This window comes from Pinus tabuliformis, chromosome 8 (assembly GCF_031772625.1).
Source record: "Pinus tabuliformis cultivar Carrire ecotype Pingquan chromosome 8, CPIR1, whole genome shotgun sequence".
NCBI classification, from domain to species: Eukaryota; Viridiplantae; Streptophyta; class Pinopsida; order Pinales; family Pinaceae; genus Pinus; species Pinus tabuliformis.
The window spans coordinates 1,885,298,722-1,886,452,154 of NC_142294.1; the positions used below are offsets into that span (position 1 = coordinate 1,885,298,722).

Consider the following 1,153,433-nt stretch of genomic DNA (forward strand, 5'->3'; position numbering starts at 1 on the left):
GGCCAAGAACTGCTCCGATTGCTGTGTCTGAAGCATCAGATGAAATCTGGAATGGCAAATCCCAGTTTGGGCCCCTTAGCACTGGGGCTATTGATACAAGCCTTTTTAAATCCTCAAAAGTGTTGTCACATTTATCTGTCCAAATGAAATCAATATTTCCTATTAGTGCATATAATGGTGTAGCAATCTGAGAAAAATTCTTTATAAATCTTCTATAATAACCAGAAAATCCCAAAAAACTGTGTACCTCTGTTTGTGTGGAAGGGGTAGGTATTAAAATAATTATTTGAATTTTAGCTGGATCTACCTGTATTCCAACTGCTGAGATATAATGTCCCAAGATGAGTCCCTCGGTCATCATCATATGACATTTTTCATGGCTTAAACAGAGCTTGGTGGCAATGCATCTTTGCAACACTTTTTCTAATGTTTGTAATGCTAGCTCGAAGTCATCTCCATAAGGTGTGAAGTCATCCATATACACTTCGAGCCCTTCATTTATTAAATCTGAAAAAATGTTGAGTACAGCCCTTTGAAATGTGGCAGGTGCATTACACAGCCCGAAGGGTAAGACCCTGTAAGCAAATGTTCCCCAAGGGTAGGTAAAGGTAGTCTTATCTTGATATTTAGGGGAAATTTGAATTTTATTCTATCCCCTGAAACCGTCAAGGAAAGAAAATAATTTCTTTCCTGCCAGTGTGTCCAAGACTTGGTCAATGAATGGAAGGGGGAAATGGTCCTTCTGGGTTGCTTTATTGAGTTCTCTATAATGAACACATATATACCACTTCCCATTCTTTTTCGTCACCACTACTAATGGAGAGACCCATTTGCTATCATATATTGGATAAATGAAGTTTACATCTAAAAGTTTTTGTAGTTCAGTTTTAACAATATCCTTAAGATGAGGATTTAACCTCCGCTGAGGTTGTCGAATGGGTCTGACATCCTTTTCTATATAGATATGGTGCATACACAATTCGGGGTCAATTCCTTTCATGTTTGGGTAATCCCATGCAAAGGTATCTTTATATTTTCACAAGAGTTGGACAAGTTTCTGTTCTTGGTTAGCAGTCAAAAATTTATTAATATTCAAAGTTTTTACCAGTTTCTATGGTTTCGCTGTTATAAACATAGGTGGTTGGAATTGATTGATTGTTAATATCTTTTAGGGGATCTTCTTCTACTTCACTATCGAATGCTGCTTCGATCATGTGACATTTTAGATGGGATCTAGCTTCTGGTTGGTTAATGTAGGTGTTAATGATGTCATCTTCTGTTTGATCTTTAAATTTGAGAGCATATTCTATGGTTAGTGGTAATCTAATGTTTTCAGTTAAATATGATATAGGTTGTTTTCTGGTTTTGATTATTGTTAAACTTGGTTGAGCTGGAGGATATAAGGCTAAATTCTTTACATTGCTTCCTCTTGCTATAGTCATGCTGCCTGTTCGACAGCTAATGTAAGCATCCGCAGTTGCTAGCCAAGGTCTACCTAGAATTAAGGGGTGTCCATCGAGTCGGTTTCTAGGATTGATGATCAGAAAGTCTGCAGGGTATTCCCAAGAGTCTACAGACACCATTACATCATGTAATGTTCCTTCTGGTTTGACTACCGATCGGTCAGCCAATTCCAACTAGGTTGTGGTTTGGTCCAATGATGTAATGCCAAGCTTTTGACAAGTTGTGGTTGTAAGAATATTTATTGCTGCTCCTAAATCAACTAAGGCATTGGGGAAGGAGCATCCATTGATTTTCACCGTGACTATAGGATTTCCTCAGTCCTCATATTTTACAGGTGTTTCTCTTCCTGATAGTAAATCAGATAAGGTATCGACTACATGGACAGTTGGATTTGTTGTTATTTTCCTCTTTGTATTTTTCATACATAATTCCTTGATGGTTTTTGCATAAATTAAGATGTCTTGAATAGCCTGGAGGAGTGGTATTTTTTTACACAATTTTTTCAATTCTCCCAGAAGATCAAAATTAGGGTGTTCAATTGGGCGAGGTATGATTAGTCATTCTAGGAATGGTGGAGAAGAGGTGGTTTCTTGTTCATGAGTTTTTTGTCTAACCATGTTTTCTTCTTGTGGTGCTTGTTCTACAGGTAATAGATTTTCAATTTGAAAATTTTTATCCCCCTTTGGTTCTATTATACGCCTAGATCTTAATTGAAGTTCATTGCACTCCCTTAACTCGGTTTTTGGTTCTGGTCCTTCAATAATTTGCACAGATTGAACCGGTCTATTGTTGGGGTTTGGGTTGGGTTAGGCTAGGAATTGCAGTCTTAAGTTGGTCTAGGGGTTCTGTTGCAATGTGTAAGGTGCTGGTAGTGTGGATTGAGGTAGGAGGATTGTTCCTGCTGGCTGATTTGTAGGTCTCTGCCAGATTGACTGCTAGTTGTGATTCTGTGAAGTTGAGGGTGGCCATTGGGATTGATAAGAATTATTTTTCCAAAACGGTGGGAAGTAAGAGTAATTTGGCCAATTATTATTTTGATTCTATTGGTTGGGCCAGGGTGGCATAGGGAATGGTTTTTGTGACCAATTTGAAAAAGATGGTTGGTTCTGCCACATGGTTCCCAGGTATTGTTGAGCATTATATTGAGGAGGCTAGAAGGAAGAGGATGGGTCAATGGGGATACCTGTTGGTTGTGCTTGCCACTGACGGCGATGATTTAGCAGGTATACCAGTTCTATTTCTTCTTCTACTTCTTTATCAACTACTTTCAATCCTGGAAGTGATGGGTAGCTTTTTGTGGCATGATCTTTCGTACAAATGGCGCAGATTTGGACCGTATCCAACGGGCACTCTTTGTGGCTATGCTTCTATTTGCATCTAGGACAGAATAACACCAAGTTTTGTGCTGCTTCTGCTTGCTTTTGTTTGGCTTGCATAGTATCCAATTGTGTTGTCAGAGTCCCTAGAATATCAGTTTTGAAATCGTCTAGCAGATTACCAATTTCTGCGTGAGTTATACCTCCACCAGAGATTTTGTTATCCCTTGTGATCATGTCGCGTTCTGCTGGCTTCAATCTTGTGCTGCCTCTTGAACACCTGATAAACAAATTAATGATTTCAGCAAAATTTTCCTGATATATATCCCCTTTACCCATAATATTCAATGTTTCTACCCATTGTTCTTTCATCCCTTTAATTAGTGTGGTTTTCAGCACATTATCAGGTAAAGGCAGAGTTGCATAGGGACACCACTAAAGGTTATATTGAAATTGTTCCACATATTCTTCTAATGTTTCACTTGGTCTTGCTGCCATATGAAATATTTCGTCTTTCAACTCCCTAGATCTGCAATAGTCCTGATACTTTTTTAAGAAAGTGGTTTTCATTTGATCCCAATTGTTTATTGTGCCTCCACCTAATGCCATAAACCATCGTAAAGCTGCTCCTTTCAATGTGGAGGGAAATAAATTTAGTTTTTGGGGATCAGTGGTATAATCATACCCCCGATACAATACATCAAACTCAAACAGGAATGCCTTTGGGTCCTTTGATGTCAGCCCATGAAAGGTAGGAATGTTTTGGAGAGGAATCGCTTTCATAGGTGCGTTGACTGTTGTGTCAACAATGGGATACTACAATGTGGAGGTCTGGGGTGTTTGTTGGTTGTGGGCCATCTGATCAAATATGTGCCAATACCCTTCTGGGATCTCTAGAGGGTTATTCCTAGGATGACTAGAAGGGATGGGAATGTGCTTAACAGTGCTTCCCTGATCAGGAATAATGAGCGTTCCTTGCTGAACTACTACCTGAGGGGATTTTAGCTCCTCTTTTTTCCCTGCTTCTTCTTGAAGGAACTTAATGGCACTCCCTTTATCTGGGGTACTGAGTGTTCCTAGTTTAATTATTACCCGAGGGGACCTTGGCTCCTGTGTTTCCCCGGTTTCTCCTCCTCCTTCACGAAGATTACTAAAATTCCCTTCTTATAAAGAAATTGGGTGAGAATTTTCAATTTCTTGAAAACTCTGCTCAGTCTCTTCTGTTTTGCTTTGCACCTCAGCGAAGGCTACAGATGGTGAACTTGTGGCTCGAAGGGAGTCAGTAGGTTGTGTGGAAGCAACTTTTCTAGGACCTACTGATGGCTGAGATTCAACTTTCTTTATGATGCCGTCTATGAAAGTTGATCGTCCAAGGGTCACCGGTCGCTTAGATCTGTTGGGTTTGGGTAGGGAAATTGGATTATTTTCAGGTTTTTTCCTCTTAGTCATACACACAATTCAAATATTTACCTCTACCCTAAATTCTTAACAATTCTACTCTAAAGCAGGCGGGGGAGCAGGCATTTTATGTGCTTTGTACGTAGGTTCTTACCTTTCATTTTTAATACCCAATTCTCTCCTAACAGACAAGCATCAGATGTACACTACTCTTCAGAAATGGCTACACTCTCCCCGGAAACGACGCTAAAATGTTGAGTGATAAAAGGTGTCTTTTTAACTCCTAATTATCTTCACATTAGTTATCAATCGAAGTAAGACTTTCTATTGATTATATTTGTGTGGAAGAATTTTCTTGCGGGATGAACAGGAAGAGCGAAGAATGGCTAGGGTTGAAATTGTGCAGGTGCTATTCTCCATGGTAGGGTGGGGAGGAGGGAGCTCTACTCCCTCCTACAAGCAAGCGGTTACCAGCCGTGGTAAGAAGCCATTGGAAGAAGTCAGAAGAAATGACGAGGGGAAAGAGAGCAGGGAAGAAGGGAAGGATGGAGACAAACATTGTGAGAATCAAAGCACTAGAGACAAGGAAGAAAATGACAAGGAAAAGGGAGCAAAAACCAAGGCTCAGAGGGGTCCTTGTAAGCCTAAATCTGAGGTTACACCCAGGGTGGTCCTGAATGATCCTGCGTTGCAGGCACACAGGGACCACATGAGAACTTATGCTATTATTTGTAAATTCATGGGAGTATGGCCCACTGAAAAATCTTTACAGACATGGATTAAATACCATTGGAAACCTAAAGGGAGCATTGACCTACATCTAGGGTCAAAAGGATTCTTCACAGTGGTCTTCACTAACATTGAGGATAAAGACAGAGTGTTTGAAGGAGGGCCCTACTTCTATGCAACTGCTGGCCTCTATATGAGGCCGTGGATGATGAACTTTGTCCCGGAGTGGGAGACCTTCACATTAGTATCGGTTTGGGTAAGAATTTACTCCATTCCTCTTGATTACTGGTAAATAGAATCGTTAACAACTATAGGGAATAAATTGGGACATTTTGTCAAGGCTTCAGAAGCTACTAGAAGAGGAAAATGTACTTCCTTCACAAGAATCTGTGTGGAAATGGATCTCTTCGGAGCTCTACCGAACGAGTTGATCTTGGAAGTTTTGGATGAATAATGGGTACAAATAGTAGATTATGAACATATTCCATTTAGATGTCACAGATGTCATGAGCATGGGCACCTGTTCAGAGATTTCCCTCTCAGTAAAATCGAGAACAAGAGCATAGATTATACAATGAAAGATACATAGAGTTTTCAAAAGGTGAGAAATAGAGGAAAAGGCGGCAAACAGGGTCTTAGGCACCATCAAGCCGAAGGGTCTCAAGTTATGCTGAATAGGTTCCAGGTTCTTGAGGAGGAAGAAGAGACTATAAAAGTAGATCAGGGATTAGAGGTAAATCCAGAGAATAAGGAGACAAAGGAGTACAAAGACCAACCAAAGCACAATAACATACAGAAAGAGGTTATGATGAGCGATGTAGAACTGGATATGGACCAAGAATTTACCCAAACTGAGATGGAAATGGAGGACCGGGAGCTGTAGGAGATTTTTGATAGAGAACACCTAGATTTAGAAGGGTTCTTGAAACAGGGTACCACGGGAGGGTTAAATTCATTACCTCAAGAAGAGTTCTTTAGAACACAATAGTTGTACTTATGGAAAAACCTGGCTGGTGGGGAGGAAAGGCAAGGAAATATGGCAAAACATGGCAACGAAGGTGTGAAATCTTCAAAAAACACGCCAGGATTAGCACCTCGAGGCCCTGGAAAGACAAGAGGTAGAGAAAAGTAGAATGAGCTGTTGATCGAGTGTGGAAGGCTAATGATAGACTCGGGTAAGATGAAAGACCTAACCAGTTACTCTTTCACTAATCTTTAATGATGAAGTTTACTTCTTGGAATATTAGGGGTCTAGGTAGTAAAAGGAAACAAAGATTACTTAGTAACAGGATGAAACAAGAAGCTCCGGATATCATTTTTATCCAGGAAACTAAATGTTCTATACAAAAAATTAAAGAACTTCATAATAAATGGCTTAGTCGTTTTGAGTTTCTAGAAGTCAAGGCAGAAAACATAGCAGGTGGTATTCTGACTCTTTGGAATCCCCTCAAGATTGGCATAATAGATGCTAAAGCTTCCAAAAATTATCTATCATTGGTCATGCAGCCTGTGGGGGATAGGGAGATCTATCTGGTAACGAATGTTTATGGCCCTCAGAGAATGGATGACAAATTGAGATTCCTTGATTCTCTTATGGATCTCAGAGAGAGATATGCTGGGATTCCATGGATTTTGGGTGGGGACTTCAACATGATCAAATCACTATCAGAGAAAAAAGGGGGCACCAGAGCTCTCACCAAAGATGCCTTAGCTTTTCAATCCTTTTTGGACACTTCGAAACTGGTCGACATTGATACAAGTAATGGTCTCTTTACTTGGAACAATAGGAGAGGAGGAGGGTCTTTGGTGGCCTCAAAGTTAGATAGATTCATCTTATCAGAGGACCTTATTCTCAATGATACTGGTATGGGAGCAAGGATTCTGCCCTTTGGAGGTTCTGATCATTAGCCAATTCAACTAGAGATCAGGGGCATTGGTACTCCCAGGAATAGACCTTTCAGATTTGAGAACATCTGGCTCACCCATCTGGATTTTATCAACAACATTTCAAGTTGGTGGTCTGAGGATCTGCATATTCAGGGTACAAGTATGTTCATTCTTCACAAAAGACTAAAACACATAAAGCTCAGGCTTAAAGAGTGGAACAAGAGAGAGTTTGGCAACATTTTTGAAGGTAAAAAAGCTGTTGAAAACAAATTGCAGATACTCAACCAATCCATCATCAAGGTAGGCTTTGATAAAATCAGCAATGATAGAGCCACCAATCTTCAGCACGAGTGGGAGAACTTATGCAAACAAGAGGAAATTTTCTGGAGGCAAAAATATAGGGTGCAATGGTTAAAGGAAGGGGAAAGAAATACCAGATTTTTCCACAGATCAACATTGGCAAATTGGGCTCATAATAGAATCTCCTTGATTAAGGATGAGGAAGGGCAGCTTTTCAGTACCCATGAAGAAATTGAAGCTGTTTTAGTTCAACATTTTAGGGGGATTGCACAAGAAAATATTCCAAACAGAGAGCCTTTCTTTTTGCTAAAGCAAGAGACTATCCTTCCGATTCATTATCCAAAAAGTAGAGTTACAGCATTTACAAAAAGCATTTACTCTTCGAGGACTGTTGTGGGGAAAAGTGCCCATGCGGGATGACCCTATCCACCTAAGGTGTGATAGTGCCTTAGCAACAAACAGAAACAACTATTCTAGTATTCTTCCTTTATGAATTAAGAATGAAGAGAGGTAGGATGGACTAACCGGTGTCTTCCGTTTGTCCTTTGATCCGGTTTCTCTTCTCTTTGAGAGCTCCCAGCTACTTGCCTTCTCGCTTGCCCAGCTTCACCAAGTTCCTGCAAGATCACAAAAGGGGAAAACTACACAAAGACATAGATTCATATTCATAACTAGCTCAGGATTAGAAATAAGCTAAACATACTAATGAAATCATACATCAAAGACACATCAGCACGTAGGAGAAACTCAAATAGTTTTATTGATGAAATAACAAGGTTCAGGAGGAGATACAACCAAGAGAGTTCCAATCCAGCATCTACCTCCCAACAAATGAAATCCCTTCTTCACCTCCCTTCAAAGCATAAAGCACCCAATGATCTCAATCTCAAACCAACAGCAATTCTTTGCAATATCAAAATTCCAGCCTCTGGATCCCATGGATGAGAGATCCATATATAGATGTTTGGAGAGAGGATGAGTCAGCTTGTGATCTGACTAGTGTCCTCTCTCTCTGTTAGTTCTTACTTCCACTTGGAGACTGAGAGCCTCTTACTCATCACTTAGTCGAACTCAGCAAGGCAAGTGTCATGGAGGAAGATTCTGGAAGCTTCCATAGTCTTTACACCTCGCGGAATGGCACTGCCATTTGTCATTTCCCGCTCAGCGCACCCTGGTAGTGCATTTGGGTGCGTTGCAACGCACCTAGCTAGTGTACTGGGGTGCTTTGCAACGCAGGTGGCCAGTGGAGCCACTGAAATGATCCTGATTTGACTTGTTTTTGAGCAGTTTCTGGTGGAGAACTTCTGTGAATTACTGTGGTTTGCTGGCCTTGTTCCTCTAGGGGTAGGAACAACATATTTAGGGACTTTGGATCCCTTGGATTATGGACATTTCATGCTTAGAGCTGTAAGGCACAAAAATTTCTATAACAAGGACTCAGGAAAATCCAGTCATTCTGACCTGGAAATGCCATTCCCGTTAGCAAAAGAACAAAGCTAACCTCTCAAATAAATCCTTAGGTTAGAAAAAATGACATTTGACTAAAATTAAACTCCGATAACCCCTTACTACCATATCTCGAAAGTCTTGATAGTATTGGTGGCCCGACAAAACTGCACACCCCATCCTGTCCATCAATTCGCTCCACGAAATCTGATGGCTCGGAAAAATATCGGATCGCCAAGCTGATCGATTGATAATGCACAATGGAAGGTGGTATTTCTAACCACCCCTTGCCACGTGTCAGGAGCCCAGTGTAATTGCTCCCCAAATCCCAATACCACTTACCACACCAAAGCCAAGCGATCACCCTGAAACAACTTTGTGCCTGGTTTTCTGCTTCAAATGAGGAATGCCGGTAAATAGCTGCTACCAGAAAGAGCCAACCACCCTGCCCACGCGAGCTCGCTTCAGAACTAATCTCTAAGACTACCACTGACTGTAAATAGGCTCCAGGTTTGCGATCCGAAGGAAGAAGGAGATATGACAACTCACACCCGGGTATAAAGTAACCGGTCTGAGCTTGCCCTTCTTCAAGGAACCAACTGAGGTACAGTGATTGAACGTACTTAGAAACCTTCATTCATATCTTTTACTTTGGCCCACTATTATAAAAATCTCTTTGCCCTCTACTTCTTGTTCTTGGCAGAGAGCTTTTAATCTACTCTAAGGTGTCTCCTGCCACTTCAGCTCAATTCTGCATTCTGAATTAATCACTCCTTGATTAGCCAGTGTATCCGCTAGTTTATTGGCTTTTCCTCGAACATGGTTGAAACTAATAGTTCTAAGACTCAGGAGATGATTTTGAATTCTCTGATACACTTTAATTAGCCTCCAATGATCTGAGACTTTCTCTGGCGCTATTCGACAACTGATTCTTTTGACCACGTTAATGGAGATTTCTGAATCTGCTTCAACTATGACATTTGAATTATGATTTAGTTTCAGAAGATCTAAACATTGTTCCAAAGCCATTAATTCAACCATATTGTTGGTGGCTTTCCCTAAATGGCAGTGGAAAATAGAGATGATGTTTCCTTCTGCGTCTCTTATCACTCCACCATAACCAGCTATTCCAGGGTTTCCTTTTGAAGCACCATCAATATTGCATTTCAGATAACCTTTCGGTGGAGGATGCCAGAAATCCTTATCTGTTTCTAAATCTTTCTCCTTTATGCATTGACCATGGGGAATTATCTCCTGCAAACCCAGTTGCATGAGAGTTCTCAACTCATACTCAGTGAGAGGATTCTTGGGATGATTGCGGACAATGGTGCTAACTATCTCCTTAATTTGTTTCAATATCAAATCCAACAGGAAAAGAGGAATAGTTTTTTTCCTCCTTAAAAACTATTTTATTCCTTTCTTTCCAAACATTCCAAATAATGAAGCTTGGCGTAAAGGCCCAGGCTAAATTAAGGAGCTCATTCTCCGAAAAGTTTCTTCTCCACTTGTTTAGGGTGTTAATTATAATTTCTTTATCTCTTTCTGTTTGTTGAAAAATGGTGGCGAAAGAATCCCACAACCAGGTGGTGAAAGTGCAACTATTGAGAATATGCTCCATTGTTTCCTCTTGGGCTTCACATAGCTGACATCTAGAAGGCCCTATAACACTCCTTTTTCTAATATTTTCCCAAGTTAAGATTTTCTTATGATGAACTAACCACATGAATAGCTTGATCTTTATCCACCCTTGATGGCTCCAAAGTTGCTTCCAGGATTTTGCCGGAATGCAGGAATCAAGGTTCAGGATGATTCTTTTTGCTTCCCTAAGATTAAAGGTGCCTTCTTTATTGAGGCCCCATCTTAACTGATCCTGTCCCTCAGTTACCAAGATTTTCCTTTGTTTTAATATACTCATGAGTGCCTCTGTCTTTATTTTTATGGGATTGTCATCTCTGCAGTCTATGCTTCTCCAATTTCTCCACTTTCCAGAGTTGTGAGGAAGATTCCAGAAATATTTAACTTTGATTAATCCTTGGGAATTTGTTTCTTGCTTGAGGCTTATAAATTCCTCTCTTAATAACATTGGTTCTTGTTGCCATTATCTTCCCAGAAGAGAGCTATATCTCCTCCTATAATTTCCCAGAAACTGTAGTTTTGTACTAGGATTCTGTTTTCCCAGGATTTATTCCAGATGTAAGAGCCTCTTATGTTTCCCGAAATTATTATAAGATCTCTTGTTTGCCAGGATCTTGCATATTTTTATTTCCAGATTTTAGCCCCTTGAGCATCTGGTTCCTTAAGCCATCTCCACCAGAGCTTGGCTCCAAAAACTTTAATCAGAATCTCCTGATCATCTAAGCCTAGGCCTCCATTACTCTTGGGTTTGTAGATTTTTTCCCAAGAAACCAGAGTCCACTTCTTCCTTGTTTCCCCAAAGGAAATATCTCTGGATATTCCTGAATTGATGTAACACACCTTTGGGGGTAGGGATGGCTGATAAAGGGAACACAAGGATTGATTGCAGAACGGCCTTGATTAGAATCAACCTACCAGCTAGGTTCAATGATCTGATAGTCCATTTTTTGACTTTGTCTTGCATCTTGTTGAGCACCGGTTCCCAAATACTTTTGTGCAATGGTCTGGCTGTGAGGGGAATTCCCAAATACTTTGAAGGGAGGGAATCCCTTTGAAAGCCCAGAATTTTGGAGATGTTTCGCTAAATAGCAATGTTAGTATTAAAGAAAAATATTTTAGATTTGGAGAGATTAACTTCCATACCTATAGCCAAGGCAAAATCAATTAGGATTTGTTTGTAAGCCAAGGCTTCTTTAACTGTAGGAATTCCTTGCAGCATGGTGTCATCCACAAATTGTTGGTGAGTCATTGCCTGACCATTCTCCATTAATTGAAGGCCCTTAATCTTACCCACAGCTTTGGCCTGTTTAATGGACCTGCCCAGTCCTTCCATCATGATGATAAAGAGAAAGGGAGAGAGAGGGTCTCCCTACCTTAGGCCTCTAGAAGGAGTGAAGATCTTTGAGGGTGAACCATTCACCAAAATCGAAGAGTTGGAAGAAGTAACCAGAGCCATAACCCATTTGACACAGTTGTGATCGAACCCAAAAGCAGTAAGGACCTTCTTGACATAGATCCAGTTCACCTTGTCATATGCTTTGGCTATATCTAATTGCATGATCATACCAGCCTGCCTCTTACTGGTTAGCAAGTGAACTACTTCATGGGCTTGAATAATGTTATTAAGGATTTGTCTACCTTCCACATACCCAGATTGTTCCCCTAAAATTAAAAAAGGAAGTAGAGGTTTGAGTCTACTAGCCAAAACCTTGGAAATAATTTTGTAAACCATTTTGCATAAAGCAATGGGTCTGAACTTATCAGTAGTTAGGTCTGAATCCTGTTTGGGGATCAGGGAGATGAAGGAGGTGTTGAGGGCTTTCAGAATAGTTCTGCTACTTCTGGAGTCCTCCACCACATTCAGAATATCCTGTTTGACAATGTTCCAGTAGGCCTTAAAAAAGTCTACATTGAAACCATCTGGTCCTGGAGCTTTGCTATTCTGCATATCTTTGATAACTTCACTAACTTCTTCTTTAGTTACAAGTTTGTTCAGGTTAAAATTGTCCTCTCTAGACACCAGCTTGGGGATATTTTTTGTAATTTCTTTGATGCATTGCTCTCTGTTTAGATTGTTTTCCTCAGTGATGCCTCTGAAATGTTGTACCAACACTATTTTGATATCCTTATGAGAGGTCCGGAGTTCCCCATTTTCATTCAATATCGAAGAGATTCTATTGTGAGCTCTATTGGCCATGGTGGATCTATGGAAAAATCTAGTATTACGTTCACCTTCTTTGACCCATTGAATTCGAGACTTTTGTTTCCAAAATATTTCCTCTTGTTTGCATAATTTCTCCCATTCTTGATGGTGTTTATCAGCTTGTTCACTTTTAACTTTATCAAAACCATTAGTAATCAGTGCTTGATTGAGTTCCTGAAGTTTGATTTCCACTAATTTTTTATCCACAAAAATGTTACCAAACTCCTTCCTATTCCATTCTTTGAGACTTAGTTTAATGTACTTGAGTCTTTTATGAAGGAGAAACATTTTAGTGCCCTGGATCTGCAAATCTTCGGACCACCATTTTCCAATATTGCTGATGAAATTTGGGTGGGTGAGCCAGATATTCTCAAATCTGAAGGGTATTTTCCAAGGAGAATCGATCCCCTTGATTTCTAATTGAATTGGCCAGTGATCAGAGCCTCCAAAGGGGAGAGAACTAGTTTCCATTTCTCTGTTTGTGAGCATAAGCTCCTTTGATATCAAAAATCTGTCTAACTTGGAGGCGACCTATGCCTCCCCTCCTCTTTTATTGTTCCATGTGAAATAGGCATTGCGCTTTTCAGAGTCCACCAGTTTCATGTCATCTGTGAAGGTTTGGAATGCTGTGGAATCATTACTTAGCAGTCTAGTACCTCCTTTTTTTCTGAAAGAGATTTAATCATGTTAAAATATCCTCCCATGACCCAAGGAATTTCTTCATGCCTGCTTCTAAGATCAACCAAGGATTCCAGAAACTTGAGTTTCTCATCTATTCTTTGAGGCCCATAAACGTTTGTGACCAGGAAGGTGTCTGAAACCCCTACTGGTTGAAAAATTACTGATAAGTAATTTCTTGATGCCTCCGCATCTGTTATGCTAACTTTTTGTGGGTCCCATAGAGTTAGGATGCCCCTCACTATGTTCTCTACTTTAACTTCTAGAAACTCAAATCTATTAAGCCATTTACTATGAATCTGTTTTAATTTCTGAATAGAGAATTTTGTTTCCTGAATGAAGATTATGTTCGGCATTGCTAGTTTCATTCTATTACTTAGCATTCTTTGTTTTCTTTTACTACCTAGACCTCTGATATTCCAAGATATGAACTTCATAATTAAATATTTGTAAAGGAGTAACTAGTTAGGTCTTTCATCTTACCCGAATCTATCATTATCTTTCCACACTCCATCAAGAGCTCATTTTGCTTTTTCCTGCCCCTCTTCTTTCCTGGATTTCTAGTCACTAATCCTGGAGTTGATTTCATAGTTTTCACACCTCTTTGCTCTTGCTTGTGAATGTTTTTACCTTTATCCAACCCTCTTTCCTGAGCTTTCCATAAAAACAATTGATATATTCTGTTGCATTCTTCTTGAGGTAGTGAGTCTATTCCTCCCTTGGTTCCCTGCATCAAGAATCCTTCTAGATCCAAGTTTTCCTTATCAAGAATTTCCAGTAGTTCATGATCTTCTAGATCTATTTCACTTTGGGTCATTTCTTGGTCCATTTCCATTTTTGTTTCACTCATCATCTTCTCTTTTTGATAACCCGTATCTTGAGAATGTTTGTTGTCTTCTTCCTTCTCTTTTTCATTAGGACCTTCCTCCTGAGATTGGTTTTCTCTCGTGATTTCTTCATTCTCTTCCAGCACTTGAAACTTGTTTTGACTGACCTTCTGCACCTCATTGTGTTGTTTCTTTGGCCCCTTTTTTCCCCCTTTTCCTTTACTTGCCACTTTCTGAAAGCTTTCAGTCTCCTTCATTGTATTAGGTTTCCCTTTGTTATATGTTTTACCAAGAGGGTAGTCTCTTAACAAATGTCCATGCTCATGGAATCTATGGCAACTGAATGGGATATGCTCATAGTCCACAACCTACACCCACTCTTCATCAAAAAATTCTAAGATAACTTCATCTGGAAGAGCTCCTGATAGATCCATTTCCACACATTTCCTTGCAAAGGAGGTATATTTTCCTCTTCTTGTGGCTTCAGAAGCTTTGACAAAACGGCCTAGTTTATTGCAATGGTAGCTAGCGATTCTGTTTGCCAATAGTCTAGAGGTAGAGAATAGAGCCTTACCCAAATAGGAACAGATGCAAAGGGTTCCTGCTCTAGGACAAAGTTCATCTTCCAAGGCCTCATATAGAGACTGATTGCTACATAAAACTAGGGTCCTCCTTCGAATATTTTGTCTTTATCTTCAATGTTTGAGAACACCATTGTGAAGAATCCCTTTGAACCAAGATGAAGGTCAATGCTTCCTTTGTGTTTCCAGTGGTATTTGATCCACATCTGTAAAGTTGTTTCAGTGGGCCAGAGTCCCATGAATTTACAGATAATGGCATAGGTCACCATGTGTTCCCTGTGCGCCTGTAGAGTAGGATCATTTAATATTATCCTAGGAGTGATTTCTACTTTTGGTTTGCAGGGTCCCTTTTGCTTTTTGTATCTTGCACCCTGACTTTTGTCTTCTTCCTCCTTGTCCTTTGTGCTACTGTTTTCCTTGGTCTTGTTCCCATCAGTCTCCTTTTCATTATCCCTGTTTCTACCTTCCGCAAAACCTTTGCTGCTCATGATCGGTGCCTTGCCTTTGCTAGCTGCCGCATCTTTGTAGGAGGGAGCCGAGCTCCCTCCTCTTATGCCCTCCATTAGAAATGATCTTCTGCACCTCTCTGAAACCCTGGCTAATCTCTTCCGCTCCTGTTTTCGCTTCTTCTCGTCTGCATAATGTGAGTAATCCAAACAGAGAGCCTTTCATTAAGGATATAATAAGACATATACCAAGGCTAGTGTCCAAAGAGGATAATCTCAACCTCAACTGGCCAATTACTGAAGAGGAAATCAGTGAAGTCCTCAAGGAAATGCAGAATGGTAAAGCACTGGGTCCTGATGGTTTTAATGTGGACTTCTTTAAAGCATGCTGGAATATTGTAAAACAAGATATGCTAAATGTGGTAGAAGATAACAGGAGGAACAAAACTATTCTAAAGGCACTCAATACCTCCTTCATTTCACTGATCCCTAAACAAGATAATGCTCTCACTCCTGATAAGTTTTGATCCATAGCATTGTGCAATGTGGTTTACAAGATTATATCCAAGGTGGTAGCTAACAAACTCAAACCTCTTCTCCCCACCCTTGTTTCTGGAGAGCAATTTGGTTATGTGGAAGGTAGACAAATTCTCAATAACATCATTCAAGCACAGGAAGTGGTGCACTCAATGACTAGCAATAGGAAGGCAGGAACGATCATGCAGTTGGACATAGCTAAAGCTTATGATAAGTTAAACTGGACCTACATAAGGAGGGTTCTTATAAGTTTTGGGTTTGATCATAATTGGGTTAGATGGGTCATGGCTTTGGTAACCTCTTCTAGCTTTTCAATTTTGGTAAATGGCTCTCCCTCCGAGATTTTTATTCCCTCAAGAGGCCTTAGGTAGGGAGATCCACTCTCTCCCTTTCTCTTTATTCTCATGATGGAAGGACTTGGTAGATCGATTAAGCAAGCCAAAGCCGAAGGAAAAATCAAGGGTCTTCAACTTTGTGAGAATGGACAGACTTTGACTCATCAACAATTTGTGAATGATACCATGTTGCAGGGGGTTCCTACAGTCAAGGAAGCTTTGTCATACAAACAACTTCTAAATGAATTTGGTCTGGCCTTAGGTATGAAGGTTAATCTTTTCAAATCTAAAATATTTTTCTTTAATACTGATATTGCTATCCAAAGTAACATCTCCAGAATTATAGGTTTTCAAAGAGATTCTCTTCGTTTGAAATATTTGGGAGTCCCCCTTACTACTAAACCTCTTCATAAAAGTATCTGGGAATCGGTGATTAATAAGATGTAGGATAAAATCAGGAATTGGACCTTCAGATCTTTAAACTTAGCTGGTAGGTTGGTGCTTACAAAGGCTGTTTTACAATCTATCCCAGTTTTTATGCTTTCAGCACTCCCTGTTCCAAAAGGAGTCTTACAACAATTCAGAACCATTCAAAGAGACTTTCTCTGGGGGAAAGGGGAGAAAAAAAGGAAATGGGCCTTAGTGGCTTGGGAAAAGATTTGTAAACCCAAAAATCAAGGAGGTCTGGGTTTGGATGATCCAGAGGTTCTAAGCAGGGCTTTAGGAGCTAAGTTATGGTGGAGATGGGTAAAAGAACCAAAGGCCCAGTGGGCTAGTATTTGGATAGAGAAATATGCCAGCACTTGGGACAATAACGATCTTATAAGGATGTCTGGCAATATAAAGGGCTCATACATCTAGAATAAGGCCTGGGAGAACAGAGGCTTAGTTCAAAAGAATAGCTTCTGGGAAATCAGAGAGGGGGACTTGGCACTTTTTTGGGAAGATAAATGGCAACAAGAACCAATACTGCTAAATGAGAAATTTATGGACCTCAAAAGAGAGACAGATATCAAGGGGTTATCACAGGTCAAAGATTTTTGGGACCAAAATAATAATGTAAGTAAGTGGAGAAAGTGGAGGAATATGTTTTACGGGGAAGATAACCCCTTGAAAACTAAAGCTGAGGCTCTCATGAGGATACTAGAACAAAGGAAAATCTTAGTAACAAGAGGGCATGACAAATTGAGGTGGGAAACAATAAGGAGGGCACCTTTAATTTGAAGGAGGCAAAACACAAACTCCTCGAAATGGACTCTCTGGCCCCGGAGAGAATATAGCAGAATCTATGGAGGCATCAAGGCTGGATGAATATTAAACTCTTCATGTGGCTTGTCTATGATAAGAGAATTTGAACTTGGGATAACATAAGGAAAAGGGGTGTGCTGGGGCCTTCCAGATGCCAGCTCTATGAAGCCCAAGAAGAAACTATGGAACACCTCCTCAATAATTGTATCTTTACCTCTAGTTTATGGGATTATTTTGCTAACATCTTCCAAAGGAGCGACAGGGACAGAGGGTGCATCTTCAACACCCTAACCAGATGGAGAAGTAATTACTCAGATAATGAAATGCTCGGTGCAGCTTGGGCTCTAACACCTAGCTTCATTATTTGGAATGTTTGGAAAGAAAGGAATCAGAGAATTTTCAAAAATGAGAAGAGATCCCTTCAGTGTCTTTTAAAGCAGACTTTGACTCAGCTTAAAGAGACAGTGGGTACCATAGTTCGAAATTCCCCTAATAATCCACCCTCAGAAGCTGACTTGAGGATTCTGGGACTATTGGGAATGCAGGGGCTTTTGTCACAGGGCCCGGACAGAAGAGTTTTGGTTAGGGTCTCTAAACAGGAATTCTGGCATCCTCCCCCTTTGGGCTTTCTGAAGTTTAACATAGATGGGGCTTCTAAAGGCAACCCGGGCAGTGTGGGCTTTGGAGGGGTGTTAAGGGATGATAATGGTAATATCCTTTCCATCTTCCATGGACATTTAGGCAGGGCTACAAACAACATGGTAGAAGCCATGGCTATGGAGCAGTGCTTAGATCTCCTGGTGCAGGATAACCGATAGAATGTAATTATCGAAGCTGACTCTGAAATAATTATCAACTCTGTTAAAAAAATTAGTTGGGGCTCGGAGCTGGAGAGGGTTTCAAAACACTGGAGGCTGATCCAGGTCTTCCAAAGGATCTAGATCCACCTCAGAGGCCTATGGGCGGTCAGTTTTAACCACATACGAAGGCAGGCCAATAAACTTGCTGATTTACTGGCTAACCAAGGGGTGAAATGTTCCATGTATAGGGTGATATTGGGTGGGCATAAGCAGCCTCAGGACAGTTTCATGGACCAGTGTGACATCCAAGTAGTCGAGGATATGATGGTGTATTGGACTAGAACTATGGAAGCTCTGTCCAATAATGTGGTTGAATTATGAGGTACGTTTTTCACCTTTTCTCGTTTTTTCTCATGTTGCTTGGAGGCGTTCGCTACCAATACAGTTGTTTGGAGGGAAGATTTGGTACGAACCTCAGGATCACTCTTGGCGGCAATAGCAAAAGTGGTCGTGGCCAGAATCCAGAGTCCAACGGTGACCTGTACATTCCTTTTATGCCGTCAAAGGTTGTTAATTCGCTAGCGGAGTGGTTTCCAGTATATCGGGGGCCTCCTGGGTGGGAAGTGGTTTTTATTTTTGGGAGCGATCATACTCCTCGATCGATACGTGGTAGTGGGGTGGTTTTGGTTTCCAACCTTATCAGGAGTTAAATATTAGCTATAATGTTTGGAGCGATATGTTCCTCCGTCGTAGGATCTGGCCCGACGGATCTATGGTTATGATTTGTCAAGCTGGTCAATGGGGCCACAAGGTTAGAGGGCGGACGTCTAGGCGGTGCAGTATTTTCCTCTACCGTTGGATCAATTTGGGTGGATCAATGGTTAGGAACATGCACGCTCATTGGTGCTTCCAAAAGGTTTTTTGGTGGGAGCCTTGGTTCTGCGAGATCATCCACTGCAGTTGGTGGGAGCTAGGAGCTCTGAAGGCGATTAAAAAAAAAAAAAAGAGAGCGAAATTTAATAGTTTCGTCGGGATTCTTATGTGGCCTAGATACTTGTTGCCATTTTGGGGGGTGTAGTGTTGTGGGTTAGGATCGGAGTTCTTACACTTAACTCGTGACCCTTGTTTCTCTAGAAAGTAGTGTTTGTCTAAGATCCATGTTTCCATGTGGATGGTTGTACTCTATGTAAATAATTTTCTGATTTAATGATTATGAAGGTATGACTCTTGCTTCAGCAAAAAAAGAAGTAAGACTTTCTATTTAAAGAGTGTACACAGTATGTGGTGGCTATTTACTCAAGAGTAATGCTTCTAAATTGCAGTACAGTTCTTTCAAACACAAGAGTAAATGGATGCAGCTAGAGAACTCTAATTACAATTAAAAGAAAGCTCAATTTGCTAATGAAACCAAATCATGCATTCATTCAAGTATCAGTCAAGAATATAGTAACAATAACTCATTTCTCTTTGAACTAATTGATTTTCAAAACACAATTTCTAATCTGAACAGTAGGGATCTCAGTCTGAGAGCATAGACAACAATAGTCAATACTCTTTACAGTAGAGAATCTCAAGATAGCATGCTGAACTAAATAACTGGATTGGAAACAATAATAATAGAACGCTGAACTAAATGACTAAATCTGAAATAACAATAATAGAATACTGAAGCAGATAATTAAATCGTAGATAATAACAACTGGAATCAATATTTTTGCAACATGTAAAACAGAGTAATTTCGTTAAGTCTGGAAATACGAAACAGCAAAGCAATGCGATTACAATAAGTGGAAATCAAACCAAACCATCACACGACAGAAATCATAAAAGAATGGTACAGGAACAACAAGTGAATCCACCAGGGCTAGGCCCTTAGCCGCTAGTGAACACCGCCGAATTACTTCAGTAGATGAGAAGGAACAACAACCGCTTTATATATTAATCATTGCAAAATAGTTATAGCATATTTACACTTTGCTTTAATTACAAGAGTCAATGATCAAAGTTACAAATACAATAGTAATTCTCGAATGATGTCTCCCTCGGCTCTGCTTACAATTACTTCCTTTTATAATGGTGAAGAGGTAAAAGGATAAACAGTAACAACGATCCCTTAGGATCAAGAGATCCTGAGGGATTCACACAATATTCTAACTTCAGTTATCTTTCCCTCCTTGTGCTAGTCATGTGATTCGCTTTGCTTTTGTCCATAACTACACACTCCATCCTTAGCTTGCTTGTCTTTTCGCTGTCCCTTGGCTGAGGAACAACAGTTGTCCCATTTCATCTTTTTCCTGCATAAAGAGTGATAATAGTTAGCTAAATTGTGATGATAGATAATTTCCTTATTTTTACCATAATCCTTTGATATATTAACACTTTAGGGTGTAGAAGGGATATAACTAAGGAAAAGGATGATGAAATAAGTGATATAAGCATACCTTTTCCATGACTCAACTGTAGGACAATTTTAGGGAAATTGCATTAGATTGTGCTCCTTGCTCTTTGATTAAAATAATATAATTTCTCTATCCCTATTAGCTAAGGTTTTCATTGTTTAATTGAATGAAAATAATGCTTATCATATTAGTGCATTCTAGGAATTTCAAAATACATCATGTGGTGAAATTGAAAGGCAAATTTCTAAGCAAGATCGACTTAACATTAACCTCAATTAACCTAATGGAGCATTGTCACCTAACACAAACATTTAGAGGTTCTAGGCTAGAGACATGTTCCGGTGTCATAAAACATAGCAGCTATCGCTAACTTGTATGTGAAACATCCCAAGTGTGATACCACATTCCATGTATGTGAGTATATCGTAGCTCGTCCATGTACCTTCGGGTATATAGGGTGGTGTTATAGTACGTAAAGTATAAAGGAATGCTCTCACTGTGTGGTTTCACATTAGACAGCGCTAACACGGATTGGGCCTCCATGTACTTTCAGGTATATATGGGAGGACTACATTAGGTTTCTATCCATCCTTAGGTAACCAAGTCGTCCACCTTGTACACTATGATACACCGAACACAGCATTCGGGGAGATTGCCTGCCCGTACTTCTCGGTTCGCCTGGAGGTATTCTGTAGTTCAGAGTTGCTTGGTAATCCTTTTGCCTAGCTTACCCCTTTTTGTTTATTTCTTTTTTGTAATAAAATCAATCAACAATCATGGAGGAGCATCAACCCTCACCCCGTCATTTGCGGAGGACAGTGAGTAAACCACCTTTATCGCTCGAAGCTACACCTACTCTGTCAAAGCGGTTTCATTTAACCAAGTCTAGTACATGAAGAAATTCTGGTTCTTCATCTGATTTACTAGAGTCTCCTATTTCGGTAAGTATTGAGACCCCAGTTACTCCAACTATTTATAGTTTATCTACCACTGAGGTGGAACTTTTACAGTTACCTAAGGATACTAAAAGTGAAACTAGTGAAACGTAACTGAAGTTGTTCAACAACAAGTTGACCCTCAACCTGAAGTTATTCAATTGGAAATTACTTCTGATCCTGAATCTATTCAACCAGAAGTTGATCTAGAACCTATCACAGTTCAACCAGAAGTTACTTCTGAACCTGAAGTTGTTCAAGAAAGTCACCCTGAACCTATTGTTCTTTTACCGGAACACTTGGATTTCGAAGTTGAACAATCAGAAGTTGTTACCATATCAGAAGACGATCGACTGGTTAACCCTTAGACATCAGTAACTGCTGAAACTTCCTCTTTGCCACAGACTCAAACTCCATAAGTCTATTATGGACCTGGCAGTGAAATACTTCCACCTAGTTTAATTGCTATTGAGGAGGAGTCTGAAGAAGACACTACACCCGGGACTCCATTCCATTTTGGAACTGGGCTTTATCTTTACCCTTATTCTCCTTATTTTACTAGTCCTTTTGATCCTGCATCTTTTCAAGTACCCGTTGATTCTTTAGGAAATTTATTGGGTCAGTTGACTATGGCTGAATAACCAACGACATCCTAGACTATATCATCTGATGCAGCTATAGCAGAACCATATGTTGCTACCTGTTCGATGTTTACTGCAACTCTTGAGTCACATATGTATGCTGTTTTTTCTGTCCCTGCAGGTTATCAATCTTTATCTGGAACTCACTCAGGTGTTTCTTCTAGTCCATGGTCTTCACCCATGTCCTCTACTAGAATTTTACCTGGTTCTTCACTCACGGGAACTGAACAGTTTGATCGATCACATCAATATCAAACTGGCAATCTAGTTATCATCCCATGCATCCACTTTACACTAGATTGCCTCCATATGGAGAGCAATATGCCCATTGACCTTATCCTCCACTTATAGGAGGACCATCATATGGTAGTATCCCATCAAATTTAGGTCAACCTAGAATGATTGTCTATCAATGGCAACCAACAATGCCAGTTCAACCAAGGCTTGTGTATCCAACACAACCAATGCAACATGTTTCATCCATACCTACTACACCTGTTGGTACCACTTTACCATAGTCACAAGCTTAGAAAGTTGCATCTCAACTTTTACAAGCTGGTCCTTCAACCTCTTACCCACAAGTTTCAGGTCTACAGGCTCAGGCTTCTCACGCTGTTGTACAACAACTACTTGTGTCTGGAATCCAACAACCTCAGGTTAGTGTAGATTTATCTGGAATGACTCAGGCTTATACTGGTCTAGTTTATTCACAACCTGGTCAAGCTTACATTGGGGGGCAACAATAGTTATATCAACAACCGTTGTATCAACAACAGTTGCTCCAACAACCTTGGCTGCCCCAATATCAACAGCAACAATTCCAGCCGTACCAATCTCATCTTGGACTTGGTCAGCAAGCCTATTCTGGGTTTGGACAACAACAAGCTTACCAAGGTCCTCGTCAATAAGCCTTTGTTGGGTTTGGACAACAGCAAATGTATCTTGGTTCCCAACAACCACCTTATACCGAATTTTCTCAACAAACTTACCCATATCAAGGTTACCAGCAGCAGATGCCTTATGCTAGTATGCAAAGGCCTATTGCTCAGGCAATTCCATCTTACCCTGGTTATGCTCAACCTGACTTAAATCGACAGTTGCATTTTGTAGCAACTCTTGAATTACCATATTTAAACCAGCTCACCAATAATCCAATTCTCTATGCGCATTGGTGGCCACTGATTCCACATAAGTTACCTTCTGACATTTTTAAATTCAATGGAAAGCCTAGAGAAGACCCATCCAATCATGTCATGACTTTTCATTTATGGTGTTCATCAAACTCCTTGAATGATGATTCTGTTAGACTTTGTCCTTTCCAGAGAATGCTTACTGGTCTCGCTGTGAAGTGGTACATTGAGTTACCACGAGCTTCTTTTGAAAACTTTACAACTTTACCCACCACATTTTTAACCCACTTCCAGTTACCTATCAAATATGAATCTAGAATGGAACTATTGACCAACTTTAAACATATTGCTACTACTCACATATCTGATCATATTCATGAGTTGTGTCATCGTCATCGAATGGTTAAGACTTTTGTTCTTGATCAGATTTTAGATGAGTGGTTTATAAAATCCTTGTTGCCATCAATCACTGAGGATGTGGCAAAAGGTGGAGTTGTTACTAAAGAGCAAGTAATTTCTCATGCCCAATATTTGGACTTAATTTATACACAGTCTTGCATGCTCTATGACAAGATCCTGAATGCACCCTGACTAGGTTATACTTTTCCTCCACCACCATCAAGTAAGGAATCTCATGTTGGCGACGGTGTGATTGGTTCTTCAAGCACACAAACGGTAGGTAGACCATATGGTAAAACACTTGTCATTTCCAATCAAACTTAAAATGCATCTAATAACACTCTTGCTTCCAAAATTAATGTCCTGTCAATTGACAAAGGCAAGAATGAAAAGAAACCAAGAGGAAAGAAGAGGGGGAAAAACAAGAAGAAATAAAATAATCCCCCTCAAGAGAAATCACTTGATTCCTCTCCTTCGGCTAGGAATCCTCGTTATCCATGTCTAATCTATAATGACGAGCATTTTATGTGAGACTTTCCTCACTGCTCTAAAGTCTCAAAGCTTCTTAAGATTTCTAGTACATCTGCAGTGTTGATTGATCCCTTTCCGAACCTAGAGACACATATGGTTTCGACAAACCATGCTTCCACATCTCAATTTCTTATGCTATCCGTAACTAAGCCCAAAAATGATGTTATGGTGACTATACGAAACAAATATTATGGAAATAAACCATTGTTGTTGAATAATTAGGCCACTGATCAACTTAATCCTTCGACTTTGGCTTCATCTGAAACTATTCCACTGCATATTGCATCAGAATTAACGATAAAACCGCCTAAGGGAGTTGTACATAAATCAAAACTTAACCCTCGAGCTCTAGTATCACAGAATGATAACATAGTAGAAGATTTGGCTCAGTCACCTTCAGTTATGTCGATGCTTGAGGTGTTACAGAATTTTCCCTCCCAGAAGCAGGCCTTGTTGTCGACAATTGGTGGAATCGATCCTATGGATTCCAATGTTGTGGTTTTCAACCATGCAGGTTATATAACACAATTACCAGCTCAATTAGCATTCCTGATTCAAGTAAATGCCTTGAATAAACTTATTCACCAAACTATTATTGACAAGGGGGAATCTACTTGTATTATGTATATGAACTGACGGAAAACACTTGGCTCACCTCCATTATCATGTTCAATAACAATGTTAAAATATTTTGACGGATGCACATATACACCTTGTGGGATTTTGAGTAATCTGCAAATTGAACTAGGGGGAAAAAATGACTTTTGAAGTTGAGGTAGTTGACGGACCCCTTGACTACAACATTTTTCTAGGAAGACAGTGGGTATATGCTATGGATGTTGTGGTTTCGATGTACTTTCATAATATCGCATTCCCTCATAAATGTGGAATCACAGTTAGTGATCAACTCACCTTCTTTGCAGCTAGTACATAGGCTACTAGAAGCATTATGTTGGTACATGGAACCCCACTATCACTTCAAAACATTGGTGTAGGTCTCTTCAAGGATCCTTCCCTAATGGGTACTTTTTCGCTACCGTCACCATCACATATGGCAGAAGTTGCAAAACTGGAGACTTGCAACATGATATCTTCCACTACATTTGACTTAAGCAAGATTACCAATAGTTTTGAATTTGATAGTAGTAATGAAATCATGCTGCTAAGACCCATTGAACTTGCATAACTATCAATCTTTCTGGCTTGTGCGACAAACCCAAATCCATCGTCACCAATTGTATGTGTAGATCATTCATTAGAATATCGTACTTCTTTTGATCCTTTTTCACGCATATTTTCTATTGATGAAGGAATCATCCAATCAATGATGACGGAAGAAGAACCATGGGAATATGATCATCATCGGTCGCATCTTCCATATCACATCGAATATTTTTCAAATGAACTTAATAGCCTTCAATTGTTGTTTTTATTTCGAATTTTGTTTTTATAGATACAGTAGATTCAGAGTGAAACCTGTCAAACATTGAAGAAACCATTTCTATTAATATTTCAACCAAACCTAGAGTTGTAGAAAACATTCATGTTGGCAAATCTTGTTCTCCATCAGACTTGATAGTTATCTTGCTCTCTTTCGTGAATTTCGAGATATATTTGCATGGTCATACGAGGAGATGCTAGGTATTGACTCTAGTATAGTTGAACATGAAATTAAAATGTATCCTGATGTCAAAGCAGTAAGACAGTGCCTCTGACCTGTTCATCCAAAGAAGGCCACTGCCATTAAAGTAGAAGTTGAAAAACTTTTGCATGTTGGTTTCATTTACCCTGTTCCTCTTATTAATTGGGTTTCCAACATTTTTCCTATCATGAAGAAACAAGGGAAAATACGAGTGTGTGTCGATTATAGGGATGTTAATCAGTCTTGCCCAAAAGACAATTATCCCACTCCCTTTATCGATCAAATGATTGATGAATGTGCTGGATGTGAAATATTCTCATTTATGGATGGATTTTTCGATTATAATCAGATCAATATCCGCCCACAGGACCAATCTAAAACTGCTTTTATTTGTCCATGGGTCACATTCACTTACAAGAAACTTCCTTTTGGTTTCAAGAATGCAGGGGACACATTTCAGAGTGCAATGAACTATGCCTTCCATGAAATCAAACATATTGGTCAACCTTACGTTGATTATTTACCTACGCATTCACAAAAGTGGACTGATCACCCGCAACATTTGAGAGCTATACTTTTACGGTGCTAACACTACAAAATTCAACTCAATCCACACAAATGTGTGTTTTGTGTTGGTTTTGGTCGTTTGATAGGACTTGTAGTGTCTAGAGAAGGGATTCGACTCGACCCACTTAAGGTTAAGACAATTTGTGACTTGCCTCCACCTTCCAATCTATTATAATTACAGAGACTCTAAGGGAAGGCTAACTTTATGAGGAGGTTCATTCCCAATTATGTTGAAATGGCTAAAGGTTTTACTCATCTTTATAAAAATGGGATACTCTTCCATTGGGATCAGGTTGGGCAAGCCTCGTTTGATGCTCTTAAAGATACCTTGATTAGAGCGTCATTAATGTATTCCCTGAATTATCAAAATGACTACTTCTTATATCTCGCCGCTACAGATACAACCATTGGTATGGTTTTAGTCCAATAAGAAGATAGGATTGAACATTCAATATGTTATTTGAGCCACAATCTCAATGATATAGAAGTTAAGTACTCTTATGTCGAAAATCTAGCTTTCGCAGCTGTTCAAGCTATACAGATATTTCGCCATTATATCCTGCTCCGAAAGACCACTGTCATTTCAGATTGCAACCCTATGACATATATTCTGTCACGTCAATCATTGGGGGGAAATACTGAAAATGGATAGTCATTTCGCAGGAATTTTATCTAGAATTCATCAAATCCAAATCAAATAAATCTCTAGTTTTCACCGAGCTTCTTTGCAAGCTTCCCTTGACTACCATCAATTCTGGATGAGTCTTTGTTCTTGATTTCGTCATCTAACTCGTGGTATGGAGATATACTGATTTATCTCCAGACCCAAACTTTCCAGCTCGATACCCCTCGCTCGCAATAGTGACGTATCTGATACCAAGCCAAAGCTTATTTGATCATTGGCGACACTCTTTACTGTCATGGTATCGATACGATTTTACATAGGTTCCTCACACATGAGGAAGCCGAGAAAGTTTTGAATGATTTCCATTTAGGTGCTTGTGGTGGACACTTATCTGGTTATGCTACCGCACAAAGAATTCTCCACACTGATTACTTCTGGCCTACCATATTCAAAGATTGCATTATTGCCGTTAGAAGTTATCATACATGCTAGATCTATGACCATAAAGCTAGATTACCACCTGCACCATTGCATCCTTTCATCGTTGTTCGACCATTCACCAAATGGAGGATTGACTTCATGACATGTAACCCTCATTCGGCTGAGGGGCATGGGGACATTATAGTCGTCGTTGACTGTTTCACAAAATGGGCTGAGGCAATGCCAACATTAAACAACAGGGGCGAGACAGTCACACTTTTCTTTCTCAACTGCATGGTTGCCCAGTTTGGTGTACCACGGGCTATAGTTACAGATCATGGGTTGCATTTTCACAATCACATGATGAGTGAGTTAACTGACAAGTTAGGACTTTCACATGATAGTTCTACTCCTTATTACTCGCATGCTAATGGACAAGTTGAGGCCATCAACAAAGTCCTTAAGCAAATTCTTCAAAGAATGATAGGGGTTCATAAATGAAACTTGCATTTAATCATATACTTAACTTTATGGGCACCTCGGTAAGGAATGCAACTGGATTCACACCATTTCAATTGGTGTATGGTCTGGAGGCAATCTTGCCAACACAATGTGAAATTTCATCTCTTAAACTTGTGATTAACTTGTTACTCATCACTTCTGATGAAGAATCATGCTTCTTAGAACTCATCCATCTTGATGAAACCCATCATGAAGCCTCATGAGCTAACGAAGCGCATAAGAAACGAATCAAGGCACAATACGACATAAATGTCAAGCCTTGCATTTTTTTAGAAGGAGACCTGGTCTTACTTTATGATCAGGAAGTTGATAAACTAGGAGCAGGGAAATTTGAACCACTATGGATGGGTCCTTATATTTTCAAGCATGTTTTGGCAAAAGGTGCCTATGCGTTGGTGGATTATGATGGAATTCCATTGTCGTAGCCCCGAAATGAGTTGTACCTCAAACGTTACTATGCTTAATTAAGTGTAGTAAAATCACTGTATATATGATTTAATTGCGTGTGTGTATGAGAGTGTGTCTTTTAGAGTTTATTTTATGTGGTTAGTAATCCTCTTTGCACTTTTTGCAGATTTCAGAATCTTTGGAACCATTTGTTGGTTATGCTGATGGTGCTAGTGCTAGTACGCAGAACCTATCTTCTGCAGCATGGGACATTTTCGCTCGAAGTGGCGAGTTAGTGAGTTTTCAAGGGATTTGTGTCGATCGTTCAATAGAAAATATCACTGAGTATAGCACGTTTATCGAACTTCTCTCTGATGCCATTTCACTTGGCATTCGCCGAATCATGATTAGGTTGAACTTAAAACTTGTCGTACTACAACTTACAAGTGTGTATACCGTTCGAAACCCAATGATTCTTTGTATGTTCCTTAAATTTCATCTTTTGGAAATACGTTTTGAGTACATTCAATATCAACATATTTCTATAAACTTTAACACATTAACTGATTCTTTAGCAAACTATGTGTTAAATAGACATTTGCGACACATGTAAAGTAAAAATTTCAATTCACATCATTAGCTGAATAGGATTGCACATAACCATATATAAAACTCTAAAAGTAAAAATAGATAGATGTTTTAAAAGTTTTTACAAAATTTGTGTCCAAGACATGTTTGGTCATCTAACCTAAAAACTCAAAATGCATACAAAAATCATTCTAAGTAGACCTAATGATGCTCATGATAACAAGTCATAGCCTGATTTATCATGCGCAATACCCTCATCCAACGGCTATGAACACCAATAGTATGGTGCTGTAGCCTCATAGGTAACTCCTCAATCCAGATATCTGGAATACCAAGGGTTAATCCCTCTATGTGATCCTGCAACTCTGCTAGTGTCTCAGTCAAATCCAAATCCTGGAGAACTGCTCTCCCGACATTTCTTCGGTGGTCCACCTACCTCTGTTTCATGTCCCATAAGTTGAACGGTACCAACATCTATATGCATGAGAATGATTTTACTTTAGTCTTGGAAACATTAAAAACACAAAAACATGTAGAAACTTGAAAAATAAAAAACACTTGGTCAAAAACAATTTACCCATAGCACCCCATTGAGCGCCCACTAGTAAAATCAAATCTGGATCTCCACGAAAATACATCCCTGTGTATGGATGCTCCTCAATGACAATGTGTTGTCGATATAGCCAACTGAAGAATGCAGTAGAAAATATGATTAATGACTGACCAGCATGTCTAGCCATCAATTCGACCCACCTCTACATCCGTGGATATTTAGGACCAGCTACACCGAGTGTTACATGCTGAGGTTGCATCAATGGAGTTCTCTCTAAGGTAAAAGCGATTAAGATTGAGCCATAGCTAAAATTATTCATATTACCACTTTTTACCTTTGTTAGCTTCTCTTTCACTAAAGAAAGTATGAGCTCACACCAATTGAATAATGTTGGGTCAAGGCACTCAAGCACTTACTGCATGTATCACCTATTTGCCAAACGAAGTGTCGCACTACCTGCCAATTTTGCGATAGTGAAAAGGATTGTTCCCAAAGGCATATCACGAATATCTTTGATGATTATCTTTTTTTATTTGCTAGGTTGTGTGTCTGACAGAATTGTCGAAAATAGTCCCTCACTGATTCACCCCCATAGGAAGAACCTGAAAGAAAAATGGGGGCACCACGTCTCAAGAACCCTGTAAGAAAGTAAACATCATTGATTATAATAGGGACCAATTTGTCCCTATGTGAAAAGCATGATATGCCAGATCCCATGCATGAACTAAGAGCTGCAATAGTTCTAATTGTTGACTCATTCCGGACAACCTGACTTATTTGAGCAACCCACAGTTTTTTAGGGCCTCAACTGTACCCGGATCATTTAGGGAAACTATGTCTTGTTCTTCATGCTCTCTTTATAGCCAAGTAATAGACATTTTCATCTGAGGAAAGCCTAAAATCAAACCATAAGCTTAATTAGGATCCTTTTCATGCAAAAAACCAGAGAAATTTTGGGTCAAACTAGTGAAACAAATTTGTAAAACTCGCCCAGCGCACCCTGGTAAAGAGACAGTGCACTGCAATGCATGTACCCTTTTGTTTGGGTGCATTCTAGCATAGGTTTTGATGTGAAAGGATGCACTGATCCCAGGGAAAAAGATTTTAACCCCAAGGGCCCCAAAAACCCTAAAATTTGAATGAAACTGAAAAAGAATGACATGAAAATAAAGAGGAGGGGTAGATCTCCTACCTGGTCTGGATGGCACGAGAAATGATCCATAGAATCTCTCGCAATCAGTTACTGAAGTTGGAGGTAAAAAACTGGTTCATAGCACAAAACTGAATGGTAAATATGATCCAAAATGGATCTAGAATAGACTTCTAAGTCTAAAAATTGTTCCTCATAGAGGAAAACGAAAGTCAAAGGATGCTCTCGGAAATAGTCTCATTGCATAGATATCTTCAATATAAATATAATGAAATTTGAATGGGCTAAAATGGTCTTCAGATGAAGAATTTATTGTAATAAGAAGTTTACCCATTGTCCTTTGAAAAGGAGGCAAATTCTTATAAAAATGGGCTTAAGGCCTTATATGAAAAAATCACATCGGAAGGGTTAAAAGGAGGACTTAGACCAAAGGCAGAAGGACTCCCCCGATAGCGATCTCTGACATATCACATCGGAGGTAGGCCTTAGCGCGATATCCAGAACCAGGCAGGAGTCGATTGCGATATGCGATGATCGATGATCAAAGGAGATAGTGCTAAGGGCCATGCGACGTGTGACTTGCAATTGTGATGATTAGATCGGCGGATTGGTGTCAGTGTGTTCCATGGTATATGGAAAGAACCCTTGGGCTGTAGAGATAGTGATATGTGATGTGCGATATCAGCCGTTAGATCAGAAAAAGAATGGATGGTCTTGATTTGATCGGCGATCCCCGATACAAAGGGCCAATTCACATTGCGATATGCAACTTGCGATATGCCGATAAAAGGCAGACCCAATGGGTTTATAAACACAATTGAATAATATTTGAAATCCGGTTTATTTGGATTTTCTTTGTAGTTAAGCGTGATTTCATAAATTTTTAAACTTGAATTTATGGGATTTCTGTGTATTTCTCATGTATTGGGTTTCTTGGCCATATGCCTATGCGATTGCGATTTGCGATAGAATGGTGGACCCGATGGGTTTATAGATGTGATTGCATATATTTGAAGTCCAATTAAATTCTCCATGGTGTATTTTTTGGTAGTTTTCCTGTGTATTCCATTATGTGGCTATTTTCAGATTTCTACACAGGAAGGCCAAATGACCGGGTTTCCTGTGCCCACTGGTTCATTTCCATTGGAAACAATCCATCGCACCTGTGCCATGCTATGAGCAGGCGTTTCTGTAATAGGAATGCATATGAAGCATGAAGAGATAGAGCCAGAAAGGGAATGATTCCTCATGATTGGGGAAAGAGGAATAGATGGATGCCGTAGAGTCGGAGGATTCCTCAAAGGCCAGAGGGCCAAGCGAAGAAGCTAGTCTTTGCTTCAGAGAGCTGGGCACAACAAAGTTGCAGGGCTAGAGAGCCAGAGCTAAGAGATAAGAGCTAGAGCCAAGAGCCAGAGAGCCGAGAGCACCAGAGCCATAGAGCTAGAGTGCTTGACAGAGGCATAGCACCCAGAGGTTGGAGGCAGAACCTCAAAGCCAAAGAGCTCAAAGCAGACTTCTAAAAGCCATGATGTTGTAATGAAGCTGCAGAACAGCAAAGAGATCATATGATCAAGCTGTTTCTAGTGTCCAGAGTGTGCTGAAGACAGAAGGAGTTCCAAAGACAGTTAAGAGAATTCTGAGGGAGTCAAAGAAGCCAGAAGCTCAAGAAGCTTAAAGCACTGACTGAAGGAGTCAAGTCTAGAGAAGCCTAGATTTGTCTGCAGAGTGACGACAGCCAGGGGTAAGATGTTATTGAAAACCCATATGTTCAGTTGTAAACTAATGGAGTTGAGTGTGGAACTTGTAAAAGAAAGATTACCATAATCCCAGAGAGCCTAGTCGAGTTGATTAGAGCTCAAGGAGATGTAGCCCAAGATATCAGGGTGAACTCCATATTAAGCTTGTTGTCTTATGGTTTGTTTACTTGTTGCATCTTGTTGCTATGTGTATGATGTTTACTTGCTACATTGTTTCACTATTATATGCTACATATCAGTTTTAAAGAAAATAAATAGTTAAAGACAAACACAAGCATACACCTACTTCAAGTTCTTTTAATTTTGCAAATTATCAATCATAAGCATAGGTCTTGGAAATTGTTTAAGCTTTGCAGTGGGAGAGGTTCTTGTAAGCATGACAAGAAGCCTTTAGGCCCCATTTCAGATCAGGTGGTATCAGAGCGGTTATATCAGAGCATCAGGTTGATTAACCCCACCTTCAAAGAAGGTGGTATCAGAGCTAGTTATACCAAGGAAACTAGTATCATGATTCTTGAGTGATCAAAGTAGGATGCTTGATTGACTAAGCAATCTATTTTCTTGCTTAACTTGAAAGGTGTTTAAATAGTCAAGGATTGATTGTTTGATTGTTTGTAAACTGACTATTGTTTGAGTTTGAAAGGGGTCAGGGAAAGCTATTGATAAGCTAAGTCCAGGAGAGGGTAAGAAGGAAGAAGGGTTGAAGGCATTCTTCTTATCCCAAAGGACCTCAATGAAATCCTTGAAGCACAAGAGGTTTGTTGCAAAAGGTTGCTTGAATAAGCTCTTTGTTAATCTTGTCTGAAGTTATTTTGTTCATTTTGATAATGACTACTTCTACAAGTGAGTCCTCAAATTCTTCTTTCTTCACAATATTCTTTGATGAAGACATGAAGCAAGACTTGTTCATCATGATGGACATGGTGAGAGAAATGTATGAGGATGGAAGGAAGAGCATCATACTTAGAGAGCAGTTGAATTCCATGAAGGAAGAGAAGCACTTGATTTCTGACAAATTGTAGGAAATGGAAAGACAACCTCATATTGCAAATATGAACCTGGAAAGGATGCATGAGTTGGAGACATAGCTCCTTGTTGCCAAAGAAGCCTTGGTCAAGTATGAGTTGAAGAAGAGGCAAATAATTCCAGTTTGTCTTCAATTTCCTCTAAGAATTTTTATGTTGGTTCTTTTGAAAAACATAATAGAGGCATAGGTTCCAAATTAATGTCCAAGATGGGCTATGAAGGAAAAGGCTTGGGCAAACATGCACAGGGTATTGTTCAGCCAATAATGGTTGAGGAAAGGCCTAAGTATTTGGGTCTTGGCTATGGACAGTCTTATGGAGAAAGTTCCAAAGCTGCCATGAAGACCATTGAAACAGCTCCAACAAGGAGTTTCATTGCAGGTCTTCTACCTCAAGAGTGTGAATATTGTATTCTTGGGGAATGTAATAGTGTGAAGCATACTTTGCAGAAAGAAGGTGTATATCAGCATACACTTGAACTAGAGAGTTGTGGAAACTCTGAAACCATTGAAGAGGTTGATGATGTTCTAAAGGGAGCTACTTCTTCATTCAATTCGCCTCCTCATGAAGGCAATAGAGGTGAAAGAGAAAGGTATAAATCTGGTTCTAATCATATTCCTTTTGATTATTTTCAACATGATAAGTTTCCATATAAGTATGGGAAAAGAATTGCATGTTCCTTTTGTGGTTTGGTTAACCATAATGTTTCTATATGTTGGAAGATAATGGCCACACACATGAAACTTTTGAAGGAAATGAAGCAAAAATCCAAAGGTCCACTACACAGGGAAAATCATGCTATCAAGAAGATGCACATGTGTTGCACTTACTTCCATAAGAAAGGACATATTGCTGCAAAATGTTGGACTCTGAATCCAACAATGCTTGCACAAAAGTTGAAGAAGGTGGAAAGAGAATATGGCTGGAATGGAAAGAAGATTCCATGAGTGATGTGTTTCAGGATGATTCACATGTTGATGTTGATCTGCAAACAAAGGAAGGACCTTTGAAATGGATTGGTAAGAAATGGTTAGAGTTCTTATCCAATTAAGGTTGCATGTCTTTTGAAAATGAATTATATCAAGTTGCATCTATTTGCATTTCTTTGTTAATGGAATGCAAGTTGCAGGAGTTTACCTAGAAGGTTAATGGAAAAGTTGATAAGGAGACTCACTTTATTGTTGCAACATTATATTCATTTCAGCTTCGAAGGTACAGTGTACTAAAGCGAAAGTTGAAGGATGAAATTTAGGCATAAGCTTGATATGCATAAACACAGGGATGTTGATGATTTCCTTGTATTTGAACATGTATGTGTAATTAACTTGAAGGGTTGATTGCTTTGTTTTAAACAGGCATGTAATATTGACTTGGGAAAAATTGATTTGGTCTCCAAGATGGAGATAATGATGAAGTATTTCATTTTGGAAAAGAATGTAGAAAAATATGTAAAGACATGCTTGACTTGAAGGGTCAATTGTTTTAAAGGCATGTTTTGTTGGTTTGTTATCTAGTCAATCATTTGTATGCAAATGTAATACATGGAGGTGTTCACAAGATGTGAAAATCTGTTTCTTTTGTTCAAGCAGGTGTTTAGGCCATCTAGTTGTCATCTGTAATCTTGTTGTTGTTAATAGTTGTTGTTGATAGTATGTCAAACAGGTACAAATGGAAATTTTATGAAGTAGATGTAACTTCACATTGGTTTGAGCCACCTTGGATCAATGATCAAGGAAGAGAAGTTCAAACTACCTTCTGTGACCTTCTCAGCAGGAGAGCTGCAGAAAGTCAAGGAGGAAGACAGTTCTTCCCAGGAGGACAAGCACATCTAGAAAGGGAGTGTTCAAAGGCTTTAGTTAAGAGGCACTATGCAAGGCAAGTGTATGGAGGCTGAAATAAGAGGGTGTTGTTACTGTCATTTACTGTTCAGATTAGTATATCAGTCTTTTGGAGACCAAAAGTTATTTTTAGTGGGAAGGTGTGATCCAAAATGGATCTAGAATAGACTTCTAAGTCTAAAAATTATTTCTCATAGAGGAAAATGAAAGTCAAAGGATTCTCTTGGAAATAGTCTCATTGCATAGATATTTTCAATCTGAATCTAAAGCAATTTGAATGGGCTAAAATGGACTTCGGATGAAGAAGTTATTGTAATAAGAAGTTTTCCCATTGTCCTTTGAAAAGGAGGCAAATTCTTATAAAAATGGGCTTAAGGCCTTATATGGAAAAATTGCATCGGAAGGGTTAAAAAGAGGACTTAGACAAAAGGCAGAATGACTCCCCCGATAGCGATCTCTGACATATCGCATCGGAGGTAGGCCTTAGCGCGATATGGGGACCCAGGCTGAGCTGATTACGATATGTGATGATCGGTGTCGGCGATCGGTGTTCAGAGGAGATAGCACTAAGGCCCATGCAACGTGCGACTTACGATTGCGATGATCAGATCGGCAGATCAGTGTCGGTTCCATGGTATATGGAAAAAACCCCCGGGCCATAGCAATAGCGATATGCGATGTGCGATATCAACCGTTAGATTGGAAAAAGAATGGATGGTCCTGATTTGATTGGCGATCGGCGATGGGTGATCCCCGATACAAAAGGCCAATGAAAATTGCAATATGTGACTTGCGATATGTCGATAAAAGGCGAACCCGATGGGTTGATAAACATGAATGAATAATATTTGAAATCTAGTTTATTCAGATTTTCTTTGTATTTCCCGTATATTGAGGATTTTACCTCCTGCCTATGCGATTGTAATATGTCCGATAAAAGGCGGACCCGATAAAGTTTATAAGCATGATTTCATAACTTTTGAAATCCGGATTTACGGGATTTCTGTGTATTTCTTGTGTATTGGGGTTTTTGGCCATACGCGTATGTGATTGTGATTTGCAATAGAATGGTGGACCCAATGGGTTTATAGATGCGATTGCATATATTTGAAGTCTGATTAAATGCTCCATGATGTGTTTTTTGGAAGTTTGCCTGTTGTTATAGACATTTTTGGGCACTGCAACCCCAATCATACATGTCCATAAACCAAGGTCTCCTAAGTCCCTAAAAGTGTTGTTCCATTCCCTAAAAGAACAAGGTCAGCTGATTACATCATCTCCCAGAAGTTCTCCACAAGAAACTGCTCAGAACTGGTCAAAATTGGACCATACAGGTTGCTCAGTGCTAAGGGTGCGATGCATCCCACCTGCCCAGCATAAAGGGTGTGATGCATACTGAAAATCCCTTCTGTAGGGTGCGATGGGCGAGAATGGACAAATGGCAGAGACAGTTTGCGAGGTGGATGATCATAGAATCTTCCAGAAACTTCTCCTATGACACTTGCCTCTCTGAATTCGCCCAGGGATGAGTAAGAGATCATCAATCTTCGAGTGGAATCAAGAACTATCAGAGAGAGGACACTAATCAAAATCTCAGAAGCTGACTCACCCCCCTGCAATCATCTATGTATGGATCCCTCATCCAAGAGATCCAGAGGCTGGAATTTTGTATTTTGTAAGGAAGTGTTGTTGGTTTCTTGGTGCAAATCATAGTGTTGGGTGATCTAAGCTTTTCATGAGGTGAAGAAGGGCTTTCATGCTGAGAGGATGACGCTGGGTCAGAACAATTGGTTGTAATCCTCTTTGCTATTCTTGATATTAATAAATCTATTCAAGTTTTCCTCCACATTCTTGTATGTTTGATGATATATGCATTTGTGTGGTCAATATATATTTGGTCCTATATTGTTTAATATTGTAGATCTTTGTTCTTCGATAGTATTATGCTGCTTTGATTCCACAGGTACTCTTTGAAGCTGTGTAGATGAAGGAGAAGCGGCAAGGATCTGTCAGAAGGGAGAGGAACCAAGCAAGGAGCTAAGCACAAGACTGAGGTTGGTGTCCTTTGTTCTCCTCTTATCTACTTCTCATAAAGGAAAACGAAAGTAGTTTTAGTTTGTTTGTTTCTAACATAGCTACCAGTCTTAGTGGGACTAGCAGCTCCGAGTGGACACTAGATTTCCCGATAACAAAATGGTGACTCCACTAGTGAGTGAATAGGTTGTTTACTTGTCTATATTTGTTTGTTTTATAAACTTACAGATGGAGCCTGAAGTTAAGCCAGCTAGCCTTCGAATTGCATTTGCTATGCAAGTGCAAAGTAGATCAATGCTGCTTCAGTCTATCTCCGGGTTTTGTTTATAAACTGAACAATCGATTTGGAAATTTTCTAATTGCCCTAGTGGTGGCTCTAGTAACCTCATTAGATCAACCCCTGTGATTTATATTTACTGAACATCACTTGCTCGGCCTAAATCCCTGAACTGAGCTGCAAACTATGACCCGGAACCAAGTTGAAGTCTCGTCCCTAGACCATCACATTATCTCTTCTTGGGAATATGGATGCATTGCACTGCCCGTGTGTAGTAGATGCGCTACATCACACTTTCCCTGTGTTATAGGTGCGCTCATTAGACAAGACCTCTTATGCTCTCAGATTTTGGTTTCTGTGTTCACTCTTTTCAGCTTTATTCAGGAGTTTTGTTGTCTGTGATCAGTGTACCACTATGGAAACTCCCTTCCTTTCCATCATTCTGCCTCCATTGTGCAAAGAACTATGAATGTTTTTATGTATTGTGTGCCATTTTCAGTTCTCTTTGACAAAGAAGTAGCGTAATAGAACTGTCGTTTCTTGATTTGGAAGTGTCTCAAGTGTCGTTTTTAGTCATAGAAAATAATTCTATTTTTCTTGATAGTCAATTATACTGTTACTCTTGTATTTGATTTGAATTAGTAGTTTTTCAAGTGTCGAAAGTAGTTTTTAATTCAAAAGAGTAAAGTGTCGTCATTATCTTCCTTTCATTTTTGAAGAGAAATTTGTTAGTATTGTCGCTTTGAAAAGATAATTCATATTTGTACTTAGCATTCTTCTTGTCATTCACACATTAAGAAAGTTGAAAACAAATACATGCATGTGCATTTGCATTTAGACTGCTTGTTGGATTGATTTAGGACAGTGCATCTAGTGTGTGCTCTCTGCTCTATGTTGAAAGAATATCATCTCTCTTTCTTTAGTAGCTAGGATTTTCATTGCAAAAAGAAGATTAAACGATTGTTTATCATCTTAGATTGCATTTTAGGAATTATATCTACATCACGCGTGAACCTGAAAGGCAAATTTCTTAAGAAAGATCAACTGTAAAATAAATTTAATGAACCTAAAAACGCTTCGGAACCTAACGCACAACATTTAGAAGTCTAGGCTAGAGACGTATTCCGGCGTCGTAAAGCCTGGTAACTATCGCTTTCACTGTCGGTTGGGTGATTCCTCCACTTTAAGATGACAAGTTCCAGTACAGACTTGTGCTCCCACGTACCGTCGAGTATGTATTGGGAGACCATAATAGGCTTTATCCTTTATCCATAGGAAGTCGTGTCTACCGCCCTATCGATCACAATGCACTGAACACAACATTCGGGAAGATTGACTGTCGTACCGTAAAAAGTATTTTGCAGTTTTGCGATTGGTTTGGTAATCCCTCTGTCTAGATTTCTAGAGTAGTCTCTTTCATTCCTTTTCAGACTCATTAAAGGAAAAGGTCCATCTGAGCACTTGTCACTTCAGGCTCATTAAAAATCGAAGGCGACTAGAGTCATCTTTTGTTTTTTCTCGACTCTTAAAAATTGAAAAAACAAGTTGTGTCAAAGCGTCTAAAATTTATTTTAATCGGAATAACATCACTGTTCCCTCGTTGGTCTTTAGGTTGAGAAAAATGGAGTCCACCAACCAAGGATTTCCCCTTGGAGGAAATCCTAGTCCTTTCTCCTCTTGGGGAGATGTTGGTGCACCCCATATGGCCACATTGTCACTTCCAGGATTGACGATTGGCTTGCCCATATGGCTCTTCTCTACCTCTATCGTTCAGAATACCGTAATTCCTGAGCAATCAAGTCAGCAACTAAATGATACCAGAGTTACCCCCCAACCTTCTACTTCATCCGTTTCTCCCTCTCCTCCTTCCTCTTCGCTTGATGAAGCTGGTAAAGCTAAAAATCAAGTAACTGAGAAGAAGAAGGAGAAGAAGAAGAAAGAGAAGAAGAAGAAGGAGCCAAAGGCGAAAAGGGGCAACCAGGCATCGTCTAGTGAAAATCCACACACTGCACCGTCCAGGCCTAAATCTCCATGTGTCATTTGCAAAGGAGACCACTATCATCGAGATTGTCCTTGCATCCCTCGGATCTTAAGGGACTGGTCTCCCCTTTTGCACAATCTGGTGTCGTCAACCTCCGATGATCATGTTGAAAGTACACTGTCAACCAGCGAAAACGAAGTATCTGGACAGAAAAGGAATTGCAAATTTCCTTGTAAACTGTGTGAAGGTGATCATGCCGTCCACCATTGTCCCTTCCTAAACGAAGCTAAAAGAGTTTTGGATAACCGTCCTACTTCACCGCTACGGCTCCCTCTTGGATATAAGAAACTCTTGCCGAGTCTGTCACTGGTTGAAAATCCGGCTGACACGCCATTGTGGTCAGCTGAAGCATCTATCATTGAAGATGAACCCTCTGAATCCATACCAGAAAAATGTCAAAAGGTCGAGGCATAAATTGACCCAGTCTTGCCTTCAGAAGGTCCATCCTCAGATGATATAGTCACTGAGGAGAATAAGAATGACACCATTCAGATTCTTTTCATAAACATAGACTCCGACGAATATGGGGTCAATCTACCGGTTCCTTTACCATAGGAAGGAATTTTGTCAGAGTCACATCTGACCGTCTATTCGGTCCCACCTCCAAGCAACCTGGTGGTTTCCTTCGATTGGAATCTACTAGGCAGACCCCGTCTACTGGCTAGTATACCATTCTGTATCATCACACAAGTATACATAATGGTCATGGCCAGTACCATCATAGATGAAGGGGCTTCTGTGAGTATCCTTTCATCGACTACTTGGAAAGCGCTTGGTTCTCCATCGCTTCTGCCTGAGATGAGAAATCTGACAAGCTTCGACAAAGGAACCAGTCGACCGTTAGGGATCCTTCCCAATGTGCCCATAACATTGAGAAGGAAAACAGTTAATATGAACGTAATGGTAGTCCAAGGACCTCTAGATTATAATCTACTCCTTGGGTGTGACTATATTTATAGCATGGGAGCCATTGTCTCCTCACTCTTTAGAGTAATGTGTTTTCCGCATGAAGCTCGAGTGGTCAAGCTTGTAGACCAAATTTCGTTTCCTAGATCACACATAGCTAACAGTCAAATGCCATCCCTAAATGGTCATTTCATGCAAGGAACGTCTCATAAATCTCCAGTCTGACCACCCGAAGAATGCGAGTAATTCGGGAGTCGTCACTGAAACCCAGGGGGCATGCACCCTGGTCGGCTTCGGCAGGAAAACTCTGGGTATAGGGTAGGTTTCTGCGAAGGATATATGACTAGTCTGACACCCGTCCGTATGGGAAAATGGGATTGGACCAGATAAGATACCTCCATAAGAAGGTATGCCTTTCCTGATAGAACGAATGTTTTGTTTGCAAATTGAGGGGTAATCTATCTAAGGTATGCCTTTCTTGACAAAGCAAACGTTTTGTTTGCAAATTGAGGGGTAACCTCGAAACTCTAATTCACTATACCTAGGGGCATGCAAACCTTTTTGCGTGCAAGTGAAGAGCGACCATTTATTTTCCTAGTTTGTAGATCCTCAAACCCTTTAAACTCGTAGGATTGGTCATTCCTAGCTTACATAAAGAAAGGATACTGAGCAAAGCTTCGAAAGGTGAAAGCTCCACAAAAGTGGAATCTACCGATGAGATGTCCTTATGATACGACTGGCATGAGCAGTTTTTATGTGGAGTTCAAGCTTGTTAAAAATTAAACATAAGCAATGAGCAAAATGTTCCCCCCCAGAGTTTAAGCTCATTAAAAAAATGAACCAATTTCCAGTAAATAACCATTGTGAATGCATTATTATCAGCTTTTGAGCCATGGTCGTGTTCTCATCATCACCTCCATTCCGTTTTAGCCGATTGTTCACCTCCATTTGATTGTTTACCCCTTTTGAGGAACAGCTGTGAAGAGTGATCCTGTTAGCCATCCTTGTGACACTGCCATGATTGGAAAATTCTAAACATTACCTGGAATCAGCGGCTACCTGAAATTATCACTCATTCCTCAAAAACGAGTCTCCTTTAAGCTCTTTTCATCTGACTCGTAAAATATGAAAATATTGCCGAGCAATTGGCCTCTCCAGCTCGTTAAAGTTACCGGAAGTGCTATCCCTCCTCTAGATTTTAATCTTTTTGGACCTGAGGGACTATTACACAAAAAGATCAAGCGCTTGTTTTGTTCGGCTCGTTAAAATTACTGAAAATCCATCCCGTTCGTATTATTTTATACTTTTTTTGACTTAAGGGATTATATGATAAAAAAGGATTATTGGAGTTTCCTTTATGTCCCATTCATACTCTCTAAAATTGAAAAGGACCGAGTTATCTTTGTCGTTAAACTCGTTAAAAACCAAATAGTGACAAACTTGTCCATACAGACAAGAACGAGTTTCACTCTCGCTAGGCTCGTTAAAACATAGTGACGGGTTTGCCTGAAGGGAAAATTATAGAACAAGCATATGTTATCCTCCTCAAGCTTGACAAAAATAAATAGGTACTGGTCAGTAATGACTTGGGAAAAATTGGGAAGAAAACTTGAAGAAACTTTATTGGTAGCAAGTTGCTCTTGAACATGACACTTTCACTCCACGTCCGAGTTGGGTTGGGTTATTCTATTCACCGGTCATATTACCATTGGTCCATCACACCATCCATATTTGGGGTTAAAACTACCAATCCATGTCAGTGTTGCCGGTATGTTCAAGAGAAGTTTCTCAGAGAATTCACCTGTGTCTCATCCGCTACAATACATTCAAGCTCCATTCTTTCATGACTGCCACCTTGAACCCTGTATCATCAGATCATTTTCACCTCCAAAAATCATTTACTCTGTTCCATGTCGTAGATGTGGGATTCATTAAGGCCCTCCTACGACGGGTCACTTCTTGTCAACATCAGCTCATTATCCAAGAAGTTGACATAGGAACAACCCTTCCAGTACTTTGAAGCTTGCATGCCTCAATAGCAAGTTTCTCACTTCCGGTGACAGGTTTACATCAATGGCCTTCGACCGAAAGGTTTTGCGTGGTGTTCGACGCCAAGTCCCTTTTCACACCACGTGAATTGTAATGTAGTACCTTGAGGGTCATCATCATTATCGGTGATTCCTCTCACGCTTGTTAACAGCTTACATCATTGGCTGGTAATCAGGCGATGTCTTTCCATGTTCGACTCCAGAACATCTTTCACATGGATCGACTTGTACTCCGTGTGAAGATTGGATGAGTTTGAAGACCCCGGATCTAGTTTCATCCATACGGGTTGTGATATATTCAGGAAAATAAAAACATCAAATGTACATTGTTGCTACATAGATGATCATCTGAATCAAAGGATGATGACTCTATCAGAATCATCTGTCTCTCGTACAGACGGTCGTCTGTCTTATGTACATGGAAATGAATTTATAAAGCTGAGCATGGGAATGCCTGCCTCAGCCAGATCATAAAAAATATTATGAAGATAATGTATTGTATTGTATCTTATTACAGGTCGCCTCCCAGCTCAAAAAAACTTCGGATCCTCATGATAAAGCATTTCACGCGACATCAAAAGATTAACGACCTCATGCTTTAGGAGGCAACTATTATAGACATTTTTGGGCACTGCAACCCCAATCATACATGTCCATAAACCAAGGGCTCCTAAGTCCCTAAAAGTGTTGTTCCATCCCCTAAAAGAACAAGGTCAACTGATTACATCATCTCCTAGAAGTTCTCCAAAATAAACTGCTCAGAACTGGTCAAAATTGGACCATATAGGTTGCTCAGTGCTAAGGGTGTGATGCATCCCACCTGCCTAGTGTAAAGGGTGCAATGCATACTGAAAAGCCCTTCTATAGGGTGCGATGGACGAGAATGGACAAATGGCAGAGACAGTTTGCGAGGTGGATGATCATAGAATCTTCCAGAAACTTCTCCTATGACACTTGCCTCTCTGAATTCACCCAGGGATGAGTAAGAGATCATCAATCTCCAAGTGGAATCAAGAACTATCAGAGAGAGGACACTAATCAAAATCCCAGAAGCTGAATCACCCCCCTGCAATCATCTATATATGGATCCCTCATCCCAAAGATCCAGAGGCTGGAATTTTGTATTTTGTAAGTAAGTGCTATTAGTTTCTTGGTGCAAATCATAGTGTTGGGTGATCTAAGCTTTTCATGAGGTGAAGAAGGGCTTTCATGCTGAGAGGATGACGCTGGGTCAAAACAATTGGTTGTAATCCTCTTTTCTATTCTTGATATTAATAAAGCTATTCAAGTTTTCCTCCACATTCTTGTATGTTTGATGATATATGCATTTGTGTGGTCAATATATATCTGGTCCTATATTGTTTATGATTGTAGATCTCTGTTCTTCGATAGTATTATGTTGCTTTGATTCCATAGGTACTCTTTGAAGCTGTGTAGACGAAGGAGGAGCGGCAAGGATCTGTCAGAAGGGAGAGGAACCAAGCAAGGAGCTAAGTGCAAGACTGAGGTTGGTGTCCTTTATTCCCCTCTTATCTACTTCTCATAAAGGAAAATGAAAGTAGTTTTAGTTTGCTTGTTTCTAAGATAGCTACCAGTCTTAGTGGGACTAGCAGCTCCGAGTGGACACTAGATATCCCGATAACACCTGTGTATTCTGTTATGTGGCTATTTTCGGGATTTTTGAATAGGAAGGCCAAACGACTGGGTTTCCTATGCCCTCCGGTTCATTTCCATTGGAAACAATCCATCGCACTTATGCCACGCTAAGAGAGGGCATTTATATAATAGGAATGCATACGAAGCACGAAGAGACAGAGCCGGAAAGGGAATGATTCCTAAAGATTGGGGACAGAGGAATGGATGGAAGCCGTAGAGTCAAAGGATTCCTCAAAGGCCAGAGAGCCAAGAGAAGAAGTTATTCTTTGCTTCAGAGAGCTGGGCGCAATAGAGTTGCAGGGCCAGAGAGCCAGAGCCAAGAGCCAAGAGCCAAAGACAAGAGCCAGAGATCCGAGAGCACCATAGCCACAGATCAGAGTGCTTGACAGAGGCATAGCCACCAAAGGATGGAGGCAGAGCCTCAAAGCCAAAGAGCTCAAAGCAGACTTCTAACAACCATGATGTTGTAGTGAAGCTGCAGAACAACAAAGAGATCAAATGATCAAGTTGTTGCTGGTGTCTAGAGTGTGCTGAAGACAAAAGAAGGAGTTCCAGAGACAGTTAAGAGAATTCTGAGGGAGTCAGAGAAGCCAGAAGCTCAAGAAGCTTAGAGCATTGACTAAAGGAGTCAAGTCCAGAGAATCCTAGATCTATCTATAGAGTGAGGACAGCTAGGGATAAGATGATATTCTAAACCCATAGGTTCAGTTGTAAACCAATGGTGTTGAGTGTGGAACTTGTAAAAGAAAGATTACCATAATCCCAGAGAGCTTAGTCGAGTTGATTAGAGCTCAAGGAGACGTAGCCCAATATATTATGGTGAAATCCATATTAAGCTTGATGTCTTATGGTTTGTTTACTTGCTGCATCTTGTTGCTATGTGTATGATGTTTATTTGCTGCACTGTTTCACTGTTATATGCTACATATCAGTTTTAAAGCAAATAAATAGTTAAAGACAAACACAAGCATACACCTACTTCAAGTTCTTTTAATTCCGCAAATTATCAATCATAAGCATAGGTCTTGGAAATTGTTTAAGCTTTGGAGTCGGAGAGGTTCTTCTAAGCATGACAAGAAGCCTTAGGCCGCATTTCTGATGAAAATATCAAATGGTTAAAATGACATGGTAAATTCTTGTTTTATGTTTATTCCATGTTCATTAATTGAATAAAATTTAGTATTTACCTATTTTTACCAATGAAACAGGCATGTTTAATCCATTTGGTGGTGCTTTGAGCAAGTTTTACAGCTGACTTAGAGAATTTGACGTGCATGATTGTAAATTGTACCTTTGACCACAGAGCATACTTTTATCTCTTTTTCGAGCTCTATTAAACATCGAAAAAGGAACCCCTTTGGAGACTCTTTAAGCTCTTTTTAGACTCTTGAAACATGAAAATATTTTCTAGCGCTTGTCCTATTCAGCTCGTTAACGGATTGGAAATGCCATCTACTCAGTATAAGTTTAACCCTTTTCTAGACAAAATTATGAACTTCAAAACTTTCTTTTCTCCATGTAACTCATCAATTTTTTGCAAAATCTGCTTCTTTTCTAATAGTTTTAACTTGCCAAATTCTTTTAGCCAATGAGTTACTTGTTTGATTTGTTCTCCATTATTTGCAAAAGCAGTGGTTTCTAGATCTTCATAACAGAAAACTTGAGAAAAAGGATTAGGATAAATACTTTCTCTGAGTTTCAGACTCTGGTAATCCTATGGGGAGAAGAATGTTCTTAGAAACTGTAATGACTTTTGAACACATTAGGAAGTTATAATTGTTCTTCTTTTTTTGCAAAACACTTCTTGAATCTCCTAATCAGCAAAATTTTTAAAAATTTCATACCGGGGAAAGGTATCAGTACCTGCATAATTTTCATCATACCTCTACAAATATGTTGCTTCAAGCTCATCTAGAACATCTGGAATTCTTAATGTCCAGAGATACCTTTCAATTTGATTCTTGATCTGGATTTCTTCTAAATCCAATATTTTAGCCCTAGTAAATATAGCTAAAGAAGACTCTAGACTTCCAATCAACTGATAATAATTCAAAATTTTTAGAATCCTTATCATATCATCAGCATACTGACTGGACCATATATCATCTAGGCTTTTGAAATAAATCTTAACCTTCATATTGGGTAAAGGATAGATTTTTACCAGTTCTGCATCCAAGCCTAAATTTATAAAAACATTCTTTGATTGCCAAGCCTAGCATTTCTGGATCCAATGGTTTCTTCTTAGTCTCAGTCCAACAACCTTTTTTATTTCTTCTATTAGATGACTGAAATGACTTTCTAGAATTTTAAATCTATGTACAAACGTACTATAATCATCCTCAGCTGGACTCTTACCTGGTCTTGAAAATAACTCAATTTTCTCCTGCTATATAAAAGCTTTGTTCATGTCACAGGTTAAAGAGTCAGCTAAATATTTTGAAATTCCAGGCACCCATTGAACATCAAACTCATATTACTGGAACCATATCTTCCATGACAACAATCTACCTATTGAAAGTTGTCTTGAAATCTTTGCAGATAAGAAATATTTAAAATTCATTGAGTCTATTTTAATAAATACTTTACTGGTGCCAGATATAGCTCGAATCACTGAATACCATTAAATATTGCTAATGTCTCTTTTTCAGCTGTGAAATAGTTTTTCTGGTGAGAAAGAAACTCACCAAATGATTCAAAAAAGAGATGATTCTTACTCATTTTTGAATCCTCTTTTGACAAGAAATCTTCTAAAACTTAGAGCACTTGCTTCATAGCATCTACTGCGACTGGCCTCACCACGGGTGTTATCCTCAAACAGCTTTACACATGCTCTCTTGAAGCCTTACTGATACTTCTAAGTAAAAACATATACTTGAAAGAATGTCTTCAAATAGAAGGAGAAAAAACACGAGAATTTATTGATATTCCAAATAATAGATAACTCAAAGCCTTCTCTTGAATTACAGAAAATCTTCAAACACTCTTACACACCGTACACTAAAACAATACTCATCTCTGAAACCAACCGTGTCCCTTATGACACTTGAGACTCTTTTTTATAACCTGTTATCACTCAGGTTGTCCTTAAGCTCCGGAAAAGGATACGGCCGAGGTAACCACAAACCAACTTTGGACTGCAGGTTCTAGCCCACCTGCAATCAGAGAGGGCTCTCTCTTTCAGATTTAGCTTTGTTGAAAAGGATCTTAGGCTAGTTATTGAGTTCAGGGGTTTTTGTTCTGATTTTGGTGGGAAAATTGATGTTCTCAAGTAGAGAGGCAGAGCATAGTCTGAAGTTTCAAACCATTGGGCGTGGAGTCGAAAAGGAGGACTGCTGGTGCATTTTCTTGGTCACAAGAGAGAAAAATGGAGCAGGGTAGCTACGCATGAAACAATGTTTCAGGTTTAAAGGATGGGATGAATGCTAAGTAATGAGGGGCAGTTAAGAATCCCTCAATCAGCTTAACAGGGGAAGATAATAGAGCTCTACCTAGGGGCAGTAAAGAATCCCTAGATAATTGGCACGCACAGGTGAATCAGGGTAAATATGAGCCAGAAGGAATTCATATTCATTACCAATTCATTTAGAAGAAAACATAAAGAAACAACAAAAATTGAGCATAGAGTGTATTTAAACAAGTTCTGAGCTAATCTTTCTTTCTGTTATTTAGATAATGGCAAACAGTAAAACAGAGGTAAGAAGCACTTATTGTATCAAGCTGCAGCGCAAGAATTCCATCTTTAGTCTCCAGGAAACATTAACAACACATCAAACAGTCTCTTCTCAGAACTTTCAGCAATCTTTGATTACAGAAACAACTTCAGGTATACAGTGCGAGTCTCTAGTGAAAAATACCAATTGACCAACCCTTGAAATAATGCTGAGGGCGGTATATATAGGAAGAAAAAAAAAAAACTCTCTATAACTAATTTTATTACATCTTGACCTAAACAGGTCCTAAAGAATAATTAATTTGACCTAATCCTATCTGAAATAAATGCATGAAAATATCTTTGGCTGCGCTGAGGGCTGCCGTATCAGAATGAAGTGAATGTGCTTGTCCTCGGTGGCTTGGTGCAGTTGCCTCTGCAATAACTGTGCATGGGTTTCTGTTCTTTGCTGTTTGGCCGCCTTAAATGTTTTAGCTGTGATTTAAAGGCAGGGATGGGCTCACATTTATTGATTTGACTTTGTTGAGGGGGCTCATCAATGTTTAGCTGTTTCGAGCCCCTAAAAATCTTGACTGGTACTCTTTGACGTCTTTTTCTTCCTCTGATACTCTTTGGCAATAAACTGGCCTATTGCTCTGATGTCCTGTGCATTAAATCAACATTTAATGGCCACTGTTCGGCCCTCGGTTTCCTTCAAAACTGTCTTCTGCTCCTTTCTGCATGCTTCACGAAGAAAAACGGGTCATTAGGCGCCTTTCAGACTTGCTGGGGGCTTCACGATGAGAAGATTCCCCATTTTGGCCTAATTTATCCAGCGATGCTAGGTGCAAATCGCGCATCAAAAACTGCCTCAGAAACTGATTCCGGGGCTCCAGAGTGCGATTTTCGCCCTTCGCGCCAAAATTGTTGATGACGTCAGCATGGTGGGACCTTGTATGACGGATGACGTGGTAGGATGACGTCAGCATGATGACATCATCACGTACGGAGGTGATGTGGCAGTATGGTAGAGGACACAGTGGCAGGACATGTGGCAGGGTGACTCGGCAGTACAGTGGCAGGAGGCCACGCAGGCAGATGACGTCAGCGATGACGTGGTATTGACATAGGATGGAGGAGGTCGGTAAATGGTTTCGGGTGCATCGCCTTTGGACAGAGGTGGTTTCGGGGGAGGGGGCTCCGCCACGCCCAGGAAGGTGACGCGTGGTGGGAGTACAGCGGAAATACCGCCCATCTCCCGAACGCTAACCTTCGAGTGGCTCGGAGATGGGAACGCCCGCCCACCGTTGATCTGCGGGGCGGGTGATCAGATGGTTGGCGGCGAATGTGAAGCGGCGGCGGTATAAGGGTGGGGATTCGGGGGATATTCCCATTTTAATGTGGCACGGCGGGGGTTAAAAACAATGGTTTGTGTGGGTTTTTTGGGGTTTAAAATGAGTGCAGGTTAATGTTTTATGAACTAATTTTTAGAATAAGGGAAAAAAAGTGGGTTTTTTTAGGGTTTTAGGGCTAGGGGAGAGGTTGTTAGCATGACCAGGTGTCATCTAACTCCTGCTATGACACGGATGGGCTAAAAACAGCCCCAGATAGACTGCTTTTTCCCTGACTTAGAAGAAATATGGCTATATTGCCAGGGAGGGGATATTTACATAGGGGAGTTTTATATACATAGTTTAGTAGGGGAAGGGGAAAACTGATAGGGAGTTATATACTAGAGTTAGTAGTTAATATGGAGATGATAAGCAGGCGCTAAGGTAGGGGACCTTAGGCTAATTTTCGAGGGAAAAGTGACTCACAGATGAGAAATAAAGAATCCTTGAGTGAAGTAGATCTTCACCAAGACAAATGACATGGAAAATGATGAAACTAAGAGGAATCAAGTAGATCTTGACCTCTTTGGGGAAATTAGTAAGTGACTTGGGGAATTAGAAGAAGGGGGAGTTAGTGATGTCCAGCTTGAGCTCCTCCAGATGAAAACTGCCTGATAACTGTGATCTGAAAAGATAAAACACTTTGTAACACAAAATTGATCATAAATCATCATTCTGCAACCTCGCAGCTACCTACTCAGCCTACCTTCCTAACATTTTTTCTTCTTTTTGATTTGGGTGCACTTAGACTTGCAGACCCATATTTACAATTTTTCTTTTGAATGCTTTCCTATCTAAATCTACACTTATTTCTACCAAGGGCCCAGATTAAGCAGTTGGGTCCCTTTGATCCTCTACTTATCTACAAATCTGCCAAGATTAAACTGTTTGGACAGATATCATTCTCTATATTCTAAAATAGGAAATTGAAACCTAGGGAGACCAAGATTAGACTGTTTGGATCTCCCTTTAAAAACTCTTCAAAACTTGGAACAACTCATCAAAATTGGAATACAACAGTGCATTTGGACTAAGCACACTTCATGGCATCTTGTGGAAATATGGAACACTGCAGCCTGCAAAGTATGACATATTTGGCATGTAAAAATGTCAATCATGAAAAATGAAACCCTGTTGCAACAAGAGGCTAACATAACCTAAATTAAGATGCTAAAACTATCAAACACTACAAGTGATAAAACATAAAGTAGAAATAATTGAGGGTCCTATCAGATCTTTTTCATCCAGATGGTGTCTACTCAATATTCCGACTACAATAATTCAAACAAGAAAGCAAACTACCATGGTCCTTTAGGGCTCTGGTCACTTTCATAGTCATCTTCGGATGAGAATTCTTTCGCTAAATCATTTTCTTCCATTCATTTTAGGTACTCTAGTTCTCAAAGGTTGATGTCCTCGTTCTGAGCATGTTGATACATCTCTAGAAAAACAATATGTTCTGCTTTTTCTTTTCCTTTTGCTATTGCTGATGTTGTTGTTGTAGCTTTGCTTTTTCTTGTTGGAGAAGCTTTTCTTGTTGCGGACTGTCCGATCTCTACTTTAACTTTATCTTTAATCACATGGAGATTCTTTTGTTGTGGTGTAAAAATCACATCCTTTTTTGTCCATCGGCTGTTGAAAGAGATAGGATTTATCTCTATGTCAAGAAAAGAATCTTTGTAATCTTTTTCAAAAGCTGGCACTAGTTGGACAGCTAATTCGATTCCATCTAGTAACTCCTATTTGAAGATCTGAAACATGTTTGTAGAGGTTTCAATGGCATGTTGTACCCAAAGGCAACAATTGTCATTCACATAACTTTTTGCTTGCCATCCTAACTAAAAAATCATTGATGTGCAAACTCTGTTGGATAGCATCAAACTGATAATGCAGACTACATCATTATTCCAATTGCCTGAAATCACACTGATAGTGATTAAACCTTTCTGATTTATTATGAACTTCAAAATTTTCTTTTCTCCTTGTAACTCATCAATTTTTTGCAAAATCTGCTTCTTTTCTAATAGTTTTAACTTGCCAAATTCTTTTAGCCAATGAGTTACTTGTTTCTGGATCTTCATAACAGAAAACTTGAGAAAATGGATTAGGAGAAATACTTTCTCTGAGTTTCAGACTCTGGTAATCCCATGGGGAGGAGAATGTTCTTAGAATTCCCTGATGTTCTACCAGACATAAAATCTATTCAGAGATTTCTAGGTGTCTTGAATTATGTCCATAAATACATTCCCAGGTTGTCTGGAAAAACAACTCTAATTAGAAGACATTTGCAGTCAAGATGGTCTGAAGAGGCTACAAAAGCAGTCAAAATGTTGAAAGAAGAATGCTAGCAACTATCAAAATTTCAACCTCTAGGTAATGGTCTTTTAATTCCACAAACTGATGCTTCCAATAATGTTTGGGAAGCAGTTTTATTTGAAAAGAAGGGGGATGAAGAAGAAAAATTGTGTGCATATGCCTCTGGTGAGTTTCTTTCTCATCAGAAAAGCTATTTCACAGCTAAAAAAGCGACATTAGCAATATTTAATGGTATTCAGCGATTCGAGCCATATTTGGCACTAGTAAAGTTTTTTATTAAAACAGACTCAATGAATTTTAAATATTTCTTATCTGCAAAGATTTCAAGACAACTTGCAAGAGGTAGATTGTTGTCATCGCAAATATGGTTCCAGCAATATGAGTTTGATGTTGAATGGGTGCCTGGAATTTCAAACTATTTAGCTGATTCTTTAACCCGTGACATGAACAAAGCTTTTATACAGAGGGAGAAGATTGAGTTATTTGCAATACCAGGTAAGAGTCTAGCTGAGGATGATTATAGTAATTTTGTACATAGATTTAAAACTCTAGAAAGTCATCTCAGTAATCTAACAGAAGAAATAAAAAAGGTCATTGGACTATGACTAAGAAGAAACAAATGGATCCAAAAATTCCAGGATTGGTAATCAAAGAATGTTGGTATACATTTAGGCATGGATGCAGAACTGGTAAAAGTCTATCCTTTACCCAATATGAAGGTTAAGATTTATTTCAAAAGCCTAGATGATACATGGTCTAGTCAGTACACTGATGATATGATATGGATTCTGAAAATTTTGAATTATTATCAGTTGATTGAAAGTGTAGATTTTTCTTTAGCTATATTTACTGGGGCTAAAATATTGGATTTAGAAGAAATCCAGATCAAGAATCAAATTGAAAGGTATCTCTGGACATTAAGAATTCCAAACGTTCTATATGAGCTTGAAGCACCATATCTGCAGAGGTATGATGAAAATTATGCAGGTACTGATACCTTTCCCCAGTATGAAATTTTTGAAAATTTTGTTGATTGGGAGATTCAAGAAGTATTTTGCAGAAAAAGAAGAACAATTAGAACTTCCCAATGTGTTGAAAGGTCATTACAGTTTCCAAGAACATTCTCCTCCCCATGGGATTACCAGAGTCTGAAACTTAGAGAAAATATTTCTCCTAATCTGTTTGCTCAAGTTTTCTATTATGAAGATCCAAAAACCACTGCTTTTGCAAATAATGGTGAACAAATCAAACAAGTAACTCATTGGCTAAAAGAATCTGGTAGGTTAAAAATATTAGAAAAGAAGCAGATTTTGCAAAAAATTGATGAGTTACAAGGGGAAAAGAAAATTTTGAAGCTCATAATAAATCAGAAAGGTTTAATCACTATCAATGTGATTTCAGGCAATTGGAATAATGATGAGTCTGCATTATCAATTTGATGCCCTCCAACAGAGTTGGTAGAACATGGTCAATAGGTTCTCTCTCATATTATTTTACGCTTTTTCGAACTTGAGAGACAAAATTATGAAAAAGAACTTGTGGAGTTTTCTTTTTGTCCCTTTTCAAACTCTCTAAACATGAAAAGGACCGAGTTATCATTGTCGTTAAACTCATTAAAACATCAAATAGCAACAAACCTGTGCATCACGACAAGGCCACGTTTCACCTTTGCTAGACGCGTTCAAACATCAAATAGCAATGGATTCACTTGAAGGGTGGAAATATACAACAAGAATATGTTATCCTCCTCAAGCTTGATAAAAAATAAAGAGGTATTGGTCAGTGATGAATGGGGAAAATGGGAAAATGGGTAAAACACTTTTGGTAGAAGATCACTCTTGAACATGGCACTTTCACTTCATCACTGTGACAACTTGGGTTGGGTTATTTTCTTGATGGTTATCATACCATCCATTATCTTGTTTTTGGTCAATGTTGCCAATTCATTCAGTGTCGCTGACATGTTCAAGAGAAGTCACTAAGTTAAAATTCATCCTTTGCAATACGATAAACCTTCATTTTCATGACCGCCATTCCTGGACCTTGTGTCATCAGTCACATTCCATCTCCAAAAATCATTACACTCGTTTCATGTCATTGATGTAGGATACATCAAGGCCCTCCTGCGACAAGTCGCTTCTTGTCGACATCAACACATTATCCAAGAAATTAACTTAGAAACACTCTTCCAGTACCTTGAGGCTTGAATATATCAATGGTAGGTTTCTCGCTTCTAGAAATAGGTTGACATCACTGGCCTTCGACCAAAATACTTTGTATGGTGTTCGACATCAAAAAATCCATTCAAACCATGTAGAATGTACTATAGTACCTTGAGGATCATTATCATTATCGATGATTTCTCTTGCATCTATTAACAACTTACATCATTGGCTGGTAATCAAATGATGTCTTCCCATGTTTAACTTCAGATCACATATTCACATGGTTAGACTCATACTTGAGAGAATGATTAAATGAGATAGAAGACCCTGGATCTAGTTTCATCCATCTGGGCTGCGATTTCAGGAGAGTAATAAATCATCTATATGATGGCCTTACACAGATGGTCATCCTATCATGGGTCTATATCTATAGATGACTATCTATGTACATGTAATGAAAAGTTTATATGTTGATCATGGGTATGCCTTCCCTCAGTAAATCCAAAATATCGTGATATTATGTATTGTAATTGATGCAGGTCACCATCTGCTTTGAAACCTCCTCATCACATCGTAAAGCATATCACTCGACATTATCATTTTTGACTTCATTCTTTAGGGGGAAGCTATTACATATCCATTTGGGCACATCACTCCCAACATCCAGATTAGTATTATTAGGGCTCATCAAACCCTAATTCAGTTGCTACATGCCCTAGACAAATCATCACTTTGAATGCCCCCTTGAAGGACCAACGTAGCCTTGGACAGAGATAAATGCACTGCAGTGTAGGTAGGCCCATGTAAGGGTGCATTTTAGTGCACTTAGGTCCACTTTGACCTACGTTGGGTGAGATTGAGTGAATTCCACATACGGTTCTAGGAATATTCTTATCTTCTGAAACCTTCTAGAAGATTCCGACACTTATCATCTCCCATGAGCTCGAAATTGGATAGGGAATGAGTTAATTAACCTCATATCGTCTCATTCCTTCCTTTGTTGGGCATGGAATCCCCCCAAGGCATGTTTTGGGGCTTAAAGCCCAAGTTTTAACCGAATCTCGTTGTAAAAGCTTCGCGAATTGTAGGTGTGGGGCACAAAAATGTAATAGAGTCACAGGGTTTTCCACCCTAGTTTTTGTAATGTAATGTCGGATAGATAGACCTACCCATGGTCGTTGGACCATACGATTGTATAAATAGAGTGAGGCTCTAAGTGTAGAATAAAACTAGAGGAATAGAATAGAAGAATGAGAAGTTAAGTCGAAGTGTAAAGTATGTTTGTGGATCGTAGAGTAGGATAAGGCTCTACAGCTAAGTGTGCAGAGGCCTAGTAGTCTGCAGCTGAGTGTGCAGACCCTTGCAGCTGAGTGTGCCGGGCAGGTCGAGTCTGTAACCATTGGAAAATCAATAAAGAGAAGTTTTGCTATAATTCTGTGTATCTTTTCCTGGGTTAATGCATGAGTGGATATAATTTGCAAGTATACTGTTTATTTACTATGTGAACATGTATGAATGTTTTGTGTTGCTAATTATAACTTAAGACATTCATGTAGGCAAAGGTGCTTAAATAATATTGGAAGATAAATAAGATCTCAAGTAATAAGGTAGAGCACGGCACAACCCCTGGTTAGGGCTGCACGAAGGAAAGGTACCAGGCCATAAGGAATAGAAGGTGCGTGAAGCAACCTGTGTGCAGGAACAAGAAAAGGACCAATTGAACCTCTTAGACATCTCAAGGGTGCGGAAAACTGGTTCTAGCTCCCTCCCATACTACTTCGAGTGAGAGCTCAGTCCGCGCTCTGCAGACTGTTGCCGAAAGGGCCAATAGTACAGGGATTTGTTTGGCTAATTAACTCCAAACCTAGGTCAGGCCCCAAAAAGCCAACAAATGGTTCCATTGCCGGGACCGAGATTTGCATAGAGATGTCTAATGTCATATTACTGGAATCTGACAAAGACAGGAATTGAAGAGTGGTTGGACAAAAAGATTCACGAGTTCGCGGTGCAGGAAAACAGGAATCCCTGACTATCAAACGAAGAGTGGTTAGATTGCTACTTGTATATGGAGATCCATGAAATGTTCTTTGCATCCTTCCCTAATGAGTTGTACAAGTGGATCATGAAGCTAGCGGATAGCCAATGAAGGTGTAAACTCGAAAAACCTATTGTGTCGACTCCAAAATTGGTGTGTAGAATGGAAGCATCGGAAGATAAGATTGCACATGCTATTGATCACTTGCTCGATCGAATCATAGGAGGATTCATCAACGAATTCGCGGTAGATACTTCAATCATATATAGCGAGGCAAAACCATGTTTCCTCAAAGGACCGCGAGGTAAGTACGTTAAATCTTTGAACACTTGGATTAAAATGCTACTATGTGAAAAATGGGTTATGCGAATAAATCGATGTTTGGGGCTATGCGGAGTGGGAAAATCTACAGAAATGAAGGTAGCACTAGTCCCTTGATTTCACCTCCTCGAGCGAGCGAAGAAGAGCTCGCGAAGGTTTTGCAAGGAAGTGCAATCAATCTTATAAGGCAGAGAATTCCATGGATACCACCCCCGCCCACACCACCACCAGTTTCACCGTCTTCACCCCCAACTTCGCCCATACCACCTCCACCACCACCATGAAGCAGTATGGCCAGCGCGATAAAGCTACTAGTGTTCAAGGGAGGAGGGAATGAAGATCTAGACTAGTTTTGGTTCATGGTAAAAGTTGTATGGGAAGCACAGGATATCATGAATGATAATATAAAGAAGGCAACGTTGGTCAGTTCTCTACATGATCACACGCTGACCTAGTACATTAAGCATTCCAATGATAATCCGAATGCGGGGATAGTAGATATCCAAGCTATGCTAAAAAAAAGAATTTAGCAGGCCAAAATCGGAGGCACAGTCTATCATTGGATTCAAGGAAATCACAATGCTACTAGGAAAAACCCCTTGGGAGTTGGATCAAATAATGAAGTGCACAATTTGCGAAGTGAACATGACATTAATAGATGGGAAAAACCGCGAATGGTTTGTAGCATCGTTAATGCTGCATCTATGGAATGCGTTGTCATAACAAAGGCTAACCACTCAGTCTAAGGCTTTGGAGGTCGCGATGAGATTGCACGAGACTCCGATACAATATCCTAACCTGGGAGTTCAGCAAATTCACGTGTAGCTAAAAAACTTGTGTCTGGAGATGAAAAGTTTGAAACAAGATAGGACAACCAGCCTAGAGATGCGTGATGAGGTATGGTGCATAAAATGCAAGGGCCAGGGGCAAGATAAGGACCACTGCCTAGTGTTCATGAATTACCTTGCAAGAGGAGGGCCAATGCCACTAAGACCAGAGGCACAGGCAGGACCAAGTGCGGTGCCTGCATTGTGGTGCACAATTTGTCAGATAGGAGGAAAGCATTGTTATAGACATTTTTGTGCCTTACAGCTCTGAGCATGAAATGTCCATAATCCAAGGGATCCAAAGTCCCTAAACATGTTGTTCCTACCCTTAGAGGAACAAGGCCAGCAAACCACAGCAATTCACAGAAGTTCTCCACCAGAAACTGCTCAAAAACAAGTCAATTCAGGATCAATTCAGAAGCTCTACTAGCTGCCTGCACTGAAATGCAGAGGTTACACTGGCTAGTTGCATTGCAACGCAGGTAGAAGCACTACCAGGGTGCGCTGAGCGGGAAATGACAAATGTTAGGGTATCTTGTGAGAGGTGTCAAGACTGTGGAAGCTTCCAGAATCTTCCTCCATGACACTTGCCTTGATGAGTTCGACTAAGTGATGAGTAAGAGGCTCTTAGTCTCCAAGTGGAAGTAAGAACCAACAGAGAGAGAGGACACTAGTCAGATCACAAGCTGACTCATCTTCGCTCAAAACATCTATATATAGATCTCTTCTCCATGAGATCTAGGAGGCTAGAATTTGGTTATTGCAAAGAATTGCTGCTGGTTTGAGACTAAGGTCATTGGGTGCTTAATGCTTTGAGGGAAGGTGAAGATAGGAATTTCATTTGCTGGGAGAGAGATGCTGGATTGGAACTCTCTTGGTTGTATCTCCTCCTGAACCTTGTTATTCATCAATAAAGCTATCTTGGTTTCTCCTATATGCTGATGTGTCTTTGATGTATGATTGCATTAGTATATTTAGTTTACTTCTAATCCTGAACTAGTTATGAATATGAATCTATGTCTTTGTAGTGTTTCCCTCTTGTGATCTTGCAGGAACCTGTTGAAGCTGGGCGAGTGAGAAGGCAAGTAGCTGGGAGCTCTCAAAGAGGAGAGGATCTGGATCGAGGGACAACCGGAAGACACCGGTTAGTCCGTCCATCTCTCTCTATTCTCATTTCATAAAGGAAAGATACTAGAATAGCTGTTTCTGTTTGTTGTTAAGGCACTGTCACACCTTAGGTGGATAGGATTGTCCTGCATAGGCATTTTTCCCCACAACAAATTGGCGACTCCGCTGGGGAAATCTGTTTAGTCATTTTATTTGTGTCTCTTTCATTGTTTGTTTCATAGACTCAAGAGCAGTAATCGAACTGCATCTGCTATTCTCAGATGCAAAGTAGACAGCTGCTGCTTTGATCCAATCACTGGATTTGTCTATGATCTGAACAATGGACTCACAAATGATTTGATGATCCTTTGTGATAGATCTTAGCCCTCCCTCAAAGCATCCCTTTGATTGTACCTTGTTTGTTGCTTTTATTTGGCCTGAAACCGTAGATTAATCAGCAAACCGTGACCCAGAACCCAGAGGAACAACTCTCGTTTCTCCAGCGCAGGCTTTGTGAAGAGACTCTGCATTTCAACGCAGTTCCCGTGAAGGCTACCTGCGCTGAAATTCAGTTTCCCTTCTATACAGGTGCGCTGATCCAGTTTTGTCTTGTGCAGCTGGGGTTCTCTGCTCTGTTTTGCCTTGTTTTGATCTCTTTTTTTTGCAGCCTGTAACCAGCATAGGTACCTGTTTGATAACCCCTTTTCTCTGCTTTGATTCCGCCTCCTTTTGTACAAAAGACTGTGAGTGTTTTTATGTGTTTGTGGCGTCATTTACAGTCTTCCTCTGCAAGAGTGAAATAGTCAACCTGTAGCCCTTGATTCAGATCTGTTGATTGTGATCTTAGGAGAGAGTTCATTGGTTGTTTACAGATTGATTATACATTCATTTTTGCTTTTGGTTTGAGTTTGTCTCTTTTAAGTGTCGAAACAAGTGTCCATTTCGAAAATCGTTAAGTGTTGTAATCTCTTCTACCCTTTCTTATTTCGAAAAAGTAAACTTGTTTATATTAGTCATTTAAAAGCAAATTCAAAGTTGTGCAAAAAGCTTTCTTTTTAGGCATCAATATTAAGAAAGCGGAAAACAAACACTTGCATTGTGCATTTGCATCTTGATAGTTTGCATGCTTGATTTAGGAAAAGTGCATTTAGAGTGTGCTGATTGCTCTCTGAGAAAAGATGGTGTCTTTCTTTTCCCTTTGTAGCTAGGATTTTCATTGATTAAAAAAGAGATAAAATCTGCTTATCATCTTTTAGATTGCATTTAGGAAGTTGTATCTACATCACGTGGTGAACCTCAAAAGGCAAACTTCTAAGAAAGATCAACATAAAATAAACTGAATGAACTTAATAACGCTTTGTAACATAACGCACAACATAGAGGTCTAGGCTAGAGACGTGTTCCGGCGTCGTAAAACCTGGTATCTGTTGGCCTCGCTGATGGTGGGTGATTCCTCCTGAGGGACCAAAAGTGCCAGTACGGATTGTGCTCCCACGTACCGTCGCGTATATATTGGGAGACCCCTATAGGCTTAAAACCTTTATCCTTAGGAAGCCGTGTCGACCGCCCTACTAATCGCAATGCACCGAACACAGCATTCGGGAAGATTGACTGCCGTACCGTAAAACGTATTCTGCAGTTTTGTGATTGGTTTGGCACACCCTCTGCCTAGATCTCTAGAGCAGTTCCTTTTGGCCTTTTTCAGACTCTATAACGGAAAAAGTCCATCCGAGCATTTGTCACTTCGGCCTCGTTAAAACATCGAAGGCGACTAGAGTCATATTTTGCTTTTTCTCGACTCTTTAAAACTGAAAAAGCAAGTTGTGTCTAAAGCGTCATTAAAATTTATTTTAACGGAATAATAAATCACCCTTATTCCCGCGTTGATCTTTCGGTTGAGAAAATGGAGCCCTCCAACCAAGGAATCCCCCTTGGTGGAAATCCTAGTCCCTTCTCCTCTTGGGGAGATGTTGGAGCGCCCCATATGGCCACATTGTCGCTTCCAGGACTGACAATCGGCTTGCCTGTCTGGCTCTTCTCAACTAATGTTGTTCAAAACACCACCATTCCTGAACAATCGAATCAGCAGTTAGACCAGTCAAGAGCTGCCCACCAGCCTTCCACTTCCTCTAACTCTTCCTCTCCTCCTTCCTCTTCCCATGATGGAGCTGGCAAAGCCAAAAGCCAAGCTCCTAAGGAGAAGAAGGAGAAGAAGAAGAAAGAGAAGAAGAAGAAGGAGCCAAAAGCGACTGGGGGCAAACGAATGGTATCTAACGAAAATCCACACACTGCACTGACCAGGCCTAAATCGCCATGTGTCATATGCAAGGGAGACCACTTTCACAGAGATTGTCCTTACATCCCTCAGATACTAAGGGACTGGTCTCCCCGCTTGCACAATTTGGTGGCGTCAACCTCTGATAGCCATGTTGATAGCTCACCGTCAACTAGTGAAAGTGAAGCCACAGGACAGAGAGGGAAAGCTAGATTTCCCTGCAAATTGTGTGAAGGCAACCATGCCATCCACCGTTGTCCCTTCTTAGACGAGGCTAAGAGAGTTTTGGAAGATCGCCCGATTTTACGAGCGCAACTTCCTCCTGGATATCAAAAACTCCTGCCAAGTCCTTCACCAGTTGAGAACCCGGTTGGCCCGCCTAGGTGGTCAGCCGAAGCACCTATCATTGAGGATGAACCGTCTGAATCCATACCTGACGAAAGTCAAAAGGTCGAGGTAGCAGTTGACCCGGTCTTGCCTTCAGAGGTTCCATCTTCGAATGATATCATCACAGAAGAGAATAAAGACGATATCGTCCAAATTCTCTTCATCAACACAGACTCTGACGAACATGGGGGCAATTTGCCCATTCCTTTATCGCAGGAAGGAACTTCGTCAGAGCCATACCCGGCCGTCTACTCGGTCCCACCACCAAGCAACCTAGTTGTGTCCTTCGACTGGAACCAGCTAGGCAGACCCCGGTTGCCAGCAAGCATACCATTCAGAATTATCGTTCAAATATACAGAATGGTAATGGCTGGCACTATCATTGATGAGGGGGCATCTGTGAGTATCCTTTCCTCTATTGCTTGGAAATCGCTTGGTTTGCCAGCGCTTTTGCCTGAAATGAGAAATCTGACAGGCTTCGATAAAGGAACCAGTCGACCTTTAGGGATCCTCCCCAATGTGCCGATAACATTGAAAGGGAAGACCGTTCAAATGAACGTGATGGTCGTTCAAGGACCCTTGGATTATAACCTACTCCTTGGACGAGACTATATATATTGCATGGGAGCCATCGTCTCATCACTCTTTAGAGTAATGTGTTTTCCGCACGGAGGAAGAATGGTCAAGCTCGTGGACCAACTTTCATTCCCCGGATCACGCATCGCAAATAGTCATATAGCATCCCTAAATGGTCTCTTCACGCAAGAAATGTCTCAACCCACGATCCGTCCTCCTGATGAGTGCGAGTAATCCGGGAGGATGTGACTGGAACCCAGGGGGCATGCGTCCTGGTCTGCTTCGGCAGGAAAGCTTTGGGTATAAGGTAGGTTTCCGCGGGAGAATATGACTAGTCTGTACCCTGTCCGTCTAGGAAGAGGGGTTATTCTAGAAAAAGATTCTCTTGTCAAAGTTATGTGAGAGGGCGGTGATTGCGTCGCTCACCTTTGTTTATCTCGGTAGACATCGCCGAGGAAGTGTTTTGTTTGGGGTGCAAATAGAACTTTCTTTGGATAGCCTGAAAGAGGTAGGCCTCTCTCGGTAAAACATTTGTTTTGGCGGAAGTGAAGTAGAGGTAACCTTGAAACTCTGTTTTATACCTGAGGGCATGCAAACCTTTTGGAGTGCAAGCAAGGGGCGGCTATTTATTTTTTAAATTTTTAGGTCCTCCCTTTAAACCTGTAGGTCTAACCCTTTAAACTCGTAGGATTAGTCGTTTCTGAACTTGCATAACGAAAGGATCTGAGCAAAGCTTTGTAAGATCTAAGCTCCAGAAAAAATAGCATCTTTAATGAGACATTCTTATCATATGACTGGATTAATCGAGCAGTTTTAGCACACAGTTCATGCTCGTTAAAAAATAAACGCAAGATCCAAGCAGTTTTAGCGCATAGTTCATGCTCGTTAAAAAATAAACATAAGATCGAGCAAATTTTTCCACCCGTGTTTAAGCTCGTTAAAAAATGAACTATTCCAGTAAATAACCACCGTGAATGTAGCGACATCAGCCATTAAAGCCTTGGTCATGTTTGCCCATCACCTCCACTTTTCCATTGGCCGATCATTCACCTCCATATGATTGTTTACCCATTTTGAGGAACAGCTGCGAAGAGTGATTTCACTAGCCATCCTTGTGACACTGCCGTGATTTGGAAATTCCAATCCTTCCCTGGAATCAGCTGCTACCCCTTTTATCACTCGTTCCTCAAAAGACGAGTCTTCTTTAAGCTCTTTTCATCTGACTTGTAAAATATGAAAAGATTGCCGAGTTTTGGCCTTCCAGCTCGCTAAAGTGACCGGAAGTGCTATCCCTCCTCTAGATTTTAATCTTTTTGGACCTGAGGGATTATTGCACAAAAAGATCGAGCGCTTGTTTTATTCGGCTCGTTAAAAAGATCGAAAATTCATCCCTTCTGTATTGTTTTATACTTTTTCGGACTTAAGGGATAAGATGATGAAAAAGGACCTTTGGAGTTAACTTTATGTACCTTTTCAGACTCTCTAAAAATGAAAAGGACCGAGTTGTCTTTGTCGCTAGACTCGTTAAATGCATTAAATAGCGACAAACTTGTCTTTAGATGAGAACGAGTTTCCCTATTGCTAGGCTCGTTAAAACATAGCGATGGGCTTGCCTGAAGGGCAGGTTATAGAACAAGCATATGTTATCCTCCTCAAGCTTGACAAAAATAAAGAGGTACTGGTCAGCAATGACTGGGGAAAAATTGGGAGAAACTCAAGAAACTTTGATGGTAGCAAGTCGCTCTTGAACATGACACTTTTTCTCCATACCACAATCAGGTTGGGTTGTTTCATTCACCGGTCACATCACCATGGTCTCACAATACCATCCATATTTGGGGTAATGCTACCGATCCATTGCATAAGTGTCGCCATATGTTCAAGAGAAGTCGTTCAGAGAAGTCACCTGTGTCCCATCCACTTCCATACATTATACTCTTTCATGACCGCCACCCTGAATCATATATCATCAGATCGTTTTCACCTCCATCAAAATCATTAGCTCCGTTCTGTGTCATTGATGTGGGATTCATTAAGGCCCTCCTTTGACGGATCGCTTCTTGTCGACATCAGCTCATTATCCGAGAAGTTGATCTAGGAACAACCCCTTCAGTACTTTGAATCTTGCATGCCTCAATGGCAAGTTTCTCACTTCCGGCGACAGGTATACATCAATGACCTTCGACCGAAAGATTTTGCATGGTGTTCGATGCCAAGTCCTCTATTCACACCACGTGAATTGTACTGCAGTACCTTGAGGGTCATCATCATTATTGGTGATTCCTCTCGCGCTTGTTAACAGTTTACATCATTGACTGGTAATCAAGCGATGTCTTTCCATGTTCGACTTCAGAGCAATTCTCACATGGATCGACTTGTACTTAGAGTGACGATCGGACGAGATTGAAGACCCCGGATCTAGTTTCATCCATCCGGGCTGCGATATATATTCAGAAAATAAAGACATGGAAAGGTACAGCTTTGCAGCACAGATAATCATCCTACCAAAAGGATGATGGCTCTATCATAATCATAAGTCTATCATCAGACGACTGTCTGTTATATGTACATGAAAATGACTTTATAAAGCTGAGCATGGGAATGCCCGCCTCAGCTAGATCATGAAAAAAGTATGAAAATAATGTATTGTATTGTATTGTATTACAGGTCTCCTCCCAGCATTGAAAGAACTTCGGATCCTCCTAATAAAGCATTTCACCCGATAAACGGCCTCATACTTTAGGGGGCAACTGTTATAGACATTTTTGTGCCTTACAGCTCTGAGCATGAAATGTCCATAATCCAAGGGATCCAAAGTCCCTAAACATGTTGTTCCTACCCCTAGAGGAACAAGGCCAGCAAACCACAGCAATTCACAGAAGTTCTCCACCAGAAACTGCTCAAAAACAAGTCAATTCAGGATCAATTCAGAAGCTCTACTAGCTGCCTGCGCTGAAATGCAGAGGTTACACTGGCTAGTTGCATTGCAACGCAGGTAGAAGCACTACCAGGGTGTGCTGAGCGGGAAATGACAAATGTCAGGGTATCTTGTGAGAGGTGTCAAGACTGTGGAAGATTCCAGAATCTTCCTCCATGACACTTGCCTTGATGAGTTCGACTAAGTGATGAGTAAGAGGCTCTTAGTCTCCAAGTGGAAGTAAGAACTGACAGAGAGAGAGGACACTAGTCAGATCACAAGCTGACTCATCTTCACTCAAAACATCTATATATAGATCTCTTCTCCATGAGATCTAGGAGGCTGGAATTTGGTTATTGCAAAGAATTGCTGCTGGTTTGAGACTAAGGTCATTGGGTGCTTAATGCTTTGAGGGAAGGTGAAGATAGGAATTTCATTTGCTGGGAGAGAGATGCTGGATTGGAACTCTCTTGGTTGTATCTCCTCCTGAACCTTGTTATTCATCAATAAAGCTATCTTGGTTTCTCCTATATGCTGATGTGTCTTTGATGTATGATTGCATTAGTATATTTAGTTTACTTCTAATCCTGAACTAGTTATGAATATGAATCTATGTCTTTGTAGTGTTTCCCTCTTGTGATCTTGCAGGAACCTGTTGAAGCTGGGCGAGCGAGAAGGCAAGTAGCTGGGAGCTCTCAAAGAGGAGAGGATCTGGATCGAGGGACAAATGGAAGACACCGGTTAGTCCGTCCATCTCTCTCTATTCTCATTTCATAAAGGAAAGATACTAGAATAGCTGTTTCTGTTTGTTGCTAAGGCACTGTCACACCTTAGGTGGATAGGATCATCCTGCATAGGCATTTTTCCCCACAACAAGCATGCTATAGATAACTACCATTTTTGGGCATGGAATCCCCCCAAGGCATGTTTTGGGGTTCAAAGCCCAAGTTTTGACCCAATATTTTTGTAAATACTCAGCGAATTGTGGGTGCAGAATGTGAAATGTATGATAGAGTCATAGGGTTGTCCGCCCTAGCTTTGTAATGTAATGTCATTCTACCCATGGTCCACAAACCATGGGATTATATAAATAGAGTGAGACTCTAAGTGTAAAGAAAAAGGTAGCGAAGTAGAAAAATAAGAAAGATTCTAAGTATCTAAGTGTGTCTTTGGGTCGTAGGGTAGGAGAAGGCTCTTCAACTGAGTGCGCAGTGGCCTAGTAGTCTGTAGCTGAGTGCGTGGACCCCTGCAGCTGAGCGTGCAGGGTGGAGTCGTGTCTGTAATCGAGGAAGGAATTAATAAAGAGAAGTTTTTTCATAAATCTATGTATCTGGCCTTGGACTAATATATGTTTATTATACTTCCCAAATATACTGTTTATTTACTGCGCGCACTTGTATGAATGACTTATATTGTTAAGTATAACTTAAAGCATGCAAGTAGGCTAAGTTAATCAACTAACAATGGAATACTAGTAAGGATTTGGGTAACAACAACGTTCGACCCCTGGGTAGGGTTGCACGAAGGTAGCATCTCAGGCTGCGAGGTACGGGAAAGTGTGCATTGTGACGTGTGCACAGGGTCGAACCACAAGAACTCATCAGACAACTCCAGGGTGTGGAAACCTGGTTTTAGCAGCCTCCCATACTACTTTGGGTGAGACCTCAGTTCACGCTCCATGTATTGTTGCCGAAAGGGCCAGTAGTCCCTGGATTTGTTTGGCTAAATCAACTCTGAACCTGGGTCAGTCCCCAATAAGCCAAAAAATGGTTCCGTTGCCAAGACCGGGATTTGCATAAGAGATGTCGGATGTCGTGTCACTGGAATCCGACAAAGAAGGACATTGAAGATTGGTTGGATAGAAAGATTCACGAGTTCATGGCGTAGAAAAACAGGAATCCGTGAGTATCAAAGGAAGAGTGGTTAGAGCGCTACTTATATACAGAAACCCATGAAATTTTCTTTGCATCCTTCCCCTCTGAGTTGTACGAGTGGATCACAAAGCTAGCAGACAGTCAGGGAAGGCATAGGCTCGACAAACCTATTGTGTGGACTTCAGAGTTGGTGTGCAAACTAGAAGCATTGGATGATAAGATCATGCATACTATGGACCATTGGCTCGATCGAATTATAGGAAGATTTATCATCGAGTTCACGGTAGATACTACAGTCAGCTATAGAGAGGCAGAATGATGCTTCCTCAAAGGACTGCGAGGTAAGTACGTTAAATCTTTGAACACCTAGAGTAATATGCTACTGTGTGAAAAGTAGGTTATGCAAATAAATTGATGTTTGGGGCTACATGAAGTCGGAGGATCTACAGAAACAAAGGTAGCGTAGAGATAGAAACTAGCCCCTTGATTTTGGCTCCGCGAGAAAGCAAAGAAGAGCTCGTGAAGGTTTCACCAAGAAGTGTGATCTGTTTGATAAGTCAGCGAATTCGTGCACCCACCCCCACCTACACCACCACTAGTTTCACCATCTTCACCGCCGTCTTCACCCACACCACCTCTACCACCACCACAGTTCAATATGGTGAGCACAATTAAGTTGCCAGTGTTCAAAGGAGTAGGAAATGAAGATCCAGACCAATTTTGGTTCATGGTAAAGGCTGTATTGGAAGCACAAGGAGTCACAGATGACAACATAAAGAAAGCAACGCTGGTCAGTGCCTTGCAGGCTCACACACTGACATGGTATATTAAGCATTCTAATGACAATCCAACTGCAAGGGATTGCGGATAACGAAGCTATGCTAAATAGGGAATTTATCAAGCCAAAATCAAAGACACAGTCGATTATTGGATTTAAGGAAATCGCGATGCTTCCAGGTGAGACTCCATCAGAGCTGGATTAGATACTAAAGTGTATGATTCATGAAGCCAATATGACCATGACGGATGGGCAATGTCGTGCATGGTTTGTAGCGTCGCCAATGCCACATATAAGGACTGCATTGTCACAGCAGAAGCTATCCACTCAGGCCAAGGCCTTGGAGATCGCAATGAGACTACAGGAGACACTAATACAAGATCCTAATCAGGGATTCCAACATATCCACGCATAGTTGAAAAACTTGTGCCTTGAGATGCAGAGTTTGAAACAAGATAGGACATCTCGCCCAGAAGCGCGCGAGGAGCTATGGTGCATAAAGTGCAAAGGCTGGGGACATGATAAGGACCATTGTCCAGTCTTCACGAGCTACCTGGTGGGAGGAGGGCCACTGCTATTGACACCAGAAGCACAAGAAGGACCAATTACGGCACCTGCACTATGGTGCTCGATTTGTCAGACAGGAGGGAAGCATGCTACAGATAACTACCATCTATTATAGAAGTATATGCAGACGTCCCAGCAATTGTTTTGTAATTTCTGCAGGTCAGTAGGCCACCATGAGCATACTTATAGAAGTTATGAATTGATGATGTATTGGACTCCTATCTACATAGTTTAGACCAAAATGTGAGCCTTCAATCAAAATGCAGGGATGGCGCACACTAGCTTTCAAGGGCACATACGAGGTCGAGGTGGAATGAGACCAGGAAGGGGTCACGGACCACTGATCTATTACAATTGCGGAGGGCCAGGGCATTGTGCCCACGATTGTAGAAATTCGATGAGAGCATCATGTTTATATTGTACCCAGTTTGATCATGAGACAAAGGACTGCCCCACACTAATAGCGAGGTTGCGCGATAAAGGAACACTCCTGCCTCCCCTGACTCAAAACCTACAAATGATGAGGTTTGAGTCGCGTGAGGAGGACCTGAATGTAAACATCGTGCTCCAAAGTGGTATCACAACGGGAGATGACAAGGGAAAGTAGCCCAAAGAAATTCCCTAGGTTCGCAAGGCTCCAACAAAGGAACCATAATTTGATTTGGAGCGTGTGAAGGAGACATTCATGGAAGCTAAGAAGAGCTTCACGGAGGTCTCCATTTCAGGTAGTAAATACAAACTGGAACCAGAAATGGACCCATAAATGCTTCTACCTTTCTGGAGACATGAAGCTACTGCGCGATAGCAAGGTGGTGAAGGGACTACAAGAACTCATCACTAGATGTGCTGGGTCAGGAGAACCGCGTGTAGCCTGGAAGCATAGAAAGCACACAATGCGAATAGCAAGGGAGATGTGGTTGACTATGCAAATCGGGGAATATGAAATGGATCAAGTGATTTTAGATCTAGGATCAGACATGAACGTCCTACTAAAGTAGACATGGGAGCGCATGGGCACGACCGCATTGCAATGGTCTCTGATTCAATTGCGAATGGTGAACCAGCAAAAGATCCTACCAATGGGAAGATTGTAGGGAATAACAGTAGATATCAAAGGTGCGAGCATGCTTGCAGATTTCGAAGTAATAGAGATTGTTCATGACAACAATCCATATCCCATGCTACTAGGAATAAATTGGGCCACTGACATGAATGGAGTGATAAATATAAAGAAGCGTAAGATGATTTTTGAGAAAAAATCACTATGCGTAGTGGTACCTTTAGACCCTATGGAAGGATCGCGCTACATAGAGCCAGTGCACAACTACGACAATGATGACGATCTAGACTGTATCTACAAGATAACCGTACGAGAGCAGGATTGGGTGAATCCAACAACGGATGGCAGGATTTCATGGGAGCACGAAAGCTCCTACACCTCAGATTCTAACAAGGAAATAGAACGATGATAGAACCGGTTAAACGAGGTAACCACGCTCAACTGCAACATGATGATAAGGTCACTGCATTGCGTGACAGCCGAGGTAAGAGATATTTCTATGTATGACAGGTTGATAGCAGTGGATGATTTCCTAAGCAAATTTGAAAAAGAAGTGCCGAAACAGTAGCGGTTCGATGCTCTGAAATGGGTACTGCGCGCTACGCCCGCAAGGTGGTGGGGCATGCATCAAAGAAATTTTGAGGACTGGCACGACTGCAGAAAGATGATGCTCATACGATTTGGAAAAACTCAGATGTGAATGAAAGCCAGGTACAATGGATGAAACAGCTTGCACGCCCACCTCTCCAGATGGGTACAAGCGTATGGTGCACAACCTACACGAACGTACACCGTCCTCGCGATAAGAAATAGGACCAACAAACAGGAGCAGGCAAGACAATGGTGCAATGATGAAGTATGATATGACCAAGCACACCGAATATTATCCACGGGGAAGCGTTTGACAAAGTATGCGAAGTATTGAACACGGTCCACCATGTGAGATGCACTGACTGGGACCTGCACATCTTAGTGGTTATATGGGCTTATAGGACCATTTGCAAAACTGTAACCACATAGGCACCTCCGAAGCTGAAGTATGAAGCAGATGCTGTAATCCCTATGGAGCATGCAAAGCCTAGTCCATGCATAGCAACACCCATAGATACGATGGTTCGCGAAGCTTGGAATGAGGGAATATCACAGCCGCAAGAAACAAAAAACATGGAACTTGAGGAAGAAATCCAACAGGGAAACCTTAGACTACGTAAACTTGAAAAAGAAAGGGTACGGTTAAGGAAGAAAAGAACTTTGATGGACGTAGAGGTCAATAATCTGGAAGATGAGATAAAGGAAAAGTTTCTCGCCGAAATAACTAGGATGATAAGGCAAGGTGCATATGATCATACTAACAAGTTTGAGAACTATCACCGTGAATTGGTTAGTCTGATGCCTTGGCTTGAATAGCATCTCGCCAAGCGTAGTGACCAGGATAGCGTGTTGCACATGCTGAAGTATGTGATGCCGACGACAACAATAGAAGGTGGGGACTCTCCGAGAACCATGATGGAGGACAGAATGGAGCCCCACACAAGTGGTGCTGCTAATTGACTAGCCAAGGAAGGGATAGTCTTAACACTCCAGGAAGTTGGAAGGGAGCACAGGACTATAAACTATTCTAGCCAGGAGCTATGTGATATTGGAGATGCGTGTAGAAGCAAAGAGTCACAAGGTCTGTGACTGTGCAGAGGGGCCTGTGCTGCCACGCGAGTTGGCCAAAAAGTGACTATTGAAGTCACTATTCACGATGGGATTCTCGACTTGAGGGTAAATAGAGTGGGTAGTAGGCATTTAAGACGCGATTTATGGGCAAGATTTGGGAAAATCTGCCACCAAGAAAGCATTAATGGACCAGAATTGTGAGGAATGACCGAATTCAAATTCAGAAGGTGCTATAAAATGCAAAGGGATGCCTAGCAAACAACACTTGGTCATTTACAAATTGAGCGATTGAGTAGAGCCCTAAGCATTGTGAGCCGAGCATTGATTGAGCCCCTGATTTCGCGAGTGACATATTACAACCCAATTACGATGACAACAACTAAGGATGGTCTGGGAATAGAAGAGGTACCTGCTGCCGAGGCTGCACAGGCCCCAACTATCGAGAATGTGCCAGAAGATGTCGGGATTGTGGCAGAAATCCTAAAATCACCGCATATGCCAAGACCCAAGAAGGATAAACAAGTAATGGCTCCCGTACGTGTGTCTCCGAGGAACCACACAGATAGTGGTCCTCACCTAGAGGCTTGCGAGGATGCAGTAGGCTAAGGCACTAAAGGAGTAGGTGGATGCGGCACGACATAAGGAGGTAGTTCTGAAAACATGGGTCTAGCCTTGGATTGACGAGGCCTTAACCTTCACGATGAACATCGAAGGCAAGCTCACGAACATACAGGGGATGCACACATTGATGCAGAGAAGTACCCCAGATACAGAGGTCTTGAAACAACAGATACAACAAATCCAACAAGTAGCAGCTTAGTGCGCTATGGACCTCAGCATAGCTCGAGAATAGTTGGAGGGACTTTGTGCCAAGATTTCCGCGCCGATCGAGTGACTCGAGGGCGAGTCACGATGTTTTTTTGGGGACATATCAGAGATGGAATCCCCCCAAAGCATGTTTTGGAGATCAAAGCCGATGTTTTGACCCAATATTGTTGTAAAGACTCCGCGAATTACGGGCGCGGAATGCGAAATGTATGATAGAGTCACAGGGTTGTCCGCTCTAGTCTTGTAATGTAATGTCGACTAGATTATATAAATAGAGCGAGGCTCTAAGTGTAAAAAAAGAGGTAGTGAAGTAGAAAAATAAGAAAGAGTCTAAGTATCTAAGTGTGTCTTTGGGTCGTAGGGTATGAGAAGGCTCTGCAACTAAGTGCATAGTGGCCTAGTAGTCCGTAGCTGAGTGCGCAGGGCGGAGTTGAGTCTGTAACCGAGGAAGGAATTAATAAAGAGAAGTTTTGTCATAAATCTGTGTATCTGGGCTTGGACTAATATATGTTTTTTATACTTCACAAATATACTCTTTATTTACTGCACACACTTGTATGAGTGAATTATATTGTTAAGTATAACTTAAAGCATGTAAGTAGGCTAAGTTAATCAACTAACAACGGAATACTAGTAAGGATTTGGGTAATAACAATGTTTGGACCCCCATTAGGGTTGTGTGAAGGTAGTATCTTAGGTTGCAAGGTACGAGAAAGTGTCGTCATGACGTACGCACAAAGTCGAGCCACAAGAACTCATCAAACATCTCTAGGGTGTAGAAACCTGGTTCTAGCACCCTCCCATACTACTTCGGGTGAGACCTCAGTCCGCGCTTCGCGGACTACTGCCGAAAGGGCTAGTAGTACTAGGATTTGTTTGGAAAAATCAACTCTGAACCTGGGTCAGACCTCAATAAGCCAACAACCATCTATTAGAAAAGTATACACAGATTCCCAGTAGTTGTTCTGTAATTTCAGCAAATCAGTAGGACATGATGAGCACACCTGTAGAAGCTATGAATTGATGATGGATCGAACTCCTACCTATAGAGTTCAGGTTGAAACACGGGCCCTCAATCAAAACGCAGGAATGGCAGGCACCGGATTTTAGGGGCATGGATGAGGCCAAGGTGGAGGGGGGCCAGGAAGAGGTTGCGGACAGCTGATATGTTACAATTGCGGAGGGCTAGGGCATTATGCCCACGATTGTACGAGTCCAACACGACCGTCATGCTTGTATTGAACGTTGTCTAATCATGAGACAGAGTACTGTCCAACACTGATAGTGAGGTTGCGCGATAAAGGAGCACTCCAACCTCACCCGACTCAGAACCTGCAAATGATGAGGTCTAAGTCACGCGAGGAAGACCCTAATCTAAATATCGTGCTTCAGAGTGGTATTACAATAGGGGATGACAAAGGCAAGTAGCCTGAAGAAAGTACCTAGGTTTGCAAGGCTCTAATGAAGGAACCAAAATTTGATTTGGAGCGTGCTAAGGAGACCTTCGTGGAAGCTAAGAGGAGCTTCGATGATGCCTCCACTTCTGGAAGTAAAAACATACTAGAGCCGGAAATGGACCCATCGATGCTCACTATGTTCTTGGAGACATGCATGAAGTTGTTGCGTGATAGAAAGGTTGTAAAGGCACTGCAAGAACTCATCACTAGATGTGTTGGGACCGTGCAAGGAGAACCGCGCGTAGTCCAGAAGCTTGGGAAGCACACGACGCGAACAATAAGGGAGATGAGACTGACCATGTAGATTAGGGAATATGAGATGGAACAAGTGATTCTAGACCTAGGATCAGATGCAAACATCCCGCCAAAGCAGACATGGGAGTGCATGGGCAGGCCTACGCTGCAATGGTCTCCTATCCAACTGCAAATGGTGAACCAGCAAAAGATCCTACCTATGGGGAGATTGCAAGGAATCACAATAGAAATCGAAGGAGAAAGGCACTAGCAGATTTTGAAGTGATAGAGATTGTTGATGACAGCAATCCCTACCCCGTGTTATTGGGAATATATTGGGCCAATGACATGAATGGAGTAATAAATCTAAAGAAGCACAAGATGATCTTTGATAAAAAGTCACTACGCGTAGTGGTACCTTTAGACCCTACAGAAGGATCATCCTTGCTAGATGGTTGCGGCCATACCTTGGATCCATTTACATGATATTCTTTTGGATGGTTGCATCCATACCACGATTCATGTATAAGAGATTTTAGTGATGTATATGTATCTATGCTTGCTTGTAGGTTTCTTCAAAGGCAGTGTCCAATTCCATGAATCTACTCATAAAGCATTTCACCTCTCACTCATGTTCAACCTTCATGCTTTAGGGGGCATTTGTTACACAAAATTTTGTCGCTGTCCCTGTACTTCGCATTCCTCAATCCTGGAGGAATTCTACAGTGACCCTCATGTGCTTTCCTAGCATGAAGAACATGTCCCTACATCCCTCTTCATCTACGGAACATTTCCCTCTTCCATTATTTCCAAAGAATATTCTTTCACATCATTTTTCAAGACTAGCGCTAGCACTCAGTTTATTCCCTGCACCAATTTTCAAAGTCTAACACTGAGCCTAGTGTTGAACGGTGCTGGTCAGCCATTCATGACCCGCGTCAACCCTCATTTGGAAAGTTTTAAAAATGGAGTCGAAGCTTCTAGGTCTAGAAGCTTCGTGAACGTAGGTCTGCTAAATGGATGAACCAGCTAGAGCTGAGAGAGACTATTTGGGCTCCTTTCCCTTATTAAAATGGAACAAAGCAAAAGGGATAAGGCCTCTCCCACCATAATAGGATCCATTGCCCCTCTATCAAAACTATATAAATTACTCATTTTACAACCTCAGCTAGCTAATGAAAGGGATGAAATAATCCACAAATCTTGAGAGACATATTGAGAACCTTAGCCTTCTAGTTTGTGTGTGAAGAGAGAATAAGCTTATAGTGTTTGGTTTGGAGCAAATGGAAAGAGGCATTGAACTTCCATTGTTTTGAGGGTGAATCATGAGATGCTTATAGTGGTGTTGGAACCTAAACATACAAAAGGGAACCTGCAATGTCAAGGTTCCGATTGTATTTCTCTTTGAAGTTTATATTAATTAAACTAATGATTTATTTCCTATATCATGTATAATATTACATTTGATAGCTTAAAACGCCTTGACCTTTTAAGTAGACTGAATTCTATTTTATGCTATCATGTTTTCTATTGTTTCTTGTATGTTTCTTTCAAGTATTTGAATGAAAGGAGAAAAAGGAATCTGGAGCAAGAAAGAAATATCACCGTAAAGTGGATTAGCGTTATAAGAGGTAGGCCCTCTTATTCAGTTTTAATTACATTAGATTGGCTTGTTTGTGGCTATAACCACCCTCTTGGGTTAGAGGGATCATCTCTGTCTGCAGAGAGGATACTCCTACTCCACAATGACTACCAAGATAGCTTGCTCTTCTACTCTGTAACAGGAAACCGCAGTCAATCGTTATCGGCTTTAGAGAGTGGGGAAGATGGGTAGTTAAGGCGAAAGAGACAGGGACCATTCGAGCAGCTAGAGGGACGCACGATCATAGAGATGTGGCTTGACCAGGGGTTTTCAGAGGAAAAATAGAGGGATACTTCCTCCCATCACCTTTTAGTTTTCTTTATTTATGATTATTCTATAATTTCTGTTTATTTCAAAGAAGGGAATCAAATCCCGATTGTAATAATTTGGGAAACAAGCCTTTGCACGCTGAGACAGCTAGTCTATGAGACAGTTGGAGGTCAGGACAAGATATTTTTTAACTATTTTACAAATCTCTCCCTATCCTTATAAAACAGATGAAGAAGCACTTAATGGATGTTCCAAAATTTTGCACCTGAGGGTCTGAATTCTGTGATTCAACTTTTGGTTCTACTCGCTTGTTCATGAGGGACTTGAGTGATACACCGCTGAATGCTATGGAATAGTTACTTGGATCCTCCATGTATTAATGAAACTATTCTGGAGATTCCAAGAAGATTAGTGCGCAATATGTTTTCCGCTCTGTAATCTCATTCCACATACATTTTTCTGTCTCTAAAATAGTGTAATGAAGCTGTCAATTTCTCCCTTGTTCATGATTGTATATTTGTAACCAAGTAGCAAAAATACCTATGTTCCCGAAAGATTTACTTAAGTACCTGTAATATGCACATATTTTTGTGATCTTTTGAATACAAATATGCCCATGAATACATGGCTGGAAAACCTAACTAACGCTCCACTCCTACCGCTCTTTCATCCTTCCCTCTTCCATATTTCTATTGGAACATTGTTGATTAGGTTTCCGTTGGCATCCCTATGCATCTAATTCCCTCCTTTCTCTCCTAATATCACCTATACTACAACTGCAATATTAAGTTGCTTATTGTTGTGTGTCAACCACATGAACTGGACAATCCTCTTTGAGGTTGGCCCAATTTACCCCCTGAACATTTGAATCCATGTATTGGCTTGAGTCTACCTTCATGAAGGATGATTGAACCAAACCCGCCATTTATTCTCTTTTCAAAACTTCGTGACAATAGGAGTGTAACTAATCCCTCAGATAATCTCAAATGCCCTCGTCTCTTTAAGATGTCCTAGGCGTTGGTCTACAATCAACCCATAGGTTGTCTCTAGGAAGATTTCTATGTCTCCCGAAGCACTTGTGCTCTAGGTGCAATTTAAAGCAACAACATCTTTCTGGCACCATTTTCAGGGAATGAATTATAATATTTTTCCCTGAGTACGAATTTTTTTTACAGTTCCTCTGTTAGTTGAGCAAGGGAAGTGTGGGTTGAAGATCTCTCACCTTGGACACTCCATTGTTTCAATTTTTGGTAAGCATCGTGGTGACTCCACTCTCCCTATCTCTGATTGATTTCCTTGGATTTCAAACAGCCTCATAATCACTCTATTGCTAAACAACCGAAAGTTTCCCCAGCCTTTGAACTTCAACTCACTCACCTAAAGGGGTTTCAAAATGGCCATTCCCGCATTCGTGTCCAACTGATTTGCCCCATTGGATTTTTCTTCTATTTCTGGTTTTCCCAATCATGTCCCTTCGTTTCATGAATGGGGTACCTATTTGTGTAGATTCAGTTGAAACACATCTATAAGGTTGGATCAACACCTTAAGGATTTCCATGAATGCATGGAACAATAGGGTATTATTTTTGAAGGTGCATGAATGAAAGTTTTCATGTAATCTTTAGAAGATGATTTAGAATTTACCTCATGGAAATATATATTGATTAAAATGTTTTCATATAGCACTCCATCATTATTGCAAAAGGTTATATCCACCGAATGATTTATTTGAAGAATGTTGTGCACATTTTAATGATGAAGATATTCCTAAGGTTGATGACCCTGCCGAATATGTTTGTGGAGCTCCGCTCCAAGAAAACACCTACGTGCATCAAGCAGCATCACCTAATGACCAAGAAAGAAAAGGAGGAAACATCATTCGGCTGAAAATGAGCCCTTAGAGATATTATTTGGTTTAATTTGATGTTTCACCTTCCTATGATGTATATGAATCTAACAAAGAGTTAAGTGATGTAGAGCCACCAGGAATTTAATAAAGAGGCTCTAGTTTAAAATGCACACCCTTCACTTGGACAACATGATCGAGAACCTCCATTGATTTATGATTCATATTATTCAGAGGAAGATAAGAAAGCCACGGAGGTTCAAAGGGATTTGTTTACCAAAAGTGGGGAGAAGGCTCCCAACAGCCAATTCTTCAAGAAGAGTCTGAAGTTGAAGGACCAAGCAGTGTCTGTGATCACTTGTTGCATAAAGGTTTCTGCCAAGGATTCTCAATAGGCCCTCCAGTCTATGACTCCTATAGTTGAGAAACTGAAGATTCTATTGTATATTTCCAAGAGGGTTTTCCCATTGACAAATGGGTGGAAAAATATCAACAACAAGATTTTCTTGAAAAATCTAAGGCTGAGGAGCTGAACAATATTTGTGACCACCCTGACCAAGAAGATATTGGTCAACAGACTTTCCATGAAAATAAGGCAGCTGGAAATTCTTCTGCCCGACTCTATGACCCTATATCTAATTACATGAGCGCATTCTTAAGTCAACGTCAGAGGTTGCTTCTAGAGTATGCATCAAGCTTTTCATTTGCTGATTTTTCATAGTGCATTCTAATTTTAATTTCTAACTTTCAGTAGCATGGAGGCATAACGTCCAGTACTCTAATGCTGTCCTGGCTCCATTGGAGGTTTGAACTCACTTAGGTGAATTGATCCATGTATATAAGTAGGAGTTGTACATAAATAAGCTCAATTTATGAGCATTTAATTTCTAGCTGTTAGAGTTTATATTTCAGCATTTCAGTTTGGTGAGGAAAGGACTCCCTACAAAAAAAGTGTCATGGAGATTTTATGGTTGTACAATTTCATTATATTATTAACTCCATGCCCAATGGTGAAGATTACTGGTCTCCAGGTTCTTAGCACCTTGCAAGCAAGGCACTATCCCTAGTTGGAGCCAATGTTGTCACACTGCAAATTGTGTTTTCAGTCTCCCAAAGGACAAAACAGTAGTAATGTCTGAAGCCAATTTCAAAGATACAAAATCTCCCAAAGCTAAATCGGCCCCACTCCATTGCATAGTGATTGGAATGAGCTTTCCAAAGGTATATGGAAGTCTGAAAATGGACTTCTAGATCAGAAGGTATGGTGTGTTGAAGTTCAGGGGTTATGTTCCCTTTGAAATGAAGGATAAGAGCATATTGGAGGGTCAGGAGCACATCGCAAATAGCTATCAGATTTTTCCCTTTTGTGATACATAGCCACTCATCTCCTTCTGTCTTTTAAGAATGTGATATCGCATATCACAATGTTTCCCGCTTACCACAATAAATTTCTATCTCCCCTCGCCGATTGCAAGAACTTCTCTCCTCACCGATTGTGATATTGCATAAGCCCCATCATCTCGCCTGAGTGTCCTCCTCCATTCCTTCATGGAGATGAACCTCGTAAATGTTTTTGAAACGTTGTTTACCTGTAGGAATTTATAGGGTAAGTTCCTTAGACAGAACACCAAAGGACATTGCTCACAAATAGATCACAGATCAATACACTAGTATTCTTGGCGTGGTTAAAACCCTCAAAGAGGGAAATAGTCCACGGCTTGAACCAAGGCATCCACTTAAAGAAATTTATTAATAGAAGAATGAAAATTTACATAAGCTTCTATCATGAAAGGTCACCCTATAAATGACCCTCCATGCTCTTTAAATAGAGATCATGGACCAATCAGGTGTTAAGCCACAGATCACTTCATGTCTAGAACATATTGTGACCATCAGATTATAAGTTACAAAAGTACATAGTAAAGAAACACACTTCACCTAACTCTACACTAGACCAAGTTATACTTAACTATTTCCTATGTATCAGAGTATCCTAACATTACCCAGTATAAGTTTACCCCTTTTTCGGGCTAGAATGAACTATTTACAAAAAAGGTACTCCTTGGATGACATGGTCAAGAGGTTCTTTTGAGTATTGTTTTCTACCATTTTGGGCTCGAGAGAAAAATTTACAAAAAGGGACCTTTTGGAGTTTTCTTTTTTGTGTCTTTTTCAAACTCTCTAAACATGAAAAAGATATCGTTTTTTCCCTGTGTCGAACTCGTTAAACTTTGATGACATCGGATTCATCACCATGACGGACATGATATTCTCCTTACTAGGGATTGCTACTCTTACTAGGTAAGATATATGTGAAGGATGGACTTAAATTACAAGCATATTCTATCCCCTTCAAGCTTGTGATAAAAAATAATTAGGGTACCTACCAGACACGTTTTTTCTTGTCACCCTTGAACATGACACTTTTTTGCTTTGTGTCGGTTTGGGATATCCCCACTTCATCATTGACCTTCCTAGGTTTGGGCCACCACTTTTTCCCTTTCCATCAGATCTCTACCATGTCATCATGACTTCCAATCCTGTGGATCCAAAAGCTGCCAAAATCTGGAGTTGTGTCGCTGATATGTTCAAGAGTTAATCCTTCTCTAGTTTATGCTCATTCCTGATTCTTTGTATCATCCATAATCATTGCATACCTTGTCTCATGTTGATGATGTAGGATACATCATGGCCCTCCTTCAACAAGGTCACTTCCTATGGAATTTAACTCATTAACAGGTAAGTTGGCCGAGAGACTCCCTTCAATTCCTTAGAGCTTGCATGCCCTAATGGCAAGTTCTTCGCACTCGACAAGTTATCATCATTCACTTTCGATCGAGTAAATTCACGAGTAATTCGAACTTAGTTCCTTATTCACACTCTGCGGAATGTGCTGCTGGTACCTTGAGAGCCATTGTCACTATTGGTGGTTTCTCTCCACTTGTTAACAGTTCACATCATTGACTAGTAATCAAGCGATATTCTAGCATGTTCGACATCAACACATCTATTCACATGCTAGGATTTGTACTTTTATCGGGTCGTGTTGGAGCGCAAGACCCTGGGCTCAGATTACACAAGTCCAGGTTGCAGAGCAATGTGACATGATCATGCCTACATAGATGTCTCTTTCAGATGGATGGAAATGACCATACCATGAGTATGTTATATGTGATCCTTCTGAGTATTGGATGGTTTCGACTATACCTTGGGATTGATATGATCCTCCTTGCTGGATGGCTGCACCCATACCTTGGATCCATTTACACGATCTTCTTCTGGATGGTTCTGTCCATGCCACGATTCATGTATAAGAGATTTCAGTGATGTATATGTTTCTGTGCTTGCTTGTAGGTATTTCAATGGCAGTCTCCAATTCGATGAATTTACTCGTAAAACATTTCACCCCTCACTCATGTTAGACCTTCATGTTTTAGGGGGCATCTGTTACACAGCATTTTGTCACTGTCCCTATACTCTGCGTTCCTCAATCCTGGAGGAATTCTACAGTGACCCTCATGTTCTTTCCTACCATGAAGAACATGTCCCTACATCCCTCTTCATCTATGGAAGATTTCCCTCTTCCATCATTTCCCAAGAATATTCCTTCATGTTAGTTTTCAAGATCGGTGCTAGCACTCAGTTTGTTTCCTGCGCCGATTTGCAGAGTCTAACATTGAGCGTAGTGCTAAATGATGTTGGTCAGCCATTCATGACCCGCATCAACCCTCTTTTGGCAAGTTTTTAAAAATGGAGTCGAAGCTTCTAGGTCTAGAAGGTTCGTGAACAGAAGTCTGGTAAATGGATGAACAAGATAGAGTCGAGAGAGATTGTTTGGGCTCCTTTACCTTATTAAAATAGAACAAACCAAAAGGGATAAGGCCTCTCCCACCATAATAGGATCCATTTCACCTCTATCAAAACTATATAAACTCCTCATTTTACAACCTCAGCTAGCTAATGAAAGCACTGAAATAATCTGCAAATCTTGAGAGCCATATTGAGAACCTTAGCTTTCTAGTTTGTGTGTGAAGAGAGAATAAGCTTATAGTGTTTTTTTTGGAGCAAAGGGAAAGAGGCCTTGAACTTCCATTGTTTTGAGGGTGAATCATGAGATGGTTATAGTGGTGTTGGAACCTAAGCATGCCAAAGGGAACCTGCAACGTCAAGGCTCTAGTTGTATTTCTCTTTGAAGTTTATATTAATACAACTAATGGTTTATTTCCTATATCATGTGTAATATTAGATTTGATAGCTTAAAACTCCTTGACCTTTTAAGTAGATTGAATTCTATTTTATGTTATCATATTTTCTGTTGTTTCTTGTATGTTTCTTTCAGGTATTTGAACGAAAGGAGAAAAAGGAAGCTGGAGCAAGGAAGAAATATCACCATCAAGTGGATTATCATTATAAGAGGTAGGCCCTCTTATTCGATTTGAATCTAAGGAAATTTTCATTATATTGTCTTGTTCATGGCTAGAACCACTCTCTTAGGCTAGAGGGATCGTCTCTGTCTGCAAAGAGGATACTCCTACTCCATAATGACTACCATGATAGCCTGCTCTTCTACTCGGTAACAGGAAACCCCAGTCGATCATTATCAGATTCAGAGAGTGGGGAAGATGGGTAGTTAAGGTGAAAGTGATAGGGACGATCCAAGTAGCTAGAGGGACGCTGGATGACAGAGACGTGGCTGGACCAGGGGTTTTCATAGGAACAACAGAGGGATACTTCCTCCCATCATATTTTAGTTTTCTTTATTTCTAATTATTCTATAATTTCTGTTTATTTCCAAGAAGGGAATCAAATCCCGATTGTAATAATTTGGGCAACAAGCCTTTGCATGCTGAGACAGCTAGTCTATGAGACAATTGGAGGTTAGGCCAATATATTTTGTAACTAGTTTACAAATCTCTCCCTATCCTTATAAAATGGAGGAAGAAGCACTTAATTGATGTTCCAAAATTCTGCACATGAGCGTCTAAATTCTACAATTCCACTTTTGGTTCTACTCGCTTGTACATGAGGGACTTGATTGATACACCACTAAATGTTATGGAATAGCTACTTGGATCCTCCAAGTATCGATGAAACTATTCCGATGATTCCAAGAATATTAGTGCGCAATATGTTTTCTGCTCTGTAATCTCATTCCATATACGTTTTTCTCTCTCTAAAATAGTGTAATGAAGCTATCAATTTCTCCCTTGTTCATGATTGTATATTTGTTACCAAGTAGCAAAAATACCTGTGTTAGCTACAGATTTACTTAAGTACCTGTAATATGCATATATTTTCGTGAGCTTTTGGATACAAATATGCCTATGAGTACATGGCTAGAAAACATGACTAACACTCCACTCCTGCCACTCTTTCATCCTCTCCCTCTTCCATATTTCTGCTAGAACATTATTGATTAGGATTCCGTTGGCATCCCTATTCATCTAATTCCCTTCTTTTTCTCCTACTCTTCACCTATACTACAACTGCAATATTAAGCCACTTGTTATCATGTGTCAGCCACTGGAACGGGATAGTCATCTTTGAGGTTGGCCCAATTTACCCCCTGAACATTTGGATCCATGAATTGGCTTGAGTCTACCTTCACGAAGGCCGATTGAACCAATCCCCCCTTTTATTCTCTTTTTAAAACTTTGTGACAATTGGAGTGTAACTAATCCCTCATATAATCTCAAATGTACTCCTCTCTTTAAGCTGTCTGAGGCACTAGTCTACAATCAACCCATAGGTTGTCTCTAGGATGATTTCTATGTCTCCCGAAGCACTCATGCTCCGGGTGCCATTTAAAGCGACAACATCTTTCTAACGTCGTTGCTAGGGAACTGATTAGAATATTTTTCCCTGGGTACGAAATGTTTTTAAAGTCCCTCTGTTAGTTGAGCAAGGGAAGTGTGGGTTGAAGATCTCTCACCTTGGACACTCTACTGTTTTAGTTTTTGGTAAGCATCCTAGTGACTCCACTCTCCATATCTCTAATATATCGCCCTATATTTCAAGCAGCCTCATACTCACTCCGTCGCTAAACAACCGAAAGTTTCCCCAGCACTTGAACTTCAACTCAATCACCTAAAGGGGTTTCAAAATGGGCATTCCCGCATTCCTATCCAACCGATTTGCCCCACTAGACTTTTCTTCTATTTTTGGTTATCCCAAGCATGTCCCTTCGTTTCATGAATTGGATGCCTATTTGCCTAGATTCAGTGGAAACACATCTATAAGGCTGGATCAACACCTTAAGGATTTCCATGAATGCATGGAACAACAGGGTATTATTTACAAAGGTGCGCGAATGAAATTGTTCATGTACTCTTTAGAAGATGATTTTAGATCTTGGTACAGAACAATACCTGGTGGCAACATATATTCATTAAAATGTTTTCATATAGCACTCCATCATTGTTGCAAAATATTATATCCACCGAATTCTCTATTTGAAGATTGTTGCACACATTTCAATGATGAATATATTCTTGAGGTTGATGACCCTGCCGAAGATATTTGTGGAGCTTCGCTCCAAGAAAACACCTGCACGCATCAAGAAGTGTCACCCAATGACCAGGAAAGCAAAGGAGGAAACATCATTGAGCTAAAAATAAGCCCTCGGAGATATTATTTGGTTGAACTTGTTGTTTCTCCTTCCTATGATGTATATGAATCTAACGAAGAGTCAAGTGATGTAAAGCCACCAGGAATTTAATAAAGAGGCTCTAGTTTAAAATGCACACCCTTCACCTGGACAACATCATCAAGAACCTCTACTGATTTATGATTCATATTGCACAGAGGAAGATAAGAAGGCTGTGTAGGTTCAAAGGGATTTGTTTACCAGAAGTGGGGAGAAGGCTCCCAGCTGCCAATTCTTCAAGAAGAGACCGAAGCTGAAGGACAAAGCAGTGTCTGTGATCACTTGTTGCATAAAGGTCTATGCCAAGGATTATCAGTAGGCCCTCTAGTCTATCACTCTTATAGTTGAGAAACTGAAGATTCTAATGTAGATTTCCAAGAGGGTTTGTCCATTGACAAATGTGTAGCAAAATATCAGCAACAAGCTTTCTTGAAAAATCTGAGCCGCAGGAGCTGAATAAAATTTGCAACTGCCCTGACCAAGAAGATATTGGTCAGCAGGCTTTCATGAAAATAAGGTAGCTAGAAACTCTTCTGATCGACTCTGTGACACTATAGCTAATTACATGAGCACATTCTTAAGTCAACATCAGAGGTTGATTTTAGAGTATGCATCAAGCTTTTCATTTGCAGATTTTTCATGGTGCATTCTTATTTTAATTTTTAACTTTCAGCAGCATGGAGGCATAACGTCCATTACTCTAATGCTGGCCTAGCTCCATTGGAGGTTTTAAATCACTTAGGTGAATTTAGCCATGTACATAAGTAGGAGTTATACATAAATAAGCCCAATCTATGAGCATTTAATTTCTAGTTGTTAGAGTTTATATTTTAGCATTTCATTTTGGTGAGGAAAGTACTCCCTGCAAAAAAAGTGTGATGGAGATTTTATGGCTGTACAATTTCATTATATTCTTAACTCCATGCCCAATGGTGAAGGTTACTAGTCTCCGGGTTCTCACCACCTTGTTAGCAAGGCACTGTCCCCAGTTAGAGCCAATGTTGTCACTCACTGCAAATTGTGTTATCAGTCGCCCAAAGTGCAAAAGAGGAGTAACGTCTGAAGCCATCTTCCAAGATACAGAATCTCCCAAAACTAAATCGGCCTAACTCCATTGCATAGTGAATGGAATGATCTTTCCAAAGGTATATGGAAGTCTGAAAATGGACTTCTAGATCAGAAGGTATGGCGTGTTGAAGTTCAGGGGTTATGTTGCCTTTGAAATGAAGGAGAAGAGCATATTTGAGGTTCGGGAGCACATCACAAATAGCAATCAGAGTTTTCCCTTTTGTGATACAAAGCCGCTCATCTCCTTTTTTCTTTTGTGATTGCGATATCGCATATCACAAAGTTTCCCGCTTACTGCAATAAAGTTTTGTCTCCCCTCGCCGATTGCAAGAACTTCTCCCCTCACCGACTGTGATATTGCATAAGCCCCATCATCTCTCCTTCACTGATATCACAAGTCCTCCCCACTGATTGCAATACCAGATAAGTCCTGTCACCACTCCTCCGTTGATATCCCAATTTCATCCTGCTGATTACGATATTGTAATTTCTTTCTCCCTTCGCCAATTCCGATAGTTCTCTCCCTACAAATTTGTGATAAGTCTTCCCCTGCTGGTTGCGATATCCCAATTGGGGATCACTTAAGTCACAAGTTCCTCCTCCACTAAAGCCCCTTCCGACATGCGATTGTGATGGATGTGATATTTTATATATTGCAATTTGTTACAGTTTCAGGTCTAGCCTAATGATAAAACATTATGGAATATGGTAAAAAGGCCCTCTCCTGTGTTGTGATTGCGATATAGAAAGTCTCAGATCAACGACCCAAATCAAATAACATTTAAATGTCTATTTCGCTTCTACTCAGTGGGATGGAGAGGGTATTTTTTGGCGTATGGGTCGATAACTAAGGTATTAAATGAAGGCATGGAGCGGTTGAAGAGTGATATGGTTTAATCATATGGAAACGTTTTCAACAAGAAACCCAAGACAACAATCCCCTCAGAAATGAATTTGATTTGCTTTGCTACACATATTCAAAGAGTAAATGGAGTTATGGGGCTCAGGAAGACTTAATGGATCAACATGGAGATCCATTTAGATACACAGCAAAGGATTGCTAGGAAAACCTCCACTTCTACTCCGTAACAAGAAACCACAGTTGATTGCTATCATCTTCAGAGAGTGTGGAAGTCGAGCAGTTAAGGCGAAAGTGACAGGGACTAGCCAAGTAGCGAGAGGGATGCATGATGAAAGAGACGTGGCCTGACATGGATTTTCATAGGAACAATAGAGGGATTATTCCTCCCATAATCTTTCAATTTTATTTATTTCAGATTATTTTGTATTTTTTGTTTATTTCCAAGAAGGGAATCAAATCTCGATTGTAATAATTTGGGCAGTAGGCCTTCGCACGTCGAGACAGCTAGTATGTGAGACAGTTAGAGCTCAGGCCAAGATATTTTGTAACTATTTTAAAAATCTTTCCCTCTCCTTATAAAAGGGAGGAAGAAGCATTTAGTCAAGGTTCCAAAATTTTGCACCTGAGGGTATGAATTTTTCGATACTACTTTTGGTTTTACTTGCTTGCTCATGAGGGACTTGAGCGATACACTCGTGAATGTTATGGAGTGGTTATTTGGATTGTCAAAGTATTAATGAAACGATATTGGTGATTCCAAGCAGATCAATGTGCAATATGTTTTCCCATCTGTAATCTCATTCCATATATGTTTTTCTGTCTCTAAAATAGTGTGACGAAGCTGTTAGTTCCTACCTTGTTCACGATTGTATATTTGTTACCAAGTAGCAAGAGTACCGTTAGCTAAAGATTTACTTAAGTACCTATAATACGCACATATTTTCTTGAGCTTTTGGATACAAATGGGCCCATGAGTACATGGCCAAAAAGCTTGACAAGCACTTCACTCTTGCCTCTCTTTCATTTTCTCCCTCTTCCATATTTCTACTGGAACATTGTTGCTTAGGATTATGTTGGCATCCCTATGCATATAATCCCCTCCTTTCTCTCCTCCTCTTCACCTTTACTACAACTACAATATTAAGCTTCCTGTTGTTATGTGCCGACCACCAGAACTGGACATTCCTCTTTGAGGTTGGCCCGATTTACCCCCTGAACATTTGGATCCATGTATTGGCTTGAGTCTACCTTGATGAAGGCCGATTGAACCAAACCCACATTTTATTCTCTTTTTAAAATTTCATGACAATTGGAGTGTAACTAATCCCTCAGATAATCTCAAATGCACTCCTCTCTTTAAGATGTCCTAGGCACTGGTCTACAATCAACCCAGAGGCTGTCTCTAGGAAGCTTTCTATGTCTCCCAAAGCACTCGTGTTGCAGGTGCCATTTAAAGGAACAACATTGTCCTATGAGTCCATAATCTACCACTATCAATGATCACAACTCCTTTTTGTCACTAAACTTTGGTTCACTAATCTTCCCACTAGTATCCTTCTAGCTTCATTAAGAAATTTGCACGTAGAGTCTTCTAGATCTTCCCTGAACTAGGGCTCCATCAATCTATCTCCTAACATTTCATTCCTTATTTCATGTGTATTGTTCTTGAGGTCTTCAAGATGTTGCATACTGCATACGAAAGTCACTATTCACAACTACACTTGCGAACAATGCTTAGCCTTCCAGATCTAACCTATCTTTGTGACATATCAATTATTAGTGTCACTCTTCTTAGGGATTTCAAATATGCCCGCATACAGTCACTGCTTGATTAATCTATGAATTCATCAATGCTTTCATAGCTAAGTTGGCAGATGGCCAAGGAAGGTGGAGGCTTGACAGTCCAATAGTGTGGACTCCGGAGCTAGTGCGAAGGTTGGAAGCCTCTGAAGACAAGATTTGGGGTGTTGTTGACCACTAGCTTGATCAAATTATAGGAGGATTTGTTACAGAGTTCACGGTTTATATCTCAGTTAGCTAAAGTGAAGCAAAGCGACGCTTCTTCAAGGGAATGTGAGGTAAGTATCTAAGATCTTTGAATACCCAGATTAAGATGCTCATGTGTGAGAAATGGGTTATGCTAGTGAATTTTTGTTTGGATCTACACGAAGTGGATGGATCTTTAGAAATCAAGAGAAAGAAGGTCCTGAATATAGCCCATTGATTGGACCTCCTTCATGTGATGACAAGGGAGCAGTACAGGCCTCACCATGGAGTGTTGTCTAGCTGATACGATAGGGTTTTCCATGGATAGATCATCCATCCACTCCACCTCCACCTTCACCTCCACAACATACACCTTTTCCCACACCTCCACCACCACCTTCACTTCCACAGCGTACACCTTTTCCCACACCTCCACCACCACCACCATCATACAACATGTCAAACTCAATAAAGCTGCCAATTTTCAAGGGCATAGGGAGAAAAGATATAGATCAGTGTTAGTTTGTTGCAAATTGATGGGCCTCTAAATTAGACATAAATTAAGGCCCATGCCTTTAAATTAAACATAAATTAAGGCATATGACCATCCTTCAACACATTAAACCTCTCTTTTTGCATTAGATAATGTATTTTTAACTTTAATATATTCATTAGGAAGTTTTATGAATAATTTCATATTTGTGCCTAATATTATTTATTTTTGTGGAGTATTATGAGAATATTGGGTAGATTATGAAGATTTGGAAGAGGAGATAATTTAGGGACTTACTCCATACTATAGGAGGATAAATAATAAATAATAAATCAACAAGATATTATGGAATTATGGCACAGATTTTGGAACTCCAATGATTGAGAAAATCTAGGAATGTGTTCCCTGCCATTTAATGCAGATTCCTAGTATTGGGGACCAGATCCACTAATGAAGGGATTTTGGTGGGGAAATTTTCCTCCATTCATGGGGAATGATTCCTAATCATTTTTTTATAAGTACCACATCGAATTTTCCTCTAGGGGGAGATTTTCATTAGTGTTCTTGTGGAGAAAACTTGTATTTCTGCAGCTCCATTATATTTTCTTGCAGGGATGTAATTGTATTGAGGAAAATAATGAAGATTGGTGTCATGTTTAGCTTCTAAATATTGTTCTCCTCCATAGGTCTCTGAGTTTCCTTGGGCTTGGAAATCCCAAGAGCTTCAGAGCCCTTTTGTATCATTTTATTTCCTTCTTTTCACTTGTTATTCACATGCATCTCTTGTTTTTATTTCTTTCTATTTCTGCTTTTAGTATTAATGATTTCGTGTTGTAGGATTGGGTTAAATGGTTGATGTAAGCTATTTTGCAGGATCATAAGCATCATTTCATCCTTGGAAAATATTTGGAAGGTCATAGTAACCATTGAGCTACTTGGATTAGTCTTATTATTCCCAAATCTAGATTTCTAGAACTCCTTTGTGGCAACTAGAAATAAAATTATGCTATTTTTTAGAGCATGCTAACGAGCTTCAATTAAGTTCATTCCAATTGTATTAGATCAAAAAAACATTATATTTCATAAAAAAAACTACCCCATTTCATTTTCATTTAATTAGGTTAGGAACTTGATGGATTTACTAGCTCAGTAGTTCTCAAATTTCTTTTTTTTTAGACTACTAATTTTCTGCTATTTTTTAGCATGGGTTAACAAAGGTATTTTTGAGTGATTCCACTTGGAATGGAGACCTAAGAAATCCTAGTCAATAAAAACATTTGTCCCATCCAATTTGGATTTTATTTTCTTGGTCATTCGATGAATTATAATTTCGTATAGTAAATATGTAACATCCTGTAATAAAATGGGGGATCATGTAGGAGAACTACGGGATCATGTAGGAGAACTAGAACATGTTGTAGGAAATCCTGAAGCAGCCTGTTTTGAGCCTGAATTGAGAAAAATCATCATTGAAGTTGGGATTAGGCCTATACTTGACCTCCATGCCATCAAGACCATTTTAACCCTCTTCCTCCTTACCTGTCTCCCCTTCCAAAGAACAACTGATGATTAGCATTTGCATTTATAAAACAAAATGATAAAAGAAAGAGTTCTTTTATATTCACACATGCACATAGTAGTTAATACTCCCTAGATCAGAGTCGATGCTCAGTTAGTTTAAATCATCACATGTGATAAATAGGTTTAATCTAGGTTTATTTTAATTTAGTTCATGATCCTTATGCAATTAGAATATGTTTATTTCCTTGTACTTTATTTCTTGCAATAGTTTAAGGTCTCTATTTTGAGCATTTCATTTTCTACAATTAGTTTAGGATTTGACTTCAGTACATCCGCTCCATTACATCATGACAAAAAAGGAAGGACACATTGTATGCGACACATATATTGATGATACCTCTTAAGTCTGTATGAACTCTGGGTTGATAATTAAAGTCGATAGCCTTGGGAGTTGCAGCATTCTTGCTGCAATACTGAGGCTCATCACGAATGTTGTGTGGACTGTGAAGCAGATCACTGATAACAACATAAAGAAGGCACAATTGGTTACTCCTCTGCAGGATCACGTGCTGATGTGGTATATTAAGTATTGTGGTGGTCATCCTTTAGCAACGCTAGAAGAAACTAAGGATTCTTTAAAGAAGGAGTTTAGTAAGCCTAAGTCTGACTCATAGTAAGTCGTTGGATTTAAGGAAATAATGATGAGGGTGGATGAGATACCTTGGGAATTGGATCAAAGGTTGAAGTGTGTGATCCATGAAGCCAATATGCAGCTTATAGATGGCCAACACCACGAGTGGTTTATGGCCTCGCTTCTGCCCTGCCTTAGGATTTATTTGTCACAGCAAAAGATAGGAACTTAGGCAGAAACCATGGAAATCAAGATGAGATTGCATGCGATACCTATTCAGGACGTGACTTTGGGAGTTCAATAGATTCACTGACAGTTGCAAAACCTTTTCTTGGAATTACAGAGCTTGAAGAAAGAGAAGGAGGCTACGCCAGAGGTATGCAAGGAAGTTTGGTGCCTAAAGTCTAAAAGCTAGGGGCATGATATATATCACTGCCCTGTCTTCGGAAATTATATTACAGGATGGGTACCACTTCCCCTGAGGCCAGAAGCTCCAGCAGGACTCAGTGCAGGGCTCGTGCTATGGTGCGCTATTTGTCAGGTGGCTGGAAAACATGTAACAGATAATTTTCATTTGCTGCAAAAGTTTTTCAGACACCACAACAATTGTTCTATGATTTCTGCAAATCGATGGGCCATGATGAGCACCAGTGTCATTAATACAAGTTGATGATGGAAAGAACGCCTACCTATCGAATGCAAGTAGAGACTCGGCCTCTGAATCAGGGAATTGGGGAAGCACGCGAAGGATATTAGGGACGAGGATGGGTCCGAGGAGGAGGAGGACCTGGTAGAGGTTGCAGTTAGGTTATTTTCTATAGTTGTGGGACACCAGGGCACTATGCGTGGGAGTGTCAGAATCAGACACACCCGTCATGTCAATACTGCAACTAGTTTGACCACACCATAGAATAATGCCTTGTGCTGATAACGAAGATGTAGGAGAAAAGGGTGCAGCCTCAACAACCTACGCAAAACTTACAAATGATGACAGTTGATCCCCACAAAGAAGATCACAATGTGAATATAGTGTTGAGGAGCAACATAAAGATTGGCGATGACAAGGGAAAACAACTTAAAGAGGATGGATGGGTCTACAAGGCCCCAGAGAAGGAAGTTGGTTTTGATATGGAGTGTGTGAAGGAAACATTTATGGAATCCAAGAAAGCTTCACCGAGGAATCTACCTCAGGAAGTCAGAATAAGGTACCAGAAACCGGCACACCTACAAAGATTGATCCCTCTATACATACCACATTCTATGAAACCTGCATGAAAATTCTGTGTGATAGCAATGCTGTGAAACAACTGAAGGAATTGATAAACAAGTGCGCTGGTAAAGAAAATGCCCGTAATGGACACCACATGGTTGGAAAAATTGGCAAACATAAGGAAAGAACAGGGCGCGAGATGAGGCTCACTGTGCAGATAGGAGATTATGAGATGGACCAGGTTATTCTAGATCTGGGGTCTGACGCGAACATTTTTCCTAAATAGACATGGGAGAGAATGGGGATACTTGTGCTGTAGTGGTCTCCAATCTAGCTTAGAATGGAAAACCAACAGAAAATCATCCCTATGGGATGACTACATGGAGTAACAGTAGATATAGAGGGTGTGAGTGCGTTGGTTGACTTTGAAGTAATAGAGACTGTTGACAACAACAAACCATACCCCGCTCTCCTTGGAATTGACTGGGCCATTGATATGAATGGAGTCATTAGCTTTAAGAAGAGAACAATGTCATTCGAGAGCAAATAGCTTCAGGTTGTAATACCATTGGACCCTACAGAAGGACTGTGCTATACTGAACCGATCTGTGACTATGAAGAGAGTGATGATGACTTAGATCAAATTTACAAAATAACTGCATGAGATGAAGACTGGATTAATCCAACAGCTGATGGAAGAATTGCATGGGACCAAGAAAGTTCTTGTACCTCGGATTTAGATGAAAAATTGGAGCATTGTAAGAATAGGATGCATGAAGTATCTACGTTGCGCTGCAACATGATGACTAAATCGCTTCGCTCTATGTCATTGAAGGTAATAAATTTACCTTATCATGATGGTTTAACTAATGTAGATAAGTTTTTGGATGCATTTGAATGAGAGGTCCCTAAGGATCACCACTTCCAAGCATTAGATTTGGCATTTCGCGTTACGCCTATTGTCACTCAGGTTGTTCCCTTTGACTCCCAAGGGAATACGGCCGAGCTAACCACAAACCAATCTTTGGACTGTAGGTCCTAGCCTACCTGCAATCAGAGAGGGCTCTTGCTTTATGATTTAGCTTTGTTGATGATGATTTTAGGCTAGTTATTGAGTTCAAGGGGTTTTGTTTGAGTTTTGGTGGGAAGGATGAAGCTTTCAAGTAGAGAGGTAATGCATAGTATGATAAGTTCAAACCATTGGGCATGGATTCATGGAGTAGGACTGTTGGTGCGTTTTCTTGGTCACAAGAGAAAAATGGAGCAAGGTAGCTACACATGAAACAACTTTCAAGCTAAATGGAGATGGATTGAAGGCTAAGGAATGAGAGGGAATTAAGAATCTTTCTTTCAGCTTAACAGAGGGAAGGTGAATGAGCTCTATCTAGGAGCAGTAAAGAATCCGTAGATAACTGTCAAACATGGGTGAATAAGGGAAAATATGAGCCAAAGGGAATTCATATTTATTACCAATTCAGAGGAAAACATAAAGAAACAGCAGAAATTGAGCATAGAGTGCAGTAAAACAAAGTCTAAGCTATTCCTTTTTTCTGCTATTTTAGATGGTGACATATGTATGATATGAGCATATATCAGTGGAAAACAGAGGTAGAAAACACTTATTGAGTCGTGTTGCAGCACAAGAATTCCATATTCATTCTTCAAAACATTAATAACACAGCAGACAGTCCATCCTCCAAGCTTTTCAGCAGTCTTTGATTAATGAAAACATCAAGTATACAGAGCGAGTCTCTAGTGGAGCAAATCAACCAACCAACCCTCTAAACAGTAAATTAGGGTGGTTTTATAAGAAAAATATCTACAAGAATCAGATCTGAGACAGATCTGATGTAATAAGTGTCTTTAACCTAACATATGCCTAAAATAAATGCAAGAAAATATCTTTGAGCTGTGCTGGGGGCAGCTGTATCAAAAAGAGTTAATGTGTTGTCTTTATGGCTCTGTGCTGATCATTTAGTCATAACTGTGCTTTGGGTTTTGATCCCCTACTCTTGAGTGGTTTTGAGGTGCATTAACTGTGATTTGAGAGTTTTGAAATAGCTTCACCACTTTCTTTGACTTTGCTTGGGGGCCTTCAATGTCTGCCTGCTTTGGAAATACAGATTTCCACCAAAAATAATAACTGATAATCTTCGCCGCTTCCTCTGATACACTTTCATTGAACCTGGGCTCCTTGTTGTCCTATGACTGCTTTAAACTGTCCCATCGACATTTTATGGTTGCTGCTCAGCGCTCTGTTTGCCCTTAGAACTGTCTTTGCCCCTTTTCGAACCAATGTGAAGAAATTCCTGTGAATTTGCTTATTTCAGGCCCTGTTGGTAGCCACGCCATGCGAGGGCTTCCATTTTGGCGTATTTCCCTTAGTGATGCGCGATTCGCTAATCGCGCATCAAAAACTGCCTCGGTTTTTCATTCCAGGCATCCGTTGCTACAGATTTCGCGCTTCGCGCCTTTTTTGATGATGATGTCAGCATGATGTCAGCGGTGGGTCCCAGTACGGCGGTGACGTGGTAGGGTGACATCAGTAGTACGGCCGGGTGATGTGGCGGTATGGTAGGGGTGATGACGTGGCAGTACGATGGCAGCGACGTGGCAATGACGTGGCAAGGACACAGTGGCAGGAGGCCGACGCAGGATGATGACGTCATGATGACGTGGTGCTGACGTAGGAGGGCGGAAGGTGGTATTCGGTTTTCCCCGCACCACCTTTCGGCACAGGTGGTATTGGGGGACGGGTCTCTGAACACACCGGGAGGCTGACACGTGGCAGGGGTACGACGGGGAAACCGCCCATTCCCCGGACGTTAACCTCCAGTGGATCGGCGTATGAAAACACCCACCCACCGTTGATCTCGGGCACTGGCCATAGGACGGCTGGCAGGGTAGGTGAGGTAGCGGGAGGTTAGGGACGGGACCCGCCTGTTTTATTTAATAAAAAATGCGCGACGGGGGGGGGGGTCCAAAACTTTGGAAATGTGGGTTTTATGGGTTAGTTTTAAGTGGGGGAAAGGATAATTTAATGTTTAATAAAACATTTAAACATTAACTTTGGGAAAATGACTATGGAGGGGTAGGAATATGAGGTTTTATGGGTAAAGGGGTGGATATAGGTTATTGGCCTAACCACAGGTTTAGACCAATCCCAGAGTTATGACACGGATGGGTTCATAATAGTCCCAGGTGGAATATTATATCCCAGAACTGTATGTACATAGCTATAGTGCTATAGGGGGGATATGCAATATTTTTGGGGTTTTTTATATAGTTTTTTGTGTAATAGGGGATAAGGAGATGATCTAGGGAGCTAGATAGTAGAGTTAGGAGTTAGTATGAATTTTGTGAGGTGAAGTGTAGGGGAGAGGCTAAGTTTGTGAGCTGAAACTTAGACATAGGAAGTGAATGGACTGTGGAGACATGATTTTACACCAGAAATGTGGCTTCTTTTCACTGAAGAAAGTCAAAGCTTGACTTGGTATTTTACAAAAATGAAGTAATAACAGGACTGGTTGGGCAGATCCCAAGGTCCTCAAGGGGATGTTAGTGAGTGATTTGGGGATTTAGAAGAAAGGGGAATTAGACATGCCTTGCTTGAGCTCTTCCAAAGGGGAATTGCCTTATACCTGTGATCTGAATAGTTATAGCATTAAAAAGCATGAAATGGATCACCTAGCTTGATTCTGCAACCACAAAACTACTTACCCAGCCTACTTACCTAACATTTTTTCTTCTTTTTGCATGGGTGCACTTGGACTTGCAGACCCTGATTATCCTTTTTTCTTTTTGCTGTCCTCCTATCTAAATCTACACTTATTTCTTCCAAGGGCCCAGATTAAGCAGTTGGGCTCCTTTGTTTCTCTACCTATCTACAAATCTGCCAAGATTAAATTGTTTGGACAGATTTTCATTCTCTACATTCTAGAACAAGAAATTGAAACCTAAGGAATCCAAGATTAAGCTGTTTGGCCTTCCCTTAACAGAAAATTCTTCAAAAAGGAATAACTCATCAAAATTGGAATACAGTAGTGGCATTTAGACTGGCACACTTTCATGGCCTCTTCTTTGGCCTCTTTTGGAAATATGGAGCATTGCAGCATGCAAAATATGACATATTTGGCACTTTCAACTGTCAATCATGAAAGATGAACACCTGTTGCATCAGGAGGCTAACAATGCCCACACGATGGTGGGATACGAACAAAGATAGTTTTGATGAACGACAAGATTACAGGAGGATGATGAGGTTGTGGTTTGGTCATCCAAAAATTCGACTGCCTAAGAAATATGATGGGGGAAATGATCCATGCGATCATTTAATGAAGTGGACTAAAGTTTATGGAATGGAGCTATAGCCGGAGTGGGTGCACTTATTCTGTCATACTTTGGATACAATCCCTATGAATTGATATCTGGAAAAAGAGAATAGTCATGGCATCGCGGAGTGGGATATATTTAGGGAAGTATTTTTAATGACCTTCATTTTTGAAGATAGGTTCGAGAGCATTGATGAAGCTATTCAGGAGATTAAGGCTGTGATTCCGTAGGATCCATTCGAGTTAGTTCAGCTAGATTGGAGCACCCAGCTATGCCATGTGTTGGAATGTTATAATGTGACTACTGAGGTGGAGGATGAAGATTCAAGAAATATTAATATTCCAGAGGCAGAAGGCCATCTCGAGGTTGAAGCCACGCAGATATCAAACCCAGACATCACTGCGCCATTGAAAACCAAGCAAGTAAACATTGTTATTGAAGCAGAGCCAAAATTTATGAAGATTGGGGACTACTGCGATGATGCCATAGTGGATAAAGTTACTGAGCTACTCCATGAGTACCAAGATATTTTCCCACCAAGTTTTTGGACTTGAAGGGAATCATAAGTGACTTGGGTGTGATGAAAATTACTTTGAAATCAGACACAAAGCCTATTAAGCAGAGGTTGTATCACCTTGATACCAAATAGAAGGGAAAGTTTTGATTGGAGTTGGATAAGATGCTAGAAGTAGGCATCATTGAACCTATGGAAGAATCTGATTAGGTGAGCTCGATGGTGGTTCAAGAGAAGAAATAGAAGGGAGAAATAGATCTAAGGAAGCTTAATGATGCCTACGTCCATGATCATTTTCCGACACCATTTACTGATGAGCTATTGGACAATGTTGGACGGCAGGAGTCCTACTCATTCACTGATGGGTTTTTAGGGTACCATCAGATAAAGATCGCACTAGAGGATAGAAGAAAAACAACCTTTGCAACAGAATGGGGTTTTTTCTAGTATACAATAATGTCGTTTGGACTTAAGAATGCAACTGCAATATTCTTTCGCATAGTTATAACAATGTTTAAGGAGTTTATTCATAATTTCTTGGAGGTGTGTTTTGATGACTGGATGGTGTTTGGTTTAGTAAAGTGCCATGTATAAATTTTGTGCCTAATGCTAGCTAGGTGTCGCAGATACTAGATCGCGCTGAACCTCAAGAAGTTTCTATTATGTGTCCCATTTGGGATCTTGCTGGGTCATGTGGTTGATGAGCCCCGGTATTACAAAAAGAATGGGGTTGAGGAGTTCTACTTGGAGTTGAATAAGATGCTAGAAGCAGGCATCATCGAACCTGTGGAAGAATCTGATTGGGTGAGCTCGATGGTGGTTCAAGAGAAGAAGTAGAAGGGAGAAATAGATCTAAGGAAGCTTAATGATGCCTGCATCCATGATCCTTTTCCGACACCATTTACTAATGTGGTATTGGACAATGTTGGAGGGCAGGAAGCCTACTCATTCATTGATGGGTTTTCGGGGTATCATCAAATCAAGATCATGCCAGAGGATAGGAGAAAAAAACCTTCACAATAGAATGGGGTTTTTTTAGTATACAGTAATGCCATTTGGACTTAAGAATGTGCCTGCAATATTCTCTCGCGTAATTATAACAATGTTTAAGGAGTTTATTGATAAGTTCTTGGAGGTGTACTTTGATGACTAGATCCTGCTCGGTTTAGTAAAGAGCCATTTATAAAGTCTGTTCTAGATGTTACATACGTGTCATAGATACTAGATCGCAAAGAACCTAGATCTGCAATTATATTATGCAAATGTTTCCCCAGAACGTACAGATCTAATCTACAAACTCGTCGTCCCGAAAAATGTCTGCAACACAACTGATTTTTAAATTAGCAATATCTCCCTCATTCGCACTCCGATTCGACCAATTTGTTTTTTCAAATTGGGTATTTTTTTGCAAACAACCCAGATCTACAATTAGATTCTACAAATTTTGCACCATAACGTACATATATGATTTGTAAACTCGTCGCCCCAAAAATTTCCTACAAAAAAAAAAGTTCGCTTTGCCCAAGAAAGTGCTCTGATACAACTTGTTATAGAATTGGCCTGCAAATATATGAAATGATACCAATATACCAAGTAACTATAAATAATCACCAGAAATAACAAGATCTGAATAAATAGAAATGCTTCTCTTTATTAATCAAACCCTTGAGGTAGGGAAACACCATACAATCGCTCCTTAAGGAAGGAGAACACTCCACGAACCATATGCTTTTTCATACAATATTCCTTTACATCTCTCAATGGGGAGTATCTAGCCTCTATATAGGCCTCATACATACAATACCATGGGTCATTACTGTGGTTCCTTCAATACCATCTATCTAATATAATGGGCTTATTACATTATTGCTAACTACTTGTGGTCCCTTACATGATACGGGTTAACCGCTTTATTTATTACTATGGCCCATCCCATTATTACATTATTCCCTTGGGTACCTCCCCCTGTACCCCATACTATCCCCCCTAGGTATACTGCACAGAGGATTGATGGAATGCGGTCAAGATTTGCGTACCAGTGTCATAGTGGAGAGGTAACTCAAAATATGAGAGGAACGCTTTAGCTAGTGTTGTGAAACTGGAATGAGAAGTGTTGTGTGTGGAGCATGATTACTCAGAGGTCTTTGTTTCAATCGGATGTATACCGCAAGAAGTTTGTACACCCCTCCACACGGGGGAGGGGGGGGGTGCGGGGGGGACTTGTCCCCCCCACGGGGGTCCGGGCGGGCCGATACCCCCCGGCTGGGGGGTCCGGGGGCCAGCGGTCCCCTGGCAGGGGCTCGGGGGTAGCACCCCCGAAGCTAAAAACAGATGTAAAAATGCCTTGTAAAAGTATATTAATTTCTAGTCAATCTGGGTCGTTCATTAGGCGGATGATCTGACGATAGAACTTATGTTTAGTTTAGGGTTTTTTGCCCTAGAAGGCAACCCCTCTCTTCATATGAGGGAATTGTATTTGAGGCTGTGTAACAGATGTGTATTTGGTGAGCGAGAAACATAAAGGTGAGACTGTGAGAGAAAACAGAGGATATTACAGTGGATCTGCTGTAGGTTGTGTCTCTTCATTTTGTTGTATAATAGAAAGGAAGGACTGGCTGTTCGGGGTGGACGTAGCCCAAACTGGGTGAACCACGTATATTTGTGTCTCTCTTGTTTTATGCATTTTCTGTGTTTATATTTCTACAAAAATATATGTGTTCCATTGCTCCGTAATATATAATTTTCTAACAAGAAGCAACGAGCTCATTAATGTACCACTTTACAGCATCTCCAGTGAGCATTCATTGCAATAATCGAAGAAGAATTGAGTCATTGGTGATGGAATTGGATGAACATCACATATGGAAGGAGTAGACGTGATTGGTGGGATCCTATCCAGAATTACCATCAAATTTTTGGATTTTGGAAGGGAGCTTAGTCGGCATATATGGCCAATTAGCATCATGATGTATAGGGTCATTTATCAATTGGCTAAAATCTGGGAGATTTAACCCAACCATGAAAGGTAGCAGAGGAGCTTCCAAAAAAATTCAAGAAGCAGTTCCACTTGATGTGACTACTTGGGTAGAACCAGAGCTAACACCAAGTTGGTTCCTTCACCAGCAGTGGGTCCAGACATGGTGATGGTATGCAGTGAAGGAGGCTCGAAATCAGATGAGGAATTAGATGAACCAAAAGAAGAGTCTGTATGGGGACTTGGGGACTAAGAACTCAAACCCTACGGGGAGAAGGAATATGCCCAAGCGGAAACTAGGGATGAAGGCCTAAGAGTCTCTGCGATAAACTCCTTGCTGGTGAAATGGTGGGAAGACACAAGTGACACAAAAATGGTGAAGGGTGATCAACCAGATTTTTTTATCTCTGAGTGGGGAGCTAAAATAATTAAGTTAAGCCTTGGTTTGGTGGTGTAAACCAAGCACACTTCGCTTAAGGTGTTCTTGTGTGTTTATTAATTAAGCTTAGATTGTGTTTGAATAAAGAAAAAAAGATCACTGAAATAAACTGAAATTAAAAACAAAAAATTAACAACAAATCAATTAACTAAACCCCACCCAAACTGGGTTTGCAAACACTATGTTGTTTGGTGGCGAAATCAATTGAAAAAACATTAAAAAAGGACAAGGCATCTAAGTGTCAGTGTGACTGGGATCAAATGACACTATGTTGTTGGAAAGTGATGCAACAACAACAAAAAACCAGGGGAGGAATCGCTGCAAAAAGATAGGGATATTGGTGTGAAACCTAGGGCAAACAATGGTTCCCTAAGTGGAATGAACAAACAAGGTTTAAAATGAAAGTTTGGATGGAAATAACCTATCTTTTGAGATCTAAAATAGGAAGGTATAGATCTGGAAAATATGGTTGAAAGCGTTGCAGAAACTCAAACTTCTTACTCAGCTAAACTCCTCCTATAAAGGTGGAAATGTACTAGAATCCCTAAGGGGATAAATTTCACTTCGATGAGAAAAATAGAGTAGATAAAGGCCTAATAAGGATAGGATAGTGGTCAACCAACCCAGTAGACAGCTCTTGGGAAAACCTAGAAACAGATCTCAAAAAAATTCCCAGAAACCCTAAAAATCATAGGTATTGACCTAATTCTTGGGAGATCACACTTTTTGGGCCAGAAGGTGTGCTTTGGACCTCCAAGTCACAGATTTGGGGAAGAAAAGTGTGATTTCTACTACTTTATTCCTAGTTCGCAAGTCTCAGAAAAATTTGTCATCTCTGTCGCGGGTGGTTCCTATGATCTGTGGAAAAGACCAGAAAACTTATAGAAGTTAGAATTTTGACTGATCTAGGTTTAGAATGCTAGTAAAAAACATTAATGGACTGAAAAAAAAGAAGAAGAAACCCTAAGCTGAAAATTGAAGGTCACCCAGGTTTCTGGATCAAAAGTAAAACTGAGTGGCGTCACCAATTTGTTATAATGTTTTCTTCTCATATGTGTACAAAGATAAATCACCAAAGACTGTGGATGACAAACAGTCTTAACAATATAAATGGCTGCTAAACATTGTAGATATGTAGTGAATGATAGAAACAAAACCTACCAAAGCCCTGATCTATGCCACAATCATAGTTAAACATCAAAATGAAATAACACTAAATGCGGGTAACTCCAAAAATCCAATGCAAACTAGATATATCAAGAATATATTTTATTAAACAACACGTGTGAAGGGAACGAATAAATGTTACCAATCCCCCTCTATGGGATCGGTTCTTTCTATCCTCTAGTGTCTTCATCTTTTGATAGAGTCACTCTCCTCTATAATGTGTAAAATCTAGCAAATAAAATATTTGAGCTCAATGAGAACTCCAATGGAAAAGAAAAATATTGTGCGACAAGATAATAATCAGAGTTACAACAGTGAGTGCAACAATGAAAATGATCAAAAGTGAATAATGAATGGAAAACCCTTCTATTTATAATAAAGTATTAGGTTATCCTCGAATAATGAGCAATAATAAAATATTATTAACCCCATTCTAAAAATAACCACTTGGAATATTTTATTATATTTGATTAGGAGGGAAAAAGTATTTAAACTTTTATTTAGAAATAATAATTAAATAAATAGTTTATTTATCATCTCAAGAAATATGGTTAAGGAATAATAAAGAAATAATGATTTATTTAATTATTCTTCATGGGTTTAATTATAAGTTGTTTAACAAATGTGGTTTATTAAGTAATTTCTCAGAGTGATAGCAATTTTACTATGGTAAAATTGGCCTTTCATGGTGTAATTCTATACATCTAGTATATTAAGGCTAGATGATCATTTATTTGTGATAACAATAAAGATTAAGGAATGTTAGATTTTTCTTGACATAATTAGTCAACAACTTGAACCAGTGTTTGTAGCATTCAAGACAAGTTCAATTTTTGGTTCAACAAGTTTTCTTCTCCAAATTTTTGAAAGTTTCCTAGATAAATTTTGTTCTTTGAATTCCTTAGGAGCCCATTTCATGCCACTTTTGTAGTCTTGTGCTATCTGTCCAAAATTTTGACATTGATAACATTCTACATTGAACTTGATTAACAAAGTAGCTGAATTGTGATAACCATTAGAGATTCTATCATGTTTGCTTGTAAGCTTTCTTCTAGGGTTTTGATGATAACCTTTGCAATAATTCCTGCAATATGTTTCACAATATCTAGATTTATGATTGAAATTAGTTCATGAATAATAATAACCATAGAATTGGTGAGCCTTGGTATTGCACTGAGAATGTTGTAACTCTCAAGGGCTCCTCAACTCAAATTATCAACCTAGGGTTTGTGTTTGGTCAATTTAGTGTTGTCTAAATTGCTATCATTAATTGTCAAACCGGGGCTTGTAAGCTGATGAAGTGAAGTGTACAATATATACTTAAGCAGCCTTTCCTAGTTCTTTTTGTCGTTTTTGGTTTGTGTTTGACTTACTCTCCTAATGTGATGATGAAGTTATAAACAAATGAGTGAGTGTGTGTGCATATGGTGGTTTCTAAATGCTTCTTGAACTTTTTAAAGAGAAAGCTTGAAAAGTGACTTGCAATGGAATTGAAACTTCAAATGAAAGCAAAGCATTAAACAAAGTGACTAATGGCACTAGTCCACTATCTATGCTGCTGATAAGAACAAAAATAGCATCTATGTTAACTCAATGGAAAGTGAAAAACACTACTTTAACTGCAAAACTTAAATGACAAATCATAACACTTCATTCTTCCTTAACATTCTGCCTCCAGCTGAAATTGTTCATGTGAAAAATAGTTAAGAAGGAATCAGTAATATGAGTCCAAAAGCTAATCAAACCAAGCTGCCACTCAATGATATTTTGGTCCAATAAAGGTTAGTCAATTATGATGAGAAGACCATCAAAAGGTTAGTACGCAACTTGTCAAAAACTTGATAAAGTAAACCAGCAATCAAACTAAGTAAGCAAGGTAAAAATCAGCAGCTAAGACAAGACAACTTCAAATACCATCATTGATAAAAAAGAAATAAAAACACACTATCCCGGGCTCCGAACACACCTGCATAAACAAACTAATCAGTTCTGAAAAGTGCTGGAAATGTAAAGGCATGAAATCAAACTGTACATTATTATACATGTTCAAAGAAATGAAAAACTGCAGAAATCAAACTATACATTATTGTACATGTGAAAAATGAAAACAAAGAAAGGCAGGAAAATAAAGTTAAATGCTACTGTACATAGGTTGTGGCAGATGGGGGCCCTCCATCTACTCAACCAGCTAAAGATCAGCTACGTAGAGATGAACAGGAACAGTCTTCTTATATTAAATCAGCATGTCAAAATACAATGAAAAAGTGTTGTAAAAACAGTCTTTAAAACAGAGTCTGGTAACAAAAATAATTACAGCAATTACAATCTTAAAAAGCTAATCTCTAAGCATTGGCAAACGCTTTATTTATAGGCACAGGGACAAACTGTCCTCTGCGTAAACTAAGCAACTACAGTCTTGACTAATTAACTATGCAGCAACACGCAGGCAACTCCGTGCACGTTTGGAGGAAACGGTCATCATGGGGAGTACTATGGTTATATCCTATCCCTTGCTGTCTTCGTGGCATGGAGGAAGTGCCAACTGTGGTTCCGTGTCTCATTTGCTCACGCAGAGCCATGCCACCGTCTGGAACTTTGATGTTTGACCGTGGGTGGACCTGCGTTGACCGGGGGTATATGTGACCGATTTTGCCCAACTAATAGCATACGAACCATGTATACATCCATACCAACGTGCCCATGTGGCCCATTCCTTGTGAAGACACGTGGAGTATAGCAAACAACAAAAAGGCTGTGGAATCTCTGAACAGCTGCGGAATTGCAGAACAGTTGTGGAATTGCTGAACATGTACCAAAATTCTAAACCAACAGTCAATCATTAGCAAAGTCAACAAATCATGTTAAAAAGACATATAATGCAATGAATTGAACAAGTTGATGGAGGAAATGATGTCAGAAGAGAGAAGTGAATAGGGAAAAGTTGTTGGGAGGATAGGTAAATGAGTGCAAGGTTGAGGCTCAACATACCCCCACTGCGAGGGTGTTGCATGTCCTCATGCAACCAAAACTTTGTCATAATCTTTCAGTCCACATGTTCAGATGCCTCTGCTAAGACATCCAACCTTCTCCTTTTTCTCCCTGTTGTCAAATGTGTTCTTGGTTTCCTAACCAAGCACCTGAATTTCAAGTTAACCAAGGCCCTGCTTAATTTCTTGCATTTCCTCCTCAATTTCCTGTTCTTTCTTTGCCAAAGACCCAAATGAAGCATTGTGTTGTCGTGGACCATTTTGTCCACGTTGCTCTGTTGTTTCAATGCTTCGTTTTCCTGTTTGATATGGCGATTGAGGACTTCTAGCTCAAATATTTCTTGCTTCAGAGATTGAACCTGTTGTTCAAGGGGCAAGATAGTACTAGGACCAGCAACAGATTGCTCTAATGTTTCCAAATAATCATATGCCTCCTGCTGGACAGGGTCAATGTCAGGTATTTGTCTTGGCCTAAATTCAAATCCTTGAAAACTGCTTTCTCTCTCTTGCTGGAAAGGACTTTCCTCTCTTGGAGGACTTAGCTCAATATCTAGCCGAATTGGAGTCTTCTTAGGTGTGCCCAAATCAATGAAATGGGACTGTTTCTCTTTAGTCACACTCTTCTTCTCTATAAGTCTACTGCTTCTTCTTACTTGCAGGCTAGTACTCTTTGGCTTTTGCTGTTTTTGCTTTTGTTTCTTTTTGGAGATGGCAGTTTCTTGGAGCTGAGCAAGCCTATGAGCTAATGTTTGGGTATCTTCTTCAATTGAGGGCTCAGGTGAAGGGTATGACTCTTGCAAAATGGCTTTCCCTTTATCCCTCTTTTGTCTTTTTGTTCTGCTTCCCTTTTTCTTTTCCTTTTGAATAGTTTCTTGAACAGTTTCTTGGGCAATTTCTTGAAGAGTTTCTGCAACAATTTCTTGGGCAGTTTTTTCAACTTCTACAGCAGTGTCTTGGGTAACCATTTCTTTCCCTTTTCTTCTACTTCTTTTTGGTACCCTAGGAGAGCTACTAGAGGCTTTAGCTGCCTCTTGAAAATGGTTTCTAACAAGGAACTTCTCCATTGTATCTTTTCTAATTTTTAACTGCTCCTCAATCAAGATTTTAATGAGTCCATGGTGATATAAATGGGGTTCAATGTTTCCCACGTGTTTCTGAACAGTGGCACTCATTTTTCTTAGACTAGATAGCAAGAAATAAGGGAGATTGATGGTATGTTCACCCATAAAATGCATCATTATCTTTGCATGATAAACATACATTACACCAAATCTGCCTTCACATGTAAAAAATTTCTGAACTAGCAAAATTAAGGCAGTCCATTCCTTTTTAATGACACTTACAGGTATTCCTTTGGTGAAGATAGTGGTATCCATACCTGGATTTTTCAACATGTTCTTCCACTCTTGGCCTTCAACAGTTCGATTTTTGAACCAACATTCCCCAGTACAAGGCAAAGCAGTTGCTTGAGCCAAGCTGTTCTCTATGACAGTGAATTGTAGGTCTCCAATCTCCACAATATTTGTTTTTCCATCAAACGACCGAGCAGAGGCTTTGGTAACTTCTTTGTGATATCCTTTGAACTTCTGAATAAATTTTAACCACTTGGCCTTCTGCAGGGCACTCTTCGTTTGTGGGTAACCGTCTAGAAACTTAGAACCTTCTGGTTCTGCTCTTAATAACTTGCCCATTTCGGTTACCAGCTCTCTTGCTGCTCTGACAGCGCTGTTTGAATACTGGAGAGAGAGCTATACGGGAAAACAGTGCTCAGCAGTGGGTATTACGGCTACAACAGAATGGCCGTGATGCAATTACAAGACTGGTGGTCAGGGTTTTGAGTGGAGAGGTGAGGAAAATAGAACAGAGTATGTTTACGGTGAAACAGAGTAAATGAAACCGAGAGTGAAAACGATGGAATCGAGGGAGTGAACAGCAATAGAAATGGGGTTATGCATGCGTAGAAGGGTGTTATGAGTAAAGGATGAAACGGCCGAATCCCATGGACGTCGGGTGGTTGTGTACACTTGGCTGCGGAATGATCAATTGGAGAGCCATGGTACAACAGTACACGTCACTCTGGTAGGAAGAATTAATGCAAGAGAGCAGGCCATATTAAGTTTGAATCAACAGCAATTAGGGAACCGTTAGGAAGGTGGTGAGGTGGATTACGCAGAATAATGGATGAGGAGTGGACGGGGATCTTGTCAATCATTACATTAAGTGCCTCATACCATAATCCGAAAACCATACATAAATGATATAACTGTTAGTTAGAAATTTAGAACATACCTTCGTGTATTTGCATTTTGATCCCTTTGCTAATTATGATGCTAACCTTTGATTTATTGTTGCCTTTGTATATGCTATGTGTCCTTGCTCTTTAATGATGCTGGTGCTTTTGACTGCAGATTTTTTCTTTTTGAAACAAAGTTTGTTTTTGTTGCAGGAACAGAGTGTATTAGCTGCGGAATTGGCTCCTAGCTGTGGAAATTGCAGCAACACTTTTCTGCCTGCACAAAGAGGATTAAAACAACTTGACTGAATGGAATAGTCCTGAGAGGGACTTTATTTGGTGAAAATGAGATGGAATGAATGGACTGGAAGAAAATGAAGTGGAATGAAAATGATGAGATGGATGAGATGGATGAGATGGACAGAGAAAGAGAGAGATTTTTTTTTTGGAAAATATAAAGTGTCAGGTGACCCTGATTTTTACTTCATATTTTCTGCATAAGACCGCCAATCCAAGATTGGTTTTCAAGCTTATACAAGAGATTTTTTTCTTTTTTTTTTTCTCTTTCTTTTTTTTTTTCCTTTTTTTTTGTTTTTTTCAACTGAAAGAAACAAAGGTTAGGCTGATGGAGGAGAAGAATTCTTCTCCACTAGCCTTATTGCAGAATCTTCTTGGAACATTTTAACAAATTCCTCCCTTGAGAGTGGCTTATGGTAGATTTTCAATCGGTGGCCATTCACAATGAGAGGAGTCTGAAGCTCATCAATGGTCTTCACTCGAACTGCTCCATTGTTAAAGACTTCATCAATCTCATATGGCCCAAGCCAATGAGTTTGAAATTTTCCTTTGAAGTCCTTAAACTTGGAATCAAACAATAGTGCCCAATATCCCTTCTGAAACTTTCTTTCTTTGATGTGTCGATCATGCCACTTAGTTCTTTGGTGCTGAACTAGATCGGTCCTTAGAATTGCATCTTGTCTTATCTCATCTAGCTCATTTAGCTACTCCATTCTGTGCTTTTGGGCTTTTGATAGGCTCATCCCCAATTGAACTGCCATCTTGAAGGTCTTGATTTGGAACTCAATGGGGAGCAAGACTTCTTTCCCATAAACAAGTTCATAGGGAGAATGTCCTGTTGTGTTCCTCCATGTAGTTCTATAGGTCCATAAGGCTTCAGGAAGCCTTTCTGCCCAATCTCTTCTATGAAGATGAACAATCTTGGTGATGATGCTTTCAAGAACTTTATTTGTAGATTCCACTTGACCATTTGCTTGCGGATGGTATGGAGTAGATGTTCTGTGCTTGATTTTGTATTCCTCCATCAGCTTCTCCATCAATTTAGATGTAAATTGACTTCCCTGATCTGTCACAATTTCTCTTGGGACACAAAAACAAGTAAAAATATCCTCAAAAAGAAATTGAACAACTGAATTTTCAGTGGTAGAAGGCAATGCCTTGGCTTCTACCCACTTAGTAACATAATCAGTGCAAACCAATATATACTTCTTTTGCTTGGATGGTGGATTAATAGGTCCAACGAAATCTAGAGCCCATTTCTCAAAGGGTTCGATGCATACCTGTGGTTGTAGTGGCATTTCATTTGAAGGAGTTGGTCTCCCAACTCTTTGGCAGCTGTCACACCTTCTAACATACTGCTTTGCATCTTTAAAGAGAGAAGGCCAATAATATCCTAAAGAAAGGATTTTATAGGCCGTCCTCTTGTCAGCAAAGTGTCCACTGCACGGTTCATCATGACATGCCTTAAGGATGTCAGACATTTCATCTTCCCGAACACATCTTCTAATCATACAATCTGGCCCTGTTTTGAACAATTCATTAGAAATCTAAGAATAATGTGAACTCTCCTGAATGATTTTCCTTTTCTCATTAGGAAATAAGTGTGGAGGTAGCTTCCCTGTAACTAGATAATTAGCAATATCTGCATACCAAGGAGTTTTGGTAGTTACTGCAAACAAGTATTCATCTGGAAACTTATCCTCTACAGGAGAATCTTCGTTAGTGTTTTGGATTCTAGACAAGAAATCAGCTACTGTGTTTTGTTTCCCTGGTCTATCTAACACAGTAATGTTGAATTCTTGTAAAAGTAAAAGCCATCTTGTAACTCTGCCATTAGTAACAGGTTTGTTCATGAGATATCTAATTGCAGAGTGATCAGTATGGACAAAAGTTTCATAGCCGGTTATATAATGTCTAAACTTGTTGATTGCATGAACAACGGCTAAGAATTCTTTTTCAGTCACAGTGTAATTTAACTCAGTGGGAGTCAAATTTTTACTGGTGTAATAAATGGCATAATGGACCAAATCCTTTTGTCCCAAGACAGCTCCTAGAGCTGTATCTGAAGCATCAGTAGAAATGTGGAAAGGGAGTTTCCAATTTGGCCCTCTCAAAATGGGTGCTTCAGATATTCTAGTCTTTAAAGTTTCAAATGCAGACTGACATTCAGGATCCCATTTGAATTCACAGTCTTTGGTAAGTAATTTGAAAAGAGGAGATGCTATCTTGGTGAAGTTTTCAATAAATCTTCTATAATACCCAGTAAACCCAAGAAAACTTCTAACATCTTTCTGGCAATTTGGAACAGGTAACTTGGAGATAACTTCAACTTTGGATCTATCAACTTTAATTCCATCTCCTGAAATATGATGTCCTAAAAAAATCCCTTCAGTAAACATCATAAAACATTTTTCATGACTTAATGAAAGATTTGTTTCTTTACATCTAATTAGGACTTTTTCCAAATTTTCTAATGCTTCTTCAAATGTGTTACCATAAACTGTGAAATCATCCATGTAGACCTCTACACAATCATGAATTAGATCTGAAAAGATTCCTAGTACAACCCTTTGAAATGTAGCGGGTGCATTGCATAATCCAAAAGGAAGTACTCGGTAAGCAAAAGTTCCCCAAGGACAAGTAAATGTGGTTTTGTCTTGATCTTCAGGTGCTACCTGAATTTGATTGTAACCACTAAAACCATCCAAAAATGAGAAAAACTTTTTACCTGCTAAAGTATCTAATACTTGATCAATAAAGGGCAAAGGAAAATGATCCTTTAAGGTTGCTTTGTTCAACTCCCTGTAATCAATGCAAACCCTCCATTTACCATTCTTTTTGGGTACTATAACCAAAGGAGAAACCCATTGGCTATCTGAAATAGGGTAAATGAAGTTTACATTGAGTAACTTCTGGAGCTCTTCTTTCACTATCTCCCTAAGGTTTGGATTCATCCTTCTTTGAGGTTGTCTGATTGGTCTACTGTTTTCCTCAATGTAGATGTGATGAATGCAAGTCTTAGGGTCAATACCTTTCATGTCGGTATACTCCCATGCAAAAGCAGTAGAATGTCTTTGCAAGACTTTGGTTAGCTCTTCCTGTTGGGATTTTTCCAAGTTTTTGTTAATGTTTAATGTTTTTCCTGGAAAGATCTCAATGGAAGAACTACCAAATTCTTCCATAGAGAAAAGAGACATTTGTCTAGATGATAGACACTCTATGTCAGAATCCAACTGAAATTGTGTAGAGTCATATTCTGAAGATGGTTCAAAATTTTCTAATGTATTTAGAATTTGACTATCTTCACTAATCTCAGAAATGGTAAAGACAGGTTGTATAGTATCTTCATCATCAACCCACTCATTATCTCTTATTTCTGTAATTGCTTTCGCTGGAGGATACAGATTGAACTTCTTTGTTGAATTGCCATCAGAAATATACATATCCCCAGACCTACAACTTATGAAAGCATCAGTTGTGGCCAGCCAAGGTCTTCCTAAAATAAGAGGATGTCCTCCTAGATTGTTCTTGGGAGTTAAAATCATAAAATCAACTGGATATTCCCAAGAGTCTAGGGAGACTGGAATGTCCTCCAATACACCATCAGGTTTAATGATTGATCTATCTGCAAGTTGCAGTAAAGTAGGTGTAAAGAGAAGGTTAGGAAGTTTTAACTGGTCCATGGTCTGTCTACTCATAATGTTGATAGCAGCCCCTAAATCAATCAAAGTATTTGGTATTTCTACCCCATTGATATGTGTTTTGACAATTGGACTACCAGGGTCTACATATTTCTGCATAGTAATCTTTCCCATCATGATATCTGCAATTTTCCCTACCAGGTGGATCCTTCTGGTATCTCTTGGTTTCCTTCCTGGTCTTTTAAGGCTCAACTCCTTTATTGTTTTTGCTAGAATGGGAATCTCTTTAATGGCTTGTAACAAGGGAATCTTGATACAGACATTCTTCAATTCATCTAGAAAATTATAGTCAGGCAACCAAATTTGTTTCTCCACTCCTTTGTCGATTTGTAACCTTTCAGGAAAAGGAGGTGTGGCCAAAGATGTAGGTTGTTCAACTATGGGAGTTGTGGGGGTTGATTCTTTTTCTTTTTCTTTTTCTTTTTGAATGTTTTGGTTTTGAAGAGATGCTTCAGAACCCTTATTGGCTTTAAGAGATTCTTCCTCAGAAATGCTTGGCTGTTGAACATTTATAGAAGGTTGATCTAGGATTCTACCTGATCTGAGTTGTACTTCATTGAGAGGAACAATCATATAGGTAGGGAATGGTTGACCTTCCATCATGTAAGCATTTTGAGGGTTCCTATTATTGGGGTTTGGCAATGGCTGAGAAGGAAGTTGATTTGACTTCTGTTGGGATTGGAGCAAGAGTTGATAATTTTGATTTTGTGGAGAAGGTTGTTGTTGTTGAGGGAATGGCAATGATAGTTGTTGACCTTGATTTGGAAGCTGTGGAGCTTGCTGGTTCTGAAAAGATGGAGGATATTGATAGAATTGAGCAAATCTCCCATAAGGATTTTGCATGCTTTGCATCCATGATTGAAAAAGATTTTGAGGTTGAGACCAATGTTGTTGCCAAGGATTCCAATTTGGTTGGGGTTGGAAATTCATAGAGTTGTTAAACCCTTGATTCTGTTGCCCTTGCCAAGGTCTCCTTGCAACAAAACAAAGAGATTCAAGTGTAATTGGATCTTCTTGAAAGACTGCTTTGAGCCCAGGAATTGAAGGACAATCCTTGGTCTCATGAGTTTCTGAGCAAATTACACATGTTTCTGCAACGTGTGCATCCAAGGGACATTCCCTTAAAGCATGTTTCTTTCTACATTTCGGGCAAAAGATGGCCAAAGCCTCGGCTTCTGCTTTCTGTTTATTTTGAATCTTAAGGGTATCTAATTGTTCACTAAGACTCCCTAAGATGTCAGTTTTGAATTCATCAAGCATATTTCCGATCTCAGCCCTACTTACTGATCCAGTTGCAGATTTATTTGCTCTAAGGAGAGAAGGATCTCTAGGCCCTTTTTGAGTTTTTGATTTGCCCCTTGAGAGATGGACACATAGTTCTGCTATATCATTGAGTGAAAGTTGAGATATATCTCCTTTCCCCATCATGTTCAAGATATCTATCCATTCATCTCTAATGGCTTTTAATAGGAGGGCTTTCAAGGTCTCCTCATCCAAGTTACTCATTTTTGCTCTTTTCAGGTTATATTGAAATCTTTCAAGTAAATCTTCTAAGCTCTCATCTTCTCTTTGTACCATTTTAAATACCTCATCCTTGTGATTGTTAGGCATACAATAGTCCAGGTACCTATCCAAAAAAGTTTGTTTCATCTCATCCCAAGACCTAATGGATTGAGTGAGTAACCCCATGAACCATTTCAAAGCTTGTCCTTTTAGTGTTGAAGGGAACAATTTAAGTTTTTGAGTGTCATCCAGATAGTCATAAGTTCGACACACAACTTCAAACTCAAATAGAAATGTTTGAGGGTCCTCAGTTCTTAACCCATGGAAGTTTGGGAGGACATATGGTGATATGTTTTTCATAGTGGCTCGGGAATCCTCATCAACGATAGGAAACCCAAATGAGTTATCCCCATCTCTATTTCCTCCTCCAATGGGACCTCTACCTCTACCACCTCCTTCCTCTGTCATAATGGTTTCCCTAGAGACTTCAGAGTCTTCTGGTTCTTCTACAAAGGGTGAATGAGAAAGAATTTCTCCCTCTTCCTCAGATGATTCTACTTCTTCAATTACAATTGGTCTTTCTGTAGAAGAAAGGAAAGGATCTCTTTCTGATTCAAATTCAATAGAAGGTGTGGGAGAGTCAATTCTTGCCTCTTGAATTCCAGGAATCCTAGGGCTAGGAGTGTCAGTTGGAGATGAGGGAGGTGTCTCCTGTCTATTCCTTGAAGTAGATGGACTTGTAAAAATCGAACTTCTGGCTCTAGCTAAAAACCTTCCCCTAGAATCTCTAGCTCTATGCATGTCATTTTTTTTATTTTTCTTCAAGTCAGGCTAATAATTCTTTTTCTGATCTTCCAGGTCACTCTAGGTGCAAGAAGAGAGCATACTTAAGAAACTATTAAACTAATAACTTTCTCTTTTTTGATCCTCCAGATCACTCTAAGTGCAAGAGGAGAGCATACTTTGAGAGGTTATCAATTTTCCTTTCTTGAATTTTTTAATTTTTTATTTTTTTTTTAGAATTGGCTACCTAATTTCACTTCCCCGGCAATGGCGCCAAAATGTTTGGTCAATTTAGTGTTGTCTAAATTGCTATCATTAATTGTCAACCCGGGGCTCGTAAGCTGATGAAGTGAAGTGTACAATATATACTTAAGCAGCCTTTCCTAGTTCTTTTTGTCGTTTTTGGTTTGTGTTTGACTTACTCTCCTAATGTGATGATGAAGTTATAAACAAATGAGTGAGTGTGTGTGCATTTTGTGGATTCTAAATGCTTCTTGAACTTTTTAAAGAGAAAGCTTGAAAAGTGACTTGCAATGGAATTGAAACTTCAAATGAAAGCAAAGCATTAAACAAAGTGACTAATGGCACTAGTCCACTATCTATGCTGCTGATAAGAACAAAAATAGCATCTATGTTAACTCAATGGAAAGTGAAAAACACTACTTTAACTGCAAAACTTAAATGACAAATCATAACACTTCATTCTTCCTTAACATTCTGCCTCCAGCTGAAATTGTTCATGTGAAAAATAGTTAAGAAGGAATCAGTAATATGAGTCCAAAAGCTAATCAAACCAAGCTGCCACTCAATGATATTTTGGTCCAATAAAGGTTAGTCAATTATGATGAGAAGACCATCAAAAGGTTAGTACGCAACTTGTCAAAAACTTGATAAAGTAAACCAGCAATGAAACTAAGTAAGCAAGGTAAAAATCAGCAGCTAAGACAAGACAACTTCAAATACCATCAGTGATAAAAAAGAAATAAAAACACACTATCCCGAGCTCCTAACACACCTGCATAAACAAACTGATCAGTTCTGAAAAGTGCTGGAAATGTAAAGGCATGAAATCAAACTGTACATTATTATACATGTTCAAAGAAATGAAAAACTGCAGAAATCAAACTATACATTATTGTACATGTGAAAAATGAAAACAAAGAAAGGCAGGAAAATAAAGTTAAATGCTACTGTACATAGGTTGTGGCAGATGGGGGCCCTCCATCTACTCAACCAGCTAAAGATCAGCTACGTAGAGATGAACAGGAACAGTCTTCTTATATTAAATCAGCATGTCAAAATACAGTGAAAAAGTGCTGTAAAAACAGTCTTTAAAACAGAGTCTGGTAACAAAAATAATTACAGCAATTACAATCTTAAAAAGCTAATCTCTAAGCATTGGCAAACGCTTTATTTATAGGCACAGGGACAAACTGTCCTCTGCGTAAACTAAGCAACTACAGTCTTGACTAATTAACTATGCAGCAACACGCAGGCAACTCCGTGCACGTTTGGAGGAAACGGTCATCATGGGGAGTAAATCTATGGTTAGATCCTGTCCCTTGCTGTCTTCGTGGCATGGAGGAAGTGCCAGCTATGGTTCCGTGTCTCATTTGCTCACGCAGAGCCGTGCCACCGTCTGGAACTTTGCTGTTTGACCGTGGGTGCACCTGCGTTGACCGGGGGTATATGTGACCGATTTTTCCCAACTAATAGCATACGAACCATGTATACATCCATACCAATGTGCCCATGTGGCTCGTTCCTTGAGAAGACACGTGGAGTATAGCAAACAACAAAAAGGCTGCGGAATCTCTTAACAGCTGCGGAATTGCAGAACAATTGCGGAATTGCTGAACATGTACCAAAATTCTAAACCAACAGTCAATCATTAGCACAATCAACAAATCATGTTAAAAAGACATATAATGCAATGAATTGAACAAGTTGATGGAGGAAATGATGTCAGAAGAGAGAAGTGAATAGGGAAAAGCTGTTGGGAGGAAAGGTAAATGAGTGCAAGGTTGAGGCTCACAGTTTGTACAAAATCAGAGGTGACAATTCTATATGCATAGTAGGTTAGATTCTACTAATTCTACCCTCATTCATGAAATTATATCAATGCATTTGAAGACCATTCCTCCTAATTTATTGTGGTGAAAGCTTGTTGATGAAAGAACAATTAAAAACAGATTCTAGCTATGAAAGTGGAAATGCCATTTTCTCAACTTGTAGATGTTAATTAATCATTTCATGAAAGGAAAAGGGATAATATACTTGTAGAAAGAAAGCTACTCTATATTGCATAATTCATCAAACCAGCAACATAATTGCATGTATCATCTACCTATTTTACACTTACTTGAAAATCAGAAACCTAACTTGCATCATACTTATGATTGAAAAGCAATATTTCTAATTTATTTTGCGCTGAGGAAAAGGAATGGTTGGAGTCGTCTAGGACCTTGCCTTGATAATAAAATCACAACTTGGGGTCATTATTCATCTTGAGTGGGCTAAGGTTGAAGTGGGGAGCAAAAAAGGTGAAGAAAAGTAGTGCTACAGGCTTGCTACAAGTGTTGCTACATGAGGTCATGTATTTCTATAGGAGGGCTTGTAATTCTATAGGAGGTGTTCTGAGATCCTTTTTAGGGTGGAGATGATGTCTTGAGGGCATGGAGAGGTGGATGGATTTTAGAGATATTTAAGGAATATTGGTTTGATACCCCTAGCCATCCCTAAGACCTCTCAGAGATCTATCTTGCACCGGGATGAATGCTCACGGTGTCCTAAATTTATTAGGCAGAGTGACTATGGAAACAAAGTTTTGGGACAAAATTGAGGGATGGAGAGAGAAGATGGAGGTGAAAGAGGTGCCCTTCCCTACAGATCAACACAACCCTGCAACCAACCACATGCATACATCCATTGATCATTAACACAGTGATATAAATTTTGATGGAAAATATGAGTTGAATTTGAATAACATCTATTTTATGCCATAACACTAATTTTATCACTACACTAACTTCTAAGTTACAGAAAGAAAATGTGAGGAAGAAAAACTAGCATTAATATATTTCTAAGAAATCATAAACATAATATTTTTGTACTAATATTGTGAATCCTTCCAACCTTTCTCCCACAAGAGAGGTGATGTAGAAGCTTGTAATCACAATTTTTTATATCCTAACCTCTACTAAAATTAAATAAAGCTATGAAATGATTGAAATAAAGAACAAAGAGGGATCAAAGCCTTTGGTTTGGGCCCAAACCGAAGGGTCTTAGTCCTCTAAAACTAACTCAGATGCAACTTAATAACCAACTTCTCATTATTAGAAAGTATAAGTCTCATACATCACATGAAAGTAAAACTAACAATGTCAAGCTATGAGCTCAATAGATACACCTAGCTGAATAAAATCTTTGAATCCTATTGAGATCTAAACCTTGTTTATTTATACAAAAGAGTAGTTGATAGCAAATCCCTTGAAAATAGGAGTGATTCCCTCATTTATCTCGGAAATGGTGGATCTGGTCCCTCTTGAGCTTCACTTGTACTACGATTTACTTGGTTGTCAATGAATTGAAACTGTTGAGAGAGGATGATGTGATCCTAATCCGATTTAGGGAGTTAAGGAGGTGGAAAAGCCCCCTATATTCTCTCTTGGTTGTCTCCATGAAGCCCGTTCATAGTAAATTCCTCAAAAAAGCTTATTTTGCTACAATTAAACCACATTATGCCACATACTATGAAAAACACCTTTTACTCTTCTTACTAAGAATATTATAACCAAAATTGTGAATTAATGTGAGAAAAGGATAGCTTGAAGGCAGGAGGATGGCATGATGATCTTCAAAATATACCTATTAATGGGACTCATTATCACTCCCTGTTGAAGGTGTTTCTGACCCTCTGAGAAAATTAGTATTCCATGTGATCTCTTTCATGGCCTTGGTGGCCTCTATGAAATATCAAGGTACCTCACATGGTGTGCCTTCTTGTGGGTAAAAACCTACATTTCTTTCTATCTTAGTTCATTCCTTTTGCTCTTTTGTTTGGTCTCTTCCTTCCTATAAGCCTAACAGCAAGGGTGGACTGAATTTGATTCATATCCATATGAACTTGATCCTCTGCATGATTCTCTTGTTTAATGGCGTTCTCTCCAAGGCATTCCTTAGCCTTTCAGGAGAGTGATATTCTATGACTTGTAGTCTATGGGGTAAGGCATGCCATATTCTCTAGTAAGCTTACAAACTTTCTATTCCCAACATTCTAAAGGTGTATTAAAATTCCATAATGGCCTGCTCCTAGGTTACAACATATTTGGGTGCTAAATTAGTATCATTAGAGATGATCTGATGATTGATGATGACAACCTTAAGGCTTGCTAGTTGTGCTCTGATATATAAGGGCCACTTCTCCTCTTTTGTCATTACTTTTCTCACCTCCTCAACCCTTTTCTCCTCATTAGTAAACCAAGATGCTAAACTCATTAGTTGTATGTCTCCCAATATTGAATTGGGATCCCATAATTCAATTTTGTCAAAGTGAAATTGTGCATGTAGATTTCAACTAACTTTTCCCTATCTTCCATACTAGTTTGTTTCAAAAACTCAATAAACTGACTACAGTCATCAAAAGGCAGAGAGCCATATTGTGCTAGCGTTTTTATTTGTAACTGCAACAACTATTCTTTGAGGAGGAGAGCATAATATTTTGATTTTTTCCTACATTGCATGCTTCCATAGAGAGACTTTCCATTTTGGAAAGTCATGTTTCCTTCTCTTGCAACCTCTCTCTCAACCTTGTGTTCTCTGCCTATAGCGTCTCCTTCATAATAGACCCCCTTAGTCTCAAATCATTCAATTTGTATCCCATTTTAATGACTTTCTCCTCCATGAGACCCACATCTTCCACATTCTTAGATCTGGCAATTTGCATCGACCTTTGGGTTTTGCCTCTTTCTATCTCCAGCTCATAGAGGAGTGGAAATGAAAATTCTACAGGGATAATCCTTCCTCCTTCAATAAATTTGTAGTAGGACCCCAAGCTAGATTGTGGATCAGGATCTTGGAGCTCTTGGAGGTCCTTTCCAACTAACTTTGAGGTGGTTGCTTCTTCCTGTAGCTCTTTTTTCTAATCGTGTAGTTTCCCCCGTTCCTCTTGTAGTAGACTCTACCTCTCTTGTAGCAGGGCCTGTCTCGTCTGTAGCTTCTCTTCTTCTGATTTCTCAAAGGAATCTTGTATCTTGGGTTTCTTGAAGGTCACTAACCTAGTGGTGGGCCTACCCATATATGCGTATCTCTTTTTTATGCTCATATAGCTTCCCCTGTTCTTCCTATATCAAACACCTCCTCTCTTGTATAAAACCCTATCTCTCTTGTAGATTATTTTCTTCCGCTTTCTCAAAGGAACCTTATGTCCTAGGTTTCTTGAAGGTCACTGACCTAGTGATGGACCTACCCACCTATTCTATAGGTGACTTGGTTTTGGTTTTAGGAAAAGTGACCTCCTTAATATTTCCCCCATTGGGTCCTACTTCTTCCTTTTTACCTCGTGATTTATTGTTAGTGTCGGTCTTTGCAGCCTTCCTCCAGTGATCAAATATGCTCTTACAAAGTGAGTTAAGGTGTCAAGGTCAAATTTTGTCATTTCAGAGAGTCTTCAAGCAAAATTTGGTCACTAGGCATTAGGTCTAGGGTTTGCTTTTACTCCTTCCAAAGTTGTCCAAATGTCATTCCATGTCACCATCTAGATGAGTGTACCATCATTCAGAGGGTTTTCATTATCATGTCAAGTTCCACTGGGTCATTTTACACCTTGTTCATGCTTCAGTTGCGACTAGGTATGGTTCATTTCCCTCTCCTAGGGTTTTGGAGGTAATTTCTCTTGGATGGTCAAATCATCGGTAAAACTTGTATCCTGATGTTCATACACCTTCCCCTATCCTTAATGTACCTTATTAAACACTTCCCATCACTAAAATCCCCCAAATTCCTCATTTTCGCACAAACCCTAGTTTCTTGCTACAACTTGGCAATTTTCTAGGCTAGGCCTGTGTTTTGCCTTTTTGGACCCCTTCCCCTCACTTAATCTTTGAAATTCCACTTTCCCCTATGTCCTAACATCCCTCCCTAATTCTCAAAATTTCCTCAAGAATTTAGAAGCTCCCTGCCCCTTCATTTCGCTTCATTTCAACAAATCCCCTGTTCCACACATCGGGGTAGGTTTTACTCAAATGATGTTTCTGAGTAATCAAAGATGAATTTGGAAAAACTGAGAGAGGTTTTTGTCCAAAATAGGCCAAGGAAGACACGCCTCCTTCACTTTTTACACAAGTATCATGGTTTTATAGAAATGCCAAAAATACAGTTGCCTCAGGAGAATTGATGCACCTCTAAAGTGACCTTGGGAAAATCAAGTTTTCTCCTAGCTTGGTTGGCCAAATAACTTTATTGATGAGTCAAATGGTAACTAGACAAAAATACCTTTCAATGAGCTATCATGAGCCCAATTTGGAGTTGATTAAGCCCTTCAAAAGTTGACTGCAACAGCACTCTGCCTTGAGCCAGCCTCATTTGGCACATTTTGACTAGTCTTGGGAGATTTGACTTTTGACAAAGTAAATGAACTCCAAATTGAAAAATTCTAGTTGGGTTAGAAATTAGACTCAAATAAATTTCCAATGAGCTATCCTACACCCAATTTGGACACCGGGAAGGCCCAAAAAAATGGTTTTCAAAAAGGCGTTACAGATAGAAATTCTTAACACAGGGTTTTCCTCCCTATGCGTTGCGCCACGTGGCGCTCGCTTTTGCTAGGGAGCTCCAAATCACAAAAAGTTTACATTTATGGATTTTTCATGAACAATCATGACTTCTGGTGCATGGCCAAGAATTTTGGGCAAGTTTTGAGTCCTCAGGAGGTCAAAAACACTCACAAAATGACCTCTCTGCCCCTATTTTGACACACAAGAAGCCGTCCTGGGAGATTGCATTTTTGGAGGGGAAATGACATCTAAATTGAAAAATTCCACTTGGGTTGGAAAGTAGACAGGTAGGGCTTTCCAATTAGCTATCGTGGGCTCAATTTGGACTTCAGGAAGTGCCTCAAACGCAGCCTCAAAGTGGCACGATGCATAGAGAAATTGGCGCGGCGCATAGAGTATTTTTGCTCAATTTTTCACCTTCCAGCTCAGAAATTCGGCCAGTTTGACTAGTTTTGCTTTTTGATGTAATTTTTGATCTATCCTAATGTAATTGGATAAAAATGATGTAATTTTGGCACTTATTTACTTGTTTTAGAGGATTCATTCACTAAAAAGTGAAAATTTAATGAATGAATCAATTTCCTACCTTATAGAGGCAAGTTGTTTTGATTGCCTAGAATTTAGTGCTTTGTTTAGAATTGGTTGAAACATCTCCTAGAATGATGAGCTCGACCCCTATAGGAAAGGGAATAGGTTTGGCTTGTCTATATTATGTAATTTCTAAGTCATTTTCAAGGTTGGACTCTTGGGAAAAGTTTGGCACTCTATTGTACATTCACATCTGCATTTTTGGTAAAGGAAAGACCAGGGTTTTGCAGCACTGTTTGGGATCCATGCGGCTTTATGTTTTGATGGTGTTCTTCTCTAAGGAATTGTAGGTTCATAAGTGTTATGTGTATCATTTTCCTGTTTCTTCTTCTGAATTTGAACAAATGAGTAATTAAGGTAGAATCCATTAACTGCTATCCTCTACCTTTGAATTTGTTTAAATTTCCATGTTTTCATCTGTTTAAGGAGAATTCTTGAGACTCTCTTGCTCTCCTTAGCTCTTCACCAGTCTGATCTATCCATTCACTCATTTTAAATCATCAAAAAGATTTCCTTCCTTGCCCCAATCAGAACTTTGCAAGAACTGGCCTTCATCCCCGGACCCAAATTTGCCTTTCCCATTTTTCCAACAAAACTCCCAAAAAACCAAATCAAATCCTTGCATTTAATATCTAGCCTAAAATTAGTTGTTAAATCAGTCATCTTAGGCCCCATCTGATTATCTTTTGCTGATATTGACCCAGAGAGATTCCTCTCCTATCCTCTTAGGGCTAGCTACGAGGCTGAGCGTGGTTTGATGTGGACCTAGAACCTTGTCTTTTCAACCTGAGGAAAATCTAGGCTCTAGCATAGTGGCGACCATACTGGTGAAGAAAAAATGGTTTTCTTGTTAGTGTTATTTGTTTCACAAGCTACAAACGGAGCCTGAAGTTATGCCAAGTAGCCTTCGAAACGCTTTTTCTTTGCATTAGCGGAAGTAGATAAACGTTGCTTCAGTCAATCTCCGGTCTAGCTTGTAATCGTGACACTTGACTTGTAAATTTCCCCAGTACATATATCAAGTTCAGATCTGATGGTTGATGGTGGACAACGATCAGACATAAGAAGGCTAAAATCATTCACTTGGTGACTCCTGTAGAGACTCCACTAGAAGACTAACTCTTGCTCTGAAAAAATGGAAGGTTCTTATATAAAGTTCAGGTATTCAAGTTGGAATTGCATCCAAGACATTTTGTTCTTTGTCATAAATTATTTCTTCTCTTTTCCCGAGAATGTCAAGAAAGCTTTACAAAGTATATTGTATTTGAGAAAATATCCTCACCTTACATTTGATTCCTTCCCTTTGAAGATGGTAAATACCAAAGATTTGCATGCCTTTGAGCTTGATCAAGACCCTTCTTCTGAATCTTATGATGACTCTCTTCAACATGATGAGCCTAAAGAAAACAAACCTGATCCTGTCACTCTTGTATATACTCCTACACCTTTTATAGTCCCAGATAGGTATAAACCTCTTGTTTTACCTTCTGTTCTCCATGCTTTCCCCAAAAACTATGATCTATATTTGCTGAGATTTGACGGTGAATGTAAGAATGTCAATGCTGAGCAACATGTGTAGAATGTTGAGACTTTTCTTGATATTTTTGAGGTTGATGATGAAGATGTTAGTATTAGGCTTTTTGCTCTTTCTTTGCAAGGCAAAGTCAAGAGTTGGTTCAAAACTCTGCCTGATGCAAGCATCTCAGATTTCCAACAGTTTGTCAAAGTTTTCCTCGACAGGTGGGTGGTAAGACAAAATCTTTTCTTGATTATAGAAGAGTATAACCAGCTAAAAATAATGCCAGGGGAGACAGTACAACAGTTTTCTGCCAGATTTAACCAAGTTTATTATTCAATGCCGGTTGATATAAGACCTCCTCCTAGATCTACTCTCTTGCACTATCCGGGTGCCTTTGATCCAGAAATGGAGTTTCAGCTGAGAGAAAGGAATGTTGCAACACTTGAAGAGATGCAGAACAGTGCAGTAAATGTAGAGGCTCATCTGCTGATCCGAAGGGCAAGGTTGAAAGAAGAAGAGACGAAAAACATAGATCCGGAGAAATCGACATCTCTAGAAGTAAAGCTTGACATTTTGGTAAGTGCAGTGGAAGAGATGATGCAAAAGATCACCGCAAGGAATGATTATGATGTTCAAGCCCATGGCTCGCTGATTGAAGAAGAACAAGTTGCTGATCCAAAAAATCTTCTTTCTTATCCCAATTGTTATAGATTTGATAATGATTGTCATATAGATCATCTTGGAGAAGAGAGATCTGTTGATATGACATGTATGCTTGATGATGTGTTTTATACTGACGATTTGCCTCAGTTTGATCAGTATGATGATGATTTTGTTCTCAAAACAGAAGCTAATCATGCAGACAAACTGGCAGCTAGTTTGTGGGAGGAGGAAGTTCACTTACAGCAGCTCGAGTACAATGATCAAATGATGCATATCAGCTATGATAATGACGAGGAAAGTGCAGCAAATTTTGAAGTAAGTGAAGGATCTTTGCCTTTTTGTTTTGATTCATTTTAGTTCATCAGAGACAATTTTCATGCAATCAGAAATCAATTGTCAACAAGTCTTGATCTGGACCACCTTGAGAGCAATGAAAACCTTGTTCCAGACTCCTCATATTCAGATTTGCAGTCCCCAAATGCCATTGATTTTCAAGTTGCACGTGAAAACAGGGAATTTGGCACATGTGATCAAACGATACATGATGACTCCCTACCTTTCTGTTTTGAATCATTTCAGTTTTTGAAGGGTAAATTGCACAGTCAATATTTGAAAGAGCAGCCTGTAGGAAATCAACAATCTCTCAGCTTTAATGTTGAAGATGAAGGTCAGATTATAGATGAAGACGTGGAATCCGAAATACATGAACTAATGGTGCAAGAGGATTCTGTACCCTTTTGTTTCGAAGCATTCCAGTTTATAAGGCAGAATCTTTGCAATATCTCTAAAGAAAAAGATGAATAGCCAGTTGGATGTCATACAGTTTCAATAGATACATCGCGCAGTCTTCTCAAATTTTTGATAATCGTATTGCTCGTGTGTTGGATGATGTGTGATGTAAAAGTTCTTCTCCATTAGCTAACCATGTGACAGAAAAGAATGTTGATAATAATCTTATTCAAAAGTCGACTTCATTGTCTTGTTTAACAGATTTTTCACTACAAAGCTCACACCAATGTTTGCAGTCATATGAGGAGATTGATAAAGGAGACTTTTGTTCTTTTTGGAATCAACAACATGAAGAGAACCTAGAGGATTCCCATCAAGATGCTCAGGAAACTTTGCAGCAGGATCAAGATCTTGGTACAATGGAAAATGATGAAACAGAAGGTTTTGTTTCAGATCTGCCCATAGAAGAAGACGATATGCAGGAAAGTCAAGTTTCGATTTTAGAAGTTGATAAAGTCAAGTCAGCTATTTCAGATCTAGATTCAGATAGTGACGATCAAGAATACCTTGTGCTGAATCCCATGAAGGAGAGCTCTGTTGTTGAGATCGTTCTCAGTTCATTAGAACACAGCCTTCATGAGGAGGTAATCCAGTCAGTTCATGAAAAACAGAATGAGATCTTTGTTCGAGTAAGTGATAAATCTTCTTTCAATAATTCAGTGATAAATGATAATTTGATTGCCATGTCATATGAAGACAATTACTATTTGAGCAAAAGAAAACAAAAAGCATTATCTCCTTTGTCTGAAGATGAGATAGATCAACTCTTGAAAGGTCATGTTACAGCCCAAGCTAAAGCAGATTTGCAGTGCACACATGGTCAAGAAAGTGTTGGTGAAACTTCTTCCTCTTTTGAAAATGATGACGGTCTTGTAATCAGTTTTATAGATCAGCAAACAGATAATATTTTCTTTCACAAAGATGATAAGGCTGTCATGTTTGATAATCTTGAAGATTGTTTTTTGTTTAAGAATGACCTAGACCATGAAGTTGAGGAATATGAGCTTGAGAGAGACAATATGCCAGGATTTCTCATGGTCAAGGAACCTACAGCTAACACTCAGATGGTAGAAGCACATACCTCTCTGTGCATTCCTATTGCTTGGAAATCAATTGTTCTTTCAGATCAAAATGGAGGGAGTACTTGTATTTTTGCAGCTAGATCTCAAGATAAGCCAGTGCTTTAGGATTTTCAAGTTCCCTTTGGCATTCTTCTGCAAGCATTAGAAAAGATAAATATTGCCTGGTTCATTATCATAAGCTTTGGTTTCAGTGGATGATGATCTCGGGAAAGGAGGAGCGATGGCAGGTGTATGCGAGCTTAGGGTTTCAGCAGGTCCATATGTCGCCGTCGCCGCCCCCACAGTTTTGTTGGATGCAGGATCGGACTGGAGCCTGGCTGTGGGACTCATAGCGCTTGATGATACACGCAGGACTTGGCCCGGATCCATTAACGGAAAGGAGCAGCAGGTTTCGAACCAAAACAAACAGTTATTTGAGGGTTTTCCTCCTTTCTTGGCACGGTTCGTCTGCCTCAGGGCGACTCTGGGCACCCCTCCACATGGTCTGGGGTTTTATGCTTCAGATCTACCGACCCTCACACAGTATCAGGTTGATACGGACTCCATTGCGGGTGACTTACCCTGGATAGGTAGCCCTGTCTGCGTCAATGGGAAAGAGAGCCGAACGCATATCCCTTTGCCCCTTCTGGGAATTCTGCGGGCCCGATCCACCACACTACGGCTGCTTCTAAATGACCTGGGTGAAGACCAACTGTGGGGCGGGAAACTGGAGCTGGTATTCCAATGGTTTGAGGCTCCTCTGTCCTCGGTGGCGCAGTTTTGGGAGACGGCCATTTTGACAGGGGAAAAATTAAGTCTCAAGACTCCCTCTTGTCGAGAGATACAAGGTCCCCAGCATCCTTCACTCATCAGATGCCCTGATCTGGGAAACGGCTCACCAGATCGGGCCAATCTTTATAGATCCGGGGTGGAACGATCAGATCTGGCCAGATCTAGGCAAAAGATAGATGGAAGCCAGCCAGATCCAGAACTCAAACCAGTAAAATGGGACCTGATCAAGGCAGACACAGCGGATCTGAAGCAAATCTTTATCAGATCAACAGGAGGAAGACACGTTTGTGTGCAGATCTGGGAATGGATGACTGTATTGGAATTAAAAAAAGAGATCCAGGACAAACTGGGTACTCCAGCTGCATTACAAAATCTATTATTTTCAGGGCTATGCATGCAGGATCAACACACACTCCAGCATTACAGGGTTGCAAAGGACTCAACTATTATCCTCACTCACCGATTGCGAGGAGGATCTAAGGGAGCTACCTCAAAACCTACAGGCACCTATCGCGATGCAGCCAAAGGGAAAGAACCTCCAGTGGGGAAAGATTCTACAGCTGTTAATGCACCTCCAGGGCAATATATCGTGGATCAATCGCCAGAGAGTCCCTCCATCTCTCTGGATTTACCAGAGGTAAAGTACATATTCTCAGATCTTCAAAAAAACGCTGTTATTTGCAGATTTAACGGCTTTTGGCCTAAAACAGATGCATTATACCAATGGATCCACACGGTCTGGACAAAAAACTGCCAAATTCACCTGTGCTCTAAGGGTTTTTTCATAGTAACTTTCCTCGTAGAGGAAGAAAGGGAAAAAATTCTCAATGAAGGGCCATGGTTCTGGGGCAGTGCGGGACTGTTTGTTACCCCATGGTTCCCGGAGTTTGATCCAAATACTATGGTGGTCTCAAGGATGCCAGTATGGGTAAGGTTGCATAACCTCCCGATACATTTTTGGCACTCCAAGGCCCTATTAGCCATAGGGAATACCCTTGGAAGAACGTTAAAGATTGATACAGAGAGACACATAAAGGGAATCTTTACTTTTGCTAGAATATGTGTCGAGGTAGATCTTAGCCAAGGTTTACCTGAAAGCATCATTCTGAATTTCAACAATTCACAGTGGAAACAATCTTTGGACTATGAGAATACAGCTTTCAGATGCAGGGGATGTCAACAAACAGGTCATCTGTACAACGCATGCAAAAGTCTCAATAAGAGCAAGCCACAACAAAGGAAGCCCAAAGGATGGCAGAATATAGATGATGGTTTAAAGAAGAGAGCCTCGGGAAAGAAAGCCCCTTCGATATCAGAAGACGCAGAATCAGAAACAGAAGAGGATGATACCATCATAGAGGAAGCTGAAACAGGGAATCAGAAGGATAATATATCAGACAACAAGGTCCCACAGTTACATCCAAATCAGGCAGAGAAGATAAACGATGACCAGAATATGGGAGGGATAAAACGGCACCACCATTCAGACACATCAGATTCAGACAAGGAATCAGGCTTGCAGAAACCTGAAACACAGTTAGTCATAGCCTCGACCGAGCCCACCCAAGGAGAGTGGCGCAAGGTCGAAAAGAAAAAAGGAAGAAAAACCTGAAGCTTATATTCAGGTTTCTTCTTGCTTTCTATTCTTTTTCCTCTTCTCTCTCTCTAATTTTCTTCTCATTCTATGCACGTTGTCTTTTAACGTTGCGTCGGGTGCCACGGCACTGGAGCCCTTTGGGCAGCTTATGGAAATGCATCACGCATCTGCAATTGTAACTTTTCATTTTTTAATAAAAAGTTACAGATTTTTTCTTCGGGAAAAAAAAAAGCTTTGGTTTCAGTGGTTATTTTGAGTTGCCTACAGGTTCATCATTCTGCCTGCTCGAGAAAAGTGAGAGCGAAATTTGGTATGTAGCCATTTGCTGGATTGGTTACATTGGAAAGCTCATTACACATGATTGTACATATTTCATTAGTATGCAGGTGGTTTTCATCATGATTTGAAATCTTGATGGACTGCTGCCCTTCAATAAGCTTTGTAAGTTCTTGTTTTAGTTAAGTCAGTCATGAGTCATTTGTGAGTCAGTTTTCAGTCTTGTTGTTAAGTTAGTTTGTGTCGGTTTTCAGTCATGCATTTTAGCTTGAGTTTTGACTCCATTGCCCAATGGATGAAGGCACTGTCTGCTCTCCCAAAGATCTGCGGTTCTTGGCACCTCCAAGGAGCTACCATCCCCATTGGAGCCAATGTTAGTGTCAATGTTTGCATCCTTCCTCCAGTGATCAAATATGCTCTTAAAAAGTTATTTTAAGGTGTCAAGGTCAAATTTTTTCATTTCAGTGAGTCTTTAAGCAAAATTTGGTCACTAGGCATTAGGTCTAGGGTTTTCTTTTACTCCTTACAAAGTTGTCCAAATTTCAGTCCATGTCACCATCTAGCTGAGTGTACCATCATTCAGAGGGTTGTCATTATCATGTCAAGTTCCACTGGGTCATTTTACACCTTGTTCATGCTTCAGTTGCGACTAGGTACGGTTCATTTCCCTCTCCTAGGGTTTTGGAGGTAATTTCTCGTGGATGGTCAAATCATTAGCAAAACTTGTATCCTGATGTTCATACACCTTCCCCTATCCTTAATGTACCTTATTAAACACTTCCCATCACTAAAATCCCCCAAATTCCTCATTTTCGCACAAACCATAGTTTCTTGCTACAACTTGGCAATTTTCTAGGCTAGGCCTATGTTTTGCCTTTTCAGACCCCTTCCCCTCACTTAATATTTCAAATTCCACTTTTCCCTATGTCCTAACATCCCTTCCTACATCTCAAAATTTCCTCAAGAATTTAGAAGCTCCCTATCCCCTTCATTTCGCTTCATTTCAACAAATCCCCTATTCCACAAATCGGGGTAGGTTTTACTCAAATGATGTTTCTGAGCAATAAAAGATGAATTCGGAAAAATTGAGAGAGGTTTTTGTCCAAAATATGCCAAGGAAGAAAATAATCCTTCACTTTTTACATAGGTGTCATCGTTTTAGAGAAATGTCAAAAATATAGTTGCCTCGGGAGAATTGATGCACCTTTGAAGTGACATTGGGAAAATCAAGTTTTCTCCTAGCTTGGTTGGCCAAATGACTTGCTTGATGAGTCAAATGGTAACTAGACACAAATATATTTGCAATTAGCTACTATGAGCTCAATTTGGAGTTGAGGAAGCCCTTCAAAAGTTGACGGCAATAGCACTCTGCCTTGAGCCAGCCTCATTTGGCACATTTTGACCAGTCTTGGGATATTTGACTTTTGACAGGGTAAATGAACTCCAAATTGAAGCATTCTAGTTGGGTTAGAAATTATACTCAAATAAATTTCCAACGAGCTATCTTGTACCCAATTTGGACACTGGGAAGGCCCTCAAAACGGGTCTGCAAAAAGGCGCTACGCAAAGAAATTCTTAACACAGGGTTTTCCTCCCTATGCGCCGCGCTACATGGCGCTCGCTTTTGCTAGGGAGCTCCAAATCAAAAAAAGTTTACATTTCTAGATTTTTCATAAAAAATCATGACTGCTGGTGTATGGCCAAGAAGTTTGGGGAAGTTTTGTTCTACCCCTATTTTGACACACAGGAAGCAGTCCTGGGAGATTGCTGTTTTGGAGGGGCAAATGACATCCAAATTGAAAAATTCCACTTGGGTTGGAAGGTAGATAGGAAGGGATTTCTAATGAGCTATCTTGGGCTAAATTTTGACTTCAGGAAGTGCCTCAAACTCAGCCTAAAAGTGGCACGACGCATAGAGAAATTGGCGCGGTGCATAGAGGATTTTTGGTCAATTTTTCACCTTCTAGCTCAGAAATTCGGCTAGTTTGACTAGTTTTGCTTTTTGATGTAATTTTTGATCTATCTTAATGTAATTGGATAAAAATGATGTAATTTTGGCACTTATTTACTTGTTCTAGAGGATTCATTCACTAAAAAGTGAAAATTTAATGAATGAATCAGTTTCCTACCTTATAGAGGCAAGGTTTTGATTGCCTAGATTTTAGTGCTTTGTTTAGAATTGGTTGAAACAGCTTCTAGAATGATGAGCTCGAACCCTAGAGGCAAGGGAATAGGTTTGGGTTGTCTATATTATGTAATTTCTAAGTCATTTTCAGGTTTGGACTCTTGGTAAAAGTTTGGCACTCTATTGTACATTCACATCTGCATTTTTGGTAAAGGAAAGACCAGGGTTTTGCAGCACTGTTTGGGATCCATGTGGCTTTATGTTTTGATGGTGTTCTTCTCTAAGGAATTGTAAGTTCATTAGTGTTATGTGTATCATTTTCCTGTTTCTTCTTCTGAATTTGAACAAATGAGTAATTAAGGTAGAATCCATTAACTGTTATGCTCTACCTTTGAATTTGTTTAAATTTCCATGTTTTCATCTGTTTAAGGAGAATTCTTGAGACTCTCTTGCTCTCCTTAGCTCCTCACCAGTCTGATCTATCCATTCACTCATTTTAAAGCATCAAAATGATTTCCTTCCTTGCCCCAATCAGAACTTTGCAAGAACTGGCCTTCATCCCCGGACCCAAATTTGCCTTTCGCATTTTTTGAACAAAACTCCCAAAAAACCAAATCAAATCCTTGCATTTAATACCTAGCCTAAAATCAGTTGTTAAATCAGTCATCTCAGGCCCCATCTAATTATCTTTTGCTGAGATTGACCCAGAGAGAGCCCTCTCCTGTCCTCGTAGGGCTAGCTACGAGGCTGAGCGTGGTTTGATGTGGACCTAGAACCTTGTCTTTTCAGCCTGAGGCAAATATAGGCTCTAACAATTTATCAATAATGATAAGGATCTTTATGGGAGCTTGTGGTTTCCCCTGTCTAATTTTGGTGCTCTTCTTGGTTTTGAAATATAGGCAACCTTGTATTGGTTGCCTACTCTTGCGCTTGACAAGAGTGCCCAATGTAGACAACATTGCAGCTACTTCCTATTTGGTATATTGTGGATATAGACTTGTTTGATGTGGTTTTTTTCTCTATTTCTTGGGGTTTAGAAGTATCCTTAGAGATTACTATTCATTCTACTTTCTTCTTCTTTAATTTATGCTTCCCCTTTCTCTATCTATGTTGCCACCTCTTCCTATATTTTTATTTCCTCTTCTTATGTTTTTACAACCTTGTATTCCTTTGTTTTTTATCCTTCTTCTTCTTCTGTTTTTCCTTCTTTACCTCTAGTGCCAGAGGATAGTGTTTCTCCAGGTATGGTGCCTTAGGTTTCTATGAAGTTTTCCCTGTACGTCTCCACAAAATTAGTCCATAGGATAAGGATCCTTAAATGGCTCGAAGCATCCATCACAATTAATTTGATGAGGCCATGGTGAGCTAAGTGTTGGTTCTTTCCTTCCCTCACCTTCCGACTCATCTCCAGGATTGACTGTAGGAGGAAATGAGGAACACTAAGTCTTTGAGGAACATGCAATTATGCCTTGAATATCATCTCATGGAGAAATCTAAAATGGTAGGCATAAACAACACTCATTCTCCCTTCACAAGATATATACTTGAGGATATGGTAAGATACCTCGTCCCAAGGGTAAGGTAGGATTTATTCTTACTCCATTCTTATATTATACAGGTTCTCTTTCAAAATCAAGAAGTTTTTCCTAATTGTGACAGTCACTGTCATGTCCTCTTTGGTACATCGAATTCCTAGGGGTAAGGTGGTCACTTTGCTTATGATTTCATGACTTAGAGAGATGGCCAACCCTCTGACAACAATAGTGGAATTGTCTTCTCCTTGAGAATGTAATGCCATGGAAAATTCATGAGTGATATCATCATCATACCCCTTTAACAACATAAATAAACCCAACAATTGGTGTCTTCTGAGGATGTCCACTACATGAGGATGTTGGTGAATCATCTTGGTGTCTAAGGTTTCTCTTCTGTTAAATCCTCCCCCCATTTCTTCTACTGTCCCTCCTTGGTGCTACTTAGGTGTGGAATTCAATTTTTTTTAAACAATATCAGTGGTGAAACAATGTTAAATTCCTTGGTAGCAGTGAGGGAGAAGGATGCTAGAATTGATATCAACCAAACTCTTTTCTCTGCTTCTAACCACAACAATTTCCAAAAATACCTCCTACTGCTTAATTGACTATTATAGGCTATCAATTTCAGGAAGACTTCTCATGTAAATGGATGTAAAAACAAGGAAGGAGGGTGTCACTTCTTGTAAAAATAACTTTGTGTTGTGCATGATGGTTTTAAGAAAATTTTGATCCATCGTAGTTCCTTTTTCACCTTCCAATTTCTCCTGTAACTCCTTCTTGACCCTCCTATAGCATCTCAGACCTACCTATAGCTTCCTCTTGTATCACCTCGAGAGGGGTTTCAAAAATTCGTAGTCACACCCTAGGCATTGTGATACAATAGCTCATCTTTCCTCTACCTGTTTTTGTAATGAGTGATGGTGAAAATGAAGTTGAGCCCAATACATTATATACTCTTTGGGTAAAATCTTAGAGCACTCACTGACATGGAATATACATGAGTTTAATTTTTTGGACTGTTGTCCCCACTCCTTGTAATCATTTCCTATCTCCTTGTGATTATCACCCCACTCTTCGAGAACACCACCTCAATTTGAGTTGACATCTCCACGTTGCATTGGTGACTAACACAAACTAAGCTCACTAGCCAAGGGTGGCCAAGCTCCTGGCCACTGTCCATCCTATTAAAACTCCTCTCTCGACCATTACACATTTTAGTTGTTTTATGCATAGGGAAGAGGTGAGGGTTTCCATACCTGAGCTTACTTGTAGAATGAATTTCTAGAGATGGTTGCACTCTGGAGCTAGGCCATATAACATCATGATCTTAGATGGAGTTGTTTCATGTACTTGCTTCTTATGCATGTCTTCATAACTTAACGATATTGTGACTAATAAATTTGTTGTGTGTCTGTAGGTGTCTCTCTGATGTCCAAGTTGTTTCTACTAATGGGATGCCTTAATGAGGATGATGTGTTCGTTCCTGGTTCCAAACATGGCTCCATCATGCTTTTTGTGGGTCGAAAAAAAGATATTAGGGATTTTTGTTCTGACTTCATAGGCTTCTACAAGAGGAGTTTTATCCATGTAGCAGTCGTTTAGTCCTCCCTTGAAGTCCTCATATTTCATTTTTATGTTGAGGGAGATTATGAAAAGCCATGAGGACAGGTTTAAAGTCACGAGGAAGCAGTGAAGATATTGGAGAAATAGAAAACAACGACTTCTGTGTTTTTAGAGGTAGGACAGAGTGGGAATTTTGAGCAAGTCTTGGTGAAATGGAGTGGATGGATGATGAGTAAATCATTGGAGGAACTACTTTATAATTTACTTGAGGCATCATTGCCTTTTGGGTTGTTCTTCTCATTGTATCCCCCTCTTGTAGCTTCAAAGGCTTCTTCTGTAGCATTACAGGACCTCCTGTAGTAATACAAGTCCTTCCTGTAGCATTAGTAGTGTTGCTTGGATGGTGGAGAGAGATGGTTATATGTGTGGAGAGTATGGAGATGAGGTGTGTTGATGGAAGGATGGATGAGAACTAGTAGGTTTTGTCCCGTAGCCATAAAATATGCCAACTGTTTGTAGTCCTACAAAATAAGAGAAAGGTTAGTAGGAATGGTGTAAGCTTCTTCCTTGTATTCCTATTTTATCTTTTGTTTTTTTTTTCTCTTTTTTGAGACAAGTAGGCTACCTCTATTGAGGTTTTCAACCTGGATACCTACCCTAGGCACCTCAGAGGATTTTTTCACTTAGGTATATTTATTTTTTCTTCTATCTTTTTTTACTCTTGGGCTACCTCAGAGAGGTTTTCAACGTCCCTGGATTTGGTCATAGATGTCTCATAGAGGTTTTCATCGAGGCCTTCTTATTATTTTTATTATTTTTTCAAATTTCTAGGAATACTATGGATTGGAAGCTATGAAACTCCCAATCACATTTAATTCTCTGCTGATTGAACTAATAAATTCTTCCTTGGATAGAGGTCTTCTATAGATTCAAGCTATAACAATTTAAAGGTAAGGGAATACCTTCCTCATAAATGGTTTTGATCTAGACATATCCATTTTCATGACACATTTTTACTAAATATGGACCCAACAATCTTGTCATTAGCTTTCCTTTGAAATATTTAATCCTAGAATCATATAAAAGGGCCCAATCTCCTTCTTTAAAATCTTTTTCCTTGATACGCTTGTGATGCGAGACCTTTCTTTGCAGTTGTATGACTTCAGTGTAGGATATCTCGCATCTTGGACTCATCTAAGCCATTAAGTTGGAGCAACCTTTCTTGTTGTGGTATAGTGAAGTCTATGTCCAACTAAGCTTCCATCCTCAGAGTGTTATATTCAAGCTCAATAGAAAGAAAAGCCTTCTTCCCATAAACACAGTCATCTGGAGTGAACCCATTTGTTTTTTCCCAAGTGGTGTTTTAGGCCCAAGTGGCCTCTACTATTCTATCTACCCAATATTTCTTGTTGTTGCTAACAACCTTGGTGAGGATGCTCTCCAATGCTCTATTTATAACCTCTACTTGCCCAATTGCTTGAGGGTGATAGGCAGTGGATGTCTTATTCTTGATATGGTGTTTCCTCATGAGATATTGAATCAAATTTGATGTGAATTATGCTCCTTGATCGATGACTACTGGTGAGCCTTGGTATTGGACCAAGAATGTTGCAAGTCCCAAGGGCTCTTCAACTCAAATTATCAACCCGAGGTTTGTAAAAAATTAAAGGTGACAGTGCTATATTCACAAGAGATTGGATTGTACCCAAGCCACCCTCAGTCATGACATTGGATCAAAGTGCTAAGAGACCATCAACTACAATGAAAGCTTGCTGATGAAAGTACAATTGAAGACTAATTTTAGTTATGAAAGTGGAAATTCTATTTTCTCAACTTTTAGATGTTAATTAATCAATTAACAAAAGGACAAGGGCTAATCTACTTGTAGAAACGAAGCTACTTTTTCTTTCATAATTCATCAAACTACCAATATAATTGCATGTATCATCTACCTAGTTCACACTTGCTTGAAAATAAAAAATCTAACTTGCATCATACTTATGATTGAAAAACTAATTCTACTTTGTTTTGCAGTGAGGAAAAAAAATGGTTGGAGTGGCCTAGGGGATTCACCTAATATTTAAATCACAATTGGGGGTCATTATTCATCTTTACTGAGCTAAAGTTGAAGTCGGGATGAAAACTGGTGAAGAAAATGGGTGCTACAAGAGGTCTTGTATTTCTACAAGAGGGTCTGTAATGCCACATGAGGGGTTTCAAGAGGCATTTTAGGGTGAAAAAGATGTCTTGAGGGTATGGAGAGGTGGGTGGAGGTTAAAGAGAATGAAGGAAGGTGGAATTGAAACCCTTGAGCAAGCCCATAGCCTCTTAGATATCTGTCTTGCACTAGGATGAATGCTCATGGTGTCCTAAGTTTACGGGGCATGGTGATTTATGAAAACAAAGTTTTGCAACATAAATGAGGGATGGAAAGAGAATATGGAGGAGTACAAGATGGAGGTGAAATAGGTTCCCTCCTCTACATATCAACACAAACCTGCAACCATCCACATGCATACATCCATTGATCATTAACACAGTGATATAAAATATGATGGAAAAGATGAGTTGAATTTAAATAAGATCTATTTTACTCCATAACACTAATACAATAACTTAAATTACTTCTAAACTAAAGAAAGAAAATGTGAAGAAGAAAAACTAACATTCATTTATTTCGAAGAAATCATAAAAACAATATTTATGGACTGAGATTGTGGATCCTTCCAACATTCTCCCATAAGATAGGTGATGTAGAAGCTTACAATCACAAGTTTTTATAGCTTAACATCTACTGAAATGAAAGAAAGCTATGAAATACTTGGAATCAAGAAAAAACACAAGTACAAAAGAGGGACCAAAGCCCCTTGGTTCTGCCCAAATTCAAGAGTATCATCCCTTTGAAACTAACTTAGATGTAGCTTAATAAACAACTTCTCATTGTTAGAAAGTAAAGGTCTCATACATAACATAAAAGTTCAAAATTACAATGTCAAGCTCTAAGCTCAATAACAAGACCTAACTGAATGAAATCTTCAAATCCTAATGATCTTTTCATCTTGTTTATTTATACAAAAGGGTAGCTAATAGCAGTTCCCTTGAAAATAGCAGTGATTCCCTCCTTGATCTCGAAAATGGTGGATCTTGTCCCTCTTGAGCTTCACTTGCACTAGGAGTTACATGGCTGCCAATGAATTTGAACTGGTGAGAGAGGATGTTGTGATCCTAAGACGATTTAGGGAGTTAAGGAGATGGAAAACCCCCCTAGATTCTCTCCTGGTTGTCTCCATCAAGACCCTACATATTGATTGCCTAAAAAATGCCTATTTTTCTTTCTATTAAAACACAGTAGGCCACATACTCTGGAAAACACCTTTTTCTCCTCTTACTAAGCATAATATAACAAAAAATGTGAATTAATATGAGAGAAGGATATTTTTAAGGCTATAGGATGGAATGATGGTCTTCAGAATATACCTATTGATGGGACTCATCAATTACCTTCCTTGGATTCCCAAACTTATAGAGGATGTTTTCTCATAAAAACTCAGCCACCTTCTTGCTTAGTTTCTACTTTGACTGCCTTTATCTCAACCCACTTTGTCAATTAATTAGTGCACACAATGAGGTACCTCTTATGTCCTGATGGTGGATCAATTGACTGACTGAAATCCATGCCACACTAGTCAAATGGATTTAAGGTCACTTGAGCTTGTAGGGGAATTTCATCCATGGGTGTGGATCTTCCCATCCTTTGGCAGTGATCACATCTAGTGGTGTATATCCTTGCATCTTGGTGTAAAGTGGGCCAACAGTAACCAACCCATAAAACATTAAAGGTTGTCCTATTAGCAAAGAAATGACCCCCACAAATTCCATCATGACATGTTTAGAGGATTTCAAAGAAATCCTCTTCCCTTACACATCTCCTTAAGATCTGATCTGCTCCCAACTTGAAAAGATTGCCCCCAATCCAAGTGAATGGACTATTTTTCCTTACTATATTCTTTTCTCTCTAGATGACAGATTAGGAGGGAACCTCCCAGCAACCAAGTAGTTGTCTATATTAGGAAACCAGGGAGAAAGCAACAAAATGGTAAAGAGGTGTTCATCCAAAAGTTGATCATCCATCATCTCCTCATGATCCAGTAGGATCCAAAAGTGCAAGTGGCCTTGAAAATAGACCAAAAATAAAAGTGGTCATATGGAAGTGAAACCAAAACCAAATCATATTTCTCGTCACCCTGATTCCAATGGTGCGAACGACATTCAAATCCGAGATCTATGGTTGCGATATGGGTGGTCAAAGTTTTGGTAAAGGTGGACAAGTGGCAGGCTTAAGGAGGCTACAAATTGACCAGGACCTGGTGCGTGGAATCTGGCCCTGGAGAATGGGGAAAATTGTTGAATGGTTAACTTGTCTATCAACCCTTAAATTATGAAAAGTTCAAAAAATATGATTGGTTATATAAAATCAAAAAAATAATTAAAAATAGGGGTCGCAGACTGTCACCCCCATCAGAGGTTCCATTTAAAAACAATGTGGAGACAAGTATATGGGGTGGCAGGTGGTCAAAACCCTCCACCCACAGATCTTTATATATATATTGTTTGTGTTGGGAGGGTTGCGCACAGGAGGAACTGACCCCTCTTTCCATATGTCGGTGCCACATGTAAAAGGAGGCAGTGGGGCTTGAACCCTCCCGACTTTTCCATCTGGTCCACCATCCAGGCGCCTCCACACTTTATGTTAGAATGAAATCACCAATGGAAATCATAAAAAATTGTTTAAAATTTATGCACAATGTTAAAACAACTACCATAGGTGGGGGATTGATGGAGTTGGAATCCACGACCTCGCCACCTATAAAACTCTGCCTAACCAACACGTCGAGGGGGGCACCCTTGAAACTTCATCCACCTCTACACCATTTAAACTCACCTTTTCTTGTTTCTTGGGGAGGAGCCAAGTAGACTAGTGGACAGTAGTGGTGGAAACTTGATCCAGGCAGAGGGTGGAACCCTACCCAAGGGAATTTTGGGGTATCAGAAATATTCCTTGGGGTGCAGAAGGTGACATTGTCAAAATTTAACAAATTTATAGTCATTTTTGCACATTTTCACACCACGAATTCAATGGTGATGTTAGTTTCAGTAGGTGGGTTCTCCATTTTCAGGCCATCTTCCATATTGGAGGTATAAGGGTCATTTTTGTAATACTGCTTGTACTGGATTTCTTTTATGCCACTTAATGAAAGAACACCTCCGCAATGTTGAGAAGGGCCCGTAGACGTAGCCCACATTGGGTGAAGTCTGTAATCAATGTGTTTGTTTCCTATGATTTGATGGTTGTTGGATTGTTGGGGCCTAACCTAGGTTTAGAGGTGAATTAGCTAAGAAAATCCCGGTACTACTAGCCCTTTCGGCATTAGTCCACTGTGCGCAGACTGAGGTCTCACTTGAAGTAGTAAGGGAGGTTGCTATAACCAGGTTTCTGCACCCTGGGGATGTCTGATTAGCTTCTAAAGGTCAGCGGTTTGACCCTACGTGCATGTCTCTACGCGTACTTGTTATTCCTTCGCAACTTGTGATGATGCTTTTGTGCAGCCCTAGTCGGGGTGCAACTCGTATAATACCCAAGTTACTTGCTATTTACTCTGTTATTGCTGGATTACTTAACTTGTGTATGTAAGATTAATGATTATTATAGCATATTCAACAATCATATCCGTGTACGAGATAAATAAACCAATACAAATGTAAAGAAGAAAATGCACAGTAGATACACAGAAATAGGAATTAACTTCACTTTATTATTCTTCAATCCAGATTACAGACTCGACATCACCCTGCGCACTCAGCTGCAGGGGTCTGCACACTCAGTTGTAAAGCCTCTTCCTACTACTATGACCCAATACACTTAGAATCCTACTCTAAGCTTGAACCATTCATATTCTTCTCTCTTATCATCACTATCTTTACAACTTAGAGTCTCGCTCTATTTATACAATCCCATGGTCCACGAACCATGGGTAGGCCAACATGACTTTACATTACATTACAATATTTTAGGGCGGACAAGCCTATGACCTAACTTATACTTCCCGCTTTGGACCCGCAACTCGTGGAGTCTTACAAAACCTTTGACCAAAACATGGGCATTGAGCCCCAAAACATGTTGTGGGGGGATTCCATGCCCAAAAAGCCCCCAACACAATCATCGTGACTCGTCCCGAGTCACTCTACTGGTGCGGTGATCTTGGCACGGAGCCCCTCCAATTACTCCCGTACTGCCCTGAGGCCTGCAGAGCACTTGTTCTATGGTTCACTGGACCTGCTGCATCCTTGCTTGTGAATTAGCCACATTTGAATCGTGTCCTTACCTTGGTCCTGGTACCGGATGCATGTGTTTATAGTCCTGCGCCCTTTTCCAGCTCCTCGAGTCATGAAGACTGTGCTTCAGCCAGTTAGTTAGAGATCCGGCCCACCCATGTAGGGTTTCAAGCGACTGTCATTTACTTTGCCTGGGAAGGGTTATCCATTGAGTTTGACTAGCTGGATCGCGCCTCCATCTATGACCTTCTTTACCACATATGGTCCCAACCAGTGAATTCTAAATTTTCCTAGAAATTTTTCAAACTTACTGTCATATAGTAGCACTAAGTTGTTTACCTTGAAGGTGCGCAACTTGATATGGTGGCCGTGCGAGGCATTTTCAGGCTGCTTTTGTACCTGCTGGTGAAATCCAGCTAGAAACCGTTCTTCCTCGAGTTCTTCTAATTGCACAAGCCTTTCTTCTAGAGATTCGTGGTCTATCATGCCTGTGAGCATTGTTATTCGTAGAATAGGTATGTTGTATTCCATTGGCATGACAGCTTCTGTACCACAGACCAGCTGGAAGGGTGTCTGTTCCATCAGTTTCTTGCATGTTGTCTTGTATGCCCATAACACAGCAAGTATGCATAGGTCCCAGTCATTCTGTTGCACGTTACATACTTTGGTCAGTGCAGTCTCCAATATTTTATTGAATGCCTCTACTGTTCCACTGGCTTATGGGTGGTACAGTGTACTTTTCTGATGATACACCTAGAACTCTTCTATGAGTGCGCTGAATGTTTCATTCAGGAAATGTGTTTTGCGATCGCTCATTAAGATTTTCGGATAGCCAAATCGTGTCAACACGTTTTCAAACAAAAACTTTGCAGCCATAGTGACGGTGCAATCCTTGACCAGCTGCAGTTCCGCCCATCGTGTCAAATACTCTGTCACGGTGATGATGTAGTACGCACCCACCTTTCCCTGAGGTTTGATTAGTCCCACAAAGTCGATTGCCCATTTCTTGAACGGTTGTAGTGTCAATTGTGGATTCAGTGGCATCTCGTTCCTTCGTGATGGTTTTCCAGTCCTTTGACATATGTCTATTGGAAATAATACTGAGAGGGGGGTGAATCAGTATTATCAATATGCCTTCCAGATTTATACTTTAATTTATTCTTCAGATATTGATCATTAATTTGTATGTTAGTACCATATAATAATGAACAAGAACAAGAAAAATAGATAAGCACACCAAAGAACACCAGATATAAAGTGGAAACCCAATGTGGGTGAAAACCACCTGCTGCAATATGTCTCTATCTTCTTTCAATTAGAAACTTCTTTTACAAGGATTTTGTACTGGTGCAATCCTTTACCAGTATGCAGGCTTCAACCTACAGAGAGCTACAACTCTCTCTCATTTTCCAGTCTCTCCTGGAAGGGAGCTACAACCCCCTTTGCTCTTCTACTTCTTTAAGGACCATGTTTCATTAATTTTCAGACTGGATCCAAGAAGATCAAATAATCATCAAGTACATGCAAAACACCCAATCTCCTTATACAATCAACCAATGAATCACCCAACTTCTCAGACTGCTGTAAACAGAAAAGTGATACCAGAAATCTAAACCCAGAACTCTACAGCAATAGATAAAAGATAGCGAACAAATGTTTCAAGACAGGTCCGCAACTTCACCGATATAACCTTGCGGATATCCGCAGTCTTTCTGTGCCTGAACTGCGTAGATCCGCACTGTATCCTTCTGCTACTCTACGTACCACCACACCTTCCCCTTCTGCTGAACTACGTACCTCAACTCAGATACGCACTACATTGTGTGTCCGACCACGTACCTTCGCATTGTTCCTTCTGTGCCTTTGCGTATCTCCGCACTTTGCTTTCTTCTGCACTGCGTACCTTGCACTGCGCCTTCTGATGTGCTGCGTACCCCCACACTGCATCTTCTCCTGCACTGCGTACCCCCGCACCTACACCGTGGATCACCTGCGAACCTCTGATTAGGGCCAAATTAACAGTCCTCCAATGTGCCACAGTCAGTCAAATCCACAGATCTGATCATGCGCCCGAGAGTTCACGACTTATCAATAGATTCGCCTTAAGATTTCTCCTTGATTTAGATCTATCTTTGTAAAACAAAACACCCAAAATTTCAGATCTTAAGATATTCAATTTTCACCAGTGTCTAGCCAAGTGATCTCCTTCCCCTTTTTATAGTCAAACCCTTATCCACACCATGGGACAAAACCATCAAAAATCAATACAAGGGATCCAAACTGGGGTTCAATAAATTAGATCCTATACCACGGGCCAAAACCATAGGATCGTAAAATATGGGCTAAATACCAAGGGCCAAACATAGGATACCCCATGTGAGCGCGCTTCTCTGCATTGGAGTGAGTGAACTGGGGGACCGCACCTTATGAACGGTGAACCTGCGGGTATGTTCGCACTCCATGGACGGTGAACCTACGGGTCCGCAGCTTTTAAACGATGCACTTGTGAGCCTCTTGTTTTCCATCATTTTAAGAGCCTGAATAGAGATTTGCCACTTGAGTGAGTTGCCATCAACTACAACACCTGTACCATAGAGCCAAACCAGAATCATAATGCCAACAATCTCCCCCTTTGGACTTGATGGCAACCTCAAGATCCTCATCATCATTCTCCCCCTTTGACATCAAGGGCAAAGGGTTATGCTCCCCCTGAGACCATGCTTAATTCTTTGATCATGCTCCCCCTGACGGTAAACCAGATCTACAAACCATAATCCACCATACACCATAAGAGAAAGAGATAGAGACATATTGCAGCAATATTTAGATCAACATCCATGTTCTCCTTCTGTGCTACCATAATGCCAACAATGCATTATATGTGCTCCCCCTGAACCTGTGCCATTTAATCTTTGACCAATCCATAAGCCAGCAAATGTATGCGTATACCCCATATGAACCTTGCGTACAACCAACAATCTCTGAAACAGATGAGATTCAACAACAAGATGATACATCAACAACCCCTAGCTTTTGCTTGAGGTATTCAAAGGTCTCCTTGGGAAATGGTTTGGTGAGTATATCAGCAACTTGTTCCTTAGAAGGAACATACTCCAACTTGACCTTTTTTTCAAGCACTTGTTCCTTGAGAAAGTGATACTTGATCGGTATGTGCTTGGTTTTTGAATGCATGACTGGGTTCTTTGAAATGCTGATTGCACTTGTATTATCACATAAGATGGAGATAGGTGGAGTACAAGTGATTTGAAAATCCTGCAAGGTCTGCATCATCCAAAGGAGTTGAGTGCAACAAGATGCAGCAGCCACATATTCCGATTCAGCTGTGGATAAAGCAATCGAACTCTGTTTCTTGCTGAACCAAGATACTAATCTGGAACCCATAAAGAATGCACCACCACTTGTGCTCTTCCTGTCATCCACGCTTTCGGCCCAATCTGCATCTGTATAAGCATGAAGTGTGAGATCTATATCTCTAGGATACCATAAGCCATAGTTTTGAGTTCCTTGAAGGTACTTAAAAATTCTCTTCATTGCCTGAAGATGAGTTTCTTTTGGATTTTCCTGAAATCTTCCAACTATTCCCACTACATGCATGATGTCTGGTCAGGTACATGTTAAATAAAGTAGACTTCCAATCATAGATTTGTAGGTTGGTTGGTGCACTGCTGCTGATTAATCATTTGCACTGAGGCTACATCCTGGGATCATGGGGGTACATACTGGTTTTGCATCTTCCATGCCATATTTCTTCAAAATCTGCTTGAGATACTTGGTTTGAGACAAGAAAATCCCGCCTTCATTTTGTTGGATTTGCAATCCAAGAAAATATGTCATTTCTCCAAGCAAAGACATTTCGAATTCTTTCTGCATCACCAAGGCAAAGCTTTGACTCATAGCTTCTTCATTGCTGCCAAAGATAATATCATCTACATACACAACAAGTATTAGTAATTTGTCATTTTCAATTTTTATGTAAAGATTGCTATCTGCTGATCCCTTTGAAAAACCTTGTTGATGAAGATATTTGTTTAAACGGTAGTACCAAGCCCTTGGAGCCTGTTTAAGACCATAGAGAGCCTTCTTTAGTCTGCATAAGAGATTTGGATCATTCCCAAGGATGAACCCATCTGGTTGCTCAATGTACACTTCTTCTTATAAGTCCCCATTCAGAAAGGCTGATTTTACGTCCATTTGAAAAACTTTGAACTTCTGAAAGCTTGAGAGAGCAAGGAACATTCGGATGGCCTCAAGTCTAGAAACGGGAGAAAAAGTTTCTTCAAAGTCTATTCCTTCTTGTTGAGCATATCCTTCACACACAAGTCTGGCCTTGTTTCTAATTACTTCTCCATTTTTATTCAACTTATTTTTGAAGATCCATTTTGTCCCTATGACATTCTTATCTTTTGGTCTAGGAACCAATTCCCAAGTGTTGTTCTTTTCGATCTGCTCAAGTTCTTCATCCATCGCCTTGACCCAACATTCATCTTTGCATGCCTCTCTTACATTTTGTGGTTCAGTGGAGGAGAGCAATGCCAAATAGCTTGAGGCTTCTGCAATTGTTCTTCTTGTTTGTACACCTGCTTCTTTTTGCCCCAAAATCTGAGATTCTGGATGATTCTTTTGAACGTACCTGGATGGAGTCTTCTCTTCTATCCTTGTTTGCTCTTCAGGTGCCTCTTGAGGTTCTTCTTCATCATTTGTCTGATTTGGAGAGTAGTCTTCATCCTCTTCGATATTTTCATGATTTACTTGCCTAGGGATGTATCCTTTTTCATCAACCACTACATCAATGCTGTCAACAATTCTTCCAAGTCTTTTATTGGAACACTTATATGCTTTGCTGTGGGGAGAATAACCAAGGAGAATGCCTTCATCTGCTCTAGGTCCAAGTTTACCAAGCTGTTCATCAGTGTTCCTGATATAGCATTTTCTCCCAAAAATTTTGAAATGCTTTACCGAAGGAGTATCACCATACCAGAGCTCATGAGGAGTTTGAGTGCTGTTCACTCGGACATTTGTTTTATTGAGAATAACAACCGAAACAAAAGCAGCTTCACCCCAGAAGGTTGCGGGAGTCCTAGACTCATCAAGCATAGCATGAGCCATTTGTTGGACTGTTCTATTCATCCTTTCCACCACTCCATTTTGTTGAGGAGTCCTAGCTGTAGAGAATTCCCTTCTTATTCCATGTTCTTCATAGAAATCGAAAAATTCATTTGAGGTAAACTCCCCACCTCTGTCGGACCTGAGGCACTTAATTTTGTGATCTGATTCGTTTTCTGCCAAGGCTTTGAAAGATTTGAATTTTTCGAATGCTTCGTCCTTGTGTTTCATAAGTCCCAACCAAACCATCCTAGAGAAGTCGTCAATGAATAATATAAAGTATTCTTCTCCTCGAGGTGACCTTGTCCTAAATGGACCACATACATCTGTATGGACTAGTTCAAGAGGCCTGCTGGCTGATCCTTCCTTCTCAGGGAAGTTAGTTCTGGTTTGCTTACCAAACTGACATGATTTGCATATGGTGTTGTCTGGAATTTTGATATCTGGAAGACCACGAACTGCCTGGTATTTGCATGCTTTCCTTATTTGTGAAAAGCTTAGATGCCCCAACCTCCGGTGCCATAACCAATGTTCATCATCTTTGCTCAAATAGCATTGTTGTTGTCCTTCTTCAAATATGTATAGATTATTTGGAGTTCTTCTACCTTTGATCACTGTTTTTCCTGTATCAAGATCACGAACGCTACATCCATTTGATCGAAATATTACCTCGGTTCCTTGATCACAGATCTGATTGACACTCAGTAGATTATGCTTCAAGCCATCAAAATACAAAACATTTCCAGCTTTGACCTTTTCTTTCAAATGAGCAGTGCCTTTTCCTTTTATGGCTGCAGGCGTATCATTTCCAAAAGAAACTTTCTTACCCTTTTCTAAAGCAGTATATGATTCAAGTTTTTCTTTATCACCTGTCATATGCTTCGAACATCCGCTGTCGATGTACCATAGATTTTCCTGTCCTTCTGCATAAAAAGCTATCCCACATCTTTCTGGTTGTGGTTCCTTTATTCTCCATGTTTGGGTGCTTGAGGCTTGTTCCTTTGTCTGCCGAAACCTACTCCTGCATTCATAATCTTTATGACTGAAGTTATTACAAATAGAACATTCAATTTCATTTTCAAGGGCCGAAAAATTGTTATAGGTTCTTTTCGTAATCCCGGTCATACTTCTTTGTTTTTGAGCTTCTCTAGTCATGATTGTCTTATAGGCAACACATTGAGCTGCTTTGTGACCAAAGTTATGGCAAGAGAAACATTGGCCATTGAAGAAACTTCTGTGATTATCAAATCTACCAGCCAAATGATTGTAATTTCTATTGTCATCCATTCTTGAAGCAAATTGAGAAGTTTTTACCTGTGGCTGGTTGTAGCTTTTGTTCACCCTTAAGATGGATTTCCCCTGGTTTACCTGGTAGTCTCTGTTTGTTCTTGATGTAATTCGTCCCTGCTTTACCTGATGATCTCCATTGGGCTTTTGCTCATTCCTCCTTGCTGCATCAAGATAACTCCTTGAGGTGGATGCTTGAGATGTTTCTCCATTATAACCTAGACTTGTCTTGATTAGTGGAGAACGCTGTACATTGATAATCTCATCCAGAGTTTCAGATCCTTTAACAAACTTAAGATTAAGAACCTTTGTTTTCTCAATTTCTTTTCTAAGGCCAATAATTTCACATTCTAACTTCTCAAGAGATTTTTTTTTTCATCAAGTTGAAATTGCAGAGTATCAATGATCACATTCTTTTCTTCTAAACATGTCTTGAGTCTAGAAATCTCTTCATAAAAGTCATCCACATTTATAGCATCCATGTAATCATCATCTTCAAAGGCCATTAAAAGTTTATAATCATTACCTCATTCATATTCGTCACTATTTGATAGGACATCACTCTCTTCATGAGTGTAGTAACTTTTCTTAGTTGCATTCTGTTTCTTGTTCCATCTAACAAGTTCCTTTCCCTTGTCAATCTTATCCTTGTGAGGACATTTGGTAGCATATTGACTGACTCTTCCACAAGCAAATCATTTGAAAGGTAACTTACCTCGAAAATGACCAGTACCCCGTTGAAGATTTCTGACAAAATTTGATTCTTCTTCTTCTTCTGACACGTGTCCTGATTCAAAGTACTCTCCTTTGCCTAAAGCCTTGAAGGCAGCTTCTCTCCTGTCTGATGGACCTCCTTTCCTAATTTCATAAGCAGTTAGAATTCCGTGCAGCTGTGACATTTTAAGGCTTTGTAGATTCTCTTTTTCTTCTATTGCAGAAACTTTAGATTCAAACCTAGGGGACAAGGATCTTAGAACCTTTTCAACCACAACAGCCTCTTTTATTTCTTCACCCAAATTTTTCATACAATTAACAATCTCATCTACACGAAGAAAATAGTTAGCCACACTTTCATCATTATACATCCTGATATTTTCATACTGAATTCTGAGTGTTTGAAGTTTTGCTCGTTTTACCTGATCATCTCCTTCATAGCTCAGAACAATTTTGTCCCATATCTCTTTTGCGGATTTAAACTACATTACCTTAACAAATTCTAATTGAGATAGGCATCCTAATAGAGTATTAACCACCTTTGCATTTGTTTCATATTTCTTCTTCTCAGCCGGATCTGTAGGAGTTGCTAATGGAAAAGTATACCCTGTATCTATGATATCCCAGACTTCTGTACCAAGAGGTTGAAGATAGGCAGTAACTCTTACCTTCCAATAAACGAAGTTTGTCCCATCAAAAATCGGTGGCCTGATTGATGCTTCCCTCTCGTAGTTGCTCATGATGAAAGATCTTTCTTCAAGCGATCAAGCTTCTTCTGAAGAACCTGCTCTGATACCAATTGTTGGAAATAATACTGAGATGGGGGGTGAATCAGTATTATCAATATGCCTTCTAGATTTACACTTTAATTTATTCTTCAGATATTGATCATTAATTTGTATGTCAGTACCATATAATAATGAACAAGAACAAGAAAAATAGATAAGCACACCAAAGAACACTAGATATAAGCTGGAAACCCAATGTGGGTGAAAACCACTTGCTGCAATATGTCTCTATCTTCTTTCAATTAGAAACTTCTTTTACAAGGATTTTGTACTGGTACAGTCCTTTACCAGTACACAGGCTGCAACCTGCAGAGAGCTACAACTCTCTCTCGTTTTCTAGTCTCTCCTGGAAGGGAGCTACAACCCCCTTTTCTCTTCTACTTCTTTAAGGACCACGTTTCATTAATTTTCAGACTAGATCCAAGAAGATCAAATAATCATCAAGTACATGCAAATCACCCAATCTCTTTATACAATCAACCAATGAATCACCCAACTTCTCAGACTGTTGTAAACAGAAAAGTGATACCAGAAATCTAAACCCAGAACTCTAAAGCAATAGATAAAACATAGCCAACAAATGTTTCAAGACAGGTCCGCAACTTCACCGATATAACCTTGCGGATATCCGCAGTCTTTCTATGCCTGAACTGCGTAGATCCACACTGTATCCTTTTGCTGCTCTGCTTACCACTGCACCTTCCCCTTCTGCTGAACTGCATACCTCAACTCAGATATGCACTGCACTGTGTGTCTGACCGTGTACCTCTGCACTGTTCCTTCTGTGCCTCTGCGTATCTCCACACTTTGCTTTCTTCTGCGCTGCGTACCTCGCACTGCACCTTCTGATGTGCTGCGTACCCCTGCACTGCATCTTCTACTGCACTGCGTACCCCTGTACCTACGCCGTGGATCGCCTGCGAACCTCTGATTAGCGCCAATTTAACAGTCCTCCAATGTGCCACAGTCAGTCAGATCCACAGATCTGATCATGCGCTCGAGAGTTCACGACTTACCAATAGATTTGCCTTAAGATTTCTCCTTGATTTAGATCTAGTTTTGTAAAACCAAACACCCAAAATTTCAGATCTTAAGATATTCAATTTTCACCAGTGTCTAGCCAAGTGATCTCCTTCCCCTTTTTATAGTCAAACCCTTATCCACACCATGGGACAAAACCATCAAAAATCAATACAAGGGATCCAAACCGGGGTTCAATAAATTAGATCCTATACCATGGGGCAAAACCATAGGACCATAAAAGACGGGCTAAATACCAAGGGCCAAACATAGGATACCCCATGTGAGCGCGCTTCTCTGCATTGGAGTGAGTGAACTGGGGGACCGCACCTTATGAACGTGAACTTGCAGGTATGTCCGCACTCCCTGGACGGCGAACCTGCGGGTCCGCACCTTTTGAACGATGCACCTGCGAGCCTCTTATTTTCCATCATTTTAAGAGCCTGAATAGAGATTTGCCACTTGAGTGTGTTGCCATCAAGTACAACACCTGTACCATAGAGCCAAACCAAAATCATAATGCCAACAATGTCGCAGGCCCTATGTTGTGCTTTTCAATCTTGGTGTAGGGTTGGCCACCATAAACCAGCACGGATAATCTTCTGTGGAGTTGCGCGTCCTGCATAGTGTCCTCCTGCAGTGCCCCCATGTGCTTCCGTGAGGATCTGACCCCGTTCAAATTCAAATACATATCTCCACAGTATCTCATCGCTGCCCATCTTGTAGAGGTGCCCTGCGATGACAGAAAAGTCCACTATGTGCACCACCAATTCCTTCTTCTATTGGACTGAGTATTCTTTCAGTGTAGTCCCTGTTGTTAGAAAATGGATTATGTCTTCGAAGTGTCCATCCGCGACGTGCACTGCAAAGAGTTGTGCATCAGGTAGTCCCTCCTGCAAATTTGTTGGATCCTCGCCCGTCTCAATTCGTGACAAGTGGTCTGGTCCTACGTTTAAGCGTCTCGGCTTGACTATGACCTCAAAATCATATTCTTGGAACATAAAAAGGCATCTGCATATTCGCCCCCCAAGCACAGGCTGGTTCACTAGGTATTTCAACATGGAATGGTTGGTATACATCTTGAAATGTCCTCCCGGTAAATACTGTCAGTATTTTTATGTTTCATTTTCTTTATAGTACTCACATGTGGCTTTTCATGCTCTTTGAAATCAATTCTACTAACATCACAAAAGTAAAAGATCTTGGTTAATTCTAGTAGTTGAAGAGATCTAGACCAAGTTTGGTGTTAAAGCAGGGCTTCTTGATGTGAGTTGCACAAGTGAATGTTAACCAGGAACAAGCTCCAAAGAGGTGAAGGAAAACTTAATTCCTTTGATCCCGAAGCAGGGTGCACACCATAAAGATGAAACATGGTAGATGAGGAAACTAGAATGGAGGAAGAGTGAAACTATCACAAGGCTTTCTACCACATGGTAGAGAAAGTTAAAAATATATTTGCAGAGTATGAGAAGACAATCAAACTCGAGAAAAAAGAACCAGATGACCATGCATCAGTAAATCATGGAGGCAGTGGAGAAGAGCCTCCTACCTCTCCATCTTCTAGTGATAGTTCTTCTTCTTCTTCTTCTCATCACTCTAACAAGCATAAGAGGAATACATCTAAAAATCCTTTGTTTAAACTAGATGTCAAATTTTATTTACTTGTTTTTAGTGGAGAATCTAATGCAAAAAAGTTGGATAACTAGATAAGATAGGTTGAAGTGTATTGTCGTAGATAAAAAATCCAAGAGGATGAAGTAAAGATCTAGCTAGCATCCCTTTGATTCAGTTGCACTTCTCTTGTCTGGTCGTGTTGGGCAGTGGATCCCCCAATAGTGGGTTTTTGGGGCTTAAAGCTGAATTTTGGGTCGATGTAATGTAAGACCCCGCAAAATGCAGGTGCAGAGTGTGAGAGTCTAGGGTAGTCCACCCTAAAATATTGTAATTTAATATAGAATGTGTCGGCCTACCCATGGTCCGTGGACCATGGGAATGTATAAATAGAGCAAGGCTCTAAGTGTAGAAGGCAGTTTTTGCGAGTCTTGATCTGAAGTGTTATGGGTTTTTGAATACGATATTCATTCTGAGTCTCTAAGTCTGAGTCTTGGGTTGTAGGAGTAGGAAGAGGATCTGCAACTGTGTGTGCAAAGGCCTGGTAGAGTCCGTAGCTATGTGCGCGGTCTCCTGCAATTGAGTGCGTAGGGCAGAGTTGGGATTGCAACGGAACAAAAGTTTAATAAAGCTAATTTGATCCTGAAATATTATGCATCTATTCGTAGATCTGTATGTTTATGCTTCTGTTATATGTTTATGCATCTTTTTCCATTCTATGATCGTGTGCACTTGTTATGAATGTGAATGATTGATAAGACTTCTGGGCCCACAAAATTAAGTCAGATCTATAATAATATCACAGTAAGAGTAAAGGATCTAGACCGCGCCTCTTCGCGCTCGGTACAAGAGTTGTACAAAGGTCAGGCAACTGTGCAAAGTAGCATGAGCGCACAGGATCCGAATGCGACCTTTCTAGACCTCATCAAGACATCCCCAGGGTGCGGAAACCTGGTTCCGGCACCCTCCAATACTACCTCTGGTGAGACCTCAGTCCGCGCTCTACGGACTGTTGCCGAAAGCACTGGTAGTGAGGGATTTGTCTGGCTAAATCAATTTTGAACCTGAGTCAAGCCCCAATAAGCCAACAAATGGTTTTGTTGCCAAGACCAGGATCTGCCTAAGGGATGTCTGATGTCGGAACACTAGAACCCTACAAAGAAGGAAATTGAAGATTGGTTGGATCAGAAGCTTCATGAGCTCGTGACATAGGAAAACAGAACTCCAAAGATATCCAAGAACAGGTGGCTAGATTGCTATGTATATATGAAAATCCATGAGATCTTCTTCGCATCCTTCTCTTTAGAGCAGTATGATTGGATCGTGCGGTTAGCCAACAACCAGGGTAGGTATAAGCTCAATCAACTGATAGTGTGGTCTCCGAAGTTAGTACGTAGACTAAAGGCATCGGAAGATAAGATCGTGCAGGCAGTGGAGCATTTGCTTGACCGGATAATAGGGGGGTTTATCACTGAGTTTGCGGTAAACACGACTGTGAGATATAACGAAGCAGAATGACATTTTCTCAAGGGACCGCGAGGTAGGTACATAAAATCCCTGAATACCTGGATTAAGATGTTGTTATGTGAAAAGCGGGTTATGCGAATACATTAATGAGTAGAATGACATAGAGCAGAAAGATCTACAAAGGGATTGAAGGGTTAGGGAATAGTCCTTTAATTTCACCTTTGTGAGAGAGCGAGGAAGAGCGCGCTCGGGCTTCTCCGAGAAGTGCGGTTAGTTTGATAAGGCAGGGGATTCTACAGCTATCACCTCCACTTATGCCATCACCCACTTCGCCTACTTCACCTCCATCCTCCACGACCCCACCTCCACCAAATCCGCAGTTTAGCATGGCGGGTGCGATCAAGCTACCCGTATTTAGAGGAGTAGGGAACGAGGATCTGGATTAGTTCTTGTTCGTGGTAAGAGCAGTGCGGGAAGCACACGGGGTTGCAGATGACAACATTAAGAAGGCCACATTGGTGAGCACACTGCAGGATCGCGTGCTGACATGGTATATCAAGCATTCAAACAATCACCCAAATACAGGAATAACAGAGCTCTAGAATGTGCTAAATAGCGAATTTAGCTGGCCGAAATCAGAGACATAGTCAATCATCAGATTTAAAGAGATCGCGATGCTTCCAGGTGAAACCCCTTGGGATTTGCATTAGAGGTTGAAAAGTATGATCCGCGAGGATAATATGATGCTAACGAATGCGCAACACCGTGCATGGTTTGTGGCATCTTTGACACCCCACCTGAGGACGACTCTGTCATAGCAGAAGCTTTCAACCCAGGCAGAAGCGTTGGAAATGGCGATGAGGTTACATGAAACACCGATACATGATCCAGGGTTGGGATTCCAACAAATCCACACACAGCTACAGAACCTATGCTTGGAGATGTAGAGTTTGAAGCAGGATAGGGCACCCCAGGTAGAAGCGCGCGAAGAAGTGTGGTGCATAAAATGTAAACGCCAAGGCCACGATAAGGATCACTATCCAGTATTTGCAAAATATTTGGCAGGAGGGGGACCAATGCCATTAAGACTAGAGGCATAGGCTAGTCCAAGTGCAACACCCGTGCTCTAGTGTGTGATCTGTCAGGTGGGAGGAAAGCACATGACGGACAACCATAATTTGTTGTAGAAGTATACACAAACTCCCTAGCAACTATTTTGAAATTTTTGTAGATCAGTGGGCCACGATGAGCATACGTGTCGCAACTACGAGTTAATGATGGAGTGGACCCCAGCATATAGAATGCAGATGAAAATGCGAGGCCATGACCTAGCCGCGGGGATGGCGTGCACTGGATTTCAAGGGCAAGGGTAAGGATGAGGAGGAATGGGACTAGGAAGGGACCGCAGATAGTTAATCTATTATAAGTGTGGAGGACCAGGCCACTGCGCTGGCGATTGTACCAGGCCAACGAGAATATCTTGTTCGTACTGTGAGCAGTTTGACCATGAAATGGTAGACTCTCCTACGTTGATCGCACAGATGTGAGAAAGGGGTATTACAACCTACTCTAACTTGGAATATCCAAATGATGAGGTTTGAATCGTGCGAAGAAGACCCCAACTTGAACATGGTGCTCATCGGCGTGACCACAGGGGAAGATAAGGGGAAGCAGACCGAGGAAGATACATGGGTTCGCAAGGCTCCTACAAAGGAACCTGAGTTTGATTTGGAACGTGCCAAGGAGACGTTCATGGAAGCTAAGAAGAGCTTCATAGAGGCCTCTACTTCAGCTAGTAAGGATCAACCAGAGCTAGGAATGGATCCTTCCATGCTTACTACCTTTTTAGAGACATGCAAGAAGTTGTTGCACGAAAATAAAGTAGTTAAAGGACTGCAAGAGCTGATCACTAGGTGCGCAGGGTCGGGTGAACCGCGCATAGTTCGAAAAGTGGGAAAGCATGCATTGTGCATTTGGAGGGAAATGAGATTGATGGTGCAGATTGGTGAATATGAGATGGATGAGGTAATCCTCGACTTGGGTTCAGATGCGAATGTGTTACCAAAGAAGACATGGGAACACATGGGAAGGCCCATGTTACAGTGGTCTCCTATTCAATTACAAATGGTGAACCAACAAAAGATCTTGCCCATGGGGAGATTTCAAGGGGTAACAGTGGATATCGAAGGAGCAAGCACACAAATGGACTTTGAAGTGATAGAGATTGTTGATGACAGTAACCCCTACCTCGCATTTCTAGGAATAGACTAGGCCACTGATATGAATGGAGTCATCAGCCTGAAGAAGTGGAAGATGGTATTCGAGAAAAAGTCTCTATGCGTAGTAGTTACGTTGGATCCAGCCGAAGGAGTGCACTACACTGAACCTGTGCGCGACAATGATAACAATGATGAACTGGATTGCATTTACTAGATAACAGCGCAAGACCAAGATTGGGTGAACCCGACAGCAGATGGGAGAATCTCATGGGAGCGCGACAGTTCTTATACTTCGGGTTCAGATGAAGAAATAAAGTGCTGGCAGAACTGGTTGCACGAAGTAACAACGCTGAATTGCAACATGATGAGTAGATCACTGCGGCGTGTGATGACCAAGGCAAGGGAACTAACAATAGATGATGGGGTAGCCAGAGTGGATGAATTCCTAGACAAATTTGAAAATGCAGTACTAGAACAGCAGTAGTATGGTGCGATAGAATGGAAGTTGCATGCGACACATGCACGATGGAGGAATATACATCAGAAGACTATGGGGAACTGGAGCAAAGGTAGAAGATGGATGCACTTATGACTTAGAAGCCCATAGTGAGGAATGCAATCCAGGCAGTCAAAACGCAGCATTTTGCGCACTCACTTGTGTCGATGGGTACAGACTGTGCTATGCAAGCACCTCCCAGACTAAGGATCGAAAATTAGGGAATGTGACACATGCCACAAAAATTTCACGACGACGCCTTCACAAAACCATGTGGAATCATGAATAGAGTTTACCATATAGGACGAACTAATTGGGACCTGCGTGTGCCAATGGCCTAATGGGCATATAGGGCCATGTGCGGGAACCGGGGTGTGGAAATGGTTCCAAAGACAACGAGTGGAGTCAAGACCATAGTTTTTGGAAAGAATCCTCACACAATCACTCCCATAATTGCGACATCATGCGTGGACCAGAGCGAAGAGATTATGCAGCTACGTGAGGAAGAACATATGCGGATTCAAGAAGCCATTCAACGAGGGAACATTGAGCTTTGTGAACTCAAATAAGATCATGTACGACTGAAGCAAAAAATCATATTAATGGATGAGGATATCAGAGAACTGGAAACCAAAATCTCGCAAGAATTACGTGTCGATAGTAAGATAGGGCCACATATGGGAAACCATACCACCACGATAGAAGATTGTCATGGGGAGATTTTGGCTATACTATCATGGCTGCGACCGCACCTTATCAGGCGAAGGAACCAAGGAAGCGCTCCACATAAGGGAGAACGCAAGGTGCTGATTGGCTTAAGGGTAAATAAGGAAGGGCCGCAGACCGGGTTGGGCAGGGATTGGAAGCCTTGCACCACTAGTGTGACCACCTAACTATCCATAGGAAGCATAGTCTCAGCGCTCCAAGCAGTTGGAAGAGAGCGCGAGACTATAAAATAGTCTGTATGGGAGCGGCATGTCCTGGATGTGGTGCATAAGATTAGTATGACGCACTGATCGCATCTACACACAAGGGACTACGTTTCCACACGGATGGGATGGAAAGTGACCGTTGGTGACACTGTTCATGACAAGATGTCCAATTTAAGGCAACGAGGAGCGGACGATAGACAATTAAGACACGGAGTCAGAACTAGATTTGAAATGATCTGCCGCCAATATCGCATTAATGAGCTAAGAAAGGGGGGAACGGTTGAATTTGAATTTCGACAGGCCTATAAATCCCAGATGGTCATTTGCCAAACAACCCTTGGCATCTTGAGAATTCAGTTATTGCGCATGGACTTTACGGCTTTAGAGGCCTTGACAGCGAGTTCAGTATTTGAAGAATTACCGAAAGAGACGCAGGACCTTCTGAGAAGAGCAATGTCAACCACCAAGGACGCCACACCAAGCCCTATGTCATTGGTGGGGGATGCGCCGGAAATTCCAAAATCACCCCAGATGCTGAGGGCCAAAAAGGATCCACAGGTAGCAGGACCAATCCGTATTGCTTTGCAAAATCCGCAATTCGGCAAACTGTCGATGGAAGAGAAGGGAAAAACAATTAATATTGATAGCGATGATGAGGAAGAGGATCCTTTGACCTTTGTTGAAGAGATAGAACCAAATGAAGAGATGGAAGAAGACATACAGCCAGTACGTGCCAAAGCAAAGCTACCCAAGTATGTCCCTCCGCGGAAAGGGAGGGTAAAGGTACCTAAATGTTTGGATGCCGTTAAGAGCACACTCAACACCCTATTCCTCCCCGAAGGGGTTCTGTTTGAAGGTTCGACTGTGGATTTCATACCCACTATGATGTTTGAAGATTGGGACCTCGCGAATAGCCAGAAGTTCCCTCATTTGGAAACTAGCCAACTAATGGAACAAAGCATGGAGGGGACAATTACAACACTGCAGCCACAAACATGGCTATGCGGGGTGGAGGAGGCTGGGCTACTCCACCTCCTACCTATTCCACACTTTCATCGGGCCCCAATCATGATATTTGTCATCAGGCAACTGCTTTTCTTGGTTCACTATGGGTACTTGTGGCTGGAGGAGCCCATCCCCATCACGGCGGAGCTCATTCATAGGATTTCTCGGCTTCCTTGTTCAGGAAGGGACCCTGTGGAAATAGCTGGCACAAGTGGGGACTTGGCGATTGTGGAGGCTATGAAAAAGAAATATAAGTTGGAGAAAAAGTAGAGGGGGTATGTTATTACTAGTATTTAGAGCAAAGGGGTCTGCGTCGCTACTCAATTGTTGGCAAGAAAGGTGATGAGAAAATTTCGGGGCAATGAGGTACTGGCAACAGTCATCGCACTGACCGAGCAATGCGCAAAAGGGGTACAGTTCAATTGGGCGCAGTTTCTCTATGATGAGTTCCTGAAAAACTGTAGGGAGGCCTAAGAGCAGGGTAAGAGCTTCCACTATGCATGGTTGCTCTTATCCATCCTGTTGGTTACAGGTGAATTGCCTGAGGATAGTCAGTTTCCTCCCCTTCACCAGGACTGGCCAAAGGCAGCAAAATACGCATTGTTATGGGCGACGAAGGATGATATGCGAATTTGAGAAACCAAAATCTTCTGGGTACTGATGGAGGCAAGCACACGACTGTGGATCAACAAATGACTGCACCTATCCGCATCAGTATACAACAGCCTAAAGAACTTTTCAAACTTTAAAGCAGATATGCACAATGTGTATATCAAGGCGCGAAGGGATTGAGAGCAGAAGTGAACCACACTCCCCTTCATCGCCATAGATGATGTTGTTTTCACGGTGCTCGATACATGGCCACCAGAATGGCGTGCACTAGATGGGTAGTGCATGACGAAACAGAGATTCAGAAACAAAAGCTGCCGCCAAGTGGCTAGCACAACATAAACAGAACGAAAAAATTGCTGCGGAAGTACGGGCGTCTCGGGAGGCAGCGAAGGCCACCGCAGAAAAGGTAGTAGCAGGAGGGACCACTATGACACAGGAAGAAAGATGCCCGGACATAACCACAGAATAGGGACAGATGCGACAACGGAAGGTGCAGAGCCAAGCACCACCTCGACGCAATTGAAACGACCCCACGAAACAGAAGGAACAGGGCCACAGAAGAAGACCAAGGCTTCCAAGTTGGATGGGGAGCCTATTACACTAATCGAGGGTGACCTATACGACATCGGCGACCTAGTTCGCGAAGTCACGAGGGAGGCGCTCTAGGAGGAAATGATGGAGCAGCAGAATGTGTTGGGGGAGCTCAGAGCACAACTCCAGGAACTTCAAGTGTGGGCCCCAGAGCAGGCAACAGTAGTCGAGGATACGGGTAGATCAACAACCGAGCAATTGCTGTGAGCCAAAATGGCAAATACCGTTGCGCTGCCACAAGGAGCACTGATAGCGGCCAATAAGGAGGATGGAGCTACAATAAGCCGGCTCAAGGGACTTGGTTTAAACTTGGCTTCCTTGCCACGAGAAATATTATACTAGTTGCAGGATGGAGCGACGACAGAGCTCCGCGCTAGGGAAGGACGCGCAGTCTAGGTGCTCAGTGAACAACGAATCAACATCGAGCAACTGAGCCTCCAACGTGATGAAGCAGTAGCACAGGCTCAACAGTTGGAGCAAATCATCAAGGAAGCATGTCGTCGTGTCCCTGAGCTAGAGATTGCAGCAGACTTACCAGTGGGTATCCGGATCCTCAAACTAGCCAGTGGATTCCGCCAGGCACAGGAGGAGGCAACAAAGATCCAGATGGACTTCAACCTGTAGATCACAGAACTGAGGCTGAAAGTACAGCCCTCTACACTGCTGGAGGTTAGAGAGTAGCAAAACCGCGACATTCACTCAGGGTTGGAAGCAATAGAGCGCACCATACAGGACTGCACAGGCTTGTTAGATCAGTCACTCTTCACCCTCACTTCACTGCAGGAAGATCCCACGCTACAATGGTTAGAGACAGAAGCACGAGAATTGCAGCAGGCCTATGACAATGTCTAGGGGACCACGCAGATGGTCCCCCTTACTCAGCAACTGGCCAAGATGAGGGAGGCCCAAGCTCTCAAGGCGTAGGTGGATACCATGCGTCAAAAAGCAGCAATGATTAAAGAATGCATCCAACCTTGGCTCGAGGAAGCATTCACGATCACAACCAAGATCGAGGAAAAGTTGGCACAAATGCAGGGCCTATACGTACTCAGGCAAGGAACTGCACCTACCAACGAAGCATTGGAGATCTGCGCACAATGGGTATAGCGGACAATGGAAGAATGTGCTGCGGATGTAAGCAAAGCACAGAAGTTTCTAGATGGCCTTCGCACGAAGATCACCACACTAGCCAAGTGACTCAAGACGAGTCACAATGATTATGTTTGGGGCCTGTTGGGTAGCAGATCCACAAATTTTGTGTCAATGTAATGTAAGACCCCGCAAAATGTGGGCGTAGAGCACGAGAGTCTAGGGTAGTCCACCCTAAAATATTTTAATTTAATATAGAATGTGTCGACTTACCCATGGTCCGTAGATCATGGGAATGTATAAATAGAGCGAGGCTCTAAGTGTAGAAGGCATTTTTTGCGAGTCTTGATCTTAAGTGTTATGGGTTTTTGAATACGATATTCATTCTGAGTCTATAAGTCTGAGTCTTGGGTTGTAGGAGTACGAAGAGGCTTTGCAGCTGTGTGCACAGAGGCCTGGTAGAGTCCGCAACTCTGTGTGTGGACCCCTGCAACTGAGTGCGCAGGACGGAGTTGGGATTACAATAGAACAGAAGTTTAATAAAAGCTAAGTTGATCCTGAAATATTGTGCATCTGTTCATAGATCTGTATGTTTATGCTTTTGTTATATGTTTATGCATCTTTTTCCATTTTGTGATTGCGCACACTTGTTATGAATGTGAATTATTGATAAGACTACTGGGCCCACAAAATTAAGTTAGATGTATAATAATATCACAGTAAGAGTAAAGGATCTAGACCGCGCCTCTTCGCGCTTGGTACAAGAGTTGCGCGAAGGTCAGACAACTGCGTGGAGTAGCGCGAGTGTGCAGGATCCAATCGCTACCTTTCTAAACCTCATCAAGACATCGCTAGGGTGCGGAAACCTGGTTCTAGCACCCTCCCATACTACCTCGGGTGAGACCTCAATCCGCACTCCGCGGACTATTGCCAAAAGGGCCGGTAGTGTGAGATTTGTTTGGCTAAATCATTTCTGAACTTGGGTCAGGCCCCAATAAGCCAACAGGTGGGAAGGCAAGTTGTATCAGGGTGGTAAGAATAGTCATAAACTTCTTTCATCTTGGTTTGAGTTCAATTCTACTTTAAGGGGACAATTTACCCATTGGGATACAAATAGAAAGCCATGATGGAATGGAAACATTTGAAATAAAGTAAAGGTGAAATTGTTCGAATTTTTACAAATGAGTTTAGGAAATAAGCTCCATTATTGAATGTTCCACTAGACACCCTGAGACATTGATAAAATATATTAGCTCTTTGCATGGTTATTTGCCTCATCCATTATTATTGTTTGAACCTAAAATTCTTGATGAAGCTAGTGTGAAGGTTGTACATCTTGAAAGTAGGGTGGAGAATCAATAAGATGACCACCCAAAAAGGGTAGCAATAGTTAAGAGAAGATGAACAAATCCCTCTTGTACTCATTTTGAGAAAGAAGGCATGTTGAGGAGAATTGCTGGAAACTTCACCCATAATTGAGGCCTAAGAGGAACGACAAAAAAGAGAAGCATAAGACAGTTCCAACTATGCAACAAGACCATGAGTCTAAATTAGAGGAGGATGAGAAGGTCACAACTAGAGGATTTTCTAGCAGTGGACTAATTGTCCTAGGGTTCAGAATCAGGTGACAAAATGAAGATTACAACTTTTGGGATTGCAATAGATGGACCCATTCACTTAGGTTCTAATTCGGGTGATGAGGTAAAAAATTTAGTAGGTGTTGTAACAAAGATGAAAAGGGCACCAAATGTGTCATGAGTCTAAGAACCCATGTAAATAAACCAATTCATTAAGAGAATGTTGAACTAATGAGACTCCTACAAGAATCAGAGAAGGAGAAACAAAGGTTGCGACATCAGTTACAATCCAAGGAGGAGGCCTTATAAACATTGCAGCATAACAAGCCTAAGGTAAAAAGTGATTCTCCAAGTTCATGTACTTTTTATGATGATGATTTCGCTGCTTTTGAGAGACATACTACATCAATTGGATCAAAATTGTTGAAAAAAAATGGGGTATAAAGGAAAGGGCCTCAACATTAATGGCCAAGGAATTTTTAACCCCATCAAGGTGGGGGAATTGCCTCATTATGCAAGACTTGGATATGTCAAAAAAGAAGTTGGGGGATGCTCCAAGACAGATAGTGACCAACTAATGACAAAGGATGAGAGCACCTCATCATGTTCCAGTGACAGTGAGGGTTCCAGGAGCACTTATCAAAGGCACACTAAGAGAAAGTGTTTCAAGATGATCTGGAAATTGTGGAGGAGAAATCAAAATTATAACGAGGATGGACACCAGAAAACAGCATGTCAGACACTCAAAGACAAAAGACAACCATAAAGAAACCACTTGGAGAAGATATTCTGAGAGCAACTTTGCCACAAGGAGATGACCCATTCAATTTGTTAAGTAAGAGATGGTTTTACTAGGTATACTTGCTTATCATGGCCACAATTGTAAATCATGCATTGCGAATAATTTTAAAAGTGATGATGTGTTTTCCATCGCTTACTACAACAACGAGGATGTTTTTGCCTTTTTGTGAGTATCTAGAGTATTTGTTTCTATTATGTAAAACTTGACCAAAGAGTTCATGTTATAAACTCTTGGCAAGTATGAGGTTGTTTGAGTTGTGTGTTGTTTGTATGTGATCGCAAAAGATGAACCCGATTGGCATGCATACAGATGTTGAAAGTGTGGCTTGTAAAGGACACAGGTAGCGTGCAGGACATGGTCATGATTTTGGAGGACTAGAATCTCTTTAAATGGGGAGGAATGATCCAAGAGGATCCAAAAGTGCAAGTGGCCTTAAAAATAACACAAAAATCAAAGTGGTCATATGGAAGTGAAACCAAGTGTGTGAATGACACTTAAATATGAGTTTGTATGGTCGAGATATGGCTTGTCAAATTTTTAGTGAAAGTTGACAAGTGGTAGGATTAAGGAGGCTACACATTGACCGAGACCTAGTGCATGGAATCCGGCCCCTGAGAACAGGTGAAATTATTGAATGGTTAGTTTTTCTATGAACCCTTAAATTTGGAAAAGTTGAAAAAATATGCTTGGCTATATAAAATAAAATAAAAAAATTAAAAATAGTGGTGGCAGGCTGCCAACCCTGCCACACTCGCCTGGAGGATCCATTCAAAAAAAGTGAGGACACAAGTATATAGGGTGGCATGCAATCAAACCATGCCACCCCTGGCTCTAGATATATATATATATATATATATATATATATATATATATATATATATATATATATATATATATATCATTTGTGTTGGGAAGGTCTCCCGCCGATAGAATCGACTCCTCTTTCCGTATGTGGGCTCCACATGTAAAAGGAGGCAAAGGGGCTTAAACCTATCTAGTCAAATCCAACCATCCCTCCAGTTGAGTGCCTCCACAATTTATGTTACAAACAAAACCACCAATGGAAATCATAACAAACCGTTTAAAATTGTCACACAAATTTAAAACGAATTCCGTAGGTGGGGGGTCAAGAACCCCCGACCACCCCACCTCTATAACTCCACCTAACCAATGCACCAAGGGGGCACCCTTGAAAAGTCTGCCACCTCTACACCATTTAAACTCACCTCTTCTCATTTGTTGGGGAGGAGCCAAACAAACCAGGGGATAACAGTGGCAGAACATTGATCCAGGGAGAGGGTGGAACCCAGCCCAAGGGAATATTGGGGTATCAAAAAGATTCCTTGGGGTGCAGAACGTGACATTGTTAGAGCTTAATAAATTTGTAGTCATATTTCACGTTTTCGCGCTAGGAATTCAGTGATGATGTTAGTTTCACTCGTTCGACTCTCCATTTTCAGGTCATCTTCTAGATTGGAGGTATAAGGGTCATTTTTGTAATATTACTTGTACTTAATTTCTTTGATTCCACTTAACAAAATAAGGCATCCCCACTATTGAGTGGGGCCCAGAGGCATATCCCACATTAGGTGAACTCCACAATGAATGTGTTTGTGTCCTATGATTTGGTGGTCGTTGTAATGTTTCATCTTCTTTATAGTATGCACTTATGGCTTTTCATGCTCTTTTCAATGCAATTATGCTAACATTACAGGAGTAAAAGATCTTGGTTAATTCTGGTAGCTGAAGAGATCCAAATGACCTCATTACCTATAGGCAAGGTTAGTCTAGACAAGAAATCAACAACCACATTTTCTTTACCTGCTTTGTTAATAATAGTCAAATCAAACTATTGTAACAATAACAACCGTCTAATTATCCTGGGATTGACATCATGCTTATTCCTCAAATATTTAATGGTTTCATGATTAGTATGAACAAAATTTTGACTCCTAGTGATATGGTGCTTGAATTTGTTTAAAGAATGTACTATAACTAAGAGTTATTTTTCAGTGACAGTGTAGTTCAACTCATCTTTAGAGAAATTCTTACTAATTAAATAGGTAGAATAAGGTAATTGATATTATACTTTTCCTAAGGCTTCTCGCAGAACTTTATCTGATGCATCTGTATGGATATGCAAAGATAATGCCCAATTGGGACCCCTAAGGATGGGTGTAGTGATCAAATTTTCTTTCAAAACTTCAAGGGCATCTTGATAGTTGCTTATCCAACAAAAATCTGAATCCTTGGCCAATAATCCAAAGAAAGGTGAAGCCACTTTACTAAAGTCTTTGATGAACCTTCTATAATAACTAGCTAATCTCAAGAAACTCCTGACATCTCTTTGATTTTTAGGGGTAGGGACCCTTTTGATGATGGAAATCTTGTTTGGGTCAACACGTATCCCTTCCTTAGATATGGAATGGCTAAGGACAATTCCTTCATTCATCAAGAATTCACATTTCTCATGGATCAATGAGAGATTCATTTCAATATATTTCTTTAAGACCTTGCACAGATTGGAGAGATCTTCATGAAAGTCACATCCATAAGGAGTGAAATCATCCATGTATATTTCAACAGAGTCATTAACAAGTTGAGTAGAAATACTGAGAACTTCCCTTTGGAAAGTAGTAGGGACATTGCATAGACCAAATGGAAGAACTCTATAGGAAAAGGTACGCCAAGGACATGTAAATGTGATCTTATTGGTCTTTAGGGCTGATATGGATTTGGTTGTATTTACTAAATCCATCCAAGAAGGAGAAGAATTTTTTCAATGCAAGGCCATCTAGGACTTGGTCAATGAAGGGCAAAGGAAAATGGTCCTTCTTTGTAGCCTTGTTAAGTTCCCGATAATCAACATAGATTCTTCACTTCCCATTCTTATTGGGAACTAAAACAAGAGGTGAAACTCACTCATTATCTGAAATGGGTTATATGAACCCTACATCTAGTAGTTTTTGTAATTCTTCTTTAACAATGTACATAAGAGTTGGGTTCATGCTTCTCTGGGGTTGGCGTAGAGGCTTGCATCTCTCCTTTATGTAATTATGATGAGTACAAACTGAGGGATGCACACCTTTAATTTCATTATAATCCCAAGAAAAAACATCCAGGTGTTTCCTTAGTACATTAAAAAAATATCCTTCCTATTTGGCCAAGAGAGGGGTTGATATTTAAAGTTTTAATTGGGCCAAACTCTACAATCTTGACATGTTCTAGACATGAGTCAACATAGCATAAGTCAATCTAAGGACTACTCCCAGATTCTTTCATCAACTCGTTAATTGGTATGGCAGTGGGAGGTTGGATCTGAAGCATATGGTCAATGGGGTCATCTTTACCATGTTTCCCCTCTTCTATAACAGTATCTAGAGTGCTGATTGGGTAGGGGGTTGTCTAATACAATTCATCCTCTTCCTCATATTCTAACCATAAGGATAATTCATGTTTAATAGAAGGATGACTAGGAGGATACAATACCAATTGTTTTGATAAATTTCCATTCTTAATAGTCATGTTCCCATCCCTACAATTAATGTAGGCATCAACAATGACCAACCAAGGTCTTCCTAAGATGAGAGGATAACCATTAAACTTGGTTTTGGGTTGGAGAACTAGGAAATCAGTAGGATACTCCCAAGATTTAATGGAGACCATAACATCTTCAACAATTCCCTCGGGAGATATTATGGATCTATCTACAAGTTGCAGTATTGTGGTGGTCTTCCTCAAAGCCCCTTGGAGATTTAGCTTTAGCATGGTTTCCTTAGTCATCACATTGATTGCAGCCCCAAGATCAATTAGGGTATTAGGGACTATAATGCCATCAATGTGCACATCCACTACTGGGCTTCTAGGGTCTAGATATTTTGGGAAGATCACCCTCCCAAGCATCAAATCAGATAGTTTCCCAACAACATTGATGGTGGGGGTGTCTCTTTTTCTTCTCCCAGTATTTTTGAAACATTTTTCCTTGATAAGATTATTATAGATGGGAACATATTTAATGGCCTAGAGAAGGGGTATCTTAACACACAAATTATTCAATTCTCCCAGAAGTTCAACCTCTTCTGGGGTGTGTTGGCTAGGGTGGATCAACCTCTCAAGAAAGGGAGGTGGATTGACTTGAGGAGCACTCTCTTCCTTATCTTCTTCAAGCTCTTCAAGTGGAGAAGGTGGGTGATTATCTAAGAGCACTCTCCTAGACCGAAGGTTGATCTCCTAGGTTTCCACAACATCAGTAGGATATGATGTCTCTACTATAGACCTATCATGATTTTTGGTTGTTTGGGTTTGGATTGGGTTGAGTAGGCATTTGTGGTTGCTTAGGTGGATTAAGATGAGCGAGTTTTGGTTGAGGTTGGGGTGGAGGTAGTAAAGATGGAGGTTGGTTTACCTGAGGACTCCACCCTTGTGATGGGTTGCCACATTGATATGATTGGGGCGGATACGGTTGAAATGGAGGGTTGGCAGGCTGAGGAGGATATTGAGGAGCATAAGGCCAAGAAGGAGGTGCAGACCATGATGGATGAGTTGAAGAGTACCAAGCTTTCAAAGGTGCATTCTGACTTGGATTGTAATAAACCTAATGTGCACCTTCCTTGCCCTATTGATATGGTCGAGGTCCTTAAGGCCTTCTTTGATTAATGAAGAAAAGTTGCTCTCACCCACCTTTTTCCCCTTGGTATACAACTTTTAGGCCTGGAAAGAAGGGGAATTTGTTTGTTGTATGATTTTCTTCACAAACTAGGCAAACTTCTATGACATTCAATGGGAATCCATTCCTAGGATTTCTTTTAGTGCATTGTTAATGGTCTAGAATGACCTCGTCAACATGTAAGGGAGACCACCCAGTTAGGAAATTTAATAATCTCCTTTTCCATTTGGAATGGTGCTTTTGACTAGTTCAATTGAGTCCAGTTAACCTATTTCCCTTCTGGGTAACTTTTGATGTTTCTATTTCTTACCAACAGGAAGAGAAATATCAAATCTACATTCTTGCAAAGCTCTTGCAAAGAAATAAATCCTTAAGCTAAATTATTGGCTCATCTAAACCACGCCTAAGGTTAACCTATGCTAATCTAAATGTTAGTCTAGCCTAATCTAAGCTAAGTAACATGTATGATATTAATTTAATACTAATTTTTAATTATATACGATACTATGTTAATTAGGTGTTAATACTTCTAATGGTAATGTAAATGTAAATCCTATATCATGTTAATATATCTTGAGTAAGCTTATGTTAATATTACATAATATTATCTATAATATAACCTATAATATAATCATAACTAGCTATACTATAATACTATCAATACACTACTTTATTATACTAAACTATACTACTGTGTCTAAATGTTAAATTTAAATAAATGTTATTATTAAATATATTTATACTGACTATCCTAATTCAACCTAACAATGTATCGATTTATTAACTATAATATACTGCTACCACTTACATCTCTATGACATTATAATAATGATACGTAACTTAAGTAATATATCTATGTTAATGTTATATGGCTAATATCGATTCGAAGAAAATGTTAATATCCTCACTAGTTTATCTAACTATATTATTATACATATAATTATAATTAAACTAATATTACAATAACAATATTGTTATATTGGTGTCTATGTGTAAGTTTTGTTAGTAATTCTAATACTAATAAATATTAAAGTTTACTCTATAACTAAATCTAACAAAAAGATAATCCCTAATAATACAAAATTATTGAGGGTTATAAATTATTATACAAAATTTTACAATTCCTTTGTAGCTAGAATTTGTTGATGATTTAAAATGAACGATTTGTAATCAAGCGGGAAGGATCATCCCTAGACATGATCAATCAAGCCACCCATATTTTGACCTCGATGGAAGAGAATTTTATGCCTACCCAAGTAAGCGTATGAATTTTTTCTTAATAATGGAAATTGATTGAATGTAAATGATAAAAAGGGAAGATCCTCAGGAAGACTTTATCAAATTCTATAAAACAAAGAATAGTCTTCATTTAACCAAGTTAAGAATGTAAGAGGAGATGCGCTTGTTTTAACGTTGAGATTCAGTATTAGATGTGCCATAATGTTTAAGAAATAATTGATTAAACATTATAACAATGAGAACAAAACTATTAGATGTGCCATAATGTTTAAGAAAGAATTCATTAAACATTATAACAATTAGAACAAAAGTAGATCATAATTAGCTAACAAATAGTTATTAATGAATTGCAGACTAACCTCACTAAATACATGCTTCAATTCTGCCAAAATCTGCAAGAAAACTTCTCAGTAATCAATTAGTATAAATAAGTGAAAATTACAGTTGTGAAAACTTTCATTATCATACTAATTGTGAGTGGAATGAAATTAAAAGAAATGAGATGCACAACATAAATATACCCATGAATTTTTAGAGTAGTGCAAAATAAGATATACTAGTATTCTCCATCAAAATAGTAAATTTGTTTATTTTTTGAATTGTAAAAAGAAATATTCTATTACAATAGTGCATGTGGCAAATCTCTTCAGACCGTGGTTCTCTTTGCAAAAGTGTTGTAGCATCCTCGCTTCTGCAGAATTTCCTTTGGGGCCTTCTATCAAGCTGAAGATTTGCAGATGAAAACAATGAAAAAGTGCAAATGCTTTCAGGTGTTATTTCTCTTGCGGAAGTCTTTCCTTTCTATGAATTCCAATCTCTTCCTCCTGTGATGTGGATCCCCTGACTTCTTGCGTAGAGATCTCTCTTTATCATGCACGCCTGAGCGAGATCTTCTCACCTGCATATAACAATCAAATTAATTCTCAATTAAAATCTCAACAATTGTACAAAAATAACGCATATTCATTGTCAGCTTCTATTCCTTTATCTCCTTTACCTCACATTAACAAACTCCTTTAACGCACATTAAAAAACGCAGACGAAAACCTAGGCATTCATATAATTTGGTGTGTTTGGGTTATACCGTGTCCAAGTCATCAAACCCGTAGTAGATTTGAGTTCACTTTTATGCTTTAAACACGTGCGGATTTATCCCCATGGATGTCGCAAAACCATTTAATTGTGAGATATATATGATATTGAAAAGAAATGCGAGTTTTGTGTTTGGGAAGGGATATAGAGATGGAAAGTTGCAAAGGTTTGTAAGCGTGGTCAGACGTTGTTGAATTTTCTTCTTGGGCTAATATTTTATTATACAATTATATATTATATACAAAATTTTGTTTGCAAAATGTTATATGTGTTACAATATGTAAATTGTAATGTTAAAATATCTATGTAATATTTTATATCAGTTTAGATTTATTTTAACACTCAATTTATCAAGAGCAGAGAGGGATCAAATTTCTCGAGTTGTAAATCTATTTTTTGAGTGCAAAATTTGAGTAAAGGTTTGCACCTCAAGAGATTTGATCCCTCTCGGCACTTGATAGATCTAGTGTTAAGATGCATCTAGGCTGGTTTCAGAGGTGTACAGTCATACAAAATTTGTTGAACATATAATTATTTTGATAATTTTAAATATGCTAAATATGTCTAAGGTTAATTTGATCAATTTAATTTAAAATTTTCTTAGTTACCTCAGTTTGATGAGATGAGAGACACTGTTAATAACTTGAATGATGAAAAATGATGAAATACAAATTTTGAGTGCAAAGTGTCAATGCAACAATTTTGACAGATGGAAAATGTGAATACTAAGAATATAGTCAATTACAAACAATCTTCATTGCAATCAATCTGAAACTATTTTTTTCCATTTTTTCATATTGATCATATGAAAAGAGTAGTTTGAATCATAGACCATTCAAATATTTAACTCGAGCTACTATAGTAAACAGCATACCTTGTCTCTATTGCTCTATATATCAATAGTAGTTGTTGAGAATGCAACAAGATGATGGAGCTTAGTGGAAAGGAGTCGCCTTCACTAAGTGGGCCTGCAGGCTATTTTTGGCGCAAAGTCTATTTTTAGACTATGTCTATTTTTAAACATATGGATCATGGTCTATGAGTTGCAGGATGCTATTTGTGGATGATTGGTCATATTGGTAAAAATAGATGGACTTCTATTTTTAGACATATGGGCGGAGTCTATTTTTAGACTGCCAGGCTAAAAATAGAACAGTCGAATATTATTAGCTCTTAATAATATTTGGATTATAAACATTATCTTATCCTCTTGTAGCACTTCAGTTTGAGCTACGGACGTGGCACATGCAGCTGTCAGAAGGAAATATGCTTTTCTTATGAGTCAGTTGAGCTATTGCATGATGGACTTCAGTTAGAACTCAAGTGATTGAGTTTGGTGGAGTTGATTGAGGAGTTGATGGAGTTGTGTTCAACTTGACTTAGTTGAACTAGTTGTATTTAGTCTAACTGCAGAATACACTAGTGATGAGTTGTGTGAATTAATTATTAATTAATTCACTAATTATTAACTCATAAATTAACTCAAGAATACATCAGTTAACTTAGTGCATGGACAATTCAGTGGAGACAGGTGTTAGAGGTGAGTGAAAGGGCAAGACAACTATCAGTTGTGACTATAGTTGTGTATGAGATTTGCACAATCAATGGATTGAGTATTGCCAATGAGGATTGCGTAGATCAGCCAAGGTAAAGACGAGTTTGGATCAGCCATTCTCATCTATTCTCATACAAGATTGCGCAGTGGAGGTAGGCAAACAGTGGAGGAGATTTGAGGCATCATATCTGAGCTAGTTTGTGTGTAACAGGTGGAGATAGTACAAAGTACTTGCGAGGAGTATTGTACTATGTATTGTTACATGTTCTCAATCAATATAATATACAGATAGTTGGGGGTTTTCAGCTGTATGCTTTCCTTGGTTACATACTGTGTTAATGTGCGCATGCTATTGATGTTTCATTGTTTTTAATTCCGCAAAATTGATGATTAACGTAGAGGAGGTTATGTATTATGCATGCATTCCGCAATAGTGTATAATTAGGATAATCTCTGTGAATAAGTGTCATATTATTCAAAATTTCTACATGGTATCAGAGTAGAGTTGATCATCAGATCTATTATTCAGAAAGTGTTTACATTTTATTTCTTTGGACAGAGTCTGTAATCGGGTCAGGTAGCCTTCGGATTCATCCTTCTTTTGGAAGGTGAGATATCCGGTAAAAGTCCATACCGTCAATCTTTGTACGAGAAATACTTTGTTCTCACGAATTTTAGATCAGAAGCGGTTGAGTTTTGAGCTGGTGGAATTCGAATTTGCAGTAGTGTTTTCTTGGTGTCAAAGTTGAAATGTCTTTCAACGGATTGCGATTGGAGTATGCTCTTGAAGGCATCTCAAATTATATTGCATGGAAAGATAGGATGGAGGCGGTGTTAGATGACAATGGGCTGAAGGAGTTCATAGAGGCTGAGGTCCCAAAGCCTACTGATGCTGCTGAAGCTGAGGTTTGGTAAAAGAATACAGCAAAGTGTCGAAGGATTCTGTTGGAGGGTGTGAAGGATCACATTGTATCCAGCCTGCATGGAAAGGTTTCTCTATACTTGATGTGGAAAGTGTTGACAGATCTATTCCAAAGCAAGAGCGACCAGAGGAAGTTGGCGCTCAAGGATAAACTCAGAAACATTAAGTGTGAGAAAGGAGACAGTATGCCCAAGTATCTCATGAAGTTCACTCAATGGCGGGATGAGCTGGGAAGTGTGGGGGTGACTGTCGATGATGAGGACTTGGTGAACTTGGCTCTCCTTGGTCTTCCGAAGAGTTGGCATTCCTATCAGGACTCTGTCAATGGTCGAGACAAATTGCCAGGATGGGAGAGACTTTGGTCAGATCTTGTGCAGGAGGAGATCACACGGAATACTAGGGACGGATCTTCATCAAAGGAAACTGATGAAGAAAATTGCGCTTTGGCTACCAAAGCAAAGAAGGGGAAGAACAAGAAAGCTTCTCATTCCGGTGCGAAAGGCAAGAAGAAGGACATGTCCAAGGTGAAGTGCTTTCACTGTTACCACCATGGACATTATGCCACAAATTGTCCGCAGAAGAAGAAAAATAAGCAAGCTGCTGGATCTGCAGTGGGAGAGGCCTTAGCCTCGCAGTTTGAGCTTTATTTTTCGTTGATCGCATGCTTGTTATCAAGTGTGATGGGATCGGTATGGTTCTTGGATAGTGGTGCATCTTTTTGCATGACAGGAGATCGAGATTTGTTTTCTGATCTAGAGGAGAAATATCTTGGAGTGCACATTGAGATGGGCAATGATGGTAGATACAGTGCGACCGGTATCGGTACCATTTCCTTTGAGAGGGAGTCTGGTAAACCCTTTGTATTGAAGGAAGTGATGCATGTTCCAGGATTGAAGAAGAATCTTATCTATGTGGCGATGTTAGAAGACAAGGGATATGATGTTGTTTTCAGCGAGGGAAAGGCTTTCCTGCGCAATAAGACAACAGGAGAAACCCGGAAGATAGGGGTTCGAGTCAAGAACGTTTATCAGTTGCATGTAGATGATTGTGTAGCAATGGCATGCAAGGCAAAAGGATTTGTGAGCCGGGATGATGGCGAGCTGTGGCACAGGAGATTGGGTCACCTTCACCATGGAGCCTTGAAGATACTACAACAGATTTCTACTGGCCTTCCTAAAGGCACTCTTGCACAGTCAGATTAGTGCAAGGGGTGTATTTTGGGAAAATTTGTGAAAGCCACCTTTCACGAGAAGGATAGTTGTGCCACGACGATCCTTGAGAGAATTCACACAGATGTGTGTGGACCTTTCTCAATAGCTTCGACAACAAAGCACAGGTACTATGTGATCTTTGTTGATGATTTCTCTCGGAAGTGCTGGATCTTCTTCATGCAGAAGAGAAGCGAGACATACTCAAAGTTCTATGAGTTCAAAGCACTGGTTAAGAAGGAATCGGGGAAGAAGGTGAAGGCTCTTAGGAGCGACAATGGTGGTGAATTCATCTCTGGCGAGTTCAAGGACTTCTGCAGCGTAGAAGGGATTCGAAGAGAGCTCATAGCTCTCCATAACCCACAACAGAACGGGGTTGCTGAGCGGAAGAACAGAACAATCGTGGGTGCTGCACGGGCGATGTTGCATGATCAAGGCCTACCCCTTCAGTTGTGGGCGGAAGCATGCAATACTGCAGTATATGTGCAGAACCGTTGTCCTCACAAAATACTTGGCATGAGTACACCCGAGGAGGCTTATTCTGGTAAGAGGCCTGATCTTTCTCATTTGAGAATTTTTGGTTCTAACGTTGACATGCATGTGACGAAGGATGCCAGGAAGAAGCTGGAGCCAACCACAGAGGTTGGGATATTTGTGGGGTACATTAATACGCCCCATAACTATCGGGTGTATTTGACAGACAGTCGCAAGATTGTTGTGCGATGGGATATAAAATTTCAGGAGGAGAAATCCATGAAGTGTTCGCTTGAGAGGGAGCCACACTTGCAGGCAGATGAGGAGCTATTAGTTCCTAAGGATGAGCTTCAGGATGTGGATCAGCCACAAAATGAAGTTCATGGAGTGGAAGAGACCACTCATGCAGCGCCAACCATCAGAGGGCGAAAGCGCATTACAGAAGCTGAGCTACTGGCTCAAGATGCAGAGAAGGTTGTAGGACCACCTACAGCTCAGCGCAAACAGAGATAGTCACCTGATCGGTACACTTGATACATGGCCCTTGTGAGCAAATGTGTCGTGACTGAGCCATCCTCTTTCGAGGACGCTGTGGAGGATCCCGCATGGGTAGATTCCATGGTGGAAGAGTATGATTCGATTGTCAGAAACAGTGCATGGGAGATTGTCCCGAGACCGGAAGGGAAATTAGTGGTGGGTTCGAGATGGATCTACAAAGTGAAGCAGATAGCTGACGGGAGTGTGGAGAAGTACAAGGCAAGATTTGTTGCCTGAGGCTTCTCACAGATAGAGGGGATCGATTATGAGGAGACCTTTGCACCTGTCGCAAGGTATTCTTCCATAAGGATGATTCTTGCTCTCTCAGCGCAGATGGGGTGGCACATTCATTAGATGGATGTGAAGACCGCGTTCCTCAATGAAGTCATTGAGGAGGAGGTGTACATAGAGCAGCCCGATGGTTTCGAGATCTTCAGCAGCGAGTCGCATGTATGTAGGCTCAAGAGAGCACTGTATGGGTTGAAACAAGCACCACGTGCTTAGTACACATGGATAGACAGTTATTTCACCGGACTTGGATTCTCCAAGAGTGAGGCGGATCCTAACCTATGCCAGATTGTGGTGGAGGGTAAGTTGCTTATCATTATACTTTATGTAGATGATTTGATTTTAACAGGTGATGAGCTGTTGATACTTTCATGCAAGGATGATCTTGCTAAGGAGTTTGAGATGAAGGACTTGGGCCTCCATTATTTCCTAGGATTGGAAATTTGGCAGCGCAGTGATGGACTATTTGTTTCTCAGGGTAAGTATTCTTGGGAGATACTAGAGAAGTTCAACATGCATGGTTGCAAGCCTGTTGATACTCCTCTTCCTGGAGGTTGGAGGAAGGAGGATGCTACTTCAGTGGAGGTAGTGGATGCCACTGTTTATTGACAGTTGGTGGGGTCGCTTATGTATCTGGTCAATACACGACCCGATATATGCTATGCTATTAACTAGCTTTCACAAGCTATGGTTAAGCTAACCAAGCTCTTTTGGAAGGCAGGCAAGCATGTATTGCGTTATCTCAGAGGCACATCGGGATATGGATTGTGGTACAAACAGGAGGATGAGGTGAAGCTATGTGGCTTCACGGATGCAGATTGGGTAGGGAGCCCAACAGACAGAAAGAGCACATCTGGAGGGGTCTTCAGTATCGGGTCGACAGCAGTTTCTTGGTACAGCAGGAAGCAGAGATCCGTGGCACTCAGTTTAGCAGAGGCCGAGTATATGGCAGCAAGTTTGGCTGCATGCGAGGCTATATGGATGAGGAAGATCCTGGTCGGGTTGTTCGGTTCACACTTGGAGCCTATAGTGATTTATTGTGATAACCAGAGTTGCATTAAACTCTCGGCTAATCTAGTATTTCATGATAGATCCAAGCACATTGACATCAGGTACCATCATATCAGAGATTGTGTGTAGCGGAGAATCATGTTACTTTCATACATTCCAACGGAGGATCGGGATGCTGATATCTTGACGAAGGCGCTCACCAAGAGCAAATTCGAATACCACCGAGGCAGGATAGGGGTTGCTGATAATCCATATCTTGTTGAGAGGGAGTGTTGAGAATGCAACAAGATGATGGAGCTTACTGGAAAGGAGTCGCCATCACTAAGTGGGCCCGCAGGCTATTTTTGGTGCAAAGTCTATTTTTAGATTATGTCTATTTTTAGACATATGGATCATGGTCTATGAGTTGTAGGATGCTATTTGTGGATGATTGGTCATGTTGGTAAAAATAGATGGACTTCTAGTTTTAGACAGATGGGCGGAGTCTCTTTTTAGACTGCCAGGCTAAAAATAGAGCAGTCAAATATTATTAGCTCTTATTAAAATTTGGACTATAAACATTATCTTATCCTCTTGGAGCACTTCAGTTTGAGCTACGGATGTGGCACATGCAGCTGCCAGAAGGAAATACGCTTTTCTTATGAGTCAGTTGAGCTATTGCATGATGGACTTCAGTTAGAACTGAAGTGATTGAGTTTGGTGGAGTTGATTGAGAAGTTGATGGAGTTGTGTTCAGTTTGACTTAGTTGAACTAGTTGTATTTAGTCTAACTACAGAATACACTACTGATGAGTTGTGTGAATTAATTATTAATTAATTCACTAATTATTAACTCATAAATTAACTCAAGAATACATCAGTTAACTCAATGCATGGACAGTTCAGTGGAGACAGGTGTTAGAGGTGAGTGAAAGGGCAAGACAACTGTCAGTTGTGACTATAGTTGTGCATGAGATTTGCACAATCAATGGATTGAGTATTGCCAATGAGGATTGCGTGGATTAGCCAAGGTAAAGACGAGTTTGGATCAACCATTCTCATCTATTCTCATACAGAATTGCGCAGTGGAGGCAGGCAAATAGTGGAGAAGATTTGAGGCATCAGATCTGAGCTAGTTTGTGTGTAACAGGTGGAGATAGTACTGAGTACTTGCAGGGAGTATTGTACTATGTATTGTTACAATTTCTCAATCAATATAATATACAGATAGTTGGGGGTTTTCAGTTGTATTCTTTCCCTGGGTTACATACTGTGTTAATGTGCGCATGCGATTGATATTTCATTGTTTTTCATTCCGCAAAATTGATGATCAACATAGAGGAGGTTATGTATTATGCATGCATTCCGCAATAGTGTATAATCAGGATAATCTCTGTGAATAAGTGTCATATTATTCAAAATTTCTACAGTAGTTTTCTCCAAAGTCAATCATTGTGACTTATGGAGTGTTAAACCCCAAATAATTTTTCAGTGGTAGTTATTTTCTATTACCGCATTTGAATGCAAAGTAATTAACAATGTTGAATGATGGAAAATGGGAATAATAAGAATATACCAAATTATAAATTCAAGTAACCAAACCTTTTTTTAGGATGAAAATTCAAGTATTGTATTTATGCTTGAATAATTTTTAAGTTCTTACATTGAGAGAGTGTGTGTATGTTTTGGGGGTGAGAAGGAGAGACAAGGTGAGATAGAGATATAGATGGGGGGGAGAGGTAAGAAAAGAGAGGAAAAGATAGGGAGGGAGGAAGAGATGTGGATATGGAGAGAGAAATGTTAGAGAGAGAGAAAGGGAAGAGAGAGAGAGGGAGGGGAAAGGGAGAGAGGGAGTAAGAGAGTGTGTGTATGTTTAGGGGCTGACATAGAGAGATAGAGAAGGAGAGACAATGGGAGATGGAGATATATATGGAGGAGGTAGAGATGTGCTTACATTGAAATCAATGAACACTATTAATCTAATTACTTTGAAATTAATGTACAACATACATCTTGTTGCATCAAATTAGAAATCAACATCTACACTAAAATCAATGCATCTAGTGTAAGGTATTAAATATGACTAGAAATCGACATCTACACTGAAATCAATGCGTCTAGTGCAAGAAATCAAATAGGATTATAAATTAGTATCTACACTAAAACCAATGCATCTAATGCAAGCAATCAAATATGAGTAGAAATCAACATCTACGTTGAAATCAATGAATCTAGTGTAATGTATTAAATATGAATATGATTAGAAATCGACATCTACACTCAAATCAATGCATCTCATGCAAGCAATCAAGTAGGATTAGAAATCGACATCTACACTGAAACCAAGGCATCTTGTGCAACTAATCAAATAGGAGTAGAAATCAACATCGACACTGAACTTAGTGCATCTAGTGTAAGGTATTAAATAGAATTATAAATCGATATCTACACTGAAATCAATGCATATAGTGCATGTGATCAAATAGGTTTAGAAATCAACGACTAAATTAAAATCAATATATCTATTTTAGTGAAAATCTAAGATATTCATGACTTTCTAGATCTAACTTCCATGTTTGTATTTGTCTCTGTGAGACTCTTTCTTCTTCCCTCTCTCTCCACCTTCCATTCTGTGTCTATCTCCCTCCTCCTCTCCTCTCTCTTCCACTCCCTCTCTCCCCCGTCTCACTCTATCTACCTCTCCCTAACGTCCTCTATCTTTCTCTTCTTTCCTCTCTCCCCTTGCCATCTATATTTATACCTCCCTCCATCTCTCCTTATTCGTCTCTCTATCTCAACCCCCTAAACATATGCCACCCTCTCTCTCTCCCCATATCTATCTATATATCTATCTATCTCTCCCTCCTCCTTTCCCTCTCTACCTCTTCCCCTTCTCTCTCTCTCTCTCTCTCTCTCTCTCTCTCACCGACTCTCCATATCTCCCTTGCCACTCCCTCTCCACCTTTCTCTCTCTGTCTTTCTTCTCCTTCCAACTCCATCTCTCTCCCCCTCTCTCTCCTCTATCTCAAGTCCTCTCTCTTTTTCCTTCCTCTCTCTCCACCTTCCAACTCTGTCACTATCTCCCTCCCTCTCTCTTTCTCTCTCTCCCCCTCTCTCCCCCCTCCATATATATGTCCCCCTATCTCTCTCTTCCCCTTCTTTCCTATCTTTATCCTCTCATTTTCTCTCTCTTCCCTTGTCTCCTCTTTCCCTCATTCCAGCTTCATCTCTCCCTTGTCACTCCCTCTCCTTCCCCCTCCAAATCCGCTCTCTCCCTCCCTCGTACCCCTCCTCTCTCTCTTCCTTTCTCTCTCTCACTGTGTCTCTCACCTCTATGTCTCTCTCCCACACTCTATTCCCTCTTCCATCTCACTCTCTTTCTTAAATATGATCCCATTGTATTGTATTTAAGAAAGTATTTAAATTAATAAATAACATAATTGGTTGTAAAATATTAAACCCATATTTCGGATCAATCATGTTAAAGAAAATACAATAATAAAAAATTAAAAGAATCACCCACTATCTTTTCTCTATCATTGTTAATCACTTTGCTTTATCACTTCGCTTGGATCCTTGGTTAATATGAATTCCTTATAATATTATTTATATTATATAAATTTCATATATGTATATGTAAAAGAGTTGATTGCGCGGGCCCTCGCAACTGAGTGTGCAGGGATAAAAAGTCTATATCTAAACATTTATATATAATAAAGACTATTTCGGGCCAAAATTGATGCATCTATGTCCTTTTATTTACCTCTGCCAAGTTTTTGTATCTTCGCTATGTAATCTGTTTCATATGGATTAATTTTTATTTACTACGAGGAACTAGTAGATCTGTAGTATTTATGCATGATACATATAATTAACTACCTTCGCAAAGATTTAGAAGTCATTGAGATAGGTTTGTATTATGGATTTTAGAGATCTGTGGGTTGAATCTTTTGAATAATTGACCGGAGAATCCACAGTTTTATCATTTTTGAATCGACGTTTCAAAAATGATAAAACTGTGGATTCTCTGGTCAATTATTCAAAAGGTTTGTATTAGTTGTCCATCCAAAAGGGATAAGCTAGGTGAAGGAATATCTAAGCCATAAGGATCTCAGGAGACTATCATACAGGCCTTTAGATGCAGAAACCTGGTTCTAGCATCCCCCAATACTGCTTCGAGTGAGACTGCAGCATGCGCTATGCAACTTGTTGCCAAAAGGGCCATAAGTTAGGGTTTTTTTGGTTGGCATAGTTAAAGATGAACTTGGGTCAAGCCCACTCAAGCCAAAAAAAGGTTCCATTGCCACGACCAAGATCTATCTCAGGAATGTGTGATATCGATTAAGTGGTTTCCTACTAAGAAGGAAATCAAAAAGTGGCTTGATCGAAAGTTGCACACATTTGCAGCTCAGGAGAAAAGAAACCTTTGGTTATCCAAAGAGTAGTGGTTGAATAGACACCTATACATAGACGAAATTGAAGCCTTTTTCTGTTTCTTCCCTTGTGAATTGCATAAGTGGCTGTCTAGATTAGTGGATAGTCATGGTACATGTAGACTTGACGACCCTATTGTGTGCACTCCAGAGCTAGTGAGGCACCTATAAGCTTCATAAAATAACATCGTGCGGGATGTTGATCACTGGATAGATCATCCTAGGAGGATTCGTCACTGAGCTCGTGATTGAGACGACCATCAACTATAACAAAGTAGAGAGGAGGCTCTTCAAGGCACTGCGAGGTAAATATTTAAAATCTCTAGAAACTTGGATTAAGATGTTGTTATGTGAAAAATGAGTTATGCCATTAACTTGATGTTTGGGACTACGCAAAGCGGAAAAGCCTTTAGAAGGAATGAAGAATCGGGATCTGAGTACAGTCTGTTATTAGGATCCTCTTCCAACAACAACAAAGGAACTATTCTGAATACACCGCAAAGTGCATCGCAGATAGTAAGTCAAGGTATCCTAAGGGTACCTCATCCATCCACTCCGTCTCCACCTCCACGTGCAATGCATACACCTACACCTTCACCTCCACCTCCACCTCCAACTCCACACCAACCATTCAACATCCCAAACGTAATGAAGATGTCGATCTTCAAAGGGGTAGGGAGTGAATACCCCAAAAAATTCTAGTTCATTGCAAATGTTGTATCAACAATGTAATAGATAACTGATGATAATCTAAAGAAAGAGCAACTCATCATGGCACTGCAAGATAGGGCACTAACTTGCTATATCAAGTTTTATTAAGATAGACATGGCGCAACTTTTGCAGAGACTCAACAAGCATTGAATAGCGATTTTAATAAGCCTAATTCTCAGCCATAGTCCGTAACAGAGTTTAAGGAGATACAAAAAAAGGTAAATGATTCCTCGTGGGATTTTGATTAGAGGCTAAAATCCCTGATCTGGCAGGCTAATATAAACATCACAAATGATCAACACAAAGATTGGTAAATCGCTTCAATGTTGCCTCATCTGAGATTACATTATCACAACAGAAGATAGGAACATAAGTATAGGTTGTGGACATCACGATGAGGTTGGAAGCTTTGCCAGTGCAAGATACCAATGTTGGATTACAACAGATTCAGATGCAGTTAGCAGGTTTTCACATGGAGTTGCAGATTCTGAAGATATGAAAGGATTCTTAGTCAAACGTGTGCGCTGAAATCTAGTGTATAAAATGCAAAGGAAAAGGACATGATAAGGACCACTACCCTGTGTATCAGAATTACATGATTGGAGGAGGTCCCGTGCCTCTGAAGCCTAAAAACATTGTGGGACCAAGCACGGGAGTACCATTATGGTACGCTATCTATCAGATAGTTGAGAAGCACAAAACTAATAATTTTCACCTCTTGCAAAAGTTTTTTAGACACCACAATAATTGTTTTTTACTTTTTGTAAATCGGTTGGACATGATGAACGAAACTGCTGAAGCTTTGAAATAACGATGGAGAAGACTCCTATGTATCAGATGGAGGTGGAAAATCGGCCTCAGGATCATGGCACTGGTGCTGCACGTGGAGGATGTGAATTCCATGGAAGAGGAAGAGGAGGAGGGGCTGGCAGAGGTCGCGGATAGGTTATTTTTTATAATTGTGGCGAAGCTGGACATTTTTCATGCGACTCAGAACCCAATGCATCCATATTGTCAATATTGTAGATAGTTCAACCATGTGATAGAAGACTGCCTAGTGTTGATTGCCAAGATGCAGGAGAAGAAGACACAACAACCTACGTAGAACATCCAGATGATGAGGGTGGAGCCTCACAAAGAGGACCATAGTATTAGTATCGTAACACACAGTGGTATGGATACAGGAGAGTATAAAGGAAAATAGCCAAAGATCGACGTATGGGTGCGCAAGAATGCTAAAAAGGAAATCAGGTTTGACCTCAACCAGACTAAAGAAACTTTCATGGAAGCTAAGAAGAACTCTGTTGAGGCTTTTACGTTAAGGACTCAGGAAAAACCAGTTGAAAACAATGAAGTGTAGGATGTGGATCCCTCACTATTAGCCACTTTTTCTAAAAACTTGTATGAAGCTGTTGCAGGATAAGAAGGCAGTGGAAGGGCTCGAGGAACTAATCAAAAATTACATGGGAAAAATTAAGATTCCTTCATAGTAGAACGTTGTAAGAAAACTGGGTAAACATAAGAAGCGAATAGGGCGCAAGATGAGGATAACTGCGTAGATTGGAGAATATGAAATGGATCAATTCATCTTAGATCTGGGATTTGATGTAAATGTACTACCAAATTATACTAGGAAAGGATTAGGAGACCTGCGCTATAATGGTCTCCTATACAACTACACATGGCTAATTAGCAGAAGATCGTTCCTATGGGGTGCCTGTATGGGGTAACAGTCGATATTGAAGGATCAAGTTCTCTAGCCGATTTTGAAGTAATTGAAATAGTGCATGACATTTGGAAAGAAGGAACTTAGAGTTATCGTGCCACTAGACCCCGTTGAAGCAGTGCGCTACACTAAACTAGTCTACGACTATGAGGAGGATGATGACTTGGATCAAATCTACAAGATTATTGCGCATGATGAAGATTGGATCAATCCCACTGTAGATGGGCAAATCACGTGGGATAGATACAACTCCTATACAATAGACTCAGATGAAGAGCTCGAACACTGGATGAATAGGTTGCATGATGTCTCTACGCTACATTGCAATATGATGAAAAAATCACTGTGGTGGGTATTTATGGAGGTAAGGAATCTCCCGCATTATGATGCCTTAGATGATGTTAATTTATTTTTGGATAAGTTTGAAAGGGAGGTGTCAAAGGAACATCATTTCTAGGCCCTAGAATTCCCACTACGGACTACGCCTACCCGTTGGTAGGGTACGCATAAGGATAGCTTCGCAGACTGGAAGGAATACAGGTGAATGATGAGGCTAAGGTTTGGATACGCTAATACCCATATGACTGAAAAATATAGTGGAAAGGATGATCCGCATGAATAATTGGCGTGCTGGACTAAAGCTTGGGGAGTAGAGCCAGAAATGCAATGGGTGCATATCTTCTGTCACACCTTAGATACTATTCCAATGAATTGGTACTTGGAAACGGAGCTATGCCATGGAACGATAAAGTGCACGGTGTATGGAGAATGGAGATACCCTCAAAGGTCTTCCCGGGACCTTTGGTAGATTGTAAGATTATCTGTAGCTGTCACAAAGTTACATGCATGTCCATAAACAATAACTAACTATCAAAGCAAGACAGATTGATTACCTCAATCCTCCATGTAGATTTGCTAGAGAGCACAATGTAGCTAGGTGGAAGTCCCCTGAGCTAGCTCTAGATCAAGTCCTTCACATAGAAGAGACAAGCATAATCACATCATACAACCTTGATAACTAATACATGAATACATAAAAGACATCTAGTTACACATAACTAAGCTACTCATGCTAAAAGTTATTGGACAAACAAGTAAATGAATGATAGTACCAACACCACGGAGTAGCCAGTAAAATTGTAGTTCTATATTAATGTAAAAAGAGTGATTACAACCATCTGTTGCATCAACCTTCCCTTACCCGTCCAGCTTCTCTCTCTCTCTCTCTCTCCCTTCTTACCAACTTCTAATTCTTATATTTGAGACTATGCTCAACAATCAAGTAAGCTATCCTTTCAAATGATCTAACCTCTTTCACAATAGCCCTAGCTTTGCTTATGTAGAATTTGAGTTAGGGTTGCCAAGTTCCTCCATGAGTTCCTTAAGGTAAAAGCAATGATGTTGCCATGCTTTTGAGCTCTTTCCCATTTGCCTCCTTCATTAGGATTAGAAATCCCACAAATAGGTCGAACTTGAGATGTTTCCTTGCTTTTCTGAGTAGATTTAGGAGCAAATATCTAGATATTTATGAGTCAATTCGCTCCTTTGACATTTAAAATTTCATTAGGATCCATAACATTGTTCCCGAACTAACAACTAGAGTTAGTAGGGTCACTAATGGTCCCTTAGGCTTACAAAGAAGCTTTATAAAGCAGGTTGTCAGTGTATAGTCAGTGTTAGTGTGGAAACAAGACATGTGATCTTGGTCTTTGCTTCAACTATCATGTATTTCTCCTCTGAGCTGATGAGGGGTCATTTTTGTTATATAATAGATGACCCTTAAAGTTTGAGATCAGAGGCTGGGACGATGGCCGAAATACTTTACTTAACTGTAATTATCCTTCTTTGACAACAAGAGAGAGGATCAAAGCTTTGGGCGGTATGGGAAACCTAATACAACACACATATATAAAATGACTAAAATCATGTCCTCAGTCGGGAATTCCCACGCTCAGTAGCTATGTCATAGTGATTTTCTCATAAAAGAGATATGATGATGTTGGCTACAGATAAACACAATGCAGATCTGGTGTCATAATAGTATTATTCTGATGAGCTGTCTCCAAAAAACAATATACACAACTTGGGAGAGGAAGCAAGGTTAAGTGATAGAAGACTCTACACAAGGTCCTGATTTCTGCTTCACTGAATAGCATAGATCGATACATGTGAATATATACGTTGATGTTGAACATGCACAAAATCATCTAATTATCAGCCAATAATGGAGACAATTAACAGACGTGAGGAAGACCACCAATAAAGGTGATGGTCTCCAAGATGCACAGTACAATCTAATGAGTGTGAAAGATGTTTTTGTCATCAAACATCCATAGAATCACTTAACCACGAGCCAATAATGAGAACCCTTGATCAAACACAGGGTGACCTGCCACTAATGTCTACAAGTAACAAGCCACTGAATGTGTTTCTGGGTTGTCTTCCAAGATAGAGTGTTCAAGTCGATAGGAAGATACCTATCGAAAGGTAGGCAATAATGTTTCCTACATCAATCGACACGAAACGGGACAAGAATGATTTGTTTTTTGAGGAATATTTGAGCATTGGGTCTAAACAACAGAGGGAATGATGAAAGAATATGCTTGATGGGTTGATGGAGGAAACAAAAGGTTAACCCTTGAACAATAGAAGGCACGACAATGGTTTTAACCATGCAACACTAGACTCATGAACACCAAAGAGTGTTAGGATACAAAGATACAAGAACATCGAGGTATTTAGGCTAAACTCATAGGATGGTAGGATTCATATTGAGAGGCCGTCACAAGGAAGGTTTATTTGAGGGAGTGTCATGTTCAAGGGAATGACTACTACCAAACCATGATTTCTAATACTGAATGTAGTTGTATTGTCTACTTTCCCCATCTGATTAGTTTAGTGAGTCCAGATAGGTAAACTCGTTGATCTTTTCATATTTTAAGAGTATGAAAAGGACTGCGAAAAGATCAACTCTATGCCCTATCTTATTAGTTTAATGAGTCCAGACACGCAAACTCATCGATCTTTTCATGTTTTGAGAGTCTGAAAATGATCATAAAAAGAGCGACTCTATATCTTGTCTGTGTAATTTAATGAGTCTAGACTAGACAACTCGGTGGTCTTTTCATATTTAGAGAGTCTAAAAAGATCGTAAAGAACAACTCCAGGGTGGTCCCTTTGTCATAGTTGTTAACTGGGTGTGACAAAAGGTTAATAGTATACTCGGATCGGTTACTTTTCCATGAGTTAATCTATTAAGTTTGGATAAAGAGAAACCTATGCTCAAATAGATGTTGACCTCATTTTGTTATGAGTACGAGGAGACAGACTAAACTCGTTTTTCATCATGAATTTTTAATGACTCACACGATGATAAACTCAATACCTTCATCAAATTTTAATGAGTCAAATGAAGAAAAATCCAGGTATCTTTTTCAGTTTATTGAGCAAGGAAAAAGAGGTAAAAGAACTGCTAATTCCTTCTTCGTAGATTTAACGAGCCCAAAGAAGGGGAAAAACTCTGGGATTTTCCAATTTTAAGAGTGAGAAATGGTCCCAAAAGAGCAAGTGCTCTTGCTGCTGCCGTAGATTTTTAACGAGCCTGGTGACAAAAAATTGGGATTTTTCAGTTTAACGAGTGAGAAAAGTACCCAAAAGAATGCTCGGGCCATCTTTATAAATATTTAACAAGCCTAAAGAAAGAAACTAGGGATTTTTTCAGTTTTATGACCGAGAAAAAAGTGCCTAAAAAGAATGCTCTAATGATCGTTTTCAGTTTAATGAGCTAGAAAAAGAGTGAAAAAGAATTTTTGGACCATCGTCGTATGTGTTTAACGAGCCCAACAATGACAAACTCGGGGATTTTTCATTTTTTTAGAGCGAGAAAATATCCCATAAGAGAAAAGCGCTCTGGTTAGAATTGCATGCAACTTTTACTGGTTTTAATTCCTGAGGGTATTTTCATCAAAGCAGAAAAAAGTATAAAAAAGCAGCAATTCCTATTCATATGGGTTCGTGCATGATAAAAAATCATGGGGAATGGACTACTGCCTCTTTGATGATTTCAAAAAATCATGTCTCCAAAAATAAATATAAGGAAGTTTTTTGAGCTTTCACATGCATTATTTTCACTATTTGAGAATAGTGGGAGTGTTTTGGAGCCAAAGAGGAGCAGATTTTCCGTGGACCATTGCAGGAGATCCGGGCAACCATTCGATGTGCTGTCAGTCCCAGGTAGAGGCTAAAATCTTGCTCTATGCATTTCTTAACCTTTCTTATCAATTTATATGGTGGATTATTGCAGATCTGAGGTGCCCTAAAGCAGTATTTGAGCACTAGCACCCTCCAAACAACTTGTAGGGAGCGTTAAACGCCCTATGCGACCTGCTGGAGGGCATTAACCCTCCTTGTGTACCACTAGGGGGAGCTTTAGATCTTAAGGGCACAGCATATAACCACATGTAGTGATTCCTGAAGTTGTATTGCCCCATTTTAACTGATTTTTAGGGTTATTTTGCACAGGTTTTAGGCCATAATGACTAGCCTATGGAGAGAACGGGCCCATGATAGCTAGGAATTGCTGATGCGAAATGATCCAACATGCATACTTGCATTCCGCTGCTGCGGTTTACTGAAGTATGCAAAGTTGGAGCTAATGAAAGGGTAGGAGGATTTATTGAGATGGATTATCCATTGCTAGGATGAAAACGAGCAAGTGTTCAGGATTGCAGATCATGAGTTGGCTATTGACCGTGATGCCATATACTTTTTAACTGGCCTATTGTGCCGTGGGGCATAGGCAAACCTCACCAGGGGAAGGCCAGATCCATGATCTACCCTAGAGTTGGTGCAATCCTACTGCATCCCTGAGAGTGGACTTGTCAGCAACAGAGTCCCCATAGAGAGGATAAGGTCCAGGTCTATGAGGGCCATTTTATGGTTGATTATGTGGTTGGTGGGGTCAAAGAGTCCCCACATTGCAACAAAGACCCAACTATTGCTTGTGGTTGACTATGTCCAACCACAGATGTTCAACTAGTGCGAAGCAGTGCTTTGCCAGTTGAAGGCAGAGTTAACGGCATGCAAGACTCGAACCCAACATAGTTTTGGGTATGGTACTCTCATAATTTCATTCATTCTTGAGAGGGTACCCGTTATGCACCCAAGGATGAGCTTAGGTCCCTTTCATCTGAGGGAGACGAGGCAGGGGCGATGGTCATCACTCGATCCACTCACAGGAGGAGGACCGATCCGACTTTTCTTCGAGGAATATTTCTTCTAGTGGCTTCGTGGCCAGATCATGATGATTGACGACTATGCTTATGAGGGCATGGACTTCATCAGCAACCCTGACTTGATGCTGCCAACTGGGACCAACTAGGGTCATCCAGGTGAGAATGATTTTTTGAAAGTACTTCAAGTATTTCTTAGATTTTGAATGTTTATGTAATGTTTTTATAGGAGAAATAAGTACTGACATGAAGCTTTATGCTTAACACAGATGTGGCACCATTACGACCTCCAGTCGAACCCCACGATATGCGATGAGGAGGCCAACTACCTACTGGGGAGGGGTGATGTCAACAATCTTCGCGAGGTTGTGAGGAACCTGGAGGGCTTGAGCATGGGTGCCCCCCCTCCTATGAGGGAGTTTCTCGCTCATATGCAGCGGCACACAGTCGGTGTACCTAAGCGATTTCAGGTTCCTCTTCGGAGGATAACTAGAGCATTTTTAGCATTTTAGGAGCAGTAGGCTCTTTTTAGCAGGTGTTTTGGCGTAGCCAATGGGTGTTTGTAGTTGGGCTTAGTAGCCATTTTGTACTTAAAACATCCGAGTTTTGGAATTATTTCGATGTAAAAGACTAGATTTTATATATATCTATATATACAGATATTTTTGGTATTTTTATGGCATAAATGTGTTTTTAAATGTTTTTGTAAAATTTTTACTTTTCATGCATGCTTCTATAGTGAATGAGACAGATGCTAATATAATACATAGTTAGCTAATGAATCAACAACCGCATTAAATTCTCTAGGAATGTGTTCATATGTGATTATTTCAAATTGACGTTCCAAGAGTCATACCCTTAAATAATGATGTAACAAGGTTGGATTATGAATGTGATAACGATTTGTCAATTGCATAACAACTAGCTAGGAGTCTAACCTGACCACCAGATTGGAGATGTCCCTTGATGACGCTTCCGTGAGAAGTGAAATTACGGACATGTACTTGGCAATATTGTTGGTGGCGGTACCAAGAAAGACTCCTCCGGAACAAAATAGTTCTGACTCAAGTGTGTAGATGACCCAAGTAGCTGATGCAATGTGCCATGTGTGACGACTGGCACCATCCACGTATCCTACGTATGCTAAGGGTAACGAAGACATCTGCATTGCGAGAAGGATGTATGAGACAAATAGTCCAATAAATATCAAAACAATCCAATCACATAAAAAAAGGAAGCAAAACTTATAAATACATAAAATTACAAAGCACATGCCTAGTGCAATACTAGGCATAATACTTTTTCAGGTAGAGCCCATTTCTGGGCTCAGTGAGCGGGACTCTTTCCCAATCATGAAGTTCATATGCCCCTTTTGAGAGGGCTTTCTTGATGACATAGGGACCTAACCATAAGGGTTGAAGTGTTCCTACCCCCAAGAGGTCATGCTTTTTATCATAGAGAAAAACAAGATCTCCCTCTTGGTAAGAACGAGGCTTGACCTTTTTTTCATATTCGGTTTTTACCCCGTGCTTGTGAGCCTCGAGTGCCAATTTAGCATCTTGATGGGTTTCGTCCAGTTGGTTGAGGTATAATAGGCACTCTTCTTCGGTCGTAGTTCCGGGCAGGAGTTCAATGGCTATTTGCAGGGAAGGGGTCTGAAACTCGATGGGTAAAACTACTTCCAGGTTGTAAGTGAGTTGAAAAGGTGTAAAGCCCCTCACAGTTTTGACTGAAGTTCGATATGCCCATAACGTCGAATATAACATTCGGTTCCAATTGGTTTTATGATTTCCTACCAACCTACAGATCATGGTTTTTAAGACACCATTGACAGCCTCTACTTGACCATTAGCTTGGGGGTAGTAGGAGGATGATTGATCCTGATGAAAACCAAGCAGTGATGTTAAGTCAGACATCATATGGTTCTGGAAATGAGATCCATGGTCTGTAAAGATCGTGCGGGGCACACCAAAATGACACATAAACTTATTGAACAGGAATAGTGCCACGATTTCTCCATCAGCTTTGTAGGTGGGAAGGGCTTTGGTCCATTTCGTGAAATAGTCCACAGCTACTATGATATAGTTGTGTCTAGCAGAGGAAACGAGATTACAAGTTACGAAGTCTATCCCCACTTTGGAAAAGGGGTCGACGGAGATCACCGGGTGCAGTAGGGCTGGAGGAGCGCACATTTTCTTTGTGAACACTTGACAAGGATGGAATTGCCGAATGGCCTTGACATAATCTTTGAACAAGGTCAGCCAGTAATAGCCCGCACTCAAGATTTTCTGTGCAGTAGATATGCTAGAAAGATGACCACCACATGCCCCAGCATGGCAGTCATTTAAAACATGTTCCGCCTCTTCATGAGTGAGGCAATGTCAAAGAACTGTATCTGCACTGCGATGATATAACGTATTGTTAATCACTAGATAGTATCGTGCTTGGTGGCGGATGCAACGAAGGTCACCTGTCGATAATTCGGGGCAGAGCCGTTGTGCTTGGAGGTAGACAAGAATGTCCCCTACCAAGGGTCAGTGGTGTCGATAACATAGACAACTTCATCTAAAAGAGGATCGTGGGCTATCTCGTTAGGATCGACGATGGGAAGGTTCGATAAAATTTCGGCGAAGACTAGGGAGTTATTCACCTTAGCAGCTGTGAAATCCAAATCAAATTGTTGGAGGATCACTATCCATTTTGAATATTTTCCTCCAATTACTTGATGAGAAAAAATATGTCTCATGGGATTCTCCAAGGCAATGATAGTATTCTGTCGTAGCAGGATGTAGTGTCAGAATCGGTTGATAGCAAAGAAGACTACCAATGACAGCTTTTCCACATGTGAATATCTGAGTTTGGGCCCAACTAGGCCTTTGGCAATATAATAGATCATATGTTCACTCTGGTCATCATGAGTTTGAACCAAGACCATTCCGAGAGAGGATGGTCAGGCTGCCAGGTATAGAAGAAAGTCATGGCCATAGTCGGGAGCGCTAAGGAGTGGGGCTGATATAAGTGCCTTTTTCAAGGCATCAAATGATCGTTGAGCTTGATCATCCCATAGATACGACACTCCCTTCTTAAGTAGGTGCATAAATTCTTTTGTCAAATCAGCATAGTTTACGATGAACCATCGTAAAATGTTTTCTTTCCCTTGCAAACGTTGGAGCTGTAGAATGGATTGCGGTTCAGGCAATTGAGTAATTGCCTTTACCTTATCGTGATCAACCCTAATCCCGTACTTGGAGACAATGAATCCAAGTAAACATCTAGACTCGACAAAGAAAACACATTTATGTGGATTCAAGTAGATGTTGTAAGACCAACACCTAAGAAAGATGGCTCTTAAATGGTTTAGGTGATGCACTCGTTGCTTGGAATGGGCTGGAAGGTCATCCAAGTAAGCTTGAATGATATGCCTGATATCGTGAAATGCGTAGTCAAAGGCTCTTTGAAAAGTTTCTCCAGAATTCTCTAAACCAAATGGGAGTTTGTGATAGGCAAAGATGCCCCATGGGCAGATGAAGGCAGTTTTTTGTTGTTCTTTGGGTTTTATAGCAATCTGGTTGTACCTAGAGAATCCATTCATGAATGAAAATGATTCACAACAGGTGTAGTCATCGATGATTTGATCGATGAACAGTGTCGGATAACTCTCCTTGGGACACGTGGTGTTCAAGTCTTGATAGTCGACACATATGCGGATGGTGCCTTGTTTTTTGTCGATAGGAACCAGATTGGAAACCCATTCCGTTAAAGGAACATGATAGATGAAACCAACATGTAACAACTTTTCTACTTCGTTTTTTATGGCTGCAGTTTTTTGGGGATGAATTGGTCGAAGCCTCTGTCGAACAGGTTTAGCATTGTCGTAAAGCTTGATCTCATGCTCGACAATAGATGGATCTATGCCGAGTATTTCCTCATAAGACCAGGCAAATACATCGTGGAATTCCTTAAAAAGGTAGGTCAAGCTTCCAATTTCCTCATGATTGCAATTTACTCTAATCTGGATGTTTTCCATGATGCCTGTCTTGATAGAAATATCATTGAGCAATGCCTTTGAAATATTGCCCATGTTTCCTTCCACCTCCAAAGTTTGGATGGTCATATAGGGTGAGGAAACGATTTTTGGTATGTCAGGGGATAGGATTTGAAGGGGCATTGTGTCCGAATCAAATATCGAAACACGATGGTGCGAGTCCTCCCAAGGTCACTCTTCTAAACTCATGATTTCTCTAATAGCTTCATCCATAGGTAGGAATTGATTGAGTGGATCAAAATAAGGAGCGGTTATGGGAGGGGCAGTGGTACCATTGGCTATAACCAAAGTTACCAGAGATACAGATGTAGATTTAATGGCTTGGTAGGCCAATTCAGCTGGTGACAACGGCATTTTTTCTTCGTAAGTGTTAAAGTCTGAAGGAGCCGATAGGATCCATGGATCGATCGATTCATGAGGAATAGATGAAATCATATTGACCGTTTATGAAACCTTGGGCAGTTGAAGAGGGACACAACCCATGAGGGAAGAAGCCTTTAGTAGACCAGTACCGATACTGATGTAAGAGTCAGGTACACCACCTACTAGGGGTATAGAGCTGCTTGGTAACATGGAATAATCAGGGGTACAAAAGGATAGCTGGTCCACTGTAACTACCTTTCCATCCAATGGAAATAGGATGATGCAAAAGATAGTAGATACAATGATTGTCATGGCATACATCCAACTGTAACCCAGCAAGAGATTATAGTCAAGTTTTTTTATCTACTAATTCTATGTCCACTATTAATGTTTTCCCATACAAAGTGATGGGGTAGCTAGCTAGGTAACCTTTTGGGATGAAAGTGTGGTTGTCGAAATTTTTGAGGGAATTCGATAGCGGGAATGGGGTTGGATAACCCAAAGTGAGCCAACATGAAGCTGACATGATGCAGGTAGAAGCACCTTCGTCGATGACAGTTTTGTGTATACCTTTACCTTTCAAAAAAATTTGCACTTGAAATGCAAGCTGGTAGGAAAGGGGAGGTTTACACTTTTCCATGTCGAAAATTTCAAGAATAGAATCCTGTGGGTCGATACAACCAATAGCCGAAAGCAAAGCTTTCCTTTGTGCTGGACATGTTTGTAATACTTTGAGCGCCGACATAGCCGATGACGCTTGCACCAAATCTTCTACAATGCCGTAGTTTTGGGCGGCACGGGAAAATGTATGGTGCATTGTGTGTCGAAGTCCCCCTTTATGGTGGCAAATTACAAGGTCAGCAACTGAACTTTCGATATGCAAATCATAGGCAGTAGTGGGTTTTGAGTTGAGGAAGGTTCCTTTGCATGAGCGATAGGAGCTCCATAGGATTTGGCTCTTGTTTGTAGATCTACCATTTCAAAAGTGTAAATGGTAGAATATCCTTCACCAGCTGAAGGATTTTGCGAACCAACATTGCCCCCTTGTGGGGGTGGGGTTGGTTTGCAATGAGGTGTTGCTGCTGCTGAGCAGGGAAAGGATTATTGAGGACATCGGGGATCCTACCATTATCCTTTTGAGCAATGAAATCTATGCATTCTTGAAGACGCGGGCAGCGATAGGTCATGTGGCCTTCAGCATAGATTTTGCAAGGGAATCTGACGGGTTTATCCTTTCCATCGTCAGGAGGCACAGGCCCTTCTGCTTTGGGTTTTGCTGCTTTGTTGACTGCTCCTCAGAAGGAGTGGTATTTTTCTTATTCTTCTTGTTCTTACCACCAGGTTTTTTTGTAAACTGCACAGAGTTTATCGTGGTGGTAGGAAGAGCAGTCGACTTGGTAGAGGGGTCCACTGACATCTGGGCAATGTGACCGCTAAGTTGTTTTACATCAGTCCCAAAGGTTACGCCGATAATCCCATCGGCGTGTGCTCTGGGGTGCTAAGTAGCGGAAGCATTAGAGTTGTGAGGGGCATTGGGGATTAGGTCATAAAGAGTTCCAGACTATGAATATATGAGATCTAAGTGTTGGGCATGACGTATGGATTGGTCTTCTATGACCGCACCACCTAAGGTGACATCCTTAGCGATTTGAGGGAGTAGGGACTTGCAGAACCAGTCCACTAAGAGATAGTCTGGGAGGGGAGCTTTGACTAACCTCCGCCTACATCTCCATTCATGTATATGATCAGAGATGTGGGTGGCAGTATCCTAATGTAATGAAGTGAGGAGCTCTGTCCCAGTCTCATAGCGGATGGGTAGCTGGAAGTGCTTTAAGAATTCCATCGCTAGAGCGTCAAAGGTATTTACTGATGCACGTGGTAACTCAATGTACCACTTAGCTACGTTGCCAGTGAGGGTGCGAGGAAAAAGATGTAACCGGACACTATCATCCACCATGGAGTTAGAAACACACCAAAGATGATAGGTGGTGATATGGGTGCCCGGACCCTCCCCTTATTTCCCTTCAAACATGGGGATGTTTGTTGGTATTTTATGCGGGATTGGCAGCCAAAGTAAGTTTTGATAGATGGGGTCATTTGTAAGTTTGTACAAGTCGGGGATATCCAACGTTGCCAACAAAGGCAGAGTGTGTGGTTTCCTTGACTCAGACCAAGGCGATGATATATGACTTGAGGATCCTTATGGTCCTCCCATCGTTTGGGTCCCAATATTATACATAGGCTACGTGGTATAGTAGTTGCCAGGGGGTATGGCATTGTAATGTGGATTTCCATGGGGATTTTGATGTTGGGGTATAACACTGCCCCCAGGATAAGCAATGCCCCATTGACTCATTTGATGTTGCGAGTAGGGTACCCCCATGGATTGGTTGGGTCCTCCTTGAGGATTCCTGCCCGCCACAGAACTAACCATATGTCCTTGACCGATGTAAGGAGTGCTCATGTCGATCAGTGAATGACCATGCATGCCTGAAAATGGAGGGGGAGCTGTTACGTTCCTGATCGGTATATGCATATTGGGATTGCCCACGGATACTTGAATCTAGGGGATAGAACTATACAATGGATGCCAACCATATTGTTGGTTGAAGGGACCCACGCTAACTGTGATATATTGAGCATTATAAGGAGCGCTGTATGTAGCACGTGTTTAAGGTATAGAGTTTGACACTAAAGGGGTGGAACCCAACATTGGCTGGGTTCCACTCATGGAGGGTGTCATATGAGTATTTATACCTGGGACAAATGGGATAGCAGGGTTCGCCATCAACGGTGTGGTGGTGACTGTCGACTGGGGAAGTGGTGGGGGACCAAAAGTGTTCACAAAGTTCCACGGCTTGTTAGTCATCGACGAGATGGATGGAAATGTTCCAACTAAGGAAACAGGGAGCACAGGTGCCACAGGAACCAAGAGCAGGTCCAACGGATTCGTGCGTGGAGGGTTAAAGGGAGGAAGAAATCCTGCAGTTAAGAAATCTTTCGGTAAACTTGAATCGTCGGTTGTCCAAACAGATTCCGTGTGAGATCTTGGAGACTAATTTCCCAAATATGGGGAATCCGATTCACTGGAGCTCAGCGGATCTTCCACAATGAGTGGAGGAAGTCTTAACAATCGTCTAGATTGATGACTAGGGCTGGATGTAGCCACGACGACCGTTAATTTTTATGAATAAATTTTATCGTGATATTTGTTAAAGTCTCAATGATAACACTTGGGTGCCTTAAAAATATAAAAAATACACTAAGTTGATCAATCAACAAATAGAGGGAAATGACCTTATCTGATAAGCACCGATCACTGGAGATGAAACGCAATATCACAATGAATAACAGAGAGGGTTGGCCAAATGTATAGTTACGGTTACTCTAGAGCTTCGCTCGAACCTCATATTGAGGGGACAAGTACTCTTGTGAAGACGAGAACCCTTCCAAAAACTAAAGACAGAGTAGGTCCGTCTGTGTTAGGTACCAGGGCAGCCTACCCTAGTCACCTTGTGTAAGCCCCTAAAAGTTTGGCCACTAAGGATACCTCAAATCACAGACAATACCGGGGGGGAGATAGTCGCAGACAATATGTTGTGTGTGCAGGATACTTGAGCCCTCGACTCAGCTCCGAAATCCCCGAAGAGATCCCCAGTACATAGAATACCCAAAGGAGTTGTAAGAGAAGGCGAGCTACCTTCACTTACAGTCTGATGTTGTCTCGTATTTAGCTCCACTTTGATTGGAGTGGTCTCGGTAGTATGAGTGAAGAAGGAATTTTCTCTCTTTTAATGACACTAGTTTTGGTTTCCGATCTTGGGCAGTTTACTCACACTACCTATCCCAACATCCTATCCTAAACTAATGTTTGTTTGCTCAATAAAGAGTTACTGATTTATTTTAGGTAAATTTTATGTGTACCCTTTTAGTGTCTTCGGTAGGGGAGTTGATGTATGAAATTGGATGGGACTCTAACTCAAAAACCATGCAAAAGACAATGCTTAAAAAATATTCAATTCAATGAAACAAGTTGTATTCTATAGGGGAGAGTCTTTGACATATTCATATGTTTTCCATGCATCCTAGTCATTATAACACATGCATATCCAACATAAATCTTTCCAATACTTTCTAGCAACTATTTGAAACCAAAATAAAGCAGATTTTAACCAGATAAGCAGAAAAATGAATAAAAAATTGTTGATTTTTCTTTGATAAAAACATTTTAAGAAAGGAAAAAAAAACTAATTTCCTAAAAAAAATCTTTTAGGACACTGATCTTGCTAACAAAATGCAGTTACAGATCCTTTTCAGTCCATGAGCAAGCTTTCCATCCCTTTGAGTTTACAGAAACAGCTGTATGTCAATATTTGGGGGACTAACGCTCTATAGCAGTGGCCACAGAGAGTTACTGGGTCCACTAACGCTTTGTTTGTGCTGACACAGAGATTTATAAAGAACTGTTTAGTCTGCTAACCTACGTGTTACACTAAAATTTGTCACCATGACTATTTGCAGTTAGTATGGCTCCATCAACTGTCATACTATCCTCCTTGGCAAGTCTTATACCTCTGCTCCTCATGTCAAACTCCAAGAAAGAGAGAACGTCCTTTAAAAGTCAATTAACTCTGGTTACGCAGTTTCTCTTAGCCTTACCTGCGTGTACGCACCCCAAGTTCACAATACCTGCGTACTTGTATGCTCTGTCTGTAAAGGGGTGGGTGGGTACTCCTGTAAAGGTCAAAAGGCGCGAGTTTCACTTCAAAAAAGTTACTTGTGGTCAAATCTAGAGCATTCTAGAAGATGGTTTGACGTGTATTGAGCACCTCCAGATGGTTCATGCATCCCAAAGAAAGAGGAACTTATCCCATGAAGAGGGGAGATATCCCATTGAAAGAGGGGCTTATCCCATTCATGGTGGACCTGATTAACTTCCTCCAAAGCATTATAAATACAGGCATTGGGCCAGAGGGAGGGGAGGTTGAAAGCTAAACATTCCTAAGGGTAGATGCTGCTGAAATTAGGACTCCCTTATAGAGCTTGAGAGGAGAGATTCCCATCCTTTCTTAGCTTCATTTGGAAGTGGGTGAGCTGATCAAAGTAAAGGAGAACTCTTGCTGGACCCTGGGAGGGACCTGCACAACACCAAGGCACTGGTTGTAAGGTTTCTTTTGTTTCCTATTAATACAATTAAGTTCATTCTTCTCAACAAGTTGTTATTCATAATTTGTTTCATATACTCCTTGGTCTTTATGATGAATAAGTTTTATTTTATGAGTTATTCAGGTGCTATGTAATCGTTTGCTTGTTAGTGAATGCAGGTTTCAAAGAGAAGGAGGAGCTCATCCAGATCGGAGAGGCTGGACTACTACAAACAGCGTTGGATCAAAGGTATGTTATAAACACCTGATTGCTTGTCTTTTAAATGCATATTTAGGGAAGGATAGTTCTTAGTTGTCTTGTTTGTCACTAGAAAGCCTTAGCTTCTAGGGAGGTTGGTTTTGTCCGCAAAATTGACTCTTTCCGCATGACACTACGTTAGTGTGGGAAAAGAGCTCAAAACAGGGTTTTTAGGATCAGATTCAAGGCTAAATATATGAAGGCAGAATGCAACAAGATTTTTGTGGGTCAGAAAGGGAATGCAGAAGTATAGGGAGGTCTTAGAAGGAGGAGGAAATTGAGAACTATTCGGGTGAACCAGGAGCTACATGTATAGTCCCCAGTGGAGTCACCAATTCTGCTATAGGATAAAATGCACGGAGTATGGAGAATGGAGATACCCTCAAAGGTCTTCCCGGGACCTTTGGAAGATTGTAAGATTATCTGCAACTGTCACAAAGTTACATGCATGTCCATAAACAATAGCTAACTATCAAAGCAAGACAAATTGATTACCTCAAGCCTCCTTGTAGATTTGCTGGAGAGCATAATGCAGCTAGGTGGATGTCCCCTGAGCTAGCTCTAGATCAAGTCCCGCACATAGAAGAGACAAGAATAATCACAGAATACAACCTTGATAACTAATAGATGAATACATAAAAGACATATAGTTACACATAACTATGCTACTCATGCTAAAAGGTATTGGACAAACAAGTAAATGAATGATAGTACCAACACCACGAAGTAGACAATACAACTGCAATTCTATATTAATGTCGGAAGAGTGATTACAACCATCTATTGCATCAGCCTTCCCTTACCCCTCCAACTTCTCTCTCTCTCTCTCCTTTCTTACCAACTTCTAATGCTTAGATTTGAGACTATGCTCAACAATCAAGTAAGCTATCCTTTCAAATGATCTGACCTCTTTCATAATAGCCCTTAGGGTTGCCAAGTTCCTCGATGAGTTCCTTAAGGTAAAAGCAATGATGTTTCCATGCTTTTGAGCTCTTTCCCATTTTCCTCCTTCATTAGGATTAAAAATCCCACAAATATGTCAAACTTGAGATGTCTCCTTGCTATTTTGAGTAGATTTAGGAGCAAACATCTAGATATTTATGAGTCAATTCACTCCTTTGACCTTTAGAACTTCATTATTATCAACTAACGTTGTTCCTAAACTAAAAACTAGAGTTAGTAGGGTCACTAACGCTCCCTTAGGCTTACAGAGAAGCTTTATAAAGCAGGTTGTCAATGTATAGCCAGTGTTAGTGTGGAAACAAGGCATGTGATCATGGTCTTTGCTTCAGCTATCATGTCTTTCCCCTCTGAGCTGATGAGGGGGTCATTTTGCTATATAACAGCTTAATCATTCACTGATGGGTTTTTTGGGTACCATCAGATTAAGATTGTGATAGAGGATCGTAGCAAGACGACCTTCGCGATGGAGTGGGGATGCTTCTAGTACATAGTGATGCCATTCGGACTGAAAAATGTGCCCATACTATTTTCAAGGGTTGTAATTGTAGCATTCAAATAATTCATCCATAAATTATTAGAAGTTTATTTTGATGACTAGACTGTGTTTGGATTAGTAAAGCTCCACATTGCAAGTCTGCACCTTATGTTGGATACTTGTCGCAGATACCAAATTTCTCTAGATCTGAAGAAATGTATCTTTTGTGTGCCTTATGGAATATTGCACGGCTATGTAGTCTGTAAGCAGGTATTAATGGTAGACCCTATGAATATAGTTGTGATTGTCAATTTATAAGCTCCTAAGAATGTAAATCATCTACGCGCAATGGTGGGGCACACTAGCTACTATAAGAAGGTTATCAAATATTATGCACATATAACTGCACTCATGGAAAAATTACTGAAGAAGGATGCAAATTTCTGTAGGGATGAGGAGTGTGAGCGCAGCCTAGATGTGTTAAATGAAAATATGGTGACTACACCAATTTTGGTATTCCCTGACTGGAAAAAGGAATTTCATGTTCACATGGATGCCTCTTGCATTGCATTGGGTGCGGTATTAAGCCAACCAGGCAAAGGAGAGATAGATCACCATATAGCCTTTGCAAGTCAAAAATTATCAAAGGCTGAGAAGAACTATTCAACTACAGAATGCGAAGTATTGGCAATGGTCTACGTGTTGCAGAAGTTTTGACATTACTTGTTAGGTGTGCATTTCAAAATGTACACAAATCACTCTGCTCTCAAGTACCTAGTCAACAAGATTGTGCTGGGGGGGAAGATTTGTAGGTGATTATTGTTGTTTCGGGAAATGACTTTGAGGTGATTGTGAAGCTTGGATAGTTGAAAGCAAGACTAGATCATCTATCCAAAATTGAGACAGGAAAAGAACCTACTAGTTTGGAAGAAGGGTTGCCGAATGCACATATCTTTATTGTACGGGTCGCTGATGATCATTTTGCAGATATAATCCATTTTTTCATTATTGGCACAACACTGGAAGGATACTCTATTCAACAAAAGAAGGAAATGGTGGTTTGTGTAGCTGACTTTTGTACGATTGCAGGACACTTGTATAAGATGGGCATTGATAAAATACTACATCGATATGTTCTGGTGTTCGAACGATCTAACATCCTCACCGAAGCACATGGAGGAGTGGCGGGAGGAAACTATGCAGATAGAGCAACCACGCAAAAGATTATGTGCACTGGTTTGTGGTGGCCGACGATACATAAGGATTCTAAGGTGTATTGCAGGGCTTGTGATGCTTGTCAAAGGACAAGGAAGCCCTTGTGAAGGGATGAATTGCCCTTAAATCCTTGGAATTCATTATAGGTTTTTGAAAAATAGGTGATTGACTTTGTGGGTCCAATACATCCACCAAGAATAAATACGGGTGCACGGTACATTATTACTGCAACGTAGTATTTGACAAGATGGGTAGAAGCACAATTGATGACAGATTGTAGCATTGCTGTAGCCACGAAGTTCCTATTTGAGTATGTGTTGTGGGGAAAAGTGTCTATTCAGAACGACCCTATCCACCTAAGGTGTGACAGTGCCTTAGCAACAAACAGAGAAAACTACTTTTGTATTCTTCTTTATGAACTATAAACGAAGAGGAATAGGATGAACCAACCTGTGTCTTGCGCTAGTCCTTTGATCCAATCTCTCTTCTCTTTGACAGCTTCCAGCGACCTGCTCCCTTACTTCCCCAGCTTCACCAAGTTCCTGCAAGATCACAGAATAGGAAAACTACACAAAGACATGGATTTATATTCATAAAAAGCTTAGGATCAGATTTAAGCTAAACATACAAATGTAACAAGCATCAATGATACACAAGCATGTAGGAGAAACTCAAATAGTTTTATTGATATAAAAAGAAGATCCAGGAGGAGATACAACCAAGTGAGTCTCGATCCAGCATCAACCTCCCAGCAAAGGAATCCCTTCTTCACCTCCAACAAAGCCTAAATCACCCAATACTCTAATCTCAATCCAAAAACCAATAGCAATTCTCTGCAAAGTACAAAATTCCATCCTCCGGATCTCTGGGATGAGGGATCCATATATAGATGTATGCAAAGAAGATGAGTCAGCTTGTCATTTGACTAGTGTCTTTTCTCTGTCATTTCTTGCTTCCACTTGGAGGCTGAGAGCCTCTTACTCATCCTTGGTCGAACTCAGTGAGGCAAGTGTCATGGAGGAAGATTCTGGAAGCTTCCATTGCCTTTCCACCTTGCAGAATGGCACTGCCATTTGTCATTTCCCACTCAGCGCACCCTGGTAGTGCATTTAGGTGCGTTGCAACGCACCTAGCTAGTGTACTGGGGTGCTATGCAATGCAGGTAGCTAGTGGAGCAGCTGAAATGATCCTGATTTGACTGATTCTGAGCAGTTTCTGGTGGAGAACTTCTGGGAGAAGCTGTAATTTGTTGACCTTGTTCCTTTAGGGGTAGGAACAACACTTTTAGGGACTTTGGATCCCTTGGTTTATGGACATTTCATGCTTAGAGCTGTAAGGCACAAAAATGTCTATAACAGTTTCCCCCTAAAGTATGAGGCCGTTTATCGGGTGAAATGCTTTATTAGGAGGATCCGAAGTTCTTTCAATGCTGGGAGGAGACCTGTAATAAGATACAATACAATACATTATTTTCATACAGTTTTCATGATCTAGCTAAGGCGGGCATTCCCATGCTCAGCTTTATAAATTCATTTTCATGTACATAGGACAGACAATCGTCTGATGGTAGACTGATGATTCTGATAGAGCCATCATCCTTTTGGTAGGATGATTATCTGTGCTGCAAGGCTGTACATTTCAATGTCTTTATTTTTTCTGAATATATATTGCAGCCCGGATGGATGAAACTAGATCCGGGGTCTTCAATCTCGTCCGATCTTCACTCGAAGTACAAGTCGATCCATGTGAGAAATGTTTTGAAGTCGAACATGGAAAGACATCGCTTGATTACCAGTCAATGATGTAAACTGTTAACAAGCGCGAGAGAAATCAGTGATAATGATGATGACCCTCAAGGTACTGCAGTACAATTCACGTGGTGTGAATAAAGGACTTGGCGTCGAACACCACACAAAATCTTTCGGTCGAAGGTCATTGATGTATACCTGTCGCCGGAAGTGAGAAACTTGCCATTGAGGCATGCAAGCTTAAAGTACTGAAGGGGTTGTTCCTAGATCAACTTCTTGGATAATGAGCTGATGTCGACAAGAAGTGATCCGTCAAAGGAGGGCCTTAATGAATCCCACATCAATGACACGGAACGGAGCAATTGATTTTGATGGAGGTGAAAACGATCTGATGATACATGGTTCAGGATGGCGGTCATGAAAGAATGAAGTATAATGTATGGTAGTGGATGGGACACAGGTGACTTCTTTGGATGACTTCTCTTGAACATGTCGGCGACACTTATGTGATGGATTGGTAGCATTTACCCCAAATGTGGATGGTATGGCGTGACCATGGTGATGTGACCGGTGAATGAAACAACCCAACCCGATTCTGGTACGGAGTGGAAGCGTCATGTTCAAGAGCGACTTGCTACCAATAAAGATTCTTTGAGTTTTTCCCAATTTTTCCCCAGTCATTGCTGACCAGTACCTCTTTATTTTTGTCAAGCTTGAGGAGGATAACATATGCTTGTTCTATAATTTGCCCTTCGGGCAAACCCATCACTATGTTTTAACAAGCCTAGCGATAGTGAAACTCGTTCTCGTCTAAAGACAAGTTTGTCGCTATTAATCTTTTTAACGAGTCTAACAACAAAGATAACTCGGTCCTTTTCATTTTTAGAGAGTCTGAAAAGGTACGTAAAGTTAACTCCGGAATTCCTTTTTCGTCATCTAATCCCTTAAGTCTGAAAAAGTATAAAACAATATAGAAGGGATGAATTTTCAATAGTTTTAACGAGCCGAACAACACAAGCGCTCGATCTTTTTGTGCAATAATCCCTCAGGTCCAAAAAGATTAAAATCTAGAGGAGGGATAGCACTTCCGGTCGCTTTAACGAGCTGGAAGGCCAAAACTCGGCAATCTTTTCATATTTTACGAGTCAGATGAAAAGAGCTTAAAGAAGACTCATCTTTTGAGGAACGAGTGATAAAATGGGTAGCAGCTGATTCCAGGTAAGGTTTGGAATTTTCCAATCACGGCAGTGTCACAAGGATGGCTAGTGAAATCACTCTTCGCAGCTGTTCCTCAAAATGGGTAAACAATCAAATGGAGGTGAATGATCAGCCAATGGAAAAGTGGAGGTGACGGTGCAAACACGACCAAGGCTTTAATGGCTGATAATGCTACATTCACGGTGGTTATTTACTGGAGGATAGTTCATTTTTTAACGAGCTTAAATGCGGATTGAAACACTTGCTCGGTCTTATGTTTATTTTTTAACGAGCTTGAACTATGTGCTAAAACTGCTCGATTAATCCAGTCATATGATAAGAAAGTCTCATATAAAACGGCAACATTTAGATTTTTGCCCCACATCCTTTCTTTATGCAAGTTAGGAAACGACTAATCCTACGAGTTTAAAGGGTTAGCCTACGGGTTTAAAGGGAGGACCTAAAAATTTAAAAAATAAATAGCCGCCCCTTGCTTGCACTCCGAAAGGTTTGCATGCCCCCAGGTATAAAATACGATTTCAAGGTTACCCCTCAATTTGCAGACAAAACATTTGTTCTATCAGGAAAGGCCTACCTCTTACAGGCTACCAAAGATTGTCTCATTCACGTTACAAATAAAACACTTCCTCGGTGATGTCTACCGACATAGACAAAGGTGAGCAGAGACACGCGCCACTCACATAACTTTGACAAGAGAATCTTATTCTAGAATAACCCCTCTTCCAATCACGGACGGGGTATAGACTAGTCATATTCTCCCGCAGAAACCTACCCTATACCCAAAGTTCTCGTGCCGAAGCAGACCAGGACGCATGCCCCCTGGGTTTTAGTCATATCCCTCCGAATTACTCGCGCTCATCGGGAGGACGGACTGGGGGTTGAGACATTTCTTGCGTGAAGAGACCATTTAGGGATGGTATATGACTATTTGCTATGCGTGATCCTGGAAATGAAAGCTGGTCCACGAGCTTGACCACTCTTCCTTCGTGCGGAAAACACATTACTCTAAAGAGTGAGGAGACGATGGCTCCCATGCAATAAATATAGTCTCATCCAAGGAGTAGGTTATAATCCAAGGGTCCTTGAACTACCATTACATTCATTTGAACTGTCTTCCCTCTCAATGTTATGGGCACATTGGGAAGGATCCCTAAAGGGCGACTGGTTCCCTTATCAAAGCCTGTCAGATTTCTCATCTCAGGTGAAAGCGGTGGCGAACCAAGCACTTTCCAAGCAATAGAGGAAAGGATACTCACAGAAGCCCCCTCATCTATGATGGTACCAGCCATGACCATTCTATATATTTGAACGATAATTCGGAATGGTACACTCGCTGGTAAGCGGGGTCTGCCTAGTTGATTCCAGTCGAAGTAGACAACTAGGTTGCTTGAAGGTGGGACCGAGTAGATGGCTGGGTATGGCTCTGATGAACTTCCTTCCTGCGGTAAAGGAATGGGTAGACTGCCCCCTTGTTCGTCGGAGTCTGTGTTGATGAAGAGAATTTGGACGGTGTCATCCTTGTTCTCTTCCGTGACGGTATCATCTGAAGATGAAACCTCTGAAGGCAAGACCGGGTCAACTGCCGCCTCGACCTTTTGAATTTCATCTGGTATGGATTCAGATGGTTTATCTTCAATGATAGGTGCTTCGGCTGACCACCTGAGCGGGGCAGCCGGGATTTCAACCGGTGACGAACTCGGCAAGAGTTTTTCATATCCAGGAGGAAGTCGCAACGGTGAAACTGGACAATCTTCCAAAACTCTTTTAGCCTCATCTAAGAAGGGACAACAATGGATGGCATGATCGCCTTCGCACAGTTTACAGGGAAATCTAGCTTTCCCTTTTTGTCCTATGGCTTCACTTTCACTAGTTGACGGTGTGCTGTCAACATGGCCATCAGAGGTTAACGACACCGGATTGTGCAAGCGGGGAGACCAGTCCCTTAGTATCCGAGGGATGCAAGGACAATCTCTGTGAAAGTGGTCTCCCTTGCAAATGACACATGGCGATTTTGGCCTGGTCGGTGCAGTGTGTGGATTTTCATTAGACGACGCTCGTTTGCCCCCATTCGATTTTGGCTCCTTCTTCTTCTTCTCTTTCTTCTTCTTTTCCTTCTTCTCCTTAGGAACTTGACTTTTGGCTTTGCCAGTCCCATCAAGCGAAGAGGAAGGAGGAGAGGAAGAATTAGAGGAAGTAGAAGGTTGGTGGGAAACTCTGGACTGGTCTAACTGCTGATTCAATTGTTCAGGAATAGCGGTGTTCTGAACGACATTGGTTGAGAAGAGCCATACTGGCAAGCCAATTTTCAGTCCTGGAAGTGACAAGGTGGCCATATGGGGTGCACCAACATCTCCCCAAGAGGAGAAGGGACTAGGATTTCCACCAAGGGGAATTCCTTGGCTGGTAGACTCCATTTTCTCAACCTAAGATCAATGTAGGAAAGGGGTAATGAATGTTCCGTTTAAAATAAATTTTTAGACGCTTTAGACACAACTTGTTTTTTCAGTCTTTAAGAGTCGAGAAAAAACAAAAGATGACTCTAGTCTCCTTCAATTTTTAATGAGCCTGAAGTGACAAGTGCTCAGATGGACCTTTTCCGTTAAGGAGTCTGAAAAGGAACGAAAGGGACTGCTCTGGAGGTCTAGGTAGAGGGAGTACCAAACCAATCACAAAACTGCAGAATACGTTTTACGGTATGGCAGTCAATCTTCCCGAATGCTGTGTTCGGTGCATTGCGATCAGTAGGGCGGCCGACACGGCTTCCTATGGATAAAAGGTTTTAAGCCTATAGGGGTCTCCCAATATATACTCGACGGTACGTGGGAGCATAATTCCGTACTGGCACTTATCATCTCACAGTGGAGGAATCACCCAACCATCAATGAGGAAAACAGTTACCAGGCTTTACGACGCCGGAACACGTCTCTAGCCTAGACCTCTATGTTGTTCGTTAAGTTCCAAAGCGTTGTTAGATTCATTCAATTTATTTTAAGTTGATCTTTCTTAGAAGTTTTCCTTTTGGGTTCACCACGAGATGTAGATGTAATTCCTAAATGCAATCTAAAGATGATAAGAAAATCTTTATCTCTTTTCAACAATGAAAATCCTAGCTACAAGGGGAAAAGAAAGACATAATCTTTTCTCAACAAGCAAAGAGCACACTGTAAATGCACTTTTCCTAAATCAAGCCATACAAACTATTAATATGCAAATGCACATGTGCATGTATTTGTTTTTCACTTTCTTAATATTGATGCCTAAAAAGAAAGTTGATGTACAAGTCTGAATTCGCTTTCAAATGACAAACACAAACAAGCTTCTTTTCGAAATCAAAAGGTAGAGACGATTACGACACTTTACGATTTTCGAAATAAACACTCGTTTCGACACTAGAAAGTCACAAATTCAAACCAAAGGAAAAAGTAAAAGCATAATCGACTGTCAACAGCAAATAAAGTTTCTCCTAAGACCAAAATCAACAGTTACAACAGATCTAAATCAAAGGACGACAGTATGACTATTTCACTTTTGCAATGGAAAACTGTAAATGATGCCACAAAGACACAAAAACACCTACAGTCTTTTTGTACAAAGGAGGTGGAATTAAGGCAAAGAAAAGGAGTTTTCAGATAGGTACACACACTGGTCACAGCCTACAAAAATCAGAGACAAAACTGGAAAAAGTTAAGCAAAGAACCTCAGATGCATAGGGCAAGGCTGATCAGCGCACCTGTTGCATAGAGAAACTGAATTGCAGCGCAGGTAGCCCTCTCGGGACCTGCATTGAAATGCAGAATCTCTTCACAGAGCCTGCGCTGGGGCAGAAACGAGACTTCTATCCGGGTTCTGGGTCACGGTTTGCAGTTTAATCTATGGTTTTTGGCCGAGTAAAAGCAATCAGTAAGGTACAATCAGAGGGATGATTTAAAGGAGGACTAAGAGCTATCACAAACGGCAATCAGATCATTTGTGAATCTACTGTTCAAATCATAGACAGATCCACTGAGTGGATCGAAGTAGCAGGTGTCTACTTTGCATTTGTAAATGGCAAATGCAGTTCGATTGCTACTTCTAAGTCTATGAAACAAACAACAAGAGAAACACAAATAAACTAATTAGACAATCCTCCCGAGCGGAGTTGCCATTTTGTTGTGGGGAAAAGTGTCTATTCAGAACAACCCTATCCACCTAAGGTGTGACAGTGCCTTAGCAACAAACAGAGAAAACTACTTTTGTATTCTTCTTTATGAACTATAAACGAAGAGGAATAGGATGAACCAACCTGTGTCTTGCGCTAGTCCTTTGATCCAAGCTCTCTTCTCTTTGACAGCTTCTAGCTACTTGCTCCCTTACTTGCCCAGCTTCACCAAGTTCCTGCAATATCACAGAAGAAGAAAACTACACAAAGACATGGATTTATATTCATAAAAAGCTTAGGATCAGATTTAAGCTAAACATACAAATGTAACAAGCATCAATGATACACAAGCATGTAGGAGAAACTCAAATAGTTTTATTGATATAACAAGAAGATCCAGGAGGAGATACAACCAAGTGAGTCTTGATCCAGCATCAACCTCCCAGCAAAGGAATCCCTTTTTCACCTCCAACAAAGCATAAATCACCCAATACTCTAATCTCAATCCAAAAACCAACAACCATTCTCTGCAAAGTACAAAATTCCATCCTCCGAATCTCTGGGATGAGGGATCCATATATAGATGTATGCAAAGAAGATGAGTCAGCTTGTCATTTGACTAGTGTCTTTTCTCTGTCAGTTCTTGCTTCCACTTGGAGGCTGAGAGCCTCTTACTCATCCTTGGTCGAACTCAGTGAGGCAAGTGTCATGGAGGAAGATTCTGCAAGCTTCCATTGCCTTTCCACCTTGCGGAATGGCACTGCCATTTGTCATTTCCTGCTCAGCACACCCTGGTAGTGCATTTAGGTGTGTTGCAACGCACCTAGCTAGTGTACTGGGGTGCTATGCAATGCAGATAGCTAGTGGAGCAGTTGAAATGATCCTGATTTGACTGATTCTGAGCAGTTTCTGGTGGAGAACTTCTGGGAGAAGCTGTAATTTGTTGACCTTGTTCCTTTAGGGGCAGGAACAACACTTTTAGGGACTTTGGATCCCTTGGTTTATGGACATTTCATGCTTAGAGCTGTAAGGCACAAAAATGTCTATAACAGTATGTCTTGACAAGGTTTGGGTATCCTAAGATACTCATGAGTGATAGGGGTATGCAATTTCTAAATGAAACTATTCTTGCGATGCTCGAATAATTTCAGGTTTATGATCAAAAGAGTATGCCCTATCATCCTCAGGAAAATGGTACTGTTGAAGCATTCAATAAAATTTTGGAAAATGCATTGACTAAGGTCTGCAACATGCAAAGGAATGATTGGGATGTGTCCATACTAGTGGTCCTATGGTATTATAGGACGACGTGTGAGAAGTTGACTGGCCAAACCTCGTTCAAGCTAGTCTATGGGATAGAGATTGTGATGCCCATGGATTATATTGTGCCAAGTTTGCAAATTGTAGCATTGACTGATATGGCAGATTGCGAGACTATGGAGTAGTGCCTCGTCCAGTTGTGGGAGTTATATTTAGTAGTATTTCACGAAGGGGTGCAAAAGGAACATGAAAATGCATGACATGATCGACATATTAAGTTGTGCACTGTCAAGGTGAATGTCTTGGTCCTACTATAGATAGAAAGTTCATGAAGTTCCCTAGGAAGTTTTAAATGCACTGGTTGGGACCTTATGTAGTCAAGGAAATCACAGATGGTGGCGCAGTTCAACTCACAAAGCTGAATGGGGAATTATTTCCGGGAAGAGTCAATGGAAGTCGATTGAAGTTATATCAAGGGTATCCTACTCCTACATAATGAATACATGATAGCAGGGTAGTCTTAGTACTCCAAGTAGCTGCAAGGAAGTATGGGACTATAAACTACATTTCCCAAATACTGGGAAAACAAAGTTTGGGGGTTATGCAAGGGAAGCCAGAAGTGCACCAAGAAGAGTTGTGCAAGAAAGATGAGCCAGGGAGGTTGGTGGCACGTAAATGGGTCCAAAAATAGTCATTGGGTGCATTGTAGCTTATTGGATGGTGAAATTACCATTAGGATGAGCGGGTAGGCTACATTTATGGTGCAAATCTTTAGAAATCTACTGCCAAAGGCGCATTTATGTTCGAAATTGGAGGGAATGGTCGGATTTGAATTTTAAATCGCCTATAAATCTAGCATGCTGGCCTACAGCAGAACACTTTTCCTTCTGAAAATTTCTTGTGAGTTCTCTTGCCTTAAGTTTACGAACTGTGAAGATTGGGAGGAACTTCTTTCACAACCGGGGTGTGCAAACTTCCCTAATTAGATCCGAAAGATCATCCTTGAGAAAATGACTAATCCCTTAGAAGCTATTGTCTCTAAAGTAGTTGTCTCTCACGTTGCAACCCTTGAAATTTTGTCAGAAAGAGAAGATACAATTTCTGTGTCTATGACGCTGAGGTCACCTAGGGCTAAAACATCTGCAACTAAGGAAAATAAAAAGAAACCACATGCTATACCAATGAGGCAATCACCAAGGAAGATCCCTACCAAGGTTTGGCAGAAAGGGAAGATGGACAAGTATAAATAGCCACATGAACCCTTGGATATTCACGAAGAGGAGCTTCGCGAAGGGGTTGAAGAGTTGGATGTTGAGGAGGGAGAGCCTACCACTAGGCTCCCGGAGTGTATCCCTTCATGAAAGGGCAAAGCGAAGGTACCCAAGGATCTCGATAACGTTAAATTCATAGTCTCGACACTGCTATTGTTGGAGAAAGTTCCATTTGAAGGTGCACTCTTAGGGCACATTCCCTCACTCAAAATGGATGATTGCGATCTAACTGATCACGAAAAATTCTTGATGTTGGCAACAAACAAATATCTATAAAAGATATATTATGGGGAAACCTGGGTGACATGACTAGAGCTTATGAATGGATTCGCAGAGGCCGCAAAGGTTGGATTTTTGAATATGCTATGGGTACCACATTTTAGCTGAACCATTATCAACATAATGTGCATATGCCAATTACTCACATTGGTTCATGATGGGTGTCTTTGGCTGGGAGAACCCATCCCTATTATAGACATGTTGATCCACCGCATCACAAGGTTTCCCTATCAAGGGGTGGATCTATCCGAGGAGTTTGGAGGCAAGAGTAAGGAAAAACAACTCGTGGGAAGAATGAAGAGTGACTTTGGATTAGAGAAGAAGTCACCCGGATACTCTATCTATTTCATAAGAGACAAGGCGACATAGTTTGTTGGGCAGTATAAATGAAATATTTATGCCAACATTTAATTTGTCAAACCGGGTAAGTAAACTTAGAGGCGTAGCACAATATATGTTAGAATACAACCTCAGGGATCTGTCAGATAAAAATCAAGCTTTTGCAAGAAATTCAAAAGAAGCATCATTCAAGGAAAAGGAACAAGACTTTTCGAAAGTAAAGTAAACACACTTCGGGAATCTACTTATGGCTCCTCTTCTAGGTTGAGTTCACTCCTGTAGTAAGTCTTCCTCGGTTGTCCATGGTACAAGGGAATGTAAGCCCCATTCAAAATAAAGCGATTCAAGAAATAAAGAATTAAAAAACCCCTTAAAAGATTATTGCTATGTTGTAAAGATGAAAAGCATGAAATAAAACATAAGGAAGCTTCTTTCCAATTAATCTAATGAAACCATTGAAATATTTTAAAAGAAATATACATTATATTGCTTCTCTGGAAATGATTCAATATTCAATTTTAAGGAAAGTGTGCATTTGTCTTTGTTACAATTTTTCCTTTGTGGCCTAAATCATCGTTCCTGCACCGAAACAACATTGCTACACAGGAATGATGTTCCTATACTAAAACGATGTTCCTACACCGAAAGTATGTTCTGTTCCTACACTGAGTATATCGGCCTTCATAGAAATACATTCTAAAAGAACAACTACATCATTAAAGTCAAATGAACGGAATAATAGAAAATAAATTATGGAATGAAATTGAAAATCAAATGACTGAAAAGAAGAGTTGTGAATTGAAATTGCAGAGCTATCTTAAATCACACTCTCACTATGCAAAATAAAATGCAGCAAAGGAAATCCTAAGAGGTATGGGGCAATGGATTGGATGGTGCAGGAACTGTTGGTACAGGAATTGCTGGTGCAGGAATTGTTGGTACCTGCCACAAAAGATTCTAACATTAATGACATCTTCACATTAAATACTCTTCAAATTAACAAAACAAGAAGAGTTCATAGATCAACAATTGTCAGCTCTAAATTCCTCTAAATAAAAACTTAATAATTCATAAGAAAGAATAATAATGATTATAGACACTTAGTACAGGCATAAAATTATTCAATAAAATCATGAAAATATGGACAAAATGGAGGCTCAACACTCCCCCACACTAACCTTCTTTCACGTCCTCATGCAAGCCAAACCTTAAGATTATAAAACCATGGAAGAAGGTAGTGGAATGTTTAAATATTAATAATCGTACTATGCTTCCTGATAAGAGTGTTAAAAAAGAATCTCTAGCAAGGAAAAGAGCTAAGATGTAAGTAGTTTAGGCATCAATCAATTGATCAGTAGAATGGGAGATCATGTAATAGAGTGATAGCTCTAAAGAGGAAGTCTAAGTCATGGGTTGTATTGTAGATAGAGGCTCTGGGTAGAATTCCGCAGTTGAGTGCACAAACCCCTGCAGCTGTGTGTGCACGGTGGACAAAGTCTATAACATTTGGGAGATATTGATAAAAGGAGTTATTTGCAATTTATGTGTCTATGTTCTACTGATGGGTTTGGATATATTGTGTATGAATTTCCTTTATTATACTTATATGATGCACGAATGAATGCAATTACATTAAATAATTGAATGCAATTACGAATATCTGCTTACGCGGTGATAACTTTAAGTAGTTGACAAGATAAGAAAATGACTTAGGGTAATTGAGGAATCTGCACGGCACACTACCATAGCAGCATGAAAATACCTGAGCCATAGGTTAGGGCTGCGCGAAGGTCGATCATATACTTTTGCGAAAGTATTGAGGACTGGAATAGAGGATTTGTCTTGCAAACCCTAGAGCGAAACCACCTACATGAAGGTAGGGATAGGAGAAATCAAATGACATCACAACCATCTTAGGGTGTAGAAACTTGGTTCCAGCATCCCCCCATACTGCTTTAGGTGAGACTTCGGTCCACGCTCCGTGGGCTAATGCTGAAAAGGACATGAATAAGGGATAGCAAAGGTGTCTCCTCAAGGTACTATTCAGTTAATAAGACAAGGATTCCCATGAATACCACCTCCACCCACACCACCTTAGAATTCACCACCCTCACCTCCAACTTCACCCATACCACCTCCACGTCCACCGTGGTTCTGTATGGAAAATACAGTTAAGTTTCCTTTGTTCAAAGGCTTGGGAAATGAGGACCCAGACCAATTCTGGTTCATTGTGAGGGCTGTACGGGAAGCTCAAGGTGTTACAGATGATCATATAAAGAAGGTGACACTGGTTAGTGCTCTGCAAGATTGCGTGCTAACATGGTATATTAAGTACTCTAATGATAACCCAAATGCTGGAGTAGCAAACATCCAAGCAACAATGAATACAGAAGTTAGTAGGCCTAAATCTGAGGCACAGTCGACTGTGGGATTCAAAGAGATCGCAATGCAACCAAGAGAGACACCTTGGGAAATAAATCAGAGGCTAAAATGTACAATCCATGAAGCCAACATGAATTTGACAAATCGACATCATCGTGAGTAGTTTGTGGCTTTGTTACTACCACACTTAAGGAGTGCATTATCGCAGCAGAAGATAACAACTCAGGCATAGGCCTTGGATATTGCCATGAGACTACATGAAACTCTAATGCAAGGTCCTAATCTAGGAGTTCAACAGATCCACACGTAGCTGAAGAATCTGTGCCTTGAGATGCAAAGTCTGAAGCAGGACAAGATGGTTCGACCAGAGGTACACAAGGAGGTATGGTGCATGAAATGCAAGAGTCAGGGTCATGACAAAGACCATTGCCCAATCTTTGCAAACTATATTACAGGAGGAGGATCAATGCATTTAAGGCCAGAAGCTCAAGCAGGACCTAGCGTGGGGCCTACATTATGGTTCGCTATCTGTCAGGTATCCAGAAAACATGCCGCTTATAACTGTCACTCGCTACATAAGTTTGTACAGACACTGCAACAGCTTTGTGCAACTTTTGTAGGTCGGTAGGGCATGATGAGCGTACTTCTAGGAGCTATGAATTGATGATGGATAGAACTCCCGCCTATAGGGTTTAGGCCAAAGTGTGATCACTTGAACAGAGCATAGGAATGGCACGGATAGGATTTCAGGGGCACGAAAGAGGTCGAGGCAGAGGAGGAACTGGTAGAGGTCGAGGACAGTTGATTTGCTACAATTGCGGAGGACCAGGACAGTATGCCCATGATTGTACCAATCTGACGCATCCATTGTGCAAGTATTGCACATTGTTTGATGATGAAATAAAATACTGTGCTACACTAATAGCTAGGATACGTGACAAAGGGGTGCTACAACCTCTGCTGACTTGGAACTTGCAGATGATGAGGTCTGAGCCACGCGAGGAATATTTGAACATAAATATAGTCCTCAGAAGTGGAATCGCGATAGGAGATGATAAGGGGAAACATCCCGAAGATAGTACATGGGTTCACAAAGCCCCAACAAAGGAGGCTGAGTTTGATTTGGAGCGTGCACATGAAACCTTCATGGAAGCTAAGAAAGCTTCACTGAGGCATGCACCTCAAGAAGCAAGGATAAGCTTGAGTAGGAGATGGACCTTGATATGCTCACAACCTTCCTAGAAACCTGTATGAAGTTACTGCACGACAGTAAGGTTGTGAAAGGGTTACAAGAACTCATCAATAGATGTGGTGGAACTGCGTCAGGTGAACCGTGTGTAGTAAAAAGGATTGGCAAGCATAAAATAAGGACGAGATGGGAGATGAGACTGACCACACAGATACGAGAGTATGAAATGGATCATGGCATTTTGGACATGGGATCAGATGTGAATTTCCTACGAATGCAGATTTGGGAGCGAATGGGGAGACTTCCACTGCAATGGTCTCTGATTTAGCTAAGGATGGTGAATCAACAAAAGATCATTCCCATGGGGCGACTGCAGGGGGTGACTATGAATATTGAAGGAGAGAGTGCGCTGGTTGATTTTGAAGTAATAGAGATAGTGGATGACAACAATCCCTATCCTGCACTCTTGGGAATTGACTGTGCTCCTGATATGAATGAGGTGATCAATATAAAGAAGCAAAAGATGATCTTTGAGAAGAAATCACTACGCATAATAGTACCCCTCGATCTTGCTGAAGGATTGCGCTATACTGAACCTGTCCGCGATTATGAGAGTGATGACGACCTAGACTGTATATATAACATAACAACACAAGACCAAGATTGGGTGAATCACACTGCGGATGGATGGATTACATGGGACCGCGAGAGTTCCTAAATTTTAGACTTCGACGGAGAAATAGAACACTGGGATAATCGGTTACATGAAGTAACTATGTTGAATTGGAACATGATGACCTGATCATTGTGTTGTGTGTCATCAGAGGTAAGAAATATACCTAGTTATGATGGTTTGAATGAGTTAGATATCTTTTTGTCTGCATTTGAAAGTGAGGTACCAAAAAAGCAGTGCTTCCAGGCCTTGGACTAGGTACTGCGCGCCACGCCCGCAAGATGGTGGGGTACACACAAGGGAATCTTTAATGACTGGCGTGAATGTAGGACGATGATGAGAACACAATTTGGGAAGCCTAAGATGCGAGTGACATACAAGTATGATGGGCAGAATGATCTACGCATGCATCTGGCCAAATGGACCTAGGGTTATGGAGAAAAGCCCGAACTTGAGTGGGTGCACCTGTTCTGTCATACACTGGATGTTATCCCAATGAATTGTATATAGAAACAGAGCTCCACCATGGGACAGGCAAATGGGATATCTTGCATGAAGGATTCATGATGAAATTCAGTTTTGAGGACGGTTTTGACAGTATCGATGAAGTGCTACAAGAAGTGAAAGCAACAATCTTTAGGATACCACAGGACCCTTTAGACCTGATTCAACCTGAATGGGCTACTCAGATGAGTCACGCGCTGGAATGTTATAATGTAACTGATGAAGAAGAGGATGAGGATCTAGAAAAGATTAAAATTTTGGAAATATAAGGTCACTATGAGGTTCAAGGACCACAGATTGAGAACCTTGATATAACCGCGTTGTTGAAAACGAAACAAGTAAACATTGGTATGGAGGCAGAACCCAAATTTGTGAAGATTGGAGACTACTAGGATGATGCGATGGTCGATAAGGTCAGTGAACTACTCTACAAATTCCAGGCATTATTCCCTACCAAGTTTATGTATCTGAAAGGAATAATCGGGGACCTAGGAATGATGAAGATCACGTTAAAGCCCGACGCGAAGCCAGTTATGCAAAGGCCTTACAATCTCAATCTGAAATATATGGAGAAGGTCTGCTTAGAGCTAGACAAGATGCTCATGGCAGGCATCATTGAGACTGTGGAAGAATCTTATTGGGTAAGCCCGATGGTGGTGCAAGAGAAGAAGCATAAGGATGAGAAAAGGATATGTGTGGATCTGAGAAAACTGATTAATGCTTGTGTGCATGATCCTTTCCCGACTCCATTCAGTGAGAAGTGTTGGAAAATTTAGGTAGCCAAGAAGCATACTCCTTCATTGATGGGTTCTCTAGGTACCAACAAATCAAAATCGCATAGGAGGATAGGAGCAAAACAACCTTCGCAACTGAGTGGGGTTGTTTTCAGTACACTGTAATGTCATTTGGATTGAAGAATGTGCCTACCATCTTTTCACGCGTTGTTGTTCCGAAATTCAAGGAATTTATTTATAATTTCCTCGAGGTATATTTTGATGACTGGACTGTACTTGGGATGGTTAAATGCCATGTAGAAAGCTTGCGCCTAATGCTGGATACCTTTTGAAGATACCAGATCGTGCTCAATATCAAGAAGTGTACGTTTCATGTTCCATTTTGGAACCTATTGGGGCGTGTTGTTTGCAGACAAGGACTGATGGTGGACCTCGTGAAGATTGCAGTGATACTGAACCTGGAAGTGCCGAGGAGTGTGAAATAGTTGCGCACTACTTTGGGACATACGAGATATTACAGAAAGTTTATCAAGGGTTACACCCAAATCACCACACCTATGGAGAAATTATTGAAGAAGGATGTCACGTTCTGCTATAACGATGACTGTAGGAAGAGCTTGGATATATTGAAAGAAAATATGGTTACCGCACCGATTCTAGTCTTCCCCGACTAGAAAAAAGAGTTTCATGTGCATGTTGACGTGTCATGTATAGCATTGGAAGTAGTACTGACATAGGCTAGTGGAGAAGGATTGGACCATCCTATCGCATTCGCAACCCACAGATTATCCAAAGTAGAGAAAAACTATTCCACCACTGAGCATGAGGGGCTAGTTATGGTGTATGCACTCCAGAAGTATAGGCATTACTTGCTAGGAGGCCATTTTAAGATGTATACGGATCACTCCATGCTAAAGTACCTGGTCAATAAACTTGTGTTTGGGGGGAGAATCAGCAGATGGCTCTTATTTTTCCAGGAGTATGATTTTGAAGTTATTGGGAAGCTTGGACGATTGAACGCAGGACCAAACCACCTGTCGCGCATCGAAATAGGGGAGGAACATACTAACATGGAAGAAGGATTGCCTAATGTGCAAATATTTGTAGTGCATGTTGTGGATGGTCATTTTGAGGATATAATACACTTCCTAACAATAGGAACTTCATCGGAAGGATATAGTATCCAGCAAAATAATGAATTAGTGGTGCACGCGGCCAATTTCTCTGTCATTACTCAGCATCTATACAAGATGGGGACTGATGAGATATTGTGACGGTATGTACCTAAGTTTGAAAGAAGTAGCATCCTAGTGGACGCTTATGGGGGTGCCTCGAGAGGACATTATGTAGGGAGGGAAACCGTGCAGAAGATTCTATGCATAGGGTTGTGGTGGCCAACCCTTCATTGGGATTCAAAAGAATATTGCAAGGTGTGTGATGTATGTCAAAGAATGGGTAGGCCATTGCGAAAGGATGAAATGCCTTTAAATCCACAAATGACGTTTCAACCCTTCAAGAAGTGGGCGATATATTTAGTAGGTTGCATTCAGCCACAAGGAAAGACAGAAGCAAGGTACATTATCACTGCGACAGAGTATTTGACTCGTTGGGCAGAAGCATAACCGGTGAAGGATTGCACAGGTGTGACTACCACGAAGTTCCTATTTGAGCATGTACTGATGCGATTTGAATGTCTGAAGATCTTGATGAGTGATCGTGGTACACACTTCCTGAATGAGACGATCAGTGCATTAATAGAGGAATTCCAGGTATATCACTAGAAGAGCACACCTTATCACACACAGGCTAGCGGGACAGTGGAGGCATTCAACAAAGTGCTCAAAAATGCATTGACCAAGGTTTGCAATGCTCAGTGAAGTGATTGGGACCTACGCATACCTGCAGTACTGTGGGCTTATCGAATGACATGCAATAAGTTGACTGCACAAACCCCTTTTAGGCTTTTCCATGGTTTGGAAGCAGTAATGCCTATGGAATACATCATGCCTAGTCTTTCCATAGCAGCACTTACTGGTATGATGGATTGTAGTGCCCTAGAGGAGAGGCTTGCATAGTTGGATGAGCTCGAAGAAGAAAGATTTTTGGCTGGATTTCACTAACAGGTCCAAAAGTAGCGTGAAAAGGCATGGCATGAACGACACATCAAGATGCTCACATTTAAGGTAAATGACCTGTTTTTTTATATGATAGTAAGTTTGATAAATTTCTAGGGAAATTTAGGAACCACTAGTTAGGGCCTTATGTTATTAAGGAGGTTACCGATGGAGGAGCGATACCGCTGGTCAAATTAAATGGAGAACCCTTCCCAGGAAAGGTGAATGGCAGTCGCTTGAAGCCATACACCAACGGTCCAGCAATGTGACTAAATGAATGTAGCACAGTCTTAGTGCTCCGGGTAGCTGAGAGGAGGCATGGGACTATAAACTACACTGACCAGGTTGGGGAGCTGTGCAATTAGAAGATGGTGTGAAGCAACGATGTGTCGCTGGCTCCGAGGTAGTGTGGAGGGAGCTGCACTACCCAAGGAGAAATTGCTAGAGGTAAAGGAATAGTTGGCAACCACTGTCATAGAAGCAGTCACACCGGCGGAGAGTGTAGTAGCAAACTGCATGCAGTTGTTCGAGCAATTGTTTGAGGTCCTCACCAGCTTGCAAGAGGACCCAAACATCCAAAGGCTAGAGACGGAAGCATGAGAACTCAAACATCACTATGATGAAGTTAAGGGCACAACGTGAATCGTCACACTGCCACGGAGGTTAGCTAAGCTACAAGATGCCAAGTAGCTAAAGGAATAGGTGGACGCATTGCTGCGCAAGGAAGCAGTGCTGATGGCGTGACTAAAGCCTTGGCTGGATGAAGCTTACATAGTCACAAGAAACATTGAAGGAAAGCTTGCGACTCTACAAGTGACACAACAACAACTTCAGGTTGATAGCACAGGGGCCATAACCGAGAAAACAGTTGAAGATGTGAAGCAGGCAACAGCTCAGTGCACGGCCGAAGTTGCGGTCATAAGGGCCGAGATGAATGGGCTTTGCGCAAAGATCTTCGTGCCTACCGAGTGACTCGAGGGTGAGTCATGATGTTTGTGGTGGGAGCTTGTTGGGAGTGGGATCCCCCAAGGGTAGTTTTGGGGCTAAAAGCCCATGTTAAGTCAATTTTTGTAATATAATTGTAAAGACTCTAGATTTTTTGGTCATAGAGCGTGAAGGTGTTATGTGTCAAAAAGGGTAGTCTGCCCTTAGTTTTGTAAAATAAAGTTGGTTGTAAGAGACCTACCCATGGTGTGTGCACCATGGGATTGTATTAAAAGAGCTAAGCTTTAAGTAGTTTAGGCATCAATCAATCGATCAATAGAATGGCAGATCATGTAATAGAGTGACATCTCTGAGGAGGAAGTCTAAGTCGTGGGTCGTAGTGTAGATAGAGGCTCTGTAGCTAAGTGCGTAGAGGCCTAGGGTAGAAGTCCGCAGCTGAGTGTGCGAACCTCTGCAGTTGTGTGCGCAAGGTGGATAGAGTCAGTAACACTTGGGAGATATTAATAAAAGGAGTTATTATGCAATTTCTATGTCTTTGTTCTGTTGATGGGTTTGGATATATTATGTATGAATTTCCTTTATTACGCTTATATGATGTGTGAATGAATGCAATTACATTGAATAATTAAATGCAATGATGAATATATGCTTACACAGTGATAACTTTAAGTAGTTGACAAGATAAGTAAATCACTTAGCATAATTGAGGAATCTGCACGACACAATTCCATAGCAGTGCGAAAATACCTGAGCCATAGGTTAGGGCTGCATGAAGGTCAAGTATATACTTTCACGAATGTATTGAGGATTGGAATATAGGATTTGTCTTGCAAACCCTAGAACGAAACCACCTACGTGAAGGCATGGATAAAAGAAATCAAACGACATCAAAACCATCTCAGGGTGCGGAAACTTGGTTCTAGCATCCCCCCATACTGCTTCGGGTGAGACTTTGGTCCATAGGCTGATGCCGAAAGGGCCAGTAGTGTAGGGATTTTCTTGGCTAATTAACACTGAACCTGGGTCAAGCCCCCTCAAGCCAACAATTCCAAGCCAAGGCAACATAGTTGCTTCGATTGGGTTGCGGGGTATATTGCTGCACAAGAAATATAATCGCCAGGGTCTTAGTTTCATCTCTGATGTTACTCCGTTGCCAGCGGGCCTGGACAGTCTCCTAACGGAGTCGCGCAGGAGCTCAAGCATCACTTCACTACTAGTGAGCTTGGTTAGTACCCTGACAGAGTTACTTGCATCACCTCTCTGTGTAGGAAGCCTTTATCTTATTTCGCCTTATTCTCTTTTCATTTTTGAAATTTTCACTTTTCATAACTTTGTATAGCACTTATTCATTTCAGAGGTAGAAGAGGGATCTCGACTTATTGAGAGCAGAGGAGGTTGTTCCTTCAGAGGAGTAGTTTATTATATACCTCTGACGTGATTCTTAAGGTTTTCCCCCTCACCTTACTTTACTTGACTGAGCTAACAAAGGTTAGCCCAAAAACAACTAACTAGAGTAGGTGACACTAGTTAGCACGCAATCGTTGTGTTTTAACCAAGGTTCACTTCGAACAATACATATTTTCCTTCGATGTATCATGGACTCAATGTAACAAGTTCTTCATACAAAGGCAGGATGACAGATGACCAAGTAGTGATAGCTGTACAAGGCCTCTTATACATTACCCAGCTTGTTTCAAGAGTCACACATGGTTTCATGCGAAACTAACCTACGAACAAAACAAGAAAACAAACAACAAAGCAAAGTGGAAGCAAAAGAAAAATTGAAAGAAAAATGAGTAAGAAAACAAGCAAGAAGACAAACAAACAAACAAACAAGAAAGAAAACAAGCATGCAAGCAAACCAACTGAAAGAAAATAGTACTCCTACTCCTAAGCTAATGGTGCATGGGCATGATCATGAGAAGCGATATTTCCAATGCAGCTACCAGCACATTGGTTGACCCATGTTGGTGAAGGCCTGGTCCATGAGAAACCCAGTTGTGCAAACCAGCAAGAAAGAAATATATAACAATGAAAACAAACACACTTCATGTTTAAAAGTGTCCACAGGACATAAGTGAGCGCAAGTGCATGACGAGCAGTCCATGGACTTATCACAATGTTGTGTGACACTGCATGCAACTTTGAAGCATAAGCATACTCTTGACTGTGACATGCAAGAAAACAAAAGAAACAAAGACAACTTGTGTCATGCACATGTTCTTGCAAAGTAAGATTCCTCCAATGCATGAGCGATAGGATCGTGCAGTTTGAGTGGAGGAAGCATGATTTGTGTGTGCGATTGATCTTCAATGCATACAGATGAGTGATGAGGAGCCTTGTGTGATTGAAAAATTTCCTAATTGGAAGTGAAACTAACCCCAAGAGAGTGAGGGCTTGACATAACCATCAACTCAGGCTAAAGTGCCTCGATGTTCTTGCATGTTTCATCTTCATCGTCACATAGATCATCATAAACTGGTGGCTTCAAAAAATCAACTGTGATAGAATCATGGTTGTGATTGAATATGGAAGTAAATGGATCACGACAACCACAATTAGAAAAATCAATGATTCCATCGATATCCTCAATATCTGATGAATCAAATTGAGGGGTAGATGAAAAGAGGACAAATTCATGCTTTGTGTTTCTAGAAAATTCAGATGAAAAATCAAGTGGATTTTCAATGAATAACTTATCCTCTTCGTTGTTGGATGATGAACTGACATCTGGTGTGTCCTACAAGTGATCAACAATGGGTGCATCTGTGGATGAGGATACACATGCGAAATCACAGTTAGTAGGTTCACCAAAGATTCCAAGAAAGAATGGAGGAGGCTCAGATGGAAGGGAGTCACCCTTTAGTGAGTGTTGACGCTCAAGTTCCCAGTCATACTCTTCATGAATGATAACGCATGTTGGTTGTGCAACACCAACTCCATCAGTGGCTTGATCCTCATTTACAACAAGTGTAAACCCAGAATGGAAGAACACAAGACAATATCATCTGTAGGATTAGCTGAGTATGAAGACGAAGGTCGTGGAACAAAATGCATGTGACAACTTGATTGTCAAAACCAAATTTGCACGAAAATTAAGTGAAGTGACATTGGGAGAATGTGACATTTGAACAAATGTGTGAGCATGTTCTCCCGTATCACTCTACAATGGTGAAACTATTTGATGAGGGATGGCGGACAGTCACTTGTGACAGTGACGACATCCATCCGTGATTATGCAGCTCCATCGCTGAAGAATGCTGAGTGGGTCTTGATTTCAAAATTATTCTTGGGACAAGTAGATTTCTTAAGATAATTCTCAAATAGGTCCCAAAGATAGAAAAATTTCATCTGGCTCTTCAGAGCTTGAAACTACAAATTACGGAAGCGCTATAAAAAATCCATATTCAATTCATGCGAAGCCTTCCATTGTTCTAATAGATTTTGGTCAAGATGGTCTGGATCAAAATGATAGAAAGTGTCTTCAATGAGATCACAGAAGTGCTCAAGTGAGTGCATGCTGTCAGCTGGTAGGCTGCACAACCATCGATGTTGAGATTCACGAAGTGTGTATGCAAGCAACAAGTTGGCATGTTTGTCAGAACATCCATCTAGCTCATGAAGCATGGAAATAAGGTCATGTAAGAACTCAGGCTAGGCCACTTCGCCTTCACCATCATATGTGTAAGTGGACAGGAGAACAAAGAACTCCCTCATGACAGTTCATCTTTCTGATTCGAAAAACATTGTGGAGGGAGGATAGTGCAAGAATCCATGATAGATATGAAAAGGTCCATAACAGGATGAGAGGACACAACTTGTCATCTGGCCCTCCTTCTAGTGCCATAAATTTTGATGGTGTTGGAGCCGCCAACATGTCAAGGGATCTCCCTGGTAAGAAGTCCCAATTAGACCTCAGACTGTTTGGTGTAGGAGTCCCAGTAGTGGGTCGTACGATAATGCCTTGATCATGGATTTGCACAGAGGCAAGCAAGATGTCCTTGTTGGTAGCAAGGCTGTGATAGCTGCAGTAAGTAAAGGAAGGTGCATGAGACATTCTAACACACTAAGGGTGAGGTGAGTGCACCCCTTGGAAACCTGTAATAGTACATAGCTTGGAAGGGAACACACAAGCGAAGATGCATCACAATCTGGAAAGCAAGTTAGAAAGAAATCCCAAGTTATGGTTAAACCAACAACACATTTCAGAAAGATTCATAAATTCTTATACAGAATAGTCCATACATGCATTGTAAGCAAACAAATACATATATCATTTAAGGTAAACAAGATAGTTGGAATAAAATATAGCATATGCATGAAACATGATGACTCTATTGTATTAAGAAGTGTAAGTTCCAGTCATACAAGACATCCATGTCCAAACACTAGTCCCAATAGCAGAACGTTACAGCCACAACTTGCTGCTCCTCTAAAGAGATATACTAGCTCTATGCAGTGGAGAAGCTAAGGTGCATTACAATATTGTCTAGGCTTTCTCTAAGATACTCCTATCAAAGCTTGATTGACCAAAAATCCTCTATAATGAGTTATGAGGGTCTACTTATAGCAAAGGGTGGGGTGACCCTTGACATTCCCCTTTGGGACAGTTCATCTACCCTCATGAATCTTCATCTACTCTATGACTGTTACATCCAACTATCAACACTTGAACTTCCACTTGACAAGACATTACATTACAATGCACATGTGCCCTTGTGAGACAAAATGGCTTGAGAAAGCCATGCAAGACATCACTGTCACTCAGACTATTGTGGTGAGACCAAATATTTGACATGCTTTTGATGGTTGAAGTTGGTGAGCTGATGCCAAGCTTGGTTTCCCGTGATGGTGCTCATGCACTCATTGGTGACATCTTGCTGAAGAGAACTGTTGCCTTCATTGCATCTAGGTGCACTGATATGGCTCCTCTGTCTAACTCGTATGATAGCATGCACATGGTCATCATAGTGCGACCAGATTGGTAACATGTCAATGCATAGTGTCTACGCTACTCTCCAAGCATGTGATGGTGGCCGTGCACATCAACTTGTCAAAGCACATGTTCAGCTCCAGTCAGAATTTCTTCTTGTCTTTGCCTCAGTGACTGTGCCGAATGGGTGGGATCGCATGCGTGTGCACAATGAAATTAATGCTACTGTATTCCCTTGCATGGGATCAACAACACCACTCACAATGTCTGCTCTGTGCTAGCTGCTAGGATGAATCTATAACTTGTACGGGCACAATTTCATCTGTCTATGCATGTTGTGCCCCTTGTTGTACCTATTACTACTGCAACTTGTTGGGTGTGGAGCCTGATTATCTTTTTTATTCAAAGGTATTTCCACATTGGACCCCAGCTTGTAATGGGGCGGCAACACCGCCTGTAAATTATTCGTTGTAGGGGGGGTCCAGGGCGGGCGACTGTGACCTTTGGAAGCCTCCCCCCGTGGGGTGATCAGGGGCAACTTCCCTGAAGCTAAAAGTAGTTGTAAACTTGCCTTGTAAAATGTTGTAATTTCATAGTCAATCTGGGCCATTCATTGGGTGGAGATCTGGCGGTAGAAGTTATGTTTAATTTAGGGTTTTTTTCCCTAGAAGGCAACCCCTCGTTATACATGATGGAATTGTATTTTCTCTATGTAGATCTGTATTCTGAGTGAGGAAGAGAGAGGAGATTGAGAGTGAAGAGGGAATTACAGTGGATCTACTGTAGGTTGTATCTCTTTAGTTTGTTGGATAATATAAAAGGAAGGATTGGTTGTTTCACCGTGGACGTAGCCCAAACTGGGTGAACCGCTTATATCTGTGTCTCTCTTGCTTTATGTGTTTTCTATTTTTATATTTCTGCAATATTTTATGTGTTCCATTGCTCTATAATATATATAATTTTCTAACACAACTCATTCTCTCGTCTGTGAAACTCCTGTTCTTCCTTGAGTTGCTGCTTGAGCACATGCAACTCCTTCTCTGTTCCATTCTCTACCTTCGCATGATCTTCATGTCACATCGTCACCTCATAGCCTAAATCTCCAAAGTTTATTTCACCACAAGTAGATCTGCTTGATCTTGCAACTTTATTTCACCTCTGTGTTGTCAACAACCTTCCCCTTGCGTTCATTACATCTTGTATACTGCCTTCGACTATTGTTCATGGTGCTTCTTGTTGTGATTTGTTGCTGTCATATCTTAATGTCCTTATCTACAAAAAACGTGATGTATTCGTGGGTAGGTAAGTTCATAGACACTTGATCGACTGCATTCCCAAGTGTGCTCTGAATGGTGTCTTCGACTCTACTCTCCTGGAAACCATTGTATGTGTGCTGCTAAGAGGCAAATGAACACCTGTGATACCTAGAGACATGGCAACCCTCATGGCAAGCAATCTGTCACTTGAAAACCAAAATGAACTTGAGAGCTGACTTGCAACATACCTATGTGACTGATCATGAAGGTTGTGAAATTTCCACTGGGAGGTCGGGAGACTGACTGCCAAGACTGCGTAAGGCATAGTCGGAGCTGTTAGGAGGCTGACTGACTGTAGGAACTACATAATGCACATTCCAGCCTAGCTGTTGACTGCTAGAATTGCGCAATGTGCATCTCAGCTAGCAATGGTTGTAGACTCAGTGACTACATTCCGCAATTTTTTGGGCCAGTAGTCACTGTCCCTCAGAATTGGTTAATGCAAGACTAGACGACAATCACTAGGCAGAAATGCGCATTTCCTAAGAGGAAGACACAACCTTCCCTTTCACAATTGTGCAATGTTGTCTTAGTGAGGCAAAGTCTGGGCCAAGGCTGCCCAGACCCGCCGATGGGCAACTGAAAGAGAATTTGAATGTGAATACATGGCGATACTGAGTGTAAGCATAAGTTAACAATCGTGCATGCAAACAGTGAATGACAGATTCAGAAAACAGAAAAACATGCATGTGGGTGAGGTGAGTCACCGAGTCGATGACCATTCGTGAAAAATAATTTCATGCACGTGACAACAGTGAGATGTTAATGAAAACTAAAATGGTGCTAGTACAAGCTAGTATGTACCAAAATGACCGAAAGCACTCACTAAAGTCAAGAATAAAACATTCATATGAAGCAAAACACAAAAAGTGCCAGAAATGCAACACAAGACATGGAAGGCAGGCTTGCCCCAAAACAACTGAGTTGAATGTGCCGACGACTCCTATATATGATGTGGGATGTCATAGTTGCAAGGTTGATGTGAAGAATGAGATCTACAGAGCCCGGTGTTGTGGGGAAAAGTATCCGATGCGGATGACCCTATCCCTACTCTAAAGGTGACAGTCTTTAGCAACAACTGAAAGTAAAGCTTTGATGTTTTCCTTTATGAAAGTACAGAGAGAAGGATGAAAAGATTAACCAACCTGGTGTCCTTCGCTTAGTTGATCCTTGTCCTCTCTCTTTGTCTCTTGTTCCCAGCTCCTTGCTCTCTTTGCCGGTCCAGCTACACATAGATCCTGCACAAAACAAGAGAGGAAACTACAAGATACATGTACTCATAACTGATGCATGGATTAGAGTGAATCAAATATACAAGTAAATACAATCCATCAATGTAATACAAGTATATAGGAGAACATGCAAAACTTTATTGATAGAAGTAACAGGGTTCTGAGAAGGTTACAACCAATGATGGCTCCAATCCAGCAGCACCTCCCCAGCAGCAAGAACTCTCCTCTTCACCTCTAGTAAAACAATCACCCAATAGCTCTAACTGTAATCCAACAGCACCTCCTTGCTTTACACAAAATTCCCGCCTCCTTAGACCTCATAGAAGAGCTCTATATATAGGAGAGAAGAAGAGAGGATGAGTCAGCTTGAGGCTGGCATAGAGCTAACTAGTGTCCTCTCCCTCTTCAGTTAATCTTCAGTTCTTGAGTCCACTTGGAGATCCTTGCTTACACATGGTGATCAAGTACCTCTTACTCATCACAAGGCGAATCTGATGAACCAAGTGTCAGTTTGGAAGCTTCCTGGGCAGTTGACACCTTGCAGGATGACTGTGCCACTTGGCCAATCTCGCCCAGCGCAGGTAGCCTTCATTACTTTTGACCTCCAGCGCAGGTACAGAGTGGGACAGTTGCATTACAGTGCAGAAGCTCAGTTAAGCAGCTGACATGATCCAAAATAAGCCTGTTTTGAAGTGTTTTCAGGTGGAGAACTGATTGGAAGTGCTGTTGTTTGATGACCTTGTTCTTTTAGGGGTAAGAACAACATGTTTAGGGACTGAGGATCCCTGTAATTATTGACATTCCATGCTCCATGATGCGAGGCACAAAAATGTCTATAACAGTTGCCCCCTAAAGTATGAGGCCGTTTATCGGGTGAAATGCTTTATCTAGAGGATCCGAAGTTCGTTCCAGTACTGAGGAGAGTGCCCTGTAATACAATACAATACAATACATTATTTTTCATTCATCATTATTCTCATGATCTAGCTGAGGCGGGCATTCCCATGCTCAGCTTTTTATAAATACATTTTGGTACATATGACAGACGATCGTCTGAAGATAGACTGATAATTTTCTGCTGAAATTATCATCCTTTGAGTAGGATGATCATCTGCTGCAATGATGTACATGGCAAATGCTTTTATATTTCCTGAATATATATCGCAGCCCGGATGGATGAAACTAGATCCGGGGTCTTCAAACTCGTTCGATCTTCACTCTAAGTACAAGTCGATCCATGTGAGAATTGCGCTGAAGTCGAACATGGAAAGACATCGCTTGATTACCGGTCAATAATGTAAACCGTTAACAAGCGCGAGAGGAATCACCAATAATGACGATGACCCTCAACGTATTGCAGTACAATTCACGTGGCGTGAATAAAGGACTTGGCGTCGAATGCCACGCAAAATCTTCTGGTCGAAGGTCATTGATGTATACCTGTCGCCGGAAGTGAGAAACTTGCCATTGAGGCATGCAAGCTTCAAAGTACTGATGGAGGTGTTCCTAGATCAACTTCTTGGATAATGAGCTGAAGTCGACAAGAAGCGATCCGTCAAAGGAGGGCCTTAATGAATCCCACATCAATGACATGGAACGGAGCTAATGACTTTAGTGGAGGTGAAAACAAACTGTGACATATGATTCAGGGTGGCGATCATGAATGGATGAAGGATAATGTATGGCAGTGGATGGGACACGGTTGACACTTTCAGAATGACCCCTCTTGAACATATAACGACACTGATGCGATGGATCGGTAGCATTACCCCAAATGTGGATGGTGTGGCGAGGACCAAGGTGATGAGACCGGTGAATGAAACAACCCAACCCGATGTGATACGGAGGAAAAGTGTCATGTTCAAGAGTGACTCGCTACCATTAAACTTTGAATGTTCTCCCAATTTTTCCCCAGTCATTTCTGACCAGTACCTCTTTATTTTTGTCAAGCTTGAGGAGGATAACATATGCTTGTTCTATAACCTGCCCTTCGGGCAAGCCTATCGCTATGATTTAACGAGCCTAGCGATAGGGAAACTCGTTCTCGTCTAAAGACAAGTTTGTCGCTATTTAATCATTTTAACGAGTCTAACGACAAGGAAAACTCGGTCCTTTTCATTTTTAGAGAGTCTGAAAAGGTACAGAAAGTCAACTCCATAATTCCGTTTTCGTCATCTAATCCCTTAAGTCCGAAAAAGTATAAAACAATACAGAAGGGATGGCTGTTCGGTACTTTTACGAGCCGAACAAGACAAGCGCTCGATCTTTTTGTGCAATAATCCCTCAGGTCCAAAAAAGATTAAAATCTAGAGGAGAGATAGCTCTTCCGGTCGTTTAACGAGCTGGAAGGCCAAAACTTGGCAAACTTTTCATATTTTACGAGTCAGATGAAAAGAGCTCAAAGAAGACTCGTCTTTTGAGGAACGAGTGATAAACAGGGATAGCAGCAGATTCCAGGTACAGGTTGGAATTCTCCAATCACGGCAGTGTCACAAGGATGGCTAGGTGAAATCACTCTTCGCAGCTGTTTCTCAAAAGAGGTAAACACACAAATGGAGGTGAATGATCGGCCAAAAGTGGAGGTGACAGTGCACAAACACGACCAAGGCTTTTATGGCTGATGGATTTACTATCTCAAAAGGTTATTTACCGGGATAGGTTCTTTTTTTAGATAAAAATGAGCTTAAACTCTGGAGGGAACATTGCTCACTGCTTTTATTTATTTTTTAACGAGCATGAAGACTGCGTTAAAACTGCTCGGATCTTGCGTTTATTTTTTAACGAGCATGAACTATGTGCTAAAACTGCTCGAAGATAAGTTTGCATGCCCCCAGCATAATAATGCAAATCGAGGTGCATGCCCCCCAAGCTTCATTGCATCCAACTCGGTGGTTGGAATGAAGGTTTACCTCGGGGATTTGTTTCATTTTTTAATGAGGTTGACACAAGATAGGAACTATCCTCGGAGCCCACTGTATTTACAGTATTTCTACTAGGGCGATGATCCATGCCGACAAAATATTTAGGAATCTTCCGAATCCATTAGATATAGAAGATTTCACATTGTAGGTTTCCACTGGGGCTACTTCCGCCAGATTACTTGCTGGCGGTAGGGCAAAAGTACCCATTAAGGCAGGGTCTTTTAGGATACCTACTCCAATATTTTGAAGCGAATGATTGCTCTCATGGATCATTGTGCTGCTTCCCGTAACTTGAGAACTGTTGGGGAGAAATGTTTGTTGGTCGACGATTGTAATTTTTCCTTGAAAAGGAAATACAATCCTTCTGAAGTAGGTCGACACAACTGCAGCCATGGCATATATCCAAGGCCTTCCCAGTAGGATGTTGTAATCGAGGTTTCCGTCGATTACTTCAACATCAACTTCTACTGTTTTGCCCCCCAGTTCAACTTGCAAGTTACTTAAAATCCCGTATGGAGTGTATGATCGTCCATCAAATGCTTTTAAGGTCGTTGATGATTTCGACAAGGGTGGTGAGCCTAAATTTTTCCAGCAACTCATCGACATAAGACATGTAGATGCCCCCTCATCAATAATTGTTCGATGAACAGTTTTGTTGAGGGCTTTCACTTGAATAAGGAAAGCTAGTTGAGCTGGTAACTTAGGGTCATATCCTTTATGATCAAAGGCCACAAGATTGGAATCCATTGGGCCGATCCCACCTATTGCTGATAATAAAGTTTGCTCTTGGGAGGGGCAATTTTGCGGTACCTCAAGTGTCGACATAGCGGACGACGATTGGGCCAGGTCCTCTATTATATTATAATTATGTGCTGTTTTGGCACGAGGATTAAATGTCGATTTGTGTACTACTCCCTTTGGCAACTTTACCATTGGTTCAGGAATGATGGGTGGCACAACTTTGGTCAAAGCTGTCGTCGAACTACTAGGTTGTTCATTAGCCTTGTTATTTGACAGCCATGGATTCCCGTAATCTTTATTCCTTGTCAAAGCATTATTCTGCTACTTTGAGGTAGACAACATAAGCACTTGGGATCGGGAAGCATTTTGATTAGCAACCAGATTTTGACCAGGATTAGGAAACGGATCAGTCAACACAGCTGAGGTTTTCGGACTCTTAAAGAATCTTTTAAGCTCAGCTTTGCATGGACAATCTGCTGTCCAATGATCCTCATCGCATATATGACATCCCGAAGGGGGTTTCCCGTTTCTCCCTTTCTTTTTCTTCTTGTCTCCTGGTTGCTTCAGTTGTTTGCCCTTGTCGTCCGACACGGCACTTACTTCCGAGGCCAGAAGTTCTTCATTTGCATTTTGATTCGAAGTCTTACGGGTTTTCTTAGACGAATCCCGTGTTGACTTTGCATTTGCAGTGCCAATCACACCATCGCCGGCATGAGAGTCACTATTTGATCCAGGAGGGGGAGGAATTGAAAATTCCGGTCTAGGGGCGTCAGGTATCTTGTCATAGAGCGTGCCAGACTGAGTATATACTAAGTCTAAATACTGGGCACGAGCAATAACTTGCTCCTCTGTTACGACGCCTCCCTTGGCCACATCTTCTGTTATAGCAGGAAGAAGCGACTTTATAAACCACTCAGCTAAAAGCTGATCTGGAACATAAGTCTTTACCATTCTGCGACGACGACGCCACTCATGTATATGATCTGATATATGTGTGGCCGTTGTCTGCTTGAAATTGGTTAAGATCTCAGTTCCAGTTTCGTACCTTATAGGTAACTGAAAGTGTGTTAAGAAAGTCGTGGCTAGGGAACTAAAATTGTCGAAAGAGGCTCTAGGTAATTCAATATACCATTTAGCCGCCGGACCAGTCAATGTCCTCTGGAAAAGGCGAAGCCTTATCGAATCATCATTCAAGGTATTCGACGAACACCACAGATGGAAAGTCATCACATGATTCGACGGGTCTTCGCCAGGATTTCCATTGAATTTAGGAATGTCCGAAGGAAGTTTGTGAGGAATCGCTGGCCACCAATGGGCATAGGCGATTGAATCATTCGTCAATCGATGTAAATCTGGTAATTCTAGAGTTGCCACGAATGGCAACTGTTGATTCAGGTTTGGCGAGGCGTACCCAGGATACGATGGAATCGCCTGAGCAGTAGGCCTTTGCATACCAGCATAATGCAACTGATGTTGATAGGACTGATATGGCTGGTGGGCTTGGCCACTGTAAAGTGGTTGGTTTAACCCATTCTGAATATAGGGTTGCCCACTATTTGCAAAGATCTGTTGCTCAGACCCCTGGTACTCCTGTTGAAACTGAGGTTGTTGGTATTGCACCATCCATGGTTGTGAAGCCATGTTTTGTTGTGCGACACTAACCGACGGACCAAGATGCAGGGTTATGGTTCCCGTTTGTATCTGTGTCGTCCCGGCAGTCGGCGATTGTGGTTGTGTTGCAGGGTCAATAGGCTGTTGCATTACAACTTGGGGTTGACATACAACAGGCATCGATTGAACTTGCGACATGGTTACAATTGCTGGCGTCGTCGGGATGCTAGACATAGGTACACATTGTTGCATGGAATATACAACTCTCGGTTGTTGGGGCAACATAGGCACCCAACCACTCGTCGTAACTTCAGTCAAACCTGAATGCGGTTGAAAACTGCCGTATGGGTATCCTCCCGGAGGGGGAAGTGAAAGGGCATATTGCCCCCCATACGGTAACAATCCGGAGCTCAAGGGTATAGATTGCCTTTGAGGACTGGATGGTCCAAACTGATTTCCAAAGGGATCAATTTGTCTAGTTTCAACATAAGAATTACCGGGTATTATACCGGAAGAACAAACTGGAACAGACCAAGTTGTCATAATAGTCCCTGGGTGGACTCCTTCTAGCTGTTGAGAGCTAGTTGGGACAGCTGGTATGCTGGCAAACATCGTCGGAGTGACAGCAGGAGCTTCTGCTGTCGCTGTGTCATTTGGCACAGTCCTAGATGTCGACGGTTGCTCAGACATTTTAAATCTATCCAATAAACTGCCTAACGATTCTACAGGAACTTCCACTGGCGATGGACAAACTTCTGATGCAGAAGGAAAAAGAGTGATGCCTACTCCAAAATGAGTTGGAGTATTTGCTTGCTGGTCCTCTACGATTTCCTCTATTGCAATCAGACCAGGAGGAAGAGGAAGACCGTCAGGTCCGTAAAAGATTTCTGGTGCCGAAGAAGGGGTTGCTTCGACAGCGACAGTTGTTTGAGCAACAAGACTCTGTGGACCGGTTTCAGATGGAACTGGTTCAGTTATGCAAGTACTTGTTCTCAGACTAGGATCAGTACAACTATCCCTCTGTCGCTGTTGAACTTCTTCAATAGAGGCAGGGATTCCAGAAATATTAGGAGTGACCAGAATCTCAGATGTAGTTGGAACTGTTGTTCTAACTTTAATGGGAGATTTTGACCCGGTCAAGCGAGTTTGCTTTGTCCGTACTACTCTCGATTCCGGAGACAAAGACGGTTAACTCACGAGTCTCCTCGAACGACGGAGTTCTAATTGACTTTCCTCCACGGTTGCGGATTACTCGATCAACTAAAATACAAAAAGGGGAATTATGTTTCCATATTGAATGAATTTTATTAGACGCTTTTAGACAAAACTTTGCTTTTTCATGTTTTAAGAGTCGAGAAAAAGCTAAAGATGACTCTAGTCGCCTTCGATGTATTAACGAGCCCGAAGTGACAAATGCTCGGTTGGACTTTTTCAGTTATAGAGTTTGAAAAAGGCCAAAAGAAACTGCTCTGGAGATCTAGGCAGAGGGTGTGCCAAACCTTTCGCGAAAACACAGAATACGTTTTACAGTACGGGTGGTCGATCTTCGTGAATGCTGTGTTCACTGCATCGCGATCAGTAGGGCGGCCGACACGGCTTCCTAAGGATAAAGGATAAATGCCTATAGGGGTCTCCCAATATACGCGACGGTATGCGGGAGCACAAGTCCGTATTAGTGCTATCGTCCCTCAGGAGGAATCACCCACCTTCGTAGAGATCGACAGTCACTACGTTTAACGACGCCGGAACACGTCTCTACCTAGACCTCTATTGTGAGCGTTATGTTACAAAGCGTTTTTAGATTCATTCAATATATTTTAAGTTGATCTTGTTTAGCAGTTTGTCTTTCAGGATCACCACAAGATGTATTGGTACAAATTCCTAAATGCAGCTAAAATGATAAACAAGCTTTACAATCTTTTTAGCTTTGAAAATCCTAACTACTGAGGGGAGAGAAAAACATTATCTTTCCACACAGAGCACAAAGCACAAACTAATGCACTTTCTCCTAGATCAATCACGCAAACTTATCAAAAATGCAAATGCAAGATGCATGTATTTCTTTTCTTTTCCCTTAATGTTGATGTAAGACAAAAAGGAAACTGTTGTATAATTTTCGAATTCAATTTGAAGCGTAAACAAACAAGTTTTGTCTAAAATCAAAAGACACCTTATAGGTACTTGTTTCGACACTAAAAATGTATGAATTCAAACCATAAGATGAAAAACAAACAAATTCAAACAGCCATGAACAGTAATAAAACTAGCTCTTAAGATCACTACGACACTTTTACAGTTCTGGATCTAAGAGGTCACAGCTAGACTAGTTCGCTTTTCACAATGGGAAACTGTAAATGAAACAAGAAATACTGAAAGAACAATCACAGTTTCATCACACAACTGAGGCGGAATAATGGCAAGGACAGTTGGTTTCAGCAAGGTACAATGACAAGCAACAGCAGCAAAAACAATGGTGAAAACAAGGCAAGAAACAGCAGGAAACCCTAGTAGCAATAGGCAAAACTGGTTCAGTGTAGGTGATACACTGTCAGTTTGACATTCAGCGCAGGTAGCCTTCACGGGACCTGCGCTGAAATGCAGAATGCCTTTGGACAGCCTGCACTGAAGGACGAGAGTTGCGTTTTCTACAGTTTCCGGGTCATAAAATGCTCAAAAATTCACAGTTTTTGCTGAAATCAAAAGCTATAGGTCAAGTACAAGCTAAGGGATGATCAAGAGGATGAAAAGCTATCACAAAGAGCACAAGAGTCTTTTGTAGATCAGCTCTTCAAATCTTGAATTTGCTCAGTAAATGAGCAAGAGCAGCAGTCCCTCTACTTCGCTTTTGATATAGTCAAAAGCTTTTCGATTTGGTACTCTTTTCTTCAAGAAATGAATAGCAAAAATACTACAAACACCAACAAGATACTAGGCTCCCCAGCGGAGTCGCCAGTTTGTTGTGGGGAAAAGTATCCGATGCGGATGACCCTATCCCTACTCTAAAGGTGACAGTCTTTAGCAACAACTGAAAGTAAAGCTTTGATGTTTTCCTTTATGAAAGTACAGAGAGAAGGATGAAAAGATTAACCAACCTGGTGTCCTTCGCTTAGTTGATCCTTGTCCTCTCTCTTTGTCTCTTGTTCCCAGCTCCTTGCTCTCTTTGCCGGTCCAGCTACACATAGATCCTGCACAAAACAAGAGAGGAAACTACAAGATACATGTACTCATAACTGATGCATGGATTAGAGTGAATCAAATATACAAGTAAATACAATCCATCAATGTAATACAAGTATATAGGAGAACATGCAAAACTTTATTGATAGAAGTAACAGGGTTCTGAGAAGGTTACAACCAATGATGGCTCCAATCCAGCAGCACCTCCCCAGCAGCAAGAACTCTCCTCTTCACCTCTAGTAAAACAATCACCCAATAGCTCTAACTGTAATCCAACAGCACCTCCTTGCTTTACACAAAATTTCCGCCTCCTTAGACCTCATAGAAGAGCTCTATATATAGGAGAGAAGAAGAGAGGATGAGTCAGCTTGAGGCTGGCATAGAGCTGACTAGTGTCCTCTCCCTCTTCAGTTAATCTTCAGTTCTTGAGTCCACTTGGAGATCCTTGCTTACACATGGTGATCAAGTACCTCTTACTCATCACAAGGCGAATCTGATGAACCAAGTGTCAGTTTGGAAGCTTCCTGGGCAGTTGACACCTTGCAGGATGACTGTGCCACTTGGCCAATCTCGCCCAGCGCAGGTAGCCTTCATTACTTTTGACTTCCAGCGCAGGTACAGAGTGGGACAGTTGCATTACAGCGCAGAAGCTCAGTTAAGCAGCTAACATGATCCAAAATAAGCCTGTTTTGAAGTGTTTTCAGGTGGAGAACTGATTGGAAGTGCTGTTGTTTGATGACCTTGTTCTTTTAGGGGTAAGAACAACATGTTTAGGGACTGAGGATCCCTGTAATTATTGACATTCCATGCTCCATGATGCGAGGCACAAAAATGTCTATAACACCTGGTACATGAGTTTTGATAAAATCGAAGATGTGACGCGCATGCCACAAATCTAGGAAGAGTGACACTTGGTGGGGAGTTTCCAAAATGATCCTTGCATGCAACCTCTAGCTGCTAAAATTAGATCCCTGAATCAAGGGATTCCTTTGCATGCTACCTTGGGAGAAGCATCCCATGCATGAAAATAGGTTTTTATTAGTCCCGGAGGGAATTTGGCAACTCAATTGCACATGCAAGAGGCTGCTCAACTGCTAGGAGAAAATGCACATTTCTAGAAGGGAGATGGGCTGGCTGCCTAGGAGATTTGCGCAATTTCTGGGCAGAGTAGCTGACTGCTGCCTAGGATTGCGTGATACTTGGGCTGACCAGCCCTGCTGGGAAGAATTACATAATTTTCTGGATGAATCTTGACTGGTAGAATTGCACAATTATGTAGCCTAGTAGGCTGCCAGAGTGAATTGCGCAATCTCTAGAGGGAAGGCTAGTTTCCCTCCAGAATTGTGCAATTTCGTGAGGGAGCTACTCATCCTGCAGTTGTGCTATGGGGTAAAATTCACGGTGTATGGAGAATGAAAACTACCCTCAAAGGCTTTCCCGGGACCTTCAATAGACTATAAGATTATCTGCAGATGCTACCAAGTTATACACATGTTCATAGACAAATATCAATTAACGAAGTATGGAAAGAGTATTACCTCAAGTCTCCTTCTAGATTTGTTTGGAGATCACAATGCAGCCGAGAAGAACTCCCTCAAAGTTGGCTCCAAATCATTTCCTGTACAAAGGAAAGGCAAACACAATCACAACATACAACCTTGAAAACCAATATATGAATACACAACGAACATATATTTGCATACAACTAAACTACTCATATAAACAAGTATCGACTAAACAACTTAATGAACTATGTTATCAACACCATGGAGTAGTGAACACAACTACAGTTCTGTATTAATAACGGAAGAGTGATTACAACCATCTGTTGTATCAGTCTTCCTTTGCCCCTTCCACTTCTCTCTCTCTCTCCCTTTTAGCTCACTTCTTTAGATATGAGATAGTTCTCAACAGCTAAGTAGGCTATCCTTTCAAATGCTCTGACCCTTTTACAGTAACACTCACCTTGCTTTTATAGCAATTGAGTTAGGGTTGCCAAGCTCCTCCTTGAGTTCACTAGGGAAAAAGCAATGAACTCGCCATGATTTTCAGCTCTTTCCCATTTACCTCCTTTTCTTAGATTAGAAATCCTCCAAATATCTTGAATTTGGATGTTTCCTTGCTTTTCTTGAGTAATTTTAGGGACAAATATCTAGATATTTGTGAGTCAATTCATTCCTTTAACCCTTGGAACTTCACCAAGTTTCACTAATGTTGTCCCCTGCCTAACAACTTGAGTTAGTAGGGTCACTAATGCACCCTTAGGCTTGGTAACAAGCTTTATAAAGTAGGTTTTCAGTGTGCAACCAGCGTTAGTGTGGAATCAAGGCCTGTAATTGTGGTCTTTGCTTCAGTCATCCTGTCTTTCCCCTCTGAGTTGATGAGGAGGTCATTTTGTTGTATAAGAAGCTAGACTAAGTCCGGAGAATCAGCCTATGAGGGGAATGCATCAAGCTCTGATAGTCAAACTGCCTCTCTGCAAGAAAATCATTGGAGCTTGTGTACTTGACGAAGCAAGACATGTTGCTATGAAAGGATGGTAGGGAGGCTCCAAAACGAAGCTAAGGCAAAATTTGGAGGGTGGTCGTAGTCACTACAACAGATCCATATACTCTTGGTCATTTGATTCATGGGCAACATTTGATGCATCATGCAAATCCTCCAATTTTCTTTTCTCATCCTTTAAAGTGCAGGCTAGATCAGGTTGGTGTCCTTCAATCTCTACTTCTGATGGATTCTCCCATCAAGCATGATCCATAGCTTCTCGGTCTCCCTAGGAATATCTTCTATTTTTTCATGATTCTCTTCTTCTAGAGGAGTAGACTGATTTTTTATTGATGCCAAGATGTCTTCTTTATGTGAAGCAGAAACCACAGCTTCTGCCAGAATTTGAGATAGTTCTTTGAATAGCATCACACTTCCTGGAATTTTACTACTAGCTGGAAAGTCTTGTCTGCACCTGGATTGAGAGCGGGGGGTTCTTTTAGCACCTAAAAACCTCAAAAGATCAATTGCAGTAAAAAGAACAAGCCAAGATTGTAATGTAAGGAAAACACACTTGTGAAAATTAAATAACCTCTATTGCAGAAAAAAAAAGTAACACACTTTGTAGTAAAAGAAATTGCTCATAAAAAACTCAATTGTAGTAAATCAAACATCACACTTTGCAGAAAGAAAAATTACTTATAAAAACTAAATTGTAATAAAAGAAACAAATCAGGAATCACGCTTTGTAGTAAAGGACATCACTCATTTGGAGAAAGGAAAACCTAGCTTGTGAGCTCTCTGGGAATGTCGTCCAGTATGCTTTAGCAAGCAAGGGGAATCTCGTTAATCTAAAAATTCAATTGTGAAGGAAAGGGAAAAGCATGACAAATCATGAGGCCTTATCCTACCGCACCTCCCTAGCAATGAAACCAAAATGTCCAAAGGTATAAATGCAAGACTTAGATGAACGTTTAATTTGTCAATCCAGGTAAGTAAACTTAGAGGCATAGCACAATATATGCCAAAATACGACCTCAGGGATCTATCAAATAAAAATAAATATTTTGCAAGAAATTAGAAAGAAGCATCATTAAGGAAAAAGGAACAAGAATTTTTGAAATTAAAGTAATCACACTCCGAGAATCTACTTCTGGCTCCTCTTCTGGGTTCAATTGACTCATGCAATAAGTCTTCCTTAGTTGTCTAGGGGACATGGGAATGTAGGCCCCATTCAAAAGAAAGAGAATTAAGAAATAAAGAATGCAAAAACCTCTTAAACACTTACTGATATGTTGCAAAGATGAAAAGCATGAAATAAAACATAAGGAAGCTTCTTTCCAATTAATGTAATGAAACCATTGAAATCTTTTAAAAGAGATCTACATTATACTACTTCTTTGGAAATGATTCAGTATTCAAGTTTAAATGAAGTGTGCATTTGTCTTTGTTACAAGTTTTCCTTCCTGGCCTGAATCATCATTCCTACACCGCAACAACGGTCTTGCACTGGAATGATGTTCCTGTACTAAAATGATGTTCCTGCACTAGAAGTATGTTATGTTACTGCACTGAGTATATCAGTATTCATAGAAATACATTCCAAAAGAATAGCTCCATCATTAAACTCAAATGAACAGAATAATGGAAAATAAATTACGGAATGAAATAAAAAAGAATGACAAAAAAGGAGAGATGTGAAATGAAATTGCAAAGCTATCTTAAATCACACTCTCACTATGAAAAATAAAATGCAGCAAAGGAAACCCTAAGAGGTATGGGGCAATGGATTGGCTAGTGCAGGAACTATTGGTAAAGGAACTACTGGTGTAGGAAATGTTGGTACAGGAACTATTCGTACAAGAATTGTTGGTACAAGAACCCTTAGTACAAGAACTGCTGGTGTAGGAACTATTGGTACCTACCAAAAAGAGCCTAACATTAATGACCTTCTCACATTAAATACTCTTCAAATTAACAAAACAATAAGAGTTGCTACATCAATGATTGTCAACTCTAAATGCCTCTAAATAATAACTTAATAATGCACAAAGAAGAAAAATAATGATTATAGACACTTAGTACAGGCATAAAATTATTCAGTAAAGTCATGAAAATATGGACAAAATGGAGGCTCAACACAGGTTTCCACCTAGATTTTTTCTTGCAAGATCATGAGAAAGTGTCGTGCAGATGTGGTGTTGGCACCAATAATTTCATTGGTTGCACAATGTGCCAAGGAGGTGCAGTACATTTGGGCACAGTATCTTTGGAAAGAGATTTTGTTGAATTGTTGGGAATCATAGGATGACGACAAGGCATTCCACTGTGCCTGGTTGTTGTTTCTAATTACCCTAGTTGCATGGAGACTTCCAGAATATAGTCAGTTCCCTCCATAGGATGATGATTTACCAAAAGCCACAAAGTTTTCTTTGCTGTGGGAAACAAAGGACCCGGAAAGGGTCATGGAAACAAAGATATTATGGGTGCTCGTTGAGATGGAACTTTGCATGGTGATCAGCCAGAGGCCAAGGTTGTCACCTACCCTATTTGAGAAGTTGGAGGCCTACACGAAGTTTAAATCTGATTTTCACAATGTATCCATCCACGTGAGGCGAGATCCTAAGAAGGTATGGTTCAAGTTTCCATACCTAGTCACCAATGTAGATGTACAGGAAGTTGTGGGCAAACAACCAGGTGAGTGGTGGAAACCCTCGAATCTTGGCATAGGAACAAGTAAGGCCAGGGAAAGTTCCTCGACGTAGACCACCACCACACAGAAAAACAAAGAGGCTAAGTAGGCTGCAACTCGAGAGAAAGCAGCATAGAAAAAGAAGGAAGCTGTTACTAAGGCTGCTGCTAACAAGGAGCACTCCGCGAAGGAAGTTGTTGCTAAGGCAGTTGCAGATAAGGAGTGCGCCACGAAGGAGGCCACATTAGAGGTTGAGGACTCTACTTCTCAACATACTGCAAACAATGAAGGGTCTGAGAAGGAGGATGGAGGTGGTGGTGAGGAGAAGAGCACTCCCTTTAAATTGCAGAAGTGGACCAGGGAGACCACATCTAGATCCAGAAAGAAACAAAAATCTGATAAAAATGTACATGCAGACCCAATGGTCCTCACTAAGGGGGAACTTGGATGAGATTGAAGACAATGTCTGCAACACAAAGATGGAGTTGTGAACATAGTTTGAATAGTAGTACATGCAAACATTGGGGAGCATGTAGCAGGCGCCGCGTGAGTTGCAGATTCAAGCAAGTCGAATTCATGCAAGCATGGGATAAGCGAGCGGGATTCAAGCAAGCCTGCAGTAAGCAAGCATGATTGTTGTAGAAACAGACAGGACTCTAGACCTTAGAGTCATTGCATCACCAAAGGGATCACTTTGCACATAAGCAGATGAGGCAAATGCCCAGCTTAGGCAGATTAAGGATGTGGGTATCAACTTAGTCGTTCTGCCTATTCAGACCCTCCACACACTTCATTAGGGGGTCCCAGATGAGCTCAGGATTAGGGAGAAGCATGCACTACTAGTTATTAGTGAGGTAAAGATGAAAATAACCAGATTTTCATAGAAAAGTCTCAGGTGCTGAAGCAAAATGAAGAAATGGCCACATGAAGCCATAGCTTGGAGGAAACAATTGCACAGGCCTGTAAGATGCTTCCAGAACTTCACATTCAAGAAGATACAGAAGCACTGTGAAGATTTTGAAGCTGGCTTCCGTGGTTAGAGAATCAAAGCATGAGGTTGGATGAGTGAAATTTGAGTTCCAAATGAAGATCTCAGAGATGGAGTTGAAATTTCAGCCAACAACTCCGCCAAAAATCCGGGAGCAATGTGGAGTAGCCATGAGGGAGAGCATGGTCACTTTGGATGCAGTAGTCACGGGCTGCACACTGATCTTCGAACAAGTAATGGAACTATCGATGACTTTACAAGAGGATCCAAACCTGCAGAAAATTGGCACAAATATCTGGTAGACACAACAAAATTTTGATGAACTCAGGGCGATCCAACGCCTTGCTTGATTGCAAGAAGAAAAAAAACTGCAATTACAAATTGAAGAGCTATAGATAAAAGAGGTAATTTTAAAGTCTAGAATATAGCCATGGATAGAGGAAGCAAGTCATCTTACTCTGTCAGTCCAATAAAAGTTGAAGACACTCTAATAGACACAAAGCATGATGTCCCTGGCGATGGAAGGTATGACTACAAAAAAGATAGTATATGAAGTGCAATAGGTCATGGTGCAGGGTTTTACTGACATAGTTGTGTTGAAGATGGAGTTTAGTGATATACACAACAAGATAAAGGCACCAACTGAGTGACACGGGGGAAAGTAACACCTGTTGGGATGGGGTCCCTGGGATCAATTTTGTTAAGTTTTCAGTCAATTTTGTATTATCTTTTGTAGCGAATGTAAAGTCTCCATGAAATGTGGAAAGTGGAGCACAAAGCTAGTATAAGTCAAAGGGACTTTAGTCCCTTAGTTGGGTAGGTGATAGACTTGTTTTGAGAATTTCCCATGGTCTGTGGACCATGGTATTGTAAATAAAATGCTATATAAAAGTTGAGTCATAATGAGTCTTACAAGATAACTTAACTGGATAGGAAGAACCATTGTAAGGGCAACGTGATAAGGAAGGAAAAGTTTGTTTCCATTACTTAGGTGAAAAGGGAATGCTCCTACAACTGTGTGCATCAAGAGCTTGGTAAGTCCACTGGCTAAGTGTGCAGGCCCCTACAGCTGAGTGCACGGGCTCTTGCGGCTGAGTGCACAGGGATAAAATGTCTATATCTGAATGTTTATATCTAATAAATATTGTTTTAGGCCAAAATTGATGCATCTGTGTCCTTTTATTTCTTCTACCAAGTTTATGCATCTTCACTCTATAATCTGTTTAATATGAATTAATACTTATTTACTGCACGGAACTGGCAGAACTATAGTATTTATGCATGATAAGTATAATTAACTACCTTCAAGAAGATTTGGAATTCATTGAGATAGGTTTGCAGTAGTTTTCCATCCGGAAGGGATAAAGTTTTGCAAAGGAAGATCTAAGCCATAAGGACCTCAGGAGACCATCAAACAGGCCTCTGGATGCAAAAAATTGGTTCTAGCATCCCCCAATACTGCTTCGGGTGAGACCGTAGCGTGCGCTATGCAGGTTGTTGCTGAAAGGTCCAGTAGTTACGGTTTTGTTGGTTGGTGCAATTAAAGCTAAACCTGGGTCAGGACCCCTCAATCCAAAATTACGCCACATAGATTCATTGCTTTTGTATGTCTATACCATAGTTGAAACTTGGTAGTTCCTCTGAGGTACCTTAAAACATGCTTGAATTCCTTCCAAAATAATTTGGTTGGACTAAACACAGTGTGGTTCAACTGGTTGACTGTGGAGCACATATTTGGTAATGTGTCCACAAGATACATCTGTGAAGCCACTAACTGCTGATAAATGGTAGCATACACTTCTTCTCCTAAAGTGGCATCCTCCTTCCTCTAGTTGGTCTCTCAAGGTGTCTCCATGGGTTTGCAACTCTCCATGCAAAATCTATGCAATATCTCATTTGTATACTTTCCTTGAGAGACGCACAGTTCCCCATCGCCTTGCCATCCTTCCAACTCATGGAATTAATGCATGAGACCCATGCCCTTCATTTTAAACTCCCTTGCAAGGTCCTCCTTACAATATCTAATCAACTTCTCATCGCTAGTTATAATTAAATCATCAACATATAAGACAATAATAAGCAATTTACCTTCTACCAAGATGTGATAGAGGTTTGTATCTACTTCACTTTTGGTGAATCCTTAACTTGTGAGATATTTATCAATCCTTGCATTTTTTAACCCCATATAGAAATTACCCATATATGAATTCTAAAACAAAAAGTAAACAAAGGCGAGAGCATAACACATAAAACAAATATACACAGATATTTTCCCCAGGATCCCAAAACCGAGACTACCAGATTGATTTTTCATTACGTTCCTTTCAATATTACAATACATATATATACATGCCGAAACATCCATAAACCCTAATGCATTAACCCTTGACCAGATCTAGATAATACCATGGACTGAAAAACCATCGCATCCAAAACCATGTGCGAAATCCATGAACAAAACCATAGGTAATATACGATCTGAAATGTCATGCAAGGGAGACCCCTGCATACCCCCTCACAGGGGGGGGCTTCCTCCCCCCTGTAATCCCCCCGCTAGCCATGGAAAGTATATAACACAACCCAACAATCCTGGTGTACCAACCACAAAGTTCTTGTCTGAGACCGTACAACAATCGCTTGAGTCTGCACACATGAGACTCTTGATCAAATGTCTCAAAACCTTCTGGTTTCTTGATGTATACCTCCTCCTTAATAATCACACTAATAAATGTTGTTTTTACAACCATCTAGTGGATCTTCCACCCTGTATGCGTAACCAGATAAAGAATTGATCTAATGGATGAGTTCCTTCCTATAGGAGCAAAGGTCTCCCCATAGTCAGTTCCCTCAACTTGAGAGTACCCATTGGCCATAAATATAGCCTTATACTTCTCTATTCTTCTTTCTACTTCCTTCTTAACCTTGAATATCCATCTCAAACCCACAACATATTTATCTGCTAGTATCGAGACCCCTTCCCAAACATTGTTCATTACAAGGATTCATATTCCTCCACCATTGCATCAATCCATATAGGTTTCTCTACTACTTCCTCAAAAGAGTATGACTCAACATTTATAATATTAGTCATTGGATCCCTGTATCTAGTGTACTGATTAGGTGATCTTCTTTGCTTGAGCAAATTTGAAGAAGCTCCCACATTCCCCCTCTCATCTTGCATAAGTCTATCAGCTTCCCTGGTCCTTTTTCTCCCTTATCTAGATGGTTCTCTCCACTCTTGGCTCCTTAATTTTTGTCTTCTCTACAACTTGTTGAGGCTCCTCCCTTGGAGCTAAAACCTCCTCTTCTAGTGGGATCTAAAGTTCCCTCTTAAGAAAGCACTACATCTCTTTTTCCTCGTCAAATTTTACATCCCTTCGCACAAATATCATTCTGAGCAATGGAAAGTACACACATTATTTTTGAGGACTTTCTATGTAACCCAAAAATACACCCAATTATGTTTTCATCTCAAGCTTGTTCATTCATAATTTGGATACATGGCAGTAGAAGGAGGCTCCAAAAATCCTGAAGTGCGACACATCTAGATTTCTCCTCGAGAAAAAATCATCTAGTGTAATCATGCCAAGAATCTGATGAGGACTCCAATTCTCCAAATAGACTATTGTGTTGCATGCCTCTGCCCACAATTGTAGTGGTAGGCCATGGTCATGCAACATCTCCCTCACTACTCCCACAATGCTACAATTCTTTCTCTTAGCCACCATTATGTTATGGTTGTGGGCTGTTGTCAACTCTCGTTGAATGCCTTCTTTTGCACATAAATTTTTAAATTCATCTGACACATACTCACCTCCATTATCTTTCCTGAGAGCCTTCAACTTATTTTTGGTTTCTTTCTCAACCCGTGCCTTGAATTTTATGAACTTGGAGAATGTATAATATTTTTTCCGCATGGAGAAGATCTAGCACTACCGTGAGAATTCATCAACAAAAATGAAAAAAAAATTGTGTCTGGAAGTGGAGACTGTCGAGAAAGGCCCATAGAAATTAGACTGGATCATTTCTAAGATTGTAGGTGCTTTTCTGTCCCGATCATGGAATGTGTATTTTGTGTACTTCCCAAAGGTACATCCTTTCCACCCATCCTACTACTCAAGTGCTCCTTTGGGGAGGCCTGCGGTTATTTTATTTCTAATCTTCAGAGCACCATAATGAAAATGGCCAAGTATTTTGTGCCAAATGTTCAGGAGAATACTAAGAGGAGGGGGGGGTGAATCAGTATTTTAAAAAAATTATATTTTGAAATATGTATGATATTGTTATTAAATAAACATGCGTATGAACACTACTTCAGAGAAGGAAACCATTGTATATCTAGTTTACTGATTTTCATGTATTTTAGCAAATTATTTTCTTCAATCATTGCATTAGTAGATTAATTACTTTTTAGTATGCAGTAAAGAACATAAAGAAATCACATCAATTGAACAAAACACATATAACACTAGGATTTTAGGTGGAAACCCAATATGGAAGAACACCACCAATGTTGTTGTCTCCATCTTCTTTCTTATAAAATAAAACATTTATTACATTTGTCCTGATGTACACTATTATCAATACGTACGCATCCACCTATAGAAGGATACAACCTTCTCTCGTTCTCCAACACCCACTGGAAGGGAGACACAACCCGCTAAAGTCATTTACGAGCTCCTACCAGAAGGGAGCTCATACCCCCTTTTTGAGGGCTACAACCCTTGGATCATTGTGGAACACTTTTTAGTATATTTCAAACTGGATTCATCTGTCAAACAATAATAAAACAATATTTTGGCCACCTTTCACATATTTTCAAACTTGACTCATATCAACAATAAGCCCAAACTAACTTAACACTGAAATACTGAATTTGAGTCGCTGATCAACTGAGTTACTAAATCATCTAGCCACTAAATATAGGACCCAACATACCAAATAAATATCAGAAATTGTATGCTACTATCCTTAGCACAACCTTTTTATATACGCACTTCCTCTGTATCACAGCCGCGTACAGACATTAAATCATAAAACAATGAACCATGAAGTGTTGTAATATTGAACGAATTACTCAATTAAGTACTGAACTATTCACAAACCACTGAACCAATCATAAATCACCAAATTGTAGTGTCATTACTAACCAATATTCCAATTATTAACAACCAACGCAATCACACTGTCAAATAGAGATCAACATGATCAAGACTTCATCGATAGACAATAGCAAGTAAACCAGACACCATCACTTGTAAACATTAAGTATTTGTTCAAACCCTAGTATACACTACTTCCACAAGGTATATCCATGTATGTATGTGCTTACCATACACAACACCCATGTAGAGATCTTCAAATAATGAAAAATATTTTGCAAAATATATACGCAACCGTACAGATATATATCCACATATGTACATGACTATTATCAAACATACTTACATGTAAATATGAAATTACTAGGTTTTACCTTTGCTACAAATCACAACATTTGTTGAGCTGAGATCTCACCACTCAATTTTGAAAATGTAGCAAGAAATTCCTAATTTGATTTTCCTTTGATTAAATTAGGAGAAATTTGAAATTCCCCATTAGCAAACAACTTGAATGAGTTAACTGACATGATATAGTTGTTATCACTCAATTAGCTTAGTTAATTTGAGTTTGGGGTATGAACTTGAGTTGTGTACATTGATTCTAAATTTTAGGAGCCTAGGTTGAGATAATTTCAATTGTAACAATTTAATTCAATTAAATTGAGTTATGGTTAGTTAAACTAGTTCCAACTGTTGGAGGAAGTAGTGGAAGGTTTAGTAGTTGGGTGTAACCTCAATGATAAACCAATTAACTAATCAATTAGCCTAAGTTAACTCATGCATGCATAGAATTCGAGTTACCCAGTTGAGATTGTAGTTCAAGGAAAATGTATTATTAGTTGTAAACTATTCCAAGTTGTACAGGTGGTGCATGCATTCATAGATTGGCCTAAAGGAATTGTATAATCTAGATTGAGGAATTTCCTAAATAGTAGGGGCTAATTCCTTGAGGAACAGTGAAAGGAATTAGGAGCTTGGAGGGCTTTCAAATTGGCTAAGTGTTGGCTAGAGTCAGTCAGTTGGACAGAGGATAGAGGATACATGTGCAGTTTGTGGTCAAACTTGAGCAAGCATATTGTATTCATCTAGATTATTTGATTAATGCAATATAGATAGGAAGGGGTTTTGAGGATTTTCTTTTCCATAGATAAATATTTTTTTATGTGTGTTAAATCATGATGCATGTTTTTGACATGTGTTCTCGATCGTGGATTTTCTTCCGTAGATGAGTAAAGTATATTTGAGTCTTATGTTTTAGTACATTACATGAGCAACTCTGAATCTACATTAAAATTCTACATGGTATCAGAGTAGAGAAGTTAATTCAAAGTTGTCTTTGTAGGAGGATTATATTTGTAGGATCAATTTTTCAGAGCTAGAAGGATGGATTTCTATGGACTAATACTCGAGTATACCCTTGAGGGAAGCTCAAATTATTTTTCTTTGAAGGAGCACATGGAGGTCGTGTTAGAAGATAATGGTTTGGAGGAATTTGCTGAGAGTGAAATTCTAAAACCAACCGCAGTTGATACTCTAAATCTAATAAAATGGAAGAAGTGAGTAGCCAGGGCAAGGAGAATCATATTGGAGGGAATACAATACCATATTGTCTCTTATCTCCATGGGAAAGAGACTCTATATGCAATGTTGAAAGCAATGACATACTTTTTCTAGAGTAGTAGCGACCACAGGAAGCTGGCTCTCAAGGATAAGCTTCGATGTATCAAGATGCATAAGAATGACTGAATACAATTGTATCTTAGTATGTTTACGTAGTGTCATGATGAACTTTCATGAGTTGGGTTCACAGTACCAGATGATGATTTAGTGAGCCTAGCCCTTCTAGGCTTGCCTAAGAGCTGACATAACTACTAGGATTCAGTAAATGGGAGGGAGAAGCTACCTAATCGAGAATGCCTATGGTATGATTTGGTACAAGAGGAAATAAGGTGGATTATCAGCGATGGGACCTCATCCAAAGAAGAGGAAGACAACTTTGAATTAGTCAATGAAGGAAATAAATATAAAGTAAAGATGTCCCAATGTGAGGTTGATTCTATCCAAAAGGGAAAGAAGAAAGACTTGTCCAAAATCAAGTGCTTTCACTTTCACGAATACGGCCACTAAGTGATGAAGTGTCCAAACAAGAGGGTAAGAAAGAAGGAGTTTGCAGTAGCAGAAGCAGGTGAAGATTTGGCTTCAAAGTTTGAGCATGAATTTATTCTCATCACATGCATGATGAGCAAGGTAATGGGAAGCACGTGGTATCTGGATAGTGGTACCTCATCCCACATGACAGGGAACAAAGAATTTTTTAGTGAATTGGAGGAGAAATATCTCTAGATGCACATCGAGATGGAATATGATGGAATGGAGAGTGTGACTAGGATCGACATAGTCACCTTTCAGAGGGAGTCGGGCTCCTTTCTCAGGCTCAAATATGTGACATTTGTACTAGGTCTAAAGATGAATATGGGTTTTGTTGCGGTGTTGGAAGGTCGTGGCTACAATGTGATATCCAACAAAGGAAAGGGATTCCTGGGGCACATCACCACAGGACAAGTGAAGCAGGCACAAGTGAAGCAGATCAATGTGTGAGTTAAGAAACTATATGCACTTGAGGTAGAAGATGCATGCAGAGCCTTGAGGAGTAAGGAAAGTATTAAAGGCTTGGTGTTTGAGAGGGAGCATGATTTACCTCTGAAAATAGAGCCTCAGAAGCAGCGCTAAAAGGTTGTGGAGCAACCATAATTGGACAAGTGGAGAGAAGAAAAAGTGGAGACATCCACTCAAGTAGAGACCTCTACTATGGGGATATTTCAAGCTAACTGGGAAGAGGGAGCACATGTAACCATACCTCCAGGTGTGATGCAGGGCGATGTGAAGCAATAGTCTCAGGAGTGCACAGATTTGGGTAGTGTCCATTGATGTTATCTCCTCATTGATCATTACCTCGATACAGGGGTCCACAATATTGAGTAGCAAGAGGATTAGTGTCAGTCAGATACTGAGGAGTGCAGAGTGTTGATAATGGAGTAGATGGCTAAGTAGCAGAGTCAACAACAACATATTTTTCCCAATAGATAATTGTAGACACAATTGATTCAGTTATTTTTTTATGCTTTTTAGTTGCAGATGTTGCAGTAGCAACAAAAATTAGTGAGAATTTTTTCATGCAGTACATTCCAAACGTGTTGGATTGGGGTATATGTGAAACCCTTTCTTGATGAGAGGGGTTGTTCAAAATGCAACAAGAAATTCCAAATTTAATTTTCCCTTCAATAAATTAGGATAAATTTGAAATTCCACATCAACAAGCAACTTGAATGAGTTAATTGAGGTGATATAGTTGTTATCACTCAGTTACATTAGTTAGTTCGAGTTGGGGGAGTGGACTTGATTTGTGTACATTGATTCCTGAATTTTAGGAGCCTAGGTTGAGTTAATTTCAGTTGTAACAATTTAATTCAGTTAAATTGAGTTATAGTTAGTTAAATTAGATCCAAATGTTGGAAGAACTAGTGGAAGGCTTAGTAGTGGGGTGTAACCTTAATGATCAACTAGTTAACTGATCAATCAACCTAAATTAACTCATGCATGCATAGAATTCACGATACCCAATTGAGATTGGAGTTCAAGGGTAGTGTACTATCAATTGTAAACTATTCCAAGTTGTACATGTGGTGCATGTAGTTAGAGATTGGACTAAAGGAATTGCACAATCGAGATTGAGGAACTTCCTAAATAATAGTGGCTAATTTTTAGGGACAACGCAAGGAATTAGGATCTTAGAGGGCTTGCAAATTGGCTAGGTGTTGGCCAAAGTTAGTCAGTCAGACAAAGGATAGAAGATACATGTGCAGGTTGTGCTCAAGCTTGACAAAGCATATTGTATTCATCCAGATTCTTTGATTAATGCAATACAGATAGGAAGGCGTTTTGAGAAGTTGCTTTCCCCTAAATAAATATTTTTTTTATGTGTGTTAAATCATGATGCATGTTTTTGATATGTATTGTCGATCGTGAATTTGCTTCTGCAGATGAGTAGAGTAGATTTGACTCTTATGTTTTAGTACATTACATTAGCAGTTTTGAATCTACATTGAATATCTACACGCATCACTACAATTGGATCAATTCATCATCATAGTTAAAGATCTAAAATTACAAGCATAAATAGATCAAGAAAGTGTTATCATTAGTTTTCAATGCATTTTCAGATCTATTAGATCTAAGCCTCCTGCATTCTCCTTGGTGCACTCCTATTTCAAATTGGATTACACATGAATAACCCATAATTTGCACACATAACAATTTGATGTTCATATCCTTATATAGTTTTAGCCTTAGCCAATACCTTAGGCTAATCCCTCAGTAATGTCGTTGGTATTCTTCGACGAGATCAAATAATCATTGTCGCACCCATTACTATGGGCCAATACCATGGTAAAGACCCATGGTATTCAAATTATCATGCTGTGGAATCTTTACGTGACTTTTCTTCACAATACCTACGTACGCACATGATATTTCTTGTCAAGACCCATGCATACTTTCTCAAACTTTACCTTTTCCATCCATCTGTATCTAAACTGACATTCCTTGGTCCATATCACCTCTAGCATCTGTATCACTCTACATAAACATCTTGTTATGACAATGTTCACATCTTTATGAAGTAGGTTGCCATCAAGGACAACACCTTAGCCATTATGCCAACAATCTCCCCCTTTGGACTTGATGGAAACCACTTTGGTGTTTGGTCACCATTTGTAAATACCTACAAACACATATCCAAATACTAAGATTTCTTACCAAGATTGTCACCAAACACCAAGCTTCTCTGCCCCTTTGACATCATGGGCAAGGGGTTGAATAATGCTGAATGAAAAAATTTCTTCGCCTTTGTAGAAAGGATCGTTGTAGGTTTGATCTACTGAATATGAGAACCGTACATTGACCATGCTCCCCTTGTACTTGATGACTCAACCTAATAACATTTCCTATGAACAAAAACTCTTAATTACATCAATCACCCAACACAATGGGGTTACATATTTGATCCAAATTTTACATCAATGTCCCAACATAATGGTATTACATACATAACATGAACTGATCCTACTAGCTCGTACATGACATAATTTTACAATGACTTACAATATGGGTCTCTTCATGACCTTTACATCAAGAAATATATATGATATTTATTACCAAAACCAAGGACCTTAATAGTGAGGTAGCAAGGCCATGATAGTCATCAAAAACCATCATACACCATATAGGAACTTGCAACATGAACATTTGATCGCGACAACATAGAAGTAATATAGGGAAACATAACATCAACTTTGAAGCATCACCAACAACCAATCATCAATACTGACCATACATTCATCATTCAGAATCCATGCATAATCAATAACTAGTGACAGAACAACAACATATAAATCTTTAGAAGTAATAGTAGAAATATCTAGGCATCAATAAAGATTATTGATTTGAGGCTTCGACAATCTATATTTTGTAAGGCGTTATCTTCCGGAGTCATCGCATTCATTTTTGTTGTAATCAACGTTTCGAACCAACCTCTATGGTTCATCATCATGATTAGATCCATGAGTGAATAAGTCAGAACTCAATAGGGTAATAAATAAGGCTAGGGTTGGGATGGGAATGAATATCAGCCGATAGGTTTGATAATGATATAATTCAGTTTTAGTTATAATTTATTTATTTTTTATTTTATTTTTAATTTGTTAATAATTTTAGTTTTAGTTTTTAGTTTTTAATTTAATATCTAGTTTTCTTTCTTTAAGATCATTAATTTTTTTGAGAAATGTATTTTTGGTTTTTATTGAATGATTAAAAATAACTATTAATTCATACTTAATATCAATTAGTGATTATAAATTAACTCATAATTTTTTATATAATTAATTAATTTTTATTAATTCTATGATTAAAATGAATATTAATGATTTACATTTTTTATTTTGGTAATAAGTTGTGAATTATTTTTACTTTTATTTTTAGTTATAATAGAATGATTAAAAATAAAAATAATTAATAATTAATACCTAATGACTAATAATGGCTCTAAACTAATTTATTATTATGCACAACAACTTAACTTTTATTATTAATTTCAAAAATAAATTTAATGTTTACAATGAATAAATTTTTTAATCCTTTAATTTGTTTCAAATTGAGGACTCTAAAATTTCTTTATATTAATTGTTTTTTTCTCACTTTTATAATCACTAAAAATATTTTGTAAATGATGTTGCAAAATTTAAATCCTTATAAACTTTATTATATTATTATGAAATTATAATTAACTAATATCTAAAGGTTTATAATCTTAGAATTAGAATATAATGATTGAGATTAGCTTAAATTAAACTAGAGTTATTAGATTAAAAATTAAAATGAATTAAAATAGAAATTATAATTTTATTTATTTATTCTTGATTATTTTATTAAAATGTTTTAATGAATTTAGGGCTAGTATACTAAAAGGAAGATCATGGAGGTCAAGTCTAGTGATAAGAGGGCAGGGAGCATTTAGGAGAAGGTGGAATCAGAGGTTAGAGTAGGAATCCAATGATCACTAATTTTCAAACTATCATCACGGTTAAGGTTGTTAGGGTGTTTACCTATTTCGATAGCTTCTCTGAATTTCCTATGGTGATAATGATCAATTCTAGCCACAACACAAGAATTTTCAATACAAATATGATGATTGGTTTTACTGGAGTGCTCCACCAAAGCTACGGTTTTGGAACGGTTATGCTTTGTCGGCTATATGCTCTTCAATCCTAGTTAAGATTAGTCAACCGGTCTCACCAATGTAGATTTTACCACAAGAACAAGGAACCAAATAAACCCCTTTGTGTAACTTAGGATCAATGGGATATTTTACGGATTTTAGGCATCTTCTGATGCTGCTCATAGGTTTGAAGGTGGTTTTTATATTGTTCTTCTTTAAAATATAAGAAATTTTATCAATGGTGCCCAATATGTAAGGGAGATGGACCTTACCAACACACTCATCCATAGGTTTTTTATTTTTAGGATTCTCATCCTTTTCGAAAGCTTTGATTCCTTGGTGTTTTCTATATCCATTCTTTTCAAAAACATCCATAGGATGGTTCTTCTCTTGTTCAAAATGATCATGATCTGAAATGTGAACAACTATGCTAGCAAGAGTGTTGAGAACCCCCAGTTTTTGGGCACGATGATGGTGTGAGTTGGTGTGAAGGTAATGCTCTATGTGGAATAAGATGGTTCTTCTCTTGTTCAAAATGATTAGGATCTGAAATGTGAACAAATCTGGTAGCAAGAGTGCTGAGAACCCCTAGTTTTTTAGCAGGATGATGGTGTGAGTTGGTGTGAAGGTAATGCTCTGTGTGGGATAAGATGGTTCTTCTCTTGTTCAAAATGATCATGATTTGAAATGTGAATAGACCTGGTAGCAAGAGTGTTGAGAACCCCCAGTTTTTTAGTAGGATGATGGTGTGAGTTGGCGTGAAGGTAATTGTATGTGTGGGATAAGATATTTCTTCTCTTGTTAAAAATGATGATGATCTGAAATGCGAACAACCCTGGTAGCAAGAGTGTTGAGAACCCACAGTTCTTTAGTAGGATGATGGTGTGAATTGGTGTGAAGGTAATTCTTTGTGTGGGATAAGATGGTTATTCTCTTGTTCAAATTGATCATGATTTGAAATGCGAATAGCCCTAGTAGCAAGAGTGTTGAGAACCCCCAGTTTTTTAGCAGGATGACGGTGTGAGTTGGCGTGAAGGTAATGCTCTGTGTGGGATAAGATGGCTCTTCTCTTGTTCAAAATTATCATGATCTGAAATGCAAACAACCCTAGTAGAAAGATATGCAACAAGACATGCTAAGGAAACCATAATGCCAACAAGGAACAATAGGGCCGTAATAGCCACTCCCCTTGAACCAACAAACCGCAACAAACCATTATCAATACCAGAATACCAAACATGAAACGACGAAGACATATAGGAGGCTCCCCCTAAATCTATGCTACTCTTTTTCAATCACTATGATGTGTACACACATTTCTAACTCAGAAACCGTGTATATATGCAACTGTCCTTCACACCATCCACATATAGAAAGTATAATGTAGTAATTTACAGTCACAACTCCCCATGAACATGATATACCTATTAGCGTAATCAATAGAGTCGTGAGGAATGAAGCATTCCTAATTCATGTATGAGATATTCAAAGGAATCACGTGGAAGTGGCATTGTAAATATATCCGCCAATTGTTCCTTTGAAGGACCATACTTTAGTTTAACCCTTTTTTTAAGCACCTATTTTCTAAGAAAATTATATTTGATAGGAATGTTCTTGGTTTTTGAATGCATGATAGGATTCTTAGAGATACTTATGGCACTAGTATTGTCACAGAGAATGGTATAGGTTGAGGAAACGTTACTTGAATATGTTGCAGCTTTTAGACCATCCATAAACGTTGAGTACAATAAGATGCAACAATAACATATTCTATCTCATAAGTAGATAAAGAAATAGAAATTTGTTTCTTGTCAAACCATGAAACAAAGCGAGGTCCCAAATAAAATAGTCTTCCACTAGTACTCTTGCGATCATCAAAATTACCTGCCCAATTTCCATTTGTGTAAGAAAGAACTGGAAAGTCTACATTTTTGGGGTACCATAGACCGAAATCTTGTGTTCCTTGTAGATACTTGAATATTCTCTTCAATATTAGGAGATGAGTTTCCTTACGATTTTCTTGAAATCATCCGACAATTCCAAGTGCATGCATAATATCAGGCCTTGTACCTATAAGATAGAGCAAGCTGCTAATCATATATTTGTTTTTTGGTTGATTGACTAAAGGCGAATCATCATTTTAACTAAGGTTGCATCTTGTTACCATTGGTGTGCATACAGTTTTATAGTCTTCCATTCCATATTTATTCAAAATAAGTTTGAGGCACTTGGTTTGAGAGAGAAATATACCATTCTTTGTTTGTTAAACTTGAAGGCCAAGAAAATATGTTAGTTCACTAAGTAGAGACATTTCAAATTCTTGCTACGTAACTAGAGCGAATCCTTGAGTCATAGATTCTATATTTCTTCCAAATATGATGTCATCTACATAAACAACAACAATCAAAAGTTTGTCTTTATCAAATTTTGTATATAGGTTGTGATGCAGGAGCATATGATTGAAAGGTGACAGTTGGAAATGGTTTTTTACTTTCTGCTAGAAAGGAAGGGAAAAATTATGAATTTTGTTTTATTTTTGTTTTACTTAAATTAAGGCTGATACAACCATTGTATTTTAAAAATTAAGCAAGCAAGTAAAATAGGATTAGTTAAGAGTATGTTTAGAAAGGTTGTTAGATAACTATAAGGAAACTGAAGGACAGTTTCTCAACTGTAAGGGACTACTGGTAAGGCATTAAAGCAAAACCAGATCCCCACTATGAGGGGCTGCCATCTAGAGAGAAGAAAGAATACAGAAATTGAAATCACAATTTGTTTTCTTGAGTATGTGAAATCAAATGAATCTAAAAACTCTGTCATAAAGAAAGAAAGACAATTTTTTTTTCCTATGATGTATTAGTGTTTCAAATAATGTTTTAAAGCAAAATAGTGAAGTATTTCAATAAGAGGCTGAATGACATCAACAAAAATATCGTGACTGAAGGCATTTTAGACCAGGAACCAGATGAAGGCAAAGCCATCAAAGATATCACATTATTTCTATAAAAAAAAACCCAGGTACATTTACATTCAGCATTCAAGCACACCTGTGCATTTGTTACATTTAAAAAATTAACAGTTCAATATATATTTACAAAACCAAAATAGTATAGGGTTTCGAAACCCACAAGTGCTGAAAGCAACATTTTGCAGGCCAAGACCAATCTGACAGCGAGGGTTTGAAACTCATGAAACCATTCAAAACAAAACTCAGAAAACGAAACCCCAAGGGTTTATGCCTAACTAAGGATAATGCAAGCAAAAACAACAAGAAAATCACAAAGGGATCCTACCCTGTTTCCCCAAACTGCAAAGACTCCCAAGAACAAGGCCGTGGAGCCGCATTCTCCAGGTATGACCTACACATCACGACGAAAAACGAGATGGGTAGTCAAAAACCAGAATGGAAAGTAAAATAAGATCACAGAGAGCATATAAAAGAAGGGAAGAACAAGGGTTTACTTGGAAAAATCCTATCTCTGAGTCAGAGGACGAGAACTAAGTCTTTAGCAAGAGGGTTTCTCCAAGTGAGAATGCCATTGGTAAGTTACCTGCTCACAAAGGGGCCAGATGGTTAGAATCACAAAAAATGAGATGCGGAAATGAAACTAGAACAAAAAAATTACCTGAAATAGCATTTTTTGAGCCGCCCATAGAAGTATCAATGGAAGAACCTATGGATACACAGAGCCAGGTTAATGACAGAACCAGCATCATAAACCACCACGAGTAGAACAGAAATGAAGCATAAGCTAGGCAGTAAAGAATAAGTGAAACTTGTAGATTGAAAGTCGACTTGAAGCCTCCATGGACCAGCAAACAAACCACCACAAGAGACAAGCGAAGGAACATCGCATACACAGAGCTGAACCAAACCAACCGTGGATGCAAGAATGGAGGCTGAATCTTATTTTTCCCTTTGCAGATGTGAATTGGCTACATTTGCGAAACCAAGGCTAGTACAAAGGGGCAGGCTGAAACAATTAAAAGTGCACTAAACCCTCACACCTAAAACCCTATTTGTTATTCAGAAGATCTACAAAGTTAAAAAGTTTGTTCACACACTTCCTTTCCTTGGTATTGCCACCAATTTATGGTATCAGAGCGGGTTAGTTCCTTTTCTTAGTAAAGATGGAGGTAGGTAGAAGAGGTCAAGATACAATAATTAGAAGTGTAGTATATGAAGGGCTATGAGAGGAGATCAGGAACTTAACAACACGTTTGGCAGCAATGGAAGCAGGAAGGCACAGAGATCTAGAAGGTGGGGATGACAGTGAGGAAGAAAATGTAGCCACAATGGATGGGTCAGATGAAGAAGGACCAAAGATTAAACTGTTCAGTTTTGTTGGCTAGTAGCAAGCCAAGACCCGAGCTTTCTAATTATGATGACAATTTGTCCACAGAGGCATTGTTGGACTCGATAAGTGAACTAGATAAATATTTTGAATATGAAGAAATCATCGAAGACAAGAAGATCAGGTTTGCTGTCACCAAATTAAAAGGACATGCAACACTGTGGTGGGACAGTGTGCAAGAAGAAAGGAGAAGATTGAACAAACCATTGATGAGAAAATGGGACAGGATGATTGCTAAGATGAAGAGAAAATTTATGCCTAAAGATTACCAAATTTCCCTTTATAGACAAGTGCAAAACTTGAGACAAAGAATGATGACCGTAAAGGAATATACTAAAGAATTTTATAAAGTAAACCTGAGAGTTGGCTATGTTGAAGATACCCCTGAGAAAATAACGTGGTTTGTAAATGGTCTATAGATGGAGATCCTAGACGAAATTAGTATTCTTTCCCCTAAGACCATAGAGGAATCCTATCAGAGTGCTTTGAAGGCGGAGGAAAATATCACCAGGAAATAGAATGCTAGAAGAGGACGTGGTTCTGGCAGAAGTAGGGGACAGTCCTTTGGAAGAGGTAGGACTGACAACAACAATGAAGAAGGTAGTAGTTCGAAAACTTTGGAACAGGCTGAAAGGGAAGGTAACACTAAAGGAGGAAGGTCATACCAACGAGGAAGAGCTAATGGCAGAGGTAGAGGAAATTCCTATCAGTGTTACAAGTGTCATAAGTGGGGACATAGGTCCTTTGAATGTCTTGAAAATGAACAAACTAGACAAAGGGGAGCATATGTTGCTCAACCCGATGAAGCAGAGGCACTGCCACAGGAGGTGGAAAATATGCTTGAAACAAGGGAAGCCTTGGTGTTGAACAAGGTGTTACTGAAACCAGCTAAGGAATTAGTTGATTAGACATAGAGGAAAGCATTGTTCTGGACTGTGTGCAAGTCGGATGGGAAATCCTGCAAATTAATCATAGATAGTGGAAGTACTGATAATATGGTAGCTACTGAAATGGTGGGGAAATTGGGTTTGAAGAAGTTGAAGCACCCAACTCCATATAGGGTGTCTTGGTTGCAGAAAGGACATCAACTGCTGGTTGATGAGCAGTGCGAAGTAGAGTTTCATATTGGGAAGTACAAGGACAAGGTGACTTGCGATATCATGCCGATCGACGTGTGCCATATTCTGTTGGGTATACCATGGCAGTATGACAGGAAGGTCGTCCATGACAAGGAAACACATTGTTACAAGGTTGTTAAATATGGGATAAAGCATACACTAGTTCCCATGAAGGAAGAGGATGTTGCAGAAGCTAGTGGAACAAAAGCATTACTATTAGGTGGAAAAGAGTTTCTGTGATAGATTGAGGATAATAAGGTAAATTATGCAGTTGTGTGAAGGCCAAAGCTAGTATTGATACATACTTAGATTACTGACTTGCCTATAGAAATACAGGACATGCTGCAAGAATTTAATGATATTGTGGTAGATGATCTACAAGAAAAATTACCAGCAAAGCAGAGCATTAGTCACCATATTGATTTCATTCAAGGAGCTAGTTTTCCAAACAAAGCTACTTACCGGATGAGTCAGAAGGACAATGAGGAAACCAAGAAGCAGGTGCAAGAGTTTTTGGATAAGGGTTGATTCGAGAAAGTCTAAGCCCTTGTGCTGTTCCGACTATTTTAGCTCCCAAGAAAGGAGGTGAGTGGCAGATGTGCGCTGATTCCTAGGCAATTAACAAGATCACTATTAGGTACATGTTTCCTTTACCTTGGATGGATGATATGATGGATTTTTTGAGTGGAGCAGCATACTTTTCAAAGATAGACTTGAAAAACGGCTCCCACCAAATCAGGATTTGTGAAGGTGACGAGTGGAAGACAACTTTCAAGACTAGTGAAGGCTTATATGAATGGCTGGTTATGCCATTTGGATTGAGCAATGCCCCTTGCACGTTCATGTGTTTGATGAACAAGATGCTGAAAGAATTCATTGGTAAATTTGTGATTGTATATCTGGATGATATACTTATATTAAGAAAAACGAAGGAAGAGCATTTTCGACATGTCAAGTATGTATTAAAAAAATTGCAGCAAAATAGATTGCTGATAAATTTGAAGAAATGTTCTTTTTTTAAGAAAGAATTAATGTATTTGGGATTTGTGATATCCAAGAATGAACTAAAAATGGATCCATAAAAGGTTGCAACCATAGTTAGCTGGCCGTCTCCCAAGAGTTTGTTTGATGTATGAAGTTTTCATGGATTGGTGAGTTTTTATTGCAAATTTATTAAAAAATTGTTGGAATTTGTGCACCACGGTGGACACCATTAAGAAGGAACATCAGCCTTTTCATTGGACAAAATCGATTGAGGAGAGTTTTCAGCTGTGCAAAAGGAAAATCACTGAAAAACCAATTTTAATATTACCAGACTTTAACAAAAATTTTCAAGTTCATTGTGATGACAGTGGGACAGCCATTGGTGCAGTACTCAACCAAGAAGATAATCCAGTAGCTTACTTCAGTGAGAAATTAAATAAAAGTAGGTAGAAGTACACGTCTTATGATAAAGAATTGTATGCATTCATCCAAGCACTAAAGCATTGGAGACATTATCTACTAGCTAATGAATTTGTCTTATTTTCAGACAACTCTGCATTATAGTATATTATGCAATAGCATAAGCTGAACCATAAACATGCGAAGTGGGTAGAATACTTGCAGAGTTTTACATTTGTGTTGAAACACGTCAGCGGTCAAGCCAACAAAGTGGTAGATGCATTAAGCAGGAGGAATTTGATCCTAGAGGAAAGTACGATACAAGTATTAGGATTTGAACATCTTAAGGACTTGTATGAAATAGATGCAGATTTTAATGAAGCCTATGAAGCTTTCCAAAATCCATTGTCGAGGGATAATAGTTCATGGTTGGACTATAATATGCAGGAGGGATTGCTGTTCAAAGGAGGGTAGTTGTGTATCCCAAAATGTTCTATGAGAGAGAACTTAATCCAGGAAAAGCATAATGGAGGTTTAGCTGGGAATTTTGGCATAGACAAGACTTTGGATCTATTGAGAAACTTTTACTATTGGCCGAAGATGCATAGAGATGTGTAGAGGTTTGTAACTAGGTGCAAAGTGTGTCAGCTTGCAAAGGGACATAGCCAGAACACAAGGTTGTACACACCCTTACCTATCGCGAATAGACCATGGGACTTAGTCAGTGTAGACTTTGTCTTAGGTCTGCCACTAACACAGCAGGGATTCAATTCCATCATGGTGGTGGTGGATCGTTTCACCAAATGGCATATTTCATTCCTTGCAGGAAAACTAGTGATGCCACACATATAGCACACTTGTTTTTCATAGAGATAGTCAGATTACATGGCTTGCCGAAGTCTATTATTTCGGACTGAGACACAAAGTTTACAATTAATTTTTGGCGAACCTTATGGAAAAATTTAGACACCAAACTGAACTTCAGCTCAGCTTATCACCGGTAGACTGATGGGCAAACCAAAGTGGTGAATCAAAGTCTGGGAAATCTACTAAGGAGTCTGGTTGGTGAAAATTATCGACAATGGGATCATGTACTTGCACAAGAGGAATTTTCTTATAACGATTTGCCCAATAAAAGCACAGGCAATAGTCCTTTCCAGATCCTATACGGAATGCACCCACGTGGAGTACATGAGTTGTGGGATTTGGGTCAGTTGGAGCACAAGAGTGCTGATGGTGAAGATTTCGCAAAGGCAATCAATGATCTTCATGAACAAGTAAAATTAAAATTACAAGACAACAGCCAAAGATACAAACAGAAAGCAGATTTGAAAATGCGGGAGGTATAATTCAACATACGGGACATGGTACTAGCACACCTATGCAAGGAGAGGTTTCCTAAAGGTGAATACAACAAGTTAAAATTGAAGAAAATTGGGCCTTGCAAGATTCTTTGAAAGTTTTCTGCGAATGCTTATGAGTTGCAGTTACCTCCAGGTATAGGAATCTTGCCCATTTTTAATGTGGTAGATCTGTACCCATACATTGCTGCTAATGAAGAAGACAATTCAAAAAGACAAACATTGGACACCCAGAATGAGAATGACTCGTGGATTAAATAGATGCCTCTAGCAAAGCCTTTAGAGATCGAATTGATCCTAGACGCCCAGGTGGCCAGACAGAATTGAAGAAAATAATATTTGCGGTACTTGGTCAAATGGAAGGGCCATCCTATTGAAGATAGTTCTTGGTTAGATGTTGGCTAGATTCAAAGTGCCGAGTACTCTATTGAAGAGCTCATGGATAGGAGCCATGAGTTTAATTTACCCCGGAAGCCTAATGTAGGAGCATCTGACCGAAAAGGTGATAGCTGGAAATGGTTTTTTACTTTCTGCTCGAAAGGAAGGAAAAAATTATGAATTTTGTTTTATTTTTGTTTTACTTAGATTAAGGCTAATACAACCATTGTCTTTTAAGAATTAAGCAAACAAGTAAAATAGGATTAGTTAAGAGTATGTTTAAAGAAATTGTTACATAATTGTAAGGTAACTGAAGGACAGTTTCTCAACTGTAAGGGACTACTGGTAAGTCATTAAAGCAAAACAAGCTCCCCACTATGAGGGGCTGCCATCTAGAGAGAAGAAAGAATACAAAAATTGAAATCACAATTTGTTTTCTTGAGTATATGTGAAAGAAAATGAATCTAAAATCTCTGTCATAAAGAAAGAAAGACAATTTCTTTTTTTCCTTGTGTATTAGTGTTTCAAATATTGTTTTAAAGCAAAATAGTGAAGTATTTCATTAAGAGGCCAAATGAAATTGACAGAAATCTCGTCATTGAAGGCATTTCAGACCAAGAACCAGATAAAGGCAAACCCAACAAAGATATCACATTATTTCTAAAAGGAAAAACCTAGGTACATTTACATTCATTATTCAAGCACACCTGTGAATTTATTACATTTCAAAAATTAAAAGTTCAATATATATTTATGAAACCAAAATAGTAGAGCGTTTCAAAACCCACAAGTCCCAAAAATAATGTTTTGCAGGCCAAGACCAGTCTGACAGCGAGGGTTTGAAACCCATGAAACCATAGAAAAAATAACTCAGAAAACAAAGCCCCAAGGGTTTATGCCTGACTAAGGATAATGCAAGCAAAAACAACAAGACAATCATGGAGGGATACTACCCTATTTCCCCAAGCCGCAAAGACTCTCAAGAATGAGGCCATGGAGTAGCATTCTCCAGGTATGACCTGCACATCACCACTAAAAATGGGATGGGTAGTCAAAAACAGGAAAGGTAAGTAAAATAAGATGAAAGAGAGCGGATAAAAGAAGGGAAGAACAAGGGTTTACCTGGAAAAAGCCTGTCTCCGAGTTAGAGGACAAGAACCGAGTATTTAGCTAGAGGGTTTCTCCCAGTGAAAATGCCATTGGTAAGTTACCTTCTCACCAAGGGGCTAGAGGATTAGAATCACAACAAATGAGATGAAGAAATGAAACCAGAAAAAAAAAATTAACCTGAAATAGCATTTGTTGAGCTGCCCACAGAAGTAGCAAGGGAAAAACCTGTGGATACACAGAGCTAGGTCAACACCAGAACCAACATCAAAAACCACCATGAGTAGAACAGAAATGAAGCATAAGCCAGGCAGCAAAGAATAAGTGAAAAACTTGTAGATTGAAAGTCGACCTGAAGCCTCCGTGGACCAGCAAACAAACCACCACAAGAAATAAGCGAAGGTACAATGCATACACAAAGTTGAACCAGACCAACATCGGATGCAAGAGTGGAGGCTGACTCTTAGTTTTCCCTCGGGAGATGTGAATTGGCTAGATTTGTGAAACCAAGGCTAGTACAAAGGGGCAGGCCTAAACAATTAAAAGTGCATTAAATCCTCACAGCTAAAACCCTGTTTGTTATTCGAAAGATCTACGAAGTTAAACAGTTTGTTGACACACTTCCTTTCCTCGGTATTGCCACCAGGTTGCTATTTGCAAACTCCTGTTATAATCCTTGTTACTAAAGATACCTATTAAGATGATAATACCATGCATGAGGAGCTTGTTTTAACCCATACACTTCCTTTTAAGTTTGCATACAATATTCTTATCATTGCCAATAATGAACCCTTTAGGTTGTTTAATATAAACTTGTTCTTCTAAATCTCCATTGAAGAATGTAGATTTAACATCCATTTGAGAGGCCTTAAAGTTATGAAAGCTTGAAAATGAAAGAAACATGTTTATGGTTTCAAGTCTAGCTACAAGTGAAAATGTTTCTTCAAATTATATCCCTTCCTATTGAGCATATCCTTTACATACAAGTCTTGCTTTCTTTGAATTACTTCTCCATTTTCATTTAGTTTTTTCTTGAATACCCATTTCGTCCCAACTACATTTTTATCGTGAGGCCTTGTTACTAATTCCCATGTATGGTTCTTTTCTATTTGATCAAGTTATTCATGCATTGCCTTGACCCAACATTCATCTTTTCTTGTTGGATTCACATTTTGAGGTTCAATTGTGGATAGTAAGGCTAAGTGACTAGAAGTTCAAACAAGAGTTCTTCTAGTTTGTATTCCTGCTTCCTTTTCTCCTAAAATTTGAGATTCAAGATGGTTTTTATAAACATACCTAGATGGAGTCTTTTCTGATGTATATGTATCTTCATTTCCTTCTTCTGATGCTTCTTTATTTCCTTCTTCTACAACCGTTTTCCTTGTATTAAGGAGATGTTTGTCATCTACTGATTCTTCACTTTTAGAACTTGTAGATGCTTCATCAATCATAACATCTATGCATTCACCAATATTTTGAAGCCTTTTATTATAACATTTATATCCTTTTCTTTTAGAAGAATATTCGAGGAGGATTTCTTCATCAGCTCTAGATTCAAACTTCCCAAGCTTATCATCATTTTTCTTTATGTAACATTTTATTCCAAAAATTCTAAATTGTTTGATAGTTGCAGGCTTACCAAACCATATTTCATGTAGAGTTTTATCTTTCTTTGCTCGAACATGAGATTTCTTCAGGATATTCATGACTGTATGTGTTTCTTCTCCCCAAAAGGTGTGATGCGATCTTGAATCATCAAACATGGAATGTGCCATTTGTTGGAATGTTATGTTCATTCTTTTTCCACTCCATTTTGTTGACGATTCTTAGCTACAAAAACTAATATGTTATAAATTCTCCTCCTCTATCAGATCTAAGACATTTTATTTTCGGATCTAACTCATTTTCTACCAGAGCCTTGAATACTTTTGATCCAGGTGGATGTTGGTGGCCACCCACCTATCCCATTTGGACCCCCACAAATTTCTCTTTCAGTTTTTCAGTTTCCTTAATTATAGCACAGTTTACTATTTTTAGCAGTTTTTCGGGTCCTAAACTTCCGGAGCCATTTTGAGGCCCTAAACGACGTTTTTTGGGAAATGCACCGCCAGCAATCTTTTTGATAAAAATCGTCTTTTCCGTCGTAGTCCTCGGAGAGATCTTTCCAACGGGCTATCATGCGCATCAAACGGAGATAATACGACCAATTCGCGACCCCGGGAAGTTGGCTGTCCAACTCAACCCAAAACGGGGCCCACAATTTGGCGTTTCATCTTCTAGGGTTAGGTTTTGGAATGTGAAGGGTTTTCCATTGTTTCTCAATAATAAATAGGCCTTCGAGCCTCATTGTAAAGACAGTTCGAAATAGTTCAGAGGCATGTAGCCGACACATCTCTTCTCAGAGATAAGCTACCATCGCCCTAGCTGGGTTATTTCTATTTGTAAGCATATTTCAGTATTTTCCATTAATGAAATGAAGTATTATTTCCGCTGCATCTCTGTTTTTATGGTTATCGCATCTCTGTATTTATGGTTATCTCTGTAATCTATTGCGTTCCTGCTTAAATCCGGATCAATGGTATCAGAGCGGTCTGCTTTTTCTCTGTTTTTCTTTGCATGTCCCCAACGAGGTCGGGATATAAGGAGTTAGGGCTTGAATTGGTCGAACTTTTGCAAGACTAGCCTCGTAAATCTCGACGACCTCCCATGGCGGATGAGAAGAAAGACGAGGGGGCAAGAGATTCTATCAGAATCTTGCTCGAAGAAGCCCTCGAGCGGCAAAGGAACGCGATGATGGATAGCTTTGCGCAGATCCTTCAACGGCTACCTAGGGGTGATGTATCGGCTTCCAACAGCTACTTTGGAAACGCCACACCGTTTAAGGTACAAGTTAATTTTGAAATCCCCATATTCGAGGGTCAAATAGATGCAGATGCCGTAGATAAATGGTTAAATCTGCTAGATGGGTATTTTTCTATTCATGAATTTTCAAGTCGGGAAAAGATTGTTTTCGCTCTTCTCAAAGCAGCCCCCCACGTCAAGGACTGGTGGGAAACATACTGCGAGCAGAAGGATGAAAGTACAGGCTCACTGTTTTCAGCCGCACCCACTTGGAATGACTTCCGGGATGCCATCAAGGAGCAGTACTACCCTGTCGGAAGCTATGAGGACAAATACATCAAATGGACCACACTGCGGCAGGGACGAGACCAAGATGTGCCAGAGTTCACAAACATTTTCCATACCCTTCGCACACAGTTGGGTATCAAAGATTCTGAGCTGCATCTGGTACTCAAATATCGTGGCTACCTACACAGATACATCCAGGAAGAGATGGAGTTCTTGAACATCTCCTCACTCGGCACAGCATACCGATACGCTGTTAAAATCGAGCAAAAGTTCAAACAGAAGAAGCGAGATTTTGGATCTGCAAATCCAAAGCCCAAAGGACGAAGCCAAGGCGGGGTGACCCAAGACAACTCGTCGAGGCCGCAAGAAAAGAACACCACCACGAAGCCGAGGAAGGACACAGGAAAGTGGTGTGAGTTCCACAAGAGTCCCACTCATAACACAAGTGAGTGTCGGACCAAGCAGTCGCTAGTGGCCGAGTTGAAGGCTTCCAAATCAGATGCATGTTCCGACTCTGAGTCAGAACCCGACAAGGGGAATGACAAAGGGAAGCAAATCATTGATGCGGATCCCAGCGCCACTGTTGCTACTGCCAAGATCCAGAAAAATGAGCCCGAAGATCTAGAGGAGGGGGAACGTCTTTTCCACTCACAGATGTGGGTGAAGGGTTCGCCGCTGCAATTCATTGTCGACAGTGGCAGCCAAAAGAACCTCATTTCAGCAGAGGTCGTGAAGCAGTTAGGCCTATGAACTACACCACACCCACAGCCGTACAGTATCAGTTGGCTTCACGAAGGACGAGATCTCAAAGTTCGCCAACAGTGCCGCCTTCCCTACATCATCAAGCCCTTCACAGACGAGGTATTGTGTGATGTTACACCTCTGGATGTTTGCGATGTACTATTAGGCCAACCATACTTGTGGAGGCGACACGCTGTGTATGAGTCAAGGCCTCGCGTTGTCATTATTTCTTTGGATAATTCATTATACAGGATACCGGAGGTAGCCCCACCTACCGCCACCTCTTTGATCACTGCCAAGAAAGGAAGCAAGCTCATCTCCCAGACTAGGAAATTCATTTTTTGTCTGGTTCGCTCCCAAAGTAAGGGGAAGATCGTTGCCACATCCATGACCCCTGCAAAGGGTTCCTCCACACAGCAGCAGCAACAAAGGGATACGGTCATGACAGAACACAGGAACAACTTCTCCTCACCCACAGGGGTACCACACAAGTTTCAGGTGGGCAACAAAGTTTGGTTACATCTGCAGAAAGAACGCCTTACCAGAACCCATCAGAAACTCAGACCACTCCGACATGGTTCTTACACCAGTAACAAGGCTACGGACAACAATGCTTTGAAGCACAGCATTCCTCCATTCCTTCGCTTGCACTGAGTGTTCAATGTGGATCGTCACCGACCATGCTCCCCACCATTTCTAGACACCTCAGAGATTGCAAAACAGCTCACCAGAGACCCAGCTCAGCAGAAGCTTCCTCATCTCAGGGAGGAACTCAACGCAATGGGGACCATTGCTTCCTAAGGGGGGAGGAATGATCCAGGTGGATGTTGGTGGCCACCCACCTATCCCATTTGGACCCCCACAAATGTCTCTTTCAGTTTTTCAGTTTCCTTAATTATAGCACAGTTTACTATTTTTAGCAGTTTTTCGGGTCCTAAACTTCCGGAGCCATTTTGAGGCCCTAAACGACGTTTTTTAGGAAATCCACCGCCAGCAATTTTTCTGATAAAAATCGTCTTTTCCATCGTATTCCTCGGAGAGATCTTTCCAATGGGCTATCACGCGCGTCAAACGGAGATAATACGACCAATTCGCGACCCCGGGAAGTTCGCTGTCCAACTCAACCCAAAACAGGGCCCACAATTTGGCGTTTCATCTTCTAGGGTTAGGTTTTGGAATGTGAAGGGTTTTCCATTGTTTCTCAATAATAAATAGGCCTTTGAGCCTCATTGTAAAGACAGTTCGAAACAGTTCAGAGGCATGTAGCCGACACATCTCTTCTCAGAGATAAGCTACCATCGCCCTAGCTGGGTTATTTCTATTTGTAAGCATATTTCAGTATTTTCCATTAATGAAATGAAGTATTATTTCTGCTGCATCTCTGTTTTTATGGTTATCGCATATCTGTATTTATGGTTATCTCTGTAATCTATTGCGTTCCTACTTAAATTCGGATCAACTTTGAATTTATCAAATGCTTCATCTTCATATTTTAGTAAGCCAGTCCAACATGTTTTTGTAAAATCATCAATGAATAATATGAAGTATTTTTCACCACAAGGAGACTTATTTCTCATAGGACCACATAAATCAGTATGAATAAGTTCAAGTGGCTTATTTGAGGTACCCTCTTTAGCTTGAAACTAAACTCTGGTTTGTTTACCAAATTGGTCTCATTTGGAGATGATATTTTCAGGTGGAGAGATATTGGGCAAGTCACAAATTGCTCCCATTCTTCTTGACTATACAATTTAGAGAAGTTAAGGTGTCCCAACCTTTTGTGCCAAAGCCAACTTTCTTAATATTTTATTAAATAAAAATGCTCTTGGCCGCCTTCTAAGACATAGACATTGCCTAGAGTCCTTTCCCCTTTTATTATGATCTTAACTGTATCCAGATTTCTTACCACATAATTATTTGATCTGAAAACAACCTTATGCCCTTGATCACACATTTGACTAACACTTAATAAGTTATTTATTAATCCATCAATGAATAATACATTTCCAGCCTTAACCTTTTTCCTTAACAACATAGTTCCTTTCCATTTGATGGAAACATGCGAGTTATTACCAAAAGTTACATTATTTTCTTTATTTATTTAGTTAAAAGAAATAAACTTATTTTTGTCACCTGTCATATACTTTGAAAATCTGTTGTCAATGTACCATAGGTTTTCTTGTTCTCCTGCATACAAAGCTAGACCATAATTTTCAATGTCTAGAATTTTCCTTTTCCATACCTTAGGTGGTATTGTCTTCTGTTCATGTTGGTAATATGGTCTCATTATGCTTCTGTTAATTTTTTCAACTAGCATAAAATTCCACCTTGGATAGCTCAAATGACCAAGATGATGATTGCATTAAATTCCTCTTTTTAAGAGGACCAAAATCAATGTAAATATCACCCTATTTAGACAAGCCGAAGTTGATTTTTGAATTATTTTATCCACTGATGTATAATGGCATAGGTTGGCCCTAAGTGCATGTAAAATTGGATAGGTCGGCCTCAACCACAAGTGGACCCTCATTAAAGCCTATACATAGAAGATACCTTAAGCTCATTTACATGCATTGATTATGCCATCTTCTACTCTCTTCTTTTGTCCTGGTTCCCATAGGTTTGATGAAGGAAGTTTCCTCAAGGGGACAAAATTACAGAGGTGAAGCTTAGACGGATCTAGGGTTTACGTTTCTTGGAAAAAATCACATAACTGATTATTTTTATCCTAGACGCATGAACGCAGTCACTAAAGGAGCATCCATGAAGTCTCATATGCTCGCACAGAAGCCTGAAGGGAGTGTCTAGGGTTTCTGAAGTAGATTAGACGATGTTGGTCCTTGGACTCACACACAGAGTAGTCAAGGGAGCATCCAGGCAATCCCAGATGCACACATAGTAGCTAGAAGGGAGCATCTAGGGCTTTGGAGTGGTGTTGTGTGGGTTTGACCCCAGACACACGCATACATTCTTCCTCAAAGTGTCTGGGTGAAACAAAAACACCCTCACATAGTGGCTAAGGGAGTGTCCAAGAAGTTTTAGTTGCACGCAGTTTGCCTTGCTGAAAGCATCTAGGGTTTTGATCTAGGGTTTGAAAGTTTACTTCAGTTGGTTTCAGTGGTACTCTTGTACCTCATGAGACATTTTGTGGCTGTGGGGGGACCAATGCCTGAGACATTTTTAGATTGGATAAAGTAATTAAAATTAGTGGATGGAAGCACAGGCCTTGAAGGCTTGTAACCAAAAGTTCTAGTTCTGAGGCCCTAGCCTTCCAAAGAAGAATCACCAGAGGCTATGAGAGTTTCAAAAATGTTGGATTAGATGAGTGGGTTGAAGAAGAATATAGAACAAATTCCAAACTAAGCACTTAAAAATTTGAATTTAGACTACTGCACAAAGAATAATGTGAGACTAAGAAAATATGAATGAGGTTCCTGGATATGGAGCACCAATTAATGGCTTCAATAATTATTATCATGAGTATAATTAAGAAAAATCATTAAAAATTAAACAAAAGCACCAAATTCATCTTACACTGTCTAGGAGAAGAGAAGAGATGAATGAATGCTGAGACATGAAAGGAAAACTAATGGTTGCAGCTTTCCATAACTAGAATCAAATTGCAATATATTATTCAAGCTTCAAAAAGAGATTTTGGATTACAATACTTAGTCATGAATAATGAAATCTGAACCCTTAAAAAATATTTCTCCCATACATGTATGCCCCCCTTAAACCTTACTGATTAATTGTCCCTAAATCAGTTTCAAACTAATTCTTGAATTAGTTACAAAACGAGTTTTACACAGTTATAAATTGTCACTTTCTTTTCAAAAGGTTTTGAAATGATTTAATTACAAAAGGAAATTTTAATAATATATATATATATCTATATATATATGTATGTATGTATGTATATATATAGATTATATTAAATAAAAATATATTTCGAAAACAAAACCCCAGCCCCTTTGAGATTTTACGATACCACTTCAAAAATAATGCACTATCAAATCAAAGAAGGATGTGGGATCCAATAATGGTTTTGGAATACCATTTTCCACCTCAGGACCACCCGTTGGTGATTTCTTGAGATGATGAGGGTGTCCCTATGATTAGATGTCACCCTCTTTTTGATAGATAAGTAGTTTTGGCTACACCACTTCTGGGGGCACATCTTGTTGGGGCTTGGTTTTGCCCAATTTCGACACCTTTTTCTATACTTTCCCTCTCACATTTTGACTATCTTTAACCCCTACTATGCCTATCTCAGTTATAATACTTGTGTTTTTGCCAAAAGGGTGTTGTAGGCTAAAGGTTTGCAAATTAATATTAAAAACCATCTTTTACCTTAACTTTGAGTATTCTTTAGCTAGTTGTTCATTATTTTATTACCCTGCCAACTAATCTCGAGTTCCTGTGCATATTTTCTTTGATTCGAAAACATGCCCATAATTCCTGCAGAATAGTTGTGTGATCTTATTTCCTGCAGACACTTCGGATTTCTTACAGTCGTGGACTTCCTATAACTGCGTGGATTTCCTACAGTAATATCAGTTATTTCCTATAGTAACATCGGTGATTAGCCATATTCCATGGATATCTAAGTCCAACGAGAACATGGGTTTTGTGGGGAATATATCACATATGGGTTATATCCTATTCACCTTCTTAGATATGCCAACAACACCACCTAGATTCAGAATTCTTCTCTCGCCAGCCGTTTGGAGGGACAACTACACCCATGTAACAAGTTTTCGTCTAATCCATGCTTTCAGTCATGGATTAGACCCAGTATGGTTAAAAATGATATATTGTAATAGATTTGCTAGCCTTAGGCTTAGATTAGCAGTCTCCATTATTTCGAGCCATATTGTAGGTTTTAATCCCGTACAGAAATTCCCTGCATACAAATTCTAAGAACATAAAATAAACAATGCGAGAGCATAACACAAAAACACATATACACAGAGATTTTCCCCTTGATCCCAAAACTGGGACTACCAGCTTTATTTTTTCATTATTTTCCTTTCAATGTTACAATACATATATATGCATGTCGAAGCATCCAATACCATGGACCAAAAATCATCGCGCCAAAAACCATGTGTGAAAACCATGCACAAAATCATAGGTTAGTTTTCCCTACCTAATATAGGGTCCAAAAAATTTTTCCCTGGGGCACTGCCCCGGACCCCATAGAGGGGGGCTACCCGCCCCCCTCAAACCCCGTAGATAGGGTGGGGCTATCACCCCCCTGTGACCCCCTTGATGCGCAACAAATGGGGGGCTATGCCCCCCTCTAAGCCCCCGGTTAATTAGGGGGGCTAGTCGTGGAAAGAATATAACACAACCCAACACATATATGGGCTTTGTCAATGTATAAATTATGTCCTAGTTTCGATGATAGGGGCTATTAGAGTGCTGGGTTGGTTTCAACACTAACTTTGTATGAGATTGTACTTGACTATATTTTCATATTAATATAAAGATATGTGTTTTATCCATTCCAGTGAGCAAGCTCTTATAATTTGAAGGGGTTGTGAGTAAGGAAGGGCCCCCTCTGCTCAAAACTCCATTCGTTTAGTTTTTATGCATTTTATTTCTTTTATGTAGTAATAATTCATTTTTACAGCTAATGTATTATTTCTAATATATCAGCAACACTAGATGAAATGAATTAGTTTTTGTTTATGTGTGGGATTAAAGTAATGAATATTTGATTTCTCATGTTGATTGAATTTCTTAATTTGTTGTAAGTGATTTTTATATATTTTCTTAATCATCATCAGCAATCTTAAGCATTGTAGAGGGAAGTCTGATCCACTGTATAGTATTTGCTGCTAAGTGATTGATGCAGGAAAGAGTCATTGGTTTTGTATGATTGGTTAATTATATTAATCACCACTTATAATATTAGACCTGCATATACTTTGCATGCATCTCACAAGCTTACCTGACTGAGTTGATTATTTATGTTTAATCAAATTATAATGTGATAATTTGACTCAACATTTTTGTAGAATCTTGTAGAATTTTTCTACAAATTAGTTAGCTCTGATACCATGTAGAAATTTCCCACCTGTAGATTACCTGGTAATGCAATGTACTAAACCAAAATACTTGATCTACTTCTACAAACAATTTAGCGAAAGCTTAATCAACCATGAGCAACATCAGGCATGAACACATATAACTGATAAGAAGAAATCAATCACACATAACATAGAAGAAATAACCCAGGGAAAGCCTCAGCCTAAAACCCCAACTCTATATTATCATACAAGTGGAAATATAGTCCGGATTACACAAAGCCTTAGCTCGAAAGTTATCCAGCTCTCAGTACAATCCCTCTGTTTCTCATAGATAATCAAAGGCTTCTCACAAACCTTCTCCTCTGCCCTCCAAGCCTCCTATTTCTATGCACAGTTTTTCCTTGGTCCTCCAGCTGCAACCTGTGCGATTCTCACCTCACACACAACACTGACCTCTGAAATAACTGGACAAACTTGAAGGAGATAAATCCTCATCATGGATGAGCTTCCTTTATAGGAAAAATATTCATCCAACTAATAGTACACTGTCCCTTCTCTGATCTCAACTAGGTCTCTGTCTGAACTGACATGCATTAGTTATCCATGGGAGAATACTCAGTTATCTAAAAATAACAGTTGTCACTTGCATGCAAGCATCAACAAACTGTATCTCATTAATTTAACAACTTGTTAAATTAATCTAACTGAACTTGACTAAGTTAAACTAGGTCAACTAATCCTATTAATATAGAACTCATCCTTAATTCCTCAATCAGTGGAGCAAGTCAAAGACACATTCCCTAATCAATGGAGAAATTATTGCATGTTCTCACAAAGACTTCATGTTTAATTTTCCTTAACTAATTAACTCATGGAGAATTAATTAATTAATATTCAAACTTTTGGTAAAACCAAATTCGAATTTTACTTCCTATTCTAGACCAGGGACTATCTAAAAATAGGAATCCAACTTGAATTGCTAAAAGTAGAACTTTTGTTTTTAGCACTTCCATTTTTCATTCCCTGTTGCCCAATCTAGCACTGATGCCGAAACTGCTATTTTTAGCAGTGCTATTTTTAGCACTTCTATTTCTAGCAATTTCTTGTTGCCAATTTTCAACACTCCCTCTCAACAAGAAAGGCTTCCTCTCGAACCCGATCCTATACCTCTGGAATGTTCTTCATGCAACACACCTACCATTTGTGGTTGCTCCAGCAACTCTCGGAACAAAAAAACTCCCAACTGACCTCTCTGTTGGGCTAGAAACATACTCTGATGCTGAAGCTCTACATGCTACTGACAAGTGCTCCCTCTCTGACCTCTGCGCTACTACAACATCTCCATGCATCTCACACCATTGCACCCTTCTCTGTGCTACCTTGCACTGTGCAATACACTTGTGCCTCTCACATTGCTGCAGCCTGCATGCTTTGCGTTGTCTTGGGATTCCCTGACTATAGCTCTCTCTACCTCTCCATCCGCATCTGTCTCTACCCAATCAGTCATTTCTTGCTACTCCACATTGGGGCTCCTGTAGCAAGGTCTCATCCAAGAGGTTGGGTAGCTCAAGGATCCTGTCCCTCCTCCTTGGCATGATCACTCTACATCGCCCCACCTCCTACCTGGAGGTATGGCTGCATGTGATCCCTCTACCCACCTGGCTAGAAGTTTCCCCCTACTGGAGGTCTCTACATGAGTAGATGTCTTTACTTGATCTCCACTCAGCTTCCCCTGTTGTGGCTGCTCCACAACCTCCTGAAGCTGCTGCACCAATCGTGGCTCCTCCACAATCATCTGAGACTTCTTCTAGTGCTGCATGTCGAGCGGTAATTTACTCTCCCTCGCAACCACCAAGTATCTAACCTTTGCCTTGCTCCTCAAGGCTTTGCATGCATCTTGTACTTGAAGTGCATATAGGTTCTTGGCTAGCATACAAATCTGTTTCATATTTCCCGCCATCACGAAATTTTTGGAAAAAGAGCTGATTTTAAATCAGCGATATCTCCCTCCTCCAAACTCCGATTTAGCTGATTTTTTTTTTTTTTTTGGGTATTTTTTCGCAAGGAATCCAAATATTCTATTTGTTTCAAAAAATGTTGTACAAAAAATTTCATATCTGCTCTACAAACTCTCAGCCCAAAACTCAAAACTTTGAAATCTCCTCTCAGTATATTGTTCTTGCTTGATCACTTGTGCTCTGATACCATGTAGAATTTTGTAGAATTTTTCTACAAATCAGCTACTTCTGATACCATGTAGAACCTTTTCTACAAATCAGCTAGCTCTGATACCATGTAGAAATTTTCCACTTGTAGATCACCTGGTAATGCAATGTACTAAAGCAAAACACTTGATCTACTTCTACAAACAATTTAGCAGAAGCTTAATCAACCATGGGCAACATCAAGCATGAACACATATAACTGATAAGAAGAAATCAATCACACATAACACAGAAGAAATAACCCAGGGAAAGCCTCAGCCTAAAACCCCAACTTTGTATTATCATACAAGTGGAAATATAGTCCGGATTACACAAAGCCTTAGCTCAGAAGCTATCCAGTTCTCAGTACAATCCCTCTGCTGCTCATAGACAGCCAGAGGCTTCTCACAAACCTTCTCTTCTGCCCTCCAAGCCTCCTATTTCTATGCACAGTTTTTCCTGGGTCCTCCAGCTGCAACCTGTGTGATTCTCACCTCACACACAACACTGACCTCTAAAATAACTGCACAAACCTGAAGGAGATAAATCCTCATCATGGATGAACTTCCTTTATAGGACAAATATTCATCCAACTGATAGTACACTATCCCTTCTCTGATATAAATTGGGCCTCTGTCTGAACTGACATGCATCAGTTAGCCATGAGAGAATACTCAATTATCTAAAAATAACAGTTGTCACGTGCATGCAAGCGTCAACAAACTGTATCTCATTAATTTAACAACTTGTTAAATTAATCTAACTGAACTTGACTAAGTTAAACTAAGTCATCTGATCCTCTCAATATATAACTCATCCTTAATTCCTCAATCAGTGGAGAAATTATTGCATGTTCTCACAAAGACTTCAAGTTTGATTTCTCTTAACTAATTAACTCATGGAGAATTAATTAATTAATATTCAAACTGATGGTAAGACCAAATTCGAATTTTACTTCCTATTTTAGACCAGCGACTATCTAAAAATAGGAATCCAACTTGAATTGCTAAAAATAAAATTCTATTTTTAGCACTTTTGTTTTTCATTCCCTATTGCCCAATCCAGCACTGATGCCCAAACTGCTATTTTTAGCACTTCTATTTTCAGAAATTTCTTGTTGCCAATTTTCAACACTCCCTCTCAACAAGAAAGGCTTCATCTCGAACCCGATCCCGTACCTCTGGAATGTTCTACATGCAACACATCTACCAAGTGTAGTTGCTCCAGCAACTCTCGAAACAAAAAAACTCCCAACTGACCTCTCTGTTGGGCTAGAAACATACTCTGATGCTGAAGCTATACCTGCTACTGACAAGTTCTCCCTCTCTGACCTCTATACTACTGCAACATCTCCATGCATCTTGCACCATTAAACCCTTCTATGTGCTACCCTACACTGTGCAACACACTTGTGCCTCTCGCATTGCTGCAGCCTGCATGCTCCACACTGTCCTGGGATTCCCTACACTGTAGCTCTCTCTGCCGCTCCATCCACATCTGTCTCTACCCAATCAGTCATTTCCTGCTACTCCACATCATGGCTCCCGTAGCAAGGTCTCATCCAAGAGGTTGGGTACTTCAAGGATCCTACCCCTCCTCCTTGGGACGATCACTCTACATTGCCCCACCTCCTACCTGGAGGTATGGCTGCATGTGATCCCTCTGCCCACCTGGCTTGAAGTTACCCCCTATAGGAGGTCTCTGCATGAGTAGATGTCTCTACTCGATCTCCACTCAGCTTCCCCTATTGTGGCTGCTCCACAACCTCCTGAAGTTGCTGCACCAATCGTGGCTCCTCCACAATCGTCTGAGACTTCTTCTGGTGTTGCAAGTTGAGTGGTAATTTACTCTTCCTCACAACCATCAAGTATCTAACCTTTGCCTTGCTTCTCAAGGCTTTGCATGCATCTTGTACCTCAAGTGCATATAGGTTCTTGGCTAGCACACCAATCTATTTCATATTTTCTGCTGTCACGAAATTTTTGGAAAAAGAGCTGTTTTTAAATCAACGATATTTCCCTCCTCCAAACTCCTATTCAGCAGATTTTTTTATTGATTTTGGGTATTTTTCCACAAGGAATCCAAATATGCTATTTGTTTTTGAAAATTTTGTACAAAAATTTTTAGATCTGCTCTGCAAAATCTCGGCCCAAAACTCAAAACTTTGAAATCTCCTCTCAATATATTGTTCTTCCTTGATCACCTATGCTCTAATACCATGTAGAATTTTGTAGAATTTTTTTACAAATCAGCTAGCTCTGATACCATGTAGAACTTTTTCTACAAATCAACTAGCTCTGATACCATGTAGAAATTTCCCACCTGTAGATCACCTGGTAATGTAATGTACTAAAGCAAAACACTTGATCTACTTCTACAAACAATTTAGCGGAAGATTAATCAACCATGAGCAACATCAAGAATGAACACATATAACTGATAAGAAGAAATCAATCACACATAACACAAAAGAAATAACCAGGGGAAAGCCTCAACTTAAAACCCCAACTCTATATTATCATACAAGTGGAAATATAGTTCGGATTACACAAAGCCTTAGCTCGGAAGTTATCCAGCTCTCAGTACAATCCCTCTGCTGCTCATAGACAGTCAAAGGCTTCTCACAAACCTTCTCCTCTGCCCTCCAAGCCTCCTATTTCTATGCACATTTTTTCCTGGGTCCTCGAGCTGCAACCTGTGTGATTCTCACCTCACACACAACACTGACCTCTGAAATAACTGCAGAAACCTGAAGGAGATAAATCCTCATCATGGATGAGCTTCCTTTATAGGAAAAATATTTATCCAACTAATAGTACATTGTCCCTTCTCTGATCTCAACTAGGTCTCTATCTGAACTAACACGCATCAGTTATCCATGAGAGAATACTCAGTTATCTAAAAGTAACAATTTTCACATGCATGCAAGCATCAACAAACTGTATCTCATTATTTTAACAACTTGTTAAATTAATCTAACTGAACTTGACTAAGTTTATCTAAGTCAACTGATCCTCTCAATATAGAACTCATCCTTAATTCCTCAATGAGTGGAGCAAATCAAGGACACATTCCCCTATCAGTGGAGAAATTATTGCATGTTCTCACAAAGACTTCAAGTTTGATTTTCCTTAACTAATTAACTCATGGAGAATTAATTAATTAATATTCAAACTGCTAGTAAGACCAAATTCGAATTTTACTTCCTATTTTAGACCAGGGATTGTCTAAAAATAGGAATCCAATTTGAACTGCTAAAAATAGGACTTCTATTTTTAGCACTTCCATTTTTCATTCCCTGTTGCCCAATCTAGAACTGATGCCCAAACTGTTATTTTTAGCAGTGCTATTTTTAACACTTCTATTTTTAGCAATTTCTTGTTGCCAATTTTCAAAAAAAATTGCATGGTTTCCGCGGAGGTGCTAAAGGGATAAAAATGAAGTGATTTTGTATTACATGCATTCTTTGGAATTTTTCAGGAGTGGAGGAGTCGAAGTGGTAAGACGAAGGGCAAAGCCTGCGCACTAGAGGAGGTTAGAAATTTGCCAAAGTCGTGTCCTGATTGTTTCGTAAGTAGTTTCTTTTGAATTTATTTTCATAGTAGATGATTCGGTCCAACATCTAAAAATGTATTTTGTGGTGGTGTGAGCACCACTTCATTTACTAAATATACTGGCAAGGAAAAAGAAGTCTGGAAGAAATAAGGCAACAAGAGAACAAGAGTCCGGTCAGGAGGTCTGTGGTCCTAAAAAGATCCCAAAACATATTCCTACTTCTACTGTGGCATCTTCTGTAGGAAAATATTCTGTTGCTTCCCATTTCAAATCTCATGTCATAAGGAAAATAAAATCTTTGTTTAGTGGTCATCCTGAAAAGGAATTCCTTGGAAATCTAGTTCAAGAACCAGAAATCTAAACAATCGATTCTGTAGGATCTGCAGTCTACAAATCCCCCACTTCCTTTTGGTCTAGAATGGCCAATGAAGAGGGGATTGGTCACACATATGAATATGATGAGAAGGAAGAAGAACTCATCACATTCAAATTCCCTATCACGGAGGCTGGTGGAGCTACTCAGATGAAGAATATTCCTCCTTTAGCCTTGCCTAATTTTCGTGGGGTTCCCAGTGAAGATCTTGATGCCTTCCTATTCAATTTTGATGTATTATGTAGAAGCTATGACTATTCTTCCAATGCTCAGAAGATGAAGTTGTTTCTTGCAACACTGAAGGATGCATCTCTCAGGTGGTTCATGGGGTTGGCTTCAAACTCCATTACAACTTGGGAGGAAATGAAAAAGGTATTCTTAAGAAAGTATCAAGATTATTTCAAGACTAGGGACCTCAGAGAAGAAATATTTGGCATGACTCAAAAGGAGGGGGAGAGCCTTGAGGACTTGGTGGATAGATTTCAGTATAATCTGCAGAGGTCTAAAATGAATCAAATGAGCAAGGATACTAAAAGAACAATTTTGGTCAGAGCGATTAGACCAAAATCTTTGGGGATTTTGAATATGATGGGAGGAGGTGACATATCAAAGTTGAGCTATGATGAAGTATGTTAGATATGTCGTCGATATTCAAGAGGAAATTCGAAAGTAGGATGTTATAGACATATTTGGGCATTGCAACCGCAATCACATATGTCCATAAACCAAGGGCTTCTAAACCCCTAAAAGTGTTGTTTCATACCTTAAATGAACAAGGTTAGCTGATTACATCATTTCCCAGAAGTTCTCCCTGAAAAACTGCTCAGAACTGGTCAAAACTGGACCATACAGATTGCTCCATCCTAAGGGTGCGATGCATCTCACCTATTACACACGGGGGGTGAGATGCATACTGAAAATACCTTCTGTAGGGTGCAATAAGCAAGAGCAGACAAATAGCAGAAGTAGTTTGCTAGGTGGAAACTCAAAGAATCTTCTAGAAACTGCTCATATGACACTTGCCTTTCTGAATTCACCCAAGGATGAGTAAGAGATCATGAAATCTCCAAGTGGAACCAAGAACTATCAGTGAAATGACACTAATCAAAATCCCATAAGCTGACTCACTCTCTTGCAAACATCTATATATGGATCCCTAATCCTAGAGATCTAAAGGCTGGAATTTTGTAAATTGCAAGGAAGTGCTATTGGTTTCTCTTTGAAGACATTGTTGGTTGATCTTGCTTTGTATGAGGTGAAGAGGGCTTTCATGTTGGGAGGATAATGCTGGATTAGATAGCTTGGTTGTAATCCTCTCTTCTACTACTTCTATCAATCAAGCTATTTGAGATTTCCTCCATATGCTTGTACATCTTTGAATCTTGTATTTGTATATGCATTTATATGGTTAATGTACATCTGATCCTACATTGTTTATGGTTATAGATCTCTATGCTTTGATGGTTTTTTGCTGCTTTGACTCTATAGGTGTTCTTTGAAGCGAGACAAGTGAGAAAGGAGTGGCAAAAGCTCTATCAAGGGAGAGAGGAAACAAGCAAGGAGACTAGCGAAAGACTGAGGTTGGTACTCTCTGCTTCTCTCTCATCTATCTCTCATAAAAGAAAACACAAGTAACTTTACTTTGTTTGTTCCTAAGATAGCTACCCGTCTTAGTGGGACTAGCAACTCTGGATGGACACTAGTTTTCCCAATAACAAAATGGCAACTCAGCTAGGGAGCAAATAGTTTGTCTATTTTTTTATTGTTGTTTACTTTATAAACCACAGACGGAGCCTAAAGGTAAGCCAACTAGCCTTCGAACTGCTTTTGCTATGCAACTGCAAAGTAGATCAATGTTGCTTCAGTCAATCTCCAGGTTGGTTTATGAACTGAACATCTAACTTGCAAACATCCTAAGTGCCTTGGTGGTAGCTCAAATAACCTCATTAGATCAGCCCATATACTTTGTGTTTACTGACTATCATTAGCTCAGCCTAAATCCCTGAACTTAGTTGCAAACTATGAGTGACAACCAAGCTCAGTCTCGTCCCTGGACCATCGCACTGTCTCTCATTGGCAATCTAGATGCATCGCACCTCCCGTGTGTTGCAGGGGAGATGCATCCCTATTTCCCTGTGTTATAGGTGCAATGATTGAGTGAGACTATTTCTGCCTATAGATTTTGGTTTTTTCTTCTTTGTCTTCAGCTTTATTCAGTAATTTTGCTGTCTATGATCAGTATATCATCGTTGAAACCTTCTTCCTTTGCATTATTTCAGCCTCCATCATAAGGAATTGTGAATGTTTTTTTATGTATTTTTCATCATTTACAGTTCTCCTTTGCAAATAATAGCTTAATCGAACTGTCGTCTTTTGATTTGAAAGTGCCGCAAGTGTCATTTTCAGTCAAGAAAAAGAGTGTCATAAAGTATTCCTCTTTCAGATAGTCGATTGCACTTTTGCCACTGTATTTGATTTGAATCATTAGTATTTCAAGTGTCGAAAGTAGTTTTAAATTCAAAATCGCAAAGTGTCATCTTAGTCTTCCTTTCATTTTTTGAATTCGAAGTCGCAAAGTGTCGTCTTAGTCTTCCTTTCGTTTTTTGAATTCGAAATCGCAAAGTGTTGTCTTAGTCTTCCTTTCATTTTTTGAAGAAAAAATTGTTGGTACTGTCGCTTTGAAAGAAGATAATTCAGATCTGTACTTAGTTTTCTTTTTGTCATTCTCACATTAAGGAAACTGAAAAACAATACATGCATGTGCATTTGCATTTAGACTGCATGCTGAAATTGATTTAGGAAAAGTGCATCTAGTGTGTGCTCTCTGCTCTATGTTGAAAGAATTTCATTTCTCTTTCCTTAGTAGCTAGGATTTTCATTGCAAAAAGAAAGTAAATGACTGTTTATCATCTTAGATTGCATATTTAGGAATTGTATATCTACATCATGCGGTGAACCTTAAAGGCAAACTTCTTAAGAAAGATCAACTATAAAATAAACCTCAATGAACATAAAAACGCTTTGGAACCTAACGCACAACATTTAGAAGTCTAGGCTAGAGACGTATTCCAGCGTCGTAAAGCTTGGTAACTATCACTTTCATCATAGGTTGGGTGATTCCTCCTCTTTTAGATGACAAGTGCCAGTACAAACTTGTGCTCCCATGTACCGTCGAGTATATATCGGGAAACCACAATAGGCTACATCCTTTATCCTTAGGAAGCCATGTCTGCCACCCTATCGATCGCAATGCACTGAACACAACATTTGGAAAGATTGACTGTCATACCGTAAAAAGTATTCTGCAGTTTTCCAATTGGTTTGGTAATCCCTTTGTCTAGATTTCGAGAGTAGTCACTTTCATTCCTTTTCATACTCGTTAAAAGAAAAGGTCCATCTGAGCACTTGTCACTTCAGGCTCATTAAAAATCGAAGGTGACTAGAGTCATCTTTAGCTTTTTCTCGACTCTTAAAATTTGGAAAAGCAAGTTGTGTCAAAGCGTCATAAAATTTATTTTAATCGGAATAATGTCACTGTTCCCTCATTGGTATTAGGTTGAGAAAATGGAGTCTACCAATCAAGGATTTCCCCTTGGGGGAAATCCTAGTCCCTTCTCCTCTTGGGGAGATGTTGGTGCTCCACACATAGCTACATTGTCCCGTCCAGGAGTCACAATTGGCCTGCCAGTATGGATTTTATCAACCTCTGTCGTTCAAAACACCGCAATTCCTCAGCAATCAAATCAGCAACCAGATGATCCTGAAGTTGCTCCCCCACCTTCTACTTTGTTTCTTTCTCCCTCTCCTTCTTCCTCTTCACTTGGTGAAGCTAGTAACGCTAAAAATCAAGTAACTGAGAAGAAAAAGAAAGAGAAGGAGATGAAGAAGAAGAAGCCAATGATGAAAGGGGGCAACCATGCAAGGTCTAGAGAAAATCCACACACTGCACCATCCAAACCTAAATATCCATGTGTCATTTGCAAGGGAGACCCCTATCATCAAGATTGTCCCTGCATCCCACGGATCTTGAGGGACTGGTCTCCCCACTTGCACAATCCGGTGTCTTCAACCTTTGACGATCACGTTGAGAGCATGCCATCAACTAGTGAAAACGAAGCTAATGGAAAGGAAGGAAGATCTAAATTTCCTTGTAGACTATGTGAAGGCGATCATGTCCTCCACCATTGTCCTTTCCTAGATGAAGCTAAAAGAGTCTTCGATAACTGTCCTGCTTCACCGCAGCGACTTCCTCCTGGATACAAGAAACTCTTGCCGAGTCCACCTCTAGTTGAAAATCTGACTGACACACCGTTGTTGTTGGTCGAAGCACCTATCATTGAAGATAAACCCTCTAAGTCCACACCGAACCAAAGTCAACAGGTTGAGACGGCAGTCGACCCAATCTTGTCTTCAAAAGGTCCACCTTCAAATGATACTGTCACCAAAGAGGATGAGAATGACACTGTTCAAATTCTTTTCATTAACACAGAATCCGATGAACATGGGGACAATCTACCCATTCCTTTACTGCAGGAAGGAAGTTCATCAGAGATTTATCCGGCCGTTTATTCGGTCCCTTCTCCAAGCAATCTAGTCATTTGCTTCAATTGGAATATTCTAGGGAGACCCCACCTACCATCTAATGTACCATTCTAAATCATAGTACAAGCTTACAGAATGATCATGGTTGGTACTATCATAGATGAAGGGGCTTCTGTGAGTATCCTTTCCTCAACTGCTTGGAAAGCGCTTGGTTCGCCATCGCTTCTACCTGAGATTCGAAATCTGACAGGCTTCAACAAAGGAACTAGTCGACCATTAGGGATCCTTCCAAATTTGCCTATAACTTTGAGAAGGAAAACCATTCATCTAAACATGATGGTAGTCCAAGGACCTCTAGATTACAATCTACTCCTTGGGTGTGACTACATTTATAGCATGGGAGCTATCGTTTCCTCACTCTTTCAAGTGATGTGTTTTCCGCATGAAGGTAGAGTGGTCCAGCTCGTTGAGCAGCTTTCATTCCCTGGTTCAAACATGGCTACTAGTCAAATTCCATCCCTAACTGGTCTTTTTGCACAAGGAATATCTCATCAACCTCTAGTCCGTCCACCTAATGAGCGCGAGTGATTCGGTGAATGTGACTAAACCCAGGGGGCATGTGCCTTGGTCTGCTTCGGCAGGAAAACCCTATGTATAAGGCAGGTTTCCACATAGGATATATGACTAGTTTGACACACCCATCCATTTAGGAAAATGGGATTAGACTAGAAAAGGATTCCCTCGTCAAAGGTTATGTGAGTGGAAGCTCGTACCATTCACCTTTGTGTATTTCGATGGATAGAGCCAAGGAAGTGTTTTGTCTGCAAATGTGGATGAAACAACCTTTCTTTAATGCAAGAACTTCCATATGGTAACCTGGAAACTCTACTTCTCTTTATACTTGGGGGCATGCGAACCTTTTGTATGCAAGTGAAAAAATGACCAGCGTAACTCTAACCCTGTAGTTTTACTAACTTCAACTGCTTAAGTTAGGTGATTGGTCTGATCCACCATTCACCTTTACTGGGACCAATGGAAATGGTAAAGCAAAGGAGACTGTTTCCCACTGAGAGACTATCCTACCTAACCTTAGTAGTTCTTTAACCACTAGGATAGTAGTTGGTCATTCCTAGCCTACATATAAAAGGCTCCGGAGAAAAGTTTCAAATGGGGCAAGCTCCCTAAAAAATGAACCTATCAATGAGACATCCCTATTATACGACTGGCATGAGAAGTTTTACGCAAAGTTCAAGCTCGTTAAAAAATAAACCTATCAATGAGCAAATGTTCCCCCAAAGTTTAAGCTCATTAAAAAATGAACCCACATTCGGTAAATAACCATTGCAATCGCAAAATTATTAGCTTTTGAACCTTGGTCATGTTCTTACCATCACCTCCACTTTTTCTTAGCCGATCATACGCCTCCATTTGATTGTTTACCCTTTTGAGGAACAGCTACGATGAGTGATTCTATTAGCCACCTTCTTTACACTGTCATGATTGAAAAGTTCCAAACCTTACCTGGAACCAGTTGCTATCCAAAACATCACTCATTCCTCAAAAAACGAGTCTCCTTTAAGCTTTTTTCATTTGACTTGTAAAATATAAAAATATTGCTGAGCAATTGGCCTCTCTAGCTCGTTAAAGTGATTAGAAGTGCCATCCCTCCTCTAGATTTTAATCTTTTTGGACCTGAGGGATCATTACACAAAAAGATCGAGTGCTTGTCTTGTTTGGCTTGTTAAAACTATCGAAAAGTCATCCCTTTCATATTATTTTATACTTTTTCGGACTTAAGGGATTATATTATGAAAAAGGACTACTGGAGTTGCCTTTATTTCTCTTTTTAGACTCTCTAAAATTTAAAAGGACCAAGTTGTCTTTGTCATTAAACTTGTTAAAACAATAGCGAAAAACTTGTCCATGCAAACAAGATCGAGTTTCACTGTCACTAGGCTCATTAAAACATAGCTATAGGTTTGCCCAAAGGGAAAATTATAGAACAAGCATATGTTATCCTCCTCAAGCTTGACAAAAATAAAGAGGTACTGGTTAGCAATGACTGGGGAAAAGGGAAGAAAAATTGAATAACTTCATTGGTAGCAGGTCGCTCTTGAACATGACACTTTCTCTCCATCACCATGATTGAGTCAAGTTGGGTTATTCCATTCGCCGGTCATATCACCCTTGGTCCACCGTACCATCCATTTTGGGGTTAACACTACCAGTCCATTTTAGTGTCGCCGATATGTTCAAGAGAAATCGCTTATAGAATTCACCAACCTAGCTAACGCCTCATCCACTGCAATACCTTCACTCTCCATTTTTCATGACCGTCACCCTGAACCTTGTATCATCAGATCATTTGTACCTCCACAAAATCATTTGCTCCGTTCCATGTCGTAGATGTGGGATTCATTAAGGCCCTCCTACAACAGGTCACTTCTTCTCGACATCAGCTCATTATCCAAGGAGTTGACTTAGGAACAACCCTTTCAGTACTTTGAAGCTTGCATGCCTCAATGGCAAGTTTCTGACTTCCGGCGATAGGTTTACATCAATGGCCTTCGACCGAAAGATTTCACATGGTGTTCAACATCAACTCATGTATTCACACCATGTTAATTGTACTGCAGTACCTTGAGGGTCATTATCATTATCAGTGATTCCTCTCGCGCCTGTTAACAACTTACATCATTGGTTGGTAATCAGGTGATGTCTTTCCATGTTCGACGTCAGAACATCTTTTCACATGGATCGACTTGTACTTCGGGTGAATATTGAACGAGTTTGAAGACCCCAGATCTATTTTCATCCATCCTGGCTGCGATATATATTCAGGAAAATAAAAACATCAAATGTACATCACAGTTGCACAGATAATCATCCAAGCTAAGGGATGATGGCTCTACCAGAATCATCAGTCTGCCACACAGACGATTTTATGTCTTATGTACATGAAAATGAATCTATAAAGCTGAGCATGGGAATTCCTGCCTCAGCTAGATCATGAAAATATTATGAATATAATGTATTGTATTGTATCTTATTACAGGTCACCTTCCAGTTCAAAAAACCTCGGATCCTCATAGTAAAGCATTTCACCTGACATCAGAAGATTTACGATCTCATGCTTTAGGGGACAAATGTTATAGACATATTTGGGCGCTGCAATCCCAATCAAATATGTCCATAAACCAAGGGCTTCTAAACCCCTAAAAGTGTTGTTTCATACCCTAAAGGAACAAGGTTAGCTGATTACATCATTTCCCAGAAGTTCTCCCTGAAAAACTGCTCAGAATTGGTCAAAAATGGACCATACAGACTGCTCCATGCTAAGGGTGTGATGCATCTCACCTATTACACACGGGGGTTGCGATGCATATTGAAAATCCCTTTTGTAGATTGCAATGAGCGAGAGGAAACAAATGGCAGAAGCAGTTTGCTAGGTGGAAACTCAAAGAATCTTCTAGAAACTACTCATATGACACTTGCCTCTCTGAATTCGCCCAGGGATGAGTAAGAGATCATGAAATCTCCAAGTGGAACCAAGAACTATCAGTGAAATGACACTAATAAAAATCCCAGAAGTTGACTCACTCTCCTGCAAACATCTATATATGGATCCCTCATCCTAGAGATCCAAAGGATAGAATTTTGTAAATTGCAAGGAAGTGTTGTTGGTTTCTCTTTGAAGACATTGTTGGGTGATCTTGCTTTGTATGAGGTGAAGAGGGCTTTCATGCTGGGAGGATGATGCTGGATTAGACAACTTGATTGTAATCCTCTCTTCTAATACTTCTATCAATAAAGCTATTTGAGTTTTCTTCCATATGCTTGTATATCTCTGAATCTTGTATTTGTATATGCATTTATATGGTTAATGTACATCTGATCCTACATTGTTTATGGTTATAGATCTCTATGCTTTGATGGTATTTTGCTTCTTTGACTCTACAGGTGTTCTTTGAAACGGGACAAGTGAGAAAGGAGTGGTGAAAGCTCTATTAAGGGAGAGAGGAAACAAGCAATTAGACTAGAGAAAGACTGAGGTTGGTACTCTCTGCTTCTCTCTCATCTATCTCTCATAAAGGAAAACACAACTTTAGTTTGTTTGTTTCTAATATAGCTTCCCATCTTAGTGGGACTAGCAGCTCTAAATGGACACTAGTTTTCTCGATAACATAGGAGGAGGAACACGAGATAATACTTCTAGTCTTGTCAAGTGAGTTGCTGGAGTTGAGGTAACCAGCGCTAAAATGGGTAATTTATTTGAAAATTTTAAGATTGATATTCTTAGAACATTATCTTCTCAATTGGATGTTTTGTAGGTTAAGAATAAATAAGAAAAACAAGAGGAACTAGAAAAATCCCTGGCCATGTTCCATTCGAAATGTAGGAAGAAGCATGCCTTGAAGGAATTCCATGGATATAGCATAGAGATATGTCGAATCTATGAAGCAAAACACTCTAATGATCAATGTTCGTTGCTTTCTGAAATAAAATCATCATATCTAGCTGATCAAGGAGTTGTCAACGCACTTTATGCAATGGCACCACAAAGACCATCGAAACAATGTGTTGTAGGTATGGCTTAGTCGCATTTTCAAGTTACTTATAATCAAAATCTGATGTGGAATATTCCAATGCCCTCAAAGACTTGGCCTCCACAACAGCCTTGGTAGGGAAACTTTTATTACCCTACCACTCAGAATTTTCCTTCTCAAAACTTTTATCCTCCGCAACCTACACAATAGCAAATGATTCAACCACAACAACAACAGCTTCAGTTCCCTGCCCCACCAAATCAACCTCATCCTACGCAACTTCCTACCCAGCCAATGTCTAAACCCAATAATAAAACCATCCAATCTGATCACAACATTGGATTGGTCACCTATACCACTTTTCCTACCTACTGTATTACACCACATTTGTTGTAGGAAATTTATGTTCCTGTTTTACAAGAATTCCCGGTGTCGATGCAGGAAATCCAGCTGAGGTTAGGAAAAGTGGTGAATCAGCCCATAAGAGTTGAAGAGATTGTAGAGGAATACTCTCTAGAAATGCCTGAAGTTGAAACCACACCTAAACCAACAGAACAACCTAATTCAAGGCCGCAAGAACCTTCCTCATTCCATACAATCCAACCTCCTTTTCCAGAGAGGTTGGAAATGAGACTAAAGCAACCCGAGTTTGATCTTGTGTTTGAATTGAGAAATTCATGCATTAAGATCCCTTTGCTACAAGCAATTAAAGATATCCCAATATATGCTAAAACAGTAAGGGAGCTATGTACGAAGAGACTAGGAGGACAAAAGAAAGAACTCTCTACAATTCAAGTAGGTGGAAAGCTTGCAAGTTTAATGTCTACTGATTTACTACTGAGAAATATGCAGACCTTGGAATCCCTGTGGTTACCACCTTTATCAATGGATAATCTATAAAAAATACTTTAATAGTAAAGCTAGAGGGGGTATTAGAAGACATTGTCATCTCATTAGATTGTTGGAAGTGCCCTGCATATTTTTATGTTCTTCAACCCAAAACTAACTTAGGAGGGCATCCTTTGATCTTGGGGAGACCGTGGTTATCTATGGAAGATGTTTATATAGGGTGTAGGTCTGGAAATATGACCATCACTCATGGTACTGAAACAAATCACATTAATTTGTATCCCCCCGCTCAACCTCTCTTGAATCAGGAAATACACATTGGGTTGCAGAACAAGAGAATGATTCATAATATGCTTGACCAGTTTTGACAATTGCCCAAGCCATGGGCCTTAAATAAAATTCAAAAGAATTTTTGATAAATTGTTTTATTTCTAATCCTAATTTTCTGCAGCAAGAAGGAAGGTAGTTTAGTCATAATTTAGATCTCATTACTAATCTACATGTTTTTTATTAATATAGTACAACAACCGAATTACATTCAGCCTTATTATCTGCATTTCCTGCATATTCCATGACTGAATGGGGGAGTAAGGTGGTTGAATTTTTTCTTGAAAAACCTTTGAATATAAACCTTGCCTTAACTCCTAAACATGAAAAAAAGTTAATTCCCCAGTTTCCGAACTATGCACGGTTCTCCTGACCCCATGCACCTAGTGATAAGTTCCTATAGTCCTTTGACTACCTCGCTGTTGCGCAGAAGTTTCATGCATGTCTCCAGAAAGGTAGTGAGCATTGAAGGATCCATCCCTTGTTCTAGTTGATCCTTACTACCTAAAGTGGAGGCCTCCGTGAAGCTCTTCTTAGCTTCCATGAATGTCTCCTTCATGCATTCTAAATCAAATTCAGGTTCCTTTATAGGAGCCTTGTGAACCCATGCACTTTCTTTTGGTTGCTTCCCCTTATCATCTCCCATGGTCATTGTTATCACCCCAAGAAACTCTCTTAGGTTGTATCTTAGAGATGCTCGGGAACATTACAAACTCAACAAAATGTTGGAAATGGATGAATGGAAGGAATGATGCATATTCAAGCCAGATAACCACTTCTACTATGCTTAACTCTAGACATGGGTGAACACCCCCAGACTACAAGGCTTTAGACCACCAATTACTCACAGTTTGAGGATTAAGTGAACATGGATAATACTGGCCACACCAGCAAATGCACAAGACCATGTGATGGCCGGCTGTAACCAGTAAAGAGGTATGAAAATCTATTTCCTAATGCACAGACAGGATGACAGCTCTCTGGCACTAAGTAAACAGAAACCTGCATAGCACATTCAATGATACCTACTAGATTCTAACACAGAGGTGGCATGATAGCCCCTCTAATGCTAAACATCAAGAGCACATGAAAAATACATAACAAGCACAACCTAGAACAGAGTAGAAATGGAAAGTGAGCAATTAACAGCAAAAGAAGCTTGTATTAGCTGAAAATGAAGACCAGACACTGCAAGTATCACAGTAGTTACAGTCTCCAGAAGTTGAACATTACATCAAAAGTACAACCATCAACCATCATCTCAGATTGCATCTGTGTTCTGGGTATATATAGAGTTTCATTACAAAGATATTTTTCTATTCTGGACGTGGAGGGGTCATGATGGACCACCAACCACTTTAACTCTCCGATGGAGTCTTTGCTATTTTCTGCTTGCTTTAATGAACAAAATTGATCTTTTCTAATGTTCTGTTGTCCTTCTCAATCGGGTGGAGTACAATATGGATGAAATTCCATGCCTGATAAATGTTTTAATTGCTCGAGGCTTATCCTTCTCGTCCTTCGGCCATACTGCTCTTTGAATGCGGTGGTTGAGGATTTGCTGCAAATGGTACTGGGAACTGGTTATGATCGTCCTTCTCCCTCTCGGGTACACAATGTGTTGAATGCATTAGTTGAAGTAGTAATGCACCAGACACTGATAGATGGTTGCTTCTATCCTTCGGGTGCATATTAGAGGTCGAGAACATGGAGACTTCATGGCAGACGAAGGAGCTAGATGGGAACAGATATCAGCCGTTAGATCACATGGATGGACGACAGAGATCTATCAGCGGGAGAGAAGCAGGAACAAACAGGATCAAACCAACGTGGGCCATCGGATCGTGGGCGGACAGATCCGATGGTGATCGGGTGCGAAAGATGCATGGGAGATAACGTGTAGGAGATAGGACAAGGGCAGTAAGCAGTATGCATCGCACCACTTTAGGGAGGCAAGCGGTAAACGTACACGGCTGTGTGATCCCATTCATTAGTCGACGCGTGGCCAATGGGATAGGTAGAAAACCGCTTTCCCCGTGGGTTAACGTGCAGGCGTTTTGAAGGAGCGGGGGTTGCGACTGCCGTCGGATCATGCGGCAAACAATTGGACGGCGGGGAAAACAAACTGAGTTTAATGCGCAGGGAAAAAGGCGGAGACCATTCGATCAAGTGGTAGATGATTAGACAGCAGAAACTCGATCGCACGGACCTTGACTAATGTGACGAGAAAGGGCTCGTGAACAGTGTGCTGTCATATGATCGCAGTTATATGACCATTTGAACTCGGCGCTTGGGGGTTAAGGAAATATGGGTTATGTAGAGTTTAGAGGAACAAGACAGAGGCAACAAGGTGAAAGGAAGTAGGCAGGGGAATAGGTAAAGGTGAGGATAACCAGTGTAGACCATCTCTGAGCCAGCAACCAAGGACCGAGCTTATTCCTCCTCAAAAATCAGCAACATGTAACAAAGCTAACAATGGCTCCTTCTAGGGATGAGATCCTCCCTGTGAGGTCTCAAGAAATGCAGACCAATGCCTCCATACAAAACAAGCTTAAAAATATTGCCTAGTATTCCATTGGGCATGGAGTCTAATTAAGTCTATGCTAAAACCTGCAAAAGAACATGCTTATAATCATTAAGGCCTGAGAACCTTAAACAACATAAATATTCAAAAACTGGCCATCCACAGGACCATCAAAAATGTTTCCCTTCCTCTCGGCTGGTTTATCAAAGAGCTGCAAAACTAGATTTATTTGATCATCTACCTCAAAGAGTTTAGGACATTTGACCTTGTCAGGTAGAGATCATTCACATTTCATCCCCTCTTTGTGTGTTCTCATCCTCGGATGTTCTTCATGGGAGCCTTTGTACACCTGATGAATAAAAATGGTAGTTGTGTACTTATCTGTGTCATCTGTGGCCTGCACAATTAGTATGAATGGTGAACCAATGTATTCTTGTGCGGGGGACACAGAGACCTCATCTGCTCCTTCATCTTTCTTAGAATAGTCCACATCCAAGGAGGAGTCCCAAGATTGTGCACCTTCTTCCTCTATCATCTGGCAAGCTGCCTTTCAAGCTGTGTGGGGGCCAACTGGGCAGGCTTCGGAATATCAAGACATATATTATCCATTTTAGCCTTGAGCATTGAATTTTGTCCTACCTCAGTGTTCAAGGGGCAACTTTGAGGGATTGTCTCTTGAAAAAACAGAGAAGCAAAAGATGATGGGGAGCTTTCTTCTCCCTTTTTGATCCCTAAAATGGGGATAAGAGCAGGCTAGTCAATCTGCAGATCTGCATAGTCATTAGAAGCTGAGCTGGCTTTGGGCTCAGATTCTTTGAGGATGAAGGGATCTGCTGCTACTTGCTTCTGCTGATGAGCTTGTTGTTCTGCAGGTACAACAAACTGATGAGCAATGCCTTTGGATAATGCTTCTTCATAGGTAGCTCTGGTTAGGAAAGGGGCACTGCCCTTGTCTTCCAAACCATGGACCTCATCCTCTTCTTCATACTGCTCTTCTTCCATGACTATACTCTGAAAAAGGGTTTTCACCCTTTGGTCTTCGTTTGCATCTTTTCTTTTCTACAAAATCTGCAATTACTCCTGTGCTCCTCTATATGGATTTGGATTTGGAAGAGAAAAGGCACCAGGAGCTCCTGCTTCTTGAGAATACTGCTCAGCCTCCAATCTAGAAACTTCAGAGGCCAATAACTCTATCATCCTGGCCAATTTATCGATCTCAGGATCTGAGGATGATGAGGACTCACCTCCCTGTCTTCTTCTTTCAGCATCACCTTCAAGTCTTTCTGCAGCAATGATGTTTGCTTCTACTTCAAAGGCTGCATTTTGCATATCAGCCAAAGAAGCACATCTTCTTTCTCTTAGCAACAGGTAGAACTAAGAATCGAAGGCATGGCCATAAGTGATCATAACAGAAGTAGGGGTGGTTTTCACTTCGTATGGTATTATGTTGTACATATGGTTGAATCTGATGTTGAAATCGAACAGCAGCTCACCATTCTCCCTCCTCAAGTTCCCAAATTCAGCATGATAATAGAGCAGATCTCTCTTATTCCCCCAATGCTTTAGGAACACATCATCTAAAGCCTCAATGTCTGCAATAGACCTAGGGGGTAATTCTTTGAACCATTTTCTAGCTTCTCCCTCTAGGCTTTGGACAAAAACCCTCATCCACACGTTCTCTTCATTAATATCTAGGTTATCAGCATAACAATAAAAAGATTCGAGGTGATCTTCAGCTGATACTCCTTCTATACCAGTAAACTTAGGCATATATTCCTGATGATCTCCTGCAGGCATGGCATTCAAAGGGAAGGGCAAGACCAAAGGTCCATACCTATCAGCTACGATTTTTTCTATCTTTGTAGGAGCTTGCTGGCCTGCCATGACCGAGGTAAGTGGAATGGTACTGGTAGACTAAGTGGTATGAAGCAATGTAATGGATGACAGAAACAGAGGAATATGATGGACTGTATGGGAGGTTTTCTTTGGACTGAAATCTAAAAGGGGAAATGAATGACTAAGGAGCTTTATGAATCTCTGAAGGTGACTTTCACTAGCAGAGATACATGGGATTTCCAAGGTTTACCTGGTCTTGATGCTCCTTTCTACGATGCTTTCTTCTGCTTAACGATTTTCTCAGGATCAGGCACTAGGTCAGCCGGTGATTTCTGAGGATTTCTCCAAGCATACCTCACAAATTGAGACAGAACTATAACGTGGAGTCGCCAAAGGTTGGTCTTCCTCCAATGGAGTCACCAGATAGATGATTACAACCAGAAATGTGCCCAGACTTTATCTATCATCAAAATCTAGAACTGTGTCATCTCCCAGGGAAGCTGAGCTTCAATCTCCTCTCCTCGGCAACGACGCCAATTAATGTTATCACCCCAAGAAACTCTCCTAGGTTGTATCTCAGAGATGCTCGGGAACATTACAAACTCAACAAAATGTTGGAAATGGATGAATGGAAGGAATGATGCATATTCAAGCCAGATAACCACTTCTACTATGCTTAACTCCATACATGGGTGAACACCCCTAGACTACAAGGCTTTAGACCACCAATTACTCACAGTTTGAGGATTAAGTGAACATGGAGAATACTGACCACACCAGCAGATGCACAAGACCATGTGATGGCCGGCTGCAACCAGTAAAGAGGTTTGCAAATCTATTTCCTAATGCACAGACAGGATGACAACTCTCTGGCACTAAGTAAACAGAAACTTGCATAGCACATTTAATGATACATACTAGATTCTAACACAGAGGTGGGATGACAACCCCTCTAATGCTAAACATCAAGAGCACATGAAAAATACATAATAGGCACAACCTAGAACATAGTAGAAATGGAAAGTGAGCAATTAACAGCAAAAGAAGCTTGTATTAGCTGAAAATGAAGACCAGATGCTGCAAGTATCACAGTAGTTACAGTCTCCAGAAGTTGAACCTTACATCAAAACTACAACCATCAACCATCATCCCAGATTGCATTTGTGTTTTGGGTATATATAGAGTTTCATTACAAAGATATTTTGCTATTCTGGATGTGGAGGGGTCATGATGGACCACCAACCACTTTAACTCTCTGATGGAGTCTCTGCTACGATCTGCTTGCTTTAATGAACAAAATTGATCTTTTTTTGATGTTCTGTTGTCCTTCTCGATCGGGTGGAGTGCAATATGGATGAAATTCCATGCCTGATAAATGTGTTAACTGCTCGAGGCTTGTCCTTCTCGTTCTTCGGCCATACTGCTCTTTGAATGTGATGGTTGAGGATTTGCTGCAAACGGTGCTGGGAACTGGTTATGCTTGTCCTTCTCCCTCTCAGGTACACAATGTGTTGAATGCAGTAGTTGAAGTAGTAATGCACCAGCCACTGATAGATGGTCGCTTTTGTCCTTCGGGTGCATGTTACAGGTTGAGAACATGGAGACTTCATGGCGGACGAAGGACCAAGATGGGAATAGATATCAACCGTTAGATCACATGGATGGACGGCGGAGATCTATCGGTGGGAGAGAAGCGGGAACAAACAGGATCAAACCAATGTGGGCCGTCGGATCGTGGGCAAACAGATCCGACGGCGATTGAGCATGAAAGATGTATGGGAGATAACACGCGGGAGATAGGACAAGGGCGGTAAGCTATATGCATCGCATCGCTTTAGGGAGGCAAGCAGTAAACGTCCACAGTAGCGCGATCCCATTCATCGATCAATGCGTGGCCGATGGGATAGGGAGAAAACCGCTTTACCCGCGGGTTAACGTGCAGGCGTTTTGAAGGAGCGGGGGTTGCGACTGCTGTCGGATCGCGTGGAAAACAATCGGACAGAGGGGAAAACAAACGGAGTTTAATGCGCGGGGAAAAAGGTAGAGACTGTTCGATCAAGCGGTAGATGATTGGATGGAAAAAACTCAATCGCACGGACCTTGACTGATGTGATGGGAAAGGGCTTGGGAATAGTGCGCTGTCCTATGATCGCGGTTATATGACCGTTTGAACTCGGCGCCTGGGGGCTAAGGAAATATGGGTTATGCAGAGTTTAGAGGAACAAAATAAAGGCAACAGGGAAAAAGGAAGTAGGCGAGGGAAAAAGGAAGTAGGCGGGGGAATAGGGAAAGGTAAGGATAACTAGTGTAGACCATCTCTGAGCCAGAAACCAAGGACCGAGCTTATTCCTCCTCCTCGAAAATCAGCAACATGTGAACAAAATTGATCTTTTCTGATTTTCTGTTGTTGTTCTCGATTGGGTGGAGTGCAATATGGATGAAATTCCATGCCTAATAAACGTTTTAACTGCTCGAGGCTTGTTCTTCTCGTCCTTTGGCCATACTGCTCTTTGAATGCGGTGGTTGAGGATTTGATGCAAAAGGTATGGGGAACTGGTTATGCTTGTCCTTCTCCCTCTCGGGTACACAATGTGTTGAATGCAGTAGTTGAAGTAGTAATGCACCAGACACTGATAGATGGTCGCTTCTGTCCTTCGGGTGCATGTTACAGGTCAAGAACATGGAGACTTCAAGGCGGATGAAGGAGCAATATGGAAACAGATATCAGCCGTTAGATCACATGGATGGACGGCGGAGATCTATCAGCGGGAGAGAAGCTGGAACAAACAGGATTAAACACAACGTGGGCCGTCGGATCGTGGGTGGACAGATCTGACGGCAATCGGGCATGAAAGATACATGGGAGATAACGCGTGGGAGATAGGACAAGGGCGGTAAGCGATATGCATCACACTGCTTTAGGGGGGCAAGCAGTAAACGTACACAGCTACGCGATCCCATTCATCGGTTGATGCGTCGCCGATGGGACAAGCAGAAAACCGCTTTCCCCGCAGGTTAGCGTGCGGGCGTTTTGAAGGAGCGGGTGTTGTGACTGCCGTCGGATCGCGCGACAAACAATCAGATGGCGGGGAAAACAAATGGATTTTAATGCGTGGGGAAAAAGACGGAGACCGTTCGATCAAGCGGTAGATGATTGAATGGCAGAAACTCGATCACACGGACCTTGACTGATGTGACGGGAAAGGGCTCGCAAAAAGTGCGCTATCATATGATCGCGGTTATATGATCGTTTGAACTCAGCGCCAGGGGGATAAGGAAATATGGGTTATGAAGAGTTTAGAGGAACAAAACAGAGGTAGCAGGGTGAAAGGAAGTAGGTGGGGGAATAGGGAAAGGTGAGGATAACTAGTGTAGACAATCTCTGAGCCAGCAACCAAGGACCAAGCTTATTCCTCCTCCTCGAAAATCATCAACATGTAGCAGAGCTAACAGTCATACTGCTCCTGAGCATCATGTTTACATTCGGGTCTTATTCGCATGGTTCAGACCTCATCATTTGCAAATTCTGAGTCGGAGGGGGATGGAGTACCCCTTTTTTGTGCATCCTCGCTATTAGCGCAGGGCAGTCTTTTGCCTCATGATCAAACTTAGTACAATACAAACATGATATCCTCGTTGGGTTGGTACAATTGCAGGCATAGTGCCCTGCCCCTCCGCAATTGTAACAAATTAGTTGTCCATGACCCCTTCCTAGTCCCATTCTACCTCGACCTTGACCGCGTCCCAGAAATCCAATGCATGCCATCCCTTCCTTTCGGTCGAGGGCCCGCGTTTCGGTCTGCACCCTGTAGGTAGGGGTTGGATCCATCATTAGTTCGTAGCTTCGTCAAGTGCATTCATCACGGCCTACTAACCTACAGAAATTACAAAACAATTGTTGGGACATCTGCGTATACTTCTACAACAGATGACAATTGTCTATAGCGTGTTTCCCTCCTATCTGACAGATCACACACCATAATGCAGGTTCTACATTCGGCCCTACCTGTGCCTCTGGTCTCAACGGCATCAGCCCTCCTCCTGCTAAGGAGTTTGTGAATACTGGACAGTGATCCTTGTCGTGCCCTTGGACTTTGCATTTTATGCACCATACTTTCTCGCGCGCCTCTGGCCGAGCTGTCCTGTCCTATTTCAAACTCTACATTTCTAGATGTATAAATTTTGAATAATATAACACTTATTCACAGAGATTATCCTGATTATACACTAATTTCCAAATGCATGCATAATACATAACCTCCTCTACCATTGATCATCAATTTGCAGAATTAAGAAACAATCGCATGTGCACATTGAAACATCAATCACACATATCAACACAGTATGTACTAGGGAAAGCATACAGCTGAAAACCCCCAAATATCTGTATATTATAATGATAGAGAACATGTAACATACATAGTACAATACTCCTCACAAGTACTCAGTACTATCTCCACATGCTACACACAAACTAGCTCAGATCTGAACGAGTCACGGGTTCAACTCTCCTCCACTATTTGCCTGCCTCTACTGCGCAATCCAAGTTGAAAATAGCCCTGAAAATGGATGTGAACCAAGTTCAAATTCCCTTGGTTTGTACTGTGCAATCCTCATTGGCAATCTCAATCAATGATTGTGCAAATCTCATGCACAGCTATAGTCACAACTGATAGTAGTCTCACCCTTTCACCCACCTCTAACACTTGTCTCCACTGAACTGTCCATGCACTGAGTTAACTGATGTATTCTTTAGTTGATTTATGAGTTAATAATTAGTGAATTAATTAATAATTAATTCACATCACTCATCACTAGTGTATTTTGCAGTTGGACTAAATACAACTAGTTCAACTAAGTCAAACTGAACACAACTCCATCAACTCCTCAATCAACTCCACCAAACTCAATCACTTGAGTTCTAACTGAAGTCCATCATGCAATAGCTCAAATAACCCATAGGAAAAGTGTATTTCCTTCTGGCAGTTGCATGTGCCACATCCATAGCTTGAACTGAAGCGCTGCAAGAGGATAAGCTAATGTTTATAGTCCAAATATTATTAAGAGCTAATAATATTCGACTGTTCTATTTTTTGACTGGCAGTCTAAAAATAGACTCTGCCCATATGTCTAAAAATATAGGTCCATCTATTTTTACCAACATGACCAATCATCCATAAATAGCATCCTGCAACTCATAGACCATGATCCATATGTCTAAAAATAGACATAGTCTAAAAATAGACTTTGCGCCAAAAATAGCCTACGGACCCACTTAGTGAAGGTGACTTCTTTTCACTAAGTTCCATCATCTTGTTTCATTTTCAACACTAGACACAGGTTCTGTAGTTGCACGTGGATTTTTTGGACTCCCAACACAGGATCTTGTATAGGGGTCTCATGTAATCTCATTGCCATTTCCAACACTTCAGCCTGGGTGGAAAGTTTCTGTTGTGACAATGCCATCTTCAAGTGCGGTGTCAGAGATGCTACAAACGATGCGTGATGTTTTCCATCCATCAATGTCATATTGGCTTCGTGAATCATACTCTTCAGTATTTGGTCTAGATCCCAAGGGGTATTGCCCGGGAGCATCGCTATCTCCTTAAACTCGATGATTGATTGTGTTTCTAACTTTGTCCTACTAAATTCCCTGTTTAGCGTGGTCTGGATCTCTGTGATTCCTACGTTTGGGTGGTCATTAGAGTGCTTGATATACCATGTTAATGCATGATCCTATAGTGTGCTTACCAGCATAGATTTCTTAATATTATCATCCACAATGCCTTGTGCTTCCCATACTCCTCTTACCACAAACGAGAATTGGTTCGGATCTTCATTCCCTAATCCTTTGAATACCAATAGTTTGATCACACTCGCCATAATGAACTGTGGTGGTGGTAAAGGTGGAGTGGGTGGAGAGGGAGGTGAGGAGGGTGAAACGGGTGGCAGTGTGGGTGGAGGTGGTAACCGTGGGATTCGCTGCCTTATCAAACTGACCACGCTTCTTGGAGAAACATTCGTGAGCTCTTCCTCACTCTCCCGTGAGAGTGAAATTAAGGGACTGGTTTCTAATCCTTCACTACTTCTGCTTCTGTAGGTCTTCCCGCTCTACGTAGTCCCAAACATTAATTTATTCGTATAACCTGATTTTCACACAATAGCATCTTAATCCAAGTGTTCAAGGATTTAATATACTTACCTCGTGGTCCCTTGAGGAAATGTCGCTCCGCCTCACTGTAGCTGACAGTCGTGTCTATCACAAACTTAGTGACAAATCCTCCTATTATCCGGTCGAGCCAATGGTCCATAGCTCATGCGATATTTTCTTCCGACGCTTCTAGTCTGTGCACCAATTCCGGACTCCACACTATTGGCTTGTCGAGCCTACACCTTCCCTGGCTGTCTGCTAACTTTGCGATCCACTCATATAGCTCAACAAGAAAGGATGCAAAGAAAATTTCGTGGATTTCCGTATACAAGTGTTACACAGTAATTTGTCACTGGCCTCATATCCCCTGATCTTGGATAAAGTTAGTCCCTGAGCAACATCTCCGCTGTGTCATACATCAAATGAATGTGTCCACATCTTCCCAATCATTCAAGAAGATTAACAAGTGCTCTTTAATCCTGAAGATTGACCCCTTTTACCCATGTTTCTGCATCGTCACAAGTAAACCTCATTCTGCCTGCGACGATTCTCTATAATGAACTATAACGTCGCGATGTCATCGCAGGGGTACATATATTCGCTACGATGGTCAAATTTTAGGGCTTAGCCCAAGATATTTCTTGCGACGATGGCTCTGAATACATTGCTTCCTTGCAACACCATCGCTGAGCCCTAGTGTATGACTTGTGACAATCCAAATATGGTGAATTAGTTCAAACAAAATGCTTTTGAGTGGTTCTAGAATTGGTTGTTGGGTCAAGGGAGTTCACCTTTCCTCCTCTGGGATGGTGGTTCCACCTTTTGAGAAACCTCCCTTGAGGATAAGCTCCCTCTCCCTCATTTTATGGAGGCTCCTCCTCTTATAAAAGCACTCCCTATTGATATGATCAGCTAGTTTTTGGGGATTAAGAAAACTAGCTAGCTTTGGTGTGAGTTTGATAGTTTGCAGTGTGAATTGCTGATAGTTTAGCAATTTGTTGTGGATTTACTTAGCCTTGTATTAGTGCTTGTGAGTGAGAGAGAGAGTTATCATCCATTTGGGAGACCCTTTTTGAGAGTGAATGCTTGAAGAAATATACAGGCTGGACCCTCTAAGAAAGCTTGCGATGTCAAGGCTTGGTTGTAACCTTTGCTTTTATTCATTTTAATACAATCAATGGTGATTTCCTATGTCTTGTGTAAAATATACTTGATAGATTATGGTTCCTTGAATCTGTAAGTAAATAGATCATTGTTGTACTCCGTTATGTGTTCTATTGTTCTCTTGTGTTGTTTAAGGTGAATCACTCATCGAGGAGAAAGAAATGATAGCTGAAGCGACGCAATGAAGGCTTCATCAAACACCGGTTTGAGGTAGGCATTTTCAACAATGACTGTTTAAGGAAATTAGCTGTTGTTTTGTCTTGTTGTGAGTAGACCAACTCTAGGGCTAGAGGGGTTGCCTCTGTCCATAGAGGGAACATTTCCTACTTCACAAGTTGGCGACTCCACTGGGGAGAGTCCTTTGTATGTTGTCTCTTTTTTTCTCTTGATTTGTTTTCGATTTAGTGTCTCTTGATTTTAGGGCTGAGCCATCAGTGTTCTAGGTTACTTGAGTCGATCTGGTAGTCCCTATCATTGTCTGAGAGATTAGTCTGGTATCCTTCAGGTGTTTCTTGATTTTTTTTTCTCTTAATTTAGATTGTCATTGTTTATAGCTTAACAGCTGCGACGATGTCGCGCCTGTCCTCATTGGTTAACATGCATGTCGCGTATATCCTGTCGTATAGTTGCGACGATTCCTGAAATCAGACCGTCACAGAAGACAGGTGTACACTTGCGACGACATCGCCTAGTTGCTCGCTTTAGGTTTGCGATGCTTTGCCTTTCATCTCAGGTTGCTAGGTAGAGCCCTGCGACAATTCCTGTAAAAGTTGTTTCTTACAACTTTACCTCCTGAATCAACCAATGCTGCTTGTCCCCTGCTGTCTCTTGTCTCTTAAGAACTTGTTTTGGCTGTATTTGGTTAAGACACTTTCTCCTTGGTTTCATTTACTGAATCTTGTGCTTTTCAACCGTGTGACCTAGCTCTTTTCAAGGTTTCGTCAAGAAGTCATTTGTTGGGTTATCCGTCCATCCAAGATTCATCCACAACCATCTGATTGATTTGTTTAAGGTTGTTTTACTGCTTGTTTTCTTTCGGATTGGTCTTTCGTGTTTGGTTATTGAACCAATTCCTCATATTGATTTGATTTCTACACTATCAAACATATGTCACACTTGTTTGGATCAGTCAGGTTTACACTTACTTGTTTGTCATTAAAATTCCAAAAATAAAAAATATTGCATTCATACAACACACGAAAGTGAAAGCGCATTTTCATTACTGAATTTTCATGATTAAGAAATTAGGAAGCAAAGTTCAAATCTTTCATTAGTAGTTGTGAGATAGGTGTATTGATGCATTGTGTTTCTAAGTGCTTGCATTTGATTGTCTTGGTTTGTGTTCGCTTGGAAATGAAATCTTTAACCTCATTTAGGTAGTTGTTCATCGAAACAAATGATGCTTTACTCATTGTAGTTGCATCCTAGGAATTGTTGAAATACATTCGGTAGGGCCTGAAAACCGAAAATTAATCCAAGATTAACTTTTAAAATCTATTGAATGAACCTAACAACGCATTGGAACTTAACGCACATTTATCTAGAGGTCTAGGCTAGAGGCGTGCTCTGATGTCGTTAAACCTAGTCACTATTGTTTTCACTAAGGTTGGGTGATTCCTCCTTCTGTGATTCAATAGCCACTAGTACAGACTTGTGCTCCCCGTACCGTCGAGTATATATCGGGAGACCCCACTAGGTTATCATCCTATCATCCATAGGAAGCTGAGTCTGCCACCTTACGAACCATAATGCACCAAACACAGCATTCAGGAAGATTGACTGCCGTATGGAAAGTCCTTGGTCATTTCTCTTTCATTTGATCACCAAGGTGTATATGCAGTTTTGTGGTTTGTCTGGTAAACCTCTTGTCTAGTACTCTAGAGTAGTCACTTTCGTTCCTTTTCGACTCCTTAAAAGAAAAGGATCATCTGAGCACTTGTCCTTTCAGGCTCATTAAACATTCGAAGGTGACTAGAGTCATCTTTTGTCCTTTTTCTCGACTCTTTAAATATGAAAAGGTCAAGTTTTGTTCCTATGTCATAAAATTTATTTGACCATGCTCACATTTTCCCTGTTAATCTTGACTATGTTTTTGGTTCGCGTCGAGTTGTGACCCTACTTGATTATCTCTTTTCCTTGGATTTTGAGTTAAGTCATCCTGGCAGACTCACCAATCCCATCAACTTTACCAAGCAATGAAGGCTTTGCATCCCCCGTATCTTCTGAGGTATCGGTTGTTAGTGATACCCTCCCTATTATCCCGAGTATTCAACCTCTTGACTCAAGCTCCAAGAGGGGAACCTTACGATATCAATTGAAATCCTATTTGGGAACCTTCAGAAGAGGAATTCTCAGTTACCCCCCTTGGGGTTTCAGTTGCAATGTAATCTTCTGACATGGATGAGATGACCCCCATTACCAGTGAAGAGAACCTTGTGTCAAATGGAGAAATTCCTCTTCCCATGAAGGGTTTCCCCTTTCACTCGGGTCTTGGCATGACATTGCCCCTATGCTATCATGCCTTATCCGACATCATGAGTTCCATGTCTCTTAATTCGAGTTCTGTGTGGTCTCGTACTATAGCCCCGACCTCAGAGCCTTTCATACCTCGGATTCACAATGTGTCCATCATGTCCGTTCCATCCATGCCTACTATCTGCATGGCCTCTACAACTCTTGCTGTTAGTGTCATTGTTGTGTCCTCAGTGGTTACCACTGTTACTGGGCCCTTAGTTGATCCCACTAGTGGTGGTCCTTCAGCCTTGGCATCTAGAGTCATAAATCCCATAGGTAGTATTCCGCTTTCTTCCAGTTCCATTTCGGCAGGGTAGTCATATAATCAATACATGTTTTCTCTTCAAAACCTGGATCCGCATAATTCGTTGCATTATTATGATTCTCGAGGGACTCATATCTATCATGCCAAATCCCTCCCTCCTCAGCCTACGGTTGAGGTTTCCATTTCGTTATCTGTTGCTTGGGCTCGTACTACTTACCATGGTGGCCAAGGGCAGCCTTCCGCTTTCCAAGGACCGCCATACCAAGGGCAGCCATATCAAGGGTAGCCATATCAAGGGCAGTTGTATCAAGGGAAACTGTATCAAGGGAAACCTTATCAAGGGAAACCTTATTAAGGGCAACCTGCAGGCCTACCAGGACAACCCTTACAGGGACAACCTTCAGCCCTTACAGGTTCCTCTTTTGTCTACTTAGGGCAACCTTCTGGTCAACCAACTCAGCCTCAATTCTAGTCAGGCCAACCCGCTGCTCAGCAAGGTCCACCCTCTGGACAAGTAGGCCAGCCTCAAATCCAGCAAGGCTAACCTACTGTCCAGCTAGGTCCACCCTCTTAACAAGTAGGCCAGCCTCAGATTCAACAAGGCCAACCTACTATCTAGCCAGCTCAACCCTCTGGTCAAACAGGTCAGCGTCAGCTTCAGCAAGTTCAATATATTACCCAGCAAGTCCAACCTTCTAGGAAAATAGGTCAACCTCAGTACCACCAAGGCCAGCCTTCTACCCAGTTGGGTCAACCTCAATTTCAGCAAGGACATCCATCCAAACAAATCAATCCATCTCCTAGTCAACCGGGCACTCAAGCGCTTGTTGTTTCTCAAGCTCCACTCAGTTTCCAGACTCAAGCTCGAATCTAGACCCAACCTAGTCTCCAAACACAAGTTGGATTTCAAGCCCAACATATTTATCAAATGCAGCCTGGGCCTCAGGCGCAGCTTAGAGCTCAGCTGCAATACTGTCTCCAAGCACTTCAGCAACCCCAAGGCCAATGTCAGGCTGCTCTGTATCAAAATTATCAGCAACCACGGGTCAATTGTTATCCAAATTTTCAGCAACCCTATGCTACTCTTGTTGGTCAAACTGGTAAACAATGGGTTGCTAGTGGTCAAAACCCGGGTCAACTGTCAGGTTATACTTCTGGGCCAAAACCCTTACGGACAAAACCCTTATGGACAAAATCCTTCTGGCCAAAACCCATGCCGGTAATAAGGGGCTGGATGGAACCCTAATGCTAGCTCTTATCAGAATCCTATAATTTCCTTTTATCCTCAATTACCTTTCCTGGCAAACTTGGAGAGGCCTGATGTGTCCAAGCTGAAGAACGATCCAATCCTTCATAATCCATATTGGCCACCAGTTCCAACCAAAATTCCTGGTGATTGTCCTAAATTTGATGGTAAATCTGGAGAGTACCCTCAAGCACATGTCATGAATTATCACCTTTGGTGCTCATCTAACTCATGGCTTGATGATTCTATCCGCCTCTGTCTTTTCCAATGGACTCTCATCATATTGTAATAGATTTCTTAGCCTAAGGCTTAGATTAGCAGTCTCCATTATTTCGAGACATATTTTAGCTTTTAACCCCGTACAGAAATTACCTGCATACAAATTCTAAGAATAGAAAATAAAAATGTGAGGGCATAACACAAAAACACATATACACAGAGATTTTCCTTTGGATCCCAAAATCGGGACTACCAACTTGATTTTTTCATTATGTTCCATTCAATGTTACAATACATATATATACATGCCGAAGCATCCAATACCATGGACCAAAAACCATCGCGACCAAAACCATGTGTGAAAACCATGCACAAAACCATAGGTAGGTTTGGCCCACCTAATATAGGGTGCAAAAAAAATTTCCCCGGGGCATTGCCCCAGAGCTCGTAGAGGGGAGCTAGCCACCCCCCTCAAACCCCCTAGATAGGGGGGGGCTATCACCCCTCCTGTAACCCCCCTGATGCGCAAGAAAGGGGGGGCTTTGCCCCCCTCTAAGCCCCTAGTTAACTAGGGTGGCTAGTCATGGAAAGAATAAAACACAACCCAACACATATATGGGCTTTGTCAATGTATAAATTCTATCCTAGTTTCGATGATAGGGGTTGTTAGAGTGCTGGGTTGGTTTCAGCACTAACTCTGTATCAGATTGTACTTGAATCTATTTTAATATTAATATAAAGATACATTTTTTGTTCATTCCAATGAGCAAGCTCTTATAATTTGAAGGGGTTGTGAGTAAGGAAGGGTCCCCTTTGCTCACAACTCCCATAGTTTAGTTTTTATGCATTTTATTTCTGTTCTGTAGTAATAATTCATTTTTACAACTAATGTATTATTTCTAATATATCAACAGCACTAGATGAAATGAATTAGTTTCTGTTTACATGTGGGATTAAAGTAATGAAGATTTTATTTCTCATGTTGATTGAATTTATTAATTTGATGTAAGTGACTTTTATATATTTTCTTAATCATCATCAACAATCTTAAGTGTTGTAGAGGGAAGTTTGATCCACTCTATAATCTTTGATGCTAAGTGATTGATGCAGTAAAGAGTCATTGGTTTTGTATGATTGGTTAATTAGATTAATCACCACTTATAGTATTAGACCTGCATATACTTTGCATGGATCTCACAAGCTTACTTTCCCGACTTGATGATTTATGTTTAATCAAATTATAATGCTATAATTTGACTCAACATTTTTGCATCGTTGCAGGGGAGGTGCTAAAGGGATAATACTGAAGTGTTTTTGTATTACATGCATTCTTTGGAATTTTTCAGGAGTGGGGGAGTCGAAGTGGTAACATGAAGGGCAAAGCCCGCGCACCAGAGGAGGTCAGAAATTTGCTAAAGCCGTGTCCTGATTGTTTGGTAAGTAGTTTCTTTTGAATTTATTTTCATAGTAGATGATTCAATCCAAAATCTACAAATGTCTTTTGTGGTGGTGTGAGCACCACTTCATTTACTAAATACACTGGCAAGGAAAAAGAAGTCTAGAAGAAATAAGGCAACGAGAGAAGAAGTGTCTGGTCAGGAGGCCTGTGGTCCCGAAAAGAGCCCAAAACATATTCTTGTTTCTACTGTGGCATATTTTGTAGGAAAATATTATGTTGCTTCTGTTACAGGGAAAAGTGTCTATATAGAACTGCTCTATCCCACTAAGGTGTGACAGCTGCCTTAGAAACAAACAGAGAAAAACTACTTTTGTCTTTCCTTTATGAATTATAGATAGAGAGGAACAGAAAGACCAACCTCTGTCTTGCGCTAATCCTTCGATTCGATCCCTCTCTTCTTTGATAGTCCTCAACTACCTGCTCCCTTGCACGCCCAGCTTCACAAAGTACCTGTAAGATCACAGAAGCATAGCACTATACAAAGACATGGATCTATATTCATAAACAATCTAGGATCAGATGTAAATTGACCATACAAATGTAACAAGCATCAATGATACAAAAGCATGGAGGAAAACTCAAATAGCTTTTATTGATAAACAAGAAAAGATCCAGGAGGAGTTACAACCAGTTGTTCCAACCCAGCATCAACCTCCCAGCAAAGAAGCCCCTCTTCACCTCAAACAAAGCATAGATCACCCAACAATCTGATGTTTGTCTCAAAAAACCAACAATAATTCCTTACAATATGCAAAATTCTAGCCCTTGGATCTCTGGGATGAGGGATCCATATATAGATATCCGTAAGGGGGATGAGTCAGCTTGTGGTTTGATTAGTGTCTTCTCTCTGGTAGTTCTTGCTTCCACTTGGAGACTGAAGGCCTCTTACTCATCCTTGGTCGAATTCAGTGAGGCAAGTGTCACAGGAGAAGATTCTGGAAGCTTCCATTGTCTCTCCACCTCGCGGAATGACACTGCCATTTGTCATTTCTCACCCATCGTACCCCACAGAAGGGACTTTTGAAATGCAACACACCCTCACAGTGTATTTAGGTGCAATGCAATGCACCTAGCCAGTGGAGCAGCTGAAATGATCCTGTTTTGACCAATTCTGAGCAGTTCCTCATGGAGAACTTATGGGAGAAGCTGTAATCTGTTGACCTTGTTCTTTTAGGGGTTAGAACAACACTTTTAGGGACTTAGGAGCCCTTGGTTTATGGACATTTCATGCTTAGGGTTGTAGGGCCCAAAAATGTCTATAACAGCTTCCCATTTCAAATCTCATGTCATAAGGAAAATAACATCTCTACTTAATGGTCAGCCTGAAAAGGAATTCCTTGGCAATCGAGTTCGAGAACCATAAATCCAAACCATCGATTCTACAGGATCTGTAGTCTACAAATCCCCCACTTCCTTTTGGTCTAGAATGGCCTATGAAGATGGGACTGGTCACACATATGGATACGATGAGAAGGGATAAGAACTCATCACATTCAAATTCCCTATCAGGGAGGCTGGTGGAGCTACTTAGATGAAGAATATTCCTCCCTTAGCCTTGCCTAATTTTCTTGGGGTTCCTAGTGAAGATATTGATGCCTTTCTATTCAAATTCGATGTATTATGTAGAAGCTATGACTATTCTTCCAATGCTCAGAAGATGAAGTTGTTTCTTGCAATGCTGAAGGATGTGTCTCTCAGGTTGTTCACGGCGTTGGCTTCAAAATCCATTACAACTTGGGAGGAAATGAAAAATGTATTCTTAAGAAAGTATCAGGATTATTGCAACACTAAGGACCTCAGAGAAGAAATATTTGGCATGACTTAGAAGGAGGGGCAGAGCCTTGAGGACTTGGTGGAGAGATTTGAGTATAATCTATAGAGGTCTAAAATGAATCAACTAAGCAGGATACTAAAAGAACAATTTTTGTCAGAGTGATTAGACCAGAAGCTCTAGAGATTTTGAATATGATGGGAGGAGGTGACATATAAAAGTTGGGCTATGATGAATTATGTGAGATATGTCATCATTTTTCAAGAGGAAATTCGAAAGTAGGAGGAGGAACAAGAGATAATGCTTCCAATCTTGTCAAGTTAGTTGATGGAGCTGAAGTAACCAGAGCTAAAATGGGTAATTTATTTGAAAATTTTAAGACTGATATTCTTAGCACATTATCTTCTCAATTGGATGTTTTTTGAGGTTAATAAGAAACAGGAAAAACAGGAGGGACTAGAAAAAGCCCTGGCCATGTTCCATTCGAAATGCAGGAAGAAACATGCCTTAAGGGAATTTCTTGGAGATAGCATAGACATATGTCGAGTCTATGAAGCAGAACACTCTAATGATCAATGTCTGTCGCTTCCTAAAATAAAGGTAGCATATCTAGTTGATCAAGTAGTTGTCAACACACTTTATGCAATGGCACCTCAAAGACCATGGAAACCATGTGCTGCAGGTATGGCTCAGTCGAATTTTCAAGTTCCTTATAATCAAAATCAAATGTGGAATATTCCAATGCCCTAGAATACCTAGCCTCCACAACATCCTTGGTAGGGAAACTTTTCTTACCCTACCACTCAAAATTTTCCTTCTCAAAACTTTTATCCTCTGCAGCCTACACAACAACAAATGATTCAACCACAACAGCAGCAACTTCAATTTCCTACGCCACCAAATCAACCTCGTCCTACACAGATTACTGCCTAGCCAGTGTCTAAACCTAATAATAAAACCATCCAATCCAATGACAACATTAGATTGGTCACCTATCCCACTTTTCCTATCTACTGTATTGCACCACAGTTGCTACAGGAAATTTTCGTTCCTATTTTACAGGAATTCCCTGTGTCACTACAGGAAATCCAGCTAAGGTCAGGAAAAGTGGTGAATCGGCCCATAAGGATTGAAGATATTGTAGAGGAAGACTCTCTAGAAATTCCTAAAGTTGAAACCACACTTGAACCAGCAGAACAACCTACTTCAAGGCCGCAAGAACCTTCCTCATCCCATACAATCCAACCTCCTTTTCCAGATAGGTTGGAAATGAGACTAAAGCAACCTGAGTTTGATCTTATGTCTAAATTGAGAAATGTATGCATTAAGATCCCTTTGCTACAAGCCATTCAAGATATCCCAGTATATGCTAAAATAGTAAGGGAGCTATGTACCAAGAGACTAGGAAGACAAAAGAAAGAACTCTCTACAATTCAAGTAGGTGGAAATCTTGCAAGTTTAATATCTACCAATTTGTTACTGAAAAATATGCAGACCCTGGAATCCCTGTGGTTACCACCTTTATCAATGGACAACCTATAAAAAATACTTTAATTGATTTAGGTGCATCTGTTAATGTGATGACTATGGAGACCTTATCTAGTATAGGAACCTTTGAATTATTCTCTACTCCTACCATGCTAGAATTAGCAGACAGGTCTAAGGTAAAACTAGAGGGGGTATTAGAAGACATTGTCATCTCATTAGATTCCTGGAAGTTCCCTGTAGATTTTTATGTTCTTCAACCCAAAAATAACTTAGGAGGGCATCCTTTGATCTTGGGGAGACCGTGGTTAGCCATGGAAGATGCTTATATAGGGTGTAGGTCATGAAATATGACCGTCACTCATGGGACTGAAAAAAAGCACATTAATTTGTATCCCCCTGCTCAACCTCTCCTGAAATCAGAAAATAAACATTGGGTTGAAGAAGAAGAGCATGTTTCAAAATGTGCCCAAGAAGTTTTGACAATTGCCCAAGCCATGAGCCTTAAATAAAATTTAGAAGAAATTTTGATAAATTGTTGTATTTCTAATCCTGATTTTCTGCAGCAAGAAGGAAGGCAGTCTAGTGATAATTTAGATCTCATTACTAATCTGCAAGATTTTTATTAATATAGGATAGCAACTGAATTACATTCATCCTTATTATCTTCATTTTCTACATATTCCATGACTGGATGGGGGAGTAAGGTGGTTGAATTTTTTCCTGAAAAACCTTTGAATATTAATTCTGCCTTAACCCTGAACAGGAAAAAAAGTTAATTCAAGCATTGAAAAGCTTTCAAACACTTTTGCTTGGGAATACACATATATGAAAGGCATTCACCCAGACACATGCATTCATCATATTTATATAGAGGAGAAAGCCAGGCCTGTGAGACAACCATAAAGGAGGATGAACCCTGCTTTAAGGGAAATTGTGAAAGATGAATTGCAGAAATTGTTAAAAGTACGGTTTATCTATCCTATCTTGGATAGATAGTGGGTATATCCATTAATTATTGTCCCCAAAAATAATGGTAAATGGCGAGTGTGTGTAGATTACATGGAACTAAATAAGGCCACATTGAAAGATCACTTTCCCTTGCCTTTTATAGACCAAGTGTTGGACACTTTGGCAGGAAAAAAGTATTTTTCCTTCCTAGATGGGTTCAGTGGGTACAATCAGATTAGGATAGCTCTAGAAGACCAGGAAAAGACTACATTCACATGTCCCTAGGGCACCTATGCATATAGGGTACTGCCATTTGGTCTATGCAACGCACCAGCCACATTCTAGTGGGTGGTCCTTGGTATTTTTTCTGATCTTTTGCATGATTGCGTAGAAGTTTATATTGATGACTTTACAGTCATGGGTCATACTTTTGAAGAATATTTACATAATCTTGAAAAGGTTTTGCAGAGATGTAGAGAAACTAAGATCTCATTAGGCAATGAAATTTTTTTTATGATTATGAATGAAGGTATTGTTTTGGGTCATCAAGTTTCTATTGCAGTAATTAAAGTCAATACGACAATGATTGAAGTCATTGCAAAGCTACCCCAACAACCAATCAAAAGTGAGTCCGAAGTTTTCTTGGGCATGCAGACTACTATATAAGGTTTGTTGAAAATTTTACAAAAGTAGCCTCTCCATTATTTAAATTATTGACTAAAGAAGATGAATTTCATTGGGATGATGAGTGTCAAGATGAATTTGATACTCTCAAGGAAAAAACTTTCTTCATCACCGGTATTGAGAGGCCCACATTGGAAATTGCCTTTTCATATTTCCACTGATGCCTATGATTCAGCCATAGAAGAGGTATTGGGACAGAAGGAAGATCCAGTAACACATGCTATTTATTATGTTAGTAAAAACTTAACTCCTATAGAACTGAATTATATGGTAACTGAAAAAGAATTCCTTGTTTTGATTTATGTTATTAATAAGTTTAGACATTACATCATGGGCTGTGAAGTTTTTGTACACATCGATCACTCTGCCATTCGATATCTCATGAATAAACCAGTTACTAACGTCGAGATTACTAGGTGGCTTTTTTTATTGCAGGAACTTGACATCACGGTATTGGATAGGCTTGGAAAGGAAAAGCAGGTAGCTAATTTCTTATCTAAACTCAACCATGCAGGTGAGGATGTTCCTGTTAATGATAGATTTCCTAATGAAAATTTGTTTGTTATTTCTGTTAAAACACCTTGGTTTGCAGACATGGCCAATTACCTTGCTACAGGAAAGTTGCCTCCTTATTTTTCATCTAATCAGAAAAAGAGAATTATTAGAAAAAGTGTTGATTACTCTTGGATTAGGGGAGATCTTTTTTTCACTGGACCTAATTTGATTATCCACAGGTGTGTCTAGGAAGATGAGATCTATGACATTTTGAGAGCCTATCACGATGAACCATGTGGAGGACATTTTGTAGACAAGCGAACAGCTTACAAAATCCTTCACTTGAAGAAGAATCACAAAGCCATATAACCATATGCACAAAAAATTAAACTGGCGGAAAAGGCAGAGAGCCATCATGTGGTCTCTCATCCTCATGTAATTCACATTCTCATTTATTCAAAAAATTAGTAATACATTTAAATACATGAGTAGGGGACTTAAGATAATGCATCTATCTTAGACTCACTTGGTTGAGACAATTTCTCAACTTACACACTAATTTAGGAGAGCTAGCTAGAGAGAATCTATCATCCAAACTAGACACCTTAGTTTTAGGAATTCTCATGATTTTATTTATTTAATTTAATAATTGGATTTATTATTTATTTTTAAGAGAGTGAGGCTAACATCACTCAAGTTATTATTGCCAAGTCTTTTCAAAGATGCAAGGGAATATGTTCGGAAGTGTGACAGATGCTAGAGAATGGGGTGGCCTTTACAATAAGAAGAGATGCCTTTGCAACCACAGGTTCTTATAGAACCTTTTGAGAGGTGGGCTATTGATTTTGTAGGTCCCATCAACCCTATGTCCAAAGGCAAGAAGTATATTTTAGTTTGTACTGATTATGTTACGAGGTGGTTGGAGGAAAGAGAATTACCTAGAGAAATAGAGAAAACAGTGGTAGATTTTCTTTTTTTCTGATATTTTTGTAAGATTTGGGGTACCTAAAGAAATAGTCACTGATCAAGGTACTCAATTTGTATCAAAGCTTATGTAAGGAATTGTGCAGAAATATCAGATTACTCACTGGAATTCCACCTCTTATCATCCACAAGCCCATGGGTAAGTGGAATCAACAAATAAGTTGTTGGAGACAATCCTTACCAAGATAGTGCAATTACAGAAGAAGGATTGGTCTGACCGACTTCCTGAAGCATTGTGGGCCTACCATATTACATGGAAAAATACCACTAGATTTTCTCTGTATGAATTGGTGTATGGAAAGAAAATTTTATTGCCCATTGAATTTCAGATAAAAACTTTTAAAATGGTAGCATATTTCGGAATAAACCTTGATGAATCTCAGTAGCAAATAATCCTGCAGCTCAATGAGTTGGACGAAATTAGGCAGGATGCTTTTCAGCATACTGACTTGATTCAACAACAACAGGCTAAATGGCATGACAGATACATTAAAAATAGGCAATTCAAAGAGGGAGACTGGGCATTGTTGTATGATTCTAAATTTAAGAACTTTAAAGAAAAATTTAACACACATTGGCTGGGCCCCTATGAAATTGAGAAATTCTTTGATAATGGATCTTCTTGGGTTAAAATCATTGATGATGAGAATGTTACCTTCTTGGTGAATGGGCACAGACTAAAGTTATATCAGAAACCCCCATCTCTGGAGGAATTTGAGGAATAAATTGTGAAGAAAAGAGAGTTGGAGATGGTGAGAGAAGGGATCATTCCTTCCACTATCTCTTCTTGATTTTATGCTCACACAATGAGCTCACTTTGTTCCTCCTCGTGCTCGGTAAAACATGAGAGGAATATCTATTGGGTATAGGTTTATCCCTTTTTCCAATCCGAATGGACTAATTATAGAAAAGGAACCGCCCCTGGAGTCTTATTTTCCAAGTATTTCAGACTCTTTAAAAATGAAATCTGGCGAGCATGGAGTGCCCTAGGCTCGTTAAAATTAAAGGTCAATAGGTCCTCTTAATAAAATTTTGTTTTCAGATAAATCTAGATTTATCGTGTTGGACTAATGTGGGATTTCTTAAGGCCCTCCTTCATACAATCTTGGCCCATTGACATCAACAAGTTATCTGGGTGCAAGATCAGAGCCTTATGATGCCTTGAAGCTTGTATGCCCCAATGACAAGCTATCTCACCAGTAGCAATGGGGAATCACTATGGCTCCTTGACTACTAGATCCTATAGGGGGGTTCGACATCAGCACATTAATTCACACCTGATGGGATGCATCAGGGTACCTTGGTCCTCGCTCTCATTAAAGGTGAAGGGCCTCGCATTGGTTAACAAATGACCTCAATGGCTGGTAATCCAATGAGCTCATTGCACATTCGACATCAACACATTTTATTCATGTGCAGTGGAATGTACAAAAGCGAGGGAGAAGTGTTAGTTGGTGGTTCTTTTTCTGACAGAAGCTCCGCAAGTCATGGTCCGATTTCCTGCAGAAGCTCTGCAAGTCATGGTCCGAATTCCTATAGAAGTTTCGAAAGTCGTGGCTCGATTTTCTGGAAGATTTAGCAGTGTGGTTCCATTTCCTACAAAAAAATTTCGGCAGTCCTGATTCCATTTCCTGCAGTGGCACCCTGGTTTTCTGAAAAACAAACAAAAATCATAGGGAGAGCATTAATTTAAGATTATTTAAAAGTACTGACAGATTTTTAATACTAGTTGAGGTCATGAATTGTGAAATCATATATCTGATTTAATTATTAGGTGGGTTATCATCTCAAGGACATGCACGCGTCATCCAAAGTACTAGACCATTGGAAGGTATAAGGTAAAGTACAACTGGCGATAGGACACTTGAGGTAAAGGGTAATTAACGCTTTTATTTTTAATTATTTGTATGATTTTTTGGCTATGGTCACCCTTGTGGAAAATGCAGTCATATTCAGGTATATTATGACTCCATCTCCTCGCTTGATCGCCATGATTCTAACACGACCATTATATGTACTCCCCATATCTTCCTATAGGTCGGATCATGATGACAATCATGATCACAACCCCTCTTTCGAAATTCTCATGCTTTGTGATCACATTCTATAATAAGCCCTCCTTTATCACACGAGTCTATTACAAGCTTGAGTAGATATTTCCAAAGAATTGCATATGCCCTATCCACCAATCTTTCACCATGTCGAAACTACATAACCCAGTCTGCTTTGAGCCACAAGGGCCTGAATTGCTAGAGGCTGACCCTCGTAGCAAGGCAAGATTGGAAAGAGCAGGGTGGCTACCATTTTTCTAGCGATTCAATGACCACAACTCCAAGGTGACAAAATCTTTTTCCCTGAACCTGAATGGTGATAAGGCTCAAGTTGGGGATGTTCAATTCAGGTTTACAGAGGGTTTGGTAGCGTGAGCATGTGGGATTTCACAGTTGGGAGAAAATTGGTTCAAGAACTAGGGTTTCAACAAAAATTTATGAGCACCCTTCATTCGTAGAGTTCATTCAGACCCCGACTGGACTAAGGAATATCGTAGGATTTCTTGAAGAGTAAGTACCATAACTTGTTATTTTTCCTGCAGAAATACATCATGTGTGAAGGTCGCTTTAGGCTTGCATTCATGTTTCATATTCGGTTCCTCGCCCATTTCCATGATAATTCGTTAAATTTTCCCTATTACTTAAGGATGTCGTTGATGAAGATGTTGATGGATACCAAGGAAAGGGGGATCAATTTAGAGGAAAACATATACCACCACAGGCTGGTGAAAATAATCTTGGTGGAGGTTTTGAAAGACAAAAAGTGTACATGGGAGGAGTTCTTAGCGGAAAACTATTTTGCAAAGAATGAGGATGTTGATTCCTCATATTGTATGGAGGAAGCACTGACAAATAAACCATAGAAAAAGCCGTGGATGAGTGGGCTAAAAATAAAAGGGAAATAAGAGGAGAAAAATTCTAACCCTATAGAGTCTACAATAGAAAAACTAGTGGAAAAAGTGAAGAAAAAGTCATAAACCCAGAAGCCATTGTTAAAGAAGGAAAAGAAGGATGGCCTTGGCTCTCTAAAGCCCAATGAGAAGAAACCAAAAGAAAAACCAAATAAGAAGAAGAATCCTCATACCCTTGGTCTATAGACGAAGGAAGAAAAAAAAGATGAGGAGGTGGTGGTGACAAGGGAAATTGTGGGAAAATAGCCCAAATCGAAGAATGGTACTTCCACATCGGCAAAAAGATTTACCAAAATCCAGGCTATTTGGTTGGCAATAAAATATACTGTGGATGTAGAAGTATTGCCCAAGACACCGGATAAGAAGACAAAGAAACACCACGACCCACCTAAAGAGAAAGAGAAGATTGAGTCAGCTGAGTTTACTGGTGAGGAAGTGATGTCCGTTTAGGGCTCCCCACAGCATGGAAACGGGAATAACACAGAAGAGGAATAGCAAGCAGAGGAGGACCTCGCGTCCTCTAAATCTCTCCAAGGACATTGGGGAGGGGGAGTAAACCCTCAGAAGAGACAGTCTCTATAGGAATTGGAAGAAATCATCACCGAGCTCACCATTTCAGAGAGAGCTTTGAGAAAGGAAAACGAGACCCTGAAGGAAAACAACTTGTGTATCTAGAAGGAGCATGATGAGTGGGTCCAGAAAATGACTTGAATTGTGAAAAAGAAGCAGGCTAAGATCGATCATCTGAAAAATAAGAACGAACTATAAACGGGTCAAATTCCCCCAAAACCCAGCAGTAAACAGTTGAACCAATTGGCGGAGGTAGCACATCAGTTGGCTGTAGTAGATGCAGCTCAAGATAATTTATGATTTCCTTTTTCTCTTTGGGAGACACAACAATTTTTCTTGCATAAGGGTCATGCAAGGACTTAGGTGTGGGGGAGATGTTGGGGCTTGGTTTTGCCCACTTTTGACACCTTTTTCTATTCCCTCTAACATTTTGACTATCTTTAACCCATTCTATGCCTATCTCGGTTATAGTACTTTTGTTTTTGCCAAAAGGGTGTTGTAAGCTGAAGGTATGCAAATTAATATTAAAAAGCATCTTTTACCTTATCTTTGAGTATTCTTTAACTAGTTATTCATTATTTTATTACCATGCCAACTAATATTGAGTTCCTGTGCAAATTTGCTTTGATTCGGAAACATGCCCATAATTCCTGTAGAGCAGCTGTGCGATCTTATTTCCTACAGACACTCTGGATTTCTTGCAGTTGCAGATTTCTTGTAACTGCGTAGATTTCCTACAGAAACATCGGTGGTTAGCCATATGCCATTGATATCGAATTCCAATGGCAACATGGGTTTTTTGGGGAATATATCACATATGGTTACTATCCTATTAGACTTCTTAGATATGCCAACAACACTTCCTAGATTCAGAAGTCTTGTCTCATTGGCTGTTTGGAGGGACAAATACAACCATGTAATAGGTTTTTGTCTAATCCATGCTTTCAGTCATGGATTAGACCCAGTATGGCTAAAAATTATATATTGTAATAGATCTGTTAGCCTATGTCTTAGATTAGAAGTCTCCATTATTTAGAGCCATATATGGGCTTTGTCAATGTATAAATTTTGTCCTAGTTTTGATGATAGGGGTTGTTAGAGTGTTGGGATGGTTTCAGCACTAATTTTGTATCAGATTGTACTCGACTATATTTTCAGATTAATAAAAAGATATATGTTTTTTCCATTGGAGTGAGAAAGCTCTTCTAATTTGAAGGGGTTGTGAGTAAGGGAGGGCTCCCTTTGCTCACAACTCCCATAGTTTAGTTTTTATGCATTTTATTTCTCGTATGTAGTAATAATTCATTTTTACAACTAATGTACTATTTCTAATATATCAGCAACATTGGATGAATGACTTAGTTTCTGTTTATGTGTGGGATTCAAGTAATGAAGATTTGATTTCTCAAGTTGATTGAGTTTCTTAATTTGTTGTAAGTGATTTTTATATGTTTTTGTAATCATCATCAACAATCTTAAGAGATGTAGAGAGAAGTTCGATCCACTCTATAGTTTTTGTTGCTAAGTGATTGATGCAGGAAAGAGTCACTAGTTTTGTATTTATTGGTTCATTGGATTAATCACCACTTGCAGTATTAGGCCTTCATATACTTTGCATGCATCTCACAAGATTACCTGCCCGAGTTGATGATTTATGTTTAATCAAATTATAATGCTATAATTTGAATCAACACATCTTGGCATAAACTTTGTGCATATTTTGATGTCGGGGTTTCATTGATCTCAAGCATGAATTTTCTGGGTCGTCAATCTGTTTCACACTTGCAAGATCTCTTGCAGGTTTTCTACCTTTGTAGATATTATTGATAAGAAGTTATAAATTCCATATTTGACTCTATGTTGAAGCTCTCTCAAATGTCTAATTCTTTTGTTTAGATGAATAGTCCTTTAGTGACTCATGACATCAGCCAAGACATATATATGGGCCATGACAGATGAGTCAATAGCTTTTCCATCGACTTTCATTATATCCCTGCTAGCTTCCACCACTTCATCATAGTGGTCTGAAGACTTGCTGAAGACCAAAAAAAAATTATCCATCCCCAGAAACAAGAGCCAATGAAAGAGGAGAAGGAAGAATTAGTGGCTTGGGTTTTATCATTGGTTGTTGATGGGATTTCCACCACCTTGAATTTGTTTGTATCATCAATCAAGATCAATTCCATTTTGCCCAGTATCAGATCTATCTAGGTTAAGGTTTCAATGCCAGAAAATGTATGGAGATCCACATCTACCATTGTCCAATCTAGGCTGTGGATATATTCATCAAAGATGTGTATTGCAACCTTAAAGGACAAATTATCATACAAGGATACAAATCAAGTAGCTTTTTCAACAGACAATAAATCATATCCCTTTCTGAATATTTGTACAAGTTTCAAGCCTTCTAGATTTAAAACTATGCGTGAGAAACTATAAACATACAGGTTGTATCATAAAAATTCTGAATGAATGCCAAAAACTGAACAGACTTTAGGGCCACTACTTTTAGTATTCGTTATACCTCAGGGTTAAGGGATACCAAATAAAATTGATCAGCGTATGTAGGATGAATATGATACTCATGGTTCCAACTTAACTAACTCAAATCATTTTTTTGGCATCAGCTCATAAATTCTCCATGCAGTGCTAGGCTTCTCAAGCCTTTTGGTTGAAACCTTTAGATTTAGCAACTCATACATGTACAGAATCCAATAAACCTGCAAGTAAGAAAACCAAGAACTCTGGACTTCACAAGCCTCAATGAACCTGCATATGGGTTTTCCTGTCATCACTGACATCTTGCATCATTTTGAGAGGAATTTGTCTTCTTTTGAGAGTCATTTTTTCTTTAAAATTTTTAAGGTTTTTGTTCTTTGAGATTCAAACTTCATTAGTAAAGCACTCCAAAATTCTTTCCTTACCATGGATTCAATATTTTTTACGAATTCTTCTCTGGATGTCTTATAAAGATTTGAAATCACTGCTCTGACCTATTTGTTAGATAGGAGGTTGACCAAAGTTGCTTGATCAACATGAAGTGCACCTGTTAACTCGAATTGTTTTAAAAACTTGCCAATATCATATGGGAGGTCATGTTCAATATTCTTGAAGTTCCTTGTTGTCAAAATATTTTGAATGAGAGGCATTCCAACTGAAGGAATTTGTTTATCAGTGGCCCCTTTGCTAACCAGCAATGCTACAAGGCCAATTTTTCTACGTAAACACTGCAATTTCTTTGGAATCAGAGACTCAACCCAATTCCTATTACAACTTCAAAAGTTCTTCCTATGTTCTCCTTAGGTCCCTTAATACTCATTTTACTTGGTCACTTGAAAATAAAAATGGTGCTACAAATGTTTCATCATCGAATTTCTTTACCATGACCTTGAAGGTCTTCTTTAGAAGTGAACACTTCAAAAAATAATTTTCTTCCATATCTAAGGGGAAAAATTTGGTTTAGAAGCCCTTCGATCTTGTAAATACAATGATCAACATCATATTCAACAATAAATTTTACCTCTAATCAAAGAAAGTTGATCTTCTTATCACAATCTCTGCCTACTAAGATATTTCGCAATTCTTGGTGTAGTTGATCAAACCTATTAACACAACCAAAACCACTTATTTCTTCATGATGTTTTGAGGATGAAGTTCTAGGAGATGATTCATCAAAATATTGTGCTCCATTGATGTATATAGGTAGAATTTTCCAAAAGCAAGGAATGATACTTTGATTAACTGCTTCTATGGATGACTTTGGTGAAGTGCCTACCCAGACTTTAGGCATGGAAAGGAAATTTATGATATTAAAGTAGAGAGACGAAATGCTCATTGCCCATTCTGCAGAAGTTCAAATCGCCATCCTTCAACCAGTTGTTGAATTGACTTGAAAGTTGAATAGTTCCTTTAAATGTTTTCACCTCTGATACTGTAGAAACTCTTGGAGGCTAGTACTCTATGGTCAAGAAATCACAACGATTATACCCATCAAAAAATACGACATTACGTAGTGTGTGAGACATGTTCACATAAGTATCTGATTTATTGAATTACCTATCAATGGCAACATTAAATCCATCATAAATCCTGACATCATTCTCAGATTTTTTCACATGGCCTATTTGAATCTTCTTGGTGTGTATCCCATTAAAAGAAGCAGTTTTGGCTGAAAATGCTAATCCCTCAAAAGGATAGTAGCCTTGAACACAAACATACTTATAGTCAGAGATCTCTATGAGATATCAAATGAAGTTTCAAGAAACATCCTTCCTTGAGGCTTCTTTGATATTTTCACCTTCACGCCAATAGAAACCAAAAATGGATGATTCTCCAACTATTGCATATAGTCCTGGTTCCAATTGATCAAGAACCTCTTTTTCTCCTCAGAACCCCTAGTTCCTGAAAGCCTCTGCCATCATTTTCTTGTTATCGTAGAATCCAACTACAAGGATGCATCTCTGATTTAATGCATTGAAATTTATGCCAATTTAGGGAAATTGGGTACCAGTTGTTCCTAGAAATTTAGGAACAAGCTCACTACAAAGATGTAAAATCTGGTTTTGCAAGAGTTGGACCTTCTCAACAAATCTTTGTTGCTTGTCAGAAGCAACACACATTACCTTGAAAATAACTAAATTGTTAGATATAGGGGTTGAATCCATTAAAGAACCAGAAACCATTCCTTCCTCTTCCATGAAATATCATATTCTTTTTCCATTTTTAAATCATGAAGCTTGAGAGCTACAGATTGCTCATGAAGAGCCAAATATGCCTTAAGTTCGAATCTGGATTACCGTTCGAAACAAAAGGAAATAAAAACATGAATAAACTGTTGGGATTAAATAATAGGAAATTATTTCCATGAACGGATGATTGATATCATTAGTATTCCTTGAGCTGGAAAGGTCTTCCCACTTGCTAGCAAGTACATTCCAAAAATTCTAAAAAAATGTGCCCATGTCTTTCATTATTGCTAGAACTAGTCTCCAAGCATTTCCAATAGGATTTCAAAGAAAAATTCATGATACCCAGTGAATAATAACTGTTGTAGCATTTTATCCTCGAATATGTATGAAAAGGAAACCCTTAAGACTATCGACGACAAATAGTCTAAACAATTTACGACAAATAGTCTAAACAATATAAATGGCTGCTAAACATTGTAGATTTGCAACAACTAAAAGAAACAAAACCAGCCAAAGTCCTGGTATATGCCACAATCATAGTTAAACAACAAAATGAAACAGTAATAATAACTCCAATAATCCAATGGAAACTAGGTATACAAAGAATATATTTTATTATAACACCTGTGAAGGGAACAAATAAATGTTACCAATCCCCCTCTATGGGATGGGTTCTTGGCTATCCTCAAACATCTTCAGCTTTTGTAGAGTGTCTCTCATGTATATTGTGTAAACCCAACAGATAAACTATTTGAGCTCAATGGGAACTCAAATGGAAGAAAAATGGTGTGCGATAGTGATAATAATCAAAGTTACAGTAGTGAGTGCAATAATGAAAATAATCAAAAGTGAGTAATGAATGGAAAACCCTTCTATTTATAACAAAATCTTGAGTTATCATTAGATAATGAGCAATATAAAATATTATTAACCCCATTCTTGAAATAACCATTTGGAATATTTTATTATGTTTGGTTAGGAGGGAAAAAGTATTCAAACTTTTATTTAGAAATAATAAATAAATAAATGATTTCTTTATCATCTCAATAAATTGGTTAAGGAATAAAAAACAAATAATTATATATTTAATTATTCTTGAGGGATTTTAGTCAAATTTGACAAGGAATAATAGTTAATTAGTGATTAATTAATTATTCATAGAAGCTAATTAAATAAATAGTGATTTATTTAATTATTCTTCATGGGTTTAATTATAAATTACTTTAACAAATGTGGTTTATGAAGTAATTTCTCATAGTGAAAGAAATTTTACTATGGTAAAATTGGCCTTACATGGTGTACTTCGATCCATCTAGTAAATTAGGCTAGATGATGACTTTTTTGGTCATAACAGATTTCCCCCCAACGTACGAGTGTTAGGAGAAAAACGTATGACCAAAGTACGTTGTAAAGACACAATCACTAGACAACAAAGTGGATTCAGAGAGAGAGAGAGAGAGAGAGAAACCAATAGAGTTGAAGCGAAAGAGGATAGGGACAGAGGGGGCGAGACCAATGCAAGTTTCCTTTTATGTTGTGGTATGAATCTTAGTGAGGCGGGGGAAGCATACCTATACCCACCAAGATAACTTAGTAAAAAAATAATGATGTGCCCAGAAACATAAAACTGAGCAGTGAAGTACATGTTGAATAGTACATGACACGCTGGCATAACTGAGCTAGAAAATAATACAATGTGTCCCATATGCATAGTGCACCTGGAAAGAACATGAGCCAGGACTGAATACAATAATATCTGAGTACATGACATATAATGGTCCTTCCTTCAAAAAATGGGTGGGAAGGAGGGTAGAACAACTGAAGAAGCCCTGCTGAACAAGGAAGGGATCTGCAACACTAAATGGATAATCTGAAGGAGATGTGCATGTTATGAATACTATGATTGGTAGGAACCAAACCCATAAATTTGCAGAATTGCATTTGATGCTATATAATAATATGAAGGCATCTGGGCATGTGGGGGTGCTACCTGAAGGGCCACCCCCTCATGAGGTCTAAAACATCTCACACACACTCAAAAATTGCTAGTACAATCTGCTGTATCACTCGTCCATCAAGTGTATGAACCAGGAGCATGAAACAACCAAGTCAAAGGGAAATAATGAGTCCTTCTACTTGATCCGAGGTATCGAAAAAGAATGCAAGTTGGAGCCAAGATACACCTCCCTTTAGGCCATTATTCTGGAATAAATGAGTTGATGTCGACAGAATAGGGCCCGCTAGAGGTGAGGGAATGAGGATCCTCAACTAAGGCACGAGGGAAAATAGTAATGTGACTAATGGACTGACACGAGGGACAATGGAAAATGTAGGACTGAGGGACAAACATATGACTTCCCTTGCCAGAGCATAAAGTGCATGGTTGACCTGGCAGTGATTGACTTGACTCCGGAGGCGATGGGGGACAGTATCGCTGGAGGAAAAAATGGGAAACACAATATGAATGATATGAAAAAATGGACGGAATATTGTGACATGATATAATGGGATGTGAAACAGAGTCCATGGATGCAAAGGTGACTCATTGTGGATGCTCTGAACACGAGTGACTCAACGACGTTGCCACATAGAATAGGTCCGGTGGGGACCCTGAAAGCATGAGTAAATGATGGTTACTCATGATGAAAATTGACACATGAGATGACAAGTGCCAACAGAAGGTGGTCCCAAAAGTACAAGCATCGCATATGAATAAATTTGATTTTGAGAGGTGACGAAGTGACCCTTCTTGGAAAAATGACTTCATGGTGAAGTATCAAATCATCACAAATTACAAAAGACACATTATAATACTTGATGAGAGCTTTCCAACGGTGTTGATGTTTCGTCAAACTAAGCTACGGTTTGGTTACAATTAGTGACAGAAAAATTGTGGATTTTTCTATGAAAGATGTTTTCCATCCAATTTTAATTCATTTGTTAAGTGAGCTGAGGTGAATTCGGAGAGGAGGAAGAGCCCTAATTCTTGTGGAGATCATAGCAGACAAACTAACCATTAGAATCAAGATCTATAACTTTTAGGTAGGTGGCCTTACTCATCTTTTCAATTTCAGTGGTTTATTTCTTGATTTTTAGCACCCTACAACTGTTGGCATTATGATTCAGGTGTTGTCCTTGATGGCAACCCATTCAGGTGATAGATCACTATTCTTGATGATCAGCTCTCTATTTTTAAGAAGGACGCAGGCAATATGTTCAGAAAGTGCGTCCCCGCAGGTATACCATGCAGAACCCGCGTCCAGGGACGCAGGCCAGCCGTTCAGGGGGTGCGTCCACCCAGTGCACACATTTCAAGACAGAGAAAAGCACGTAGGGGTTTCTTGTGTGGTTTCTAGCCGACGGTTTTGTGTTTCTATGGTGTCGGCTCGTGGTATTGTTCCATGTTTTGGGGAGGAGCTTGCCTATATAAAGCAAAGGAGTTCATTTGGATTAATCATGTTTTTGGTTGAACATCTTATGAGGATAAGATCTGGTCTAGATCTAAACAAGGCGAATCTGATGGACCGAGATCTCTTCGGCTCTTGCTCGGATCTGTAGATCTGATTGTCTGGGTTACTTCTAAAGTCTTGAAATCATCTTTGCCCAGAGGGACGCAGGTGCAGTAAGTGTTCAGGTGCGTCCGGGACGCAGGAGCGAAGCGTTTCAGGAGCGCCGGACGCAGGTGCAGGAAGGGTTCTGGTGCGCCGGGACGCAGGCAGTTCAATAGACTCAGTGCGAGGGACGCAGGCTAGCAGTTGAGCAAGGTGCGTCCGGGACGCAGGCTAGCAGTTGAGCAGGGTGCGTCCAGGGACTCAGGTCAGCAGTTGAGCAGGGTGAGTCCAGGGACTCAGGCTAGCAGTTGAACAGGGTGAGTCCGGACTCAGGCTGGCAGTTGAGCAGGGTGCTTCCTTCTCTTAAAATCCTTGTTTCTCATTGTTGTGTTCTGGGTTTTGGTCCTATTATTGTTGATCTAGTTACTACAGTTGATTGGGTGATTCTCTTACACTTGATGATCAATTAATGCTTATGGATCCAGTTTGAAAATTTATGAAAAGTGGTCCTTGTATGAAAAGAAGTAGGGGGTTGTAGCTCCCTTCCAGGAGAGACTGGAAAACGAGAGAGAGTTGTAGCTCTCTGCAGGTTGCAGCCTGCGTACTGGTAAAGGACTGCACCAGTACAAAATCATTGTAAAAGAATTTCTAAATTGAAAGAAGATAGAGACATATTGCAGCAGGTGGTTTTCTCCCGCATTGGGTTTCCACCTTACATCTTGTGTTCTTTGGTGTGACTGTCTATTTTCTTTGTTCATGCTCATTATTTTATGGTACTGATATGCAAGAATAATTCAAAAGATCAAATAAGGAAGATTTGTTAAATTGCTAGATAATACTGATTCACCCCCCCTCTCAGTATTATTTTCAACAATTGGTATCAGAGCAGGTCCTTCAGAAAAGCTTGATCGCTTGAAGGTAGATCGTTCATCATGAGAAACTACGAGAAAGAAGCATCAATCAGGCCACCGGTTTTTGATGGGACAAACTTCAATTATTGGAAGGTAAGAGTTACTGCATATCTTCAATCTCTTGGTACAGAAGTTTGGGACATTGTAGAAACAGGCTATGCTTTTCCTTCAGCTACTCCTACAGATCCAGCTGAGAAAAAGAAGTATGAAACAAATGCAAAAGTAGTCAGTACTCTATTAGGAAGTATATCCCAAACAGAATTCATGAAGGTAATGCACTTCAAATCAGCAAAAGAAATATGGGACAAAATGATCACGAGCTATGAAGGAGATGAACAGGTAAAACAAGCTAAACTTCAAACTCTCAGGATTCAATATGAGACTCTCAAGATGTATAATGATGAAAGTGTGGCTAATTATTTTCTTTGGGTAGATGAGATTGTTAATTGTATGAAAAATTTGGGTGAAGAAATAAAAGAGTCTATAGTAGTTCAAAAGATTCTAAGATCATTATCCCCCAAGTTTGAATCTAAAGTATCTGCAATAGAAGAAAAAGAAAATCTCCGTGTTCTCACTATGTCTCAGCTACATGGAATTCTAACTGCTTATGAAATGAGAAAGGGAGGTCCATCAGACAGAAGGGAGGCTGCTTTTAAGGCATCAGGCAAAGAAGATCACTATGAAGCAAGCCATGTTCCAGAAGAAGAGGAAGAAGAATCAAATTTTGTCAGAAATCTTCAAAGGGGTTCTGGAAGGTTCAGAGGTAAGCTACCTTTCAAATGCTTTGCTTGTGGAAGAGTAGGTCATTATGCTGCAAAATGTCCTTATAAGGATAAAGGAAAGGAACCAGCTAGATGGAACAAGAAACAAAGTGCAAATAAGAAAAGCTACTACACCCATGAAGATAGTGATGGCTTATCAAACAGTGATGAAGATGAACAAGGTAATAAATATAGGTTGTTAATGGCATTTGAAGATGATGATTATGAGGATGTTGTAGATGTGGATAACCTTTATGATGAAATTACTAGACTCAAGAGATGTATAGAAGAAAAGAACATGATCATTGATACTCTACAATTTCAAATTGATGAAAAGGAAAAACATCTTGAAAAATTAGAAGGTGAAATTGTTGGTCTTAGAAAAGAAATTGAGAAAACAAAAGCTATTAATCTCAAGTTTGTCAAAGGATCTGAAACTTTGGATGAGATTATTAGTGTGCAGCGGTCTCCACTAAATAAGACAGGTCTGGGCTATAATGGAGAAACTTCTCAAGCATCCACTTCAAAAAGTTATCTTGATGCAGCAAGAAGAAATGAGAAAAAGCACAATGAATATCATCAGGTAAAGCAGGGACAAACTTCAAACAGAAACTATCAGGGGCAATCCAGCTTAAGGGTGAACAAAAGCCACAACCAGCCACAGGTAAAATCTTCCCAGTTTGGTTCAAAAATAGATGAAAATAGAAATTACAATCAGTTGGCCGGTAGATTCAATAACCGCAGAAGCTTCTTCAATGGACAATGCTTTTCTTGTCATAACTTTGGTCACAAAGCAGCTCAATGTGTTGCGTATAAAACAATCATGACTAGGGAAGCTCAAAAACAAAGAAGTATGACAGGGATTACAAAAAAGACCTATAACAGCTTTTCGGCTCTTGAAAATGAAGTTGAATGTTCTATTTGCAATAATTTTGGTCATGAAGACTTTGAATGCAGAAGCAGGTTTCAGGAAAGAAAGGAACAAGAACGGAAAAAGGAACAAGCCTCAGGAACCAAAACATGGAGAATAAAGGAACCTCAAACAGAAAGATGTGGGATAGCATTTTATGCAGAAGGACAGGAAAATCTATGGTACATTGACAGTGGATGTTCGAAGCATATGACAGGTGATAAATAAAAACTTGAGTCTTATTCTATTTTAGAAAAGGGAAAGAAAGTCTCTTTTGGAAATGATACTCCTGCAACTATAAAAGGAAAAGGTATTGCTCCTTTAAAAGAAGATGTTAAGGCTGGAAATGTTTTGTTTGTTGATGGATTGAAGCATAATCTACTAAGTGTCAGCCAGATGTGTGATCAAAGAACCGAGGTTATATTCAGATCAAATGGATGTCTTGTTCGTGATCTTGATACAGGTAAAACAGTTCTCAAAGGGAAAAGAACTCCAAATAATCTATACATATTTGAAGAAGGACAACAACAATGCTATCTAAGCAAGGATGAAGAGCACTGGTTATGGCATCGAAGGTTGGGACATCTAAGCTTCTCTCAAATAAGGAAAGCATGCAAATATCAGGCAGTTCGCGATCTTCCAGATATCAAAATTCCTGACAACACCATATGCAGATCATGTCAGTTTGGAAAACAAACCAGGACTAACTTTCCAGAGAAAGAAGGATCAGCTAGCATGCCTCTTGAGCTAGTACATACAGATGTATGTGGACCATTCAGGAAAAGAACACCTAGAGGAGAGGAATACTTGATATTATTTATTGACGATTTCTCCAGGTTTGTTTGGTTAGGACTTATGAAGCACAAAGATGAAGCATTCGAAAAATTCAAATCGTTCAAAGCCTTGGTTGAAAATGAATCAGGTCACAAAATTAAGTGCCTCAGATCCGACAGAGGTGGGGAATTTACTTCAAATGAATTTTTCGATTTCTGTGATGAACATGGGATAAGGAGAGAATTCTCTACAGCTAGAACTCCTCAGCAAAATGGAGTTGTTGAAAGAATGAACAGAACAATCCAACAAATGGCTCGTGCTATGCTTGATGAATCAGGAACTCCCGCAACTTTCTGGGGTGAAGCTGCACATGCTGCGGTTATTATTCTCAACAAGACAAATGTTCGGGTGAACAGCACTCAAACTCCTCATGAGCTCTGGAGTGGTAAAACTCCTTCAGTAAAGCATTTCAAAATCTTTGGGAGCAAATGCTATATCAAGAATACTGAGGAGCAGCTTGGCAAACTTGATCCTAGAGCAGATGAAGGCATTCTTCTTGGCTATTCTCCACATAGCAAAGCATACAAATGCTACAATAAAAGACTTGGCAGAATTGTTGACAACATTGATGTAGTGGTTGATGAGAAGGGATACATTCCTAGGCAAATACATCATGAAGACATCGAAGAAGATGAAAGCTACCATCAAAGACAGAATGATGAAGAAGAAGAACCTCAAGAAGAACCTCAAGAAGAATCTCAAGAAGAACCTCACAAAGACGCAGAAGAACGAACAAGAATAGAAGAAAAGACTCCATCCAGATATGTTCAGAAGAACCATCCAGAATCTCAGATCATGGGACAGAAAGAAGCAGGTATACAAACTAGAAGAACAGTTGCAGAAGCTTCAAGCTATTTGGCATTACTCTCCTCTACTGAACCACAAAATGTGAAAGAGGCATGCAAAGATGAATGTTGGGTGAAAGCAATGGATGAAGAACTTGAGCAAATCGAAAAGAACAACACTTGGGAACTGGTTCCTAGACCAAAGGATAAGAATGTTATCGGAACAAAATGGGTCTTCAAAAATAAATTGAATGAAAATGGAGAAGTAATTAGAAACAAAGCCAGACTTGTTTGTAAAGGGTATGCACAGCAAGAAGGAATAGAATTTGAAGAAACTTTTGCTCCTGTTGCAAGACTTGAGGCCATCCGAATGTTCCTTGCTCTCTCAAGTTTTCAGAACTTCAAAGTATTTCAAATGGACGTAAAATCAGCCTTTCTGAATGGAGACTTGGAAGAAGAAGTGTACATTGAACAGCCAGATGGGTTCATTCTTGGAAATGATCCAAATCTTGTATGCCAATTGAAAAAGGCTCTCTATGGTCTCAAACAAGCCCCAAGGGCTTGGTACTACCGGTTGGACAAATATCTTCATCAACAAGGTTTTTCAAAAGGTTCAGCAGATAGCAATCTATATATAAAAGTTGAAAATGACAAATTGCTAATACTTGTTGTGTATGTAGATGAAATTATTTTTGGCAGCAATGAAGAAGCTATGAGTCAAAGCTTTGCCTCAGTCATGCAGAAAGAATTTGAAATGTCCTTGCTAGGAGAACTGACATACTTCCTTGGTTTGCAAATCCAACAAAAGGAAGGAGGAATCCTTTTATCTCAAACCAAGTATCTCAAGCAGATTTTGAAGAAATATGGCATGGAAGATGCAAAACCAGTATGTACACCCATGGTCACAGGATGTAGTCTCAGTGCAAATGATGAATCTGCAGCAGTACATCAACCAACCTACAGATCTATGATTGGAAGTTTACTATATTTGACAGGTACCCGACCGGACATCATGCATGCAGTTGGAATAGTTGGAAGATTTCAGGCAAATCCGAAGGAAACTCATCTTCAGGCAGTGAAGAGAATTTTCAAATATCTTCAAGGGACTCAAAATTATGGCTTATGGTATCCTAGAGATACAGATCTCACTCTTCATGCTTATACAGATGCAGATTGGGCCGGAAGCGTGGATGACAGGAAAAGCACAAGTGGTGGTGCGTTCTTTATGGGTTCCAGACTGGTATCTTGGTTCAACAAGAAACAGAGTTCAATTGCCTTGTCTACAGTTGAAGCAGAATATGTTGCTGCTGCATCTTGTTGCACCCAACTCCTTTGGATGATGCAGACTTTGCAGGATTATCAAATCACTTGTACACCTCCAATCCCTATCTTATGTGACAACACAAGTGCAATCAGCATCTCAAAGAATCCGGTTATGCATTCAAAAACCAAGCACATACCAATCAAGTACCATTTTCTCCGGGAACAAGTACTTGAACAGAAGGTCAAGTTGGAGTATGTTCCTTCTAAGGAACAAGTTGCTGATATTTTCACCAAACCGTTGCCCAGGGACACTTTTGAATACCTCAGGCAAAAGCTGGGGGTTGTTGATGCATCATCTTATTGTTGAACATCTTCTTATTGGTGGTATAGGCTCAGGGGGAGCACATAATGCATTGTTGGCATTATGGAGAAGGAGATCTTGGAAATAGCTGCAATATGTCTCTATCTCTTTCATGGTGGTATGTTGCTGTAGATCAGGTTCATAGGGGGAGCATGAGCGTAGGGGGAGCATACCCTTTGCCCTTGATGTCAAAGGGGGAGAATGAAGCTGAAGATCATGAGGTTGCCATCAAGTCCAAAGGGGGAGATTGTTGGCATTATGATTCAGGTGTTGTCCTTGATGGCAACCCATTCAGGTGATAGATCACTATTCTTGATGATCAGCTCTCTATTTTTAAGAAGGACGCAGGCAATATGTTCAGAAAGTGCGTCCCCGCAGGTATACCATGCAGAACCCGCATCCAGGGACGCAGGCTAGCCGTTCAGGGGGTGCGTCCACCCAGTGCACACATTTCAAGACAGAGAAAAGCACGTAGGGGTTTCTTGTGTGGTTTCTAGCCGACGGTTTTGTGTTTCTATGGTGTCGGCTCGTGGTATTGTTCCATGTTTTGGGGAGGAGCTTGCCTATATAAAGCAAAGGAGTTCATTTGGATTAATCATGTTTTTGGTTGAACATCTTATGAGGATAAGATCTGGTCTAGATCTAAACAAGGCGAATCTGATGGACCGAGATCTCTTCGGCTCTTGCTCGGATCTGTAGATCTGATTGTCTGGGTTACTTCTAAAGTCTTGAAATCATCTTTGCCCAGAGGGACGCAGGTGCAGTAAGGGTTCAGGTGCGTCCGGGACGCAGGAGCGAAGCGTTTCAGGAGCGCCGGACGCAGGTGCAGGAAGGGTTCTGGTGCGCCGGGACGCAGGCAGTTCAATAGACTCAGTGCGAGGGACGCAGGCTAGCAGTTGAGCAAGGTGCGTCCGGGACGCAGGCTAGCAGTTGAGCAGGGTGCGTCCAGGGACTCAGGTCAGCAGTTGAGCAGGGTGAGTCCAGGGACTCAGGCTAGCAGTTGAACAGGGTGAGTCCGGACTCAGGCTGGCAGTTGAGCAGGGTGCTTCCTTCTCTTAAAATCCTTGTTTCTCATTGTTGTGTTCTGGGTTTTGGTCCTATTATTGTTGATCTAGTTACTACAGTTGATTGGGTGATTCTCTTACACTTGATGATCAATTAATGCTTATGGATCCAGTTTGAAAATTTATGAAAAGTGGTCCTTGTATGAAAAGAAGTAGGGGGTTGTAGCTCCCTTCCAGGAGAGACTGGAAAACGAGAGAGAGTTGTAGCTCTCTGCAGGTTGCAGCCTGCGTACTGGTAAAGGACTGCACCAGTACAAAATCATTGTAAAAGAATTTCTAAATTGAAAGAAGATAGAGACATATTGCAGCAGGTGGTTTTCTCCCGCATTGGGTTTCCACCTTACATCTTGTGTTCTTTGGTGTGACTGTCTATTTTCTTTGTTCATGCTCATTATTTTATGGTACTGATATGCAAGAATAATTCAAAAGATCAAATAAGGAAGATTTGTTAAATTGCTAGATAATACTGATTCACCCCCCCTCTCAGTATTATTTTCAACAACAACTCCCTTGGAGACCCATGCTCCTCTTCACAGCCGCATTGCATTTTTTAGGCCTAGAAGTGTGACCTGGCTCGCTGGAAATAGGTGAAAACCTATGAGCTCACTCTTTCTAGGCAGAAAACTCTGATTTGGGGCTGAAAAGAGGGGTGGTTTGCTGGCCTGGTGGAGCTGTAGGTTGGTCAATGTAGACCAATGTTTTCTTCTCTGAACTAACACGACATGTGGTGTTTTGCAGGCATGGCAGAGTTGAAAATCAATTGGCATGATCGAGACTTGGATACCCTTCAGTTTGAGATTCAGAGGGATTGTGGGGTTCGAGGGGCTTTAGCTCACTACGAGGTTCTCAAGTTGGTAGAGAACCCATTGATGAGGGCAGGTGAGCCCTTGCTATCAAGAATTGTGAGCTACTGGGATCCAAACAAGGAGGTCTTTGTAGTGCAATGGCACAAGATTGAGCTCACATTACGGGATATTTATTTCTTGCTGGACTCCCTCCCCTAGGGATTGGTTGGGGATATACATCCAGTTTTGCCTCATGGGAGAAACATTACAGAGTTTTGGGAGCACCATTTTCCATGGGATGCATGTGTGAAGGGCACGACCATCCCGATTAGTGATCTAGGCAGGCTAGAGACACAAGTTGTTGTCATAGCAGTGCTACCGGTCTTAGGTAGCCAGGTGTTCCACCACATCACTGGTGGGCAGATGATGCTGGTTGAGAGTTTTTTGGCTGGTACATACTATGGGTGGGTCTAGATGATGATATCGTCGATGAAACGATAGCTAAGTCTATGTAGGAGGAAGGTGAATCGTGACTATGCTTTTGGTACAGTGTTGTGTGCATTATTCTTCTATGGAGAGGAGGAGGAGGGGGAGTTGCAAGGGTGTTCAGACCTGAGACTTTCACACATTGGGATCAAATTCCATTCTACATTAATGATTATCCTTATAATGGGATGAACTATGAGGGTGATCTTGACTTACAACTTCCACCCAGGCGAGCATGGGGACGAGACAGTAAGTGTTAAGTTGATATTTTTATGGTTCATTTCATATTTTGATCACATGTATGTGGTACTTAGTGTAAAATATGTGGTATATAGACATAGCACAGGTAAAACTGGTAGGATATGCAGGACAAGCCGTAGCACCAGGGGTTGCAGATCAGGGAACATCATCTTCACGTCAAGGTCTAGAGGATAGTGTACTACTCGTTGATCTACGCAACAGGTGTGAGGTACTTTTGACTGTAGTTTTTGAGCATGGATTACATGAGTTAGACTATTGATACACAGATGAGTGTACGGGCCTTCCCTCAGAGTGGCGAGGTATCATGCGGTGCATGGCGGTGGCTAGTTAGGTAGTACGTGATCTACATACAGGTGGAGTGGAGCCTTTAGGACGAGATCCACCAAACACTGACTAGATATGGGGACATGTTAGTCGCGTTGGTTTTTTATTTTTGTAACATGCTGTGGGCATGTCAAATGTATCTAGAGCTATGAGCTCCAAACACTTATATGTTTTATGTGATACATAATATGATTATGCATTTTCATATGATGATGATGGTTTGCCATGTGTTATGTTTATGGTTGTCCTTTGTGGTATGCATGTGATAAATGCGAAAATAGAAATTTATTTGCAATGGTGTCTACATAGTTATTTTCGACTCTAGGAACATGATTGAAAGTAATGGTTTCAAATTCATGTACCAACAGCTTAAATTGTATATATTTTCTAAATAGGACTTGGTTATGTACATGAGGCACACCATTCAATTACATGACAAGTAGCAAGAAATATAAACGAACATGAAGATCAAGGATGTGATGAGTGAGAGCTTCGACTAACAAACCTATCACTCCATCATATTCAACCTGGTTATTTGTGGAAGATCCAATGCACATGCCGTTCGAAAGGACTAATGTATGCAAAGGGGTAAAAATGGCCCAGGATGTTGAGGCTAGATTCCTAGATAAGAAACTCGCACCATCGGCATGACCGATATACGGTGTGGATGATGGATCCATCTGAAAGGCACAAAAGACAATAGATGAGATGTTGCATACTACCTAACTTCATGATAGAAATAAAGACATGCAAATCAAAGGGATATGCTATTAACAAAATTTCTTGAGGTAGAGTGCATTGGGAGAATTAGGAAGGAAATGGCCTTCAAAATCCTCCAAAAAATATGCCCCCTTGCCTATGTGCAAGGGTAATCAGGGGTAGACATAGCTCCCATGATGTCTAGTGAACATCAGTATTGCAGCAATAATGCTGCAACTCTTGGGGCTTCCTACTTTACTTTTATCAACCTGGTAGTTCGTAACAAACTTGGAAGCGACAGTGCTATATGCACAAGTACTAGTTCTTACTGCAGGCTATCACTTGGTCAGCTGGCGCAAGATCACTAGGAGCTCAAGCCAACTTCTATGATTTCCAGAAGAAGCTTTATGTGTGATGAAAGAAAGGAAAGCTCACTCTACAGAGGCTACTCTATTTGCAGAAAGGAAAAGAAGACTGAAATGTAAAGTAAACCTAGCAAACCCTAATTAACCAACTAACCCTACTTTTGTAGAAAGAGAGATGAAAAACCATAAAATGAATGCCATTACCTACTTAGGAAGTAAAAAACATCTATTCAAGCTATTTCTAGGAGGAAATGAGAAAAAAACATCTTTTTGGGTTTTTATGTATTTTATGTGAAATTGTCATGCATGTAATTTATTTGTTTGTGGATGTGGCAGTGATTAGGTGGTGATGGAGGGTGACTTTGGAGTTTGCAGAGGTGTAGGAAGGTGTGGATGGGTCCTAGGAGGCCTCTGGTAACCTTCTAGAGGCTTTCCCTGCAATCGGACTTCAAAAAGTCACCTACAGGAATTTCTACAGGAGGCTGCAGGGGATCTACAGGAGGTCTATAGGAGGATCTACACGAGGATGCCGAGAGCTGCTTTAGAGGCTTTGAAGGTAGGAAAATGGTTGGACAGGGTAGTTGAAGGCTAGAAGGATGTGTTAAGGTGTCTAAGGTCCATCTAGAAGGATTAGGAAAGAGAGAGGTGGTTGGATTTGTTCAAGGAAAGGGAGGAAAGTTTATGAGAAAAGTGCAGAAAATTAGGGCAGATTTATGAGGGGTTGTGAATGACCTGTGGAACATGTAGCAAAGAGAAATGGTGGTTGATAATTTATTTACTTATTATGAGCAGAGATGTACTGTAAGAGAGCTGCGAATCAAACACTAAAACTGAGCAAGCAAAGAAACTAGCTGCACCAAAAAATAGAATTGTATCTCATGTTAACCTAAATTCTGATCTAGGAAAATAAAATGCTGAACAATGCTATATGGAAAGGAAAGCATGAATGGAGATTTATTGCAGAAATATAAATGAGCATGACAAAATAGATCTGAAGAAAAGCATTAACCTCTAAATCAAACTACAACACTAGAAATTGCATGGAGAAGGCAAATCTGTGTTTTTGTGGCAGCAAGAGGGTCTTGACCTCAGTTCATGGTCCCAAAGGGAGGAAAGGAGGTCAAGGCTCTGTTGATGGCATTTTTGTATCTTTTTCCTATCACTACTTAACCTACTTCAGCAAACTGAAATGGAAACAACTATGTAAATCACCAAAAGCAACCTATTCTAACCAAGAAACCTATCTAACAACAACTAATTCATAAACTACAACAAAATACATAAATACAAAACAAGAGGTGATCGGAAGCTTGGGTTGGGCCCTAACCCAAGAGCTTCAGCCCTATGAGGTAACTCAGTGCTGGCTCAGAAAATATTTCATCTTCATTATTAAAATAATAGTCACATTACATGAAACTGCCCACAAAAGTAAACTCGAAATGAGCTGAGCAAAAGCTGCAACAAAAGTGAAAAAGTTTGACTAACATCGAACAACCTACTGAGGCCCTAGGCCTCTCTATTTATACAATTGAAGCTTCCAATATCTCTCCTAAAATCAGGGAGGCTTGGCTCCTAGGAGTTGAGATAGACAACAATTAACCTTCACTTGCTCGGCTACCTCTTTGATGCATTTATGTGGCTACTTGTTCTCTGAGCTTTCTGAAGGAGGATTCGAAGTAGGGAGTCATCAATGAGGGGGACACCCTCCTATAAATTCTCTCCCTTGTCTTCCTTGAATATTGGCTGCGAAATTCTCATTAAACCTTTGACTTTGTTTCAAAATTGACCAAAAATCTGCATAAAGCACACATTAGACGTCATGGCATAATGACTAACCCAACTCACTCTATTAGTATAAATATAATAAAAAACATGCAATAAAATAATGAGAATGGTGGATTCAGCTAAGTTAGGAGGCAAAATGAGCCCATATAATTACCCATTTATGGGGCTCATCATCACCCCCTACTGAATGTGTTGCTCATCCTCTGAGCAACTAGTCCATCTCCTCATCTTTGATGGCCCTGATGGCCTCCCTGACATCCCACGCTTCTGACGTGAGGTCATCTTCTCTGTCATGGAATCCTGCCTTTCTATCCACCTCTTCCCACTGCTGTTGTTCTTCTTCCTCTTTTCCACGTTCTAGTAGGCCTAGCAGCAGTAGAAGACTCAATTTTAGGCCAATCCAATTGGCTTTCAAATGCCGCATAGAGTGCTTGTACAGTGGCACTCTCCTTAATGCTTCTTTCATCCTTGTTGGGGAGTGATACTCCCTGATTTGCAAACTGTGTGGGAGAGTGTTCCACCTCCTCATACAAGCATGAATATAGTCTTCCCCAAGTAATCTTTCCATGTCTTCAAAATGTGCAATGGCCTGGGCCTGCTCATTGATATACTTAGGGGCACTTTGAGGATTATTTGCAAGTAGCTGGTGGACACTGATGAGAGCCATGGGGTCTACTGGCTCAGCTCGGATCATTAAGGGTTCATTTTTCTCTTTTGCCATCAACTTTTTTATTTTTGTTGCCCTTTTCTCCTCATGATTCATCCATGATGCCATGGCCATCAGTTGCAAGTCCCTTAGCCTAGAATTGGAGTCCCATAGGTTCATATCTATGAGGGCCAAGTTACGAAAATAAAAATCTGCTATCTTTGCCTTGTCTTCTACTGAACTTTGGTCACATAAGTTTGTAAACTATTTATAATCTTGGAAAGGAATGGTGCCTCTCTGTGCCAATGTTTTGATCTGAAACTGCAGCCATTGGTCTTTGAGGTATACTCCATATGATTTTGCTAGTGTCCTGCACTATAGCACCTCCATAGACCAGCTGGCCATGCATGCCAATTGTGTCTCCTTTTCTTGTAGTTGTTTCCTTAGCAACTCATTTTTTGTTTCCAAGTGAGATCTTCTGATTGTCTCTCTATGTATTACATCACTTAACTCCCTGCCCATCTCTCTAAGCTAGTTCTCCATGTGGCCAACATCCTCTACCCCCTTAGATTTGGAAATTTGCATCCATCTATGGCTCCTTATTCTTTCTTTCTCCAGCTCAAAGAAAAGTGGGACTGAAAATTTATGTGGAATGATTTTTCCCCTTTCAAGAAGGTTGTAAGAGGAGCCTAAACTAGGCTGGGGGTCAAGTTCTTATGTCTTTGTTGTTTCATCCTTCCCCTTAGTCTGATCTTCTGCCCTTTTCTCAAGTTTTTTGGTCTCCTGTAGCTTTGTTAGGGTCTCCTGTAGAGCATTCTATGCCTCCTGTAGGACTATTTTTGAGTCCTGTAGTTTTATTCTTTCCTTCCAAGTGGAAGATCTAGGACTTCCTCTTTCATAAGTGATGGGGGTTTTGGAGGGAGATTCTTCCCTTTTGATAGTAGGGGAATCTTCAATTATGATAGGCTCTTTTGAGGATGGTTGTGGCTTCCCTATTTTTATTCTTGTGCTTTTTCAAGCCCTGAAATACATTGATGGTTGCTTTTTCCTCTTTTGTTTTGGTTTAACTGGGGTGCTGAGGGCAGCAAGAACAACTGCTGCCTCCCTTTCTAGTGTCTCAGGAGACACTTCTATCTTCTTTGCCCCTTTTTCCTCTTCTTTTGTCTTCTCTACCTCTGCTAGCTTTGTTCCCTCTAGCTCTGTTTTGGTTTCCTTCTCATCTTGTTTAGTTTCTTCCTTCTCTGCTTTAGTCTTTCTCTTCTCTGTTTTAGTCTTTTTCTTCTCTGTTTTAGTCTTTTTCTTCTCTGTTTTAGTCTCTTCCTTCTCTGTTTTGGTTTCTTCCTTCTCTGTTTTGGTTTCCTCCTCATCTTCCCCTTTTTTCTCTTCCCCCTCACTTTCAGAAGGACTGAGGTCATATGTGAGGGCCTTTATATCATCTTCTCCTATCATATTTTTGAAGATTTCCCAGGCTATGGGGATTGTGAAGGTGTGGAGGGCTTCCTCCACCAACAGTTTAATTAGTCCATGGTGAGCTAATTGATCTAGACCTCCTGCCTTCAACTTAATGCTGGAGTCTATAAGGGACTATAGGAGAAAATAGGGAATGTTGAGTTTTTGAGGTGTGGGAGTGTCCATGCCATATCTCAGCTCATGAAGAAGTCTAAAATGGTAGCCATAAACTATGCTATACCTCCCTTCACATGAAATGTACTTGATGATTTGGTAACTAACCTCATCCCAAGGGTAAGGTATGCTTGTTCTTCTAATGCCATTTTTGTCTTCTACAGGATGTTCATCTGGTTGGAAGAAGGTTTTCTTGGCAACTTGACCTAGTGGCTTTTCATCTTTGCTCCAGGGTATTCATCTCGTGCACCTATGTTGTTACACACCACAGTGACTTAATCATCGTATTATAGTTGAGCGTTGTCACCTCATGAAACATATTTTCCATCACTCTATTTCTTCATCCGAATCCGCGATGCATGAGCTGTCACATTCCCATGAGATTCTCTCGTCTGCAGTCGGATTCACCCAATCTTGATATCGTGTCGTTATCTGGTAAATACAATCCAACTCATCGTCACTCTCATCGTCGCGCACTGGTTCAGTGTAGCGCGTTTCTTTGGCTGGGTCTAGCGGAACTACTTTTCTTGAATATCATCTTCCACTTCTTTAGGTTGATGACTCCATTCATATCAGTTGCCCAATCTATCCCTAACAATGTGGGATAGGGATTGTTGTCATCGACAATCTCTATCACTTCAAAGTCTGTCTGTGTGCTCACGCCTTCGATATCAACTGTTACTCCTTGCAACCTACCCATGGGCACAATCTTCTTTGGTTCGTGATTCATAATTGAATAGGGGACCACTATAACACGGGCTTCCCCATACGTTCCCATGCTTTCTTCGGTAATGCATTTACGTCCAAACCCAGGTCTAGGATTACCTCATCCATTTCATACTCACTAATTTGCGCCATAAATCTCATTTCCCTTCCAGTTTGCAAGGCATGCTTTCCCAACTTCTGGACTATGTGTGGTTCTCCTGACCCCGCGCACCTGGTGATCAGCTCCTATAGTCCTTTAACTACCTTGTTGTCACGTAGAAGTTTCATACATGTCTCTAGAAAGGTACTAAGCATAGAAGGATCCATTCCTGGCTCTGGCTAATCCTTACTACCTGAAGTGGAGGCCTCCACGAAGCTCTTCTTAGCTTCCATGAACATTTCCTTTGCGTGTTCTAAATCAAACTTAGGTTCCTTTGTAGGACCCTTGCGAACCCATGTATCTTCCTCGAACTGCTTCCCCATATCCTCCCTTGTGGTCGCACCGCTTCTGAGCATCATGTTCACATTTGGGTCTTCTTCGCGTGGCTCACACCTCATCATTTGGATATTTTTGAGTCAAAGGAGGCTAGCTTACCCCTTTCTCGTGCATTTGTGTGTTCAACGTAGGACAATCTACTACTTCATGATCGAACTGAGCACAGTATGAAAAGGATATTCTCATTGGTTTGGTACAATCATGCGCATAGTGCCCTGGTCCTCTGCAATTGTAACAAATTAACTGTCTGCGGCCCCTTCCTGGTACCGTTCCTCCTCGTCCTCAACCTCGCCCCTGAAATCCAGCACATGCCATCCCCACCACTAGGTTGAGGGCTCGCGTTTCTGTCTACATCCGATAGGCTGGGGTCCGATCCATCATTAACTTGTAGCTATGACAAGTACACTCATCGTGGCCCACTGACCTACAGAAATTACAAAACAGTTGCTGGGGTGCCGTTGTATACTTTTGCAACAAATGATAGTTATCTGTCATGTGCTTTCCTCCTATCTGACAAATCATGCACCATAATGCGGGTGTCGCACTCGGCCCTGCATGTGGCTCTGGTCTCAACAGCATTGGCCCCCTTCCTGCCAAGTAGTTCGTGAATACTGGAAAGTGATCCTTGTCATGGCCCTAGCCCTTACATTTTATGCACCACACTTCCTTGCGCGCTTCTAGCTGCTGTGCCCTATCTTGCTTCAAGCTCTGCATTTCTAGGCAGATATTCTATAGTTGCACGTGGATTTGTTGAACTCCTAGCCCTGGATCTTGTATTGGTGTCTCATGTAACCTCATCGCCATTTCCAACGCTTTGGCCTGGGTAGACAGTTTCTGTTGCAACAGTGCCATCCTCAGGTGTGGTGTTAGATATGCCACAAACCATGCACGATGTTACGCATCCATGAGCATCATATTAGCCTCGCAGATCGTACTCTTTAGCCACTAATCCAGATCCCAAGGGGTCTCTCCTGGAAGCATCGCAATCTCTTTAAATCTGATGATTGATTGTGTCTCTGATTTCGGCTAGTTAAACTCTCTGTTCACCACATTTTGGATCTTTGCTATTCCTGCATTTGGGTGATCATTAGAGTGCCTGATATACCATGTCAACGCATGATCCTATAGTACACTCACCAATGTAGCCTTCTTAATGTTGTTGTCCATGACCCCTTACGCTTCCCATACTGCTCTTACCATGAACTAGAACTGGTCCATATCCTCATTCCCTACTCCTATGAATATAGGTAGCTTGATCGCGCTCGTCATGATTAACTGCGGGGTTGGTGGAGGAGGAGTGGGTGGAGATGGAGGTGAGGGGGGTGAAGCGGGTGGTGGCGTGGGTGGAGGTGGTAGCTCCGGAATGGGCTACCTTATCAAACTGACCGTGCTTCTCAGAGAGACCTTAGCAAGCTCTTCCTTGATCTCTCGCGAAGATGAAATTAAGGGACTGTTTCCTAATTCCCCGCTACCTTTTTAGATCTTTCTGCTCCACGTTGTCCCAAACAATAATGTATTTGCATAACCCATTTTTCAAATAAAAATATCTTAATCCAGGTATTCAAAGATTTAATATACTTATCTCGCGGTCCCTTGAGAAAACATCATTCTTCCTTGCTGTAGCTCACAGTGGTATCCACCACGAACTCAGTGATAAATCCTCCTGTCCAGCCACTCTTCAATTTCCTTCTTTGTTGGGTTCTAGTGGCATGACATCAGACATCCCTTATGCAGATCCCGATCTCGGAAACGGAACTGTTTGTTGGCTTGTTGAGGCCTGACTCAAGTTCAGAAGTGATTTAGCCAAACAAATCCCAAAACTACTGGCCCTTTTGGCAACAGTCCACAGTCTGTGGACTAAGGTCTCACCCGAAGTAGTATGGGAGGGTGCTTGAACCAGGTTTCCACACCCTAGGGTTGTCTTGATTAAGTCTAGGAAGGTCCCGAACTGAACCTGCATGCTTTTGCTGCTCCGTGCAACCGTATGCCCTTCGCAACTTATGCAATTGTTTCTACACAGATCTGTAAAGAGCGCGAAGAGGTGATCTCTAGATCCTTTATCGTTACTATGCTATTATTATAGATCTTACTTAATTGTGTGGGCCCAATATTCTCATTAATCATTCAAAATTCATAACAAGTGTGCGTAATCATAAAAATGTAAAGAGATGCATAAATATACCAGAAGCATAGACACGCAATATTTCAGAATCAAATTATCTTTTATTAATTCTCTGTCCAAGTATAATCCCAACTCCACCCTATGAACTCAGTTGTAGGGATCTGCGCACATAGCTATGGACTCTACCAGGCCTCTGCGCACTCAGCTACAGAGCCTCTTACTACTACTACAATCCAAGACTCAGTCTTACAGACTCAGAGCTAGTTCATCATCCCAAAACATATGACTGACTTTACACTTAGAGCCTCACTCTGTTTATACAATCCCATGGTCTATGGACCACCGTTAGGCCGACACACTTTACATTAAATTATATTATCTTAGGGTGGACAACCCTAGACTCTTGTGCTCCGCGCCCGCATTTCGCGGGGTCTTTACAATACACTTGACCAAAATTTGGGCTTCAAGCCCCAAAAACATGCTATCGGGGGATCCAATACCCAACACCCAATAACCTACACCAAAACTTCTTTTGCTGTGATGTTGATCTGCCTACTGTTTCATTCTATTCTGTGCCAAGGTGAGGTTATCCTTTAAGAGTTGGAGAACTTGTTGTTGATGCTCGATGTGATCTTCCACTGCTTGAACCTTAGAATTTTCTCTTAAATACGATGTTATGGATGGTGGATGATATCCATAAAGTGCCATAAAGTGCCATAAATGGGGTCATATTTGTTGCAGTATGCAAGGAAGTGTTATACCACCATTCAGCCAGAGGCAACCATTTGACCCATTGTGTCTATTTATCAGATACAAAGCAACGAATATATCCTTCCAAAAATTTGTTTACTACCTCAATTTGCCCATTAGATTGAGGATGATAAGATGAGCTATGAGCTAATTGAGTACCAAGACAAGAAAATAATTATGTCCAAAAATTTCCAGTGAAAATGGGATCTCTGTCACTTACAATAATCTTTGGGTTTCCATATAGCTTTTGAATTGTTTCCATAAATGTAGTAGAAACTGTACTTGCTTCAAATCGATGAGATAATACTCAAAAGTGTGCGTACTTGGTAAGTCTGTCAACTACCACCATGATAACACTCTTTCCTTCGGACTTGGGTAAACCTATGATAAAATCCATTGAAACCTCCTCCCAACATTGGCTTGGAATGGATAAAGGTTGTAATAGTCTTGGGGTCTTAATTGTTTCAACTTTATTTTGTTGGCAAACCAAACATTCTGCCACAAACTTTTTGTTGGGCAGTGGATCGCCCATAGTGTGTTTTTAGGTCTTGAAGCCGAGGTTTTGGTCAATGCAGTGTAAAGAGCCCGCAAAATGTAGGCGCGGAGTGCGAGAGTCTAGGGTTGTCCACCCTAAAATATTGTAATTTAATATAGAGTGTGTCGGCCTACCCATGGTCCGCGAACCATGGGAATGTATAAATAGAGCGAGGCTCTAATTGTTGAAGTCAGTCTTAGTCTTGATCTTGAGGTTATGGGTTTTTAAATAAGGAATTCGCTTTGAATCGGTAAGTCCAAGTCTTGGGTGGTAGGAATAGGAAGAGGATCTTCAGCTGTGTGTGCAGAGGCCTGGTAGACTCCGCAGCTGTGTGCGCGGACCCCTGCAGCTGAGTGTGCAGGGTGGAGTTGGGTTTGTAACAAAATAGAAGTTTAATAAAAGATAAGTTGATTCTGAAATATTGTGCATCTGCTTGTAGATCTGTGTGTTTACTCTTTTGTTATATTCTTATGCATCTTTTTACAGTTTACAATTGCACACACTTGTTATGAATGTTGAATTATTGATGAGAATATTAGGCCCACAAAATTAAGTTAAGGTCTATAATAATAACACAGTAAGAATAAAGGATCTAGATAGCGTGTGTTTGCAATCTTTACAGATCCACGCGAAGGTCAGATAGTTGCATCGAGCAACGTAAGCATGCAGGATCGGTTTGCAAACTTCCCAGACCTCATCAAGACATCCCTAGGGTGTGGAAACCTGGTTCCAGCACCCTCCCATACTACCTTGGGTGAGACCTCAGTCCACGCTCCGCAGACTATTGCTGAAAGGGCCGGTAGTTTCAGGATTTGTTTGGCTAAATCACTTCTGAACCTGGGTCAGGCCCCAACAAGCCAACAAATGGTTCCGTTGCCAGGACCAGGATCTGCCTAAGGGATGTCTGATGTTGGAACACTAGAACCCCACAAAGAAGGAAATTGAAGAGTGGTTGGGTCAGAAGGGTCATGAGTTCGTGACACAGGAAAATAGAGTTCCATAGGTATCCAAGAAAAGGTGGCTGGATCACTACGTATATACATAAATCCACGAGATCTTCTTCATGTCCTTCTCTTCTGAACTGTACGAGTGGATCACGAGGCTAACTGAAAGCCAGGGAAGGTACAAGCTTGATCAACTGATAATGTGGAATCCGAAGATAGTATGTAGCCTAGAGGCATCAGAAGATAAGATTGCGCGGGCTGTAGACCATTGGCTCGATCGAATAATAGGGGGATTCATCACTGAGTTTGCGATAGACACGACCATGAGCTACAGCGAAGTAGAACGACGTTTTCTCAAGGGACCTCAAGGTAGGTACATTAAATCCCTGAATACCTGGATTAAGATGTTGTTATGTGAAAAATAGGTGATGTGAATACATTAATGTTTGGAATGATGTGGAGTGGAAAGATCTAAAAGGGTACCGAAGCATTAGGAAACAATCCCTTAATTTCACCTTTGTGAGGGAGCAAGGAAGAGCACGCTCGGTTTTCTCCGAGAAGTGTGGTCAATTTGATAAGGTAGCACATTCCGCAATTATCACCTCCACTTACGCCATCTCCCACTTCACCTACTTCACCCCCATCTTCAACCACCCCACCGCCACCAAACCCACAGTTCAGCATGATGAACGCAATCAAGCTACCTGTATTCAGAGGAGTAGGGAGTGAGGATCCAGACTAGTTTTGGTTCGTGCTAAGAGCACTATGGGAAGCACAAGGGGTCACGGACAACAACATTAAGAAGGACACCTTGGTAAGTGCACTGTAGGATCATGCGCTGACATGGTATATCAAGAAGTTGAATGATCACCCAAATGCAGGAATAGCGGAGATCCAGAATGTGCTGAACAGATAATTTAGCCGGTCGAAGTCAGAGACACAGTCAATCATCAGTTTCAAAAAGATCGTGATGCTTCTAGGCAAGACCCCGTGGGATCTAGTTCAACGGCTGAAGAGTATGATTCGTGAGGCTAATATGACACTAACGGATGCGCAGCACCGCGCATGGTTTGTGGTGTCTTTGACACCACACTTGAGGACGACGTTGTCACAGTAAAAGCTTTCAACCCAAGCAGAAGCGTTGGAAATGGCAATGAGGTTTCATGAAACATCGATACAACATCGAAGATTGGGAGTTCAATAGATCCACACGCAGCGTCATAATCTCTACTTGTAAATGTAGAGCTTGAAGCTGGATAGGGCACCCTGGCCCGAGGCGCACAAAGAAGTGTGGTGCATAAAATGTAAAGGCAAGGGCCCCGACAAGGATCATTGTGCAGTATTCGTAAACTACTTAGCAGGAGGGGGACCAATGCCATTGAGACCAAAGACATAGGTAGGGCCAAGTGCAGCACCCACACTCTAGTGCATGATCTGTCAGGTGGGAGGAAAGCACACGACGAACAACTGTCATTTGTTGCAAAAGTATACACAGACTCCCTAACAGCTGTTTTGCAATTTTTGTAGATCGGTGGGACACAACGAGCGTACTTGTTGCAACTACGAGTTAATGATGGAATGAACACTAGCATATAGAATGCAGATGGAAACGCGAGGCCTCGACCCAGTCGCGGGAATGGCGCATGCTGGGACTCAGGGCCGATGTCGAGGACGAGGAGGAATGGGGCCAGGAAGGGGCCGTGGACAGTTAATCTATTACAATTGCAGAAGACCAGGACACTATGCTCGCGATTGTACCAACCCAAGGAGAATATCTTGTTCGTACTATAAGCACTTTGATCATGAAATGGTAGATTGTCCTACGCTGATCTTACAGATGCGTGAGAAATGGGTACTACAACCTAATTCAACTTAGAATGTCAAAATGATGAGGTCAGAACCACGCGAAGAAGACCCCAACGTGAACATGGTGCTCATGAGTGGCACAACCATAGGGAAAGATAAGGGGAAGCAGCCCAAGGAAGATACATGGGTTTGTAAGGCTCCTACAAAGGAACCTGAGTTTGACATGGAATGCACAAAGGAGACATTTATGGAAGCTAAGAAAAGCTTTGCAGAGGCCTCTACTTTAGGTAGTAAGGATCAACCAGAGACAGGGATGGATCCTTCTATGCTAACTACCTTTTTAGAGACATGCATGAAACTGCTACACGACAATAAGGCAGTTAAAGGACTACAAGAGCTGATCACTAGGTGCACAAGGTCGGGTGAACCGCACGTAGTCTGGAAACTAGGAAAGCATACATTGCGCACTAGGAGGGAAATGAGATTAACGACACAGATTGACGAATATGAGATGGATTAGGTACTCCTACACTTGGTTTCAAACATGAATGTGTTACCAAAGAAGACATGGGAACGCATGGGCAAGCCCGTGTTACAGTGTTCTCCTATTCAATTACGGATGGCAAACCAACAAAAGATCTTGCCCATGGGAAGGTTGTAAGGGGTAACATTGGATATCGAAGGTGCAAGCACGAAGACAGACTTTGAAGTAATAGAGATTTTTGATGACAACAACCCTTATCCCGCATTGCTAGGAATAGATTGGGCCACTGATATGAATGGAGTCATCAATCTAAAGAAGCGGAAGATGATATTCGAGAAAAAGTCCCTAGGCGTAGTAGTTCCGCTAGACCCAGCCGAAGGAGTGTGCTACACTGAACCCGTCCATGACGATGGAAGCGACGATGAGCTAGACTATATCTACAAGATAACTACATGAGATCAGGATTGGGTGAATTCGACTGCAGATGGAAAGATCTCGTGGGAGTGCTTAGCTTCCTGCAACTTGGATTCAGACGAAGAAGATGAATGCTGGCATAATTGGTTGAATGAAGTGACAATGCTGAATTGCAACATGATGACTAGATCATTGTGTTGCGTAACAACTGTTGGGCAGTGGATCCCCCCATAGCAGATTCTTGGGGCTCGTAGCTCGAAGGGTTGGGTCAATGTAATGTAAAGACCCCGCAAAATGCAGGCGCGAAGTGTGAGAGTCTAGGGTAGTCCACCCTAACATATTGTAATTTAATATAGAATGTGTCGGCCTACCCATGGTTTGCAGACCATGGGAATGTATAAATAGAGTGAGGCTCTAAGTGTAGAAGTCAGTTTTTTGCTAGTTTTGATCTCAAGTATTATGGGTTTTTTAATGGTAATTTCACTGAGTCTGTAAGTCCGAGTCATGGTGGGTAGCAGTAAGAGTAGGCTCTGCAGCTATGTGCACAGAGGCCTAGTAGAGTCTGCAGCTGTGTGCGCGGAACCCTGCAGCTGAGTATGCAGGGCGGAGTTGGGATTGTAACAGAAAAGAAGATTAATAAAAGATAGGTGGATTCTGAAATAGTGTGCATATGCTCGTAGATCTATGTGTTTATGCTTCTGTTATATGTTTATACATCTCTTTACAATGTATGTTTGCACGGACTTGTTATGAATATTGAATGATTGATAAGGAGTCTTGGGCCCATAAAATTAAGTCAGATCTATAATAATAACATAAGTTAGGGTAAAGGATCTAGACAGTGCCTCTTCACACTCTGTACAAAGGCTACATGAAGGTCAGACAGCTGTGCGGGACAGTGCAAGTGTGCAAGATCGGTTTGTGAACCTCCCAGACCTCGTAAAGGCATCCCTAGTGTGTGGAAACCTGGTTCCAGCACCCTCCCATACTACCTCGGGTGAGACCTCAATCTGTGCTTCGTGGACTGTTGCCAAAAGGGCCGGTAGTGCGGGATTTGTTTGGCTAAATCACTTCTGAACCTGGGTCAGGCCCCAATAAGCCAAAAAATGGGTCTGTTGCTAGGACCGGGATCTGCCTAAGGGATGCCTAATGTCAGAACACTGGAACCCCACAAAGAAGGAAATTGAAGAGTGGTTGGATCGGAAGCTTCACGAGTTTGTGGTACAAGAAAATAGAATGCCCTATATATCCGAGAAGAGGTGGCTGGATCGTTACGTATATACGAAAATCCATGAGATCTTCTTCACGTCCTTCTCTTCTGAACTATATGATTAGATCGCAAGGTTAGCCGACAGCCAGGGAAGTTATAAGTTTGATCAACCGATAGTGTGGACTCCAGAGTTAGTGTGCAGAATAGAGGCATTGGAAGATAAGATCACGTGGGCCCTGGACCATTGGCTCGACCGGATAATAGGAGGATTTATCACTCAGTTCATGGTAGATACGACTGTGAGTTATAGCAAAGCAGAACAATGTTTTCTCAAGGGATCGTGAGGTAGGTACATCAAATCCCTGAATACCTGGATTAAGATGATGTTATGTGAAAAGCGAGTTATGCGAATACATTGATGGCGGGAACGATGTAGAGTGGAAAGACCTACAAAGGTATTGAAGGATTAGGAAACAGTCCTTTAATTTCCCCTCCGCGAGAAAGCGATGAAGAGCATGCTCGGGTTTCTTCGAGAAGTACGGTTAGTTTGATAAGGCAGCGCATTCCGCAGTTATCACCTCCACTTATGCCATCACCCACTTCACCTACTTCACCTCCATCTTCAACCACCCCACCTCCACCAAACCCGCAGTTCAGCATGGCAAGTGCGATCAAGCTACCCATATTCAGAGGAGTAGGGAATGAGGATCTGGATCAGTTCTAGTTCGTGGTAAGAGTAGTGTGGGAAGCACATGGGGTCACGGATGACAACATTAAGAAGGCCACATTGGTAAGCATGCTGCAGGATCGCACATTGACATGGTACATCAAGCACTCAAATGATCACCCAAATGCAGGAATAGAAGAGATCCAGAATGCGCTGAACAGAGAATTTAGGTGGCCGAAATTAGAGACACAGTCAATCATCGGATTTAAGGAGATCACGATGCTTCCAAGAGAGACCCCATGGGATCTGGATTAGATACTGAAGAGTACGATACGCAAGGCTAATGTGACACTAACGGATTCGCAGCACCGTGGGTGGTTTGTGGTGTCTTTAACACCACACCTAAGGATGGCACTATCACAACAAAAGCTTTCAACATAGGCAGAAGCGTTGGAAATGGAAATGAGGTTGCATGAAACACCGATACAGGATTCGAGATTGAGAGTCCAACAAATCCATGCGCAACTACAAAATCTATGCTTGGAGATGCATATTTTGAAGCAGGATAGGGCGCCACGGCCAGAGGTGCGCGAAGAAGTGGGCTGCATAAAACGCAAGGGCCAGGGCCATGACAAGGATCACTATCCAGTATTCGCGAACTACTTGGCAGGAGGGGGGCCAATGCCGTTGAGACCAGAGGCATAGGCAGGGCCATGTGCGACACCCATGCTCTGATGCACGATCTGTGAGGTGGGACGAAAGGACACGACGGAGAACTACCACCTGTTGTAGAAATATACACAGACCCCCCAGCAGCTGCTTTTGTAATTTTTGTAGATCAGTGGGCCACAATGAAGGTGCTTGTTGGAGCTATGAGTTAATGATGGATCGAACCCCAGCCTATCGGATGTAGACAGAAATGCGAGCCCTCGACCCAGTAGCAGGGATGGCGTGCAGGGGATTTCAAGGTCGAGGTCGAGGACGAGGAGGAATAGGGCCAGGGAGGGTCTATGGACAGTTAATCTGTTACAATTGCGGAGGACCAGGCCACTATGCTCATGACTGTACCAACCCAATGAGACTATCTTGTTCATATTGTGCTCAATTCGATCATGAAGCAGTAGATTGTCCTACGTTGATCACGCAGATGCACGAGAAAGCGGTACTTCAGCCTACTCTGATGTAAAATATTCAAATGATGAGGTCTGAACCGCGCGAAGAAGACCCAAATGTGAATATGGTGCTTCGAAGTGGCATGACTACAGGGGAAGATAAGGGGAAGTAGCCCAAGAAAAATACATGGGTTCAGAAGGCTCCTGTAAAGGAACTTGAATTTGACTTGGAATGTACAAAGGAGAAGTTTATGGAAGCTAAGAAGAGCTTTGCGGAGGCCTCTACTTCAGGTAGTAAGGATCAACCAGAGACAGGGATGGATTCTTCTATGATAACTACCCTTTTAGAGACATGCATGAAATTGCTACGTGATAATAAGGCAGTTAAAGGACTACAGGAGCTAATAACTAGGTGCACAGGGTCAGGTGAATTGTGCATAGTCAATAAACTAGGAAAGCATACATTACGCTGGGAGGGAAATGAGATTAACGACGCATATTGGCAAGTATGAAATGGATTAGGTAATCTTGGACTTGGGCTCAGACGTGAATGTATTACCCAAACAAACATGGGAACGCATGGGTAGGTCTGTGTTGTAGTGGTTCCCGATTCAATTATGGATGGCAAACCAACAAAAGATCTTGCCCATGGGGAGGTTGAAAGGGATAACAGTGGATATCAAAGGTGCAAGAATGTAGATGGACTTTGATGTAATAGAGATTGTGGATGACAGTAACCCTTACCCCACATTGCTAGGAATAGACTAGGCCATTGATATGAATGGAGTCATCAACCTGAAGAAGCGGAAGATGATATTTGAGAAAAAGTCTCTACGCGTACTAGTTCCGCTGGATCCAGCCAAAGAAGCGCGCTACACTAAACCTGTACACGACGATGAAATGGATTTCATTTACCAGATAATAGAGCAAGACCAAGATCGGGTGAACCCGACAGCGGACGGGAGAATCTCATGGGAGCACGACAGTTCTTGTACTTCGGATTTAGATGAAGAAATAGGGCGCTGGTAGAACTGGTTGCACGAAGTAACAACACTGAATTGCAACATGATGATTATATCACTGCGACACAAAGATTGAAGCAAGGGAACTGCCAACATATGAAGGGGCAACCAGAGTGGGTGAATTCTTAGACTAATTCGAAAGTGCAGTACCGGAAAAACAGTAGTGCAGTGCGCCAGAACGGTCGTTGTGCGCTACACTCGCGGGATGGGGGAATATACATCAGAAGATTATGGGGAACTGGCGTGAAGATAGAAGAAAGATGCGCTTATGACCTAGAAGTCCCTAGTGATGAATGCGAGCTAGCCAGCTAGGACGAGGCAGTTTACGTGGCCACCTATGTCGATGGGTGTAGACATGTGTTTTGCAAACACCTCCTAGACTAAGGATAAAAAATCAGAACCTGACACGGCAGCAGGGAAGGCGACGCACTCCACAAATAATCTATGATGGAGCATTCAAAAAGCTATGTGGGGTCATGAACAGAGTTCACTAGACGAGACGAGCCCACTGGGACCTACACGTACTAGCGGTTTGATGCGCCTATAAGACCATAAGCAAAAAATGGAGCACATAAATGACCCCAACACCGGCAAGTAGAAATGAAACAGAGGGGAATCGCCAGACTGCAGCTCCCATAGTTAGGACAGGACACGAGGAGCACGGTACAGGAATTAGGTAGTTACAAGAAGCCATTTGCTGAGGGAGCTCAAAACTTCATAAACTTGATGAAGATTGGGCATGATTGAGGAAGAAAAGCGTGACATTGGACATAGAAATTAGTGAACTAGAAATCGAAGTCGCGCAAATGGGCCGCGAAAAACTAAGCATGATGGGACCAAGTCTAGCCAGCCCTGCTACTATATTAGAAGGAGTTGCGACCCTGCTATCATGGCTGCGACTGCACCTTACTAAACAGGGGAGCGTACCATACGAGGAAAAACACGACGCACTAACGAATGCAAGGGTATTTGAGGGGTGCCCACAGCCCGGGTTAGCAGGAAAATTGAAGCCTCGCACCGGGGGTGCAACCACCTAACTATCTGTAGGAAGCACAGTCTCAGTGCTCCAAGCAGTTGAAAGAGGGCACGGGACTATAAACGAATTTGTAGGAGAGCTGCGCGGAATGGAGGTTCCGCATAGGGCCAGTATGTCACAGGGGTCGCGGTCGTGCGTAAGGGGTTGTGTTACTACGCAGGTAGGCTGGGAGGTGACAGTTATGTCACTGTTCATGATAAGAGGTCCAATTTAAGGTAGAAAGGAGCGGACGACAGGCCATTAAGATAGGAATTAAGAGCTAGATTTGGGATGATCTATCGCCAAGAAGGTATTAATGACTCAAAAGTGGAGGGAATGGTCAAATTCAAATTCAAATGTTACTATAAAATCCCTTGGGGTAGCATCGAAGCAACAATTGGTTATTTGGTATTTGAGCCAGTACATAGTAGTGAGCACCAGGCTACCTTGCCACCAAATGAGTACGCGACTGAACGAATCCAGTGTAGAAACAATGACGGCTGCGAGAACCAGAGTGAGATTCACAGAAGTTACCCCAGAGCCCTGTGTGACCTAGGAGGAGCTTGGAGAGGTAGTAGGTGCACCAGAGGTACCAAAGTCCCCATGCATGCTACAACCATAAAAAAACAAGCAGCCAATGGGGCCAGTCTGGGTATCACCACGGAACCCACGACTTAGTAAATTATCAATGACAGAGAAAGGCAAAGTTGTCACCGTTGAAATAGAGGAGGAGGAGGAAGATTTGCAAACCCTGATTGCCCAAATTGAAGCACAAGATGATGAGGTGGAGAATGTTTCCCAAGTACCTTCAGCGATAAATTTACCCCCCTACATCCCCCCCATGGAAAGGGATAGGCAAGATACCGAATGACCTGGAGGTCATGAAGAGTGCACTTCAGACCCCGCTTCTTCCAAACGAAATAAGGTTTAACGGTCTGCCGTTGGGATGGGTGCTTAGTATAAAGTTTGAAGACTGGGACCTCATGGACAGTGAGAAGTTCCCATAGCTGGCCATGGAGAAATTATTGCAACAGAAATGGTTGCGCGGTGTGGAGAAGGCTGGGATACTACATTTGTTGTGGATACCCCACTACCACAGCGCGCCCACCACGATTTTTGTCATCCATCAACTACTGTGTCTAGTACATGATGGGTATCTCTGGATGGAGGAGCCGATTCCCATCATGACTGACTTAATTCACCAGATTTCTCGGCTACCCATCAAAGGAAACAATCCCGTAGCCATAGCAGGAAAGAGTGGCGACTTAGCACTCATGGAAGAGATGAAGGCCAAATATAAGTTGGCGAAGAGGAAGCGAGGGTATGTAATAGTAAGCATCAAGGATCAAGGGGTGCGTGTAGCCACCCAACTACTGGCCAGCAAGCTCATGAGGAAATGTCGCACAGACGAGGTGCCATCATCTGTAATTGCATTGGCGGAACAGTGTGTAGAGGGGGTCCAGTTCAACTGGGCACAGTTTCTCTGTGATGAATCTTTGACAAATTGTAGGGAGTCCCAGGAGCAAGGCAAGACCTTCCACTATGTGTGGTTGCTCTCATCCATCCTATTAGTTACAGGAGAGCTGCCAGCGGATAGCCAATTTCCCACCATTGAGAGGAACCTAGCCGAAGCCGCGAGGTACACCTCGCTCTGGGTGACGAAATACGTGATGAGGGTTTGTGAGATCAAGGTGTTTTGGATGTTCATGGAGGCGAGCATCTGAACATGGATCAAACGTAGGCTGTTCTTGTCCTTGACAGTACACAATAGTTTGTAAGGCGCAGCCGAACTCAAGGCTGATATGCATAATCTGTATATCCGGATGTGAAAGGATCTAGCCCAAACATGGGTGAAGCTTCCGTTCATTAAAACGGACGATGCAATCTTCGATGTAATGGTGGAATGGTCTTTGGAGTCTTACGCTCTGGACTTGGCAGAACTAGAAAAGATTGCAGCATAGTAGTAGAAGAAAGAAGCCAAGCTACACATCATGAAGTTGGTGAAAAGAAAGCGCCAGGAACAGGAAGCAGACACGCAGCGGAAGGCGGCTGAGGAAGCAGCGACAACGCGGACAATAGAAACCACAACCACAGCCACCCAAGACACTGAGGAAGGTCAGGAAATGTCCACGGAGCAGGACATATAGGGGAGGTGGAGACATAGGAGCGCTGGGACCTTACAACAAAATCGACCCAACTCAAGAGGTTGTGCATCTAGGAGCAGCCAACCGCATGCAAAAAGACAAAGACAACGAAGACCTCTAAGGGAGCCCTTCTTGATAGTGTCAAACCAGTTCACAGAGTAGACAACTATGTTGGGGGCACTCAGAGCGCAGTTGCAGGCACTACAAGTGCGACCCCTAGGAGTGATGACATCGCACCTTGCAGAAGGTTCATCCGTAGCTGAGCAGATGTTGTGTGCCTGCACAATGAATTTGGTCACCTTTCCCAGAGAAACTCTATACCAACTATAGGATGGGGTAATTGCTGAGCTTTGCGCTAGGGAGGGCCGCGCTCTCCAAATCTTGAGCAAGCAGAAGGTAAATTTATAATAGCTTGGCCTACAACACAACAACCTAGTCACATAAAACCAGGGATTAGAATAGGTCGTGGAGGAGGCCTATAGTATCATACCAATGTTGGCCGTGCCGGAGGCACTCCCCATCGCGGAAAAGATTCACCACTTAGCAGCTGGAGTCCACAAGACCCACGAAGGGGCTGCGAAGGTCTAGTTGGAACTAAACTTGAAGATTGTGGAGCTGAGACTGAAGGCACAACCCTCTACACCCCCAGAATTTAGAGAGAAGTGCCACCGTGAAATTCAATTAGGGTTGGAAGTGATAGAGCGTGCTGTACAGGACTGCATGGGATTGTTGGATCAATCCCTCCTTATGCTCACTGCACTGCAAGAAGACCCAACGCTACAAAAGTTAGAGACAGAAGCGTGGGACTTGTAGTAGACTTATGACAATGTCTGGGGCACCGTGCAAATGGTCACCCTCACTTAGCACTTGGCTAAGATGAGGGAGGCCTAGGCTTTGAAGGAACAGGTGGATGCCGCATGCCAGAAAGAAGCAGGGCTTAAAGCACACATCTAGCCTAGTCTCGAGGAAGCATTCATGGTCACCACTATGATCGAGGGGAAGATGGCCCAGATGCAGGACACATATGTGCTAAGGCAAGAAGGTGCCTTCGACAACAATGCATCAGAAAATTGTGCACAATTGATATAGCGGACAACAGAAGAATGTGTGGCAGATATCAGCGAAGCATAGATGTTGCTAGATGGACTCCGAGCGAAGATCACTACACTAGCCAAGTGACTCGGGATGAGTCATGATGATTGTGTTGGGGGCCTATTGGGCAGCAAATCTGCCCATAGCATATTTTTGGGGCTTGTAGCCCGAAGGGTTGGGTCAAAGTAATGTAAAAACCCCGCAAAATGTGGGCACGGAATGCAAGAGTCTAGGGTAGTCCACCCTAAAATATTGTAATTTAATATAGAATGTGTCAGCCTACCCATGGTATGCAGACCATGGGAATGTATAAATAGAGCGAGGCTCTAAGTGTAGAAGTCAGTTTTGGCTAGTTTTGATCTCAAGTATTATGGGTTTTTGAATGGGAATTTCGCTTTGAGCCTGTAAGTCTGAGTCGTGGTGGGTAGTAGTAAGAGTAGGCTCTACAGCTATGTGCGCAGAGGCCTGGTAGAGTCTGCAGCTATGTGCGCAGAGGCCTGGTAGAGTCTGCAACTATGTGCGCGGACCCCTGCAGCTGGGTGCATAGGGCGGAATTGGGATTGTAACATAAAAGGAGATTAATAAAAGATACATGGATTCTAAAATATTGTGCATCTGTTCGTAGATCTAAGTGTTTATTCTTCTGTTATATGTTTATACATCTCTTTACAATGTATGTTTCCGCGCACTTGTTATGAATATTGCATGATTGATAAGGAGTCCTAGGCCCATAAAATTAAGTTAGATCTATAATAATAACATAAGGTAGGGTAAAGGATCTAGACAACTCCTCTTTGCGCTCTGTACAAAGGCTACATGAAGGTCAGACAGCTGCGTGGGACAAGTGTGCAAGATCAGTTCATGAACCTCCCAGACTTCATCAAGACATCCCTAGGGTGCAGAAACCTAGTTATAGCACCCTCCCATACTACCTCGAGTGAGACCTCAGTCCGCACTCTGTGGACTATTGCCAAAAGGGCCGGTAGTGCAGGATTTGTTCGGCTAAATCACTTTTGAACCTAGGTCAGGCCCCAATAAGCCATCAACAACCCAGTCCTGAGATCTACCAACATATGATGGATTGACAGTGGTGGACGAATTATTGAGCAAGTTTAAGAGCGTAGTCCCAGAGCAACAACGATTCGATGCACTGAAGTGGGCCCTGTGTGCGACACCTACGCGTTGGTGGGGAAAACATCAAGGAAATTTTGAAAATTAACGTAGCTGCAGGAGGATGATGTTGCTATGATTTGGGAAACCGGAACTACGAATAACAGATAAATACGATGGATGTGATGAAGCATGCATGCACGTCGAAAAATGGACCAATGCCTATGGAGAAGAACCTCAGCCTGAAAGGGTACACTTATTCTACCATACCCTGGATGTCATACCCATGAATTGGTATACTGAGACAGAAATTCAACATGGTACGGGCGAATGGGATGTCTTGCGCGAGGGATTTTTGTTAACATTCACATTTGAAGACCCATGGTTGGATACTGTTGATGACGCACTCCAAGCCGTGAAAGCTGCCATCTTCAAAATACCACAGGAACCATGGGAAGTAGTTCAACCAGTATGGGCAACCCAGTTAAGTCATGCCTTAGAATGTTATAATGTACAAGTAGAGGACCTTGACGTCACTGTGTCTCTGAAAAAAAGGCAGGTAAACATTGGTACAGACGCAGAGCTGAAGTACGCGATGCTTGGGGACTATTGGGATGATGCTGTGGTAGACAAGGTTGCCAAGTTACGCTGCGAATATGAAGACTTCTTCCCGACCAAAATCACAGATTTAAAGGGGATCATTGATGACTTAGGGATGATGAAGATCAGTCTAAAACTGGATGCGAAACTAGTTAAGAAGTGACCTTACCATTTGAATCTGAAGTATAAAGAAAAGGTCCACAAAGAGTTGGACAAAATGCTTGTAGTCAGAATTATTGAACCAGTAGAAGAATCTGACTGGGTGAGTCCTATGGTAGTGTAGGAGAAAAATCAAAAGGGAAAAATTTGAATCTGCATGGACCTCAGGAAGCTCAATGACGCCTGTTTTCACGATCCATTCCTGACACCATTTATAGATGAAGTATTGGAGAATGTTGGTGGGCACGAAGCTTACTCATTCACGGATGGTTTCTCAGGGTACCATTAGATCAAGATCACACGGGAAAATAGGAGCAAGACAACCTTCGCAACCAAATGGGGCTGTTCTCAATACACCGCTATGCCCTTTGGACTGAAGAATGCACCAGTGATATTTTCGCGCGTAGTGGTGGCTGTGTTCAAGGAATACATCCACAAGTTTTTGGAGGTCTATCTGGATGATTAGACTGTATTTGGGTTAGTTAAACACCATATAGCAAGCTTACGGTTGATGCTGGATACTTGCCGATGACACCAAATTGCGCTGAATCTTAAGAAGTGCACCTTCCCCATCCCCTTTGGAAATATGCTCGGCCATGTAGTCTGAAAACAAGGCCTAATAGTGGACCCTATGAAGATTGTCATTATTCTCAATCTGGAAGCACCATGAAGTGTCAAACAACTACGCACCACGTTGGGGCACATTGGTTACTATAGAAAGTTTATTAAGAGCTATGCACAAATCACAGCACCAATGGAACAATTGTTGAAAAAGGATGCTACATATTGTTGGAATGATGATTGTAAGAAAGGTTTGGATGTTCTCAAGGAAAAAATGGCATCTGCTCCCATTTTGGTCTTCCCAAAATGGGACATCGAATTTCATGTACATGTTGATGTGTCGTGTATTGCGCTGGGCGCTGTACTTACGTAGGAGGGTGTGGAAGGCGTGGAACACCCAATCATGGACGCAAGTTGGCAACTGTCCAAAGCAAAAAAGAACTATTCTACTACTGAGTGTGAAGGATTGGCAATGGTATACATGCTCCAAAAATACTACCACTATTTACCTGGGGGACACTTCAAGATGTATACCGATCATTCTGCATTGAAATACCTAGTGAGCAAGCCTGTGTTGAGGGGGTGCATCTGCAGATGGTTTTTACTATTTCAAGAATATGACTTCGAGGTCATCGTAAAGTGGGGATGCTTAAATGTAGGATCGGATCACCTATCACGAATTGGGACTGGCGAGGAGCCAACAAATTTGGAGGAAGGACTAGCTGATGCACAGCTTTTTGCAGTGCGCATTGCGGACGACCACTTTGAAGATATAATCCATTTATTAACCACAGGGACTGCACCGCAGGAATATTCAGTCTAGCAGAAGAAGGAATTGGTGGTACACGCGGTTGACTTTTTTGTCATCGTGGGACTCCTCTAGAAAATGGGGAATGATGAGATATTGCGAAGATATGTACCTGAATTTGAACGAGGACAGATCCTCACGAAAGCACATGAGGGGGATGCAGGAGGAAACTATGTGGGATAGGTGACGGCGCAGAAGTTTCTCCATGCTGGGCTATGGTGGCCAACCCTACATCAAGCTTCAAAAGCATACTATCGGGCCTGCGACATATGTCAACGAACTAGGAAACCATCACAAAGGGATGAGATGCCACTCAATCCACATATGACGCTGCAACCATTCGAAAAATTGGCAATAGACTTTGTGGGGCCAATCAAACTGTAGGGGAAGACGGGTGCGCACTACATCATCACCGCGACTGAGTACCTAACTCGATGGGAAAAAGCACAGCTGGTTAAGGACTGCATGGCCACCACAGCTGCAAATTTTTTTTTCGAAAACGTGTTGGCACGGTTTGGATGCCCGAAAATTTTAATGAGTGACCACAGAATGCACTTACTAAATGAAACTATTAGCGCACTCACCGAGGAGTTCTAGGTGTATCATAACAATAGAAGCATTTAACAAGGTTCTGGAGACTGAACTGACCAAAGTATGTAATGTGCAGTGAAATGACTGGGACTTGCGCATACCTGTCATATTATGGGCAGACAGAACCACATGCAAGAAGTTGATGGGTCAGACACCTTTCAGGTTAGTCTATGGCACAGAAGAGTCATGCCAATGGAATACATCGTACCTAGTTTGTGGATAGCATCGATGATAGGCATGGCAGACCATGAAGCCTTGGAAGAGAGGATCGAGAAATTGGAAGAACGTGAGGAAGAATGGTTTCTGACAAGATTCCATTAGCAGTTACAGAAACAGTGCAAGAAAGCTTGGCACAATTGCCATATGAAGTTGTGCACATTGAAGGTAAACGATTTAGTGTTGCTGTATGATAGCAAGTTCAAAAACTTTCCTGGAAAATTCAGAATGCATTGGTTGGGACCATATGTGGTAAAGGAGGTCATATACGGAGGCGCGGTCCAGCTAGTCAAACTTAATGGAGAGCCCTTCCGAAGAAAATTAAATGGAAGCCACTCAAAGCCCTACACGGGTGGGCTAGATATCTAACTAAACGACTGAAGCACAATGTTTCTGACCCGACAAGCCGAACAGAGGTGTTGGAGTATAAACACAGGTACTAGAAGTCGGCATCCAAGTAGAGAACCAAGTCAGACGCAGATGATTATGAAGCAGAAGCAGATCCAGACAACAACAACATGGGGAGTTGCGGACCTTCACGACACACGGGCACAGTTGGATGGACATCGCGCAAGGATCACCACACTAGCCGAGTGACTCGGGACGAGTCACTATGATTGTGTTGGGGTCCTGTTGGGTACAAGATTCCGCATAGAGGGTTTTTAGGGCTTGAAGTCTGAGGTTTTGGCCAATGCAATGTAAAGACTCAGCAAAATGTGGGTGCAGAGCGCGAGAGTCTATGGTTGTCTGCCCTAAAATATTGTAATTTAATATAGAATATGTTGGCCTACCCATGGTCCGAAAAACATGGGAATGTATAAATAGAGCGAGGCTCTAAGTGTAGAAGTCAGTCTTAGTCTTGATCTTGAGTGTTATGGGTTTTTAAATAAGGAATTCGCTTTGAATCTATAAGTCCGAGCCTTGGGTGGTAGGAATAGCAAGAGGATCTGCAGCTATGTGCGTAGAGGCTTGGTAGAGTTCACAACTGTGTGCGCGGACCCCTACAGCTGAGTGTGTTGTGCAAGGCGGAGTTGGGATTGTAATGGAACAGAAGTTTAATAAAAGATAAGTTGATTCTTGTAGATCTATGTGTTTACGCTTCTGTTATATTCTTATGCATCTCTTTACAGTTTATGATTGCACGCACTTGTTATGAATGTTGAATGATTGATGAGAATATTGGGCCCACAAAATTAAGTTAAGATCTATATTAATAACACATTAAGAAACAAAAAATCTAGACAGTGCATCTTCGCACTCTTTATAGAGCCATGCGAAGGTTAGATAGTTGCGCAGAGCAGTGCAAGCACGCAGGATCGGTTCGTGAACTTCACAGACTTCATCAAGACATCCCTAAGGTGTGGAAACCTGGTTCCATCACCCTCTCAAACTACCTCGGGTGAGACCTCAGTCTGTGCTCTGCGGACCTTTGCCAAAAGGGCCGGTAGTTTCGAGATTTGTTTGGCCAAATTAGTTTTGAACCTGGGTCAGGCCCCAACAAGCCAACACTTTTGAATATCTAATTTAAGGTCATCCCAAAACAATCCTTCCTAACCCTATGGTAGGTTTTTAGAAATCTTGAGTGCCATCCCAAGGGAAAGTTGTGTAATTCCCTAAGAATCTTTTGTTTGAGTTGGGAATTCTTACATAGGTATAACCAATCTTTGTACCATAACGAATAATTTTTCCAACTAAATGTATCAGATGTACTGGGATATTGTTGTATCTTTTGAATGAGAGCCCACACTTCCTTGTCATTATTCCATTCATCCCTTTCTTCGTTTATCCAATCTGGTTGGATAATAGAAATGGCCCAAAAAAATGCTTCCACATCCTCATCCTTTCTTGAGAGTGCATCTACCACAACATTTTGCCCCTTTTTGTAGATGATTTCAAAGTCATAACCCAGCATATTTGTGACCCATTTTTGCTACTCTTCTGAAGATAATCTTTTTTCTAAAAAGTATTTAAGACTATCATGATCTGTTTTTACCTTGAAGTGTCTTCCCATTATATAGGGTCTCCATTTCTTAAGTGCATGTAGTATTTCCAACATTTCCTTCTCATAAATAGCTTTGTGTAAATACTTTCCTTTGATTGGACAACTTTTGAAAGAAATGGGTCTTCATTCTTGCATTAAAACAATACCAATTCCATTTCCTAAGGCATCACATTCCATAATAAAGGTTTTTGTGAAGTCCGGTGTAGCTAAGACTGGTGCTTGGCACATTGGCTCTTTAAGATGTTTAAAGGCCTTCGTTGCTTCTGGAATCCATGAAAATGAATCTTTCTTCAATAATGTTGTTAGAGGTGCTTCTATTCTCCCATAATTCTTAACAAATTTGCAATAATACCCTGTCAATCGGAGAAATCCTCATAGATTCTTTATGGATGTCCAGATTTTCCATTCCTTAATGGTTTTAATTTTGCTAGGGTCTACCTTAACACCTTCATGAGATACAATATGACCTAGATATTCCACCTCTTGTACCCCAAGGAAACATTTGGAGTTTTTTCATATAATTGTTTCTCCTCCAATAGTTTGAGCACCATGTCAAAATGTTGGACATGATCCTTCCAAGACTTACTATAGATTAGTATATCATCAAAAAATACTAACACAAATTTGCTAAGGAAGGGTTTGAAAATGGAATTCATCAAACCTTGAAATGTAGAAGGTGCATTAGTAAGGCCAAAAGGCATGACCAAAAATTCATAATGACCCTCATGAGTTCTAAATGTTGTTTTTGGAATGTCTTCAATCTTCATTCTGATTTGATGATACCTTGAACGAAGATCCAACTTGGTGAAGTAAATTTATCCATGCAATTCATCCAATAATTCATCAATGACAGGAATGGGAAATTTATCTTTAATAGTGAGCTTGTTGAGTTTCGTATAATCTAGACACATGCACCATGATGCATCCTTCTTGTGAACCAATACTACTAGAACGGAGAAAGAACTTTGACTAGGTTGAATTATACCAACCTCTAGCATTTCTGCAACCATACATTCAATTTCACTCTTTTGGACATAGGGATATCTGTAAGGCCTCATGTTTGGAGGAACACTTCCTGGAATCAAATTAATAGCATGATCATGATCACGAATAGGTGGGAGGCCTTTGGGAGTCTCAAATACCTTGGAATGATTGTCCAAGACTTTTTGGAGATCTGGAGAAATGATTGATTTCGATGTGAGAACCTCTAGTGAACACAATTGTGCAATTATGCCTCATTTTTCTTTCTTTAGAAGCTTTTTCATTCCATTAGAGTTGATTATCTTTCTCAGTTTCCCTGCAATACCCATTAATTCAACTTCCTTTCCTTCTGAAGAAAATTTCATGAAAAGTTCTTGAAAATTAAAAGCTATTGTACCCAAGGATTGTACCCATTGGACTCCTAGTACAACATTAGCACCGCCAATTGGAATGGAAAGCATTGGGCTATTCAATACATATTCTCCCATGGATAGCTTGATATTATGGCGCTTTCTTGAGAAATTTATGGTTCCTCCACTTGCAACCATCACTTGACAGTCTGGTGCTGGATATAGGAAGCAATTCAATTCCTTGGCTATCTTACAATGAATAAAATTATCGGTACTTCCCGAATCAATCAACACTATTACCTTTTTCTTCTTGATATTCCCTTCTATCTTGATAGTTTGAGGAGTGGTAATTCCAGCCAATGCATTACAAGATATGGTCGGATTCATTTATTCTTTTTCTAGGGTTTGTTCCTGTGTATATCATCTTCTTTTGACATTTCTTGTTCCTTTTTTTCCTCCTCTTCACAACCTATGTAAAATAATTTCTTCTCGACATACTTATGACCTTTAGTGTATTTGCTATCACAACTGTAACAAATCCCTTTTGCTCTTTTTTCTTCCAATTTTTGTGGTGTCAACCTTGTAGGTTGTGGATGGCTAGGAGCAGTAACACTTCCATCTTTATGATTGTGAGTGGTAGGCTTCCTTGTTTCCATAATTTTGCTTTCCATTTTTCTTGCCAACCTGAATGCCTTCTCTAATGAATCTAGATCCTAAAGGCGAACCTCATGTTGGATGTTGTGTTTTAAAGTCCCTATGAACACATCAATCCTATGCTCCTTTGGAATATCTTTTACCCCTATATTCAATTTTTGGAAGTCCTCAATGTGCTCCATCATTGAAACCTTTTGTTTGAGATTTATCAATTGGCTAAAAAAGGTGTTTCTTTTTGTATCCTCATAATGTCCTATCATTTCATCTATAAAAATAGCCCAAGTGACAATTTTTTATGAGAGCAAAGGCATCAATACCATACAAATTGATTTGGTTCCAAATGTAAAGTTGCAATTCGTACCTTTTGTGTGTTTTGCACATTATGGATATCGAAAAATTGCTCCATCTATAGTATCCATGTTCCAGGGTCCTTGCCATCAAACTTCCTCATATTGATCTTCGGAACATGGTGCTTCTTCGATCCAATGTTAGAGCCTATGAAATCATGATTAACATTTATTTTGTTCTCATCATGAGTTTCCTTTACTACCCTTTTGCCATTAGTAAGAATTTCTTGTACAAACTTTGTCAAATCTGTCTCCACATTTGTCTGCAAATATTCCATGCCTTTCTTTAAATCATCCATCTTAGCTTACATACCATCCATGTTAGCTTCCACGCTGTCCATCTTAGCGTCCGCACCATCCATCTTAGCTTCCACATCATTCATGTTAGCTTCTATGCCTTTCTTTAAACCATCCATCTTAGCTTCAACGCCTTTATTTAAACCATCCAACTTAGCTTCTACATATTTCTTTCAATAACTTCTTAAGAAAATTCAATCTGATGCTCAGAGCAAAAATTATGATGATTTTCCCAAGGTAACCTATTTGGAATGTAATTTGGGGGTCTGCAAAAACCCTAACTTACTCAGATTATATCTCCGCAAATATAGCGGGATAGGATCTGAAATTTGGAGCTGAGGTTCAGACCGATTTCTTCTCAAATGGGGTTTCTTTTTAGCTTCTGAAACTTTGTATCGAAAGAGTTATAGTGAAAATTCCATGATGACATGTTTTATATGAAATTCTAGAGCTTGCAATAACCCTAACGTCCTCAGATAATATATCCGAAAATATAGCGAGACAAAATCTGAAATTCAGACTGGAGGTTCAGCGAGATTTATTGTCGAATGGATTTTTATTGTATCTTCTGAAACATCGCAGAAACAAAGTTATAGTGAAAATTCCATGATGACCTATTTGGAGCAGCGAAACCCTAGAATCCAAAGCTCTGATACCAAATGTTATGAAACCAGCTCACAAAAAGATAGAAAAGATAGATCAACACCTTAGAATTCAGCCTCTTTGAGGGGGCAACCTCCTTTACATTACACAAATGAACAATTCTTGGATGATTCAAATGATAAAACCTCCTTTCTATATATAGGAGTCTAAGGGGTCACAATATAACCAAGCCGACCTAATAATAATAATATAAAGGCACAAAAATAACAATAGAGGGATTCTATGGGGCACAATAATAACAATATGGAGACAATAGGGGCACAATAATAACAATAAGGGATATAATGACAATAGTAATGGGGGAATCACTAGTATTATAGAGACCTAACATTAAATGGTAGGGAACACATTCCTAGATTTTTTCAACCAGTGGAGCTTCACAATCTGTGCCATAATTCCATAATATCTTGTTTATTTGTTATTATAATATTGATCCTGCGGTAGTAGGGAGCAGGTCCCTAGATTATCTCCTCCTATAAATATCCATAATCTGCCTAATATTCTCACAATATTCCACAAAAATAAATACTATTAGGCACAACTATGCAATTATCCATAAACCTTCCTAATGAACATATTAAAGTTAAAAATACATTATCTAATGAAAAAAGAGAGGTTTAATGTGTTGATGTATGGTCACGTGGGCCTTAATTTATGTCTAATATAGAGGCATGGGCCTTGATTTATGTCTAATTTAGAGGCCCATCAATTATCACTCAATGTTTGGGTAAGGGGCCATCCATTTTTGATAGTCCAGGAGAAGTAATTCTCCCTAACCCTCCTAGTGCATCTGAAAGTGTCGAATTTGGTACCATTATTCTTCCCCATTTAGAAGGACTTCTAGAGTCTCATATTACTTCATATCACTCTCAGGATGATCTGCTTACTGATCCCTCCATATTAACTCAACAACTTAGTCCCTTAGAAATTGTTGTTGTTAAACCACCATGTTTTCTAGGTGAGCATCAGTTCATTATATCTGAAGCCACTCTTTGGTATAGTGAAACCATGTATGAGAACCTAGAAATTTAGTCCATTTGATTCATATATGTAGTATCGAATGAGATCGGTAATCCACTATTTCCTTTCTCTAACTCTATATATCCACTCTTGTCATAAGAAGACATCCATAAACAAACAATGAACCACATTATCAAAATTTGTTTGGAATCCACTACACTAACTACATCTGGTACACACATAACATGCATCATATATCCATAAAAAATGGGTGGCACACATGCCCCTCCATCTCCTCATCTACTTTTAGAGGATATCATGTCAGTTGGGTCCAGATGATTGAATCCCTTATTCGAACACTTGGAACACAATGGTACTCCACAACCGCTTCCTACTAAGGGGCATCATTCCCACCTTTGCATACCATATTAGTTCCCTCCATCACATATGCTGGGTGGAGGTATCCATGCTTGGAGGAACGATGTTTCCCCACTAGCCACATTCTAACTTGATCAACATAAGTCTCAGCCTAGACCCCAATGATCTAGGTATGGTCAATTGTAGATGATTGATTCCATAACTTTAAACATTCTACTTCATGTGGTGACACACTTACCGCTTGGTCCTCATGTTTGGCTTGGTGGGAGGGGATTATTCTAGACCTTCTCTAGTAGTTCATTCCTATGTTCCTTTATTACCTTGATTCTTCATCAAGAACCATTCTTCCAAGAAGCATTAAGGCCATCATTAGAAAAGTAAGGGAATCTACCTAAAAGTCATAGATCTCGACTTTGAAGGTTGGTTTGTCTGCTACGGTCTCCAAAATATTTAGGGCCTTCTCCTCCTCTCGAAATTCTCCACATCTCACTATGCAAATAAATTGTATTTGGAGGCAAAAATCACTTTTAGAGGAAAAACCCTAATTTTTCCGTCACCCATTTCAACCAAACAGTAGCTCCGTTTGATGAATCCTCAACACTATTGGAAAGATCTCATCAATTTATATAATGAGTCCCTATTTGGTTTTGGTAATTTGACACTTCATATGGAAGCCATTTTTTCCATGAAGTTTGTTGGCTTATTGGGGCCTGACCCAGGTTCAGAAGTGTTTTAGCCAAACAAATCCTACACTACCGGCCCTTTCGGCAATAGTCCATGGAGCGCGAACTGAGGTCTCACCTGAGGTAGTATGGGAGGGTGCTGGAACCAAGTTTCTACACCCTAGGGATGTCTTGATGAGGTCTGGAAAGGTTTTGAACCAATCCTGCGAGCTCGCGCTGCTCTACACAGCTGTCTGGCCTTCACGTAGCTCTGTGAAGAGGCACTTTCTAGATTCCTTACCCTTAGTATGTTATTATTATAGATCTGACTTAATTCAATGGTCTTAATCAAACATTCAATATTTATAACCAATGCGCACAAACATAAACCTTAAAGAGATGTATAAAACCATAATAAAAGAACAAACACACAGATCTACGATTAGATGCACAATATTTTAGAAACACTTATATTTTATTAATCTTCTGTCCCAATACAATCCAATTCCTCCCTGTGCACTCACCTGTAGGGGTCTACGCACACAGCTGCGGACTCTACCAGCCCTCTGCGCACACAGCTGCAGAGCCTACTTTAACTACTACCAACCACGACTTGAACTTATAGACTCAGAGTGATTATCTCCTTCAACAACCCATACTACTTAAGATTCAAACAAAAGTTGCCTTCTACACTTAGAGCCTTGCTCTATTTATACATTCCCATGGTCCGCCGACCATGGGTAGGCCAACACACTCTATATTAATTTACAATATTTTAGGCAGAAAACCCTTTGACTTGACTCATTACAATTCGCGCTCCGTGCACTTTGCAGAACCTTTACAATGCCATTACCCAAAATTGTGGGCTTTAAGCCCCAAAACTGTTACGCGGGGGAACAGGCCCCCCAACATAATCATCATGACTCATCCTAAGTCACTCGGCTAGTGCAGTGATCTTTGCTCGGAGTCCATCCAGCAACATTTGCACTGCGCTGACATCTGCCACACATTCTTTCGCTGTCCATTGTATCAATTGTGCGTGATTTTCTGAGGCATTTTTAGAGGCACCTTCTTGCCTTAGCACATATGCGCTTTGTATCTGGGCCAGCTTCCCCTCAATTGCAGCGATGACCGTGAACGCTTCCTCGAGCCAAGGCTAGATGCGGGCTTTAAGCCCTACTTCTTTCTGGTGTGTGGTATCCACGTGATCCTTCAGAGCCTGGACCTCCCTCATCTTGGCCAAGCGCTGAGTGAGGGCAACTGTTTGTGTGGTCCCCCAGACATTGTCATAAGCCTGCTGCAACTCCTGTGCTTCTGTCTCTACCTACTGCAGTGTTGGGTCTTCTTGTAGTGATGTTAGCGTAAGAAGGGACTGATCCAACAATCCCGTAAAGTCTTGTACAACATGCTCTATCACTTCCCACCCTGCTTGAATTATGCGGTGGCATTGATCTCTAACTTTTGAGGGTGTAGAGGGCCACACCTTCAGCCTTAGCTCCATGATCTACAAGTTCAACTCCAACTGAACTTTCGTGGCCTCCTCTTGGGCCCTACGAAATCCTGTCGCCATGTGATGAATCTTTTCGGCTATTGGGAGTTCCGCTGGCACAGCCAGTTATGGTACACTCATACAGACCTCTTCCATGGCCTGTTCCAATCCTTGGTTATGTGTAACCAAGTCATCATGTTGTAGACTGATCTACTCCAGATTTCCCTTTTCCTCCATTAAGACCTGGAGGGTGCGGCCTTCCCAGGCACGGAGATCAGTGGTTACCCCATCTTGTAGCTAGTATAGGGTCTCTCTAGGAAGGGCGGCCAAATTCAACCCCCAACCCCTCATGTCACCTTCGGCCTCTGCTAGGATGGTGCCTACTAGTAACACCAAAGTGTTCGTTGTGTGAGCACGGAACATCTTCTCAGCTGCAGATGCACCTTCTACAAGGTTCGATGTCATCACTCTTAGAGGTCGCACCTGTAATGCCTACAACTGTGCTCTGAGCGCCCCCAACACATTTGTCTGCTCTGTCAACAACTCCTCTAGAGAACCCTTAGTGACATCGTGAACTAGTTCGCTACTGTCAAGAAGATCTTCCTCCAAGGTCTTCATTGTCTTTGTCTTTTTTCATGCGGGTGGCTGCCCCTGGACGCGCAGCCTCTTGAGTTGGGTCGATTTTGTTGTAAGGCCCGTGTGTTCCTGTGTCTCCAGCTCCCCTTGTATGTCCTGCTCCGTGGACATTTCATGATCTTCCACGATCTCTTTGGTGGGCACGGTTGTTGTTTCTGCCATCATTGTCACTGCTACCTCAGTCGCCTCCTGCTGCGTAGCTGCTTTCTGTCCCTAGTGCATCCTTTCTGCCAACTTTGCAATGCACAACTTGATTTCCTTCTTCCGTTGCTGTGCGGCAATATTTTCTAGTTTTGCCAAGTCCGGGGCGCGCCACTCCAGTGGCCATGCCGCCATTACGTCAAATATTGCATAGTCCGTTTCAATGAACAGAATCTTTACCCAAGTTCGGGTTGGATCCTTTCTCACCCGGATATATAGATTATGCATATCTGCCTTCAACTCGGCCACACTTTCGAAGCTTTTGTATATTGTCGGGGATAACTGCAGCCTGTGGTTGATCCATGTTCAGATGCTCACCTCCATGAATACCCAAAACACCTTGATCTCGCGAACCCTCGTCGCGTCTTTCATCGTCCAAAGTGAGTTATACCTCACGGCTTTAGGTAGGTTCCTCTTAATGGTGGGAAACTGGTTGTCCTTCAGCAGCTCCCCTACAATGAGCAAGATGGATAAGAGCAACCATGTGTAGTGGATGGTCTTTCCCTATTCCTGGGCTTCCCTACAATTCATAAAAAATTCATCGCAGAGAAACTGCACCCAATTGAATTGAACCCCCTCTACACATTGCTCTGCTAGCACAATGACAGATGTTGGCACCTCATCTGCATGGAATTTCCACATGAGCTTTCCAGTGAGTAACTAGGTGGCGATGCACACCCCTTGGTCCTTAATACTTGCTATTACATACCCTCACTTCCACTTCTCCAGCTTATATTTAGCATTCATGGCTTCTGCAAGGCCCAAGTCGTTGCTCTTTCCTGCTATGGATGTGGGATTGTTTCCTTTGGTAGGCAATTGGGGAATCCGCAGTATCAAATCGACCGTGATGGTAATCGGCTCCTCTAGCCAGAGATACCCATCATGTACTAGACATAGTAGTTGTTGGATGACAAAAATTGTGATGGGCGTGTGGTGGTAGTGGGGTATCCACCTCAGATGGAGTAATCTCGCCTTCTCCACACCCCGTAACCACTTATGCTACAGTAATTTCTCTGCAGCCAATTAGGGGAATTTTTCACTACCTACAAGGTCCCAATATTTGAACTTTATATTCGGTACCTATCCCAGCGACGGACCATCAAATATTATTTTGTCTAGAAGAAGTGGGGTCTGGAGTGCACTCTTCGTTGCCTCCAGGTCCTTCGGTATCTTGGCCGTCCCTTTCCACAGGGAGATGTATGAGGGTAGCATTATCGTCGAAGGTAGTTGCAAAAATTTTTCTACCTCATTATCTTGTGCTTCAATTTGAGCGATCAGGGCTTGTAAATATTCCTCTTCCTCCCTTGTTTCAATGGTGACAACTTTTCCCTTCCCTTCCATTGACAATTTACTGAATCATGGTGACACTTGGACTGGCCCCATTGTCTGTTTGTTTTTCTGGGGTCGCGGTGTGTGGGGGGACTTTAGAACCTCTAGTGTAGCTGCGCTTATCGAGGCTCCTCCTGGGTCATATGGGGCTCTTCTGTGAATCTTACTCTGGTTCTTGCAACTGACATTGTTTCTACCCTGAACTCATTCAATCGCGTACTCACGGGTGGCAAGGTAGCTTGGTGCTCGCTGCTCTGTACTGGCTCAAATCTCAAATATCCAAGTGTTGTTTTGAGGCTACCCCAAGGGATTTTATAGTAACATTTGAATTTTAATTCAACCATTCCCTCCACTTCTAAGTCATTAATACCTTCTTGGCAACAGATCATCCCGAATCTAGCTCTTAATTCCTGTCTTAATGGCCCACTGCCCACTCCTTTTTGCCTTAAATTGGACCTCTTGTCATGAACAGTGACATCAACGGTCACCTCCTGGTGACCTACTGGCCTTGTGCAGAACCTCCTTTCCATGCAGCTCTCCTGCAGACTTGTTTATAGTCCCGCACCTTCTTTCAACTGCTTGGAGCACTGAGACTGTGCTTTCCACAGATAGTCAGGTGGTCGCACCCCAGGTGTGAGGCTTCAACTTTCCTGCTAGCCTGGGCTATGGGCATCCTTCAAATACCCTTGTGTCCAGTAGTGCATCACGTTCTTCTTTGTATGGTACGCTCCCCTGTTTAGTAAGGTGCAGTTGTAGCCATGATAGCAGGGTCGCAACTCTTTCTAATGCAGTAGTAGGGCTGGCTAGGCCTAGTCCCATCATGCTTAGTTTCTCGCGGCCCACTTGTGCGACTCTGGTTTCCAGTTTGCTAAGTTCTTCATCCAATATCACACTTTTCCTCCTCAGCCATGCCCACTCTTCATCGAGTTCGCGAAGTTTCAAGCTCCCTCGTCGAATGGCTTCCTGTAACTGTTGAATTCCTTTACCCAGGTCCTCGCATCTTGTCCGAACTACGGGAGCTATGGTCAAGGGATTCTCTTTGTCCTCCTGGTTTCATCTCTTCTTGTCAATGATGGGGTCATCTTCACACTCCTCTTCTTTCTTATGGTCCTATAGGCCCATTGAACCACTGGTATGCGCAGATCCCAATTGGTTTGTTTTATCTGGTGAACTCTATTCATGATTCTGCATGTCTTTTCGAACATTCTGTCATGGACTACTTGTGGAGTGCATTGCCTTCCCTGCTACCGCGTCAGGTTCTGACTTTTTATCCTTAGTTTGGGAGGTGGTTGCATAACATACGTCTACATCCCTCGATGCAGTTTGGCACTCAAGCCGCTTCGTCCTTGCTGCCTAGATCACGTTCGATGCTGGGGACTTCCAATCCATACATGCATTCACCTTCTACATTCATGCCAGTTCCACCTAGTCTTTTGATGTGTACTCCACCATTTTGTAGTTTTCTTTCGCAACGCCCCTTTTTGCGCACCATACTGTTGTTGTTCTGATATTTCATTTTCACATTTGTCTAAGGATTCCTCCACATTTGTTGCGCCATCATTTGTTGGCAGTTCCCTTGCTTCAGTCGTCACGTGTCGTAGTGATCTAACCATCATATTACAATTCAGCATTGTTACTTTGTGCAATCGGTTCTCCCATCACGCTATTTCTTCATTTGAATCCAAAGTGTAGGAACTGTTGCGCTCCCATGAGATTCTCTCGCCCACTGCCGGATTCACCCGATCCTGGTCTTATGTCGTTATTTGGTAAATGCAGTCCAGTTTATCATTGATGTCATTGTCGCGCACAGGTTCATTGTAGCGCACTCCTTCGGCTCGATCTAACGGAACTACCATGCGTAAGGAATTTTTCTTGAAAATCATCTTCCGCTTCTTCAAGTTGATGACTCCATTCATATCAGTGGCCCAATCTATTCCTAGCAACACCGGGTAAGGGTTACTGTACCCCACAATGTCTATTACCTCAAAGTCTGTTAGTGTGCTCGCGCCTTCGATATCCACTGTTACTCCTTGCAATCTCCCCATGGGCAAGATCTTTTGTTGGTTCACCATTCGTAATTGAATAGGAGACCACTATAATGTGGGCCTGCCCATGCGTTCCCTTGTCTGTTTAGGTAGCACATTCACATCCGAACCCAAGTCTAGGATGACCTGATCCATCTCATATTCGCAATCTGCACCGTCAATTGCATTTCCCGCCCAGTGTACAACGCATGCTTTGCTAGTTTCTGGACCACGTGTGGTTCACCCGACTATGCGCACCTAGTGATCAGCTCTTGTACTCCCTTAACTACCTTATTGTCACGTAGCAGCTTCATACATGTCTCTAAAAAGGTAGTTAGCATAGAAGGATCCATTTCTAGCTTGGGTTGATCCTTACTACCTGAAGTAGAGGCCTCCACGAAGCTCTTCTTAGTTTCCTTAAATGTCTCCTTTACACATTCCAAGTCAAACTTAGGTTGCTTTGTAGGGGCCTTGTGAACCCATGTATTTTCCTTAGGCTAGTTCCCCTTACCTTCCCCTGTGGTTACACCACTTTTGAGCACCATGTTCACATTAGGGTCTTCTTCGTGCGGTTCAGACCTCATCATTTGGATGTTTTGCGTCGGAGTAGGCTGAAGTACCCCTTTGTCGCGCATCTGTGTGATCAATGTGGGACAATCTACCGCTTCATGATCAAACTTATAACAGTATGGGCAACATGTTCTAGTCAGATTCGTACAGTCACGCGTGTAGTGCCCAGGTCCTCCACAATTATAGTAGATTAACTGTCTGCGCCCTCGTCTGAGTCCTATTCCTCCTCGTCCTCGTTCGGGTCCTTGGAATCCACCGTGTGTTATTGCTGCGGCTAGATCCTAACCTCACGCCTCAGTTTGCATCCTGTAGGTAGGTGTTCGATCCATCAACAATTCATAAATTCAACAATTTCGCTCATCGTGGCCTACTGATCTACAGAAATTACAAAATAGCTATTGTGGAGCCTCTGTAGACTTCTACAACAAGTGACAGTGGTCCGTCGTGTGCTTTCCTCGCACCTGACAGATCATGCACTAGAGCACGGGTGCTGCACTTGGCCCCACCTATGCCTCTGGTCTCAACGACATTGGTCCCCCCCCCCTAAAAAATAGTTCGTGAATACCGGACAATGATCCTTATCATGGCACTGGCCTTTACATTTTATGCACCACACTTCTTCGTGCACTTCTGGCCAGGGTGCCCTATCCTACCTCAAATGCTCCATCTCCAAGCATAGGTTTTGTAGTTGCATGTGGATCTGTTGGACTCCCAACCCAGGATCCTGTATCGGGGTTTCATGCAACCTCATTGCTATTTCCAATGCTTCCGCCTGGGTTGAAAGCTTCTGCTATGACAACGCTGTCCTCAAGTGTGGTGTCAAAGACGCCACAAACCATGCATGGTGCTGCGCATCCGTTAGTGTCATATTAGCCTCGCTGATCGTACTCTTCAGTCTCTGATCAAGATCCCAAGGGGTTTTGCCTGAAAACATCATGATCTCTTTAAACCCAATGATTGACTGAGTCTCTGACTTCGACTGGCTAAACTCTCTATTTAGCGCAGTCTAGATTTCTGATATTCCTGCATTTGGGTAATTGTTCGAGTGCTTGTTATACCATGTCAGCATGCGATCCTTCAGCATGCTCACTAATGTGGCCTTCTTGATGTTGTCATCCGTAACCCCGTGTGCTTCCCATACTTCTCTTACTACAAACCAAAACTCATTTGGATCCTCATTCCCTACTCCTTTGAATACAGGTAGCTTTATTGCACTTGCCATGCTGAACTGCGGGTTGGGTGGAGGTGGGGTGGTTGAAAATGGAGGTAAAGAAGGTGAAGTGGGTGATGGCATAAGTGTAGGTGACAGCTGCGGAATGCGCTACCTTATCAAACTGACTGCACTCCTCAGAGAAGACCAAGTGTGTTCTTCCTCACTTTTCCGTGAAGGTGAAATTAAGGGACTATTTCCTAAGCCTTCGATACCTCAGTAGATTCTTCCACTCCACATTGCTCCAAACATTAGTGTATTCGCATGACCCGCTTTTCACATAATAGCATTTTAATCCAGGTATTCAGGGATTTGATGTACCTACCTCGTGGTGCCCTGAGAAAACGCTGCTCTGCTTCGCTATAGCTCACGGTTGTGTCTATCGCGAACTCAGTGATAAACCCTCCTATTATTCAGTCGAGCCAGTGGTCCACGGCCCATGTGATCTTATCTTTTGATGCCTCTAGTATGTGCACTAGCTCCGAAGTCCACACTATCGATTGATCGAGCTTATAGCTCTGAAAAGAAGGTCACGAAGAAGATCTCGTGGATTTCCGTATATACGTAGCGATCCAGCCACCTCTTCTTGGATATCTGCGGAGTTTTGCTTTCCTGTACCATGAACTTGTGAAGCTTCTGATCTAACCACTCTTCAATTTCCTTCTTAGTAGGGTTCTAGTGTTCCGACATCAGACATCCCTTAGGTAGATCCCGGTCCTGGAAACGGAACCATTTGTTGGCTTATTGGGGCCTGACCTAGGTTCAGAAGTGTTTTAGCCAAACAAATCTCGGACTACTAGCCCTTTTGGCAACAATGCACGGAGCACAGATTGAGGTCTCACCCAAGTTAGTATGGGAAGGTGTTGGAACTAGGTTTCCGCACCCTTGGGAGTCTTGATGAGGTCTGGAAAGGTCGCGGACCGATCCTGCGAGCTCGCACTACTCTGTGCAGCTATCTAGCCTTCGCATAGCTCTGTGAAGAGGCACTTTCTAGATTCCTTACCCTTAGTATGTTATTATTATAGATTTGACTTAATTCAATGGTCTTTATCAAACATTCAATATTTATAACCAGTGCGTGCAAGCATAAACCTTAAAGAGATGTATAAAACCATAATAGAAGAACAAACACACAGATCTGTGATCAGATGCACAATATTTTAGAAACACTTATCTTTTATTAATCTTCTATCCTAGTACAATCTAATTCTGCCCTGTGCACTCAGCTGCAGGGGTCCATGCACACAGCTGTGGACTCTACCAGGCCTCTGCGCACATAGCTGCAGAGTCTACTCTAACTACTACCAACCACGACTCGAAATTATACACTGAGAGTGATTATCTCCTTCAGCAACCCATAATACTTAAGATTCGAACAAAAGTTGCCTTCTACACTTAGAGCGTTGCTCTATTTATACATTCCCATGGTCTGCAGACCATCGATAGGCCGACACACTCTATATTAATTTACAATATTTTAGGCAGACAACCCTTTGACTTGACTCATTACAATTCACACTCTGTGCACTTCGCAGAACCTTTACAATGCCATTACTCAAAATTGTGGGCTTTAAGTCCCAAAACTGTTACACGGGGGATCCGCTACCCAACAAATTTTCACTTTTCCGCTCTTTAAAATAAAATCTCTTCATTTGAGCCACCTGTTCTCTGGTACCACTTTACCTTTGTATTGGTTGACTCTCATGTCATTTTTTGTCATGTGTAACCATCATTTACACATGTTTTTATGGTCCCCACTGAGCTTCCCCCATGTGGCAGCATCATCGATTCACCCTTATTCAGATCATCTGAGATGTGTCACCCTTGTAGTTATGGAGTCTATTCTAAGTCAACATTGTGTCCCGTTGTAGTGTTTCATTCGTTATCATGCCACATTTCTTCCATTATACTCATATTTTTCCTTCTGTCCTTCTGCTCCATCTTTGCTGAACTGCCATTTGAGTCATTGACCATCCCCTCAGGATTTGATTCAGTTGCTGCCTGGTCAACCATTTTTATTATTCTCTAACAAGGGAAGTCTTCAGTCCACCATCCATCATCTTTCCTTCCATCATCATCGCTAGTGTCAGTCCATCAGTCACTCTACTATGTTTTGTCGTGCCTTTGTTGAGGATTTCTCATTTCCTTAACTCTCGCAGGCTCTCTTCTGTCGACCACATCAAATTTATTCTAGAAGAGTCATCTAGAGTGTGGTGTACATTGGTTCTTGATTCCATATTTGTTTGATGCCTCAGATCAGGCAAAGGGACTCATCATTTCCCTTTGACTTTATTTTTGATCACGTGCCCGACATCAGCTCCTTATCGCACAATTGAGATTTGTACGCTTGATGGTTTACTGATCTAGACGATTATCCCAATCATTCATGGGTATGTGTGAGATGTTTCAGACCTCATGACGGGGTGGCCCTTTAGGTAGCCCCCCGCATGCTGGGATGACCAGAGATGTTGATCCAACCTAAGATGCAGTTCCATAAATTTGATGGGTTCAGCTTCCACTTGTTGTAGCACCCACAACATGCATGTCTCCTTCAGATGTTCAATTCAGATCTTCAGAGCCCTTCCCTATTCAACAGGGCTTGTTCAGTTGTGATCGCCCCTCTCCCCATTTCAGTTTGAGAGGCATTATATCTCATGTACTCAAATGTTATTTTATTTCATCCTGTCCTATGTTTTTCTAGGCGCATTATGTATATGGGATCCATTGTATTATTTTCTTATCCATTGATGCCAATGTATCATGTATCATGCATTATGTACTTTATCAATAATTCCCACATTGTTGGGCTCAACATTGTTCTTTGTACACAGTTATATGATTCGGTATGAGTATGCCTCCCCTGCCTTACTTGAGATCATGTACTACAACATAAAAGGAGACTTCTATCAGTATTGTAGGTATCACCCCCTCCATTATTTTTCCATCCTTAACTTGCTCTAGATCTCTCTCTCTCTCTCTCTCTCTAACTCACCTTTTGGTGTCTTGTGGAAGTGTAATCTAGAACGTATTTCGGTCATACGATTTTCCCCTAACACTGATACGTGTGTGGGAAATCTGTTATCGCCAAAAAATGATCACCTAGCCATTTCTAAGTAGGTGGATCGAAATACACCATGTGGATTTAATTTTACCATAGTAAAATAACTTTCACTGTGGAAAATAATTTAATAAACCACTTTAATTAAATTATTTTCTTATTTAAATAAAAAAAACCCCATGAGAATAATTAGATAAATCATTATTTATTTAATTTTCTCAAGGAATTATTATTAAATCATTATTTCATAATTATTCCTTATCACCTTTGACTAGATCCCTTAGGAATATTTAAATAAATCATTATTTATCTGAATTTCCTTATTTTTTTATTAGATAATTATAAAATCACTATTTGATAATTATTTTAATTTCACATCTTTCCTATTTCTCGTGAAATAATTAATAAATCATTTTATTTGTTAATTATTTCTAAATTAAGGAATTTAACCTTTTTAAATTCATTTTCCCTCTCCATAAATATAATAGAGTATTCAAAGTAGTTAGATCTGAATTTGGTCAATAATATTTTATTATTCTCCATTTTCGAGATTAACTCCATACTTTGCTATATAAAGGAGGTTTTTTTATCCATTCTTCAGCATGATCATTATCATTGTCAAGATTATCGTCATTTTCTTGAGCTCCCATTTGAGCTCTTCATTTTGTTTCGGTTTTTCACAAAATTGAGAGAGGGAATTTCATTTCTGAAGCATCAAATATAAAAGGTCGACCCATCCCACAGAGGGGGACTTATAGACCAATCTATAGATCACCTTCACCAGGTGCTATCAACAAAAATTTGTTCATTTAAAATTGTCTTTCCAATTGGGTTATTATTATGGATACATTGTTTTTCTACTATTTGTTTTGGATCTTGTTTTCTTTTACTACAAATTTTCCATTTGTATTGCATATCTAAGACAATAGCATGCATCAAATTTTTGTTAGGGTAACTTGTCACCTAGTCACTTAAGTGAGGATTTTTGGTACACCTTCCAGGAATTTTCACACTAACCATAGGTTCATTTGTTTAGGTACCACGGTAGACCACCCTAGTCACCCTATGTTCATCCCTAAAAAATTATGGCCACTATGGTTACCTCAAATCACATACACTACCAGGGGGGACATGGTCGTAGATAGTACGCTGTGTGGGCAGGATACCTCTGTCCCTGACTCAGCTCCGAGATCCCTGAAGGGATCCCAAATACACAGAATACCCAATGGAGATGTAATCGAAGGTGAACTACCTTCTTGCACATTCTAATGTTGTCTTGCATTTAACTCCACTTTGACTGGAGCGGTCCTAGATAGTATGAGAAGAATAGGATTTTACTCTCTTTAACGAAACTTGTCTTAGTTTTACGATCTTGGGCAGTTAACTCACCACTGCCTAGCCCAAGATCTTAGCCTAGACTAATATGTGTGTATGCTCAAAAAAGAGTTTCCCATTGCTTTTATTACAAGATTTCTTTTAAATGTACTTTATTAATTTCTTTAGAAGGGGTGTTGATGTATGGATTTTTGTGAGACTCTAACACAAACCATGCAGAAAATATGCTTTGTAATTTCAATTGGATGAAAAAGTTATTTCTATAAAGAGTGACTCATTTATACACCAGTCCAGCACCATGCATCCAATGTAGTAAACACATGCACAACTTCTAGATATGCAATGCTCTCTAACAACTAACCCAATATAGAGATGCAAAATCTAACCAACTAAAACATGAAATAATAATCAATTTTTTTTATTTTTTTTTGCTGTAAAACGTGTGCACTTAAGTTGTTTTCCTAAAGAGGAAAAATGATCAGAAAATAGGAAACCAAACATACTGCACAGTTGCAGAGACTATAAGAAGCTTCCCAACAAAGCAGTTTATAGAACAGGATTTTTATCAAGATATTGGTTGGATAACGCACCTTAGGAGAGGCCAAAAAGCATTAATGTTAGGGCTAACACTTTGTCTGCAAGCCCGGGGAGCATTATAATTCACTAGTTTGCATAGCTAGGGTGCGGTGAAGGACTAGAGGCTGTAAACAAAGTCATTCAGGGTCTGATCAAAGGTTGTGCATAGTAAAAAAGGTTGTGAAGGATCGTGAGTGGTCAGAATGGGAACCAAGAAGAACATGAAGGCCTAGAAAGAGAGAGATTTGGTAACTTGGAAGGTAAAAATTGGGAACTAAGTTAGTCCCCAGTGGATTCACCAGTTCTTCTATAGGGATTAATGCATAGGTGGTTGTGGTAGGAATACCCTCAAGGATATTCTCTGGATCTAAGGGAGATCATTTCAGATTAACTGCAACTGTCACAAAGAAGCATATACATATCTATGTCAATGCATTATTAACAAAGCGAAAGAAGAGAGATTACCTTAGTCCTTGGTGTAGCACTATTGGAGAACCCAATGTAGCAAAGCAGAAGGCCCCTCTGCTATCTCTTAGATCAATAGTACACATAAATAAGATGGAGAGTAATCCTACAACATATAAACTTTGATAATTAAAACATTGATACATAAAGATATGAGACAACATGCATCTAAGATACTTATAAGGTATGGTATTGAATCAACATACAAATAAACACTACATCAACACCATCAAGTAGAAAACACAACAACAGATCTATATTATTAGATTGAAGAAGAATGATTACAACTATCTTAGTTGGATCAAGCTTCCTCTGGTCTTCAAGCTCCTCTCTATCTCTCTCTACCTCTTGGTAGCATAACAACTATATCTCATACAAAGTTTCAGCAATCATTTGACAACCATTCAACCACCATCAGAATGCCCAAGCCCCCAATATATAGATGGTGAGACTCTCATCCTTGCTAATTCTCTCATCATTTCCATTGAGGCAAAAGCTAAGATGTTTCCTTGCTTTATTTATATTTACCTTTCCATGAGACTCCATTAGGAATAACAATGTCCTTTGTTAGGTTGGATGTAGATGTTTCCTTCTTTTCTAGCTGACATTTGAGTGAAAAGTGAAGTGTCAGTCAGTCAACCTATTCTTTGACCTCCGAAGTCTCACAAATCTTGGGTAACAATGTCATTAAGGAAAAATAGTGAGTTAACCTAGGGACTAACGCCCTTGGCTAGTGCATGGAGAGCATTATAACTCCTCTTACCTATTTCTAGGGTGTGTTACCTTGGTAAATAGGCCTGTGAATTAAGTCATGTTTTTAGCCAATATGTCTTTCTCGTCTGAGCTGATGAGGAGGTCATTTTCATCTATAATATGGCCCCCTTGCTAACCAGCAATGCTACAAGGCAAATTTTTATACATAAACACTGTAATTTCTTTGGAATTAGAGACTCAACCCAATTCTTAACAGTGAGGGAACTATTATTGGAAACTTCAAAATTTCCTTCTATGCTCTCTGTTGGAGAGGTAAATCCCCTCTACGGATAGAGGCGATCCCTACTAGCCCAATAGGGGTCTAGCAACAATCACACAATGCTGCCACGCATGTTCCTAGTTACAATTAAACAAGAAGTAAGAGCACCTACTTGGATTCCTGCGCTGTCGTTGGACGAAGAGATGTCTCCTTCGCTCCTTCGCTTCGGCTGGTCACAGTCCTCCGCGATCCCCGCGAACGGACACCTGCACACACGAAGAGAAGGCAAACGCAAGCGTGAAATCTAGTAAAAGTAACTATATGCCAGTCAGAAAAGACATAATTCACATTTATCCATTGCATAAACAAACGAGAATGGAACAATAATAGCAGTCATCTATTATTAATCAGAATAGAGAAGAGTACAACCAAATGTTCTGACGTCGATAAACTTCTCAGGAGGGATCAGTCAGCATGTATCTCAAGCATTCACCTTTGAGGATGGTTCTCCCAAGACAAACAACTCTCTCTCTCTCACACAAATGTCACAAACAAACTTCCCAAAGCAATCAATCACTTCCACTCCTAACACACCAAACCTATAACAGCAATCTGAGCTCTACAAGCTCTGTACAATCCAACCTAAGTCTAGCTAGTTCCCACTAGTTTCTAACTAGCTGCTCATGGTAATGGTGGAAGTTTATATAGGAGAAGGAGTCTCCTAAAAAGGTGGAAGGATGAGCTTATCTTCAAGGGGAGTAGTTGCAAAGGGTCGAACAGACATGCCATAGAAGGGAGTCGATATTCACAAAGCTAACAACCAAGCCTGGAGAGATCTGGAAGGCTGGTTGTTTGAACAAATTCGCCCAAACTGGATCAGCGCGGATTATATAGAGACTGCCGCGCTGTCAGCACATAACAATAACTGAACAAGTCATGTCAGCGCGGAAGAACACGGGAAATCCGCGCTGTGCGTCATCGCGGAAAAGTGGTGTTCTTCCGTGATGGCAGCGCACGAAATACACTGTGAGGTGCTGGTCATCGCGGTTATTTTAGGAACAGACGCGCTGATGCACAAAACTTTGGAAAAATGGGTTTTAAGCCAGTTCAGGGATCAAACACTTAGTGATTGTGACTTCTGGACACAGCAGGGTGACTGACAGGAAGGCAGTGATAAATTACTGTGTAACAGATGCCCCCTAAAGCATGAAGACCGAGAGAGCGGGAGGGGTGAAATGCTTTACAACACACGTCGAACTGGAACACCACCAGGAAATACCGACAATCTCTGACAATCAAATACATGCAGTCTAGGCATGGGCGCAGCCATCCAAAAGAAATGCGAGAATGGTCTATGGTATGGACGCAGCCACCCAGCTAAAGAGACCAGAATGATGATAAGGTATGGTCGCAGCCATCCATGAAGACTCAGGTATGGGCGCAGCCATCCATCAACGAGTCACGTAATGATCATCCACAAAATCGCAACCTGGACCATAACAGACAGGGATCCAGGGTCTTGCGCTCCGTCCCGATCCGAACAAAGTACAAGTTCAAGCATGTGAATACATGGGTTGAGGTCGAACATGCATGAACATCGTCTGATTACCAGTCAATGATGAAAACTGTTAACAGACGCGAGAGGTACCACCAATAATGACAATGGTCCTCAAGGCACTATAGGTACAATCCGCGGCATGTGAATCAATGAGCTGGTGTCGAACACCCACGGAATCATTCGATCGGAGGCCAATGATGTAAACCTCGCGTCGAACACGAAGAACCTGCCATTGAGGCATGCAGGCTCTAAGGCACCTGAAGGGAGTCTCTAAGTCACCTTCCTGGATAATGAGCTGAAGTCGACAGGAAGGGACCTTGATCGAAGGTGGGCCATAATGTTTCCCACATCATCGACGCGAGACAGAGGAAAAATGATTTGTGTGAGATAGCAGATGAGGTTGTATTATTGCAGAGGTCAACTTCTCTTGAACATAACGGCGGCACTGTAACGGATTTGGCAGTATTTGACATCAAATGAGCAGAGGTCATGGTGACAGGACAATGAGCAGATGAGAGGTCAAAACAGGATGACCCAAACCCACGGAGGCTAGTGAAAAACAAGATGAGATGATCCCACCCAGACACGAAGCAGAAGAGTGCCATGTTCAAGAGCGACATACTGCCGACACGACTATGATTACTGTTCCATTTGCCCCACCATTTCTGGCGGGTACCCCGGTTATTTTTGGATGATAAGCTTGACGGGGATAGCATATGCTTGAAGAGTGTCATTTTGACAATGCCCGATGTCATCAAGTGTTTAACGAGCCTGACAAAGGAAAAACTCGGCGTCTTTTCTTGTTTAGAGAGTCTGAAAAGACAGCGGAAAAGGAGACTCCAGGGGGGTCCTTTTTCGTAAATTTGTGTCTCTCGAGCCCGAAAAAGTATAAAACAATGCTCGAAAGAACCGCCCGACCATTACGATCGAGGAGTACTTTTCGTAAGTAGTGCCTTCGACTCGAAAAAGTAAAAAAGCGGTCGGAAGTACATCGTTTTGGAGCCAATAACGAGTGCGAAACGACAAACACCCGGCAATCTTTTTAGTTTAAACGGTCGAAAAAAGAGCTTTAAAGGCGACCGCCTCTCGTTCCTTTTAACGAGCTGAGAGGGGGACTCGGCAATCTTTTCATCTTTAAACGGTCAGAAAAGAGCTGAAAGCAGACCTCCATTTTTATTCTCTTTAACGAGTCAAAAAGGGAAAAATACTCGGCAATCTTTTCATATTTTACGAGTCAGAAAAGAGCTTAAAGGCGACTCGTCCTAGAGGAACGAGTGGTATAAAGGGTAGCAACTGGTTCCGGCAAAGGTGGAACTGCTCAAAACATGTAATGGTCAAGAGGCTGGCTAACAAAACCACTCATAACTGCGGTCCCTCAGGAAAGGTAAAACAACCAAGTGAAAGCATATGATCGGCCAAAGAGATGGTGGCGATGGAATGAAAACAACCAAGGCTCATCTAGCGGAATTCAGCGGATAAAAATGACAATCACGAGATGTAAATCAGGTATGGGTTCATTTTTACACAAGCTTGAACCATGAAGAACTTTGCTTGGATTCGGTTTCATTTTTACACAAGCTTGAAACGAAAAACTATGCTTGTTATGAGTTCGCATGCCCCCAGCATAATAATGCAAATCGAGGTACATGCCCCCCAAGCTTCATTGCATTCAACAAAGTGGATGGAATGAAGGTTCACTCTCAAGATCTATGAAAGACTCGACTTGTATTTTACGAAATCTTAATCAAAAGACTTGATTTGGAAAGGGAGGTGTTTCATTTTTTAACGAGGTTGACACAGTAAAAGAACTATCCTCATAACCCTTGTTTCATTTTTTAACGAGCTTGACACAAGATCAGGAACTATGCTCCAACACCTAGTTGCATTTTTTAAGGAGCTTGACATAGGAAAGTGAACTATGCTCCACCAAACCCAGTTTCATTTTTTAAGGAGCTTGACATAGGAAAAGAACTATGCTCCAACCAGACCCAATTTCATTTTTTAAGGAGCTTGACATAGGAAAGTGAACTATGCTCCGACAGACCTGGTTTCATTTTTTAAGGAGCTTGACACCGGAAAGGAACTATGCTCCATCCAGACTTCATCATAATGAACGGGAAGTGGAGGCCCCCAAGAAAGTGGCTCCGGAAGGAAGGCCGACATCTTGGAAATCAGGACCTAATGCCCCCAAGACACTATGCACGATGGTGTCATCACTGGGTACGGGCACGGGGTAGGTGGCCACATAGTTGATTTGCGGCGAGGAAAATGCAACTTGTGGCTGAAAACCAGGAGGGAAGGACGAGTGCGCCGGAGGGGCTTGTGGACGAACGAACGATAATTGATCGAACGTCACAATTCTTCCATCGTGTGGAAAGCAAACCACACGGAAAAGTGAAGAAACAAGGGCTCCCATGGCATACACAAAGTCACGACCAAGGAGAAGACTGAAGTCTAAAGAACCTTGGGTAACCGAGACATCTATATAGACAGTCTTGCCTCCCAAAGTAATAGGAAACTATGGAAGGATCCCTAATGGCTGACTCGTTCCTCCGTCAAACGCGGTGAGATGCGGTACGACAGGTACAAGCGATGGGGAACCCAAAGCTCGCCAAGTAGTAACGGGCATAAGACTAACCGATGCTCCTTCGTCTAACACAGTGCCGGGCAGCGCCCTATTGCAAGCATAGGCGGTGACCCAGAAAGGCACGTGGGATGGAAGGGGAGGGGTAGTCAAACGACTCCAATCAAAGGAAATGACCGAACTACTTGGTGGGGGAACCATATGGTTGCCCCCCTGCTCGAAAAGAACCGAATCTAAATTCTCTGGAGAGGTTTCAAGGGAACTTTTATCAAGCTCAGGAGAATCTGAGGAGACGAGAAGAACATGAGAATTTTGCTCTTCCGAAACAGAGTGGTTGAGAGGAGGTGAACTCGAATCAACACCCTTTCCGACCAACGGCGGGTCTGGAACAGGCTGGGGACAGCCAGGTTCGGGAAGAGGAGCCTGGACAAGAGAGGAATATGAAGCAATCTCTTTGTCAACAGGGGTGCGATCTGCAGTCGCAGAAAGACGTTGATAACCAGCGGGAAATGGATTCGGAGGAGCAGCAAGACTTTCCAACACAACAGAGGCTTTATCCATGAGTGGACAAAGGTGAAGGGGATGTTTGCCTTCACAAAGTCGACAGGGGATTCGAAACTTCCCTTTCTCCTTACCATTCCCAACTGATGAGGTAGCATCGCCATGATCGTCAGTGGACGATGAAGGGCGGGCCGGATCGTGAGACCAAACTTCTAATACCCTGGGAATGCCAGGACAATCACGAAGCAGATGGTCCTCCCTGCATAATCGATAAGGAAACTTAACCTTCCGCGGAGGAGCAGAAGGTGACCCGACTTCAGGTGTACTGGAGTGGATAGCTGGACTTAGGAGGGGAACTGTGTGTGTAGGCTCTCCCTTAGGGGACTTCTTCTTCTTGGTCTTCCTCTTCTTCTTCTTAGCCACCTGGTTACTTTCATCGAGAATTTCACCAGGCGAAGTACAAGAGGACGACGTAGAAGTAGGCGTCGAAGGGGAGAGATCCACCTTAGGATCAACATGATGTTGTTCAGGTGGAGGGACTGATGGACTAACAGCCGATACGGTAGGGACCAAAGAGGTTGAAAACAACCACACAGGCAACCCGACAGTTAACCCTGGTAGGGACAACGTCGCCATATACGGAGCACCAACATTCCCAAGAGGAGGAAATTGTCCTGGATTCCCATCAGATGGGGAACCTGGGTTAGTGAATCCCGGAAAAGTTGCCATAGCAAACGAAAACGAAACCTACTCAAGCTAACGCACACAAGATCTAACCAGGAAATGTTATCGAGGCCGAATAAATTGTTAAGACACTGGAATTAAACTTGACCTTTTCATGTTTCAGGAGTCGAGAAAAGGACGAAAAGATGACTCCAGTCTCCTTCGAATGTTTAATGAGCACGAAGTGACAAGACGCTCACAGGCACCTTTTCGTTTAGGGAGTCCGAAAAGGATCAAAAGTGACTGCTCTGGAGACTCTAGGTAGAGGGTGTGCCAAACTCTTCGCAAAACCACAGAATACTTTTTAGGGTACGGGTGGTCAATCTTCGTGAATGCTGTGTTCACTGCATTGCGAATTGTAGGGCGGCCGACTCGGCTTCCTATGGATAAAGGATAAAAGCCTAGTGGGGTCTCCCTATATACTCGACGGTACGTGGGAGCGCAATCCGTATTAGACCACTATCGAGTCACAGAAGGAGGAATCACCCAACCTAATGTGAAACAACAGTGACTATGTTTTAAGACGCCGGAACACGTCTCTAACCTAGACCTCTAAATATTTGCGTTTAGTTCCAATGCGTTTTTAGATTCATTTGGTTCATTTTATAGTTGATCTTGAGATTAAGTTTCGATTTCAAGCTCTATCGTATGTTCGCTCACAATTACTTAGATGCAATCTATATGCAAAAGAATTTCGTTTCGTTCGATGAATTCTAGCTACGAGAGAGCAAAGAATTTTTTAAACAAAACGAATACAAACAAACAAGCAGCTAAAAGGGAAGTTGTTTGCAAACTTAAAACCAAGCAAAACGAAACCCTATGGAGTTGAGCTCCGTAATCAAACAGTTCAAAGTTCAGAGTGTGAAAAACAAGTCATCAGACAAGCGGGGAGAAGAAGGGAAAGTCACAGCAAGAGGTTCAGGAGGTCAATTTGGACAAAAATGAGTTTTTCAGGCTCAGCGCGGGTAGCCTTCAGCAACTTGGCGCTGACAGGGGGAGGCCTTCAGCAACTTTGCGACGTCAGCGCGGAAAGTCAGGGAAAAAGCGCGCTGCCCTAGGACCAACGAGGTCAGCGCGGATATTAGGCACACAGACGCGATGACCAAAATCGCAAAGAAGAGGGGGCGCGATGTCAGCGCGGAAGAACACGAATAAAGCGCGCTGCCTTTGAAAACGAGGTCAGCGCGGCTATTAGACGTACAGGCGCGATGAAGAGAAAACCAAAGAACAGAGTCGCGATGTCAGCGCGACTGTTCCGAAATAAAACGCGCTGGGAGTAAAAAACAAGGAAAGCCAAAATAAAAACTTCCCAAACCAAAGGCAGGAGCTTTTTTAATAATAAAGACGCTTTCCAGAAACACCCAGAAAGTTCATAAGCAATAAAGACAATCCCAAAAATCCAAAAAGAGATCAATCAAAGCCAAACACAAAAGTGGACTCAAGAGACAAAAAGGCTGGTCCCCAGCGGAGTCGCCAAATTGTTGGAGAGGTAAATCCCCTCTACGGATAGAGGCGATCCCTACTAGCCCAATAGGGGTCTAGCAACAATCACACAATGCTGCCACGCATGTTCCTAGTTACAATTAAACAAGAAGTAAGAGCACCTACTTGGATTCCTGCGCTGTCGTTGGACGAAGAGATGTCTCCTTCGCTCCTTCGCTTCGGCTGGTCACAGTCCTCCGCGATCCCCGCGAACGGACACCTGCACACACGAAGAGAAGGCAAACGCAAGCGTGAAATCTAGTAAAAGTAACTATATGCCAGTCAGAAAAGACATAATTCACATTTATCCATTGCATAAACAAACGAGAATGGAACAATAATAGCAGTCATCTATTATTAATCAGAATAGAGAAGAGTACAACCAAATGTTCTGACGTCGATAAACCTCTCAGGAGGGATCAGTCAGCATGTATCTCAAGCATTCACCTTTGAGGATGGTTCTCCCAAGACAAACAACTCTCTCTCTCTCACACAAATGTCACAAACAAACTTCCCAAAGCAATCAATCACTTCCACTCCTAACACACCAAACCTATAACAGCAATCTGAGCACTACAAGCTCTGTACAATCCAAGCTAAGTCTAGCTAGTTCCCACTAGTTTCTAACTAGCTGCTCATGGTAATGGTGGAAGTTTATATAGGAGAAGGAGTCTCCTAAAAAGGTGGAAGGATGAGCTTATCTTCAAGGGGAGTAGTTGCAAAGGGTTGAACAGACATGCCATAGAAGGGAGTCGATATTCACAAAGCTAACAACCAAGCCTGGAGAGATCTGGAAGGCTGGTTGTTTGAACAAATTCGCCCAAACTGGATCAGCGCGGATTATATAGAGACTGCCGCGCTGTCAGCACATAACAATAACTGAACAAGTCATGTCAGCGCGGAAGAACACGGGAAATCCGCGCTGTGCGTCATCGCGGAAAAGTGGTGTTCTTCCGCGATGGCAGCGCACGAAATACACTGTGAGGCGCTGGTCATCGCGGTTATTTTAGGAACAGACACGCTGATGCACAAAACTTTGGAAAAATGGGTTTTAAGCCAGTTCAGGGATCAAACACTTAGTGATTGTGACTTCTGGACACAGCAGGGTGACTGACAGGAAGGCAGTGATAAATTACTGTGTAACACTCTCTTTAAGCCTCTTAATGGTCATTTTTACTCGGTCACCTGAAAATAAAAATGGCACTACAAATGTTTCTTAATTGAATTGCTTTACTATGGCATTGAAAGTCTTCTTTGGAAGTGAACACTTCAAAAATATCTCTCTTCCATATCTAAGGGGACCACTTTGGTTCAGAAGCCCTTCGATCTTGTAAATACAATGATCAACATAATATTCACCAGTAAATTTAATCTTTGAGCTAAGAAAGATGATATTATTATCACAATATCCACCTGGTAAGATATTACTCAACTCTTGGTGCAGTTGATCAAACTAATTAACAGCACCAGATCCATTTATTTCTTTATGATGTTTTGAGGAGGATGTCCGAAGGGAGGACTCATCAAACAATTGTGCTCCATTGATGTATATAGGTAGAATTTTTAGAAGGTAGTGAATGAAACTTTGATCAACTGCTTCCATGGATGACTTTAGTGAATCACCTACTTGGACTTCGGGCATGAAACTAAATTTACCATATTCAAGAGGAGAGAAAAAATTCTCATTTCCCATTTTGTAGAAGTTAAAATAGTCATCCTTCAACCAGCTGTCGAATTGACTTGAAAGTTGAATAGTTCCTGGAAAGGTTTTCACCTCTAATATTGTAGAAACTCTTGGAGGCTAGTACTTTGTGGTCATGAAAGCACAACAATTATACCCATCACAGAATATAACATTACCTAGTCCGAGAACCGTGTTCACAGAGGTAGTTGATTTCTTAAATTTCCTAACAATGGTAACATTAAGTCCATTATAAAGCCTGACATCATTCTCAGAATATTTAAGATGGGTTATTTAAAGCTTCTCGCTGTGTCTCCCTTTAAAAGAAGTAGTTTTGGCTGAAGAAGTTAATGTTTCAAATGGATAGTAGCCTTGAACACAAACATACTCCAAGAGTCAGTTTTAGGGCTAAAAGCCCATGTATTGGGGCGAAAAGCCCAAATTTTGTAATAAAGATGTAAATTCTCCTCATTTTATGGTCACCGAGCACAAAGATGTCAAGTCTCATAAAGGGTTGTCCACCCTTGTTTTGTAAAGTCTCATGTCAGCTGTAAAGATCTACCCATGATCCACGAACCATGAGATTGTATAAAAAGGGAGTCTTAGAAGAGTCTAAGGCAGTAAGAGGAGTTTGTGGGTAAGAAGTCCTAAGTGTTCTTGGGTCTTAGCATAGGTAGAGGCTCTGTAGTTGAGTGCGTAGAGGCCTACGATGGAAGTTTGTAGCTGAGTGCGTAGACCCCTGCAGCTGTGTGTGCAGGGTGGATATAGTCTATACTGAACTTGAGATATCAATAAAGAGAAGAATTTTACAATCACTGTGTATTTTGTCTCTATTTAATGCATCTGATTATATTATGTTACAATCTGGGTTTACTTTATAATGCTTATTTGATGCGCGAATGTATTTGATTATGTCTGTTAAATGAACCCAAGAAAGAATATAGGTTTACACGAAGATAAATGTAAATGCATGATAGAGTAGGTAAACACTTAAGATAACTTGGGAACTTATACAGTACTGTAACTACATAGGCACATAAGTGCCTAGACCTCTAGTTAGCATTGTGCAAAGATCAGTCAAGTACCTTCACAGATGTACTGAAGGATGGAAGAGAAGTAACATTGATAATGCCTAAAGGCTTATCGATCTACATGAAGGCGGGATCAATGATTATAGATCGACATCACGACCATCTCAGGGTGTGAAAACTTGGTTCCTACATCCCTGCATACTACTTCGGGTGAGAATTCGGTCCGTGCTCAGCTGGTTGATGCCGAAAGGGTTAGTAGTGTAGGGATTTTCTTGGCTGACTAATGCTGAACCTAGGTTAGGGTCCATCAAGCCAACAAATGGTTATGTTCCCAGGACCAGGATCCGCATGAGATATGTGTGATGTCGTAACATTGGAATCCAACTAACAAATCAATCGAAACCTGGTTGGATAGAAAGATCCACGAATTCGCAGTGTAAGAAAACAAGAATCTATGATTGACGAAAGAACAGTGGTTGGACAGATACCTGTACACAGAAATACATGAAATATTCTTATGTTCCATCCCAGTTGAGTTATATGAGTGGATTGCAAAGTTGGCAGACAGACAAGGAAGGTGGAGGCTTGATAATCTGATTGTTTGTACACTGGAGCTAGTAAGGAGGCTGGAAGCTTTTGAAGATAAGATCGTGTGTGCTATCGACCATTGGCTCGACCACACCATAGGAGGATTTGTGATAGAGTTCATGGTCAATACCTCTATTAGTTACAGTGATGCAGAGCACCACTTATTTAAAGGATTGCGAGGTAAGTATTTAAAATCATTGAATACTTGGATTAAGATTCTCTTGTGTGAACAATGGATTATACGGTTACCTTGATGTTTAGAGCTACACAAAGCAGAAAGCCTTTCAAGGATGGAGGAAGAACAGGTCCTAAATATAGCCCTATGATCAGACCTCCTTTAAGTGATGAAGAAGGAGCACCGCAAACTTCTCCCCAGAGCACTAGTCAGTTGATAAGACAAGTGTTCCCGCGAATACCTACACCGCCTCCACCCTCATCCCATCCATCCACACCACCTCCATCCTCACCTCCACCACTCACCCCATCACCCACACCACCACCACCTCCACTATCCAATATGGCGAACTCTGTAAAACTACTCGTATTCAAGGGCATAGCGAATGAGGACCCGGATCAATTTTGGTTCATCATAAAGGTTGTATGGGAAGGTCAGGGCGTCACAGATGGTCACATGAAGAAGGCGACATTGGTTAGTGCTTTGCAGGATCATGTGCTAACCTAGTACATCAAGTACTCTAATGATAATGAGGTAGCTACACTGGAAGAGATCCAAAACATGTTGAATAAAGAATTTAGTAAGCCTAAGTCTGAGTCGCAGTCGATTGTGGGATTCAAGGAAATTGTGATGAAACCAGGTGAGACTCCTTGGGAGTTGGATCAAATATTGAAGTGTAAAATCAGTGAAGCTAATATGAATTTTACGGATGGGTGGCACCATGAATTGTTTGTGGCTTCGATCCTGCCTCACCTAAGGGTTGCGTTGTTACAACAGAAGATTACGACTCAAGTAGAAGCCTTGGAGATTACAATGAGACTTCATGAAACACCGATGCAAGATCCGAGTCTAGGGATTCAACAAATTCATGTGTAGTTGCAAAAACTTTGTCTCGAAATGAAAAGTCTAAAGTAGGATAGAACAACATGGTTAGAGGTGCGCAAAGAAGTTTGGTGCATAAAATGAAAGGGTTAGGGGCATGACAAGGATCACTGCCCAGTCTTCAAGAACTATGTTGCAGTAGGAGGATCAATGACTCTACGACTAGAGGCCACGACAAGGCCAAGTGTAGGGCATGTGCTATGGTGTGCTATATGTCAGGTAGAAGGGACACATATGACTATAATTTCCATTTGCTGTAGAAATTTGTGCAAACACCACAACAGCTCTTTTGAAATTTCTGTCAATTAGTAGGCCATGATGAGTGCAATTTTTGAAGTTACGAATTGATGATGGACAAGACACTTCCATACAGGGTGCAAATACAAATGCAACCTCTAGACCAAGGTGTTCAGGGGAACACGAGGTGAGTATCAGGGGCACAGTCGAGGCCGAGGTGGAGGAGCGCCTGGGAGAGGCCGAGGACTGCTAATTTGTTACAATTGCAGAGGCCCAGGACACTACACAAGGGACTGTCTGAATCCGACGTGATTTTCATGACGCTACTATACTCAGTTTGACCATGCAACTTTGGATTGCCCGATATTATTATCTAAGATTCACTAAAATGGGGCGCAACTGATGCAAAACCTCTAGATGATGAGGGCTGAGCCCTGCGAGGAAGACCCTAAGGTAAACATTATGCTGCGAAGCAGAACTATGACAGGGGAGGATAAAGGAAAGTAGCTTGCAGAAGGAGAATGGGTTTGCCAGGCACCAGAAAAGGAGACTGGGTTTGATCTGGAGCATGCAAAAGAAACATTTATGGAAGCGAAGAAAAGATTCATTGAGGCCTCTACCTCAGGATGTCAGGAGAAACCAGCTGAAGAAATGGACCCATCCATGATTACAACATTCTTGGAAACCTGAATGAAGCTGCTCTATGATAGTAAGGCTATGAAGGACCTATAGGAATTGATCAATCAGTGCGCTAGTAAGGATGGTGCTACTAGTGAGCCACGCATGGTCACGAAGCTTGCCAAGCACAAGGCAAGGACCGGGCAAGAAATGAGACTCACCATGCAGATAGGGGAATACGAGATGGACCAAATTATCCTGGATCTAGGGTCCAACATGAATGTTTTGCCAAAATAGACTTGGGAAAGAATAGGGAGACTTACACTCCAGTGGTCTCTGATACAGTTAAGAATGGAAAATCAATAGAAAATTATCCCAATGGGGAGGCTGTAAGGGGTCACAGTTGACATCGAGGGTGCAAGCACACTGGTGGATTTTGAGGTAATAGAGATTGTGGATGATAGCAATCCCTACCCTGTGCTCCTTGGAATTGATTGGGCCACTGACATGAATGGGGTAATAAACCTGAAGAAGTGGAAGATGATATTTGAAAAGAATTCACTCCGCATAGTGGTGCCACTAGATCCTGCGAAGGGACCACGCTATACAGAACTAGTCTGAGATTATGAAAGTGATGATGATCTGGACAATATTTACAAGATAACGGCACGAGACTAGGATTGGGTGGATTTGACCGTGGATAAACATATTGCATGGGACTGCGAAGGCTCCTACAAGTCAGATTCGGATGAAGAGTTGGAGCGCTGGCAGAACTGGTTGCATGAAGCATCTACATTTTGTTGTAATATGATGACCAAGTTGTTGGGCTGTTTGTCATTCGAAGTCAAGGATCTGCCTCATTATGATGGGATAATTGATTTTAATTGCTTTTCAGGTGCATTTGAAAGAGAAGTGCCAGAGAAACATCACTTCCAGGCCTTGGACTGGGTACTGCACGCTACGCCTGCAAGATGGTGGGGTACACACAAGGATAGTTTTGGTAATTGGTGCGACTATAGGAGGATGACGAGAATACATTTTGGGAAGCCAAAAGTGTGGATGAAAGATAAGTATGATGGAAGGGGTGACTTGCACGATCACCTAGATAAATGGAATAAGGCTTATGGTGCAGAGCCCCGACATGAATGGGTGGATTTGTTTTATCATACCCTGGGCGTCATACCAATGAATTGGTACTTGGAAACCGAGCTCCGCCATGGCATTGAAGAGTGGGACATCTTGGGCCGGGGATTTTTAATGATGTTCAGCTTTGAGGATGGGTTTGATTGTATTGACACGGTACTACAGGAGGTTAAAGCAGTGATGTTTAGGATACCGCAAGATCCTTTGAACCTGATCCAACCTTATTGGACTATCCAGCTGAGCCATTCACTGGAATGCTACAACGTGACCACTAAAGAAGAAGACGAGGATCCCCAAAAAATTAAAATGTTGGAAATTGAAGGTCACCGTGAGGTTGAAGGTCTGCAAATAGAGGATCCTGACATAATCGTGCCACTGAAAACCCGGAAGGTCAACATTGGCACAGAGGCAGAACCAAAATTTGCAAAAATTGGGGACTATTAAGATGATGCAACAATAGACAAGGTCATTGAGCTCCTCCGCAAATATCAGGATTTGTTCCCCACAAAGTTTTCTGATTTAAAAGGGATAATAGGAGACTTGGGTGTCATGACAATCACCCTGAAACCAGATGTGAAGCCTGTAAAAAAAATACCTTACCGTCTTAATCCTAAGTATAAGGAAAGGGTTTGCGCTGAGTTAGATAAGATGCTCGCGACAAGAATTATTGAACTAGTGGAAGAATCTGATTGGGTAATCCTGATAATGGTTCAGGAAAAGAAACAAAAAGAAGAAATAAGGATATGTGTGGATCTCTAGAAGCTAAATTATGCTTGCGTGCATGATCCCTTCTCGACCCCGTTCACTGACGAGCTCCTGGATAATGTAGGCGGTCAAGAAGCATACTCTTTCACTGATGGGTTCTCTGGGTATCATTAGATCAAAATCGCGCTTGAGGATAGAAGCAATATGACCTTTGTGATGGAATGGGGATGTTTTCAGTATATTGTAATGCCTTTTGGGCTAAAGAATGCGCCAGTAATATTTTCACGCGTAGTCATTGTGGCATTCAAAGACTTCATTCATAAGTTCCTGGAGGTGTACTTTGATGATTGGACAATGTTTGGATTGGTCAAGTGTCATGTGGAAAGTATGCACTTAATGTTAGATACATGTCAAAGATATCAGATCGTGCTCAATTTAAAGAAGTGTCTATTTTGTGTCCTTTTCGGGATCCTGTTGGGGCATGTGGTATGCCAATAGGGATTGATGGTAGACCCCACAAAGATCATGGTGATAATAAACTTGGAGGTGTCAAGGAATGTGAAACAGTTTTAGGCAAATCTAGGGAATACCAGGTACTATAGGAAGTTCATCGAGAGTTATGCCTAGATCACCGCGCCCATGGAGAAGTTGTTGAAAAAGAATGATATGTTCTCTTGGAGTGATGAATTCCAGAAGAGCTTGGACATGCTGAAAGAGAAAATGGTCACCGCGCCAATCCTAGTCTTCCTGGACTGGAAGAAGGAATTTCATATGCACGTGGACACCTCATGTATTGCACTGGGGGCCGTGGTGACACAGGCGGGTGAGGGGGAATCAGACCATCCTATAACATTGAAGAGCAGGAGGTTGTCCAAGGCAGAGAATAACTATTCCACTATAGAGCACGAAGGACTATCCATGGTATACGTGCTCCAAAAGTTCAAGCACTATTTGTTGGGTGGACATTTTAAGACGTATATGGATCATTCTACATTGAAATACTTGTTCAATAAGCCTGTGTTTGCAGGGAAGATCTACATATGGTTGTTGTTATTCTAGGAGTATGATTTTGACATTATTGTGAAGCATGGACGATTAAATGCGAGACTAGATCATCTGTCATGCATTGAAATGGGAGAGGAGCCCACTAATTTAGAGGAAGGACTGCCTGATGCGCAACTCTTTCCAGTGTGCGTCACGGATAGTCACTTTGAAGATATCATACATTTCCTGACAACGAGGACTGCTCCAGAAGGGTATACATGCTAGTAGAAGAAGGAGTTAGTAGTGCTCTCCATCATTGCAGGACACTTGTACAAAATGGGGTCAGATGAGATGTTACGACGTTATGTACCTGACTTTGAGAAAAGCGACATCCTCATGGAGGCTCATGGAGGAGCTACAGGAGGACATTATGTACGAAAAACAATAGCACAAAAGGTTCTGTGTGCTGGATTGTGGTGGCCAAATCTGCATAATGATGTGAAAGCATATTGTAAGGCCTATGATGTGTGTCAAAGGACTGGCAAGCCATCGCGGAGGGATGAACTACCTTTGATGTTGCAGGTGACGTTACAACTATTCGAGAAATGGGATGAACTACCTTTGGGCCCAATTCAGCCTCCGGGAAAGAAGATAGGTGGCGGTACATTATCACCGTGACTGAGTACTTGACTAGGTGGGTGGAGGCATAGCCTGTGAAAGACTGTACTGCCATGAGAGCAGCAAATTTTCTTTTTGAATATGTATTGACGAGATTTGGCTATCCAAAGATTTTGATGAGCAATCGTGGTACGCACTTTCTTAATGAAACAATCAGTGCTTTGATAGAATAATTTCAGGTGTATCATCAGAAGAGCATGCCTTATCACCCATAGGTCAATGGGATGTTGGAAACATTCAATAAGATACTCGAGAATGCACTAACAAAGGTCTACAATGCTCAGGGAAGTGATTGGGATGTGTGCATACCAGCGGTGCTATGGGCCTATAGAACGACTTGCAAGAAGTTGACTAGGAAAATGCCTTTCAAATTCATGTATGGTGTAGAAGCTATGATTCCAATGGAATACATTGTACCTATTCTACGCATAGTGGCACTCACATTTATGGCCAACCGCGGATCCTTGGAAGAGAGGCTTGCACAACTAGCAAAGCTTGAGGACGGCCGATTTCTAGTTGGATTTCTGATGAGCCTCATAAATGGGTAATTATATGGGCTCATTTTACCACCTAACTTGGTCAAATAAACCATTATCTTAGCTTATTCTATGATTTTATAATTATATTTATGCTTATAGAGTGAGTTGAGTTAGTTATGATGCCATGTGGTCTAACATGTGTTTAATGAAAATTATTGTTGAATTTCGAGGTCAATGTCAAGCATCCAGTGAAAAAATGGAAGCAATAACTCGAAGTGGAAAAAGGAAAGGTCTTGTAGGATGGAATCCCCCTCATTTATTACTCCTCATTTCGAATTCCCCTTCATTCAGCTCGGAGTACAAGCAGCCGAATCATGCACTAAAAGGCAGCTGAGCAAGTGGAGGATGACTGATGATTATCTCGAGTTTTGGGAGCCAAGCCTACCTAATTTTAAGGAACCTGTTGGTAGATTCATTTGTATAAGTAGAGAGGCCTAGGGCCTCACTAGGGTCAAATTTTTTCTTATGTAAACTTTGCTCAAATTTCGAGCTTATTACTGTTGTGACATTATCATGTAACTTGCTATTCTTTTCGATAATGAAGATGGAATCCTTTTTGAGGTGGCACTGAGTTACCTCAGAGGATTGAATCTCTTGGGTTAGGGCCCAATCCAAGTAGCCAAGATTCTCTTTACTTGTATCTGTATGCTTACTTCAGTTTGTAGATTAATTTGTTGTTAGATGTATTTCTTCCATGGTTAAGAATAGGTTTCTTTTGATGATTTAGTAGTTTGATTTGATTTGTTCTTTCTGTAGTAGGTTAAGCAGTGATCAGAAAAGATTCAAAAGGCTATAAATAGTGACTTGGCCTCTCTTCCTCCCTCGGGGACCATGATTTGAGGCAAAGACTCTCTTGCTGCCCCAAAAACACAGATTTTCCTCATTCATGGGACTTCTAGTGTTTGCAGCTTTTTAGTAGGTTAATAGTCCAGATTTTCTTTGCTTCAGATCTTCCTTATCATGTGCACTTCCTGATTTTCAATGGTATTCCTTCATGATTTCCTTCCTTGCAGCATTTCTCAGCATTTCCTTCCATAGATCATAGTTTAGACTATTTTGATGCAAAACTCTGTTTTTCTAGATGCACTCATTTCATTGCTTGCTTGATATTCTTGGTTGACTGTAAGTTCCTTTGTAGCAGATCCCTTCTAGTAGTAGGCTAGTTTATCAGCCATCACATCCTCCATCTGATCCATGCCCTATAGGTCTCCCAAATCTCACCTCAATTCTGCCTTAGTTTCCTTCATTTTTCATAGGACTTCTTCCTCTCTCTTTGAGCAAACCCAATCATCTTTATCTCTCTTGGTGGTTCATGATAGACCATAGGCACCCTAACACCTCATTATAACCTTCATCCACCCTTTTCACCCACTCTCACACCCTCAAAACAGTGAAAACTTCTCTCGGCCTCCTCCTGTAGGCCTCCTGTAGTTGCCCTGTTTTCCTCCTGTAGATTTCTTGTTTCCTTCTATAAATATTTCTGTAGGATTTCTTTTGAAGGCCAAGTGTGGGAAAATCCTCCAGAAGGCCACCTGAGACCTCATAGGACCCATCCACACCATCTTCCATCCTTCCAAGCTCCAAAACCACCCTTTACCTCCACCTATTCACTGTCACATTCACACACAATAAATTAAATGCATGACAAATTCACATAAAAACACCTAAAAATCCAAAAATATATTTTTTGCTTATTTACTTCTAGAAATAGCATGGTTAGATGTTGTTTTCTTTCTTGAATAGGTAATGGCATTGCTTTCATGGTTTTCATAGTGTTTTTGGCAAAAGTAGAATTAGCTTGTTAATTAGGGTTACTAGGCCTTGTTTTACATTCCAGTCTTTTTTCTCCTTTCTGCAATTAGAATAGCTTCTGTAGAGTAATCATCCTTTCTTTCATCACACATAGAGCTTCTTCTGAGATTTATAGAAGTTGGCTTGAGCTCCTAGTGATCTTGCATCGACTGACCAAGTGACAACCTACAGTAAGAACTAGTACTTGTGCATACAACACCGATGCTTCCAAGTTTGTTACGAACAACCGGGTTGATAAAAGTAAAGTTGGCAGCCTAGGAGTTGCAGCATTCTTGCTGCAATACTAGTGCTCACCACTTTTTGGCACTGTTGCCGAGGAAGCGTCGGAGTATTCTGTGATTACTACTTTCTTTTATTTCCTATTGCAACATTCTGCTAATAGTTTATTTCACCAAAAGTAGACTAGTCATTTATTTTCTTTTAGTTCTACATTTCCTTGCTTTCCTTTCCAGTTCTGCAAATTTTATTTCAGCAAAAGTAGACTAGTGATTTCCTTTCTTTCCGTTCTGCATTTCCTTGCTTTCCTTTTTCAATTCTGCAAATTTTGCATTCAGCAAGTTCATTTCAGCTAGTTAAAATTTGTTTTTTCAATCATAATTTCAGTTTCTGTAGGTATTATGAGTGTGGGGAAAGGAAAAAAAACAACCAAAAAGACTTCCTTTCATGCCTCATAGGAATAGAGATAACTTAGGAAAATTATTGCCGAACACCCCCACTGCTTCACACAACCAACCTTCTCTCTTCTTCAGTGGCTGCGATAAAGAAGAACCCTTAGGTGAATAGCCAGACATATTTGAAGAGACTATAGGGCAAGAAGAAGAAGAAAACATTCCTCTGGAGCCAATGGCTAAAAACAAAAATGCTAGGGGAAATGGAGAAAGAATAGAGGGTACCTTTCCCATTCGGGAGACCAATGGGGACACCAAAATGAAAAATATAAGTCCTTCAGCCCTACCTCACTTCCATGGCTTGACTACAGAAGATCCTGACACCTTCTTGTTTGAGTTTGCTGTCATCTGTCGAACTTATGACTATGCAGAAGATGAGAAAAAGTTGAAACTGTTCCCTTCTACTCTCAAGGATGCAGCATTGCACTGGTTCATGGGGTTACCTGGCAATAGCATCACAACTTGGGCTCAAATGCAGCAAGCCTTTAAGAACAAGTATCAGGACTATTATAGAACAAAAGATACTAAAGAAGAAATCTTTCAAATGACCATGGGAAGTGATGAGTCCCTAGAAGACTACGAAGAGAGGTTCCAGCCTTAATTACAAAAGGGTCGGGTGTACACTTGACCCCGAGTCTTTGAACTTGGTCCTGCTCAGGGGGATTCGAGAAGACCTTTTAGACACCCTCCATCTACTGGCTGGTGGAGACATCTACCAACTATCCTATGAGTACATAAAGACTATTTCTAGAAACCATTCTAGAGTAGCTAGAAAGAAAGGTAGGGGGAGTCAACCCATAGCTAGTACCTCTTCTTCCAACTCATCCATCAAAGGTCAAATTGGAAGCATGTTGGAAGACTTCAAGATTGAGATGTTGTAGACTCTTACCATGGAAATGTATACCTTACATATCAAAAGAAAGCAAGAGGAAGCAGAGAGGGCTCTAGCCCTTTTTTTCCCTAGATGCACCAGGAGGCATCCTAGGAATGAATGCCCATTGAACTCTATAGAGGTCTATTCAGTCTGTCAAGAAAATCATTCTACATATAAGTGCCCTTCCTTGCCCAGTCTTAAAGCTATATACCAAGGGGCTAAAGGAGTCACTAAACAGATCTATTACATAAAACAAAGGAGGTCGCATGGACCTAGGCCATACTAGAAGGGGATGCAAGGGACATCTCAGGCATACTACCACCCCAACCAAGTCACCTCCATACCTTCATGGGGCCCCCCTGCTCATCCTTCCTGGTCCACACCTCCTCCTTGGTCCTTCACATCTTAATATAATGCCCAACCAACCGCTCATTCATTTCAACCCTATGCTCAGCCACAACCTTAGTGGAATGCACCTCATCAGGGGTGGAGGCCCCAATACAAATCTCCTCCCACTCTTCTGCCTCCACCACCTGCCCAACCACAACCATTACCTTTTGCTCCACCAAGGCAACTCCAAATGCCTACCTAGACAAATCCGAACCCGAAAAATAGACAAGCTCAGCGAGTATATAGTGGGGAACCATCATGCCCAACTTATGCAGTGGAGATTCAAGAAATCAACTTGCGATCTGGGAAAGTTCTCCCAGATAGCCAGCCTCCACCCAGGGAGGTTGAGGAAGATAAAGAGGAAAGTGAACCTAAAGCAAATCCACCCTTTCTTGAGAGACTATCCATGACAATCTAGCCTACCCCAAAAGAGACTGAACTCCTGGGAGACTTGAAACATTTATGTGTAAAGATACCACTTCTCCAAGCCATAAAATATGTACCTATCTACAATAGGTTGATCAAAGAGAAGTGATTTAAGCATCCAGTAAGGCGAAGAAAGATGCCCCAACCATCAATGTCATAGGAAAACTGTCCAACCTGATGTTGGGGCAGATAATCTATCCAAAATATCTGGATCCTGGAAGCCCAGTAGTTGATGTCCACATCAATGGCACAATGGTCCCACATACCTTGTGTTATAGACATATTTGGGCACTGCAACCCCAAACTCATATGTCCATAAACCAAGGGATATTTAGTCCCTAAAAGTGTTGTTTCATACCGTAAAGGATCATGGTCAACTGATTACATCATTTCCCAGAAATTCCACCTGAAAAAACTACTCAGAACTGGCCAAAACTGGAACATACTAACTGCTCCATGGTCAAGGTGCGATGCATACTGGCTGTTACACTAGCCAGGTGTGATGCAGACTGAAAGAGACTTTCATGGGGTGTGATGAGCTAGAATAGACAAATGGCAGAGACAGTTTGCTAAGTGGATGATCATGGAATCTTCCAGAAACTTCTCCTGTGACACTTGCCTCTCTGAATTCACCCAGGGATGAGTAAGAGATCAATGAAATCTCCAAGTGGAACCAATAACTATCAGTGGAATGACACTAATCAAAAATCTAGAGCTGACTCACACCCTTGCAAGACATCTGTAAATGGATCGCTCATCTGAGAGATCTAGAGGCTAGAATTTTGTAACTTGTAACGAAGTGATGTTGGTTTATCTATGAGCAAAGACATTGTATTGTTGGGTGATCTTGCTTTTCATGAGGTGAAGAGGGCTTCTATGCTGGGAGGACGATGTTGGATCAGACAAGTGGGTTGTAATCCTCTCTTCTACTATTAATAAAGTTCTTTGAGTTTTCCGCCATATAATCGTATATTTGTGAATCTTATTGTTTATGAATGCAATTGTATGGTCAATGTGTTTCTGATCCTACATTGTTTATGATGTTTTAGATAGAGATGCTTTGATGGTTTTCTGTTACTTTGACTCTACAAGTGCTATTTGAACCGGGACAAGTAGGAGAGAAGTGGCAAATTCTATCAAGCGAAAGAGAAATCAAGCAAGGATCCAAGTGGAAGATCCAGGTTGGTCCTCTTTTCTTCCCTCTTATCTATTACACTTAAAGGAAATATCGAATTGATTTGATTGTTTGTTTCTAAGGTAGCTATCCATCTTAGTGGGACTAGTAGTTTGAATCAACACTAGTTTTCCCTGAAATAAAATGGCAACTCCGCTGGGGAACAAATAATTTGTTTTGTGTGTTTATTGTTGCTTTATAAACCACAGACGGAGCCTGAAGTTAGCCAACTAGCCTTCGAACCACCTTTGCTATGCAATTGCGAAGCAGATGAATGTTGCTTCTGTCAATCTCTGGGTTTGTTTATGAACTAAACATCTGAATTACAAGCATTCTAAGTGCCCTTGTGGTAGCTCAATAATCTCATAACATCATACCCCTATAGTTTGTTTTTACTGTCCATCATAACTCAGCCTAAATCACTAAACTTAGCTGCAAATTTTGAGCAAAAACCAAACTTAGTTTCGCTCCCTGGTCCATCGCATTGTCTGTAACTGGGTAGCCTATATGCATCGCACCTCCCGTGTGTTGCAGGTGAGATGCATCCCTGTTTCCCTGTGTTGCAGGTGCGATGATTGAGTGATACTGTTTCTCTCTTTGAAAGTTGGTTTTTTCCTCCTAATTTTCAGCTTTATTCAGTAGTTTTGCTGTTCATGATCAGTATCTCATTGCTAAAGCCTTCTTATTTTACATTATTCAGCCTCCATTGATTAGGATCTGTAAATGTTTTTATGTATTTTTCCATCATTTACTGTCCTCCTTTGTTGAAAGTAGGTTAATCGAACTGTCATTTTTGATGCAAAAAGTGTCATAACTGTCATTTTGAGTCAAAAAGAAGAGTGTCGTAAAGTCTTCCTCCTCTAGATAGTCAATTGTACTTTTTTCATTGTATTTGATTTGAATTGTTAATATTTGAAGTGTCGAAAGCAGTTTTCCATTCGAAATTGAAAGTGTCATTTTAGTCTTCCTTTCGTTTTGAAAAGAAATTGTCGAAATGTCACTTTGAAGAAAATAGTTCAGATCTGTACTTAGTTTTCCTTTTGAGCATTCTCACATTAAGGAAACGAAAAACAAATACATGCATTTGCATTTTCATTTAGACTGTGTGCGAAAGATGATTTAGGAAAAGTGCATTTAGTGTGTGCTCTTTGCTCTATGCTGAAAGAATCGTACTCTTCTTTCCTTAGTAGCTAGGATTTTCATTGCTAAAACAAAATAAATGACTGTTTATCATTTTAGATTGCATATTTAGGAATTTTACATCTACATCACGCGGTGAACCTTGAAAGACAAACTTCTAAGCAAGATCAACTCTAAAATAAATCTCAATGAACATAAAAATGCTTTGGAACCTAACGCAACACATCTAGAAGTCTAGGCTAAAGATGTGTTCCAGCATCGTAAAACCTGGTAACTATCATTTTCATCGAAGGTTGGGTGATTCCTCCTCTTTGATACAATAAGTTCCAGTATGGACTTGTGCTCCCTGTACCTTCGAGTATATATTGGGAGACCACAATAGGCTGATACCCTTTATCCTTAGGAAGCCATGTCTATCACCCTATCGATTGCAATGCACTAAACACAACATTTGGGAAGATTGACTTCCGTACATAAGTCCTTGGTAATTTCTCTATCATTTATCACCAAGGTGTATTTTGCAGTTTTGCGATTAGTTTGGTAATCCCTCTATCTAGATTTCTAGAGTAGTCACTTTCGTTACTTTTCAACTCCTTAAAAGAAAAGGTCCATCTGAGCACTTGTCACTTCAGGCTCATTAAAAATTGAAGGTGACTAGAGCCACCTTTAGATTTTTCTCGACTCTTAAAAATTGAAAAAGCAAAGTTGCATCAAAGTGTCTTAAAATTTATTTAAATCGAAATAACATCCCTGTTCCTTCGTTGATCTTAGGTTGAGATAATGGAGTCCAATCAAGGAACCCCTCTTGGGGGGAATCCTAGTCCTTTCTCCTCTTGGGGAGATATTGGTGCTCCATACATGGCTACATTGTCCCTTCCAGGAATCACAATCGGCCTGCCAGTATGGCTATTCTTGACCTCTGTCGTTCAAAACATTGTAATTCCTCAGCAATCAAATCAGCAACCAGATGATACTGAAGTTATCCCTTCACCTTCTACTTCGCTTGTTTCTCCCTCCCCTTCTTCCTCTTCGCTTGGTGAAACTAGTGACACTAAAAACCAAGTAGCTGAGAAGAAGAAGAAAGGGAAGGAGAAAAAGAAGAAGAAGCCAGTTAAGCAAGGGGGCAACAATGAATCATCTGGTGAAAATCTGCACATTAAATCTCCTAGATATCCTTGTCTAATTTTCAAAGCAAACCATTTTCATCGAGATTTTCCTTGCATTCCATGGATCTTGAGAGAGTGGTCTCCCCATTCGCACCATCCGGTGTCATCAACCTCTAGTAATCAGATTGATAGCACACCGTCAACTAGTGAAAATGAAAGTCCTAGACAGGAAAGAAAGGTCAAACCTCCATGTCTACTATGTGAGGGAGACCATCACCTTCCCCATTTTCCTTTTCTAGATAAGGCCAAGAGAATCTTGCATAATCGTTCTGCTTCGTCGCAGTGATTTCCACCTGGGTACCAAAAACTCTTACCAAGTCCATTGCTAGTTGAAAACCGATTGACATAACTCAGTTGTTGGTCAAAATGCCTATTGTTGAAAGTGAACCTTCTGAGTCCATACCAGACCAAAGTCAATAGGTCGAGATGGCAGTCGACCCAGTCTTGCCTTCAGAAGGTCCACCTTCAGATGATACTATTACCAAAGAGAATGAGAACGACACCATCCAAATCCTTTTTTTCGATACAGAGTCTAATGAGCTTGGGGGAAATCCACCCGTTCCTTTACAATAGGAGGAAAAACCCCCAGTTCATGAGGTTTATCTGGCCATTTATCTGGTACCTCCTCCGAGCAGTCTAGTTGGTTTCTTTGACTGGAATCAACTAGCAAGACCCTGCCTTCCATCTAGTGTACCATTCAAGATCATAGTACAAGTTTACAAATGATTGTGTTTGGCACTATCATAGATGAAGGGGCTTCAGTGAGTATCCTTTCCTCAACTGCTTGGAAAGTGCTTGGTTCACCATCGCTTTTGCCTGAAACACAAAATTTGTTAGGCTTCAACAAAGGAACCAGTCAACCATTAGGGATCCTTCCAAAGTTGTCGATAACTTTGAAAAGGAAAATCGTTCACTTGAACGTGATGGTAGTCCAAGGGCCACTAGATTACAATCTACTCCTTGGACGTGACTATATATATAGCATGGAAGCTATTGTTTCCACACTCTTTCGAGTGATGTGTTTTCCACATGAAGGCCAACTGGTGCAACTTGTTGACCAACTTTCATTTCCTAGTTCAAACACAGCTATGAATCAACCATCATCCCTAAATGGTCTCTTCACGTCAACAATGTCTCTTCAACCTTCATTCCATCCACCTAATTACCGGGAGTAGTTCGGTGAATGTAATGGAGTTTAGGGGGCATGCACCCTGGTCTGCTTCGGCAGGTGAACCTAGATGAAAAGAAAGATTTTCTTGAAGGTCATATGATTGGACTGAAAAACATTCCCTTACAAGTTATGTGATCAGTCTGAAACAACTATTTCCTTGAAGGTTATATGATTGGATTGAAAAACCATTTCCTTGCTGGATATGTGATCAATCTGAAACAGTTATTTCCTTGTATGTTATGTGATTGGAAGCTCACACCATTCACCTTCATCTATTTTGATAGACAAAGCCAAGGAAGAGTTTTTGTCTGCTAACAGAAACAATCCTGCCTAACTGCAGGAACTTCCATATGGTAACCTAGAAACTCTTCTTTTCTGAAAGACCTGGGGGCATGCAAACCTTTATATGTAAGTAAAAACGACCAATTTGGTTTTTTTTAGCTTTTTAGCGTTCTCAACCCTTTAGCTTTTTAGTTTTTCTAGCTTTGTAGCTTGGTCGTTTCTAGCCTACATAAAAAGGCAATGAGCACATGTTATAGTAGAGTTCAAGCTCATTAAAAAATAAACCTACCAATAAGAGACATCTTCAAACGACTGGTAAGAGCAATGTTTCCGCAAGGTTCAAGCTCGTTAAAAAATAAACCTGCCAAAGAGCAATGTTCCCGCAAGGTTCAAGCTTGTTAAAAAATAAACCTGCCACTGAGCATAGTTTCTTCCGATTCAAGCTCATTAAAAAATGAATCCACCTTTGGTAAATAACCTTCGTGATTGCCCTACTATCAACCTTTTCGAACCTTGGTTGTGTTCCTACCATCACCTCCATTCATTTGGCCGATCATACACTTCCACTTGATTGTTTACCCTTTTGAGGAACAGCTGCGATGAGTGATTCAGATTGCCACCCTCTTCACACTACCATGTTTTGAGAAGTTCCAAACTTGCCTGGAACTAGTTACTACCTGAAAATACCACTCGTTCCTCAAAAACGAGTCGCTTTTAAACTCTTTTTAGACTCGTTAAACATAAAAAGATTTTCGAGCCATTGGCCTTTCTAGCTCATCAAAGTAAAAGGAAACTCCATCCCTCCTATACATTTTAATCTTTTTGGACCTAAGGGATTATCAAACAAAAAGATCGAGTGCTTGTCTTTTTCGGCTTGTTAAAGCGATCGAAAAGTCATCCCTTTCGTATTATTTTATACCTTTTCGAACTTAAGGGATTATGCTACAAAAAAGGACTGTTGGAGTTTCCTTTTCATTCCTTTCCAAACTCTCTAAACAAGAAAAGGATCGAGTTATCTTTGTCATTAAACTTGTTAAAACAATAGCGACAAACTTGTCCACCCAGACAAGAATGAGTCTCACTGATGCTAAGCTCACTAAAAACATAGCGATAGGTTTTCCTGAAGGGAAAGTTATAGACCAAGCATATGTTATCCTCCTCAAGCTTGACAAAAATAAAGAGGTACTGGTCAGCAATAACTAGGGAAAAAGGGAAGAAAACTTGAAGAATTTTATTGGTAGCAGGTCGCTCTTGAACATGACACTTTCACTCCATCACCATTATTGAGTCGGGTTGGGTTATTCCATTCATCATATCATCATTGGTTTTCTGTACCATCCATGGGGTTAACGCTACCAATCCATAGCGATGTTGCTGACATGTTCAAGAGAAGTCATTCAGAGAATTCACCATCCAACAAATGCCTCATCCACTGCGATACCTTCACCCTTCATTTTTCATGACCACCATTCCTGAACCTTGTATCATCAGATCGTTTTCACCTCCAAAAAAAAAATCATTTTCTCTATTTCGTGTCGTAGATGTGGGATACATCAAGGCCCTCCTATGATGGGTCACTTCTTGTCGACATCAGCTCAGTATCCAGGAAGTCAACTTAGAAACAACCCTTTCAGTACTTTGAAGCTTGCATGCCTCAATGGCAAGTTTCTCACTTCTGACAATAGGTTTACATCAATGGCCATCGATCGAAAGATTTTGCGTGGTGTTCGACATCGGCTCATATATTCACACCACATGAATTGTACTGTAGTACCTTCAGGGTCATTATCATTATCAGTGACTCCTCTCGCGCCTGTTAACAGCTTACATTATTGGCTGGTAATCAGGCGATGTCTTTCCATGTTCTCCTTCAGGACATCTTTTCACATGGATCTACTTGTACATTGGGCAAAGATTGAACGAGTTTAAAGACCCTGGATCTAGTTTCATCCATTCAGGCTACGATATATTCAGGAACATAAAGACATCAAATGTGCACAGAATCTACACAGATAGTCATCTAAGAAAAAGAAGATGACTCTTCATATGAAGAATCACTCTGTCCTATGTACATGAAAATGAATTTATGAAGTTGAGCATGGGAATGCCCGCCTCAGCTAGATCATGAAAATAATATGATGATGATGTATTGTATTGTATCTTATACAGGTCACCTTCCAGTTTGAATACCTCGGATCCTCATGATAAAGCATTTCACCCGACATTAGAAGATTTACGACCTCATGCTTTAGGGGGAAACTGTTATAGACATATTTGGGCACTGCAACCCCAAACTCATATGTCCATAAACAAAGGGCTCTTTAGTCCCTAAAAGTGTTTTTTTATACCCTAAAGGATCATGGTCAATTGATTACATTATTTCCCAGAAATTCCACCTGAAAAACTACTCAAAACTGGCCAAAACGGGACCATACAGACTACCCCATGGTCAAGGTGTGATGCATACTGAAAGAGCCCTCTGTGGGTTGCAATGAGCGAGAATAGACAAATGGCAAAGATAGTTTGCTAAGTGGATGATCATGGAATCTTCCAAAAACTTCTCCTGTGACACTTGCCTCTTTGAGTTCGCCCAGGGATGAGTAAGAGATAAATGAAATCTCCAAGTGGAACCAAGAACTATCAGTGGAATGACACTAATCAAAAACCCAGAGCTGACTCACACCCTTGCAAGACATCTATAAATGGATGCCTCATTTGAGAGATCTAGAGGCTGGAATTTTGTAATTTGTAAGGAAGTGTTGTTGGTTTATCTGTGAGAAAAGACATTGTATTGTTGGGTGATCTTGCTTTTCATGAGGTGAAGAGGGCTTCTATGTTGGGAGGATGATGCTGGATCAGATAGCTGGGTTGTAATCCTCTCTTCTACTATTAATAAAGTTCGTTGAGTTTTCCTCCATATAATCATGTATTTGTGAATATTATTGTTTATGAATGCAATTGTATGGTCAATGTGTTTCTGATTCTACATTGTTTATGATGTTTTAGATAGAGATGCTTTGACGTTCTGTTACTTTGACTCTACAGGTACTCTTTGAAGTGGGACAAGTAGGAGAGAAGTGGAAAATTCTATCAAGGGAAAGAGAAATCAAGCAAGGATCCAAGCAGAATATCCAGGTTGGTCCTCTTTTCTTCCCTCTTATCTATTACACTTCAAGGAAATCTTGAATTGCTTTGATTGTTTATTTCTAAGGTAGCTACCCATCTTAGTGGGACTAGTAGTTCAAATCGACACTAGTTTTCCCTGAAACACCTTGATTGATCTGGGAGCTGGCATTAATGTGATGACAAAGGACACAATGCTCAAACTTAACCTCTAGGGTTCCTCGAGGAAGACCACGGCAGTGCTGCAGCTAGCAGACCATTCCACCATGACCCCTAAAGGGATTTTGGAAGATGTGATGGTATCTGTTGATTCTTGGGAGCACCATGCTGATTTCTTAATTCTCCAGCCAAAAGCGAAGCTCACTGGGTATCCTCTCATCCTGGGAAGACCCTAGTTGGCTACAGCCAATGCTTATATTAGTTGCCGAGCTGGGAAAATGACCATCAAGAATGGGCATATGTACAAGCAGTTGACCCTATATCCTCCTGCACAACCCTTACTAGAACATGATCTACCTCTCTGGTTGGAGGAGGACTATGAGGATGAAGTTTATTCTGCACCGCTTTGTGCATTGGAAATCACCAAGGGAGGAAAACCGCAAGATGAGGATAATATGATTGAAAATTTGATTTGGAATCCACCTCCCAGTGTCTCATCATTAGAGGACATAGTAAGAGAAACCCAAAACAACCCCTCAACTAATCTCTATGTGGCCAACCGTACTTCTCTCCGTGTCGAAAATATAGAGTTCGGCCCAAAAGGAACATTGAAAATCAATCCATCTCTATCTCCTCCCCAGGAGAAGGAGCTATGCAACCTACTGAGAAAACATCCAGATGCCTTCGCTTGGAGTTATAAGGAGTTGAAGGGAGTGCACCCTTCAGTATGTACTCACCATATATACATCAATGAAGATTGCAAACCAGTTAGGCAACCTCAAAGGAGGATGAATCTATCACTTAAAGATATTCTTAAGGAGGAAGTCTAGAAATTGCTTGATGCAGGATTCATATATCCCATTTCTGACAGTGAATGGGTCTCTCCTTTGGTGCTAGTGCCAAAGAAAAATGGTAAGTGGAGAATCTATGTCAAATATCAAGAATTGAACAAAGCCACTAGAAAGGACCACTTTCCTTTACCTTTCATAGATCAAGTGTTAGACGGTCTAGTAGGGAAAAAAAATTTCTCTTTCCTAGATGGGTTTAGAGGGTACAATCAGATTCAAATCAGCCCGGAAGACCAAGATAAGACCAAATTCACTTGTCCTTTGGGTACCTTTGCATACCGGGTCCTTCCTTTTTGTTTGTTCAACGCTCCAGCCACTTTCCAAAGAGTGGTATTGAGTATATTTTTGGAACTAGTTCATGATGCAGTAGAAATATACATGGATGATTTTATTCCTTATGGCTCTGACTTTCAGGAAGCTTTATCTAACCTAGGAAAAGTGCTAGATAAGTGTATTGAGATGAACTTATCCCTCAGTCTAGAAAATTGTGAATTTCTGATGACTAAAGGGACCGTGCTATGTCATGCAATATCTCAACAAGGACTGCAAGTGGACCCCAACAAAATTTCCATCATCCAAAGGATCCCACCTCCTCAAAAGGTGAGAGATGTTAGAAGTTTCCTAGGCTTAGCTGGATATTACAAAAGAATCATTAAAGACTTCAACAAGATAGCCTATCCTTTATTTAGCCTCCTAGGTAAAGATGTTGAGTTCATATGATCAGAAAACTGTCAAGAAGCCCTAGATACCTTGAAGAGCAAGCTCATAACTACCCCAATTCTGAGAGGTTCAAACTGGGCCCTACCATTTCAAATTCACGTAGACGCTTCAAACAAAGTGATAGGAGTAGCCTTAGGACAAATTGATGAAAATTTACCTTATGCCATATACTTTATAAGCAAAAACTTGTCAAAGGCAGAGTTAAACTATACAATGACCGAAAAGGAACTCCTAGCTGTCGTGCATTCCTTAAACAAATTCAGGCATTATATCACAGGGTATCAAACCTTTGTGCACACTGATCATGCTGCAATTATATATTTAATGAACAAACTGGATGTAAATGCTCGCATTATTAGATGGTTTATTTTACTGCAGCAGTTTGATTTGACAATTATTGATAAGCCTGGTAAAGAAAATGTTGTTGCTGAATTTTTGTCTAGAGTGAATTTGCTTGCGGGTGAAGAAGGAATGGTGGATGACCAAATTCCAGATGAACATCTATTTTCTATATCAATACTCTCTCCATGGTTTGCTGATATAGCGAACTACTTGGTTTCAGCACAGTTCCCACCACACCTGTCCTCAAAAGAGAAAAGAAAGATAGTAAGGAAAAGTGCTCCTTTCACCTGGATTGGGGGCAATCTCTTCAAACTTGGCCCAGATCAGATCTTGAGAAGATGTGTCAGGGAGGAGGAAGTTCTTGACATCCTCCTGACCTATCGTGATGGGCCTTGTGGAGGTCATTTTGTAGCAAAGAGAACCACCTTCAAAATATTGCAAGCAGACTACTACTGGCCCGCTCTTCATCAGGATGTGAGGAGATACGCGAACCAGTGTGATCGGTGTTAGAGGATGGGGAAACACAAACCAAAGGATGAAATGCCCATGCAACCTCAAGTGATCTTTGAGCCATTTGAGAGGTGGGGCATGGAATTTGTGGGACCTATAAATCCCGCTTCAAAGCAAAAGCAGTACATCATTGTGTGCACCGACTACCTGACAAAGTGGGCAAAGACAAAAGCAATCAAAGTAGCAACAGAAGAAAAAGTAACTGTGTTTTTGAGAGAAAATATATTCTACAAGTTCGAGTATCCAAGAGAGTTGGTCACAGACCAAGGCAGTCAGTTCACTTCCATCTTGATTGAAGACCTACTCACACATCATAAGATCAAGCATAGGACTTCCACCCCTTACCATCCACAAGCCAATGGGAAAGTGGAGGTCACTAATTGAGCTTTGGAAGGGATACTAACCGAGGTAGTGAGTAGGAGTAGAAAATACTGGGTGGAAAAATTAGTTGAGGCCTCTTGGGCCTACAACACAACATGGAAGACCACCACATGGTTCACACCCTATGAACTGGTCTATGGGAAGAAGGGTTTGCTGTCAATAGAGTTTGAATTCAATACCCTAAGTATGGCAGCTCAGTTGTACTTAGACCTTAGCCATGCACACAAGGAAAGGTTGCTTCAGCTCAATGGATTAGATGAACACAGATTGCAAGCCCTTCTCCATACAGAGGTAGTTCAGCTTCAGAGAAAGACATGGCATGACAAAAATATCAAGGAAAAGCAATTCCAAGAGGGAGATTGGGCACTACTCTATGATTCAAGATACAAATATTTCAAAGGCAAGCTGAGGACAAGATGGTTGGGACCCTACACTATGGAGAAATGCAATGAAAATGGTTCAGTTCTGATTAGAACCATTAATGATGAAGCCATCCCCATGCTTGTCAATGGACATCGGTTGAAAGTCTATAAGAAACCCCTCTCCAAGTGAGAGTTCAATGATGGTAGTGGAGAATGTCTTAGCCTCCACTTCACCCACTCACTGAAGAAAACGAAAAAACAAATAAAATGTAAGGACTCAAGTGAAAACCTCCATGAGGCACTTGAGTCCCATCATTGGGTTGAAAACCTCTTCTGAGGCAGCCCAGTGATGTCAAAAAAAAAGAAAAAAAAAAGGAGGGAAAAAAAGAATAAGATCCCTGGGTGAAAACCTCCCTTGGAGGTGCCCAGGGCAAGCAATTAGGGTGAAAACCTCCCTGAGGCACCCTAGTTGTTTAAAAAAAAACAAAAAAAAGAGAAAAGAAAAAAAGAATTTTCATTTGCATTGTAGATTTGCAGGAGGACTACAAGAAGCAGAAGAAGGTGCTAAGGGAACCCTGACATCCACACCAGCGCCTATCCTACCTTCTCCATACCTTCCTCCATCATATTTGGCATCTCTTTCATCCCACTATACTTTTTTTCCCTAAACTATGTTTTCTACAGGAGGCTCCTGTAGGAATTACAGAGAGCCAAAAATTTCTGCAAAAGGCAATTCAAGGGACCAGGAGAATTTCATGAGGAACTTATCATCCCTCTTACCACCTTCAAGACTTCTTGCTATCATTTCCATGCCTACAACACACCCCTAAGCATCATTTCTTTTCCTATCCAAGAAAAACAAAAAAAGATAGTTTTCCAATATTAAAAAAAATAATTAAAAAAAAGGGAAAAGGTACCAATAACCATACCTGAAGCTTACCTATTTTCCCTCCATCATGCATTGTTATAGACATTTTTGTGCCTTATCCATTGGGCATGAAATGTCCATAATCTAAGGGATCCAAAGTCCCTAAACATGTTGTTCCTACCCCTAGAGGAACAAGGCTAACAAACCACAGCAATTCACAGAAGTTCTCCACCTGAAACTGCTCAAAAACAAGTCAATTCAGGATCATGTCAACTGCTCCACTGACCATCTGCGCTGAATGTCAATGGGTCCACTGGCTACCTGCGTTGAATGTCAACTCCAACACTGGCTACCTGCGCTGAGCGAGATTGGACATGTGGCAGGCTCGTTCCTCAAGGTGTCAGAACCCAGGAAGCTTCCAAAATGACACTTGCCTCGGGGAATTCTACTGGTGATGAGTAAGAGGTTCCAAATCTCCAAGTGGAAGCAAGAACCTCCAAGTGGAATCAAGAACTCATAGTGAGAGAGGACACTAGTCAGATCTCAAGCTGACTCATCCTCTCTCCAAAAATCTATATATGGATCTCTCCTCCATGAGATCCAGAGGCTGGAATTTGGTATTTGCAAAGAATTGCTGTTGGTTTGAGGTCAGAACTATTGGGTGATTTGCTTTGAAGGAGGTGAAGAAAGAGATTCCTTTCTGCTGGGGAGGTGATGCTGGATTGGGCCTCTTATGGTTGTATCACTCCCTGAACTTTACTTACTTCATCAATAAAGCCATTTGAGTTTCTTCTATATGCATGTATCTCAATGATGTTTTGTTGTATTTGCATATTTAGTTTACACTAATCCTTAAACTAGTTATGAATGTATGCTTCTTATAGTTTCCCTCTCTTGCCATTTTGCAGGAACTTGGTGTAGCTGGGCCAGTGAAAGAGCAAGCAGCTGGAAGCAAGCAGAAGAGAGTGAGATTGGATCAACAAACTAGCGGAAGACATCGGTTAGTTACATCCTTCTCCTCTATTTACATTTCATAAAGAAGAATACTTAGATAGTTTTGTCTTGTTTGTTGCTGAGATACTGTCACTCCTTAGAGTGGGATAGGGGCATTCCGTATTGGATACTTTTCCCAACAACAAATTGGCGACTCCGCTGGGGATCGTATCTTGTTGGTTTATTTGTGTTTTTGCTATTCATTTCATAGACTCAAAGAGTACCGAATCGAACTGCATTTGTCTCTTTCAAATTCAAAGTAGAGGGCAGCTACTCTAGCCCACTCACTGGGCCTGTTTATGATCTAATTAGCTGATCCACAAGTGCTCTAACAGCTCTTAGTGATAGATCTTCATCCTCCTTTGAATCATCCTTTAGATTGCACTTGATTGATAGCTTTGATTTGGCCAAAAACTATGAATTTCACTGAAGTCTATGACCCGGAACCCAGAAACAATTCTCATTTCTGTATCAGCGCAGACCCAGAGAAGAGGTTCTGCATTTCAACGTAGGTCCCGTGAAGGCTACCTGCGCTGAATGTCAAAACCTCTGTGTTAGACCTGCGCTGAACCAGTCTTTGCCTTGTGCATCTGTGTTTCCCTGTTTCCTTTTGCTAAAATTCATCTCTGTTTTTGCAGCCTGCTATCAGTCAGTATACCTACCTGAAACCACCTTTCTTTGCCTCCATTCCGCCTCAGTTGTATAAAGAAACTGTATTTGTTCTTTGTGTATTTGTTACTTCATTTGCAGTTTCCCATTACGAAAGTAATCTAGTCTTACTGTGACCCTTAGATCTGGACCTGTCATAAGTGTCGTTTTGATCTTAGGAGTGAGTTTGTTTGCTGTTCACAGTTGATTTAGCTTTTACTTTCGTCATTTGGTTTGAATTTATGCATTTCTAGTGTCGAAACAAGTAAATCTTAAGGTGTCTTTTGATTTTGAAAAAGGAACTTGTTTGTGTTTTCACTTGAAATCAAATTCAAATTTATGCAACAACTTTCTTTTTAGAACATCACTATTAAGAAAGAGAAAAGAAATACATGCATTTGTGCATCTGCATTTTGACAGCTTGTATGTTGATTTAGGAAAAAGTGCATTACTGTGTGCTCTATGCTCTATGAGAAAAGATGATGTCTTTCTTTTCCCTTAGTAGTTAGGATTTTCATATGTTGAAAAGATATAAAAGCTTGCTTATCATCTTTAGACTGCATTTAGGAGTTGTATCATACATCTCGTGGTGATCCAAAAAGGCAAACTTCTAAACAAGATCAACCTAAAATAAATTGAATGAACTTAACAACGCTTTGCAACATAACGCATAACATAGAGGTCTAGGCTAGAGACGTGTTCCGGCGTCGTTAAGCCTAGTGACTGTCGATCTCGTGGAAGGTGGGTGATTCCTCCTGAGGGATGATAGCACTAGTACGGATTGTGCTCCCATGTACCGTCGCGTATATATTGGGAGAACCCTATAGGAATATATCCTTTATCCTTAGGAAGCCGGGTCGGCCGCCCTACTGATCGCAATGCAGTGAACACAGCATTCACCAAGATCGACCGCCCGTACCTTAAAACATATTCTGCGGTTTTGCGAAAAGTTTGGCACACCCTCTGCCTACAACTCCAGAGCAGTTTCTTTTGGCCTTTTTCAGACTCTATAACAGAAAAAGTCCATCCGAGCATTTGTCACTTCGGGCTCGTTAAAACATCGAAGGAGACTAGAGTCATCTTTAGCTTTTTCTCGACTCTTTAAAAGTGAAAAAGCAAGTTGTGTCTAAAAGCGTCTTTAAAATTTATTTTAAACGGAACATAATCACCTCCTATTCCTGCGTTGATCTTTAGGTTGAGAAAATGGAACACACCAACCAAGGAATTCCCCTTTGTGGAAATCCTAGTCCCTTCTCCTCTTGGGGAGATGTTGGTGCACCCCATATGGCCACATTGTCGCTTCCAGGATTGACAATTGGCCTGCCAGTCTGGCTCTTCTCAACCAACGTAGTTCAGAACACCACGGTTCCTGAATAGTCAACTCAACAGTTAGATCAGTCTAGAGCTTCCCACCAGCCTTCTACTTCAGATAACTCTTCCTCTCCTCCTTCCTCCTCGCAAGGTAGAGCCAGCAAAAGCCAAGCTCCCAAAGAGAAGAAGGAGAAGAAGAAGAAGGAGCCAAAGGCGACTGGGGGCAAGCGAAAGGCATCTGACAAAAATCCACACACAGCACTGATCGGGCCTAAATCGCCATGTGTCATATGTAGAGGAGACCACTTCCATAGAGATTGTCCCTGTATTCCCCAGATACTGAGGGACTGGTCTCCTCGTTTGCACAATCCGGTAGCATCAACCTCTGATAGCCATGTTGAATGCTTACCGTCAACCAGCGAAAGTGAAGGTCCAAGACAAAGAGGGAGAGCTGGATCTCCCTGCAGACTGTGTGAAGGCGATCACGCCATCCACCGTTGTCCCTTCTTAGACGAGGCAAAGAGAGTTTTGGAAGATCGTCCGGTTTCACCGTCACGACTTCCTCCTGGATATAAAAAACTCGTGCCAAGTCCTTCGTTAGTTGAGAATACAGCTGGCCCGCTCAAGTGGTCGGCTGAAGCGTCAGTCATTGAAAATGAACCTACTGAATCCAGACCTGACGAAAGTCAAAAGGTCGAAACGGCAGTTGACCCGGTTTTGCCTTCAGAGGATTCATCTTTGAATGACACTGTCACTGAAGAGAATAAGGATGACACCGTCCAGATTCTTTTCATCAACACAGACTCCGACGAGCAGCGAGACAATGTGCCCATTCCTTTATCGCAGGAAGGACCTTCGTCAGGGTCATATCCGGCCGTGTATTCGGTCCCACCACCAAGCAACCTGGTTGTGTCCTTTGACTGGAACCAACTAGGCAGACCCCAGTTGCCAGCTAGTATACCATTCAAAATTATCGTCCAAATATACAGAATGGTAATGGCTGGCACTATTATTGATGAGGGGGAATCTGTGAGTATCCTTTCCTCTATTGCTTGGAAAGCACTGGGTTCCCCAGCGCTTTTGCCTGAGATGAGAAATCTATCAGGCTTTGATAAAGGAACCAGTCGACCTTTAGGGATCCTCCCCAATGTGCCCATAACATTGAAAGGGAAGGCCGTTCAAATGAACGTGATGGTCATTCAAGGACCCTTGGATTATAACCTACTCCTTGGACGAGACTATATATATTGCATGGGAGCCATTGTCTCCTCACTCTTTAGAGTAATGTGTTTTCCACACGAAGGAAGAATGGTCAAGCTCGTAGACCAACTTTCATTTCTGGGATCACACATCGCAAATAGTCATATACCAACCCTAAATGGTCTGTTCACGCAAGAAATGTCTCCACCCCCAGTCCTTCTTCCCAATGAGTGCGAGTGATTCGGAAAGATGGGACTGGAACCCAGGGGGCATGCATCCTGGTCTGCTTTGGGCAGAGAAAACCTTGGGTATAAGGTAGGTTTCCGCGGGAGAATATGACTAGTCCGTACCCCGTCCGTCTAGGAAGAGGGGTTGTTCTAAAATAAGATTCTTTTGTCAAAGTTATGTGTTTGACGGAACAGGGTCACTCACCTTTGTCTATTTCGGTAGACATCGCCGAAGAAATGTTTTGTTTGCTCCGTGAACAAGACAATCTTCGGGTAACCTGAAAGAGGTAAGCCTCTCTCGTTGAAACAAATGTTTTGACGGAAAAGAAGTAGAGGTAACCTTGAAACTCTGTTTTATACCTGGGGGCATGCAAACCTTTTGGAGTGCAAGCAAAGAGCGGTTATTTATCTGTTTTTTGGGATTAGCCGTTTCCGAACTTGCATAAAGAAAGGAGCGGAGCAAAGCTTAGTAAGATGAAGCTCCATAAAAAATAGAATCTTAAGGAGACATTCTTATCTTATGACTGGTGTTACGAGCAGTTTTAGCACACAATTCGTGCTCGTTAAAAAATAAATGCAAGATCCGAGCAGTTTTAGCACATAGTTCATGCTCGTTAAAAATAAACATAAGATTGTGAGCAAGCTTTCCCCTAGAGTTCAAGCTCATCCAGAAAAAATGAACCGGTAAATAACCACTGTGATCGTAAATTCATCAGCCATAAAAGCCTTGGTCGTGTTTGCACCGTCACCTCCACTTTTCATTTGGCCGATCATTCACCTCCATTTGATTGTTTACCTCTTTTTAGGAGCAGCTGCGAAGAGTGATTTCACCTAGCCATCCTTGTGACATTGTCGTGATTGGAAAATTCCAACCTGTACCTGGAATCAGCTGCTAACCCTGTTCATCACTCGTTCCTCAAAAGACGAGTCTTCTTTGAGCTCTTTTCAACTGACTCGTAAAATATGAAAAGATTGCCGAGTTTTGGCCTTCCAGCTCGTTAAAGCGACCGGAAGTGCTATCCCTCTTCTAGATTTTAATCTTTTTGGACCTGAGGGATTATTGCACAAAAAGACCGAGCGCTTGTTTTATTCGGCTCGTTAAAACTATCGAAAACTCATCCCTTCTATATTGTTTTATACTTTTTCGGACTTAAGGGATTAGATGACGAAAAAGGACTTTCGGAGTTAACTTTACGTACCTTTTCAGACTCTCTAAAAATGAAAAGGACCGAGTTGTCTTTGTCGCTAGACTCGTTAAATCCATTAAATAGCGACAAACTTGTCTTTAGACGAGAAAGAGTTTCCCTATCGCTAGGCTCGTTAAAACATAGCGATGGGCTTGCCCGAAGGGTAGGTTATAGAACAAGCATATGTTATCCTCCTCAAGCTTGACAAAAATAAAGAGGTACTGGTCAGCAAATACTGGGGAAAAATTGGGAGAAACTCAAAGCTTTGATGGTAGCAAGTCGCTCTTGAACATGACACTTTTCCTCCGTACCACAATCGGGTTGGGTTGTTTCATTCACCGGTCACATCACCATGGTCTCTCCATACCATCCATATTTTGGGTAATGCTACCAATCCATCACATCAGTGTCGCCACATGTTCAAGAGAAGTCGTTCAGAAAGAGTCAACCGTGTCCCATCCACTGCCATACATTATCCTTCATCCTTTCATGACCGCCACCCTGAATCATATTTCACAGATCGTTTTCACCTCCATCAAAATCATTAGCTCCGTTCCGTGTCACTGATGTGGGATTCATTAAGGCCCTCCTTTGACGGATCGCTTCTTGTCGACATCAGCTCATTATCTAAGAAGTTGATCTAGGAACACCCCCTTCAGTACTTTGAAGCTTGCATGCCTCAATGGCAAGTTTCTCACTTCCGGCGACAGGTATACATAAATGACCTTCGACCAGAAGATTTTGCGTGGTGTTCGACGCCAAGTCCTTTATTCACACCTCGTGAATTGTACTACAGTACCTTGAGGGTAATTATCATTATCGGTGATTCCTCTCGCGCTTGTTAACGGTTTACCTCATTGACCGGTAATCAAGCGATGTCTTTCCATGTTCGACTTCAGAACAATTCTCACATGGATCGACTTGTACTTAGAGTGAAGATCGAACGAGTTTGAAGACCCCGGATCTAGTTTCATCCATCCGGGCTGCGATATATATTCAGGAAATAAAGACATTGACATGTACATCATTGCAGCAGATGATCATCCTACTCAAAGGATGATAATTTCATCAAAATTATCAGTCTACCATCAGACGATTGTCTGTTCTATGTACAGAAAAATGAATTTATAAAGCTGAGCATGGGAATGCCCGCCTCAGCTAGATCATGAAAGCAGTATGAAAGATAATGTATTGTATTGTATCTTATTACAGGTCTCCTCCCAGCACTGGATGAACTGCGGATCCTCCTGATAAAGCATTTCACCCGATAAACGGCCTCATACTTTAGGGGGCAACTGTTATAGACATTTTTGTGCCTTATCCATTGGGCATGAAATGTCCATAATCTAAGGGATCCAAAGTCCCTAAACATGTTTTTCCTACCCCTAGAGGAACAAGGCTAACAAACCACAGCAATTCACAGAAGTTCTCCACCTGAAACTGCTCAAAAACAAGTCAATTCAGGATCATGTCAACTGCTCCACTGACCATCTGCGCTGAATGTCAATGGCTCCACTGGCTACCTGCGCTGAATGTCAACTCCAACACTGGCTACCTGCGCTGAGCGAGATTGGACATGTGGCAGGCTCGTTCCTCAAGGTGTCAGAACCCAGGAAGCTTCCAAAATGACACTTGCCTCAGGGAATTCGACTGGTGATGAGTAAGAGGTTCCAAATCTCCAAGTGGAAGCAAGAACCTCCAAGTGGAATCAAGAACTCACAGTGAGAGAGGACACTAGTCAGATCTCAAGCTGACTCATCCTCTCTCCAAAAATCTATATATGGATCTCTCCTCCATGAGATCCAGAGGCTGGAATTTGGTATTTGCAAAGAATTGCTGTTGGTTTGAGGTCAGAACTATTGGGTGATTTGCTTTGAAGGAGGTGAAGAAAGAGATTCCTTTCTACTGGGGAGGTGATGCTGGATTGGGCCTCTTATGGTTGTATCACTCCCTGAACTTTACTTATTTCATCAATAAAGCCATTTGAGTTTCTTCTATATGCATGTATCTCAATGATGTTTTGTTGTATTTGCATATTTAGTTTACACTAATCCTTAAACTAGTTATGAATGTATGCTTCTTGTAGTTTCCCTCTCTTGCCATTTTGCAGGAACTTGGTGTAGCTGGGCCAGTGAAAGAGCAAGTAGCTGGAAGCAAGCAGAAGAGAGTGAGATTGGATCAACAAACTAGCGGAAGACATCGGTTAGTTACATCCTTCTCCTCTATTTACATTTCATAAAGAAGAATACTTAGATAGTTTTGTCTTGTTTGTTGCTGAGGTACTGTCACTCCTTAGAGTGGGATAGGGGCATTCCGTATTGGATACTTTTCCCAACAACATGCATGACACCTCTGGAATTATTATTGAGCTCCAAGCACAAGGAAATGCTGAAGTTTCAAGGGGAGAAGTAGCTACAGGAGCTCCTATAGGAATTCATGTAACAACTGATCCCATAGAAATCCAGCACTAACAACAAGAGAGTGCAAACATGAAGGTTGAAAAGGCACCAGAAGCTCAGATCCAGCCAGAGAAGAACCTGCACAAGCACATAATCACACATTAGCTAGCAGAGACATCATGCATAAAATGAATACATGCATCAGAGAGAGCCACAACACCTCACAGCAAATACCCTCAGATCACAAGTAAGTAACTAAGTCACTCCTCTGTTTGCATTTGTGTAATTAGAAGTCATGAAAAAGCAATGAGATGGTTGAGGTTGAATGAGGGAAAGGTGGCTAGTTAACTTGGTGACCTTCATCTAGTTGACTCCACTCATCCGAGATGTCACCCACACGTGTGCACAGTCAACTCAAGAAAAGATGTTAAGGACAGGTAGTGGAGGAAGTGTGAACTCTGATGCAATAATGAGGGATGATTATGAGGAGGAGCCATGATGACAAAGTAGGTGGGGACCAACAGTCTAAATATGGCCAATGTACACCTTGCCAGCTCAGCACTCATAACCGAAAATATCCATAAAGGGTAATAAGTACTCCTCCCCGAGCATTCTCACCACCTTTTCCTTCATTCTCTCCTCGTAACTCAGCTACAACAGCCTTCTTGTGCCCCCACAACCTCGTAACCACCATCCTCCATCAATTTCCTCCCATATTCTTGCTCTCGACATTTTATACAGGAGCACCTACATGTTTTCTACAGGAGCACCTACAGGAAATCTACAAGAGGGACAACGGGCTTCTACAGGAGGGGCAGTGAGCCATTTTGAGGGGAGAAAACATGGTTTTTGGCATGAATTGTAGTTTGAGGAGGTAGGTTCCATGCATGCCCCTATTGAATATCAATACATGAAAGGAGTAGTCTCAATTTGAGGGTGAAATCAGTCTTTAGAAGGGCAGGGAAATACATAAAAAAAAATTGTTTATTTAAAAAAAACACAGTCTCCTCTGTTTTTATTTTTCTCAAAAACTCTCTGTCTCCACCTCCATATTTTTTTTTTCTTTAAAGCTGAGGCAGTATGACAGGAGGTTTTATGAGAAGGGAGCCCACTAACTCCACTAGGCTCCATGCACATCCCCAAGTAGTGGACATATTCACAAGAGCAAATTGGATGAACTTTTTTGAGAAATTATGAGGGTTTGATGAGGATATTGCCCAAGAATTTGCCCTCTCTTTGGTCCCTCATACAAGAACACATGCCATTGTCACCATTAGAGGCCTCTCCATCGAAATAACCCCAGAATTCATCAGTAGGGTCACTACTCTTCCTCTTGGGCTGCCTTGGAGTAAATATGAAAAACCCCTGGGCCAGGTTGCCAAGAAGAAATTCTTCCAAAATAATGAAACCCCTGAGGAAGATAAAAATGGAATTAGCAGGGCTATTATACCATATCCCTGGGATGAGGTTATCTACCAAATAATTAAATACATTTCTTGCGAGGGCAGGCACAACATTGTCTATGGTTATCATTTCAAAATACTTCATGACTTGAGGTATGGCATGGATACCCCAGCACCCCAAAAGCACAGTATCCCTTATTTTCTCCTTCAATCCCTCATTGACTCCAGCACCAAGGTACAAGCAGGAAACTCAGGGCAGTTAGCCCACCATGGCTTAATCAAACTCCTAGTGGAAGAAGCCCTCCATACCTTTACACTCCCTATAGCATGGGAAGTTTTCCGAAACATGATTGCTGAAGATGACATAAAAGCATTAACCTATGATGTCAGTCCTACTGGTAGTGAGGAGGAAGAACAACAAGGAGGAGAGGATGAAGCCAGTGGTGGCAGAACAGAGCAAGAAAGTGAGAAGGAAGGAAAGGAAACAGAGAGAGGAAAAGTTGAAGAGACTGAAAAGGAGGCAGAGAAGGCAGAGAAAGGGGAGGAGTCCCCTGAGACTTTGGAAAGAGAGGTAGCAGCTGCCCTCACTACCCTTAGTACACCAACCAAGCCAAAACAGAAGAGGAAAAGATAGACCTCCATGTATTTCAGGGCAAGGAAGAGCACAAGGATTAAAATAGGCAAACCTCAGCCCTCTTCAAAAGTTCCCATTACCATTGAAGATTCACCATCTACCAAGGTGAAAGAGTCTCCCTCCAAAACACCTATCACATATGAAATGGTAACTCCAAGTTCTTCTACATGGAAGGGTAAGGCAATACTACAGGACTAAAAACCAGAACTAAAGGAGGTTAAGACAGTCCTACAGGAGACAATGTCTAAACTACAAGAGACCCAAAAGCTTGAGGAAAGGATGGAGGGACAACCAGAAGTGAAGGAAGAAGAAAAAGAGCTACAAGAACCTGACCCCCAGCCTAGTCTTGCCTCCTATTACAATCTACTTGAGGGAGGCAGAATAATTCCACAGAAATTTGCAATTCCACTATTTTTTGAATTGGAGAAAGAAAGAGTGAGAACACACAGGTGGATGCAAATAGCCAAGTCCAAAGGGGTTGAGGATGTTGGCCATATGGAAAAAAAATTCAAGGAAATGGGCAAAGAATTGAGTTCTCTTAGAGACCGAGAAGCCATCACAAGAAGCCACCTAGAAAATGAGAATGAAATCCTAAGGAGGTAGCTGCAAGAGAAATAGACTCAGTTGGCATACATAGCGAACTTTTCCATGGAGGCATTATAATGCAGGACACCAACCAAATCTTATGGCCTCTATATGAAGGACCAATGGCTTCAATTCAAAATCAATACTTTGGCACAAAGAGGAACAATGCCTTTCCAAGACTATAGGTAGTTCATGGACTTGTGTGACCAGAGCACCTCAGAGGATAAATAAAAAATGATAGAGTTCTATCTACACAACATGGCCCTCACATACATGAATGTGTGGGACCCCAATGCCAAGCTAGGGGACTTGCAATTAATGGCCATTGCCTCATGGATGAACCATGAAGAATTGAGGGCAACATAAATAAAAATATTGATGATAAAAGAGCAGAATGAGCCATTAATGATAAGAGCTGAGCCATCAGATCCTATGGTACTCATCAGCACACCCAACCTGCTTGCCAATGACCCTTAGATTGCCCATAGATATCTAAACAATCAAGCACAATCTATTACACACTTTGAGGATATGCAAAGGCTACTTAGGGATGACTGTGTGCATGCATGCATGAGGAGATGTAACACCTTACCACACAGTCTACAAATCAGGGAATATCATTCCCCCATGAGGTTGAAGGAGGCATTGAAAAGAGTGCCAATGTACAAGCACTCCATGTAGAGGCTGAAGGTCAACTGGATTGGCCTCAAACTAAGTCCCCCATTGCTGTTAGGCATGCTATAAGGTAGAAGAGAAGAAGAAGAGGAGGAGCAGTGGAAGGACATAGAAAAGAAGGTAGGATTTTATGGAACACATGAGCAGACCATATCAGAAGCCTGGGATGCTAGGGAGACCACCAGATCCATAAAAGATGAAGAGCTTGACTAGGTTGCTCAGAGGATGAGAAACACCTTGAGTACGGGGGTGATGATGAGCCTCATAAATGAGTAATTATATGGGCTCATTTTACCTCCTAACCTAATCAAATCAACCATTCTCTTAGCTTATTCTATGATTTTTTGAATATATTTATGCTTATAGAGTGAGTTGAGTTAGCTATGATGCCATGTGGTCTAACATGTGTTTAATGCAGATTATTGTTGAATTTCGAGGTCAAAGTCAACGATCCAGTGGACAAATGGTAGAAATAACTCAAAGTGGACAAATGAGAGGACTTATAGGAGGGAATCCCCTTCATTTATTACTCCTCACTTCGAATTCCCCTTCATTTAGCTCGTAGTACGAGCAGTCGAATCATGCACTAGAAGGCAGCCGACCAAGTGGAGGATGACTGATGGAGGATGACTGATGGTTATCTTTAGTTTTGGGAGCCAAGCCTCCCTGATTTTAAGGAAGCTATTGGTAGCTTCATTTGTATAAGTAGAGAGGCCTAGGGCCTCACTAGGGTCAGATTTTTTCTTATGTAAACTCTGCTCAAATTTCGAGCTTATTATTGTTGTGACAGTTTCATGTAACTTGCTATTTTTTCGATAATGAAGATGGAATCCTTTTTGAGCTAGCACTGAGTTACCTCAGAGGGTTGAAGCTCTTGGGTTAGGGCCCAATCCACGCAGCCAAGATTTTCTTTACTTGTATTTGTATGCTTACTTCAGTTTGTAGATTAATTTGTTGTTAGATGTATTTCTTCCTTGGTTAAGAATAGGTTGCTTTTGAAGATTTAGTAGTTTTCTTACATTTGTGCTTTTTTTAGCAGGTTAGGAAATGATCAAAAGATATTCAAAAGCCTAGAAGCAGTTCCTTAGCCTCTCTTCCTCCCTTGGGGACCATGATTTGAGGCAAAGACTCTCTTGCTGCCCCAAAAACACAGATTTTCCTCATTCATAGGACTTCTAGTGTTTGCAGCTTTTTAGTAGGTTAATAGTCTAAATTTTCTTTGCTTCAGATCTTCCTTATCATGTGCACTTCCTGATTTTCAATGGTATTCCTTCATGGTTTCCTTCCTTGTAGCATTTCTTAGCATTTCCTTTCATAGATCATAATATAGACTATTTTGATGTAAAACTTTGTTTTTCTAGATGCACTCATCTCATTGCTTGCTTGATCTTCTTGGTTGACTGTCAGTTCCTGATGAGCCTCGGAATTGGGTAACTTATTGGGCTCATTTTTCCTAACTGTTCTTGATCAATCCACCATTTTTCATAGTTTATGCATGTTTTTTGAATATATTTATGTTATTTGAACGAATGAGGATGGTCACTTTACCAAGAAGGCTAATACATGGTTATTTCAGGTTTTTGGACAAATTTTGGAACAAGGCCAAGCAATTATGAGCCAGATGATATCCAAGCATGAAGGAACAAGGGTGAGGATTCATAGGAAGGGCGTATCCTACCTTAACTGGCCCCTTCCTCAAAATCTCCACCCTTAGCTCAGAGTTCAGCAGGCCATCAAAATGAATCCCAAAGGCAGCCGAGCAGTTTTGTGAAAAGTGGTTGTTTACTGGAAGTTTGAACAGCCAAGCCCCTTGAGTAAAGGAGGGCTGCTGAAGACCCTCGTAGTGCATAAATAGGAAGGCTTCCAGCCTTCATAGGTTACTTTTTGAGTAGTTGTATTTTGCACTATAGTGGTGTTAGTCTTTCAGCTCATCTTTGTAGTTGTTGCTGCATAACTTTCTTGTGACATGGTTATTTTTGAGTAATGAAAAGCAGATTCATTTGGCATCAATTCTGAGTTTTTCTTAGGAGCCTAGAGCTCTTGGGGTTGGGCCCAACCCAAGTGCCAAGGCTTCCTTTATGTACTGTTATTTGTTTTTATGTCTTTGCAAAATAATTTCTGTTAAGTAGATTAAAATCTTGTTGGTTACCTAGGTCATTGTTGATGATTAGAAAGGCTTTTCATGCTTAGATTGAGTTGATAGGTTAATAACAAGGAAGATCTTCAGAAAAAGGCCATCAAGCACCTCTGATCTCACCTCTCCCTCAGTGGGCTCGTGAGCTGGGACAAAGGTGACCTTGCTGCCAACAAAAACATTGTCTTTGCTTCACCATGCAATTATTAGTGTTAGGTTCTCATTTGCAGAAGTTGATACTAGTTGTGATTACATGTTCAAGTTCATGGGTGCATAGTTTGCATAGCTATTTCATGTGATTTCATTGCAAATAAACTTCTGTTCATTTCCTTTGCTGTTACTTAGGTCAGATTAGAGTGAAGTAGCTAGGTCATTGGTTTTCCAAGTCTTTGTTTGTCCAGTTTGAGAAACAACTTGCAGAGCGCTTGTAACACCTCTCCATCTACCCATACTCCATCAATCCCATCTGCTCCATCCCCTAACTTGGATTCTTGCCTCACGTTTGCCACATTCGCTCGCGTAGCCCTAATTTTTGTGCACCATTGCTCTACTCCTCCTTGAACAAATCCAACCATCCTCATCACTCCTTAGCTCCATCCACCAGGTCCTGGACCTCCTCACACCCTCATCTCACCTCCATACCCACTTCTTCACCTTTCTTCCTCCATCCACCCTCCAAAATCCCATTTCTGAACATCCTGTAGAAATTACAGAACATCTTGTAGAACCCCTGCAGACTTCCTGTAGAAGCTCACGAAAGCAGTTTCTTGATAGCCAAACTCTATGAAACTCCTTTGAAGGGTGCTAGGGACCCCTTAGGCCCTCTTCTAACCTTCCCAACCTCCTGCAAGCATTTCCCTTCACCAATCCACCTCTGCCCAGTCAAAAACCAGTTAAAGCACATGCGTGACAATTCTGACACTTTACTCAAAAATACAAAAAGATGTTTTTTTTTTTTTTTTTTTCAGATTTTACTGTAGAAGTAGCTTAGACACATGCATTTCACCTTCTTAGAAGTCAATGGCATCTCTTTCAGTAGCTTTCATCCTCTTTCTTGCATCAGTAGGGCTAGCTGGTAAAATTAGTGTTTACTAGGGTTTGCATTTCCTTTCAGCGTTTCAGTTTCTTTCTACAAATAGGTTAGCCTCCTTTGAGTTAGCTTCCATCCATCAGTTAGAAAGCTTCTTCTCAGAGCTCATAGAATTTGGCTAAAGCTCCTAGCGGCCTTGTGCCAGCTGACCAAGTGATAGCTACGGCAAGAGCTGGTACTTGTGCATACAACACCGTCGCTTCCAAGTTTGTTACGAACTACCAGGTTGATAAGAGTAAAGAGGGGAGTCCCAGGAGTTGCAGCATTATTGCTGCAATACTGGAGCCCACCATCTTTTTGGCGCCATTTCCAGGGAAGCATCAGAGTATTTTTGATTGCTGCTTTTCTTCTATTTTTCTACTACAACCTTCTGCTAAGTAGTTTGTTTCATTTCCATTCTGCAATTTCATTTCTGCAAAAGTAGATTAGAAATTTCCTACTTTCATAGATTAGACTTTTTATTCTGCAATTTCAATTCTGAAAGCGTAGATTAGCATTTCAATTCCGTAATTTCAATTCTGCAAGCGTAGACTAGCATTTCATTCCTGCAATTTCATTTGAGCAAAATAGATTAGTCCTTTCCTGCTTTCATTTCAATTCCGTATTTTCATTTCCGCAAGATAGATTTTAGTTAGTTGCAGTTCAATCTATTTCAATTTTGCAGGTACAAGCAGAAAAACAAAATCAACCGAAAATACTTCCTTTCATGCCTCGTAGGAACAGAGACAATACCGGAAAATTCTTGCCCAACACCCCCACCACATCACTGAATCACCCTTCTCTCTTCTTTGGTGGCAGTGATCCAGATGAACCTATAGGTGAACCTCCTGAGATATAAGAAGATCCTATAACAGAAGAAGAGTGAGAGAACATTCCTCTTGAGACCATGGCCGAGCACAGAAATGGTATAGGAGATGATGAGAGAATAGAAGGTGCCTTTCCCATCCGAGAGACCAATGGGGACATGAAAATGAAAAACATAAGTCCCTCAGCCTTACCTCACTTCCATGGATTGACCACTGAAGACCCTGATACCTTCCTGTTTGAGATTGCTGTCTTTTGTCAAACTTATGACTATGCTGAGGACGAGCAAAAGTTGAAACTGTTTCCTTCTACCCTCAAGGATGCAGCACTACGCTGGTTCATGGGGTTACCTAGAAATAGTATCACCACCTGGGCTCAGATGCAGCAAGCCTTTAACAACAAATATTGGGACTACTGTAGGTCAAAGGAAACAAAGGGAGAGATCTTTCAAATGACCATGGGAAGTGATAAGTCTTTAGAAGACTATGAGGAAAGGTTCCAACTTAGTTATAAAAGGACCAGGTGCACACTTGACCCTGAATCTCTGAAGTTGGTTCTGCTCCGAGGAGTCCCTGAAGACCTTCTAGATACCCTTCATTTGCTAGCTGGAGGGGACATCTACCAACTACCTTATGAGGACATAAAGACTGTGTTTAGAAACCATTCTAGGGCAGCCCAGAAAAGGGGTAGGGGGAATCCACTTTCAGCTAGTGCCACCTACTCCAAGCATGAGTTTGCTAATCAGATGGAAAACCTCAAAAGTGAGATGAGACAGACCATTGCCATGCAACTAGATACTTTCCGAATCCAATAGAAGAAAGAGGAAGCTGAGAGGGCCTTGGCCATTTTCTGTCCCAGATGTACGAGGAAGCACCCTAAGAACGAGTGTCCATTGCACTCAGTAGAGGTGTGTTTTGTTTGTGCGGAAGACCACCCCACAAACCAATGCCCAACCTTACCCGGATTTAAAGCGATATACCAGGGGACTGAGGCAACCACTGAACCTCTCTACTTCCTCAACCATAGGAGGCCGCATGGGCCCAGACCTTACCAGAAGGGGATGCAAGGAACATCCCAAGCTTATTATAGCCCCAACCAATCTGCTCATACACCTTCTTGGGGCCTCCCGGCTCATCCTTCTTGGTCCGCACCTCCTCCGTGGTCTTATCCATCTCAATACCATACTCAACCTACTGCTCATTCGTTTCACTAACATGTTTAGCCACAAACTTAGTGGAATGCACCTCAACCGGGGTGGAGGCCCCAATACAACTCTCCTCCTTCCATTCTGCCTCCACCACCGGCTCAACCACAACCATTTCCTCCTGCTCCTCCAAGACAACCCTAGATGCCTGCTCAACCAAACCCGAGCCCCAACAACAGACAGGCCCAGCAGGTATACACTGGGGAGACAACATGCCCTACCTATGCTGTGGAGATCTAGGAGATCAACCTGCGATCTGGGAAGGTCCTTCCAGATCACCAACCTCCTCCCCTGGAGGATGAGGAAGAGAAACAGGAAAGTGAACCCAAAGCCATTCCACCCTTTCTTGAGCGACTAACAGTAACCACGCAACCAAACCCAGAGGAGACTGAACTTCTGGGAGAACTTAAACAGTTGTGTGTGAAAATACCACTTCTCTAGGCCATAAAAGATGTACCAATATACAACAAATTGATTAAGGAGAAGTGTTTCAGGCACCCAGGTAGGCGAAAGAGAGATGCCTCGACTATCAATGTCATAGGACAACTGTCCGATCTAATGTTGGGGCAAGTAATCTGTCCAAAGTATTTGGACCCTGGGAGTCCTGTAGTTGATGTCCACATCAATGGCACCATAATCCCCCACACCTTGATCAATCTAGGGGCTACCATTAATGTGATCACCAGGGACACTATGCTTAAACTCAACCTTCAGAGTTCCTTAAGGAAGACCTCGACAGTACTGCAGTTAGCATACCGCTCCACCATGACTCCCAAAGGGATTGTGGAAGATGTCTTGGTCTCTGTTGACTCTTGGGAGTACCCTGTGGACTTCCTGGTCCTTCAGCCAAAGGCAAAACTCACTCGATACCCCTTCATTTTGGGAAGGCCTTGGTTAGCTACTGTGGATGCTTACATCAGTTGTCGAGCCGGAAGCATGACCATCAAGAATGGGCCTATGTCCAAGCAGCTAGTCCTCTATCCTCCTACCCAACCTCTGCTAGAACATGACTTACCACTCTGGTTGGAAGAGGGAGATGAGGATGAGGTCTACTCTACACCATTGTGCATAGTAGAAGCCACCAGGGGAGGCCCTCAAACCGAGGATGACTTGATTGAGAATTTGATTCAAAACCCACCTCCCGGTGCACTGTCATTAGAGGAGTTGGTCAAAGATACCCAAGCCAGTGCTTTAGTGGACCTCTATGTGACTAATCCAACCTCTCCCAGAGTTAAGAATGTGGAATTTGGCCCTGAAAGAACTTTAAAGATCAGCTCCTCCCTATCTCCCTCCCAGGAGAAGGAGCTGTGTAGCTTACTGAACAATCATTTGGATGCTTTCGCTTGGAGCTATAAGGAGATGAAAGGAGTCCACCCTTCGGTCTGTACCCATCACATATACATTAAAGAGGATTGTAAACCAGTCAAGTAGCCTCAGAGGAGAATGAATCCAGCCCCTAAAGACATCGTCAAAGAAGAATTGCAAAAATTGTTGGATGCAGGATTCATCTACCCCATCTCCGATAGTGAGTGGGTCTCACCTCTAGTGCTTATGCCCAAGAAAAATGGGAAGTTGAGAATCTGTGTAGATTACCGAGAACTTAACAAAGCTACCAAGAAAGATCATTTCCCTTTGCCTTTCATAGATCAATTATTGGATGGACTGGCAGGGAAGAAGTTCTTCTCCTTCCTAGATGGGTTCAGTGGGTATAATCAAATCCAAATCAGCCCGGAGGACCAAGATAAGACCACCTTCACTTGTCCATGGGGTACCTTTGCCTACCGGGTCCTTCCCTTTGGGCTATGCAACGCTCCTGCCACTTTCCATAGAGCAGTATTGAGCATATTTTCTGATTTGATTCACGATTCGATGGAAATCTATATGGATGACTTTACTCCTTATGGGTCCAACTTCCAAGAAGCATTGACCAAGTGCATTGAGATGAATTTGTCCCTCAGTCTTGAAAAATGTGAATTCCTGATGAATGAAGGGACTGTGCTAGGTCATACAATTTCTCAGCAAGGATTACAGGTGGATCCTAACAAGATTGCTATCATCCAAAAGGTCCCACCTCCTCAAAAGGTAAGAGATGTTTAGAGTTTCCTAGGCTTAGCAGGATATTATATAAGATTCATTAAAGATTTCAGTAAGCTAGCCTCGACATTGTTTGGCATCATAGGGAAAGATGTTGAGTTTAAATGGACTGACGATTGTCAAGGGGCTCTGGATGAGTTGAAAGATAAGTTGGTGTCCGCCCCGATCTTGAGAGGTCTAAATTGGGCCCTACCTTTCCACATCCACACCGATGCCTCGAACAAAGCCATAGGGGCAGCCTTAGGACAAGTTGAGGAGAAACTAGCATATGCCATATACTTTGTCAGCAAAAACCTGTCCAAGGCAGAGATGAACTATACTGTAACCGAGAAAGAGTTCCTGGACGTAGTCCATTCCCTAAACAAGTTCAGACACTACATCACTGGTTATCAAACATTTGTACACACTGATCATGCTGCGATTAGATATTTAATGAATAAGCTTGATGTGAATGCTTGTATCATTAGATGGTTACTTTTTTTGCAGCAATTTGATTTCACTATTGTCAACAAGCCAGGTAAGGAAAATGTTGTTGTTGACTTCTTGTCTAGATTGGATTTTCCTGTAGGTGAAGAAGGGATAGTGGATGACCAAATGCCAGACGAACACCTATTTGCTATCTCAGTACTCTCTCCATGGTTTGCTGATATAGAAAATTACTTGGTCTCAACACAGTTCCATCCGCATCTATCCTCAAAGGAGAAGAGCAGAATTGTGAGGAAGAGTGCCCCATTCACTTGGATCAGGGGCAACCTATTTAAACTTGGCCCAGATCAGATCTTGAGGTGTTGTGTTAGGGAGGAGGAAGTCTTTGACATCCTCCTAACCTGTCACGATGGGCCCTGTGGAGGCCACTTTGTAGCAAAAAGGATTGCCTTCAAAATTCTACAGGCAGGCTACTATTGGCCTACTCTTCATCAAGATGTCAGAGGATACATCAGCCAGTGTGACCGATGTCATAGGATGGGGAAACCGACTCCAAGGGATGAAATGCCCCTCCAACCGAAGTGACGTTCGAGCCATTTGAGAAGTGGGGCATGGATTTTGTGGGTCTTATCAACCATCCTTCAAAGCAAAGGTCTTACATCATTGTGTGTGCCGACTACCTGACCAAGTGGGCATAAACAAAGGCAATCAAGGCAGCGACAGAAGAAAAAGTGGCTAAGTTTTTAAGGGAAAATACCTTCTACAAGTTTGGCTACCCAAGGGAGTTAGTCACCGATCAAGGAAGCCAGTTCACCTCTAACTTGATTAAAGACCTGCTCGCTCATCACAAGATCAAGCACAAAACTTCCACCCCGTATCATCCACAAGCAAATAGGTAGGTGGAAGTCACTAATAGAGCATTGGAAAAGATTTTGACTAAGGTCAGTAGAAAGGATTGGGCATATCGCCTAGTTGAGGCCACCTGGGCCTACAACACCACTTGGAAAACTACAACAGGTTTCACACCTTATGAGCTGGTCTACGGGAAGAAAGCTTTGTTGTCCATAGAGTTCGAGTAAAACACATTGAGAGTGGCAGCTCAGCTAGACTTAGATCTTAGCCATGCTCAACGTGAAAGATTATTGCAGCTAAATGGATTAGATGAATAGAGAATGCAGGTCCTCCTCCACTCAGAATTAGTTCAACTCCAGAGGAAGATATGGCATGATCGGCACATTAATAAAAAGCAATTCCAGCCACGAGATTGGGCACTGCTGTATGACTCAAGATACAAGGATTTCAAAGGGAAGCTGAGGACAAGATGGTTAGGACCATATGCAGTGGAGAAATGCAATGACAATGGTTCAGTCCTTATCAGGACCATTGATGAAGAAGCCATCCCCATGCTTGTCAATGGGCATCGATTGAAAATCTACAGGAAACCCCTTTCGAGGCAGGAGTTCATTGAAACTTTGGACAAATCAGTGCTGGTAGTGGAGCAGGGCTCTGCCTCTATTCCACCCACACCTTGATCATCAAAAAAAAAAAAAAAAAGGAATAAAAAGATCCTTGGGCGAAAACCTCTCTGAGGCGCCCAGGGCAGACAGTGAGGGTGAAAACCTCATGGAGGCGCCCCAGCTGTCTCTTGAAAAATAAAAAAAATGGAATAGAAAGATCCCTGGGTGAAAACCTCTTCGAGGCACCTAGGGCAAATAGCAAGGGTGAAAACCTCATGGAGGCACCCCAACTGTCCCTCAAAAAAAAAAAAAGAGAGAGAAAAAAAAAGAAAAAAATAGAAAATAGGCCTAATCTCTATAAAATAATTGCAGGTTGTAGGGAATACATTGCAGGTAAAGAGGGTCACGCAAAATGAGGATAGGGGTCCTTACCAGGCTACAGGACATCCCTACAGACACTCTGTCCATGGCCACTTGCCTTTCCTAGGATTTGATCACATTCGGGATGAGATTCCACCTTCTACAGGAAGTTCTGGGCTTTCTATAGGAAGTTCTGTATTTCTATAGGAAACATCCTGTAGAACCTTCGGGCAAGCCAAATTCGATTTTGGAAGGGAATCTGAAGCTTGGAATCTTTTGGTTAGGCCTGCAGCCACCCCTCTATTCCACCCATCACCATATAGCACCCTGTTCCATCTCTTTACACCTCTATCACCAGCCTGGTTGTGTGTTCCTACACAGTCATACAAGAAACCTTGTTTTCCTCAGATTGACAGAAAAAATTTTCAAGTGATAAGTCAAGAAGCAAAGGCTCACACACTCTACCTTTTCAAGCTCCATCTAGACTCTTCATCAGCGAATATAGCCCTGCTCGTTTAGCCTGCATCCCAGGAGGAGAAGCAGCTACAGAACATCCTATAGGAATCCTATAGCAGTTGATCCCTCTGGAAGACATACTCTAGAGGCAGGGGCAACCGAAACCAACAAAGGGAACATGTAAAAAGGCTCCTCCTGGACATGAAAACATCCTCGACAGCTGAAACCAAATAGAACCTGTGCATGTAGCGTTGCCAACCGAAGGATTGGGTTCCAACGCCGTGCATACAACATCAACAAATGAAAGAATGGGTTCTAGCACCTGTGCATGAGGCAGCAACAAGCGAGGCAGTGGCTCCAAGACCTGAAGTCTGCATAACGTGTCCACGGCCACGCAGGTAAGTGTCTAACCTCATTCGTCAATTGCATAAACTATATTTCGAAAACTACATGTCTGTGAAAATGGTTTGGATTGAACGAATTCGGTGGCCAGTAAACTGGCCACTCATAGCCAGTCACATAGCTTCATGGGATCCAAACAAGCTCAGTTATGTTCAAATTTTCCAACGAGATGTGTAGCCGACATGTGTGGAGTGTCCAGTCGGGGAAAATCGGCGGGACTGGCAGTGGTGGCGGCGGTTAATGGCAGAGGGGAGGTAATGGCGGATAGGGACACGCAGAGAAATGATGGCCGTGACGTTGGGTAATGGTTCGTTCCGGCCACCTTACCCCTTCGCCACGAATTGCACCGTAGTTCAAAAATGCTCAGCTAAAGACTCGCACCACCCATTGTTCATTTGCACTTGCAACGTCCTCGGCCGAAGTACGTGTCCTCTGCTTCCACAATCTGTTAACCTGTCGTCCTCCACCGAGCTTTTCAGCCTGTTTCAAAATTCTCCTGCATACCGGGCTCATTCAGAGGTGCAGTGACATCCTACAGAAGCCGGCAAGAGTTCTACAGGAAGAAGCTCTACAAGAAGTATGGCATAGCCTTCCAGAGCAGAGAAGCCTGGACTTTTCTTCGTGGAATTTGGAGTTCCGAGAGAGGTAGGCTCAAAAACACTCTTCCATGCATGGTATATTTTGGAAAAGTGGTGAATTGAACTGTCTTGAATTGGAGGGTTAGAGACAAGTTTGCATATGGGTCGAAAATAGCAGTTTGCCTGTGTGTTGCACGAAATTTCTCAATTGGTTCTGCGTCAAAATTCTCCTCCACAGTTCCTATTGAGAAAATTCCTCCTGTAGAAAAGATAAAGCACTGTGAGGGCTAACCTGTGTATGAAGAATTTGAATTTACATGGTTGTATGTATGCTGGGGATGAAAATTGAGCTCTGTGCCCTATCTGTGGAAACCTAATTCTTCCTTTTATACATGGACAGTCGAGTTTTGGGTAGCAAAAGCATTAGAACCAGGGAATTGGTGCAAATTAAACTCTAAACACCCGAGAGATCCTTTCTTGAAGTTCAAAGGAGGAAACCATAAAACAACAGTCCCTTTCTGCTCAGAGCATTAAAATAGAGCACTCTCACCATGCCAGGGGGGTTTATCAAGAAGGAACCCTCAGATTCCAGTAAATTGCGTGAACATCACGAGGTGGTGAACCTCTTCACTCGTGCCAATAGGATGACCTTTTGTGACAAAATTCAGGGTCATGACGATGAGATAACAGAGGAATTATTAATGTCCCTGCAACCTAAATCAAAGACATAGGCCACAGTAAATCTCAGAGGGTTGACCCTAGAGCTTACCCCTGAACTCATTAGTCGGGTTACTGATCTGCCATTAGGGATACCCTAGAGCAAAGAGGAGAGGGCATTGGGCCAAAAAGCCAAGAAAGAATTCTTCCTACCCGAGGAACAGTTTGCAGAAGATAAGAATGGGGTCTGGAGAGCCATCTTACATCCTTTTTGGAGTGAAGTCGGTCTCCAAATCATGAAATACATTACCTGTGAGGGGTTGTTTAGTATTGTCTACGACTATCATTTCTGGTTGCTGAGTGAACTCAGACAGGGGTTGGATTTACCTCCAGTACAGAAGTTGAGCATCCCGTATCTTCTTCTGCAATCATTAATTGAGTGTGGCACAAAATTGAAGGAAGGGACAGCGGATCAGCTATCCCATCATGGGCTCATCAGGCTTTTAGTGGAAGATGCCCTCCACACCTACATTTTCCCCCTCTCCTGGGAGATTTTCCGCAACATGTCCAGAGATGACGATATTCGAATTCTGGCTGAGGAACTCACCTCATCCAGCAGTGAAGAAAGGGAACACACTGAGGCAGTAGAGAAAGCCAGTGGTAAAGAAACACAGGACAGACCACCACAGAAAGAACAAGAAGAGAAATGAGGAAAAGGCCAAGTTGTTGAGCCTAAAACTGTGGGAGGAACAATGGCACAAACACCCAAGGAGAAATGATTGTAGAGTAGAGCAGAGAGGACTGAAAAAGTGCAAACAAAGGATGGCACAACCAAGGCAACCACACAGAAATTAAAAGGAAAGACACATCCAGCCAAGTAGATCGAAACAGTTGAAACAATTTCTATGAAGCATGAAAACAGTCGACACAGGACTTTCTACAGGAAGCATGGAAACAGAGCAACAAAAGGAGAAATCACCTGAGATTTTAGCCAGGGAGGCAACAGCTGTGCTGGCTACCTTAATCACATCTCCAAAGCAAAAATGAAAGCGAAAAAGGGAGCCTTCCATGTATTTTAAGGTAAGAAGGAGCATGCAGATAAAAACTGGCAGACCCCAGCCACAGTCAAAAGAGCCAATTACGATTGTGGACACCCCAGCTAAACAAAAGGAAAGGTCTCCTTCAAAGGCATCCATCACCTATGAATGGGGAAGCCCGAAAACGTCCACCTGGAGAGAAAGGATTAAAATGTTGGACACAAAGACCTCTCTACAAGATGCTGAGACTGTTCTACAGGAAATGCTGGCTAGGCTAAAGGAGACCGAAGAATTGGAAGAAAAGGCAACTAAATCATCACAGGAGGAAGAAAAGGCTGAGAACATTGTGGAACCAAGCCCCCAGCCCAGCTTGGGCTCCTACTATAACCTGTTAGAGGCCAGAAAGATCATTCCCCAAAAATTCGCAGTGCCAATTTTCTTTGCACTAGAAGAAGAGAGAGTGAGGACCCACACTTGGACGAAGATCGCCAAGTCCAAGGGTGTGGCAGATATAGGTCCCCTGGAGGAACAACTCAAAAAGGAAAGAAAGGAATTGGCTATGGTATGACATGTGGAAAGAAGCCAGCGGGCCAAGCTACAGGAAGAAAACGAGCTGCTTAAATAGTAGCTACAGTTACAGGGACACTATAAGGACGACAGGCCCCACACCTTGGGAGAACAACGGCAATAGGAGGAGCCCACAATAGACAAAGAAACCCCTGATGAACAACAGAGAAGAGATGGGTTGGAGGTTGAAACTGAGACACTAACTAGACAGCTGCAGGAGAAGGACTTGCAAGCAGCACAGGAGATACCGTCTTTCAAACAGCAAGTGCAAGAAAAGGAGGCCCAACTGGCCTGCATGGCCAGCTGGGTGATGGAAGCTCTACAGTGTAGAAAACCTGCCAAATCATATGCCCTATGCCTTAAGGATCAGTGGTTGCAGTTTCAAATTAACACCTTGGCCCAAAGGGGCATCACTCCATTTCAAAACTACCATCAATTCATGACTTTATGTGACAGCAACTCATTAGAGGACAAGGCGAAATTATCAGAGTTCTACCTACACAATTTGGCCCTTCCCAACATGAATTTGTGGGACCCCAATGCTGTGGTAGGAGACGTGCAACTTATGGCCATGGCCTCTTGGCTCAATCATGAAGAAAAGAGAGCAGCAGAGGTCCAAAATGTTATGGACAGGGAACCAAAGGAACCACTATTGATTAGAGCAGAGTCGGAGGATCCCTCAGCATTAATATCCACCCACTAGCACTTGGCCAATGACTCTCAGGCCCTACCAGATTACATGGAACAACAAGCTCAAGTCGTAGCCCATTTTGAGGACATGGAGAGGCTGTTTGGGGAGAACTGTGTTCCTGCTTGCACATGAAGGTGGAACACACTGTCCCACAGCCTAAAAATAAGAGAATACCACTCCCCAACAAGGATGAGGGAGGCCTTGGCAAGAGTACCCCTCTACAAACAGTCCATGCAGAATCTTCAGGCCAACTGGATCGGCCTCAAGTTTAGTCCTCCCTTGCTTTTGGGGCTGCTGGAAGGAGGCAAAGAAGAGGAGGAACACAGGCAGTGGGAAGAAGTGGAAAGAAAGGCCGGATTTCATGACCGTGAAGAAGATATCACCTCGGAGGCCTAGGATGTGAGAGAGGCGGTCAAGGCAATCAAGGATGAGGAGCTAGATTAGTTGCTCAGAGGATGAGCAACCCATTTAGCAGGGGGGTGATGATGAGCCCCGGAATTGGGTAACTTATTGGGCTCATTTTTCCTAACTGTTCTTGATCAATCCACCATTTTTCATAGTTTATGCATGTTTTTTGAGTATATTTATGTTAGTTGAACGAATGAGGATGGTCACTTTACCAAGAAGGCTAATACGTGGTTATTTTAGTTTTTTGGAAAAATTTTGGAAAAAGGCCAAGCAATTATGAGCCAGATGATAGCCAAGCATGAAGGAACAAGGGTGAGGATTCGTAGGAAGGGTGTCTCCTACCTTAAATGGCCCCTTCCTCGAAATCGCCACCCTTAGCTCGGAGTTCAGTAGGCCATCAAAACGAATCCCAAAGGCAGCTGAGCAGTTTTGTGAAAAGTGACTATTTACTGGCAGTTTGAACAGCCAAGCCCCTTGAGTTAAGGAGGCCTACTGAAGACCCTCGTAGTGCATAAATTTGAAGGCTTCCATCCTTCATAGGTCACTTTTTGAGCAGTTGTATTTTGCACTATAGTGCTGTTAGTCTTTCAGCTCATCTTTGTAGCTACTACTATATAACTTTCTTGTGACATGGCTATTTTTGAGTAGTGAAAAGCAGCTTCATTTGGCATCAGTTCTAATTTTTTCTTAGGAGCCTAGAGCTCTTGGGGTTGGGCCCAACCCAAGTGCCAAGGCTTCCTTTGTGTACTGTTATTTTCTTTTTGTCTTTGCAAAATAATTTCTATTAAGTAGATTAAAATATCGCTGGTTACCTAGGTCATTGTTGATGATTAGAAAGGCTTTTCATGTTCAGATTGAGTTGATAGGTTAATAACAGCGAAGATCTTCAGAAAAATTCCATCAAGCACCTCTGATCTCACCTCTCCCTCAGTGGGATCGTGAGCTGGGACAAAGGTGACCTTGTTGCCAACAAAAACACTGTCTTTGCTTCACCATGCAATTATTAGTGTTAGGTTCCCATTTGCAGAAGTTGATACCATTGTGATTACATGTTCAAGTTCATGGATGCTTAGTTTGCATAGCTATTTCACGTGATTTCATTACAAATAAACTTCTGTTCATTTCCTTTGCTGTTACTTAGGTCAGATTAGAGTGAAGTAGCTAGGTCATTGGTTTTCCAAGTATTTGTTTGTTCAGTTTGAGAAAAAAACTTGCAGAGCACCTGTAACACCTCTCCATCTACCCATACTCCATAAATCCCATCTGCTCCATCCCCTAGCTCAGAATCTTGCCTCACGTTTGCCACATTCGCTCGCGTAGCCCTAGTTTTTGTGCAACATTGCTCTACTCCTCCTTGAACAAATCCAACCATCCTCATCACTCCTCAGCTCCATCCACCAAGTCCTGGACCTCCTCACACCCTCATCTCACCTCCACACCCACTTCTTCACCTTTCTTCCTCCATCCACCCTCCAAAATCCCATTTCTGAACATCCTGTAGAAATTACAGAACATCCTGTAGAACCCCTGCAGACTTCCTGTAGAAGCTCATGAAAGTGGTTTCTTGATAGCCAAACTTTGTGAAACTCTCTGGAAGGGTGCTAGGGACCCCTTAGGCCCTCTTCTAACCTTCCCAACCTCCTGCGAGCATTTCCCTTCGCCAATCCACCTCTGCACAGTCAAAAACCAGTTAAAGCACATGCGTGACAATTCGGACACTTTACTCAAAAATACAAAAAGATGTTTTTTTTTTCAGATTTGACTGTAGAAGTAGCTTAGACACATTCATTTCACCTTCTTAGAAGTTAATGGAATCTCTTTTAGTAGCTTTCATCCTCTTTGTTGCATCAGTAGGGCTAGCTGGTAAAATTAGGGTTTACTAGGGTTTGCATTTCCTTTCAGCTTTCAGTTTCTTTCTGCAAACAGATTAGCCTCCTTTGAGTTAGCTTCCATCCATCAGTTAGAAAGCTTCTTCTTAGAGCTCATAGAAGTTGGCTTAAGCTCCTAGCGGACTTGTGCCAGCTGACCAAGTGACAGCTGCGGCAAGAGCTAGTACTTGTGCATACAACACCGTCGCTTCCAAGTTTGTTACGAACTATCGGGTTGATAAGAGTAAAGAAGGGAGTCCTAGGAGTTGCAGCATTATTGCTGCAATACTGGATCCCACTAGTTCCTTTGCAGAAAATCTCTTCTAGCAGTACGCTAGCTTATCAGCCATCACATCCTCCATCTGATCCATGCCCTATAGGTCTCCCAAACCTCATCTCAATTCTACCTTAGTTTCCTTCATTTTTCATAGGACTTCATCCTCTCTCTTTGAGAAAACCCAATCATATTTCTCTCTCTTGGTGGTTCATGATAGACCATAGGCACCCCAATACCTCATTCAAACCTTCATCCACCTTTTTCACCCACTCTCACAATCTCAAAATAGTGAAAACCACTCTCGGCCTCCTCCTGTAGGCCTCCTATAGTTGACCTGTTTTCCTCCTGTAGATTTCCCTGTAGGCTTTCTTTTGAAGGCCGAGTGTGGGAAAAGCCTCCAGAAGGCCACCTAAGACCTCATAGGATGCATCCACACCATCTTCCATCCTTCCAAGCTCCAAAACCACCCTTTACCTCCACCTGTTCACTATTACATTCACACACAATAAATTAAGTGCATGACAAATTCACATAAAAACACCTAAAAATCAAAAAAAATATTTTTTTATTATTTACTTCCAGAAATAGCATGGTTAGATGTTGTTTGCTTTCTTGAATAGGTAATGGCATTGCTTTCATGGTTTTCATAGTGTTTTTGGCAAAAGTAGAATTAGCTTGTTAATTAGGGTTACTAGGCCTTGCTTTACATTCCAGTCTTTTTTCCCCTTTCTGCAATTAGAATAGCTTCTGTAGAGTAATCATACTTTCTTTGATCACACATAGAGCTTCTTCTAAGATTTATAGAATTTGGCTTGAGCTCCAAGTGATCTTGCATCGATTGACCAAGTGATAACCTGCATTAAGAATTACTACTTGTGCATATAGCACCCACGCTTCCAAGTTTGTTACGAACTACCAGGTTGATAAAAGTAAAGTTGGTAGCCCAGGAGTTGCAGCATTCTTGCTGCAATACTAGCACTCACCAATTTCATCAACAAGTTCAAAAGGAGAACGAAAAGGCATGGCATCATCAACACATTAAACTGCGCACCTTCAAGGTAAATGATATAGTTCCGTTATATGACAACAATTGTGATAAATTTCCAGGGACATTTAGGATGCATTGGTTGGGGCCCTATGTCATCAAAGAGATTACTGAGAGTAGAGCAGTTCTATTGGTTAATTTAAATGGGGATCCCTTCCGAGGAAAGGTGAATGGTAGCTGATTGAAGCCATACACTGGTGATCCAGCTAGGTGACTATATGAGGGTAGCACAGTCTTAGCGCTCGAGGCAGTTGAAAGGAGGCATAGGACTATAAACTACACTACCTGGATTGGGGAACTGCACGATGAGGAAACTGCGTGGAATGAGGAGATGTCACAAAGACCACACAAGCACACAGAAGGTTGTGCTACCCAAGAAAAAACCATGCAGGTCAGCCAATGACCATTAAAGTCACTGTTCATGATTTGACGATGAAAAAATGGCCAAATGGAGTGGAGGGGTGGCATTTAAGACGGAATTTATGGGTGAGATCCTTAAAAATCTACCACCAATCTAGCATTAATGAACCGATTTTGGGGGGAACGACTCGATTCAAATTTAAAATGGCCTATAAATTACATGTGGCTGCCCAACGAAGAACACTTGACATTTTGAGCATTGAGTTGTTCAGCTCTCAGGCCCATATGAATTGTGAATTCCTTGAAGTTTTGATAGCGAGTTCAGTATTTGAGCAATTGCCAAAGGAGACACAAGAACTATTGAATAGTGTCATGTCGACACTGGTAAAAAACGTAGATATTGGGGAAGCAGTGACAGTCGAAGGGGCTATGCCAGAGGTTGTTATGGAAGTAGAGGGAGTTGCTACGGAGGTTGCAGAGATACCAACTAATGTCCCCAAGTCACCACGGTCGCCCAAACCAAGGGCTACCCCAACCCAGGAGAGTTCGAAAAGCAGGAAAGGCAAGCAGGCCGCGACACCGCAGCTAGTGCACGCATCACCTAGGAGAAACCCGTCGAAGGACAAGTCCACCGCACAAGAAAAGGGCAAAACAATTAACCTACAACTGGAGGAGGAAGAAATTGAGGATATCCCAATGGACGATGAGGATCTTGAGGTGGAAACGAAGGACGTTGAAGTTGAAGGGTCTGACTCCATACTAAATTTCCTGAGTACATCCCTCCATGCAGGGGCAAGGCCAAGGTGCCTAAGGAGATTGATGATAGCAAGGTCACCTTGTACACCTTTGTTGTTGGACCAGATTTTTTCTGAAGGACCATGCTTGAGGTGGATTCCACTGTTGAAATTCAAGGACTGGGACTTAGCTGACACCGAGCGATTCCTTCACTTGGCAATAAACTAGCTAATGCACCGTGTTTTCCATAAGACCACCGGGATGACCGCATTGGAACTATAGAACTAACTCAAATGTGTGGATAAGGTAGGCCTACTCAACCTACTATTGGTGCCACATTACAATCGAACATCCATTACCCTGTTGGTAATCAAGCGTTTGTTGTGCTTGGTACATGATGGGTGTTTATGGTTGGAGGAGCCAATACCCATCACTAATAGACTGATCCATAGGATCACAAGGCTTCCATACTCAGGGGAGAATCCGTCCATGATGTTTGGCGGAAAGGCAAGTGAGTAGACCCTCGCGGAGGCCATGAAAAAGAAGTTTGGATTAGTAAAGAAGTCGCGTGGCTATGCTATTACAATTATTTCCGACCCTGCAGTCAAAGTGGCCACGCAAATTTTGGCAGGGAAGGTCATGTGGAAGTGTCACTGCAATGAAGTACCGGCACCTGTCCTGGCTTTAATAGCCCAATGCACGAAGGGGGTTTAGTTTAATTGGCTGCGCTACCTATGCTGTATGTTCCTTGCAAACTGTTGCGAGGCGAAGGATCTCAGCAAGACCTTCCACTATGCGTGGTTGTTTCTGTCCATCATTCTGGTAGCCTGGAAGCTACCCGGAGACAGTCGATTTCCCTCGGTTGTGCCAGATCTACCTGATGCCGCGAAGTAAGCTTCACTGTGGGTGACTAAGGATCCTCATCGGATAAAGGACATCAAGATCTTTTGGATCTTGGTTGAGATGAATGTGCACATGGCCATCAACAACAAGCCGCGGTTGTCTCCTACTGTCTTTGATTAAATATAGGAGTACGCAGAATTCAAGGCTAACTTCCACCATGTATCAATCAAGGCATAAAAGGACCCTGAGCAAAAGTGGCACGAGTTGCCCTACTTGGTGACGGATGATGTGATTCAAGCGGTCATTAACAGTTGGTCAGCAGAATGTCACACTACCTCAGACTTGACTACGAGCTCTAGCAAGACAACCACACAACACAAAAAGGAGGAAGCCAAGCTCAAGATGAAGCAGCTGGCTAAGAAAAGGATAAACGAGGCTGACGATAAGGCTATGGCAGACCGTGATGCCAAGTAGGAGACAGGTAGATAGACAGGAGGAGAGGAGCGTGGCTCTGACAAAGAGAAGTCGCCCTCCCTAGAGGCAGAGGAAGAAGAGGACGATCAGACAGAGCAGGGAGGAGCAGACCCGTAGATGCTTCTGTTCCATATCAAGCGTCCAAGGGGACAAGAAAAAGTAGGGCCATGGAATAAGTCCAATGCCAGCAAGACGTTCGTGGATCCGATCACCCTAACAGGGGGGGAACTGAATGACATTGGAGATACAGTGCAAGATGCCACCGCGAAACTACTATAGCAGTTTGAGTAGCAGTAGCAGCAGGCATTGGTGGCCATTCAGGTGGATCTATGAGGGCTGTAGATCCAAGCATCACAGTCCGACGAGGCATCCACCAGTTTTCCCATTGGTACTTTTGAAGCCGTTGGGATGCTGCGCGTGACAGAATCTTGAGACATAGTTGATCCAGGTGGATATTGGTAGCCACCCACCAATTCCACTTGGACCCCCACCATTGGTTCTTTCAGTTTTTCAGTTTCCTTAATTGTAGCACAATTTGCTATTTTTTAGCAATTTTTCAGGTCCTAATCTTTCGGAGCCGTTTTGAGGCCTTAAACGACGTTTTTTTTGAAATCTACCGCCAAAAATTTTGTATCTAAAATCGTCTTTTCCGTTGTAGCCATCGAAGAGATCTTTCCAACAGGTTATCATGCATGTCAAACGGAGACAATATGACCAAGTCACAACCCTCGGAAGTTGGTTGTCCAACTCACCCCAACGGGGCCCATAAACTCTTGGTGTTACATCTCCTCAGGTTAGGGTTTTGGTTGTTTAGGGTTTGCTCTTATTGTTCAATAATAAAAATGCCCTTGAGCCTCATTGTAAGGAGTGCAGAGGCATGTAGCTGCCACATCTCTTCTCAAAGATAAACTACCATCTCCCTAGTTGGTTTATTTCCATTTCTGTTTGTAAGCATATTTCAGTATCTTACATTAAGGAAATGAAGTATTATTTCCACTGCATCTCTGTGTTTATGCTTATCTCTATAATTTGTTGCGTTCCTGTTTAAATCTGGATCAGTGGTATCAGAGTAGTCTGCTTCTTTTCTCGGTTTTTCTTTGCATGTCCCCAACAAGGTTAGGATATGAGTTAGGGCTTGAACTAGTCAAACCTTTGCAAGACCATCCGTGCAAATCCCGACAGCCTCCCATGATGGATGAAAAGAAATATGAGGGGGCAGGAGATACTATCAAAATCTAGCTCTAAGAAGCCCTCGAGCGACAAAGGAATGCAATGATGGACAACTTTGCCCAGATCCTTCAGTAGCTACTCAGGGGTGACACATCGGCTTCCAACAACTACTCTGGAAATGCCACACCGTTTAAGGTACAAGTTAATTTTGAAATCCCCATATTCAAGGGTCAGATAGATGCAGATGCCATCAATAAATGGTTAAATCTGCTATAGGGTTATTTTTCTATTCATGATTTTTCCAGTTGGGAAAATATTATTTTCGCTCTTCTCAAAGTAGCCCCCCACGTCAAGGACTGGTGGGAAACCTACTGCGAGCAGAAGGATGAAAGTACGGGCTCACTATTTTTAGTTGCACCCACTTGGAATTCATTCCAAGATGCGATAAAGGAGCAGTACTACCTCGTCGAAAGCTATGAGGGTCAATACATAAAGTGGACCACGCTGTGGCAGGGAAGGGACCAAGACATGCCGAAGTTTACAAATATTTTCCATACCCTTCACACAAAGTTGGGTATCAAGGATTCGGAGAATAATTTGGTACTCAAATGCCGCGGCTGCCTGCACAAGTACATCCAGGAAGAAATAGAGTTCCTGAACATCTCCTTGCTCATCATAGCATACCGATATGTCGTCAAGGTCGAGAAAAAGTTTAAACAGAAGAAGCGAGACTTTGGATCTGCGAATCCGAAGTAAGGGAAAGGTGCCCCCAAACCACAGAACAAAGGACAAATTCAAGGTGGGGTGGCCAAAGACAACCCGCCAAAGTTGCAAGCAAAGAACAACACCGCGAAGCCAAAAAGGGACATTGGAAAGTGGTGTGAGTTCCATAAGAGCTCCACTCACAACAAAAGTGAGTGTCGGGCCAAGCAGTCACTGGTGGTTGAGCTAAAGGTTTTAGAATTAGATGCATGTTCCGACTCTGAGTCAGAAACTGACAAGGGGAATGACAAAGGGAAGTAGATTATCGATGCACAGCCCAATGCCATTATTGCCACCATGAAGATCTAGAAGGAGGAACCCGAAGATCCAGAGGAGGAGGAGTGTCTCTTCCACTCCCAAATGTGGGTAAAGGGCTCCCCACTACAGTTCATTGTCGATAGCGGGAGCCAAAAGAACCTCATTTCAGCAAAGGTCGTGAAGTAGCTGGGCTGACCAACCACAACACATCCACAACCGTACACCATCGGTTGGCTTCACCAAGGAAGAGATCTTTGCATGAGTCAGCAGCGTCGCCTTCCATACAACATCAAGCCCTTCACGGATATTGTGTGACATTGAATGCCTTGAAGTTTGCGATGTATTATTAGGACAACCATACTTGTGGAAGCAACATGCTATGTATGAATCAAGGCCCCGTGTTGTTATTGTTACTTTGGGAAATAAGTTGTACTGGATACTAGAGGAAGCATCACCTACTGCCATCTCTTTGGTTACTACAAAATAATGCAGTAAGCTCATTTCCAAAATCGGGAAATTTGTTTTCCTGATGATACGCCCTCAAGGAAAGAAGAAGACGGTGGCCATGACCTCCAAACAGGTCCCCTCCGCACGACAACTACATATGGACATGGTCATGGAGGAGTATGAGGAAATCTTCACCTCCCCCATAGGGGTTCCTCTGCACTGTCAAGTCAAGCACTCCATCAATCTGATCCCAGGTGCGTTGTTGCCCAATGGACCAATCTATTGATGCTCCATTCTGGAGAACAATGAAATCAAGAGGAAGATTCAAGAGTTGCTGCAGAAAGGTCACATCCGTCTGAGTTCATCACCCTGCGGGAGCCCGATCATGTTGGTACAGAAGAAGGATGGAACTTGGAGAATCTGTATTGACTATCAGGTGCTGAACATGATCACTGTTCGTAATAGGTACCCTATCCCAGGGATTGATGACCTCCTGGACTAACTGAAGGGGGAAAAATATCTCATCAAGATCAATTTGAAGTCAGGATATAACCAAGTACCAATCAAACCCTCTGATATGTGGAAGACTGCCTTCAAAGCTAAGGAAGGCCTCTTCGAATGGTTGGTTATGCCTTTCGGATTGACAAATGCTCCTGCAACCTTCACGGCCTAATGGATGACATCTTGTGGCCATTCACCAACTCATTTGTAGTGGTATACTTGGATGAAATCCTGATCTTCAGCCAGACTTGGGAAGAGCACCTCCACCACATCCAACAGGTTCTCCAAACACTGCGGCAACACAATTTATGTGCCAATTTGGAGAAATGCACTTTTGGCATGACCTAGGTTCAGTATCTGGGATACATTATTGATGAATAGGGGGTGCATCTAGATCCAGCCAAGATCCAAGTCATTCGAGATTGGCCATCTCCAACCACTTTGATAGAGCTTCGTAGCTTTTTAGGTCTTTCCAACTTCTACCGTATGTTCGTGTTGGGATTTTCTCATATCACTTAGCCCTTGAGTCAAGTCACCAAGGGAGGAGCGAAAGAAAAATTCTTTTGGTCTAAATCTCAACAGAAGGGATTCACAAAGTTGAAATATTGCCTCTGCTCGGTGCCAGTGCTCACATTACCAGACTTGCAACAACCATTTGAAGTCGAGGCAGATGCCTTTGACTATGCTATTGGGGCAGTCCTTACTCAACACGGGCATCCAGTGGCATATCATAGTGAGACACTATCAGACATAGTCTAGAAGTATCCCACTTATGACAAAGAGATGTATTCCATTGTGCAGGCCTACTGACAATGGAAGCATTACATTTTGGGGAAGAAAATGGTCATCCACACAGACCACCGAGCCCTACAATTCATACAGACCCAATGGAAATTTCAGAATGGTCGCCATCAGAAGTGGTCCACATACCTGTAATAGTTCCATTTCAATATCAAGTATAAGAAGGGAAGCACCAATAATGTTGCAGATTTCCTCAGTCGACCACCGATCATGGCGTTAACCACCATGCTCAACTCTTGTGGGCACGAGACTTCTTATTGGCCACTTCTCTACAAAAGTGACCCAAAATTTGACCACACATACTAGACACTCTTGGAGGGTCAGTATGTTCCATATTTTCACCTCTAGGATGCCCGATTATGCCACCTAGGTCACCTTTGTGTTCCTTCAAGCGAGTGTGCCAAGATGATTTGGGAAGCACACTACAGTCGGGCTGTTGGGCATTTCTGGGTCGAGAAAATGGTGGCAGTACTACAGAAGTATTTCTATTGGTCAAATCTTCGACAAGATTTCAGGAAGTACATCAGATCATGCACTGCTTGTGCCATTGCCAAACTGACCATCAAGAAGCAAGGCCTATATACACTACTTCCTACCCCTAGTCGACCTTGGGAATCCATCTCCATGGATTACATGTCAAGCCTTCCTTCCACTAAGCATGGAATTGACTGTGTTTTTGTGGTCTTTGACAAGTTCTCGAAGATGGCCATTATGCCGGCCTACAAGAAGAATATCACAATAGAAGCCACTACTAAACTCTTCTTTGAACGAGTGTGGGTACACTTTGGGATCCCACAGTCTATCATCTCAGATAAGGAAAATAGGTTCCTCAGTACATTTTGGTCCAGTCTCTGGTCGATTCTCGGCACCAAACTCACTATGTCCATAACCTTCCATCCTCAAACTGATGGCCAGACAAAGGTTGTCAACAGGATGATCGTACACATTCTGCATATGTACAACTCAAAGCTTCCACGTACATGCAATGAGAGCCTCTCCTATGTTCAACATAGCTAAAACCAGGCTCTCAATAGCTCGATTGGCCATAAACCATTTCAGGTGGGCTTGGGATTCTAGCCACTATGTCCCATTGATGTTGCCATGCTATGTGTAGCTACTCACGCAGATTCGACTCATGTCCAGTCCGAAACAGATAAGACAAACAGCTTCATTAAGAACATCCAACATATTTGCCAGCAGGTCCATGACATTCTGGAGAAATCAAATGTCAATTACAAGCAGCGACATGATCAACATCGAGTGCCACGCAAGTTTCAAGTGGGCGACAAAGTCTGGTTGCATTTGCAAAAGGAATGCCTAACCGGAGCCTATCAGAAACTCAAACCACTTTGATATGGTTCTTACACCATTACCAAGGCTATGGGAGACAATACATTTGAGCTCAGCAGTCCTCCATTCCTTGGCCTGCACCTAGTGTTCAATGTGGACCATCTTTAGCCATACTTTCCACCATTACTAGACACATCCGACATTGCAGAACAGCACACACCCACAGATTTAAATCTAGATTGCATGGAACAAGCTTCAACTGATAGGATCATGGACACACAGATCAAACACACTCGCCAGTAGAATATCCAACTGTATCGAGTTGTCAAAGAAGGCCAACTCCGTCACCAGGGAAAGTGACTCACCAAGGACCAAGTTTAGCAAAAGTTTCCTCATCTCATGGAGGAACTCAACGCAATGGGGACCATTGCTTCCTAAGGGGAGGAGGAATGATCCAGGTGGATATCGGTGGCCACCCACCAATTCCACTTGGACCCCCACCATTGGTTCTTTTAGTTTTTTAGTTTCCTTACTTGTAGCACAGTTTACTATTTTTTAGCAGTTTTTCATGTCCTAAACTTTCGGAGCCATTTTGAGGCCCTAAACTACGCTTTTTTGGAAATCTACCACTAGGGATTTTATATATAAAATTGTACTTTATGTCGTAGCCCTCAGAGAGATCTTTCCAATGGGTTATCATGCATGTAAAACAGAAATAATATGACCAAGTCGCAACCCCGAGAAGTTGGCTGTCCAACTCACCCCAATGGGGCCCATAAACTCTTGGTGTTACATCTCCTCGGGTTAGGGTTTTGGTTGTTTAGGGTTTTCTCTTATTGTTCAATAATAAAAAGGCCCTTGAGACTCATTGTAAGGAGTGCAGTGGCATGTAGCCGCCACATCTCTTCTCAAATATAAGCTACCATCGCCCTAGCTGGTTTATTTCCATTTCTGTTTGTAAGCATATTTTAGTATTTTACATTAATGAAATGAAGTATTATTTTTGTTGCATCTCTGTGTTTATGCTTATCTCTGTTATTTGTTGCATTCCTATTTAAATCTAAATCAATAGTGCAGCCATATGGAGCACTGAAAACATACACCAAAGCTGACAGGCCAGCTGTCAGTGCCCTCAAGGGAGAAGGGTTGAACTTGGCAATGCTTCCTAGTGAGGCGCCCCACCTGCTGCAGGATGGGGTGATCGTGGAACTAAGGGCTCGCGAACAACTCACTTTGTAGGTGATCAGCGAGCAGAAGTTTAACCATGCTTAGATGGTTGTATAGTGAGATTCTACCATCGCCACTACGAACGACGTGACTGACAAGAACAAGCGCATAGTCCAAGTCATGGAGGAAGCATGCCGAATGGTCCTGAAGTTGGCCATTCCTGAGGATGAGCCAATAGATGTGCACATTCGCAAACTTGCTACGGGGGTGCACAACACCTACACAGAGTTGGAAAAGGTTTAGCTGGAGCTGAACCTCCAAATTACATAGTTGCAGTTGAAGGCCCAGCCTTTGACTCCACCGGAATTCAAGGAGCAATGCACGACTACTGTAAGAAAGTTAATTGCGGCAGTAGAAAGTGTAGTGGCAGACTACACAACTCTTTTCGAATAGTCGTTTGGAGTACTAACCAACCTACAAGAAGAGCCTACTATGAAGAGGCTGGAAACAGAGGTGTGAGAGCTTCAATAGTGCTACGACGAGGTAAAAGGGACAATGCATACTGTCACCATCAAACAGAGACTTGCGAAGCTGCAGGAGGCCAAGGAATTGAAGGAACGGGTACATGCATCTCAGCACAATGAGGCAGTGTTGAAGGCATGTCTGAAGCCTTGGCTAGATGAGGCCTACTTGATCACAACCTCCATTGAAGGCAAGCTAGCTAGTCTACAGGAGACTCAGTAGAAGCTTCAGGCTGACAGTGCAGGGTTAGCGATAGAGCAGTTGGTCGAGGAGATAAAGTAGGTGACCGCACAGTGCACCATTGAGGTAGCAGTCGTACAGGTTGAATTGGGGGGTCTTTGTGCCAAGATCTTCGCATCTGCAAAGTGACTCGAGAGCGAGTCACCATGTTTTTGTTGGAGGCCTGTTGGGAATGGGTTCCCCTAAGAGTCAGTATTGGGGCTAAAATCCCATGTGCTGGGGTGGAAAGCCCAAATTTTGTAATAAATATGTAAAGTATCCACATTTTGTGGTCGCGGAGCGTGAAGATGTCAAGAGTCATAAAGGGTTCTCTGACCTTGTTTTGTGAAGTCTCATGTTGGCTGTAAAGATCTACCCATGGTCCGTGGACCACGCAATTGTATAAAAAGGGATTCTTAGAAGAGTCTAAGGCAATAAGACGAGTTTGTGCTTAAGAAGTTCTAAGTGTTCTCGGGTCTTGGCATAGGTAGAGGCTCTACAGCTACGTGCACAAAGGCCTAGCATGGAAGTTCACAACTGAGTGAGCGGACCCCTGCAGCTTTGTGCGTAGGGTGGATAGAATCTATATTGAACTTGAGATATCAATAAAGAGAAGTATTTTGTAATCACTTTGTATTTTGTCTCTGTTTAATGGATCTAATTATATTATGTTACGATATGGGTTTACATTATAATTATTATTTAATGTGCAAATGTATTTGATTATGTCTGTTAAATGAATGCAAGCAAGAATATAGGTTTGTGGGAACATACTTGTAAATGCATGATAGAGTAGGTAAACACTTAATATAACTTGGGAACTTGTACAGTAACATAGCTAAAGAGGTGCTTAAGTGCTTGGACCTTTGGTTATGGCTACGTGAAGATCAGTTAGGTACCTTCATGGAGGTACTAAAGGATGAAAGAGAAGGAACATCAATAAGCCTTTAGGGCTTATCGATATGCACAAAGGCAGGATCAAGAAGTATAGATCGACATCATGACCATCTCGGGGTGCAGAAACTTGGTTCCTAAACCCCCCCATACTGCTTCGGGTGAGACTTTGGTCTGCGCTCCGTGGGCTGATGCCAAAAGGGCCAGTAGTGTAGGGATTTAATTGGCTTACTAATGCTGAACCTGGGTTAGGGCCCATCAAGCCAACAATTACATACAGTGTTGGTTCCAAATGATCAAGAACCTCATTTTCTGCTAAGAACCTCTGGTTCTTGAAATTTTCTACCATCCTTTGTTTGTTACCATAGAATCCAAATACAGACATGCATCACTGATTTAGTCCATTGAAATTTATGCGAATTTGGGGAAATTGGGTACTAGTGGTTCCTGCTGATTTAGGAACAAGCTCATTGCAAAGAAGTAAAATCTAGTCTTGTAGGAGTTGGACCTTCTCAACAAAGCTAAGTTGTTGTCTATCAGAAGCAACACACATTATCTTGAAAATTGATGAATTGTTAGACACAGGTGTTGAATCCATTGAAGCACTAGAAACCATTCCTTCCTCTTCCATGAAATATCATATTACTTTTCCCTTTTTAATTCATGAAACTTGAGAGCTATAGTTTGCTCATGAAGAGTGAAATATGCCTCAAGTTCGAATTTGGATTGCCTTTTGAAACATAAGGACAAAAAGTGTTAATCAATTGTTGGAATTAAAGAATAGGAAATTCGTTTTTCGAAAAGAGGACTGATATCATTGGTATTGTTTGAGATGGAAAGGACTTCTCACTTGCTAGGGATTACCTTCCCATAATTCTAAAAATTGTGTCCATGTCTTTCATTGTTGCTTGGAAGTAGTCTCTAAGAATTTCCAATGGGATTTCAAACCAAAATTTATATTACATAGTGAATGATAACCCTAGCATATATGGAATAATTCCTCCATCACATGGTCTCAAGAACTGATATTAAATAGCTCCCATAAAATTGTTCCCCTTTCCAAACATTTGAAATGAAACCATGAGGTATTTCATCATTCTTATCATATTCCTTAAAAGCAAGAATATCTTCCCTTTGTAGAGTTGTTAGCAAATGTTATTAGGTTCCATCAAAGTTTTCAATTTTAATCTAGTGTTGGAACTTTATTGAAGATCTTTAATATTTAAGTTGTTCCAGATTGGGCTACAACAGGTCTAATAAAAAGAGGGTTTCTCTCCATTTTTTTTATAGTTCTATAGTCTGATTATGTTATATATATATATATATATATATATATATATATATATATATATATGCTATAAGTTTATGTATTGGGATCATTGTTCTCTTTGCTGAAAATGTTTTATGACGATCTAATAAAGAAGAAGATTTGAAAGGGTTTTCCACCTTGTGGGGCTTTTCCCTAGTCTTGGACCAATCTGCTGTCTCTTCTGGTTGTGTTTTTGTCTTCCTTTTCCTTGCATATATTGTTCTATCTTCAGCTACGGTTTGTGATTGGTTACATTTCTAATAATTGGATACATTGTTCAATGAAGAAGAAAATTGGGCTAGATTAATTGATACATGATAGAACAACCTAAAAATTAACATGGCATCGGAGCTGAGGTGAAGGACAGGCACATCAAATTTCAGTTGAATTTTGTAGAATCAGTTCTGATTCAGGATGTTATTTATTTTCTTGGATTGATGAAGGATTTGGTATGTATATCCACATTGGAAGATAAAGGGGTGACAATTTCCTTCATCAAAGGAAAAGTTTTGACTTGGTCTGTTGGTTCACCTATGAGAGATGCAGTCACATTAGGATCAATATTTTAAGGACTCTATAGAGCCGCTGGAAGGCCACTTCTAGCATTGGTTCATAATACCAATCATCTAAGAGAGTTGTGGAACCGCAGACTATCTCATCTACACTATGATTCTCTTCCGAAATTGAAGAAATTGCTCTCAGATATTCCTGATGTTCAAGCCTATCATGATGGAGTTTTCCCAAGTTGTGCAAGTGGAAATAAAACAAGGGGACCATTCCCCTCTAGTGAGAAGAAGCCAAATGACATCCTCTATCTCATTCATTATGATATATGTGGTCTGATGCCAATGCATTCTATTGTTGGTCATCTCTACTACATCACCTTCATTGACGACTTCAAAAGAAAGACATGGATATACTACCTTAAGGACAAGGATGAATCCTTTGAAATGTTCAAGGAATTCAAAGCCTTGACTAAAAATCAAACATGGAAGAGAATCAAGGTATTCATGTCCAAAAATGGAGGAGAATACATGTCAAACAAATCCATAGCATTTTTCAAGAAAGAAGGGATGAAGGAGGAAATAATTGTGCCATATACTCCTGAAAAAATTGGTTTAGCTTAAAGGAAGACCAGGTTTATATTAGAAGCTACCCATGCCATGATCTTTGATCAAAAGGTGCCAAAATTCATTTCAGAAGAAGCCACACATGTTTTTGTATATGTTCAAAATAGGGTGCCTCATCAAGCGTTAGAAAACAAGAGCCAAAAGAAATTTTCATAGGTGTCAAGCCCGATATTAGCCATCATCATGTATTTGGATGCCCCGTATATTTTCATGTGCTGAAGGAAAAAGAAACTTTTTGGAAGCTACAAGAAGAAAATGTACGTTTGCGGGATATTGTGAAAACTATAAAGAATATAGAATATATATTCCTTGTCAAAGGAAGGTTGAAATTAGCAGGGATGTAACATTTGATGAAATTCTAGCTCTTGGAAAAAAAAGAGACCTTCCTCTGCTGCCTCCTACCAAGAAGGAGAATTACGACTCAAATATTCTAGATGGTCCTTTCTTGCTCGAGTATGATATTTTTGATGATCCGATGGAGCCTATGGATCCTTTAGATTTTCTTCCAAGTGATCCTTGTTGGATTAGGCTCGGCTGACCGAGGTTCGATATTTACTGTGTACCAACAAAACCCTCAACCACTGGCCCTTTCGGCAATGACTTGCAAGTAGATCACAGTCTCACCTGACATGGATATGGGAGGATGTAGAACTAGTTTTTTACAGCTTTGAGGGATGCTGCGATGTGGTATTTTTACATTTTATTGTATACTTAACATGCATAAGTTACTTCGTAGTCATACATTACTTCGCGAAATTACATTCATCACCTAAATCATACCATAAAAATTACTAAAACTTCACTGTACTAAGATAAATTGCATATGTAATTAAATTCTATGTTACAATAGGTAATTTAAGAAAATAAACACATGAAGGCACAAACGTTACCGTGGTTCATCCCAATGTGGGACTACGTATGTTAGTGTCGGTATCTTCATCCCTTCATCAGAGATCAAATTCTCTTGTTGCATTGCATATTAGGTGTCTTTCTCAATCAGTTGCATTCCATTAGGAGCATGGATCATCTGACGGTAGTGGCTTGTTGTACATTTTCCCTCATGTCCTTTACCTGCTCGCTCATTTCCGCTCATCTAGATCATCTGCAATCATTTTTTGTCTTTAAATTTGCAAGAGTCATTTCTAGGGTTTCAGTTTCATTAGGTCTAGGGTTTCATTAAAAAGGTCTTCAAAATCTCCAATAGTAGTCAGTAGGTGCATGAGGAAGCTGAATAAAGTTCCAGTATCAATAAACTTCACTCAGAAATGTATTTTTCCTCAAAATAGAGTTTCGAGGAAAAATAGAGTATTTTAGGTTTTATTTGTATAAATTCATGTATTTTTAGTTCTTTCATATGTACATCACTTCAGTGGCATTCCTGCTCACCTTGCCAAGCTTTAGTAGCTCCATCCCCTGCAAGGCAAACAAATATCAAGTCATTCAGTTCATCAAAAGGCTCAAATGAAGCAAATTGCTCAAAAAACAGAGGTGAAAAACAAAGTCACATTGCAAACATTATTAAAGTGGGTCTTATGAAACAAAAATTAAAAGCTCTTGTGTATAAATCATTCTTCTCAATTCAAAAGCTCATTTTCATTCAAAGAACAAAGTGTGAGCAAAGTGAAGGTCGTATTGAGCAAAGGAAGCGAACTTGGAGAAAAACTGTGTAAAATTGTGGGCGTGGCACACTGGGCAAGAGGCGCGGCGCATACAAGAGGCACGGCACGTTAGGGCCGTGGTCTTCAGTGTTATTTTGTACTGGCGCGGCGCGCACAGGAGGCATGACGCATTGGGTTTGAGGCATGGCACATAGAGCTGCCAAGCCCGTTTCTCTCAAAAACTCTCTCAAATTACTAAAATCACTCAAAACGTCTAGTGTGCAAGTAAGTTAAGCCATCTTCCTTGCTAGTGAAGGAGTTTTTCATACAGTTTATGGTGGTTGTGTAAAAGAAAAATCAAACCCTACTTTCTTGTCATTTCTCAAAAAATATTGCCTAGGGTTTGTACTTGTCATTTTTCTACCAAGTTTGTTCTTCCACTCCTTCATTTTTCACTTCTCCACTCATTTTCTCAGCTTATCCACCCATTCCCTGACTCCCATATTCAGTCATCCCTATCCCCAATTCCCATTTTCCCAAATCCTAACTATAAATCCCCAAACCCTAATTGTTGTCCCTAAAGCTTACATATCACTCCCTAATCCCCTGTTTCTCAAACAAAACCCTGTCCTAATAGTCCCAAAATCCCTCATACTCTCTCCCTCCACAGTCCCTCATATACTTTTCCCTTGGTGGCAGAAAATTAAAAACACCATAAATCTCCTACTACTCATCAAGAAAACACACCCACTAGCAAAAATGGAGTCTGATCCTTCATATGACCATGAGGAAGAGACACACAGTGACTCTCCAATAGAAATACATGCACCAAGGAGACCTCATAAGGGTGGCAAACATATACGAGAGGAACCTACCACACTTGCTGAGCTGCAGGCCTGCCCTCTCGCTATCACATGCTTCCAACACCAATCCTGCTATGAGTTCTGTGAGATGGTTGCTAGAGTCCAGTATCATCATGAGTTGGCCCAGTTGTTTGTGCTTCATTTACATAATGGTCAAGCCACTCTAGCTGGTGTAACATTCACTTTAACACCAGAGTCTATTTCTCTAGCAACCGAAATTTATAATATTGGAGAGCAATGGAACAAGAGGCAACGAATTAACAGGGAACATTATGAACCATACATCAAGCCCAGTGTTAGGCCCATATACTACTAGTGTAACCCCTTATGGTTATTAGTACAACCCACTTATTATATTGATGTACCCATGTAGTTCCCATATTGTTACTATTGTGCCCCATAGAAGCCCACTATTGTTATTATTGTGCCCTTACATTATTATTGTTATGTCGGCTATGATTATGTTATGACCCCTTAGACTCCTATATATAGAATCGAGGTCTTTTCATTTGTATCATCCAAGAATTGTTCATTTATGTAATGTAAAGGAGGTTTCCCCCTCAAAGAGGCTGAATTCTAAGGCGTTGATCTATCTTTTCTATCTTTTTGTGAGCTGGTTTCATAACATTTGGTATCAGAGCTTTGGATTCTAGGGTTTCGCTGCTCCAAACAGGTCATCGTGGAATTTTCGCTATAACTTTTTTCTGCGATGTTTCAAAAGTTGCAAAAAAAACCCATTTGATAAGAAATCACACTGAACCTCGGGTCCAAATTTTAGATCTTTTAGGACTATATTTGCGGAGATATGATCTGAGGAAGTTGGTCTTTTTGCAGACTCCTGAATTACATTCCAAACAGGTGACCTGGGGAGAATCATCATAACTTTCTCTCTGGGGATCAGATTGAAATTTCGTAAGAAGGTACAAAAAGAGGATGGACTGTAGTTTCTTGTATGCATTTTCAGATCCAAAGGTCGAAACTGTGACTCATGGCACGTCGTACAAGTTCGCTCTACTAAAATAGTCTATAATCAAGTCATTGTGGGAGATTTCGCATAACTCTTCCTTGGAGAATCCAATTTGGGTCATACTTGTGGCATTGGAAAGAGGACAAAGAGGGCTACTGCAAGTCACAAATTTAGAACTCGATGAATGAAAAGAACAGAGATATATCAGAGGCAATATCGAGCTCCTACAAAGTGAAAAAAGGTGTGCAGATTTTCTTAAATTTTTGCTTAAGCTTGGTTTGAAAATTTATTTTGAAGGAATTCAAAAGGCATAATAGAGCATTATTATTGGTAACTGATGCCCTGAGGAAAGAAAATTCAAACACCTAGTAAGGAACCTAAAAGCTCTAGCATGACTCATGAAGAAGAAGAAGAAATGCTATATGATATATCAAAATTACAAAAACAAGTGCAACAAGTGTCACTTGCACAAAAAGCAACATAATCTAAGATGGATGGTTTAAGGAAAGTTGTAGAAGCTAAGATGGATGGTTTAAAGAAAGGCATAGAAGCTAAGATGGATGGCATGGAAGCTAAGGTGAATGGCATGGACGCTAAAATTGATGGCATGGATGATAAGATGGAAGAATTGAAGATAAATATGAATAAGTTGCTACAAGAAATGGTCACTAAGGGTGAAAGGGTACTAAAGGAAACTCATGATGAGAAAAAACAAAATGTTAATCATGATTCCATAGACTCTAATGTTGGATCGAAGACTCACCATGTTCCAAAAATCAATATGAGGAAGTTTGATGGCAAGGATCCTGCCACATGGATATTGCAGATGGAGCAATTCTTCGATCTCAATAATGTGCAAAACAAACAAAAGGTATGTATGGCAACTTTATATTTGGAACCAAATCAGTTTGTATGGTATCAATGGATTTTCTCTCGTAAACAATTTATCACTTGGGCAATTTTTAAGGAAGAATTGATAGCACATTATGAGGATACAAAAAGCAACACTTTTTTTAGCCAATTGATAAGTCTCAAACAAAAGGGTTTAATAATGGAGCACATTGAGCAGTTCAAAAAATTGAACATAAGGGTAAAAGATATTCCAGAGGATCATAGGATTGATGTGTTCATAGGGTCTTTAAAGGATAATATCCAACATGGTGTTCACCTTTGGGAACCTGATTCATTAGAAAAGGCATTCAGGTTAGCAAGAAAAATGGAAAGCAAAATTATGGCAACCAGGAAGAATACCACTCACAACTATAAAGACAGAAGTGTTGTTTCCCCTAGTCTTCCACAACCTATAAGGTTGACACCACAACAATTGGAAGAAAAAAGAGCAAAAGGGCTTTGTTACAGTTGTGATAGCAAATACACTAAAGGTCATAAGTGTGCTGAGAAGAAATTATTCTACATAGATTGTGAAGAGGAAGAAGTGTTACACAGTAATTTGTCACCATCCCTGTTACCCCTTTTCCCGCACATTGGAGGACTTATTCTAGGACCTGTGAGAAGTGACATAACCTGAAAACACTTGCATTTTATCCCCTTGAGTATGTACTTCATATGCCCTGAAGACACCTTCTGAAAAATACCCATAAAAATGGCCCTTTTTCCATTAGCGCGGTTCCACTGTGTATCACTCGCGCCAATGGGGGAAATCCTCCAAAGAGGGCACGCCAGCTGGCGCTCTGTCTTAGAGTCGCACTCGCGCCAGCCCAGTTGGGTAAAGTTTTTAACAAACCAACTTACGAAGGTTCTTCCTAACCCACTCATGAACTAAATCTATATTGAGTTGGGTCAGTTTGGCTCCGAATCTCCATAGAAGGGAATTATTTCTCTACCTCTCATGGAAGCTTCTTAGTGATAAAGCCAATCCCATGAATCTTGTGGATGACCTTAACTCCTTCTCCTCTATCTATAAAAGCTTGTCCTTTTGCTTTTGACAAGTTAGAGTCTCCAAGTTCCAAATTCTAAGTCTCAAAGTCTGAGAATTGCCAAGTTCATGCTACAAGGAGCCTTATTCATTCCCATGAGGCTAAATCTTAAGTGAGGAGATTCTTATCCAAGTGACCAAGGAGAGAGAGGCTTGTTCCCCATTCCCAACAAGCTTTGCAAGGCATGTGTTGCTGATCACCCAGCCAAAGGAGGATTTGAAATCAGAACTATGGTTGTATTCTTCTTTGTTTATCAATAATAGATGACTATCATTATGGTTCCACTCTTATTGTCTTTGTAATGATGATTGAGTTATATCCTTTCTGACTGATATATAGTTGCATCTATTGGATTTTATGCTTGTGTTTGTGTCGTTCTTTGCATGTGCAGGTGTCCATTCACGAGGATCGTGGGGATTGTGACCAGCCGGAGAAGGAACAGGAGCGACGACTCTTCTACAAGTACTAACATTGGAACCCAGGTAGGCCCTCATCATCGGTCTTTGATTTGCAATTAGGAATCTGCGCGTTAGCGTTGTTTGATTGTTGCTAGACCCCATTTGGGCTAGTAGGGATCGCCTCTGTCCGCAGAGGGGATTTACCTCCACAACAAGAAGAAAAGGAGCAAGGAAGGTCAAAAGAAGAGGATATACTCCAGGAACAAAGCCTAGATGAAGAAAAAATAAATCCGACCATATCTTGTAATGCATTGGCAAGAATTACCACTTCTCAAACCATCAAGATAGAAGGACAAATCAAGAAGAAAAAGGTAATAGTGTTGATTGATTCAGGAAGCACCCACAATTTTATTCATTATAAAGTAGCAAAAGAATTGAATTTCTTCCTATATCCAGCACCAGAGTGTCAAGTGATGATTGCAAATGGAGGAACAATAAATTGCTCTGGAAAGTGCCATAATATGAAGCTATCCATGGTAGAATATGTATTGACTAGCCCAATGCTTTCCATTCCAATGGGAGGTGCTGATGTCATACTAGGAGTCCAATGGCTACAATCCTTGGGTACAATAGCTTTTAATTTTCAAGAACTTTTCATCAAATTTTCTACGGAAGGAAAGGAAGTTGAATTAAGGGGTATTGCAGGGAAGCCAGGAAAGATAATAAGCTCTAATGGTATGACAAAGCTTCTAAAAAAGGAGCAAAGAGGTGTAATTGCACAATTATGTTCGCTAGATGTTTCCACATTGGAATCATCTATTTCTCCAAATCTCCAAAAAGTCCTGGACAATCATTCCAAGGTATTTGAGACTCCCAAAGGTCTCCCACCTATGCGTGATCATGATCATGCTATTCATCTGATTCCAGGAAGTTTTCCTCCAAACATCAGGCCGTACAGATATCCCTATGTCCAAAAGAGTGAAATTGAACGTATGGTTGCAGAAATGCTAGAGGATGGTATAATTCAACCGAGTCAAAGTTCTTTCTCTGCTCCAGTAGTATTGGTGCACAAGAAGGATGGATCATGATGCATGTGTCTGGATTATAGGGAGCTCAATAAGCTCACTATTAAAGATAAGTTCCCCATTCCTGTCATTGATGAATTACTGGGTGAATTGCATGGATCAATTTACTTCACCAAGTTGGATCTTCGTTCAGGATATCATCAAATCAGAATGAAGACTGAAGACATTCCGAAAACAACATTTAGAACTCATGAGGGTCATTATGAATTTTTGGTCATGCCTTTTGGCCTTACCAATGCACCTTCAACATTTCAAGGTTTGATGAATTCAATTTTCAAACCATTCCTTAGAAAATTTGTGTTAGTATTTTTTGATGATATACTAATCTACAGCAAGTCTTGGAAGGATCATGTTGAACATGTTGACAGGGTGCTACAACTATTGGAGGAGAAACGATTATATGCAAAAAGATCCAAATGTTTCTTTGGAGTCCAGGAGGTGGAATATATGGGTCATATTGTATCTCATGAAGGAGTTAAGGTACCCTAGCAAAATTAAAGCCATTAAGGAATGGAAAATCCCCACATCCATAAAGCATCTGTGAGGATTTCTTGGGTTGACAGGGTATTATCGCAAGTTTGTTAAGAATTATGGGAGAATAGCAGCACCTCTAACAACATTATTGAAGAAAGATGCATTTTCATGGACTCCGAAAGCAACAAAGGCCTTTGAACATCTTAAAGAGGCAATGTGCCAAGCACTGGTCTTAGCTACACCGGACTTGACAAAAACCTTTATTGTGGAATGTGATGCTTCAGGAAATGGAATTGGTGTTTTTCTAATGCAAGATGAAAGACCCATTGCTTTTGAAAGTCGTCCAATCAAGGGAAAGTTTTTAAGCAAAGCTATTTATGAGAAGGAAATGTTGGCAATACTCCATGCACTTAAGAAATGGCGACCCTACCTAATGGGAAGACACTTCAAGGTAAAAACGGATCATGATAGCCTTAAATACTTTTTAGAACAAAGATTATCCTCTGAAGAGAAACAAAAGTGGGTCACAAAGATGTTGGGTTATGAATTTGAGATCATCTACAAAAAAGGGAAGCAAAATGTGGTGGCAGATGCACTCTCAAGAAAGGATGAGGATGTGGAAGCATTGTTGTGCGCCATTTCTATTATCCAACCAGATTGGATAAACGAAGCAAGGGAGGAATGGAAGAATGACGAAGAAGTGTGGGCACTTATTTGAAAGTTACAACAAGATTCCAGTGCATCTGATACATTTAGCTGGCAAAATGATTCGTTATGGTACAAAGATCGCTTATACCTTTGTAAGAATTCCCAGCTAAAACAAAAGATTCTTATGGAATTGCACACTTCTCCCTTAGGAGGGCACTCAGGATTTTTAAAAACTTACCACAGGGTTAAGAAGGAATTTTTTTGGGATGGCCTTAAATCAGATATTCAAAAGTTTGTGGCAGAATGTTTGGTTTGCCAACAAAATAAAGTTGAAACAATTAAGACACCGAGTCTATTACAACCTTTATCCATTCCAAGCCAACGTTGGGAGGAGGTTTCAATGGATTTTATCACAGGTTTACCCAAGTCTGAGGGAAAAACTGTCATCATGGTGGTAGTTGACAGACTTACCAAGTATGCACACTTTTGTGCATTATCACATCCATTTAAAGCCAGTACAGTTTCTACTGCATTTATGGAAACAATTCAAAAGCTACATGGAAACCCAAAGATTATTGTAAGTGACAGAGATCCCATTTTCACTGGAAATTTTTGGACATAATTATTTTCTTGTCTTGGTACTCAGTTAGCTCATAGCTCATCTTATCATCCTCAATCTGATGGGCAAACTGAGATAGTAAACAAATGTTTGGAAGGATATCTTCGTTGCTTTGTATCTGATAAACAGACACAATGGGTCAAATGGTTGCCTCTAGCTGAATGGTGGTATAACACTTCCTTCCATATAGCAACAAAAATGACCCCATTTATGGAACTTTATGGGTATCAACCACCATCCATCACATCATATTTAAGAGAAAATTCTAAGGTTTAGGCAGTGGAACATCACATCGAACATCAACAACAAGTCCTCCAACTCTTAAAGGATAACCTCGTGTTGGCACAGAATAGAATGAAACAACAGGCAAATCAACATCACAGTGAAAGAAGTTTTGATGTAGGTGATTGGGTATTCCTACGGCTACAACCATATAAGAAAATGTCCCTCAAGCAAGCTAAGAAGGATAATAAATTATCACCAAAGTATTATGGTCCGTACAAGGTGTTGCAAAAGATTGGTACTATGGCATACAAATTGGAGCTTCCTGTAGCTTCTCGATTGCACCCAGTTTTCCATGTTTCATGTTTAAAGAAGGTTATAGGCGACAAGCTCCCAGTTCAAACAATATTTCTAGAACTTGACGAGGAAGGAAAAATTATATTGGAACCGGAAGCAGTCACAGAAACAAGAACTGGACAGCTACGAAATCGATCAATTTCAGAGTATCTTATCAAGTCGAAGAACTTATCCGCTGAAGATTCCACATGGGAGGATGAGAATTTTATGCAGAAGTATCCAGAAATCATCCAAGAATTGTTCATTTATGTAATGTAAAGGAGGTTTCCCCCTCGAAGAGGCTGAATTTTAAGGCGTTTATCTATCTTTTCTATCTTTTCTTGAGCTGGTTTCATAACATTTGGTATCAGAGCTTTGGATTCTAGGGTTTCGTTGCTCCAAATAGGTCATCGTGGAATTTGTGCTATAACTTTTTTTTTGCAACATTTAAAAAGTTGAAAAAAAAACCATTTGAGAAGAAATTGCGCTGAACCTCAGGTCCGAATTTCAGAGCTTTTCGTGCTATATTTGCGGAGATATGATCTGAGGAAGTTCGTCTTTTTGCAGACTCCTGAATTACATTCCAAACAGGTGACCTGGGGAAAATCGTCATAACTTTCTCTCTGGGGATCGGATTGAAATTTTGTAAGAAGGTACAGAAAGAGGACGGACTGCAGTTTTTTGTATATATTTTTTAGATCCAAAGGTTGAAACAGTGACACATGGCACTTCATACAAGTTCGCTCTTCTAGAAGGGTCTATAATCAGGTCATCTTGGGAGAGTGTTCATAACTTTTTCTTAGAGAATCCAATTTGGATCAGACTAGTGGCATTAGAAAGAGGACACAGAGGGCTACTATAGCTCCAAATTTCAGAACTTAAAGATCCAAAAGTACAGAGTTACAGTCGTTTCAAGGTCGAGCTCCTAAAATCAAGAAAAAGAAAGATGAGGAAGTTTGATGGCAAGGATACGATAAATTGGATACTTCAGATGGAGCAATATTTTGATCTACATGGTGTACAACCGTTACAAAAGTTATGTATTGCATCTTCATATTAGAACTAGATCAATTTTTATGGTACAATGGCCTTTGTTCTCGTAAACAACTTGTTACATGGTCAATTTTCTCGGAGGAAATGATAGCACATTATGACGATACAAAGAGCAACACCTTCTTTAGAGAAACACCACAACAATTGGAAAGAGTAAAAGGGCTTTGTGACATAGTGGAAAGCAAAATTATGGAAACCAGGAAGCGTACCCGTCATGACTATAAAGATGGAAGTGTTGTTTCTCCTAGCCTTCCACAACCTACGAGGGTTACACCACAACAATTGGAAGAAAAAAGAGAAAAAGGGCTTTGTTACAATTGTGATAGCAAATGCACTAAAGGTCATAAGTGTGCTAAGAAGAAATTATTTTACATAGAATATGAAAAGGAGGAAGAAAAGGATCAAGAAACATCAAAAGAAGAAGATATATGCCAGGACCCCACCCCAGAGAAAGAAGAAATGAATCAGACCATAACTTGTAAAGCATTGGCAAGAATTACCACTCCTCAAACTCTTAAGATAGAAGGACATATCAAGAACAAAAAGGTGCAAGAAGTGAAAGATCACATCGAGAAAGAAGAAATGAATCCAACCATATCTTGTAATTCATTGTTCGAAATTACCACTCCTGAAACTATCAAGATAGAAGGACATATCAAGAAGAAAAATGTTCAAAAAGTGAAAGATCACATCGAGCATCAAGAAATGAATCCGACCATATCTTGTAAAGGATTGGAAGAAATTACCACTCCTCAAACTCTAGAGATAGAAGGACATATCAAGAAAAAAAAGGTTCAAGCAGTGAAAGATCACATCGAGCATCAACAACAAGTTCTCCAACTTTTAAAGGATAATGCCACTTCGATGCAAAATCAAATGAAACAACAGGTAGATCAACATCGTAGTGAAAAATGTTTTGATGTAGGTGATTGGGTATTTTTACTGCTACATCTAAAGCAAGCTATTTATGAGAAGGAAATGTTGGCAATACTACATGCACTTAAAAAATGGCGACCTTACCGAATGGGAAGACTCTTCAAGGATGAGGATGTGGATGCATTGTTTTGTGCTATTTATATTATCCAACCAGATTGGATAAATGAAGCAAGGGATGAATGGAAGAAGGACGAAGAAGTATGGCCACTTATTCAAAAGTTGCAAAAGATCCCAATTCAAACAATATTGCCAGAAATTGAAGTGGAAGGAAAAATCATATTAGAACCTGGAGAAGTCATAGAAACAAGAACCCGACAGCTACGAAATCGATCAATTTTAGAGTATCTCATCAAGTGGAAGAACTTACCCGCTGAAGATTCCACATGGGAGGACAAGAATTTTATATAGAAGCATCAAGAACTACTCAAGCGTTGAGGACAACGCTTTTTGAAGGAGAGGGGCATGTTAGGCCCCTATACTACTGTGTAACCCCTTATTGTTATTAGTATAACCCACTTATTATATTGATGTACCCATGTAGTGCCCATATTGTTACTATTGTGCCCCATAGAAGCCCACTATTGTTATTATTGTGCCCTTACATTATTATTGTTATGTCGGCTCTGATTATATTATGACCCCTTAGACTCCTCTATATAGAAAGGGGGTCTTTTCATTTGTATCATCCAAGAATTGTTCATTTACGTAATGTAAAGGAGGTTGCCCCCTTGAAGAGGCTAAATTCTAAGGCATTGATATATCTTTTCTATCTTTTCTTGAGCTGGTTACATAAATGAACAATGCTTCCACATCCTCATCCTTGAAGAGTCTTCCCATTCGGTAAGGTCGCCATTTTTTAAGTGCATGTAGTATTGCCAACATTTCCTTCTCATAAATATCTTGCTTGAGATGTAGCAGTGAAAATACCCAATCATCTACATCAAAACATTTTTCACTACGATGTTGATCTACCTGTTGTTTCGTTTGATTTTGCATCGAAGTCGCATTATCCTTTAAAAGTTGGAGAACTTGTTGTTGATGCTCGATGTGATATTTCTCTGCTTGAACCTTTTTCTTCTTGATATGTCCTTCTATCTCTAGAGTTTGAGGAGTGGTAATTTCTTCCAATCCTTTACAAGATATGGTCAGATTCATTTCTTGATGCTCAATGTGATCTTTCACTTCTTGAACATTTTTCTTCTTGATATGTCCTTCTATCTTGATAGTTTGAGGAGTGGTAATTTCGACCAATGAATTACAAGATATGGTTGGATTCATTCCTTCTTTCTCGATGTGGTCTTTCACTTCTTGCACCTTTTTCTTCTTGATATGTCCTTTTATCCTGAGAGTTTGAGGAGTGGTAATTCTTGTCAATGCTTTACAAGATATGGTCTAATTTATTTCTTCTTTCTCTGGGGTAGGGTCCTGGCGTATATCCTCTTCTTTTGATGTTTCTTGATCCTTTTCTTCCTCCTCTTCATATTCTATGTAAAATAATTTCTTCTCAGCACACTTATGACCTTTAGTGCATTTGCTATCACAATTGTAACCAAGCCCTTTTACTCTTTTTTCTTCCAATTGTTGTGGTGTAACCCTTGTAGGTTGTGGAAGGCTGGGAGAAACAACACTTCCATATTTATAGTTGTGAGGGGTATGCTTCCTGGTTTCCATAATTTTTCTTTCCATTATGTCACAAAACCCTTTTACTCTTTCCAATTGTTGGGGTGTAACCCTTGTAGGTTGTGGAAGGCTGGGAGAAACAACACTTCCATATTTATAGTTGTGAGGGGTATGCTTCCTGGTTTCCATAATTTTGCTTTCCATTATGTCACAAAACCCTTTTACTCTTTCCAATTGTTGTGGTGTTGCTCTAAAGAAGGTGTTGCTCTTTGTATCCTCATAATGTGCTACCATTTCCTCCGTGAAAATTGACCACGTAACAAGTTGTTTACGAGAACAAAGCCCGTCATACCATAAAAATTGATCTAGTTCTAAATATGAAGATGCAATACATACCTTTTGTAACAATGGTACACCATGTAGATCAAAATATTGCTCCATTTGAAGTATCCAATTTACCGGATCCTTGCCATCAAACTTCCTCATCTTGCTTTTTCTTGATTTTAGGAGCTCGATCTTGAAACGACTGTAACTTTGTACTTATGGATCTTTAAGTTATGAAATTGTGACCTATAGTAGTACTCTGTGTCCTCTTTCCAATGCCACCAGTCTGATCCAAATTGGATTCTCCAAGAAAGAGTTATGCACAATCTCCCAAGATGACCTGATTATAGACCTTTCCAGAAGAGCGAACTTGTATGAAGTGCCATGAGTCACTGTTTCAACCTTTGGATCTAAAAAATGCATACAAGAAACTACAGTCTGTCCTCTTTTTGTACCTTCTTACGAAATTTCAATCCAATCCCCAGAGAGAAAGTTATGACGATTTTCCCCAGGTCACCTATTTGGAATGTAATTCAGGAGTCTGCAAAAAGACCAACTTCCTTAGATCATATCTCTACAAATATAGCGCAAAAAGCTCTGAAATTCGGACCCGAGGTTCAGCGCGATTTCTTCTCAAATGGGTGTTTTTTGCAACTTCTGAAACGTCGTAGAAAAAATGTTATAGCGAAAATTCCACGATGACCTATTTGGAGCAGCAAAACCCTAGAATCCAAAGCTCTGATACCAAATGTTATGAAACCAACTCAAGAAAAGATAGAAAAGATAGATCAACGTCTTAGAATTCAGCCTCTTCGAGGGGGCAACCTCCTTTACATTACATAAATGAACAATTCTTGGATGATACAAATGAAAAGACCTCCTTTCTATATATAAGAGTCTAAGGGGTCATAACATAATCATAGCCGACATAACAATAATAATGTAAGGGCACAATAATAACAATAGTGGGCTTCTATGGGGCACAATAGTAACAATATGGGCACTACATGGGTACATAAATATAATAAGTGGGTTGTACTAATAACCATAAGGGGTTACACTAGTAGTATAGGGGACTAACACTTGCCTACCAATGGCCAAGAAATTTTGACAGGTTTTGAGCCCTCAAAAAGGTCAAAAACACTCAAAAAATGACCTTACTACCCCTATTTTGACACACAGGAAGCAGCGTTGGGAGAACTCAATTTTGGAGAGGAAAATGGAGGCCAAATTAAAAAATTCCCCTTGGGTTGGAAATTTGATAGGTAGAACTTTCCAACAAGCATACTTGGAGCAAATTTGGACACCGAGAAGGCCTCCACAAGTGCTTGCAAATAGGCGGTACGCATAGAGAAGTCAACGCGATGCATAGGGGAAATTTTCCTCAGTTTCACCAAGTATACTCTGTTTTTTGCCTAGTTCTTTGACAGTTTGAATTTTCTCTTTATTAATGTCAAAATTATGTTGTAATTTAATGTAAGTTGATGGATCTCGATGTAATTATGTCAAATTTTCATTCATGAAGGTAGATTCATCCATAAAAAGTTAGTTTGCAACTGAATGAATCAGTTCCCTAGTTTTTAGAGGCATGCTGTTCCACTACCTAATTTGTAGTTCTCAGTTTAGAATTAGTTGGAACAGCTCCTAAACTAATGAGCTCGACCCCTGGAGGCTAGGATGAGTTTTTGTTTGCCTATATCTTATGTTTTTTCAGTCATTAGCATGGTTGGACTTTTGGGAAAGCTTGGAGCTTATTGTATACTCATTTCAGCAGTTTTGGCTAAGGAATAGACTAGTGGTTTGTAGCACTCTATGGGATTCATTTGGCATGTTGCTTTGATATTGTGTTTCCTTCTGTAAATTGTAATTTTATGTGTGTTTTATGTATTCCATTATCTTTCTTGCTTCTTCTTAACTAAAACAAACAAGGATAAAGGTAGAATCCATTGAAATTGCAGTGCTCTACCTAGGGTTTGCTTAGTTATTGATGTTTTCAGCTGTTTGAAGAGGATCCTTGAGGTTTTCTTGCCCTCTTCAACTCCTAAACTATCTAAATCTTTCCATTTCATTCAATTTGAAGTGTCAAATCACTTTCCTACCTTGCCCCATTGAGACCTCTACAAAACTAAGCTGCATTCCCAAAACCCAAAACTGCCTTTCCATTTGAGCCAACAAAACATCATCAAATTCAATCAAGCCCTTTTGCACAGATACCTAGCCTAAAATCAGTCATTACATCAGTCATCTCAAGCCTCATTGATCATTTTTGCTGAGATTGACAGGAGAGAGCCCTCTCCCGACCTGGTAGGGCTAGCTACCAGGTTAAGCTTGGTTTGATGTTACCCTAGATCCTACCTTTCTCAGCCTGAGGTAGATTTAGGCACTAACAATGTATACAAGAATCATTGCTTATAATAGAGAATCTGTACAAAAAACAGTTCCTAGCCTATGGACTTAGCTGTAGGAAGTCCATGCACTGAGTTGTGAACTCAGTGCTCTGCGCCCTCAGCTGTAGAGCCTTGCCTTCCTTCCAAAGTAGAGATCAACAAGATACACCCATAACATAGATCTAGATCATAAGATGATGATTCTATTCTTTATTATTCATCCCTATATATACTATTACATCAAGGAATATATCATCGCAATACCATGGTCCATATATCATGGACTCCCCTAATACAAGCTACCATGGTCCAAAACCATTTATCATTTAGAAGTATTATTTTACAAAAAGGGAGGAGCTTCAACCCACTCCGAAGCCCATATACTGGGCAGTATATATACTATGCGGTCCTCGTTAGCATGCCACTACTCCACTGCACAGTCTAATTTGTGCTCCACTGCATCCTTTAATTAGCACTCCACTCCCCAAAATGTGGAGTCTTAATCCAAATCTAGGCCAATTTGGGTTGTGCCCAATGGGCCTCCAACACTCACATGTGAGTCGTCCTGAGTCACTCAACTGCTTTGCCTATGATTTTTGTTGCCACACTGTTATAGGACTGGCTGAACTATTGTAGAGTTTCTATCACCTATGTATCCTCATTTCACGCTTCCTCCAACAGTGGCTCTGTAACATGTTCTACAACTTTTTTTACCAACATGGTTTCCATTTGTCAAAGCTCCTGAAGCTTCTCATCAACCGATTTTGATAACTAAAGGGCCTCATCTTACCAAGGTTGAGTCCTCTCTATCAAAGTATGCTCCTCCTCCAATTCTTTGATGTTCTTCTGGAGGGCCTTACTCTCATTAATCTTTGTGAGCTTCTGTGAGATTGGAAAAGTATTCATAGCTGCCCGATCTTCTTCTAAATGTTGTTGCAGTTCCTCCTGTAGTATCTGTACATTTGGATCTTCCTCCAACGAATTCTAAATCTACAAAATTTCATCTAATAACTTCCCATAGTCTATCAATGCTGTGTAGATACTAGCCATTACAGTCTTTAGGTCAGTCTCCCTCTAATCCAGTACTTCCTGTGGCGCAGTTGGTTGCAGCTTCATTTACAGCTCACTGATCTACATTTCATAGTCGAATTTCACTGTGGCAATTTTGTCCTTATACCCTTTCACTGCTAGGCTAAGCTTCAAAATGTTTTGTTATGCTGGCTCTTCTTCATGGACATTAAGGTCTGAAATCTTTTTACATGTTACTTCCACTACCTCCTTGATATTTTTGTAATCCTCTATCATTTGATCCTTTTCTTGCATTATATGCTCGATCTTCTGCCACTGCGGAGCTCACTTTTTTTCTCCCTGTATGTTCAGCTGTGATGTATGTTATTCGTGCAACTTCAGTTCTTCAAGTATCTCCATGTGCAACTTGTGTAGTCTTGGCAATGGCACTATTGCTATATTCATATTAACATGTTTCCATTCTTTGATCTAATGTTGTAATTCAGTAGAGTCAAATTGTAAGGTTCCTGTAGGTATCTACACTAACCTTCATACGAGCATTGACTCTCTCTGTGTTTCTCCTCTAGCCCTTTCCTCTATCTGCACGAGCTGTGTAACTGTCAAATCCAAAATTTTCAATTTTGCCATTATTTGCTATACACTAGTAAGGGGTGCACCATATCGATCTTCTAATTTGTTCCAGGATTCAGTTGTCACCTCCTGAATCCTTTCTCCAATCTGGTCGAGATACCCATTAGTAAGGACCATAGGTGTGATGTATTTTTTTTTATCTACTTTCTACTTCTTCTTAAGCTTCATGGAAGCCTAACCCTAAGCCTTCCCCTTCTCTGCGACAAATTTTTTATTTATTTATGCCTTTTCTATTTTCTTGGTCTACTTATCCCCTAAAGGAGGATCCTACTGTTGGACACCTAATCCTAAATGGGTTAGTGTGGAATCTGAATGGACAAAAGCAGTCCAAGAGACCTTGGGATGTGAAACCCAATGGTCACAACAATGTACTATAAATGTATATCTCCTGTTAATAAAAAATGTACTTTCATGTTTTATCATTAATATTTCTCTTGCTGCCCATGTGTGTTTAACATGGTATCAGAGCGAGCGATTGTTGGTACTACTCCAATTTGAGCCACTTGTTTTGTGGTCTCTATATATATGTCAGTTCTGCGTTACCTGACCTCTGACTCTGCCTTATTCCCCTCAGACCTGAGATAACCTGCCTCTGCCAGCGCTGTCCTCTGTCTTTCTTAACTAATCCACTGAGCGTTGTCCCTCTGTCCTCTGCGTTTTTTCAGTGAATTGGTATGCGTTTAACATTTTTTACCCAGTAACTCATGCATTCTCTGCCATATTCCTCTGCCCTTTGTTGGTGCGTTGAAGGCTGATGCATTGATGCATTGAATAGCGTTGAATGCGTTTGAATATTAATGCTGTGCGTTGAACTGGCCTGACATGCTGATAATTGAACGCTGGTCCAGCTCCTGTTGAATGCGTTATGGTTCGATATTGAATGCGTTTGTAGTATCAACGGATTATTGAGTGGTATATGCGTGGGAGACGGATGCGTTGAAGGGGCTCTGCGGTTTTTGGTATACACTGCTTTTGTATATGCAAGAATTTGACAGTACGCTGACAATTCTGGAATCACCTTCACAGCCGGAAGTACAACTGCACAGTTGGCATGCTGAAGACGAGGAGTTACACGTTCAACAATGTTCTTTGCATCTTGGGCATCACTTGGCTTGTATTTTGAAAGAGCATCTAGTATAAACACTTGACCCCATTCAGTGCATTCATTAAGCGCTGCCAAAAGTTTAAAAAGTGTGTGACTAGTAATTTCAAATATTGCTCTACTACTGTTTTCTTGGATCTCTGCCAGTGCTGCCATGGCATTCGCTACAACCATGGGATTGCTGTCTGAAATCAAGTCCTTAAGAGTCTCTAGAAACCCTCTATCCTCCACCAGTTCAGCATTAATATCATAAGTTTAGCAACACATCGTCTTTCGCACATAAGGATCATCATCCTTGAGGCATCTTTGAAGCGGATCACACAAATATCTGTGTTTTTTTCAACTCGAATACAACCCATTGTTCGTACAGCTAGAGCACGAATCAAAGGATTTGGATCTTGGGAATCCTTGACAAAAGTATTCACTCGGGTAGTGGCCACTTCCTTCGATTGCTGAATGTGTCTTCTCTGCAGAGGGCCATATCTTGAGAAATTTGTGACTGTGGGAGGTTGAGTGTACATACGGGGAGAATTTTTAATTGCTGGGCGTGATTCCAATGAGAAATAGGGTCGAAATCCCTCACTGGTAATGCTGGATGAGAGTTGCAAAATTTCTGGGCGAGTCACAGTTAAGGTGGAATGAGTTAACTGCAATTCAAAAGTTGCCACTATCCCCATTGCATGATGCTGTATATCATCTTGGAGAGGCTCATGTTGCTAATTGCATGGAGTCTGAGCCATTATTGGTGAGCATGGAGTCCATTGAATATGCTGTTTTATAGAAATACTATGTGTTAAATACCGCTTTACAGAAACGCTGTTTTATAGAAATGCTATGGTTTAAAAAGCTGCTTTACATAACCTTTGTTATATATACGTGGTTTTCATATCCACTTCATATATACGCTATTTTCTAAACATTCCGCCACACATACTCCTTTACATATTGCCAGTCCAAACCGCCTCCTCTATTTTATAACGCATAAAAAAAAAGGCCTCTGTTACAAGTTTGTAGGGTGAGAATTAAACTATAGTATAGTATTTTGAGTGTTGAAGCAACATGTATTTGCGCTGGAATTTTCTGTTCTTTGATTAAACGCAGTGCTCACAATTCGAATGATGTACATGTGCTGAACCACGTATATGAAGATCATGAACATGTACTGAAGCTCTAAGCAGCCCTACGCTGTTCTTGACTAGCTATATAGCTGTGGTTTCCAAGCAATACAGTCGGTTCCTTTTTCCATTCATTCCACCAAAGGAGGAGAATAAAGAATGAGTCGGGAATTGTCAAGGAAACTCAATTCTTACTCAGCGAACAGACCCGTTCACCCACTCACCTACTGTTGCGGATTTGCGTGTTCGTGTCTCCGAGGCTCCATGACTATTGCGCCGCACCACCATTCCACTGGTTCATAATCTCAGTCATACATTGACCCTCCTCACACCGTGTGTGAAGCTTGGGGAAGCACATCAGGGAAAGAAGAACATTTCGAATTCTCCAGGGCACATCTTGCTGCTTGGATGTCGATGCCAACGATGATGTTAATATTTTGACTATATTTGCGTTGAATGTGTTTGGCCATGTGGTTGGGGTGTGAAACCAACAATCAAGAGGTCGTACTCCATTTATGGGCATAACCACGAATTCTAGAGCTCTTTCTACGGGGTCTAAAGTCATCATTCCACCTTCTGTTATTGTTGTAGCTGCATTGAAGGGACTGCATGTTATCTCAAAGGTTGAATGAGTGTGGTTGATGATGATATAAGGACTGTGGTGAAGAGGGAATCTATTCTTCCATTTCTTGGGCAGTGCACATTAGAAACAAATGTTGAGGTGACATTCTGGGGACGGATAATTGCATATGTACTAATTTGTGTTGGCTATCATTTAATTATCAGGTTCTATCTTTTAATCTGCTCATTGTTTAGTTAAGTTTTTGAATGAGAAAAGTCCATTATGTAGGAGCTATCACTTAATGGCTACTGCATTTAATTTCTGAATTTCCTATTGGAAAATATAAGTTTATTTGGAGACTGTTACTACATGTGGAAGCATTAGAAACAATGTACAGTGAATAAACTTACGAAAATTACCCATCGTGGAGAACATTGTGGCAAAAATCATTTGCATATCAGGGTTTATGTATTGAGATAATGGCCAGACTTGAAGATGCATTAAAGTTATTGAATATCCTAATTCATTCTAGTGTTGATGGGATGGTAAAAGTCAACAAAGAAACTCTTTTTGGCATTCAAACTTATTTGCAAAATGCACATGAAAAGATAGCATTTTTGCAACTTGAATCACAACTGCAACAAGAAGAATTGCAGCAATGGAGTCATCATTCTGAACTTGTTCAGAACATTGAAACAAAATCCCATAAGCAGCATGTTGATTCAAATCCAGTGCCCAAGGAAGCAGCAAAGTCACATGTAGATGCAGAAACTCAGTCTGCACTTCCCAAGCCCATCATCAGACCTTGGGAACAGCTTGTCCACAACAAGCACAAAACTGGTCTTGGATATGACAAGGACTTGTCCTTTCATATTCCAGACTACTCAAAGCCCATTTAGTTTCAGAGTGTTGGATTCATTCATGACAGTTCACCTGCTCCTCATGACAGTTCAGCTTCAGCTATTCCAGACTCTGCCCTTCTTCCACAGTGACAACAACAACAACAACAACAGCAGATTATAAAATGCCAACACTGTGACCGAGTTAGCCATCTGAAAGATCACTGTTTTGATCTTCATCCATGTAAGCACTATCATAAAACTAGCCATTCTTCACACAAATGCTTCATAAACAAACATTCTACAAGAACAAAGATTCATTTTGGATGGATCGCTTCTTGGCAATGGGCATCAACAGCCAAGAAGATATTCCAAACACATGTTAGAACTTGTTCCATAGTATTGAACAGTCTTGTAGTTGAGTTTTCTCCATCTTCTCACCTTGTATCTGATAGGGGGGGAAATGATGGTCATCTACAAGCTTCAAAGTCACATCAAGCGAGCCTTAGCCACAACCTGCCACACTAGTTTTAGAGTTGTAGCCAGAGACAAAGATGCCCGTGAACATGCCTTCAGTTGGCAATCTGGGACACTTCCTCTAGCAGAAGACTTCAGCTTCTTGCCAATTTTGGAAGAATTCTAGGAACAAAATTGAGAACACTTCCTCTAGCAGAAGACTCCAGCTTCTTGCCAGTTTTGGAAGAGTTCCAGGAATTGCATTAAGCATTCCAGAGTTGTTGGTCATCCTTAAACCATCACAGGTTGAGACTTCCCTTTTCAGGTTGAAGTTCTCCCTTTTATGCGGGGTGAGACCTCCCTTTATTGGTTGAAGGTTTCCCTCTTCAAAACAATAGGAGCACTTCCTCTAGCAGAAGACTTTAGCTTCTTACCAGTTTTGGAAGAGTTCCGGGAACTGCACTAAGCGTTCCAGTGTTGGTGGTCATCCTTAAACCACCGCCCTTTATACCAACATTTCAGAGAGCAAATTCAGCCTAGTGCTGCCATGCATTTTTTGCACATTTTGTATTACAGCTCTCTTCTTGGACTCATACATAACCGTTTGGATTAAGGGGGGGAATGTTGGACACCTAATCCTAAATGGGTTAGTGTGGAAGCTAAATGGACAAAAGCAGTCCAAGAGACCTTGGGATGTGAAACCCAATGGTCACAACAATGTACTATAAATGTATATCTCCTGTTAATAAAAAATGTACTTTCATGTTTTATCATTAATATTTCTCTTGCTGCCCATGTGTGTTTAACACCTACTAACCCTCATCATGGTGCTCTTCTTCCTTTTATTCCTATGCATCCTGCTTCTTGTATTTCCAAATCGCTTTGCCATGTAGCGAAGTGTCCCATTCTTCCTCTTCTGTCTCATTGTCTCCTACTCCTTCCAATGGAGTCATCCATTCTATAGGCCATTTGTGTATCTGTTCCACAAACTCTTCTTCTATCACCATATATGGAAAGGCATGTCATTTATTCTTTGCATCCCTCCGCACTTGTATGCATACCTTGTAGAAGTTTGCTTTAAACCTCACCATAGAGAGATACTGCTCATATAAGCCTGGTAAGAGTCTAGGATGTTGGTTCACGAGCATGTGTAAGTCCATGTGATAGTGTAAAAATAATATGTGGTTTTCTTGTGAGCGTGACACCTAGGTGGTAAACCACAACGAAGTGTACCTCATTGCTTCACAAGTATTTGTAGGAACCTGAGGGAACTGCGACTCATCTGGTTCCCTCCACACCACCAAAGAAATAATCAATATTAACCAAGCATAGTTAAATGTTGTACCTTTCTCGTGGACCTTGCAGACGTCATCAAGGAACTCCTTGCATAGATATTCGGTCCAGTTATACTGAACCCCATTGGCACAGTGCACGACTAGTGACACCACCGACACGGAAACTTCATTTGCATGACATTTCCTCATAATCATCCCAACCAATATGTGTGTCATGAAGAGATCTGATTGGTCACTGATCGAATTTATGTCATAGCCTCATTTTCCTTTAACAACCTCAAACTTTCTCTTCATACTCTCCGCGAAAATGCGGTCCTGATCTTTACCAACAAACTCCTTTGGAGGGTTCCGTCCTTGGTATACAAATCGCTTGATCCTCCATATGAGCATACTGCTTATGGGGATATTATCCCCCATCCATATATGTCCATCATGCACCAGCATGAGTAGCTACCTCACACAAGCTGTCCTCCCCGCACTTCTGCCAAAATGTGGTACATTCAACATATTTAGGAGACCATACCATGCTAACGCGTTCACTCCATTGTTTGGGTAATGTATGTGCTTTAGGTATTTCTCTAGTGTTAACAAAGGGTACTTCCTTTGGTCATTAAAACCATAATCTACGAATTTGAGCTTCCAAATTTGTCTAAAACTTCTCCTTTGAAGGGTACTACTTCTGGAAAAAAAGGTGTAAACATGTCGTACTTTGTATCTTTTGATTTTTTTGATAGGTTTGGTATTTGGCTTCCTTGGCGGGATATATGCTAGTAGTGGTAATAAAAATACTGCTTCACCTTCCTTTTCTTGTACCTCCTCTACTTCTTCGACATTGTCTTTTACCGACTCAGGATTTTGCTGAGGTTTGGTGGGTTTCTTATCTTGTTTCTTCTTGCTTCTCACTTTCTTAGATGGCTTATTTCTCAGGGATCTCCTCAGCTTCTGCGAGGATGGTGCTACGATTGGTGTTGCTTGGGGCAATGTTATTACGAACATCTCGGCTGATTCTATGGGCACACCAATGGATTCCATGATTCGAGATAGTCCTTTCCCTCGAAAATTCCACATAATTTCCTACCAAGAGCGCTTAGATGACATACACATCAAGAACTATGCAATCTCTTCGCACTATCAACACTCGAGCTCTCAATTTAGCAAAGTTCTTACTATTGCGAGGCAATGGCTATTTATAATAATTATGAATTCAAACCCCATCATTAGATTTGATTTTGTCTAGATTACGTTCAGATTTGCTCATTAATTGCATATTTATCCTTAAAGTTTGGCAATCTGTCCTCATAAATGCATTTCTCTGCGTATTTTTCCCCTTTTAACATTCATATTTCTATTTTCCGATGAAATTCTATGCATTCCACATTATCATGCACATATCATCTTATGTCACAGATCCTATGAACTTTAACACACTCATGGCTGTAGTGAAGTACTTTCTACATCGAAGCTCTCTATGCAACGTAGTTTAGAGTCCAATGCCCACTTTCAACTGCAGGTGGCACTAAGACTTTCCTCCTTTCTTCCTTAGAGAGAAGCTGTAGGGGTAGGTGTTTTGGAAAGTTTTAGTGTCTACGGATAAACACTTAAACCCCTAGACTAGTAGCTAAGTCTAGAACAACAGTGCAAAGCGTTCTCTATTTTTCCTATGACCAATAGATAAAATAAGAGGCAAATTAGCCTACCTGTAGCTTTCGCTTGCTCCTTATCTTGCTTGACCAATTCTGTCACTCCTCTCCATACTTAATTTTCTCGAAGAGTACCTGCACACAGACAGAAGATAACAACCAATCAAAGCATATGATAATGATCTATTGATTAAACATAGCATGGAATCAAGTACATGATACACATATGAAAGCATAATCAAATAACACAAGCATATGGAAAAAGCTTTGAATAATTTATTAGTAAAAGGAAGAGTTACAACCCATTACTTGATTCAGCATCACTCCTCCAGTTCAATCCCATCCTCTCCTCATAACAAGCAAGACATTTTGACATCAATACAATACTTGAAATCAACTCAAGTCTCATACTAACAGCATCTCCCTATAATTCAATAATTTGCAGCCCCTGATCACTTAGATGAGTGGTCTTTTTATAGGTGAATGAAGGAAGTTATGCCATAAATGGTGATAAGGAATGCCCTTCCAAACTTAGATTTTAGTTCCATGGAGAAAGGGATAAGGGATTGATGCTCCGTAACTCCCTTCCTCATCCAAATATGAGCTCAAAGGAATAGATAGGTTTGAGAAACTTCTAGAGGCATCCAATGGATAAGGAATCTTTCAAACCCTCATGGAAATTCTCTCAAATTCACTAAGTGTAGGCCAAAGAGGGACCAAGTGTGCTGCATCGCACCTTATCAATGTATGTTTTGCATTGTAGCACACCTTAATGAAGGCCTACCTACGTTGATCTTCTTAGAGGCAATTTCTAGATGATTTTGGTCATGAAACTTCTTGGGAAGCTAGGCATTCTGATGGTTGACTTCTTTAGGGCATGTAACAACTGAATTAGGGTTTGATGTGCCCTAATAGTACTGATCTGTAGGTTGGGGTTGATGTGCCCAAATTGACCTGTAACAGTTGCCTCCTAAAGCATGAAGTCGTAAATATATATGTCAAGTGAAATGCTTTATCATGTGGAGAGGAGGTTTTGAAGTGGAAGGTGACCTGCATCAATTACAATACATATATCATGATAATTAGTTTTTTCTCATGAACTAGCTGAGGGAAGGCATACCCATGCTCAGCTTATAAACTTTCATTACATGTACAAATATAGTCATCTACAGATATGGACCCATGAATGGATGACTATAAATGTAAGCCCTTTGTACATTTGATTTAGTACTCCTGAAAAATATCACAGCCCGAATGGATGAAACTAGATCCGAGGTCTTCAATCTCATTCAATCTTTCACTCAAGTACAAGTCTAACCATGTGAATAGATGTTCTGAAGTCAAACATGGAAAGACATTATCTGATTACCAGCCAATGATGTAAGCCATTAATAGACGTGAGAGGAATCACCAATAATGATAATGACCCTCAAGGTACTACAATACATTTCACATGGTGTGAATAAATGATTTGATTTCGAACATCATACAAAGTCTTTCAGTCGAAGGCTAGTGATGTCAACCTATCAACAAAAGCGAGAAACCTGCCATTGACGCATGCAAGCCTCAAGGTACTGATGCGGTGTTTCTAAGTCAACTTCTTGGATGATGAGCTGATGTCGACAAGAAGCGACTCATCACAGGAGGGCCTTGATGTATCCCACATCAATGAAACGAGATGAGGTAAATGATTTTGGAGATGAAAAACTGACTGACGACACAAGGTTCATGAATGGCAGTCATGAAAATGAAGGTTTACGATATTGCAAAGGATGGAGTTTGAACTGAATTACTTCTCTTGAACATGTCGGCGACACTAAGATGAATTGGTATCATTGACCCAAAACAAAGTAATGGATGGTATGATAGACCAACGGTGTGATAACCATCAAGCTGAATGACCCAACCCACATAGTCACGGTGATGAGGTGAAAGTGTCATGTTCAAGAGCGACTTGCTACCATAACATTTTCTCGGCTTTTTCCCATTTTCCCCAGTCATTGCTGACCAGTACCTTTATTTTTTAATCAAGCTTGAGGAGGATAACATATGCGTGTTGTATAATTTCACCATTCAGGTGAATCCATCGCTATTTGATGCTTTAATGAGTCTAGCAAAGGTGAGACTCGATTCTTGTCTAGATGGACAAGTTTGTTGCTATTTGATGTTTTTAACGAGTTTAACGACAAAGATAACTCGGTCCTTTTCATGTTTAGGGAGTTTGAAAAGGGATGAAAAGGAAACACCACAAGTTCTTTTTCGTAATTTAATCTCTCACATCTGAAAAAGTGTAAAATAATACAAGAGAGATATTGTTTCCTATCCTTTAATGAACTGGAAATGGAAAGCGCTCAACAATCTTTCATGTTTAGAGACTCTGGAAAGAGCTTTAAAAGGACTCTATTTTGAGGAACAAGTGGTGTCTAGGGTAGCAACTGGTTCTGGTGATGTTGGAACTTCTCAAAACATGTTGATTTATGTGAAGAGGCTGGCTAATAAGATCACTCATTGCAACTGTTCCTCAAAAAAGGGTAAAAGAACCAAGTGAAAGCGTATGATCGGACAATGGGATGGTGGCAATGGGATGAAAACAACCAAGGCTCATCTGACAAAAGAGGCTGATAGAATGGCAATCACGAGGGTTAAACTAGAAATGGGTTCATTTTTAGACAAGCTTGAACCATATGGAGCTATGCTTGGATTCCATTTCATGTTTACACAAGCTTGAAATGAACAACTATGCTTGGATTCAGTTTCATTTTTACAAAAGCTTGAAACGAAGAACTATGCTTGAGATTGGTTTACATGCCCCTAGCATGATGAAAGGGAGAGTCTCATGTAACCAGATGGAAGTCACTTTGCTAAAGCAAGATGGTTATCCAACACCTTTTTCTCTTCGTCCAGATAGGGACAAAGGTGAATGGAGTGATTCCCTTCACATAACCTACAGGGAAACTTAACTTTACCATTAGGTTCATGCCCCCCAAGATTCATTAAATTCACCTAATTAGACTACTCATGGCTATCAGGTGGAGGGAATGAAGGTTCATTTACGAGTTCAAGTGAAAGACTCGACTGGGATTTTACGAGATCTAATCAAAGACTCAACTTGGAATTTGGGACCTTGTTTCATTTTTAAATGAGCTTGACACAAGACAAGGAACTCCACTCAAATTCCTTGTTTCATTTTTTAACGAGCTTCACACAAGACAAGGAACTTTCCTCATGGGTTTGTTTCATTTTTAACGAGTTTGACATTGTAAAAGAACTATCCTCATAGACACTTGTTTCATTTTTTAACGAGGTTGACACAAGACCAAGAACTATCGTCATATTCCTTGTTTTATTTTTTAACGAGGTTGACATAATACCAAGAACTATCCTCATATTCCTTGTTTCATTGTTTAATGAGGTTGACATAGGACAAGGAACTATCCTCAAACTTCGATCACAACTTATAAGAGGTCATGAAGGAAAGATCTGGTTCCAATGCCCCCAGTACATGATGTACAACATCACTGAATTGATCGTCAGTTGATGTAGGTATTGAATGGATTGCCACATAATTAACCCATGGTGGGGATGATACCATTGGTACAAAAGGACCATTAAGGGAAGATAGTTGACTGGAAGCCATATTTGGACCAAGAAATGAAAGCTGGTCAATGGTGACAATCTACCTTCATGCAGGAAACAAATCACTCAAAAGAGTGTTGAAACAATAGCTCCCATGTCATAAACATAGTTGCATCGTAGAAGTAAATTGTAATCTAAAGGGCCTGGGACTACCATCACATTCAGATAAATGATTTTTCTTGCCAAAGTAATAGGTAACTATGGACAGATCCCTAATGGTTTACTGGTTCCTATGTTAAAAGCCAACAGATTCTGGGTAACAGGTACAAGCGGCGATGAACTGAGTGCTTCCCAAGAATTTGAGGAAAGGATACTCACTGATGCACATTCATCTATAATAGTGCCAGATACAATCATATTACAAACCTGTACTATGATCCGGAAAGGCATGTAAGAAGGAAGACAAAATCCTGCCAGTCGGTTCCAATCAAAGGAAGTGACTATACTACTTGGAGGGGGTACCGTAAGAACGAGAGAATTAACCCCTTGAGTTACGAGAGCGGGAGGATTTTCCTCCTATCTTTATGGAACAGGAGGATTGCCCCCAAGTTCATTGGAATTTGAAGAAACAAAAAGAGCCTGAGTGGTATCATATTCACTCTCTTCGAGAAAGGTATGATTTACTAAAGGTGAAATTGGGTCAACTATTACATTGACCTATTGACTTGGGTCGGGTATAGACTCAGAGTATTCACTTTCAGAGAGAGTGGGTTTGACCGATGGTTGACTTGAGTCAGTCAATTCATCAACTAGTGAAGGATTAAGGGATAGTCTCCTGTAACTAGATGGAAATTGCTGCGATGAAGCAGGACGGTTATATAACACTTTTTTGGCTTCATCCAGATAAGGACAAAGGTGAATGGGTGATGCCCTTAACATAAGCTACAGGGAAACTTAACTTTACCCTTGCTTCCATGAACTTTACTAACACTAGTTGATGGTGTGTCACCATCATGATATCCAAAAGTTGATGACACAGGATGATGTGAACGAGAAGACAAATCTCCTAAGATATGAGGAATATGAAGACAATTTCGAAGAAGATCGTCTCCCGCACAAAGTTTGCATGGATATCAAACTTTGTGAGACTTTATGGATGGTTTCTCATCAGATGTTGCATTCAAAGCAATGGTCGCTTGGTTGCCCCTTTACTGAATTTGCTTCTTCTTCTTCTTCTTCCCTTTCTTCTTCTTCTTAGCCAAATAGTTACTGTTGGTTGATAAAATGTGCCATTTAAAACTCCTAATTATCCCACATTAATCATCAACCCGTGCAAGTCCTCTTATTTCAAGAGTTGTTATAGACATTTTTGTGCCTTACAGCTCTAAGCATGAAATGTCCATAAACCAAGGGATCCAAAGTCCCTAAAAGTGTTGTTCCTGCCCCTAAAGGAACAAGGCTAGCAAACCACAGCTTCTCACAGAAGTTCTCCACCAGAAACTGCTCAGAAACAGTCAAATCAAGATCATTTCAGTGGCTCCACTAGCCACCTGCGTTGCAAAGCACCCCAGTACACTAGCTAGGTGCGTTGCAACGCACCCAAATGCACTACCAGGGTGCGCTGAGCGGTAAATGACAAATGGCAGTGCCATTCCGCGAGGTGTAAAGATGATGGAAGCTTCCAGAATCTTCCTCCATGACACTTGCCTCAATGAGTTCCACCAGTGATGAGTAAGAGGCTCTCAGCCTCCAAGTGGAAGCAAGAACTAACAGAGAGAGAGGACACTAGTCAGATGACAAGCTGACTCATCCCCTCTCCAAACATCTATATATGGATCCCTCATCCCAGAGATCCAGAGGTTGGAATTTTGTACATTGTAGAGAATTGTTGTTGGTTTGAGATTAGTGCATTGGGTGCTTTATGCTTTGAAGGAGGTGAAGAAGGGATTCCTTTGCTGGGAGGTTGATGCTGGATTGGGACTCACTTGGTTGTATCTCCTTCTGAACCTTGTTATTTTATCAATAAAACTATTTGAGTTTCTCCTACATGCTTATGTGTCTTTGATGTATGATTCCATTAGTATGTTTAGCTTATATCTAATCCTAAGCTACTTATGAATATGAATCCATGTCTTTGTGTAGTTTCCCTCTTTTGTGATCTTACAGGAACTTGGTGAAGCTGGGCAAGCGAGAAAGCAAGTAGCTGGGAGCTATCAAAGAGAAGAGAAACCAGATCAAAGGACTAGCGAAAGACACCAGTTAGTCCATCTCATCTCTCTTCATTCTTAATTCATAAAGAAGAATACTAGAATAGTTGTTTCTGTTTGTTGCTAAGGCACTATCACACCTTAGGTGGATAGGGTCGTCCTGAATAGGCACTTTTCCCCACAACAAATTGGAGACTCCGCTGGGGAGATTTTCTAATTAGTTTATTTGTGTTTCTATTACTGTTTGTTTCATAGACTTAGAAGTAGCAATCGAACTGCATTTGCCATTTTCAAATGCAAAGTAGACAACTGCTACTTCAATCCACTCACTGGATTTGTCTATGATTTGAACAATGGATTCACAAATGATCTGATAACCCTTTGTGATAGCTCTTAGTCCTCCTTTAAATCATCCCTCTGATTGTACCTTACTTGTTGCTTTTACTTGGCCAAAAACCGTAGATTAAACTGCAAACCGTGACCCAGAACCCGGAGAGAACTCTCGTTTCTGCCCCAGCGCAGGCTCTGTGAAGAGACTCTGCATTTCAACGCAGGTCCCGAGAGAGCTACCTGCGCTACAATTTAGTTTCTCTGTGCAACAGGTGCGCTGATCAGCCTTTGCCCTGTGCAGCTGAGGTTCTTTGCTCTGTTTTGTTCAGTTTTGATCTCTGTTTTTGCGGCCTGTGACCAGTATAGGTACCTATCTGAAAACCCCTTTTCTCTGCCTTAATTACGCCTCCTTTGTACAAAAATACTGTAGGTGTTTTTGTGTGTTTGTGGCATCATTTACAGTTTTCCATTGCAAAAGTGAAATAGTCATACTATCGCCCTTTGATTCAGATCTGTCGTAAGTGTCGATTTTGGTCTTAGGAGAAAGTCATTTGCTGTTGACAGTTGATTATACATTTACCTTTGCTTTTGGTTTGAATTTGTCACTTTTAAGTGTCGAAGCAAGTATTATTTCAAAAATCGTAAAGTGTCGTAATCTTCTCTACCTTTTGATTTCGAAAAAGAAGCTTGTTTGTGTTTGTCATTTGAAAGCGAATTAAAAATTGTACATCAACTTTCTTTTTAGGCATCAATATTAAGAAAGTGAAAAACAAATACATGCACGTGTGCATTTGCATATTGATAGTTTGTATGGCTTGATTTAGGAAAAGTGCAATTACAGTGTGCTCTTTGCTCTTTGAGAAAAGATTGTGTCTTTCTTTTCCCCTTGTAGCTAGGATTTTCATTGTTGAAAAAGAGATAAAGATTTGCTTATCATCTTTAGATTGCATTTAGGAATTACATCTACATCTCGTGGTGAACCTCAAAAGGAAAACTTCTAAGAAAGATCAACTTAAAATAAACTGAATGAATCTAACAACGCTTTGGAACTTAACGCACAACATATAGGTCTAGGCTAGAGACGTGTTCTGACGTCGTAAAACCTGGTAACTGTTGGCCTCACTAATGGTTCGGTGATTCCTCCACTGTGAGACGATAAGTGCCAGTACGGATTTTGCTCCCACGTACCGTCGAGTATATATTGGGAGACCCCTATAGGCTTAAAACCTTTTATCCATAGGAAGCCGTGTCGGCCGCCCTACTGATCGCAATGCACCGAACACAACATTCGGGAAGATTGACTGCCATACCGTAAAACGTATTCTGTAGTTTTGTGATTTGTTTGGCACACCCTCTACCTAGATCTCCAGGGCAGTCCCTTTCGTTCCTTTTCAGACTCCTTAACGGAAAAGGTCCATCTGAGCACTTGTCACTTCAGGCTCATTAAAAATCGAAGGAGACTAGAGACATCTTTTGTTTTTTCTCGACTCTTTAAAATTGAAAAAACAAGTTGTGTCAAAGCGTCTAAAATTTATTTTAAACGGAATAATCATCACCTTTCCCTCGTTGATCTTCGAAGTTAGTCTCCCTTCATCACAAGTTCTTGTAGAATCGCTAAGAAATCTTTTGGATAGACTAGATATGTCTGAACAACCGTCAACATCTAGGACTGTGTCATCCGACACAGCAGCAGCAGAACCTCCTACTGCTACTCCAACAATGTTCACCGGCATACCATCTGTCCTGGCAAGTTATCAACAACAAGCCGAAGTCCAATCAGGGATGACGACATGGTTAGTTCCTATTTCTTCATCCGGATTATCATCTGGTATTTCTTATGTTGAAACTCAACAAATTGATCCAATGTGTCTTCAAAGGCCAATCTACCCTTAAGTACTGGATTTCCACCATATGGAGGGCAGTATGCTTTTTCATTGTTCCCTCCCAGAGAACAACCATATGGGAGTTTACAACAAAGTTCAGGTCAAACTGGAATTACATCCAGTGGTTGGGTACCAATACTCCCTCAACAACCAAGGGTTGTATATTCAATGCAACCAGTCCACCCTGTGTCGGATATTCCCACTATACCTGCTATGGTGACTGCGTCGCAAGTACAAGCTCTACCTGTTGTATGTCAACCCCAAGTTTCTCAGGTTGCAATACAACAACCTCTTGTCTCAACGACTCAATCACAACCTCAAGTTAGTGCCTCCTTATCTGGATCGACTCACGCTCAAACAAGTACTGTGACTCCTCATCTTGGTCAATCATCCAATATTGGTCAACAACAAATGGTCCAATAACTAGAGCTGGTTCAAACTCAACAACCCCCATTCCAGCAATCATATCAAGGACCTGAGCAACAAGTCTTTGTAAGTAATGGGCAATCGCATTTCCAAAGCAGTTATCAACAGCCATATTATAATGGTTATGCCCATCAACCTTATCAAAGTTGCCAGCATCAAATACATTATGCTGGTATGCAAAGACCCACTGCTCAGGCGATTCCATCTTATCCTAGGTATGCTTCACCTAACCTGAATCAACAGTTGCCCTTTGTAGCAACTTTAGAATTACCAGATCTAAACCGGCTGACGAATGATCCAATTGCTTATGCCCCTTGGTGGCCAGCGATTCCGCATAAACTTCCGTCAGATATTCCTAAATTTAATGGAAATCCGGGTGAAGACCCGTCGAATCATGTGATGACATTTCATCTGTGGTGTTCATCAAACACCCTAAACGATGATTCAATTAGACTTCGCCTTTTCCAGAGGACGTTAACTGGTCCAGCAGTAAAATGGTATATCGAATTACCCAGAGCTTCGTTTGACAACTTCAGTAACCTAGCCACAACCTTTTTAACCCATTTTCAATTACCGATAAGGTACGAAACGGGAACGGAACTCCTTACCAATTTCAAATAGACGACGGCCACTCACATATCTGATCATATACATGAGTGGCAACGTCGTCGTAGAATGGTAAAAACGTATGTTCCCGATCAACTTTTAGCTGAATGGTTTATCAAGTCATTACTACCTTCCATCACGAAAGATGTGGCAAAAGGGGGAGTCGTCACTGAAGAGCAAGTTATTGCTCGTGCACAATATCTGGACTTGGTCTATACTCAGTCCGACATGCTCTACGACAAAATACCTGACGCCCCTAGACCGGATTTCTCAATTCCTCCTCCTCCTAAATCAAACAATGACTCTCACGCCGGCGATGGCGTGATTGGCACAACAGACACGAAATCGACAAAGGCTACATCCAAAAAGACCCGTAAGATTTCTATTCAAAATGCAACTGAGGAACTTCTTGCCTCGGAAGTAAATGCCGTGTTGACTGACAAGGGCAAACAACTGAAGCAACCAGGGGGCAAGAAGAAAAAGAAAGGGATAAAAAGGAAACCCCCTGCGGGGTGTCATATATGCGATGAGGATCATTGGACGGGAGATTGTCCACATATAGCTGAAGTTAAGAAACTCTTTAAGAGTTCAAAAACCTCAGCAGTATTGACTGATCCGTTTCCAAACCCAAGAACCAAACTGGTTGCTAATCAAAATGCTTCCCGATCCCAAGTGCTTATGTTGTCTATCTCAAAGCAACAAAATGATGCTTTGACAAGGAATAAAGATTACGGGAATCCACAGCTGTCGAATAACAAGGCTAATGAACAACCTAGTAGTTCGACAACAACTTTGACCGAAGTTGTGCCACCCATCATTCTTGAACAAATGATAAAGTCGCCAAAGGGAGTAGTGCACAAATAGACATTTAATCCTCGTGCAAAAATAGCACAGAATTATAATATAATAGAGGACCTGGCGCAATCGCCGTCCTCTATGTCGACACTTGAGGTACCGCAAAATTACCTCTCCTAAGAGCAAGCTTTATTATCAGCAATAGGTGGGATTGACCCAATGGATTCCAATCTTGTGGCCTTTAATCATAAAGGATATGACCCTCAGTTACCAGCTCAACTAGCTTTCCTTATTCAAGTGAAAGCCCTCAACAAAACTGTTCATCGAACAATTATTGATGAGGGGGCATCTACATGTACTATGTCGATGAGTTGCTAGAAAACTTTAGGATCTCCAACCTTGTCGCGGTCTGCGACGACGTTAAAATCATTCGACGGAAGGACATATACCCCATATGGTATCCTAAATAACTTGAAAGTTGAACTAGGAGGGAAAACAGTAGAAATAGATGTTGAAGTCATAGATGGGAATCTTGATTACAACATCCTAATAGGAAGACCATGGATATATGCCATGGCAGCTGTTGTGTTGACCTATTTTAGAAAGATTGCATTTCCCTTTCAAGGAGGGATTACAATCATTGATCAACAAAACTTCCTCCCCAATGGTTCTCAAGTTACTGGAAGCATTCCAATGATCCATGGAAGCAATCATTCGCTCCAAAACATCGGAGTAGGTCTCCTAAAAGACCCTGCCTTAATGGGTACTTTTTCCCTACCACCTCCGAGTAATCTGGTGGAAGTGGCCTCAGTGGAATATGAAACCTTCTATATCTAATGGATTTTGACTCCGAGGATGGTTCTTATCTCGTGTCAACCTCGTTAAAAAATGAAACAAGGAGTCATGAGGATAGTTCTTTTACTGTGTCAACCTCATTAAAAAATGAAACAATCCCCTTTCCAAATCTCAAAGGTAAACCTTCATTCCAACCACCAAGTTGAATGCAATGAAGCTTGGGGGGTATGCACCTCAATTTGCATTATTATGCTGGGGGCATACAAACTTATAACGAGCAGTGTTACTGCAGGGTTCACGCTCGTTAAAAAATAAACCCGCATCGAGCAATTTTAGCACATAGTTCAAGCTCGTTAAAAAATAAACATAAGACTGAGCAAGTGTTTCAATCCGCGTTTAAGCTCGTTAAAAAATGAACTATCCTCTGGTAAATAACCACCGTGAATGTACCATTATCAACCATTTAAGCCTTGGTCGTGTTTGCACCGTCACCTCCACTTTTCTATTGGCCGATCATTCACCTCCATTTGATTGTTTACCCATTTTGAGGAACAGCTGCGAAGAGTGATTTCACTAGCCATCCTTGTGACACTGCCGTGATTTGGAAATTCTGAACCTTACCTGGAATCAGCTGCTACCCATTTTATCACTCGTTCCTCAAAAGATGAGACTTCTTTAAGCTCTTTTCATCTGACTTGTAAAATATGAAAAGATTGCCGAGTTTTGGCCTTCAAGCTCGTTAAAGCGACCGGAAGTGCTATCCCTCCTCTAGATTTTAATATTTTTGGACCTGAGGGATTATTGCACAAGAAGATCGAGCGCTTGTTTTGTTCGGCTTGTCAAAACTATCGAAAATTCATCCCTTCTGTATTGTTTTATACTTTTTCGGACTTAAGGGATTAGATGACGAAAAAGGACTTTCGGAGTTAACTTTACGTACCTTTTCAGACTCTCTAAAAATGAAAAGGACCGAGTTATCTTTGTCGTTAGACTCGTTAAAAGCATTAAATAGCGACAAACTTGTCTTTAGACGAGAACGAGTTTCACTATCGCTAGGCTCGTTAAAACATAGCGATGGGTTTGCCCGAAGGGAAAATTATAGAACAAGCATACGTTATCCTCCTCAAGCTTGACAAAAATAAAGAGGTACTGGTCAGCAATGACTGGGGAAAAATTGGGAAAAACTCAAAGAAACTTTATTGGTAGCAAGTCGCTCTTGAACATGACACTTCTCGTCCGTACCACAATCGGGTTGGGTTGTTTCATTCACCGGTCACATCACCATGGTCTCTCCATACCATCCACATTTGGGGTAAATGCTACCAATCCATCGCATAAGTGTCGCCACATGTTCAAGAGAAGTCATTCAGAGAAGTCACCTGTGTCCCATCCACTACCATACATTATACTCTTTCATGACCGCCACCCTGAACCATATATCATCAGATCGTTTTCACCTCCATCAAAATCATTTGCTCCGTTCCATGTCATTGATGTGGGATTCATTAAGGCCCTCCTTTGACGGATCGCTTCTTGTCGACAACAGCTTATTATCCAAGAAGTTGATCTAGGAACACCCCCTTCAGTACTTTGAAGCTTGCATGCCTCAATGGCAAGTTTCTCACTTCCGGCGATAGGTATACATCAATGACCTTCGACCGAAAGATTTTGCGTGGTGTTCGACGCCAAGTCCTCTATTCACACCACGTGAATTGTACTACAGTACCTTGAGGGTCATCATCATTATCGGTGATTCCTCTCGCGCTTGTTAATAGTTTACATCATTGACTGGTAATCAAGCGATGTCTTTCCATGTTCGACTTCAAAACATTTCTCACATGGATCGACTTGTACTTAGAGTGAAGATCGGACGAGATTGAAGACCCCGGATCTAGTTTCATCCATCCGGGCTGCGATATATATTTAGGAAAATAAAGACATTGAAATGTACAGCCTTGCAGCACAGATAATCATCCTACCAAAAGGATGATGGCTCTATCAGAATCATCAGTCTACCATCAGACGATTGTCTGTCCTATGTACATGAAAATGAATTTATAAAGCTGAGCATGGGAATGCCCGCCTCAGCTAGATCATGAAAACAGTATGAAAATAATGTATTGTATTGTATCTTATTACAGGTCTCCTCCCAGCATTGAAAGAACTTCGGATCCTCCTAATAAAGCATTTCACCCGATAAACGGCCTCATACTTTAGGGGGCAACTGTTATATACATTTTTGTGCCTTACAGCTCTAAGCATGAAATGTCCATACACCAAGGGATCCAAAGTCCCTAAAAGTGTTGTTCCTGCCCCTAAAGGAACAAGGCCAGCAAACCACAGCTTCTCACAGAAGTTCTCCACTAGAAACTGCTCAGAAACAGTCAAATCAGGATCATTTCAGTGGCTCCACTAGCCACCTGCGTTGCAAAGCACCCCAGTACACTAGCTAGGTGCGTTGCAACGCACCCAAATGCACTACCAGGGTGCGCTGAGCGGGAAATGACAAATGGCAGTGCCATTCCACGAGGTGTAAAGATGATGGAAGCTTCCAGAATCTTCCTCCATGACACTTGCCTCAATGAGTTCGACCAGTGATGAGTAAGAGGCTCTCAGCCTCCAAGTGGAAGCAAGAACTGACAGAGAGAGAGGAAACTAGTCAGATGACAAGCTTACTCATCCCCTCTCCAAACATCTATATATGGATCCCTCATTCCAGAGATCCAGAGGCTGGAATTTTGTACATTGTAGAGAATTGCTGTTGGTTTGAGATTAGTGCATTGGGTGCTTTATGCTTTGAAGGAGGTGAAGAAGGGATTCCTTTGCTAGGAGGTTGATGCTAGATTGGGACTCACTTGGTTGTATCTCCTTCTGAACCTTGTTATTTTATCAATAAAACTATTTGAGTTTCTCCTACATGCTTATGTGTCTTTGATGTATGATTGCATTAGTATGTTTAGCTTATATCTAATCCTAAGCTACTTATGAATATGAATCCATGTCTTTGTGTAGTTTCCCTCTTTTGTGATCTTGCAAGAACTTGGTGAAGCTGGGCAAGTGAGAAAGCAAGTAGCTGGGAGCTATCAAAGAGAAGAGAAACCGGATCAAAGAACTAGCGAAAGACACCGGTTAGTCCATCTCATCTCTCTTCATTCTTAATTCATAAAGAAGAATACTAGAATAGTTGTTTCTATTTGTTGCTAAGGCACTATCACACCTTAGGTGGATAGGGTCGTCCTGAATAGGCACTTTTCCCCACAACAAGAGTGTACATAGTATGTGCGTGCTATAAATTCAGAGAGTAATGTTTCATAAATTGTAGTATAGATCTTTGACACAAGAATAAATGGATGCATCTAATAAACTCAAATTGCAATTATTAAAGGAAATATGACATCTAGCTTCAAAACTCAATCCTCTACTGAAATCAAATCTTATAGCAATTCAAGTAACAACAGCATCAGCCAAGAGCACAATAGCAATAACTCACCTCTTCCTGGCTGATTCTATCTAAATTATATTCAATCTCTATAAAGCAATCAAAATAGAAATGACATCAATCTAAGAGTCCAATAGCGATAACCAAACTCTTATAGCTGATTAAATCAATGTGATTCACTATCTAGATAATTTACTCTGTAATAAACATAACTCGAATCAAATGATAGTGTTGTAAAGTATATAAATAACATATACTACTTCAATACAAGGAAGCGATAAACAACGAATAAAGTAAACTCACAGAAATAGGAAAATTATCAAACCAACCAAACTTTATGAGAATAAAAAATATAACACAAGAAAGCAGTTCAATCCACCAGAGGTCAGGCCCTTAGCCACCAGCAAACACTGCTGAGCTACTTCAGATAATGCGAGGGAACAACAACTTCAATTATATATTAATCATCAAACTTATGTAGCATTAGAATATAGTCACATTCTCTCAAAAGTGAGTCTGTAATTAAAATTACAATTCAAAAAATAATAGAGATTCCCCTTCTTACAATCATCGTCTTTTATAATCAGAAAGGGTAAAAGGTAAACGCGATCCCTCAGGATCTCCTGATCCTGAGGGATTTGCAACTGATTGCTAACTTCAGACACCTTTCCTTTTTCATGCTGATCCTCCTGATTCACCCTCAGCCTTGTCTACAATTGACGTGTTACACCCTCCATTTGTTGGTTGATGATGTTCCATCGTTAGGGACAACAAGTGTTCCTTTTGTCATTTTTCTGCATAAAAAAAAGAGTAAAAATCAGTTACTATGGCTAGATCTTAACTGCGAGTAGTTCAACCATTTCTTATCATAATCAATCAATATATTAGCACACTAAGATATGAAAAAGATAAGAAACAAGGAAAAAGGTGATGAAATTAATGGTAAATATATACCCATTGCATAACTCAACATACTCCCCTGCTTACCCTGTTTCATGGCCTGATGAAAAGTAAGTAATTAGTATGCAATGCAGTTAAAGAGTATGTTGGAGAAGGAGTGTCAAAAAGTGGTCTACAACCATGATTATGGGCCAAGAGCTCAAAGGCAGTCCCTTCCTTCCCTTCAGGCAATTCATATATAGCCTGATAACCTTCAGGAGGATACCAAATGATGGGGCTACGAAACCGACATCCTAACTAATAAGGTCCTTTTCTCAAAATAAGATTGCTATAAGTTACAAAACGATATGCAGCTGCTTTAAAATTTTTGTAATTAAATGGCTTTCTATCCTATACACTACTAGTGGAGACTATCCACCTGAGCTTGGATGCATCCAGAGATCTTTCTTGAATGGAGAGGAAGTATGCTACTCCTGTCTGTACAATCTCCTTCTGAATAGGCCCTAAAATTTTAATCACCCCTTCTCGTGTCATCAGACTCTTATGGTTAACAAGCATTTGTAAAGGGTGCTTGGGTTCACTCCTTACCCAAAGATCCAATCCATTCTCTTGTCGTTGGAACGTGTTATGAGCTTTAAATCATTTTAGTTGGTTAACTGAAAACGAGATAAAGGCTTGGAATTGAACATATCCCACAAGGGTGCTTTTCCACCTTGCTCTCTAATACAAAATTGTGTAGGTAAAATTTGCACAGAAGTCTTTGAACCTTTACACCATGCTGTTTGTAGCAATATATAAAATCTTCAACTGCTTTTAATTCGATTGGTTTTCCATCTCTCATGGCTTTAATTTTCAACAACAAGTATCGTTCTAACACAAACAAGGCATAATTATTGGTAGGAGACCTGCATGCCATGACATCTGTATATAGTGAGCAGATGGTGTCTGTCTGACCTATGACCCTGTCTATCCTGAACTTGATTCTCTCTATTATCTCTTCTGGTTTTATGTATCTGTCGAAGGTCTCGCTCTCTGTTGCATTCATTTCCTGAAGCTATCTCTGCAACTCTTGATATTTCTGTTGGGAAACAGTTTCTTGTTCAAGCCATTCTAATGCAAGCCGAGCCTGTGCTAATTCTTCCTGAAGATTCAGTATAATGGGGTCATTGTGTGTCATGACATCTTTAGCTTGTATGCATGTCTAAGTGCTTATGCTATGAGAAAGGATGTTTTCTGTTTGAATTTCTTTATTATGGGAGGTTCAAGCCTCCATTTGAGTAGCCATGCTATAAGAGGGTACATCCTCTATCTAAGTAGCTACATCTACTAAAATTGCATGCTGTTCCTCTTGAATGATGACTGGTTGAGGGCTCTGTTTGTGTCCCTGTATCCCTATCTTCATATAATTTTGTCTATACAGTCGCGTTTACTATCTCTGAGGTTTTGTCTAGAACCTTTCCTGTTGATATTTCTTTTATTTTTCTTCTGAGACTTTTTATTGTTTTGTGAAGCCCCTGCTATTCTTTCTAAGCTTTCTCAATTTCACTCTATACTTTTTCGGAGGAGCAACTGTTCTGCTGACAGTCTCGTTAATAGTTTCTGCTTCTAAAGAGCCTGGTTGCTCACCCTGGCTCTATTCTAAAAGGATCATGTCTCCTGATTGATTATCAGCTTCTCAAATTATATTTGTGTCTACTTCTTCTTCTTGGCCTATGTTCTCTGTGCTTAGGCCTCCTTGACTGTTTTCCACTCGGAGCGTGTCACTATATTGGTTATCTGCTTCCCAAATGGCCTCTACATCTGTCTCTGCTTCACGACTTGCATCTTTTGAGGGAGATAGAATTATGGTATCGCCAGAATTCTCAGGAGATTGGGTTGCTCCTAAATTAAGATTGAGCGAGCTTTCAAGCTGCATGTAATCATTCATGTTGGCCAGGACCTGGGCCAATTCAAAATCATGCAACAAATTGCCTTGGGGACTCATGTTTAGTGTTGAGGGAAGTCCCAATTCATTTCTTTGTTCATCTCTAGAATTCCCTGTTCCTTCCTCATGGTCTGATTCAGGGTTATCATGTCCTTCTAACTCTAGCTGCAAGTATTGTTCACTTCCTGGGCTGGATAATTCTATGGGTTGACTGATGCTGCCTTGAGGATTTTCAGGCGCTCCCAATTTTGACCTCAACCTTGAGGATCATTTGCGCTTGTGAGGTATGTTCCTTAAAAGGGCAGTCCTCTTTCTTTTTGGAACAGGGTTAGGTGCTGGCAGGGCTATACCTCCTTCGAGAGCTAATATTAGATCATCCTAGCTTGATTGTTGTTGGGCGAGGTTATAGCTAACTATTAGCCTAATAAGACAATGGTGGCTTACTACAGTTTCTATGTGTTGGGACCATCTTAGCCTCTCGACAATGTCATGCAGTAAAGAATTCAACAATGCAAGTAAATTAAGAGAGCACTTTCATTTTAGAATTGCTAAAAGTTTGAGTTGACGCAGCCTTACCATGTCTTTAAGCCCGTCACAGGTAATGTAGTTCTGGACGATTCATTTTAATTCTCCCCATGGTTCTCCAAGAGAAGATGGCCGAATGCCTTTTCCCTTCTTGATTAGCTCCTATCCTTTGTCCCTAAAAGCCTCGATAGTGTCATGCAACTTCAACCGCTTACCAACCCATACTGGTCCTTCTACCGGTAACCTGGATACTTCTACTATCATAGCGTTTGATACAGTGATTTGCCTGCCTCTTACCATGGATTGTCCATTCTGTAGATTCCGTAAGAATTCAATGGCAATTTCTTCATTGGGTGGTTGAAATCTCGTAAAGTATGCTATCCATCTTGCTCGAGCTAAAATTTCCTTGGCTTCATCAGAAACAGCCAATATTAGAGGTTCTCGGTGCACTGTTCTTCCTCCCATAATGCTTGAATTCTACAAATGATAAGTGTAGCGAGGAAAGCACAGCAACGAATAGAGCCAAGTGATGGAACAACAAATGGTTGTAATAGCTCTATCAGGTGATACTTTATAACATAAATACCGTTATTGAGGACTGTTATAATGCCACATGCTCTGTGATCATGGAATGTCGTATCATTATGCAAAATCAAATAAAAATATGACAATGCATGCATAAGTACACTGGAGGTCCCCGCCCCCCTTCAAAATAATAGGTCACCTACGACCGAATGAATGAAAGGATAACGTGCTGGCAGTGAAGTACAGGGGTGATGGATTGGCAAGGTACGCATATTAATGAAAGGATCATAAAGGATATTGGAGTGGTGAAATCAAGGCTTGTACCAAGAATTATCAATAAGTGATAGGATGCCGTGATGTGATATGATAAAGAAAAAGGGACAGCATACACAAGAAATAATACTTTACTACCGTTATTCCACTTAAAACTGTTGTGATTGATTTAAAATAGATTACTCATGCATAAAGGTTCAAGGTACGTTAGGGACATAATCTCTCCGTAGAAAAGATAAAAACATAAGAAGAGGGTATTATAATAATTATTGATGTAAAATAAAGCTTCAATACCATCAGCAGAGCTTTTGTTGCCTACAAGCATCCATAGCCTCGACAAAGTTGCTTTCTAACCCTTGGGAACCATGGTCCTCTATGTATAATTGGGTAAGTGCCTTATGATGTCCATAGTACATACCAATGTGTTAGCTTGGTAACTAGGTGAACACATTGCCATTCACTGGGAAGTAGCGAAAGTGGTCAGGCTGGCTCGTGATGAGACCTCTTGTTTCCAAGGACTTTGTTTCTTTATGCATCCATTGGATCATATCCCTGGTGTGGTGGCCATAGTGGGAATGCCACTTCGCTCCTTCCTTATGATCATGGTAGGCTGGCTTGTGATGAGACCCCCTATCCTCCATCTGTGGAAAAAAATCATAAAACTGTTAGTGAATATATATATATATATATATATATATATATATATATATATATATATATATATATATATATATATATATATAGATATATATATATATATATATATATATATATATATATATATATATATATATATATATATATATATATATATAGATATATATATATATATATATATATATATATATATATATATATATATATATATATATATATATATATATATATATTATTTTTTTTAACAACCCCATTTTATACATAGAGGGTGGCTTATTACTCCTTAAGAGTAGGGATGGCAGAATAAGTTTGAACATATCAATATAAAAAATATACCCATAATATTATTGATAATACACAGAGATAGTTATATGGGAAAGGGGGAACCAGCATGGTACAGACAATCAATCAGTTTGGTTTATAGTGGAAATGAGGACAGTGAAGTGATATAGATAACTGTGTCCTTTCTTTTTCGATCATCACAAAGTGATCTTGTTAAAGATGATAGTATTCAAGATATTTTCGTGTTCCACTAGACTCCATACTTGTTGTCCTTAGATATGTATCGTACTTTTTATGCCATAAAGAGGAACATAAGGAGTGAACTCGGATGGTCTAGGGATGATTATGCAAGGAAAAAAGAGGTGTTCTAAAAAATATTCACAAAGTGTTGTTCCTTGAAGGGAATAGCAAAAGAAAAACCCACACAAAAAGTGATGTTCCTTATAGGGAACATCAACTGTTCCCTATAAGGAACAACAAAGAAAAATATAAAAAAATGTGTTGTTCCTTATAGGGAACAACAATTGTTCCCTGTAGGGAATAGCAAAGAAAACAGACACAAAACGATGATGTTCCCTATAGGGAACAACAAGGGGAATACACACAATTTTTTTTTCCCTATAGGGAACAATAGTTGTTCGCTGTAGGGAACAACAAGGGAAATACATGCTAAAAATTGATGTTCCCTGTAGGGAACAACAAGAAAAAAAATGCAAGCCAAAATTGTTGTTCCTTAGAGGGAATAGTAGTTGTGCCCCATAGGGAATAACAAGGCAAAATTCACACGAAAATTGTTGTTCCCTATTGGGAACAGTAAAGAAAAATACACACGAAAATTGTTGTTCCTTGTAGGGAACAATAGCTATTCCCTATAGGGAAAAACAAAGCAAAATGCACGCAAAATTGTTGTTCCCTATAGGGAATAGCTAGGGAAAAGACACACGAAAATTGATGTTCCCTGTAGGGAACGACAACTTTTCCCTGTAGGGAATAACATGGGAAAATGCACGCGAAAAGTGTTTCTCCCTAGAGGGAACAACAGTTGTTCCTTGTAGGGAACAACAAAGGAAAATACACACGAAAGAGTGTTGTTCCCTATAGGGAATAACAATTGTTCACTGTAGGGAACAACAAAGGAAAAAAAGAGAAAATAACTAATATACAATCTACTATACAAGCAAATCCAATCAAATAAAAAGAAAACAGAAAGGCAAATTTATGTACAGGTTTGAAATAAATAAATTCTTCACTGGACTGGTGTTGTGGAAGGGTTGTCCTCTTCAGCGGGAATTTGTATTGTGGGATCTTCACGTATGTGTTGGCAAAAGGACTCCCTTGTAAGCGGTTTATGGTAGAGGTGCACTCGATGCCCATTTTCTTTAAAAGAGTAACCAGACCCATCAATGGTGGTTAATGTAAGGGTGCCATTATCATGCACCTCCTTTATCTCGTAGGGACCTAACCATCTGGTCTGGAGTTTGCCTGGGAAATCCTGGAACCTAGAATCGTACAGAAGTGCCCAATCACCTTCATGGAATATATTTTTCTTGATGAGGGCATCATGCCATTTTTCTCTTTGTTGTTGAATCAATGCAGTATGTTGAAGAGCTGATAGTCGGATTTCATCCAATTCATTAATTTGATGTAGTCTATTAAGTTGTGCTTCATTCAGATCCAAGCCTACTTCTTGGGCTATCCTCAATGTTTGAATTTCAAATTCTATTGGGAAGATAGGTTCTTTGCCAAACACTAGCTGATATGGGGAGTATCTTATGGTATTCCTCCAAGTCGTGTGATATTCAGAGAGGGCTTCTGGCAATCGGGTAGCCCAGTCACGTCTATGTGAGGCAACTGTCTTTGTTAGTATGGCCTTGATTACTTTATTAGTACTTTCTACCTGGTTGTTTGCCTGCGGGTGGTATGGAGATGTGATTCTGTGTAAGATGTGATGATATTTTAATATTATAGCCATCTTATGGCCTACAAATTGTGGCCCTCTGTCCGTGATTATTTCTCTAGGCAAGCCATACTGAACAAAAATTTGGAAAAGAAAGTGGATTACTGTATCTTTTGTTGCTCTTGGTAACACTTCTGCCTCCACCCATTTAGTCACATATTCTGTTGTAACCAGTATATATGACTTTTGATTACATGATGGGTTTATTGGGCTAATGAAATCTAATTCCCAGCATTCAAAAGGTTAAATGACTAACTATAGATGCAAGGGAATCTCGTCAGACTAGCCTGGGCGAGTTCTTGCAAAAGGATTAACCGTCGTGTCACTCTTCCATTCGTAACAGGTATATTAGATAAATATTTGATAGCAGAGTGATCAGTATACAAAACCATAGGGTATCCTGTTATATAGTGTTTGAATTTGTTAATAGCATAGATTACAGCTAGAAACTCTTTCTCGATCATAGTGTAATTCAACTCAGTAGGAGTTAAATTTTTGCTGATGTAGTATATCGCATAAGGTTTCTTATCTTCCTCTTGGCCGAGAACTGCTCCAATGGTCGTATCTGATGCATCGGATGAAATCTAAAATGGTAAATCCTAGTTCGGGCCCTGTAATACTGGGGCTATTGATACTAGCCATTTTAACTCTTCAAAGGCAATGTCACATTTGTCAGTCCATAAAAAATCGATATTTCTTGTCAAAGCATATAATGGTGTAACAATTTGGGAGAAATTCTTTATAAATCTTCTATAATATCCAAAAAATCCCAAAAAACTACGTACCTCAGTTTGTGTGCAGGGGGTAGGTATTAAGAGGATTATCTGAATTTTTGTTGGATCTACCTGAATTCCAGCTGCTAAAATGTAGTGACCTAGGATGAGGCCCTCGGTCACCATCATGTGGAATTTCTCATGGCTTAAACAGAGCCTGGTAGAAATGCACCTTTGTTGGACTTTCTCTAGCATTTGTAATGCCAGCTCAAAGTCATCTCCATAGGGTATAAAATCATCCATGTACACCTCAAGTCCCTCGTTTATCAGGTCTGAAAAATGCTAAGTATGGCTCTCTGGAATGTGGCAGGTGAATTGCACAGTCTGAAAGGCAATACCTTGTAAGAAAATGTCCCCCAGGGGCAGATGAAGGTAGTCTTATCTTGGTCTTCAGGGGCAATTTGGATTTGGTTGTAGCTGCTAAAGCCGTCTAGGAAAGAGAAGAATTTTTTACCTACCATTGTGTCCAAAACCTGGTCGATGAATAGGAGGGGAAAATGATCTTTTTGGGTTGCTTTATTAAGCTCTCTATAATTGACACATATACGGCACTTCCCATTATTTTTAGGGACCACAACTAATGGAGAAACACATTTTCTATCAGATATATGATAGATGAAATTTACATCTAACAATTTTTGTAGTTCATCTTTAACAACATATTTTAGGTGAGGGTTTAACCTTCGTTGAGGTTGTCGAATGGGTCTCACATCTTTCTCAGTATAGATGTGGTGCATACATAATTGGGGATCAATCCCTTTCATATCTGGGTAATCCCAAGTGAAAGCCTCTTTATATTTTCTAAGGAGTTGAACAAGCCTCTGCTGCTGGTCATCAGTTAAGTTTTTATTAATGTTTAGGACTTTCCCTGGCTCAATTTCAATGGGTTTGCTGTTATAAACAGTTGTTGTTGGTATTGTTTGGTCATTGATATCTTTTAAGGGATCTTCTTCAATTTCGTTATCCAGGGCTGCTTCAATCATGTGACATTTTAGATTAGATACAACATCTGGGTGGTTAATGTAAGTGTTGATAATATCATCTTCTGTTTGATTCTTAAATTCAAGAGCATCTGCTACAGTTAGTGGTGATCGAATGTTTTCAGTTAAATATGTTACAGGTTGTTTCCTAGTTTTTATTATTGTTAGGCTTGGCTGAGCTGGAGGATATAAAGCTAGATTCTTCACATTACTTCCTCTTGCTATAGTCATACTGCCTATTCGACAGCTTATATAAGCATCTGCGGTCACTAGCTAAGGTCTTCCTAGAATTAGGGGATGTCCATCTAGCCAATTTCTAGGATTAATAATCAAGAAATCTGTTGGGTATTCCCAAGAATCTACATACACCATTACATCCTGTAATGTCCCTTTTGGTTTGACAACCGATCAGTCAGCAAGTTCTAGCAAGGTCGTAGTTGGATCTAAGGCTGTAATGCCAAGTTTTTAACAGGTTGTTGTTGTGAGAATATTAATGGCTACTCCTACATCAACAAATGCATTGGGAAAGGAACATCCATTTATTTGTACTGTGACTATAGGGTTTCCTGAGTCCTCATATTTCACCAGTGTTTCTCTGCCTGATAATAAATCAGACAAAGTTCTGACTACGTGGACAGTTGGGGTTGTTTTTATTTTCCTCTTAGGATTTTTAGTACACAATTCCTTAATAGTTTTTGCATAAATTGGAATGTCCTGAATAGCCTGGAGGAGGGGTATTTTTACACAAAGATTTTTTAATTCTCCTAGAAGATTGAAATCAGGATATTCTATTGGGCAAGGTATAATCAACCTTTCTGGGAATGGTGGAGAAGAGGTAATAGTTTGATCGTGGCTCTTCTGTTTAACCACATTCTCCATTTGGGGTGTTTGTTCTATAGGTAACGGTTCCTCTAATTGTATATTTTTACCCCCCTCTAACTCAGTTATCTGTCCAGACCTCAAATTGAGTTCATTACACTCTCTCAACTCAGTTTCTGATTCTAGCCCTTCAATAATTTGTACCAATTGGATTGGTCTATTATTGGGATTTGGGTTGGGCTGGGCTGGAAGTTGTGGTCGTAAATTGGTTTGAATAATCTGTTGCAATGTGTAAGGTGCTGGTAGCATAGGTTGAGGTAGGGGGATTGTTCCAGCTGGCTGGTTTGTAGGTCTTTTCCAGCTTGACTACCAGTTTTGGTTTTGTGAAGTGGAGGGTGGCCATTGCACTGGATATGGATTGTTATGCCAGAATGGTGGAAAGTAAGAGGAATTTGGCCAACTATTGTTTGGACTTGATTGATTGGACTAAGGTGACATAGAAAATGCTTTTGGCAACCAATTAGGAAAAGGTGGCTGGTTCTACCATGTAGCTCCTATGTATTGCTGAGAATTATATTGTGAGGGCTGAAAGAATGAAGATGGTTCAGTAGGCATACCTGTTTGTCGTGCTTGCCATTGGCGACGTTGATTTAATAGGTAGACTGGTTCCGTTTCTTCTTCTGCCTCTTTGAAGACTGCTTTTAACCCTAAGAGCTATGGGCACTTTTCTATGACATGATCTTTAGTGCATATGGCACAGGTCTGTACCATATCCAGTGGGCATTCTTTATGGCTATACTTCTTCCTGCATCGAGGGAAAAAAATCACGAGGCTCTATTTTGATTTGGCCTGCTTCTGCTTGGCTTGCATGATGTCTAATTGTGTTGTCAAAGTTCCCAGGATATCTATTTTGAAATCCTCTAGTAGGTTGCTGATTTCTACACGAGTAATGCTTCCACTAGAGATTTTGCTATCCCTGGAGGTCATATCACGTTCTGTTGGTTTCAATCTCATATTGCCTCTTAAGAACCTGATACACAAATTAATAATGTTAGCATAGTCTTCTTGATATATATCACCTTTACCCATAATATTTAATGTATCTATCCATTGGTCTTTCATCCCTTTAATTAGTGTAGTTTTTAGCACATTATCAAGCAAAGGCAGAGTTGCGTAGGGAGACCTTTGGAGGTTATATTTGAAACGCTCCACATACTCTTCCAATGTTTCACTAGGGCTTGATACCATTTGGAATATTTCATCTTTTAGTTCTCTAGATCTACAATAACCCTTATATTTTTTAAGGAAACCGGTTTTCGTTTGATCCCAATCATTTATAGTGCCCCCACCCAATCCCATAAACCAACACAGGGCTGCTCCCTTTAAAGTGGAGGGAAACAACTTCAATTTTTAGGGATCAGTGGTGTAATCATGACCCCAACATAGGACGTCAAATTCAAACATGAACGCATCTGGATCTTCTGAAGTGAGTACTTGAAAGGTGGGAATATTTTGTAGAGGGATAGATTTCATGGGGGCATTGACAATTGTGTCAACAATAAGATACTGTAATGTAGAAGTTTGGGTTGCTTGTGGATTATTGGAAATTTGGTGAAAGATATGCTAGTACCCTTCCGGGATTTCTAGAGATAGAGATTTATCCCTAGGTTGTCTAGAAGAGGTGGGAATGATCCTAACAACACTCCCTTGATCTAGGACACTGGGTGTCCTCTGTTAAATTACTACCTGAGGGGACCTTGGTTCCTCTGTTTCCCCTATTTCTCCTCCTCCTTCTCTAATGTTACAAGAATTCCCTTCTTGTGAGGGAATTGGTCACAAATTTTCAATGACTTGAAAACTCTCCTCAGTCCCTTCAGTTTTACTATGAACCTCAGCATAGGCTATAGATGGTGATCCTGTGGCCTGAAGGGAGACAGTAGGTTGTCTAGAAGCAACGGTTCGGGGTCCTACTGATAGCTGAGATTCGGCTTTTCTTAAGATATCTTCGATAAAAGTTGATCGTCCAAGGGTCACCAGTCTGTTAGATATTTCAGGTTCGGGATGTGGAATTGTATTGTTTTTTGATCTTTTCTTCTTAGTCATTCATGCAAAAAAAATTCAAATCTTTACTTCTACCTTAAGTTCCTAGAAATTCTACTAGAAAGCGGGCGGGGGATCAGGCATTTTACTTGCTTCGTACGTAGGTTCTTACCTTCCATTTTTAATATCTAGTTCTCTCTCAACAGAGAAACATCAAACACCTACTTCACTTTTCTGTAGTTGTGCTGAAAAGTGGGCAGAGGAGCAAGCACTTTACTTTCTCATTACGTAGGTTCTTACCTTTCGTTTTCAATACCCAATTCTTCCTCAATAGCAATTATCAGATATACATCACTCTTTGTAAAATGGCTACACTCTCCCCGACAATGGTGCCAAAATGTTGGTTGATAAAAGGTGCCTTTTAAAACTCCTAATTATCCCACATTAATCATCAACCCGGGCAAGTCCTCTTATTTCAAGAGTGTACACAGTATGTGCGTGCTATAAATTCAGAGAGTAATGTTTCTTAAATTGTAGTATAGATCTTTGACACAAGAATAAATGGATGCATCTAATAAACTCAAATTGCAATTATTAAAGGAAATATGACATCTAGCTTCAAAACTCAATCCTCTACTGAAATCAAATCTTACAACAATTCAAGTAACAACAACATCAGTCGAGAGCACAGTAGCAATAACTCACCTCTTCCTGGTTGATTCAATCTAAATTATATTCAATCTCTATAAAGCAATGAAAATAGAAATGACATCAATTTGAGAGTCCAATAGCGATAACCAAACTCTTACAGCTGATTAAATCAATGCAATTCACTATCTAGATAATTTACTCTGTAATAAACATAACTCGAATCAAATGACAGCGTTGTAAAGTATATAAAGAACATATACTACTTCAATACACGGAAGCGATAAACAATGAATAAAGTAAACTCATAGAAATAGGATAATTATCAAACCAACCAAAATTTATGAGAATCAAAAATATAACACAAGAAAGAATTTCAATCCACTAGAGGCTGGGCCCTTAGCCGCCAGCAAACATTGCTGAGCTACTTCAAATAATGCGAGGGAACAACAACATCAATTATATATTAATCATCGAACTTAAGTAGCATTACAATACAGTCTCGTACTCTCAACAGCGAGATTCTGTAATTAAAATCACAATTCAAAAAATAACAGAGATTCCCCTTTCTTCTTATAATCATCTTCTTTTATAATAAGAAAGGGTAAAAGATAAATGTGATCCCTCAGGATCGAAAAAGATAAATGGGATCCCTCAGGATCTCCCGATCCTGAGGGATTCGCAACTGATTGGTAACTTCAGACACCTTTCCTTTTTTGCGGTGATCCTCCTGATTCTCCCTCAGCCCTGTCCGCAACCGACGTTTTATGCATTCCGTTTGTTGGTTTATGTTGTTCCATCGTTAGGGAACAACAATTGTTCCTTTTGTCATTTTTCTACATAAAAAAAAGAGTAAAATTCAGTTACTATCTTAACTTCGAGTAGTTCAGCCATTTCTTATCATAATCGATCAATATATTAGCATATTAAGATATGAAAAAGATAAGAAACAAGGAAAAATGTGATGAAATTAATGGTAAATACATACCCATTGCATAACTCAACAGTTACTAGTACCAATACTTTCACCAGGCAAAGAGGAAGAAGGCAAAGGGTCAACTTTAGGATTAACTGGAGGTTGATTTTGTCCAGTTGGAGGTGTACTCGATTGCAAAGAAATCACGACATTTTGAACCAAGGAGGTTGAAAACAACCATACTGGCAAGCCAATGGTAAATCCTAGAAGGGACAATGTAGCCATATAAGGAGCACCAATATTTCCGAAAGGAGGAAAAGGACTAGGATTCCCATCAAAATGAATTCCCTGATCGGTGGACTCTGGATTTGTCGCCATATGTTTCAACCTAAGATAAACTAAGGAGCGAGTGAGGAGGATGTTATCCGCGGTCAATTAATTTTATTTTAATCAAAGTAACATAACAAAACAAAATAGGGATAATCTAGGAAAAAAGGTTTACCAAGCAACTGTGAACTATAGAATACCTCCTGGCGAACCAAGAAGTACTGGCAGGGAATCTCCCCGAATGATGTGTTTGGTGTATCACAGTGTATAAGGTGGCCGACTGGGTTACCTAAGGGTGGATAGCAACCTAGAGTTGTCCTCCCATATATACCTGAAGGTACGTGGAGGCCCAGTCTGTATAAGCATTGTCTAATGCAAAACCGCACAGCGAGAGCATTCTGATATACTTTATGTACTGTAACTCCGCCCTATATACCCGAAGGTACGTGGACGAGCTATGATATACTCATGTACATGGAATGAGGTATCACAGTTGGGATGTATTGCAGAGAAGTTAGCGACAACTGCTTTGTTTTACAACGCCGGAACACGTCTCTAGCCTATACCTATAAATGTTTTTCATTAGGTGACAATGCTCCATTAGGTAAATTTAGATAAATTTTAAGTTTATATTCTTTAGAATTTTCCTTTTAGTTCACCACGTTATGTATGTTTGCAATTCCTAAAATGAAACTAATATGATAACCATTTTTTCCATTCAATTTAACAATGAAATCCTTAGCTAGTAGGGATAAAGCAATCAGGTCTTTGACAAAGAGCAAAGAGAACAATTAATGCAATTTCCCTAGCTATTCATTTCAAGCATTCACAAACTACAATATGAACAATGCAAGTTTTTCTTTTCAATCCCCTTAATTTTATGATGAACAAAAAGGAAATATGCACAATCAATAAAAAATCTCTTTTCGTAAAAATGACGATTTTGAAACAATTTCTTTTTAAGGAAAGGAAGAATTTATGACACTTTTGATTTCAAAGAAATGAGGAATTACGACACCTTCTACAAAAAGACAAACCATATGCACATATAAATCAATCGATCTTTTATAAATGAAGACTTACGCAATTAAGTTTTCGAAGGAAAAGATGACTTTACGACACTTTCTTTTGAACAAAGATTAATCATATGCACACATCAGTCAATCAATCTTTTATGAATAAAGAATTTACAAAAATTCAATTTTCAAAGGAAAAGACGATTTTATGACACTTTCTTTCGACAAAGATCAATCGACCAAAAACTAACTTTGACTATACACTGATAATGACAAAGAAAACATTAAAGAAACATTAATCAGTCCAATCAAAGTAGGGTTGGCTAAGGACATGAAAACCTATTTTCTGAGACAATACATAATTGACATTTAGCAAGCAAGCAACCAGAGGAAATTTTGCAAAAACTCAATCCAAAGGTGAGAATTTTACCTAAGGTTGATCAACACAGGTCAAAGAGGGGCTAGCTATGCTGCAAAGCACTGTCTCTCACTAAATCCTACGCTGGTTTCAATGATTTCAAGATTGATCAGCGCAGGTCAAAGAGGACCTATCTGTACTAATTAGCATAGGTCAAATAGGGCCCAACAGTGCTTATTGAAATATTTCAAGGTTAGTCAGTGCAGGTCAAATAAGGCCTAACTACGCTGTAGAGCACTGTCTCTAAGGCTAGCCTGTGCTGATTCCTGTGAGGCCACTCAAGAGTCATCTAACCTCAAATTTTGACCAAAATTCAATGCAAAAGGATGAATTACAAGAAGTAAAGTATGTCAAGGTGTCTAAGGAGGTGGATTAGCTACTAGGAAAGATGATTCACTCCCCAGTTGTGTTGCCAATTTTTTTTGGGAAGTTTTAGTGTCTATGGATAAAAACTTAAACCCCTAGACTAGTAGCTAAGTCTAGAACAATAGTGCAAAGCATTCTCTACTTTTCCTATGACCAATAGATAAAATAAGAGGCAAAGTAGCCTACCTGTAGATTTCACTTTCTCCTTATCTCCCTTGACCAATTCTGTCGCTCCTCTTCATACTTAATCCACCTGAAGAGTCCTACACACAGACAGAAGACAACAACCAATCAAAGCATAGCATGGAATCAAGTACATGATACACATATGAAAGCATAAACAAATAACACAAGCATATGGAAAAGACTTTGAATACTTTATTAGTAAAAGGAAGAGTTACAACCCATTTCTTGATTCATCATCACTCCTCCAGTTCAATCCCATCCTCTCCTCATAACAAGCAAGACATTTTGACATCATTAAAATACTTGAAATCAACTCAAGTCTCATACTAACAACATCTCCCTATAATTCAATAATTTCCAGCCCCTGATCACTTAGATGAGTGGTCTTTTTATCGGTGAATGAAGAAAGTTATGCCATAAATGGTGATACTGAATGCCCTCCCAAACTTATATTTTAGTTCCATGGAGGAAGGGATAAGGGATTGATGCTCCTTAACTCCCTTCCTCATCCAAATACAAGCTCAAAGGAGTAGATAGGTTTGACAAACTTCTAGATGCATCCAATGGATAAGCAATCTTTCAAACCCTCATGGAAATTCACTCAAATTCGCTCAGCGCTTTCCAAAGAGGGACCAAGTGTGTTGCATTGCACCCTATCAGTGTATGTTTTGCATTATAGTTCACCCTAATGAAGGCCTACCTGTGTTAATCTTCTTAGAGGTAGTTTCTAGATGATTTTGGTCATGAAACTTCTTGGGAAGCTAGGCATTCTGATGGTTGACTTCTTTAGGGCATGTAACAACTAAATTAGGTTTTGATGGCCTTAATAGTAATAATCTGTAGGTTGGGGTTGATGTGCCCAAATTGACCTGTAACAGTAGGGTTTTCCATGTACACCTTCAACCTACTTCCATTTACTTTTCCCCAAATCACTTCTCTATTTAACTTTGCTAACTAAATTGTGCCTCCATCAGTAATATATATGATAACATATGGGCCCAAACAGTGCACTTTAAATTTTCCTGGGAGCTTTAAAAATTTATTGTCATAGAGGAGAACGAGGTCTCCTACTTGTAACATCTTTTGCTTAATATGCCTATCATGGAAGGCCTTTTCTCTTGCTTTTTGTACTTGCTGATGGAATCCTGCTATGAATCTGTCTTCTTCGAAAGAAATCAACTGTGACATTCTTTCCTCCATTATGTTAGATTCTACCATATTTTTAAAATTTTCAATCCTTAGGCTAGGAACAATGCATTCCATGGGCATCATAGCTTCTTTCCATAAACCAACTTGAAGGGTGTCTGGCCTAGAAATTTCTTGCATGTAGTCTGATGAGTGGAAGTATTGCAGCAAGGATGCTGCAACTCTTGGGCCACCAACTTTATTATCAACCCGGGGTTCGTACAAACATGGAATTGATAGTGTTATATGCATAAGTAAAAGTGAAGGTCCTGCCTGTTGTCACTGTTCGTCCGGCAAGAGACCTAGGGGTTTCAAGCCAGACTTCTATAGAGTTAGAAGAAGCTTGATTCTTTGATGGAAGAAGAGAAAATCTACTCTAAGAGAGCTACTCTACTGCAGTAATGAAGAAAATAACATGTAATGCTAAATCACACCATATCCTAATTAACCATTTAAACAGCTATGCTAAGCAGAATTGCTAAATCAACACAAACCTAATGCTGCTATCTAATTTGCAGAAGTAAAGAGCATCAAACCATACTAATGTGTAAGCAAGAAAACTAAACTAAATCTATTTTCACATTTTTGGTTTTTTAGGAAAAATCAAGTATGCAAATTAATTGTTCTTGTGGATGTGATAGGTGGATTGAAGGTGATTGAGGATGGATAAAAGTCTTATGGAGTGGTTGGATGGTGTGGAAGGGTCATAGGAGGATTTTTGTGACTTCCTAGAGGTTCCCCATCAATTTTGCCTCAAAACAAGCCATTTCAGGAAAACCTACAGGATGTACTAGAAACCTACAGGATGATCTTGTATGAATTACAAGAAACGTACATGATACAACCGAGAACTAATTGCGAGGTATTGGAGGTGTTGGGAAGCTTGGAAAAGGTGTGTGATGGGTGGGATGGTGTGGTAGAAGGTCTAGGAGAACTCAAGAGTCAATATCCAAGATAAGGTATGGCTAGATTCACCCAATGTATCTAGGGGAATTTCAATAAAAAAATGACGAAAAAAACTAGTGAGGGTGATGATGGAACAAGAGATGGCTAAGGTGGATGAAGTGGAAGGTGGATACTGGTGATGAAGTCTGGGTCTCCTCCTGAAGTACCTGCTTTTCTTAAAACATGTGTGTTTTCCAAGAACTATGCAACAAGATACATTTTCATAAACTAGAGAAACATGAATCAATTGTCTATATTATGCATGAAGAAAGTGTTGAAGGGACTGCAAGCATGAGTGAGATCTTATTGCAAAAATGGAAATGGAAAAAGATGATAATGAAATCTTCCTTGCAACATGAACCAAATACTGAATCAAAGACAACAAACTCCAAAACTCATGCAAGAACTAGAAATCTGTGTTTCTTGGGTTGATGAAGGGTCTCTTTCTCAAGTCATGGTCGCAGAGGGAGGAAGTGAGGCCGAGACACCTGTTGACAACCTTATGGTTATCCTTTTTCTCCTTTCTAACCTGCTAATTGAAGGAAGGCACAAATGGAAGCAAACTATCATACAACTAATCTAATCTACATTGTTGTAATGGAAACACAGCTACTAAGCAAATGAACAATTAAACTATGAATCAGGGAAAATTTTAAGGATGGAAATTTATCTTAAAGTTTAGAAAACTTGGCGAATCCCACTAGTCCATAATATGAAACCTATAAAATGTTTGGAGATATTTTTGTAAAAATATTCAAATTTGTAATATTTTTATATAGTCTATATATAATATATTGGCGATTTTTAGGGTAAAATAATTTCATTCTATAAAATTTGGGTGAATCATTCTACAAAATAATGGAAATTAGTGAATCTTTTTTTGGAAAAAGTATAGAAATTTAGCCCATAGGTGAATATTAGCCCCTAAAATTTTCCCTGCTATGAATCAATGCTAGCATACATGTATAGTAAAGAGGAGCCTTGGCTGTTAGAGTTGGGACCTAACCTAAGAGCTTCAACCCTCTGAGTTAACTCAGTGTTGGCTCAAAAAAAAACTCATTCTTATTATCAAAACAATGGATTACATCGAAAACTATCACAAGTTTTGCAGCTCGAAAATAGAGTAGAGTTTTACAATAAAAAATCTAAATACCACTGAGGTCCTAGGCCTCTCTACATATACATATGAAGTCTCCAACTACTTCCTTAAAATTAGGGAGGCTCGACACCAAAACTCAAGATAAGTTAGTGCTTTGTCTTTCACTTCCTTGGCTGCCTTCTAGTCCTCATGATTTGGATGTTTTCACTCCAAGCTGATGGAGGAATATTCGAATGGAGAGGTAGTAAATGAGGAGGATTTGCCTCCTATAATTCCTCTCCCTTGTCCCATTCGAGTTTTGACCAAGGTCATGGCCAAAATTCCTTTCTTTTGTCCTTTAATCCTACATTAAATGCACATTAGACCACAAAGCAAAATATCCAACTCTAACTCATCTCATAAACAAAATATAATCAAAAGTATGCAATAAGTTATGAGAATAGTTGGTTTGGCTAAGCTAAGAGGTGAATTAAGGCCGATATAATTACCCAATGATGAGGCTCATTATCACCCCCATACTAAAAGTGTTGCTCATCCTCTGAGCATCATAGTTATCCATGTCCTTAATGCCTCTTGTAGCCTCTCTGACATCCCATGCCTCTGTTATGGTCTCTTCTTCTTGTTCATAGAAGCCTGCTTTCTTTTCTACTTCTTCCCACTGTCTCTTTTCTTCTTCTTCTTTTCTCCCTTCTAGCATTCCTAGGGGTAGTGCTAGACTAATTTTTAGGCCCAATTGACCTTCAACATTTGCATAGATTGCTTATACATATGTGTCATGTTGAGTGCCTCTCTCAACCTTTGAGGGGAGTGATATTCTCTGATCTTGAAGTTGTGTGGCAGTGTGTTCTATCTCCTTAGGTAGACATGTATACTATCATCTCCTAGCAGCCTAAACATATCCTCAAAATGTGAAATTTCTTGCTCTTAGGCAGCAAGATATGTAGGTTCTAGCTGAGGATCATTTGCAATCAAATTATGGGTACTGATGAGGGCCATGGGATTTGATTGTTCAGCTTTGATCAAAAGAGGTTCATTTTTCTCTCTTGCCAATATTCTTTTCATCTCTGCAGCTCTTGACTCCTCATGGTTCATCCATGATGCCAAAGCCATTAATTTTAGATCTCCTAGCTTGGAATTAGGGTCCCAGACATTCATATCTATGAGGGCCATGTTGTGCAAATAAAACTCAGCCATTTTGGCCCTATCCTCTAGTGTGATTTGATCACAAAGATCAATAAACTACCTGTAGTCCTAAAATGGCATGCTTCCCCTTTGTGCTAGTGTCTTAATTTGAAACTACATCCATTGTTCTTTGAGGTAAAGAGCATAGGATTTAGCTAGAATCCTACATTAGACGCCTCCAAGGAGAGTGTTGGGCAGTGGATCCCCCACGTAATGGTTTTGGGGCTTAAAGCCCACAATTTTGGGTAAAATTATGGTGAAGGTTCCGCAAAGTACACGGAACGTGAATTATAATGAGTTAAGTCAAAGGGTTGTCTGCCCGAGAAAAATGTAAGATAATAGAAAGCGAGTCGGCCTGCCCATGGTCTGCGGACCATGGGAATGTATAAATAGAACATGGCTCTAGGTTTAGAAGGCAGTTTTTGGTAATTCTTGATGAGATCTAAAGTGTAATGAGTTGTTCGCTCTGAGTCCGTAACTCTGAGTCGAGTTTGGTAATAGTAAGAGTAGGCTCTCTAGCTGTGTGTGAAGAGGCCTGGTAGAGTCTGCAGCTGTGTGTGCAGACCCCTACAGCTGAGTGCGCAGGGTGGAATTGGATTGTATTGAACAGAAGATTAATAAAGATAAGTGTTTCTGAATTATTGTGCATCTGGTCGCAGATCTATATGTTTATTCTTATGTTATGGTTTTATGCATATCTTTAAGATTTATGGTTGCGCATGCTGGTTATAACTATTGAATGCTTGATTAAAGACCTTAAGAATTAGATCAGATCTATAATAAACGTAATAATAATAAGGAATATAGAAAGTGCCTTGTCAGAGAGCTACGTGAGGGCCAAATTGCTGTGCAGAGTAGTGCGAGTGCGTAGATCAGTTCGCAACCCCTCCAGACCTCATCAAGACATCCCTAGGGTGAAGAAACCTGGTTCTAGAACCCTCCCATACTACCTCAGATGAGAATTTAGCCTGTGCTCCACGGATTGTTGCCAAAAGGGCCGGTACTGCGAGATTTTCTTGGCTAAAACACTTCTGAACCTGGGTCAGGCCCCAATAAGCCAACAATTGGTTCTGTTGCTGAGACAAGGATCTGCCTAAGGGATGTCTGATGTCGGAACACTAGAACCCTATGAAGAAAGAGATTGAAGATTTTTTGGATCATAAGCTTCATGAGTTCATGGTACAGGAAAACAAAACTCCACAGATATCTGATAAGAGGTGGCTCGATTGCTACATATACACAGAAATCCCCGAGATCTTCTTCGCGTCCTTCTCGTCATAGCTGTATGATTGGATCGAGAGGTTAGCTGACAGTCAGGGAAGGTGTAAACTTGATTGACCAATAGTGTGTACTCCAGAGTTGGTGCGCAGGCTAGAGGCATCTGAAGATAAAATTGCACGCGTAATAGATCATTGGCTGGATCGGATAATAGGAGGGTTTATCATTGAATTTGCGATAGACACAATCGTGAGCTATAGTGAAGCCGAATGACGTTTTCTCAAGGGACCACGAGGTAGGTACATCAAATCCCTAAATACCTAGATTAATATGTTGTTATGTGAAAAATCGGTGATGCAAATCCATTAATGAGCGGGACAACGTGGAGCAGGAGGGCCTACAAGGGTATCGAAGGGTTAGGAAACAGTCCGTTAATTTCGCCTCTGCGAGAGGACGAGGAAGAGCACACTTGGGCTTCTCCAAGGAGTGCAATCAGTTTGATAAGACAACGCATTCCATAGTTATCATCCCTACTAACACCACCACTTGTGTCACCTCCTTCACCCCCATCTTCGCCCACACCACCTCCACCAAACCAGAAGTTTAACATGGTGAGCGCGATCAAGTTGCTTGTATTCAGAGGAGTAGGAAGTGAAGATCCAGATCAGTTTTGGTTCGTAGTAAGAGCAGTGTGGGAAGCACACGGAGTTATGGATGATAACATTAAGAAGGCCACCTTGGTTACTACGCTACAGGATCGCACGCTGACTTGGTATATCAAGCACTCGAATGATCATCCAAATGCTAGGATAGTAGAAATCCAAATTGCATTAAACAAAGAATTTAATTGGCCAAAATCAGAGATGTAGTTGATCATCAGATTCAAGGAATTTGTGATGCTTCTAGGTGAAACCCCCTGGGATCTGGATCAGAGACTAAAGAGCATGATCCATGAGGCTAATATGATGCTAATGGATGCACAACACCGTGCGTGGTTTGTGGTGTCTTTGACTCCACATCTGAGGATGGCGCTATCACAGTAAAAGTTGTCAACCCAGGCAGAAGCACTGGAAATTGTGATGAGGTTGCATGAAACTCTGATACTAGATCCTGGGTTGGGAGTCCAATAGATCCACGTGCAACTACAAAACCTATGCTTGGAGATGCAAAGTTTGAATAGGATAGGGCACCCCGGTCAGAAGTGCGAGAAGAAGTGTGGTGCATAAAATGTAAAAGCCAAGGCCATGATAAGGATCATTGTCTGGTATTTGCGAACTATTTGGCAGGGGGGGACCAATGCCATTGAGATCAAAGGCACAGGCAGGGCCAAGTGCGGTGCCTGTGCTTTGGTGCGCGATCTATCAGGTGGGAGGAAAGCACACGACAGACAACTGTCATCTATTGCAGAAGTTTACATAGACCCCCCAACAACTATTTTGCAATTTTTGTAGATCGGTGGGCCACGATGAATGAAACTGTTGAAGTTATGAATTGTTGATGGATCAACCACCTACCTATAGGATGCAGACTAAGCCGCGAGGTCAGGATCCAACCACCGCAATACTGCGCGGTGGGTTCCAGGGACGAGGACGAGGACGAGGACGAGGAGGAATGGGACTCAGACGAGGCCGTGGACAATTAATCTTCTAAAATTGTGGAGGACCTGGGCACTACGCGCATGACTGTACAAACTTGACCAGAATATCTTGTCCGTATTGTGAGCAGTTTGATCATGAGATGGTAGACTGTCCTACTCTTACAGGGAAAAGTGTCTACTCAGAACTGCTTATCCCACTAAGGTGTGATAGCTACCTTAGAAACAAACAAAGTAAAGCTACTTTCATTTTTCCTTTATAAAGTATAGATAGAGAGGAACAAAGAAGACCAACCTCTGTCTTGCGCTAATCTCCTGGTTTGATTCCTCTCTTCCTTGATAGTCTTTCGCTACTTGTTCCCTTGCACGCCCAACTTCACAGAGTACCTGAAAGATCACAGTAGCATAGCACTATACAAAGACATGGATCTATAATCATAAACAATCTAGGATCAGATGTAAATTGACCATATAAATGCAGCAAACATGAATGACACAAAAGTATGGAGGAAAACTTGAATAGCTTTTATTGATAAACAAGAAAAAGCCAAGAGGAGTTACAACCAGTTTTTCTGACCCAGCATCAACCTCTCAGAAGGAAGCCCCTCTTCACCTCATACAAAGCTTAGATCATCCAACAATCTGATGTTTGTCTCAATAAATCAACAACAATTCCTTACAATATGCAAAATTCCAGCCTCTAGATCTCTGGGATGAGGGATCCATATATAGATATCTGTAAGGGAGATGAGTCAGCTTATGATTTGATTAGTGTCTTCCCTCTGATAGTTCTTGCTTCCACTTGGAGATTGATGATCTCTTACTCATCCTTGGTCGAATTCAGAGAGGCAAGTGTCACAGGAGAAGTTTCTGGAAGCTTCCATTGCCTCTCCACCTCGCGGAATGACACTTCCATTTGTCATTTCTCGCCCATCGCACCCCATAGAAGGGCTTTTAGAAATGCAACACACCTACATAGTGTACTTAGGTGAGCTGCAATGCACTTGGCCTGTGGAGCAGCTGAAATGATCTTGTTTTGACCAATTCTGAGCAACTTTTCATGGAGAACTTCTGGGAGAAGCTGTAATCAGTTGACCTTGTTCCTTTAGGGGTTAGAACAACACTTTTAGGGACTTAGGAGCCCTTGGTTTATGGACATTTCATGCTTGGGGTTGCAGTGCCCAAAAATATCTATAATAGTTGCCCCCTAAAGCATGAGGTCATTAATCTTTTGATGTCGGGTGAAATGCTTTATTATGAGGATCCGAAGTTCTTTCAAGCTGGGAGGAGACCTGTAATAAGATACAATACAATACATTATTTTCATAATATTTTCATTATCTAGCTGAGGCGGGCATTCCCATGCTCAGCTTTATAAATTCATTTTCATGTACATAAGACAGACAATCATCTGAGTGTAGACTAATGACTTTGATAGAGCCATCATCCCTTTGATTGGATGATTATCTGTGCAACAATGATGTACATTTGATGTCTTTATTTCCCTGAATATATATCGCAGCCCGGATGGATGAAACTAGATCTGGGGTCTTCAATCTCGTTCGATCTTCACTCGAAGTACAAGTCTATCCATGTGAGAGATGTTCCAGAGTCGAACATGGAAAGACATCCCTTGATTACCAGCCAATGATATAAGCTGTTAACAAGCGCGAGAGGAATCACCGATAATGATAGCGACCCTCAAGGTACTGCAGTACAATTCACGTGGTGTGAATAAAGGACTTGGCATCGAACACCACGCAAAATCTTTCGGTCGAAGGTCATTGATGTAAACCTGTCGCCGGAAGTGAGAAAACTTGCCATTGAGGCATGCAAGCTTCAAAGTACGGAATGGGGAGTTCCTAGATCAACTTCTTGGAGAATGAGCTGATGTCGACAAGAAGTGATCCGTCACAGGAGGGCCTTAATGAATCCCACATCAATGACACGGAACGGAGCAAATGATTTTAATGGAGGTGAAAATGATCTGGTGATATAAGGTTCAGGGTGGTGGTCATGAAAGAATGGAGTATAAATGTATTGTAGTGGGTGAGACACAGGTGAATTCTCTGAATGACTTCTCTTGAACATATCGGCGACACTGACATGATGGATTGGTAGCGTTAACCCCGAATGTGGATGGTATGATGGGACCATGGTGATGTGACCGGTGAATGAAACAACCCAACCGGACTTGGATGCAGAGTGAAAGTGTCATGTTCAAGAGCGACTTGCTACCAACAAAGTTTCTTCAAGTTTTCTTCCCAATTTTTCCCCAGTCATTGCTGACCAGTACCTATTTATTTTTATCAAGCTTGAGGAGGATAACATATGCTTGTTCTATAATTTTCCCTTTGGGCAAACCCATCATTATGTTTTAACGAGCCTAGAGATCGTGAAACGCGTTCTTGTCTATAGACAAGTTTGTCGCTATTAAAATTTTAATGAGTTTAACGACAAAGATAACTCGGTCCTTTTCAATTTTAGAGAGTCTGAAAAGGAACGTAAAGGAAACTCCAAAATTCCTTTTTCGTCATCTAATCCCTTAAGTCCGAAAAAGTATAAAACAATACAGAAGGGGTGAATTTTCGATACTTTTAACGAGCCGAAAAAAACAAGCGCTCGATCTTTTTGTGTAATAATCCCTTAGGTCCAAAAAGATTAAAATTTAGAGGAGGGATAGCACTTCCGATCCCTTTAACGAGCTGGAGAGGCCAATGGCTTGACAATCTTTTCATATTTTATGAGTAAATTGAAAAGAGCTTAAAGGAGACTCGTCTTTTGAGGAACGAGTGATAAAATGGGTAGCAGCTGATTCCAGGTAAGGTTTGGAATTTTCCAATAACGGCAGTGTTACAAGGATGGCTAGTGAGATCACTCTTCGCAGCTGTTCCTCAAAATGGGTAAACAATCAAATGGAGGTGAATGATCGGCCAATGCAAAAGTGGAGGTGACGGTGCAAACACGACCAAGGCTTTAAAGGCTGAAGTATTACATTCGCGATGGTTATTTACAAGAAATTGGTTCATTTTTTAATGAGTTTAAACTCTGGAGGAACATGTGCTCATTGCTTATGTTTATTTTTTAACAAGCATGAAGTCCGCGCTAAAACTTCTCGATTAATCCAGTCGTATAATAAGAATGTCTCATATATAAAAACAGCAACTTTTAAAGTTTTGCCCCACATCCTTTCTTTATGCAAGTTAGGAAACGGCCAATCCTACGAGTTTAAAGGGTTAGAGGACCTACAAATTTAAAAAATAAATAGTCGCTCTTCGCTTGCATGCCAAAAGGTTTGCATGCCCCCAGTTATAAAACAGAGTTTCAAGGTTACCCCTTCTTCCTTCCGTTAAAACATTTGTTTTACCGGGAGAGGTCTACCTCTTACAGGTTACCAAATATTGTTCTATTTACGGCGTAAACAAAACACTTCTTCAGCGATGTTTATAGAAATAAACAAAGGTGAGTGGTGATGCTTGCCAACCCACATAACTTTGACAAGAGAATCTTATTCCAGTCCAACTCCCTCTTCTATTCTCAGATGGGAGTACGGAGGTCATATACTCTCGTGGAAACCTACCCTATACTTGAATTTTTCCTGCCAAAGCAGACCAGGGTGCATGCCCCCTGGGTTTCAGTCATGTCCCCCGAATCACTCGCACTCATCAGGCAGACGGACTGGAGATTGAGACATTTCTTGCGTGAAAAGACCATTAAGGGGATGGTATATGACTATTTGCTACGCGTGAACCGGGGAATGAAAGCTGGTCTACGAGCTTGACCACTCTTCCTTCGTGCGGAAAACACATTACTCTAAAGAGTGAGGAGAAAATCGCTCCCATGCAATAAATATAGTCTCATCCAAGGAGTAGATTATAATCCAGGGGTCCTTGAACTACCATTACATTCATTTGAATGGTTTTCCCCCTCAATGTTATTGGCACATTGGGAAGGATCCATAACGGTCGACTGGTTCCTTTATCAAAGCCTGTTAGTTTTCTTATCTCAGGCAAAAGCGATGGCGAACCAAGCGCTTTCCAAGCAGTCGAGGAAAGGATACTCACATAAGCCCCTTCATCTATGATGGTACCGGCCATAACCATTCTATATATTTGAACAATGATTCGGAGTGATATACTAGCTGGTAAATGAGGTCTGCCTAGTTGATTCCAATCAAAGGAGACAACTAGGTTGCTTGGAGGTGGGACCGAATAGACGGCTGGATATGACTCTGACGAACTTCCTTCCTGTGGTAAAGGAACGGGAAAATTGCCCCCATGTTCATTGGAGTCTGTGCTTACGAAAAGAATTTGGATGGTGTCATCCTTGTTCTCTTCGGTGACTGTATCATCTGAAGATGGAACCTCTGAAAGCAAGACCGGGTCAACTGCCACCTCGACCTTTTGACTTTCGTCTGGTATGGGTTCATATGGTTTGTCGTCAATGATAGATGCTTCAGCCAACCACCTGAGCGGGTCAGCCGGATTTTCAACTAGTGACGGACTCGGCAAGATTTTTTTATATCCAGGAGGAAGTCATAACGGTGAAACCGAACGATCGTCCAAAACTCTTTTAGCCTTGTCTAAGAGGGGACAACGATGGATGGCATGATTGCCTTCGCACAGTTTACAAGGAAATCTATATTTTCCTTTTTGTCCCGGGGCTTCACTTTCACTAGTCGACGGTGTGTTTTCAACATGATCATCAGAGGTTGATGACACCGGGTTGTGCAAACGAGGAGACCAGTCCCTTAAGATCCAAGGGATGCAAGGACAATCTCTATGATAGTGGTCTCCTTTGCAAATGACACATGGTGATTTAGGCCTGGTTGGTGCAGTGTGTGGATTTTCGCTAGATGACGCTCGTTTACCCCCATTCGCCTTTGGCTCCTTCTTCTTCTTCTCTTTCTTCTTCTTTTCCTTCTTCTTCTCAAGTACTTGACTTTTGGCTTTACCAGCCCCATCAAGCGAAGAGGAAGGAGGAGAGGAAGAATTGGAGGAAGTAGAAGGTTGGTGGGTAACTCTAGAATCGTCTAGTTGCTGACTCGATTGTTCAGGAATTGCGGTGTTCTGAACGATAGAGGTTGAGAAGAGCCATACAGGCAAGCCGATTGTCAGTCCTGCAAGCGACAATGTGGCAATATGGGGTGCACCAACATCTCCCCAAGAGGAGAAGGGACTAGGATTTTCTCCAAGGGGAATTCCTTGGTTGGTGGATTCCATTTTCTCAACCCAAGATCAACGTAGGAAAGGGTGATGAATATTCTGTTTAAAATAAATTTTAGACGCTTTGACACAACTTGTTTTTTCAATTTTTAAGAGTTGAGAAAAAACAAAAGATGACTCTAGTCTCCTTTGCTTTTTAATGAGCCTGAAGTGACAAGTGCTCAGATGGACCTTTTCTGTTAAAGAGTCTGAAAAGGAATGAAAGAGACTGCTCTGGAAATATAGGTAGAGGGATTAACAAACCAATCGCAAAACTGCAGAATAATTTTTATGGTACGGCAGTCAATCTTCCCAAATGTTGTGTTCAGTGCATTGCGATCGATAGGGCGGTAGACACGGCTTCGTATGGATAAAGGATTAAGCCTATTGTGGTCTCCCAAAATATACTCGACAGTACGTGGGAGCACAAGTCCGTACTGGCACTTATCGTCTCAAAGTGGAGGAATCACCCAACCATCAGTGAGAACAATAGTTACCAGGCTTTACGACGCCAGAATACGTCTCTAGCCTAGACTTCTAAATGTTGTGCGTTAGGTTCCAAAGCGTTGTTAGATTCATTGAATTTATTTTATAGTTGATCTTGTTTATGAAGTTTGCCTTTCAGGTTCACCGCGAGATGTAGATGTAATTCCTAAAATGCAATCTAAGATGATAAACAACATTTTTATCTTCTTTGTGCAATGAAAATCCTAGCTACTAAGGAAAGAAAGACAGAATTCTTTCACAAAGAGCAAAGAGCACACTCTAAATGCGCTTTCCTAAATCAAACCAATCAGACTGTCTAAATGCAAATGCACATGCATGTATTTGTTTTCGACTTTCTTAGTATATGAATGATAAGAAGAAAGTTGATGCACAAATCTGAATTTCTTTTCAAGCGATAAATATCAACAAGTTTTTTTTTTCGAAATTAAAAATGGAGATGATCACAACACCTTACGATTTTGAAATGAATACTTGTTTTTGACACTAGAAAAATTACAAATTCAGACCAAAAACAATAGTAACAAGATAATCGACTATCAACAGCAATCAAACTCTTTCCTATGATTGAAATCGACACTTGCGACACTTTCAAATCAAAGGACGACAATACGATTACGCTACTTTTGCAAAGGAGAACTGAAAATGACTCAACAAACACACAAAAACATTTACAGTTCTTTTGTACAAAGGAGGCGGAATAACAGCAAGAAAAAGGGGTTTCAAACAAAGATATACTGATCACGGGCAGCAAAATTCATGAATAGAACTGGAAAGAATGAATCACAGAAACCAAAACTGCACAAAGCCTAGCTTGATCAGCGCACCTGTAACACAGGGAATTTGAAATGCAGCGCACCTTCTACACTCGGGAAGTGTGTTGAATTTCAGATTCTCAGAATAGTACCTGCGCTGGGCCAGAAACGAGACTTTTCTTGGGTTCCGGGTCACAGTTTGCAGTTCAGTTCATGGGTTTTGGCCGAGCAAAAGGTAATAAGTAATTCAACAATCAGGGGTAGATCTAAGGAGGATCTAAGAGCTATCACAAGGGCAATCAGAGAGTTTGTGAATCAGTTGTTTAAATCATAAACAAATCCTGGAGATGGACTGAAGTGGCATTTATCTACTTTGCATTTGCTACGGAAAATGCAGTTCGAATGCTACCTGGCACGACTTCAGACTCCGTCTGTAAGTTTATGAAATAGACAACAAGGAAGATAAACAAACAAACTAATTCGTCCCCACTAGAGTCGCCATTTTGTTACATGGAAAAGTGTCTACTCAGAACTGCTTATCCCACTAAGGTGTGATAGCTACCTTAGAAACAAACAAAGTAAAGCTACTTTCGTTTTTCCTTTATAAAGTATAGATAGAGAGGAACAAAGAAGACCAACCTTTGCCTTGCGCTAATCTCCTGGTTTGATTCCTCTCTTCCTTGATAGTGTTTTGCTACTTGTTCCCTTGCACGCCCAGCTTCACAGAGTACCTGTAAGATCATAGTAGCATAGCACTATACAAAGACATGGATCTATAATCATAAACAATCTAGGATCAGATGTAAATTGACCATACAAATGCAGCAAACATGAATGACACAAAAGTATGGAGGAAAACCTGAATAGCTTTTATTGATAAACAAGAAAAAGCCAAGAGGATTTACAACCAGTTGTTCTGACCCAGCATCAACCTCTCAGCAAGGAAGCCCCTCTTCACCTCATACAAAGCTTAGATCACCCAACAATCTGATGTTTGTCTCAAGAAATCAACAACAATTCCTTACAATATGCAAAATTCCAGCCTCTTGATCTCTAGGATGAGGGATCCATATATAGATATCTGTAAGGGAGATGAGTCAGCTTATGATTTGATTAGTGTCTTCCCTCTGATATTTCTTGCTTCCACTTGGAGATTGATGATATCTTACTCATCCTTGGTCGAATTCAGAGAGGCAAGTGTCACAGGAGAAGTTTCTAGAAGCTTTCGTTGCCTCTCCACCTCGCGGAATGACACTGCCATTTGTCATTTCTCGCCCATCGCACCCCATAGAAGGGCTTTTTGAAATGAAACGCACCTACACAGTGTACTTAGGTGAGATGCAATGCACTTGGCCTGTGGAGCAGCTGAAATGATCCTGTTTTGACCAATTCTGAGCAGTTTTTCATGGAGAACTTCTGGGAGAAGCTGTAATCAGTTGACCTTGTTCCTTTAGGGGTTAGAACAACACTTTTAGGGACTTAGGAGCCCTTGGTTTATGGACATTTCATGCTTGCGGTTGTAGTGCCCAAAAATGTCTATAACACCTACGCTGATCTTTCAGATGCGCGAGAAAGGTGTACTACCGCCTACTCTGACCCAGAACATCCAAATGATGATGGCTGAACCTCGCGAAGAAGACCCCAACATAAACATGGTACTCAGAAGCGGCGTGACTACAGGGGAAGATAAGAGGAAGCAGCCCAAAGAAGATTCGTGGGTTCACAAGGCTCCTACAAAAGAACCTGAGTCTGAGTTGGAATGCGGGAAGGAAACGTTTAAGGAAGCTAAGAAGAGCTTCACGAAGGCCTCTACTTCAGGTAGTAAGGATCAACCTGAGCCAGGAATGGATCCTTCTATGATTACTACCTTTTTAGAGACATGTATGAAATTTCTATGTGACAATAAGGAAGTTAATGGATTACAAGAGCTGATCACTAGGTGTGCATGGTCAATTGAACCGCATGTGGTTTGAAAACAAGGAAAACATGCTTTGCGCACCAGGCGGGAAATGCGATTGACAACGCAAATTGGTGAGTATGAGATGGATTAGGTCATCTTGGACTTGGGTTCAGATGCGAATGTGCTACCAAAATAGACATGGGAATGCATGGGTGGGCCCGCACTACAGTGGTCTCCTATTCAATTACGAATGGAAAACCAACAAAAGATCTTACCCATGGGAAGGTTGCAAGGGGTGATAGTGGACACTAATGGTGTAAGTACACAGACAGAATTTGAGGTAATAGAAATTGTTGATGACAGTAACCCGTACCCCGCATTGCTAGGAATAGACTGGGCCACGGACATGAATGGGGTCATCAACTTAAAAAAATGGAAGATGATATTCGAGAAAAAGTCGCTCCGTGTGATAGTTACACTAGACCTAGCCAAAGGAGCGTGCTACATTGAACCTATGTGTGATGATGACAGTGATGATGAACTACACTGCATCTACTAGATAACAGTGCAAGACTAGGATCAAGTGAATCTGACAGTGGATGGGAGAATCTCATGGGAGCAAGACAGTTCCTGCACGTTGGATTTAGATGAAGAGATAGAGCGATGGCAGAACCGATTGCATGAAGTAACAATGCTAAATTGTAATATGATGATTAGATCACTACAACGCATGACAACAGAAGCAAGGAAACTGCCAGCAAATGATGGTGCAACAAATGAGGAGGAATTCGTAGACCAATATAGAACTACAATCATGGCTCAGAAGCAGCACGATGTGCAAAAAGGGGTTCTGTGCACAACAACTACACAAGGGTGGAGTACACCTCGGAAGATTAGGTGGAACTGGCGTGAATGTAGAAGGTGACTACATGTACGGGTTGGAGGTCCCCAGTGTCGAACGTGATCTGGGAAGCAAGGATGAAGTGGTTTGGGCACCCACCTGCGACGATGGATGTAGACATATGCTATGAAACCACCATCCCAACTAAGAATCAACAATCAGAACCCAACACAGCAGCAGGAATGGCGACGCCTTCCACCAGGCATTCGTGATGGAGCCTATGGAAAAACATGTGGGATCCTGAACAGAGTTCGTCAGATAAAACAAACCAATTGGAATTTGCGCATACCAGGGGTTCGATGGGCCTATAGGACCATAAACAAAATGGGGTGTGTGAAGATGACCCTATCAGTGATCAGACATGAAGAAACTAGGAAGACGGAGAGAATTTCCCCAACGAATGACCCAGTAGTTTGGACTGGACGTGAGGACTTGGGTAAAGGAATTTGGTGGTTGATTTGGCATGGGAGCTTGAAACTTCATGAACTCGATGAAGATTGGGCATGGATGAGTAGGAAAAGCATGATGTTGGACGAAGAAATAAGCGAACTAAAAGTTGGAGTTGCACAAGCAAGCCGCGTGAATCTAAGAATAAGGGGACCAAACCTGTCCAGCCCTACTACTGTAATTAGAACAAGCTGTGACCCTGCTATCATGGTTGCGATTGCACCAATTAGGGAGCGTACCATATACAGCAGAGCACGATGGGCTACCAGATACAAAGGTACTCCAAAGGTGCCTGCAGCCTAGGCTAGCAGGAAAATTGAAATCCCGCACGAGGGGTGCGACCACTAGACTATCCATAAGAGGCCTAGTCTCAGCACTCCAAGCAGTTGGAAGAGGGCGTAGGACTATAAAGGAGTCTTTAGGGGAGTTGCACAACTTGGACATGGCACGCAAAATCAGCATGAAGCACAAAACTCGTCCATGTATAAGGGACTATGCTGCCACGTGGGGATGATGGAAGGTGACTGTTGTAGACACTGTTCATGACAAGATGTCCCATTTAAGACACTAAGGATTGGACAACATGAAATTAAGACACAGGGTCAAAACTAGGGTTAAATGGATCTACCGCCAAAATCGCATTAATGAGCCACAAAAAGGGGGAACAGTCAAGTTTGAATTCAAAGAGGCCTATAAAGCACAGGTGGCCTGTCACCAAACAACCCTTGGCCTATTTAAATTGTGGCATTATCAAACAAGTGGGAACCTAATGAACTTGGACACCATAAAATCAAGTCCATGGTTTGAAGCATTGCCAAAGGATATATACATTGAACCATATATATCATGACGCAAAGGGATCCAAAGCAGAAGTGGACCACACTCCCATTCATCACCATAGATGACGTTGTTTTTGCAGTGGTCGATACATGGCCACTGGAATGGCACACACCGGATGTGGTAGTGCGTGAGAAAACAGAGATCCAGAAGCCAAGGGCTGCTACCAAGCGGCTAGCCCAATAGAAACGGAATGAACAACTAGCTGCGGAGGTACGGGTGTCTCAGAAGGTAGCAAAGGCCACCATAGAAAAGACTGCAGTAGCTGGGGCCACTTCAATGCAGAAAGAAAGGCACCCAGACATCACAACGGAGTAGCGGACAGATGCGACAATGGAAGGTGCAGACCCAAGCACCACCTCGACACAATTGAAACGAACGCGCGTAACAGAATGCACTGGGCCACAGAAGAAGACCAAGGCTTCCAAGTTGGAAGGGGAGCCTATTACACTGACCAAGGGTGACCTATACGACATCGGCGATGCGGTTCGTAAAGCCATTAGGGAAGTGATCCAAGAAGCAATGATGGAGCAACAGACTCTGTTGGGGGCGCTCAGGACGCAAATCCAAGATCTTCAAGTGTGGGCCCCACAACAGGGAATGGTTGCCGCCCACGGGACCATAGGTACATCAACAACCAAGCAGTTGCTACAAGCTAAAATGGCTAATATTGTCATGCTACTAGAGGGGGCACTAAGAGTGGATAATGCAAAAGACAGAGTTGTGGTCGGCCGGCTCAGGGGCCTTGGACTAAACTTGGCCACCCTTCTACGTGAAATATTATACTAGCTGCAGGATGGAGCCATGACAGACTCCACGCTAGGGAAGGACGCACAGTACAGATGCTCAATGAATAGCAGACTAATATTGAGTAGTTGAGTCTCCAACGTGATGAGCAGTAGCTTAGACTCAGCAGTTGGAGCAGATCATCGAGGAAGCATGTCATCGCTTCCCCGAACTTGAGATTACAACAGACTTACTAGCGGGTATACGGATCCACAAATTGGCCAGTGGATTCCGCGCGACAAAGGAAGAAGCAACAAGGATCCAGTTGGACCTCAGCTTACAGATCACGGAGCTGAAACTGAAGGCACAACCCTCTACACCACCAGAGGTCAGAGAGTAGTGGCAATGCACCATTCAATCCGGTCGGGAAGCAATAGCACGTGCCATGCAAGAGTGCACCAGCTTGTTAGATCAGTCACTTATCATGGTCACTTCACTACAAGAAGACCCAACATTACAGTGGTTAGAGACAGAAGCACGGGAGTTGCAGTGGGCCCGTGATAACGTCTACGGGACTGCGCAGGTGGTTGCCATCACTCAGCGATTGGCCAAGATGAGGGAGGCCCAGGCTCTCAAGGCACAAGTCGATGCTGCTCGATAGAAAGAAGTTGTGCTTAAAGAACGCATCCAACCTTGGCTTGATGAGGCATTCGCGGTCACTGCCAACATCGAGGGAAAGCTAGCACACATGCAGGCAGTATACGAACTCAGAAAAGCAAGTGAAACTAATAATGATGCATCGGAGGCTCGCACACAACGGGTACAACAGATGGCAAAATAATGTGTTGCGGATGTAAGCGAAGCATAGAAGTTGCTGGATGACCTCCGTGCGAAGATCAACACACCAACCTAGTTACTCAGGACGAGTGAGGATGATTGTGTTGGGGGCTTGTTGGGCAGCGATCCCCTGCATAACAGTTTTCAGGCTTAAAGCTCACAATTTTTGGTAAAAGTATGGTAAAGGTTCTGCGAAGTACGTGCAATGCGAATTATAGTGAGTCAAGTCAAAGGGTTGTTTGCCAGAGAAAAATGTAAGATAATAGAAAGTGAGTCGACCTGTCCATGGTCTGCAGACCATGGGAATGTATAAATAGAGCAAGGCTCTAGGTTTAGAAGGCAGTTTTTGGTAATTCTTGATGAGATCTGAAGTTTAACGAGTTGTTCTCTCTGAGTCTGTAAGTCTGAGTCAGTTTTGGTAGTAATAAGAGTAGGCTCTGCAGCTATGTGCGCAGAGGCCTGGTAGAGTCCATAGCTGTTTGCGCAGACCCCTGCAGCTGAGTGCGCAGGGTGGAATTGGATTATACTGAACAGAAGATTAATAAAGATAAGTGTTTCTGAATTATTGTGCATCTGGTCGCAGATCTATATGTTTATTCTTATGTTATGGTTTTATGCATATCTTTAAGATTTATGGTTGTGCATGTTGGTTATAACTGTTGAATGCTTGATTAAAGACCTTAAGAATTAGATCTGATCTATAATAAATGTAATAAGAATAAGGATCTAGAAAGTGCCTCGTCGTAGAGCTACGCGAGGGCCAGATTGTTGTGCAGAGTAGAGCAAGTGTGTATATCGGTTTGTGACCCCTCCAGACCTCATCAAGACATCGCTAGGGTGTAGAAACCTGGTTCCAGCACCCTCCCATACTACCTCGGGTGAGACTTCAGTCTGTGCACTGCGGATTGTTGCCGAAAGGGCCGGTACTGTGGGATTTTCTTGGCTAAAACACTTCCAAACCTGGGTCAGGCCCCAATAAGCCAACAGAGTGGTTGGCCATACATGCTAGTTGGTTCTCTCTTTCCTGTAGCTATCCCCTTAGCCATGCATTTTCTCTCTCAAGTTGACTTCTCATTATTACTTCTCTCTCCCTTAAGCCACTTAGCTCTTTGCCCATTTCTTTAAGTTTCTCTTCCATGTGCCTAATTTCTTCCACCCCCTTTGATTTGGTGATTTGCATTAATCGGTGGGTTCTGGTGCTCTCCTTCTCAAGTTTGGAAAACAATGGGATATAAAATTTTTGAGGTATTACCCTGCCTCCTTTAATAAACCGGTAATAAGAGTCCAGGTTAGGTTGGGGGCTTGTTTGCTTTATCTCTGGGTCTTCTTCTTTTGTTTCCTGTTGCTCCCCTACCTTGCTTTCCAATATCTATTCCTCCTGTAGTTTCAGCAGAGTATCCTATAGGACTGTTTTTGCTTCCTGTAGGTTTTGTTGTGGATCTTGCAGTATTGCCTCACCCTTTGAGTAAGTTGATCTAGTATTAGGCCTCCTTACATATGTGATTGGTGACTTAGGGGAAGGCATTTTGTCTCTTTGTGTGGGGGAATATTCAATCTCAATAGGAATTTTTGTTAATATTTGTGGCTTCCCTTGTTTGATTCTTGTGCTCTTTCTTGTCGTCAAATATAGTGGGGTTTGCCTCCTTATTTTTCCTTTTTGCTTGACTAGGGTGCTAAGACTAGTGAGGGGAGATACTCCCTCTCTCTCAATGACCTCTCAAGACACCCTAGGTGACTCCTCCTTGTGCTCTTTCCCCTCTATTTCAATGCCTTCTTCCTCTCTGTTTTTCCTATCTTCTTCCTCTTGTGGATCTTCATCATCTCTATCAGTTTCTTCCTTAGTTTCCTCCTTTGTTTCATTGTCATCCTCCTTCTCTTCTCCCTCTTCTTCTTCCTCTTAATCATGTTCCTCTATGTCAGCTTATTCTTCATCCATCTCATCCTTATCTAGCTCTGTATCTTCCTCTTCCTGTTTTGCCTCCTCCTCACTGACAAACGGACTAACATCATAAGTGAGGGTTTTGATATCATCCTCTGCTGGCAAGTCTCTGAAGACTGACCATGTTATATGGATTCTGAGGTTTTGGAGGGAATATTCAATGAGGGTCCTAATCAATCCATGGTGAGCCAATTGTTGGGAATTCCCTTCCTTCACTTTGTTTCTGGAGTTTATGAGTGATTGTAGAAAGAAATAGGGTATGCCGAGTCTTTGGTGGACTGGTGTTTCTACCCCAAATATTAACTCTTCAAGGATCCTGAAATGATAGCCATAAACAACACTATATCTACCCTCACATGAGATGTACTTGATGAGTTCGTAGCCTACCTAACTCCATGGGTATGTCAGACTGTCCCTCCTTACTCTATTTTTTCCCTCAGTGGGTTCTTCTCCTTCTAAAAAGAATTTCCTTTTTGCTACGTTACTGTCTCCTTTGTCTTCTTTTCTCCATGGAATTCCTATGGGAAGTGTGGTAACCCTACTAATGAGTTCTGGGGTGAGATATATAGTGAGGCCTCTTACTAAAATAGTGGCATGGATTTTTCTATGTAAAGTGAGGGAGTGAGCAAATTCTTGAGCCACCTCATCATCATACCCTATGAATTTTTCAAAACACCCCATCCATTTGTGTCTTGTAAAGATTTCAAGCACCTAGGGGTGTTTTATTCTCACAGTGTTTGTGGGCTCTCTCCTATTAAACCCTCCTGTCATCTTGCTGGTGAAGCTTGATGAGAAAATGAGAGGGTTGACCCAATTTTTTAAAATGCAGGAGCAAACCAGAGTTGATTGTGTATGTAATTCACTAGTCACAATTGCTAAATTCATTATATTTTAGAGTATCCCTGGTTCATTGGCTTGAAAATGGGGATGAAATTTTAGAGCCTACCTCTTTAGAATGGCTTCAGTGGACAATTCCCTTGATATCCCCTCTTGAACTCTTCTCTTCCTATCCTGAAGACTATCTTTGTGTATCCTATAGGAATTCCTATGCATGCTCCTATAGGAATTCTTGTGCAAAACGATGGATCTTTGCTTCTAGTGGGTGGCCTGGGTTATGAGAGAGACTTGAGTGAGAGAGTTTTGAGGACGTGAAATGCATGAATGCATGGGAGCGGTGTTTTATTTCCCTTTATGGTGTTTTGGGGTGAGGTGGTGTGCCAGCAACAGAGGTACAATGTCATTTTTGGACCATTGGTCCCCACTACCACCTCATAATTTCCCACTCCTCGTAATCATCTCCCACCTCGTAGATCCATAGTTTAACCACTTCTTGTCCTACTCCTCCTCTATCTTTGAGTTGACTATAGCCATGTGTGAGAGGACACTCGGTTCTACATGTGCTGACTAAACGAAGGTGGTCAAGTTAACTGGACACATTTTCACTTATAAGCCAACTATCTCATAACCCTTACAAGTTTTGACTAAATGATGCATATGAGTGAGTGAGAAGGATACTTACCTGTGGTTTGGATGCCATGCTGCAGTTGTCGAAGATCAGAGGTGTTACGTTGTTAATTTGCTGCATGCCACCCTTCTTCCTCCTCTTGCTGTCTGCTAATGGTTTCCTAGATTTTGTAGGTATTTGTGGCTAAAGATCTGATGCTGCTGCTACTGTGGAGCTCCTGGATAATCCTAGTGAAGTCTTGTTGCTGGTGATTGGCATTCTGTGGGATAGGCTACTACAGGATTTCCTACAGGATGTCTTGTACCTGCTTCTCCCTCAAAATCCTTTCATCATGTCGCTGGTTGGGGCTGTAAGGGTGGTGTAATGAATGGAAAGGAGTAGGAGCATGTGTAGACCAAAGGACACCCAAGTAATGCTCTTACTCCTGTCTGTTTTCCCTTATTTTCTTTTTTCTTTGACTGGCAGAAACTGTTGAAACTGATCTTTTTTTTCTTTGAATGGTGAGTACAGGGATGATGATGGTGGACGAGGTGAGGTGTTAGATCATGCATAGGGTGAATTTTAGGGACCTAAAAAACCTATTATGTGCCCTCTAATTTCTTCCTGTAGGTTTTCTAGGTCACTGGATTTCAGGGGATCTTGTAGGAATACAGGGTATCCTGTAGAAAACACAGTCTTCACATAAATCGAAGCAATGGAATGGAAAAATGATAAAAATGATGGAGGGATGCATGGTAAGTGTTAGCTACCTATACCAATAGGTTTCATATTTCATGATTGGCAAGAGAAGTTCCAAATATGCTCTGCTTTGGCTATGCAAAGATCCCATATTTCCTGAAGGAGACAAGGTAGGAAAAGAGCTCAACATGGTTCCAAATTTTGATGGATGATTCAACAGTATAATCTGGATCATGCCATGTTTGAATTTTCTGTTGTAGAATAGAGAAGGAAGTCTGTCCAAACTGTCTAATCTTGGCAGACAAAGTAGTTCAAGTAGAGAAAAGAAGGCTCCCAACAGCTTAATCTGGGACCTTGGAAGAAATAAGGGCAGAAGTAGATAGAAAAAACAAAAGAAAAAGCCAAACAAAAGAAAAGGCAAGTAAGGGTCTGCAAGTCCAAGTGCACCCTCCAAGAAGAAATAAAAAATGTTAGGCACAGTAGCTGGGTAAGTAGATGGGCTTGCAGAAGTGGTACTCATTCCAGATTGAATCTTGCTGGTCAAATAAGAAAAGCAAGGCAAAGGAGCATGTCTAATTCCCCGAAATTCCCCTCCCCTCTTATTACTAACACCCTTTCATCCATGGAGATTGATGAGAAATTTCTAAAGTTTTATGATGGTCCTGGTTCATTCAAAAGCCACATTTCTTGTCTAAACTCTTTTCATTTTTATCTACTCTCTAAACTAAGTGAGTTTCAAATAAGCTTAGTGATTTCCCCTCCATTTACCCCTTCATCCATATTAACTCTAACACTACTATGTAAACCCCCTACATTACCTTTCCCCTACTAGTATTAACACCATGGTGTATAAACCCCAAAATTTGTATAAATATCCCTCCCTTTGGCATTATAGCCAATAAGTTCTCTATCAGGAATCAAATGGCATCTGGTCATTTTGATGAACCTAACCCTAACCCCCTCCCCTCCTCTCAATTCATTTGGCCCTTTGGAAAGCTTCATTTGATAAAAGAGCCTCACAAATGACCTGGTTTTGCCTATACCCACTTCATTCACAAAAATAACCCCTAAATACCCACTTCATTCTCTTATCCAAAGTATTGGGGCTGCCTTATTGTGCATTGGAAAACCCTACAAAACCCCTTTATCCATGAAACCCCTTTGAAACTACCAAAAAACCCTGAAAAACCCACTTTCCGCTGCTTAACCAAAGTTTGTGCATATATTCAATTTTTCGGAATATATTGAAAAAACATTAAAAAAATATATATTTATCCCTCCGCCCGTGGCCGTATCCACTTATCATGTCATCATCTCGTCCACCATCGGATCAGATCCAAGAGATCCGACGGTCCTTATGGATATCGGAGCGGTCCCCGCGACAAAGGTTTAGCGCCCGGGAAAGTGACGTTGCGTTACGTCAGGGCGCGGCCACGCGTCGCCCATTGAGGGCTCTCGGAGCAACCTCTGACAAGTGTGGGGCCGTATCATAACCGCCCCGAGAAACCGCAATGGTTAGGGCTAAACCGTAACCGTTAGGTCATTCACCGCCTGGTTTGCGAGTCCAGCGCCATCCCCACGTCATCACCGTGCCTGCCACCGCATCACACTTTCATCCGCATCTGTGCCAACGTGCCTGCCACCTCATTACCCCGTGGACCAATGGCAGCCCGCCACCTCATCCGATGACGTCATGCGGACATCATCACAGAAAAAGCGCCAAATTGCAAAAAAGCCCATTTTTAGCCAAAAAAACGCGTTTTTTCATACTTTTCGCTCATTTGCTATTATTTCCTCTGCATGCTATTTCACGTCCTGAACTGCGCCACCTGCGGGAGATGACCTGAAGACCTCTAGAGCACCAATTCCACCCACAGTTACGACCTTTGTTCGCGGCTAGCCAGGTATTTTTCATAGTTCATCCTCCATACGCCTAAATTCACTGTAAATTGCTTAGAACGCTTAAAGAACACTAAAACTCACTATTTCACCGATAGTTTTCCTCTGCAACACTTCTAAATTGCAACTGCAACCTTGAAACCACCAGCTAAGCCTTCATTTCCCGAGTTTTGGTCGAAAACTGTAAACTGCTCGCGCAAACGTGAGACAGTTGGTCAAGCTATTTAAACCTGCCATAGAAGACAGAGGGAGACCAGACATTGGTCTTATTCATAAATCCGAGCAGTATTTCAATTGCTGCGTGTCCACTCCACCCTCTGGTCCCTATAATTCACAGTTGCATTGCAAAAGGTCACCTCTGTGCTGTACTACTCACTTGAACTAATTCACCTGCAAGACAGAAACTGAATAGACCATGGAGACTCCAATTGCACTGAATATCAAGCCTCTCAATGCCCCTCACCAGGAATTAGAATGGAAAGCCCTGGGAGATATGGATTATCAAATGCTAGACTGGTTTCCATTAGGCTCCAAATATAATATCCAGATGCTGAATGAGTTGAAAGCCCAACACCTTAGTGGAGCTAACATCCTAGGGATTTGGGACTCAAACTTGCCCATCTACAACCTCCCCCAGGTAAATCCTATGCCAGAGTTGATCTACAGATGCCAGGAGTGCTATGATCCAGGCCAAAGAGTTGTCCTCAGCCCTACAGGCTCAATTCTGTTCCATATCACCCCAGAGAGCATAAATGAGATGCTGCATTTCCACACAGCAAGACCATTGACCCCCCTCCACATGCAGAACTTGATAAAGAAGGGGAATAAGTTGTCAAATGACCAAGTCATCAAAATCAACCAGCTGTTTGTACAGTCAGGCTCTGAAGCCATCAGAACTTCTCCTATTGGATATCATTACTTGAATGAATTGGGCAGAATGCTAGTAGATTTGATCAGCTACGTCCTAGGGTTCAAGGGAATGGAGGATGTGGATGAAATCATAATGGCAATGCTGTTTATATTCTCTCCTGGAAAGCCTCCAGCTGTACATTATGACTATGCCACATACATTGCAGATAAGATCCATGACCAGCTCCTGAACTTGAAGAGGGAAAGACTGTTCAGGTATACTTCATAAATATACCACCTATTCTTGTTTTATCAGCCAGCCAGCTTCTCTATTCCCTTGAAACAAGTCAATGCCCAGGGGAATCCAAGGTCAGTTGTGTTTTGGACCTCTGTTTTTCATTGTGCCTCTGTATCACCATACACATACTCTGAGTTCATAGATTTATTTATTCATCCAGCCATGACAGTATTGGATGGTGTTCCTCCTCCAAGGTTAACTGATGACATGAGGAGAATTCTCCACCTGAGCAAAACCTACAGCATTGGTAATTGGTACCTCTACCAAGACCACACAGTCATCAGAGTATATGGCTATGAGTTGAAGCCTTTTAGGTTGCCAAGGTATGTACCCATGAGGCTTTTTGCCTTAGAATATTTCAGGCAATTTGGGAATGCCGACTACCTCCACTTTCATAGCAAGAACAAGAAGGCACAGCTAAAGGTAAGGAGCCAGCTGGGCCCTTTCCTATACAACAGAAAGGAGGAGGGGTGGAAAGAGGCAAACAGTATCCTAGAGGCCCTCAAACTGCAAACTAGCTTTGAATGGATACCCTATGATCCCAATCACTTTGTCTCAATCAGAAGAATAAAATACAAATTGGGCAGCTATTCACACGTAAGGCAGCCTGAGATTGAGCAGTATGCCAATAAATTGAGCTGGGAAGAAGGTACCCTAGAAGAAGAAATTACTAGTGAGGAGCTGCTAGAGAGAGAGGCTAGAAATATTCAAAAGGAAGCTGACTTAGAAACTTGTGGACAGGTTCCCCTCTCATACAAAAAACAACTTGGAGCAGCTGCCTCGTCCTCAACAACGCAACATCAAGCTGCCGGGAATACTGCACAGACAACCAGCAAAGGCAAAGAAAAGCAGGTGGAACAGCCACCTCCTTTGACAGAAGAACAAGTGGAAACATTGCTGCAGCAACAAGAAGAGATGGAACAGCAGCAAGAAGGGCAGCAACAAGAGGAGCAGCAACAACAACAAGAACAAAGGCAGGAACAGCCTGCCCAGCAAGAAGAAACAGTGGAAAACCCCAAGACCACTGAACAAAATATACCTCCAGGGCAAGAGGTTTCACCTGATGCAACAATCCTCCAGACTCCACAAAAGGAGGACACAAGCAGGAAAAGGGACAGAGAAACTCCCCTTACAACATCAGCAACTCATGGAGAGAAGAGGCAAAGAATCAATCCTCTTTCAGAGGAAGAGATGCCAATAAGGCAGCCTCTGGGTATGGGCCCACCCAGCAGGGAAACATCAGCAAGCTCCTTTCAACAGGAACAGGATAGAGCAATGGGAGGAGAAGTGAGTTCCTCTAGGCAGCAAAGGGAAGGTGGGCCTAGTATTAAACAACAATTCATCGATATTAAGATGAGAAATGAGCCCATCAAGAGACAGCTGTACAACCATCTGCTAAACTTGGCTCCCACCAATCAGCAAAGACTCATGGTTGCATATGATGTGCAGGAAGGCAAAATGATCATGAGTCATTTCATGCCAACAGCAGTACAGCCCCAATCTGCCTCTGATTATTTGAGGACTAACTTGGAAGTCCTTGCCAAGGATATCCACCCAATGGACAAGATAGAACTGCACAAGCAAACGGGTGAGATGGTCTATGCTTCCCTGGCAGACCAAACCTTGGATAATCATAGGCTACAAAATAGCCTTAACAATACAGCCTCTCAACTGGAGTTGGAGAGGGCATCATCCCAGGCAAAGGACAACAGAATAAGGTCCTTGGAAGACATAATCATTGAGATTGGACATGATCCCAAAGATATCAAAGTGATACAAGAGGTATTGAAGTTGAGGGATGCTGACATGGTAGCCTTGAGGAGAAAGATCAAACTCCCTGCCACAATCCACCCTCAAATAGATGAGGTGGCCCAGCAAAGGCATGATCAAGAGGCCACAACCCTGTTGATATCTCTATACAAGGAGCTAATCCGAACTCAAGACAAACTAGGAGAATCAGAAGCTGCAAAGGCAGCACTACAGGCAGCATTGAAGCAAAAAGAAGAGGGTCAAACCTCCCAGCCTCCTCCTAAAATAATCAATCTTGAGGAAGCTCCTCCAATAACTGCACCTCCTTCTCAGCAAACAGGGCCTACAGCACCAACTACATCAACAACTGCACCAACAACAGAGCAGACTCATAGTCTGGATATGCAGAAGCTACAAAATGAAATTCAAGTCCTGGAAGCTCAAATGTTGGAGCTCAATTCAGCCAAAGAATCTTTGGCTAAAGTAAATGAGAGATATGATAAGAGCAAACAGAATGCAGCTGAAAAGGAATAAGAAATAAAAGCTCTAAAGAAGAGGATAACTGAGCTTGAGAAGGAGCTCACACTAGAAAAGGTGACAGCAGAGCTGAAAGCAGTCCTTTGGGCCAATATTGGCCGGTCTATCACCAATCAGTGGCAGTACATTGAGACTATAGATGAACAATCAGTACTCATTGCAAAGGCAAACAGGGAAATACACAGAGCTAGAGCAAGCCTTGGCAACATTCTTGATGCTGCCACCAGAATGATCAATATTTTAAATAAGAGGACAAGTTCTCAGCTAGCCACCATGGGAATTGCTCACAGGACTGAGACAATCTCAATGGTTAAAAGGGTCCTGACACTGCGAAACCTGGTTGGAACATTGGAAAGAAGAACCCAGGATATGCAGACTGAAATCAACAAGTTCATGGACAGATTTCAGGCATTACAAAACAGAGGCCTCCCCAGCATATTAAGCAGTGTAGGAAGACTGCTTACCCTTGAAAACTACACTAAGAGGGTTGATGCCTATGCTGCAGGACAAATTGCAAGACAGCCCAGCACTTCAGCAGAATCAGGGCCAGCATCAGGGCAAACTCTATACAATAGGGTGGACAACCTATTTTTTATTATGAATGAGATCAATCATCTGTTTGATTTGCCTCCAAATTTTTTTAAGTATACAGAAGCAGATGAAACCATAGAGGCAATTGTGAAGCACCAATTGCCCACCCAGGAAGTCTGGAAGAATTTGACACAGATAATATTATCAGGCCAGAACCTGTAAATGTTAATTTTTTCCAGTTTATAAGTAAGTCATACACGGGCAGAATTTTGATAGATAAGCATACAGAGCAAAGATAAACGGCTGAGCCAACTCAGCAGGGCTATTCGGTTGCCACAGCAGCAATCACAGTCACAGGTGGCAAACCCGAGAAAATACAGCGCAGCAAACATAAAGACGCGTTCGCCAGCATTAAAGCAGAGCGGCTCAACCGACTCCCTGAGCTCCAAAGGTCAAAATTATCCTCTGACAAACTTAAAGAGCATTTATGTTGCATTCAAAGTTGTAATAACTTCTTTTCTACTTTCTGTGCGAATTTATGAAGATATTTTCTCTCTCAGATGACTCAATGCCTGAGATATTTTGTATAAGCATTCCTATAAAGTCCCCTTCGCATGAGATTGCAAGGGTTGTTTTTGATTTCATTTCTATACTACAGTTGTTGTGTAATTCTCAGAGAAATAATACAAAAGGTGGATGGAATTTCTATAGCTTTGTGTTCCTTGACGCACTGTGATGGCTGGCTGAATGTTACAGGATTCCCGCATGTTTCATAGCACAATAAGTCTTCTTTAAACCTCTGTGTTAAATGTTTTTCGAGTCTTTTGTTCTCTTTCATTGTTTGCATGTTTTACACTTAATGGCAAAGTAAAAGAATAGTTCCAGGATTTAATCGCAGATTACCCTGAACTCAATCTAAGCTGTTATGTATGTTTTCTTCAGATAGAGTAAATAAGGTGTAATTCTTAATTGCTACACTTTCAAACTATATCTTTCTCTGTGATAGATATTTCAGGAATTCAAGTTTGCTCCTGAGGCATCTATCTCTTTCTCACACCCAGCTTAGTGAAAAATTCTTGAATGCTTTTCACTGGTTGTTCACATGTCACTATCATAATTTAAATTTTGTTATATGAAGTATCTAATTGGCCCTGTAACTTCAGCAAATCATCTCAAGGCTCCTAGACACTTGTAGCCAAAGACTCCATTGCCCAATGAAATAATATCATTTGTAGATTGCAAATTTCAGGTACAGAAAGAAATCCTTCAACCAAAACATAAACCAAAACCTGAGCATAATAGCTAGCCTAAAATCATTTCAGAACAGAGACAAATTATAAAGAGAGAGCCCTCTCTGATTACAGTGTGGCTAGGCACTGTAATCCAAAGATTGGTTAGTGGTTACCCCGGCCGTATTCCCTTGGGAGTCATAGGGAACAACCTGGGTGTTAACATAATTGGCGACTCCACTGGGGACCTGCTTGAGATTTTCAATTACTATATATCTTCCATAGCTACTATCAAGCCTGAAATCAGTCAAGAGGCCTTTAATCTGTTTCTGTATAACATTAACAGTTTTAGGGAAGAGCTTTTTTGGGAATCTTCATCTTAGTTCTGAAATATATATAGCCATTCCAGAATCTTCATCCAGTCCTTTCAAATATAAAAAATTTCCTACAAAAATCCTAAAAAACAGTTAGAAGCTGGCTCCTAAGAAAAATCCACGGCACACTAGGGCAAATCCTGACCCTAATCCACCCATCATTGTTGATAATCCAAATACCATCCCTAGAAGCATTAGGAGGCAGCAAAGGCAGGAGCAACCTGCTGATTTGACTTCAGAGTCAGATCATCCCAGCCTCATCCCTACTCCATGCAAGGTCCTTTTCCGGTCTACCCCTAATTCCCCTAGTTCACCATCCACATCTCAAAGTCCTCCTCTCACATCTTCTTCCACTGCACATATCCCCTTGACCAACACTCTAGGTTCACCCTTACTAGTAACCCCTGTGATACCTGTTGTTCCTATTATCCCAGCTGCCCCTGTTAATCCTCTAAATCCTGTAAATATGGCTAACAGATATGCGCCTCTGCAGATACCAGCTAATGCTGCAGCTCTACCCCAAGACTATCAAACTAAAATCTCATACATTGATTCCAATGGCCCTCTAACAGCTGTTCAGCACGCTAAGAAGATGCAAGATCACTTTGAGACCTATGAAATAGATGATGATAGTGTCAGAATGAGGATGTTTGTTCAAAGCCTAACTGGGGATGTAAGAACTTGGTTTAGATCCCTGAATGCAAACTCCATTACAACTCCTGATCAATTGTATCAAGCCTTTACTACTAGATGGGAGAAGAAGAAAGATCCCCTGCACATACTTGGTGAATATGAAACAATCAAGAGAGGTCCTCAAGAGACCGTTCTGGAGTATTGTGCTAGATTCAACAATGTGTACAATGCAATACCACAAAACCTAAGACCTCCTCCTGATTTGGCCTTATACAAGTTCCCTGATGGATTTGACCCTGACATGGCCTATCAGTTGAAGGAAAGAGAACCTGAAACCCTTGAAGACGCTCAAAAGGCTGCTGTCATAGTGGAAGCAAACCTGATTGCCAAGAGAAACAGGGCAAGGTTGGAAAAGAGAAACATATACAAAGAAGAAACTACAGCCTTTGACCAAAAACTTGATGCAATACTTAATGGTATGAAAAGATTAGGGGATAGAGTGGAATCGGTTGAAAGAAAATCATCATGGGAAGCACCACAAAACAACCCTCCTAGGAATCCAAATTTTAGGAGAACTCAAAACCTAAATGTTGGTAAAACCAGTGCTGATCAAGACATAAGACCCCCTTTTCAAGAAAATTATGCGGAAACTTCCACATCAGCAGAACCCAATGAAGATCCTGAGATTAACTTGATGGGTCTAGACGGTGAGAGTCAAGTGTTCTTAACACAAGAAGATCATGAGGATGATGAAATCAAATTGTTCCAAACTAAATCAGGTGAATCCTTTGACTTTAAGCAAGGCTATGACACTGCTGTTTATGAAGTCCATAAACAATACAAGCTGAGGAGCAGAACTGTGAATGTTAACCAGCCTGAAAAGAAAAAGGATAATCAGCAGCCTGAAAGAGTTACAGTCATAGAACCTAATGACAAAATGACCTCATATACAGAAGAAGTGATTGTTGAGGAGATCACTGAACCACTGTCCTTAAAACAGCAGCCTATGGTCACTCCCCCTGCTCATCCTCAATCAACTCTTTCTCCTCAAGAAATGAGTAAAAAGGATAAGTCCCAAAGTCTAGACAAAAATCAAGAACAAGATCTAATGAACAAGGAAAGAACTGTCACCTATAACTCCAAGACGCAATCTGAAAAACCTTTTGATCTAGAAACAGAAATTAGCAAATTAAAGATAGCAATTCCTCTCTCAGAACTTGCTAAGCATGACATCTATAAACTACAGATCAAAAGGTCCCTTCAACTCACTAGTAACAAAGATGATGTCAATGTGATGGATGACACCCCAGAACTCCTGTTTGGTCCAGAAGTGGATGGAAAAACAGTAGTTATAGGGGTACTACCTTTTTATGTCAGCTTACATATTCATGACAAAATACTACACAATGCAATGTTTGACTCAGGTGCTTCTCACAACCTCATGCCAAAAGCAGTCATGGAAAGATTGAATTTGGACATAACACGACCATATAAGGATCTGTTTTCCTTTGACTCCAGCCAAGTCAAATGTCTAGGTCTCATAAAGGACTTATGTGTGTCTCTAGTTCAATACCCAAACAAGACAATCCTAATGGATGTGGTAGTTGCTGATATCCCACCTAAGTATGGGATGCTGTTATCAAGATCATGGGGAGCCAAACTCCAAGGTCCCCTACAATTAGACATGTCATATGCCACCATCTCTGTCTTTGGGCAACCAAAAAGACTGTACAGAGAAACGCTAATGAAATACATGGTCAGCAGTGAAGAAAAGCCTAAAAAATTTCCCATATATGCTATCCATTCGGACATAGACTCATACATTCTTTTCAATGACACCACAACTCCCCAAAAAAGTGAGGTTGAAACCAAGATATTCATACAAGAGGAAGATGCAAATGAAAGTATTATCACCCATGAAACAACAGCCAATCAAACACCAGATGTTGCTACTGCCCTAGTTGTCCAGAACATCCAATCAAATGCTGAGACCGTCCTAGAAGACAAGCTAGAGAAAAAACCACAATTGTTGCTCACATTACCAGCCCACGAACATATCATCAAATCTCCTTTCCACCAGGATATTCTATGGTTCCTTGAATTTGATGGCTCAGTCAACAAGTTAGGGGCAGGAGCTAGAGTTTGGGTACACAATAAAGAAAATAGTCATGCAGAGGGCAGAGCTTATAGATTGAATTTCAGATGTACTAACAACATGGCAGAATATGAAGCTCTTTTACTAGGCCTCAAGTTAGTAAAGTTCTTACAAGCTGCCAGGGTTTCAATCATGGGAGATTCTGATCTAGTGATTCAACAAGTAAAAGGAAATTTTGTCACCAATGACAAAAGATTGAGGTCTTATAGGTCTGCTGTACTTGAACTACTGGACACCTTCTCTGAGTTCCTAATCACAAAAATTTCAAGGAGCCACAATCTCCATGCACATAGTTTGGAAACATTTGCTAGCACTTGAAAATTACCATTGGAACCCAACAACTGTTTTACAGCTGAAATAAAACACAGACCCTCCATTCCAAACAATGTCAAAGATTGGCAAGTATTTGAGGATGATATTTTTTAACCTTACAACAAGAGTTCGCAGGATTAAATATTGACACTGACAGAGCAAGTCAATCACAAATACTTGAGTCAGCAAGTCAATCACAAATACTTGAGTCAGCAAGTCAATCACAAATACTTGAGTCAGCAAGTCAATCACAAATACTTGACAGAGCAAGTCAATCACAAATACAGTTTCAAAAGATTACTCAGCCAATATCACCTAGAACCGCAAAACAAATGTTAAATCCAACTATTTTCAACAAGGACAGCATTCAGCAAATTCAATCAATCGATTGTGAGGAAGTGGCCAATGCTGAAACTGAAATCATAGAGCTGAAAGACAATTTTCTACCAACAGGCCTAACTCCCCTAGAGGACATCTTTGGTTCAAATGATATTCCCAGAAAACCAAAAATGCAGCCCCTGAACGCAGCCATTGAAGAATGCAACATAGGTACAATCGACAAACCCAAAATAATTAAATTGTCTGCATCTTTGCCCCCTGATCAAAAGCCTAAATACATTGACCTCTTTAAAGAGTTCCAGGATGTCTTTGCATGGAGTTATGAGGACCTAAAGTCCTATGACACCTCTCTTATCCAGCATACTATCCCTCTCAAGCCTGATCAAAAGCCCTTCAAACAAAAACTGAGGAGAATCAATCCTATGCTTCTCCCAGCAATGGAACAAGAGGTACAAAAAATGTTCAAAGCAGGCATCATAACACCAATCAGATTCTCTGAATGGATCTCCAATTTAGTCCCTACAAGAAAGAAGACCGGTGAAATTAGGCTGTGTGTGGACTTAAGGAATCTGAACCAAGTATCCCTCAAAGACAACTATCCCTTACCCAAAATGGATCACATTCTCCAAAGAGTGGTGGGGGCCTCAAGGATTTCATTACTGGATGGATTCTCAGGCTTTAACCAAATTCTGGTACACCCTTATGACCAAGACAAAACTGCATTTACAACCCCATGGGGAACTTTCAAATATATAAAGATGCCTTTTGGATTGAAAAATGCAGGGGCAACTTTTCAAAGAGCAATGGACATTGCTTTTTCCAAAGAGATTCATGACTTTTTAGTCATTTACTTAGATGATCTCACACCTTTTTCAAAATCTGACCAAGAACATCTCAAACATTTGAGACAGATTTTCCTAAAATGCAGGAAATATGGAATTTCCTTGAATCCTAAGAAATCATTATTTGGTTTAGAAGAAGGCAAGCTCTTAGGACACATCATCTCAAAAGATGGCATTAGAATTGACCCAGATAGGATACAAGCTATCCTGCAAATGCCTCACCCAAGGAATGTCAAAGAATTACAAGGATTCTTGGGACAAATCAATTTCTTGAGAAGGTTTATCCCAAACCTAGCAGAGCTAATCAGATTATTAAATAACATGCTGAAAAAGGATTCAAAAGTGAAGTGGACTATTGAAGCCAATCAAGCATTTGAAAGTATAAAATTGGCCCTTACCCAAACCCCAGTCTTGACCAATCCTCAATTCGACAGAGAATTTATCATTTTCTCTTTTGCCTCCCAACATACTATTGCTGTTGTTTTATTACAAAAGGATGACCAAGGAAATGAGAAGCCTATTGCTTTCTTTAGCAAAGCCCTCAGAGATGCACCTTTGAAGTATCAAATCATGGAAAAGCAAGCTTATGCTTTAGTCAAAGCAATTAAAGACTTTAGGATTTATATCCTTTATTCCCATGTTAAAGCATATGTTCCAAGTCCTATTGTCAAAGACATTCTCACTCAAGAAAACCTAGAGGGCAGAAGAGGAAAATGGATTGCCGACATCTTGGAATTTGACATTGAAATAAAACCCACAAAGCTAATAAAAGGGCAAGGTCTGGCCAAGCTAATGACAGAAGCAAATTTCCAAGCCCTAGATATCAATCAGCTGGACAGTGAAACAGAGCTGGCGACTCCAAAGATCAATGTAGCCTTTGAAAAATCTCCTTGGTACTCTGATATTTGTTATGTCTTACAAAACCTGTGTGCTCCCCCAGGACTGTCCAAAACTAAGTGTAGGTTCTTAAAAATGAAAACATCAAGATTTTGTGTAATGGATGGCAATTTGCTTTGGAAAAACCATGAAGGTATATTGCTGCACTGTTTAATGGAAAATGAAACTAACAATATCATGCAAGAGTTTCATGTAGGAGACTGTGGTGGACACTTGTACTGGAAGTCCACTGTGGATAAAATACTAAGGGCTGGGTACTACTGGCCCACCATGTTCTCTGATGTTAAGAAATTCACCACCTCATGTCATAAATGTCAAGTGTTTGAGGGAAAGAGGCAGTTGCTGCCACTTCCTTTAAGACCTATAGCAACAGAAAGACCTTTTCAACAATGGGGTTTGGACTTCATTGGGGAAATTCATCCCTCATCTTTAGGACAGCACAGATGGATTCTAACAGCAACAGACTACTTCACCAAGTGGATTGAAGCTGCCCCATGTAGACAAGCAAATGATTCAATAATCATTCAGTTCTTAGAGAACAACATACTGGCTAGATTTGGCTGTCCTGACAAAATAATAACAGACAATGTTGCTGCTTTTAGATCCAAGAAAATGGTGAACTTCTGCCACAAATTTCACATTACTTTGGGCCATTCTACTGCATACTATCCCCAAGGAAATGGCCTTGCTGAATCATCAAACAAAAGCCTGGTGAACATCATAAAGAAGGTGCTGGAAGAGAACAAAAAGAACTGGCACAAGAAACTAGTCAATGCCTTATGGGCAGATAGACTAACAACAAAAAGATCAATTGGTACCAGCCCATATGAGTTGGTTTATGGACTAGAAGCCAAATTTCCCTCCTCACTAGGAGTGCCTGTTATGAAGCTTCTTCAAGAAAGCCAAGCAGAACCAAATGATATGCAAAGAAGGATCAATCAGATAATTTATTTGCAGCAAACTAGGGACCAAGTTTTCAGTAGAGTGCAAGTATTACAAGAGAAATTAAAGAAGGCCTTTGATAAAAGAACCAACGTAGAAGATTTTAATGTTGGGGATAAAGTCCTCAAGTGGGATGCAAGAAGAGAGGAGAAGGGAAAACATGGAAAATTTGATTCCCTTTGGAGAGGACCATTTTCTGTCCAAGCAGTACAAGGAAACAACACTTACTTCCTTAAGAGTCTCAATGAAACTGATTTGGATGAAGGTCCTGTGAATGGCAGGATGCTGAAGCACTATTTTGAATATCACCCATAAGTGCAGCCTGAGGTTCCCTTGTACATATGCAGATGTATATATTATATTCTGTTTAGATTGTAAAAATGCAGTTTTCCAAGTTTATTGACTGTCAGCAAAAGGTAAATAGAATCAGAGGTCTACCAAGAAGATAAGCACACAATTTTGGCACTTCAAAGCAGCAAACTACAAAAGGGGCAAGAGCAACCAAGGAGCAAGGCAATCTGACCTGCTGTTCTTGGTCTTTCAAATGAAACACCATCCCCATGTGGAGCCACTGTTAGCTACCTATACCAATAGGTTTCATATTTCATGATTGGCAAGAGAAGTTTCAAATATGCTCTGCTTTGGCTATGCAAAGATCCCATATTTCCTGAAGGAGACAAGGTAGGAAAAGAGCTCAACATGGTTCCAAATTTTGATGGATGATTCAACAGTATAATCTGGATCATGCCATGTTTGAATTTTCTGTTGTAGAATAGAGAAGGAAGTCTGTCCAAACTGTCTAATCTTGGCAGACAAAGTAGTTCAGGTAGAAAAAAGAAGGCCCCCAACAGCTTAATCTGGGACCTTGGAAGAAATAAGGGCAGAAGTAGATAGAAAAAACAAAAGAAAAAGCCAAACAAAAGAAAAGGCAAGTAAGGGTCTGCAAGTCCAAGTGCACCCTCCAAGAAGAAATAAAAAATGTTAGGCACAGTAGCTGGGTAAGTAGATGGGGTTGCAGAAGTGGTACTCATTCCAGATTGAATCTTGTTGGTCAAATAAGAAAAGCAAGGCAAAGGAGCATGTCTAATTCCCCGAAATTCCCCTCCCCTCTTATTACTAACACCCTTTCATCCATGGAGATTGATGAGAAATTTCTAAAGTTTTATGATGGTCCTGGTTCATTCAAAAGCCACATTTCTTGTCTAAACTCTTTTCATTTTTATCTACTCTCTAAACTAAGTGAGTTTCAAATAAGCTTAGTGGTTTCCCCTCCATTTACCCCTTCATCCATATTAACTCTAACACTACTATGTAAACCCCCTACATTACCTTTCCCCTACTAGTATTAACACCATGGTGTATAAACCCCAAAATTTGTATAAATATCCCTCCCTTTGGCATTATAGCCAATAAGTTCTCTATCAGGAATCAAATGGCATCTGGTCATTTTGATGAACCTAACCCTAACCCCCTCCCCTCCTCTCAATTCATTTGGCCCTTTGGAAAGCTTCATTTGATAAAAGAGCCTCACAAATGACCTGGTTTTGCCTATACCCACTTCATTCACAAAAATAACCCCTAAATACCCACTTCATTCTCTTATCCAAAGTATTGGGGCTACCTTATTGCGCATCGGAAAACCCTACAAAACCCCTTTATCCATGAAACCCCTTTGAAACTACCAAAAAACCCTGAAAAACCCACTTTCCGCTGCTTAACCAAAGTTTGTGCATATATTCAATTTTTCGGAATATATTGAAAAAACATTAAAAAAATATATATTTATCCCTCCGCCCGTGGCCGTATCCACTTATCATGTCATCATCCCGTCCACCGTCGGATCAGATCCAAGAGATCCGACGGTCCTTATGGATATCGGAACGGTCCCCGCGACAAAGGTTTAGCGCCCGGGAAAGTGACGTTGCGTTACGTCAAGGCGCGGCCACGCGTCGCCCATTGAGGGCTCTCGGAGCAACCTCTGACAAGTGCGGGGCCGTATCATAACCGCCCCGAGAAACCGCAATGGTTAGGGCTAAACCGTAACCGTTAGGTCATTCACCACCCGGTTTGCGGGTCCAGCGCCATCCCCACGTCATCACCGTGCCTGCCACCGCATCACACTTTCGTCCGCATCTGTGCCAACGTGCCTGCCACCTCATTACCCCGTGGACCAATGGCAGCCCGCCACCTCATCCGATGACTTCATGCGGACGTCATCACAGAAAAAGCGCCAAATTGCAAAAAAGCCCATTTTTAGCCAAAAAAACGCGTTTTTTCATACTTTTCGCTCATTTGCTATTATTTCCTCTGCATGCTATTTCACGTCCTGAACTGTGCCACCTACGGGAGACGACCTGAAGACCTCCAGAGCACCAATTCAACCCACAGTTACGACCTCTGTTCGCGGCTAGCCAGGTATTTTTCATAGTTCATCCTCCATACGCCTAAATTCACTGTAAATTGCTCGGAACGCTTAAAGAACACTGAAACTCATTATTTCACCGATAGTTTTCCTCTGCAACACTTCTAAATTGCAACTGCAACCTTGAAACCACCGACTAAGCCTTCATTTCCCGAGTTTTGGTCGAAAACTGTAAACTGCTCGCGCAAACGTGAGACAGTTGGTCAAGCTATTTAAACCTGCCATAGAAGACAGAGGGAGACCAGACATTGGTCTTATTCATAAATCCGAGCAGTATTTCAATTGCTGCGTGTCCACTCCACCCTCTAGTCCCTATAATTCACAGTTGCATTGCAAAAGGTCACCTCTGTGCTGTACTACTCACTTGAACTAATTCACCTGCAAGACAGAAACTGAATAGACCATGGAGACTCCAATTGCACTGAATATCAAGCCTCTCAATGCCCCTCACCAGGAATTAGAATGGAAAGCCCTGGGAGATATGGATTATCAAATGCTAGACTGGTTTCCATTAGGCTCCAAATATAATATCCAGATGCTGAATGAGTTGAAAGCCCAGCACCTTAGTGGAGCTGACATCCTAGGGATTTGGGACTCAAACTTGCCCATGTACAACCTCCCCCAGGTAAATCCTATGCCAGAGTTGATCTATAGATGCCAGGAGTGCTATGATCCAGGCCAAAGAGCTGTCCTCAACCCTACAGGCTCAATTCTGTTCCATATCACCCCAGAGAGCATAAATGAGATGCTGCATTTCCACACAGCAAGACCATTGACCCCCCTCCACATGCAGAACTTGATAAAGAAGGGGAATAAGTTGTCAAATGACCAAGTCATCAAAATCAACCAGCTATTTGTACAGTCAGGCTCTGAAGCCATCAGAACTTCTCCTATTGGATATCATTACTTGAATGAATTGGGCAGAATGCTAGTAGATTTGATCAGCTACGTCCTAGGGTTCAAGGGAATGGAGGATGTGGATGAAATCATAATGGCAACGCTGTCTATATTCTCTCCTGGAAAGCCTCCAGCTGTACATTATCACTATGCCACATACATTGCAGATAAGATCCATGACCAGCTCTTGAACTTGAAGAGGGAAAGACTGTTCAGGTATACTTCATACATATACCACCTATTCTTGTTTTATCAGCCAGCCAGCTTCTCTATTCCCTTGAAACAAGTCAATGCCCAGGGGAATCCAAGGTCAGTTGTGTTTTGGACCTCTGTTTTTCATTGTGCCTCTGTATCACCATACACATACTCTAAGTTCATAGATTTATTCATTCATCCAGCCATGACAGTATTGGATGGTGTTCCTCCTCCAAGGTTAACTGATGACATGAGGAGAATTCTCCACCTGAGCAAAACCTACAACATTGGTAATTGGTACCTCTACTAAGACCACACAGTCATCAGAGTATATGGCTGTGAGTTGAAGCCTTTTAGGTTGCCAAGGTATGTCCCCATGAGGCTTTTTGCCTTAGAATATTTCAGGCAATTTGGGAATGCCGACTACCTCCACTTTCATAGCAAGAACAAGAAGGCACAGCTGAAGGTAAGGAGCCAGCTGGGCCCTTTCCTATACAACAGAAAGGAGGAGGGGTGGAAAGAGGCAAACAGTATCCTAGAGGCCCTCAAACTGCAAACTAGCTTTGAATGGATACCCTATGATCCCAATCACTTTGTCTCACTCAGAAGAATAAAATACAAATTGGGCAGCTATTCACACGTAAGGCAGCCTGAGATTGAGCAGTATGCCAATAAATTGAGCTGGGAAGAAGGTACCCTAGAAGAAGAAATTACTAGTGAGGAGCTGCTAGAGAGAGAGGCTAGAAATATTCAAAAGGAAGCTGACTTAGAAACTTGTGGACAGGTTCCCCTCTCATACAAAAAACAACTTGGAGCAGCTGCCTCGTCCTCAACAACGCAACATCAAGCTGCCGGGAATACTGCACAGACAACCAGCAAAGGCAAAGAAAAGCAGGTGGAACAGCCACCTCCTTTGACAAAAGAACAAGTGGAAACATTGCTGGAGCAACAAGAAGAGATGGAACAGCAGCAAGAAGGGCAGCAGCAAGAGGAGCAGCAACAACAACAAGAACAAAGGCAGGAACAGCCTGCCCAGCAAGAAGAAACAGTGGAAAACCCCAAGACCACTGAACAAAATATACCTCCAGGGCAAGAGGTTTCACCTGATGCAACAATCCTCCAGACTCCACAAAAGGAGGACACAAGCAGGAAAAGGAACAGAGAAACTCCCCTTACAACATCAGCAACTCATGGAGAGAAGAGGCAAAGAATCAATCCTCTTTCAGAGGAAGAGATGCCAATAAGGCAGCCTTTGGGTATGGGCCCACCCAGTAGGGAAACATCAGCAAGCTCCTTTCAACAGGAACAGGATAGAGCAATGGGAGGAGAAGTGAGTTCCTCTAGGCAGCAAAGGGAAGGTGGGCCTAGTATTAAACAACAATTCATCGATATTAAGATGAGAAATGAGCCCATCAAGAGACAGCTGTACAACCATCTGCTAAACTTGGCTCTCACCAATCAGCAAAGACTCATGGCTGCATATGATGTGCAGGAAGGCAAAATGATCATGAGTCATTTCATGCCAACAGCAGTACAGCCCCAATCTGCCTCTGATTATTTGAGGACTAACTTGGAAGTCCTTGCCAAGGATATCCACCCAATGGACAAGATAGAACTGCACAAGCAAACGGGTGAGATGGTCTATGCTTCCCTGGAAGACCAAACCTTGGATAATCATAGGCTACAAAATAGCCTTAACAATACAGCCTCTCAACTGGAGTTGGAGAGGGCATCATCCCAGGCAAAGGACAACAGAATAAGGTCCTTGGAAGACATAATCATTGAGATTGGACATGATCCCAAAGATATCAAAGGGATACAAGAGGTATTGAAGTTGAGGGATGCTGACATGGCAGCCTTGAGGAGAAAGATCAAACTCCCTGCCACAATCCACCCTCAAACAGATGAGGTGGCCCAGCAAAGGCATGATCAAGAGGCCACAACCCTGTTGATATCTCTATACAAGGAGCTAATCCGAACTCAAGACAAACTAGGAGAATCAGAAGCTGCAAAGGCAGCACTACAGGCAACATTGAAGCAAAAAGAAGAGGGTCAAACCTCCCAGCCTCCTCCTGAAATAATCAATCTTGAGGAAGCTCCTCCAATAACTGCACCTCCTTCTCAGCAAACAGGGCCTATAGCACCAACTACATCAACAACTGCACCAACAACAGAGCAGACTCATAGTCTGGATATGCAGAAGCTACAAAATGAAATTCAAGTCCTGGAAGCTCAAATGTTGGAGCTCAATTCAGCCAAAGAATCTTTGGCTAAAGTAAATGAGAGATATGATAAGAGCAAACAGAATGCAGCTGAAAATGAACGAGAAATAAAAGCTCTAAAGAAGAGGATAACTGAGCTTGAGAAGGAGCTCACACTAGAAAAGGTGACAGCAGAGCTGAAAGCAGTCCTTTGGGCCAATATTGGCCAGTCTATCACCAATCAGTGGCAGTACATTGAGACTATAGATGAACAATCAGTACTCATTGCAAAGGCAAACAGGGAAATACACAGAGCTAGAGCAAGCCTTGGCAACATGCCTGATGCTGCCACCAGAATGATCAATATTTTAAATAACAGGACAAGTTCTCAGCTAGCCACCATGGGAATTGCTCACAGGACTGAGACAATCTCAATGGTTAAAAGGGTCCTGACACTGCGAAACCTGGTTGGAACATTGGAAAGAAGAACCCAGGATATGCAGACTGAAATCAACAAGTTCATGGACAGATTTCAGGCATTACAGAACAGAGGCCTCCCCAGCATATTAAGCAGTGTAGGAAGACTGCTTACCCTTGAAAACTACACTAAGAGGGTTGATGCCTATGCTGCAGGACAAATTGCAAGACAGCCCAGCACTTCAGCAGAATCAGGGCCAGCATCAGGGCAAACTCTATACAATAGGGTGGACAACCTATTTTTTATTATGAATGAGATCAATCATCTGTTTGATGTCCCTCCAAATTTTTTTAAGTATACAGAAGCAGATGAAACCATAGAGGCAATTGTGAAGCACCAATTGCCCACACAGGAAGTCTGGAAGAATTTGACACAGATAATATTATCAGGCCAGAACCTGTAAATGTTAATTTTTTCCAGTTTATAAGTAAGTCATACACGGGCAGAATTTTGATAGATAAGCATACAGAGCAAAGATAAACGGCTGAGCCAACTCAGCAGGGTTATTCGGTCGCCACAGCAGCAATCACAGTCACAGGTGGCAAACCCGAGAAAATACAGCGCAGCAAACATAAAGACGCGTTCTCCAGCATTAAAGCAGAGCGGCTCAACCGACTCCCTGAGCTCCAAAGGTCAAAATTATCCTCTGACAAACTTAAAGAGCATTTATGCTGCATTCAAAGTTGTAATAACTTATTTTCTACTTTCTGTGCGAATTTATGAAGATATTTTCTCTCTCAGATGACTCAATGCCTGAGATATTTTGTATAAGAATTCCTATAAAGTCCCCTTCGCATGAGATTGCAAGGGTTGTTGTTGATTTCATTTCTATACTACAGTTGCTGTGTAATTCTCAGAGAAATAATACAAAAGTTGGATGGAATTTCCAAAGCTTTGTGTTCCTTGACGCACTGTGATGGCTGGCTGAATGTTACAGGATTCCCGCATGTTTCATAGCACAATAAGTCTTCTTTAAACCTCTGCGTTAAATGTTTTTCGAGTCTTTTGTTCTCTTTCATGTTTGCATGTTTTACACTTAATGGCAAAGTAAAAGAATAGTTCCAGGATTTAATCGCAGATTACCTTGAACTCAATCTAAGTTGTTATGTATTTTTTCTTCAGATAGAGTAAATAAGGTGTAATTCTTAATTGCTACACTTTCAAGCTATATCTTTCTCTGTGATAGATATTTCAGGAATTCAAGTTTGCTCCTGAGGCAACTATCTCTTTCTCACACCCAGCTTAGTGAAAAATTCATGAATGCTTTTCACTGGTTGTTCACATGTCACTATCATAATTTAAATTTTGTTATATGAAGTATCCAACTGGCCCTGTAACTTCAGCAAATCATCTCAAGGCTCCTAGACACTTGTAGCCAAAGACTCCATTGCCCAATGAAATAATATCATTTGTAGATTGCACATTTCAGATACAGAAAGAAATCCTTCAACCAAAACATAAACCAAAACCTGAGCATAATAGCTAGCCTAAAATCATTTCAGAACAGAGACAAATTATAAAGAGAGAGCCCTCTCTGATTACAGTGTGGCTAGGCACTGTAATCCAAAGATTGGTTAGTCGTTACCCTGGCCGTATTCCCTTGGGAGTCATAGGGAACAACCTGGGTGTTAACAGTAAGGAGTGGAGGAGATGAATATGTGTGAGGCAGGTATTTCCTTGTTAGGGCGTGACCCAGGTTTAGAAGTGATTTATCCGAACAAAATCCCGCACTACTGGCCCTTTCGGCAACAATCCACGGAGCGCGGACTGGAGTCTCACCCGAGATAGTATGGGAGGGTGCTGGAAATAGGTTTCCACACCCTTGGGATGTCTTGATGTGATCTGGAGGAGTTGCGAACCATTCTGCAGCTTCACGCCACTTTGTACTGCTATCGGGCTCTCGCGTAGATCCCTGTAGACGCACTTTCTTATTAATGAAATTATTACAGATCTAATCTTCTTTTTACAATATTTAAGCAAAAATTTAACAATAAAACTTGGTGTGCACATTCATAATTATTAAAGATATAAAATCATATAACAGATGTATAAACTAGAATACAATAGATCCGCGATATTTCAGAAACAACTTATCTTTATTAATATCTTCCATCAGTACAACCAGATCCACCCTGCGCCCTCAGCTGCAGGGGTCTGCACATAGCTGTGGACTCTACCAGGCCTCTGCACACATAGCTACAGAGCCTCTATCTACTTGCCAAAACCCTTGACTTGGACTTATAGATGTAGAGAGAGAATATTTCCTTCATAAACCCATAACATTCAGATCCACACTAAAGAACTACCTTCTAACTATAGGGCCTTGCTCTATTTATACATTTCCATTGTCCACGGACCATGGGTAGGCCGACTAACTTTCTATTTTCTTACATTATTTTTGGGTGGATAACCCTTTTTACTGGACTCATTACAGTTCGTGCTCTGCACACCTCGCGGAGCTTTTACCATAATCTTACCCAAAATTGTGGGCTTTGAGCCCAAAAACCATTACATGGGGCCTCTGCGACCCAACAGGCCGCCAACACAATCATCATGACTCATCCCAAGTCACTCGGCTGGTGTGGTGATCTTCGCGTGGAGGTCATTCAACAATTTCTATGCTTCGCTTACACTTGCAACAAAATCTTCTGCCATCTATTATACCTGTTCCACCAGAGCCATTGTTGCATCTATAGCCGTTGCAGTTGCTTGTCCAAGTTCATAGACTACTTGCATGTGTGCTAACTTTCCCTCGATGGTGGTGGAGACCATGAATGCCTCATCAAGCCAGGGCTGGATGCGTTCTTTAAACATTGCTTCCTTTTGTCGAGCGGCATCAACTTGTGCCTTGAGAGCCTGGGCCTCCCTCATTTTGGCCAATTGTTGTGTCATACCGACTGTCTGCGCAGTCCCCCGAACTATATCATAACCCTACTAGAACTCTCGCGCTTCTGTCTCAACTTGCTGTAGTGTTGGGTCTTCCTTAAGGGATGTGAGCATAAGGAGGGACTGATTTAACAAGCCTAAGGAATCTTGGATAGCGCGCTTTATCACTTCCAACCCTGCTTGGATTGCACTGTAGCGTTTCTCTTGAACTTTTGGTGGTGTGGGTGGCTGTGCCTTAAATATTAGCTCTGTAATTTGTAAATTTAATTCCCACTGAGCCTTCGTGGCCTCCTCTTGGGCCGTACGGAATCTTGCGGCCATGTGATGCATCTTGTCAGCTGTTGGAAGTTCCACTGGGATAGCTAGCTCCAGTACCATGCTGCAAGCCTCCGCCATGGCCTGTTTCACTTCCTGGTTATGTGCGACCAAGTCATCACACTGTAGACTAACCTGCTCTAGATTTTCCTTGTGCTCCATTAATGTTTGGAGGGCGTGGCCATCCCTGGCACGAAGTTCAACGATTACCCCATCTTGTAGTTGGTATAGGGTTTCTCTAGGAAGGGGGGCCATATTCAACCCCCAACCACGGATGTTACCTTTGGTTTCGGTTAGGACAACGCCTGCTGGCAACGCTAAAGTGTTCATTGTGTGGGTGCACACCATCTGCTCGGCTGCGACTGTGTCCTCTGCTAGGTTTAGGATCATCCTGCCCGGGGGTCACACCTGTAATGCCTGCAACTACACTTTGATCTCCCCCAACACAATTATCTGCTCTGTCATTAGTTCCTCCAACACACCTGTAGTGACATTGTGCACCGGTTTGCTGTTGTCAAGAAACTCTTTCTCCAAAGTCTTTGTTGTCTTTGACTTTTTGCGTGTATGTGGTGATTCCTTGCTGTGCGACCTCTTGGCTTGGGTCGATTCTGTGGGACGGTCTGTGCATTCCTGTGTCTCTGTTTCCCTCTGCATGTCCTGTTCCGAGGACATTTCCTGATCTTCCATGATCTCCTCGGCTATGACTTCCTTGGTTGCCTCCTGCTGCAAAGCTGCCTTTTGTCCCTAACGTGTCCTTTCCGCCAATTTAGTGAGTCGCAGCTAGATTTCCTTCTTTCACTGCTATGATGCCATTCTGTCTAAAGCGGCCTTGTCCAAGGTGCACCACTCCGGAGGCCATGTTGCCAATACCTCATAAATTGCATCGTTCATTTCAATGAACGGAAGCTTGACCCATGTTCGATTTGGATCCTTCCGCACCCAGATATATAGGTTATGCATGTTCGCTTTGAACTTGGCCGTGCTTTGCAAATTGTTGTATACTATTGTGAACATCTGTGGTCTGCGAGTGATCCATGTTCAGATACTCGCTTCCATGAAGATCCAAAAGACCTTAATCTCACGAACCCTTGTGACGTCCTTTATATCCCAGAGTGAGGTATACCGCACCACTTCAGGTAGGTTGTTCTCAATGCTAGGAAACTGGCTACCCTGTGGCAGTTCTCCTACAACCAGAAGGATTGATAGTAGCAACCGTGCATAGTGAAACATCTTACCTTTTTCCTGTGCTTCCTTACAATTTGTCAAAAATTCATCGCATAACAACTTCACCCAGTTGAACTGAACCCCTTCTACACACTGCTCCATAAGCACAATGACAGGAGTTAGCACCTCATCTGCACGGCATTTCCTCATTAGTTTACTGGCTAGTAGCTGGGTGGCAACTCACACCCCTCGGTCTTTGATGCTTTCTATTACATACCCATGCTTTCGCTTCTCCAACTTATATTTAGCCTTCATTGCTTCTGTGAGACCCACATTGCTACTTGTTCCGGCTATGTTTGTGGGGTCATTCCCTTTAATAGGCAGGTGGGTAATCCGGTCTACTAAATCAGTTGTGATAGGAATCATCTCCTCCAACGAGAGATACCCATGATGTACTAGACATAGTAATTGTTAGATAACAAAAATGGTGATGGCCGCGTGGTGATAGTGGGGTATCCACCTCAGATTAACCACTTCCACATCCAGTAACCACTTCCGCGGTAGTAGCTTGTCTTCGGCCAATTGGGGGAACTTTTCATTGTCTGCAAGATCCCACTCTTCGAACTTGATACTCAGTACTCAACCCAGCAGTAAACCATCAAACCTTATCTCATCCGGAAGAAGCGAGGTCTGGAGTGTACTCTTCACAGCATCTAGGTCCTTTGTTATCTTAGCCGTCCCGTTCCATGGAGAGAAATATGGGGGTCATGAAGGGATTTGGAAAGCATCCTCTTCGTCCTCATTCTGTGCTTCAATCTGAGCAATCAAGGCTTGCAAATCTTTGTTGAGCTCCTCGAGTTCGGTGGTGATCGCTTTGCCCTTTTCAACTACTGATAACTTACTGAATCTTAGTGATACCCTGACTGGCCCCATCATCTTCTTGTTTTTCCAATTCCGCGGTGTGCGTGGAGACTTTGGAACCTCGAGAGCCACAACTACTTCATCTAGCTCCTCTTGGGTTGGATATAGCTCTTCCACAAACTGTGTTTGGGTTCTTACCATGGTACTCATGGGATGCCTGGTAGCCGAGTGTTTGCTGGTCTTTACTGGTTCAAATCTCAGATATCCCAGTGTTGGCCACAGGTTTTTATTGGAACATGTAATTTTGAATGGATCCCTTCCCTCCACTTCCAGTTCATCAATAACATCTAGGCGACAGATCTCTTCATATCTAGCTTGGAACTCCTATCTTAATGGCCCGCCATCTGCTCCTCCCTATCGTACCTCAAATTTCTTGTCAGGAATAGTAGGGTTAATGGTTACCTCTCAACCTCTCCACGTAGCAGCGCAACCCCTGTGGCACAGCCATGATTTTGCGGACCAAATGACTCTGCACGGAACCTGCTTTCCACGCTAGCCTCCCGCAGACTTGTTTATAGTCCCACTCCTTCTTTCAACTACTTGGGGAGCTGAGATTGTGCTTTCCATAGCTAGTCAGGTGGTCACACCCCAGGTGCAAGATCCCATATTTCCTACTAGCCCTGGATGCGGGCACCTTTCGAGTGCCTTTGTATTCGTTATCTCTTCATGTGCTTTTATGTGGGGTATATTCTTCCATGGGTGCGATCGCAGCCATGATAGCAGGGTCGCGACTCATTCTAGTCCTGCAGTAGACCTGGCCAGGCCTGGTTCCCTAATGTGTAGATTCACGCGGCCCACGTGTGCATCGCCACTTTCCATCTTGCTGATTCCGTCCCCTACTAGCGTGCTTTTCTTTCTCAGCCGCGCCCATACTTCATTGATGTCGTGAGGCCTGTTGCTACTGCGCCTATTCTGGGCTTCCTCCTGTCTTACTATTAACAAGCTCACCTTCACCTCCCTCCTATTATAGGCCCATCAAATCCCTGGTATCCATAGCTTCCCAGTGGGTCATTTTATCGGGCAGACGTTGTTCGTGCTTCCCCCTGTTTTCCTGCTGACTTTGTCGTGGAAAGCTAGTGGACTAGATCGCTGTGGTGAATTCATATTTGTGATTTTTATTCGGTTGGGTGTCTGCACAACATACACCTACACCCTACACTATGGATAGATGCTCACCCCATTTTTTTCTCCAAACCATGCACGCACTTGCCTCCTATTTCCATTCCATTTTCGCCTAGTCTTTTGGCATGTACTCCACCTTTGAGCAGTTGTCGTGCATGGTGCCCCCTCTTGCGCACCTTGTAGCTTTTGTCTTGCACTCGCCGTTTCACATTGGTTAACTGGTACCTCCATTTCCATTATACCTTCATCAGTTGACCACTCCCTTGCTTCTATCGTTACACGGCGTAGTGATCTAACCATCATATTGCAATTTAGCATTGTTATCTCATGCAATCAGAGCTGCCATCACTCAATCTCTTCCTTTGAGTTCGATGTGCAGGAACTGTCATGTTCCCATGAGATTTTCTCGCCCGCTGTCGGATTCACCCAGTCCTATTCTTGTGCTATGATCTGGTAGATACAGTCCAGTTCATCGTCACTGTCCTCATCACACACAGGCTCAGTGTAGTGCACTCCTTCGGTTGGGTCCAGCAGAACCACTATGTAGACAGAATTTTTCTCGAATATCATTTTTTGTTTCTTTAGGTTGATGAATCCATTCATATCCATGTCCCAGTCTATCCCTAACAATGCATGATATGGGTTACTGTCATCCATAATTTCTATTACCTCAAAATTGGTTTGTAAGCTTACACCTTCGATGTCTACTGTAACTCCTTGCAGTCTCCCCATAGGCAAGATCTTCTGTTGGTTCGCCATCCATAATTGGATAGGAGACCACTGTAATGTGGGCCTGCCCATGGGTTCCCGTGTATATTTAGGTAGGACATTCACGTCTGACCCCAAGTCAAAAACGACTTGATCCATCTCCTAGTCAGCAATCTGGGTTATCAAGCGCATTTCTCGACCGGTGCGCAAAGCATATTTTCCTAGTTTCCGAACCATGCATGGTTCACCCGATCCTGTGCACCTAGTTATCAACTCTTACAATCCTTTCACCGCTTTAGTTTCCCATAGTAGCTTCATGCATGTTTCTAAAAAGGTAGTTAGCATAGACGTATCCATCTCTGGCTCAGGTTGATCCTTACTACTTGAAGTAGAAGCCTCCGTGAAGCTCTTCTTTGCTTCCATAAAGGTTTCCTTCACTCATTCCAAATCAAATTCAGGTTGCTTTGTAGGGGCCTTGTGAACCCATGCATCCTCCTCAAGTTGTTTCCCTTATCTTCTCTGGTAGTTGAACCACTTCTGAGCATCGTGTTCACGTTAGGATCCTCCTCGCGCGGTTCAGCTTTCATCATTTGGAAATTCTGAGTGGGAGTAGCCTAAAGCACCCCTTATTCCTGCATCTGTGCAATTAGAGTGGGGCAATCTACTACTTCATGATCAAATTGGTAATAGTACAGGCAACATGTTCTGGTTGGGTTCGTGAAATCACGTATGTAGTGCCCAGGTCCTCCACAATTGTAGTAGATTAATTGTCCCCACCCTTGTCTGGGTCCCATTCCTCCTCATCCCCATCAGCATCCCTGGAATCCGCCCCACACTATTGTTGTAGTTGGATCCTAACCTGGCACCTCAGTTTGCATCCTATAAGTAGGTGTCCAATCCATCAGAAACTCATAACTTCGACAGTTTCATTTGTCATGGCCCATCGATCTATAAAATTTGCAAAATAGCTGCTGAGGGGGTTGTATAAATTTCTACAATAGATGAAAGTTGCCCATGGTGTGCTTTTCTCCCACTTGGAAGATCATGCACTAGAGTGCAGGTGTCGTGCTTGACCCCACTTGTTCCTCTCGTCTTATTGGCATTAGCCCCCTCCTATCAGATAGTTCGTGAATATCGAACAATGATCCTTATCATGGTCCTGGCCTTTACATTTTATGCACCACACCTCTATGCGCGCCTTTGACCAGGGTGCCTTATCTTGTTTCAGAATTTGCATCTCTAAGGTTAGGTTTTGTAATTGCACATGGATTTGGTGAACTCCCAACCCCAGATCCTATATTGGAATTTCATGCAACCTCATCGTTGTCTCTAATGCTTCAGCTTGGGTTGATATCTTTTGTTGTGATAGCTCCATCCTCAGATGTGGTGTCAAAGATGCCACAAACCATGCGCAGTGTTGCACATCCGTCAGTGTCATGTTAGCCTCGCGGATTGCACTCTTCAATCTCTAATCTAGATCCCATGGGGTTTCACCAGGTATCATCGCGATCTCCTTGAACGTGATGATCAATTGCGTTTCGGATTTTGGCCGGCTAAATTCTTTGTTCAATGCATCCTAGATCACCGCTATTCCCACATTCAGGTGATCACTCGAGTACTTTATTACCACGTCAACGTGTGGTCCTGAAACGCGCTAACCAGAGATGCCTTTTTTATGTTCTCATCTGTTACACCTTGGGCTTCCCATACAGCTTTTACCAAGAATGAGAGCTGATTTGGTTCCTCATTTCCTACGCCTCTAAATATCGGCAGCTTGATCGCACTCGCCATCCCAAATCGGTGGTGGCGGCGGTGGGGTAGGTGAATATGGGTTGGATGTAGGTGAAGTAGGTGATGGCATGGACAGTAGTGGTATCAGTGGAATGCGCTTCTTTATCAACTGGACTGCGCTTCTCGGAGAGAACCCTGCGATCTCCTCCTCGCTTTCTCGCGAAAGTGAAATTAGAGCACTGTTTTCTAATCCTTCTATCCCTCATTAGCCTCTTCTGCTCCTTGTTACCCCAGACATCAATGGATGCGCATAACCCATTTTTCACATAACAACATTTTAATCCAAGTATTCAACAATTTGATGTACTTACCCTGCGATCCTTGGAGAAAGCGCCTTTCTACCTCACTGTAACTCACAGTTGTTTCTATTGCGAATTCAGTGATAAACCCTCCTATTATTTGATCCAGGCAGTGATCTACTGCCCATGCAATTTTATCTTCAGATGCCTCCAGCCTATGCACCAACTCTGGTGTCCACACGATGGGATGATCCACTCTGCACCTTCCCTGACTATCAGCTAGCCTTGCGATCCACTTGTACAGCTCTGTCAAGAAAGACATGAACAAGATCTTGTGGATTTTTGTGTATATGTAGCAATCCAACCACCTTTCCTCAGATATCCGTGGATTTCTATTTTCCTGAACCACGAACTCATGAATCTTCTGATCTAACCAATATTCAAGCTCTTTCTTCGTAGGGTTCCAGTGTTCCAACATCAGACATCCCTTAGGAAGATCTTGGTCCCAGCAACGGAACTATTTGTTGGCTTGTTGGGGCCTGACCCAAGTTTAAAAGTGTTTTAGCTGAACATGTCTCGCACTACCGGACCTTTCGGCAACAATCCGTAGAACACAGACTAATGTCTCACCCGAAGTAGTATAGGAGGGTGCTGGAACCAGCTTTTCGCACCCTTGGGATGTCTTGATGTGGTTTGGAGGGGTCATGAACCATTTTGTAGCTTCACACCATTATTTACTTCTATCAGGCTCTCGCGTAGATCTACGTAGATGAACTTTATTATTAATGAAATTATTACAGATCTAGTCTTCTTTTTATAGTCTTTAAGCAAACATTTAACAATAAAACCCAGTGCGCGCATTCATAATTCTTAAAGACATAAACTCATATAACAGATGTATAAACCAGAATACAATAGATCCATGATATTTCAGAAACAACTTATCTTTATTAATATCTTTTGTCAATACAACCAGATCCGCCCTGTGCACTCAGCTACAGGGGTCCATGCACACAGCTGTGGACTCTACCAGGCCTCTGTGCACACAGCTACAGAGCCTCTATCTACCTACCAACACCCTTGACTCGGACTTACAGATGCAGAGAGAGAATATTACCTTCATAAACCCATAACATTTAGATACACACTAAAGAACTACCTTCTAACTATAGGGCCTTGCTCTATTTATACATTTCCATGGTCCGCGGACCATGGGTAGGCCGAATCACTTTCTATTTTCTTACATTATTTTTGGGTGGACAACCCTTTTGACTTGACTCATTACAATTCATGCTCCGCACACCTCGCGAAGCTTTTACCATACTCTTACCCAAAATTGTGGGCCTTGAGCCCCAAAACTGTTACGCAGGGCCTCCACTACCCAACAGCATGGTTCCTTTGGATCCTTGTTTTGCTCCTTAACTGTCTTTCTCACCCACCTGCAAATAAAAATTATATATTTTTCTCTCTTTTTTTCTTCTCTTTTTTGAAAAACAACTAGGCTGCCTCAGAGAGGTTTTCACCCTAGTTGTTTGCCATGGGTGCCTCAAGGAAGGTTTTCACCCAGGGATCTTCTTATTCTTTTTTCTATTTTTTTTTCATCATTGGGCCACCTCACAAGGTTTTCAACCCAAAGATGGGACTTAGGTGCCTCATGGAGGTTTTCACCTGAGTCCTTATTCTTTTTTCTTTTTTTCTTTTTTAGTGACTTGATGAGGGAGGAGCTGGAACTTGCTCCACCATCATCATTGTTTTATTGATATTGTCAATGAACTCTTGTTTTGATAAAGGTCTCTTGTACATTTTCAATCGGTGCCCATTAACAAGCAACGGAATGGCTTCTTCATCTATAGTTCTGATTTGCACTGAACCATTATCATGACATCTTTCCACAACATAAGGTCTGAGCCATCTTGTCCTTAGCTTGCCCTTGAAGTCTTTATACCTAGAATCATATAACAATTCCCAATCGCCCTCCTGAAATTGCTTCTCCTTAATATGTTTATCATTCCAGATCTTCCTCTAAAGTTGAACTATTTATGTATGTAGGAGGGCTTGCATTATGAATTCATCCAACCCATTCAATTGGAACAATCTCTCTTTCTGTGCATGACTGAGATCCAAATCTAGTTGCGATACCATCCTTAATGTGTTATATTCAAATGCAATGGAGAGCAAGGCATTCTTCCCATAGACCAGCTCATAGGGTGTAAATCTAGTGGTGGTCTTCCATATGGTATTATAGGCCTAGGTGGCCTCAACTAGTCTTTCTGCCCAATCCTTCCTGTTGCTGCTCACTACCTTGGTTGAGATGCCCTCCACTGCCCTGTTGGTCACCTCCACTTGCCCATTAGCTTGTGGATGATAGGGAGTGGAGGTCCTATGCTTGATTTTGTGATGGCTAAGCAGTTCTTCAATCATGTTGGAGGTAAAATAGCTTCCTTGGTCCGTGAATAGCTATCTAGGGTATCCAAATTTGTAGAGTACATTATCCCTTAGGAGCTCAGCCACCTTCTCTTCTGTGGCTGCCCTAATTTCATTGGTTTCAGCCCACTTAGTCAGATAATCAATGCACACAATAATTTATTGTTTTTACTTTGAAGGAGGGTTGATAGGCCCAATGAAGTCCATGCCCCACTTGTCAAATGGCTCGAAAGTCACTTGAGGTTGTAGGGGCATTTCATCTTCCCATCCTCTGGCACCGATCACACTAACTAGTGTACTTTTTCACATTGTGAGGAAGAGTGGGCCAATAATAGCCTGCTTGTAACACTTTGGATGTTGTCCTCTTTGTTGCAAAGTGACCTCCACAAGGCCCATCATGACAAGTCCAAAGGATGTCAAAACCTTCCTCTTCCCTTACATACCTTCTCAAGATTTGATCTAGGCCAAGTTTGAAAAGATTGTCCCCAATCCAGGTGAAGGGGGCGCTTTTCCTCACTATATTGCTCTTTTCTTTGGAGGGAAAGTTTGGTGGGAACTATGCTAATACCAAATAGTTTGCTATATCAGCAAACCATGGAGAGAGAATTGAAATAGAAAACAAGTGCTCATCTGGTAATTGGTCATCCACCATTCCTTCTTCACCTCTAGTCACATTTACCCTAGATAAAGAGTCTGCAACCACATTTTCCTTACTAGGCTTATCAACAATGGTTAGATCAACCTTCTATAATAAAAGCAACCATCTTATAATTCGATCATTCAAATTTGGTTTGTTCATTAAATATTTGATTGCAGCATGGTCAGTATGCACAAATGATTGATAGCCTGTAATGTAATGCCTGAATTTGTTTAATGAATGCACAACAGCCAGGGGTTCCTTTTCATTCACTATATAATTTAGCTCAGCCTTTGACAAGTTCTTACTGATAAAATAGATGGCATAAGGTAGTTTTTCCTCTACCTGAGCTAGGGCTGCTCGTATGGCTTTCTGTGAGGCCTCAACACATGAATATGAAAGGGGAGGCCCCAGTTTGGGCCTTGGAGAATTGGTGCAGTGGTTAACTTACCCTTTAGAATGTCTAAGGCCTCTTGATATATTTCTGACCATATAAAATCAGAATATTTGGCCAACAACCCAAATAAAGGAGAGGCCAACTTACTGAAGTCCTTTATGAACCTTCGGTAGTATCCAGCTAACCCTAAGAAACTCCTAACATCTCTCTACTTTTGAGGAGCTGGGACCCTTTCAATGATGGCTATTTTGTTCGGGTCCACCTGCAGTACTTGCTGAGATATTGAATGACCTATAACAATCCCTTTAGTCATTAAGAATTCACATTTTTCAGGACTGAGAGACTGGTTCATTTCAATGCATTTGTTTAGTACTTTGCCTAGGTTAGTCAGTGCTTCTTGAAAATCATAGTCATAGGGTGTAAAATCATCCATATAAATTTCCACTGCATCATGGACTAATTCGGTGAAAATACTTAAGACGTCTCTCTAGAAATTGGCAGGAGCATTTCATAGGCCAAAAGGAAGGACCCTATAGGAAAAATTACCTTGACAATAGGTGAATGTTGTCTTATCCTGGTCTTTTGGGTAGATTTGGATTTGGTCATACCTGCTGAATCCATCTAGGAAAGAATAAAACTTTTTCCCTACCAGGCTGTCTAGCACTTGGTAAATGAAGGGTAGAGGAAAATGATCCTTCTTTGTGGCTTTGTTCAACTCCGTGTAATCGACAAAAATCCTCCACTTACCATTTTTCTTGGGAACTAACACTAAAGGGTAGACCCACCCACTGTCGAAGATAGGGTAAATGAATCCTGCATCTAGCAGTTTTTGCAGTTCTTCTTTGACTATATCTTTAAGAGCTAGATTCATCCTCCTTCATGGTTGCTGAATCGGCTTGCAACCTTCTTTGATGTATACATGGTGAGTACACACTGAGGGGTGTACTCCCTTCATTTCCTTGTAACTCCATGCAAAGGTTTCTAAGTTTTCTTTTAACATGTTGCATAGCTTCTCCTCTTCGAGAATAGAAAGGGATGGATTAATTTTGAAGGTTTTCTCTAGGCCGAATTATATGGTTTTGACATGGAGTGGGTTGGAATCGGCCAAGCATAAGTCAATTGGATGATTGTTTTGGGTTTCCCTTACTTCTTCTTCTAGTGGTAATGAAACAGGAGTTGGACTTTGGAGTAGGTGCTCAATCAAGTCATCCTCATCTTGTTGTCCTCCTCCCATGTTCACTTCCAAAGCATAAAGTTGAGTGGAATAAACCTCATCTTCTTCCTCCTCGTCCATGTTAGACAACAAATTGACCTCCTCATCAACTCAGAGGGGAAAGACATGATAGCTGAAGCAAAGACCACAATCAAAAGCCTTGATTCCACACTAACACTGGCTATGCACTGACATCCTGCTTTATAAAGCTTGTCTGCAAGCCTAAGGGTGCGTTAGTGACCATACTAACTCAAGTTGCTAGTATGGGAACAGCATTAGTGAAACTTGATGAAGTTCTAAGGGTCAAAGGAACGAATTGACTCATAAATATCTAGATATTTGTTCCTAAAATTACTCAAGAAAAGCAAGGAAACATCCAAAATTTACCTATTTGGAGGATTTCTAATCCGAAAGAAGGAGGCAAATGGGAAAGAGCTAAAAATCATGGAAATTTCATTGCTTTCTCCCTAGGGAACTCAAGGAGGAACTTGGCAACCCTAACTCAATTGCTACATAAGAAAAGTTAGGGCTATGGTGATAGAGGTCAGAGCATTTGAAAGGATAGCATACTTGATTGTTGAGCATTGTCTCAAATCATAAGAAGTTGGCAAGAAGGGAGAGAGAGAGAGAAGCTGGAGGGGTAAAGGAAGGCTAATGCAATCGATGGCTGTAATCACTCTTCCAACATTAATATAGAACTGCAGTTCTACTATCTACTCCACGGTGTTGTCACTATCTGTTATAGACATTTTTGGGCACTACAACCCCAAGCATGAAATGTCCATAAATCAAGGGCTCCTAAGTCCCTAAAAGTGTTGTTCTAACCCCTAAAGGAACAAGGTCAACTGATTACAGCTTCTCCCAGAAGTTCTCCATGAAAACCTACTCAGAACTGGTCAAAACAAGATCATTTCAGCTGCTCCATAGGCAAAGTGCATTGCATCTCACCTAAACACACTGTGTGGGTGCGTTGCATTTCAAAAAGCCCTTTTATGGGGTGCGATGGGCAAGAAGTGACAAATGGCAGTGTCATTCCGTGAGGTGGAGAGGCATGGAAACTTCCAGAAACTTCTCCTGTGACACTTGCCTCTTTGAATTCGACCAAGGATGAGTAAGAGATCATCAATATCCAAGTGGAAGCAAGAACTATCAGAGGGAAGACACTAATCAAATCACAAGCTGACTCATCTCCCTTACAGATATCTATATATGGATCCCTCATCCCAGAGATCCAGAGGTTGGAATTTCGTATATTGTAAGGAATTGTTGTTGGTTTCTTCAGACAACATCAGATTGTTGGGTGATCTAAGCTTTGTATGAGGTGAATAGGGGCTTCCTTGCTGAGAGGATGATGTTGGGTTAGAACAACTAGTTGTAACTCCCCTTGGCTCTTTCTTATTTATCAATAAAAGCTATTCAAGTTTTCCTCCATACTCTTGTGTCATTCATGTTTGTTGCATTTTTATGGTCAATTTACATATGATCCTAGATTGTTTATGATTATAGATCCATGTTCTTTTATAGTGCTATGCTACTGTGATCTTACAGGTACTTTGTGAAGCTCGGCGTGCAAGGGAACAAGTAGCGAAAGACTATCAAGAGAGAGAGGAATCGAACTAGGAGATTAGCACAAGACAGAGGTTGGTCTTCTTTGTTCTTCTCTCATCTATACTTCATAAAGGAAAAACAAAAGTAGCTTTACTTTGTTTGTTTCTAAGGTAGCTATCACACCTTAGTGGGATAAGCAGTTCTGTGTAGACACTTTTCCCTGTAACAAAATGGCGACTCCGCTGGGGACGAATTAGTTTGTTTGTTTATATTCCTTGTTGTCTATTTTATAAACTTACAGACAGAGCCTGAAGTCGAGCCAGGTAGCTTTTGAACTGCATTTTCTATGCAAATGCAAAGTAGATAAATGTCGCTTCAGTCAATCTTCGAGATTTGTTTATAAATTAAACAACTGATTTACAAACTCTCTGATTGCCCTTGTGATAGCTCTTAGATCCTCTTTAGATCTACCCCTGATTGTTGCATTACTGATTACCATTTGCTCAGCCAAAACCCATGAACTAAACTGCAAACTGTGACCCGGAACCCAAGCCAAGTCTCGTCTCTAGCCCAGCGCAGGTATTGTTCTGTGAATCTGAAATTCAGCGCACTTCCCGAGTGTAGTAGGTGCGCTGCATTTCAAATTCCCTGTGTTACAGGTGCGCTGATCAGACTAGGCATTGTCCAGTTTTGGTTCCTGTGATTCATTCTTTCTAGTTCTATTCATGAATTTTGCTGCCTGTGATCAATATATCTCTGTTTGAAACCCCTTTTCCTTGCTGTTATTCCGCCTCCTTTGTACGAAAGAACTGTAAATGTTTTTGTGTATTTGTTGAGTCATTTTCAGTTCTCCTTTGCAAAAGTAACGTAATCATAGTGTCATCCTTTGATTTAAAAGCGTCGCAAGTGTCGTTTTCAGTCATAGGAAAGAGTTTGCTTGCTGTAGATAGTCGATTATCCTATTACTATTGTATTTGGTCTGAATTTGTAATTTTTCTAGTGTCGAAAGCAAGTATTCATTTCCAAATCGTAAAGTGTTGTGATTGCCTCCATTTTTTGATTTCGAAAAGAAACTTGTAGATAATTGTTGCTTGAAAAGTAATTCATATTTGTGCATTAGCTTTCTTTTCTCCATTCACATACTAAGAAAGCCGAAAACAAATAAATGCATGTGCATTTGCATTTAGACTGTTTGATTGGTTTGATTTCGGAAAGTGCATTTATAGTGTGCTCTTTGCTCTTTGTGAAAGAATACTGTCTCGCCTTCCTTAGTAGCTAGGATTTTCATTGCACAAAGAAGATAAAAGACTGTTTATCATCTTAGATTGCATTTTAGGAATTACACATCTCGCGGTGAACCTGAAAGGCAAACTTCATAAACAAGATCAACTATAAAATAAATTCAATGAATCTAACAACGCTTTGGAACCTAACGCACAACATTTAGAAGTCTAGGCTAGAGACGTATTCCGGCGTCGTAAAGCCTGGTAACTGTTGTTCTCACTGATGGTTGGGTGATTCCTCCACTTTGAGACGATAAGTGCCAGTACGGACTTGTGCTCCCATGTACCGTCGAGTATATTCTGGGAGACCACAATAGGCTTAATCCTTTATCCATAGGAAGCCGTGTCTGCCGCCCTATCGATCGCAATGCACTGACCACAGCATTCGGGAAGATTTACTACCATACCATAAAAATTGTTCTGCAGTTTTGCGATTGGTTTGGTAATCCCTCTACCTAGATTTCTAGAGCAGTCCCTTTCATTCCTTTTCATACTCCTTAATGGAAAAGGTCCATCTAAGCACTTGTCACTTCAGGCTCATTAAAAATCGAAGGCAACTAGAGTCATCTTTTGTTTTTTCTCGACTCTTAAAAATTGAAAAAACAAGTTGTGTCAAAGCGTCTCAAATTTATTTTAAATGGAATAATCATCACCCTTTCCTACGTTGATCTTAGGTTGAGAAAATGGAACCCACCAACCAAGGAATTCCCCTTGGAGGAAATCCTAGTCCCTTCTCCTCTTGGGGAGATGTTGGTGCACCCCATATGGCCACATTGTCGCTTCCAGGATTGACAATCGGCTTGTCTGTATGGCTCTTCTCAACCTCTGTCGTTCAGAACACCGCAATTCCTGAACAGTCGAGTCAGCAACTAGACGAATCCAGAGTTACCCACCAACCTTCTACTTCCTCCAATTCTTCCTCTCCTCCTTCTTCTTCGCTTGATGGGGTTGGTAAAGCCAAAAGTCAAGTACCTAAGAAGAAGAAGGAAAAGGAGAAGAAAGAGAAGAAGAAGAAGGAGCCAAAAGCAAAAGGGGGCAACCAAGCGTCGTCTAGTGAAAATCCACATACTGCACCGACCAGGCCTAAATCACCATGTGTCATTTGCAAAGGAGACCACTATCATAGAGATTGTCCTTGCATCCCTCGGATCTTAAGGGACTAGTCTCCTCGTTTGCGCAAGCCGATGTTGTCAACCTCTGATGATCATGTTGAAAACACACCGTCGACTAGTGAAAGTGAAGCCCCAGGACAAAAAGGAAAATACAGATTTCCTTGTAAACTGTGCGAAGGCGATCATGCCATCCACCGTTGTCCCTTATTAGACGAAGCTAAAAGAGTTTTGGACGATCGTCCGGTTTCACCGTTACGACTTCCTCCTGGATATAAAAAACTCTTTCCGAGTCCGTCACTAGTTGAAAAACCGGCTGACCCGCCCAGGTGGTCGGCCGAAGCATCTATCATTGAAGACAAACCATCTGAATCCATACCAGACAAAAGTCAAAAGGTCGAGGCGGCAGTTGACCTGGTCTTGCCTTCAGAGGTTCCATCTTCAGATGATACAGTCACAGAAGAGAATAAGGATGACACCATCCAAATTATTTTCGTAAGCACAGACTCCGATGAACATGGGGGCAATTTACCTGTTCCTTTACCGCAGGAAGGAAGTTCGTCAGAGTCGTACCCGGCCGTCTATTCGGTCCCACCTCCAAGCAACCTAGTTGTTTCCTTCGACTAGAATCAACTAGGCAGACCCCGTTTACCGGCTAGTGTACCATTCCGAATTATTGCTCAAGTACATAGAATGGTTATGGCCGGTACCATCATAGATGAAGGGGCTTCTGTGAGTATCCTTTCCTCTACTGCTTGGAAAGCACTTGGTTCGCCATCGCTTTTGCCTGAGATGAGAAATCTAACAAGCTTTGACAAAGGAACCAGTCGACCGTTAGGGATCCTTCCCAATGTGCCCATAACATTGAGAGGAAAAACCGTTCACATGAACGTAATGGTAGTTCAAGGACCCCTGGATTATAATCTACTCCTTGGACGAGACTATATTTATTGCATGGGAGCCATTGTCTCCTCACTCTTTAGAGTAATGTGTTTTCCGCACGAAGGAAGAGTGGTCAAGCTCGTGGACCAGCTTTCATTTCCCGGATCACGCATAGCAAATAGTCATATACCATCCCTAAATGGTCTTTTCACACAAGGAATGTCTCATCAATCCCCAGTCCGCCCACCTGATGAGCGCGAGTGATTCGGGGGACATGACTGAAACCCAGGGGGCATGCACCCTAGTCTGCTTCGGCAGGAAAACTTCGGGTATAGGGTAGGTTTCCACGAGAGATATATGACTGGTCTGTACTCCCGTCCGTGATTGGAAGGGGGAGTTATTCTGGAACAAGATTCTCTTGTCAAAGTTACGTGAGTGGAGTAGCCTCCTCCACTCACCTTTGTCTATTTCGGTAGACATCGCCGAAGAAGTGTTTTGTTTGCGCTGTGAATAGAACAATCTTTGGGTAACCTGAAAGAGGTATACCTTTCCTGATAAAACAAATGTTTTGTCGGTTTGAACAAAAGGTGGCCTTGAAACATTATTTTATATCCAGGGGCATGCAAACCTTTTGGCATGCAAGCGAAGAGCGACTATTTATTTTTTAAATTTGTAGGTCCTCTAACCCTTTAAACTCGTAGGATTGGTCGTTTCATAACTTGCATAAAGAAAGGATGTGGGGCAAAACTCTAAAAATTGTCATTTTTAAATGGGACATTCTTATTATACGACTGGATTATTTGAGAAATTTTAGCACATAGTTCAAGGTCGTTAAAAAATAAACATAAGCCATGAGCAAATGTTTCCCCCTGCGTTTAAGCTCATTAAAAAATGAACTATTTCCCGGTAAATAACAATCGTGAATGTAGTACTTTAGCCTTTAAAATCCTTGGTCGTGTTCTCATCATCACCTCCACTCTGTATTGGCCGATCATTCACCTCCATTTGATTGTTTACCCCTTTTGAGGAACAGCTGCGAAGAGTGATCTCACTAGCCATCCTTGTAACACTGTCGTGATTGGAACATTCCAAACCTTACCTGGAATCAGCTGCTACCCAATTTTATCACTCGTTCCTCAAAAGACGAGTCTCCTTTAAGCTCTTTTCAACTGACTCGTAAAATATGAAAAGATTGTCGAGCCATTGGCCTCTCCAGCTCGTTAAAGGGATCGGAAGTGCTATCCATCCTCTAAATTTTAATCTTTTTGGACCTGAGGGATTATTACACAAAAAGATCGAGCGCTTGTTTTGTTTGGCTCGTTAAAAGTATCGAAAATTCATCCCTTCTGTATTGTTTTATACTTTTTCAGACTTAAGGGATTAGATGACGAAAAAGGAATTTTGGAGTTTCCTTTACGTTCCTTTTCAGACTCTCTAAAATTGAAAAGGATCGAGTTATCTTTGTTGTTAAACTCGTTAAAACTTAATAGCGACAAACTTGTCCATAGCAGACAAGAACGAGTTTCACTATCGCTAGGCTCGTTAAAACATAGCGATGGATTTGCCCGAAGGGAAAATTATAGAACAAGCATATGTTATCCTCCTCAAGCTTGACAAAAATAAAGAGGTATTGGTCAACAATGATTGGGGAAAATTGGGAAGAAAACTTGAAGAAACTTTGTTGGTAGCAAGTCGCTCTTGAACATGACACTTTCACTCCACATCCAGGTTGGGTTGGGTTGTTTCATTCACCGGTCACATCGCCATGGTCCCATCACACCATCCACATTTGGGGTAATGCTACCAGTCCATCATGTCAGTGTCGCCGATATGTTCAAGAGAAGTCATTCATAGAATTCACATGTGTCTCACCCGCTACAATACATTCATACTCCATTCTTTCATGACCGCCACCCTGAACCGTATGTCATCAGATCATTTTCACCTCCATTAAAATCATTTTATCCGTTCCGTGTCATTGATGTGGGATTCATTAAGGCCCTCCTGTGACGGATTGCTTCTTGTCGACATCAGCTCATTATCCAAGAAGTCGATCTAGGAACACCCCATTCAGTACTTTGAAGCTTGCATGCCTCAATGTCAAGTTTCTCACTTTCGGCAACAGGTTCACATCAATGGCCTTCGACCGAAAGATTTTGCGTTGTGTTCGATGCCAGGTCCTTTATTCACACCACGTGAATTGTACTACAGTACCTTGAGGGTCATTATCATTATCAGTGATTCCTCTCGTGCCTGTTAACAACTTACATCATTGGCTGGTAATCAGGCGATGTCTTTCCATGTTCGACTCCAGAACATCTCTCACATGGATAGACTTGTACTTCGAGTGAAGATCGAACAAGATTAAAGACCCCTAGATCTAGTTTCATCCATCCGGGCTGCAATATATATTCAGGGAAATAAAGATATCAAATGTACATCATTGCTGCACGAATAATCATCCAATCAAAGGGATGATGGCTCTACTAGAATCATCAGTCTACACTCAAACGATTGTCTGTCCTATGTACATGAAAATGAATTTATAAAGCTGAGCATGGGAATGCCTGCCTCAGCTAGATCATGAAAATATTATGAAGATAATGCATTTTATTGTATCTTATTACAGGTCTCCTCCCAGCTTGAAAGAACTTCGGATCCTCATAATAAAGCATTTCACCCGACATCAAAAGATTAACGACCTCATGCTTTAGGGGGCAACTGTTATAGACATTTTTGGGCACTACAACCCCAAGCATGAAATGTCCATAAATAAAGGGCTCCTAAGTCCCTAAAAGTGTTTTTCTAACTGTTGTGGGGAAAAGTATCCGACTCGGAATGACCCTATCCCGACTCTAAGGGTGATAGTTCCTTAGCAACAACTGAAAGTAAAGCTTTGATATTTTCCTTTATGAAAGTACAGAGAAGGAAGAAAAGATTGACCAACCGATATCCTTCGCTTTTGTCGATCTTGTCTTCTCTCTTCGTCCCTTGCTCCCAGCTCCTTGTTCCCTTGCCGGCCCAGCTACACAAAGATCCTGCACAAAACAAGAGATGGAAACTACAAGAAACATGTACTCATAACTGATGCATGGATTAGAGTGAATCAGATATACAAGTAAATACAATACATCAATGCAATACAAGTATATAGGAGAACATTCAAAGCTTTATTGATAGAAGTAAAAGGTTCTGAGAAGGTTACAACCATCAATGGCTCCAATCCAGCAGCACCTCCCCAGCAGCAAGAAATCTCCTCTTCACCTCTATAAAAGCAATCACCCAATAGCTCTAACTGTAAACCAACAGCACTTCCTTGCTTTGCACAAAATTCCAGCCCCCTTAGACCTCATGAGAGAGCTCTATATATAGGAGATTTGGAGAAAGGATGAGTCAGCTTGAGGCTGGCTTCAAGCTGACTAGTGTCCTCTCCCACTTCAGTTATACTTCAGTTCTTGAGTCCACTTGGAGATCCTTGCTTCCACTTGGAGTTTAAGAACCTCTTACTCATCACTGGGCGAATTCCCTGATCCAAGTGTCATTTTGGAAGCTTCCTGGGCATTGACACCTTGAGAAATGAGCCTGCCACTTGTCCAAACACGTTCAGCACAGGTAGCTAGTGTTGGAGTTGACATTCAGCGCAGGTAGCCAGTGTAGCAGTTGACATTCAGTGCAGGTAGCCAGTGTAGCAGTTGACATTCAGTGTAGGTAGCCAGTGTAGCAGTTGACATGATCCAGAATTGCCTTGTTTTTGAGCGTTTTCAGGTGGAGAACTGATTTGAAGTGCTGTGGTTTGCTGACCTTGTTCCTCTAGGGGTAAGAACAACATGTTTAGGGACTTTGGATCCCTTTGATTATGGACATTTCATGCTTCATGCTGTAAGGCACAAAAATGTCTATAACACTAACCCCTAAAGGAACAAGGTCAACTGATTACAGCTTCTCCCAAAAGTTCTCCATGAAAAACTGCTCAGAACTGGTCAAAACAGGATCATTTCAGTTGCTCCATAGGCAAAGTGCATTGCATCTTACCTAAACACACTGTGTGGGTGCGTTGCATTTCAAAAAGCCCTTCTATGGGGTGCGATGGGCGAGAAGTGACAAATGGCAGTGTCGTTCCGCGAGGTGGAGAGGCATGGAAACTTCCAGAAACTTCTCCTGTGACACTTGCCTCTCTGAATTCGACCAAGGATGAGTAAGAGATCATCAATCTCCAAGTGGAAGCAAGAACTATTAGAGGGAAGACACTAATCAAATCACAAGCTGACTCATCTCCCTTACAGATATCTATATATGGATCTCTCATCCCAGAGATCTAGAGGCTGGAATTTCGTCTATTGTAAGGAATTGTTGTTGGTTTCTTGAGACAACATCAGATTGTTGGGTGATCTAAGCTTTGTATGAGGTGAAGAAGGGCTTCCTTGCTGAGAGGATGATGTTTGGTCAGAACAACTGGTTGTAACTCCCCTTGGCTCTTTCGTGTTTATCAATAAAAGCTACTCAATTTTTCCTCCATACTCTTGTGTCATTCATGTTTGCTGCATTTGTATGGTCAATTTACATATGATCCTAGATTGTTTATGATTATAGATCCATGTTCTTGTATAGTGCTATGCTACTGTGATCTTACAGGTACTTTGTGAAGCTGGGCGTGCAAGGGAACAAGTAGCGAAAGACTATCAAGAGAGAGAGGAATCGAACTAGGAGATTAGCGCAAGATAGAGGTTGGTCTTCTTTGTTCTTCTCTCATCTATACTTCATAAAGGAAAAATGAAAGTAGCTTTACTTTGTTTGTTTCTAAGGTAGCTATCACACCTTAGTGGGATAAGCAGTTTTGTGTAGACACTTTTCCCTGTAACACTATCATTCACTCAGTTGTTTGTCTAATACCTTTTAGCATCAGTAGCTTAGTTATATGTAACTAGATGTTCTTTTATGTATTCATGTATTAGTTATGAGATTTGTATGCTGTGATTATGCTTGTCTCTTCTATGTGTAGGACTTGATCTGGAGTCAGCTCAGGGGACTTCCGCCTAACTGCATTGTGCTCTCCAACAAATCTACATAGAGGCTTGAGGTAATCTAATTCTCCTACTTTGATAGTTAGTTATTGTTTATGAACATGCATGTAACTTTGTGACGGTTGCAAATAATCTTAAAGTTTGCTGAAGGTCTTGGGAAGACCTTTGAGGGTATCTCCATTCTCCATACACCATGCATTTTATCCTATAGCACTCCAACCATAAAGGTAAATCACGTTTTAGAAAAGGTTGACTAAGAGGGTATAGGTCTAACTGCTTGGACATATGCCCATTCTTGATGGTCATATTCCCAGCTCTATAGCTAATGTAAGCATCGATTGTGGCCAACCATGGCCTCCCAAGGATGAGAGGATAACTTGTAAGCTTAGCCTTAGGCTAGAGAACTAGAAATTCTATAGGGTACTCCCAAAAGTCAATGGAGGCCATCACATCCTCCACAATTCCCTCAGCAGTGATTGTGGAACAGTCTACAAGTTGCATCACTGTTGTGGTCTTCCTCAATGACCCTTGGAGGTTAAGCTTCAGCATGGTGTCCTTGGTCATCACATTAATGGTAGCCCCAAGATCGATCAGAGTGTGTGGGACAATGGTGCCATTGATGTGCACATCTACTACAGGGTTTCCAGGGTGCAAATATTTTGGACACATTGCCTACCCCAGCATTAAATCAAACAGTTACCCAATGACATTAACGGTAGGGGAATCCCTTTTTCTTCTTCCTAGATGCTTGAATCATTTCTCCTTAATAAACTTATTGTAAATTAGAACATCTTTTATTGTCTGGAGAAGGGGGATCTTTACACATAGATTTTTCAATTCTCCCAGAAGTTCAATTTCTTCTGGGGTAGGCATGAGTGGTTGGGCTAATCTCTCAAGAAAGGGTGGATTTACTTTACGGTTGCTTTCCTATCTTTCTTCATCAACCTCCCTATGTGGAGGGGGAGGTTGGTTACCTGGTATAACTCTCCCAGATATTAGGTTAATCTCGTGAATTTCCACAACATAAGCTGGATATGATATCTCTCCACTATATATTTGTTGAGCTTGCCTATTGTTCTGGTTCGGATTTGGCTGGGCAGGCATCTAGGGTTGCTTGGGTGGAGCAAAGTGCAGGAGTTTTGGTTCGACAAGTGGTGGAGGAAATAGAGTTGGAGAATTACTGTATTGGGGCCTCCGCCCATGGAGTGGTGTATTCCACTGTGGTTGTGGCAGAGCGTAAGGTTGAAATGACTGGCTGGCTAGCTGGGAATGATACTAAGATGCATAGGACCAAGGAGGGGGTGTAGACCATGAAGGATGAGTAGGGGGTCCCAAAGAAGGTATAGTTGTGGTTTGGTTGGGGTTGTAATATGCATGGGATGACCCTTGCATGCCCTGCTGGTATGGTCTAGTCCTAGGAGGTCTCCTTTAGTTAATGTAGGAAACTTGCTCAATGACCCCTTCAACTCCTTGATATACAAATTTTAGTCTAGGTAAATAATGGCACTTTTCTGTGGAGTGGTTTTCTTCACAGATCGAGAAAATTTCAATACAGTTCAATGGACATTCATTCTTAGGATGCCTCCTGGTGCATCTAGGACAAAAGTTGGCCAAGGCTCTCTCTGCTTCTTCTTGCTTGCTTTTGATGTTGATGGTGTCCATTTGCAAGGCAACGGTTTGCAGCATTTCACTTTTGAAATCTTATAGCATATTTCCAATTTCACCCTTGATGGATGAGTTGGAGGATGATGTACTAGTCATAGGTTGACTACCCCTAGCCTTTTTCCTGGCTACCATAAAATGGTTTCTAAAGATGGTCTTGATATACTCATAGGGTAATTGGTAGATATCTCCTCTTGCTAACAAGTGTAAGGTATCCAGAAGGTCTTCTCTTACTCCCCTGAGTTGGACCAGCTTCAGTGACTTAGGGTCAAGTGTGCACCTGGCCCTTTTGTAACTGAGCTGGAATATTTCTTCGTAGTCTTTTAAGGATTCATCCTCACCTATGGTCATCCTGAAAATTTCTTCTTTAGTATCATTTGACCTATAGTAGTCCTGGTATTTGTTGCTAAAATATTGTTGCACCTAAGCTCAAGTTGTGATGCTATCTCTAGGTAAGCCCACAAACCAGCCCAATGCTGCATCCTTGAGGGTAGATGGAAATAGTTTTAAATTTTACTCATCATCTGTAGAGTCATAGGTTCATTCTATAACAAAAAAATCAAATAAGAAAGTGTCGGGGTCCTCTGTGGTCAGGCCATGGAAATGAGGTAGTGCAGAGGGGCTTATATTCTTCATCTTAGTGTCCTCGTTGGTTTCCTTGATGGGGAAGGCACCCTCTCTCTATTCCCTCTATCATTTCGGTTTTCAGCCATTGGCTCAGTAGGAATGGGTTCCTCTTCTTATTCTTCCCCTGTAGGTTATTCAAATATATCAGGTTGCTCACCTAAATATTCCTCCAGTTCACAGCCACTGAAGAACAAAGAAGATTGGTTGTTGGATGCAGTGGGGGTATTTGGCAAAAATTTCCCTAATTTGTCCCTATTCCTACGAGGCTTGAAAGGAAATGTTTTTGGTTTGGTTTTGTAATTTTTTTAAGCTGGAAAGTACTTTGGAGAAATGAAATTGCTGATTGAATGAAAATCACTGACAGAATGAAACAGCTACTTGCTGAATTGAAATCATACTTACAGAATGGAAAGGAAACAAGATAATGAAAAATGAATGAAAGGAAGCTACTAGATTACTTTTGCAGAAATAAAATAATGGTAGAAAATTGAAGACAAGAAATACAAGAAAAGAAAGTAATAATCAAATTCTACTCAGACACCTCCCCAACAATGGCACCGAAAAGTGATGAGCGCTATTATTATAGCAAGGATGTTGCAACTCCTGGGCTACCAACTTTACTTATCAACTTGGGGTTCGTACAAACTTGGAGGTGACAGTGCTATATGCACAAGTAAAAGTGAAGGTCCTGCCTATTGTCATTGTTCGTCCGGCGAGAGACCCCAGGGGTTCCAAGCTAAACTTTTATAGAGTCAGAAGAAGCTTGATTCTTTGATGGAAGAAGAGAAAATCTACTCTAAGAGATCTACTCTACTGCAGTAATGAAGAAAACAACATGTAATGCTAAATCACACCATATCCTAATTAACCATTTAAATAGTTATGCTACGCAGAATTGCTAAATCTTCACTAACCTAATGCTGTTATCTAAGTTGCAAAATTAAAGAGCATCAAACCATACTAATGTGTAAGCAAGAAAACTAAACTAAATCGGTTTTTATTTTTTTTGTTTTTTAGGAAAAATCAAGTATGCAAATTAATTGTTCTTGTGGATGTGACAAGTGGATGGAAGGTGATTGAGGATGGATAAAAGGCTTATGGACTGGTTGGATGGTGTGGAAGGGTCCTATGAGGCTTTTTGTGACTTCCTAGAGGTTCCCCACCAATTTGGCCTTAGAACAGGCCGTTTCACGAAAACCTACAAGATGTACTAGAAACCTACAGGATGATCTTGTAGGAATTACAGGAAACCTATAGGATACAGCGGAGATCTAATTGCGAGGTGTTGGGAAGCTTGGAAAAGGTGTGTGATGAGTGGGATGGGGTCTTAGAAGGTCTAGCAACACTGAGGAGTCAATATCCAAGATAATAGATGGCTAGATTAACTCAACGTATCTAGGGGAATTTCAATGAAAAAATGACAAAAAAAACTAGTGAGGGTGATGATGGAACAAGAGATGGCTAAGGTGGATGAAGTGGAAGGTGGCTTCTGGTGATGAAGTCTAGGTCTCCTCCTAAAGTACCTGCTTTTCTTAAAACATGTGTGTTTTCCAAGAACTATGCAACAAGATACATTTTCATAAACTAGAAAAGCATGAATCAATTGCCTATATTATGCAGGAAGAAAGTGTTGAAGGGAATGAAAGCATGAGTGAGATCTTATTGTAGAAATGGAAATGGAAAAATATGATAATGAAATATTCCTTGCAACATGAACCATATACTGAATCAAAGACAACAAACTCCAAAGCTCATGCAAGAACTAGAAATCTGTGTTTTTGGGCTTGCTGAAGGGTCTCTTCCTCAAGTCATGGTCCCAGAGGGAGGAAGTGAGGCTGAGACATATGCTGACAACCTTATTGTGATCCTTTTTCTTATTGCTAACCTTCTAATTGGAAGAAAGCACAAATGGAAGCAACTATCATACAACCAATCTAATCTACACCACTGTAATGGAAATGCAGCTACTAAGCCAATGAAGAATTAAACTATGAATCAATGCTAGCATACATGTACAATAAAGAGGAGCCTTGGCTGCTAGGGTTGGGCCCTAACCTAAGAGCTTCATCCCTCTGAGTTAACTCAGTACTGGCTCAAAACAAAACTCATTCTTATTATCAAAACAATGGATTACATAAAAAACTGTCACAAGTCTTGCAGCTTGAAAATAGAGTAGAGTTTTACAATAAAAAATCTGAATCCTACTGAGGTCCTAGGCCTCTCTACTTATACATCTGAAGTCTCCAACAACTTCCTTTATATTAAGAAGGCTCAACTCCCAAACTCGAGATAAACTGGTGCTTTGTCTTTCACTTGCTCGGCTGCCTTCTAGTCCTCATGATTTGGTTGTTTGCACTCTGAGCTGATGGAGGAATATTCAAATGGAGGGGTAGTAAATGAGGAGGATTTACCTCCTATAATTCCTCTCCCTTGTCCCATTCCATTTTTTACCAATATCTCTGCCAAAATTCCTTTCTTTTATCCTTTAATCTTGCATTAAATGCACATTAGACCACAAAGAAAAATATCCAACTCTAACTATCTCATAAACAAAATATAATCAAAAGTATGCAATAAGTTAAGAGAATAGTTGGTTTGACTAAGCTAGGAGGTGAATTAAGGCCCATATAATTACCCAATGACGAGGCTCATTATAGTCATATAAGCCCATAATACTTCTGGAATCCTAAAGTCCCAGTCATCTCTAGTTACATTACATACCTTGGTTAGTGGATCTTCCAAAATCTTATTGAATGCTTGCACAGTTCCATTGGCTTGACGGTGATAAGGAGGACTCTTTTGGTGGTAAACTTGAAATTCCTCAGTCAATGCTTCAATATTCTTGCTCAAGAAATGTGAACCTTGGTCACTCATCAATATCTTTGGACATACAAATATAGACAATATATATTCAAAAATAAACTTCACAGCATTCTATGTGCTGTAATCCAAACCATTTGTCTAAGAAAGAGTTCTTCATTCAGCTTCGCATGCTGAATTGCACCACCATCTAAGATATCCCAGACTATGTATGGTCCTAGCTAGTGCATCTTGAACTTCCTCGGGAACTTCAAAAACTTACCATCATACAACAACACTAAGTCCCCATTCCAGAAAGCCTTCTTCTTGATGTGTCGATTATGCCATGCTTTTTCTCGAGCTTTCCGCACTTGTTGCTGAAATCTTGCGATCAAGCGATCTTCTTCAAGTGCTAGAAGTTGTTCTAATCTTTCCTTCAGAATGGTGTTTTCCACCATGTTTGTGACTATGGAAATTCTAAGACTTGACACTACGTATTCCATAGGTACCATGACTTCCTTTCCATATACTAGTCTAAAAGGGGTATGTCCTATAAACTTCTTGTACACAATCCTGTGTGCGCACAAAATTGGTGGTATGCGCACATCCCAATCATTCCAGTTGGCATTACATACCTTAGTCAGAGCGTTTTCCAAATTTTTGTTTAAAGCTTCAACCATTCCATTTGCTTGAGGGTGATAAGGTGTGCTCTTCTGATGATGTATCTGAAATTCCTCCATCAATGCTTCAATAGTGTTGTTTAGGAAGTACGATCCTTGGTCACTCATCAAGACCTTTGTGCATCTAAATCTTGACAAGGTATACTCAAAGATGAACTGCATAGCCATGTTTGCACTACAATCCTTTACTAAGTTTGCTTCGGCCCATCTGGTCAAATACTCAGTTGCAGTGATAATAATTGCACACCAATATTGTTTCATGTTGGATTGATTAGGCCTACAAAGTTGCGTAGGTCCAAATTTTGACTAAGTTTTGTAAAGTCTCATGTAGAGTCTTAGGCATCATAGGGGCTTTAGGGTAGTTCAAAGCCCCTCATTTTATAAAGGGATGGGATTAAGTTGAATATTTTAATCTCTACCCACGGTTTTTGGACCATGTGTTATGTGGAATTTTAAATCTAAGGATAAACACAATTTCCCTAGGTTGGTAGCTACATCTGGAACAACAGATTTAAAGGGCTTAGCCTTTGTCTATAGAGGATAAATAAGACAAGGGACCTACTTGTTATCTTTCGCTTCCCTTTGTCTCCTTTGTTTGGCTCTCGTCGCTCCTTCTCGAACTCAATCCGCTCGACAAGTACTAGCAATCATAAACAGTAGACAAAAAAAAATCAAAGAAAGAGATCTATCTACTATAAGTAAATGGAATCAAAATAATTTACACATATAATCATCATAAATAAATACAAGAATATGCGAAAAGGTGTAAACAAATTTATTAAGTAGAAGGAAGAATTACAACCATGAAGTCCTATCCATTGTCACTCTTCCAGCTTGGGTTCCAACCAACATCACATCAAAAGCACAACACTTCGGTAGCATAACAATACTTGTTTACAATCTCAAACCTCACACCAATAGTGTCTCCTTACAAATTCGCAAATTCCAGCCCCTGATCACTTAGATGAGTGCTCAATTTATAGGCAAATGATGGTGGTTTGGTCATAAATGAGGGTATTGAATGGCCTTTCAAACTTAGAGTTAGTTTCCATGGAGGAAGGGATGAGAGGATAGGACATTACTTAACTCATTCCTAATCCATTTTCGAGCTCATAGGAGATGATAAGTGTGGGAATATTCTAGATGGATCCAGAAGATAAGAATATTCCCAGAATCCTATGTGAATTTCACTCAATCTTGCCCAACACAGGTCAAAGTGGGCCTAAGTGCTCTGGAAAGGACCTTAACATGGACCTACTTGCACTAAAGTGCACTTACCCCTGTCTAAGGTTGCATTGGTCCCTCAAGGAGGCATTCTGGAGGGATTCAGGCCAAGAAACTCTTAGGGAAGGAGGCATTCAAAGTGTTGACTTGTCTAGGGCAAGTAGCAACTGAATTAAGGTTTGATGAGCCCCAATAGTACTGACTTGTCTAGGGCAAGTAGAAACTAAATTAGGGTTTGATGAGCCCCAATACCTCTGATTTGAATGATGGGAGTGATGTGCCCAAATGTATGTGTAACAACTGCCCCGTAGAGCATGAAGTCAAAAATATTAATGTTGAGTGATATGCTTTACAATGTGAAGAGGAGGTTCCGAAGTGGATGGTGACCTACATCAATTACAATACATAATATCATGATATTTTGATTTTTTTCTCATAAATTGTTGAGGGAAGGCATATGCATGCTTAGCATATAAACTTTCATTACAAGTACATAGATAATCATCTACAGATATAGACCCCTGATAGGATGACGATCAATGTAAACCCATTATACAGATGATTTGGTACATTTCCTGAAATCACAGCCCAAATGGATGAAACTAGATCCAGGGTCTTCTATCTCGTTCAATCGTTCACTCAAGTATGAGTTTACCATGCAAATATATGATCTGAAGTCAAACATGGGAAGACACCATCTAATTACCAGCCAATGATGTAAGTCGTTAACAGACGTGAGAGAAATCACCAATAATGATAATGATCCTCAAGGTACTGCAGTACATTCTACATGGTGTGGATGGATGTTTTGATGTCGAACACTATACAAAGTCTTTCGGTCTAAGGCCAGTGATGTCAACCTATCGTCGGAAGCAAGAAACTTGTCATTGATGTATGCAAGTCTCAAGGTACTGAAGGGGTCTTTCTAAGCCAACTTCTTGGTTAATGTGTTGATGTCGACAAGAAGTGAGTCATCACAGGAGGGCCTTGATGTATCCCACATCAAAGAAACGAAACGAGTGTAATTATTTTTGGAGACAGAATGTGACTGACAACACAAGGTTTAGGAATGGCGGTCATGAAAATGAAGGTTTACGAGTATTGCAAAGGATGAATTTCAAACTGAGTGACTTCTCTTGAACATGTCAGTGACACTGAATGGATCGGCAACATTGACCCAAAACAAAATTAATGGTTGGTATGATAAACCAAGGTATGATGACCATCAAGTAGATTACCCAAACCAAATAGTGACAATGATGAAGTGAAAGTGTCATGTTCAAGAGCGACCTGCTACCATAAAGTGGTTTACCCCTTTTCCCATTTTCCCCAGTCATTGCTTACTAGTACCTCTTTATTTTTATCAAGTTTGAGGATGATAACATATGCTTGTTGTATAATTCCACCCTTCGGGTGAATCTATCACTATGTGATGTTTTAACGAGCCTAGCAAAGGTGAAGCTCGGTCTTTTCATGATGGACAAGTTTGTCACTATTTGATGTTTTAACGAGTCTGAAAACAATGATAACTCAGTCCTTTTCATGTTTAGAGAGTTTGAAAAGGGACAAAAAGAAAACTCCACAAGTTCTTTTTTGTATATTTTTCTCTCAAGTCTGAAAAAGCATAAAATAATACAAGAGAGAACCTATTGACCATGTTCGATCAATGTATTCCTTTTTCGTAAGTAATATATCTTAGTCTGGAAAAGGGTTAAACTTATACTGAGTAGATGTTGTTTCCAATCTGTTTACGAGCTGAAAAGGACAAGCGCTCGGCAATCTTTTCATATTTCAAGAGTCTAAAAGGATGTTAATGAAGACTCCACTTAGAGGAACGAGTGGTGTCTAAGATAGCAACTAGTTCCGATGATGTTGGAACTTTTCAAAACATGTTGATTATGTGAAGAGACTGGCTAATACGACCACTCATTGCAACTATTCCTCAAAAAGGGTAAAACAACCAAGTGAAAGCGTATGATCATCCAAGCAGATAGTGATGATGGAAGGAGAAAAACCAAGGCTAATCTGATAGAAGAGGTTGATAGAATGAAAATCACGAGGGTTAAAATGGAGATGGGTTCATTTTTACACAAGCTTGAACCATAGGGAACTATGCTTGGATTCAGTTTCATGTTTACACAAGCTTGAAATGAAAAACTATGCTTGGATTCATTTACATGCCCCCAACATGATGACCCAATTCTAAGTTCATGTCCCCCAAGCTTCATTTCATTCACCTAAGTAGACTAATCATGGCTATATGGTGGATGGAATGAAGGTTCATTTATGAGATCAAGTGAAAGACTTGACTAGGATTTTACGAGATCTAATCAAATACCCAAATTGGAACTTTGCTCCAGGGGATCTTGTTTCATTTTTTAATGAGCTTGACATAAGACAAGGAATTTTGCTCAGATTCCTTGTTTCATTTTTTAACGAGCTTGAAACAAGACAAGGAACTATACTCTGGGCCCTGTTTCATTTTTTAATGAGGTTCACATAGTAAAAGAACTATCCTCTTATTCCTTGTTTCATTTTTTAATGAACTTGACACAAGACAAGGAACTATGCTCATATTCCTTGTTTCATTTTTTAACGAGTTTGACACAAGACAAGGAACTATACTCGTATCCTTGGTTTCATTTTTTAACGAGGTTGACATAGGACAATGAACTATCCTCATATTCCTTGTTTCATTTTTTAATGAGCTTGACACAAGACAAGGAACTACCCTCATGGACCTGTTTCATTTTTTAATGAGGTTGACACAACACCAGGAACTATCCTCATGGACCTATTTCATTTTTTAATGAGGTTGACGCAAGACCAGGAACTATCCTCATGGACCTATTTCATTTTTTAATGAGGTTGACACAAGACCAAGAACTATCCTCATATTCCTTGATGATCATGACCCATAAGAGGTCATGGTTTCCAAGAGGTTCTCATCTGTTGGGAGAACAAAGAGACCTGGTTCCAATGCCCCCAGTACAGAATGCACAACATCATGGAATTGATCGTCTACTGATATAGGCATGGAATGGGTTTCCACATAATTGACCCATGGTGGGGAAGATACCATGGGGACAAAAGGGCCATTTAGGGAAGATGGTTGACTGGAAGCCATAATTGGACCGGGAAATGAAAGTTGATCAACGGTGATAATTCTGCCTTCATGCAGGAAACACATCACTCGAAAGAGTTTTGAAACAATAGCTCCCATGTCATAAACATAGTTGCACCCAAGAAGTAAATTGTAATCTAAAGGGCCTGGGACTACCATCACATTGAGATAAACAATTTTTCCTCCCAAAGTAATAGGCAACTGAGGAAGGATCCCTAATGGTTGATTGCTTCCTCTGTTAAAAGCCAACAGATTCTAGGTAACGGGCACAAGTGGTGGAAAACTGAGCGCTTGCCAAGAAGTCGAGGAAAGGATACTCATAGATGCACCTTCATTTATAATAGTTCCAGGTAAAATCATATGACAAACCTGTACTATGATCTGGAAAGGCACATAAGAAGGAAGACGGCATCCTATCAGTCGATTCCAATTGAAGGAAGTGACCAGATTACTTGGAGGGGGTAGCATAGAAACAGGAGAATTAACCCCTTGAGTTACGAGAGCAGGAGGATTTTCCTCCTGTCTTGATGGAATAGGAGGATTGCCCCCAAGCTCACTAGAATCTTAAGAAACAAAAAGATCTTGAGTGGTATCATGATCACTCTCTACAGAAAAGGTACGATTAACTAAAGGCAGAATCGGGTCAACTGTTTCCTCGACCTGTGATTGGTGAGGTATAGACTCATGGGACTCACATTCAGAGAGAGTGAGTTTGACCAACGGTTGATTTGGGTCAGTCAATTTATCAACTAGTTAAGGATTAAGGGAGAGTCTCCTGTAACCAGATGAAAGTCGCTGCGGAGAAGCAGGACAGTTATCCAACACTTTTTTGGCTTCATCCAGATAGGGGAAAAGGTGAATGGGGTGATTCCCTTCACATAACCTATAGGGAAACTTAACTTTACCCTTCTTTCCATGAACTTTACTACCACTAGTTGATGGTGTGTCACTAGCATGATCTCCAGAAGTTGATGACACAGGACAATGTGAACGAGAAGACCATTCTTCTAAGATCTGAAGAATATCAAGACAATTTTGAAGAAGACGGTCTCCCATACAAATTTTTCAAGGATATCAAAGTTTGTGAGGCTTATTGGATGGTTTCTCATCAGAAGTTGCATTGGAAGAAATGGTTTCTTGGTTGCCCCCATGTTGAATCTACTTCTTCTTCTTCTTCTTCTTCTTCTTCCTTTTCTTCTTCTTCTTAGCCACCTGGTTACTAGTGTCAATACTTTCACCAAGCGAAAAGGAAGAAGGGGAGGAAGAAAAAACTGAGGGAGAAGGTGTCGAGTCATAAAAAGTGTCTCTTTCACATCTAATTACCTCACATTAATTTGTCAATCTAGGAACGTTTTTTTATTTCAAAGATTTTCTCAGTCTGAGGCTATAATTTTCCAAAGTAATGCTAGTAGCAAAGTGCTCAAAATACAAGAGTAAATGGATGCTCAAAATGAGATCTACTTACAGCAAACTATTGTTAAAGACTAAATCACACATTCAGAAAACTGAGCATTTTATCAGTCAAGTGTTCAGTAACAATAACTCGTCCCTTTGTAAACTGATGGGACCAAAGGAAACCGGAGAACAGGTCCTCGATCTGGGAGCCAGACAATAAATGTCACTGCCCACTACAGTCTCAGAGTGTTCGTCGCACCAAAGCAACAATAACGCAAATGACAGGAAATGGAACAACAAATAAGAAATGGAACAACAACTAGGAAATGGAACAGCAACCAAGAAACTGTAGCAGCTATTAAGTTTAATAAGTAGCAACACCTTAGTCTACAAGATCAAATGCAACAATCGTGTCCTACAGAAATCAAATGGCAATCCTCTACCTTTAAGGATGAATCAAACAACACACAGAAATAGAACATCATTGACTAATGATGGAACATGGGACAATGCTGGAAAGTCAAACAGTAACTTAACACACGGCACACCTTAACAGTAATCTGATCTTGGTATTCCAATTGTTAGTCTTAGTTATAAATAATACGACTACATTTTAGAATGGAACAACAACGTCCATAGATTCAACAATCGCAAGGAAATATAATCTCTAAGATGAATGTAGTAATACCAATAGTCAAGTGTTACAATACAAACATTCTATAATTGAACATCAACGGTATCCTGTAAAAGCCAGTTATATCAGTACTTAAGGAAATAGCATTGCGTTGCAGAGTTATAAAGCCTCTGTCTTAGAAAATGATATCACTTAACAGATCAGATGTAATAGAGCTGTGACATAAAATAACAGAACATATCAGATTACCAAATAAAGCTGATGAGCACACCACGCATAAACCAAAAGTAATAGTACAGGAGAAAGTGTTCCTCCAGGGCCGGGCCCTTAGCCTCCAGGGGTACACCGCTTGAAGTTATTTTAGGATCAGAGATGAAATAGCAACCAAGTTTGTATTAATGCATAAAATAGAATTACAGTGGATCACTTCTCAATGAGAGTCGATGATCAAAGTCTCAACTTTAAGAGAAATTACATAAAAACATAACAGACTATCCCCCGGGCTAACAGTGCTGCCCCTTTTTATAATGGCGAAGGCGGAGATGTCTAGGTGCAAAAATAGTTAAAGTAGCAATCCCTCAGGATCAAAGGATCCTGAGGGATTCGCCGAACCGTTGGCTCTCAGTTATCTCTTTACTTTCTCGCACCGAGCCGATATCTCCATTTCCTTTCCTTGGCGAATACGCTTTGATTTGGTTTGCCTTGTTTGCATGTCAAAGGGACAGCGGTTACCCTGGCCTTGTCCTTTCCTTTGGAACGACAGTCTTTCGTTTTTCCTTCTTCCTGCATAAGAAAATGACAATTGTCAGTGTTTTCGTTTTGCACATTAATCTTACAGATTTTGTTACAATTCCTTATCATCTACCTAGTTCATGATGCAAAAGGTTTGTAAGTTTTAATGAAAAGATGCTAAAGTAATCACCAAAAACATACCTTCTTTAGTACTCCACAGAAGGCAAAGGGTCAATTTAGGATCAACTGGAGGTTGATTTTTTCCAGTTGGAGGAGTAATCAATTGTGGAGAAATCATGACATTTTGAACCAAGGAGGTTGAAAATGACCATACTTGCAAGCCAATGGTAAATCGCGGAAGGGACAATGTAGCCATATAAGGAGCACCAATATTTCTTAATGGAGGAAAAGGACTAGGATTCCCATCGAAAGGAATTCCTTGATCGGTGGACTCCAGAGTTGTTGCCATATGTTTCAACCTAATATCAACTAAGGATTGATGTGGAGGATGTTATCCACGATCAATTAATTTTATTTTAATCAAAATAACATAAAAAAACAAAAGAGAGATAATCTAGGCAAAAGGATTACCAAGGAACTGTGAACTGCAGAATACCTCCTGGGGAACTGAGAAGTACAAGCAGGAAATCTCCCCAAATGTTGTGTTCGGTGTATCACAATGTACAAGACGGCCGACCTTGTTACCTAAGGATGGATAACCTAATGTAGTCCTCCCATATATACCTGAAAGTACATGGAGGTCCAACCCGTGTTAGTGCTATCTAATGCGAAACTGCACAGTGAGAGAATTCCCATATACTTTATGTACTGTAACACCAACCTATATACCCAAAGGTACATGGATGAGTTATGATATACTCACATACATGGAATGAGGTATCAGACTTGGAATGTATTGCAGACAAGTTAGTGATAGATGCTATGTTTTACGACGTCGGAACACGTCTCTAGCCTAGAACCCTAAATGTTTTACGTTATGTGACAATGCTCCATTAGGTTAATTGGATAAATTTTAAGCTGATCTTCTTTAGAATTTGTCTTTCAAGGTTCACCATGTGATGTATGTTTGCAATTCCTAGAATGCAACTATCATGAGAAACAAACTTTTCATTTGATTTGAACAATGAAAACCTTAGCTAGTAGGGATAGAGCAATCAGATCTTTGATAAAGAGAAAAGAGCACACCCAATGCAATTTCCCTAACTATTCCTATCAAGCATTCACAAACTTTAATATGCATGATGCAGGTTTTTCTTTTCAATTCCCTTAATGTTTAGATGAACAAAAGGAAACTAATGCACATACAATCAATCAATCTTTTTGCAAGAACGAAGACTTTACGACAGCTCCTTTTCGAAAGAAATGAAGACTTTTACGACACTTTCTTTTGAGCAAAGATTAATCGACTATAATATAAATTTGACAGTGAATCGATAATGACAAATAAATCATTTAAGAAACATTAATCAATCAAGTCAAAGTAGGGCTAGCAAAGGAAATACAATGTTGATTTCAGAGACATAACATTCATTGATCATTCAGAAAGGAGAAATAGAAGGAAATTTTAGAAAAAACCCAATCTAAAGGTGGAAATTTGACCTAAGGTGGATCAGTGTAGGTCTGAATGGGAGACAATGCACTAAAATGCACCGTCTTTAAGCCAAGGGTGCACTGGTAAGTGCACTGTACCCTGACCAAGGGTGCACTTATTCGAGCACATTCCTAAAGTAGGCATTCTAATGCAAATTGTGACCAAAAAAATTCAACAAATCTGAAACGAGATCAATGGAAGTAAGTAAGGTCTACTAGGGTGTACCAGGATGTGGGTAAACTACCCGGAATGATGATCATTCCCCAGTGGAGTCGTGAATTTGTTATGTGGAATTTTGCATCTACAGATAAGCATAATTTCCCTAGGTGGGTAGCTACACCTAGAACAACATATTTAGAGTGCTTAACCTTTTTATATAGAAGATAAATAATACAAGGGACCTACTTGTTATCTTTCGCTTCCCTTTGTCTCCTTTGTTTAGCTTCTGTTGCTCCTTCTAAAACTTAATCCGCTCGACAAGTACCTGCAATCATAAAAAGAAGACAAAAACCAATCAAAGTAAGAGATCCATCTACTATAAGAAAATGGAATCGAAGCATTTGCACATATAATCATCATACATGAATACAAGAATATGGGTAAAGGTATAAACAATTTTATTAAGTAGAAGGAATAATTACAACCATGAAGTCCAATCCATTGTCACTCTTCCAGCTTGGGTTCCAACCAACATCACATGAAAACCGCAACACTTCGGTAGCATAACAATACTTGTTTACAATCTCAAACCTCACACCAACAGTATCTCCTTACAAATTCTCAAATTCCAGCCCCTGATCACTTAGATGAGTGCTCAATTTATAGGCAAATGATGGTGGTTTGGTCATAAATGAGGGTATTGAATGGCCTTCCAAACTTAGAGTTAGTTTCCATGGAGGAAGGGATGAGAGGATAGGAGGTTACTTAACTCATTCCTCATCCATTTTCGAGCTCATAGGAGATGATAAGTGTGGGAATCTTCTAGATGGCTCTAGAAGATAAGAATATTCCCAGAACCCTATGTGAATTTCACTCAATCTCACCCAGTGCAGGTCAAAGTGGGCCTAAGTGCTCTGGAAAGCACCTTGACATGGGCCTACCTGCACTGAAGCACACTTACCCCTGTCCAAGGCTGTGTTGGTCCCTCAAGGAGGCATTTCTAGAGGGATTCAGGCCAAGAAACTCTCAGGGAAGGAGGCATTCAAAGTGTTGACTTGTCTAGGGGTTATATGAGCCCCAATAGTACTGATCTAAATGATGGGAGTGATGTGCCCAAATGGATCTGTAACACCATGGTATTGTAATGGAAAAAATATATATATATGAGTGTGATAAAAAGAGAAGGGCAGTCATGTAAATAAGAGTTAAGTTAAGTTAAAGTCATTTTCTGACTTAGATTTTGTCTTTATGGGTTAAGGGGAAGGGGAATGCTACTGTAGCTATGTGCGCAGAGACCTTGGTATGTCTGGAACTGTGTGCGCAGGCCCTTGCAGCTGGGTGCACAAGGAAGACAAGTATTGTAATTGAAGATCTGAATAAATAAAGAAGAGTTTTAAAGACATATTCGGGTGTTAATTGTATGGTGTATTTACTTTCTGCAATTTTCTTTCTAATGTTTACTTTTGTTGTGAAGTAGAAGATTAGAATGAATGTATGAATGTTGTTACAGTAATTATAGTTGTAGATCATTGTTTTATGCATGGTAGATAGAGATTAGATCTACGAAATGCCTTCCTTTCATGAATGAATCAGATTCAACTTAATACTAAGTAAGATAGCATAGCGCATTTATACATCTGCAACTATAATTACTGTAACAACATTCATTCTAATCTTCTACTGTGCAAGAAAAGTAAACATTATAAAGAAAATTGCAGAAAGTAAATACACCATAAAATTAACACCCGAATCTATCCTCAAAAGTCTTGGCAATGGAACCATTTGTGGTAAAGGGTATTTTTGATTAGCAGCTAACTCTATACCTTCGTCTGGACCACTTAAGCCAACAAATGGTTTTGTTTCCAGGACCAGGATTGATCTGAGAAAAGTGTGATGTGGAATCCGGCTAGAAAGGAAATTCAGAATTGGGTCAGTCGGAAGGATCATGAATTTGTTGCATAAGAAAATAGAAATCTGCACTTGTCAATAGAAAGGTGGTTGCAAAAGTATACCTTCACATAACAACACGAGGTATTTTTCTCATCATTCACCAACAAATTGCACGAGTGGCTCTCAAAATAAGATGACAACTAACCCCGTTGGAACCACGACAAGCATATTGTGTGGATTGTTGGCTTCAAGGGGCTTAGACCCAGGTTCAGAGTTAGTTGTGCTAACCAAAAAAACCCTACACTACCGGCCCTTTCAGAAACAACTTGTGTAGCGTAGGTTGCAATCTCACCCAAGGAAGTATTGGGGGATGCTAGAACCATGTTTCTACATCTAGAGGGTTATGTGATGTGTTTCTGCAGATCTAGGTCTTTATCTTGACCTTCGCGAACCCTAGCCCTCAAAACCTAGAACTTATAGTAAATAACAGTTAATAGACTTATGTCCTTCATCGATTGCGATAAACATGTATAACATCATAGAAATAAATAGATCTACATCTTCACAAATTCATTAACTACATTTCCTAATTAAATGAATTCAATAGATCATAAATAGACTAAATTCGAAGATAAAACAATAATACACAGATGCACAGATAGTTCTTCAAAATACGTATTTTATTGTGCTTTAGATCTTCAAATACAACTTCTTCCAACCCTACACACATACCTACAGGGGCCGACGCACTCAGCTGCAAACTTACCAGGGTCTTTGCACACACAGCTGCAGGAGGCTTTCCCTTCGCCCAAGTATAGAATAGATGAAATCGGACCCAAAAAATGAACTTCTCAATTCCCCTACTATGAATTTTCTATGCCTCCCTTTTATATTCTTCTTCATTACAATACCATGGTCCTTGAACCACAGGCTTGTCTCAAACCAACTTGACTTTAAGAAACTAAGGGGATTTGACCTTCCTAAATCCCCTTTTAATCCTATTGATATGTGCTACTTGTGCTTCCCTCCTCAAAATGAAGAGACTTTACAATAAATTTAATGAAACTTAACAAAATTTGACGAAGGGGACCTCATCCCAACAGGCCCCCAACACAAAGTCGTGACTCTTCCCGAGTCACTCTGCTGGTGTCGCCTGAACCTTTGCTTACAGGCCACTAAATTTTATCTTCAACACTTTAAGATTTCTTGTTCCCTACGCGGTGGCCTGGTGAACTTCTTCAACCAATTTCTCTATCATTGGACCTTTGACTACAAGGCCCATGGTTCTTTGTGCCTGTTGAACAGCCTTCAATTTTCTCTAGATGGTCTGGGATAGTTGGCTTGCATCGTCGAACCATGGTTGCATCCTTGATTAATGGATAAAGGCCTTCTGACACAGCTCAGAATTGGTGACTCCATTGGGGATAACAATCCTGTTATTCCTAGTTTGGGTTGTTCAGTGTCAATCAGGGCTCAATTCTTCGTTTGCTTGTTGTGACAGTATTGTTTGGTCCAGTGGAATCTTAGACCTTAAGTTTGATCTTTTTGATCTGGCTTCTTTTTATTTTTCTTGCAAAGCTTAGTATACACACTTTTGTCTGTTTATAGTAGCGTACACACACATGTTTCTATGAAGTGAACCTGCGTATACACGAATTTCCTTTATCCGAAACGCATGTACATGCCTTTGTGCTTGAACATAGTGATGTATATGATTTTGTGCAGTGTTTTTTTAAAACTCTTTACCCAGAAAGATTTGTTTCTTGGTCTATTTGGTTTCTGCGTGGTCAATTTCTATCTTTAGAATTTAATTATTCAGTGAGCTTACTGTTTTGAATTCTCTTCTCCTTTGAAAATTTTTTGGCCTAGGTTTGCTTTTGAGTGAATTTTATGTTTTGTGTTTTGACACAAAAGACTTCTTATAGAGGTTCTTGATTGTTCTGGTCCTCTGGAATAGCAGATTGTTTTCATTCTTTGTGTCAAGCTTGATTATTGGTTTACTTTATTTACTTTCCATCATTTCGTGGCCTTACACCTTTTCTTGTTTTTTGAAAGTTTCTTTTTGATGAATTTGAAAGTGTTTCTTTCCGGACTTCTTGGTCAGTTTCTCAAAGCCCTTTGCTACTTTTTGGGTTGATTAGTACAAGTTGAAGCCCTTTTTGTTCATTTTTTCATTCATTTTCGAATTGGTAACTTGCAAAGTCTCCTTTTCCTCTTCTTTCGGTCTTTGAGTCTTTGGTGGCATATAGAGTTCTTTCAAAAGGTTGTTTTCATTGCTTCTTGAAAAAGAAAATTCCTTAAAAAAAATGGTTTTTGTATTCTTTTTCCAAGTTTGATTTTGGTTTCTTTTGATTTTTTGAAAGTGATTTGTGATCTTTTTTATTTGTCCTTCTTGTTTGGAGAAGATTTTGCATTGAAAATTTGTATTCTTTTCAAACACTTAAGTTGGCTTATTAATAAGTTTTAAACAATTGCTTTCGTTCTTTTTAGAGTAATCTAGGATCTTGCATTATCATGAACACCTTGCATTAGGCTAGTTTTGCATTATTAAAGCATCAATAGTCTTTTTAGTTATTGTGAGTGTGAAGTGTGCTTTAAGAAAAGAAAAGAAAAAGTCTTATTTGCTTTATAGAAGTTTCATAAAACCCAAGTAGAAATTTCTTTTCATAAAAGAACAAACGATTGCATTTCATATAATATAGTTTTTCATTAATTTCTTTTGCGTCATATAAACATCATCGGTTTCATTTCCATATTGTCCCTTTGACTTAAAAGAACAGCCACTTAAAATCAAGCGCTTAATAAAATGAACTAGAACTTTTTGTATTGTCATCAGAGAGGGTCCTATATGGAGTCCAAAGAAACTTGGTGAGATTGACTCACCGGGAACCGATGATAGCCATAGAGGACCTACCTGAAGATATGCAGCACCGCGTGGTAGGAGTACCATGGGACTAAGTCCGCATACTTCGACGTGTGGCCAATGTAGTAGTTAACTTCTTAGTCGCTCATCCTGAGCTGGATCGATAGATACACTGGACATGATTATGGGCATTTAGTCCCGATTTTGTATATTATTTTTTGAACAGTTTCTGTATACACGGGCAATTGTATGATATTTATATACGGTTCCAAATTTTGATGTTTGTTTTTAATTTGATGAATGATTGATATGCCAATCTAATGCTTGATTAGTGATAGAGTCGACTAATGAATTATCAGATCATGGAATGTGCAAATATGTAATCTAAACAAATGATCGTTGCAACACTCTCACTCTCAAAAATTGGCAATATAACTAAGGATCCTGAACCCAATAAATGTTATTTAATTGTGACACTACCAGCTGTGAGTCAAGATACACTACCAATGAATCAATTCCATAAGAAATAGCTTCGGGTAGTAAATTAATAATGGTAGTATATGGGTTCAACCCTATGGCTAATGTATCACTGAACAGAGGCTAGTATGCAAGATGCAATGAAAAAATGGTTTCCCTACCCTATATGCCAGTGAGTGAACAATACCTGCCATGATGGGTCAGCAGTCATGCAACTGAAATAGGATCTCGAAGAAGTGTCCAAAATATCCTGAAACAATAGCCCATTCTCGACAATCCAAGCCCACAAGTCAAAAAATTCATGAGATGAAAAATCAAGTTTTGAGAAAAAAATTTGAAATTTCAAAGCCATATATTGACCTTTAGACTCACAAATTTTTCATTTTCATTTGGAAAAATGTTGTGGATCAAAAAGGAGCAAACCTGCCTCTGAAGAATTTGACCATTCAAATCACGCCAAAGTTACCAGGTAACCCTCAAACCATACTTGCAATGTTTTGTGATGTTTTCTAGATGTTTTAATTAAGATTTGATCGTGGGAATTCTTTTCAAAAAATCCAACTCTGCATACACGCAGGTTGGTTGTGACCAAACCATGTAGATGACGACCCTACATGCGACTATGTGTAAAGGGAACCCGTGTGTATGCTAGTTGAAATCCAAACTCAAATTCTAATGGTTGAAACTCATTTCTTTTAAGGATGACCATCACATGGAGAGAGAGAGAGAGAGAGCATACCACAATTGACAATGAGGTGATGAACGACCAAACTGCACTAGATGCATTGAGAGGGTGCGGTTTGTTGAAATTCTTCAAAATGCCGAACATGAAAGCTAACACACGTCTACTCGAATTATTGATCCACTAATGGAGTGTGGAGGATGATGCCTTTATGATAGATCAGATGCCTCTTAGGATTGAGGTGGAAGACATATACTTTATTACAGGCCTCTTCTGAAGAGTAGAGGTTTTACATTCGACTAGCAGGACATGCAGTAGTCTTTCAGTAGAAGACTATGTACACATATACTATCTTGGGCATCCGGAAAAGATTGGAAGTTCGATTCCAATTAAACACGTGGATAGTTTATCTCTCAGGATTCTATTATTTACCATTGCCAGGGTAAATAGATTAGCTTCACTACATCAAGCTTCACGGGTGTCCATGAGCCTGGTAGTAGAATGCCTAACCATTGTGTTTGATTGGTGCACACCTCTTCTAACCAACATGAAGAACCAGGTGACCTCCATTCAGAAGGTCAGATTAAAAACTTTGGATATGTGACCATTTTATGCTCCTTCTTCTTCGAGAAGGTACCAGGGCTATGTCCCAAGGTATATGTCTTTATCATCAGCCCGCAAGATCCACGGATGGGTAGATGGGCTGACTTGATGAAATGCCTTGGAGGCGGGGATGTGCTGAGGACGACTTTTGATGATGAGTTTTTCGCCTGGTGGGACCAACAGATCATCACAGTCGACGACTACCCATATGCTGGCCTGGATTTCCGAGGAGATCCAGACTTGGTGTTGCCACCCAACGTAGCATGGAGAGACATAGGTAACAATTTTTTAAGTTTTTGTCAATTTTTAAGTTTTTTTTTTTACTTTTTTTTTTAAATATGAAACGAACTTAGAAATATTTTTGATGGGACAAAATATTAACAAAATGATCATGTTCTAGATGTGGGTCCAGTGAGACCAAATGGATTCCTGCAGCACAGGTATCGCGGAAGAGGTGCCGAAGAGGCAGTTGCTGAGACAGAGAGGGTCCTATATGCAGTCCAAAGAAACTTGGTGAGATTGACTCACCAGGTACCAATGATAGCCATAGAGGACCTACCTAAGGATATGCAGTGCTGCGTGGTAGGAGTACCACAGGACTGGGTCCGCATACTTCGGCGTGTGGCCAATGCAGTAGTTAACTTCTTAGCCACTCATCCTGAGCTGGGTTGATAGATAGACTGGACATGATTATGGGCATTTAGTCCCGATTTTGTATATTATTTTTTGAACACTTTATTTATACACGGGTAGTTTTATGATATATATACAGTTTCAAATTTTGATGTTTGTTTTTAATTTGATGAATGATTGATATGCCAATCTAATGCTTGATTAGCAATAGAGTCTGCTAATGAATTTTCAAATCATGGAATGTGCAAATATGTAATATAAACAAATAATAGTTTTAACACTCTCACTCTCAAAAATTGGCGATATAAATAAGGATCCCAAACCCGATAAATGTTATTTAATTGTGACACTACCAGCTGTGAGTCAAGATACATTACCAACAAATCAATTCCATAAGAAATAACTTCGGATAGTAAATTAATAATGGTAGTATATTCGGCAATATTATTTGAAGCAGGACCAATACATACTCCCCTTGACACCACCAATTGACCAGATGGATAATAAATTACCCAAGCTATGGAAGCGAAATTCCGAGTGTGCCGACTAGCACCATCGGTGAATCCGAAATAGGCCAAGTCATCCATCAACACCTACCAAAGCATATCGAAAACGTGTAGATATCACAAAAATGCCTGACAAATATGTACAAAAATACAAAATATACAAACAAGTAATTTCTTGTCCGTAACCTAAGCAAAATACTTCTTGAGGTAGAGCCCATTTCGGGGCTCCACCAACTTGTTCCCTTCAAAATTGACTAATTCATAAGCCCCTTTTCCTAAAACTCATTTTACTATAAAGGGACCATACCACATAGACTTGAATTTTCCTGCCCCCAAGGCGTCTTTATCTTGGTCATAGACCAAGACAAGGTCACCTTCAGAAAAGACCCGAGGATGGACAGCTTTATCATACTGAGTTTTAACCCTTTTCTTATGGGCCTCATTTATTATGGCGGCATCTCGACGCTACTCATCGAGATGTTCCAAATGAACGAGGTGCTCTTCGAGACTAGAGGTCTCTGGAAGAAGCTCAATAGCTAACTTAAGAGATGGAATTTCGCATTCAATAGGAAAAATAGATTCCAGCCCGTAAACTAACTGAAAAGGTGTAAAACTGGTGGCAGTCTTTACCAAGGTTCGGTATGCCCAGAGAGCCAGGTACAACATGATGTGCCAATTGGAGCGATTTTTGTCAATTGTCCTTTGCAGGATCGTCTTGAGGGACTTATTCACGGCTTCGACTTGCCCATTGGCCTGAGGATAATATAGAGATGAATGCTCCTGCTAGAAGCCAAACTTAAGGGCCAATTCAGTCATCAGTTGGTTCTAGAAGTGACTACCATGGTTAGTGACAATCTCTCTTGGAATACCAAAACGTGAAATAATCTGATTGAAGAGAAACAATGTTGCTGTTTCACTATCGTTTTTATAAGTAGGCGTGGCCTCAACCCACTTCGTAAAGTATTCTACGACCACTCTGATATACTTGTGATTCACCGTTGAAGGTGGACTACAAGTGGTAAAGTCAATGCCCCACTTCGTAAAAGGACCGATAGTGATATAGGAAATAGAGGAGCTGGATGCGTGAGCATATTCTGAGTATAAACTTGACAAGGGTGGCAACATTTGACCGCTTCAATACAATCTTTAAAACTTGAAGGCCAAAAGTAGTTGGCACGCAAAATTTCCTAGGTTGTTGCAAGCCCTGATAGATGACCACCACAAGCTCCACTGTGGAAATCATTGAGTACAAACTCTGCTTCCTCTAAAGTTAAACAATGCCTAAGGATTGAATCAACCCCTCGAAAATATAATGTATCACCAATGATAACATAGTTCTTAGCAAGGTGACGTAATTTTCGATGTTCATCCTTGGAGGAAGCAGGTGGGAACTTCGAAGTCTGGAGATATATGATGATATCTCCATACTAGGGATCTTGTGAAGAGATGAGGAATAAATGTTCGTCTGGGAAACTTTCATCATAAACAATATCTTCTTCATAAGGAAACTCAAAAATTAATTCTGCAAAAACAAATGACTTCTTAGACTTGGCTAACAAGAACTCGAGATCGAATTCTTGTAAAATAACAATCCATCGATTATATTTGCCCCCAATCACTCACCTGCTGAGGAAAAACTGAAAAGGATTGACAGCCGCTAAGACGAAGGTTTTGCGTAGCAGAATATAATGGTGAAGCTGTTGGATAGCATGGATAGCTGCCAAGGCCAATTTCCCAACAGAAGAATAGCCTAGTTCAGGACCTACCAAGCCTCGACTCAAGTAGTAAATCACATGCTCTGTGAGAGCATCATCCTCCTGAACCAGAACCATACCTATGGTTGATTTTGTTGCTGCAAGATATAAAAGGAAATCTTTGCCATAATCCAGTGGACTCAACAATGGGGCAGATATTAATGCTTGCTTCAAGGCATGAAAAGATTGTTGTGCAAAGTCGTCCCATAAAAATGGAACTCCTTTCTTCAGCAAACGCATAAATCCTTTAGTTATCTCAGCGTAGTTTGCTATAAACCATCTCAAGAAATTTGCATTTCCTTGGAGACTTTGAAGTTGTCGGATGGAAGACGGGGGAGGCAACTGAAGTATTGCCTCAACCTTGAATGGATCAACTTGAATCCCTTCTGTTGATACGATGAATCCTAACAACCGTCCAGATGTGACTGTGAAAATGCACTTATTTGGATTCAACCGGATTTTGCAAAATCAACATCTCTCAAAAACTAACCGAAGGTGGTTGGGATGATCAATTCTCTTTCGAGAACAAGAAGCTAAATCATCCAAGTATGCTTCAATGACATGCTTGATGTCATGGAAAGCGTAATACATGGCTCGGTGAAACGTAGTGCCAACATTTTGAGACCAAAAGGCATCTTTTTGTATGCAAAGGTACCCCAGGGACAAATAAAAGTTGTCTTATGCTAGTCCTCTGGATGGATAGAAATTTTATTATAACCAAAGAATCCATCCATGAACGAGAAAATTTCATTACCCACACATTCATCAACTATCTGATCAATAAACGGTGTGGGGTAATTGTCCTTTGGACAAGCTTTGTTCAAATCCCTAAAGTCAATGCACACTCGGATCATTCCTTGTTTTTTATCTATCGGGACTAGATTAGAAACCCACTCCATTAGAGGAACAGGGTATATGAAACCCACCTTCAATAGCTTTTCAACTTCAGCTTTAATAGCTGCTGCTTTCCTAGGATTGACCGGTCGAACCTTCTGACGAATCAGCTTGCCGTTTTCGTACATTTTGATCTCATGCTGGACTATGGATGGATCAATACAAGGCATTTCCTCATAAGACCAAGCGAACACATCTCGAAACTCCTTAACAAGGTTGGTGTAAATTTGAATCTCTTTAGGGGAACAATTGGCTCCGATGAAAACATTTTCTATAACATCAGGATTCGTAGAGATGTTTATAGGTATAGTTTTTGAGATAATCAAGATATTACCTTCGAAAAATAATTGTGATGGAGCCAAAGGATTTGAAACTACACAAACATCGCTGGTAAGCAGATTGGAGAACCTGGATTCGACTTCCTGCAATGGTGGAAGAAAATATGATCGATGATGTAAATCTTCCCAAGGTCAATCTACACCCACCATCGCTTCTAAGATTGCTTCGTCAGATGATAAAAATGTATCTAAGCAATCCAGAGTAGAAGTGGAGTCAAGGGTCCAAGCTGGGGCTACATCACCATCTAACTCCTCTTCTGAAAAAGGAGTGGGATGGTTGTCTGCAGAGTTAATGATAGATTGATAACTAAGCTCTGCTGCAGACATGGGGAATGCCATTCCACCAACCTGGCCTCCATCTAATGTGGTCGTAGATGAAGGTAAGGTCCAAGGGTCTGAAAAATAATAAGTTCGAAATAACTCTTTCCATGAAGGCCCCTTGGAGGATGAAATTGAATTAATTCTAGCTGTAGGAAGGGGAAGATCAAACATACCCATCAAGGAAGAGTACATCCCTACTCCTAAATTCTCTATAGGTTGACAAGGATTATCCACCAATGGAATGGTAGAATCCGAAGTTGCATGAGAATCACCTGGAGAATAATCTAATTGATCAATTTTAACAATTCTCCCCTCATGAGGAAAACAAAGGATGCGAAACAGAGATGAAACTATGGCATCCATCTCATAAATCCAATTTCTTCCCAAGAGGAGGTTGTAATCCAAGTTGGCATCAACGATTTCTACCTCAATATTAATGACCTTTCCTCCAACACATATAGGAAAAGTCAAGATAATTCCATGTGGCCTATGAGAATGACCATCAAATGCTATTAAGAGAGTCGGTGAAGGAACAGCTGAAGGTGATCCAATGGCCTTCCAACATGACATATACATTACGCATGTGGAAGCTCACTCATCTATAACTGTCTAAAAAATATTGGTTTTCCGGTAAGTAGACATTATCTGGAAAGCCATATGGCGAGGAAGTCTTATTTTGACATTGATCATATCAAACGTGAGCACTAAAGAATTTTTTGGATCTACTACCCCGATTACCGAAAGCAAAGCACTTCTTTGAGCAGGACATGACTAGAGTACCTCCAATGCAAACATAGCACATGGAATTTGAGCCAGATCTTCTACAATCGAGTAGTTCTGGGCTGCCCTAGCATTATCGAGCGCTTAGCGGAACCTTTCTATATCCAAGGTATAGACTCAACAGAGGGTCGCTCAATATGAAGCGGGTCTGAGGTTTCGGGAACAGATTTTGCCTTAGATGTTTCCATTTCACCGTAATCGCGTGCACATGTGGCAACATCGACATGAGAGTTCATCATAAAAACATTTGAGGAATTTTCCCCTTCCTAGTTGCCCTCTGCGGAGGTACCAGCATTCGAGTTCACGCCAACAAGTAATTGTTGCCCTTGGGGAAAAGGGTTAATCAAGACATCTTGGAAGCTAGAGGACCCTTGCTGCACTAATAAGCATTGAGCATCCTGAATCTTGGGGCAGAGGTGAGTCAAATGATCTTCATTGCATAACTTGCATGGAAATTTTACCTTTTTCTTAGAATCTTTTCTACCCTCACCGGCACCATTGCCGAGTTTGTTTGCATTATCCTTCCCTTCCTGTTTCTTCTTCTTACCTCGTCCCTTATTCTTCCCATTGGATTGTTTATTTCCTTTGGGGTCAGAATTTTGGATGGCGTTAATGGAGGTAGGTTGGGAAGGTGAAGGTGTAGACAATGCTGCCTAATTAGAAGAAGTAGTTTGTAGAGACAACTACTGCAATTGGTTCAAAAGGTTCATCGTATTTGCGTCAATTGATCCAACTATGCCATCGACGTGAGGGCTCGGCTTTGGTTTGGCTAAATCAACCTTGGATCTAGGAGAGTCAGGTAAGATTTTCTGAAGAGTCCCAGACTAAGAATATATCATTTCTAACTACTGGGCTTGAAAAATAGCCTGTTCTTCCGAATAAACACCGGAAAGAGAAACATACTTTGAGATCTTAGGTTGTAAAGATTTTAGAAACCATTTGAGACAAAACTCTGGTGGAATTTCGGCTTTGATAAGCCTTTTTCTCTGTCTTGATTCCTAGATATGATCCAAAATGTGAGTTATTGTGTCTTGATGAAAATTGGCCAGAAGCTCAGTTTCGGCTTCATAGCGAACAAGCAACTAAAAAGGGTTCAAGAAAATATTAGCGAAATCGGCTAAAGAAGTAAAAGTGCCCCCTAGCAACTCTATATACCACTTGGTCTCATTCCCAGTTAGGGTGTGCTAAAATAACCTCAACTTTATTAAACCATCTATCAGGGAGTTGGATGAGCACCATAAGTGAAATGTGGTCACATGGTTTCCTGGGTCTTCACTATTCTTCCCTTCAAATTTTGGAATATCCGATGGAATTTTAGTTGGGACAGGAGACCAAGCTGGATTATACCTAATTGGATGATTCTTCAATTTAGTCAAGTCGAGCAAATTAAGCATGGCCAGAAAAGGAAGTCATGGAGGACCCTGGGAATTCCATCCTGAATGGGCGAGGTTCCTAAAAGTCTGAAAAGAATGACTTGGATTTTGAAAGGCACCAGGTTGCTCGAAGTAACTTGTAGAACCTACTGAACCAAAGGGTGATCCTTATGGCCTAGCAAAACTCAAAGTTTGACCAACTCCTACCGAAACTCCTCCATAACCAGTGAAGTTACCCCCTAACGAAGTATGGAAAGCAGCTAACAGCCCCTAATAAGGGTTCCAAGTGTTAGAAAAGGGTGAAAAACTTTTAAATGAATTGACTGAGGAATACGACACATTCCCTTGTTGTTTGAAAAACTGATTCCCAGTTCCTATCCCACTAACCGTAGGGTTTGTCCAACACTAAAAGGGGTTACTACCTTGACTTGTAAAAGGAAAAGGCATATACCCTATTGTTGGATTAGAATCTGGTATATGACCACTTCCAAATGGGAAACCCTAAAAAGAAGCCAATCCACTCATCATGGATGTGGAGGTGGTTGATGGTGTATTCAACGGAACTAAAGGAATACCTTGAGAGGGCATTCCAAAAGGGAAAAATCCAAAACTGGATGTATTAGCTTGAGAACTTCCACCCGTCGACGGAATGGAAGTAGACCCAAATAAGGATGTTTTGGGAGTGTTAGAAGAGATGGAAATAGTTCCTCCCCCTTGCACAGATATGGGAGTCTGCATGTTCGCAACACTCGTGGTGGATGCCATGCTTCCAGTAGTGGGCATCGAAGGAATAGATGTATGTGTACTTGGGCTTGAAGGCCTGTGAGTCGGAGTTCCAACATATAACAAAATGTCTGGATGATCAAGAGGGAGAGGAGAATTTGGAGCTGCAACCAACTCTTAAAGCTCTTCTACTTCAATGCTATCTTACGACTGGAAGATTACTCGAGAAAGAACTGGTGTGTTCCTCTATAATTATGTAGTAGTACCAGGTCTATCTTGTGAACTAATGCCCCCAAGTGGAAGATCAATCTCCGATGCACCTACTTCCACCGGTTGAAAACCACTAGCAGAATCACTCCTGAGCCTTCTAGGAGAAGGCTCTGGATTCGTAGGTGAAAGCCCACGAAGTCTCTCAGACCGTCGAGATGGTCGGTCAGCCACTTTGAATTATTTTTATAAAATCTACTTAAAGACTCAAGAAAATTAAAAGCTAGGCTGACTAGGAGCACAAAACACACACTAAAATGTCCCTAAAAGATATCAGCAATCAAACAACTTCCAAGTATTTCCGCTCCAGGTGATTAGGACTGGACACCAAAATATAAGAAAGTTAATAATAAGGGCCTTTCGAAAATAGATTGTGGTAATTACGCCCCAGGCTTACTGGCGAAGGTATCAGAAGTAGTTACGCTAACCTCTAGACAACAGCCTTTGCTGGTGAAAGTCCCCAAGCTTCGCAAGGGTGCCCTCCAGAATTACTGTTGAACGTGATGCAACGTCAACCTCAGGTGCCACGGGATTCCCCTTCATAGCCACCTGTGTGTATCCCTAGGATAGGCAACTAAAGACACCAACTCGTATTAGAAGCCATGCAGAATAGTCATGAGGTAGGATCCGACAAGTAAGAGAGGGGGTATCTATCATCCTTATCTTCATGAACCCTCGTGCTTAACTCCCAGTCACAGAGATTTCTCGATCTCCCTAACACTATTGGATTTCACTCTTTAATCAAACTTCTACATTTTACAATTTAGAGTGGCCTTGGAGAGTTTACTCTCCTCTCGCCTAATCCAAGACCCTAAATAAACCTAAAAATTGTTGGTGTATTCTTATGACAATACGAAAAGTTCTAGTTCATTTTATTAAGCGCTTGATTTTAAGTGGTTGTTCTTTTATGTCAAAGGGACAATAGTGAAATGAAATTGATGGTGTTTGTATGATGCAAAAGAAATTAATGAAAAACTAACTTATATGAAATGCAATTATTTGTTCTTTGATGAAAAGAAATTTCTACTTGGGTTCTATGAAACTTCTATAAAGCAAAAAAAAAACCTTTTCTTTTCTTTTCTTAAAGCACACTTCACACTCACAAAGACTAAAAAGGCTATTGATTCTTTAATAATGCAAAACTACCCCAATGCAAGGTGTACATGATAATGAAAGATCCTATATTACTCTAAAAAGAATGAAAGCAATTGTTTCAAGCTTATTAATAATCCAAATTAAATGTTTGAAAAGAATGCAAATTTTGAATGAAAAATCTTCTCCAAACAAGAAGGACTAATAAAAAATATCACAAATCACTTTCAAAAAATCAAAAGAAACCAAAATCGAACTTGGAAAAAGAATACAAAACCCATGTTTTTTAAGGACTTTTCTTTTTCAATAAGCAATGAAAACAACCTTTCGAAAGCACTCTATATGCCACCAAAGACTCAAAGACCGAAAGAAGAGCACAAGGAAACTTTGCAAGTTACCAATTCGACAACGAATGAAAACTTGAACAAAAAGGGCTTCAACTTGTACTAATCGACCCAAACAGTAGCAAAGAGCTTTGAGAAACTAACCAAGAAGTTAGGAAAGAAACACTTTCAAATTCATCAAAAAGAAACTTTCAAAAAGCAAGAAAAGGTGTAAGGCCATGAAATGATGGAAAGCAAAGAAAGTAAACCAATAATCAAGCTTGACACAAAAATTGAAAACAATATGTTGTTCCAGCAGACCAAAACAATCAAGAACCTTTATAAGAAGTCTTGCATGTCAAAACACAAAACATAAAACTCACTCAAAATCAAACCTAGGCCAAAAAATTTTCAAAGCAGAAGAGAATTCAAAATAGTAAGCTCACTGAATAATTAAATTCTAAAGATAGAAATTGATCACTCAGAAACAAAACAGACCAAGAAACAAATCTTTCTGGGTAGAGATATTTGAAAAAACACTGTAAAAAATGGTCGCGACTGTGTTTAAGCACATAGGCGTGTACACGCGTTTCTGACAAAGGAAACTTGCATATAAGCGGGTTCACTTCATAGAAACATGCAAGTGTACGGTACTCTAAACAGATAAAAGTGCGTATACTAAGCTTTCCAAGAAAAATAAAAAATGAAGCTAGATCAAAAAGATCAGACTTAAGGTCTGAGATTCTACTGGACCAAACAATACTATCATAACAAGCAAAGCAAGAACTGAGCCATGATTGACACTGAAAAACCCAAATTAGGAATAACAAGATTGTTATCCCCAGCAGAGTCACCAATTGCTTTGGGCTGCATATAGGACCCACTCTGTCTCAGCAACTACCTCTTCAACACCTCTTCCGCGACACCTGTGCCGCGGGAATCCATTTGGTCTCACTGGACCCACATCTGGAACATGATCATTTTGTTAATATTTTGTCCCATAAAAAATATTTCTAAGTTCATTTCATATTTTAGAAAAAAGTAAAAAAAAAAAAAAAAAAAATCTTAAAAATTGACAAAAACTTAAAAAATTGTTACCTATGTCTCCCCATGCTATGTTGGGTGGCAACACCAAGTCTAGATCTCCTCGAAAATCCAGGCCATCGTACGAGTAGTCGTCGACTGCGATGATCTGTTGGTCCCACCAGGGGAAAAACTCATCATCTAAAGTCATCTTCGGCATGTCCCCACCTCCAAGGCAATTCATCAAGTCAGCCCATCTACCCATTCGTGGATCTCGCGAGCTGCTGATAGAGACAGATACCTTGGGACGTAGCCCAGGTACCTTCTCGAAGAAGAAGGAGCATAAAATGGTCCCATATCCAAACTTTTTAGTCTGACCTTTCTAAATGGAGGTCAGCTAGCTCTTCATTTTGGTTAGAAGAGGTGTGCACCACTTGAACACAGTGGTTAGGCATTCCACTGCCAGGCTCATGGACACCTGTGAAGCCTAATGTAGTGAAGCTAATCCGTTTACCTTGGCAATGGTAAATTGCAAAATCCTAAGAGGTAAACTATCCACGTGTTTAATTGTAATCTAACTTCCAATATTTTCCAGATGCCTAGGATAGTATATGTGTACATAGTCTTCTACTGAAACACTACTCTGTGTCCTGTCAGTCGAATGCACAACCTCCCCTCTTCAAGAGAGACCTATAATAAAGTAGATTTCTTACACCTTAATCCTAAGAGGCATCTGATCTATCATGAAGGCATCATCCTCCACACTCCAATAGTGGATCAATAATTCAAGCAGACGTGTGTTAGCTTTCATGTTTGGCATTTTGAAGAATTTCAACAAATTGTACCCTTTGAATGCATCTTGTGTAGTTTGGTCGTTCATCACCTCATTGTCAATTGTGGTATGCTCTCTCTCTCTCTCCATATGATGGTCATCCTTAAAAGAAATGAGTTTCAACTGTTAGACTTTGAGTTTGAATTTCAACTCGCGTACATGCGGGTTCCCTTTACACATAGTTGCGTGTAGGGCCATCGTATATGCGGGTTGGTCACAGCCAACCCGCATGTACACAAAGTTGGATTTTTTGACAAGAATTCCCACATTCAAATCTTAATTAAAACTTCTAAAAGCATCACAAAACATTGCAAGTATGGTTTGAGGGTTACCTGGTAACTTTGGCGCGATTTGAACGATCGAATTCTTCAGAGGCAAGTTTGCTCCTTTTTGATCCACAACTTTTTTCCAAATGCAAATGAAAAATTTGTGAGTCTAAAAGTCAATATATAGCTTTGAAATTTCAAAATTTTTTCTCAAAACTTGATTTTTCATCTCATGAATTTTTTGACTTGTGGGCTTGGATTGTCGAGAATGGGTTATTGTTTCAGGATATTTTGGACACTTCTTCGAGATCCTATTTCAGTTCCATGACCGTTGAACCATCATGGCAAGTATCATTCACTCACTCACATATAGGGTAGGGAAACCATTTTTTCATTGCATCTTTCGTACTAGCCTCCATTCAGTGATACATTAGCCATAGGGTCAACCCCATCATGTCTTGGTTAGAAAACCATGTTCACTTGCCGATTTTTAAATCATGATGCGATGGTAGAGCCATCCTTTACATGGGCATTGTAGTTAGAACCTCACTGACATTGGTTGCCCACACTATTATATTGAGTAGGCTTGGGAGTCCTCTTTACTCCCTGATGAGGCCCAGAAATGGGTAACTATATGGGCTCATTCTGCCTCTTAATTTGATTTAATCCACCATTCTCAGTAGTTTTGTGCATTTTTTTGAATATATTCATGTCAATAGAGTGAATTGGGTTAGTCACTTTGCCATATAGTCTAATAAGTGTTTATTGCAGATTTTTTGGACAATTTTGGACAAGGACCAGAAATTTATGAGTAAAATGGAAACCAAACTCGAGGAAACAGGGAAGAGGACTTGTAGGAGGGGTGTCTCCTGCATTAATGACCCCTTTCCTTGAATCCTCCATCAGCAGCTCGGAGTACAAAGGCCCACATTAATGATTCCAAGGGGTAGTCGAGCAAGTCAAGTAGGACTGCTGTGATCTTCAGTTCTAGGAAGTCGAGTTCCTTAATTTTAGGAGGACTGTTGGGAGTCCCCATTTGTATAAATAATAAGGTTTCGAGCCTCAGTAGGTTAGCCAGTTCTTAGTATATTTTCACACTTTTGTACAGCCTTGTACTCAACTCATTCTCAAGCTCTTTTTGAAGACAGTTTATGTGATCTAACAACTATTTTTTGGTAAATGAAGATGAAACAATTTTTTAGCCAGCACTGATATTTTCCAGAGGGTTGAAGCTCTTGGGTTAGGGCCCAACCCAAGATTCTTAGCACCTCCTTTGTGTATTTATATGCTTTTTCTTTCATTCATGAGATAATTAATGTTGTTTAGGTTCATCTTGCTTTGTTAAATTAGGTTGCTTTTGATGGTTAGAATAGTTGTTTTTGGTTCAAGTTACTTAAGTAAGTTGCTGCAATGATAGAAAAAGATCCAAAAAGGCCAAAAGTAGGTCTTGATCTCCTTTCTCCCTTCTTGGGACCATGGTTTGAGGTCAAGGCACTACTGATGCCACCAAAAACATAGTTTTTTCTCTTCCATGCAACTTCTAGTGTGATACTTTGATTTGGAAAAGTCGATATTGGTCTAGATTTAATTTCTTGGATCATTCCATGTCCTTTTACCATATTTCTCTTGCATGTTTTTCTGTTCATAAGGTATTGTTCAACATTTTCTAGTTTTAGGTCAGAAATTAGGTTAAGCTAGACAAAACTCTATTTTTAGTTCTTTCTTTGGTCAGTTTTGATAAGTGAATGTGTAGATCTCTTATAGGACGCCTCAACTCACCATCCCTCCATAAAACAACTAGCACTAGCTCACTTCTCCTAGATTTCCCAACTCATTTGCAACATTTTGCCAATGTACCCTAATTTCTGTGTTTTTTCATAAAGCTGCTTTCTTGCCCCTTGAACAAATCCAACCATCTCCTTCATCCCTGATCTTCCTTGACAAGTTATAGACCCCCCAACACCTTCATCTAGCCTTCATTTCCCTTTTCCCATCATTTTTCCACCTTTAAACCTCCAAAAACCACTTTTGGCCTCCTCCTGTAGATCCTCCTGTAGAACCTCCTATAGATCCCCTGCAGCCTCCTGTAGAATTTCCTGTGAGTGGTTTTTCAAAGTCTGATCACAATGGAAGTCTTCATAAAGGTACTAGGGGCTTCTTAGGACCTCTCCACACCTTCCTCACCTTCTGCAAATTCTAGCTCCATCTTCCTTTGCCACCAACCCTCTGCACAATCATAACCAGTCAAATCACCAGCATAATAATTCCACATAAAAATACTCAAAAAGTACAAAAAGATGATTTCTTCTCATTTCCCTTCAGAAGTAGCGTGAATAAATGAAATTTACCTTTTTAGTAGTCAATGGTACCCATTTCAGTAGCTTCCATCTCTTTTCTTGAAAATGTAGGGTTAGTGGGTAAACTAGGGTTTGCTAGGGTTTGCATTTCATTTTAGTTTTCCTTCTCTTTCTGCAAGTAGAATAGCCCCTGTAGAGTTAGTTTCCTTTCATTACAGTTAAAGCTTCTTCTGAGAACTCATAGAAGTTGGCTTAAGCTCCTAGCAAACTTGCACCAGCTGATCAAGTGACAGCCTGCAGTAAGAGCTAGTACTTGTGCATACGGCATTGTTGCTTCCAAGTTTGTTACGAACTATCCGGTTGATAAAAGTAAAGAAGGAAGCCCCAGGAGTTGCAGAATTATTACTGCAATACTGGAGCTCACCACTCTTTTTGGCGCCGTTGTCAGGAAAGCGTCAAAGTATTTTGTGATTACTGCTTTTCTTCTATTTTCTATTGCAACATTCTGCTAAGTAGTTTATTTTAGCAAAAGTAGAGTAGTTGCTTTATTTCAATTCTGCAATTTCATTTCAGCAAGCGTAGATTAGGCATTTCCTACTTTCATTTCAGCTCTGCAATTTCATTTCAGCAAGCATAGATTAGGCATTTCCTGCTTTCATTTCAATTTTGCAATTTCCATTCCAGCAAAGTAGATTAGTCATTTCCTGCTTTCATTTCAATTCTGCAATTTCCATTTCAGCAAGATTCATTTTAGTTAGTTGCAATTTTTTGTTCAATCCATTTCAATTTTGTAGGTACAAGCAGAAAAAAAACAAAAATCATCCAAAAAGATATTTCCTTTCATGCCTCGTAGGAACAGAGACAATTCCGAAAAATTCCTACCCAACACCCCCACCACATCACTAAGTCACCCTTCTCTCTTCTTTGGTGGTAGTGATCCAGAAGAACTTATAGGTGGACCTCCAGAGATATACGAAGATCCTATAGCAGAAAAAGAGTAAGAAATCATTCCTCCTGAGACCATGGCTGAAAACAGAAACGTTAGAGGAAATGGGGAAAAAATAGAAGGTGCCTTTCCTATCCGAGAGACTGATGGGGACACAAAAATGAAAAACATTAGTCCTTCAGCCTTACCTCACTTCCATGGACTGTGGTGAGCTCCAATATTGTAGCAATGATGCTACAACTCCTGTGACTCCCTACTTTACTTTTATCAAGCTGGTAGTTCGTAACAAACTTGGAAGTAACGGTGCTATATGCACAAGTATTAGCTCTTACTGTAGGCTGTCACTTGATCAGCTGGCACAAGTTTGCTAGGAGCTTAAGCCAACTTCTATGAGTTCGTAGAAGAAGCTTTTAACTGTGATAGATGAAATTGAACTCAAAAGAGGCTAGTCTACTTGCAGAAAGAAGATGAAAGCTGAAAGGAAATGCAAACCGTAGCAAACCCTAGTTTTACCGACTAACCCTACTTGTGTAGGAAAAGAGATGTAAGCTATTGAAATGGATGCCATTGACTATTGCAAAGGTAAAATGCATGTGCTTAAGCTACTTCTGAAGGAAAATATGGAAAAAACATCTTTTTGTATTTTTGAGTAATTTTATGCAGAATTATTATGCATGTGTTTTAACTATTTTTGATTGTGCAGAGGTTTATTGGCGAAAGGAAATGAAGTGGGCATTTGTAGGAGGTTGGGAAGGTGTGGAGAGGACCTAAGGGGTCCCTAAAACCCTTTTGGAGATTTCCACCACGCTTAGATCTCGAAAAATCGCTCGCGTGAACTTCTACAGGAGGCTACAGGGGATCTACAGGAAATTCTACAGGAAGTTCTACAGGAACAGGCCGAAAGTGGTTTTTAGAGGGTTGATGGTGGAAAAATGGTGGGAAAGTGGAAATGAAGGATGGATAGGGATGTTAAGGGATCTAGGACCTAGTAAATGAAGCTCAAGAGTGATGATGATGGTTGGATTTGTTCAAGGATGAAGAAAGCAATGTTGCACAAAAATGTAGAAATTAGGGCAAGTTGGGAAAGTGTGGCGAATGAGGGAAAGAAATCTTGAGCGAGGGACTGGAGCAAGTTTTATGATGGAGGAAGGATAGGTAGGAGTGTCTTACAGGTGTTCTGCACACTACTTTCCAAAACTGATCCAAGCAAAGACTAAGAAAAACATAGATTTATTTATTTTGACCTAATCTGACCTAAAAACCAGAAATATGATAAACAGATGTTTATAGATAGGAAATCATGCAAGAAATCTATGGAAACTAAGTAAGAACAGATCTAAGCATGAAAACAGAGCTGATATCAACTTTTCCAACTCAAAATCTAACACTAGCAATTGCATTGGAAGGCAAAAACAGTGTTTTTGTGGTAGCAAGTGTGCCTTGGTCTCAGTTCATGGTCCCAAGGAGGGAGAAATGAGATCAAGGACTGCTTGGTAGCCTTTTTGTGGATCTTTTCTGTTACCAAACTGTCAAATCAATCCTGAAGAAAAAACAACTATCTTAATCATCGAAAACAACCTAAGTAACAAAGCAAGAATTAACCTATATAACAGAAATTATTCCATGAATGCAGTAAAAACACATAAAAGTACACAAAGGAGGTACTGGACACCTGGGTTGGGCCCAACCCCAAGAGATACAACCTCTTAAGAAAGATCGGAGCTGGTGCAAAGCTGGATTCATCTTCATTGATCAAAAAATAATAGTTACATCACAAAAACTGTCTGCAAGAAGAAGCTCGAAAATGTGTTGATACAGGACTGCACTAAAGTGCGAAAATATACTATCAAATGGCTAAACTACTAAGGCTTGAATTCTTCCTACTTATGCAAATGAGGACTGCCAACATTCCTCCTTAACTTTAGAAGCTTGGCTGCCCAAAACTGCAGTTAATCAGCCACTTCACTAGACCTGCTCGGTTGTCCCTTGAAATCATCTTTGGTGGGCTGTTGAACTCCAAGATGATGGTGGAGAACTCGAGGAAGGGGTCATTTAGTGCAGGAGACACCCCTCCTATAAATCCTCAGCCTTGTTTCTTCAAATTTGGCTGTCAATCTTCTCATAAATGCCTGATCTTGGTCCAAAAATGTCCAAAAATCTGCAATAAGCACGTATTAGACTTTGTGGTAAAGTGACTATTCCCATTCACTCAATTAACATAAATATATTCAAAATAGTGCATAAAAATATGGAGAATGGTGGATTAAATGAGAATAATAGGCAAAATGAGCCCATATAGTTACCCATTTCCGGGGCTCATCATCACCCCCCTGCTGAATGTGTTGCTCATCCTCTGAGCAACTAATCCAGTTCATCATCTTTGATTGCTTTGACTACCTCTCTGACATCCCAGGCCTCTGAGGTGATGTCCTCTTCTCTATCATGAAAACCTACCTTTCTGTCTACTTCCTCCCATTTTCTTTGTTCCTCTTCTTCCTTGACCCCTTCTAACAGCCCTAGCAGTAGTGGAGGGCTGAACTTAAGGCCAATCCAATTGGCTTTCAAGTTCTGCATTGATTGTTTGTATAGGGGTACTCTTCTCATAGCCTCCCTCATTCTGGTTGGGGAGTGGTACTCTCTTATTTTCAGACTATGGGACAATGTGTTCCATCTCCTTGTGCAAGCATGAATGCAATTATCACCAAACAGTCTTTCCATATCTTCAAAGTGAGCAATGGCCTGAGCTTGCCTTTCAACATAGTCAGGTGCAATGTGAGGGTTGTCTGCAAGGTGCCGATGGGAATATATAAGAGTTGAGGGATCTTCTAGTTCTACCCTTATCATGAGTGGCTCACTTAGTTCCCTGGTCATAATCTTCTAAATCTCTACTACCCTCTTTTCCTCATGGCTTAACCAAGAAGCCATGGCCATGAGTTGCAGATCTCCTAATGCAGTGTTTGGGTCCCATAGATTCATGTTAGGAAGTGCCAAGTTGTGTAAATAGAATTCTGCTAACTTGGCCTTGTCCTCAGCTGAGCTACTGTCACACAAATATATAAACTGATTGTAATTCTGGAATGGGATGGTGCCACTTTGGGCCCATGTGTTAATTTGAAATTGCAACCATTGGTCTTTAAGATATAATGCATAGGATTTAGCAAGTTGCCTACATTGCAAGACATCTATTGCCCAGCTAGCCATGCATGCCATTTGGGCTTCTTTTCCTTGCAACTGCTATTTTAAAACCTGTATTTCTTTTGCTACCTGAGACTCCTTTTCTTGCAGTAGTTTTGTTAACATCTCAACCTCAGCTTGTAGCTCTCCCTATTTCTGTTGTTTCTTGGTTGTTTCCTTGTCTGTTGGAGGGCCTTCTTGTTGCTGTTGCCCTGCCAAAATGGATGGCCTATCTCCCTTATGAACTTCCTATAGTTACAATTGCTTTTTTAGTAGCTCATTCTCCTCCTGTAGCTGGGATCTTTTGCTACTTTCTCTATGCCTCACCATGGCAAACTCCCCTCTTAATTCCTTTAGCTTGTCCACCATGTGGCTTATGTCCTCAACTCCTCTATATTTGGTGATTTGCATCCATGTGTGTGTTCTGACCCTCTCTTTCTCCAATTCAAAGAATAAAGGTACAACAAATTTCTGTGGGATGATTTTCCCACCCTCTAATAGATTGTAATATGAGCCCAAATTAGGCTAAGGGGTAGGTTTAGTTATTTCTTTGGCCTTGCTCACCCCCTGTGACTGTTTGGCTGCCTTCTCCTCCAATTTCTCAGTTTCTTTTAACTTGGCTAGAGTTTCCTTTAGAGATGTCTCAGCTTCCTGTAGAACTGCCTTTGAGTCCATCAACTTAATTATTTCTTTCCATGTGGAGGTTTTTGGGCTTCCTCTTTCATAGGTGATAGATATCCTGGAAGGAGACTCTTTCTTCTTTTTAGTGGGTGAGTCCTCAATGACAATTGGTTCCTTTGATGGTGGCTGGGGTTTGCCCACTTTGATCCTTGTGCTTTTTCTGGCTTTAAAGTACATGGAGGTTTGCCTTTTCTTTTTCCTTTTTGTTTTGGAAGTGTGCTTAATGCAGCAAGCATAGCTACTACTTCCCTTGCCAACATTTTAGGGGATTTTTCTTTCTGCTATTCTTTTTCTTCTCTTCCTATAGAAATCTCTATGCCCACTGTTTCTGCTTGTGTCACTGATATCTCAGGATGTCTCTTTTATTTCTCTTGCTGGGTGCCTGCCTTGGCTATGGCAATCTTATTTTGGGCTTTCTTGGCCTTTTTCTTTCCAATCTTTGTCCTTTTTCCCTTCTCTGTTTTTGCTGTTGTCTCCTTTTCTATCTTAGGCTCAGCAGTCTTGTCAAATTCCTCTTTTTCCTTCTATTCTTCCTCTGTTTTGCCCTCTTCTTGAATGTCTTGTGCTCCCTCATCATTGTTCTTCTCAATTTCTTCAGTTTTCTCCCCCTCATCACTACTGGATGGGCTGATGTTCTCAGCCAAAGTTCTGATGTTATCATCCCTGGACATATTTCTGAAGATTTCCCAAGCTATGGGGATAGTATAAGTGTGTAAAGCATCTTCCACCAATAGTTTGATGAGCCCATGGTGGGCCAACTGATCTGGGACCCCTGCATTTAGCTTTGTACCACATTCAATTAAAGACTGAAGGAGGAAATATGGGATGCTCAGTTTTCTTACTGGAGGCAAGTCCATCCCATACCTCAATTCATGTAGCAACCTGAAATGATAACCATAAATGATGCTAAACCTCCCTTCACATGTGATATACTTCATTATTTGATAATTGAATTCACCCCAGAGAGGAGGCAAACTTGTCCTTTTGACCCCGTTTTTATCTTCTATAGGATGCTCCTCAGGCAAAAAAAATGTTTTCTTAGAAACTTGTCCCAATGATTTCTCCTCTTTGCTCTAAGGGAGCCCCAATGGGAGGCTAGTAATTCTACTGATGAAATCAAGTGTAAGTTCTAGGGTCAAACCCCTAAAACTAAAGTTGGCATGTGTCTTCGAATGTGGTCTTAGGGACATCAAAAACTCTTCAGTTACCTCCTCATCATAACCCTGAATTCTGTCAAAAAATGATATCCAGTTTGCCCTAGTGAAAAGGTCCACCTCCTCAGGGTGCTCATACAATTTGCTAGAGTTTAAAGGTTCTTTTCTCATGAATCCTCCTGGCATGGTGTTGAGTGCTCTTTTTGTATTTTAACCAGAAAAGAAAATGCTTAGGTGGAAAAAATAAAAGCACAGTCAATCATTGAAACAGAGGATAGTTGAATTTGGTTTTTTTATGAAACCAAGAGGCAATTTCCTGTGTGCAACTTACAACATCAAATGGCAATAATTCCCATATTTTAAGCTGTTATCACCCTAAATTTGACTTTCTGTTTTTGAAAAGAAAAAAAAGAAAAAAATATTTCTACAGAACAGAGGATAAGGACACAGTTTCTTTTCTCAGCAAGTGGATAGATATGCAAATTCGTTTTTTTTTTTAATACACACACAGGCTAACCTCTACTGCTGCATGTATATTTCTTACAGGAGAATTTGAAAAAGGATGAGGAGATATTGAATGCAGAGAGAAAAAAGAAACTGTGTAGACTCAGTGAAATATGCAGGCAGACTTTTACTCTCTTTTTCAATCCAATGCCGTGTTCAGTTCACCACCTTACTCAAACAAATCATGCACAAAGAAGTTTTCCCGAGCATACCTCATTTTGAGCTTTAAATTCGATGAAAATCTCGGGTTTTCTTTCTGCAGAGCTGTTCTCTACCTTTCCCGTAGAAGTCACTCGGCTCTTGTAGAATGAAATTGTGCTCCCGTAGTGCCTGATAGGCAGGAGATTTTTTAAAAACAGGCAGAAAAATAACAGAGGATGACTGGTTAGCTGCTCTGGAAGTGGTAGGTGCGTACTCCAGTTGAGAACGTCGTGAATGCAAAATGAACAAAGGGTGGTGAATGTCTTAACTGAGCTGTCTTTTAACTGTTGGTGTGATTCGTGGTGAGGAGATGAGGTGGCCGAACTGGACCGTTGATCCTACGTCATGTTCATAATGTTTCTACATGCCGTTTGACCGCCATCACCTCCCTTACTCCCGTTATCCGCCGCCACCACTACCAGTCCTGAATATTTCTTCCTGAATGGACATACCACATGTGCTGGCTGCGTATCTGATCGGCAGTTTTGAATTTGACGGGGCTCATTTGAATTCCACAAGGATGTGTAACTGAACTAGGGTGGCCAGTTAACTGGCCACCGATTCCATTCAATCCAAACCATTCCCATAGTCACGCAGCCTTGAAATATGATTCATGTAATTGAGGAATAGGTTTAGGCACTTACTTGTGCAGTCGCGGCCGTGTTATGCATATTTCAGATTTTGGAACCCATTTCTTCATTGTTGTTGCTGCTTGCACTCTGCAGGCTCAGCCTCATGCTGTTTCTAATGTTCACACATTCAACTAGAGATCCTTGCATGTTTCACATGACATACTTTGCTATCCCTATCTCTGGAGTATGTCTTTCAGAGGGATCAGCTGCTACAGGAATCCTGTAGCTGCTTCTCCTTCTAAAATTCAAGCTAAAATGAGTAGGGCTACAACGTTGAAGAGGGTCTCAGATGACAAGGAATCACAGATGGAAGGTATCAGGTATGGTGAGTGAAAAAGGATGCTGCTTTGATTTGTCATTAAATTTTTTGTTTGCAACATGAAGGAAATAGAATTTCTGTGTGTGACTATGCAGGGACATAAAACGAGCGCAGTGAAGGTGTACAGAGATGGACAAGGGCGACATATGGTGAGGGATGGAGGTAGGGATGTTCACAAGCCTCATAAACAGATTCCCAACCCTCGGGTCCTCTTCTGAGATCGATTTCGGCTTTGTTATAGATTCTACAAGATCCTCCTACAGAAGATATAGAGTTTCCTGTAGGAGGTCAAATTTCAGACCAAATGAGACGAAATCTTGGGAAAGGGTAGTGGTGATGGAGGAATGGATTGTGAGGGATGAATGTAGCCTGGTCATGTCCTCTGTCTTTGTCTTGTGTGATCCTCCTAAAACTTGTAATGACCTTCTGGAAACCTGTAATTTATTCAACAGAAATTAGGTTTATTTTTTTCTTTTTTCTTCTTTTTCTTTTTCTTTTATTTTTTATTTTTTATTTTTATTCTGAGATAGCTGGGGCGCCTCCAGGAGCTTTTGACCCTCACTGTCTTCCCTGGGTGCCTCCAAGAGGTTTTCACCCAAGGATCTTTTATTCCTTTTTTTCTGTGTTTTTTTTTTTTTTTTTTTTTTTTTTTGCTCATGGTGTAGGTGGAGTGAAGACAAGGACCTACTCCACTGCCAATACTGATTTACCAAGAGTCTCAATGAACTCCTACTTAGAAAGGGGCTTCCTGTAGATCTTCAATCTATGCCCATTAATGAGCATGGGGATGGCTTCTTCTTCAATGGTCCGAATAAGGACTGAACCATTGTCATTGCATGTTTCCACTGTATATGGTCCCAGCCATCTTGTCCTCAGCTTTCCCTTGAAATCCTTGTATTTTGAATCATATAGCAGTGCCCAATCTCCTGGCTGAAATTGCTTTTCTTTGAGGTGTCGTTCATGCCATATCTTTCTTTGAAGCTGGACTACCTCTAAGTGGAGAAGGGCCTACATTATCTATTCATCTAATTCATTCAGCTAAAGCAATATTTCCTATTGTGCATGGCTGAGATCTAGGTCTAGCTAAGCTGCCATCCTCAATGTGTTATATTCAAATTCTATGGACAGCAAAGCCTTCTTCCTGTATGCCATCTCATAGGGTGTGAAACCTATGGTAGTTTTCCAAGTAGTGTTATAGGCCCAGGTGGCCTCAACCAAGCAATCTTCCCAATCTTTTCTACTGCTTCTCACTACCTTAGTCAAAATCCCTTCCAAAGCTCTATTAGTAACTTCCACTTGTCCATTTTCTTGCGGATGATAAGGGGTGGAAGTTTTGTGCTTAATATTGTGATGAGTGAGCAGGTCTTCAATTAGGTTAGAGGTAAACTAACTTCCTTGATCTGTGACTAATTCTCTTGGGTAGCCAAACTTGTAGAATATATTTTCCCTCAAAAACTCAACTACTTTTTCTTCTGTTGCTGCTTTGATTGGCTTTGTTTCTGCCCACTTTGTTAGGTAATCCGTGCACACAATGATGTAGGACTTCTATTTTGAAGGAGGGTTGATAGGACCCACAAAGTCCATGCCCCACCTCTCAAATGGCTCGAAAGTAACTTGAGGCTGCAAGAGCATCTCATCCTTTGGAGTAGGTTTCCCCATCCTTTGACATCTATCACATTGACTGATGTATCTCCTGACATCTTAATGAAGAGTGGGCCAATAGTACCATGGATGTAGAATTTTGAAGGCGGTTCTCTTTGTTGTAAAGTGGCCTCCATAGGGCCCATCATGACAGATTAGGAGGATGTCAAAAACTTCCTCCTCTTTGACACACTGCCTCAAAATCTGATCTAGGCCAAGTTTAAAAAGATTGCCCCCAATCCAAGTGAATGGGGCACTTTTCCTCATGATCTTGCTCTTCTCTTTTGAGGACAGGTATGGCGAAAACTGTGCTGAAACCAAATAATTTGCTATATCAGCAAACCATGGAGGGAGTACTCAAATAAAAAGCAGGTTTTCATTTGGCATTTGATCATCCACCATCCCTTCTTCACCTGTAGGCAAATCTAGTCTAGACAGAAAATCAGCAACAAAATTTTCCTTACCTGGCTTATCAACAATGGTCAAATCAAATTGCTGCAATAAAAGTAACCATCTAATGATACGAGCATTTACATCAAGTTTATTCATTAAATACCTAATTGTAGCATGATCAGTTTGCACGAATGTTTGATAGCCAGTGATGTATTGTCTGAACTTGTTTATGGAATGGACTACAGCCAGGAGCTCTTTCTCAGTTACAGTATATTTTAACTCTGCCTTGGACAAGTTTTTACTGACAAAATATATGGCATACGGTAGCTTCTCTTCAACTTGTCCTAAGGCTGCTCATATGGCTTTATTCGAGGCACCTGTGTGAATGTGGAAGGTAGGGCCCAATTTGGACCTCTCAAGATTGGGGCAGTTATCAGCTTACCTTTCAAAGCATCTAGAGCCTCTTGACAATTGTCAGTCCATATGAACTTAGCATCTTTTCCCAAAAGACCAAACAATGGAGAGGCTAGCTTGCTGAAATATTTAATGAATCTTTATAATATCCTGCTAAGCCTCGAAAACTCCAAACATCTCTTACTTTTTGAGGAGGTAAAACCCTTTGGATGATAGAAATCTTGTTGGGATCCACCTGTAAACCTTGCTGAGAAATTGTATGACCTAGCACGGTCCCTTCAGTCATTAGGAATTCACATTTATCAAGACTGAGGGATAGGTTCATTTCAATACACTTGGCTAAAACTTTCCTCAGGTTAGTCAGAGCTTCTTGGAAGTTAGAACCATAAGGGGTAAAGTCATCCATATAGATTTCCACTGAATCATGAACTAGCTCAGCGCATATATTCAGTACTGCTCTCTGGAAAGTGGCAGGAGCGTTGCACAACCCAAAGGGAAGGACCTGGTAGGCAAAGGTACCCCATGGACACATGAAAGTGGTCTTATCTTGGTCTTCCGGGCTGATTTGGATCTGATTGTACCCACTAAACCCATCTAGGAAGGATAAGAACTTCTTCCCTGCCAAGCCATCCAACACTTTATTTATCAAAGGCAAAGGGAAATGGTTCTTCTTGGTGGCTTTGTTAAGTTCTCAATAATCTACACAGATTATCCACTTCCCATTTTTCTTGGGCACAAGCATCAAAGGAGAAACGCACTCACTATTAGAGATGGGGTAGATGAATCCTGCATCCAACAAATTTTTTAGTTCTTCTTTGAAAATGTCCTTAAGGGATAGATTCATCCTCCTTTAAGGCTGCCTAACTAGTTTACAATCCTCTTTAATGTAAATGTGATGGGTACAGACTGAAGGGTGGACTCCATTCATCTCCTTATAGCTCCAAGCAAAAGCATTCAAATGGCTATTCAATAAGCTACACAGCTCTTTCTCCTGAGAGGGGGATAGGGATGAGTTGATCTTCAAGGTTCTTTCAGGGCCAAATTCCACATTCTTAACTCAGAGAGGGGTTAGCTCAGCCACACAGAGATCGACTAAAGCACTGGCTTGGGTTTCTTCCACCAACTCTTCTAATGGTAGCACACTGGGGGGTGGATTTTGAATCAAATTCTCAATAAGATCATCCTCGGTTTGAGGACCTCCCCTGGTGGCTTCCACTGTGCACAATGGTGCGGAGTAGACTTCATCCTCATCTTCCTCTTCCAACCAGAGAGGTAAGTCTTGTTCTAGCAGAGGTTGGGCAGGAGGATATAGGACTAGCTGTTTGGAAATATGCCCATTCTTGAAGGCCATGCTCCTAGCTCGACAACTGATGTAAGCGTTTGCAGTAGCTAACCAAGTCATTCCCAAGATGAGGGGATACCCAGTGAGTTTTGCCTTTGGCTGAACGACCAAGAAGTCAACAGGGTACTCCTAGGAATCAATGGAGACCATGACATCCTCCACAATCCCCTCAAGAGTCACAGTGGAGTGATCTGCCAACTATAGTACTATTGAGGTCTTTCTTAGGGAACTCTGAAGGTTGAGTTTGAGCATAGTGTCCTTGGTCATTACGTTAATGGCAGCCCCTAGATCAATCAAAGAGTGGTGGATTATGGTGCCATTGATGTGGAGATCAACTACAGGACTTCCAGGCTCTAGATATTTTGGATAGATTACCTATCCCAACATCAAGTTAGACAGTTGTCCTATGACATTGATAATTGGGGCATCTCTCTTGCACCTGCCTGGGTGCCTGAAACACTTCTCTTTGATCAATGTATTTTAGATTGGTACATCTTTTATGGCCTGGAGAAGTGGTATTTTCACACATAATTGTTTAAGTTCTCCCATAAGTTCAGTTTCTTCTGGGTTTGGTTGCGTGGTTCCAGTTAGTCTCTCAGGAAAGGGTGGAATGGCTTTGGGTTCACTTTCCTATTTCTCTTCCTCATCCTCCTTAGGAGGAGGTTGGCTATCTAGGAGGACCTTCTCAGATCATAGGTTGATCTCCTAAATCTCCACAGCATAGGTAGGGCATTTTGTTTCTCCAGTATATACCTACTGGGCATGTCTTTTATTGGCGTTCGGGTTTGGTTGAGCAGGTATCTAGGGTTCTCTTGGAGGAGCAAGAGGTAATGGTTGTGGTTGAGCAAGTGGTGGAGGTAAAACAGTGGGAGGAGAGTTGTATTGGGGCCTCCACCCCTGATGAGGTGCATTCCACTGAGGTTATGGCTTAGTGTGAGAATGAAACGAGTGAGCAGTTGGTTGAGTATGGTATTGAGGAGGATATGACCAAGGAGGGGGTGTGGACTAGGAAGGATGAGCAAGGGGGCCCCAAGAAGGCATGGAAGTGGCTTGATTGGGGTTGTAATAAGTCTGGGATGTCCCTTGCATTCCTTGCTGGTAAGGTCTAGGTCCATGTGGCCTCCTTTGGTTCATGAAGTAGAGTGGTTCAGTGGCTCTTTCAGCCCCTTGGTACATAGCTTTAAATCCGGGCAAGGAAGGGCACTGATTTGTAGGATGGTCTTCTTCATAGACAAAACACACTTCTATAGAGTGCAATGGACATTCGTTCCTAGGATGCTTTTTGGTGCACCTGGGACAAAATATGGCCAAAGCCCTCTCGACTTCCTCTTGCTTCTTTTGGATTCGCAAGGTATCCATTTGCATGGCAATGGTCTGTCTCATCTCGCTTTTGAAATCTTCCATCTGATTTGCAAACTCGTTTTTAAGGAATGAACTAGATAAGGGGGTACTGGCTAAGAGTTGACTTCCCCTACCTCTCTTTCTGGCTGCCCTAGAATGGTTTCCAAACACAATGTTTATGTCATCATAAGGTAGCTGGTAGATGTATCCCCCGGCCAACAAATGGAGGGTATCTAGAAGGTCTTTAGGGACTCCTTAGCAGAACCAACTTCAAAGATTCGGGGTCAAGTGTGCACCTAGCCCTTTTATAATTGAGTTGAAACCTCTCTTCATAGTCTTCTAAAGATTCATCACTTCCCATTGTCATTCAAAAGATTTCTTCCTTTGTATCTTTTGACCTACAGTAGTCCTGGTATTTGTTGTTAAAGGCTTGTTGCATCTGAGCCCAAGTTGTGATACTATTTCCAGGTAGCTCCATGAACCAGCGTAGTGCTGCATCCTTAAGGGTAGAAGGAAAAAGTTTCAACTTTTGCTCGTCTTTTGCATAGTCATAAGTTCGACAAAGGACATCAAACTCAAACAAGAAGGTATCAGGGTCTTCAGTAGTCAATCCATGGAAGTGAGGTAAGGCTGAGGGACTTATGTTTTTCATTTCTGTGTCCCCATTGGTTTCTCAAATGGGAAAGGCACCTTCTACTCTCTCCCCATTTCCTCTACCATTTCTGTTTTCAGCCATGGTCTCAAGAGGAATGGTTTCTTACTCTTCTTCTGTTATAAGATCTTTGTATATCTCTGGAGGTTCACCTATAGGTTCTTCTGGATCACTTCCACCAAAGAAGAGAGAAGGGTGACTCAGTGATGTGGTGGGGGTGTTGGGTAGGAATTTTCCTAAATTGTCTCTATTCCTATGAGGCATGAAAGGAAATCTCTTTTTTGGATGATTTTTGTTTCTTTTTTCTGCTTGTACCTGCAAAACTGAAATTGACTGAACAACAAATTGCAACTAACTAAAACCGGTCTCCTGCGCTGTTCACTACAACAAGCCACCAATGGTTTCCTGCACTGATCCCTGCGACTGCGCTGTTCCCTACGAGCCACCAGAACGCATGATGGACGTCTCCCACACTGTTCCTTACGCTACCAGCAACCTGAAACATACCTGTAATACTAGCAACATGAAATACGCCTGTAACAACAGCACTAACATGGTGAGCAGCGTGGTCTCCTGCGCTGTCTCATGCGTTGGTTCCAGCAACGATGACAAGAAGCGCAACACTAATAGCGCTATCACATCAGGTTACAACAATAATTTTAATAAAACCGGTGCAAACATAATTGAAGGTGGAATTGAATCCGTTATTAGCAGGGATGAGACTATTAAGGATGTTGAAATCAAGAACATTAGCATTGATGCTAGAAGAATCATGGAGGATGGAAATACTACAGCACACTATTATAATATATATAAGGACAGAAGCAGCATAGAAGGTAAGAATCTAGATGCTGAAACTAATGCAGGTTGTAGAATTATTAAAAATGATAACGCTACAGGTGATAATCAATTTAGGGCAGAATCTAATAATTCCGACAATGGTAGGTCTGTTATTGGGAACCCCAATGTTCCAAATAAACATGATAAGAGAGTCGTTAATCTCTCATCCATAATGCTCACTTCTGAAGAAATCAATATCCTTAGCAAAGGATTGGGATTTGCGGTCTCTCCTAAGAACATCATGGAAACTAACCTGGAAGATAAAATAAAAAAGAAGTTGATTCCCTCCTGTGGGGTTATTCCTAGAATCTATGGATTACCCAAAATCCATAAGGAAGGGGTCCCTCTTAGACCAATTGTTAACACCATTGGTTCCCCTACCTATGAATTAGCTATGTATGTAGTTAAGATCCTAAAACCTCTGGTTGGTAACACGGACTCTTTTATAAAAGACTCGAATGATTTTGTAAAGATTATTAAGAATAAAAGGGTGGATAAAGATGATATTCTAGTAAGTTTTGATGTGGTTTCTTTGTTTACAAAGATTCCTCTAGATGAAGCTGTTCATGTTATAAAGATGGCCACCGATCCTAAAACAACAAAGCTTGCAGAAATTTGTTTACAGTCCACTTTTTTCAGTTTTCAAGATCACTATTATGAACAAATATCTGGAGTCGCCATGGGTTCCCCACTCTCACCTATTGTCGCCAACTTATACATGGAGTACTTTGGAAAAAAAGCCCTTGACTCATTCCCTTTGAAGCCAGCTTGGTGGAAAAAATTTGTTGATGACACTAACCTGAATTGGACTCATGGTAAGGCAGAACTGGAGAAGTTTTTCAATCATCTTAACTCTATATCTTCCGAAATCAAATTTACTATGGAGCTTGAAGAGAACGGTAAGATCCCCTTTCTAGATGTTCTAATCAGTAGAAAAGAGGATGGTACTTTGGGACACCAGGTCTATAGAAAGAAAACTCATACTGATAGCTATCTTCATGCTGACTCTTACCATCATCCTTCCCAAAAATCTGGCATCTTAAACACTCTAGCTATTAGGGCTTTCAGGATTTCTGACCCTGATCACCTAAAAGAAGAGATTGAACACTTAACCTTTGTCTTCAAAAACCTTGGATACAAGGAGTGGAGTATCAGGAAAGCTATAAGAAGAGCTTAGGATAAGGTCCTCTCTAAGCGTACTCCTGAAGGCAAGAAAGAAAATTATGGGAAAGTTTACCTTCCATTCATCAAAGGGATTACAGATAAGATTGCAAAATTTTTAAGGAAGAACAACATAAACACTCAATTTACAACATGTGGAACTATAAGGCAAATGATGAGGTCAGTTAAGGATAACATTGATCGTCAACAACTCAAGGGTGTGTACAAGATTGATTGCTCTTGTGGCAAGAGTTATATTGGGGAAACAGGTCGGTCTCTGAAAATAAGACTAAAAGAGCACGCGGCTGATATAAAGAATGAGAGATCCCGTACATCAGCCCTTGCAGAACACTCGTCCAAAACCAAACATCATGTGTGTTTGGAAGATGCTAAGATAATTGCAAGAGAGGATAATTATCATAAGAGAAAAATCAGAGAGGCCATCGAAATTATGAAATTTCCTCAGAACCTCAACAGGGACAATGGGAGTGAAATTAGTGAAAATTGGCTTCCCCTGATCAGACAAATAAACCCCTCCAGGCCTTTGGAAGCATAGTATCAGGGGTTTTCATATTAATAAATTTAATTAATTAATTTTAATTAAATTTAATTAGATTAATTAAATCAAATTAATTAATTTAATTTTATTTAATTTAATTTTAATTTAATTAATTATATTAATTAAATTAATTTTAATTAATTCTAAATAAAAATAGAAATTAAATAAAATTACTCAAATAATTAATAATAACCAAGAAAATTAATAAATAAAATAAAGATTATAAATTAATTAATTTACTAATTAGACAATTAGGGCATAATAGGTTAAACAATGAAAAATGGTAAATAACAATAATAAAATAAATAAAAATGAATTATGGATAAAATTAAATAAAAATTAATTAATTAATCAATTAAATTTAAATTAATTAATTAAATAAAAATAAAAGCAATAAAAAGAATTATAAATTAATTACTTAATTAATTTTAGTTAAATTTAATTAGATTAATTAAATCAAAATTAATTAATTTAATTTAATTTAATTATTTAAATTATATTAACTAATTCTAAATAAAAATAGAAATTAAATAAAATTAGTCAATTTATTAAACTAAAACAATTAATAATAACCAAAGATTAACATTTGATTAATAAATAAATAAATAAAATAAAGATTATAAATTAATTAATTAATTGATTAATAAAAAAATTAGGGCTAAATAGGATTAAGAATGAAAAATGGTAAATAACAATAAATAGAATAAATAAAAAAGAATTATGGATAGAATTAATTAATTAATAAATTAAATTTAAATTATAACAATAAAAAAGAATTATAAAATAAATAAATTAAACTTATTTATGAATTAAGTATATCAATTAAAATATTTTTAGGTTCTAGGTAAAACAATGGGAATAATTAAAGCTAAATAAATAATTAATTAAAAATAAAAATAAATAAGAAATCATATATATAAATGTCGGCTTCTTTATAAAAATTAGGGATCTAGGTTTATTTATACCCAGGTCAAAAGACTCTTCTCTCAATAAGCTTTCATTCATATTCTATCTAATTTAGTCCTGATGATGGACCCCCTTTGGGGTTTGAAACGTCTATAGAATGAACATGAAACTGTGGATAATCCGGATCATGCCACTGCAAAAAACTACCATAGGAGCTTAAAATCTAACGAAATATATCTTGCTGAAATGAAAATGGAGAATTGAAATGAAAGTAGGAAAGGAATAATCTATTTTGCGGAAATGAAATTGCAGAATTGAAATGAAAGTAGGAAATGCTAATCTATGCTTGCTGAAATGAAATTGCGGAATTGAAATGAAAGCAAGAAATGCTAATCTATGCTTACTGAAATGAAATTGTGGAATTGAAATGAAAGCAGGAAATGGTCTAATCTACTTTTGCAGAATTGAAATTGCAGATTTGAAATGAAACAACTACTCTACTCTTGCTGAAATAAACTACTTAGTAGAAGGTTGCAGTAGAAAATAGAAGAAAAGCAGTAATCACAAAATACTCTGACACTTCTCTGGCAACGGCACCAAAAAGATGGTGAGCACCAGTATTACAGCAATGATGCTACAACTCTTGGGACTCCCTACTTTACTTTTATCAACGTGGTAGTTCGTAACAAACTTGGAAGCGACGGTGCTACATGCACAAGTATTAGCTCTTACTGCAGGCTGTCACTTGAGCAGCTGGCACAAGTTCGCTAGGAGCTTAAGCCAAATTCTATGAGTTCCTAGAAGAAGATTTTAACTTTGATGGACGAAAGCTAACTCAAAAGAGGCTAGTCTACTTGCAGAAAGAGGATGAAAGTTGAAAGGAAATGCAAACCCTAGCAAACCCTAGTTTTACCGACTAACCCTACTTGTGCAAGAAAAGAGATGTAAGCTACTGAAATGGATGCCATTGACTATTGCAAAGGTAAAATACATGTGTTTAAGCTACTTCTGAAGGAAAATATGGAAAAATCATATTTTTGTATTTTTGAGTAATTTTATGCAGAATTATTATGCATGTGTTTTAACTATTTTTGACTGTGCAGAGGGCTAGGGAACTATGCCCGCGGACAACTAATTTGTTACAATTGCAGAGGGCTAGGGCACTATGCCCATGATTGTACAAACCCAACAATAATATCATGTTCGTATTGTACAGAGTTTGATCATGAGGCAGAAGACTACCCTTCGCTGATAGTGAGGATGTGTGAAAAGGGGGTACTCCAGCCCCTTCTGACCTAGAATTTACAAATGACGAGGTCTGAGCTGTGCAAAGAAGACCCAAATGTAAACATGATGCTCAGGAGCGGTATGTCCATGGGAGATGATAAAGGGAAGTAGCTAGAAGAAAGTGCGTGGGTTCACAAGGCTCCTACAAAGGAACACGAGTTTGATTTAGAAGCACGAAGGAGACATTCATGGAAGATAAGAAGAGCTTCATGGAGGCCTCCACTTCAGGTAGTAAGGATCAACTAGAACTAGGGATGGATCCTTCAATGCTCACTAGCTTTCTGGAGACATGCATGAAACTGCTGTGCAATAGCAAGGCAGGCCAAGGACTACGAGAACTTATCACTAGGTGCGCGGGGTCAAGAGAACTATGCGTGGTCTGGAAACTTGGAAAGCATGCATTGCACACAGGAAGGGAAATGAGGTTGACTGCGCACATAGGTATGTAAGAAATGGATCAGGTAATCCTGGATCTAGGTTTAGACATGAATGTACTACCAAAGAAAACATGGGAACGCATGGGTAGACCTGCTTTACAATGGTCCCCTATTCAGTTATGAATGACAAACCAACAAAAGATTTTTCCCATGGGAAGATTGCAAGGGGTAACAATCGATATTGAAGGTGCGAGTCCACAGACGATTTTGAAGTAATAGAGATTTTCGATGACAACAATCCCTATCCCTCACTACTAGGAATAGACTAGGCTACCGATATGAACAGAGTCATAAATCTGAAGAAGTGCAAAATGATCTTTGAGAAAAAGTCACTATGCGTGGTAGTACTGCTAGATCCAGCCGAAGGAGAACGATACACTAAACTGATGCGCAATGATGATAGTGATGATGATCTCAATTGTATTTACAAGATAACTACGCGAGAACAAGATTGTTTGAATCCGATTGTAGATGTAAGGATTTCGTGGGAGCATGAAAGCTCCTGCAGTTCAGATTTAGACGAAGAGATAGAGCAATGGCAGAATCAATTGCACAAAGTAACAACAATGAATTGCAACTGATGATTAGATCATTGCATTCTGTGACAACAGAGGCAAGGGAGCTATCGACATATGATGGATTAATAGTGATGGATGAATTTCTGAGAAAATTTGAAAGCGTAGTACCAAAACAACAGCGGTTTGATGCGATGAAGTGGGCACTGCACACAACACTTGCATGATGGTGGGGTATACATCAAGGAAATTTTGAGGACTGGCATAGATGCAGAAGGATGATGCGCCTACATTTTGGAAAACCCTAGCTCTGAACGAAAGCTAATCAACAAGGGCGAAACAAATTGCGCCCCCACCTCTCCCGATGGGTACAGACATATGCTGTACAGTCCGCACAAGCGCACACCACCCCTAGACTAGAGAATCAGAACAAACCACAACAGTAAGAAAGGTGACACACGCTACCAATTCCCCACGACGAGGCATTCGATAGGGTGTGCAGAGTACTAAACAAGGTACACCAAGCAATACAAACTGATTGGGACCTGCGTGTACCTGCGGCTCAATGGGCCTATAGGACCATGTGCAAAACCCTAAACGTGGAGATGATTCCAAAGATGCGAAACAGAGTAAAAACCGTAATTTCTGAAGAGAATACAAAAAGGAGTCCGCACGTAATGGCTCCCACAGTTGTGACAGTGCACGATGGCCAGGAGGAAGAAATCACACATCTACACGAGGACAAACATCCAAGGATTCAGGAAGCCATCCGGTGAGGGAACCTTAGACTTCGGGAACTCGAACAAGACCGAGTATGATTGAGGAAGAAAAGAATTTGGATGGACGCTGAAATCAAAAGGCTGGAAAACGAGATCACGCAAGCATGTCTTGTCAATAAACCAAGGATGACAAAGCAAGATATGGATGACCGTACCACTACATTAGAAGATTATCTCCGAGATTTTATGACTTTGCTACCATGGCTACGACCGCACCTCACCAAACACAGTAACCAGTGAAGTGCACTGCATATAGTAGAATGCCCGGCGTCGACTGTCGTGCAGATAATTGAGGAGTTTCCGCGGACTATGCTGGAAGGCGAGTTGAAGTCTCGCACAGGTGGTGCGATCATCTGACTCGCTGTAGGGAGCATAGTCTCAGTGCTCCAGACAGTTAAAAGAGAGCGCAGGACTCTAAAAGAGTTTGTTTGGGGGCTGCACGATGAGGCAGGTGCATGCAGAATCAACATGACACAAGGTTCACGTCCGCGCACGGGGGACTGCACTGCCACGCAGGTAGGCTAGGAAGTAATCATTGGTGTCACTGTTCATGACGAGATGTCCAATTTAAGGTAAAAGGGAGTAGGTGGCTGGCATTTAAGACACGAATTAAGGGCTAGATTTCAGGGCAATCTACCGCCAAGAAAGCATTCATGGCCCAGAATTGGAGGGGATGATCGGATTTGAATTCAAAAGGCACTGTAAAATTGCAAGGGCTAACCATGAGACAACACTTGTTCACTTGAGATTTGAGCAGTCCATTAGAGCACAAAGTGTTGAGCGTAGAGCAAGATTTGAGCCCCAAAGTTCGCGAACAACCACAGACAGCTCAAGCGAGATAACAACTACCAGGAGAGGTTTGTGATCTGCAGAAGGAACCACTGATGAGGCCGTGCAAAACCCCACGATACATGATGTTCCTGGAGACACTGGGGTCACTTCGAAATCCAAAAATCGCCTCGAACACCGAGGCCCAAGAGAGATAAGCAGGTAGTAGGACCATTTCGCATGTCTCCAAGGAATCTGTAGTTCAGTAAACTTTCAATGGAGCAAAAGGGCAAGCCTATCACCATTGAGACAGATGACGAGGAGGAGGACCTACAGTCTCTCATTGATGAGATAGAGGTAGCATAATACATGGAGGAGGAGATCCATCTGGTGTGCGCTGTAGTGAAATTGCTTGAGCACGTTCCTCCGTGAAAAGGGAAAACCAATATACCCAAGGACTTGGATGCCACTAAAAGTGCACTGTAGACCCCGCTCCTCCCTGATGTAATTGTGTTTGAGGGCTCGCACCTAGGTCGTGTATCCATAATGAAGTTTGAATATTAGGACCTCACGAACAGCGAGAAGTTCCCACATTTGGAGACGGAGAGCCTCATGAAGCAAAGTACATAGGGGTCAGTCACAACACTAGAGCCGAAGAAATGGCTCTGCGGTGTGGAGAAGGTCAAATTACTTCATCTACTGTGGATTCCACACTTTCACCGTGTGCCTATCACTATTTTCGTCATCAGGTAACTCCTTTTCCTAGTGCACGATGGGCAATTATCACTGGAAGAGCCTATTCCCATCACAACGGATCTCATCCATAGGATTCCTAGCTCCCCTGTAAGGGAAAGGACCCCGTGACGATAACAGGAAAAAGCAAAGATTTGGCGCTTGCAAAGGCCATGAAGAAAAAATACAAACTGGAGAAGAAAAAGAGGGGTTATGTAATCAGCAGCATTAAAGATAAAGGGGTGCGTGTAGCCACCCAGATCTTGGCTGGGAAGGTAATGAGAAAATGCCACAGAGATGAGGTACCCATGCTGGTAGTTGCGCTGGCAGAACAATGCATAGAGGGGATCCAATTCAACTGGGCTGAGTTCCTCTACAAGGAGTTCCTGATTAACTGCAAGGAAGCCCAGGAGCAGGGCAAGACATTTCACTATGCGTTGTTGCTCTTGTCTATTTTACTGGTAACAGGGGAACTTCCCAAGGACACTCAGTTCCCTAGTATTGAACATAACTTATCAGAGGTTGCAAAGTATGCGTCGCTCTAGGCCACCAAGGACACCAAGTGGATTTCTGAGACCAATACCTTCTGGGTGCTTATGGAGGCGACCATCTGGATGTGGATCAACAGATGACTGCACCTGTCCTCCACAGTTTACAACAGTCTGCAGAGCTTTGCAGACTTCAAGGCGGTCATGCGTAATGTGTACATCAAGGCGCGTAAGGACCTAGCAAAGCAATGGACTAAGCTCCCCTTCATCACTATCGATGATGAAATCTTTTCAGTGCTAGAATCATGGCCCCCCCAAGTGGCGTGCCCCAGATCTGGCAGAGATGGATAGAATAACAACACAGAAGAAGAAGGATGCAACCAAGTTATGTGTGTCATAAATTTGGCCCAACAAAGGCGCAATGAACAAGTGGCCGCAGAGGTAAGGGATATTCGCGAGGCAGCAAGGGCAGCCGCAAAGTAGGCAAAGGCTGCCAAAGAAGCAACAATAGTGTAGGCAACATGGGCCACCATAATGCAGGATGAGGAGCTCCAAAACTTGTCTACGAGATAGGGAGCAGAGGACACAGAAGAAGGCGTGGACCTGGGGACAATGTCCACCCGGCTGAAGAAAAGGTTGCGCATCATAGAGAGATCGGGTCCACGAAAAAAGGTCAAGGCATCCAAAGTGGCCATCGAACTAATCACACTAATAGAAGGAAACCTCTATGACATCGGTGACACGGTTCATGAGGTCACCAAGGAAGCGCTCCAAGAAGCCATGTCGGAGCAGCAGATTATGTTGGGGGCCCTAAGGGCGCAACTGCAGGAACTATAGGTGCGGCTTCCACAGGAAGGGACCGTAGCCATCTACGACGTAGCAGGTACATCAATAATAGAGCAGTTGCTACGTGCAAAGATGGCCAATATCCTAGTGCTACTGGAAGGAGCACTAACAACAGAGAAAGAGGATGACAGAGCCGCGATGGGCAGGATCAAGGGACTTGGCCTAAATTTTGATGCCCTTCCGCGAGACATACTGTACCAGCTGCAGGATGGCATAACAGTAGAGCTCCGCTCTAGGGAAGGTCACGCAATTTATGTGATGAGTGAGTAGAAGATCAACATCGAATAGCTCAGTCTTCAGACCTACCACGTGCGAGGAAACAACATGAGTGCAGATGGACCTGAACCTCCAGATTGTTGAGCTATGGATGAAGGTGCAGCCTTCCACTCCTTCGGAAGTTAGAGAGCATCACATTAGCATGATTCAAACAGGACTAGAAGAAATTGGATGGGCAGTGAAGGACTGTACCGGTATGTTGGATCAAGCTTTTGACGTCCTCACATCATTGCAAGAGGACCCCAACATATAACACCTGGAAATAAAGGTGTGTAAACTGCAAGAAAAATATGGTAATGTTAGGGGAACTGCACAGACAATCATCCTCACCCAACGACTGGCAAAGATGCAGTAAACAAGGGCGCTGAAAGAGCAGGTGGATGCCACCAGATAGAAAGAGGCACTTCTCAAGGTGTGTGTCTAGCCTTTGATTGATGAGGTCTTCACCATTACGACTGACATTGAGGGCAAGCTTGCACAGATGTAGGGACTATATGTAAAAGGCAAGTAGTGGATCCTCACAAAGAAGCATCGGAGCAGCGCATGCAGTAGGTCCAACAAACTGCATAACAGTGTGTCGTGGACCTCCGAGCAGTACGGACTAGTTAGAGGGGCTCCGTGCCAAGGTTGTCGCACTAGCAGAGTGACTCGGGATGAGTCACGATGATTGTGTTGGGGTCTTGTTGGGCATGGAATATCCCCACAATATTTTTTGGGGCTCAAAGCCCAAGTTTTAGTCAAAGGTTTTATAAGACTCTGCGATTTGCGGGCACGGAGCGTGAAGTATAGGTTAAGTCATATGGTTGTCTGCCCTAAAGTAATGTAATGTAATGTAAAGTCATGTTGGCCTACCCGTGGTCCATGGATCATGGGAGTGAATAAATAGAGCGAGGCTCTAAGTTGCAAAGAGAGCGAAGGAAGAAGAGAAAAGAATACGAATGGTTTGAGCTTAGAGTAGGAGTCTAAGTGTATTGGGTATTAGTAGTAGGAAGAGGCTCTGCAACTGAGTGTGCAAAGGCCTAGTAGAGTCCGCAGTTGAGTTCACGGACCCCTACAATTGAGTGCGCAGGGTGGTGTTGAGTTTGTAATCAGGATTGAAGATTAATAAAGAGGAGTTGATTCCTATTTCTGTGTATCTGTTGTGCATTGCCTTCTTTACATTTATACTATTTTATGTTGGAAATAATATTGAGGGGGGGGGGGGGGGTGAATCAATATTAGAAAGTCAATAATATTTCATTTCCATAATCAGATTCATATACACTACTTTAGTTAATGGAACTTGCATGTATACACAACTGTATTTAAGGCAACTAACGTATATGCTGCAAACTTATGATTCAGTTAATTTATCATATGTTTCTCTTCACTGAGTGCATCAGAACCATATAAACAATAACTAGGTGTAGTAAAACAAAATAGACAATCACACACACATGAACACAAGATATAAGGTGGAAACCCAATGTGGGTGAAAACCACTTGCTGCAATCGTCTATATCTTCCTTTTAATAGGAAACTTCTTTTTACAATTTTTTTTGTACTAATGCAGTCTTATACCAGTACGTAGGCTTCTACCTGTAGAAGGCTATAACCTTCTCTCATTCTCCAGCTTCTCCTGTAAGGGAGCTACAACCCCCTAGCTCTTGTACTAGTTGATATGTTTACTAGTACGTAGGTGCCGGTCTACAGAAGGCTACAACCTTCTCTTTTCTTCCAGGGACCATGTTTCATAAATTTTCAAACTAGATCCATTAATAACATTATTCAAACATCAAATACATCTGCATCAATCAATCTCCTTTGCACCAACCACAACTGAATCAATCAATTACTTTTCAGAATGTTGTAACCAAAATACAGTAACCAGAAATAGTAACCAGAACCTAGAACACTGTAACAGCAACCAGAAGTCGCTAAATCATATTTTATGAGGTATACGCTACTTCAACGTGTCGAACCTACATGAATACACACTTTTCTCAAGGCGACCCTATGTACAGATCAGCAAATAAATTTAAAGATGTATACGCTGTTTTGATATGCAGAACCAGTGTGTATACGCGCCTTTTCTAAGGTGAACCTACGTACAGATCTATAAATGATGATTTAAACTTTACAATGATTCCAGACTTTAGTTATACCCAAATCATCATATCTATAGTCTACAACATGCACCAGTTATTCAGATAAAATATCAAAACACACAAAGATACTTCACTTCAAGCTTTAAGATCTTGACCCGTCATTAGATCTTATCCTTCCTCAAGCGCTAAGCTTCATCCTTGATTCAGATCCATCTCTGCAACATAATCCAATAAACCTATATTCTATATCTTGCTCTTCATTAGATATTCAATGCATGAGTGCCTTTGCCTAATGATCTTCTCCTCCTTTTATAGTCTTAGGCCTTACTCAATACCATGGACCAAAACCACTTAGAACGAATACCTTGGACCAAATACCTGGGGTCAACACTTCGGATAAGATACCTTGGACAAATACCATGAATAAAAATACCATGGACAAAATACCATAGACCAAAACTAAGTTTTCCAACATGTACGTGACTTTCATTTCGTGAAAGTGTGTGTATACGCTATACACGCCTTTTGGTCTGCGAACCCGCGTGTACACGCGGCTTGGTCAATGGGGAACCTGCGTATACCTCTTTTTCTTCATTCTGTGAGTCTGAACTATGATCTATCATCTGAGTGAGTTGCCATCAAGTACAACACCTGTATCATAATGCCAACAATCTCCCCCTTTGGACTTGATGGCAACAACAACATCAATCACTCTCCCCCTTTGTCATCAAGGGCAAAGGGTCATGCTCCCCCTGAGTACCAGCTGAAATCTTTGATATGCTGAAGTGTTGATTGAGCTCCTATGATCGAGTCCATGCTCCCCCTAAGCATAAGCAAGGTCTGCAAAAAGATAACATGACTCTATACATACATCACCAAGGACCTTCCTATCACCAAAGACTCATACATAGATCCATCTCCCAACTAAGTGGGGATATACCAATTTTGACTCATCCATCCCATGAATAGTGGGGTAACAAAATATGACCTTTACATTGAAAGATATACATGACATATAAAATAGAGACCAAACATATGAAATAAGACCATGATAGTCATCAACAACTATCATCAGCAACATCTATCAATCATCATCAAAACCAGCAACCATGTTCTCCCCTGAGCTTATTCTACCTGAAAAACAATAGTGAATTTGTACTAAGATCTTCTAAGACAATTCCAACAATGCATTATTAAAAGTATATGATCCTGCTGAACTTGTGCCAGATGATTACTGTCAGACCTATATCAGACTCCTTTCATCCTGAGTCTCTCCCATTTCTTCAAACCAACATATATGCGACTGTATTCACAGAAAACAGCGTATGTATGCAGATATGCTTCATGGAACTTGTGTATAACCACTTTTCTCTAAAACAGATAAGTTTTAACCGTAAGATGATGCATCAACTACTCCCAGCTTCTGCCTGAGATATTCAAATGTCTCTCTAGGCAGTGGTTTGGTGAATATATCAGCAACCTGTTCTTTGGAGGGAACATACTCCAATTTGACCTTTTGTTTAAGCACTTGTTCATGTAGAAAATGATATTTGATGGGTATGTGCTCGGTCTTGGAATGCATCATTGGATTCTTTGAAATACTGATTGCACCTGTATTATCACATAGAATGGAGATGGGTGGAGTACATGTGATCTGAATGTCTTGCAATGTTTGCATCATCCAAAGGAGTTGTGTGCAGCAAGATGCAGCAACCACATATTATGCTTCAGCTGTAGATAATGCAATTGAACTTTGTTTCTTGCTGAAACAAGACACTAATCTGGAACCCATATAGAATGCACCACCACTAGTGCTTTTTCTGTCATCAACGCTTCCTCCCCAATCTACATCTGTATATGCATGAAGTGTAAGATCTGTATCTCTGGGATACCATAGACCAAAATTTTGTGTTCCTTGAAGATATTTGAAAATCCTTTTGACTACCTGAAGGTGTGATTCCTTTGGATTGGCTTGGAATCTTCCAACTATTCCCACTACATGCACGATGTCTGGTCAGGTACCTGTTAGATAAAGCAGATTGCCAATCATGGATATGTAGGTTGGTTGATGTACTGCTGCTAATTCATCATTTGAGCCGAGACTGCATCTTGTTACCATTGGGGTATACACTGGTTTAGAATCTTCCATGCCGTATTTTTTCAATATCTGCTTGAGATACTTAGTTTGTGACAGAAAAATACCATCTTTCTTTTGTTGAACTTGTAGACCAAGAAAATATGTGAGCTCACCAAGCAGGGACATTTCAAATTCTTGCTGCATTACTAAAGCAAATTTTTGACTCATGGCTTCTTCATTACTACCAAAAATGATATCATCAACATACACAACAAGTATTAGCAATTTATTATTGTCAATGCTTGTATATAGACTGCTATCAGCTAATCCTTTTGACAAACCTTGTTGATGAAGATATTTATCAAGACGGTAATACTAGGCCCTTGGAGCTTGTTTTAGACCATAGAAAGCCTTTCTGAGTCTACATACAATTTTTGGATCATTTCCAAGAATGAATCCATCTGGTTGCTCAATATACTTCTTCTTATAAGTCCTCATTAAGAAAAGCACATTTTACATCCATTTGGTATACTTTGAATTTCTAAAAACTAGAAAGAGCAACGAACATTCTTATGGCTTCAAGTCTTGCAATAGGTGCAAAAATCAAAATCTATACTTTCTTGTTAAGCATACCCTTTACAAACAAGGCTGGCCTTGTTTCTAATAACTTCTCCATTTTCATTCAGCTTGTTTTTGAATATCCATTTGGTTCCTATGATATTCTTATCATGAGGTCTAGAAAATATTCCCAAGTATTATTCTTTTCAATATGCTCAAGCTCTTCATTGATGGCCTTGACCCAACATTCATCTTTGTAGGCTTCATTTACATTTTGAGGTGCGATGGAGGAAAGCAATGCTAGATAGCTTGAGGATTCTGTAATAGTTCTTCTCGTCTGCGCACCTGCTTCTTTCTGTCCCAAAATTTGAGTCTCTGGATGATTTTTTTGAACATACCTGGATGGAGTCTTTTCTTCTGCCGTTATCTGTTCCTTTGGTGCTTCATTGGATTCTTCTTCAGAATTAGTCTGATTTGATGTGGAAGGATAATCCTCATCTTCTTCATGCTCTTCGGTTTTTATTTGCCTTGGATTTTTCCATGTTTCATCAACCACAAGATCAATACTCTCAATAATTTTCCCAAGTATTTTATTATAACATTTATATCCTTTACTTCGGGAAGAGTAACCAAGTAGAATACCTGCATCTCCTCTAGGTTCAAACTTACCAAGTTTTTCATCAGTCCTTTCGATGTAACATTTGCTTCCAAAAACATTGAAGTATTTTATAGTAGGAGTCTTACCATACTAAAGTTCATGAGGAGTTTGAGTGCTCTTTACCCAAACATTTATTTTGTTGAGAATAGTGACGACAACAAATGCAACTTCACCCCAAAAGGTTGTAGGAGTTCCAAACTCATCTAGCATAGCACGAGCCATTTGTTGAATAGTTCTGTTCATCCTTTCTACCACTCCATTTTGTTGAGGTGTCCTTGTGGTGGATAATTCCCTTTTTATTCCATGTTATTCACAAAAGTCAAAGAATTCATCCGAGGTAAATTCCCCTCCTCGATCTGATCCGAGGCATTTGATTTTGTGATCTGATTCATTTTCAACTAAAGCTTTGAAGGCTTTGAACTTTTCAAATGCTTCATCTTTATGCTTTAGAAGTCCTATCCAACACATTATGGAAAAATCATCAATGAACAATATAAAATATTCTTCTCCACGAGGTGACTTTTTCCTTGATGGTCCACATAAATCAGTATGAACAAGTTCAAGAGGCTTACTAGCTTATCCTTCCTTTTCAGGGAAATGTGCTCTGGTTTGCTTACCAAATTGACATGATTTTCATATTGTATTTTCTAGAATAATGATATCGAAAGATCACGAACAACCTGGTATCTGCATGCTTTTCTTATTTTAGGGAAGCTTCGATGCCCTAGTCTTCTATGCCATAGCCAGTGTTCATCATTTTTGCTTAGATAGCATTGTTGTTGTCCTCCCTTGAGTATGTATAAGTTGTTTGGAGTTCTTACACCTTTGATCAATATTTCTTCTGTATCAAGCTCATGAACAACACATCCATTTGATCGAAATACTATTTCATTTCCTTGATCACGCATTTGACTGACACTTAACAGGTTATGCTTAAGACCATCAACATACTTAACATTCCCAGCTTTAACCTTTTTGTTTAGGAGAACAGAGCCTTTACCTTTTGTGACAGTAGGAGTGTCATTTCCAAATGAGACCTTGTTTTCCTTTTCTAAGGCATTATATGACTGAAGTTTTTCTTTGTCATCTGTCATGTTTTCTTTCTGGTCGCGGCCCTTTCTTTTTCCATATTTTGGGACTTAATGAAGTTTGATCCTTCTGGGATGTTTGCCGAAATTTTCTCCTGCATTCAGATTCTTCATGACTGAAGTTATTGCAGATAGAGCATTCTATTTCATTTTCAAGAAGAGAAAAGTTATTGTAAGTCCATTTCATGATCCTTCTCGCATTCCTTTGATCTCGTGTTTCTCTAGTCATGATTGTCTTGTAAGCAACACATTGAGGAGATTTGTGTCCAAAGATATGACATGAGAAACATTGGCCATTAAATAAGTTCCTGCGATTATCAAATCTACTAACCTCGTGATTGTAGTTTCTATTGATATTCGTTCTTGAAGCAGATTGAGTATGATTTACCTGAGGTTTGTAGCTTCTGTTCATCCTTGAAGTAAATTGATCCTGATTTACCTGGTGGTCTTCTTTATGCCTTTGCTGACAACTGTCAAACTGTTTACTGCTCTTTGTTGCATCGAGATAGCTTTTAGTGGAGGTTGATGGCTTCAGTGATTGAGATGCTTCTTCAGTATATCCAAGACCTATCTTTATCAGAGGAGAACACTGCACTTTGATAATTTCATTTAATGTTTCCGATCCTTTAGCAAATCTACGATTGAGAGATTTTGTTTTCTCAATACCCTTTCTTAGACCCACAATTTCACATTCCAGTTTTTCATTGTTTTTCTCTTTCAGCAAGTTCGAATGTCAGAGTATCTATAATCATATTATTTTCTTCTAAATAGACTTTGAGTTTATAGATTTCTTCATAAAGGTCATGTTCATCTAAAGCATCCAAGAAATCATCATCTTCAAAATCCATTAGAAGTCTATAGTCATTACTATTTTCATCTTCATCACTATTTAATAAACCATCACTATCTTCATGAGTATAGTAGCTCTTCTTACTTACACTTTGTTTTCTGTTCCATTTTGCTGATTCCTTAACTTTATCAAGCTTATCTTTATGAGGACATTTGGCAGCATAATGACCGACTCTTCCACAAGAAAAACATTTGAAAGGTAGTTTACCTCTGAATCTCTCGGAACCCCGTTGAAGGTTCTTGACGAAGTTTTCTTCTTCTTCTCCTTCTGAAATATGTCCTGATTCATGGAATTCTTCTCTTCCTAAAGCTTTGAATGTGGCTTCTCTCATATATTATGGACCTCCTTTTCTCATTTTGAAAGCAGTTAAGATTCCATGCAGCTGTGTCATAGTAATAGTCTAAAGATCCTGCTTTTCTTCTATGGCAGATACTTTTGATTCAAACTTAATAGACAAGGATCTTAAAACATTTTCAACCAAAGTAACTTCTTTTATCTCTTCACCCAAGTTCTTCATGCAATTAACAATCTCATCTATATGTAAGAAGTAACTAGTGATACTTTCATCATTGTGCATTTTGAGAGTTTCATATTGAATTCTGAGAGATTGTAGTTTTGCATGCTTTACCTGATTGTCTCCTTCATAGCTTAGAATGATCTTGTCCCATATTTCTTTGGTGGTTTTGAGCTGCATAACTTTAACAAATTCTGATTGTGACAGACTCCCTAATAATGTATTGAATGCCTTGGCATTGGTTTCATATTGCTTCGTACCTATTGTATCTGTAGGAATTGATGATGGAAAATATATCCTTCTTCCACAATTTTCTAGAAATTTGTTCCAAGAGATTGAAGATGGGCTATAGTCCTTACCTTCCAATAAATGAAGTTGCTTCCATCAAAGATTGGTGGTCTAATGGATCCCTCTCATTCATAGTTACTCATGATGATAGATCTTCCTTCAAGTGATCAAGCTTCTTCTAAAGGCCCTGATCTGATACTAATTGTTGGAAATAATACTGAGGGGGGGGGGTGAATTAGTATTAGCAAGTCAATAATATTTCATTTCCATAATTAGATTCATATATGCTACTTCATTTAATGGAACTTGCGTGTATACACAATTGTATTTCAGGCAACTAGCGTATATCCTGCAAACTTATGATTCAGTTAATTTATCATATGTTGATTTTTACTCAGTGCATCAGAACCATATAAACAGTAACTAGGTGTAGTAAAATAGAACAGACAATCACACACACATGAACACAAGATATAACATGGAAACCCAATGTGAGTGAAAACTACCTGCTGCAATCGTCTCTATCTTCCTTTTAATAAGAAACCTCTTTTTACAATTTTTTTTTGTACTAGTGTAGTCTTATACCAGTACACAGGCTTCTACCTTCAAAAGGCTACAACCTTCTCTCTTTCTCTAGCTTCTCCTGGAACGGAGCTACAACCCCCTAGCTCTTGTACTAGCTGATATGTTTACTAGTACATAGGTGCTGGCCTACAGAAGGCTACAACCTTCTCTTTTCTTCCAGGGACCATGTTTCATAAATTTTCAGACTAGATCCATCAATAAAATCATTCAAACATCAAATACATCTGAATCAATCAATCTCCTTTGCACCAACCATAACTGAATCAATCAATTACTTTTCAGAATTCTGTAACTAGAATACAGTAACTAGAACCTAAAACAATGCAAAAGCAAACAAAAGTAGCTAAAGCATATTTTATGAGGTATACACTACTTCAACGTGTCGAACCTGTGTGCATAAGTACTTTTCTCAAGGCCAACCTGTGTACAGATCTGCAAATCAATTTAAAGATGTATACACTATTTTGATATGCAGAACTAGTGTGTATATGTGCCTTTTCTATGGTGAACCTTCGTATAGATCTATAAATGATGATTTAAACTTTAAAACAATTCCAGACTTCAGTTATACCCAGATCATCATATTTATACTCTACAACATGCACCAGTTATTCAGATAAAATATCAAAACACACAAAGATACTTCACTTCAAGCTTTAAGATCTTGACCCATCATTAGATATTATCCTTCCTCAAGCGCTAAGCTTCATCCTTGATTCAGATCCAGCTCTGCAACATAACCCAATAACCTGTATTCTAGATCTTGCTCTTCATTAGATATTCAATGCATGAGTGCCTTTGCCTAATGATCTTCTCCTCCTTTTATAGTCTTAGGCCTTACTCAATACCATGGACCAAAACCACTTAGAACCAATACCTTGGACCAAATACCTAGGTTCAACACTTCGGACAAGATACCTTGGACCAATACCATGGATCAAAATACCATGGACTAAATACCACAAACCAAAACTAAGTTTTCCAACATGTACGCGACTTTCATTCCGTGAAAGTGCGTGTGTATGATATATGTGCCTTTTGGTCTGTGAACCCACGTGTACACACGGCTTGGTCAATGGGGAACCTACGTATACCTCTTTCTCTTCATTCTGTGAGTCTAAACTGTGATTTGTCATTTGAGTGAGTTTCCATTAAGTACACATGTATCACCTATATCATAATGCCAACATTTTATTCATCGCGTGCACTGATATGATTGCTGAATTGCTGTAATAATCATTAGTGTTACATAAAGAAGTTAAGTTACCAAATAATAATAGATTAAATAGTAAGGGAATTTGATATTACGGGTTGTGCCCCGAGTAGGGTTGTGTGGAAGTAGAATCGTAGGTTGCGACGTGCGCATAGGGTCAAACCGTGGACCCCCAGAAGCTCATCAAACATCCCTAGGGTGCAGAAACCTAGTTCTAGCACCCTCCCACACTACTTCGAGTGATACCTCAGTTTTCACTTCACGTACTGTTGCCGAAAGGGCCAGTAGTAGTGGGATTTTCTTGGCTAAATCACCTTTGAACCTAGGTTAGGCCCGTACAAGCCAACATGGGACATACAACATATTAAGCAATCTTGCGCGCTTAATTTCTGGCTGCCCACTTCATTCGCTCAAGCCTTGTGACACTTGCCTCCTCGTAGTAGACCAATTTCAAGAATTTATTGGGTTCTAACTGTGGAAACTTCGCATGGTCACCCAAATCCCAATCCTCCATCTTCAAAAATGGTACCTGGCACAACACGTCACCCTCAACAGCTATTTCCTCTAGCAAAAATGGCATGAATACCTTGTATTTCAATGAGTCTGGGTCCTTAGTCACTTTGGCAGTGGATTTCCTAGGGGGTACATATGGTGGTAGTCGAGTAATTGGCTCTGCATCCTCTGTGCTGATGTTTTTGACCCCCATAGTCAGCTCTTCTTCATCCAGATCTAGGGGTTCCATTGGCTACTTATTCTTATCCATATGACCCTTCTGTCTAATCTTAGTTGGGTTTTTTCATGGTGATTTCTGAGTTAGTGCTTTCTGTGGTTTCTTCTACTTTTTCTCTCCTACCATGGAGGCAGTAGGTTTTGGCCTCGATGACCTAGGCACTTTGGTAGGGACTGGTGGTGTTGCAATCATCTTGTCAAGTCTCTCCCAGAATAGTTTCTTCTACCACTTAGGAAAATATGCCTCAAACCCAAGCCCCTTCTGCGAAAACTCCTTCTCTACTTCTTGCCAATCTCGTCCAAACATACAACAATCATTGATGTTCACACTTAGGCACAAAATCTCAAGACAATCTCTTTGGAAGAAAAGTGTTCGAATGGGGAGCAGGATGTTGTATTTATATCCCTTTTTAAATTCAAATCCATTGATTCTCTCCAAATATCCCTTATTAATGCTCTTTTGGTGATAGATTTCCAAAAATATACTCCTTAAATTATTTCCCCCACTCCCTTTAACGGAAAAATTAGCCATACAATCACCTATATGTTTTCAACGGTCACTTTCTAGCTAGCCTACATGGGACCCACCTTGCTAACACATCTCCCATCTATGCCTTTCTCCTAACCATTATGCAACCCAATCTCTTTGCCAAACTATTCTCATGTTAGAGTGGTTTATAGTCTCGTACTTCCTTCTAACTTCCAGAAATTCTAAAACTGTCCTGCATCCATATAGTCATCACACAGGGTTGGGATTGCCCATATACAACTTCAACTAGCTCACATTGATTCTTCCCATCAATAGCTCCTCATTCAACTTTGCGAGTTGGATTTATTCCCCATAGTAATATCCTTCATGATTAATGGTCCCAGCCGATGCATTTGAATTTTTCCTGGGAACTTAGTAAACTTGTTATCATATAGCAATACTAAATATTCATTTTTAAAGGTTGGTTGCTTAATTTGGTTATCATGGCATGCCTTTTCTCTAGTCTTATGTACCTACTGATGGAAACCTACCAAGAATCATTCTTCTTCTAACTTGAGTATGTGCACAAGGCATTCTTCCATTATATCGTGATCTTCCATCTCCGTGACTACAACAATCCTAAAAATCGGCACTATGTATTCCATTGGCATTACCACTTCTTGTCCATAAACTAGCTGAAATGGTGTCTATCTAGTCAACTTCTTACAGGTAGTTCTATATGCCCAAAGAACAACTGGTATGCGCACATCCCAATCATTCTTATTCATGCTACAGATCTTCATCAAAGCATTCTCCAGGATCTTATTGAAAGATTAAACTATTCCATTTTCTTGGGGATGTTATGACATGCTCTTCTGATGATACATCTAGAATTATTATAGCAAATCAGTAATCATTTAATTCAGAAAATGCGAACCCCTATCGCTCATTAAAATCTTAGGAGAGACAAACCTAGACAAAATGTACTCAAATATAAACTTCGCAAATGTTGCTGCACTGCAATATTTTACTGGTTGTGCCTTAGCCCACCTGGTCAAGTATTTTGTCATTGTGATGATGTAGCATGCTCCTATCTTCCTTCCTAGTGATCGAATAGGTCTCACAAAAACTATTTCCCATTTATCGAATGCATGTAACGAGACTTGTCGGTTCAGAGGAAATTCATCCATTCGCGATGGCTTCCCGATCCTCTAATAGACATTGCACGCCTTACAATATTCCTTGGAATCTTTGTGAACACTTGGCCACCATAGCCGAACTCGTAGGATCTTCTGCACAGTCACTCATCCAGTATAATTTCCTCCAGCAACTCCTCCATTCTCTTAAGCAGGGATACTTTGTCTTTCATAATCAGGTACATACCTGTGCAAGACTTTATCCGACCCCATTTTATACAAGTTCCCTACAATTATGGAAAAATCTACAGCCTTGACCACCAATTCCTTCTTCTGTTGCATCTTATATCCTTCGAGAGCTACACCTGTAGACATGAATTGGATTATATTTGTAAAATGTTCATCTACAATGTGCATAGCAAAGAGCTACGTGTAGCGCAATCCTTCATCAAGACTTATGGGTTCTTCACAATTCTCAATTCATGAAAGGTGATCAGGTCCAACATTTAATATTCTTGGGTTCACAATTACTTCGAAGTCCTATTCATGAAATAGAAGTAACCACCTACAAAAGTGCCCCCCGAACACATGGTTGTTCACTAGGTACTTTAAAGTTGAATGGTCTGTATACATTTTGAAGTGCACACCCAAAAAATAAGGCCTGAACTTCTGGAGTTCATATACCATCACCCATCCTTCATGCTTCGTGGTTCAATAATTCTTCTTCGCCTTAGATAATTTTCTACTCGCAAATGCAATCTAATGGTCGATATCTCTTATGCCTCGTGGGGTTAAAACTGCTCCTAGCGTTATGCAGGATTCATACACATGTACATGAAATTATTTCTTCTAGTTCGAGAATACCAGAATGGGTGTTGTAACCATCTTCTCCTTTAGAACATCTAATCTTTTATGGCAATCCAGCAAAATGTAGCATCTTTCTTCAATAATTTCTCCATGGGCACAGTGATCTCCTCATATGCCTTAATAAATTTTCTATAGTATCCAGTGTGGCCCAATGTTGCATGCAACTATTTTACATTCCTTGGGGGCTTTAAATTGATAATTACTACAATTTTAGTAGGGTAAACCATCAACCATTCCTTACAAACAACATCGCCCAAACGTATCCCATATGGTACGAAAAATATACATTTCTTTAGATTTAGGAAGATTTGATACTTCCTACAAGTATCCAACATTAGACGAAGACTTGAAATGTGATTTTTAACTAACCCAAACACAATCCAATCATCATAGTATACCTCCAAAAACTTGTGAATAAATTCCTTAAAGGCAGTGACTACCACCCTAGAAAAGATCGTAGTGGAATTCTTAAGGCCAGAGGGCATAACTGGATACTAAAAAGAGCACCATTCTGTGGCGAAGGTGGTTTTACTTCGATCTTCTGGTGTGATCTTTATCTGGTGATATCCTGAGAATCCATCTATAAAAGAGTATGCTTCTTGACCACCAACATTTTCCAATACTTCATCAGTGAACGGCATAGGGAATGGATCATGTACACAAGCATCGTTCAATTTCCTTAGATCTACATAGATCCTGATGTCACCCTTTATATTCTTCTCTTGAACTACTCCAGGCCTAACCCATTCTGATTCTTCTACAGGCCCAATAATCCTTGTTGAGATCATCTTATCTATCTCTTCGCACACCTTTTATTTGTATTTAGGAATTGATTGGTAAGGGCGCTGCTTTATCGGCTTCACATCTAACGTCTGATTGATATTCATAATACCCAGATCACATACTATCCCTTTTAAATTAGAGAATATTATTGGAAACAAGTGTTGATATTCACATAACAACTTTGTGACCTTGTCAATTCTATCCTACTCCCAGTAATCACCTATATTCATGAACTTTTGTTGTGATTCCGACCCAATGTTCACTTGCTTGGTCTTCAATTGTTTTGAAATTTTAGGAACCTCTACCTTAGACCCATTAACTTTGCATTGTCGCTCTCACTCGGGGATATTGATATTCCTTGGATCTTCCTAGCCCTCTTCTGCGGTAACACTCTAACACTCCAGAGCATGGTACAATGGCGCAATCGAGTCTGGTTGTACCCATGAGATAGGTTCTATAGGAATTCTGAATATCGTAGCCTTCATTTCCTGTAATGTTTCATCATACATTTGAATCCATCCTCAAAACTAAACGTTAGTAGAAAGCTTTCCTTCAGAATGTCCTACTCTGTGGTTCCATGTCACAGTTGTGCTTCTAAGTACCAATTCATTGAAATAGTATCCAAGGTATGGTAGAATATATGTACCCATTCAGGTTGTGGTTCTATTATAGCTCCAAATCTCACTCTTGATGTTTGTGATGCTGCACTCATGGCCTAGGGAAACCCCTCCCTCCAGACCTGATCCAAATACTTAAAAAATAGTGTTTTACTCCCTATACGCAACATTTCCCTGAGCTAAACGCGTGTGTATGCGGGTATGTGTATACCCAACCCACGTATATGTCTTAAAACACTTAAAAAAAATAAATCTCCTTAATTTCGGGCGAAGATCATGGGTTTTACCTGTTGATTACCTATTAATGCCCGTGGCCCAACTGTTCCCAATGAATTCCCAACTAAAAAACTACTTTGGGAGAAGTATAAAAAGGCTTCAATGGGAAGGCCTAAGGGAGGAGAGAATAGAGAGAAAAATCACTCTGCTGAGATTATCCCTGATCAGGTCTGAAGATCCTTGTGCTTCCAACACTTCCCCCATTATAGGAAACTCTTGTTTTCTTGAGTTATGATGTCTTTTAACTAGTTGAGATATCCTTGTGTGAGTCATGGAAAGAGCCTTTTGAAGACTTGGGATTGGACGAATCTGGAGGATGGTTCCACTTGGAGCCTGTGAGAGGAAGATTCAGGTGATATCATTCTTTGTTTTACTTTAGTTATCTGTAGTAAAGAAACATTTTTCTTGTTCTCAAAATCAATCTTCTTCATGCTTATGACGTTGTTATTATGGTTTGCATATGAATAGTTGTTTCAATTATATAACTAACTACCTTTCAATATGCTATGAAGTTGATTTCTTCATGATACTTGGTCCATATACTGCTATGCTTCTTTGAATTGGTTATTTTTCAGGTTGAAGGATCGAAAGGAACTCCAAGAGGGTTTGGACCCTCGCTGGATCTACCCGAACGAAGGACCCCCAGGTGCACCTCTCTTCACGTAGTTTGCTTGTCTTAGTATCATGATTGTGGAATGCGTTTTTCATTGTAGATAACCCATGCTCTGCTAGGGTATTGACCCAAGACCCTAGGGGACTTTGTCCCTCAATAGAATTGGTGACTCCGCTGGGGACAATAGTATTGTTGTTCCTAGTTTGGGTTAATTTAAGCCAATCAGGGCTCAGCCTTTGATTTTCTTGCTATAACTAAGTTGTTTGTTCGTATAGGAACTCAGACTCTAAGTTTGATCAGTTTTTTAAAACCCTTCTTTTTTTATTTTTCCTATGAACTATTATATACACAGTTTTTCCAGGTTACAGAGGCATATGTACACAAGTTTCCCCATTTGAACCCGCATATATGTAGGTTTCTTTGGGTTGAATCGCGTATACATGCAAATGTGCATTGACACAGTCATGTATACCCTAATTTTCCAAGATTTTTGCAAACATTCCTTGTTCAGTAAATTTTTTTGCTAGTCTGAGTGTTTCCTGAGCAATCAAATTTGGTTGTCAGTCTCTGTTTTTACAACAAGTTTCTAGTTTCGAATTCTCTCCGTTTGTGGAAAGTTTTGGTCTTGTTTTGTTTTGTTGCAAGTTTCACCATTTGTGTTCGAGCAAACGAGATTTATCTTTGAGAATATTGGTTGTTCTAGTCTTCCAGGGAAAAAAGATTGGTTTCAATCTTTGTGGAGAACTTTATATTTGTGATCTTCTTGCTTTGTGTCAAAACTGCATCTTGTGGCCATTTACTTTTCTCAATTTTTGAAAGTTGTTGAGTGACGATTTTGAGAGTTGTCTTTCTTGATCTTTTTATCATTGTCACCAAGCTCTTTTTGCTAATTTTTGGTCGTTGAGAGCATCTTGAAACACCTATTCTGTTGAGCTTTCACCCATTTTGAGTTGATAACTTGCAAAGTGTTTTTGTTGCCTATTCTTCGGTCTCAAAGTTTCTTATAGTATTTGGAGCACTTTTGAAAAGTCCTTTTTGTTTTTTCTTTTGAAGAAAACTTCTTGAAAACTTGGTTTTTGCTTTCTTTGGCCTTGTTTTGATTTAGTTTATTTTTGCGAGTGAAAGTGCATTTTTTTTGTCTTGAGATTTTCTTTTAGTGTTTGGAAGAAAATGAGAATTAGCAACTTATATTCTATCTAAACATATTAAGTGGCTAATTAGAAGCGATAAACAAGTTACTTTCATTCTTTTCTTTAGAGTAGTCTTAAGTTTTTTCATCAGCATATACTCATTACATTAGGATAGTTTGTGCATCTTTTAGGGCATCCATAGTTTTGTTAATTTTTGTGAGTGTGAAGCTTGTTACAGGAAAGGAAGAAAAATTTATTGCTTTTTTAAAAGTTCCTTAGAACCTAGTAGAAATTTCTTTCATCGAAGAACAAAACGAGTGCATTTGCATATGGTTTGGTTTTTATTAATTTCTTTTGCGTTGAAAAACACCACAAGTTTTATTTCCACCTATCCCTTAACTTAAGAATAGCCCATTTAAAAACAAGCGCTAATTAAAATATACTAGAACATTTTTATATTGTCAATTTAGACACACCAAAAAGTTTTAGGATATTTTAGGGCCTTGGATTAGGTGAGTGGAGAGAAAACTCTCCAAGGCCATTTTAAACTATCAAACATAGAAGTTTGAATAGTGAGTTCAAATCTAATAGCGTTAGGGAGACCAGGAAAGCTTTGGATCTGTGAGTTAAGCACGACGGTTTTTGAAGATAAGGAAGAGAGATACCCCCTCTCCTACTTGTCAGATCTTACCTCAAGATTGTTTCACCTGGATTCTAACACGAGTTGGTAAGCTTAGTTGCTTCTCCTAGGGATCTACACAGGTGGATGCGAAGGGGAATCCTGTGGCACCTGAGGTCAATGTTGTATCACTCTGAGCAGTACTTCTAGAGGGCAACCTTGCAAAGCTTGGGGGCTTGCACCAACATAGGCTATTGTTAGGAGGTCAGTGTAACTTCCTCTGTTACCTTCGTTGGTAGGACTGGGCTATCATTATCCCAGACTATCTTCGGAAGGCCCCTTACTTCACTTTCCCCTATTTTGGTGTCTGGTCCTCATCACCCGGAGCAGAAATACTTGAAAGTTGTTCGACTGACTGACATCTTTAGGGACTTTTTAGTGTGTGCTTTGTGCTCTTAGTTGGCCTAGCTTTCATCTTTTCATGATTCTTTAATTAGATCTTAATAAAAAAATTCAAAGTGGCTGACCGATCACCTAGACGGTCTCAAAGACTTCGTGGTCTTTCACCACCAAGTTTAGAGCCTTCTCCTAGAAGGCACAGAGGTAAAACTGCCTATGGGTTTCATCTCATGGTAGCTGACGCAACGGGGATTAATCCTCCCCTTGGGGGAATTAGTGTTCAAGATAGGCCTGGTACTTCCGCAGAACTAGAGAGAAATACCGCAGCTTTCTCGAGTTCTCTTTCAATCAGAATATAACATTGAGGTAGAAGAACTCCCAGAGTCGTTAGTGGCTCTAAATTTTCCTCTACCTTCTAGTCATCCAGACATATTATAATACGTTGGGACTCTAGTGCATAGACCGTCAAGTCCAGGTCATATTACGTCCTTACGTTCGATGACCACCACTGGAAGCATGGCTTCTACCACAAGTGCTACAACCATGCAAACTCCAACATCAGTACAAGGGGGAGGAACTATTTCCATCCCCTCTACATCTTTATTTGGGTCTTTTGCTAGCACATCCTTAGTTGGGTCTACCTCCATTCCTTCTACGAGTGGAAATTTCCAAGACAATGCATCTAGTTCTAGGTTTTTCCCATTTGGCACCCATTCACAGGGTATTCTGTCAGTTCCATTTAGTGCCTCCACATCCATGATGGGTGGGTCGGCTTCATTTCAAGGTTTTCCTTTTGGAAGTGGTCATATACCACATTCCAACCCGACGATAGGATCTATGCCTTTTTCTTCTATAGGACAAGGCAACAATCCCTTTCAAGGTTGGACTAACCTTACGGTTAGTGGCATAGGAACTAGGAATCTATTTTTTGGCCAACAAGGGAATAGGCCATACTCCATAGTTAGTTTGTTTCAAAGCATTCCTCCTTTAGCTTCTGCTTGGAATCATTATAAGGGGTTATCGACTCCTTATAATGCTTTAGGGGGGAGCTTCGCTGGTTATGGAGGTTTCTCGGCTGGAGTTGGTCAAACTTCGAGTTTTGTTGGATCACAAGGTTCGCCTTTTGGTTTAGCTAGTTCTGCTGGTTACTTCGGGCAGCCTGGTGCCTTACAAAATCCAGGTCAATCTTTTTAGAACTTTGGGAACTCCACCCAATCTGGGTGGAACCCCAAGGTCCTTCTAGGCTTCTTTTTCTGGCAATGCTGAATTTGCCAGATCTCACAAAATTGACAAATGATCCAATCAAATACAATCTGGCCTGGCCTCCAGTCCCAACCAAACTCCCATTGGACATTCCAAAGTTCGAGGGGAAGGGTGGTGAAGACCCAGGTGACCATGTAACCACATTCCATTTGTGGTGCTCATCAAACTCCCTCATTGATGACTCGGTCAAGTTGAGAATTTTTCAACGCACCTTAACTAGAAATGAAGCCAAGTGGTATATAGAGTTGCCAGGGGGCAGCTTTACATCTTTCGCCAATTTAGCTAACATTTTCCTAAATCATTTCTAGTTGCCCATCCATTATGATGCCGGAACTGAACTTCTAGCCAATTTTCGTCAGGATATGACAACTCACATTTCTGATCATATTCAAGAATGGAGACGAAGAAAGAGGCTCATTAAAGCCGAAATTCCTCTTGAATACCATCTCGAATGGTTTTTGAAATCCTTACAGCTTGAGATATCTAAGGATGTCTCTTTGTCCGGAGTCTATTCTGAAGAGCAAGTTATTTTTAGGGCCCAACAGTTAGAACTGATTTACTCTTAGTCTGGGATTCTACAAAAAATCTTGCTTAATGCTCCAGGGACTAAGGTTGATATAGCCAAGTCGAAGCTAGGTGCCCATGTGGATGGTATCATTGGGTCCATAGACACAAATGCGATGAACCTGTTGAGCCAATTGAAGCAGTTGACTTTATAATCTGCTCCTACCAATTAGGTCACATCATCTAACCCTTCGTCTTCTCAACCCTCTTCAGTTAAAGCCATCCAATCTTCAAACCACAAAGGAAATCAAAATTCCAATGGAAAAAAGAAAGGACCAGGTAAGAAAAAGAGTCAAGATGGGAAGACTGACACATGTAAACCTAGCAATAATGCTGGTGGTGGTGGAAATGAGTCTAGAAAGAAAGTCAAGTTTCCATGAAAGTTATGCAGTGGAGACCATTTAACTCATCTTTGCCCAAAAATTCAAGACGCTCAGTGCTTGTTAGGGCAGTAAGGGACTTCTAGCTCTCAAGCTGTGTTAACCAACCCTTTTCCCCAATGGCAGCAAATGCTTGCTGGTGCAAATTCAAATCCTAGTACCTCTACACAGGGCAACCAGGAAGGGGAGAAATCATCAAATGTTTTCATGATGGGTTCTAACGTCCATGTGGCCACATGGTCATGTGATTATGGTGAAGGTGAAACATCCAAGGATAAATCAGTTCTCGAAACTACCAATCCACTTCATATTGAGCGACCCTCTGTCGAGAATATACCTAGGATACTGAAAGGTTCCATTAAACACACGACTGTCAACCCTAATGTTAGGGGAACCCATAATTACTCCACTGTTGAGGATCTGGCTCAGAGTCCATGTACTATGTCTGCTTTAGAGGTGTTCCATTCGTGTCCTGCTCATAGAAGTGCCTTGCTTTCGGCAATGGGGGCAGTGGATCCAAACAATTCCTTAGCTCTCACTTTTGATATGCATAATGTCAAAAAGAGACTTCCTCATCATATGACTTTCCAGATAAAGTCTACTTACTGGAAAACTAATATTTTCCGGACGGTTATAGATGAGGGAGCTTCCACTTGTGTCATGTCTATGTCATGTTGGAAGGCCATTGGATCACCTTCAGTTGTTTCCTCACCCACCCTCTTGACAATGTTTGATGGTCATTCTCATAGGCCATACGGGATTATTCCGACCTTTCCTATATGTGTTGGAGGAAAGGTCGTTAATATCGAAGTAGAAGTCATCGATGCTAACCTAGATTACAATCTCCTCTTAAGAAGGAACTGGGTATACAAAATGGATGCCATTGTTTCGACTCTATTTCATGTCATTTTCTTTCCTCATGAGGGGAAAATTGTTAAGGTTGATCGATTGGATTATTGTCCAGTTGATCCTCGAGCAACTTCGGACTCTACTATTCCCTTAGTGGATAAGCCCCATCTGCCTATGGAGAATCTAGGAGTTGGGATGTACTCTTCATTGATGGGTACTTTTGATCTTCCCCCTCCTATAGCTAGAATAGATACAATTTCATCCTCGAAGGACCCAATATGGAAAGAGTTTGTTCAAACTCAATATTTTTTGGATCTTGGGACCTTACCTTCTTCCGCGACCACATCAGATGAAGGGAAGGTGGGTGGAATAAAATCTCCTACGTCTGTAGCAGAACTTGGATATAAATTTATCAATAACTCTACAGAGGACCATCTCACTCCTTCTTCAGAAAAAGAATTAGATGGTGATGTGGCTCATTCTCAGAGCCTTGATTCCACTTATGCTTTGGATTGCTTGGATATTGTTTTTCCATCTGATGAAGTGATATTCAAAGCAATGACGGCTATAGATCAACCATTGGAAGATTTACACCATCGTTTATATTTCTATCCTCCTTTGCATGAAGTTGAGTCTAGGTCCTCCAATTTCCCTACTAGCGATGTTTGTACGATTCCTTTGGCTCCAACACAATTTTCTGCCGAAGGTAACATATTGATTGGTTCAATGACTGTACCTATAAAGAGCTCTAGGAGTAAGTTGGCAGAGCCCCCTGACGGGCTCTACCTTAAGAAGTACTTTGCTTAAGTAGCAGCTAGGCAACAAATTCTTTGTACATTTTGTATTTTTGTACATATCTCATCGGGAGTTTTTGATATCAACACTTTTTTGTTTGCTGTGGCAGGTGTTGACGGATGACTTGGTATATTTTGGATTCGCCGATGGTGCTAGTCGGCACACTCGGAACCTTGCTTCCACAACTTGGGTAATATACTATCCAACTGGTCAGTTGATGGTGTCAAGGGGAGTATGCATTGGGCCCACTTCAAATAATATCGCTGAGTATATTGTCATTATTAATTTACTATCTGAAGCAATTTCTTATGGAATCGATTCGTTTGTAGTCTATCTTGATTCATAGTTGATAGTGTCACAATTGAATAACATTTATCAGGTAAGGGATCCATGTTTATATCACTAGTATTTAAGGGTGAGGTTGTTGCAAAGATCATTTATTTACATTAATTATTTGCACATTCCAAGATCTCATAATTAGTTAGCTGATTCTATTGCTAATCAAGCATTAGACTGGCACATCATTCATTCATCACAATAAAATCAAGCATCAAAAAGTCAAAACTGTATATATATATATATATATATATATATATATATATATATATATATATATATATCTATATATATATATATATATATATCTATATATATATATATATTTAGATATATATCATAAAATGTCTCAAGTGTACATAAGTGTTTCCAAAATAATATACAAAAATTGGGACTAAAATGCCCATAATCATGTCTAGTACATCTAATGCCCCGGCTCAGGATGAGCGGCTAGGTATGTGACTACTGCTTTGGCCACATGCCTAAGAGTCTAAACCTAGTCCTGTGGCATGCCAACCACGTGACGCTGCATATCTATAGGGAGATCCTATACAGCCTCCATCGGTACTTGGTGAGTTAATCTCACCAAGTGTCGCTAAATTGTGTGTAGGAGTCGCTTTGTGTTGGCAGCCGCCTCTTCGGCACCTCGGCTGCGACGTCCATGTCGTGGGAATCCATCTAGTCGTACTGGCCCAATATCTGGAACATGATCATCATATTAGTCATTTGAATCCTATCAAAAATATTTTTCAAACTTCATTTTTATATTTGAAAAAATCATAACAATCATAAAAATCATAAAATCAAAAACATTTGTTACCTATATTGCCCCATGTCATGGCTGGTGGTCAAGCTAGATCAGGATCTCTTCGGAAGTCCAAGCCGGCATAGGGGTAATCATCCATTGCAATGATCTACTGCTCCCACCAGGAGAAGAAATCATCATCAAAAGCAGTCCGTGGAACGTCCCCACCGCCTAGTCATTTCATCAAGTCAACACACCTACCCATCCGTGGATCTCGTGGGGTGCTGATCGAAACTGATACTCTAGGGCGGAGTGTTGGGATCCTCTGAAAGAAGAAAGAGCACAAAATAGTACCATACCCAAAGTTTTTTGTCTGGCCCTTTTTGATAGATGTAAGCTGGCTCTTCAAGTTAGTGAGAAGAGGAGTACGCCAATCAAAAACTGTGGTGAGACAGTCTACCACTAAGCTCATGGCAAGCCATAAAGCCTAGTGTAAGGAAGCTGATCCATTCAATCTAGTTATAGTAAACATGATGATCCTCAATGATAAACTCTCACATGCTTGATTGGAATTTGACTTCAAAACTTTTTTGGATGACCCAAGCAATATATATGCATGTAGTCCTCGATAGAGAGACTACCTCGTGATCTACTTGTGGAATGTACTACCTCTCCCCTCTGGGAAATGCATGTGATGAAATAAATATCCACAATCTCTATCTTGAGTGGCGTTTTATCGATCATGAATGAGTCATCATCGATGCTCCAGTAGTGAATAAGCATTTCGAGCAAGCGAGTGTTTGTTTTCATGTTTGGCATTTTGAAGAACTTTAGCAAACCGCATCCTCTTAAGGCATCCAAGGCCTGAGGATCGTTCATAACCTCATCATCCACTATGGCATGCCTTCTTTCCCTCCATGTGACTGGCATCCTAAGGGAAAAAACAATTTTGGACCGTTAGATTTTTGTTTTGAAGTTTTCACGGTGTATATGCGGGTTTGTTTCATACACAGTCATGTCTAGGGCCTGCGTATATGTGGGTTGCATATATCCAACCTGCGTATATGCCGCGACAATTTTTTTGACATAAATTCAACGGTGAAGCTTCATTTAAAAATTTTAAAACCAATCACAAATGAATGCAAGAGGAGTTTAAGGGTTACCTAGTGATTTTGGGAAGATTTGAACAGTCGAATTCGGAAAATGGCAAAGCTTGCTTCTTTTTCTTCACTCCTTGTGCTCTCAACTCAAACGGTGATACTGGTCAGTCGAAAAACTATTTTATAAGCTTTGAGAATGTAAAATATTTTCAAAACTTGATTTTGTTTTGCCTCATGTAACTTTTAACTTGGGAGCTTGGAATGTCAAGAATGGTTTGATTTTCAGGACTTTTTCGACGCTTTTTTGATAGTTTCAAGACGGTTCCATGACTGCTAACCCGTCATGGTAGGTATCGCTTTCTCACCAGCATATAGGTTAGGGAAGCCATTTTTCCGTTGCATTATGCATACTAGCATCCATTTATCAATACACTTGCTACAGGGTCGATCCCATCATGTTATGGTTCGTAAACCATCTTCACTTGCCAATTTTTAAATCATGGCACAATGGTAGAGCAATCCTTTTCATGGGCATTGTAGTTAGAACCTCACTGACATTTGTTTCCCATGTTGCTTCGATTTGAGTAGGCTCAGGAGTCCTCTATAGTCCTGCCATGACTTACGTGATGAAGACTCATTCCTCTTTGATTCCTCGCTTCATTCTGTCCTTATACCCTAGAGGCTCCTTCGTGTTGAGTTGTACTACTGCATTGCATTTTGACCATTTGCACCTTTTGGTCTTGAGTTGGCTTCACTTGGACTCGTGTTTAAGCCAACTTTTGACCATGATGTCTGCAAAATCAAACTTGCATCCCCTTGACTTCTGCAACTTGACACACCCTAACCCATGGAAGGAACATACCTTTGAGTGGCTTTGACCAATTTTCACCTCCCTGCATTGAGCATAGGATTGTTCCAATCGCAGGAACTAGATCATCTATTTCATCGACACTCATTCTTTCCACTATACTCTAGAATTCTTTTATTATTTTTCCAGCTTAAAGAAAAAGACAAAAAAATTATATATCCAAAAAAGAGTGAGAACGGGACAATATTTCCATTTATTGTTGGAAGCTAGAGTCAATCGTGTCACCCTTGAACAAAGCACTCAAAACAAAGTCTCCTCCATTTGGGCGGGATTTAGTTTGACTTAGGTACACTTTAACCTTGTTATTGAGTCAGTTCCCCCCCGATTGGTTATCTTTTCCAATCATATGGAGGGTTCATTCATGCCTCCTGCATGACGAACTTATACAGAGTCATCATATGCTGCCACATAGTCACATTGATTCGTGCTTTTGTTCAAGGGAAGTTAGCCAGAGTCGGCCTCTCTGGGGTGTCTCTTGACTCATTTTTCAATCAGCCATCCCTGGTTGTTAGTGTCTTGTCTATCATCACATCAGTTATATTGGTCCTTTACTCATGCTGGTTTGAGAAGGTCTCCATTGACTTCTTACTGGTGGGTCTTATCGTTATTGACGATGACACCTTGCTCTGAGGACAGACCTAGAGCTGCACCCTGGACCTATTTTCATTATTGATAGGTCACCTTGTGCTTAGCATCGATCAGTATCATGGGTCTTTAACTGAGTGGTTTCCCTTGTGTTTGACATCAACTTACACTATCACACATTGGGATTCATGCAGTACCTTGGTTTCCATTTGACCCTATTGGTGGATACCTCGCCTCTGTGTCAGCTTTTATTATTGGTTGGTTCAGAGGGTTTCTATTGTGCGCTAGCCACATCTTGTGTACGCCGGAAACGTGCTTCAATTGGGTTACTACATCTTTTTCATCTGATTCCTTCCATATTATTGGCCTATGGGTTACACTCGTGCTAGATTGATGAAGGATGCCTTAATGCCTTCCTTCTAGCGGATCTTTCCCCATCAACTATGACTCATTTCTCTAGGGCGAAGGTCTAGATTCCATTTGGCAGTAACTTGGGGTTTGCAGTCATTAGTGGCAGATCCTTCGCTATCGACAGTGAGAAACCATCATTGTCTCCTGATTGATATATTCTTATAGGTGTTTGAATCTAGCTCATCTATTCACACTTGTTAGATTGTACTGGGTACCTTGATGCTCATTATCATTATCGGTGAGTGGTCTTATGGTTGTTAACAATATACATCAATGACTGGTAATCAAATGATTTCTCGCATGGTTGACTTCAGATCATTTATTCCCATGGTGTAGAATTGTACCATGGCAGTCAGTGAAGACCTTGGGTTGCATCAACATTCATTGGTTCGCTTGACAGTTGCTCCTGTTGCTGCTAGTTGATACCACTCCACCTTATATGTTGCAGTCATTCATGGCGACACTCTATATGTTGGAACCTGAGTTTTTAGTGTAGTACCATCTTACTCCATCATGTTCATTTGTTACTTTTGAGATCAGTCTTTGATATCAGTGATCAGCTTCATCCTTCACCATCATTGACATTCTTATATGTGATATTCAAACATGTACTTGTTCGATCGTGATCAGATGATCCATTATGTATTTTCCAGTCTTCTATACTTGTATACTTAGTGGATCCACTTTTACTTGATATGTGGACATGCTTTACTTTCTCTGAGCATGGATATGCCTGCCTCAGATAGTGTTTCTTTTTGATCTCCTTTTGTGGCTTGGCAGGCTGAACTCTGTGAAGTCCTTCTCAGTTTTTGATAGGTTTCCTTTCCATGTACTTACATAATACATTTCGGCGATCATGTAACCCTTCTGACCTCATATATTAGAGGGCATTTGTTATAGCTCCAAATCTCACTCTTGATGTTTGTGATTCTACACTCATGGCCTAGGGCAACCCCTCCTTCCAGACCTGATCCAAATACTTAAAAAACAATGTTTTACTCCCTATATACGACATTTCCCTGAGCTAAACATGTGTGTATGTGGGTATGTGTATACCCAACCCTCGTATATGTCTTGAAACACTTAAAAAAATTAAATATCCTTAATTTGAGGTGGAGACCATGGATTTTACCTATTGATTACCTATTAGTGCCCGTGACTCAACTGTTCCCAACGAATTCCCTACTAAAAAACTACTTTGGGAGAATTACAAAAATGCTTCAATGGGAAGGCCTAAGGGAGGAGAGAATAGTGACAAAAATGACTCTACTGAGATTATCCCTGATCAGGTCTAAAGATCCTTGTGCTTCCAACACTTCCCCCATTATAGGAAACCCTTGTTTCCTTGAGTTATGATGTCTTTTCATTAGTTGAGATATCCTTGTGTGAGTCATGGAAGGAGCCTTTTGAAGACTTGGGATTGGATGAATCCAGAGGACGGTTGTGCTTGGAGCCTGTGAGAGGAAGATTCAAGTGATATCATTCCTTATTTTACTTTAGTTATCTGCAATAAAGAAACATTTGTCTTGTTCTCGAAATCAATCTTCTTCATGCTTATGATGTTGTTATTATGGTTTGCATATGAATAGTTGTTTCAATTATATAACTAACTACCTTTCAATATGCTATGAAGTTGATTTCTTTATGATGCTTGGTCCATATACTGTTATGCTTCTTTGAATTGGTTATTTTGCAGGTTGAAGGATCGAAAGGAACTCCAAGAGGGTTTGGACCCTGGTTGGATCTACCCGAACGAAGGACCCCCAGGTGCACCTCTCTTCATGTAGTTTTCTTATCTTCGTAACATGACTGTGTGGAATGCTTGTTTTTGGTTGTAGATAACCCCCGCTCTGCTAGGGTATTGACCCAAAACCCTAGGGGACTTTGTCCCTCAATAGGTTCCTCTCCCCATGATTTTGTCCAATGAGCTATATGTTCACACGGATCATCCTTCCTGTTATATTTTTTAGTAACGTGAGTATTTGCATAGCTAAATCACAATTTCATCATAATTCGATACTCCTTCCAGTTTGCAAAATTGTTCTTATGTGTACCCCACCATCTGGCAAGCGTAGCTCTCAACATGATGTCCAATGCTTGGAACCCATGCTCCTCTAGTACATCCATTTAAAATTTATCAAGAAACAAATTTACATCTTCTAAGCCATCATAATATGGTAAGTTGTGTACCTAAGAGGAAATACACCATAGTTATTTAGTAATTTTGTTGCATCACAACATTGATACTTCATACAATCTATTCTACTAGTGCTCGAGCTCTTCATCTAAATCTGAGTCTCAGGATATGTCATTTTCCCAAGTAATTCTTCCATCTGTCATAGGGTTGATCCAATCCTCATTCCCCATAGTAAGCTTATATGTCTGCTCAATATCATCCTCCTCATAGTAATCCTAGTCTGGTTCAATATATCACGCACCCTCAGCTAGATCCACAGGAACAATGACTCTCAATTCCTTCTTCTCAAATGTCAAAATGGCCTTTTCAAGTTGATGACCACATTCATATCTAACACCCAATCAATTCCAAGTAGTGTCAGGTAGGGATTACTATCATCTACTATCTCTATTACCTCAAAATAATCTATAGTGTGTGCTCCTTCAATGTTAACAGTTACTCGATGTAGGTGCCCCATAGGAATAAGCTTCTGTTGGTTTGCCATTTCCAGCTTAATTAGGGACCATTGTAGTGTCTTCTTCCCCATTCTTTTCGAGGTCTGTTTAGGAAAAAATTTCACATCGGATCCCAAATCTAAGATCACTTGGTCCATTTCAAAGTCTCTAATTTGTGCTGTCAATCTCATCTCCCAACCAATCATTTTCTTACTTTTATCTACTTTATGCATTGTGTTTTGTTCGAGTAGCAACTTACCCTTGCTAGCATAGTTATCTATTAACCCTTGCAGTCCCTCCACTACTTTTTGGTCCCTTTAGATCTTCATGTAGGTCTATAAGAAGGATGTCAATATTTAAGGATTTATTTCCTGTGCAGAAATGATCTCTTCAGGATTCTTCATTCGTGCACTTTGAGTCTTCTATGTGGAAGCTCCTCAATCCACAAAGTTCTTTTTCACCTCCATAAATGTTTCTTTCGTCCTATGAAAATCAAATTCAGTATGCTTGTCAATAGCCTTGCACACCCATGTATTCTCTTCTGGTTGTTTCCCGATGGGTTTATCTTCCTCGGTAGCTATACCGCTTCACGTAACTATGTTAATGTTGGGGCCATCTTCGCGTGGTTCTGACCTCATCATATGGATATTCTGAATGGGCTACTAGTTCTTCTTTTCTTGCATATTTGTGATGAGTATAGGACAATATTCTGTCACGTGGTCAAATTCTAGGAAATAAAGACAAGAGGTGTGTGTCGGGTTCTGACAATCTCATGCAAAGTGGCCTGGTTCCCCACAATTGTAACAAATAATCTGTCTACAACCTCTTCCAATTCCTCCCCCTTGTCTTCTTCCTCATCCCTGGAATCCTCTGTGCACTACAAGTGTGTCTTGATCCTACTGAGGACGTATCTCAGCCTATACTCTATATGTCGGAGTTTTGTCCATCATTATCTCATAACTTTGGCAATTTCACTCATCATGGCCTACAAATTTACAGAAATTGCAGAATAGTTGTTGGGGAGTCTGTATGAACTTTTGCAAAAAATGGAAATTTTCAGTTGAGTGTTTTCATGTTATTTGGCAGATAGTGCACCATGGTACTACATCGTTACTTGGTCCAAATGATTTTTCTAGTTTTAGGGGGTTATGAACTCTCGAAATTAAATAGTTCTGATATACTAGGCATTGATCATTATCGTGACCATTCCCTTTGCATTTTAAGTACCATACTTCCAAGAAAGTCTCATTTTTTACCTCTTTCCCCTTCTTGAGATCCTGCAACTCCATATGCAGGCAAGCCAACTGTGTTTGAATCTACTACACTCCCAGATTTGTATCATGAAGAGGCAAAGCCTCCAACTTCATAGCAATTTCCAGCCCTTTAGCCTGGGATGTAATCTTCTGCTGTGACAAGGGTAATCTCAAATGAGGCAATAACATAGAAATATACTAGTCCTTACGTTTCTCCTCATAAATTTGTATAATAGCCTACTGTAGTAGACATTTCAGCCTTTGATCAATATCCCATTTAGATTCATTCACCTTCTTCTTAATTTCCTTGACCTTAGTCACATACTAGGCTTGAGACTTTGGCTTTATGAATTCATTATTCAACGCATCTTTCATTTCTTTTAATGACAGAGTTGGATTAGTCGTACTGTACTTGGTGTACTAAGACAATGCCCTATCTTGCAATGCTGTGACCAACTTCGCCTTCTTTAGATTGTCATATGTTATCTTCTATGACTTGCACATAACATTTGTTACAAACCAAAATTGATCAAGGTCTTCTATCCCAAGAGCCTTCAATATAAGCATCTTCATAGTCTTTTCCATACTGAATAGTGGAGGTGGAGGCATAGGTGTGTGAGGTGGAGGTGACGACGGAGGTGGAGTGGATGGATGTGGCATTCCTGCAGTGCCTTGATCTATCGACTATAGTGCACCTCAGGGTGTCTTAGGACTATTACTTTATTCATCACTATAAGATCGTCCCAATAGAGGACTGTACTTAGCAATGGTATCTAGATCTTTTCTGAACTGTTTCCCAGTTTTTGTAGCTCCCGTCGAGCCTCTTCTAAACACCAATTTAGCGGCATCACCCGTTTCTCGCACAATAAAATTTTAATCTAGGTTTTTAGGGACTTCATATACTTACCTCTTGGTCCTTTGAAAAACTAATGTTCAACTTCACTATAACTGGAAGACATATCAATCATGAACTTAGTGATAAATCCACCCAAAATACTATCGATCCAGTAATCGATAGCCTTTGCAACCTTGTACTCTAATTCTTCCAAGCACTTCACTAACTCTTGAGTCCACACAATAGGGTTATCCATCTTCCAAGTAGGTTGACCATCCACTAATTTAGCGAACCATTAATATAATTCATATGGGAAAGTGCAAAAGAAAAGTTAATGTTCATTTTTATATAAATATCTCTACAACCACTCTTCTTTTGACAGGCGCGGATTCCTATTTTCTTGAGCTCCAAACTCATTCAACTTCTGATATATCCACATATCAATCTCCTTATTTTTTGGTGTCCATAGACCTCACATCACACGTCCCTCAGATAGATCCTTGTCATGACAATGGAACGATTTGTTGGCTTGAGGGGACAAAGACCTAGGTTCAAAGTTATTTGTGCTAACCAACAAAACCCTACACTACTGTCCTTTCGGCAACAAATTGCATAGCGTAGGCTTCAATCTCACCCAAGGAAGTATTGGGTGATGCTAGAACAAGTTTTCTACATCCATAGGGCTATGTGATGTGTTTCTATAGATCTAGGGCTTTATCTTTACCTTCGTGAACCCTAGCCATCGAAACCTAGAACTTACAGTAAATAAAAATTAACAAATTTATGTCCTTCTTCAATTGCACTAAACATGCATAACATAATAGGAATAAATAGATCTACATATTCATGAATTCGTAAGTGATTTTCTTGATTAAATGCATTCAACAGATCATAACTACAGTAAATTCGGAGATAAAACTGTAATACACAGATGCACAGATAGTTCTTTAAAATAATTCTTTTATTTTGCTTCAATTATTCAAATATAGCTTCTTCCAACCCCGCGAAGATAGCTGCAAGGGCCTGTGCACTTAGCTGCAAACTTACCAAGGTGTTCACGCACACAGTTGCAGGAGACTTCCCCTTTGCCCAAGTGAAAAATGGATAAAATTAGACCCAAATCATGCACTTCTCTATTCCCTTCCTATGAATATTCTATGCATCTTGTTGTACCTCTGAGATAGTAGTGGGTTAGCTACCAATGCTAGAGCATCTAAAATAATTTTTTTGGGGTTTTTGGTTTTAGTTTTGGAAGACCAATGAATGAAGACAAATGTTGAATTGAAATACCTAATCCTTTGGGTTATATTAATATCTCAGCAGAGGGCTGCTATAAAGCTTTACACAATGATATAGATAAAAAATAGTGGTGTGAAGAAAACATAAAATAATATTATTATCACAGTTTCCAAACTGTAAAACAGAACAATCATAAGTGTGAAAACCTTCTAAACTATGTTCCAATGGTTCAAGGAAATATACTTATGCTTACATAATATGTTGATGATTTATTGATTAGAGGGGATTAGCTAAACAGATAGTTCATTAATCCATCCTCTTAATATATGATCACTTCAGGAACTTATAGGAATTAATTGAGACACAATTATTCCTACCTAGATATCTCTATAAGCCATAAGCATATGAAGACAAACATAATGATTGATAACTGGAAAAAATTACAGGATAACACAAACTATGTAAAACCAAATTCAGAATCCTCTGCTTTGTATTAAGTTTCAAGAAAGATTGAGTACATCGAGTGTCTACAAAAGCTTCCTTCACAAGTGCAACGACGTTCAAAGTAGAATAAATAGTCACAACTTAACAAGTAATGAATAATGACTCTTGAACTTCGAACCCATAATAACTCGAGAAGAGAGTTATTTATACAATAATGAAACTAAGGAAATATCCTAAAACTGATTAAGATTTATTCTAGGAAAGGAAAGATCTTCATACAAGAAGATACGGGTAGCTATTGAACGACTTCTTGTTGTCCCTTTTATTCAGGTTGTGCTATATTTATTGTCTGATATTCTTCCCCTTTAAGCTGCTTGACTGTTTGAATCCTTTATGCTTGGTTGATTTCTTCATTTGATCTTTCGTCTGATACTCTTTAAACTCTGTGAAAATCATTTGACCCTGCTGATTAACCTTTACTCTATTCCCTTTTAACTTTACTATGCATTTTAGGCTTTTACTGTGTTTTTCAACAGTAAATCCTTTTCGGTTTGTCTTCAAACTGTCTGCAGGATTTTTCTTTGTAAGCCTAGAACATAAGTTTTACCTAAAAAACACATAAACTGTTAAGAAAAACATAGGTGACAGAGAAGGTCTTCAATGGCTTTATAGAGGTTGAAGGGATATTGGAAGGAGTCTAGAGCATATCGGAAGGTAAAATGATGGTTTTATTGGTTGCAGAGGCTTTATGGGGGTTTCACTATGAAAACAGGCAAAACAGAGCAAAATGGTGATTTTCACGTTTAAACGGAAGAACAATCTTCTATTTGAATTATGGCGCAAAATGAATAGTGGCTATTTTGTCGTTATGCTGGAGGTGGTTTTGGTTTTCATCGCACCACTTATAAGGCATGGGTAGCTTTGGGAGGAGGTCACCCAAAATGATCTGAGCCTTACACGTAGCAATGGGAGGTCTGTGGAATACTGCTTTTTAGGCTGGTAATGCTCATATAGAGAGCCAACCCGAAATCACTGAGAGTCATGGATTTGAATGGATTTGATTGAACGGTGGTGGAGCAAAAGAGCAACGTGAAGGGTAGAGGAAAGAGCAATGGAGGGACCCAGCAATTAATTTTGGTGGAATGGCTTTATCATGGTTAAAAATCCAAACTAGTGGTGTTTTATAGTTAAACAAAGGTTTAGTTTAGTTCTTCGTTAAAATCATAAAAAAATGATTTAGCAAAGAAATCCTTCACAAAACACATATGGCAGACTTGAAATAATATGAAATCAGGCGGAAAATTGATATTGGGTCCGGTTTCATATCACATATCACAATCGGGGTTTAGTGGAAGAAGGCCCATCGCAAAGGAATGTGATAGGGGCCGGACGCGACGCGGAAATATATCATGGTTAATACTGCGTTGGGTCTCAGTTCTTGTCACATATCGGAGATCACAATGGCAAAGGGTTATTGCTTTAATGGTACTTGCGATGGAGGCGGATGCGATATGAGAATGAATTATAATATATATTGCATCAGGTCTAGATTCCCATCGCAATCGAAGATCGCAACTGGTGGAGGTTTATTCCTTTAGCAGGACTTGCGATGGAGCTGGACGCGATATGGCATTCATTTATGATATATATATATATATATATATATATATATATATATATATATATATATATATATATATATGCGTCAGCTCTGGGTCTATCGCACATCGTATATCGCAATGGCGGAGGGTGCATATACATTGAAAGGCTTGCGATGCGATATTTCATGAAAATACATAGTTTTATAATAAAACTAAGGGTTTCGGGTTATTTAATAAAGGGATTTAATATATACAGGAAAAGGGACCTTTTAGGGGTTTAATAAATTATGTTAGTGTTAATATAAAATATGAGCAGAAAAGGAGAAATACACGTGGAAAGGGGAAATATATTAAGTATTATGGATTTTATGAGCTATTTGCTTTTCATATATGCATAAATACTTAGGGAAAACATCTTTTTGTGGGTTTTTGGGTAAAAGGGGACTTAACATGGGATTTTCACTTTTCCTAGGATAAAAGGATTTTGACCTCAGGAAAATGGGTTTTTATGGAAAATGAATTAATATGAATGTATGAAGGTGGGAAAGGGAAATTAGTGATTATAGGGATGAATGGATATGTATGGGAAGTTAATTAATTGATCTTGTAGACCTTCATTTGCTTTGTGTAATTGCCTCATCGACATGTAAACATATAGTAAAACATGATAAATGTACATTTTTCCCAATCAGTTAACATACTTCTGCAACCATATCTCTACTTACCCTTTGCTTATCCTATTATTTTTTTCTTCAGTTAATGGTTGAATTTTAGCTAGAAAACCCTTTTCCTTTCTTTTATTTTAGAAATGCAAACTATCTAATTCTAACCTTATAACCTCCAAGGGCTCAGATTAAACTAATGAGCACCTTATTATTCTCTACCTAACTACTGATGTGCCAAGATTAAATAGTTTGGCCAGATCTTTATTCTCTAACTATAACATCAAATTTAAAGCATGAGGTAGTCAAGATTAAACTATTTGACTATCATGGGTTGTGGCATTTAAAACAAGCTGCACACAACCATTATTTTACAGAAACAATAGTAGTGGCATTTAGACTTGCTCACTTTCAAAGATTATTTGTTTTCTTTTCTTTCTAACCTAACATTTTCTTTTTGTCTTTATTTTTTAGGACATCTAACCTAACATTTTCTTTGATATGGACATCATCATCAAGATATTTTTTTTCCAAAAACATTCTATTCACTATTATTATGTCCATATCTTAACTTAACATTTTTTTTAAATTTCTATCTTATCAAAACCAAAAAAAGTTGCAACATTGGCTCCAACTGGGGACTACTTTCTCCTGTAGAATGCAGAGAACCTGCAGATCCATATGCCTTCTCCTCGGGCTATCGAGTCCTTGCTATAAAGAAAATCACACTAATATCTTGAAAGGTAAAAGAAAACCTTAGTATTTACAATGAAAATTATTTCAACTTCTTAGTACTGAATGTAATGTTTGAGAAACCTTCCATTTACTGGATAAGTGGAATATTGCCCCTCAAGATTCTGCAACACAAAAGTGTTGTTACCCTTCACTTTAGCAATTGCTAAAGGTCCAAACCATAGATTGTCAAATTTTCCATGCTTTCCTTTCTCTTCTCTCTTGACATCTTATCTTAGAACTAGATCAACTTCCTTAAAGTCCCTCTCCCTAGCTCTTCTATCAAACAGGACCTTCATCTTATTCTGATACTTATTCAATTTGTATTGAACTTCATCTTTGTTTTCATTAAGTTTAATAATCTGATTTATTCTTCTTGAAAAATCATCAGGTTCATCTATTGAATCCTGTAGGAATTTTAAAACAGGGAAGGCCAAATTGGTAGGAAAAATTGCATATTTCCTATAGACTAACTAAAATGGAGATTTCCCAGTTGATCTCTTTGGAGTAATTATATTTGGCCATACTGCATAAATCATATGTGAATCCCTGCTCTTCTTATGATCAGCTAGAGTCTTTTTTATTACCTTTACCAGAGTTTTGTTTGATGACTCTGCAAGGGCATTACCTTGAGGGTAGTATGGAGCTGAATGATGTAACAGAATTTGATATTTCTTGCAAAAGTTAATCATTTTAACACTAGCAAAAGTTGATGCATTATCAATGACAATTTGAGTTGGGAAACCAAATTTAGATAAGATATTCACCCGAATAAACTTAATTACTACTGAATCAATAGCATTTCTGACTAGAATTGCTTCCACCCATTTAGTAAAGTAATCTGTTGCAGTCAGGATCCATCTATGTTGATTACTTGAAGTGGGGTGAATCTCTCCAACAAATCTAATCCCCATTGAGAAAAAGGTGCTGAAACTATTGATGGAACAAGTGGAAGAGCTGCTAATATTTTTTTACCAGAAAACATTTGAGAAGGAACACAACCTCTGACCTTTGCCCCTACTTGTAAGAATAGTGTGGGCCAATAAAATCCTCCCCTCAGAATCTTGTACGCAGTTGCTCTCCAAGCATAATGTCCCCCACAAAATCCTATATGAAACTGATCAATGATTCCTTCAATTTTTGATTCTGTTAAACATAATAAAAAAATATTCAGTGGATCTTTCCAGTATAAATTTTCATTTATAATGCAGTACTTGACTGATTTTAACTTAAGAGTTTTACACTAGGTTTTGGAGAATGATGCTGGACACTCAAAATGAATTAAGAAATTTACAACATCTTGATACCAGTTTGACAACAAGAATTTTTCATCAATATGTATAGGACTGATCTTCTCTGAAGGTAGAGGTTCTTGTGGATTCTCCCCTTCTGCATGAAAGGAATTTTCTTGTGGATTCTCCCCTTCTGCAAGGACAGAAGGTTCTTGTGTATTCTTCCCTTGTATTTCTAAAATAGAATTTATTCCAAGTACTTTGCAGTTGGATTCAGCTAGAAGCTTGGCTAATCCTTTACCTTTTACTAGATTGGTAGTCTTGATAGTTAGATCATACTCTAGAATTTGAGTGATCCGTCTACCTCTTTTCCCATCATTGTCTGGTTGGGTTAGGACAATTTCCACAACACTCTTAGGGACATAAGCAGTAATAGGTGAATGTAAGACATACATCCTGAATGATTTCAAGGCTTGAATGAGGGCATAGGATTGCTTCTCAATGATGTCATACTTAAGCTCAGCATCTCTCATAACCTTGCTGAAAAAGGCTATGGGTTGGTCATGGGAATCTTCATTTTTCTGTAATAGAATAGCAGCAAGGGTTGTTTCATAGGCAAAAGAGAAAATACTAAATGGATTAGTATAATCAGGGCTGGTTAAGGTGGGAGCTTTAGAGATAGCCTTTCTTATTTGTTCAAATGCATGCCTAGAAGTGGGAGTCCATTTGACTTCATGGTCCTTTTGGAGCATGTCAGTTATATCTTTTACAATCTCTGCATAATTTGTAATAAACCTCCTTAGGAAATTAATATTGCCTAGAAAAGCTTGAATCTCCTTCTTGTTTCTAGGTAAGGTCAATGTTTCAATGGTAGATACTCGTTTGGGGTCAATTACTACTCCCTCCTTTGAAATTATATGCCCCAACAATTTTCCTTCTTTGACAGCAAACAAGGACTTCTTAGGGTTCAATGATATTCCAAATTTTCTACACCTGTCAAAAACCTTCATCAAGTGCTTTAGATGTTTCTAATCAGATTTAGAAAAAAAAAGTTATGTCATCAAGATAAATAACCACAAATTTATTTAACTGACCCATAAAAGCTATGTCCATAGCTCTCTGAAATGTTGCTCCAGCATTGGTTAATCCAAATGGCATCCTAGCGTACATGAATGTGCCCCAGGGTGTAGTAAATGTTGTCTTCTCTCTATCTGTTGTATTAACATTTACCTAATCGTAACCTGAAAAACCATCAAGCATAGAAAGTCTTTGTGCTCTTGAAACCATTTGAAGTAACTGATCCATTTTGGGCAAAGGATAATTATCTTTTAATGATGCCTTGTTCAAATCTATAAAATCCACACAGAGTCTTATTTCTCCATTTTTCTTTCTAACGGGAACTAGATTTGCAACCCAAGTAGAATATCTAAGAGGGAGGATGACATGAGCATCTAGCATTTTCTTAATCTCCCTTTCTACAGTTGGTAGAAGGGCTAGAATTATCCTTCTAAGTTTTTGTTGATAAGGTTTTTCTTCTGGCTTCAAAGGAATCTTATGTTGTATTAGTGAAGTATCATAGGTCTTTAGATCAGCATAAGTCCAAGCAAAAACATCCTTATAATTTTGTAGTAACTTAAGATATTGATCTTTGATCTTAGGGTCTAGAGATGCACATATTTTGATGTTTATGATATCTTCATCAGTTCCAATGTTAATATCTTCTATGTCATCTTCTAAAGAAATGGACCGAGGGTTTCAGAGGAAATCATTTTGATTAAACAATCTTTCTAAAGGAATGAGTCCTTTTGGAATAAAATTATTAGATAATTAAATAATGTCATGACTTACAATTTAGGTTTTGAAATCTGAAGTATCATTTCCATCTACATTTTCATTTATTTCAGTTCTATCTTCATCAATTTATAGAAATGAAAAGTCATCTATTACCTACAAAAATGATTTCAAATGTTCATCATCTTCGAATATTTTCCAATGTTTCAGATTATCTAGGATAGATGGCCTATATTTGACTTGTATTTGATAGAGTACATTAGTATGATCAGGAATTTTAAAAGAGCTAGCAGAAACAACTAAGGCATCTGCATGAATATTCTGATCTCTGGGAATATGAGTCAAATTAAAAGTGTCAAGGAAGTTTTCAACTGAATCCCATACTTCATTTCGGTAGGACATAAGTCTAGGGTGCTTGTTCTAGCAAGCATTTCTTACATGCTTAACAATAAGTTTTAAGTAAATACACTTGAGTTTTGAACTTTTAGGCTTTTGGATAATTACAATCCTAAAAGGAAAGCTTCGTATTCAACCACATTATTTCAAAGTCTAATTTACATGATTGGGTTATATTTTCTTTTTCAAGTGAAATTAAAACTACTCCAGCTCCTACCCTATCTTTTGTGTAAGCGCCATTGAAGAACAGTTTTTTCAAATATTAGTTTGGTTTGGTTGAGGACTTTCAACTACCTCTTAAATTTTAGCTTGAGTTTTATGTTGGTTTGAAGTGAGTTGAAAACAACCAAAGTCTTGATCTATTGCATAAATTGGATGATTCCTTGGCTGGTTAGTCTTACAAACAGTATGTACAAATCTTACCTCTCTATATAATCTTAATTTCTCTCCTCCATAAACAGGAATAGTAGCATATGACATATCCATATGTAGAGTTCCCCCTAATTTGGCACATCAAAACCTAAAAAGGAGCATTCCAAATTTGGGAGGGATATCTGTGACAACAATATCAAGTACTATACTTTTCACTGGAATTTGGGCAAGGGTAACCGCTAGATCCTTGATCAATCCTAAACAGGGCACCCTTTTAGAATCAAAGGTGTACAAGTCATGTAGGATTTAGTGATGTCAAGTTTCAAATGGTCCATGATAGATTTTGGCATAAGGTTGTGTGATGCTCTTAAATCAAGCATACAATTATACAACATGGAATCATTTGTTTTAAGAGTTACATAGAAAGGAGGCACTATCTCATCTATCATGTTTGAACTAGGGCCAAAAACTACTGTTGGTTTTTCATCTTGCAAACTTATGACATCACCTTTAGCATCAACCAAGGTATTTTGTATCCATTTTGTGACTTGGCTTTTATAACCAAGGTTTTTAGAAAGTTTTGATAGTGGAATTGGGATCTTAACCCTCTCTAATTCGTTTTCAACACTAAAGGTAGTCAAAATGTTTTTACCGGCTTGGGTAGTATCAATTGACTGTTCTAAGGGCTGAATAAGAGTTGTTTGAGCTTCAGCAGTTTTGGAACGTGGTTCAATTATTGGAGTTTCCTTTGGAGGTCTCCCAGGACTAGGCCTAGGCCTAACATCATACCTCTTATTTAATTCTGCAATTAAAAATTCAGAGAAAGCCATGATATTTAGAGACTTGTGAAGTTTCCTACTCTTCTTGAACCTGATTTTGTTATGAGAGAGGAATGACGCCTGTTTGATTGGAAGAAGAATCCATACTATTAATATCTTCAGTAATTTTCATAGTACTATCATTAGGTTGTTGGTCATCTATCAATAGAGGAGTAGGAACCTATTGATCATTGCTAGGTCTCTGAAGAATTTGTAGTGGTGGATTTCTTTTATACTAACCTTGATTTTGGTTTTGAGGTCTAGTAACTATTTGTTGTATTGTCCTAGGTTGGGTCTCAATCTTTGAAATCCTATTTTATATGTTCCTAAGAAAAGATTTTATTTCATCTATTTTTGGGTCTTCTGATTTAGCCTTAGAGGAACTAGAGGCTTCTTGAATAGATTTGAGTTTTCTTTGGGCCTTTTCTTCCTTAAGTTTTAAGGAAGTTGAGGCTTCCCTATTTGCTTCTACTTCTATAGCATTTGTTTTCATATCTTCAAGAGTTCTTGAAGTTCTCTCAAATAGTATAACAACAAAGTCATCATCAAAAGCTTTAGAGAATCTAGACTTAGCTGCTGCTATAGGCGGCTTACAATTAGCAAGCATTTTTTGATAGAGTTTATTGAATCTTTTGATAAAATCTGATACTAGTTCACCGAAGTTCCTTTTAAGCTCTTCAAATTCTTTAAGGAAGTAAAGAGGATCCTTTTTCACACCCCATTGATTTTTAAATATGGTTGTAAGCTCTTCCTAATTACTAATGGAAGCTACTGGTAACTGCCTAAACCAAATCCTCACATTTCCCTCATGTGACTGTACAAACAATCTCATATAAACGTTTTCTTGTTCAATATTCATGTTGTCTGCAAAGTCTAGGAAAGCTTGAAGATGGTCTTCAGCTGAGGAATCAGTTTCTCCATTGTACTTGGGAAGGTATTTTAAGTATCCAGCTGGGAATGCATCAAGGTTATTATGGAAGACTAAGGCAGCATATCTAGCCTATATAATAGGTCAGAAAGCCATGATAGTGGGTGGTGTATGAGGTGTATGAGGTGCTTGAGGTGTATAACGTTGTCCAGGTGGAGTATGAGGTGTTTGTGTGGATGTAGAGGATGAAGAAGAAGTAGAGGAAGAAGATGGTGATTCAGGGATTGATGGACTAGTTGGAGGTGAAGGAGGAGATGAAGGAGGAGACCTCCTGAAAGACTTCAAAGGAGTCCTAAGAACTAACTTTGGGACCTGCAAAGGAAATCATTCTTTTGTTTCAAAGAGAAGATTGGAATATATAGAGAAGGTCTCCTCAGATTGTTTAGAAGAAGAAGCTTCAGGTCAGTAAAAAATGGAAGGAAAATGATAGGTGGTAGGGAATAGGAAATCTGTGGGTTTATATTCTGGTAGATTAATACCCAAATCAGATTCAGTTTTAGGTGATCCTGGTGGGAGTGTGGGTATAGGATGAGATTCTAATGAATGAATAAGGTAGGCTGACCTAAAATCAACTCATTTGTCTAGAAGTTCAGCAACCCTAGGTGATAAATGGGAGTAATCAGGATCAATTGGGATATTACTATAGGGGTCAAATGATTCTAATTCTTTAGACTGAAGGACTGAAGGGGAAGAAGAAGATGGTTGGTGTCCCCTTTTAGAACTAGATTTTCTCATAAGCCTTTCAGGATCTGACAAAGGTTTAACTATGTCAGCTTTTGAACGAGATTTGGTATGTTTATAAGGTGCCAGCTTGGGAGTGTGTAGTTTCCTAGGTGAATGATTTTAACCTTTATAAACCCTTTAATCACCTTTAAAGGATAAGAATGAATGAATATCATTGTTCCAAGGGAAACTTAAATGAAATTCGAATCCCCAGCAACAGCGCCAGTCTGATGTTGTACCTCTGAGATAGTAGTAGGTCAGCTACCAATGACATAGCATCTAAAATAATTGTTTTGGGGTTTTTGGTTTTAGTTTTGGAAGACCAATGAATGAAGACAAATTTTGAATTGAAATACCTAATCCTTTGTTTTATATTAATATCTCAGCAGATGGCTGCTATAACTCTTTACACAGTCATATAGATAAAAAATAGTGGTGAGAAGAAGACATAAAATAATATGATTATCATAGTTTCCAGAATATAAAATAGAACAATCATAAGTGTGAAAACCTTCTAAAGTACGTTCCAAAGGTTCAAGGCAATATACTTAAGCTTACATAAGATGCTGATGATTTATTGATTAGAGGGGATTAGCTAAACAGATAGTTCATTAATCCATTCTCTTAATAGATGATCACTTCAGGAGCTTATAGGAATTAATTGAGACACAATTATTCCTACCTAGATATCTCTATAAGTCATAAGCATATGAAGAAAGACATAATGATTGATAACTGGAAAAAATTACAGGATAACACAAACTGTGTAAAACCAAATTCAGAATCCTCTGCTTTGTATTAAGGTTCCAGAAAGACTGAGTACATCAAGTGTCTATAAAAGCTTCCTTCACAGGTGAAACCAGGTTCAAAGTAGAATAAACAGTCACAACTTAACAAGTAATGAATAATTATTCTTGAACTTCGAACCCATAATAACTCGAGAAGAGATTTATTTATACAATAATGAAACTAAGGAAATATCCTAAAACTGATTAAGATTTATTCTAGGAAAGGAAAGATCTTCATACAAGAAGATAGGGGCAGCTGTTGAACTGCTTCTTGTTGTCCCTTTTATTCAGGTTGTGTTGGCTTTGTTGTCTTTTATTTTGCCCTTTTAAGCTGCTTAACTGCTTGAATCCTTTATGCTTGGTTTATTTCTTCATTTGATCTTTCATCTGATACTCTTTAAACTCTATGAAAATCATTTGACCCTGCCGATTAACCTTTACTGTGTTCCTTTTTACCTTTACTGTGCATTTTAGGCTTTTACTATGTTTTTGAATAGTAAATCCTTTTAGGTTTGTCTTCAAACTGTTTACAGGATTTTTCTTTGTAAGCCTGGAACAGAAATTTTACCTGCAAAACATAGAAACTGTTAAGAAAAACATAGGTGACAGAGAAGGTCTTGAATGGCTTTATGAAGGTTGAAGGGATATTTGAAGGAGTCCAGAGCGTATCAAAAGGTAAAATGATGGTTTTATTGGTTGCATAGGATTTATGGGGTTTCACTGTGAAAACAAGGAAAACATAGCAAAATGGCGATTTTCACGTTTAAACGGAAAAACAGTCTTCTATTTGAATTATGGCGCAAAATGAATAGTGGCTATTTTGTGGTTATGCGGGAGGCGGTTTTTGTTTTCATCGCACCACTTATAAGGTGTGGGTGGTTTTGGGAGGGGGTCACCCGAAATGGTCTGAGCTTGACATGTAGCAATGGGAGGTTTGTGGAATACCGCTTTTTGGGCAGGTAATACTAGTACAGCGAGATGACCCGAAATCACTGAGAGTCATGGATTTGAATGTATTTGATCAAACGGTGGTGGAGCAAAAGAGAAACACGGAGGGTAGAGGAAAGAGCAATGGAGGGACCCATCAATTAATTTTGGCGGAATGGCTTTATCATGGTTAAAAACCCAGATTAGCAGTGTTTTATAGTTAAACAAAGGTTTAGTTTAGTTCTTCATTAAAATCATAAAAAAATGATTTAACAAAGAAATCCTTCACAAAACACATATGGCGGACTTGAAATAATATGAACTTGGGCATATAATTGATATCAGGTCCGGTTTCATATCACATGTCGCGATCGGGGTTTAGTGGAGGAAGGCCCATCGCAAAGGAATGTGATAGGGGCTGGACGCGACATGGAAATATATCATGGTTAATACTGCGTCGAGTCCGGGTTCCCGTCACATATCGGAGATCGCAATAGAAGAGGGTTATTGCTTTAGCGGGACTTGCGATGGAGGCAGATGCCATATGAGAATGAATTACAATATATATTGCATTGGGTCCAGATTCCCATCGCAATCGGAGATCGCAATTGGTGGAGGTTTATTACTTTAGCGGGACTTGCGATGGAGGTGGACATGATATGGCATTGAGTTATGATATATATATGCGTCGGATCCGGGTCTATCGCACATCGCATATCACAATGGCAGAGGGTGCATACGTTGAAAGGCTTGCGATGTGATATTTCATGAAAATACATAGTTTTATAATAAAACTAAGGGTTTCAGGTTATTTAATATATACTGGAAAAGGGAATTTTTAGGGGTTTAATACATTATGTTAGTGTTAATATAAAATATGAGTGGAAAAGGGGAAATACACGTGGAAAGGGGAAATATACTAAGTATTATGCTTTTTATGAGTTATTTTCTTTTCATATATGCATAAATACTTAGGGAAAACATTTTTTTGTGGGTTTTTGGGTAAAAGGGGATTTAACATGGGATTTTCACTTTTCCTAGGATAAGAGGATTTTGACCTTAGGAAAAGGGGTTTTTATGGAAAATGAATGAATATGAATGTATGAAGGTGGGAAAGGGAAATTAGTGAATATAGGGATGAATGGAGATGAATGGGAAGTTAATTAATTGATCTTGTAGACCTTCATTTGCTTTGTGTAATTGCCTCATGGACATAGAAACATATAGTAAAACATGATAAATGTACATTTTGCCCAATCAGTCATCATACTTCTGCAACCATATCTCTACTTACCCTTTTCTTATCCTATCATTTTTTCTTCACTTAATGGGTGCATTTAAGCTAGCAAACCCTTTTCCTTTATTTTATTTTACAAATGCAAACTATCTAATTCTAAGCTTATAACCTCCAAGGGCTCAGACTAAACTGATGAGCACCTTATTATTCTCTACCTAACTACTGATATGCCAAGATTAAATAGTTTGGCCAGATCTTTATTCTCTAACTATAACATCAAATTTATGTTGGAAATAATATTGAGAGGGGGGGTGGGGGGGATGAATCAATATTAGCAAGTCAATAATATTTCATTTCCATAATCAAATTCATATATGCTACTTCAGTTAATGGAACTTTTGTGTATACACAACTGTATTTAAGGCAACTAGCATATATCCTACAAACTTATGATTCAGTTAATTGATCATATGTTGATCTTTAATCAGTGCATCAGAACCATATAAACAGTAACCAGGTGCAATAAAAACAGAATAAACAATCACACACATAAATACAAGATATAAGGTGGAAACCCAATGTGGGTTAAAGCCACCTACTGCAATCATCTCTATCTTCTTTTTAATAAGAAACTTCTTTTTACAATTTTTGTACTGGTGCAGTCTTATACCAATATGCAGGCTTCTACCTGCAGAAGGCTACAACCTTCTCTCATTCTCCAGATTCTCCTGGAAGGGAGCTACAACCCCCTAGCTCTTGTACTAGTTGATATGTTTACTAGTACGTAGCTATTGGCCTACAGAAGGTTACAACCTTATCTTTTCTTCCAAGGACCACATTTTATAAATTTTCAGACTGGATCCATCAACAACATCATTCAAACATCAAATATATTTGCATCAACCAATCTCCTTTGCACCAACCACAACTGAATCAATCAATCACTTTTCAGAATGTTGTAACCAGAATATAGTAACCAGAACCCAGAACACTGCAACAGCAAACAGAAGTAGCTAAAGCATATTTTATGAGGTATACGCTACTTCAATGTGTCAAACCTACATGCATACGTACTTTTCTCAGGGCGAACCTACGTACAGATCTGCAAATCAAATTTAAGATGTATACGCTGTTTTGATATGCAGAACCAGCGTGTATACACTCCTTTTCTAAAGTGAACCTGTGTACAGATCTGTAAATGATGATTTAATCATTACAAAAATTCCAGACTTTAGTTATATTGAGATCATCATATTTACATACTACAACATGCGCCAGTTATTCAGATAAAGTATCAAAACCACACAAAGATACTTCACTTCAAGCCTTAAGATCTTGACCCATCATTAGATCTTATCCTTCATCAAGCACTAAGGTTCATCCTTGATTCAGATCCAGCTATGCAACATAACCCAATAACCTATATTCTAGATATTTTTCTTTATTAGATATTCAATACTTGTGTGCCTTTGCCTAATGATCTTCTCCTCCTTTTATAATCTTAGGTCTTACTCAATACCATGGACCAAAACCAATTAGGACCAATACCTTGGACCAAATACCTAGGGTCAACACTTCAGATCAAATACCTTGGACCAATACCATGGATCAAAATACCATGGACCAAAACTTAGTTTTCCAACATGTACGCACCTTTTCTTCTGTGAAAGTGCGTGTGTACGCTATACACTCCTTTTGGTCTGTTAACCCATGTGTACATGCAGCTTGGTCAATGGGGAACCTACGTATACCTCTCTTTCCTCAATCTGTGAGTCTAAAATGTGATCTGTCATCTGAGTGAGTTGCCATCAAGGACAACACCTGTGTCATAGTGCCAAATCTGTGTCATAATGCCAACAATCTCCCCCTTTGGACTTGATGGCAACCCAAAGTAACTCTCACCCTTTGTCATCAAGGGCAAAGGGTTATGCTCCCCCTGAGTTCATGCGAATTTCACCGATATGTTGAAGTGTGCTAATTGAGCTCCATGCTCCTCCTGAATATAAACAAGGTCTGCAAAAAGATGTTCTAAAAAGAAGAACATGACTCTATATATATATCATAAATGACCTTCCTATCACTAATGACTCATACATACATCCATCTCCCAACCAAGTGGGGATATACCAAGTTTGACTCATCCACCCAACCAAGTGGGGATATATCAATTGTTTATACATGTTAAAACAAGAACATTACATCATCCATCCAATGCATAGTGGGGTAACAAAATAGGTCGTTTCGTGACCTTGACACTAAAAGATATACATGACATAGAGACAAAATATCTGAAACAAGACCATGATAGTCATCAACAACTATCATCAACAGCATCTGTCAATCAGCATCCAGACCAACAACCATGATCTCCCCCTGAACCTGTTCCACTTGAATAAAAAACAACTGTGAATTTGTACCAAGATCTTCTAAGATAATGCCAACAATGCATTATGAGAAGTATATGCTCCCCTTGAATCTGTGCCAGATGATCACTGTTAGACCCATATCAAACTCCTTTCATCCTGAGTTTGGTCCACTGCTTTTCTTCAAACCAACATATACGCGACTGTATCCACAGAAACTGGCATATGTACGCGGCTACGCTTTATGAAACTCGCGTATAACCACTTTTCTCTGAAACAAATAAGTTTTAACAACAAGATGATGCATCAACTACTCCCAGCTTTTGTCTGAGATATTCAAATGTCTCTTTGGGTAGTGGTTTGGTGAATATATCAACAACCTGTTCTTTGGAGGGAACATACTCCAATTCTACCTTTTGTTGAAGCACTTGTTCATGTGGAAAATGATATTTGATGGGTATGTGCTTAGTCTTGGAATGCATGACTCGATTCTTTGAAATATTGATGGCACTTGTATTATCACATAGAATGGAGATGGGTGGAGTACATGTGATTTGAATGTCTTGCAATGTTTGCATCATCCAAAGGAGTTGTGTGTAGCAAGATGCAGCAACCACATATTCTGCTTCAATTGTCGATAATGCAATTGAACTTTGTTTCTTGCTAAACCAAGACACTAATCTGCAACCCATATAGAATGCACCACCACTGGTGCGTTTTCTATCATCAACACTTCTTGCCCAATCTGCATTTGTATATGCATGAAGTGTAAGATTTATATCTCTAAGATACCATAAACCAAAATTATGTGTTCCTTGAAGATATTTGAAAATCCTTTTGACTGCCTGGAGGTGTGATTCCTTTGGATTTTCTTGGAATCTTCTAACTATTCCCACTGCATGCATGATGTATGGTCATGTACCTCTTAAATAAAGTAGACTTCCAATCATGGATCTATAGGTTGGTTGATGTATTGTTACTGATTCATCATTTGAGCTGAGACTGCATCCTGTTACCATTGGGGTGCATACTGGTTTAGAATCTTCCATGCCATATTTTTTCAAGATTTGCTTGAGATATTTGGTTTGTGACAGAAAAATACCATCTTTATTTTGTTGAACTTGTAGACGAAGAAAATATGTAAGCTCACCAAGTAGGGACATTTCAAATTCTTGCTGCATTGTCGAAGGAAAATTCTGACTCATGGCTTCTTCATTACTACCAAAAATGATATCATCAACATAGACAACAAGTATTAGCAATTTATTATTATCAATCTTTGTATATAGATTTCTATCAGCTGATCCTTTTGAGAAACCTTGTTGATGGAGGTATTTGTCAAGACGGTAATACCAGGCTCTTGGAGCTTGTTTTAGACCATAGAGAGCCTTTCTGAGTCTGCATACAAGTTTTGCATCATTTCCAAGGGTGAATCTATCTGGTTGCTCAATATATACTTCTTCTTCTAAGTCTCCATTAAGAAAGGAAGATTTTACATCCATTTGGTATACTTTGAATTTCTAAAAACTAGAAAGAGCAAGGAACAATGTTATGGCTTCAATTCTAGCAATAGGTGCAAAAGTTTCTTCAAAATATATACCTTCTTGTTGAGCATATCCTTTACAAACAATTTTGGCCTTGTTTCTAATAACTTCTCCATTTTCATTCAGCTTGTTTTTGAATATCCATTTGGTTCCTATGATATTCTTATCATGGGGTCTAGGAACTAATTCCCAAGTATTATTCTTTTCAATTTGCTCAAGTTCTTCATTCATGGCCTTGACCCAACATTCATCTTTGCATGCTTCTTTTACATTTTGAGGTTCGATGGAGGAAAGATATGCTAGATAGCTTGAAGCTTCTGTAATAGTTCATCTTGTCTGCACACTTGCCTCTTTCTGTCCCAAAATTAGAGTCTCTGGATGATTTTTCTGAACATATCTAGATGGAGTCTTTTCTTCTGCCATTATCTGTTCTTCTGGTGCTTCATTGGTTTCTTCTTTAGAATTAGTTTAATTTGATGTGGGACAATAATCCTCATCTTCTCCACAATCTTCGGCCTGCTTTGGATTTTTGCATGCTTCATCAACCACAACATCGATACTTTCAATAATTTTCCCAAGTCTTTTATTATAACACTTATATCCTTTACTTCAGGAAGAGTAACCAAGGAGAATGCCTTCATCTGCCCTGGGTTCAAACTTGCCAAGTTTTTCATCAATCCTTTTGATGTAACATTTTCTTCCAAAAACTTTGAAGTATTTTACAGTAGGAGTCTTACCATACCAAAGTTCATGTGGATTTTGAGTGCTGTTCACCCAAACATTTGCTTGGTTGAGAATAGTGATGACGGCAAATGCAACTTCACCCCAGAAGGTTGCAAGAGTTCCAGACACATCTAGCATAGCATGAGCCATTTGTTGAACAGTTCTACTCATCCTTTCTACCACTCCATTTTGCTGAGGAGTCCTTGCAGTGGAGAATTCCCTTTTTATTCCATTTTCTTCACAAAAGTCAAAGAATTCATCCGAGGTAAATTCCCTTCCTCGATCAGATCTAAGGCATTTTATTTTGCAATCTGATTCATTTTTAACCAAGGCTTTGAAAGCTTTGAATTTTTCAACTGCCTCATCTTTATGTTTTAGAAGCCCTATCTAACACATTCTGAAAAAATCAGCAATGAACAATATAAAGTATTCCTCTCCACGACGTGACTTTTTCCTTGATGGTCCACATAAATCAGTATGAACAAGTTCAAGAGGCTTACTAATTGATCCTTCCTTTTCAGGGAAGTGCGCTATGGTTTGCTTACCAAATTGACATGATTTGCATGTTGTATTTTCTGGGATGCTGATATCAGGAAGATCACATACAACCTGGAATCTGCATGCTTTTCTTATTTGAGAGAAGCTTAGATGCCCCAATCTTCTGTGCCATACCCAATGCTCATCATTTTTTCTTAGACAGCATTGTTTTTGTCCTCCCTTGAGTATGTATAAGTTGTTTGGAGTTCTTATAACTTTGATCATGGTTTCTCCTGTATCAAGCTCATGAACAACATATCCATTTGATCGAAATACTACTTCATTTCCTTGATCACACATTTGACTGACACTCAACAGGTTATGCTTTAGACCATCAACATACATAACATTCCCAACTTTAACTTTTTCTTTTAAGAGAACAAAACCTTTGCCTTTTATGACAGTAGGAGTGTCATTTTCAAATGAGACCTTCTTTTCTTTTTCTATGGAATTATATGACTAAAGTTTTTCTTTATCACCTGTCATGTGTTTCGAGCATCCATTGTTGATGTACCACTGATTTTCTTATCCTTCTTCATACAAGGCTATACCACATCTTTGTGTTTATGGTTCTTTCTTTCTCCATATTTTGGGATTTAATGAAGTTTTCTCCTTCTGAGATGTTTGCCAGAATTTACTCCTACATTCAGATTCTTCATGATCGAAGTTGTTGTAGATAGAGCATTCTATTTCATTTTCAAGAAGAGAAAAGTTATTGTAGGTTTGTTTCATTATCCCTGTCACATTCTTTTGATTTCATGCTTCTCTAGTCATGATGGTCTTGTAAGAAACACATTGAATAGCTTTGTGTCCAAAGTTTTGACATGAAAAACATTGGCCATTAAAGAAGTTCCTACGATTATCGAATCTACTGACCTAGTGATTGTAGTTGCTATTGATATTCATTCTTGAAACAGATTGAGTATGATTTACCTGAGGCTGGTTGTAGCTTCTATTCATCCTTGAAGTAAATTTAGCCTGATTTACCTGGTGATCTGCTTTATGCCTTTGTTGCCGATTGTCAAACTATTCATTGCTCTTTGCTACATCAAGATAGCTTTTAGTGGAGGTTGACAGTTTCTATGCTTGGGATACTTCTTCAATATATCCAAGACCTGTCTTTATCAGAGGAGAACACTGCACTTTGATAATTTTATTTAAGGTTTCTGATCCTTTAGCAAATCTCACATTGAGAACTTTTGTTTTCTTTTCTCAATATCCTTTCTTAGACCCACAATTTCACATTCTAGTTTTTCATTGTGTTTTTCTCTTTCAGCAAGTTGGAATGTCAGAGTATCTATAATCATATTCTTTTCTTCTAAACAGATTTTGAGTTTAGAGATTTCTTCATAAAGGTCATCTTCATCTAAAGCATCCAAGAAATCATCATTTTCAAAAGCCATCAGAAGTCTCTAGTCATTACTATTTTCATCTTCATCACTATTTGATAAACCATCACTATCTTCATGCGTATAGTAGCTCTTCTTACTTACACTTTGTTTTCTATTCGATTTTTCTAACTCCTTACCTTTATCAAGATTATCTTTATGAGGACATTTGGAAGCATAATGATTGACTCTTCCACAAGCAAAACATTTGAAAGGTAGTTTACCTCTGAATCTTCTGAAACCCCATTGAATGTTCTTGACAAAGTTTGCTTCTTCCTCTCCTTCTGAAATATGTCCTGATTCATTGAGTTCTTCTCTTCCTAAAGCTTTGAATGTGGCTTCTCTCATATATGATGGGCCTCCTTTTCTCATTTTGAAAGCAGTTAAGATTACGTGCAGCTGTGTCATAGTAATCATATGAAAGATCCCGCTTTTCTTCTATGGCAGATACTTTTGATTCAAACATAGTAGACAAGGATCTTAAAACCTTTTCAACTAAAGTAACTTCTTTTATCTCTTCACCCAAATTCTTCATGCAATTAACATTCTCATCTATACGTAAGAAGTAACTAGCTATACTTTCATCATTGTGCATTTTGAAAGTTTCATATTGAATTCTGAGAGTTTGTAGTTTTGCATGTTTTACTTGATTGTCTCCTTCATAGCTTAGAACAATCTTGTCCCATATTTCTTTGGCAGTTTTGAGCTACATAACTTTGACAAATTCTGATTGTGATAGACTCCCCAATAATGTATTGATAGCCTTGGCATTGGTTTCATATTGCTTTTTACCTACCATATTTGTAGGAATTGCTGATGGAAATGTATATCCTCCTTCCACGATTTCCCAAACATCTATTCCAAGAGATTGAAGATCAGTTGTGGTTCTTACCTTCCAATAAACAAAGTTGCTCCCATCAAATATTAGCGGTCTAATGGATCCCTCTTTTTCATAGTTACTCATGATGATAGATCTTCCTTCAAGCAATCAATCTTCTTCTTAAGGACCTGCTTTGATACCACTTGTTGGAAATAATATTGAGGGGAGGGGGTGAATTAGTATTAGAAAGTCAATAATATTTCATTTCCATAATCAATTTCATATACGCTACTTCAGTTAATGGGACTTGTGTGTATACGCAACTGTATTGAAGGCAACTAGCATATATCCTGCAAACTTATGATTCAGTTAATTCATCATATGTTGATCTTTAATCAATGCATCAGAACTATATAAACAGTAACCAGGTGCAGTAAAAACAGAACAGACAATCACACACATGAATACAAGATATAAGGTGGAAACCCAATATGGGCGAAAACCAACTGCTACAATCGTCTCTATCTTCTTTTTAATAAGAAACTTATCTTTACAATTTTTTTACTGGTGCAGTCTTATACCAGTACAGAGCCTTCTACTTGCAGAAGGCTACAACCTTCTCTCATTCTCCAACTTCTCTTGGAAGGGAGTTGCAACCCCCTAGCTCTTGTAGTAGTTGATATGTTTACTAGTACGTAGGTGCTGGCCTACAGAAGGCTACAACCTTCTCTTTTCTTCCAAGGACCACATTTCATAAATTTTTAGACTCGATCCATCAATAACATCATTCAAACATCAAATATATCTGCATCAACCAATCTCCTTTACACCAACCACTACTGAATCAATCAATCACTTTTCAGAATGTTGTAACCAGAACCTAGAACACTGCAACAACAAACAGAAGTAGCTAAAGCATATTTTATGAGGTATACGCTACTTCAATGTGTCGAACTTGCATGCATATGCACTTTTCTCAAGGCAAACCTGCGCAAAGATCTGCAAATCAAGTTTAATATGTATACGTTGTTTTGATATGCAGAACCAGCATGTATATGCTCCTTTTCTAAGGTGAACCTGCGTACAGATCTGTAAATGATGATTTAATCATTACAACAATTCCAAACTTCAGTTATACTGAGATCATCATATTTATAAACTACAACATGCGCCAGTTATTCAGATAAAATACCAAAACCACACAAAGATACTTCACTTCAAGCCTTAAGATCTTGACCCATCATTAGATATTATCCTTCATCAAGCGCTAAGGTTCATCCTTGATTCAGATCCAGCTATGCACCATAACCCAATAACCTATATTCTAGATCTTGCTTTGTAGCAGATATTCAATACTTGTGTGCCTTTGCCTAATGATCTTCTCCTCCTTTTATAATCTTAGGTCTTACTCAATACCATTGACCAAAACCACTTAGGACCAATACCTTGGACCAAATACTTGGGGTCAACACTTTGGATCAGATACCTTGGACCAATACCATGGATCAAAATACCATGGACCAAAACTTAGTTTTCCAACATGTAAGCGGCTTTCCTTCTATTAAAGTGTGTGTGTATGCTATACACTCCTTTTGGTCCGCTAACCCACGTGTACACGCAGCTTGGTCAATGGGGAACCTGCATATAGCTCTCTTTCTTCAATCTATGAGTCTGAATTATGATCTATCATCTCAGTGAGTTTCCATCAAGGACAACACCTATGTCATAGTGCCAAATTTGTATCATAACGCCAACAATTTAAAGCATGAAGCATTCAAGATTAAACTATTTGACTGTCATTGGTTGTGGCTTTTAAAACAAGATGCACACAACCATTATTTTGCATAAACAATAGTAGTAGCATTTAGACTTGATCACTTTCAAAGTTTATTTGTTTTCTTTTTTTTTTAACCTAACATTTCTTTTTGTATTTATTTTTTAGGACATCTAACATAACATTTTCTTTGATATGGACATCATCATCAAGATATTTTTTTCAAAAACATTCTATTCACTATTATTATGTCCATATCCTAACTTAACATTTTTTTAAAATTTCTATCTTATCAAAACCAAAAAATGTTACGACACAACCCTTTTATATTCTTCTTCATTACAATAACATGGTCCACGAACCATGGGCGGGTCTCAAAACAACTTGACTTGTAGAGTCCAAGGACTGTCTTATCTTGACACCCTTTCTGCCTATAATTCTTCCATTTTTCCTATACCTATCACCTAAATAATGCAATAGACACAAGGTTTTGGTAAAGGTAAGAATTTAAATGTATTCTTCTTCATATTTTCCTATATACCTTATTGTTTTGTTAAAGTATGCATTTGGCCACGAAATTGGCCTGTTTCTGCAGCTGATCCAGATTTCTGCAGCTATCTCCTTTGTTAATAGGGTTCATATGCTCCATCTTAGCCAAGGAAGATATGGATGGATGAAGAATGATTCCCTTGTTGATTCTTTCCTATTCTCTAGAGCCAATCCTTCAAGAAGATCGCATGACAACACGGTCCACATCAAAGTCAACTGCAAGATTATCGCCGAGACAAAGACTGAGTTTTCTCGAAACCTTATCGATTTTCTTTTGCAAATAGAAAATTGATTATTTAACGATATAGTTTGATTTAGTAGGATCAGAATAAAGATATATAGGCTTGAAAATCTCGTACTGTTTTACAAAGAAGCATTATAAAAGCAATGGTCACTCTGTGTTTTGGGTGCGTGCTAAAACATGTAAACTTTAAGAACATCTTGGTACACTCGTTTGTGAGTAATAGACTAGGTTTATGTTTTCCATACTGCGTTGATTAGATATTGTCAATTGTTTCGTGGAGGGCTCCTACGACCAGTACAGGTCTTTAACCAGTTGCACATAGATTTCCTTAATTTATTTATCATAGATGCTCTATTCTGTGTTTCAAATGAAATATGATGGAATTCATAATCCAATTGTTGTCTACATAAGCAATTTCCTTTTATTTATACCTAGCTTAATTATGTTATTTCATTTGCAATTTATCTGGTATAGTTTAATCATTTTCCTTGATTTCTACCTAGTGTAGTCAAATGTTTCATTTTCATAGCATAGTTTCTTTTTAGTTTATTAGATTTATGACTTGTTTGTATGAAGTTGCATAAGTAAAAGAGTCTCAATCATTTTCTTGACAATTAAATCCAGACATCATTTATTTACAATCTAATAGAGTAGATCTCTTTAACAAATAGTAATTTAGGCTTGGCTGCAGTGTAAAATTCAAAGATAAAATCTAAAATAGTGTAACAAGAGTAAAATCTTAGAATCACACTTAAACCATCCATAAATTGATTCAATACAAACTAATTTCTAAGATAAGTAGCTAACAACTTTAAGACACAACTCTTAATATAATAACTAATACCCTCTCCATATTAACTCTAAATTTATACTTTAACAAGAACATAAATATCTTAACAACATCAATTAACTTCTAGCACATATAATGCACTTTTGCTTCATCAGTATACCTACCTTGGTCTATAATTTATGTTGACAATTTAAGGACATTAAATTGGCTAAACATTTTGGCGTTGTTGTTAGGGAAGTACAAATAGAAGTTAAAAAGAAAATCATTAACATGATATGCATAGGGATAGAGACTCTAGAGCTAGACTTGTCAGACGAGGAAGAAGTTCAATTCCCACAAATCCACTCACTTCATGTTGATTTCGAAATTCCACACCTCCTACTCAAACCTGGATTCCATTTACAGGTTGACAAAGACTTCCTGAAGTCTCAATATCAAAAATCCAATCCAAAACTTCACCTACTTCATCTACTAAAGTTGTAATTGAAGAAAATCCTATATCCCAAACTACAGGAGTATTTTTTCTATCCTCCATTGGTGAACAAATGTTGGGAGAAGAATTAGAAATTCCTAGTGAAGAAGAGGAACATGAAACTTATTTTTAACAACCATTGATAGAAGAACCAGAAGAAATAGAAGAACCCTATATTGATTCTGAAGAATCTGTTATGGTTGAGGAAGGGGAAGGAGAGCTACACAATGTCAATGCTGAGGAAAATAGGATTGGAGGAGGTGGAGATAGGAATAGAGGAGGCAGTAGAGGTAGAGGAAACCAAGATATTTTTGGATTTCGCATTCTCGATAAACATACAACTCTCACAATGAATAATATATCACCCTCAGTTCTTCCTAATTTCCAAAGAAAAAGAAATGAAGACCTAGAGATGTTTTTCTTTGAATTTGAAGTATTATGCAGATCATATGACTATCTGCATGATGCTCAAAAACTAAAACTTTTCCATGCTACCTTAAAGGGTTCAACATTAAAATGGTTCATGAGTCTAGGGACGCATTTGATGAGCCCCAAATTTGGTAACATTTTGGGCTCATTTGGCCTCACTACCCTTGCTCAATCCTTCTTTTTTCATAACTTATGCATCATTTTTTAGTATGTTTATGTCATTTGTACGAATAAGGGCAGTCACTATTCCTAGGTGGCTAACACGTGCTCATTTCAGGTTTTTTGACACATGTTGGAGCAAAACCGAGCAGATAAGGGCTAGGAGATAGCCAAGATGGGGTTGAGGATTCGTAGGAGGGTTGTCCACAGCATTAAATGGCCTTCCTTAGGATTTTCACCCCCAACTCCGAGCTCCAACAGCCACCACAACCGGATCTAGAAGGCAGCCAAACGGATTTTGAGGAAGCAGCTGTTCACTCCCAGTTTGGTCAGCCAAGTCCCCTAGATTTAGGAGGCCAGCTTGGGGCCTCGTGATGTATAAATGATGAGGCTTCAGCCTTCGAAAAGGACTTTTGAAACTGTTGCACATTCTGCACTACGAGCTGCCAACTCTATTTTTGCTCTTTTGTAGCCATCATTGGCATACCTTTTGACTTATGACTACTATTGTTTAATGAGAAGCAGTCAGATTTGATCTCAGTTCTGAGTTTCTAAAGGAGCCATAGCTCTCGGGGTTGGGCCCAACCTGAGAGCCTAGGGCCTCCTTCTTTTGTATTGATATCTTTTCTCTCAGCAATATGGTTTTCTTTACATGCATTTGAAACGTAGTTTGTTGAGTTAGAGTTCTTGGTGTGGTTAAGTAGGTCATTGTTAGAAGATAGTGTTGCTTCAGATGTTTAGAATAGAGTGAAGAGATTTGAATTAATAAAAGTTCCAGAAAAGGGTTTCCTGCACTCTTTTTTTCACCTCTTTCTAGGGGCTAGAATTGCAGACAGTGCTACCCACCAAAAACATTGGTTTGCGTACTCATGCAATATTTGGTGCAATATTTTCGGTTGTAGAAGTTATCCATGCATTTAGACCTTTTGAAATGTTTCTTTGCTTCAGTACCACACATGGTTCTCTTTAGAGATAATGTTGCTGTTCATTGGTTTCATTAAACAGTTAGGATAGATTAGTAATATTTTGATTATGTGCAGGACGTGGATGATCTGGTTCAGTTTATATTGTGCAGTGCATCTCCAGCATTCTCTTGTCCTCCTAAGCTTCATCCAGGCCAACGGCTCATCTCCAAATTAGACCCCTCATCTCACACTTACTCCACTACCCACGTCATCTTATCTTTTTGGCCTTCCATTCCCTCTGCCCTCTTTAAGACAAACTAGCTTCACACACCCTCTCATCACCTCATCTCTCTGTCACTAAGTCATTACAAACCCCTCTCCTACTTCCCTATCCATCCATGCAACCTTTTCCACTCACCCATCATCCAAAATCCATTTGTAGAACATCCTGTAGGAATTACTGAACATCCTGTAGAAATTCTGAAACATCCTGTAGAACCCCTGCAGACTTCCTGTAGAAGCTCATAAACGCAGTCTCTTGGCAGCCAAACTTTGTGAAACTCTCTGGAAGGATGTTAGGGACTCCTTAGACCCCCTCTGAACCTTCCTGACCTCTTCCAAGCATTTCTCCTCCATGATCCGCCTCTGCACAGTAAAAAGCCAGTTACAAGCACATGCATGATAATTCTAAATAACTTATTCAAAAATACAAAAAGATGTTTTCTTCAGGTAGAAGTAGTCTCGACACATGCATCTCACCTTCATAGAAGTAATGGCATCTCTTTCAGTATGTTGCATTCCCATCTTTGCATCAGTAGGACTAGCTGGTAGAATTAGGGTTTGTTAGGGTTTGCGTTTCTTGTTGGATTTCAGTTCCTTTTTGCAAGTAGGTTAGCTTCCTTTGAGTTAGCTTTCGTCCATCAGTTAAAAAGCTTCTTCTAAGAGCTCATAGAAGTTGGCTTGAGCCCCTAGCGGACTTGTGCCAGCTGACCAAGTGACAGCTGCGGCAAGAGCTAGTACTTGTGCATACAACACCGTCGCTTCCAAGTTTGTTACGAACTATCGGGTTGATAAAATTAAAGAAGGAAGCTCCAGGAGTTGTAGCATTATTGCTACAATACTGGAGCCCACCATCTTTTTGGCGCCGCTACCGGGGAAGCGTCAAAGTATTAGTGATTGTTGCTTTTCTTCTATTTTCCAACTCCCGCCTTCTACTAAGTAGTTTATTTCATTTCCATTCTGCAAAAGTAGCATAGACATTTCCTGCTTTCATAGATTAACATTTCAGTTCCGCAATTTCATTTCTGCAAGCGTAGATTAGCATTTCAATTCCGCAAGTGTAGCCTAGCATTTCATTCCTGCAATTTCATTTGAGCAAAATAGATTAGTTCTTTCATGCTTTCATTTCAATTCCGCATTTTCATTTCAGCAAGATAGTTAGTTGCAGTTCAATCTATTTCAGTTTTGCAGGTACCAGAAAAACAAAAGCAATCAAAGTCTTTCCATTTCATGCCTCGTAGAAATCGAGATAGAACAGGCAAATTCTTACCCAACACCCCCACCACATCACTGAGTCACCCTTCTCTCTTCTTTGGTGACAGTGATCCAGAAGAACCTATAGGCGAACCTCTTGAGATATACGAAGATCCTATAATAGAAGAAGAGTTAGAGAACACTCCATCTGAAGCCATGGCTGACCATAGGGGAGAGGATGAGAGAATAGAAGGTGCCTTCCCCATCCGAGAGACCAATGGAGACATGAAAATGAAGAACATAAGCCCTTCTGCTTTACCGCACTTCCATGAACTGACTACTGAAGACCCTGATACCTTCCTGTTTGAGTTTGCTGTCCTTTCTCAAACCTATGACTATACTGAAGATGAGCAGAAACTGAAACTCTTCCCCTCAACCCTTAAGGATGCAGCATTACGCTGGTTCATGGGCTTACCTGGGAACAGTGTCACCACTTGGGCTCAGATGCAGCAAGCTTTCAATACCAAATATCGGGACTACTGTAGGTCCAAGGAAGCCAAGGGAGAAATCTTTTGGATGACCATGGGGAATGATGAGTCCTTAGAAGATTACGAGGAAAGGTTCCAACTTAGCTATAAACGGGCCAGGTGCACACTTGACCCTGAATCTCTCAAGTTGGTTCTGCTCTGAGGAGTCCCTGAAGACCTCTTAGATACCCTTCACATGCTAGCTGGAGGAGATATTTACCAACTACCTTATGAGGATATAAAGACTGTGTTTAGAAACCACTCTAGGGCAGCCTGGAAAAGAGGTAGAGGGAACCTCCTCTCAGCTAGTATTCCTTTCTCCAAACATGAGTTTGCAAATCAATTAGAGGACCTCAAGAGTGAGGTGAGACAGAGCATTGCCATGCAACTTGATACATTCCGCATCTAGCAGAAGAAAGAGGAAGCTGAGAGGGCTTTGGCTATCTTCTGCCCTAGGTGTACAAGGAAGCACCCTAAGAACGAGTGCCCATTACATTCAGTTGAGGTATGTTTTGTTTGTGAGGAGGACCACCCCACAAACCAATGTCCAACCTTACCTGGGCTTAAAGCCATGTACCAAGGGACAGAAGCACCCACTGAACCTCTCTATTTCCTCAACCAAAGGAGGCCACATGGACCTAGACCTTACCAATAGGGGACGCAAGGGACACCCCAAGCTTATTATAGCCCCAACCAATTTGCTCCTATGCCTTCCTGGGGTCCCCCTGCTCATCCTTCCTGGTCTGTGCCTCCTCCATGCTCTTACCCGCCTCAGTACCATACTCAGCCCACTACTCATTCGTTTCACTCACATGCCTAGCCATAGCCTCAGTGGAATGCACCTCAACTGGGGTGGAGGCCCCAGTACAATACTCCTCCCGCCATTCTGCCTCCACCACCAGCTCAACCACAACCATTACCTCCTGCGCCTCCAAGGCAACCCCAAATGCCTGCTCAACCGAACCCGAACCCCAACAACCGACAGGCCCAGTAGGTATATACTGGGGAAGCATCATGCCCTATCTATGCTGTGGAGATCCAAGAGATCAACCTGCAATCTGGAAAGACTCTTCCGGATCGCCAACCTCCTCCCCCAGAGGACGAGGAAGATAAACAGGAAAGTGAACCAAAAGCCAATCCACCCTTTCCTGAGAGACTAACGGCCACCACACAACCCAACCTAGAGGAGGATGAGCTTCTGGGAGAACTCAAACAGTTGTGTGTGAGAATACCACTTCTCCAAGCCATCAAAGATGTACCGATATACAACAAACTGGTTAAGGAAAATTGTTTCAGACACCCAGGCAGGTGAAAAAGAGATGCTTCGACCATTAATGTCATAGGACAACTGTCTGATCTTACGTTGGGGCAAGTCATCTGCCCAAAGTACTTGGATCCTGGGAGTCCTTTAGTTTATGTCCACATCAATGGCACCATCATACCACACACATTGATTGATCTGGGGGCTGCCATCAATGTGATGACCAGAGATACCATGCTCAAACTCAACCTTCAAGGTTCCTTGAGAAAGACCTCGACAGTCCTGCAACTAGCAGATCGCTCCACCGTGACTCCCGAAGGGATTGTAGAGGATGTCTTGGTCTCTGTTGACTCTTGGGAGTACCCTGCATACTTCTTGGTTCTGCAACCAAAGGCAAAGCTTACTGGATACCCCCTTATTTTGGGAAGGCCTTGGTTAGCCACTGTAGATGCTTACATAAGCTGCCGTGCAGGAAACATGACCATCAAGAATGGTCCTATGTCCAAGCAGCTAGTCCTGTACCCTCCTGCCCAACCCTTATTAGAGCATGACTTACCACTTTGGGTGGAGGAAGGAGAAGAGGATGAGGTGTACTTAGCACCTTTGTGCACCCTAGACACCACTAGGGGAGGCCCCCCAATCGAGGATGATTTGATTGAGACCTTGATCCAGAATCCACCTCCCAGTGCATTGTCCTTAGAGGAATTGGTGGAGGATGCCCAAGCCAACACCTTAGTGGACCTTTGTGTGACCAACCCAGTCGCTCCCAGAGTCAAAAATGTGGAGTTCGGCCCTGAGAGAACGTTAAAGATCAGCTCCTCCCTATATCCTTCCCAAGAAAAGGAGCTATGTAGTCTGTTGGCCAGTCATCTAGATGCTTTTGCTTGGAGCTATAAGGAGATGAAAGGAGTCCATCCTTCGGTCTGTACCCATCACATCTACATCAAAGAAGATTATAAACCGGTTAGGCAACCCCAAAGGAGAATGAATCCAGCCCTTAAGGATATCGTCAAGGAAGAATTGCAAAAACTGTTGGATGCCGGATTCATTTACCCCATCTTGGATAGTGAATGGGTGTCCCCTCTGGTGTTGGTTCCCAAGAAAAATGGGAAGTGGAGAATCTGTGTGGACTACCGAGAACTGAACAAAGCTACCAAGAAAGACCATTTTCCTCTACCCTTCATAGATCAAGTGTTGGATGGACTGGCAGGAAAGAAGTTTTTCTCTTTCCTAGATGGGTTTAGCGGGTACAACCAGATCCAAATCAGCCCGGAAGACCAAGATAATACCACCTTCACTTGTCCTTGGGGTACCTTTGCTTACCGCGTTATTCCCTTTGGACTATGCAATGCTCCTGCCACCTTCCAGAGAGCCGTCTTGAGCATCTTTTCTGAGCTGGTCCATGATTCGGTGGAAATCTATATGGATGACTTCACTCCTTATGGGTCCAACTTCCAGGAAGCATTATCCAATCTAGGAAAAGTCCTAACCAGGTGCATTGAGATGAACCTGTCCCTTAGTCCTGAAAAGTGTGAATTCTTGATGACTGAAGGGACCGTGCTAGGACATACCATTTCTTGCCAAGGGTTACAGGTGGATCCTAACAAAATTTCTCTCATCGAGAAGGTTCCACCTCCTCAGAAGGTAAGAGATGTTCGAAGTTTCTTAGGTTTAGCAGGGTATTATAGGAGATTCATTAAAGACTTCAGCAAGCTAGCCTCGCCATTGTTTAGCCTCTTGGCAAAAGATGTTGAGTTTCAATGGACTGACGATTGTCAGAAGGCTCTAAATGAATTAAAGGATAAGTTGGTGTCTGCCCCAATCCTGAGAGGTCCAAATTGGGCCCTACCTTTCCACATCCACACTGACGCCTCGAACAGAGCCATAGGGGCAGCCTTAGGACAAGTTGAACAAAAAATTCCATACGCCATATACTTTGTCAGCAAAAACTTATCCAAGGCGGAACTGAATTACACTATAACTGAGAAAGAATTTATGGCCGTGGTCCATGCACTGAACAAGTTCCGACATTATATCACTGGCTATCAAACATTTGTACATACTGATCATGCTGCAATTAGATATTTAATGAATAAACTAGATGTGAATGCTCGTATTATTAGATGGTTACTTTTGTTGCAGCAGTTTGATTTGACTATCGTTGACAAACCAGGTAAAGAAAATGTTGTTGCTGACTTTTTGTCTAGACTGGATTTACCTGCAGGTGAGGATGGAACAGTGGATGACCCGATGCCAGATGAACATCTATTTTCTATTTCTGTACTCTCTCCATGGTTTGCTGATATAGCAAACTACCTTGTCTCAACACAGTTCCCTCCACACCTATCCTCAAGAGAGAAGAGAAAAATCATAAGGAAGAGTGCCTCATTCACTTGGATCGGGGGCAACCTGTTCAAGCTTGGCCCCGATCAGATCTTAAGGCGTTGTGTAAGGGAGGAGGAAGTCTTTGATATCCTCCTCACCTATCACGATGGGCCTTGTGGAGGACATTTTGCAGCCAAAAGGACTGCCTTCAAAATCCTACAGGCAGGGTACTATTGGCCCACGCTTCATCAAGATGTTAGAAGGTATATCAGCCAATGTGACCGATGCCAAAGGATGGGGAAACCGACTCCAAGGGACGAAATTCCTCTCCATCCTCAAGTGACTCTTGAGCCATTTGAGAAGTGGGGTATGGATTTTGTGGGTCCAATCAATCCTCCTTCGAGGCAAAGGTCTTACATCATTGTGTGCACAGACTACCTGACAAAGTGGGCAGAAACCAAGGCAATCAAAGCAGCGACAGAAGAAAAGGTGGCCGAGTTCTTAAGAGAAAACATCTTCTACAAATTTGGCTACCCAAGAGAGCTAGTCACCGATCAAGGAATCCAGTTCACCTCCAACTTAATTGAAGACCTACTCGCTCATCACAAAATCAAGCATAGGACTTCCACCCCCTATCATCCTCAAGAAAATGGGCCGGTGGAAATCACCAATAGAGCATTGGAAGGGATCTTGACTAAGGTGGTGAGCAGCAGTAGAAAAGATTGGGCAGATCGCCTGGTTGAGGCCACGTGGGCTTACAACACCACTTGGAAGACCACAACTGGCTTCACACCTTATGAGCTAGTCTATGGGAAGAGAGCTTTGCTGTCCATTGAGTTCGAGTACAACACCTTGAGGATGGCAGCCCAGCTGGACCTAGATCTCAGCCATGCCCAACAAGAAAGGTTATTGCAGCTGAATGGATTGGACGAGCACCGAATGCAGGCCCTTCTTCACTCAGAAGTGGTTCAACTTCAGAGGAAGGTGTGGCATGACCAACACCTCAATGACAAGCAATTTCAGCCAGGAGATTGGGCGCTGTTGTATGGTTCCAGGCATAAGGATTTCAAGGGGAAGCTGAGAACCAGATGGCTAGGACCATATGCAGTGGAAAAATGTAATGACAACGGGTTTGTTCTTATTCGGACTATCGATGAGGAGGCCATCCCCATGCTTGTCAATGGGCATGGACTAAAGATCTACAGAAAACCTCTTTCAAGGCAAGAATTCATCAAAACTGTGGAAAAATCAGTGTTGGTCATAGAGAAGGGTTCTACCTCTATTTTAGGCATCCCCTGAAGATCTCAAAAAAAAAAATAAAAAAAAATAAATAAAGATCCTTGGGTGAAAACCTTTCTGAGGCTCCCAAGGCAGATGGTAGGGGTGAAAACCTCATTGAGGTGTCCCTGCTGTCTTCCTGAAAATGTTTGAAAAAGACCCTTGGGTGAAAACCTTTCTGAGGCGCTTAAGGCAGATGGTAAGGGCGAAAACCTCATGGAGGCGCCCCTGCTGTCTTTCAAAAAAGAAAAAACAAAGAAACAGGGAAAACAGGTTCAAGATTTGATAGTTCATGCAGGTTGCAGGTATTCCATGCACGAAAAGAGGTACCTCAACTCAAGGACAAGGGTCCCTATTATGCTACCAGGTGACCTCACCAGCATTCCCTCCAAAAACACTCATCTCTTCCAAGGTCTGGGCATGATTTGATCACAGTTTAGCCTTCTACAGGAAGCTACAGGACTTTCTACAGGAAGTTCTGTATTTCTACAGGAAACTTCCTGTAGAATCTTTGGACGGCCCAGGACCGACTGTGTGGGAAGATCTGAAGCCCGAGGTCCGACACGGAGGCATGCAAGCTAATGTTTTTCTCCATCACCCATTGTTGTCGCCTCCTTCTACCACCCCTGTTGCCATGCAATGGAAATACCTGCACAGTCAAATCAGAATGTTAAATTCTCAGAGGCAGCAATTCTCAAATGGAATAAAGGACGCAGAGACCCCATGCGCTACTTATCAAAGCCATCCAAGGACCCTGCGACCGTGACCGTGATGCCATCATCTTCACCGTTTCGGCATGCACCCGAGGAGGATAAACTGCTACAAGACATCCTACAGGAATCCCGTAGCAGTTCATCCAGCTAGAGCGTACACCATCAAGGCACCTGCAATGCATAGAACAGGCACATGCACCATCCGCAGCCAGGTAATAAGTTTCGTAACCAGCAGCAGTCTGCAAAGAAGGAACCCGCGTGTCTGTGCATGAAGCAGCAGCAAGCGGATCCATCACCTTCGTCCTGAAACCTGAAAATAACGTCGCGGCTGCACAGGTAAGTGCCTCACCCTTTTTTTGTCAAATTACATGAACAATACTCTAAAATGTTTGCGAGTATGGAAATGAATGGGTTGAGCCAGTCGGGTAGCCATTCAACTAGCCACCACGACCAGTCCGATGGTCTCGTTAGATTTGGAAAGTGTTGGTCGTGGCAAGAAAAACAGGAAATTGACACATGGGAAGCGTCCAGTTGGGGAGAAGTGGCGATCTAACGGAAATGACGGTGGTAGATATGTAGGGAATGATGCGGCAGTCAGGTAGACTTGCAGTGAAATGAATAGGTGACGTCGTCCAATAGTCTGGCAGGGACAGCTCACCCCCACACCACGAGTTCCGCAGGGATTCAAATCCACCGGCTAGATTGTCACTCCACTCATTCATCATCAACCACTTTGTAGTCGAGTAAGCGTCCGGAATTCCCTGAAGCTTGTTACTCCGAGTCCTCAGCTTGTTCAAATGTCTGGTGGTTTCACAGAAGGCGTAGAACCACTGACGCGCTCTCCGGAACCTGTGCGCGACTTCTACAGGAAGCTGCGCTACAGGAAGCTCACCGCTACGGAGGAAATCAATCTATTCACGTCAAAGGTGGTGAATTGGGAAAGGTAAGCCTGAACCTGTTCCTCCCATGCAATTGGTTCGAAGGGTGGTGAAGTCAACGTCCTAAAAAATTAAAACTACAGTATGGGCATGAATTTGCAAATGTCATCTTCCTTTTGCATGAAAATTGTCGTCGCAGTGTATGTGTAGGGTTTTCTATAGGATTTGGGTTATAATTGAGCCCCTATCAAGGCTCACCTACAGATAGCCGAGAATTCACGAACTGTGTGCTTGACAGAGGCGTAATTCTGTGCTCTGTCTTAAGAAATCCCAAAGGCCCATCTTTTGATACACGCCAGCCACCTCCGACTAACAACAGCAAGCTTTCATCATGCCGGGTGGGTTCATTAGGAAGGAATCGACAAACTCAAAGAAGCTACGGGAGAACCCTGAGGTGGTAGACCTATTTTCGTGAGCAGGATGGATGTCGTTCTGCGACAAGCTTCAAGGTTATGATGATGAGGTGGCAGAGGAATTCCTGCGAGCTTTGAAGCCAAAATCAAAAACGCTGGCCGTTGTCAATTTCAGGGGTTTGAATCTCAGACTCACCCCACAGTTCATCAGTAGAGTCACTGATCTCCCAATGGGGGTACCGTGGGATAAGGAGGAGAGAAAAATAGGCTAGAAGGCTAAAAAGGAGTTCTTTCTGCCGGAGGAGCAATTCTCAGAGGATAAGAACGGGGTTCGCAGAGCTAGCCTACAGCCGCTTTGGAGTGAGGTCAGCCTCCAAATCATGAAATATATCACGTGTGAAGGACGATTCAGCATCGTATATGGGTACCATTTCCGGCTGCTCACAGAACTGAGGCACCAAATGGACCAACCTTCAAAAAACAAGCTAAGTATTCCTTACTTCCTCCTGTAGTCCATGACTGAATGTGCCACCAAGTTACAAGAGGGCACGCTAGACCAGGTAGCCCATCATGGGCTCATTAAGCTCCTCGTGGAGGATGCACTCCACACATACACCGTCCCTCTCTCATGGGAAGCCTTCCGGAATTTGACTAAGGATGGCGACATCAAAATGTTGACCGAGGAGCTCACCTCCTCCAGCAGCGAGGAGAAGGAACCAATACACACAGAGAAGGAAGGGAAAGGCCAGAAAACCACGGTCAAAGCACCGAAGAAAGAACAAAAGGGGAAACAAGAGAAACACCAGGTTGCCGAAAAAGAGGATGACAAATCCACATTGACACCCAGGGAGAAAAGGTTACAAAGTAGGGTGGACAGGACTGAACAAGTCCACGTCAGTGAAGGCACCTCGAAAGCAGCCTTAGCAAAGCCAAAGGGAAAAGCATCCTCAGCCAAACAGGCTAAAACGGTGCCACCTGTTTCTACAGGAAAACCAAAAACGGCTTCTACAGGAAGCCAGAAATCAGCCGCTACAGGACCTTCTACAGGAAGTCCTGAGAAAGGGAAACCAAAGGAGAAGACAGCCGAAATCCTTGCAATGGAGGCAGCAGCTATGCTGGCCACCCTTAGTACCCCTCCCAAGCCGAGGGAAAAATGAAAGAGGGAGATCCCTCTGTATTTCAAAGCAAGGAGAAGTGTGAGGATCAAAACAGGCAGGCCCCAACCTCCATCCAGCAGCCCAATTACTATAGAAGACACCCCTACCTCACCAAGGGAGAGGTCCCCCTCAAAAATATCAGTCACTTATGAGCGGGGGAGCCCGAAGATGACTTCTTGGAAGGAGAGAATGGACAGGTTGGCTGCAAAAACCCCGCTACAGGATGCTGAGGTCGTTCTACAGGAAACATTGGCCTGGCTCAAGGAGACAGAGAAAATGGAGGGAGAGGCAGCCACATCACCACTTAGGGAAGACGGAGTAGAGCCACCGAGGGAAGAAGAGAAAGAGCATATTCCAGAACCGAGTCCCCAGCCAAGCTTGAGCTCGTATTATAACTTTCTGGAAGCTGGAAAAATTATTCCACAGAAATTCACAGTGCCGCTTTTCTTTGCGTTGGAGTAAGAGAGAGTGAGGACCCACACGTGGATGAAGATAGCTAAATCAAAAGGAGTGGCAGATATAGGCCCCTTGGAGGAACAACTCAAGGAGGCATGAAGAGAGTTAGCTATGGCCAAACACGTGGCAAACTGCCAACGGGTGTTCCTACAGGAAGAGAACGAGAAACTTGAACTGCAGCTACAGGAACTGAAGAAAGAAAAGGGCACTTCGTCAGGGGACACTACAGTAGAACCTCAGGGAAAAGAAGGACTGCAAGTTGGTCTTGGGGAGTTAACCTCGCATCTACAGGAAAGGGAACTGCAAGCACAAATCGAGATACAAGCTCTCAAACAGCAGTTGCAGCAAAAGGAGGCACAACTGGCCTGCATGGCCAGTTGGGGCATGGATGCTCTACAATGTAGACAACCGGCCGAATCTTATGGCCTATACCTACGGGACCAGTGGCTGCAATTCCAAATTAATGCATTGGCATAGAGGGGTATCTCCCAAATCCAAGACCCTCAGCAGTTCACAGAGTTATGCAATAGAAGTTCATCAGAGGACAAGGCCAAACTATCAGAGTTTTATCTCCATAATTTTGCCCTTCCTAATGTGACTTCATGGGATCCCAACACAGTCGTAGGGGATATGCAGTTGATGGCATTTGCCTCATGGTTGAACCATGAAGACAAGAGAGAAGCAGAGGTCAAAGAGGTCATGAACTGAGAGTTACATGACCCACTGCTGATTAGAGCAGAGCCAGGGGATCCAATTGCATTAATATCGGCCCACCAACACTTATCCACCAACCCTCAAGCTTTATTGAAATACATGGATCAGCAGGCCTAGGCTATAGCACATTTCGAGGATATGGAGAGACTATTAGGGGACAACTGTGTTCATGCTTGCACCCGCCGATGGAACACATTGTCCCACAGCCTCAAAATCAGGGAGTATCACACTCCAACTCGAATGAGGGAAGCTCTAGTACGGGTGCCCCTCTACAAGAAGTCCATACAGAACCTCCAAGCCAGCTGGATTAGCCTCAAGCTCAGCCCACCTTTGCTTTTAGGATTGATGGAAGGTAGCACAAAGAAAGATGAGCATAAGCAATGGGAAGAGGTGGAAAGAAAGGCTGGGTTCCATGCCAGTGAGGAGGATACTACTTCAGAAGCCTGGGATGTGAGGGTGGCGGTGAAAGCAATGTAGGACGAGGAGCTGGATTAGTTGCTCAAGGATGAGCAATCATTTTAGCTGGGGGGTGATGATGAGCCCCAAATTTGGTAACATTTTGGGCTCATTTGGCCTAACTACACTTGCTCAATCCTTCATTTTTCATAACTTATGCATCATTTTTTAGTATGTTTATGTCATTTGTACGAATAAGGGCAGTCACTATTCCTAGGTGGCTAACACGTGCTCATTTCAGGTTTTTTGACACATGTTGGAGCAAAACCGAGCAGATAAGGGCTAGGAGACAGCCAAGATGGGGTTGAGGATTCGTAGGAGGGTTGTACACAGCATTAAATGGCCTTCCTCGAGATTTTCACCCCCAACTCCGAGCTCCAACAGCCACCACAACCGGATCTAGAAGGCAGCCAAACGGATTTTGAGGAAGCAGTTGTTCACTCCCAGTTTGGTCAGCCAAGTCCCCTAGATTTAGGAGGCCAGCTTGGGGCCTCGTGATGTATAAATGATAAGGCTTCAGCCTTCGAAAAGGACTTTTGAAACTGTTGCACATTCTGCACTACGAGCTGCCAGCTCTGTTTTTGCTCTTTTGTAGCCATCATTGGCATACCTTTTGACTTATGACTACTATTGTTTAATGAGAAGCAGTCAGATTTGATCTCAGTTCTGAGTTTCTAAAAGAGCCATAGCTCTCGGGGTTGGGCCCAACCTGAGAGCCTAGGGCCTCCTTCTTTTGTATTGATATCTTTTCCCTCAGCAATATGGTTTTCTTTACATGCATTTGAAACGCAATTTGTTGAGTTAGAGTTCTTGGTGTGGTTAAGTAGGTCATTGTTAGAAGATAGCGTTTCTTCATATGTTTAGAATAGAGTGAAGAGATTTGAATTAATAAAAGTTCCAGAAAAGGGTTTCCTACACTCCCTTTTTCACCTCTTTCTAGGGGCTGGAATTGCAGACAGTGCTACCCACCAAAAACATTGGTTTGCGTACTCATGCAATCTTTGGTGCAATATTTTTAGTTGTAGAAGTTATCCATGCATTCAGACCTTTTGAAATGTTTCTTTGCTTCAGTACCACACATGGTTCTCTTTAGAGATAACGTTGTTGTTCATTGGTTTCATTAAACAGTTAGGATAGATTAGTAATATTTTGATTATGTGCAGGACGTGGATGATCTGGTTCAGTTTATATTGTGCAGTACATCTCCAGAATTCTCTTGTCCTCCTAAGCTTCGTCCAGGCCAACGGCTCATCTCCAAATTAGACCCCTCGTCTCACACTTACTCCACTACCCACGTCATCTTATCTTTTTGGCCTTCCATTCCCTCTGCCCTCTTTAAGACAAACTAGCTTCACACACCCTCTCATCACCTCATCTCTCTGTCACTAAGTCATTACAAACCCCTATCCTACCTCCCTATCCATCCATGTAGCCTTTTCCACTCACCCATCATCCAAAATCCAATCGTAGAACATCCTGTAGGAATTACTGAACATCCTGTAGAAATTCTGAAACATCCTGTAGAACCCCTGCAGACTTGCTGTAGAAGCTCATAAACGCGGTCTCTTGGCAGCCAAACTTTGTGAAACTCTTTGGAAGGATGTTAGGGACTCCTTAGACCCTCTCTGAACCTTCCCGACCTCTTCCAAGCATTTCTCCTCCATGATCCGCCTCTGCACAGTAAAAATCCAATTACAAGCACATGCATGATAATTCTAAATAACTTATTCAAAAATACAAAAAGATGTTTTCTTCGGGTAGAAGTAGTCTAGACACATGCATCTCACCTTCATAGAAGTAATGGCATCTCTTTCAGTATTTTGCATTCCCATCTTTGCATCAGTAGGACTAGCTGGTAGAATTAGGTATTGCTAGGGTTTGCGTTTCTTGTTGGCTTTCAGTTCCTTTCTGCAAGTAGGTTAGCTTCCTTTGAGTTAGCTTTCGTCCATCAGTTAAAAAGCTTCTTCTAAGAGCTCATAGAAGTTGGCTTGATCCCCTAGCGGACTTGTGCCAGCTGACCAAGTGATAGCTGCGGCAAGAGCTAGTACTCGTGCATACAACACCGTCGCTTCCAAGTTTGTTACGAACTACCGGGTTGATAAAATTAAAGAAGGAAGCTCCATGAGTTGTAGCATTATTGCTACAATACTGGAGCCCACCAGCATTCTATAAGAACATGGGAACAAATGAAAGAGGCTTTCCTAGGAAAATATAAACATTATTTTATGCCTAGTAACCTTAAAGATGAAGTCTTCAAAATGACATGAAAGGAAGATGAAAATCAAGAAGACTTAGTAGAGATATTTTTCTATAATATTAAAAGAGGAAAAATGGAAAACTTGGATGAGAAAACTCTATTGGCTTAGTGGGGCATGACCCAGGTTCAGAAGTGATTTAACAAAGAAAATCTCAGTACTATTGGCCCTTTTGGCAATAGTCCATGGAGTGCGGACTGAGGTCTCACCCAAAGTAGTATGGGAGGGTGCTAGAACCAGGTTTCTGTACCCTGGGGATGTTTGATATGAGATGATTGATACGTGGTCCAACCTTCACACTTACTATGCTACACACACTTGCGGACACCCTATGCCCTGCGATACTGTCTTTGTACCATTCTAGTTGCAATGCGGCCCATGTTATTTACCCATGTATTCCTTAATTAGGCTCTGTTAGTTGATTACTTAGATTATTTTCAGGTATAAGCATTCATACAAATATTCATCAATTGTGGGCAGTAAATAAACATAGTAAAAGTAATACATAACATCAAAATACGAATTCAAGAATAGATGCACAAAGTAAACTTCTCTTTATTAACTTTCAATCACAAGTACAGACCCAACTCCTCCCTGCACACTCAGCTGCAGGGGTTCGCGCACTCAGTTGCGGACTCTTCTATGCCTCTGCCCACTCAACTGTAGAGCCTCTTCCTACTACTATGACCCAGTACACTTCGGATTCCACTCTATCTTCAGACCATGCCTCTACTATTCTATCTTTTCTTTCCCATATTTACACATAGAGCCTTGCTCTATTTATACAATCCCATGGTCCACGGACCATGGGTAGGCTGACACAAATTTACATTAAATTACAATATTTTAGGGTGGACAACCCTATGACTCATCCTAGACTTCGTGCTCCACTCCCGTAATTTGCGGAGTCTTACAATATTATTTACCAAAACATGGGCTTTGAGCCCCAAAACATGTTGCGGGGGATCCCATGCCCAATAGACCCCCAACACACTCATCGTGACTCACCACGAGTCACTCTGCTGGTGCGACGATCTTGGCACAGAGCCCCTCCAACTGTGCTTATGCTGCGCGAAGGGCTACAGCGCACTTGTTCTGTTGTTGGCTAAACCTGTGTCATCTGTTCTTCGGAGCCGCCATGTCTGAAGTATTCCCTTATAGCTATACCAGCATCTGTTGCACATGTTTATAGTCCCACACCCTTGTTCGGCTCCCTGGGTTGTGAAGACTGTGCTTCAATCAGTTAGTCAAATAGCTGGTCCACCGGTGTAGGGCTTCAAGCAACTACCATTTACTTTTCGTGGAAAGGGTTCTCCAGTAAGTTTGACCAACTGGACCGCGCCTCCATTTGTGACCTCTTTTACCACATATGGTCCCAACCAGTGCATTCTGAACTTTCTCGGAAATTTTTCAAACTTTCTATCATAAAATAGCATTAAGTCATTTACCTTGAAGGTGCACAACTTGATATGGCGGTCGTGTCAGGCTTTTTCACCGTACTTTTGTACCTGCTGGTGAAATTCGGCCAGAAATTGTTCTTCCTCAAGTTCTTCTAATTGCACGAGCCTTTCTTCCAGAGCTTCACGGTCTGTCATGCCTGTGAGCATGGCTATTCGAAGACTAAGTACAATGTATTCCAATGGCATGACTACTTTTGTACCATAGACCAACAAGAATGGTGTCTATCCTGTCAATTTCTTGCACGTTGTCCTATACGCCCATAACACAGCGGGTACGTGCAAGTCCCAGTGATATCTCTATGCGTTACATACTTTGGTCAGCATAGTCTCTAGTATTTTATTGAATGCTTCTACTATTCCATTAGCCTATGGGTGGTATTGTGTACTTTTTTAGTGATAAACCTGGAACTCTTCTGTGAGCACGCTGATGGTTTCATTCAAGAAATGTGTTCCATGATCGCTCATTAAAATTTTTAGGCAGCCAAATTGTGTCAGCATGTTTTCGAACAAAAACTTTGCAGTCGTGGTAGCCATGCAGTCCTTGACCGGTTGTGCTTCCGCCCATCGTGTTAGGTAATCTATTGCAGTGATGATATAGGGCGCACCCATCTTTCCCTGAGGTTTGATTAGGCCCACAAATTCAATTGCCCATTTGTCAAATGGCTACAGTGTCATTTGGGGATTTAGTGGCATCTCGTCCCTTCGTGATGGTTTTCCCATCCTTTGACATATATCACAATCCTTACAATGCGCTTTCGAATCTTGGTGTAGGGTCGAAAACCATAAACCTGTGCGAAGAATATTTTGTACAGTTGCACATCCTACATAGTGTCCTCCTACAGTACCCCCATGTGCTTCCACAAGGATCTAACCTCGTTCAAATTCAGGTACGTATCTTTGCAATATATCATCGTTGCCCATCTTGTAGAGGTGCCCTGTGATGATAGAGAAGTTCGCCACACGCACCACCACTTCCTTCTTCTGTTGGATTAAGTACGCCTCCAGTGCAACCCTTGTTGTTAGAAAATGGATTATATCTTTGAAGTGTCCGTCCGCGATGCATACTGGAAAGAGCTGTGCATCAGGTAGTCCCTCCTCCAAATTTGTTGGTTCCTCACCCATCTAAATTCTTGACAAGTGGTCTAGTCCTGCGTTTAAGCATCCCGGCTTGACTATGACCTCAAAATCATATTCTTGAAATAGTAAAATCCATCTACATATTCACCCCCCCAACATAGGCTTGTTCACCAAAATTTCAATGCGGAATGGTCAGTATACATCTTGAAATGTCCACCAAGTAAGTAGTGTCGGTATTTCTGGAGCATGTACACCATTGCCAACCCCTCGCGTTCGGTGGTAGAGTAGTTCTTTTCTACTTTTGACAATCTTCAACTTGCAAACACGATCATGTGATCTGCACCCTCCATGCCCTCCTATGTGAGTACAACTCCCAACGCGAGACACGTTGCATCAACATGTACATGAAATTCCACGTCCCATTTTTGGAAGACCAAAATTGGCACAGAGGCTAGTTTCCCCTTCAGGACATCCAAACTCTTCATGCAATCATCATTCTAGCAATATGTCACATCTTTTTTCAATAGCTTTTCCATCGGCATGATTATTTCGGCATAACTCTTGATAAACTTTCTATAGTAGCGAGTGTGCCCCAAAGTAGCGCATAATTGTTTGACACTGCGCGGTGCTTCCAGATTCAGAATAACAACAATCTTCATAGGGTCCACCATTAGGCCTTATTTGCAGACCACATGACCTAGCAGGTTTCCAAAGGGAACGAGGAAGGTGCACTTTTTAAGGTTCAACGCAATCTAGTGTTAGTAGCAAGTATCTAGCATCAAAAGTAAGCTCACTACATGGTGTTTAACTAATCCAAAGACAGTCAAATCATCCAGATAGACCTCCAAGAACTTGTGGATGTATTCTTTGAATGCTTCCACCACTATACGCGAAAATATTGCTGGCGTGTTCTTCAGTCCAAAGGGCATAATGGTGTACTAAAAGCAACCCCATTCTGTTATGAAGGTTGTTTTGCTCCTATCTTCTGGCATGATCTTAATTTGATGGTACCCTGAGAATCCATCCGTGATTGAGTAAGCTTCCTGACCACCAACATTCTCCAATACTTCATCTATGAATGGTGTTGGGAATGGATCATGAACACAGGTGTCGTTAAGCTTCCTGAGGTCCACGCATATTCTTATTTTGCCCTTTTTTTTTCTCCTGTACTACCATAGGACTCACCCAATCGCATTCTTCCACTGGTTCAATAATTCTGGATGTGAGCATTTTGTCTAATTCGTCGCAGACCTTTTCTTTATACTTTGGGTTCAAGCGGTAAGGTCGCTGCTTAACTGGCTTTGCGTCTGGTTTCAGAGTCATCTTCATCATCACTAAGTCACCAATGATCCCTTTCAAGTCCATGATTTTGGTCAGGAATAAGTCTTGGTATTCACGGAGTAACTCAACGACCTTATCTACGGTAGTGTCGTCCCAATAGTCCCCAATTGTCGTATACTTCAGCTCTGCTTCTGTGCCAATGTTTACTTGCTTTGTTTTTAGTGACGCAATGATGTCAAGATCCTCAACTGATGGTCCTCAAATTTTGTGATAGCCTTTAGTTTCTGGAATATTAATATTTCGGGGGTCTCCTCATCCTCCTCTACCTACACGTTATAACATTCTAGGGCACTGCTTAATTGTACTACCCATTCTGGCTGAAGTAGTTTCATTGGCACCTGTGGTATTTTGAAGATAGCGGCTTTTACTACTTATAGCACTTCGTCCACAATATCTGACCAACAATCTTCAAATATGAATGTTAACAAGAATCCCTTGTGCAAGACATCCCATTCGTCTGTACCATGTCAGAGTTCTATCTCAATATACCAGTTCATGGGTATGATGTCCAGGGTATCGTAGAATAAGTGTACCCATTCAGGCTGTGGTTCTTCCCCATAGACCTTGGTCCATTTCACGAGGTGCATGCGTGGGTCATCTCGTCCATCATATTTTTCTTCCAATCGTAGTTGCAATTTCCCAAATCGTAGGCACATCATCCTTCTACATCCACGCCAATCCTCAAAATTTTCTTAATGTGTACCCCACCATCATGTGGGTGTTGCGCGCAGTGCCCACTTCAACGCGTCAAACTGCTATAGTTCCGGTACTGTGCTTTCAAATTTTCTCAGGAATTCATCCACTAATGTCAATCCATCATATGTTGGCAGCTCTCTTATTGGTAGCTCTCTTGCCTCTGTTGTCATGCAACGCAATGATCTAGTCATCATGTTTCAATTCAATGTCATCACTTCGTGCAACTGATTCTGCCATCACTCTACTTCTTCGTCCGTATCTGAAGTGCAAGAGCTTCTGCGCTCCCATGAGATCCTCCCATTTGCAGTCGGATTCACCCAATCTTGGTCTCACGTAGTTATCTTGTAAATACAATCAAGATCATCATCGCTATCATCGTCACGCATTATTTCAGTGTAGCGTGCTCCTTCAGCTAGGTCCAATGGGACTACTACGCGTAGTGACTTTTTCTCGAAGATCATTTTGCGCTTCTTCAGGTTGATGACTCCGTTCATATCGGTGGCCCAGTCTATTCCTAACAACACAGGATAGGGATTGTTGTCATCAAAAATCTCTATTACCTCAAAATCCGCCTGCGCGCTCGCACCGTCATTATCAACTGTTACCCCTTGCAACCTCCCCATGGGAAAAATATTCTGTTGGTTCACCATTCATAGTTGAATAGGGGACCATTGTAATGTGGGCCTACCCATGCGTTCCCATGTTTTCTTCGGCAATACATTCGCGTCCGAACCTAGATCTAGGATTACCTGATCCATTTCATACTCACCAATCTGTGGAGTCAACCTCATTTCCCTTCCAGTGCGTAATGCATGCTTCCCCAATTTCGGATTATGCACGGTTCTCCTGACCCCATGCATCTGGTGATTAGTTCCTATAATCCTTTCACTACCTTGTTGTCACACATAAGTTTCATGCACGTCTCCAGAAAGGTAGTGAGCATTGAAGGATCCATTCCTGGCTCTGGTTGATCATTACTACCTGAAGTGGAGGCCTCCGTGAAGTTCTTCTTAGCTTCCATGAATGTCTCCTTTGTGTGTTCTAAGTCAAACTTGGGTTCCTTTTCTGGAGCCTTGTGAACCCACGTACTTTCCTCTAGCTACTTCCCCGTATCCTCTCCTATGGCCATACCACTTCTGAGCATCATGTTTACATTTGGGTCCTCTTCACATGGTTCAGACCTCATTATTTGTATATTCTGAGTTGGGGGAGGCTAGAATACGCCATTTTCGCGCATCCTCATGATCAATGTAGGATAGTCTACTATTTCATGATAAAACTAAGCACAATATGAATAGGATATCCTTGTCGGGTTAGTACAGTCACAGGCATAGTGCCCTGGTCCTCTGCAATTGTAACAAATTAATTGTCTGCGGCCCCTTCCTGGTCCCATTCCACCTCATCCTTGACCTCGACCCTAAAATCGAGTGCATGCCATCCCTGCATCTGGGTCGATGGCTCGTGTTTCGGTCTACATCCTATAGGCAGGGCTCCGATCCATCATTAGCTTGTAACTGTGGCAAGTCCTTTGATCGTGGCCTAATGACCTGCAAAAATTACAAAACAATTGTTGGGGTGTCTGTGTATATTTCTGCAACAAATGACAATTATTCATCATGTGTTTCCCTCCTATCTAATAGATCGCGCACCATAAAGTGGGTGCCGCACTCGGCCCTGCCTGTGCCTCTGGTCTCAACAGCATTGGCCCTCCTCCTGCCAAGTAGTTTGCAAATACTAGATAGTGATCCTTGTCATGGCCCTGGCCTTTGCATTTTATGCACCATACTTCCTTGCGTGCCTCTGGCCGTGGTGCCCTATCCTGCTTCAGACTTTGCATTTCCAAATACAGATTCTGTAGTTGCGCTTGGATTTGTTGAACTCCCAACCCAGGGTCTTGTATCGGGGTCTCAAGTAATCTCACCCCCATTTCCAACGTTTTGGCCTGGGTAGAAAGTTTCTGCTGTGACAGTGCCGTCCTCAAGCGTGGTGTCAGAAATGCTACAAACCATGTGTGATGTTGTCCATCTGTAAACATCATATTGGCTTCGCGGATCGTACTCTTCAGCCGTTGATCCAGATCCTAGGGAGTCTTGCTCGAAAGCATCATGATTTCTTTAAACATGATGATTGATTATGTTTCTGAAATTGGACTGCTAAATTCCTTGTTCACTGTGTTTTGGATCTCTATTATCGCTGTGTTTGGGTGGTCGTTAGAGTGCTTGATATACCATGTTAATGCACGATCCTGCAGCACTCTCACCAATTTAGCCTTCTTAATATTGTCATCCGTGACACCTTGTGCTTCCCATATTTCTCTTACCATGAACCAGAATTGGTCTGGATCTTCATTCCCTACTCCTATGAATACTGGTAGTTTGATCGTACTTGCCATACTGCACTGTGGAAGTGGTGGAGGTGGAGTGGGTGGAGATGGAGGTGAGGGAGGTGAAGCGGGTGGCGGTGTGGGTGGAGGTTGTAATCGTAGAATGCGTTGCTTTATCAAACTGACTGCGCTTCTGGGAGAAACCTTAGTGAAATCTTCCTCGCTCTCTCGCGAGGGTGAAATTATGGGACTGTTCTCTAATTCTTTGCTACTTTTGTGGATATTTTCGCTCTGCGTAGTCCCAAACATTAATGTATTCGCATGACCCTTTTTTCACACAGTAGCATCTTAATCAAAGTATTCAAAGACTTAATATACTTACATCACAGTCCCTTGAGAGCGTCGCTTTGCCTCGCTATAGCCCACGGTTGTGTCTACCACAAACTCAGTGATAAATACCCCTATTATTCAATCGATCCAATGGTCCATAGCGTTAGCACCTAAATCTGCCTTAGGCTGAAGGAAGGCAAAAATTAGGGTAACCACAAACCACGCTCAGTCTGGTAGCTAGCCCTACCAGAGCAGGAGAGGGCTCTCTCCAAGTCACACTCAGTGAATAGATGACCGAAAATGGTCTGAGATGACTTACAATACAATGTTTACCTTAGGCTAGTAAGTCAATATGGATTCTGGAAACAATCTTCATGAATGACCGAGATTCTGGGTTGTTATGGGGCTGGCATTGAGCAAAGAACAGAGAATTTAATACAAAGGCACAGATTATTCCGTGAGGCAAGGTAGGTGGAAAATAAAAACAATTTAGTTTGACGTACCGTGACATGAATAGATTGTTGAAGAAAGTGAAAAGGGCATAGTGACATGAATCCTTTTCAATAGAAGAATAACACTGAACATGAAATTTTCCCATAGCCAGAGCAATAAAATTGAATTCTACCTAATCTCACTCAGAAAACTTCACTGGAAATGAACATGAAATGAATTATGAGACATAATGAAATACATATGAAAACATAAGAGACACATTTGCTACACTCACAACCACAAGAATCTCATGAAACAGAGCCGCTGCCTTTCATTAATCCTCTGTCAAAAATACATAGTGAAGAAACAGAGTTTCTTTCCCACAGTATCCCAGACGTTACCAGCCAACCAACCCTTTGAAAATAACTTGCATACAATATATAGAATGTGTGAGGAAGAGATAGAACGCCCAATGGTTGGGGAGTTACTCGAATCATTGCGAAATGGAGATGGAGAGCCAACCATCAGCTACAGGTGCAGCGTTGCACACATGACATTTGGCTTTGGGTGACTGTTTGCCTTCCTTTGCCACTTGGATAGAAGCCAATCTGGAGAAAAAACTCTTTAAATGCTGCCTTTGGTGCCAAAAAACCGAAGTGTAGATGAGTGGGCCCACTTGGAGAAGTCGCGACCCGAAATTTCACGAAACGGAAGCAAATTGGCAATTTTTTCCTCTGTGCGCCATGCCATTTTCTCTGTGTGTCACGCTACTTTGGGGCCTATTTTGGGGCACTTTTAGGTGTCCAAAATGTGCCCAAGTGGGATTTCTGGAAGGCTTGTCCTGTCTACTTTCTAACCCAACTAGAATTTTCAAATTTGGTGCTCATTTGCCCCTCTAAATCTCCATTCTCCCAAGACTGCTTTCTGTGTGTCAAAAAAGTGGCAGAGAGGCCATTTTTGGGTGTTTTTTGACCTTTAGAAGACTTAGATCTTGTCAAAATTTCTTTCCCAGACACCAGTAGTCGTGATTTTCCATGTCGAATCCAAAAATGAAAGCCATTCCTCATTTGAAGCTCTAGAATTTTAACATCGCGCTAGTGGCGCGGCGCACAGGGAGGAAATTCCTGTTTTTTTGCCCAAAAAATTACCATGTGACCAAAAATTCCCCAATTTTTTTGAAATTTGGGCTGGAGGTTCCCTATGGGGTGCTATGCTGAGCTAAGGAAGCCTCAGCCAAGATTCGAAGCTGATCTTGCTCCTTTGCCTCTTTTGCCTCTTTTGTTGCTTTGCTCAATTTCGCCTTTAGGCTCCTGATTCTTTCTTTGGAGCTCATGTTTCAGGCCATGTAGTGGTGAGTCATGCACCTCAGCATGTCTTTTTCCCTGTTAGCCTTATCCAACCACTGTTCCAAGTGGATGTTCACTTTCTCTAAAACATACTCCCGGTCCTCATCTCTTTGCTCCATAGGTATGCCTGGTGCTGCCATGATGTGTTGCCGGTTTTCCTTGATCAGTTGCAACTCTATCTCAGCTAGCCGATCCTCAAGTTGTTTGTTCCTCTGCTCCAGATATTTCATGTTCCACTTAGCCCTCTCCAAGTCAAGGGATAAGTTCTCAATCACCGATTGCTGCTCCTGAATGATCTCTCCAAGCTCTGCATTTGTAGGTTCTGCATCTGTCTCATCATCCTGAAGGAGAACGAATTCTGTCTCTCGTTCACCTGATGGCTCACCTGAAGGCCCCTCATCATGCACTGGCTCCTTACCTCTACCCTACTCCTGTGATGCTGATGTCGGAAGCAAGGCCCCTTCCACCCCGGGTGGAGATAACACTCGCTTTGCTGCTGCAAACAAAGGTCTACTACCTTTCTGATAGGTGATGTATATTGGCATGGTAGCAGTCTCATGGCGCTCATACTGATGTGAAGGACCACCTACCTCATGCTCTACCTCTGATACTACCTGTGGAGCGCTGAAGAAGTCATGGGAAATGAAGTCCTCCCAAGCAATACCCTGCAATCCCAACTGATGGTCCACCAAAATCCGGATAAGGGCAAAGTGATAAACACTGTTGAGCTGCTGTCGAGGGGTCTTGTGTTGCATGAAATTTCTCATCCTCTCTATGTTCCCGTAGATGAAAAATGAGAGGCTCATCATCTACACCCTGGTAAAGTTCATGAGCAACCTGATGTGATAGGAATAAAGGCAAGAAAACCTCCCCTCACAACTGAAGTACTTCATGATCAATTTCATGAGCGGGCCATACTCGTCTTTCAAAAATTTGAATGGAAAAACTCTCGTGAGGTGTCTCAAACAGCTGTGTTTGATGTAAGGCTCATAATGATGCCTCTCTACCTTCTTCTTCTTATGCCACTGCTCTCCAATGTTTGGTATGGCTGTTGCCACTGATATGGTTTCAGGTGTCAATGTGAAAGTGACCCCAGCCAAGATAGACTGTCCTCCATGTAGGTGAAGCACAAAAAGACGGGCCAACTCATTATGAACTCTTATATTTTCCACCCTCTGACAAAATTTAAAACATGCTAAGTGCTAGAAACAAGACATAGCAAGAGGGCATGCCTGCAACTCAGTGAGGGTGTTCGGCTCATCTCTAAGATGTCTGCCACTCTGGTGATGTCTCCTGTGGGCCCTTTCTCCTGAAGCTGTATCACTATGGGTCTCCTCCTCATATTCTGATGAAACTTCGGATGCCATTACTGTTGTTTGTACCCTGAGTTTTATGCTGCGCTTTGATTCCAATGAAGTTGGTAGTTGCTCTGTCAATCTGCCACTAAGGGGACAATGAAACAGGGAATGGTGAAATGAGAATAGGGGTTAAAGGGAGAGATTTGTCAGGGATTTGGGAGTAATTTGGGTATAGCGTTGATGGGGTAGGGTTTGAAACACCTTGATAGCACTGTCACTGTAGCATAAACCCTAGGATCATGATTTCTTTGTGTCTTCTTTGTTTGCTTTATAAAAGTTTTTGCATTTGATTTATACTCCTGAAACCATGCTACTCCTTTCATGTTTGATGCAAGAGTGGAGGTAGGTTTCCTACCTTTCAAATTTGGTGGGCATCCAAAAATTTTTAGGCAAATTGATTGGTTTCTAGGCTTTATATCTCTGTGCACCACACGCAATGCCCAGTGCACTGTGCCCTCTGAGTGCGTCGCGCCAGTGGCGGATTTACACAGTGGACGGGCTCTGTGTGCGTCACGCCCAATGAGTGCACCGCGCGCCCTGAAATCACCCTAAGTCACTCCTAATCGTTTGACTCTTCGACTCTTCAACCATGCACCCCTCTTCCACAGCTTGACTTGCATAATGAACTAGTCTTATGGAAATTTTGAGTTGATCAAATAGTGGAGGAATAGGGAGAGGGTTTGGTAGTGATTTAGGGTGGGGTTTTAGGAAAAATGATCAAGGGGAGATGGGAAAAATGAGAGGTGAGGGGAAAAAGGTGAGTGGAGTGAAACCTTGGCACTAACAACACAATTTTACAACCCCAACCATCATTTTCTTGGTGATTTTCTTATGGTTGACCTTATGCTTTTTGGTGACATTCAAACATCTCCACAAACACCATATCCTTGACAAAATTTGATGAGTAGGTGATTTCATAAGGCTTACCTCTCGATTTGATAGCCTTCACCAAAATTTGGAGTGGTTTGGCACTGTTTCTCAGCCCATGGACTGTGTGTGCCGCGCGCAATTCCCAGTGCGACGCATGCTTTATATGCACCGCGCCTGTGCAAAGCTTCAACTGTGGGCTAGCTGTATGTGCGTCGCGCCCTATGAGTGCGCCGCACTCCTGGGTATGTGTGCCGCATGCTCTAAAACCTGCTCCCACTCACTCAAACTCTCCCATCTCACACTCACACCTTTGCAATGTCTTCTCCAAGTCTTGTAATAGCACAATGCCTTTGATTTGGGCAAAAACAAGTATATATAGGCTTGGAAGAGATGGGTTTAATTTTTGCTTCCTTGAAAACCCATTTTTCTAATGTTGTGTTTTGCACTTTTTCATTGACTTTAGAACACACTGATTTTCACTTTCCCTTTTACATTTTGGCTCAAATGATGAAATTTTTGACACATATTTGCAGGGACTGTATGACAGAGCATTTGGCAATGACAACCATAACTGCCTCTGAAAAGTCAACTGGCGATTTTTTGGAAATTTTTTGCATAAATGGCCTTGTTTGGCTTTTCTTCAAAACAGATTTTTGAAGAAGAGTCGAAGTCTATCCACGTGACGATAAAGCTCTCTGAACCATAGCTGTGTAAGGGCCATCCATCTGGCCTACATGGATTTTCTGGACATGTTTCAAAGACCAAATTGATGAATTCCTAGACCCAAACATAGAAAATGACTTTTGTCTTGTAAGGGATCAGACCTTGACTGTCATGGACTTTGGTGATTATTGGCAAAAGACCTGAGCCAGCAGGAGCCAGACATGAAGGGAAATGATTAGCATGACTTTCTCCATCAAATCATGGTATGCCCCTTGCGAAATGCAGCTGAGTGAATGGAGTGGGACACCTAAAATTGAAATGTACAAAGAGTTTTGATCTCTGATGGAGGGCTGACCAGACCGACTCTAACATTGGCTCCAATGGGGGATGGTAGCTCCTTGGAGGTGCCAAGAACAGCAGATCTCTGGAGGAGCTAGACAATGCCTTTTGTCCATTGGGCTATTGATTCATCATTTCGATAAACAACACAGGACTCTGACTTATTTATGAAACTGAAATGACCAAGAAATTGACTCAAACTCGACATTGAGATAACTCAAAGACTAACTTTACAGACTGAAACCAAACTGAAATAAAAATGGTATTTACAATGACAGTGGAAGCAGCGTTAATAGGTCAGCAGTGATACCGCTTGAGCAGCCGACCATTGATCGGCCCTCCAGGACAATCTTCCCCATTCATTTCCTTTAGAAGAAAGGCATTCTCACCCCTATATGCTGCAATCTTGAAAGGAACTTTCCAAAGATTTTCGAACTTTCTGTGCTTGCCTTTCTCTTCATTCCTTACATCCCATTTCAGCACCACATCATCCAACTGAAATTTATCTGCTTTTGCTTTTCTGTCATAGATTTTCTTTATCTTCTCCTGCAACTTGGATGTGTTCTTGAAAACTTCTTCTCTTGTTTGCTGCAAGTGGATCATTTGATTCAACCTTCTCTGCATGGGATCTTCTTCACTTCCGGCCTCCTGAAGAAGTATGACCACCGGGGCAGCAAAAGAGGTGGGGAATACTGTGTCAACTCCATAAACAAGCTCAATAGTGACATGCCAATAGACTTCTTCTGACTGATCCGATCTGCCCAAAGCGCATGGACCAACCTATTATTCCAGCTCTTTTTATTTATTTCCAGCAGCTTCTTGATGATGTTAACCAAGGATTTATTGGAGGATTCCGCCAATCCATTGACTTGCGGATGATAGGCAGTTGAATGACCCAAATTTATGTGATATTTATGAGAAAATTCTACCATACTTTTCGATTTGAAAGCTGCTGCATTATCGATGATTAATTTTTTTGGACAACCAAAGCGAGACAAGATGTTATTTTCGAGAAATGAAATGATTACCGTGTCAGTGGCTTGTCTGATAGGAGCTGCCTCAATCCATTTTGTGAAATAGTCTATCACTGTAAGGATCCATCTATGCTGTCCGGAAGAGGTGGGATGAATTTCCCCAATGAAATCCAACCCCCACTGTTGGAAGGGAGCGCTCACCTCAATAGGCTTAAGTGGCAAAGGTTGTAACTTCTTCTTTCCCTTGAAAATCTGACGTTTATGATAGCGCTTGACCATCTTATACACATCAGCAAACAAAGTAGGCCAGTAGTACCCTACTCTCAAAATTTTGTTCGCTGTTGACTTCCAAAAAAGGTGACCACCACACTATCCTCCATGGAAATCCTCCATGAATTTCTTTGCCTCCTCTTCTACTAAACAATTTAACAAAATGCCACCGGGATCTTTCCAATACAGTGCAGAATTCAAAATACAAAACTTGGCAGCCTTCAATTTGAGTGTTCTCGCTTTGTTTCTAGTCATGCTGGGTGGTGGCGACAGATTTTTCAGCGCATATATTATATCTGAATACCATGGGGACAAAGCAAACATTTCGGATACCTGAATGGATGATATTTCCTCATTCTCATCGGACATGGCAGTGATCAGATTTATGTCCAAGGCATGCAAGTTTGATTCGGCCATTAGTTTCGCCAACCCCTGTCCTTTGACCAGCTTTGTGGGCTTTATTTCCACATCATATTCCAGCAAGGCTGCAATCCATTTTCCTCTTCTTCCTTCCGGATCGGTCTGCACTAAAACATCTTTTACAACTGTATTAGGAACATAGGCTAGAATGTGAGAATGTAAGATATATACCCGGAAATCCTTCAATGCTTTCACCAATGCTAGGGCTTGCTTCTCAATGATGTTGTACTTTAAAGCTGCATCCCTTATAGCTCTACTGAAGAATGCAATGGGTCTTTCATGATCATCCCTCTTCTGCAATAATACCGCTGCCATAGTGTGCTCAGAAGCAAATGAAAACAATATGAAATCCTGAGTGTAGTCTGGGCTGACTAGAACTGGAGCTGAAGAAAGGGCCAATTTGACCAAGTTGAAAGATTTTACAGCCTCCTCTATCCATTTCACCTAGCTGTCCTTCTTAAGCATGTTGGTAATTTCTCTTAAGTGTTCTGCAAGATTAGGCACAAAGCGACGCAGAAAATTCATCTTACCATTGAATGGTTGTATCTCTTTTTTGTTCCTAGGTAGATCAATTTACTGAATTGCTTGCACACGTGCTGGGTCTATATGAATGCCATCCTTTGAAATGATGTGCCCAAGTAATTTGCCTTCCTCCATGGCGAACAAACTTGTCTTAGGATCCAGCGATAGACCATATTTCCTGCACTTTTGAAAGACAATTTTTAGGTGATGCATGTGCTCTTCATCAGATTTGGAAAATACCGTCAAATCATCCAAGTACACCACCAAAAACACATCCTTCTCATTTGCAAAAGCCAAGTCCATTGCCCGCTGAAATGTGGCACCTGCATTCTTTAAACCAAAGGGCATTTTGGCGTAGTGAAAGGTTCCCCATGGAGTGGTGAATGTTGTCTTGTCTCTATCATCTTCATGGATAGAAATTTGGTTATATCTGGAATAACCATCAAGCAGTGACATACGAGATGCCCCCACTACTCACTGAAGTATATGGTCCATCTTGGGCAGTGGATAGTTGTCCTTCAATGAGACTTTATTTAGATTTCTGAAATCAATGCATAGGCGGATCTCACCGGTCTTCTTGCGTACAGGCACTAAGTTAGATATCCAATCTGAAAACCTGATGGGCACAATGATACCTGACTTGTACAACCTGTTTACCTCCTTTTTGATAGATGGCAGCAACTTTGGGTTTATCCTTCTCAGCTTCTGTCTAAATGGTTTTTGATTGGGCTTGATGGGTATTGTGTGCTGAATAATATTTGTATCATAGGTCTTTAAATCAGAATAGTCCCAAGAAAACACATCTTCAAATGACGCCATCAAACTGATGTATTTGTCCTTGACCTTTGGCGGTAATGCTTTGGACAATTTTACCAACTTTGGATGGGCAGTTGTACCGATGTTGACTTCTTCTACACCCTTCTCTGTTGGCTGCAATGTTGGCTTGTGGGCTAGATCATCCTAATCAAAAAGTTCCTCTAGAGGTATCCAGCCTTTAGGAATGATGTTATTCCTCAGCTACAATACGTCCATTTCATTTATCTACACTTCATCTGTACCATTCCCTTTTCCCTCATCGTTTTCTACATCAATTGAGGTTTCTTTGAACTTGCCTTTTCTTAGCAGAAAATCCTTAATCTCCTCATCATCTTGAAACACTTGCCAATATCGCTGATTGTCTGGAATGGTTGGACGATGCTTGACATGGATTTCAAATTTATTGCTGGAGTTCATGGGGATCTTCAAACTGCTTGCTGTCTTGGCAAGAGCATCAGCAATACTATTTTGTATACAAGGCACACATGTCAAGGTGTATTCTGAAAATAACTTCAAGATGTCTAAAACTGCATTACGATAGGCCCGCATCCTAGGATGTTTTGCTTGATACTCACCTCTGACCTGCTTTATTACCAATTCGGAGTCACCATATACCGAAATCCTTTTTGCATTCAGCTTTCTAAGAATCTTTAGGCCAGCAATCAGAGCTTCATACTTAGCTTCATTGTTTGAACACTCAAAGGCCAGCTTGTAAGAGCAAACCCTCACGCTGCTAGGCACTTTGTTTGGGGCGAAGAAAGGGCTGCGTACCCAAATTCCGATTCTAGCACCGTCATTTCCTACTGCTCCATCGAAATCCATGGTCCACAAGCCTTCTTCCTCCTCTTGTAAGTGCTGGAAATGTGTTTGTCGTGCCTTGTCTGCTTGCTGTCCATTACTTTTAGCGGATTGCCCAACATTTTGGTGCTTTTCTTGTCCTTCTTTCTTCAAAAGTTCTCTGAAATTTTTTGTTATCTCTGGAATGTCATCTTCTTCTACTATCTGACTATCTATATCATTTAAACTATCTGAAAACAAAACAAAAGACTCTAAATCTGTATGTACATAGTTAATAGGATGATTTATAGGTTTCTCCTTGCTGGTGATCATATATTTCATTTTTTGTTCCCGATATAACTTCCTCATTTGTCCAAACACTGGGATTGTTTCATAGGAGAAATCTAGCTGTAGTGTCCCTTTCAATTTCGCTACCCAAGACCTAGAAAGAAGCATGCCAAACCTTGGAGGAATATCCGCTACCACCACATCCATCAAAACATTTTTCATAGGAAGCGGATCCAAACTCACAACCAAGTCTTTGATGAGTCCTATGCATCTTACTCTGCTGGAATCGAATGAATAGAGATCATGATATTGCCGGGTGATGTCCAGACCAAGCTTGTCCATGATAGCCTTGGGCATGAGATTGTGAGAAGCTCCGGAATCAAACATGGCATTGTGTAACACAAAATCATGCAATCGTAAACTGATATAGAAGGGTGGCACATCGCTATCAGGAGACTCACCATTGGATGCTGGTACAAAAATCATTTCGGTATAATCATATTCTACATTTACCATGTCAGACATTGGGTCCAAATTCAACATTTTAGAAATCTATCCTCTATAACTGTTGTTCTTCATTATTTCAGTCAAGGGGATGGATACCTTTAACTTAGAAATCTCATTCTCTAAGCTAAAAGCGGGAGTCTTTTCTACCTTTTTGACTGGGATCTCTTTCCTTTCCTTTTCTTTTGATGTGGCTTGTTGCTGTGATTGTTCTGCTGATTTTGGCTTGTTGCTCTCCAGACCAACCACCTCCTTTCCTTTTCTTTGTGTCGCTGATGAATCATTTTTTGCTGTTTCAACCTCCTTCTTTTTCTGAACTGGTTTGGCCGGCACATCTCTGTTTCTAAGTGAATATCACTACTGTTGTGCGGAAAAAGCATTCATATATCCCCTTTGATATTCTTCTGATTCTCCTTCCAAAACAGTGTCGCTAGCTAGAATGAAATTCGTGTCTTGGTGTGCAGCTGAATTCACTGCAAATTCTTCTTCTTTGGTAATGTAAGTAGGCAGCTCATCTGGAGTAAAGACATGGTTTTCTTCACCTATTACATTTCCATCCTCATCTGACTCCGGTCCATGCACAAAATTCTACTGCAAAGGTGTTTGTACCGGCTATTGTGCTGTCTGCTCTTGAGTTCGCTGATATCTCTGTCTTATTCTATATTGTGGCTGCTGCTGGCCACGGAAGTTAGGATTCCTAACTTGTGGCTCAGGCTTGTCAAGTTTTACCCTTTCAAGCATCTGCTCTACCTTTTTGAGAAGTTGATCCATTGAAGAAGACTCTTCTTTTACTGTGATTTTCTTTTCCGCTTTCGCTCTAGCTCTTTTGGACAGCAGATTTGCTTCAACACTGACCAAAATTTTCTGCATATCTTCCATTGTGGCCGGTTCTCTCTCTCTTAATTGGTACGCCTTGTCAGCATCAAAACCATCTGGAAACTTCATCATTGCTAGTCCCATACGTGGCTTTAGATGATCTGGAATTTCGTTATAGACTGCATTAAATCTAACACAATAATCTTGGATCAACTCACCGGCATTCTGTTTGATTTGTTCATATTCGGCCAAAAATTGAAGGGGATTCTTTTTCACTTCCCACCGGTTCAAAAATTGTCTTTGTAGTTCAGCCAAGGTAGTGATACTTGCAGCTGTCAAACCTTTGAACCATTTCCTCACATCACCTACAAATGTCTGTACAAAGAGCCTCATTGCCACGTTCTCTGCATCAATCTCATGAAGTTCATAGAAATCTGCCATTTTGTCTACATGTTGCTGAGCAGTAATGCTGTCAGGGGTGCCATCAAAAAATAGGATTTTACTTTGATAATCCATTGGCATATCATCTAGAACTTGGGGTAAGACAAGGGGTGCAAAATAGGCAGCCATCATTCTCGATGGATTTGGCCTTGGAGGTGTTGGAGGAGTGTGCACAGTTTGCAAGGGGCTAGAAATTGGAGTTTGGGGCTGTGTTGCAATGTAATTATCAATTAACCTATTAGCTCTTTCAGTTTTGAGGTCTACAAGAAATTGTGGATTAGGGATAGTATAATCAATAGCCCTTTCAAATTTAGACTCAAACAATGATATCTCAAACCGTTCGTCAAACTCAAGTTCTTCAAGGTACTAAAAAATATCAAGGCACGATTGAGACTTGGACACGGGAGCTATGGTGCTTTCTTGACGAAGGAGTATTGAAATCAAGTTGGGATTTTCGTAGATGTGAGGAGGGTCTGGGTCTGGATTGGCTCTGGTATATCGTCTAGAAGCCAGCGTGCTATTGAGAAAAATCACAGGACACAACCAACTTACTCAGCCTTTCCAATCCTAAGCTCATCATCCGAAAGCTTAGAATTATAATGAAACAAGGGGATTTGATTTCAGTTTTCTCCCCAGTGGAGTCGCCACTATGTTAGCACCTAAATCTGCCTTAGGCTGAAGGAAGAAAAAAATTAGGGTAACCACAAACCACGCTCAGTCTGGTAGCTAGCCCTACCAGAGTAGGAGAGGGCTCTCTCCGAGTCACGCTCAACGAATAGATGATCGAAAACGGTCTGAGATGACTTACAATACAATGTTTACCTTAGGCTAGTAAGTGAATAGGGATTCTGGAAACAATCTTCATGAATGACCGAGCTTTTGGGATGTTATGGGGCTGGCGTTCAGCAAAGAACAGAGAATTTAATACAAAGGCATAGATTATTCCGTGAGGCAAGGTAGGCGGAAAATGTAACAATTTAGTTTGAGGTACCGTGACATGAATAGATTGCTGAAGAAAGTGAAAAGGGCATAGTGACATGAATCCTTTTCAACAGAAGAATAACACTAAACATGAAATTTTCGCACAGGTAGAGCAATAAAATTGAATTCTACCTAATCTCACTCAGAAAAATTCACTGGAAATGAACATGAAATGAATTACGAGACATAACGAAATACATATGAAAACATAAGAGACACATTTGCTACACTCACAACCACAAGAATCTCATGAAATAGAGCTGTTGCCTTTCATTAATCCTCTGTCAAAAATACACAGTGAAGAAACAGAGTTTCTTTCCCACAGTCTCCCAGAAGTTACCAGCAAACCAACCCTTTGAAAATAACTTTCATACAATATATAGAATGTGTGAGGAAGAGATAGAATGCCCAAGGGTTAGGGATTTACTCGAATCATTGCGAAATGGAGATGGAGACCCAACCATCAGCTACAGGTGCAGCTTTGCACACATGACATTTGGCTTTGGGTGACCGTTTACCTTCCTTTGCCACTTGGATAGAAGCCAATCTGGAGAAAAAACTCTTTAAATGCCGCCTTTGGTGCCAAAAAACTAAAGTGTAGATGAGCGGGCCCACTTGGATAAGTCGTGACCCGAAATTTCGTGAAACGAAAGAAAATTGGCAATTTTTTCCTCTGTGCTCCGCGCCATTTTCTCTGTGCATCGTGCTACTTTGGGGCTTGTTATGGGGCACTTGCAGGTGTCCAAAATGTGCCCAAGTGGACTTTCTGGAAAGCCTGTCCTGTCTACTTTCTAACCCAACTAGAATTTTCAAATTTGGTGCTCATTTGCCCCTCCAAATCTCCATTCTCCCAACACTGCTTTATGTGTGTCAAAAAAGTGGCAGAGAGGCCATTTTTGGGTGTTTTTTGACCTTTAGGAGACTCAGATCTTGTCAAAATTTCTTGCCCAGACACCAGTAGTCGTGATTTTCCATGCTGAATCCAAAAATGCAAGCCATTCCTCATTTGGAGCTCTAGAATTTTAGCGTCGTGCCACACAGGGAGGAAATCCCTGTTTTTTGCCCAAAAAATTACCATGTGACCAAAAATTCCCCAAATTTTTTGAAATTTGGGCTAGAGGTTCCTTATGGGGTGCTATACTGTTCCAAGGAAGCTTCAGCTAAGATTTGAATCCGATCTTTCTCCTTTTCCTCTTTTGCCTCTTTTGTTGCTTTGCTCAATTTCGCCTTTAGGCTCCTGATTCTTGCTTTGGAGCTCATGTTTCGGGCCATGTAGTGGTGAGTCATGCACCTCAGCATGTCTTTTTCCCTGTTAGCCTTATCCAACCACTGCTCCAAGTGGATGTTCACTTTCTCTAAAACATACTCCCGGTCCTCATCTCTTTGCTCCATAGGTCTGCCTTGTGCTGCCATGATGTGTTGCCGGTTTTCCTTGATCAGTTGCAACTCTATCTCAGCTAGCCGATCCTCAAGTTGTTTGTTCCTCTGCTCCAGATATTTCATGTTCCACTTAGCCCTCTCCAAGTCAAGGGATAAGTTCTCAATCACCGATTGCTGCTCCTGAATGATCTCTCCAAGCTCTGCATTTGTAGGTTTTGCATCTGTCTCATCATCTTGAAGGAGAATGAATTCTGTCTCTCATTCACCTAATGGCTCACCTGAAGGCCCCTCATCATGCATTGGCTCCTTACCTCTGCCCTACTCCTATGATGCTGATGTCAGAAGCGAGGCCCCTTCCACCCCAGGTGGAGATAACACTCGCTTTGCTGCTGCAAACAAAGGTCTACTGCCTTTTTGATAGGTGATGTATATTGGCATGGTAGCAGTCTCATGGCGCTCATACTGATGTGAAGGAACACCTACCTCATGCTCTGCCTATGATACTACCTGTGGAGTGCTGAAGAAGTCATGGGAAATGAAGTCCTCCCAAGCAATACCCTGCAATCCCAACTGATGGTCCACCAAAATCCGGATAAGGGCAAAGTGATAAACATTCTTGAGCTACTGTCGAGGGGTCTTGTGCTACATGAAATTTCTCATCCTCTCTATGTTCCCGTAGATGAAAAATGGGAGGCTCATCATCTGCACCCTGGTAAAGTGCATGAGAAACCTGATGTGATAGGCATAAAGGCGAGAAAACCTCCCCTCACAACTGAAGTACTTCATGATCAATTTCATGAGCGGGGCATACTCGTCTTTCAAAAATCTGAATGGAAAAACTCTTGTGAGGTGGCTCAAACAACTGTCTTTGATGTAAGGCTCATAATGATGCCTCTCTACCTTCTTATTCTTATGCCACTGCTCTCCAATGTTTGGTATGCCTGTTGCCACTGATATGGTTTCGGGCGTCAATGTGAAAGTGACCCTAGCCAAGATAGATTGTCCTCCATGTAGGTGAAGTGCAAAAAGACGGGCCAACTCATGATGAACTCTGATATTTTCCACCCTTTGAAAAAATTCAAAACATGCTAAGTGCTGGAAACAATACATAGCAAGAGGGCATGCCTGCAACTCGGTGAGGGTGTTCGACACATCTCTAAGATGTCTGCCACTCTAGTGATGTGTCCTGTGGGCCCTTTCTCCTGAAGCTGTATCACTGTGGGTCTCCTCTTCATATTCTGATAAAACTTCGGATGCCATTACTGTTGTTTGTACCCTGATTTTTATGCTGCGCTTTGATTCTAATGAAGCTGGTAGTTGCTCTGTCAATCTGCCACCAAGGGGACAATGAAACCGGGAGTATTAGGAGGGGAATGATGAAATGGGAATAGGGGTTAAAGGGAGAGATTTGTCAGGGATTTGGGAGTAATTTGGGTATAACATTGATGGGGTAGTGTTTGAAACACCTTGACAACACTGTCACTGTAGCATAAACCCTAGGATCATGATTTCTTTGTGTCTTCTTTGTTTGCTTTATAAAATTTTTTGCATTTGATTTATACTCGTAAAACCATGCTACTCCTGTCATGTTTGATGCAAGAGTGGAGGTAGGTTGCCTACCTTTCAAATTTGGTCAACATCCAAAAAATTTTATGCAAATTGATTGGTTTCTGGGCTTTATATCTCTGTGCACCGCGCACAATGCCCAGTGCGCTGCACTCTCTGAGTGCGCCGCATCAGTGGCAGATTTACACAGTGGATGGCTCTGTGTGCGCCGTGCCCAATGAGTGTGCCGCACACCCTGAAATCACCCTAAGTCACTCCTAATTGTTTGACTCTTCGACTTTTTGACCATGCACCCCTCTTCCACAGCTTGACTTGCACAATGAGTTGGTCTTAGGGTGATTTTGAGTTGATCAAATAGTGGAGGAATAGGGAGAGGGTTTGGTAGTGATTTAGGGTGGGGTTTTAGGAAAAATGATCAAGGGGAGACGGGAAAAATGAGAGGTGAGGGGAAAAAGGTGAATGGAATGAAACCTTGGCACTAACAACACAATATTACAACCCCAGCCATCATTTTCTTGGTGATTTTCTTATGGTTGACCTTATGCTTTTTGGGTGAAATTCAAACATCTCCACAAACACCATATCCTTGAAAAAATTTGATGAGCAGGTGATGTCATAAGGCTTACCTCTCGATTTGATAGCCTTCACCAAAATTTGGAGTGGTTAGGCGCTACTTCTCGGCCGTTGGACTGTGTGCGCCACGGGAAATTCCCAGTGCACCGCGCGCTTTATATGCGTCGCACCTATGCAAAGATTCAACTGTGGGCTGGCTGCATGTGTGTCGCGCCCAGTGAGTGTGCCGCGCTCCTGGGTATGTGCGCCGCACGCTCTAAAACCTGCTCCCACTCACTCAAACTCTCCAATCTCACACTCAGACCTTTGCAATGTCTTCTCCAACTCTTGTAATAGCACAATGCCTTTGATTTGGGAAAAAACAAGTATATATAGGCTTGGAAGAGATGGGTTTAATTTTTGCTTCCTTGAAAACCCATTTTTCTAATGTTGTGTTTTGCACTTTTTCATTGACTTTAGAACACACTGATTTTCACTTTCCCTTTGACATTTTGGCTCAAATGATGAAATTTTCGGCACATCTTTGTAGGGACTGTATGACAGAGCATTTGGCCATGCCAACCATGACTGCCTCTAAAAAGTCAACTGGCGATTTTTTGGAAAATTTTGTCATAAATGACCTTGTTTGACTTTTCTTCAAAACAGAGTTTTGAAGAAGAGTCGAAGTCTATCCACGTGACGATGAAGCTCTATGAACCATAGCTATGTAAGGGCCATCCCTCTAGCCTACATGGCTTTTCTAGACATGTTTCAAAGACCAAATTGATGAATTCCTAGACCCAAACATAGAAAATGACTTTTGTCCTGTAAGGGATCAGACCTTGACTGTCATGGACTTTGGTGATTATTGGCAAAAGACCTGAGCCAGTAGGAGCCGGACATGAAGGGAAATGATTAGCATGACTTTCTCCGTTAGATCATGGTATTCCCTTAGCAAAATGCAGCTGAGTGAATGGAGTGGGACACCTAAAATTGAAATTTACAAAGAGTTTTGATCTCTGACAGAGGGCTGACCAGACCGACTCTAACACATAGCTCGTGCGATCTTATCTTCTGATGCTTCTAGTATACGCACTAATTCTGGAGTCCAAACTATTGGTCGGTCAAGCCTACACCTTCCCTGGCTATTGGCCAACTTCGCGATCCACTCATACAGCTCAGAAGGAAAGGATGCAAAGAAAATCTCATGGATTTTTGTATACACGTAGCGCTCCAACCACTTTTCCTCAACTACTTGCGGAGTTCTATTTTCCTATGTCGTGAACTCGTGAATCTTATTGTCCAACCACTCTTCAATTTCCTTCTTTGTTGGGTTCCAGTGGCACGACATCATACATCCCTTATGGAGATCCCAGTCCAAGCAACATAACCATTTTTTATCTTAGTGGGGCCTGAACTAGGTTCATAAGTGATTTAGCCAAGTAAATCCTAGTACTACTGGCCCTTTGGGCAACAGTCCGTAGAGCGCAGACTGAGGTCTCACCCGAAGTAGTATGGGAGGGTGCTAGAACCAGCGTTCTACACCCTGGGGATGTCTGATATGAGATGATTGGTACGTGGTCCAACCTTTGCACTTACTATGCTACGTGCACATGTGGACACCCCACGCCCTACAATACTATCTTCGCACCGTTCTAGCCGAAGTGTGACCCATGTTATTTACCCAAGTTTTCCTTAATTAGGCTTTGTTAGCTGATTACTTAGATTATTTTCATGTATAAGTATTCATACAAGTATTCATCAATTGCATGTAGTAAATAAACAGAGTAAAAGTAATGCATAACATCAAAATACGGATTCAAGAACAGATGCACAAAGTAAACTTATCTTTATTAACTTTCAATCCCAAGTACAGACCCAACTCTGCCTTGCGCAGTCAGCTGTAGGGGTCCACGCACTCAGCTATAGAGCCTCTTCCTACTACTATGACCCAGTACACTTCGGATTCCACTCTATCTTTGGATTATGCCTCCGCTGTTCTATCTTTCCTTTCCTATCTTTACACTTAGAGCCTCGCTCTATTTATACAATCCCATGGTCCGTGGACCATGGGTAGGCCGACACAACTTTACATTAAATTACAATATTTTAGGGTGGACAACCCTATGACTCATCCTAGACTTTGCACTCTGCACCCGCAATTCGCGGAGTCTTACAATCTTATTCACCAAAACTTGGGCTTTGAGCCCCAAAACATGTTGCGGGGGATCCCATGCCCAACAAACTCTAAAAGGCCTCTTGCTTAAAGCTATTAAAGATGAATGGATCAATCTCCTTAACTTAAATGGGAAAGAAGATATTTCTCAATTACCATTTACAGATATTTGTGTTTTATGTGTACATATCTCAAGTGGTAAAGCATGAGTTGGAAAGAGTCCTAGAGACCCTCTCTTATTGAGAGTTAATAAATCTGTAGCAAGGATAGTCAGTAGAGTAAAATTTGGAAGTTTTATTGATACATTTAAGACATATATTTTAGGGAGTCTAAGTGAACAAATAGACACCCTTAAAATACAGAATAAGAAAAAATCTGAAAATGCTACATTATCTATCTTTTGTTCTAGATGTCAAAAGAAACATGCACTGAGAGTGTCCCTTAGACTCAAAGGCTATAGAAACTTGTGTCATATGTTCAGATAATCATGATACTAACATATGTCCTTCTTTACCAAGTCTCAAGGTTGTATTTAATGAGGAAGGAATACCAGAACAAATAGACCCTCTCTACTTTATAGACAAGATACCATGGAAAAACTCTCAACCAAATCAAACACAAGGCTTTAGACCACAACAATATGCTTAGTCTTCACAAAATAATTGGAATCCATCTTGGTAGCCTTGGGCTTAGCCACAATCACAATCTTGGAATCAAGGATGGCAAAGTCCTTATGGGGCTTATGCTCAATATCAACAATACTCACCATCTTATCTTCCACCACAATTTATACCCCAATTTAATCAAATTCCCCAAGCTAATCAATTACCTCAAATCCAAGTTCAAAATCAAAACCCACAACTCTCCCTACCATTTCCACAAAAACCAAATCAACTACTTGCTGAACCACTTCCGAACCCTAATAATAAAATACCACAACAACCTGTGTACAACATGGAAGGGAAAAATCCTGAAACCTATGTAATAACTCCACTATATCTAAATAATGTCCAATTAAGGTTTGGAAGAGTGTTACAAAAAAAACCCCCCGTTGTTATTCAGGAAACGAGACCACATTTTCAAAAAGATAAAAATCAATCTGAAGAAGGAGAGACCTCTCTCCCTCAGAAAGAAAATAATCAAACAAAAAAATGTTCAAATAAATATTCCTATCATAGAACAACCCTCAGTATCAATTAGGCCACCTTTCCCTGAATGGTTGAAAATTGATGGAGTAGAAAAACAAATTACATTGGCTGATTATGATATGTTGGATGAATTAAGAAATGTTTGTATCAAAATTCCTTTGTTACAAGCCACAAAATAAATACCAATTTTTGCGAAAACAGTTAAGTAATTAATTACTCAAAGATCAAGAAGAAAATTAAAGCACATAAAAAGAATTCAATTAGTTGGAAAAATTGTGGACATCATGATGGGGAAAACGACAATTCAAAAATACTTAGATCCAGGAAGCCCCATTGTAAAAATTTATATCAATGGAACTGAAATCCCAAACACACTGATTGATCTAGGAGTAGCCATAAACATAATGAGAACAAGTTATGGACTCACTTAATATTCCTAGCTTGCAATACATACCAACGCTATTACATTTAGGAGACAGGTTTGTGATTAAACATGATGGTGTATTGGAGGATGTTTGTGTATCCTTAGATTCTTGGGAATATCCTATTGATTTCATGGTCTTAACACCCAAGAACAATCTAGGAGGACATCCATTAATCCTAGGAAGACCTTGGCTAGCTATAGCTGATGCTTTCATCGGTTGTCGATCAGGTGACATGTTTATTTCAAATGGAAATTATACAAATAAATTTACATTATACCCTCCTGCAAGAACAATAATAGAAACAAGAAATGAAGAATGGATAGACGATGAAGATGATATACAACCTGTTTTTACTGCTGAACAAGTAAGAGAGAAATACCAAATTTTAAATCTATTGGAAAATAATGAATCTTCCTCACATTATGACCATAGCTGAAATTAATATCTCTTATCTACACAAGTATCATTGCTTTCTTTGGAAAATTTTGAGGATTCTTAAATAGAAATCTCTCTAGGTAAAAAATTGAATGTTAATAAAAACTTGGAAGTACTACAATAGAATCAATTTCAAGAAATCTTACAGAAAAATTATTCTTCTTTTGCATGGAAATACACTGATATGAGAGGAATTGATCCTAAAACTTACATACATCATATCTACATTGAACAAAGTGCAAGACCAGTTAGATAGCCACAACAAAGAATGAACCCAAATCTAAAAGAAATTGTTAAGAAGGAATTGCAAAAGCTATTAAATGTAAATTTCATTTATCTGATATCAGACAGTCAATGGGTTTCACCCTTAGTAATCGTTCCAAAGAAAAATGGAAAATGGAGAGTATGCATCGATTACAAGGAATCAAATAAAGAAACATTAAAAGAAAACTTTCCACTACCTTTCATAGATCAAGTATTAGACACATTAGCAGGGAAAAAGTATTTTTTTAATTTTTGAACAGTTTTAGTGGATATAACCAGATTCAGATAGCACCTGAAGATCAAGATAAAACCACATTCACCTGTCCATGGGAAACATCTTCTTACCAAGTACTTCCCTTTGGATTATGCAACACTCTGGCAACATCCCAAAGAACGGTCCACGGAATTTTCTTTGATCTTATTCATGATTGTGTGGAAGTATACACGGATGATTTCAAAGTTTATGGTGATTCTTTTACTGAAGCACTTGGAAATTTAGAAAAAGTGTTGATGAGATGTAATGAAAGAAATATTTTGTTAAGTCAAGGGAAATGTTTCATGATGTGTTACACAAAAATATCATCACCGTGACTATTTGCAGTCAGTATGGGTCTATCATCACTTGTACTGTCCTCCTAAGTAAGTCTCAGACCTCAGATCTTCAAGTCAAGCTTTGAAAATGAGAGAAAGACATTGAAAATCAACAAATCTCTGGTTCCACACTTTCTCTCACATTTGCCTGCGGTCCCGCACCCCCTATTCACATTACCTGTGGACCGGCCCGCTCTGTCCCTAAAGGAGTGGGTGCGGACCCCTGTGAAAGTCAAAAAGGCGCAAGTTTATTCTAAAAAACTCACTTTGGGTTAATTCTAGATGATTCTAGAAGGAATTTTGACGTGTATTGGTCGCTCTTAGGTGGTTCATGCATCCCAAAAGAGAAGGAGCTAATCCCTTGATGAGAGGAGCTATCCCTTTGAAGGAGGACTTTATCCCTTTGAAGGAGGACCTAGTAACTTCCCTCCATTGCACTATAAATTAAGGCATTGGGCTGGTTGCTAGAGAGGTTAGAAGCTGAACATTTTTGAGGGTAAATGCTGGTGGAATTGAGACTTCCTAGTTAAGCTTGAGAGGAGAGATCACATACCTTTTTGGCTTCATTAGGAAGAGATTGAAACTTGTCAAAGTAGAGGAGACTTCTTGTTGGACCCTGGGAGGAGCTTGTACAGCATCAAGGCATAGGTTGTAAAGTTCTTCTTGATTTGAATTAATACAATCAGATTCATTTTTCTCAGCAAATTGTCTTATGTCATTTGTTTCATGAATTCCTTGATCATCATGATAAGTATGCTTTATGATATTGGCTTTTCAAGTGCTACTTAATTTGTTTGCTTGTTTGTGTTTGCAGATTCGTGACAAGGGAGCTCATTTGGATCAAAGGAGCGAGGCTTCCACAAACTTGCATTGGACCCAAGGTAGGCCTAAAACACTTGTTTGCCTTTGTTTATAATTGCATATTTAGAGAAAGATAATTTTTGATTGGCTTTCTTGTCACTAGATATCTTTAGATACTAGGGAGGTCTATCTTGTCCACAAGATCGACTCATTCCGTGTGAAAAAATGGCTACTCCACTGGGGACTTGATTTTTTCCTTGTTTTTACTTTGACCTGAGAAACTGTGTTTTTGTTTCTGTTTTTGGCTTGTTGTGTGTGGAATTGGGTAGATTTAGTAGATCTAGGACTATTTTTTGTTTTTCATAACTTTGGGAGAGGACCGCACCATCGGCTTGTAACACAGTGCGGACCTATCCGCACTTTTTCTTTTAGCACAAAGCGGTACCGCACTTCTGTGAACTGTGGGCCTGCCGACCCTATCAAAATTTTGGAAAACCTAAGATTTTCTCTGTTAGTCAGCTTAGTTTTTGTTAGATGTTATTATCCCCTGCCCAGACCTGCATATAACCTGTCAGAAGCTTTTCTTAGGTTAATTCCGTTGGTGTTAGGGTTTTAGGTGAAATTCCTAGAAGTTTTGGTTGCCGGGCTTGGTTTTTCATTTTGGTCTTGTAGTAGCTCAGAGCTTAGAAGCCATAGAAGCCTCAGATCACCTTGGTTTTTACTAGCCTTCTTATGAGTCTGACCATTTCCAAAATCTACCTTTGTTGAGGAATCCACCTTGTGTTTTCTCTTTGCGAAACTTCGAAAAAGCTTGTGTTAAAAGTTTGGATTTCATTTTTAGAAAAGAAAACAAAAATTGGTTGTTTTTTGACTGATTTGTGATTCTAGACAAATTAGTCCTTAGTTTGCTTATAGCTAAGTAAAAAATCCTTGAAAAAGACATCTTGTAAGCTTTGACTTCAAATAGTTTTTTATAGTTTATAGATCTCAAGATTAGTTATTTCCATAGTTTTGAGTGTTTTATAAAAAATAAAAAATCTCTTTTGGAAAAAGTTTGTTTTTGTAGTATTCGAGTGTTTGAAAGAAAAGGGAATTTTTTGTGAAAATAACTAGTTGTCTCGTTTTGAGTGCATTGGAAAAGACAAAAAGCTCTTCTTTTAATTTGTTTGTTAAGAAAGATTTGTGTTTACAAGTATATGCATTCTGAAACTCTTTCCTAGCTAGAAGTTCATTGAAGGGAAAAGATTGCTTAATCATCTTAAGTACATTTTTTAGTGATTTCGAGTCGAGTCTTCACACCACGAGTTTCATCTCTACACCTCTTGACTTAAACAAAAACCAATAAAAATAACGCTTAAAGTAAAATCTATCTAGTAATATTTTTGTTTCTAAGGCTCTGATACACCAACATAGTTTAGGCTAGTGTCTTGGAGTAGGGAGTAATTAACTCTCCAAGACAGTGAAACAAACAAGTAGTTGTATCTTGCGGTAGGAGAAAAATCCAATTGTTGCATTTATGCTCCGGGAAAGCTCCTCTTAAAGGAGAAGCACGAGATCGTGTCCGAACCAGCGTGGGAATCAATCCTTCCTCATTGGGAACGACGCCAGATATTCACGTATTAAAAACGGTAAACCTCGGATTAACCATTGTCGAGGAGCCTGGGGTCACTTGTTGGTAAACCTTGGATTATGTCAAGGAGCCTTCAAAGGGATTGAGCTTGTTACTCTGCCCTTGCGTGCATATCGGATCGTAGACTGTTCCCCCAGGTATATTTGTTTCCTTTGGTAACCTTAGTGACCATATTCTATAGGATTCTTCCTAAGGTGACAATGTTGGGAAGATCCCACTGTACCTGGAGCAGACGTCGGCTAGACTCACTTGGATTTTCTGGGGGGTTCTCTTCACTCGAGACGGTTTAGTGGAGGAACTTGTGCCAGTCTATTCATTAAGCAGGTTGTCGGGGTAACTGTTCCAACCGCCATTTCTGTATTGAACTCTGCGACATTGGGTTTCATCACCAACTAGTGTTTTCAATACAGAAAGTTACTGTTTGTGTGTGGTTTGATCTCCTAGATTCTTTAGGCGTGTGATTCAAATTTGTTTGGTTCTTTAGAGGCTTTAGGTGGTTTTCATTCAGATTTTACTTTGTTTGTGTGTGAAGTAGTTAAAATATTTAATCGTGGCTGAATTACCGAGGAAGTCCCGTAGACTTCGGGGCCAACCTCCTGAGTTTTCACCGAGCCAGCCTGAAGGGCTACGAGCCCTGGTAACTCCTAGAGACAGTAGAGTTGGGTCACCCGAAGAAGGAGAGTCTTCTTTGGTGGTACATCCTGATTTTCAAGCTTTGGTAGCAGATTATAATCCACAATCGGTGTTTGTTTCTGAAATTACTGGTAGCTTTTCATCTACTAGTGATATAGGTGAGGAACCTGAAATATCTGAACCTGAAAGTGAATTTGCTGCTACCTCGACATCGGGATTTACCTCTCCAACTTCTAGTGGTCCTGGTTCACCCAGGGTAGAAAGAATAATTACCCAAAATCTTGCTTCTGGACTTATAGCTATTGAAGAACTTGCTACTCCAGAAGAAGTAGGCATCCCTATCCCTGAAAATCAACCTGTTATAGAACTTAGGGAGCGTGAATCAATATTTTACAGTCCGCCTAGGAGCAATGCTTGGTATCTTTCATTGACTAACTTTTTGGAAACCCCGGGACTAAGTTTTTCACCACCTCGTATTCTTTATCACCCAACACCTAGAGGTTACTATCCTCTGTTAAATATGTCAAGACAGTCATTCATGTTTTCTCAATCTTTGAAAACCTTTTTGTACGGTGGTCCTTCTGTTCCCTTTGGGTATCAGTCACTTTCTGGTACTTTTGTGGGAGCATCTCCTCAACCTATTGAACAAGGGTTATTAACTGGAAATAATGGAACTAAGCCGTTGAGTGTAGAAGATATTCTCATGATGTCAGGTACTATTCCTAATTCTCAACCTCAAGGTGGCCAGTTACCGCCTTGGGGGCAGCCTCAAAATCCTCAACTATCACCTGGGGGGCAACCTCAAGGTAGCCAATTTGCACCTGGGGGGCAACCTCAAGGATAGTACATACCTACGGGACAATACGTTCCTCAAGGTCAACCCCAAGCTCAATATGTACCTCAAGGTCAACCCCAATATCAATATGTACCTCAAGGTCAACCCCAGTATCAGTACGTGCCTCAGGGTTATCAACCCTAAGGTCAGTACTCGAACCAAGGTTTCCAACCACCTTTCGGTCAATCATATGTTCAAGGAACTGGAAATGTACCTCTAAATTATCAACCCTACCCTCAACCGGGTTATGGTCCTCAATATTCTCAACCTATTATGGGTCCGTACCCCGGAATGAACTTAGTGTGGAATCCATCGCAAACTCAATAGGTCTTGCAACCGAATGTACAGTTGTCATCTCAAACTGGACAAACCTTAGTTTCTAGTTCACCCCAGCAACCTATCCAGTCAACTATTCAAACTTCTGTACCTTCTGTGGTTTCTCAACCTGGGCCTAGTACGCCTTGTACTCCACCTCAAACGGCTACTGCGACTGCTGCAACATCTGTTCAATCTACCCCACCTACTTCTGGAGTATCGACAGCTCCGGTTTCTATTGTTCCTGTATCAACTCCTCAGACATCTTTACCTCAGTCTAGATCCACAATTCAAACTTCGGTTCAGATGCCTGTAGGACAACCTGGTTCAAGTACGGTTGTCACAAGTCAACCTCAATTTACTTATCAACCGTACCAGGGACAGTACCAATTCAGTCCTGCTGTGCAGCAACCAGTCTATCAGTATCAACCGTACCCTGGGTATACATATCAACAACCTTAACAACCCCAGTATGGTCCGGTTAATCCTGGTTTTCCGGGAGGACATAATATCCCAAATGCAATCCCAATTCCTAGTTATCCTAGATATCCTCCTCCTGGGGCTGGTCTCGTGACCCAGAGTTTTAGGGACCCTAATCATTAGTTACCGTTTATCGCAACTTTGGACTTGCCTAACTTGTCGCGCCTAAAGAACGATCCCATTAACTATCTTTCGTTTTGGCCACCAATGCCGAATAAGTTGCCTAGTGATATTCCTAAGTTTGAAGGCAAATCAGGAGAGGACCCATAGAACCATGTGATGACTTATCACTTCTGGTGTGCATTTAATTCCATTTCAGATGATTCAATCCATTTAAGGCTTTTCTAGTGCACTCTAATTGGTCTTGCAGCCAAGTGGTACATTGAGTTACCGCGAGCCACTTTTTATAACTTTAGTCAGTTAGCTACTTCGTTTTTAACTCATTTTCAGTTGCCAGTCAAATATGACAATGGCACAGAATTATTAACTTCGTTAAAGCAGTCGACGTCCAATTACATTTTAGATCACATTCATGAATGGAGACGTCGACGACATTTAGTGAAGGCTTTTATTCTGGATCAGATCTTAGCTGAATGGTTTGTAAAATCTTTATTGCCAAAGATCACTGAGGATGTAGCTAAGGCCAGAGTCATTACTGAGGAGCAAGTAATTTCTCAAGCACAGTACCTTGACTTAGTTTATACTCAGTCAGGTACATTACACGAGAAAATCCCCAATCTTCCTAAGCAAAATCAAATCGCTGCAGCTCCTTCGGGGTCTCATGCCGCTGACGGTATGATTGGTACGGTTAATACCAAAAGTAAGAAGAAGTCTTCTAAGAATTATTCTCCTATCAAAACCTTGCCAGATCCCCCGACAGGAGATTCTTCCGCAAATATTTCTGTCGATATTCATGTTGTAGAGTCATCTACAACCAAATCAAAATCTGGTGGTAAGAAGAAAGGGAAGAAGAAAAATAAAACAGATAAAAATTCGAAAGAGAAACCAGAAAAAGCGGAATCAAATGATGAGAAACGCAAACCTCGTTATCCTTGTCTCGTTTGTGACGAAGAACATTTTACAAGAGACTTCCCTCATCGTGCAGAGGTTGTGAAAATTGTCAAAGGTTCCCAAACGCCTACTGTTTGAAGGATCCTTTTCCAAGTCAAGACAGTAAGATGATAGGTTCTTCCTCAAATGCCAATGAAGAACCCATACTGATGATGTCCCATGTTAGGATTGCGACTCGATCGCATGATTATGGTAGTAAAAGTCCTATTGATGGTAAAGAAGCAGAATCTTCTCATTCTAACCCATCAACCTCAACTCCCGGTTTCGATCCACTACAGATCGAGAAACCTAATCCAGACTTAGTAATCAAACCGCCCGCTAAGGGTATACTTCGAAAGTCATCTTTCAATCCACATTCGAGAGCGGCTCAGAACTATAACATTGTTGAAGATTTAGTTGTTTCACCTTCAGCAATGTCAGCTTTGGAAGTGCTGCAATCATGTCCAGCACAGCGTAAATTACTTTTGTCGGCTATAGGAGCTATTGACGTTCAGGACTCAAACCTAATAATTTTCGATCTAGAAAATAGTACACCGCGCTTACCTCATCAAATGGCTTTCTAGATCCAAGTGATAGTAAAAAACAGACCTATTCATAGGACTGTGATTGATGAGGGAGCCTCAACGTGTATTATGTCGATACAGTGTTGGAGATCGCTTGGTTCTCCTTCACTAAATCAATCCCCAATGATTCTAAAGGGCTTTCATGGCCGTGGGTTTCATCCTTTTAGCATTCTACAGGATTTACCTATAGGGGTAGAAGGCAAAACTGTTAATCTAGATGTGGAGGTGGTTGATGCCCCTCTAGATTACAACCTTCTCTAGGGTCGTAGTTGGTCTTACGCTATCACAGCTCTCGTTTGATCGGTCTTTCGGGTTATAAAGTTTCCTCATAATGGAAAGATTGTAACAATAGACCAGCTGGCTTACTTTTCATCTGACCCAGCCTCTTCTGAAAGCATTCAGTATGTCGGTAAAACGACTATCCCGTATAAGGTTGTTGGAGTAGGACTAGTTAAAGATGTTGGTTTACTGGGAACTTTTCCTTTTACTCCTATCAATGCATCATCTTCTTTTGCAACCATTCATATGATTTCATCAGACACCATTGTTTATGATGATCCTTGGATCATACCTTCTGAATCTGAGATAGACTCATTTGGTGATGTTATGCCTTTGAGTCCATATGAAATTGCATATCAGGCCATGTAGTCGTTTTCCGACCCATCTTCAACCAAAATTGACTTAATGAATGTGGTCCTTGAGGAATCACTTTTCACATCAAACTCGGATTCAACAACGTTTTCCGGACTTGTTCACTCTGATGAGCAAATTTGTGAAATCCTATGTGTCGATGATTTACCATGGGAAGATCTTCATCATAGATTTACGTTTTTACTCGAGAATGATCGTTTTGAAAATGATTTCTCATCCATTTTTACGACTGAATATGTCAAGGAACCTCAGAATCCAATGAAAAATCCTGATTCCGAGTTAAATTTGGGAAAAATTTCTCGAACTATTCCTATTGATATTTCGGTTAAGCCTGGAATTGTTGAAAACATTCATATAGGTGCCTCGTGTATGGAAGATGAAATTCAAATATATAAGGCCCTATTTCAAGAATTCTGCAACATGTTTGCCTGGTCATATGAGGAAATGCTAGGAATTGACCCCGCAATTATTGTTCATGAAATCAAGACTTACCCAGATGCTAAACCCGTCCGGCAACGTTTGTGTCAGATTCACCCGAGAAAAGCTGCTGCTATTAAAGCAGAAGTTGAAAAATTACTCAAAGCAGGTTTCATTTATTCGATTCCGTTAACGGATTGGGTATCGAATATTGTTCCTGTTAACAAAAAGCAAGGGACAATAAGAATATGTATCGATTATAGGGACATTAATCGAGCCTGTCCAAAGGACAATTACCCAACTCCCTATATCGATCAAATCATTGATGATTGTGCCCGCAGTGAAATATTTTCCTTCATGGATGGTTTTTCCGGATACAATCAAATCAATATTCTACCTGCCGTTCAACCAAAAACGGCTTTCATTTGTCCATGGGGGACATTTTCTTATTGCAAATTACCTTTTGGGCTCAAGAATTCCGGGGCAACTTTTCAAAGGGCCATGTCTTATGTGTTTCATGACATCAAGCACATTGTGCAACCCTATCTCGATGATTTTCCTGCTCATTCATTACATCGAGCTAATCATCTCATCCATTTGCGAGCAATCTTTATGAGGTGTAGGCATTATCGGATTAGGTTGAATCCACACAAGTGTGTTTTCTGCATAGAAACGGGTCGGTTACTGGGGTTTTTTGTTTCGAAAGCCGACATTCGCGTCGACCCCTCGAAGGCTGAAGCTATTGTTAAATTGCCTCCTCCTTCGAGTCTTCACCAACTCCAAAGTTTGCAAGGGAAAGAAAACTTTTTACGACGATTCATTCCTAACTACGCCGAGGTTACAAAGGGTTTTACCCAGTTGTTCAAACAGAATACTCCATTCTATTGGGATGAGATAGCTCAGAAATCTTTTGATGCACTAAAACACGCGTTGACCCATGCACCGTTATTGCATCCTCCCAACTACAACCAGGACTACTTCTTGTATCTCGCCACTTCCCATTCCACCATTGGAATGGTGTTAGTTCAGGAAGATGAATTCGGTACTGAACATGTGATATATTACCTTAGTCGAACTTTAAATCCAACTGAGCTAAAATACTCACATGTGGAGAAATTGGCATTGGCAGCTATTCAAGCTGTCCAATGTTTTCGTCATTACATTTTACTACGTAAAACTACAGTAATTTCTGATTGCAACCCTATGATCTATATTTTGACCAAGCAATTGCTAGGGGGCAAGTACTCCAAATGGATTGTGATCCTGCAGGAGTTCGACTTGGAATTTGAAAAGTCTAAGTCGAAGAAATCTTTAGTTTTTGCGGAGTTAATGTGTGACTTCCCGCGTGCTGACACGGAAACTATGGCGGAGGAGCCCATTGCGGACGAATCCTTGTTTCTAATTAGCACTTTAGATCCATGGTATGGAGATATCATCATTTATCTCCAGACCCAATCCTTTCGGCCAGAAATTTCAATGTTAGAACGTCGAAAAATATGATTCCAGTCCCAACAATTCAGAATTATTGGAGATACTCTTTATCGCCGTGGGGCGGAAATTTCCATCCTTAAAATTTTCCTTGGGGCGGACTCTTTTTTTTGACATTGTTTAACACATGAGGAAGCTGAAAGGGTTCTAAATGACTGTCACTCTAGAGCGTGTGGCGGTCATATGTCTGGGTATGCCACAACCCAAAAGATATTATGCGCTGGCTACTTCTGGCCGTCTTTGTTTAAATATTGTATTAACGCGGTCCGAAAATTCCACAACTCCCAAATTTTTGATCGAAAGATGCGCGCTCCACCTGCTCCTCTCCACCCTATAATTGTCGTCGGCCCGTTTGCAAAATGGGGTATCGATTTTATTACATGTAACCCTCACTCGGCCGAGGGGCATGCGTATATTATCCTTGCGGTAGATTATTTTACCAAGTGGGCCGAGGCGATGCCTACATTTGAGGCAGATGGCAAAATAGCTGTGATTTTCGTGTTAAATCATATAATTGCTAGGTTTGGTGTTCCACAAGCGATTATCACTGATCATGGGCATCATTTTCGAAACGTTATGATGACTGAACTTACAGGCCAGCTTGGCTTGCGTCACGATAGTTCAACTCCTTATTATCCACAAGCTAATGGTCTGGTTGAATCCATCAACAAATTTTTAGTCATCATGATCCAATGAATCATTGGGATTCATCGGTCGAATTGGCATAACATGCTATTTTCAGCGCTTTGGACGTATCAAACCTCAGTAAAAACGTCAACAGGGTTCACTCCTTTCCAAATAGTTTATGGTCTCGAAGCTGTGTTACCCATTGAATGCGAAATCCTGTCATTGCAAATGGTCATTGAGTTACTTCCAGCCACTTCTGAAGAGGAAAGACATTTGTTATACTTGGCTCAGCCAGATGAGAATCGACGTGATTCTGCATTAGCGATCGAAACTCATGCAAAACGTATTAAAGCTCAGTATGATTGAAATGTGACCCCTCAAAATTTTTCGGAAGGCGACCTAGTCTTATTGTACGATCAAGCTAATGATAAATTAGGCACTAGAAAATTCATTCCTATGTGGCATGGTACCTATGTTGTCAAGCGAAAGCTGGCAAAAGGGGCCTATGAATTGGTAGACTTTAACAGGGACTCTTTAGGTAAACCCAGAAATGGTCATTACCTAAAGAGGTATTATGCTTAAAAATGGGTGTGGAGATTTTTAGTTAGGTTAGTTTTCTTTCTAGCTGGTGTATTTTAGTTTAAAAAGTGTGCTTAGCTTAGAGAGTGTTTTTCGTCATTATTCCTGCTTATCTTGGTTTTACTCTTGATATTGCAGATGTCGATGCCTCTCCAATCATACATTGGTTTTGCTGATGGTGCTTGTTGTAATACATGAAACATTTCTTCCGCAACTTGGGTTATCTATTCGCCCTCTCACGAGTTGGTGTCTATGCATGGGGTAAGCCTGGGTCAAACAACGAACAACATTGCCGAGTATAGTGCAGTGATTGAGTTATTATCTGAATCTATTTCATTTGGGATTCGGAGTTTGATAGTGAGGTTAGATTCTGAACTCATTGTATTACAGCTTAATAGAGTATATGCCATTAGAAATCTAGTGTTAGTGAGATTATTTTTGAGAGTGCATGTCTTAGAACGTGAATTTGATTATATTGAATATCAGCATATTCCAAGATCTTTAAATGCATTAGCAGATGCAATTTCTTCTCAAATGTTAAGTAGACATTTGCAATAATCATACATGTAAATTTAAAAACATTCCATAAACATGTTTTACAAGATAAGCCGGTAATAGTGATATAGTATAATATAGGAGTGTGTCAAAATATACATCGTCCTCGATCATAGGTTGAAAAACACCTTATGATTGGCAAAAATGATAAGTACAAAAATCAAAAAAATGTCATATGTGTCTACAATAGGCGATCATCCTATCACTGGTGATGATCTCGATAAGAAACCACTGTACGGGCCACCTTACAAAGGAACCTCCTAAAAGGTCCTGGGACCCCAATCACATAGCGTTGTAGTCGACGAGGAATGTCATCTATGCCGGTCTCTGGAATGTCTCCTGTTAAACGCTCTAGATGGCTCTCCAATTCGGCCAAGGTCTCTGCTGATTCGTCTTGTGGGGATAGTGCTGTTGCAGCTGGTTGTTTCCTCTCGTAAGGCCAGAGAGCAGCTGGTCGCTGTGGACCCACATCTACATTTGAAACTTTTACTATCAGTTTTGGGACGATATAAAAACAAAAAATAAAATAAAATAGGAAAATGTTGAAAATGACTTTACCTGAGTCATCCCATTGCTCTCCTGGTGGAAGAGCCATGTCTGGGTCACCGCGAAAATCTACCCCAGCGTAACGAAAGTCCTGAATAGAAAAAACCTAGTTTTCCAACCAATGGAAATACTCAGGTTTGAATCAAGCAGCCTCTGTCCCCTCATCAGGATGATGGGCTATAACTGCAACCCATCGCATCAGTTTGGGCTCTCGAGGAAGTCCAGCTCCAATAGTGAGGTGCTGCGGGACCAACATTGGGACCCTCTCCAAACCAAAGCTCACAACTAAAGCACCATATCCAAAGGTCTTCAGTTGTCCATTCTTGGCTCTGGTCAGTTGGCCTTTTACATTAGCCAACACAGCATCGCACCAGTTGAAGATGGTGCCTCGAAAGCAGTCAACTGCCATCCGCATCTGGGATCTAATGGCTATATGTAGTGCAGCGCTCCCACAGAGCCTGGTAACAGTAAATGCAATCACCATGAGTTCAGGATGGGATATGGTTTTGATGTCTATCCCTTTGTCTCTAGTTTGGTTGTCACAGAACTGTAGTCGGAGGCTATCGACAGACTGGCCACCTAGCCTAGTCCCGAATAGAGTCAAGTCTTCACCTCTCTTAGGCAAACCGGTCAAAAAGTATATGTCTGCCAGCTCCATTTCGAGCTAGTGACCACCAATGAAGAAGCACTGGTCCTGTATGCTCCACCTGTCTACCAGCCACTGCAAGAAGTCCACCTGGGCCCTCATGCCAGGTATGGCCCAGAATTTGTACAAGCCGCATGCCCTCAATGCATTGATCGAAGGTTGGTGATTTAACGCGGCAAGATCTATGTCCTCATGCTCCCATTCTTGCCAATCAAGCATGATGTATACTCTACATGCAACAAAAAGGCGAATTAGAATGCAAAAAAATAAATTGTTTGGGTGAATTTTGAGAAATTTAGGGTTAAAAACCCTTGCTGTGGGGACCGCACCCTCTCTCTTAGAGATAGTGCGTGGGTCTGCACCTTGCCTTCATGGCAGGTGCGGACCCCTAACTTTTTCCCCATTGAGAAAAAGTCGAGGTCCGCAGGCTGCCTGTGTTATGCCTACGGGCCCCCGCGCGCGAGTTTCTAGCCTTAAAATCCTCTTAAAAGTGAAATAAAACCCTAAAAAACAAATTGAAACAGATGAAATTGAAGAGTAGGATGATGTGGATTACCTGGAGGAGATGGCACTTGATTCCGACGAATGGATTTTCCGCAATCTTCACAGGAAGTTTCTGACCAAAAGCACTTTTTTCTCACCCAAATCTCAAACGGTAAAAATGAATTGACGAAAGCCCTTTTTATAAGTTTCTTGAATAAATGAATTGTAAATTTGTTTATGTTTCACTTTGGAAAGGTAACTTTTGCAATATTTTTATCCATTTTAAACAGGGATGAGTAATATTTGAGTTTTTGTTCAGGATAACAGATTTTTTAGGCGAAATCGGTCATTTTCGACGAAAAACATTAGAGTCACCTTTAAGCTTTTTTCTGACTCCTAAAACATGAAAAGATCGCCGAGTTTTTCTTTTTAAACTTGTTAAAACATAACTAAAAAGATGGTCCACTTACAGCTCTTTTCCTGACCATAAAAACGTGAAACGATTGCCAGATTTTTATTGTTTCAAATTCGATATTGGTTATAAAACGACGTGTCATTGATCATTTTTTTACTTTTTTGGATCAGGGGCACTAATTACGAAAAGTACTCCTTGGTCGTAAAGATCAAGCGGTTCTCTCAAGTATTATTTTATACTTTTTTGGGCTTGGGAGACACAAATTTATGAAAAAGGTCAACCCTGGAGTCTTCTTAAGTTTTTTTAGACTCTCTAAAATTGAAAAACTTCGAGTTTCTCCTATACTGGACTCGTTAAAATTTAACAGTAAAGGACCTGTTCAATTACAAATAGGAATGGACCACTCCTTCTTAGGGTTCGAATTTAAACTAAGTTGGACTCACCCGAAGGATGAGCTTATAATCAAGCAAATTTTATCCTCCTCAAGCTTGTCAAAAATAAAGAGGTACTTGCCAGAAATGGTGGGGCAAAAGAGAGAAAAATGAGCCTGTTTGTCATACTTTGTAACCACTCTTGAACATGACACTTTCATTCACCTGGGTTGGGAAATCCTTTGCCTAACAATTGATCAAACCACATTGAAAGTCTTCAGCTGGTTTCTGGGTATTAACTTTGGGTCAATTGTCACCAAACCATCTGCTGTGTTGTTATGTGTTCAAGAGGTCAGTGCCAATAAGCCATTCATCTGCAAAATATCTGTCATTCATCTTGACCATCCCTGAGTCAGTCCTTGCAACTAAATTTCTTCAACTTGATCTATGATTTCATGTTGTGGGCTTGCCTACGACGAATCGCTTTCTATCGACTCCAGCTCATTATCTAGAAATATGATCTAGAAATCGTCAGTACCTTGGGATCTTCATGCCTCAATGGTAGGTTTCTCGCCTTCGACGATAGGTTGCATCATTGACCTTCGATCAAAGGATTCTGTGACATGTTCGACATCAACACATCTATTCACATTTCATGGATTGTACTGAGTACTTTGAGAGCCATTGACATTACTGGTGGTTTCTTTCACACTTGTTAACAATTTAAATCATTGACTAGTAATCAAGTGGTTTCTACCATGTTCAACTTCAACACATTCATTCGCATGGATAGAATCGTACTGTTTCGGGAATGTCACACAGAATCAGTCAATAGTGCGGACACAACCGACCTTCCTAGAAGTCTAAGACTTTCTAATGACAAACAAGACAAAAGAGAACAATCCTTCTCTAAATATGCATTACAATATGAGAAATCAAGTGTTTAGCTCTTACCTTTAACCAAACGCTGTTGTAGTAGTCCAGCTTCGTTGATCCGGATGAGCTCCTCCTTCTCTTCGAAACCTGAATTCACCAACAGTCAAACCATTAAATAGCACCTGATTATAACATAAAACAAAGCATATTCAACATATAGACCAAGGAGTATATGAAACAACTCATAAACAACAAGTTATTGAGAAGAATGGACTAATTTGTATTAAAGGTAACAAAAGGAACCATTACAACCTGAGCCTTGGTGTTGTGCAAGCTCCTCCCAGGGTCCACAAGAGTCCTCCTTTACTCTGATCAGCTCACCCACCTCCCAATGGAAACAAGTAAAGATGGTAATCTCTCCTTACAAGCTCTCACAAGGAAGTCCTAATTCCAGCAGCATCTACCCTTAGGAATGTTCAGCTTTCAACCTCCCTCCCTCTGGCCCAATGCCTGTATTTATAGTATTCTAGAGGAAGTTAATTAGCTCCACCATGGATGGGATAAGCCCCTCTTTCAATGGGATAGGCTCCCCTCTTCATGGGATAAGTCCCTCTTTCTTTGGGTACATGAACCATCTGGAGGCGCTTCATACACGTCAAACAAGCTTCTAGAATGCTCTAGAAATGACCACAAGTAACTTTTTTAAGATGAAACTTGCGCCTTTTGACCTTTACAGGAGTACGCACCCATCCCTTTACATACAGAGCGTACTTGTATGCAGGCATTGTGAACTTGGGTTGCGTACCCGCAGGTAAGGCTAAGAGAAACAGCGTACCAGAGATAATTGACTTTAAATGACTTTTCTCTTCTTTCTGGAGTTTGACATGCATAGCAGAGGCATGAGACTTGCCAATGAGGATAGTATGACAGTGGATGGAGCCATACTAACTGCAAAATAGTCATGGTGACATTTTTTAGTGTAACAGATTGCCCCCTAAAGTGCAAAGCCTGTAGTAGATTAGGGTTTCATATGATCTAGGAAGGGTGAAGTACTTTATCATTTCAAGGAGTATCTTGCGGAGAGCCTGGTCAGAACCTGCAATTATTCAACACAAAAGACATATATAAAATTATATCATCACTGAGGTAGGCATTCCCATACTCAGATTGAAAACTTTAACTAACAATCTAACTACTGCTCTGATACAAGAATGATTTTGCAGTACATCACAATCATAGAATTCTGTAGACACAGTATGGACGCAGCCATCTGTTTATAATAAGTCTACTATATAATGAATACAAAACTCCTCGCAGCCTGGATGGCGGAAACTAGATCCAGGGTCTTCATCTCTACTTCTCAAATTGGTACGATCCTAACCATGCGAATAAATGAGTTGATGTCGAGCATGGTAGAAACCACTTGATTACCAGTCGATGATGTAAACCGTTAACAAGTGTGAGAGAGACCACCAGTGATGTCAATAGTTCTCAAAGTACCCAGTACAATCCATGAAATGTGAATGAATGGGTTGATGTCGAACATGTCACGAAATCCCTTGATCGAAAGTCAATGATGTAAATTGTCGTCAAAGGCGAGAAACCTGCCATTGATGCATGCAGACTTCAAGGTACTGACGATTTCTAAGTCATCTTTCTAGATAATGTGATGATGTCGATAGAAAGCGACCCGTTGTAGGAAAGCCTACAACACGAAATCATTGTTCGAGTTGAAGAAATGTTGCTGTAAGGACTGACTTAGGGATGGTCAAATGGATGACATGTGTTTTGCGTATGAATGGTTTATTTGCAGAGACCTCTTGAACACATAATGACACGACAGATGGCTTGGTGATTGACCCAAAGTTAATACCCAAAACGGTTGAAGACTTTCAAAGTGGTTTAATCAACTTTAAGGAAAAGGATTTCCCAACCCAGGTGAATGAAAAGTGTCGTGTTCAAGAGCGGTGATAAGGTTCTTTTGTAGCAAAGGATAACAAATAGGTTCATTCTTCTCTCTTTTCCCCCACCATTTCTGGCAAGTACCTCTTTATTTTTTACAATCTTGAGGAGGATAACATATGCTTGATTATAAGCTCATCCTTCGGATGAGTCCAACTTAGTTTAGATTCGGACCCTAAGAAGGAGTGGTCCGTTCCTGTTTGTAATCGAACAGGCCCTTTACTGTGAAATTTTAACGAGTCCAGTATAGGAGAAACTCGGTGTTTTTCAATTTTAGAGAGTCTGAAAAAACTAAAGGAGACTCCAATGTGAACTTTTTCGTAAGTTTGTGTCTCTTAAGCCCGAAAAAGTATAAAATCATACCTGAGAGAACCGCTTGATCTTGCGACCAAGGAGTACTTTCATGTTTAGTGTTGTTGACCTGAAAAGTAAAAAGCGATCAAAAACACATCATTTTATTTCCAGTATCGAGTTCGAAACGACAAAAAACCCGGCAATCTTTTCGCGTTTTTACGATCGGAAAAGAGCTACAAGAAGATCGTCTTTTAATTCCAATTTAACGAGTGTAAAAGAAACACTCGGCAATCTTTTCATGTTTTAGGAGTCAGAAAAGGGCTTAAAAGATGACTCTGACGTGAAAAATGATAATTTACCCTAAATTCCTTTTATCCTACACAAAAACAACACATTACTCATACCTGTTTAAGATGGGCAAAAATACATTGAAAAATATCCTTTTACGGTGAAAAATAAACAAATTTAGCACTCATTTATCCAAAAAACCTATAAAAAGACTTCTTACCATGTCATTTTTACCATTTTACTGTTGAGGTTGAGAAAAGGGCTTTTGGCAAGAAATTTCCCGTGAAGATTGCGGAGAATCCGACCGTCAGAATCGAACGCCGTTTCACCAGGTATTCTACAACACCCCTCTCTTGCTTTCCATCCGTTTAAAATTCATTTTTAAGCTTTTATTTCATTTTTTGGGGGTCTTGGGGTTTCAAGATGCGCACTTCGGGGTACGCAGGTCATGCACTACTGACCTGCGTACCCCGATATTTTCTCAATGAGAAAATTACGGGGTGTACACACCCGGCCTTAAGGGAAGGTGCGTACGGGCGCTCTGTTCCTAAAGGCTGGGGTGCGTACCCCGTAAAACGCAAATTGAAACCCCCATACTTCCAAAATAAACCAAAATTTTTACATTTTATGAATTCTAACCGATGTTTAATGATGTGTAGGGAGCACACCATGCTTGATTGGCGTGAAAGAGAGCACGAGGATGTTGATTTAGCCGGAATAAATCATCAACCCTCCATTGATGCTTTGAAGGCATGCGGGCTATACAAATACTGGGCCATAGCTGGCATGAGGGCACAGGTGGCATTCTTAGAGTGGCTGGTTGAAAGGTGGAACGTCCAGGAACAATGCTTTTACATCGGAGAGCACCGGCTCGAGATAGAGCCCTCTGATATATATTTTCTCACTGGTTTTCCCAACAGGGGCGAGCATCTGACTCTCTCCGGGACTAGGCCGGGTGGCCAATCCCTTGCTAGCCTCCGGCTAGAGTGGTGCAACAACCAGAACCAGGAGAAAGGGATAGAAATCAAGTATATATCCCTGCCTGAACTTATGGTAATTTCCTTTACAGTTACCAGACTCTGCGGCGCAGCCGCCTTGCACATTGCCACCGGGTCCCAAATGCAGATAGCAATAGATTGCTACCAAGGCACCATTTTCAACTGGTGCGAAGCTGTGTTGGCCAACATGAAGGCCCAACTAACTAGGGTAAAGACTGGGAAACTAAAGACCTTTGGGTATGGACCTTTGGTTGTGAGCTTTGCCCTAGAGAGAGTTCCTATGTTGATCCCTCAGCAGCTTACTGTTCCAGTTGGGGCTCCTCGGGAGCCTAAGTTGACGAGATGGGTTACAGTGATGGCCCGACATCCTGATGAGGGCACGACAGTGGTTCGATTTCCTGATGGTTACTTTCACTGGCTAGAGGGCCAGGCAGGGAAAATTTTAAGAACCCCCTCTAAATTTATAAATATAATAAATGGGCGAATCTCCATGGTATATAGGAAAAATGGAAGGCGATTTTATCAATAATATAATATGTATATATAATTTTTTGGCGAATCTCTCACCAGTCATGGCGAATATTTTACTCAATTGTAAAATCTTGTAAGATCTTGGCGAGTATTTCACTAAATAATAAAACTTTGTAAAGTCCTAGTGAATCTTAGCATAGGCTACATGCTGGTTTAATTCCCCCATTTAAATAGGCTACATTCCAGGTGAATACCATGGGTCAATACCATGTGCCATTTTGGTGAGTACCATGGGTCAATACCATGTGCCATTTTTATTTTTATTAATTCTAATATTAGGGTTAATAATGGTTTTTTGCATGGTATTAATAACAATCTAGTCGATGGTATTTGTCCCATAGTATTTTGGCCATAGGTTTCACCTAAATATAACCCATTTTTTGAGTGTTCGTAAATATAAGGTGACTTATGGAGTAAATATAAAAAAATGTTTTATTTGTTTACCATACCTCTCGTTTATTTATATTTTTATTAATTTACCATACCTCTTTTACAAATATGGTATTTGGCCCATAGGATTCACTTAAATAAAACCTCTTTCTTGAGCCTTCATAAATAGAACGAGGGTTATGGACTAAATATAGAAAGAGGTTCTATTTATTTACGATACGTCTAGTTTATTTATATTTTTATTTATTTACCATACCTTTTGAGTAAGTATAAAAAGACGTTTTATTTATTTACCATACCTCCACTTTACTTATATTTTTATTTGTTTACACCCTTACATGTATATAAGGTGACTTATGGAGTAAATATAAAAAAATGTTTTATTTATTTACCATACCTCTCATTTATTTATATTTTTATTAATTTACCATACCTCTTTTATAAATATGGTATTTGGCCCATAGGATTCACTTAAATAAAACCTATTCTTGAAAATGGGCGAATGGAAGGTTGTAAGTCCTAATTTCAAGGGCTAAATTTACCTTTTTTACCCTCTCCCTTAAAATAAGGTGGGCTATTTGAGGTGATTTGTAAAAATGTACTATGATACAAAATATTCGCCCACTAAAAATTTAAAAACCCTTAATTTCGCCAAAGGGCGAACATTCGCCCCTAAAATTATCCTTGGGGCCAGGTCTTTGCTATTCAGGATTTTGCTTATGCCGGAATGGATTTTCGAAATGATCCGGACATGGTTCTTCCACCGGGAGAACAATGGGATGACAGAGGTATTTCATTTTTCACAAGTTTTTTAAATTATCTATTTTTTTTTTTTTTTTATATATCGTCTCAAACTAACAGTAAAAATGTTCAAAATGCAGATGTAGGCCCACGGTGCCCAGCCAATCTCCGGGCTTTTGAGAGGAGACATCCAGCTGTACCGGCTCCAGCCCCACAGGATGCGGCCGCAGAGATGCTAGCTGAGTTGGAGCAGGATCTAGAGCGTCTGACGGTGGACATACCGGAGACGACCATAGATGATATTCCTATCAGACTGCAGCGTTATGTAGTCGCAGTCCCGGGGTCTTTTAGGAGATTTTTATGTAGGGTAGCCCGTGCAGTGGTGTCTTACAGAGAGCACCACCAGTGACTGGATGGTCACCTTTTGTAGTCACATGTGACATTTTGACTTTTTGTACTTATCATTTTGCCGATCATAAGGTGTTTTAAATCTATGATCGAAGACGATGTATATTTTTTGACACACTCCTATCTATATATATATCATTATTACCGACTTATTTTGTTTAACATGTATGATGAAATGTTTATAAATTTGCATTTATGATTGTTTACAAATGTCTATTTAACATTCGAGACGCCATTGCATCTGCTAATGTGTTTAAAGACCTTGGAATATGTTGATATTCAATGTAATCAAATTCACGTTCCAAGAGACGCACCCTCAAAAACAATCTCAGCAACACCGGATTTCTAATGGCATAGACTCTATTAAGCTGTAATACAACGAGTTCAGAATCTAACCTCACTATCAAACTCTGAATCCCAAATGAAATAGACTCAGATAATAATTCAATCACTGCACTGTATTCTGCAATGTTGTTTGTTGTTTGACCGAGGCTCACCCCATGCATAGAAACTAACTCGTCAGAGGGCGAATAGATAACCCAAGCTGCGGAAGAGATATTCCGTGTACTACGACAAGCACCATCAGCACATCCAATGTATGTTTGGAGAGGCGTCGACATCTGCAATATCAAGAGAAAAACCAAGATAAGCCAGAATAATGACGAAAACACACTCTTCTAGATTAAAGCACACTGTCTAAACTAAGCACACAGTCTAAACTAAGCACACATACTGGCTAGAAAAGAAAACTAAACTAACTAAGATCTCCAAACCCATGATTTAAGCATAATACCTCTTTAGGTAAAGTCCATTTCTGGGTTTACCCAAAGAGTCCCCATCAAAGTCTACCAGCTCATAGGCCCCTTTTGCTAGCTTTCGCTTAACAATGTAGGGCCCATGCCACATAGGAACGAATTTTCCAGCGCCTAGCTTATCATTAGCTTGTTCATATAACAACACTAGGTCTCCTTCCGAAAAACTTCGAGGGGTCACATTCCGGTCATACTGAGCTTTCATTCGCTTTGCGTGAGTCTCGATTGCTAAAGCAGCTTCACGTTGAGTCTCATCTAATTTAGCTAAGTATAACAGACGCTTCTCCTCTTCGGAAGTAGCTGGGAGTAATTCGATGGCCATTTGCAGTGACGAGATCTCGCATTCAATGGGTAACACAGCTTCCAAACCATAAACTAGTTGGAAAGGAGTGAACCCTATTGATGTTTTCACTGAGGTTCGGTATGCCCATAGCGCCGAAAATAACATGTTGTGCCAATTCGACCGATGGATACCAATGATCCGTCAGATCATGATGACTAGAACTTTGTTGATAGACTCAACCAAACCATTTGCTTGGGGATAATAAGGAGTAGAACTATCATGACGTAAACCAAGCTGGCTTGTAAGTTCTGTCATCATAACGTTTCGAAAATGGCGCCCATGGTCAGTGATTATCGCTTGCGGGACACCAAACCTAGCAATAATGTGATTGAATACGAAAATTGTTGTTGTCTTGCCGCTTGCTTCGAATGTAGGCATCGCCGTGAAAAGTGATTCTTCACCGACCACATTCATTTGGTCAATTTGGGTTGAACTCGTGTCGGAAAAAGACTGCACTGCTTCATAAGCAATTTCATATGGACTCAAAGGCATAGCATCACCGAATGAGTCTATCTTAGATTCAGATGGGATAATCCAAGGATCATCGTAAATAATAGTGTCTGAAGTAATCATATGAATAAAAGCAAATGAAGGGTCTGCATTGAGTGGAGGAAAAGGAAAAGTTCCCAGTAAACCGGAATCTTTAACTAAACCTACACCAATATCCTTGTAAGGGATAGTCATTTTACCGACATGCTGGATACTCTCAGAAGAGGCTGGGTCGGATGAAAAGTAAGCCAGCTGGTCTATGGTCACGATCTTACCATTGTGTGGAAATTTTATAACTCTGAAGACCGATGACACGATTTCTGTCATAGCGTAAGACCAACTGCGACCCAAAAGAAGGTTGTAGTCTAGAGGGGCATCAACCACTTCCACATCCATACTAACGGTTTTTCCTTCAACCCCTATAGGCAAATCCTGAAGAATGCCAAACGGATGGAACCCACGGGCATCGAAGGCCTTAAGAATCGTCGGGGATTGGTTCAATGCAGGAGAACCAAGCGATCTCCAACACTGAATCGACATAATACACGTAGAAGCTCCTTCATCAATTACAGCCCGATGAATGGGCCTGTTTTTGACTATCACTGGTATCTGGAAAGCCATTTGATGAGGGAGACGCGGTGTACTATTTTCTAGATCGAAGATTATCAGGTTCGGGTCCTGAATATCAACATCGCCTATAGCTGACAAAAGTAATTTGCGTTGTGCTGGACATGATTGCAGCACTTCCAAAGCCGACATTACTGAGGGTGAAACAGCTAAATCCTCAACAATGTTATAATTCTGAGCTGCTCTCGCATGTGGATTGAAAGCAGACTTTCGAAGTATACCCTTGGCGGGCGGTTTGATTACTAAGTCTGGGTTAGGTTTCTCGATCTGTAGTGGATCAGAATCAGGAGCTGAGGTTGATGGATTAGAATGAGAATATTCTGCTTCTTTACCATCAACAGGACTCTTACTACCATAATCCTGCGACCGAGTCGCAATCCGTACATGAGACATCATCAATATTCATTCTTCACTAGCACTCGAGGAAGAACCTATCATCTTACTCTCCTGCTTTAGAAATGGATCTTTCAAAACAGCAGGAGTTGGGGAACCTTTAACGATTTTCACAACCTCTGCCCGATGAGGGCAATCTCTTGTGAAATGATCTTCTTCACAAATTAAACAAGGATATCGAGGTTTGCGCTTCTCGTCATTAGATTCCGACTTCTCTTTTTTCTCCTTTGGAGCCTTATCTGCTTTCTCTTTCTTCTTACCTTTCTTTTTACTACCGTTTTTGGATTTAGCCGTAGATGACTCTACAGCGTGAACGTCGGCGGTAATTTCAGGAGAAGACTCTCCTGTCGGGGAGTCTGGTAAGGTTATAATTGGAGAAGAATTCTTTGAGGATTTCTTCTTGCTTTTCATATTTACCGTACCAATCATGCCATCAGCAGCATGAGACCCTGAAGGAGCAGCAACAATTTGATTCGACTTAGGAAGATCTGGGATCTTCTCGTGCAACGTACCCGACTGAGTGTAAACTAAGTCAAGGTACTGGGCTTGAGCAATGACTTGCTCCTCAGTGACTACTCCGGCCTTAGCTATGTCTTCAGTAATCTTCGGTAATAATGATTTTACAAACCATTCAGCTAAGATTTGGTCTGGGATATAAACTTTCACCAAACGTCTTCGACGTCGCCATTCATGAATATGGTCAGAAATATAAGTGGACATCGATTGTTTTAATGAAGTTAATAACTCAGTACCGTTATCGTATCTGACCGGCAACTGAAAATGAGTAAGGAACGAGGTAGCTAACTGGCTAAAATTATAAAAAGAGGCCTGTGGTAACTCAATGTACCACTTGGCCGCGAGACCAATGAGCGTACGCTGGAAAAGACGTAAACGGATCGAATCATCCAAGATAGAATTTGAAGCACACCAGAGGTGGTAAGTCATCACATGATTTGACGGATCCTCTCCGGGCTTACCTTCGAACTTAGGTATATCACTGGGCAACTTATTTGGCATTGGCGGCCAGAACGGAAGATAATTGATTGGATCGTTCGTTAGGCGCGTCAAGTCGGGTAAATCCAAAGTTGCAATAAACGACAATTGCCAGTTAGGATCTCTAAAACTCTGGGCCACAATACCAGTTCCAGGAGGAGGATATCCAGGATAACTAGGAATAGGAATTGCATTCGGGATATTATATCCTCCTGGAAAACCAGGATTAACCGGACCGTACTGGGGCTGTTGAGGTTGTTGATAAGTATACCCAGGATACGGTTGATACTGGTAAACCGGTTGTTGGACAGCAGGACCAAGTTGATACTGCCCCTGGTACTGTTGGTACGTAAATTGAGGTTGACTTGTTACAACAGTACTTAAACCAGGCTGCCCTACAGGCATCTGAACTGTGGTTTGAATCGTAGATCCAGACAACGGTAAAGATGTCTGAGGGGTGGTTGCAGAGACAGTAGAAACCGGAGCTGTCGATACTCCAGAAGTAAGTGCGGTAGACTGGACAGATGGTGCAGTAGTTGCAGCAGTTGTTTGAGATGGAGTACTAGGTGCAATTGGCGACTGAGTAACTACCGAAGTTACAGGAGTTTGAATAGTTGACTGGACAGGTTGTGGTTGCTGGGGTGTACCAGAAACTATGGGTTGTCCAATTTGAGGTAACAACTGTATACTTGGCTGCATCACCTGTTGACCTTGCGATGGATCCCACACCATCATTCCGGGGTATTGACCCGTAACAGGTTGAGGATACTGAGATCCATAACCAGGTTGAGGGTAGGATTGATAATTGACAGGTACGTTTCCTATATTTTGAACATAAGTTTGACCTTGAGGTGGTAGATAACCTTGAGTCGAGTACTGACCCTGGGGTTGATACTCTTGAGGTAAATACTGATACTGGGGTTGACCTTGACTCGAGTACTGACCTTGGGGTTGATACCCTTGAGGTAAGTACTGATACTGGGGTTGACCTTGGGGTACATATTGAGACTGGAGTTGACCTTAAGGTAAGTATTGTACCACAGGTATATACTGTCCTTGAGTTTGTCCCCTAGACACAATTTGTGTACCCTGAGGTTGCCCCCCAGGCATTACTTGAGGTTTCCCCCTAGGTAGTAACTGCCCACCTTGAGGTTGAGAACTAGGAGTTGAACCTGACATCATATAGATATCCCCTACACCCAACGGCTTATTACCATTGTTTCCAGCTAATAACCCATGTTCAATGGGTTGAGGAGATGCTCCTGAAAAAATACCAGAAAGTGACTGATACCCAATAGGAACAGAAGGACCGCCATGTAAAAATGATTCAGATGATTGAGAAACATGGACAACTGACCAGACATATTTATAGGACTATATATACCTCTAGATGGAAAAGGAGTACGAGGTGGAGAAAAACCAGTACTTAAGTTGTCTAGATAATTAGTTAACGAAAGATACCAAGTAGTACTTCTAGGAGGGCTGTAAAAGATAGATTCACGCTCTCTTAGATCAATGGTAGGTTGATCTTCAAGAACAGGGCCTACTTCTTCTTCTGGAGCAAGTTCTTCAATAGCAATCAATCCAGAAGGAAGATTTTCGGTTATGACTCTTTCAACCCTAGGTGAATCAGGAACACTAGAAGTTGGAGTAACAGGTTCAGATATTTTAGGTTCTTCGCCTATGTCACTAGCAGATGAAAAACTACCAGTAAGCTCAGAAACTGCAACAGCGTCAGGATTATAACCTGTCTCTAGACTTTGGTAATCTGGATGGACTACCAAGGAAGATTCTCCTTCTTCAGGTGAACCTACTCTACTGCCACTAGGAGGGGTTACAAGGACTTTCAAACCTTCTAAGACACTTGGGTCATCTCGAGGAGGTTCACCCCGAAGTCTACGGGATCGCCTCAACAATTCGGCCACAGAAACAGTCTCAGGAGACTGGCCCCGAAGTCTACGGGACTGTCTCAGTAATTCCACCACAGTTAAAGATTTTTAACTACTGCACACGCAAACAAAGTAAAATCTCAAAGCAAACCGCCTAAAGTCTCTAAAGAACCAAACAAATTTGAATCACACGCCTAAAGAATCTAGGGCGTCAAACCAAGCACAAACAGTAGCCTTCCGGACCGAAAGCGCTAGTTGGTGATGAAGTCCAACATCACCGGATTCAGTACAGAAGTGGTGGGTGCAACAGTTACCCCGGCAACCTGCTTAATGAATAGACCGGCACAAGTTCCTCCACTTTAACCGTCTCGAGTGAAGTGAACCCCCCGGAAAATCCAAGTGAGTCTAGCCGACGTCTGCTCTAGGTACAGTGGGATCTTCCCTCCACCGTCACCTCGATAGAATCCTAAAGATTATGGTCACTAAGGTTACCAACAGCAACAAGTACACCTGGGGGAACAGTCTAAACTCCAACAGCACGCAAGGGTAGAGTATCAAGCTCAATCCCCTTGCCGGCTCCTTGACAATAATCCAAGGTTTACCGACAAGTGACCCCTGGCTCCTCGACAATGGTTAATCCGAGGTTTACCGTCTGTAATACGTGCGTGTCTGGCGTCGTTCCCAACGAGGGAGGATTGATCCCCTCACTGGTTTGGACACGAGCTCGTGCTTCTCCTTTAAGAGGAGCTTTCCCAGAGTGTAAATGAAACAGCTGGATTTATTCTATCACAAGATAAGCTACTTGTTTGGTTTTGTTGTCTTGGAGAGTTTATTACTCTCCTACTCCAAGACACTAGCCTGATCTATATTGGTGTTTCAGAGCCCTAGTAAATAAAAGTTACTACGTTGATTTTACTTTAAGCGTTAATTTTATGGCTTCCTTAAGACAAAAGGTAGTGGAGATGAAACTGGTGGTGTGTAGACTCGACTCACAACCACTACAAAGATGCACCTAAGATGATTTACACTACTTTCCTTTTTCAATGAATCTTTTAGCTAAGAGAGTTGAGAGAAAGCAATTTTGTAAAAAACAACTTTCTTAACAAAGACAATCAAAGAAACAATTCTCCTTCATCTTTTCAAAACATGCACTCATGACCACTAATTATTCACGAAAATTCCTTTTCTTCAAAAGACTACAAATGCTCCTAAAGCAAATTTGATTCCAAAAGAATTTTGTATTTTTCCTATATTAATCAAGCATATAAAACTATTTATCAAAAATCAATTATAAAAAATCTAAGGAAATCAAATCAAATTCACTCAAAAGTAAACTAAAGGGAAATTCACCTAAAAGAAAAAATAAAGAGGACAAAAGCCTACAAAGATGATTCCCGGATGTTTTACTTAGACAAAAGCAACTAAGGATCAGTCTATGCAGAATCATAAACTAATCAAAAAACAAAATCGAAATCTTTTTGTTCTTTTTCACAAAAATGAAATTCAAAGCTTTAAATCGACAAACTTTTTGAGATTTGCAAAGAGAAGATACAAAGGTAGATCTCTCACAAGGGTGATCTCTATGACAGGTCCGACTTCTAAGAGGGATGAACAAAACCAGGGAGATCCAAAGTTTGACAACCTCTAACGCCAAAGTCACTACAGGACCAGTTAAAAATCAAACCCTAAGGCAAAAACTCTATGAATTCCACCAAAAACTCTCGATACTAACGAAACAAGTTCAGGTGAAGATCTTTAACAGCAAACCAATGGATCTGGGCAGGAAAAACCTATAAAAGCAAAATCTAAAGAGCAAAAAGCAAAAATTAAAAATTTTTCTTAATTTTAACAGGGTACGCAGGCAACCTGTTAAGACAGGTGCGGGTACGCTCTGTGCACACAGTAACAGTGCGTACAAGTACGCACTGTGCTGAACTCAGAGCCTGCGTACTTCGACCAAAACTAAGAAAAAGAAAAAACTAAATGAACCCTAAGCTAACCTACCCAAACACACAGTTCAACAGCCAAAAACCAGGAAACATGCAGTGTTTCTCAGATCAAAAGATGAAATCAAAAAGAACTCAAACAAATCCATGGTGTCCCCAGTGGAGTCGCCATTTTGTCACACGGAATCAGTCAATAGTGCGGACACAACTGACCTTCCTAGAATTCTAAGACTTTCTAATGACAAACAAGACAAAAGAGAACAATCCTTCTCTAAATATGCATTACAATATGAGAAATCAAGTGTTTAGATCTTACCTTTAAACAAACGCTGTTGTAGTAGTGCAGCTTCATTGATCCGGATGAGCTCCTCCTTCTCTTCGAAACCTGCATTCACCAACAGTCAAACCATTAAATAGCGCCTGATTATAACATAAAACAAAGAATATTCAACATATAGACCAAGGAGTATATGAAACAACTCATAAACAACAATTTATTGAGAAGAATGGACTAATTTGTATTAAAGGTAACAAAAGGAACCATTACAACCTGAGCCTTGGTGTTGTGCAAGCTCCTCCCAGGGTCCACAAGAGTCCTCCTTTACTCTGATCAGCTCACCCACCTCCCAATGGAAACAAGTAAAGATGGTAATCTCCTTACAAGCTCTCACAAGGAAGTCCTAATTCCAGCAGCATATACCCTTAGGAATGTTCAGCTTTCAACCTCCCTCCCTCTGGCCCAATGCCTATATTTATAGTATTCTAGAGGAAGTTAATTAGCTCCACCACGGATGGGATAAACCCGTCTTTCAATGGGATAGGCTCCCCTATTCATGGGATAAGTCCCTCTTTCTTTGGGTACATGAACCATCTGGAGGCGCTTCATACACGTCAAACAAGCTTCTAGAATGCTCTAGAAATGACCACAAGTAACTTTTTTAAGATGAAACTTGTGCCTTTTGACCTTTACAGGAGTACGCACCCATCCCTTTACATACAGAGCGTACTTGTACGCAGGCATTGTGAACTTGGGCTGCGTACCCGCAGGTAAGGCTAAGAGAAACTGCGTACCAGAGATAATTGACTTTAAATGACTTTTCTCTTCTTTCTGGAGTTTGACATGCAGAGCAAAGGCATGAGACTTGCCAAGGAGGATAGTATGACAGTGGATGGAGCCATACTAACTGCAAAATAGTCATGGTGACATTTTTTAGTGTAACAGGGAAGTAGAAATGAAGACCCTGGATCTAGTTTCCACCATCCAGGCTACGAGGAATTTTGTATTCATTATATTGTGGACTATCCATAAACAGATGGCTGCGTCCAGACTGTGTCTACATGTGTCTATACTTGTGGTGTATTACAAGGTCATTCCTATATCAGAGAAGTAGTTAGTTTTCTAGTCAGTTTTGATCTGAGTATGGGAATGCCTACCTCAACGATGATATGATCTCATATATATATATTTTGCATTGAATGTTTTTACAAGTTCCAACTGGGCTCTCCACAAGATGATCCCTCGAAATGATAAAGTACTTCACTCTTCCTAAATGATAAATGAAATCCTCATCTACTACAGACTTCACACTTTAGGGGGCAATCTGTTACACAAAAATATCATCACCATGACTATTTTCAGTCAATATGGGTCTATCATCACTTGTACTATCCTCCTAAGCAAGTATCAGACCTCAACTCTTCAAGTCAAGCTTTGAAAATGAGAGAAAGACATTGAAAATCAACAAAGCTCTGGTTTCGCGCTTTCTCTCACTATTGCCTGCGGTCCCGCACCCCCTTTTCACATTACCTGCGGACCTGCCCGCTCTGTCCCTAAAGGAGTGGGTGCGGACCCCTATGAAAGTAAAAAAGGTGCAAGTTTATTCTAAAAACTCACTTTGGGTTAATTATAGATGATTCTAGAAGGAATTTTGACGTGGATTGGTCGCTCTTAGGTGGTTCATGCATCCCAAAATAGAAGGAGCTAATCCCTTGACGAGAGGAGCTATCCCTTTGGAGGAGGACTTTATCCCTTTGAAGGAGGACCTAGTAACTTCCCTCCATTGCACTATAAATTAAGGCATTGGGCTGGTTGCTAGAGAGGATAGAAGCTGAATATTTTTGAGGGTAAATGCTGGTGGAATTGAGACTTCCTAGTTAAGCTTGAGAGGAGAGATCACATACCTTTTTGGCTTCATTGGGAAGAGAGTGAAACTTGTCAAAGTAGAGGAGACTTCCTGTTGGACCCTGGGAGGAGCTTGTAAAGCATCAAGGCACAGGTTGTAAAGTTCTTCTTGATTTGAATTAATACAATTAGATTCATTTTTCTCAACAAATTGTCTTATGTCATTTGTTTCATGAATTCCTTGATCATCATGATAAGTATGCTTTATGATATTGGCTTTTCAGGTGCTATTTAATTTGTTTGATTTTTGTGTTTGCAGATTCGCGACAAGGGAGCTCATTTGGATCAAAGAAGCGAGGCTTCCACAAACTTGCATTGGACCCAAGGTAGGCCTAAAACACTTGTTTTCCTTTATTTATAATTGCATATTTAGAGAAAGATAGTTTTTGATTGGCTTGCTTGTCACTAGATATCTTTAGATACTAGGGAGGTCTATCTTGTCTGCAAGATCGACTCATTCCATGTGACATGATGTTTAACGAAGGAATTGTTTTAGGTCACCAAATTTCAGGAAATGGAATTAAGGTGGACTCATCTAAAGTTGAAGTCATTTATAAATTATCAATGCCAAACTGCCAACAAGATGTTAGAAGTTTTCTTGGTTTTATTGGATACTATAGAAGATTTATAGAAAAATTCGCAAAATTGGCATCTCCACTTTTTAAAATTCTTACCAAGGACTGTGAATTCAAATGGGATTCTGAATGTCAAACTGCCTTTCAAACTTTGAAAAAGAAAATTTCTAAAGCACCTATTTTAAAAGGACTTGATTGGAAATTACCTTTCCATATCTCAAGTGATGCTTCAGATTCAAACTTAGGAACTATTTTAGGGAAAGGAGATGTTACTCCTTATGCAATATATTATACTAATAAATTAGTTTAACTCTTGCAGAGTTAAATTATACTATAACTGAGAAGGAGTTTTTAGCTATAGTTCATGCCATTAACAAATTCAAACATTATATAACTGGCTATGAAACTTTAATTCCCACATACCATTCTCCCAATAGCTACCTAATGAATAATACAATCACTAATGGGAGAAGAACCAGATGGCTCTTATTATTACAAGAATTTAACATTGCCATTCTAGATAGGCCTGGAAAACAAAACACAATTGCTGATTTTTTATCTAGAATTCAAAATGATAATAATGATCAACCTCTAGAGGATAAATTTCCCAATGAATATATTTTTGCAGTATCTACTAAATCCCCTTGGTATGTAGATATTGCTAACTATTTAACTACAGGTAAAATGCCATTTCATTTGTCTCATCATCAGAAGATGTGTTCAGGAGGATGAAATACCAGAAATACTTAAAACTTGCCATGATGAACCATGTGGGGGGAATTTTTTTGACAAAAGAACTACTTATAAAGTCTTACTTCTAGGGTATTATTAGCCTTCCATTTTCAGTGATACCAAGGAATATGTTAAAAGATGTGATAGTTGTCAAAGAATGGGCAAACCCATGCTTTCAAATGAAATGCCATTACAACCACAGGTACTAATTCAACCATTTGAAAAGTGGGCACTAGATTTTTTTGGACCAATCAGCCCACCTTCAAAGCAAAAGAGGTATATTCTGCTATGTATTGATTATGTCACTAAATAGGTAGAAGTGTCACACGGAATAAGTCGATCTTGCGGAGAAGATAGACCTCCCTAGAATCTAAAGAAGACCTAATGACAAGCAAACCAACCAGACACTATCTTTCTCTAAATATGCTTTGATAAACAATAGAAAACAAGTGTTTTTAGGGCCTACCTTAGGTCCAATGCAAGCTTGTGGATGCCCTCGCTCCTTCGATCCAAATGAGCTCCTTTGTCGCGAATCTGCAAACACAAACAAGGCAAACAAATTAAATAGCACTTGAAAAGCCAATTGCATAAAACATATTTAACATGAAAGTCAAGGAGTCCATGAAACAAATAACATGAGATACTTGTTGAGAAAAATGAGTTTGATTGTATTAATTCAAAAGAAGAAGAACTTTACAACCTTTGCCTTGACACTGTACAAGCTCCTCCCAGGGCCTAGCAAGAAGTCTCCTCTACTTTGACAAGTTTCACTCACTCCCCAATGACGCCAAAAAGGTATGTGATCTCTCCTCTTAAGCTCAACTAGGAAGTCTTGATTTAACCAGCATTTACCCTCAAAAATGTTTAGCTTCTAACCTCGCTAGCAACCAGCCCAATGCCTATATTTATAGTGCAATGGAGGGAGGTTACTAGGTGCTCCTTCAAAGGGATAAAGCCCTCCTTCAAAGGGATAGCTCCTCTCATCAAGGGATTAGCTCCTTCTCTTTTGGGATGCATGAACCACCTCAGAGCGAACAATCCACGTCAAAATTCCTTCTAGAAACTTCTAGAATTAACCCAAAGTGAGTCTTTTAAGATAAAACTTGTGCCTTTTGACTTTCACAGGGGTCCGCACCTACACCGTTAGGGACAGAGCGGGCAGGTCCGCAGTTTTTGTACACAGAAGGTGCGGGACCGCAGGTGGCAGTGAGAGAAAGTGCGGAACCAGAGTTACATTGATTTTTAATGTCTTTCTCTCATTTTCAAAGCTTGATTTGAAGAGCTGAGGTCTGAGACTTTCTTAGGAGGATAGTACAAGTGATGATAGACCCATACTGACTACAAATAATCATGGTGACGATATTTTTGTGTAACAGATTGCCCCCTAAAGTGCGAAGTCTATAGTATATGAGGATTTCTTATCATTTAGGAAGAGTGAAGTACTTTATCATTTCGAGGATCATCTTGTGGAGAGCTCGGTTGGAACCTGTAAAAACATTCAATGCAAGATATATATATATGAGATCATATCATCGCTGAGGTAGGCATTCCCATACTCAGATCAAAACTGACCAGAAAAACTAATTACTGCTCGGATATAGGAATGATGTTGTAAAACATCACAAGTAAAGACTCATGTGGACACAGTATGGATGAGCCATCTGTTTATGAATAGTCCATTATATAATGAATACAAAATTCCTCACAACCTGGATTGTGGAAACTCGATCCAGGGTCTTCATTTCTACTTCCCGAAACAGTACGATTCTATCCATGTGAATGAATGTGTTGATGTCGAACATGGTAGAAACCACTTGATTACCAGTCAATGATGTAAACTGTTAACAAGTGTGAGAGAAACCACCAGTGATGTCAATGGCTCTCAAAGTACCCAGTACAATCCATGAGATGCGAATAAATGTGTTTATGTCGAACATGTCACAGAATCCTTTGATCGAAAGTCAATGATGTAAACTATCGTCAAAGGCAAGAAACCTACCATTGAGGCATGCAGATCTCAAGGTACTAACAATTCCTAGATCATCTTTCTAGATAATGAGTTGATGTCGATAGAAAGCGATTCGTCATAGGCGAGCCCACAACACGAAATCATAGATCGAGTTGAAGAAATTTAGTTGCAAGAACTGACTCAGGGATGGTCAAGATGGATGACAAATATTTTGCAGATGAATGGCTTATTGGCAGTGACCTCTTGAACACATAACGACACGACAGATGGCTTGGTGACAATTGACCCAAAGTTAATACCCAGAAACTGGCTGAAGACTTTCAATGTGGTTTGATCAACTGTTAGGCAAAGGATTTACCAACCCAGGTGAATAAAAGTGTCGTGTTCAAGAGTGGTTACAAAGTATGACAAACAGGCTCATTTTTCTCTCTTTTCCCCCACCATTTCTGGCAAGTACCTCTTTATTTTTGACAAGCTTGAGGAGGATAACAAGTTAAAAATAATTAATATTATTTTGTATTAATTGAGAAAATGGTTACATTGTTGTAACGTTCTCCATAGTTTAGGATTAGTTCCTAAAGTTTAGGGGTTTGGGTGCAACTTCCTAATTCCTAGTATTGTATTTAATGATGTAATATTTCATTGATGAATAATAGAGTGTACGAGAGTGATCTCTCTGTTTTGGTGAGTGTAGTCTCCAGGTGCAGGCCACACCTGAGAGCTACATCTCTTTCTTTTCAATTCTGTTCACATTTTATCTTGGTATCAGAACTCAGATTGGGTAAGCCTGATCTTTTGTCACCTTATGGCTGAAGTGCCTTTGTAGCTAGCTTACCTGTTTGGTAGAATTGCCTATGTGGCTGAATTGCCTGTGTGGCTTGAAGTGCCTTGGTGGCCGCGTGTACACAAGAGCTCTGTGCTCAATTGAGCAGGTGGACTGCAGAACACCTGGCTCGGACTCAGATATTTTTTTTTTTTCTGAGTGGAGAGGATATTGGCGCGCTTTTTGCACTGACAGAAGCACCAGGAGGGGGAATTAGCGCGGATTTGTTGGGATTAATCGTGCCAGAGCGCCAGAACGTCCAATTGGCATGGAATTTAAGGAGGAAATCGCACCAGCAAAAATACTCTAACCGATTTTTAATTGGCGCGGATTTTTCGCTCGGGATCGCGCCAACACAAAGAGGATTTTTCGCTCGTTGATTGAGGACGCGCCAACCTTCCTTCAAGGGGATTTGTGGGAAGCCTCAACTTCGTTTGGCGGTTTGCAAGGGGTGCAGATCGGTGAAGTTGCAGATCTATCCGGGAGAGGCAGATCGGATCAATTTTGATCAGATCGATTCTTTGGCTGTATTGAAGACACCGAATTTGCTCGTTGGAGCGGGATTTCCAGACACTGTAGATCGGTGGCAGAGGTGACAGATCGATCTGACAGGTATTGTTTTTTTGTTGTTGGGTAGATTCAAAATGAGTAATACGATAGAATCTTACCTTAACAAGTCTGGTAAGCTTAATGGATCTAACTTCACAAATTGGAAGTTTAAGATCCAGACCTTGCTCGAGGGTACGAATGCTTGGTCCATAGTTGCAGGCGATGAGCAGAAGCTGAATGGAGGGCCACAGGAGCAAGATTGGGAAAAACGAGAGAACAAGGCCAAAGTCTTGTTGAAGATGTCTGTGAAAGACAATGTTATTGCACACATTAGAGACTGTAAAACGTCCGCGGACATCTGGACGAAAATCAAAAGTCTGTATGAGACCCAGAATACAGGCAGAGTCTTGGCACTTAAAAGCAAGCTATTTTCAATGAGGATGGACGAAAGGGAGACTTCTACTGCATTTTTTGTGCAAATTAAAGATGTGAAAGATGGATTGGGGGCCATCGGAGTGGTGGTGTCTGATGAAGATCTTGTTGCAATCACAATGAACGGGATGCGTGATGATTTTCAAACGTTCATCACTGGAGTATCGGCAAGGGAGAAAGCGCCCTCATTTGATGATCTCACTGGGATCTTGCAGCAAGAGGAGGAGCGGTGGCAGAACTTGAACCCCCAGAGTGATGATCTTGCGTTGATGGCAAAACAACGATCATCCAAAGGAAAGCAGTCACAGCAGCAATCAAAGCAGAAAGGAGGAACATCACATAAGAATATGCATTCTCATAAAGGTATGCTTGCAAATAATTCTGAAAAAAAATGTTATTATTGTGGAAAGAAGGGTCATATCCAGATTGAATGTTATAAGAAGCAGGCTAATGATGCAAAGAGGAGGCAGGCAAATGCAAAGCACAGAGGATACTTTGTTGAAGAAGAAGACTTCAGTCATGAATTTCAACTGTTCACAGTTGACTGTGCCCTTTCAGAATCTAATGAAGATGACATTTGGTATGTCGATTCCGGAGCATCCTCTCACATGACAGGTAAAAAGGAATTTTTTGATAGTCTTGAAGAAAGTATAAATGGATCAAAAATATATCTAGGAGATGATAGTGGATATGAGATTAAAGGTCATGGGGTGATTTCAGTTAAGTTACCAAATGGAAAAATTAGTCACCTTACAAATGTTTTATATGTACCTGGAATTAAGAAAAATCTGATATCTGTATCCATGATGGTTGATCAAGATATGCAAGTCGAGTTCTTCAAGACTCACTGTGTGATAAAGGATTGCAGGAATGAAATAGTTGCAACAGGCATGCGAGTTGGAAGCCTATACAGACTGGATGCAAAAAGCATACCAAAGCAAGCCATGGTTGTAGGAGGGTCGACAGCTGAACAACTTTGGCATCAGAGGTTCGGTCATTTGAATTTGTAGGACCTCATGTTATTGCAGAAGAAAGGTATGGTCGAGGGACTCCCTATCTTTCGTAATGTTCAGTTAAATTGTGATGGTTGTGCCTTAGGAAAAATGCATAGAGAACAGTTTCCTGTGCATGATAGGAGGAAGGAAACAGACATTTTAGAACTAGTGCACATTGATGTATGCGGACCTATGCAGACAAGGTCGCTAGGAGGAGCATATTATTTTCTATTATTTACTGATGACTGCACTAGATATTCATGGGTTTCTTTTTTGAACAAGAAAAGTCAGACTTTCGAGTGCTTTATAGAATTTAAAACCTTGGTGGAAAAGCAGTTTGGTAAGAGTATAAAAATTCTTCGATCTGATCAAGGGGGAGAATACAAGCTAAAGGAATTCATGAAATTTTGCAAATCTCACGGGATTGTTCAGTAGTATACAATGCCACACACACCACAGCAGAATGGAGTTGCAGAGCGCAAAAACAGAACCTTGGTGGAGTGCGCAAGGAGCATGTTACAAGGTAAGGGTCTGTCTAATGGCTTTTGGGCAGAGGCTATTAATACTGTTGTATATTTGAAGAACAGAAGTCCTACCAGGTATCTTGGCTTCAAAACTCCTTTTGAAGCTTTATATGGATTTAAACCAGCAGTAAACCATCTAAGAGTATTTGGGTCAAAAGCATTTGCCCATATACCCAAAGCTGATAAGAAGAAATTAGATCCTACAGCTGTGAAATGCATCTTTGTTGGTTATGGCACAAAATTTAAAGCATATAAATTGTTCAATCTTGAGTCTCGTAAGACATTTGCAGGCAGGGATGTAGTGTTTCATGAATAGGTACAGGAAGGGAAAGATGACGTTGGTGATGATTGGCACATTCCATTGTTGTTGGAGGAAAGCAGCGAGGATGAAAGAGAGCAGGAGCAGAAAGAAGAGCAGAAAGAAGAGCAAAAAGAAGAACAGCAAGAAGGTGATAATGCAAGCCCAATTATAGCAGAAGAAAACAAATTTGAGGTAAGTCCCCTACCAAGGAGGTCAGGTAGGAAGACTCAATTACCATTAAAATTGAGAAACTATGCTTTGATGTCAAAGGTTTTGAACATTGTAGAACCCTTTAATTATAAAGAAGCTAGTCAATTTAAGGAATGGAGAGCTGCAATGAATGAAGAGATGGAATCAATTCTTAGAAATGATACTTGGGATTTAGTTGAGCTGCCTAAGAATAAAACACCCATAGGATGCAAGTGGCTGTTTAAACCAAAAATGAATGCAGACGGAAGTATAGAAAAGTTAAAAGCTAGGCTGGTTGCAAAAGGATATTCACAGCACGAAGGTATAGATTTTGATGATACTTTTGCACCTGTAGCAAAGTTAAATACAATCAGAATGCTTATTGCTTTAGCTACTAAATGTAATTGGGAATTACACCAGCTTGATGTTAAATCTACATTTTTAAATGGTGATTTAAAAGAGGAAATTTACTTAGTACAGCCAAAAGGATTTGTAAAGCAGGGGCAGGAACATCTTGTTTGCAGATTGAAAAAGGCTTTATATGGCTTAAAGCAAGCACCCAGGTCTTGGTACGAAAAGGTAGATTCTTTCTTTGTAGAGCATGGTTTCCATAGAAGTTTAAATGACCCAAATTTGTATACCAAGTACAATAATCAGGGGCAGATTATTTTGATTTCTTTGTATGTGGATGACATGATTATAACAGGAAATGCAGATGATTTAATCAGAGGAATCAAAAGGCTTATGGCGCAAGTTTTTGAGATGAAGGATCTCGGAAGCCTTCACTATTGTCTGGGATTAGAAGTATGTAGAGATACTGGGCAAACATTTCTTACCCAAGGGAAGTATGCCAGAAATCTGTTGGAAAAGTTTGGTATGGATCAGTGTAGAGCAGCAACGACACCTTTGCAGCAGAATCTGAAATTGAGCAGTGATGATGGCACTAAGGAGGTTGATGCCACAATGTACAGACAGCTGGTTGGCAGCTTGATATATCTTACAACAACCAGACCTGACTTGGCATACTCTGTTAGTGTGTTGAGCCAATTCATGTCGAAACCGCTTGAAAGTCACTGGATAACAGCAAAGAGCGCGTTGAGGTATCTTCGTGGTACTGTTAATTATGGTATTTTATACACTAATGTATCTGATGTTACTCTAGCAGGTTTTTTAGACTCAGACTGGGCAGGTAACCTGGATGATCGGAGGTCCATCACAGGTTATGCATTCAACATAGGTTCCGGGGTCATAGCTTGGAGCAGCAAGAAGCAGAGTACTGTAGCCTTGTCTTCATGTGAAGCTGAGTATCAAGCATTGTGTGCAGCAACGTGTGAAGCGATCTGGTTGAGAAGGCTTCTCAAAGATGCAGGAAAAGAACAGAAGAATCCCACTTCCATCAAAAGCGACAACCAGAGCACCATTAAATTAGCATACAATCTAGTGTTTCACAAAAACACCAAACATATAGACACTCAGTTTCATTTTGTTAGAGAGAAAATACAGTCAAAAGAAATTGCTATTGAATATTGTAAAACTTGTGACAATGTGGCTAATATTTTCACAAAGCCTCTTGCACGAGTGAAATTTGAATTGTTTAGAAAGATGCTAGGAGTCCAGGAGAACCCTTTCTCCATTAAGGGGGGGAGTTAAAAATAATTAATATTATTTTGTATTAATGGAGAAAATGGTTACATTGTTGTAACATTCTCCCTAGTTTAGGATTAGTTCCTAAAGTTTAGGGGTTTGGGTGCAACTTTCTAATTCCTAATATTGTATTTAATGATGTAGTCTTTCATTGATGAATAATAGAGTGTACGAGAGTGATCTCTCTGTTTTGGTGAGTGTAGTCTCCAGGTGCAGGCCACACCTGAGAGCTACATCTCTTTCTTTTCAATTATGTTCACATTTTATCTTAACATTTGCTTGATTATAAGCTCATCCTTCGGATGAGTCCAACTTAGCTTAAATTTGAACCCTAAGAAGGAGTGGTTCGTTCTTGTTTGTAATTGAACAGGTCCTTTACTGTGAAATTTTAATGAGTCTAGTATAGGAGAAACTTGGCATTTTTCAATTTTAGAGAGTCTGAAAAAACTTAAGAAGACTCCAGGGTTGACCTTTTTTGTAAATTTGTGTCTCCCAAGCCCGAAAAAGTATAAAATAATACTTGGGAGAACCACTTTATCTTTACGACCAAGGAGTACTTTTCGTAATTAGTGCCCTTGATCCAAAAAAGTAAAAAAGCGGTCAATGACACGTCGTTTTATAACCGATATCGAATTTGAAACGACAAAAATCCGGCAATCTTTTCATGTTTTTTACAGTTGGAAAAGAGCTGTAAGTGGACCGTCTTTTAATTCCATTTTAACAAGTTTAAAAGAAACACTCGGCAATCTTTTCATGTTTCAGGAGTCAAAAGAGAGCTTAAAGGTGACTCTAAATGTTTTTTCGTCGAAAATGATAGATTTCGCCTGAATAATCTTTTATCCTGCACAAAAACACAAACATTACTCATACCTATTTGAAATAGATAAAAATGTCACAAAAATACTTTTTCAAAGTGAAACATAAACAAATTTGCAATTTATTTACTCAAAAAACTTATAAAAAGGGCCTTTGTCAATTCATTTTTATTGTTTGACTTTGGGTGAGAAAATAGTGCTTTTGCTCAGAAAACTTCCCGTGAAGATGGCGGGAAATACAACCGTCGGAATCGAACGCCGTCTTCTCCAGGTAATCCACATCATCCCACTCTTCATTTTTAACTATTTAATTTTTTGTTTTAGTCATTTATTTCATTTTTGGGAGGGTTTTTAGGCACAAAACCCGCGCGCGGGGGCCCGCAGGTTTACCATTGCGGGCCTGCGGACCCCGACTTTTTCTCCATTGGGAAAAAGCTCGGGGTCCACACCTTCCATGTAGACAAAGTGCAGTCCCACATACTATGTCTAACCTGGAGGGTGCAGTCCCCGTCGCAAGGGTTTTTAACCCAAAAATTCTCAAAAATGGACCACACAAAATAATTTCTAGCAATTTAATTTGTCTTTATACTTGATGCAGAGAGTACATCATGCTAGATTGGCGTGAACGAGAGCACGAGGACGTAGATGCTGCCGCATGGAATCATCAGCCTTCACTTGATGCTTTGAGGGCATGCGGCTTGTACAAATTCTGGGCCATTCCTGGCATGAGGGCTCAGGTGGATTTCTTACAGTGGTTGGTTGACAGATGGAGCATACAGGACCAGTGCTTCTTCATTGGTGGCCACCAGCTCGAAATCAAGCCGACGGACATATATTTCTTGACTGGTTTGCCTAAGAGAGGCGAAGACTTGACTCTGTTTGGGGCTAGGCCAGGTGGTCAGTCTGTCGATAGCCTCAGGCTAGAGTACCACAATAGCCAGGCTTGAGACAAAGGGATAGACATAAAGACCATATCCCGTCCTGAACTCATGGTGATTGCGTTTACTGTCACCAGACTTTGCGGAGCTACCACATTACATATTGCCACCGGATCCCAGATGCGTATGGAAGTTGATTGCTTCCGAGGCACCATCTTCAACTGGTGCGATGCTGTGTTGGCCAATCTGAAAGGCCAACTGACCAGGGCCAAAAACGGACAACTAAAGACCTTTCGTTATGGGGCTTTGGTTGTGAGTTTTGGCCTGGAGAGGGTTCCTATGCTGATCCCACAACACCTTACTGTTGGAGCTGGGCTTCCTCGAGAGCCCAAACTGATGCGATGGGTCGCAGTTATGGCTCGTCACCCGGACGAGAGGACAGAGGTTGCTCGATTCAAACCTGAGTATTTCCAATGGCTGGAAAACTAGGTCTTTTCTATTCGGGACTTCCCTTACACTGGGATAGATTTTCGTGCTGACGCAGACATGGTTCTTCCACCAGGAGAGCAGTGGGATGAGTCAGGTAAAATCCTTTTCAACATTTTTCCTATTTAAATTTCTTTTTGTTATTTTTCCATCGTGTCAAAACTGATAGTAGAAAATTTCAAATGCAGATGTGGGTCCACAGCGACCAGCCACTCTCTAGCCTTACGAGAGGAAGCAACTAGTTTCACTCGTGCCAGCCCCACAGGACGAATCAGCAGAGGTTTTGGCCGAGTTGGAGGGTCATCTCGAGCGCTTGACAGGAGATATTCTTGAGACCACTATAGATGACATTCCTCGTCGACTTCAGCGCTATGTGATTGGGGTCCCGGGACCTTTTAGGAGGTTCCTTTGCAAGGTGGCCCATGCAGTGGTTTCTTATAGAGATCATCACCAGTGATAGGATGATCGCCTATTGTGGGCACATGTGATATTTTGTTTTTTGTACTTATCATTTTTGCTGATCATAAGGTGTTTTTCAACCTATGATCGAGGGCGATGTATTTTTTGACACACTCCTATATATATATATATATATATATCACTATTATCGGCTTATCTTGTGAATCATGTTATGGAATGGTTTTAAATTTACGTGTATGATTATTGCAAATGTCTATTTAACATTCGAGAAGCAATTGCATCTGCTAATGTATTTAAAGATCTTGGAATATGCTGATATTCAATATAATCAAATTCATGTTCCAAGAGACGCACTCTCAAAAGTAATCTCAATAACACTGGATTTCTAATGGCATACACTCTATTAAGCTGTAATACAACGAGTTCAGAATCTAACCTCACTATCAAACTCCGAATCCCAAATGAAATAGATTCAGATAATAACTCAATCACTGCACTATACTCGGCAATGTTGTTCGTTGTTTGACCGAGGCTTACCCCATGCATAGATACTAACTTGTCAGAGGGCGAATAGATAACCCAAGCTGCGAAAGAGATGTTCTGTGTATTACGACAAGCACCATCAGCGAAACCAATGTATGTTTGGAGAGGCATCGACATCTGCAATATCAAGAGTAAAACCAAGATAAGCAGGAATAATGACGAAAAACACTCTCTAAGCTAAGCACACTGTTTAAACTAAAACACACTAGCTAGAAAGAAAAACTATCCTAACTACAAATCTCCATACCCATTCTTTTAAGAATAATACCTCTTCAAGTAAAGGCCATTTCTGGGTTTACCCAAAGAGTCCCCGTCAAAGTCTACCAATTCATAGGCCCCTTTGGCTAGCTTTCGCTTGATAACATAGGGACCATGCCACATCGGAACGAATTTTCCAGCGCCTAATTTATCATTAGCTTGATCATAAACTAAGACTAGATCTCCTTCCGAAAAATTTCGAGGGGTCACATTTCGATCATACTGAGCTTTCATTCGTTTTGCGTGAGTCTCGATCGCCAATGCAGCATCACGTCGATTCTCATCTAATTGAGCCAAGTATAACAAATGCTTTTCCTCTTCGGAAGTGGCTGGAAGTAACTTGATGGCCATTTGCAGTGACGGGATTTCGCATTCAATGGGTAACAAAGCTTCCAAACCATAGACTAGTTGGAAAGGAGTGAACCCTGTTGATGTTTTTACTGAAGTTTGGTATGCCCAAAGCACTGAAAATAGCATGTTGTGCCAATTCGACCGATGAATGCCAATGATTCGTTGGATCATGATAACTAAAACTTTGTTTATGGATTCAACCAGACCATTCGCTTGTGGATAATAAGGGGTTGAACTATCGTGACGTAAACCAAGCTAGCCTGTAAGTTCGGTCATCATAACGTTTCGAAAATGACGCCCATGATCAGTGATTATTGCTTGCAGAACACCAAACCTAGCAATTATGTGATTGAACACGAAAATTGCAGCTGTCTTGCTGTCTGCCTCAAATGTAGGCATCGCCTCGGCCCACTTAGTAAAATAATCTACCACAAGGATGATATACGCATGCCCCCCAGCCGAGTGAGGGTTACATGTAATAAAATCGATACCCCATTTGGAAAAAGGACCAACGACAATTATAGGGTGGAGAGAAGCAGGTGGAGCGTGCATCTTACGATCAAAAATTTGGCAGTTGTGGCATTTTTGGACCGCCATAATACAATATTTAAATAAAGACTGCCAAAAGTAGCCAGCGCGCAATATCTTTTGGGCTGTGGCAAACCCAGACATATGACCGCCACACACTCCAGAGTGACAGTCATTTAGAACCCTTTCAGCTTCCTCGTGAGTTAAGCAACATCGAAAAACAGAATCCACCCCATGACGATAAAGAGTATCTCCAATAATCCTGAATTGTTGGGACTGGAATAGAATTTTTCGATGTTCTGACCTTGAAATTTTTGGCCGAAAGGATTGGGTCTGGATATAAATGATGATATCCCCATACCACGGATCTAAAGTGTTGATTAGAAACAAGGATTCGTCCGCAATGGGCTCCTCCGCCACAGTTTCCATGTCAGCATGCGTGAAGTCACACATTAACTCCGCAAAAACTAAAGATTTCTTAGACTTAGATTTCTCAAATTCCAAGTCGAACTCCTACAGGATAACGATCCATTTAGAGTACTTGCCCCCTAGCAATTGCGTGGTCAAAATGTAGATCATAGGGTTGCAATCCAAAATTACCGTAGTTTTACGTAGTAGAATGTAGTGACGAAAACGTTGGACAGCTTGAACAGCTGCCAATGCCAATTTCTCCACATGTGAGTATTTTAGCTCAGTTGGATTTAAAGTTCGACCAAGGTAATATATCACATGTTCAGTTCCGAATTCATCTTCCTAAACTAAAACCATTCCAATGGTGGAATGAGAGGCGGCGAGATATAAGAAGTAATCATGGTTGTAGTTGGGAGGATGCAACAACGGTGCATGGGTCAACGCGTGTTTGAGTGCATCAAAAGATTTCTGAGCTATCTCATCCCAATAGAATGGATTATTTTGCTTCAACAACTGGGTAAAACCCTTTGTGACCTCGGCGTAGTTAGGAATGAATCGTCGTAAAAAGTTTGTTTTCCCCTGCAAACTTTGGAGTCGGCGAAGACTTGAAGGTGGAGGCAATTTGATGATAGCTTCGACCTTCGAGGGATCGACGCGAATGCCGGCTTTCGAAACTACAAACCCCAGCAATCGACCCGTTTCTATACAGAAGACACATTTGTGTGGGTTCAACCGAATACGATAATGCCTACACCTCATAAAGATTTCTCGTAAATGGACGAGGTGATCAGCTCGATGTAATGAATGAGCAAGCAAGTCATCGAGATAGGGTTGCACAATGTGCTTGATGTCATGAAACGCATAAGACATCGCCCTTTGAAAAGTTGCTTTGGCATTCTTAAGCCCAAAAGGTAACTTGCAATAAGAAAATGTCCCCCATGGACAAATGAAAGCCATTTTTGGTTGATCGGCAGGTAGAATATAGATTTGATTATATCCGGAAAAACCATCCATGAAGGAGAATATTTCGCTGCCGGCACAATCATCAATGATTTGATCGATATAGGGAGTTGGGTAATTGTCCTTTGGACAGGCTCGATTAATATCCCTATAGTCGATGCATATTCTTATTGTTCCTTGCTTTTTTTTAACCAGAACAATATTCGATACCCAATCCGTTAACGGGATCGGATAAATGAAACCTGCTTTCAACAATTTTTCAACTTCTGCTTTAATTGCAACAGCTTTTCGTGGGTGAATCTGACGTAAACGTTGCCGGACGGGTTTAGCGTCCGGGTAAGTCTTGATCTCATGAACAATAATTGCGGGATCAATTCCTGGAATTTCTTCATAGGACCAGGCAAACACGTAGCGGAATTCTTGAAATAGGGCCTTATATAGTTGAATTTCGTCATCTGTACACGAGGCACCTATATGAATGTTCTCAACAATTCCGGGCTTAACCGAAATGTCAATAGGAATAGTTCGAGAGATGTTTCCCAAATTTAACTCTGAATCAGGATGTTTCATTGGATTCTGAGGTTCCTTGACATATTCAGTTGTAAAAATTGATGAGAAATCATTTTCAAAACGATCATCCTCAGGTAAAAACGAAGATATGTGATGGAGATCTTCCCATGGTAAATCATCTACACATAGGATTTCACGAATTGGCTCATCAGAGTGAACAAGTTCAGAAAACGTGGTTAAATCTGAGGTTGATGTGAAAAGTGATTCCTCACAGACCACATTCATTAAGTCTTTTTTGGTTGAACATGGGTCGGCAAACGACTGCACGGCTTCATAGGCAATTTCATATGGACTCAAAGGCATGGCATTACCAAATGAGTCTATCTCAGATTCAGAAGGGACAATCCAAGGATCATCGTAAATAATGGTGTCTGATGTAATCATATGAATGGTTGCAAATGAAGATGATGCGTTGATTGGAGGAAAAGGAAAAGTTCCCAGTAAACTGGCATCTTTAACTAGTCCTACTCCAACATCCTTATATGGGATAGTTGTTTTACCAACATGCTGAATACTCTCCGAAGAGGTTGGGTCGGATGAAAAGTAAGTCAGCTGGTCTATTGTTATGATCTTTCCATTATGTGGAAACTTTATTACTCGAAAGACCGATGAAACGACCACTGTCATAGCGTGAGACCAACTTCGACCCAAGAGAAGGTTGTAATCTAGAGGGGCATCAACCACCTCCACATCTAGACTAACGGTTTTTCCTTCAACCCCTATAGGCAAATCCTGTAGAATGCCAAAAGGATGAAACCCACGGCCATCAAAGGCCTTTAGAATCGTCGGGGATTGATTTAGTGAAGGAGAACCAAGCGATCTCCAACACTGTATCGACATAATACACGTTGAGGCTCCTTCATCAATTACAGTCCGATGAATAGGCTTGTTTTTGACTATCACTGTGATAGTGGGAAAAGTTCCCCTAGGGCTTTTTGGGTTGAAACCCTAGCAGACTGAAAGTTATCTATTCAAAGAAACATGCATTCACACAGCCATTATGCTATTGTAAGCAAATTCTATGATAAGGGTACGTACCTTTGGTCCTACGTTTGAGAAGGCCCTTAGGGTCCAAACCCTTCTTGGAGTTCCCTTCTTCTCTTTTGTCCTGTAGAACAAAAAATTCAAAGAACACAGCAGTACATGGACAAAAACTTATAAAGAAACCGTCTTCATGTTATAAAGAAAGGTAGTTAGTTATGAAATCCAAACAACCATTTACATATGAATTCTAAACATGAATATCATTAACATAAAGAAGATTCATTTCGGGAACCAAGACATGTGTTTCTTTTATTATAGACAAATAAAGTACATAAAAACGAATATTTTCACCTGAGTCACCTTCAGCAGGCTCCAAGCAAAGATTCCTTCCAGATCCGTTCCAGCCTCAAGCCTCTAACAAACTCCTTCCATGACTCTCTCCATGATGTCATAAATGGTGGATGAACATCAACACACAAGGAAGCAAAGGTTTCCTGTACAAAATGGGGGAAGTGCAGAAGGCACAAGGGACTTCAGACCTGGTCAAGGGAAAAATCTCAGCATAATAACCTTTCTCTCTCTTCTCTCCTCCTTTAGGCCTTCCCTTTGAGGTCTTTTTATACCATCTCCAAAGTAGTTTTTTAGTTAGGAGTTGGTTGGGAACAGCTGGGCCACGGGCACTAACAGGTGATCAACAGGTAAAACCCGCGATCTCCGCTCGAAAATAAGGAGTTTTATATTTTTTTAAGTGTTTTAATACATACACGTGGGTTGGATATACACAGACCCACGTATACACGCGTTTAACTCAGGGAAATGTCGCGTATAAGGGATAAAACATTGTTTTTTAAATTTTAGGACCAGGTCTAGAAGGAGGGGTTGCCCTAGGTCATGAGTACAGCATCACAAACCATAGGAGTGAGATTTGGAGCTATAACAGATGCCCCCTAATATATGAAGTCAGAAGGGGTACATGATGGCCGAAATATATTATGCAAGTACATGGAAAGGAAGTCTGTCAAAAGCTGAGGAGGACTTCACCAGAATTCAGCCTGCCAAGCCACCAAAGGAGATCAGAAAGAAACACTATCTGAGGCGGGCATACCCATGCTCAGAAAAAGTAAAGCATGTCTGCATATCAAGTACAAGCGGATCCACTAAGTATACAAGTATAAATGACTGAAAGATACATAATGGATCATCTGATCATAATGAACAAGTACATGTTTGAATATCACATATAAGACTGTCAATGATGCTGAAAGATACAACAGATCACTGATATCAGAGACTGATCCCAAAAGGTACCAACTGAACATGATGGAATAGGATGGTACTACACTGCAAACTCAGGTGCCAGCATATAAAATGTCGCCATGATTGACTGCAACATATAAAGTGGAGTGGTATCAACTAGCAGCAACAGGAGCAACTGTCAAGTGAACCAATGAATGCTGATACAACCTAAGGTCTTCACCAACCGCCATGGTACATTTCTACACCATGGGAATAAATGATCTAAAGTTGACCATGTGAGAAATCGTTTGATTACTGGTCATTGATGTATACCGTTAACAAACGCGAGACTACTCACCGATAATGATAATGAGTGTCAAGGTACCTAGTACAATCTAACAAGTGCGAATAGATGAGTTGGAGTCTAACACCTGTAAGAATCTATCGATCAGGAGACAATGATGGTTTCCCACTGTCGATAGCGAAGGATCTGCCACTAATGACTGCAAACCCCAAGGTACTGCCAAATGGACTCTAGATCTTTGCCCCAGAGCAATAAGTCGGAGTCGATAGGAAAAGATCCACTAGAAGGAAGGCATTAAGGCATCCTCCATCAATCTAGCGCGAGTGTAACCCGTAGGCCAATAATGTGGAAGGAATCAGACAAAAAAGATGTAGTAACCCAACCGAAGTACGTTTCCGGCGTACACAAGATGTGGCTAGCGCACGGCAGAAACCCTCTGAACCAACCAATAATGAAAGCTGACACAGAGGTGAGGTATCCACCAATAGGGTCAAATGGAACCCAAGGTACTGCACGAATCCCAATGTGTGATAATGTAAGCTGACATCGAACATAAGGGAAACCACTCAGTCAAAGACCCATGATACTGATCGATGCTGAGCATAAGGTGACCTATCAATAATGAAAATAGGGCCAGGGTGCGGCTCTAGGCCTGTCCTCAGAGCAAGATGTCGTCGTCGATAAGGACAAGACCCACCAGTAAGAAGTCAATGGGGACCTTCTCAAACCGGCACGAGTAAAGGACCAATATAACTGATGTGATAATAGACATGACACTGACAACCAGGGATGGCCGACTGAAAAATGAGTCAAGAGACACCGCAGAGAGGCCGACTCAGGCTAACTTCCCTTGAACAAAAGCACGAATCAATGTGACTATGTGGCAGCATATGATGACTCGGTATAAGTTCGCCATGCAGGAGGCACGAACAAACCCTCCATATGATTGGAAGAGATAACCAATCGGGGGAGAACTGACTCAATAACAAGGTTATGGCGTACCTAAGTCAAACTAAATCCCACCCATGCAGAGGAGACTTTGTTTTGAGTGCTTTGTTCAAGGGCGAAATTACTGACTTTAGCTGCCAACAATAAATGGAAATAATGTCCCATTCCCGCTCTTTTTGGAATATTTAATTTTTTTGTCTTTTTCTGTTAAGTTGGAAAAAGAATAAAAGAATGCTATGGTACAGTGGAAAGAACGAGTGTCGGTGAAACAGATGATCTAGTTCCTGGGAAGGGAACGTTCCTATACTCAATGCAGGGAGGTGAAAACTGGTCAGTGACACTCAAAGGTATGTTCCTTCCACAGGTCAAAGTGTGTCAAGCTGCAGAAGTCAAAGGTATGCAAGGTTGATTTTGCAGACATCATGGTCAAAAGTTGGCTTAAACATGAGTCCAAGTGAAGCCGGCTCTAGGCCAAAAGGTGCAAGTGGTCAACATGCAATGCAGTAGTACAACTCAACACAAAGGAGCCTCCAGGGTATAAGGCCAGAAAAAAGCGGTGAAGCTAAGAGGAATGAGTCTTCAAAGCATAAGTCATGACGGGACTACAGAGGACTCCCGAGCCTACTCAAATCGGAGCAGCATGGGCAACAAACGTCAGTGAGGTGCTAACTAGGATGCCCATGTAAAGGATGGCTCTACCATCATGTCATGATTTAAAGAATCGGCGAGTGAAGATGGCTTACGAACCATAACACAATGGGATCGACCCTATGGCAGATGAATCGGCAAATGGAGGCTAGTATGCATAATGCAACGGAAAAATGATGTCCCTAACCTATATTCCAGTGAGAAAACGATACCTGCCATGACGGGTCAGCAGTCATGGAACCGTCTCGAAACTGAAAATCGTCCAAAATGTCCTGAAAAACAGACCAATCTCGACATTCCAAGCTCCCAAGTTAAAAGTCACATGAGGCCAAACAAAATAAAATTTTGAAAAAATTTTGCATTTTCAAAACTTATAAAAAGCATTTTGGACTCACCATTTTTACCATTTGAGTTTGAGAGCAAAGGATTTGGAGCAAAAGGAGCAAACTTCCCATAGCCAGATTCAACCGTTCAAATTCGTCGAAAACCTCCAGGTAACTCTTATACTTAGCTTGCAATTGATTGTGACAGGTTTTAAGATTTTTGATTGATGTTTCACCGTTGAACTTTTGTCAAAAATTTTCCTACGGCGTATACGCGGGTTGGTAATATTGAACCCGCGTACACGCGGGCCCTATACACTACTATGTGCACAGGGACCCGTGTATACACCGCGAATCATTTTTAAACAAAAACTAATGGTTTTAAATTGATTTTTTCTCAGGATTCCTGTCATGTGGCGTGAAAGAGAGCATGCAGCGGTAGACAATGAAGTTATGAACAGTCCAGAAGCATTAGATGCGCTACGGGGATGCGGTTTGCTTAAATTTTTCAAACTGCCGAATATGAAAGCGAACACGCGTCTTCTTATGATGCTCATTGATTATTGGGATGTCGATGAGGAAGCCTTTATGATCGATCAGATGCCGCTCAGGGTAGAAGTGGAGGATATCTATTTTATCATGGGCCTTTCCCGAAGGGGAGAGGTAGTATAGTCCCAGGGCAGGACACGGAGTAGTCTCTCGATAGAGGACTATGTACAGATATACTGCCCGGGACATCCCAAGAAGGTTGGGAGCCAGATTTCCATCACACATGTGGCAAGTTTATCACTTAGGATTATCCTGTTCACCATGGCTCGAGTGAATGGATCATCTTCTCTGCATCAAGCGTCACGACTAAACATGAGCGTGGCAGTTGACTGTCTCACTACTGTGTTCGACTGGTGTACTCCTCTTCTGGCCAACATGAAGAGCCAGCTCACTTCTATTAGGAGGGGTCAGACCAAGAACTTTGGATATGGGACTATCCTGTGTACTTTCTTTTTCGAGAAGGTTCTCGCACTTCGCCCCAGGGTAGCAGTTTCCATCAGCACCCCACGCGATCCACGCATGGGCCGGTGGGATGATCTGATGAAACGTCTAGGGGGTGGGGAGGTCCCAAGGACTGCCTTCGACAATGACTTCTTTACCTGGTGGGATCAGCAGATCATCGCCGTGGATGACTACCCCTATGCTGGGCTGGATTTCCGAGGAGATCCTGATCTAGCGTTACCATCGAATGCAGCATGGGGTGAGATTGGTAAGATTTTTTGATTTTATAATTTTTTTTGGATTTTTCAAATACAATGATGAATTTTGAAAAATATTTTTGATGAGATTCAAATGACTGATATGATGATCATGTTCTAGACATCGGGCCGGTACGACCAGATGGATTCCCGCGGCATGGACGGCGCGGCCGAGGAGACGAAGAGGTGGCTGCTGATACAGAACGGACTCTAAACAACGTCCAGCGTGTGGCCAATGCTATAGTTACATACTTAGACGCTCATCCTGAGCCGAGGCATTAGATATGCCGGACATGATTATGGGCATTTGAGTCCCAATTTTGTATATTTTTTGGACACACATATGTACACGCGAGACGCTTTACGATATATATATCTATATATATATATATATATATATATATATATATATATATATATATATATATATATATATATATATATATATACAGTTTGACTTTTTGATGCTTGATTTTATTATGATGAATGATTGATGTGCCAGTCTAATGCCTGATTAGCGATAGAATCAGCTAACCAATTATGAGATCTTGGAATGTGCAAATAATTAATATAAGTAAATGATCTTTGCAACAACCTCACCCTTAAATACTGGTGATATAAAGATGGATCCCGTACCCAATAAATGTTATTTAATTGAGACACTATCAATTGAGAATCAAGATACACTACCAACGAGTCGATCCCATGAGAGATTGCCTCGGATAATAAATTAATAACAGCAGTATACTCGGCCATATTGTTTGAAGCAGGACCGATGCACACGCCTCTTGATGCCATCAATTGACCAGTTGGATAATAGAGTACCCAAGCTGCGGAAGCAAGATTCCGAGTGTGCCGACTAGCACCATCGACGAACCCAAAATAGACCAAATCATCCATCAACACCTGCCACAGCAGACCAAAAAGTGCTGATATCAGAAAAATCTCGACGATATATGTACAAATATACATAAAATACAAAGAAGCCATTGCCTGGCCAAAACTAAGCAAAGTACTTCTTTAGGTAGAGCCCATTTCGGGGCTCCGCCAGCTTGTTTCCTTCAAAGTCGATTAACTCATACGACCCTTTTTCTAAAACTCGTTTAATAATGAAAGGACCGTACCACATAGGCTTAAATTTGCCTGCCCCCAAGGTGTCTTTATCTTGGTCATAGACCAAGACAAGGTCACCTTCAGTAAAGACTCGAGGACGGACAGACTTATCATACTATGTTTTAACCCTTTTCTTATGAGCCTCATTCATCGTGGCGGCATCTCGACGCTGCTCATCGAGATGTTCCAAGTGAACTAGGTGCTCTTCGAGACTCGAAGTCTCAGGAAGGAGCTCAACAGCTAACTTAAGGGATGGAATTTCACATTCAACTGGAAAGATAGATTCCATCCCATAAACCAACTGAAAAGGTGTAAAACCAGTAGCTGTTTTAACGGAGGTTCGGTATGCCCAAAGAGCCGAATACAACATAATGTGCCAATTGAACCGATTTTTATTGATTATCCATTGGAGTATCGTCTTAAGAGTTTTATTGACTGCCTCAACCTGTCCATTGGCCTGAGGATAATAAGGGGACGAATGCTCCTGGCGGAAACCTAATTTAAGAGCCAATTCGGACATCAGTTGATTCTGGAAATGACTGCCATGGTTAGTGACAATCTCTCTTGGGATACTGAATCTTGAGATAACCTGATTGAAAAGAAACAATGCTGCCGTGTAACTATCGTTCTTATAGGTAGGCATGGCCTCAGCCCACTTCGTAAAGTAGTCTACAGCCACGATAATGTACTTGTGATTCGCCGCTGAAGGTGGATTACAAGTTGTAAAATCAATACCCCACTTAGTAAAGGGACCGATGGTGACAACGGGAAAAAGAGGAGCTGGATGCGCGCGCATCTTCCGAGTAAAAATTTGACAAGGGTGACAGCGTTTGACCGCTTCCACACAGTCTTTAAAGAGTGAAGGCCAAAAATAGCCAGCACGTAAGATGCGCTGGGCTGTAGCAAGCCCTGATAGATGACCACCACAAGCTCCATTGTGGCAGTCATTGAGCACTGACTCTGCTTCCTCTAAGGTTAAACAACACCGAAGGATTGAATCAACCCCTCGACGGTATAATGTGTCACCAATGATAACATAGTTTTTAGCCAGGTGACGTAATTTTCGACGTTCATCCTTGGAGAAAGTAGAGGGAAACTTCGAAGTCTAGAGATAAACAATGATATCTCCATACCAAGGGTCGAGTGAAGAGATGAGGAATAAATGTTCGTCGGGAAAACTTTCCTCATAAACAGTATCCTCTCCACAGGGTAGCTCAGAAATTAGCTCCGCGAAAACCATGGATTTCTTAGACTTGGCAGACAAGAACTCAAGATCGAATTCTTGCAAAATGACTATCCATCTATTATATTTGCCCCCAATCACTCGCCTACTGAGGACAAATTGAAATGGATTGACCGCCACTAAGACAAAAGTTTTGTGTAGCAAGATATAATGACGGAGCCTCTGGACAGCATGGACAGCTGCCAAGGCCAATTTCTCAACCGGAGAATAGCGAAGTTTAGGACCTATTAAGCCTCGGCTCAAATAATAAATCACATGCTCGGCGAGAGCATCATCTTCCTGAACGAGAACCATACCAATGGTTGATTTTGCTGCAGCGAGATATAAAAGGAAGTCTTTACCATAATCCGGTGGACTCAAAAGCGGTGCAGAGACTAATGCCTTTTTCAAAGCATCAAATGACCGCTGCACAAATTCGTCCCACACAAATGGAACTCCTTTCCGTAGCAAACGCATGAACCCTTTACTGATCTCGGCATAGTTTGCTATAAACCGTCTTAAGAAATTAGCCTTCCCTTGGAGACTTTGAAGTTGTCGAATTGAGGACGGGGGAGGCAACTGAACTATTGCCCCAACCTTGAAGGGATCAACCTGAATCCCTTCATTGGACACGATGAACCCTGACAACCGACCGGACGTAACCGCAAAAACGCACTTGTTTGGATTCAACCGGATTTTATAAAAACGACATCGTTCAAAAACCAATCGAAGATGACTAGGATGATCAGTTCTCTTTCAAGAACGAGCAGCGAGATCATCCAAGTATGCCTCGATGACATGTTTGATGTCATGGAAAGCATATGACATGGCCCGCTGAAAAGTGGCTCCAACATTTTTAAGACCAAAAGGCATCTTTCTATATGCAAAGGTACCCTAGGGACATATAAAGGCTGTCTTATGTTGATCTTCAGGACGGATAGAAATTTGATTATAACCCGAAAAACCATCCATGAAGGAAAAAATTTCATTACCCACACACTCGTCAATAATTTGATCAATGAATGGCGTGGGGTAATTATCTTTCGGACAAGCCTTGTTTAGGTCCCTAAAATCGATGCATACTTGGATTGTTCCTTGCTTTTTATCCACAGGGACTAGATTAGAAACCCAATCAGTAAGAGGAACAGGGTATATAAAACCCGCCCTTAGCAGCTTCTCAACCTCAGCTTTGATAGCTGCTGCTTTCCTAGGGTTAACTGGCCGAAGCCTTTGACGAACCGGTTTCGCATTTTCATACGTCTTGATCTCATGTTGAACTATAGAAGGATCAATGCCAGGCATTTCTTCATAAGACCAAGCAAATACATCACGAAATTCCTTAAATAGGTTGGTGTAAATTTGAATTTCTTCAGGGGAACACTCAATTTCGATGAATATATTCTCGATGATGTTAGGGTCCCTAGAGATTTTTATAGGTATCGTTTTTGAAATTACCGACATATTACCTTCGGCACAAATGTGTGCTGGAGCCAAAGGGTTTGACACCGTACAAACATCACTAGTGAGGAGCTCAGAGAATCTAGATTCTACTTCCTGCAATGGAGGAAGAAAGTATGAACGATGGTGTAAGTCTTCCCAAGGTCGATCTATACCCATCATTACTTCGAGGATTGCTTCTTCAGAAGGTAAAACCGAATCTAAGCAATCCAAGGCAGAGGTAGAATCAAGGCTCCAAGCCGGGGCCACATGACCATCTAACTCCTCTTCGAAAAAAGGAGTAGAGTGGTTGTCTGCAGAGTCTACGATAGACTGATATCTAAGCTCAGCTGCAGATATAGGGAATGCCATTCCATTTACTTGTCCTTCGACTAATGTGGTCATAGGTGAAGGCAAGGTCTAAGGGTCTGAAAAATAACGAGTTCGAAAGAACTCTTCTCGAGGAGACCCCTTAGATGATGAAATAGCATTGATTTTAGCGAAGGAGAGGGAAGATCAAATGTACCCATTAATGAGGAATACATCCCTACTCCTAAATTCTTAGTCGGCAGGTGAGGGTTATCCACTAAAGGGATAGTAGAGTCAGAGTTTGCTTGAGGATCGACTGGACAATAGTCCAATTGATCAACCTTAACGATTTTCCCCTCATGAGGAAAGTAAATGACACGAAACAGAGTTGAAATGACGTCGTCCATTTCGTATACCCAGTTCCTTCCTAATAGGAGATTATAGTCTAGGTTAGCATCTATGACTTCAACTTCGATATTGATGACCTTCACTCCAACACATATAGGAAAGGCCGGGATAATCCCATGTGGCTTATGAGAATGACCATCAAATGCAGTCAAGACGGGAGGTGAAGGAACAGCCGAAGGCAATCCAATAGCCTTCCAGCATGACATCGACATGACACATGTGGAAGCTCCTTCATCTATAACGGTGCGAAAAATATTGATTTTCCAGTATGTAGACTTTATTTGGAAAGCCATATGATGAGGGAGTCGCTTTTTGACATTTAACATGTCAAAAATGAGCACTAAAGAGTTAGCTGGATCGACTGCTCCAATCACGGAGAGTAAAGCACTTCCCTGAGCCGGACACGATTGGAGAACCTCTAAAGTGGACATGGCGCACGGACTTTGAGCCAGATGCTCCACAATGGAGTAATTCTGGGCGGCCCTAGCATTAGGATTAATAGTTGCGCGTTTAGCCGAACCTTTCGGTATCTGTGGTATAGTCTCGACAGGGGGTCGCTCAATATGAAGGTCAGTACTTCCGGGAACAGTCTTGTCCTTGGAAGTTTCGGCTTCACCATAATCACGTGACCGAGTAGCCACATGGACATTAGAACTCATCATGAAAACATTTGATGATTTTTCCCCTTCCTGGTTGCCCCCTGCGGAGGTTCCAGGGTTTGAACTCGCGCCAGCAAGAAGTTGCTGCCCTTGGGGAAACGAGTTTGTTAACACAGCTTGAGAACTAGAAGTCCCTTGCTGTCCTAACAAGCGCTGAGCGTCTTCAATCTTAGGGCAGAGATGAGTTAGATGGTCTCCACTGCACAACTTGCATGGAAACTTGACTTTCTTTCTCGACTCATTTCTACCACCACCAGCGTTGTTGCCGGATTTATTTGCATCAGGCTTCCCATCTTGGTTCATTTTCTTACCTCGTCCTTTCTTTTTTCCATTGGAATTTTGATTTCCTTTGGGGTTATCAGATTGGACGGCATTAATTGAAGAAGTTTGGGAAGTGGGGGGATTAGACGATGTGACTTGGTTGTTAGAAGCAATTTGCAAGGACAACTGTTGCAATTGATTCAACAAGTTCATGGTAGTTGTGTCTACTGACCCAACGATACCATCCGCGTGCGGACCTGGCTTCGACTTAGCTACGTCAACCTTAGATCCAGGAGCATCTGGCAAGTACTTTTGTAGGATCCCAGACTGAGAGTAGATCAATTCTAATTGTTGGGCCCTAAAAATGGCTTGCTCCTCAGAATAGACCCCAGACATGGAGACATCCTTGGAGATCTCGGGTTGTAAAGACTTCAAAAACCACTCGAGACAGTACTCTGGAGGGATTTCGGCTTTAATGAGCCTCTTTCTCCGTCTCCATTCCTGAATATGGTCAGAAATGTGGGTTGCCTTATCCTGACGAAAGGTGGCCAGAAGTTCAGTTCTGGCATCATAGCGAACAAGCACCTGGAAATGATTTAAGAAAATATTTGCTAAGTCAGCAAAAGATGTAAAGCTGCCCCCTGGCAACTCTATATACCATTTGGACGCATTACCAGTCAAGGTGCGCTGAAAGAGTCTCAACCTAATCGAGTCATCGATAAGGGAGTTAGACGAGCACCACAAGTGGAATGTGGTCACATGGTCGCCTGGGTCTTCACCACTCTTCCCTTCGAATTTTGGACAGTCCGAAGGGAGTTTGGTTGGGACTGGAGGGCAGGCCGGATTGTACTTGATTTGGTCATTTGTTAACTTAGTGAGATCTGGCAAGTTCAACGTTGCCAGAAATGGAAGCCTAGGAGGACCTTGGGGATTCCACCCAGTCTGGGCAGAAGTTCCAAAGTTCTGAAAAGATTGTCCTGGAATTTGGGAGGCACCAGGCTGCCCGAAGTAACCAGTAGAACCGGCTAAACCAAAAGGCAAGCCTTGTGATCCAACAAAATTCGGAGTTTGACCAACTCCGGCCGTATAGCCTCCATAACCAGCAAAGTTTCCTCCTAAAAGATTGTAAGGAGTTGATAACCCCTGATACGTATTCCAAGCCGAAGCAAGGGGAGGAATACTTTGAAATGAACTAACCGTGGAGTACGAACTATTCCCATGTTGGCCGATAAACGGATTCCCAGTTCCCGCGCTACTAACCCAGGGTTATTCCAACCTTTGAAAGGATTGCTGCTTTGTCCTACAGAAGAAAAAGGTATGGATCCTACCGTCGGGTTGGAATGTGGTATATGACCACTTCCGAAAGGAAAACCCTGGAATGAAGCCGATCCGCCCATTATGGACGTAGCGGCACTAAACGGAACCAATGGAATACCCTGTGAGTGGGTGCCAAATGGGAAGAATCCAGTACCAAAAGCATTGGTTTGGGCATTTCCACTCATGGACGGAATGGAGGTAGACCCAACTAAAGATGTGCTAGCAAAATATTCAAACAAGGAAGCAGAGGAGATGGAAATGGTTCCTCCCCCTTGCACCAATGCTGGGGTTTGCATAGTCGTAGCACTTGTAGAAGCCATGCTTCCAGTAGTCGTCATCGATGGTAAGCGCGTAGCGTAACCTGGACTTGATGGTCTATGCGTCGAAGTCCCAACGTATTGTAATACGTCTGGATGACTAGATGGTAGTGGAGAATTCGGAGCTGCTAACAACTCTGAGAGTTCTTCTACCTCTATGTTATTCTCTGCTTGAAAGAGAACTCGAGAAAGGACTGGAGTGTCTCTCTCTTGTTCAGAAGTGCCAGGCCTTGCTTGAGCACTAATTCCCTCAAGAGGAGGATCAATCCCTGATGTGTCAACCGGTGTGGGACAGAACCCACCGGTAGTATTGCCTCTGCGCCTTCTAGGAGAAGGCTCTAAACTTGGTGGCGAAAGACCACAAAGTCTTTGAGACCGTTTAGGAGATCGGTCAGCCACTTTGAATTTTTTGTTATGATCTAACTAAAGACTCAAAAGATTGAAAGCTAGGCCAACTAAGAGCACAGAGCACACACTATAAAGTCCCTAAAGATACAGCTAGTCAAACAACTTCCAATTATTTCCGCTCCTGGTGATTAAGACCGGACACCAAAATACGAGAAAGTGAATTAATGGGCCTTCCGAAGATAGTCTGGGATGATGAGGGCCCAGTCCTATCAGCGAAGGTATCAGAGGAAGTTGCACTGACCTCCTAACAACAGCCTGCACCGATGCAAGCCCCCAAGCTTCGCAAGGGTGATCTCCAGTAGTACTGTCGAGAGTGATGCAACGTCAACCTCAGGTGCCACGGGATTCCCCTCCACAGCCACCTGTGTAGTTCCCTAGGAATAGCAACTATGGATACCAACTCGTCGCAGAAGCCAGGCAGAACAGTCGTGAGGTAAGTTCGAACAAGTAGGAGAGGGGGTATCTCTCTTCCCTGTCTTCACAAACCCTCGTGCTTAACTCCCAGATCCGGAGCTTTCCTAGTCTTCCTAACGCTATTGGATTTTCTCTCGTTATTCAGACTCCTACGTTTGATGTTTATATGGCCTTGGAGAGTTAACTCTCCACTCACCTAATCCAAGGCCCTAAAATCCTAATCTTGTTGGTGTAATTGACTAAAACAAAAAGTTCTAGTGAATTTTAGTTAGTGCTTGATTTTATTAGGCTGTTCTTTAAGTCACAAGGTAACGGAAGTGAAACTAGTGGTGTTTTTTGACGCAAAAGAAATTAATAAAAACTTAACTACATGCACATGCATTTTTTCGTTTTTCGATGAAGAGCAATTTCTATAGGGTTCAGAGGTACTTCTAATAACACAAAATTTTCTTTTCTTGTCGTTAATTCACACTTCACACTACAAAAGCTAACAAAGCTATGTATGCCTAAAAGGGGATGCAAATCTATCCTAATGCAACAACTATATGTGGATGCAAGATTTAAAACTTCTCTAAAAACAAAAATGAAAGTTGCTTGCTTATCAATTTTTATCTTGCCACTTACAATGTCTAGATGGAATATGAGATGCTACCATTCATTTCGTCTAAACACTAAAAACAAGTTCTAAGACAAACATAAAGAACTTTCACTTCACTAAAAGGAAACCAAATGAAAAGCAAGTTCAAGAAAGCAAAACTAAGATTTTCAAAAGATTTTCTTCAAAGCAACAAACAAAAAAGTCTTTTCAAAAACATGCTCTCAACAACACTGAAACTTGTGATTGAAGAATAGGCAATTAAACACTTTTGCGAATCGATACCACACAATGCATGAAAACTCAACAAAAATAAATGTGCTTGCAATCACTCTTAACAATCAAAAGCAGCAATGAAAGATTTGGCAATGAAAACCAAAAAGGTCAAAAAGACAAATTCCAAGAAAGTGTCAATCAACAAATTTCATGAAACAAAGAAGTGGATGGTCACAAAAAGCGATTTTGTCAAGCAAACAAAAAGTCACCAAAAGCAAGATTAACACAAAAATTGTGATCAATCTTCCTACCCTGATGAAACAGAGCAGCCAAGATTCCTAGCAAGAAATCTTGCGTGCTTTAGCAAAAAACGATGATGCTTGCAATCAACAAAAAACAAGACCAATACTCCTTATGATCAGAGAGAATTTAGAACAAGATGCTCGCTGTAAAACAAATAACTGATACTGGAAAATGACTATTTCGGACTAACTCAAACCACCAGACAAACCTTCAGAGACTAAAAAGATTTATAAATCTTGAAAATTGCAATATATACGCGACTATACTGAAGTACAGATTGCGTGTATACGCGACTGTATCTGAGGAAACCTGCGTATATGCGGGTTAACTCAAAGAAACAAGCGTATATACGCCTCTGTATCTAAGAAAAACAGCGTATATGAAAAGCTTCAAGAAAAATAAAAAAAACAAATTGAAGAAACTGACAAAGATTAAAGTTCAAGAACAAACCAGACAGTAACAGCAAGCAGACAAGGCAGCTAAGCCCTGATTGGCTTGAAAAACACCCAAACTAGGAACAACAAGAGTGTTGTCCCCAGCGGAGTCACCAATTCTGATAGTGGGAAAAGTTCCCCTAGGGCTTTTTGGGTTGAAACCCTAGCAGACTGAAAGTTATCTATTCAAAGAAACATGCATTCACATAGCCATTATGCTATTGTAAGTAAATTCTATGATAAGGGTACGTACCTTTGTTGAAAATAATACTGAGAGGGGGGTGAATCAGTATTATCAAGCAATTTAATAAATCTTCCTTATTTGATCTTTGAATTATTTTTGCATGTCAGTACCATAAAATAATGAGCATGAAAAACAGATAATCACACCAAAGAACACAAGATGTAAGGTGGAAACCCAATGTGGGTGAAAACCACCTGCTGCAATATGTCTCTATCTTCTTTCAATTTAGAAACTTCTTTTACAATGATTTTGTACTGGTGCAGTCCTTTACCAGTACGCAGGCTGCAACCTGCAGAGAGCTACAACTCTCTCTCTTTCTCGTTTTCCAGTCTACTCCTGGAAGGGAGCTACAACCCCCTACTTCTTTTCATAAAGCATCAGATGATCAACAAGTACATAATAGATATAGACCACTACAGATATCAGATCAGCAATAACAGAAACAGCCCAGAACACCTTATCAACAGAGAAATTCAGTCAACAGAACATCTTAAAACAAAGACGCAGTTTTTATTTCTGTGGCCTGCGACCAGACGCTGTTAACTTTCTGCTACTCTGCATCCACACGCAGATATCCTTCTGCTCCGCTGCGTGCCCACGCACTGTTCCTGTGACTGGTCTGTGTTCTGTTGCTTCAGGGACGCACCCAAAGATACTATCGTGCCGCGTATTTCGCTACAGAGACGCACCTGAAAACATTATCGCACCGCGTCCTTCTGCTTCAGAGACGCACCTGAACCTTGATCGCCCTGCGTCCCCACGCAGGTCTCTTTCTACAGTACTGCATCTCGGCGCACTTACCCTTTACAGTATCAGCATCCTGGCGCACTTGCTCTTTACAGTATCGGCGTCCCGGCGCACTTTCCCTTCGCTGAACCTGCGACCCTTCAGATGTAAATGATATGAAGACTTCAGAACAGACCCAAACAGTCAGATCTACAGATCTGATTATGCGCCATAGAGATCACAGTCCATTAGAAGATTCGCCCTCTTAGATTTGGACTAGATCTCACCAAATAAGATATTCAACCCAAGACTCTTGCTGAATCCAAATGAACTCCTTTGCTTTATATAAGCAAGCTCCTCCCCAAAACATGGAACAATACCACGAGTCGACACCATAGAAACACAAAACCGTCGGCTAGATACCACACAAGAAACCCCCATGTGCTTTTCTCTGCCTTGAAATGTGTGCACTGGGTAGACGCACCCCCTGAACGGCTGGCCGGCGTCCCTGGACGCGGATTCTGCATGGTATACCTGCGGGGACGCACTTTCTGAACCGATTTCCTACGTCCTTCTTAATTTCCAACAAACTGAGAGCCTTACCACTGGAGTTGCCATCAAGTACAACATTTGTAACATACAGTCATACTAGAAAACATAATGCCAACAATCTCCCCCTTTGGACTTGATGGCAACCTTACAAACTTCAGTTTCATTCTCCCCCTTTGACATCAAGGGCAAAGGGTATGCTCCCCCTAAGCTCATGCTCCCCCTGAATATGAACCAGATCTGCAGCAACGCACCACCATGAAAGAGATAGAGACATATTGCAGCTATTTCCAAGATCTCCTTCTCCATAATGCCAATAATGCATTATGTGCTCCCCCTGAGCCTGTACCACCAATAAGAAGAAGTTCAACAAGATGATGCATCAACAACCCCCCGCTTTTGCCTGAGGTATTCAAACGTGTCCCTGGGCAATGGTTTGGTAAGAATATCAGCAACTTGTTCCTTGGAAGGAACATACTCCAACTTGACTTTCTGTTCAAGCACTTGTTCCCGGAGAAAATGGTACTTGATTGGTATGTGCTTGGTTTTTGAATGCATAACCGGATTCTTTGAGATGCTGATTGCACTTGTGTTATCACATAAGATGGGGATAGGTGGTGTACAAGTGATTTGAAAATCCTGCAAAGTCTGCATCATCCAAAGGAGTTGAGTGCAACAAGATGCAGCAGCAACATATTCTGCTTCAGCTGTAGACAAGGCAATCAAACTCTGTTTCTTGCTGAACCAAGATACCAGTTTGGAACCCATAAAGAACGCACCACCACTTGTGCTTTTCCTGTCATCCATGCTTCCAGCCCAATCTGCATCTGTATAAGCATGAAGAGTAAGATCTGTGTCTCTAGGATACCATAAGCCATAATTTTGAGTCCCTTGAAGATATTTGAAAATTCTCTTTACTGCCTGAAGATGAGTCTCCTTCGGATTTGCCTGAAATCTTCCAACTATTCCAACTGCATGCATGATGTCCGGTCGGGTACCTGTCAAATATAGTAAACTTCCAATCATAGATCTGTAGGTTGGTTGATGTACTGCTGCTGATTCATCATTTGCACTGAGACTACATCCTGTGACCATGGGTGTACATACTGGTTTTGCATCTTCCATGCCATATTTCTTCAAAATCTACTTGAGATACTTGGTTTGAGATAAAAAGATTCCTCCTTCCTTTTGTTGGATTTGCAAACCAAGGAAATATGTCAGTTCTCCTAGCAAGGACATTTCAAATTCTTTCTGCATGACTGAGGCAAAGTTTTGACTCATAGTCTCTTCATTGCTACCAAAAATAATATCATCTACATAAACAACAAGAATTAGCAATTTGTTATTTTCAACTTTTATATAGAGATTGCTATCTGCTGATCCTTTTGAAAAGCCTTGTTGGTGAAGATATTTGTCCAATTGATAGTACCAAGCCCTTGGAGCTTGTTTGAGACCATAGAGAGCCTTTTTCAATCGGCATACCAGATTTGGATCATTTCCAAGAATGAACCCATCTGGCTGTTCAATGTACACTTCTTCTTCCAAGTCTCCATTCAGAAAGGCTAATTTCACGTCCATTTGAAATACTTTGAAGTTTTGAAAACTTGAGAGAGCAAGGAACATTCGGATGGCCTCAAGTCTTGCAACAGGAGCAAAAGTTTCTTCAAAGTCTATTCCTTCTTGCTGCACATACCCTTTACAAACAAGTCTGGCTTTGTTTCTAATTACTTCTCCATTTTCATTCAATTTATTTTTGAAGACCCATTTTGTTCCGATAACATTCTTATCCTTTGGTCTAGGAACCAGCTCCCAAGTGTTGTTCTTTTCGATTTGCTCAAGTTATTCATCCATTGCTTTTACCCAACATTCATCTTTGCATGCTTCTTTCACATTTTGTGGTTCAGTAGAGGAGAGTAATGCCAAATAGCTTGAGGCTTCTGCAACTGTTCTTCTTGTTTGTACACCTGCTTCTTTCTGCCCCACAATCTGAGATTCTGGATGATTCTTCTGAACATATCTGGATGGAGTTTTCTCTTCTATTCTTGTCTGCTCCTCTGGTTCTTCTTGAGATTCTCCTTGGGGTTCTTCTTCTTCATCATTCTGTCTTTGAGGGTAGCCTTCATCTTCTTCTATATCTTCATGATGTACTTGCCTAGGAATATATCCCTTCTCATCAACCACTACATCAATGCTGTCAACAATTCTGCCAAGTCTTTTATTGTAGCATTTGTATGCTTTGCTATGTGGAGAATAGCCAAGAAGAATGCCTTCATCTGCTCTAGGTTCAAGTTTGCCAAGCTTCTCATCAGTATTCTTGATATAGCATTTGCTCCCAAAGATTTTGAAGTGCTTTACCGAAGGAGTTTTACCACTCCAGAGCTCATGAGGAGTTTGAGTGCTGTTCACCCGGACATTTGTTTTGTTGAGAATAATAACCACAGCATGTGCAACTTCACCCCAGAAAGTTGCGGGAGTTCCTGATTCATCAAGCATAGCACGAGCCATTTGTTGGATTGTTCTGTTCATTCTTTCAACAACTCCATTTTGCTGAGGAGTTCTAGCTGTAGAGAATTCTCTCCTTATCCCATGTTCATCACAGAAATCGAAAAATTCATTTGAAGTAAATTCCCCACCTCTGTCGGATCTGAGGCACTTAATTTTGTGACCTGATTCATTTTCAACCAAGGCTTTGAAGGTCTTGAATTTTTCGAATGCTTCATCTTTGTGCTTCATAAGTCCTAACCAGACAAACCTGGAGAAATCGTCAATAAATAATATCAAGTATTCCTCTCCTCTAGGTGTTCTTTTCCTGAATGGGCCACATGTATCTGTATGTACTAGCTCAAGAGGCATGCTAGCTGATCCCTCCTTCTCAGGAAAGTTAGTCCTGGTTTGTTTTCCAAACTGACATGATCTGCATATGGTGTTGTCAGGAATTTTGATATCTGGAAGATCGCGAACTGCCTGATATTTGCATGCTTTCCTTATTTGTGAGAAGCTTAGATGTCCCAACCTTCGATGCCATAACCAGTGCTCTTCATCCTTGCTAAGATAGCATTGTTGTTCTCCTTCTTCAAATATGTACAGATTATTTGGAGTTCTTTTGCCTTTGAGTACTGTTTTACCTGTATCAAGATCACGAACAAGACATCCATTCGATCTGAAAATAACCTCGGTTTTTTTATCACACATCTGGCTGACACTTAGTAGATTATGCTTCAATCCATCAACATACAAAACATTTCCAGCCTTGACCTTTTCTTTCAAAGGAGCAATACCTTTTCCTTTTATAGTTGCAGGAGTATCATTTCCAAAAGAAACTTTCTTTCCCTTTTCTAAAGTAGAATAAGATTCAAGTTTTTCTTTATCACCTATCATATGTTTCGAACATCCACTGTCAATGTACCATAGATTTTCCTGTCCTTCTGCATAAAATGCTATCCCACATCTTTCAGTTTGAGGTTCTTTTATTCTCCATGTTTTGGTGCTTGTGGCTTGTTCCTTTTTCTCCTGAAACCTGCTCCTGCATTCAGAGTCTTCATGACCAAAATTATTGCAAATAGAACATTCAACTTCATTTTCAAGAACCGAAAAGTTGTTATAGGTCCTCTTTGTAATCCATGTCATACTTCTTTGTTTTTGAGCTTCCCTAGTCATGATTGTTTTATATGCAACACATTGAGCTGCTTTGTGACCAAAGTTATGGCAAGAAAAGCATTGTCCATTGAAGAAGCTTCTGCGGTTATTGAATCTACCAGCCAACTGATTGTAATTTCTATTTTCATCTATTCTTGAACCAAACTGAGAAGAATTTACCTGTGGCTGGTTGTAGCTTTTGTTCACCCTTAGGATGGATTGTCCCTGATAGTTTCTGTTTGTAATTCGTCCCTGCTTTACCTGATTATCTTCATTGTTCTTCTGCTCATTTCTTCTTGCTGCATCAAGATAACTTTTTGAGGTGGATGCTTGAGAGGTTTCTCCATTATAGCCCAAACCTGTCTTGTTTAGAGGAGACCGCTGCACATTGATAATCTCATCCAAAGTTTCAGATCCTTTGACAAACTTAAGATTAATAGCTTTTGTTTTCTCAATTTCTTTTCTGAGACCAACAATTTCACCTTCTAGTTTTTCAAGATGTTTTTCCTTTTCATCAATTTGAAATTGCAAAGTATCAATGATCACATTCTTTTCTTCTATGCATCTCTTGAGTCTAGTAATTTCATCATAAAGATTATCCACATCTACAGCATCCTCATAATCATCATTTTCAAATGCCATTAACAACTTATATTTATTACCTTGTTCATCTTCATCACTGTTTGATAAGCCATCACTATCTTCATGGGTGTAGTAGCTTTTCTTATTTGCACTTTGTTTCCTGTTCCATCTAGCAGGTTCTTTTCCTTTATCCTTATAAGGACATTTTGCAGCATAATGACCTACTCTTCCACAAGCAAAGCATTTGAAAGGTAGCTTACCTCTGAACCTTCCAGAACCCCTTTGAAGATTTCTGACAAAATTTGATTCTTCTTCCTCTTCTTCTGGAACATGGCTTGCTTCATAGTAATCTTCTTTGCCTGATGCCTTAAAAGCAGCTTCCCTTCTGTCTGATGGACCTCCCTTTCTCATTTCATAAGCAGTTAGAATTCCATGTAGCTGAGACATAGTGAGAACACGGAGATTTTCCTTTTCTTCTATTGCAGATACTTTAGATTCAAACTTGGGGGATAATGATCTTAGAATCTTTTGAACTACTATAGTCTCTTTTATTTCTTCACCCAAATTTTTCATACAATTAACAATCTCATCTACCCGAAGAAAATAATTAGCCACACTTTCATCATTATACATCTTGAGAGTCTCATATTGAATCCTGAGAGTTTGAAGTTTAGCTTGTTTTACCTGTTCATCTCCTTCATAGCTAGTGATCATTTTGTCCCATATCTCTTTTGCTGATTTGAAGTGCATGACCTTCATGAATTCTGTTTGGGATATACTTCCTAATAGAGTACTGACTGCTTTTGCATTTGTTTCATACTGCTTTTTCTCAGCTGGATCTGTAGGAGTAGCTGAAGGAAAAGCATAGCCTGTTTCTACAATGTTCCAAACTTCTGTACCAAGAGATTGAAGATATGTAGTAACTCTTACCTTCCAATAATTGAAATTTGTAAAATCAAAAATAGGTGGCCTGATTGATGCTTCTTTCTCGTAGTTGCTCATGATGAACGATCTACCTTCAAGCGATCAAGCTTCTCTGAAGAACTTGCTCTGATACCAATTGTTGAAAATAATACTGAGAGGGGGGGTGAATCAGTATTATCAAGCAATTTAATAAATCTTCCTTATTTGATATTTGAATTATTTTTGCATGTCAGTACCATAAAATAATGAGCATGAAAAACAGATAATCACACCAAAGAACACAAGATGTAAGGTGGAAACCCAATGTGGGTGAAAACCACCTGCTGCAATATGTCTCTATCTTCTTTCAATTTAGAAACTTCTTTTACAATGATTTTGTACTGGTGCAGTCCTTTACCAGTACGCAGGCTGCAACCTGCAGAGAGCTACAACTCTCTCTCTTTCTCGTTTTCCAGTCTACTCCTGGAAGGGAGCTACAACCCCCTACTTCTTTTCATAAAGCATCAGATGATCAACAAGTACATAACAGATATAGACCACTACAGATATCAGATCAGCAATAACAGAAACAGCCCAGAACACCTTATCAACAGAGAAATTCAGTCAACAGAACATCTTAAAACAAAGACGCAGTTTTTATTTTTGTGGCCTGCGACCAGACACTGTTAACTTTCTGCTACTCTGCGTCCACACGCAGATATCCTTCTGCTCCGCTGCGTGCCCACGCACTGTTCCTGTGACTGGTCTGCGTTCTGTTGCTTCAGGGACGCACCCAAAGATACTATCGCGCCGCGTCTTTCGCTACAGAGACGCACCTGAAAACATTATCGCACCGCGTCCTTCTGCTTCAGAGACGCACCTGAACCTTGATCGCCCTGCGTCCCCACGCAGGTCTCTTTCTACAGTACTGCGTCTCGGCGCACTTACCCTTTACAGTATCAGCGTCCTGGTGCACTTGCTCTTTACAGTATCGGCGTCCCGGCGCACTTTCCCTTCGCTGAACCTGCGACCCTTCAGATGTAAATGATATGAAGACTTCAGAACAGACCCAAACAGTCAGATCTACAGATCTGATCATGCGCCATAGAGATCACAGTCCATTAGAAGATTCGCCCTCTTAGATCTGGACTAGATCTCACCAAATAAGATATTCAACCCAAGACTCTTGCTAAATCCAAATGAACTCCTTTGCTTTATATAGGCAAGCTCCTCCCCAAAACATGGAACAATACCACGAGCCGACACCATAGAAACACAAAACCGTCGGCTAGATACCACACAAGAAACCCCCACGTGCTTTTCTCTGCCTTGAAATGTGTGCACTGGGTAGACGCACCCCCTGAACGGCTGGCCGGCGTCCCTGGACGCGGATTCTGCATGGTATACCTGCGGGGACGCACTTTCTGAACCGATTTCCTGCGTCCTTCTTAATTTCCAACAAACTGAGAGCCTTACCACTGGAGTTGCCATCAAGTACAACATCTGTAACATACAGTCATACCAGAAAACATAATGCCAACAACCTTTGGTCCTACGTTTGAGAAGGCCCTTAGGGTCCAAACCTTCTTGGAGTTCCCTTCTTCTCTTTTGTCCTGCAAAACAAACAATTCAAAGAACACAGCAGTACATGGACAAAAACTTATAAAGAAACCATCTTCATGTTATAGAGAAAGATAGTTAGTTATGAAATCCAAACAACCATTTACATATGAATTCCAAACATGAATATCATTAACATAAAGAAGATTCGTTTCGGGAACCAAGACATGTGATTCTTTTATTATAGACAAATAAAGTACATAAAAAGGAATATTTTCACCTGAGTCACCTTCAGCAGGCTCCAAGCAAAGCTTCCTTCTGGATCCATTCCAGCCTCAAGCCTCTAACAAACTCATTCCATGACTCTCTCCATGATGTCATAAATGGTGGATGAACATCAACACACAAGGAAACAAAGGTTTCCTATACAAAATGGGGGAAGTGCAGAAGGCACAAGGGACTTCAGACCTGGTTAAGGGAAAAATCTCAGCATAATAACCTTTCTCTCTCTTCTCTCCTACTTTAGGCCTTCCCTTTGAGGTCTTTTTATACCATCTCCAAAGTAGTTTTTTAGTTAGGAGTTGGTTGGGAACAGTTGGGCCACGGGCACTAACAGGTGATCAGCAGGTAAAACCCGCGATCTCCACCCGAAAATAAGGAGTTTTATATTGTTTCAAGTGTTTTAATACATACACATGGGTTGGATATACACAAACCCGCGTATACAGGCGTTTAACTCAGGGCAATGTCGCGTATAAGGGATAAAACATTGTTTTTAAATTTTAGGACCAGGTCTGGAAGGAGGGGTTGCCCTAGGCCATGAGTATAGCATCACAAACCGTAGGAGTGAGATTTGGAGCTATAACATACGGGAATCTGGAAAGCCATTTGATGAGGCAAACGCGGTGTACTATTTTCTAGATTGAAAATCATTAGGTTCGAGTCCTGAACGTCAACAGCTCCTATAGCCGACAAAAGTAATTTATGTTGTGCTGGACATGATTGCAGCACTTCCAAAGCCGACATTGCTGAGGGTGAAACAGCTAAATCCTCAACAATGTTATAATTCTGAGCCGCTCTCGCATGTGGATTGAAAGCTGACTTTCGAAGTATACCCTTGGCGGGCGGTTTGATTACCAAGTCTGGATTAGGTTTCTCGATCTGTAGTGGATCAGAACCGGGAGCTGAGGTTGATGGATTAGAATGAGAATATTCTGCTTCTTTACCATCAATAGGACTTTTACTACCATAATCTTGCGATCGAGTCGCAATCTGAACATGGGACATCATAAGTATGGGTTCTTCATTGGCGTTCGAGGATGAGCCTATCATCTTATTGTCTTGAGCCGGAAAAGGATCCTTCAAAACAGCAGGAGTTTGGGAACCCTTGACAATCTTCACAACCTCTGCACGATGAGGGCAGTCTCTTGTAAAATGTTCATCGTCACAAATGAGACAAGGATAACGAGGTTTGCACTTTTCATCATTGGATTCCGCCCTTTCAGGTTTCTCCTTTGAACTTTTGTCCGTTTTATTCTTCTTCTTTCCTTTCTTCTTCCCACCGGATTTTGATTTGCCTGTAGATGACTCTACAATGTGAATATCGGTGGAGACCTCTGCAGAAGAATCTCCTGTTGGGGAATCAGGCAAGGTTATGATAGGGGAAGAATTCTTGGAAGACTTCTTCTTACTTTTAGTGTTAATCGTGCCAATCATATGATCCGGATTTAAACAGGAACGCAACAAATTACAGAGATAACCATATACACAAAGATGCAGCGGAAATAATACTTCATTTCATTATTGTAAAATACTAAAATATGCTTACAAACAGAAATGGAAAGAAACCAGCTAGGGCGATGGTAGCTTATCTCCGAGAAGAGATGTGGCGGCTACATGCCTCTGAACTGTTCTGAACTGTCTTACAATGAGGCTCGAAGGCCTATTTATTGTTGAGAAACAATGGAAAACCCTTCACATCCCAAAACCTAACCCTAGAAGATGAAACGCCAAATTGTGGGCCCCATTTGGGTAAATTGGTACATCAATTTCCCGGGGTCGTAACTTTGGCATACGATCTCCGTTTGACGCGTACGATAGCTCGTTAGAAAGATCTATCCGAGTACTACCACTTTGGGACCCATGTTGCTCCAGATTCCCAAAAAAACGTCGTTTAGGGTCTCAAAACGGCTCTGGAAGTTCAGGGCCCGAAAAACTGCTAAAAATAGTAAACCGTGCTACAATTTAGGAAACTAAAAAGACTGAAAGAGACAGTTGTGGGGGTCCAAATGGGATAGGTGGGTGGCCACCAACATACACCTGGATCATTCCTCCCCCCTTAGGAAGCAATGGTCCCCATTGCGTTGAGTTCCTCCCTGAGATGAGCAAGCTTCTGCTGAGTTGGTTCTCTGGTGAGCTATTCTGCAATCTCTGATGTGTCCAGAAATTGTGGGAAGCATGGTCGACGACGGTCCACATTGAACACTCGGTGCAAGAGAAGGAATGGAGGAATGCTGTGCTTCAAAGCATTGTTTCCTGTAGCCTTGGTACTGGTGTAAGGACCATGTCGGAGTGGTCTGAGTTTTTGATGGGTTCTGGTAAGGCGTTCTCTTTGGAGATGCAACCAGACTTTGTTGCCCACTTGAAGCTTGTGTGGTACCCCTGTGGGTGAGGAGGAGTTTTTCCTATGTTCTGTCATGACCGTATTCCTTTGCTGCTGCTGCTGTGTAGAGGAACCCTTTGCAGGGGTCATGGATGTAGCAACGATCTTCCCCTTACTTTGGGAGTGAACCAGACAAATGAATTTCCTGGTTTGTGATATGAGCTTGTTGCCTTTCTTGGTAGTGATCAAAGATGTGGCGGTAGGTGGGGCTACCTCTGGTATCCTGTATAATGAATTATTCAAAGAAATAATGACAGCGTGAGGCCTTGACTCATACACAGCATGTCGCCTCCACAAGTATGGCTGGCCTAATAGTACATCACAAACATCTAGAGGTGTAACATCACACAATACCTCATCTGTGAAGGGCTTGATGCTGTAGGGAAGGTGACACTGCTGGCGAACTTTGAGATATCTTCCTTCGTGAAGCCACCCGATACTGTATGGCTACGGGTGTGGTGTAGTTGGTAGGCCCAACCGCTTCACAACCTCTGCTGAAATGAGGTTCTTTTGGCTGCCACTGTCGACAATGAATTGCTGCGGCGAACCCTTCACCCACATCTGTGAGTGGAAAAGACGCTCCCCCTCTTCTGGATCTGCAGGTTCATTCTTCTGGATCTTGGCAGTGGCAACAGTGGCGCTGGGATCTGCATCAATGATCTCCTTCCCTTTTCCATTCCCCTTTTCAGGTTCTGGCTCAGGGTCAGAACATGCATCTGATTCGGAAGCCTTCAACTCGGCCACCAGTGACTGCTTGGTCCGACACTCACTTGTGTTATGAGTGGGACTCTTTTGGAACTCACACCACTTTCCTGTGTCCTTCTTCGGCTTTGTGGTATTTTTCTTTTCTTGCGGCTTCGACGGGTTGTCTTGGGTCACCCCGCCTTGGCTTTGTCCTTTGGGCTTTGGATTTGCAGATCCAAAGTCTCGCTTCCTTTGTTTGAACTTTTGCTCGATTTTGACAGCATATCGGTATGCTGTGCCGAGTGAGGAGATGTTCAAGAACCCCATCTCTTCCTGGATGTATCTGTGTAGGCAGCCGCGGTATTTCAGTACCAGATGCAGCTCAGAATCTTTGATACCCAACTGTGTGTGAAGGGTATGAAAAATGTTTGTGAACTCCGACACATCTTGGTCTCGTCCCTGCCACAGTGTGGTCCATTTGATGTATTTGTCCTCATAGCTTCCGACAGGGTAGTACTGCTCCTTGATGGCATCCCGGAAGTCATTCCAAGTGGGTACGGCTAAAAATAGTGAGCCTGTACTTTCATCCTTCTACTCGCAGTCGGTTTCCCACCAGTCCTTGACATGGGGGGCTGCTTTGAGAAGAGCGAAAACAATCTTTTCCCGATTTCAAAATTCGTGAACAGAAAAATACCCATCTAGCAGATTTAACCATTTATCTACAACATCTGCGTCTATTCGACCCTCGAATATGGGGATTTCAAAATTAACTTGTACCTTGAAGGGTGTGGCATTTCCAGAGTCGCTGTTGGAAGCCGATGCGTCGCCTCTGGGTAGCTGTTGAAGGATCTGCGCAAAGCTATCCATCATCGCGTTCCTTTGCCGCTCGAGCGCTTCTTCGAGCAAGATTTTGATAGGATCTCTTGCCCCCTCGTCTTTCTTCTCATCCGCCATGGGAGGCCGTCGGGATTTGCGAGGCTGGTCTTGCAAAGGTTCGACTAGTTCAAGCCCTAACTCCTTATATCCCGACCTCGTTGGGGACATGCAAAGAAAAACAGAGAAAAAACAGACCGCTATGATACCACTGATCCGGATTTAAACAGGAATGCAACAAATTACAGAGATAACCATATACACAAAGATGCAGTGGAAATAATACTTCATTTCATTACTGTAAAATACTGAAATATGCTTACAAACATAAATGGAAAGAAACCAGCTAGGGCGATGGTAGCTTATCTCTGAGAAGAGATGTGGCGGCTACATGCCTCTGAACTGTTCCGAACTGTCTTACAATGAGGCTCAAAGGCCTATTTATTGTTGAGAAACAATGGAAAACCCTTCACATCTCGAAACCTAACCCTAGAAGATGAAACGCCAAATTGTGGGCCCCGTTTGGGTAAATTGGTACATCAATTTCCCGGGGTCGTAACTTTGGCATACGATCTCCGTTTGACGCGTACGATAGCTCGTTAGAAAGATCTATCCGAGTACTACCACTTTGGGTGGCAACATGGGTCCATGGACCCATGTTGCCCCAGATTCCCAAAAAAACGTTGTTTAGGGTCTCAAAACGGCTCCGGAAGTTCAGGACCCAAAAAACTGCTAAAAATAGTAAACTGTGCTACAATTTAGGAAACTAAAAAGATTGAAACAGACAGTTGTGGTGGTCCAAATGGGATAGGTGGGTGGCCACCAACATCCACCTGGATCATCATACCATCGGCGGCATGAGATCCCGAAGGAGCTAAGTGATTTGATTTTGCTTGGGAATATTGGGGATTTTTTCATGTAACGTACCTGACTGAGTATAGACTAAGTCAAGGTACTGTGCTTGAGCAATTACTTGCTCCTCAGTAACAAATCTGGCTTTAGCAACATCTTTAGTGATCTTTGGCAACAAAGATTTTACAAACCACTTGGCCAAGATCTGATCCGGAATAAATACCTTCACTAAACTCCGTTGACGTCTCCACTCATGAATATGATCTGAAATGTAAGTGGATGTCGATTGTTTTAGCGAAGTTAACAATTCCGTGCCATTGTCATATCGGACTGGCAACTGAAAATGAGTTAAAAACGAGGTAGCTAGCTGACTAAAATTATAAAAAGTGCCTCGCAGTAACTCAATGTACCACTTGGCCGCGAGACCAATTAGAGTGCGCTGGAAAAGTCTAAGATGGATTGAATCATCTGTAATGGAGTTAGACGCACACCAGAGGTGATAAGTCATCACATGGTTCGACGGGTCCTCTCCTGATTTACCTTCGAACTTGGGAATGTCACTTGACAACTTATTCGGCATTAGCGGCCAAAACGGAAGATAATTAATGGGATCGTTCATTAGGCGCGACAAGTCAGGTAAGTCCAAAGTTGCGATAAACGATAACTGCCGATTAGGATCCCTAAAACTCTGGGTCATGAGACCAGCCCCAGGAGGAGGATATCCTGGATAACTAGGAATAGGAATCGCGTTCGGGATATTGTATCCTCCCGGAAAACCAGGATTAACCGGACCGTACTGGGGTTGTTGAGGTTGTTGATAAGTGTATCCAGGGTATGGTTGATACTGATAGACTGGCTGCTACACAGCAGGACTGAATTGGTACTGTCCCTGGTACGGTTGATAAATGAATTATGGTTGACTTGTGACAACCGTGCTTAAACCAGGTTGTCCTACAGGCATCTGAACCAAAGTTTGAATCGTAGATCCAGACGGTGGTAAAGATGTCTGAGGAGTAGATACAGGAACAATAGAAACCGGAGCTATCGATACTCCAGAAGTAGGTGGGATAGATTGAACAAATGTTGCGGTAGTTGTAGTAGTCGTTTGAGGCGGAGTATGAGGTGTACTAGGCCCGGGCTGAGAAACTACCAAAGGTACAGAAGTTTGAATGTTAGACTAGACTGGTTGGTGGGGTGAACCAGAAACTAGGGGTTGTCCAGTTTTAGATGACGACTGTACACTTGGCTGCAATACCTGTTGAGCTTGCGATGGATCCCACACTATATTCATTCCGGGGTACTGACCCATAACTGGTTGAGAATACTGAGGACCATAACCGGATTGAGGGTAGGATTGATAATTGAAAGGTACATTTCCCATTCCTTGAACATACGTTTGACCGGAGGGTGGTTGGAAACCTTGGTTCGAGTATTGACCTTGGGGTTGATACCCTTGAGGCACATACTGATATTGGGGTTGACCTTGAGGTATAAATTGATACTGGGGTTGACCTTGGGGTACATATTGAGTCTGGGGTTGACCTTGAGGAACGTACTGTCCCATAGGTATGTACTGTCCTTGAGGTTGCCCCCCAGATGCAAACTATGTACCTTGAGGTTGCCCCCAGGCATTAATTGAGTCTGCCCCCCAGGTAGTAACTAGCCACCTTGAGGTTGAGGATTGGGAATAGAACCTGACATCATGAGAATGTCTTCTACGCTCAATGGCTTAGTACCATTGTTTCCAGTTAATAACCCTTGCTCAATGGGTTGAGGAGATGCTCCCGAAAAAGTACCAGAAAGTGACTGATACCCGAAGGGAACAGAAGGACCGCCGTACAAAAAGGATTCGGGCGATTGAGTAAACATGGATGACTATCCTGACATATTTACAGGAGTATAAAAACCTCTAGGTGTTGGGTGATAAGGAGCACGAGGTGGTGAAAAACTTAACCCTGAGTTTTCTAGAAAATTAGTCAAAGAAAGATAGCAAGAACGGCTCCTAGGTGGACTGTAAAAAATTGATTCACGCTCCCTTAGTTCAATAACAGGTTGATTTTCAGGGATAGGGATGCCTACTTCTTCTTCTGGAGCAAGTTCTGCAATAGCAATAAGTCCATAAGGAATATCTTGGGTGATTACTCTTTCTACCCTAGGTGAACCAAGACCACTAGAAGTTGGAGAAACAAACCCCGATGTCAGAGTAGCAACAAATTCACTTTCAGGCTCGGATATTTCAGGTTCCTCACCTATATCACTAGTAGATGAAAAGCTACCAGCAATTTTGGAAACAGACACTGACTGTGGATTATAATCTGCTACTAACGGTTGAAAATCAGGATGTACTATCAAAGAAGATTCTCCTTCTTCAGGTGACCCAACTCTACTGTCTCTAGGAGTTACGAGGAATTTCAAGCCTTCAAGCTGGCTCGGTACTTCCTCAGGAGGTTGGCCCCGAAGTCTACGGGACTTCCTCAGTAACTCAGCCACGTTTACAAACTCAGGAGACTGGCCCCGAAGTCTACGGGACTGTCTTGGTAATTCAACCACAGTTGAAAACTTTTAACTACTTCACACGCAAACAAAGTAAAATCTCAATGAAAAGCACCTAAAGTCTCTAAAGAACCAAACAAATTTGAATCACACGCCTAAAGAATCTAGGAGATCAAACACACACAAACAGTAACTTTCCGTATTGAAAACACTAGTCGGTGATGAAATCCAACGTCACAGAGTTCAATACAGAAATGGCGGTTGGAACAGTTACCCCGGCAACCTGCTTAATGAATAGACTGGCACAAGTTCCTCCACTTAACCGTCTCGAGTGAAGTGAACCCCCAAGAAAATCCAAGTGAGTCTAGTTGACGTCTGCTCCAAGTACAGTGGGATCTTCCCACCACTATCACCTCAGGAAGAGTCCTAAAGAATATGGCCACTAAGGTTACCAACTGAGACAAATATACCTGGGGGAATAGTCTACGATCCAATACGCACGCAAGGGCAGAGTAGCAAGCTCAATCCCCTTGAAGGCTCCTTGACATAATCCAAGGTTTACCAACAAGTGACCCCAGGCTCGTCGACAATGGTTAATCCGAGGTTTACCGTTTTTAATACATGAATATCTGGCGTCGTTCCCAATGAGGAAGGATTGATTCCCACACTGGTTCGGACATGATCTCGTGCTTCTCCTTTAAGAGGAGTTTTCCTAGAGCATAAATGCAACAATTGGATTTCTTCCCTACCACAAGATACAACTACTTGTTTGTTTTTACTGTCCTGGAGAGTTAATTACTCTCCTACTCCAAGACACTAGCCTAAGCTAAGTTGGTGTATCAGAGCCCTAGAAATAAAAATGTTATTAGGTGAATTTTACTTTAAGCGTTAATTTTAGTGGTTTTTTGTTTAAGTCCAAAGGTGCGGAGATGAAACTCATGGTATGAAGACTCGACTCAAAATCACTAAAAATGCACCTAAGATGATTTAAACAATCTTTTTCTCTTCGATGAACTTCTAAACTAAGAAAGAGTTTGAGAATGCAAATACTTTGTAAACACAAATCTTTCTCAATTCAACAAATTAAAAGAAGAGTTTTTGTCCTTTTCCAATGCACTCAAAATGAGACAACTAGTTATTTCACAAAAATTTCCTTTTTCATTTCAAAGCACTCAATCACTACAAAACAAACTTTTTTTAAAAGAGATTTTTATATTTTTTAATAAAACACTCAAAACTATGAAAATGACTAATTTTGAGATCTACAAATTATAAAAAACCTATTTGAAGTCAAAGCCTACTAAAAGTCTTTTTTAAGGATGTTTTACTTAGCTAGATATAAGCTAAGGACCAATTTATGCAGAATCACAAATAAGTCAAGAACAACCAATTTTGTTTTCTTTTTGAAAATGAAAATCCAAACTCTTAAACACAAGCTTTTCGAATTTTTGTAAAGAGAAAACTCAAAGCGGATTCCTCAACAAGGGGAGATTTCATAAATGGTCAGACTCATAAGAAGGCTGGTAGACACTAAGGTGATATGAAGTCCCTACAGCTTCTAAGCTCAGAGCCACTACACAACCAAAATGAAAAACAAACCCAACAAGCAAAACCCCTAGGAATTTCACTTAAAACCCTAACACTAACGAAATCAATCTAAGGAAAGCTTCTGACAAGTTATATGCAGGTCTGGGCAGTGGACAACAATTTCTAAACAAACACTAAGCTGACTAATAGAGGAAATCTTAGGGTTTTTCAAAATTTTGACAGGGTCCGCAGGCCCAAAGTTGACACAGGTGCGGTCCCGCTCTGTGCTAAAAGCCAAGCTGCGGGTATGTACGCACTATGTCAAACGGCTAGGGTGCGGTCCTCTCCCAAAGCTATGAAAAACCAAAAATAACCCTGGATCTACAAACTCTACCCAATTTTACACACAACAAGCCAAAAATAGAAACAAAAACACTGTTTCTCAGGTCAAAGTAAAAACAAGGAAAACAATCAAGTCCCCAGTGGAGTCACCATTTTGTCACACGGAATAAGTCGATCTTACAGACAAGATAGACCTCCCTAGAATCTAAAGAAGACCTAATAACAAGCAAACCAACCAGACACTATCTTTCTCTAAATATGCTTTGATAAACAATAGCAAACAAGTGTTTTTAGGGCCTACCTTAGGCCCAATGCAAGCTTGTGGATGCCCTCGCTCCTTCGATCCAAATGAGCTCCTTTGTCGTGAATCTGCAAACACAAACAAGGAAAACAAATTAAATAGCACCTGAAAAGCCAATTGCATAAAACATATTTAACATGAAAGTCAAGGAGTCCATGAAACAAATAACATGAGATACTTGTTGAGAAAAATGAGTTTGATTGTATTAATTCAAAAGAAGAAGAACTTTACAACCTTTGCCTTGATGCTGTACAAGCTCCTCCCAGGGTCAAGCAAGAAGTCTCCTCTACTTTGACAAGTTTCACTCACTCCCCAATGAAGCCAAAAAGGTATGTGATCTCTCCTCTTAAGCTCAACTAGGAAGTCTTGATTTCACCAGCATTTACCCTAAAAAATGTTCAGCTTCTAACCTCTCTAGCAACCAGCCCAATGCCTGTATTTATAGTCCAATGGAGGGAGGTTACTAGGTTCTCCTTCAAAGGGATAAAGCCCTCCTTCAAAGGGATAGCTCCTCTCATCAAGGGATTAGCTCCTTCTCTTTTGGGATGCATGAACCACCTCAGAGCGAACAATCCACGTCAAAATTCCTTCTAGAAACCTCTAGAATTAACCCAAAGTGAGTTTTTTAAGATAAAACTTGCGCCTTTTGACTTTCACAGGGGTCCAAACCTACACCGTTAGGGACATAGCGGGCAAGTCTGTAGTTTTTGTACACAGAAGGTGCGGGACCACAGGTGACAGTGAGAGAAAGTGCGGAACCAGAGTTACAATGATTTTTAATGTCTTTCTCTCATTTTCAAAGCTTGATTTGAAGAGCTGAGGTCTGAGACTTGCTTAGGAGGACAGTACAAGTGATGATAGACCCATACTGACTGCAAATAATCATGGTGACGATATTTTTATGTAACAAGAAGATAAAGCACTTCCTTTTGCTACTAAAAATGTTGTAGTTTCATTTATTTTTGAGGATATTTTCACTCATTTTGGTGTTCCAAGAGAAATTGTAACAGATCAAGGAACACAATTCACATCTAGATTAGTGAAGAAGCTTATGGAGCAATACATAATCAAACACCAAAAATCCACTTCGTACCATCCATAAGCAAATGGACAAGTTGAGTCTACAACTAAGGTGATTGAAGCAATCCTTACAAAGAATGTACACTTACAAAGGAAGGACTGGGTAGAAAAGCTTCTAGAAGCTTTGTGGGCTTATAGAACTACATGGAGGAGTACTATAGGACATACTCCCTACGAACATGTCTATGGGAAGAAAGTATTACTTCCAATAGAGTTCCAGATCTAGACTTAGAAAACAATAGTCTAGCTAGATCTTCACCTATCAGAAGCATAGAAGCAAAGGATGAAACAAATTAATGAGCTTGATGAAATAAGACAAGAAGCCTGCCAAGGAACTAGCCTAGTTCAACAACAGAGATCCAGATGGCATGATAAGTACTTTAAGGACAGAAAATTTCATCCAAGAGATTGGGCATTACTCTTTGATTCAAGGTTCAAAAACTTTCCAGGGAAATTTCAAACCCACTAGCTTGGACCTTCTCAAGTTGAAAATGTCTTTGACAATGGTCCAGTTAGAATCAAGACTATTGACGAAGAGAAAAATCCTCTTTTAGTAAATGGAAATCGACTCAGACTTTATCAAAAGCCATTGACAAAAGAAGAATTTGTCAAAATTTTCCAAGATAATTCAGAATTGAAGATGGTTTGTTTGGAACGGGATCCCCCAAGGACAGTTTTGGGGCTAAAAGCCCATGTTTGCGCTGAATTTTGTAATAAAGTTGTAAAGACTCCACATTTTGCAGTCGCAGAGCGCGAAGGTCTCGTGAGTCATAAAGGGTTGTCTGCCCTTATTTTGTAAAGTAAAGTCGGCTGTAAAAGATCTACCAATGGTCTGCAGACCATGGGATTATATAAAAAGAGCTAAGAAAGTAAGCTCTAAGTAGTTATGATGAGTCATAAGGTGTAGAAGAAGTCTTGAGCGATAGGAAGAGAAGTCTAAGTTTTAGGTTTTAGTGCAAGTAGAGGCTCTGCAGCTAAGTGCGTAGAGGCCTAAGGTAGGAGTCCGTAGCTGAGTGCGCGGACCCCTAAAACTGTCTGCGCAAGGCGGATAGAGTTTGTAATCATCTGAAGATATCAATAAAGAGAAGCATTTTACAAATTATGTGTCTTTGTTTCTTGTTAATGCATCTTATCATATTGGGTATGAATTTCATTTATAATTCTTATATGATGCGTGAATGTATGTAATTATGTTGGATAATTGAACTCAAGTAAGAATATATGTTTACGCGGTTCGAAATGTGATTTTCTAATAAGATAGGTAAGGTACTTCAGCTAGATTGGGAATCTGCATGATACACTTCCCTAGTAGCGCAAAAGTACCTGAACCATAGCTTAGGGCTGCGCGAAGGCCAATCATACCCCTTCGTGGAGGTATTGAAGGGCAGAATAAAGGGCTAGATGGACATAGGCCTAGAACCTAACAACCTACGTGAATGTAGGAATACGTGGAATAAACCGACATCATGACCATCTCAGGGTGTGGAAACTTGGTTTCAGCATCCCCCAATACTGCTTTGGGTGAGACTTCGGTCTGCGCTTTTTGGGTTGATGCTGAAAGGGCAGTAGTGTAGGGATTTGTTTGGCTAACTAACGCTGAACCTGGGTTAGGCCCCATCAAGCCAACAAATTGTTCCGTTGACGGGACTGGAATCTGCATAAGAGACGTGTGATGTCGTATCAATGGAATCCAACTAAGAAAGAGATCAGAGACTAGTTGGATAGGAAGATCCATGAATTCGCGGCGCAGGAGAATATGAATTTGAGACTGACAAGGAAACAGTGGTTGGACAGGTACCTATATAAAAAAATCCACAAATATTTTTATGTTCCTTTCCGTTTGAGCTATACAAGTGGATCGCAAAGCTAGCAGATAGCCAAGGAAGGTGTAAACTTGATGGTCCTATTGTTTGGACCCCAAAGTTATTACAGAGACTAGAAGCCTCTAAGGATAAGATTGCCTGCACTGTTGATCACTGGCTCAATTGCATCATAGGAGGATTTGTGACTGAATTCGCAGTCGATACCTTAGTCAGCTACAACAAGGCGAAGTGATTCCTTTACAAAGTTCTGCGAGGTAAGTACATAAAGTCTTTGAATACCTAGATTAAAATGTTATTGTGCAAAAAATGGCTTATGCAGCTACCTTGATGTTCAGAGCTACACGAAGCAAAAAAACTTACAGGAACAAAGGAATAAAGGGTCTCGAATATAGCCCATTGATTTCACCTCCATTGGGTGATGAAGAGGGAGTAGCGCAGGCTTCTCCATGAAGTGTTATTCAGCTAATAAGACAAGGATTCCGGTGACTACCACCTTCACCCACACCACCTCCAACTTCACCACCATCACCTGCTACTTCACCCATACCACCTCGACCTCCATCGTAATTCAGTATGGCAGATTCAGTAAAGCTGTCATTGTTCAAAGGCTTGGGAAATGAGGACCTAGACTAGTTCTAGTTCATCGTAAAAGTTGTATGGGAAGCTTAGGGCATTATAGATGATCACATGAAGAAGGAAACTCTGGTTAGTGCGTTGCAGGATCATGCACTAACTTGGTACATTAAATATTCTAATGATAATCCCAACGCTGGAGTGGAAGACATCCAGACCACGCTGAACAAATAATTCAGTAGGCCTAAATCTGAGGCACAGTCGATTATGGGGTTCAAAGAAATCGCGATGAAACCAGGCGAGACACCTTAGGAGTTAGATTAGAGGTTGATGTGTAAAATCTGTGAAGCTAATATGAACTTAACAGATGGACAACATCACAAGTGGTTCATGGCTTCGCTCCTGCCACACCTAAGGGTTGTGCTATCACAACAGAAGATAACAACTCAGGCAGAGGCCTTGGAGATTGCAATGAGACTGCATGAAACACTGATGCAAGATCTGAATTTGGGGGTTCAACAGATCCATGCACAGTTGCAAAATCTTTGCATTGAAATGAAAAGCTTGAAGCAGGATAGGACGGTTCGACCGAAGGTACGTGAAGAGGTATGGTGCCGGAAATGCAAGGGTCAGGGGCATGACAAGGACCATTGCTTGGTATTTGCAAATTACATTGTAGGAGAGGGATCGATTCCTTTGAGCTCGGAAGTCCAAGCAGGACCAAGTGCGAGGCCCACATTGTGGTGTGCTATATGTCAGATAGGAGGAAAACATACCATTGATAACTATCATTTGTTGCAGAAGTTTGTAAAAACACTGCAACAACTGTTCTACAACTTCTATAGGTTGGTAAGGCATGATGAGTACAACTATAGAATTTATGAATTGATGATGGAAAGAACACTCACCTATGGCCCCCTGACCAGAGCGTAGGGATGGCGCGAACAGGCTTTTAGGGGTACGGACGAGGCTGAGGTGGAGGAGGACCTAGCAAAGGTTAGGGACAACTACTCTGCTACAACTACAGAGGACCAGGACACTATGCCTGCGATTGCACTAACCCAATGCGTCCGTCATCCAAATATTGAACTCTATTTGATCATGAGACGTAGGACTGTCCTATGCTGATAGCAAGGATACGTGACAAAGGGGTGCTACCACCTCAGCCAACTCATAACCTATATATGATGAGGTATGAGCCTCCTAAAGAGGATCTGAATGTGAATATAGTGCTCCGAAGTGGAATTGTAATAGGAGATGATAAGGGGAAATAGCCCGAAGATAGTGCATGGGTTTGTAAAGCTCTAGTGAAGGAGGATGACTTCGATTTGGAGAATGCATGAAAAACATTCATGGAAGTGAAGAAGAGCTTCGTTGAGGCCTCCACCTCAAGGAGAAAGGATAAATGGACCCTCATATGCTTACAACCTTTCTAGAGACCTGGATGAAGTTGTTTCGCAATAGCAAGGTTGTAAAAGGACTATAGGACCTTATAAATAGATGTGCTGGAAACTCTCCCGGTGAGCCACATGTGGCACGAAAGATTGGTAGTCATAAAACAAGGAGAATAGGAGAGTATGATATGGATCAAGTTATTTTGGACCTAGGGTCAGATGCGAACGTCCTACTGAAGCAGACTTGGGAATGGATGGGAAGACATGCACTGCAGTGATCTGTGATTCAGTTAAGCATGGAAAATTAGTAGAAGATCAGCCCCATGGGGTGGCTGCAAGGGGTGACTGTAGATATTGAAGGGGCAAGCCCGCTGGCTAAATTTGAGGTAATAGAAATTATGGATGACAGTAACCCCTACCTTGTTCTCCTTGGCATTGATTGGGCTACTAATATGAACAGGGTAATCAACCTAAAGAAGCAGAAGATGATATTGGAGGTGAAATCACTCCGCCTAATAGTACCCCTAGATCCTGCTGAAGGATCGCACTATACTGAACTAGTCCGTAATTATGAGAGCGATGACAATCTAGATTGTATCTATAAGATAACAGCGCGAGACCAAGATAGGGTGAATCCAATAGTGGATGGACGAATCATGTGGGATCATGAGAGTTCATGCACCTTGGACTCTGATGAAGAATTAGAGCACTGGCAGAGTCAGTTACATTAAGTAACCATGCTAAGCTGTAACATGATGACCCGGTCGTTGCACTGTGTGTCGTCAAAGGTAAGAAATTTTCCCACTTATGATGGCCTGAATGATGTAGATATATTTTTGGATGCGTTTAAGAGGGAGGTACCAGAGAAGCAGTTCTTCCAAGATTTGGACTGGGCACTACATGCTATGCCCGTAAGGTGGTGGGGTATGCACAAGGGTAGCTTTGATGATTGGCGTGAATATAGGAGGATGATGAGAACACACTTTAGGAAGCTGAAGGTATGAATGATAGAAAAATATGATGGGCAGGATGATCCATGCGCACACTTCGCCAATTGGCCTCAAGCTTATCGAGAGAAGCCCCAACCCGATTGGACTACTCAGTTAAGTCACACACTGAAGTGCTATAATGTAACCACTGAAGAAGAAGATGAGGATCCGCGAAAGATTAACATCACTGAAACAGAATGTCACTGCGAGGTTGAAGGACTGTAGATTAAGAATCCTGATATAACTACGCTACTGAAAATGAAACAAGTAAATATTGGTACGGAGGCAGAGCCCAAATTCATGAATATTGGAGATTACTGGGATGACACGATGGTGGATAAGGTCATTGAATTGCTCCATGAATTCCAAGATTTTTTCCCTACCAAATTTATGGATTTAAAAGGGATAATCAGGGACCTAGGTGTTATGAAGATCACATTAAAGCCTGACACAAAACTAGTTAAGAAAAGACCTTACCGTCTCAATCCGAAGTATAAAGAGAAATTTCACTTAGATCTAGATAAGATGTTGGTAGCAGGAATCATTGATCCCATAGAAGAATTTGATTGGGTAAGCCCAATGGTGGTATAGGAAAAGAAGCAGAAGGATGAAATAAAGATATGTGTAGATCTCAAGAAGTTGAATGACACTTGTGTACATGCTTCTTTCCCAACTCCGTTCACTGATGAGGTGTTGGACAATGTAGGTGGCGAGGAAGCATATTCCTTCATTGATGGGTTCTCTGGGTACAATCAGATAAAAATCGCGCCGAAGTATAGGAGCAAGACGACTTTCGTGACTGAGTGGGGGTGTTTTCAGTACACTGTAATGCCTTTTGGATTAAAGAATGTGCCTACGATTTTCTCGCACGTAGTTGTTGCTGCGTTCAAGGAATTTATTCATAAGTTCCTGGAAGTGTAATTTGATGACTAGACTGTGTTTGGGCTGGTGAAACGCCATGTGGCAAGTTTGCGCCCAATGCTAGATACCTGTTGAAGATACCAGATCATGCTCAATCTGAAGAAATATCTGTTTTGTGTTCCCTTTGGGACCCCGCTGGGTCATGTGGCTTGTAGACAGGGACTAATGGTAGATCCCATGGAGATCATGGTGATACTTAACTTAGAAGCACTGAAGAGTGTGAAATAGATGCGTGTTACCCTAGGACATACATGATATTACAGAAAGTTTATCAAAGGCTATTCCTAGATCACCACACCTATGGAAAGGTTGTTGCAAAAGGATGCCACATTCTGCTGGAACGAGGATTGTAAGAAGAGGTTGGATGTATTGAAAGAAAAGATGGTCAACACGCCGATTCTAGTCTTCCCGGATTGGAAGAAGGAGTTTCATGTACATGTTGATGCGTCATGTATAGCATTGGGAGTGGTACTGACAGAGGCTGGCGAGGAGACTTGGACCATCCTATAACGTTAGCAGAAGGTTATCCAATGTAGAGGAGAACTATTCCACCACTGAGCATGAAGGGTTAGCCATGGTATACACACTCCAGAAGTTTAGACACTACTTACTGGGTGCCCATTTTAAGATGTATACAGATCATTCCACATTGAAATACATGGTCAACAAGCCTCTGTTGGGGGGAGGAATCTGCAGGTGGCTGTTATTGTTCTAGGAGTATGATTTGAAGTTAGTGTGAAGCCTAGACAACTGAACACAGGACCAGACCATCTGTCACGCATCAAAACAGGGGAAGAGCCCACTAATTTGGAGGATGGATTTCCTAATGCGCAGTTATTTGCAGTACGAATCGCAGATGGTCATTTGGAAGATATCATACACTTATTAACCATAGGAATTGCCCCGTAAGGATACACCATCCATTAGAAGAAGGAGTTAGTGGTTCGGGTAGCAGATTTTTCTGTCATTGTTAGGAATTGGTACAAAATGGGGTCTGATGAAATATTGCGAGGATATGTACCAGAGTTTGAAAGGAGCAGTGTCCTCGCGGGTGCTCAAGGGGGTGCTGTGGGAGGACATTATGTACGAAAAGCAACCGCGCAGAAAATTCTACACGCAGGGTTGTGGTGGCCAACCCTCTGTCAGGATTCAAAAGCATACTGAAAAGTGTGTGATGTGTGTCAAAGGATTGGTAGGCCATCGTGGAGGGATGAGCTACCTTTGAATCCATGGATGACGCTACAACCCTATGAGAAATGGGTGATAGATTTTGTGGGACCCATTCAGCCCCAAGAAAAGATGGGATCAAGGTACATTATCACCGCGACAGATTATTTGACTCGATGGGCAGAGGCACAGCCTGTGAAGGATTGCACAGGTGCGACTAATGCAAAGTTTCTCGTTGAGTATGTACTGATGCGATTTGGGTGTCCAAATATTTTGATGAGAGATCACGGTACACACTTTCTGAATGACACGATTAGCTCGTTGACGGAGGAATTTCAGGTATATCACCACAAGAGCACGCCTTATCATCCACAAGCTAACAGGACAGTGGAAGCATTCAATAAAGTGCTAGAGAACGCGTTGACCAAGGTTTGAAATGCTCAGCGAAGTGATTGGGACCTTCACATACCCACAGTACTATGGGCCTATCGGATGAAATGCAAGAAGTTGACTAGAAAAAAACCATTTAGGCTTGTATATGGTGTTGAAGCAGTAATGCCCATCGAATACATTGTTCCTAGTCTACGCATAGCGGCACTCACGGGCATGAAGGATCACGAAGCCTTGGAAGAGAGGCTCGTGCAGCTAGCTGAGCTTGACGAAGGAAGATTTCTAGCTGGATTTCACTAACAGGTCCAAAAGCAGTGCAAAAAAACGTGGCATGGTCAGCACATTAAGCTGCACACCTTTAAGGTAAATGACCTGGTTGTCTTATACGACAGCAAGTTTGATAAATTTCCAGGGAAATTCAAAATGCACTGGTTAGGGCCCTATGTCATTAAAGATATTATCGATGGAGGAGTAGTAGAGCTAGTCAAGTTGAATGGAGATCCCTTCCTAGGAGAGGTGAATGGCAATCGCTTGAAACCATACACCGGTGGTCCGGCCATGTGACTATGTGAAGGTAGCACAGTCTTAGAGCTTCGGTCAGATGAAAGGAGGCATGGGACTATAAACTACATTGCCTAGGTTGGGGAGCTATGCGAGTGGAGGATTATGCGAAGCAAGTAAGTATCATAGGGTTCACGGCAATGCGAAGGGAGCTGCGCTACCCAGGGAGAAATTGTGTAGGTCGGCTGAAAAGTGACCGTTAAAGTCATTGTCCGTGATTTGACGTTAGAAATGCAGCCAAATGGAGCGGGTAGCTGGCATTTAAGACAAAATTTATGGATCAAATCCTTGAAAATCTGCCGCCAATCGGGCATCAATGAACCGAATTTTGGGGGAACGATCAGATTTGAATTCAAAGTGCTCTATCAATTACAGGTTACTATCCAAAAAAACACTTGGCATTTCGAGAATTCAGTTGTTGAGTTCTCAAGTGCATGTGAACCACGAGCACTTTAAACTTTTGTTAGTCAGTTCAGTATTTGAGACATTGCTGAAGGAGACACATGAGTTCTTGCAGCACATCATATCGATGCCCACAAAAGCTATAGATCCCGAAGTAGAGGACTCGGTGCCAAAAATTGAGATGGAGGCTGAAGAAGTTGCTCTCGAGGTTGCCTATGTATTAGCCAAAGTCCACAAATCACCAATGATGCTGAGACCAAAGCCAAACCCAACCAAGTAGATCACAAAGGATAAAAAGCAAAAGAAACCTATTATACCAGTGCGGGCATCGCCAAGAAGAAACCCACTGAAGCCCACCGCATAGGAGAATGGCAAAGCCATCAATCTAGAGCTGGAGGAGGAAGAAATCGAAGACATCTTGATGGATGATGAGGATGTGGGGGTAGATGTGGAGGAAGTTGAAGCCTAGGGTGCTGACCCTATCACTCGGTTGCTTGACTATGTCCCTCCACATAAGGACAAGACTGAGGCACCAAAGGATATTGATGAGAGCAAGGTCCCCTTGTAAACCACTCTATTGCTGGATGAAATTGTTTTTGAAGGACTGTGCTTGAGGCGGCTTCCTCTGTCAAAACTTGAAGACTAGGACTTAGCTGACCATGAGAAGTTGCCACACCTAGTGACCGAGTAGTTGATGCATCGCATTATCGATAAAACCACCAGAATGACTGCATTGGAGCCGCGGAGGTGGCTCATAGGATTAGACAAGGCAGGGTTGCTCAACTTGCTTTGGGTGCCGCACTAGAACCGCAACCCAGTTACAATATTAGTCATCAAGCAACTACTATGCTTGGTGCATGATGGGCGTTTGTGGCTGGAGGAGTCAATACTGATCACTAACAGGTTGATCCATAGGATCACGTGATTGCCTTACACAGGAGAAAATTCAACCATGATATTTGGCAGAAAAGGTGGTGAGCAGGCCCTCACGGAGGCCATGAAAGAGAAGTTTAATTTGTTAAACAAGCCGCGTGGATATGCCTTATCCAGCATCTGCGACCCTACTGTAAAGATGGCTACGCAGATTCTAGCAGGGAAGGTGATGAGGAAGTGTCACGCCGATGAGGTTCTGGTGCCTGTCGCCCTGCTAGCAGCATAGTGAACTAAAGGAGTTTAGTTCAATTGGGTAGAATATCTTCACGGAGAGTTCCTAGCAAATTGCCGCAAAGCACAGGAGCTTAACAAGACATTCCACTACGCGTGGTGTTGGGTTGTGTTATATTCATTCCATGACTAGCTCACATAGTTAACGAGGGGGTTAGAAGGGGGGCGGAGCCTCCCCTTCATTGCGCTGATTGCGTAGTGTGGGGGGGGGGTCACAGGGGGTTTGAGGGGTGCAGGTAACCCCACTATATGGGTTCCAAGGCAACGCCATGGAAAATTTTGTTTTTGGATGCTATATTAGGTTGGGCAGACCTAGATATGGTTTTGTGCATGATTTTTCGCACATGGTTTTTGATGCAATGGTTTTCGGTCGATGGTTTTGGACGTGATGGTTTTCGGTCCATGGTATTGGATGCTTCGACATGTATAAATATGTATTGTAACAATGAAAGAAATATAACGAAAAATCATGCTGGTAGTCCCAGTTTTGGGATACAGGGGAAAATCATTGTGTATATGTGTTATGCTCTCACATTGTTTATTTTATGTGTTTTAGAATTCATATGCAGGTAATTTCTATACGGGGTTAAAACGTACACGTGGCTCTTGCTATCGATTATGTTGGTAGCATGGGAGCTGCCAGAGGATAACCAATTTCCTTCAGTCGTGCTAGACCTACCAGGAGCAGTGAAGTGGGGGTCTAATGAAATGAGGGGAAATTAGTAAATAAGCTTTAGTTAATTTCCTTTCTCTGTAAACAATTTTTGGGAAATGTTCAAATAGTTCACAAGATAAAAGGATATCTTTCGCTGGTTCACAACCAAGGATGCGCAGCACATCAAGGACAGCAAGATCTTCTGGATCTTGATGGAGATGAACATCCGCATGGCCATCAATGGAAAACCGTGGTTGTCACCTATGGTGTTTTCCAACCTACAGGGCTACGCAGGGTTCAAAGCAAATTTTCACCATGTGGCCATTAGGGTGCGGAAGGACCCTTCGCAAAAATGGTATGACTTGCCTTACCTAGAAATTGATGATGCCATTGATGCAGTACTCGATCACTAGCCAAAAGAGTGGCGCAGTACATCAGACTTAGTGGTGGGAGGGAGTATGTCCACCACGTAGAGAAAGAAGGAGGAGGCCAAGCTAAATATGACACAGTTGGCTGAAAAGAGAAAGAAGGAGGCCTCTGACAAGGCCCAGGTGGAGTGTGATGCCACTCAGTAGATAGAGAATCAAACGGGTGGGATAGAGTGAGGCTTTGACAAAGGCGCAAGGTTGCGTTCACCTGAGACAGAGGAGGAAACGAACGAGCAGACCGAACAACACAGCATAGACCCAAAGGCGATGTTTTCCCACAACAAGTGTCCAAGGGAGTAAGAGATAGGAGAGCCCAAGAAGAAATCCAAGGCTACTAAGACATCACTGGACCCAATCACCCTCATGTAGGGTGATTTGCATGACATCGTTGACATGGTGCGGGATGTCACCATAGAGGCCCTACAACAGTGTGAGCAGCAGTAGCAACTAGTATTGGGGGCTATCTAGATAGGTTTGCAGGAGCTGCAGACCATGCGTCACATGATGGCATGATTTCTACTAGCCATGCTATCGGCACTTTAGAAGCTACCGAGATGTTGTGTGTGAAGGCCTCTAGTGCAATAGTGCTACCTGATAGAGCACTGACCAGAGAGAATGAAGATGACAGGCCCACTATCAGTGCCCTCAAGGAATTATGGTTGAATCTGGAAGCGCTCCCTGGTGAAGCACTCCACTTCTTGCCAGATGGAGTGATTGCGGAGCTGAGGGTCCATGAGCACTGTGCCCTCCAGGTGATCAGTGAGAAGTGGATTGACAATGAGGAAATGGCATTATAGCGAGACTCTGCCATCACTGCTGTGACTAAGGAAACCAACTGGAACAAGTGTATAATGCAGGTCATCGAGGAGGCATGCCAAATGGTCCCAGAGTTAGCCATTTTTGAGGAAGAACCAGTCGAGGTGTGTTTTCGCAAGCTAGCCATAGGGTGGCACGACACTCGTACAGAAATGGCAAGGGTTCAATTGGAGTTGAACCTGCAAATCACAGAGTTATAGTTGAAGGCCCAGCCTTCAACTCTGCCAGAAGTAAAGGAACAGTGGGTGACCATTGTCACAGAACTAGTAGTGGTGGTTGACAGTGCAGTAGCAGACTACACGCAATATTTTGAGCAGCTGTTCGAGGTCCTGACAAGCTTGTAGGAGGACACCAATGTACAATGACTGGAGATAGAAGTGGGCAAGCTCCAGCAACACTATGATGAGGTCAAAGGAACAATGCGAACTTTCGTGCTCACACAGAGATTGGAAAAGCTGTAGGAGGCTAAGCAGCTGAAGGAACAGGTGGATACAATGCTGCACAAGGAAGTGGTGCTGAAGGCATGATTGAAGCCCTCGATGGATGAGGCTTACACGGTGATAGCCTCTATTGAAAGAAATCTTGCAACTCTACAACAAACTCAGCAAAATCTTTAGGCCGATAGTTTAGGAGCAGTGACTCAGCAGATGGTTGGAAGCACGAAGCAGGTGGTCGTACAATGCACTGCTGAGGTTGTGGTCATAAGGGTCGAACTGGGAGGTCTTCGCTCTAAGATCTTCGTGCCTATTGAGTGACTCAAGGGTGAGTCACGATGTTTGTGTTGGGGGCCTATTAGGAACGAGATTCCTCAAGGACAATTTTGGGGCTAAAACCCCATGTTTGGGTGGAATTTTGTAATAAAGTTGTAAAGACTCTGCATTTTGTGGTCAGGGAGCGTGAAGGTGTCATCAGTCATAAAGGGTTTTCCGCCCTTATTTTGTAAAGTAAATTCGTTTGTAAAAGATCTACCCATGGTCCTCAGACCATGGGATTGTATAAAAATAGATAAGTAAGTAAGCTCTAAGTAGTTCTGATGAGTCATAACTTGTAGAAGAAGTCTTGAGTGACAAGGAGATAATTCTAAGTTTTGGGTTTCACTGTAGGTAGAGGCTCTACAGGTGAGTGTGTAGAGGCCTAGGGTAGAAGTCAACGACTGAGTGCACAAAACCCTGCAGCTATGTGCGCAAGGCAGATAGAGTATGTAATCATCTAAAGATATCAATAAAGAGAAGCATTTTACAAATTTTGTGTCTTTGTTTCCTATTACTGCATATTTTCATATTAGGTATGAATTTCATTTATAATGCTTATATGATGTGCGAATGTATGTAATTACAATGGATAATTGAACACAAGTAATAATATATCTTTACATGGCGCTAAGTGCGATTGTCTAATAAGATAAGTAAGATACTTAAGCTAGATTGGGAATCTGCACGATATGCTGCCCTAAGAGCGCGAAAGTACTTGAACCACAAGTTAGGGCTACACGAATCCCAATCATACCCCTTTACGGAGGTACTGAAGGGCAGAATAAAGGGCTAGATAGACAGAGCCCTAGAACCTAACAACCTGCACAAAAGTAGGAATAAGAGGAATAAACCGACATCACGATCATATCAAGGTGCGGAAACTTTGTTCCAGCATCCCTCCATACTGCTTTGGGTGATACTAAGGTCGGCGCTCCATGGGCTGATGCCAAGAGGGCCAGTAGTGTAGGGATTTATTTTGCTAACTAACGTTGAACCTGGGTCACGCCCCACCAAGCCAACATGGTTGAAAAGAGTTCTCCTTCTTTTCCACCTTAGAAATTTTACTCAATTTAATTTAAAATAATAATAATAATAATAAAAGGTATAAACATGAAAACCAACATGTTGTTGGCATGTTTATACAAAAAATTTGAAGCGAAAACCAACTCCTGTTGGCACCTTCAATTTTCTTTTCAAAAATAAAGTTCCTTTCTTAAAGTTTTTTTCTTTTCAGCTATAGAATCAACAACTTTCCTCACCTACGACAAGTTTCTACATCCAGGACAAGTTTATGCAGCCCTAATAAATTTTTGAAGCCACTTGACAGGGACACTTGGTGATTCAAATTGAAGGATAATTGACAGTGCCCAATAGCTGCAGGAGATATCAAAGAACAATTAAGGTTAGAAAAGTTAATCAAAGGTATGTGATTCTTTAATTTAACAATGAGGATTAATATATTGCATTTATGAACTAAGAGGACATAGCATTGCCAAAAATAAAACGAAATCATTGCAACTAAGGGTGAAGGTCGCCTGTTAAAATCACCATAAACCACCACTTAAAACCTCTGTCTTGTACTTATTCCAAATCGGTTGAGGTAAATCACCAAATCATTATTTTGAATGCACTCCAATGGTCAAATTCATATAACCTTCCTATCTCTCCGCCACTAACTGAAACCCTACCAACACCATTTCTCCTGTCGAAATAAGTAGTCCTGGAGATGAAGCATCCTTCATAACCAACCCAAAAGGAAATAAATTCTTAGAAGGATATCCTCACACCATGGAGCTATTGCAGAGGAAACAATGGTTACAATTCATAGAGAAATTCGGCGGTTTCCATAGGGAAGTGACAAAGAATTTTGCGTGCTCGTTTGATGTAATGGAGGTTGAGATCGAAGACATTAAGTTCACTATAACGGAGTCTCTAATCACAGAAGCTACTGAATTTCCTAGAAGTGGAGAGAAATGGTTCAAAACAGTGAGATTAATGGAGAAGATTGGAGAGTCTTCCTGAAAAATCAAAACATGGATACCAAGTCTTTATGAAAGGTATTCCTAGTACAACCCTGTTGACACCCCGAAAATCGGGTCTACAACAAGGGTGATACCCACTGGGTCTGGACCTTAGTTAGCAGCTCCTTTTCCGTTAGGTATAGTGGGTCCAACTGGGGAGATGGGACCAGTTTCACAATTTATGTGTGTGTGTGTGTGTTGAGAATTGATATTTCCTTCCTAATAACTTCTAAGTAAAATGCTTTTATTCTAAATCTAATTTAACAACATGCAATTGTATTCTAATGAACAAAAATATCTAATTCTAAAACTAACCCGGGATTTAATCTTTCAATTATGCGATCTAAAATAGTTTCTATAGCAATTGGTAATAAAGATCATTCAATTGCTATAAGAAAAGAATTCAATAAAGATGAACTGTTTCGTATAAAAAGTTAGCCGAACAGTTGTGAAAAACATATCACATAATAAGTCACTCATATATTAAGCATAAATAAATGGCTATCACCGTACAGAAGTGCCAAATGATAACTCAAGCATTCAAGCATTCATACATAAATAACTGAACATGAATATCACCATAACACATAAGCAGAATTTGTTAAGAGATAAAAGTACCATTTATAACGAGTTCTACTCATGAGCTCCAGCAATAATGATTTATCTTCTTCTTAATTCAACATCTACTAAGAGTACAAAAGTGCAATTTCAGTAGCAGATATTAAACACAGATATCAATAAATCTTGTTCCATTCATTCATCAAAACCTCCTCGGAGGGTGCAGAAGTGCATGTTCTGAGGACAAGTTTTTGATAAATTTCAGGACCCTTCTCTAAATGCATGAGAAGGGTTTAAATACTACTAGCTAAATCTAAAAATAGTTTATTACAAAAATATAGGAGGTGGTTTAAATGACCATCCTCATTTTAGGCAAAAATAAAGCAAAACTAAAACTAAAACTGAATCTAAAAGTAAAACTAGCAATTAACTATCTATGTATATGATCTTTGTAGTCGCAAGCATCTAGCATTGGCTTGAGGAGAGTTGGCTGGCCAACTTCCAACTTTAGTTGTCCTACGAAAACGGAATCGACAAGTATTGGCGCCATTTTCTCGACAGAATTAATGATACATTTGAGAGTCATGCACTGGCTGTGTGGTTTTACCAAGTACGTACAGTAAGAATCCTAATTCAACTTGGTTAAAATTTTGATGGACTCTACTTTTTCTTGAGCCTTTTGTCTCCAGCTTGTCCGTAGGTGTTGTACATTTATTAGAAATTTACATAACACTTGAGGATACCCTTGATAAATACCACTGGTTTTTAGAGTTCAGGTTTTGTTTTTCGCCTTTAGTATTTTTTTCCTGCAATTTTCCGAGCTTACAAGTAACTGAGTGATTAGAGTCTTTCCATTTCAAGAGGTTTTGCCTAGCGATGCACAATTCAGAAACTGCCACGGTTTTTTGATCCAGGCTTTCCTGGTGCTAGTTTTCGCCTCTTGCGCGATTTTTTGGTAGAGGATGTAAACCTTAAATTTTGTAGAAAGAATGATTGCATGAGTTCTTAGCTCTGAGTCTTAAAATATCTATTTGTTATCTCAGCACTATTCAGTACCCATTTGACCATGTCCGTGTATGGAAGAATCTTGGGCCTTACTGCTATTCGGTGCAAGAATGAGCATGCTATTTCTGTAATAGATGCCTCAAACGACCCGCGTGAATCTGTAGTAGCTGTAACCTCCATTACTCTAGGATTTTCTTCCTTGAATAGGCTATGCATGATTTCCCAAGTAGTAACACCAGCATCTCTGTTACAAGTGGTGTCCGTGTACTAGGGCGTTATTTCTTTATCTTCAGAACTCGGAGCTTTACCCTTCTTTCCCATAATATTCTAAACAATGCTATGTATACTTCTCTGCTCTTCGCTCCTACAATTTGCAAATGAGGAAAGAGTAATGATAAGAAAAAGGTGACAGGAAAGCTTTAAACGCCGAAAACATATAAATTATATCACCTTACGTGAAATGGCTCTTCGATCAGATCAAAACCATATTTCATTAATGATTGCCAACTAACTCATTAAATTAACATTAACGCGCATAACTGGGCATCGGGTTATGGAAAAGATTTTTTGAACGATGAGCCCTGTAGATCTGTGATAAGGCGATTTTGTGATTTTCTTCGCAATGTCGCAGATTTCACTATCACAGAACCGTTGCGTGTGGCAATTATCCATTAATGCGCTTTTTGCGAAATGTGATTTGCGAGATGCACCATCACATATCGGCAGTTTGAGGCATTTCACCTTAAGTGATATTTGAGGCATGCGATGTGATAAGTGTCTTCAACGCGTGATCTCGCATCATGATTTCGCAATCTTGGGATTCTGTTTGTAGGAAATCATCTATTACCTTTTTGTGATACGATGCGACACTTTTTATTAAGAGAATGGTTTTGTTCGAACTTATCATAAAACTTAAGTCCTTTTAGATTTTTTGGGTATTCTACTAAGTTTATGATAGTAAGATTTATTCAAAAAGGAATAAAAGTCCTAATTTATTTTTTTAATTTTTTGGATAAGGGTCCCCACTTATTTAGTATTAGTGATAATACTAAATAAGAAGGGGGGTTGTTGCTGGCCACAACAATTGGCGATTCACTTGGAAGAACCAGTTATCTCTACTTTTCTTTTGAACTTTCTAAACTTTCAAAGCAGAAGGTTTTTTAGAGAATCAAATTTTATTATAGAAAGATAAAGTACACCATGCTTTCCATTGTTAAGTATAGTTGGTTTCTTCTATGTTGACTTTGGCTATTTACTTCCTAGAGATAGTCATTGTATTTACATCAGCCACTACTTAGTTTATAAAGATAAAAAACAAAGTCTTCTCTATAAATTAGTTTTAAATATGCTCATTTGTCGTAGGTAGAGCCTCTACTGCCAGCAAGCATTTATAGCCTCGACAGGGTTACCTATTACCCAACAAGGATCCTGTATCCTACTTGGAAAAATATACGATTTTCAAAGGGAAATCCACATCCACACTTATTGCTTTTATTTTATTCTAATCCTTAAAGAACAATGCCTTGGTTTGGTAGCCAAATTATGACAGTGCCACTCACTTGATTTATAACTTTGCTGAACAAGTTGGCTCATGATGAGACCCCTTGTCTTTTGATTACAATAATCTCGAGTCATTGCCCTGTTGTGATATGCAATCTTGGCAAAGTCAGCAAGCTATAATATCTATGATCATAATAAGTCGGCTCGTGATGAGACCTCTTATTCTTTAAGTTAAAGTGTATCACTGGATTATTCCTTGAAGCTCATAATTTCCTAAGTGGGGAGGAAGTCATTGTTTCCTTAAGAATAGCTTTGGACGACAATGGTAGAGTTTTTTGGAAATAGCTTTTCTACAGAGAACCTTCGTTTTGTTATTGATACCTTTCATTGACTGATATAAAACAAATTCCCACTAAAGGTCGTTTTTTATCAAAATTTACAAGGTTGAAACTAGTATCACTTTCAAGCTTATAGCCTTTGACTATATCTTTTAATAATAATGTCCACTTTTCTAAATTAGTCCTATTTATACAAGCAAAAAAATAGAATTTAAAAGAAATTCTAGTCTTTTCGTGAATTCCAAATGTAACCATTTACAACTGGTTTTATTATCAAAATAAAGGAAAAGCTAATTTTACAAAAATAGAAGAATAGTCTCCTATGGAAAGTATTTTTTGAGGATCTAACCGTTAACAGGTAAAGATTCTCTTTTTCCAGTTAAATCCTGTAACATAAAAGTAGATGGACCTATGATTTCAGTGATTTGGAAAGGGCCAAGACACATTCGTTGAAACTTCGTATGTTTGCCCTTTTCCTCATGAGCCTTATACCATTTTAAAATTAGATCTCCAATTTGAAAGTCCTTTCTGGATATCATGTTTTAGTCAAAAGAATCTTTTACTAATGCTTGGTGATGCACATGAGTTATTTTAGCCTGTTCTCGTTGCTCTTCTAGGTTAAGGATTTGTAGCTGCATTAGTTGTAAGGAAGAAGTTGGGGTTTCATCAATAAATTGAACTAAGGCCAACGAGGGGATCGCTAGATGAGTTGGAAGGACCACTTCTTTCCCATAAACCAAATTAAAGGGAGAAGTGCCAATGGAGGCTTTCTGCATTATTCAGTCTACCCATAAAGCATATGTTAAGGATTTGTGCCAATTCTTATGAGTTTGGGCGATGGTTCGCTTAATGATTCTGATTAAGTTGTTATTCGTTGATTCAGCTAATCCATTCCCTTGTGGGTAATAATTGGTAGAGTATTTGAGTTTAAAACCTCTTTTGAGCACAAATTTAGTCATAGTATTGCCAGAAAAATACGATGCATTATCAAACATTAAAGCAGAGGGTAAACCAAACCTGGTGATTATGAACTGATCTATGAAATAAATGATATGTTTAGCATTAGCTGTCTTGAGAGGAGATGCTTCTACCCATTTACTAAAATAATTTGTAGCTGTAAGGATATACCTATGCTGTTTAGAAGAGTGAGGAATGATCTCACCTATTATATCCAATCCCCATTGATCAAAGGGTTGATCGATATTGACTGGTTGCAAAGGCAACGATGGTTTCTTTTGTCTTCCTGCAGAAGTTTGACAAACTTGACATTTCGTTATGTAACTATGTGCGTCTTTGAATAGTGTAGGCCAATAGTACCTTGCGCACAAGATTTTATGTGCTGTAGTATCTCCGGCATAATGTCCACCTACTGGTCCATCATGCAGTTCCTGCAACACCTTTTCAGCTTCAGCTTTCTCGAGACATAGAAGGAGAATAGAATCATAATTCATCCTAAAAAGTACATTGTTTACGAGTTGATATTGCTTAGCCTTCAACCTTAGGGCTCTTTTCTTTGTATAATCTAGGTTTGAAGGAGCATATCCAATCTTTAGATAAAATATGATATCAGCGTATAATGATTCAATATCGTTTAGGCTTACCTCATACATTTGTACTTCTGAAGATGGTATTTCGAAAATAAGCGATGCTCCAACCAGGATTTTGCAAAAGCCTTGACCTTTTACAATATTTGCTAGCTTAAATTCAGTGTCGTATTCTTGTAAAGTAGTAACCCAATTGGCTCTTTTCTCACCCAGGTCTTTCTGTACTAAAAGATTTCTTATCGCTGGAAACGGTACTATGATTTTCGTATGGGTTTTAAGTAGGAAGGGTCTGAAATGTTTGATCGCTTTGAAAACAGCATAAGCTTGCTTCTCAACGTTAGAATAATTTAATTCGGCCCCTTGTAGATTTGAACTAAGAAAGGCAATTGGGGCTTCCACCTTATCTTGATTTGCTTGAGTGAGTATTGTAGCATATGATCTATCTGAGGCAAATGTATACAAAATGAAAGGATCAGAAAAATTTGGATTTGTTAAAGATGGAGTGTTTACAATTGCTTGTTTGATCAGATTGAATGCTTCATATTCTTCTTGGCCCCATTTGAGGATTGAATTCTTTTTAATCATTTCTTGCAAGGGAGATACGATTCTTGAAAAGTCGGGAACAAATCTTTTTACAAAATTAATCTGACCAAGTAAAGATTGCATAGCTTTCTTGTTGTGAGGCAAGGGTATTTTGGAAATCTCCTTGATTCTGTCGGGATCAATATGGATTCCAGATTTTGACACTATAAATCCAAGAACTTTTCCTTCACTTAATGCAAAAAAGGACTTTTTTGATTAAGTGAAATTCCATACCTTTGGCAAAGTTGGAAGATCTGTTTCAAATCTCTGAGATGATTACTTCGTTTCTTGGAATATACAGTTATATCATCCAAGTAGATTACTATTGATTTGTTTACTAATCCCTTAAATGCAATGGCCATGGCCCTTTGAAATGTGGCGGTAGCGTTGATTAGACTGAAAGGCATCTTTTGATATGCATAAGTACCCCATTTGGTTCTGAATGTGGTTTTTAATTGATCATCAGGGTGGACCAAAACTTGGTTGTAGCCGGAGAAACCATCTAAGAAGGACATTAATTCTAATCCTGCAACTACCTGTAATATTTGCTCCATGGGAGGCAAAGGAAAATTATCCTTTTGGCAAGGTTTGTTAAGATTTCGAAAGTTAATGCAAATTATGATGTCTCCTTTTTTCTTTCTAATGGGAACCATATTGGAAACCCATTTAGAATGTTGAACGGGAAAAATGATTTTGGCTTTCAATAATTTGTTGAGCTTAGATCTAATCTAATTTTCCAAATTAGGGTGGATTTTTCTTAGCTTTTGTTGCACAGGTTTTTCATCGTCTATCATTGGGATAGTATGCTGAATGATAGAAGTGTTGTAAGTCTTAAGTTCGTCATAGTTCCAGGCAAAGACACTTTTGTATTGTTTCAAGAGACGAACGTATGCTAATCTTTCTTTGGGGGCTAGGCCAAGACCTAGATTGATATTCTGCGACTTGGTATCAGTTCCTAGATTTACTAATTCATAGTTCAGAGTTGAACTTTGAAGTTTTGAATTGGTAGATCTTTTGAACCGGTCTTTGAAATCGTATAAGTCTTCCAATTTGACTAGTAATTTTGGCATAGCATTATTAGTGCTATCTTGTTGCAACTGTTTGTCATGTTGGTCTTCATCTATAATCTAATTATTGTAAGATCCCTCTGATGTGAGGAAGCTTACAATATCAGGATAATCGTTGAAAATTCTCCAATTGGTAATGTTATAAGGAATTGAGGGTCTAAAAATCAATTCAATTGAGAATCTATCTGGGCTATAGTCTTCTGAGGGGATGAGCTTGGAAGCTACATTTGCCAAGAGGTCAGCACTAGCATTTTGGAGTCTAGGAATTGATGAAATATTGAATGCTATAAAATGTTCAGTCAGATCTTGTACTAAAGATTGATAATGCTTTCAATGACCTCATAGACAATGTATAGTATTTCTTACTTTTCTGATAACAATTTCAGAATCTCCGAAAACTTGTAGATACTTGATATCTAGTCCAATTGCTTTGTATAATCCTTGGATTGAAGCCTCGTATTCTGCAGTATTGTTGGTGCAGTCGAACTCAAGTCTACAAGTTAGCATAGTTTTGTTTCCCTCTAGACTAACTAATACACATCCTGCTCCTGCTCCATCATTAGACTTAGAGCCGTCAAAAAATAACTTCCAAACTGAAGACTTATTTACAAGACTAACTATGAAATTAACACATTTAGAACTATCTGTTTCAGAAAAGTTTTCTACTTGAGATAAAACAGAATGTTCTAAATGAGGTGAAGTATGAGCATTGAAATTTTCTAAGAAAGAGTCAACAGAATAGTTTCCAATTATGTTGTTGCTGTACACTATAGGTTCATTTTCTCCTTCCAATTCTGTTACTATGTATTTTTGATGCCTTTCTCGCTCAACCTTTATTTGATTTGGTTTACCATTGTAAGGGAGCCACATATACGACCAGTCAATTGCAAAATATCCATGAATCTTTTCAGACCAACCCCTGCTAAGAATTAAGCCATAAATTCTAGAATGTCTGCAACTAAAATATCAATAACTTGACATACCTTTGGGTTAGATGACAACCTTATGGTAACCTGATTTAGTTCGCCGATCACTTCAATGTGCGACCGGTCTAGCTGAACTATGTGTACTGCAGATTTTTGAGGTTGAACGTTCAGATTTGCACATATTGATTTAGGTAAGATATTGGATGAAGCTCCTGAATCAACTAAACAATTATGCAAATTTTTGTTGAAAACTTCATAAGTAAGAAGAAATGGAGTATGAGATCTTGACCTTCCTATAATTAGAGCGATGTTGTTTAGATAAAATTTATTAGTCACAGTATTTGGAGGTCTTCCCATCTCGTGAGAAGCTTGCGAGATTACAGCGGCAGGCAGAGATGCAACTGGTATTGCGTGTAACTCTTTCAAAAGCATCTTTTGTTGATGTTTTAACTTGCTCAATTCATAAAAACTAATGTTAGCCCTAGTCTTCTTCATGTATTCTATAATATTATACTCCATCTCATCAGAAACAATCAATGTTTTAGATGGAGTTGGTGAATTTGTTTGGACTAGGCTTGTTTGAGTCACTTTAGGTGACGTTTTCTTTCCTGCAATTTTATCCTTAGACATTGAGCTTGCGCTCTTTGGTTTAGGACTAGGTTGAGGAGGATCGAGTTGATTTCTACTTCTAGTACTAACTGGTGATGCCTCTTGATCCTCTTCATCCAGGAGGATAAAATCCCACATTCCCTATACTTCTACAATTTCTTCTTCATCAGTAGGCTCCTCGTGGGAAATTTCCTCTTCCTCTTCTTCTGATTCAGCATTTGTAATAGCATTGGGAGGCTTTGAATCAGTTGAGGGATTTCTTCTATAAGGCTTGTAAGGCTTTTTAGAAGAAGTCTCTGCTACTTGTTTCTTAATGTCAACCATTTCGTTATACTTGGTTTTTAAAACTTTATGCAATCCTTCTAAATCGAATGGGTCTTTGGACTGTTTTTTCTTGGGATCTTCTTTAAAAGTGACCTTCATAGATTTGCGTTCATCAACGACGTTTTTCTTTTCTAAGGCTATGATATGTTTCTCTACCACTATTGCTTCCTTCATATTGTAATCTAAAGCTGTTTTGTTAGCCCTATCAATGAAGATTGCTATGTTTGATGGTAGAGCAAATATGTACCATTGACTTCGAACTTCTTCGCTAGGCTTGGAGGCAGTAGGAATTTTGTTCAAAAGTTTATTAGAATGTGAGTTAAAATCTTTGACAAGTTCCCTTGATTCAGCCCTAAGGTTAGGCAGGTCATTGATTAGTGTCGCAGTAGACCTATCATCACCGAACTTAGTCAAGAATTGTTCTTGGAAAATATCCCAACTAGTGATAGATCCGGATGGTAATGAGAAATACCATGATCTGGCTGCTCCTTGCAAAGTGTAATGAAAGAGTTGAATGACAACATCTTCAGTAGTAACCCCATTAAGATTTATAGATAACATAAAGTTGTTTATGTGTTCTTCTGCTAACATGCCTGCTTCAGGATTCAACTTAGGCAGCCATTTTTCATGATGGGCCGGCAATTGACTCAAGGGCGCAGGAATTAAGACTACCCCTTGGTTATTCCATGGAGTTTGGGCCATCGTTGAAGTACTAACAGAGGAAAGCACAGAAGATGATCCTTGCGGTTGGGAAGATGTGGATATTACAGTTCCAGATGATTGAGAAGGAGATGTTGAAGTTATAGTGGTCCGGTGGACGATAATTTGAAGTGGAGGAGTGGATGGTTGACTTCGCAATGGAGAGGTTGAGATGGATGATGATGATGAAAGAGTTTTGCTATTGGACCCTTTAGGTGATTTCCTTGCTCTCTTCCTTGTAGGTAGAGGTAATTTGGTTGGTTCAATACCAAACTTTTCACTCTGCAATCTGGTAAGGGGATGAAAAGGGTTATATTGCGAAGTCACACTACCTTTGGATTTTTCAGATTTTTGGGGTGATATTGAAAATCGCTGAAGTTTATGGATCAAAGATTCAACTTCAGGAGGTTCAATAGTAAATTTCTCTAAAATATTCAGGTTTGTGGCAGTGGTTGTTGTTTTATCGACTTCTTGCTCAATATTTAAAGATTCTAAATGCGATGGACAAATCGGGGGAGATGGCGAGGGCGATTTACTCTCAGAATGGTATTTAGATTTAGATTTACTTGCCATTCATAGTTCAGGGCTCTCCTTCTAGCGCCAAATATGTTGAAGCCCCGAAAATCGGGTCTACAACAAGGGGGATACCCACTCGGTCCAGACCTTGGTTAGCATCTCCTTTTCCGTTTGGTATAGTGGGTTCGATTGGGGATATGGGACCAGTTTCCCAATTTATGTGTGTGTGTGTTGAGAATTGATATTTCCTTCCTAATAACTTCTAAGTAAAATGATTTTATTCTAAATCTAATTTAACAACATTGAATTGTATTCTAATGAACATAAATATCTAATTCTAAAACTAACCCGGGATTTAATCTTTCAATTATGCGATCTAAAATAGTTTCTATAGCAATTGGTAATAAAGATCATTCAATTGCTATAAGAAAATAATTCAATAAAGATGAACTATTTCGTATAAAAAGTTAGTCGAACAGTTGTGAAAAACATATCGCATAATAAGTCACTCATATATTAAGCATAAATAAATGGCTATCACCATACAGAAGTGCCAAATGATAATTCAAGCATTCAAGCATTCATACATAAATAACTGAACATGAATATCACCATAACACATAAGCAGAATTTGTTAAGAGATAAAAGTACCATTTATAATGAGTTCTACTCATGAGCTCCAACAATAATGATTTATCTTCTTCTTAATTCAACATCTACTAAGAGTACAAAAGTGCAATTTCAGTAGCAAATATTAAACACAGATATCAATAAATCTTGTTCCATTCATTCATCAAAACCTCCTTGGAGGGTGCAGAAGTGCATGTTCTGAGGACAAGTTTTTGATAAATTTCAGAACCCTTCTCTAAATGCATGAGAAGGGTTTAAATACTACTAGCTAAATATAAAAATAGTTTATTACAAAAATATAGGAGGTGGTTTAAATGACCATCCTCATTTTAGGCAAAAATAAAGCAAAACTAAAACTAAAACTGAATCTAAAAGTAAAACTGGCAATTAACTATCTATGTATATGATCTTTGTAGTCGCAAGCATCTAGCATTGGCTTGAGGAGAGTTGGCTGGCCAACTTCCAACTTTAGTTGTCCTACGAAAACGGAATCGACAAGTGTTGGCGCCATTTTCTCAACAGAATTAATGATACATTTGAGAGTCATGCACTGGCTGTGTGGTTTTACCAAGTACGTACAGTAAGAATCCTAATTCAACTTGGTTAAACTTTTGATGGACTCTACTTTTTCTTGAGCCTTTTGTCTCCGGCTTGTCTGTAGGTGTTGTACATTTACTAGAAATTTACATAACACTTGAGGATACCCTTGATAAATACCACTGGTTTTTAGAGTTCAGGTTTTGTTTTTCGCCTTTAGTATTTTTTTCCTGCAATTTTCCGAGCTTACAAGTAACTGAGTGATTAGAGTCTTTCCATTTCAAGAGGTTTTGCCTGGCGATGCACGATTAGCGCTAGGCATTGGAAACTGCCTCGGTTTTTTGATCTGGGCTTTCCTGGTGCTAGTTTTCGCCTCTTGCGCGATTTTTTGTTAGAGGATGTAAACCTTAAATTTTGTAGAAAGAATGATTCCATGAGTTCTTAGCTCTGAGTCTTAAAATATCTATTTTTTATCTCAATGCTATCCAGTACCCATTTGACCATGTCTGTGTACGGGAGAATCTTGGGCCTTGCCGCTATTCAGTGCAAGAACGAGCATGCTATTTCTGTAATAGACGCCTTAGATGACCCGCATGAATCTGCAGTAGCTGTAACCTCCATTACTCTGGGATTTTGTTCCTCGAGTAGGTTGTGCGTGCTTTCCCAAGTAGTAACACCGACATCTCTATTACAGGTGGTGTTCGTGTACAAGGGCATCATTTCTTTATCTTCAGAACTCGGAGCTTTACCCTTCTTTCCCATAATATTCTGAACACTGCTATGTATACTTCTCTGCTCTTCGCTCCTGCAGTTTGCAAATGAGGAAAGAGTAATGATAAGAAAAAGGTGACAGGAAAGCTTTAAATTCCAAAAACATATAAAATATATCACCTTACATGAAATGGCTCTTCGATCATATCAAAACCATATTTCATTAATGATTGCCAACTAACTCATTAAATTAACATTAACGCGCATAACTGGGCATCGGGTTATGGAAAAGATTTTTCGAATGATGAGCCCTGCAGATCTGTGATAAGGTGATTTTGTGATTTTCTTCGCAATATTGCAGATTGCAATATCGTAGAACCGTTGCATGTGGCAATTATCCATTAATGCGTTTTTTACGAAATGCGATTTGCGAGATGCGCCATCGCATATCAGCGGTTTGAGGCATGTGATGCGATAAGTGTCTTCAACGCGTGATCTCGCATCGCAATTTCGCAATCTTAGGATTCTGTTTGTAGGAAAGCATCTATTACCTTTTTGCGATGTGATGCGATGCTTTTTATTGAGATAATGGTTTTGTTCGAACTTATCATAAAACTTAATTCCTTTTAGATTTTTCAGGTATTCTCCTAAGTTTATGATAGTAAGATTTATTCAAAAAGGAATAAAAGTCCTAATTTATTTTTTTAATTTTTTGGATAAGGGTCCCCACTTATTTAGTATTAGTGATAATACTAAATAAGAAGGGGGGTTGTTGCTGGCCACAACAAACCCTTAAGAGTAAATGCAGGAATTTACTTCTTGTACATCGGAAATTTATTACTCGTGAGGGTCAATTTGGATACATGTATTTCTACCACATTAGGATAATGATGCATTTTCCAGAGGAACACCAAATGAATCTTCCTTATTCCCTCTTGCATAATCTTAAGAAAATGTCCATGAATGTTCAAAAGAAGATTAAATTCATAGACAGTACCATGTATCATCATGGATTGGTAAAGATCTTGGTTGAATTCCACCTTCAAAGTGTAGGGGATGACTGGGAAAATTTCTTGGTAAGAAACCATTTTGAAGAAAAAGCTCTTGAACAGCCCAATAGTAGTAGAACCCTTAGGGGAAAGAAGAGAACAGTGGAAACAATAAAATAACCCCAGTCTCAACAAGAATTATCAGAAGATGAACTACCCATAGTTGATATTTTGCAAAAAATGAAAAAGGGAAATCTTAGAAGGAAGAAAGCTAGCAAAAGAATAGAAGATTTACCACAAACTAAGACCCTTCCTCAGGAAGAAAATCCAAAAGCCAAAAGAAGGAAAGCACAGAGATTACAGACCCCGGGACTAAGGAGGAGTACTAGGTTGAACACAATGCAACAAGCAGTCTCAGGAACTACAAAATATATTGATCTCAAGGAGAATGAGCCAATTGAAAACCCTGAAGGTTCCTAGGAAGGATCACCAAAACTATCACCAAGAGTGTCATCACCACCTTGCAGTCCAACTCCAAAATGTCTAGTGCACAGTCTAGGTGTTGACCCTGTTCAACAAAAGATTTATGGCTATATAGGTTCATTAGAAATAAAGGAAGAAAAAACTAAAGAATCAATCCAAAGTCTTGGAGAAGGAAGCAATCAGTTCAATGAACCACAAGAACCTTCAGCATCCAATGTTTTAAAGCAATAAATTTTTGAGCTGGATATAATGAACAGATATCTCAAGAATTAAAATGAGACATTGAAAGCAAAAAATGGGATTCAAATTGCAAAAAGTGACAACCTTATCCTTCATTTCAGTTTGTGGTATAAAAAGAACAAAAAGTTGAAGAAAGAGAATAGGGAAATACAGAGAGAAATTATCAACCTAAAATAAAAAATTCTCATGAGAAAACAAAGGATGCAAGTGGTTGCCAGAAAGAAGGAAAAAGGTGAATCCTAAAGGCGATAATCAGAAGGAACAAGAGAATGAAAATTATGGATTGTATGAGGACATACAAAACCACCAGCATGGGGGAATGTAGAGTCCAAGGACTGTCTTACCTTGACACCATTTTTTTCCTATACTTCTTCCTTTTTCCCTATACCTATAACCTAAATAATGAAATAGACACAAGGTTTTGTTAAAGGTAAGAATTTAAATGTCTTATTCTTCATATTTGTCTATATACCTTATTGTTTTGTTAAAGTACACATTTGGCTACAGAATTGGCCTATTTCTGCAGCTAATCTGGATTTCTGTAGCTATCTCCTTTGTTAATAAGGTTCAGATGCTCTAGCTCAGAAAAGGAAGATATGGATGGATAAGGAATTATTCCCTCATGGATTATTTCCTATTCTCTCGAGCCAATCCTTCAAGAAGAGCGCATGATAACATGGTCAACCTCAAAGTCAACTACAATATTATCACTGGGACAAAGACTGAGTTTTCTCGAAATATTATTGATTTGATTTTCCAAATATCAAATTGATTATTTAGTGATATAGTTTGATTTAGTAGGATCAGAATAAAGATATATAGGCTTGAAACTCTCATACTGTTATACGAAGAATCACTATAAAAGCAATGGTTGCTCTGTGTTTTGGGTGCGTGCCAATACATGTAAACTTTGAGAACATATTGTTACACTTGTTTGCGAGTAATAGACTGGGTTTATGTTTTCCATATTATGTTTATTGGAGATTTTCGATTGTTTCGTGGAGGGCCCCTATGACCAGTACATGTCTTTAACCAATTGCACATAGATTTCCTTGATTTCTTTATCATATATGCTCTGTTCTATGTTTGAAATGCAGTATGATGTAATTCATAATTGAGTCGTTGTCTGCATAAGAAATTCCCTTTGCTTTATACCTAGCTTAATGTTGTTATTTAATTTGCAATTTATCTGGTACAGTTTAATCATTTTCCTTGCTTTCTACCTAGTGTAGTCAACTATTTCATTTTCATAGCATAGTTACTTTTCAATTTATTAGATTTATGACTTGTTTGGATGAAGTTGAATAAGTAAAAGAGTCACAATCATTTTCTTGATAATTAAATCTAGACATCAATCATTTACAATCTAATAGAATAGATCTCTTTAACACATACTAATTTAGGCTTGGTTGAGCATAAAATTTAGAGATAAAATCCAAAACACTCTAACAAGAGTAAAAGCTTAGAATCACACTTAAACCATCCATAAGTTGATTCAGTAGAAACTAATTTCTAATATAAGTATCTAACAACTTTAAAGCACAACTCTTTAATATAATCAGTAATACCATCTCCATATTAAATCTAAATTTAGACTTTAACAAGAACATAGATATATTAACAACATCGATTAACTTCTAGCACATATAGTGCACTTGTGCTTCATCAGTATACCTTCCCTGGTTGATAATTTATGTTGAAAATTGAAGGACATTGAATTGGCTAAACATTTTGGCCGTTGCCGGTGAAGTACAAATAGAAGTTAAAAAAAAATCATTAACATGATATGCATAGGGATAGAGAATCTAGAGGTAGATTTGTAGGACGAGGAAGAAGTTCAATTCCCACAAATCCACTCACTTCACCTCGATTTCAAAATTCCACACCTCCTACTCAAACCTAGATTCCATTTGTAGGTCGACAAAAACTTCCTAAAGTCTCAAGATCAGAAATCCAATCCAGAACTTCACCTACTTCATCTAATGAAGCCGTAATTGAAGAAAATCCTATATCCCCAACTACAAGAGTAGTTTTTCTATTCTCTAATGGTGAACAAATTTTGGTAGAAGAATTAGAAATTCCTATTGAAAAATAGGAGCATGAAACTTATTTTGAACAACCATCGATAGAAGAACCAAAAGAATTAGAAGAACCCTATATTGATTTTGGAGAATCTGGCATGGATGGGGAAGGGGAAGGAGAGGTACACAATGTCAATGGTGAGGAAAATAGGATTGGAGGAGGTAGAGGTAGAGGTAGAGGAGGATGTGGAGATGGGAATAGAGGAGGGGGTATAGGTAGAGGAAACCAAGGTCTTTTTGGATTTCCAATTATCGATGAAGATACAGCTCTCACAATGAAGAATATATCACTCTCAATTCTTCCTAATTTCCATGGAAAAAGAAATGAAGACCCAGAGACATTTTTCTTCGAATTTGAAGTATTATGTAGATCACATTATTATCTGCATGATGCTCAAAAACTAAAATTGTTCCTTACTACCTTAAAGCATTCAACATTAAAATGGTCCATAATTCTAGGGATGCATTCTATAAGAACATGGGAACAAATTAAAGAGGCTTTCCTAGGCAAATATAGAGATTATTGTGTGCCTAGTAACCTTAAAGATGGAGTCTTCAAAATGACACAAAAGGAAGATGAAAATCTAGAAGACTTAGTGGAGAGATTTGTCTACAATATTAAAAGAGAAAAAATGGAAAATTTGGATGAGGAAACTCTAAAAGCCCTGTTGCTTAAAGCTATTAAAGATGAATGGATCGACCTCCTTAACTTAACTAGGAAAGGAGATATTTCTCAAATACCATTTGTAGATATTTGTGATTTATGCGTGTTGGCATTATGATGTATGTGTTGTACTTGATGACAACCCACTTGTAGCAGAACAACTCTCTTGTATATGGTAACTAGATGAATCTACAGAAGAAATATCAGATGTGACAATAGTTGTGTTAACAGATGAAATGCAGGGCAGTTCAAAGGAAATGTACAATGGCAACTCACTAAGATGACAGTTCATAGTGCAACAAGTTAACATTGCCATCAAGTCCAAAGGGGGAGATTGTTGGCATTATGATACAAGTGTTGTCCTTGATGGCAACTCACTCAGATGAAAGATCAAAGTACTACAGGTTAACAACAAAGAATTATAGTTTAAGCCACATAGAATGAAGAAAGAAAGGTATATGCAGGTTCACCTTGACCAACCCGCGTATACACGTAGGTTCATTGAACAAAAGGAGCGTATATGTACACACACACTTTCACAAAAGGAAAAGCACGTATACCTTGGAAAACTAAATGTTTGGTCCGAAGTATTTGCTCCATGGTATGTTGATCCATGGTATTGGTCCAAGGTATCGAGTCCAAGGTATTTGGTCCAAGGTATTGGTCCTAAGTGGTTTTGGTCCATGGTATTGAGAAAGGCCTAAAACTATATAAGGAGGAGAAGATCATTAGGCCAAGTCAAGAAAGTATTGAATATCTGATGAAGTATGAGATCAAGTATGCAGGTTATGAGTTTGTGATGCTTTGCTTGATCTGAACTAAGGATGCACCTATGTGGATGATGGATCGGGATCCTAAGGCTTGAAATGTATTATCATGTGGTTTGATCTTGAACATTCTAGATCTGAATACTGATGCATGTTTTTAATATATAAATGTGATGATCTAGGTATGAATGAAGTCTGAAATAGTTGTGATGATGTAAGTTAAAATTTCTAGATCCGTACACAGGTTGGCTTTGGAAAAATAGCGTATACACTCTGATTCAGCATATAGAAGCAGCATATACATCACAAGATGGAATTTCCAGATCTATATGCTGGTTTCCCTTGGTAAAAGGGTGTATGCACGCTAGTTCAGCTTATGGATGTACCGTATATCTTCTGAAGTATGATCTATAAGGATTCTATTTTGATGTTGTAGTATTCAGGGTTCTGCATTATGTTTTGGTGACTGTTTTCTGGTGATAGTATTCTACATATTCAACTTGATTGATAGTGATTAGCTTCAGTGTTGATGGATGAAATCTAATGATGGATCAAAATCATAATGACTTATCATTATGTGATCTGATAATGAATGACCTAGATCTGATCACTAACACAAGTTTTATCTTCTATGTATGATTATGTCTCAAGTCTAGAAGTGCAGCAAAGTGTTTGCAGACCTACACGCTATTTTGCTTCAGGGAAGCTGTGTATACACGCAGGTTGGCTTCTTCCAAATAGCGTATACACTCTAAAGCATGGTTTTAAGATTACAACTAATTCTGAATGATAATGTAACTCAGATCTAGGTACTGGTTACAGTGATCTATCTGTTGCAAATGATTGGTTAAAGTATGAATGAATGATTGATTCAGTTGTGTCAAAGGTTCAAAGGTTGTCAGTGATTGATTGAGTTTGGTTGATTCAGATTGAGTTTCAGTAATTGGTTGATGCAGATATAGTTGATGGACATATTGCAGTGGTGATTGATTTTGAGCTTCAATGTTGTTGATGGGTCCAGTATGAAAATTGGATGAAACATGGCCTTCAGAATATGATGTTGTGTTCCAGGAGTACCTAGTCTGAAATTTATGAAACACGATCAGTGGAGGAGGAGGGAAGGTTGTAGCCTTCTGTAGGTTGGTGCCTACATACTGGTAAACATATCAGTCAGTAAAAAAGCCAAGGGGTTGTAGCTCCCTTCCAGTGGAAGCTAGAAAATGAGAGAAGGTTGTAGCCTTCTGTAGGTAGAAGTTTACGTACTAGTATGAGTATGTGCCATTACAATGTTGTAAATAGTTTTTCTTAATATTAAAAGAAGACAAAGATGACAACAGCAGGTGGTTTTCACCCACATTTGGTTTCCACCTTAAATCATGGTCTTCATGTGTGTTTCTTATCTGTGATTATCTGTTTTGTTTTTACTGCACCTGGTTACTGTTTATATGGTTAATGAAGTTTTGATACATTGATTAAAGATCAACATATGATGAATTAACTAAATCATAAGTTTGCTAGATATACGCTAGTTTCATTAAACATAGTTGCATGTACATGCGAGTTCTCTTAGCTGAAGTAGCGTATATGAATTTGACTATGGAAATGAAAAAGTTATTGATTTGATAATACTGATTCACCCTAGCCCTCTTAGTATTATTTCCAACAATGTGTACATATCTCAAGGGGTAAAGCACAAATTGGAAAGAGTCCTAGAGACCCTCTATTATCAAGAATTAATAAATCTACAGCAGGGACAGTTACCAGGGTAGAATTAGGAAGTTTGCTTGATACCTTTAAGACATATATTTTAGGGATTCTAAGTGAAAAAATAGACACCCTTAAAATCTAAAACAAGTAAAAATATGAAAATGATGCATTATCTATCTTTTGTCCTGGATGTCAAAAGAAACGCACACTAAGAGAGTGTCCCTTAGACTCAAAGGCTATAGAAAATTGTGTCATATGTGCAGATAATCATGATATTGAGGAAAGCCCTTCTTTACCAGGTCTCAAAGCTGTATTTAATGAGGAAGGAATACCAGAACAAGTAGTTCCTCTCTACTTTACAGCCAAGAGACCATCACAAAACTCTCAACCAAATCAACCATGAGGCTTCAGACCACAACAATTTTCTCAGTATTCACAAAATAATTGGAATCCATCTTGGCAACTGTTATGTTCCTATACCAATAGGTGTCATAATCTTTGAATGGCTAAGGTCAAATCTATAATATGTACATAACTTTGCTTTCTGAAAATGTTTTCCATATTCAAAAAATCAAAAAAATATAAAAATGTAAAGAGGGTATGTCCTAAAAGAAAAATCAAAGGACAAAAAGAATGAAAAATTTCAAAAAAGATGAAAAATGAACCCCAAGAAAGAAAAAAGACCATGAAAGTATGCAAGTCCAAATGCCATAGCTATTTACTTTTCGGCACAATAATGATTGTCTGCAACTTGTTTTTTATGCCACAATCCATGGTAACCAAACAATTTAATCTTGGTTGTTCCATGTTTTGAATTTCATGCTTAGAGATAGAGAATAAGTTCTGACCAAACTGTTTAATATTGGCAGATAAGTAGATAGGTAGAGCAAATAAAAGGAGCTCAAAATTTTAATTTGAGCCATTGGATGTAATAAGGATACACTTAGATGGTTTGTATTGTAAAAGAAAAGAAAATTGTTTTGATAAAGGTTTGCCAGCTTAAGTGCACCCTAATAAAGAGTGGAAAAAATGGTAGGATGAGTAGGTGGGTAAGCAGTTGCATGGTTGCATAATTATGATGATTGATTGGAAAAAATCATATCATTTACTTTCATCATCAAGTTGCTAAAATATGTATGATAATTGAGCAGTTACATAAAGTCAAGTGGTTAATTTCCCCATTCATTTTAACTTTAAGTTTAGTAATTTCCCATAAGTAAAGTCAAAAGTACCTAAAACCTTAAGTTAAAGGGGCTCAGAGCATTTCTCTGACTTCTGGAGGGACCAGACCATCGACCCAATAAGTTATATGGTCTAAGTACTAAAGCCCCTTCACCAACATTCATCCCCTCCACAATTCATTCATTTCATCTAAAATATCCCTTTTCCCTAAGGTAAAATCACCATTTTCCTAGGGAAAGTAATCACCCCCATACAAAACCCCTTTTTTCGACAAAAAACCCACAAATATGCATTTAGCCTAAGTTATAATGTTTAAATGCGAAAATGTAAATAAATTTCAAACACATTATACTTAGTGCAAAATTCATTTTCTGCTTTCCTTTCATATTAACTCCTAATTTTAATTATATTTATTAACTCCCAAAGATAAACCCTTTCTCGTATATTTTATTAAAACCCATATGTTAATATCCCACCCCGATGTTTGAAACATAAGCCTTATTAAAAAACTAATTAAAGGGATTAATTAAGTCGATCAGCAACTAATTAATAACCGTGACCCACCGCCCAATTAAAGAGATTAATTAATAAATTAGTGATTAATTAATAATCTTTCCCCACCACCTGGATGTGGGTGAAATTCAAGAACATTAATGGCGAGCCGACGGAATGACGACGCTCAGCCCAGCCAAATGATGGCCAGCGCACCATCCCAAGTTTAGTTATGGCCTCCACAGACTCACTTGAGGTGAGAGTAGGTCTGCCTGTAGGAAGCCTTTAATGGCCACTCAGGCCGAGATAGGAAAGTTATGCGATTTAACATGGCAACCATCAATCCCTTTGTCTACCCTCCCTCCTTTAGCATTTGCCCACTCCAAGCCGGAAACCCCTGCAGTAGAACTGTTACAGGAAGACGATGTTGGCTTCTTTACTGTATTGACTTTGGAAATGGGTATCATTACTCCCATTCCAGGTATTGACCTTTGAACCCTGTCCATGAGCCCTCTATGCATTCTTTGCTTTCCTTCCAGGTCCCCAATTCTCTTGAACTTCTCTCCCGCCACATTGCTATGGTTTGTCACCGCATGAGGAGCCACAGAGGAGGTAACCAAGGTGGTAGCACTCGTTCTCTGATAGCACAAAGCTCTGAACCGACACCACCACCTGCCTCTCTGCCTCCTCCTCAGGCCAATTCTCCCCCTCCCAGCTCGCCCCATAGACACTATCCTCACACTAGCAGTCGCAAAGGTTGTGCACAGGCTTCAATGGTTGAACATAGAGATTTTTGGCTTCACACAGAGAGCTTCCCTCAGCATCCTAATCCAGCCTCCCACTCGACTCAATTCAGGTTCCAGAGCAACCTGAACCAGCCCTCATCACTGCTAATGTCACCATCGTTTTCTCAGAAGAAGAAGATCAGCACAGTGCTTGAGTGCGAAAATCTGTAGAGCAACCTCAGGACATTCGTAGAATGGATGTTAGTCGTGGCTCTGAGTAGCTCCCGATGGAAGAAGTTAGGGAAGTTATGCATGGCGTTCAGCATGCAGAAGGTGATAATGCTAGCGACACTCAGCATCCAGGTGGCAGCTCTCATGGAGCCACAATTTCGATGGCAATCGCTGGAAGCTCGAGCAGCACCCTTCAGGCGAGGGAACCTCTAGGGGGCAGGGCGGAAAGTGATGTGGCGAAGGAAGATGAGATCTAGTATGGGAATGCGTGCCCCATTATTGCGGAGGCTCCTAACTAGGACATCCCAATGTGATGCCTCATGGACACCTGTGCACCAACTCAGGGTTCTGATGCTAACTGGTCCATCTTTTGTTGTTGTGTTTTTTCGTTTACATGGTAGGAAATTCTGTCTTGTTTTACAACTACTTCAGATGGTAATGTCTCAAGTCTTCACTTCGGTTTTGTCGATGTTTTCCCGGTCTTCTGCATGGTTTTTTTTAATGTTAAACTGGTTTCCCCAAATATGGGGTACTTATGATACTCAGAAGGAACTCTGTTGTTCTCGGCTGAGGTTGTAGCCTCATTGTAATTTTATTTTTGTTTCCTTTTAATAGAATTAGCTTTATAGAGAAAAAATTAATAACCTGTCCCCGCTAATCAAATCACTCCCGACATCATTAAGCCTCCCTAATCCGCAGTTAACTAATCCTTCCACTCATTAAAACCCTGTCGGGCCCCTCCATTAAACCTCCGATCAAATCATCACCCCGATCAACATGTGATATGACCCCTTTAGATCCAATGGTCGACACTCATATCGGGCAGCCTCCAAAGGCCGACCTTTACCCACCCGATGTGGGTGGTTTCACTGTTCACCCCACCGCTACGTGGCACCTGATGAATGGCATTGGGTGACCTCCTCCTAAAACCACTTTATTCCAAAAGTGGTGCGATGGATTCCGCTTACCACCTCCGCTACACACCAAAATGTCACATCCCCCGTTGGCGCCAACTGTCATTTTCCCAATGTACCCGCCAAAGTCATTGACTTTACAAATAAAACCAAAAAACTTATATTTTTTTCATTTTATCGTGAAAAAATAACATTCTAACCTCCATGCAAGCACAGAGTACGTGCAATCGTCAACCTGCTACCAACCGCCAACTTACTGAACCTGCTGAAACTCTCGACCACCTTTCAGTCGCGTGTGCTTCCTGCAAACAGTGCACAGTCACCATTACTCCGTTCAAAAGCCAAAACCAAGTATTTACCCCAAATTCACTGAGAAACCCTATTTTCTTACCAAACCTGAACTAAATTGCTTCAAATACTAAGTAATTTAGTAAGATAAGTTGCCTGGTGATTCTAAAATACTCTGAAATAGACCAGTTTTTTCCCAATTTCACTGAAACCCTTTGTTGTCGTCCTTGAATCCATAAGAACCAAGGATGTATGCCCCAATTTCATTGAATTTCATGCCCATTATGACTCCCCACAGGGATTTAGACCATCTCCCACTAGCAGACAAAGATTTCCATTTTAAAGATACTTCTGTCCAAGAATCCCCTTTGAAACTATTCTGCAGGTACAGAGACCAGTACCTAAACCATGTAGACTACATTAGACTTTGGGAATCAATTTTACTCAAGTACCAGTTCCCTAGAGTTCATATCTTCCCAGAGATTATACATTATTGCCACATGAACTATTATCCCAGCCAAAGGGTAGTGAGAACCCCTAACCAGTCTATACTATTTACCATCACTACTGATTCCATTAATGAGATGCTACAATTACAACCAAGCCAAATTCTAACTCCTCTTTCTATTGGAGATATGTTGAACAGATACCCTAGACTCACCTCAATCAGACTCGCTCAGTTATACCAGGCCTTCATCAAAGAAGAAAAATACACCCCAAAGGACTCTCCCCCTTACCTGTGGACTATATTCTCTGACCTTGGCCGGGACACATAGAAATGATATGCAGTGTGCTAGGCTATACTACAAGTGAAGTTTTTGATGAAATAATTATATCATTTATATCCATCTACTCTCCTGGGCAACTACCAGCCATCATGTCTGACTATGCTAAGTTCATTGCTGATAAAATGCATGATCAATTCACGAGGTTGGATAATGAAAGAGTATTTAAATATTCCTCAGTTCTATATCATTTGTTCTTGTATTATCAAGCTGATAAATTTCCAACCACCCTCCAAAAGCTTGATACCAGAGGTAACCCCGGATCAACGATCTTCTGGACTTCATTAATCCATCAATTTGACTCTCAATATTCTTATACTGATTTCATAGATCTCTTTGTGTACCCTGTGACAACTATGCTACTAGGAAGCCCTCCCCCCAGAATCAATGTAGAAATCAGGAGGGTCCTACAGCTATCCAAGCAATATAAAGTGGGGGATTGGTACTTGTACCAAGACCACACTGAAATCAAAATCTATGCATGTGAGTTGGCTCCCTACAACTTGCCTAGATACCTCCCTATGAGATTGTTTTCTTTGGAGTACTACAGGAAAATAATCAATTAAGATGAGCTGCATTTTGTGAAAGCCAAGAAGAAAGCTCAACTTAGGATAAAAGATCAACTTGGCCCATTTATATGTAATAGTAGGGAAGCAGGAAAGGAAGCAGAGGAAATCCTCCAAAGGTTGAGACTGAAACAAAGTTTTATATGGAATTATGACCCTTTAGACTTCATTTGCAATAGGAGACAGAAGAATAAATTATCTCCTTACATCCACCATAGAATCCCTGAAATTGAACAGTATGCAAATCAACTTGAATGGGTGGAAAACACTTTGGTAGACCGGGATAGCACAGAAACTACTGTCAATAATGTTTTGATTGATTTAGATAGAAGACTTGATGAGGATTCATTTTTACAGGTGCCAGGAGAAACTCAATCTCAAAGGCAATCACAGGGACACAGTGGGCAAACAACAGAAGAAGGGCCATCAGAGAAAGCAAGTCCATCAGAGCAGGCAGGGCCATTAGAGCAGGCAAGGCCATCAGAGCAAGTAGGGCCTTCAAAGCAACTAGAGGAATCAAAACAACCTGAGATTTCAGAGGAACTTTCTCAACCAAAACAAATCATGAGTAATCCTCCTTTCTTGCAGACTCCTCTAAATGAGGAGAGGAACCTCAAAAGAGATATAGAGGAGGCCACTCCTTCCAGCAGACCTATTGCCCAAATCTATGCTAAGAGGCAAAGGTTGAATCCATTTTCAGAACAAGATTATACTGAGGAGACAACAAAAACCACAGGTGCAGAAAGAACAGAAAGCATGCATACCACTCCTTCTAGAGGTACACAAGAACCTTCCACCTCACAGGCTCAAATGTTGGAAAGACAACAAAGCGTGGAAGTATCCTCCTTCAGGGCTCCCACTAGCCAGAGCCAAGATATCAAAGAAAAATACAAAGAAATTAAAGCCATGAATGAAAGGTTAAAAGCCCAAAGTTATGCACATTACTTGAAAATGGCTCCAACAAATCAAACAAGCCTAATGTCAGCCTTTGACATAAAGGAAGGTAACATGTAGAAGAGTTTTTTGAAACCAACTACACAACAACCCATATCAATGGAAGATTACCTGAAAACATATTTTGAAGTATTGGCTAAGGATATTCATCCTATTAATCAAATAGAAGTACACAAGAAAACTAGTGAAATGATCTACTCCACTTTAACCAGCAAGGCAACTACAACCCACCAACTCCAGAATTTGTTGAATACTATGTCAGTATAATTCCAGTTGGAGAAGGCCTCTTCACAGGCCAATGACACCATAATAAATTCCTTAGAGGACTTGGTCATAGAACTGGAACATGATCCCAAGGATGTGAAAGCTACAGAAAGGCTTATCAAGAAGAAAAATGATGACATAGCTACACTGAGAAAGCAGCTCAAAATTCCTCCTCTTCATCATCCTCAGATAGCTGAAGTAATGGAAACCAAAAAGGAGGAAGAGCTTACAGACTTGGTCCTCAAGCTTAATGAACAACTCAAAGAGACTGAGAAGGAGTTGGATAATGTGATATAGTCTAAATAGAGTGAGCTGGCCACCACCCCTCAGACTATAATTCCAACAATCTCCACAATAGTACCCTCCACGTTGGCTGCTGCATTAGCACCAACAATTCCACCAGCTACTGCTTTTTTAGTTACAAGTACATCAGCAAGCACAGAAAAGACTGTAGAATTGATCAATGCCATGGAAGAAATGAGTATCCAGGCCACTAAGCTTAAGAAACTTAGAGAAAAAATGTCAAGTTTATAGACCAATTGTAAACTTGCACAAATACAACAGAAAGAATAAGCTCAGAGGAACTAAAGGATGGTAGAAAGAATAAAAGTCCTTGAAAAGGACTTGACATTGCAACAGCCACTAGGAGACATGAAAGAAATTCTTTGGACCAACATCATTTATTCCATCAATGATGTTTGGCCTTCTATTCAAGTTATTTTTGAACCAACTGAATTAGTCAAAGTAGCCACCGAAGCAATCAACAACACAATGGAAGAATTAGGAGATAAACCTAAAGAAGCCAATCAATTGATCACATTTTTGAATAGCAGAAATAGGTACCAGCTTGATGAATTAGAAATTGATGATAGAACAATAACCATCATTGAAATAAAGAAGGTTCTTACCAAGAGGAACCTGATGCTCAATTTGGAGAAAGGATGTCAGAGCATCCCAGCAGACATTGACAGTTTTATGACAAAGTATGGTATCTTAAGAGAAAAAGGACTTCCCAGTCCTATGGTAATAAATGACAAGTTGATGACGCAGGAGGATTATATTAAAAGATTAAACAAGCTAGCTAGAAACCAATCTAGTACTTCAGGGGTGAAATCTTTGCCCACTGGAAAGGTACTATATGATGGCCTTGAAAATTTGTTTTACATAGAACATGAAGTAAATAACTTATTTACCAGCAGGCCAAATTTTGCTAAGTATACAGAAGCTGACGAAATATACAGAAAGATGATAAAGATGAAATTACCTGACCATGAATGGTGGACAAAACTTACATATTTACTATAAAGTTACTGCAGTAAATCTACATGCTAAAACATGGCTGCCAGGTAAAATAGGTAATACACAGTCAAAGCAGAACAGGTAAAGAGTATCAGTAGGTAGAAGATAAAAAATGATTCTAGCACACAACTATAAAGCGACTGAAAGAGCCAAATCTGAATTACAGTAGCCAAGATAGTCACAATAAAAGGGACAACAAGAAGATAGTTCTCCATCTATCTATATCTTCGTGTTGAAGATATATATGTTTCCTAGAATAATTCTCATATGGTTATGAGATATTTTGTATCATTTTTTGTATAAATACTTCACAAATTGAAGTAATTAGGGTGGATTAAAATACATTTATGTAGACATTTTATTTTTGAGCCAAGGAGCTATTGTACTCAAGACTAGACTGGTTTTGCTGGAAATGAAATAAAGCTAAGGACATTTCACTAGATTCTTGTGCACAGTTGGAACAAATAAGTATTGTCTCTTTGTGTTTAAATATTGTATTCTCTTCATGTTATTAATATTCATATGTGTTTCTTAAAAAATATGTAAAGTAAACAAGGAATGATATCTCAGAATCAGCTTAAATGCTCTTTGTTTTAGTTGTTTACTTTCTATATGTTTTCTACTAAGCTATCTTAGTCTGGGAATTCTTGATTGCTCCCTTACTTCTGTATTTTACCCCCCCTTTGGTCCATAGGAAAGGATTCTTCATTGCCCTTTGCTACTGATCATCCTTCCTTTCTTCATCTTAATCCCGGTTAAGGATCCTTCACTGCCCTTTTCCCTGGTTAAGACTACTTCATCCATTCAAACCTGCAGATTTGCTTTTGTTGTGCTAGCCTACCCTGTGAAATCTTACCTTAGTGATAGATCAGATCCAGTTCAACCACTCTTGATTGAATCCATAGCCCAATGGCCTAAATGCTTGCTCTGACCATCTATTTTCTTAATTCCACCACCCAATCAAAACAAAACAATCATGAACACTAAGAACTAGATTGAAATCTTATTCAAAACAAAGTTAAACTATAAAGATAGAGCCCTCTTTGGACTTAGGTTGGCTAGAACCTGAGTCTAAAATATTAGGTTTGTGGTTACCTCAAACTATTCCTTATTTGATAACTTCTAAGGAAAAAATTTGAGTGATATCATAGTGGCGACCATACTAGGGAATCAAAACCCTCAGTCTTAATAAACCTTTGAGAAATTCAAATTTTTATTTTTAAGCCTCTTAAAGGGTTATTAGAAGTTATTTCGAAAAATTTCATAAAAAAGCAAAATAATCATAAAAAGCCTGAAATATGGCTTCAGGGAGAACTCACTATACCAAGGCCAACCCTGATCCAAATCCTTCCATTGTATTTGACAATCCAAACCTTATTCCGAGAATAATTAGAAGACAAGAAAGTTCAATAAGCCCTGGACTTATTTTTAGATCCAATTCATGCCCTGTTGAGTGTTTATTCATTGAAGACATCCCTTTTCACGAGTATTTTGACCTTTCTCTGTTTAGAATCGAGTCTAAGAGTGAACTTGAGGACACCTTCCTAGATCCATAATTCACAAGAGAACTTGAAGTCCAACGAGCCAACTTATCAATTGATCAGTACCTTCTGAGCTCCCCTCAATCATCGCTTACCACTGATAGGCTCCCTAAACTTTCTGAAATATCTTCAATATCTTTTAGCTCACCATCATTTCCCCACACCTCTAAAGATCATCCCTCATCTCCATTCATACCTTCACTCCCCCATCAGCCTATCACTACCCTTCAAATACCCATTACCCCTGTTACCCCAACTCCCCTTGTTGTCCCAAATCCTCCTGTTACCCCAACTCCTATTCTCAATCCTATCCAACTTAGAGCTATGGCACTCAGATATGCCCCCCTTGTGATGCCTGCTCCTCAAGGTGCCTTACCAGTAGATTATCAGAGTAAAATTACCTTATTCTATGGCACTATAACATACACGGCACAGCAGCATACTAAGAAAATGACAGATTATTTTGAACTGCATGAGATTGACATAGGATATGTCAAAATGAGAATATTTGTCCAAAATCTAGCTAGAGAAGTGAGAACATGGTTTAGATCTTTGCCTCCTTAGAGTATAGATAGTTTAGAATTTCTTTACCAAGAATTTTTAAATAGGTGGGAGAAGAAAAAGAACTCCCTTCAAATTCTTTCTGAATATGAAAACTTTAGAAAGGGACCAAACGAAACTATTTAGGACTACTGTACCAGGTTTAACAATGTATATAACGCAATCCCACATGACCTTAGGCCTCCACCTAGCTTAGCCCTGATTAAGTTTCCAGATGGATTTGACACAGATATGGATTTTCAACTTAGAGAAAGGAATCCCCCTACACTTGAAGATATGCAAAGTGTAGCAATTAGTGTAGAAGCTAATCTGCTATCCAAAAGGGCTAGGGTTAGAAACGAGAGAAGAACACCTCTGAAAGATGAAACTTCACCCTTTGATCAAAAAATGGATGCTTTAGCTAAAGGAATGGAAAGGTTGATGGATATAATAGAAGTCATTGAAAGGAAACCTCACTGGGATAACCAACAGGCAAATCCAGTGAGGAATCCAATCTTTAGGAAAAACCAGAATCAAAACACTGGTAAAAATGGGGCCTGATCAGAACATTAGACCACCTTACCAAGAAAATTATGCTGAAACTTCTCACTAAGAAGATCCTGAGATAGACACCCAAATCAACCTATTGGGATTAGATGACGAAGAAACTGTTTTTCTAACTCGGGATGATCAAGAATTATACATGCTTCAATAGTTATAGACTCAAACTGGAGAATCTTTCGATTATAAGCAAGGGTATGACTCTGCTATTTTCAAAGTGCATAAACATTACAATTTAAGAAGAAAAAAGAACACTAATGTTATAGACCAGAATAAAAAAGCAGCACCTAATCAACCTAAGAAAGTAAAAGCTGCAAATCAAAATCCTCAAGTTATAAAAACCCTACAAATCCTTTCTAGACCACATCAAAACCCTCCCAGTCCCACCATTGAAGATGTAACCAATGACCAACCTTCCACTGTAGTCCCCCTCAAGGGAACAGTGGAACAACCTCTAGAAATCATATTAGAAAATCCCATTAAGAACACTCCAAACCATGAAAAAGAAGAAAAGACTACTCAGAACCTTGGTGCTAAAATTTCAAATGTTCAAACAGATAAATCCCCTTTGCCTTTCAATTTGGGAGTAGAGGTGGCCAAACTGAAAATCTCAGTGCGTCTGACAGAATTGGTCAAACATGAAACTTACAGATCTCAAATAAGTAAATCTTTAAACCTCGTTGAGAATGAAGACTCTGTAAACCTATTTGATGATCAACCTGAGTTAATTTTTGGACCTGATGTGAATTGAAAGCCAGTGGATAGAGGGATACCACCCTTCTACATTAGCCTTAACATCCACAATAAAATACTACATAATGCCATGCTATACTTTGGGGCTTCGCACAATCTTATGTCTAAGTCTGTTATCGAGAAGCTAAACTTAAATATCACTAGACCTTACAAGGATCTGTTTTCCTTTGATTCAAGCCAAGTTATGTGCTTAGGGCTTATAAAAGTTTTTTGTGTTTCCCTAGTGTAGTATCCTGCTAAGACCATACTTATGGACATAGTTGTTGTTGATATACAACCTAAGTATGGTAAGCTGTTGTCTAGATCTTGGGGTGCCAAACTCCAAGGATCCCTGCAACTTGACATGTCATATGCTACCATATCAGTCTTTGGACATCCTAAGAAATTGTATAGAGAGACTCTGATGAAGTATGTAGTGAGTACCTAGGAGAGGCCTCAAAAATTTCCTATATATTCACTACATTCTGATATTGATTCTTTCATACTTTACAATGCTGAATCTAATCAAGAAGACATTTCAAACAGCATAATAGCAGAACCAAAAGAGATTGCAGTATTAAAAGAAAATCAAAATGTCCAAATTCATGAGATTTAAGATAATAAAGATGACCTAGATACCTTAGTCAAAGAATATTTTTTACCACAAATAGTAAGAATTATGAACATGAAATTCTTTGGCATCTTGAATTTGACGGGTTAGTCAACAAGCTAGGTGCAGGAGCAGGTGTATCGATTTACAATTTAGAAAATGATCATTCAGAGGGTCATGCCTATAGATTGAGCTTTAAATGTACAAACAACATGGCTTAATATGAAGCACTTCTGTTAGGTCTGAAACTAGTCAAAAGGTTAGGAGCCATAAGAGTCTCTATTATGGGAGATTCTAAGTTGGTAATAAAACAAATTAATGTTGTTTATATGGCTAGGGATCCTAGGCTAGGATTTTACAGAGGAACAGTTGTAGAAATACTCAATAGTTTTTTAGAAACCAAACTTGCTGTTATCCCAAGAAAAAACAACATGCAAGCTCACAGCTTAGCCATGTTTGCTAGTACTTGCAAGTTGCCATTTCAGCCCAACCATTAGTACACTGCTGAGGTTAGGAATAGACCTTCCATTCGTGACAACTTAAAGAACTAGCAAGTATTCGAGAATGATCAACAAATTAACAATTTTTTGACTTTAGATGAGGAATTTGTAAATAGCAGCATAGACACAGAGATAGCATTAGATTTTGATTACAGTGATGAAGTAGAAATTAACAAAGTAGAAGATGATCATATAGATAGATTTCATCCCACAAATTTTACAAAATTAGATATTCAAAACCTAAAACAAATGGAAATTGATGAAGTAATCGATGGAGAATCTGAAGTCATCAACCTTAAAGACAATTTTTTGCACAAAGGATTAACTCCTTTAGAGGACTTATTTGATTCAAACGATATTCCTAAAAAGCCTAAAATGGAACCCTTGAAATCGGACATTGAGGAATGTAATATAGGCTCTAAAGAAGATCCCAAACTGATAAAACCTTCAAAATCATTACCTCCCAATGAAAAAGTGAAATATGGAACTACTAAATGAATTCCAAGATGTTTTTGCCTACAATTATGAGGACCTGAAGTCCTATGATACCAGCATAATACAACACAACATTCCCTTAAAAGAAAATCAAAATCCTTTTAGACAGAAGCTTAGAAGGATCAACCCTGTTCTATTAACTTCTATCAAAAAGGAGTTCAAGAGAATGTATGAAGCTAATATTATCGCACCAATCACGTTCTCAGACTAGGTTTCTAATTTGGTACCTAGAAGAAAGAAAACTGGCGAAATTACACTGTGTGTTGACCTTAGGAATTTGAATAAAGTTTCACTTAAGGATAACTATCCCCTTCCTAAAATGGATCATATATTACAGAGGGTAGTAGTTTCCACCAGAATATCACTAGTATATGGGTTCTCTAGTTATAACCAAATCCTAGTCCACACAGATGATCAGGCAAAGACTGCATTCACTACCCCATGGGGCACTTTCATGTATGTGAAAATGCCATTTGGGTTAAAAATTGTAGGGGCCACCTTTCAAAGAGCAATGAACATGGCCTTTGTTAAGGAAATCCATGACTTCCTAGTAATATACCGTAATGATATCATAGTGTTCTCTAAATCGGATCAACAACACCTGGATCATCTTAGGTAGGTCTTTACTAAATGCAGGAAATATGGAATTTCTCTGAATCCTAAAAAATCTTTATTTGGGTTGGAAGAGGGGAAATTACTAGGCCACATTATCTCCAAAGATGGTATCTAGATTGACCTAACAAGAATTGAAGCCATTTTGCAGATACCACATCATAGAAACATCAAAGGACTTCAATCATTTTTAGGCAAAATAAAATTTTAAGGAGATTTATCTCTAATTTAGCTGAGCTAATTAGATTAATAAACAACATGTTAAAGAAAGATTTGACTATTAAATGGACTCTAGAGGCTAAAAATCCATTTGAAGATATAAAACTGGCCTTAACACAAACACCAGTTCTCATCAATCCAATGTTTGATAGGGAGTTCATCATATTCTCTTTTGCTTCAAAACACACAATTGCTGCAGTCCTACTGCAGAAAAATGATCAGGGTTTTGAACAACCAATAGCCTTCTTTAGTAAAGCCTTGAGAGATGCACCTTTAAAGTATAATATAATGGAAAATTAGGCTTTTGCTCTAGTTAAAGCTATTAAATATTTCAGAGTTTATATATTGTACTCTCATATAGTAGCTTATGTTCCCAATGCTGTAGTCAAAGACATTCTAACATAGGATGGACCTGATGGAAAGAGAGGAAAGTGGATAGCTACAATATTAGAGTATGATTTAGAAATTAAACCTACGAAATTGATCGAAGGCCAAGGTTTAGCCAAGCTCATGGCTGAATCAAATTTTCAGGCCCTAGACATAAATTTCATTGCAGAACTAGATAACGAAGAGGAAATGGCGACTCCATAGATCAGCCAAGCCTTTACAGATTCACCATGGTATGCTGACGTTATATACGTTCTACAAAACCTTCAAGCTCCTCCAGAGTTATCCAGGACTAAAAGTAGTTTCTTAAAAATGAAATCTTTGAAGTTTTGTATAATTGACAATGCTTTATTTTGGAAAAATCATGAAGGCATCTTTCTAAATTGTTTGTTGAAGGAAGAATCTGATAAAATTTTGCAAGAGTTTCATGCAAGTGACTGTGGGGGACATCTTTATTGGAAGACAACAAATGATAAGATCTTAAGGACTGGTTTCTACTGGCCCACTCTGTTTGTTGATGTAAAGAAGTTTGTAACTTCATGCCACAAATGTCATATTTTTGAAGGAAAAAGAAAACTACTGCCATTACCTTTGAAACCTATATCTACTGAAACACCATTTCAACAATGGGGTCTCGACTTCATTGGTGAAATTCATCCCCCTTCCTTTGCCCAACATAGATGGATCTTAACTGCCACAAACTATTTTACAAAGTGGATAGAAGCCATACCCTCAAGACAAGCCACTGATATTGTCATAATAGGTTTCCTTGAGGCCAACATTCTATCCAGATTCGGTTGCCCCACCAAAATCATCATAGACAATGCAACAGCCTTTAAATCAAAGAGGATGATTGATTTCTGCAACAAATATCACATAACCCTTGGTCACTCCACAACCTACTATCCCCAAGGAAATGGACTTGCAGAGTCTTCCAATAAGAGCTTAATGAATATCATCAAAAAATTGTTGGAAGATAATAAGAAAACCTAGAATAAGAAACTAGTAAATGCCTTGTGGGCAGACAAGCTGACCACAAAGAAATCTATTGGTACCAGTCCCTATCAGCTAGTCTATGGAATGGAGGTTGTCTTCCCATCTTCTTTGGGAACACCAGTGATGAAATTACTCCAAGAAGCACAAGTTGAGCCAAATGATATTCAAAGAAGGATCAACTAGACAATTCACTTGCAGCAAACCAGGGAGGAAGTGTACATCAAATCCCAAGTTGTGCAGGAGAGAATCAAGAAAGATTTTGACAAAAGAACCAAGGAAGAAGATTTCTATCTAGGAGATAAAGTCTTGAAATGGGACTCAAGGAGGGAGGATAAAGGGAAAGATGGGAAGTTTGACTTCCTATGGAAAGGTCCTAAATTATTTATTCTTTCAGAGGTAACAATGCTTATTTCCTCAAAGAATTGGATGGTGCAGAAGTAGAGGGAGGAACAGTTAATGGTCGAATGCTAAAGCACTATATAGATCCGAGTCATTAATTTCACTAATCACTTGTACATATTCTATTTTCACCAAGTTTAGTGTGGATTGGATGGTAAATTTTGGAGTTGAAGCCCGAAGGAAAGGCCCTAAGCTTCAAAATTTTCACTATCAATAATTATCAATAAAGCAGCAAAGTAAAAGGGAAAGTTACAGAGTAAAATCATAGTAATTCAGAATGGCCATTGATCTACTAGTTCTTGACATTTCACCAGGAAATTCCATCCCCAAGTGGAGCCACTGTTATGTTTCTATACCAATAGGTGTCATAATCTTTGAATGGTTGAGGTCAAATCTGTAATATGTACATACCTTTGCTTTCTGCAAATGTTTTCCATATTCAAAAAATAAAAAAATAAAAAAATGTAAAGAGGGTATGTCCTAAAAGAAAAATCAAAGGACAAAAACAATGAAAAAGGTCAAACAAGATGAAAAGTGAACCCCAAGAAAGAAAAAAGACCATGAAAGTATGCAAGTCCAAATGCCACTACTATTTACTTTTCTACACAATAACGATTGTGTGCAACTTGTTTTTTATGCCACAATCCATGGTAACCAAACAATTTAATCTTGGTAGGTAAGTAGATAGTTAGAGTAAATAAAAGGAGATCAAAAGTTTAATATGAGCCCTTGGATGTAATAAGGATAGAATTAGATAGTTTGTATTGTAAAAGAAAAGAAAAATGTTTTGATAAGGGTTTGCCAGCTTAAGTGCACCCTAATAAAGAGTGGAAAAAATGGTAGGATGAGTAGGTGGGTAAGTAGTTGCATGGTTGCAGAATTATGATGATTGATTGGATAAAATCATATCATTTACTTTCATCATCAAGTTGCTAAAATATGGATGATAATCGAGCAGTTACATAAAGTCAAGTGGTTAATTTCCCCATTCATTTTACGTTTAAGTTTACTAATTTCCCATAAGTAAAGTCAAAAGTACCTAAAACCTCAAGTTAAAGGGGCTCAGAGCATTTCTCTAACTTCCGGAGGGACCAGACCCTCGACCCAATAACTTATAGGGTATAAGTACTAAAGCCCCTTCACCAACATTCACCCCCTCCATAATTCATTCATTTCATCTAAAAAATATCTTTTCTCTAAGGTAAAATCACCATTTTCCTAGGGAAAGTAACTACCCCCGTACAAAACCCCTTTTTTCCACAAAAAACCCACAAATATGCATCTAGCCTAAGTTATAATGTTTAAATGTGAAAATGTAAATAAATTTCAAACACATTATACTTAGCGCAAAATCCATTTTCTACTTTCATTTCATATTAACTCCTAATTTTAATTATAAATATTAACTCCCATAGATAAACCCTTTCCCGTATATTTTATTAAAACCCATATGTTAATATCCCGCCCCAAGGTTTGCAACATAACCCTTATTAAAAAACTAATTAAGGGAATTAATTATGTCGATCAGTGACTGTTATAGACATATTTGGGCATTGCAACCACAATCATATATGTCCATAAACCAAGGGCTTTTGAGTCCCTAAAAGTGTTGTTTCACACCCTAAAGGAACAAGGTCAGCTGATTACATCATCTTCCAGAAGTTCTCCATGGAAAACTGCTCAGAATTAGTCAAAACTGGACCATACAGATTGCTTAGTGCTAAGGGTGCGATGCATCTCACCTACCACATGCAAAAAGAGCGATGCATATTGAAAACCCCTTTTGTAGGGTGCGATGGGCGGGAGTAGACAAATGGCAGAGACAGTTCGCAAGGTGGATGATCATGGAATCTTCCAAAAACTTCTCCTGTGACACTTGCCTCTCTGAATTCGCCCAGGGATGAGTAAGAGATCATGAATCTCCAAGTGGAACCAAGAACTATCAGAGAGAGGACACTCATCAAAATCCTAGAAGCTGACTCACCCCCTGCTAACATCTATATATGGATCCCTCATCCCAAAGATCCAGAGGCTGGAATTTGAGATCTTGTAAGGAAGTGTTGTTGGTTTCCTGGTGGAATATCATAGTGTTGGGTGATCTAAGCTTTTCATGAGGTGAAGAAGGGCTTGCATGCTGGGAGGATGACGCTGGGTCAGATCAATGGGCTGTAATCCTTTCTTCTAATCTTTATATCAATAAAGTTATTCAAGTTTTCCTCCACATTCTTGTATGTTTGATGATATATGCGTTTGTGTGGTCAATATATATCTAGTCCTATATTGTTTATGATTGTAGATCTCTGTACTTTGAAGGTGTTATGCTGCTTTGACTTTACAGGTACTCTTTGAAGCGGGTAAGCAAGGAAGGACCGTGTTATAGACATTTTTGTGCCTTATAGCATGAAGCATGAAATGTCAATAATCTGAGGGATCCAAAGTCCCTAAACATGTTGTTCCTACCCCTAGAGGAACAAGGTCAGCAAACCACAGCACTGAATATTAGTTCTCCACCTGAAAACACTCAAAAACAAGCTAATTCTGGATCATGTCAACTGCTCCACTGAGCATCTGCGCTGAATGTCAACTGCTCCACTGTGTACCTGCGCTGAATGTCAACTGCAAAGAAGGCTACCTGCGCTGGGCGAGCTTGGCCAAGTGGCACAGTCATTCCTCAAGGTGTCAATGCCCAGGAAGCTTCCAAAATGACACTTGGATCAGAGAATTCGCCTGGTGATGAGTAAGAGGGTCTAGATCTCCAAGTGGAAGAAAGAACCTCCAAGTGGACTCAAGAACTGAAGAATAACTGAAGTGAGAGAGGACACTAGTCAGCTTCATGCCAGCCTCAAGCTGACTCATCCTTTCTCCAAAACTCCTATATATAGAACTCTCTCATGAGGTCTAGGGAGGCTGGAATCTTGTGAATGTAAGGAAGTGCTGTTGGTTTGAGTTTAGAGCTATTGGGTGATTTGCTTTGAAGGAGGTGAAGAGGAGATTTCTTTCTGCTGGGAGGTGATGCTGGATTGGGCCTCTTATGGTTGTATCACTTCCTGAACTTTACTTCTTCCATTAATAAAGCATTTGAGGTTCTTCTATATGCATGTGTCTCAATGGTGTATTGTTATACTTGTGTATTTGATTTATTCTAATCCTTGAATCAATTATGAATGTATGCTTCTTGTAGTTTCCCTTTCTTGCTATTTTGCAGGATCTTGGTGTAGCTGGGCCAGTGAAAGAGCAAGGAGCTGGAAGCAAGCAGCAAGGAGAGAAGATTGGATCAATCATTAGCGAAAGACATCGGTTAGTGGATCCCTTTCTCCCCTATTTTACTTTCATAAAGAAGAAATCTTAGATAGCTTTTCTTCGGTTGTTGCTGAGGTACTATCACCCTTAGAGTGGGATAGGGTCATTCCGTATTGGATACTTTTCCCTACAACAAATTGGCGACTCCACTGGGGATCATATCTTGTTGGTTGTTTGTGTTTTTTGCTATTCATTTCCTAAACACAGGGAGTACCGAATCAAACTACATTTGGATCTTTCAAATGCAAAGTAGAGGGCAGCTACTCTAGCTCAGTTTCTGGGCATGTTTATGATTTGAAGAGCTGATCCACAAGGACTCTAATAGCTCTTAGTGATAGCTTTTCATCCTCCTAATTACCCTTTAGTGTGTACTTGATTGATAGCTTCTGATTTGGCCAAAAAACTGTGAATTTTTGAGCAATCTGTGACCCGGAAACCAAGAGAAACGAGAGTTTCTCTCTTCATTGCAGGCACTGTGAAGGCAGTCTGCATTTCATCGCAGGTCCCGAAGGGGCTACCTGCGCTGAATGTCAAACTGACAGTGTACTACCTGCGCTGAACCAGTTTTGCCTTGAGCAACTGGGGTTCCCTGCTGTTTATTGCCCTGTTTTCATCCTTGTTTTTGCAGCCTGTTACCAGTCAATGTACCTATCTGAAACCAACTTTCCTTGCCATTATTCCACCTCGGTTGTATAAAGAAACTGTGATTGTTCTTTGTGTATTTCTTACATCATTTGCAGTTTCCCATAACGAAAAGTGAACTAGTCTTGCTGTGGCCTTTTAGATCTAGACCTGTGATAAGTGTCGTATTGATCTTAAGAGTTAGTTTGTTTACTGTTCATAGCTGATTGAGATTTTGCTTTCGTCATATGGTTTGAATTTATGTATTTCTAGTGTCGAAACAAGTAAATCGTAAGGTGTCTTGATTTTGGACAAAGCTTGTTTGCTTTCACTTGAAATTGAATTCAAAATTATACAACAGCTTTCTTTTTGTAATACATCAACATTAAGAAAGAGAAAAGAAATACCTTCATTTTGCATTTGCATTTTTGATAAGTTTGCATGTTGATTTAGGAGAAAGTGCATTAGCGTGTGCTTTATGAACTATGTGAAGAGATGATGTCTTTCTTTTCCCTCAGTAGTTAAGATTTTCATAAGTCGAAAAGATTGAATAAAGCTTGCTTATCATCTTAGACTGCATTTAGGAATTTGTACCAATACATCTCGTGGTGATCCTGAAAGACAAACTTTAAAAAGATCAACTTAAAATATATTGAATGAACCTAACAACGCTTTGAAACATAACGCTCACAGTAGAGGTCTAGGTAGAGATGTGTTCCGGCGTCGTTAAACATAGTGACTGTCGATCTCTACGAAGGTGGGTGATTCCTCCCGAGGGACGATAGCACTAATACGGACTTGTGCTCCCACGTACCATCGCGTATATATTGGGAGACCCCTATAGGCATTTATCCTTTATCCTTAGGAAGCCGTGTCGGCCGCCCTACTGATCGCGATGCAGTGAACACAGCATTCACGAAGATCGACCACCCGTACCGTAAAACGTATTCTGTGGTTTCGTGAAAGGTTTGACACACCCTCTGCCTAGATCTCCAGAGCAGTTTCTTTTGGCCTTTTTCAGACTCTATAACAGAAAAAGTCCAACCGAGCATTTGTCACTTCGGGCTCGTTAAAACATCGAAGGAGACTAGAGTCATCTTTAGCTTTTTCTCGACTCTTTAAAACTGAAAAAGCAAGTTGTGTCTAAAAGCGTCTAATAAAATTCATTCAATTCGGAAACGTAATTCCCCTTTTGTATTTTAGTTGGTCGAGTAATCCGCAACCATGGAAGAAAGTCAATTGAAACCCCATCGTTCGCGGAGGCTTGCGAGTCAATCGTCTTTGTCTCCGGAATCGAAAGTAGTACGGACAAAGCGAACTCGCTTAACCGGGTCAAAATCTCCTATCAAAGTTAGAACAATCGTTCCAACAACATCTGAGATCCCGGTTACTCCAAGTATTTCTGGAAACCCTGCCTCTATTGAAGAAGTTCAACAGCCCCAGAGGGACAGTAGCACTGATCCTGGTCTGAGAACATGTACTTGCATAACTGAACTAGTTCCATCTGTATCCGGTCTAGAGAGTCTTGTTGCTCAAACAACTGTCGCTGTCGAAACAACCCCTTCTTCGGCACCAGAAATCTTTTACGGACCTGACGGTCTTCCTCTTCCACCTGGTTTGATTGCAATAGAGGAAATCGTAGAGGACCCACAAGCAAGTACTCCAACTCATTTTGGAGTAGGTGTCACTCTTTTTCCTTCTACATCAGAAGTTTGTCCATCACCAGTAGAAGTTCCTGTAGAATCGCTTGGCAATCTATTGGATAGAGTTAAAATGTCAGAGCAACCATCGACATCTAGGACTGTGTCGAATGACACAGCGACGGTAGAACTCCCTGCCGCCACTCCTACTATGTTCGCCGGCGTACCAGCTGTCCCAACTAGCTCTCAACAGCTAGAAGGAGTCCACCCAGGGACTATTTCGACAGTGTGGTCTGTTCCAGTGTGTTCTTCTGGTATATTACACGGTAATTCTTATGTTGAAACTAGACAAATTGATCCCTATGGAGGTCAATTTGGGCCATCCTGTCCTCAAAGGCCATCCATACCCTTGAGCTCCGGATTGCTACCGTATGGGGGGCAATATGCCCTTTCATTACCCTCTCCGGGAGGATACCCATACGGCGGTTCTCAACAATATTCAGGTTTGACTGAAGTTACGACAAGTGGTTGGGTACCTATGTTACCCCAACAACCAAGAGTTGTGTATTCTATGCAACAATGTGTACCTATGTCTAGCATCCCGACGACGCCAGCTATTGTAACCGTGTCGCAAGTTCAAACGATGCCTGTTGTATGTCAACCCCAAGTTGTAATACAACAACCCCTTGACCCTGCAAAACAACCACAATCGCCAACTTCCGGGACAACACAGGTCCAAACGGGTACGATTACCCCGCATCTTGGTCTGTCGGTTAGTATAGCACAGCAAAACATGGCTTCACAGCCATGGATGGTGCAGTACCAGCAACCACAGTTCCAGCAGGTGTACCAAGGATCTGAGCAACAGGTCTTTGCGAATAGTGGACAACCCTATATTCAAAACGGGTTAAATCAACCACTTTACAGTGGTCAAATCCACCAGCCGTATCAGTCATACCAGCATCAATTGCATTATGCTAGTATGCAAAGGCCTACTGCTCAGGCGATCCCATCGTATCCTGGGTATGCCTCGCCAAACTTGAATCAATAGTTACCATTCGTGGAAACTCTAGAATTACCAGATTTACATCGATTGACGAACGATCCAATTGCCTATGTCCATTGGTGGCCAGCGATTCCTCACAAGCTTCCATCGGACATTCCTAAATTCAATGGAAATCCTAGCGAAGACCCGTCGAGTCATATGATGACTTTTCATCTGTGGTGTTCGTCGAACACCTTGAATGATGATTCGATAAGGCTTCGCCTTTTTCAGAGGACATTGACAGGTCCGGCGGCTAAATGGTATATTGAGTTACCTAGAGCCTCTTTCGACAATTTCAGTTCCCTAGCCACAACTTTCTTAACCCACTTTCAGTTACCTATAAGGTACGAAACTGGAACAGAGATCTTAACCAATTTCAAGCAGACAACGGCCACACATATATCCAATCATATACATGAGTGGCGTCATCGTCGCAGAATGGTAAAGACTTATGTTCCAGATCAGCTATTAGCTGAGTGGTTTATAAAGTCGCTTCTTCCTGCTATAACGGAAGATGTGGCCAAGGGAGGGGTCGTAACAGAGGAGCAGGTTATTGCTCGTGCCCAATATTTAGACTTAGTATATACTCAGTCTGGCACGCTCTATGACAAGATACCTGATGCCCCCAGACCGGAATTTTCAATTCCTCCTCCTCCTGGATCAAATAGTGACTCTCATGCCGGCGACGGTGTGATTGGCACTGCAAACACAAAGTCGACAAGGGATTCGAATAAGAAAGCCCGTAAGACTTCGAATCAAAAGGCAAATCAAGAAATTCTTGCTTCGGAAATAAATGCCACATTTGCAGATAAAGGCAAAAATTCCAATCAACCAGGAAGAAAGAAGAAGCAAAACAAAGGGAAGAAGAAGAAACAAGGTGAGTCATCCCCTCAAAAAACTTCTTCAAACCCTCCTGGGCAAGGGAAACAAATTTATCCATGTCAGATATGTGATGAAGAGGATCATTTCACAAAGAATTGCCCATTCAAAGCTGAGTTAAAGAGGTTCTTTAAAAGTTCTCAAACCTCAGCTGTGTTAACTGATCCATTTCCCAACCCAGGTCAAAATATGGTTGATAGTGGAAATGCTTCCCCGTCGCAGGTGCTAATGTTATCGATCTCTAAGCAACAAAATGATGCTTTTATTTCGACAAGGAGTAAAAATTACGGGAATCCACAGGTGTCGAACGACAAAGGTAAAGATCAACCTAGTAGTTCGACAACAACTTCGGCAGAAGTTGTACCCCCCATCACGCATGAGTTAACAATAAAACCACCAAAGGGAGTAGTACACAAGTCGACATTTAATCCTCGCGCCAGAGCGGCGCAGCATTATAACATAGTGGAAGATTTGGCCCAATCGCCATCCGCTATGTCGACTCTTGAGGTACTGCAAAATTGCCCATCCCAAAGGCAGGCGTTGTTATCAGCTATTGGTGGAGTGGATCCTAAGGATTCCAATCTTGTATCCTTTGATCACAAAGGATATGATCCTCAGTTACCAGCTCAACTAGCTTTCCTTATTCAAGTGAAAGCACTCAACAAAACTGTTCACAGAACAATTATTGATGAGGGGGCATCGACATGTATCATGTCGATGAGTTGCTGGAAAACTCTCGGATCTCCAACCTTGTCGCGATCTTCGACGACACTAAAATCATTCGACGGAAGGACGTACACCCCGTACGACATCCTAAATAACTTGAAGGTTGAACTAGGAGGAAAAACAGTGGAAATTGATGTTGAAGTCATTGATGGCAATCTTGACTATAACATCCTACTGGGAAGACCATGGATATATGCCATGGTAGCTGTAGTGTCGACTTATTTTAGGAAGATCGCATTCCCGTTTGAAGGAGGGATTACGATCGTCGACCAACAGAACTTTCTCCCTAATGGTTCACAAGTTACAGGAAGCATTTCCATGATCCATGGGAGCGACCATTCAATTCAAGATATCGGAGTAGGCCTATTGAAAGACCCCACAATGATGGGAGCTTTCGCGTTGCCACCTCCTATACATATAGGAAATATCCCGTTTGTAGCAACATGCAACATGATATCTTCCTTGAAGGTCGCAGAAGACAAAGTTGTCATGGATCATTCGATGGTTGTGCCACCAAGCCCTATAGAAATATTGTAGCAATCAATGTTTTGGGCATGGGAGGCGAACCCAAGTCAATGCTCGTCAAGCGTTTGGGTAAATAGGTCTGGAGAATATGGTACCCCATTAGATCCTTGGTCGAAAGTGCATGGGACTGACGAAGGAATCTTACAATCAATGTTGATTGAGGGGGCACCATGGTATGATCACCACCATCGTTCCCTTCTTCCAGAATGTGAAGAAGATACTCAACATGACCTTTACCACCCTTCAGTTTTTGAATTCCTAACAAATACTGTAAATACGGTGGATTCCGAGAGAAACCTATCCAATATTGAAGAAACTATAGCCATAAATATCTCGACAAAACCTGATGTTGTAGAGAATATTCATGTCGGCAAAAGTTGTTCCCCTTCAGAACTGGAAATATATGACGCTCTTTTTCGCGAGTTTAGAGATGTCTTTGCCTGGTCATATGATGAAATGCCAGGCATTGACTCGAGTATTGTTGAACATGAAATTAAAATGTATCCTGATGTCAAACCAGTAAGACAACGGCTTCGACAGGTGCACCCGAAGAAAGACGCTGCCATTAAAGTAGAAGTTGAGAAACTTCTCCATGCTGGTTTCATCTACCCGGTTCCTCTAACCGATTGGGTATCGAATATTGTCCCTGTTATGAAAAAACAAGGGACAATAAGAGTGTGTGTCGACTATAGGGATGTAAAACAAGATTGTCCAAAGGATAACTACCCTACACCCTTCATCGACCAGATAATTGATGAATGCGCTGGATGTGAAATCTTTTCCTTTATGGATGGATTTTCCGGGTATAATCAAATAAATATCCGCCCACAGGACCAGTCAAAGACTGCATTTATTTGTTGGTGGGGCACATTCGCTTATCGAAAATTACCCTTTGGTTTAAAGAACGCAGAGGCGACGTTTCAGAGGGCAATGAATTATGCCTTCCATGACATCAAGAACATCATTCAACCATATCTCGACGACCTTACGGCTCACTCACGAAAGCGGACTGATCATCCGCAGCATTTGAGAGCGATATTTCTACGTTGCCGACACTACAAGATAAGACTCAATCCGCACAAGTGTGTGTTTTGCGTCGGTTCTGGTCGTTTACTTGGCTTTGTAGTCTCTAAGGATGGGATTCGTCTCGGCCCTTGCAAGGTTCAGGCAATCATTAATTTGCCTCCACCTTCAAATGTGCTTCAGATTCAGAAACTCCAAGGGAAAGCAAAATTTCTGAGGAGGTTCATTCCAAATTACGCAGAACTTGCTAAAGGTTACACTCGTCTTTTGAAAAAGGATATACCTTTTTTCTGGGACCAGGTCATGCAAGCTTCCTTTGATGCTCTGAAAGATTCTCTAGTAAGGGCGTCATTAATGTACGCCCCAGACTATCAAAGAGATTTTAACCTGTATCTAGCTGCAGCGGATAGAACCATTGCGATGGTTTTAGTGCAAGAAGTCGATGGAATTGAACATCCTATTTATTATTTAAGCAAAAACTTAAATGATACAGAAAGCAAATATTCCTATGTTGAAAAACTAGCGCTTGCAGCTGTTCAAGCGATTCAAAGGTTTCGACATTATGTCCTCTTTCGGAAAACTACCATTTTATCAGATTGCAACCCCATGACGTATATACTGTCGCGACAGTTGCTGGGGGGCAAATATTCAAAATGGATAGCGATCCTTCAAGAGTTTGATCTGGAATTTGTAAAATCCAAATCAAAGAAAGCTCTAGTTTTCGCGGAATTATTGTGCGATCTCCCATCGTCGTCCAACGATGAAACGTGGGAAGAGTCAATCGTGGATGAAAATTTGTTTCTGATATCTACAAGCGATGAGTGGTATGGAGATATCATAGTTTATCTCCAAACCCAAAATTTCAGGCCTAACACCTCTCACTCTGAATAGAAACGTATACGATACCAAGCTAAAGACTACATGATCGTCGGTGATACGCTTTACCGACGCGGTATCGATACAGTTCTGAGGAGGTGCCTTACCCATGAGGAGGCCGAGAAAGCCCTGAATGATTGTCATTCAGGCGCGTGTGGGGGGCATCAATCTAGATATGCAACAGCACAAAAAATATTACGAGCAGGATACTTCTGGCCAACCATGTTCAAAGATTGCATAATCGCAGTCAGAAGTTGCCATGCATGTCAGATTTTTGATAGCAAAACCAGAATACCACCCGCACCTTTACAGCCAATAGTTGTTGTTGGGCCTTTCGCCAAATGGGGCATCGATTTCATGCAATGTAACCCCACCTCGACTGGGGGGCATGGGTATATTATAGTCGCCATTGACTATTTTACCAAATGGGTCGAGGCGATGCCTACATTGGATAACACTGGTGAAACAGCTGCCCTTTTCTTTTTCAATCATGTAGTCGCCAGGTTCGGCGTACCGCAGGCTATAGTTACGGATCATGGATCGCATTTTCGCAATCACATGATGGTTGAATTAGCTGCCAAACTAGGGCTATCTCACGACAGCTCTACCCCGTATTATCCGCAAGCCAACGGACAAGTTGAGGCAATCAACAAGGTCCTGAAGCGTATGTTGCAAAGGATGATCGGGGTTCACAAAAGAAGGTGGCACCTAATCCTGTACTCAGCCTTGTGGGCTTACCGAACATCGGTAAAAAATGCCACTGGGTTCACACCGTTTCAACTGGTGTATGGCCTGGAGGCAGTCTTACCAATCCAGTGCGAAATTTCGTCTCTTAAACTCGCAATTGACCTCCTCCCTGGAACTTCAGAAGAAGAGGCCCGTTTCTTGGAATTAATCCAATTGGATGAAACCCGTCATGATGCCGCTCTGGCTAATGAGGCCCATAAGAAACGGGTCAAGGCATAGTTCGACAAGAATGTCAAACCCCGTGTCTTCTCTGAAGGTGACTTGGTCTTGCTTTACGACCAAGAGTCTGACAAATTGGGAGCAGGAAAATTTAATTCTTTATGGATGGGTCCCTATATTGTTAAACGAGTGTTAGCAAAAGGAGCCTACGAGTTAATGGATTATGACGGAATAACACTGGTGCAACCCCGCAACGGGTTGTACCTCAAGCGTTACTATGCCTAAGTAGTAACCTGAGTGCTTTTGTTGTATTTTGTTTTCGCTAAAGTGTTTGTTTCGGTTGAGTAATCCACCTTTTTCATTTGTTGCAGATGTCGAACTTTCCTGAGACATATGTGGGATATGCCGACGGAGCGAGTCGTAGTTCGTGGAATCTATCCTCCGTAGCCTGGGCCATTTTTGATCCAAGCGGCGAGTTAGTGAGTTTCAGAGGTGTGTGTATTGGGCAATCAACGAATAACATCGCTGAGTATAGCACGTTGATAGAACTCCTCTCTGATACCATCGCCCATGGTATACGCCGACTAATCGTCAGGCTAGACTCACAACTTGTGATACTACAACTCAATGGTATATATTCAGTCCGCAATCCAGCTATTTATCGAATGTTTCTAAGGGTTAAGATTTTGGAAAGACAGTTTGATTCAATTCAATACCAGCATATTTCCAGGAACTTAAACACATTAACCGATTCATTAGCAAACTATGTATTAGATAGACATTTACGACATCTATAAAAAGAAATGCATCAGTGTTATGCAAGTGGATCACATAAATCAACCAGAATAAACCTCGAAAATCAAAATATATAAAGCTGTTTATTGTTTATACATAATGTTCTGTAACCAAGACAAAAAATTGGTCATATGACCCAAAAACTCAAAAGTGCTAGGGGGCACCCTAGCCTAATGGTGCTCATGATAGCACGTCACGGCCTGTGCAATCATGCGCAAGAGACGAGTCCATCGTCTAGGTACGCCAATAGTATGCCGTTGCAACTGTAAAGGTAACTCATCGATCCGTACATCTGGAATACCGAGAGTAAGGCTCTCCACCTGCTCCTGCACAGCTGTAAGGGTCTCAGTGTCGTCAAGGTCACGAAGGATAACTCTCCTAGCAGGCTCCACTGCCGGGGCAGCAACGGGCGATCGCGGATGAACTGCTGGACGAACAGGACCAACATCTGCATGCACCCAAGAGTTTGATTAAAAGTCTTGATAGAATAAAGCACAACAACATTATGAATAAAAACAGTAAACAGTGATATGGTCAAATATTTTACCAATAGCGCCCCACTGTTCGCCATCCAGTAGCACCAAATCCGGATCACCTCGGAAATCCATACCCACATATGGATACTCGGAAAAGACCATCTCCTGGCGCTCGAACCACCTGAAGAAGGCATCGGTAAAAGTAATCTGAGGTTGACCAGCATGCCTAGACATGTGATCGACCCACCTCTACATGCGTGGCTCAGTCGAAGAAGGCAAGTCGAGTATAATATACTGAGGCTGCATCAGTGGGATTTTCTCCAAGGCGAAGGTAGTCAGAATAGAACCAAATCCAAAGTTCTTCAGCTTCCTGTCCTTCACCTTGGTCAACTGACTTTTCATCTGAACAAGTACTGCATCACACCAGTTCAATACTTTCGGTTGGAGACACTCCAAGGCGTGCTGCACATAAGACCTATTGGCAACACGTAGAGCTGCGCTACCAGCCATCCTACCAATGGTATACAGAATGGACCTGAGAGACCTGTCAGTAATCTCACGGATAACAACCTTGCCGTCTCTGCTCGGCTGGGAACCTTCCCTGCAATACTGGCGGACATAATCTCTCACGGAATCGGTCCCCCGGGCCGTACCTGACAAGGAAATGGGGGCACCTCGCCTTGACAATCCAGTCAACAAGTACATGTCCTCTATGGTCAAAGGGATGGACTTTCCCCTAATCTGGAATACTTGGTTAATAGGATCCCAAGCATCAAGCATGTACTGCAGCAAAGTAATCTGTGCTCTCATGCTAGAGATACGGAAAAACTTCAGCAAGCCACAGTTCCGCAGCGCGTTCACCGTGACAGGGTCATGGAGGGCAATCATGTCCTCCTCTTCATGTTCTCATTCTCGCCATGTAAGGGACATTGTGTTCAAAGTTCCCTGCAATGCAAACAAAAGAAGGAGTAAGTTCCTGAATTTGGTGAAAAACTGGCGAAAATTCATCAAAAAATGAGCCAAAAACTCAAGTTTTCTGAGCCCAACGCAGGCAGGGAGTGTCCCACCTGCGCTGAAGGTCAGGCTACCTTAAGGCAGCTTGACATTCAGCGCAGGTTTCGAATGGGGAACCTGCGCTGAAGTTAGGGCGCCCTGGCAAAACCCCTGAGGCTCAGAAAAGTTGGAAAACAGGCACAAAACAGGAAAAGGAAACCATGAAAAGAAAGAGCTAGTGTTTAGCTCCTACCTGGTCTAGACGGCGCCGAGAATCGTCCACAGAATCTCCCAAAATCAGCTGGTGAAAATCAAGGGGGAAGAGGCACCTCCAGAGCTCCAACAAACAAAATGCAAATGAAATGGTAAAATGAGAGGTAAAAAACTCTTTTTGATGACTTTTTACGTAGTTCAAAGCAAAATATTAGGGTTTTCATCTCATGATTATGTATTTCTAACAAAGTTTGTTGCAGCAATTGAGAATGCAGTACTATCCTCGAAAAGAGAAAAGCTAGTAATGGTAAAAAATCAAAATTTGACCATATGAACGAGCAGTTTTGGCAAAGTTCATGCTCGTTAAAAAATAAACGCAAGATTCGAGTAGTTTTAGCACATAGTTCATGCTCGTTAAAAAATAAACACAAGATCCGAGCAGTTTTAGCACATAGTTCATGCTCGTTAAAAAATAAACATAAGATTGAGTAGTGTTTTTGGTGCATTCAAGCTCGTTAAATAAAAAATTGAACCTATCACGGTAAATAACCATTGTGATCGTAAATTTATTAGCCATAAAAAGCCTTGGTTGTGTTTTGCACCTGCCACCTCCATTCCATTTGGCCGATCGTTCACCTCCATATGATTGTTTACCCATTTTGAGGAACAGCTGCGAAGAGTGATTTCACCTAGCCATCCTTGTGACACTGCCGTGATTGGAAAATTCCAACCTGTACCTGGAATCTGTTGCTATCCCTGTTTATCACCCGTTCCTCAAAAGACGAGTCTTCTTTGAGCTCTTTTCAATTGACTCGTAAAATATGAAAAGTTTGCCGAGTTTTGGCCTTCCAGCTCGTTAAAATGATCGGAAGAGCTATCCCTCCTCTAGATTTTAATCTTTTTGGACCTGAGGGATTATTGCACAAAAAGGTCGAGCGCTTGTTTTATTCGGCTCGTTAAAATTATCGAAAACTCATCCCTTCTGTATTGTTTTATACTTTTTCGGACTTAAGGGATTAGATGACGAAAAAGGAATTTTGGAGTTAACTTTCTGTACCTTTTCAGACTCTCTAAAAATGAAAAGGACCGAGTTTTCCTTGTCGTTAGACTCGTTAAAATGATTAAATAGCGACAAACTTGTCTTTAGACGAGAACGCGTTTCCCTATCGCTAGGCTCGTTAAAACATAGCGATGGGCTTGCCCGAAGGGTAGGTTATAGAACAAGCATATGTTATCCTCCTCAAGCTTGACAAAAATAAAGAGGTACTGGTCAGAAATGACTGGGGAAAAATTGGGAGAACCTCAAAGCTTTAATGGTAGCAAGTCGCTCTTGAACATGACACTTTTCCTCCGTATCACATCGGGTTGGGTTGTTTCATTCATCGGTCTCATCACCATGGTCTTCGCCAAACCATCCAAATTTGGGGTAATGCTACCGATCCATCGCATCAGTGTCGTTATATGTTCAAGAGATGTTGTTCAGAAAGAGTCAACCGTGTCCCATCCACTGCCATACATTATCCTTCATCCACCCATGATCGCCACCATGAATCATATGTCACAGATTGTTTTCACCTCCACTAAAATCATTAGCTCCGTTCCGTGTCACTGATGTGGGATTCATTAAGGCCCTCCTTTGACGGATCGCTTCTTGTCGACTTCAGCTCATTATCCAAGAAGTTGATCTAGGAACACCCCCCTCAGTACTTTGAAGCTTGCATGCCTCAATGGCAAGTTTCTCACTTCCGGCGACAGGTATACATCAATGACCTTCGACCAGAAGATTTTGCGTGGTGTTCGACGCCAAGTCCTATATTCACACCACGTGAATTGTACTGCAGTACCTTGAGGGTCATTTTCATTATCGGTGATTCCTCTTTCGCTTGTTAACGGTTTACATCATTGACCGGTAATCAAGCGATGTCTTTCCATGTTCGACTTCAGCGCAATTCTCACATGGATCGACTTGTACTTAGAGTGAAGATCGAACGAGTTTGAAGACCCCGGATCTAGTTTCATCCATCCGGGTTGCGATATATATTCAGGAAATATAAAAACTTATTACATGTACATCATTGCAGCAGATGATCATCCTACTCAAAGGATGATGATTTCAGCAGATAATTATCAGTCTACCATCAGACGATCATCTGTTCTATGTACCAAAATGAATCTATAAAGCTGAGCATGGGAATGCCCGCCTTAGCTAGATCATGAAAGCAGAATGAAAAATAATGTATTGTATTGTATTTTATTACAGGTCACCTCTCAACGATTGAATGAACTTCGGATCCTCCTGATAAAGCATTTCACCCGATAAACAACCTCATACTTTAGGGGGCAACTGTTATAGACATTTTTGTGCCTTACAGCATGAAGCATGAAATGTCAATAATCTGAGGGATCCAAAGTCCCTAAACATGTTTTTCCTACCCCTAGAGGAACAAGGTCAGCAAACCACAGCACTGAATATCAGTTCTCCACCTGAAAACACTCAAAAACAAGCTAATTCTGGATCATGTCAACTGCTCCACTAAGCATCTGCGCTGAATGTCAACTGCTCCACTGTGTACCTGCGCTGAATGTCAACTGCAAAGAAGGCTACCTGCGCTGGGCGAGCTTGGCCAAGTGGCACAGTCATTCCTCAAGGTGTCAATGCCCAGGGAGCTTCCAAAATGACACTTGGATCAGAGAATTCGCCTGGTGATGAGTAAGAGGGTATAGATCTCCAAGTGGAAGCAAGAACCTCCAAGTGGACTCAAGAACTGAAGAATAACTGAAGTGAGAGAGGACACTAGTCAGCTTCATGCCAGCCTCAAGCTGACTCATCCTTTCTCCAAAACTCCTATATATAGAGCTCTCTCATGAGGTCTAGGGAGGCTGGAATCTTGTGAATGTAAGGAAGTGCTGTTGGTTTGAGTTTAGAGCTATTGGGTGATTTGCTTTGAAGAAGGTGAAGAGGAGATTTCTTTCTGCTGGGAGGTGATGCTGGATTGGGCCTCTTATGGTTGTATCACTTCCTGAACTTTACTTCTTCCATTAATAAAGCATTTGAGGTTCTTCTATATGCATGTGTCTCAATGGTGTATTGTTATACTTGTGTATTTGATTTATTCTAATCCTTGAATCAATTATGAATGTATGCTTCTTGTAGTTTCCCTTTCTTGCTATTTTGCAGGATCTTGGTGTAGCTGGGCCAGTGAAAGAGCAAGGAGCTGGAAGCAAGAAGCAAGGAGAGAAGATTGGATCAATCATTAGTGAAAGACATCGGTTAGTGTATCCCTTTCTCCCCTATTTTACTTTCATAAAGAAGAAATCTTAGATAGCTTTGCTTCGGTTGTTGCTGAGGTACTATCACCCTTAGAGTGGGATAGGGTCATTCCGTATTGGATACTTTTCCCTACAACAGAGCGGCAAAGATCTATCAGAGGGGAGAAGGAACAAGAAAGTAACCAAGCGAAGGATCGAGGTTGGTATTATTTTCTCTTCTCCTATCTACTTCTCATAAAGGAAAACAAAAGTGGCTTTATTTTTTTTGTTTCTAAGATAGCTACCCATCTTAGTGGGACTAATAGCTCTGCATAGACACTAGATTTCCCGATAACAAAATGGCGACTCCGTTGGGGATCGAATAGTTTGTTTTCTTGTTTATATTTGTTTGCTTTATAAATGACAGACAGAGCCTGAAGTCAAGCCAGGTAGCCTTCGAACTGCATTTGCTATGAAAGTGCAAAGTAGATCAATGTTGCTTCAGTATGTCTCTAGGTTTTGTTTATAAACTGAACAATTGATTTGCAAACATCCTAATTTCCCTAGTGGTGGCTCAAGTAACCTCATTAGATCAACCCTGTGATTTGTATTTATTGACTATCATTTTTTTAAGACAAAGTTCGGGTGCTATATATTAATCTGAAAAAAGAAGGCAGTTTGCCATACATAAGATGCTTCTTGAGCATTTTGAATCCAAGGAATCACAAAAAGTTTCCTTTCCTTGGTTCTGACTTTAGCTTGCCTACCCCTAAAACTGCTTATACTACTATATATTCTAACAAACTGCAGGCCCCAAAATTTACATCTGCAAAACATGATTAATCAATGTCAATATGGCTCATCTTCCTTGCAGTAGACCCTTCTGGATCCTGGTCAGGTTCGATCGGCTTGGCGCTGGAGGAGGATGTTTCATCTTTGAATTTCTTATCCATCATAAACTTGAGGATGGATATCCTTTCTTCTGCATGGCTGCATCTATTATTCAAACTACTGAACTGCTCATGCAGGGAGTGGACCCTGTGCAGAAAGAGATTCATCTCAGCTCTGTATTTCTCGTGGAGAATTTTACTTTGTTCTTCAAGCCTGGTTTCCAAACTGCGCACTTGATCCTCCAGCGCTTGCTGTTGAGCTCGAACTTCTTCAAATTCCGCTTGCAAATCCCTGCAGTGGAAGCATTGTTCAGGGCGCTCCATTGAACCTTGTGGACGATTACTGGCGCTTATCCGTTGCTTGTCTTCGGGCCTTTTAAGACTTAACTTGCTGCTTACGAAAACAGCGCCTCTCTTGAGGATGCAAAAAACACTTGAGGATATAATCTCAGGCTGGCTGAAACTATCACAAAGAGCTTGATGAGACTCAGCTGCAAGTCCGCTCTTGAGTCTACGAGAACAAGTTCCTTCTGTGGGGTGTTGAGTCTGCTTGCCGGGGGCATTTAAAGAATTTTCCTGATGGCTGTGATGGGAGGGGGAACTGCGTATCCCGATGTTCCTCTGCTCCTTCCGACGCATATCCTGATCACGATCTAGCATTTGATGGCGAGGATGATTTCCTGCAGTGTGACTCCTGATTCCCATGTGCTGAGCTGATTGCCCGATCTGGCTCCTGATGTAATTCCTTTCTTCCTTATCTGCGCTGTCCTCTGCTCTGCTGATTTGCCTGCAGTTGCGGATTCTATTGGTTACGGTGCCCCTTACTTGGACTGGATGCGTGATCATGGCAATGGTTGGGTGGACAAGATATTGTTGCAGCTGAGGTGGCCTTTGGGGCGTTCACAAGCCTTGTTGGCATAGTTGTCAGCGTCTTTATTGAGGCCACGTAGGATATGGTAATAACTGGCCTCCTCCATCATGTCGTGAAGTATCTGATTCCTGCTATTGATTTGCTGCAATAAGGTGTTTGGCGAGGTCTGCCTATGCACCATGAGTCGAATTATGATTGCAGAATCGCCAAAGACAGTCGCCTTCTTGATTCCTAGCTTGATCAATTGGGTAAGTCCTTGGAACAGAGCCAATCCCTCGGCCCTGTTGTTTGATAATTCACCCAGCCCCCATTCAAAATGAAGAATTGACTCACCATTAGCGTTACATATGAGACCCCCTGCCCCTGCTTTGCCAGGATTTGACTTTGAGGCTCCATCGAAAAACATATAGAACCTGTTGCAGTTGCTCAGCCAGAGAGCAAATTCTTCTTCCTTGAGCCTCAATTTCCAGACATTACTTGTCTCCTTCGGCTGCAGATTCTCTTTTCTTGGTGCCTGGGCGCTGATGAGGCTTCCGTGTCCATAATTGATCAGATTTCTTTCTTCTACACTGTAGTGGGTAGCCTCAATCTTGCCTTGAGTGCGGGTGGTGATTGCTTCCACCGCTAAACTCTTGGCTTTGTGGCACATAACTCTTATGTTGTATCCTTTGTCTTGAAAAATCTTTTTGTTTCTGGCCAACCAGATGCTCCAGACAAGAGTTAAAGGTATTGTGTTCCATATCCTTTGTGTTAATTTGCCCTTCTTACCTTTCCAAGGACAATTTTTCTTCCAATTGTAGACAGTTTCAACTATGGATGCCTTTGGTTCCCATGTGACCTCCCCTATTGAGGCCATATCTTTCCAGCACTTTTCTGCTACTTGGCAATCTAGGAACAAATGTTGCATTGTTTCTTCGGCTTGACAACAATTTGGGCACCTGGAGGGTCCCAAGATGCCCCTTTTTTTTAAGTTTTCTGCTGTTAGAATCTTCCCTTTCAGGAGGAGCCAGAAGAAAAATTTAACTTTGGGAGGGGCTTCCGCCTTCCAAACCAATTTCCAATGAGTCCAAATGGCCTGTGGAGAGGCGCTTTCACACAATTGTTGATACCCTGCTTTGGTTGTGTAAAGAGTTCCCGTAGGGTCCCAGCGATAGCTGTCTTTTTTCCCTTTTTGAACCGGAGCTTTACTGTGCAGTAGGCTCTTTAGGGCTAGGAAGCTTGTTTCAAGTTCTCTGGGGTAGTCCGGAAGTGACCAGCCTATCCAAGCTTGAGATTGATTTCCCCACTGCGTTATTTGAGCTAAACTCCAGATTCCTCTGTTGTTAAGCCAACTGGTAGCTGGGATTGCCTCTATATTGGATCCTATAGAGCACTGGCCTAATATTCTGTCATTGGAGATACTAATGCTGCCCCCTCCCCCGGGTACTTTTGAAGTATGTTGGGCCATAAAGGGAATGATTTTCTTACATAATTTCCAGATGTTGGTGCTGTCCCTGCTGGGGATATTGGTGTCCAACAATTGATGCCTAGTGCTGTTCAGATACTTGGCCTCAAGGACTGTTTTCCACCATGCTGAGTCCCCTGTAATTAGCCTCCAAACAATTTTAGCCCCGAGAGCTAAATTTAGCAGATTTGGGGATCTTATTCCAAGTCCTCCTTTCTCAAGGGGCTGGATGACATTCTTCCAGTTAACCAGGTTAAACTTTTTTTTCTCCGTCTTTCCTCCTTGCCAGAGAAAGTGTCTAAGAGCTTTTTCCATTTTATGATGGAAGGTCATTGGAGCTTGGATCAAAGAGAAGCGGTAGATGGGCAGAGAGGTCAGACCTGATTTTAGGAGTACTAGGCGACCTGCTGGGTTCAGCCACATAGATCCCCATTGTTGAATCTTCCTTTTTATTTTATCAAGAATTTCATTCCAAGTGTCAATCTTCAGAGGTCCCATACTCACTGGCATCCCTAGATATGTGAAGTGACTCCAGTCAAGCTTGTATGAGACTCCAAGAGTGTTTGCAATGCTGTATATGGTGTGATTCGTTGCATTCCATCCATAGATGCAGCTTTTAACTTGATTAACTTTTCCTCCTGAATAATCCATAAATTGATCTAGTATCTTTTTGAAACGCCTTGCAATGGTGATCGATGCTCCTCCCATCAAGAGGGTGTCGTCTGCAAATTGGGAATGGTTGATGTTCTTTGTGCCCTGCTCGAATTGGATGCCAGTGATTAGGCCAATTCTTCGGTTGTAATCCAAGGCTTTGCTAAAGGACTCAGCCATGAGAATAAATAAGTAAGGGGACAGGGGGCAGCCTTGTCTGAGGCCTCGGGAGGATTGGAAGGCAGCACAAGGTCTTCCATTAACCAAAGGGGAGATCCAAGGGTTTGAGATGCAAGCTTTGATCATGTTAATGAAGGAAGTGTTGAATCCCATTTTGTGTAATACTGCAAACAGAAAGGAGTGTCTGACCCTATCAAAGGCATTGGCAAGGTCAAGTTTTAGGACAAAGCCTTTCTCCTTTCGACTTATGCTAGAATGTATAGCCTCTTGCACAAGAAGAATGGAATCAGAGATGTGTCTATTGGGCAGAAAGCCTCCTTGATTTTCTGAGATTAATACGGGGAGGTGAGGCTTGAGCCTGGAGGACAGAATTTTTGTAATAATTTTGTATGCAGAGTTGCATAGGGATATGGGCCGAAATCTTGAGAAGGTAGAGGGCCTGTTCTCTTTTGGGATTAAAGCTAGATAAGTTGAGTTGGTGTAGCCCCCCAATTTGCCTTTCCGAAGGGTCCAGCGAATCATCTTTAGGAGGTCTTTTTTGATCAGGTGCCAGAATTCTCTGTAGAAGCTTATTGGAAACCCATCAGGACCTGGAGCTTTGTCCGGGTGGAGACTCCAGATTGCTTTTTGTACCTCTTCCTCTTCTATTTCTTGCGTGAGCTTGCTGTTCATTCCTTGGGTAACATCTCTAGTCATGTATTGAAGTAGACTTGAGTAATCCTCCTCGCTCTTGTCCTCAGTTAGTAGATTTTTGAAGTGAGCGGTTGCTGCTTCTTTTATGGAGTCTTGAGTCTCGTAGCTTTTCCCTTCACTGTCTTTAATTATACTCACAGTGTTCCTTGCCTTCCTGACTGTAGCTTGCTTATGGAAATATGAGGTATTTTTATCTCCTTCGCGCAGCCATAACTGTCTTGACTTTAGCCTCCATTTGATCTCCTCATCTCTAGCTGTTTGCCTCAGCTGGGTATACAATCGTATCTCATCTTCTTTTGCTTGCTGGGAGAGTCCAGACGCTTCAATATTTTGCTGGACTAACTCAAGGTTTTTTTTGATGTCCTTTTTTATTAGCTCGGGTTCCTGGTAGTTGATCTTTGCCCATGATTTGAGGGCCTGCCTAGTTTGCTTCAGCTTGGATTCCCAGATATATGTCGGGGAGCCCTCCACGTGCTGGGTCCACGCTTGCCACACCGCATCTCTAGCTGCAGGGATTCGGCTCCAAAGGGGAGAATATTTGAAAGGGAGGGGTCCAATCTGGCTATGACTGTGCAGGGTGAGCGTGATTGGATAGTGGTCCGAGGCGGAGATGTTGAGGATATCTGACTGACCGGTAGAGAAGGTGGATAGAAAGGCAATGTTGATGAGGAAGCGGTCAAGCCTTTCCATAATATTACCTGCTCCTAGTCGCCTGTTGCTCCATGTGTATCTTCTGTTCTTAGGTTTTATGTCTACCAGATCTTTCTCCTGCATAATATGCTCAAGCCTGTTTCTGAATGGATCTGAGCTAAAGTTTCCTCCTCTTTTCTCGTTGGTATGCATGACCAGGTTTAGATCCCCTGCAAGAATAATATTGCTGTCATGGTCTTCTTCTATATTTGTGTTCAGAGTGTTCCAGCATACTTCTTTTTCCCTGTAGTGGTTCGGTGAATAAACATTGTATATTTTTACCTCTGCTCCATTTTCCTTACTTTCCAGTTTAACACTAATCCAGTTCTGATGGATTTTGGTGAAGCTGCAACTCCATTTACTATTGTCCCACATTGTTAGAATGCCACCCGAGGCTCCTCTTGCTTCACTGGCGCAGCCACTGTATTGCTTTTGTTGATTGATGAGTCTGTTGATTTCGGACTGATCTAGCTTTGTCTCTTGAATGAGTATAATTTCGGGCTTTTCACTTTGAATTAGTTCCCTGAGGGCTGCTTTCTTGGAGGGGTGCCCTAGTCCCCTGCTATTCCAGGATAGCAGCTTCATCATGATTTACCAGTGGTATGGAGAGGTGCCCGCCTCTCTTTGCCTTTATTGTTGTTTTCCTTGTCCGAGTGTCCAAGGATGTAGGATTCTATAGGTGTCTGGGATCCCATTGCTATATCTTTCTGTGCACTTTCTTCTCTATGCTGCTTAGCCGATTTCCTGCCAGGCCCATGCTTTTTAGGGATGTCACTGGACGCACCATGGTCCTTTGATGAACTTCTGGTGATCCTTATGGAGTTGGATTCAGGAGAGGGCTGAGAAGAATGAGGGGGAGAGGTATGGAGATGCTGATCAGATGAAAGGGGATCCTGCTCGGGATCTTCCTCAGAAAGGGTTGCAAAGGGATTGGAAGAAGGAGGAATGGAGGGGTCCGAGAATCGAGGGGGTGAGGAGGGGATATGAGGAGGGTGCTGCTGAGAGGATGAGGGGGGTTGCTGATGGGATGATTGAGGATGAGAGGGATGTTGCTGGGAAGGCCCCGGGGTTTCAGATTCTGCTTGCTTCAGGGATGGGTTCGATTTTTTTCTTTTTACCGTTTCCCATTGTCCTTCTTGCTCTATTGATTCTACAGTTATAAGCTTAGGGCATCTATTAGCAAAATGTCCATATTCGTGACATACCTTGCACTTGAAGGGTATCTGCTCGTAGTCCAGCTGTTGAATATGGCACCAGTCGTCTACTTTCAGTTTGATTGCTTCCGGTAGTCCGCGTCCCAGATCAACTTCAACACATATTCGCGCACAGGCTTGCATGTTATCCTTGGGTTCGCTTCGATCTATGTATTTTCCGACCGCGTTCCCTATTGCTTTGACCGAGTCATCTCCCCAGCAGTGTAGAGGGAGATGGGGGAGCCTGACCCAAACAGGAACAGCACTTGGAATGTCCAGCTCGGGATCGAAATCCGGGGTCCATTTGTTGAGGTAGAGACCTCTGGAATCCATGAAGTAAGGCCCATTTCTAAAGATTAGGTCCTTGTCCTCCTTAGTTTCAAAGTGAAAGGTAAAGTATCCTCTGCCACAGAACCTAATGGATATTTTCCCTTGGACCTTGTCTGCCCAGTTTCGCTCAACCCACCTTTGCACAGTTTTGGGTGAGGGCCATAGCCCTGTAAATTGACCGATTAATCCTTTCTCTGCTAGTGAGATGGCTGCCATGCGAGGAATGGTCGGAGGCAAATGGACTTCCTGTAACACATCTAGTTTCTTTACGAACTTGGTTGCTGTTGGCCTTGGTCTTTGCTGAGGAAGTGATTTCACCAGATTGGAAAAAGCTTGTTGCAGGTCCGGATCCCCACCAGGCGGATCCGGAGGATCCATGAGGCTGATCGAAGAGCAGGGTCGCAGTCGCAGTCACAGGCCGAGGGCAGGCTCAGGCGCGCGCGCGCGCAGAGCAGCAGTAGCGGGTAGAGATGTATTTATTGACTATCATTAGCTCAAACTAAATCCCTGAACTAAGCTGCAAATTGTGACCAAGAACCAAGTTGAAGTCTTGTCCCTGGACCATCGCACTTTCTCTTCTTGGGAATTTGGATGCATCGCACCTCTTGTGTGTAGTAGGTGGGATGCATCACTCTTTCCCTATGTTACAGGTGCGATGATCAGATAAGACTATTTCTGCCTCCAGATTTTGGTTTTTGTTCACTCTCTTCAGCTTTATTCAGGAGTTTTGTTGTCTGTGATCAGTATACCACTGTGGAAACTCCCTTCCTTTGCATGATTCAGCCTCCATTGTACAAAGAATTGTGAATGTTTTTATGTATTGTTCACCATTTACAGTTCTCTTTTACAAAGAAGTAGCGTAATCGAATTGTCATCTTTTGATTTGGAAGTGTTGCAAGTGTCGTTTTCAATCAAAGAAAAGAATCCTCCTGTTCTTGATATTCAATTATACTATTACTCTTGTATTTGATTTGAATTAGTAGTTTTTCTAGTGTCCAAAGCAGTTTTCGATTCAAAATGGCAAAGTGTCGTCATTATCTTCCTTTCGTCTTTTGAAGAGAAAATCGTTAGTACTGTCGCTTGAAAAAATTCAGAGTTGTACGTAGCATTCTTTTTGTCATTCACACATTAAGAAAGCGAAAACAAATACATGCATGTGCATTTGCATTTAGACTACTTGTTGATTTTGATTTAGGATAGTGCATCTAGTGTGTGCTCTCTGCTCTATGTTGAAAGAATCCCGCTTCTCTTTCCTTAGTAGCTAGGATTTTCATTGCAAAAAGAAGAATAAACGATTGTTTATCATCTTAGGTTGCATTTTAGGAATTGTATATCTACATCACGCGGTGAACCTTAAAGGAAAACTTCTTAAGAAAGATCGACTGTAAAATAAATTCAATGAACATAAAAACGCTTTGGAACCTAACGCAAAACATTTAGAAGTCTAGGCTAGAGACGTATTCTGGCGTCGTAAAGCCTGGTAATTGTCACTTTCAGCGTAGGTTGGGTGATTCCTCCTCTTTGAGACGACAAATTCCAGTACGAACTTGTGCTCCCATGTACCATCGAGTATATATTGGGAGACCACAATAGGCTATATCCTTTATCCTTAGGAAGCCGTGTCTGCCGCCCTATTGATTGCAATGCACTGAACACATCATTCGGGAAGATTGACTGCCATACCATAAAAAGTATTCTACAGTTTTGCGATTGGTTTGGTAATCCCTTTGTCTAGATTTCCAGAGTAGTGTCTTTCGTTCCTTTTCAGACTCCTTAAAGAAAAAGTTCCATCTGAGCACTTGTCACTTCAGGCTCATTAAAAATCGAAGGCGACTAGAGTCATCTTTAGCTTTTTCTCGACTCTTAAAAATTGAAAAAGTGCGTTGTGTGAAAGAATCATAAAATTTATTTTGATCGGAATAACGTCACTGTTCCCTCGTTGATCTTAGTTTGAGAAAAATGGTGTCCACCAACCAAGGATTTCCCCTTGGAGGAAATCCTAGTCCTTTCTCCTCTTAGGGAGATATCGGTGAACCTCATATGGCCACATTGTCCCTCCCAGGACTGAGAATCGGCTTGCAAATATGGCTCTTCTCGACCTCTGTCATTCAAACCACTGCGATTCCTGAACAATCAAGTCAGCAACTAGATGATACTAGAGTTACCCCCAACCTTTCGCTTCACTGGTTTCCCCCTCCCCTCCTTCCTCTTCGCTTGGTGAAGCTGGTAAAGCTAAAAACCAAGTAGCTGAGAAGAAGAAGAAAGGGAAGGAGAAAGAGAAGAAGAAGAAGGAGCCAAAGGCAAAAAGGGGCAACCATGCATCGTCTAGCGAAAATCCACACATTGCACCATCCAAACCTAAGTCTGCATGTGTCATTTGCAAAGGGGACCACTATCATCGAGATTGTCCTTGCATCCCTCGGATCTTAAGGGAATGGTCTCCTCATTTGCACAATCTGGTATCGTCAACCTCTGACGATCATGTTGAGAGTACACCATCAACTAGTGAAAACGAAGTCTTTGGGAAGAAAGGGAAACATAAATTTCCTTGTAGAATGTGTGAAGGTGATCATGCCGTCCACCATTGTCCCTTCTTGGATGAGGCTAAAAGTCTCTTGGATAACTGTCCTGCTTCACCGCTACGGCTTCCTCCTGGGTACAATAAACTCTTGCCGAGTCCATTGCTAGTTGAAAACCTGACTGGCACAACTTTGTGGTCGGTCACAGTGTCTATCATTGAAGATAAACCCTCTGAACCCATGCCAGACCAAAGTCATCCGGTCGAGATGGAAGTCGACCCAGTCTTGTATTCAGAAGGTCCATCTTCAGATGATACAGTCACTAAAGAGAATAAGAATGACACCGTTCAAATTCTTTTCGTAAACACAGACTTCGATGAAAATGGGAGCAATCTACCCGTTCCTTTACCGCAGGAAGGAAGTTCGTCAGAGTCATATCCGGCCATTTATTCGGTCCCACCTTCGAGCAACCTAGTCCTTTCCTTTGACTAGAATCTACTAGGCAGACCCCGTCTACCGTCTAATGTACCATTTTGAATCATTGTACAAGCTTACAGAATGGTCATGGTCGGTACTATCATAGATGAAGGTGTTGGCATTATGATGCATGTGTTGTACTTGATGGCAAACAACTCATAGAAGATCAACTCACTTATATATATCTAGATCAATCTACGGAAGAGATATCAGATGACAATTCTTAGTATGACAAGTCCAAAGGGGGAGATTGTTGGCATTATGAGACAAGTGTTGTCCTTGATGGCAAATCACACAATTGATAAATTATAGTGCAGCAAATTTATTTGATAAATTATAGTTCAACAAAGTTTCCTTCATGTAGAGAAAAGTTCACGCACTTTTATGCAGAGAAAATTTTATTCCATGTAGAGAAAAGTTCACGCACTTTTATGCAGAGAAAAGTTTATTCCATGTAGAGAAAGTTCACGCACTTTTATGCAGAGAAAAGTTTATTCCATGTAGAGAAAAGTTCACGAACTTTTATGCAGAGAAAAGTTTATTCCATGTAGAGAAAAGTTCACGCACTTTTATGCAGAGAAAATTTTATTCCATGTAGAGAAAAGTTCACACACTTTTATGCAGAGAAACGTTTACTTCATGTAGAGAAAAGTTCACGCACTTTTATGCAAAGAAGAGTTTATTTCATGTAGAGAAATGTTCACGCACTTTTATGCAGAGAAAATTTTATTTCATGTAGAGAAAAGTTTACGCACTTTCATGCAGAGAAAAGTTCCCTTCATGCAAGAGAAAAGTTCACACACTTTCATGGTTGGTTCACGGTATTAGTCCGACAGTTTTTTGATCCTATGGTTTTGGTCCATGGTATTGCATCCAAAGGTGTTGATCTCACGCACTTTCATGGTTGGTTCATGGTATTAGTCCGACAGTTTTTGATCCTATGGTTTTGGTCCGTGGTATTGCATCCAAAAGTGTTGGTCTCACGCACTTTCATGGTTGGTTCATGGTATTAGTCCAACAGTTTTTTGATCCTATGGTTTTGGACCGTGGTATTGAGAAAGGACTAAGGCTATAAAAGAGGAAGGAGATCATTTGGCAAATCATCATCTGAATTATTGAATATCTGATAAAGTGCTAGATCTTGAATACTGTGATTGGGTTATGGTGCAGATCTGGATCTGAGCTAAAGAGGAATCTCACCGGTTGATGGAGAACAAGATCTAAGGATAGATCGGGATCAAATGGTTTGAAATGAACTATCTCTATATATTTGATTATGCTTATTCTAGATCTGTATATTGAAAAATGATCTGAACTAGGTATAACTTAAGTTTGAAATCGCTGCAAGTCATGTTTGAATATTTATAGATCTGTACGTGAGTTGGCTTTGGTGTAAGCCCGTATATATGCAGGTTTGGTTCATTGTAGTAGCGTATACAATTTGAGCTATGATATTTGAAGTCACAGGTGGTTCTGGTTGTTGATGGGTTCTGATGACAGTTTAAAGGTGTCAGTATTCTGCATATCCTGTTTGGTTGATTGTGTTTAGCTTCAGTATTGATGGATGAGAACTAATATTGGATCAGGATCATAATGACTCATATTTATGTGATCTGATGGACTAGATCTGGGTGCTAACACATATATTATCCTTGTATATGTATTGATCTGGTGTTTGGGTGATTCAGAAGATTGATTGATTATGTGCTTCAATGATATTAATGGGTCCAGTATGAAAATTGGATGAAACGTCGTCTTTCAGATTACGTGTTGTGCTTCAGGAGTATCCAGTCTAAAAATGCATGAAACGTGGTACCTGGAGGAGAGAAGATTGTAGGCCGGTGCCTACGTACTAGTATCTTAGCTAGTACAAGAGCTAAGGGGGTGGTAGCTCCCTTCTAGTAGCAGTTGAAAACTTTGGAGCATTGTAGCAGGTAGCAGCCTGCGTACTAGTAAATGGATCGGCTAGTACAAGAACTATGGGGGTTGTAGCTCCCTTCCAGGAGAGACTGGAGAACGAGAGAGAGTTGTAGCTCTCTGCAGGTAGAAGCTTGCGTACTGGTATAAGACTGCACCAGTACATAAATATTGTAAAAGGATTTTCTTATTAAGAAGAAGATTGAGATGACTTGCAGCAGGTGGTTTTCTCCCACATTGGGTTTCCACCTTATATCATGGTGTTCATGTGTGTGACTTATGTGTGATGATCTGTTCTATTTTACTGCACCTGTTTACTGTTAATATGGTTGATAATGTTCTAATGCACTCATTAAGGATCAACTAACTAAATCATAAGAAGTTGTGGAAGTAGCATATATGAATCTGAATATGGAAATGAAAAAGTTTTATTGATGTGATAATACTGATTCACCCCCCCCTCTCAGTATTATTTCCAGCAATTGGTATCAGAGCAGGTCCTTTGGTAGAAGCTTGATCGCTTGAAGGAGATCCATGGAACAATGTGAAAGAAGCTTAAGAAGAAAGCTCATAAGAAGAAGAAGACATCTAGGAAGAACTATGACAGTGGGAGAATCGATTGGGGATTAGGTATAAGAAGCTCTTCAGATTCAGATTCAGATTCAGATTCGGAATCATTTCAGAATGAAGATGAACTATCAGGTATGAATTTGCTATCCTCTGATGTTCCAGCTATCTATCCATTTGGAAAAGATGGAAGTGATAACGAAACAACTGAATGCGCTCTTATGGGTGAGGAAGAAGGATATCAAATAGAAGCAGAATTTAACAGGCTGACAAACAAAATTAGTGAACAAGAAAGACTTCTGAACATAAAGAGTGGTGCCCTCAAAGAAGCTGTTACTAGACAAAAGGCTCAACAAGAGTTATTCAAGGAGAAATATCAAAAGTTGCAGGTTGAAGCAACATCTCTAAGAAATGAAGTCAATGAAAAGAACACAACCATCAAGAAACTCAGAGATAGATCCAGTTACTATGAAAATCTTGAAGCCACGATCTGCTCTCTAAAGGAAGATCTTGAAGAATCAAAGAAGCAGAATAAAAATCTAGTCCAAGATATTGAAAAACAGGGAAACGAAGTTATCAGCTTAAAATCTCAGCTAGAATGTGCCTTCAGAATTCGTCAAATGCAACAGGATCTGAATGAAGAACAAGAAAAGGAGATTCTCAAGCTAAAGCATCAGTTGGAAGAAGAAACGAAAGCTGAAGAAGACATGAAGAAGCAATATCTAGAAAAAGAATAACAACTTCAGGTTGAGGCAAATATCTTGAAAAGTAAATTAGAAGAAAAGGATAAGCTCTTACGTTTTCAAGATAGTACTAAAGTCTTGGATGATATTCTTAATAGTCAAAGATCTCCTGCTATCAAAACTGGTCTTGGCTTTCATGAATCTTTTGAAGGTGAATCTAGTTCACAAGGTGAGGCAAGGAACTCTAAAGAGAAATCTAAAATGATCAACAAGGAGATAAGAGAGATGAAAGGTCAATCTCATCATCAACCAAGGAAAGAAATTCTTCAAAGAAAATCTTTTACTCCTCCTATGAATAATGTTGAATGTTATGTATGTCATAACCTTGGACATGTTGCAGCCAGATGTAGAAGAAGAAGGGTTCAAGATCATCAAACAAACAGATCATCTCAGTCAAGGTACTTTAATGGATATTGCTTTGCTTGCAATATGTTTGGTCACAAAGCTGTTGATTGCTACAAAAGGAATATGAAACATGCAAGATGTTATGCATGTAACAAGCTTGGACATATAGCAAAGGAATGCAGGAACAAAGCACGGACATCACACCAAAAGGAGAAAACATCATCACACTTGAAGATATGGAAGAAAAAGGAAGTTCAGTCAGAAAGTGGCAGCACAACACATTATACAGACATAACAGAAGGAGCCGGAAGTGTAAAACTTCAATCTCCTACGCAAGCTTGATAAAGGGAAGTTGCGTATATACGCGAGTTGGTTATGGCATAGTCGCTTATATGATTGTTTGAGGAAAGGCAGTAGGGACAGGTTCAGGAAAAGGATCAGTTATGATTCGGTTTATTATTTGCGCTGTTTGATAATGGTTACAATTTGCTGATGATGTGTGGAAATGACTTGATGGTTAGAAGTGTTTTCTTTCTAACTTGATAATGATGATGTCTTGATACTTCTTGCTGATATGCATGATCAGATCTGACAGTAACCAAGATGGCACAGGTTTAGGGGGAGCATATGCTTTTAATGCATTATTGGCATTATGGTTAATAGTCCTTGGTGATGATGCTTATATGGATAAATGATTCATCTTGCTATGATATGGTTATGAATTGCTCAGATGATTCTTGGGGTTACATAGTTGATATTTAGATCAGATTTGTGGTTGATTCTCTTATGGTGCTTACATGGTGATCTTCATAAGGATAAGGAGAAGTACATAGCTTGAATTCACATCTTCTTTACTTGATGATGAGCCACTCATATGCTGTTGTCGTCATATGCATAAAGATCATATATTACAGTTATGATGCAAGATTCCTATTGTTCTTCACACATATATGGATGAGGATTGTTGGCTGGATACATGGATGATTATTCAAAGTTGCATTGTTGGAGACTTGATGATGATGAGTTCTTACCTATATGATGATAGGTTGTTTCGTACATATGTTGATTGATATTCCCAATTTATGATACTTGGTCCATGCAGATCTGGATGGCTATGGTGTTTCTCACATATGATAGAATGATTCTGTATATACAGAATTCTGTTCAAAAGGATGAGTTGATACGGACATACCTTGATGATTCATGCACTAATACAAGTTGCTGGTGACAGACGCTATGGAGCAGATCATTCAGTGTCGTTGCTGATGTTTATCATGATCTTATTTAGGTGTTTGGTCTCTGTTATAAATGTCATGTATATCATTCAATGTAAAGGTCATATCAAGACTCATGATGTAATAGTGTGTCTCTATCTATTGTAGTCATTTGATGAAATATTTCAATCATATCAAGGTCATGTAACGGCCTCTGTTGGTTTCCCCATTATGCCTGGGATGAATGATGTAATGTACTTGGTTGTCATTTTCTGGTATATCCCCACTTGGTTGGGAGATGGATGTATGTATGAGTATTTGGTGCTGGGAAGGTCACGTATGATGTATAGAGTCATGTTCTTGTAGAACACCTTTTAGCAGACCTTGCTTACATACAGGGGGAGCATATCATGCATTGTTGGCATTATGAAGGAGATCATGGATGCTGGTCTGAATATTGCTACAATACGTCTCTATCTCTTTCATGATGTATAAGTCTTGGTTCTTCTTGAAGAACATCTTTTGCAGATCTTTCCTACAGTCAGGGGGAGCATGAATAGCACAATTCAGAAAGAGCGGAGCTTTCAGCATGTAGCATGAACAGATTGGTACACCTTGGCATATACAAAGGGGGAGCTCATTCAGAGATTTCAACAGGTACTCAGGGGGAGTATGAACAGCGGAATGCCTTTCTAGGAAAGAGAATATCTTGGTTCGCCCTTTGCCCTTGATGTCAAAGGGGGAGAGTGATTTGGTATTGTTTCCATCAAGTCCAACGGGGGAGATTGTTGGCATTATGATGCATGTGTTGTACTTGATGGCAAACAACTCATAGAAGATCAACTCACTTATATATATCTAGATGAATCTACGGAAGAGATATCAGATGACAATTCTCAGTATGACAAGTCCAAAGGGGGAGATTGTTGGCATTATGAGACAAGTGTTGTCCTTGATGGCAAATCACACAATTGATAAATTATAGTGCAGCAAATTTATTTGATAAATTATAGTGCAACAAAGTTTCCTTCATGTAGAGAAAAGTTCATGCACTTTTATGCAGAGAAAAAATTATTCCATGTAGAGAAAAGTTCACGCACTTTTATGCAGAGAAAAGTTTATTCCATGTAGAGAAAATTTCACGCACTTTTATGCAGAGAAAAGTTTATTCCATGTAGAGAAAAGTTCACGCACTTTTATGCAGAGAAAAGTTTATTCCATGTAGAGAAAAGTTCACGCACTTTTATGCAGAGAAGTTTATTCCATGTAGAGAAAAGTTCACGCACTTTTATGCAAAGAAAAGTTTATTTCATGTAGAGAAAAGTTCACGCACTTTTATGTAGAGAAGAGTTTATTTCATGTAGAGAAATGTTCACGCACTTTTATGCAGAGAAAAGTTTATTTCATGTAGAGAAAATTTTATGCACTTTCATGCAGAGAAAAGTTCCCTTCATGCAAGAGAAAAGTTCACACACTTTCATGGTTGGTTCATGGTATTAGTCCGACAGTTTTTTGATCCTATGGTTTTGGTCCGTGGTATTGCATCCAAAGGTGTTGATCTCACACACTTTCATGGTTGGTTCATGGTATTAGTCCGATAGTTTTTGATCCTATGGTTTTGGTCTGTGGTATTGCATCCAAAAGTGTTGATCTCACGCACTTTCATGGTTGGTTCATGGTATTAGTCCAACAGTTTTTTGATCCTATGGTTTTGGACCGTGGTATTGAGAAAGGACTAAGGCTATAAAAGAGGAAGGAGATCATTTGGCAAAGCATCATCTGAATTATTGAATATCTGATAAAGTGCTAGATCTGGAATACTGTGATTGGGTTATGATGCAGATCTGGATCTGAGCTAAAGAGGGATCTCACCGGTTGATGGAGAACAAGATCTAAGGATAGATCAGGATCAAATGGTTTGAAATGAACTATCTCTATATATTTGATTATGCTTATTCTAGATCTGTATATTGAAAAATGATCTGAACTAGGTATAACTTAAGTTTGAAATCGCTGCAAGTCATGTTTGAATATTTATAGATCTGTACGTGGGTTGGCTTTGGTGTAAGCGCGTATATATGCAGGTTTGGTTCATTGTAGTAGCGTATACAATTTGAGCTATGATATTTGAAGTCACAGGTGGTTCTGGTTGTTGATGGGTTCTGATGACAGTTTAAAGGTGTCAGTATTCTGCATATCCTGTTTGGTTGATTGTGTTTAGCTTCAGTATTGATGGATGAGAACTAATATTGGATCAAGATCATAATGACTCATATTTATGTGATCTGATGGACTAGATCTGGGTGCTAACACATATATTATCCTTGTATATGTATTGATCTGGTGTTTGGGTGATTCAGAAGATTAATTGATTATGTGCTTCAATGATATTAATGGGTCCAATATGAAAATTGGATGAAACGTGGCCTTTCAGATTACATGTTGTGCTTCAGGAGTATCCAGTCTGAAAATGCATGAAACGTGGTACCTGGAGGAGAGAAGATTGTAGGCTGGTGCCTACGTACTAGTATCCTAGCTAGTACAAGAGCTAAGGGGGTTGTAGCTCCCTTCTAGTAGCAGTTGAAAACTTTGGAGCATTGTAGCAGGTAGCAGCCTGCGTACTAGTAAATGGATCGGCTAGTACAAGAACTATGGGGGTTGTAGCTCCCTTCCAGAAGAGACTAGAGAACGAGAGAGAGTTGTAGCTCTCTGCAAGTAGAAGCCTGCGTACTGGTATAAGACTGCACCAGTACATAAATATTGTAAAAGGATTTTCTTATTAAGAAGAAGATTGAGATGACTTGCAGCAGGTGGTTTTCTCCCACATTGGGTTTCCACCTTATATCATGGTGTTCATGTGTGTGACTTATGTGTGATGATCTGTTCTATTTTACTGCACCTGTTTACTGTTAATATGGTTGATAATGTTCTAATGCACTCATTAAGGATCAACTAACTGAATCATAAGAAGTTGTGGAAGTAGCATATATAAATCTGAATATGGAAATGAAAAAGTTTTATTGATGTGATAATACTGATTCACCCCCCCCCCCTCTTAGTATTATTTCCAATAGAAGGGGCTTCTGTGAGTGTCCTTTCCTCATGTACTTGGAAATCGATTGGTTCGCCATTGCTTCTGCCTGAGATGTGAAATCTGATAGGCTTTGACAAAGGAACCAGTCGACCGTTAGAGATCCTTCCAAGTTTGCCTATAAATTTGAGAAGGAAAACCATTTATTTGAACGTAATGGTAGTCCAGGGACCTTTAGATTATAATCTACTCCTTGTGCGTGACTATATTTATAGCATGGGATCCATTGTCTCCTCACTCTTTCGAGTAATGTGTTTTCAGCATGAAGGCAGAGTGGTCCAGCTCGTAGACCAGCTTTCATTCCCCAGCTCACACATAGCTAATAGTCAAATGCCATCCCTAACTAGTCTTTTCATGCAAGGAATGTCTTATCAACCTCTAGTTCGTCCACCTAAATAATGTGAGTAATTCGGTGGCCATGACTGAAACCCAGGGGGCATGCACCCTAGTCTGCCTCGGCAGGAAAACCTTGGGTATAGGGTAAAGCTTCCGCAAAGGATATATGACTAGTCTAACAGACCCATCCATATAGGAAAATGGGATTAGACAAGAATAAGATTCCCTTGTCAAAGTTATGTGAGTGGAGGCGACTGCGCCATTCACCTTTGTATATTTCGGTAGACATCGCCAAGGAAGTGTTTTGTCTGCAAATGCAGATGGAGAAATCTTGCAAATGTGAGAACTTTCATATGGTAACCTGGAAACTCTACTTCTCTATCCCTAGGGGCATCCAAACCTTTTGTCCACAAGTGAAAATCGACCAGCGTAATGCTAACTCCATAGTTTCGCTGACTTCAATTGCTTAAGTTAGGTGAGTGGTCGAATCGACTATTCACCTTTGCACGAACCAAATGGTGCCAACAAAGTAAAGGAAAAATTTTCCTACCTGACCATAGTAGTTAACTAACTCCTAGGATAGTAGTTGGTTGCTCCTAGCTTGCATGTGAGAGGTAGCAGAGCAAAGTTTTGAATGGTGCAAGCTCCTTAAAAATTGAACCTATCGATGAGACATCCTTATTATATGATTGGCACGCGCAGTTTTACGCAAAGTTCAAGCTCGTTAAAAATTAAACCTAAGAAATGAGCAAATGTTCCCCTAGAGTTTAAGCTCATTAAAAAATGAACTAATCCCCAGTAAATAACCATTGTGAATGCATTATCATCATCTTTTGAGCCTTAGTCGTGTTCTTACCATCACCTCCACTCTGTTTTAGCTGATCATATGCCTCCATTTGATTGTTTACCCTTTTGAGGAATAGCTGGGACGAGTGATTCTGTTAGCCATCCTTGTAACACTACCATGATTGGAATGTTCCAAAACTTGCCTCGAACCAGCTGCTACCTGAAAATATCACTCATTCCTCAAAAATGAGTCTCCTTTAAGATCTTTTCATCTGACTTGTAAAATATGAAAAGATTGCCGAGCAATTGGCCTCTCCAGCTCATTAAAGCTATCAAAAGTGCTATCCCTCCTCTAGATTTTAATCTTTTTGGACCTGAGGGATTATTACACAAAACGATCGAGCACTTGTCTTGTTCGGCTCATTATAACTATCGAAAAATTCATCCCTTTTGTATTATTTTATACTTTTTCGGACTTAAGGGATTATATGACGAAAAAGGATTACTGGAGTTTCCTTTCCGTCCCTTTTCATACTCTCTAAAATTGAAAAAGGACCAAGTTATCTTTGTCATTAAACTCGTTAAAACCAATAGCGACAAACTTGTCCATGCAGAGAAGAACAAGTTTCACTGTCACTAGGCTCATTAAAACATAGCGACGGGTTTGCCCGAAGGGCAAATTATAGAACAAGCATATGTTATCCTCCTCAAGCTTGACAAAAACAAAGAGGTACTATTCAATAATGACTGGGGAAAATTTGGAAGAAAACTTGAAGAAACTTTATTGGTAGCAAGTCACTCTTGAACATGACACTTTCACTCCATCACCATGATTGAGTCGAGTTGGGTTATTCCGTTCACCAATCATATTACCATTGGTCCGCCGTACGATCCATTTTTGGTGTTAACACTACCGATCCATTTCAGTGTCATCGATATGTTCAAGAGAAGTTGCTCAGAGAATTCACCAACCCATCTTGTGTCTCATCCACTGCAATACCTTCACCCTTCATCCTTTCATGACCGCCACTCTGAACCATGTATCATCAGATCATTTTCACCTCCACAAAATCACTTGCTCCATTCCGTGTCATAGATGTGGGATTCATTAATGCCCTCCTACGATGGGTCACTTCTTGTTGACATCAACTCATTATCCAAGAAGTCGATCTACGGACAACCCTTTCAGTACTTTGAAGCTTGCATGCCTCAATGGCAAGTTTCTCACTTCCAGCGACAGGTTTACATCAATGGCCTTCGACCGAAAGATTTTGCGTGGTGTTCGATGCCAAGTCCCATTTTCACACCATGTGAATTGTACTATCGTACCTTGAGGGTCATCATCATTATCGGTGATTCCTATCGCGCCTGTTAACAGCTTACATCATTGGCTGGTAATCAAGCAATGTCTTTCCATGTTCGACTCCAAAACATCTTTTCACATGGATTGACTTGTACTTCAGGTGAAGATTGAACGAGTTTGAAGACCCCGGATCTTGTTTCATCCATCCAGGCTGCGATATATTCAAGAAAATAAAGACGTCAAATGTACATCATTGCTGCACAGATGATCATCCGAATCAAAGGATGATGGCTCTAGCAGAGTCATCAGTCTGCCACACAGATGGTTGTCTGTCCTATGTACATGAAAATGAATTTATAAAGCTAAGCATGGGAATGCCCGCCTCATGTTGATCATGAAAATATTATGAATATAATGTATTTTATTGTATCTTATTACAGGTTGCCTTCCAGTTCGAAAAACCTCGGATCCTCATGATAAAGCATTTCACCTGAGATCAAAAGATTTACAACCTCATGCTTTAGGGGGCAACTGTTATAGACATATTTGGTCACTGCAACCCAAATCATATATGTCCATAAAACAAGGGCTTCTGAGTCCCTAAAAGTGTTGTTTCACACCCTAAAGGAACAAGGTCAACTGATTACATCATCTCCCAGAAGTTCTTCATGGAAAACTGCTCAGAACTGGTCAAAACTAGACCATACAGACTTCTCAGTGCTAAGGGTGTGATGCATCTCACCTACCACATGCAAAAAGTGTGATGCATACTGAAAACCCCTTCTATAGGTTGTGATGGGCAAGAGTAGACAAATGGTAGAGACAGTTCGCAAGGTGGATGATCATGGAATCTTCCAGAAACTTCTCCTATGACACTTGCCTCTTTGAATTCACCCAGGGATGAGTAAGAGATCATGAATCTCCAAGTGGAACCAAGAACTATCAGAGAGAGGACACTAATCAAAATCCCAGAAGCTGACTCACCCCTGCAAACATCTATATATGGATCCCTCATCCTAGAGATCCAGAGGTTGGAATTTGAGATCTTGTAAGGAAGTGTTGTTGGTTTCCTGGAGGAATATCATAGTGTTGGGTGATCTAAGCTTTTCATGAGGTGAAGAATGGCTTTCATGCTGGGAGGATGACACTGGGTCAGATCAATGGGTTGTGATCCTCTCTTCTAATCTTTATATCAATAAAGCTATTCAAGTTTTCCTCCACATTCTTGTATGTTTGATGATATATGCATTTGTGTGGTCAATATATATCTGGTCCTATATTGTTTATGGTTGTAGATCTCTGTACTTTGAAGGTGTTATACTGCTTTGACTTTACAGGTACTCTTTGAAGCAGGTAAGCAAGGAAGGAGCGGCAAAGATCTGTCAAAGGGGAGAAGGAACAAGCAAGCAACCAAGCAAAGGATTGAGGTTGGTATTCTTTGCTCTTCTCCTATCTACTTCTCATAAAGGAAAACAAAAGTGGCTTTAGTTTGTTTGTTTCTAAGATAGCTACCCGTCTTAGTGGGACTAGCAGCTCTGCAGAGACACTAGATTTCCTGATAACAGCGACTAATTAATAACCGTAACCCACAGTCGAATTAAAGAGATTAATTAATCAATTAGTGATTAATTAATAATCTATCCCCGCGAATGAAATCACTCTCGTTGTCATTAAGCCTCCCTAATCCGTGGTTAATTAATCCTTCCACTCATTAAAATCCTGTCGGGCCCCTCCATTAAACCTTTGATCAAATCATCGCCCTGATCACCTTGTGATCTGACCCCTTAAGATCCAACAATCGACACTCATATCGGGCGAACTCTGAAGGCTGACCTTCACCCGCCCGATGTGGGTGGTTTTACTGTTCACCCTGCTACTACGTGGCACCCGATGAATGGCATCAGGCAGCCTCCTCCTAAAACCACTTTATTCCAAAAGCAGTGAGATGGATTCTGCTTACCACCTCTGCTACACACCAAAATGTCACATCCCCCATTGGCGCCAACTATCCTTTTCCCAATGTACCCACCAAAGTCATTGACTTTATGAATAAAACCAAAAAACTTATAGTTTTTCTATTTTATCATGAAAAAAGAACATTTTGACCTCCATGCAAGCACAAAGTACGTGCAACCATCAACCTGCTACCAACCGCCAACTTACTGAACCTGCTAAAACTCTTGACCACCTTTTAGTCGCCATTACTCCATTCAAAAGCCAAAACTGGGTATTTACCCAAAATTCACTGAGAAACCCTATTTTCTTACCAAACCTGAACTAAATTGCTTCAAATACTAAGTAATTTAGTAAGATAAGTTGCCTGGTGACTCTAAAATACTTTGAAATAGACCAGTTTTATCCCAATTTCATTGAAACCCTTTTCCCCCATCCTTGAATCCACAAGAACCAAGTATGGATGCCCCAAATGCATTGAATGTCATGCCCATTATGTCTCCTCATAGGGATTTAGACCATCTCCCACTGGCAAACAAAGATTTCCAGATTAAAGATACTTCCGTTGAAGAATCCCCTTTGAAACTGTTCTACAGGTACTGAGACCAGTACCTTAACCATGTAGACTACATTGGACTTTGGGAATTAGGTTTACCCAAGTACTAGTTCCCCAGAGTTCATATCTTCCCAGAGATTGTACATTACTGCCACATGAACTATGATCCCAGCCAAAGGGTAGTGAGAACCCCTGACCAGTCTGTACTATTTACCATCACTGCTGAGTCCATTAACAAAATGCTACAATTACAACCAAGCCAAAGCCTGACTCCTCTTTCTATTGGAGATATGTTGAATAGATACCCTACACTCACCTCAATCAGACTTGCTCGGTTATACCAGGCCTTCATCAGAGAAGAACAATACACCCCAAAGGACTCTCCACCTTACCTGTGGACTATATTCTCTGACCTTGGCCAAGACATCATAGAAATGATATCCAATGTGCTAGACTATACTACAATTGAATTTGTTGATGAAATAGTTATATCCTTTATGTCCATATACTCTCCTGGGCAACCACCAACCATCATGTTTGACTATGCTAAGTTCATTGCTGATAAAATGCATGATCAATTCATGAGTTTGGATAATTAAAGAGTGTTTAAATATTATTCAGTTCTATACCATTTTTTCTTGTATTATCAAGTTGATAGATTTCCAATCACCTTCCAAAAGCTTGATACTAGAGGCAACCCTAGATCAGTGATCTTCTGGACTTCATTAATCCATAAATTTGACTCTCAATATTCTTATACCGATTTCATAGATCTCTTTGTGTACCCTGTGAAAACTATGCTACTAGGAAGCCCTCCCACCAGAATCAGTGCAGACATCAGAAGGGTCCTATAGTTGTCCAAGCAATATAAAGTGGGGAATTGGTACTTGTACCAAAACCACACTGAAATCAGAATCTATGGATGTGAGTTGGCTCCCTACGAATTGCCCACATACCTCCCTATGATATTGTTTACTTTGGAGTACTATAGGCAAATGATCAATTCAGATGAGGTTCATTTTGTGAAAGCCAAGAAGAAAGCTCAACTTATCATAAAAGATCAGCTTGGACCATTTATATGTAATAGTAGGGAAGTAGGAAAGGAAGCAAAGGAAATCCTCCAAAGGTTGAGACTGAAACAAAGTCTTATCTGGAATTATGACCCTTTAGACTTGATTTGCAATAGGAGACAGAAGAATAAATTATCTCCTTACATCCACCATAAAATCCCTGAAATTGAACAGTATGCAAATCAGCTTGAATGGGTGGAAAACACTTTGGTAGACCGGGATAGCACAGAAACTGCTGTCAATAATGTTTTGATTGATTTAGATAGAAGACTTGATGAGGATTCATTTGTACAGGTGCCAGGAGAAACTCAATCTCAAAGGAAATCACAAGGAGACAGCGGGAAAACAACAGAAGAAGGGCCATTAGAGCAAGCAAGTCCATCAGAGCAGGCAGGGCCATCAGAGCAAGAAGGGCCTTTAGAGTAGCCAGAGGAATTAGAACAGCCTAATATTTCAAAGGAACTTGCTCAACCAAAACAAATCATGAGCAATCCTCCTATTTTGCAGACTCCTCTAAATGAGGAGAGGAACCTCAAAAGAGATAGAGAGGATGCCACTCCTTCCAGCAAACCTCTTGCCCAAATCTATGTTAAGAGGCAAAGGTTGAATCCATTTTCAGAACAAGAGAATATTGAGGAGATAGTAGGAACCACGGGTTCAGAACGAACAGAAAGCATGCATACCAATCCTTCCTGAGGTACACAAGAACCTTCCACCACACAGGATCAAATTTTGGAAAGACAACAGAGCGTGGAAGTATCCTCCTTCAGGGCTCCTACTGGCCAAATCCAAGATATCAAAGAAAAATACAAAGAAATTAAAGCCAGGAATGAAAGGTTAAAAGCCCAAAGTTATGCACATTACCTGAAAATGGCTCCAACAAATCAAACAAGGCTAATGTCAGCCTTTGACATAAAGGAAGGTAAGATGCAGATGAGTTTTTTGAAGCCAACTACACAGCAACCCAGATCAATGGAAAATTACTTGAAAATAGATTTTGAAGTATTGGCTAAGGATATTCATCCTATTGATCAAATAGAACTACACAAGCAAACTGGTGAAATGGTCTACTCCACTTTGACTAGTAAGGCAATTGCAGCCCACCAACTCCAGAATTCATTGAGTAATATGTCAACACAATTCCAGTTGGAGAAGGCCTCTTCACAGGCCAAGGACACCAAAATAAATTCCTTAGAGGACTTGGTCATAGAACTAGGACACGATCCCAAGGATGTGAAAGCTACATAAAACCTTATCAAGAAGAAAAATGATGACATAGCTGCATTGAAAAAGTAGCTCAAAATTCCTCCTCTTCATCATCCTTAGACAGTTGAAGTAATGGAAACCAAAAAGGAGGAAGAACTTATCGACTTGGTATTAAAGCTTAATGAAAAACTCAAAGAAACCGAGAAGGAGCTGGATAGCTTGATACAGTCTAACATAATGAGTTGGCCACCACTCCTCAGATTGTAATTCCAATAGTCTCCACAGCAGTACCCTCCACGTTGGCTGCTGCATTAGCACCAACAATTCCACCAGCTACCACTTTTCTAGTTACAGGTACATCAACAAGCACAGAGACACCAATAAAAAAGATTGCAGAATTGATCAAGGCAATGGAGGAAATGAGTATCCAGGCCACTGAGCTTAAGAAACTTAGAGAAGAAGTGTCAAGTTTAGAGACCAATTGTAAACTTGCACAAATACAAGAGAAAGAAGAAGCTCAGAAGAACCAAAGGATGGTAGAAAGAATAAAAGTCCCTGAAAGGTACTTGACATTTCAAGAGCCACTGGGAGACATGAAAGAAATTCTTTGGACCAACATCATTGATTCCATCAATGATGTTTGGCCTTCTATTCAAGTTATTTTTGAACAGACTGAATTAGTCAAAGTAGCCACAGAAGCAATCCACAAGACAGTGGAAGAATTAGGAGATAAACCTGAAGAAGCCAATCAATTGATCACATTTTTGAACAGTAGAAACATGTACCAGCTGGATGAATTATAAATTGATGATAGAACATCAACTGTCATTGAAATAAAGAAGGTTCTTACCAAGAGGAACCCGATGCTCAATTTGGAGAAAAGATGTCAGGGCATCCAAGCAGACACTGATAGTTTTATGAAAAAGTATGGCATCTAAAGAGAAAAATGACTTCCCAGTCTTATGGTAATAAATGACAAGTTGATGACCTAGGAGGATTATATTGAAATATTAAACAAGCTAGCGAGAAACCAAGCTGATACTTCAGGGGTGAAATCTTTGCCCACTGGAAAGGCAGTATATGATTGCCTTGATAATCTGTTTTACATAGAAAATAAAGTAAAACACTTATTTACCAGCAGGCCAAATTTTTCTAAGTATACAGAAGCTGATGAAATATACAGAAAGATGATAAGGATGAAATTACCTGATAGTGAATGGTGAACAAAACTTATAGATTTACTATAAAGTTACTACAGTAAATCTACATGGTAAAACATGGTTGCCAGGTAAAACAGGTAATACAGAGTCAAAGAAGAATAGGTAAAGAGTATCAGTAGGTAGAAGTTAAAAAGTGATTCCAGAACACAACTATAAAGCAACTAAAAGATCCAAATTTGAATTACAACAACTAGCAGAGTCACAATAAAAGGGACAACAAGAAGATAGTTCTCCATCTATCTCTATCTTCGTGTTGAAGATATTTTCTGTTTCCTAGAATAATTCTCATATGGTTATGAGATATTTTGTACCATTTTTTGTATAAATAATTCACAAATTTAAGTAATTAGGGTGGATTAAAATACATTTCTGTAGACATTTTATTTTTGAGCCAAGGAGCTATTGTACTCAAGACTGGATTGGTTTTACTGGAAATGAAATAAAGCTAAGGACATTTAACTGGATTCTTGTGCACAGTTGGAACAAATAACTATTATCTCTTCGTGTTTAAATATTGTATTCTCTTCATGTTATTAATATTCATATGTGTTTCTTAAAAAATCTGTAAAGTAAACAAGGAATGATATCTCAGAATCAGCGTAAATGCTCTCTGTTTTAACAGTTTACTTTCTATATGTTTTCTACTAAGCTATCATGTTCTAGGAATTACTGATTTCTCCCCTACTTCCATAGTTTATGCCCCCTTTGGTCCATAGCAAAGGATTCTTCATTGCCCTTTGCTACTGATCATCCTTCCTTTCTTCATCCTAATCCTCGTTAAGGATCCTTCATTTCCCTTTGCCCTGGTTAAGACTACTTCATCTATTCAAACCTGCAAATTTGCTTTTGCTGTGCTAGCCTAATCTGTGAACTCTTACCTTAGTGATAGATCAGATCTAGTTCAGCCACTCTTGATTGACTCCATAGACCAATGGCCTGAATGCTTGCTCTGCCCATCTATTTTCTTAATTCCACCCCCCAATCAAAACAAAACAATCATGAACACTAAGAACTAGCCTGAAATATTATTCAAAACAAAGTTAAATTATAAAGAGAGAGCCCTCTCTAGAGTTAGGTTGGCTAGAACCTAAGTCTAAAATATTAGGTTTGTGGTTACCTCAGACTATTCCTTCTTTGATAACTTCTAAGGAAAAAATCTGAGTGATAATAGCAGCCTTGGGCTCAGCCACAATCACAATCTTGCAATCAAGGATGCCAAAGTCCTTATGGGGCTTGTGCTCAATATCAAAAATCTTCACCATCCTATCTTCCACTGCAATTTCTAACCCAATCTAATCAAATTCCCCAAGCTAATCAATTACCTCAAATCAAAGTTCAAAATCAGAACCCACATATGTGTTACAGGGAAAAGTGTCTACACAGAACTGCTTATCCCACTAAGGTGTGATAGCTACCTTAGAAACAAACAAAGTAAAGCTACTTTCGTTTTTCCTTTATGAAGTATAGATGAGAGAAGAACAAAGAAGACCAACCTCTGTCTTGCGCTAATCTCCTGGTTCGATTCCTCTCTCTCTTGATAGTCTTTCGCTACTTGTTCCCTTGCACTCCCACCTTCATAGAGTACCTGTAAGATCACAGTAGCATAGTACTATAGAAGAACATGGATCTATAATCATAAACAATCTAGGATCAGATGTAAATTGACCACACAAATGCAGCAAACAAAAATGACACAAGAGTATGGAGGAAAACTTGAATAGCTTTTATTGATAAACAAGAAAGAGCCAAGGGAGTTACAACCAGTTGTTCTGACCCAGCATCATCCTCTCAGCAAGGAAGCTCCTCTTCACCTCATACAAAGCTTAGATCACCCAACAATCTGATGTTGTCTCAAGAAACCAACAACAATTCCTTACAATATGCAAAATTCCAGCCTCTGGATCTCTGGGATGAGCGATCCATATATAGATATCTGTAAGGGAGATGAGTCAGCTTGTGATTTGATTAGTGTCTTCCCTTTGATAGTTCTTGCTTCCACTTGGAGATTGATGATCTCTTACTCATCCTTGGTCGAATTCAGAGAGGCAAGTGTCACAGGAGAAGTTTCTGGAAGTTTCCATGCCTCTCCACCTTGCGGAATGACACTGCCATTTGTCACTTCTCACCCATCACACCCCATAGAAGGGCTTTTTGAAATGTAACGCACCCACACAGTGTGTTTAGGTGAGATGCAACTCACTTTGCCTATGGAGCAGCTAAAATGATCCTGTTTTGACCAATTATGAGCAGTTTTTCATGGAGAACTTCTGGGAGAAGCTGTAATCAGTTGACCTTGTTCCTTTAGGGGTTAGAACAACACTTTTAGGGACTTAGGATCCCTTGGTTTATGGACATTTCATGCATGGGGTTGTAATGCCCAAAAATGTCTATAACAGTTGCCCCCTAAAGCATGAGTTCGTTAATCTTTTGATGTCAGGTGAAATGCTTTATTATGAGGATCCGAAGTTCTTTCAAGCTGGGAGGAGACCTGTAATAAGATACAATACCATACATTATCTTCATAATATTTTCATGATCTAGCTGAGGCAAGCATTCCCATGCTCAGCTTTATAAATTCATTTTCATGTACATAGGACAGACAATCGTCTCAGTGTAGACTGATGATTCCGGTAGAGCCATCATCCCTTTGATTGGATGATTATCTGTGCAACAATGATGTACATTTGATGTCTTTATTTCCCTGAATATATATCGCAGCCCGGATGGATGAAACTAGATCCGGGGTCTTCAATCTTGTTTGATGTTCATTCGAAGTACAAGTCTATCCATGTGAGAGATGTTCTGGAGTCGAACATGGAAAGACATCGCCTGATTACCAGCCAATGATGTAAGTTGTTAACAGGTGCGAGAGGAATCACCGATAATGATAATGACCCTCAAGGTACTGCAGTAAAATTCACGTGGTGTGAATAAAGGACTTGGCATCGAACACCATGCAAAATCTTTCGGTCGAAGGCCATTGATGTTAACCTGTCGCCGGAAGTGAGAACTTGCCATTAAGGCATGCAAGCTTCAAAGTACTGAATGGGGTGTTCCTAGATCGACTTCTTGGATAATGAGCTGATGTCGACAAGAAGTGATCCGTCATAGGAGGGCCTTAATGAATCCCACATCAATGACACAGAACGGAGCAAATGATTTTAATGGAGGTGAAAACGATCTGATGACATACGGTTCAGGGTGGAGGTCATGAAAGAATGGAGTATGAATGTATTGTAGCGGGTGAGACACAGGTGAATTCTCTGAATGACTTCTCTTGAACATATTGACGACACTGACATGATGGATTGGTAGCATTACCCCAAATGTGGATGGTGTGATGGGACCATGGTGATGTGACCGGTGAATGAAACAACCCAACCTGACTTGGATGCGGAGTGAAAGTGTCATGTTCAAGAGTGACTTGCTACCAACAAAGTTTCTTCAAGTTTTCTTCCCAATTTTCCCTAGTCATTGCTGACCAGTACCTCTTTATTTTTGTCAAGCTTGAGGAGGATAACATATGCTTGTTCTATAATTTGCCCTTCAGGCAAACCCATCACTATGTTTTAACGAGCCTAGCGATAGTGAAACTCATTCTTGTCTGCTATGGTCAAGTTTGTCGCTATTAAGTTTTAACGAGTTTAACGACAAAGATAACTCAGTCCTTTTCAATTTTAGAGAGTCTGAAAAGGAACGTAAAGGAAACTCCAAAATTCCTTTTTCGTCATCTAATCCCTTAAGTCCGAAAAAGTATAAAACAATACAGAAGGGATGAATTTTCGATACTTTTAACGAGCCGAACAAAACAAGCACTCGATATTTTTGTGTAATAATCCCTCAGGTCCAAAAAGATTAAAATTTAGAGGAGGGATAGCACTTCCAGTCCCTTTAATGAGCTGGAGAGGCCAATGGCTCGGCAATCTTTTCATATTTTACGAGTCAGTTGAAAAGAGCTTAAAGGAGACTCGTCTTTTGAGGAACGAGTGATAAAATTGGGTAGGAGCTGATTCCAGGTAAGGTTTGGAATGTTCTAATCACGGTAGTGTTACAAGGATGGCTAGTGAGATCACTCTTCGCAGCTGTTCCTCAAAAGGAGTAAGCAATCAAATGGAGGTGAATGATCGGCCAATACAGAGTGGAGGTGATGATGAGAACACGACCAAGGCTTTTAGAGGCTGAAGTACTACATTCACGATGGTTATTTACCGGGAAATAGTTCATTCTTTAATGAGCTTAAACGCGGGGGGAAACATTTGCTCATGTCTTATGTTTATTTTTTAACGAGCTTGAACTATGCACTAAAATTGCTTGATTAATCCAGTCGTATAATAAGAATGTCCCATTTACAAATGGCAGTTTTTAGAGTTTTGCCCCACATCCTTTCTTTATGCAAGTTAGGAAACGACCAATCTAGAAAACAGATAAGTGATCACTCTTTGTTTGCACGCCAAAAGGTTTGCATGCCCGCAGGTATAAAACAAAGTTTCAAGGTCACCCTTCAAATCACCAAAAAAACATTTGTTTTATCAGGAAAGGTATACCTCTTTCAGGTTACCCAAAGATTGTTCTATTCATAGCGCAAACAAAACACTTCTTCGGAGATGTCTATCGAAATAGACAAAGGTGAGTGGAGGAGGCTACTCCACTCACGTAACTTTGACAAGAGAATCTTCTTCCAGAATAACTCCCTCTTCCAATCACAGATGGGAGTACAGACCAGTCATATATATCTCGAGGAAACCTACCCTAAAACTGAAGTTTTCCTGCCGAAGCAAACTAGGGTGCATGCCCCCTGGGTTTCAGTCATGTCCCCCGAATCGCTCGCGCTCATCGGGTGGGTGGACTGGCGATTGATGAGACATTCTTTGTGTGAAAAGACCATTTAGGGATGGTATATGACTATTTGCTATGCGTGATCTGGGAAATGAAAGCTGGTCCATGAGCTTGACCACTCTTCCTTCGTGCGGAAAACACATTACTTTAAAGAGTGAGGAGACAATGGCTCCCATGCAATAAATATAGTCTCGTCCAAGGAGTAGATTATAATCCAGGGGTCCTTGAACTACCATTACGTTCATGTGAACAATTTTTCCTCTCAACGTTATGGGCACATTGGGAAGGATCCCTAACGGTCGACTGGTTCCTTTGTCAAAGCCTGTTAGATTTCTCATCTCAGGCAAAAGCGATGGCGAACCAAGCGCTTTCCAAGCAGTCGAGGAAAGGATACTCACAGAAGCCCCTTCATCTATGATGGTACCGGCCATAACCATTCTATATACTTGAGCAATAATTCAGAATGGTACACTAGCCGGTAAACGGGGTCTACCTAGCTGATTCCAGTCGAAGGAAACAACTAGGTGGCTCGGAGGTGGGACTGAATAGATGGCCGGGTACGACTCTGACGAAATTCCTTCCTGCGGTAAAGGAACGGGTAAATTGCCCCCATGTTCATCAGAGTCTATGCTTACGAAAAGAATTTGGACGGTGTCATCCTTATTCTCTTCTGTGACTGTATCATTTGAAGATGGAACCTCTGAAGGCAAGACTGGGTCAACTACCACCTTGACCTTTTGACTTTCGTCTGGTATGGATTCAAATGGTTTGTCTTCAATGATAGATGCTTCGGCCGACCACCTGGGTGGGTCAGCCAGCTTTTCAACTAGTGACGGACTCGGAAAAAGGTTTTTATATCCAGGAGGAAGTCGTAACGGTGAAACTAGACGATCGTCCAAAACTCTTTTAGCCTCGTCTAAGAAGGGACAATGGTGGACGGCATGGTCACCTTTGCACAGTTTACAAGGAAATCTATATTTTCCTTTTTGTCCTGGGGCTTCACTTTCACTAGTCGACGGTGTGTTTTCAACATGACCATCAGAGGTTGACGACATCGGGTTGTGCAAATGAGGAGACCAGTCCCTTAAGATCCGAGGGATGCAAGGAAAATCTTTGTGATAGTGGTCTCCTTTGCAAATGACACATGGCGATTTAGGCCTGGTCGGTGCAGTGTGTGGATTTTCGCTAGACGACGCTTGGTTGCCCCCTTTCACTTTGGGCTCCTTCTTCTTCTTCTTTTCCTTCTTCTTCTCAGGTACTTGATTTTTGGCTTTACCAACCCCATCAAGCGAAGAAGGAGGAGAGGAAGAATTGGAGGAAGTAGAAGGTTGGTGGGTAACTCTGGATTCGTCTAGTTGCTGACTCGACTGTTCAGGAATTGCAGTGTTCTGAACGACAGAGGTTGAGAAGAGCCATACAGGCAAGCCGATTGTCAATCCTGGAAGCGACAATGTGGCCATATGGGGTGCACCAACATCTCCCCAAGAGGAGAAGGGACTAGGATTTCCTCCAAGGGGAATTCCTTGGTTGGTGGGTTCCATTTTCTCAACCTAAGATCAACGTAGGAAAGGGTGATGATTATTCCATTTAAAATAAATTTTAGACGCTTTGACACAACTTGTTTTTTCAATTTTTAAGAGTCGAGAAAAAACAAAAGATGACTCTAGTCGCCTTCGATTTTTAATGAGCCTGAAGTGACAAGTGCTCAGATGGACCTTTTCCGTTAAGGAGTCTGAAAAGGAATGAAAGGGACTGCTATGGAAATCTAGGTAGAGAGATTACCAAACCAATCGCAGAACTACAGAATACTTTTTATGGTACGGCAGTCAATCTTCCCGAATGCTGTGTTCAGTACATTGCGATCGATAGGGCGGCAGCCACGGCTTCCTATGGATAAAGGATTAAGCCTATTGTGGTCTCCCAAAATATACTCGACGGCACATGGGAGCACAAGTCCGTACTGGCACTTATCGTCTCAAAGTGGAGGAATCACCCAACCATCAGTGAGAACAATAGTTACCTGGCTTTATGACGCCGAAATACGTCTCTAGCCTAGACTTATAAATGTTGTGCGTTAGGATCCAAAGCGTTGTTAGATTCATTGAATTTATTTTATAGTTGATCTTGTTTATGAAGTTTGCCTTTCAGGTTCACCGCGAGATGTAGATGTGTAATTCCTAAAATGAAATCTAAGATGATAAACAGTCTTTTATCTTCTTTGTGCAATGAAAATCCTAGCTACTAAGGAAAGAGAGACAGTATTCTTTCACAAAGAGCAAGGAGCACACTCTAAATGCACTTTCCTAAATCAAACCAATCAAACAGTCTAAATGAAAATGCACATGCATGTATTTGTTTTCGGCTTTCTTAGTATGTGAATGGAGAAAATAAAGCTAATGCACAAATATGAATTACTTTTCAAGTGACAATTATCAACAAGTTTCTTTTCGAAATAAAAAATGGAGGCAATCACAATATTTTACGATTTAGAAATGAATACTTGCTTTCGACACTAGAAAAATTACAAATTCAGACCAAATACAATAGTAACAAGATAATCAACTATCTACAGCAAACAAACTCTTTCCTATGACTGAAAACGACACTTGCGATGCTTTCAAATCAAAGGACGATAGTACGATTACATTACTTTTGCAAAGGAGAACTGAAAATGACTCAACAAATACACAAAAACATTTACAGTTCTTTCGTACAATGGAGGCGGAATAACAACAAGGAAAAGGGGTTTCAAACAGAGATATACTGATCACAGGCAGCAAAATTCATGAATAGAACTGGAAAGAATGAATCATAGGAACCAAAACCAGACAATGCCTAGTCTGATCAGCGCACCTGTAACACAGGGAATTTGAAATGCAGCGCACCTACTACACTTGGGAAGTCGCTGAATTTCAGATTCACAGAACAGTACCTACGCTGGGCCAGAGATGAGACTTTGCTTTGGTTCCGGGTCACAGTTTGCAGTTCAGTTCATGGGTTTTGGCCAAGCAAATGGTAATCAGTAATGCAACAATCAGGGGTAGATCTAAGGAGGATCTAAGAGCTATCACAAAGGGCAATCAGAGAGTTTGTAAATCAATTGTTTAATTTATAAACAAATCCCAGAGATTCACTGAAGTGGCATTTATCTACTTTGCATTTGCATAGCAAATGAAATTCGAAAGCTACTTGGCTTGACTTCAGGATCCGTCTGTAAGTTTATAAAATAGACAACAAGGAAGATAAACAAACAAACTAATTCGTCCCCAGCGGAGTCGCCATTTTGTTACAGGGAAAAGTGTCTACACATAACTGCTTATCCCACTAAGGTGTGATATCTACCTTAGAAACAAACAAAGTAAAGCTACTTTCGTTTTTCCTTTATGAAGTATAGATGAGAGAAGAACAAAGAAGACCAACCTCTGTCTTGCGCTAATCTCCTGGTTCGATTCCTCTCTCTCTTGATAGTCTTTCGCTACTTGTTCCCATGCACGCCCAGCTTCACAGAGTACCTGTAAGATCACAATAGCATAGCACTATACAAGAACATGGATCTATAATCATAAACAATCTAGGATCAGATGTAAATTGACCACATAAATGACACAAGAGTATGGAGGAAAACTTGAATAGCTTCTATTGATAAACAAGAAAGAGCCAAGGGAGTTACAACCAGTTGTTCTGACCCAGCATCATTCTCTCAGCAAGGAAGCCCCTCTTCACCTCATACAAAGCTTAGATCACCCAACAATCTGATGTTGTCTCAAGAAACCAACAGCAATTCCTTACAATATGCAAAATTCCAGCCTCTGGATCTCTGGGATGAGGGATCCATATATGGATATCTGTAAGGGAGATGAGTCAACTTGTGATTTGATTAGTGTCTTCCCTCTGATAGTTCTTGCTTTCACTTGGAGATTGATGATCTCTTACTCATCCTTGGTCGAATTCAGAGAGGCAAGTGTCACAGGAGAAGTTTCTGGAAGTTTCCATGCCTCTCCACCTCGCGGAATGACACTGCCATTTGTCACTTCTCGCCCATCGCACCCCATAGAAGGGCTTTTTGAAATGCAATGCACCCACGCAGTGTGTTTAGGTGAGATGCAATGCACTTTGCCTATGGAGCAGCTGAAATGATCCTGTTTTGACCAGTTCTGAGCAGTATTTCATGGAGAACTTCTGGGAGAAGCTGTAATCAGTTGACCTTGTTCCTTTAGGGGTTAGAACAACACTTTTAGGGACTTAGGATCCCTTGGTTTATGGACATTTCATGCTTGGTGTTGTAGTGCCCAAAAATGTCTATAACAATATGTCCCTACCATTTCTACAAAAACCAAATCAACTACCGGGTCAACCATATCCGAAACCTAATAATATAATACCACAACAAGTTCTGTACAACATGGAAGGGAAAAATACTCAAACCTATGTAATAACTCCACTAGGTCTAAATAATGTCTAATTAAGGTCTAGAAGAGTGTTACAAAGAAAACCCCTTGTTGTTATTTAGGAAATGAGACCAAATTTTCAATAAGATAAAAATCAACCTAAAGAAGGAGAGAGCTCTCTCCCTCAAAAAGAAAATAATGAAACAAAAAATGTTCCAATAAATACTCCTATCATAGAACAATCCTCAGTATCAATTAGGCCACCTTTCCCTGAACAGTTGAAAATTGATGGAGTAGAAAAAAAAATTACATTGCTTGATTATGATATGTTGGATGAATTAAGAAACGTTTGTATCAAAATTCCTTTGTTACAAACCATAAAAGAAATACCAAATTTTGCGAAAACAATTAAGGAATTAAGTACTCAAAGATTAGGAAGAAAAAGAAAGGACATAAAAATAATTCAATTAGTTGAAAAAATTGTAGACATCATGATGGGGAAAGTGAAAATTCACAAATATTTAGATCCAGGAAGCCCCATTGTAAAAATTCACATCAATGGAACTGAAATCCCAAACACACTGATTGATCTAGGAGCAGCCATAAACATAATGAGTAAATAAGTTATGGACTCACTTAAGCTTCCTAACCTACAATACACACCAACGCTATTACAATTAGCAGATAGGTCTGTGATTAAACGTAATGGTGTATTGGAGGATGTTTGAGTATCCTTAGATTCTTGGGAATATCTTGTTGATTTCATGGTCTTAACACCTAATAACATTCTAGGAGGACATCCATTAATCCTAGGAAGACCTTGGCTAGCTACAGTTGATGCTTTCATCAGTTATCGATCAGGTGACATGTTTATTTCAGATGGAAATTCTACAAATAAATTTACATTATACCCTACTACAAGAACAACAATAGAAACAGGAAATGGAGAATGGATAGACTATGAAGATGATATACAACCTATTTTTACTACTCAGCAAGTAAGAGAGGAAGACAAATTAAAACTATTGGAAAATAATGAATCTTCCTCACATTATGACCATAGTCGAAATGAATATCTCTCATCTAGACAAGTATCATTACTTTCTAAGGAAAAATTTGTGAATTCTTTAATGGAAATCTTTCCAGGTAAAACTTTAAATGTTAATGAAAACTTGGAAGAACTACAAAAGAATCAATTGGTGGAAATATTAAAGAAACATTCTTCTGCTTTTGCATGGGAATACACTTATATGAGAGGAATTGGTCCTAAAACTTGCATACATCATATCTACATTGAACAAAGTGCAAGACCAATTAGACATCCACAATGAAGAATGAACCCAAATCTAAAAGAAATTGTTAAGGAGGAATTGTAAAAGCTATTAGATGTAAATTTCATTTATCCGATATCAGACAGTCAGTGGGTTTCACCCTTAGTAATCCTTCTGATGAAAAATGGAAAATGAAGAGTATGCATTGATTATAGGTAATTAAATAAAGAAACATTAAAATACCACTTTCCACTACCTTTCATACATCAATTATTAGACACATTAGTAGGGAAAAAGTATTTTTCATTTTTGGATGGTTTTAGTGGATATAGCCAGATTCAAGTAGCACCTGAAGATCAAGATAAAACCACATTCACCTATCCATGGGGAACTTATGCTTAACAAGTACTTCCCTTTGGATTATGCAACGCTCCGACAACATTCCAAAGAGCAATCCTTGGAATTTTCTCTGATATTATTCATGATTGTGTGGAAGTATTTCAGGAAATGGAATTAAGGTGGACTCATCTAAAGTTGAAGTCATTTCTAAGTTATCAGTGCCAAAATGCCAACTAGATGTTAGAAGTTTTCTTGGTTTTACTGGACACTATAGAATATTTATAGAAATCTTCACAAAAATTGCATCTCCACCTTTTAAACTTCTTACCAAGGATAGTGAATTCAAATGGGATTCTGAATGTCAAACTACCTTTGAAACTTTGAAAAAGAGAATTTCTTAAGTACTTATTTTAAAAGGACCTAATTGGAAATTACCTTTCCATATCTCAACTGATGCTTCAGATTTAGACTTAGGAGTTGTGTTAGGGAAAAAAGATCTTACTCCTCATGCAATCTATTATACCAGTAAAAGATTAACTCCTGCAGAGTTAAATTATATTGTAACTGAGAAGGAGTTTTTAGCTATAGTTCATGCCATTAACAAATTCAGGAATTATATAACTGTCTATTAAACTTTCATTCACACAGACCATTCAACCATTAGATACCTAATGAATAAACCAATCACTCATGGGAGAATAAACAGATGGCTCTTATTATTATAAGAATTTAACATCACCATTCTAGATAGGCCCAGAAAACAAAACACAATTGCTGATTTTTTTTATCTAGAATTCAAAATGATAATAATGATCAACCTATAGAGGAGAAATTTCCTGATGAATATATTTTTTCAGTATCTACTAAATCACCTTGGTATGCAGATATTTCTAACTATTTATCTACATGAAAAATGCCATTTCATTTGTCCCTAGAGAAAAGAGGAGAATAGTCCACAAAAGGACATCTTATTCATGGATAAATGAAGAGTTATAAAAAATAGGACCAGATCCCATCATCAGAATATGTGTTCGTGAGGATGAAATACCAGAAATACTTAAATATTTCGATGATGAACGATGTGGAGGACATTTTTCTGACAAAATAAATGCTTATAAAGTCTTACTTTTAGGGTATTATTAGCCTTCCATTTTGAGGGATACCAAGGAATATGTTAAAAGATGTGACAGTTGTCAGAGAATGGGCAAAACCATGCTTTCAAATGGAATGACATTACAGCCATAAGTACTGATTGAACCATTTGAAAAATTGGCACTAGATTTTGTTGGACCAATCATCCCACCTTCAAAGAAAAAGAGGTATATTCTGGTATGTACTGATTATGTCACTAAATGGGTAGAAGCTAAAGAACTTCTTTTTTCTACTAAAAATGTTGTAGTTTCATTTCTTTTTGAGGATATTTTCACTCGTTTTGGTGTTCCGAGAGAAATTGTAATAGATCAAGGAACACAATTCACATCTATATTAGTGCAGAAGCTTGTGGAGCAATACATAATCAAACACTGGAAATCCACTCTATACCATCCACAAGCCAATGGACAAGTTGAGTCTACAAATAAGTTGCTTGAAGCAATCCTTACAAAGACTATACACTTACACAGGAAGTGTTATGCCCCTATACCAATAGGTTTCATATATCATGATTGACTGGATTTAACTCTGAAATATGTTCATACCTTTGCTTGTTGCAAATGCTTTTCATATTTTTGAAAGAACAAAAAACTAAAAAATGTAAAGAGGGTATACCCTAGAAAAAAAATAAAAGGGTAAAAAGAATAAAGAAAGGTCAAAAAATGAAAGAAAATGAACCCCAACAAAAAGAAAATACCATGAAAGTGTGCAAGTCTAAATGCCACTACTATTTAATTTTGTATAATAAAATATTGTGTGCAGCTTGTCATCTATGCCATAATTCATGAGTAGTCAAACAGTGTAAGCTTGACTAGTTCATGTTTTCAAATTTCATGTTGTAGAAATAGAGAATAAAGATCTAACCAAACAGTTTAATCTTGGTAGATAAGTAGATAGGTAGAGTGAAAAAGGAGCTCAACAGTATAATCTGAGCCCCTGGATGTAATAAGTGTAGATTTAGATAGATATCACTATGTAAAAGAAAAGAAAGGGTGAAAAGGGTTTGCCAGTCTAAGTGCACCCTAATAAAGAAGTGAAAATGCTAGGATAAAGTAGGTAGGGTAAGTAGATGATGGTTGCAGAATAAATGTGTGGTGAATGGTTAAGCTAAAAGCTTAAATTTTTTTGTTTTCATCACTTGGACAAAGCATGAATAACAATGAAGATAGCATATCAAGAAACAAAGTCAAATTGATTAACTTCGCCACTTCATTTTCCCCTAAAAATTCACTAATTTCCCCTAAGTACTAAAGGTATCTATAACAATTTAGAGGGGCTTAGAGGATTTCTCTGACTTTTGGAGGGATCAGACCCTCGGCCCAATAACTTGAAATGCCTAAAATACTTAAAATCCCCTTCATCAAAAATTACCCCTTCATAAAGTCATTCACTCCCTTAATAAAGCTTTTCCTAAGTAAAATCCTATTTTACCTAGGGAAATAAAAACATTTTCCATATAAACCCTAATACATCATTAGCCAAAGGTATAAGTGTTGTATGATGAAATACATTTTCGGAAAAGATTAGACTTAGCACTTTCCCATTCATTTGTTCATATTAACCACTAATGTTATTAATTATGTAATTCCAGAATAAAATGACATTATCCATACCCGCATTATTATATTATACAAAACTCCAAAGTTTTACATATCCCACCCTGATGGTTAAATATAACCGTAAATCAAATAATAAACGGGGTTAATTAGATAATATATAGTTAATTAAGAACCCAACCTCCCCGCCATGATAATAAGAATTAATTAAGTCATCAGGACTAATTAATAATTCAATGTCCAATTAAATCGCCCCCGATATGATTAAATCTTTTAATTAATATCGAGCATGCCCCTGTTATATATCAGTCATGTAATTTCCCTGCCCACTGTCCGATCAGATCCCTCAAATCCGATGGCTATCGCACATATTGCACGAGCCTTTTGATTGACATTTAGCGCGCGATGTGAGCGGTTTTGTGAACAGTGTCGATGCTACGTGTCGAGCAATTTATGGAATCGTGTGGCTCCCCCCAAATACCATTTACCCTCCGTAAGCGGTGCGATGAAACCCACTTACCGCCTCCCACTAATGACAAAATGTCAAGTCATCCCTGCTGACATAACCCGTCCATGTCATGAAACTCGCCAAAAACTTTGAATTTGCATAAAAACAAAGTTAAATCCCATTTTTGTCCTTATTCTGAAAAACTCATGCATGCAACCAGGACGTAGAAATCGACCAACTCATACCAAAACCATCAACCACCCTGAAAATTGTTGCCCGACGTCACTCCAGTCCATGGAGTGCTTCCAGTCAACCAGTACACCATTGCCAGTCGCTCAAAAAAAGGGTATTTACCAATTTCTCCAAGAAAAGCCTAAGATAACAGAGCAACTTGAAATCTCTGAAGAAAGAGCTCCACCATAGCCACACCTAGCTCCTACCAATATGGGAAATCCCCCAGTTGTGCAGACTCCTCTAAACGAGGAAAAGAATTTGAAAAGAGATAGGGAATTAGCTACCCCTTCTAGCAGACCTACAGATCAAACCTTTGCTAAGAGGCAAAGGTTGAATCCTTATTCAGAGGAGGAGTACATAGATGAAACTACAGAAAGCATGAGAAAGGAAGGAACAAATAGTTTGCATACATTCCCAACAAGTGGGACACCCTCAAGTTCACAGAGGCAAGAGCTAGAAAGACAACAGAGTATAGAAGTTTCATCTCTCGGGTCTTCTTTTGAGAAAATTATAGATATAAAGGGGAAGTTTAAGGAAATCAAGACAAAGAATGAGCAACTAAAGGCCCAAGCCTATGCTCAGTACCTAAAGATGGCCCCTTCAAACCAAACTAGATTGATGTCAGCCTTTGACATCAAAGAGGGTAGAATGCAGATGAATTTCTTGAAACCCACATTACAACAGCCAAAATCCTTGGCAGGTTACCTCAAAACTGATTTTAAGGTTTTAGCTAAATACATCCATCCTATAGACTAGATTGAACTACACAAGCAAATGGGTGAGATGGTGTATTCAACTCTTACCAGCAACGGAATGATGGCACATAGATTGCAAAATTCATTAAACAATACTATAGCTCAACTACAACTGGAGAAAGCCTCTTCACAGGAAAAGGACAATAGAATAAAATCATTGGAAGAACTGGTAATTGAGTTGGGTCATGACCCAAAGGATGTGAAAGTAGCTGAAAGTTTAATAAAGAAAAAGAATGAAGATATAGCTGCACTTAGAAAACAGTCGAAGTTGCCACCCCTCATTCACCCTCAAACTGCTGAAGTAATAGAGAAGAAAAATGAGGAAGAACTTATGGACTTGGTCCTTAAGATAAACGAACAACTAAAGGAAATAGAGAAAGAATTAGAGAAAGCAGTATAGTCCAGGCATAGTGAGTCGACCACACAGCCTCAAATTGTAGCGCCAATTGTTTCAATACCAATCCCTTCTACATTGGCAATTGCTTTAGTACCAAACATTCCTTTAGCAACAACTTCACCCATAGAGGCAACAAGTACATCACAGGCAGGAACATCTACACAGAGCACAAAGGACTTGATTAAGTCAATGGAAGAAATGAAACTCCAAGTGACAGATTTGCAAAAAGTAAAAGAGAAATTCACTGTCATGGGGCAGAAATATGACTTATCAAAGATAAATTATGTAGTGGAAAGAAGAAAAAATAAGAGCATGACAGAGAAAATAAAAGCATTGGAGAAGGACCTGACATTTGACAGGCCTTTAGAAGAGATCAGAAAGATATTGTGGACCAATATCATTGATTCCATCAATGATATTTGGTCATCTATTCAAATTATTTTTGAACAAATTGATTTGGTAAAGCTTGCTCTTGAAGAAATTGAAAAGACTAGAGTAGAACTGGGTGGGAAACCTGAGGAAGCTATCAGATTAATAAATTTTCTAAACAGTAAGAACAAGCAACAATTGGAGCAACTAGAAATTCAGGATAGGACTGCTACTATCCTTGAACTGAAGAAAGTTCTGACAAAAAGGAACTTAATGCAAGGCCTAGAGAGAAGATGTCAAAGTATGCAGGAGGATATAGATGAATTCATGAGAAAGTTTGACATCTTAAGGAGTAAAGGACTCCCAAGTCCTTTATTTATCAATGATAAACTAATGGTTCAACTTGATTACATTGATAAATTACATAAGCAGGCTGACAGTCAAGCTAGTTCATCTGCAGTCAAGGCATTGCCCACAGGGAAAGTTCTCTATGATGGTTTGGAGAACCTTTTCTTCATTGAGCATGAAGTGAAACACTTATTCACAGTCCAGCCTAATTTTGTAAAATATACTGAGGCTGATGAGATTTACAGGAAGCTGACCAGAACAAGAATACCAAGGGATGATTGGTGGACCAACATGACTGACATCCTATAAAATTACCATGGTAAACAATGAGGTAAATAGAAATAATTACCACAGTAAATTTTGGTAAAAAGGATGAAAGCTGGCAAGCAGGTAAAGTGTATCAGTTACAGGTGAAAGAGTATCAGTTAAAAAGATCAAATCAGATATCCAGCACAGAATTACTAGCACAACAACAAGATGCAGATTCGTAGAGCATACCTCCAGCTCCTTCAATGAAAACAGGGACAACACAATCAGTTCACTTTCTGTTTCTATATTTGAGACCATCTGTCTCTATATTCATGTAAAAAGATATTTAGTTTTCCTAGAATAAATCTCATTTAGTTATGAGATATTTTGATGTAAATTTTGTATAAATACTTCCTTATTCGAAGTATTAGGGGTGGATTCTTAGACATTTCTGTAGATAATTTACTTTTGGAATTGAAGTACTATTGAACAACTTTTGTATGGCTGGCTAGAACAAAGTAATAAAGCAAAGGACTTTTACAGGATACCTATGTCAAACGAGAAACAAATAAGTATTCTATATCTTGTGTTTTTACAGTTTTTCTAGTTTAATAAATATTCATATGTGTTTCATATCTGAATGATAAACAAAAAGTTATATTTCAGAAAGAGCTTTACTACATTTTGTCTTTAAAATCGTTTATATTCTTAATTTTTTCTTCCAAGCTATTATAGGTAGGGAATTCTTAATTGCTCCTTACTTTCATAGTTTATCACTGTGACCATTTAACAAAGAATACTTAATTGCTTTTTGTTGATGAGCACCCACTTTCCCTCATCTTGGACCTTGTTGAAGGATTCTTAGTTGCCCTTCCTCCCTATTCAAGACCATTTCACCCATTTGAAACTATCATTTGTCTTTTGTTTGGCTATCTTGCCCTGTGAAATTTCTCCTTTGTTAAATCAACTTGATCCAGTTAAGCCATCCTTCAGTTGACTCCATAGCCCAATGGCCTGAAATACCTTCTTCTATACATCTGCTCTCGAATTCCACCACCAAACAAAATCAAAACCCACCAAGCTTTAATAACTAGCCTAATATCATATTAAAACAAAGCTAAATCATAAAGAGAGAGCCCTCTCTGAGCGTAGATTGGCTAGAATCTATACTTAAAAGATTCGTTTGTGGTTACCTCAGAGTGTCCCTTCTCTTGATAACTTCTAAGGGAAAATCCGAGTGATAATAGGAAGGACTGGGCAGAAAAGCTTCCAGAAGCTTTGTGGGCCTATAGAGCTACATGGAGAAGTACTACACGACATACTCCTTATGAACTTGTGTATGGGAAGTCGAACTTTGTGTAGGTTTTAACCCCATACAGAAATTACCTACATACGAATTCTAAAACACAGAAAATAAACAATGTGAGAGCATAACACATAAAACACATATACATAGAGACTTTTCCCTGGATCCCAAAACCGGGACTACCAGCTTGATTTTTCATTATGTTCCTTTCAATGTTACAATACATATTTATACATGCCGAATCATCCAATACCATGGACTGAAAACCATCACATTCAAAACCATGCATGAAAAATAATGCATAAAACGATGGGTAGGTCCGCCCAACCTAATATAGAGTAGGGTTACCTACACCCCTCAAACCCCTTGTGATCCCCCCTGCTACACAATCGGTGCAACGAAGGGGGGGCTCCGCCCCCCTTCTAACCCCCTGGTTAACTACGTGGGCTAGTCGTGGAAAGAATATAACAGAACCCAAGATTCTCCCACTTATTGTTTTCTTTCCATAGGGGCCACAAGAGAGCTTAGTTATTTATCCAGCCCTACAAAACCCATTGTTTCTCTACACCAAGGGAACTTCTCAGAGCTCACAAATTTTGTTAATGCATCTGCAATATTCTTCAAAATGTCGACCTTTACCAGCAACACCTTTTGTCTTCTATCATATCCCTCACAAAGTGGTACTGAGCATCAATGTTCTTTGTCTTTGAATGATATGCAGGGTTCTTGGCCAAGAAAATTGCACTTTGGTTGTCACAGTCTATCCTTATAGCTTCCTGTACTAACCCCATACTTGAACACAATCTCTGCAACCAAACTGCTTCCTTGCTTGCATGAGTAGTTGCCATGTATTCTGCCTCTATAGTTGATAGTGCCACTATAGATTGTTTCTTACTCATCCAACTGATTGCACCTCCAAATAGGTTAAACACATACCCACTTGTAGATCTTATTTGATCCAAATCTCCAGCCCAGTCTACATAAAAAAATCCATGAATATCCAACACTCTATCCAATCATGGTCTTCCTTGGTAGCACAAACCATAATCACTAGTGCCATGCAAATGCCTGAAAACCTGCTTCACAGCTATCCAGTGCTCCTTCCCTAGTTTTGACATAAACCTGCTCAATACTCCCACTACATGTGCAATGTCTGGTATAGTATAGACCATTGCATACATCAGGCTACCGAATGCACTTACATATGGAACACGGGACATGTCCTCTTCCTCTTCTTATGTCTTGGGACACTGTTCAGTAGATAACCTCACACCTACAGGAATAGGAACCTTCACCAGTTTACTATCCTGCATATTAAACCTCTGCTCTATTGTCTCGACATACTTCCTCTGTTTTAACTAGAGCTTCCTATTTTCCTAGTCTCTTTTAATTTCCATGCCCAAAATATAGTTTGCAGCACCAAGATCTTTCATGTCGAATTTGGAGGACAATTGTGTCTTCAAATCCTGGATAATTTCTTTGTCATTTCCAACTAGCAACATATCATCCACATACAAGACTAGATAAATAACATAGTTACCAATTAATTTAAAATACACACAGTGATCTGCTTTGCTTCTGGTGAAACCAAGTCCCCATATACATGTATCAAATTTCTAATACCACATCCTTGGTGACTATTTTAACCCATACAAAGACTTCTTTAACTTGCATACCATTTCTTTCTTACCCTTCATAGCAAAACCTTCAGGTTGCTTCATGTAGATATCCTCTTCCAGATCCCTATGAAGAAATGATGTATTCACATCCATCTATTCTACCTCAAAATCGAAAGTAGCAGCAACAGATAAAAGTAATCTAATAGAAGTTACCTTGGCAACAGGAGAAAAAATATCACCAAAATCAATTCCTGGCACCTGGGAATAACCTTTTTGATCCAGGTGGATGTTGGTGGCCACCCACCTATCCCATTTGGACCCCCACAACTGTCTCTTTCAGTCTTTTTAGTTTCCTAAATTGTAGCACAATTTACTTTTTTTAGCAGTTTTTCGGGTCATGAACTTCCGGAGCCGTTTTAAGGCCCTAAACGACGTTTTTTTGGAAATATAGGGGCAACATCCCAAAGTGGTAGTTCTCGGATGGATCTTTCTAACGAGCTATTGTATGCGTCAAACGGAGATCGTATGCCAAAGTTACAACCCCGGGAAATTAATGTAACAATTTACCCAAACGAGGCCCACAATTTGGTGTTTCCTCTTCTAGGGTTAGGTTTTGGGATGTGAAGGGTTTTCCATTGTTTCTCAACAATAAATAGGCATTCGAGCCTCATTGTAACATAATTCAGAGGCATGTAGCCACCACATCTCTTCTCAAAGATAAGCTACCATCGCCCTAGCTGGTTTATTTCCCTTTCTGGTTGTAAGCATATTTCACTATTTTCCAATAATGAAATGAAGTATTATTTCCGCTGCATCTTTGTGTATATGGTTATCTCTGTATTTTGTTGTGTTCCTGTTTAAATCCGGATCAGTGGTATCAGAGCGGTCTGCTTTTTCTCTGTTTTTCTTTGCATGTCCCCAATGAGGTCGGGATATAAGGAGCTAGGGCTTGAACTAGTCAAACCTTTGCAAGACCAGCCTCGCAAATCTCGACGGCCTCCCATGGCAGATGAGAAGAAAGACGAGGGGATAGGAGATCCTATCAAAATCTTGCTCGAAGAAGCCCTCGAGCGACAAAGGAATGTGATGATGGACAACTTTGCCCAGATCCTTTAGCGGCTACCCAGAAGTGATGCATCAGCTTCCAGCAGCTACTCTAGAAACACCATGCCTTTTAAGGTACAAGTTAATTTTGAAATCCCCATCTTCGAGGGTCAAGTAGACACAAATGCCATAGATAAATGGTTAAATCTGCTAGAAGGGTACTTTTTTGTTCATGAATTTTCGAGTCAGGAAAAGATTGTTTTCGCTCTTCTCAAAGTAGCCCTCCACATCAAGGACTGGTGGGAAACCTACTACGAGCAGAAGGATGAAAGTACAGGCTCACTATTTTCAGCCGCACCCACTTGGAATTCCTTCCGGGATGCCATCAGGGAGCAGTACTACCTTGTCAAAAGCTATGAGGACAAATACATCAAATGGACCACACTGCAGCAGGGACGTGACCAAGATGTGCCAGAGTTCACAAACATTTTTCATACCCTTCGCACATAGTTGGGTATCAAAGATTCTGAGCTGCATCTGGTACTCAAATACCATGGCTGCCTACACAAATACATTCAGGAAGAGATGAAGTTCTTGAACATCTCCTCGCTCGGAACGGCATACCAATACGCTGTCAAAATCGAGCAAAAGTTCAAACAGAAGAAGCGAGACTTTGGATCTGCAAATCTGAAGACCAAAGGACAAAGCCAAGGCAGGGTGACCCAAGAAAACTCGTCGAAGCCGCAAGAAAAGAACAACACCACGAAGCTGAAGAAGGACATAAGAAAGTGGTGTGAGTTCCACAAGAGTCCCACTCATAACACAAGTGAGTGTCAGACCAAGCAGTTGCTGGTGGCCGAGTTGAAGGCTTTCGAATCAGATACATGTTCTGACCCTGAGCCAGAACCTGATAAGGGGAATGGCAAAGGGGAGCAGATCATTGATGCGGAACCCAATGCCACTGTTTCCACCGCCAAGATCCAGAAGAATGAGCCAGAAGACCGAGAGGAGGGGGAGCGCCTTTTCCACTCACAAATGTGGGTGAAGGTTTCACCGCTACAATTCATTGTCGCTAGTGGCAGCCAAACGAACCTCATTTCAGTAGAGGTTGTGAAGCGATTGGGCCTAGTGACTACACCATACCTGCAGCTGTACAATATCGAGTGGCTTCATGAAGGATGAGATCTCATAGTTCGCCAGCAGTGCTGCCTTCCCTACAGCATCAAGCCCTTCACAGACGAGGTATTGTGTGATGTTACACCTCTGGATGTTTGCGATGTATTATTAGGCCAACCATACTTGTGGAGGCGACATGCTGTGTATGAGTCAAGGCCTTGTGCTGTCATTATTTCTTTGAATAATTCATTATACAGGATACCGGAGGTAGCCCCACCTACCGCCACGTCTTTGATCACTGCTAAGAAAGGTAGCAAGCTCATCTCCCAGACCAGGAAATTCATTTGTTTGGTTCACTCCAAAAATAAGGGGAAGATTGTCACCACATCCATGACCCCCGCGAAGGGTTCCTCCATGCAGCAGCAGCAGCAAAGGGATACAGTCATGAAAAGACATAGGAAAAAATTCTCCTCACCCACAGGGGTACCACACACGTTTCAGGTGGGTGACAAATTTTGGTTACATCTGCAAAGAGAATGCCTTACCAGAACCCATCAGAAACTCAAACCACTTCGACATGGTCCTTAAAACAGTAACAAGGCTATAGGAAACAATGCTTTGAAGCACAACATTCCTCCATTCATTCGCTTCCATTGAGTGCTCAATGTGGACCGTTGGCGACCATGCTTTCCACCATTTATGGACACATCAGAGATTGTAGAACAGCTCACCAAAGACCCAGCTCAGTAGAAGCTTCCTCATCTCAAGGAGGAACTCAATGCAATGGGGACCATTACTTCCTAAGGGGGGAGGAATGATCTAGGTGGATGTTGGTGGCCACCCACCTATCCCATTTGGACCCCCATAACTGTCTCTTTCAGTCTTTTCAGTTTCCTAAATTGTAGCACAGTTTACTATTTTTAGCAGTTTTTCGGGTCCTGAACTTCCGGAGCTATTTTTAGGCCCTAAACGAAGATTTTTTGGAAATCTGGGGGCAAAATGGTTCCGTGGACCAATGTTTCCCTTACCAAAGTGGTAGTTCTCGGATGGATCTTTCTAACGAGCTATTGTACGCGTCAAACGGAGATCGTATGCCAAAGTTACGAGCCCGGGAAATTGATGTACCAATTTACCCAAACAGGTCCCACAATTTGGCGTTTCATCTTCTAGTGTTAGGTTTCAGGATGTAAAGGGTTTTCCATCGTTTCTCAACAATAAATAGGCCTTCGAGCCTCATTATAACACAATTCAGAGGCATGTAGCCACCACATCTCTTCTCAGAGATAAGCTACCATCGCCCTAGCTGGTTTATTTCCATTTCTGGTTGTAAGCATATTTCACTATTTTCCATTAATGAAATGAAGTATTATTTCCACTACATCTTTGTGTATATGGTTATCTCTGTATTTTTTTGTGTTCCTATTTAAATCCAGATCACTTTTGCTACCAACCAAGCTTTGTATTTCTCCACCTTTCCTTCTACATTTGTCTTCTTCTTGAACACCCATTTGTTGGCAATGGGTTTCCTTCTAGCCAGCAACTCCACGAGATCCCAATCCTCATTTTTGTGCAAAGATGCCATTTCGTCAACCATCGCCTCTTTCCAGAGTTTTCCATCCTCTGAATCTACTGCTTCCTTCACAGTTTTGGGATCATCATCAGTATTAGATAAAGAAAAATTTGAACAGAAATTAGATGGACTATACCATTCTGGTTGCATTCTTTCTTGAATTGATCTTCTCACACCCGGAGTTTGTGTCTCTTCATCTTCTGATTCCTCCTCTGCTGTAGAGTCTGATTCTTCCTCCATTATCTCAAACTCTATCTTCTCAGGTTCCTTTGGTTGGACATCATGTTTAATAACATCTTTCACATCTCTGAACACCACATCTAGGCTATACACAACCTTCCTTGTTACTGTGTTCCAAAGAATGTAACCCTTTAAACCATCCTTATACCCAATAAGGATGCACTTTTCCAATTTACTATCGAACTTGCTTATTTTCTCCTTTGGAACATGTATATATGAATCACATCCAAATACCCTCAAATGTGAAAGAGAAGGTTTCTTACCAGTCCATACCTCTTGTGGAGTCTTATCTTCTAATGCTGATGAAGGTGATTTGTTGACTAGGTAACATGTAGTCTCCATCGCCTCTACCCAGAATTATTGTCCTAACTCGACACCACTGAGAATGCTTCTTGCCCTTTCCATCAATGTCTTGTTCATTCTTTCTGCAACTCCATTTTTCTGAGGTGTATATGGAGTAGTCTTCTGTCGTGCTATACCACACTTCTTACAGAATTCTTCAAATTCCTCACTGCAAAACTCTCCACTGTTATCTATCCTCAACACCTTTACCTTCTTCTCTGTCTGGTTTTCCACCAGAGCCTTAAATTCTTTAAACTTGTCCAAGACTTTAGATTTCTTCTTAAGGAAATATATCCATGTATTCCTTGAGAAGTCATCTATAAATGATACATAGTACACAGACTTACCCAGTGATGGAACCTTCATAGGCCCAAACACATCATTGTGCACAAGTTCTAATATATGTTTCGCTCTCTTACCACCAGAGGGGAAACTCACCTGATTCTGCTTCCCATATACACAATTTTCATAGAAATCAAAATCCAGAGAGCTATTACTCATACCTTTACCATGAAGTATTCGAAGGCCCTTCTCTCCAATATGTCCAAGACTTTGATACCACAACATGGTCTTCTCTCCAGAGACCACTAGATTTTCTACTCTACTTTCAGAAACCACAGAACTGTTGCACCCATCAACAATAGTGCTACCTTGTAGCTTGTATACAGTTCCAATCTGAACTCCCTGCATCAATACCAGTGCTCCCCAAACCATCTTGCAGGTACCCTTCTCGAACACTGTTTTTACACCTGCATCGTCCAGCTTGCTTACAAAAATCAAATTTCTAGCCAATGCAGGAATATGCAGAACACCCGAAAGTGTTCTAACCCTTCCACCTTGCAACTTCAACTTTACTTTTCCATGACCAATGATTCTAGCCTTCCTGTCATCCCCAAAGAAGACATCACCACCATCATATTTCTCATACTCGCAGAACCACTCTCAATGCGGATTGAAGTGAAAGGATGCACATGAGTCAATCAACCATGCCTCATGATCTACATGTGTACTTAAAGGAGCCAAGTACACATCCCCACCTTCATTTGAGGTGATTTTCGCCTCTGCAAAAGGAGCATCATGAGATCCCTTTCCTTTGTCAAGAGCTTTAGATTTACATTCCCTTTTGTAGCACCCTTCCTTTCTGCATTTCTAGCACACCGCCTTTGTAGGTTTTCCAAGAGATTTACATCTACCTCTAGATTTAGATCTCCCACTAGATGACTTATTTTTGTTTCTGTTCTGGGACTATCCTCATACAGACAAGGCATCACCATTCTGGCTCTCCATATTTTTCCGTCTCATCTCCTCCGTCAGCAAGGATGAGACTATTTCATCAAACTGTAAGGCAGTTGTATTGCTACCTATTGCAATAACCAGACTATCCCACAAAATACAACTGCTACCTATTACAATAACCAGACTATCCCACGAATCTAGTAGAGAACACAACAAACTGATGCACTTATCTTCATCCGAAATTTTAATAGCAACAGATAATAACTAACTTACCACAATTTTAAATGCGTTCAGATGCTCTGTCATTGAGTCTCCATCTTTCATCCTCAGGTTATATAGCTATTTTCAGCAGGAATAGTTTATTTACCAGAGAGTTAGATTGGTACAAAGTCCCTAACTTGTCCCACAAAGCCTTAGTCATAGCTTCCCCTGATACATTCAACAATAATGGATCTAAGACACACAATCATATTGTGCTCTTTGCCTTCTGATCTAACTTCTTCTATTCTTCATCGGACACTCCCATTGGTTTAGTACCCGGATCTACCATGATCCATTGATCTTTATCCACCAACAGATCCTCCATCTTGAGTTTCCATAACTCAAAACTCTGACCATTAAATTTCTCGATCTCTATCTTTCCACTGCTCGCCATCTTCTTTCACCACCAGAATCGATCCCACAGATCTCCCACTGAACAAGGTCTACCACAGGCCCGAGCGAAATCCCTCAGCAACAAAGTCGTCCCCTTAAAGCCAAAACAACTCTGATACCAAAGCTAGGTTTTAACCCCGTATAGAAATTACCTGCATATGAATTCTAAAACACAGAAAATAAACAATTTGAGTGCATAACACATAAAACATATAGACACAGAGATTTCCCATGGATCCCAAAACCGGGACTACTAGCTTTATTTTTCATTATGTTCCTTTCAATGTTACAATACATGTTTATACATGTTGAAGCATCTAATACCATGGACCGAAAACCATCGCATCCAAAACCATGGACTGAAAACCATCGCGTTCAAAAATATATGCGAAAAATCATGCACAAAACCATAGGTAGGTCCACCCAACCTAATATAGGGTCCAAAAAAAAAAAATTTCGTGGCGATGCCCCAGACCCCATAGAGTGGGGTTAACTGCACCCCTCAAACCCCCTGTGATCCCCCCCGCTACGAAATCGGCGCAACGAAGGGGGGGCTTTGCCCCCCTTCTAACCCCCTGGTTAACTACGTGGGCTAGTCCTGGAAAGAATATAACACAACCCAACAGACCTATAGAGCTACATGGAGAAGTACTACAGGACATACTCCCTATGAACTTGTGTATGGGAAGCAAATCTTAATTCCAATAGAGTTGCAGGCCCAGACTTATAAAACAGTAGTCTAGCTAGATCTTGACCTATCAGAAGCACATAAGAAAAGGATGAAACAAATTAATGAGCTTGATGAAATAAGACAAGAAGCCCTCCAGAGGAGTAGCCTAGTTCAACAACAGAGATCCAGATGGCATGATAAGTACATTAAGGAAAGAAAATTTCATCCAGGAGATTGGGCATTACTCTTTGATTTGAAGTTCAAAAAATTTCAAGGAAAATTCCAAACCCACTAGCTTGGACCTTATGAAGTTCAAAATGTCTTTGACAATGGTCTAGTTAGAATAAGGACTATTGATGAAGAGAAAATTCCTCTTTTAGTAAATGGACATCGACTCAGACTTTATCAGAAGCCATTGACAGAAGAAGAATTTGTAAAAATTTTCCAAGATGATTCAAAATTGAAGATGGTTGAAAATATTTCTCCTTCTTTTCCACCTTATAAATTTTACTCAATTTATTTAAAACATAATAATAATAATAATAATAATAAGAATAAGAATAAAAGGTATGAACATGAAAACCAACATGTTATTGGCATGTTTATACAAAAAATTTGAGGTGAAAACCAACCCCTGTTAGCACCTTAAATTTTATTTTCAAAAGTAAAGTTCCTTTCATAAAGTTTTTTTCTTTTTAGCTATAGAATCAACAACTTTCCACACCAAGAACAAGTTTCCACAGCTAGGACAAGGTTTTGCTGCCCTAATAAATTTTTGAAGCCACTTGACAGGGACACTTGGTGATTCAAATTGAAGGATAATTGACAGTGCAAAGTACCTGCAGGAGATATCAAAGAACAATTAAGGTTGGAAAAGTTAATCAAAGGTATGTGATACTTTAATTTAACAATGAGGATTAATATATTGCATATATGAACTAAGAGGACATAGCATTGCCAAAAATAAAATGATATCATTGCAACTAAGGGTGAAGGTCTCTTGTCAAAATCATCATAGGTCACCACTTAAAACCTATATCTTGTCCTTATTCTGAATGGGCTGAAATAAATCACCAAATCATTATTTTGAATGCACTCCAATCATCAAATTCATTCCCACAGCCTCCATTATAATTCTTAAGTTCTCCCATTTCTCCAAATTCATATAACCTTTCTATCTCTTCGCCACTAACCGAAACCCTACCAACACCATTTTTCCTGTTGAAATAAGAAATCCTTGAGACAAAGCATCCTTCATAATGGGTGTTACTTTCCGAACTGAGCCAGCAGGAAAGAAATTCTTAGAAGGATATCCTCAGACCAGGGAGTTGTTGCAGAAGAAACAATGGTTACAATTCATAGAGAAATTCAGGGGTTTCCAGAGGGAAGTGACTAAGAGTTTTGCATGCTTGTTTGATGGAACAGAGGTTGAGATAAGAGACATTAAGTTCACTATAATAGAGTCTCTAATCACAGAAGCTACTGAATTTCCCAGAAGCGGAGAGAAATGGTTAAAAACCAGGGGAATTAATGGAGAAGATTGGAGGGTCTTCCTAAAAAATCCAAACATGGATATCATTATCTTCAAGAAAGGTATTCCTAGTACAACCCTTAAGAGTAAATGAAGGAATTTACTTCTTGTACTTCAAAAATTTATTAGTTGTGAGGGTCGGTTTGGATACATATATTTCTACCACATTAGGATAATGATGCATTTTCTAGAGGAACACCAGATGAATCTTCCTTATTTCCTCTTGCATAGTCTTAAGAAAATGTCCATGAATGTTCAAAACAAAATTCAATTCGTAGAGAGTACCATGTATCATCATGGATTGGTAAAGATCTTGGTTGAATTCCACTTTCAAAGTGTAGGGGATGACTGGGAAAATTTCTTGGTAAGAAACCATTTTGAATAAAAAGCTCTTGAACAGCCCAACAGTAGTAGAACCATCAAGGGAAAGAAGAGAATAGTGGAAATAATAAAAGAACCCCAGTCTCAACAAGAATTATTAGAAGATGAACTGCACATAGTTGATATTTTCTAGAAAATGAAAAAGGGAAATCTTAGAAGGAAGAAAGCTAGCAAAAGAATAGAAGATTTACCACAAACCAAGACCCTTCCTTAGGAGGAAAAGCTAAAAGCCAAAAGAATGAAAGCAAAAAGATTACAGACCACGGGACTAAGGAGGAGTACTAGGTTAAACACAATGGAACAAGAAGTCTTAGGAACTATGAAATATACTGATCTTGAGGATAATTAACCAATTGAAAACCCTAAAGATTCCCAGGAAGCATCACCAAAACTATCACCAAGAGTGTCATCACCACCTTGTAGTTCACCTCTGAAAAGTCCAGTGCATAGTCCAGGTGTTGACCATGTTCAACAAGAGATTTATGACTACATAGACTCATTATAAAGAAAGGAAGCAACAACTAAAGAATCAATCCAAAGTCCTAGAGAAGGAAGCAATCGGTTCAATCAGCTACAAGAACCTTCAACATCTAATGTTTTACAAAAATAAATTTTTGAGTTGGAGACATTGAAGAAATATCTCAAGAATGAAAATCAGACATTGAAAGCACAAAATGGGATTCAAATTGCAAAAGGAGAGAACCTTATCCTTCATTTGAGTTTGTGGTATAAAAATAACAAAAATCTGAAGAAAGATAATAGGGCACTGCAGAGAGAAATTATCAACCTAAAATACAAAATCCTCATGAGAAAACCAAGGATGCTAGTGGTTGTCAGAAAGAAGGAAAAAAGTGAATCCTGAAGGTGATAATCATAAGGAACAAGAGAATGAAAATGATGGATTGTATGAGGACATACCAAACCTCCAACGTGGGGGAATGTAGAGTCCAAGGACTATCTTACCTTGACACCCTTTTTGCTTATACTACTTCCTTTTTCCCTATATGTATTACCTAAATAATGTAATAGACACAAGGTTTTGTTAAAGGTAAGAATTTAAATGTATTCTTCTTCATATTTCTCTATATACCTTATTGTTTTGTTAAAGTATGCATTTGGCTACGGAAATGGCATGTTTCTACAGCTAATCCACAATTCCACAGCTATCGCCTTTGTTAACAGGGTTCAAATACTCCAGCTCAGCCAAGGAAGATATGGATGGATGAGGAATGATTCCCTCATGGATCCTTTCCTATTCTCTCGAGACAATCCTTCATGAAGAGCACATGAAAACACGGTCAACATCAAAGTCAATTGCAAGATTATCGTCAAGACAAAGACCGAGTTTTCTTGAAGTCTTATCGATTTTATTTTCCAAATAGAAAATCAATTATTTGGAAATATAGTTTGATTTAGTAGGATTGGAATAAAAATATATAGGCTTGAAACTCTCGTACTATTATATAGAGAAGCATTATAAAATGTAATGACCACTCTGTGTTTTGGGTGTGCGCTGATACATGTAAACTTTAAGAATATCTTGTTACACTTGTTTGTGAGTAATAGATTGGGTTTATGTTTTCCATACCACGTTGATTGGAGATTGTCGATTGTTTCGTGGATGTTCCCTACGACCAGTAAAGGTCTTTAACCAATTGCACATAAATTTCCTGAATTACTTTATTGTAGATTGATGAGCCTCCTCATTGGGTAATTATATGGGCCTTCATTCACCTCCTAGCTTAGTCAAACCAAATTTATCACAACTTATTACATGCTTTTTATTATATTTTGTTTATGAGATGAGTTAGAGTTGGATATTATGCCTAGTGGACTAATATGCATTGAATGCAGGATTGAAGGAGAAAATCAAGGAATTTTGGCAAATTCTAAGGTTTAAACTCGAATGGGACAATGGAGAGGGATTGTAGGAGGTAAATACTCCCCATTTAACTCTCCCCCATTGGAATATTCCTCCATCGATCAAGCCAACTCGGAGTGCAATGAACCAAGCCATGAGGATTAGAAGGAAGTCGAGCAAGTGAGAGAAAAAGAGCTAGTTTATCTCAAGTTTGGGAGCTGAGCCTCCCTAATTTTAAGGAAGTAATTGGGGAATTTAGTTGTATAAGTACAAAGGCCTTGAGCCTCATTAAGATTCTAATTTTTTTTTAAAACTCTAAGTATTTTCGAGCTTCAGACTTGTGAAAGTTTTATTGATGTAATTTTCTATTTTGGCAATAAGAATGAGTTTTGTTTTGAGCCTGTTAGGTTCCTCTACTAATAGGAGTCATAATTTTGAATGACTAAGGTTAAGCCTTCTAATATTGTACATACATTTTCTTTTGGCAAATGTTTTCCATATTAAAAATTAAAAAATGTATAGAGAGTATGTCCTAAAAGAAATATCAAAGGACAAAAATAATAAGAGAAGGTCAAAAAATGAAAATATATGAACCCGAAAAACAAAAAGAGACCATGAAAGTGTGCAAGTCTAAATGTCACTCCTAGTTACTTTTATGCATAATAATGGTTGTGTGCAAATTGTCATACATTCCACAACCCATGGTAGTCAAAATGCTTAATCTTGACTATTTCATGCTTTGAATTTTATGTTTATAGTTAGAGAATAAAATCTAACCAAACAGCTTAATCTTGGTAGATCATTAGATAGGTAGAGAAAATAAAAGGAGCTCATCAGTTTAATCTAAGACCTTGGAAGATATAAGGTTAGATTTAGATAGTTTACTTTTCAAAAGAAAAATGAATGATAAGGGTCTGCTAGCCTAAATGCACCCAAATAAAATGAAGAAAAAATGTTAGGGTAAGTAAATGGGTAAGTAGAAGAAAGGTTACTGAGGTGTAAAGTTGATTGGATCAAAACACATGCATCATGCTTAGACACATATTTCAATATGTATGATCAATTATGGAAGCAAAAACAAAGGTTTGCAAGTTGATTTAATTTACTTCCCCTCATTCATTTCATCCCTATACTTATTAATTTCCCCATACACAAGTATGTTCTAGTACTAAAAATTCTTCAAGTCATAAAGGGTCAGAGCATTTCCCTGACTTTTGGTGGGACTTGTTGGACACCTAATCCTAAATGGGTTAGTGTGGAAGTAAAATGGACAAAAGTAGTCCAAGAGACCTTGGGATGTGAAACCCAACGGTCAAACAATGTACTATAAATGTATATGATTTGTTAATAAAAATTGTATTGCATGTTTTATCTTTAATATCTCTCTTGCTGTCCATGTGTGTTTAACATGGTATCAGAGCGGGCGATCTCCTGCCCTGCTCCAGTGTGAGCCACATGTTTCTGTGGCCTTTGTAAACCAATGCTCTCCTCTTGATTATACTTTTCTGAGCATTTCTTAAAATAGAAATTGTTACCTTTATCAGCGCTGCCATTCTTCTGATGTGAGCAGTCCTGGCCCTCTGCCATATTCTTTTCCAGCGCTGTACGTTAAAAGCCCTCTGCCATATTCTTTTCCAGTGCTCCTGACATGCTGCCTCTGCCATATAACGCATCTGTCCAAGCCGTTCCGAGACGTCTGTCTTCCATATTCTATTTATGAGACCTGCGAGCTCTATCAATTTGCTGACATTAATTATTGCCACAGCTCTGCTCCATTGAACCGTTTGCAGCTTGTCCCAACGAATTTCCATAGTCGAATCTAGTCTACGAACCGACCTCTCCAATTACTTCGAAAAGCATTGAAGATTGGATTGTCTTACTGGACTGTTGGGTTCCCATACGCCGCGTTTTGCTATCCCTCACCTGGTAGCAATGCTCCATACACTGTACTTTCTCTCTGGAGGGGCAACCACTTTGATCTTAACAGCTGAGTTGGGACGTAGAGCGGTGAGTTCCTTGGCAAGATGGTCGGCAAAGCCAGGGAACATGGTTGTGCCTCCGCTCAGGACTACGTTTCCATACAAATCCCTTCTGATGTCAACGTCACAATTTCTAATAGAGCTGTAAATGGATTCATGAATGCCGGGATCTTCCATCCCAATGATGCTTGGGTTGAATAGCACCTCGGGACACCTGAATCTTTCTTCTCCAATTGTGATTACTTGCCCATCTGGGAGCTCGTAGGATCTCTCCAAAATGGAACACTCGCTTGCAGTGAGCATTTCCTCTTCCAATTCCATGGCAACATATGCCAGCTTCTCTTTGATGTCTCTCACAATTTCTTGCTCTGCAGAGGTTGTGAATGAGTAGCCTCTCTCCATCAACAGCTTGGTCATTGCATCTGTCAGATCCCTGCCTACCAAGTCCAGCCTGTAAATGGCATGTGGAAGAGCGTAGCCTTCATAGATTGGGACAATATGTGTCACTCCGTCTCCAGAATCCAACACAATTCCTTCACTATGCCCGATCCATTGTCGCAAACAATTGCCGGAACATCTTCTAATTCTGCCATTTTCGAAAGAATCTGCAACACAGTTCTTCGTACCTTCTTTGCTTTCTAATATACTGTAGTCAAGACTAATCATGTTGTGTTTGCCATTATACTTGCATCTCGGACTGTAATATTTTATCGTTTTCTTAGCCTCTTGCTACCTTCTCACCGCGGAATTGGATATGCGTTCAAATTTCTTAATGAATTGAGCCACCACATTCGTAACAACTGCACGAACGGACATTGTCCCTAAGTTCATTCTCTGAGGAATTCCACTTGTATTCTTAACAAGCATAGAAGTGGCAGCTCCATCATTTGGAGTATTAATTGAATGTCTATGATCAAGTCTTGGACTGGTATCCAGATCTGCATACCTCTACTGCAAGCTGCAAGGACACAAGAAGAGTGAAGGCATGTCATGGTTCTGAGAGCAAACATAATTCTGGAGCAATTTCATGTAGCAGAGATCTAATGTGTTGGGAGTGACCATAAACAGAGCATGTGGACTAATTATGTGTTCTAACAAAGTGTTATAGGGATATATTGCTAAGTGTTTGTTACGCCTTTGAGTTAGCTGGATTAATGATACAATATAACTTAATGATGGAATGCTTTGGTGAGAATTAATGTTTGCAGACATTTGTGAGCGACGAAGCTTCAAATTTCATTGACTGCATGATGAGGAATTATGATAAATATCAATCAAGATATCGTGTGTTTATGTTATCTATTCTCTCTACCGCATGAACCTAAAATTGTATGTACTCTGGTTTATGGAAGACCTAACACGACTGTTGAATTGTTGGAGAATTTGATCAGATATATAAGGCTGTTACGCTTTATAGCTTGGCTGAATAAACATTAGATTTGTGTGAAAGATTGATATCGGCAGAGTTTCTGTTATATGTTATAAGAAATTTCTACATTTGCTCTAGGTTTTCAGGCATCTGAAAGTCTTGAATATTTGTCTGGTCCCTGTTATATTCTATTTTGGTTTGTTGCAATTTCAATTTCGATGGCAGACGTGAACATGGTAGCTGGACGGGTGTCTTGAGAACCCACTCATTTTTTTGCTGCTGCCTGAGTTATCTCCTACCCGAGTTGATTTTCTGCCACCTGAAGACAAGTTCACACCTGAGTCCTTGAATTCGAAGTACTAAGTTTGTTGAGAATGCATAAGACCGAGTGCATCAGTTGAACGTGGCCAGATTTATTTCCTATGACTGAATCTCCAGTTCTGAGCTAGCCACGAGTTCTAAAAGTGACAGAAAGGGAGTCGTACACCACTTGACAACTACTTCTGGACCGAGTTTGCTTTCTTGGGGCTGTGTGTTACATCAAAGATAAATTCCGGGCAGATTGCTAGTGTAAAGAAGCCGAGTTTGAAGAGATATAGGGGCTGCAAATTAAGCTAAGCAACCAGCTCGCCTCGCTGAGTTCATCTTCCTGATCTGAGCCGAATTATAAAGTGTTTGTACTTGGAGGAGCTCAAAACACAGTTATCTAGTTACTTAATATATTGTTGCTGGCTGTTGGTATTCTGGGTCAATTTCTACCATACTAGAATGAGTTTTTCACAATTTCAATGCCATTTAGAGGCTGTTTGTGTGGCTGTATACTCTTCTCACTAGCTGATACTGTAGTGTTGATATACGTTGAAGAGTGAACGAGTATTTGAAGGATCCAAGCAAGTTTGCAGTTGCTGCTGCCCCAATTGTGGCATTGTATTTAAAACTCATTATAGTGCATTGATTCCTTGATTCCACTGCTGCATAAAGATTTTGGTGAACTGATTGTAATCTTTTATATTGCACACTGATCATTTGCTGACATTTATAAAGGATATTGCTGTGTACTGTGAGTAGATATTACTTTTCTGCATTAAGTAATAGTTTTGATCAGACATTGAAGAAAAAATGGCCAGAACCAGTGAAGTATTACAGTTCCTTAAAACTCTGATATTATCTACTATTGATGACACATTACAAATCAACAAAGGATCTCTCTCAGAAATTCAGACATGTCTACAAAATGCACAGGAAAAGATCGATTTTTTGCAGCTTGAATCACAGCTACAGCAAGAAGAGCTACATCAAAATAGACACCATTCTGAACCTGTTTTTGTTCAGAACATTGAGACAACCACCCATCAGCAGCATGTTAATAATGTTACAGTTCATTCAAATAAAGCAGCAGTTGTATATGCAGATGCAGAAACTCAGTCTGCACTTCCCAAGCCCATCATCAGACCTTGGGAACAGCTTGTCCACAACAAGCACAGAACTGGTCTTGGATATGACAAGGACTTGTCCTTTCATATTCCAGACTATACCAAGCCCATTCAGTTTCAGAGTGCTGGATTCATTCATGACAGTTCACCTGCTCCTTATGACAGTTCAGCTTCAGCTGTTCCAGATTCTGCCCCTCTTCCACAACAACAACAAAAACAACAGATAGTGAAATGCCAACACTGTGACCGAGTTGGCCATCTGAAAGATCACTGTTTTGATCTTCATCCATGTAAGCATTGTCATAAAACCAGTCATTCTTCACACAGATGCTTCAAAAACAGACGTCCTGCAAGAACAAAGATTCATCTTGGATGGATCGCTTCTTCGCAATGGGCATCAACAGCCAAGAAGATATTCCAAACACATGTCAGAACTTGTTCCAGAATATTAAACAGTCTTGCAGTTGAGTTTTCTCCATCATCTCACCTTGTATCTGACAGGGGGGAAATGATGATCATCTACAAGCTTCAAATTCACATCAAGTGAGCCTGAGCCACAACCTGCCACACCAGTTTCAGAGTTGTAGCCAGAGACAAGATGCCTGAACATGCCTTCAGTTGGAAATCTGGGACACTTCCTCTAGCAGAAGACTCCAGCTTCTTGCCAGTTTTGGAAGAGTTCCAGGAATTACATTGTTGTTGGTCATCCTTAAACCATCACAGATTAAGAACACTTCCTCTAGCAGAAGACTCCAGCTTCTTGCCAGTTTTGGAAGAGTTCCAGGAATTGCATTAAGCATTCCAGAGTTGTTGGTCATCCTTAAACCATCACAGGTTGAGACTTCCCTTTTCAGGTTGAAGTTTTACCTTTTATGCGGGGTGAGACCTCCCTTTTATGGTTGAAGGTTTCCCTCTTTAAAAGAATAGGATCACTTCCTCTAGCAGAAAACTTCAGTTTCTTGCCAGTTTTGGAAGAGTTCCGGGAATTGCACTAAGCGTTCCAGTGTTGGTGATCATCCTTAAACCACCACCCTTTATACCAACATTTCATAGAGCACATTCAGCCTAGTGATGCCATGTATTTTTTGCACATTTTTTATTACAGCTCTCTTCTTGGACTCATACACAACCCTTCGGATTAAGGGGGGGAAATTTTGGACACCTAATCCTAAATGGGTTAGTGTGGAAGTGAAATGGACAAAAGCAGTCCAAGAGACCTTGGGATGTGAAACCCAACGGTCAAACAATGTACTATAAATGTATATCATTTGTCAATAAAAATTGTATTGCATGTTTTATCTTTAATATCTCTCTTGTTGTCCATGTGTGTTTAACAGGACTGGACCCTCAGCTTAATGACTTATGGACATCAAGTGTTAGAATTCCCTTCATAAAAGTCATTTCCCTTCATTACCCTAATAAAACCCCTTTTCCTAAGGTTAAGCTCCATTTGCCTATGAAAAGTAAACAACCCCCATGTTAAATTCTATTTCACTGAAAAAACTGACAAAAGTGCTTTATCCTAACTGTAAATGTATGTGAAGAAAATGCATCAATATTACATTATGCTTAGTGGTATGTTCATTCCGCACATTCATTTCATATTAATTTTTCACTTAATTATATAATTCTCGATATACTTTTTCCCGTATATTAAATAAATCCCATATTTAAATATCCCAACCCTTAGTTTAGTTATAAACTATACATTTACCCCATATCCCAACAAGACCGATAAATCCCATCATTAAACCCTGCCCAATCATTTTAACCCATGATTAAATCCTAATTAATCCCAAACCGCCAAGGATTAAAGCCCTGGGCCCCCCAAAAGCCTATGCTCATATCATCCGCACACATCCCTCACCTGACTACTGTCCAATCATCATCACCCTCATCCGATGGTCCACAACCATATCGGATTCACCCGACCATCGACCTATACCCACCCGATAATGTGGTTTTCCTTGCCCCCCCATTTACTACCTATCAAGCGTTGGCATAGATCAGGTGACCCCTCCTAAATACCTCCTCCTCCATGAAAGTAGTGTGATGGCTTGGGAAACCACCTCCTTGCCAAACCCAAAACCACTCACTATTCATAATATAAAATTTTGCGCCAATTTACCCATTACCCGTTAAAAACCCAAAAAACCTAATTTTCATTCATTTTACTCAGTTACACAACAAAACCTATCAAACCCTTCTGGTGCCACCTTGAGCCTCTGAGACATTATTTCACAATGGATTCCCTCCAGAACACCTTCTAGACTCTGTCCACAATTCTTCCTAGTTTTATTACGGCCTCCGGTCACCTCCTCGCAGACCTGTGTTTTATTAACAAATTGTTGTATTTTGCAAGTAATTAGCAGAAGACCAGAGCTTGGATAAATAGTTTTGATAGTAGTCACAACACTTGTTTACTCCAAGAATTGAAAGAAAATCTATTTAAAAACCTTCATTCAGAAGAACAAAACAGTTATACACAGAATAGAGAAAGAAATCATTCACATAGAGACATTGACTATTAAAACAAAGGAACCAGATAGAGCATACAGTCAAAAGACAAATAGATCAAACATACAGAAAATTGATCAATATCCATTACCATATGCTAATACATATAAAAAACTAAATAATTTACTGTTGAAATACAAAGTAAAAAGTTAAAATGTACAGTAAAAGTAAAAACACAGTAAAGGATATTGAGAGGTATCAAATTAAAAGTGTATCACATTGAAAAATCAAAGTGAAGAAAGATGAAATCAGAGCAGGAATGGTACATTTTCCAAAAATTTCCTGTTTAAGTCGTAATTTTGCAGAAACTATTGTGGCCCATCCAAGATGCATTTTGAAAAACTAGAAAATTTTTGTGTGCCTAAAAGGCCAATCTACAAAAACCTATCTCACTTTTTACACAGGTATTACAAACAAGGAGATAAATGCATATCTTCACAGCCTAGTTTTTGGACTGTGCAAAGTCCTGTTTTTGACATAGTTTTGTAGAGAATATTTTGACGAGATGGAGCTGAATTTTGGGGAACAGAAAGATTTTTATCTCAACAACATACTTATCTACAATAACCTCTTTCACTTTTTACATATCTATCCGAGATTGAGATATAAAATGGTATCACTGGACCCTAATGTTGCAGAATTTCTGGGGCACAATGCACAAAGGAAGGACTTAGTTAGTGACATGGAAGCCTCATCATCAATTAAGAGTTGCTATAAAATTTGAATTTATATTCTTTGTCACCATCAATCCATAAAGATAGTGCCAAATAGATTCATTAGTTTTTAGTGTACTTTATTTAAGTTCTATTAATGTAAAACAGTTTCAGATATTTGTAAAACCAATCTTGATATTTTTTCAAGATATTTCAGTTTAGAATTGGTATAAGTAATTCTTCATTTGAAGTATTTTGGTGTGGATTCTTAGACATTTCTATAGAATTCTTCATCAAAATACTATAAAGCTATTGTATCACTAACTGCAGCAAGATGGACTGATGAATAAAGACAAGATATTCCATAGGAGTCATGTGTTGAGCGAAGTGGAGACAAGTATTTTCTTATGTTATCGTTATCTTTCTTAATGTTTTTCCACAATCTTTAGTGTATTTTTGAATCTGAATGCTATAACTGGAAAAATATTTTATAATTTGTTTAGTTACACTCTTTTTTAACAGTTATGCATATAAATGTTTTCAATTGATATCTAAGTTAAGGAATTCTTAATTGCTCCTTAGTTTAGGTTGTTTCTTGTTAATCCAGATCAAAAAATTCTTAATTGCCCTTTGCTTTCGATTACCCCCTCTTCCTCGTTTATATCCCAGTCTGAGAACCCTTAATTTCTCTCTCACACTGATTTAAACCATTTCACCCTCCTGTTCCAAAGACCTGCACTTTACTATTCCAGCTTGCCCTTTAAACATTCCCTTTAGTGAGTTGATCTAGTTCTGTTGCCCTTCTGTTGACTCCATAGCCCAATGGTCTGAAGACATCATTTTATTCATCTATATAAGCAGATCCCATTACCCAATCTTCAATACAAATAAAAAACACCTAGAATATTCATAACTAGCCTGAAATCCCAACAAACAAAGCTAAATAATATAGAGAGAGCCCTCTCTGAGCCTAGGTTGGCTAGAGCCTATGCCCAAAAGTTTTTTTGTAGTTACCTCAGTGATTTCTTTCTTTAACCTTGAGAAAATACTAAATGATAACATGGCCAACACTGAGTTAACTCAGAAGGATGAAGCTCTTAAGTTAGGGCCCAACCCTAGTAGCCAGGGCTCCTCTTTCTTATATCTGTATGTTTATATTAGTCTCGTAAATTCATTGTTAATTTGCTTCTAGATTTGTTTTCATTACAAGTAGTGTAGATTGGATTGGTTGTTTATTAGTTTTCTTCCATTTGTGCCTTACCTCAGTAACAGGTTATCAAGGATAAAAGGAGTACCACAAGGTTTTCAGTGGTTTTCTGGGCTTCATTTCCTCCCTTTGGGATCATGATTTGAGGAAGGGACCCTTATGCAGCCTCAAAAACACAGATTTTTATTTCTTGTGTAAGCTTTAGAGTTTACTATATTTAAGTTAGAATTTGATCAGTTTTGCAAAGTACGATTTCATTTCCATCTCTTCTATCTTCACTCTTGCATTAGATCCCATCCATGCTTTCATTCCTTTCAGCAACATTCCTCATGCATCATGTAGGTAGTTAGTTCATTAATTCTGCTTTTCTAGCTTATGAGAATGCTTCTTGTTTACATAACTTCTTGAGAATTATGCATGTATTATGTAAATCAGGTGCTTCAGAAGGAGACAAAGACTTCATAACCAACAACCACCTTCTTTTCCATCCACCATAGTCATTCCTTGCTTTCACCATTTCCTTCACTAGTTTTCATCATTTTTCATAGAAATTATTTCAAGCACATTGAGCGAATCCAACCATCCTCTATCTTTGTTATTGACTTATGAGTGATCCTAGACTTTTCCTCACTTCATTTCACCCATATACCACCTTCCCTAAGCCTTCCATCACCTCCAACACCTTCCATTTTTCTCTCGGCTGTATCCTATAGGTTTACAGCGAATCCTATAGGTTCCTAGTACATCTTGTAGGTTTTCCTGAAATGGCCTATTTTAAGGCCGAATTGAGGGAACACCTCTAGGAAGTCACCAAAAGCCTCCCAAGGGTCTCCCACACCATCCAACCATATCCTAACCCTTCCAGCCATTCCCTAACATCCTTAATTCACCTGCCACATCACCAAAAGAAATTAGTTTGCATACTAGATTATGCATGAAAAGACAAAAAGACAAAAACAGAGTTATTTCAGTCCCTTTACTTGCACATTAGTGATGTTTGATGCTTCTTACTTACATGCTTAGATAGTAGCATTTGGTTCATGCTAATTTATCATTATTGCAAAGCATAGTTTCTTGGCAGTTAATTAGGAAATGGTGTGATTTAGCATTGAATTTCGGTATTTTCCATTATTGCAGTAGAGTAGCTCTCCCTTAGAGTAGATTTCCCTTTCTTCCATCAAGAAATCGAGCTTCTTCCGACTCCATAGAAGTCTGGCTTGAAAACCCCAGTGGTCTCTCGCCAGTTGAAACGTGAAAAAAGGCAGAGACATCAATGTTACTTGTGTATACAACACCGTCACCTCCAAGTTTGTATGAACCTTGGGTTGACAAAGTAAAGTTGGTATCCCAGGAGTTGCAACATTCTTGCTGCAATACGAGCACTCATCACTTTTTGGTGCCATTGCCGGGGAGGTGTCTGAGTAATATGTGAATACTGCTTCTTTCTTCTATTTCTTGTCTCTAATATTCTTCCATTAGTTTATTTTTGCAAAAGTAATTTAGTTGCTTCCTTTTTCATTCTACATTTTCTGCTTTCCTTTCCATTTTACAAGCAAGATTTCAATTTAGCAAGTAGTTTTTCATTTAGATAGTAGCTTTCATTTATTGAATTGAGGCTTCTGTGATCCCTCTATTTATAGCTTGTTCTAGTTTGCTTATAAGTTATTTTCCTCCTTTTATCCTTTAACCTACTCTCTTTTGCCATAGTTCTTTTATCCTCTTTGGTGGGTTGGTTTTTATAGTATAAGTTATTTAAATAACAATTTTATACAAAATTTTAACTTGATTATAAAAAAGAAAAATAATTATTTTGATATTGAAATTCAATCTACATTTAGACTTAAATATGTTTATACTTAAAAGATAAATAAACAAATAAATAAATAAACAAATATAAAAATTTAAAATATAAAGGAATTATTCTTATTATATAGGACTTAAATTTATTTTAATAGCTTTATTAATAAGATTGCTATAACAATTCTAACAAATAGGATTTTAATTTCTATTAAACTAACATACAATTAAAAAAAAATAGAGAGAATATATATATATATATATATATATATATATATATAATTAATAAATATGAAATAGTTAATTATATATCTTTTATGTATATTTAATGTAAATTCATATTAACTATTTAAATTTAAACCCCTTTTAATTTAATAATAGTATAACTAACTATTGATTTAATAATTATTTAAATCTGTAACTTTAACTTATTTTTATTTAGTTTTATATTTAATTTTAATTTTTAATTAAATATAGTCTTGCTCTCCTATCCCTTGGTCTAGTCCAACTAGCCATTAAATATAGTCTTTCTCTCCGATCCATTAGTTGGTCTAGCCTACCCGTTCAATATAGCCGTTGCCTGGTCAAATATAGCCATTAGATGTTCTGCTCTAACTATTTAACATGCAACCTAGATCTGATTCATCAAATTTTCCTGACGATGAACCACACTGGTTGGTTCGAAATGTGTCGAAAAATGAAATATCATGTGATTTATGCCAAAAAATTTCTCATAAGTTTTCATTTAATTAGAAATTTTAATTTTGCAAATTACTTTCCAAGTTTGAAAAAAACACAGAACCAACTCAAAAACATTTCCTTTCATGCCTCATAGGAATAGGGATAACTTAGGGAATTTTTTGCCAAATACCCCCACTACATCAAACAACCAACCTTCCCTCTTCTTCGGTGGCTGTGAACTAGAGGAACCCTTAGCTAAGAAACTTGATATATTTGAAGAACCTACAGGGGAAGAAGAAGAAGAAGAACCCATTCCTAGTGAACTAATGGCTGAAAACAAAAATGATAGAGGGAATAGAGAGAGAGTTGAGTGTGCCTTCCCCATCAGGGAGACCAATGGGGACACTAAGATAAAAGAATATAAGCCCCTCTGCCCTACCTCATTTCCGTGGCTTGACCACTGAAGAACCCTACACTTTCCTATTTGAGTTTTTTGTTATATGTCGAACCTATCACTATACAGATGATGAGAAAAAGCTAAAACTATTTCCATCTACCCTCAAGGATGAAACATTGCACTGGTTCATGGGTTTACCTGAGGATAGCATCACAACTTGGTCTCAAATGCAGCAAGATTTTAACAACAAGTATCAAGACTACTGTTGGTCAAAGGATACTAAAGAGGAAATTTTTAGGATGACTATAGGTAATGAAAAGTCCCTAGAGGATTACGAAGAAAGATTCCAACTTAGTTCCAAAAGGGCCAGGTGTACACTTGACCCTGAGTCACTAAAGTTGGTCCTTCTTAGGGGAGTAAGGGAAGATCTTCTGGATACCCTAGACTTGTTAGCAGGAGGGGATATCTACCAATTTCCCTTTGAGGATATGAAGATTGTCTTTAGAAACCATTCTAGGTTAGCTAGGAAAAAGGGTAGGGGTAGTCAACCTATAGTCAGTGCATCCTCTTCCAACTCATCCATCAAGGGTGAAATTGGAAATATGGTGGAAGATTTCAAGAGTGAGATGATGCAAACCCGTGCATTACAAATGAACACTATGCACATTAAAAGAAAGCAGGAGGAAGCAAAGAGAGCCTTGGCCAAGTTTTGTCCTAGATGCACCAGGAGGCATCCTAAGAATGAATTTCCATTGAATTCTATTGAAATTTGTTTAGTCTGTGAAGAAAACCACTTCACAGACAAGTTCCCCTCTTTGGCTGGACTCAAAGATGTATATTAAGGAGCTGAAGGGGTCACTGAGCAGCTCTACTACATAAACCAAAGGAGACCTCATGGGCCTAAACCATACCAGCAGGGCATGCAAGGGTCATCAAATGCATATTACAACACCAACCAAACCACAACCATACCTTGTTGGGGACCCCGGGCTCATCCTTCCAGGTCTACACCCCCTCCTTGGTCCTTTGCATCTCAGTATCGCTCCCAGCCAACCAACTAGTCATTTCAACCATATGCTCCACCACAACCTCAGTGGAATGCACCGCTTAAGGGGTGGAGGCCCCAATACAACAATGCTCTATCTTTATTGCCTCCACCACCTACCCAAACACATTTGTTACACTCTACTCCACCCAAACAACCTGAGATGCTTGCCCAACCAAATCCGAAGTCGAAAAGAGACAGCCTCAATAGGTATACAGTGGAGAGACATCATATCCAACTTATCCTGTGGATATCCAGGAGATTAACCTGAGATCTGGGAGAGTTCTCCCGGATAACCAACCTCCACCTCCACCTAGGTAGGTTGAGGAAGAAAGAGAGGAAATCATTCTTAAATTCAATCCACCCTTTCTTGAGAGATTAACCCAACCACTCCATCCTACCCCAGAAGAGACTGAACTTCTGGGAGAACTGAAAAATCTATGTGTAAAGATTCCACTTCTCCAAGAAATAAAAGATGTTCCTATTTACAATAAGTTGATTAAGGATAAGTTCTTCAAGCATCCAGGGAGGCGAAGAAGAGATGCCCCTACCATTAATGTCATTGGACAGTTGTCCGACTTAATGTTGGGGCAGGTAATTTGTCCAAAGTATTTGGACTTTGGAAGCCTTGTAGTAGATGTGCACATCAATGGCACCATTTTCCCACACTTTGATCGATCTTGGGGCTGCCATTAATGTGATTACCAAGGACACCATGCTCAAGCTCAACCTCTAAGGTTCATTGAGGAAGACCACAATAGTTCTGCAACTTGCAGACCGTTCCACAGTGACCCCTTAGGGGATTGTGGAGGATGTGATGGGATCCATTGACTCTTGGGGGTATCCTACAGATTTGATAGTTCTTTAGCCTAAGGCTAAGCATATTGGTTACCCTCTCATCCTTGGGAGACCCTGGCTCACCACTACCGATGCATACATTAGCTGCAGAGCTAGGAATATGACCATCAAGAATGGGCATATGTCCAAGCTGTTAGTCCTATACCCTCCTGCTCAGCCATCTCTAGAGCATGATTTACCTTTATGGTTGGAGGAGGAGGACGAAGATGAAGTTTATTCTCGCCAAATTTATACTTTAGAAGCAACCATGGGAGGAGGAAAATAGGATGAAGATGATTTGATTGAACACCTACTCCAAAGTCCAACTCCGAGTACATTGCCCTTAGAAGTTGTAGTAAAGGAAACCCATAACAATCATCCAATTGGCCTATGCTTGGCTTATTCCAACCCCCTTCATGTCAAAACCATAGAATTTGACCCTAAGAGAACCTTGAAAATCAGTGCATCTCTTTTTGCTCTCCAACAAGAGAAGTTATGCAACATGCTAAAGGAACATCTAGATCCCTTCGCTTGGAGTTACAAAGAAATTAAAGGAGTACACCCCTTAGTGTGTACTCACCACATATACATCAAAGAAGGTTGCAAGCCAGTCCAATAGCCCCAAAGGAGGATGAATCCAGCTCTTAAATATATAGTCAAAGAAGAACTGTAAAAACTGCTAGATGCAGGATTCATTTACCCTATCTTTGATAATGAATGGGTCTCTCCTTTGGTGTTAGTTCCAAAGAAAAATTGTAAGTGGAGGATTTGTGTTGATTACAGAGAGTTGAAAAAAGCCACAGAGAAGGACCATTTCCCTCTACCCTTCATTGACCAAATGTTAGATGGCTTGGTAGGGAAAAAGTTTTTCTCTTCCGTAGATGGATTCAGCGGGCACGAAAAAGTCTAGATCAGCCCAAAAGACTAGGATAAAACCACCTTCACTTGTCCTTGGGGTACTTTTGCCTATAGGGTCCTTCCTTTTGGCATATGCAATGCTCCTGCCACTTTCCAGAGACAAGTCCTAAGTATTTTTGCCGAGTTAGTCCATGATGCGGTAGAAATCTATATGGATGATTTTACACCTTATGGCTGTGATTTTCAAGAGGATTTGTCAAACCTAGGCAAAGTACTACACAAATGCATTGAAATGAACCTGTCCCTTAGTCTAAAAGGATGTGAATTCTTAATGACTGCAGGGACCGTCCTAGGTCATTCAATATCTCAGCAAGGACTACAGGTGGACCCAAACAAAATAGTTATCATCCAAAGGGTCCCACCTCCTTAAATGAAGAGAGATGTCATAATTTTCCTAAGGTTAGCTGGATACTACCGAAGGTTCACAAAGGACTTTAGCAAGTTGGCCTCTCCTTTGTTTGGTTTGTTGGCCAAATTGGGTCCTTCCTTTTCATATTCATGCTGATGCCTCACACAAAGCCATAGGAGCAGCCCTAAGTTAGATAGATGAAAAATTGACTTCTGTTATCTACTTTATCAGTAAGAATTTGTCAAAGGCTGAACTAAAATACACAGTGACCGAAAAGGAACTCCTGGTTATTGTGCATTCATTGAACAAATTTAGGCACTATATTACAGGCTATCAAACATTTGTACATACTGACCATGCTGTAATCAAATATTTAATGAAAAAACCAGATGTGAATGCTTGGATTATAAGATGGCTACTTTTATTACAACAGTTTGATCTAACTATTGTTGATAAGCCTGGGAAGGAAAATGTTGTTGCAGAATTTTTTTCTAGATTAAATTTGCCTGCAGGCCAAGAAGGAATGGTTGATGACCAGTTACCAGATGAGCACTTATTTCGTATTTCAGTTCTCTCTCCATGGTTTGTTGATATAGAAAACTATTTGGTATCTGCACATTTCCCACTGAACATTTCCTCCAAAGAGAAAAGCAAGATAGTGAGGAAGAGCGCCTCCTTCACTTGGATCAGGGGCAATCTCTTCAAACTTGGCTCAGATCAAATCTTAAGAAGGTGTGTCAGGGAGGAGGAAGTCTTCGACAACCTTCTGGCATGTTATGATGGGCCTTGTAGAGGTCACTTTGTAGCAAAGAGGATGACATTCAAAGTGTTACAAGCAGGCTATTATTGGCCCACTCTTCATCAGGATGTGAAAAGATATACTAGTCAGTGTGATTGGTGCCAAAGGATGGGAAGGCCTACTCCAAGAGATGAAATGACTCTGCAGCCTCAAGTGACTTTCAAGCCATTTGACAAGTGGGGCATGGAATTCATTACACATATTGACCCTCATTCCAAACAAAAGAAGTACATAATTATGTTCACTGACTATTTGACTAAGTGGGTTGAAACTAAGGCAATTAAGGCAGCAACAGAAGAGAAGGTAGCTAAGTTCCTAAGGGAGAATATAATTTACAAATTCAGGTACCGTAGAGAGCTCGTCATAGACCAAGGAAGCGGTTTTGCCTCCAACATGATTGAAGACTTGCTCAACCAACACAAGATCAAGCATAGAACCTCCACTCCCTATCATCCACAAGGTAATGGATAAGTGGAGGTGACCAATAGAGTACTAGAGGCCATCTTGACCAAAGTGGTAATCAATAGCAGGAAGGATTGGGCAGATAGACTAGTTGAGGCCACTTGGGTCTATAATACCGCTTGGAAGACCACCACTAGATTCACACCCTATGAACTGGTCTATGGGAAAAAGGCCTTGCTTTCCATTGAACTTGAGTATAACACATTAAGGATGGCAACCCAACTAGATCTAGATCTCAGCAGTGCACAAAAAGAAAGATTGCTCTAGTTGAATGGGCTAGATGAGTTTAGAATGCAGGCCCTTCTACATACAAAGGTAGTTCAACTTCAAAGGAAGATCTGGCAAGATAAGGACATCAAGGAAAAGCAATTTGAAGAAGGTGATTGGACTTTGTTATATAATTCTAGGTATAAAGACTTCAAGGTAAAGTTAAGGACAAGATGGCTAGGACCTTATGTTGTAGAAAGATGCCATGATAATGGTTCAATATAGATCAGAACCATAGATGAAGAGGCCGTTCCTTTACTTGTTAATGGACACCGACTGAAAATTTACAAGAGACCATTGTGAAAACAAGAGTTCATTGATGATATCAATAAAATAGTGATGGTAGTGGACCAAGTTTCTGCTCCTACCTCATCAAATCACTAAGAGAAAAAAAGAGAGAAAAATAATAAGGACTCAAGTGAAAACCTCCATGAGGCACCTGAGTCCCACTATAGGGTTGAAAACCTCTTGGGGCAGCCCAAGAGTGTCAATAAAAAAAAAAAAGTGGAAACCTGAGAATAAAATGATCCTTGGGTGAAAACCTCTCTTGAGGCGCCTAGGGCAAACAGCTAGGATGAAAACCTCTCAAAGATAGCCTAGTTTTTTTTAAAAAAAAGAGAGACAAAAGAGAAAAATCACTAAAATTTCTATTATGCAGGTCAAAAAGAAGGATGATCAGAGAGAAAAGGAGGATCACCAAGAGAACTACTTACTCACATTTTAATTTTCCACTCATTTTCATTCATCACTTTACCATTTCTTTCATTTTTTCCACTCCTTTCCTTCAGTTTACAAGGGGACTTTGTTTTCTACAGGATCCCCTATAAACCTATAGGATCCCCTGTAAACCTACAGGATCCCCTGAAAACCTACAGGATGATCCTGTAGGAATCATAGTGACCCAGAAATCCTACAGGAAACAACCCTAAAGGATAAAAATGACCTGCTATGTCAATAAAATAGCACCCCTACATCATCATTCCATGATCATACCTATGTCCACCTTCAACACCCCTGCATTCACCCTTAAAAAAAATATCAGTTTCAAAAAGTTTCATAGTCTTCATAAAAGAAGGAAATGGGGAGCAATAGGGAGCATAACCTAAGTATTCCTCATTCTTCACACTCCTAGTCTCCCTCTCCATCTATTTCACCATCCTCAAACTCCCAGTAGAAGATATGATTAAGAGTTCTGAGGGAGAAGAAACTACAGGACATCCTGTAGGAAATCCTGTAGTAGCCTATCCCACAGAATACAAATCATAAAAACAACAAGCTTCCATCATGATGATCCAAGAGCAGAAGGGACTCCAAAGAAACAACATCACCATGATCTTCAACACCAGGTACCTGCACCACAAAAAACCATCAGAGAACAACAAAAAATGGGGAGAAGAATAGCATGCAACCAATACACACAGCAAGCACCTCCAGTCTTTAACCACTGTAGTAAGGTATTAAGCACCATAGGTAATTATCCCAATCACTCTCTCATGTGCATAATGTAGTCAAAATATGTAAAGGTTATGAGTAAGCTTGTTTGTAAGTGAAAGGTGGCCAGTTAACTTGGCCACCTACAATTAGTCAACAAAGAAAAAACAATTTGTCCTCTCACATGTGGTAGCAGTCAACTCAAAAATAGAAAGGAGGACAAAAGAAGTTAAGGCTACGGAAGCATGAAGTGGAAGTTGATTATGAGGAAGTGGGGAATGATGAGGTTGTAGTGGGGACCAACAGTCCAAAAATGGAAACCGTACCTCAGCTGCCAGCACACCACCTCACCCCAAATGACCATAAGAGGAATTAATCGTCATCCCCATGCATTCATCCATTCACTTCCTCGAGGCTTGCTCTCACAAGTCACTCTCATACCCAAGCAACCTACAACAAGGAAGACACCATTGTTTTTCTGCATAGGAATTCCTACAGGATTGCACAGGAAATCCTACACAATTGCACAGGAAATCCTACACAATTGCATAGGAAATCCTATAGGATTGCACACAAGATTGCTACAGGATACACAGAGAAAATTTACAGGATAGGCCAAGAGGAGTTTTAGAGGGAAAAACATGGGGGTTGACCATAGCAAACACTATGAAGAGGAAGGCTCTGTAATTACATCCCTCTTTCCAAGTAAATTGAACAAAAAATCCTCTAGTTTGAGTGAATTTGGTTGCCATGCAAGAGAATTGTCCACACAGTAATCTTAGTTTTCTACATTTGCATTTGAAAATTTTATCAACCATCTCATCTCCTTAAACCTCACCAACCAAGATGATAGGAGGGTTTAATAGAAGGGAGCCCATTAACACTGTGAGAATATAACAACACCCTCAGGTACTAGAAATCTTCACAAGGCATAATTGGATGGGGTCTTTCAAAAAATTAAAGGGGTATGATGATTAGGTGGCCCAAGACTTTTCTCTCTCCCTCATTCCACTTACCAGAGTCCATGCCACTGTTGTGGTAAGAGGCCTCTCCATAGAACTGACCCCTGAACTCATTAGCAGATTTACCACACTTCCCCTAGGAGTACCATGGAGGAAGGAAGACAAAAGAGATAGCCAAGCTGCCAAAAGGAAATTCTTTTTAGAAGGAGAGGAACCCATTTAGGACAAAAATGGAGTAATGAGAGCAAGTCTAACATATCCCTGGAATGAGTTGAGCTACCAAATTATCAAATACATTTCATGTGAGGGTAGGTATAGTGTGGTCTATGGCTATCATTTTAGGTTCCTTGAAGAGTTGAGTTTTGGAGTAGAAACAACCCATCACCACAGGCTCAGCATACCATACTTCCTAACGCAATCACTAATAGACACAAGCATCAAGGTGCAAGATGGAAATTTCCAACAACTATCTCACCATGTGTTAATTAGAATATTTATAGAAGATTCCCTCCAAAACCTCAGAATTCCTATACAATGGTCAGTTTTCAGAGACATGTAGGCAGAGGAAGACATCAAAGCTCTCACATATGATGTTAGTCCTACTGTGAGTGGAGAGGAAGAGGAAGAGACTAAAGTAGAGGAAGAAGAAGTAGAGCAGGAAGAAGAAGAAACAAAAGGAGATGAAGATGAGATGGATGAAGAAGAAGATGAAATAGAAGAAATTGAGGAAGATGAAGAAGAATAGGAGGAAGAGAAGGAGGAGGGTGAAGAAATAGAGGAGGGTGTTAAGGAGGAAACTGATAAAGAAGATGAGGATCTACACGAGGAAGAAGAAAGGAAAGATATAGGTGAAGAAAGAAATGGGAAAGAGGGGGCAGAAGACAAGGAGGAGTCACCTAGGGTGTCTCCAGAACCCACTGAGAGAGAGGCAACAACTGCCCTCACTACTCTTAGCACCCCCATCAAGCAAAAAGGAAAAAGACAGAGGCAGACCCCCTTATATTTCAGGACAAGGAAAAGCACAAGAATAAGGCAGGGGAAACCCCAAACACCAACCAAAATTCCCATTGTGATTGAATAATCACCTAAAAAAAAGGAGAAAATTCCTTCCCCTAAGTCTCCTATCACCTATGTGAGAAGGCCTATGACTAGATCTGCCTCCTCCAAGGCAAAAGTAGTACTATAGGATACTCTACTAAACCTATAGGAGAAACAAAAATTGGAAAAGGAGGTAGGCCAACAACAAGAAACTAAATAAGAGGACCCAAAGTCAATAGAACCTAGCCCCCAACCTAAAATTGACTCCTACTATAGGTTTATTGAAGGAGGCAGGGTCATTCCTCAAACAGTTTCTATTCAACTATTCTTTGATCTTGAGAAGGAAATAGCCAAAAGTCACTGGTGGATGTAGATCACCGAATACAAGGGGGTGGAAGACATTGGGCACATGGAGGAGAAGCTCAAGGAGATGGGTACAGAGCTAAGTAGCTTGAGAGATAGAAAGACCATAATGAAAAATCAACTAGAAACAGAAAAATCATGGTTGAGAGGATAGTTGCAAGAAAGAGAGAATAAATTGGCATGTATGGCCACTCTCTCTTTGGAAGAAATCCAGTGTAGGATGCCAGCTAAATCCTATACCCTATACCTCAAGGAACAGTGGATGCAGTACCAAATCAAGACCCTAACACAGAGAGGCACCATGTCATTTCAGGACTACAGGAAATTCATTGATCTTTGTGATCTTAGCACACTAGAAGATAGGGCCAAGATGTCTGAGTTTTATTTGCAGGACATAGCCTTAATAGACATGAATGTATGGGACCCTAATGCCAAGCTAGGAGACTTATAGTTGATGGTTTTGGCATCATGGATGAACCATGAGGAATCAAGGGCTGCAGAGATGAATAAGATATTGTCAAGAGAGAAAACTGAACCTCTTATGATCAGAGGTGAATAGTCAGATCCATGGCCCTCATCAGTACCCATAATTTGATTGCAAATGATCCTCAGCTTGCACCTAGATATCTTGCTGCCCAAGCACAAGCAATTTCACATTTTGAGGACATGTCTAGGCTGTTTGGGGATGATCGCATACATGCTTGCCTAAGCAGATGGAACACATTGCCATAGATATTAAAGATAAGAGACTACCAATCTCGTCAAAGATTGAGAGAAGCACTAAACATGACACCCATGTACAATAAATCTATGCAAAGGCTAAAAGTCAATTAGATTGGCTTGAAACTCAGTCCACCACTACTCTTAGGAATGATAGAAAGAAGGAAGGAAGAAGAAGAAAAGAGGTAGTGGCAAGAGGTAGAAAGGAAAGTAGAATTCTATGATAAAGAAGAGGAAACTACAACAAAGGCATGGGATGTCAAGTGTTAGCCTCCTGTTGCAACAGGTGTTCATCTTTCATGATTCTCATTTTTTACATGCCAAATATGTCATACTTTGCATGCTACAATGCTCCATATTTCCATAAAGAGGTCAAAGAAGAGGCCATGAAAGTGTGCCAGTCTAAATGCCATTGCTGTATTCCAATTTTGATGACTTAACCATTTTTTTGAAGAATGTTCTGTTAAGGGAAGTCCAAATAGCTTAATCTTGGCTTCCCTAGGTTTCAATTTCTTGCTTTAGAAATAGAGAATGAATATATGTCCAAACAGCTTAATCTTGGCAGATTTGTAGATAGGTAGAGAATCAAAGGATCCCAACTGCTTAATCTGGGCCCTTGGCAGAAATAAGTGCAGATTTACATAGGACGGCAGTCAAAAGAAAAATTGTAAAGCAGGGTCTGCAAGTCTAAGTGCACCCAAACCAAAAGAAGAAAAATGGGTAGGTAAGTAGGCTGGGTAGGTAGTTTTGAGGTTGCAGAATGTTGATTTATGATCAATTTTGTGTTTCAAAGTGATATTTTACTACAGATCACAATTGTAAGGCAGTTTTTCATTTGGAGCAGGTCAAGCGAGGCATGTCTAACTCCCCCTTCTTCTAATTCCCTAAATCACTCACTAACTTCCCTGAAGAGGTCAAGATCTGCTTGAGCCTCTTAGTTTCATCATGTTTCATAAAACATTTGCCTAAGTAGAGATCTGCTTTACTTAGGAGTGCTGATATCTCTTCTACAAGTTCTATCCCCCCTAATAGCCTAAAGATTCACATACTTAGCGCTTTCTTCACACTTTCATATTAACTACTAATTCTTACTATGTAGCTCCCTATCTGTTCCCCCTTCCCCTACTAAAAATATGTTAATAAATCTCCCTATGTACATATTCCCATCCCCTGGCATTTTAGCCCTATATATATCAGTTTGGGAAATGCCGAGTTCATCTGGGACTCAGCATTAGCCTACCGCGTCCTAACCCTGGGATTAGCTTGACATCTGGTTAAGTTAAATAACCTTTTTCTCACCCCTTTACCCATAACGTTTCATCCCTTTTAACCCCTCGCGCTCACAGGTTCGGGCTTAGTTTAAAAAATATTTGATTAAATTATGATCTCGGTGCTCAAACCCTGAAAAACCCACAAAAAACTCACTAAACCAAAGTCTAATGCCCCCCCCCCCCCGCGGCATTATACAAATTCGAATACTCACGCGGGCCCCGTCTATTATCCCTCCGCCGCCTCATTTGTTCCGCTAGCCGTCCAATCGCCCGTGCCACAGATCTATGGTCGGTGGGCCTTCTCATCTTCGAAGCCGTCGAGGGTTAACGCCCAGGAGATCGACGGTTTTCCCACCATACTCCCGCCACGCGTCGCCCTCCCGGCTGTGGCGGAGCCCCCTCTACCAAAACCACCTACGCGGAAAGGCGGTGCACCCGAAACCGGATACCGCTCTTCCCCCTCCTGCATCAGCGTGACGTCACCCTGCCATGTCACCATCCCGCATCGGCCTCCTGCCACCGTGTCCTTTCCACGTAGCTGCCACCGTACTACCACGTCACCTCCTCCGTCATACCGCCACGTCACACGGTTGTACTGCTGACCTCACCCCGCTGACGTCACCTTGCCACGTCACCACCGTACTGGGACCCACCGCTAACGTCATGCTGACATCACCGTCAAAAAGTGTGAAAGGCGCAAATCGCAGCCTAGGAAGCCTGGAATCAAAATCTAAGGAAGTTTTTCATGCGCGATTAGTGCCTAGTAATCGCCCATGGCTATGGGAAATAGGCCAAAATGGAAAGCCCCTCACCGCTCGGCCTCCAGCAGGCCCAAAAGGTGCAAAATGACCAAAATTTCTTCGCGAGGCATACAAAAACGGGCAAACACAATTTTTAAAGCAACAGAGGGCCGAGCATCAGCCATAAAAGGTCGATAGGACAATCTAAAGCACTCAGAAGACATTAAAGAGGCTAGGTTTAGCACCAAAGTGTATCAGAGGAATGATGAAGCGGCAAAGAGTATCAGTTCAGCAACATCAAAGCAGGTGAAAATTAAAAGCCTCCATCAAAGTCATCAGAGTAGTTAAGGCCATTTAAAAACTTATCTGGTCGGGATTAGTGCACATTAATGGCATCGAACAGCAGCAGAATCAAGTTAGAGGTGGAGATAAAAGACAAATCACAGTTATTACAGAAAGACTGCACCAAGCCACCCAGGACAGACATTAACTTAGTTTGATACAGCTGCCCTCAGCGCAGCTCGAAGATATTTTCATGCATTTATTTCTGGATAAGGTTAGGTTAAAGTAATCATTTTCTTTTAGACCTGTTTAGATCGGCTGTAATAGATAAATTTTGGATAATTTTCCCTATTTATACAACCCTCTACATTGGAAAAGGGGTTGGTTGGTTGATAATTTTCATTAAAGACTCGCACTGGATATCTGAGAGGTTTTACTTAATCAAAGATTGCTGAAAAGCTTTGGAGGAATGACTGTCTACTCTGTGTCTAATGGTTTGAAGAATTGAATGTGGAATTCTTGTGCTGCAGTATGAATCAATAAGTGTTCCTTACCTCTGTTATTTCAATTTCACATATGCTCAAGTCACTGAACAAAGGATTGGTTTAGAATTTGCTTAGCTGCACTCTATGCTCAGTTTTTGTGGCTTTTTAATGTTTTCCTCTTGATTTAGGCATAAATATGAATTCTGTTATGGCTCATGTTTGATCTATTTCACATATGAATGACTGTTATCTAGGAATTCTTAGCTGCTCCTAGATAGGGCTCATTTATCTTCCTTCTGCTAACCTGAATGAGAGATTCTTAATTGCCCCTCATTCCTTAGCCTTTAATCCATCTCTTTTACCTTGAATGATTGTTTCATATGCAGCTGTCTTGCTCCATAATTCCCTCTTGTGACCAGGAAAACGCACCAGCAGTCCTACTCCTTGACTCCATGCCCAATGGTTCTAAAACTTTCATGCTATCTCTGCCTCTTCACTTGAAAGCATCATCCTTCCCACCAAAATCAAAACAAAACCCCTTGATCTCAATAACTAGCCTAAAAACCTTACCAACAAAGCTAAATCAGAAAGACAGAGCCCTCTCTGATTGCAAGTGGGCTAGAACCTGCAGTCCAAAGATTGTTTTGTGGTTACCTCGGCCGTATCCTTTTGAGCTGACCAGAAGGACAACGTGAGTGATAACATAATGGTGACTCCACTAGGGAACATCCTCAGTTAATTTCACAAATCAAGTTGGAAAAACTCCATGGGAACAAAAATCAGTTGTTCAAGTGCTATCTATTCCTTAAAACTACAGATGAAGTCTGAATGTCGGCCAGGAAGCCTTTGAAACTGTTCTTGATTTGCATTTACAGGAGTAAATAAATGCTGCTTCAGTCAATCTTCATGTTAGTTTTAAACTGCAGATAGTTGTTCCAAAAATTTGATCAGTTCCTTGCTAATTCTAAAAACATTCAGAGAAAAAACCAAAACAAATTCATAATCTGGCTCCCAAAAAGAATTCTTGTTATACTAGGACAAATCCAGACCCAAATCCCCCGGCTGCTTTTGAAAATACAAACTTAATCCCAAAGATCCTTAGGAAGCAAGAAAAAAGAGAAGATTTTGCTGATAATAGTCCTGAAGCAGTTCACCCAAGCAGTGTTCCAACCCCTGTCAAAGTTTTATTTCGTTCAACCCCTGCTTCCCCTTGTTCATCATCTACTTCCCAAAGCACTCCTTCCACGCCTCCATTCACTGCACATACTCCCAATACCACTACTGTTGTTATAGCTGTTCCAGTTGTCCCTGTTGTTCCTGTTGTTCCACCTATCCCTGTGAATATGGCTAATAGATATGCACCCCTGCAATTACCTGCAAATCCTGGGGCTATGCCTCAGGATTATCAAACTAAAATCACATATTTTGATGGAACTGGTACTTGCACAACCCTTCAGCATACCAAGAAGATGCAAGACTATTTTGAGAACTACGAAATAGATGATGATAGTGTGAGAATGAAAATTTTTGTTCAAAGTTTAACAGGTGATGTAAGAACTTGGTTCAGATCACTTGCTGCAAATTCTATAACCACTCCGGATGAGCTTTATCAATCCTTTACCAACAGATGGGAGAAAAAGAAAGACCCCTTGCACATACTAGCTAAATACGATACAATAAAAAGAGGCCCTCAAGAGTCTGTCCTAGATTATTGTGCAAGATTCAACGATGTCTATAATGCAATACCACAAAACCTAAGACCTCCACCTGACCTTGCCTTGTATAAATTCCCTGATGGATTCGACCCGGATATGGCATACCAGTTAAAAGAAAGATCCCCTCAAACCCTTGCAGACATGCAAAATGTTGCTGTTAGCGTAGAGGCTAACCTAATTGCCAAAAGAAACAGAGCTAGAATGGGGAGAAGAACCACCTTCAAAGAAGAACCCTCAGACCTAGATCAGAAACTTGATGCTATTATCAGTGGCATGCAAAGGCTGGGAGACAGAGTAGAAAGTGTTGAGAGGAAATAATCATGGGAAGGACAACAGTCCAATACCATAAGGAACCCAAATTTTAGGAAAATGCAGAACACAAATGCTGGTAGGTCTAGCCCAGACCATGATATAAGACCCCCTTTTCATGAAAATTATGCGGAAGCATCTACATCTAGTGAGCCCACAGAGGACACTCACATGAACTTAGTGGATTCAAGGGCTGAGTAACAAATTTTCCTAACTCAACAAGACCAAGATGAGCATGACTTTAATCAATTTCAGACTAAGTCTGGTGAGTCTTTTGATTTTAAACAAGGCTATGATACTACTGTCTATGAGGTCCACAAACAATATAAGCTGAGAACTAGGACCATTGATATTTCTGAACCTAGCAAACCAAAGGATGGCAAACAACCCAACAAGACTAAAGGCAAGGCCGTCATAATAGAACCAGCTGATATACCTGTCCCAAACCCGCATCAAGTGACTATAGAGGACATAACAGAAATGCAACCTTCTATTGATCAGCCTCTGCCACCTTCTTCCTTGAAAGAGAATTTGAACAGCATTCCATAAGCCCTCCTAAAACAGAAAAACCGCAAGCAATTACTTCCCTTAATGCTGATAAACAAGACCAAATTGCTGATACTCCAATGGAAAAAGGGAAACCTGCCTCTCACAATACTAAAACCCAATCTGAAAAATCATTTGACTTAGAGGCAGAAATAGGTAAATTGAAGATATCCATCCCCTTGTCTGAACTTGCTAAACATGATGTGTATAGGCAACAAATTCAAAGATCACTTCAAATGCCAGAAGTCAAGGATGATGTCAATATTCTTGATGATCAGCCTGAGCTGTTGTTCGGTCCAGAAGTTAATGGAAAATCAACATATGGATCTGTCTTACCGTTTTATGTCAGTTTACATATACATGACAAAGTCCTGCACAATGCTATGTTTGACTCAGGTGCCTCACACAACCTTATGCCTAAAGCTGTAATGGAAAAACTGAACCTTGATGTTACAAGACCCTACAAAGATTTATTCTCCTTTGACTCAAGTCAAGTCAAGTGTTTAGGCCTCATCAAAGAGTTGTGTGTCTCCTTAGTCCAATTTCCTAACAAGACAATCCTCATGGATGTGGTGGTTGCTGACATTCCACCAAAGTATGGCATGCTATTGTCAAGATCTTGGGGAGAAAAACTCCAAGGATCCCTCCAATTAGATCTCTCTTATGCCACTATATCTGTCTTTGGGCAACCAAAGAGACTATATAGAGAAACATTGATGAAGTATGTGGTAACTAGTGAGAGCAAGCTTGAAAATTTTCCTGTTTACTCAATCCATTCTGATATGGATTCTTTTATTTTATTTAATGATGAAACAAGTCCTCCCATTGATGGCAAGCCGTTGGCTTTAGAACTGAACACACACATCAATGAAGAATCGGTTGCCCATACTGATGAAACTGTCAAAATAGTTAATGCAACCAGCATGCTAGAAGAACCTCCCTAAATAGAAAATTCAAATCTGTCCACTGCAAGAATGACTGAAACTCTTAACACTAACCACAAGCAAGAAATCACATGGTATTTAGAGTTTGATGGCTCTATCAACAAGTTAGGAGCAGGGGCAGGTGTCTGGATTCACAATACACATAACAATCATGCAGAAGGCCATGATTACGGACTAAATTTCAAATGCACCAATAACATGGCAGAGTATGAGGCTCTCCTCCTAGGCCTTAAACTGCTCAAAGCTCTAGGAGTTGCAAAAGTGTCCATTTTAGGTGACTCCAATTTAATCATACAACAGATGAAAGGTAACTTTGTTACCAATGACAATAGAATGAGGGCCTATAGGACTGCTTCCACTAGTATACTCAATGCATTCACTGAATCCAAGCTTGCCAAGATTTCAAGAGAGCATAACATTCATGCACACAGCCTAGCCACTTTTGCTAGTACATGCAAGCTCCCCTTTGAGCCAAATCACCATTTTACTGCTGAGATAAAACATAGGCCTGTTGTCCCAAATAATGTTAAAGATTGGCAAGTGTTCGAAAATGATGCCCAGATTAACAATTTCCTCACTCTTGAGCATGAGTTTTCAAATATTAACATTGACATGGATGCTATGACGGATAAACAACAGCAAACAAATGAAAGTCAGCAGGCTGTAACACCTATAACAGCCAAACGAATGCTGAACCCAACTGTCTTTGATAATACAAACATAGAAAAGTTGAAACATATGCATTGGGAGGAAATAGCCGAAACAGAGGCTGAAATCGTTGATCTGAAAGATAACCTTCTCCCTGCTGGCCTCACTCTGTTAGAAGATATGTTTGATGCTAATGATGTTCCCAAGAAGCCAAAAATGCAACCCCTAAACACTGCTGTAGAGGAACATAACATCGGAACAGTAGAGAAGCCCAAAATGATCAAATTATCCAAAAAATTGCCACCTGATCAAAAGCCTAAATATGTTGATTTATTCAAAGAATTCCAAGATGTATTTGCTTGGAGTTATGAGGACTTGAAGTCCTATGACACCTCAGTAATCCAACACACCATTCCCTTAAAACCAAACCAAAAGCCCTTCAAGCAGAAACTAAGGAGAATCAATCCTATGCTTCTCCCTCTGATTGAAAGGGAAGTGAAAAGAATGTTTGAAGCAGGTATCATAGCACCCATCAGATTTTCTGAATGGGTGTCCAATCTTGTTCCCACAAGTAAAAAGACAGGTGAGATTAGGCTATGTGTAGACCTAAGAAATTTAAACCAAGTCTCCCTAAAAGACCACTACCCCTTGCCCAAAATGGATCATATTCTACAGAGAGTAGTGGGGTCATCTAGAATTTCTTTGCTAGATGGCTTTTCAGGTTTCAATCAAATACTGGTTCACCCGGATGACCAAGACAAGACTGCTTTTACCACACCGTGGGGAACATTTAAGTATGTGAAGATGCATTTCGGACTTAAAAATGCTGGTGCTACCTTTCAAAGGGCAATGGATATTGCATTTGCCAAGGAAATACATGATTTCCTAGTTGTCTACCTTGATGACTTAACCCCCTTCTCCAAATCTGATCAAGAGAGCCTAAAACATTTGAGGCAAATATTCATGACATGTAGGAAATATGGCATTTCCTTGAACCCCAAGAAGTCCCTCTTCGGCCTTGAAGAAGGCAAGCTTCTTGGCCATATCATATCAAAAGATGGGATTAGAATTGATCCTGAAAGAATCCAATCCATCCTCCAAATCCCATATCCAAGGAACATAAAAGAGTTGCAAGCATTCCTTGGGAAGATCAACTTCCTAAGGAGATTTATCCCAAATCTAGCTGAGCTGATAAGACTGTTAAGCAACATGTTAAAAAAGGATGCCAAGGTAAGATGGTCTCTTGAAACCAAACAAGCCTTTGAGGGCATAAAATCTGCCTTAACCCAAGCCCCTGTCCTCACAAGTCCACAATTTGATAGGGACTTTATCATATTTTCTTTTGCATCTGATCACACCATAGCTGCTGTCCTTTTGCAAAAGGATGATCAGGGAAATGAAAAGCCAATTGCATTTTTCAGCCGAGCCTTAAGAGATGCCCCTTTGAACTACCAAATCATGGAAAAGCAGGCATATGCCCTTGTTAAGGCCATCAAGGATTTTAGAGTCTACATTCTATATTCACATGTGATTGCCTATGTCCCAAATGCTGTTGTAAAAGACATATTAACCCAAGAGGGATTAGAGGGAAAAAGAGGCAAATGGATTTCAAACATCCTTGAATATGACATAGAAATAAAACCAACCAAGCTCATAAAGGGACAAGGTTTAGCCAAACTGATGTCCGAAACAAACTTTCAAGCTTTAGACATTAACCAATTGGACAATGAACAGGAGCTGGTGACTCCACAGATCAGTGAAACCTTTTTGCAATCCCCATGGTATGCTGATATATGCTTTGTATTGTTAAACCTGTTTGCTCCCCCAGGATTGTCCAGAACCAAGAAAAGATTTTTAAAGATGAAAGCTTCAAAGTTTTGTGTCATAGATGGTGCTTTATTTTGGAAAAATCATGAAGGTATATTGCTTAATTGTTTAACCATGAATGAAACTAACAACGTCATGAAATAATTCCATGTAGGTGACTATGGAGGATATCTATATTGGAAGTCCACTGCTGATAAAATTTTAAGGGCTGGTTTCTATTGGCCCTCTCTTTTTGCAGATATAAAGAAATTTGCCATTTCATGTCACAAATGCCAAATCTTTGAGGGCAAAAGAAAGCTGTTGCCCCTGCCCCTTAAACCCATCTCAACTGAAAAGCCTTTTCAACAATGGGGTCTTGACTTCATTGGAGAAATCCATCCCTCCTCCTCAGGCCAGCACAAGTGGATTCTAAAGGCCACCGACTATTTCACTAAGTGGGTTGAAGCCATCCCATGTAGGCAAGCCAATGACACCATCATTATCCAATTCCTTGAGTGCAATATCCTTTCTAGATTTGGCTACCTTGAGAAGATCATTACTGACAACGCCGTTGCTTTCAAATCCAAAAAGATGATCAACTTTTTCCATAAATTTCATATTACCTTGGGCCACTCTACGGCCTATTAGCCTCAAGGTAATGGCTTGGCCGAATCCTCAAATAAAAGTCTCATTAATATTATCAAGAAGATCTTAGAAGAAAACAAGAAGAACTGGCATAAAAAGCTCACAAATGCCCTATGGGCAGACAGACTTTCAACCAAGAAATCCATTGGGATGAGCCCTTATGAGCTAGTATATGGCATGGAGGACAAATTTCCTTCATCTTTGGGCATCCCTACTATCAAACTGTTACAGGAGATTCAGGCTGAGCCAAATGACATTCAACGAAGAATCAATCAGACCATTCATCTTCAGCAAACCAGAGAGAAAGTCTATGACAGAGCTCAAATTTTGCAAGAAAAGCTCAAAAAGATGTTTGATAAGAGAGTTAAGGCTGAGGATTTCTACATTGGCGAAAAAGTTCTAAGGTTGGATTCTTGAAGAGAAGACAAGGGAAAACATGCAAAATTTGATTTTTTATGGAAAGGGCCATTTGTTATTTCTGTTGTTCAGGGGAATAACACATATTTTTTCAAATCTCTAGAGGGCAACACTACTGAAGAAGGCCCTGTTAATGGCCGAATGTTAAAACATTACCACGATCCCTTTTAAAGGGATACAATGCAGCTCTGTACATATTTTTTTGTACATTGATATTTGTATATATCAGCACTTTGTTTTTATTTTTTGTATAAGCAGTCTGAGTGTTAGAGGAGCAATCTTTCAGCAACTATTTCTAGACCGGAGCTAAAAGAAACACATCAGTTTTGATCTATATTTTTCCAAGGCACAATGCTCAAGCAATATTGTACATAACATTAAGCACGCAGAAGAAAGCAGACGATTCTATACAGTTCACAGTAATTCAGTTGAGGAGAGAGCTGTTCATATTTCAAAGTTTCACACTCTTAATAGCCAGCACAAAGAAGTTTTTTCAGTCTACAACAACAATAGAAGATCAAGGCAGTCTGACCTGTTGTTCTTGGATTTTCACAAGGAAAAGCCATCCCCAAGTGGAGACACTGTTAGCCTCCTGTTGCAACAGGTGTTCATATTTCATGATTGACATTTTTTACATGCCAAATATGTCATACTTTGCATGCTGCAATGCTCCATATTTCCAGAAAGAGGTCAAAGAAGAGGCCATGAAAGTGTGCCAGTCTAAATGCCACTGCTGTATTCCAATTTTGATGACTTAACCATTTTTTGAAGAATGTTCTGTTAAGGGAAGTCCAAACAGCTTAATCTTGGCTTCCCTAGGTTTCAATTTCTTGCTTTAGAAATAGAGAATGAATATCTGTCCAAACAGCTTAATCTTGGTAGATTTGTAGATAGGTAGAGAATCAAAGGAGCCCAACTGCTTAATCTGGGCCCTTGGCGGAAATAAGTGCAGATTTACATAGGAGGGCAGTCAAAAGAAAAATTATAAAGCAGGGTTTGCAAGTCTAAGTGCACCCAAACCAAAAGAAGAAAAAATGTTAGGTAAGTAGGCTGGGTAGGTAGTTTTGAGGTTGCAGAATGTTGATTTATGATCAATTTTGTGTTTCAAAGTGATATTTTACTACAGATCACAATTGTAAGGCAGTTTTTCATTTGGAGCAGGTCAAGCGAGGCATGTCTAACTCCCCCTTCTTCTAATTCCCCAAATCACTCACTAACTTCCTTGAAGAGGTCAAGATCTGCTTGAGCCTCTTAGTCTCATCATGTTTCATAAAACATTTGCCTAAGTAGAGATCTGCTTTACTTAGGAGTGTTGATATCTCTTCTACAAGTTCTATTCCCCCTAATAGCCTAAAGATTCACATACTTAGCGCTTTCTTCACACTTTCATATTAACCACTAATTCTTACTATGTAGCCCCCTATCTATTCCCCCTTCCCCTACTAAAAATATGTTAATAAATCTCCCTATGTACATATTCCCATCCCCTGGCATTTTAGCCCTATATATATCAGTTTGGGAAATGCCGAGTTCATCTGGGACTCAGCATTAGCCTATCGCGTCCTAACCCTGGGATTAGCTTGACATCTGGTTAAGTTAAATAACCTTTTTCTCACCCCTTTACCCATAACGTTTCATCCCTTTTAACCCCCCGCACTCACAGGTTCGGGCTTAGTTTAAAAAATATTTGATTAAATTATGATCCCGGCACTCAAACCCTGAAAAACCCACAAAAAACCCACTAAACCAAAGTCTAACCCCCCCCCCCCCGCGGCATTATACAAATTCGAATATTCGCGTGGGCCTCGTCCATTATCCCTCCGCCGCCTCATCTGTTCTGCCAGCCATCCGATCGCCCATGCCATAGATCTACGGTGGGCGGGTCTTCTCATCTTCGAAGCCGCTAAGGGTTAACGCCCGGGAGATCGGTAGTTTTCCCGCCGTACTCCCGCCATGCGTCTCCATCTCGGCTGTGGCGGAGCCACCTCTGCCAAAACCACCTACGCGGAAAGGCGGTGCGCCCGAAACCGGATACCGCTCTTCCCCCTCCTGCGTCAGCGTGACGTCACCCTGCCACGTCACCATCCCGTGTCGGCCTCCTTCCACCATGTCCTTGCCACGTAGCTGCCACCGTACTACCACGTCACCTCCTCCACCGTACTGCCACATCACCCAGCCGTACTGCTGATGTCACCCTGCCACGTCACCGCTGTACTGGGACCCACCGTTGACGTCATGCTGACGTCACCGTCAAAAAGTGCGAAAGGTGCAAATCGCAACCTAGGAAGCCCAGAATCAGAATCTGAGGCAGCTTTTCATGCGCGATTAGCGCCTCGTGCATGGCTACGGGAAATAGGTCGAAATGGAAAGCCCCTCACTGCTCGGCCTCCAGCAGGCCCAAAAGGCGCAAAATGACCAAAATTTCTTCGCGAGGCATACAGAAAGGGGCAAACACAATTTTTAAAGCAACAGAGGGCCAAGCAGCAGCCATAAAAGGTCGATAGGACAGTCTAAAGCACTCAGAAGACATTAAAGAGGCCAGGTTGAGCGCCAAAGTGTATCAGAGGAAAGATGAAGCGGCAAATAGTATCAGTTCAGAAACATCAAAGCAGGTGAAAATTAAAAGCCTCCATCAAAGTCAGCAGAGCAGTTAAGGCCATTTAAAAACTTATCTGGTCGGGATTAGTGCACATTAATGGCACCGAACAACAACAAAATCAAGTTAGAGGTGGAGATAAAAGACAAATCACAGTTATTACAGAAAGATTGCACCAAGCCACCCAGGACAGACATTAACTTAGTTTGATACAGCTGCCCTCAACGCAGCTCGAAGATATTTTCATGCATTTATTTCTGGATAAGGTTAGGTTAAAGTAATCATTTTCTTTTAGGCCTGTTTAGGTCAGCTGTAATAGATAAATTTTGGATAATTTTCCCTATTTATACGACCCTCTGCATTGTAAAAAGGGTTGGTTGGTTGATAATTTTCATTACAGACTCGCACTGGATATCTGAGAGGTTTTACTTAATCAAATATTGCTGAAAAGATTTGGAGGAATGACTGTCTGCTCTGTGTCTAATGGTTTGAAGAATTGAATGTGGAATTCTTGTGCTGCAGTATGAATCAATAAGTGTTCCTTACCTCTGTTATTTCAATTTCACATATGCTCAAGTCACTGAACAAAGGATTGGTTTAGAATTTGCTTAGCTGCACTCTATGCTTAGTTTCTGTGGCTTTTTGATGTTTTCCTCTTGATTTAGGCATAAATATGAATTCTGTTATGGCTCATGTTTGATCTATTTCACATATGAATGACTGTTATCTAGGAATTCTTAGCTGCTCCTAGATAGGGCTCATTTATCTTCCTTCTGCTAACCTGAATGAGAGATTCTTAATTTCCCCTCATTCCTTAGCCTTTAATCCATCTCTTTTACCTTGAATGATTGTTTCATATGCAGCTGTCTTGCTCCATAATTCCCTCTTGTGACCAGGAAAATGCACCAGCAGTCCTACTCCTTGACTCCACGCCCAATGGTTCTAAAACTTTCATGCTATCTCTGCCTCTTTACTTGAAAGCATCATCCTTCCCACCAAAATCAAAACAAAACCCCTTGAACTCAATAACTAGCCTAAAAACCTTATCAACAAAGCTAAATCAGAAAGAGAGAGCCCTCTCTGATTGTAGGTGGGCTAGAACCTGCAGTCCAAAGATTGGTTTGTGGTTACCTTGGCCATATCCTTTTGAGCTGACCAGAAGGACAACCTGAGTGCTAACATCAGGGAGGCCGCTAGAGATATGAAGGATATGGATATTGATTGAGTTGCTCAGAGGATGAGCAACACTTTAAATAGGGGGGTGATGATGAGCCTCATCATTAGGTAATTATATGGGCCTTAATTGACCTCCTAGCTTAGTCAAACCAACTTTTCTCACAACTTATTACATGTTTTAGATTATATTTTGTTTATGGGATGAGTTAGAGTTGGATATTATGCCTAGTGGACTAATATGCATTGAATGCAGGATTAAAGGAGAAATCAAGGAATTTTGGCAAATACTAAAGTTAAAACTCGAATGGGACAAGGGAAAGGGATTGTAGGAGGTAAAGCCTCCTCATTTACTTCTCCCCCATTCGAATATTCCTCCATCCATCACACCAGCTCAGAGTGCAAGCAGCCAAGCCATGCGGATTAGAAGGCAGCCGAGCAAGTGAGAGACAAAGAGATAGTTTATCTCAAGTTTGGGAGCTGAGCCTCCCTAATTTTAAGGAAGTCATTGGGGACTTTAGTTTTATAAGTAGAGAGGCCTATAGCCTCATTAGGATTCAATTTTTTTGTAAAACTCTAAGCTATTTTTGAGCTCCAGACTTGTGAAATTTTTATTGATGTAATTTTCTGTTTTGGCAATAAGAATGAGTTTTGTTTTGAGCCAGCACTGAGTTAAATCAGAGGGATGAAGCTCTTGGTTTAGGGCCCAACCCAAGAAGCCAAGGCTCCTATTTCTTGTATCTGTATGTTTAGATTAGCCTTATAACTTCATTGTTAATTTGATTTTAGATGTGTTTTCATTGCAGGTAGTGTAGATTGGATTGGTTGTTTATTAGTTTGCTTCCATTTGTGCCTTACTTCAGTAGCAGGTTAGTAGGGATAAAAGGAGTACCACAGGGTTTTCAGTGGGTGTCTTGGTCTCATTTCCTCCCTTTACAATCATGATTTGAGGAAGGGACCCTTATGTAGCCCCAAAAACGCAGATTTCTATTTCTTGAATAATCTTTAGAGTTTACTGTATTTAAGTTAGCATTTGATTAGTTTTGCAAAGTAGCATTTCATTTCCATCTCTTTTATCTTCACTCTTGCAGTAGATCTCATCCATGCTTTCATTCCTTTTAGCAACTTTCCTCATGCATCATGTAGGTAGTTAGTTCATTAATTCTGCTTTTCTAGCTTATGAGAATGCTTCTTGTTTACATAACTTTTTGGAAATTATATGTGTTATGCAAAGCAGGTGCTTCAGGAGGAGACAAATACTTCATAACCAGAAACCACCTTCCACTCCATCCACCATAGTCATTCCTTTCTTTCACCATTGCCTTCAGTAGTTTTCATCATTTTCCATAAAAATTCTTCCAAACACATTGAGCGAATCCAACCATCCTCTATCTTTGTTGTTGACTTCTAAGTGATCCTTGATCCAAGTTGACTCAACTCCCAGATTTAACCAAGATCTTTTACTTTCATGATGTGACTAGAATTGCATTTAAAATAGCATAAATGAATATAAATGCGTGATGTAAAGAAGAAGGAACATGACAAGAATCAACAATATAGTACAAAAGACATTGATAACGGAGTTCGTCTAGGAGGGACTACGTCTCCGGGCCTCGGTGTCAAGATGGTTTAGGTTGCTGCATTAAGTGCTATCAATAGTGATGATGTAAATAGGTGGTGATGTCCCTATCATACAAGGAAAATGCCCTCACACAGGAATGGCTCCACAAGATGTTCTGCAACAGGAACTCCCACGCACAAAAGGACTCCTATCAGTATGACATAAACTCATGCATGATGATAATGAGAATCCTGCCAACATGGCATCAAAGGGATCTCAATGCAAACATACATCATGACACATGAGTATCCCGTCAATGTTGGCTGATTGGGGCTTGACCCAGGTTCAGAGGTGATTTAGCCAAAAAAATCCCAGTACGACTGGCCCTTCTAGCAACTGTCCGCGGAACACGGACTGAGATCTCACCTGAGGTAGCATGGGAGGGTGCTAGAACTAGGTTTTTGCACCTTGGAGATGTTTGATGAGTTAAGTGGTCTGTGGTTCTACCCTCCGCGCACTTTGCTACGCGCACTTTTCCTTACCTCGCAGCCTGTGATGTTGCCCTTGCGCAGTCCTACTCGAGGCCCAAATGCTGTTATTACCCAATTCCTTACTAGTATTCCATTGTGAGTTGATTAGCTTATTTGTATGCGTTAAGTTACACTTAGAAACATAAATCATTCATACATGTGGGTGCAGTAAACAAACAACAACCATTCATTAAGTCAAGAACAGATACACGAAACTTTCTTTATTGATCTCTTCTTTGGTTATAGACTCGACTCCGTTGGAAATACTGAGAGGGGGGTGAATCAATATTTCTTTTTAATTGTTTCTTTTTTTCACCAAAACATTTATATATGGAACACAAAAATAGATAGCTGGAATAAATGCTTTTATTAACACAAACAATGCAATGAAATAGATACAATATATAAATGGTTGCAATTAGTTGCCAAGCACCAACTTGGACTTTAGTGAGGCTCCAACCTCCAGAGCACAAACTCTGTTTTGCCAAGGCAATAGTTCTGCACTTAGGAGCACCAACTCCCAAGGATTCCAATCCTTTCAGTTCTGAGGCTCCAACCCCGTGGGCTCCAACCCTAACCTGGTATAAACTATTTTGTTGTAGTTCTCTACTCCCAAGCCTACTGAGCTTCTGCTTCACTCCTGTTCTCCTGCTTCTCCTACCTCTCTTACCTCTGCCTAAACTTCCGCTTCCTCTCGCTCTGATTATATGCACACTCATGGTCCATTCCTTGTTTCTCTTGTTTTTATGTGTTCCTGATGCCTCTGACTGTTTGTTTATGATTTCCATTGGCTCTTCGACTTCCTCAACACTTGCTTTAGCTTCCTCTATTCTTGCTTGCCTCTTCGGCTTCCCAAGTTGCTTTGGCTTCCTTTGCACTAGCTTGTTCTTCGGTTTCTCAGCTGTCCATGTCGCTTTGGCTTCCTCTGTCTCTTCGAGTTCACCAACACTCTAGGGAAACATAAATTCATAAGAGAGGACCAGAATACACAGAGCAAAACATGTTGTGTATTAAAACTCTAACAACACTCATTTTATAATAATAATAGCATAGATAGGACTTTATTGTTTTTACAGAGAAATTTCATTGGAGAGATAGTACCAACAAGGAGGACCCCCACATGCCACGTCACCATTTCAATCAAAATTAGCATCGTTTAGGCCTACTGAACTATTGGAACCGTTATTTATGCATTTTGGCCTTCAAAAACCTTGAGCAATACATTTTTTGAAATACACAGGAATATACGAGAAAACCTGACCAAAACTCTAAAGGGCGGACTTCAAAAACATTATACCCGCATCTATAACTGCATCGGGTCCGTTCCTCCATAACGTTATCGCAATCGGCAATCACGGCTTCCGGAGGTCCTTTATACGTCGAGCCCATGACATCGCCGATGGCCGACGGCCGATTCTTCTGCGGATGCGATATGATAATAAGCCAAATTGTAATGTTGCATCGGGTCCGCAACATATGGCAATTGTATGATATATATATATATATATATATATATATATATATATATATATATATATATATATATATATATATATATATATATATATAGATATATATATATATATATATATATATATATATATATATATATATATATATATATATAGATATATATATATTAAGGCCCGCATATATGAAATACACTTAAAACCATGCTTCGACACCCTTGGTGGACTTCACCTGTTTATACACCCGAACATATATGTTTCATCGGGTCCGCACATATATATCGCTGTCGGGGGTTTCGGGTAGTAGTGCCTCCGATAGTGTATATTGCATATATGTATATGTTTGCGCCTCTGATAGTGTATATAGCATATATACATGTTTTCTGCCTCCTTTAACTCTTTCGCCTCCTATAACTCTTCCGATAGTCCTTCTTTGGGTTCCATTTCTCCCGATACTCCTGATATGCCTCCGATAGCTCTATTTTTCTCCTCTGATGGCTCTATTTGCTCCTCTGATAGCTCTGTTTGCTCCTCTCTGGCTCCTCAAATATTGCCATATTGACATCAATGACAATCTATGTCAACAATCTCCCCCTTTTTATTGATGGCAATATTTGTATTCTCTCCCCCTTTGACATCAATGGCAAAGGAATGCATATGCACTCCCCCTGTCGAATTGCTCCCCCTGTAGAACTTCTCCCCCTATCCTGAACCATCTTTATGAATGAACTTGAGTGATGCTAAAGAGATAACCCCCATCTTCTGATGAAGATGTTCAAATGCTTCTCGAGGAAGAGGTTTTGTGAAAATATCAGCTATCTGCTCCTTAGTATTGATATATTGCAAGATGATGTTTTGTTCAGCTACTTGTTCATGAAGGAAATGATACTTGATTGGTATATGTTTGGTCTTTGAGTGCATCACTGGATTTTTGCTGAGATTGATAGCACTTGTGTTATCACAATAAATGGTAATTTGTTGATCTGTACCTATGTTGACATCTTTTAGGGCTTCCTTCATCCATAGTATTTGAGTACAATAGTTTGCTGCAGCTATATACTCGGCTTCGGCTGTGAATAATGATATATATGTCTATTTTTTTCTAAGCCAGGATACTAAACAGTCTCCTAGGAAGAATGCATTTCCACTAGTACTTTTTTTATCATCTATACTTCCGTCCCAATCATCATTGGTGTATGCAGTTACAGTCAGTGTTGAGCTCTTAGGGTACCAAAGACTGAAATCGGGAGTTCCTTTTAGATATCTGAGAATTGTTTTTACAACTAACAGATGGGATTGTTTAGGAGTAGAATGAAATCTTCCTACCATTCCTACTACCTACATTATGTCAGGTCTCATAGCAGTTAAGTATAGAAGGGCTCCAATTATTGACCTGTAATGAGTTGCATCTACTGGAGGGGAGTCATCATTTTTGCTCAATTTTCAATTTGTGGTCATAGGTGTGCTCATGGGTGCACAGTCTTCCATTCCATATCTTTTAAGCATGTCTTTAAGATATTTGGCTTGAGATATAAACAATCCTGCTCTGGTTTGAGATACTTGTAGTCCAAGGAAGTGAGATAACTCTCCTATCATCGACATCTCGAACTCTTTTGACATGTTTTGAGAAAATTCATGGCTCATCTCATCATTATTGCTAGCAAAAATCAGATCATCAACATAAACAAGTGTGACTAGTAACTTACCTTCATCCATCTTTATGTAGAGATTACTTCCTGCCACTCCCTTCTTGGAGTGTTGTTGTTGTAGATAGTGATCCAATCTTGCATACCAAGCTCTGGGAGCTTGTTTCAACCCATACAATGCCTTTTTCAACTTACAGACTAAGTCTTTCTCTTTTGTTAGATCAAACCCTTATGGTTGCTCCATGTAGACTTCTTCCTCGAGTTCCCCATTCAGAAATGTTGATTTTACATCCATTTCATAGATTTTGAATCCTATTGAGCAAAAAAATGCCAAGAACATCTTGATAGCTTCCATACGAGCTACTGGTGCAAATGTTTCTTGAAAGTCAATTCCTTCAATTTGTGAATAGCCTTTGCAAACAAGCCTTGCTTTTTTTCTGATGATTTGTCCATCTTCATTCATTTTTTTTTTGAATACCCACTTGGTTCCTATAATGTTTTTTCCCTTTGGATGAGATACCAGCTCCCATGTCTCATTCTTCTCAATTTGGGACATTTCTTATTCCATGGATTTTACCCAACGAGGATCCTTACTTGCTTGAGTATATGTTTCTGGTTCTATCATGGATAGAAGAGCAATATCATTTTTATTTGGTGTATTTATCATCCTTCTTCGGGTTTGCATTCCTTCATCTTTATTGCCCATAATCTACTCTTCTAGATGATATTTCTGGAGAAACTTCATCTTTGAAGGGGTATGAGGTGGTTCTTCTTCTTCAATTAAAGGATCAACTTCATGTTCTTAAATTTCTTCTTCTGGAAGGTCTTCATCAATCTTTACATCAATGATTTCCACTATTTTCCTTAGTCAATTATTGTACCACTTGTAGGCTTTGCTCTGTGTAGAGTATCCAAGGAAGATCCCTTCATCAACCCGAGAATCAAACTTTCTTGGTGAGCCATCATTGATTTTTATGAAGCACTTGCTTCCAAAGATCTTGAAGTACTTTACTGAAGCAGGTCTTCCTTTCCATAGTTCATAAGGAGTTTTTTCACTATTTGGTCTTAATTGAGTTCGATTCAAGGTATAGACAGCTATCCCGATTGCTTCTCTCCAGAATTTTGGCTATAAATCTGCTGCTAATAGCATTGTTCTTGCCATTTCTTGAACTGTTCGGTTTCTTCTTTCAACTACCCCATTCTGCTGAGGTGTTCTCGCATTAGAGAATTCTATTTTAATTCCATGTATTTTACAAAATTCATTAAATTCTTTTGATGTGAATTCTCCCCCTCTGTCTGTTCTGAGGCACTTACTATTTGTGTCCTTTTCATTTTCTACAAGAGCTATAAGATTCTTAAAACACTCAAATGATTCAAATTTATATTTTATAAAATATATCCACATCATTCTAGTATAGTCATCGACAAATAAAACAAAGTACCTTTCTCCTTGGCGTGCCTGATTTCTAGTTGGTCCACATAAATCAGCATGGATGATCTCTAAAGGATTTGATGTAGAGAACTCCTTGGTCATGTGGCTGGTTCTAGTTTTCTTTCCATGTTGACATGTACCACATACTCCTTGATTTGGTTTGAATAGCTTTGGGATGTCTTGTACAGCTTTAATCTTCCTGATATTGATCAAGTTCTCGAAGCTTGTATGTCCAAGTCGCTTGTGCCATATCCAACTTTCACCTGTTTGACTTAAGTAGCATTTATCTTCTTGAATCTTATTGTTGGTTTGTTGGGGCTTGACCCAAGTTCAGAAGTGCTTTAGCCAAACAAATCCCGAAACTACCGGCCCATTCAGCAATAGTCCGCGGAGCGCAGACTGAGGTCTCACCCAAGCTAGTAGGGGAGGGTGCTGGAACCAAGTTTCCACACCCTAGGGATGTCTTGATGAGGTCTGGAGAGGCCGTGAACCCACTCTACACGCTGCACTACTTCCATGCAGCTGTTTGTCTAGTGCGATTACCTTTGCGCGGCTTAAATGAAGAGCACAAATGTTCCTTACCCTTTACTGTGCTTATTATTATTATAGATCTCAAACTAAATTAAGTGGGCCTAGTACTTTCATTTACCATTCAACATAAATAGACATGCACGCAATCATAAACTGTAAACAGATGCATAAATAGAAATATAGAAATAGACACACGATGTTCCAAAACCAACTTATCTTTATTAATGTTTGTCTGATTACAATCCACTTCCTACCCTACGCACACAACTACAGGGGTCCACACACACAGGTGCAGACTCTAACAGGCCTCTGCACACATAGCTGCAAAGCCTACTCCTACTACTACCAACCACGACTCAAACTTACAGACTCAGAGTGAATATCACATTCAAAAACCCATAACATAAGATCAGAACCAAAATCTTACCTCTACCATTAGAGTGTCACTCTATTTATACATTCTCATGGTCCGTGGACCATGGGTAGGCCGACACACTCTATATTAAATTACAATATTTTAGGGTGGACTACCCAGACTCTCGTGCTTCGCGCCCACATTTTGCGGGGTCTTTACATTACATTGACCCAAAAACTCGGGCTTTAAGCGCAAAAAATTCACTATGGGGGCTCCCCTACCCAATAGGCCCCCAACACAATCAACGTGACTTGTCCCGAGTCACTCTGCTGGTACGCTGATCTTTGCGCGGAGTCCATCCAACAACTTTTGCACTTCGCTTATGGTGGCAACGCACTGCTCCACTTCCCGCTATATCAGTTGGGCACAACTCTTTGATGCATCATCATCAGGGGCACATTCTTGCCTTAGTCCAGATGCATTATGCATCTGTTCCAACTTTTCCTTGATTGTGGCAATGACCAGGAAGGCTTCCTCGAGCCAAGGCTGAATGCGTGCTTTCAGCATTGCTTCTTTCTAGCACGCAACATCCACCTATTCCTTGAGAGCCTGGGCCTCCTTCATTCTGGTAAGGCGCTGAGTAAGGGAAACCATTTGTGCAGTCCCTCTGACATTGTCATATGCTTGCTATAGCTCCCATGCCTCTGCCTCCAGCTGTTGTATGGTTGGATCTTCCTGCAATGAAGTGAGTGCGAGGAGGGACTGATCCAACAATCCTGTGCAGTCCTATACCACGTGCTCTATCACTTTCAGCCCTGATTGAATGGCATGGTGGTGCTGCTTTCTGACTTTCAAGGGTGTGGATGGCTGTGCCTTCAGCGACTACTCAACGATCTGCAAGTTCAACCCCAACTGAACTTTCGCTACCTCCTCTTGGGCCCTACAGAATCCTGCCACCATGTGATGAATCTTTTCAGCTGCTAGGAGTTCTGTTGGCACAACCAGTTCCAGCATGCTGCTATAGGCCTCCTCCATGGCCTGTTCCAATCCTTTTTTGTGTGCAACAAATTCATCGTGTTGTAGACTGATTTGCTCCAGATTAACCTTTTTCTCCATTAAGACTTGGAGGGCACGACCTTCCCTGGTGCGAAGCTCAGGGGTCACCCCATCCTACAACTGGTATAGGGTCTCTCTGGGAAGGGCAGCCAAATTCAACCCACAGCCCTTCATCATGGCCCCATCATCCTCGGTTGCTTCCACAACTACGCCTTCAGGTACTACAACGGTGCGGGTCGTGTGAGTGCGCATCAGCTAAGTATTGTCGGATGGCCCTGTCGCATTGTGTGGTGAGCTCACTCCGGGGAGTCACACTTGTAATGCCTATAGCTACTCTCTAAGTGCCCCCAACACAGTCATCTGCTTCATGATTAATTCCTCCAAGGCCTCTGTTGGCTCTGATACCTTTATCCTTTTCCACAGCGTTGCTTTCTCCTGGGTGCGCGACCTCTTGAGTTGAGTCGATGTTGTTGTAAGGTCCGTGCATTCCTGTGTCTCCACCTCCCCCTGTATGTCCTACTCTGTGGACATTTCCTAACCTTCCTCGGTCTCTTCGGTGGGTGCAGTTGTGGTTTCTTCCGTCCGCGCTGTCGCTGCTGCCTCAGCCGCCTTCCGTTGCATGGCCGCTTCCTGTTCCTGGCACGTCCTTTCCACCAATTTTGCGATGTGAAGCTTGGCTTCCTTCTTCCACTGTTGTGCTACAATCTTTTCTAGTTCTACCAAGTCCATAGCGCGTCACTTCGGATACCATGCCACCATTACATCGAAGATTGCATCATTATTTGTAATGAATGGAAGCTTCACCCATGTTCAAGCTGGATCATTTCATGCCCAGATATACAAATTATGCATATCAGCCTTGAATTCGGCCACGCTTTGAAAACTGTTGTATAATGTCGGGGATAACCATGGCCTACAGTTGACCCATGTTCAGATATTCACCTCCATGGACACCCAAAACACCTTGATCTCGCGAGCCCTCGTCGCGTCTTTCGTTGCCTAGAGCGAGGTGTACCTCGCGGCTTCAGGTAGGTTCCTCTCAATGGTGGGAAGCTAGTTGTCCTTCGGCAACTCCCCTCCAACTAGTAGGATGGATAAGAGAAACCATGTGCAGTGTAAGCTCTTACCCTACTCCTAGGCTTCTCTACAATTCGTCAAAAATTCATCGAAGAGAAACTGCGCCCAATTGAACTAGACCCCCTCTGCACATTGCTCCACCAGCGCAATTATAGATGCTAGCACCTCGTCCACGTGGCATTTCCTCATGAGCTTGCCAGCTAGTAGCTGGGTGGTGGCACACACCCCTCAGTCCTTGATACTTTCTATTACATATCCTCGCTTCCGCTTCCCCAGCTTATATTTGGCCTTCATAGCTTCTGCAAGGCCCAAGTCGTTGCTCTTTCCTGCTATGGCTGCGGGATTGTTTCCTTTGGTAGGTAGCTGAGAAATCCAGTGTATTAAATCGGCCATGATGGGAATCAGCTCCTCCAGCCAGAGATACCCATCATGTACTAGACATAGTAGCTATCGGATGACAAAAATTGTGATGGGCGTATGGTGGTAGTGGGGTATCCACCTCAGATGGAGTAATACAGCCTTCTCCACACCTCGTAGCCACTTCTGCTGCAGTAATTTCTCTTCAGCCAATTGTGGGAACTTCTCACTATCCACGAGGTCCCAGTCTTTGAACTTTATATTCGGTAGCCATCCCAGTGGCAGACCATCAAATCTTGTTTCATCCGGAAGAAGCGGGGTCTAGAGTGCACTCTTCGTGGCCTCCAGGTCCTTTGGTATCTTGGCCGTCCCTTTCCACGGGGGGGTGTATGGGGGTAGCATTATCACCAAAGGTATTTGGGAAACATTTTCCACCTCATCGTCCTGTGCCTCAATTTGAGCAATCAGGGCTTGCAAATCTTCCTCTTCCTCCTTGGTTTCAATGGTGACAACTTTTCCCTTCTCTACCATTAACAATTTACTGAATCATGGGTTCCGTGGTGATACCTGGACTGGCCCCATTGTCTACTTTTCTTTCTAGGGTCGTGGTGTGTGTGGCGAATTTGGAACCTCTGGTGCAGCTGCCACCTCTCCAGGCTCCTCCTGGGTCACACAGGGTTCTTCCATGAACCTCACTCTGTTCCTTGCAGTCATCATTGTTTCTATACTGGATCTGCTTGGTCGCGCATTTTCGGGTGGCCAAGAAGCTTGGTTCTCAATGCTCTATACTGGCTCAAATCTAAAATTACCAAGTGTTGCCTTGAGGCTACCCCACGAGATTTTAGAGTAATGCTTGTGTTTGAATTTTCCTATTCCCTCCATTTCTAAGTCATTAATACCTTCTTGGCGGCAGATCATCCCAAATCTATCTCTTAATTTCTGTCTTAATGGACCGCTACCCACTCCTTTCTATCTTAAATTATACCTCTTGTCATGAACAGTGACATCAATGGTCACCTCCTAGCCTACCCATAGACATACTAGCCCTGCGTGGAACCTCCTTTCCACGCAGCTCTCCTGCAGACTCGTTTATAGTTCCACACCTTCTTTCAACTTCTTAGAGTGCTGAGACTGTGCTTCCTATAGATAGTCAGGTGGTCGCACCCCCAGTGTGAGGCTTCAATTTTCATGCTGGCCTGAGCTACGGGCACCCTTCCAATACCCTTGTGTCCGGTAGTGCGTCGCATTCTTCCTTGTATGTTACACTCTCATGTTTAGTAAGGTACGGTCGCAGCCATGATAGCAGGGCCATGACTCTTTTTAATGCAATAGTAGCGCTGGCTAGACTTGGTCCCATCATGCTTAGTTTCTTGCGGCCCGCTTGTGAGACTCTGGTTTCTAGTTTTTTGATTTCTTCGTCCAATTTCACGCTTTTCTTCCTTAGTCATGCCCACTTTTCATCGTGTTCGCAAAGTTTCAAGCTCCCTCACCGAATGGCTTCCTGTAACTGCCTAATGCCTTTACCCAGGTCCTTGCATCTTGTCCCAACTACAGGAGCTGTGGTTTAGGGATTCCTCTCTGTCTTCCTGGTTTCATCTCTTCTTGTCAATGATGGGGTCATATTCGCGCTTCTATTTTTGCTTATGGTCCTATAGGTCCATCGAACCGCTGGTATGCACAGGTCCCAGTTCGTTTGTCTCATCTGGTGAACTCTGTTCATGATTCCGCATAACTTTTTGAATGCTCCATCATAAACTGTTTGTGGAATGTGTCGCCTTCCCTGCTTCTGCGTCAGGTTCTGATTTTCAATCCTTAGTCTGGGAGGTGTTTGCATAGCACACGTCTACATCCATTGATGCAGGTGGGTGCCCAAACCACTTCGTCCTAGCTGCCCAGCTTGCGTTCGACACTAGAGACTTCCAAACTGTACATGCATCCACCTTCTACATTCATGCTAGTTCCCCATAGTCTTCTGATGTGTACTCCACCATTGTGCGGGTGTCCGGGCAATGCCCATTTTAGCGCACCATACTGTTGTTGTTCCGGTACTACACTTTCACATTGGTCTAAGGATTCCTCCATGTTTGTTGCCCCATCATCTGTTGTTAGTTCCCTTGCTTCAGTCATCACGTGTCGCAGTGATCTACCCATCATGTTGCAATTCAGCATTGTTACTTCATGCAACCGGTTTTGCCAATGCTCTATTTCTTAATCTGAATCCGAAATGTAGGAACTGTCGTGCTCCCATGAGATTCTCCCGTCCGCTGTCAGGTTCACCCGATCCTGGTCTTGTGTCATTATCTGGTAAATGTAGTCTAGTTCATCATCGTTGTCATCATCGCGTATAGGTTTAGTGTAGCGCGCTCCTTCGGCTGGATCCAGTGGAACTACTACACGTCGAGACTTTTTCTTGAATATCATCTTCCACTTCTTCAAGTTGATGACTCCATTCATATCCGTGGCCTAGTCTATTCCTAGAAACGCGAGGTAAGGGTTGTTGTCATCAATAATCTCTATTACCTCAAAGTTCGTCTATGTGCTCGTGCCTTCAATGTCCACTGTTACCCCTTACAAACTTCCCATGGGCAAGATCTTTTGTTGGTTAGCCATCTGTAATTGAATAGTAGACCACGGTAACACGGGCCTGCCCATGCGTTCCCACGTCTGCTTTGGTAACACATTTGCATCCGAACCCTAGTCCAAGATTACTTGATCCATCTCATGCTTGCCAATCTACGCCGTCAATCTCATTTCCCTCCCTATGCACAATGCATGCTTTCCCAGTTTCTAGACTACGCGTGGTTCACCCGACCCTGTGCACCTATTTATTAGCTCTTGTAGTCCTTTAATTGCCTTATTGTCATGTAGCAGCTTCATGCATGTCTCTAGAAAGGTAGCAAGTATAGAAGGATCCATTCCTGGCTCTATTTGATCCTTACTACCTGAAGTAGAGGTCTCTGTGAAGCTCTTCTTAACTTCCATAAACATCTCCTTTGCGCGTTCCTTGTCAAATTCAGGTTCCTTTGTAGGAGCCTTGCAAACCCATGTATCTTCCTCTGGTTGCTTCCCCTTGTCTCCCCCTGTGGTTGCACCACTTCTGAGCACCATATTCACATTTGGATCTTCTTTGCGTGGTTCAGACCTCATCATTTGGATATTCTGGGTCGGAGTAGGCTGTAGTACCCCCTTCTCATGCATCTGCATGATCAGCGTAGGACAATCTACTGCTTCATGATCGAATTGAGCACAATATGAACAATATAGTCTCGTCGGGTTGGTACGTTCATGAGCGTAGTGCCCTGGTCCTCCGCAATTGTAATAGATTAACTGTCCGTGGCCCCTTCTTGGCCCCATTCCTCCTCGTCCTCAACCTCACCCTTGAAATCCCCCGCATGCCATCCCCGCAGCTGCGTCCAGGCCTCGTGTTTCCATCTGCATTCTATATGCTGGGGTCTACTCCATCATTAACTCATAGCTGCAACATGTACGATCATCATCGCCCACTGATCTAATTTTTTTTTTAAAATAGCTGCTAGGGAGTCTGAGTATAGTTCTCCAACAAATGATAGTTTTCCATCATGTGCTTTCCTCCCACCTGACAGATCATGCACCAGAGTGGGAGTGTTGCACTTGGCCCTGCTTGTGCCTTTGGTCTTAACGGCATTGGTCCCCCTCTTGCCAAATAGTTTGTGAATACTAGGAAGTGATCCTTATCGTGGTCCTAGCCTTTACATTTTATGTACCACACTTCTTCGTGCGCTTCTGGGTAGGGCACCATATCCTGCTTCAAACTCTGCATCTCCAAGCATAGGTTTTGTAGTTGTGCATGGATCTGTTGGGATCCCAACCTAGGATCCTATATCGGGGTTTCATTCAACCTCAGTGCCATTTCTAACGCTTCTACCTGGGTTGAAAGCTTCTGTTGTGACAGCGTCGTCCTCAGGTGTGGTGTCAACGACGCTACAAACCACGCACAGTGTTGCGCATCCATAAACATCATATTAGCCTCAGGGATTGTACTTTTCAGCCTCTGATCTAGATCCCAGGGGGTTTCTCCTGGAAGCATTACGATCTCTTTAAATCCGATGATTGACTGTGTCTCTGACTTCGGCCGGCTAAACTCTCTGTTCATTGCATTCTGGATTTTCGCTATTCCTGCATTTGGGTGTTCATTCAAGTGCTTGATATACCATGTTAGCACCCGATTCTGTGGCGCGCTTAGTAATGTGGCCTTCTTAATGTTGTCATTCACAACCCCGTGTGCTTCCCACAATTCTCTTACCACAAACCATAACTGATCGAGGTCCTCATTCCCTACTCCTCTGAATACAGGTAGCTTGATCGTGCTCGCCATGCTGAACTATGGGTTTGGTGGAGGTGGGATGGTTGAACATGGAGCTAAAGTAGGTGAAGTGGGTGATGGTGTAAGTGGAGGTGATAATTGTGGAATGCACTGCCTTATCAAACTGATCGCACTCCTCAGAGAAGCCCGAGGGCATTCTTCCTCACTCTCTCATGAAGGTGAAATTAAGGGACTGTTTCCTAACCCTTTGATACCTTGGTAGATCCTTCCACTCCGCATTGCTCCAAACATTAATGTATTCACATAACCCGCTTTTCACATAACAACATCTTAATCCAGGTATTGAGGGATTTGATGTACCTACTTCGCGGTCCCTTGAGAAAACGTCATTATGCTTTGCTATAGCTCACAGTTTTGTCTATCGCGAACTCAGTGATAAACCCTCCTATTATCCGGTCGAGCCAGTGGTCCACAACCCGCGCGATCTTATCTTCTGATGCCTCTAGTCTGTGTACTAACTCCGAATTCCACACTATCAATTGAGCGAGCTTGTACCTTCCCTGGCTATCGGCTAACCTCGTGATCCAATGATACAACTCTAAAGAGAAGGTCACGAAGAAGATCTCTTGGATTTCCGTATATACGTAGTGATACAACCACCTCTTCTTGGATATCTAAGGTGTTTTGTTTTCCTATACCATGAACTCGTGAAGCTTCTGATCCAACCACTCTTTAATTTCGTTCTTTTTGGGGTTCCGTTGTTCCGACATCAGACATCCCTTCAGCAGATTCTGGTCTCGGCAATGGAACCATTTGTTGGCTTGTTGGGGCCTGACCCAGGTTCAGAAGTGCTTTAGCCAGACAAATCCCGAAACTACCAGCCCTTTCAGCAACAGTCCATGGAGCACGGACTGAGGTCTCACCCAAGGTAGTAGGGGAGGGTGCTGGAACCAGGTTTCTGCACCTTAGGGATGTCTTGATGAGGTCTGGAGAGGTCGCGAACCCACTCTACATGCTGCGCTACTTCCGCACAGCTATTTGTCCAGTGTGATTACCTTCGCGCAGCTTAAATGGAGAGCACAAATGTTCTTTACCCTTTATTGTGCTTATTATTATTATAGATCTCGAACTAAATTAAGTGGGCCCAATACTTTCATTTACCATTCAACATAAATAGACACGCGTCCAATCATAAGCTATAAACAAATGCATAAACAAAAATATAGAAATAGATACTTTATGTTCCGAAACCAACTTATCTTTATTAATGCTTTTTTCTGATTACAATCCACTTCCTACCATATGCACACAGCTGCAGGGGTTTGCGCACATAGCTGCAGACTCTAGCAGGCCTCTGTGCACACAGCTGCAGAGCCTACTCTTACTACTACCAACCACGACTCAGACTTACAGACTCAGAGAGAATATTGCATTCAAAAACCCATAACTCTTAAAATTACAACCAAAAGCTTACCTCTACCCTTAGAGCCTCACTCTATTTATACATTCCCATGGTCCGCAGACCATGGGTAGGCCGACAAACTCTATATTAAATTACAATATTTTAGGGTAGACTACCCTAGACTCTTGAACTCCGCGCCCACATTTTTCGGGGTCTTTACATTACATTGACACAAAAACTCGGGCTTTAAGCCCCAAAAATTCACTATGGGGGCTTTGCTGCCCAACACTTATTCAGAATGTAAATGTTGTCTAGTGTTCTAATCCCTTTTTCCACAAGTTCCCCTGAGGAAGAGTTCCTTATTTCACAATCTTTGGTGCTAAAGACAACATTATGTCCTTGATCATAGATCTGGCTAACACTCAGGAGGTTGTGTTTGAGCCCGTTTACTAGCATAGCATTTTGGGCTTTTCCTTTTCCATTGATAAGAGTAACAGTTCCCTTTCCAGCAATTCTGGCAGATCCACTTCGAAAGCATACATTTTCTTCCTTTTTTCTCAATGAGACAAAATTCCTTTTGTCCCCTGCCATGTGTCTGGAGCACCCACTATCCACAAACCAATGATTTTCATTATTTTTAGCATATAGAGCCAGGCCACATTTATCCATGTTGGGATTCTCACTACTTTCTTTTCCTCTTTCGAGTGGGAAATTTTGTTCATAGTGTCCATTATTGTAGCATAATGAGCAAACTAGATCAAATTTGGTCAAGGGATCAAACGAATTTAAGGTTTTGATTTGTCCCTGCCTTTTGGGGCCATATGGTTTGATTATTTGATCGTTTAGCTTTGGTGTTTCACTCTTGTGAGCCATGCAATGTCTGGCTTGATGTCCACAGTTTTTACAATGAAAACAATGTCCAAGAAAGATAGTTTTGTATCTATTGTAATAGCCATGATTTGAGTCAACTTCCCTCCTTGGAATTACTCCCGCTTCATTATTTGGATTTGAGAGGGGCATTTGATGGAATACTTATATGTATCTGTTATAATATCCATGATTCGAATCCACATTCTTCTTTGGAGTTATTCTCTCTTCATTCTTTGGATATGGGATGCGCCTTTGGTGGCATACTTTTTCTTCTTTTGGGTTGCTGGAAAGTGCATCGGCATAGCTTTTCGCGCTATTCTTAGTGCTTGATTATTCTCCTTTAAAACCTATTCCAGACTTTTCATGTTGAGGTTTTTGACTTTTTAGGATAGTCTCAAGTCTTTGAGAGCTTTTCCAACCCTTTTTAACTTGCCCCAATTCCTTCCTCAGAGATACTCTTTCGGCTTCATGTTCTTCGCAAATCTCTTATTTTTCTTTTAGCTTTGTTTCCAAGAGGTCTTCTCTTATTCTTGTTTCCTTGTTTTCTACCTTGAGACAAATGATTTTATTCCGTAATTTCTCATTTTCTTCAATGGAAATTATTAACAGTTCATCTACATTTCCTTCTAGCCATAAGTCATCATCATTTGTGAATGTCGTGAATAATGTTTCTTGGCTTTCATCATGGTCACTTTCCTCATCTGATTTCTTTTTGGTGACTACAAATTCATCCTCATCAGACTCACCCTTCTTAGAAAAGAAGTTCTTCTTATTGAGCCCTTTCTTTTTGTATACCATTCTTTTAGAATTTCCTTCATCATCACTATTATGTTTATGAGGACATTTTGCAGCATGATGACCTATTTTTCCACATTTGAAACAGATAAGAGGGTACTTACCTTTTATCTTAGATCCTTTCTTCAGCTTTCGTACAAATTGAGCCAATTCAGATTCCACATCGGAGTCATCACTACAATCTTTCCTTTATTTCCCCTTCTTTTATTTTGAAGCCTTGAATGTTGCATCTTTGGAGCTTGGGCCACCTTTTCTCATCTCGTAAGTAGTGAGGATTCCATGGAGTTCATCCATCTTGAGAGTATCTAGATCCTTTGCTTCTTCTATGGCACTTATTTTGGAGTCAAATCTGTCTGGAAGAGATCTTAAGACCTTTTGAACAATGGTACTTTCTTCAATATTTTCGTCCAATCCTTTAAGAGAGTTGACCACTTCAGCTACTCGGAGAAAGTATGATGCAATATCTTCTTCATCTTCCATTTTCAGACTTTCAAATTTCCTTCTATGAGTTTGAAGCTTTTCCTTCTTGAATTTTAAGTGCCCATCATATAAGCCAATTAGATTATCCCACATTTCATTGGCAGAGTCACAATTCATGACTTTTGTAAACTTGGAATTAGTGATTTCACTAGTGATGGAGTTTAAGGCTTTTGCATTTGCAATGTAGGCTTTCCTCTCATCTTGATCTATTGGAAGAGTGGGAGGAATTGGGTACTCATTTAGAGTGAAATTCCAGACTTCAGATCCAAGGGACATTAAGTAGTAGATCATTCTCTTTTTCCAGAAACCAAAATTGGTGCCATCGAATAGAGGAGGTTTTCCTGATGCTTAGTGATTTCTCATCATGACTACGAATCCTTCATCAAGCTATTAGGCAAATATGAAGAAGCCCACTCTGATGCCAATTCTTAGAAATACTTGGGGGGGGGGGGGGGGGTTTAATCAGTATTTCTTTTTAATTGTTCCTTTTTTTCACCAAAACATTTATATATGGAACATGGAAATAGATAGCTGGAATAAATGATTTTATTAACATAAATGGTGGAATGAAATAGATACAATATATAAATGGTTGTAATCAGTTGCCAAGCACCAACTTGGACTTCAGTGAGACTCCAACCTCCATAGCACCAACTTTGTTTTGCCAAGGCAATAGTTCTGCACTTAGGAGCACCAACTCCCAAGGCTTCCAATCCTTTCAGTTCTGAGGCTCCAACCCCGTGGGCTCCAACCCTAACCTGGTATAAATTGTTTCGTTGTAGTTCTCTACTCCCAAGCCTGCTAAGCTTCTGCTTCACTCCTCCTGCTTCTCTTGCCTCTCTTGCCTCTTCCAGAACTTCGACTTCCTCTCACTTTGATTATACGCACATTCACGGTCCATTCCATGTTTTTCCTATTTTTATGTATTCCTGATTCCTCTGACTATCGTTTACACTTTCTGTTACAGGGAAAAGTTTCTATTTGGAACTGCTCTATCCCACTAAGGTGTGATAGCTGCCTTAGAAACAAACAAAGAAAAACTACTTTTGTATTTCCTTTATGAACTATAGACAGAGAGGAATAGAAAGAACCAACCTGTGTCTTGCGCTAATCCTTTGATCCAATCCCTCTCTTCTTTGACAGCTTCCAGCTCCTTGCTCCCTTACTTGCCCAGCTTCACCAAGTACCTGTAAGATCACAGAAGAAGAAAACTATACAAAGACATGGATCTATATTCATAAACAACTTAGGATCAGATTTAAGTTAACCATACAAAGGTAACAAGCATCAATGATACACAAGCATGGAGGAAAAACTCAAATAGTTTTTATTGATAAACAAGAAGATCCAGGAGGAGTTACAACCGATGGTTCCTGACCCAGCATCAACCTCCCAGCAACGAAGCCCCTCTTCACCTCCAACAAAGCATAAATCACCCAATACTCTGATATTTGTCTCAAAACCAACAGCAATTCCTTACAATGTGCAAAATTCCAGCCTCTGGATCTCTGGGATGAGGGATCCATATATAGATGTATGCAAGGAGGATGAGTCAGCTTGTGATTTGATTAGTGTCTTCTCTTTGTCAGTTCTTGCTTCCACTTGGAGACTGAAGGCCTCTTACTCATCCTTGGTCGAATTCAATGAGGCAAGTGTCATAGGAGAAGATTCTGGAAGCTTCCATTGTCTCTCCACCTCGCGGAATGACACTGCCATTTATCATTTCTCGCCCAACGCACCCTCATAGTGTATTTAGGTGCGTTGCAACACACCTAGCTAGTGCGTTTAGGTGCTATGCAACGCAGCTAGCCAGTGGAGCAGTTGAAATGATCCTATTTTGACTTATTCTGAGTAGTTTCTGGTGGAGAACTTCTGGGAGAAGCTGTAATTTGTTGACCTTGTTCCTTTAGGGGTTAGAACAACACTTTTAGGGACTTAGGAGCCCTTGGTTTATGGACATTTCATGCTTGGAGCTGCAAGGCACAAAAATGTCTATAACAGTTGCCCCCTAAAGTATGAGGCCGTTAATCGGGTGAAATGCTTTATTATGAGGATCCAAAGTTCTTTCAATGCTAGGAGGAGACCTGTAATAAGATACAATACAATACATTATCTTCATACTGTTTTTCATGATCTAGCTGAGGCAGGCATTCCCATGCTCAGCTTTATAAATTCATTTTCATGTACATAGGACAGACAATCGTCTGATTGTAGACTGATGATTCTGATAGAGCCAACATCCTTTTGGTAGGATGATTATCTGTGCTGCAATGTTGTACATTTAATGTCTTTATTTCCCTGAATATATATCGCAGCCCAGATGGATGAAACTAGATCCAGGGTCTTCAATCTCGTCTGATCTTCACTCAAAGTACAAGTTGATCCATGTGAGAAATGTTCTGAAGTCGAACATGGAAAGACATCGTTTGATTACCAGTCAATGATGTAAACTGTTAACAAGCACGAGAGGAATCACCGATAATGATAATGACCCTCAAGGTACTACAGTACAATTTACATGGTGTGAATACAGGACTTGGTGTCGAACACCACGCAAAATCTTTCGGTCGAAGGCCATTGATGTAAACCTATCGCCGGAAGTGAGAAACTTGCCATTAAGGCATGCAAGCTTCAAAGTACTGAATGGGGTGTTCCTAGACCAACTTCTTGGATAATGAGCTGATGTCGACAAGAAGTGATCCGTCAAAGGAGGGCCTTAATGAATCCCACATCAATGACATGGAACGGAGCAAATGATTTTGATGGAGGTGAAAACGATCTGATGATATACGGTTCAGGGTGGCGGTCATGAAAGAATGGAGTATGATGTATGGTAGTGGGTGGGACACAGGTGGCTTCTCTGGATGACTTCTCTTGATCATGTCGGCGACACTGATTTGATGGATTGGTAGCATTAACCCCAAATGTGGATGGTATAGTGTGACCATGGCGATGTGACCGGTGAATGAAACAACCCAACCCGACTCGGACACGGAGTGGAAGTGTCATGTTCAAGAGCGACTTGCTACCAATAAAGATTCTTTGAGTTTTCTTCCCAATTTTTCCCTAGTCATTACTGACTAGTACCTCTTTATTTTTCTCAAGCTTGAGGAGGATAACATATGCTTGTTCTATAATTTTCCCTTCGAGCAAACCCATCGCTATGTTTTAACGAGCCTAGCGATAGTGAAACTCATTCTCGTCTAAAGACAAGTTTGTCACTATTAATCTTTTTAACGAGTTTAACGACAAAGATAACTCAGTCCTTTTCATTTTCAGAGAGTCTGAAAAGGTACGTAAAGGTAACTCCAAAATTCCTTTTTTGTCATCTAATCCCTTAAGTCCGAAAAAATATAAAACAATATAGAAGGGATGAATTTTCGATAGTTTTAACGAGCCGAACAAAATAAGCGCTCGATCTTTTTGTGTAATAATCCCTCAGGTCCAAAAAGATTAAAATTTAGAGGAGGGATAGCACTTCCTGTCCCTTTAACGAGCTGGAAGGCCAAGGACTCGGCAATCTTTTCATATTTTACGAGTCAGTTGAAAAGAGCTTAAAGGAGACTCGTCTTTTGAGGAACGAGTGATAAAACGGGTAGCAGCTGATTCCAGGTAAGGTTTGGAATTTTCCAATCACGGCAGTGTCACAAGGATGGCTAGTGAAATCACTCTTCGCAGCTGTTCCTCAAAATGGGTAAACAATCAAGTGGAGGTGAATGATTGACCAATGAAAAGTGAAGGTGATGGTGCTAACACGACCAAGGCTTTAATGGCTGAAGTACTACATTCACGATGGTTATTTACCGGGGAATAGTTCATTTTTTAACAAGCTTAAACACGGGGGGAAACATTTGCTCATGTCTTATGTTTATTTTTTAACGAGCTTGAACTATGTGCTAAAACTGCTCGATTAATCCAGTCGTATGATAAGAATGTCTCATATAAAAATGACAACTTTTAGAGTTTTGCCCCACATCCTTTCTTTATGCAAGTTAGGAAATGACCAATCCAAAAAGAAGATAAATAATCACTCTTTGCTTGCACTCCAAAAGGTTTGCATGCCCCCAGGTATAAAACAGAGTTTCAAGGTTACCCCTCAATTTGCAGATAAAACATTTGTTTTATCAGGAAAGGCTTACCTCTTTCAGGTTACCAAAGATTGCTCTATTCACGGTGCAAACAAAACACTTCCTCGGCGATGTCTACCGAAATAGACAAAGGTGAGTGGCGATGCCCACCAACTCACATAACTTTGACGAGAGAATCTTGTTCTAGAATAACTCCCTCTTTCAATCACGGACAGGAGTATAGATTAGTCATATTCTCTCGCGGAAACCTACCCTATACCCGAAGTTTTCCTACCGGAGTAGGCCAGGGTGCATGCCCCCTGGGTTTCAGTCATGTCCCCCCGAATCACTCGCGCTCATCGGTTGGACGGACTGGAGATTGAGACATTTCTTACATGAAGAGACCATTTAGGTTCGGTATATGACTATTTGCTATGCGTGATCTGGGAAATGAAAGCTGGTCTACGAGTTGGACCACTCTTCCTTCGTCGCATTCTTCCTTTTATGTTACACTCTCATTTTTAGTAAGGTGCGGTCAAAGCCATGATAGCAGGACCACGACTCTTTTTAATGCAATAGTAGGGCTGGCTAGACTTGGTCCCATCATGCTTAGTTTCTCGCGGCCCGCTTGTGAGACTCTGGTTTCTAGTTTTTTGATTTCTTCGTCCAATTTCACGCTTTTCTTCCTTAGTCGTGCCCACTTTTCGTCGTGTTCGCAAAGTTTCAAGCTCCCTCACCGAATGGCTTCCTGTAACTACCTAATGCCTTTACCCAGGTCCTTGCATCTTGTCCCAACTACAGGAGCTGTGGTTTAGGGATTCCTCTCTGTCTTCCTGGTTTCATCTCTTCTTGTCAATGATGGGGTCATATTCGTGCTTCTATTTTTGCTTATGGTCCTATAGGTCCATCGAACCGCTGGTATGCACAGGTCCCAGTTCGTTTGTCTCATCTGGTGAACTCTGTTCATGATTCCGCATAACTTTTTGAATGCTCCATCATAAACTGTTTGTGGAATGTGTCGCCTTCCCTGCTTCTGCGTCAGGTTCTGATTTTCAATCCTTAGTCTGGGAGGTGTTTGCATAGCACACGTCTACATCCATTGATGCAGGTGGGTGCCCAAACCACTTCGTCCTAGCTGCCCAGCTCGCGTTCGACACTAGAGACTTCCAAACTGTACATGCATCCACCTTCTACATTCATGCTAGTTCCCCATAGTCTTCTGATGTGTACTCCACCATTGTGCGGGTGTCACGCGCAACACCCATTTTAGCGCACCATACTGCTGTTATTCCGGTACTGCACTTTCACACTGGTCTAAGGATTCCTCCACGTTTGTTGCCCCATCATCTGTTGGTAGTTCCCTTGCTTCAGTCATCACGCGTCGCAGTGATCTAACCATCATGTTGCAATTCAGCATTGTTACTTCATGCAACCGGTTTTGCCAATGCTCTATTTCTTCATCTGAATCCGAAGTGTAGGAACTGTCGTGCTCCCATGAGATTCTCCCGTCCGCTGTCAGGTTCACCCGATCCTGGTCTTGTGTCATTATCTGGTAAATGTAGTCTAGTTCATCATCATTGTCATCATCGCGTATAAGTTTAGTGTAGCGCGCTCCTTCGGCTGGATCCAGTGGAACTACTACACGTAGAGACTTTTTCTCGAATATCATCTTCCACTTCTTCAAGTTGATGACTCCATTCATATCCGTGGCCTAGTCTATTCCTAGAAACGTGAGGTAAGGGTTGTTGTCATCAATAATCTCTATTACCTCAAAGTTCGTCTATGTGCTCGTGCCTTCAATGTCCACTGTTACCCCTTACAACCTTCCCATGGGCAAGATCTTTTGTTGGTTAGCCATCTGTAATTGAATAGTAGACCACGGTAACACGGGCCTGCCCATGCGTTCCCACGTCTGCTTTGGTAACACATTTGCATCTGAACCCTAGTCCAAGATTACCTGATCCATCTCATACTCGCCAATCTGCGCCGTCAATCTCATTTCCCTCCCTATGCACAATGCATGCTTTCCCAGTTTCTAGACTACGCGTGGTTCACCCGACCCTGTGCACCTATTTATTAGCTCTTGTAGTCCTTTAATTGCCTTATTGTCATGTAGCAGCTTCATGCATGTCTCTAGAAAGGTAGCAAGTATAGAAGGATCCATTCCTGGCTCTATTTGATCCTTACTACCTGAAGTAGAGGTCTCTGTGAAGCTCTTCTTAGCTTCCATAAACATCTCCTTTGCGCGTTCCTTGTCAAATTCAGGTTCCTTTGTAGGAGCCTTGCAAACCCATGTATCTTCCTCTGGTTGCTTCCCCTTGTCTCCCCCTGTGGTTGCACCACTTCTGAGCACCATATTCACATTTGGATCTTCTTTGCGTGGTTCAGACCTCATCATTTGGATATTCTGGGTTGGAGTAGGCTATAGTACCCCCTTCTCATGCATCTGCATGATCAGCGTAGGACAATCTACTGCTTCATGATCGAATTGAGCACAATATGAACAATATAGTCTCGTCGGGTTGGTACGTTCATGAGCGTAGTGCCCTGGTCCTCCGCAATTGTAACAGATTAACTGTCCGTGGCCCCTTCTTGGCCCCATTCCTCCTCGTCCTCAACCTCACCCTTGAAATCCCCCGCATGCCATCCCCGCAGCTGCGTCCAGGCCTCGTGTTTCCATCTGCATTCTATATGCTGGGGTCTACTCCATCATTAACTCATAGCTGCAACACGTACGATCATCATCGCCCACTGATCTAAATTTTTTTTTAAAATAGCTGTTGGGGAGTCTGAGTATACTTCTCCAACAAATGATAGTTTTCCATCATGTGCTTTCCTCCCACCTGACAGATCATGCACCAGAGTGCGAGTGTTGCACTTGGCCCTGCTTGTGCCTTTGGTCTTAACGGCATTGGTCCCCCTCTTGCCAAATAGTTTGTGAATACTAGGAAGTGATCCTTATCGTGGTCCTAGCCTTTACATTTTATGTACCACACTTCTTCGTGCGCTTCTGGGTAGGGCACCATATCCTGCTTCAAACTCTGCATCTCCAAGCATAGGTTTTGTAGTTGTGCATGGATCTGTTGGGATCCCAACCTAGGATCCTATATCGGGGTTTCATTCAACCTCAGTGCCATTTCTAACGCTTCTACCTGGGTTGAAAGCTTCTGCTGTGACAGCGCCGTCCTCAGGTGTGGTGTCAACGACGCTACAAACCACGCACAGTGTTGCGCATCCATCAACATCATATTAGCCTCAGGGATTGTACTTTTCAGCCTCTGATCTAGATCCCAGGGGGTTTCTCCTGGAAGCATTACGATCTCTTTAAATCCGATGATTGACTGTGTCTCTAACTTCGGCCGGCTAAACTCTCTGTTCACTGCATTCTGGATTTCCGCTATTCCTGCATTTGGGTGTTCATTCAAGTGCTTGATATACCATGTTAGCACTCGATTCTATGGCGTGCTTAGTAATGTGGCCTTCTTAATGTTGTCATTCACAACCCCGTGTGCTTCCCACAATTCTCTTACCACAAACCATAACTGATCGAGGTCCTCATTCCCTACTCCTCTGAATACAGGTAGCTTGATCGTGCTCGCCATGCTGAACTATGGGTTTGGTGGAGGTGGGATGGTTGAACATGGAGCTAAAGTAGGTGAAGTGGGTGATGGTGTAAGTGGAGGTGATAATTGTGGAATGCACTGCCTTATCAAACTGATCGCACTCCTCAGAGAAGCCCGAGGGCATTCTTCCTCACTCTCTCATGAAGGTGAAATTAAGGGACTGTTTCCTAACCCTTTGATACCTTGGTAGATCCTTCCACTCCGCATTGCTCCAAACATTAATGTATTCACATAACCCGCTTTTCACATAACAACATCTTAATCCAGGTATTGAGGGATTTGATGTACCTACCTCGCGGTCCCTTGAGAAAACGTCATTATGCTTTGCTATAGCTCACAGTTTTGTCTATCGCGAACTCAGTGATAAACTCTCCTATTATCCGGTCGAGCCAGTGGTCCACAACCCGCGCGATCTTATCTTCTGATCCCTCTAGTCTGTGTACTAACTCTGAATTCCACACTATCAATTGAGCGAGCTTGTACCTTCCCTGGCTATCGGCTAACCTCATGATCCAATGATACAACTCTAAAGAGAAGGTCACGAAGAAGATTTCTTGGATTTCCGTATATACGTAGTGATACAACCACCTCTTCTTGGATATCTAAGGTGTTTTGTTTTCCTATACCATGAACTCGTGAAGCTTCTGATCCAACCACTCTTTAATTTCGTTCTTTTTGGGGTTCCATTGTTCCGACATCAGACATCCCTTCAGCAGATTCTGGTCTCGGCAATGGAACCATTTGTTGGCTTGTTGGGGCCTGACCCAGGTTCAGAAGTGCTTTAGCCAAACAAATCCCGAAACTACCAGCCCTTTCGGCAACAGTCCATGGAGCACGGACTGAGGTCTCACCCAAGGTAGTAGGGGAGGGTGCTGGAACCAGGTTTCAGCACCTTAGGGATGTCTTGATGAGGTCTGGAGAGGTCGTGAACCCACTCTACGTGCTGCGCTACTTCCGCACAGCTATTTGTCCAGTGTGATTACCTTCGCGCAGCTTAAATGGAGAGCACAAATGTTCTTTACCCTTTATTGTGCTTATTATTATTATAGATCTCGAACTAAATTAAGTGGGCCCAATACTTTCATTTACCATTCAACATAAATAGACACGCGTCCAATCATAAGCTATAAACAAATGCATAAACAAAAATATAGAAATAGATACTTTATGTTCTGAAACCAACTTATCTTTATTAATGCTTTTTTCTGATTACAATCCACTTCCTACCATATGCACACAGCTGCAGGGGTTTGCGCACATAGTTGCAGACTCTAGCAGGCCTCTGTGCACACAGCTGCAGAGCCTACTCTTACTACTACCAACCACGACTCAGACTTACAGACTCAGAGCGAATATTGCATTCAAAAACCCATAACTCTTAAGATTACAACCAAAAGCTTACCTCTACCCTTAGAGCCTCACTCTATTTATACATTCCCATGGTCCGCAGACCATGGGTAGGCCGACAAACTCTATATTAAATTACAATATTTTAGGGTAGACTACCCTAGACTCTTGCACTCCGCGCCCACATTTTTCGGGGTCTTTACATTACATTGACACAAAAACTCGGGCTTTAAGCCCCAAAAATTCACTATGGGGGCTTTGCTGCCCAACACTTATTCAGAATGTAAATGTTGTCTAGTGTTCTAATCCCTTTTTCCACAAGTTCCCCTGAGGAAGAGTTCCTTATTTCACAATCTTTGGTGCTAAAGACAACATTATGTCCTTGATCATAGATCTGGCTAACACTCAGGAGGTTGTGTTTGAGCCCGTTTACTAGCAGAGCATTTTGGGCTTTTCCTTTTCCATTGATAAGAGTAACAGTTCCCTTTCCAGCAATTCTGGCAGATCCACTTCCAAAGGATACATTTCCTTCCTTTTTTCTCAATGAGACAAACTTCCTTTTGTCCCCTGTCATGTGTCTGGAGCACCCACTATCCACAAACCAATGATTTTCATTATTTTTAGCATATAGAGCCAGGCCACATTTATCCATGTTGGGATTCTCACTACTTTCTTTTCCTCTTTTGAGTGGGAAATTTTGTTCATAGTGTCCATTATTGTAGCATAATGAGCAAACTAGATCAAATTTGGTCAAGGGATCAAACGAATTTAAGGTTTTGATTTGTCCCTGCCTTTTGGGGCCATATGGTTTGATTATTTGATCGTTTAGCTTTGGTGTTTCACTCTTGTGAGCCATGCAATGTCTGGCTTGATGACCACAGTTTTTACAATGAAAACAATGTCCAAGAAAGATAGTTTTGTATCTATTGTAATAGCCATGATTTGAGTCAACTTCCCTCCTTGGAATTACTCCCGCTTCATTCTTTGGATTTGAGAGGGGCATTTGATGGAATACTAATATGTATCTGTTATAATATCCATGATTCGAATCCACATTCTTCTTTGGAGTTATTCTCTCTTCATTCTTTGGATATGGGATGCGCCTTTGGTGACATACTTTTTATTCTTTTGGGTTGCTGGAAAGTGCATCGGCATAGCTTTTCGCGCTATTCTTAGTGCTTGATTATTCTCCTTTAAAACCTATTCCAGACTTTTCATGTTGAGGTTTTTGACTTTTTAGGATAGTCTCAAGTCTTTGAGAGCTTTTCCAACCCTTTTTAACTTGCCCCAATTCCTTCCTCAGAGATACTCTTTCGGCTTCATGTTCTTCGCAAATCTCTTATTTTTCTTTTAGCTTTGTTTCCAAGAGGTCTTCTCTTATTCTTGTTTCCTTGTTTTCTACCTTGAGACAAATGATTTTATTCCGTAATTTCTCATTTTCTTCAATGGAAATTATTAACAGTTCATCTACATTTCCTTCTAGCCATAAGTCATCATCATTTATGAATGTCGTGAATAATGTTTCTTGGCTTTCATCATGGTCACTTTCCTCATCTGATTTCTTTTTGGTGACTACAAATTCATCCTCATCAGACTCACCCTTCTTAGAAAAGAAGTTCTTCTTATTGAGCCCTTTCTTTTTGTATACCATTCTTTTAGAATTTCCTTCATCATCACTATCATGTTTATGAGGACATTTTGCAGCATGATGACCTATTTTTCCACATTTGAAACAGATAAGAGGGTACTTACCTTTTAGCTTAGATCCTTTCTTCAGCTTTCGTACAAATTGAGCCAATTCAGATTCCACATCGGAGTCATCACTACAATCTTTCCTTTATTTCCCCTTCTTTTATTTTGAAGCCTTGAATGTTGCATCTTTGGAGCTTGGGCCACCTTTTCTCATCTCATAAGTAGTGAGGATTCCATGGAGTTCATCTATCTTGAGAGTATCTAGATCCTTTGCTTCTTCTATGGCACTTATTTTGGAGTCAAATATGTCTGGAAGAGATCTTAAGACCTTTTGAACAATGGTACTTTATTCAATCTTTTCGTCCAATCCTTTAAGAGAGTTGACCACTTCAGCTACTCGGAGAAAGTATGATGCAATATCTTCTTCATCTTCCATTTTCAGACTTTCAAATTTCCTTCTATGAGTTTGAAGCTTTTCCTTCTTGAATTTTAAGTGCCCATCATATAAGCCAATTAGATTATCCCACATTTCATTGGCAGAGTCACAATTCATGACTTTTGTAAACTTGGAATTAGTGATTTCACTAGTGATGGAGTTTAAGGCTTTTGCATTTGCAATGTATGCTTTCCTCTCATCTTGATCTGTTGGAAGAGTGGGAGGAATTGGGTACTCATTTAGAGTGAAATGTCAGACTTCAGATCCAAGGGACATTAAGTAGTAGATCATTCTCTTTTTCCAGAAACCAAAATTGGTGCCATCGAATAGAGGAGGTTTTCCTGATGCTTAGTGATTTCTCATCATGACTACGAATCCTTCATCAAGCTATTAGGCAAATATGAAGAAGCCCACTATGATGCCAATTGTTAGAAATACTTGGGGGGGGGGGGGGGGTTTAATCAGTATTTCTTTTTAATTGTTCCTTTTTTTCACCAAAACATTTATATATGGAACATGGAAATAGATAGCTGGAATAAATGCTTTTATTAACATAAATGGTGGAATGAAATAGATACAATATATAAATGGTTGTAATCAGTTGCCAAGCACCAACTTGGACTTTAGTGAGACTCCAACCTCCATAGCACCAACTTTGTTTTGCCAAGGCAATAGTTCTGCACTTAGGAGCACCAACTCCCAAGGCTTCCAATCCTTTCAGTTCTGAGGCTCCAACCCCGTGGGCTCCAACCCTAACCTGGTATAAATTGTTTCGTTGTAGTTCTCTACTCCCAAGCCTGCTAAGCTTCTGCTTCACTCCTCCTGCTTCTCTTGCCTCTCTTGCCTCTTCCAGAACTTCGACTTCCTCTCACTTTGATTATACGCACATTCACGGTCCATTCCATGTTTTTCCTATTTTTATGTATTCCTGATTCCTCTGACTATCGTTTACACTTTCTGTTACAGGGAAAAGTTTCTATTTGGAACTGCTCTATCCCACTAAGGTGTGACAGCTGCCTTAGAAACAAACAAAGAAAAACTACTTTTGTATTTCCTTTATGAACTATAGATAGAGAGGAATAGAAAGAACCAACCTGTGTCTTGCGCTAATCCTTTGATCCAATCCCTCTCTTCTTTGACAGCTTCCAGCTCCTTGCTCCCTTACTTGCCCAGCTTCACCAAGTACCTGTAAGATCACAGAAGAAGAAAACTATACAAAGACATGGATCTATATTCATAAACAACTTAGGATCAGAGTTAAGTTAACCATACAAATGTAACAAGCATCAATGATACACAAGCATGGAGGAAAAACTCAAATAGTTTTTATTGATAAACAAGAAGAACCAGGAGGAGTTACAACCGATGGTTCCTGACCCAGCATCAACCTCCCAGCAACAAAGCCCCTCTTCACCTCCAACAAAGCATAAATCACCCAATACTCTGATATTTGTCTCAAAACCAACAGCAATTCCTTACAATGTGAAAAATTCCAGCCTCTGGATCTCTGGGATGAGGGATCCATATATAGATGTATGCAAGGAGGATGAGTCAGCTTGTGATTTGATTAGTGTCTTCTCTTTGTCAGTTCTTGCTTCCACTTGGAGACTGAAGGCCTCTTACTCATCCTTGGTCGAATTCAGTGAGGCAAGTGTCATAGGAGAAGATTCTGGAAGCTTCCATTGTCTCTCCACCTCGCGGAATGACACTGCCATTTTTCATTTCTCACCCAACACACCCTCATAGTGTATTTAGGTGCGTTGCAACACACCTAGCTAGTGCGTTTAGGTGCTATGCAACGCAGCTAGCCAGTGGAGCAGTTGAAATGATCCTATTTTGACTTATTCTGAGTAGTTTCTGGTGGAGAACTTCTGGGAGAAGCTGTAATTTGTTGACCTTGTTCCTTTAGGGGTTAGAACAACACTTTTAGGGACTTAGGAGCCCTTGGTTTATGGACATTTCATGCTTGGAGCTGCAAGGCACAAAAATGTCTATAACAGTTGCCCCCTAAAGTATGAGGCCGTTAATCGGGTGAAATGCTTTATTATGAGGATCCGAAGTTCTTTCAATGTTAGGAGGAGACCTATAATAAGATACAATACAATACATTATCTTCATACTGTTTTTCATGATCTAGCTGAGGCGGGCATTCCCATGCTCAGCTTTATAAATTCATTTTCATGTACATAGGATAGACAATCGTCTGATTGTAGATTGATGATTCTGATAGAGCCAACATCCTTTTGGTAGGATGATTATCTGTGCTGCAATGCTGTACATTTAATGTCTTTATTTGCCTGAATATATATCGCAGCCCAGATGGATGAAACTAGATCCAGGGTCTTCAATCTCGTCTGATCTTCACTCAAAGTACAAGTTGATCCATGTGAGAAATGTTCTGAAGTCGAACATGGAAAGACATCGTTTGATTACCAGTCAATGATGTAAACTGTTAACAAGCACGAGAGGAATCACCGATAATGATAATGACCCTCAAGGTACTACAGTACAATTTACATGGTGTGAATACAGGACTTGGTGTCGAACACTACGCAAAATCTTTCGGTCGAAGGCCATTGATGTAAACCTGTCGCCGGAAGTGAGAAACTTGCCATTAAGGCATGCAAGCTTCAAAGTACTGAATGGGGTGTTCCTAGACCAACTTCTTGGATAATGAGCTGATGTCGACAAGAAGTGATCCGTCAAAGGAGGGCCTTAATGAATCCCACATCAATGACATGGAACGGAGCAAATGATTTTGATGGAGGTGAAAACGATCTGATGATTGTTATAGCTCCAAATCTCACTCTTATGGTTTGTGATGCTGCACTTATGGCCTAGGGCAACCCCTCCTTCCAGACCTGGTCCAAAAATTTAAAAAACAGTGTTTTATTCCCTGTACGCGACTTTGCCCTGTGTTAAACGCGTGTACACGCGGGTCTGTCATACCCAACCCGCGTGTATCTATTAAAACACTTAAAAAAATATAATTTCCTCTTTTTCGGGCGGTGATCGCGGGTTTACCTGCTGGATCACCTGTTAGTGCCCGTGGCCCAACTGTTCCCAACCAACTCCTAACTAAAAAACTACTTTGGAGAGGGTATAAAAAGACATCAAAGGGAAGGCCAAGGGGAGAGAGAAAGGAGAGCAAGATTATTATGCTGAGATTTTTCCCTTAGACCAGGTCTGAAGTCCTTGGTGCATCCTGCACTTCCCCCATTTTGCATAGGAAACCCTTGTTTCCATGTGTATTGGTGATCATTCATCCTTGACATCATCATTGAGTAAGACTTGGAAGGAGCTCTTGTTGAAGGCTGGAGGCTGGAACGAATCCGGGAGGAAGCTTGCTTGGAGCCTGCTGAAGGTGTTCAGGTGATATCTTTCCGATATATGTACTTTATTTGCCTTTATATATAAAGAAACACGTCTTTGTTCCCGAATAATCTTTCTTTATGCTTATGAGATTCTTGTGTTGAATTCTTATGAAAGTAGTTACTTAAAGATTATTTATAACTAACTTTATAGCATAAAGATGATTTATACATAAACTTCTATACATGTACTGTTGATTTCTTTGATTTGTTTGTCTTGCAGGTCAGAGAAAGAAGAAGGGAACTCCAAGAAGGGTTTGCACCCTAACGGTCTTCTCGGCGTAGGACCTTAGGTATGTACCCTAAACATTAGAATTTGCTTAAAAGTTAAAAAGATGGCTGTGTGTGTGTGTTTCTTTGTATAAGCAATTTTCAGTCTGGTAGAGTCTCAGCCCAAAGGACTCTAGGGGTACTTTCCCTTCAACCAGAATTGGCGACTCCGCTGGGGACAACATTCTTGTTGTTCCTAGTTTGGGTAGTCCTCAAGCCAATCTAGGCTCAGTGCCTCTGTTTGTTGGTTCTGACTGTTTGATATTTTCTTGAACTCCAAGCTGTTCCAGTTTTTCAGTTTGTGTTTTTTATTTTTCTTGAAACACTTCATATACGCATTTTTTCTGGATTACAGAAGCGTATATACGCAAGTTGCACTAAGTAAACCCGCGTATACGCAGGTTTCCTTAGTTACAGTCGCGTGTACACGCATTCTGCAAATAATTGCAGGCGCGTATATCACATAATTTTCAAGATTTATAATTTTTCTTTTTGCTGAATGTCTGTCTGGTGGTTTGGGTCAGTTTAAAGCAGTCAATTCCCAGTGACAGTTCTCTGTTTAACAGGGGGCATCTTGTTTCGAACTCTCTCTAGGAGTGCTAGTCTTGTTTTTCGTTGATTGCAAGCGTCATTGATTTTTGACACACAAGGTTTCTGTTTAAGAATCTTGATTGCTCTGTTTCGGCAGAGTGGGAAGATTGTCTTAAAATCTTTGTGTCCATTTTGTTTTCATGACATTTGTGTTTGCTTAACGAAATCATTTTTATGACCATTTGCTCCTTCGTTTCGGGAAAGTTGTTTGTTACCATTTCCTTGAAACTTGTCTTTTGATTTCTTGGACTTTCATTGCTGCTTTTGATTGTCAAAAGCGACTTCGAACACATTTTATTTTTGTTGAGTTCTCATCATTTCATTGGTGTCAATTCACAAAAGTGTTTGGTTGCTTGTTTATCAATCATTGGTGTCAGTATTTTTGAGAGTTTTTCCTTTGAAAAAGACTTTTTGGTTTGATTGAAAGAAAATCTTTTGAAAGTTTTTGAGTTTCGCTTTCTTAAACTTGCTTCTCATCTGATTTCCTTTTTTGCGAAGTGAAAGTGCTTTGTTTTTTATCTTAAAACTTGTTTTTATTGTTTGGACGAAATGATTAGTAACAAATCATCTTCTATCTAAGCATTTCAGTGGCAAGACAAAATTTGGTAAAGCAGCAACTTTCCTTCTTTGTTTTTAGAGTAGTCTTTGAATTGTGCATCCACATTTAGTTCTTGCATTAGGGAAAGATTTGCATCTCTTTTTAGGCATATTTAGTTTTGTTAGTTTTTGTGAGTGTGGAGTCTGAAAAGAAAAAGGAAAAATTTTTTGTTTATATTACAAGTGCCTTCTGAACCTCATAGAAATTGCTATTCATCGAAAACAAAAGTGCATGTGCATGTAGCTAGGTTTTATTAATTTCTTTTGCGTCCATAAAACACCACAAGTTTCACCTCCATTACCTTTGACTTAAAGAACAGCCTAATAAAATCAAGCGCTTAATTAAAATCCACTAGAACTTTTTGTTTTAGTTATTACACCAACAAGTTTAGGATTTTAGGGCCTTGGATTAGGCGAGTGGAGAGTTAACTCTCCAAGGCCACACAAAACGTCAAACATAAGAGTCTGATTAAAGAGAGTAAATCCAATAGCGTTAGGGAGACCAGGAAGACTCCGGATCTGGGAGTTAAGCACGAGGGTCTGTGAAGACAGGGAAGAGAGATACCCCCTCTCCTACTTGTCCGAACTTACCTCACGACTGTTCCGCCTGGCTTCTGCGACGAGTTGGTACCCATAGTTGCCTTTCCTAGGGATCTGCATAGGTGGCTGCGGAGGGGAATCCCGTGGCACCTGAGGTCGACGTTGTATCACTCTCGACAGTACTTCCGGAGGGCACCCTTGCGAAGCTTGGGGGCTTGCACCGGCGCAGACTGTTGTTAGGAGGTCAGCGTAACTTCCTCTGATACCTTCGCTGATAGGACTGGGCCCTCATCATCCCAGACTATCCTCGGAAGGCCCTTTGATTCACTTTCTCGTATTTTGGTGTCCGGTCTCAATCACCCGGAGCGGAAATACTTGAAAGTTGTTTGACTGGCTGTATCTTTAGGAACTTTTTAGTGTGTGCTCTGTGCTCCTAGTTGGCCTAGCTTTTAATTTTTTGAGTCTTTAGATAAGATCATAACAAAAAATTCAAAGTGGCTGACCGGTCTCCTAGACGGTCTCGAAGACTTCGTGGTCTCTCGCCACCTAGTTTAGAGCCTTCTCCTAGAAGGCGCAGAGGGAATACTACCGGTGGGGTCCGTCCCACGCCGGCTGACGCATCGGGGATTGATCCTCCTCTCGGGGATATTAGCGGCCAAGCAAGGCCTGGTACTTTTGAACAAGAGAGGGACGCTCCAGTCTTTTCTCAAGTTCGCTTTCAAGCGGAGGATAACGTAGAGGTAGAAGAACTTTCAGAATCATTAGTGATTCCAAATTCTCCACTACCATCTAGTTACCCAGACGTATTGCAATACGTTGGGCCTCCATTATATAGACCAGCGAGTCCAGGTTACGCTACGCGCTTACCATTTATGATCACTACTGGAAGCATGGCTTCCACAAGTGCTGCGACTATGCAAACCCCAACATCGGTGCAAGGGGGAGGAACCATTTCCATCCCCTCCGCTTCCTTGTTCGGATCGTTTGCTAGCACATCTTTGGTTGGGTCTACCTCCATTCCGTCCACGAGTGGAAATGCCCAAACCAATGCTTTTAGTACTGGTTCCTTCCTTTTTGGCACCCAATCACAGGGTATTCCGTCAGTTCCGTTCAATGCCGCTACGTCCATGATGGGCGGATCGGCTTCATTTCAGGGTTTTCCTTTTGGAAGTGGTCATATTCCACATTCCAACCCAACGGTAGGATCCATGCCTTTTTCTTCAATAGGACAAAGCAGCAATCCTTTCCAAGGTTGGAATAACCCTGGGGCTAGTAACGCAGGAACTGCGAATCCATTCATCGGTCAACAAGGAAGTAGGCCGTATTCCACAGTTAGCATGTTTCAAAGTATTCCTCCCCTCGCTTCGGCTTGGAACCCATATCAGGGGTTATCGACTCCTTACAATTCTATAGGAGGAAACTTTGCAAGCTATGGAGCTTATACGGCAGGAGTTGGTCAAACTCCGAATTTTGCTGGACCACAAGGCTTGCCCTTTGGTTCAGCTGGTTCTACTGGTCACTTGGGGCAGCCTGGTGCCTCTCAAATCCCAGGACAATCTTTTCAGAACTTGGGGAGTTCTGCCCAGTCTGGGTGGAATCCCCTAGGTCCTCCTAGGCTTCCATTTCTGGCAACGTTAAACTTGCCAGATCTCACTAAGCTAACGAATGACCCTATCAGATACAATCCAGCCTGGCCTCCGGTCCCAACCAAACTCCCTTCGGACATCCCAAAATTCGAAGGGAAGAGTGGTGAAGATCCGGGCGATCATGTAACCACATTCCATTTGTGGTGCTCATCTAACTCCCTCATCGAAGATTCGGTTAGGTTGAGACTTTTTCAGCGCACCTTGACTGGTAATGCGGCTAAATGGTACATAGAGTTGCCAGGGGGCAGCTTTACATCGTTCGCAGACTTAGCTAATATCTTCTTGAATCACTTTCAGTTGCCTGTCCGCTATGATGCCGGAACTGAACTTCTGGCTACCTTTCGTCAGGATAAGGCAACCCACATTTCTGATCACATACAGGAATGGAGACGGAGAAAAAGGCTCATTAAAGCCGAAATCCCTCCGGAGTACCGTCTAGAGTGGTTTTTGAAGTCTTTGCAACCTGAGATCTCCAAGGATGTCTCCATGTCTGGGGTCTATTCTGAGGAGCAAGCCATTTTCAGGGCCCAGCAGTTAGAACTGATCTACTCTCAGTCTGGGATCCTCCAAAAGTACTTGCCAGATGCTCCTGGATCTAAGGTTGATTTAGCTAAGCCAAAGCCAGGTCCGCATGCGGATGGTATCGTGGGGTCTGTAGACTCAACTACAGTGAACTTGCTAAATCAATTGCAGCAGTTGTCATTACAAACTGCTCCTAACAACCAAGTCACAATGTCTAGTCCTCCTGCTTCCCAAAATTCTTCCATTAACGCCGTCCAATCCAATAACCCCAAAGGAAATCAAAATTCCGATGGGAAAAAGAAAGGACGTGGTAAAAAGAAGAACTCGGATGGGAAGCCCGATGCAAATAAATCCGGCAACAACGCTGGTGGTGGTAAGGGTGAGTCGAGAAAGAAAGTCAAGTTTCCTTGCAAGTTATGCAGTGGAGACCATCTAACTCATCTTTGCCCTAAAATCGAAGACGCTCAGCGCTTGTTAGCACAGCAAGGGACTTCTAGTTCGCAAGCTGTGTTGACTAACCCGTTTCCCCAAGGGCAGCAACTTCTTGCTGGCGCGAATTCGAATCCTGGGACCTCCTCTGGGGGCAACCAGGAAGGGGAAAAAGCATCAAATGTTTTTATGATGGGTTCAAACGTTAACGTGACTACTCGGTCACGTGATTATGGTGAAGCCGAAACATCTAAGGATAAAACGGTTCCCGGAAGTAATGACCTTCATATTGAGCGACCTCCTGTTGAGACTGTACCTAGGATACCGAAAGGTTCCGCCAAACGCGCGACAATTAACCCCAATGCTAGAGCTGCTCAAAATTACTCCATTGTGGAGGATTTGGCTCAAAGCCCATGTGCTATGTCCGCTTTGGAAGTTCTCCAGTCGTGTCCGTCTCAGAGAAGTGCTTTACTTTCCGCCATTGGAGCAGTCGATTCAGCTAACTCTCTAGTGCTCTCTTTTGACATGTCAAATGTCAAAAAGAGACTCCCTCATCATATGGCTTTTCAAGTAAAGTCAACATACCGGAAAATCAATATTTTTCGCACCGTTATAGATGAAGGAGCTTCCACATGCGTCATGTCCATGTCTTGTTGGAAGGCTATTGGTTCACCTTCGGCTGTTCCTTCACCAACCGTCTTAACTGCATTTGATGGCCATTCTCACAAGCCGCATGGGATTATCCCGGCCTTTCCTATATGTGTTGGAGGGAAGGTCGTTAATATCGAAGTTGAAGTCGTAGATGCTAACCTAGACTATAATCTCCTATTAGGAAGGAACTGGGTGTACGAGATGGAAGCCGTTGTTTCGACTTTGTTTCGTGTCATTTGCTTTCCTCATGAGGGGAAAATCGTTAAGGTTGATCAATTGGACTATGCTCCAATCGATCCTCAAGCAACCTCCGACTCTACTGTTCCTTTGGTGGATAACCCTCGCCCGCCGACTGAGAATTTAGGAGTAGGGATGTATTCCTCATTGATGGGTACGTTTGATCTTCCCTCTCCTTTTGCAAGAATCAATGCTATTTCATCATCCAAGGAATCTTCTCGAGAGGGGTTCTTCCGAACTCATCATTTTTCCGACCCTTGGACCTTGCCTTCACCTACGACCACATTAGTTGAAGGGCAAGTTAATGGAATGGCGTTTCCTATATCTGCAGCTGAGCTTAGATATCAGGCTATCGTAGACTCTGCAGATAACCATTCTACTCCCTTTTCCGAAGAGGAGCTAGATGGTCATGTGGCCCCCGCTTGGAGCTTTGATTCTAACTCTGCCTTGGACTGCTTAGATTCGGTTCTACCTTCTGAAGAAGCAATCCTCGAAATTATGATGGGTATAGATCGACCTTGGGAAGACTTACACCATCGCTCATATTTTCTTCCTCCATTGCAGGAAGTAGAATCTAGATTCTCCGAGCTCGTTGGTAGTGATGTTTGTACGGTATCGAACCCTTTGGCTCCAACACACACACGTGCTGAAGGTAATATGTCGGTAATCTCAAAAACGATACCTATAAACATCTCTAAAAATCCTAACATCATCGAGAATATCTTCATCGGAAGTGAGTGTTCCCCTGAAGAAATTCAAATTTACACCGACCTATTCAAGGAATATCGTGATGTATTTGCTTGGTCTTATGAGGAAATGCCCGGCATTGATCCTTCTATAGTCCAACATGAGATCAAGACGTACGAAAACGCAAAACCGATTCGTCAAAGGCTTCGGCCGGTTAACCCTAGGAAAGCAGCGGCTATCAAAGCTGAGGTTGAGAAGCTGCTAAGGGCGAGTTTTATATACCCTGTTCCTCTTACGGATTGGGTTTCGAATCCAGTCCCTGTGGACAAAAAGCAAGGAACAATCCGCGTATGCATCGATTTTAGGGACTTAAACAAGGCTTGTCCAAAAGACAATTACCCCACGCCATTTATTGATCAAATTATTGACGAGTGTGCGGGTAATGCGATTTTCTCCTTTATGGATGGTTTCTCAGGTTATAATCAAATCTCTATCCGTCCTGAGGATCAGCATAAGACTGCCTTCATATGTCCCTGGGGTACCTTTGCATATCGAAAGATGCCCTTCGGTCTTAAAAATGCTGGAGCCACCTTCCAGCGGGCCATGTCTTACGCTTTCCACGACATCAAACATATCATCGAGGCATACTTAGATGATCTCGCTGCTCGTTCTCGAAAGAGAACTGATCATCCTAGTCATCTTCGATTAGTCTTTGAGCGATGTCGTTTTTACAAAATCCGGTTGAATCCTAATAAGTGCGTTTTCGCGGTTACATCAGGTCGGTTGTTAGGGTTTATAGTTTCCAATGAAGGGATACGGGTTGATCCCTTCAAGGTTGAGGCAATAGTTCAGTTGCCTCCCCCGTCTTCAATTCGTCAACTTCAAAGTCTTCAAGGGAAGGCCAATTTCTTAAGAAGGTTTATAGCAAACTATGCCGAGATCACTAAAGGGTTCATGCGTTTGCTACGGAAAGGAGTTCCATTCTTGTGGGACGACTTTGCGCAGCGGTCGTTCGATGCTTTGAAAAAGGCATTAGTCTCTGCCCCGCTTTTGAGTCCACCGGATTACGGTAGAGACTTCCTTTTATATCTCGCTGCAGCAGAATCTACCATTGGTATGGTTCTAGTTCAGGAAGACGATGCTCTTGTCGAGCACGTGGTTTATTATTTGAGCCGAGGCTTGATAGGCCCTGAACTCCGCTATTCTCCTGTTGAGAAGTTGGCCTTGGCAGCAGTCCATGCTGTCCAGAGGCTCCGTCATTACATTTTGCTACGCAAAACTTTTGTCTTAGCGGCGGTCAATCCATTCCAATTTGTCCTCAGTAGGCGAGTGATTGGGGGCAAATATAATAGATGGATAGTCATTTTACAAGAATTCGACCTCGAGTTCTTGTCCGCCAAGTCTAAGAAATCTATGGTCTTCGCGGAGCTAATTTCTGAGCTTCCTTGTGGAGAGGATGTTGTTTATGAGGAAAGTTTACCCGACGAACATATATTCCTCATCTCTTCACAAGACCCTTGGTATGGAGATATCATTGTTTATCTCCAGACTTCGAAGTTTCCCTCTACTTCCTCCAAGGATGAACGTCGCAAGTTACGTCACCTGGCTAAAAACTATGTTATCATTGGTGACACTTTATACCGTCGAGGGGTTGATTCAATTCTTCGACGTTGTTTAACCTTAGAGGAAGCAGAGTCTGTTCTTAATGATTGCCACAGTGGAGCTTGTGGTGGTCATCTATCCGGGCTTGCTACAGCCCAGCGCATCTTACGTGCCGGCTACTTTTGGCCTTCACTCTTTAAGGACTGTGTGGAAGCGGTAAAACGCTGTCACCCGTGTCAAATTTTTACTCGCAAGATGCGCGCGCATCCAGCTCCCCTTTTTCCCGTTGTCACCGTCGGTCCCTTTACTAAGTGGGGTATTGATTTTACGACTTGTAATCCGCCTTCAGCGGCAAATCACAAGTACATTATCGTGGCTGTAGACTACTTCACGAAGTGGGCTGAAGCCATGCCTACTTATAAGAACGACAGTGACACGGCAGCTTTGTTTCTTTTCAATCAAGTTATCTCAAGATTCGGTATCCCAAGAGAGATTGTCACTGACCATGGCAGTCATTTCCAAAATCAGCTAATGTCCGAATTGGCTTTTAAATTAGGTTTCCGTCAAGAGCATTCGTCTCCTTACTATCCTCAGGCCAATGGACAGGTCGAGGCGGTCAATAAAACTCTTAAGACGATACTCCAACGGACAATCGATAAAAATCGGTCCAATTGGCACATTATGTTGTATCCGGCTCTTTGGGCATACCGAACCTCCGTTAAAACGGCTACTGGTTTTACTCCTTTTCAGTTAGTTTACGGGGTGGAATCTATCTTTCCGGTCGAATGTGAAATTCCATCTCTGAAATTGGCTGTCGAGCTTCTTCCTGAGACTTCGAGTCTCGAGGAGCGCCTAGTTCATCTGGAACATCTCGATGAGCAGCGTCGAGATGCTGCCACGACGAATGAGGCCCATAAGAAAAGGGTCAAAACTCAGTATGATAAGTCTGTCAGACCTCGTGTTTTTTCTGAAGGTGACCTTGTCTTGGTCTATGACCAAGATAAGGACGCCTTGGGGGCAGGCAAATTCAAGCCTATGTGGTACGGTCCTTTCATTATCAAACGAGTCTTAGAAAAAGGATCGTATGAGTTAATTGATTTCGAAGGAAACAAGCTGGCGGAGCCCCGAAATGGGCTCTATTTAAAGAAGTATTTTGCTTAGTTTTACCAGGCAATGGCTTCTTTGTATTTTATGTATATTTGTACATATCTTATCGAGCGTTTTTCTGATATCAGCACTTTTGGTCTGCTTTGGCAGGTGTTGATGGATGATTTGGTTTATTTTGGATTCGCCGATGGTGCTAGTCGGCACACTCGGAATCTTGCTTCCGCAGCTTGGGTACTTTATTACCCAACTGGTCAGTTGATGACATCGAGAGGCGTGTGTATCGGTCCTGCTTCAAACAATATGGCCGAGTATACAGCTGTTATCAATTTATTATCCGAGGCAATCTCTTACGGGATCGACTCGTTGGTAGTGTATCTTGATTCTCAATTGATAGTGTCTCAGTTAAATAACATTTATCGGGTTAGAGATCCATCATTATATCGCCAATATTTAAGGGTGAGGTTGTTGCAAAGATCATTTATTTACATTAATTATTTGCACATTCCAAGATCTCAAAATTGGTTAGCTGATTCTATCGCTAATCAAGCATTAGACTGGCATATCAATCATTCATCATCATAAAATCATGCATCAAAAAGTCAAACTGTATATATATATATATCACAAAGCGTCTCGAGTGTACATATGTGTGTCCAAAAATATACAAAATTGGGACTCAAATGCCCATAATCATGTCAGGCATATCTAATGCCTCGGCTCTGGATGAGCAGCTAAATAACTAACTATAGCATTGGCCACGCGCCGAAAAACGCGAACCCAGTCACGTGGCATCCCAACCACATGACGCTGCATATCTGGAGGAAGGTCCTCTATCTCGGCCATCGGTACTTGATAGCTCAATCTCGCCAAGTGTCGCTGCACGTTGGCGAGGGTCCTTTCCGCATCCGCAGCCGCCTCTTCGGCTCCTCGGCCACGCCGTCCGTGCCGTGGGAATCCATCTGGTCGCACAGGCCCAATGTCTGAAACATGATCATCATATCAGTCATTTGAATCTCATCAAAAAAATATTTTTTTTCAAAGTTCATCATTATGCTTGAAAAATCCTAAAAATCATAAAATCATAAAAAATCAAAAAATCTTACCGATCTCGCCCCATGCTGCATCTGGTGGCAGCACTAGGTCAGGATCTCCTCGGAAATCCAGTCCAGCATAGGGGTAGTCGTCTATGGCGATGATCTGTTGCTCCCACCAAGCAAAAAAGTCGTCGTCGAATGCATTCCTGGGCACTTCCCCACCCCCCAGACGTTTCATCAAGTCAGCCCACCGGCCCATACGTGGATCACGTGGACTACTGATGGGAACTGCTACCCTGGGACGGAGTGCAGGAACCTTCTCGAAGAAAAATGTGCATAAAATGGTCCCATACCCAAAGTTCTTGGTCTGTCCCTTCCTGATAGAAGCAAGCTGCTCCTTCATGTTGGCAAGTAGGGGAGTACACCAGTCAAACACCGTGGTGAGACAGTCCACTGCTACGCTCATGTTTACTCGTGATGCCTGATGTAGCGAAGATGACCCGTTCACTCGAGCTATGGTGAACAGGATTATCCGCAGTGACAAACTCGCCACGTGTGGGATCGAGATCTGACTCCCGACCTTCCGATGACCTGGGCAGTAAAGTTGTACATAGTCGTCTACGCTGAGACTATTCCGGGTCCTGCCCCGGGAGTGGACTACCTCTCCCCTTCGGGAAAGGCCCGTGATGAAATATATATCTTCCACTTCTATCCTGAGTGGCATTTGATCAATCATAAAAGCTTCTTCCTCGACATCCCAGTAATCAATAAGTCTCTCGAGCAGACGCACATTTGCTTTCATATTCGGCAACTTAAAGAATTTTAACAATCCGCATCCCCGTAAGGCATCTAATGCCTCATCATTCTCCATAACTTCATTATCTACAGCTGAGTGCTCTCTTTCACGCCATGTGAGAGTCATCCTGGAAGAAAAAATCAAATTCATCCATTAGTTTTTTATATAAAAATTTTTCGCTGCGCACACGCGGTTTACCCTATACACAGTCGCGTGTAGGGCCGTCGTATACGCGATTTATATACATCCAACCCGCGTGTACGCCGCAGAGCAATTTTTTGCAAAAATCTAACGGTGAAACATTAATTAAACTTCCTAAAAACTATCACAATTGATTGCAAGACAAGTTTAGTGCTTACTTGGAAGTTTTCGGCAAGTTTGAACGGTTGAATAAGTCACGGGGAAAGTTTGCTCCTTTTGCTCCACAATTTGCTCTCCAAGTCAAACGGTGAAAATGGTAAGTCCAAAATTTCTTTTTATAAGTTTTGAAAATGCAAAATTTTTTCAAAATTTTATTTTGTTTGGTTTCATGTCACTTTTAACTTGGGAGCTTGGAATGTCGAGATTGAGTTGTTTTTCAGGACATTTTGGACATTTTTCGACGATTCGAGGCGGTTCCATGACTGCTGACCCGTCATGGCAGGTATCGTGTTCTCACTGGCATATAGGTTAGGGACACCATTTTTCCGTTGCATTATGCATACTAGCCTCCATTTGACCGATACATCTGCCGTAGGGTCGACCCCATCATGTTATGGTTCGCAAGCCATTTTCACTCGCCGATTCTTTAAATCATGACATGATGGTAGAGCCATCCTTTTACATGGGCATCCTAGTTAGCACCTCACTGACATTTGTTGCCCATGCTGCTTCGTTTTGAGTAGGCTCGGGAGTCCTCTGTAGTCCCGCCATGACTTATGCGTTGAAGACTCATTCTTCCTTGCTTCTTCGCTTCGTTCTGGCCTTATACCCTAGAGGCTCCTATGTGTGTTGAGTTGTACTTCTGCATTGCATGTTGACCATTTGCACCTTTTGGCCTATAACCGGCTTCACTTGGACTCGTGTTTAAGCCCACTTTTGACCATGACGTCTGCAAAAAATCAACCTTGCATACCCTTGACCTCTGCAGCTTGACATACCCAGATCCGTGGAAGGGACATACCTCTGAGTGTCACTGACCAGTTTTTCACCTCCCTGCATTGAGCATAGGAACGTTCCTTTCCCAGGAACTAGAGCATCTGTTTCACCGACACTCGTTCTTTCCACTGTACCATAGCATTCTTTTATTCTTTTTCCGGCTTATCAGAAAAAGACAAAAAAATTAAATATTCCAAAAAGAGCGGGAACAGGGACATTATTTCCATTTATTGTTGGCAGCTAGAGTCAGTCGTGTCGCCCTTGAACAAAGCACTCGAAACAAAGTCTCCTCCGCATGGGTGGGATTTAGTTTGACTTAGGTAAGCCATAACCTTGTTATCGAGTCAGTTCTCCCCCGATTGGTTATCTCTTCCAATCATATGGAGGGTTCGTTCGTGCCTCCTGCATGACGAACTTATACAGATTCATTATATGCTGCCACATAGTCACATTGAGTCGTGCTTTTGTTCAAGGGAAGTTAGCCTGAGTCGGCCTTTCTGCGGTGTCTCTTGACTCATTTTTCAGTCGGCCATCCCTGGTTGTCAGTGTCATGTCTATCATCACATCAGTTATATTGGTCCTTCACTCGTGCCGGTTTGAGAAGGTCCCCATTGACTTCTTGCTGGCGGGTCTTGTCCTTATCGACGACGACACATTGCTCTGAGGGCAGACCTAGAGACCGCACCCTGGCCCTATTTTCATTATTGATAGGTCACCTTGTGCTCAGCATCGATCAGTATCATGGGTCTTTGACTGAGTGGTTTCCCTTGTGTTCGACATCAGCATACATTATCACACATTGGGATTCGTGCAGTACCTTGGTTTCCATTTGACCCTATTGGTGGATACCTCGCCTCTGTGTCAGCTTTCATTATTGGTTGGTTCAGAGGGTTTCTGCCGTGCGCTAGCCACATCTTGTGTACGCCGGAAACGTACTTTCGGTTGGGTTACTACATCTTTTTCGTCCGATTCCTTCCACATTATTGGCCTACGGGTTACACTCGCGCTAGATTGATGGAGGATGCCTTAATGCCTTCCTTCTAGCGGATCTTTCCCTATCGACTCCGACTCATTGCTCTGGGGCAAAGATCTAGAGTCCATTTGGCAGTACCTTGGGGTTTGCAGTCATTAGTGGCAGATTCCTCGCTATCGACAGTGGGAAACCATCATTGTCTCCTGATTGATAGATTCTTACAGGTGTTCGACTTCAGCTCATCTATTCACACTTGTTAGATTGTACTGGGTACCTTGACACTCATTATCATTATCGGTGAGTAGTCTCGCGTTTGTTAACGGTATACATCAATGACCGGTAATCAAACGATTTCTCACATGGTCGACTTCAGATCATTTATTCCCATGGTGTAGAAATGTACCACGGCGGTCGGTGAAGACCTCAGGTTGTATCAGCATTCATTGGTTCACTTGACAGTTGCTCCTGTTGCTGCTAGTTGATACCATTCCACCTTATATGTTGCAGTCAGTCATGGCGACATTCTATGTGCTGGCACCTGAGTTTGCAGTGTAGTACCATCCTATTCCATCATGTTCAGTTGGTACCTTATGGGATCAGTCTTTGATTTCAGTGATCCGTTGCATCTTTCAGCATCATTGACAGTTTTATATGTGATATTCAGACATGTACTTACTCATTATGATCAGATGATCCATTATGTATTTTTACAGTCATTTATACTTGTATACTTAGTGGATCCGCTTGTACTTGATATGCGGACATGCTTTACTTTTCCTGAGCATGGGTATGCCCGCCTCAGACAGTGTTTCTTTCTGATCTCCTTTCGGTGGCTTGGCAGGCTGAATTCTGGTGAAGTCCTCCTCGGTTTTTCGGCAGAGTTCCTTTCCTTGTACTTACTTAATGTATTTCGGCCATCATGTTCCCCTTCTGACCTCATACATTAGGGGGCATCTGTTATAGCTCCAAATCTCACTCTTATGGTTTGTGATGCTGCACTTATGGCCTAGGGCAACCCCTCCTTCCAGACCTGGTCCAAAAATTTAAAAAACAGTGTTTTATTCCCTGTACGCGACTTTGCCCTGTGTTAAACGCGTGTACACGTGGGTCTGTCATACCCAACCCGCGTGTATCTATTAAAACACTTAAAAAAATATAATTTCCTCTTTTTCGGGCGGTGATCGCGGGTTTACCTGCTGGATCACCTGTTAGTGCCCGTGGCCCAACTGTTCCCAACCAACTCCTAACTAAAAAACTACTTTGGAGAGGGTATAAAAAGACATCAAAGGGAAGGCCAAGGGGAGAGAGAAAGGAGAGCAAGATTATTATGCTGAGATTTTTCCCTTAGACCAGGTCTGAAGTCCTTGGTGCATCCTCCACTTCCCCCATTTTGCATAGGAAACCCTTGTTTCCATGTGTATTGGTGATCATTCATCCTTGACATCATCATTGAGTAAGACTTGGAAGGAGCTCTTGTTGAAGGCTGGAGGCTGGAACGAATCCGGGAGGAAGCTTGCTTGGAGCCTGCTGAAGGTGTTCAGGTGATATCTTTCCGATATATGTACTTTATTTGCCTTTATATATAAAGAAACACGTCTTTGTTCCCGAATAATCTTTCTTTATGCTTATGAGATTCTTGTGTTGAATTCTTATGAAAGTAGTTACTTAAAGATTATTTATAACTAACTTTATAGCATAAAGATGATTTATACATAAACTTCTATACATGTACTGTTGATTTCTTTGGTTTGTTTGTCTTGCAGGTCAGAGAAAGAAGAAGGGAACTCCAAGAAGGGTTTGCACCCTAACGGTCTTCTCGGGCGTAGGACCTTAGGTATGTACCCTAAAACATTAGAATTTGCTTAAAAAGTTAAAAAGATGGCTGTGTGTGTGTGTTTCTTTGTATAAGCAATTTTCAGTCTGGTAGAGTCTCAGCCCAAAGGACTCTAGGGGTACTTTCCCTTCAACCAATGATATACGGTTCAGGGTGGCGGTCATGAAAGAATGGAGTATGATGTATGGTAGTGGGTGGGACACAGGTGGCTTCTCTGGATGACTTCTCTTGATCATGTCGGCGACACTGATTTGATGGATTGGTAGCATTAACCCCAAATGTGGATGGTATAGTGTGACCATGGCGATGTGACCGGTGAATGAAACAACCCAACCCGACTCGGACACGGAGTGGAAGTGTCATGTTCAAGAGCGACTTGCTACCAATAAAGATTCTTTGAGTTTTCTTCCCAATTTTTCCCTAGTCATTACTGACCAGTACCTCTTTATTTTTCTCAAGCTTGAGGAGGATAACATATGCTTGTTCTATAATTTTCCCTTCGGGCAAACCCATCGCTATGTTTTAACGAGCCTAGCGATAGTGAAACTCATTCTCGTCTAAAGACAAGTTTGTCACTATTAATCTTTTTAACGAGTTTAACGACAAAGATAACTCAGTCCTTTTCATTTTTAGAGAGTCTGAAAAGGTACGTAAAGGTAACTCCAAAATTCCTTTTTTGTCATCTAATCCCTTAAGTCCGAAAAAATATAAAACAATACAGAAGGGATGAATTTTCGATAGTTTTAACGAGCCGAACAAAATAAGCGCTCGATCTTTTTGTGTAATAATCCCTCAGGTCCAAAAAGATTAAAATTTAGAGGAGGGATAGCACTTCCTGTCCCTTTAATGAGCTGGAAGGCCAAGGACTCGGCAATCTTTTCATATTTTACGAGTCAGTTGAAAAGAGCTTAAAGGAGACTCGTCTTTTGAGGAACGAGTGATAAAACGGGTAGCAGCTGATTCCAGGTAAGGTTTGGAATTTTCCAATCACGGCAGTGTCACAAGGATGGCTAGTGAAATCACTCTTCGCAACTGTTCCTCAAAATGGGTAAACAATCAAGTGGAGGTGAATGATCGACCAATGAAAAGTGGAGGTGATGGTGCAAACACGACCAAGGCTTTAATGGCTGAAGTACTACATTCACGATGGTTATTTACCAGGGAATAGTTCATTTTTTAACAAGCTTAAACACGGGGGGAAACATTTGCTCATGTCTTATGTTTATTTTTTAACGAGCTTGAACTATGTGCTAAAACTGCTTGATTAATCCAGTCGTATGATAAGAATGTCTCATATAAAAACGACAACTTTTAGAGTTTTGCCCCACATCCTTTCTTTATGCAAGTTAGGAAACGACCAATCCAAAAAGAAGATAAATAATCGCTCTTTGCTTGCACTCCAAAAGGTTTGCATGCCCCCAGGTATAAAACAGAGTTTCAAGGTTACCCCTCAATTTGCAGATAAAACATTTTTTTTATCAGGAAAGGCTTACCTCTTTCAGGTTACCAAAGATTGCTCTATTCACGGTGCAAACAAAACACTTCCTCGGCGATGTCTACCGAAATAGACAAAGGTGAGTGGCGATGCCCACCAACTCACATAACTTTGACGAGAGAATCTTGTTCTAGAATAACTCCCTCTTTCAATCACGGACGGGAGTACAGACTAGTCATATTCTCTCGCGGAAACCTACCCTATACCCGAAGTTTTCCTACCGGAGCAGGCCAGGGTGCATGCCCCCTGGGTTTCAGTCATGTCCCCCCAAATCACTCGCGCTCATCGGTTGGACGGACTGGAGATTGAGACATTTCTTACATGAAGAGACCATTTAGGTTCGGTATATGACTATTTGCTATGCGTGATCTGGGAAATGAAAGCTGGTCTACGAGTTGGACCACTCTTCCTTCGTGCGGAAAACACATTACTCTAAAGAGTGAGGAGACAATTGCTCCCATGCAATAAATATAGTCTCGTCCAAGGAGTAGATTGTAATCCAAGGGTCCTTGAACTACCATTACGTTCATGTGAATAGTTTTCCTTCTCAATGTTATGGGCACATTAGGAAGGATCCCTAATGGTCGACTGGTTCCTTTATCAAAGCCTATTAGATTTCTCATTTTAGGAAAAAGCGATGGCGAACCAAGCGCTTTCCAAGCAGTCGAGGAAAGGATACTCACAGAAGCCCCCTCATCTATGATGGTACCAGCCATAACCATTCTATATATTTGAACAATAATTCGGAATGGTACACTAGCTGGTAAACGGGGTCTGCCTAGTTGATTTCAGTCGAAGGAGACAACTAGGTTGCTTGGAGGTGGGACCGAATAGACGGCCGGGTATGACTCAGACGAACTTCCTTCCTGCGGTAAAGGAACGGGTAAATTGCCCCCATTTTCGTTAGAGTCTGTGCTTATGAAGAGAAATTGGACGGTGTCATCCTTGTTCTCTTCGGTGACTGTATCATCTGAAGATGAAACCTCTGAAGGCAATACCGGGTCAACTGCCGTCTTGACCTTTTGACTTTCATCTGGTATGGATTCAGATGGTTTATCTTCAATGATAGGTGCTTCAGCTGACCACCTGAGTGGGCCAGCCAGATTTTCAACTGGTGACGGACTCGGCAGGAGTTTTTTATATCCAGGAGGAAGTCGTGACGGTGAAACCGGACGATCGTCCAAAACTCTTTTAGCCTCGTCTAAGAAGGGACAACGGTGGACGGCATGATCGCCTTCACACAGTTTAAAAGGAAATCTATATTTTCCTTTTTGTCCTGGGGCTTCACTTTCACTAGTTGACGGTGTGTTCTCAACATGATCAATAGAGGTTGACGACACCGGGTTGTGCAAACGGGGAGACCAGTCCCTTAAGATCTGAGGGATGCAAGGACAATCTCTGTGATAGTGGTCTCCCTTGCAAATGACACATGGCGATTTAGGCCTGGTCGGTGCAGTGTGTGGATTTTCGTTAGACGACACTTGTTTGCCCCCATTCGCTTTTGGCTCCTTCTTCTTCTTCTCTTTCTTCTTCTTTTCCTTCTTCTCCTTAGGTACTTGACTTTTGGCTTTCCCAGCCCCATCAAGCGAAGAGGAAGGAGGAGAGGAAGAATTAGAGGAAGTAGAAGGTTGGTGGGTAACTTTGGACTCGTCTAGTTGCTGATTCGATTGTTCAGGAATAGTGGTGTTCTGAATGACAGAGGTCGAGAAGAGCCATACAGGCAAACCAATTGCCAGTCCTGGAAGCGACAATGTGGCCATATGGGGTGCACCAACATCTCCCCAAGAGGAGAAGGGACTAGGATTTCCTCCAAGGGGAATTCCTTGGTTAGTGGACTCCATTTTCTCAACCCAAGATCAACGTAGGAAAGGGGTAATGAATATTTCGTTTAAAATAAATTTTAGACGCTTTGACACAACTTGTTTTTTCAATTTTTAAGAGTCGAGAAAAAACAAAAGATGACTCTAGTCTCCTTTGATTTTTAATGAGCCTGAAGTGACAAGTGCTCAGATGGACCTTTTCCGTTAAGGAGTCTGAAAAGGAACGAAAGGGACTGCTCTGGAGATCTAGGTAGAGGGAGTACCAAACCAATCGCAAAACTGCAGAATACTTTTTACGGTACGACAGTCAATCTTCATGAATGTTGTGTTCAGTGCATTGCGATCGATAGGGTGGCAGACACGGCTTCCTATGGATAAAGGATTTAAGCCTATAGGGGTCTCCCAAAATATACTCGACGGTACGTGGGAGCACAAGTCCGTACTGGCACTTATCGTCTCAAAGTGGAGGAATCACCCAACCATAAGTGAGAACAACAATTACCAGGCTTTACGACGCCAGAATACGTCTCTAGCCTAGACCTCTAAATGTTGTGCGTTAAGTTCCAAAGCGTTGTTAGATTCATTGAATTTATTTTAAGTTGATCTTGCTTATGAAGTTTGCCTTTTGGTGTTCACCACAAGATGTAGATGTAATTCCTAAAATGCAATCTAAAGATGATAAACAAACTTTTTATCTCTTTTATGCAATGAAAATCCTAACTACTAGGGAAAAGAAAGACAGAATCTTTTCACAAAGAGAAAAGAGCACACTGTAAATGCACTTTCCTAAATCAAGCCAAACAGACTGTCAATATGAAAATGCACATGTGCATGTATTTGTTTTCGACTCTCTTAGTATTGATGCTAAAAATAAAGTTGATGTACAAATCTGAATTTGCTTTCAAGCGACAAACACAAACAAGCTTCTTTTCGAAATCAAAAGATAAAGATGATTACGACACTTTAAGATTTTGAAATAAATACTCGTTTTTGACACTAGAAAGTCACAAATTCAGACCAAAGGCAATAGTAAAAGTATAATCGACCATCAACAGTAATCAAACTTTCTCCTATGGTCGAAATCGACACTTGTGATAGATCTAAATCAAAGGACGACAGTACGACTATTCTACTTTTGCAATGGAAAACTGTAAACGACTCAACAAACACACAAAAACATCTACAGTTCTTTTGTACAAAGGAGGTGGAATAACTGTAAGGAAAAGGGGTTTTAAACAGACATATACTGATCACAAGCTGCAAAAATCAGAGACAAAACTGGAAAGAATGAAGCACAAGAACCTCAGCTGCACTGGGCTAGTCTGATCAGCGCACCTGTAACACAGAGAAACTGGATTGTAGCGCAGGTTGCCCTTTCGGGAAGTGCGCTAAAATGCAGGAACTCTTAACAGTACCTGCACTGGGCCAGAAACGAGAATCTGTCTGGGTTCTGGGTCACGGTTTGCAGTTCAGTCTTCGGTTTTTGGCCGAATAAAAGCAATTAGTAATGCACAATCAGGGGTAGATCTAAGGAGGGTCTAAGAGCTATCACAGGGGCAATCAGATAGTTTGTGAATTAGTTGTTTAAATCATAAACAGATCCAGTGAATGGATTGAAGCAGCAGGTGTCTACTTTGCATTTGTTATGGCAAATGCAGTTCGAATGCCACTTATAAGTTTATGAAATAAACAAACAAAGAATGATAAACAAACAAACTAATTAGCTCCCCAGCGGAGTCACCATTTTGTTACAGGGAAAAGTGTCTATTTAGAACTACTCTATCCCACTAAGGTGTGACAACTGCCTTAGAAACAAATAGAGAAAAACTACTTTTGTATTTCCTTTATGAACTATAGACAGAGAGGAATAGAAAGAACCAACTTGTGTCTTGCACTAATCCCTTGATCCAATCCCTCTCTTCTTTGACAGCTTCCAGCTCCTTGCTCCCTTACTTGCCCAGCTTCACCAAGTACCTGTAAGATCACAGAGGAAGAAAACTATACAAAGACATGGATCTATATTCATAAACAACTTAGGATCAGATTTAAGTTAACCATACAAATGTAACAAGCATCAATGATACACAAGCATGGAGGAAAAACTCAAATAGTTTTTATTGATAAACAAGAAGATCCAGGAGGAGTTACAACCGATGGTTCCTGACCCAGTATCAACCTCCCAGCAAAGAAGCCCCTCTTCACCTCCAAAAAAGCATAAATCACCCAATACTCTGATATTTGTCTCAAAACCAACAACAATTCCTTACAATGTGAAAAATTCCAGCCTCTGGATCTCTGGGATGAGGGATCCATATATAGATGTATGCAAGGAGGATGAGTCAGCTTGTGATTTGATTAGTGTCTTCTCTCTGTCAGTTCTTGCTTCCACTTGGAGACTGAAGGCCTCTTACTCATCCTTGGTCGAATTCAGTGAGGCAAGTGTCATAGGAGAAGATTCTAGAAGCTTCCATTGTCTCTCCACCTCGCGGAATGACACTGCCATTTGTCATTTCTCGCCCAACGCACCCTCATAGTGTATTTAGGTGTGTTGCAACGCACCTAGCTAGTGTGTTTAGGTGCTATGCAATGCAGCTAGCCAGTGGAGCAGCTGAAATGATCCTGTTTTGACTTATTCTGAGTAGTTTCTGGTGGAGAACTTCTGGGAGAAGTTGTAATTTGTTGACTTTGTTCCTTTAGGGGTTAGAACAACACTTTTAGGGACTTAGGAGCCCTTGGTTTATGGACATTTCATTCTTGGAGCTGCAAGGCACAAAAATGTCTATAACACTTTCCACTGGCTCTTCGGCTTCCTCAACACTTGCTTCAACTTCCTCTATGCTTGCTTGCCTCTTTGGCTTCCCGAGTCACTTTGGCTTCCTCTATCTCTTCGAGTTCACCAACACTCCAGGGACACGTAAATTCATAAGAGAGGACAAAAATACACAGAGAAAACCATGTTGCATATTAAAACTCTAACAACGCTCCTTTTACAATAATAATAGCACACACAGGAATTTATTGTTTTTACGGAGAAATCATTGGAGAGATATTACCAACAAGGAGGCCCACACATGCCACATAACCATCACAATTGCAATCAGAATCATTCAGGCCTACTGAACTATCAGAACCATTATTTATGCATTTTGGCCTTCAAAAACCTTGGGCAATACATTTTTTCAAATACACAGGAATTAACGAGAAAAACTTACCAAAACTCAAAAGGGCGGACTTCAAAAACATTATACACACATCTATAATTACATCGGGTCCGTTCCTCCATAACATTATTGCAATCAGCAATCACAGCTTTCGGAGGTCCTCTATACGTCGAGCCCATGACATCGTCGATGGCCAACAGTCGATTCTTCTGTGGATGCAATATGATAATAAGCCAAATTGTAATGTTGCATAGGGTCCTCAACATATCACAATCGGTGCTTTCAGGGGTGACACCCCTTTGTATTATTGTGATGGGAGGATGGGATATAACATTAAACCATTGGATAATGTTGCAGTAGGTCTGCAACATATCACAGTCGTATGATATATATATATATATATATATAGCAATTCGCATGTTATAACATGGCGAGGCTTAAGGCCTGCATATATGAAATACACTTAAAACCATGCTTCAACACCCTTGGTGGACTTCACCTGTTTATACACCGGAACATATATGTTTCGTTGGGTCCACAAACATATATCATTGTCTGGGGTTTCGAGTAGTAGTGCCTCCGATAGTGTATATTTTATATATGTATATTTTTTTGCCTCCCATAGTGTATATACCATATAAGTATATGTTTTCACCTCCGATAGTGTATATAGCATATATACATGTTTTTCGCCTCCTTTAAGTCTTTCGCCTCCTATAACTCTTCTGATAGTCCTTCTTTGGGTTCCATTGCTCCCGATACTCCTGATATGCCTCTGATAGATCTGATTTCTGCTCTCTAGCTCCTCGAATATAACCATATTGACATCAATGACAATCTATGTCAACAGACTCCACCCTGCGCACTCAGTTGCGGACTACTAGGCCTCTGCGCACTTAGCTGCAGAGGCTTCTCCTACCCTATGACCCAAAGACACACTTAGACGCTTGTTCTTTTCTTTTACTTCCCTTTCTATTGCTTCACTATCTCTTACATTTAGAGCCTCGCTCTTTGTATACAATCCCATGGTTCGTGGACCATGGGTAGGCAGACATTACATTTACAAAACTAGGGCAAACTACCCTGTGACTCTATCATACATTTCGCACTTCATGCCTACAATTTACGGAGACTTTACAACAATATTGGGTCAAAACTTGGGCTTTGAGCCCTAAAACATGCCTTTGGGGGGGGATTCCATGCCCAACAGGCCCCCAACACAAACCTCGTGACTCACCCTCGAGTCACTCAGTCGGCGTGGCGATCTTATCACAGAGTTCCTCCAACTGTCCTTGAACTATGCTGATGCCGACAGTGCACTGAGCCGCTACTTACTGAATCTATTGCATCCTCTGTTCTGAGACCTCCATGTCTAGGGTGATTCTTTGCACTAACGTGTGATCCCCCGGATGTGCGTGAGATTTAATTCAATGTTTGCCATGATAGTGAAAGCCTCGCCAATCCACGGCTGGATGCACTCTTTGAGAACTGCCTCCTTATGTCGCGTCATGTCCACTTGCTCCCTCAGTGCCTTAGATTGCTGCATCCTCGCAAGACATTGAGTGAGGACTACTATCTGTGCAGTTCCTCGGACACTGTTGTATTGCTGTTGGAGTTCTCGCAGCGTTGTCTCCAGGCGATAGATGTTGGGGTCCTCGTGCAGAGTTGTGAGGACCTCAGATGCTTGCTCCAACACAGTGGTACAGTCTTGCACTACACCTCCAATTTCTTCCAATCCTACTGCAATAGCACTAGCGCGTTGTTCTCAAACCTCCAGGGGAGTGGAAGGTTGCACCTTTAACTGTAGCTTGCCAATCTGAAGATTCAGCTCCAGCTGAACCTTGGTCATTTCTTCTCTAGCCTCGCAGACCCCAGTTGCTAACTTGTGGATCCACACCTCTACTGGTAGATCTGTTGGAATGGCCAGCTCCAGGATGTGTGAGCAAGCATCATCTACCACCTGCACCAACTGTTGATTCTGCGACACCAATTCATCATGCCACAAGAAGAGCTAGTCCATGTTTATCTTCTGCTCGCTGAGAACTTGGATCGCACGACTCTCCCTAGCACACAACTCTGCCATGACCCCATCCTGTAGCAGATACAGTGTCTCTCATGGAAGGGCAGCCAAATTGAGGCCAAGGCCTTTCATCATGTTAACCTAAAATCCATCGGTCTCATTCGCTGCAACTAGGGCCCCTTCCGACAACATTATTGTGTTTTCCATCCGTGCATGCAACATCTATTCTGCTACTGAGGATCCTACTGAGAGGTGGGTCGAAAGGGTATCCACCTAATTGGGCCACACCTGTAACTCCTGCAGCTACCCTCTGAGGGACCCCAACAGAGTCTGGTGCTCTTGCATAAAATCCTAAAGAGCCTCATTTGTGACATTGTCAATCATTTCACCGATTTCATGCAGATCACCTTCGGTTAAGGTGATTGGGTCAATGGCTAATTTCGAGGCCTTGACCTTCTTCCTTGGTCTTGCACGCTCTGTCGTGTGTGGGTGCTTCAATTATGTGGATATGGTCCCCGGGTCAACGCTCCCTTCTACTATGTCTTCTTCCTCTGCCTCTTGCCCCTGTGAGGACATTGCATGGCCCTCGTCTACCTTCGTGGTTGCTGCCTCTGCCACCTGTGCTACTGTTGCTGCTTCTGTGGCCTTCTTTTGCTCGATGGCTTTCTGTGCTGCTTTGCGCGTTGCCCTTACCTTAGTTGTTGTTGTTTCCTTCCACCTTTTCTCCGCCAATTGTGTGGCACGCATCTTGGCATCATCCTTCTTCTTCTGCATTGTCGCCTTCTCAAGTTCTGCAAGCTTTGGGGCATGCCATTCCAGTGGCCATGCCTTCAAGACACTGTAAATAGCGTCGTAAGTTGCTACAAATGGTATCTTTTTCCACTGCTTTGTTGGATCCTTTTGCACCCTGATAAAGATGTTATGCATATCAGCCTTAAATTCTACAAAACTCTGCAGATTGTTGTACAATGTGGCCGACAGGCATGACTTCCGATTGATCCAGATCCAAATGTTCATCTCCATGAGCACCCAGAAGATCTTACTATCGCGTATCCTTTTCACATCCTTTGTGGCCCAGAACAAAGCGTACTTCACGACCTTTGGTAAATCCCTGTCAATGGTGGGGAATTGACTGTCCTTCACCAGCTCCCCCATGATGAGTACTATGGATAGCAACAACCATGCATAGTGGAAGGTTTTACCCTGCTCTTGGGCTTCCCGATAGTTTTCCAGAAATTCTTCCGAGAGGAATTCAGACCAGTTAAACTGGACCCCCTCTGCACACTGCTCGGCCAGTGCAACCAATGGCGCTGGTACCTCATCAGTGTGACACTTCTGCATAACTTTGCTTGTGAGGATTTGGGTAGCTATGCGGACTACGTTTTCCTTGATGATGGATATGGCATAGGCCCTCTTCTTCTTCTCCAGCTCCTACTTCATCTTCATAGCTTCCACGAGGGCCAAATCACTACCCTTTCCCTCCATTATGGTCGCGAGGTCCTTTCCTTTATATGGTGGCCTGGAAATGCGGTGGATTAGGTCTTCTGTGATGTGGATAAGCTCCTCCATCCATAGATACCCATCATGCACCAGGCAGAATAGTGGCCTGATGACAAAAATGGCTATTAGAGTGCGGTGGAAAAGCGAAACCCATAGTAAGTTCAACAGCCCAGCCTTTTCCACACTGCGCTACCACATCCATTGTTCTAATGTTTTCACCACCCCCATGGTTTTCTGCTTCATGAGGTTCCCGGTCTTCAGGTGAGGGAACTTCTCGTAGTCAGCGAGGTCCCAATCTTCAAACTTCATGGTTGGCACATGGCCCAGGTGTGTGCCTTCAAACAAAATGCCATCTGGGAGGAGCGGGGTCTGGAGTGAACTCTTGGTTTCATCCAAGTCCTTCGGCACTTTGATCATCCGTTTTCGCAGAGGGACATATGCGAGCAGTTTTGTTACAGAGCATGTAGGTTGAATATCCTCCTCCATGCCTTCGTCTTCTTCCTTTGTGTTGATTAGGGCCTACAAATCTTCTCTTCCATTGATAGTTTGCTACGCAGTGGGTTCCTCGGGGACATGCATACTAGAGCCATTGCTTATTTATCCTTCTTGGGTCTTTGCATATGCGGTGATTTGGGGATCTCTGCCACAACCCCGGTAACTTCTGGAACATCCTCCACCATTGGGGTTTGCGCGGCCTCACCGATAGTTACCTCTCCAATTCCAAAACCATCCGTAGTTGTTGTCATCATATCTAGGATGCATTCTATTACTCGTGAACTCAGGGGCTCAATTATTGCTTGGCTATCAATGCTCAGTTCCCTGCTCAATCGCTCAATTCTCAAATGACCAAGTGTTGTTTGCTGGGTAGCCCTTTCTGTTTTATAGTGCCTTTTGAATTCGAATTCGACTATTCCCCCTAGTTCCAGTTCATTAATGCTTTCTTGGCGGCAGATTTTCTGAAATCTTTCCCATAAATAGCGTCTTAAATGCCCACCTCCCGCTCTATTTGGCCTCAAGTCAAACATCCCATCGTGAATAGTGACGTCAATTGTCGCTTCCCTTCCAACCAGCGTGGTAGCGCAGCCCTCCGTGCGTGGGTGTGGACCTTGTGGCTCTCTACTTCCATGCGCATCCCTAATATCAGGTAGCTCCCGGGCAGAATAGTCTATAGCCCCACGCTCCCTTCTAACTACTTAGAGCGCTAAGACTATCCTTCCCATGGCTATTCAGGTGGTTGCACCACCTGTGTGGGGCTCCATCCAGTCCTCCATCGTGGTTCTTGGAGAATCCCCACTGTCTGTTGCTGTGGTCAGCATCGCGCACTTCACCACTTGCAATGTGTGACCCTGGTCACTATGCTTGGCAATATGCGGTGCAAGCCAAGACAACAAACTAACCAATTCACAGCGATAGTGCTCAAACTTGTCAGTATGATCGTACGCACCTTGGCTTATCATCCTAGGTTCGTCGACGAAAAACACTTCCTTTATCTTGTCCCCTAGCTTCTTGACCTTCGCGTCCATCATAGTGCCTTTCTTCCTTAATCGTACCCTTTATTTTTCAAGTTCGCAGAGTCTAAAGTTTCACCGTTCGATTGCTTCCTCAAGTCCAATGTATTATGTTTCTTATGGTTGTGTGATTCTTCGTTCCGGGCTTTGCAACCATCGTATCTATGGCTGCTGCTATGCGTGGACTAGGCTTCATAGCGATTGAAACCTCTACTTCATACGTCAGCTTTAGAATTGCTCGTGTGGTTAGGGTCCTGCACATGGTCCTATAAGCCCATAGAACCGCTGGTATGTGAAAGTCCTAGTTAGTGTGTCTCACATGGTGGACTACATTCAGAACTTTGCACACTTTGTCAAAGGCTTCCACACGGATAATCTTCAGCACACTTGGTCTTATCATACTTTGGTGTTCGCGCCCTTTCCTTGCCCACTCCTACTGGTTGGTCCTATTTCCTATCGCGAGGATGGAGTCTGTTCATGCAGTTTGCGTATCATACGCCTGTACCCATCTGGAGAGGTGGGCGTGCGGGTTGTTTCTTCCATCATACCTGACTTCATCTACATCAGAGGCTTTCCAAACTGTAAGCGCAACATCCTTCTGCATTCCTGCCAGTTCTCAAAATTCTGTTGGTGCGTACCCCACCACCTTGTGGGCATAGCACACAATACCCATTTCAGAGCATCGAAACGTTGTTGTTCTGGTACTTCTTTTTCAAATGTGTTCAGGAAATCATCTACCATGGTCAGTCTGTCATAAAAAGGAAGATCTCTTGCCTCTGTTGCTACACAACGTAGTGACCTTATCATCATGTTGCAATTAAGTGTAGTGACCTCGTCTAACCAGTTCTGCCATATTTCTATCTCCTCGTCCGAATCTGAGGTGCAAGAGCTTTCGCACTCCCACGAAATTCTGCCATCTACTATTGGATTCACCCAATCCTGGTCTCACGCAATTATCTTGTCGATACAGTCTATATCATTATCATTATCACAGTTGAGCATCAGTTCTGTGTAGCGCGGTCCCTCCACATGTGTAGTGACTTTTTCTCAAAAGTCATCTTGCACTTCTTTAGGTTTATCACTCCACTCATATCGGTGGCCCAATCTATCCCTAGTAGCATGGGATAGGGATTGTTGTCATCAACAATCTCTATAATTTTGAAATCTGCAAGCGCGCTCACACCTTCAATATCTACCGTTATTCCCTGTAATCTTCCCATTGGTAGGATCTTTTGCTAATTCGCCATTCACAGCTGAATAGGAGACCATTGCAACGCGGTCCTGCCCATGCGCTCTCATGTCTATTTTGGAAAGACGTTCACGTCTGATCCTAGATCCAAAATCACTTGATCCATTTCATATTCTCTGATTTGTGCAATCAATCTCATCTCCCTTCCTGTTCGCGTTGTGTGTTTCTCGAGCTTCTGGACTATGCGCAGTTCCCCTGATCCGGCACATCTAGTAATGAGTTCTTGTAGCCCTTTCACCACTTTGTTGTCGTGTAGAAACTTCATGCATGTCTCCAAAAAGGTAGTAAGCATGATGTGTCCATCTTCGATTCTGCTTTGTCTTTACTACCTGAAGTGGAGGCCTTTGTGAAGCTCTTCTTAGCTTCCATGAATGTCTCCTTCACGCGTTCCAAATCAAACTCCAGTTCCTTTGTGGGAGCCATGCGAACCCAGGAACTTTCTTTGGGTTATTTTCCCTTGTCATCTCCCATCGTTATACCACTTTGGAGCACGATTTTTTCTGGGAAAACTAGTGTCTTTTCGAGCGACTAGCCCTCTAGGTTTGATAGCTACCCTAGAAACAATAGTTTAAAGCAATTCAATGATTTCTTCTATGTGTAATGGATAAGAGAAAGATAATGTGACCAACCTGGAACTTCCACTTAATCCTTTGCTTGATCTCTCTCCCCTTTGATAGAGCTTACAACTCCTCCCCATACTTATCCCGCTTGGAGAGTACCTATAGAAACACAGTAACAAAGAACCATCAAAGAATCTTGATCTATTACAACATACACATTACAGAGTCAGATATATAATGAACATATAATAGCATTCAAAAATGATATCATTCACAATTGCACCATCATATGGAAGAAAACTTGAAGAACTTTATTAAATAGAAGGGAGAATTACAACCCAGTTGTCTGATCTAGCATCATCCTCCCAGCATCAATCTCTCTTCACCTCATGAAATAGCAAGATCACACCAACAATACAATGCTCTTTCCTCAATTACAAACTATCAGCACTTTCTTGCAATTCACAACATTCCAGCCTCTGGATCTCTTAGATGAGGGATCCATTTATAGATGTGTGTAAGGGTGTGAGTCATCTCTAGGGTTTTGATTAGTGTCATTCCACTTATTACATTTGGTTCCACAAGAGAAGAGATAATTGAAGTTTAGATCCCTTACTCATCCTTGGGTGAATTCAGAGAGGCAAGTGGCAGAGGGGATGTTCCTAAAAGATTCTATGAGCATCCACTTAGCAAATTGTCCTAGACATTTGTCCATCCTCACCCATCACACCCTATAGAAGGCCTAATGAGTATGCATCACACCTGAGCAGTGTATCACTCAGTATGCATCGCACCTAACTAGTGTAGCAGTCAGTATGGTTTCTCAGGTGGAACTTTTGGGGAATGATGTAATCATATGACCATGTTCTTTTAGGGCATGAAACAACTCTTTTAGGGGTTGATGAGCCCTAGTTTATCGACATATAAGTTTGGGGTTGATGTGCCCAAATATGTCTATAACAGTTGCCCCCTAAAGCATGAAGTCGTAAATCTTGATGTCGGGTGAAATGCTTTATCATGAGGATCCGAGGTTTCGAACTGGAAGGTGACCTGTATAAGATACAATACAATACATCATCATAATATAATTTTCATCATCTAGTTGAGGCGGGCATTCCCATGCTCAGCTTTACAAATTCATTTCATGTACATAGATCAGATAGTCGTCGACAGATGTGGACTGATGCTTCTTCAGATGTAGAGTCATCATCCTTGGTTTGGATGACCATCGGTGCAACATCTTTGTACATTTTATGTTTTTATATCCCTGAATATATCGCAGCCCAGATGGATGAAACTAGATCCAGGTTCTTCAAACTCATTCAATCTTTGCCCGATGTACAAGTCAATCCATGTGAAGAGATGTTCTGAAGTCGAACATGGAAAGACATCGTCTGATTACCACCCAGTAATGTGAGTTGTTAGCAGATGCGTGAGGAATCACTGATAATGATAATGACCCTCAAGGTACTACAGTACAATTCATGTGGTGTGAATATATGATCCAATGTCAAACACCGCACAAAATCTTTCTGTCAAAGGCCATTGACGTCAACCTATCGCCAGAAGTGAGAAACTTGCCATTGAGGCATGGAAGCTTCAAAGCACTGAAAGGGTTGTTTCTAAGTCAACTTCTTAGATAATGAGATGATGTTGACAAGAAGTGAATCATCGTAGGAGGGCCTTGATGTATCCCACATCTACGACACGAAACAAAGCAAATGATTTTTCTGGACGTGGAAACGATTTGACGACACAAGGTTCAGGAATGGTAGTCATGAAAAATGAAGGTTGAAGGTATTGCAGCGGATGAGACATTAATTGGGTGGTGGTTTCTGGACTGAATGACTTCTCTTGAACATGTCGGCAACAATAAGATGAATTGGTAGGATTAACCCCAAAAGATGGATGGTATGAAAGACCAATGATGAGATGACCAGTGAACGGAGTAACCCAACCCAACTCAATCATGGTGATGAAGTGAAAGTGTCATGTTCAAGAGCGACCTGCTACCATAAATTCTACAAGTTTTCTTCCCTTTTTCCCCTGTCATTGCTGACCAGTACCTATTTATTTTTGTCAACCTTGAGGAGGATAAAATATGCTTGTTCTATAATTTTCCCTTTGAGCAAACCTATCGCTATGTTTTAACGAGTCTAGCGATAGTGAAACTTGGTCTTGTCTAGCATGGGCAAGTTCGTTGCTATTGTTTTAACGAGTTTAACGACAAGGATAACTTGGTCCTTTTCATGTTTATAGAGTTTGAAAAGGGATGAAAAGGAAACTCCAGAAGTTCATTTTCATAAAATAATCCCTTAGGTCCGAAAAATAATAAAATAATATAAAAGGGATGACTTTTCTGATCACTTTAACGAGCTGAAAAAGACAAGCGCTCGAACGTTTTCGTGAGATAATCCCTCAGGTCCAAAAAATATTAAAATCATACAGGAGGGATGACATTTCCAAGAACTTTAACGAGCTGGAAAGGCTAGTTTCTCGACAATATATTCATATTTAACGAGTTTGAAAAGGGTTTAAAGGAGACTAAGTTTTGAGGAACGAGTGGTGTCTAGGGTAGCAGCTGGTTCTGGGTAAGCTTGGAACTTTTCAAAACATGGTGATTTCTATGATGAGGTTGGCTAATAAGACCACTCATCACAACTATTCCTCAAAAATGGTATACAACCAAGTGGAAGCATATGATCAGCCAAAAGAATGGAGGTGATGAGAGGTACACAACCAAGGCTCAAAAGGTTGATAGCATGGCAATCACAAAGGTTAATTACCCGAAGGTGGGTTCATTTTTTAACGAGCTTGAACCATGGGGGAACTATGCTCAGATCGGTGGTCGAAGATGTTCAATTCACTATTTAGTACATCAGATTCTTTCGTTAGTCGTTCAACCTGTTCAAAACTCCATCAAATTGTTTAGAAATACATATATATGGACGAAAAAATGAACTAAAACTAACATTTTACTTGAAGTACATGAATAGTAACCATAAAAAGTAGTTTTACCTTTCACTTTCATCATTTCATTTCAAATTTGGGATTTTGGAGCTCTGAAGTAGTTTTCCCCCTCAAATTTCACCAGCTGATTTCAAGAGATTTTGTGGACCATTCTTCGCGCCGTCAGGACCAGGTAGGAGCTTCCCCTGAGCTCTTCATTTTCATTCCATCTTTTCTTGATTTTGAGCATGTTTTTCCACTTTTCTAGGCCCCTGGGGTTCAAAGATTTCGTTCCCCAATCATCGCACCTAGCTAGTATCGAAAGGTGCGATTCATACTGAGTTGTCAATAGGCTAGTCAGTATGCATCTCACCTTGCTCAAAGGCAGGGTGTGATGGGCGTAGAAAGGAAACTTTACACAGTGTTTTTTCATCAAATTTTTACCTGTTTTTTCTCAAAATTGGATCCTAATTCATCTATTGTTTGCATTTCAGATATTTGTTGGATCAAGATGGTTGTCACATGGCATGAATGAGAACATGAAGAAGAGGATATGATTGCTTTGCATGACCAGGGCACAGTGGATGCATTAAGAAACTGTGGCTTACTGAAGTTCTTCCGCATATCCAGCATGAGGCAACAGATCAGTTTGTTGCAGTATTTTCTCGATGCTTGGGATCCTATTGACCAGGTATTCCAGATTAGAGGTAAATCTATTCCTCTCACGGTCAAGGATATCTACTTTCTGATGGGGTTGTCGAGGCGTGGTGCCCCTCTTTCACTATCAAGATTTGCTCGTGGGGGCGAATTTGTGAAAGATTACATCCATCAGTTTTGTAGGGATGGATCTCAGCCCAGTCGAGATGGTAAGATTAACATCTGGGATGTCACTGATCGACCTTTGAGGACCATTTTATTTACCTTTGCTAGATTGGCTAGCAGTGCGGCCTTACATTTGGTGAACAGATCTTACATGCAGTATGCCCTAGAATGCCTAGAACCGAAGGTGTTCAATTGGTGTGAGGCGATACTTCCTGTCATAAAAGAACAACTCTCCAAAGTAAAGAATGGAAGAACCAAGAATTTTGGCTATGGATCCATATTGACTGCTTTTTCTTTGGAGAGGATTCCACTGATGTAGCCTCAGAACATTTCACTGGGATTGCCAGCACCGAGGGAACCACGGATGCAGAGATGGGTTGATCTTATGGCCAGACATGCCGGCCAGTCACAAATTTCCTTCTCTGATGCCTTTTTCGAGTGGTTCAACTGCCAGGAGATGGTATTTGCGGAGTATCCATACGTCGGGATGGATTTTCGAGGCGACCCGGATTTGGCATTACCAGCTAGTGAGCAGTGGAGTGCTATAGGTAAAATGATTCGACCACATCTTTGTTTTTTAGTTTTATAATGTTTTTTGTGTTTTTGATGTTACCAAGACTAATCAAACTTATATGTGTGCACAGATATTGGACCAGTGCGACTAGTGGCACGCCCACGGGCGACAGATGACGCTCCAGCAGGAGAGGCTGTAGGGAGGGCCGTCCTTCGAGATCTGGACATATCAGAGACCCTGGCAGTGTTGCAGGATCAGATCGAGGGCCTCACTCTCGGTATTCAGGATGTCAGGACCGATGAGTTACCTTTGAGGTTACAACACCATACTATTGGTGTACCGAGTCATTGGACTCAGCTCCTGCGCATGATAGCACAGGCGGTGACATGTTATAACCAACATCACTAGTCTAGGATGTTTTTCTGCATTCATTTTGAGTTCCTTGGTCAGATGACCGATTTTGTCTTGGACACAAAACATTATGTAAAAACTATAAACAACTATCTATTTTTTATTTTTGGAGTTTTATTTTGGCTAAGTGGTGAAATCCTGATGCAAATGTTGATGTGAAATGCTTTCTTTACAAATTTTGCAAATGTCTATTTAACACATAGTTTTCTAGTGAATCAGTCAATGTGTTTAAGTTTCTAGAAATGTGTTGATATTGAATGGAATCAAAGTGTATTTCCAAAATCTTAACTCTTAGGAACATGCGATAAATAGTTGGGTTCCGAATGGAATAAATGCCAGTAAGCTGTAGAATGATGAGTTGTGAATCTAGCCTGACAACAAGTCGGCATATGCCATGTGAAATGGCATCAGAGAGGAGTTCAATCAACACGCTATACTCAGCAATGTTTTTGGTCGATCGACCAATACATATCCCCCTGAAACTCACTAACTCACCGCTTGGAGTGAAAATGGCCCAGGCCGCAAAGGATAGCTTCTGCGTACTATGACTAGCTCCGTCGGTGTACCCAACAAATGGTTCAAAAAAGTTTGACATCTGCAACAAATGTGAAGTGGATTACTCAATGAAAATGAAAACTCTAAAAAGAAAACACTCATAAATGCAATAAAAGCATATGTACAATGAGTTTACTACGCTCAATCAAGCATAGTAATGTTTAAGATACAACCCGTTTCGGGGCTACGACAGTGGAATCCCATCATAATCGACCAGCTCGTAGGCTCCTTTTGTTAATACTCTTTTAACAATGTAGGGGACCATCCATAATGGTTTGAATTTACCTGCTCCTAATTTGTCAGAGTCCTAATCATAAAGCAAGACCAGGTTGCCTTCTGAGAAGACACAAGGCTTGAAATTTTTGTCATATTGCGCCTTGATGCGTTTCTTATGTGCTTCGTTAGCCAACATGGCATCACAATGGGTTTCATCCAGATGGATTAGTTCCAAGAAACGAGCCTCTTCTTTAGAAGTTTCGGGAAGTAGATCAATTGCAAGTTTGAGGGACGATATTTTGTACTGAATTAGTAAGACAGCTTCCAGACCATACACCAACTGAAAGGGCATAAATCTAGTCGCATTTCTCACTGAAGTCCTATATGCCCACAAAGCTGAGTATAGGATTAAATGCCAATTCCGTTTGTGGACTCCAATCATTCTCTGCCGCACGCGCTTAAGGACTTTGTTGATCGCCTCAACTTGTCCGTTAGCCTGTGGATAATATGGAGTAGAACTATCATGGGACAGTCCTAATTTGGTAGTCAATTCGATCATCATGTGATTACGAAAATGTGGTCCATGATCTTTGACTATAGCCTGTGGTACACCAAATCTAGAAACTACATGATTAAAAAAGAAAAGTGTTGTTGTTTCGCCGCTATTTTTTAATGTAGGCATCGCCTTAGCCCATTTTGTAAAATAGTTGACAGCAACTATAATATACCCATGCTCCCCGGCCAAGGTGGGGTTACATGTCATGAAATCAATGCCCCATTCAGCGAATGGCCCAATAGAAACTACTGGATCTAGTGGTGTAGGTGGTAATCTGGTTTTGCAATAAAAAATCTAACAAGCATGGCAACTTCTGACTGCAGTTATACAATCTCTGAATATGGTGGGCCAGAAGTAACCTACTCGTAAGATTTTTTGTGCAGTCACGTAACTAGATAGATGCCCCCCACAAGCACCTTAATGACAATCATTCAAAACTTTTTCGGCCTCCTCATGCGTGAGGCACCTTCGCAGAACTGTATCGACACCATGACGGTAAAGTGTATCACCAATGATTAGATAATCCTTGGCTTGGTATCGAGTACACCGTTGTTCAGAGTGAGAGGTCTTGGGTCTAAAATTTTTGGTTTGGAGATAGACCAGTATATCTCCGTTCCATGGATCGCTTGACGACATCAGAAATAGAGTCTCATCCATGATTGATTCTTTTGATGTTAAATCGTTGGATGATGAGGGAAGGTCACAAAGTAACTCTGCAAAGATGAGAGATTTCTTTGATTTGGATTTGGTGAATTCCAAATCAAACTCTTGCAAAATTTCTATCCATTTGGAATATTTTCCCCCTAGTAATTGACGCGACAGAATGTAGTTCATAGGGTTGCAATCTGACACAATGGTAGTTTTGCGAAAGAGGACATAGTGTCGAAATCTCTGTACCACTTGAACGGCTGCTAAAGCCAACTTTTCAACATAAGAGTACTTGCTTTCTGTATCATTAAGATTGCAACTTAAATAATATATAGGATGTTCTATTCCATTATCTTCTTGCACTAAAACCATGGCGATGGTTGTATCTGTAGTGGCGAGATACAGGTTGAAGTCTTTTTGATAGTCAGGAGCATACATTAATGATGCTTTTATCAGGGAATATTTTAAAGCATCAAAGGAAGCTTGTGCAACCTGATCCCAGTGGAAGGGTACTCCTTTTTTCAAAAGATGTGTATAACCTTTAGCGAGTTCAGCATAATGTGGAATGAACCTCCTCAAAAAGTTAGCTTTCCCTTGGAGTCTCTGAATTTGAAGCAAATTTGAAGGTGGAGGCATGTCAAGGATTGCCTGAACCTTAAAAGGGTCGAGTGGAATTCCATCCTTAGAAACTATGAAACTAAGTAATTGACAAGAACCAACACAAAACACACACTTGTGTGGATTGAGTTGTATTTTGTAGTGTCAACAACGTAGAAATATGGCTCTCAAATGTTGCGGATGATCAGTCTACTTTCGCGAATGAGCCGGTAAATCATTGAGTTACAGTTGAACGATGTGTTTGATGTCATGGAAGGCATAATTCATTTCCCTCTGAAAATATGCCCCTGCGTTCTTCAGACTGAATGATAATTATGATATGCGAATGTGCCCCACGGACATATAAATGCAGTTTTTGACTAGTCCTGTGGGCAGATATTTATTTGATTGTATCCGGGAAATCCATCCATAAATGAAAAGATTTCACATCTGGCACATTCATCAATAATCTGGTCGATAAAGGGCGTAGGATAGTTTTTCTTTGGACACGCTTGATTTACATCCCTATAATCAACACACGCTCTAATTGTTCCTTGTTTTTTCATTACAGGAACAATATTCGATACCCAATTAGTGAGAGGAACAGGGTAAATGAAACCAGCATGCAAAAGTTTTTCAAATTTTGCCTTAATGGCAGCGGCTTTCTTCGGATCGACTGGTCGAAGCCGTTGTCGTACTAGTTTGACATCTGGATACATCTTGATTTCATGTTCAACAATTCTCGAGTCAATGCCTAGCATTTTTTCATATGACCATGCAAATAAATCTCTGAATTCGCGAAAGAGAGCGCAGTAAATTTCTAGTTCTGATGGAGAACAAGATTTTCCAATGTGAATATTCTCTACAACATTAGGTTTGGTTGAAATATTAATGGCAATAGTTTCTTCAATGTTGGACAGATTTCACTCAGAATCTACTGTATTTACAGTATTTGACAAAAAAATAAAAAATTGAAGGATGATTGAGGTCGTTCAAATAATCTTCATTGTCATCTCAAAGGTGGGAACGATGGTGGTAATCTTCCCACGGCGTCTCTCCTATCATCATTGATTGGATGATTCCTTCGTCTGTAGAATGTATACGAGACCAAGGATCAGAAGAGGTACCATATTCTAAAGACCTATCTATCTAAACACTCGTTGAGTGTTGATCTGGGTTTTCCGCCCAAGCCCAGAATATTGATTGCTACAAATATTCTATGGGGCTTGGTGGCAACACCTCGTGGTGATCTGCACTATCAAAATGGTCGGAGTTCTTCTTAATCTTAGTTGATGTAGAAGAGATCATATGACAAGTTTCCACTATGGCCACTTCTGCAAGACCAGATGGAGGCAAGAGGGAAAAAGTGCCCATTAAGGAAGGGTCTTTTAGGAGACCTACTCTGACATTTTGAAGCGATTGAGAACTTCCATGGATCAATGGAATGTTTCCAGTAGCTTGTGAACTGTTAGGAAAAAAGGCTAGTTGGTCAAAAATTGTGATTCCACCTTGGAAGGGAAATGCAATCTTCCTAAATTATGTAGACACAACGAGAGCCATAGCATAAATCCAGGGCCTTCCCAGTAAAATATTGTAATCAAGGTTTCCATCAATGACCTCGACTTCAATTTCTACCGTCTTGCCCCCCAGTTCAACTTGCAAGCCACTTAAAATCCCATACAAAGTGTATGTTCTTCCATCGAATGCTTTTAATGTTGTTGATGATCACGACAAGGGTGGTGAACCAAGAGTTTTCCAACAACTCATTAACATAATACGGGTAGATGCCCCCTCATCAATGATAGTTCGATGAACAGTTTTATTGAGGGATTTCACCCGTATAAGGAAAGCGATTTGGGTTGGTAACTGAGGTGTATATCCTTTATGATTAAACGCCACAAGATTGGAATCCGCTGGATCAAACCCGCCTATTGCTGATAATAAAGCCTACTTTTGGGAGGGACAATTTTGCAATACCTCAAGTGTCGACATAGCGGATGTCGATTGAGCTAGATCCTCCACTATATTATAGTTTTGAGTAGCTTGACCACGAGGATTAAATGTCGATTTATGTATGACTCCCTTTGGCGGCTTTATAGCTAATTCAGGAATAATGGGTGGAATAATTTTTGGAAAAGTTGTTGTCGAACCACTAGGTTGATCTGTAGCCTGGTTGTTTGATGACAATGTATCCCCATAATCTTTATTCCTTGTCGATATCAAAGCATCATTTTGTTTGTTTGAGATGGATAGCATAAGCACTTGGGATGTGGAAGCATGATCGATAGCAACCAGATTAGTTTTTGGGTTCGGAAACGGATCAGTCAACACCACTGAGGTATTTGAAGCCTTTAAAAATTTTGCAACCTCAACTCGATGTGGACAATCTCTCGTATAATTCTCCTCGTTACATATGTAACATGGAAAACGAGGAGGTTTCTTTGGCCCAGCAGGGTTCTCAGAAGATTTTTCAGGAGTTGAATTCTCCTGTTTCTTCTTATTATTTTTCCCTTTCTTCTTGCCCCCTAGTTGCTTTGGATTTTTGCCTTTGTCAGATGACACGACATTAATCTCTGAGGCAAGAGGTTTGTCATTTGCATTCTGACTAGAAACAACAAGAGCTTTACTAGATGGAGCCCTTGCGGTTTGCGTGCTTGAGGCACTGATCATGCCGTCACTGGCATGAGAGTCCCTATTCAATTTAGGAGGAGGTGGAACAGAAAATTCTAGTCTAGGAGCATTAGGAATTTTGTCATAGAGTGTGCCAAATTGAGTATAGATCAAGTCTAAATATTGGGCACGAGCAATGACTTGCTCTTCAGTGATAACTCCTCCTTTCACCACGTCCTCATTGATAGATGGCAATAAGGACTTAATGAACCACTAGGCTAAAAGTTGATCAGGAACATACATCTTTACCGTTTGACGACGATGCCGCCACTCATGAATATGATCATATATGTGAGTGGTCGTGGTCTGTTTAAAGTTAGTAAGGAGTTCTGTTCCTGTTTTGTACCTAATGGGTAGTTGAAAATGGGTTAGAAAAGTAGTGGCAAGGGTGGTTAAGTTATCAAACAAAGCTCTAGGAAATTTAATATACCATTTTGCTGCCAGACCAGTGAGCATTCTCTGAAAAAGGTGAAGCCTAATCGAATCATCATTCAGGGTGTTAGATGAGAACCACAAATGAAAATTCATTACGTGATTCGATGGATCCTCACCTGGATTTCCATTAAGTTTATGAATGCCAGAGGGAAGTTTATGAGGAATCGCTAGCCACCAAGGGGTGTATGCAATTGGATCATTAGTCAGCCGGTTCAAATCTGGTAATTCTAGAGTTGCTACAAAAGGCAACTGCTGATTCAGGTTTGGTGAAGCATACCTGGGATAAGATGGAATCGCCTAAGCAGTAGATCTTTGCATACCAGCATAATGTATCTGATGCTGGTAACTTTGATAAGGTTGTTGGACATAACCAGTATAGTGTGGTTGTTGATAAATGTTTTGAAAATGTGGTTGTCCATTACCTACAAAGCCTTCTTGCTCAGGTCCTCGGTAGGCTTGATATTGACCAAATCTAGTTTGAGCTTGTAAACCAAGCCTAAGCTGAGGTTGGGTTTGCTAGAATTGTGGTTGTTGGTATTGTACCAGCCATGGTTGTTGGACCATTTACTATTGCCCAATACTTGAAGATTGACCAAGATGCGGAGTGACAATACTGGTTTGAGCCTGAGTCATTCCAGATAAGGAAGCACTAACCTGAGGTTGCGATTGAGCCGTAGAGACAAGAGGCTATTGTATTGCAACTTGAGAGACTTGAGATTGAGACACAACAGGTAATGCTTGTACTTGCGACATAGTCACAATAATAGGTGTAGTGGGAATATTCGACATAGGTTGGATTGGTTGCATTGAATATACAACCCTTGGTTGTTGTGGAAATATTTTTTTTTTCTCAATTAGTATACTCCTATTATTTATACAAAAAGTGTTACAGCAAGGCAGTGGCCTCGAAGATTCTTGCCATAAAGTTGGCATTTTACAAAATAATTCTTGGCATCAGCTAGCGGAAGACTTACAACAGAGTTTTTAACTTCTAGGAACATTGACCATTCCATAAAACTCCAAAACTAACCATACAGTGATCCATTGCTAATCATAAACAAAACATTAACAGAATCCAACATGTGAACTGGACAGAGACCTGAAACATGCACGAACACAGTGAATCAAAAGGGAGGCGAACTCCTTCTTCAGATGCAGAACAAAAATGGAGGCACGGGCTGGTTCATTCGTCATCTGAGGTAGATGACTGTTCCTCAATGACCCAACACCCAAATTGATCTGAGTCATTTGAGTCAGACGGATGGACCTCTGAGCCTGAAGGCTCTCCTCTTGCTGGCAGGCTCAGACCTGCATTGGCTTCAGAATTCACCACAGAAAGACCTCCTGTGACTTGGCACTGGTTAACATTTGGATTTGCCATCCTCTGATCTACAGGAACCTCAAGATGAGCTGCTCCCGAACCCCTGGTGTTCTCACACTTTTCAATCGTTACCGAGACTATGAAGGAGGAGTTTGCCAGGGAACACGGAATGCGGAAACGGGCAGTGGGATGTGCATTATGCTCACAGTCTTCGATCCTAACTCACCCTCTTCCCCTGCCCCTGCCACTTCTGGTGGCTGGATAATTGAAGCGACCGAACTCCAACGCATCCGAGGATGGGTCCGAGGTGGGGGAGGAGTGCTGATGGGTGGCGCGACCGCGGGAGCCGCCTCGCCTACTCCCCATTCTGGGCCTTTCTCGTGGCATAGTGATATACCGAGGAGTGACAGAGGGGCGAATGCACAGAGGGGGATAACAGAAAAACGAATGCTCAGAGAGAAGCGGAGACGGAGCCCAGACAAAGCTGTGAGCCCCTGGAGCCGGAGCCGAGCGGAAGACGAAGATGGAGAAGGCTCTTGAGACCCAACCGAGACTGACTAACAGAGACGAACTAACAGAGAGGCTCAGAGAGACGCTCAGAGCAGCGACCTTTATGGAGTTGAAGGCCTGCAACGGAACCGTGGGAGTGACGAACAGCCTGAGAGCCATCGCGCAGTTAACCAGGAGCCTGAAGGACAACATTAATGCTGCCATTAATAGAGGTGTGCGAGACCAGCTCTCCATCCCATAAATATTACCAGTGGCGCAATTGGGCTGCCACCTGCCCACTCGACGCACCTCCATCGTACCCTTTAGCTTATCAATCACCCGCATATGGGAGAAAGTAGACCTGTTGCACCAAAGAAGTGCATTCATGTTTGAGTTGTTCATCATCTGAGTCACCGAGAGGTCCTGAGAAATATGGGATCTACTAGTTTATCCCTTGATTGGCTAGTCTATCTGCTACTTTGTTGGCAGTGCATCTTACATGCTTGAAGGTGATGCTTTGGGGATTCCGGAGCTGTTCCTCCAAAAGTTCCAATCTACTGAGCAGCCTCCAGCTAGAAGCTATCTTGGCTACCGAGGTACCTGCTTGAATCCTGGTGGCTGCTGTTATTAGGATAAGGGAGTCTCCCTCGACCTCTAATGGGAAGAAGTTTTTTTGATCTGCAATGCAAATCCCTTTCCACAGTCCTTCCAATTCAGTAGCATTGTTGGTGTCTTTGCCAATGGTTCCATAGTAGATATGCAGTGCTGCGCCCACATCGTTCCTGAAGACCCCCCCAAAGCCCGTCGGCCCAGGATTGCCCTTGGCTGCCCCATCAAAATTCAATTTGTATGAGTTGAATGCAGGAGGAGACCAAGTGAGAGGAGAGGCAGAACTAGTTGGAGGACGAGCTTTGACATGGGCCAAGAAGGACAAGTCCACATTCCAGGCGTTCATGATGAGGCATTCCTGAGGTGATTCTGGCAGATCTGTGTCTTGCCAGTGTCTGATAGCTAGAGTTTGTTGGAGATTTTGCTTCATAAAAAGCCACAGAGTATCAATTGGCCTGCTGATATTGTTAAAAATTCTATTTTTCCTTTCCTTCCAGAGTATTCAGTAGAGAAGCCTCGGATTAGATTCCAAAAAGAGTTTAGAAGAGGGATTTGAAAAGGGTGCTTTGGCCATTTTCTAATGGTATCTGTTATATCTCCCATCCGTTCTCCTGATCTTCTATTGCATTGTTCAGTTTTCTCCCATAATTGAGTAGCTAGAGGACAAGTCTCCATGAGATGCATGATGGATTCAGAGTTGAGATTGCAGTTGGGACATCTCGATGGGCCAATGAATCCCCTTTTTTGCAGATTGTCCCAAGTGAGGATATGCCTCTTTCTTAAGAGCCATAGAAAGGTGGAGACCTTAGGCCATATTCCTGGTTGCCAGACCCGTTCCCAGAGCTGATCCTTGTCTGTCTGAGTGGTTGAGTAGCGAAGCTGGTAAGCTTCCTTGGTGGTAAACATTCCTCTTGGCATATGTCCCCATCGTAGTTTGTCCTACTGATCTGAGTATTTGATTCTTCTTTGATTTAACTCCTGATCGATCTCATTATAGGTTTCCCCTTGCCAGTTGGCCTGCCAGGTGCTAGCAGGCTTCCATAGTTGAAAGTCTTGGGGCGTTTGCTGCTGCCAGAATTGATGAACATGGGTGAGATTTTCTTGCTGCATAGAAACCTGCCAGATTGGCTTGTGGAAAAGAGAGGCTAGTTTTGGGAGCTGTTGCCAAGAGTCCTCCCAGAACCTAGCTATGGTTCCTGAATGAATTTCCCAGAAGCTATGCTCTTGAATGAAGGCACTGTGAAGCTTGGCAGCATTCCAAATCAAAGAGCCTAGGGTTGTAATGCTAATTCTTATGAGGTCATTCCATTGACTTCCTGGGGCATATTTTGCTTTCCATAGCCGCGCCCAGGGTATTTGTGGTTTGGAGATCCAATTCCACCATATACGGGTTCCCATTGTGTTGTTGTTTTGGAGACGATCCCTTAATCCGAGCCCACCCTCTGATTTTGGCTGGCAGACCTCCTTCCAATTAACAAGAGCCCATTTCCTATTGAGACCAGAAGATCCCCACAAAAAGTTTCTCTGAAGATTGTGGATTGCCTTAACGACCCATTTTGGCACTGCTAGAATAGAAAAAAGATACAGAGGCATGGCCTGGAGAACAGATTGGATCAAAATGAGTCTACCGGCCATATTGAGAGAGCGGAAAGTCTAGGACGAGAGCCTTGAATCCAATTTGTCGAGAAGAGTCCTCCAGGAGGCGTGTTTTATGGCAGAGTCCAACAAAGGAGCCCCCAGGTATTTTGAGGGTACCACTGCTATAGAGAATCCCAGAATACGAGTGATGTTCCTTTGAGTGGTGGCAGGGGTATTGAAAAATAAGAGTTGGGATTTGGAGGCATTAATAGAGGTACCAGAGGCTTCAGAGAAGAGAGAGAGCAGAGTTTTGAAGGCTTTTGCCTCTTGAGTGGAGGGGTGGCCAAAAAGCATAGTATCGTCTACAAACTGTTGGTGGGATATGGGATGAAGACCATGGAGAGAAATGCCTTTTAGAGCTTGAGAGGAAATGGCAGAGTGAAGTAGACGACTGAGCCCTTCTGCCATGAGGACAAAAAGGAAGGGTGATAGGGGATCCCCATGACAAATACCACGTGAGGGGCGGAAGGGTGATGAGGGGGAGCCATTGAGTAGGACCGAAAAACAGGGAGAGGAGATGAGATTCATGATCCATCTTGTCCAAGTGGCATTGAAGCCAAATGCCAATAACATCTGATGAATATAGTTCCAGCTAAGTTTGTCAAAAGCTTTAGAGAGATCAAGCTTTAGAATCATACATGGCTTTTTCATAAGCTTCAGAGAGTGGATTACTTCATTTGAGAGAATAATGTCGTCCATTATCTGACGCCCTTCTACGTATCCAGTCTGCTCCGGCGAGATGAGAAGAGGGAGGAGAGGTTTGAGCCTGTTCGCCAGTACTTTGGAGATGAGCTTGTAGATGACGTTGCATAATGCAATCAGCCTTTATTTTTCGGGCGTATTTGGTTCATCCCCTTTAGGTACTAGCTCTAAGAAAGTGGCATTTAGGGAGGGGAGAATCCAGTGCATAGATCTTGATTCCTCCACTAATTCCCATACCTCTATCTTGATGAGCTCCCAAAACTTGTGAAAGAAATTGGCGGTGAAACCATCAGGACCAGGTGCCTTGCCATCCTTGAGTTGGGCCATCATAGCTTCTACTTCCTATAGTAAAATAGATTGGAGCAAATTATTGTTGTGGTCCTCCGTTATGATTTTAGGAATGTGCTGCGTGATAGTTCTAATGGCTTGATTTCTGCTTCCTGGAGGCTCCCTAAGATTTTCCTGAAAGTACTCTTTAAATTCCTTTTCCATGTCTTCATGCACTTCTAATCTTTCCCCTTGACGATTGTTGATGAATGCAATATTGTTGTGCATTCTTCTTTGAATGGCAGATCTATGGAAGAATTTTGTATTCTTCTCCCCTTCCTTGAGCCACCAGATTCTGGACTTTTGTCGCCACAGGATTTCTTCTTGCTGCCTGCGTGCCTCAATTTTAGTCCAAAGGGTCTGCTCCTGATGCGCCTGCTCTTCTATCCTACCCTCCAAGATGATAGTCTGTTGAAGTGAACACATTTTTTGTTCCAAATTTTCCTGATTCTCAAAAATGTTGCCAAACTGAGTACGGTTCCAAACTTTGAGAACTTGTTTTAGGTTTTTTAGTTTCTGTTGGAATTGGAACATTTTGGCTCCTTCAGGTGGGGTAAAGGATTTCCAGGCCTCACTGACCACTACTTTGAAGTTAGGATTTGAGAACCAGAAGGCTTCAAATCGAAAAGGTTTGTTGCATCTTGTACCTGGCCGTGACCATTGTAACATAATGGGCCAGTGATCTGATCCTCCTTGGGGCAATATGGAAGCATGAAAGTCCCCTCCCAGGTGTATGGCATTGTCCGAGATGAGGAACCGATCTAGCCTGGAAGCAATATGTTGAGTACCCCTCCGCTTATTGGTCCAGGTATATACACCATTGGAAGTCTGAATATCCATTAATTGATTGCTTTGAATAAATTCTTTGAAGCCGCTATTGTCACCTTCTAACCTTGATCTGCCACCGTGTTTCTCCTCCAGCGTCTTTATGATGTTGAAGTCACCGCCACCAATCTAGAGGGGGAACTACCTATTAGAATTGAGAATGGTTAGAGTATCCAAAAGTTCCAGTTTTTGCTGTAAATTTTGTGGAAAATATACATTTGAGAGATGCCAGTGAATGTTTGTTCCGATGAGATGGAAGGACGCTTGGATGAGGAAGTGGGTAGCATAAAAGTCTTGAAGAGTGAGAACCTATGGGTTTCACATAATTTCCAGTCCTCCGGAAGCTCCGGAGGTGTCTACTGAAACTGAGTAGCTGCCTGACCAGACCTTATTAAGGATTCTTTCTATAGCAGTGTTATTACTTTTCGTTTCTTGAAGAAAAACTAATGATGGTTTTTCTTGCTGGATCAAGTTTTTTAACATTCTGTGTTTTGAGGGGCTATTGAGCCCTCTCACATTCCAAGAGATGAGCTTCATGAGGAACAGTGGGGTTGGGGTTTGTAGAACTTTGTCAACTTAGGGAATCGCCCGGATTCCATTAGTATTTCTCCTACGATAATGGTCCTTTGCAAATCCGTTTTGTGCCCTCTTTTCTTCGTTTCTTTTAGAATTTTTTTCCATCCCAGGGGCTTCCTGCTTGTATACCTAGACATTTATTGTGCTGAACTTTGGTGAGAACTCCTTCCAGCCTTTTGATTTTCCATGGGGGTATTGAATTGTATTCTTTCTGCTTGCATGCTGTTTCCAATTTGAGGATATCCAGACCTTCCAGACTAACATTCTCTGGATCCTCGTCCATTATTGTGGGAGTATTCTGATCTTCCATGGATGCATTGTCATGCAGACTAAGAGCTAGAGCAGCATCTAGCTCCATTGAAGAAGACTGCTGGCCAGACTCTGGAACAGTTTTCTCCGAGGTAGAGGGATTTAGGCCAGTATCTGGAACAGGTTTCTCCGAGTCAGAGGATATTAGTAGGCTGGAGGGAGCGGAGGCTGAGGATGGCCAAGAAGATTTGATAATCTAGGAGGATGAGGGTGGGGAAGGGATTGCCTGAGGATCTGAGCTTTGATTCTCTGAGGGATCTTGAGAGGAGAATATTATAAATCTATTCTGGGATTCAGGCTTTTTGGGGCTTTCTGGGGCTGCGAGATTTTTCTTTTCATGCCGCCGACGATTAGGGACTTTAATGAATCCTTCAGAGTCTTTGTTAGTTTCATTAGCAGAGGTTTTGGGCAGAGTGTTCAGAGGACAGTCCCGGAAGAGATGGCCATGTTCATGGCATTTTCGACAACGAAAAGGGATATGCTCATAGTCTAATGGTTGAATCCATTCAAAATCATCATGAAAGAGACTTACGGAGTCTGCAAGAGCTTTGGTCAGATGCATTTGGATGCAGATCCTGGCGTATGAGGTGTATCTTCGAGTTTTGGTTTCCTCAGCAACTTTGATGAAAACCCCCAAGCTATTGCCGATGTCCGTTAGCGTTTCCTCTTTCCAGTATTCCACAGGAAGGGAGTACATACGTATCCATACTGGAGCCCAACTGAAATCTTCCTTATCTGGGTTAAACCTAGCTTTCCAGTCACGAAGGTACAGACCTGAGGAGTTAAAGAAGTACGGGCCGCCTTCAAATATGCGAGATTTGTCCTCCACGCAGTGGAAAATGGCCATAAAGAAGCCTTTGGGGCCAAGCTGCAGAGTGACTTGTCCTTTGGGCTTCCATTTTGAAGCGATCCAGCCCTGCAGAGCCTTTTCAGTTGGCCAAAATCTGAGGAATTTGCCTATGAGTGCATGGTCCTACATAAATTGAATTTCGTTGTTGATTCGATGACTGGGGAGATCGACTTTGATTCATTCTGCAGCTTTCGGGATGCATGTTGCCGAGGTCGCCTTTGGCTGTGACGTTGGAGACTTTTGGTTCACGCCTTTGTCTTTGGCATTCGCTTCACGTGCTGCTGAGGGGTCAGCTTCATTATTGACTGGTTCAGATCCCTGATCTGTTTCTGGGAAAACGCCAGGAGGGAACAGAGGTACTGCAGGCCTGGAAATGTCAGAGGTGGAAGCATTGAAAGGAGGGGGGGAAGATCTTGCCCCTCCGGAAGGCGCATCCATGGGAAAGAAGTCAATAGGAGTGCTGTGGCCTGAGCTTTGAAAGCCAAGAGAAGGCAGGGATTAGGGTTATCTCATAAGGAGCAGAGCGAGGCATTCATAGAGCCGACCCTTGTGGCAGTATTGGTATTCAACCACTAGATGTAATTCTAGTTTGACCTGATTTTTTTTGTAAACTCTCATATGGTTGTTCCCTAGGAGGAAACAATGAAAAAGCATATTGCCCTCCATATGGCAGCAGTCCAGTGTTCAAAGGATATACCGGTCTTTGAAGACTGGCCTGCCCAAATTGATACTGACATGCAAGATCAAATTACTGAGTTTCAACATAAGAAATACCATATGGGACTCTGGATGAATAAATAGGAGCAGACCATGTTGCCGAAGCAGCCCCTGAGTGGACTCCAGCTAGTGATTGATAACTAGCTGGAATAGATGGTATACCAGCAAACATTGTAGGAATGGCAGCAGGAAGTTCTGTCGTAGCTGCATCAGATGACACAGTCCTAGATGTTGATGGTTGCTCAGACATGTTTAGTCTATCCAAAAGATTTCCTAGCGATTCGACAAGAACTTGTGATGAAGGATGATTAAAAGAACCAAACTCGGGAGTAGAAGGATACAAATGAAATCCAGTTCCAAAATGTAACGGAGTACTGGATGGAGGATCCTCTACTATCTCCTCTATAGCAATCTGACCAAGTGGAAGAGGTAGACCATCAGGTCCGTAAAAGATTTCTGGAGCGAAAGAAGGTATAGCTTCTGCAATGACAGATACTGGAGGGGTGACACCTTATGAACTCTGAAACTGAACTTCTAGATGTTCAGGTAAGGGAACTTCAGTCTCAAAGGAAGGTTCTTGAACAACCACTGGTTCTAATGTAGCGTCGGTTTGAACTAAGATGGGTTCTGGATCAACTCTAGATGGAGTTGTTTCAGGTATAGAAGTATCTACCATTACACTAGGATCAATTCTAATGTCCTCTTGTAACTGTGGAAGTTCTTCTCTAAAGGCAAATGTACCAGAAATGATCGGGGTAACTGTAGTCTCTGACGATGTTGAAAAAAAAGTTTCAAATAAACCAGATGAATTGGACTCAGTTAAACGAGACCATTTTGCCTGGATTGGCTTCATTTCCGAAGTTAAAGACGGTTGACTCACTAGTCTCCACGAGCGATGGGGTTTGGATTGAATTTCTTCCACGATTTCGGATTACCTGATCAACTCAAAATTAAGGGGGAAAATGATGTTATTCCAAATTCAATTAATTTTAAAGATGCTTTGACACAACTTTGCTTTTTTAGTTTTTAAGAGTCGAGAAAAAGCTAAAGATGACTCTAGTCCCCTTCGATTTTTAATGAGCCTGAAGTGACAAGTGCTCAGATGGACCTTTTCTTTTAAAGAGTCGAAAAGGAATGAAAGTGACTACTCTAGAAATCTAGACAGAGGGATTACCAAACCAATCGCAAAACTGCAATATACACCTTGGTGATAAATTAAAGAGAAATTACCAAGGACTTATGTATGGCAATCAATCTTCCCAAATGCTGTGTTCAGTGCATTGTGATCAATAAGGCAGTAGACTCAGCTTCCTATGGATAAAGGATATAAGCCTATTGTGGTCTCCCAATATATACGCGACGGTATGGGGAGCACAAGTCCGTGCTAGCACTTGTCGTATCAAGGAGGAGGAATCACCCAACCTTCAATGAAAATGATAGTTACTAGTTTTTACGACACCGAAACACGTCTCTAGCCTAGACCTCTAGATGTGTTGTGTTAAGTTCCAAAGCATTGTTAGGTTCATTGAAATTTATTTTAAAGTTGATCTTGTTTAAATTTTTCCTTTCAATGGTTCACCGTGTGATGATGATTTTGAAATTCCTAAAATGCAATCTACAATGATAAACAATCTTTGTTTATTTTGAGCAATGAAAATCCTAGCTACTAGGGAAAGAAGATTACAATTCTTTCAAACAAAGAGCAAAGAGCACACACTAGTGCATTTTCCTAAATCATTTTTCGCACACAAACTAAATGCAAATGCAAATGCATGTATTCATTTTTTGTTTTCCTTAATGTGAAAAATTCCAGAAAGGAAAACTAAATGCAGCAAAGATCTGAAATATTTCTTTCAAAATGGCATTTCGACAATTTCTTCTTCAAAAGAGAAAGGAAGACTAAACGACACTTTTCAATTTTGAATAAAAACAATGCTTTCGTCACTTCGAATATCAAAAAATCAAACCAAATACATGATGAAAAGTTCAATCGACTATTCAGGGAAGGAAGAATCCACGACACTTCTCTTTTCGACACAAAACGACAGTTACAACACTTTTTGCATCAAAGCGACAAATCGATTTAAACAACTTTTCGACAAAGGATTGTAAATGATGAACAAATACAAAAAACATTCACTAATCCTAATCAATGGAGGCTGATCTATGTGATGCAAGTAGGCTTCAGTAAGGAGGCACTGTTCATAAGCAACAAAACAACCAAACAAAACTGAAAACAAGGTCAAAACCCTCAATTTCTAGAATGGAAAAAGAGTTCACTCAGTCATTGCACCTGGGCTTCACAGAAATTGAGATGCATCACACTTACTACACTCAAGAAGTGCTATGCATACTGAGTCATAGTGGGAGACAGTGTGATGGTCCAGGGAGCGCAACTGAGATGGGTTTTGGCTCAGATGTGTAGTTGTTTTCAATGAGTTAAGGTGGGTTTTGATGAACACTAAAGAGAAAAGCATGAAGGAATGTCTTGAGAGGTTACTGAGCTACCAAATGGGCATCTAGATGTGCTTTCAAGTCAGATGTTCAATTCATAAACTAAACCAAAGATTGATTGAAGCAGCATTCATCTACTATGCAATTGCAGAGCAAGAACAGTTCGAAAGCTACCTGGCTAACTTCAGGGTCTGTCTATAGTTTATCAAATTGAAAATCAAACAAACAATAACAACAAACAAACATCTATCCATTCCCCAGTGGAGTCACCAATTTGTTTATGGGAAAACTAGTGTTTTTTCGAGCGACTAGCCCTCTAGGTTTGGCAGCTACCCTAGAAACAGCAGTTTAAAGCAATTCAATGATTTCTTCTATGTGTAATGGTTAAGAGAAATATAATGGCACCAACCTGGAACTTCCGCTTAATCCTTTGCTTGATCTCTCTCCCCATTGACAGAGCTTGCAACACCTCCCTGTACTTATCCCGCTTGGAGAGTACTTGTAGAAACATAGTAACAAAGAACCGTCAAAGCATCTTGATCTATTACAACATACACATTACAGAATCAGATATATAATGAACATATAATATCATTCACAAATGATAACATTCACAATTTCACCATCATATGGAAGAAAACTTGAAGAACTTTATTATTTAAAAGGGAGAATTACAACCCAGTTGTCTGATCCAGCATCATCCTCCCACCATCAAGCCCTCTTCACCTCATGAAATAGCAAGACCACACCAACAATACAATGCTCTTTCCTCAATTACAAACTATCAGCACTTCCTTGCGATTCACACATTCCAGCCTCTAAATCTCTTAGATGAGGGATCCATTTATAGATGTGTGCAAGGGTGTGAGTCATCTCTGGGGTTTTGATTAGTGTCATTCCACTTGTTACATTTGGTTCCAAAAGAAAAGAGATAACTGAAGTTTAGATCCCTTACTCATCCTTCGGAAAATTCAGAGAGGCAAGTGGCAGAGGGGAAGTTTCTAGAAGATTCTATGAGCATCCACTTAGAAAACTGTCATGGGCATTTTCCCATCCTCACCCATTACACCCTATAGAAGGCCTAATCAATATTCATCACACCTGAGTAGTGTATCACTCACTATGCATCACACCTCGCTAGTGTAGCAGTCAATATGCTTCAGTTTAGGCCAATTCTGGATGGTTTCTCAGGTGGAACTTTTGGGGAATGATGTAATTATATGACCATGTTCTTTTAGGGCATGAAACAACTCTTTTAAGGGTTGATGAGCCCTATTTTATCCACATATAAGTTTGGGGTTGATGTGCCAAAATGTGTCTATAACAACGATGTTTATATTCAGGTCCTCTTCGCGTGGCTTTGACCTCATCATTTGCAGGTTCTGAGTCAGGGGACATTGGAGTGTTCCTTTATCATGCAACCTTGCTATTAGTGTGGGGCAGTCCTCCATCTCATGATCAAACTGGGTACAGTATAAATATGATGCTCTTGTTATATTTTTACAATCGCGAGTTTAATGCCCTGGCCCTCCGATATTTTAGCAGATCAACTATCCACAACACTTCCTGGTCCCATTCCACCTCGACCTCGTCTGTGTCCCTGAAATCTAGTGCACGCCAACCCTGCATTTGGATCGAGGCCTCACGTTTTGGTCTGAACCCTATGGCTACGAGTCTGATCCATCATTAGTTCATAGCTTCTACAGGTATGCTCATCGTGGCCTACTGACCTGCAGAAATTACATAACAACTGCTGGGAAATTTGTGTATGCTTCTGTGGTAGGTGGCAGTTGTCTATGGCATGCTTCCCTCCTATCTGAAAAATTGCGCACCATAATGCAGGTGCCACACTCGGTCCTGCTTGTGCCTCTAGTCTTAGTGGCATTGGCCCTCCTCCTGCCAGGTAGTTCGCAAAAAATGGACAATGATCCTTGTCATGTCCCTAGCCTTTGCACTTTATGCGCCATACCTTCTCGCACACTTCTGGGTAGGTTGTTCTATCTTGTTTCAAGCTTTGCATCTCTAGATGCAAATTATTCAACTGCACGTGGATCTTTTGGACTCCCAGGTTAGGATCTTGTATTGGGGTCTCGTGCAGTCTCATTGCGATCTCCAACGCTTCGGCCTGAGTGGATAGCTTTTGCTGTGACAGTGCAGTCCTTAGATGTGGTGTTAGAAATGCTATGAACCATGCACGGTGCGGTGTTTTCCATCTGTTAGGGTCGTATTGGCTTCACGAATCATACCTTTCAGTCTTTAATCCAGCTCCAAGGGGGTCTCGCTTGGAAGCATCATGATTTCCTAAATCCGATAATCGACTGTGTCTCTGATTTTGGCCTACTAAATTCCCTGTTTAGTGCAACTTCGATATCTCTGATTGCCACGTTCAGATTGTCATTGGAGTGCTTAATGTACCATGTTGGTGTGCGATCCTGCAAGGCACTAACCAGTGTTGCTTTCTTTATGTTGTCATCCGTGACTCCTTGCACTTCCCATACAGCCTTTACCATGAACCAAAATTGGTTCGGATCTTCATTTCCTATTCCTTTGAACACCGGCAACTTAATCGCGCTCGCCATATTGAACTGTGGTGGTGGCAGAGGTGGTTTGGATGAAGATGGGGGTGAAGATGGTGAAATTGGTGGTGGTGTAGGTCGGGGTGGTATGCGCGGAATTCGCTGCCTTATCAAACTGATCACGCTTCTTGGTGAGACCTTCGCAAGCTCTTCCTTGCTTTCTCGCAGAGGTGAAATCAAGGGGATAATTTCCATTTCTGTACTACTTTCATTTTTGTAGATCTTCCCGCTTTGCATAGCCCCAAACATCAATTTATTCACATAACCTATTTTTCACACAATAGCATCTTAATCCAATTGTTCAAATATTTAATGTACTTACCTCGTGGTCCCTTGAGGAAGCGTCATTCTTCCTCACTATAGCTAACTGTAGTGTCTACCGTGAACTCAATGATAAATCCTCCTATAATTCAATCGAGCCAATGGTCCATAGCACACCCGATCTTATCTTTTGATGCTTCTAGTCTACGCACCAAATCTGGAGTCCACACAATAGGTTTGTCGAGCCTACACCTTCCTTGACTGTCTGCTAATCTCGTGATCCACTCATACAACTCAGAGGGGAAGGATGCAAATAAAATTTCATTGATTTGCATATATAAGTAGCGCTCTAACCATTGTTCCTTCGATATTTGTGGATTCCTATTTTCCTGCGCCGAGAATTTGTGAATCTTTCTGTCCAACCACTCTTCAATTTCTTTCCTTGTCAGATTTTAGTGACACGACATCAGACATCTCTTATGTAGATCCTGGTCCAGGCAATGGAACCATTTGTTGGTTTATTGTGGCCTGACCCAGGTTCAAAGGTGATTTAGCCAAACAAATCCCGGTACTACTGGCCCTTTCGGCAAAAGTCCGCGGAGCACAGACTGAGGTCTCACCCGAAGTAGTATGGGAGGGTGCTAGAACTAGGTTTCTGAACCCTAGAGATGTCTGATGAGTCAAGTGGTCCATGGTTCAACCCTGCGTGCACATTGCTACATGCTCTTTTCCTTACCTCGTAGCCTGTGACGCTACCCTCACGCAACCCTATTCGGGGCCCACATGCTGTTATTACCCAATTCCTTACTAGTATTCGACTGTTAGTTGATTAGATTATTTTTATGCATTAAGTTACACTTAGAAACATAAATCATTCATACTTGTGCGCACAGTAAACAAACAATATATTTGCAATTTACATCAACTATGCATTAATTCAAGAACATATACACGAGTTTATTAAAAAACCTTTCTTTATTAATCTCTTCTTCGGTTACAGACTCGACTCTGCCCTGCACACTCAGCTACAGGGGTCCGTGCACTCAGCTGTGGACTACTAGGCCTTTGCACACTCAGTTGTAGAGGCTTCTCCCACCCTACGACCCAAAGACACACTTAGACACTTGTTCTTTTCTTCTACTTCCCTATCTATTGCTTCGCTATCTCTTATATTTAGAGCCTTGCTCTTTTTATACAATCCCATGGTCCGCAGACCATGGGTAGGCTGACATTACATTTACAAAACTAGGGCAGACAACCCTGTGACTCTATCATACATTTTGCGCTTCGCGCCCACAATTCACGAAGACTTTACAACAATATTGGGTCAAAACACGGGCTTTGAGCCCTAAAACATGCCTTTGGGGGGGGGGGGGGATTCCATGCCCAATAGTCAACATGATGACAAAAAGGGATCTCAAACAAAACATGATGAATCATGACAACAAGTACATCCCACAGATGGTTCCGTGTCACATCAAGCATGAATCATTAAACAAGTAAGAAAACAAGATCCCACATCAAACATCAAATAGGGATCTATGCAACACAATGCATCTCATAGCAAAAAGAAGTACATGAACACACTGCATATACCTCACACCATGGGGCCATCTGAAGAAAAGGATGTCAAACTACTAAAGTTGGCCGTACCATTTGTCTCACAGCATCGAATCTCATGGAATGACTACTCGCACGTTAAATGCTGACAACTGCACTCCACTTTGAAAAGTGGCCAAAAAATGGAATGATCAAATGGAAAATCTAATTGCACCATCAGATTCGTGGCATTGAATAGTGTAAAATTGACTGTCAAATTTCTGAATTCTGACAAAGTGAAAATCTGGGGTTTAAGGAATCTTTTAGATTCCCCCTAGATTCTTCAAAGATTACGTCCTATGGATCATCTGAAGATCTATTTCTCAGATCAAAATTATGACTGCACCATTAGGTTCTTGTCACTAAGAGGTGTAGGATCGACATAAAGTTTGTCTAATCTGGACACTAGGAAAATTTTACACTCCTAAAACTTTGGCTCAATCATGGTTCCACCTGCAAAAATTAATTAAAAATCATTTCTCAAAAAGCATGCTCAGTCTTTGGCCTCCATTCTGCTCTGCATAACGTGATTTTGTTCCTGCTTTTAGATCTTCAGTTCTCCCCTTCCTTGGTGTGGAAATGCACTGCTCTTAAGTAATTTATGTTGGGTGGATAAAACAAGAACTAAGCCCATGGCTCATTGGCAATGGAGAAGGCTAGAAGGCAGAGTCGACTAGGTGGGAGGTCGAGGGTTCCAGCCTCACCTTTGCCAAAATTACACATAGCTTTTTTTATATTAATTAAAATTGGACGCGTTTTGTTGTGATATGGAACTGTTATGATTTTGGAGTTAATACGTTGGCGTATTAATGTGGGTTGGTTGATGTTGTGTGGGTGCCCAAGTGGTGGGCTAGTCATTCCAGCCAGGTGGGTCCGAACCCCACCACCCAAGGTTCATTTGTTATAAGGAATTTCCTTTGGGTGTTGGAGTGTGGGTCGGGACCACCGGAGGTGGCCCGCCCACCCCATACTATTATTGTTCAATGTTTTGTGTGGTTACATGGAGGTTGGGAGGGCGGTGGGGTTCATGGCCCATCAGCCATTTTTAAATAAAAAAAATTTTCATATATACAGGTCAGTGGGTGGCAGAGGTAGTGGCCCACCACCCATATTATAGATATATATATATATATATATATATAACAACAAACACATTTTTTTGAACTTGTCTAATATAGGGGATATTAGAAAAATTAATGATCCAACAAATTCACATGCTTTCGGGACCTAGGTTTTATGCCCCAGGGTTGGTCAAATTGTAGGACACTTAAACCTGGCCCACAACCCAACTTTGGCCAAAACTTTTACTAGCTCGTTCTCCCTCACACTAGCTCAGATTGATGAACCATTCACACTGTTGTGATTAGGACAACAAGATCTACACTCTGGTCCTAGTTTAAAAGAATTTTGATCACTTATATTTTTGAGCTTCCATAAGCCCTCTTTATCCTGTGTGTGTCACTTCTGTGTACCTTGTCTTCATCATGAGCATCCTAAAAAGGTCTCACTTCCATCTCCTTCACCTTTGTTCTTTGGAAACTTAAGTGATGAGCCGACACCTGCAACCTCTACAAACCTGTAGTACAATTCTACAAATTACACGCTTGATTTACATGACCAACTAATGACCCAACCATCCCATACTTGCCACGATTTTATAACACATACTCGATGGTCAAGTTTATATCAAAATGGAAACAATACCCCAGCTACAAAAAACAAGGCCAACATACCATTGTTGCTTCAAAAAGTGATGGAAAAATCATGATCACTACAACACATTATTTACAAAAATAAGGCCAAACACTATTTTTTCTTTGACAAGTGATGGAAACCCAACATCACTTTTAGAGTGTAAAATGCAACACAAAATAAGACCAGACGTCATTGTTGCTTAAGATGGAAAATGAATCATCACTTTTACATTCTAAAACACCACAAATGATTTACAAAAGAATGAACATGAGAAGCTAACATATCTAGAAACCATTTTTCACTTATCAAGGTGAATTGGTCACCTCCTTGTGGCGCATTCACTGGTCGAACAACTGTTTCATCTAGTTCAAGCACTGACGCTTTGTCTTTAACACGCTGCTCTAGATGGAGCCTCCAACATGTGGCTCTTTGATTGCCACCTTTGTTGCAATGATTACAATACATCTTCTTCCTCCAGATCTACTTAACATGTTTCTTTACCTGTCATTGAGAGGGTCTTTCATGCCTCCTCCTTTTGTGCACTGTTATTATTTTCCAACACTTAGAGAATGTATGGTTATGTAATCCACAAAAGGTACATTTTTTTCGATTCCATGTCTTACGTTCATCATTAACAACATGATTATAATCGAAATGAACATTCTAATATCAAAACTGGTTATACCTTTCCTTGCCTTCTCTAGTGTCATTATGGAGTTGAGTTAACTCGGATCAATCCTAGACCTTTCCTCACTTCATTCCACCCATCTACCACCTTCCCTAAGCCTTCCATCACATCCAAGATACCTTCCATTTTTCTCTTGGCTGTATCCTATAGGTTTACAGGGAATCCTATAGGTTTCTAGTACATCTTGTAGGTTTTCCTGAAAAGTCCAGTTTTAAGGCCAAATTGAGAAAAAAACCTCTAGGAAGTCACCAAAAGCCTCCCAAGGGTCTCCCACACCATCCAACCATCTCCTAACACTTCTAGCCATCCTCTAACATCCTTAATTCACTTGGTACATCACCAAAAGAAATTAGTTTGCATACTTGATTTTGCATGAAAAGGAAAAAAGACAAAAACATATTTATTTCAGTCCCTTTACTTGCACATTAGTGATGTTTAATGCTTCTTACTTCCATGCTTAGATAGTAGCATTTGGTTCATGCTAATTTAGCATTATTTCAAAGCATAGTTTCTTAGTAGTTAATTAGGAAATGGTGTGATTTATTATTGAATTTCAGTCTTTTCCATTATTGCAGTAGAGTAGCTCTCCCTTAGAGCAGATTTCCCTTTCTTCCATCAAGAAACCAAGCTTCTTCTGAATCCATAGAAGTATGGCTTAAAAACCTCAGTGGTCTCTCGCCAAATGAACCGTGACAAAAGGCAAAACCATCACTGTTACTTGTGTATACAACATTTTCACCTCCACGTTTGCATGGACACTGGGTTGACAAAGTAAAGCTAGTAGCCCAGGAGTTGCAACATTCTTGCTGCAATACTAGTGCTCATCATAGATACTCTATTATTTGTTTGAAATGAAGTATGATGGAATTCATAATTGAATCATTGTCTGCATAAGCAATTCCCTTTGCTTTTTACCTAACTTAATTTTGTTATTTCATTTGCAATTTTTCTGGTACAGTTTAATCATTTTCCTTGCTTTCTACCAAGCGTAGTCAACTATTTCATTTTCATAGCATAGTTGCTTTTTAGTTTATTAGATTTTTGATTTGTTTGGATGATGTTGAATAAGTAAAAGAGTCACAATCATTTTCTAGATAATTAAATCCAGACATCATTCATTTACAATATGATAGAATATATCTCTTTAACACATAGTAATTTAGGCTTGTCTGTAGCATAAAATTCAGAGATAAAATCCAAAATAGTCTAACAAGAGTAAACTCTTAGAATCACACTTAAGCCATCCATAAATTGATTCAATAGAAACTAATTTCTAAGATAAGTAGATAACAACTTTAAGGCAAAACTTTTTAATATAATCAGTAATACCATCTCCACATTAACTCTAAATTTAGACTTTAACAAGAAAATAGATATCTTAACAACATCAATTAACTTCTAGCACATATAGTGCACTTGTGCTTCATTAGTATACCTACCCTGGTCAATAATTTATGTTGACAATTTAAGGATATTAAATTGGCTAAACACCTCCTATGACTCTTCTATGCCTCCCTTTTATATTCTTCTTCATTACAATACCATGGTATGTGAACCATGGGCGGGCCTCAAAACAACTTGAATTTAACAAACTAAGGGGATTTGACCTTGCTAAATCCCCTTTGACTCCTATTGACTTGTGCTACTCATGGTCCACTCCTCAAAATGCAGAGACTTTACAATAAATTTAACAAAACTTAACTAAATTTGACCTAGGGGACCTTGTCCCAACATGGACCCCAAAATTGATTAAGTAACTCAAGGAAATTGACACTGAGATTACAAGAGCTATTGATTATTGGATTGGCAATATTCGTGGAGGCTTTATCACTGAATTTTCGATTGACACATCAGTATCCTATAGTGAAGCTGAGAGATGGTTCTTCAAGGGTCCTCGAGGTAAGTTTTTGAATTATTTAAAGCTCTGGATTAAGATGTTGTTATGTGAGAAAGGTGTATGCGAATGGGTTGATGTTTAATAGGAGAAATTATGGATCTACCCATACTGGGTCTACATGGATTGGGAAGAGATTTATAGTAGACTAGGTTGTTTACAATCCATTATTAGGTGAGTCAGAAAGTGAATAAGAAAGGAGCAACCCTATCACACCTAAAGCCACGTCGTAGTCAAGAAATCAAGGTACTTATGTGATTCCGCTTCCAACTACTCCACCTTCAACTCCACCTCCACCTCCACCTCCACCGTCACCTCCACCTCCACCCCACTTCAAAATGGCTAATGCAGAAAAGATGCTTGTCTTTAATGGTCAGAGATCAGGGGATCCTAAGCAATTTTGGTTTGTTGCTGAAGTTGTATGGAAAGTGCAACGGATGAATGATGATGATATGAATAAGGCTCAACTTGTCACAATGGTACATGATAGAGTGTTCTCTTGGTATATAAAGTATAGTACGATGAACCCCACTTCTTCGTTAATTGAGAAGAAGACAACATTGAATGGAGAATTTAGGAAGCCAAAGTTGCAGTTGTAGTTCTACACGGAGATGAAATAAATTAAGCAAGCATCCAACGAGACTTTCTAGGAATTAGATCAGAGGTTAAAGTGTTTGATGAGTCAAGGTAATTTACAGATCACTTATGAACAACACAAGGAATGGTATATAGTTGCGCTATTGACGCATCTCATATTACCACTACCAAAGCAAAAGATCAATACGCAAGATGAGGCATTAGATATTGTGATGAAACTATAAGAATCACCAGTAAAAGATACCCACATAGGAGTTCAGTAGATATAGACCCAATTAGCAAGCTTGTATATGGAGCTGCAAGATTTAAAGAAAGGAAAAGAATTATGACCTGATATGTGATCAAATGTTTGGTGCACAAAGTTTAAGGCAAAAGGTCACAACAAAGATCAATGTCCCATCTACCACGCTTATTTTCTTGCTGGAGGTTCCAATCCTCTGATGTCATAGCCCAGTGTTGGACCAAGTACCGGTTCAAGTGTCTAGTGTAGCATTTGGCGAGTTGTAGGGTAGAATCTGATTGATCACTATTATTTGTTGCAGAAGTATCTACAATCACCAAAGCATCTATTTTTGTAACTTCTTCCCTTCAGTAGGACATGATGAAATAAATTTTCGTAGTTGTGATTTGATGATGGAACAAAATATAACATACATAATGGAGGCTGGAAGCCACACGCAGGAAGATCATGGGTCACTGTTAGCCCATTGATGATTTTAGGGTCAGGGATGAGGTCGAGGAGGGGGTGCAGAACGAGGTTGGGGTCAGGTCATATGTTATAACTGTGGTGAAGATGGGCATTTTGTGTGGGACTTTCATAACCCCACTACCCCTTCTTGTAATTATTATAGACAGTTAGACCATATAATATAAGAGTGTCCTATTTTGATGGCTAAGACGAAGGAAAAGAAGTGCCAACAACCTACAAAACTTGCAAATGATGAGATCTGAACCATGTGAATATGACCCCAGTGTTAACATTATAACACGAAGTGCCATAGCTACATGGGGAGATGTAGGAAAGGGAAATAGCCTACGACATATATATGGGTCAGGAAGGTTGGCGAGAAGACTATTGGATTTGATATGTAGCGAGAAAATGAAACCTTCATTGAAGCAAAGAAAAGTGTTATGAACCAAGGAGCTTTGACATCAAAAACACCGATGAAATTGAAGAATAGTCCCAAAATAGTTACTGCAATGGAGAATATTGATCCAACCATTTTGAACTCCTTTTTGCACACCTATATGAAGTTGTGGAGAGACCAAAAATAAGTGGAAGGATTGCAAGGTCTCATTGATAACTGCATTGGTAAAGAGAAGCCACAAATGGAACAACATGCAGTAAATAAGGTATATGGAAACAAGAAGAGAATTGACCAAGAGATGCAATTAACAATGCAAATCGGTGAATTCAAGATGGATCAAGTAATTCTAGACTTCGGAGAAAATGTGAATGTATTACCGAAGAAGACCTGGGAGTGAATGGGCCAAACAAAGCTACAATGGTCCCTGATTCAGCTGTGCATGGCCAATCAACGAAAAAGTATTCCGATGGGACAATTACATGCATTGTTGTCGACAATGAAGGAGCCAAAGCGATAGTAGACTTTGAAGTTATTGAGATGGTGGACGATAAAAACCCATATCTGTCTTTACTGGGAATCGACTGGGCTTTTGATATGGACGCCATAATCAATCTAAAGAAGAGAAGTATGGTATTCGAGAAGAATGGTACTAGGGTATTTGTTCCTTTAGACCCCTCTAAAGGAGCGCGATATACAAAACCTGTCTACAATGACTATGGTATTGTCCTCTGATATGACTCTAGGTCAGTTAATCATGCCAAAGAATCTAATTTTTTTTGTTTGTTTTTAAATTTTTTGGATGACCAATGTTATGAACGATTTGAAAACAGGTGTTTAAGCCTTAACAGATTCTAAGTTGGATGAAAGGGTCGCTATTTGTCTAAAATAGTTAATTGATTTAAAATCGATGAATAGTAGAATCTTGAAGAAATATAACTTGCTAAATATTCAGACATAATATTTGATTGGTTATAAGAAAAGAATACAGGCAAACAATGTTTCCTTTAGAACAAAATATATTTAATCTAATGCATATGGGTGTGATAATTAATTGATATAGAAGAGTTTATAATAAAAGATAGTCTTATAACCTAGTCCCTAATTATTGTTTATAACTTCATAAGGGATTTAAGACTGATTGATACTCAGTATGATCTTGCCCATATCTCTACTTAAAGTCTTAAATATATGAAGAAATACATGAGATAAGAATATAAGAAAAACTTACTAGGAGACAAACTATAGTAGGCAAGTTCAGAATCCTTTCATTAACTTGAAGCAAATCTCCAACTTAGTTACAATTATGTTCTCAAAACTCATCCAAGGGTTCAACCCTTAATAACTCGAAGGAGGAGTTATTTATACAAAATAAAATTTCTTCTATATTTTTTAAAACAAAAATACAAAAATAATACAAAACTATAGAAATTATAAAATTGTTAGGTGTTGGCACTATCCTTTAGGAATTTGTTAATGATCTGGCCCCCAAAACATGTTTCCCAGCTGTCTGTTAGCTGTTGATGAAAGTTACTGGATAACTTCACACAACTGATCCCATCTATCTTCACTTGGTATCGAAATATTTATCAATTTCCTATAAATTTCATCAAGCTCGGTGTACTTTTCAAAGTGGGTTTGTTTAAAAAAATGTGTTTAATCTCATGCTTAATTGTTAAGGAAAAATCTAAAGCCTCTAACATTTGTTTTCCTGTAATATGACCCTTTATACCTAAAAAAATTTCTTTATCAATTGCTATCATAAAGCTTTTGGCAATATTTCTCCAAACTAATCAACCTATCATTTGGGGCCACTAATGCTGGCAGTCCTCTCTGATTGAGTAAATTAAACTTAAAATGAAAAATTCGAACAGAAGTCTTCAAGGTTTGGAACTTAGTCTCTAACTGGGTCATAACGTTCTTTTTCTACAAAACGTTCTTGATTTCCAAAATGGTTTCTATTCTATATAGAATCTGAATCTGCTCCAACTTGGCCCTCTTTTTTGAATTAAGAACTTTGATCATGTCTGCAGCTTCACTCGGTTTGTCCTTAAGAAGTTCTTTAACTTCTTCAATAGCTATCTGACATCTGTTTATAAGTTCCTCTTGATAAAAAATGATCTGTATGGAGAGCCATACTTCAGTTATGACATGACTAATATCTATCCAAATTTTTTCCTTGGCTTGGGCTAAGTTTTGAGCCATTAATGGCTCACTTTGAAGCTCTTCTATCCTTCTAGTCAACCTGTGGTTCTTCTGCATTTCTTCAACATACAATGTGTCATTTTTTATCTTCTGAACCTCCATATTCTTAAATTTCTTGTGAAGCCTTTCATTTTCTTGTTTCTTGTGAGTCATCTCCTATAAGACTTTGTTCAAATCTCCTGTTGTTGATGTAGATTCTGTTATGGATGATGTTGATTCCCCTACTATTTTGGACACTATAATAGGAACAATTGTAATGGGAGCTATAGCTAACTGGGTATATTTCTCTTCTTCCTTAAGAAATTTCTCAATTTTCTCTTCCATGATCTTTATCTGTACATTCTACTCAATGATCATCTTGAGCATTTCTTCCTTGTGCATTTCACTTTATGTTATCTCCTCGGTCTGAGGGTCCTCTAAAGGATGCAATTTGAGTTTCTTCCTCAATGTTGTAATATCTGCATTTTTCTTTTTGATAATATCTTCCGGAACTTTAACATCACTAGGATCATAGCCAATTTTAATCACTAAGTCTTCCAATGACTTGACCCTGTTATCCTTTGTTAAATATGATATCTTTTCAATATTTAATTATGACTACACATTTGGCACAGTAGTTTTGAGTTTTAACAATGCCATAGCAGTATTGGTCATGGTAGAGAAGAGCATCTCACTAGACTCCCTATGCATGTCCATTTTATCAATTAGGTGTATCTGATTAACATCAAAATAAAATACAATCTTCTTATAATCAGAAGAAGCCTTGGGAAAAGGAACTTGAGCAGGTATAAATGTCATTTGCATTCTACCCTTTTCCCTGTCAAAAGTTGTCAACACCCTGTGTTGTGAAATAGAAGTCTTCTTCCAAAATTGTGCATAAGCATTTTCCTTTAAAGCTTCATTATTTTTCTTAATTTCAAGAAAATTAGTGAAGATTTTTTCTCCTTTGTTTCACTTTCTCCTGCAGATTGGGTGATTTCTAGCAAATTATGTGAAGCTAAAGAAGAAGATGGAGTAGTGATTACTGCTTCTTTTTTCCCTATAGAAACCTATGAATCATCCAAACTAATGATTATAGGCTCCTTCTGACCTTGAGTAGTAGTTGTGCCTTTAGAATCAATCCTTGATTTCTTCTGATAATGAATGAATTCCTTTTCTCCAACTATTGATGATGAAGATCCTTCTCTAGGCCTCTTGTCTTGCTTGGTGTGAGAAGTAGGAGTTTGAAGAGTGTGCAACTGGGTGAATGAAAACATAAGTGAAGTCTGAAAATTTGAACTCAGTTTATTTCTTCCTTATCAATGAGGTCCACTGTGTGACTGCTTCATTCACTTGTTGATCATCTTGCTTGTATTGAATAATAGGTAACATGTCTCCCCGTTGAAAAATAATCATATGTACTAGCATAGAGGAGTATTTAAACACTCTTTAGTAGTAATATTCATCAATTTCTCATGCATAGTTTCAGCCATGAATTGGTTGTAATTATACATGAAGGCAGATTTGTTTTCTTTAGAGAAAATGGATAGATAACCTAGAATAGATTCATCTACCCATTGATATGTTTGGTAGCCTAACAAGCAAGAAACTACAGAAATGATATGTTTAGATCTCTCAGGGAACATGGATGTTGGATAAGGAGGATTCGTTTTAGGGAGTTCAACATCTTCTGGGAGAAGGATCTCAAACATCTGATCTCTTTGAGAGAAGGTGAGCTTATGATATAGTTCCATTAATATTGTAGTGGAGAAAAATCTAAGGGAATCATTTTTAGGGATCAAAAGCATCTTGTTGATAATTTCTGGGGTGATAGATATCAGAATGTCTCCATTCTGAGCTACCACGGTTCTCTACAAAGGGTTATACTTAGCTTGGCACCACATGACTAGATCAGGAAAAGAATGGGTTTGAGGAAACATGTACAAGGGAAAAAGGGATTTCCATAGATTTATTTCATCTTTAGAGTCAATATAGGTATGTTTAAGCCAATTGTGTAATTCAAACATGTCATGTTCACACTCTGTGTCTATGATTTTGAAAAATTGGTGAGCCAATGGAATGTGATCCAGGTCTAAGGCATTAGAGACTTTTGGGTTTTCCTGTAATGAAGAAGAACTGGTAGATGGTTGTTATTCTCTCTTAGGAGCCATGATTACATAATTGTAATGAAGGATAATAGAAAATAGGAGCACAAATACCTTAAGGTGATGCATACTAGTTGTAAGCTTGATAGTGGCGTAGAATGTAAAATAGGAACAATGAACTCAATCAAATAGTGAAAAGAGAAATTTAGGAAAATTGTGTAACGAGGTGAGAGGATTATTTATAATCAGGAAAATTTTATCGTTACAGGAAAGTCGTTACTGATCGGGAAAATGGGCATTTATTACAAAGTGAGGAAAAGTGATGGGAGGAAATGGATAACATATAACAGATCGACGACAACATATAGGGACACGCGACATGCAATGGTTGGAAGAAGAAGGCGCGAGAGGATATTACCATTGATGCGATATCGGGAGGCGTGGAAAATGATAAGAAGATTTTAGAGGGGGGCGATGCTAAGTGGTAATGATTGAGGGGGGTGCGAAGCGTGGAGGAGGTGACATGTAGCAGGGGGCCCACATGGATAAAACTACTTTTTGCACTCCCCCATTGTCGTTATAACATATCATAGTGAGGGGGTGCAAAATGGCTTCCCCATCGTTAATATAGGTGGGGAAGAAGATCACCCTCCACATGAGTTTGATCTTTAGAGCTTCAAAACAAAATATCTTTTTTCATTTATGAATTTGATTAAAAGCATATCAATGTTTATTTACACAAAAATTAATCACCATTTTTAAAGGTAATTAAGTCCTAATTAAAACTTAATCTAACTTTGGTGCATTTAGACTAGCAGCCATTATTTTTCTAATTCACTTGTAATCCTAATATAATATGACCTTTTCCATACTTTGAGCATATTAGGCCATTAATTTATCCTATTCTATTCTATCTTCTAGTGTTCAACCAAGCTTACACAGTTTGGTGAGCTTATTCTCTAATCTAAAACATGAATTTAAATGATTTGATGAAGATTAAACTATATGATTCAAATCAGAAGAAAAGTTTGTGACATGTAAACAAGCTGCACACAAAACCTTGATTTATTACAAATCAATTTATTTCTATGAAGTGGCATTTTAAATAGGAACACTTATACAAATTTTGATTTTCTTTTGATGGGGTTTAAGTTCATCTCTTTTTTTTTTCTTTTTCTTTTTTTTCATATTTCCAGTTTTATTCTTTATTTTTTCATACCCTCTTTTATAAATAAAATCTAACTTATAAAAAATAAATCATGTTACAACATTGGCTCCAACTGGGGACTTTGCTGAGGCAAATTAATTACCTATCATTTAATTGTCAACCCGGGGGTTTCGTAAAACTTGCGAAGCATATGTGCACTATATATGCTAGAAATTAACTTTCAATTTATATCAATCTAACTACGAAACCAAATAACGAAAAACCAAATTCACTTATTCTAATTTAGCACTCAATTCAAAAAAAATATAGTATAATTATAGTAGCATGCGGAATTGAAATCTTAATCTTTTAATCTTGCAGGAATTGAAAAGCACACCACTCTTTCATAAATGAAATAAAAAACAATCATTCTTAACCTCTCACACGGGAAAAGATATGAAAGAAAATAAAAACAAATGCTCTTAACTTCTAGGTAGAAAGAAAATAAAAACAATCACTCGTAACCTCTCACATAGGAAAAGATATGAAAGCAAATAAAAACAATGCTCTTAACTTCTAGGTAGAAAGCAACTAAAGACAACCACTCTTAATCTCTCATAGAGGAAAACATATGAAAGAAATAAATCTTAATCTATGAAAGTAATAAATCTTAATCTATGAAAAACAATAAATATCACACATTATAGGCGGCCAATCCAAAAGAATGAGAGATGGAAAGTTGAGAGGCTCCAAATGCAAGCAAAACCAAATCAAGGTGAACATCACTCATGAGCACAGTGCCAAATCCAAATTCTATATTCAAAACATGAGCATTTCCCCAAATTTACACATGACTTTCAAAGGAGAAGGCTCTCCTATTTATACAAAAACATAAGAAGCTACCTCACTAATAGAGGTCCATTATTCTCTCCCTAGATCCCTAGAAAATCTCATAGAGTTACAACTCAAATAGGTAATGATGAGACACATATCCTCTTTGACCTTTATCCAAATCTTCTTCCATATCTTGAAGATAATTCGAATTTGAGCATTGGATGCCACATAAGGGTGCCTTGGAAGCTTCCAAATGACCTACACATGTCATGAAACTCAAGCCACTTTTAAGTATTAGCAAGTATATGTTATTTTTCTAAGTTTTTACCATTTAATTCACTTATAATACTAGAAATCATTAACTTTTGGAAAACACAAAGGTAACCCATATAATTATGAAAATGGAGGCTAATGAAAGGTTATATGGTCATGGAGTTGTGACATGTGAGTGAAATGGTGGCGATAAAGGCGAAAGTGGATGATATTTTTGAATACATTTAGGAGTCTCTACAGACTTCTTCCTCTTGCAGGTTGCAGAGAACTTGCAGATCCATGTGCCTTTTCCTCGAGCTAATGGGGTCTTTGTTGAAACAAATACACACTGCATGTAAAATAAACTCTTTGATATTATACAATGATGAATGAATGGAAACCTCTTAATACTGAATGTAGTGCTTCAAGTATTTCCCATTGATAAGTAATGAGGAATACTCTCCCTCCAAATTCTACAGGATGAAAGTATGATTACCCTTAACCTCAACAATTCTAAAACGTCCCAACCAAAGGTTGTCAAACTTGCCATGGTTACGTTTTTATTCTCTTCTAGCATCCCATGTTCGTACCAAATCACTTTCCCTAAAATCTATTTCTCTAGCTTTCCTATCAAACAAGATTTTCATTTTACTCTAATATCTCTTAAGCTTGCAATGAACTTCATCTCTATCCTCATTTAGTTTTATGATCTGATTTATTTTTCAAGAGAAATCATCAGGCTTTTTATTTGACTCTTGTAAAAAATTCATGACAGGAAAAGCTAAATGTTTGGGAAATATAACTTCTTTACCATAAACAAGCTAAAAAGGGGATTTACCTATCGATATTTTTGGTGAAATCCCATTGGCCCAAAGTCCATAAATGAGATGACTATCCCAACTCCTCTTATGATCCTCCAATGTTTTCTTTATAAATTTAACCAAACTTTTATTCGAGGACTCTGTTAGTCCATTTCCCTGTGGATAGTATGGAGTAGAATGATGCAAAAAGATTTGATATTTTTTAGAGAACTCAATCATCTTAGTATTTCTGAATGTTGTTGCATTGTCTGTCACTATTTGCCTGGGGCATCCAAATCTAGACAATATGCATTCTTCAATAAATTTGATAACAACAGTATCAGTTGCATTTCTAACTAGAATGGCCTCTACACATTTGGCAAAGTAATCTATAGTAGTCAATATCCATCTGTGCTAACTTCTTAATGGAGGATGAATTTCACCAATGAAATCCAATCCCCATTGAAGGAAAGGCACTTGGACTAGTACTGGAAGCAATGGAAGCATTGGTAATCTCTTCTTTCCAGCAAACATTTGACACTGTGTACAACTCCTAACCTTTTCTCCCAATTGTGAAAACAAAGTAGGCCAGTGAAACCCTACCCTTAAGATCTTGTATGTTGTAGCCCTCTAAGCATAGTGCCCTCCACAAATTCCTACATTAAATTGATCAATGATCCCTTCTATCTCATTTTCTATTAAGCAAAGTAAATGGATGTTAAGAGGATCCTTCCAATATAGATTTACATTAACAATATAGTATTCTATAGCCTTAAACTTCAGTTTCTTACATTGATTCTTCTTAAATTTAGGTGGATATTCAAATTCTCTAATAAAATTCACAATATCAGAGTACCAATATGATAATAAAAAAAATTCATCAATGTGAATCAGAATTGACTGATCTAATGCAAAAGGTTCTTTTGGATTCTCCTATGTTAAGATTTCAGAAGGTTCATGTGGATTCTTCTTAGTTGGGCTCTCATAAGGTTCTTGTGGATTCTCCTGTGTGGGGGTTGTAGAAGGTTCTTGTGGATTCTCCTGTGCTGGGATTTCAAAAACAGAATTTATTCCTAAGATTTTACAATTGGACTCAGCAAGGAGCTTAGCCAGGCCTTGACCTTTTACCAACTTGGTAGTCTTGATGATGATATCATACTCTAAAATCTTAGTTATCCATCTCCCTCTCCTTCCATCAGTATCATGTTGAGTTAAAATAGTTTTGACAACACTATTGGGTACATAAGCAATAATAGAAGAGTGGAGGAGATAGACTCTAAAGGCTTTCAGAGCTTGAACTAAAGAATAGGCCTATTTTTCAATAATGTCATACTTTAGCTTAGCATCTCTCATAACTTTGCTAAAAAAGGCAATGGGTTGGTCATCTCCATCTTTATTCTTTTGCAAAAGAATGGTAGCTAAGGTAGTTTTAGAGGCAAAAGAAAAGACACTAAAAGGTTCAAAGTAATCTAGACTGGCTAAGATGGGGGCTTTTGCAATGTCCTTTTTAATTTGATCAAATGCATACCTTGCACAAATATCCATTTAACTTCATGGTTACTTTTCAACAAATCAGTTATGTCCTTAACTATTTCACCATAATTAGGGATAAACCTTATTAAAAAATTAATTTTCCCAAAGAAAGCTTGAACCTTTTTCTTATTCCTTGGTAATATAAGTGCTTGAATTGCTGAGACTCTTTTAGTATTAATGACTAATCCCTATTTAGAAATGATGTGGTTGAGTAGTTTTCCTTCTTGAAGTGCAAACACAGATATCTTGGGATTAAGAGAAATCCCAAATTTTCTACACCTGTCAAATTTTTTTCTCAAATGGTTTAAATTCTTTTGGTCAGAATTGGAAACAAACAGTCAAATCATCTAAACAAATAACAAAAAAATATTTGGTCTTACGCACAAATGCTAAGTCCATAGCTCGTTGAAATGTAGCTCCAACATTAGTTAACCCAAAAGGCATCTGAGCATACATAAATGTGCCCCAAGGAGTTGCAAATGTAGTATTTTCCCTATCCTCTGGACTAACCATAATCTGATTATATCCAGAAAAATCATCTAACATGGAAATTCTATTAGCTCTTGAAACTTTCTGATGTAATTGATCCATTTTGGGTAATGGAAAATTATGTTCCAGAGAAGATTTATTCAAATTCCTAAAATCCACACATAATCAAATTTCACCATTCGTTTTTCTTATTGGAACTAGATTGGTTACCCAATCAGAATATCTCAATGGAAGTATTATTTTAGCATCAAGTAGCTTCTTAAGTTCTTTTTCAATAATAGGAAGAAGGACAAGATTAATTCTCCTCAAATTTTGTTTGAAAGGTTTTGCCTCTGGTTTTAATGGAATTTTATGTTCAATAAGAGATGTATCATATGTTTTTAATTCATTATAAGACCAGGAAATAACATCTTTGTAGGCTTTAAGGAGGGCTAAATATTTATCTTTGGCTTCCATTGACAGGGATGCATAAATTTTAACATTTCTAATTTCTTCAAAACTTCGAATGTTATCAATTTCAATATTTTCCTCATGTGAATTTGATAGCGATTTTTGAGGACATCATTATGATGAAATAAATTCTCAAGAGGGACTAACCCTTTTGGAATAAAATTGTTAGATAATTGAATAATGCTATGATTAGCAATTTTAGAGTCAAATTGTGGGATTTGATTTTCGTTGTAAACTTCAAGATCATCAAGTTGTTCTTCCTCAACTTACAGGTTTGAGAATTCATTAATGACATCGAAAAGGACTTTAGCTTCTCGTCATCATCAAATATTTGTCAATGCTTAGGATTGTCAGGAATAGATGGTCTATACTTGACTTGAATTTGATACTGGACAAATATTTGATCAGGAACTTTAAAAGAACTAGCAGAAACAACCAAGGAATCTACATGCATGTTTTGATCTCTAGGAATAGCAGTGATATTGAATGCTAAAAAGAAATTTTCAATTGAATCCCAAACCTCATTCCTATAAGATCTTTTTTTGTGGTGCTTAGTTTGACACTATTTCCTAACTTGTTTGACAATAAGTTTAGAATCATTGTATACACTTAAATTCTGCACCTTAAGAGTTCTTTCTAATACAATCCTAGCAAAAAAGCTTGATACACTCTGCTACATTATTAGTTATGTTGAATTCAAGTTTATATGATTGGGTAATATTTTCTTTATCTGGTGAAATTAATACAATTGCAACTCCTGCTCCTTCCTTTGAGAAACAACCATCAAGGTACAATTTCCAAATATTAGTTTCGGTGGTTTTAGGCTTGTCAACAATGTTTTCAATAGTAAGCTGAGTATTTTTTGAATTATTAGCTGATAATTCAAAACACCCAAAGTCTTGGTCAACCACATAAATATGATGATTCCTAGCTTAATCAAATTTACAAATAATATTCATAAATCTAACTTCTCTGTATAATATGATATGCTCACCCCCATATACCAAAATAGTGGCATAAGACATGTCCATTTGTAGGCTTCCTCCTAATTTGGCACATCAAGATCTTGATAACAACATGCCAAATTTGGGAGGGATGTCAGTGACTACAATGTCTAAAACCACACTTTTGATAGGGATCTGATCTTAAGTAACCACCAAAACTTTAATAAGTCCAATACAAGGTACTTTCTCGGAGTCACAAGTGTAAAGATCATGATAATTTCTAGTGACTTCTAATTCCAGTTGGCCCATAATTACCTTTGGCATCAGATTATGGGAAGCCCTAGAATATAACATACAGTTGTATAACAAGAAATCATGAATTTTCATAGTGACATAAAAAGATTGTCCATTCTCATAAATCATGTCTAATCTAGGACCAAAGACTACTGAGGGTTTTTCATCTTGTAGGCTTATCACATCGCCTTCAACATCAACACTAGATGAATGAATATATTTAGAAACTTGGTTTTTATACCGTGGGTTCTTTGGCAGTTCAGATAGGGGAATTGGTATTTTAATTCTTTCAAGTTCTCTTTCAACATTGAAAGTTGTCAAAACCATTTTATCAATTAGGCCTTTTTCAACTGTTTGATTCAATGGTTGAATGATTGTTGTCTGGGTTTTAGCAGATTTGATCTGAGGTTCATTTACAGTGGGACCTTTTGGAGGTCTACCAGGCCCTGACCTAGGTCTTAGATCGTATCTCCTATTCAATTCTACAATTAAAAATTCAGAAAAGGCCTGATATTTAGAAATTTGATTATCTTCTTGATCTTGAGAAGACTGATTTAAAGAGTGAGAAACAATAGCATTATGTATAGATGAATGATCCAGATTATTTATATTTCCATAAATTAAAGGTCCAATGGCATCTGGTTGTTGGTCATAAATCATCAATGGGGGTTGGATCTCTTAATCAATATTTGGTCTCTGCAAAATTTTAGTTTGAGGGACTCTTCTAAATTGAGTTTGAGGTTTAGCGGTAGTTTGTTGTATCATTCCATGCTGAGTTTCTATCTTGGATATCTTATTAGAAAAGTTTGTAAGTAATGATATTATCTCATCTATATTTTGATCATCATTTTTGGTTTTTGAGGAAGACCCTTCTTCCTTAGCTTTCATTTTTCTTTCAGCCTTTTCAGCCTTGGCTTTGAGTTTAGATGATGTTGACCTATTAACCTCAACTTCTATAGCGTTAGTTTGCATGTCCTGTAAGGTAGGGGATGTCCTTTCCCTAAGCATGACTGCAAATTCATCATCAAAGGCTTTGGAAAACCTAACTTTTGCTGTTGTAACTGGAGGTTTACAATCAAGAGGCATCTTATGGTAAAGTTTATTGAATTGTTTAATGAAATCTACCATTGGTTCACCATGGTTTCTTTTAAGCTCTTCAAATTATGTAAGATAGTAAACTAGATCCTATTTAACACCCCACTAATTCTTGAATATGGTAGTTAATTCATTCCAATAACGAATTGAATAAGCTCTTAATTGTCTAAACCAAATCATAATGTTTCCCCCTTAAGATTGAACAAATAATCAGATGTATACATCCTAATGTTCCATGTTCATATTAACAGGAAAATCTAAAAAGGCATCTAGATGATCTTCTGTAGACAAATCAGCTTCCCCATTAAACCTTCATAGGTGTTTGAAATACCCATTAGGAAAATTATTGAGCTGGTTGGGAAGATGCAGGGCAACATACCTAGCTTGAATAATAGGTTGAAAGTCCATATTTGAAGATGAAGATGAAGATGATTTAGTAGAAGAAGTAGTAGATGATGCAGTGGAGGATGAGGAGGAATATGGTGAAGTTGTGGGTGAGGATGGAGGTGTAATAGTAGGAGGAGGAGGATGGGAAAGTGGAGGATCCCTAAAAGTTCTAAAAGGTGTTTTAATAACTAACTTCTAAACCTCTGTCTCAACTTGTTCTTTAATTTTAGGCAAAGGGTTTGAATATACAAAAGAAGTTTCTTCAAGTTGGGTAGAAGTAGATGGAAATGTATAATCAGTGGGGGAGATAAAATTAGTAGATTTTAGCTCCGATAAATGTACATATAGTTCTTCTTCTAAATTAGGTGAATCTGAAAATATTTCAGGGAGTTTATATGATTTCAAAGATTGGACTAAGAGAGATGACTGCAGACCAACTCCTTTAGATAATAATTCTAAAACCCTAGGTGTTAGATCAACCAAATCTAATTGGGATGGAACACAACTAAATGGATCAAAAGCTAAAATATCTTCAGGCTATAATGGTATAGAAGAAGAAGAAAAAGCTTCAAGTCTCCTTCTAAACGAGTCTTCTCTCACCAATCTCTTTAGATTAGATAAAGGAGAAACAATTTGAGAATCATAGTGAGATCTAGTATGTTTTGAAGGATCCAACTTGGTCTTGTGGAGTTTTGAGGTGAAATATTTTAACCTACAATTTCTTTGTTCACCTTAAAGAAAAAGTCTTAATCGTTGTCCCAAGGAAAATACTTCAATTTTCGCTCCTTGGAAACAGCGCTAGTATGATGTTGTCCTCTGAGATGACTCTAGGTTAGTTAATCATTCCAGAGCATCTAAAAAGTTTTGTTTGTTTTTAAATTTTTTGGATGACCAATGTTATGAACAATTTGAAAATAGGTGCTTAAGCCTTAATAGTTGCTAAGTTGGATGAAAGGTTTGTTATTTGACTAAAATAGTTAATTGATTTAAAATGGGTGAATAGAAAATTCTTGATGAAATATAACTAAATAAATATTCAGATAGAATATTTGATTGGTTATAAGAAAAGAATACATCCAAACAATGTTTCCTGTAGAACAAAATATATTTATCCAATGCAGATCGCTGTGACAATTAATTGATATAGAGGAGTTTATAATAATAGATAGTTTTATAAACTAGTCCTTGATTATTGTTGATAACACCACAGGGGATTTAAGACTAACTGATACTCAGTATGATCATACCCGTATCTCTACATAAAGGCTTAAATATATGAAGAAACACATAATGAAATAAGCACATAAGAAAAAACTACTAGGAAACAAACTATAGTAGGCAAATTTAGAATCCTTTCATTAACTTGAAGCAAATGTCTAGCTCCGTTACAATTTTGTTCTCAAAGCTCATCCAAGGGTTCAATCCTTAATAACTCGAAGGAGGAGTTATTTATACAAAATAAAAGTTCTTCTAGATATTTCTATAACAAAAATACAAAAATAGTACAAAACTATAGGAATTATAAAACTGCTAACTGTTGGCACTATCCTTTAGGAATTTGTTGATGATGTGTTCCCCAAAAAGTGTTGCTGAGATGTCCCTTAGTTGTTGATGAAAGTTACTCGATAAATTCACACAAGTGATCCCATCTATATTAACTTGGTATAGAAAGATTTACCAATTTCCTGTAAACTTCATCATCCTCGGTGTACTTTTCAAAAGTGGGCTTGTTAGGGTCCTATAAATTATAATATCTCAAGGTGATTGAGTATTTTGTATTTGTAATTTCATATTGTACATAAATTTCAATATTCAAATGATTTCCAAACTATATGAAAAAAGAAAATGAAAAGAGTGTATGTTAAAAATAAATTAAAAAAAAGGAAATAAGAACCCCACAAACGAAAAATAGAAAATAATACAGAAAGTGCTACAAGTCTAAATGCCACTACTTATAAGTTAGTTATTTTAGCTCATTATCTGTTACGTCCCTATAATACTAGTGATTACACCATTACTATTGTAGTTGTATCCCTTATTAATATTGTTGTGCCCCTATTGTCCCCATATTGTTATTATTGTGCCCCATAGAATCCCTCTATTGTTATTTTTGTGGCTTCATATTATTATTGTTAGGTTGGCTAGGTTATATTGTGACTCCTTAGACTCCTATATATAGAAAGGAGGCTTTGTCATTTGAATCATCCAAGAATTTTTCATTTATGTAATGTAAAGGAGGTTTCCCCCTCGAAGAGGCTAAATTCTAAGGTGTTGATCTATCTTTTCTATCTTTTTGTGAGCTAGTTTCATAACATTTGGTATCAGAGCTTTGGATTCTAGGGTTTCGCTGCTCCAAATAGGTCATCGTGGCATTTTCGCTATAACTTTTTTTCTGCAATGTTTCAGAAGCTAAAAGAAAACCCATTTGAGATGAAATTGCACTAAACCTCAAGTCCAAACTTTAGAGTGTTTCACACTATATTTGTGGAGATATGATCTGAGGAAGTTGGTCTTTTTGCAGACTCCTGAATTACATTCCAAACAAGTGACCTGGGGAAAATCGTCATAACTTTCTCTCTGAGCATCGGATTGAAATTTCATAAGGTACAGAAAGAGGACTGACTGTAGTTTCTTGTATATATTTTTCAGAGCCAAAGGTCAAAACAGTGACTCGTGGCACGTCATACAAGTTTGCTCTACTGAACTAGTCTATAATCAGATCACTATGGGAAATTTGGCATCTCTTCCCTGGAGAATCCAATTTGGATCAGACTGGTGGCATTGGAAAAAGGACGCAGAGGGCTACTGCAGGTCGCAATTTTAGAATTGGATGATCCGAAATTACAGAGATACATCAGATTCAATATCCAGCTTCGACAAAGAGAAAAAAGGTGTGTAGTTTTTTTAAATTTTTGCATAAGCTTGGTTTGAAAAATTAGTTTGAAGGAATTCAAAGGGGATAGTAAAGCATTATTATCGGTAATTTATGCCCCGAGGAAAGAAAATGCAAACACCTAGTAAGCAACCTGAAAGCTCTAGCATGACTCATGAAGAAGAGGAAGAAATGCAACATGATATATCACAATTACGAGACCAAGTGCAACAAGTGTCACTTGCACAAAAAGTAACAGAATCTAAGATGGATGGTTTAAAGAAAGATGTAGAAGCTAAGATGGATGGTTTAAAGAAAGACGTAGAAGTTAAGATGGATTTTTTAAAGAAAGGTGTATAGTCTAAGATGAATGAAGTGGAAGCTAAGATGGATGATTTGAAGACAGGCATGGAATATTTGAAGACAGGAATGGAAGATTTGAAGAAAGATTTGAGGATAGATTTGACAAAGTTTCTACAAGAAATTCTTACTAATGGTGAAAGGGTAGTAAAGGAAACTCGTGATGAGAAGAGAAGAAATGTTAATCATGATTTCATAGACTCTAATGTTGGTCCGAAGTCCCACCATATTCCAAAAATTGATATGAGGAAGTTTGATGGCAAGGATCCTGCAACATGGATATTACAGATGGAGAAATTTTTTGATCTGAATAATGTGAAAAAAACACAAAAGGTATGTATTGCAACTTCGTATTTGGAACCAAATCAATTTGTATGGTATCAATGGCTTTGCTCTCGTAAACAAATTATCACTTGGGCAATCTTTACCGAAGAATTGACAACACATTATGAGGATACAAAAAGTAACACTTTTTTTAGCCAATTGATAAGTCTCAAACAAAAGGGTTCAATAATGGAGCACTTTGAGGAGTTCCAAAAATTGAACATAAGAGTAAAAAATATTCCAGAGGAGCATAGGATTGATGTGTTCATAGGGACTTTAAAGGATAATATCGAACATGATGTTCGCCTTTGGGAACCTAATTCATTAGAGAACGCATTTTGGTTAGCAAGAAAAATGGAAAGCAAAATTATGGCAACCAAGAAGCATACCACTCAAAACTATAAAGATAGAAGTGTTGTTGCCCTTAGTCTTCCACAACCTATAAGGTTGACACCATAACAATTGGAAGAAAAAAGAGCAAAAGGGCTTTGTTACAGTTGTGATAGCAAATACACTAAAGGTCATAAGTGTGCTAAGAAGAAATTATTCTACATAGATTGTGAAGAGGAAGAAGAAAAGGAGCAAGAAAGGTCAAAAGAAGAGGATATACTCCAGGAACAAAGCCTAGATAAAGAAGAAATGAATCCGACCATATCTTGTAATGCATTGGCTAGAATTACCACTCCTCAAACCATCAAGATAGAAGGACAAATCAAGAAGAAAGAGGTAATAGTGTTGATTGATTCAGGAAGAACCCACAATTTTATTCATTGTAAGATAGCAAGAGAATTGAATTGCTTCCTATATCTAGCACCAGAGTGTCAAGTGATGGTTGCAAATAGAGGAATGATAAATTGCTCTGGAAAGTGCCATGATATCAAGCTATCCATGAGAGAATATGTATTGACTAGCCCAATGCTGTCCATTCCAATTGGAGGTATTGATGTTGTACTAGGAGTCCAATGGCTACAATCCTTGGGTACAATAGCGTTTAATTTTCAAGAACTTTTCATGAAATTTTCTACGGAAGGAAAGGAAGTTGAATTAAGTGGTATTGCAGGGAAACCGGGAAAGATAATCAGCTCTAACGGTATGAAAAAACTTCTAAAAAAGGAACAAAGAGGTGTAATTGCACAATTATGTTTGCTAGATGTTTCCACATCGGAATCATCTATTTCTCCAGATCTCCAAAAAGTCTTGGACAATCATTCCAAGGTATTTGAGACTCCCAAAGGTCTCCCACCTATTTGTGATCATGATCATGCTATTCATCTGATTCCAGGAAGTGTTCCTCCAAACATCAGGCCGTACAGATATCTCTATGCCCAAAAGAGTGAAATTGAACGTATGGTTGCCAGTATAATTCAACCTAGTCAAAGTTCTCTCTCTACTCCAGTAGTATTGGTGCACAAGAAGGATGGATCATGGTGCATGTATCCGGATTATAGGGAGCTCAACAAGCTCACTATTAAAGATAAGTTTCCCATTCCGATCATTGATGAATTACTGGATGAATTGCATGGATCAACTTACTTCACCAAGTTGGATCTTCGTTTAGGATATCATCAAATCAGAATGAAGACTGAAGACATTCCGAAAGTAGCATTTAGACTCATGAGGGTCATTATGAATTTCTTGTCATGCCTTTTGGCCTTACCAATGCACCTTCTACATTTCAAGGTTTGATGAATTCCATTTTCAAACCCTTTCTTAGAAAATTTGTGTCAGTATTTTTTGATGATATACTAATCTACAACAAGTCTTGGAAGGATCATGTTGAACATGTTGACAGGGTGCTACAACTATTGGAGGAGAAACAATTATATAAAAAAAGATCCAAATGTTTCTTTGGAGTACAAGAGGTGGAATATCTGGGTCATATTGTATCTCATGAAGGAGTTAAGGTAGACCCTAGCAAAATTAAAGCCATTAAGGAATGGAAAATCCCCACATCCATAAAGCATCTGCGAGGATTTCTCGGGTTGACAGGGTATTATTGCAAGTTTGTTAAGAATTATGGGAGAATAGTAGCACCACTAACAACATTATTAAAGAAAAATGCATTTTCATGGACTCCAGAAGCAACAAAGGCCTTTGAACATCTTAAAGAGGCAATGTGCCAAGCACCATTCTTAGCTACACCGGACTTAACAAAAACCTTTATTGTGGAATGTGATGCTTCAGGAAATGGAATTGGTGCTGTTTTAATGCAAGATGAAAGACCCATTGCCTTTAAAAGTCATCCAATCAAGGGAAATTTTTTACAAAAAGCTATTTATGAGAAGGAAATGTTGGCAATACTACATGCACTTAATAAATGGTGACCCTACCTAATGGGAAGACACTTCAAGGTAAAAACGAATCATGATAGCCTTAAATACTTTTTAGAACAAAGATTATCCTCTGAACAGCAACAAAAGTGGGTCACAAAGATGTTGGGCTATGACTTTTAAATCATCTACAAAAAGGGGAAGCAAAATGTGGTGACAGATGCACTCTCAAGAAAGGATGAGGATGTGGAAGCATTGTTGTGCGCCATTTCTATTATCCAACTGTTAGCTACATATACCAATAGGTTTCATATTTCATGATTGGCAGTGTAAAGTTCCAAATATGCTCTGCTTTGATGATGCAAAGATCACATATTTCCAAGGAGAAAACAAGGTATGTAAATAGCTTGACCTTGTCCCAATTTTGATGGATGTTCCAACAGTCTAATCTGGATCATGCCATGTTTTAAATTTTCAGTTGTAGAATAGAGAAAGAAATCTGTACAAACTGTTTAATCTTGGCAGACAAGTAGTTTAGGTAGAGAAGTAAGGTTCCCAACTGTTTAATCTGGGACCTTGGAAGCAATAAGGGTAGCATTAGATAGAAAATCAAAAGAAAAAAGCCAAAGAAAAGAAAAGGCAAATAAGGGTCTGCAAGCCTAAGTGCACCCTCCAAGAAGAAGCAAAAAATGCTAGGCAAGTAGATGGGTAGGCAGATGGGGTTGCAGAAATGTCATTTCTTACAAATTGCATGTGTGTTAACCTTGTTCACAAAGCAAATCATTAAATTTAGAAGGTGTTCTTCTCCAGCAGGTGGCAGCAAAGCAAAGAAGCATGTCTAACCTCCCATTTCCCCCTTTTTTCATTCATTACTAACACTCCCTCATCAGTTGTGATTCTTGGAAGAATTTATGGTTTCATGGTGGTTCTTATTCCTCTAAAAGCCACATTTCCTGTGTAAAAATTCTTTTCATTTTGATCTACTCTCTAAACTAAGTAAGTTTCAAACAAACTTAGTGGTATCTCCCCTCATCCATCCTTTTCATCCATATTAACCCCTAACTCTATTATATAAATCCCCTATCTTACCCTTTCCCTAGTATTATTAACACCATGGTGTCTAAACCCCAAACATTGTATAAATATCCCTCCCCTTGGCATTATAGCCATATGTTCTCTGTCAGGGATCAAAATGACATCTGGTCACTTTGATAAACCTAAGCCTTACCCCCCTTCCCCCTTCTGAATCCATTGGACCCATTAAACCCTTTGTTTGCTAAGAAAACCTTATAAAAGACCCTTTTTTACCCATAACCCGCTTTGAATTGCAAAACAACATCAAAACCCACTTTTATTCGCTTATCCAAAGTATCCGCCCGCATTATGTTTATTCCAAAATACATTGAAAAACATTGCAAAACACCCTATCCCGAAGTTTTTCCGCCGGGCGCAGACCCCAAAAAAATATAATATTATAATCCTCCCCCGCTGCCGTATCAAACGCATAACTCATCAACCCGTGAACCGTCCGATCGAGCGCTTTTGATCGGACGGCCATTATACATATCGGGTTGGGCCCGACATCCGACATTTAGTACCTGAGAAACTGTCAGAGGGTGACGTCAGGCCTCTGCCACGCGTCGCCCTCACAATTTCTCGGGTTGCCCTCTGATAAAACCATCGCAGTATCGTAGGCGGTCCGAGAAAACCATTACCGCCTTTCTGTTTACCACCAGTTTTGTCGGGCCTGCGTCACCCCCATGTCAGAGCCACGTCACTCCCACCCAGCCGTCGCGTCAGCATCTTCGTCCGCCCCCACGCTGATATGTCTGCCACCTCACTATCCCCGTGGACCAATCACAGCCTGCCACCTCACCCAGTGACATCATGCTGACGTCATCCGACTTCGACCCCACCTGATGACGTCATGCTGACGTCATCCCAAAAACGCACCAAAATGCCAAAAATCCATATTTTGGTCGATTTTTCGCGTTTTTTCATACTTTTTGCCAAAGCGCTGTTGCTTTCTCTGCATGGTTTTTTACGTCCAAACTTGCGCCACCTTGCTGAAATCGATTTGGAAGACCTCCGGCGCGCCATTTCTACATACATTCGTGACCGTTGCTCGCTGTTTACCAGGTATTTACCCTTGTAAATCCTTCATACGCCTAATTTGTCTGTGAATTCCCTCAAAAAAGCTTAAGAGACACAGAAACTTATAATTCGCCGGTGAAATCCTTGTGCCTAGTCCCCATTTACAACTGTGAGGTCGAAAAACATCAGCTGAGCCTTGTTTGCCTGCATTTTCGTTAAAAACCCCACTCTGTTCGCGCAATCGCGAAACAAGTTACTCAAACTGTACCTACCTGCTAAAAGAGATAGATTGAGACCAGACATTGGTCTTATTTACGCTTCAAGCAGTATTTCAATTGTTGTTTACTCAATTCACCCTCTGTTCCATACAATTCATAGTTACATTGTCAAGAAACACCTCTGTGTTGTTCTGCTCACTCCAACCAGTTCATATACAATTCAAAGTCTCATTAGCCATGGAGACACCTATAGCCCTGAATATTCAGCCTCTGAATGCCCCTCAAAGGGAGATAGAATGGAAACCCCCGGGGGATGTAGATTATCAAATGTTAGATTGGTTTCCAATGGGCTCTAAGTTCAATATTCATATGATCAATGACTTAAAGGCCCAACACCTTAGTGGAGCTGATATTTTAGGGATTTGGGATTCAAATTTGCCCATCTACAACCTCCCTCAAGTCAATCCCCTTCCAGACTTGATCCACAAATGCCAAGAATGCTATGATCCATGCCAAAGAGCTGTTCTCACTCCTACTGGCTCAGTTTTGTTCTTTATCACCCCAGAAACTATAAATGAGATGCTGCATTTCCATACTGCAAGACCATTGACACCCCTGTCCATGCTGGATTTAGTAAAGAAGGGGAGTAATTTGTCAAGTGCCCAGATTGTCAAAATTAATCAGTTATTTGTACAGCCAAGCTCTGAAACTGTAAGAACTCCTCCTATTGGATATGTGTACCTAAATGACTTGGGCAAAATGCTAGTGGATTTGATCAGCTATGTCCTGGGGTATAGGGGGATTGAAGATGTTGATGACACTATAATGGCAATGCTGTCCATATTTTCTCCTGGAATGCCTCCTGCTGTACACTATGACTATGCCACATATATTGCAGAAAAGATTCATGAACAGCTAATGAATCTACCAAGGGAAAGAGTGTTCAGATTCACCTCATACATTTACCATCTGTTCTTGTTTTATCAACCAGACAGCTTCTATGTTCCTCTCAAGAAACTTAATGCCCAGGGAAGTCCAAGGTCAGTTGTGTTTTGGACTTCAGTTTTCCATTTTGCTTCTGAGTCACCATATACATACTGTGAGTTCATAGACCTGTTCATTCACCCAACTATGACCTTGCTATATGGTGTTCCTCCTCCAAGGTTGACTGATGACATGCAAAGAGTCCTCCACCTCTCCAAGGCCTACAGCATTGGTGATTGGTATTTTTACCAACACCACACAGTAATCAGAATATATGGCTATGAGTTGAACCCTTTTAGGCTGCCAAGATATGTCCCTATGAGACTCTTTGCCTTAGAATACTTCAGGCAGTTTGGAAATGCTGAGTACATCCATTTCCAAAGTAAAAATAAGAAAGTGCAGCTGAAGGTAAGGAGCCAACTAGGTCCTTTCCTATACAATAAAAGAGAAGAGGGATGGAAGGAGGCAGATATGATCCTAGAAGGCCTCAAATTGCAAACCAGTTTCAAATGGTCACCTTATGACCGTAATCATTTTATTTCCCTCAGGAGGATAAAATACAAATTTGGTACCTATGCACATGTAAAGCTGCCCCATATTGAGCAATATGCTAATGCTTTGAGCTGGAAAGAAGGCACTCTAGAAGAGCCAATTACTAGAGAGCAGATGCTAGAAAGAGAAGCTAGAAATGTACAAAAGGAGGCTGACTTAGAAACTTGTGGACAGGTCTCCTTCTCATACCAAAGGCAAATTGGAGCAGCTGCCTCATCTTCAACCGCACATCAGCAAGCTGCCATGGACACTCAACAGACATCCAGCAAAGGCAAAGAAAAGGAGGTGGAACAGCAAGAAGGATTGCAGCAGCAGGAAGTGCATCAACCACAACAGCAACAACAAGAAGAGCAAAGACAGGAGCAGCCTGTACAGCAAGAGCAGACAATGGAAGCCCCAAAATCCACTGAGCAACAGCCACAACAAACTGTGCCTCCAAGGCAAGAAACATTAGCTGAAGCATCCGTCCTCCAAACTCCACAAAAGGAGGATATAAGCAGAAAAAGAGATAGAGAGACTCCCCTTACATCATTCATGAATCAGGGAGAGAAAAGACAGAGAATGAATCCTCTCTCCGAGGAGGAAATGCCAATGGGACAGACTTTGAGCATGGGCCCACCTAGCAGGGAAGCATCCGCAAGTTCCTTTCAACAAGAACAGGACAGAACAGTGGGAGGAGAAGTCAGCTCCTCAAGCCAGCAGCAGAGAAGGTGAACTGGGCATTAAGAAACAGTTCATTGACATAAAGAGGAGAAGTGAGCCAATAAAGATACAACTATACAATCATTTGTTGAAGATGGCTCCTACTAACCAGCAAAGACTTATGTCCGCCTATGATGTAAATGAGGGCAAGATGATCATGAATCACTTCATGCCCACTGCACTACAACCACAGTCCCCTTCAGATTACTTGAGGACCAATCTGGAATTCCTTGCCAAGGACATCCACCCAATGGACAAAATAGAATTGCATAAGCAAACGGGTGAGATGGTGTATGCATCCTTGGCAGACAAGACCCTGGATAATTACAGGCTAGTAAATAGCCTAAATAATACAGCTGCTCAACTTGAGTTGGAGAAAGCATCCTCTCAAGCAAAGGACAACAGGATCAGGTCCTTAGAAGATATAATCATAGAGATTGGGCATGATCCCAAGGATATCAAGGGCATACAAGAAATATTGAAGTTGAGGGATGCAGACATGGCAGCTTTGAGGAGGAAGATCAAAATTCCAGCCACAATTCATCCTCAAACAGATGAAGTTGCCCAGCAGAGGCATGATCAAGATGCCACAGATTTGCTGGTATCTCTATATAAGCAGCTAATCCAGACTCAAGAAAAGCTGGGAGAATCAGAGGCTGCACAGGCAGCATTACAAGCAGCTTTGAAGAAAAAAGAAGAAGGTCAGACCTCCCAGCCTCCTCCTGAAATAATTAACCTTGAGGAAGCTGTTCCAACTACTGTTCCCCCTCCTCAACAAGCAGAGCAAACAGCACCATCTACATCAGCAGCTGCACCGACAACAGAGCAGGCTCAAAGTCTAGACATGCAGAAACTTAAGAATGAAATTCAAGTCCTAGAAGCTCAAATGTTAGAGCTGAATCAAGCCAAAGAGACTTTGGCTAAAATAAATGAAAAATATGATAAATCCAAACAGACCGTGGCTGAAAAAGAAAGGGAGACAAAAGCTCTCAAAAAGAGGATAAATGAGCTGGAAAAGGAGCTCACACTTGATAAAGTAATAACTGAGCTCAAGGCAGTCCTATGGGCAAATATTGGCCAGTCCATCACTGACCAGTGGCACTACATTGAGACTATACATGAGCAGTCAGAGCTCATTGCAAAAGCACATAGGGAAATCCAAAGAGCAAGGGCATCTCTTGGCAATATGCCTGATGCTGCCAACAGAATGATCAATGTGCTAAATCACAGGACAAGTACTCAGCTGACCACCATGGGAATCGCCAACAGAACTGAGACCATCTCAATAGTCAAAAGGGTCCTGACATTAAGAACCCTGGTACAAACATTAGAGAGGAGAAGCCAGGATATGCAGACAGAAATCAATAGATTCATGGACAGGTTTCTGGCATTACAGAACAGAGGTCTTCCTAGCATACTGAGCAGTGCAGGAAAACTACTTACTCATGAAAATTATGCCAAAAGGGTCAACACCTTTGCTGCAAGTCAGATTGCAGAAAACCCCAGCACTTCAGCAGAATCAGGACCAGCATCAGGGCAAATTCTCTACAACAGGGTAGAGAACTTATTTTTTATTATGAATGAAATCAATCACTTGTTTGACTTGCCTCCGCATTTCTATAAGTACACAGAGGCAGATGATACTATAGAGGCAATTTTAAGACACCAATTGCCCACACAGGAAGTCTGGACTAGATTGACACAATTAATATTATCAAACCAGAGCCTGTAAATCAAGTCGTTATTCGGTTTCATAAGTGATCATGCGCAGGAAAACTTAATAAAATTAGCATGCAAAGAAAAGGTAAAGGGCTGAGGCAACTCAGCAGAACTATTCGGCCAGCAAAGCAAGATGAGAAGCTACAGGTGACTGGGCCGAAAAGTTACAGCAGAGCATCCACCAAAGTGCATTTTCCAGCATTTAAAGCAGATCATTCCAACCGACTCAGTGGCCTCCAAAGGCCAAAATATCTTCTGACTGATAGAAAGGAACATTTATGATGTATTAAAGGCAGCAATAACTTTTTGTCTGCTGTTCTGAACAAAGTTGGTGAAACATTTATTTCTCAGATGACTCAACGCCTTAGATATTTTGTAATACTGTTTGTATATATTTGCCCCTCGCACAAGCTTGCAGGGGTTGTTGTTGATTTCTTTTGAAGAAGTTTCTTATGCTGTAATCTTTGCAGAGTTTAATAAAGAAAGTAATGGAATTTCTCAAGTTTTGAGTTGTTTGGATGCGTTCTGATGTCTGTTGAAAACTGCAGGATTCCTGTGTACTTCACAATACAATAAGTCTTCTGTAACTCTTTTCGTTATGTGTTTAAATCTCTTACAATCCATATATGTTTCCAATTTCTAAGTGTTTAGCATCAAAGGAAAAGAATAGCCTTCAGGATTTTTTCATGAAATACCCTGAGCTCAATCTATGTTGTTAACGAATGTGTTCTTCAGTTATAACCTGGATAAGTGTAATTCTTAACTGCTGCACTTTCAGAATATATCTTTCACTGTGATCTTGTTTTCAGGAATTCAAGTCTGCTCTTGAGTAACATATTTCACTTTCACATCACCAGCTCTGTGGAGAATTCTTAATTTCTTTCCATTGGCTAATTACATATCACCACTTCAGTTTAAATTTTGTATGTTGGAATACCCAACAGGCCCTGCAGCCTGAACATTCTCACCCAAGCATCCCAAACAGTTCACAGCTCTAGACTCCATTGCCCAATGAATTACTACTGTCTGAAAACTACATCTTAAGCATTGAAAGAGGTCCTTCAACCAAAAATATAAACCAAAAACCTGAGCATAATATCTAGCCTAAAACACTATTAAAATAGAGTCAAATCATAAAGAGAGAGCCCTCTCTGATTACAACTTGGCTAGAAGTTGTAATCCAAAGATTGGTTAGTGGTTACCCCGGCCGTATTCCCTTGGGAGTCAAAGGGAACAACCTGGGTGTTAACATAATTGGCGACTCCACTGGGGACTTCCTCAAGATTTTCTAATTCCTGTTTATCTCTTGAAAGCTGCTCATTCCCTTTGCTGCTAGCTTTGGAAAATACACAGTAAGTTCAAAATCTTGTCTGGCCTCTGTAGACACAAAATATCCTACAAAATACCAAAAAGAAGTTTAGAAGCTGGCTCCAAAAAGGAAAACTAGATACACTAGGTCAAACCCTGACCCAGAACCACCAACTGTTTTTGAAAATCCTAATATAATCCCTAGGATAATTAGGAAGCAGCAGGGACAGCAAACGCTTGCTAATTCAAGTCCTGAAACAGTTCATCCAAACCCTGTTCCAACTCCAATTAAGGATCTGTTTCGATCTACCCTTGATTCACCTAGTTCACCATCTACCTCTCAAAGCCCTCCTTTCACACCTTCATCCACTGCACATACTCCTTTAACCAACATCCTAGTTTCTACCCCTCCCATAAACCCTGTTATACCTGTTATCCCTGTTGTCCCATTTGTCCCTGTCAACCCCTTAAACCCTGTAAATATGGCCAATAGGTATGCACCTTTGCAGTTACCTGCTAATGCTGCAGCTCTACCCCAGGACTATCAATCCAAAATATCATATTTTGACTCCACTGGCCCTTTCACAACCATTCAGCATGCCAGAAGGATGCAAGACCATTTTGAGAACTATGAAATAGATGATGACAGTGTGAGAATGAGAATGTTTGTTCAAAGCCTGACTGGTGATGTAAGAACTTGGTTTAGATCCCTGAATGCAAATTCCATCACAACTCCTGATGAGCTTTATCAAGTTTTTACTAATAGATGGGAGAAAAAGAAAGATCCCCTGCACATACTCGGAGAATATGACACAATCAAACGAGGTCCTCAAGAAACTGTCTTGGAGTATTGTGCTAGGTTCAACAATGTATATAATGCAATCCCACAGAATTTAAGACCTCCTCTTGATTTGGCCTTGTACAAATTTCCTGATGGTTTTGACCCAGACATGGCCTATTAGTTGAAGGAAAGAGCTCCTGAAACCCTGGCAGATGCCCAAAAGGTTGCTGTCACAGTGGAAGCCAACTTGATTGCCAAAAGGAACAGAGCAAGGTTGGAGAAGAGAACAACCTTCAAAGAAGAACCCTCAGCTTTTGACCAAAAGTTGGATGCAATACTCAATGGAATGAAGAGATTGGGTGATAGAGTGGAATCGGTGGAAAGAAAATCATCATGGGAAGCACCACAAAACAACCCTCCTAGGAATCCAAATTTTAGGAGAAATCAAAACCCAAACGTGGGCAAGGCTAACCCTGATTTAGACATAAGACCTCCTTTTCAAGAAAACTATGCAGAAACTTCTACATCAGCTGAACCCAATGAAGATCCTCATATTAATTTAATGGGTTTGGATGGTGAAAGTCAAGTTTTCTTAACACAAGAAGATCATGAGGATGATGAAATCAAACTGTTCCAAACCAAATTAGGTGAATCATTTGGCTTTAAACAAGGCTATGACATAGCTGTCTATGAAGTTCACAAATAGTATAAGCTAAGGAGAAAAACTGTGAATGTAAATCAGCCTGAAAAGATAAAGGATAACCAGCTGCCTAAAAGAGCCATAGTCACAGAACCTAATGACAAAACAAATTCACCTGCAGAAGAAGTAATCATTGAAGAGATCACTGAACCATTGTCCTTAAAACAACAGCCTATGGCTACTTCATCTTCCCACCCTAATCTGAATTTTACTCCTCAAGAGATGAGTAAAAAGGACAAGCCTCAAAATCAGGATAACAATCAAGAAGAAGAGTTAGTGAACAAGGAAAGGACTGTTATCCATAACTCAAAGACCCAATTTGAAAAACCCTTTGACCTAGAAACTGAAATTGGCAAACTAAAGATAGCAATTCCTCTCTCAGAACTAGCCAAGCATGACATTTACAAACAACAGATCAAGAAGTCCCTTCAACTCACCAACAGCAAAGATGATGTCAATGTGTTGGATGACACCCCAGAATTACTGTTTGGCCCAGAAGTGGATGGAAAAACAGTAGTCACAGGTATCTTGCCTTTTTATGTCAGCTTACACATTCATGATAAAGTATTACATAATGCAATGTTTGACTCAGGTGCCTCTCACAACCTCATGCCAAAAGCAGTCATGGAAAGATTGAATCTAGATATAACAAGACCATATAAGGACCTGTTTTCCTTTGACTCCAGCCAAGTCAAATGCTTAGGTCTCGTAAAAGATTTATGTGTGTCTCTGGTTCAGTACCCAAACAAAACAATTCTAATGGATGTTGTAGTTGCTGACATCCCACCTAAGTATGGGATGCTATTATCAAGATCATGGGGGGCTAAACTCCAAGGTTCCCTCCAATTAGACATGTCATATGCCACCATCTCTGTTTTTGGGCAACCAAAAAGACTATACAGAGAAACACTCATGAAATACATGGTCAGCAGTGAAGAAAAGCCTCAAAACTTTCCCATATATGCTGTCCATTCAGATATAGACTCATACATTCTCTTCAATGACAAAGCAACTCTCTCAAATAATGATGTTGAAACCAAGACACTCATACAAGAGGAAGACACTAATGAGCAAGCTACAACCCATGAAACAACAGTCAGTCAAACTCTAAACACTGCTGCTGCTCTAGTTGTCAAGCATATTCAATTAAATGATGAGACTGTCCTAGAAGACAAGCCAGATGAAAAATCAGAACTTCAAATTACAAGTCCAGCTCATGAACAGATCACTAAGTCTCCCCTACAACAAAATATTCTATGGTTTCTTGAATTTGATGGCTCAGTTAACAAATTAGGGGCAGGAGCTGGAGTTTGGGTACACAATAAAGAAAACAGTCATGCAGAAGGCAGAGCCTATAGATTAAACTTCAGATGTACTAATAACATGGCAGAATATGAAGCTCTTTTACTAGGCCTCAAGTTAGTAAAGATCTTGCAAGCTGCCAGGGTCTCAATCATGGGAGATTCAGATTTGGTTATCCAACAAGTGAAGGGAAATTTTGTCACTAATGATAAAAGATTGAGGTCTTATAGGTCTGCTGTTCCTGAAATACTAAACTCCTTCTCTGAATTCCAAATCACCAAAATTTCTAGGACCCATAATCTGCATGCTCATAGTTTGGCCACATTTGCAAGTACTTGCAAATTACCTTTGGAACCCAACAATTGTTTTACAGCTGAGATAAAACACAGACCCTCCATTCCAAACAATGTCAAAGATTGGCAAGTATTTGAAGATGATATACAAATAAACCATTTTTTAACTTTGCAACAAGAATTTGCAGGATTAAATATTGACACTGATGGAGCAAGTCAATCACAAATACAGTTTGAATAGAATATCCACCCAATATCACCTAGAACAGCAAAACAAATACTACATCCAACCATTTTCAACAAGGAAAATATTTAGCAATTTCAACAAATCAGTGGTGAAGAAGTGGCCAATGCTGAAGCTGAAATCATAGAGCTGAAAGATAATTTTCTTCCAACAGGCCTAACTCCACTAGAGGACATCTTTGATTCAAATGATATTCCCAGAAAACCAAAAATGCAGCCCTTAAATGCAGCCATTGAAGAATGTAATATCGGTACTATTGACAAGCCTAAAATAATAAAGTTGTCTGCATCATTACCTCCTGATCAAAAACCCAAATACATTGACCTTTTCAAAGAATTTCAAGATGTCTTTGCATGGGGTTATGAGGACCTAAAGTCCTATGATACCTCTGTTATACAGCATACAATCCCTCTCAAACCTAATCAAAAGCCATTTAAACAAAAATTGAGAAGGATCAATCCCATGCTCCTTCCTTCAATTGAAAAGGAATTGCAGAAAATGTTTAAAGCTGGCATCATAGCACCAATCAGGTTCTCTGATTGGATTTCAAACTTAGTCCCTACAAGAAAGAAAACTGGTGAAATAAGACTTTGTGTGGACCTAAGAAATCTGAACCAAGTATCCCTCAAGGATAACTATCCCTTACCTAAGATGGATCACATCCTCCAAAGAGTGGTAGGTGCCTCAAGGATCTCATTACTTGATGGATTCTCGGGCTTTAATCAAATCCTGGTACACCCTGATGATCAAGACAAAACTGCGTTTACAACCCCATGGGGAACCTTCAAATATGTAAAAATGCCTTTTGGATTGAAAAATGCAGGGGCAACATTTCAAAGAGCAATGGATATTGCTTTTGCCAAGGAGATTCATGACTTTCTAGTCATTTACTTAGATGACCTCACACCTTTTTCAAAATCTGACCAAGAACATTTGAAACACTTAAGACAGATTTTCTTGACATGTAGGAAATATGGAATTCCCTTGAATCCCAAGAAGTCTCTATTTGGTTTAGAAGAAGGTAAGCTGTTAGGACATATTATTTCAAAGGATGGCATAAGAATTGACCCAGATAGGATACAAGCTATCTTACAAATGCCCCACCCAAGGAATATCAAGGAATTGCAAGCATTCTTGGGAAAGATCAACTTTTTGAGAAGGTTTATCCCAAACTTAGCAGAACTGATCAGATTACTAAATAACATGCTAAAGAAAGATTCAAAAGTGAAATGGACAGTTGAAGCAAATCAAGCCTTTGAAGGTATAAAATTGGCTCTTACCCAAACCCCAGTCTTAACAAATCCTCAATTTGACAGAGAATTTATCATCTTCTCTTTTGCCTCCCATCATACTATTGCTGCTGTTTTGTTACAGAAAGATGACCAAGGGAATGATAAGCCAATTGCTTTGTTTAGCAGAGCTCTTAGAGATGCACCTTTAAAATATCAAATCATGGAAAAGCAAGCTTATGCTTTGGTCAAAGCCATTAAAGACTTTAGGATTTACATCCTTTATTCCCATGTTGTAGCATATGTGCCAAGTCCTATTGTAAAAGACATACTCACTCAAGAAAATTTAGAGGGCAGAAGAGGAAAATGGATTGCCAGCATCCTAGAATTTGATATTGAGATAAAACCTACAAAACTGATAAAAGGGCAAGGTTTGGCCAAGTTAATGACAGAAGCAAACTTCCAAGCCTTAGACATCAACTAGCTGGACAGTGAACCGGAGCTGGCGACTCCAAAGATCAATGTAGCCTTTGAACAATCCCCCTGGTACTCTGATATATGTTATGTGTTACAAAACCTGTGTGCTCCCCCAGGATTGTCCAGAACTAAGTGTAGGTTCTTAAAAATGAAAACCTCAAGATTTTGTGTGATGGATGTCAATTTGCTTTGGAAAAACCATGAAGGAATATTACTGCACTGTTTGATTGAAACTGAAACTAACAATATCATAAAAGACTTTCATGCAGGTGACTGTGGTGGACACTTGTATTGGAAGTCCACTGTGGATAAAATACTAAGGGCTAGTTACTATTGGCCCACTGTTTTCTTTGATGTTAAAAAGTTTACCACATCATGTCATAAATGTCAAGTGTTTGAGGGGAAAAGAAAGCTACTACCTCTTCCCCTAAAGCCTATTGCAACGGAGAGACCTTTTCAACAATGGGGCCTGGATTTCATTGGGGAAATTCATCCCTCATCCTCAGGACAGCACAAATGGATTCTGACAGCTACAGACTACTTGACTAAGTGGATTGAAGCTGCTCCATGCAGACAAGCAAATGATTCAATAATCATTCAGTTCTTGGAGAATAACATATTGGCTAGATTTGGCTGCCCTGACAAAATAATTACAGACAATGCTACTGCTTTCAGATCTAAGAAGATGGTAAACTTCTGCCACAAATTCCACATTACTTTGGGCCACTCAACTGCATATTATCCCCAAGGAAATGGCCTGGCTGAATCTTCAAATAAAAGCCTAGTAAACATCATAAAGAAAGTGCTAGAAGAGAACAAAAGGAATTGGCATAAGAAGCTTGTGAATGCCTTGTGGGCAGATAGACTAACAACCAAGAGATCAATTGGGACCAGCCCATATGAGTTAGTCTATGGATTAGAAGCTAAATTCCCTTCATCACTAGGGATTCCTGTCATGAAACTTCTTCAAGAAAGTCAAGCTGAACCAAATGATATGCAGAGAAGGATAAATCAAATAATTTGTTTACAGCAAACTAGGGACCAAGTTTTCAGCAGAGTTCAAGTTTTACAAGAGAAATTAAAGAAGGCCTTTGACATAAGAACTAAGGCAGAGGACTTCAGCATTGGAGACAAAGTCCTCAAGTGGGACTCAAGAAGAGAGGATAAGGGAAAACATGGAAAATTTGATTCCCTTTGGAGAGGACCATATGCTGTCCAAGCAGTGCAAGGAAACAATACTTATTTCCTTAAAGGTCTTAATGAAGCTGACTTGGATGAAGGGCCTGTGAATGGCAGGATGCTGAAGCACTATTTTGACTACTACCCCTAAGTGCAGCCTGAGTTTCCCTTGTACATATTCTGATGTATATATTACTTTCTATTCTGATGTATATATTACTTTCTGTTAAGATGTATAAATGCAGTCTTTAAGTTTTCTTGACCGCCAACAAAAAGCAAATAGGATCAGAGATCCACCAAGAAGGAAGAGCACAATTTTGACATCTCAAAGCAGCATACTTCAAGTTTTGGTAAAAGCAGTCAGGGACCAAGGCATTCTGACCTGCTGTTCTTGTTCTTTCAAATGAAAAACTATCCCCATGTGGAGCCACTGTTAGCTACCTATACGAATAGGTTTCATATTTCATGATTGGCAGTGTAAAGTTCCAAATATGCTCTGCTTTGATGATGCAAAGATCACATATTTCCAAGGAGAAAACAAGGTATGTAAATAGCTTGACCTTGTCCCAATTTTGATGGATGTTCCTACAGTCTAATCTAGATCATGCCATGTTTTAAATTTTCAGTTGTAGAATAGAGAAAGAAGTCTGTCCAAACTGTTTAATCTTGGCAGACAAGTAGTTTAGGTAGAGAAGTAAGGTTCCCAACTATTTAATCTGGGACCTTGGAAGCAATAAGGGTAGCATTAGATAGAAAATCAAAAGGAAAAAGCCAAAGAAAAGAAAAGGCAAATAAGGGTCTGCAAGCCTAAGTGCACCCTCCAAGAAGAAACAAAAAATGCTAGGCAAGTTGATGGGTAGGCAGATGGGGTTGCAGAAATGTCATTTCTTACAAATTGCATGTGTGTTAACCTTGTTCACAAAGCAAATCATTAAATTGAGAAGGTGTTCTTCTCCAGCAGGTGGCAGCAAAGCAAAGAAGCATGTCTAACCTCCCATTTCCCCCTTTTTTCATTCATTACTAACACTCCCTCATCAGTTGTGATTCTTGGAAGAATTTATGGTTTCATGGTGGTTCTTATTCCTCTAAAAGCCACATTTCCTGTGTAAAAATTCTTTTCATTTTGATCTACTCTCTAAACTAAGTAAGTTTCAAACAAACTTAGTGGTATCTCCCCTCATCCATCCTTTTCATCCATATTAACCCCTAACTCTATTATATAAATCCCCTATCTTACCCTTTCCCTAGTATTATTAACACCATGGTGTCTAAACCCCAAACATTGTATAAATATCCCTCCCCTTGGCATTATAGCCATATGTTCTCTGTCAGGGATCAAAATGACATCTGGTCACTTTGATAAACCTAAGCCTTACGCCCCTTCCCCCTTCTGAATCCATTGGACCCATTAAACCCTTTGTTTGCTAAGAAAACCTTATAAAAGACCCTTTTTTACCCATAACCCGCTTTGAATTGCAAAACAACATCAAAACCCACTTTTATTCACTTATCCAAAGTATCCGCCCACATTATGTTTATTCCAAAATACATTGAAAAACATTGCAAAACACCTTATCCCGAAGTTTTTCCGCCGGGTGCAGACCCCCAAAAAATATAATATTATAATCCTCCCCCGCTGCCGTATCAAACGCATAACTCATCAACCCGTGAACCGTCCGATCGAGCGCTTTTGATCGGACGGCCATTATACATATCGGGTTGGGCCCGACATCCAACATTTAGTACCCGAGAAACTGTCAGAGGGTGACGTCAGGCCTCTGCCACGCGTCGCCCTCACAATTTCTCGGGTTGCCCTCTGACAAAACCATCGCCGTATCGTAGGCGGTCCGAGAAAACCATTACCGCCTTTCTGTTTACCACCAGTTTTGCCGGGCCTGCGTCACCCCCACGTCAGAGCCACATCACTGCCACCTAGCCGTCGCGTTAGCATCTTCGTCCGCCCCCGCGCTGATATGTCCACCACCTCACTATCCCCGTGGACCAATCACAGCCTGCCACCTCACCAAGTGACGTCATGCTGACATCATCCGAATTCGACTCCACCTGATGACGTCATGCTGACGTCATCCCAAAAACGCGCCAAAATGCCAAAAATCCATATTTTGGTCATTTTTTTGCGTTTTTTCGTACTTTTTGCCAAAGTGCTGTTGCTTTCTCTGCATGGTTTTTTACGTCCAAACTTGCGCCACCTTGCTAAAATCGATTTGGAAGACCTCCAGCGCACCATTTCTACATACATTCATGACCGTTGCTCGCTGTTTACCATGTATTTACCCTTGTAAATCCTTCATATGCCTAATTTGTCTGTGAATTCCCTCAGAAAGCTTAAGAGACACAGAAACTTATAATTCGCCGGCGAAATCCTTGTGCCTAGTCCCCATTTACAACTGTGAGGTCGAAAAACATCAGCTGAGCCTTGTTTGCCTGCATTTTCGTTAAAAACCCCACTCTGTTCGCGCAATCGCGAAACAAGTTACTCAAACTGTACCTACCTGCTAAAATAGACAGATTGAGACCAGAAATTGGTCTTATTTACGCTTCAACCAGTATTTCAATTGCTGTTTACTCAATTCACCCTCTGTTCCATACAATTCACAGTTACATTGTCAAGAAACACCTCTGTGTTGTTCTGCTCACTCCAACCAGTTCATATACAATTCAGAAGCCTCATTAGCCATGGAGACACCTATAGCCCTGAATATTCAGCCTCTGAATGCCCCTCAAAGGGAGATAGAATGGAAACCCCTGGGGGATGTAGATTATCAAATGTTAGATTGGTTTCCAATGGGCTCTAAGTTCAATATTCATATGATCAATGAATTAAAGGCCCAACACCTTAGTGGAGCTGATATTTTAGGGATTTGGGATTCAAATTTGCCCATCTACAACCTCCCTCAAGTCAATCCCCTTCCAGACTTGATCCACAAATGCCAGGAATGCTATGATCCATGCCAAAGAGCTGTTCTCACTCTTACTGGCTCAGTTTTGTTCTTTATCACCCCAGAAACTATAAATGAGATGCTGCATTTCCATACTGCAAGACCATTGACACCCCTGTCCATGCTGGATTTAGTAAAGAAGGGGAGGAATTTGTCAAGTGCCCAGATTGTTAAAATTAATCAATTATTTGTACAGCCAAGCTCTGAAACTGTAAGAACTCCTCCTATTGGATATGTGTACCTAAATGACTTGGGCAAAATGCTAGTGGATTTGATCAGCTATGTCCTGGGGTATAGGGGGATTGAAGATGTTGATGACACTATAATGGCAATGCTGTCCATATTTTCTCCTGGAATGCCTCCTGCTGTACATTATGACTATGCCACATATATTGCAGAAAAGATTCATGAACAGCTAATGAATCTACCAAGGGAAAGAGTGTTCAGATTCACCTCATACATTTACCATCTGTTCTTGTTTTATCAACCAGACAGCTTCTCTGTTCCTCTCAAGAAACTTAATGCCTAGGGAAGTCCAAGGTCAGTTGTGTTTTGGACTTCAGTTTTCCATTTTGCTTCTGAGTCACCATATACATACTGTGAGTTCATAGACCTATTCATTCACCCAGCTATGACCTTGCTATATGGTGTTCCTCCTCCAAGGTTGACTGATGACATGCAAAGAGTCCTCCACCTCTCCAAGGCCTACAGCATTGGTGATTGGTATTTTTACCAACACCACACAGTAATCAGAATATATGGCTGTGAGTTGAACCCTTTTAGGCTGCCAAGATATGTCCCTATGAGACTCTTTGCCTTAGAATACTTCAGGCAGTTTGGAAATGCTGACTACATCCATTTCCAAAGTAAAAATAAGAAAGTGCAGCTGAAGGTAAGGAGCCAGCTAGGTCCTTTCCTATACAATAAAAGAGAAGAGGGATGGAAGGAGGCAGATATGATCCTAGAAGGCCTCAAATTGCAAACCAGTTTCAAATGGTCACCTTATGACCGTAATCATTTTATTTCCCTCAGGAGGATAAAATACAAATTGGGTACCTATGCACATGTAAAGCTGCCCCATATTGAGCAATATGCTAATGCTTTGAGCTGGAAAGAAGGCACTATAGAAGAGCCAATTACTAGAGAGCAGATGCTAGAAAGAGAAGCTAGAAATGTACAAAAGGAGGCTGACTTAGAAACTTGTGGACAGGTCTCCTTCTCATACCAAAGGCAAATTGGAGCAGCTGCCTCATCTTCAACCGCACATCAGCAAGCTGCCATGGACACTCAACAGACATCCAGCAAAGGCAAAGAAAAGGAGGTGGAACAGCAAGAAGGATTGCAGCAGCAGGAAGTGTATCAACCACAACAGCAACAACAAGAAGAGCAAAGACAGGAGCAGCCTGTACAGCAAGAGCAGATAGTGGAAGCCCCAAAATCCACTGAGCAACAGCCACAACAAACTATGCCTCCAAGGCAAGAAACATTAGCTGAAGCATCCGTCCTCCAAACTCCACAAAAGGAGGATATAAGCAGAAAAAGAGATAGAGAGACTCCCCTTACATCATTCATGAATCAGGGAGAGAAAAGACAGAGAATGAATCCTCTCTCCGAGGAGGAAATGCCAATGGGACAGACTTTGAGCATGGGCCCACCTAGCAGGGAAGCATCCGCAAGTTCCTTTCAACAGGAACAAGACAGAACAGTGGGAGGAGAAGTCATCTCCTCAAGCCAGCAGAGAGAAGGTGAACTGGGCATTAAGCAACAGTTCATTGACATAAAGAGGAGAAGTGAGCCAATAAAGATACAACTATACAATCATTTGTTGAAGATGGCTCCTACTAACTAGCAAAGACTTATGTCCGCCTATGATGTAAATGAGGGCAAGATGATCATGAGTCACTTCATGCCCACTGCACTACAACCACAGTCCCCTTCAGATTACTTGAGGACCAATCTGGAAGTCCTTGCCGAGGACATCCACCCAATGGACAAAATAGAATTGCATAAGCAAACGGGTGAGATGGTGTATGCATCCTTGGCAGACAAGACTCTGGATAATTACAGGCTAGTAAATAGCCTAAATAATACATCTGCTCAACTTGAGTTGGAGAAAGCATCCTCTCAAGCAAAGGACAACAGGATCAGGTCCTTAGAAGATATAATCATAGAGATTGGGCATGATCCCAAGGATATCAAGGGCATACAAGAAATATTGAAGTTGAGAGATGCAGACATGGCAGCTTTGAGGAGGAAGATCAAAATTCCAGCCACAATTCATCCTCAAACAGATGAAGTTGCCCAGCAGAGACATGATCAAGATGCCACAGATTTGCTGGTATCTCTATATAAGCAGCTAATCCAGACTCAAGAAAAGCTGGGAGAATCAGAGGCTGCACAGGCAACATTACAGGCAGCTTTGAAGAAAAAAGAAGAAGGTCAGACCTCCCAGCCTCCTCCTGAAATAATTAACCTTGAGGAAGCTGTTCCAACTACTGTTCCCCCTCCTCAACAAGCAGAGCAAATAGCACCATCTACATCAGCAGCTGCACCGACAACAGAGCAGGCTCAAAGTCTAGACATGCAGAAACTTAAGAATGAAATTCAAGTCCTGGAAGCTCAAATGTTAGAGCTGAATCAAGCCAAAGAGACTTTGGCTAAAATAAATGAAAAATATGATAAATCCAAACCAACCGTAGCTGAAAAAGAAAGGGAGACAAAAGCTCTCAAAAAGAGGATAAATGAGCTGGAAAAGGAGCTCACACTTGATAAAGTAACAGCTGAGCTCAAGGCAATCCTATGGGAAAATATTGGCCAGTCCATCACTGACCAGTGGCACTACATTGAGACTATACATGAGCAGTCAGAGCTCATTGCAAAAGCACATAGGGAAATCCAAAGAGCAAGGGCATCTCTTGGCAATATGCCTGATGCTGCCAACAGAATGATCAATGTGCTAAATCACAGGACAAGTACTCAGCTGACCACCATGGGAATCGCCAACAGAACTGAGACCATCTCAATAGTCAAAAGGGTCCTGACATTAAGAACCCTGGTACAAACATTAGAGAGGAGAAGCCAGGATATGCAGACAGAAATCAATAGATTCATGGACAGGTTTCTGGCATTACAGAACATAGGTCTTCCTAGCATACTGAGCAGTGCAGGAAAACTACTTACTCATGAAAATTATGCCAAAAGGGTCAACACCTTTGTTGCAAGTCAGATTGCAGAAAACCCCAGCACTTCAGCAGAATCAGGACCAGCATCAGGGCAAATTCTCTACAACAGGGTAGAGAACTTATTTTTTATTATGAATGAAATCAATCACTTGTTTGATGTGCCTCCGAATTTCTATAAGTACACAGAGGCAGATGAGACTATAGAGGCAATTTTAAGACACCAATTGCCCACACAGGAAGTCTGGACTAGATTGACACAATTAATATTATCAAACCAGAGCCTGTAAATCAAGTCGTTATTCGGTTTCATAAGTGATCATGCACAGGAAAACTTAATAAAATCAGCATGCAAAGAAAAGGTAAAGGGCTGAGGAAACTCAGCAGAACTATTCGGCCAACAAAGCAAGATGAGAAGCTACAGGTGACTGGGCCGAAAAGTTACAGCAGAGCATCCACCAAAGCGCATTTTCCAGCATTTAAAGCAGATCATTCCAACCGACTCAGTGGCCTCCAAAGGCCAAAATATCTTCTGACTGATAGAAAGGAACATTTATGATGTATTAAAGGCAGCAATAACTTTTTGTCTGCTGTTCTGAACAAAGTTGGTGAAACATTTATTTCTTAGATGACTCAACGCCTTAGATATTTTGTAATACTGTTTGTATATATTTGCCCCTCGCACAAGCTTGCATGGGTTGTTGTTGATTTCTTTTGAAGAAGTTTCTTATGCTGTAATCTTTGCAGAGTTTAATAAAGAAAGTAATGGAATTTCTCAAGTTCTGAGTTGTTTGGATGCGGTTTGATGTCTGTTGAAAACTGCAGGATTCATGTGTACTTCACAATACAATAAGTCTTTTGTAACTCTTTTCGTTATGTGTTTAAATCTCTTACAATCCATATATGTTTCCAATTTCTAAGTGTTTAGCATCAAAGAAAAAGAATAGCCTTCAGGATTTGTTCATGAAATACCCTGAGCTCAATCTGTGTTGTTAACGAATGTGTTCTTCAGTTATAATCTGGATAAGTGTAATTCTTAACTGCTGCACTTTCAGAATATATCTTTCACTGTGATCTTGTTTTCAGGAATTCAAGTCTGCTCTTGAGTAACATATTTCACTTTCACATCACCAGCTCTGTGGAGAATTCTTAATTGCTTTCCATTGGCTAATTACATATCACCACTTCAGTTTAAATTTTGTATGTTGGAATACCCAATAGGCCCTGCAGCCTGAACATTCTCACCCAAGCATCCCAAACAGTTCACAGCTCTAGACTCCATTGCCAAATGAATTACTACTGTCTGAAAACTACATCTTAAGTATTGAAAGAGGTCCTTCAACCAAAAATATAAACCAAAAACCTGAGCATAATATCTAGCCTAAAACACTATTAAAACAGAGTCAAATCATAAAGAGAGAGCCCTCTCTGATTACAACTTGGCTAGAAGTTGTAATCCAAAGATTGGTTAGTGGTTACCCCGGCCGTATTCCCTTGGGAGTCAAAGGGAACAACCTGGGTGTTAACACCAACCAGATTGGATAAACGAAGCAAGGGAGGAATGGAAGAATGATGAAGAAGTGTGGGAACTTATTCGAAAGTTACAACAAGATTCCAATACATCTGATACATTTAGCTGGAAAAATGATTTGTTATGGTACAAAGATCACTTATACCTCTGTAAGAATTCCCAACTCAAACAAAAGATTCTTATGGAATTGCACACTTCTCCCTTAGGAGGGCACTCAGGATTTTTAAAAACTTACCACAGGGTTAAGAAGGAATTTTTTTGGGATGGCCTTAAATCAGATATTCAAAAGTTTGTGGTGGAATGTTTGGTTTTCCAACAAAATAAATTTGAAACAATTAAGACCCCGGGTCTATTACAACCTTTATCCATTCCAAGCCAACGTTGGGAGGAGGTTTCAATGGATTTTATCACAAGTTTACCCAAGCCTGAGGGAAAGAGTGTCATCATGGTGGTAGTTGACAGACTTACCAAGTATGCACACTTTTGTACATTATCACATCCATTTAAAGCCAGTACAATTTCTACTGCATTTATGGAAACAATTCAAAATCTACATGGAAACCCAAAGATTATTGTAAGTGACAGAGATCCCATTTTCACTAGAAATTTTTGGACAAAATTATTTTCTTTTCTTGGTACTCAATTAGCTCATAGCTCATCTTATCATCCTCAATCTGATGGGCAAACTGAGATAGTAAACAAATGTTTGGAAGGATATCTTCGTTGCTTTGTATCTGATAAACAGACACAATGGGTCAAATGGCTACCTCTGGCTGAATGGTGGTATAACACTTCCTTCCATACAGCGACAAAAATGACCCCATTTATGGCACTTATGGATATCATCCACCATCCATCACATCATATTTAAGATAAAATTCTAAGGTTCAAGCAGTGGAACATCACATCAAACATCAACAACAAGTCCTTCAAATCTTAAAGGATAACCTCATGTTGGCACAGATTAGAATGAAACAACAGGTAGATCAACATCGCAGCGAAAGAAGTTTTGATGTAGGTGATTGGGTATTCCTACGGCTACAACCATATAAACAAATGCCCCTCAAGCAAGCTAAGAGGGATAATAAATTATCACCAAAGTATTATGGTCCATACAAGGTGTTGCAAAAGATTAGTACTATGGCATACAAATTGGAGCTTCCTGCAGCTTCTCGAGAGCACCTAGTTTTCCATGTTTCATGTTTAAAGAAGGTTATAGGCAACAAGCTCCCAATTCAAACAATATTGCTAGAACTTAATGAGGAAGGAAAAATTATATTGGAACCGGAAGCAGTCACAGAAACAAGAACTCGACAGCTACGAAATCGATCAATTTCGAAGTATCTCATCAAGTGGAAGAACTTATCCGCTGAAGATTCCACATGGGAGGATGAGAATTTTATATATAAGCATCCAGAACTACTCAAGCATTGAGGACAACACCTTTTTGAAGGAGAGGGGCATGTTAGGTCCCTATAATACTAATGATTACCCCATTACTATTGTAGTTGTATCCCTTATTAATATTGTTGTGCCCCTATTGTCCCCATATTGTTATTACTGTGCCCCATAGAATCCCTCTATTGTTATTTTTGTGGCTTTATATTAATATTGTTAGGTTAGCTGGGTTATATTGTGACTCAGACTCCTATATATTGAAAGGAGGTTTGTCATTTGAATCATCCAAGAATTGTTCATTTATGTAATGTAAAGGAGGTTGCCCCTCGAAGAGGCTGAATTCTAAGGCGTTGATCTATCTTTTCTATCTTTTTGTGAGCTGGTTTCATAACATTATCAAATAAGGTTGTGTAAAATTGTTTTCAAATGCCACAATGACTAAATCATACAATTTAATGATGATTGAACACATTTCAATTTTTGTTGAATAGGTTAGTGAATAAATATTTACCAAACAGTTTAATCTTGGTAAATCACTAGCTAGGTAGAAATAAAATTGATTCAACAGTTTAATATGAATCAATGGTGAGATAATTGATAGGATAAGGTAGATTTTCATAAAAAAAAAGTGATATGGGTATGCTAGTTTAAATGCACCCTGCAAAGCAAGAAGAGAAAATGTTAGCTTAGAAAAATAATTGATATGAGAGGGTAGGTAGAAGTACAATGGTTATTTAAGGAAAAGCGTAAAATTTTTATCTTAAGTTAAATGTTAAAGATTATTTTCATGTGCAGGAGAAGAACAAAGGTTTTATTCTAATGTTCGTTATATCAAACGACATTTGGTGTGTTGTTCCATTATTCCTAAGTTCACCACCCCAAAATCACTCCTCTGCTTATATATGTTGTTCATTCCCCTACCCCACCAGATATCTGTTGAATCGTGACAACGTGGCGCCACCTTTCACCTAATCGGAACCCACCTTTTCACATTCGACGACCAATATTATGTCGCCCCCCCCCCCCCCACCGTCTGAACTTTACCATCGTGGGGTGGGGTCTAAAATGGGCGGTTTGAAAACTCAGACCCACAACAACGTGTCGCCATCTTGTGCTTTCACACCCCCCTTGCCGAAACCATTAACCACCTCACATCGCCTCCAAAAATGGTTTTCCCTGCCTCATGAAACCACCACCCTATCTGTTACACTCTCGCCTAGCCCCTCTCACCACCTGATCTATCCCCTGCTCCCGCCAATCACATCCACTCCCTCCAAATCAACTCGTGAAGTAATTTAATTACTTAACCATTAATGTAATAGACCCACACCATCATCAACGGGAAGCCGAAAAACTATTAAGTTCCTCCTTTCACCCATTCATAGGTTACCAATTTGACACTCTGTTAAATAGAATTTTTTTTGTGAATAGGTTTACCAATAAAAATATCAATGATTTCAACTAGACAGGGATCATACCAGTAAATTGACTTTCAAACCAGTGCCTTTGTTTCCTGTTTTCTTGAACCCAATTCCATTTTGGCACCCTGTAAACTTGTACAATCCAGATTTCACCAGTATCTCAGCCTAATCTGATCATGCATCCTAAATATAAGGCACATGAAGAACATGTGAATCCTCTCATCCACCCTCTGATCGATTTTCATCAGATTCCTTTGGCGAACAGAGATTACAAAATCCATGAAACCCTATGTGAGTTGGATTTATTTGAAATATATTGCTGGCTTGAAGACAAATTATTTGATAAGTCTGACAATATTGGACTGTGGGAATCCAATTTACCCCATTACATCTTTCCCCACACTCACAGTTGCTATAGGAATTAATGCATGGGTGTTTGGTGATGTAGAAAACCCTCAAGGATCTTCCTCGGATCCTCGGAAGACAGTCAGATTAGTTGTAGCTATCACAAAGATACATGCATATCTATGTTTAACAAACAAATATCAAAGCGAGAAGGAATTATTACCTCGAGTCTTAGTGTGGTGTTGCTAGAGAGGACAATGTAGCTAGGCGGAAGACCCCTAAGCTGGCTCCAGATCAAAACCTGCACATAGCAAAGACAAGCATAATATCATAGCGTAAAACCTTGATAAACAAATGCATGAAAATATAAAAGATATCTAGTCACATATAACTAAGCCACTCATGCTAGAAGATATTAGATCAGCATATAAACAAGTTATACTACCAACATCACGGAGTGGACAACACAACTGTAGTTCTTTATTAATGTAGAAAGAGTGATTACAACCATCAGTTGCATCAGCCTTCCCTTACCCCTCCAGCTCCTCTCTCTCTCTCTCTTCTTAACCTCTTTTGATGCCTTAGTCTAAGATTCTGCTTGACAGTCAAATAGGCAATCCTTTCAAATGTTTCGACCTCTTTCACAATGGCCCAAGCCTTGCATATATAACATCTAGGTTTAGGGTTGCCAAGTCCTTCATGAGTTCCATTAGGCAAAAGTAGTGATGTTTCATGCTTTAGTGCTCTTTCCCGTTTGCATACTCCATTAGGAATTAGTAATTCCTGCAAATAGGTCGAGTTATGATGTTTCCCTACTTTTATGAGCTGACATAGGGGAGAATATGGGGATATTTTCCTACTCAATTCGCTCCTTTGACCCATAGAACTTGATGTAGGTTCACTAACATTGTTCCCGAGGTAGCAAGTAGAGTTACCCTAGGCACTAACGCACCCTTAAGCTTGCTAAGAATCTTTATAAAGTAGGTTGATAGTGTCTAGACAATGTTAGCTTGACAACTGGGCCTGTAAACTTGGTCAGTACTTCAGTCATCATGTCTTTGTCCTCTGAGTTGATGAGGAGGTCATTTTCCTGTATAACAGGTGCCCCCTAAAGTGTGAGATCAGAGGCTGCGACGATGGTCAAAATACTTTATATTTAACTATCCTTTTCTTTGGAAAAAAGAGAGAGATGATCAGACCCACAACAATGTGTCATCATCTTGTGCTTTCACACCCCCCTTGCCGAAACCATTAACCACCTCAGGTCGCCTCCAAAAATGGTTTTCCCTACCTCAAGAAACCACCGCCCTATCCGTTACACTCCCTCCTAGCCCCTCTTGCCACCTCATTTATCCCCTGCTCCCACCAATCACATCCACTACCTCCAACTCAACCCGTGAAGTAATTTAATTAATTAACCATTAATGTAATGGACCCACACCATCATCAATGGGAAGCCGAAAAACTATTAAGTTCCTCCTTTCACCCATTCATAGGTTAGCAATTTTACACTCTGTTAAATAGAATTTTTTTGTGAATAGGTTTACCAATAAAAATTTCAATGATTTCACCTAGACGGGGATCATACCAGCAAATTGACTTTCAAACCAGAGCCTTTGTTTCCTGTTTTCTTGAACCCAAGTCCATTTTGGCACCCTGTAAACTTGTACAATCTAGATTTCACCAGTATCTCAGCCTAATCTGATCATGCCTCCTAAATATAAGGCACAGGAAGAACCCGTGAATCCTCTAATCCACCCTCTGATCGATTTTCATCATATTCCTTTGGTAGACAGAGATTACAAAACCCATGAAACCCCGTGTGAGTTGGATTTGTTTGAAATGTATTGCTAGCTTGAAGACAAATCAATTGATAATTCTGATGATATTGGACTATGGGAATCCAATTTACCCCATTACATCTTTCCCCACACTCACAATTGCTATAGGAATTAATGCACGGGTGTTTGGTGACGTAGAAAACCCTCAAGTATCTTCCCCAAATCCAAGAAGACAGTTAGATTAGCTGTAGCTATCACAAGATACATGCATATATATGTTTAACAAACAAATATCAAAGCGAGAAGGAATTATTACCTCGTGTCTTAGTGTGGTGTTGCTGGAGAGCGCAATGCAGCTAGGCGGAAGACCCCTAAGCCGGCTCCAAATCAAAACTTGCACATGGAAAAGACAAGCATAATATCACAATGTTAAACCTTGATAAACAAATGCATGAACATATAAAATATATCTAGTCGCATATAACTAAGCCACTCATGCTAGAAGATATTAGATCAGCATATAAACAAGTTATACTACCAACATCACAGAGTGGACAACACAACTACAGTTCTTTATTAATGTAGAAAGAGTGATTACAACCATCAGCCTTCACTTACCACTCCAGCTCCTTTCTCTCTCTCCCTTCTTAACCTCTTTTGATGCCTTAGTCTAAGACTCTACTTGACAGTCAAATAGGAAATCCTTTCAAATTTTTCGACCTCTTTCACAATGGCCCTAGCCTTGCATATATAACATCTAGGTTTAGGGTTGCCAAGTCCTTCATGAATTCCATTAGGCAAAAGTAGTGATGTTTCATGCTTTAGTGCTTGGTGAGCACCAGTATTGCAGCAATAATGCTACAACTCCTTGTTATAGACATATTTGGGCACTGCAACCCCAATCACATATGTCCATAAACCGAGGGCTTCTAAGTCCCTAAAAGTGTTGTTTCATGCCCTAAAGGAACTAGGTCAGCTGATTACATCATCTCCCAGAAGTTCTCCACAGAAAACTGCTCAGAACTGGTCAAAACTGGACCATACAGACTACCTAGTGCTAAGGGTGTGATGCATCTCACCTACTCAGTGTAAAAAGTGTGATGCATACTAGAAAGCCATTCTATAGGGTGTGATGGGTGAGAATGGACAAATGGCATAGATAGTTTGCAAGGTGGATGATCATGGAATCTTCCAGAAACTTCTCCTGTGACACTTGCCTCTCTGAATTTGCCCAGGGATGAGTAAGAGATCATCAATCTCTAATTGGAATCAAGAACTATTAGAGAGAAGACACTAATCAAAATCCCAGAAGCTGACTCACTCCCTTTCAATCATCTATATATGGATCCCTCATCCCAGAGATCCAGAGGCTGGAATCTTGTATCTTGTAAGGAAGTGTTGTTGGTTTCCTGGTGGAATTTCATACTGTTGGATGATCTAAGCTTTTCATGAGGTGAAGAAGGGCTTTCATGCTGGGAGGATGACGGTGGGTCAGATCAATTGGTTGTAATCCTCTCTTCTACTCTTTTATCAATAAAGCTATTCAAGTTTTCCTCCATATTCTTGTATGTTTGATGATATATTCATTTGTCTGGTCAATATATATCTGGACCTATATTGTTTGCGATTGTATATCTCTGCACTTTAGAGGTATTATCCTGCTTTGACTTTATAGGTACTCATTGAAGTAGAGTGATCAAGGAAGGAACGAAAAAGACCTGTCAGAGAAGAGAAGGAACAAGTAAGGAACCAAGCGAGAGATCGAGGTTGGTATTCTTTGCTCCTCTCCTATCTAGTTCTCATAAAGGAAAATAAGAGTAACTTTAATATGTTTGTTTTTGAGATAGCTACCCATCTCAGTGGGACTAGCAGTTCTGCATAGACACTAGAATTCTTGATAACAAAATGGTGACTCCACTGGGGAGCAAATAGATTTTTTGCTTGTCTATATTTGTTTGTTTTATAAACCTACAGATGGAGCCTGAAGTCAAGCTAGCCAACCTTTGAACTGCATTTTCTATGCAAGTGCAAAGTAGATCAACACTTCTTTAGTCTATCTCTGGGTTTTGTTTATAAACTGAATGATCAATTTGCAAACATCCTAATTGCCCTGGTGGTGGCTCAGTAGCCTCATTAGATCAGCCCCTGTGATTTGCATTTACTGACTATCATTTGCTCAGCCTAAACCCCTGAATTGAGCTGCAAACTGTGACCTGGAACCAAGTTGAAGTCTCGCCCGTGGACCATCGCACCTTCTCCTCTTAGGAAACTGGATGCATCGCACCTCCTGAGTGCAGTAGGTGCGCTGCATTGTACTTTCCCTGTGTTGCAGGTGCGATGATCAGATAAGACCTCATCTGCCTCCAGATTTTGGTTTCTTGTTCACTCTCTTCAGCTTTATTCAGGAGTTTTGCTGTCTGTGATCAGTATACCTCTGTGGAAACTCCCTTCCTTTGCATGATTCAGCCTCCCTAGTACAAAGAATTGTGAATGTTTTTATGTATTGTGCGCCATTTACAGTTCTCTTTTACAAAGAAGTAGCATAATCAAACTGTCGTATTTTGATTTGGAAGTGTCGCAAGTGTCATTTTCAGTCAAAGAAAAGAATTCCACTATTCTGGATGGTCGATTACACTGTTACTCTTGTATTTGATTTGAATTTATAGTTTTTCAAGTGTCGAAAGCAGTTTTCAATTCAAAATCGCAAAGTGTCGTCATTATCTTCCTTTCGTATTTTGAAAAGAAAATCGTTAGTATTGTTGCTTGAAACAATTCAGATTTGTACTTAGCATTCTTTCTGTCATTCACACATTAAGAAAGCGAAAACAAATACATGCATGTGCATTTTCATTTAGACTACTTGTTGATTTAGGACAGTGCATTTAGTGTGTGCTCTCTACTCTATGTTGAAATATTTTCGCTTCTCCTTCCTTAGTAGCTAGGATTTTCATTGCAAAAAGAAGATTAAACGACTGTTTATCATCTTAGATTTCATTTTAGGAATTGTATATCTACATCACGTAGTGAACTGAAAGGAAAACTTCTTAAGAAAGATTAACTTTAAAATAAATTCAATGAAAATAAAAATGCTTTGGAACCTAACGCACAACATTTAGAAGTCTAGGCTAGAGACGTATTCTAGTGTCGTAAAGCCTGGTAACTATCGCTTTCATCGTAGGTTGGGTGATTCCTCCTCTTTGAGACGACAAGTGCCAGTATGGACTTGTGCTCCCACGTACCGTCGATTATATTTTGGGAGACCACAATAGGCTATATCCTTTATCCTTAGGAAGCCGTGTCTGCCGCCCTATTGATCACAATGCACTGAACACAACATTCGGGAAGATTGACTGCCGTACCGTAAAAATTATTTTTCAATTTTTTGATTGGTTTGGTAATTCCTCTGTCTAGATTTCCAGAGTAGTCTCTTTCGTTCCTTTTCAGACTCCTTAAAGGAAAAGGTCCATCTGACCACTTGTCACTTCAGGCTCATTAAAAATCGAAGGCAACTAGAGTCATCTTTAGCTTTTTCTCGACTCTTAAAAATTGAAAAAGCAAGTTGTGTCAAAGCGTCTAAAAGTTATTTTAATCGGAATAACATCACTGTTCCCTCATTGGTCTTAGGTTGAGAAAAATGGAGTCGACCAACCAAGGAGTTCCCTTTGAAGGAAATCCTAGTCTTTTCTCCTCTTGCAGAGATGTTTGTGCACCCCATATGGCCACATTGTCCCTCCCAGCACTGACAATCGGCTTCCCAATATGGATTTTCTCGACTTCTGTCATTCAAACCACCACGATTCCTGAGCAATCAAATCAACAACTAGATGATAGTAGAGTTACCCCCCAACCTTCTACTTCCCTCACTTTTCCCTCCCTTACTTCCTCTTCGCTTGGTAAAGCTGATAAGGCTAAAAACCAAGTAACTGAGAAGAAGAAGAAAGGGAAGGAGAAAGAGAATAATAAGAAGGAGCCAAAGGTGAAAAGGGGTAACCGTGCGTCGTCTAGAGAAAATCCACACACTGCACTGTCCAAGCCTAAATCTCCATGTGTCATTTGCAAGGGAGACCATTATCATCAAGATTGTCCTTGCATCCCTCGGATCTTAAGGGACTGGTCTCCCTGTTTGCACAATCTGGTGTCATCAACCTCTGATGATCATGTTGAGAGTACACCATCAACTAGCGAAAATGAAGTCTCTGGACAGAAAGGAAAATGTAAATTTCCTTGTAAACTATGTGAAGGCAATCATGCCGTCCATCGTTGTCCCTTCCTGGACGAAGCTAAAAGAGTTTTGGATGACCGTCCTGCTTCACCGCTACGGCTTCCTCCTGGGTATAAGAAACTCTTGCCGAGTCCATCGCTAGTTGAAAATCCAACTGACACAACTTTGTGGTCGGTCGAAGCATCTATCATTGAAGATAAACCCTCTGAATCCATACCAGACGAAAGTCAAAAGGTTGAGGTGGTAGTCGACCTGGTCTTGTCTTCGGAAGGTCCATCTTCAGATGATACAGTCACCGAAGAGAATGAGAACGACACCGTTCAAATTCTTTTCATAAAAACAGACTCCGATGAGCATGGGGGCACTCTACCCGTTCCTTTACTGCAGGAAGGAAGTTCATCAGAGTCATATCCAGCTGTCTATTCGGTCCCACCTCCGAGAAACCTAGTCGTTTCCTTCAATTGGAATCTACTAGGCAGACCCCATTTACCATCTAATGTACCATTCCGAATCATTGTTCAAGCTTACAGAATGGTCATGTTCAGTACCATCATAGATGAAGGGGCTTTTGTGAGTATCCTTTCCTCAACTATTTGGAAAGTGCTTGGTTCGCCATCGCTTCTTCCTGAGATGCGAAATCTAACAGGCTTTGATAAAGGAACTAGTCGACCGTTAGGGATTCTTCCAAGTTTTCTTATAACTTTGAGAGGGAAACCCATTTATCTAAATGTAATGATAGTCCAAGGACCTTTAGATTATAATCTACTTCTTGGGCGCGACTATATTTATAGCATAGGAGCCATCGTCTCCTCATTCTTTCGAGTAATGTGTTTTCCGCATGAAGGCTGAGTGGTCCAGCTCATAAACCAGCATTCATTCCTCAGCTCACACATAGCTAATAGTCAAATGCCATCCCTAACTGGTCTTTTCATGCAAGGAATGTCTCATCAATCTCTAGTCTGTCCGCCTGAAGAACACGAGTAATTCGGTGGCCATGACTGAAACCCAGGGGGCGTGCACCCTAGTCTGCTTCGGCAGGAAAACCTTGGGTATAGGGTAAAGTTTCTGTGGAGGATATATGACTTGTCTGACACACCCATCCGTTAAGGAAAATGGGATTGGACCGGAAAATGATACCTCTGTCAAAAGGTAGGCCTTTCCCGATAGAACAAATGTTTTGTCTGCAAATTGAAGGGTAACCTGGAAACTCTACTTCGTTATACTTGGGGGCATGCAAACCTTTTGTGTGCAAGTGAAAAGCAACTAGCATAACACTAACTCTATAATTTCGCTAATTTCAACATCTTAAGTTAGGTGAATGGTCTAATTGACCGTTCGCCTTCGCAGGGGCCAACGGCGCCGGTGGAGTAAAAGGAAAAAGTTTTTCCTACCTAACCTTAGTAGTTAACTAACCCCTAGGACAGTAGTTGGTCATTCCTAGCTTGCATGCAAGGGGCAATGGAGCAAAGTTTCGAATGGTGCAAGCTCCTTAAAAATTGAACCTATCGATGAGACATACCTATTATACAACTGGCACGAGCAGTTTTTATGTGAAGTTCAATCTCGTTAAAAATTAAACCTTAGCAATGAGCAAACGTTCCCCCAGAGTTTAAGCTCAATAAAAAATGAACCAACTCCTCAGTAAATAACCATTGTGAATGCATTATCATCAACTTTTGAGCCCTAGTCGTGTTCTTACCATCACCTCCACTCTGTTTTGGCCGATCATTCACCTCCATTTGATTGTTTACCCATTTTGAGGAACAGCTACGAAGAGTGATTCTGTTAGCCATCCTTGTGACACTGTCGTGATTGGAAAATTTCAAACCTTACTTGGAATTAACTGCTACCCGAAAATATCACTCGTTCCTCAAAAATGAGTCTCCTTTAAGCTCTTTTCATCTGACTCGTAAAATATGAAAAGATTGCCGAGCAATTGGCCTCTCCAACTCGTTAAAGCTATCGAAAGTGCTATCCCTCTTCTAGATTTTAATCTTTTTGGACCTAAGGGATTATTACACAAAAAGACTGAGTGCTTGTCTTGTTCGGCTCGTTAAAACGATCGAAAATTCATCCCTTTCGTATTATTTTAAACTTTTTCAGACTTAAGGGATTATATGATGAAAAAGGATTACTGGAGTTTTCTTTCCGTCCTTTTTCAGACTCTCTAAAATTGAAAAGGGACCGAGTTGTCTTTGTCGTTAAACTCGTTAAAACCAATAGCGACAAACTTGTCCGTATAGACAAGAATGAGTTTCACTGTCGCTAGGCTTGTTAAAACATAGCGACGGGTTTGCTCGAAGGGAAAATTATAGAACAAGCATATGTTATCCTCCTCAAGCTTGATAAAAATAAAGAGGTACTGGTCAGCAATGACTGGGGAAAATTGAGAAGAAAACTTGAAGAAACTTTATTGGTAGCGAGTCGCTCTTGAACATGACACTTTCACTCCATCGCCATGATTGAGTCAGGTTGGGTTATTCCATTCACCGGTCATATAGCCGTTGGTCCACCGTACCATCCATATTTGGGGTTAACGCTACCAATCCATTTCAGTGTCGCTGATATGTTCAAGAGAAGTCAATCAGATAATTCACCAATTCCGCTTGTGTCTCACCCACTGCAATACCTTCACACTTCATTCCTTCATGACCGCCACCCTGAACACTGTATCGTCAGATCGTTTTCACCTCCACAAAATCATTTGCTCCATTCCGTGTCGTAGATGTGGGATTCATTAAGGCCCTCCTACGATGGGTCACTTCTTGTCGACGACAACTCATTATCTAGGAAGTCGACCTAGGAACAACCCTTCAGTACTTTGAAGCTTGCATGCCTCAATGGAAAGTTTCTCACTTCCAGCGATAGGTTTACATCAATGGCCTTCGACCAAAAGATTTTGTGTGGTGTTCAACACCAAGTCTCATTTTCACACCACGCGAATTGTATTTTAGTACCTTGAGGGTCATCATCATTATCGGTGATTCATCTCGTGCCTGTTAACAGCTTACATCGTTGGCTGGTAATCAAGTGATGTCTTTCCATGTTCGACTCCAGAACATTTTTCACATGGATCGACTTGTACTTCGGATGAAGATTGGATGAGTTTGAAGACCCCGGATCTAGTTTCATCCATCTCGGCTGCGATGTATTCAGGAAAATAAAGACATCAAATGTACATCATTGCTGCACAGATAATCATCCGAATCAAAAGGATGATGGCTCTATCAGAATCATCAGTCTGCCACACAGACAATTGTCTGTCCTATGTACATGAAAATGAATTTATAAAGCTAAGCATGGGAATGCCCACCTCAGCTAGATCATGAAAATGTTATGAAGATAATGTATTGTATTGTATCTTATTACAAGTCGCCTTCCAGTTCAAAAAACCTCGGATCCTCATGATAAAGCATTTCACCCGACATCAAAAGATTCTCGACCTCATACTTTAAGGGGCAACTGTTATAGACATATTTGGGCACTGCAACTCCAATCACATATGTCCATAAACCAAGGGCTTCTAAGTCCCTAAAAGTGTTGTTTCATGCCCTAAAGGAACAAGGTTAGCTGATTACATCATCTCCCAGAAGTTCTCCACAAAAAACTGGTCAAAACTGGACCATACAGACTGCCCAGTGCTAAGGGTGCAATGCATATTGGAAAGCCCTTTTGTAGGATGCGATGGGCGAGAATGGACAAATTGCAGAGACATTTTGCAAGGTGGATGATCATGGAATCTTCCAGAAACTTCTCCTGTGACACTTGCCTCTCTGAATTCACCTAGGGATGAGAAAGAGATCATCAATCTCCAAGTGGAATCAAGAACTATTAGAGAGAAGACACTAATCAAAATCCCAGAAGCTGACTCACTCCCTTTCAATCATCTATATATGGATCCCTCATCCTAGAGATCGAGAGGCTGGAATCTTGTATCTTGTAAGGAAGTGCTGTTGATTTCCTGGTGGAATTTCATAGTGTTGGGTGATCTAAGCTTTTCATGAGGTGAAGAAGGGCTTTCATGCTGGGAGGATGACGCTGGGTCAGATCAATTGGTTGTAATCCTCTCTTCTACTCTTTTATCAATGAAGTTATTCAAGTTTTCCTCCACATTCTTGTATGTTTGATGATATATGCATTTGTGTGGTCAATATATATCTGGTCCTATATTGTTTGCGGTTGTAGATCTCTACACTTTAGAGGTATTATGCTGCTTTGACTTTATAGGTACTCATTGAAGTGGAGTGATCAAGGAAGGAGAGGCAAAGACCTGTCAGAGAGGATAAGGAACAAGCAAGGAACCAAGCGAGAGACACTAGATTTCCTGATAACACTCCTTGGGCTTCCTACTTTACTTTTATCAACCCGGTAGTTCGTAACAAACTTGGAAGCGACGGTGCTATATGCACAAGTACTAGCTCTTACTGCAGGCTGTCACTTTGTCAGCTGGTGCACGATAACTAGGAGCTTAAGCCATCTTCTATGAGTTTCCTGAAGAATCTTTTAACCATGATGAAAAAAAGCTAAATATACAGAGGCTATTCTATTTGCAGAAAGAGAAAGAAGACTAGAATGTAAGGAAAACCCTAGCAAACCCTAATTTATCCAACTAACCCTACTTTTGCAGAAAAAGAGATAGAAATTGATGCGACGAGTGCCATTGACTATTGAAAAAGGTAAATTACATTTATTTAATCTACTTCTAAAAATAAATGAGAAGAAAACATCATTTTTTGCTTTTGAGTGTTTTTATACGAAAGTATTATGCTTGTAATTTATCTAGTTGTGATTGTGCAGAGGTTTGGTGGTGAAGGAAGATGGACTTGGTTTTTGCAGAGGTGGAGGAAGGTGTGGAGAGGTCCTAAGAAGCCCCTAGTACCCTTTTGAAGACTTCCATTGCAATCAGATTTCGAGAAACCACTTACAGGGAATTCTATAGGAGGCTGCAGGGGATCTACAAGAGGATCTACAGGAGGAGGCCGAGAGCTATTTTTGGATGTTTTGAAGGTGGAAAAATGATGGAATAGCGTAACTGAAGGCTAGATGAAGGTTTTGAGGTGTCTGGAGCTTGTCAAGGAAGATCAAGAGGGAACATTATGGTTGGATTTGTTCAAATGGCAAGAGGGAAGCTTATGGAGAAAAATGCAAAAATTAGGGTAGATTGGCGAAATGTTGCGAATGACTTGGGAAATATGTGAGAAGTGCGCTGATGATAGCTACTTTATCGATGTATGGTGAGCTGAGGTTTCCTACAAGAGATCTACACATTTACTTACAAAAATTGATCAAGGAAAGGACTAACTATACCATGAAAACAAAACCTTTTCTAGCTTGACCTAATTTCTGACCTACAAACAGAAAATGCTGAACAATAACCTTTGAACAAAAAAGCATGCATAGATATCTATTGTAAAAGAACAGGAAATGATCTAGGCAATTGAATCTGAAGCAAGACATTACTCTTTCCAAATCAAGTCATCACACTAGAAATTGCATGGGAGAGCAAAACTGTGTTTTTGGTGGCAGCAGTAGTGCCTTGAACTCAAATCACAGTCCCAGAAAGGGAGAAAGAAGATCAGGGCCTTTTGTTGGCCTTTTTGAATCTTAGTCTATCACTGCATTAACCTACTTGAGCAACTGAAACAAAAACAGTTATACAAACCATCAAAAGCAACTTAATCTAAACAAAGTAAAATAAATCTATGTAACAGAAATTAACTTATGAACTGAAGCAAAAACATATAAGTACAAAGCAAGAGGTTTTGGGCAGCTTGGGTTGGGCCCTAACCCAAAAGCTTCAGCCCTCTAAAATATATCAGTACTGGCTCAAGAAATCTTGCATCTTCATTATCAAAAATAATAATCACATTACATGAACTATTCTCAAAAAGAAACTCGAAAATGAGCTGTATAAGTGCTGCACAAAAGTGCGAAAATTCTACTAATGGCTAGATAACCTACTGAGGCTCTAAGCCCCCCTATTTATACAAATGGATTCCTCCAACAATTCTCTTAAGATCAAGGAGCTCGGCTTCCCAGAACTGGAAATAAACAGCAGTCCTTCTTTACTTGCTCGGCTACCCCTTGGGTGCATCAATGTGGACCTTTGTGCTCCAAGTTGCTAATGGAGGATTCAAGGAAAGGGGTCATAAATGAAGGAGAAACCCCCCTAAAAATCCTCTTCTCTGTTCTCCTTGAGTATTTGCTCATAAATCCCTTGACTTTGTCCAAAATTGACCAAAAAATCTGCATAAAGCACACATTAGACTACATGGAAAAATGACTAACCCAATTCACTCTATTAGCATAAATATATTCAAAGACATGAAATAAACTAATGATAATCGTGGATTAAGTCAAATTAAGAGGCAAAATGAGCCCATATAATTACCCATATCTGGGGCTCATCATCACCACCCTGCTGAATGGGTTGCTCATCCTCTGAGCAACTAGTATAACTCTTCATCCTTGATGGCTCTGATAGATTCCCTGACATCCCATGCTTCTGATGTGATATCTTCCTCTTTATCATGGAATCCTGCCTTTTTATCCACCTCTTCCCACTATTTCTGTTCTTCCTCCTCTTTTACTCCTTCCAGCAATCCTAGTAGCAATGGAGGACTGAATTTGAGGCCAATCCAATTGGCCTTCAAACTTTGCATAGAGTGCTTATACAGTGGCACTCTCCTCATGGCTTCCCTCATCCTGTTTGGGGAGTGATACTCCCTGATCCGTAGGCTATGTGGAAATGTGTTCCACCTTCTCATGCAGGCATGAATGCAGTCATTTCCAAATAATCTCTCCATGTCCTCGAAATGTGCAATAGCCTGGGCCTGCTGATCAACATATTTGGGAACACTTTGAGGATTAGCTGCAAGGTGTTGGTGGGCATAGATGAGAGCCATGGGGTCTGCTGGTTCTGCTCTAACCATCAGGGGTTCATTCAGCTCTTTTGCCATCATTTTCTGGATTTCTGTTGCCCTTTTCTCTTCATGGCTCATCCAAGATGCCATGTCCATCAGCTGCAAGTCTCATAACACAGCATTGGGATCTCATAGGTTCATATCAGTAAAGGCCATGTTGTGTAAGTAAAACTCTGCCAGCTTCACTTTGTCCTTAGTTGAACTGTGATCACATAGATCCATGAGTTGGCCATAATCTTGAAAAGGTATTGTGCCCCTCTGGGCTAGTGTCTTGATCTGAAATTGGAGCCACTGATCCTTGAGGTACACTGCATATGATTTGGCTGGCTACCTGCACTACAATTCCTCCATAGCCCAGTTGGCCATGCAGACTAATTGGGCTTCCCTTTCCTGTAGTTGCCTTCTTAAGATCAATGCCTCATTTTCTGCCTGGGGTTCCCTTTCTTGTTGCTGTCTTATTAATGTCTCACTGTCTGCCTGGGGTTCCTTTTCCTGCTGCTATCTTTTTAAGATTGAAAGCTCAATTTTTTCTTGGGGTTCCCTTTCCTGCTACTGTTGTTTTAAGATTAACAACTCATTTTCTTCCTGGGGTTCCCTTTCTTGCAGTTGCTTCTTTAATATTTCATTTTCTACCTCCAATTGAACTCCTCTGATGCTTTCTGTATGCCTGTCCATGCTTAATTCTTTGCCAATTTTCCTCAATTTGTTTTCCATGTGCCCAATGTCTTCCACCCCTCTTGATTTTGCAATCTACATCCATGTATGAGTCCCTACTCTTTCCTTTTCCAGCTCAAAGAAAAGTGGGACTGCAAACTTTTGTGGGATGATTTCCCCCCCTTCCAGAAGGTTGTAGTAAGAGCCTAAGTTAGGCTGAGGGTCAGGCTCTGGTATCTCTTTTGCCTTATATTCCTCCTTGGTCTATTCTTCTGCCTTCTTTTCAAGATTTTCAATCTCTTGAAGCTTTGTCAATGTCTCCTGTAGAGCGGCTTGCACCTCCTGTAGGATTGTTTTAGAGTCCATGAGTTTGATCCTCTCTTTCCAAGTAGAAGCCTTAAGGCTGCCCCTTTCATAGGTAATGGGGGTTTTGGATGGAGATTCCTCCTTTTTTGTAGTACGGACATCTTCAATGATGATGGGCTCCTTTGAAGGTGGCTGAGGCTTCCCCATCTTTATTCTGGTTCTCTTTCGAGCCTTGAAGTACATAGATGGTTGTCTCTTCCTTTTTCCGTTGGGCTTGGCTGGAGTACTAAGTGCAACAAGAACAACTATTGCCTCTCTTGCTAGTGTCTTAGGAGACACTTCTTCCTTCTTTGCTTCTTCTTCTTCATCTACTGTTTTTCCTATTTCTACTGGTTTTGCTTCTGCTATTTCTGATTTTGTTTGCTCCTTTGCTTGCTTAGCTTCTACTTTTCCTGTGGCAACCATTTTCTGAACTATCTTAGGCTTCTTCCTCTTAGTTCTTGGCCTATTCTTTTTCTCTACTGTGGTTTTACCCTTTTCTGCTTCTTATTCTTTCTTCTTCTCTGCTTTAGGCTCATCCTTGGTGGTGTCATGTTTCCCTTTTTCTATCTGGTTTCCTTCTTTCTCTGTGTGGGGTTTCTCTTCTTCCATTTGAGTGTTCTTTTATTCTTCATGGATTCACTTCTCAACTTCTCCTTTTTGTTCTTCCTCTTCACTTTCAGATGGACTAAGGTCATTGGTGAGAGTTTTCATATCATCCTCTTTAGTCATGTTTCTAAAAATTTCCCAGGCTATGGGGATTGTGAAAGTGTGGAGGGCATCCTCCACCAACAATTTAATTAGCCCATTGTGAGCCAATTGGTCTGGAACCCCTACCTTCAATTTGGTCCTAGATTCTATTAAGGATTAGAGGAGAAAATATGGAATACTAAGTTTTATGGATGCAGGAAGTTCCATGCCATATCTGAGTTCATGTAAAAGGTCTTCTTGGCAACTTGACCCAGTGGATTTTCTTCCTTACTCCAGGGTAGTCCAAGTGGCAGACTTATAATCTTGTTGATGAACTCTGGGGTGATTTCTATAGTTAGACCCCTGAAACTGACAGTGGCATGGGTTTTTGAGTGAGGTTTTAAAGGCAATATAAATTCCTCTATGACTTCATCATCATACCCATGCAACTTTTCAAGGAAAGGCATCTAGTTTTCTCTAGTGAAGAGGGCTACCACTTCTGGATGTTCATGCTTCTTAGTTGAATTCAGAGGCTCCTTCCTCATAAAACCCCCTGTCATGATGTTTCAGATTCTGATGGAATATCTCAGTTGAAGAGGGAGGCAACAAGTTTCAATCCCGAAAACAGTGGAACAACTGAGGTTTTCTTTCAAGAAACAGGGAGAGAGTTTTTGTAGATTTTTAAAAACAAATTTCAACTTTCCTTCCTTCCAAAATCCGTTCTCTAGACTCACATTACTTCTCTGTCTATTTGAGGGAAACAATATCTTAAAAAAATAGAGAACATACAGAACTGTGTTTTTTCCTTTTTCAAAATAAGCAAATACCCAATGCATGTTCACCCTTTATAGGCCTGATTTTCTAGAGTTGCATCTTTTCTTTACATAGGAGAATACCACGGAGGAGAAGGAGACAATCTTTCAGTGCAAAGAGCAAATGGAGAAACTGTATATATATTTTTTTAAAACACAGGCAGACTCTGTTCTCACTTTCCTTCCCTTTTCAACTCAATAACTCGCTTGGAATCACACCACCTTTTGTATATATATGGAAATGTAGAGTGGGTTTCACTGAGCCTACCTTTTTCAGCCCAAATTTTTCATGAAATCCTGAGTTTTCCTCTATGGCACTGCTCACTGGCCTTCCTATAGAAAGGCCCCTATAGGACTATGATTTCACTCCTGTAGAGCCCGATAAGCAGAGGGGTTCTGAAACTGATAGAGAGTGACTGTTTCAAGGCTCTAGAGGTGGTAGGTAGGTTGCTACAGCCGAGAGCTTGTCGACACAAATGAGAACAAAGGTGGTGAAGGTGGTCAACTGCAGCATAATTAAGCTTACGGAAGCGTTCTGCGGTGATGAGGTGAGGTGGAAAGAAGGGTACATTACCCTCATCCAGACCATTGGTCCCTACTTCAGTGTCATGATGAAACTTTTATGCCACTTGCTGCAATTATTTCAATCATTCCCGTTAGATGCCGCCACTACTTGTTTTGAGATTTTTTCAAGTTGACTGAACACACGTGCTGATTGCACCCACTGAGCGTTGTTTGAACCGGATGAGGGTGGCTAGTTATCTGGCCACCGATCTCATTTAATTGCAACCATCTCACTTTTCCATGTAGTTTTTAAATTATACTCATGCAACAGAGGAACGGGTTTAGTCACTTACTTGTTAGTCGAGGATTGCGTGCTACCATGTTATTCCATGCTTAGACTTTGGCGTTCGATCCATGGATTTATGTTGTTGGCGACCATGGCTTCTAAATTGGTGGCTTGGCTACCTCGTACTGATGATCTTCAATTAGGACAGGGCTCCTTTCGTGTTTTATACATTTGTGGCTACACTAACCCTACCTCTGGAGCTCGATTTTAAAGGGGATCAGCTGCTACAGGAATCCTGTGGATTTCCTGTAGTTACTTCTCCCTCTAAAACTTTTGGCTAAGGCTTGAGCAGGGACTAGAGAGGTAGCTGAGGAAGGTTTTTTTCAGTCAAGGAAAAGTAGCTGGCATGCACTAGGTAAGAGTTAAGTTAAGGATGCTACTTGTTTATTCTTCATTTTTTTTAAAAACAAAAGAAACAAGATTTCTGTGTTTTATGTGTAGGGAAGAAAGAAGCAAGTGGAAATGTAGAGGTGCAGGTATGGAATGGAGAGTTAGGAGGATGAATGGTGGTACGGGGGTCCACAGGTCTTGTCGACAAGTTTCTAGCCCTTTGATCCTTTTCTTGACTTGATTTCGAGCTCTTTGTGATCTCTATAGGAGCCTCCTGTAGAATGCACAGAGCCTCTTGTAGGATGGATAGTTTTCTAGAAAAAGTAAGACCACGGACTGGGAAAAGGCAATAGCAATGGAGAAATGGTCTATCAGAGGTGTATTCAGCTCGGCCACGTCCCTTTCTCTTCTTTGGCCCTCCTGCAATTTGCAATGCATTCAAAAGAAGTTGATTTTTTTGCTCCTGTTTTTCCTTTTTCTCTTTTTTTTTTTTTTGTTAAGAGATAGTTAGGGCACCTCCAGGAGGTTTTCACCCTCACTGCCTACCTTGGGTGCCTCCAAGGGGAGGTTTTCACCCAGGGATCTTTTATTCTCCTTATTTTTCTTTTCTGTTTTTTTTTTTAGGGTGTGGGTGGAGTGGAGGCAAAGATTTGCTCCACTATGGACACTGTTTTACTCATATTATCAATGAATGCTTGCATGGAGAGTGGCTTCCTGTAGATTTTCAACCTATGTCCATTGACAAGCATGGGGATGGCTTCTTCATCGATGGTCCTGATAAGAACTGAACCATTGTCATTGCACCTTTCTACTGTGTACGGTCCCAACCATCTTGTCCTCAGTTTGCCCTTGAAATCTTTATACCTTAAATCATAAAGCAGCGCTCAATATTCTTCCTAGAATTGTTTCTCTTTGAGGTGTCTGTCATGCCATATTTTCCTTTGAAGCTAGACTACCTCTGAGTGGAGAAGGCCTGCAATCTTTGTTCATCCAATCCATTTAGCTGGAGTAACCTTTCATTTTGTGCATGGCTGAGATCTAGGTCCAGCTGAGATGCCATCCTTAGTGTGTTATATTCAAATTCTATTGACAGCAAAACCTTCTTCCCATAGACCAGCTCATAGGGTGTAAACCCTGTGGTGGTCTTCTAGGAGGTGTTATAGGCCCAGGTGGCCTCAAAAAATCGATTTGCACAGTCTTTTCTTCTGCTGCTCACTACCTTGGTCAAAATCCCTTCCAAAACTCTGTTAGTGACTTCCATCTGTCCATTTTCTTGTGGATGGTAAGGGGTGGAAGTTCTGTGCTTAATTTTGTGATGTGTGAGCAAGTATTCAATCAGATTGGAGGTAAACTGACTCCCTTGATCTGTGACTAATTCTCTTGGATATCCGAACTTATAGAACATATTCTCTCTTAAATACTCAACTATTGTTTCTTCTGTTGCTGCCCTGATCACCTTTTTTTCTGCGCATTTTGTCAAATAATCAGTGCACACGAGGATGTAAGATTTCTACTTTAAAGGAGGGTTGGCAGGACCCACAAAGTCCATGCCCCACTTCTCAAATGGCTCAAAAGTCACTTGAGGTTGTAGGGGTATCTCATCCCTTGGAGTAGGTTTCCCCATCCTTTGACATCGGTCACATTGGTTGATATATCGCCTTACATCTTGATGAAGAGTGGGCCAATAGTAACCTGCTTGTAGAATTTTGAAGGCAGTCCTCTTTGCTCCAAAATGGCCCCATAGGGCCCATCATGATAGGTTAGGAGAATGTCAAAAACTTTCTCCTCCCTGACACATCTCCTCAAAACTTGATTTGGGCTAAGTTTGAAGAGATTGTTCCCAATCTAAGTGAAAGGGGCACTTTTCCTCACGATCTTGCTCTTCTCTTTTGAGGACAGGTGTGGCGGGAACTATGTGGAAACCAAGTAATTTGCTATATTAGCAAACCATGGAGAGAGTAATAAGATAGCAAATAGGTGTTCATCTGGCATTTGATCATCCACCATTCCTTCTTCACCTGTAGGCAGATCTTTTCTAGACAAAAAATCAGCAACAACATTTTTCTTACCTGGCTTATCAACAATGGTTAAATGAAATCGCTACAATAAAAGCGACCATCTAATAATGCGAGAATTTACATTTGGTTTGTTCATTAAATACCTAATTGCAGCATGATCAGTGTGTACAAATGTTTGATAGCCGGTGATGTAGTTTCTGAATTTATTTAGGGAATGGACTACAGCTAGGAGCTCCTTTTCGGTTACATTGTAGTTTAATTTTGCCTTCGACAAGTTTTTACTTACAAAATGTATGGCATAAGGCAACCTCTCATCAACTTGCCCTAACGCTGCTCCTATCACTTTGTTCAAGGCATCTGTATGAATCTGGAAAGGTAAGGCCCAATTTGGACCTCTCAAAATTGGGGCAGTCACCAGTTTTATTTTCAAGGTGTCCAGAGCTTCTTGACAGTTGTCGGCCCATATGAACTCAGCATCTTATCCCAAAAGACCAAACAATGGAGAGGCTAGCTTATTGAAATCCTTAATGAATCTTATATAATACCCTGCTAAACCTAGGAAACTTCGAACATCTCTTACCTTTTGAGGAGGTCAGACCCTTTGGATGATGGCAATTTTGTTGGGGTCCACCTGTAATCCTTTCTAAGAGATTGCATGACCTAGCACAGTCCCTTCAGTCATCAGGAATTCACATTTTTAGGACTGACGGATAGGTTCATTTCAATACACTTGTCCAAAACTTTTCCCAAGTTAGACAAAGCTTCCTGGAAGTCAGAACCATAAGGGTTAAAGTCATCCATATAGATTTCCACTGCATCATGAACCAGTTCAACAAATATACTCAATACTACTCTCTAGAAAGTGGCGGGAGCATTGCAAAATCCAAAAGGAAGGACCCGATATGCAAAGGTATCCCAAGGACAAGTGAAAGTGGTCTTATCTTGGTCTTCCAGGCTGATTTGGATTTGGTTGTACCCGCTAAACCCATCTAGGAAGGAGAAAAACTTCTTCCCTGCCAGGCCATCTAACACTTGATCTACAAAAGGCAAAGGAAAATGGTCCTTCTTGGTGGCCTTGTTTAGTTCTTGACAATCAACACAGATTCTCCACTTCCAATTTTTCTTTGGCACTGGCACCAAAGGAGAGACCCATTCACTATCAGAGATAGGGTAGATGAATCCTGCATCTAGTAAATTTTGCAGTTCTTCTTTGACAATGTCCTTAAGGGCTGGATTCATCCTCCTTTGAGGCTGCCTGACTGGTTTGCAATCTTCCTTAATGTAAATGTGATGAGTACAGACTGAAGGGTGCACTCCCTTCATCTCCTTATAGCTCCAAGCAAAAGCATCCAAGTGGTTTCTTAATAAGCTACACAGTTCTTTCTCCTAAGAGGTGGATAGGGATGAGTTGATTTTCAAGGTTCTTTCTGGGCCGAATTCCATATTCTTAACTCAGAGAGAGGTCGGGTCAGCCACATAGAGATCAACTAAAGGATTGGCTTGGGTTTCTTCCACCAACTCTTCTATTGGCAACACACTGGGGGGTGGATTCTGAATCAAGTTTTCAGTAAGATCACCCTCGGTTAGTCGGTTCCCCCCCATGGTAGCTTCCACTACACATAGTGGTGCAGAATAGGCTTCATCCTCATCTTCCTCCTCCAACCAGAGAGGTAAATCATGTTCTAACAAAGGTTGGGCAGGAGGATATAGGACTAGCTGCTTGGACATATGCCCATTCTTGATTGTCATGTTCGCAGCTCGACAACTGATGTAGGCATCTAGAGTAGCCAACCAGGGTCTTCCCGAGATTAGAGGATACCTAGTGAGCTTTGCCTTTGGTTGGAGAACCAAGAAATCAACAGGGTACTCCCAATAATCGATGGAGACCATTACATCTTCCATAATCCCTTCAAGGGTCACGGTGTAGCGGTCTACTAACTGTAGTACTATTGTGGCCTTTTTCAGGGAGCCCTAAAGGCTGAGCTTGAGCATAGTGTCCTTGGTCATCACATTAATGGTAGCCCCTAGATTAATCAGGGTATGGGGGATTATGGTTCCATTGATGTGGACATCGACTACAGGGCTTCCAAGGTCTAGATATTTTGGACAGATTACCTACCTCAACATCAGGTCAGATAGTTGTCCTATGACATTGATAGTTGGAGCATCTCTCCTGTGCTTGCCTAGGTGCCTGAAGCACTTCTCCTTGATCATCTTGTTGTATATAGGCACATCCTTTATGGCTTGGAGAAGTGGTATCTTTACACATAATTGTTTCAATTCTCCCAGAAGTTCAGTTTCTTCTAGGGTAAGTTGTGTTATTCCAAATAATATCTCAGGAAAGGGTGGAATGGCTTTTGGTTCACTTTCCTCTTTTTCTTCCTCATCCTCCTTAGGGGGAGGCTGGGTATCTGGGAGAACCTTCCTAGATCATAGGTTAATCTCTTGAATCTCCATAGCATAGGTTGGGCATGATGGTTCCCCACTATATACTTGTTGGGCCTGTCTATTATTCGGGTTCGAGTTCAGTTGAGTAGGTATTTGGGGTTGCCTTGGTGGAGCAGGAGGCAATGGTTATGGTTGAGCAGGTGGTAGAGGCAAAAGAGCAGAAGGAGAGTTGTACTAGGGCCTCCACCCTTGATGAGGTGCATTCCACTGAGGTTGTGGCTGATCATAAGAGTGAAATGAATGAGCAATTGGTTGAGCATGGTATTGAGATGGATATGACCAAGGAGGGGGGGTGGACCAGGAAGGATGAGAAGGGGGACCCCAAGAAGGCATGGAAGTGGCTCGATTGGGGTTGTAATATGTCTAGGATTTCCCTTGCATTCCCTGCTGGTAAGGTCTAGGCTCATGTGGCCTCCTCTGGTTCATGAAATAGAGTGGTTCAGTGGCTCCTTCGACCCCTTTGTATGCAGCTTTAAGTCTAGGCAAGGAAGGGCACTGATTCGTAAAATGGTCTTCTTCACAGACTGAACACACATCTATAGATTTCAATGGACATTCGTTCCTAAGATGCCTTCTGGTGCACCTAGGACAAAAAATGGCCAAGGCCCTTTCTGCTTCTTCTTGTTTCCTTTTGATATGCAAGGTATCCATTTGCATGGCAAGAGTCTACGTCATCTCGCCCTTGAAATCTTCCGGTAGATTTCCAAATTCACCTCTAAGAGATGAACTGGATGAGGATGTACTGGCTAGGGGTTGAATTCCCCTACCTCTCTTTCTGGCTACCCTAGAATGGTTTCTAAACACAGTCTTTATGTCTTCATAAGGTAGTTGGTAGATGTCCCCCCAAGCCAGCAAATGGAGGGTATTTAGGTTGTCTTCCAGGACTCGTCTGAGTAGGACCAACTTCAAAGATTCAGGGTCAAGTGTGCACCTAGCCCTTTTATAACTGAGCTGAAGCCTCTCTTCATAATCTTCCAAGGATTCATCGCTTCCCATGGTCATTCGGAAGCTTTCTTCCTTGGTATCCCTTGCCCTACAATAGTCCCGGTATTTGTTATTAAAGGCTTGTTGCATCTAAGCCCAAGTTGTGATGTTGTTGCTAGGTAACCCCATGAACCAGTGCAATGTTGCATCCTTGAGGGTAGAAGGAAACAGTTTCAACTTCTGCTCATCGTCTGCATAGTCATAAGTTCGACAGATAACAACAAATTCAAACAAAAAGGTATTAGGATCTTCAGTAGTCAACCCATGGAAGTGAGGTAAGGCTGAAGGACTTATGTTCTTCATTTTAGTGTCCCCATTGGTCTCTCAGATGGGAAAGGTACCCTCTACTCTTTCCCCATTCCCTCTAACCTTTTTGTTTTTAGCCATGGTCTCAGGAGGGATGGTTTCTTCCTCATCTTCTGCTATAGGATCTTCGTGTATCTATGGTTGTTCACCTATAGGTTCTTCTGGATCACCACCACTGAAGAAGAGAGAAGGGTGACTTTGTGATGTGGTGGGGGTGTTGGGTAGGAATTTCCTTGAATTATCTTTGTTCCAACGAGGCATCAAAGGAAATCTCTTTTTGGGTGATTTTTGTTTTTTTTTTCTACTTGTACCTGCAAAACTAAAATTGATTGAACAAACAAATTGCAACTAACTAAAATGAACTTGCTGAAATGAAATTGCAGAATTGAAATGAAAGCAAGGAAATGACTAATCTACTTTTGCTGGAATGGAAATCACAGAATTGAAATGAAAGCAAGGAAATGACCAATCTACTTTTGCTAAAATAGAAATTGCGGAATTGAAATGAAATTACGAAAATGACTAATCTACTTTTGCTAAAATGGAAATTACAGAATTGAAATGAAAGCAAGGAAATGACTACTCTACTTTTGCTGAAATGGAAATTGCAGAATTGAAATGAAAGTAAGGAAATGTAGAAATTGAAAGAAACAACTACTCTACTTTTGCTGAAATAAACTACTTTAGCAGAATGTTGCAAGAAGAAATAAAAGAAAGGTGTAATCACAAAATACTCTGACGCTTCCCCAGCAGCGGTGGAAAAAAGTGGTGAGCACCAGTATTGCAGCAATAATGCTATAACTCTTGGGGCTTCCTACTTTACTTTTATCAACCCGGAAGTTCGTAACAAACTTGGAAGCGACGGTGATGTATGCACAAGTACTAGCTCTTACTACAGGCTGTCACTTGGTCAGGTGGTGCAAGATCACTAGGAGCTTAAGCCAACTTCTATGAATTTCCAGAAGAATATTTTAACCATGATGAAAGAAATCTAACTCTACAGAGGCTATTCTATTTGCAGAAAGAGAAAGAAGACTGGAATGTAAGGCAAATCCTAACAAACCCTATTTTATCCAATTAACCATACTTTTGCAGAAAAAGAGATAGAAACTAATGCAATGAGTGCCATTGACTATTGAAAAAGGTAAATTACATTTATTCAAGATACTTCTGAAAAGAAATGAGAAGAAAACATCTTTTTGTGCTTTTGAGTGTTTTTATGTGAAATTGTTATGCTTGTAATTTATCTAGTTGTGATTGTGAAGAGCATTGGTGGTGAAGGAAAATGGACTTGGTTTTTGTAGAGGTAGAGGAAGGTGTGGATAGGTCCTAAGAAGGCCCTAGTACCCTTCTGAAGACTTCCATTGCAATCAGATTTCGAAAAACCACTTACAGGGAATTCTCTAGGAGGCTACAAGGGATCTACAGGAGGATCTACAGGAGGAGGTCGAGAGCTATTTTTGGAAGTTTTGAAGGTGGGAAAATGATGGAAAAGGGTAACTACAGGCTAAATGAAGGTGTTGAGGTGTCTGGAGCTTGTCAAGGAAGATCAAGAGGGAACAAGATGGTTGGATTTGTTAAAATAGCAAGAGGGAAGCTTATGGAGAAAAATGCAGAAATTAGGGCAGATTGGCGAAATGTTGCGAATGACTTTGGAAACCTGTGAGAAGTGATCTAATGTTGACTGATTTATGGATGTATGGTGAGCTAAGGTGTCCTGCAAGAGATCTACACATTTACTTACAAAAACTGATCAAAGAAAGCACTAACTATACCATGAAAACAGAACTTTTTCTAGCTTGACCTAATTTCTGACCTACAAACAGAAAATGCTAAACAGTAACCTTTGAACAGAAAAGAATGCAGAGAGATCTATTGTAAAAGAACAGGAAATGATCTAGGCAACTGAATCTGAAGCAAGACATTACTCTTTCCAAATCAATTCATCACACTAGAAATTGCATGGGAGAGAAAAACTGTGTTTTTGGTGGCAACAGTAGTGCCTTGACCTCAAATCATAGTCCCAGAAAGGGAGAAAGGAGATCAGGGCTTGCTGTTGGCCTTTTTGAATCTTATTCTATCACTGCATTAACCTACTTGAGCAACTGAAACAAAAACAGCTATGCAAACCATCAAAAGCAACCTAATCTAAACAAAGTAAAATGAATCTATGTAATAGAAATTAACTCATGAACTGAAGCAAAAACATATAAGTACAAAGCAAGAGGTGTTGGGAAGCTTGGGTTGGGCCCTAACCCAAGAGCTTCAGCCCTCTGAAAGAGATCAGTACTGGCTCAGGAAATATTTCATCTTCATTATAAAAAATAATAGTCACATTACATGAACTGTTCTAAAAAAGAAACTCGAAAATGAGCTGAACAAGTGCTGCACAAAAGTGAGAAAATTCTACTAATGACTGGCTAAACTACTGAGGCTCTAAGCCCCCCTATTTATACAAATGGAGTCCTCCAACAGTCCTGCTAAGATCAAGGAGCTTGTCTTCCCAGAATTGGAGATAAACAATAGTCCTTCTTTACTTGCTCGGCTACCCTTTGGATACATCAATGTGGACCTTTGTGCTCTGAGTTGATGATGGAGGATTCAAGGAAAGGGGTCATAAATGAAGGAGACACCCCATACAAATCCTCTTCCCTATTTTCCTCGAGTATTTGCTGCCATTTTCTTATAAATCCCTTGACTTTGTCCAAAATTGACCAAAAAATCTGCGTAAATCACACATTAGACTACATGGCAAAATGACTAACCCAATTCACTCTATTAGCATAAATATATTCAAAAAAATGTAATAATATAATGAGAATGGTGGATTAAGTCGAATTAAGAGGAAAAATGAGCCCATATAATTACCCATTTCTGGGGCTCATCAGTGCTCCTTCTCGTTTGCATACTCCATTAGGAATTAGTAATTCCCGCAAACAAGTCGAGTTCTGATGTTTCCCTGCTTTTATGAGCTGACATAAGAGAGAATATAGGGATATTTTCCCAGTCAATTCACTCCTTTGACCCATAGAACTTGATGTAGGTTCACTAACATTGTTCCCGAGGTAGCAAGTAGAGTTCTCCTAGCAACTAATGCACCGTTAAGCTTGTTGAGAATCTTTATAAAGCAGGTTGATAGTGTCTAGACAATGTTAGCTTGACAACTGGGCCTGTAAACTTGGTTAGTCCTTCAGTCATCATGTCTTTGTCCTCTCAATTGGTGAGGAGGTCATTTTCCTGTATAAAAGGTGCCCCCTAAAGTGTGAGATCAGAGGCTGCGACGATGGCTGAAATACTTTATATTTAGCTATCCTTTTCTTTGGAAAAAAGAGAGAGAGGATCAGAGCTTCTGGTGGTATGGGAAGCCTGATACAACACATATATAAAACAACTAAAATCATTTCCTGAGTCGGGCATTCCCATGCTCAGTAGCTATGTTAGAGTGATTTTCTCAAAAAAGAGATATGACGATGCTAGCCGCTGATAAGCACAATGTGGAACTGGTGTCATAATAGGATCATTCTAATGAGATGTCTCTGAAAAACAATAACCACAACTTGGGAGAGGAAACAAGGTTGAGTGATGGAATCCTCAACCCAAGGTCTTGATTTCTTCTTCATCGAACAACATAGATGGATACATGTGAATATATGTGTTGATGTCGAACATGCACGAAATCATCTGATTACCAGTCAATAATGGAGACCATTAATAGACAAGAGGATGGCCACCAACAATGGTGATGGTCCCCAAGATGCACAGTATAATATAGCGAGTGCGAAAAATGTTTTTTTCATCGAACACTCATAGAATCATTTAATTAGGAGCCAATAATGAAAACCCTTGATCAAACACAAGATGACCTTCCACTGATGACTACAAGTACAAAAGTACTGAAGTGTTTCTTGGTATTTTTCCTAGATAGAGTGTTGAATTCAATAGGAAGAGACCTGTTGAAAGGTAGGCAATAAGGTGTCCTACATCAGTCGACACGAAATGAGACAAGAATGATTGTTTTTGAGGAATATTTTGAACATTGGGTCAAAGCGACAGAGGGCATGATGGTAGGATATGCTTGATGGGTTGATGGAGGAAACATAAGAAAAATGTTTTCCCTTGAACAATAGAAGGCACAACAATGGTTTTAACCATGCAGCACTAGACTCATGAACACCAAAGAGTGTTAGGATACAGAGATACAAGAACATCGAGGTATATAGGCTAAACTCATAGGATGGTAAGATTCATATTGAGAGGCTGCCACAAGGAAGGTTTATCTGAGGGAGTGCCATGTTCAAGGGAGCAACTACTGCCAAAGAAATCTTTCAAAATACGGAACATAACGTAGTTGTATTGTCCACTTTCCCCACCTGATTAGTTTATATCCATATGGGTAAACTCATCGATCTTTTCATGTTTTAAGAGTCTGAAAAGGAATGCAAAAAGAACGAATCTATGCCTTATCTGATTAGTTTAATGAGTCCAAATAGGAAAACTCATCAATCTTTTCCTGTTTAAGAGTCTGAAAAGAATCATAAAAAGAGTGACTCTATCCTTCATCTGTGTAATTTAATGAGTCCAGATGAGATAAATCAATGGTGTTTTTATATTTAGAGAGTCTGAAAATATCGTAAAGAACGACTCCAGGGTGGTCCCTTTGTCATAGTTTTTAACTTGCGACAATAGTTTAACAGTATACCAGAACGGTTCCTTTTCTGTGAGTTAATATACTAAGTTCGGATAAAGAGAATCTTATGCTCAATAGATGTTGGCCTCATTATTTTATGAGTACGAGGAGACGGAGTAAAGTTGATTTTCGTCGTGAAATTTTAATGAGTCACGCAATGACAAACTCAATACCTTCATCGAATTTTAACGAGTCAAATGAAGAAAACTCAGGGTATCTTTTTCAGTTTAGTGAGCGAGGAAAAAGAGGTAAAAGAACTACTCATTCCTTCTTTGTAGATTTAACGAGCCCGAAGAAGGGAAAAACTCAGGGATTTTTCGATTTAAGAGCAAGAAATAGTCCCAAAAAAAAGCGCTCATATTGTCGTTGTAAATGTTTAACAAGCCCAATGATGAAAACTCGAGGTTTTTTTATTTAACGAGCGAGAAAAGTTCCTAAAAAGAATGCTCAGAGCTTCTTCATAAGTGTTTAATGAGTCTAAAGAAGGAACTCAGGGTTTTTTTAGTTTTATGAGCGAGAAAAAAGTCCCAAAAAAGAATGCTCAATTAATCTTTTTCAGTTTAATGAGCTAGAAAAAGAGGGAAAAAGAGTTGCTTAGACTATCGTCGTATGTGTTTAATGAGCCGAACGATGAAAAACTGAGGAATTTTTCAGTTTTACAGTGAGAAAACATCCCATTAAGGAAAGCTCTCATAGAGAATTTCACATGGTCATTTTTGTCATTCAATCGTGAAAATTATTTCATCAAAACATGAATAATTTCTATCAATCTGGGGTCATGGCGCATGATAATTATCATTGGAAATGGACTACTTCTACTTTAATGACTTCAATTAAGACAATTCATGTCTCCAAAGTTACTATAAGGGAGTTCTTTAGCCTCCGCTTTCACCATTTGCATCATTTGAGAGCTGTGAGAGTGTTTTGGTGGTAAAGAGGTGCAAATTTTCCATGGACAATTGCGGGATATCTGAGCGACCATTTGGCGTGTTGTCAGTCCCAAGTAGGAGAAAAAATCTTAATCTTGCATTATTCAACCTTTTTACCAGCTTTTGGGGTGATTTTTTGGATATCTAGGGAGCCCTATTATTCAACCTTTTTTACCATCTTTTGGGGTGATTCTTTAAATGCACATAACGCCCCCTAGCAGGCCTGTAGGGGGCATTAAATGACCTTTATAGCCTACTGGAGGGAGTTAATCCTCAATATATCTCACTAGGGGGGGCGTTAGTTCATGAGGGTGCACCCTAAAATCCCAGGCAGTGATTTAATATGCATTTTTTCCCCGTTTGCACTAATTGTTTCGTTGATTTATGTAGGTTTTGAGCCATTATGACTAGTCTATGAAGAGAATGGGTCCATGACTGACAATAATTTCTTATGCGAAATGATCTTACTTTCATACTTTCATTGCACCATTGTGGGTTGATGAAGTATGCTAAGTTGGACTTGATGAAAGGTCAGGAGGACCTGCTGAGCTAGATTATTCAGTGCTGGGATGAACATGAATAGGTGTTCAGGATTGGGGATCATGAGTTGGACATTTATCTCGATGATATATACCTTTTGACTGGTTTTTTCGTGTAGAGGAGCACGAGTAAACCTAACTAGGGGTATGCCGGATCCTTGATCCACCCTAGAGCTAGCTCAAGCTTACTATATCCCTGAGGGTGGACTTGTCAGCAACAGAGTCCGCATAGAAAGGATTAGGTCTAGATCTATGAGGGCCATTTTATGGTTGATAGTGCATTTGGCGAGGTCAAAGAGTCCCCATGTTGCCACAAAGGCCCAACTATTGATTGCAGTTGACTGTTTCCAGCCTTAGATGTCCAATTGGTGTGAAGCAGTGCTTCGCTAGTTTAAGGTAGAATTCACCACATGCAATACTCAAACCCAACAAAGTTTTGGGTATGGTACTCTCATTGTCTCATTCATACTTGAGAGGGTACTCGTTATGCAACCAAGGATGAGATTAGGTCCCTTTGATCTGAGAGAGATGAGACAGAGGCGATGGGCATCACTTGATCCTCTCACAGGAGGAGGACCTATCCGACACTTTTTCGAGGAAGATTTCTTCAAATGGCTTAGTGGCCAGATTGTGATGATTGATGACTATGCCTATGAGGGCATGGACTTCACCGGTTACCTTGACTTGATTCTGACACTTAGGACCAACTCGGGGCCTCAAGGTAAGAATAATTTTGAGAGTATTTAAAGTATTTTTAAGTTTTTGAATGTTTATGTTATGTTTTTGTTGATTTTATGGGTGAGCAAGTATTGACATGAAGCTTTTTGCTTGACACAGATGTGGCACCGGTATGATCTATAGGCGAACGTCACCAAGTGGGGCCGGGAGGCCAACTACCTGATGGGGTGGGTGATGTTGACAGTCTTCGCGAGGTTCTGAGGAACCTGGAGGGCTTGAGCATGGGTGTGCCCCCCCTTCCTATGAGGTAGATCCCCGCTCATATGCAGTGGCACACAGTCGATGTGCCTGGGCGATTTCTGGTTCCTCTTTGGAAGATAGTTAGAGCAGTGTTATCATTTCATGAGTAGTAGGCTCTATTAGCAGGCACTTTGGCATAGCTAGTGAGTGTTTATAGCTAGGCTTAGTAGCCATTTTGTACTTAAAACACCCAAGTTTTGGAATATTTTGATGTAAAAGATTGGATTCAATATATATATATATATATATATATATATATATATATATATATATATATATATATATATATATATATCTACAGATATTTTGGTATTTTATGATGTAAATGTTTTTTAAGTGTTTTTGTAAATTTTTAACTGTGTAAATATTTACTTTTCATACATGTATCTATAGTGAATGAGACAGATGCCAATCTAACACATAGTTTTCCAATGAATCAACAATTGTATTAAATTCTCTAGGAATGTGCTCATATCTGATAACTTCACATTGACGTTCCAAGAGTTGTACCCTGAAATAATGATGTAACAAGGTTGGATTAAGAACGGGATAATGATTTTTCAATTGCATAACAACAAGCTAAGAGTCTAACCTAACCACCAGATTGGAGATGTCCCTTGATGATGCTTCAGTGAGATGTGAAATTACGGACATGTACTCAACAATATTGTTGGTGGCAGTACCAAGAAAGACTCTCCTGGAACAAAACAATTTCGACTCAGGTGTGTAAATGACCCAAGCAGTTGATGAAATGTGTTGTGTGTGACGACTAGCACCATCCACATATCCTACGTATTGTTATAGACATTTTTGTGCCTTACAGCTCTAAGCATGAAATGTCCATAAACCAAGGGATCCAAAGTCCCTAAAAGTGTTGTTCCTGCCCCTAAAGGAACAAGGCCAGCAAACCACAACTCCTCACAGAAGTTCTCCACCAGAAACTGCTCAGAGACAGTCAAACCAGGATCATTTCAGTGGCTCCACTAGCCACCTGCGTTGCAAAGCACCCCAGTACACTAGCTAGGTGCGTTGCAACGCACCCAAATGCACTACCAGGGTGCGCTGAGCGGGAAATGACAAATGGTAGTGCCATTCCACGAGGTGTAAAGATGATGGAAGCTTCCAGAATCTTCCTCCATAACACTTGCCTCAATGAGTTCGACCAGTGATGAGTAAGAGGCTCTCAGCCTCCAAGTGGAAGCAAGAACTGACAGAGAGAGAGGACACTAGTCAAATGACAAGCTGACTCATCCTCTCTCCAAAAATCTATATATGGATCCCTCATCCCAGAGATCCAGAGGCTGGAATTTTGTACATTGCAAAGAATTGCTGTTGGTTTGAGATTGAGATCATTGGGTGCTTTATGCTTTGAGGGAGGTGAAGAAGGGATTCCTTTTCTGGGAGGTTGATGCTGGATTGGAACTCACTTGGTTGTATCTCCTCCTGAACCTTGTTATTTCATCAATAAAACTATTTGAGTTTCTCCTACATGCTCATGTGTCTTTGATGTATGAATGCATTAGTATGTTTAGCTTATTTCTAATCCTAAGCTAGTTATGAATATGAATCCATGTCTTTGTGTAGTTTTCCCCTTTTGTGATCTTGCAGGAACTTGGTGAAGTTGGGCGAGCGAGAAAGCAAGTAGCTGGGAGCTATCAAAGAGAAGAGAAACCGGATCAAAGGATTAGCGGAAGGCACCGATTAGTCCATCTCATCTCTCTTCATTCTTAATTCATAAAGAAGAATACTAGAATAGTTGTTTCTGTTTGTTGCTAAGGCACTATCACACCTTAGGTGGATAGGGTCATCCTGAATAGGCACTTTTCCCCACAACAAATTGGCGACTCCACTGGGGAGATCTGTCTAATCAGTTTATTTGTGTTTCTATTACTGTTTGTTTCATAGACTTACAAGCAGCAATCGAACTGCGTCTGCGATTTTCAGATGCAAAGTAGACAACTGCTGCTTTGATCCACTCACTGGATTTGTCTATGATCTGAACAATGGACTCACAAATGATCTGATAACCCTTTGTGATAGCTCTTAGTCCTCCTTCAAATCATCCCTTTGATTGTACCTTGCTTGTTGCTTTTATTTGGCCTGAAACCGTAGATTAAACTGCAAACCGTGACCCAGAACCCGGAGAGAACTCTCGTTTCTGCTCCAGCGCAGGCTCTGTGAAGAGACTCTGCATTTCAACGCAGGTCCCGAGAGGGCTACCTACGCTACAATTCAGTTTCTCTGTTAGACAGGTGCGCTGATCAGCCTTTGCCTTGTGCAGCTGAGGTTCTTTGCTCTGTTTTGCCTAGTTTTGATCTCTGATTTTTGCAGCCTGTAACCAGTATAGGTACCTATCTGAAAACCCCTTTTCTCTGCCTTAATTCTGCCTCCTTTGTACAAAAAGACTGTAGGTGTTTTTATGTGTTTGTGGCATCATTTACAGTTTTCCATTGCAAAAGTGAAATAGTCATACCGTAGCCTTTGATTCAGATCTGTCGATTTTGGTCTTAGGAGAAAGTTCATTGGCTGTTGACAGTTGATTATACATTTACTTTTGCTTTTGGTTTGAGTTTGTCACTTTTAAGTGTCGAAACAAGTGTTTATTTCGAAAATCGTAAAGTGTCGTAATCTCCTCTACCCTTTTGATTTCGAAAAAGTAAGCTTGTTTGTATTTGTCATTTAAAAGAAAATTCAAGGTTGTACAAAAACTTTCTTTTTAGGCATCAATATTAAGAAAGTGAAAAACAAACACATGCATTTGTGCATTTGCATATTGATAGTTTGTATGGCTTGATTTAGGAAAAGTGCATTTACAGTGTGCTCTTTGCTCTTTGAGAAAAGATGGTGTCTTTCTTTTCCCCTAGTAGCTAGGATTTTCATTGTTGAAAAAAGAGATAAAGATTTGCTTATCATCTTTTAGATTGCATTTAGGAATTACATCTACATCTCGTGGTGAACCTCAAAAGGCAAACTTCTAAGAAAGATCAACTTAAAATAAACTGAATGAACCTAACAACGCTTTGTAACTTAACGCACAACATAGAGGTCTAGGCTAGAGACGTGTTTCGGCGTCGTAAAACTTGGTATTTGTTGGCCTTACTGATGGTTGGGTGATTCCTCCTGAGAGACCAAAAGTGCCAGTATGGATTGTGCTCCCACGTACCGTCGAGTATATATTGGGAGACCCCTATAGGCTTAAAAATTTTTATCCATAGGATGCCGCGTCGGCCACCCTACTGATCGCAATGCACCGAACACAGCATTCGGGAAGATTGACTGCCATACCGTAAAACGTATTTTGCAGTTTTATGATTGGTTTGGCACACCCTCTACCTAGATCTCCGGAGCAGTCCCTTTCGTTCCTTTTCAGACTCCTTAACGGAAAAGGTCCATCTGAGCACTTATCACTTCAGGCTCATTAAAAGTCGAAGGAGACTAGAGTCATCTTTTGTTTTTTCTCGACTCTTTAAAACTGAAAAAACATGTTGTGTCTAAAAGCGTCTAAAATTCATTCAAATCGGAAACATACTTCCCCTTTTTATTTTAGTTGATCGAGTAATCCGCAATCGTGGAAGAAATTCAATTGAAACCCTGTCGTTCGCGGAGGCTTACGAGTCAACCGTCTTTGTCTCCGGAATCGAAACCAGTACGGACAAAGCGAACTCGTTTAACCGGTTCCAAATCTCCTCTTAAAGTTAGAACAAGTGTTTCGATGACAACAGAGATTCCGGTTACTCCAAACATTTCTGGAATCCCTGCCTCTACAGAAGAAGTTCAACAAACACAAAGGGACAGTGATCCTGATCCTAGTTTAAGAGTAAACACTTGTGTTACCGAACCAGTTCCATCAGTAACCGGTCCAGAGAGTCTTTCTCTTCAAACATCTGTCGCTGTCGATTCCACCCCTTCTTCGGCACCTGAAATATTTTACGGACCTGACGATCTTCCTCTTCCACCTGGTCTGATTGCGATTGAAGAAATTGTAGAAGATCCTCCAACAAGTACTCCAACTCACTTTGGAGTCAGGGTCACTCTATATCCTTCTTCAGAAGTTAGTCTACTACCAGTGAAAGTTCCTGTAGAATCGCTAGGGAATCTCTTGGATAGACTACAAATGTCTGAACAACCGTCAACATCTAGGACTGTAGCACCTGACACAGTGACAACAGAACTCCCTGTCGTCACTCCGACAATTTTCGCTGGCATACCATCTGTCCCGACTAGCTCTCAGCCGCTAGAAGGAGCCCACTCAGGGGGTATTACGACAGTATGGTCGGTTCCTGTTTGTTCCTCCGGAATAATACCCGGCAACTCTTATGTTGAGACTCAACAAATTGATCCATTTGGAGGTCAATTTGGGCAATCCGGTCCCCAAGGGCAAACAATCCCCTTCAGTTCCGGATTACCACCGTATGGGGGGCAGTATGCCCTTTCATTACCCCCTCCGGGAGGATATCCATACGGGAGTTCACAACAAAATTCAGGTTACACTGGAATTACTTCAAGTGGTTGGGTACCTATGCTACCTCAACAACCAAGGGTTGTGTATTCAATGCAACAATGTGTACCTATGTCGAACATCCCAACTACACCAGCTATTGTGACAGTGTCGCAAGTTCAAATGCTGCCTGTTGTATGCCAACCTCAGATTTTTCAGGTTGTAATGCAACAGCCCCTTGACCGTGCGACTCAACCACAATCGCCAACTAGTGGGGCGACACAGGTCCAGACGGGTACAATTACCCCACACCTTGGTCCAACGGTTAGTATGGCGCAACAGCACATGGCTTCTCAACCATGGCTGGTGCAATACCAACAACCACAATTCCAACAAGTATACCAAGGTTCTGAGTAGCAGATCTTTGTGAACAGTGGACAACCGTACATTCAAAACGGCCAAAATCAACCATTTTACAATGGCCTTGTCCACCAACCTTATCAGTCATACCAGCATCAACTGCATTATGCTGGTATGCAAAGACCAACTGCTCAGGCGATCCCATTGTATCCTAGGTATAGTTCACCTAACCTGAACCAACAGTTACCATTCATGGCAACTTCAGAGTTACCTGATTTACATCGGTTAACAAACGATCCAATTGCTTACGCCCCTTGGTGGCCAGCGATTCCACACAAACTTCCATCAGATATTCCTAAGTTTAATGGAAATCCAGGTGAAGATCCATCGAATCATGTGATGACATTCCATCTATGGTGTTCATCCAACACCTTAAATGATGATTCGATAAGACTTCGCCTCTTTCAGAGGACGTTAACGGGTCCAGTGGCAAAATGGTATATTGAATTACCTAGAGCTTTTTTCGACAACTTCAGTACCTTAGCCACAACCTTCTTAACCCATTTTCAATTACCGATAAGGTATGAAACGGGAACGGAAATCCTTACTAACTTCAAACAGACAACGGCCACTCACATATCTGATCATATACATGAGTGGCGACGTCGTCGTAGGATGGTAAAAACGTAAGTCCCCGATCAGCTATTAGCTTAATGGTTTATCAAGTCATTACTTCCTACCATCATGGAAGACGTGGCAAAGGGGGGAGTCGTAACGGAAGAGCAAGTTATCGCTCGTGTGCAATATCTAGACTTGGTCTATACCTAGTCTGGCACGCTCTACGACAAAATACCTGACGCCCCTAGACCGGAATTCTCAATTCCTCCTCCTCCTAAATCAAACAATGACTCTCACGCCGGCGATGGCGTGATTGGCACGACAAACGCGAAATCGACAAAGGCTACATCCAAGAAAGCCCGTAAGATTTCAGATCAAAATGCAAAAGACGAAATTCTTGCTTCGGAAGTAAATTCCGTATCGACAGATAAGGGCAAAGAAACCAAACAACCAGGAAGCAAGAAGAAACAAGGTAAAGGGAAGAAGAAGAAACAGGATGAGTCATCACCTAGAAAAAATTCTTCAAACCCTCCTGGAAATAGGAAACCCCCTCCTTCAGGGTGTCAGATATGTGACGAAGATCATTGGACGAACGAATGTCCATACAAAGCTGAGCTTAAGAAATTCTTTAAGAGTTCGAAAACCTCAGCAGTATTAACTGATCTGTTTCCAAATCCAGGAATAAATCTGGTTGATAGTGGAGATGCTTCCCCGTCTCAAGTGCTAATGTTGTCGGTTTCAAAACAGCAAAATGATGCTTTAATTTCGACAAGGAACAAAGATTACGGGAATCCGTAGCTGTCGAACAACAAGGATAAAGATCAACCAAGTAGTTCGACAACACCTTCGACAGAAGTTGTAACGCCACCAATAATACCTGAATTAACAATAAAACCGCCAAAGGGAGTAGTACACAAGTTGACATTTAATCCTCGTGCTAGGGCAGCGCAGCATTATAACATAGTGGAAGATTTGGCCCAATCGCCATCCGCTATGTCGACTCTTGAAGTACTACAGAATTGCCCATCCCAAAGCAGGCTTAGTTATCAGCTATTGGTGGGGTTGACCCAAAGGATTCCAATCTTGTATCCTTCGATCATAAAGGATACGATCCTCAGTTACCAGCTCAACTAGCTTTCCTTATTCAAGTGAAAGCCCTCAACAAAACCATTCATCGAACGATTATTGATGAGGGGGCATCCACATGTATTATGTCGATGAGTTTCTGGAAAACTTTAGGATCTCCAACCTTGTCGCGATCTTCGACAACATTAAAAGCATTTGATGGCCGATCGTATACCCCATATGGTATCCTGAATAACTTGAAAGTTGAACTAGGAGGGAAGACAATAGAAATAGATGTCGAAGTCATTGATGGGAATCTTGACTACAACGTCCTACTAGGAAGACCATGGATATATGCCATGGCAGCTGTCGTGTCGACCTATTTCAGAAAGATTGCATTCCCCTTCCAAGGAGGGATTACAATCGTCGACCAGCAAAACTTCCTCCCTAACGGTTCCCAAGTTATGGGAAGCATTCCAATGATCCATGGAAGCACCCATCCGCTTCAAAATATTGGAGTAGGCCTACTAAAAGACCCCATATTAATGGGAACTTTCGCACTTCCACCTCCAATCAATATAGGAGAAGTAGCATCGGTAGGGACTTGCAACATGATATCTTCAACACGAAAGATTTCAGAAGACGATATTAACATGGATCGTGCAATGGTTTTGCCCCCAAGCCCAACGGAAATATTGTAGCAATCAATGTTCCTAGCATGGGAGGCAAACCCAAATCAACGCTCATCATGCATTTGGGTAGATAGGTCTAGAGAATATGGTACCCCTTCAGATCCTTGGTCGCGAGTGCATGGAACCGACGAAGGAATCATACAGTCAATGTTGATTGAGGGGGCACCATGGAATGATATCCACCATCGTTCCCTTCTTCCGGATTGTGAAGAAGATACTCAAGATGACCTTTATCATCCTTCAGTTTTTGAATTCCTATCAAATACTGTAAATACGGTGGATTCAGAGCGAAACCTATCCAATATTGAAGAGACTATAGCCATAAATATCTCGACCAAAACAGATGTTGTAGAGAATATTTATGTTGGCAAATGTTGTTCTCCTTCAGAACTGGAAATATATAATGCTCTTTTTCGTGAATTCAGAGATGTCTTTGCTTGGTCATAATGCCAGGCATCGACTCAAGTATCGTTGAACATGAAATTAAGATGTATCCCGATGTCAAACTGGTAATACAACGGCTACGGCAGCTGCAGCCCAAGAAAGTCGCTGCCATTAAGGCAGAAGTTGAAAAGCTTCTCCATGCTGGTTTCATCTACCCAGTTCCTCTAACCGACTGGGTATCGAATATTGTCCTTGTTATGAAAAAACAAGGAACAATTAGAGTGTGCGTCGTTTATAGGGATGTAAATCAAGCTTGTCCAAAGGACAACTACCCTACACCCTTTATCGACCAGATAATTGATGAATGCGCCAGATGTGAAATCTTTTCATTCATGGATGGATTCTCCGGGTATAGTCAAATAAATATCCGCCCACAGGACCAGTCAAAGACTGCATTCATTTGTCCGTGGGGCACATTCGCATATCAAAAATTACCCTTTGGTTTAAAGAACGCTGGGGTGACGTTTTAGAGGGCAATGAATTATGCCTTCCATGACATCAAGAACATCGTTCAACCATACCTCGACGACCTTCCGGCCCACTCGCGAAAGTGGACTGATCATCCGCAGCATTTAAGAGCGATATTTCTACGTTGCCGACACTACAAGATACGACTCAATCCACACAAATGTGTATTTTGCGTCAGTTCTGGTCGTTTACTTGGCTTTGTAGTCTCCAAGGACGGGATTCGTCTCGACCCCTGTAAGGTTCAGGCAATCATAAATTTGCCTCCACCTTCGAATTTGCTTCAGATTCAGAAACTCCAAGGGAAAGCAAACTTTCTAAGGAGGTTCATTCCAAATTACACAGAACTTGCTAAAGGTTATACACGTCTTTTGAAAAAGGAAGTACCCTTTGTCTGGGATCAGGTTGCGCAAGCTTCCTTTGATGCTTTGAAAGATTCCCTAGTAAAAGCATCATTAATGTATGCCCCTGACTATCAAAGAGACTTTAACCTGTATCTGGCTACAGCGGATACGACCATTGCGATGGTTTTAGTTCAAGAAGTCGATGGAATTTAACATCCTATATATTATTTAAGTAAAAACTTAAATGATACAGAAAGCAAATATTCTTACGTTGAAAAGCTAGCACTCGCTGTTGTTCAAGCGATACAGATATTTCGACATTATGTCCTCTTTCGAAAAACTACCATTCTATCAGATTGCAACCCCATGACTTATATATTGTCACGACAGTTGCTGGGGGGCAAATATTGAAAATGGATAGCAATCCTTCAAGAGTTTGATCTGGAATTTGTAAAATCAAAATCAAAGAAAGCTCTAGTTTTCGCAGAATTATTATGCGATCTCCCATCTACGTCCAACGATGAAACATCCCAAGAATCAATCGTGGACGAAAGTTTGTTTCTGATATCCACAAGCGATGAGTGGTATGGAGATATAATTGTTTATCTCCAAACCCAAAAATATCGGCCAAACACCTCCCACTCAGAACAAAAACATATTCGATACCAAGCAAAAGACGACATGATCGTCGGTGATACAGTTTACCGTCATGGTGTCGATACAATTCTGAGAAGGTGCCTCACCCATGAGGAAGCCGAAAAAGCCCTGAATGAGTGTCATTTAGGTGCCTGTGGGGGGCATCAATCTGGATATGCTACAACACAAAAAATCTTACGAGCAGGATACTTCTGGCCAACCATGTTCAAAGATTGCATAAACGCAGTCAGAAGTTGCCATGCTTGTCAAATTTTTGATAGCAAAACTAGAAGACCACCCGCACCGCTATAGCCAATAGTAGCTGTTGGGCCTTTCGCCAAATGGAGCATCGATTTCATGACATGTAACCCCACCTCGACCGAGGGGCATGGGTATATCATAGTCGCGGTTGACTATTTTACCAAATGGGCCGAGGCGATGCCTACATTAGATAATATTTGTGAAACAGCTGCCCTATTCTTTTTCAATCATGTAGTCGCCAAATTCGGCGTACCACAGGCCATAGTTATAGATCATGGATCGCATTTTCGCAATCACATGATGGTCGAATTAGCTGCCAAACTAGGGTTGTCTCACGACAGCTCTACTCCATATTATCCGCAAGCCAACGGACAAGTTGAAGCGATCAACAAAGTCCTGAAGCGCATGCTGCAAAGGATGATTGGGGTTCACAAAAGAAGATGGCACCTAATCCTGTACTCAGCTTTGTGGGCCTACCGAACATCGGTAAGGAATGCAACCGGATTCACACCTTTCCAGCTGGTGTATGGCCTGGAAGCAGTCCTACCAATACAGTGTGAAATCTCATCTCTTAAACTCGCAATTGATCTCCTCCCCGGAACTTCAGAAGAAGAGGCTCATTTCTTGGAGTTAATCCAATTGGATGAAACCCGTCATGACACCGCTTTGGCTAACGAAGCCCATAAGAAATGAGTCAAGGTGCAGTTCGACAAGAATGTCAAACCCCGTATCTTCTCAGAAGGTGACTTGGTCTTGCTTTACGACCAAGTGTTCGATAAATTGGGAGCTGGTAAATTTAAGTCTTTATGGATGGGCCCCTATATTGTTAAACGAGTGTTAGCAAAAGGAGCCTACGAGTTAACGGATTATGACAGAATTCCACTAGCGCAACCTCGTAACGGGTTGTACCTCAAGCGTTACTATGCCTAATAGTAACCTGTATTCTTTTGTTATATTTTTTGTTTTCGCTAAAGTGTTTATTTTGGTCAAGTAATCCACTTTTACATTTATTGCAGATGTCAAACCCATTGGAACCATGTGTTGGATATGCCGACGGAGCGAGTCGTAGTTCGCGGAACCTATCCTCCGCAGCCTGGGCCATTTTTTATCCAAGTGGCGAGTTAGTAAGTTTTAGAGGTGTATGTATTGTTCAATCAACGAATAACATCGCTGAGTATAGCGCGTTGATAGAACTACTCTCTGATGCCATCACCCATGGTATACGCTGACTAATTGTCAGGCTAGACTCACAACTCGTAATACTACAACTCACTGGTATCTACTCTGTCTGAAATCCAGCTATTTATCGCATGTTCCTAAGGGTTAAGATTTTGGAAAGACAATTTGTTCTTATTCAATATCAACATATTTCCAGAAATTTAAACACATTAACCGACTCATTACCAAACTATGTGTTAGATAGACATTTGCAAAATTTATAAAAAGAAACACATCATCAATGTTTCACATGTGGATCATATAAACCAACCAAAATAAAACTCCGAAAATCAAAAATGTATATAGCTATTTATAGTTTACATATAATGTTCTGTAACCAAGACAAAATCGGTCACATGACCCAAAACTCAAAATGCTAGGGGGCACCCTAGTCTAATGATGCTCGTGATAGCAAGTCCCAGCCTGTGCGATCATGCGTAAGAGACGAGTCCATCGTCTGGGCACACTAGTGGTATGCCTCTGTAACTGCAACGGCAGCTCGTCAATCCTCACATCTGGAATACCGAGAGTAAGGCTCTCAACCTGCTCCTACATAGTTGTAAGAGTCTCGGCCACATCGAGGTCACAAAGAATAACTCTTCCGGCAGCCTCTCCTGTGTAGAGCTGTAACAAGGGTCTTTTTCACCTCTAGTTATCTCACATTACAAGTCAATCCGGGAGCATTTTGTTATTGTAAAGGGTATCTCAATTTGAGGCTATTTGTCAGAGTAATGCTTAGTAGTATAGGTCTAAGAAATACAAGAGTAAACGGATGCTAAGCTATGGCTAAATTACTTTTGCATAAAGGAATCACACGCGGCAACTTTATCAGTCAAGGGTATGGAAGCAGTAACCCATCCCTCTAGAAACTGATGAAGGAAAAGGAATTAGAGTATGGATCATGGATCTGGGAGCATAATAGCGTCTGTTGTGTCTCACGACAGCCTTGATCCTCCTCTCACACCAAACCAATGAATGCAAGTAAAAAGGAACATCAAGAAAGCAGAATGGAACGGCAATTCAGAAATGGAACAACAGTAAAAGGAACGGCAGTAAAGAAACTAAATCTCGCGAGTTCAACACTCTCAATTCTTGGCATCAACTTACATACAAAGAAAGAGCAATCTTTTGTACAAGTAGACAGCTTAATCAAATGGAACAGCAAATCACCATAAACAGGAAACGTCAATCATATATACACATAATCTGAAATGATCACCAGTAGTCCACACACAACGTTAATTCCTTCTTCTTCCAACCATATGTAGCTGAAACATTCCACTTATAAATTCTGTAACGGAAGTGAACAACTCAGAACAATGTTACGTGATCAATTCTGGAAATATGATGTAAACTTGTTACAAAGATTTACAAAAGGAAAACTACTGATGAACGAGTATGGAACAGCATGTAAGTATATCAGATTATTAAAACAATAAACAAACCAAACAAAGCCAAACTGTAATGGTACAATCAGCCAGTGTCCGTTGGAGCCGGGCCCTTAGCTTCCAATGGCACACCGCCGTAACTTACTTCAGATGCAGGGAGATGGTAACGCCAAATATATTATATTAACGCATCAATGATAGTACAGCAAAACTAAGTCTCAAAGAGACTCGATAGTCTGAAATTAAACCAACTGTGAAGTCTGTAAACAGAAAGTAAAGATACAAGATAATCAAAAGTCCCTTAAGTCTTCGATGCTGCCCCTTTTTATACAAGTAATGGCGGAGTTAAAAATACAACAAAATAATTGAAAGTAACGATCCCTCAGGATCTTAAACTGTTAACTCCTCTCTTTTCTCTGCCTAGCCTTCCGAACTGACAGTCCTTCATCTCGTCCCGGATTGATCTGCCTTGATTTACTCGCCCTGGTCTGGATTTTATTTGGTTTTGTAGGGACAACCGTTATCTCCTCATGGAATTCTCGTTTTGCACCGCGCTTTCCTACTTTTGTCTTTTCCTGCATAGAGAAGATAACTATTAGTGATTGGGTCATTCGTGCTTATTCTCATTACATTCTCCTTATTTTATAACAAAGAAAAGGTTACAACTATTGCTTGAAACACCACTAAGTTATTCGTTAAAACATACCTTTCCAATGCTCTACACACCCCCCGGCTTACTCTGTTTCATGGCCTCATGAAAACGTTATAATTAACATGGAGAGCGGTAAGAGAATAGGCGGGAGAGGGCACCTCGTGAGGAGGTCTGCAACCATGGTGAGCAACCAGATTATCAAAGAATTGATTCAATTGATCTGCAGGCATATTATACAAGGCCTGGTACCCAGGTGCAGGGTGCCAAATAATCGGGCTACGGAACCGGTATCCTAACCAAGACGGCCCAGCTTGCAGAATGCGCTGGCCATAAAGGCTCAACCGTTCAGCAGCCAGCTCGAAATTCTCATATTTGAATGGCTCCCTGAGCTGGATGCTTGGGGTAGAAATCCGATAGCGGAATTTGGCAGCATCCAGGGCAGAATCCTTAATAGCCAGAAAGTATTCCAAGCTATTTCGGATCAAATCCTCATGCATGGGTCCTAGCAGTTCTATGACACTCGGGATTCTCATAAGGCTTTTGTGTGATTGCCATAGGTGAACTGGGTCTCTAGGCTCGGCCCTGACCCATAGATCTAGGTTGTTCTCCTGCCTCTGAAAGGCATTGTAAGCCCTAAGCCACTTTAATTGATTGACCCCAAATGAAACAAAGGCTTGTAGCTGTATATCTCCCACGAAAGGGCCAGGGTTTAAATCAATTTCCTGCTCAAGCACCATATTGTGCAAATAGAATTCACATAGTAACCGTTGGACCTTAACCCCATAATGTTTGCAACAATCAATAAAATCATTAACAGTATTAATCTGAATAGGGGCACCTGCCCTGACAGCTTTTATTTTCAATCTTAAGTATCTTTCAAGGAGAAATAAAGCATAATTCTTTGCAGGGGCCCTGCAAGTCAAAACATCACTATACAGCGAACATACAGTGTCCAATTGTTTAATAACAACATCTAGTCGACGCGTTACCTTAGCAACCTTTTCCTGCTCCTTCTGCCATCCTTCAAAGGCCTGACTCTCTGATTGACTCATGTTCCGCAGTTGCTACTGCAGTTCTTCATGTTTTTCCCGAGGGATCATTTGTTCCTTTAACTGCTCAGCTTCCTGCTGCAACTCCTCGTATTTTTCCCGAGGGACCATTTGTTCCCTTAACTGCTCAGCTTCCTGTCGGGCTTGCTTCATCGCGTGGTGCAAGGCCTTGGTTTTTGGATCCTTTTTCCATGATCTCTCAGAGGCAGGGAGTCTTACCTGGACCTTCACGTTTTGCTGCCTGGAATTCGTATCCCGAATTATCCCTAAAGGTGGTGCCTCAGTTTGGACTGCTTTGTTTTCCCTTTCTTTCTTAACATGAATAAAGGGGTACGATGGCCCCTCTGCAAATGGAATGTCGTCTTGCGGCTCGGTTTTGATTGGAACAGCAGTTGGTTCCAATGGGCTATTTGGAACAGCAGTCTGTTCCTCAGCGTCAATAGGAATGGCATTCTGATGTTCCATATCAGATGGAACGGCATTTTGATGTTCCATATTAGATGGAACGGCATTTTGTTCCTTAGTGCCGGTTGGAGCAGTCGTAGGTCTATCAGCAGAGTATTGACCTACGAGACGCCTATAAGCCCTTTACCTTCTCATCTGACAGGACCCTGCTGCATTTGTCCTTCTTTTTCTCCTTACGGTCCTTCTTATTCTCAGACTAGCTTTCAAACTTCGAATTTTCTGCCGAAGCTGGGCTATAATGTTCAGCAGTCTCTGCTGTTTCTTTCTCAATTTCTTAATTTATCTTGCCTCGGCAGTGGCCGCATGAGTAGCCCTCAGTTCTGCTCCACTTTCATCGAGGGTTTCTTCTGGCATTCTGGGAACGAACTGTTCCCGACAAGCATTTTCATTCTCCACGTCATCAGCAGGTGGGTTTTCTTCTAGTGTCTTGGGAACAGATTGTTCCTGGTTGGTATTTACATTTTCTTTGTCGACAACAGGGGGGTTTTCTCCTCCTGCCATTTCTTCATGCAATTCTTCATGCGTCTCCTCCCCAGAGGGTCCTTCTGGAGGGTCTGCTGAACTGGAAGGTGAAGCATAATCTCCCAGGCTGGCCAAGATGGTGGCCAGCTCTTCTTCCTCCACATGGTCCTGTGGCGGGCTGTCCCCTAATTGTTCCATTTCCTCCTCCTGAATTGGCTGCTCAGTGGCTGCCCCCGGATAGTCGGCCTCGGCCTCAGAGTCAGAATGTGCATTTCCTTCCTCGGCTTCTGCTTCGTTCTCAACTTGTTCCACATTTTCCCTCGAGGGTTCCTGTTCTGGCGCTGGTGGCTCATCTGTTATTTCGATCGGTTGGTCAATGCTTAGCTGGATTTTCTCTAGCCTGCCTTTTATCCTCGCCAACCGAGCTGACTTCCTAGGCCTCTCGGGCTGTTCGGGTGTGCTGGCCACCTGTTCTTCCACCACCACCTTTCTGCGTTTTTCAGATTGTTCTGGCGTGCCAGAGGAATGCCTTCGTTTCGAGGCAGCACGCTCTTCTGTGGCCAGTTCCTCATGTTTTTCTGCATGTCCAGATGCTCTAGAGGAACGTTTTCGTTTTACTGACTCCGTGCGTTTCTTGGGTTGCTCGGGTGTATCCGAGGGATGCTTGGGTTTTGGTGATTCTCTGGGCTTCTTGGGTGTTTCAGAGGTACTAGCGGGATGCTTAGCCTTTGGGGATGGTGATGCCACTCCCCCTCCAATTGCTGTAATAAGCTCCCCCCAGCTACTCTGCTGCTGAGTGAGACTGTGGCTCACTATCAGGCGGATCAACCCATGGTGGCTAACCACTGCGTCTTCATGGTGTGCCTTTTTCAGGCTCCAAGAGACATCATGCAGTAATGAATTTAACAATGCAGGGAGATTCACAGAACATTTTCCTTTTAACACAGCCAGGAGCTTAAGGTGACGCGATCTTACCACATCTTTTCGCCCCTCGCAGGTGATGTAGCTCTGCACCACCTTTGCCAATTCGCTCCAGGGTTCTCCTAGCGTTGCCGGCAACACTCCTTTTCCCTTCACTGTTAGATTCTGTCCTTCGTCTTGGAAAATTTCTATGATCTTTTGCAACCTCTCTTTTTTTGTCGTCCATATTGGTCCTAAGGCTGGTAATCCTGTTACTTCCGTGATTATTTCCTTCGTGACCATTATCTGCTTCCCTCCCACTACGGAGTGTTCTTCCTGCAAATTCTGTAGGAATTCCATGGCCACAGTTTCATTTGATTCACGCAGGCGGCTAAAATAAGTTAGCCACCCCGCCCTTTCTAGGATCTCCCGAGCAGCTTCGGGGACTACTAGCTCACTAGGCTCGCTTCTGATAGCCTTGCCTCCCATGGTTCTATTTCGGGATCCTTCGTACCATATCATTTCCGAATGATGTGCTAACACGTGGCCGGCGGAGTAATGAGGTCACCTCCCCCCTCGCAATATGATAGGCTATCCCAGCCGTCAAATGGAGGAGGAGCCGCAGTCCCGTCACCAAGTCATAAAGGAACAGCATATAGAGTTTTGCCATGTTTCAGATTAGACAAAGAAATACCGAGATCGAGGCAAAAGGTAGATCGCGTTTTGCATAAGCCTGCGTGATGTGATGCAAGACAGGAGGATAGGACGTCTGGCACTCATATAAAGTCTGAGGTAGTCATAGTCAATACCTTTGCCATGATTGGTGATGATAGATATTCATGCGACGTATTCCATCAAAGTGTAAGATATAATTATTACGAGGATAGAAAGAAGTATTTGATATGATCCAAATTGTTGTATATATTACGACTCCGATACCATTAACAGAGCTCTGCTGCCGACAGGTGTTCATAACCTTGGCAGAGTTGTTTATTTCACCTTGGAACCATGATCCTTTGTGTATTTTTGAAGAGCAATTCTTGTCAAAACGCAGGCCATCATGCTGGCTTGGTAACCAGATAACCATGATGCCATTCACCAGAGAGGCGCGAAACGTGGGCAGGCCGGCTCGTAATGAGACCCCCTGTTCCAAGGTTTGTTTATGTAGTGAACCCGTTGGATCATATCCCTGGTGTGGTGGCCATGATGGGAATGCCACTTCGCTTCCAATCTTATGATCATAGTAGGTTGGTTCTTTAATGAAACCCCCTATCCTGCATTTGACAAATAATTTCTTTTTATTTTGCTTTTGCTCTTTTTTTCTTTTGAAACAGACTTTGCTCTTGTGTAATTACACATAAGGGTGGTTCAGCCCTCCTTAAGAGTGGGAATGGCGGAAGAAGTCTTGTCATCCCAATTGGAAGATATAAATCTTCTGTTCTTATGTCCAAGTAATAATAGGGAAAATTGTAGTAACTCAACATGATGAAATTTTCCAACAAGGCAGAGGAGGTGAGACTATGACAACAAAAATTATGAGTGTGTGGATCCTTCCTTTGTTGTTGCATCAATACTAGGGCTATTAAAGATAGCGATTTATGATATGCTGATCTCGATATATCCTGGCTTTTATATTCATTGCATAAATGTATAGCTGCTACTTATGGCCTTGGAAAGAGGGTGGACAACACATCCTTTATATGAGAGGGACAAGAGCATACTACTCCTTTTTGAAAGGGAGGGTGAGGAGGAGTTCATCTGATGCATTGCCGTACAAAGGGTAGCAGAAGCATACCAACGCTGTTTCCTTTGAAAAAGGAACAGCCAAAAATACTCAAGTGCTGTTCCTTTTGAAAAGGAACAGCAAAAATACACAAGTGTTGTTCCTTTTGAAAATGAACAGCAAAAGCACTCAAGTGCTGTTCCTTTTGAAAAGGAACAGCAAAAACACACAAATGTTGTTCCTTTTGAAAAGGAACAGCAAAAACACACAAATGTTGTTCCTTTTGAAAAGGAACAGCAAAAACACACAAATGCTGTTCCTTTTGAAAAGGAACAGCAAAAACACACAAGTGTTGTTCCTTTTGAAAAGGAACAGCAAAAACACTCAAGTGTTGTTCCTTTTGAAAAGGAACAGCAAAAACACTCAAGTGCTGTTCCTTTTGAAAAGGAACAGCAAAAACACACAAACGCTGTTCCTTTTGAAAAGGAACAGCAAAAACACACAAGTGCTGTTCCTTTTGAAAAGGAACAGCAAAACACACAAGTGTTGTTCCTTTTGAAAAGGAACAGCAAAACACTCAAGTGCTGTTCCTTTTGAAAAGGAACAACAAAAACACACAAGTGCTGTTCCTTTTGAAAAGGAACAGCAAAAACACTCAAGTGCTGTTCCTTTTGAAAAGGAACAACAAAAACACTCAAGTGCTGTTCCTTTTGAAAAGGAACAACAAAAACACACAAATGCTGTTCCTTTTGAAAAGGAACAGCAAAAACACATAAGTGCTGTTCCTTTTGAAAAGGAACAGCAAAAACACTCAAGTGCTGTTCCTTTTGAAAAGGAACAGCAAAAACACACAAGTGCTGTTCCTTTTGAAAAGGAACAGCACGCACAAATACTAAAATCATATATACAAAATTTACAATCTTATATACAAGATGTGGTAATAAAAGATGAATTTCTTACTGATCTATAGGTGAGGAAGTTTTTGCTTCCTCGCCCATAATCTCAATGTTAGAATCTTGGCATAGCTGCTGACAAAAAGATTCCCGAGTGAGCGGTTTGCGATACAGACAAACTCGGTGGCCGTTTACCTTAAATGTATATCCAGACCCGTCGATTGTGATCAGAGTAAGGGTCCCATTGTCATGGAATTTTTGAATCTCGTATGGTCCCAACCAACGAGTCTGAAGCTTCCCCGTGAAATCCTGAAATCTAGAATCATATAACAGAGCCCAGTCTCCTTCATGAAATATCTTGTTTTTGATGAGCGCATCATGCCATTTGGCTCGCTGCTGCTGAATCAGTGTTGTATTCTGTAATGCAGAGAGCCTTATTTCATCTAATTCATTAATTTGGTGTAATCGACTTTTCTGTGCTTCGCTTAAATCCAATCCGACTTCTTGGGCAGTTCGCAGCGTTTGGATCTCGAATTCTATAGGAAAAATGGGCTACTTTCCAAACACTAAGTGATATGGTGAATAGCCGGTGGTGCTCCTCCATGTGGTTCGATAAGCCCACAGTGCCTCAGGTAGTCGGGCGGCCCAATCACGCCGATGTGAGGCAACGGTTTTTGTCAAAATAGATTCTATTACCTTATTGCTGCTCTCCACTTGCCCATTTGCCTGCGGATGGTATGGGATAGTAATTTTATGCTGGACACTATAGTTATTGAGTGTTGCAGCTAATTTATGTCCCACAAATTGTGGTCCTCCGTCTGTAATTACTTCTCTTGGAAGACCATAACGTACAAACAAATGGAACAAGAACTGTATTACCGAATCTTCTGTAGCTCTAGGCAATGCCTCCGCTTCGACCCATTTGGTAACATATTCAGTTGCCACCAAAATGTAGGTTCTTTAGTTTGATGGCGGGCTGATGGGTCTGACGAAGTCCAGAGCCCAGCATTCGAAAGGTTCAATCACTAATTGAGGCCGCAAAGGCATTTCGTCGGCTGGACCAGGTCGTCCTGCACGCTGACAGCTATGACAGGCCTGGACAAATTTTTTCGCATCCTTGAAAATTGTAGGCCAGTAGTATCCCGTTTGTAATACTTTATGTGCTGTTCTTCGTTCAGCAAAATGTCCTCCACATGGCCCATCATGGCAGGCTTTCAAGATATCAAAGATTTCGTCCTCTCGAATACATCTTCTGATTTCCATATCTGCGCCTGTGTGAAACAAATAGCCCCCAACCCACGAAAATCGAGTACTTTTCTGAACAATCTGCTTCCGTTCATTGGGGGTTAAATGTTTTGGAAGCTTACTTACTGTAAGATAGTTACCAACATCAGCGTACCAGGGAGTCTGAACAGCGACAGCAAATAAGTGTTCATCTGGAAATTGGTCCTCGATTGCTGCTGCTTCAACTGATTTTGGTATTCGTGAGAGGAAATCAGCTACAAGGTTTTCTTTCCCCGGTCGATCTTTGATTGTAATATCAAACTCCTGCAACAGGATCAACCACCTGGTTATTCTTCCATTTGTAACGGGCTTATTTGCTAAATACTTAATAGCAGAATGGTCTGTATACAAAATAACGGGATAGCCTGTAATATAGTGTCTAAATTTATTAACAGCGTGTATCACAGTGACAGTATAATTTAATTCAGCCGGAGTCAAATTTTTGCTGATGTAATAGATGGCGTATGGTCTTTTATCCTCTTCTTGGCCCAAAACTGCACCGATTGCTGTGTCGGAGGCGTCAGTTGAAATTTGGAATGGTAAATTCCAATTAGGTCCTCGGAGAACTGGAGCTGTAGATACCAGCTTCTTTAATTCTTTGAAAGCTCGATCACATTTCTCTGTCCATAAGAAGTCAACATTTCCAGTTAATGCATGTAAAGGTGCGGCAATATGTAAATAATGTTGTATGAATCGTCTATAATACTCAGAAAAACCAAGAAAACTGCGTACCTCTGTTTGATTAGTGGGGGTCGGAATAAGCAAAATTATTTTAATTTTAGCCGGGTCTACCTGAATACCAGCTGCTGAAATATAGTGTCCCAGAATGAGTCCTTCGGTCATCATCATGTAACACTTTTCGTGACTCAAGCAAAGTCTGGTAGCGATGCAGCGCTGTAGGACTTTTTCGAGAGTATCTAGAGCTGGATCAAAGTCATCTCCATATGGTGTGAAGTCATCCATGTAGACTTCCAATCCATCATTAATTAACTCTGCAAAGATGCTAAGAACAGCCCTTTGGAATGTGGCTGGAGCATTACATAAACCAAAAGGTAAGACTCGATAAGCGAACGTTCCCCAGGGACAAGTAAAGGTAGTCTTATCCTGGTCTTCAGGGGCAATCTGAATCTGATTGTATCCGCTGAAGCCATCCAAGAAAGAAAAGAATTTCTTGCCTGCTAAGGTGTCCAGTACCTGATCTATGAATGGGAGAGGGAAGTGATCTTTTTGTGTGGCTTTGTTTAATTCTCTATAATCCACACAGATCCTCCGTTTCCCGTTCTTTTTAGGTACTACCACAAGTGGAGAGACCCATTTGCTGTCAGAGATAGGATAAATAAAATTAACATCTAAAAGTTTCTGAAGCTCAGCTTTTACAACATCTTTTAAATGGGGGTTGAGTCTTCTTTGCGGTTGACAAACAGGTCTTGCATCTTTTTCGATATAAATATGATGTGTGCATAGTTGGGGATCAATCCCTTTCATATCGGGATAGTCCCATGCAAATGCCTCCTGATATTTTCGTAACAGCTGGATGAGTTTTGTCTCTTGATCTGGTGTCAGATTAGCGTTAATATTTAAAGTTTTCCCCGGTTCAATTTGCACTACTTTGCTATTAGCGACAGAAGTCACAGATATAATTTGGTCATGATCGTCTTTCAGAGGATCCTCCTCTAATTCGTTATCAAATGCCGCTTTTATCATAAAACATTGTGTATACGATGTGGATTCTGTTTGATTAATGAATTTATTGATGGCATCGTCTTCCGTTTGATCTTTGAAATCTAGCGCTTCCTGGACTGTTAATGGGGGTCTAATATTGCCAGTGACATATGAGGCAGGGCGCAGGTTGGTTCTCATCATCGTGATGCTTGGCTGCGCTGGAGGGTACAAGATTAAATTTTTGATATCCGACCCTCTGGTTATGGTCATGTTTCCCTGCCGGCAACCAATGTCGGCGTCGGCAGTAGCGAGCCACGGTCTACCTAGAATTAGCGGATGTCCATCTAGTCGGGTTCTTGGATTAATTATCAGGAAATCAGTCGGGTATTCCCAGGAGTCCACTGAAACCATGACATCATACAAGGTGCCTTCTGGTCTAATTACTGATTGGTCAGCTAGTTCTAACAAAGTGGAAGTAGGTTCTACTGATGTAATTCCGAGCTTCTGGCAAGTTGATGTTGTCAGGATGTTAATTGCAGCCCCTAGGTCAACTAAGACGTTGGTCAAGGTCTGCCCATAGATTTGAATAGTGACAATTGGGTTTCCAGGGTCCTCGTATTTAACTGGTGTTTCTTTTCCTGATAAGAGGTCGGATAAGGTGCCGACTACCTGGACTCTTGGGTTAGAGGTTACATTTCTTTTTGATTTTCTGCTACACAGGTCTTTTATGGTTTTTGCATATATGGGGATATCCTGTATAGCTTGAAGGAATGGAATTCTTATATACAAGTTTTGTAGTTCTCCCAGAATATCAAAATCTGGATATTGCGTTGGTCGTGGAATGGCCAATCGTTCTGAGAAAGGTGGAGGAGATGTAATTACTTGCTGATGAGCCTGGTCTTTATTTACATCTTCCTGTTGTGACGGCTGTTCTATAGGTAACTGATCTTCAATGTGAGTTGTTCTATGTCCCTCAGTTTCTATTATTCGCCCAGATCTTAACTGAAGATCATTGCACTCCCGCAGATCAGGTTCAATCTCTGAGGATTCTATAATTTGAAGAGATTGAACTGGTCTATTATTCGGATTGGGGTTGGGTTGGGCTGGGAGCTGCGGTCTCAGATTAGGCTGGGGATTTTGTTGTAAGGCTGGCAGAGTTGGTTGAGGGAGTGGAATTGATCCTGCTGGCTGATATGTCGATTTTGGCCAGTTTGTCTGCCAGGGTGAACCTTGCGAAGTAGAAGGGGTCCATTGCGGAGGATATGAATTATTCTGCCAATATGGTGGGGGATAAGGGAAGTTTGGCCAACCAAATTGGTTCATCCAAGGATTCGGAGTAGGAAACATTTGAGGTGACCAATTCGAAAACGGGGGCTGAGACTGGTTTTGCCACATATTCTGTTGCTGAGCATTGAATGGCGGAGGTTGAAAAGAAGAGGAGGGGTCTAAAAACATACCAGATTGCCTTGGCTGCCATTGACGACGTTGGTTAATAAAATATGCTGATTCTGGCTCCTCTTCTGCTTCTTTATATACTGCCTTCAAACCAGGAAGTGAGGGGCAGCTTTCAGTCAGGTGGTCCTTGGTGTAGATAGCACATGTTTGGACTGTATCCAGCGGGCATTCCTTGTGGCTATGTTTCTTCCTGCATCGAGGGCAGAAGATCGCTAGATTCTGTTCCGCCTCTGCTTACTTCTGTTTAGCCTACACAATATCAAGCTGTGTAGTTAATGTCCCCAGGATATCAGTTTTAAAATTTTCTAGCAAATTTCCAAGTTTCACACATGTTACTCCCTCTGTTGATGTTCTGTTATCTCTGGTAAAGCGATCATATTCTGCTGGTTTTATCCTTGTGCTGCCTCTTGAGCTCCTGATACATAGATCAATGATGTCAGCAAAATTTTCCTGATAAATGTCTCCTTTCCCCATAATATTCAACGTTTCAATCCATTGTTCTTTCATACCTCTAATTAATGCGGTTTTCAACACGTTATCAGGCAGAGGTAATGATGCATAGGGAGATCTTTGCAAGTTATATTGGAAACGTTCTACATATTCTTCTAGAGTTTTGTTTGGTCTGGTTGACATTTGAAAGATTTCATCTTTTAGTTCTCTTGACCTACAGTAATCCTGATATTTCTTTAAAAAGGCTTCTTTCATTTGATCCCAATTTTTAATAACCCCACCACCTAAGCCCATAAACCATCTTAAAGCAGCCCCTTTCAATGTGGAGGGGAACAATTTTAATTTCTGGGGATCGGTGGTGTAATCGTATCCTCTACATAATACATCAAATTCGAACAAGAATGCATCCGGATCTTCTGATGTAAGGCCATGAAATGTGGGGATATGCTGGAGAGGGATAGCTTTCATGGGCGCATTTGCTGTAGAATCTACTATAGGATATTGCAATGTGGAGGTTTGGGTGTTTTGCTGATTCTGCACCATGGGATCGAATATATGCCAGTAATCTTCAGGAATTTCCAAGAGAGTGTTCCTTGGTTGAGAAGGGGTAGTCTTAATAGGGATTGTTTTGACAACACTCCCTTTATCAGGGATAATGATGGTCCCAACTGTCTGAGGTGAATGAATTCCTTCAACGAAGATTTTTGCAGCGCTTCCTTTATCCGGGCTATTTAAAGGCTGGTTTGGTTCAATAGGAGATCTAGGTTCCCCGATTTCCCCTATTTCTCCTCCTCCTTCGCAAAGGTTACTAAGATTCCCTTCGTGCAATAGTCCATGAGTCAAATTTTCAATTTCTTGAAAGTCCTGCTCCTCTGTTTGACTGTGCACTTCAGCAAAGGCTTCAGATGGTGATCTCGAGGCCTGAAGGGAACTAGTAGGCTGTTTAGAATTGATTTTCCTATAACCTACTGATGGCTGAGATTCGACTTTCTTATAGATTTCGTCGATGAAGGTCATTCTTCCAAGGGTCACCGGCCCCTTGGCTTTGAATGGAGGCTTTTGATCTTTTTCTGGCTTTTTCTTCTTAGTCATGCACTCCAACTAAACTGCTAAATCCTATTTAACCAATCAATTCTGCTAGGAAAGCGGACGGTGGAGCAGGGCTTTTACATGCTCCGTACGCAGGTTCTTACCTTCCGTTTTTAAAATCCAACTCTCCCCTAGCAGATTCGTACACTACCCTGTTTAAAAGACAAATGGCTATACCCTTTCCCCGGCAACGGCGCCAAAATGTAGAGCTGTAACAAGGGTCTTTTTCACCTCTAGTTATCTCACATTACAAGTCAATCCGGGAACGTTTTGTTATTGTAAAGGGTATCTCAATTTGAGGCTATTGTCAGAGTAATGCTTAGTAGTATAGGTCTAAGAAATACAAGAGTAAACAGATGCTAAGCTATGGCTAAATTACTTTTGCATAAAGGAATCACACGCGGCAACTTTATCAGTCAAGGGTACGGAAGCAGTAACCCATCCCTCTAGAAACTGATGAAGGAAAAGGAATTAGAGTATGGATCATGGATCTGGGAGCATAATAGCGTCTCCTGTGTCTCACGACAGCCTTGATCCTCCTCTCACACCAAACCAATGAATGCAAGTAAAAAGGAACAGCAAGAAAGCAGAATGGAACGGCAATTCAGAAATGGAACAGCAGTAAAAGGAACGGCAGTAAAGAAACTAAATCTCGCGAGTTCAACACTCTCAATTCTTGGCATCAACTTACATACAAAGAAAGAGAAATCTTTTGTACAAGTAGACAGCTTAATCAAATGGAACAGCAAATCACCATAAACAGGAAATGTCAATCATATATACACATAATCTAAAATGATCACCAGTAGTCCACACACAACGTTAATTCCATCTTCTTATGATCATCACTCCAACCATATGTAGCTGAAACATTCCACTTATAAATTCTGTAACGGAAGTGAACAATTCAGAACAATGTTATGTGATCAATTCTAGAAATATGATGTAAACTTGTTACAAAGATTTACAAAAGGAAAACTACTGATGAACGAGTATGGAACAACATGTAAGTATATCAGATTATTAAGAACAATAAACAAACCACACAAAGCCAAACTGTAATGGTAGAATCAACCAGTGTCCGTTGGAGCCGGGCCCTTAGCTTCCAATGGCACACCGCCGTAACTTACTTCAGATGCAGGGAGATGGTAACGCCAAATATATTATATTAACGCATCAATGATAGTACAACAAAACTAAGTCTCAAAGAGACTCGATAGTCTGAAATCAAACCAACTGTGAAGTCTGTAAACAGAAAGTAAAGATACAAGATAATCAAAAGTCCCTTAAGTCTTCGATGCTGCCCCTTTTTATACAAGTAATGGCGGAGTTAACAATACAACAAAATAATTGAAAGTAACGATCCCTCAGGATCAAAGATCCTGAGGGATCTGTTAAACTGTTAACTCCTCTCTTTTCTCTGCCTAGCCTTCCGAACTGACAGTCCTTCATCTCGTCCCGGATTGATCTGCCTTGATTTACTCGCCCTGGTCTGGATTTTATTTGGTTTTGGAGGGACAGCCGTTATCTCCTCATGGAATTCTCGTTTTGCACCGCGCTTTCCTACTTTTGTCTTTTCCTGCATAGAGAAGATAACTATTAGTGATTGGGTCATTCGTGCTTATTCTCATTACATTCTCCTTATTTTATAACAAAGAAAAGGTTACAACTATTGCTTGAAACACCACTAAGTTATTCGTTAAAACATACCTTTCCAATGCTCTACATCCTGCTGGGACGACAGCTGGCGCTCTCGGTCGAACTACTGGACGAACAGGACCAACATCTGCATGAACACATGAGTTTGATTAAAGTCTTGATAGAATAAAGCACAAGAACATTATAAGCAAAAACAGTAAACAGTGATATGGTCGAAGATTTTACCAATAGCACCCCACTGCTCGCCAGCCCGCAGTACTAAATCTGGGTCACCCCAGAAATCCATGCCAGCATATGGATACTGGGCATAAACCATCTCCTGACGATCAAACCACCTGAAGAAGGTATCAGAAAATGAAATCTGAGACTGGCCTGCATGCCTAGACATGTGGTCAACCCATCTCTGCATACGTGGTTCAGTAGGAGAAGGTAAGTCGAGTGCAATGTACTGAGGCTGCATCAGTGGTATCTTCTCCAAGGCAAAGGCGGTCAAAAATAGAACCAAACCCAAAGTTCTTCAACCTCCCGTTCTTTACCTTGTTCAACTGTTCTTTCATCACAAGAAGTACTGCATCGCACCAGTTGAACACTTTTGGTTGGAGGCATTCCAAGGCATGCTGCATATAGGATCTGTTGGCTACATGAAGAGATGCACTACCGGCCATCCTACCAAAAGTAAACAGGATAGCCCTAAGGGGCCTATCAGTGACATCACGGATGACGATCTTGCTGTCTTTACTCGGCTGAGATCCTTCCCTACAATATTGGCGGACATAATCTCTCACAGAATCGCTCCCCCGGACCGAACCTGACAGAGAGATGGGGGCACCTCACTTCGACAAACTAGTCAAGAAATAGATGTCCACTGTGGTCAAGGGGATAGATTTGCCCCTAATCTGGAAAACTTGATTGTTAGGATCCCAAGCATCGAGCAAATACTGCAGTAAGTTAATCTGCTGTCTCATGCTAGAAATGCGGAAGAACTTCAACAAGCCACAGTTCCGAAGCGCGTTCACTGTAACTGGATCATGTAGGGCAATCATGTCATCTTCTTCATGTTCTCGTTCTCGCCATGTAAGGGTCATTTTGCTCCAAGATCTCTGCAAAAACAAACAAGAGAAGGAGTGAGATCCTGATTTTGATGAGAAACAAGCAAAATTTTCATCAAAAACTGTGCAACAAATTCCCTTTCTGCGCTCAACGCACCTGCAGTAGTGTTCCACCTGTGTTGAATGTCAAACTGCCTTCATACTGGCCAACATTCAGCGCAGGGTTCGATATACACAGGGTGCGTTGATGGCAGAACGAACCCATCAAACCCCAGGGGCTCAGGAAAGCAGGAAATGAAACACAGAATGCAAAAAGGAAACCATGAAATGAAAGAACTCAAGTTTAGCTCCTACCTGGTCCAGACGGTGCCGAGAATCGTCCACAAGATCTCCCGAAATCATCTGATGAAAATCAAGGGGGAAAAGCACCTCCAAAGCTCCAACAAACCAAGTTCAAATGAAATGGTAAAATGAGAGGTAAAAACACTTTTTGATTTCTTTTCACGTAGTTCGAAGTAAAAAATTAGTGTTTTAATCTCATTTTCAAACAAATATTGTTCATTTCTAACTAATTTGATGAAGCAGTTGAAAGTGCAGTACTATCATTGAAAGAACAAAGCTATTTATGGTAAAAATCAAAGCAAGACCATCTTATCGAGCAGTTTTAGCACATAGTTCATGCTCGTTAAAAAATAAACGCAAGATCTGAGCAGTTTTAGCACATAGTTCATGCTCGTCAAAAAATAAACATAAGATCGAGCAAATGTTTCAATCCGCGTTTAAGCTCATTAAGAAATGAACTATCCTCCGGTAAATAACCACCATGAATGCACCATTATCAGCCATTAAAGCCTTGGTCGTGTTTGCACCGTCACCTCCACTTTTCCATTGGCCGATCATTCACCTCCATTTGATTGTTTACCCATTTTGAGGAACAGCTGCGAAGAGTGATTTCACTAGCCATCCTTGTGACACTGCCATGATTTGGAAATTCCAAGCCTTACTTGGAATCAGCTGCTACCCATTTTATCACTCGTTCCTCAAAAGACGAGTCTTCTTTAAGCTCTTTTCATCTGACTCGTAAAATATGAAAAGATTGCCGAGTTTTGGCCTTCCAGCTCGTTAAAGCGACCGGAAGTGCTATCCCTCCTCTAGATTTTAATCTTTTTGGACCTGAGGGATTATTGCACAAAAAGATTGAGCGCTTGTTTTATTCTGCTCGTTAAAACTATTGAAAATTCATCCCTTCTGTATCGTTTTATACTTTTTCAGACTTAAGGGATTAGATGACGAAAAAGGACTTTCGGAGTTAACTTTACGTACCTTTTCAGACTCTCTAAAAATGAAAAAGACCGAGTTATATTTGTCGTTAGACTCGTTAAAAGCATTAAATAGCGACAAACTTGTCTTTAGACGAGAACGCGTTTCACTATCGCTAGGCTCGTTAAAACATAGCGATGGGTTTGCCTGAAGGGAAAATTATAGAACAAGCATATGTTATCCTCGTCAAG

At 40.6% G+C, this 1,153,433-nt stretch overlaps 1 pseudogene; it reads right to left on the reverse strand.

The window, feature by feature from the left end:
* Positions 1 to 927,916: 927,916 nt before the first annotated feature.
* LOC149243928 (actin pseudogene) lies at positions 927,917 to 928,792 on the reverse strand (annotated as a pseudogene).
* Positions 928,793 to 1,153,433: the final 224,641 nt, after the last annotated feature.